General features: G+C 32.4%; 58 protein-coding genes, 5 long non-coding RNA genes, 2 other non-coding genes and 1 pseudogene across 123 annotated transcripts; 30 read left to right on the top strand and 36 right to left on the bottom strand.

Moving 5' to 3' along the window:
- The first annotated feature begins 58,466 nt into the window (after positions 1–58,466).
- Positions 58,467–62,204, top strand: LOC129939671 (importin-9). The gene is made up of 7 exons (XM_056047772.1): positions 58,467–58,741; positions 58,806–59,432; positions 59,495–59,656; positions 59,713–60,355; positions 60,425–60,590; positions 60,657–60,833; positions 60,895–62,204. The coding sequence occupies exons 1-7, from the start codon at positions 58,609–58,611 to the stop codon at positions 62,023–62,025; spliced, it is 3,039 nt and encodes a 1,012-aa protein (XP_055903747.1). The 5' UTR covers positions 58,467–58,608; the 3' UTR covers positions 62,026–62,204.
- Positions 62,205–62,341: 137 nt separating this feature from the next.
- Trnay-gua (transfer RNA tyrosine (anticodon GUA)) lies at positions 62,342–62,434 on the bottom strand. Its single transcript has 2 exons — positions 62,398–62,434; positions 62,342–62,377 (listed from the first exon to the last, which is right to left on the bottom strand). It is a non-coding gene; the product is annotated as a tRNA-Tyr (tRNA).
- A 1,589-nt stretch (positions 62,435–64,023) lies between these two features.
- Positions 64,024–69,428, top strand: LOC129954263 (transketolase-like protein 2). The gene is made up of 4 exons (XM_056068070.1): positions 64,024–64,179; positions 64,277–64,393; positions 67,346–67,681; positions 67,756–69,428. Exons 2-4 carry the CDS (start codon positions 64,290–64,292, stop codon positions 69,194–69,196), a joined length of 1,881 nt encoding a protein of 626 aa, XP_055924045.1. The 5' UTR covers positions 64,024–64,179; positions 64,277–64,289; the 3' UTR covers positions 69,197–69,428.
- Positions 69,429–69,720: 292 nt separating this feature from the next.
- Positions 69,721–71,127, bottom strand: LOC129938686 (syntaxin-18). Its single transcript, XM_056046376.1, has 2 exons — positions 70,014–71,127; positions 69,721–69,949 (listed from the first exon to the last, which is right to left on the bottom strand). The coding sequence occupies exons 1-2, from the start codon at positions 70,968–70,970 to the stop codon at positions 69,761–69,763; spliced, it is 1,146 nt and encodes a 381-aa protein (XP_055902351.1). The 5' UTR covers positions 70,971–71,127; the 3' UTR covers positions 69,721–69,760.
- Positions 71,128–75,287: 4,160 nt separating this feature from the next.
- Positions 75,288–77,518, top strand: LOC129940741 (kynurenine aminotransferase). 3 transcript variants are annotated; one of them, XM_056049185.1, is made up of 6 exons: positions 75,288–75,525; positions 75,817–75,980; positions 76,052–76,202; positions 76,256–76,492; positions 76,549–77,146; positions 77,212–77,518. In XM_056049185.1, exons 2-6 carry the CDS (start codon positions 75,817–75,819, stop codon positions 77,424–77,426), a joined length of 1,365 nt encoding a protein of 454 aa, XP_055905160.1. In that variant the 5' UTR covers positions 75,288–75,525; the 3' UTR covers positions 77,427–77,518. The 3 variants fall into 3 exon arrangements, with proteins under 3 accessions (XP_055905160.1, XP_055905161.1, XP_055905159.1); XM_056049186.1 differs by lacking the exon at positions 75,288–75,525 and adding an exon at positions 75,573–75,710; XM_056049184.1 differs by lacking the exon at positions 75,288–75,525 and adding an exon at positions 75,579–75,746.
- A 906-nt stretch (positions 77,519–78,424) lies between these two features.
- Positions 78,425–79,225, bottom strand: LOC129938989 (cytochrome c oxidase subunit 5A, mitochondrial). The gene is made up of 2 exons (XM_056046833.1): positions 79,069–79,225; positions 78,425–78,965 (listed from the first exon to the last, which is right to left on the bottom strand). The coding sequence occupies exon 2, from the start codon at positions 78,962–78,964 to the stop codon at positions 78,506–78,508; it is 459 nt and encodes a 152-aa protein (XP_055902808.1). The 5' UTR covers position 78,965; positions 79,069–79,225; the 3' UTR covers positions 78,425–78,505.
- Positions 79,226–81,107: 1,882 nt separating this feature from the next.
- On the top strand, positions 81,108–84,377 carry LOC129941937 (uncharacterized protein CG16817). The gene is made up of 5 exons (XM_056050718.1): positions 81,108–81,267; positions 82,880–82,966; positions 83,044–83,194; positions 83,268–83,382; positions 83,473–84,377. The coding sequence occupies exons 1-5, from the start codon at positions 81,257–81,259 to the stop codon at positions 83,664–83,666; spliced, it is 558 nt and encodes a 185-aa protein (XP_055906693.1). The 5' UTR covers positions 81,108–81,256; the 3' UTR covers positions 83,667–84,377.
- Positions 84,378–88,420: 4,043 nt separating this feature from the next.
- On the top strand, positions 88,421–109,369 carry LOC129942659 (protein mini spindles). Of its 6 annotated transcripts, none has more exons than XM_056051693.1 (17): positions 88,421–88,819; positions 95,381–96,062; positions 96,134–96,244; positions 96,311–96,384; positions 98,468–98,787; positions 98,850–101,347; positions 101,415–101,652; positions 101,707–102,245; positions 102,498–102,569; positions 105,274–105,627; positions 105,701–105,890; positions 105,951–106,204; positions 106,277–106,607; positions 106,680–106,847; positions 106,908–107,049; positions 108,800–109,032; positions 109,116–109,369. In XM_056051693.1, the coding sequence occupies exons 2-17, from the start codon at positions 95,485–95,487 to the stop codon at positions 109,191–109,193; spliced, it is 6,180 nt and encodes a 2,059-aa protein (XP_055907668.1). In that variant the 5' UTR covers positions 88,421–88,819; positions 95,381–95,484; the 3' UTR covers positions 109,194–109,369. The 6 variants fall into 6 exon arrangements, with proteins under 6 accessions (XP_055907668.1, XP_055907669.1, XP_055907665.1 ...); XM_056051694.1 differs by having other exon boundaries at positions 106,671–106,847; positions 108,818–109,032; XM_056051690.1 differs by having other exon boundaries at positions 88,422–88,819; positions 106,671–106,847.
- Positions 109,370–110,436: 1,067 nt separating this feature from the next.
- Positions 110,437–127,456, bottom strand: LOC129942660 (NACHT and WD repeat domain-containing protein 2). 2 transcript variants are annotated; one of them, XM_056051697.1, is made up of 18 exons: positions 127,213–127,456; positions 126,917–127,069; positions 126,732–126,820; positions 120,772–120,962; positions 120,589–120,718; positions 120,384–120,528; positions 120,101–120,326; positions 119,599–120,040; positions 119,316–119,516; positions 116,956–117,698; positions 116,789–116,894; positions 116,336–116,728; positions 115,969–116,279; positions 115,810–115,913; positions 112,447–112,634; positions 111,844–112,379; positions 111,212–111,773; positions 110,437–111,160 (listed from the first exon to the last, which is right to left on the bottom strand). In XM_056051697.1, exons 2-18 carry the CDS (start codon positions 127,017–127,019, stop codon positions 110,459–110,461), a joined length of 5,172 nt encoding a protein of 1,723 aa, XP_055907672.1. In that variant the 5' UTR covers positions 127,020–127,069; positions 127,213–127,456; the 3' UTR covers positions 110,437–110,458. The 2 variants fall into 2 exon arrangements, with proteins under 2 accessions (XP_055907672.1, XP_055907671.1); XM_056051696.1 differs by lacking the exon at positions 127,213–127,456 and having other exon boundaries at positions 126,917–127,175.
- Positions 127,457–130,441: 2,985 nt separating this feature from the next.
- LOC129941105 (importin-13) lies at positions 130,442–135,208 on the bottom strand. The gene is made up of 11 exons (XM_056049652.1): positions 134,712–135,208; positions 134,471–134,638; positions 134,260–134,409; positions 134,015–134,193; positions 133,263–133,950; positions 132,609–133,208; positions 132,331–132,534; positions 132,131–132,268; positions 131,975–132,067; positions 131,457–131,920; positions 130,442–131,392 (listed from the first exon to the last, which is right to left on the bottom strand). Exons 1-11 carry the CDS (start codon positions 134,865–134,867, stop codon positions 131,308–131,310), a joined length of 2,925 nt encoding a protein of 974 aa, XP_055905627.1. The 5' UTR covers positions 134,868–135,208; the 3' UTR covers positions 130,442–131,307.
- A 1,004-nt stretch (positions 135,209–136,212) lies between these two features.
- On the top strand, positions 136,213–137,449 carry LOC129942273 (uncharacterized). Of its 2 annotated transcripts, XM_056051137.1 has the most exons (3): positions 136,213–136,475; positions 136,544–136,715; positions 136,778–137,449. In XM_056051137.1, exons 1-3 carry the CDS (start codon positions 136,333–136,335, stop codon positions 137,282–137,284), a joined length of 822 nt encoding a protein of 273 aa, XP_055907112.1. In that variant the 5' UTR covers positions 136,213–136,332; the 3' UTR covers positions 137,285–137,449. The 2 variants fall into 2 exon arrangements, with proteins under 2 accessions (XP_055907112.1, XP_055907111.1); XM_056051136.1 differs by having other exon boundaries at positions 136,215–136,715.
- On the bottom strand, positions 137,435–138,159 carry LOC129942274 (ubiquitin-like protein 4A). Its single transcript, XM_056051138.1, has 2 exons — positions 137,982–138,159; positions 137,435–137,910 (listed from the first exon to the last, which is right to left on the bottom strand). Exons 1-2 carry the CDS (start codon positions 138,027–138,029, stop codon positions 137,566–137,568), a joined length of 393 nt encoding a protein of 130 aa, XP_055907113.1. The 5' UTR covers positions 138,030–138,159; the 3' UTR covers positions 137,435–137,565.
- A 2,757-nt stretch (positions 138,160–140,916) lies between these two features.
- Positions 140,917–146,695, top strand: LOC129939858 (4'-phosphopantetheine phosphatase). The gene is made up of 6 exons (XM_056048034.1): positions 140,917–141,550; positions 142,023–142,222; positions 143,618–143,760; positions 144,259–144,547; positions 144,610–146,395; positions 146,462–146,695. Exons 1-5 carry the CDS (start codon positions 141,315–141,317, stop codon positions 144,798–144,800), a joined length of 1,059 nt encoding a protein of 352 aa, XP_055904009.1. The 5' UTR covers positions 140,917–141,314; the 3' UTR covers positions 144,801–146,395; positions 146,462–146,695.
- A 3,778-nt stretch (positions 146,696–150,473) lies between these two features.
- LOC129939861 (uncharacterized) lies at positions 150,474–152,962 on the top strand. Its single transcript, XM_056048039.1, has 3 exons — positions 150,474–150,687; positions 150,940–151,314; positions 152,656–152,962. The coding sequence occupies exons 1-3, from the start codon at positions 150,667–150,669 to the stop codon at positions 152,836–152,838; spliced, it is 579 nt and encodes a 192-aa protein (XP_055904014.1). The 5' UTR covers positions 150,474–150,666; the 3' UTR covers positions 152,839–152,962.
- A 632-nt stretch (positions 152,963–153,594) lies between these two features.
- LOC129939862 (uncharacterized) lies at positions 153,595–154,094 on the bottom strand. The gene is made up of 3 exons (XR_008780578.1): positions 154,076–154,094; positions 153,876–154,014; positions 153,595–153,806 (listed from the first exon to the last, which is right to left on the bottom strand). It is a non-coding gene; the product is annotated as an uncharacterized LOC129939862 (long non-coding RNA).
- Positions 154,095–154,767: 673 nt separating this feature from the next.
- LOC129939859 (alpha-tocopherol transfer protein-like) lies at positions 154,768–158,261 on the bottom strand. Of its 2 annotated transcripts, none has more exons than XM_056048036.1 (6): positions 158,142–158,261; positions 157,607–158,029; positions 157,412–157,519; positions 155,584–155,728; positions 155,163–155,376; positions 154,768–155,095 (listed from the first exon to the last, which is right to left on the bottom strand). In XM_056048036.1, exons 2-6 carry the CDS (start codon positions 157,882–157,884, stop codon positions 154,941–154,943), a joined length of 900 nt encoding a protein of 299 aa, XP_055904011.1. In that variant the 5' UTR covers positions 157,885–158,029; positions 158,142–158,261; the 3' UTR covers positions 154,768–154,940. The 2 variants fall into 2 exon arrangements, with proteins under 2 accessions (XP_055904011.1, XP_055904010.1); XM_056048035.1 differs by having other exon boundaries at positions 158,093–158,229.
- A 35,798-nt stretch (positions 158,262–194,059) lies between these two features.
- On the top strand, positions 194,060–196,376 carry LOC129939857 (insulinoma-associated protein 1). Its single transcript, XM_056048033.1, has one exon. The coding sequence runs from the start codon at positions 194,365–194,367 to the stop codon at positions 195,718–195,720; it is 1,356 nt and encodes a 451-aa protein (XP_055904008.1). The 5' UTR covers positions 194,060–194,364; the 3' UTR covers positions 195,721–196,376.
- Positions 196,377–223,827: 27,451 nt separating this feature from the next.
- On the bottom strand, positions 223,828–235,893 carry LOC129939856 (uncharacterized). Its single transcript, XM_056048032.1, has 4 exons — positions 235,764–235,893; positions 235,294–235,663; positions 226,437–226,586; positions 223,828–226,367 (listed from the first exon to the last, which is right to left on the bottom strand). The coding sequence occupies exons 2-4, from the start codon at positions 235,427–235,429 to the stop codon at positions 224,125–224,127; spliced, it is 2,529 nt and encodes an 842-aa protein (XP_055904007.1). The 5' UTR covers positions 235,430–235,663; positions 235,764–235,893; the 3' UTR covers positions 223,828–224,124.
- Positions 235,894–237,411: 1,518 nt separating this feature from the next.
- LOC129939860 (synaptosomal-associated protein 29) lies at positions 237,412–239,225 on the top strand. Of its 2 annotated transcripts, XM_056048038.1 has the most exons (3): positions 237,412–237,556; positions 238,028–238,261; positions 238,323–239,225. In XM_056048038.1, exons 2-3 carry the CDS (start codon positions 238,045–238,047, stop codon positions 238,880–238,882), a joined length of 777 nt encoding a protein of 258 aa, XP_055904013.1. In that variant the 5' UTR covers positions 237,412–237,556; positions 238,028–238,044; the 3' UTR covers positions 238,883–239,225. The 2 variants fall into 2 exon arrangements, with proteins under 2 accessions (XP_055904013.1, XP_055904012.1); XM_056048037.1 differs by lacking the exon at positions 237,412–237,556 and having other exon boundaries at positions 237,898–238,261.
- A 5,277-nt stretch (positions 239,226–244,502) lies between these two features.
- On the bottom strand, positions 244,503–274,185 carry LOC129941043 (serine/threonine-protein phosphatase alpha-1 isoform). 6 transcript variants are annotated; one of them, XM_056049588.1, is made up of 8 exons: positions 273,015–273,698; positions 270,864–270,995; positions 257,704–257,920; positions 257,473–257,561; positions 257,206–257,402; positions 255,605–255,752; positions 254,952–255,017; positions 244,503–245,618 (listed from the first exon to the last, which is right to left on the bottom strand). In XM_056049588.1, the coding sequence occupies exons 1-8, from the start codon at positions 273,061–273,063 to the stop codon at positions 245,602–245,604; spliced, it is 915 nt and encodes a 304-aa protein (XP_055905563.1). In that variant the 5' UTR covers positions 273,064–273,698; the 3' UTR covers positions 244,503–245,601. The 6 variants fall into 6 exon arrangements, with proteins under 6 accessions (XP_055905563.1, XP_055905564.1, XP_055905561.1 ...); XM_056049589.1 differs by lacking the exon at positions 244,503–245,618 and adding an exon at positions 249,752–250,568 and having other exon boundaries at positions 273,015–273,697; XM_056049586.1 differs by lacking the exon at positions 244,503–245,618 and adding an exon at positions 274,012–274,185 and having other exon boundaries at positions 253,013–255,017; positions 273,015–273,339.
- Positions 274,186–282,948: 8,763 nt separating this feature from the next.
- LOC129943122 (protein takeout) lies at positions 282,949–289,627 on the top strand. Its single transcript, XM_056052370.1, has 4 exons — positions 282,949–283,255; positions 288,571–288,660; positions 288,726–288,876; positions 288,949–289,627. Exons 1-4 carry the CDS (start codon positions 283,177–283,179, stop codon positions 289,379–289,381), a joined length of 753 nt encoding a protein of 250 aa, XP_055908345.1. The 5' UTR covers positions 282,949–283,176; the 3' UTR covers positions 289,382–289,627.
- Positions 289,628–293,899: 4,272 nt separating this feature from the next.
- LOC129939572 (unconventional myosin-XVIIIa) lies at positions 293,900–487,445 on the top strand. Of its 6 annotated transcripts, XM_056047632.1 has the most exons (20): positions 293,901–295,365; positions 331,653–332,015; positions 345,052–345,837; positions 345,932–346,072; positions 404,043–404,402; positions 404,522–404,708; positions 405,684–405,850; positions 405,939–406,251; positions 406,313–407,481; positions 407,552–407,743; positions 451,888–452,022; positions 453,098–453,325; positions 470,691–471,053; positions 471,957–472,139; positions 472,308–472,403; positions 483,230–483,545; positions 483,605–484,247; positions 484,310–484,690; positions 484,771–484,953; positions 485,819–487,445. In XM_056047632.1, the coding sequence occupies exons 1-20, from the start codon at positions 295,210–295,212 to the stop codon at positions 485,913–485,915; spliced, it is 6,459 nt and encodes a 2,152-aa protein (XP_055903607.1). In that variant the 5' UTR covers positions 293,901–295,209; the 3' UTR covers positions 485,916–487,445. The 6 variants fall into 6 exon arrangements, with proteins under 6 accessions (XP_055903608.1, XP_055903607.1, XP_055903610.1 ...); XM_056047633.1 differs by lacking the exon at positions 485,819–487,445 and having other exon boundaries at positions 293,900–295,365; positions 484,771–484,957; XM_056047635.1 differs by lacking the exon at positions 331,653–332,015 and having other exon boundaries at positions 293,902–295,365.
- LOC129943612 (U5 spliceosomal RNA) lies at positions 337,044–337,165 on the bottom strand. The gene has a single exon (XR_008781324.1). It is a non-coding gene; the product is annotated as a U5 spliceosomal RNA (small nuclear RNA).
- LOC129939573 (uncharacterized) lies at positions 346,976–348,429 on the bottom strand. The gene is made up of 2 exons (XR_008780553.1): positions 347,557–348,429; positions 346,976–347,448 (listed from the first exon to the last, which is right to left on the bottom strand). It is a non-coding gene; the product is annotated as an uncharacterized LOC129939573 (long non-coding RNA).
- Positions 487,446–490,944: 3,499 nt separating the features above from the next.
- Positions 490,945–499,918, bottom strand: LOC129948241 (caspase-like; annotated as a pseudogene).
- Positions 499,919–504,438: 4,520 nt separating this feature from the next.
- LOC129940801 (serine/threonine-protein phosphatase 2A 56 kDa regulatory subunit gamma isoform) lies at positions 504,439–551,003 on the bottom strand. 12 transcript variants are annotated; one of them, XM_056049284.1, is made up of 9 exons: positions 529,546–529,817; positions 520,881–521,698; positions 519,552–519,921; positions 513,113–513,309; positions 512,709–513,043; positions 512,413–512,643; positions 511,944–512,336; positions 511,535–511,739; positions 504,439–506,690 (listed from the first exon to the last, which is right to left on the bottom strand). In XM_056049284.1, the coding sequence occupies exons 2-9, from the start codon at positions 521,394–521,396 to the stop codon at positions 506,688–506,690; spliced, it is 2,250 nt and encodes a 749-aa protein (XP_055905259.1). In that variant the 5' UTR covers positions 521,397–521,698; positions 529,546–529,817; the 3' UTR covers positions 504,439–506,687. The 12 variants fall into 12 exon arrangements, with proteins under 12 accessions (XP_055905259.1, XP_055905265.1, XP_055905266.1 ...); XM_056049290.1 differs by lacking the exons at positions 504,439–506,690; positions 519,552–519,921; positions 520,881–521,698; positions 529,546–529,817 and adding exons at positions 509,139–509,672; positions 533,767–533,938; positions 544,559–545,012; positions 550,786–551,003; XM_056049291.1 differs by lacking the exons at positions 504,439–506,690; positions 519,552–519,921; positions 520,881–521,698; positions 529,546–529,817 and adding exons at positions 509,139–509,672; positions 533,767–533,938; positions 544,559–544,981; positions 550,786–551,003.
- A 4,633-nt stretch (positions 551,004–555,636) lies between these two features.
- Positions 555,637–563,053, top strand: LOC129954152 (zinc finger FYVE domain-containing protein 26 homolog). The gene is made up of 6 exons (XM_056067870.1): positions 555,637–555,965; positions 556,036–557,733; positions 557,803–560,754; positions 560,817–562,148; positions 562,216–562,337; positions 562,409–563,053. Exons 1-6 carry the CDS (start codon positions 555,900–555,902, stop codon positions 562,833–562,835), a joined length of 6,597 nt encoding a protein of 2,198 aa, XP_055923845.1. The 5' UTR covers positions 555,637–555,899; the 3' UTR covers positions 562,836–563,053.
- A 7,998-nt stretch (positions 563,054–571,051) lies between these two features.
- On the top strand, positions 571,052–573,068 carry LOC129939895 (probable tRNA (uracil-O(2)-)-methyltransferase). The gene is made up of 3 exons (XM_056048080.1): positions 571,052–571,497; positions 571,557–571,843; positions 571,899–573,068. The coding sequence occupies exons 1-3, from the start codon at positions 571,164–571,166 to the stop codon at positions 572,949–572,951; spliced, it is 1,674 nt and encodes a 557-aa protein (XP_055904055.1). The 5' UTR covers positions 571,052–571,163; the 3' UTR covers positions 572,952–573,068.
- Positions 573,069–573,270: 202 nt separating this feature from the next.
- LOC129939896 (RNA-binding protein with serine-rich domain 1) lies at positions 573,271–574,663 on the bottom strand. Its single transcript, XM_056048081.1, has 3 exons — positions 574,528–574,663; positions 574,339–574,464; positions 573,271–574,161 (listed from the first exon to the last, which is right to left on the bottom strand). Coding segments are annotated over exons 1-3 (909 nt in total). The 5' UTR covers positions 574,530–574,663; the 3' UTR covers positions 573,271–573,380.
- Positions 574,664–576,297: 1,634 nt separating this feature from the next.
- Positions 576,298–578,335, top strand: LOC129938504 (protein phosphatase 1 regulatory subunit 21). Its single transcript, XM_056046116.1, has 6 exons — positions 576,298–576,739; positions 576,815–577,210; positions 577,267–577,446; positions 577,497–577,798; positions 577,855–578,110; positions 578,174–578,335. The coding sequence occupies exons 1-6, from the start codon at positions 576,683–576,685 to the stop codon at positions 578,261–578,263; spliced, it is 1,281 nt and encodes a 426-aa protein (XP_055902091.1). The 5' UTR covers positions 576,298–576,682; the 3' UTR covers positions 578,264–578,335.
- Positions 578,336–578,573: 238 nt separating this feature from the next.
- LOC129938507 (iron-sulfur cluster assembly 2 homolog, mitochondrial) lies at positions 578,574–579,391 on the bottom strand. The gene is made up of 2 exons (XM_056046119.1): positions 579,156–579,391; positions 578,574–579,099 (listed from the first exon to the last, which is right to left on the bottom strand). The coding sequence occupies exons 1-2, from the start codon at positions 579,200–579,202 to the stop codon at positions 578,700–578,702; spliced, it is 447 nt and encodes a 148-aa protein (XP_055902094.1). The 5' UTR covers positions 579,203–579,391; the 3' UTR covers positions 578,574–578,699.
- An 874-nt stretch (positions 579,392–580,265) lies between these two features.
- Positions 580,266–581,596, top strand: LOC129938505 (probable 18S rRNA (guanine-N(7))-methyltransferase). The gene is made up of 4 exons (XM_056046117.1): positions 580,266–580,424; positions 580,485–580,522; positions 580,599–581,161; positions 581,220–581,596. The coding sequence occupies exons 1-4, from the start codon at positions 580,386–580,388 to the stop codon at positions 581,405–581,407; spliced, it is 828 nt and encodes a 275-aa protein (XP_055902092.1). The 5' UTR covers positions 580,266–580,385; the 3' UTR covers positions 581,408–581,596.
- On the bottom strand, positions 581,416–582,386 carry LOC129938506 (dnaJ homolog subfamily C member 30, mitochondrial-like). Its single transcript, XM_056046118.1, has 2 exons — positions 581,932–582,386; positions 581,416–581,875 (listed from the first exon to the last, which is right to left on the bottom strand). Exons 1-2 carry the CDS (start codon positions 582,260–582,262, stop codon positions 581,499–581,501), a joined length of 708 nt encoding a protein of 235 aa, XP_055902093.1. The 5' UTR covers positions 582,263–582,386; the 3' UTR covers positions 581,416–581,498.
- Positions 582,387–582,800: 414 nt separating this feature from the next.
- LOC129942544 (hatching enzyme 1.2-like) lies at positions 582,801–584,080 on the bottom strand. The gene is made up of 3 exons (XM_056051537.1): positions 583,526–584,080; positions 583,012–583,451; positions 582,801–582,945 (listed from the first exon to the last, which is right to left on the bottom strand). Exons 1-3 carry the CDS (start codon positions 583,833–583,835, stop codon positions 582,814–582,816), a joined length of 882 nt encoding a protein of 293 aa, XP_055907512.1. The 5' UTR covers positions 583,836–584,080; the 3' UTR covers positions 582,801–582,813.
- A 2,405-nt stretch (positions 584,081–586,485) lies between these two features.
- Positions 586,486–593,873, top strand: LOC129943210 (eukaryotic translation initiation factor 2-alpha kinase). The gene is made up of 4 exons (XM_056052498.1): positions 586,486–586,940; positions 589,898–590,609; positions 590,670–590,846; positions 590,908–593,873. The coding sequence occupies exons 1-4, from the start codon at positions 586,753–586,755 to the stop codon at positions 593,131–593,133; spliced, it is 3,303 nt and encodes a 1,100-aa protein (XP_055908473.1). The 5' UTR covers positions 586,486–586,752; the 3' UTR covers positions 593,134–593,873.
- Positions 593,874–597,352: 3,479 nt separating this feature from the next.
- Positions 597,353–621,841, bottom strand: LOC129943211 (E3 ubiquitin-protein ligase TRIM33). 7 transcript variants are annotated; one of them, XM_056052499.1, is made up of 11 exons: positions 621,153–621,841; positions 602,347–603,439; positions 601,994–602,275; positions 601,816–601,902; positions 600,563–600,930; positions 600,366–600,504; positions 600,101–600,288; positions 599,859–600,033; positions 599,256–599,613; positions 599,067–599,190; positions 597,353–599,007 (listed from the first exon to the last, which is right to left on the bottom strand). In XM_056052499.1, the coding sequence occupies exons 1-11, from the start codon at positions 621,306–621,308 to the stop codon at positions 598,744–598,746; spliced, it is 3,234 nt and encodes a 1,077-aa protein (XP_055908474.1). In that variant the 5' UTR covers positions 621,309–621,841; the 3' UTR covers positions 597,353–598,743. The 7 variants fall into 7 exon arrangements, with proteins under 7 accessions (XP_055908474.1, XP_055908476.1, XP_055908477.1 ...); XM_056052501.1 differs by having other exon boundaries at positions 600,563–600,897; XM_056052502.1 differs by having other exon boundaries at positions 600,563–600,894.
- A 3,149-nt stretch (positions 621,842–624,990) lies between these two features.
- On the bottom strand, positions 624,991–626,198 carry LOC129940086 (DNA polymerase zeta subunit 2). Its single transcript, XM_056048330.1, has 3 exons — positions 626,052–626,198; positions 625,520–625,989; positions 624,991–625,456 (listed from the first exon to the last, which is right to left on the bottom strand). Exons 1-3 carry the CDS (start codon positions 626,062–626,064, stop codon positions 625,343–625,345), a joined length of 597 nt encoding a protein of 198 aa, XP_055904305.1. The 5' UTR covers positions 626,065–626,198; the 3' UTR covers positions 624,991–625,342.
- A 1,840-nt stretch (positions 626,199–628,038) lies between these two features.
- Positions 628,039–629,401, top strand: LOC129941784 (peroxiredoxin-5, mitochondrial). Its single transcript, XM_056050508.1, has 3 exons — positions 628,039–628,261; positions 628,451–628,585; positions 628,801–629,401. Exons 1-3 carry the CDS (start codon positions 628,151–628,153, stop codon positions 629,128–629,130), a joined length of 576 nt encoding a protein of 191 aa, XP_055906483.1. The 5' UTR covers positions 628,039–628,150; the 3' UTR covers positions 629,131–629,401.
- Positions 629,402–634,566: 5,165 nt separating this feature from the next.
- LOC129940549 (coiled-coil domain-containing protein 134-like) lies at positions 634,567–687,122 on the top strand. 3 transcript variants are annotated; one of them, XR_008780713.1, is made up of 5 exons: positions 634,567–634,817; positions 634,874–634,992; positions 635,044–635,507; positions 684,617–684,679; positions 687,056–687,122. XR_008780713.1 is itself a non-coding variant. In XM_056048925.1 (4 exons), exons 1-3 carry the CDS (start codon positions 634,700–634,702, stop codon positions 635,467–635,469), a joined length of 663 nt encoding a protein of 220 aa, XP_055904900.1. In that variant the 5' UTR covers positions 634,567–634,699; the 3' UTR covers positions 635,470–635,507; positions 684,617–687,020. The 3 variants fall into 3 exon arrangements, 2 of the variants coding, with proteins under 2 accessions (XP_055904900.1, XP_055904901.1); XM_056048925.1 differs by lacking the exon at positions 687,056–687,122 and having other exon boundaries at positions 684,617–687,020; XM_056048926.1 differs by lacking the exons at positions 684,617–684,679; positions 687,056–687,122 and having other exon boundaries at positions 635,044–635,541.
- On the bottom strand, positions 635,511–636,482 carry LOC129940550 (nuclear cap-binding protein subunit 2). Its single transcript, XM_056048927.1, has 3 exons — positions 636,124–636,482; positions 635,844–636,061; positions 635,511–635,788 (listed from the first exon to the last, which is right to left on the bottom strand). The coding sequence occupies exons 1-3, from the start codon at positions 636,172–636,174 to the stop codon at positions 635,590–635,592; spliced, it is 468 nt and encodes a 155-aa protein (XP_055904902.1). The 5' UTR covers positions 636,175–636,482; the 3' UTR covers positions 635,511–635,589.
- Positions 637,381–643,242, bottom strand: LOC129940548 (probable cytochrome P450 313a4). Its single transcript, XM_056048923.1, has 8 exons — positions 642,971–643,242; positions 639,125–639,322; positions 638,882–639,067; positions 638,751–638,820; positions 638,554–638,680; positions 638,304–638,489; positions 637,817–638,246; positions 637,381–637,747 (listed from the first exon to the last, which is right to left on the bottom strand). Exons 1-8 carry the CDS (start codon positions 643,122–643,124, stop codon positions 637,584–637,586), a joined length of 1,515 nt encoding a protein of 504 aa, XP_055904898.1. The 5' UTR covers positions 643,125–643,242; the 3' UTR covers positions 637,381–637,583.
- Positions 651,957–678,983, bottom strand: LOC129940545 (monocarboxylate transporter 10). Of its 3 annotated transcripts, none has more exons than XR_008780711.1 (6): positions 678,443–678,983; positions 672,142–672,730; positions 655,730–656,851; positions 655,546–655,665; positions 652,801–652,939; positions 651,957–652,598 (listed from the first exon to the last, which is right to left on the bottom strand). XR_008780711.1 is itself a non-coding variant. In XM_056048920.1 (5 exons), the coding sequence occupies exons 2-5, from the start codon at positions 672,542–672,544 to the stop codon at positions 652,558–652,560; spliced, it is 1,686 nt and encodes a 561-aa protein (XP_055904895.1). In that variant the 5' UTR covers positions 672,545–672,730; positions 678,443–678,983; the 3' UTR covers positions 651,957–652,557. The 3 variants fall into 3 exon arrangements, 1 of the variants encoding a protein (XP_055904895.1); XR_008780712.1 differs by lacking the exon at positions 678,443–678,983 and adding an exon at positions 677,303–677,479; XM_056048920.1 differs by lacking the exon at positions 652,801–652,939.
- A 2,500-nt stretch (positions 687,123–689,622) lies between the features above and the next one.
- On the bottom strand, positions 689,623–691,983 carry LOC129940547 (monocarboxylate transporter 10-like). 2 transcript variants are annotated; one of them, XM_056048921.1, is made up of 3 exons: positions 691,078–691,972; positions 689,970–691,016; positions 689,623–689,903 (listed from the first exon to the last, which is right to left on the bottom strand). In XM_056048921.1, exons 1-3 carry the CDS (start codon positions 691,418–691,420, stop codon positions 689,740–689,742), a joined length of 1,554 nt encoding a protein of 517 aa, XP_055904896.1. In that variant the 5' UTR covers positions 691,421–691,972; the 3' UTR covers positions 689,623–689,739. The 2 variants fall into 2 exon arrangements, with proteins under 2 accessions (XP_055904896.1, XP_055904897.1); XM_056048922.1 differs by having other exon boundaries at positions 689,724–689,899; positions 691,078–691,983.
- Positions 691,984–694,978: 2,995 nt separating this feature from the next.
- LOC129940544 (vam6/Vps39-like protein) lies at positions 694,979–698,784 on the bottom strand. The gene is made up of 9 exons (XM_056048919.1): positions 698,574–698,784; positions 698,214–698,491; positions 697,951–698,154; positions 697,347–697,602; positions 697,025–697,284; positions 696,587–696,964; positions 696,003–696,523; positions 695,538–695,940; positions 694,979–695,343 (listed from the first exon to the last, which is right to left on the bottom strand). The coding sequence occupies exons 1-9, from the start codon at positions 698,641–698,643 to the stop codon at positions 695,050–695,052; spliced, it is 2,664 nt and encodes an 887-aa protein (XP_055904894.1). The 5' UTR covers positions 698,644–698,784; the 3' UTR covers positions 694,979–695,049.
- Positions 698,785–702,730: 3,946 nt separating this feature from the next.
- On the bottom strand, positions 702,731–709,965 carry LOC129940473 (adenylate cyclase, terminal-differentiation specific). Its single transcript, XM_056048818.1, has 6 exons — positions 709,536–709,965; positions 709,135–709,457; positions 705,896–706,716; positions 705,684–705,795; positions 705,400–705,614; positions 702,731–704,877 (listed from the first exon to the last, which is right to left on the bottom strand). Exons 1-6 carry the CDS (start codon positions 709,545–709,547, stop codon positions 704,744–704,746), a joined length of 1,617 nt encoding a protein of 538 aa, XP_055904793.1. The 5' UTR covers positions 709,548–709,965; the 3' UTR covers positions 702,731–704,743.
- Positions 709,966–711,706: 1,741 nt separating this feature from the next.
- On the top strand, positions 711,707–713,703 carry LOC129941075 (2-oxoisovalerate dehydrogenase subunit alpha, mitochondrial). 2 transcript variants are annotated; one of them, XM_056049616.1, is made up of 7 exons: positions 711,707–711,837; positions 711,896–711,988; positions 712,047–712,551; positions 712,618–712,780; positions 712,843–713,046; positions 713,112–713,378; positions 713,442–713,703. In XM_056049616.1, the coding sequence occupies exons 2-7, from the start codon at positions 711,926–711,928 to the stop codon at positions 713,515–713,517; spliced, it is 1,278 nt and encodes a 425-aa protein (XP_055905591.1). In that variant the 5' UTR covers positions 711,707–711,837; positions 711,896–711,925; the 3' UTR covers positions 713,518–713,703. The 2 variants fall into 2 exon arrangements, with proteins under 2 accessions (XP_055905591.1, XP_055905592.1); XM_056049617.1 differs by having other exon boundaries at positions 711,749–711,841.
- A 75-nt stretch (positions 713,704–713,778) lies between these two features.
- LOC129941076 (pseudouridylate synthase TRUB2, mitochondrial) lies at positions 713,779–715,002 on the bottom strand. The gene is made up of 3 exons (XM_056049618.1): positions 714,770–715,002; positions 714,514–714,705; positions 713,779–714,455 (listed from the first exon to the last, which is right to left on the bottom strand). Exons 1-3 carry the CDS (start codon positions 714,897–714,899, stop codon positions 713,845–713,847), a joined length of 933 nt encoding a protein of 310 aa, XP_055905593.1. The 5' UTR covers positions 714,900–715,002; the 3' UTR covers positions 713,779–713,844.
- A 1,295-nt stretch (positions 715,003–716,297) lies between these two features.
- On the top strand, positions 716,298–717,513 carry LOC129942608 (uncharacterized). The gene is made up of 2 exons (XR_008781064.1): positions 716,298–716,867; positions 716,947–717,513. It is a non-coding gene; the product is annotated as an uncharacterized LOC129942608 (long non-coding RNA).
- Positions 717,514–717,847: 334 nt separating this feature from the next.
- On the bottom strand, positions 717,848–722,267 carry LOC129942607 (heat shock 70 kDa protein cognate 4). Its single transcript, XM_056051623.1, has 2 exons — positions 722,108–722,267; positions 717,848–720,137 (listed from the first exon to the last, which is right to left on the bottom strand). Exon 2 carries the CDS (start codon positions 720,135–720,137, stop codon positions 718,182–718,184), a length of 1,956 nt encoding a protein of 651 aa, XP_055907598.1. The 5' UTR covers positions 722,108–722,267; the 3' UTR covers positions 717,848–718,181.
- A 3,740-nt stretch (positions 722,268–726,007) lies between these two features.
- LOC129954243 (mitosis initiation protein fs(1)Ya) lies at positions 726,008–729,200 on the top strand. The gene is made up of 6 exons (XM_056068024.1): positions 726,008–726,542; positions 726,607–726,831; positions 726,903–727,408; positions 727,525–727,715; positions 727,779–728,627; positions 728,685–729,200. Exons 1-6 carry the CDS (start codon positions 726,525–726,527, stop codon positions 728,873–728,875), a joined length of 1,980 nt encoding a protein of 659 aa, XP_055923999.1. The 5' UTR covers positions 726,008–726,524; the 3' UTR covers positions 728,876–729,200.
- Positions 729,201–729,761: 561 nt separating this feature from the next.
- LOC129954244 (kelch-like protein 5) lies at positions 729,762–738,971 on the bottom strand. Of its 2 annotated transcripts, XM_056068026.1 has the most exons (12): positions 738,818–738,971; positions 736,806–737,182; positions 732,762–732,913; positions 732,492–732,703; positions 732,225–732,422; positions 731,986–732,165; positions 731,773–731,925; positions 731,564–731,712; positions 731,299–731,506; positions 731,055–731,177; positions 730,757–730,990; positions 729,762–730,117 (listed from the first exon to the last, which is right to left on the bottom strand). In XM_056068026.1, exons 2-12 carry the CDS (start codon positions 737,048–737,050, stop codon positions 730,040–730,042), a joined length of 1,932 nt encoding a protein of 643 aa, XP_055924001.1. In that variant the 5' UTR covers positions 737,051–737,182; positions 738,818–738,971; the 3' UTR covers positions 729,762–730,039. The 2 variants fall into 2 exon arrangements, with proteins under 2 accessions (XP_055924001.1, XP_055924000.1); XM_056068025.1 differs by lacking the exon at positions 738,818–738,971 and having other exon boundaries at positions 736,806–737,514.
- On the top strand, positions 732,922–739,563 carry LOC129954245 (uncharacterized). 3 transcript variants are annotated; one of them, XR_008782668.1, is made up of 3 exons: positions 732,922–734,248; positions 738,432–738,514; positions 739,071–739,563. It is a non-coding gene; the product is annotated as an uncharacterized LOC129954245 (long non-coding RNA). The 3 variants fall into 3 exon arrangements; XR_008782670.1 differs by lacking the exon at positions 732,922–734,248 and adding an exon at positions 737,585–737,707; XR_008782669.1 differs by lacking the exon at positions 732,922–734,248 and adding an exon at positions 737,632–737,711.
- A 1,398-nt stretch (positions 739,564–740,961) lies between these two features.
- LOC129953963 (uncharacterized) lies at positions 740,962–741,901 on the top strand. The gene has a single exon (XM_056067530.1). The coding sequence runs from the start codon at positions 741,091–741,093 to the stop codon at positions 741,664–741,666; it is 576 nt and encodes a 191-aa protein (XP_055923505.1). The 5' UTR covers positions 740,962–741,090; the 3' UTR covers positions 741,667–741,901.
- LOC129953961 (pre-mRNA 3'-end-processing factor FIP1-like) lies at positions 741,688–746,197 on the bottom strand. Of its 2 annotated transcripts, none has more exons than XM_056067525.1 (4): positions 744,366–746,197; positions 744,204–744,302; positions 742,237–742,307; positions 741,688–742,175 (listed from the first exon to the last, which is right to left on the bottom strand). In XM_056067525.1, the coding sequence occupies exons 1-4, from the start codon at positions 746,076–746,078 to the stop codon at positions 742,037–742,039; spliced, it is 2,022 nt and encodes a 673-aa protein (XP_055923500.1). In that variant the 5' UTR covers positions 746,079–746,197; the 3' UTR covers positions 741,688–742,036. The 2 variants fall into 2 exon arrangements, with proteins under 2 accessions (XP_055923500.1, XP_055923501.1); XM_056067526.1 differs by having other exon boundaries at positions 741,688–742,172.
- Positions 746,198–747,323: 1,126 nt separating this feature from the next.
- LOC129953962 (bifunctional methylenetetrahydrofolate dehydrogenase/cyclohydrolase, mitochondrial-like) lies at positions 747,324–749,379 on the top strand. 2 transcript variants are annotated; one of them, XM_056067528.1, is made up of 5 exons: positions 747,324–747,349; positions 747,389–747,475; positions 748,156–748,324; positions 748,402–749,017; positions 749,088–749,379. In XM_056067528.1, exons 2-5 carry the CDS (start codon positions 747,459–747,461, stop codon positions 749,216–749,218), a joined length of 933 nt encoding a protein of 310 aa, XP_055923503.1. In that variant the 5' UTR covers positions 747,324–747,349; positions 747,389–747,458; the 3' UTR covers positions 749,219–749,379. The 2 variants fall into 2 exon arrangements, with proteins under 2 accessions (XP_055923503.1, XP_055923504.1); XM_056067529.1 differs by lacking the exons at positions 747,324–747,349; positions 747,389–747,475 and adding an exon at positions 747,964–747,989.
- A 989-nt stretch (positions 749,380–750,368) lies between these two features.
- On the top strand, positions 750,369–756,654 carry LOC129938560 (bifunctional methylenetetrahydrofolate dehydrogenase/cyclohydrolase, mitochondrial-like). Of its 2 annotated transcripts, none has more exons than XM_056046194.1 (4): positions 750,369–750,501; positions 755,513–755,681; positions 755,744–756,359; positions 756,419–756,654. In XM_056046194.1, exons 2-4 carry the CDS (start codon positions 755,517–755,519, stop codon positions 756,550–756,552), a joined length of 915 nt encoding a protein of 304 aa, XP_055902169.1. In that variant the 5' UTR covers positions 750,369–750,501; positions 755,513–755,516; the 3' UTR covers positions 756,553–756,654. The 2 variants fall into 2 exon arrangements, with proteins under 2 accessions (XP_055902169.1, XP_055902168.1); XM_056046193.1 differs by lacking the exon at positions 750,369–750,501 and adding an exon at positions 750,803–750,937.
- On the top strand, positions 750,369–758,104 carry LOC129938561 (acylphosphatase-2). 3 transcript variants are annotated; one of them, XM_056046196.1, is made up of 5 exons: positions 750,369–750,501; positions 757,381–757,446; positions 757,503–757,519; positions 757,590–757,699; positions 757,825–758,104. In XM_056046196.1, the coding sequence occupies exons 2-5, from the start codon at positions 757,392–757,394 to the stop codon at positions 757,937–757,939; spliced, it is 297 nt and encodes a 98-aa protein (XP_055902171.1). In that variant the 5' UTR covers positions 750,369–750,501; positions 757,381–757,391; the 3' UTR covers positions 757,940–758,104. The 3 variants fall into 3 exon arrangements, with proteins under 3 accessions (XP_055902171.1, XP_055902172.1, XP_055902170.1); XM_056046197.1 differs by lacking the exon at positions 750,369–750,501 and adding an exon at positions 750,798–750,937; XM_056046195.1 differs by lacking the exon at positions 750,369–750,501 and having other exon boundaries at positions 757,220–757,446.
- On the top strand, positions 751,064–755,495 carry LOC129938559 (nuclear factor NF-kappa-B p110 subunit-like). Its single transcript, XM_056046192.1, has 2 exons — positions 751,064–753,079; positions 753,248–755,495. The coding sequence occupies exons 1-2, from the start codon at positions 752,561–752,563 to the stop codon at positions 755,198–755,200; spliced, it is 2,472 nt and encodes an 823-aa protein (XP_055902167.1). The 5' UTR covers positions 751,064–752,560; the 3' UTR covers positions 755,201–755,495.
- Positions 758,105–764,571: 6,467 nt separating the features above from the next.
- LOC129938673 (dipeptidyl peptidase 9) lies at positions 764,572–770,256 on the top strand. 3 transcript variants are annotated; one of them, XM_056046353.1, is made up of 12 exons: positions 764,582–765,307; positions 765,360–765,822; positions 765,885–766,086; positions 766,147–766,423; positions 766,494–766,773; positions 766,856–767,018; positions 768,217–768,462; positions 768,526–768,720; positions 768,779–769,090; positions 769,147–769,369; positions 769,430–769,622; positions 769,754–770,256. In XM_056046353.1, exons 2-12 carry the CDS (start codon positions 765,395–765,397, stop codon positions 769,956–769,958), a joined length of 2,724 nt encoding a protein of 907 aa, XP_055902328.1. In that variant the 5' UTR covers positions 764,582–765,307; positions 765,360–765,394; the 3' UTR covers positions 769,959–770,256. The 3 variants fall into 3 exon arrangements, with proteins under 3 accessions (XP_055902329.1, XP_055902328.1, XP_055902327.1); XM_056046354.1 differs by having other exon boundaries at positions 764,572–765,822; positions 769,692–769,832; XM_056046352.1 differs by having other exon boundaries at positions 764,582–765,822.
- Positions 770,257–773,993: 3,737 nt separating this feature from the next.
- On the bottom strand, positions 773,994–927,408 carry LOC129939889 (insulin-like receptor). Of its 5 annotated transcripts, XM_056048074.1 has the most exons (22): positions 896,326–897,101; positions 894,472–894,714; positions 817,269–818,757; positions 784,529–784,953; positions 784,363–784,468; positions 784,131–784,294; positions 783,604–783,889; positions 783,389–783,536; positions 783,106–783,311; positions 782,795–782,972; positions 782,523–782,730; positions 782,340–782,457; positions 782,057–782,270; positions 781,697–781,986; positions 781,321–781,634; positions 780,700–781,254; positions 780,462–780,633; positions 780,266–780,393; positions 779,959–780,199; positions 779,717–779,873; positions 777,708–778,534; positions 773,994–777,632 (listed from the first exon to the last, which is right to left on the bottom strand). In XM_056048074.1, exons 3-22 carry the CDS (start codon positions 818,545–818,547, stop codon positions 777,430–777,432), a joined length of 6,219 nt encoding a protein of 2,072 aa, XP_055904049.1. In that variant the 5' UTR covers positions 818,548–818,757; positions 894,472–894,714; positions 896,326–897,101; the 3' UTR covers positions 773,994–777,429. The 5 variants fall into 5 exon arrangements, with proteins under 5 accessions (XP_055904049.1, XP_055904048.1, XP_055904047.1 ...); XM_056048073.1 differs by lacking the exon at positions 896,326–897,101 and adding an exon at positions 926,026–927,408 and having other exon boundaries at positions 773,994–778,534; XM_056048072.1 differs by lacking the exon at positions 896,326–897,101 and adding an exon at positions 926,030–927,408 and having other exon boundaries at positions 773,994–778,534.
- LOC129939891 (uncharacterized) lies at positions 799,728–800,179 on the top strand. Its single transcript, XR_008780580.1, has 3 exons — positions 799,728–799,864; positions 799,935–800,015; positions 800,085–800,179. It is a non-coding gene; the product is annotated as an uncharacterized LOC129939891 (long non-coding RNA).
- A 132,403-nt stretch (positions 927,409–1,059,811) lies between the features above and the next one.
- Positions 1,059,812–1,068,441, bottom strand: LOC129948211 (uncharacterized). Its single transcript, XM_056059118.1, has 11 exons — positions 1,068,243–1,068,441; positions 1,067,901–1,068,172; positions 1,067,669–1,067,834; positions 1,066,199–1,066,504; positions 1,065,911–1,066,127; positions 1,065,667–1,065,842; positions 1,060,959–1,061,230; positions 1,060,736–1,060,901; positions 1,060,370–1,060,675; positions 1,060,099–1,060,315; positions 1,059,812–1,060,043 (listed from the first exon to the last, which is right to left on the bottom strand). Exons 1-11 carry the CDS (start codon positions 1,068,342–1,068,344, stop codon positions 1,059,865–1,059,867), a joined length of 2,379 nt encoding a protein of 792 aa, XP_055915093.1. The 5' UTR covers positions 1,068,345–1,068,441; the 3' UTR covers positions 1,059,812–1,059,864.
- Positions 1,068,442–1,070,036: 1,595 nt separating this feature from the next.
- On the bottom strand, positions 1,070,037–1,071,768 carry LOC129938887 (uncharacterized). The gene is made up of 6 exons (XM_056046703.1): positions 1,071,610–1,071,768; positions 1,071,279–1,071,550; positions 1,071,055–1,071,220; positions 1,070,678–1,070,983; positions 1,070,392–1,070,608; positions 1,070,037–1,070,325 (listed from the first exon to the last, which is right to left on the bottom strand). The coding sequence occupies exons 1-6, from the start codon at positions 1,071,715–1,071,717 to the stop codon at positions 1,070,147–1,070,149; spliced, it is 1,248 nt and encodes a 415-aa protein (XP_055902678.1). The 5' UTR covers positions 1,071,718–1,071,768; the 3' UTR covers positions 1,070,037–1,070,146.
- Positions 1,071,769–1,072,769: 1,001 nt separating this feature from the next.
- On the bottom strand, positions 1,072,770–1,074,474 carry LOC129938769 (uncharacterized). Its single transcript, XM_056046508.1, has 6 exons — positions 1,074,307–1,074,474; positions 1,073,974–1,074,245; positions 1,073,755–1,073,920; positions 1,073,376–1,073,681; positions 1,073,088–1,073,304; positions 1,072,770–1,073,012 (listed from the first exon to the last, which is right to left on the bottom strand). The coding sequence occupies exons 1-6, from the start codon at positions 1,074,409–1,074,411 to the stop codon at positions 1,072,834–1,072,836; spliced, it is 1,245 nt and encodes a 414-aa protein (XP_055902483.1). The 5' UTR covers positions 1,074,412–1,074,474; the 3' UTR covers positions 1,072,770–1,072,833.
- A 5,482-nt stretch (positions 1,074,475–1,079,956) lies between these two features.
- On the bottom strand, positions 1,079,957–1,082,105 carry LOC129938938 (uncharacterized). The gene is made up of 6 exons (XM_056046778.1): positions 1,081,939–1,082,105; positions 1,081,605–1,081,876; positions 1,081,379–1,081,544; positions 1,080,818–1,081,120; positions 1,080,534–1,080,750; positions 1,079,957–1,080,459 (listed from the first exon to the last, which is right to left on the bottom strand). Exons 1-6 carry the CDS (start codon positions 1,082,041–1,082,043, stop codon positions 1,080,281–1,080,283), a joined length of 1,242 nt encoding a protein of 413 aa, XP_055902753.1. The 5' UTR covers positions 1,082,044–1,082,105; the 3' UTR covers positions 1,079,957–1,080,280.
- A 13,865-nt stretch (positions 1,082,106–1,095,970) lies between these two features.
- LOC129948207 (uncharacterized) lies at positions 1,095,971–1,134,416 on the bottom strand. Its single transcript, XM_056059105.1, has 5 exons — positions 1,134,393–1,134,416; positions 1,101,464–1,101,781; positions 1,101,269–1,101,401; positions 1,100,873–1,101,208; positions 1,095,971–1,095,975 (listed from the first exon to the last, which is right to left on the bottom strand). The coding sequence occupies exons 1-5, from the start codon at positions 1,134,414–1,134,416 to the stop codon at positions 1,095,971–1,095,973; spliced, it is 816 nt and encodes a 271-aa protein (XP_055915080.1).
- Between the last annotated feature and the right edge of the window lie 19,017 nt (positions 1,134,417–1,153,433).

The raw sequence follows: 1,153,433 nt of genomic DNA, 5'->3' as shown, positions 1-1,153,433 counted from the left end.
TACTGTGCTAGTTCGGAGAAGAGCAAGATTTCTCTAGGGAAATGAAGGACACACAATATAGTTGAAGAGTTATGGGCATAGGTGTTCCGTATTACACATATCCCATTCCGATTTTTGTATCCTTCCTTCCTTCCTTTGCCATTGTACCATATTTGTATGTATAAACAAACACAAAACTGAGGATAGGGGGAGAGAAAATCGCTCAAAGGTAATTCGGGATTTGCGTAGGTAGGTAAGGTATAGAGCATGGAACATATACAGCATGGAAGGCAGCGGTTTTTTGAAGAGCCAAATGTTAAGAAGTTTGTCCTTTTGGTTTCCTATTTAGCTGTATAGTGCTTCTAGTTTTCTATCATGTTACAGGTTGTGCAAAACTCAAAAGGACAACACACGACAATAAGAGGACTATTCCTGTCCCGACTTTGGTATTGTCATACGAGTTAACAAGAGGAACACAAATATACTCACGCGAAAATTTAGTACCTCTATGTGACACGTTTGTTGGCTCTGCCAGTCTGAGTCTGACTCTGACTCTGAATCTGGGTTTTCGGTTTTGTTCGAAAAGTTTACTCACAGTCATTGTCAGATTTCAGAGGATTGCCAAAAGAATAACTTTACACTATATATACGCTTCGAGGATATGCACAGCACATACAATACAGGTCTGAGGCAATGTTATTTATATACAAACGGCATGCGGGACTTTGCGCCATTATATTGTTGTAAGAAGGAACAAGTTCTTGAAATCAGAGAGCTGTGATATCTTCTTTCTTACAAAACTAAATAAGTTTGTTGTTTTGATTTTATTTAGTATTGTTTTTATTTCTGTTCAACAGACGTACATGGTGCAAGGATAAGAATTTTCTTCAGTTCGAGTAGATATACGAGTAACGAAACGTTATGCTGGAAAACTTTTTTAGCATAGAAGAAATGCGTATCAGTGAACATAGTTTTCTTTGCCGTAGGTATATTTGGATTTATGTATATTCTCTTAACATGGGTTTACAGGGTATAATGACTTACAAAAGCTAATTAGAAGATTCATTGGAATAAACCAAAAACCGTGTGAAGTTTGGATATAACTGATATTATATTATTTTTTTGGAAGAATAGATTTACAGTTAAACATTATTAGCTTCATGTTAACTTTTAAAATGTAAAAATGAATTTACAATTTTGACTCAGTACTACAGCAAATAGTATAATCAATCCGTTATAAGTTATCTTAAAACTCTTTAAGTCCATTTGCAGACAAAATGTTGCCTTCTGTGGACTTGTGATATCATTTACTTTCTGACAATTTATGTTAAGTATGACTTTTCATTGAGAATTGTAAAATTTACAAAAAGTACGTATACGCCTAAGTGAACCATAGGTGTTTTTAAATTCCTGGAGTTCAATAGTTTAAAAGAAACTAATATAAAATATAATATGTATATAAACGTTGACACATATGAATATAATGAACAAAAGCAGCAGTTAACATATAAAGGGTATTTTATTTGTATTCAAAAATAAAATGCACAACTCGATCGCACGAACTTGATGCTTAATCCAAATAGAGTCTGTTAAAAAATAGTACATATAAAAATAAGAACTTCCTAATAAAATTTAAACAATCAGTGGCTGCTATAAATTCAACTTGGAAATCCCTCCTTAAAAACAGAAAAGTTAAATTCAAAGTATTTTAAGCTACTCTTAAGTCAATAATGACTTATGGCTCTCAAGTATAGAGGTAAAACAGAATGATATGGTGGAAAAATTGTAACGGTTTTTCCTTAAACAAAACTTTCTACTTACCACAAGCAACTCCCAATTATTGATTCTTCTTGAAACCGGACTGCCACCTGTATATCTATTTACTTTAAAAATACAATTCGAGTATGTTTTGAAAGTCCTTTTATATAATGACAATCGTCTTACTTACTCACTTACTTAAGGTGGCTCTACAGTCCTGTGTGAACTAAGGCCTTACTATACAAGCTTCTCCATCTAGCTCGATCTCTAGCTAGATGTCTCCAGTTTCGCGCTCCAAGTTGGGTGAGGTCACTTTCCACTTGTGCGAACCACCTGATTCGCGGTCTTCTTCTACTGCTCTGTCCCGTGGGTGCGGATTCCAAGACTTTCCGGTCTTAGTCGTTGCACTTTTACCCTTCTGGCTAAGTCTACGTCGCTGTACAGCCCGTACAGCTCGTCGTTCCGTATTCTCCTCAACCCCCCTTCGATGCATACGGGACCGTAGATCCTCTTTAATCAAAGTCCATGCTTCTGCACCATATAGCAAGACGGGGATAATGAGGGTCTTATATAGCGACACTTTGGTCTCTTGCTACTCTAGTGCTTTCTAAGCACAAACAACAACGGTTAGCAAGAGTTATTCTTCGTTTGATATCAGCTCTGGTGTTGTTTTCTGCGTTCATAGCAGAGCCTAGGCAGACAAAGTCTTTAACTATTCATAGTTACGTCTGTTGATGGTGACGTTTTGAACGAGACGTCGCGTTGGTGTTGTGGGTCCTTTCTTAATGTACTTTGCTTTGATCTCATTAACCGTTAAACCAATTTTTGCCGCCTCTGCTTCCATACTCACAAAAGCCCCATTGACATCACGCTGAGTTCTTCCATTATGTTAATGTCATCAGCATATGCTACTTATTGGACAGATTTTTGAAAGATAGTGCATCTAGTGTTGAAGTGTGAGCTCTGCACTATTCTTGTGCATCACCTTGTCTAAAACCTTTTTGACATCGAAAGGTTCTGTTAAGTTGTTTCCAACCTTCATGGAGCAGCATGAATTCTCCATGGTCATACTGCGCAAACGGACGAGTTGGGCAGGGATGCGAAAACTAGAAATGGTTCTATACAGTTCGTGCCCGAAGATGCTGTCATATGCAGCCTTGGAATCGATGAAAAGATGGTGGATGTCGATTTGGTGTTCTTGGGTTTTTTTCCAGGATCTGCCGTAATGTGAATATTTGATCAACTGTGGACTTTCCTGGTCTAAAACCACACTGATAAGGACCTATCAGGTTGTTGACGATTTGCTTTAGAAATTCACATATCATTACAGAAAAGATTTTGTAAGCGATGTTAAGTAAACTGATTCCTCTTTAATTGGTGCAGTTTAGAGGGTCTCGTGCTTTTACAATCGGGCAAAAAATACTGAGTTTTCATTCTTGAAGCATGCTTTCTTCCGACCATATCTTACAGATAAGTTGGTGCATGCACCTAACCACTTATCTCCAGCTTCTTTAAAGAGCTCGGCGTTCAAGCCATCCGCTCCTGTGGCTTTGTTAGACTTCAAACTATGATGTTTCCACTTTCGTCTTTGCAGCCTTCGGTTCTAGATTTATGTACTTGTGAATTTCGTTTCACCTGTTCACAAAACATTCGAACTGCATTCCTGCTTTTAAACCTCTCAACATCTTCGACCCAACCCTTCTCATGCTCTCTCTTTTTCCTTCTGAGAAGTCAGTGTTCCTCTTGCCTCTTCTGCCCATAGGGCTAATGAGCGTCTCCCAAAGATTTTTGCAAAACACAGTATACAAACAAATATCAGCTGGTTTCAAAATTGGGAGGATATATTCTTGGGATCATGACGAAATCTAGAATGCCAAAAATCGCGAATTTTAAACATTGTCTCAAAAATTCAAACATACATTCTGGATTTTTGCATTCGAGATTTTTTTTTCTAGATTTTGGCATTTCGAGATTTTATTTTCTAGATTTTTGTTTTCGAGATTTTTTCCATTCTAGATTTTTGTTTTCGAGATTTTCATATTCGAGATTTTTGCTTTCTAGATAATTAATTTCTAGATATCGTGGTAGACCCTATATTCTTGTTGTGTGGGATATTTCTTGAATCTTTAGATATTTTGAATGTATTTCTTAGGGAAAAATTAAAAAACATTCTAGATTTAATAGATGTTCTAATACGATCAGATCCAATGGAGAAAGTCAAATGGTTACGCCTCGATCTTGAGAACAGTTTGAACGAATTTAATTATTTCGCCGATTAATTAAGTTTGTTAGAAATTTAAAATATTTTCCGTGTTAGAGGAGATTTACTCAATTTAAACCATAGATTTTACTAGAACTAATTTATTAGTATTATACCAATTCGGTATCACATCACAATGTATAATATAAAATTTAATTGAAGTCGCTAACGTTATTGGTTGGTGAAATGTTTTGGACCAACCAAAGTTTTTAGTTTTGTTTAAATTGCTATTGTAAAAGAACAACCCACTAAATTTGTTTGAAAGTCCTTTCTGCATCTTATTTATAAAATTATTTTGAAAACGGGTACCTATAGTTTGAGTACATATAGAAAAATCAGAGTTGGGATTCGGATTTGGACTAAAACTAAAAACTAACTTAAAAACGAATCGTAAAAGAATGATATTGAAGGTTTTTCAAAACTTAAAATAGAGTGAAATAAAGGCCTATTATTCATCTCATAACTGATGAAAAAGAACGAAATCATGTAGAGATTCTATTCACTTACTTTGCAAAATCATTATGTAATTTATCGTTAAGGGATATGTCTTGTTTTAAATTAGCTTTAAAAACCCCGTTTTAGTGTGTTTTCAGCATTTTTAAAGAGACATATTTTAAAACCTTATACTTTTATAGGCAAATTCAAGGTTTTTTTGTTTGTGAAACCAAAAAAAAAACATTTTTTTTTTCGACCACGCCCAGTATAATTATTAACACAAGTAATTCATAAATGGCCTGGTAAATTTAATGACGGACGCCTTAAATATTTAAACCGCTTTTTAATAGCAACATTCAACTCTAATCGTAACATTACAGACTTGTTAGTTAAATCATTCCTGATTATTAGCTCAGTTCCAGATTTAAGTTTATCCTTAACACAATTTGAATAAAACTTTCAAGCCCCAAAACTTAATTCAAATACGTATATGTAAGTTTAAATGTCTGTATATATATGTATTTAAGGTTATACGGGTTGGTGAATCCGTGATCAAAATTAAAATACATCCAATTATATTTTTCCTGCAAGCCTTCAACCTATAGTATTTTGGCTCGCTCCCGGGTTTTTCCTTGCCTTTAGTAACAATAAAAAATACTTTTTCTGTAGTAGTCCAAATTGAATGTGTATACAATTATTATAAAAATGTATCTTTTCAGATCCATACATAGGTACATATTTATATGCGTGCGTACTTTTTCCATTCTTTATTTGAGTTATCCCAAAAATAAAGTATAATTCACCTGCGTGTCTCGGGAACACTGTATTACATTGTACATATTCGCAAATATACATATGTATATATTTAATTGTAATTATACCTGCCTACATATATGTGTCTATATGTATTTCCGTATACTTTGGGCAAGAAAACCATATCCAGTAGGTACCTACCTAGTAGTTAAATCCTTGCAAACAATTTATTCTGAAAAAAAATTAATTTATCGTTTAATTCAGCAGGATTCGATTTTTGCTGTCGGCCAAAAAAGTTAAACGAGTGATTTATTTGAGTAAGATACATGTGATGTGTATGTAACTTTATACATACCTACCTACATATACCTACCTATATGAATTAAATGGTAAATGACTTACAAATTTCCATGTGTAAAAGTAAAGATACATTTCAAAAGGCATGCATCGACTTTTAAAAGTCAGACATCTTTTAAGGTATATACTCGAGTATAGCCAAAATCGGTGATGGTTGAGTTGAAGTTTTTGAATGGAGAATTTAATTTCCCATTGAGCATTGAAGACTCCTTTAGGCATACAAAGTTTTGGTTTTAAGAAGAAAATTAAGTTATTTTCCTTTCAAGAAATACACTTATTTTATCAATTGAATTTAAATCTCAGCGAGGTAAGAGGTTTTGGTGGTGTTTTTGACCTTAAATATTAAATGGGTTGTGGTTATTTCAATTAGCTGTCTATTCTATCAGAAGTCCTTGATAAGACATTTGATGTCATCTGAAGTTTTTAATCTCATAGAGTGAGTGAAGGTCAAACCACCACCAATACCGTTTCAAAGCATAATGTCATCACTCTATGAACTAACTCAAAACAATGTTTAAATTTCTAATTAACCAATTTAAAACATCTGACATATTTCCCTTCAATTTCCTTTTCAGGTCCTCCTTAATTACCTGGCATGTACAAAAACATCAATTAAACCTAAACCATTATCACAATTCATGGTTGTTAAGTTTGGTAAGCATCTATTTAAATAAAAAATTAATTAATTGTTTTCAAACCTCGTTCAATAAATTTTGTAATATTGATAACAACCCACTCATTTAGCTGATGTCATTTATAAATATAAGCCTTAACATTCTAATTCAATAAACGCATAGCAAACAAAATATCACACAAAAATAATAAATAAAAAAAAACACTCAATTAAATAGTTAAATCATTCATAAACAACTACATAGATAGCTACACTTACACTAAATACATATATTTAGTCCAAGGACAAGACCAAAAGCCTACAAATAGGTATACACTATTCACAAATAACAATCAATCAATCAATGTCCTTCAATAATACAGTATAGAATAAACATTGTTTACATATTATTAAGTGAGATCGATATAACATACATACTCGTACACATACACAGTACACACACACAAAACAACAAAAAATTACTATGTACACATAAATTTCACATCATGGTGACAGTGTAGCTCCACATATTTAATGTCTCTTTTACATATTTAATCCGCCTCCTGTTTGTTATGGCATTTTTTTTAATGCTGATTCAGCCTGCATTGGATTTTCAAAAATGAAAAATCCTGTTGGTGTTCTTTGAGGCACAGGGTGATAAGTTAAGAGTGATGGAATTTTAGTTGGGTCCTTAAAAGCTGAATTCAATAAGTATTCATATCATAATTCATGGAAGAGTGGTGTGAAAACCGGAATGCAATTAAGGTTCACTTCTTTCCTTTGTGCAAAATTTTACTTAATTTTAATAACAGTTATAAGCCAAAGTTAATTCAAACAATGACAATTCAGAAATATTTTCTTAAAATTTTAATCGATTAGTTCGAAATTGAGCGCGTTGCAGCCAATTTTTGGTGCCGTAAAATAAAGCCAAGTAAAATTAGACCAAACTTTAAAAATTGGCTTTTAATTACTTTCGTAAAGTTTAATAGGGCCATTGGCATAAACTCGAAAGAAATTTTGCATATACTCAACCCAGCACCTACCCTTAATCTTTTAGTGCGCCTGAGTCAATGACGGATCCAAGTGGGGGGGAGGGTTCGTATTGGTCTCCCTCCTGAGAGATTATTATTTTCAATTTTCGAATTTTCGTAGAAATGCCAATAAATTTAAAACTTCTCTTATTGCATTAATGTATATTATATTTTTAATTATTTATTTTGCATTAATTAAAACAACATTTGTATTTTACTGCTTTAAACTTTGTTGTTAAAAGTACTAATTTCACTGGACCAAGAATATAATATGAATCAAAAATCCAACCCTATTCCAATCTCGCAAACAAATTCATCAAATTTTGACCAATAGACGATCCAGGGTTTGTCATTTGAACCATAACGCTTATACATATATGCTTTAAATTATATTCATAAGATCTTTTCTGAGAGAAAGATCAAATATTAAGGTTAAGAAGCCTTAAGTAAGAAATCACAAACTTAACATTAAGTTGCGTTTAAATTCCTGAAACTCCTCTTCAATATAGCAAGTTTTGCATTCGTGAAAAAATTTGAACTCGATATTTTAATCAAATATGAAATTACGATTGCAGAGAAGGCGATTGACTTTAAATTTGGAAATTAACGCTTTTAGGCGATTGACGTTAGGTATTTTTTTAATTTTTTTTCTAAGAAAGAAATTTTTAAACACAGTGTTCTCAATAAGTCTAATAATTAAGATTTTGACTTTAGCCTAAAATAATAAATATAAAGTTAAGATGAATAAACATTTTGTAATTGTAATTTCATCAGCCTTCTTTAAAGAACATCAAAGAACACTTTTAAGCGGTGCTCAAAAACTCAATGTTAAGTTAAGTGGGTCATCTTTATATTACAAAAAATTAAGTTGTTTCTCGACCGAAATCTAGACTTTCACTTACAATCTATCGGACTAATTTTTCAGAAAATTTTTCATTTTTCAAAGCCCTCCACTTAAGACTTTTTGATTTCATGTGATTAGTGTAAACGTTAAAGCAATCAAGAAGTTATTTTTTAATAGCGGTCTAGGAATCATTTATATCTGTAATATTAAAACAAATTATGTTTTTCTTTATAGAAAATATTGATGTTAACTTTCAACCCAATTTTAAAAACAATAATTTACACTTTTTTTCTTAAATTCCACACTGAATTGATTTAACGTCCCGAAAATATCGACTCTTACTTCAGTTGTTGAAAAAATACTTTTCGGAGTTTCTTATTGTAAGAACTATGTTATTTTAAGGGGCAATGGGAAGCTGACGGCATCGTTGACGAAATATTCAAAGCAGCAGCTTAAAGGAGTATGCGCCAAATATTCTGCAAAATATTATCGGAATTAAACATGCCCGATAAGTTTAATATCAGAATAAGCTGCCCAATCCTCAAGTAAAAAAAACCTCCGAACTGCGTCAACTATAATCGTCGTCAGTCTCCTATTTTATCAGTGTGGGATTCACAAATATTCACATTACAGCAGAATTTGAAAAAAAAAAACCGTGGCCCACTATCTATTCATTGATTTCAAAACCTTGTATGACAGTATCTATAGTGAAGAGCTTTACAGAGAAATGTTTTGTTTTAGCATCCCTGTCAAACTTGTCCGTTTCTGCAAAATGACGATGAAGAATACATGCCGCTCTGTAAGGGTCTGAAAAGATTACTACAATGCTTTTGATGTCAAAAAAGGTTTTAGACAGGGGGCGTTGCACTGTCATGCTACTTCCTAGTGAAGAGCTTTACAGAGAAATGTTTTGTTTTAGCATCCCTGTCAAACTTGTCCGTTTCTGCAAAATGACGATGAAGAATACATGCCGCTCTGTAAGGGTCTGAAAAGATTACTACAATGCTTTTGATGTCAAAAAAGGTTTTAGACAGGGGGCGTTGCACTGTCATGCTACTTCCTTGAACATCGTTCTGGAAATAATTGTGCAAAACTCATCTCAATTACTCAAGTACGACGATATTATTGATAATTGACATAATTGGAAAGCGTAATATCAGTGGCACGTTTTTGAGCATTGCGACTGAAGCAGGAAAGATGGCTTAAGTGTTCAATAAGACAAGACAAAAAATGTAAGCTATCGTCAAAGAAGCACATTGAACGATTACGTATTGGAGAAAACATCACCATAGACAGCTAAAACTTTGTGATAATTAAAAACTTAATTTATCTAGGTAGTGCTTTACATTCAGACAACGACAACAACTCTGAAATCAAACGGATATTAATTCTTGCAAATCACTGCTTCTTTGGACTTAAAAAGCAAATGATTAGTAAAGTTCTACCTTAAGCAACTAAAATCACCGCATATAAGACACTCATATATGGCACCGAGGCTTGGTCCTTGTCCAAGCAAGATGAGAACATGTAAGGATGCTTAGAGAGAAAAATTGTTGGGGTGATTTTTTGTCCGGTTAGCAAAAATGGAGAGCGAAAAAAAGATACAGCGACGATTTGTACAGGAAACTGATGTAGTCAATAAAGGATCAAAGTCCAACGAATGAGATGGCTGGGTCATATCTAGCAAATGGAAATCAAGGCTACGGAAGGTCTTGAAATCTAATCCTGGCGGACTGCTAAGTAAAAAAAACACAACTCAAGTGGGGCTCGCAGTTGGAAGGACCTCAATCAACTTAGCGTGTGAAACTGGAGACAGCTATCTAAGAACCGATCTGGAGACGCATATTGGCTAAGGCCCAAATTCACAGCGTACTGTACGTACTGTAAGTAAATAAAGCGAACAGTTGTGTATCGCATCCTTGCATCTTTTTTTACTTGTGAAATCGTGACCATTGCAGTAAAATAGTTAAATTATTTCCACTTGAGCTTAATCTGGAATCAAATCTTCTATTTGTTGTTCACTTCATATTTTATTCCAGGTTTATTGTTTAAATTTTTTTCTGTGAAATGTTAATTCCTTAGATATGACTTTTGCCTTAATGTGAAGCGTTACAATTGTTCTTCTTATATCAATAATATTAATTATAAACTACTCTTAAACTCAAGCCTTTTTTCTACTTATAAAATTCTTTTACTAGTGGATTTAACCATCTTGGACGTTGTTTTACTCTTCCAAATTCCGTAAGATAACAGGAAAAAAGGAAAAGTTATGTATATTTTAAAATTTAAATAATATATTTATGTGATTTTCTAAAAATTTAATTTACCAGTGGACTTATGCCCCTGTGTGCTGTACTCGCTGTACTCACTTCCTCACACTTTACTCCATACAAAAAAAGGTGCTTAAGCCAACATAAAAGCCCCCAATCCTTTTCACCTGTTATGTATAAGTGTATTATTTTATTTGAAGTTTTGTGTGCTCTGTCGGTCTGGATATGTCTGTCCACTTGTTGGTTCGTTAAAATAAAATTTTAAATAACAGAATAAAAGTGAATAATCCTATAACAAGACATCTACATACTCTCCGTGGTCCACATATTCGTACAAGTTCACATAAAAATTCATAATATGAAAGAGAGAATATGAACAATGAGAATTTTGCAATTATTAAAAGGATTTCACTTTGTTCACTCAGTGTCTATTATATTTTTGTATTTCTGTATTATTATTATTATTATTTTGTTTTTAATTTATTTTTCAAGTTTTTGTCCTTAATGCAATCAAGTGGCAGGCGGCTTTTGAGGTTATTTTCAGGATGCTTCCAGTGTTCTCTATTGTTTAAGGATTTAATTTTTAAGCCTGTATGATTTTCATTTTGGACAAATTGTTTAATTTTTTTTTCAATTTTTTGACAAGTGAAAGACAGTTATTTTTGTTTAATAAAGTGCATCAGACATCGGGAAAAGGCTTATTCTGAATGGAGAAGTCCATGACGTATATCATGATTTCTCTATAGGTGAATCCAATTGAATGAATTATTTTTATGTATTTACATCATACGTACATATATCCACATCCGATCGTTATGCAATTGTCCATACTATACAATATAAGTGTATTGTGGTTTAATTAGGGGTTGGGAAACGATTGTATGCAAGTGATTCATCATTGATATGCTTATAATTGTGAAATGAAGCTTTCAGTTCAGAAACCTCTTCTTGTGGGAAGCAAAAGAATCCACTAAACCGTAGATTACTTATAATATGGATTTACACCAAAAAACGATATCCTTCTATCTCATTTATTTATTTTAAAAAGTCAAATTGTTCACTTTTTTGCAACTGACGTTTGATTAAAATACGCGTTACAGAAGTTTGACTACTTTTTAATATGTTTGGGGTTACAAATTTTTGCATTTAAATTTAATGCATCGCAAAATTTAAAAAGAGGCTGGGATGCGACCCACACTGATAACTTCCCATCCCGTCTGTCGATTTGTCTTGCTTAAAAGTTTGTCTATATGTACTAGTATCAATTTTACCAAATTTGCGTACTATTTTTTATAGATTTTATTTTTTATGAAAAACGGACTGTTGGATTTTTATATATAGAAATCACTGAATATCGAAAACAATATTTTCTGTAAAATAAAATAAGTTTGAAGCCAATATTTTTAATTTTTGAAAAGCTATTTGAGTCGAAAGTAAATTTTTACCAAGTTTTAGTATTGTTTTTTTTAGAGTTTTATTTTTTGTAAAAAAACCGTCAATTCGATTTTCTTCAAAATTCTATCGAATGTTGAAAACAATATTTTCTATAAGATAAAATCAGTTTGAAGCCAATATTTTATAGTTTTGAAAAGATATTTGAGTCGAAAATCAATTTTTACCAACTTTTATTAAATTTTTTTTAGGTATTTAATTTTTTGTACAAACACTATCAATTCGATTTTTTTCAAAATTTTACTAAATGTTAACAACAATATTTTTTGAAAGATAAAAGTAGTTAAAAGCCAATATCTACAATTTTTGAAAAGATATTTGAGCCGAAAATCAATTTTTACCACCTTTATAATTTTTTTTTAAGGTTTTTATTTTTTGTAAAAAACTGTCAATTCGATTTTTCTAAACATCTTTCAGAATGCTTAAAACAATATTTCTTATAAGATAAAATAAGTTTGAAGTCTAAATTTCAAGTTTTTGAAAAGATATTTGAATCCATATTCAATTTTTACCAACTTTTGTTATTTTTTTTTCGGTTTTTAATTTTTTATAAAAAAAACTGTCAATTCGATTTTTCTCAAAATTTTATCAGATTTCAAAAACATTATTCTCCGTTGCTCAAAATAGTTTTGGAGATGAAATCATAAGTTAGTCGTTAAATTTAGGAGGAGACAAATTTTTTTTTCAGTTTTTTTGATTTAGAAAAAAACCGTTAGATAGATTTTTTTCAAAAAATATACTTCTTTGAGATCACGTTACAGTTTATTATATAAAATTTAATTCAAGTCTCTAGCGTTTTTGGTTCGTAAGATATTTAGGGTTAACCAAAATTTTCACCTTTTTTTTAAACTGCTATGGTAAAAAAAAACCACCCACGCAATTTTCTTGAGAGCCCTTTCTGCATCTTTCTGCCTTATTATCTGTATAACAACATTTATTTGAAGTCGATATCTCTTCTGGTTCTTAAGCTATGGACGACGAAAAAAACGTCGCGAACGTACGGACGTACGAACGTACGTACACACGCACGCACAGACATCTTTCTAAAAATCTTTTATTTCGACTCTATTGACCTTGAAACGTCGAGAAATGTCAAAATTTTCAATTTGACAAATCGGACCCATTACAATAACTTCCTATGGGAAGTTAAAAATATGGAATTAATAGAAATTGTATTTTAACTAAATAAAATTCAACTTCAAATATAACACAATTATATTAACATTCAATTCAAATTTTATTTAAATGGGGCAACAACAAATTCGCTGGTCTTGTATAATCCCCTCTATTGTTCTGAAGAGGTGTTAAATACCTTTACAATCTTGCTAAACCGTACTACTTAATCTTATTCATACATCCTACTCTTCAGAGCTAGTTCCTTGTCACAAAAAAAACAATCCCCCCCTAATTATCGATCGATTGCACTCGTAAAAGAGGGACTTCCAAAGTCATGCGAATGCTGTTTCTTGAACTGATAATTTAGTTCAAAAATCGAAGGGTTCTGAATGACCATTGAGACGAATTTCCTAGTGATGTAGGTCTGCTGGTGACGTCATGGTTCATTTGACGGAAGTGAACCAATCTGTAAACTGTTTTGGAGGAAGTTAGATTATTACGCTTGGTATTTCAAAAGCATTGGATAGGGTTTAGAGTCAGATATGTGCCTTTGGTTAAGATGAATTCCCCATTTATTGGATTGTAAATTACCCTTCGAACCGTTCAATACAATATTTAGCATTTGTTGGGTTTTAGTCAACAAAACACAAAATAAATGCTGGTGTGCCATGGACTCTGTTTTGCCCCTCACACTCTTTTCTGTTTTTATTAATGATCTCCTGTTTACAACTTCTAATCAAATTTATTGTTTTGCTGAAGATAGAACTTTTAGCGATGCCGCCAAAAATTCCGCAAGATGTTTGGGTTTTTATTTACGTCCAAAACTTGAATATAACTTCCTGGCTAACTGGCACTCCGGTTACTTTCTAAAGCCTTATTTACAGATATTCGTTCTTTAGCCGTACTACAAGAATGTGGAATGCCTGTCCATACTCTATGTTTCCCTCCCATTGCAATTTTCAAGAATTCAAAATCAATGGACACCGACATATCCTTTATATTCTTTCCAACCCTTCTCGCTCTTTTCCTAATGCTCACTCTGTGCCCCTGGCTTTGAAACCCTTTGAAAGTCTATCCTAATCTTTTCTGTATTAAATAATTGCTTCAATATTCATGAAATATGAAAATTAAGCTTTAACTGTATTGCTTACTGCTGTAATACAAACATTGTATTAAAAAACAAGCCACCATTTTAAACTGAGTCGTCAATTATGCAAGTGTGTTGAATGTTTATAGTTCTATCAAAAAGCATAAGTACGGAGTATTTTTAAAAATAGCGTTATGTTTCATTTTTGAAAGTAAAAGAATGGCAGTGCCTCCAAACTAATTTCTGTCACTCGGACTGACACATATGTACTTACCTCTAGAGCTCTCAATATCTCAATGAGTATATCAAATACGACGGCGAGGGTATATCGCCTTTGCTTAGTAAATGTGACAACCAGCTCTTAACCACATTGCATTTACGAAAAGCTTATCCCGTATTAAGCACCTTCAACTTTTCCTCACAATAGTTTCAAATCATGTACTATACTGACGATAGACGCATTGGAGAAGACTGAAATTTCATTTAAAGCCTGCACTAATGGATTTAACATCACATTTAGTATTCCATTTTACTGAAGATCCTTACAGCCAAAATGGCCCAAAATTAAGACAAAACACAGAGCGCGCCATTTCGAGGCCCAGCGAAAGAACGAGGGTTTGATGAATAGTGTACTCGTAAGTGTTGTGTGTGGCCAGCAGTGGTGATGACGACGAAGATGATGATGACAATAGTGACGACAATAGATATGACAGCATTAGTGGCAATAGCCTAGGTAAAAAGTTAGTTTTTAGAACAGTAACGCGGTCTTTGATGGGTGTTGATATGTAGATATATCACACAGATAGAAGAGAGTCCTTCGGCACTTACAAAGTGGCACTAGAAATTTTCAATTTGCATCGATTATTGCACTAGACCTGCTCCACGTGAAGGACGCAGTGCACATCAAAAGTATAGGATAGGAAGCATCACCGACCGATAGCAATATACCCGCATAGTCGAGCTTCATATGATGGCAATGGCAAACGGCAATGAGTGCGGTTTTGTATGTGCATCGCCAGGGATGCAGAAAATGTGTCCCATTGGCTTCGATGATGATGGTAACCACAATGGGAGTGCCGTGTCTCTTTGGCCAAGTCAGTCAGCAAACCGGCCCAGCCAGGAAGGCCAGGACTGCCGAGGTTGGTTGGTTGGTTGGTACAGTTGCGAGTTGGAAGTGTGTTAAATATGGATATCTTCCTGGAAATCGCGTGGCGCATTTAAAATGCTACCAAGAGTCGTATACGTTAACGCGGTATGTGGTCACCGATGCAAATGCGCGTGGTTAAAATAACGATGACGACCTAAGTGCACACTCACTAACACACACGCAAAACAGTGGCTTTTTCTAGTATATCTATATAGCCATCACATTGAACGCAGATGATGCTAAAGGACCAGACCTATACTATATTCGAAGCAGGCAGCGCGCGGTTAGTCGATGGTGGTGGTTAAATATCAGGTCATTAAATTATGCTCCTCTGGTTAGAGTAACGGATATGAGGGATCGCAACACTAATAATTGTGAACTTTAATTAGACATAGAAATGGGGGAAATTGGCAATGTGCTAGTTTCAAATCAAATGAGGCGTATATACTATTTAGTTTTTGATAAATGTATAGAAGTTCGCTGCTCATGTGGCTGCAGAATTTGGTATATTACAAAAAAAAAATATGGTCTCATTTCAAATTTCGTTTTAAGTATTTTGAAATTGAAATAAATTGACAAAAAGTCTAATTGTATGGTTAAACCAGGTTAACTTCAGAGTGATGTGCTTGTTTTTAATTGACAAACGAAATTATTGCGTCGCTGTTAAATGGTATCTTTTTTTTGTTGGACTTGCTTGAGAGTTCCTTTTAATCTACAACAAACAAATGTGGTGTTGAGGATAAAATAGACCATTGAATTTAAGTTCAATGTCCATTAATATTATTATTAATTTTACTTCAAATTTCAGTTTTTTAAATCTTTAAAAAGAAAAACTACTGTCCGGGATGGAGTGAGACACCAGTTTGTGGCCCATAATTCAATAAGAAGTACATAGAAGATGGCAATGTGGTCTTAGACAAGGAAAGTCGACAATCGATCAAATATTAACATTACGGCAGATACTGGAAAAATCCCAAGAACACCAAATCGACACCCAAAATCTTTTCATCGATTTCAAGGCCGCATATGACAGCATCTTCATGCACGAACTGTATAGAACCATGTCTAGTTTTGGCATCCCTGCCAAACTCGTCCGTTTGTGCAGGATTACCATGGAGAATTCACGCTGCTCCATAAAGGTTTTAAACAACTTAACAGAACCTTTCAAGCCCAAGAATAGTGCAGATCTTACACTTCAACACTAGATGCACTATCTTTCAAAAATCTGTCCAATTACTAGCATATGCTCATGACATTGACATAATCGGAAGAACTAAGCGTGATGTCAATGGGGCTTTTGTGAGTGTTTAGGCAGATGCGGCAAAAATGGGTTTAACGGTTAATGAGGGCAAATCAAAGTACATGCTGTCGTAAAAAAGAGGGGTCTACAACAACAACGTCGTGGTAAAAACATCACCATCGACAAACATAACTTTGAGGTAGTCAAGGACTTCGTCTATCTAGGCCCCGCTGTAAACGATTCTTCGTTTTCTGAGATCAAACGAAGAATAACAATTGCTAACCGCTATTTCTTTGGGCTAAGAAAGCAATTGAGTGGTAAAATCCTGTCGCGAAATAGCAAAGTATCGCTATATAAGACCCTTATCATCCCCGTCCTGGTAGACGGTGCAGAAGCATGGACTATGGCAAAAGCATGGACTATGATGAAAGCACCTTGTTCTTCGTGTCATCTAATGTCCCGTATGCATCGAATGGGAGTGGAGGAGAAGATAAAACGACGAGCTGTACGGGCTGTACACCGACGTAGACTTAGCCAGAGGGGTAAAAGTCCAATGCGCATGGAAACCAATCCTCCGGCCCAGAAAGCGTTCGAATCCAAACCTACGTTACAGCGCAGTAGAGGAAGACCGCGAATCAGGTGGTGCGCACAAGTGGAAAGTGACATAACCCAACTTGTAGCTAGGGACTGAGCTAGATGGAGAAGTTTGTTGGGTGAGGCCCTAGTTCACACAGGATTGTAGCACCACCTTAAAAAATAATAACCTAATATTATATTAAGAGAAACAAAACCTTAAAGAAAGACTAAATTTAAGAAAAAAGTCACATTCAACATGAAAACTAACAATTTTTTAGGAACAAAAAAAAATTCAAGTTCATTTGTTATACTTAAAATATTTTTCAGAGTAGAGTAAATGAAAAATATTTATGATACCTTATTCTCATAGCTCTAAGATGGCTTAAATCGTTATAAACGCGTATTGCATGATTCATGTAAGCGTAGAGATTTTTTTTAAAAGGTAATAAGAAAATGTAATATTTTTAGTAAATATTTAGTTGTTTTTTTTTTTTAATAAATACGGCTTCGTTTATGCATTGTAGCACAAAACAAAAGGTTCATATTTGGCTTCGCATCAAATACAGACATTAATCCTTGTAAAAATCTTTGAAGCAATTTTGGTTCTCACTAAGCAATTATAATACTTTCACATTTCAAATTGACTACTACAATTTTGGCAGGCATACTTGGGTTGTTTTTCCTGCATTCCGTAGGGTAATCAAAACAGTCTGATCGCACCACATCAAGTCATAGGTCTTCCCCTTCCTCCTTTTGTTTCAATTTCTCCGAAAGCATTTTTGAATGGTCATAAACTATTTTTAAAAAAATGAACTTGAAGAAGATATCTTCCAAAAAATGTAGTAACTGATGCCTGAGATGCCACTTCAAATTTTTGTAGCCGTACTTTTGAGACTTTGAAGGGTTGATCAGTTTATTTCCGTGAAGGCATTTGATTGGTATTAGTCGTTCATTAAACCAAGGGGTCTGACTTCGTAATTTTTATCACGGCATTTAGTTCGAAGAGACTTCAAGTGTTAGTTGTTATTAAAGTGTAAGTTTTTCCTTATTGCCTCAAATCTATTGCATGTCATGGTTTGATGAACTTGAGACTGTATATAGATAACCTCCTTGGCCCAATGCATTCTGGTTGCTGGTAATTTCACACAACACATGAATTTAACAATACCAATAAATTTCGTTTACTAACAGGCTTATTGATATCTTCTTGAAGAGATTTTTAGTTCGATTGTTGAAAGATTTTTTAAATTAAATTATGTAAATCAAGTTTATTAATTTGTCAGTAAAAAGCAATTTGCAGACTTCATATCACGAAGTTTAGTGTTTTCTTTAGATTCCTCAAATGCAGATATTTTGGTTTCCTTCCAATTAAAAGTTTTGTTCTGCCTCCTTTGTTCTTGATAATATTTCCTGTTTTACATTATATGTTTTGTCATGGGAACTTTCGAAATCAGTTTCTGACATTTTTTCATTATCTTCTTGTTCGATCAAAGGCGGAACACATTTATCATCAGAGCCTGAAATAATTCGCCGTCACTCAAAAATCTATCACCAGGAATAAGTTTAACAAACTTGGAACATCCATAAAAGCTTCAAGATGTATCTAAATACATGTATCTAAAAAAATCCAAATGCGATGTACCATAATTTCTGGAGAATGCATACAAAGCCAGAAACTTGAACTTTTATAATGGTAATCAAATCAAGTCAAAAAAGCACCAACACAAATCCCATTAAAATTGACAGTTTTTTATCATTTCGTTTTCATTTTTTCAAATGCAGTAAGAAATATTGTAAAAAAGTGCAACAAAACTCCAACAAAACTTTTTTTATTAAGACTAATGGAATTCAGAAATTTGACATACGATATTTAAAATGCAAAATTATGACCATACAGTACTTCGATCCCAACCCGTTTCAAAGGCTTCATAAGTTCAAGTAGCAGTTACCTAAAATTCGTTACAAGCCGGATACTGTAAACTAAATAGCCACTAAAGCAACCTTGGCGTCACAGATAATGCAAGTTATAACTTCTATGGGGAAGCAGGTGATGATATCTTGGGAAATAAATATATTTATTGAATTCAGCATACTTTTCATCTATCTGCATTATCCTAATTTGCCACCCTTAAAGTTATAAGCCACATGATTTTTGTCTGACTTGTATCTCTTTAAAATGAAGAGCACTTCTTTTCGAACTATTGTTATGTCATTTCCAAAGTGATAGCTCTTGAAGATTTTAGCGACAATTTTTTTTTTGAATCACCTCATACAATAATAATTAAGACTATCGTTTCTGCTGCCGACAAATTTGAACTCTTGACTGTTTATAAAAATATGTCCTTGAACATTCTGTTAATGAACTTTGAACGAACAAAACCCTAACACAGATGTCTCCATCTTTCCAGTTCAGAACAGTGCCAGCGGTTTCTTTGTCCCTGTGTTTTAAGTTGGCCTCTTACAAAGCTCTTGAGAAACCAGAGGGTTTTCATCAACATCAGTCGAATACTTATTTTTATACTTGCTGGTTTTTATTTTTATGAATCATAATATTGTTTTTTTTTTTTGTAAGGATATAATCATAACCAGAGCAAGGGCCAGAACTCATTCAATTCGACCTAAAAGAGTCCGTTATTCGTTGAGTTTCTTTGTTTTCACAACTTCCAAAGTCAAATAATAATAATTCATTATTTCATAATTACTTAGCTACTCGTGCCGGTGCCGGTGTCGGTGCCATTTTCATTTTCGTAGAAGAGAAAGTAGCAGAAAAACCGTCCTATCCTAACCATCCTAGGTTGGGTTCTTTGAGTTTTAAGTTTTGTTTTTATTTCTATTTCTGCAAAAGAATTACCCCGCAATTTTTCCAATTCTATACAAATGTGCAACGTGGGAAAATAACACACAAGAAAATAAAAATGAACATTTCAAAATTGCATTCCAACCATAAAGCAGAGAAGATTTTTCTTCTTCTGAATATTAAGTGAGCCTTAGGGACTTTGGGGGTGGTGGCTGCTGCATCACGTACTAAAATAATGTGAATGGATGCCGAGACACGAGAGTGCCTTCGCTTGAATCGTGTTTGTATGTGGGATCTAGCTCCCCATACAGCATACACGTCGTCATGGCATTCATTTTCTTCATATATGCGATGCTTCCCATCATTATAATCATCACCATCACCATCATAATAATCATAAGGAGATGATGATCAACATTTACCCCATTAGCCTACTTATTTGTACGTTTCAACATTTTCTAGATTTCTGGTTCTAATTTTTTTGTATCTTCTTCTCTTTTTCTCTTTCTCTATGTTGTTTTGCTTATCTTTTTGTTTTTGCACTTTTTATCTCCCTTCGTGACACTTAAACGTGTTCATAAAAAATTATATGAAGGAAATTCAAAAGGATACAATTTTTATTATAAATTTTCTCTTCCGTATTTGAAGTTAAACATAAAAGCTACCCTATACTCAAACTCATCTACCTACACCTAAATGAGTGAAATACTCCCAAAGCATTAACTAACCACAAGCTCTCCAGATTCCTTCTTATATATATACATATATGTTACATACTCATACATTGCTAGAGGCAGTCTCGCAGTGGTCATAAAAGGATTTCTTATTGCAAAAAAAGGATATGTGGCATATAATGTTTGTTTTGTTGCAATTTGCCTGCAAGTTACGAGAACGATGGACTAACGACGACGACGCTGAGTTGCTAAGCAGGACTTACATACATATATCATCATCATCGTTCAACTCATACTTATCCTCGTACATATGCAGAAAAAGGAAAAAGGGCTCTTTTTCTGATGAAAGATGAAGCTCAATGACACTTGGAATGGCCGGGTGGAAAGATGTGGAAAGAAAGGCATTAAGTCGTCAAAATGACAATAATTAGGATAGTTACATTACGAGTGTACTGTTTCAATTCAAATGAAAGCATACAAAGAAAATATATGACCGACAAAACTGACAACAAGGAGAATGAGAAAAAGAAGAAGAGCAACAACGATAAGAAGAAGAAGGAGGAAGAAGTATATCAATTTAGATCCTTCACATCGCCCACAAAGCTAATTGTCAGACGTTAAGTAAGAGCTTTCCGACAATGGGAAGCAATTATGAAGTTTTTAAGACGGTAACATTGTAATGAAGTGGCACATTGTGAAGAGTGTTGCCAGATAAGGGTACTCTGACTTGCGAATATTTATAGCAAGTCCTTAAGAGTGTTTTGAAGGAGAGAGTACATTGTAAAGGAAACAAGACAGAGGCAATGAGTTTTGTTTTATTTCGAAAGCATAAACGACGTGCTTTTTGTTGTGTGGTTGAAACCATTCTTATAGTTACACTCATAGGTTAAATTATACAAATAAACATTTCGAGGTCCTCCCACGACTTTTACCTTTGAGCTCAGTTTTAGACTACTTAGTAGTGCTGAACACTAGACGAGATAAGACTTATGCTTGGCACGTCGAATAGAAGAATCATTAGCAATACACTTTTTGCATTTTTTCTCCTGTCCTCCTATTAGAAGTATTTAGAAGTATATAAATCTTGAAAGATAGACAAGACCGGGGATACTCTCGTCAGTTTCTCAACTTTCTTCATATCTCCCGGGCAGATATGAAGAAATACTATCGCCCCTAACCTAGAGACCACTAAACCCAAATGGTTAGCCTTTGCTATCAAAATGTAAGAGGGTTAAGTTCTAAAACTTCTGCCGTCTTTAATAACTCCCAAAACCTTCTTATGACATCTTTGTCCTTACCGAAACCAACCTCACACCTGATATCCTTAGTACTAAACTCTTCACTAACGACTATTCCATCTATCGAATGGATGTCGTGGAAAATGCGAGTAATACACACGGTCGTGGTGTGCTTTTAGCTATTATTAGTAATTTTGAAAGTTCATTACTCCGTATTCCCACTTCAATAGAATTTGAAGGTGTATCAGCTAAGGTTACACTACCTAATGGAAAATAACCTTCTTTCTGATGCAAGGAAATTTTTCAAGTTTATAAATGTCAAACGAAAATCTGATGGGTTTTCACCTTCAATGAGTTTCTCCAACATAATCTCCTCTGATCCAACAACCATATCAAATCTATTTGCTAATTACTTTAGCAAATCGTATACTGAACATCTGCATTATCCTGATCCACACTACTTTAGTCATTTCCCTTTTCATCCCTTTCATCGTTTACAATAACTGACGAAATGTTACTTGCCAAAATCGTAAGCCTCAAAGAAAACTTAAGCCCTGGTCCTGATGGCGTCTCATCAGTTGTTCTAAAAAAATGTATGCATTCTCTGTCAAAGCCTCTAACTGCACTCTTTAAACTCTCTCTATCCCAAAGGTGTGCTTCCTCATATATGGAAATATTCATTTATAAAACTTTTTGAAAGCTTAGTTTATGATTCCGTTTATTTCCATTGCAAGCCTTTATTCTCCCCCGCTCAACATGGTTTTCTTAAAGGTAGATCCTCTACGACTAACTTAATTGAATTTATATCCAAAGTTTTGTCAGCCCTTGAGAATGACAAAGAAGTTGATGTTGTACACACTGATTACAGCAAAGCCTTTGATAAAATATCCCATAAGATAATTTGTCTCAAACTAAGAGCCCTAGGCTTTCCACCTATATTTATAAACTGCATAAGCTCCTATCTTACGAATAGAACTTATAGAGTCCTTTTCCGTAACTCAGTCTCAAGTCCTATACATGCAACTTCTGGAGTCCCACAAGGGAGTCACCTTGGCCCCCTTCTCTTCGTCTTATCTGTTAACGATGTCTGTCTTAAGGGGGTATTCTGGTCTAGAAATTAAAAAAATCGATTTTTTTTTCTTTTCATATTTTCATAGTATAACTATTTTAGAATATGTCTACGAGAGGATTTTCCCAAATTCAAATTATTTTCGGAGAAATAAGTATTTTGCTGAGCAGCCATCCAAATCGGTTGGGCTGCAACTAATAGAACAAAAGACATAATGGGGTACTTTAAACGCGTTTTTCTCAGAACTGTCTTTTTGAATCTGATACCCACGATTTCTCAGGTTCTGCCGAACCGATTTACTTGAAATTTTAAGAGATTCTTCTTTAGGGACTTGTCTACGTCCGGAACTACGGCCATCCCCAAATTTTCATTTTTAATATTTTTAACAAATCGAAGAATGTTCAAAAAAATGGTAAATTTTTTATATTTTTCTTTAGACAGCCGCCATTTTGTAAAAAGAAATGTTTGTAACTTTTCCGTAGTTCCAGACATTGCGACATTATTGTAGATTAATAATCTTTTTTAGTTTTTGATTTCAGATTTCTAGGAGAGTTAAAATCGTGGGTATGGTCACGCACCAAATTTTTGAGACGCACCACTCCATGAACTGATAACTAACGGAATTTTGATTTTTTTTTTTACTTTTTTATTTTTTTTGTATGCTTCTAATGTGAATAAGAAGATATGAAGAAATACTATCGCCCCTAACCTAGAGACCACTAAACCCAAATGGTTAGCCTTTGCTATCAAAATGTAAGAGGGTTAAGTTCTAAAACTTCTGCCGTCTTTAATAACTCCCAAAACCTTCTTATGACATCTTTGTCCTTACCGAAACCAACCTCACACCTGATATCCTTAGTACTAAACTCTTCACTAACGACTATTCCATCTATCGAATGGATGTCGTGGAAAATGCGAGTAATACACACGGTCGTGGTGTGCTTTTAGCTATTATTAGTAATTTTGAAAGTTCATTACTCCGTATTCCCACTTCAATAGAATTTGAAGGTGTATCAGCTAAGGTTACACTACCTAATGGAAAATAACCTTCTTTCTGATGCAAGGAAATTTTTCAAGTTTATAAATGTCAAACGAAAATCTGATGGGTTTTCACCTTCAATGAGTTTCTCCAACATAATCTCCTCTGATCCAACAACCATATCAAATCTATTTGCTAATTACTTTAGCAAATCGTATACTGAACATCTGCATTATCCTGATCCACACTACTTTAGTCATTTCCCTTTTCATCCCTTTCATCGTTTACAATAACTGACGAAATGTTACTTGCCAAAATCGTAAGCCTCAAAGAAAACTTAAGCCCTGGTCCTGATGGCGTCTCATCAGTTGTTCTAAAAAAATGTATGCATTCTCTGTCAAAGCCTCTAACTGCACTCTTTAAACTCTCTCTATCCCAAAGGTGTGCTTCCTCATATATGGAAATATTCATTTATAAAACTTTTTGAAAGCTTAGTTTATGATTCCGTTTATTTCCATTGCAAGCCTTTATTCTCCCCCGCTCAACATGGTTTTCTTAAAGGTAGATCCTCTACGACTAACTTAATTGAATTTATATCCAAAGTTTTGTCAGCCCTTGAGAATGACAAAGAAGTTGATGTTGTACACACTGATTACAGCAAAGCCTTTGATAAAATATCCCATAAGATAATTTGTCTCAAACTAAGAGCCCTAGGCTTTCCACCTATATTTATAAACTGCATAAGCTCCTATCTTACGAATAGAACTTATAGAGTCCTTTTCCGTAACTCAGTCTCAAGTCCTATACATGCAACTTCTGGAGTCCCACAAGGGAGTCACCTTGGCCCCCTTCTCTTCGTCTTATCTGTTAACGATGTCTGTCTTAAGGGGGTATTCTGGTCTAGAAATTAAAAAAATCGATTTTTTTTTCTTTTCATATTTTCATAGTATAACTATTTTAGAATATGTCTACGAGAGGATTTTCCCAAATTCAAATTATTTTCGGAGAAATAAGTATTTTGCTGAGCAGCCATCCAAATCGGTTGGGCTGCAACTAATAGAACAAAAGACATAATGGGGTACTTTAAACGCGTTTTTCTCAGAACTGTCTTTTTGAATCTGATACCCACGATTTCTCAGGTTCTGCCGAACCGATTTACTTGAAATTTTAAGAGATTCTTCTTTAGGGACTTGTCTACGTCCGGAACTACGGCCATCCCCAAATTTTCATTTTTAATATTTTTAACAAATCGAAGAATGTTCAAAAAAATGGTAAATTTTTTATATTTTTCTTTAGACAGCCGCCATTTTGTAAAAAGAAATGTTTGTAACTTTTCCGTAGTTCCAGACATTGCGACATTATTGTAGATTAATAATCTTTTTTAGTTTTTGATTTCAGATTTCTAGGAGAGTTAAAATCGTGGGTATGGTCACGCACCAAATTTTTGAGACGCACCACTCCATGAACTGATAACTAACGGAATTTTGATTTTTTTTTTTACTTTTTTATTTTTTTTGTATGCTTCTAATGTGAATAAATAATGTATACAAAAATGTATGGTAAAATTGTTGCTTGCTTTTTTCTACAGCACTTCAAAAATTACCTAAAATTCATGTCTCTAGACCAGAATACCCCCTTAAATTAAAAAAACTCACATATCCTAGTGTTTGCGGATGATAAGAAAATTTTTAAGATTATCTCTACTCCATCTGATTCCTTACTCTTTCAAAATGATCTTAATATCTTTTTTGTTTGGTGCATGCGTAATTTCCTAGAGTTAAATGTAGGTTAATGTAAACAAATGACCTTTTCGCGCAAACAAATCCCATCTCATAGAGTATACTACTTCCTTAATGACGCCGTCAACGTAGTCGATTCTATTGGAGATCTTGGTATTATGTGTGACAAACACCTGAATTTCCATTCCCATTTTGACCAAATTATTAATAAAGCTAATAGATCTCTCGGTTTTATTAAGAGATGGTCAAAAGAATTTTCCAACCGCTTTACATTTCCCTAGTCCGTCCTCATCTTGAATATGCATGCCAAGTATGGTCTCCCTTTTATGAAAATCATTCACTCAGAATTGAAAATGTTCAAAGACATTTCGTTCGATTTGCCTTACGTGGCCTCCCCTGTGATGATACATCCAACTTGCCTCCTTATGCCGATCGACTAAAACTGATAGGTTTGTAGCCCTTATATATAAAACTGATATATTATTTGCTCACCAATTGTTAATGGGCAATATAGATTCCCCGGCACTCCTGAGTGATATTCATCTTAGCACCAACCCTCGAAATCTGCGATCTACTTCCCTTTTCTATATCCCTCATCACCGCACTAATTACGGGCACTTTGAACCAATGTCCAGAATTCTTCGTTACTGCAACGCTGCTATGGTAGTCAACATTTCAACATTTCAACATTTCCAACTCCCATCTGAAAGATACCCTTTACTTTTTCTCTTTTTGAGTCCGAATTCCCCATTCCTTGTAATTTTAAGTCAAATAAAATCAAAATTTTTAGTTCTTGTACATTAAAGAGCTTTTATGTGGGCCTTAGGGCCCGTCGGGGTGACTTCCTGGCCACGTAAAAGCTTTCAAAGATGCGAAGCACCAACAAGCCTCGGATACGGACGGATTTACTGTTGACAACCAACGCAAACGAATAAAGGACAACGAACTTCGGATATGCACGTGGAATGTTAGGTCCCTTAACAGACCACGTGCGGCCGAAGAATTAGCGGAGGCCCTAGAACGATATAAAGCAGATATCACCGCCATCCAGGAAATACGATGGGATGGGCCGGGCAAAAAGAGGATGAAAAACTGCGATATCTACTATGGTGACTGCTACCACGAAAACCAACAGCGTTTATTTGGATGCGGCTTCGTCATTGGAGCCAGACTTAGGCAAGAAGTCTTGAGCTATAGGTGCATCAATGAGCGTCACATGACCATACGCATCAAGGCTAAATTCGGCAAAATTAACCTGATATGTGCGCATGCCCTAGCTACGATATTAAAATTGTCCTTTGCGATTTTAATGCCAAGCTAGGAAGGGAAGACATCTTTGGTGGAATAATCGGGAAGAACAGCCTGCACGACAACACTTCCGACAACGGATTCAGGCTCATAGATTTTGCTGCGGGGCGGAACGTACCGTAGCCAGTACGCGTTTTCCACACCTCAACATCCACAAAGGAACTTGGACTTCTCCAGATCAATCTACCGTTAGCCAGATTGACCATATTGCGATCGACGCCAGACACGCTTCCAGCATTTTGGATGTACGAACTTTCCGAGGAGCTAACATCGACTCGGACCACTACCTCGTTGTAGCCAAGGTAGCACTTCGGATTTCCAGACCCAAGGCAAAACAGGGAGGTGCTGGGAGAAGATACAACGTCGAACGGCTACAATCGCCAGAGATCGCCAAATCCTTTTCCGACCGAGTTACAAGTAACCTCTCTCGAAGTTCTCTGCCGCCAACACAATGTATCGAAAACCAGTGATGTGAACCAGAATGTCGGCAGGCAAATGCAGCCAAACAAGAGGCCCGCAAAGTGGCGCTGCATAAAAGGACGAGAGCTGCTCGTGAGCTCTATGAGCAGAAGAGGCGAGAGGAACGCCGACTTCTCAGAAGGAAAAAAAAAGGGCATGAAGATGTTGAGAGGTAGAAAAGCAGGAATGAGGTCCGAAAGTTTTATGAACAGGTGAAACGAAATTCACAGGTACATAAACCTAGAACCGAAGGCTGCAAAGACGAAAGTGGAAGCATCATAGTGGAACCGCAGTCAATGCTGAGGATATGGAAGGACCACTTCTGCAGACTGTATAACGGCGACGAAGAACTGAATTCCGCTGTCAGGCAGGATGATCCATTCAATATAGACGACGAAAGCCAACAATCCCGTCCTCCCGACTTAGACGAAGTAAAGATTGCCATATCTAAGTTGAAGTGTAATAAAGCCGCTGGGGCAGATGGGTTGAATGCCGAGCTCTTTAAAGCAGCTGATGATAAGTTGGTTAGGAGCATGCACCAACTTATCTGTAAGATATGGTCGGAAGAAAACATGCCCGATGAATGGAACCTCAGTATTGTTTGCCCGATCCTGAAAAAAGGAGAAACTCTAAATTGCACCAACTATAGAGGAATAAGTCTGCTTAACATCGCCTATAAAATCTTCTCTGCTATAATATGTGAACGTCTAAAGCCCATCGTCAACAACCTGATAGGTCCTTATCAGTGTGGTTTTAGACCAGGAAAGTCCACAGTTTATCAAATATTCACATTACGGCAGATCCTGGAAAAAACTCAAGAGCACCAAATCGATACCCACCATCTTTTCATCGATTTCAAGGCCGCATATGACAGCATCTACAGGGACGAGCTGTATAGAGCCATGCCTAGTTTTGGCATCCCTGCCAATCTCGTCCGTTTGTGCAGGATGACCATGGAGAATTCACGCTGCTCCATAAAGGTTGGAAACAACTTAACAGAACCTTTTGATGTCAAAAAAAGGTTTTAGACAAGGTGATGCGCTGTCATGCGATTTTTTTAACATCGTGCTTGAAAGAATAGTGCAGAACTCACACGTCAACACTAGAGGCACTATTTTTCAAAAGTCTGTCCAATTACTGGCATATGCTGATGACATTGACATAATCGGAAGAACTCAGCGTGATGTCAATGGGGCTTTTGTGAGAATTGAGGCAGAGGCGGCAAAAATTGGTTTAACGGTTAATGAGGGCAAAACAAAGTACATGCTGTCGTCTAGAAAGGACATACAACACCGACGTTTTGGTCAAAACGTCACAATCGACAGACGTAACTTTGAGGTAGTCAAGGACTTCGTCTACCTAGGCTCCGCTGTAAACGCAGAAAACAACACCAGCGCTGAGATCAAACGCAGAATAACTCTTGCTAACCGCTGTTTCTTTGGACTAAGAAAGCAATTGAGTGGTAATGTCCTCTCTCGAGGGACCAAAGTGTTGCTATTTAAGACCCTTATCATCCCCGTCCTACTATACGGTGCAAAAGCATGGACCATGACAAAAGCGGATGAAAGCACCTTGGGTCGCTTCGAGAGGAAAGTTCTTCGTGTGATCTACGGTCCCGTATGCATCGAAGGGGAGTGGAGGAGAAGATGGAACGACGAACTGTACGGGCTGTATAGCGACGTAGACTTAGCATGGCTGGGTCACGTAGAGCGCATGGAAACCAATGCTCCGGCCCGGAAAGTCTTCGAATCCGCACCCACAGGACAGCGCAGTAGAGAGAGACCGCGGATCAGGTGGCGCGCACAAGTGGAAGGTGACCTCACCCAACTTGGAGTGCGAAACTGGAGACATCTAGCTAGGGACCGAGCTAGATGGAGAAGTTTGTTGGGTGAGGCCCTAGTTCACACAGGACTGTAGCGCCACCTTAAGTAAGTAAGTAAGTAAGTCTTGAATGCGGTTGAGAAAGGTTATCAGTACAACGTCGTCTAATTGACTTTTCTAAAACTTTTGACAGAGTAAATCATTATGCTTTACTTATGAAGATAAGTAAAGTAGATTTTCACTTAAACTTTTTAAAATGGCTAAATTCATAAGTAAGGGATCGTATTCAGTACGTTCGTATAAATAATATTATTTCTGCACCAGTATATGTTACTTCGGGTGTCCCGAAGTAAAAAAGATCTTGGTGTGCTTTTTTACCAAAAATTGACTTTGTAAAGCATTTAGATTTTTAAGTTGCTAAAGGCAGTTCAATGTTAGGTTTCATATTGCGAAACTCAAAGGAGTTTTCCGATCCACAACAACGAAAGTATTAAAACTAAAGGGTGATTTTTTAGCTATTATCTTTTGGCAACACTCGTTTAAACAGCTGACGCACGTTTCGTGTTTTGTTTCACTGTCAAACATCTTTATGTTTGTAACCATGAATCGTTTTCCAAACAAACAACGCTTCCAAATTATTGAATTTTTCAATCAAATGCCTACTCTTTTAAGAAAGTTCATCGCGCGCTTCTTCCATTTTATGGTCAGTGCTAATGATGACCATCAATTATCGATTCATCGCTGTTCGCAACAATTGGGACTCTCTTACTGAACAACGTGGAAAATTTTGCGGTAGGATTTAGGAGCGATGCCTTTCAAAATAAAGCTGGTGCAAGAATTGAAGCCGAACGACCTACTGCAACGTAAAATTTTTGTTGAATGGGCTCTTGAAAAGTTTGCCGAAGATCCACTTTTTTACAGAAAAATTGTGTTCAGTGACCAAGTCATTTTGGGTCAATGAGTACGTTAATAAGTAGAATTGTCGATTTTTGAGTAAATATTAGCCAGAAGCATTGCAAGGGTACCAATGCATTCAGAAAAAGTCACAGTTTGAAGCGGTTTCTGCACTCGTGGCATGGACCGTACTTCTTCAAAGATGATATGAATCGTTACGTAACTGTGAATGGTGAGCGCTACCGTGAGATGATATCCAACTTTTTTTTGCCCAAATTCAAGAGCTTGACTGGCATGACAACAAGACGGTGTCACATGCCACACAGCACGCACAACAATGGACTCCTTTAGACTATTTTGTGTGGGGCTCTGTTAAAGCTCATGTTATGTCTATACAGACAAAAGCCCGCTTCATTTGATGCATTGGAAGACAACATCGTGAGATTCTGGTCGAAATTTTGGAAAGAGTATGCCAAAATCGGACTTAGCGAATGGACCATTAGAGGCGCAGTCAAGGTCAACATTTGCATGAAATAAACTTTAAAAATTGTATTATTTTCACCGTACTATCGATTTAAATAAAGATCATGCATTTTTCTAAATTGTATGTGTTTTTTTTTAAAAAACTTTCCATAGCTTTTGAAAAATCACCCTATATTTGAAGACACTCTATTTTTTACATGACCCATTTATACATGTGTTAACTGTGGCGTATACGCACTTTTGTTCAACTGAAACTTCTATTATTTTTGATAAGTGACGTGCAAAACTATCATATATTGATTGTCATTTAAATCTATGCTTAATATTGACTTTTAAAAATAATGACAAATTTCAAATGAACAGCAACAAAATATACAAAATTCAAAATAAACTTTCAACTTCAAATTTCTGCAGGCAACACAGGTACAAAACATTTACATTTTTGTTCCTTTAACATATTCGTAAAAAAATTCCAATTTTCTTAACTAAACTGGAAATTGCCACAACCATAGAATAAAGAAAGACAAAACAAACAAGAAATGAAAAACGCATCTACAAACACACCAACCCTGCTCTTAAGTTAGCAGAAGAAGGAGAATATACAAAAAGGATGCAAAAAAGGAATTCTAGAATTCCTATACCTATACCTATACCTATTCTGATGGAGTGTTGTTGCAAAGAAAAAGCTTTGGCATCAGCATCATCATCCCGATGCATCACAACATTGAAATTATATTGAGGACAAGTCAAGCATGAAGAAGAAATGTTAAGGAAGGACGGATTCCTGTATCCTTCTGTATACTGGCGGATGAAAATAATATTGCTTGTTTCTTTCTCCACAAGAGAAGTTTTTTTTTGTGAATGTGTGTGTATAAGTATTCTTCCTTCATCCGTAAGTCAGACAGTGAGTGCTTTTATGAAATGTCATTCTATGGCACAATACGCTCGCAGCTTCAGCTTCTCATCTGAATCCTAGAAGCCGAAGCCACCATAAGCAAACCTTTCAAACACAGAACAAAAACAACAACAAAAAAGTAAATAAAATAACAGGAGAGACTGAAAAAAGGAACAAACGAAAGTAGCGATGAATAAAGTCTGCAGATCTGTCGTTCAAAATATTTCTTCTATTCCTATGGATGCACATCCTTTAAATTACTGTTATACCTACCATTACATTGTTGCAATTTTGAGAGTAGCAAACGAAAAAAAGAAATATTGCTCCTCTAGAAAATCTTAAATATGTACATATCTAGAGACTCGAGATACCCATCCCAATTTGGAATCCTAGTCCTAGAGTCGTTGTCGTTGTCGGCGTCGTCGTCGTCGTCGCTCGTCCTTGTCGTCGTTGCTGGATTTGAAGTAACTTTTCGTGTACCATTCGTTTTTTTCTTCTCCGCCTCCTATCAAATATGTATAAGGACTGCAAGATGTAGCTGATAGAATGGGGGTGTGGTGGGATGTGGGTGCGGTGATATGAGAGTATGGGGATGGCGTATGGGATACAATGCCAAGTCTATGGATACAAAGCACACCCAAATGCATATAGAGAATTCAGGGATTGAAATAACGCGTTCAGTCGTCGTCGTCGTCGTCGTTGTAGTCGTATAGTCATCGTTAGAAGGAAGGTAATAGTAATAACAATAATCGTAATAATAATGACAAATGATCCACAGTGCTAGGGCGTTGGAACGGTACAAAGTAGTTTTCTTTTATTATTATTTTCATATTTTTTTCTTCGAATTGTGCTGTGCATAGTTCGTTCGACGAACGACAACGACGAAGACGACGACAACGACAACGATAGTAGGATTTTCTGCAAGTAATTGCTGAGTGTTTTATAATTGGAGAGATTTTTCGCTACGTGGAGGAGAATATAAATGATTTTTTTAGGTTAGGTCGGGTTGAGTAAGGTTGGGTATGGTAATGGGTATGGGTTGGTTAGAAGATCAGATGAAGACTTTTTGTCTTTTTTTAAACTTCCAAAATTAAAATAATAAAATTTAAAGGTTTTTATTCATTTTTTTTTGTTCCTATATATGGAAGAATGTAAAGTCCGCTTTTAATGGATCTTGAAGAGAAAATTTGATAGGGTATTGGTTTAATGGGCGTTCATAATGTACTTGTTCGAGATAATATTAAAAGGGTTAAAAAAATTTAAACTAACTCTAATTTATAAAAATTACAGAGTACCTTCTCATCTCGATGGAGTTGTTTGTTCAATTGGATCTTTCTATTGCATTTTTGAACGGTTTTTTTTAAAAGTAAAAATGAAGTCAATGTTATGCACCTACGTATAAGAACCTTGCATAGGAAGACTTCATTTAGGGTGGCAGATAGGTTTTGCTACAATTAGAAAACCTAATAACTTTTGTTCATTTATTTTGATTTCATTAGAAATATGAATTTCGCATCAGTTTTTCGTCGATAAGAGAAGGAATGAAAACTGTTTACTCAGAAGTTATGAAAAGAACCATTAGCTGCGTGAAGTCGAGGAGATTCAGAAATGATTTATCAGGACACAGGTACGGAAGTTCTACAGAGTAGTAAAAAAGAAAACATAAGGATTCACCAGTCACCCTGCGGCCTGCAAGGACAGGAATTTTCATTATTTTACAAACCATGCTCTAGTGAAGTAGCCAGTTGCATTCCTCTTCTCATTCCTACTTTAACCCTAATACCCGTACTTCTAGAAATGTACATGAGTTTATTCATATAGCCTTGAGTTGATACTTGTTATCTGAAAAAGCTATTTCAAACTTCTGCTTAGCGGCAAATCCCGCAACGATGAACAATAGTCCCGACCACTTGACTCAAGATCGGAAATCAAGATAACTATCACTACACTTAAGTTGAACAAAACTGTCTGGTGATGACGGGCTACAGTCGGAACGTTTCAATTACGGCGGAGATGATCGACCAAATCTTCACTTTTTTCCAAATCCTGCAGATGGCATAGCGACGCACAAAGGAGACGCTGTACAAGATCTTCAACTTCCCAGTCTTCTTGTATGGTGCAGAAGCACCATCTCTCAGGCTGTAAAAGGATATGGTATTGTCGAGAGAAAGATTCTACGTACTCTACTCTATGGACCAATTTTTGTCAACTGGCAAATACTAGGAGAAGGCGGTACAACCCAGAATTGTATAAACTATACAACGATTTGCAACTGTTCAAAAACTGTGTGTTCAACGGTTAACGTGGCAATATTGAGCGAATAAATAAGATAAAATAAATCGAAGATCTTGCTATTAAAGTATTAAGCCTCAAGCTAGAAAAAAAAGGAGCAGATACACCCCACATATCAAGTGGAGCGGCCAATTTTAGGTCGATACATTCTGGCTTGGTGTGAGTGAGCTGGCAGAATGTATTTTTTGATGAGATCGTTGCCGCAATTAAAGCACTTAAGAACAACAGAGCTGTAGGACTTCATGGTACTCTCGGAGAGGCGCGCCAACGTCATCAAGCGAACTGCTTCATCCGCTCATAAAATAAGCCTGGACCACCGAAAGTTTCTCCCATGAGTGGAAGAAGGGAATTATCGTCAAGCTCCCAAAAAAGGAGATCTTACAAAGTGCGAGAACTTGAGAGGAGTTTGCGTTCTACCTGCCGTTGACAAGATAGTAACAAAAGTCATATTGGAACGCAACAAAGAACACTCTGAAGCCATGCTTGATGCCGAACAAGAAGGATTCCGCGCTGGATCCTCCTGTATTGACCATATGAACACCCTATTTATCATTATTGAACAGTGCGTTGAATATCGATCACCACTACACCTGCTGTTCACCGATTTCGAGAAGGCCTTTGATATCGTTAACAGGGATTATGTTTGGTTAGCTTTACGGAGGAGAGACATCCCAGAAAAACTAATTGCTACTATTAAAGCAACATATAATGGATCCAAGTGTCACGTTCTGCATGATCGTAGGTTCAGATGATTTTGAAATCCGTAGCGGAGTCGACAGGGCTGTATTCTGCCGCCAATATTGTTTTTGTTGGTGACAACTGATAAGCGTTGTACTACGCTCAGCTCTGTCAGGTAGACTTTGACATCCTATTTAAAGCATTTGGATAACGTGGACGATGTTTGCTTACTCTCTCATAGGATCATGGATCTCCATCAAATGACAACAAGTATGGAGAGAGAAGCAGAAGTTGTGGGGCTGAAAATTAATTCCGGCAAAACAAAAATGATCAGCTTTGGAACCCGACCATCCTCTCAAATAAATATTTTCTCGCAACCGAAAAAGTGGAGAGCTTTCAATACCTTAAAAGTATCATTTCCATCGAAGGCAGAACCAAACAAGACGTCATCTGCAGCTTCGGAAAAGCAAAAGCGGCGTTCGGTATGCTGTCAAAAATGTAGAGGAATAACTCTATCTCAAGAACAAAGCTATGACAGTCTCGCACATACATATGTCGAATCTGTGCTTCTTAATGGGTGCGACACTTGGAAGGTTACTTCAGCCATAACAAGAAAGCTGCAAACTTTCGTAAATAGATGTCTTCGTAACATCCTAAGGATTTTCTGGCCAAACCGCATATCAAATGAGGTCTTTCATAGAAGGACAGGTGAGGAACTTATAGAATCTATAATACGAAAACGTAAGTGGTAATAGATTTGACATACGCATCGAAAAGGTAATGACTGCATTGCAGTCAACCCTTAAGGGGTTCCCAACAGACTTAACAGGACCTAAGCAAAAGTAAAATTCTTTGAAAACTATGCTTGTCAAAACGTAATAGTCAATGGTGACCGCTTAAGTCATTACACAACTATGAACTCGAAAAAAGCTTGTGCCACAATTGCTTTATTGAAGGAAACGTTTGGCTACCGAATAGTTTCAGATTATAAAAACATAGATTGGCCCCCAAGATCGTTCGATTAAATGTCCTTTGACTTTCTTTGGTGATATGCCCACGCCGCGTTATAGCCTATATTCAGCTACATTGAAAAAAAGGCTCCGTGATATACTACATACATACATATATACATACAAATATAAATCATATCTTTATTAATTTTCATACCTGCAAATTCATCTTTCAAATAAAGTAAATTGTATGTCAATTTAAAGTCCTATATCTCTGAAAAAATACCGTTTATTTACACAAATAAATAACAGCACGTTAAGTTTCAGGTTATGTTCGCTCGATTATGGCTTCATTTGGTTGCTTAAATTTTTTGAAATTTGTAATTGGTTTTTTATCTTTGATTACCGATTGACGTTAAAATCAAAACAGACACATACAACATGAGGAAAGTAAAGTGCAATAATTTTCCTACAAATTGTCAAACCAAGTGAGATGTTAAAATTATTGACCAAAGAGTTTCCCAATCACCATTTAGTATCATCAGTTAGAAGGATGTCCAGCAAATGCCCACCTTAACTATCCTTGAACCAAAATAATAGACTCTGAAGCATGGACTTCCCAATCATATACCATTTGTATGTTAATTTTACACAAAATGTTCCCCGAATTTTATAAATAAATTAATATGAATTTAAAATGTATTCGTAAAAAATGGCGACCAACACTTCACACCGCATAAACCTATGTATCTTATATTTTAAACTCTTCTCAACAACCATCAATCCACGATTAAAAACTGTTCGTCAATCCAATAATTAAAATATGAAAATTGCTTTTCTTTTTTAACTTCGCCGGGTACTTAAGCACCCCCTTTTTTTGTGTTTCCCATAAATCCTACTCAATAAAATAATGGTTAAAATTTTGTGCCATAAAAATCGTTTTACTACCCGAAAATATTTTTGAACAAAGTTCAGAGATGGTTTAATTACTTAATCGACTAAAAGAGAGCGAGACGAGAAAAGGAAACCTTATATTTCATTTTTACACTTTTCATTCTCAATTAAGCACTCTGTGACATGAAATTAAAAACAAAATCAACCAACATCCAACCCAAAAAATTACATCAACCCTGCTGCACATATAAGCCAGGCAAGGCTGGAGCCAGGGCAGCCAGCAGTATAAACGCTGAACTTAATCAATGAAACAAGTGAAGGATATGCGAAAAGCGAGAGGCCATTGGCTTTGAGGTAGCTTATAACCTACATATGTATGTAATATAGGGAGCAGTGTGTCAAAAAGCATTCGACACGAAACGACGACGACGACAAGGACGACGGACGCAGACGATGGAGATAGTTGATGGTGATGGTCAACTTCATGGCACGCCCGCCACGCATACTGCTTTTGCTCTAGTAAAAGAAAATTAGTGCAGTGAAGGGATTACGAAATTTAATACATCGAATGAAAAATTGTAAGTGGTCCCGGGAAATTTACCAATTTACCATTTTTTTATTTTGCAAAGAGCGAGCTAATGTATATAGAGAGCGTTTTGATGCACCAGGAAAACTCAAATATAAATTCCCAGCCAAGTTCCAAAATTCGCTACTTCTGCTGCTGATGATGATAGTCACTGGCGGAAGTGAATTTTTTGAGGGCAGAAAGGGCTTGGGCATCTATGTGTGTATGAATGTGAGTGCAAACTTGGGGCCAGTAAAATAAATAAAATAAAATGACCTCCGTGTGTGTTGATTGGATCCATTGGTAGTTGGTTAATTGCTCTTGATTGCAGCAATGGTGCAATATATTTTTTTTCCTGTTACATTTTTTTAAATGCAATATAAATATTTAATAAATAGTTTTTTTTTTGAAAGCCAATAGTAGGAGTTAACTTCGCTCTTTTTCGAGAAGAATTTCGTTTAGTTTCATGGAACGATAAATGATTTGGGATAGATTAGTTTACATATCGTACCATGACCTTGAAAATAATAAATAGGTAAAAATACATAGTTGCAAATTGTTTCTTATAACGGGTTTTCCAATAGGGACCTGACCTTGAATTTAATTTGTGAAGACGTCCCTTCACAAATCATCGACTTGTAACTTTCCATTTATTCAGTAGGCTCAAAAATTTCATCAATGGTTCGGTCGGTTGAAATTCCGAAAATATCGCTGCCGATCAAGCGTCCGTAGCAAACGATCCTCATCAGTCAATTCTACTGCGGTGTCAAGAATTGGAATTGCTTAAACTACATTTTGACGTGCTTTAAGTAAGGATCGTACACGTAATCACGCGAACTCAGTAATTGAAACCGATGGACCATTTTAAGCGACGAATGCACGTTGTGGAGAAAATGCACCAAGATGAATACTTTCATCGCAAAATCAATCTATTGGTTTGATTGTTGCTAAATTATATATAATTCTTTTTTTACAAATATTTTTCAATATATTAAAATCAATTACATTAAAATATGTATTAAAAGCTGTACATGCAGCTAACAAAGGTTCATGAACTCCATAATTCGTTCTTTTCAATTTTTTACTTATTAAATCTATTCATTTCCAGAACGAAGATAAATTAATATTCATGTTGAGTTGTGACAAAAAATACTTTGAGCCGATCGTTTCCATTTATACAGGGTTATCCCTTTTGAGGTTTCAAAAGTGAACGTAAATAAAACACATCCATACTTACTTTACTTACATTTTACTTACTTTTTATTATTATTATTAATATTATAAATGCGAAAGTAACTCTGTCTGTCTGTCTGTTACTCAATCATGCCTAAACTACTGAACCAATTTGCATGACATTTGGTATGGAGATATTTTAATACCCGATAAAGGACATAGGTTATTTCTTACCCAGGAAAATGACGCATTCTCATGGGAAAATTCATGTGAGCCGATCGCTTTTACGCCAAAACTATAGAACAGATTTAAAGGAAATGTAATTAGATAGTTTCAAACTTAAGAAAGGACATGAGTTACTTTCGACCCCGAGATAACAACGTATTCCCATGGGAAAAATTACTTTCCGGGGAATCCAATCGGTTTCACTTCTAAATTACCAAAGATTTGAATAATGTTTGGATAAAATTGGTATTACGGGAAAACAACGCATTTCCAACCATTATGAAATAATTTGTCGAATATGTTAAACTTATCATATACATATATTACCGCGGGCTTCACGCGCCACGTGCCTCAAGCCCTCAAGGTTAGACGCAAACTGTGGCTCCCACCAAGTTCCACAAATAATAATTTTAAACCTAAGCTTTGCTATGCTCAACCTTTCATCACCAAACCCGAGCCATGTAGGTACAACAAATAATTCACTGGGTCTGTCTTCTACTTCTGATAATTCTGTTTTGGCTGAGGCGCGGGGCCAGTGCGAGGGCCGGGGTCACACGCGGTAGAATACCCCATAGAGTTTCTTAATTCTTTAGAATTATCAGGGGTGCCTTCTCATAAATTGAGATTGAAGAGTAGTGTTCCAATCCTGTTAGGGAGATATCTTGACGCACCAAAATTATGTAATGGTACACGGCTACCGATTACTTACCTAGGACGAAATATTATAAAAGCTAAAATCATGACTTGAATAGCAAAAGGAAAAAATATTTTAATTCCCCGCATTCCGATAATTCCAACCCATTTGCCATTTCTGTTTAAAAGAGTGCAGTTTTTCTCTGAAAGCAGCATTTGCAATTACAATAAATAAATCTCAGCAAACGCTGAAAGTTGCAGGTGTAAATTTAGAAGAAATAAAAACTGTTTTTCTCATGGACAATTATATGTAGTGTGCTCACGAGCCTCAAACCCACTTCTTCTTCGTATATAAAAGCTAAAATACAATATTTTTCTGTCTGTCTGTTTTGTCTGTCTGTCCACGCTCCTACAGCCTAAACCATTGGCTGGATTGAGTTCAAACTTGGAAGTTAAGTTTTTGAGCAGATTCGCGTTCGGCGTTTTTTCCATATTTTTTTTTAAGATCAAAACTAACAGTGGCGATATTTCGAATTTTCTCAAAAACAAACCGATATATTTTTTTTAATTTTCTCTAAAATTTTATTTTGTAACTTGGCTTCTTTTAATAAGAAAAACATATTTTTGTATTGCCCAGGATAGGTACCGCTCATAGAACCGTTATTTTGTTTTTTAATTTTCTCAGCAACTTATTAACTGATTTCAATACATTTTTTTGAATAACCTCTCATAATGCTTTAACAATATTTGATTAGCAAAAGTTGATTTTTCCATTGTTTGGATTTTTAAAAAAATTTTATATTTCAAAAATGGGTCAAAAGTTTTTTACGAAATTCAAATTTAGAGCGTATATTAACAATCACTAAACAACTGCAAACGAAAAATATTTTTAGAACAAAATTGAAAAATTTTATATATACAAAATTAATTTATAAAAAAAAACGCTCTAACGATTTTCAAATACAAATTTTTAAAAATCAAGTGTTTTTTGATTTATAAAATGGCATTTAAATATTTGAAGGCAAACTTATTTTTCAGGTAAAATTTTGAATCTTAAATTTTTTTTTAACTGTATTAAATGTAACCACCTCCCATTTCACCAGATTAAATCCTGTGCATAAGCGCATTATTTTGACAAAATTTTAATTATGCGTTCCTGTCTTTTATCCAAACCAATGCATTTGGTATACATGTATCTATTTTTATAACTTTCACTATTGTAAATACCAACGATGGCCGGCGCTAGACTGCATCGGATAACGTATATGATATCTTTTATCAACAATCTATTTTAAAGTGTCTATCAAGAAATATTATCTTGATACCTTTGTATCTATGATTTTAAAATATTATTCTTTAAGACTTAAATAGGTTGTTTCACACATATTTTACTTTCTTTGGCCTATATTATAGAATATATACTTAGTACAAGTTTAAGAAACGCGCCAGAAAGAGAATATGTGTTTTCTATTAGAATCACTTTTTCAACGTATGTATTTACTTGATAGGTGTTACGTACAACCTCTACAACTTCATTAACTAAACGTAATAACTCTATGTTTAAGCTGATAACTTGTAGGAAAGAAGGAATGTGATTGGATTGTAGTAAACACCTTCTACCACCAATAACATTCCTTCATTATCAGCATAAACATGTCTTTATCCATCTATCTGCATAAAGTTGAGCACGCCAATCAACTATTCTTTATCGGTTTTAGACACCTTCCTAACTACACAACCAATAGGCCATCGCTTTACGATTTAAACAAACATGTTCTGCCTCTTTCTTATCTTCAGATAATTTACTTTCCATCCTGGATCTTCTAATATGAAATTAAAATTAAGCTATATAAAGAAAAAAGCTTTGAACAAACTAGTTGAATACACAATAAATTGTTTTCGTTAAGTATGCTTACAAGTATTTTTTATTTCCGGGATGAGCTGTCCTAGGATGAGTTGTGTCTTGGGATGAATTGCGCGGTTTTTTTGACAAATCAAATGGCATTTATATCTTCGAAGCCAAACTTATTTAACAGGTATATTTTTAAATCTTATATAAGTACTTTTTTAAACACACTCTTAGCATACAGGAGGAAGTTCCTGCGACCCAGTCGTGCATTTTATTTATTATAAAGTTTGAATGTTGAAATTATGTGTGAAACACTACATCATTTAAATGACCACCACAACAAATTCTTGCAAGTTTCGATTCTTCTAAGGTAAATTTCGACCACTTTTTGACACATATTAGACGATATCTCAGCCATAACTTGACGAATGATGATTTTTGGTTTTTAAGTGCTCAAGAGTACAAAAAAGTCCATCGATGTCAAATAGCGTGATCTTAATGGCCTCTTGATATAGCCACAAGAAATTACGCGGTAAAGAAATGTCTCTTGCAGTAAAACTAGACTTAATATGGATGTAGGTGTTAGTTGGGCAATTATGCTAACCATAATCTCCTCTTAAAGCACGATTTGTATGAGTTGTGCGATAGCTAAGCGATCCATATTCGTAAATGTCAGGCAGAAAAAAAATTGGTTTAATTAAGGCTAGACGTTGGTTATAAGATGGTATATTTGTGTTTTTGTCCATTATAGCAGATGTCAAAGAGAATAAAGTATAATTGTCCTTGAACAGATGCTAATCGATTGATGATAGATTGGTAACATAGACTTCGAACACAGCTGTAGTATTTTATACCTCAACGGACAAGAGAGCGGTTTTAAAGACGAATGGGGGTCGAAATTCTTTTAAAAAACGGCACACAAACCCTAACCGGCATTTGGCTTCATTAATAACATGATGAATTTGTTTATTAAAGCCTTGGTCCAAGATAACAGAAACTATCTAACTTGAGTGGCGCAACAGTCCGTTGTGAACCAGGCCTAGTGTCTTACAACTCTCAACCATTCCTCTGTGCGAGTACTGTTGTCAGGAATGGAAGGGACCTACAATTTTGGGCCGTGTCCGAACGGCTAATTTGAGAACGCACTTTTTCATGACAAGAATTACTCTTGAAGGATTTGTCAATTCCATGACAGTATACATGACTGCTTGTCAATCTATCGTAGTTCAGTTTTTAAAAATTGGTAAAATATTTGAGGACTTCCAGAGGCTTCAAAAGATACCCGTGCGATAAGTCAGACAGATAACTCAGTGGACGAGCTAACACAAAATACAATGTTTTACAATATAAGGTGGTATTTTATCAGAACTGAAAGATAGTGAATCTTTTAGTTGAGGGGCATGGAGTTAATTTTTCGTCAATTTTTGCATTAGAAACGTCGAGTTGAGAAAAGGGTTGATATGGACTTTAAATAAATGTCTCTTTTATCACAGTTTTTATCACAACTGTTAGTATTCTTATACACGCTTTGGAAGAAATTTGAGAACATATCACATTTAGTTGCAGAATCAGCTGGATAATGTCTCTTAACGTTGACAAATTGCCAACATTTGTTTGGGTTAACCAGTATTTCGTTTCAAATTAACAACGAATTTTTGATAACACGACTTTGTCTTACAATAAAGCTGCCTCGTGACTGAAGATTATTTTGTATAGTCCTCGATTAATTTCAATAGTAAATATTTTCTATAAAAGCTTTGTTTTAGTATTTCTCAGTTTTTTAGTGTTTCTTATTTGGCTAAATGGGTGGCTTTAGGTTAGGTTATAGTTGCTGTCCAAGATGGAAACGGACACACTTAGGCCAGTTTAATGGCCCATTGTGATACCACATGAATCTTGAGGCTTCCTCCTAAGCTCAATGGAACCAGTTAGAGTCCCTTACGAAACGTGAGAGGCTGATTATACTGATATGATTTAGATCGTTTAGATCGTTAAAGAAGAATTCTCCTAGGTAATTCTTGCGTTTTCGAGCTAGAGCAGGGCATGTGCAGAGAAGATGAAGAACCGTTTCTTCCTCTTCCTCGTCCATACAGCTTCTGCAAAAGTCATTTGAGAATACGCCTAGTCTCGTGGCGTGCTTTCCTATTAGACAGTGTCCGGTTATGACACCTATTATCGAGCCTATATGCGATCTGCTTAGAGAGATCAAGCACCTTGAACGTTTTAAATCCAGTGTTGGCCAGATGTTTTTTGTGGCTTGACACGTGGTGATGTTGGTCCACCTGGTGCCTGCCCTCCTCGCAACGTCTTGCATTAGTAGCAGTTTACAAGTAGCGATTGGTATGCCAGTACTTGCCAAACGTGGTAGGATGGGCTGTACTGTACCGTTCCTGGCGAGTTCATCTGCCTTACAGTTACCTGGAATGTCTCTAGGCAAAGGTGAATATTAAACTGCTGCGCCATCTCCATTAGGGATGCTCGACAGTTATGGACTGTTACAGAGTTTGTAGAGACAGAGTCCAGAGATTTGATAGCGGCCTGGCTGTCGGAGAAAATACGGATATCAGATGTTGATATCACGTTTTCTTTGAGCCAAGACAAGACGTCCTTAATTGCTAAAAGTTCCGCCTGGAACACGCTACAATGATTGGGAAGGCGGAATGAGAGACTTAATTTCAGTCGTTCAGAGTACACACCACCACCAACCCCTTCTTTGGTTTTTGAGCCATCTGTGTAAAAGCCTCTAAGAATGTCCTATCCTCCCACAAAGATCTGGTAGGTATAGAAATCTGGAAATTCCTGTCGAATTGTAGTTGGGGGATGGTGTAGTCTGTGTGCTTTGGAATTGATTCTAAGTACCTTAGAATTACGCAGTGGCCAATGTTGTTGTTAGTCCACTGCGACGAAGCATTGAGGCGAACAGCCGAGCTTGCAGCTATTTGTTTGCTAAATATGTCAAGAGGTTTAAGGTAGAGCAAGGTGTCCAGTGCTGCTGACGGGGTCGTGCGAAGCGATCCGCATATACATAGGCAGGCTGAACGTTGGACTTTATTTAACTTATCCTCCGGTGGCTTTATTGGGCCATAATTTTTCGACGACGATAACTTTACTGTGAATGGCCAGCGTTATGGCGTCATGATGGGCTTCGACGACATGCCACACACCTAACAATACAACCGATTTTTTGAAGAGTAAGTTTGTTGAAAGTGTCGGTTAAAGAACTAGGCCAGGAGGACCTCAAAAAAATTTGGCCATTTCCTCAAAAATCTTGTCCAACGAATCGACAGCTACTACAGTGCCGCGTTATTGAGATCTATTCGCAAATGTTTTGATAGTACTTTAAGCGTTTTATTACAAGTTTTTTTGATGGAATTCAAAGTTTGTAATACTTAGAAGATGGTACTCAAAAGTCCTTACCATAATAAACGAGAACGGTCATTGACTTGCCTTAAATCGAAATTGGATATAAATTATTAGAACTACTTAACTTTTTTACGATCAAAATATTATATTCATTCATATCTTTTTTCTTATTCCTTGATTATGTGTACAAAGCTATGTATTAACATATCAGAAGAAGGATAATAGGTGGTTCTTATAATGTATATTTTTTTATAGTTTCTGGCCCCAAGTAAGCAAGGATTCAATGAGAAATCTAAAAATAAAGACCACAGAACCAAAAGATGGATCAAATAAATATCTGCATCGATAACTTTATTTTATCGATTTCGTTTTACGAGCTGTATTCTCGAATGATTTCCTATTCAAAAATCATTACCAAGTTATTGATTTATTGCATCTATGTATGTCCAACGTGCACTCATTCTTAGTTTTGATATGTTTATATATTTTTTATGTAGAAAAACACGGGCTGGATTATATTTTTCTCTATAAAAGATAGCAAAGCAGCTTAATTAAGCGCATTAAACGTTTTATTTTATCGTATACCATATTAATATTTATGACTAAAAAGTGTTTAGGTTGTACATAAAAACTAAACCTTTGAGTACTTTAATGGTTTTCTTCTGCATCGTGTTGACTACATAAATAGCATGAGTGTTAAAAATTAAACAAAAACCGTTGAATGTTTCTGAAAAATCGACCGCTCTGACTTTTAGTGTGAGCCTTATCAATCCTTAAAAAATTTAGCAAAAGTTATGATATAATAATATTTTATTCAATTACATTTCATCAATAATTTATCATATTCAAGATTTTACATAGTCGGTTATTAATGTTACATCTAAAAATGGACCTGCCACTTAACAGTTTTGTAAGTATTAAAAGCTTGGTATACTTAGGAATTTAGAAATCTTATAGTTTTTGATTTTTTAATATTGAAAGTTATTTTGTAGATGTTCATATTTTTGATTCATTTGAGACCAGTCATAATTATATCTCCTTCGTATTTGAAGTTTAAAAGAAATATGAAAGTGACGAAAAATTTGTGTTTTTTGGTTTTAAAAAATGAATGGTAAATGATGAATTCAAAATTGAAAACAAAATGATAACTTTTGCTTCTTTAATTTCGAAACTAACAGCTTAGCATCAAATAGTTTTAGTTTTTCCAGAGTGAATGAAAAGAATGTTCACGAATTATGTAGGTCTATAAAATCTAGTAGACTGGGTTTCGATAATGTCCATTTTTAAAGGAAACTATTTCCCTTGGCATAGGTACATATTACCCACCTCTTTAATACTGTCATATCGACTGGAGTTTTTTCCGTGAATTGGAGCTCGAACCATTCCTATACTAAAGAATCATTTCCAATAACGACTTATAGTTGTTATTAAATCAAACTTATCGAAAGTTGTGGAAAAAAATCGGAACTAGATAAGACGTAACGTCATTACATGGTATGTCTAAACCAATCTGCACCAGAGCTCTTATAAATATTATCGAAGAAGTTAGGTAAATTGTGCATAAGAAAACTTTTAATCTCCAAACACTCTTAAGACTTTTAGAGGGCATTTGACACAATAATTTGTGTACTAAACTAATGAAGAAATTTAATATACCTTGCCTTGAACGTAACTTATTTCAGACGTCTTGGTCTACGCCATTCTTCTTTCTGTAGCCCAAAGTACTTTCCGGCGCTTCTTGCCTGTCCACTGAAGTCCGCCTAGCTTTATCTTTGTTGCTATATCAGCTGCACGGTATATTTCGTATAACTCATTGAATAGTCTCCGAACTAGCCCTTCATCACAATGCCAAGCCAACCCATGTTCTTGTCGGAAACCGGGGGACAAACTGACTTCCGAGTAGATGCAGGGATGCTGAAAGAAAGAAGTGCTTACTTGCACCTCCACGTGGGGGCTCTAGGGGAGCAAGTTAGAGAAATCAGTGCAGCTCGATGATGAATGATACTGATCAATTTATAATCATTGACAAAGGCACAGCTTAGAACTGCACTGAGAAAATTCTCAACTTGTGACCGAACGCAAGAAGCTACGGTTTACTCCCTTCCTAAGATTAAATTTTACGAAAGATGGTAAACACAAGACTGTCGTCCTTCCCCTGAGGCCAGGGGTTGACTTACTAATAAAAATTATGCAAACCCAATAAGTATCAGTAAATATACAAATCGAATGACTAAGTGTCATCGATATTTAATATAAGTTTAAAAAAGTCTAAAGTGAAATTAAAAATTATTTTAAGGATTATCGTGGTGGCTGTGGTTTATCCTATATGCATAGTGTATTGATTTTTATCATTACTAAAAAAATCAATATATAGATAGACAAAGCCAATACCAAAGGTTGACAAAGTACTGAATTTGTTATGTCTTGGTAGCTTAGAAAGAGTAGAAGCATTTCGCCAAATAAGAGAGTAAATCTTTGCGTAAACCCTTTTGGTTAATTTCAAAAACTGAGCGAATATACAATGCAAGAGGGCAGCAAGTGTAAAAACTTGCCGTCAAATTAAGGCTCATAGCCTATTATTATTCTCTTGTCGGAAACCATTGAAGATGTTGGCGAATCCTTAACTTGGTCATCCTTCATTGTCTAATGGCCAGTCATCTTCTGTCTTACATAAATGAGCAGCACTTGGTGCAAGATGACAATGAGACGGTACATTGAAATAATTTATCAGCTTTTAGTTGTACATTTCTTTGTTCTCTAACTTAACTTTATCCACCTACGTTTTGATTATTAAATACAACTTTTTTATTTTTATTTTATTTTCTTCTATTCAAAGCAGAATTTTCCTTAATAGTATTTTCCTTCTAATATTAATTTACTATACTTTTTTTCTTCTTTTGTTTGTTTGTCTGTACGTGTTTTTATACGTACGTTCAGGAAGCTTTTTCCGTCGTCAATATCTCAAAAACCAGTGGAGCTATCGACTGCAAATAAATTTTGTTATACAGACAATAAGGCAGAGTAAAATTGAATAAAATAGCTCACGGACCCAAAATATTGCTTCATAATTATTGCCTAATTTTGTGCAATGAAGACTAACGTTTTTGACAACTGGGAAAAAACTATATGTTGGTAAAAATTGATTTTCTGCTCAAATATTTTTTCAAACATTCAAAGTTTTGGCTTCTAACTAATTTCATCTCACCGAAAATTAAAATCTACAAAAAATTGGTAAAAACAAATGTTCGGTTCTCGGTATGTCCTTAATAAATGATGGTATTGGCTTCAAAATGATTTTATTCTGTGCCAAATTTTCTTAGAAAAAAAACAATATGCATTTGTTTTAAACGGTGATTTTTTAAAAGCTATAGAAAAGTTTAAAAAAAAAACACATACAACCCAGAAAAATGCATGAAATCTTTATTTGAATCGATAACACGGTCCATATTATTTAATGTTTGAAGGTTGCTTCATGCAAATGTTGACCTTGGCTGCGCCTCAAATGGTCCATCCGCTTAGTCCAATTTTGTCATACTCTTTCCAACATTTCGGCCGGTATCTTACGAATAAATGCTCTAATGTTGTCTTGCAATACGTCAATTGAAGCGAGCTTGTCTGTATAGACATGAGCTTTAACATGGCCCCACAAAAAATAGTCTAAGGGCGTTAAATCGCACGATCTAGGCTGCCAATTGACCGGTCCCGAACGTGAAAAAAACGTTCACCGAACTCGCCTCTAAATAAGTCAATTGCTGCACGTGCTGTGTGGTATGGGGCACCGTCTTGTTGAAACCACATGTCATGCAAATCAAGGTCTTGCTTGGCAAACAAAAGTTGGGTATCATCTCACTGTAAAGCTCACCATTCACAGCTACGTTACGATTCGCATCATCTTTTAAGAAGCACGGTCCAATAATAATATAGCTGGCCTAAAAATGTTCCAGCATCTAACCAACTTATTACATCTCGTAACAGACGAACAGTTTAACAACATAAGGGACTTAAATGCTGTCAATTGCATTTTTTGAACTAAAATCTACATAGGTCAAGTCAACAAGTGAAATAATGAATCTAAGAAAAACTAAGTTCAGTTGTCATTTAAATACAAAACTATTATCAGCTGATATTTTTTATAAGTGGTTTGGATTTTGATAATATGGAAAATTTTCTTTGCTAAACTTTCCATTCCACTTTCCAAAAATAAATTGCCTTAAGTGGAAGGATAATTTTGACAGCTGGTCAATCCAGAAACTTACCTAACCTTTCAGGCTCTTATGTCGTCTTGTCGGAACGTTCCAAATCTCCTTAAGACCAAATTAACAATTTGACAACTACTGCCATACACGTATGTATGTATTTTATCAAATTGACAGTTGAAGTTTTTCTGATTTGTTTGCTTATACATTTATAAGATAAACATATAAACGAATCTTTTAAGCTTACATCTCGGATTGATGAAGTCAAAGTTTAAGTAAATCTCATTTTTATTCCATGATATAGAAATGATACTGGGTATGCACATACATATATAAGTACATATATGCTTTATCTTTCGCTGTGATAGAAACATGATGCACGAAGTAATCCATATGATTATGAATAAAATAAGTGAATCCTTGCAATCACAGATCTGAGGGAGTATAGAAAACTAGGTAAGGACATCAGTAAAGTAGGTATATTTTAGTTTCAGGATCCAGGAGCGCAAATCCATTTTTCTCCAAAAATAAAATAAGTAAAAGTACCTATAAGAAAACACGAATTGAAAGTGAAAAATTGAAATAGGATTCCACACCAGCACGCGAGCATCCACTTCACGTATCCAACCAGGAACCAGCAAAGGAGCTAAAAAGAAAACTCTCCACGAATAAAGTGAAATAATGATTGACAGATGAATTTATTTTTCGTTTTCCATCCGGTTGCGCCCCACAGAACTTCAGAGGGATTTTGCCGTTTCTTATCCTCCAAGGAGCCAACAATTCGCAATGCACAATCCATTTATTTACAGCATAGGTACCTACGTACATTCATATATACTGTGCACATATAATACGAAGTTCATACCTACATATGTAGAGATATTTGTTTTGTACTTGGGAAAAATTCAATTCCATATATCCTTTCGCTACGCTATGGTTAGCCTTATGGTCGTTTATAGAAATAGAAGAACTCTATTTTTAGATAGCTGGCAATTCGAGGCATAAGATGGAACAATGCGTCTTATTTGCAAAATAGTTGCACCACCCTCCATATCCCCCTAGAGCCTTAAAAGCTTGATTTAGGAAAAGGAGAAAGGATAAATTGTTTATTTTTTTGTTGTTGTTTTTTGATGTTTTGAATCATCTCATCGAGAAAACGAGAAATACCTACTTTATTGCATCATTTGTAACAGAATACCATATCATCAATCGCGCACACATCAAACCGTCAAAGTTTTTGCTTGGATCTTCAATCTGTAATTTGTGCAACTTGATTCGTAAACACCTGCATCGGTTCCGGCAAAAATGTTGACATACTCGTAGAACTCTCACACAAAAGCAAACCCCATTTTTCTGCCACTATTTCTGTACCGCGCCTCGCCTAGCCTCGCCTCACCGCTTTTAATCATAAAAACGGCCCCCGGTGATGGTGGTGTACGCTGGCACTGCTGCTCCTGGCAAAGGCAATGTGTGTACATTGATGCCGATGCTGATGCCAATGCCGATGCCGAGGATGCAACTTTATATTGGTTAGGAATGTAACGCATTTAATCCATCTAATCAGGATGCGGGTATTTGCTGATGTCGAACGTAATGCCTGCGGGAGCTCTGGAAGGCTTTTGCGTGTTTGAATTTCACAGCGCCGAGTCGAGTTGAATTCAGCTAAGCTGAACTGAGCAGAGAGCCTGAAACCAAAAGGATTCTTGCATTTTGTTTGCCGTAAGAAATGAGGAGATATGATTCCGTCAGAGAGGAGACAAGCAACGTAGCGAGAACAACTAACAATTATATTCAATTGCACAATATGGGTTCTATGTACAAACATAGGTATGAACCTACATGAGAGATATGATAGGTATTTACCTACCTCAAATGCCTTTGAATGAGTGTACCTTTGTAGGGAATATAACTATGGACTTTATAAATAGCTATGTCTAGAGACAGTGAGGCATGTGAAATCATTATTAGTTAACGGCGGCGTAAGATTGCTTCACTTGCTAGTTAGGAAAACAGAGAGATTTTGTATCTATACATTGTTTATATTAATTATGATTGTTGTTTGAAGGTGAATTATAAATTTAATTAGATTTAGCGAGATATTTAAATATACGAGTATTCACACATCATCAAAAGCTTTAAAAATTCATGCATTCTGAAGGCTGAAAGAAGAGGATTTTTTCATTCGAATAGACTATTTTTATATCTAATCTTGATCTTGTTAAATTTTATTATTTGAAGAGTATATTCATATCGATGATCTCGCAGACCTAGTTTCGATTAAGAAAGGATTAAAGTTGTTTTTCAGCTCATTGGGTGCTTTGAATGTTCAACTCTTGGTTCAGCGTATTTAGTTAAAGGATTTCAGTGGTTGAAGTTATATCCAACATATAATCCAATCGTGGATTGTAAAGCGTATGTTTGGTAAAATTTAAATTAAATATATGTACCTAGGTCTTTAAGATTGATATGTGCCATCGAACCAGAACGTTTTCTTAGGGCCCGTTATAGCTATCAGTGAAGTCAGTCCGGAAAATGTTTTTATTTGTCAAACAAAAAGTTTGACTGCTCATTTGTTTTTCGCTAAAAATATATTTTTCTTTTTTTTCGAACGGACATTTATTATCCTGAACAGCTGATACCTTTGTATATATATTTTAATAGTACTATCATAAAGAGGAACGCTTGGCCTGACATCATTTAATGGGTTTCCTAAACAGTTCGTTAGACATGTGGAATGTATCGTGATATGACAAAAATAAACGAGAATTCCAACATAAAAGAAGAGGCTGGGATGCAACCCACACTGATAACTTCCCATCCCGTCTGTAGATTTGTCTTACTTAAAAGTTTGTAGGTTTTCGTGTTGGGTTAAAAAAGTTGTTAGCTGAACTATTCTTAAAAAATTTAAAATTATTAATAATATTTTTCATATAAAGAAATAGTTTATTTTGAAAATCTAGTTTTGTTAAATAGATTTTTAGTCGAAAACAAATGTTTACCAATTTCAGTGGCATTTCTTAAAATTTTACAAATTGGATGAATTGAATTAATTTTAGAGAAATCAGGAAACGAACATCAATTTTTACCAAATTTTTGTAGATTTTGTTTTTTATATACAAAAACGGACAGTTGGAACTCCTTAAAAAACCGTTAATGGATTTTTTTCAAAAAATATACTTGTTTGGTATCACGTTACAATATAGTTCGAGGGAGGCAATGTTTTATTTATTGTTTATATTCTGTATAATGTGGCTTTTTGATTGGTTAATTGGAAATGAAGAAAATAAAAAAACGCACACACACAAGACAAGAAAAGGATCAGAATTATAAACTTTTTGTGGTTTTACCTCCTTTTTTCGAATCATTGTCAAATGAGACAAGTATTTTTAAACCATGCTAATAATAGTGCGAACATTTTTTGTTTAGTTTTCTTTTAGGGATAAATAATATGAAAAGAATGACTTATATATAAGTTACATTAAACCAAAAAAGCTACAAAACTAATTTAAGAGCCTACTATCCTCCTCACCCTCGTTTTGTTTGTTTCAAAAACGAAAAAAGGGCTAAAGATAGTGTACATTTTCTCCAAAATTTAAATCAAATTTTTATTTTTTAATTATTTTAAACTATTGATTTTAATGTTCACTTGAACTAAAATTACATTTTTATGTACAAAAGGTGTAATTAATTATTTAAGTGATCACGTTACAAAAAATGCTATTTTAATTTTAGGGAATTTAATTTAGGAATAAGATCAACAAACCTTAACATAGAAGAAATGCATTTCGAATTATAATTAACTTGAATTTTTATTTCTAACTAAATCTTTGTCAATTTTAATTTTCACCTCAATTATTATTGATTTATTTATATATGTACATCACATCAACTAAAAAGAGTTTCTTGAATAATAGACTATTAAAGTTTAATATGAATATATTTTCAATATATATTAAAAAAAAAAGAAGAAGGTGGGATGCGACCCACACCGTTAACTTCCCATGCCGTTTAATTATTCTAAAAAAATTAAACATTTAAAAAAAAATATTTTGCATCTGCTTAAATAGTATGATTTAAAAATCAATTTTTGTAAACGAGATTTTAGTCGAACACCAATTTTAGTATTATTCGCGTACCATTTTTTGTAGATTATATAAAAAACCTGACTGTTGGATTTTTATGAAAATTAGTTGAGTGTCGAAAACAATATTTTCTGTGATATAAAATTATTTTGAAGACATTTCAGTTGAAAGTAAATTTTTACCAAGTTTTAGTATTGTTTTTTAGGTTTGGTATTTTTTGTACAAAAACAGCCAATTCGATTTTTTCAAAATTTAGTTCACCTTATTTTTAAATTGATATGGTAAAAAAAACCACCCACACAATGTTTTTGATAGTCCTTTCAGCATCTTTCTGCATTATTATCTGTATAACTAAATTTATTTGAAGTCGATATCTCCACAATGGCGGATCCAAGGGTGGGGGGTTGTAGGGGTCATGACCCCCCCCCCCCTGGGAGATAATTTGTTTGCTTTTTCGCTAGAATTCTCTTCAAGTCTAAACTAGTCGTACTACGTTAATGGATAAGACCCCCATTATATTTTGAATTATTTATATTTCGTATATGAAAACAACATTTATATTTTACTTCCTTAAACTTTATGGTAAAATTACTACTTTCGACTGAAGATTGGACCAAGAACATAATATGAATTTGATATTCAGCCTTACTCCAAAAAAAAAAAACAGCACAAATTCATCAACTTTTGACCAATTGACGATCCAGGGGGGGTCACGTGAGCCAAAAAGCTTATAATAGTTAAGTTGTATAAGTAAATATTGCATTTAAAGATTTATTATTAATTTAACGACATTCACCAAAAAGTGGTTTGCTGTGAAAAAAAAATCAAATTTTGATTTTTGCTCAATTTAGAATTTGAAAAAAAAAAACTTTAGTCATGCTTTAAACTACTTTCATAAAAATTGTTTCTAAGAAAAAAAGCAAATGTGTATTCAGGTTCTTAAGAAGAAACCTTGAATAAGATATCATGAATTTTATATTAATTTGCCTTTGAATTCCTCTCTCGCCTTCAATTTTATTATTACATTTTTTGACACACATAAATAGTGATTATTGAAGTGATTTTTACTGCGACATATAGGAACTATATAGCAAGCTTGCATAAGTAAACAATTTCAAACAAGAGTTTTTAATCAAATATGACATTACGACGCGACGGTAGAGAACCGAAAAAAATGGGTACCCCGATTCCTTTCGTCTATCTGTCTTTCCTGGGTGCTACAGTCCAAACAATTGTGTTGATTGAAATTAAGATTTTCAGCTGATTAGTGTAAGGAGTTTTTATCATTTTATTAATACGAAAAATAATACCAGTCCGTCCCCACACAAATTTTTTAGTTCAAGATGTGATTTTTCTAAAACTTTCTCTAAATTTTGTGTTCCTAATTTGGCTTCTTTCTTCAAGAAAAATATATTTTCGTATTGCTCCAGAAGGGTGCCATTCAAAAAACCTTAATTTTGTTTCTAAGTTTTCTCAAGAATGGAACGATTTCAAAATTGTTCTCTTTCTGTGCAAGCTTTTGTCACTAATCAAATCGATGATGATTTTTTATGATCAAAAATGTATTTTTTTTTTTATTTTTAATAAAATACTAATTTTTCTTACAAAACTTGATATTTCAGAAAGGGCACAACATTTTTTGACAAAATTTTATTGTAAAATGTTCATATATTTATCAGCTCTTTTCTTAGTGCTGATACCAAAAATATTTTTAAGACAAAATTTAAAATGAATTTAGAAAAAAAAAAAATAGGTTAATCTAGATTTTTTGACAAATAAAATGGCATTTAAATTTTTGAAAAAAACTTATTTTGCAGGTACATTTTTAAATCTTAAAAATAAAGGAAATATTTTTAAACAGACTTTTTGGAAGAAATTATTAAGTTCTAGCGACCCAGTAGTGCGTTTCATTTCTTTCAAAATTGGTTTTCAGTTGAATACAAACGATTTTAGATTTTGAATGCTCTAGAACTGAGATTCAAACACGAATTTCAACAATACAAATGTCCCAAAAAAATCAAGTGACACTTTTGTTAAATAAATGGCTAAGTGAAAAACATAATAAACGTTTCATATCTATTGATATAAACGCTTTAAAACGTGTAATTTGTGAGTACTACAAAACTTTTCTTCCCAACTTATTTGTTTACTTACCTAACTTTTATATAATCTATTTTTTTTAGAGAAATTATGCACTTAAATGCAGCTATTTTCTTGAATTCAAGGAAGTGTTCTAAATAATTTGATAACTAAAGTTGGCATTTTAGCAATTATTAAATTTTGTTAGCATCCTTTACAAAACATTTTTAAGCGGTGAGTAAAAACTCATCTAAGGGTTTAACCCCCTCCTGATGAAAAGTCTGGATCCGCCCTTGTATCTCCACTGGTTCTTGAGCTATGGACGACGAAAAAAGTTCCCAAACTTACGGATGCACTAACGTATGTATGTACGTACTCACGCACGCATAGACATTTCTCTAAAAATCTTTTATTTCGACTCTAGGGACCTTTAAATGTCGAGCAATGTGAATTATTATTAGCATTGATTAAAAATATTTGTCTCATTTGAAAATAATTCCAAAAAAGTAGGTAAAACCTTAATTTTAAAATTGGTAACCACAAAAAGTTTATATCCTGATTCTTTTTTTCGTCTTGTTGTGCTTTTTTTAAAATGTACTTCATTCCCAATCAACCAATCAAACAACCACATTAAGTAAACTGAACATAAATAATAAATTATAACAAAAATTGAGCTTTCGCTGAGTTTGTATACATTTTTCTCTATATCTAGACTTAACTTTGATGAGAAAACCATAGCGTTTGGCCTGGAAACATATTTTTTAAAGCGATTTTATATACATTTTATTAAGCAATAATATTCGACCTCCTGACATAATTTTTACATATTTTGATATTAAAAAAAGGGTCTGGGATGCGACCCAAACTGATAACTTCCCATCCCGTCTGCCGATTTGTCTTGCTTAAATGGTTTGCAGGCTTTCGTGTTATGTTAAAAAATTTGTCAGTTGTATTATTCAAACAAATTTACCAAAAATATTTTGAATATAATGAAATAGTTTGAAATTTTTTTGTCGAAAACCAATTTTTTGTGAAAAAACTGACTGTTAGTTTCTTATAAAAAAATCACGGAATGTCGGAAACAATATTTTTAAAAGAAATTAATTTGAAGCCAATACTTTAATTTTTGAAAAGATATTTGTCGAAAATAAATTTTTACCAACTTTAAGTAATTTTTTTTTTAGGTTTTTATATTTTATAAAAAAACTATGAATTCGATTTTTCTTAAAATTTTACCAGATGTCAAAAACGTTATTCTTTGTTGCACACAATTATTTCAGAGATATAATATATTTGATTAATAAAACAAAAAACCGTAAATTGGATTTTTACCAAAAAAAATACGTCTTTATTATCACGCTACAACATATTTTATAATACAAAATTTAATTCAAATAACTAGCGTTATTGGTTCGTGAGATATTTTGGCTTAAACCAATTTTTTTTAATTGCTGCGGTTAAGAAAACACCTACTCAAATTTTTAATTCAACAAATCGGAACGATTACAATAACTTACTATGGAAAGTACGATTGGTCATTTTTATTTTAAGCTTTGGTCATGCAAATTTTTTTTAAGTGGCAACCGTGTAAAACACGTGGAACGAACTGTTTATTAAGTCCATTAAAAGATGTTAGGCCGAGCGTTCCTCTTCGTAATAGTACTTTTCATAATGTTGTATATAAAGCTGATATTTTTATGCTCAAAAGTCAAACGAATCGTTCCACTGATTTGTGTTCCAATTTCACTCAATTCTAATGGCAGATTTCTATCAATAAATTATGTTCGGTAGATTTGAATAAGGAATATTTTTTCAATGACAGAAAATTTGTAATGAAAAAACGAACTGCCAACAAAATTCCAATGATTCGTTTTCATCATTCAAAATTTTGTTTCGAGATTTAAAAGCGATTAAGACAGTCAAATTGGTATATTTTGGTGTAAATGAAGCTATAATCTATTGTACTAATACAAATAGATTATTTAAGTCAGAATTCATCTTTTTGTTATTTGTTAGTTTTTCGATAATGAAATCGTTTTCAATGAACAGTTGATTGTTGTTTTCTTGTTTTTACATTTTGGAACAAACTCGTTTCACTGAAAGCGTTTCATTTTCTTTGTATTACCACCTGTGACAGACATAAAAGCTATAACTAACCTGCCAAAAAAAACAATAATTGATTTCAACGATAAAAGCAATGAAACTATAAGTGGCCCCTAACATCTTTTTACCTTCAGTTATTGTGCCCAAAACCGATGAATTAAAGTTGCTGAATCATCACAAGCTAATGTCTAACAAAGCCACTGAAGCAGATGGCTTGAATCAATGCCGACCTGGAGATAGTTTGGCTAGGAACATGCACCATGGTCGGAAGAAAGCATGCCTCGGTAATACAATCTTCTCTGCCGTAATATGTGAGCGTCTAAAGCCCATCGTCAACAACCTGATAGGACAAATCCCCACCCACCATCTGTTCATCGATTTCAAGGCAACATATGACAGCATCTACAGGAACTAGCTGTATAGAGCGTTGTCTAGTTTTGGCATACCTGCCAAACTCGTCCGTTTGTGCAGGATGACCAAAGAGAATTAGCTCTGCTCCTAAAAATTGGAAACAACCTAACAGTACCTTTCAATGTCAGAAAAGGCCTTAGACAAGGTGATGCGCTGTCATGCCATTTCTTTGACATCGTCCTTAAAAGAATGCCTCTAGTGGCTACGTAGTCAAAATTCAACTAGCTTTGTGAATGCAAAACTACACTACAAAGCTAGTCAATCTGCATTTTTTCATTTTGAATTCGTGTAGTTTACCGAACAGCTGATTGTGAAACGTCAAAATCATTCTCCACTAACTTTGTAGCCGAATTTTTTACACTAAGTCGAAGGGGAAATTTCAACTACTTTTGTAGTTAGATTCAGCCAATAAGAATCACTTGACTACGTAGCCACTAGCTTTGTGAATGCGATCACTATCTTTCAAAAGTCTGTCCATTTACTAGCATATGCTGATGACATTGAAATAATCGGATGAATTCAGCGTGAAGTCTTTGGGGCTTTTGAGAGTATTTAGGCACAGGTGGAAAATATGGGTTAAACGGTTAATGAGGATAAAACAAAGTACATGCCGTTACCAAGAAAGAATCTACTCGGTCAAAATTTCACCATCGACAGACGTAATTTTGAGATAGTTGAGAACTTTGTCTGCCTGGGCTCCGCTGTGATTAAACGAAAAATAACTCTTGTTAACCGCTGTTTCTTTGGGCTAAGAAAGCCCTCTCACGAGCAACCAAAGTGTCGCTATACCCTCATCATACCCGTCGTGCTATGCGGTGCAGAATCATTGACTATGACAAAAGCGACTAAAAGCATCTTCACTCGTCTCGAGAGAAAAATTCTTCTCGTGATTCACGCGAGGAGAAGATGGAACCGGTAAAAGGGTAAAAGTCCGTAGAACGCATGGAAACCAATCCTCAGGCCCGGAAAGTCTTCGAATCCACACCAACAGGACAGGCAGACCGCAAATCATATGGAGCTCACAGTGGAAAGTGACCTCACCCAACTTGGAGCTCGAAACTGGAGACCAAGCTAGATGAAGATGTTTGTTGGGTGAGGCACTAGTTCACAGAAGACTGTAGCGCCACCTTAAGTACGAATATGGAAAAACACGGTATTCCTTATATTGTAGCCAACATATTTCTTTAAAAAAAAAAGTATTTTCCGATTTCCTTACTATATTTAAGCTTTTGTTAGGTTTTATGAATAATTTTGTCATTGTATTTTTGTGAAGGTCTACGGCATGATATTTTATAAGAAGTTAAAAGCTGTATTCCTCCCACTTTTTAGTCTCAGCATTTATCTGACTCCCACTACGTTTCTGCATTATCAAGATTGGGATTCTTCAAACCACTATGAAAAAATTTCGATATACAGACTGAACAATAAATTATATAAATATCAGATTCAAAGCCTTAATTTTACATCTAAGTTATCCCATAACCGAATCTTCCCACAATTTCCCCTCCATCAAAACACTGTTAAAAATAAAGAAATTTTCAATTGAAAATTTTTGAAAAAAAGACATCTATTTTCCAACATTACTGTACTGTACTTACCAAAGACACAAACCTCTTGAAGTGTCACAAATTGCCGGAGTAGTGCCTTAAAATCTAACCTCACAATTTTTGTTTTTTGACGTTTGATATGTTTCGCCGTGTGCTATGCTATGTGCACTGTGCAACAACAGCAACAGCTACGAAGTTCACGCCTCAACCGACTCTGGTTCAGATTTTTCAACGTGCATACCTAATTAATCGAAAATATAAAACAAATCCCTCAACCCCATTATTCCGAAAAAGATGTCTTTAGCATTTCAAAATGCAGATTCCATCAAACAAGCTCTTTTCGAAGAGCTCCAAAACATACTCAGCTCTGAGACCAGCATTCGGGTATCGGCCGAAGGACGAATGAAACAATTGGAATTCACTGAAGGTAAGTTATCATAAAATGTGCCTTTATTAAGAGAGAGAAATTATAAAATTAAAGATTATCGCAGGATATGGAGTCTATCTTTCCGAATTAATCATGAACCAGTCATTTGAACTGAGTCTGAGACAAATGGCCTGTGTAATGTTGAGGCATTATGTGGAAAATCATTGGAATGAAGGCGAAGAGAATAGTATCGTTACAGAGCAGGCAAAGAAAACTATTCGCAATATCCTGCCCAACGGCCTGTACGATCCAAATAGTAAGATTCGTTCTGCTGTTGCCAATGTCATCTCCACAATAGCTGCCACCGATTGGCCGGGTGTGTGGACGGACCTTTTTCCTATTATCATCAAGTGTCTAGGAGGCAATGAAGATTCCATACATGGAGCAATGCAAATACTTCAAGAGTTTGCCTATGACGAGGGCCAAATCAAGGAACTCGGTCCGTTTATCATTTCGGAGGTATACAGAATCTTCGAAAGCGAACAGACTTACACTATCAAGACCCGAACTTCGGCCATCAAACTTTTGAAACCATTATTCATGTCGATTGGGTGCAATATTATGAACCGAGAGCAACAAGCTGCTCTAATGGAACCGGTTCTCAATAATTTCATGGATAAATTGTTACAATCGCTGGCCATGAACACAGGAACTGCTTCGAATTTCATGCTTAAAACAGAAATAGTAAAAAGTAAGTTCAATTGCAACTTATGGGAGCTCCTTCTTAAAGTATTTTTGTTGTTTCATTTTAAGTGTTCACTTTCCTGGTAACTGAAATGCCAAAGTATATTCAGCCATTTATGAATAGAATACTCCCGCCCATTTGGCAATTACTCACTCAAGTTGCCGACATCTATGTCAAGGTCACGGTCAACCAAACTGAAGAGAATCCCTTCCAACAATCAGATAATGAAGGTAAAAGAGCTTTTAAATTGTTATGAATCGATTCAGATAGTCTACTGATTCTACAGACGAAGATGAACTCACCAACTTGTCAACAATGTTAATTCAAATCTTCGAATTTATCCAGTGCATCGTGGGCTCAGGAAAGTTCCGCTCCATCATCAAAAATGTCCTTACCGACCTTATATACATAATGATTGTGTACATACAAGTTCCAGTAGAACAAATCGAATCCTGGAATGATGACCCAGAAAGATTTGTTGAAGATGAGGACGAGTCTGGTGTTGAACTAACTATTCGTCTCTCAGGACAGGATGTTCTGATGGCTCTCAACGACGAAATCGGTCCCAAAGTACTGCCATCGCTTTCTGAGGCACTCGGGCGGCACATGAATGTTGCCGAAGCTGAAAAAGCCGCGGGCAACCAGAATTGGTGGAAAATCCACGAGGCTTGCATGGTAGCTGTGCACACCTTCCGTGAATTGATACTAGAAACTGAGGACCAATTTGACTTGTTAAACTATTTGACTTTGGTCCGAAATTTGTTGAGCTATGATGGATCCCCGCATCTAGTTGGTCGTTGTTTATGGACTTTAAGTTCATACTCGAAGTCCTCGCTGTATAATCCCCAAATGTTGGAGGAGATTCTTACGGTGACGTTGAATAGTCTTTCGCGGGAGCAACCAATTGTGTTGAAAATATGTGCAGTTAGGTTGGTTTTTATTTTTTTTTTTTTTCTGAATTTGAGTAATATACTACGATTTGAGTTTATGTAATTTAGAGCGATACATGGATTTGTGCAAAGTCACGAAAAGTCTGAGGGCGAGAAGCGTCTATTAATTCAATCAAAACTTTCAGGATTCGTTGAAGGAATAATAGATTTGATTCCGGGATGTAAGAGTTCAGTTTTAGGGCTGTTGCTTGAGTCGTTGACGACTATCATAACGGTGAGTTATATTAATACTGTCCAAAAGGGAATGATCTCCAACTGACATTGTTGTTTTCATGTCTAGTTTGATCAAGCTTTTGCAGCTTCAGTGCATAACAAACTCATCCCATTGGCGATTGCAGTATTCCTCAAATATCCTGAAGATCCCTTTGTCCTGGAACTCGTTCAAGACATGTTAAAGGTTCTTTCACAGAATCCACATTGTCTGCAACCGTTGCAGGAGAAATTCATTCCAACAATTGTGAGTAGAAAATTGTCTCTGTATCTTTTTGTTAACTAACTAAATTCTATATTGCTTTAAGGTAAGCATTTTGAACCTCCAAGGTGAGCAGGCAGCAAACAAAGACATTGCTCTCGATGTTCTTACCACACTAGTCAAATACTCATCGGCTCCATTGAGCAGTAACCTGATTGACAATGCATTTCCAGCGATGATTCATTGTGTTCTTCGTTCGGATGATCATTCGGTAATGTTGAGCGGTGGAGAATGTCTGCGAGCGTTTATTTTTGTCTCTCCGGAACAAGTGTGTTCGTACAAGAATGGTGAAGGCCTAAATTACATCATGCAGGTTACTACAATGCTACTGAATCCAATGAATAATGAGATGACAGCGGGACAAATTGGCCGTCTAGTGATTACAATCATCTCGAAAGTTGGAAATCTCCTTGGTGAGAATATTGATCTTCTGCTTAAGGCAGTTATAAGCAAGATGCAGCTAGTGGAGTGCCTTAAGGTTATTATGAGTCTTGTTGTTATATTTGCTCATCTCTTCCTAACCCAAATGGATGCTGTATTAAATTTCCTATCAACTGTGCCTGGTCCAACTGGTGAACCAGCCTTGCAATTTGTCTTTACAAATTGGCTTTCCAAACAGACTATGTTCTTTGGTTCGTACGAACGCAAAGTCACAACAATGGCTCTGTGCAAGCTCTTCGAATACGGAGTTACGACTCAAGACAACCGTCTAACCAGTATCACTGTGAAAGAACTCATGACCACTGAATCAACGGGTAAAGTCAAAACTCGTTCCCAGACCACATCGACATCACATTGGGTAACAATACCAGCTTTAGTCAAAATGTTTAAGCTTCTCATCAATGAGCTGGGTCATTTGAGAGAATCAAAATTGGCCGAATTGGAATCGGATGAAAATAGTTCTGAAGATGAAGCAGCACCGGGAGATAAATCATCACCGCCCAAAGCTCGTTATGTTTCAGATTTATATTTTAACGACGATGACGACGAAAATCCCGATGATGATCAATTGATACAGGAATTAATGAAGGATCCACTTTTCCAAGCGAACATCGAAGAAACTCTTACTAAGTTCTTGCAAAACTTCAGTAGTAACGAACATTTCACAATGTTTGTTGAGCATTTGAGCGAAGCAGAGAAGATTATCATGAAATCAATTCAAGTTGATGTTGCTTAACGAAACGATCATGGATTTGAAATAAAACTCAAAAAAAAAATAAAAAATGTTATATTTGTTTAAAAAGAAAGAAAAACTTTATTATTATTAAATTTATTTTTGTATACATAATCCTTTTATTAAAGTAAAGAAATAATCTTCCAAGAGGAATAAAAATAGAAAATACCATTTCTGTTTAAGTATGATTTAATGAATTTATTTTTTAAGTTTATTTGGAATTTGAAATAAGTATCAAACAAAAGTTTCGGGTTAATGAAGCATTGAAACAAAAGTTGAATTGTATTCTGACAAAAATTATTAAAAAAACTTATACGGTTCCTTCGAGCCGGATTTGAACCAGCGACCTATGGATGTCTACATTGTTTCTAACTTCTACAGTCCACCGCTCTACCAACTGAGCTATCGAAGGTGTTAAGAAATGCGTGTCAAAGTTTTTATTTAAGGGGAATTGTTTTATTTTCTATCTGCTATCTTTCTACCAGCATTGATATAAGCTATTATATTTCTATAAATAACCTTACACGAAACAGCAAGTCATACATTATTAAACACGAAATGTTAAATTTACAAACAAGAGGAGAATTATTATACTTCAACTGGAACTTTCTCTGGAATTTCTGATTGGAAATCAGCCGCAAACACAAACAACTTTCCACTTAAGCTTGTGCTTGGGTGGTGTTGAAAAATGTATACATTCGAATTTTTAGAGAGTATGAGTATGGAAGAATAAGTTAAAGGGTGCTCCCCATTTCGCAATGGATCAAATAGATTCTAATATACCCTTGAACGTGCTTTTAGGAACAGAAATTCTTTTTTTTCAACCGCACTTGATGAATGTATTGTGCTTCATCCGGTTTAATATTTGTCATTCATTGTATGATATAAAGAAACATATGCCTAAATGTGTATACAAATTCTAAAAAATACTCTTGGGTCTAGAGAAGTTGCATAAATGGACTCCTAAGTCCTTACAATATATGATGTGTATTGTGCAGGCATTGTAAAATTGTTTGTTTTTTCAGTTTTGTTGTGAATTTTTTGAAGGAAAAGTATCCAGCACATTCTTATTTTGTGGGTACATTTTTTCTACATTTTCGGTCTATTTTCTCCCAAATTAAATGTACTGTTTTCTTTTATGAAAGAAGTTTACTTATGTTATATTATTCCATTAAAATAGCTCTTGTTCTTCCAGGAAATCACATTCGTTTACGCTCGAGCTGTATATACATTCTTTTTTGAGTCTCACACTGTAAAGTGTGAAAAATTCTTAACCTTGGTCTGTTTTTGTATCTCATTTTGATTTCTAAACCTTATGAAGTTATGAGCAATGTGAATTTGGATCTTCCTTTAAAACCTTTCCTATTTTTTTTAAAGCTGTCACATATAACTTGGGTATAACTTAAAGGTTGTAAGAAAAGAAACAAAGTCACTTTAATTTAACAAACTTTTTTTCTGAACTTCGATGAGATTAGGGCGATGAAAAATCATTTTCAAATCTTAAGTAATTTTCAAAGTTCCCTTTTTGACATAAAAATCATCCCTGTTTACTCATAATGTACATTTGTTGGTGAAATTTTGTATTTTCAAGTTTTTCAAAAATGTTGGTACCCGAGCTAACACTTTTCCTAAATCTTAAAGTGTGCCCAAGCAGGGGACTGCACTGTACAGTCCATTATAAAAAGTAGTTTAAAGAATGTACAGTGAGTGGAAAAGAATTTACAAAAAAGTAGGGTTTAATTATTAATTCTAAACAGAAAACATCAGTTTGAATGTCTTAACGGTATTTCCTCGCCTTAATAAGTATTTTAAACCTGTTCTATTAAGTCCCACACTTAACTGACTCAAATCAAAAGTATGTACTTAGGTATACTCGAACTGTAGTAATAAAAGTCTTTTTCTTTCTTCAACATTTCCTAAAATAGAATAAGAAATTATATTATAAATGGAAGTTAAAACCTAAACACCCTTTAAAACAAGTCTACCGGCACTTTGGCAAAATAGTGGAAAAGAAGCACAACTCCATACATATTCACAGTTTTTTTTCGTAGTCAGTTTGCTTGCTTTCGTTCACCGTTCAACAACGACTTAAATACTCTACAGCTACTCCTCTTGTCTTATCAATTTATTTTTGTCTTGTTACCGAATAAATACCGAGTAAGAGTCTAATATTCACTTAATTTTTCCTTCTAGAATATACTAAATTTTCATTTAATTTATTTTATATGTAACCTACCTACTTTATACATTAAAGTAATACCTAAATTATGTCGTACCACAAGCCAGAAAGTAAAACAATTCAAGAATTGAAGGATATTGCTCATCGCCTTCGTATTCATTCAATTTCAGCAACTGAGGCTTCCAAGTCCGGGTAAGTTTTTTTTTTTATTTGGTTGTATTAATACAAAAAGAAAACCTTTTCTACTCCCCTTGAGTTGCGAGTTGCGACCTATGACTTTATCTTGCATTGCAATTTATATTTTTAACTTTGTGGGAATAAAGTGAATGGCGTTATTTTATTTAAAGTAAAACACGTGGTATTATATTTGTAATCATGTTGACCGCGAAATTTGTAATATTCCATGAGAAAACTATTTTAATATGCAATTGGAACATGGTGCTGTGTTGTAATTAGCAAACAATCTAATTTATAGATTAGAAAACCAACAATGACCTCTTTGACCTTGATGGGTGATATATTTTTTAATTGTCAACTGCTGAAAGGTGTCTAATCGGCATTAGATTGAATTATCGCAATGTTCTAATTAAAAGAAATTAAAACAAGACAACAAGATAAAAAGTAGACAAATCGTGAGAAGTTAGGTTTCTTTTCTTTCTCCATAATAATTATCGTTGAGAGGCAATGTTATAGGTATTGGTAAAACAATCTGTTGCACTTGGACTTGAACCAATTTGCCGGTTTGTAATAATTTGTAGGTGCCTTATTGTCACCTTTTGGCATATATTTCACGTGGGAAGGTGTTCATAAGTTCGTGTTATCATTTTAGCTAGGAATAAGCTAGCGTACTGCTTATCTAGCTAATGAAAATCAATTTTTTTCTTTAATCGAGTCTTCCTAGGTAGAGACAAAAATGAATCGTCATCGACCTTATTGTGGCATGATTTTTATTTACTTCATTATCATTTTTTTCATTTACTAGAAATCTACAGCTGAGCTCTGCACTGAGAGCCAAGTGCTTTTTTTTATTAGGTATATTGTTGTATGGATTTTCTGCTTTGCCATGAATACGTCATTGAGTATCATCTACCTATATACTGCAGCTCGGCTCGCTTACATTAGAAATTAAAAAATTAGTTAAGTCATACATATTTGTATTCCATTAGAAAGTGGGGGGAATTACGTGTAGAGAAGACCGGTTGTTTCGCGATAGTCTAGGCTCTGGGGAGTTAGATACATTATACAATTTACAATATATCTGAAAATATTTAGCTATAACATTATAGACATGGAGTAGGGGTTAATACAGATGTTGTTTTTTTAACGTAAATATTTTTAGTTCTTTTTAGTACCTACCTTGCATGATGAAATTAGAAAATCTTTCCGAAAATTATTGCTATCTACTAGGTACTCAAGTGTTTTTAAGATGGATGTATAGGTTCAGGCGATAGGTATAAAGAACTTGAAGGTAAAGCAAGTTTCAATTATGTGATTGGTCAGCTGCTTAAAAATTGCCCTTCAAACAAGGCAACTTTAACTAACAGTCAAAAAAAAATCTCCCTTACTATTAGCAGCGTTCAATCTCAGACCTACCAATTTGTTAAAGAGCAGCTGATCCAAAACAGCTATGGTGTCAAAAAAAGAAAAGGAAAGGAATCAAAGTTATCTAAAAATTGCTTGAGACTTATAAAAGAAAAACCGCCCTCAATAATTAATTAAAATTATCCATTGAAAACTTCATTTTAAAATAAATTTGGACTTCGAAATCGAAACGTTTTTGTGAACAGCTGAAAGTTGTTTTTTTTATTTTTGCAATACTGTTTCAATTTAAATATCCAACTCGTTCAATAACGTATCTAAAAATCCAGCTATGTAAGATACCCTATCCAACACGAGATTAAACGTAGCCATTAAGTTAAATCAATGTATGTCAAAATGACAGCTAATCATTTGTTTTCCTTCAAATGCGAGCTGAACTTTATAATTCTCTGATTTATATATTCACTGCACCATTTTATTTAAAGTTCCTTGAAAAGGGATAAGGTCTTTTTTGATACAATTCGAAACACAACTTCTGTTGGACTGTCACCTGTGGAAGACTTTTTTTTTTAATAATCTGCTTTTATAATTCCTGCAATTGAAAAAAAGTCAAGTAAAGTTCTAAGTTTGAAATTAATGACACCTCAAAAATTAACTAGTTGTCTTGGTCTTTTTTTGCATCAAAAAATGAAAATGAAGACCGTGATGTCCAAACCTGCCCAATGTTGATGTGATTCTTAAAAAACGAAGGAGCTCGAATGTAGGCAAACGATTTTGGATTTTTCTAAACTGTATAAAGACACATTATATGGTCGCGTGTTAAGTACCTATTGTTAACTATTCACAAATGGGTCTTAAATTCAATTGCTTTTAATTGTTGGTATTATTCTCATTTTTTTATATTAGTTAAGAGACAAATATTATTCAATCTAATTTTAAAATGATAAAGTTTTGCAAACATAAGTAGTACAGTAGTACGTTAGGTATATCTGTTTATGTACATAAGATTACCTAAAAAAGTATAAACACTTGTCATATAAATGAAAATAGTAATGTACTTAGATGGAGGTACATATATTTTTTCGTTTGTTTACATAAATATTTTTAAATTAAAGTGAATAACAATCACTTTAATAAATAATGTCATTGTAGAGGGGAATTTGATAGTGTTTTTTTTATAAAATTAATAGAAATGTAGTTTTCCAGCCTCATGTACTCTTCTAACTGCATAATGTATGCTTTGAACCGCATATCTACCTAAATTAAGGTATACAAGTTCAAGAGTCTCATTGGAATTTCATTAGAAGCCTTTTAGATAGATGCCTGCATTCATTCAATTACTTTTTCCTAAAAATAGACACAAAGTGTGCCACACTACGTACCCGATCGTTTGTCATCTCACGCCCACTTATTTCGCCTGTCCTAAGTTCAGTTAATCTATTTTGTTTGTGAATAATTTGTCTGGGGACACCCAGACCATGTTGGCAATTGCTGCCCGTCAGACTGTTAGCGATAGAAAAACGTGAATCACTGTCAATGCCAAAAGTTTTTTGCCTTTCACTTAAAAAATTGTTTTTATTTTTGTTCTATACATTTTATTTTTAGACATCCAACATCATGTGCGTCCATAGCCGAAATTATGTCGGTTTTGTTTTTCAATACTATGCGTCTTAATTTGAAAGAACCGCGTGATCCGTCTAGTGATCGTTTCATTTTATCCAAGGGTCATGCTGCTCCAATTTTGTACGCTGCTTGGGCAGAGGCAGGCCTCTTTCCAATTTCAGAATTGCAAAAACTACGTAAGATTGATAGTGATCTTGAGGGTCATCCAACGCCACGTTTGAATTTCATCGATGTTGGTACTGGCTCCTTGGGACAGGGTGTAGCTGTTGCTGCTGGTATGTCTTATGTCGGAAAGAACCTTGACAAGGCTGATTATAGGTTTGTTCATTTAACATCGTTTTAAATAATTCAATTTAATTGAATATTGTTTGGTTTTTTCTTAATTTTTTAAGGACTTACGTTCTTGTCGGTGATGGTGAATCCGCTGAAGGCTCCATCTGGGAATCTCTGCACTTTGCTGGACACTACAAATTAGATAATTTATGTGTTATTTTTGATGTTAACCGTTTGGGACAGTCGGAACCAACTTCATTGCAACATCAAATGGAAGTTTACCGAAAACGATTGGATGCCTTTGGATTCAACGCATTGGTTGTTGATGGACACGATGTGGAGGAATTGTGCAAGGCTTTCGCAGAGGCAGCAAGCACTAAGAACAAGCCCACCGCCATTATTGCCAAGACTTTCAAGGGAAAATTCTTCCCCAATATTGAAGATCTGGACAATTGGCATGGAAAGCCTTTGGGAGCTAAAGCAGCTGAGACCATCAAACATTTACAGGGTTTGATTGTGACTGAACAACGCACTTTGAGGCCGCAATCACCAGTCAAGGCTAAGCCAGCTCCTCAGGTAAACATTAAAAATGTTCAACTCTCATCCCCACCCGCTTACAAACTTGGTGAACAAGTTGCCACTCGTTTGGCCTACGGTACTGCCTTGGCAAAGATCGGTGCCAATAATGACCGCGTTATTGCACTTGACGGAGACACAAAGAACTCGACCTTCTCTGACAAATTGAAGCATGCATTCCCAGAGCGATACATTGAGTGTTTTATTGCTGAACAGAATTTAGTGGGTGTGGCTATAGGCGCTGCCTGTCGTGACCGCACCATCGCCTTCGCCTCCACCTTTGCTACTTTCTTCACTCGAGCCTTCGATCAAATCCGAATGGGAGCTATTTCTCAGACGAATGTCAATTTTGTCGGATCTCATTGTGGTGTGAGTATCGGTGAAGATGGACCCAGTCAGATGGGCTTGGAAGATATTGCTATGTTCCGTACTGTTCCTGGAAGCACAATCTTCTACCCATCGGATGCCGTGAGTTGTGAGAGGGCCGTTGAATTGGCTGCAAACACAAAAGGAATTTGCTTCATACGCACATCCCGACCAAACACAGCCATCATTTATCCAAACGAAGAACCATTTGTCATTGGCAAAGGTAAGATCGTCAAAAAATCAGGTCAAGATCACGTCTTACTGATTGGCGCAGGAATCACTTTGTACGAGTGCTTGAAGGCAGCCGCTCTGTTGGAAAAGAGTGGCGTACATGCACGAGTTATGGATCCATTCACCATCAAGCCAATTGATGCTGCAATGATTCTGGAAAATGGACGTGCGTGTGGCGGTCGTATTGTTGTTGTTGAAGACCATTACAGGGAGGGTGGTCTTGGTGAAGCTGTAAGCGGAGTTGTTGCCGAACATCGTGACTTTGTGGTCAAGCATTTGTACGTTCCAGCCGTGCCCAGGTCAGGACCATCTGATGTTCTAATCGATATGTTTGGCATCTCAGCTAACAAAGTCGTCGCTGCCGTTACAGAAGTTTTAAAATTGTAAACACTAAGAATGTATCAAAAATACCACCCCACATATATAATATTGGGTAAACAACTTTATTCCGTTTGTTGAAAGTTTTATTTCAATAATTTAAATTTTTTGTATGGTACTTAGTTTTCGTTACGCATCATGTTTCCGCAATTTTTCTAAAAGTAATGCATTCCTATAAAGAAGCAATGTGTTATATTGAAATAATTAAATTATTTTCGAAAATAAATGCATTTACAACAAAGTTTCATATCGTTTCATTGTATTATACCTACTATGAGAAAAAGGATACTTACAATCAGCAACGAAGAAAACATTTAATTTCAACCATTTTTTGCTTAGTTTGATCTGGATTAAAGAATGCAAATGATTTCTACTGTCATCTAATGCATTAAAACAAAGATTTCATCAACAATGGTTTCACAAGTCTACAAGAAAATGTAGAACAAATAAAATTGCTTTCTCAGTGAAACTTTCCTCAATAAGGGTTTTTATAAAAAAAAAACTTTCGAAAAATCAAATAAAAACACTTGAAATTAATTTTTAATTAATTATATATTATAATATACTTTTGTTTTAATCATAGTACCAATCTAAAAATAACAAAGCGAAGGACATAACTAACAGAAAGAATAACGACCAGACTCGAAGGCCTGCATTGCGTTGAATTGCTTGCTTTATTTGCTCATTGGCATCCTTAACGTTTTCTGTCGCTCCTATAACTGCATTAGCTATCCTCTCGATATTGTGTTTTTGTAGAGATACCTATGAAACAAACAAAATAGGATTTAGCTTGAGAGTTTTGTAATGATCACGATAAAACGCTTACCTTCTCTGTGAATATATCCTGCAGCTGGGCAATATCAACCACATTTTTTTCAATCAACTCTACTTCTTCCGATAGTCCCTGGAGCTCGTGGAACAGCTGAACATTTTCCTCTTCGAACATTTGAATGTCTTCGGGACTGAGTTCTTTAGTTTCCTCATCAACTAATTGCTGAGATTTCTGGATGTCTTCATCGAGAGCTACTTTTGCTTCGGTTGTTTCTAGTTTTTGTCTAATTCGACTCAATTGGCTACTTGTTGGATTGCCGTCAAAATAATCATCATTGCCATCTTCATCATAATCCTCACTCTCTGAATCTAAACCTCGATGGGATTGGGAAGACCGATCTTGTCCATTGGATAACGAATGGTGTCTTTCATGGTCACTACCATTGGGAATATATTCTTCACTCGAGTCAGAGGAAAGTTTGCCCGTCAAAGGTTTCTTCACAATCTCTCCACCAGGTCGAACTGGAATTTTCTTCTTATCCGAAGCCAACTTGAGAAGACGATAACTATCTAGCTCATGTTGGACCCTGTATTTCTTTTGTTCCAGAAAAATGTCATACACATTCTTCAGATACTCGGTCAACATATCGAGAACAACCTCGATGTGTTGTTGATGTTGTCGTTTTCGTTTGATCTTCTTCCAATCGCTGCGCAATTGAGCCAGATGTACAGTATAGAAGTTAACAAACTTTTCCGATTCTCGGTCGATTAGATCTCTCTGTCCGTCGGTCATCTGGGCGGAGGATTTTAGGTGCATTCCTATCTTCATGTAAGCCGAACGATTTTCCAGCAAAACATTCCTCAAGGTGGTGATTTTGTTGCAAGCATCCTTGGCCTGTTTTGCGAATTCATCTCTGGGACGAGTTTGGAGGATACGATTTTTATCTGGAACAGGATGTGTGTCGTCTTTGATGGCTTTTAAGCAAGCCTTGAAGATGTGCGTTTTATCCATTCTATATTAATATGATCACATTTGGAATTGGTGTGTTTTTTTTAAATTAAATTATGTTTTCTTATTTGCAAGAGTTTTCGAATAAATAAAATGTAAATTGAGAAAAATTTAAAATGTATATTCCACATCCACGTCTGTTGACAGCGGTTTCGTTTTTTTTGACGTTTCAATTTGACACATCATGTTTTTTGGGTTTTAGTTTTTAAGGAGTGATGGGAATGATTTATCTCTCGGAATAGGGTGAATGGAAATTGGTTTGGTAAATTCTGACTAACACTTTTTTAATTAATCATTCATATTAATAACTCATCAAAATTATTTTCAACAATCTTATTTTAGGTAACTGTTTCTTACTAATATTTTATTATTTTTTATTTGTGGGTGACAAGATATATTTTTACATTTAACACTAAAAAGATTTTGCAAAAATATTAAAATTATTAACAACAATTCAATTAGTTCATATTAATTATTTGTTTATAAATTGATTATGTAAGTGTTAGTGCATAACACAAGAAACGAGTATATTTAGTTATTTTTGTATATTAACACAATACAATACACATCAGTTCGCTGAACATCACGACAGGATCATTAATTTTAAAATAAATTTGACAATTGAACTCACGGAAGACTGGAAAATAACCGATTTGTTAAAAAAGAACAAAGTGGTGGTAAATATTGATAATCACACATTCTTAATCATCTATTAAAATGAATTCGTGATTAATCAAATTAAAGAAGGACCTTATACACAGATTAAGGCACGAGTACGATAACTTTGGCGCCGAGATATAATAACGGTTTTTGGTAGAGGGGCTTAATACAAGCATTTTTTACTATGGGAGGGGGGGGTCTATCTCCCCCCGTTTAGGCGGTAGGGGCAATTTAAAAAAACATGTACTTTAAATGGAAAAAAAAATAATTAAAAAATAACGGTAATACTTACAATTAAGTATTATACCTTTTTTTAAAGCCAACACTTGTGTCTAGTAGCTTGTTTTTAAATCAAGTCAAAACTATGCATAGTTTGCGAAAAACACTGTTTTAAACTCAAAATTTGGTAAAAAAAAAAGTTAAAAATATGGTTTAGAGTGTAATATTTCGAAACTTTTAGATTATCTACAATTCTTTTTTTTAGAATACATTGCCCTTATTTATTTTTTAACGAAAACTGAAAACTAGATGTTTCTATGTCTTTTAGTTTTTGAGAAAATTGAAAATTACCAAAACAAAATATTTCAATTAAATTACTTTTTTTATATCCAGTTTATTTAGATGCATATGAAATTTTGCATGCACTCACCGAACCTTTCACCCTCTCCACCTTGCACCCAACCTAACTCGCACCCACCCCAAATCCTATAGTGAGCCCAAGCAGGGGGGGGGACCCTTACGGATCCCACTGTTGCATACAACCAAACTTGCACCTACCATTGTTACTATCAAAATAAGATTTTTGAAGCAAAAAAAAAGAATTAAATTAAAATAGTAGTTGTGGTTATTTTCAATTTTCTCAAAAACTAAAAGACATAAAATCATCTAGTTTTCAGTTTTCGATCAAAAATAAATAAGGGCAATGTATTCTAAAAAAAAAAATTGTAGATAATCTAAAAGTTTTGAAATATTACACTCTAAACCATATTTTTAACTTTTTTTTGGCACGAGTACGATAACTTTGGCGCCGAGATATAATAACGGTTTTTGATAGAGGGGCTTAATACAAGCATTTTTTACTATGGGAGGGGGGGGTCTATCTCCCCCCGTTTAGGCGGTAGGGGCAATTTAAAAAAACATGTACTTTAAATGGAAAAAAAATAATTAAAAAATAACGGTAATACTTACAATTAAGTATTATACCTTTTTTTAAAGCCAACACTTGTGTCTAGTAGCTTGTTTTTAAATCAAGTCAAAACTATGCATAGTTTGCGAAAAACACTGTTTTAAACTCAAAATTTGGTAAAAAAAAAGTTAAAAATATGGTTTAGAGTGTAATATTTCAAAACTTTTAGATTATCTACAATTTTTTTTTTTAGAATACATTGCCCTTATTTATTTTTGATCGAAAACTGAAAACTAGATGATTTTATGTCTTTTAGTTTTTGAGAAAATTGAAAATAACCACAACTACTATTTTAATTTAATTCTTTTTTTTTGCTTCAAAAATCTTATTTTGATAGTAACAATGGTAGGTGCAAGTTTGGTTGTATGCAACAGTGGGATCCGTAAGGGTCCCCCCCCCTGCTTGGGCTCACTATAGGATTTGGGGTGGGTGCGAGTTAGGGTGGGTGCAAGGTGGAGAGGGTGAAAGGTTCGGTGAGTGCATGCAAAATTTCATATGCATCTAAATAAACTGGATATAAAAAAAGTAATTTAATTGAAATATTTTGTTTTGGTAATTTTCAATTTTCTCAAAAACTAAAAGACATAGAAACATCTAGTTTTCAGTTTTCGTTAAAAAATAAATAAGGGCAATGTATTCTAAAAAAAAGAATTGTAGATAATCTAAAAGTTTCGAAATATTACACTCTAAACCATATTTTTAACTTTTTTTTTGACCAAATTTTGAGTTTAAAACAGTGTTTTTCGCAAACTATGCATAGTTTTGACTTGATTTAAAAACAAGCTACTAGACACAAGTGTTGGCTTTAAAAAAAGGTATAATACTTAATTTTAAGTATTACCGTTATTTTTTAATTATTTTTTTTCCATTTAAAGTACATGTTTTTTTAAATTGCCCCTACCGCCTAAACGGGGGGAGATAGACCCCCCCCCTCCCATAGTAAAAAATGCTTGTATTAAGCCCCTCTACCAAAAACCGTTATTATATCTCGGCGCCAAAGTTATCGTACTCTCCCCCAGATTAAAAATATATGCAATAATGGAAGCATAGGATGTCTGTTTCTCGCTCCAACTACTAAGAAATTCAACTTAGTCGCCTGAAATTCGAGGGTTTCTGTGCTGCAAAAAGCTCTTATAAAAATCAAAACGGTTACTTACCACATTTTATTATTTCTATTTAAAACGAACAAAATCATTGATCGTATCTTAAGATGACGATATTCCTAAATGAAGATGATGATAAATAATAACATCTGGGATAGGTTGATAACATAATGCTTTTAATCTGAAAATCATGAAATTTGTCAGAGCTCTTACAAGTTAACTGAAACAAATTGTTTTTATCTCTTACCAGATATAAACGGTTTTTTTTCTGAAACCCTAAAAAATATCTCAGGGTTGTCTAACAGCTTCTTTGTTGCTCTTTTAATTGATTAATTAATTTGTGTTTTGCCTCAACTATTTCTTAAGGTGTAGTAAAGTAAAAAATAAGGTTAAATATAAATACCGACGTGTCGCATTCTGTAAACCTTACAAAAACTAAATATTTTCTCAAAACAAAAAAAAACGTATGGTAATGAAATCTGGAATAAGTATTATCAAATTTGTATCTCTATGATGGAGTTTCTCAACGAAACTAAATCAAAAAGGGATTTTCACATTAACCAAAATCCTTATAGACCAAACAAACCCCTCGCCTTAGTCCAATCAGCCAAATAGCCGTTCAAAGGCTTTTTAATTTTATTTCAAACCAACAGAAAAAAAATCTGTAAAACAAAAAACGATAAAGGCAATAATTTAGCCTGCAAATATCTTAAGAAGCTTATTAATAGCTATCCTGAAATTCACGGACAAAAATATACATTTGTTCGCATTACCATTTCTAGGATAATTCTGATTTGTGGTGTGAACACACAAAAGACGATTGAAGTTACGATCTATACTATCAGTACAGCTAGTGCTTAATACATGCAGAGGACAATTTTTAACTTACAGTTGAATTTTAAATTTAAGGCGATTTCAGATAGTTAGGCACCCTTGTGTGGGGGAAAGCTATGGAATAGCCTGTACTCAGCATTATGACATACATTAGTAGATGCAATATTAAACTCATTTCTTAGAATGTTTAAATCTCCAATCAAAAAGAGCAAATTAAACACGCCTTTTTATTTAACTCACAAATATTGCTGAATCAGAATGAGCGTTTTTCGAAAAACTTGAATTTCTCTATTGCAGAAGATCAGAATTTGTTGTATGCAATGATTTGTTCAAATGGATATAAATTATTTAATTTGTTTTAATTTTCACCCTGCTGCGCATATAAATCCGATTTTGATTTGTTTTATATAAAATCACAATACAAAACTATGAATCTGAAAAGTCAGTGCAAACAGAGCACAATGTTCCACTTCTTTATGTTTCTGCTGTCAAACAAATATGACAGACTTTCAAAGCTGTCAAAATACAACAAATACAAAAACAAATCCAACAAAAATAACACCGTAAACAAATTATAATAAATTATTACATTTTCCATTTAATTTATTTAAAAACGCAATTTAACTTCAACTTAAATCAACTCGTAATTAGTCCAAGTCCTAATTATAATCAAGCCAAGTCCAAGGACTAAATTTAACCGACAAACAGCTGTTGGTAAATTTTTGTTTACCAAAAATATAAAATTTATTAAAATATATATGTTTGCAGGTCATAGGTATGTATGGTAATTAAAAATATTAAACCAAAAATCATGACGTAGATTATCAATTAAAACGGAATAACTTGTCTAGTTGTTTTGATTTTGATATGGTTAAAAAAGTGTGGTTACGCAAGTTCTTAAGTCAAAGTCATCAAGCAGAGCAGAGTGCAGACTACTAATCTTTATAGTTCACCCCACCAGTAAATCGCATTTATAGCTATTTGCTTGATATAATTGTAAAACAGCATCACCGCGCGCCGTGGGTTAATTTTTCTAGATATTTTATATTATTTCATTTGCTTCCAGATGCTCATACGCATAGCAACTGAGAAAATTCTGTTTACTCACAAGACTCTCAGGATATCTCTTCAAGCTGTTTGCAAATTTAGCACATCCAACACTTTAAAAAGTAATCGTATGGACAGATTCGCACTTCCAAAACGATTCCAAGGAAGTACAACAAGTGTTTGGTGTGTATTTTGAAAATGATCATTTATTCTACTTTTTGTTTCATGTTTTTGTTTTGTAAACAAATTTTAAGGAATGAATATGTTCCTCTCGCATTAAAGTACAAACCCCTTAACTTAGGACAAGGTTTTCCGGACTTTGCTGCCCCCGAATACGTGACAGACGCTTTGAGTAAAATTGCCGCAAGTGAAAATCCACTAATGAATCAATATACTCGAGGATTTGTGAGTTAATTTGGTTGAATTTCAAGCATAAAAAATAACATATCACAATCTAGGGCCATCCACGGCTCGTTCAAGCTTTGTCGAAGCTTTATTCTAAGCTAGTTGGACGTGATATCGATGGAAACACTGAGGTAATGATTACTTGCGGCGCTTATGAAGCTCTCTTCTGTGCCATTCTGAGTAATGTCGACGCTGGCGACGAGGTCATCATAATCGAACCCTTTTTCGATTGCTACGAACCCATGGTGCGAGCGGCCGATGGGGTTCCTCGATTCATTCCGCTAAAACCTGTAAGTCTCTTCATTGAAGACAAGTTTTATTGAAATTACACAAATTTCACCCTCAGACTAAAAGCGATGGTGTGATAACATCTGCCGATTGGGTTTTGGATGAAAAAGAGTTGGAGAAACTTTTTAACGAAAAAACCAAAGCCATCATCATAAATACCCCACACAATCCTATCGGAAAGGTTTTCAATCGTGAGGAATTGGAAAAAATTGCCGAACTGTGTAAGAAATGGAATGTGCTTTGCATTTCTGACGAAGTCTACGAATGGCTAGTCTTTGATAAGGCCGAACACATCCGCATGTGTACGCTTCCAGGCATGTGGGAACGAACTGTGACTATAGGTTCAGCTGGGAAGACTTTTTCAGTTACCGGGTGGAAGATTGGCTGGGCATATGGACCTTCAAATTTGATAAACAATCTTCAAATGGTGCATCAGAACTGCGTATTCACTTGTGCCACTCCTCTGCAGGAGGCTGTTGCTCAAGGTTTTGAATTGGAAATGACTCGTTTAGATTCGCCTGAGTGTTATTTCAATTATTTGCCAAAAGACTTGAAAAAGAAGCGCGATTATATGGCAAAGTTTCTGGAAGAAGCTGGCATGAAGGCTACTATTCCCGATGGAGGATACTTTATGCTGGCCGATTGGTCCAGTTTAGGTAGGGTTCATGGGTGATCTAATTTGTATGGCAAAATTATATTGTTTTCTTTCTCCTTGCCACAGAGAACAAAGTTGATATGGCTTCAGAAACTGACAAATACCGAGACTACCGATTCACCAAATGGATGACCAAGAATATGGGTCTGCAGGGAATACCTCCAAGTGCGTTTTATAGTGAGAAAAACAAACCGCTGGCGGAAAATTATGTTCGTTATTGTTTTATGAAGAAGGATGAAAATTTGGAAAAAGCCGAAGAAGTTTTCAAGAAATGGAAGTGAATGTTAAGCTTCTTGTTTTCTATTTCTTTTTTCACTTGAACTTATATAACCAACTTTTATAATGATATTGGAAATATAAAGTAACACATGAACTTTGGGTTGTCCTTAAGTTGTTTCCAAAGAATTTTATCATTGGGGTTCATTTCTTCGAACGTTTTTAATTAATAAAAACCGGATGTAGGTGTTTTAGAACTTAATTCTTTTTGATTTTCGAGTTTTTATAAAATGTGTGTTGGATTCAATAAGTGGAAGTTTGTGAAAATAGTTTTTTAAATTGATCTTATTGGAATTTTTTAAAAGTCTGGATAAGACAGAGAAGCAGATTGATATTTGTAAATATTGAAAATACGATTTCATGTTGTTTGATACTTTAAATTATTAATACTTTGCTTTAAAGTAAATTTTCTTAAACTACGTTTGTAAAAATTAAATAAAATATTATTATATCAGTCCTCTTATTATTTCTAAAGGAAATATCGTTTCGTAAGATACTATCAAAATTAGTAAATGAACCAAACTTCATGTTAAAGCTTTTGATGTTCTGTGAACAATGGAAATCGAAATCTCAAACGTTTCTTAGTATACTAAAGTCATCCCTTATGTTTTCGTTTCTTTCGATATCAAATATTTTATTTCTTAATAATTGAAACAATGCAAAACTATTTATTTTATACTTTTAATAAATCAGGAGATTGAATCCAAGATAAAAACGTCAATTGTTTTGAAAATATCAATTTGTCAATATCATCTGTTTCTGTGGAGTGGCGTTTTAGAAACGCAATGCCGATTCTTAAACGCCTTAAAAGCGTTCATGAAAAGTACCTATTGTAATAAAGGTGGTTATTCCGAGTGTTGACGGAAAAATAGTATTAGCCCAAAAACAATAAACCAACATAACCTCATTCGATGAACAATCAACCCTACACATTACATAACCAAATTTCTTTTTTATCGATTAATCCAAAAACACTGAAGAAATTAAAGAAAGAAAATGCATGTTTTGTATTTAAACCATCATAGTATTTATTTATTGTTAGGTATACACAAGTTTATTTAGAAGAAAAAAAATAATAGCTAAATTACATATCATAGACTGACTTCAAAGCCAATTGAGGCTTATCGAATCCCAACTCTTCGGGGGTGTTGACACCGAGTTCGGTCAATGTTGGCCTGATTTCGCTCAACAAATAAGGATAGATTTCGGCAGTCTTGTCACCGCACTTTTCCTTGCACCCTTCAACCCAACGAGCAGCCAAGGCGTAATCGTTGACGCGACGGCAAGCCTTCAATCCAGCAATGATGATCTTTGGGTCTGGAACTAAATCCATACCAAGCAAATCATTCATTCCCTTGCGGATTTCCCAGCCATCGATATCGGGACGGTTGAAGTAGTCTTCGTAACGTTTGTCGAATTGTTCGTCGGTCTCAGAGGAATCGTGAGACATACGAACGGCTCCGATGGCAGACATTCGGGAGGCAGTGAAGCCCATTGAGCTGCGGAGAACTCCGGAAAACTTGGTAGCAGCTGATCGCAACATCCTGAAAGTTGATATTTTAGTTTAGTTTCGGTTAAATAATGTTTTTTTGGTTTTATATTTGATGAGTTTTTATGAATTCAATTGGAAAAGAAGTTAAGTAATACCTTGATGGTTGAAAAATTCTTTTGCACAAATTTGCTAGAGAAGACTTCAAAATACAGAACCCTGAAAAATGTGAAAAAATTGACGTTTGGAAAGGTGGGAAGGGATGTGTTCAACGCAAATTTAATTGAAATGCTAAAGAGCGCACAGATCGTTTAGTGGAATTCCATTTTGGCTAAGCAATGATAAGGCTATGATAGCACCGGTATCAGTAGCATTGACAAGATATGAACTTGATTGATTATAATTCTCACACTCTTAAGCTATGCTTGTTCTTTTTCAGTTTGGCGTAAGATGCCTTTTCTTGTTCTTTGCTAATTTCGCATTTCAGTCATAGCCAGCAATTGATATACTAGATATGGATTTCTAGTAGCCAACTTCGCGTTTTAGTCATATATTCCTTACTTACTAGCCTTTCTGTAGGTTCAGCAGAAATTTGACACACAAATTTGAACTTAATTGTTTTAATTTGTTTGTTTTGTAAAATTTATTATAATAGTTTTCCTTAGTTTCTTTGAAAAAAATGCTGTTTTAAGAAAAGAAACAACAGATGGCGTTTAAAAATCAATTATAATTTTTTCTATATATGAACTAAGTCAATGTGATGATATAAGTATGATTTTGAAATAAGTAGCATGTCAATGGATGTTACATGTAAATTAATGCAGAGATTTGCTGCAATGCTGTTGAGTGTATTCGATGACTATCGATACATTCTGTATTTTTTGGAAAAGCCATAATACAGTAAAGCTAAATATGCATATGAATAACAAATACAATTGAAGATAGAATTAAATTCTCCTGTGGATAGAGATGAAAAGTCATCGAGTACCAAAAGCAATTTTTGGGGTTTTAATTTTTAGATGTGCGAACATTTCACATTCACACTCGATGGTTGTGATTGGAGAGTAGTGTACAGCATACGATGTTCAAATGGTAGACATGTGCATTCAAGAGGATACAGGCGTCCACAGGTTTTTTCTCAAAACCCTACTCTGTCTATCAACTCCTACTCTCACCCCTCGGTGAACATTGAGTGCCTAGTCCCTCAACTGAAGATTAGGTTCCAACCCAGTGGAAAGACATGGGGCAGCAAACGAGAGAGGGTAGGAGAGGTGTTTCCACTAAGGCACCTTTCCTTATCCAGACGGCTGTGGAGGAATTCCCGAGATGGAATCAACGGTGGCGTCTACAGTTCCAGTAAGGTTGAACTACTTAGTGAACACCATATAGGTCTTCTACGCCTTATTCGGAGCCCAGGCCTGTAAGGAGCGGTTTTAACCGGCTCCCCGTCCTTGGAGTTATACTAGGGATCTAGCCCTCCAGGTTGGGTGTTGTGCTATCGGGGTGAATTCCTGGCCACGTAAAAACATCAAAGTGTCGCTTTATCATCCCGGTCCGGCACCTTGGGTCGGTTCGATAGAAAAGTTTTTCGTGTGATCTACGGTCCCGTATGCATGGAAGGTTACTAAGCCAGAAGGGTAAAAGTCCAAAGACTAAGATGGCTGCGTCACGTAGAGCCCATGGAAACCAATGTTCCGACCCGAAAAGTGATCGAATCCACACCCACAGGACAGCGCAGTAGAGGAAAACCGCGAATCAGGTGGCACGCACAAGTGGAAAGTGACCTCAACTAGCTTGGACCGCGAAAGGGGAGACATCTAGCTAGGAAGCGAGCTAGATAGAGAAGTTTGTTGGGTGAGGCCCTAGTTCATACAGAACTATAGCGCCACTTTAAGTATGTATTTTATAAATTTAAAAATGATTGTGGTCTGAACTTTTACAATTTTGTTTGAAGTTATTTTGATAAATGTTCATTGTATGGACTTTGAAATATAAAAAGCTGACTGTCCGGGAAAAAAAACTAGCATATTGAATTCAAAACATTTGTTTTATATATTTTCAATAACATGGGAACTAACACATATCATACTTCAGAAATGGCAGCTCTATACTAATCACATGTCTAGCAACTTTCAAACATAGGCGTCGCTTTAATCGTTTAAAAGCCATCGTCAATCCATATAACCAACATCACTCGCTATTCGCTAGTTTTATTTCTTCCCTGCTGCCGATGAGTTTTTCACATTTGTAATTTTGCGGGTGTGATTTTTCCGAGATATCGCCTTTAATTTGTCTCAAATAAATTAAATTACTCAGCGCAATAACCAAAAAAAGGATAAAATAACAATGGCACCAGTGTAAGTTAATAATTCTATCCAAAGTTTCATTTAAAATTAAAATCCAACGAACGAAAAAGCAGAAAAAATGTTTTCTGCGGCAGTGTAATTTTTATACGCGTGCTTTCTTCCCCCGGCGTCCATCTTTTAAAAAAAGTTTTAACAATTTTGTATTCTTCTCTTTCTCTCCAATGGAAACAAATGTAATATAATTTTTCTTTTTTTATATCGAAAATGAAATGAAAATGATTATCAAATTGCAATCAATAATTATTGTAAAATGTAGAAAAGAAAAATTATAAGCAGTCATTCAATTGTTGTAATGCGCCTCCAAACATTTACTGGCACTTGTCATTTTCTTTGAGGGGCAAAGAAAATAATTAAAATTCGTTCCCGATGATTCGGGACTTTCGACTTTTTTCGCCGCAAAACGATGACGATAATTTTGAGGTTATGTTCCATTTACCAGAGGGGAGTTTTCTCGACTAATTTTCAGTTTTCACTTTTTTTCGCTATTAAATGCAGACTTCGAGGCAGAAGACAGAGAAGCGACGGAAGGACGGAATGTACTTTACGTACAAGTGCTTCCGTTTTGCCCTTTTGAGTCTGATGCATGTTTGCTAATGTATTGCTATTGCCAACCAGACGGGGCTGAGAAGAAAGACAGATGATCACTTAGGTTTTAATTGCTTGAACTGTGGCCCTGACGTCGACTTTGTCGTTAGTCACTATGGAACCGAGAAAAATAGTATATGGATGTTGTGCGATTGAGAAGAGACATTTGACAAATAAAAAGAAGTGTCATTGAACTTGTTGCCAGGTGCTTCCTAGTAACAAAGAAATGTTGCGACTTTCTAAGTTAAATCAATTAATTTAATAAATCAATCAAACGAATTTAGGACTTGTTTTTTACTAAACCTTATTAAGAAAAATCTTTTTTTTATTTTCGTTTTATATTGATTTGTTGAATCGTCTTGTTTTTTAGATAAAATATAAATTGTCTACAATTGAAGCAAATGCTTCAACAACAAAAAGTTTCCAATGGACTCCAATGGCTTATATTTTGTTTTTATTTAGTATGAATGATTTTTGGACGTTGGACGTTATTCCCACTTGGTGTACTCAGCCTGTGAAGTCATGCTGTAAATAAATGATTTGTTTTGCTAATCAAATTAACTTCAAATTTCCAATACAATTTTATTTTTAAAAGAATGCAAATTCCTGAGGCATTTTGCGAGCTTGTACAATGAATATTCTAACAATTTGAATAAGCTCCTCTTTATATACTCTACAGAGCAATTCAGTTTGTCGTGAACTGCAATTTGATAACTTGAATTTAATGAATACACACATTTATAAATATATTTGTTGAATTCCTCTCAAATTTACAATTTTTCATATGCTCAGGGTTCTGGGAGCTTAAAATAATACTTGACAATGTCAGAAACACAAAGAAGATTTCATTTTTGAAATAAATTACTAAGGCTATATTGTTCAATAAGACATTTTTTCGAACAATACAATTTTCGGTAAAAGGAAATGAAAAAATTACAATAGAGATCCTTAAGCCCATTATTCCAGTCGCTATTCTCTACCTGTTGTAAGAAAACTAAATGTGTGGTAATTTTTCTAGTGTATCTCATCCTCCGGTTTCCTGGGCTCAAAGGAATGACCTTCTATTTGTTACTATCGATGTCGAATGTAAGGACATTGACTACAAGTGAGTACCACAATTCCTATATTATTTTTCATATTGAATCAATTTAAATTATGGCTTAAATTCTTTTTTTAAAATAGAGTAACAGAAAACTCGATGAAATTTAGCGGAAAAGATGCTCTGGATAGCAACAAGGAATACGACCTGCAGTTGAACTTCCTTAAAAATGTCGATCCCGAAAAAGTATCAAGTAAAAATATCGGTAGATGTTTGGAGTTTACTATTTATAAAGTGAGAATTCTTATCAAATGCCAAAAGCAATAAAAATGAAATAAAAACAATTATTTATCATTTTAATTTACAGAAAGAAAGTGGTCCTTATTGGTCATCGTTAACAAACGACAAAACCAAACTGCATTTCCTTAAAGCTAATTTCAACAAATGGAAAGATGAGTCTGATGATGAAGATCCAGAAAATGGTAAGTTTTTAATTTCTGTATTCTTCGTGTCTGCGTTAATGTTTTGTGCTTTTAAAATATTGTAACAAATCTTACTTAACTTTCTTTTAGCTCTTGAGGCTGAATGGCCAAATTACTTGCAACCATCATCCGATTTAAAGGACTTTGCCGACTTCGAAGATGACGATGACTCAGATGATAATATTCCAAGTTTATCGCAAAACGACGAAGACGACGAAGCGGATGAAAAGGCCAAGGAGGAAAAAACCGCCGATAAACCATTAGCAGCGGAGGAAAAGAAATAATTTAGGTCGAAATCTAAACTTAATCATTAACTTTTACATAATAATAATAATATGAGCGTTAAATAATAATAATTAATAAATAAAAAAGAATTTGCGCGCATGGGATTTATATGATAGCAAAACATATATTTTGCATGCAAAACAACAATAAAACATTTAAAAAGAAAAAGCGATCAACAAATACAAAACAAAGAAGATGAACTCTATTTACTCTCTTCACCCAAATTCTATTTTTATTATTTTTTATCATATTGTATTTTTGATTTCAATTTTACACAATTGTTTATAATTGAATGCATTTTTTAAGAAGGAAACAGAAAATCAACCAAAACAAAAGAATTGATTAGTTAAAACAAAAAAAAAATGAAAAAAACTACTCAAGTTATACACAAAACAAATAAAAACGAAAAACAATCCTAAAAACAAAATCAAATAAGGTTATTTTTTAAACACCTACAACAACAAAAAGAAATTAATTTTATCTGATCGAATAAAATATTAAAACACTGCTAGTTAGTGAAAGGCTCACTTCGTAAACAATATGTAAGAATAATATTCAAAGTCAAATCGGAAAATAATAATAATATAGTTTTTAAAAAAGCATAATTTCTCATTTTAAAGGATAAAAAGAAAGAAAACAATAAAAAAAGGGGGAAAACAAAGTTTTATAATATTTAAGAAAATATTAAAGATTGATTGTTTCTTTTTTAATTTTTATTTTTTGTTGTATTTGAACGATGGTTGTTGAAACTGTATGAATTTTGAAAGTTACGAAGTATGAATGATTTTAAATTAACTAGATTAAGTTCAATTGATTGATTTCGAACATATTCAGTTGGTGTGATTTGAGGAAACTGTTTAAAAACACATGAGGGAAATAAACCTTTACTTTTTTATATATAATGCAATTGATTCGTGAGAAGTTGCAGGGAACGGACTAAGCATTTAAAATGATTTTCAACACTCAAAATGCCTTCTCTATAAAATAGGTTTTTTCAATACATATTCAGAAACTAGACTTCGACACCAAAGTTTTTCCTAACCGATATTTGGAAACTGCCAGCTGTCATGTGCATAAACAAACAGCTAGGTTTCCAAAATCGAGTGAAATGAAATCGGAATCTAAACTGGGGTGGAATCGGCTAAGGTGATTGTTGATAAATGACATTCAAAATGATCGAATTTGATCTACATAAGGTGATAGTCAAATTGATACATAAAAAGCTATCACAAAAAAATGTGATAGTCGTTTTCAAACAAATTTGTTTATTTCGAGTAGAGCTACCAGACGCTAACACAAACGACTGGAAAATTTTCTTAGTTCACTTTGTTTCTTTAAAAACAACACATTCCTGTGACCGACAAAGCCTACGACATTCGAAAAAAGCAAGAAAATTAAGAATTGTATTCAAAATCAGCCAGTTTGAAACTTTTATTTAGATATTTTATTAGAATCAATCTAAAATTTCACAATAGCAACAACGAATTTTGACAATTTGAATCTGAAATTGTTCAATTGAATTGAGAATCTAAAATTGTTCAATCGAATTGAATTGAGTTGAATCATCTTACACAGACGGAATATAAATGATAGTCAATCACTATCAAAAAATTGATCGTCAACAATCACCTTAGCCGATTCCACCCCTGAAAATCGACCGATAGTTGACTATCATTTTCATTCCGTCTGTGTAAGATGATTCAACTCAATTCGATTGAATAATTTCAGATTCAAATTGTCAAAATTCGTTGTTGCCTTGCTCAAATTTTAAATTGATTCGTATAAAACATCTAAATAAAAAAATCAAATTGGCTGATTTTGAATAAAATTCTTACTTTTTTCGCTTTTTTCAAATGTCGTAAGCTTTGTCGGTCACAGGAATGTACTTTTTTTGTTAAGAACCAAAGTGAACTAAGAAAATTTTCTAGTCGTTGGTGTTCGCGTCTGGTAGCTCTATTCGGAATAAACATATTTGTTTAGGTACCAATTTGACTATCAACTTACGTAGATCAAATTCGATCATTTTGATTGTCATTTATCAACAATCACCTTAGCTGATTCCACCCCAGGGTTCTACTATTCGATCGATTTCAAAGCTAAATCACTTGAAGTGAAGTTAATCCAGTCGACATATCAATCAATAAATAATTCAGTGGATTGTCAATAAAACAAATATAAAATATTATCGGTTTTTACTTGCATCGTGTTGATGTACATACCAGATAGCTGTAGGTACGTATGCAGTTCTTTGCGATAAGAGGTTTCCTATGATATAGTCTAGAAAAAACTCTGGTGTCGAAGCTTTGGTTTTGAATGTGTCAGTTTTGAAATGAACATTATTTTATTCGAAATGTTACGGAAAACACTTGTGGCGTGCTGAAAAATCATTTTAAAAGGTTTGTCCTTCCCCTCAGCCACAAAATAGAAGTTGCAACTTTTCACAAACCAAGAAGTGAAAATACTTCTATTTTAAAAAATATCCTCTTGTCGAATTCAAATGTAGAACACGGAAATTAACTTCGTTTTGAGTTCGAAAAAAATTAAAGCGATATCGATAAAAGTGAATTTCAGAACTCGAATTTATATTTTTAATCGATTTCAATTTCATTTCCATGTGAAAGAGAAACCTGATAAATTATAAAAATTATGAAAATACAAAAATTGTTTATTGCGTCTGGTGTGATGTATGTATGCATGACAGCTGCTTTCATTTCACTTGGAGTTATTTCGAAAAGTATTCGAGTTATGATATCGTTTGAATGTAAATAATTTATCTTGATTTTAAATGAAGATCGATTTCATTTCACTCGATTTTGGGAACCTAGCTGTAAATGTAATTTTTGTTCTAACTTGTTAATTAATAACAGATATGAAAAGCGTTAGATGGGATTGATCATTTGATTCTTTCTTTGATATTCCCAATTATCTTGAACATTGTAAAAGTGAATTCCGACGATCTTAAACTTAATTTTAGAATTAAAACAAACGGTTTATTTTCATCTTCAAATTATTAAAATAGTTTATACTCGTATGATTGGTGTACCAACGTTGTGTACTAAACGTTGAAAGATCTACCAAGTTTTATATGAGAGTATCATAAATGGAATTATGCTCAAAAAAGTCGAAAGTCAAATCGATCAAATTGTATAAATCCAACTTTGTGTTAGGATTTATTTATAGAAATTCGAACATCGTTACTGATCCATTTACTTTTCGAAGTCTTGTGGTTAGTTAAGTAAAATCTACTCTTGAAAACTGCGGTATAATTTGGAAACCTTTTTATGAGGTTAATTCACTCAGAAAGGTTTTACCAGAACACGCAAGATGATGAGATATTAATAGTTCCACGATCTGTTTGTTCCTATTAAAATTGTAAGTATTTTTGCATGAACTTCGGTCCCTCATTCTTTATTGTCCCTATGAGTTGTAGAAACTTAACCTTACATAAAAATATCTTATGCACTGACATACAATAGTTCTCTCATGAACAGACATGACCGAAGTGACACCTAGACAAAGGTCAAAGAACATATTCTGGTAGCATTAAAATGGCGGAACATCACTAGCATAGATATCACACCTATCAATGTACTATTGTACAATGTCTTATGTTAAGGAATTTTCATCAAATAATTTCAAATGGCTGCTCAATGATTAAGCCAAGCTGGCAGCTTAAAATAAAATGTATTGAAATAGACATTAGATCCACCATTTTTTTATTGTTCCTTGTAATATTACCGCTTTAAATTTTTTGTTGTAGAAATCTAAAATAAAGCTCAACTCGTTGCCTTTATTTTGAAAGCTCATCACTATTTCAAATTTTTCAAGTACATGTACATGCGCACATGCAACTTTTTCGAAACCAAATAGTTCGATCGTTAATTGCCCAATCATCGCGCATATAAGCAACTCGAAAAGTAATCAACGAAATAAACCAATACATAGGAAACATTTATTCACCTTATGACTAAATTTTTGTTTCTCTTGCACTTACAGAAAATTATACGACGATTTAGTGAAATGTTCGCGCAGTAACCTATAATTCCTTGTGACACAAACTAAGTAATTGGTTCGAGGTGATCGTCTAGTTTGTGTCAAAATACAAACTAAAAAGTTGCTCGAATTGGCCACAGAATGGTTTCTGCATGTGCGCGGACTCTCATATAAGTCTATAGTGCTCAGTTTAGGAACCAAACAGTTTCAAAACCAAAAGTTGCATGTGCGCTCCTAGCATTACAATGATAAACAAAGAACTGAATACGTATACATTGTTCGATGATAGCGTAGAATGGTAATATTAAATTTCCTGCAAAATCACAAACTTCAGTAGTTTTATATTAAAAAAAGTAAACTTTTGCGTCCAGCGTTTTGATTATTTTCAATCGCTTTTTTAAAACGTCAAACGTAAAAATATTAAATACTTTTTGAGATCATTATTATCAATTAAATAAAGAGTTTGTATTAATTTATTAATAACAATAAAAAAGTGTGCTTCTGGACATCAAACAAAAAACCGATTAGTTGATTTAATTGCATGTGTGAACTGGAACAGTGGCATTTCAAATAAATTGTACAATTGCGACATTTGCTTCCACCCTAGCTATCACCGATTTGCCAACACATCCTCCAATGGAAGTTTGTTTTCCATTTTTTCAACGTTTCCATTTGTCAGATTATACGAAAATAAACGAACGAACAAATCGAAGCAAAATTACAAAAATTCAAAGTAAAATTTTTCATTTCCCTCTCACACTCGATGGAGAAATGGTCGTGCCTGTTCTAACATCGGGGAGAGATAAAAAGAATTGTAGAAAAATCCATTTTTGAAATTAAACGATCAATTTCCAGTCTACGGTTCTCTCCACGACCAAAGAGACGACGGACACAATTGCTTAAAAGTTACTAAACCAAACATTTTAACTATTTTATTGTTTAAAAAATACAACAAACAAAAGAAACTATCGTGTGTGATCTTGTTAAATTCATTTAATTTATTTTTATTCGTTTTTTTTGTGTTTTCCCCAAAAAAGAATTGTAGAAAAATATATTACAATAGTTAAGTTAGTGCTACGACCAAATAGATTGGGCAGCAAAATTAATAAAAAGAATAGAAGAGGAAAAAAGCACGACTTCCTTTGATTAACAACCAACGGTAAGTACTTTAATGAGTTTTGTTCCATAATAAATTAAAATCAATTGAAAAGCAAGCACCGCAAAAGAACCGTTAGTAGATTTTTTTCCTTGTTCATAAGTTTCAATGTGAAGAAATGCGTTTCTGATTTGGAAAACAGGGCGGCTGCCTTGGCGAAAATTAAAAATTCCTTCCTTCACTTCGTTTGCAGCGCGGAGTAGAGTTATTGCGAAATTTTTCCGTCGCCGTGTGCTTACGGAAAAAGGGAACACAATTGAAGAGTTGTCCCAAAAATAGCCTCCTCTGACTATAAAGATAGAACTCGGTTGGTTGGTTGGATCTATCTTAAGAAAACTGCAATTTCTCCAATTGCAAACCCAAAGTGTGTTTTTAGTTAGAGAAAGGTGTGCTGCCCAGTTCCTTGCCTGTTTGTTCCCCCTTTCTTCCCTTGTTTTTTCTGCATAAATGTGAAAACATTTATTTAAGAAAAAGTGCTGTCACCAAATTAGAACACTTGCAGCCGGTTACGGGATTGGGATTTCTCATCCTCTGAAAAAAGAAAATCTGAATACCAACTCATCATCGTCTTCATCGTTGTAAAAATGAAAGAAAAATTAAAACAGCTGCATTTTGAAGAAAACTTTGACGACGAATGTGAAGAAATGCACTTAAATGGATTTTGTCCAAAATCGATGAGAATGAGAAATAGAAATTCTGTTACTTTTGTTCTTTTTTTCGCTTTGCCTCCACTCAGTTTCTTGTTTTTTTGTTGTTGTTTTTATTTTCTTGTTATTAGTTTGTTTTTTTTATTTTCCAATAGTTTTGCGCTCTTTGCTTTTGGCTTTGTTTACTTTTGACAGTTAGATTTAAACAGTTGTACGCAATAAATAATACACATTTGGTAGTTTATAAAACCAAAGTTAATATTTTGTCAGTAGCAATTTTTAAGAGATAGGTATTGATTTATTTTTAAACAATATAAATATCTCTCCATCGTTTTAGTATAAAATATAGGATATACAAATATTTTTTGTTAAATGAGATATCTTCTTTCAGATTTGTAAAGTGTATTTTTTAGACCTGGGGTTTTCAAGACCAAATAAAACGTATATATTTTAATGTTATGGTCAATAATTTAGCTTTATTTAAAAGATAAGACTTTCCATTATGTTATAAAAATAATATAGGACAAGTAGCTGCAACGGCTGACTCTGTAAAATTACAGCCGTAATTTTTGCTGTAATTTTGCCCGTATATCTGCAATATTCTGTTCAAATTAAACGTGAAGTCGAAGCTTTATTGTGATAGCATGCATTGATTTCCTATGGCTGAACTCGTAAACGTCAGGCGAAGCCGAAGCTGAAGCGTGTTTCAGCCATTAAGGCTGAATCACAAACACACTTAAGCTTCGGCTACGTCTGCGTTACAATGGGCCTGCTTGGAGGTTGCTTTGAATGACATTTCTATTATTTCAACCCTCCAAAGAGCAAATATTTTGTTTGTTGACATTTTTTTACAGCTGTTGAGATGTCAGGCAAACAAATGTTCAAATAATTAGACTAGAGATTCCGTTTGGAGTCACATTACGTTTTTTTCCTTACGATTGTTAAACGAAACGTGAGTTCGAAGCTCCATTGTGACAGCATGCATTGAATTCCTATGGATGAACTCGTAAACGTCAGGTGAAGCCGAAGCTGAAGCGTGTTTAGGATTCAACCATAAGTCATTCGAGTTCAATTTGATTTTTAAAAAAGCGTCAGCTTACTAGAAATTTACAACTATATAAATTGATCCTATATCGAGGATACTCTTAGTCTGTAGATGGCATTTATATATTTTTAAAGTGTTGAAACAAAACTCGATTCCTTGTTTATCAACTGAAAAAGTTATTTCAGCATTCATGTTCAAGGCATAGAAGCCATCTAAAAAGAATTTTTCTTAATATAGCAGTAAACAGTTGCCTTTATTTTCAAACCAGGAAGTACTTTTTCAATAGTGTAATTTTCAATCACACGAGAGCTACAACAATCGACCCTATCGAGGTAACCTTCGGAGCAGGATTTTCTAATATTTTTTACAAATCGGAGGCATTTTGCTTCGAAGTTGTTCTCCGATGAGCTGATCGGAAATTCTCTCCTACAATTGCTTGTAATGGTTATATTTTTGATAGAAACAAATTTTTTTCTGAAGTCCTCCATGTTCTTTTTGCGAAAACTGCCAACAACACTTCAAATCCAAACATATGATCGAATATATTACGGGGACTTTATTCGATAGTTTTGAATAGCGCAATATAATTGAAAAAAAAAATAGTTTTCATAAACAATAATTTACACTTTTTCACCGATTTTTGATCTTTAATTTTTTTAGTACAAATTATCGAAAATACATAAATGTTAAATAAATGAATAAATGTTATTGTTGTTTAACAAGCACATTACTTTAAAACGATTAAATAAATGAGTCACATTCTTGAGGTTTGTTGAATTATTTAATAATAGTGATTAAAATATTATTAAAACAATGACCTCCTGTATTTACACTAAACTTTTTAACACAAGTGTTTTGCTTGTTAAGTCTATATTATATTTCCTCTTCTCATCAACATTCTACGTAGGTTCCTATCTCACATTGTTATACTTCTTTCAGTTCTTTCACATATAGTTTAGTTGTCAGAGTTGACTTGTCAAAAGCTAAACCAAAAGAAGGAAACATTTTTATTTTTAAAATTATTTTTTATAATGAAAATGTTTTGATTATTTTTGTGAGTTGTGTTGTTTTAATGACCATCCAAGAGACTCACACCCTCTTTGGTTTACGTTGTGCAGTTCATCATCAGTAAGTTATTGTCTGTGCGGGTTTTAAGCTTTTTTTCAAGGGCTGGGGATGATTATGATGATGATGATGAGGGCACCCCTTGTTTTGAAATGCTTAAACAAGTGTGTGTAGTGTTGTACATTTGTCTAGTGAAGTAACTAAAAAGTATTTAAATTTGTCACTTTCTCTCTTTAACCTGACTCTGTTATTGTTTGAGTTTTAATTTTAATAATTATTTGTTGTCATTTTTTTGGTTTAAAATAACGTAATCAAATTTGTTTTGTGATATAGAGAGAATTTAATTACAATTACAAAAGCGGCAGCAGTGGTTTCATTGGTGAATCAGAAGTTAATTTTATTAAGAACAAATTATTGATATACTCACGCATGATGAACTAAATGTTCGTCATCATTTTCTATATAATAAATTTTGTAGAGTCTTGGCTGGCTAAGGGGTAAGCTTGCAGCACTTTTTTTTCTGTGTTGTTTTTCTAAACGCGCTAGTTTATTGATATGACAATTAACTTTTGTTTTGTATACTTATTAGCTTATAGGTTTTTTGTGTTATAGATTTTGTTTTGACTACAAATTCTCATAAAGATTTACGTAACTTTAATAAAATCTCCGTATTATCTTAATCTTCATAGAGAATTTTGAGAGCACAATTTCTTATAAGAGTTTGTTCTTGGTCTTTGTAAAATTGTTTACATTTGGTTTTAATATTTGTTTGTACTTTTTAAATTTGCATATTAACAAGGGTAGTATAAGCTAATAACAACAAATCTGAAAAGATATTGTTAATCAGAATACTAATGTTCAAACATCTAATTTCGATATTGTTTCTTTAATAACATTTTTAGAACAATTGTGTGTTATAATATATTAAAAATCTAAATGAAATGCATTGAAGATACATATTGTCATTAACGATAACTAAAGAAACAAGACAAACTTTCGCCATAACAAAATAATAAGATTGTTTATTTGTAAGAATTGTTTTATTAATAGGAATAATCAATAGCTACTACACATAATTAACATTTACTTTGTCAGTGTTTGTATATAATAATTGAATTTTCGTGCATTACAAAAACTACATAAATACTTTATTTAAAGTCTAGCAACAGTGGCCTCCTCCATTCAATATCTCGTGTTAATTTTCCTCTTGCAAATTAGCAACACGCCATTTTCTCTTGTTAATATTTCTTAATCCATTCATTGGGGCAACTTGAATGCCAAGATATGCATTACCCAAAGTTCAAATAACTTAAATCTTCGATTCAAACTCTAAAAATGAATGAAACCAACATAATGATAATATGACGCTGTACTCTAATTTGTTATTTTAACCAACAGCTGTTCAATTCGTCGTGCAAACAAACTTGTCTGCGAACAAGCATCTTAAGTTTTGTTTAAGATTGATTTATAATAATTACACGACTATTGGTGTGTTAAATTTATGGGATTATTCGCCACCAGCGTAAGTTTCTAGGAAGTGAGTGTACGAGTATAACCTCTCGAAAAAAAAAACAAAAACCAAAATGTAACTCCATAAATGGTACCCAGTGGTGTTGTTATGCAAACACGTTCTCGAGATGAATAAGGTAATTCAAGTTTTTATTTTTGTGTTTTTATTCAGTTGGCAGTTAGACTTGCATCCAAGTTTATACCTGCAGCGAATTGACTATGATATTATGACACAGAATCCCAAAAACCGACATCATAAAGTAAAGATTTTGCCGGATTTGGTGGATAGTATAATGTATACAGTCAAACCCCACAAAGCCTGCAAGTAAACCGCAATATTTCTCAATGTCAATAATAATAACAAGTACAGCTGCAGCTATATCATCAATAGCATCATTGAATCCTTCAAGCAATGTCCAGCTCTTAATAATAAAAGGAGCTAAGAAATCAATATTCTTCTCTAAATGGAGCAAATGCAGTTGAAACTTATATTCTTCCCTTGGCAATTGAATGGCAATGCGAATGTTTTTGAGTAGATAATTTTGTTCTTTTGTATCAGAAGTGGGTTTTATTTTCGTATGTATAAACATGTGTAGTCATGATATATTTTGTATCATATGTTTTGTTGCTGCTTTTGCTATTATTTTGGATGAATGGAATTCTGCAAATCATGTCTACCGATATGGTTTGAATTGAGAACAATGCTTCCGCTAGATTAATTGTTTGCACATTAAAAAGAATGCAATCATTATTATTTGTGCTTCATTTTTCAATTTTCTTTTGTTTCTTTTGTTTTTCTCTGTTTTTATTTTCCAAATTAGAACTATTCTAGTTATTGAAATAAGCCTTTCTTTGTACTGTACGAAACCCACTTTCAAATCAATACTTTTTTTTTTTAGAAACTTGTAGGTTTGTTTTTATTTTAAGTAAACATATCTTAAAAATAAGGCTAAATGCTCATTAGGGTAAATGACCGACATTATGATGTCGTTTGAATGTGGTCTCTCAAAAAGGGAAAAAATCAATACGATATTACCCGATCCCCCATCACCCACAACCCAACACAGTTGCAGTTGCATTTGCCGCCATCGCATCGTCATCGTCGCATTTTAAAAATGTCAACACAAAACCTAATGCAAAACATAAGAGTAACAGGGGAAGGTAGGGCTTAAATTTAGAGAACCAAGAAAAAACGTGTAGATGCATTTACTCTGTTCTGCTTCCTTTTTAATGTTAGTAAAAAACGCAGTGAAATGTAGGTAAAATGCATCGTCTGAGTGCCTTTGGCGTCGTCGGCGACTGCGGTCATCTCCGTCTTAAATCAATTGATTTATTATTTATTATTATGCAATAACTTGTTTATATTTGATATAAGGGTTGTGTTAGCGTGTCTCGAATAAATAAACTGTCTCAAAAAACCAAATGATACACAAACACAATAAGTAATTATTATTTTTGTTATGCTTATGAAAGATTGTCATGATAAACCTTTTTATATTTTAATATTGGATGGATTGCTTTGAGTGAATGCATATGAAAAAGACCTTGAAATCCTATACAATTCTACATTATACAACACATGATGTGTATATTTGAAAAAGAGATTTTTAATTATTCATACCAGCAAATAAGAAAGAATTAATTTGGATTTTGTGTTTGGTTTTGTATTTTAATTGGAAAAGAATTCAAGCGTTAAGATTACTAACTTATTCACCACTTCAAGTAGTTGTTCAGTGTTGCTGCTTGTTTCTTGTCGAAATGGGGGACAGTACATATATTTATTGCGCCCTGCAGGATATATTCATGTGTATCGTCATTGTACTGGGCCTGTTAAATAGTTAAAAGGTACTTGCCTCACAATTTTCAGACAATTCCTTAGAAGTTGGCTAAAATCGTTGTCTTCTTAATAGCTTGATGGGATGAAAACCCTACTGTTCTCTGTTAGTTCCCTAGTCTTGGATAACTGTTTTCAATATCACAAATTAAATAAACTTTATTTTGGTAGTCAAATGAAATGGGACCATTAATTTATGTAGGTACCACAAGTTTGCTGTGGAATTATAAACCAATTGTTCACATTTAATATCATAAATAAATAAAATAATAATAACAATAAAATCTTGGCTCGATTCCCAACTCATAAAATCAAATTATTCAATACTATGTTTCGTATAAGTTCACACGTAAAAGGGTACAATGAAAATTAAGTTCCAATTGAATGATTTCCATTTTCTGCAGAAAAAACATACTCAACAAAAATATTTAAAAACATTTTGTTTAAATTCATTCTTCTTCCAGCTTTAACGAAGCAAAGGCTGCCGTAACCGTTACCATAACATCTTAATCTCTATCATCTCCTTATTGTGATTTTATTTGTAAAATTGCTTTCGAAATAACGCACAATGGCCGAAGACACAGAATACAAAAAACTGCCTGTCGAAGAGCGTTGCGTTCATAAACTATGGAAAGCTCGTGTAGATGGCTATGAAGAAGCGGCAAAGATATTTCGCGAAATTGACGATGAGAAATCACCCGAATGGAATAAATTCATCGGACTTATCAAAAAAATGGTTGTCGATTCGAATGTGGTTGCCCAAGAGAAGGGACTCGAGGCTGCTTTGATATTTGTCGAAAATTGTGGTCATGCTGGCAAAACAGTTGGTGATGTGATGTCGGGCATTGTACAAAAATGCATTGCAGCACCAAAAGCCAAAACAAAAGAACTTTCTGGTCAGATTGCATTAATGTATATAGAAATTGAAAAACACGAAGCTGCTCTGGAGGAACTTATAAAGGGAATGGATCATAAAAATCCTAAAATTGTATCAGCTTGTGTGGCAATTGTAACAAATGCCTTGAGAGACTTTGGAAGTAAAGTTATTGGTGTGAAGCCTTTGATTAAGAAATTAGCACCATTAATGAGTGATCGTGATAAGACTGTAAGAGAAGAAGGCAAACAGTTGGCTATTGAAATATATCGGTAAGTCATGGGAATCTAACTTCTTTATTTTGGTTCTAAAAACAAAAAATCTAAATTTTGTATTTCTATAGTTGGATTGGAGCTGCAATGAAAGCACAAATAGCATCATTGCCACAAGTCACAATCACAGAACTAGAAAATGAATTTGAAAAATTAAAAGGAGAGAAGCCAGAGCCAACAAGGTGAAGTTTCATATCCTTTCGTGAATTTATGTTTTTAGTTTAATACAAAATTGGTTTTGCTCCCAGGTACCTGAAATCTCAACAAGAAAAGCAACAAGCTATTTCCGCAGCAGCTGCAGAAAACGATGATAATGGCGAGGGTAATGCTTATTAAATGCTTTTAATTACTTGCTTGATTTGTGTTTTCTTTTATTTCTTGTCGATGTCTATACACTGTTTGAATTTCGTTTTGTGTTTTAAATTAGAAACAAATATAATGATTAATTCACAGAAAGTTGAAATTATCCCTTCCTTAAAAAAGTTTGAGATTTAAACAAATCCTTGAGAAAGTTTGAATGTGACTTAGTTGTATTAAAAACCTTCAAATAAAATAATATGGTCAAGAAATTATTCAAAGTTTCCTTTAAGCGAATTAAACAAAATTTTATAGGTAGTTTCATGTTGTAGTTTATTATTTTATGGGATAGGTAGGAGGAGACACATTGTATATATATTTCTGGTTAAAAACGGTCTTTGTTCATAGAAAAAAAAATACGAAATGCCTTTTTTGTAGCTACAAATATTAGAAATATAAGTACAAATATAGTTTAAGGCAATAATTGAGTATTGATCAAAATAGTCTTTTTTATTTCGGCTTTGGCCCTTATTATTATTAACAACGTAAGGCGAATGTGATTTTTTAATTGCCGCTTCGGAATCGCCTAATTCAATTTATACAAAATCCCATCAACATTTTTTCTAGAAATTGCGAACAATTCAGAAGTCGTTGCTTGATATTTTGTTATACCTCTACACATGTGTTTGAACGTTTGCCTTAAGTTGAAATTTAGTTTCGCTAGTCATAATAGGACCCTTTAAAAGCTAAGGTTTTATATACGGTATTACCCGTGGTATGATGGTTAGTGCGTTGGACTGTCATGCCAGAGGTCTTGGGTTCGATCCCTGCATATGCCATCTAAAGTCTTTTCACGGGTACTGCCTCTCTTGCGAGGAATTGATATATCTTGTCATGAAAAAGTGCTTTCTCAAATTAGCCGTTCAAATTCGGCATATAAACTGTGGGTACCCTCCATTCCTGACAACATTACTGGCACACAGGAATGGTTGAGAGTTGTAAGTCACTAGGCCCTAGTTCTCAACGGACTGTTACGCCACCCAATTTATTAATTGTTTTTATATACGGTTTAACCCCACAATCATAAAGTTGGGCTTGAAGATTTAGGGATTTGTTAGATGAACTACATTTTTAATTTAGTATGTACATATATACCCAAAAGGCTACGATTGTTTCAAGTTTGTATATAAAATAAGGGTTTATTATAATATGAAAGTCGAAAAACTATAGTTTAAAATACGTAGCAAAGCGTTATTTTTAACACAATAAAACATTTTTAAAAGATTGCCAATGTCTTTTGATCGATCCTCATGACTTTCACAAACAAAGCCATAAATGAGCTTCTTACTTTGTACAACGTAGACTACTTGCAAAGTTTGAATTTAATAATCCTTTTTGCTTTTAACTTTTGTCTTGTATTTGTATTGATTCAATTAAAGCAATCTCTATATAACTTTATTTTACTAATTTTTTACCGTTAAGACCATTATCTGTCGTCGGTTCAAATTTTTACAAAGCTTTTTAAATAATTTTAATAAGCTCATGTTTCTATTTTAAGCAACCATTTGTTTTATCTCTTAATCTTCTTTTTTTTTATGGAAATTGTTTTATATTTCTACACTATGATCCACAATTAAAGTCACTAAGATATTATTTTTCATTTCTATATATAGAAAACTTATAACTGTGAAAATATTAAAAAAATAACCGATGACGTATTTGTTCGTCTTCAATGAAGCATAAACAATTTACTTGGTAGAAACTTCTTCTAAGGTCACCTTAATTCAAAATTCGATTAAAAGCTGTCCTCACTTTATTTAGTTTTTGTTTTTGTTAAAATAAAAAAAAAGAAGATTTGTAAATAAAATCAATGATCCTCGTCGAAAGTTGTGTGTATTTATGTGAATGTTCTAACGAATTCACCCTACCCACAAAATTATTATTTTTTTCTGATTTTGGTATTTGGAATCTAACACTATCTAGTTGATCTGAGTTGAGGTGATGCATTTAGTTTCAAATTTCCATTACAAAGATGAACACTGCAAAAATAATTCGCGCTTCAAAAATTGCCAGATTGTATATAAGAAAATCTTTTCTTTTTCCTCCAGTTGATGAAGAGGATGGTGGAGGTGATGAAATCGATCCAATGGATCTCATCGACCCAGTTGACATCCTCTCAAAAATGCCAAAGGATTTCTTCGAGAAGCTGGAAGACAAAAAATGGACGGTTCGCAAAGAATCACTGACGGCACTGGAAAAACTTGTGACGGAAAATCCTAAGTTGGAGAGTGGTGATTACGGCAATGTTGTTCTGGCCCTGAAAAAGGTCATAACAAAGGATACAAATGTAGTTCTGGTTGCAATGGCGGGAAAATGCATGGCTATGCTGGCTAAGGGACTTGGAAAGAGATTTTCCACCTATGCAACAGTGAGTTTTCTGTTTTTATCTGAAGATATTTTTGTTTGCTTAAATGAATTATTATTTCACAGGCATGTGTTCCTGCTATACTAGAAAAGTTCAAAGAAAAGAAAGCTAACGTTGTAGCTGCTCTTCGAGAGGCTATTGATGCCATTTACCCTTCGACATCAATGGAAGCAATTCAAGAAAGTATCGTAGAATCGTTAAGCAATAAAAATCCAAGTGTTAAGTCTGAAACAGCATCGTTCCTGGCTCGGGCTTTTGCCCGAACACAGCCTGCATCTTTAAATAAGAAATTGCTCAAACTGTTGGTGACATCCCTGTTAAAGACTTTAAATGAACCTGATCCAGTTGTGAGAGATTGTTCGGCAGATGCTATAGGAACATTATTAAAGCTGATGGGTGAAAAAGCTGTCAGTTGCTTCCTCACAGATGTAGATGCTTTAAAAATGGCTAAGATCAAAGAATGCCAGGAGAAAGCGGTAATAACCATAAAAGTAGCTGGTGTGAAGAAGGAACGTCCTGCAACAGCACCTGCCAAGGCTGCACCAACTAGAGGTGGTTCGAGTGAACCAAAGCCTGTTGTGCGACCGGCAACAGCGGGTGGAAAGAAACCCGTTGCAAGGAAAGCTGCGACTGGAGGTGGTGGTGGTGGAGGAGGAGGTGGTGGAACGGCGCTATCTAAATCGACAAGTTCGGCAAAAATGCTGCCGACTGAAAGAGAGATGTCTCCTGAAGAAGTAGCTGGTAAGGCTGAAGAACTGCTAGATGCGGATATTCTAACAGGATTGCAGGATTCAGTTTGGAAGACACGATTGTCTGCTGTGGAGAAGTTATTTGACCAAATAAAAGACTTCGATCCAAAGACACCAGGCATATCTCAAATTATTGTGAGAACAATCAGTGGAAGAAAACCAGGTCTTAAGGAAATGAACTTTCAGGTTCTGAAAATAAAGCTCGACATCATTCGGATGTGTGCAGAAACTTTTCCCTTTACCACTATCACCGCAGAGACTGTAATAAACGAAGTGACTGAAAAGCTAGCAGATGTTAAGAATGGCTCAGTTGCTGCTCAAGTTCTAACTGCATTTGCTGAAGCGACAAAACTTGAAATTATTGTTTCAAAAGTTTTGACCTTTGCTTTTGAACAGAAATCCCCAAAAGTTCAATCGGAAGCTTTAAATTGGGTTAACCAATCGATACAAGAATTCGGCTTCCAAATAAATCCAAAAATGCTACTTGACGACGTGAAGAAGGGTGTGCAGAGCACTAATCCAACTGTGCGGGGAGCAGCAATTTCGCTAGTCGGAACTATGTCTATGTATATGGGCAACACTTTGATGATGTTCTTTGACAGTGAAAAACCTGCCCTCAAGACGCAGATACAAACTGAATTCGATAAGAATATTGGCCAGAAACCACCAGCACCAATTCGTGGAGTAAAGAAATCAGCTGGGGGAGGAGGAAGTGGAAATCCATCTGACGGTGAAGACGAAGATGAGGGACCACAAGAAGCAATGAATATTGCAGATCTCTTGCCACGAATTGATATATCATCACAGATAACAGAATCTCTTCTTACAGAGATGTCTGATAAAGAGTGGAAAACCCGAAACGAAGGTTTAGCGAAGCTTCAAAATGTGCTTAATGACGCCAAGTTGATAAAACCTTCAATTGGTGATTTGCCAACTGCTTTGGCCCATCGTTTAGTTGATAGTAATGCCAAGATTGCACAAACTGCTTTGGCCATTTGTCAGCAATTAGCTACGGCAATGGGACCGTCTTGCAAGACTCACGTGACTACTTTATTTCCTGGTTTCCTTCATGGCCTTGGAGACAACAAAGCTTTTATTCGAACCGCAAGTCTAACCTGCATCAATATTTGGGGAGAGCAATGCGGGTACAAGGAATTTTTCGCTGGGGAAATGATTGCAGATGCCTTAAAGTCAGGAAGTCCTGCACTCAAAACGGAATTGTGGGGCTGGCTAGCTGAAAAAATGCCTGCTATTCCACCTAAAACGATACCAAAAGATGAGCTGCTAGCCATGCTACCCCATTTATATGCTAATATTTCAGATCGTAATGCAGATGTGAGAAAGAATGCCAATGAAGCTGTTCTTGGAATCATGATTCACCTCGGGTTCGAAGCAATGGTCAAAGCCCTGGATAAACAAAAACCCTCCTCCAAGAAAGATATTCAAGCGGCTTTAGACAAGGCCCGACCAAATTTACCAATGAAACCTCTCCCCAAAGGTAAACAACAAGCTCCGATAATGGAAGAAACCAACAAGGCAGTCAAAGCTGGCAGTGGAAAGATTACCAAACCATTGGCCAAAGGGGGAGATAAGGTTGTGACTTCGAAGAAGAAAGAAGAGGATGTGGACACATCACCTCTGCTAGCTATCAACAACACAAAGAATCAACGTCTAATCGATGAGCAGAAATTGCGAGTTTTGAAATGGACTTTCACACAGCCACGAGAGGAATTTACTGATCTATTGCGGGAGCAGATGAATACAGCCAACGTTAATAAGGGACTTATGGCAAACATGTTTCATGATGATTTTAGGTAAGTCACATTTTTCATTTTTAAAATACAAATGAAATGCATATAAGCACACTATTTATTTTTTCAGATATCACTTAAAAGTGATTGAATCCCTGAACGAAGATTTGCCCAACAACAGCAAAGCCTTAGTTTGTAATTTGGATTTGATATTGAAATGGTTATCGCTCCGTTTCTATGATACCAATCCTTCGGTTCTGCTCAAAGGATTAGAGTATCTTAATCTAGTGTTCCAATCGTTGGTTGAGATGGAGTATTTCTTGGCTGAAAACGAAGGCAGTGCCTTTATTCCACATTTATTATTGAAGGTTATTTGTTGCTATTGCTCTTATAGAATGCTTTTCAATCTTGAAATCTTTCAGATTGGCGATCCTAAAGATACAGTCCGAAATGGGGTACGAACACTCCTTCGTCAAATTGTTCTTGTCTATCCATTTACAAAGGTCTTTGTCTATGTAATGGATGGTTTGAAATCGAAAAATGCTCGTCAAAGGACTGAATGCTTGGATGAGTTGGGATACCTGATTGAAACTTATGGCCTTTCAGTGTGTCAACCGACACAGCAAGTTGCACTGAAAGAGATCGCAAGACATATTTCCGATCGTGATAATTCTGTTCGGAACGCAGCTTTGAACTGTGTTGTTCAAGCATACTTTTTAGCTGGTGAACGTGTCTACAAACTCATTGGCCAGCTCACTGAGAAGGATCTTTCGATGTTGGATGAACGTATCAAGCGAGCTAAAAAGACCAAGAAGCCAACACCTCCATTGGAAGTGACAAAGGTTCAACAAACAGCGAATGCTGTTGTCCATCAAGACAGTATTGAAATCGAAGATCCCGTAGCAAACACCAGCGAAGAACTTCCTCCCCCAGACGAACAGCAATCACCAACAGTCCAAAGGTAAAATTTGTTAAATTTATGAATATTATTTGAAAATAGAAGTACAATATTATAACTAAAAAAATGCAAGGTTTTAAGGATGAGGAAGATGTAAAAGAAGCATGCAAATGAGAGTGATTGAAAGAAAAGCTTGTTTTATAATTTTTATTTTTATTTTTAATTTGATTTATTATTTTGTAAACTAATTGCATTTGAATTTTTATTTCTTGACCACGCATAACTCTATTTTCTCTTCATGGATCTCCCGTTTAGTTCTCAATATTCGGCCGAAGCGAATAACTCCACCGAAGAGAGAGAAATGAGAAGTTCCCTAATAAGACAAGCGTAATTTTTTTTAACATTAAATTTATTATTTTTAGTTTTTATTTTTGTTTTCATTTTATTTTTATTTTGTTAATTAACACATAGAAATTCATTTAACATTTTTGTTGGGTTTTACTGTGTTTATCCATTCACTATGAATGTCCTTTAAAAATATAATTATTTACCCTGTCTCTGGAGAAAGAATGCAAATTGAGAGTTGTTATTTGTTGGTTTTGATGGAATGGTGCACTGTTTTCTTTTCTTTTTCATTAGTGGTTTTTGATGTCTATACACGAAATAAAATTCACACAGATATTTTCATCATTTGTCGTAATGTTAAGTGTTTCATCTTTTCGTCTCCCTTACAAAAAAAAGTTTTGTTTATGTAAATGTCTGTCCATTTTTCACACACATGCCTTATGTCACATAATATGCATATATGTAATCGTATAATAACCTACATACTATATATATATATGTAAAAATTATGTCCTGTTATATAAAGAGTTCTTCTTCTGTGTTATTCAGTCAAGTAAGTAAATAGATTGTTATTGTTTGTATTTTCTTCTTTCTTTTTTTTACTGAATAGAACAACTGACTTGTGTTTCTTCATTTAACATTTGTAGTAGGTGAATTCTGAGAATGCCGATTGTCTTAAATAAGACAGTTCTAAGAATGCGACAATACGTTTCCAGAAAAATAGCCAATCGATAACATAGAGAAAGCATATTTGACTAAAATCAAATTTGTTTCAAATATGTTATCATTTTTGGAATTTTAATTTGCCATTCACAGAACCGTTTTTCTCAAAAGGTTTTCTCAGAATAATAAAACCGTTATAAATTCAGTAGTTTTAAATTATTTAAATGTTCGTACTTTGTAAATCTGGTTTATTTTGTTCACTGATTTTACTTTTAAAGTAGTATCACTGAAACCAAATGTTTTGTCTTAGTTCAAGTTAAGACCCACTTTTTCCGTTGTCTATAAACGGAAAGCTATTTAGTTTAAACTTTTTTTTACCCTCACCATTTTCAAAAAAATCATATTTTCTTTTTACAAAAATTATCACAAACGTTATATTTATACCTAGAACTTATTGGTCTAAAAGCCCGAGACTAGCTGATACGTAAAAGAAAAGATATTTGAAGGGTCAAAGGGAAAAACGGCATAAGTCACTTAAACCAAATTCCGAGAAAAAATGAAGATTTAGGTTCACATTCTTTCGCGGGCTAGTATAGAGAAAAATTAAATCTAAAAACAGTTTCTTAGGCCATCAATAAACTTTGTTAAAAATTATTAAAATTTCATAAGGAATTTTTTGAGGTGTTGCAAATCGATCCATTTGAACTCTTGTAAATAGAACTCTAGTGTTGTATAGTAAAATACAATTATTGTGAGTCAATGATTTTTAAAAGAATGTCTGTTTGTTAAACCACCGTTTTGTTGAAAATCACTGCTATCAACTCACACTCGTATATACCAAAAATAACAATAAATTAAAAAATGTTTGTAAACTATTTCTCATAACACCACTGCACTTAAAAAGCAAATAATTTAGGTTCAGATATTATGGAAGAACGACATAAGTCCATTCAAATTCCCCTGTACCTTTCATTTGTTTAAACACTTTTCTTAAGTTGTGGGCTGAAAATTACGTTTTATATTTTTGTGCGAAAATTCATAATTCTTTAATATAGTAATTCGAAAACAGGTCATTTAGCTAAGTCTTAAAATGAAGTGTATAACTTTGGTTTTTTGTTTTCAAGATGTATAAATTTAAATAACATACTTTCGTTGTTATAATGTACATATATGTATCTATAGTTCTACGCAATTTCTTGTAAGAAGTTTAATAAATAATTTTGTTTTCAAAACAACTAGATGATATAAATCATATTCCTATTAATAAACAGTTGGCCTGTGTGCAGGGAAGGTGTTTTTGAATAGATACCACTCTATGTAACTATAGTGAGACAATAAATTTACTAAAAATCCACTTTTAAAATATATCAACTAGAAATAAAATACAATTTTCCTTTTTTGCCAGCTTATTTGTCCTCGTATTGTATCTCGCAGAATCCTTCCTCTGGATAAACAAATAAATTGCATGTTTTCTTAAAGGCAGTGGTTATTCTTTTTTAATGTAAACATTCTTCTTTTTGTTTTTAATCAACTTCATAACCATACAAATATGGAAAACCCTTTATCGATTTTTTCGGTACGCGCCTGGCTTACAAAAGCATAAACACTAGATTCTTTTATTAACAATCATACATTTTGGCTTGAATCAACTTATTTGTGGTAAACATAACAAAACAAAAAGCAGCAGTGCACGTTTGTCTTCATTCTGACGTTATTGTAGGGGAATCTATTTATTTGGCGTACTATTATAATAATCATTTTTGTGAAGGTCAATTTCAACAATTTATTCCGATTTATGAACTATTCTGACAAGATTGCTTTCTGTTTGTTTACTTTTGTTGTAATTTTGATGAATTAACTTTCTTTCTTATAATAATTGTGAAAGTCTTTTAGTTCTGGTCTTTGTCGATTTAAATTTAAAATGTTTGAACAAAAAAGAAAAATAATTTTTTCATGTTAAGTGCGTGTTATAAAATGTATTATATTGCTTTTTACTTAGTTTAGTTTCTTGTTGTTGTGAATATGTTCTGTCCTTTTTGTAGAATGTTTTAATTTATTAATCAAATTCAATTAAATATTACAGAACTTTCGATCAACCCATAATGTCCAACAATCCACCAAAACCATCGGGTCCATTCGGTCTCGATCCTAACGTTATTGCTGAAATCGAAAAGGATTGGGTACGTGTTGATCAAATGAAACAATCAGATCCAGCACGTGTAGACATATCTTTGCTCTACGAACCCATAAATATTATTCCGACTCGTGATGGCGTGCGATATCCACAGGATAAATTTGAACAACTTATATCAAGATCACGACTCATGCAACCCGCAGCGCCGCCATCTGCAGGACAGACTTATAACTTAAGTCCATTGCAACAGCAACCAACAATGTATCAACAGCAACAACGGAATTCTGTAAATAATTCTCCAAAGTAAGAAAAGTTAAATGCTCCTGTAGAAAAGAATGTACTAAATGACAAAATAACTTTATATCCCTCATTGTAGCTTGGCCGATGTGTTACCTAAACTCGATCCTAATCTAATTAAGATCATTAAATCAATTGGAAATCCTGATTCTATTACCGCTCGAGCTGCATTAAATGAACTCACGGATATAATTGAATCTCCAGAGAAACAAGCGGTTTTGAGGGACTATGAAGAGCTTTTTATACAAAGCGTTCTGGCACAATTTAAAGTAAACTTTGAAATTCAGCATAATGTAATTGTGTAATTTTAATTATTGTACCTTTTTTAGAACCTCTCACAGCAGCCTCTCTCGGAATCTCTAATAATGTACCAACCTCTTCTATCGATCACCTACGGTTTTTTCTATTCTAAAAATCTGGGCAAGACACTTAGCATTCCATGCTTGAAAAATATAATGTCAGTGCTGTTAGGTTTGATGGCTGACCAAAAACTAAATAATGGTGACGATGGTCAGTACACCAAAGTGATGAATGGAATTTGTCTAAAAATACTCGATAAGACAAATTTTACAAATTTAAATTGGTATGGGTACATGTTTTACAAGTTGTGTGTAGGAATTTTGTTTTTTAAATTTATTTTTATATTTTTTTAAAGTGCTCTTATTCGGCTTTTAAAAGAAACCTGTCCTAGTGCCGGCCTTCCAAAATTCACAGATCTTCTAATGAAATGCATATGGCGAAATGTCAAAACAATGCCAGAACGATCAAATGAATTAGACTATGATGCGGTGTTATACGAGGTGCATGATTTCATGTTGGCGTTACCAAGTACATGGTGGCAAACAAGACCCTCAGATACTCCCTTAAGAACTGTCAAGACAATTATCCATAATATGGCTAAAATAAAAGGCAATGCTATTGTGCAACACTTGAGTAAAATCCCAACACATTCTGAATTGCATGCATACCTCATAAAAATTCTAAAGGTTAGTTGTTGGGAACACAGAGTGATTGAAATATAAGTTTATTTATTTGTGGTTTTTATCAAGAACCTTCAGAAAGACGGCAATATCCCAGGTGCATCACCACAACGCTCATCATCAGCCAAAGATTTGCAAGCCAAAAGAATCTCAAACCATGCTCATGAAGCTATGTCGCAAATATTTAAATTAATTTCTGATAAAGAAACAAGTCAGCAGGGACTGAGAAAACTTTATGATTTCAAGGTTTGTTTAAAACATTTTTCTTAGTCATTATTTATTATTGAATTATATTATTTCATAAAGGTTAAAAATCCAGAAATAGATGTTGTTACGTTTTTGAAAGGAGCTAGTCCCAGTTTCCAGAAATACATCGAAGATGGACTTATTGAAATCGAGCGAACACAGGGACAAGCTCAATCAACTACAAATGGTGACAATAAATTTGGTAAGTCTATTTTTTTTCTATTATTATGTCACCGTCAACACTCCATAAGTCCCTAATTTAATTTTTGCAATAAAATAAAATTAATATCTTGTGTGTAATGTCAGGGATAAAGGGGGAATACCTATAGTTTGTATACCGAAGCTGAATGAAAACGGCTTATTTGTTCAAGAACTTTTATGAACAGAATTCACTTGAGGATTTGTCAATTGGCAGTATCCGTACAAAAAAAACTAGGTGAAAAAGGCATTGATTGAACCCAAGACTTTTGGCATGAACATTCTACCTACTTACTGATACTGATATTATCAAATGCTTTTCTGATTTTATTTTGGAGTGAAATTTTACTTAGGTTAGATTTGCTCATAAGGCTAGATATATATTCTTCGTTTCCGCCTTTATAGAGACAATACTTCCATGATACTGAACAATCTACTTTTTCAGCTGGATGTTAAGCGATTTTATCAGAAAGGATGAATGGGAGGTTCCGAGACTGAAAATCTTAAGGCCCAACTATAATAGGCATAACCAAACATAAGCTTATGTAAAAAACCCAACGAAAATTCACTTAAGTTTGTTAAATTACGCGGATAGTCATAATGCAATTTTGTTGACGTATCTACATGTCAAATTTTACTTATGCTGCGAGCGACTGGGATCGCTCTTGCTTAAGTTTGTTTAAGTTAACGAAACTGAGAAAAATTGAACGAAACTAACATTGAGATTCTTTGTATTCGCACGTTTACTTATGCGCGCATATGCTAGCTTATGCCTAGTTGGGCCTTTAGTTTCTGCCCCGTGTTTATTTTCATCCCACAGATTATCCTATAAGATAGCAAGCATGCACTGTCTATGTAGTCAAGATGTTTTAGATCCGTTGTCAGATTACATCTTATTAATTCGTGTTCTGTCAAGGCTGCCCGCAGCACATCACTTATCACCAATGAGAACAGAATTGTCAACAGCATGCAGCCCTTCTGACTTCACTTTTGGCTGCAAACTCTTCTTACAATCTACCGCAGTGTCCCCTCTATAATAGAAATAAGCTTATCTGTAATTTTTTTAGTCGGGCAATTTCTGTTTAAATTCGAAAATATGTATTCAATACAAAAAGGGCTTAGGTAACATGTTGATTTAGTTATAAGGAGTTACAAAAAGTCTTCACTTCAAACATTTTCGCCAAGTTAAAAATGTTTAGTCTCTTAACACCTAGAAGCAACATACGTAGTTATAGTATTTTTAATAAATTAACTGGGCTCAAACTCCAGAGGTTTGAATCTCGACCTATAAAGTCTAAGATATATTTTACAAGTCCAAAAAAAAACGTAGTCCGAATAAGTTTTTGTTCAATTTATTTGGACAAAAGAAAAGTACGTCGTTCAGTGAAAAAGCCTCAAAAATCTGCCATGAAAATAATACATTCTCAAAAATCTGAGCTTCATTCCAATGAAATTAATTTTTTCTTAATTCATTTACTACCATAATTTAATTTCCATTGACAAAGAATTACATCACATCACACATATCATCAATCAACTGAATTAACAATTAAATCAAAATATGTTCCTAATACAAAATTTCTCACGAGATCGACCAAAGTCACTAAATTAAATCGTCCTATTTGGCCTTCACAGCAACGCAGTTCATTAATTATTAATAAAAGTCATTGTTCAATTGTTAAATTACAAATTAAAAAAAAAAACCTTTTATAATACAATTAAAAAATGCATACATTCTTATAAATAAAAAACAGAATCCAATTTCCATCAAGCATCGACTGGAAGCAACTTTGGAACGAGCATGGGGGGAGATAAGGCTGATCCGGACTTTTGGATGGACCGACTCAATCATCTAAGAGCCAAAGCAAACCTGGGACCGCATCGAAGTGCCGAAATGGGCGGACATCATATGCTGGACAATAAAGTCGCCGATGAGAATTTAAATTTAAATCAACTATCTCAAAAAGTTTCTCTCATTCGAAAGGAAGTAAGTTTTGCGAAAAATCCAAAATTAATACCAACAAATAAACACAATACAAATTATTATTTTTGTTTATTCTTCTTTTAAAGAAACCTGAACTTTCTCCAAACCGCCTGCAACACATTCAAGCTAAATTAGCCCAAATAAAACAGCAACGACAAAGTTAAGTCTGTGAATAAATGTTGAAAATAACAAAATAAAAAGTAACTCGTAACAAGGATGTGTGCAAGAAGCCGGCAAGGAAGATTTATTAAATCAAATAAACCCCAGAAAAAATAGTATATGATTAAATATGCTAATTATATTTATTATAAATACAGGAAAACAAAAAAAACACCTACATGCATAATATAAAAAAATTACCTTACTTGCTGATATTTAACAAAAATAAAACTATATTCGATTTGTTTTGTTTTAATACGTACACACACGAAATGAAATTAATCATTTAACGACAAAACAAAACTATTTAAGATAATATCGAGGTTCCGTTACCCATTCAAATAATTTTTATTAAATTTCTTATTTTTCAATTACGTTTTAAATATTTATATATGAAAAAAAACAGTTTGTTAAATAATATTACCTACGCAAAAGAAACATTTCATACTAGTATGTGTGTTGGATCTTTTTAAAACATGAACATTGCATACTTGAGAAAGTGTTTGATCTTTATATTTCTGTTGAAAAGTTGTATTACCACAAAATAATGCTGAGGAGTAACGCATCCATCCATCTTAAAACAAATTAATAACCCTTCACATAAATATTACATACTTCTGAGTATTTGTTAATTATGTTCCGAGTAGATATTAAAAAACATGTACACGTTTTTTTGTTTTGTTTTTAATTAAACTTTTTAATTTATATAAATTAAACTTTAAATTCCAATTATGTTATTAATAAATTATAAATTATTATTGTTTGAATCATTCTTTCATTCATCAAAAACAAAAACGAAAGAAAAAATCATAATCACTACTATAGAAAAAAAAGAAAAGAAAATTAAAACACTAGAAATAAATTCATACACAAATAATATAATTGTTTAACATGCATATAATTTTTTTCTTTTCATTAACTGCTCAATTTAATAGAGCACGATTAAATATAATTTTTATTTTATAATGAGAACGAATTTAGATAAATAAATGCAATCTCTCACTCCCCCTATATCTCGTAGTTCTTATGGTTATTTTTTGTTCGTTTTGGTTTACTTTTTGTCTCATTGTTCTATGCTCATTTATTTTTTAAGTTACTAAAATATAAACAATAAAACAAATTAAAAAAAATGTATTTCTATTGTGTTGTTTTGAATACGTTCGAAATAACGTGGCAATCTATGTTTCAAATTAGTTAAATTTAAACAGGCAAATATTTCTATTCTACAAAAGTTTTATACTTAACAACAACAAATACAAGTTTTAACTGACTAAGCTGCGACCATAATCTCAGAACCTGCTTCATGCGAACCTCCTCCTCCATTCTCATCATCTATTTCTTGATCTTGATCGCTGGCACTTTTATAACCTCCGAATCGTATAGACACCATTGTTACACGAATCGCAGCCTTAAACATAACTCTTGCCTTCATTTTGGCCAATTTTAATTTCCAACTTTCATCACGCGATGGCAACTCATTCAGATAGTCAATCATGGCATCTTTTGTTGGATCAACAATAGCCAACACAGACATACAACCATCAACAGTTCCCAATACCAAACACTGTCCATCCTTGGTGCTTTTGATAGCTGTAAGTTCAGCTTGAAGTCGATAATTGGCAATCATTTCGGTATCGATGGTTCGAAAAACCCGAATAGTCTTGCGACCACTGTGATAGTAGCATACATACTCATCATTTTCAGTGAAAAGACATATCACTGAAAAAACTCCTTCAGCTACTTTTGGAATGAAAGTCTTTACTGTGGTTCCTTTACGTAATTCGAGTAGCTCCAAGCCACCCCTGGTGGGAGCGTAAAGACCGAATTTGCCATCTTTAGTTATATTTCCTCCCCATTTGGGAATCGAACGAATGTGCTTTTTATTTTTAATGTCCATGATACTGCCCTTTTCACTGCTGATTACTGCAACCTGTTGCACTTTATGAGGCATTGGAACCAAAGCTATTACTTCCTATGGAGAACAATATTTTTGTAAAACTTTTTTTGCGGTTTAATTCCTTACCTTAATCGCACAGCCCTTGAGTAAAATCTTGGAAACATAACTTCCAGTTAAAGCATTATACACAGATATGCAATCCTTATTTGATTTGTCGACTGCACATGATATAATATGAGCTTCATCGGCTGAAATGACAGATTGTCGAAACGGTAAACCAGGTATTGTCCGAACTGGAAACTCGAAACGAAACAAAATATTTCCATCTGGCACTGATCTCATTGTCGTAATAGCCGTGAGCCGATGAGCATCGTCTCCTACAGTGTCTTTTTGATTTATATTTGGGCAAGATACCGTCATGACCTTAGCACCATCTTCCAGAAATGTTATTTGCTGAATTCCAGGTTGGTCATCACGAAATATTACTTGCTCTGAGACCCTGTTCCATATTAAGAACTTCCCAGTCTCTGAGGAAATTATGTATTTCCCGTCGGGCGTGATTTCAGCATGAGTTACTATGGCCCCCAAAGGACTATCGGCCAATTTGGATAACAAACGTCCAGACCGAGTCTCCCATACTCCCACACAGCTTCGTGTTACAGTCACAGCCAAATCGACCAAAGACAAACTAAAATACATGATCATTATTCATAAGAATTTTATCTTAGCGTCTGCACCGCTCCCAAAAAATCTCTTACCTGATCCCATCAATCTGAAGCTCGTGTCTATCGATGACATGAACCTTTTCAAAAATATTGTTAATATTCCAAACCTTCACCGAACGATCAATTGATGATGTGATGACACTGTTCCAATTACCAATTGTCAATGCTTCCAGTTGGATTATTCTTCCGAAATGCGCATCTAATACTTTAGCCAATTGTTTTGATTGCAGACACCATACGTAAAGATTCTTTCTAACCCCAGCTACAGCATAATTAAGACTCGAACTGACCATAATTGAATTTGACTGCATCATTTTTGTAGCAATATTACGCACACCATGTGGTAGAGATAGATACATAGCACTATCATCGATTCTTGAGTCTTCGCTGCCAAAATCCCAAATGACGAAACCTTTGCCTGATGTACCGAGAAGCATGCGATTATCTTTGTCCAGACGAAGTTGAAGCAGCATTTCCTTGTCGTCGTTTTCGAAGCGTGGTAGGTACTCTTTAAAGGTCCATGAAATGGCTCCGGTAGTTGTATCTATGTTGAATTCGAAGGCACTGACCTAGAAGCGGTTGACAATTTAATTAATAATCTTTAGAAATTGCCATTAAGGCATTCACTATTCTTACTTGGTAAATATCGTCTGTAGCACAACAATATATTTTATTTCGCTGTCTATTAATGGCTAAAGCGCTGTGGAAAAGTAATGGTTCACTTCTATTCGGACCTCTTGTCGAGTCTAGCCTCAATCGTGTTTCACTTATTTTTCCCGTCCAATAAATAATGTTGTTTTCTTCAGTTGTGAAAAATTCCATGCCTGTGTTAAGAGAATTATTACAAATTCAGCCCTTCCCGAACTTTATTGTAATAGGAAACTTTTACGAATCTCGAAAAAAACTATCACCAAATACGTTAGAAGCATGTTTAAATTGTAGACATGTGCATTCAAGAGGACACAAGCGTCCACAAGTTTTTCTCAAAACCCACCTCTGTCTATCAACTCCTACTCTCACCTCCACGCGGTAAACATCGGGTGCCTGCCTAGTACCTCAACTGGAGATTGGGTTCTAACCCCAGTGTAAAGTTGTTGGGGCAGCAAACGAGAGAGGGGAGGAGAGGTGTTTCCACTAAGGCATCTCTCCTTATCCAGACGGTTCCCCTTCTTGGACTTATACTAAGGATCTGGCCATACAGGTTGGGGTTTGTGCCGTCGAGGTGACTTCCTGACCACGTACAAAATACATTAGTTGCGAAGCACCAACAAGCCTCGGATACGGACGGATTGACTGTTGACAACCCTCGCAAACGAGATAAGGACAACGAACTTTGGATCTGTACGTGGAATGTTAAGTCCCTTAACAGACCACGTGCAGCCGAACAATTATCGGAAACCCTAAACTGCTGCAAGGCAGATATTACCGCCATCCAAGAAGTGCGATGGGATGGACCGGGCAAACGCAAACTACAAGACTGCGATGTATACTACGGCGACTGCTACCGAGAACAAAGACAGCGTCTATTTGGGTGTGGATTTGTTGTTGGAACTAACTCAGGCAAAAAATCTTGGGTTTCAACAGTGTGAACGAGCGCATCACGACCAACATAAGCCTAATATATGCGCGCATGCCCCAACAGAGGAGAAAGATGAAGACTCAAAGACATACATATTCTTCGACCTCTTGAACAAGACTTATGAGAAGTGCCCTGGCTATGACATTCAAATTATCTTAGGAGCTTTTAACGACAAGCTAGGAAGAGAAGACATCTTTGGTGGCACATTTGGGAGATACAACGGATTCAGGCTGATCGATTTCGCTGCGGAGCGTGACGTTCTGGTAGCTAGTACGCAGTTCACTCATCTTATTATCCACAAGGGGACATGGAAATCTCCTGATCAATCAACTATTAACCAGATTGACTACATTGCGATCGACGCACGACACTTCTCCATTATTCAGGATGTCCGAACTTTCCGAGGGGCCAACATTGACTCCAAGCCAAAACAAGGAAGTACTGTGGGAAGTTTCGACGTTAAACGGCTACAATCGCAAGAGACTGAAATGTCTTTTTCCGATCGAGTCTCGAGTAACGTCTTAAGGCGTCCTATGCTGCCTGCATTAAGCATTGAAAGCCAGTGGCAACATTGCCTTGCAGCCAACAGAGATGCCGCCTCTGGAGTGCTAGGTTTCACACGGCCACAACAGCGAAACCCTTGGTTTGACGAAGGATGCCGGCAAGCGCACGCAGCGAAACAAGAGGCATACAAAACGGCACTGCACAGAAGGACCAGAGTTGCTCACGAGCTCTACGAGCACAAGAGGAGAGAGAAACACCGGCTTCTTAGATGGAAAAAAAAGAGAGCACGAGAAGCGCACTATCGAGGAGATAGAGGGATGTCACAACAGGAATGAGGTTCGTAAATTTTACCAAAAGTTAAAAAAAAACTCCCAAATTTACCATAGTTTGCCCTATACATAAAAAATGAGTCCTCTAAATTGCGCCAACTACAGAGGCATCAGTCTCCTTAACATTGCATATAAGATCCTCTCTTACGTATTATATGAACGTCTGAAGCCGTTTGTAAACAACCTAATAAGTCCTTATAAGTGTGGCTTCAGACCAGGAAAGTCCACTATCGACCAAATATTCGCACTACGGCAGATCTTGGAAAAAACCCAGGAGCTTCAAATCGATACCCACCATCTCTTTATCGATTTTAAAGCCGCGTACTACAGCATCCATAGCGAAGAGCTCTACAGACCAATGTCTAACTTATACGTTTGTGCAGAATGACGATGAAGAATTCACGTTACTCTATCAAAGTCGAAAAAGATCTTACAGATGCATTTGATGTCAAAAAAGGTTTTAGACAAGGCGATGAACTGCCATGCGACTTCTTCAACATCGTTCTGGAAAGAATTGCGCAAAACTCAACCGTCAAAACTAGAGACACAATATTCCAAAGATCCATCCAATTACTCGGATACGCAGATGATATTGACATAATTGGAAGATCAAAGCGTGATTTCAGTGGAGCGTTTTTGAGCATTGCGACGGAAGCGAAAAAGATGGGTTTAGTGGTCAATGAGGGCAAGACCAAGTACACGCTGTCATCAAAAAAGGACTTTGTCTACCTAAGCACCTAAACCCAGACAACGACACCAGCGCTGAAATCAAACGAAGAATAACTCTATCAAATCGCTGCTTCTTTGGACTTAGAAAAAGCAATGGAGAAGTAAGGTTCTCTCTCGAGCATCTAAAATCACCATCTATAAAACACTCATCATCTGGGTTCTCATTTATGGCACTGAGGCCTGGACCCTGTCAAAGAAAGATTAGAGCGTCTTAGGATGTTTCGAGAGAAAAATTCTTCGGGCATATGTAGATGGAGAATGGAGGAGAAGATATAACGACGAACTGTACGGGCTGTACACCGACACTGACCTAGTTAACAGAATTAAAGTCCAACGGCTTAGATGGCTGGGTCATGCAGAGCGAATGGACATCAACGCCCCAGCCCGTAAGGTCTTCGAATCCAATCCCGAGAGACGGTGCAGTAGAGAAAGACTGCGACTCAGGTGGCGCACTCAGGTGGGTGAAGACCTCAACCAACTTGGCGTGCGAAACTGGAGACATCTAGCTAGGGACCGAGCTGGCTGGAGACGCATGTTGGTTGAGGCCCATGTCCGCCCGGACTGTAACGCCACCTTAAGTAAGTAAATACGTTCGTAGAAGAAAATCTTATACGACTTTTTGGAATTCGTAGAAGTTTCCTATTAAGATGAAATTCATCTTAAACCTGATAAACAATATAGTTTTTTCAATACTTTTCCAAAAGGCTTTGTTGCTCTTTTTCAAACCTGAAGTTATAGGCTGAATTTAAATTCGGGTTTGAAAATTTTGAGAATCATTTTTTAATTCCCTAAAATTTTCCGAGAATAGCAACATTCAAGGTAAAAATTGAACACAATATCTCCGAAAACTGAACTTACTTAATATTTCCCAATTAGCTGCATCACTTGGTGCTGAAAATTGTTCCATTAGATTTCCTCTCATGTCGAATCGCGCCCACTTCAATTTCGTATTTACAAAGAGGCTAAAATAAAAAAATAAAAACCATTAAGGATTCAATGAAATTAATAACTTCGTACCTATAGTTCAAGAGATACAATCCTGTGACTTGGTCCTGTTCCTCAAATGGATTATCAATTACAACAAATTCACTCGATAGCGTATTCAACAAAACCGTTTGGTTGTTATTCGAATAAGCCGCCGCCCATTTATTATCCTGGCTCAGAACTAGCTGTTGCATTATTCCCTCAATTCCAGGATTAACATCCCTTGTCAAATCCGATGTTGAAAGATCAAAAGTTATGAAATGTGTTGAAATCGAAACCATATAGCGATAGTCACTGGTTAGGCAGAAAGCAAAAACTGCAAATTGATGACCTTCGAGGGAGTACTTTAGAAATATTTAAATAAATCTGATTTGCTAAGAGTGATATAATAAGCCAGTACCTTTAAGGGCCCACCAGGAGTATGCAAACAATGATTTACTGGAATCAAAGAACAATCCTTGGGTCCACATCGGTCGCAAGCTCTAAGTAGCATTTTTATGTTTGCATTTCCTCCGATTTCTGGCAACAAACGGCCCACCAACTGTGGAGCCAACATATTCGGATACACCGCCAATATAGCTCCCCCAAGGCGCAAGGCATCGGCTACCAGCATGAGTTCTCGTTTGGCTTCTTTGTCATCGGTATTTGCTGAAGCGTCTTCAAAGTCGGCTAAAACTGCCTGCAAGGGGCAACTGGAAAGCTTGGCATGAAGCCATTCATAATTGAAGAGAACATGGACAAAGAGATCCTTAAAACGTCGAGATCGAACAAAGTGAAAGGGAAGTTCACCGAACTATAAGAGAAGATTAAAACCTGGATTATTTAAATCTAAATAAAGCTAGTCATTATATACCTTTCTTAAGTTATACCGCGTAACTGAACCATCCTTGCTGGCAAACATAAGCGGTTGAACTGGAACCTTACGATCAGCGGAACCTTCTTTATCAGTCAAATTAAATCTGTGTGACAGAAAATCATCAACTTCAAGTTTACAAATAATGTTCTAACATGACAACTAACCTGTGCCTTTGAATTTCCGTGAACTTAAACGGCTTGGGAACGCCACCTCCCCATATTCCCAAGTAGTAGTCAGCAATCATGGAATGGAAATACATAGCCATGTTCATGTTTTTGAAATACCTCTCCTTGGCAGTATCTCGAAATTGCCTGTGGTACCAATTCATCACATTTACTCCATCGGCTTCCCTCTCGCTCAAATAGTTGGGTAAATCATTTCTGATTCGAGTCCACAAAAGAGGGGGAATTCTGCGAACAGGGGGCAAATGGTACTGATATACATCATCCAATACCTTGTCATCAAGTGATATCAAATCTTCCAATTCACTCTCAGACAATCCTGATTTAGCAGCGGTGATATAGGCTAGGGCATGAAATACCAGAATTCTCCCGTGCTGCTTTTCGATTCTTTCAAAAAGCATCATAATCGAATCCATGACAGTCGACGCCAAATGGGTTTCCTGTGGTCGGGTGTAGCTTCGCCAACGGCATATCTCAGCAAAGACCAATTTTACGAAAATTGGCAAGGAACACTTGCTTATGGCATTTGCCACCAAACGCCACTGATAGTTATTCAAATCCCGGCAAGCTGTCTTCATCCACATTTTGATGACATTCATCGCGAGGTCCTCACCCAAGGCAGTTACTTCAATGAAATTCTCTTCGATATCGATCATTTTACAGAGAACGTGATATTCTTGAGAAACTGTGGGATTTGTTTCTTCATTGGCGCAAGAAATGATAATCTGAAAAAAATATACTTTCAAGCTTGAATCTTGAATGCTAATATAATTTATGGAAAATAGATTTTACTTAGCTTTGCTTATTTATTTTCTCAATATTAAATGATGTATATTTACAATGCATGCGTTTCCAAAATATTATGGTGTTGGTGTGTTGAAGTATTGAAAACACCGTTGGTAAGGTTTATTTAAAAAAATATTTAACAAGACACAAGCCAGGCAAATGAGAACTTACGCTTATCTCTCGATGATGGATGGAATTATTTACAATGATTTGAAAATGGTTTCAATATTGACAAAGATGAAAGATGATACATTTTGTAAAAAGTTAAAAATAGAATTAGAATAGTACCACGAAAATCGAATCTAAAATCTATTATCATGCGAATTTAATTTCAGAACGTCGTTTTAAAGATTTAATTTGCAATGCAATGGTTTTAATATTTACAGAGATGAAGGATGATACGGTTTGTAAAAAATTGAATCTATTAAATCTATAACCATGCAAACTTAACCTTAAAATTATGAATTTCTTCTAAACTTCGTTTTTGGAATTTTTTAAATTTTAAATTAAATTTTTGTGGAAAATTGTTTGTACTTTATATTCTCTAAAACGTTTATCTACTATCCACCAGAGAAAATCAAACCTGTTTCCTCTTTAAAACTTGTAAGGAAAAAGATTTATATTTCATTAAGATGGAAGATTTAAAACAAAAGCAAAAATCTGTGGCAAATTCAGTAAAACAATCAAGAGGGAATCAAAAGTACGATTCGATCTAATCGGATTAAAAAATATAAAAAAAACCGAATGATACTCGACAAGACGTATTGGACATAATTTGCATTTATTTTATAACTTTTGTTATTCAAATTCAGGGAATTTTTTAGGGAAGATTGGTTGCCAAATTTTGTTCCCATTTTCCTGTTTATCGAAAAAAGGCTTTAACCAATTAAAAACGTTATTCAGTACGAAAAACCAAAACATGCTGAAACAAAAACTGCCAACTGCCAACAATTTTTGCCGAAATGCTGTTCGAGGCTATACAAATTTGGTAGTTTTGGGCAAAAGAGAGCGATCACCAATTCTGCCCAAGAAATTACTTTGGACAAAAATTCCTGGTCTGTCAGTATATATACTGACTGCTATTATCGTCGTCCTCTCGGTTTTCTACGCATTGTAACGCACTATTGTCAGAAAGACTTTTTCTAGACAAGGCAGAGTGGATGACTTGTTTGATTCTTATTAAGGATCCGTCTTCTGTCCATAATAGACCTCCGTTCTAATACAAAGAACACGTGGTTCAAAAAAAATATTACAATTAGTAATCGCTGTTCAGCCCTCTACCAAAAGTTTCGTAAGTCTGTCTGTATAAAAAAATAAAAATATTGGTATTTATAAACACTGAAGCTTACGGAGAACATGACATTTTCTTAACACCTGTTTTCAGTTCTTCTGTTTTTCGAAAAAAGCATGCACATGCATAAAGTTGTAAGACGCAGAGCATAAAATAAATAATTATTGGAAAAATTGAAAAAACTCAAGTCCGTCTTAATGGATTCTCAGAGATCTCAAACACATTTTATTCCGCATAATGCGTGTCGGCCGATTGAAAATCTTACCTTACAATGTGGTGGTAATCTGGTTGGTATCCAGGAAACTTTATTTGCGTCTTGTGTACCTGTTAATTGATCAACAGAATCAAGGTAAAGTGTTAAAGGTTGTGCGGGACTTGCATAAGTTAACAATTGCTTAAAATGTGCTGTTAAAGGTACTAAATCGTCGGGTATATTCTCAAAAGGTAACATGTAGTTATATGATATCTATAAACAAAAATATATTCTCATTAATAAATTAATGTATTGTTTAAATTAATTTGAAAATTTTTAATGAAATTTTGCTTACTTGTTGACATATTGATATCAATGTCGGTGTAAGGGCACTCGAATCAGGTGTTGTACCGAGAAATCTTATTATGTTTATTGGTCTTTTTGTAACAAACCAATCACTTGCCACTAATGAAGCACTTTTGGCCAACAATGAGGTCTTACCACAACCTCCTTCGCCGTAAAGGACAAGTGGCTTATCTGAATCCCCCAGCATATAGCGCTTGATATGTTCGAGATTTTCCTCACGACCATAGAATACTTTTACCGAATTATTACAAGCGTGCAAATGCTGAAGGATCTCAGTTACTATTTGCCCCTGTGCACTGGAGTCTTCCTTGCGCATCGCCCGGTCCACCAGCTTAACGATGTTCTTATAGAAATGGGCAATAAAATGATTGAGGTACTCCTCATGAGTCTCAATGTCTAGACCTTCACGGCCTATCCATTCTACTGTGTACCTTAAAAAAGGAGACATTCCAAAAATATTGTTTATTTTATGTATGTGTATAGTATCTTACTTTTGCATATTGGTTGTTTCGATCTTATTCGGAAGTCTCTCATCACGCAGATTTGCCAGAAGTTTTGAAGACTCAGTGTCAAGACTCCGATTGATGATATCCACAAAAAGTGAAGCCTTCTTCAAATTCTGAAGATTGATATTGTTAATGTAACGAACGTAGGCCAAGCAGTGATTTTTCGTGTTTTTCACATTCAGAATTCCATTGATGACTTCCCTTTCAGTTACTAGAAATTATGGTTTTTAAAATTAAAGTTTTTTTTCAGCAAATTGTATTTATATACCTGACATGAAGTAGTTATGCATTGTTTCCTTGTCCATTTTGCCGTTTGTGTTCAGTGAAAGAGCAGCTTTTCGGAGAAGTTTTTGCATTTTATTCAGTGTATCCCACCAAACAGCTTGGTCTTCAGCTTGAAGTTTTGGAACCCTCTATAAAATGTTTTATTTAGCTTTAAACTACTTATATTCATTCAAAAATAATATTTATACCTTATTGTTAAAATTGATTAAAATCGACGAAATTGGTTGCAATACTGAAATAGGGGGAACAGCGTTGCTATCTTTTTTATACCAAAGATCAAGTAAAGCTCCCTCAACTCCCATTGATGTTAGTTCATCTCTGTATAAGCAATCTCTTAAGCAATTGAGAAACTTCTAAAAAAATTTGTCTACCTTAATAACTGTAATTCAGCTGAAAAAATGTATGTTGGAATAGGCCTATATCCGTATTTTTGACCAAGGAAAACAACAAAATTCGGACCCATTGATAAGCGTTGACAATTTGCAATTTCACGCATGCACAGCTCGGTTGTCATGTGATCATCGGTAGCCTCATCACGAACGCCCCAACGCATGTCAACAACCTTAAATACAAAAGGATTTATTTATTATTATTTAAGTTAATTGAACTGTCATGCGAGAGGTCTTGGGTTCGATCCCTGCCTATGTCACCTAAAGTTTTTTCACGGGTACTGCCTCTTGCGAGGAATTGACAAATTCTCCAAGAGTAATTCTTGTCATGAAAAGTGTTTTCTCAAATTTGCCTTTCGGATTCGGCTTAAAACTGTAGTTCTCTTTCATATCTGATAACAGTACTCGCACACAGGAATGGTTGAGAGTTGTCAGTCACTAGGCCCTAGTTCTCAAACGGACTTTTGAGCTACCCAATTTATTTATATTTTTAAATTAATTTTCTTATATATACATATATGCTTCCGGCCAATATTTTGAAGCAGTTCTAAAATAAATTTGAAACTCGATCTACTTATTTTCGGCTTATTTACGGAATTTGGAACTTGAGTAACATTTGTTATAAAACTCAGTTTTGATTCATTTTTGAGTTCTAGAATCAAAAGATCTCCGTTGAATGGAACTGAGCTCTAACGTGTTTTTGATATTTTTGTAGCATTTTTGAGTTCTAGAATCATAAAATCTCCGTTGAATGGAACTAAGCTCTGACGTGTTTTTGATATTTTTGTAGCACCCTGCCAATTTTGATTCAAAATTCTGAGCGGCAATTCATTTTAGAAATTAGTGTTGATATTCTGCCTGTTTTAGAATTTAAAGTAGTGTTTTGTTGCATTTCTATTTAATTGATGTTATTGTAAATGACTTTGTTTCGATAAAGGCATACATGCTTAAATAAAGATGAAAAAATCGAATCACCAAAGTTTTCTTACATTCCAAAGTCTTGCAATCTCTGAAACCTCAGATGATGCGACTGATACAGACATTATGTACATTTATAAAAGACACAATTATACTTCTGGGTGTACCAGTAACTTTTTTCGTGGATTGTTCTTATTAAACGGATCAGTATGTGCAAGTTTAAATACTTGTAGTGATTTACTTATTATCTATAAATGTGATGTGACATATTGTCCAAACCGACAATTTTTTTTTCACGTACCATTTAATAATGCAATTTATATTTAAAAATATCAATATTTATACATAAAATATTTTATTTTACACTAGAATGTTCATTCAAAAATATTTAAAATATCAAAATTCCTTCAAATTTATTATCATTTCACAACACTTTAATCTATGTCAAAAATACTTTTCTATCCAACTTTTTGGGGTACATATAAATTATTTTTTTAATAATAAATTATTATTGCATATTAAAAATTCAGGTGGTATCAATTTAAATAAAAATAAATATTAAATAATCTTCAAGAAGTAGAAACATTTCTTAACCAATTTTAGTAGACCCTCAAATATGAGGGTCTAATAAATCGAAGTTCTATCTCAACCATTAATCAGAGATTGATCAGAACTTTGTAAATAAATTGGACGTTAAATTCTACTTTACTCTCTTTATTCAAATAAGCACATTTTATGAGTTAGATTTTCAAAGCAAATTTTTACATGAATTACATCAAAAAATACTCCAATGAACCAAAGGCAGTAAAAATGTTTGGTCATTTGTAAGAAACTTGAGGAATGCTTCCTCTTCAATGATACTCCATTTTTTAACTCTTTAGAGAAAGCTAATCTCTTTTCTAGGCAGTTTGCCACCAATTGAACACTGCCAGTGAGTGTTATGACTCCGCTTGTACTTGATCGAGTAAGTGATTCTATGGGACCAATCTTTTTTCGCACTGTGAACAGAATCCTTAGAGACCTTAACACACATAAATCCTATAGTTCGGTTGGTATCTTCGCTATTGTTCCGAAGAGGTGTTCTCCAACGCTGGCAAAAACACTGAGTAAGCTTTTTTATCCGTCCTTCTCCTCACGTTTCGTTTCGACCGGATGGGAAACAGCATTAGTGCAGCATGTCCCCAAAAAGGCAAAACCTCCTGCCACCAACTATTGTCCAATAGCACTTATATCAATTATTTCCAAGGCCATGGAAACAACTCGAAGATCGAAAACTTCTTAATGACCGTCAGTACGGCTTTCGTAGCGATATGTCCACTGTTGATCTCATGGTTCATCTCATCGAACAGTGGAGAATGAATCCCTCCTTCATTGAATTAATAACTGCCTTTCGGATCGTTCAGTACAAGTAGTATTCGAACGATTCAAGTCTGAAAGTCACAAGATAAATGCTGGTGTGCCCCAGGGCTCTGTTCGAACTCCAACACTCTTTCTCATTATTATCAATGGTCTTCTGTTTGCAACTTCAATAAACTGTTTAGCTGACGGTAGTACTCTTAACTTTTTATACTGGTTTTCAGGCTCACATCAATCTTGTTCGGATGTGGAACTGCAACGACAAAATATGATAAGCTCACCAAATTCTGACTTAAACAGCAATGTACAATGGGGAATAAAAAACCGCATGGAATTTAATGCTTCAAAAGCACTTGCATTAATGATACTGAACTTCCCCATATTCTCGGTATGTGTATCACCAACTACCTCTTGTGGAACGATCACATACGACATGTCGCCAAAAATTCCGCAACTCTGGGCTGGTTGCTCCTAGAAACAGCTCATTGAACGTAGAGCATTTAAATGGATTTGTGATAATAGGAGCCTAGGTACACGAAGTCCTTGACTACCTCAAAGTTACGTCTGTCAATTGTGACGTTTTGACCAAAACGTCGGTGTTGTATGTCCTTTCTAGACGACAGCATGTACTTTGTTTTGCCCTCATTAACCGTTAAACCCATTTTTGACGCTTCTGCCTCAATACTCACAAAAGCCCCATTGACATCACGCTGAGTTCTTCCGATTATGTCAATGTCATCAGCATATGTCAGTAATTGGACACCTTGTCTGAAGCCTTTTTTGACATCAAAAGGTTCTGTTAAGTTGTTTCCAACCTTTATGGAGCAGCGTGAATTCTCCATGGTCATCCTGCACAAACGGACGAGTTTGGCAGGGATGCCAAAACTAGACATGGCTCTATACAGCTCGTCCCTGTAGATGCTGTCATATGCGGCCTTGAAATCGATGAAAAGATGGTGGGTGTCGATTTGGTGCTCTTGAATTTTTTCCAGGATCTGCCGTAATGTGAATATTTGATCAACTGTGGACTTTCCTGGTCTAAAACCACACTGATAAGGACCTATCAGGTTGTTGACGATGGGCTTTAGACGTTCACATATTACGGCAGAGAAGATTTTATAGGCGATGTTAAGTAGACTTATTCCTCTATAGTTGGTGCAGTTTAGAGGGTCTCCTTTTTTCAGGATCGGGCAAACAATACTGAGGTTCTATTCATCGGACATGTTTTCTTCCGACCATATCTTACAGATAAGTTGGTGCATGCTCCTAACCAGCTTATCCCCAGCTGCTTTAAAGAGCTCGGCATTCAAGCCATCTGCTCCAGCGGCTTTATTAGACTTCAACTTAGATATGGCAATCTTTACTTCGTCTAAGTCGGGAGGACGGGATTGTTAGCTTTCGTCGTCTATATCGAATGGGTCATCCTGCCTGACAGCGGAATTCAGTTCTTCATCGCCGTTATACAGTCTGCAGAAGTGGTCCTTCCATATCCTCAGCATTGACTGCGGTTCCACTATGATGTTTCCACTTTCGTCTTTGCAGCCTTCGGTTCTAGGTTTATGTACCTGTGAATTTCGTTTCACCTGTTCATAAAACTTTCGAACCTCATTCGTGCTTTTATACCTCTCAACATCTTCGACCGCACGCTTCTCATGCCCTCTCTTTTTCCTTCTTAGAAGTCGGCGTTCCTCTCACCTCTTCTGCTCATAGAGCTCACGAGCAGTTCTCGTCCTTTTATGCAGCGCCGCTTTGCGTGCCTGTTGTTTGGCTGCATTTGCCTGCCGACATTCCTCATCAAACCAGGGGTTCCTTGTTGGTGGCTGTTTATATCTTGGCAATGTTGCCACTGGTTTTCGATACATTGTGTTGGCGGCAGAGAACTTCGAGAGAGGTTACTTGTAACTCGGTCGGAAAAGGATTTGGCGATCTCTGGCGATTGTAGCCGTTCGACATTGTATCTTCTCCCAGCACCTCCCTGTCTTGCCTTGGCTACAACGAGGTAGTGGTCCGAGTCGATGTTAGCTCCTCGGAAAGTTCGTACATCTATAATGCTGGAAGCGTGTCTGGCGTCGATCGCAATATGGTCAATCTGGTTGACGGTAGATTGATCTGGAAAAGTCCAAGTTCCTTTGTGGATGTTGAGGTGTGGAAATCGCGTACTGGCTACCATGACGTTTCACCCCGCAGCAAAATCTATGAGCCTGTAGTGTTGTCGTGCAGGCTCTTCTTCCCGATTATTCCACCAAAGATGTCTTCCCTTCCTAGCTTGGCATTAAAATCGCCCAGGACTATTTTAATATCGTAGCTAGGGCACTGCTCATATGTTTTGTCTAAGAGCTCGAAGAACATATCTTTGGTGTTGTCGTCTTTCTCTTCTGTGGGGGCGTGCGCGCATATCAGGCTAATGTTGCCGAATTTAGCCTTGATGCGTATGGTCATGAGGCGCTCATTGATGCACCTATAGCTCAAGACTTCTTGCCTAAGTCTGGCTCTGATGACGAATCCTCATCCAAATAAACGCTGTTGGTTTTCGTGGTAGCAGTCACCATAGTAGATATCGCAGTTTTTCATCCTCTTTTTGCCCGGCCTATCCCATCGTATTTCCTGGATGGCGGTGATATCTGCTTTATATCGTTCTAGGGCCTCCGCTAATTCTTCGGCCGCACGTGGTCTGTTAAGGGACCTAACATTCCACGTGCATATCCGAAGTTCGTTGTCCTTTATTCGTTTGCGTTGGTTGTCAACAGTAAATCCATCCGTATCCGAGGCTTGTTGGTGCTTCGCAACTATGAAAGCTTTTACGTGGCCAGGAAGTCACCCCGACGCACAACCTCCAACCTGGAGGGCCAGATCCTAAGTATAACTCCAAGGATGGGGAGCCGAATAAAACCGCTCCTTACAGGCCTGGGCTCCGAATAAGTCGAAGAAGCCCTATAAGGTGTTCACTAAGTAGTTCAACCTTACTGGAACTGTAGACTACACCGTTGATTCCATCTCGGGAATTCCTCCGCTGCCGTCTGGATAAGGAGAGGTGCCTTAGTGGAAACACCTCTCCCCACCTCTCTCGTTTGCTGCCCCCAACAACTTTCCACTGGGTTTGGAACCCAATCTCCAGTTGAGGTACTAGGCAGGCACCCGATGTTCACCAAGTGGGTGTGAGAGTAGGAATTGATAGACAGAGGTTGGTTTAAAGAAAAACCTGTGGACGCTTGTGTCTTCTTGAATGCACATGTCTACCATTTGAATACCACACTCTGTGTGCAATATTCAGGAATTCAAAACCAAACGTACACTTACAACTCCTTTCAAACTCTCTCTCCTTTTCTGCTCACACTGTGTCTCTGGTAGTAATATCCCCTTTAGTGTGCGCTTATTATAAAAATTAAAAAAATGTTGGGTCCTATAGGGAGAAATTTCTTTCCTCCCTTCTTGTACAAAAATAAAATGCAATGGCAGTCAAATTCTTAGGGAATTTGTTCTAGGTGCCAAAAAAACACAATTATTTTGTAGTCACAATAAATTATTACCATTTTCTCAAAAATCTTTGAAAACTTTCAATCAAAATTTTTATTTTTATTTTTGATAAAAATGATAAATCATGTACATACATATTTAACCCCAAAAATTCCTCAACTGTATTAGATTAAAATGTATATTGTACAACTTACTTGAAACTCTAATCCATGTTTTTCACGACAATAATCCTTGATTCTAGGATAACATTTGGCCATCAAAGTATTTCGTTCCATTGTAGTATCTAAAACAGAAATAAACGTTAAACAGAAAAATATTATGTAACAATTTTCTTATAAGTAAATGTCTATGTACATAGATATCCTTTATTTCTTCTCACCTGTAAAAGTTGAACTTGTGAAGATTCGTACAATTTTTGAACTCACTGGTGGCAAGGACTCCAGTGAGCCGGTGAATATCATATCAATTGTTTTATCATCCATTTTGTTTTAAAGAAATTTAGTTTCAATTAATAATAAGAATTGTAAATGTCCTTGAAAAAGACAAATTTTTTTCTTTTAAATTGATTAATCAACTTAATCATGAACAATGTCGAAACAAACACAAGAACCTCAAAATGTTGAAGAAACTTAACTAAAACTGAGTGGAAAGTATTCAGGGCAGTTACTTTTTTACCTAAAATTTATGAAATATTTTGTTTGATCAATAACGGTTTCTTGCTATGTAATTATTCATTTCTTGTTTAGTCTCTTGGTAAACAATAAAAATGAAGTCAGCTGGAAATGTTTATCTTTTCAAGTTGTTTTTGTTTTGCTTTTCCTAATAAATTTTTGTTTGTAAATACAATAGGACTTGTTGATATTTTGGGTTATTTTGTTTGCTTACCGGATATCCTGATTCTAACAAAATATTTTTTGAAAAGCGTTTCGGTGTCATAAACGGTTGTCAAGAGCGACATTGAATGAATCCAAGTGGTTTACATTGTGCCTATGGAGTAGATTTTAAGTATAAGGTCAAGGATTATACTAAGTTCAAGTTAAATTACATTAAAGGAAGTTTGAGAATTGCGTGATTAGAAAATAAAATTAGGTTAGGAATACTATTAGTGATGAAACAGTTGTGTATTTTTAGCTATTACGTTGAAAAAGCATGCAAAGCTAAGGGCGTCATGAATGAATGTATCGTGACAAAAACTTGCCTTTTTTTAATTTTCCATGGAAAACTATATCTTCTTACATGTATTATATAACTAATTGGTGTAAAGTTTATGTAATAGGTTTCGGTAATTTGAAATTTAATCTCCTCGTATTATTGTGAAGAAGAATTACAGTTGTGTTCATAAAAATAGCAGTGCTCTCCAAATAAAACAAAAAGGCCTTCAATATCAACGTTATAAAATATTTCATTAAACTTCTAATACCCATCTAAAATTTGTATTCATATTAACAGAAAATAAGTATTATCGATTTTTTACCGTTAGCTTTGTCACAGTAAAAACTATTTTTTAATTATATGACCGTTCATAAAAATAGCAGTGCATGAAAAACTGTAATAAGTTATATAAAAGTATACAAATAATGTTAGCTTACAATAAGTACTTTGTTGCATAACCATTGTTTTTTATGACTGCTTCGCATCTACGTGGCATCGAGTCCACTAAAACCTGGCACCTCTCGATTTGTATTGCGTTCAACGAATCACGCACTGCTTCCCACAATTCTTTCGAATTCTTGGTTTTTGCTTTATTAACTGAGTTCTTAACGTCACTCCACCAATTTTCGATGGGTTTAAGGTCGGGGGATTAAGTGGGCCACTCCATAACGGATAACTTCTTCTGCGCAAACCATGATATTGCATTTTTTGACGTATGCTTTGGGTCATAGTCTTGTTGGTATACCCAAACCAACTGCATTTCCTCTTCAGCATAGAGTAACATAACCTCCTCGATAATTTTCACATACTCGGTTGCATCAATTATACCCCCGATGGGATAAATAGGCCCAACACCGTAGTATGAAAAAGAAGCTCATATCATAATTTTTCCTCCACCATGCTTCTGTGTTTTTATAGTGTACTGTGGATCGTTTGCTGCATTTTGGGTTCTTCTCACATATTGCATACGACCCTTGGACCGAAAAAGTACGACTTTGCTTTCATCGCTCCACAGACCATTCCTCCATTTCTCTTTTGCCTAATCTTTATGCAAACAAACTTAACAAACTCCATTCTCTTTGCCACATGCCTTTTCGTCTAGAATGGTACCTTGCGTGGACTTCGGGCTGGTAACTTCGCTTATAAAAGACGTCTTCGTATTGTGACAGTGCTAACAGACAATTGAAGTCCATTTCTTATTTTCCTAGAGCCTATGGAAAGGTTCTGTTTTGCTAGCTGAACAATTTGTCTGTCAGGTAGTTCAGTAGTGATATATTTACTTATCGAAAAATAAAAAAAATGAATTTTTAACACTGTTTACTTATAAAATCAAGAGCACTGCTATTTTTATGAGTTTGAAATAATGTGTGTTCACCGGGAAAAGTAGAGTATAACTTCAAGCTAAAAGTCTTTAATAGACCGTTTTTTGTTGTAAGAATTTCCGTCATTTAAATAATTGACAATCTAATAAAATGTGACTGATGTGAATCAGGAAGAAACTTAGTTTCTTCGAAAATGTACAGTGCTGCACTTAATAATTGGCACAACACTTAATACTACTTATTTTCTCGCCCAACATTTTTAGCATATCTACATTATTAGGTATACACAAAATGACTCCAATCTAATAGTTCTGCCAAGAACGGGAATCATTTTAGTTAAAGATTTTTGCTTGGAATCCTTTAAAAATTATAATAAATAAAGATTACCTTAAAAAAAAGCCACTGAATCCAATCGAAATGCAAGTATTAATTGCACAAACATGGCAAATCATATGCAGAGAAGACGATACACCATTTCCGGATATCGTGCAACGTTTTAAGAGTGTATTTAGCTTGGAAAGCGCCATGCGCACAGTTCGTCCTCCTATCTTTGATGCTCTTGAATGTAATAAGTTTGTCCGAAAAGTCAAAACAATTTTAACACAGAACTACAAACAATAAACCAGCGCGACATAGTGTGGTAGAAGCTATGATGCGGAGTTACCTGACTGCTACAGGTATGAATGAATTAATTTTAATTGACGACATTATGGAAAAGTATCATAAGCTAAATCTTTGACGATTGTTCAAATTGCAGTATAACAATGACCTCAAAATGTATATAATAAAGCGTGAGAATGCCAATAAATCTGAAAAAATTGGATACCAAAATAATGATACAATGGAGCATTCATAAAGCTAGTCACTACGTAATCAAAATAAAACTAGCTTTGTGAATTGCACTAAAAAAGTATTCAATCTCGAACTGTCATATTACTGACAAATGCAAATAAATTATAAAATAAGAAATATTTTTGATTTTATAATTGTAAATAATCTTTTTTGACTTGAAGTAGTCACTTACTTAGTGAATGCTTCCAATATATGCTAAATAGATTAACCGCTGTGATTAAACAGAAGGGCATTTCTAAACTTAAAATTTGAACATCGTTTTTATCTTTAATACAAAGGTAAAAATTTATTTTATTTAAAATATTAGTATTTATTTGTTAGTTTTTTTTAAAAACTAATATTGATAAAGTAAACATCGATTGTTCAACCACCACTGAAACAAAATTGAACAACATAACATGTTTGTAAAGGCCTAAAAAAGGACTTCAAGTTTTGAAATCGTTGTGTGTTAACAATTAAGTGCAGCACTGTATGTGTGTTGTTTTGTTTGTTGTTCCATTCCATACAAATTACAACTTTTTTCACAGCTGTTAATTCTCCACGAAAATGCTAAACTAATGAAAAATGAAAGAAATTGATTCTTATTGATATTGCGTTTATTTCTTCAAGTTTTGTTTTATTTTTAAAAACAAATGTATGAGGATTGTTTTGCAAATATGTCATTCCTTACAAGTTTGTATTCATGCTGGAAAATATTATTTATGTACTTTATGAGAAGACTAACAAAAATTGTTTAAAATCATTTGCCGATTCTTTAAAATTTGTAAAATGAAAACACTAAATACATATGGATCACAAAAAATAGATGTTTGGCAATAATTAATTTATTTCAATACATGTAAAAACTAGGTGTGTGTGTGTGTATATTCATTATTCATTGTGTTCGTATAGAAAAAAAAAACAAAATTGTTTTGCAATTACATAATTATACAATTATTTTCATATCATTATAGCTTGTGTTTAGCTTTTTATTTTTATACAATTAACATAATATCTTTTTCGCTTAATATTTTACGAGGATAATACTAAAATGCTATTATCACAATTTTACGTCAAATCTTTTTTAATTAATCATTTTTTAACTTTTAAGAATTTCTTCAATACAAGAGTAGTATTGCAGTGACGACTCAATTAACTTTTTGCATTTTGTTCTTAATATTATTATTTCTATTTTTTGAGAAAAAAAATATTTATAATACATACACTATGATTTCTGTGTAACATGCAATAACGATTAAGAGACAAAATACAAGTATACATGGACTCATTTATGTAAAAGCACATAAAGTATTATGAGCTCTATTAATAATTAATGTTTTTATTTTATTTTTTTTTTTTAATAGAAATTAGAAATTATTTTTGCACACATTGTTTTATAAATATTTTAGCACATCATGCTGCTGCTGCCTTATGACCTATATTCTCTTTTTAAATCGTTGACAATTTATTGATATTTTTCCGAGAGACCCCTAGCTATCACTGCGAAATCATTGAGATGTTTCTGAATTAGTCGCTTATTGACTTTTTCCCTGTTAAACGTAACAAATAAATCATTCATTAGCATTATTTAAAATTTTAAAGTTATAATCTCACCTGATGATTTGTGTGATAAATGCAGACTTTTCAGTATCATTAACTAGTGGTGTTGGGAAATTTGGCGTATGTAACACCTTCATCCATGCAACCAATTCAGATGGGTACTTCTTGTTGACAGACAAAAATATATCGGCAAATTTATCAACTTGCGCCCTTGGTGTAACACAACCAACACACATTATAACAGTTCGAATAATATTTTCACCAGCATCCAAAACAGCTTGTGTCATATTTGGATAGTTACGAGATTGCAGAATAAAATGAGATAGAAATTGAACGCTTGTTCGTATTGGACCATTTTCTGGGAGAGTCATTGCTTTAAGGGCATAGAAAATCAGCTTGTCATACGCAATGCATTTGTCGTTTAAAGCAATGGGAATTTTCTTTATGATTTGCATTAGACACGCGTAAAACATTTCAATGGTTTCGGCAATATTGGAGAAACTGTTTTCTGGTGTTGTCTGAAAAAAATAGAAGTTAGTAAGAATCTAATTTAAAAAAAAAAAATACCTTACCTCAAATAATTTAAAGCTGTGCATAACGAATTCGACTAAAAGCTGCTGCATTAAAGATTTCACTGTTTCGTCTTTAAAGAAAATTATGATAGCCTGCAATTCAAAAAAAGTATTATCATAGTGATTCTTGATTAAATTATCTGTTGACGAACTTACTGTTTTTGAAATTTCTAATGTAGGTGCACAACATCTTGTTTGAAAGATTGCCACGATAAAATAACACAAATCCTGCAACATAGGCTTAAAGCTAGATTGTAAATTAGTTATTGCATGTTTTAAAGCTGTACAAGCCGTCTAGATTAAAAGAAAACAATTAACATAAAATGTCTCATGATCGATTTTATAAAATAGCAAACCTCTAAAACTTCTATTTCATCAACCCATAGTTCGGCTATTTGTCTAAATATTGGCATAGTTTTTTGCATAACAATCAAAACCGGTTGAACGTTTTGTAGATCTTCAATTTGTTCCTCGTCTTCTAGATCAGTGTTGAGTGATGAGAACAGAGTAGATATCATATTCAAACGGAATATAGTTCGTATTCTAGCCGATGGAGTTTTCTGAGGAAATACAACAACAAAAGAATTTTTTTTTTTAATTTCGAACACAAATTTTGTGATATTTTTGTACTTACAATTTCACTTTGGCAAATTGTTTGAAGCTCCTCAAAGCAAGGACTCACAATTATGTCCAAGTACGATGGAATATTATCGGCTGGCAAGAGGCTCATCAACTTACCAATACTGAACATCAAACGAACACAATCAGAATTTTTTAGTCGTCCATTGGTCAAGCATGCTTGGCAAGCATTAAGTAGCGGTTCAGCATAGGGTTTCATTTGCAATTGGCAATTGCGACAGAGCTCTTTCAAGCCAAGTGTAGCTTGTGAAGACATTGAAGAATTCAATCCACGCACCAGAAGTTGTATGGCGGGAGCAATATAGGCTGGGTTGTCCTTAAACCACAAGCAATACGATCCAATTGTTTCCAGTGAGGTTCCCAGTAGTTTTTCGTTCATTTTTTCATACGGAATTTCCGAAAGGACCCGAATTAGTTTCGGAATTTGAGTAGATTCGGTGGTGTCAATGTGTTCAGCAACTGAATGGAAAGCATAAATACATGCTTCAAGTTTGGTCCATTCGGTTGGATTGGCTTGAATCCCTGCAATTGTCTCATCCAGCACTGAGGCAAGAATATTAAGAATATAATCATGTAACACCTCAAAGCAGTACATCTGTAAAACGATTTTAAGTAGAAAAACTTTATCAAGAAGTGCAGTTTATTTTACCAGTGTATCTGAAATGTCCTGTCTGTAACACCTAAATGACTCCAGATCATCTGAATTCCACTTATCAATTGAAGTCTCATCGGGTTGTTCGGATTTCCGGACCAAAATCCTTGTTAAATGTGCATAGAGTGGCTTTATGAACTCCCAGCATTTATTTCTCTCCTCTGTGATACGCATGGCAAAAACTTCGTCCTGCAACAAATACCAGAATCCCATCGCCAAACTACTGCATGACTCTTCAACTGGATAGATTCCAGGTTTATCAGTGCATTGAAGAATTTCATTTACTAAACGTCTATTGAGATCAGCTAGCTCAGGATCAGTTGTGGTAATGCCGTTGAGTAGGAGTTGAGAGTGTCTTTCAATAGCTGATACAAATAAAGCATAAATATTGACTACAATATCCTCATTGTTGTTATCTTTTTTCCACTCGGCTTTTGTTATGCCACACAGAGAATCAAGGAACATTTTAATTAATATAAAAGCAGTCTTCGGGTAGTTATGGCAATCTGGTTGAATAATTATGCTCAACAGTGTTTTCAGGCACGTTTCTGATAGTTCGTTTTCATCTGCCGACATGCATCCATCGGAATCTGGATCTTGAACACATGGCCAGTAGCATTTGTTGACGATTTTAAGCAGGATTGCTGTTATATTCTGACAGTTCTTAATTGAAAAACCAATATTCCTGTAAAAATGGAACACACAAAATATTAAAAGTAGGCAATTTGAAACCGAACATAAAAACCCACCTAACCCAAGTTCCGACACATTTCACAGCCCTTGTCATATTGCTAAACACTTCAGCATCCCAATCCCGGTCGATTTGCATTTGCAAATAGGCTTCTGTTGTTTCCATAACTAATGGTGCGCGTTTCGCAACTTCTCCACGGAGGGTAGCTCTTTTAACGGACGTGTAGATAGCGGTCATCTAGGGTTAAGATAATAAACAGTAAAAATATAAAACTTGAACGAACTTCCATGAAAAATAATGTACTTCTTCGGGAATTGCCTGAAGAACTTCAAGCATAATCCACAGTTGCATTTCCTTTGTCACATTTGGAATTTGTTGATTTTGGAAGGTATTGATGACGTCCTCAATAGCTGTTGGCCATTCTCCCAACATGTGGACAATGAATGCACTTAACTAGAAATAAGGAAGAATTTTGTTTTAAAGTCAGGTTACTCCGAAAATAATAAAAACTCACAGCAATGCATAAACGATTAAGGACTAGTTTTGGGCCTGCAGCAAAGGTTATTATGCTTTCGAGAATTTTCTGTTTAAGTTCCTCTCGATTTTCGGCTGGAACTTCGTGCCAAAATTTCATAAGTTTCGAATGTAAAGTTATAGCTCCAAAGAATTGAACTTCTTGAGTCTAGGATTGAACAAAAGAAAAAAACTTTTAAATTTGTCTGTACTTAAAAAAGAAGTAAAAGTCTCAAGGTTACTTTTCCTGGTTGCATTAGTTGCCATGAGAATGACCAAGCTTGAGGACTTGCTTGCGCTTTTGTTAGCCATTCATGGGTTATGGCTTGTTCTTGAGATGTTGAACGATAGAAAACTACGACAGCTTCTTCAAGTCTAGCTATATCGATGGGTTCCATTGCACAATGTTTGTTATTTCTTTTATTTTTAGTCTCCTTGGTTGTCTGTCGTCGTTGTCGTCTTCGTCTTCGACTTCTCTTCGGGTTCAGGTGGTTCTGTATTTTTCTTTTATTCTTTTTCAGAGGCTAATTTACAAGTTTATTTTTGTATTATAAAACTTATATCAACACATAAACAACACTATTGTTTTGTGATTGAGTTTTACTTGATTTTTGTATAACTATTGCATTTATTTTGTATATTTTGTAGCGGCATAGATTTGAAGAATTTAGTTTTTTTTTATAATTTATTGAAGAATACACCTTTTTTAACCATTTGACAGTTGAGCCTGTTGGAGGCGGATGGCGAATTCATGTTTTTGTCTGACTTTTGGAATATCGCTTAAGTGGCGAATTGATTATTGAATATTCACAATAGGAAAAAAAACTAATTTTGGTTTTATCATAAACCCATTAATACATTTATAAACAAATTGACATGATTCAGGAGAAAGACTACAAAGCAATGTATTTTAATTTTCTAAAAATTATTCAGTTTATATTTCTAAGAGCATAGCTTACAAGTTCATCATAAGTTGTGAAAAAGTTTGTGTTCCTTTTCCAATATGACCATTAATCCTTTAACACACATCTTTAAATAGAGATAGAAAGATCAGCTTTCAGTCAAATGAAAAAACATGATCAGCTGGCATTTTGTAATAAGTAAATTTGACTTGATTTTAAAGGAGATCTTCCTTGGCTAACTTTCCAATAAATTTGGAAGCTGTTCAATCAAATACCAGAAATATCTTTAAGTCCCTATGTCATCTTAAGACTTTGCAGACTATACTTTGAGTTTATAATCTTCAATGTACCCACAATCGGAGAAATAAGATTTATGTAGAAAAAATTCATATCAATATGAACGAAATTGGAGTAACGAACTTTTAGATAAAATTCTAATCGTTCCTTCTTTACGTACAAATTAGGCATGGAATCCATTAAAATCTCTCTTTAGTTAAAAATTAATAACCTTTATCAATGAAATTGTAAACCTTGAAATCAGGTTTTGTTTTTAACCTTGTGTTTAACTATGAAAACCTATTAACTTTGTATATCTATTTATTAGCGTTTCTTCAAATGTCGTAATTCATTCATTATAAAACTTTTATTCGATTATTTTTTTCAAACATAGTTCTTTTAAATCCATTGACCAAATTGTCTTTGCCTTTATTTGATTTCCGCCATGAACAAAACTTATATAAATATCATTTTTATTGTATTGCCTTTCTCCCTTCATCAGTCACCCTGTTTTTGAGAATTATAACAAAATCCACTATATAACATCTTAGACAAGAACCTATTGAATTGAACATTCCTTCAATACGATATTCATTAGCGACATTTACTGTCAATATTTCCGTCAGTTTTCCCAAAAACAATTGATGTTATTACAAAATGGATTTATCGCGGGATTAAAAAATAAATGAAATGGATTCCAACAATGACAGAGATCAAATTCGTCAATTTGTGGCAGCGTATCGTAATTTACCAATTTTATGGGACCCTAAATGCCCAAATTATTCCAAAAAAGACAAACGTCATGAAGCATACGAGAAACTCTTGCAAGTATACAAGACAATCAGACCTGACAGCACTATCACGGATGTTAAGAAAAAAATTAATTCGATTCGCAGTAATTTCCGCAAAGATTTGAAAAAAGTCGAAGAATCAGCTTCAATCGGTGTACATCATCTTCCGTCGTCGTGGTTGTATGACGAATTGTTATTCCTCAATGATTCTGAAGTATCATATGCTTCATTAAATTCAAGAGCAACGACGTCAACTACTGTTGACGATGAAGACTCAGTAAGCACAAGAAATGATTGTTAAAAATTTAAAAGATAGATTTGTAATGTATGTATTTTTAGAAATTTCTGAGAAATGATAGTGACGGAAGCCATAGTGTTGAAAATTATGCACCGGTTGGGTATCAAGAGGAGAATTCAATAGTTACAAAACGAAGATATTCTGAATCCAATGAAGATGATACTTCAACCACCTCTTTACAGTATTCTGCCAAAAGACAAAAAAACTCTCCTAAATCAAATATTTGCATTGATTCACAACGGTCTACTACAGTCCCAGATACCACACCCATAATAACTTACAACGATGATTTGGCTAAAGTTTGGGCAGCAAAACTTAAGTGTTTGGGACATTTACAGAGAATCTTTGCCGAAAAAGCCATCAATGACGTGCTATTTGAGGCGCAGCTAGGAACTCTCCATAGAGATTCTGTAAAAATCAACACCAACTATGGAATTGCTACAGTTTTGAATGTTCCTGATGAAGTTCGAAGTTCCGAGCCAAGCCAATCTTCACCAGAATACAAATTTAGCCAAACATTTAATTTTACAGAAAATGAACAAACATAAATATTTTAGGAAGCTTTAAGAGGATTAAAATAGCTTTTCAAAATAAATTTAAGCAGCGATGTGTTAAAGTTGGTTATTTATCGTTAGTCTCGTGTAAAGAAAGAACTAGCATTTGTTTTTCTCTATAATTGGCCTGATAAATAAAACAAATTTTTCCTACACACATTTATACACATTTTTATTAAGAAGGTACAAAACTAGAATCAAACTCTATGACGACGACTGTAACGACGCACGACAACAAAGCTTGTACATTGAGAGACTTAAATAACACTGGTATTCTACATTGAATAAGCTAGCATGTTCTCCGCCAATTTCTCAATATCATCCAAGCTCAATTGACGCAGTTTGGCTTCGAAATCCTTCATGAATTCCTTAGTCAGCTTCTCTGAATGTTCGTCATTGTAGTACTTCCGAAACGACCGATAGATGACTTCTTTGAGTGGGTCTGGTTTTTTGACGGCTAAATTAAGTTTTGTACCATCTTTAATGGTGGGGTAGGTGGATATTGTATTTTCATCTACTAACGACCTTCCGAGATGCACAATTTTCTGGTGAACAACAGGAATATCAAGGATTTGGGAGATTTGCTGTTTCATCTCAAGTACTGTGGTTTCTGGATTCACCTGGAGAAAAGAGGGGTTTTTAGCATAGCACATCGAGTGGATTTCACATGATATTCGTTTGGTGGCCTTACCGTTATAACGCATTCTTTGCCTTTGAGGATTTTTACTGTTAATCTCATGATGAGTGTTTGTTAAATTATCGGAAAATTCTTTAAAAGTTATATTTAACTTATAAACAATTTATTTTTCCTTAAAAAAACTAGAAAAAGGTGATTATTGGCGTGACACTGACAGACTCATGACAGCTGTCCATTCGATTCACAATAGTAAAGGGTACTTTTAATATGTTTGGTATACTCCGTATATTTTATTACAAGTTGTATAGAATAGTTGAACTATTTAAGAAGGAACTATAGGAATTATTTTATTTTTGAAAAGTCATGAGTATATAAAATGTAGAGTGTAGAGTAGTGTCAAACATACAAAACAATAAGAAGTCATTTTAAAACTCCAGATGTACTGTAATACTTCGATAGAATTTCTTTTCAATTTATTTCAATTAATGTTTGCTTATTTATTTCTTGTGTGTTTTTAATAGTCTTATGTCCAATTTCATAAACATCTTTTAAACATTTAACAAGATTTTAAACTGTAAAATGGGGTATTTTGGTTTCACCAAGCGTTTTTAAAGTAAATAAGCTTTTAAACCCCTTTTAAAACTAAATGCCCGTTTTTGGCTCATTAAATTTTAAAAGTGTCATTAAAAAATGAAAATGACAGGTTGACAGCTGATAATTTACTTTGTAAAATGTTTATTCTCAATATTTTTAGATACGGAATGAATAGGTTAACCAATCAACATTGCATTACTATTTTTAATATTATTTTTATGATTTTAATTCGAATATTAGATTCGTCATCTTCATCTGACGAAGAAGAACATCATATATAGTTATACGCCACCGTCCAAGCCACACGATTACTCAAACGTTTTCATTTTGAGATTCTTGTCATTTATTTCAACATATAATGCTTTCTCATTTTTTCTCACACAATTCGCTTAATAGAAAGAAAAAAGAGGTTTTCTTTTTACAGGGTTGTGAGGAGAACTCTATTTTAACAAAAATATCCCTGAAATTTCCCATTTTTAGCTTGGTGAAACTGAACAAATTTAAAGGCCTGATAAAATTTAAAAAGCTTTTAGATAAAAGTGTTTTTAGTGTTTGTTTATGAAATCGGACATTAAACAATTGTGTGACGACTCGGTACTAAAAAATTTCTTGGCGGGCCAAAAAAAAAAGATTAAGAGAAATTTCGAATCTTCGGTAGTACGCAGCTCGAGCAATTCGTTTTTTATCCAAACTTCAGCTAAGATCTGAGCTAAAGTTTAACAGAAAAACGTTGTGTAGAATTTGCAATTGAGCTCGTAGAAACTATCTTCCCAGTTCCATAATGAGGGATGTTGCCTCACGATCTTTTTGTTTTTTGGGCTCCGAAAGTCTTTCTTCAAGAAATAACTCTAAAACTAACAAGCACAATTTTGTTTAATGACAGAACCCTTTTAGAAATGAAAATACGGTTGTTTTCCAACTAAATTGAACGTAGCCATAGAAAATTTAAAGAGTGGACTTTTTTAATTTCTTTTAGCAGATAATGTTATGGGCATTTGCAATATTATTCCAAATACAATTTTTTTCTATTAAAACAAATTGTCTGAGAAGTATCAACCCAGACCATCCCCCTCTTTTCAACGACCTCTAATAATCTGTTAGAATAAATTCGATCTTTTTTTTATAAATAAATGTAAAACTACTTTATAAAATATAAAAAAAAGTGACAACGGGCCTTAATGATAATCAAATTGTTGGAACTTTGTTTAAAAAACCTATAGCACTATCATCTTGAAAACTTCCAACGTCACCTTGAGGCTTCGGCGAATGTAACACAAAAAAACATTTCCATGAGAATACTATAGATTTCATATACAAAGGTTGATGTTAAAATTTGCGGAAAATTGACCTATAAGCTATGGACTCTTATTAATGAACTATACATGCTATAATCTAAATATTAAAGTCGACTCTTGACGATAAACCAATAATGGCTTGAAATCAAAACAACTTGCACTTAACATTTATGGGTTATTATTTGTGATCCTTAGAATAAATAGCAATTTTTCCGAAATTTTAAAGTCCACTCTAAGTTATTGGTAATGCCGAACAAATTCATATAGTGCCATCTGTTGCACGCCAACATCTACACATAGTTAGACCATAATCTACGCACGAACCCTCTTCTATCTAATTCCATTCAGATTAAATCTGCAAAATGTCAAACATTAAAAAAAATGTAATTATTGGTGATATTTTACTAACATATCCTCATTAAAATTTTGCATTTTAAGTTAAAATGAATTCTTATATCCTATTTTTTTTTATAATTTTCTGTTATTATTCTGAAAAAATATTCAAATGTATTAACTTTAAAATATAAAAACTGGAATTGTTATGTTGCTAATAATTTCTTGCTGTACTATATATGGCTTATGAAAAAATGTATTTTATTTAAAAAACAGAACGTTGTAAAATTTGCAATTATATTTGACAGTTCATCAATTGTCATTCAGTGACAGCTGTAATTCATTTCGTAAAATTTTATGAGCAAAATATTTTTTATTTTCTAGTACTTTAAATCATATCTTAATTTATTTCTTAAAAATTCAATTTAGTAGAAAAAGATAAAAAAAAACTGCCTTCTAGTAAATAAAAATAATACTTTTCACTTTTACTAGATTTTTTGCATTGGATTGTGAATACCCATGCTATTTATTTAAGCATATCTTCTTGTTTTACAATCCCCGTTTGAATTATTAATTTTAATTTAAAAAAAGATTAACAAATTTCGTTATCATTTGTTTTTTTTTTTTAAATTCAAAACCAAGAATAGACAAAACACTTCTTATCAAAGCTGAACATTTTTATCGAGACCTAAATCCCAAAACTATATTCAATTGTGACTGCACCACATATAAATGACGAATGACAGGTTTTATATTTTTGATAATTTGTTAACTCTAAATGCTCTAACTCAGCTCGGACTCGGTATTTTTCCTTTTTCTTACTGCATGTTTGGCAAATAAAAACATTTATATTTAATTTTAAAACTAAACATTTACTTACTAAATCTTTGTGTCAATTAATCGACAAGAAAGAGATTATGTTTGTGTAATTTCTTCCGCTTTTTATATTAAATTTCGTTTTGTTCTATCAATTTTAATGTAAAAACAACTCAATCAGTCCGAGTCAATTACCAACAACAAGTACAAAAAATAATACAATAAATAATAAGTAGTGAATAAAATCAATTTGTAATTAAAATAATTAAGGAGACGTTTAACAAATAGGAATTCACTAAATTATATAGATATTAAGTTTTGAAAAATCTCGAGAAGCACATCGAACGAAATGTGTGCTACACTTCTGGACGATGTGGAAACCTACAATCCTGATACATTGGATCTAAACGAGGACAGCGAAGCCGCCGAATATTGGTTTAGTATAATTGATGAAATAATCAATAAGTTTGCAAAACAGGCTGTTGCTAGTCAGAAGGAAATCGATCCAACTTCTGAAGAAAGAGCAGAACGTTTTAAAAAATCATATAAAGATCAGGTGGAAAATATGAGGAATTCAAAAAACAAGTAAGTAGGTACTCCCAGACTGAATTTTAATTTCGTTTTTCCACAGAATCAAATTGTTGTGATTTCCATAGTCTGACAGTTAAATGTAGCCTTAGTCATAATTCTTCTTAAAAATTGTAACACATTGTTAGTAAACCTACAGAGGTTTCTTGAAATAATCTTTTAGTATTGGGAAATCTTAAAGATTGTTTGTTTTTCATATAGTTTGACTTTGTTTGGTCAGAGAATGCTTATCATTCCAATGTTCGTTCTTAGATGAACATTGATTTGTTTTTGTGCAGGTACGATGAACTGTATGCAAAACATTTCTCAAAGACCTCATGGTTGGTTTTACCGTCTGACTTTATACATTTCTATGTTCTTTCTTATCTTTTGTTTTTTTTTTCCCAATGCCTTCCACAACAATCATTATAATAAATTTTATTCAATCTTTTGACTTAAAAAGAAAACCATTTATGTTTTTGTATTTCAGTAATAAACCCTTAACAATAAGAGATCTACTAGAATTAAATGAAACAACATTAAGACTGTATGGATTTCAGGATCCATGGTTAAAACAAAAAACTGAAGAAAATGAAGCTTCAATAAAATTATTCAAATCGAGATTAGATGAAATTGATAAATTAAACAACTTCGAAAAATGGACTGAATTGATTCGTGGTGTATTAGCTGGTAAGTAAATAATAATCCCAAATAACAAAGTTCAAAGAACTTATTTTGACAACGACAAATTAAATACTTTCAATCTTAATTGCCTACAAATCGAAGATAACACCTTATTTATATCGTTGTCGTTAAATGTTAAATCTTGAGATATTTAAAGAATTCTTGTATGTGTACTTATAGAATCATCATTCTTCTGTTCAAATTCAAAATCCTTTTTACTTCATCTCAATAATCCTAAATTTAAATCATTGTAAGAATATAAAATATCTAAATGTTCCGCCAAAAATTATCGGACGTGATTGTATTTTTTTGTATTTAATTTGAATCAAGTACAGATACTTGATCATGATATTGATTGACGTGATAAAATATACCCATACGATTTTTAATGAAATTATTATGTGGTTTGGGACTTTGATTTGTTTGCTTTGTATAAAATATATTCTTTCGATTTGGTTCTTATTTTCTTTAACCCCTAGGAACCCATAATAATCGTTCAAGTATAATTAAATGCTTCAATTTTAAAAGCACCTTTAACCAAGGTTGTGAAAATGTAATATTTTGTTTTTAGTTTCGTCGTAAACACCTTGACCATGACACATAAATGAAACGTGACCCATTATGTATTAGGTAAACAATAATAATAAACCAAAGCTCAACCATGTATTTTTTTTTATTTTGTCTTCACCTTCTTTGTGCTTTAATCTTCTTTTTTTTATCGAGTACCCAACACATGTCACATATTTTGTTGTTAACTACTTTTTTTGTTGTTGTGTTTTTATTCATTATGTTGATACTACTTATCGCAAATGATTGTCTGGCATTATCGTGTATTTAAATAGCTTATCAACGTATGAATGAAAATAAAAATTGGGGTAAAAACTTTATATAGTTAAGATAGTAAAGCTGCTATATTAAATAAAGAGATACAATTAATTTGAATAGAGCGTTGAGCTTAGTTTTAGCTTGGGAAATGAATTGAAATTGTCTTGTCATTTTATTGCTTTTTTTACTTAGGTAATGTATGCGTATCTATAAAGAAACTATTTTAATAATGAAACAATAGGAAAAAATTAAACCATTAACATACCCCCAGCTTGTGGTTGAATGTCAATAGTATGACCATAGATAAAAAGTCATTCATTATTTTAACATTCCAAACTAATTTTTATATTATTACAGTGGTAGATAAGATGAAAAAATAGGATTAGGTTTTCGCTAGACAAGATATTACAACTAGCTAAAGACAACCCTTTACTTGAAAATTTGCATTTATGTTAAAATTTTATTTCACAAATGTTTTAAAAAGATATAAAATTGAAAAAAGTTTACAACTTCTCTATTAGACTAAGCTACTCATACATATGCTTAATATTCAAAAATCATTATTTCTTTTTCTAGGTAACATATTTGATTGGGGAGCAAAAGAAGTTTCTGATATTTTGGAAAAAGATAAAAACTTTGGACTGCATGATGCTTTAGATAAGATTCAGAAACGACCCTGGCTGATTGATAATTTAAATGAATGGAACCTTCGAATGCAAGTAAATTAAATATACGAATTATATTGCTCTGTATTAGTATTATAAAGTAGACACATAGTGCTTATAGAAAGAAGTGAAATTTCTGCGCAAATTATATCAACTAGTAGCAGCACCTATGTACAAATGCACACACATGTAAATGCAATGTTTGTTTACAGTTCAAAACACGTACATTGCACTGTATATTAGTAACCCTCCATTTTTAGATATTAAGTTGAGAGCAAAGAATATTCTTTTATATGTAAGATTTTAAAAAACCCACACATTTTGATAAACAAGAAATTTACATTTATGACAATATTAAACCTTACTCTCAATCTCAAGGGTAACTGTTCTCTATCTATAATTAGGATTCAGAGTCATAAACAACATCTCTTGCGTAAAGAAGTTTCACTCAAAAAATAAGCACATATATGTGTACATACACATAAAAACATTTAAAACACAAATTAAATTTGCTATTATCTATTTTTTTTTGTTTAATTAATAAAATTCTAGGAAACTCCACATAAATGCGCAGTGATTTTCGTAGACAACAGCGGCGCAGATGTAATTTTAGGTATTCTACCCTTCGCTAGGGAACTTTTAAAGCGTCAAACCAAAGTCTTACTATGCGCGAATTCGGAACCAGCACTAAATGATGTGACTTACAAAGAACTCGAGGATATATTACAAAAATGTAGTTGTTACTGTGATACGATAAATAGTGCTTTGAAAAATGGACAGCTTTTAGTTTATGCTAATGGTCAAAAAGGCCCTTGCTTAGATATGCGCCATTTAACACCAGGTTAGTAATCATGATTATTTTTATATTAAATCGAATTTCTATTTTTAAAATTTTTATTTCAGAATTATGCAATGCAATTGAAAGTAACGAGACTGATTTACTGGTCATTGAGGGCATGGGTCGTGCTTTGCATACAAATCTTTATGCAAAATTTCGATGTGATACTTTGAAATTAGCAGTAGTTAAAAATAAATGGCTGGCAAATCGGTTAGGTGGTGATACATTTAGTGTCATATGCAAATATGAAAGTTAACTGAAGAGAAATAATAATTATAAAAAATCTAATCCTGACTTCAAGCTGTAAAACATCTCCCTTTTTATTTTAATTTATTATTTTATAATTTTGATTAAATGACCTACAAAAAAAGATACAATAATTTCTTCAAGAAAATAAATACCTAAAAATAATACGTATTTGTTTGTTATTACTTAATAAATGAACCTGACAAATAATAAAATACTATTTGTAGAGATTCCTTGAAGGAAATTAAAAGTCAAACAAAAACCTCTATTTTAGGTTTAAAAATTAAACTATATAAGAAAAAATATATTTAGAAAGAAAACAAATATTATAAAATTAATAAACGAAATATATGTAATTAATCATAATGATGAAGAGAAATCCGATTCAAGTTGTTTGCTATTTGAAAGGTTATATTTATAACGTTGTATTGAAATAAAATGTAATGTCGGCTTCTAAAAATACTGCTGCGCTATTCATGTTTATTTCGCATTGTTCATAAAATTTTTAAAGGTCAAATTATTGCCTCAATTGTATATTCTCCAAATCGGTCAAAATATTGGCATTTATGTAGCTTGTTACACTATTGCATTTAGGAAGGTTGCTGCTATTTTGACTTTTCTGTGTTTTTTTTTTTAAATCGGTAGATCTTAACTAAACTTTCGTCTTGTTATTAATATGGGGTTTTCTAAAAGGCACCTGACAACTTTGAATTTAATTTGTGAACTCACGCATCCACTTATCATCAAACAGTCATAGCCAATTTTTTCAGTAAACTTAACATTTTCATCATGTTAAAGTACACGAACGATCAACGTCTGCAAATATTTTCCTTCAAATTTCGGTGTTGCGGTCCCCTCAACTTTAAGAGCGTTTATAATAATGATAATTTCGATCAAGTAAATTTAAAATTAATGAACTCAAACCGAACAAAAGTAAAAAATGATATATATTTGAAAATAACTTTCTGTTTCCAAGAACAGAACTAAGAGTTTTTTGCAATCAAATAATCCTATACACTGTATATACTCAACGTCATCATCGGAACGAAGAAGACAAAATTGAGCACATCCTCCCATAAGTTCCAAAGTTTAATTACTCAAAATATATCTTAAGCCTTGGGTATAATTATTTTTTAATACATTTTTGGCTTTTATTCTAAAATTTATAAAGTAATAATTTTTAATTTGTTGCAAACACCATGATGCAATTAGTTTCAAATTAACTTCTGTGACAAAGATAAAAAAACTATACAATTGTATAAATGTTTTTGCTGCCTTAGCTTCTCTACTTGAATTAATTAATATAATTGAAATATTTTTACAATTGCCTTAATTTTTTCACTTCGATTGTGTTCTGATATTTATCAAAAAATTGAGGTGATGAAAAAGAAATTGTATAGTTTTATTATTTAACTTGTTAATGTTTATAAAAAAAAGAAAATTGTGAACAATTGTGAATATAAATTTTTTTAGTGAAAACTAGCAAAAATTTTACTATTTAAGAATGTGCAAACAATGCTAATGCTACAGTTGAACTAACTCAACCTCAAAATGAAGATAGTTACTAAACTTTTACTCCTGCTTCTTGGGCTTTTTATGTTGATGGTATGAAAGTATAATAGTAAAAGAAATATATGTAAGTTGTAATATACTAAAATTTTTGTATTCAAGGACCTTGGAGCTTCTGAGGGTGGAATACTCCGTAACATTGTGAAACGGAATGCTCAAGGAGGTCCACCAAATGGACAGCATGGACCACCACCACCAGGAGGCCCACATGGGCCACCCGGAGGACCACCAGGAGGTGGCCCACCCAGTGGTGGAGAACAAACTGCAACTACATCGGCGAAATAATTGAATGCCGATTTTTAAAATGAGCGAATAAAGTTAAAAAATGCATTGCAATTATTCGGTTTTTGTTTTTGGGAGGTTAGTTTCCATAAGAAGTGTTGTTTATTCGTTTTTATATTGTATTGTTTTGTGTCAACTTTGATCCTTTCGGTTTAAGGTTAAGACCGTCCAAGTCGGCTGAGTTCCTCTTTCACTTATGGATAGCACTTAAGCAGTGTTCCTCGTGATTGGATTCAAAGACTTCTTTCCGGATCGCGGTATCTTCTCCTCTACTCCCAATCTATGCATACGCAGCCACAAACTATCAAATGATTTCCCTATCGAAGAATCCTAAGACATTCTAGGTTCTTGACAAAGCCAAAGGAATGATGATTGAAAGATTACTTTACCACCCAATTGCATCAATTCGCAGGAGTTATTCTCCGTTGCTTGTCTGAATGTATAGCGGTGCCTAGGTAGTTTTTCTCTAAGATTGTAGATAACAATTTAAAGAAGTTTTTTTTGTACGATCAACCGTTATTTGAATATTTTATCCAAATTTCATATAAAACCTAAGTAAAGTTCTTATAAGCTATGTTCGGAGGATTGGTGCCTCTACAGTTGACGCAGTTCAAAACGATCTGCTTTCTTGCTGGTTTGAATGGTTCGGCGGTCAAGTTCTGAGACAAATTCAACATCCGTAGGCATTTTCACTTCGTCTAGATTGTTGAATGTTTCTATTTTCCTGGCAGCTTTGGAGAAACTATCTTTTCATATTCTAAGTATCGACTGCGGTTATCAATAGCTAGTTGGTGTTTCGGTATTATAGGAAACCTATATGCCAAGTTCCTTAGTATAACTCTAAAGACCGGAATCGTTGAAGTCATTTATAGTATTCACTTAGTAGTTCAATCTAACTAGAACTGTAGATACCACAGTTGATTTGGGAATGCACATCGTCATCATCTTCTATTGATTGTGTCATTATATTTTTAGCAGAGAGAAACAATTTTACATAATTCTGTGTCGAAAGTTTATAGATAAGTGAGGAAAAATAAATATGAGATCGCTGTTTATTCATTAAGCCTGTTAATCCGGATTACGGATACTAAACCGATAAAACAAACTTATTTTGTTAATTTGAAATTGAATTTAAAAATTATATGGCACACTCTGCATATGTTTATATAATTCCTTAATATGCCTCAATAGACTGTAGAAATCTAAAATCTTCTTATTTAGGAATACAAAACGTTGGAGAATGAAAAACAATTTTATTTTTAAAGTAAAGAATTTTGTAGTATTCGCCTCATAAATATCTGGATAAGAACGAAATTCAACTATCCAAGGAGCTAAACGTAAAAGTCGGTATGCCTTGATAAAAACTATTGCCTCCATATGCGTCCATGTCGTCTTGACCTCCATTTTCTTCTTTTCCGTCAGTACTTTCTTCTAACTCAGTTTCTTGCCTATTATCTGATGTGCTGTTCATTGTTTCTACATCTTCAACTTCTCCAGCAGGGGTCGTTTCACCCATTTCAGAGTTTTCCTTTGCAGCTTCAATATTATTGTCCTCTCTAGTGTTTTCTGTTCCACCGTTTTCAATTTGATTGGCCTGTTCACTACCAGCTTGCCCATCTTCGTCATCAATTTCTTCTTGTTCAACACATGTACAAACTGCTCCACCTCCCCTGGTATTTTTCAGCCCACTTGTATCTATTACATCTATCTTATCACTTACGTCTTGTCCTATGCCACCCTGTTCTCGGATTTCGTTCTTGCCAACAACAGAGGCTTCTTCAAAAATCAAACCGTTTGGATCTTCTGCTTCATCAACATTAGCATTATCTTCGGATCCTCGATCTTCTTTTCGAGAGTTATCGCTTTGCAAAGCTCTGTAAACAACTCCTCCAACAAATTCCTACCAAAAATAAACAAATGACGAAACTATTCAACAAATTTGGTATTACTAATAATATCCTAATACCGTCAACAACACCAAAATAATAAAAATAAATATTCCACTTGATGTTTTCATAATTATTTTGTTGAACAAAAAAAAAACACAAAAACTTAAAACTTCTTTTTGTTCTTGTAGTTTTCGTTAATGATACATAAAATTTTTAATTTTGGAATTTGTTACATATAAAATAATTTCCATGACTATTCCAACAACGAAATATCGTAGAAATGTTTGCTTTCGTAGTCAAAAGAGATTCACTTGCATGTCTACTGTCGTGCAATTTATTATTATTAATTTCAATGATTGTTATCACCATTAATGTGACATGAAAACTGTTATTTTTTGTTAAATCCATTGGAGTATATTTTAGATCACTTTTATGAACAACTAGCTGATCCGGCTTGCCGTTCTTTTGACAAATTTCTTAATGCAATATTTATCTTAGGTACACACAGTTTATAAAGCTAAAGCGAATGTTGCCTTTAATTGACTTTTGTATAGGCACTATTAAAATGTAATTTAAAGGTGTCAATTTGTTGAGAAAATAGAAAGACCAAAATGGAACGAAATATGAACATGTTTTATTAGCAGTATAGAACTTTCAAATGGAATAAAATAAGGATAATTTTTTGAAGTTGATATGAAATTAGCTGTAGGTATTCTAAAGATAATCTTCTAGTATTACAACTTAAAACTTATTTAATTAATCAGTACTCGGTATGTGTAGAAATCTCACGGTTCAAGAAATGTTTCACCTTTCCGATCTGCCTGCAAAAAAGAGATTTGAAAATTATAGGCTATAGAACTATAACCGAAACATTTCATCACTCGAACACCAACGCAATGTTTCATGGCTTTAGTTTCCTTTCCGATATTTTAACAAACAATGTTCAGTTTGATTAGCCAGTTCCATTACCCTCCCTGAAACAATTTAGCCGTAATATTCGCACTCCGAACAATACTCATCCCTAAAGTTAATAATTTTGGACTTAATGTCAAGTAGAGAGATTCTTTTTTTAACAGCACAGAGAGAATGTGAAATACTTTAACCGACTCTGTTTTGCTCTTTTCATCTTAATAGTAAAAAAAAAGTAGAAGTAAATTTGTACAATTTTAAATCGTTGTTTAAGCGTCAGTCTATTCATGATTCAAATTAAAAATTAATTGCTTTTAAGCTGACAAAATGGCTGCCAGTTAAAATTGTGTTATCTACTTAAAGTTAAAAAATACATACCATATTAATTGGAACAGAATTTGAAGAATTGTTAAAAATTATACATACATATTTGTTTTGCAAACCAAATTGTTTTTTTATTTTAGAAATAAACAGAATTTGTTAAAAACACCTGAAGTTTCAAGAATTCATATGTACAAATTCAGTTCCAGTAAGTTTGAACATTTTTACCAACCGTTTTTGAACTATGCCTCATCATCCACTTAATTGTTTCTTATTAATCAAATTCTCATTTGTTTGGTATTTTAATTAGTTTGTTATGATTATGACTCAGTGAAACCGACAGAAACAAAAACAAAACAAATGATGCCAAAAACAAGTTATAATGGTTTATGATATGTCTGTAAACATTTCTTCAAGATCTTTCCTTTCAAAGATGATATCAGCTCATCGACCATTCCTGATATCAAATCGAAAATCAAAGAAGCTTTTAAACGTCATCGAAAAAGATCAGAAGCAAAAGCTCATCTTTTTATAGCCTTTATCAAAAACCCCGACTAAAATAACCAGATTTGCAAAACAGCATTTTAGTTGATATTTTTTGTTTTTGTTAAACTATAAAATGACAACGTCTTTTGCTAATAATAATACAAAATACCGGTCTTAGTCTCGAGCTTAGTAGACAAACTTTACTTACGTAGACGTACATACATACATATCTTTGTACAACGTGTGCTATTGACTCTTTTTAACCAACAGATTCCACTCTGGGGAAATGGTATAGAAGCGCAGTGGCCATCAGTTAACTATCAGTATTTGTTAAAGCCACATTGAAGAAAGAAGGCATTGTTAAAAGCAAAGAAAAAATAATTATTGTAATTTTTTAAAAGTAATAAGTTTATAAACAAAATGAAGTCATTTTTGATCGCAGTAAGTCTTTGAACACATTTTTAATCTAAGAGTACTTGTTTTTATATTTTCTGTTCATATTTTGGTAATGTTTTTTTTTTCTCAATAAATTGAGGTCATATTTTTTCTGCCCAACAAGTTTCACACTTTATGATGCAACAAATACAAAATAATTTTTACTGTGTACAGAAAAAAAAGACAAGTTAAAAAGTGTTCAACAACGTTAATTTAAAAAATTAAAGTAATGTTAACTCTCCATTAACTTTATTCAAGGTCACCGTGTTGTATACAGTCTCATCTGCCATTGCCGATGTATCACATATTCTAAACGAATATTCCACAACAACACATCCGCCTCCAGCAAGCCCGTATGTGTTTAGTTATGCAGCTGGAAGGGCACCCGGACATGTTGATCGTACCCATACCGAAGTATCAGATGGTTCAGGAGTTATTCGTGGAGCATTTTCATATGTTGACCCTAGACAAGAAGTCCGAACAGTCCAATATACCGCCGATGAATATGGTTTCCATCCGGAGTTGAGCCATGAGCCAGAAGATACTGAAGCAAACAAATTGGCTAAAGAGAGACATTTTGCTTTGTACAATAAAATCGCTGAACAACACGCCCATCCTCAACTTCTTCAAGAGGTAAGCTTGAATTATATTATTCTTTGATTTTTTATTTTTGAATTAAAATAATTGATTGAGGTTGAAAGTTAGTGTAAAAAAGTTTTTAAAAACAAATTTCAACTCGTGATATTTCTTTAAAAGAAATGTAAAATAATTGGGATTTCTTAAATGCATTAATATCTACGAATAAAGTAGTATGAAACTTTCAATTAAAATAATTTATTTTCTATTTGAAAGGCTAGTAATCAGAAGCTTTAACGAATCCCCTAGAAAAATTGTAAACAATGTTTGTTTGCTTAAACAACGAATGACAATGTCGCCTCTCAATTATGGTTTTAAAATAACCATTTAAAAATTATTTTTAATAGATTTACATAGTTTTAAAAAAGAGTCGTAGGTGATCGAACATGCACATACAAATTGATGTCACATTTTCAAATCCTCTTACATTTATTGTTCTTGAATGCATATGCAATCTTGTCAATCTGCATGCAATATTTATACGAACATTTTTAGTGTGTTAGTGCTCTAAGTGTCATTTCTTTTCAAAGAAAAGTGAGCCAGCAAAAACCTTAAACAAAAGAGCTGACGTCAAAACTTTTTGCAACTATCAAATTCCTCGTAGTAGAGGTGCTTGTTTTTATTGAATACAAAAATAAAGAATGTTCTAAGAACATTTCTTTTACGTCACTATCTAATATTAAAATTGTTCTTCCTCATTCACTAAAACTAAGATCTCAATAGAGATGTTACAGAGGTCCATTTATAAAATTGGCATTTTCTTCATTGTTCTCGAAGAATTTTTTTTAAATAACCTTGAATATGAGTTAAGTTGATTCATCATAAATTATAACACTTCGCGTTTTAAAATTAATTTAAATTATTCAATTTAAACAACAGAAAAAAAGATACTTTTATATGTACCAATTCTGGTTCGGTAACATCGGATGGTGCCAGTTACCTAGTATCACTTTAAGAGCAACTAATGGTTTTTCGTGTAGGTTAAGATTTTTTTAATATGCATTTTAATCGTAAATTTGACAAGTTATGGTATATTTTTTTTTTAGAATATACACAACAACACAACGTTGAAGACTTATGTAATTTATATCATATGAATAATAATAATTGCATTAAGATAAATTGCTATTGAAAAATTGTCCTTAATTAGGTATTTGGATTTTTTTGCGAAAATCTTTGATCTTAACGCGTGGGAGTCAAACTTAAAAACAAATTAAAAGAAAACTACAGGTCGAACTTAATCTCACGATTTCTTGTATTGAAAGAATATCATGCATTTGTTTTGTTTTATTTAGATAGGTTTGTTTTTTATAAACTAATATGTATTTTTGTTTTTAGCAATCCATTGCTGACGCTCCACACCAAAGTGAATCTGTTATTCGAGCAACCAACAAACATTTGTCTTTGTTTGATAAAATCGCCCGAGAACATGCTGCCATTGGAGCACAACAATTAGCTGAACGTTTGGCATTTGAAGCAACATCTGAAGCAAATTTATTGGAAGAAAACTCACATCATTGATTAATAAATAAATCAATGTAAAAAAAGAAAATCTTAATTTGAATTATAAAAATTGTAATAAATGTAAAAAAAAAATAAAATAATTTCCGAAACTGGTTGTAAATAAACTAAATACGCACAGAAATTTTTAATCTATAAAGAAAATATCCTTTATGTATGTACATATAAAGGGCTCAGCACTCAAAGTGTAACCTATTCAAAAATCCATGCATTCGGTTTGGAAAATGATTATTTCAATGAACAGAAACTGTGAAAATATTCAAAAATTCAGAATCTATTTACTTCGGCTCGAAATACCCACTTTTAAACTTAAATATTGCCTTCAGTCGGTCATACAAAGAATCGCAAGTTACCCAAACGTAGTGAAAATAATCTATTGGATTCGCGTCAGGAGAATTCAAGAGCAATTCAATGAAATGCTCGAAATGAAGTTCGGAACCTTGTTTTTTAACCGAAATCTTTGTGACGGTTGCTGCTTCCTAGTGTCCAACCGATGACTTAAATTCTTATTGGAATGGTTCTTCAAATAAACTTTATCGTTTTATGTTTCAATTTACAATTTACTCCTTCCCTCTCTCTAGTCTAACTTGTTGCTGCTCCGGTGTAAAACCATGCTTAATGATTCTGTACTTGTAACCAATACTTAAAACTGTCACTTAGAAAATTTTCAAACAGCTGATGCCACTGTAACATATGTGACAAAAAACCAATGAAAAACTAGTTTTTAGTACAGTCAAAACAAAAAAAACTAATAGCTGCTCAATGTTCTGAAATTTTATTAATACACTTTAAAACGTATTAAATTTAGCGACGAGCTTAACCTAGCCATGTGCATTCCCTGGTCCACCACCCATTGACATATCACCTCCTAATCCACCCATAAAACCATCAGCTCCAGAAGGCATACCTGATGGAGGTCCACCACCAGGTGGACCTGGTGGCATTTGGCCTACAGATGTTCCGAAATTCTAAAAAAAGAACAATACTGAATCAAAATCTTTGTTGTCTCTCAAAATCAATTGAACGAAAATTCTCACCATCATCAAAATAGTTCCTAGGAAAAGGGTCAGCAAAGCGCTTGGAAATTTCATATTCTTGATAGTGTTAAATATGCGGTAGTACTGATATTTGGAAATTAAAGAATGTTCTTAAATAGTACTCTAAACAATAAAATATCTGAAGGAATAAAACAATTAAATATATAGAAACATGTTGCGATATTATCAAAACATGATACCTGTACGCATAATTAAAATTTGCAATCAAACACTTATTGCAATAAGTAATTTGGCTACAAAACAAATCTCATTAACATTTGATTAAATATTTATTTGCCTGCATCAAAACATGTTTTTAGATTATATCTAAATTGAATTCTATAATAATTTATTGTGGTAATTAAGTTTTTCCTCTAAAAGTGTGATAGGAAAATTGAGATACTTTAAAATTATTACCTTGCATGTCGACATGCTGTTGATTTTTCATAGACTTTGTAGAAGAATTGTTATAATGAAATGTACATATGTATGTATGTATGTTTATGTATGTTTTAGGAATAAAAAATAATCAGTAAAGTTCGGATGACTTTTTGATATTTGAGACAATATTTCTTCGCTAAGTGTTCTTGTTGCAGTTTTTTAAACTGCTTTGAGTATAATCCGTCCAAAGTGAAGTTTAATTAAGTGATACTATATTCTCAAAAAATTATTTATAACTTAACTTCAAGTGTTTAACAAAATATCAAGGACTGGGTTTGGGTTACCTATTTCAGGCGTAACAAGTGCTTTTTTATTACTAGGGAGTCACAAGGGCTAGATTTGATACAAAATAATTCTTCACAGCAAGTACTTCTGATTTTTAGTGGTGATATATGTAAAATAGTCCCAATTTTATAAAAAAGACCTGTTTATGAATAACAAACTCCCAATAAATCGAAATTCTCTTTCTTTTTTTCATACAAAAACAGTTCTTTATTTAAAATATCTTACATTTTATTTAAAACGACACTTTCAATATTTAAACAAAAATTGAAATAAACAAAAATACGCCTGCACCATAACACAACTTCATTTACAGCAAAATACATCAATCATTTAACTTTCTTAATCGAATTCCAATTTTTTGAAATTTCCCTCGACGCCAAATAAATCAGATGCATCTTTTGGTTTTCCGGGTCGAAGTTTTTCATTTATTTGATGACGCTTCTCAAGATCCATCATAAATTCTCGATTTGTAATTTGCTTTTTATAAACAGCATCTAGAGGAGAAAAATGTAATTATTTGTATTAAAAAGGGAAAATAATGCAAGACATAGAACAACTTACTTTTAATTTCATTACTATCTACATCTAGGCCTCCATAATCAGATGGTAGAACATCTTTGGGAACATATTTATAAAATGTCTCCATATTACTATGCAACTGGATCATTGCCTGTAATTCTTTTTTCATAAATGGATTCATCAAAGCTAAGACTTTATCGATAAATGGTACGATATTGATGAAATGAAAACCAACTAAACGAATTGCTGCTGCTTCCTGAAATTGACATTAGACAGTTCGTCAGGATATAAAAAATATATTTTTAGAAAGTTAAAAATTAAGCGATCACAATATAAAATAGGATAATCAATGTTTTGACTCTGTGTAGTTTTACAAAAAATCAATCGATTGTTACAAGCTTTTTTTAGAAAATTGTAAAATTTGGATCGTGTTCACTTAATTTGCTTAAAAATGTTTACTAACTTGAAGGTAAACCAAAAACTTTTTCATTGTCAGCAATCCCAAACGTGCAACATGACCCAAGGTAACACCTTTCAAGTCCATGACAAGTATGTGTCCTTGTTCGATGCCACCTTCAGTGATCCATAAATCGAAAATCATGCAGTAGCTAGATTCATGGAATGATAAGTAGGATTATACAATAAATCTTATTAAATCTTATTAAATCTTATATTTCTTTTTTTAGACAGCTCTGTAAAGCGGGACATTGTTCCACAATTTGGGCAGGTCTGAACTTAAAGAATGTATTCAAGCATTTTCATTTAATTTGGTTCTCTTCTTTTTTTCATGCAAAAAATGTTACAAATGGATAGCAATACACCCGTCAAAAGCAAATGTAAATAATTTAAGGAAAGAACTAAACTAATTACTTCTGGTACTTTTGCTAAAAAAATGGTAAGTAAGTTACTTGTGAACATTTTGTTATTTGGCAGTATTTAATAAACATTTAATTTGAAATTGTTTGAAAAGATAATCAATATGTACCACAAGGTAACGGTCATCATAGCATTACTAATAATTCAAAATATATGTAAATTGTTTCATATTGTGTAGCCCGCAATTGAGGAATTTGTTACTTTTGAAGCTATCATCTTTTCACTATTCAAAACGTACCCTTTCCTGGCCGATATGATCACACCTTTCGACTTTTTTCTTTGGAGCAACGTAAAAGATAAGGATAATGCTCCACAATCGATTGAAGCGATAAACGTGGTTTCTTATTTACGTTCCTTATCACAATAAATTACACATCCATTTGTTAAAAAAATACTTGTTTTTCAGATATAAAATTAAACCTCTTGTCGGAAAACACAAATTATTTAATTTTTTAATAAAAATAGGTAGTAAAAAAGGTTTCGAATCCTACTTTAAAATCATTCAATCACATCAAAGATAGATTGAATTTTAGAATTAAAAAAAATGTGTGCCTAGAAGATCCAAATTATCTTCTTTATATAATTTTATTGTTAAGGTTTTAAAATTTTTTATAATTGCAAATTAAAAAAACTGATCTGGTAGAAAAATTCAAATTAAGGACTTCTTAATACTTTATAAAAGAATTCTTTTGTTTGTGCACCAAAAAAAAAAATTAATTTTGTTTTCCTTTATATCCCAGCAAAATTATCAAAAATACGGATCAACTGTGGAATGAGAGAAAGTAAACTGGAAATGCTTAAACACCATTCATTTCAGTTTTTTCAATCATTGTTTTAAAATTGTCACAAAATCTCGTCTCCTATTTTACCAACAATTTAAACTAAACAAATAGTTTAACACTACGCCCTTTCTGCTTTCTATTTCTAAAACTGTTGGGTGTATGAGAAAATGTGTCAGAACAAATTTTAAAGCTTACTTTAAGTTTGACAATTTTAGAAAAGATGGTAACAACATTTAAACTCTCAACTAATATGCAAAAAACCTTACGTAATAGTACATTTTTCATGGTGGATTTGAAGCACAAACATAAACTCTCAAAGGGACCGATTATAGTTATCAGTAAAATCCATCTTATTGCATTGATATTTTTCTGAAACTATTACTCTAAGAAGTTCAAAACTGCAAAACAAAAAATTTACTGATGGATTTTACCAATATTTATAACCAGCCTCTAACATGGGAGGATAATTTATTAAAACAAAAAACATAATCAGTAATAATTATTGTATTTTGCATTCTTGCCTTGTTTGATTTACTATAGGTTTTTTTATTTTATACGCAAACCAACATACACTCGTCATAAAATAACCAAAATATCACTACCATAAGTTAATGTTTAAAAATTTGCACTCACAATTTCATTATATCAGCAAAATTAAACTTCGAAGTATCCGTATCGGCTAGTCTTCCAATTATAACTCTATAGCCTTCTGGCGTTGATTTTGGAAGTGGTAAAATTGCACTAAACGATGAGAAAATAAAATTCAAACCACAAACAAACTAAATAAAAACTCCGAAAAAAAAAAAAACACAAAAAGAAAGTCCTTACACTGTGTTCATTGCCCTCTTCAATTCGGACCGTTCGATATCTAAATTTTGGAAAAACTCAGGACAATGCGTTCGAATGGAAAGATTTGTTTCAATTGTACGTTTCGTCAATTCCATGCTATAATGACAGGCATGAAAGAAAAGGATCACTTCTAATTCATTGAAATTCGGCATATGCGGCTGTTGTTGAACCCATTGCTTCAATTTGAGGACATCTTGTTTATCCATGTCGGGGAACCTCCGATATTGTTCCTCCACATTTGCCGGAATCATTTTCATTTTAAATTACTTTGTATTTTGTTATTTTTTGGAAAACTATCACGATTGAGAATTAATTTTGTATGATTTAATTTTTTGATCAGCGTTTTCCACAAGCACTTATCAAGCACTGCATCTAGTTAGTTTGAGGAAAATCTCTCTAAGCCTGCAAAAGAAAAACGAACAATAAAAAGTGAAATGGAAAATTAAGATACTTATGTATATCTACATAGGAACTACGAGCAGAGTATGTGCAATTGAAAATTGTGAAAGAAAACCTGTTGGATTGGGGATTCGGTTGCGAGAGTTTTAGTCTAAGGAAAAGCTTATTATATATATTTTGTAGGTTTACGCAACACCCGTAATCATGAATGACGTTAGTTTGTTTGATGCTTAGAGGAAGCACATCAGGGAACACAAGCTGCTGATGCGTGTTTGAGATTGTAGCTTGCGGAGCCTCTCTTGCTAATAGCGTGTATCTTGTGGTTTAATCAAATTTATCACGAAATAATAATTACATAGGTATTATGATGATGATGATGCTGATATTGGTTGAAATAGTGAGTAAGAGAGGGGGAAGGAGTAAGGGCCAATGGACTTTGACTTTGAAGAGTTAAATTTGAATTTCTGTTTGAATGAGCAACTTGAACTGGTCTAGTTATTACGAGTGGCAGTATACGAATGTATGTACTGTTTCTGCTCTATATAAATAAAGTTAATGCTTGATAGAAGATGTCACGGACTTTCAACATTGAAACAATAACTATTAGGGGCTAATTATAGTTGTAGTTAACAAACTACCAGCTTGTATTTAACGCTTAACTTGATATTGTTTTGAGCTATCATTAACTTTTGATTTAGTTTATGGGGTTCAAAATGAATGAAAGTGAAATACTTTTGATAAACAAAATAAACAATAAAAAATGCTAATTACGTTTTCAACAATACAATTAAATTTATTATAAAAAATATTTCTACTCTGTATCTATACCCAGATGTATGTTCAGAAATCATCAAATCAGCAATCCTTTTTTTGTTTTGAAAGTAAGCTTTTGATAAGAGTTTCATCATTGATGAACCTCTCGAACTGAAATACATGAGTCTTCATCGAATGTATTTCCCAAAGAAGATGGTTCCGATAATAACCAATCAAAATTTAAAGCTATTTTTAAGTCAAATAGATGGAGAATTGTTTTATAGAGTCAGTTTAAGTTCACTGAAATATATCCTAATGGAATAAATAGCGTGATTGGCTTGGGAATTTAATCTCTTCTTCTAATGTCTAATTCACTTGCATAATTTTATTTACTACATATTTATAAAACTGTATAGTACCTAATTTTGAATATAATAAAAAAATATCTACTTGCTGTTTAAACTTACTTTGTCCAAGCAGCTTACAAAAAAGTGTATATTTTAATATAGTTAATTTAAATCATTTAATGTAAGAAAAAAAAACATTGTTAATTCATGTTAGTGAAAAATAAAATAATATGAATTTTATTATTAAGACTTAAAGACAAAATATTCATTAAGATATGTTTATACTGTTCATAAACAAAAACATCAAACTTAAATTATATATAAAAACAAAATAAAAGTCAACAATACAAAATATAAAACCGCTAATTTAATATTCAAACAGCTGAAACCTTAAGTTTGTTTTTAAGTTATGTAATTTATGAATTTGTATTCTTCTGAAAATTAATGATGGTAAAAAAAATAATAATATTTTCACTCTTTTTTATACCCACAAATGTAGGTACATAAGACATCAGTAATGTTTATTTTGATTTTGGAGTTTCCTAAAGCTGTTAAATATGCCTACTGTTCTAATGTATTTTGCAAAAGAGATGGTTTCAATAATATCCATTCAAAATTTAAAGCTATTTTCAATTGGGAAAAAACGCAGAATTGGTTTATAGAATGATTTCAGGCTCACTGAACTACATGCATAAATCGTAATCGAATAAAATAATGTGAAAAAGGCTAGAAAAGAACATGTTTGATGAATGAACATTTACGATTTTTATTCTTTGTCTTATGTCTTATTTACTTGCATAATTCTATTTACAACAAACAAAACTATGTAATTATGAAAAAAAATATGAAAAAAATCTACTTGTTGCTTATTTTATTCAAATTTACAAGCAGTTTACATTAAAGAATATGAATTTTAAAATAATTAATTTAAATAATTTTATATAAAAAAACATTCTAAATTCATCTTAGTATAAAATAAAACCTATGTATGTACTATGTATATGAATTCTAGTATTAAGATTTAAAGCCCCACAAAATTTAAAGTTACTAAGGGGAATCAATGTTAACATAAGTTAATATAATTCATAAGCAAAAACGGCAACTTAAGTTATATACATATGTATAACAACCAAAAAAATATATAAGACAAAAATAAAAATATAGAATAGCTGGCTGATGTAATATTCAAACAGAAGTTTTAAAGCTGACCCATTTTATAAGAACATATGTAACCTTAAGTAAATTTAAGAATTTAACAGTATTATTACTCAAAAATAAATTTTGTTGAAAAGAAAACTTAAAGCCAATTTAATGTATGGTATTGCAAAAGAAATTGTTTCTAACCTTTAAGATAATTATAAGACACATTAAAAATAAAAACATAAAAATATTAAATAAACAATACGAGCTATTTATTGATTTCGTTGCCTACATCACTGTTCGACTTGTTCAGTACAGGTGATTTAAGTAAGTATAAATTGCAATAATAATAGAATTTGATAGAAAAAAACACATTATCTACGTTTAAAGAATAAGGCAGCAACATAAATATGAATTCAATCAAGTCCACAATCAGACCATGTCCCTTTAATTGGCCACGATCAAATTATTTATGTGAGAAGACCATAGACATTGAGCAAGTCCCTGAAAATGACCAAGACAATTATCAGACCACACTCCTTTAATATTAACTTATGCCCCTTAAATTCATTCCACTATCTATTTAGGTCTCAAGCAAATTAAGGTGCACCACCAAATATGGCACATTCACAAAATAGAACCCAAACCTCACATAATAACTTTCAATTCAATTTCAGCTCATTGAAAACCCTACGAAAAGTATTATACATAAGAGTATCTATCTACATATTTATAGTACAAAAAGGAAGAATGCGCTATCAGTGTTTTTAACATTCAAATTGAATTTTGTTGCACACTTCGATGCGCAGACCACGTGCATAATTTTGGTTAAATTTTTTCTCATAATAAGCAAAAATACCAGGCGCCCAGGAATTTCAGTAGGGTGCAGCTATTTATCGAAGTAAAATTTAAACGCCCCAAAGTATGCTACAAAATATTGATTTTTAAAATATAGCCGCCTTTTAGAATACAATTATATCCGTAAATGCAAATGTAGAGCAATGTACCAAAACATCAGTTTTGCTAATCTTGAGATTAGAATATCTCTGCGTTGTGTTAATGGTATAGGGTCGTTATGTTTTTAAAGTAAAAGATCTTTATGTTTAACCTTGATTTATTTATTTAATTTTATAAGAATATACTTAAAGATGAACAATTTTTTACAATTTATTAAAAGCAACAAGAAGAAAAGCACGTGTTAAATTAATCAATGAAATCAAAACTATTTAATATTTGTATGGAAAGAAATTTGATTGGAATTTTAGTTGTTAATATATGTACATAAAAATGAAACTAAAACAAATATTATTTTAACTTTTTTACCTGTGATAAACATTAAAAAACAAATAGTATTGATAAATATGAAGACTTTTAAAATAAATTGAAAGCTTTAAAATATTAAAAATTTTAACGTAGGGTTTTATTTTTTATTTAATATATGAATAAAACTATTCAGCTCGGTATTGTTTTGATAACTGCATTGCAAATATTATTTGGAAATTTTTCCACTTTTAGCACTCAAGCAAACCGCAGAAAGGAATCTGGACACACGAGATATGAAGACTTCATCTGTTAAAAACTTGTTTCTCTATATTATAATGAAGAATGATTTAATATGTTGTAGGATTGGATTTAGTTTCTTAGGTTGAAGGTTGATTTTATGGCCCCAAATGAAGTTCACTCTTGTTATGAGATTTGCTGAAAAGAAATAAAATTAAGTCATTATTTCTTTTAAGTAAACATTATTGTAATTAAAAAGACAAAGTAAGTGATATAGTAAAAATAATTTTAATGAATTGAATATTTAAATTGGTAGTTATTATAAAAAGTGGTATTAAGTTGACTCATTTGTAGAATCGTCTGAAAGGTTTATTTATTATTATTAACATTTAAAGACAGTTTAAACGAAAGAAGCACTGAAATATTATTACTAATCATATTTCAGCATGAATGAAGTCCTAAAAAAAGCTGCGTCTGATTAACACTCCGGTTGCTGCAATGAGGGTCTTTTTTTATTGTATCAATTGTTCAGTATAGTTAAGATATTTTGGTTTCCTTAAAAACAAAAAACATATTAATTTATAATTTAGTCCAGTTACTTTATCATTTAAATAGAAGGAGACCTTGGGTTAAATCCGGCATTTGGTTACTTTGTTTTGATGTTGTGTTAATTAATAATCTAAGTTTCCGACCTCGAGCGATGAGCTCGTGAAATGTCGGGCATTTTTTTCTCTTATTAGTGATAAGATCTTCTTCTATTTCGGAAAGTATTGGGTAAACAGAGACGAGATTGTGTTCGAAATGAAGAAAATGCATTAACTTTAAAATCGAAGTGTTATTGCGAAGGGTTTATGCATCGACAATACCTGAGATAAACACACGTTCTTAGTAACACCTGGAATAACATATAAAAATGTCAAAAAAAATTTTATATTTATAAATAATTTGTCTGTCGTTTTTGAATTTGAGACTTAAAATAATTTTTGTTTAAATAATTCAATTCACTCTAGGTACACATACATACATACATATGTATGTATATGTATCTATAAAGACAAATTGTGTGTTTTACTTTTAATTTGTGGATTTTTTTGTTAAAAAAACGTATTTTATCTACATAATTTTTAAACAACTGTGTTCTGATTCTATTGAAGAAAATTCTTCTTAAGGCTACAAAATACTGATAAGTGACATCTTGCCGTTCTTCACTCGAAGTCAGAAACTTGGAGTATTAATTATGCCAATATCATAAACAAGTACCTAACCAAAAAATCAGAACTGCGTTAAATCAAGCATGGTCTAATGCATAAGTTACTTGACAAAAATATGCTTTTTTAATTATAAAATGTGCGGTATCGACTTTTGAAGAACTAAGTCTTCCAACACATTTTGTGGAAGTCGACCCTCAGATCAAAATGCCCCCAAATAGCACCTTAGGTATGTATATTCTTTTTGTTCAAAATTACACGATTTGCATTGTCTGGTTTCGTGTTCGAACTGTATTGCACACGCTACAATATTTGCTAATAAATACTTGAACGAAATAAACAATTTCCATATTTAGTCAAATGCTTTCCCTAAATCTTTTTAAATTACTTTATGGAATATCGACTATTATCGAAAGGTTTTTTTTTTTTTTTTTGTAGAGGTATATAGCTTTAAAATTGAATAAATCAAATATAATTTTTAACTTCCCATAGGGAGTTATTGTAATGGGTCCGATTTGTCGGATACATTTTGACGTTCCTCGACGTTTCAAGGTCCTTAGAGTCGAAATAAAAGATTTTTAGAAAGATGTCTGTGAGTGCATAGCTCAAGAACCAGAAGAGATATCGACTTCAAATACATTTTGTTGTACAAATAATAATTCAGAAAGGTGCAGAAAGGGCTCTCAAGAAAATTGCGTCGGTGGTTTTTTTTTACCACAGCAGTTTCCAAATAAAGGTGACAATTTAGGTTAACCCTAAATATCTCAAGAACCAATAAGGCTTGGGAATTGAATTAAATTTTATTTTATATATTGTAACGTGATACTAAACATGTATAACGGATTTTTTTTAAATCAATAAACTGAAAAAAACAATTGTTCGGCTCGAAAATCTTACGAATAAAAAATGATTTTATCTCTAAAACTGTTTTGTGCAACGAAAACTAACGTTTTTAATATCTGGTAAGACTTTGAGAAAATTCGAATCGACAGTTTTATTAACAAAAAATAAAAACCTAAAAAAAAATTATTTAAAGTGAAAAAAAAAATTGATTTGCGATTTATATATCTTTTCAAAATGTTGAGATATTGGTTTTAAAAAAATATTGTTGTCAACATTCAGTAAAATTTAAAAAAAAAATCGAAGTTTTTTTACAAAATTAAAAATTTAAAAAAAATAAATAAAATTTGGTAAACATTGATTTTTGACTCAAATTATTTGGCTTTCAACTAATTTAAGCTTATAAAAAATATAATTTTCAGCATTCGGAATAATTTTGAGAAAAATCGAGTTAACAGTTTTTTGTACAAAAATTAAAAACCTTAAAAAGCATTTCTAAAAGTTCGTAAAAATTGATTTTTTGCTCAAATATCTTTGCAAAAATTCAGTTTTTTTCATAAAATATAAAATCTACAAAGAACAGTACGCAAAATTGGAAAAAATTGATGTTCGGTTCTCGACATTTCGTGAACAACAGAAGATATTGACTTCAAATTAATTTCCTTCATCCAATTCGCATTTGTTTATAGAAGAAATAAAAGCTTTTAAGCAAAGCTACTAAAATTTACTTTATTCCAAGGATAAAATTCTGGAACTATAATTTAAATATGGGTTTTTGGTATATTACTACAACAGCTGGCTCGGACTTAATGTAATCTGGAGGTCCAACATTTGTGACCGTATAATATACACATTCGCAAAATACATTCCAAATATTGAAGTGTTGCATATTAGCGTTTGCTTTTAACCTAAAGTGAACTTCATCGCTTAATAAAATTCACGCTTTACGTACATCAAACAGAATCTGATTATTCCAAAATAAATTAATACAGTTTTAAAGCGTTGTTTAGGCGTCAGACTATTTTGCCGCGTTTACAAGGAGAATTGAATCCGAATTGAATCAGAATTTAGGGCCGTATAGACCTGGATGGGATCGAAATAGGATTATTGGATCCAATCCCACTGAAAGAGGTGAATCGAATAGAACATTTGTTTGTAAACCCCAATCGGGGAATCGAGTTATTGGTGTGTGAGGTTTTGCTTGTGTGCGAGCGATAAGTTCTTTACCTCTAGTTTATTGTAAGCAAAAATACTTCATTTAAATGGAGTTTTTTTTGGTTCTAAGCTGAATTTAATTTGGCGCTCGTCTTTGTGTTGAAAGTATTGTTATAAAATTTGAAATTTATTTAAAAGTTATTCACGTAGCAGTATCAAATAAAACCAAAATGTCATTTCGATTCCATTTGAATTCGATTCAGTGCCACCATATACCAGGATCGAAATCTCAATTCGATTCGATTCTTCGATCTCATCTTGTAACCAGGGTATGTTGAAATGTCAAATCAAACAAAAAAAAGGGGCTGGGATGCGACCCACACTGATAACTTCCTATCCCGTCTGTCGATTTGTTTTGCTTAATAGTTTTTATGTGTTCGTGTTGGGTTAAAAAAGTTGTCAGTTGAATTATGCTATTAATTTTTAATTGGAGTTTATAAGAGTAGTTTTATTGAGGTAAAGAAAACGTCAAATGATTAGGTTTTTTTTATGATTGCATAAATTATTTATACTTATAAATTTTTAACGCACCTAAGTTGCACTGTCATGAAACAACGTATATTTCGGGACATTTTGGTTCGCTCCTTAAAATGATAATTTTAACCTTGACATTAAGAGAATATTATTGTAATTAAAATCGTTACACGATGTGTGAAATACTTGTCGTAACAATTCGACACAGGGGGGCGTATGAACCACTTTTCGAGTTTTTTTGTTGCTTGTAATCAAACCACCAATCGCCAATATTGCATAAAATGCATTGGAAATTTGACACAGAGGAGGACTTGAGTTGAGTTCCATTTGAAAGCTTCTACTTTTACAACGCCCAAGGGTATGGTATGACTGTTTCTTGATGACAAAATAAAAACGTGTAAATAGAACACAAACTCTCACTTTCGTTATTGTACAAACTTCAACCAGACTAACGAAGATGACGGTGGTGGCGCGGCGGTGGCGGTGGCTGTGACGGCGACACTTCTCGACGTTAATGGTTGGCTGTATAATATCAAGGATGTTTTATGAAGTACCAGAAGTAGGAATTCCCTCTTCGTCCTTTACATACATATGTAAAGGCAGAGTTCTATAAATGCAATCGTAATGAATAACATACACAAAGGAGTTATTGTTTATAATAATAATAATGTGGGGTGTGTTACAAAACCCAGAAGAGCGCACTTCATGGCGAAGTGAATATGACACTTTACGAGTAAATGTATTTTTTTTTTTATTTTTTCAACATATTTGTCTCTGTTTAATTTATATGCGTTCTGATGATGGTTAACATTTTAGAAATGATGAAAATGCATCTGTTTTTTAGAATATCTTTAAGTAAAAGGCTTTCGGATTGACAAGTGATGCGTGTGCCAATGCCGATGAGAATTGAAAGACTCTACTGATGCATATTCGAAACCATTTTTGTTTTGGGGGCAAAACAAAAATAACGATGATTATGTTTGAGTTATCATGAGGTGTCGCAAAGGAGGGAACTGTTTTGTGGTTAGAAAAAAAAGAACTTGAGTTTCAAAGGGGTTCCTTTATACATTTTTGAAATGTTCTCTTCTTTTCTTTTTTTGCCATGCGAAATCTTAGTTGCCATAATATTTTGAAGTTATTCATTTCCTAGTATAAAGTAAAATTAAAGTTTTGCCTCGTAAAACTCAACAGGTTTAAACTTTGAAATGGCTATGGATGATTGTTGATTTAATCTGAATTTTTTTAAATTGTGTTCCATAATGTACTTTTCATGTTCATAAGTCTTTAAAAAAAGAACAAACAAATTAACAACAGGTCGCCATGTATAATTCAAATCTAATCTTAATTATTCCTTTCCTATTAAAAAAAAAAACAAATAAGGATCTTCAACTTCAAGCTAGATTTATTTGAAGATTTCGTCTTGATGGAATAAGCAATAATTTAGAACTTTATAATATCAGAAAGAGAACAAGAATTAAAGTTCAAGTATAATTTTCTAATACATATTTCTTTCCAATAGCCACCTATTTGGGCAAGTTGTTATTTTGGTATATCATCTTTTAACATTTGAGAAGTAAAAGCTACGCACTGAAATTATTAAAACTCAAAATGCAGTCACAATCCGCAGAAAACACAGTCTTCAACCGTCTAAATAACAAACTTAAAAAAGAATCAGTGACTTCAAAAAAGATTAGTAGATTTCTAGAAGGCCTGACGACAGATCCTATTACCGAAATTTTTAAAAGAAAGCAGTAGAGCTTTTTAAAAGACTCTAGATAGAAAAATCACCAATAAAACCTCAAGATGGCAAATGAACCGGAAACCCGAAACAAAAAGCTGAATATCTCTCAAGTGTTTTTAAGTTATGCGCAGAAAATAAGACAACAGATCAATTAAATTTGTTGATAGGAACGAAGAATGTGAAATTCCTTTTATCACGCTCAAAATAGCAAATGTTAACATAAGTTATCTAATACAAAATATTCAGGGTACGATCTTTTCACTTCGATAGCCTTAAAAAAATCCAATTTATAATAAACGCATGCCTAATATATGTACCATTATCAACATTATTATTAACGGCGTTACAACCTGCTAACTAATGATGAAACTCATTTAGACTTATGGTATCCAACTATGATGCTTTGTCGAAAGCAAATGTCCTTAATGAAATAATAAATACCCATTTTTATATAAGAAATAGCAATCTTCATTGTTAACTTCAAATTAAAATGGTAACAGAAATGATTAAAAACACGCTGTGTCACATGTTCCGCGACTGCAAACTTATACTAAATGGAGAATGTCTTAAATGTACGAGAAAATGTTCGAAGATTTAAAAGAACCAAGCCAAATGCTTGTCTAGAAGCTTTTGAAAAGTCATTAACTCATAGATTGGTCCTGGTTAACCAATGTTTTTTGTGCGGTAAGAGTCACACTCTGTTAAGTACAGATTCTTACCAAATGTATTTTGAAGATTTCTATAAGATAGGAAAAACAAAAATTCGCACTTTTGACAGACAAATTTCCTGACCGTATTATTTCTCGAAGAGGCATTCGCAAATGGACACCGAGATCTTGTGATTTTACATCTCTAGACTGTTTGCTTTCACTGTTATTTGAATTTTACATACATTTGTGTCTCTTAAATTACTTTTTTTTAAAAATAAAAATAAAACTTCATATTGGAAGACACTAAAACAACAATTTATCGACACAAAAAAAACGTAAAAACAAATATGAAGTTGCAATACCTAACAATATTTTCATGTTTTTTTTCTAAATAATTCCTTTATTTTCTTGGGTAATTCCAATTTCACAAATTAAGCTGTACATAAGCCCAACAGCGCCATCATCAGCCCTTTTTTCAAATTTCATCCATTTGGTTTACATTCACACCAGCAATTAAATTAATTAAGCTGTTTATGCGAAAGCAACATTGCCGAGGCGTCAATAAGAGAACAAAAAAAGTAAAAGTTTAACAATAACGACTGTGCGGCTGGCTAACAATCCTTAGAAGTGTTGTTTTCATGGTTAACATTAAAAGGGAGTAATTAAATTATTAAATTTAGTACAACCAGAAAAGCTCTAAAATTTCGTATAAAAGTAACCCTAAAAATGTGTTAGCCTCTAGCAATAGGTTTGCGGATTGCAGCGCGGTTTAGATCTTAAGCAGGGATATTATTTCTTAAATACCATTTGTAAAATAATGACGAAAAAGACTCAATAGCATACGAGCTATATAAGACAATTAAGAACACTTATTGTCATTTAAGAAAATGTGTGCGTTTTCACGCTTTTTTCCTTTCATCCCTCCTCTTTTAAATTTTATAGCCAGAATATCCATCAATATCCCAAGGGGCTTGAGAAGAATAATTACTTAAATATTATGCAACTCGCCTCCTTGTAACATAATAATATACCTACATATATGAAAAAGGACTCGTAACGCTTCATTCAATTTATAAAAATTTTCATTTTCCATTTCCCCATCACTGTGTTCATCATAATCATTATATGAGCACTAGTAAAATGCGAGGGTGTCTCTGTGTGATATCGGTTTGTTTGCACCATGAAGTAGTTAGGGTTTTTGAATAAAGATAAACTTAGCATGTAACCACGGGCAACTTAACCGCACACTCACACGCAATTTCTTTAAGGATTGTTTTAAGGTCCTTCTTGTTCTGCGTCGACTGGGAATATATGTAAAATAATAGAGAGGGTCTATATCCTCCGTAGTAAAAACCATTAATAAGTGTAATCGAACTAAATGCGCGCATTAAATTAAAAAAATATATAAACATTCATCCCTTCATGGGTCATCATCATCACCACCATAAAAGTATGATGACGATGAAGAATTGAAGAAGCATTTAAGTGGACAGTGTCCTCCTCCCATCATCTCTAATGGCAGAGAAGCATAAATCGACAAAGAAGAAATACTACGAGTAAAATACTGAAACACCTGGAAAATCGAATTTCGATACGGTACCAGAGGGGGTGCGATTGTTTAACAGATTCCAATACTGTTCACAGGATGTACTTCAAACTTGAAACTTAAAAACTAAACACACCATACCCAGAATCGCGTGCTCGAATGCAATTAGGGTTGAGTAACCGGAAAACCATCAGAAGCACTCGATGGTGTAACCAATAGGAGTTTCTTTTTTGTTTTGAAAATCCTTGGTGGTTTCCAGTTCTGAATGCATCCGAGCAGATGATTGAGAAACCATGAGTAGTATAAATACTTAAGGTTTCTATAATTTTGAGTTTCATGGTATGTATGTACATAGTTGACAAACACATACGTTATGATCAGGTCCTACTTTTGTTTTGTAGGCCTTTTGGTGTTGAAAGTTGTGAAAACATTATTTATAAGTATTATGAAAAGCTTTTAAAATGTGTATATGTATTCAACCTTTGCTAACGAAATTCGCTTTTTCAGAATTCTGTAAGATCAACATTCTGTATGATACTGTTTGGGCATAATTTTGTATGCTGTATGGACAGAACACTGTACGTCATAATACTGTATCTCCAAATGTCAAATGTCCACAAAATACTGATTGCAACACTTGATTGCATGTATTTTTTTTGAAAACCAGAAGAAATGTATTAGAAATCAATAAAAATGCATAAAGAACATAATAAATCCCTAACAACATTCAAAAATTCACGTTTATACTTAAATATGTATTAAAATCTTTTGCAAACTAGAGTTAATGAGCAATTGTAATAATACCTCATTTTCAAAAACATTTTGTTTTAAAAATTCTTCACATCAGATCAAAAACAAGTTTTGATAATGCAAAAAAAAGTGCCCATTTTTTCTTCTTGTTCAGACTATTTACAGCATTTGAAAATACAGAATTTTGACAAACCATAATTTTGTTCATACATAATTCTGACGTATGTAGAATATTTTAATTTTTGGCGTATTGTCGAAAATGATAGTATTTTTTAAAAGCTTGTTGAGCAATATTTTAAAGTGGGTTCTAAGTAGTTAGCTCATTTTTATCTTGATGGCTTCGCCAATCACCAAAATTGTTTAGCTAAAAGCTGTGAAATGCGTCTTTGAAATTAATAAAAATCATATAATAAGTTTACGTACAAAAAATAAAAATGTGCATACGATAAGTACAGGGTTATTCCCCATCTGACCTGAAATAACCACTTGCACTCCCGTTTAAACAATTCAACCGTAATACTAGTGCTTTTAGGAATGCCCATCAGATCAAAATGAGCTAATTTCGGTGGTACTATAAAGTACAGAGATTCGTTCTTTAGCCGTACTAAGCGAATGTGGAATTGCTTGCTACGCTCTATATTTCCAATTCATTGCAATTTTCAAGAAATCAAACCCAAACTGCAGTGTACAAGGCCGAATTATAAACAAAAATTGAATTTAACCTGTATGTTTTTTATTTTTTATTCAAAAATGGATGAATATAACGGGTGTTTTTTAAGACATGTGGTTTTTAATCTGACAATATTCAAGTTTGTGTAGCATTTAAAAATTAAAGGACTTTTGCAAATCGTGCAATTTTCTTACCGAAATAATGGTTTTTGGTTCGATCGACCCATGTTATGTAAAGTTGCTTCTCTACGCAGACAAGCCCGACACGATTGAAGCATTTGAAGAGAACATTCTGCCTCAATTTCTGCAGAAAGTGGTCGGATGGATCCTTTCAACGGGAATTTATTCGATCTAACCGCTGTACAACTTACCGAATTTTAAAATCTAATGTCAAACAATTATCTTTCTAATAAAGCCAAATTCTTGGCCATAACATTCAATTATATGCGTTTAATCTCTTTTAAAAGCACACGGCTAGAAAAACTTCCACGAACATATTATAAGATATTTTGATATTTCAGGAACCTATGCATAATAGGTAAAATCATTCTCTCCGTATTTTCACTAGAGTGCGTAACCCCACCACATAAAATGAACGATATTTTCCTTTCATAGAGAAATGTTAATAAAGAATTCAATATTCAATAATTGCCCCCAAAATGGGGTTTTAATAAAAAAGAGTGATTTCTTATTTAAGGGCACTCAAGTAAAAGCTGAAGAAAAACATCTCTTATATTTTTAGTACCGGAATAATTGGCCTTCCTTATACATTTATAAAGCCAATATATATATATTTTTTCATTACAACATAATATAAAATTTTCTATTCCATAAATACAGAATATTCAATTTTTTCATTTTACATATTTATTTAAAGGCATTCAATATTAACTGATTACACAGATTTCATTGTAAAAAAAAGCTAGGAACATATAGGTAGGTAGATTGGTGAGTAAAGAATGCATGCAGCCCATCAACATCATCATAAACCGACCCTTAAGATTTATAAGAAAAAAAAACGAAACCCCTAAGCCTATACCCATGTTAAATATTTAATTTCATATTTATTCAAATTTAAATGAGAACCAGTTTTAATTTTGCTGATGCACGCGCCGCAACCTCTTATAAAATAATCTCCAACCCTTTAGACATCCAACATACGTTAGTCTGATAGGTATTCACCTTTTACTTGAAACGTACCTATTGCATTCATTTAAGTGACTTTCTACTTTTTGTTGTTGTTGTTGTAGAAGAAAAGAAAATGAAAGGGTTTTCGCATTAAGGCCACACCATATGCAATGCAAGACATAATGTTCTTCAATGCAGAATCAAGTTCTCGTAAAATCAAAGGACATCTCAAGCCCCCCCAAACCTCCTTACACATTATAGTCAGTGTAGGTAGGAGGAGACCACACAATCAAGATTCCTTCGGTTTAGGGTTTGTTTTTTTGTTTAGATACGATGAAGACAGTAAACTTGCAGCATACGCGCCTTCACACACAAGTGGCACATTAATTATTAAATTCTGAGTAAAATAACAATTAAGGAGCGGTGCATTTTAAAACAACGGTTGTGGAGCGGACGGCATGCAACGCAACCAATCACATAAAGAGCCTTATGCATTTATGGAGTATACAAAAGTACAAGAAAGCGCCATCCTTCGACAGGACTCTAAAACATTTATACAAAAGAAATTTGAAGACAAATTAATTTACATCAGATTTCCCTGCCATATGCGTGTACGTATACATTATATTCGTATAACTCTTTGATAGTCAGACACACTCTGATGACTTTAAATGTATTTATGTTGATTTTCGGGCGAGCTGTCCAAATTGCAATCAGAAAAATGTCTCGACTTTCAACCCCTTTCCATTGTTTGTATAAAATATCATTTTGGGTCTCGTATTACGTTGGACTAAGCGTATATTTGCAGTTTATAGTATAGAACGTAATGTTTCAAAACATAATTGAAACTTCGTTACTTTATTTATACTGATACTAGCTGACCCAACAGACGTTGTATTGTCATATAAATAATTTCCAGAGGGAGAGGTATAGATCACTGCAACGGTGACAAAATATTAAAATAACAAATGAAAAAACAATTTTTTTAAATTTATTAAAATTAATTCTTTAAAATTATATAATGTACATATCGCTAACTGTGATACAAAAAAAAATACCAACCCCTTAATGCAACAGGGTGTGGTTTGCCCACTCGAGATCACGCCTCGTATAATTTATAATTGTCTGTGTGAAAAACATGAAGTGCTCAAATGTAAGCCGCAGAAAGTCATCGTTTGTCCTTGAGACTTATTGATAGTCATTGCAAATGCCAATCTAATTGAAAATTGAAGGATTTTGAATATTTTTTGGCACATCTGTGGGTATAAGGGATTCGCGGTAATAATATATTTTCACCTCGGAATTTGCCATTTAGAATTATGGTTTCACAAACATTTTTCATTAATTTTTTAATTAATAATCGCGTGCCATTGCACAACCGCAGTGGGTTCAAATTACGATTAAGAATTACCAATGAGTTCAAAAACTCATTTAAATAATTTTATTTTTAAAGAATGCCTTCATAAAAAAACTGCATTATTTTACAAGTCTGATTTTAATTTTCATGAAAAGACTTACTTTATCAGCTTCATTTTGTATATTCTTCTTTTAAAGGAAAAATTGCTTGACAAATAATTTGTAACAAAATAGACGTGTTTAGATTTCGGAATAATTTTTCAATTGGAGAAACTTTATTGGTTTTACATTCTCTATTTGAAAGAACTGAAATTTAGAATTCTGTATATCAAATTGTATTGTGCACAAAACACTGTTTTTTATAATTCTGTAATTCTATTTTTATTATTACAAGTTTCTGTATCCTTAAAAAGTGTTCGTAGTTCTGTGTTTCACTATCTGTAGTTTTTGTACAGATACGGCAATTTATTTAATATGTTATTATTTTGAAAACCAGAACAAATACGATACTAGAATAAAAAACAAAATTAAGCAACATTATATGCATGTCATTTATATGTTTATACCTTTTTATAAAATCGAAATCCAAAACAAAAATTAAAACTAAAAATATTGATACATTCGTGTCAAAAGTCACTTAACACTTAAAAACTAGTTGACAAAAAGCAGTTTTTATTTTATTGTTATTTTTCCTTTGATCCGTTTAAATCATCTATTAAATTTGCATTACAAAAACAAAGTGAAATTCTGCTTCTTGCTTAGATCTATTTTTTGATAAAAATATTATTTCAGGCCCGCTCACATTGTCTTGAGAAGTTTTGGGGAGAATACGATAACGCAGGCGAAAAAGTTTAATGAAGGATTTGTATGGAACTGTTAAAACAAGCATTTTTACATTGGGAGGGGGGTCCATCTAGCTCCGTTTAGGCGGTAGGGGGCAATTTAAAAAAATATATGTTAAATGGGAAAAAATAATTAAAAAATATTGGTAATTCTTACAACTAAGTTTTACACAACACTTTTCTCTATTAACTTGTTTTTAAATCAAGTCAAAATTATGTATAGTTTTTGAAAAAATTGATTTTTAACTCAAAATTTGTGCAAAAAAAGTTTAAAAAAATGTTTTAGAGTATAATTTTTTAAAACTTAAAGATTATCTAATATTGTTTTCTTTTAGAATTCATTGATCTTATTTCATTTTGATCAAAAACTGAAAACTAAATGATTGAACAATTCCACTTTAAACCTTTTTTTACTTAAATTTTCAGCTTAAAATTAAATTCCAAAAACTATGCATAGTTTTGACTTGATTTAAAAACTGGCTAATAGAAAAGAATGTTGGCTTTAAAAAATGTAAAATACTTTATTGTAAGTATTACCGTTATTTTTTAACTATTTTTTTTTTAGAAAATTTGTTTGAATATTTTTTTTTAAATTGCCCCACCAATCTAAACGGGGGGAGACCGTAGTAAAAAAATGCTTGTTTTCAACTGTTCTTAAAAAATCCGTTATGATATCTTGTGGCTGAGTTATCGTACTCTTGCCAAGTTCGATATCACTATTTAAATAAAAACAATGTGTCATTTATCTGGTACTTAAATGTTTTTTAATTCCATAGCGAAATTAACTTTTTTAGCATAAAAAACATATTTTCCTGGCATTAAAAGGAATAAGTGCAAACAAAAATTTATATTTAACAAAATACATGGGTATCATTTTTTCCTAAAAAAAAGAACAAAAATATTATCGTTGAACAACATTACAAACTCCGCTCTAAACGTCAAATACACTAGTCAACAAGAAAATGAACATAGTTGGCAATCAAATTATACTTTTCTAAGGTATTTGATGGCTTTAGCTCGAATGAGTTTAAAAACAATCTATTATGTCAGGTATTTGAGATACATTATTTTATAATTATAAAATAAAAAACGTACTTAAAGTTTTATGATGCTAAATCAAATTCATGAAGAAGTTTTCTTCTTTTCGATAAAATCCGTGATGATTTTCTTAATCTACAATCCCTTACTTCAAAAATTTTAAGCATAATGTTAAGTCCTCACCTACCATTCATTTGCCTTAATAGAGCGCTAAATCATTTATGCAACGTTTCTGCAAAGAAAAAGTCAAAACGTCTTACGGATTCGTAGTCTTAAGGTTTTTGGAATATATTGAAAAAGAAAATGTTATATACCAGTTTTCTGAGTTTGACGGCTTAAATCGGATTTTGAATTTGGAATCAGCAATACAAATTGACGTCATAACGAATTATTCAAAAACATAAGGGATTTACATTTCAAAACTTCAAATGGAGTCAAATGAGGGATTACGAAAACTAAGAAGATTCTTTATCTGTACTTTGTAAGATCATCATAAAATCTATTGTTGCGGGATTTGTTGTGTTTTAACTTATCTTTAAAAAATCCGGGTTTGGTTGTCTATATAAAATTTTAAAATAGCATAATTTAAAAAAAAAACTAATATGGTAGAGAGATTTAAAGGAAAGATTCAAATTCAAGAAAACTCAATTCTTTAAAAAAGTAATGATTTGTTAGTGTGACAGAAAAAAATGTATTTTTGTCGACCAGGGAAAATTATTTTAAATATGATGAACCGTGCAATTTTGTATTTTTGATCTGATCTAGATTTGATCATTGTTATAATAAAACACCGCAACAAGATTATATATTTTTCTTATACAAATGTTCACTTTGTTTCTTTTTTCAAATAGATGTTTGATAGTATAGAAGTACAACCTTACCCACCAGATTATTATTTGAATTTCCGTAACTCACCCTTCATTCCGTGACACACAAAACACCACATTCAAAATGATGCATTTTCTTTTCCTTAGAACAACCGGATTGTCAACAACAATGACGGGAATAATTTTAGATGTCAGATATGCCTAGCTCATGCTGTCATCTGAAATTCAAGTTTTGGATTTCAAATGTAGGTAGGTATATGGTAAATGCTAATGCTGTGCTGATCTGATGCTGAAAATAATGCGGATCTATCGACATTAGAGCATCGCTGATTTTTGTCCTCCTATATTCGATAGTACAAAAAAATTGCAGTTGAAATAACTCTCGTCTCCTTAGTTAACGTTGGCTGGGTTGCTTAAGCATTAGCTATAGCTTAGGGATGAAGGATTTTCACTGACGTTCGATGATGGTAGGTTTTTTGTGTGTTTGGTGTTGTGTTCTGTCTGCGACTATGCACTATGCACGGTGCGTATTAGAGAACTTAATGAAAGTGCACGTGCCTTATATGTACAAAGAGTTGATGACGATAAATGTATCGTGTACTTAGGTACAAACATATCCATACGAATTCCACATCAGTTAAGTGTGCTATTCGAAATTTGAGCAGGTTCGTTTGCTTCATGCACCGTTAAATATTTAGTTATTCTTATTTTATTAGAGGAACCAAAAAAGGGTAACAAGTAAGGTTTACCAGCTTACACAATTTTTGTAACAAGCCGCACTAAATCACTCCCAATATTCAAAATGAACTCCTCATGAAGGTATGATGCCTATACAAATGTTTTAAGTTTTTAATTTATGTATGCATATAAAATATAGTGACGCTTGGACCAATTTAGATGATTTACACGAATTTGAACTTTTCTCCGGCCGAACAAAAAGAATGCCCAAAGAAAACTCCCGAAAATCAGGGAAAAAGATTTTTCTTGTATCTTCATTTTGTAGGTATGGATCTTAAAAAATAAATAAATAAGGTGGCGCAACAGTTCATGAAGAACCAGGGCCTAGTGACTTACAACTCTCAACCATTTCTGTGTGCGAGTAATGGAAGGGACCTACAGTTTATATACCGAATCCGAACGGTTAATTTGAGAAAGCACTTTTTCATGACAAGAATTACTCTTGGAGGATTTGTCAATTCCTCGCAAGAGGCAGTACCCGTGAATAAAGTTAGGTGGCACAGGCAGGGATTGAACCCAAGACCCCTTGCATGACAGTCCAACGCACTAACCATCACGCTACGGGTATGGGTCAACAACTAACAATTTCCTTACGACAGTTGTTTTTACACCAAATTTCTGTTATATTATTCCATTAATCCATAGATACAAGCAGACTTCATTTCATCCACAGTTTAAAAGCCAAATCTCCAAACACATGTATAAATATCGAATTGTTAACACATTACATTCCCTGACAACATTACTCTCACACAGGAATAGTCACTAGGCAATAGTTCTCAACGGGCTGTTGAGCCACCTAATTAATTGACTTCCCATAGGAAGTTATTGTAATGGGTCCGATTTATCGAATTGAAAATTTAGACATTTCTCGACGTGTCAAGGTCCCGAGAGTCGAGATAAAAGATTTTTAGAAAAATGTCTGCGTGTAAACGTATGTCCGTATATTCGCGATGTTTTTTCGTCGTCCATAGCTCAAGAACCAGTAACGACTAAAAATCTCGTTAACCAAAATAGATTTTGAAATCAAACTATTTCATCATATGCAAAATATTGTTTATTTCTAATCACTTTGCAATCACGTACATTTTTCAGGGACTCGATTAATTCAATTAATAAAAATGTTTTTCGAGAGAAAATAAGGCCAAATATCATTTCATTTGATTTAAGTTTTAATAAAAAAGAAATGGAGTTTGATAATAGAATAAAATATGAAGTATTTTTAAGGGCAAATGTAAAGAATAGCGGTTTTTAATACCTTCCGTTTTTTTTTCATTTTCGAAAACATGGTGTTTAATTGGAGTTTAAGTTGTAAAATTAGGAGGATGGAGGATTTAGAATATATATAACGGGTTATCTATTTGCGGTTTCAAAAGTATATTACTGGAATTCGACATCTGTCAAACTAAGTTGTTAAACCATTTTTTTTTCTTTTAGAAAGAAGCCGACGAAAGATGAAAAAAAGAGAAAGTTTAAAAAAATCTATCTGTTAATTTAAGAAAAAAATCGAATTTTCCATTTTAAACAAACATTTGTATGGGGACTGATGTTATTTTAAGTATAAGGAAAATAAAAAAAAACGCCTTAAGCTAACTAGCTGAAAACCTTTATTTCAATCGGCACAATGGCTTAGGCGGTAGGGGCCAGGACAAACAGACAGACGGACGGAATCGGGAACCCACTTTTTTTCGACTTTTCTACCATCGTAATGTCATGTTTAATTCGGATTTCAATAGAAAAATAGCCTACTAAAAATATTTTTGAAAAGTTAAGTGCATTGTTAATTATTAAATAATTCTAACAACAATACACTAATTACAATTCTAAAGCTCTTGCAACTTGTGTTCCCTAAACCTAGTCATAACTTAACAATTTTAGATTATTATATGAGTCTATAAAATAAATTAGAAACTATTTCTATGATAAGCATAAGTAAAACTAATTGCTATTCTCATGAAATGCATAGATACATATGTGCCGACATGACTTGGCACAGCAGTCCTGAAAGATCTATGACACATACAAAAACGACAAAATATTGGCTCTAGAAAGCTTTTATTAATTAAATTTGATTGTCTTTTCTTTATTAATACAAAAATAAACATTTCACTAGTGGCTGACCTATTCTAAGCGAACTCATTCTACTCATACAAAACTTTACTAATAAGACAAAATCTTATATATAAAAATGAATCGCAAAATGTGTTGGTTACCGCATAACTCAACAACGCCTGAACCAATTTGTCCAATTCTTTTTTTTTTAAATGTTCGTTGCAGTTGAAGGATGGTTTTTACCGCGAGAAAAATTTCAATAATAGCTGGAAAAACCATAAAAACAGCCCTTTTATTTTTTACATACAAATGTTCTCTAACTAAAACGTAGTCGGCTTAAGGAATTTGACTTTAAGTCATATCAAATTCAAACAAAAAAAGAAGAAAAAACTTTTGATGTCGATTTGCTGTTGTTTTTCTTGGATCTTCTGTTCCCTTATCTACTGAGTTTGCTTTTGTCAACTGAAAAACGGCTGGAAAAAATTCGTATATCTATCGTGTTTTGTGCAGAGTGTTAGTGTTAGTTTAGTTAGTGTTTATTGACAAAATATTTTACATATATTTTATATGCCTCCTATAAGACGAAGCAATTTAGGTAGAAGAACCCTAATGGATTATGTTGCGCAAATGGTAAAGTGAAATTTATACCACCAGAGCCATTGTACTCATTGGTTTCAGGAATAGAAACAGATTCCATACACTTCATTTGGGACAACAAATGTAGTTCGGGAAAATTTCATGCCAACTTTCAAGGTGTGTATTTAAGCAGTTATTCATAAAGACTTTAGACAGTGGTGCAATGATTACAAGGATTTTATACGTGTTGAGTTGCAAAATGACCAATCTGGAAACATATTCTCAACTCAATGACTTTGGTAATGGCAAATTTCCTACAGACATGTTAACTGGCTGCATTATCTTTCCTCAAAGTGTTTGACAGTTAAAGCAATTAAAAGACAAACGTCAGTAGGTGTTTCCAGATGATTCTCAAAATTACAGAAACCATGATTGGTTGAGAGAACGAGCTATATTGGCTGTAAAAAACATGGATGTAAATGAATTGAATTTCAAAATTCGAGAACAAATTACAAGCGAACCGAGGATATATAAATCAGTTGATTCGGCTACGATCCAAGATGATGTAGTCAATTATCGACCGGAATTTTTAAACTCGCTGGATTTGCCAGGATTTCCACCTCACAATCCCCAATGAAAGATTGGATTAATAGTTATAGTGTTGCGAAATATCAACCAACCGTGTCTTTGCAACCGTACACGATTAGCGATTAAAAATGACTAAACAACGTGGTAGAAGGAACTATACTCAAAGGAAAGTATAAAGGAGAAGGTGTTCTCATACCGAGCATCCCAATGATTCCGAGTGATATGCCATTTGAGCTTAAACGACTCCAGTTTCCAGTGCGGATTGCTTTTCCTATGACCAAAAAACATCGTATATCACAAAGCACTACAATGATAATAAAACTGATTTCTGTTAATAATTATGATTCACATGATTAATAATAAAGCGATTACCTACTTTTAAATCGTTATATATGTTTCATTTAATTATTTTTTATTCACAAGGCCCTTTCACCAGGGTGACGGTTCGGTTCAGGAAATTGTTAAGCCACGACTATAAAATACGTAGAAACGAAAACTGCCACTTTACAATCTTTATGACAGGACGAAGTCTGTCGAGTCTGCTAGTCATAAATAAAAATTAAAAAATATCAAGTCAATCCAAATATACAAACAAACAAAAAAAAATATTTCGAATAACAACTTATTATAAAAACAAATATAGACCAAACACACAAAATAACATTTGAGAAGAAGTCCTTGAAATGAAAACGAAAATCAGACATCGGTTTAGGAAGAAAAAAAGCAAAGAGGACTTCAGAAAAATTAAAAATTAATAAGAGGACAACAATATAAAAAGAAAATCACTGTTAAAAAAAGAAACCTATAAACTGCGTGAAATGAATGGATGTCGATTTGAACATAGTTTGAAGAAACTATTATAAAACGCAAGTTCCTATTGCGTCTTCACTGTAAGACTATAGTTGATGTACAAAAATGAATCATTGCAGTTTTTTGACCTTGTTTTTCAGTTTTTCTGTTGTATGTTTTTATTTATAACGGGTTATTCATTATGCGGTTTCAAAAGTATAAGACTGGAATTTGAAATCTGTCAAACTAAATTGTTAAACCAATCTTTTTTTTCAGCTGAAAGTCCAAAGAAAATCAAAATATTCAAGCAATTACATACACAAAGTCATTGTTAGGAGCGTTTTTTGGTCCGGAGATGTGACTGGACCTTGCTTCTTCGAAAACGACAATGGAACGACTGTCACCGTCAATTCGGAGCGCTATGGTCATATGATGATATTAATATATGATATTAAAGCACACTACTTGAAGAATATGTTGTTGCAACAAGACGGTGCTACATGCCACACATATGGCTTATTGCAAGAGACATTTCCTGGCCGCATAATTTCTCTATGTAACCATAACAACTGGCTACCAAGATGATGGGATTTGACACCGCTGCACATTTTTTTGTGGGGCTAGGCGAAAGACCGTGTTTATGCAGATAAACCTTTAACGCTTGAGCACTTCAAACCAAAATTCGTCAAGTTATGGCTCAGATTCGGCCCAATATGATAATGTCAACGTTAAAACTTTTTAATAAAAAAGAAATATCATGAAAAAAATATTGTATATGTGTTTTATTTACGTTTACTTTTGAAACCGCAAATGGATAACCCTTTTTATTAATTTCCGTCCTTGAATTTGGAAAATGTTATATAAGGAATGTAGTACCCGTTGCATGATGGTAAGTGCGTTGGACTGTCATGCCAGAGGTCTTGGGTTCGATCCCTGCTTATGCCATCTAAAGTCTTTTCACGGGTATTGCCTCTTGCGAGAATTTGACAAATTCTCCAAGAGTTACTCTTGTCATGAATAAGTGCTCTCTTATATTAGCCGTTCGGAATCAGCATATACACTGTAGGTCCCCTCCATTCCTGACAACATTACTCGCACACAGGAATGGTTGAGAGTTGTAAGTCACTAGGCCCTGGTTCTTCATGGACTGTTGCGCCACCCAATTTATTTATTTTATTTTTTTATATAAGGAATGGGACATACATATGTTACTAATTTTTAATCGTCGAGCAAAAAATAAAAACGATCCCATCAATGTTTATTGGCTTATAAATACATTATTTATTTTAGCTGGTTTCCCCAAATTCATTTCCGTAAGGTCAAATCTATCTGAATTCTAAAATAAAATTCATAAACATTAGCGATTAAGTCGTGAAGGCGTAACAGACTGACAGATTTACTTGAAACTCTTGTTAGAAATAAAGTATTAGGCTTTATTGTATTTACGGTTCACTATTTTGGCGGTAATGAAATACAAAATGGATATATGATGTCGCGAGCTTTATTGTAGAACTATCTAAGACAAACATTTTCACCATACACGTGTTACACTAAGATTTTTTGCATCGCATGCTAGAATAACAAGGAGATGGAGGAATTTTGTTCCTATCGTTATAGTTTGGACACTTCACCTAAAAACCTCTATAAATTATAACCTTATTTCACTTTTGTTAAATGTATAAATTAAGCCAATTTTCAAAAGGTTGGTCTTATTACAACCAAGCCAACTTGGTTTTATTTTACTTTTACCTAAAAGCAAAAAAGTAAGTTAATTTTTTGAAAGTTGTTCTTATTTTACTGAAATTTTATTCTGAGTTTAAGCTACTCGTATATGGATTCATGGAAATGTATTCAGTAAGTTTTAAGTGAAAGAGTAAGAAACATCCATAGATCCATTCTGAAACAAAATTTTGACGTTGTTTATAATATAAGCAGGATTAGTAGAATGAGCCAACATGCAATGAAGGGTCTTCTTATGACGTAAGGCATGTCAGCAACATTTATTTTATATTCATATTTTTTTTTTTTTTGGAAAATTAAATCCCAAATTAAAACAAAAGGGTCGTCCTTTCTGTAATACAATGTAAGTGAACATTAACAAACCTTCAAATCATATTATACTCGCATATGTTACAATCCTTAAATACTGAACATTTCAATGGCTTATTATGCATATACATATTTGCCATTGAGGTTGGTCCTCGAAAAACCAAAAATGAAAAACATAGGCGTTGTTTTTTGTTCCTTTATATTCCAATTATAAAAATTGAAACTGTTGAGTACTTAATTAATTCAAAAAATTCATATTACTCACTTAGAGCTCAGTTATGCGGTATGTATGCAATATTTATATGACAATCTTCTTCTGCTATAAGAATAAAACAACCCTTTTCCTTGGGAAATACGTGTAAGAAGTTCAAGTTGAGTCATATTCCCCAATCTCCTCTTCCAGGTAAATGTATACCCGTTTGGGTATATATTTTGTATATAAATAAATGCAGTTTCTTGTATTTCTTGGAATTCTAAAAAACAAACCCAACATTGTTGTCATTGGCCTCAACAACCTAAAGGCAAACAATGTTTTCTTATCTGGATCTTTTGCGGACGGGCCGGGCGGCCGGAGTGGTGAGGCAGTGCGGTCTCGCCTGGGCCTGCAATGTTGTTATTACTTTTGAGAATCTAACACAGAGAAGGGAAGAAATTCCTATGGAAGTTTACCCCTCGTATCGTATCGTGTGTACAGATAGAGCTACACACTATATTTACACAACTCTTGGTCTCCCTTAACTTTGCCATAGTCTTGCTTCCTTTGATTTTTTTTATTTCTTCAAGATTACACCTCCTTTTACGGAGTAAGGGCTGTTGCTTCTTTAAGAAAGTAAAATCCATGCACCTCAAGACCAACAATTCCAAAAGAAGATTGACGGAATGTTGCGTACCTTTGGAGTTGAGTTGGTATTTTGTCGCCCGATGATTTGGATCGGTCTCGGATTTTACTTGCGCAACGCAGTGTAGATTAAAATTAAATAAATTTTATTGAATTTACCACAAGTGATTCATAGGAATTAGATATTTGTTTCGAAAAAAATCCCGATTCGCTTGAGTGCTTCAAATTAAAAATTAAAAAAAAAGAAGGGTGAACCAAGCAACCCACACTGTTGACGGTGGTAGTGGTGGTGCGGTGTTTAATTTGTGACAGAGCCAACAATCTAGTCACGCAACCATATTTTTTAAACAAGACTTAAAAAGTATAAAAAGCATTCCTATTTTGCATTCTAATTTCTATAATGTACGTAAATATAGTATGAGCATTGAGCAAGAATGTGTTACCAACAATGAAACCCCGATAATGAAAAATTGTGAATTTTTGTTTCTAGGGGTTGTAGAAAATAATTACAGTGAATTACTTTGTTCTTGTGGTTAGGAAATGTTTAAATTCGCTTTATATGCGCACATTACATCAGACGAAATCATAATACCATAAAAATGAAACAAGTGCAGCGCTACAATGTTGAATGTGGATATAGCACATGAAATACTTAAAAATTTAATGGTAAATACTTTATTAATTGTTGTTGTAATTTGAAACATCCGATTGGAAAAATGTATGTCTGGAATTTTAATAGGCGTCACTTTCATTTCAATGTATAATGTATGGTGCAATAATTTAGAACCTTCGAGATTCGAGTAGTAATGGGATTAAGAACTTAATTAAAAGAGTTTGACATTTCGCTGTTGAAAATTACAATAATGACCAAATATCGTTTGGTTTTAATTGCTCTAAGATTTTAAAAACATTGTGAATTGGTGGGATTGTTCGACTTGTTGGCCTTTTTCGGCTTCATCGGTATAAAATGAACATTTATAATTTGTTCGTTATTTAGTAGCGGATGAAATACACTATCAATACACATGGTTCTAATGATTCTACTTCGGAATTATAACCTTGTTAGAAAAAAATAAGTGTTTCAAAATGCATCATGGCATCTTTAAAATGCATGTTTATCTTGAAATAAGTTGTGGCAAGGTTTTGAAAAAGCCTTTGTTGAAATGATATCAGCGAAAATAAAATATGAAAATCTTTAACTACATATTGCAAAATTCCGTTGTACAGAAATAAAAGAAAAAAGCCAAACAACACATTCTAGACTGATGCAAATTTCAAATAAAAATAATATATATAAAATGCCTATTAGACCGGTTGTAGACGTATTAAATCCTAGCACATTGTTGTGAAATTAGACCGGGTACTACTAATGTGAAGAAATGTATTGACTTTTTGTCAGGGCTGACATAGTTCCTGGCCTGGCTGGCCTGGGTATAGGACAGCTTTGAATTTATGCTAAGAAATTTGGTAAATGCATCTGACTTCTGACTTTTTTTCACGAATTGTCAAAGTTTAGATGGTCTTAAGAGGTCTTGTTTTGCCGAGGGGAAACTTTATACAACAGTCTAAAAATATATATGTATTATTATATACATACATACATGTTTACTTCAAAGAACCTTTTCTGTTGAATTTCCTTTCACTTTTCCCTTACTAATGGATTATTAAACTGAGCGACAAAATTACGTTTTTTTTTAAGGATTAAGATGTTTTGAATTGGAATCTCGCCTTTAAATTTTTCTAAACTTTAGGTTTTTAAAATATGACCGTTAATAATTCGTTTTAGAGTTAATTTTTAGTGCTGATTCCAAATTTAAACTCTAATTTCAGCTATTATATTACTATTCAGTTCACTATTCAGCTATTATTGGACTATTTTGTCCAATATATTCCAAAAACTAGATATTATAACATCAAACATTGTTCATATATCTTTTTAGGGTTTTCTATAAAGAACCGTCTTAGCGTAATTTCTTAAGCCTTTAAGATTGATGTAAAGATTGATGTAAAGCAGCTAAAGACTTACAACTTATAAGGATGTTTTGAATAAAAAAACTCCGATACTGAACATATTTAAGCGGAATATTGAGGTAAGGGATTGTATATTTTATTGGAAAAAAAAACTATTTCATGAATTTGCAAAGAGCTTCAAAACGCCTAATACACATTTTTTTCGAATTATAAAAGTTTGTACCTCAAAAACTAGAGTTTTTTTGAAGTCGGATTTGATTTAAAGTTATCAAAAACTCAGACGGGTGTTGTCTTAGTTAAAAAACTAAATTGGAAACGCAACGTACAGAAAAGAGTCAAAAAAGCTATTGTAGCTCTTTTTTCTTGCAAAAAAGGTATTGGTAATAAATGGGGCTTACAACCAAGAATCACGCATTGGCTATACACATTGGTAATCAGACCGATTTTAATGTACGGTGTGGCAGTATGGGCGACTGCATTAGAGAAAGCTATAAACCGAGATAAATTAAATAAGTTCTTAGGTATTTAGAATCAATTCATCGGCAGTTTGACAGAAACTTATCCAGATTTCTATACCTCCCAGATCTTTCTCGGAGGATGGGACATTCCTGGAAGATAGGTCAATCCATTTTAATACAGTTGGTTTAAAAAAAGGAGGGTTGGTGGAGGTGTGTACTCTGAAGGACTGAAATTAAGTCTCTCATTCCGCCTTACCAATCACTGTAGGGTGTTTGAGGCGGAAGTTTTGGCGATAATCGTTCGACGATATCGTTTCGACGATAGTCTCACTTCACGTAAGACGATAATCGTCAAAGCGATATCGTCAAAACGATAGCGTTTACACAATAGCTAAGTAGGTATCGTCTGCTATTAGTTTCCATTGAAAAATAAGCAAATTGAAGCAAAAAAGTTCCGGTATAGTTTAGTTTTGTTACAAAATGAAAATAGAAACTCAAAAAATACAATGAATTCGGTTACGCATTTTTTTTATATACAAAACATTAGTAATCTCTATTAATTGTTGTTAAATAAATAAAACACTTGTAGTTTTGGAATTGCAAAAGAGGACTTTATAATGATACTATAAACAATAAATTTGCAAGACGGTTGTCGTTCTACATACATAATGTACATATATACATTCAATATAAAAATTTGTTCTTACTATTGAAACTTTGGGGCGGTGGAACATTGGTATATTCGACAGGCAACGATTTTTGTATCGCTTTTGCACAAAGCACTAACCCAAATAAGTTTTGGAAACATTAAATATTTTTGAAGCCAAGTTATGTTCCCTGTGGATAAAATGAAGTCTTCACTTCCTTCCCTTTGGCCAAATTGGGTTTATTACTGCAGCTGATTTACAAAAATATAAGACATTGAACAAACATTTTCATATTATTGTTTTATCTTCGGCGGCAACAAATGAAAACACAAAAAGTGACAATAACAACAAACATCACAAAATAATTGGTATGTTTATTAACAATACGTTTTTTTGCAAATTTTCAAAATTTCCCATAGAGAAAAACCAAGTTTAATAACATTTTCAAGTTATTGAACAAGCATTATCTTTCGTTGAGTTCATTTTGACATTTGGAATATACTCAACGAACTTTTACTGAAAACGATTGAACGAGACGTTAGTGATAAAGTTACGTGAACCAAATTATTGACGATATCGTTAATGATAATCGTTTTGACGATTATCGTTTCGGAAATTACGGAATGACACCCCTGGCTTAAAGAAAATGTGATATCAACACCTGGTATCCGTATTTTCTCAGATAGTCAGGCTGCTATCAAATCTCTGGACTCTGTCCCTACAAACTCTATAACAGCCCATAACTGTCGATCATCTCTAATGAAGATGGCACAGCTGTTTAATATTCACCTTTGCTGGGTGCCGGGCCATAGAGACATTCCGGGTAGCTGTAAGGCAGATGAACTCGCCAGGCACGGTACAGTGCAACCCATCCTACCATCCTAATGCGAGACGCTATGAAGAAGGCAAACACCAGGTGGAACAACATCATTAAGTGTCAGGTCACAAATACATCTGGCCAACACTAGATTTAAAACGTTCAAGGTGCTTGCTATCTGTAACCAGATCGCATATAAGCCCGATAATAGGTGTCATAACCGGACATTGTCTAATAGGAAAGCACGCCACACGACTAGGCGTATTCTCAAATAACTTTTGCAGAAGCTGTATGGACGAGGAAGAGGAGGAAACAATTCTTCATCTTCAACTTTAAAGCCAAAATGTATAATTTGATTGTCACCTATATTATCTTGTTGACACATGTTATCAATATTCTGAAATGTTGTTTTTTTTTTTAAGTGAAACTCATATCAGCTTTTAAAATTGCCCGAAGGTATTTTGGGTGAAATTTGAATTGATTGATGTGCACATATTACCACTCTACTACTGTTTTAAGTTTTTCAAACATTTTATATTACTAAAACACTATTTTGACTTGATTGACATCAAAATCAAATTTTTGAAACTAGATTTGCCGTAAGACTAATTTTTATCTAACTCAATAATATGGGCGTATAAGGCTTAATTTAAATTCTTATTTAAAAAAAAACGTACAGATCAAAGCATATTGGATTACAGTTACCTATAACAAGCTGCATTCCGTAACCTTAACATTCCTATTCCAATATATTTTTCGTCCCTCAATCAAAATTATGAATATAAGAACATTTAATGTATGTACCTAATAGACAAAGCCCAGGATTCACCCATCTAGTTTCCAAAGCTACACATGTGCACAAAATGCACATACATAACTGCAGTTAATTTTCATCCAGCTGCAACTTAAATCGTTTATTTATTTATTTTCAACCCTCAAACAAGTGAGAGTGCCTGATTTTGCAGTTCATTTCACTGCATTTGACCGAAATCAACAAAAACCTGATAACCCATAGGAGCCTTATACTCGTACGTCTACGACTACGACTAGGACTACGACCAGCTGTTTCTTCCCTCTTTCCCAAAAAGTAACAAATTTACCCCACAATAGGTACATACTCGTATATTCCTATAAATTTGAACAGATTTGCTTTTTCTAGAATTTCTAGACTCGTGTCAGAGCTCTTATACCCGGATACCTACCTAAATAAAAAACCTATTTCATAGGTACATAGACATACTGTGATAAAACAAAATTAGGGAAATCTATATAAAAGTTGTTTGACCTCTGGCGTACGACCGACGACGACGATATTCGAGGAAAAAGTTGAAATTTCCATAATCACGAGCGTTAACGTTGTGCTGCATAGTTCTACATCTAACACTAAGCAACACCAAACACCAAAGGGGGCATAATTTAAACGCCTGGAAATCTAAAAAACAAAAATCCCAAATTACAACCATGTAAAAGGAAATCCTAATCGTCAAGTAAGCGCAACGCACCACTTCGTTTTCGGCTCTAACTCTGACTCTGAATTCAGCCAGCCTCTGGAGTATGGAACAAGGAACAACCAACAAAATTATATTGAGTAAGCGCAACATCACATCCCCTATATTTGTTGAAAGTATAATGATTTTCTAAGGACACTCCTGCGAAAAATCTTTTTTTCAACTTCTTTTGTTTTTTGGCATAGAGGCTGATATAAAACTCCCTTCGGGGTTTGGTAATGGTAATGTGCACTTTTGGTATCTCACCCATCGACGTTGTCGTCGTCGACGTCTAGCTTCGTCCTTCATAGCTAGGGTTTTGTCGATTTCGAGTTCCCTCAAATCGCATTATGAAACAATTTTTTTTCACCGTCCTTATTCTCTCCTCGAAAAGTGCACCTGGAAGGATTTTTCATGCAGCACATGCCATAAAACTACAAACAGCGAACACAACGAGAGTAAATTTGAGGTCGCGTGCCCAAAGTGCTCCGGCACTCGTCATCCTCGTCGTCGTTGCTTCGATGGCGAATAGTATAGTATAGTCATTGGCATTATGTACATTTTTGTGTGCTCGCTCATCCATCACATAGAGCAAGGAACAAGCAAGCAAAGCAGGGGTTCTTTTTGGCATTTTCGAATAAGGTGGCTTATGAGACCGTGAGCGTAAGGTGGTGCAGCAGGACTTTAGACTGCTAGAATCGTGATAGATCACGGCAACGGCACATATCATATGTGTACACTATGGAACTTTCGGGCTATAGAATTAAAGGGTGGTAACGTTGGTATGTTTGTTTAGATTTTTGTTTTGTGAAAGGAAATAAGCATTCATAGCGCAGGGGCGAATGAGTAGATTTCAATTATAAAAGTATTGCCATCGCTCTGGAATGGTAATACATATTCAAAAATGTATTGAATCTGAGCTAGAAATATTCTAAAAAAAACCAAAAATTCTGGAAACCAAAATTGTCTAGAATATGAGAACATCGGCTTTTAGAAAAGTTACAGTTCTTAAGAAGCTCTATTCACATGAGCACGACCAACAACGAATAAACGAATATTCGTCGATTTTGACAATTCTTTCACATGTGAGTTTTTAATACGTCACGAATGAAAATTGACAAGGAGCCACAGCTTAACAACGAGTTAAGTACGAGCGATCATTTTATTCGTTGCGAGTGTGAATAATGTGGTGTTTGAAAGTTCGTATCAACTACAATTTTTTTGCGACTGAAAAGTAAAAGTATGCATCATTAATTGAATACTACTTAATCCTAACAAAAAATTCAAAACAGGTTTTGAAAGTTTTCGCAAAATAAGAAAAATATTAGACGGGTATAGCCCTGAATGGTAACGACTCCTTCAGCCTTTCCATATGAATATCTTTAATTTGACCGGAAGCTATCGACAGTATTTTTTAAAAACCAGATAATCGGAGAATTAAATCTATCGTGCAATTTCATAGAATTTTCGGAACTGTCAAAAACTAGATGACACGTCATATTTAATTAATTATAAAACCATCCAGGTATAATTTTCGACAAAATTGAAGATTTAAATAAAAAAATTCAATTCCCGACTAAAACATTTTATCAAGCCATTAAAAAATTAGGGAGGTAAGTAAATAAAAATAAATTAGGTGAAGCAACAGTCCGTTAAGCACTAACACCAAGTGACCAACAACTCTTAATCATTCCTGGGTGCTTATAATGTTGGCAGGGATAGAGGGGTTAGGTTAGGTTAGGTTAACGTGGCTGCGGATTTATAATCCACACACTTAGGCCAAGAGAAAGGCCCATTGTGATACCACATGAATCTAGAGAATTACTTCTAACTAGTAGAACCATTTTGAGCTTTTTATAAAGCGAAGAAGATATTTAATATCCTTTTTAGCTAGTTCGCTGGGATTATCAAAAGAGTAGTCCCCCAGATGAAGTTTGCGTTTGAGTGAAAGAGCAGGGCAGGTGCATAAGAGATGAGAGATTGTTTCCTCTTCTTCTTCGTCCATGCAGTTCCTACAGAAGTCATTTGAGGCTACGCTTAGTCGTATTGCGTGTCTGCCTATAAGACAGTGTCCTGTAAGGACACCTATTAGGGAGCTAATATGAAGTCTGCTTTGAGATAACAAGTCTTTAGAGCGCTTTAGGTCCAGTGAAGGCCATATGAGTTTTGTGGCTGCGCATGTTGGTAAGTTGTGCCACCTAGAATTTGCTATCGCAAAAGCTGTTTCTTTTAGCATAAGTTTACATGTAGCTATCGGTATACCTATCTTCTCCCTTTCAGGTGAAATAGGTTTGACGGTTCCATTTTTAGCGAGTTCATCGGCTCTACAATTACCTGTGATGTCTCTGTGGCCCGGCACCCAACAGAGGTGAATGTTAAATTGCTGCGCCATCTCCATAAGAGACGATCGACAATCGAGGGCCGTCAAAGATTTGGTCGAGACACCGTCAAGGGATTTGATAGCAGCTTGACTGTCAGAGAAGATGCGGATATCAGAAGTTGATATCACGTTTTCTCTTAGCCAGGAGAGAACCTCTTTGATCGCCAAAATTTCCGCTTGAAAAACGCTACAATGATTAGGGAGGCGGAATGAGATGCTTAGATTAAGCTTTTCTGAGTACACGCCACCACCAACTCCCTCATTTGTCTTAGATCCATCTGTATAAAAATGAATACTTTTGTTATCCAGGAGTTTTTTGTCCTCCCATTCATCTCTGGATGGAATGGATACCTGGAAGGGATAGAGGGGACTTACAGTCGTAATCCGAATCCGAACGGCTTATTTGAGCAAGCACTTTTCATGACAAAAATTACTTTTGGAGGATTTGTCGATTCCTGGCAAGAGGCAGTACGGGTGACAATAAATTGAAATTGCATAGGCAGGCGTACGAATCCAAGACCTCTAGCATGACAGTCTAACGCACGAACCATCGCGCAACAGGTGTTATCAATCTAATTGAAAATAAGGGGGAAGGAGGAACAAACTACAAATTTATATTTGTTTGCTTAACAATAAATTTTTAATTTTGAAAAAACACATTTTTAAGGAAATGCTAGTTTTATTTTATTTCCGATAACCCGCTCTTTTTTCTTCATACCTAACTGACTTTAGAAAATAATTTCTTTAAAGAGAAGACTAAAAAAACTATAATTTCTTAAAGCACGAAACCTGTCTTGAGCAGAACTTTAAAATAAAAATGACATTATTTAAATGTTTGATTAAAAGTATTTAAAACAATACAATTTTTGATTATCAAATATGTATTATTGAGACAGTGTAAGAGACAAATTATTGAAATCGGTTGATTAGTGTTTGAGAAAAGTAAAAAAACAAAATAACAGTCCTATGGGGGGTACCCTTCTGGAACAATGCAAACAAAATTAGGCTGGGGTGCGACCCACACTGATAACTTCCCACCCGAGTCGAAAACCATTTCTTATCAAATTTTGTTGTTTTTGTGAGTTTTCCTGTTTTTTTTTTTGTAAATTGTCATTGAAATTAATTAAAAATTACTAACAATATTTTGCATATTGATGAAATAGTTTGATTTCAAAATTTGGTACCGAGATTTTTAGTTTAAAACCAATTTTTACGAATTTTAGTAGCATTTCTTGAACATTTTTTTTCTCATAAAGGGTGATTTTTAGCTATTATCTTTTTGGCAACACTGGTTTAAACAGCTGAAGCACGTTTCGTGTTTTGTTTCACTGTCAAGCACCTTCAGTTTCGTCTATAATTTAACAGTGAATCGTCTTACAAACGAACAATGCTTAAAAATTATTGAATTTTATAATTAAAATGCGTATGGTCAGTTTAACCACTTCGACCCACTGAAGCGACTATTCGGGCTATTGTGACTAAATTTCGCACCAAATTTGCATTGTTGGACATAAAACTACCAACACGCTTACGTAGAGTGCTAACTAGAGAAAAATTGCTTAAAAATTGAACGACTCGAAGACATAAAATGATCAATAGTAAGAAGGAGACAAATTGTGATTCAAATATAAAAATTTAAAAAGCATTTTTTATATCACTATTATTTTTTAAACTATACATAAATGTGAGTTAGATGCTTGAAATGTAAAAGAAAGAAGAAAAACTTTAACTACTTTCCTACGAAATTACGAACACAAAAAAGACCACCGGCAACACTCTTATGTTGCCTTATCAACGCAGGCGTAACCAAGAAGTTCACTTGACGCTTGCTTAGCAACCCCTAATTCACTTACGATAAGAACAATCACAAACTAAACACAAATACACAGACACAACACCCCTTTTTCTGATCATCATCATCATCGTAACCAAAAATTGTTTGAGTCCTGAAAATTCCTTCTTCTAAAAAGCATTTTTCCATTCTTTTATGTTTGTTGAAAAATGTTCTTTATACTCTGAACCGCCGCCGTCGCCACTCGGCACCACCCTAAGCTATTTCGATAGGGTGGAATTGGAATAATAATTTTCAATATTGTTCTAAAGTAAAAATTTCATTCTAATCTAAACAATCGCCATCAAGCTTAAAATGAAAAAAAAGAAAAAAGGAAGAAATCCTTTTACACCACCATCACCATCCACATCAGTATCGCACAGGAACTATACTTATACCAAAGAACAAACCAAACCAAGTATAGTGGTGCAGCAGAGTGTTGCAACCCTGAGGGAAGGATTTTTCCACTTTTTCGTTTTACCTTTTTTGTTGTTGTCTTGCCACCGCTGCTGTACCTACCCCACCAAAGAACAGGCAGGATAACAACAGAGAAAAACACTGTGACGTATCGGGAAAAAGGGTGACTAATATGTCATTAACAATGCCAAGACTAAGAGATTCCTGCGAGGCCGAGTGGTGGTGGTGGAGTGACTGACTGACGATACAATACGATACGATACGATAGCGATGACGATACTATATGTGTTAGAGAGCACGCCGATGCCGCTGCCGCTACCGATGTTGTGTAAAAAGAGATTGTATAGTAGTATAGTAGTACTTACACTAGACGAGGACGACGAGACTCAATAAAAGGGGATGTTTTAGAGTCAGAAGTTTCATCCATCTTCGCCATAAATGCAGGACAAACAGATATTGAGTTAGTCATTCATTGCAGAGTCGTGGTCCTGGAACGTTGGCTCTTTTCAAGGAACGTTATCTCTTAATATTTTGTTCCTAAAAATAAAAACAAAAAATTAAAAAGTTTTTTCCTGTTTTCGTGTTTTTATTTTAAATTTTTGTTTAAATTATTTTCTTTGTTAATAAAAAATAAAAGTGTCAACAATTGTTTGTTAAAGTGAATAATGCTACAATAATGGCAACACTATCTCAGCATTCACACCAAATTCAACACCATCAACACCACAGCATCACTAGTGGCCTGGGACTACTAACAACTGTCGCCCAATTACCACCAAAATACAGAAGTCGATATCTCAATCTCAAGACCAAATTCGAGATTCCTTTGGACTTGTCGGTGAAGCCATTTTCCCCAAATGACCAAATAACTACATCGAGCAGCAGCACTATTTCCAACAACAACGACAAAAATTGCCAACAAGAAAATGAACAACCACCCATCACGCCCCCACCATCACCGCAACGGAAACGAAAGTTCTCTCAAGCATCCGATGAATCATCGATGTCGTCCTCGTTGTCAGTCCAGTCAACTCAGTCAGCAGGTGGTAATTTAGCTGTTGATTCAATTTACCCCCAAACCTCTCAATCCTCAACAAGCTACAATAACCCTGGCAAAATGATGAAGACCGAAGTTCATTTGACCATCAAACGTGATGTCACCCCTTCAAAACCGATTAAATGTGAGTCCGCACCAAAGACCGCAAAAGCCCACCCCCCGGCAGCCAAGCCCAGTCGCAATAAGGCAACAAGGAAGCTTAAGTTCGATGAGGATACTAGCTCTCCGGTTTCCGGAACAGTAATTCGACCTTTGGAAGAAATAAACGAGGGGAATCTACATTACAGCAATGGTGACATCGACCCCAAGTACAACATTGTCGAAATCACCGAAGAAACCAAAGCCGAGCTGGCGGCCATTAAGAATGTCATCGGCGACTATGTGTGCAGGCTTTGTCGAATCAAATTCGATGATGCCTTTGGGCTAGCTCAGCACCGCTGTTCTTGCATAGTTCTGCTGGAATACCGGTGTCCCGAGTGTGGAAAACAGTTCAACTGTCCAGCCAACCTGGCCTCCCATCGAAGATGGCACAAGCCCAAGAAGACCATCAGTGACACCAAAAAAGAAAACCAAATTCAACCGGAATCTCAAGAAACAGCATCCCAATTCAACTGTGACGAATGTGGAAAGAGTTTCAAGAGAGCAGCCTACCTCAGGAAGCACAAATTGACACACAAGAAACAAGCATCCATAAGCAAGCCCATCAGAGTGAAGGAGGAATCTTTGAGCGAGAGTGTCATCTCAGGAAGAGATGCCCAGAGTGTTCACTCAAACGAAGATGAAGGCATCTACACCAACGATTACGATGATATGAATTCCATGGATTCCGATTCCAGTTCGAGCTCGGGCAGATTACAAATAGTCGAACACAATCTGACCGAGGAGGAGAATATCGCCGCCACAGCCCTTACGAATTTGAGAAATTGTACCTCAGTCATACAGCACACGACAGTAGTGGTGGGTATGGCTCATTAGAAATACCATAATAAGAATCGGTGATGTGGAGGGATTAAGAAAAGCAAAAAAGTAAAAGTGATGTGTGCTGGCAATCAATCAAGTGCAAGAATAAAATTAATCCAAGGGTAAGTTTTGTGTATAGAAAGTTTAGTGTAGGTATTGCCATTGGGAAATTTCATTTATTTTAATGTTTTACTTATTTTTGCTCAAGTTTCTGTTTTGAATTCTGTTAATTTTGCCTAATCAGTTTTTTAAAATACAAGTTTTGTTTATTTCAATTCATTTGATTTGATTCGATTTGATTAAGTTTTCTGTTTTTTTTTTTAAACTCACTAAAGAGGCAGTCTTTAATATTAATTTAAATATTGGTTATAAATGTTTAAAAGTGTTTAATTGTTAAACAAAAAAGACGATATCTCATTTTTATATTCATGTTCATGTAACTTAAATAATGCAAGTGAAAAACATCCTTAAAAGTAGACTCATAAAAAATAAGGAAAATAATTAAACTAATTTTATATTAATTAGTGCAGTTAGTTCTGAACTTATTGAGAAAATACATACAAATGTTTACAGTTTTGTTTTATTCCAACAGTTTTTTCCCATAGGCATTTTATTTTTATTTTTAAATTAAGTTTATATTTATTTAAGATTAAGTTTGTACATTATTTGGAAATTATTCCAACAGAGAGAATTGAGTTCAATCTAGTCATGTTTAGTTATTAATTAATTTATTTTACTTACAACCAAGTAATTTTGTAACAGTAACAAATAATTTTAAATTAAGTTTTTTTTTCTAATTTAAATAATATTAATAGAATTTTTATGTTTATATTATAAAAGTATCACAACACGAACAAAAATAATTCTAGTCATTTTCTTGAACAAAAAGAAAACTAATTTAAGTTATACAAAATAATTAAAAACGCGAAAAACTATCAATTCAATCACGATTCTAGTCATTTAAATTATACAATATTATCATACTCGAATTATAATAGTTTTGAAAATAAAAATCCAACAAAAAAATTATTATTCTAGCCATTCCAACCAAATATTTACTTGTTTTACATTTAAAAAATGGGTTAAAAACAAATGTATTTTATTTTTCATTATTTTAAAATTTATATTTTAAAATTAATTTGTATTAAGAACTTTGTAATCTTTTGATTGAGAGTGAGATTTTTGCAAATCGCGAGTGAAATCTAGTCATCTTAGTTTGTAAGAAAAAATTGTAACAAATGATCCTCTCAAGGCATATTTACTTAAATATTAATTACCTAATATTTTTAAATTATTATATTTTTAACTCAATATTCATTTGTAATTTGTAATTTAAACTTACACACCCAAAAACCAGCTAATAACTACCAAAAATAATGTTAGGCTACCACAAAGCTACAGCTTAGACCAAAAATTATTTTTTTAAGAATTTTAATAATTAAACTTAATTTATTTTTATTACAACAATCTATGTATGTATGTATTTATATTAATTATATAAAAAGTTCATTTCGAAAATTGTACAAATAAAAAATGTCAACGAAATTTAAATAATATCGCAACTATACTGTTCCTTAAAAATGTATTTAAAACAAATTAAAATCACACTTCTGATGATAAAGTACAAGTTTTGTAGTTAACATAAAAATAAGGAACGTCTTATGTAAGAAAAACAATAATTTTTTCGCTAAATCATATCTTTATAAATAAAAGAACCAAATTTTGTATAAATAATAAAAAGAAAATATTTTTATAGAAATTTATTTAAAAAAGAACTAAATTTATAAAATAAAAAAAGAATCAATTTATAAAATTAAAAAACTAATATTTTTTTAGAAAATTTAAATCTTAAACGAAACATATTTTTGTAAGTTTTAAAAATAAAGAAAAAGTTTGAATAAAAAAATGTGATACTAAAAGTATGTACTTACTGTAAGCGAATTTTTAAAATTAAATTTAAAAATAAAAAAATAACTATAAGCATAATGTTTTTATATTTTTCTAACTTTATACAGAAAAAAACTAACATTTTAATGACAAATAAAGGAGTTTTCTATGAAATGAATGATGTTTTATTTGAAATCTTGAATTTTAGTGTGTAACCTGGTTTTCCACTGGGGTTTGCACACCCATTCTTTTATCCTTGATCTTGAACATTAATATTTCTATCTATATAAAGGGGTTTTCAATAAGAGCGGGTAGATGTTGAAATGGAATAAAACAAGAATGGTCATTTTCCTTGTTAACACAGCCATTTATCCAAAAATGAGCCTCGTCACGAAAGATGATTTTTCGGCCAAAATTGGGTTAATCTTCCAAACGATTCGAAGACCAGTCAGCGAACAAAAGGCGCGTTGTCTATGGTCATGAACTTTAAGCTTCTGGGTCAGTTGGTTCTGTACGGGTGTAGGCGCAAGTCCTGTCGCAAAATTTGCAAAGTTAAAGTCTTCGAAAAGCCGAGATCTTGTGCACGACGGGGAATAGACTGCCTCGGGTTCTGCTCACAGCTGGTCTTGCGTTCCTTGAACGTACGGATGTTGGCTGATTGTTTACTGACCCGGTTGTATCACATTTGGTTACCTAACGTTGACGAGTCGATTGTGAATGCGCGCAACATTTGCAAACACTGATGTTGATATTAAATTTGTATCATCTGATGATGGTTTGAAATAAACAATTGAATAATACACAAAAGATTTGACATATGTCACCAAAACGATATGCCCGCTACGGGGTGCCAAAATCTACCCGAGCCAATTGAAAAATCCTTTATTAAGACATAACCTATCGCGTCGGTTGTCATTAGCTAAATTTCTATTAAAGAATAATATTATCAGAATATTTGGTATGCAGAACTGTTTCTAGGTTTTGGGATTTGACTTTTTTGTTAACATTTGCGTTGTGGTTTCTTGACACAGCTTAAAGAATTTCAAATAAAATAATAAATGGTTTTGAACAAAAAACACAAACATTCACTTAAGAACCAGACTTTTAGTCAGGGAGCCATAAAATCGAATTTTAAGACAACCACTTTAATGTTCAAACTAAAAAGGTCTTAAAAAATCAATAAGAACCTGTATGCTGGAGAACCTACTACCTGATAAATTCAATTTCTTGCTTTGGAGTTTTTGAGCATATTTCAACATACTCAACGAAATTTTAAAAAATATATGTTTTTTAATTCAAAGAAATAAAATTGATTAATACACTTTCTGTAAAATTTTTAAAATAACCACATTGATTTACAAAGCACAATTATCGTATGGAAACCAACTCTTGACGTCGAAAAATGTTTATGATACACAAAGGTACAACATCAAAAATACAATTTTACATGTAAAACTGCGCAAGGCACCCTAAGAAAATTCATTTCAAAAGGAAGTGTCTTCAATTATTTAAGGAGTTAAAACTTTCATGTGTTAAACATGTATTCAATTATGTTTTCAAGTACAAACAACGTTATGCCACCGCTGTGTTAAGAGTAGCCAAAAACAAAATGTTGTATATAGTAACTGTTGGCAAACCTGGCAACGTTGACACCCCCTCAATCAAGATATAAAATTGGTACCACTTTCATAAAAACAAAACGTCAAAAGAACTCACGATACAGAGAATAGGTTAAGAATATTTTGAACCAACCCAACCTAAAAAACGAAAATTTTTGTTTTTCGAATTTAAATAGCCATTAATTAATTATAATATCTATAAATTGAATTCTAAGGTTTTAGTATTATTTAAAAGGAAATTACTCCGATAACATCCTAAAATTTTCAATGTATGTGTGTGTTCTTCTTATAGTAACTGAAACAGTCGTTAAACTGAAAGGTATTTCCTCTACGTTGACCTTGTATATTCGAAATATATCAAAAAATGACAACGTTATAAAAATTTCTATTATTACCTTTAACTCAAAACCTGCATTATCGTAGAGTAAATAAATACATATATTTAGGAATACCTACAGAGTTAAAATTTCAAGACAAATTGAAAAATGTTGTTTCAATAAAAATGGGCCAAGTGATCCAAACATGCCATTGCATGGCTGAGAAGGGTCGCTGGTGAAATTCTGCGTTTCAAAAGTATTATTTATACGTCCTTGAATTGTTGAAGTAATACTTTTTTTAAATGTAAATTCGTTATGCATAGAAAAAATGTACACCGGTATGGCCCCTTAAGATCTTAAGAGTTTAATATTTAATCAATTTTTAAATAATCAACTTTCAAAGAGTTCGCAACTGAAATGAAATTGAAGATGAGTTTGCAATGGTGTAAAAACTTTTTCCAAAGACAAGTATAGAGTAACAATACAGCAAATCTAAAATAGTCACTTTAATTTGCGATTTTTTTCAAGATTTCGGAACAAACTTGTGCTTTAAATCATAAAATACATAATACAACAAATTAACGACCTGTTAACCTTGTGTTAATGTTTTTTCTTTATTTTATGGTCATTAAACAATTTTCGTTGTTTTCTGTTTCTGTGCATAAATCCATACATTTTAGTAAACAATTACAATATATAATTTTATAAACAATAACTTTATGTATCGATTCTTTATAATTTTCTTCATCAAACGGTTTGTTTTTCTGAGCTTATAAAATACTGATAAAATTGTGTGATGACGATATGCATTCATTTTGGTTTTCTATCTTTTCGAACCATGACCGCAGTAGAAAACATTGATTTTGTGCCCTCCAAAAACAATGCACAAAACTTTGAAACGGTATGGCTTCTTAATAAACTAAATTTAATTTTAAAGTGTATTTTCATTTGATGTCTGAAATGGGTTTTACATTTACAATTTTATCATAAAATCCTTAGATTCACTTCTATCGCGTTTATGAAGTGAGTTTCACACCATATTAACTTTCCTTGAATCTAAACCTTCCAAAGTTATTGCGCAAATATCAATATTTGTTTCTGTTCAAATTCAAACACCAATTATATTAGCAGCTTAACTGACGCCTTAAAGTTGGAATGCAATTATTGCAAGCCAACCAAACTCTTTGTATTGATTTCAAGACAATATCTGTACAATTAAGTTTATAAATTAGCATTCGCAATTGTTTTAATTTAAACTTATGTATATCAGTCACAATTCCATTTTTAGGGGTGAGACAATTTTGAACTTACACATATTTCCAGAAATTACCTCTATAAAACAATTTGTAAAATACTATGAATCAATATCGACTTTTATCGCGATAATCTATTGTTTGATTTGAACAAAACTTCTGCCAGCCAAACTTTAATTTTTTGAAATCAAAAATCTTTAAATATTGATGTACATTACAAGAAGTTGTCATCACCAACCATTTTAAAAAACACCAATAACACTCGTAAATTAAAACACGGTTGGCAATAGTTTAGCACCACTTCAACTTTTGCTGATATTTTCTTAATTTTATTGGAGCTAATATTTAATAAAAGTGTTTCCCTCAAAATCACATTGCTAAAAAATAAATTAAGAAAAAAATTGTGATATTTATTGCGCTCTCCAGCTGTTCAGTGGGATATAAACATAGCTTTTGATTGCGATGTAGTTTAATGGGCTAAAACTATTATCCGATTTTTTTTTTCAGGAAAACCCGTGATGTCAATCGCGTCTGTCTGTCAAGAAGTCAAAGGATTTCGAATGCAAACAATCTCAAGTGGTTTTCCAAAAATCCCAAAACTGGATATGTCTGCGGGAAAATGCTGCCACCTAGACGTCTCGCATGTACATATTCGTAATCAGGGAAACAAAGCTTTTTAATGTGACCAACATTAATATCTACTGGATTCGTTTCACGCCAAGAATTGGCCTTCAGGGCCATAGCGATAGCGTTTTGACGATAGTCTCACTTCACGTAAGACAATAATTGTCAAAGTGATATCGCCAAAACGATAGCCTTTGCACGATAGCTAAATAGGTTTCGTCTGTCATTGATTTCCAAACACTAACTAAGAAAATTGAAATAAAAATGTTTATTTTATTTCGTTATCGAGTTTTGTTACAAAGTGAAAATCAAAACTCAGAAAAAAAAATTAAATGAATACTTTTATGGAGACTATTAAGAGATAAATCTTTCTCACTTGTTAAATAATCTAAACCATTATAGTTTTGTTCAAAGTTTTTTCAAAATTTTTTCATCGTCCGTGGCAAAAAATAAAAACATTAAGAGTAACAATAACAATAAACACCACAAAACAGTTGGTAAGTTTGGTAAAAAGCAAATTGTTGCAAATTTTCACAACTTCCCATAGACAAAAATCAAGTTTAATAACATTTTCAAGTTATCGAGCAAGCATTATCTTTCGTTGGTTCATTTTGACATTTCAGTTAACTTATATTGAAAACGATAGACGAGATGATAGTAAAAAAGTTACTTGAATCAAATTATTGACGATATCGTTAATGATAATCGTTTTGATGATTATCGTTTTAAAAATTACGGAATGACTCCCAGCTCTCAGTCCATCGTTTTTCGTGTACCTCATTTCTTAAATTTCCTTAATTTAATAATTTTAATTGAGCAATTTTATCTAGTACTAGGCACTGATGTTCAAATGGTAGACATGTGCATTCAAGAGAACACAAGCGTCCACAGGTTTTTCTTAAAACACACCTCTGTCTATCAACTCCTACGCTCACCTCCCCGCGGTGAAAATCGGGTGCCTAGTACCTCAACTGGAGATGGGGTTCTTACCCCAGTGGAAAGTTGTGAGAAGATTCGACGTTAGACTGCTACAATCGCAACAGACTGTCATATCCTTTTCCGATCGAGTCTCTAATAACCTCTTAAGAAGTCCTATGCTGCCTGCATTAAGCATTGAAAACTAGTGGCAACATTGCCTTGCAGCCATCAGAGATGCCGCCTCTGAAGTGCTAAGTTTCACACGGCTACCACTGCGAAACCCCTGGTTTGGCGACGAATGTCGGCAAGCGCATGCAGCGAAACAGCAGGCATACAAAACGGCGCTGCATAAAAGGACCAGAGTTGCTCGCGAGCTCTACGAGCAGAAGAGGAGAGAGGAACCCCGGCTTCTTAGATGGAAAAAAAGAGAGCATGAGATAGAGGGATGTCACAACAGGAATGAGGTTCGTAAATTTTACCAAAAGATAAAAAAAAAACCTCTCAAGGGTATCAGCCACGAACTGAAGCCTGTAAAGACGATCAGGGAAACATCGTAGTAGAACCGCAGTCGATGCTGAGAATATGGAAAGATCACCTCTCCAAATTATATAACGGCGATGACGAACCGAATTCCGCTGTAAGTGAGATAGAAGCACTCAACCTAGGCGACGCATATCAAAAACTCCGCCTACCCGACCTTGACGAAGTGAAGATAGCTATATCTAAACTGAAGTCAAACAAAGCTGCTGGAGCTGACGGCATCGCCACCGAACTATTCAAAGCAGCAGGCGATGACTTGGTAGGGAGCATGCACTAACTCATCTGCAAAATATGGTCGGAAGAAAGCATGCCCGATGAGTGGAATCTCAGCTTAGTTTGCCCGATAAATAAGAGAGGAGATCCTCTAAATTGCGCCAACTACAGAGGCATCAGTCTCCTTAAAATTGCGTATAAGATCCTCTCTGCCGTATTATGTTAACGTCTGAAGCCGTTCGTCAACAACCTGATTGGTCCTTATCAGTGTGGCTTCAGACCAGGAAAGTCCACTATCGACCAAATATTCACACTACGGCAGATCTTGGAAAGAACCCAGGAACTTCAAATCGATACCCACCATCTCTTTATCGATTTTAAAGCCACGTGTAACAGCATCTACAGGGAAGAGCTCTACAGAGCTATGTCTAGTTTTGGCATCCCTGCCAAACTTATCCGTTTGTGCAGAATGACGATGGAGAATGCACGCTGCTCTATCAACTCGGGAAAGATATTACCGATGCATTTGATGTGAAAAAAAGGTTTTAGACAAGGCGATGCACTGTCATGCGACTTCTTCAACATCGTTCTGGAAAGAATTGTGCAAAACTCAACCGTCAACACTAGAGGCACAATCTTCCAAAGGTCCATCCAGTCACTCGGATACGCAGATGATATTGACATAATTGGAAGATCAAAGCGTGATGTCAGTAGAGCGTTTTTGAGCATTGCGACGGAAGCGAAAAAGATGTGTTTAGTGGTCAATGAGGGCAAGACCAAGTATATGCCGTCATCAAAAAAGACACTGAACAACGACTTCTTGGACAAAACGTCACCATGGGCAGCTATAACTTTGAGGTAGTTCAGGACTTTATCTACCTAGGTACCGCTATTAACACAGACAACGACACCAGCGCTGAAATAAAACGAAGAATAACTCTTGCAAATTGCTGCTTCTTTGGACTTAGAAGGCAATTGAGAAGTAAAGTCCTCTTTCGAGCATCTAAAATCACCATCTATAAGACACTCATCATCCGGGTTCTCATTTATGGCACTGAGGCCTGGACCTGTCAAAGAAAGATTAGAGATCTGATTGATCTCTGATTATTTAATAAGATACAGCGCATATGCTTTTGATTTATAAAACACCCTTTTACAAAATAAATTTTGTTATGTATTTAGCTATTTCTTGCCTGCATATTATTTTTTGAAAATCTGTAAAATATTCAAAGTTCGTAGCAATATTTTGCAGAAATGTAGATTTCTCATTGGAGTGAAAAGCTGTGATACCATCACATGAATCTGTAGGCTTTTTAATAAGTTCAATGAAACCAGTTTAAGTTTCTCGCGAACCGTAAAAGACTATATTAGTGAGTTCCAGGTTTATCAGACCATTTTAAGAGATGCTTTGTTTTTAAACTACATTTGAACAGCCTTCTTTCTATACATCTTCTGCAAAAATCAGTGTCTGATGGCTGTGACAACAATTGCCGGGTTTATATGCAATCTTTTCAGTTATAGTTAGCACTAGGGTGATTCATATCCGCAAACATTTTTTTTCTCGAAGCTCAAGCGAAATATTAATTTACTTATAGAAACAAAAATTCTCACCAAGGTAGAGCTCTTAATATCAATTTTAAGTACGTACAATTTAAAATTGAAGTTTTCCCATTTAAAATGCTTTTTTTCAAAGTTCTAATGCTCACTCACCTTTTACAATATTGTCAACAGGTTTCACGCTCTTTAAAATTGTTTCCGAGTTTTTTTTGTTTAACTCGAGCTGGTTCGCCAGTAGGAGTCATCAAAGTTCAATTTTTTAAATGTAAAGCTTTTGCCAATTTTTTTGAGCAATTCGCAAAAAAGTGCTGATTAGTAAAAAATAGTTCTTTGACCAGTATTTATTCAATTTACAGCCATTTCTATGCCTCAAAACTTAAGAAATTGATAAATACTAATCAATCATGCTATTTAAATTGAACTTTTTTATTGATTACTAATGTATTTCTCTATAGCAACAACCTTTTTAGAATTATTATGATGTCTCATTTATGACAAATATAAAAATAACACATTAATTTATGAAAAAACAACAAAACTTTAACAAAACAAACAGAGGATTACATTATTAGGTAATATGTTGCAAAGTAAGTAAACATCTCATAGTCATAAAAAACAAGTTGATAAATATTAAATAATTACGAGCTGAGTACAGCTTTTTGGCACACGTTGGAAATTTGTTTCTGCACTGTTCAACTGCTAATAATAGATATTGTTTCTGACTTTCATCATACGTACCAAACTCGTTAAATTTTTCAATGAGGGCAACACATCGTTCAGCAGTATCGTTAACAACACCTAATTTTTCAATGTATTCATCATCCAGCTCCCAAAAGTCAGGGTCATTATCTAAAAATTCATACGTCAAATTAAGCTTTTCGAAAATAGTGAGAGATTGATTCATAAAATCAATTATTCGATTAGATGACATTATCTCAAAATTCTTTTTATCTAAAGTGAATCGAGAATATTTAGTATTGCTCGATTTTTTGTTTCTGATCGAATCAAAAATTTTTAATTTTTCTTCTCGAGATATATTTTTGTCAAAAAGAGCCAAGCCTGTTAGGTTTTCGGTTAAGCATTACCAATGTTTAGAAAGTTTTTCTAAAGCAGCTTCTGCAACTTTTGGATGATTTTTTCTGTACTCCAATAAATTTTGAAATAATTTAAAGTCAAAAACAATAAATATGCAAAAAAACTTTTCATTCAAAAAATTTAACTTTGATGACTCTTACTGGCGAACCATTGCGTATTACACAAAAAAAAAACACAAAGCAATTTTAAAGAGCGTGAAATTCCCTATAAGGTCCATTAAACCGGTTGACAATATTGTAAAAGGTGAATGAGCGTAAGAACTTTTTAAAAAAAGTATTTTTTTACATGCATTTTAAATGGGAAAACTTCAATTTTAAATTGTAAGTACTTAAAATTGATATTAGGAGCTCTACTTTGTTGAGAATTTTTGTTTCTATAAGTAAATTAATATTTTGCTCGAGCACCGAGAAATTTTGTTTTTTTTTTTTTTGTTCCGGAAATGAATCACCATAGTAAGCACCCGTAATCTAGGGAAGGCCAAATGTTTTTCGTTGCCTCATAGTTATGTTGTTTCACCTCATGTTGAATTCCCTTGGTTCAACTAAAAGTGACTGGTAAAGCAGTAATAGCCATACGCAATGTTGTACCATTTTTGACGAATTCATCGCCGGTTTACAGTTTCCCCGAACTTCGTATGGAATGGCACCCGGCAAAGTTGAATGATGAGCTGCTCTGCCATCTCTATTATATCGACAGTTATGTACTGTTATAGAGTCCAGAGAATTAATAGCGACGGATATTACAAGACTACAAGACTTTTTGTATGGCCAAAAGTTCTGCTTGGAACACGCTGCAATCATTAAAATGGCTAAATGAGAGAGTTTTAGTTGATCGAAGTATACGCCTCTAGTAACCTTTTCATTAATGTTTAGTCCTTAAATATAGTAATTCACACTATCCTCAGAGAAGGATCTGAAAGAAATAGACATCTAGAAATTTCAATCGAACTGAAGTTGGGAGATGGTGTAGTCTGTATGTTTTGGAATTGATAAGACTAACACTAACACAACAAAAATTGATTTTGAAGACTGCAATCGAAAAATGTAAATGAGATAGAAACCTCGTCGGCTGAACTTGGAACTGATTCTTTGTCTATTTCTTGGGTCATATACATAATTTGATAAAGACACAACTTGATGCATTAAAGAACTATTTTATAATTAAATTAACAAATCATAACATTATTAACAAAAACATAACAAGAAGAATAATATTAATTAGCATACCTAAATCAACAAATTTGTTATCTTTGAAATCTTTGATGGAACTTATTGGACAAATTACTTGCAATTGAAAATTAGTATAAAATAATTAGATATTAATATTAAAAAATAAGATCCTTAATACTAGATGTAAATATGTACAGTGTTTTGCAAAGTGCCGAGACGGTAGAAGATTTTGGCAAAAGTAGTTATTATGGTGGCTAAGTTTGTGAATAAGATGGCAACAGTGAAAGAAACTCAACGGATGATAATGTTTACAATCTATTTATATTAAATCAATAAATGCTTAATGAAAGAGTTTTTAAAAAATAGCATAATATAAAATCTTACATTGGGGTAGCAGAAATGTTCACCTTGTCTAAAATTTAAAATAACTTTTAGAACGTTGAAAGTGAAATTTGTCCAAACAACAGTGTTCTCTATGGAAACGCGACAATGTGCTTAATTTTCGAGTTCCAAACAATTCCGTAAACAGTGAAGAAATGGAAGTATTTCTAAGGGATGATGGTGATGAATGAAGATGAAACGTAGCAATATCGAATTGAACCCTTGGTAAACAAAAAGAAGAAGCCTTATTGAAGCTATTTGTACTAGATAGCCGCCACACTATATACTCTTTTTTAAATGATCAAATAAACATCTTTTCTAAATTGAAGGATAATAATAATTAAAAGCCGTATAGGAAGTTCCTTCGGTCACACTTTCACAAAATGATGTGCATTGCAACAATTAGTCTTCCCACGCCATTCGTCGTCACCATTACCATGGCCATATCCACATATTATTGCTATAACTTTGCGCCACTTCTTTCCCGGTTGACTATTTTCCTTTATTCTATCTCCAAATACTGCGACTAAGAAAAAAAATATTATTTTTATTGAAGAAATAGAATACCCAGTTGTAAACACTTTTACACATTACACCCCTAGGATTGCTATATCGAATGACAGATGCAATGAAATGTCTCACTAAATTAAAAGTTCGTGAGTAAACAGAAAACAAAGAAGAGAAAAAAACAATTCAAGCGCAATCCACCCAACAGGAAGTACAATAACGATTTTATTTTTTCAAGGGATGCATTATCCTCTGATTTTTGTATAAGAGGGTGTATGCTTATTGAGAGAGGAAAACCGTTAGCCATCCTTACAGGACTAGAACTGGTTGGTTTGGTGGTAACGGTTATAGACGATACAATCTGCATTTCGGCATCAGGGTTGTTTTTTGTTGTTGTTTTTTTGGATTCCGCTGCAGCGAGAGATTCAAGAAAGTCTTATCTCTAAATTCCATAGGTAAACAAGTGCAATTCTCAAAGCATTTAAAAAAACCTTAAGGCTGATTTCTCCCTTACGTACATATGTCGAAATGGGTTGGAACTTGATGGGGATGGTTGGGAGGGAGGATTTTTTAAGTCCACATGGAAACAGAATCTTAATTTGAGAAATAAGTCATATATTCATTAGGGTGAATTTTGACGTAAAAAAAATACCTTCCTTGAATCTTGCTGTTCCCATTAAAATAAAAGTTCCGCTGAATTACTCTATCGGACCAATTTTATTAATACTATTCAAATAGTATTTCTAAAGTATTATAAAAATTATTTGTATAGAAATAACTTCCAAGACCTTGCAAGTTGAAAAAATAAATTCGTAAATGCACAGATAATTTTTATAACTGCGGCATCTTCTTTGACTTTCGAATGAAACTTTTTCGAGGTTAAAATATAAAGGCAGTTTATTTCACATTTTCATTTGTGTTTTAGCTTTCAGCAGACCACTGCAAAGCAGACGACATTTTAAGATCGGACAATCCTCTATACTTGGCTTTATAATGAATTAATTATGTTTCATGAAACTTCCAACAGTTGAATTGTTGATGGAATGAATATCATAGATGACGTTAAAAATGCAGTTAATGAATAAGCTCTCAGAAAAATATACAAATACACAATAAGGTCCTTGCAATTTATAACAAAACAAAGTTTATTTTAAATAAAAAAAGGACCCCAACACACTCAACACTTCAGCCGATTGATAAAAACCATTTTAAAGTAGAGAATTATCTTGTTTTGAATGTGGTTACTTATCTTTTGACGTCGACTGTTTAAAACATTTAATGAGAACTTAAATATAAGAATATGAGAAAGTTTACATGTACTGACCTTATTGAGCAAATAAGGCTGCAATGGGCACCGACCTTTATGAACCCATACAAAGTTATTGTAATCAGTACGATTTGTGGAATTGAAAATTTCGAAATGTCTCGACGTTGAAAGGTCACTAGAATCTAAAAAAAAGTTTTTAAAGAGATATCTGCTTTTGTGTGTCTACATACATATATGTCCGTACGTTTGGAATACCTTTTTTTGTCAGCAATATCTCAACAATCGTTGATATCAGATACGAACCCCAAATAATTTTATTTTACAGATAATAACATCGAAAGATGCAGGAAGTCCTTTGTAACTGTTTTTGTGGACAATACAAATTTGTTGGTGTTAGGCCTTTCCCCCAAGACCCACCCAATCCTTAAATATCATAAATCTGTAATAATAAAACTTTGCATACACACAACCTCGAAACTATCCTTAATCCTATAGTAAGCAAAAGCAGTAGTGCGATATGACATTTCTCAAGCATATTTCACTGTTTGTGCGCCATAATGCTGGGTGCTCACACTGTGAACAAGTATACCATATCGTTTTATTTCACTTTGAAATATTTGTAACGCTTTCTTGATGTTCAGAGTTTTTGGATGATCTGTCACTGTTTTTTGTTTAATGTTTGCGCGAAACAATTTTAAACTTTGAAGTAAACCAACATTTTTTCAAAGAGCGCAAATGTTGAAAAACATGACATCTTTTGGGCCGTTACGGTATTTTAAAATTGATTTGGTCAATATGACATTGATTTGTACCATTTTCTTTTGAAAAAGTTTTTGGCCGAAAGACCATTATTCGGCGATATGACATTTTTAATATCTTGGCGTTATTCTTCTTCTTCTTTTTGTTTGGAATGTTATAAAACCCAAGAAAATTTTAACGGCCAAAGGTTCGGTAATATTACCCAAATCGTACAGCAACAAAATTTTAATAAAATTATTTTGGAATCTACGACATTTTTAATGTGGGCGAAATGGCTTTGGGTGAAAAGATCTAACGCCAGTTTTTTTCCATTTTACCTCAACATAATTGTATGCGTAAAACGATATCTTTGTCGACATCTGGAAAAAATTTTAATCAAATTAGAGTGACAGTTTTTTAAACAAAAAATTAAAAACTTAAAAAAAATAATACTAAAAGTTAGTAAAAATTGATTTAATATTGTTTTTAACATTTAGTTTTAAGAAAAATTAAATTGTCAGTATTATAATTGGTTGAATGATGCTCGACTCGAATATCTCGAGAACAGGTGACACAATTTTCTTAAAAAATCCAATGGAAATATGTTTATAAGAAAAAAACTTTCAAAAAATCTAATTGGTTGTTTTCCAATACACGAAAACCTACAAAAAAAACTTAAAACAGATACAAAATAGTTTTCAAACCGAGTATCTTGAGAACAAAGAAAGATTAACTTGAAACTTTTGTTTATCATAAAAATTTTGTTTTAATATTTTGTAAAACTTTAAAAAATATCATCAACTGGACACGAATGGGAAGTTATCAGCGTTAGTAGTATCCCAGTCAATCTTTTTTTTGACTATATTTACGTATTGACATTTTTAGCATAAGACCCATTGTAAGGAGTTATACAGGGATATCCATTTCAAAAATTTACGTAAAGAAAATACATATGTATAAAATATTTGTTTTCCTGATATGTATTTCGTTTTTTTATAAAGTTTGAACGTTGACTTTATGTGAGAAACACTACATCATTTAAATGACCACCACGAGAATTGTTGCATGCATCGATTCTTTTGTTCGCTCGAGTTATGTGGCATGTGGCACCATCTTGTTTAAATCACATATTCCCCAAGTTTTATTCTTCAATAGCTGGCAAGAAAAAGTCGGTTATCATCATATGACCATAACGCTTCGCTTCGCATTGACTGTGACAGTCGTTCCATCATCGTTTTTGAAGAAGTATGGTTCAATCACACCTCCGGACCAAGGAGCGCAACGAATAGAGACTTTTTGTGGATGTAATGTTATCTCTTCAATTACTTGAGGATTTTCAGAACCCAAAAATACGACAATTCCGTTTATCAACATACCCACCGAGTGAGAAATGTGCTTCGTCGCTAAAGAAAATTTTGTTCGAAAAATCGCCGTCCACCGTCTTTTGTTCAAATACCATTCGACTTATCCGAATGGTCAGCTGGCTTCAGTCGTTGTGTGAGCTGGACTTTATATGGATGAAGGTGTACATCCAAATGCAAAATACACCATAATAATTCGCGTCTTCTTCAACACTCACTTACAGCAGCAATATTTTCAGTGGTACGAGCGAAACGATGATGCACAGGCCTTATAATATAACAGTTTTGTCAATTGATTGCATAGTTGGACGATTATGTAAACCATACGGCCCTATTATGACTCGTGACTCGCAAGAAAACTTTAATAAATGTGACTATTTGGTATTACCGTTGGCGAATCGCCTAGTTGACATTCGCCTAAAATGTCAAAAAATATCGAATAGAATCTCGCTTTATTACCAACAGCGAACGTTCGCTTTTATCTGTCAGAATCGGTCGAACTGTAATTCTTCGTGACTTGAAGAAATGTACTGTTAAATTTGAAATCGGTGGTTGTTTGTTTATTTTATTTTGTTTTGAAAATAATTTTGGAAAATAAAGTAAAATGAGTGGCACTGGAAGTAGTATAAGGTACTAAATGCTTAAAATTAATGAATGCTTAACAATTGCAAAAATAATAAAGAATTTAATTTGTATACGTAGCATAAAAAGAACCAACAGCAACCAATTTTCAAAGCTGGTTGAAATTATGGAGGCAAACCCCGAAATTGCAAAAGGTATAGGATCTTTCGGATCTTCAAAAAAAAAACAAGCAGAATATTGGAATAGGTTTGCCATTGATCTCAGCTCCCTAGGGCCTCCTTTACGCGAGGGAAAAGAGTGGCATAAGGTATGTTAACAAAAAAAAATCAGAAATGCATTTAATAATTTTTTTTTCATAAATGTAGGTTTGGCTTGAATACAAACTAAAATTAAAAAAGAAAATCGCAGATAACAAGAAGGATATAGTTGCAACTGGTGGAGGACCTTTTCTCTATCTCCTTTGGAGCACGCAGTGGACGATCTACTCAGCCTTCAAAAGGTTGTGAATCCTTCAGGAAATACGTTTGGAATACGTGCTCTTGAAACTGAAGTATTTTAACATCTTGAAGAATCAGAAGTAGACGTTCAAGATATAACATTGCCATCAGATACATTATTACAACCTGGAACATCTCATCGCAAGAGAAACGACGAGAACGATAGAATAAAAATACTCAACAAACAAACGAAGACGCAAGAAGACATTCTTGAGACGCAAACAAAAATTCTCGCTGCTTCAGACTCCGCACAAATGTCGCTTTCGGAGATTGCTCGATATTCTAGGAAGAATTACGACCTTAATAAAGAATGCATCGACTTGTTAAAAGCCAGAGAAAGACGAAAGGGAAAAGAGAACCTGGAGAAAAACAAACAACATAAGGATCTGCTGGAAGTGAATTTAAAAAAATTGGAATATCACTTACAATCTTACAAAGATTAATAATGAATGCAAAGTTTTGTGCGTGGATTATTATTTTGTTTTTTTCTTTTTTGAAATTAATTTTTTATTTTTATTTATTTCTTTATTTTGTAAGTTATTTCTAAGTATTTTAAAACAAAACTAGACAGTTAAAATTAAATATGTACATACATACTTCAATTAAAAATATACATACTTTAAAAAAGAAAAATAGGTTTCTTTTGAATGACAGTTGTTATAAACTATAAAGCAGACAACTTTTCATTTCTTATTCGGTTGCCTTCTGAAGTTATGTTCCATATATCTAACTCAATTGGTTCATATCCATTCTCTATATGTATGTTTGCTTCTGCTATTATCTCAGGATCTGGAATGTTGTATTTGCTACAAATATTGTCTAGTGCACAACAGACGTTGACTATTTTGATAGCTTTTTTTGGACTGTAGTGCAATTTGGATTGTTCAGGACTGACCCGAATCTGCTTTTTAAATTTCCAATTGTCCTTTCAACAATGTTCCTTGCCTTTGCATGTTTTTTTTTTATTAAATAGTCCTTCCCTAGAGCCAGAGTTGGCGTTTCTAAACGGAGTTATAAGCTGCAGAGGATACCCAGAATCCAAAAAAAAATTGTTCTTAAAAATAACCCATTCACTTCTTTACCTACGAATGGAATATATTCACACCTAGATATCTTGATCGCTCTCCATTCAACCACCAGCTTTCCAAAAGATCCTTTAATTCACTACGATTCCACACAAAAGAGTCATGTGTTGAACCTGGATATCTGGAATCAATAAATCTTATAATTTCATTATTGTCACAGGCCTTGAAATGAAAAAAGTTTGAGTGAAATAATAAGAATCAATCTCTATGTATCTAACTAACCACCAAAGCATTCAAACTATAAAATCCTTTTCTGTTTAAAAATTGATGTTGTAGCTCAACAGGAGCGATTATTCCAATGTGAGTCCCATCTACACAGCCCACTATTCCGGGTAATCTGGCTCTTTCAAAAAAGTAATGTCTTGCTTCTTGTATTTCACACAGGACAAATTTTCACTTCAAGTAAATCAAGAACTGAAACTGTAGATTGCGCGAGACCCAGCTCAAAGTCAGTTTTCACACCATTTTTATATATGGTGGAATTGCAGAACTTTAGTAGTTTGAAATATTGGTGTAATGATGTGTAAAATATAATCAAATGCATGCTTATTAAAGCGAACATATGACACAAATCTATAAAAAGAACAATTGAATTAAACTGAAATAGAATTCACGATTTTATTCTCACAAATTATCTGGAAGTTGAAGTGGGTTGGAGGTTGTCCCTTAAACTTCTTCGTAATCTACACACCAATACTTTCTCCGCGCTTTCGTTTTCATTTTCATCTTCAAAAAATAAATCAACACTGCTTATCATATTTTGTTTTATTTATTTTACTTTTTTCCAAATTGTAAACAAAATTTCATCAACAATAATTATCAGTATTTGACGTTTCACCGAGTCATTACGTTACATATTTCACTTCTTAAAGTTGGTAGTATTGTTTTCAAAAGCGAAAGTCGAAGTTCGACTTTTATAATACCACGACAAAGGCAATTCGCCAAATCGTTCGACTTGATTCGAACGTTCGACTCGCGAGTCATAATAGGGCCAATAATCTCCTTTAAAGCACGAAGTGTGGCTGTTGCAGAATCATCGTTTTTGTAGTAGGTTTTAATAATTTTATGCGTTGTGCGATAGTAAAGTGATACATTTTTTGTAAATGTCAGACTTTCAACTGAAAAAAAAATAGTCTAACAACTTAGTTTGATGTCGAATTCTAGCCCCATGCTTTTAAAACTGCAAAATGGATAACCCGTTACTTGAAATAGTTTTAAAAATGTATGACCAGTTTTGTTTAGTGTTCTTATTTTAAAAAAGCTTAGTTATCGCTTTCCATTGTTTTCCTTAATACTGTAAATTTATAAAGACCCCACACAAAAGATGCTTTAAATCTTTTAATAGGTACAAACATTTAAATGGAAGAGGAAAGTTCCCATTGAAAAAAGAGGCTGGGATGCGAACCACACTGATAACTTCCCAACCCGTCTGTCGATTTGTCTTGCTTAAAAGTTTGTCTATATGTACTCGTATCAATTTTAACCAAATTTGCGTACTATTTTTTGTAGATTTTATTTTTTTTTTATGAAAAAACGGACTGTTGGATTTTTATATAAAAATTACTGAATATTGAAAACAATATTTTGTGTAAAATAAAATAAGTTTGAAACCAATATTTTTAATTTTTGAAAAGCTATTTGAGCCGAAAGTAAATTTTTACCAAGTTTTAGTATTGTTTTTTTAGAGTTTCATTTTTTGTAAAAAAAATGTTAATTCGAATTTTTTTTAAATTTTACCAAATGTTGAAAACAATATTTCTTATAAGATAAAATTAGTTTGAAGCCAATATTTAAAATTTTTGAAAAAAAATTTTAGTCGAAAATCAATTTTTACCAACTTTTATACATTTTTTTTTTAGGTTTTTATTTTTTTGTAAAAAAAAAACTGTAAATTCGATTTTTCTCAAAATTTTACTGAATGTTGACAACAAGATTTTTTGAAAGATAAAAGTAAATTAAAGCCAATATCTCAGAGTTTTAAAAAACAATTTTTACCAACTTTTATACATTTGTTGTTAGATTTTTTTTTTTTGTAAAAAAAACTGTCAATTCGATTTTTCTCAAAATTTGTCCTAATGTTGAAAACAATATTTTTTATAAAAACAAATTAGTAAGAAGCTATTATCTCAAAATGTTTAAAAGATATTTGAGTCGAAAATCATTTTTTACCAACTTTTGTTAATTTTTTTTTCGGTTTTTATTTTTTTTGTAAAAAAAACTGTCAATTCGATTTTTTTCAAAATTTTACTGAATGTTAACAACAATAGTTTTTAAAAGATAAAAGTAAATCAAAGCCAATATCTCAGAGTTTTGAAAAGATATTTGAGTCGAAAATAAATTTTTACCAACTTTTATACAATTTTTTTTCGGATTTTATTTTTTGTAAGAAAAACTGTCAATTAGATTTTTTAAAAACATTATTCGTCGTTGCACAAAATTGTTTTAGAGATGAAATCATATTTCAGTCGTAAAATTTTGGAGGTTACAAATTTTTTTTTTAGTTTTTTTGATTTATAAAAAAACCGTTATATTGATTTTTTTTTAAAAAATATACCTGTTTTGTATCACGTTACAATCTATTATATAAAATTTAATTCAAGTCTCTAGCGTTTTTGGTTCGTAAGATATTTAGGGTTAACCAAAATTTTCACCTTTTTTTAAACTGCTATGGTAAAAAAACCACCCACGCAATTTTCTTGAGAGCCCTTTCTGCATCTTTCTGGCTTATTATCTGTATAACAAAATTTATTTGAAGTCGATATCTCTTCTGGTTCCTGAGCTATGGACGACGAAAAAAACGTCGCGAACGTACGGACGTACGTACACACGCAAGCACAGATATCTTTCTAAAAATCTTTTATTTCGACGCTAGGGACCTTGAAACGTCGAGAAATGTCAAAATTTTCAATTTGACAAATCGGACCCATTACAATAACTTCCTATGGGAAGTTAAGAAATGCTAGTTTCTTACATAAAATTGAAGTTTATTTCTTATTTTGCATCTAAAATTGTTTTTTAAAAACCTAAAAATGGGAGCAAAACTGCACTGACTTCCCTTGCGATTTAAGCTTATCTTATGAGACTTATAAGATAAAAAGAGAAAAAATATCTCAAAATAACAACTTACAAAAGCTGTTATAGAAAAATAAGTTTTGACTTTTTCCAACCAACATCTGCCCCTTATAGGGAAACTGATGGAACCCTAATCAATAGTTATTTACTACAAATACGAACTACATAGCCTCCCTTCATGACTACATTAAATGATAGATATTGTTCTCCCCCACCAACTAAATTGTTTCCATTATCTATCTTCTTTTTTTTCTTTGGAAGATACCCCGGACGGTGTGGTATTGTAAATTTACCATCTTATCTTACCCCCGGAACTCGGAAATAACGGCCACAACCGGCTGTATTTACTCAAGTAGGTCTTCTACAGAAAAACAACAATAAAACGTTTGCTCTCTGACAACGCACTACAAAAATGTAACTTAAACCTTTTAGTTTATTTTATTTGGTCCAACCAACCATCATTAGGGATAAAGAAAAAGAAAGACTCTGAAAATAAGGGTTTCAATTTTATAATTGAAATTTCAGGTGGTATATTGAATGTGACTCAGACTCAGAAGCAGACTAGGAACCTATTGGTGATGGATGCAGTTGACAAAATAATAATATTCCTTCATTTCATTTAAATTTTATACAAAACTAGCCCGTATCATATCGGTGTTAAAGGTAGGAAGGTACTCCTTAGCCTCTCAGCCTTACGTCACAAAATGGATCCATTATATTGAAGAAAGGCAGAAAGGTGCAAGCCGCCGCTGGCTGTTGGCTGATCTCTTATCCTTTTATTTTTTGAATAAAACATACGGGTGGTTGATAGGGCATGTCATTTACTTGCTATACCAAGAGAAACCCATGCATCGCCATCACCAACCACACCATATCGTACAGGATGATTAACATTATTTTGGGTTCGATTTGAATCTTGAAAACGGCTGATGCTGCAAAAACGAAAAATTAGCACTTTCGAGTTCCGCGATTATGTGCTAGAGATTTTTTTCCTTTTTCGTTTTTTCGAGAGAGGGCATAACAATGTGAGTGTTTGTATCGGCATTGGCATATGGATGGAAATGGACGAAGGGGGATGAAATACTCGTAAATCGATCAGGAACTAAACATACAACACAGTCATTCATTGAGTTTCAGAAATTGTTTGCGATGAATTTTCGAGAGTGTTCCTACATATATGGCAAGTTGGGAGAGGCCGAAGTCGAAGCCGATGTCAAAATATATAGGGGTGGCTCAGAATAATTGCGTTTCCTATTGTGTTATTTAATATCGCCGAGCTGGTGCGGTGTCTCTATGCCGACACATTTATTTAACATCTGCCCATATCGCCAAATCACTGAACTACATGTTTTGAATGAACTTGTAAGTGGCAAGATTCATATAATACTCGTATACGTGGTGATTATAATTTTGTATTTTGTCTAAGAGAAACAACCGACCACTAAGGGTTGGTTTTTTATTCAAAAATATAATTGTTTCTGAAAAGTATAACTTTTGAAAACAGTAACTACTTCAAACTAGTAAAATGTTAGCTAAGTGAAATGCTTAGATGAAATTATTAGGGTTAAGGGCAAAGCTTGTTGTGCACTCCAACAAAATTAGTTGAACGTTTTCGCGATGATACGAAGAAGACTTTTATAATTTCATATGAGAGTATAGGAATAATATGTTCCACAGTGGTGCGTATGGCTGCATTGACCTGTATTAAGAATTACCATAGTTTCTGTTAATAAAATGGCAAAATAATTCATAAAACAAAATTATTGGATTTTTGAAATTACATCTTAATAGGAATGTGCAGAAGATAACTTAAAAAAATGACTACACTATATATTTTTTCACGATTTAATCCACATTGTTAATATTGTTATAATATAACAAATCTAGTGGTACGTATCTATGAGCAAATCTCTAAAGAATTATGACCGAATGACTCAAAAACAGAACCGTTTTTTTGTTGAAAAATACAGCATTTCTGGCTGAAAATAATATAGAGTATTGTGAATGAACCACAGATCGCAAGCGAAAATCGCACTAGTTGTTAAAAAGCTTGGAGTTTATTTTGTAAGTTTTTGAACGACGATTACTGGAATTCAAATAGCAGCTTTCGAATTCATGCTATATTTCGAAAACTTCCTTAATTTAGATCGATTAAGCAGCGGAAAATATTCCAAATATATATAACAAATCTAGTTAAAATATCTGAACTTCATCACCTAATTGATTTGAATGGAGTAAAGATTGCGATTGAATCTTCAAAAGAAAACAAAGCTCTGGGTATAGACGGCATCCCATATTAGTTTTATAAGAATGGGAGTAATTTTTTCATTGGGGAGGTTCATACTTTGGTTAAAAGAATCTACGAAACAGGAACCAACATCCTTAAAAAAATCAATTATCTTTCCGCTCTTCAAAAAAAGTGACGCTAGTCTTGTATCTAATTATCATGGGCTTTTATTTTTAGATACCTTCTATACATTATTCACCTCAGTTCTCCTAAACGGCCTCACTACTTGGATCGAAAACAACAATATACTCAACTGTTTGTTGTAACTTGAATGCTAGGGCATTTCAGTATACACTATTGGCTTATGCAAAAGTGTAATATTGATGCAGCTGAGAACATCTAGCACTTCGTCAGCATCTGTCCTATTTTCAATTCATACTGGAGATTATTTCTAGGAGCTGAAACAATTAATTGCACCGAGTTTTTTTCAAATACTGATTGGCAAATGTTATTTGAATCCAGGCAACGGCCGAGTCACTGACAAAGCTCCGGTTCCCTCCCATCGATCACGATCATAGAATAGTAGACAGATGGGGGACCGTCACAAAACCTACCGCGTGCTGTTGTCATGTGTTATTTCTGTCTGTTATTCTTTCTCTTCTTCTATCCTTCTGTCTTTTATTATTGTCCTGTGTTGTTGTCACCTTACATAGTCTAGTCGCTCAAGGTGTTGTGTTCTCTACTCTGTACATTTACATATGTGCTGAGTAGTGTGTAATGTAATGTAATGTTACTTAAATCTATACAAATTCTTAAAATATGCTTTTAATTATCTTAAATTGCAAATGAATATAATATTTAAAGTACATTCAAGCTAAGCAAAAATATAAATTGCAATGGTTTAATTCAAATGCAGCACTAGTCCAATTATTGAATAAATGTCCCCTATAATCCCAAATAAGCATAAGAAGTTAGTAGGGTCAATTTGTCGAAAATGTCCGCTTTTAGGTGGTAAACAAAATTATCTAGATAGATAGCGTAGATCATAAGCCTTTTTTTCTACCACAAGAGTTTAGAAGTTACAGCAGTCTAAAAGACAATCGAAAATGATTTTTCATTCAGCCACTATGTGCCGCCACCATTAAACCCCAGATGATAATAATATAGGTTTTATATACAAAGATATTATTTTTATTGTGAATCCTTACTTACCAAAAAGTACTTCAATAAATCTTGTTTGTTAATGTGTAATTGTCTTCAAAAGAATTTTAAGCTTTTTTCCTAACAAACAACACATTACAAAATATTGCGATAAGAAATTTACAAAGTTTCGAACAAATTGATTTTTTGCATACAACTCCTTAATTGTTCTCTTCACAGAAATTTCGTCTGGGCGTTGTTTTAGAGCATATTTTTGTCTACTAATATAAGTATAAAATTTGGTTAAAACCACAAAAAAAGCTGTTTGATTGAAAGGGTTTTTCAATAGAACGGATAGATGTTGAAATTGAATAAAACAAGCTGTGTGTGCGGTAATAACAAGATTTGTTTTTTTATTTAAAAAGCACATTAAGTCTGAAATATGACATCGTTCAAATGACCGTCTCGGCTTTTACGGTGGCACGGATCCGAGTGGTCCAATTTTCAATGACTCTTCCGCATAGATTCGGCTTAATTTGAGCGAGGGCTTGTGTTATGTTCAAAAGTCCACACCAAACGGTAACTTTTAGAGGATGTTTCACCTGCTGAACCTTGAGTGGGTTGGTGTGTTTGCTTGTTAACACAGCCATTGATTCAAAAATGTGCCTCGTTAGCGAACAAACGGCGTTGTCTATGGTCATTAGCTTCGAGCTCCTGTATCAGTTGGATCTTGTAGGTTAAATTCCCGATGCAAAAATTAGTTGAAATCTGCGAAAGACCGAGTTCTTGTGAACGGTAAGGAATAGACTGCCCCGGGTTCTGTTGTACACTTTTGCGGACTGCGGCGATGTTCTTGGCCGAACGTACGGGTCTTGGCTGATTGTTTACTGAACCGGTCATCTCAAATTTAGCCACCAAACCTTGATGAGTCGACTGTGAAGGGCCACCACGTCTACCGTAAAATGGGCGAACACCCAGTTCGATAATATCTTTTGAACGTGCCGTTAAATCGAGTAACTTGCCATGATGGTTTGGTAAAAACAATTCAATAATACACAAACGATTTAACAGATGCCACTAAAATAAAATGGCCGCAACGGGGCGCCAAAATCTAGCCACGTCAATTTAAAAACCCTAACCAGTTCAGAAAATGAGGTGTTTGCATTTTTCCATATTTCCACCATTTGGCCCTTAGTTCAAGACTCAAGTTTTAATGTTTAATTTTGGTATTATATGATTTTTTTTTTAAATATTTAGTTGATTAAACTTAAAAAAAAAACATGATTTATAACAGCTGGACAGGATTTATAACGCAAACGCAATATAAAACACACACAAATTTTTTTCTAAACGTCTGTACTAATTTCCATCAATATTGGGCAAATTTTTACTTGGGACACATAGGAGAGTTTTGCATTCGTAAGAACTCGAGATCTTAATCAAACATAAAATTACGATGGTAGAGATGTCAAAAAAAGTGGGTCCCCTCTCTAATGATTTTCGAAAAAATTAATAAATCAAACAGTCGTACACTTTATTTGTTTTCTTTGTATGATCGTCATTAGAAGTTTAAGTAGATCCTTACGAAACCATTAGTTTTGCCAGTATATTTAGGAAGAGCTTAATGTGTCTGTCCATTTAAAAATGGGCAGAGTCAAGTTTCAATTATCTGATCACCTTCCAATTTACTTACTTACTTAAGGTGACGCTACAGTCCTGTGTGAACTAGGGCCTAACCTAACAAACTTCTCTATCTAGCTCGGTCCCTAGCTACATGTCTTCAGCTCGAGTTCCAAGTTGGGTGCGGTCACTTTCCACTTGTGCGCGCCACTTGATTCGCAGTTTTGTTTTACACACGAAGAACTTTTCTCTCGAAACGACCCAAGTAGCTTTCATCCGCTTTTGTCATAGTCCATGCTTCTGCCCCGTATGGCAGGACGGCAATGATGAGGGTCTTATATAGCGACACTTTGGTCCTTCGAGAGTGGCTTTGATAAAGAAACAGTGGTTTGCAAGAATTATTCTTCGTTTGATCTTAGCGCTGTTGTTTTCTGCGTTTATATCGGAGCCTAGGTAGACGAAGTCCTTCACTATCTCAAAGTTACGTCTTTAGATGGTGACCTTTTGACCGAGACGTCGGTGTTATAGGTCCTTCCTTGACAATAGCATGTACTTTGTTTTGCCCTCATTAACCGTTAAACCCATTTCTGCCGCCTCTGACTCAATACTGCAAAAAGACCCATTGACATCACGCTGAGTTCTTCCGATTATGTGAATGTCATCAGCATATGCCAGTAATTGGACAGACTTTTGAAAGATAGTGCATTTTATGTTGACGTGTGAGCTCTGCACTATTCTTTCAAGCACGATGTTAAAAAAATCACATGACAGTGCATCACCTTGTCTAAAACCTTTTCTGACATCGAAAGGTTCTGTTAAGTTGTTTCCAACCTTTATGGAGAAGCGTGAATTCTCCATGGTCATCCTGCACAAACGGACGAGTTTGGCAGGGATGCCAAAACTAGACATGGCTCTATACAGCTCGTCCCTGTAGATGCTGTCATATGCGGCCTTGAAATCTATGAAAAGATGGTGGGTGTCGATTTGGTGTTCTTGGGTTTTTTCCAGGATCTGCCGTAATGCGAATATTTGATCAACTGTAGACTTTCCTGGTCTAAAACCACACTGATAAAGACGGTTGTTCACTATGGACTTGAGACGTTCACATATTACGGCAGAGAAGATTTTGTAAGCGATGTTAAGTAGACTGATTACTCTATAATTAGTGCAGTTTAGAGGGTCTCCTTTTTTAGTTAACTTTATTTTAATAGGAAAAATCACTTTTTCACTAGAATACAAAATACGTTATTTTTCAAGAAGAATCAAAAATATAAGTTTCCGAAATATATCAAAATGGACAAATAACAGCAATAAAATTGTCGCAATACACAAGTTCCTTTATTAAATGGTATCCTTCTGTTTTATACTATGTATTGTATACCCTTTTCAAGTTCCAGCAAAATCACATCTAATGCGTTTTTTTTTTCTTAAAATAATCACAGCTCGTAAAAAGACTCGCTTCAATTTTACCTACTTCCTTATTTTACTCCTGACGACGCACGAGTTGCTTCCAGCCATTGTATTACAATCTGGCTCTGCTCGTCCTCCTTGTTGTGTTTACTATTCATCGTATTTCTATATCCACCCTTAGTGTAATACTCCCAAACACCCTGAATAAGTTCACCCACCTTAGATACGTTTAGACAATGAATGCACTGCGAAGGGGTGATCCGATCCGAATCCAGCCGAAACAATATTTTAAGAAAACAATAGCTCAGCTAGTGTGTGGTGCGCTATGCATTGGGATTTTTTCCGCTTTATTAAAGCATTTTTTTGTTGCCTTTAAACCAAAAATACGAATCTATAGCTTGGGTTACATTGGAACGATGCGACGCACGGTAGAGGGCGTATTTGAATTCTGGAATTGCAGCATCACTGGCAAAAACAGCAGTGGTATACGATTCGTGGGAACAGTTATACAGGAATTCAATTTCTTTGGCATTAACTAAGCTCATATGACAAACGAGAGGAGAACAATAGACGCAGGGTTGGTTGGTTGACGTGCAGCGTGTTGTTAGTTGGAACGTTTGCGACGAACGATGTTGGTTCGGTCTCGGTGTCTTTTTTGGTTCTCTTGGGAATTTGTGTTCTTTTATTATCTGCCACTGCCACAGAGTATCTATCATTATTTGTATTTACATTTTGGGAATTATTATTTTTATTTGTTGCATATTCTTTTAAAGTTTAGTAAAAAGGGGAGGTGGTTGGATGATCATTCTTAGAAATTTTTGTTGATAGACGTTTTCAGTGTTGTATAAAAGAATAAAAGAACTTTCGTTTGATGCACAATTGTAAGGGTTACGGTATGGTTTTAAAAGGAAAGCATAATTATACAATCAAGGATGTTTTTATGCTCATATCCTTCCACTTAACTAGACTTATTGAATATTGTGCTGAATCTCAGAATATAAATCTTTAGTATTTTTGGGATTGAATTAACAATACAGAAATAGTTATTTTATTTAAAAATATATTTGTATTCAAGTTTTTTTTCGAGTTTATATGAAATGGCGTTCATATTTTTTGATTTTCTACTTATAAACTTTAGGCACAATGCAAAAATGTAAGTATATATTTTTAAAAACAGCTGCAATATAATCGACAATAGTCGTCCTTAATTTGACACATATGAATTGTTATTAATATGAATACTTTCTTTTTTAAATACTGGGAATCCTATTTCTTAGTTCTAATACTAATTTCTTATTCTAAAAGCAAAGCACTCAGAGGTTAAAATAAGCGAAAATTGATCAATTCACAACACTTTTGACGCAAGCGGGACTGCAAAAAGGCATGTTGTTCTTAACGCAAAATCTTCCACCAATTAGTGACTTGGCACAGCCAACGCCAGCACAAATGAAGCATGATCCATGCCAGTGAACGGTTCCCCAAGCAACACCTTGATCTGAAGGTCCTATGGGCTGTTTGCAATACTGACAAGCCTCAGCAAAGAATGTATCGTAGCACTTAAGGCACAGCGGCATATTGGTCTTCTCATCCGGAATGTATTGTTGTCCAGCTAGTGGAGTGTCGCATTGATAGCAACAGAAATGTTTTATGTGGAATGTAGCACCTTCGGCAGCCGTGTACTCCTTTGTAAATATAAGTTCGTCGCAGGCTTTGCAGCGTGGAATTTTGAGAATGATTGCCAGATCTCGACCACAGTAGACATTGCCGCCATGAAAGAAATACACCAGATCAGCCAACAACTCGCGGCACTCATGACATTTAAAGCACTCAGGATGCCAAGCGATTTCTTTTCCAGCTCGTTCGGCTTTTACAGCAACTTCCCCACTCATAATTGCAGTTTCACAATCTCGACACGATAAAATCGGCACTGGAAGCGATGAAGGTGAAGCATGTGGTGTGGGACCGAGAGTAAGATTATCGAATGATTTATTAAGCGAAGGAAATCCTGCACTTGGTTGAACATCCGGATACATATTCATCTCTTCGATGCCTGGGATAGAGGCGAATCTGCCAGAACTAGCGTTCATTCCAAACAACGAATGATCTTGGTCTACAGCATTTAAATCAGGATGCGTGGCATAATTTGGGGTTGATGGTTTCGATCCAAACCCAGAATCACAGCTTCGTGATCCAGGCACACCAATGCGTGGTGCATTTTCGGAGTAGGCAATATTTGCACTGTTTGGAATGTGTTCTACGAACCTTACGACTTCATCACTGAAAGGTTTATTAATCAAAAGCTCCTCCCGGAGGCCTTCAATCGGAGCTAAAATCTTACAGTTGGCATATTCGACTCCTTTTTCTTTGAGAGCCTCAAAGAGTTTATCATAATAAGGTCCATTTACGATTCCACTTTGTAAAGCATTAATATTCAAACCAAGTTCTTTGAGCTTCTCTTTTGTATCGTCGCTTAGTTCTGGTTCATCTTCAAAGTCTGGAGGCAGTGGAGAGAGTGAAATCGCTACTTGCTTACCTCTCCAGTGACTCGGATTCATCTGGAGGGCATTCTTCAGTTGTTCTGAATTCACCACTTTGGCAAAGACTTGATCTTTCTCGTACTCAGCATCGATTGGAAGTCCTAAATCATAGATAACACTAACTCCTCCGAACTTGACTTTCCGCATTGGCGTATCTTGTTTCATGAGGGCACCAATTTTTGTTTGTATAGGTTTTTTAACAGGCAATGGTGAGATGAAGGCGTCAGCTGGGTCATGGCGAGTCTTAATGGGAGTACAAAATTGTGGTTGGGAAGGATTGAAAGATTCGACGAAAGAGTTTACTTGATGTTGAAACTGTGGACTTGCCACGTACTCTTTTCTGAAGTCTGCAATTGGTCCCAGAACTAGATCCCTAGTAACATCCAAGTTCTTTTGTTTCAGGTTGTTCAGAATCTTATCGTAGATTGGCCCATTCTCCACCAAACTAATGATGGCAGCTTTGTTCAGCTCACGTACCTTTTGACGAATTCCAACTGGAGCGCTTTCCATTTCGTCCTGACTCAGAGGTTCAGAAAATGCCACAAATGTTTTTGGATAAGCACAAGCCACCTCACTAACAAGAGCCGAAGTGAGTATCTCGGATTTCAAAATATCCACCAGAATTGGATCAGCGGTGATCGCTGATGGAAGTTCGTGTAGCATCTCGATTGCCTTTATCTGCTGAGCACTAAGTGGTACATCTTCCTGAACAACACCTGCAACATGGCCTAATTTACCATGCATAACATTGCCCACTCTTACAACATTTCCTTGGCCGACACAATTCTCTCGAATTTTCTGAACATAATGCTGCAGTTGATTTGTTTCCGATTCTGTTAGATTGTCACATAAGGCCGCATCCAAGTCGTGAGGTGGAACTTGGAATTCAAGTTGTTGTTTGCGTTTGGCTGCTGCATCACTACCAGCAACAGGGATTTGCGTAGTACCTAATTTGTCCATGTAGTCTGAAACGACGTCTGGTGTTGTATTCGGAGGAACCCAATCTAGTTGAACAGGTTGATTGGCTAGAGCTTTGATTTTCATAACTAGAAAAAGAAAAAAGTAATGGCAGTTCAGTAAGAGAATTTCTAGTATGTGTGTAGGGATTGACTTACATGCTGGTTTCGATCTTATCTGGCCGAGAATCTCAAACTGGGCCCAGCCAGAAAGATCATCATCTGGGCACATGTGCAGATCTTTGCGGCACTTGCAATTTCGACAAACTTTGCGCCAAAAGTGCAGGTCAAGTCCTGGACATTTGTCGCCTATGAAGAGATTAATTAATATGAATAAGCTTTTTTTGGAACAAGACGATGTGTTTTTGAAAAAAAAATAAGGATGCTATAGACGGCAGATTTTCTTGAATCATTCTTGGTTTAATGAGCCCATATTCTTGAATTATTTTTGGAATTATCGCGAAATGTTTTTAGATCATAGCCTATTTGGAGATTTGTGTGTTTTCAGTATTGATTTATTCATTGTAAATTGGGTTGTTGTTATGGATTTCTTGAGTGTTAAGTTTTAAGTACTGGTTCATCCATGAGTAATTTATAAGTTCTTGAGTTTTTAATGTGGATTTTTTATTTTTTTATCTTTAAAAAATGTTGTTATTTGCTTCATAACTTATTTTGAATTTAAACATTTACAATATTGTTTAAAGTAATAGTTTTTCATTCTAGATTCTTCAGAATGTTTTCTATTTTCCTCTTTGTAACTTTATTTTTATTTTAATACATAAAAGTAATTTTCTTAAATTGTTTTAAAGAGTTACTGTGGCTATTTTCAAAATGTTTTTTTATTAAAAGTTGTATTATATAAGATGTTTTTAACATTATTTTTCATACCATGATTTTATTGTTTTGTTGTAAGAATTGGGCACCAAATTTATTTTTAAACTTATTAAATCACAAATACTTTGCTCAAACTTAAGAACGAGTATTTAAAAAAAAAAACAATGTAACACGGGCTAGTGCTCAAGCATATTAAAACTTTAAAGAATTAGTAGAGAGAAAGTGGACTTAACATAAATTATCAATTTGTATAATTGCATAATTGGATAAAACCTAAGCTACATTCTTTAAATGCAAAGGGATTTTTCTTTACACCCAAAGCAGGGGCATTCACTGTTTATATGCCATAATATTGGGTTCTAGTCCTGTATTAATTTAAACAAAGCTTATATGCAAATACCATACAAATTTAAAATTGAATAAAGAAGCTGTTTTGGAAATTTTGAATTTTCTCATAAACTAACTAGAACACATACAAGAATCTACTTTTCAGCATCTCATTAAAAACGTGCTGAGCTATCAAATAATTAAATATAGCCCCGTGGCTTGATGGTTAGTTCGAAGGAATTTAATGCCAGAATTTACTGTCTTCGGCGGGCCGGTACTCCCTCTTGGGAAGAATTGACAAATCTTCCAAGAATAATAATTCTTGTCATAATAATTAGTTTCTCGTACTCTTTCTTTCACTGAACTCAAGCCAGAAAGAATAATTTTTCTATTAGGAAAATATTTGAGATTTTTTGACATCAAACAATGTTAGTTTCATTCACTTCCACTTTACGTGTATTTATACATTTTAAAAATATAACATACAAAATTTGTATTCTATCTTTATTTCATGTGTTACATAAGAGTTAGGCTATTGTAATGCTCCATTAACAAAAACAAAATGTAAGCTATACCTAGAATAACTTGTTGGTTAGCTTGATACCAAGCAACCGAAATTTGAGATTTTATGGATGAGTGTATAAGGAGACGGCAAAACTCAAAACTGATAACTAACACTCATATCCCAACTGGACATGAGGTACTTTAATCTTTGAGCGTTTAAAAATTATTACTAACGATTTAAAAATTCAAATATAAATTTACAAACCTAACTTAATCCTTTTTTTAAACAAAAGGAATGTCAGTTTTACTATGGAGTCCTGACCAAGATTGTGCACGATTAAGTTTAGTATAAAACGATTGTAATATACATACACGAGAATAGATCGTTCTTGGGAAATCTGAGATATTTGAACTTGCATTAATTAAAAAGTTAGCATTAATTAAAAATCTGGATACTATAAAGTTAGGAAATGTTTAACTTTTATATTCAGCAAAAGGTGTTTTTGTAATCTTTAAATAAGTTCATTATCCCTGTGTATAGATTTTGAGATATTTGTTTCTGTTCTTCTTCTGCAGCCAATTTTTTTTTTAAAATCGGTGTGTTCATGTACAATTTTTCTAGTATCAAAGCGAATATACATAATATCCAACTTAACTTTTCAAATAATTGTCTTGTAATGAACATAACTTACTTCAAAATACTCGGGAAAACATACGATGTTATAGTTTCAAATCAGTGCTGGGGTATCGTGGGAAAAAATCCCTTTTTGTGGGAATTTCGACCCTAAAAGGGACAAAGTGAAAACCGCCTGGTCCAAGCCAAAAAATTACATTTTCATCAAGTTCTAATTAGTTTCTATAAATATGTACATGGGACACCATTGTTCCTTTTCGCTTTAACTCATTGTTTCCTATTAAAAATGCTTTAATTAATGAACTTGAATTTTTAAATCCTAACACCCTAACATCCCTAAACTTAACAGAAAGAAAATTATAAAAATTTAACAACTTTAAACAAAATTCTTAATTTGGAAACTTCTAAGACAATAGAAACAAGTTTCGTGTTCATACTTTTTAACACATAAAAAGTTTTATGTGAAGAGTAGGAAAATAAAAACTAAACAGATAGATTTTTAAGAATTTATTGCTTAAACTTATTGCAACAATTTGTTTTTTAAATATAATATTGGGAAATAATGATAAAAAATAGACTTAATATTATTATTTTGTTGCTTTTTCCTGGAAAAATTAATAAAAACATAATTAGAATGGTACTAGAAAAAATTCCTTAACGGTAAAAGTATTTCAAATTCTTTGAGTATTTTGTAGAGGCATCCTTATTATTAATAACTGCCTCCACTGTTCACCCATCGAATTCACCAATTCGGCACTTGTCTTTACGGGTATGGAGTACCATTCCCTTTCAATTTGCGACTCGTCTTTCTTTTTGGTTTTACAATCTCCGAGCCTTTGTAAGTTGTAAGTATTTGCTAGCCAACTTTGAGAGGTGCATAGGGTCATTAACCTGCATGACGTCCCATTTAATTGTCACCTCCTCTTCAGTAGTGGTAGCATGACTGAATTTAAGATATGGACATAATCCACAAAGCACATCTTATCCTTGATTCAATATATTGGACCTACACCTCACGCTGAAAACCACCTCCAAATCACTTTATTCCACCAACGTGTTTAAAATTCTTCTTTGTGTATTTTGGGTTAAATTCCTTGTTATTAAGCCTTGTCACACTAAATTTATCCATCGTAACCAAACAAATTGACTTTTCATCTTCCACAAAACTTTGTTTCAAGTAGAACCATGTAAGTGTTTGTTTGCGAAGGCAAGCCTTTGTATAATGTTTTTCTTGTTCAAAAACGGCACTTTTAGTGGACTTCTACCAGGAAGAATTGTGTCATTAAGTAGGTTTCTTCTTGTTCTAGCTGTCACTGGTCCGTTTAATTCATTTTTGAGTTCTCTCAAACAAACAAATTGGGTTTTCTTACAAATCTTACAAATAGTGTATCTTTTTTTTTCATCTTGTTTCTTCTTTTGGGCTTGAATGTAAGGCTTAAAAACTTTTTTCTTTGAGCATTTTAAGGTTTTCGCAATTTCCAGTTTGCCTTTTAATTTTTTCATCACTTTGCGTTCAAAATGATAATAATATAATCAACGCCCATATTTATTAAAGTTATATATGACTTTTAAACATTTTATCTAAATGCCTATTTTCATACAAAACAAATTGATCTTTACGTTAGAATGACAGTTAAAGTACCTTGTTTCTATTATTTTTTCCAGGCGAAAACATCATTGTCCTCAAACTTTTTGACCGTTAAGTGAAAACCATAAGTTGTTTTCACGAAACAATTTACCATTTGAAAGCAACTGCAAAAGACTTAAGTGTTGGAAATGATGAAGACATTTGTTTCTATTATTTTTTCCAACACCGTGTAAACAAAGAAAGAGAGAGCAGACTTGATTGGACTATTTCAATATTTGTGACAAATGAATTTTAAACCTTATTCCGATATTTCTACAATTTATATATATGTACGTAATTTGATTCACATTCATATTATCTCTCTAAGAGCGTCTGAACAAACAAAAGGTGAAGACGAAGTTATCAATATTGAAGAGGATGAAACACGACTACACCAAATTCAGGATTTCTTTTTTCGCACTCGTACAGTAGCGAGAGTCCTAAAAGATCTTAACATACATAAATCTACTGGTCCGGATGGTATTCCCGCTATTGTTCTGAAGGGGTGTTCTTCATCGCTAGCAAAACCACTGCGTAAGCTTTTTCATCTGCCCTACTCCTCAGGTCTCGTTCCGAGCGGATGGAAAACCGCATTTGTCCAACCTATTCCAAAAAAAGGTTAATCTTCCTCACCGTCTAATTACCGACCGATTGCACTTACGTCCCTTCTTTCCAAGGTCATGGAAACGCTGATTAATTATCAGCTCAAGAAATATCTTGTAGATCAAAAGCTTCTTAATGACCGGCAATACGGCTTTCGTTGCAATAGGTCCACTGGTGATCTCATGGTTCATCTCACCGAACAGTGGAACAAATCTTTACATAGTTTTGGAGAAAGTAAGATTATTGCACTAGATTTTCAAAAGCATTTGATAGGGTTTGGCATCAGTTTCTCTTACCGAAAATGCGTGCTTTCGGTTTACATGAATCCCTGCTTCATTGGATTAGTAATTACCTTTCGAATCGTTCAATACAAGTTGTATTGGATGGATTCAAGTCTGAAAACCACAGTGCCCCAGGGCTCTGTTTTATCTCCAACACTCTTTCTCATTTTTATTAATGATCCCTTTTCTGCAACATCTAATCCAATACATTGTTTCGCTGACGATGGTACTCTTAGCTTTTCATATTCGTTTTCAGATTCAAACCCCCCTTCTTCGGATGTGGAACTGCAACGACAAAATATGATAAGCTCATTAAATTCCGACCTAAACAGCATTGTACAATGGGAATTAAGAAACCGTGTGGAATTTAATGCTTCGAAATCGCAATTCTTTCTTGTATTGTTAAAGCGAAATATATACCCCTTGCCATTATCCATAAATGGCACTTGCATCGAGGAAACTGAACATCTCGATATTCTCGGTATGAGTACCACCAACCACCTTTTGTGGAACGATCACATACGCGATGTCGCCAAAAATGCCGCAAGATGTTTGGGTTTTCTAAGGCAATGCAAGAAGTTTTTCTCCCCCTCTGATCTGGCTGTTATTTACAAGACTTATATACGTCCAAAGCTTGAGTATAACTCCCATATCTGGGCTGGTGCTCCTGCAACTTACTTAAGCCTCTTGGATAGTATTGAACGTAGACCATTTAGATTGATTGGTGATATTACCATCATAAGATCATTTACGTCACATGAACATCGTCGAAATGTTTCTTGTCTCACCCTCTTTTACCGTTATTTTAATGGTTTATGCTCTATAGAAATAGCCAGCTGCATTCCTCTCCTTAAACAGTTCAACCGTAATACCCGCGCTTTTAGGAATGCTTATCAATATACCCTCGAGCCCAACTTCGGTCGTACTGTCAAGTACAGAGATTCGTTCTTTAGCCGTACTATGCGAATGTGGAATGCTTTGCCACAATCTGTCTTTTCCAGCTATTGCAATATTCTGGAATTCAAAAACCAATGTGCACCGACATCTTCTTTCAAACCCTCTATCCCCCCTTTCCTAGTGCTCACACTGTGTCTACATAATAAGGGTTACATATCCCTCTGAGTGTGCGCTTATTATAAAAAAAAAAATATTTTAACCTTACCTTAATACTAGAGAAAATATTTGTCTATAAGGGTCCGGTTGATGTTCAAATGGTAGACATGTGCATTCAAGAGGACACAAGCGTCCATAGGTTTTTTCTTAAAACCAACCTCTGTCTATCAACTCCTACTCTCACCTCCACGTGGTGAACATCGGGTGCCTAGTACCTCAACTGGAGATTGGGTTCCAACCCCAGTGGAAAGTTGTTGGGGGCAGCAAACGAGAGAGGTGGGGAGAGGTGTTTCCACTAAGGCACCTCTCCTTATCCAGACGGCAGCGGAGGAATTCCCGAGATGGAATCAACGGTGGCGTCTACAGTTCCAGTAAGGTTGAACTACTTAGTGAACACCTTATAGGGCTTCTTCGACTTATTCGGAGCCCAGGCCTGTAAGGAGCGGTTTTATCCGGCTCCCCATCCTTGGAGTTATACTTAGGATCTGGCCCTCCAGGTTGGAGGTTGTGCGTCGGGGTGACTTCCTGGCCACGTAAAAGCTTTCAAAGTTGCGAAGCACCAACAAGCCTCAGATACGGACGGATTTACTGTTGACAACCAACGCAAACGAATAAAGGACAACGAACTTCGGATATGCACGTGGAATGTTAGGTCCCTTAACAGACCACGTGCGGCCGAAGAATTAGCGGAGGCCCTAGAACGATATAAAGCAGATATCACCGCCATCCAGGAAATACGATGGGATGGGCCGGTCAAAAAGAGGATGAAAAACTGCGATATTTACTATGGTGACTGCTACCACGAAAACCAACAGCGCTTATTTGGATGCGGATTCGTCATTGGAGCCAGACTTAGGCAAGAAGTCTTGAGCTATAGGTGCATCAATGAGCGCCTCATGACCATACGCATCAAGGCTAAATTCGGCAACATTAGCCTGATATGCGCGCACGCCCCCACAGAAGAGAAAGACGACAACACCAAAGATATGTTCTTCGAGCTCTTAGACAAAACATATGAGCAGTGCCCTAGCTACGATATTAAAATAGTCCTGGGCGATTTTAATGCCAAGCTAGGAAGGGAAGTCATCTTTGGTGGAATAATCGGGAAAAACAGCCTGCACGACAACACTTCCGATAATGGATTCAGGCTCATAGATTTTGCTGCGGGGCGAAACGTCATGGTAGCCAGTACGCGTTTTCCACACCTCAACATCCACAAAGGAACTTGGACTTCTCCAGATCAATCTACCGTCAACCAGATTGACCATATTGCGATCGACGCCAGACACGCTTCCAGCATTATGGATGTACGAACTTTCCGAGGAGCTAACATCGACTCGGACCACTACCTCGTTGTAGCCAGGGTAGCACTTCGGATTTCCAGACCCAAGGCAAAACAGGGACGTGCTGGGAGAAGATACAACGTCGAACGGCTACAATCGCCAGAGATCGCCAAATCCTTTTCCGACCGAGTGACAAGTAACCTCTCTCGAAGTTCTCTGCCGCCAACACAATGTATCGAAAACCAGTGGCAACATTGCCAAGATGCAATCAGAGAAGCCGCCTCTGATGTGCTGGGTTTCAAACAGCCACCAACAAGGAACCCCTGGCTTGATGAGGAATGTCGGCAGGCAAATGCAGCCAAACAACAGGCACGCAAAGCGGCGCTGCATAAAAGGACGAGAGCTGCTCGTGAGCTCTATGAGCAGAAGAGGCGAGAGGAACGCCGACTTTTCAGAAGGAAAAAGAGAGGGCATGACAAGCGTGCGGTCGAAGATGTTGAGAGGTATAAAAGCAGGAATGAGGTTCGAAAGTTTTATGAACAGGTGAAACGAAATTCACAGGTACATAAACCTAGAACCGAAGGCTGCAAAGACGAAAGTGGAAACATCATAGTGGAACCGCAGTCAATGCTGAGGATATGGAAGGACCACTTCTGCAGACTGTATAACGGCGACGAAGAACTGAATCCCGCTGTCAGGCAGGATGACCCATTCGATATAGACGACGAAAGCCAACAATCCCGTCCTCCCGACTTAGACGAAGTAAAGATTGCCATATCTAAGTTGAAGTCTAATAAAGCCGCTGGAGCAGATGGCTTGAATGCCGAGCTCTTTAAAGCAGCTGGAGATAAGTTGGTTAGGAGCATGCACCAACTTATCTGTAAGATATGGTCGGAAGAAAACATGCCCGATGAATGGAACCTCAGTATTGTTTGCCCGATCCTGAAAAAAGGAGACCCTCTAAACTGCACCAACTATAGAGGAATAAGTCTACTTAACATCGCCTATAAAATCTTCTCTGCCATAATATGTGAACGTCTAAAGCCCATCGTCAACCTTACCTTAATACCAGAGAAAATATTTGTCTATAAGGGTCCGGTTAAAGTTATAAATAAAATGTTTGTTTTAAGTTTTTGAACATGTTACAGATGTATTTCTAGCAAAACCAACAGTAAAAAACCAACAGTAAAAAAAAGTCTGAGGCTCGAAGCCACAAAGTGACATTTTATTTAATGAAGTAAATTTACTGATTGCTATAAACGCTCATCAGTAAAACATTTCAAATTTTTCCCGTTTCAAATTGTACTAATAGATTTTACTGATAACTCTAACCGGCCCTGAAGAAAGGGATTATCTCAAAATCTATATTAGAAAGGAAAACAAATAAGCTTTTATTTTAAAGTTAAGACTGAATATCTTTCGTCAAATTCTAAAATAATTTCCTTTCTTTTTTATTTCTTAAAATATGCATACCTAAACAATGAATTCAAGATACAAATAAACATTTTCTGTTTGCAACTGCTAAGTTCAATTTTGAATATTTCAGTTTTTTAAGTATTGATTATGAAAATATTGCACCTGTATAAAAAGCTTTATACCAATTTTGTACATAAAATATTGATTTCTATAAATAAAAACACAATGCTCAATTAATTTTCTCACTTATTAGATTGTATGAAATATTATACCTACTTCCCTCCTAAGACTAGCAATTATAATTTAACGTTCAAGTCATGGGGATTAAACAAAACCTTGAAAATTCTTTACAAAATAAATATATACCAATATTAAAGATAACAAATCAGCTTACCACAATCATTACATGGAGCTCCAGCTCCTGCTTCATGACCGAGCTTCCCACGAACAAGCTTCTCCCTGCGGCTTTCCAATTTGGATAGCCATTCAGGTGCTGCTGGAGTCTCAACACACGAGTCTTCTTTATCCATTTTGTTTTCTTTTTTCTTTTTCAATTGCTATGAGAAGTAAGTTAAATATTTCAAGCACTTGGGTGTTTAAGGAACTTTAAGTTAATTTCATTACGAAAGGCACAATTCTTTTTTGTCAATTTCACTTTCAACAAATAAAACAAAATTCCAGCAAACGAAGGGCTAAATGACTCATTCAAGTAAAAGTCTCGCGAGTTTCGTTGTTGTCTTTTAACACATTTGTTTATTTAATGTCTGTGAGAAGTAAAGAATATAGAAATTAATTAGTAGGGCCATTTATTAAAGCAAATAAAATTATTTTTTAATAGAAAAGTTTGAGACAATAATAATTTACCAAATATACAAAAAGTGGTGAGCTAATAAGCCGGTCTTCCGTACAGGTACACTCAACAGTTATGATTATGGTGAGAGTGAGGGAGGAAAATAAATATCCAAAACAAAAGAAAAATTCAATTCACTTTCCATTTCCTTTTTGCTGACACATTCCAATGTTTCCAGTGTCAACTTAGGTAATATCGTAAAATTTTCTTAAGCAATGTTTACACGAATATAAATTCAGCCATGGATTAGGATTTTCCATAATTAAAAAGACAATAGCGGAAAAATTTAAACGATTAAGTAAACTTTTAAAAGCATTTTTTGCAATTTAAAAAGATAAGAGGGTGATTAACCTAATTTTAAACGATTTTAAACTAACATCTCTTAGAATTTTAATAAAGTTAAAATAACGGAATGGCTATTTTAACTTTTGGCAATTTGCTAAATCCATATAACATTATTACGCTATTTTTATAAGAGCAGTGGATGTAATGGTTTAATCAAAAGTTGGGAATTCTGATTAAGACTCTAATGCCCAATTTCATAAACAACTTTTAAACATTTAACAAGATTTTAAACTGTAAAATGGGATATTTTGGTTTCACCAAGCGTTTTTTAAAGTAAATACGCTTTTAAACCCCTTTTAAAACTAAATGCCGGTTTTTGGCTCATTAAATTTTAAAAGTGTCATTAAAAAATGAAAATGACAGGTTGACAGCTGATGTTTTACTTCGTAAAATGTTTATTCTCAATATTTTTAGATACGGAATGAATAGGTTAACCAATTCAACATTGCATTACTATTTATAATATTATTTTTATGATTTTAATTTTTAATTCAAATATTAGATTCGTCTTCTTCATCTGACGAAGAAAAACATCATATGTAGTTATACGCCACCGTCCAAGCCACACGATTACTCAAACGTTTGTTTTTCATTTGTTTACTCTGTTGTATTTTGAGATTCTTGTCATTTATTTAAACATATAATGCTTTCTCATTTTTTCTCACACAATTCGCTTAGTAGAAAGAAAAAAGAGGTTTTCTTTTTACAGGGTTGTGAGGAGAACTCTATTCTAACAAAAATATCCCTAAAATTTCCCATTTTTAGCTTGGTGAAACTGAACAAATTTAAAGGCCTGATAAAATTTAAAAAGCTTTTAAATAAAAGTGCTTTTAGTGTTTGTTTATGAAATCGGACATTAATGTTATTGATCAGCCATTAACCAAAAGAAAAAAAACAAAACCAAATTGCAAGTGCTAAACGTGGAATATTTCAGGAAAAAATATATGTTTTCAATTAAAATATGAGGAAACTTATTGTGGTTGTTGAAGATTGGGTCAAAAGAGGGTGGTGGAGAAAACAGACACAATACAAACAAAATTATTATTGTGAGTTCACAAACTATCACAATTTGCTGTCAAACCCCGTACAAAAAAAAACAACTCTGTGGAACTTGGTGTAAATTTCAAGTTACCAAACAGGAATCGTTTTTATTGTAGTAGATTTTCTTAAGGAATTTTTGGTAAACGTCACTTCGCTATTCCACGTACATTCTAGTTTTATTTATGAAACATTTTAAACCACAACTTAACTCTTATTCTCTGGTTAAGTAATCCCGTGGAATAAGCGCTTTTTTATAAATTTGACTGTAAAATACGTAAAACCTTTTTTGTTTTCTTTTGTTCCATTTAAAAAGCACCTGCAATCCAATCAAAAGTTCTTAAAATGTTTGAAAATAAAATCTTTAAAAAAATCAAGTATGAAACAAAAAACACAGAAGAAATGTCAAAAATCAACCATTTCTGTGAGTGTTTTATGTGAAAAAATAAAATTTGAAAATTAATTTAAATTCAAAATAAATTTTTCTTCACTCTAAAATGAACATAATTCAACCTTTTTAGCTCTTTTGTAGGCTTAGTGGAAAAATAAAAACTAATTTCAAAACGCCATCTCTTGTTTCTAGTCCTCAATAAGCTTAATTTCAAATTAACTAGACATCTACTATTATAAAGTTCGAATTCTTTGTTAAAAACAGATTAAACATTTGATATAACTTTTTGATACTATTGTGAATCATTTGAAATGCATATAAAATCTACGAACACAAAAAGTAATGTTATCTTTTTACGATATTCCAATAAATTATCACTAGAAAAGAAAAAAAAACTTGAATTGAAAAATAAAATAATTGATTCTTGTATCTTTTTTAGAGCTTTAAACAAAATATCATTAAATTCATTCGTAACTTTCTTATATTTTTCTAATAAACACACAGAAAAAACATAGCGAACAATGTCCTCTGAAAACAATTATCTACAACCTGTAAATAATCATTTTAACGATGACAATGACGACGACGTAGACGATGATGCATTCCTGGCAAATTCTCGAACACAACACAATCCAAAAAAGAGTACAAACCCATTCGTAGACGATGTACAACAAGTTTATGAACAAAAACGCAAAGAAATCGAAGAACGTACTTTGCAATCATCGAATAGGAGCTTAGGTAAGAACATTTTGAGTAAATAACTTTTGTCTATTGTTTTATCGTTCTCCGCCTACTTTAGGTCTTTTGTGTGAAACTGAGGAAGTCGGCAAGGCTACCGCTTCAGAACTTGCGAAACAACGCGAACAGCTGGAGAAGACCTCCCGGCAGATAGAGGAAATCAACTCGACCCTTCGATTCAGTCAGCGTCATTTAAATGGCCTCAAGAGTGTCTTTGGTGGCCTTAAAAACTATCTTTCTGGCAATCGTGATAACATGAGTCCTCGCACTGCATCCTCGCCAAGTGGAAGCGCCTTAGGCGAAGACTTACCTTCGTCCTCGGCACCAGTGTCTCCCGATGAAGTCTTCGAGAACCATCCCGTCAATAGAATTCGGTCTGACAACATCCAAGGGCAACAGAGATACGTGGAACAGAAAGGAGAATTTGATACGGCTCTCCAATCAAATCTCGAAAACATGTGTGACAGTTTGTCCCGTCTCAAAGGTCTGGCCACCGATATGAGGGGAGAAATCGAATCGCAAAACGATTTGCTGGACAATATGAATTACAGAATAGAAGATGTCGATTTGAAAATAGGAAAACAGACCAATGCCATGAATAAGTTGTTGGGGAAGAAGTAAAAACAAATAATTTTCTGTAAAAATCATTATTTTGTTTCACTTTCAAATGTCGCATCTTAAGTTTTTCACTATTTGCGTTTGGTGTATTTTTTGTTTGCAAGTATTGTTAGTTAAATAAGTAAATTAACTTTTGTTCCCAATCGCACTTAATATTATTTTTGTTTTGTTCTCAAACAAAATGTTCACTTTTTTCTATACATACTCAAAGACATAAGATACGAATATAGTTAGTCGCATTGTAAAGGACATTTTTTCATAAAACTTTAATCATACCTAATTAGATAAAGTACCGCAACTAAGAAAATTGCAATAAAATGTTTGATAACTTATACAAAAAAAAAAACCTAGTTGTTTATCTGAAATTGACATTTATATAAATATTTAAAGGTCAGGAAGGTGAGTAACTTAATTTATGATTATTATTATTTGTATTCTCTTTGTTAAAAAGTTATTACGTATTTAAATGCCTCGTATAAAATTATTCAAATTTAAAGTAAATTAAAATAATGAGTTTCCTGCACTTTAGTAATTCATAAAGGGAATCAGAAATAAATTTTGAAAACTGATTATAATGGTATTACAAATTTCGGTATTTATAACACAGGTCAACCTAACATTTGTGTCTGAGCTGTTACTGGACAGTTTTTATGGGTTTATTAAAATTAATTTCAGAAACAATATTTGTATCTTAAAACTGTTATTTTGTAAATACAATTAGATGTATCTTTCTTGCAGAATAAATAATAAAATCAATGATCGCCATTTTATTTCGTAAAAACTCGAGACTGTCTCAATACTAGGATAGTAATAAACAATATGTACAATTTTGAAGGAGAAGTAGAAGAATCAACGAATTGTGAGGATTTGTGTGGGACATTGCTAAAAATACTTTTAACAAATCAGGAACAGAAAACCTTTACATCATTTTGAGTAAAAATCAAAAAGGTTATCTACTTCGAAATTATAATACTATCGAAATAACTGTTGTATTTCTTGTAATTTGAAGATAAAATGTACCATAAAATTGTAGCAAATTAAATTCGCAACAAAATACATTTTAGTTGAAAAATGTTGTTTAATTAATATAAAATACGCATCTTTTTTCTTTTCGCACAAATTCGAAGTTTTGTAAAAAAAATTGTAGGGCTATGTCCTACATTTTTTGTTTTTATCATTTTTTTTTTGTAAATAAACGTCCTCGTTCTACAACGAAATAATAATAAAATTAATTTAATACAAAATAAAAACAATCAAAATTTGCGTTGTAAGCTCAGAAAACATTATAACAGCTTTCAACACAAAAAAAGCTAGATTTAGGGATGTTTTGAATATGTTTTCATGTAAGGGTATACCCTAAAATAAACCCACATACATTTTCGTTATGATTTTTTTTCTCGACATGTTCACATTTTCGTTATGATTTTTTTTTCTTGAAATGTGTAATGAATTGCATTCAACATTTGATTGGATACTCGGAATTAACATCGAGTATTCAATTATTGTTATATTATTATTATTACCAAATATTATTTCTTAATAAGTAATTAAAATTAAAAGTGAATGGTAGACTAACGAGGCTATCTGTGGAGACTATTTGCGTTGTCTAGTAAATCGGATATTTTCTATACATATGTTAGTTAAGCTAGGATTTTGAAGTATTTCATAGATTACAATTCTAAAACATGGTTGAGGTCCAATCTGGTGTTGGTGCTGGTGAGAAGCTGATGTGCGTCCAAGTCTACAAAGTTAGTGATTTTGGATTTGGAAAAGTTTGTCGGGTGTACCGAGATATAAACTTCTGTGAAAAAATGCTCAAAAAAAGATGAAAAAAATAAAACTTCTGATAAATATAAATAAAATTGAGTTTATTTAGGTTAACTTTCTTGGAGTGATGGTGGTATAATCTCCATTGGTGTTTTTTGTTGATTTTAGGTGCTTTTTGTATATGTTTCAGCAAATCTATTGGTGTGGGTATTAAAGCTAAAAATCTCGGAGTTTTTGGTCGAATTAGCAGCAATATCAGCATAGTGGTTTCTCTGAATGTCGGAATGTCCAGGAGTCCACATTAACTTAATATTGTTTGGCGATTTATTGAGTTGATATCTGATTTCAGATATAGGGTTAGTGTTGTGTTATCTTCGGTCACTCATTATGGACTTAGTGGCTTGAAAAATGGCAAATGCTTCAGCGTTCAAAACTGAGGCGAATTCGGGGAGATGCACAATGCTAGCTATCATCCGTTTTCATGTGTCACATCATATCATGTGTGTTCCGTTTACTTCGAACCATTAGTGAAGATAAATTTCCACCCAACTGATTTAAGATCGAGTATTTAATTAGTTAAACTCTTTAATATACGAGTATTTACTTTTATATAGACCATTTATGCAAAATTTATAGGGAATCGAATTTGACCAACTCAAATCAAACATTTTTGAAATCAATCATTTCGTATCACATTTGTATGCCAAATGGCAAACGTTTGGCAAAAAACACTTGGCTCTTTTAAAACATCGAAATACACCTTTCTTAATATTAAAAACGATATGTTAGATTTCTAAAACTTTCCCTTAGAGTCGATTGCTGAATTGGCTTTACATTATCTTAAAAAGTATATAACCCATTTTCATTAAATGTATTCTGTTGTAAAAAGGCATATTTATAGAAACGTACAGTATTTACTACGACACGAATTTACGCAGTGTTCTTCCTTTCCTGTTTTTGTACTTTAAATAACTGAATATTTAAAAAAAATATATATAAAATAGTTGTAAGCTTCAATATTTTCAAATAAAATTAAATAGACTCTTGATCTTGATTAATACATTTTTTTTTAAATTCGATTTTCAGCCACTGAACCATGGTATTTAAATAAGTATTAAGTTAATTGTTTAAATTAAACCAACTGCAGACAATAAGTTGACTTTTGGTCAATGTCGAAGGTGCAGATATCCAGAGGAACAATCGCAGTAAGAATTATCTACGAAGCGATTCTGAAACTTCTATTGATATAAAAAGCCTGGGTAAAATTTGGGTTTTTGTGCAATTTTAGTTTTTAAGTATTATGTAAGGGTTTTTTTCTTGTAGTGTTTTCCCTTAATAATTTATTATAACCATAGTAAAATTAAAATATTGTCGTAAATTTATTGTATTGTAGATGTAAAGAACAAGCTTCTGTATCTCTTAAATAATTTAATTCATTATAAAATAGTCTAAGCCTTAAACTGCAAATAAATATGAACTGAACTGAAGGATGAAAAGTTTTCATGACAAACTACGGGTACTTCAGATAAAAAAATAATTTATTTCAATAAAAGGGCATGTTTAAAGGTATTTAATAAGTCTTTTGATGTCTTAATGCTAAGCTATTTTCCGGGGTATAGGTTGCCTTTTTAATGAGTTTATTTTTATTATTTGAAGAACTTAGTTTTTGTCTAAGAATATCGTTGATTGCTGCCTTAGAGGTTACTACAGCTGCTCGATTATCATCATTGGCTCCGATTTTTTTCAAGAGTCCTCTGTTGCTAAAAGTATACTTTGTTGTTTCATCGGTTATTGGTTCTTTTGATGTACCTTCTTGTTTTGTTTTGTCTAGCTGAAATCTTTTGCAAGAACTTAGACATTCCTGGGGATTTTGGAGACGGAATTCTTGAAGTTTTGCAATGCGTTCATTACTAAAGAGACCTGAATGTTCTAAACCATGGAACAATATATGTTCCTGTACGTTCCAACTTAGTACATCGAATTTATTGTTGAAATCTCCTCTTTCTAATTTAGATCTTTCGTAAAGTTCACGTCTTCCTGTTAGCTTTGATTCAGTTGCTGTTGTCATGGATGACATTGACATTAGGGTGGGAGCTGGACTAAATGAACTTATACTGCAAATCGATGAGGATTTGTTTGACTTGGTTCTTCTTTGGTCACTTCGAACTTTAATGAATTTATAAGATTGGTCACTTGGCTTTCTCGATGCATTGTCGATTACAGTGCAATAGCAGAGATTTCTATTTTGACAATAGCACTTGTTTTTATGTTGTACATTGAAAAGTGTATTATTTGTTGAAGATTTCATGGCGGTTTTCAGAAGTTATAGCTTAAGAGAACAAAATTAACATGATCCGTTTCACTTCTACTTAAACTTATTTTGTTAATACTTTTGTTTATTTCATGTTTATGTCAACATGTAACTATAGCAATAGGGCAAACAGCTGACAGATTTTTCATGATACAAGTGTACTATTGAATGACAGAATCGGAAAAATGTCTATTAGTTGATAGATGTCGCTGTAGTTACCTCGTTATTTTTAAATAATCAAAAATACGGTTCTGTTCTGAAAAAAGTTGATTACACTTTTATAAATGCATTTTTAAAAATGAGGGCTAAATAAATTTTCTAATTATTTAAAGTTCTATTCTATGCTATCTAATTCCTCAGAATTGCTCAATTCATGAGGTTTTAAATCATATAGCTTTTAAATGCAAATCTTTATCAATATTCCACTTTAAACAAATCTTGAGAAAATTATTAATTTGAAAGAAATTTACTTAATTCTATTACAAATGTTAGACCAATCATCATTTTAAAAGAACAACACAATATTGAACATTGCAATGAAAGGGGGAGAGAGAGCGGTAGTACTACACTAATGCGATAAGCCATTTCACTTTAGTGTAGTACGGCTAAGGAAGTAATCCTTTCAGTACGGCCGAAGTTGACCTGAACGGTAAACTTAAAGGCATGTCTGTAAACGCGAGTATTACAATTGAATGATTTTAAGAGTGAAATGAATCTGGCTATTTCATTGGAATATATCACGTTGAAATTTGGGGAAAAAAGGATAAAGCACGAAACAATACAGCGATGTTCGACTGATGCAGTACTCCACTGACCAAGGAGTTTAAGTATATTACCAATAATGTTAATTATACTAAAGCATTATTTCATGCATCATCTCGTAAGACCCAAATAAATATATATTTCGGTATAGCAGACAAGTGATTAAAAATAAATAAAATTGGGTGGCGCAACAGTCCGTTGTGAACCAGGGCCTAGTGACTTACAACTCTCAACCATTCCTATGTCCGAGTACTGTTGTCAGGAATGGAAGGAACCTACAATTTGTCAATTCCTTGCAAGAGGCAGTACCCGCGAAAATTACAAGCAGACAAGTGATTTATATATGAATATTTGCTTTATTCCGAAAAATCTTCAAAGCACAACTTTCGATACCTCTCATTACCTATATAAGGTTTTCCGTTTAGATACTGTAGAAAAATAATATAACTTTTTTTTTAATGCACGTATGTAGAACATTTGTGTATTATTTATTTCAATTAATTTAATGTTTATGTACAAATTTTATATATTAAGTTAAAATCCGTCAGGGTTTTATTTTTTTCATTTCGTCTTTAACTTCTTGTTGTTTTCGTCCTGTTGAAAACTCCGCAATCCCTACGAATTAATATCGTAGTGTTTGTTGAATTCTGAATCGTCTTTTTAAATTTGTTGGTTTCGGTCACCTATATACATACATATGTATGTGTAAACATTTTACTTTTTTAGTTTTTTTTATCATACAAACAAATAATTACCTCAACAATTTCACCTTCAACAAGAAAATATTGTTAATTTTTTTTCTTTTTATTCTAAAATAATGACAAAGCGCAAATGATGAATCAAAAACTACGTTTACAAATTATGTACTTTTAAAAATTAATTTACTCAATTGTGCATCAAAACCAAAAATGTACACATTTTTTCCTTACAGTTTATTAAACGTGTTCTTTGTACAATAAACGTCATAAATGGTTAATGAAAAGAATATTTTATGTATGTTTTTTATTTGTTTAACTTCTAATGAACGAATTGAATTTATGACATAAGCTACTCATATCTTTATTGTATTATTTAATTAAAATACTTAAATATTTCAACTACCTTCAAAGACGTAAGGTCTCTTCAGATTTATAGCACTCGTAAGAAAACTCAAATTAAAATTCAAATAAAAATGCATAAACTCGAAAAGATGATCCAAAGATACTAGTGCCATTATTTTATTTTTTTTTTAATTAACCTAAGTGATTTTAAATTTTGATTATCTTTTCAATTTAGTTATTTTACGAGTATTGAGTGAAATTTGAAATAATTAATATTTCAATGAATGAAACAAATGACGGAATACATTTTACATAATACATTGGCGTTGCAACAAATGTTTACACTATGGTTAAATGCCTTTTTGATTTCGATTGTTTAAACAATATATTATTGCTAAATCTAGTTCCTTTTGAAAAAATTACATATTAATTAAAATATAAACCTGTTACAATTAATATTATTATACTATATAATTCTAATAATATATATATTTTTAATTATATAAACCTAAATATTATATTTATATTATATGAATATAATGTATTTTATAGATTTTATAAATTGTTAAATATAATGTATTTCTTGTTTGTTAATTTTTGCATGTTGGAAGGAAATAATGTAGAAATGCACATTTATTTTTATTTTTGGTAGATTTGTTGTTGGAGTTGTTCTTGTTATTTTTGTTATTGGTGTTGCTGTTACCATTGCTGCTGCTACTACTGCTGCTGCTGATGCTACCATTATTTTTTTTCTTATTTTTCTTTTCGTTTTTCTTTTGTCGAAATTCCTCTTTGTTAAGTTGTTTGACACGATCATTTTCTTTCGTATCGTCTATTGAATTTCAGTTTTTTCTGATTTCTGTTTAACACAATTTTTTGGTTTTCAAAAGTTTCATTGTACATAGAAAATTGTAAAAACAGAAATATTTACTTAGTAAAATGCATGTGTTATATTTAAAACTATTTATTTAATCAAAAATAAAATAATTTTAGTTATTTTCCTTTTTTCCAAAAAAAAATTAAAATTAAAATTAACAGAATAACTAAACATGATTGATAATTTTTTAATTTTAAGTTTGAACTGAAAAATAAAATAAAAACAAAATTCACAAAATAACAAAGCCTTATTATGGAATTCGACACGAATCATACGAAAAACTGAAATAATAATTTTAATTACCTTTAAATTTATTTCAATATTTGATTGAATTTTATTCGAAAACGAAGTTAAACAATAATGATTCATGTATACTTCGATATCCATAATTTGGTTAGGTAGCTTAGTTTAATAAACAAAAACTTCAGCTTTCTGTAATGTTCTGACTTAAAAAATTTGTCAGATTGTCTTAATTTACTAATTTGTTTTGTAAAATTAATCAACATATTTTTTATTCAAAAAAATATTTGTTGGCAAAAAACAAGCGATGTTTAAAAATCTGTAAATTTTGGTATTATTATTTATTTTATATAAAAAATGAACTATGTTTCTATCATTTGCGCTTTAATTTTATTACTGTATGTTTTTGTTAATTGTTTATAATATATTAAAAATATTATTTTTATAATTTTTTTCTTTCTCAATAAAAAAATAATTTTAAAACACTGTTGATATCTTTTCATAAATTCAATTACACGAATAGTTAAATCTATTTTAAAATAATTGTCCACCAATTCTTTCTTTGTATTGTAAATATATTAAATCGAATAGCGTAAGCAAGATAGATATTCATATATAAAGCCCTCAGATCCATTAAGGCCCTTCAATGATATGTTAAAAATGTTTTCCGTAAGTATTTTTGAAAAAGCTAGTTCTAAATTAACCCCGATCACAAGAACAAAAGTTCTCGAAAATACTAAATCTATTTTTTGCATGCAAACAACTCAAAACCATTCAATTTTTATACATTGTGGTTACTGTTTCTACATGCAATTATTTATTTATTAATAACAAGTTTTGGTAATAAATATAAGTGACTAAAATGTGCCAGCACATGTGATTACACACCTTTTTGTGGAAAATGTGTATTTTTACAAGGTGAATCTTTTTCAAAACAGTGGTCCTTTTTGGCAATGTTAATTTTAATTGCTTGTAACAAACAAAAAATGAGTGGTATATTATTTTCCGTTTTGATGAGAGTAACTAAAGATATCGATAGTCGAACATTCCAAATATTTTCTCGAAACCTTATATTTAAATAATATATTCCATAGAAAACAGTTTTTAAGCTGGTTTACTCAAAATCATAATTTCTTGAATTTTTCTAAGTTTTCAACTCAATTTCATTCGTCCCTATCGAGGTAACAGCAGTTGGAGCATAGTTTTCTCCGCAACGCATCCTTCGTCGGAAACTCAATTTCGGTTCGGTAGTTTTCATTGGAAGACATTTTACAGAATTTCGACGAAGCATTTCGATCGATATATGTTCAAATAAACCGATATATCGAAAATCTGGCGTTTTTTCGATAATTTGTTATGAAATAAACAACATTTTAAATAGTGTTATTTATTCGTTATGAAAAGTAAATTTTTCAATTAGAATACGTTAGAAATGTAATAAGATGCACTGATTTTTATTTCAAAACTATCGAACAAACTCCCCTCCCTACATCCAAAAATATGTTGTATGTTTCCATTCGAAGAGTTAAAAAGATTAAATGTAAACATATTGTTATTTATTTATATGGCTAACTTAATACAAGCAATAATAATATTGACGCGGCGTAAGTAAACTTATCTACTAATCTAGTTCTTCTAATTCTCTTCCGGATTAAAAAAAAGTTGGAGCAGATTAAACCCAAACACAAAATAACTCATTGGTCTCTGAAAGCAATTCCGCAACAAGAACTTGTCGGAGGACTTCGGAGAAAAATTATAATGTATCTGTGAAAAATAAAACCATTACAACACCTAATCGCAATGCTTTGAATTTTGTAGGAGAGAATTTCCGATAAGCAGATCGGAGTATGTATCGGAGATGTCTTCGATTCGTAGGAAATCAGAAAAAATTCCGCTCCAACGGCTACTTCGATAGGGCCGATTACAGAATACCATATTTTTAAGCGTAATTTTCCAAAAATAATTACGTTTTAATTATATAAAGTTATCAAAGCAATCTCTAAATGTTACTTTTGAACACATATGAACAATATTTCAGAACAAATAATGAGTTAACTTTTTACTGAAATTGATTTGAAAAGAAAAAAACATTTGCTTAAGTATTATATGATGAAGTTTTTAGAAAGTATAAAGAAAAAGGTGTACTTACATAGCTTTAATGTATGAAAGTGCTTAAAAAAATAGTCATATGAACACCTTAAAACTTATTTATAATTAATAAATTAAGAAGGAAAACACGAAGCGAAAAATTAGTTTTTTTTTCACAATGAAATTCTACTGTTCTTGTCAATTGGGAAATAAAAACAAATCGTTTCCTGAATTGAATTAAGTAAAGGTTAAAGTTAAAAAACGTATAAAAAGGCTATAAACATTTTCAGTAAACAGGCAGCATTTCTGGGTTTTTCATAATTGATATCATTTGGAAAAATAAACTTTTTGCAACTATGGATGAGATGCAAAAAAAGTAATTTTCCGGAAGGGCGTTTGTCGAAGTCAAAAATAAGCGAGCTGGAAAAAAAACGGTTCCAAAGCGATAGCTCTTAGTTATAGGCTTTTAATTAAAGAAATTAAATTTAAGAACAAAATGTAAAGCAACATTTGAAGTTGATTGGTACGCGTCCAAAATATTATCTAAAGAAGATGAAAGTAAAAGAAAGTTTTTTCGTAGGCCAAATATATTTATTCCTTGTTTTTGTTATTTTTTGTTTGTCATCATCATTAATTGTTTTTTTTTGTTTTATTGGTTTCTTCGTCTTACACAACAACAGTTTATATTTTAAATATTTTTTGTCTTTAATTTTACTTAGAAGAACATTTAATAGTATATCATATTTTTGTTTTGTCTGTATATATTTATTATTTGTTTTGCCTTATTTATTAAATATTTATTTTTCTTCTTTTATGCTGTTTCATTTTTGTTTTTAATCAAAAATGTTGTTTTGCATAGGCAAATTCTGAACTGAAACTTGCAAAATAATACTGAAAAAACATAAGTCGATTTTTTTACGTTATCCATCAGACCAAAGAGATTCCATATTTTGTTCAAATGAATTTAGCGACTATGATTTCCTTCTGTTGGTCTCATTTACTTCTTAAATTTAAAACACTTAATTTATTTATTCTAATTTGTTTTTTAAATAAAAGTTAAGAATGAAGACCACGTATGAAAAACATAAAGAGACCTTAAACATCGTTTGTTAGATACCAACGTTGATTACTTTTGTTTCTTCTTTTTTATATTATTTCATTTATTAAATATGAATGCGAAAAAAGGCAACATAAAACCGATGATCTGTGAACATGATTTTAATAATTTTGTTTAGAAAACCTACTAAGAAATTACATTTCACAGAACCACAAAACTCTCATAATGGAATGCTAACAATTTCAAACAAACAAATATCTGTTTTGAGTTGTGTGTGTGTGTGTGTTGTGTCGTGGTTTGTCAATATTTTAAAAGAGGAACGACGAAAAGACAGACAGAAAGTGAGAGACGAGAAAAATAGAGGTTTGTCTATTAATTTTTTTCTTTTTTAAACATAACAATAAACATTGTCTACAAATATTAACATTAATTTTTTAATTGTTCTTTTTTGTATTTTTTTCTTGGAGAAAAAACATGTAATTAATTATTTAAACATAGAATTTTATCGGCATAAAAAGGAAACAAGAAAATGTATTATTCATATATAATTTTTATTCTTTATTAGTAGATATTTAAGATCAGAATTAATTTTGTATGAAAGAGAAAATGATAAAGAATAAACATTAAATTAACTCACAAAAATGCAATTGGTTTAAAAATTTTTTGTTTTTGGAAATACAAACTGAAAATGATACAACTAAAAAGTAATAATCATAAATGCAAGAAAATATAAGAAAACACAAGTATTTTTTTGTTTTATTGAGTTTGTTTCTAATTGTTGTTGTTAAATATTTATTATAATTTATGGGAGCATTTCTTAATCATCATATAAATCATTATATATAAAACAAACAACAATTCACAATTTATTGGTCAATATTTTTTTTGTCTAAGCAAGGGGAAAGGAGTCAGGGAGAAGAGCAGCGGAGGAAGCAAGGGATAAATATACAGTACAAAATATTATCGTTTTTTTTTGTTTTGTTTTTGTTTTTTAAAGTTTTACATCGAATTTAGGTTTTAACATGGCAAAAAGAAATATTACATTTCACTGTTACATCTTATATAGCATTATGTGTAGATAAATTAGTCAAAATTAAGAATTCCTTTAATTTATTTTCGTTTTTATTTTTTTTATCTAATTCTGACGAATTTTGAAAAAAAAATTATGGTCACTGATTTACTTCTTAAAAAAGAGCAACAAGAACAACTTGAAAAAGAAATATAATATTCAAGTATATTTGTATTATTAATATTATTATAAAAAAAATTAAAAAAAAGCAAGAGTATGTTATTAATCTAATTAAGATTTTTCCTCAATTTAATTTTAATTTCAATAAATATATAATTTCATGGTCTATTTTTATTTGCTTGATTTAAATTATTTTCGCTTTTTGTTTTTTTTTTACGTCTTGAATAATATTTTGATAATTTTTATTTTTATTTATTTTCTTTTTTTTTAATTGAAAATATTTCATTTCTTTTTATATTTTGTTGTATGTGGATGATTATGAAGAGAAGAGAGAAATTGATTGAAATTTATTTTTTGCCTGTAAGATAGAAAAAAAAAAAAGTTTTCTATTAGAGAACGAAACTTACGTTGAGATTTCATTTTTGTTTTTTTTTTTTTTGTAACTTTTTGTAAAGGTTATTCAAAAATACTTTTTAATAAATAAGATATTAAAAATACTAAAATAATAAACTAAAATTAAAAGAACAAAATAAAAATATAAGATAGATTTATTTATGCCGACAAAATTCTAGTTCAAATTTTTAAAGTTTTTAATTTAGTTTCATGATTTTATAAAATTTATATTCTAATATTTGCACGAAAATATTTAGTTGCACGCGAGATATAAAATAAACACTTTTATAGTTTTTTCTGTTTTGTTGTTTTGTTAGGTTGAGTATAAATATATATGTTTAACAATCGGTGATCAAATTCTTCTTTTTGTTTGCATTAAATTTTATTTATCTGCTTTGTACTTAATTCATTTTTGTTTTTGTATCAATGGTTGCTTACAAACTAATATTGATTTGTTTGTGTAGCTTGAAAAAAGCTCTATGCTTAAGGTATAATTGCTGGGCTAAAATGCTGTTTTTTAACTTATTTTAAAACGTTCTTGTAGCAGTTTTGATGTTGTCTGTTAATGACCTTAATTAAACAAAATTGTATGCTTATTGTAAATGGCCTGGGCGCAAACGTATACATATTTTCTAACTAAAAAAAAACACCAATCGCAGGTAAAGATCAAGATTGTTATTTTTGCTTCACTTATACAGTTATAAATACTCTGAACTTAAAAACAACGACATCAGCTTTATTCTCTTATTCAAGTTATGTCAGAGGTTCGTTTAGAAGTCCAGAAAAAATGTTGGTTTAAAGTTCTTCATCCATCCCATTGTCACGCGATTAATTTTAAAACTACATGTACGTGCATTTTCTTCAAGTCAGTTTAAGCAAAATATTTATTTTTTAAAAAATGTGTTAGAAATACCGGCAAGAAACAGTTATTCGTTTTAATGAGGACGAAGATTCTCAAGGAAATAATTTTATTTCAACGTTATTCTCTCGAAAATAGTCTTATGTTCTTTTTAAATCTGTAATTGTGTGTCTTATGTTTGTTTCTTCTTTTTTTTTATTTAACATAAATAATTAACTTATTTTATTTACCCAAAGAATTTTAAGTAAAAGTTCTTCAACGTTACAAGAAATTAACAAGTTCATTTCGTTAGTTGAGTGTTATATTTTGACATATGTATAAATGAACAAAATGATGAATGAAGATGTTATTTTCAAATTTTATCAACTATAACAAAATCAAAAGTGAATTATTTCATAATTTTATACCATCAATAAAATTAATTATGATTGTATTCTAAAATAAAATGAATTGATGGTTTATTTTTGTAAGCAAAATTATATAGCAAACGAATGATCTACTATGAAACTATGTATGGATGTTTCTAAAATTTAATTTTATTTCATTTATATTATGAGAATGCAATGTGTAATGTAGAAAATGAATTTTGCTGCTTGCATTTTTATAAATTTTATACTTTTTGTTAACAATTTTAAACTTAAAATGTACAATTACATACATAACATTCATTATTTTTTTTTGTGTATATATTTAACTTTTATTATTTTTTTGTAAAGAGACAAAAGACTACTACTGTGCATTTGTGATAAAATTCTTCATTATAGTTTTGTTTTTATGAATTTTTAGACTTAAATTAATTACAAATAAAAATAGAAAAACGTTTACACATTTACTACCACAATTGTTAAACGTAAGATTTTTTTGTATCAATAAAACAATTAACTTACCTACCCTCTCACAGAGTTCTTTTGAATCCTTAACATTTTAAACATTTTATTACATAATATATAGATGTATATTTAAATACACATATATATTTTTTTATAGTAAAAAAAAAACCTTAAAACTGATTCTTAAAATAAAAAGAAAACTTTGATCACCGATATAACTGCTTTAAAACATAGTGTTGTGTTTTATTTTTAAGTTTTGTTTGCGTGTACTTTTGTTTGAATAGAAAAAGTGCGTATTTTTGTTTATTTGTTTAATAAAAGCCTTGACTTTAAAAAAGAAATAAAGAAAAAAAAACGAAACTGAAGGGAAAATGAAAAAAATGCTAGCCAGCGCGAGAGATCAATTTTTGAAATTTATATTTTGTTTTTGTTTAAAATTTAAATTCTGTAGATGTAAGAAAATGAAATGATAAATCTTTCATTACTAAAATTTGCATTTAATTTCACATCTAAAAAGAATAGGTTCGGATTTGTTTCATAATTAAAAAAAAAAAACGGAAAGTTTTTCAATAAATATTTTCGCTTGTATTCAAAAAACTGTAAGAAAAATAATTAAATTGTTTTCGGAAAAAAGGAAAGAGAAAACTACTATTTTTTGTTACGAAAAGTAAAAAAAAAAAAAAAACAAAAATAAATATTTAATAATAATAATAATGGTGGTCGGGGTGGTCATGATACTATTTTTATTACTTGTTCACATACATTTTATTTTAAACGTTTTTTATTTTTTGTATATTGTTTAAGTTTATTAAAATTGCAAGAACATGTTTTTTTTAATATGCTTAGTTTCAAATATGCAATGCAATTTAAAAAATGTAAAACAATAAAATAATATGTGATATTTTTGTTTTAAATATTTTAATTAAAACTTGTGGCGCAATTAAGAAAAATAAAGTCAGCTTATTGTTAAAGAAAATTATTTTTGTATTGTTATGAAAATTTTAACTTTACACACAACATACAAAAAAATTCATACGAGTGTCTCTGTGCATTTTAAAAATTATATATATATATTTTATGTACTTTGGATTTGGAATCCTTATTTTTTGTTTATATATATTCATTCATATATATAATTTATTATTACTATTATCAATACTCTTTGTCGTTCATTACAAAAAATGTCTTATTACTTTTTTGTGAAGTAGAGAAAAAATACGACGCTACAAAAAGAAAATCAAAGCTTACGAAAAAAAATATATATAAAAAAATAATTAAATGTATAACATATGTATGTATGTGTGTGTGTATAATATTATACGTATTGCAAGATAAAGCTTAAGAAAAGAAATAATTTTGATTATATTTGCTAGTTTTGTTTTTCTTCCGTTCCGATATTTTGTTTAGTGTTTAAAAACTTAATTAAAGCTCGATTTGCTCTTTTAAAATGTTGCAATATTTAAATATTAGTTTTGTTTGTTTGTGTGAGTGTGTGTTTGTATGAAGGAAACAATATATAAACATGCAAGCTATAATTATGAAATTGGATTTTGAATAATGTACATGCGTTTAAAATTGCATGCTTAAGATAAAACAAGTACAAATCCACATGCTTTCTTCTGCCAATGTCAGTGGTAGTCTTGTTTTACGAATAAAGAAACAACTTTTTTACTGTGAAAATTATCTCAAATAACACTTTTTCAAATCAACAGGATTTGAATATCTTTATTCTTTTATAAATTCTGGGTAATAACGCGAAACGAAACACCCCATTTAAAATGACAAAACGAATTCATAAATCAATTGCCTATAATGAAAAGGATCTTAAACGATGGGATACACAAAGAATTTGGCAAGTTTTTTTTTTTTTGTATTTCTTTTTTTTTTTTAAGAGGGTGTCCATGAAATTAAAAATTTAAAGTCAAAAAGAACAGAAGGATTTTTAGTTGCTTTTTGGGAAGTTTTGAAACAATTAGTTTCAGCTTACAAGCTACAAGATCGCGGTGCATCCTACTATTTAAGGAAAGTAACAAGTTTCATAAAAATCCACATAAAAAGCTCATGAATCTTGCTCTTGTTTTTTTGCTTCAGAAGCGAAAACATGGAAACTCCTTGAATGAAAGGGGGAATGTTAGCATTAAAAATGAGTGATTTGTTGCATTTAATCATCGGACAACACAAAATTCAATATAAAATGAAAATTTTACTGAACAAAACAAAACTCCACGTCTCTGAATAAATGTTGTTGTGTTCAGTGTATTTAGCTTTAACTCATTGTTTTTGTTTTGTTTGTTTCTTATTCATGTGTAATTTATTTGTTTTCCTTCAAAATTTACACTTACAAATAATAAAAAAAAATATATATATAATCATTAGAAACAAAAGAAAAATAAAATCACACAGACAGACCAACAGACGTTTAGGAATATAAAAGAACGATTGTTTTTTCTACTTTTGTTTGTTTTTAAGACATTCCGAGAGAACAGAAAAAAAATATTTATAGAGGATTTTTTTAAAAAAAAGTTATATCTTAACCCAAAAATTATTTGTATATAATAGTAGTAATAATAAATTTATTTCTTTTTATTTTTATTATTTGCGCCACGTGGTGGAGTCACTGGTCGCCCCGAACCACCAAAGTTAGGATAAACAAATCTACGTTTATCTGCAGGTTTCAATATCTGGAAAGAGCACATCAGCGTATCATCCACGGACATCATTGCACCTGGCATGGCGTTCAAACAGGAATGTTAGAAGTGTTAAGAGATCGATCCCATCAGAAAATTTAAAATGTATAGAAAAAAAATATAATTGCTTGTTTATTTTATTTTATATTTATATGTGATAATTAAGCAATTTAAAAATCATCACAGGCTTGAACCGCTTTTTCCAAAGAAATCTAACTATATTTTCCGACGAAATTTGCAATCCAAAAAATAATAAGTGAATTTATATCAGTTTGGCCACTGACAGGAAAAGAGACAGCAATTTATCAAATCAATTCAAATTTGTATTGAAATATTTGTTGCAATGCTCTTTTGCAAGTCTCGTTACAGATGTTTAAAGAACAATGTTAAAACCCGGTGTTTGACGTCACAGTGATATTTATAGCGTCACACAAAATTTTGGGGATATTTAGTTTCCGTAGTGGTTTGGTTTTTAAATTGCAATAAATTACAAATCTCACGGAAAATTAAAAAAGTTGTAGTTTCGATAGGAAAAGTTGGGTTCCATTTTTTTGACCTGTGTCATTTAAAAATATCTGGACAATTGGTTTTATTAAAGATTTTGAATTAAAACAAAGACACTTACCCGCATTATCAAATTCGCCGCAGTAATTTGGAGCCGAGAAAAGAGTAACCAATTGTCGTTTGGCGAAGAATTCATAGCCGTCTTCGACGACTTGATGAGCTCGGCATATTAGATCAAAGTCATGCTTTTGCAAGAATTTATTTACCACCTGAAAAAAAATGAATTGTTAAAAATATTTTCTTAATATAGTTCTTATATTTAAAAGAAATGCTCTGTCTACCCACAAAATTTAACAGATAAGACTACGTATCGACCATGCAATCAGTAGTAGTAAGTTATCTCACAATTTATTGTTTAACATTAACCTAGTTTCATTTAATAAACAATTTCACTGTTAAAAAAATCTGAATATGTCCTTGCGATATGCATTTTACGTTGCCTATCCAGAATGCGAGTTGGAAAAGCTTACAGGTTTGAATTAATTTCATTTAAAACGAAACTGCATAAAAGTTTGTCTTAAATATTTGTATTTCTTATTTTTAAAAACAAAAATGCGAAAGTAATTTATGAATGCAAATAATAAAAGTAAATAAGGGAAAAAAGTATCTCATCAATCGGTTCATTGTCTGTGAAGAGTTGTTTGTTGAAAGTTCACACTTTTGCATGCACTAAAAAAATAAATACATCTGTTTATACCACCTACACGAGATCCACATGATGTAATATTATGAGTCACATTCAGAACAAATTAAAATTAATTGTTCAAACTGATTACCTACAAACAAAATTTAAACATAAAATGAAATAACCAGTATTTTTGTGAAATCCAATAAAAAACAGCGAGGATAAGCATTATTATTAACCTTAAATGAACTTATCAAAACTTAAGCCCTGTGATGTTTATCAATTTCTTTAGGATTACTTTGCGAAACAGTCGCTGACTTTCATTGATATATAATATACACACACACACATCGCAAAAGAAAAGAAGATTGATGACTAAAAATATCAACATTAATTAGATATGCTATAAAATTTGATTGAGTTTTAATAATCGGTCTGGTGATTTTAAAAATTGCAAAATTATGACAAACAAATTTGTTTGTTAATAATATTAAAAACAAACTAAAACCTTTTGAGGGTGTAAGGTTAGGTTATGCAAACACACATATGCAAGGGTTATCAATGTTTTGAGTCGTGACTTCATATATGAATGTACATATGTATGTATTTGAGAGTTTGTTTACTCCAATTTGTTTTCGTGTGTTGTGTTTTTGGTTGATTGCACTTGTACTATATTTTGTTTTTCATTATATTTATATTGGTTAATCTAAATTGATGCTAATTAATTTTTCTACGTATACAAAATGCATTGTTGAAATATGATAACAAATTAAATAAATTCATAATTTACAACTGAATGCGAACATCATTTTCTCAAAATGTTTATCTTCCGGCTAACTGCCAACAAGGAAATGATCAAAAGTCTTTCTTTGAACTTGAAATTTTAAGCTTCTTGAGGTGCTCCTTTATTTTAACATGTGTCATAATTTCACAACTCTGAACTTTAAACTTACAAAAACATGCTTCGTAAAGTTGTATACAAAAAGTACAATGTTCTAGTTTAAGTTATAGCGATATTAGAAACAAAAACAACTTACCTCAGCTCCAAAAGTGAAACTAACACCACGATCATTTTCACCCCAACCCATTGTGTCCTTATCAGGATCGGACCATAAAAGATCACATAACAGTCCTTGATCTGGTACATCTGTCGGCCGCATAATACGCCTAATTTGCTCCATTGACGACAAATCAGGACTCAAGCCACCATGGCAGCAGAAAATTTTCTCATCAACTAAAACCGCAACAAACAAAATATTCGTTAGAAAAAGATTGAATAAGTCATACAAAAAAAACACTCTTACCAATAGCTGCAACTGGCAAGCAATTGAAGCAATCTGTAAATGTCTTCCATAACTTGATAGTGTAGCGTCTTTTGCATTCATCATAGAAACTATAATGTACAAACAAAAAATTTAATAGAAGGTTTATTTAAAAACAAGTTAATTTTAGATGGAAATTGTGTTAAGTCTTAATGAAAATAATCACAACTTCTAAGAATTTTGTAAATCAAAGGTAATTTTAAGTGTACTTACCCATAAATTCTGTTTATGCTGGCACACTCATGATTTCCTCTTAACAAGAAGAAATTTTCTGAATATTTAATTTTATATGCAAGCAACAGGCATATCGTTTCCAAAGATTGCTTGCCACGATCAACATAGTCACCCAAGAACAAATAATTTGACTCTGGTGGAAAGCCACCATATTCAAAAAGACGCAACAAGTCATAATACTGTCCGTGGATGTCACCTGAAAAATACAAATAAAAAAATCAATTAAGAAAATGATATTAAGATTCTCAATTTTATTATAATAATTAAATACATTTAAAGAAGAAACTAGTGTCTCTACATAAAGATGATTACATTGAGTTTAAAGACTAAAAAAGTTATTATTTTTTTTTTTCTAAAATGTATATTGAACAAAATTATATTATTCAGTACTCATAAGTCTAGTACGTTGCTAAAAACAAATTATTTAAAACAATGTCTGTGAAAGCCGACAGAGACAATACCTAACAATTGAGAGCATGTAATTAAAGACTTTGTTTGGGGTTGAGTTTTCTATTTTTTTTTTTAATTAAACATAGATCATAATCACTATGACTCTTTTTATTGGATGAGCTTAGGTTGGAATATTGTCTTGAGGATAATTATGACCCTACTAAAAAAAGAGTGTGCTGTCTTGTTTGAAATCTGATAATTCACAATTGTGATGACAATATGAAGTCACTTTCTTCTTCGGTTAACAAATTAAGAAGAACAAATTAGGTTGGGGCATTTTATGTTCTCCATTGTTGCTTAGGGTCATGTTTACACCATCAATTTACGATAATAATGTATACCTATATTCACCTTAATATACATATTATAATGACTCAATTGCATGGAACTCAAGTACACAGATGTTTATATTTTTGTTGATTTTTGAATAAAGAAATGATAAGATAAGACTTATTTCAATTAAGATAGTAGGTACACACAATGTCCACAATAAACGAAAAATTTCTAAAGGTGAAGTTTATTTCAACAACTGTGCTAAAATTGACGAAGACACGCTAACTTATTCCATTGATGATGTTTAATAATTGACTGTTTTGCATATCTCACAAGCACGAGTACACATGCACGATTTAGGCCCAAGTGAAAATCTGTTATTGAATACAAATTATGTACCAAAAACTCACCCAAATTATAATGTACCAAGGTAAATCAGATAATTGTTATGCAGATACATATGAGCAAAGGTATACAGGTATACACTTTTGTATAATTATTTCTTTTTTAAACAATAAATTATCAATGATCATGTTTGGTTCTTAACAAAAACATACTACATACTCAATATTCAAGATTTACTAGAAGTATAACAACTAGTGGTACATTGAAAAACAATGGTATTAGTTTTTTTATGTTCACAAATAAATTGCTTGCCTTTTGTCTAGACACTACAACACTTTTCTGCTAACTCTTTCCTCCCTCCACATATGTTTATAGAAATGCTAAAAGACGAAACCCCAACCTAAGCTAAATTAAAAACGCTTACAGGAATAAATAATATTTTTTAACTAGACGCTGCTGCTGCCGTTTTCCACATGGTGATGGAAATATGTTTATTTTATTTTTAGAATTTATTGCGATGGAATTTTTTAACCAAAACAAAACAAACAAAAACAAATTCAAATATCTACGAAACAAGAAATTATATTGGCAGTGATTTGCACATTTTGGAAAAATAAAAATTAGTATATTTATGGACTAAATTGATTTATGGTATTGAATGTAAATGAATGAAAGTAGGTACATAATGTATTTTATGATTTATCACACTGATTTATACTTCAAATTGGTTCGATTGCAAAGACGTCAATATAATAATCATAATCACATTCACATCGATTTTCATAGAACGTACCTACCTAACCTATCCATACAACATTTTATTCAAGTGGAAATTGTGAAATAGAATTTAAGTAGAATTTTTAATATTTCACGTACGGTTACATACAAATGTAAAACTTATGTAATGTACTTTGTATATCATACCAAAATGAGTAATTTATAAAGGGAATGTACGATATATTACCAGATTGTTTGGATTCGATTGCATTCTTAGGTAATAACACTGGTCGACAAGGTTTTGTTCCTGAAAATCAAACCGCATTTTTCAAATCAGTTTTGACAGTCTTAATGCAAATTCAACTTCAAAATTACTGTATGACGTAACATTTTTGAGACATTTCTTTTTAAAATTAAAAAAAAAAAACAAATACAAGACTTTTGAACCTTTAAAGTTGAAATGTTTATAATATTTCTGGAAAATTTTGAAAAATCTTTGTAAATTGTTGGGTTTTACTTTTCTCAAATAAAAGAAACACTGAACCGTTCGTGGTAAAACGGTTTTCAGCAAAAAAAAAGGCATTATATTAGATCTTGTAACGAATCCTTCTTCTAAACAATTCTATGATATCAAGTTTATAATATAATGTATTAAAATATATAAAAATGCTAAAAACGGGTATTTTCAAAAACTTGATTAAATAGTTAAAATCAAAGTTCGGATTCCATATCAGAAATACAATTTAACTCTTAATTTTTCAAAACCTTAAAAGCGTTAAAAATCAAGATTTACCAAAACTTTATATGGAGTTGAATAAAAACTCTAAAGTAATGAGAATTTCCAGAAAATAAGTAAGATACTAAAATGATTTAAACAATATCTAGAAGACAAAAAGTTGTACTTTACAAAATTATTATAAAATTTATTGTTAAGTTATAAGTTGTGTTTTAACATAACCTTAAAACCCCCATTGTTTTAATAGTGCAACAGCAAAAATAATACATAATGTACTTTTGTCGTCCAGTGTTATTGGGTTAGTTTATTTCATTTATTGAAGAAGGTAAACATTGTTTTCGTTGGGGAACGTATTTAATGTTCCCATCGTATGACAGGCGAAATGTGCTTTAATTCGTAAGGTAATTAAAGCAAGACATGGATTAGTATACATACTACATATATGAATTGAGTGAAAATCATAGTTTTTGTTCATAATGTTTAAACTAAATTTAAGCCATAGACACTACATTCTGACTCATTCATTTTAAGTTTTACGATTCAATCTCAACCAAATTATAAATGTATGAACCATACTTGGCGAAAAAGCAATTTTGAATGCTTACACACTATTTTCTACATTCATGGTATTCATGCAACGTGGTAAGCTGACAAATTGTGTAAAATTATAAGTTAACACGAGCTTAATGCTCGTTAATTGAATCAGCTGTTCGTTTAACGTCAGATATTAAATAACCAACATTTTTATTTGCGCTCACAAAAATGATTTCGTTTTTTATAAGCTCGTGCTCGTTCAAAAGTTAATATTCAAACATGCCAAAAATAGGAAACAAAAAGAAATTAATTTAATTATATGAACAAATAACTTACAATGATATATTCATTTCACAACTATTCGAAGAAAATGTTTATTTGAAATTCTTGTAATTACAACTTACAATGACATAGGCAAAGTTTACCAGAAAAAGTTGGATAATTGTATGCACCAAAATGAAACTAAATTGTGTAAATCATTTCTCATACAAAATTTGACACTTCATTAACCAAATGTTAAACTTTAATTTCTGTTCACTCACACCCTCATAAATGTGCATACATAAATAAAAAATCGATTATAATTATAAATCGTTTTTATATTGTCAAGCGTTTATTTGGCTGTTAGCCTACAACTAAAATAAAATCTTTCCAATACTAAAAACAAAATCCAGTATAAAAATATTACTCATCTTTAAATTCATTTCAAGTGCAATACTTTAGATGCACTTTTATAATGACTTGGCTTGGGAAGTTCGGTTTTCACTTAAATCAAAGGAAAAATTATGAATGTAGCTTTAAATAGCTTTGATTTAAAAATTGTTAAGATGAAAAGAGAAATAATATATACAATATACAATATACATACATACATGTGTACTTAAAAAGAAAATACAAAATACCTTGACCTACCCTTACTAAAAGTCTTTTTCGATTGTAAAATAAATTAACGTAATGCCAAAAGCCTATAAAATATATTTATAAGTGTTTTTCATTAAAGCTTGCCTAAGAAAGGCCTACACTTGTCATGTCAGATTTGCAGTCGAACTAACCTAGCCCAACTGCACAAACACAAACTGTTTGTAAACGCCATCAGGCAGATATTTTACATAAATATTTACATATTTTATATGTAGATTGTAAATACTTTTAACCACAACCAAAATACAATTTAATCAAAATAAAAATATTATTCTGTTTTTGTTCTATGTGCTCATTTATTAAAATGGTTTATAATTTTTGGATCAATAATAATTTTTTAATTGACCATCGCGAATAATTTGAATAAATTGCAACAAGATGACAGTAAACAAATTGACCGAGTGAAAGCTTTGGTCACAACAGCAACTGTCAACTGTCTATCTCTAAAAACATGCCACCTCTATTTTTCTAACAGAGGAAAATTCTAGCAACGACAGACAAACAAAAAAACGCACAAAGAATTTTATAATGTGCTTGGCGGCTCCTTGGGGGTGAAATAAATCACAGGTAAAAATAAATCTAGACAAACAATTAGAGTACAGAAAAAAAAGTTGTTTATTCTTTTCACGAACTTATGCAAGCTGTTGGTATGTTGAATTTTGTATCTCATTTGTTGAGTTAATCAGAAAAACTAAAGATTATTTCGGATTTTACCCTTCAGGTCACAATTAAAGAGGTCTGAAAAAAGAAAACATCATTACGTCTTTCTGATTTTGAGTTTTTTTTTTTTTTTCTTTGCACTACAGAGCTTAACTTACATTAACAACAAGTCTGACGACAGACAAATACCACCACCACCACATGAACTGTACATTAAACGAGATTAATTAAATTTTTGGCTGCGTCATCATGGTGTAACACATTCAATCTATCCAAACTTAAAAAAAGACCATGAAAGCTACAAAAATGTAAACTGCTTCATCAGAATATGACTTTTCAGAGTTATTTTTCTTCTTACGTTCTTTTTTTTTTGTAAACAGAGCTGATTTTGCTTTAATAAAAAAAAAAACGAAAAAAAGGATTTAAGAATTACTTAAGTACATTTTTTTTATTCAACAACAAATTGTTTTGTTTCATTTTTCAAGCCAGAGGAACGTGTGTGAGACTTATTTTGCTAAACAATTGTTTATAATTAGTTTACTTTAACAGGTTTATTCAGATAAAGAAATAATAACGAAGCAAAAATAAAAATCTTTGCTTGTTTCTATTTTTTCAAAAACATTTTAACTATTAAATAGAAATTAAGGAGAAATGTATACAATTGTTGGTAGACAATAATTGTATGACCTATCGTCAAAAAAGATTTAATTTTATATTACGATTTCCATTTGTTTTTACGAAATATTGAAATTATAAGTCACATAATCAACATTATACTGAAGTTATAATTTGATTAAAATTTAAATTTGTAACAACATACGCTAGTTATGTTACTGATTGAAACAGAATCCTAAACAATTTTGGAAACTTGTAAACTAATTTCCGTGAGTCATTTGTTAATAGCCCTGAATTAATTGATGAACTTCCTTTTCGCAAACTAGATGTAGTCAGATCCCTGTGCTACACAGTAGCACCTTTTATCCCTGTTCGTTGCTGACTTCTCAGCCGGTCCCAATGGTATTCCCCCGATAGTGTTAAAAAAGTGTAGTAATGCTTTAGTTAAACAACTAACGTCAATTTTCAAACTTTGTCTTAAAAAATGCAAATTTCCCTGTATATGGTAGAAGTAATTTTTAACACCAATTTTCAAGAAATGTAACCAAGGTATATAACAAACTACAGGCCCATTGCTTTACTAAATTGCTTCAGCAAGTTGTTTGTGAATGTATAGCATTTTTTAGTTAGAATCTAATTTGCGAACAGTAACATGGTTTTGTGACAAAAAATCTCCTCACATTCACAAGTTTGTGAAGTTGATTTTGTAAGCACAGACTTTTCTAAAGCTTTTGACCAACTTTGACACGGAATTAGTTTATTTAAACTTAGAGATCTTTTCCACCGCTTTTCTTAGCTTGGTTCAAATCATACCTTGAAAACAGATCCTATGAGGTAATATTTAAAAATTGTGTTTAAAAACCTTTTTGTTGATCAATCTGGTGTTAACCAGGAAAGCCATTTGGCCCTTTTTTGTTCATTTTGTCTATAAACTATGAATCGTCATGTCTGTCCTAAAGTGAATTTCTCAATTTTGCTAATATGAAGATTTTAACGACATTAATAGTTTCACATTTTGGTGGGGGAAAAACAGCCTTACCATGAACCCTTTAAAATGCCAGACCATAACTTTTACTACAAAAGGAATCGGTAGTGTATTTGATTATAGTATATAACATCAAAAGCTCTGTCGCGTCTTCACTTTTAAAAAATTAGGTGTTCATTTGTGTTCCAAGTTAGAATTTACACATCACATTAATTTTATTGTCAATAAGACAAGTTCTAAGTTTGGTTTCATAAAACGCTGGTCAAAGGAGTTCAATGATCTTCTTTTTTTTGTACAATTTCCATTTTCGTCCTTATCTTGAATATGCTATGTAAGTATGGACTCCCTATTACGAAATTCATAAAAAACATGTTTTATATTCCATATAATTTCATTCACGTTGCCCTAAAGGATCTTCCTTGAAGCTATCCTTATCATCCATCTACCACCCTATGAACATCGTATTCAATTTTTTCAAATCTCTCCATCAAAGGCGTGTCAATAATGACTTAATATTTCTTCAACAACTCATTTATGGTGAAATTGATGCACATTATTTGCTAACTGAGGCGGAACTTGTCACCTGCGTACATTTGATTTTATTCATATTGACTTCTATAATACTAACTATGGGAAGAATAAAGCTTTTAGTAGAATGAGCATTTAATATCGATAGATTTAAATCTAAATAAGGTGAGCTTAAAATTGTTTAGAACCAAAACTCCACTATCGTAAACGTCTTTATTTTTTTTTTTTTGTAATAGTTCATGTAAAATGTTTATTATGTTTTGTATTTCGTTTACTTATGATGAGCCTCTGATCGTAGTTTGACACTTGCTATAAGCTTACTACTTTCTAAAAATTCTGAATGTAAAAAAAGAGTGACACGACCACTTAGTTTGCTTTCTATATAAAAGGTACCAAGAATTACCCCCCTTTTCCTGTCAACATCATTGGTAAAAAGCATGCGGTTGTGGTTGAGTTTAATGGAAACCAAATTGTTTATATCCAAACTGACTAAATGGAAGTTTTTGTCTTAGGCGTTTTTTATTTTCTTTTAATAGTATTTCTTTTAAAATTAAAAAAATACAAATATTTTCGTTAGGAAAATTCCACCAGAAAAAGAAATGTTTTTAGACAATTCATCCTCCCACACATTAAAGTTGTTTTTACGTACATATTTTGTTTAAATTTCACCAAATGTTTTGTCTCGTATTATTCTTAAATAATTTTGTTATAGACCTACAGTGGTGGAAAATTAATTAGAAACGAATTTTTAAAAAAGGTTGTATCGAAATATTCTTTAAAGTCATTGTTAAAAATATATTTTTTTCATTCTTTTGTTCTTGAATTCATTTCAACATGAACAAAACTTAAATATTTTTACAAATAAAAGCTGCATGTGATGCATGTTATTAATTAACAAGAAAGTTTCTTTTCAGTTGGAAAAATAATTTAAAAACATATTTTAGTTGGCATTTCGATTAAATCTAAAACGAATTTGAAATGATCGTATGCATTTTCGAATTTTGTCTTATCTAAAGCTCTTTTTTAGTAGTACCCGTGGCATGATGGTTAGTGCGATGGACTGTTAACTTAGAGTGTCCGTATGGGACCATTTAGTTAGTTGTAAGTTATGGATAACTAGGCTAGTTTTATGAATTTTTGTCTAGCTTTAAGATGGGTTTAAGAATGAATGAATAAAAATGAATTAAAAAAAAAAAAAGTGCGATGGACTGTCATGCGAGAGGTCTTGGGTTCGATCCCAGCCTATGCCAACTAAAGTTTCTTTTCACGGGTTCTGCCTCTTGCGAGGAATTGACAATTTCCCCAAGAGTTGTTCTTGTCTTGAAAAGTGCTTTCTCAAATTAGCCGTTCGGATTCGGCTTAAAACTGTAGGACTCCCTCATTTCTGACAATAGCACTCGTACACATAAATTGTTAAATCTTGGAGAGTTGTAAGTCACTAGCCCCTAGTTCTCAACGGACTGTTGTGCTACTCAATTTATTTTACTATTTTTTTAAATCCACTATTGGGTTTGAGAAAAAACTGACTATTTTATAATTTAAAAAAAATCCATAATAAAAAAGTCTAATAATAGTTATGTTTAACAAATAACTTAACTTGCCATTCCTATTGAATAGTTAATGTAGGCAAAAAGTATTGAAATAAAAGGAATAACTTTTTCATTTCATCGTTTCTAATTATTTTTCCGCCACTGTATTAAAAAAAAATAAACAACTATAAAAATATTACTTTTTGACTTCTGTTGGCTTTTTTTAATCGGCAGTAAATATGAATCCAGTTTAAAATTTATGATTTTAAGAATTTTATATCTTAAATCGTGTCCTCATTCCTATTTCATTAATTGTTGTTTTTTTTTTTTTAAGTAACCATGCAAACGTTATTCATTTTGAGATAGTGTAAAAATTATTTAAATATCCGACTCCTCAGCCTACATCTAATTTTGCAATAATAATAATTATAAAAAAAAATGGTAAACATGTTAAACTTGCTCGTGCAATATTATTGATTCAAATTACAATTATTTCCTCTCAGTAGGTATCTATATTGAATTAATTATAAACAACTTACAAAAAAAAGATCTTACAGTCTTCAGTTGTACACCCAAATTGATTAAGATCTTATATTTCATTTATTTACTCTTTCTATACGAAAAATAAAAAATACTTATGATGATGAATGAATTCAAGGTTATTTGAATTAGACGTGTTGTATGTGGCTGTTTATTTTGTTTGGGCTTTGATGGATGCGAGAACAATTTGGCTTTATATCAAGTTCAAGTAAAAATATATTTTGTAGGTTTTTAATATTTTTTCACCAAGTTCATTAAGAAATTCCTTGATTTAGATCTCCCATGTCTGTCTTTTGGCTATAATTTTTTTTTGTAGATTAGTGAAGAAATAATCGGAAGTTTGTCGGAATTGTGGTTACTTCCAAAAATAGTAACTTTACAATAATTTAGAGCGAAGAAAACCCAAATAGTATAAAATGTATATATTGAGCATACAAATCCAAATCCTACAAATCAAATTAAATTTATTTTGTTTTCTCCTCTCTTCTTGGCTGTAAGAAAATTGACTGTTTTACACTTTTGAACTTGGCCTTTTCAGGATTAAATTACAAGATTTACAAAAACAGAAAATAGACATTGTGAGTCCATACAAATATCTCATACTAAATAAATATTTTACATGTTTGCCTTATCACTCCAATCTCTTTGAAACTGCGTATGAATACAGAAAATGGGAAGGGCATTAACTAAACATTTAATTGACTGTCCATCCTATATACCGCCGCCTACGCTCTAAGTTATTGGAGTATAACTATTCAATAGCCTATTTTATCGATTTTAAAGTGTCTGATTAAAAGTTGGATAATGCTTTTGAAAATTTTCGTTTAACATGCACCACAACTATGATATAGTTTTGTTTACCTGAATATATTTAAGCCTTGGAGATGACGGTCACACTACTATCGCCAGAGCACCGGCTAAATTTCTGTGTGCCCTATCCCAATAGAATACTAATAAATAATAACAACAACAGCACATTCAAACAAAATATATATACGTAAAGTATTAATCAACATTTCCGCAAAACAAACCAGGGGAAGATAGCCTATATACTTTTTTTATTGAAACATAAAAAATCTATAAATAATTTTATTCAATGTGTGTCTACAAAGTTTATTGTTTTATAAAGAAAACGCAGCTGATATAAACAAGGCCAAAAAACTAAGCAGTGGGTAGTAAAAGATGATATATTATTTTATAACCAAAAAGAAACAAGGAAATATTAATGTACATTTATTTAAAAACAAAAATAACCTTCAAGAATGCAACTGAAATGAAACGTTTAAATTGTGCATATTTTATATGAAAATAAACCACGCATTATATAAATATATCATCACACTTTTTCTTTTATTTTAATTGTTTTGTATTAATATTATGTCGGACAGTTTCTTTCATTGATATTTATTATTCACAATCTGACGTTATTTGATTTATAAAAGGATAAATAAAACAAGTCTTGATAACCTTTTATAAGATATGAATGTATACCTTTTAATATTTCTATGTCAATCAGTACTTATCAGAAAAAAGAAATAAATAATGAAGCTGGTAGAAAAATAACGAATTCATACAATTTTTCTATTTGCTTATCATAATCATTTTCTATCGCGTGTAGCGAAGCCATTTTAATTATATAGTTCGTTGGTTTTTTGTTCTAATAATTATTGTTTTTAGTTTACAAAGTTTTAGTAATACAAATGTGTATTCAAATAATTTATTTAACTACAAAAAGAAACTATTATGTGTTTAAAAAAAATACCTATATATTTAAAGAAAATCTGTCAATCTTTCTCACCTTAAAGATAGAAAAGAAACAAAAATAAACTATAATTGGAAAAATTACAAAAGCTAATGGATTCAATGCATTTCAATTACACCATCACAACTTTTGCACACTCTTTTCGACCGACAATGACAACGTGTTTTTCAAATAATCATCTAGTCATGGATGTTTGTAGTGATTTTCATTTCATAGTTTTTGTTATCTTGAGAACCGATATATTTTATATTTTCCGACCAACAAGAAAAATTCAATTAGCAATAACAATTCATCCACATGCCTATACACAAGTATACAGTTTTTTCTTGTTCGTTGTTGTAGCAAGCATGTACATATGTAAAAACGTAGTTCAGTGGTAGTCCTTCTTCTTTTTTTTTCTACTTATTTTATATCTTGACTGTCAACAATCATCCTTCAAATTAGATTTTTGTTCTTTTTTTTCTGTTTTCTTTCTCAATTTGCAAACACATAGCTGTATACGTATTTATGTACGTGTCTCTGCAAAATAACTCACCTGTACTCGTGACGATATACAAAAGTTATAGTAAGTAGTACGTCTCTTTTTAGAAATGAACTTGGATCAAATTATTGTCCAGAAGCAACTACCTACCTACTCACGAAGCACTAGGAGTAAAATTTACTTTCAACAAGCTAGGTACATAGCTATACCTGCTCGTATGACAAAAGTAAAAGAGCAATAATGACTTGTGTACAACAAGGGTAGGTGTATTAAGTCAAGTTAAGCTACTCTAACATTACACAAGTGATATTGATTTTTTTCTCCATTTTGAAGAATCCTGAACGTGAGAATTGTTGAATGTGACACTTTATTCTCTATAAATAAAACATCACAAAAGCAATAAAAACATCTTTTCTTTTAAACCCGAAGAAAAATAACTTCACATGCATTTCTTAAAATATATCATAAGAATATAAATTCTCTAGTGTTTTTACATTAGAAGCTGCGAATTTTAGAAAATCTATATACATAGGTAGTATGTACCTTCTTAAGCACAACATAGATGTACTAATTTGTATGACTGCGTTCAACGAAAAATTTCGTGATTTAGAGTCAAATTAAGTCATGATTATTTTAAAAAAGAAACAATCCAATAAAATTGCACCAGTCAGTTTTTTTTTTGGAAATTGAAACTATGTTCGTTTCATTTTAAAGGGTGTTTTTAAGAAGAAGCAATATGGCAATTTTCATCAATAACGTCCCGAATATTCTCTTATAAGGAGTCAATCGTCTCGGGCTCATCTCCGACTTCACATTTCTTCCAAAAAAAAATAGTTAAATCGCATGATCTTGGACATAAGCCTAGGACGCTAGATAACCGAACCTCTATTTTGGTAATAAATCTTTGAAGTCAAGGCATAAAGGACTTAAGTCAGATACTGCTTACACGTGCTCAATAAACTTACATTAATATCAAAACATAAATGAATTGTTTGGTCTTATTGACGGAAGACTAAATTAATACAATATTTAGCAACTGTTCTAGCCTCAAGTTGTAAGTATTAAATGAAAGAGACAAAAAAATCCTTTGCACCAAATCAAAATGCAATTTTTAGAATTAAGACCATTCTACCTTAAAGAAACTTGCAAGATTTGCAAATATTTTGTTGATGAGTAAAACTTTTCATTATCAAATGGCAAATCAAATTGATCAAAACACAAAGCAGATACATGTCTAAGAAACACCCGTTTCTTGTTGTCAGTTAAGTTTAATTGTGATCAACGTTTTTATAAAATGTTCATTGGGTCCCGATTGAAATGTATATCCTAAGTAGATATTGACATCTTTATAATTCCCGGAATGTATTTTCAACTTTGATTTGAGAAAAAAGAAGAACCTTCGTAAACATACAACTGCACAGATAAAGACAAAAACTTTTTTAAACGGAATCTTAAGGATTCTTGAAAACTATTTTATATGAATATTCAAAATAGATATAATATGTATGTTTATACGTATTGTTTCTACAAGAGAAAACAAACAAAACTTTATCAACTGCTGGAGAATTCCCTACAAAAGTTCCAACTCAAATACAGAGATTAGTTTGTTTAGAATTGTTGAGAAATTTGTTTTGTAATTTTTATTTTTATAAATAACAAGCAAGTGATGTTGAATGGTACTTTAAAAATAAGTAGATAACAGTGCCCGACAGTCAATAGTGCAGCTTTCTGTTTGCAGAACCTAATTTATTAGTTAAATTTCTGTCGTTTTTTTTCAGGCGTAGGTACATACATTTAATAATCCTGTTTTTCGTCTTAATTTAGAAGCAATGTTTTGTGAGCTACATATTCATATCTTATAGGTACATTCATTTTATACACACATTTTAACACTAATTATTAGATCAAGGACAATCATTTTTGCTAATTATCCTACTCCACGCATTCATAACATGCAAAGAACTATGATTAACTCGTCTTAGGACTTTTTCTAACAAAATTAAATGAAAATCCCTAATATGTTTATTTTTATGATTTTTTATTAATAAAATAAAAATACTTACCACATATTTTAAGTGGAGCTTCCAATTCTAATAGAATTGGCTGTGAAAGAAAAATTTCTCGCGATTTAAGACACAATCCACGGATTTCGGTTTCTGAAAGTTGGACATTTTTTCCAGGTCTGGCACCACGTACTGTAAAGTAAAAATAAAGTTAAATCAGATTTTTTAGGAAAACTAAAGATTTATACATTTAAAAATGAAAAAGTCTGGATTAGCAATAATTTTGTGAATGTTATTGTTAAATACAATGTTTATAAACTATAAACAAATGTTCACCAATTGTAATATTAATGTAATCCTAACCTTTGGTAAATTCTGGCAACTATTGTTGTGATTGCTCAATTTGTATTAATAAATGAACCTTGGTCCTTTGTGTCTACAATTATTCTTTTTTAGGATTAAGAGACGGTTAATCTATTAATAGTTAAATTAGATTTAAGTTTATAATGGAACGCCGCAACATGTATACATAATTAAATACTTTGGCAACGAAACTTTTATGGCACTCTTAGAGCTCTTGTTTTGACAACAAATAGGTACCTAAATGTAAATATCTTACTATGGTACCGTGTAGCCAGGCTTGCCACATTTGCCTTTTTATCGGAAACTGAGCTATATTTTCCCAAAATTGCCGACGAAAAATAAAGAATGGAAACCCAATAATATTTTTGGGATACCTATATTTAAGTAGCCCAAATCTGATCTTGGGCGATATTTTTCTTTGCACTTATGAAAATATGATATAAACATAACATTTTTATCAAGTTGTTAAAGTTCATATTATAAATAAGCTAAAGCTACAAGATTGTTTTTAATATTATTATTTTAGCTACTTTTCGGGCTGATTTTGGGCTATTGAGCTAGTTCCAGATATAGCAACCCAGAGTTTACATACAAATGTACGCTTCGAGTAGGTAAGAAAACTCTTGTCATGAAAAGTGCTTTCTCAAATTAGCCGTTGGGATTCAGCATAAAACTGTATGTCACCTCTATCTCTGAAATAACTTGCACACAGGTTGAGTGTTGTGAATTAATAAGCCCTAGTTCTCTGTTTCCCACCTAGTTTATTTTATTTTAAGAAAGAAACAACACTGATAGATACAACCAACTTCCTCTTATCCTCTTGTATGAACTTAGATTATTAATCTATTACCAATTCATAAGTATACTTCCGAATAAATGCATTACATTAAAGAACTCAAAAGTTGCTTTATTATTTTGCAAAGATTAAATTAACGCTCTATACAAATTATTATTCCTTCTCACTTTAATTATGCCATTCAATTAATATTATCTTTTTGAAAACCTTAGCCTCACACAGCCATCAGGTTGTCAGTCTTTGTTCATTCTTTCAACAACCTGTCCGCTAATTGGATCTAGTTCAAGGCACTTTATTTACTGAGGTTTTACTTATCAATTTCTACTTGTCACCAATATGTGATCTCTTATAAAACGAAACAAAATAAAAAGTGATACACCAATTAGAGTTTATTAAAAATAAGGTATTTAACCGTTGTACGTCAAATTATATCAATTTACTCTTGTTTGTACTTGGTGCCGATATTAGGTTAAAAAATACCGACCGACCTACGAGATTGTGGGTATGAGGTGTAGAAGAAATAAAAATTAGTATTTCTTTCCCGTTCCTTCACTCCCAGCAATGAATCTCCCTTTTTATCTTAAGCAAAACCTATGTACACATCAACAACATAAATGTAGGTATATAGCAGTTTGGCATCATCGCATCGCCTAGATAAAATAAAGGTAAACGGCGGAATACCAAGACGGGCAAGTGGTAAGAAGAAAGCGGCTCCAAGATTCATGAAGCATCATCAAGCTGACTAGATTTCAAAAATGTTTATTTCTTTTTTAAAATAATAATAAAAGAAGACGACAGCGACTCAAAGAATAATACAAAAAGCAGATAATGCGTAATGCGCGTGTAGCCATATTTTTTATTCGCATCTTCTTGGTGTTCGCATGAAAATGGGTTAACTCTCTTAACTCTTAAAAGGCTCCTTCCGTCGTTGTCGTCGCAATCGCAACGTCAAACACTTAGGCGTTGGCAAGACTTTAGTTTTTTTCTTTTTAATATTTAATAATAATAAATACATTTTCAAGAATAAATATATAAAATAAACTCATAATTACCTTCTAGAAGCCGGGATATTATGCTATCGATGTTCATTAGTTCAGCCATGTTACTTCCTTTCTAACAACTACTGTTTCAGGCCAATGAAGATTGTGATTCTCGAAAGATGCGGCGAATTTTAGTTTTTCTATTTCTAGTTTAGTTTTATTTATTCACACACGATTTTGCCGTTATGTATTAAGAGTCACAATTCACAGTATGCGTTGCCTGTGTCAACAGAGATGCAAGAAAATTCGATAATTTATAAAGAAAATATATAAGATTTTAAGTATATAAAACTTTCATTCGCCGTGGAAAATGGAAATTTTGATTTTCTTGAGGTTCCTGTGCAGCGTTTCAGAGAAAAATATGTAAAAAAAAAAACAATAATCTTTTTACTTCATTGGAAAGCAATTACTCCATTGTGAATGATTAATTCACTTTTTTTTTGCTTTAGCATTGGAATTTTTTTCTTTCTTTCTTCCGAAAAGTATGGATTTTCTTCTTTTCTTCCACACGAATATGCGTCACAATTTTTATAGAATCAATCAATATGATTGATTGGGTTTAATTAATCTTAGTATTTTAATGCAAATTCCATTAAATTCTTTTCATCACACGCGCAATTTTTAGTTGAATGCGAAAAGGAAAAAATATTCTTCACTTCGCCCACACGGTCATCGAAAGAACGACGAAACGAAGACGATGATGGATGGAAGATGGAACCCTTGGAAATATAAGAAAATTGCTTCTTTGCACGAACAACAAAAATTGCGATACGGCACAAAATTGAAATGGGACACGATACGACGAAAGTGTAGAGAATTTCCAATACCAGCTAAAGAGAGACAACTACATCCTAATTGGGAAAAATAATATTTTCATCTCTTTCAAGAGGAATAAAATGGAAATGAAATTGAAAATCGTAAACGCATTTTTTTTAGTGGAAGAAAGAAAAAAATCCGATTTTTTGTCACATTAAAGATTGAATTTTAGAACTTTGCGTATAAATTTTACCTAAAAGCACTTTCGAGAGATGTTAGCGGATGGTTTTTATCATTTTTAATGAAAGAATTTAAGTTTAATTTTATTATTTTTATGGAGGAAAATTAATTTTGTTCACCGACAATTTCTTCGTACAGGCGGATAAAAGAGAACCTCAGAACAGAAATGGCGGCGATGTGCCGAAGTGAAGTGAACGCGTTTTATTCAGAGTTTTCAATTGGAAAAGTTGGGAGTGGAAAATGAACTGGTGGAATAGGATAGAATTGGAAGTTTTATTGGAAATTTTAATGCGGTGGATTGCGTTGAGCACCGTTGGTTGACGGGAATTTTGTTTGGAAGTGCTTTGTTAAGCTGGAAACAAGTGGTGTTGTTAGTAAATAAATGGGTGTGTTCGCAAGTGTTTGATTTTCGGTGGTTTGAAATGTTATTCCGGGCTAAAGTTGAACCAAGGATTCAAAACTTATGTAAGAATTTTCGTTTATTTAGATGTACATATCTGCATTTGATTTCTGAAAAAAGGTAACGTAAAATTAATGTTTATGAGATAAAGAAAACGCAGAACAAGCAGTGCAGGTGAACATGGGCGTTAGATCTTTTTACCCAAAACCATGTCGCCCAAATTAAAATTTTTTTTGTTGTTGTACGATATTTGACATAACGCCTCAATTACTTATTGACATAACATCCAAAAGATGTCATTTGGACATTCTAACAAAGTTTTTATTTAATTTAGGCATAACGACATTTTAAGTTTTAAATTATATTTCCTAAAAGCAAACATTAAACAAAACAAATGTCGCCTAAAACTTGTAACGTCAAAAAAGGTAAAAAAATATTTTTGGCTTTATTTCACTTTCAAAAAGCGAAATAAGGTACATTTTCAAAGTGAAACAAAACGAAATGGTTTGCTTGCACCCAGCATTATAGCGTAAACAGTAAAATATGTGTTTAGGGTATGCTGACCCCTGCAACCTCCCTGCTGTGGCTCACTTTAGGATTTGAAATAGGAACGAGGTTGTGTGCGTTATGGCATTTCTAACTTTAGGAGTTACCTACTTACCTCATTGGAAGTTGACTTGGGTGATATGACATTTAATGTAAGATCTGTTTTTCGTTTTCTTAGAAATATTTTTTGTGGTGGTACTTTTTTTACGATTTTTTGTCATTTTATGTTTTCGGTTATACGTCGTTGGATGATAATGCATAAGAAACAATAGAAATCATAATCGTCGTAATGGCCAAAATAAATTTCAGAAAGCCCAATCCCTACGTCATAAAACCCAAATTCAAAATTAAAAATTCTTTTGGTTAAAATGACAACAAACAATTTTGGGAGTTCTTTTATTTAAAATTTATTAAGGCATAACGTTTTTTTGGGCTTTGTGCCCAAACATGTTCTTTTTTATAGCAGCATCTACGCTTGCAACAGTGTTCCCAGGATACTACAAGTGTAAGAAAAGCTTTATAGTCTTGTTTATTTTAAAATTATGTTTTGTTGCATTAATTTTCAAGTATTAAATGCACACTTCCTTTTAATCGTTAGGTTCATGTTACTAATTTCAATATTTTTCTTACATTTAGTGATATAGTTTTTCGAATTTCAATGCGTTTTTACTATATTAAGAATTACAAGTAAAGGTAATTTCAAGGCTATGAAAAGATTTTGTGTGCATAATTTTGGCAACGTTTATCTTTTAAAGAACTGAGAGCTATGATTTTCTTGAGCTACTTAGTCTATCAGTTCTGCAGAATACAATTTTTAATTAAAACCGTGAACAATAATGCATCGGGTTACAATCACTGATTAAAGTTGATAAAGTAAACGTCAACCGAAATTGAAGATTATATTTGACTTTTACCACATATATACGAACCTTTAACCCTGTTTGAACATCATTTCATCCAAAAGACATATCATATGAAGATATAATTTTTAATTTTACTTTTTTAAAGATCCTATATTTTTTAGCATCGTGCTTTAAGCTTAACTTCTAAGTTCTATCAGTTCTGCAGAATACAATTTTTAATTAAAACCTTGACCAATAATGCATCGGGTTACAATCACTGATTAAAGTTGATAAAGTAAACGTCAACCGAAATTGAAGATTATATTTGACTTTTACCACATATATACGAACCTTTAACCCTGTTTGAACCTCATTTCATCCAAAAGACATATCATATGAAGATATAATTTTTAATTTTACTTTTTTAAAGATCCTATATTTTTTAGCATCGTGCTTTAAGCTTAACTTAATCATAAATCGATTTTTATTTAGTTTTAATTTATTAATATAGTAATAATTTAGAATTTTCATCTCATTTGGAAGAAACGGACGAAGAGAAATCAATGACAACAAAACTAATACATACATACATTAAAATATATTAAAGGCGGGTCGATTTTAAAATTAAATAAAACAAGTTGCATTCGAAAGGTCCATATAATACAATTCAAGCTCCAAGAAGTTTGGTTTCAACTTCTGGGTCAGTCAGATTTTGTATATGGGTGCAGGCAAAATTTAGGACGTAAAATCCATCATATTGTGGTCTGCGACAGGTCAAGTTATTGTAAAGGACGGGGAATTGGCAGCCTCGGATTCTGTTGCAAACTTTAACGAACAGCGGAAATGTTCTCGCTAGATCTTTCGTCTAGTTGACATACGGTTGTTAGCTGATTGTTCACGGACTCAATTTGAAAACCAAACGTTGAATAGTCGACTTGAAAGGACGACGCTATAACTTGCCATGAGGATATCTTTTTAGTAAATGATTAAAATAAGATATTTTGACAGATAGTATGGCCACCACGAGCTGTCAAAATCAAATAGTCTCAATTGGAAAAAAACCTTACATATGAAAACCCTCGATAAGTTATAGTCACAAATTATAGAGACAAATGTTATATTTAATATTTATATCTTGAGTATGTATTTAAATTATGTACCTCAGAATAATCACATGATTTGCATCACATATTAGTCACTTTATTTAAATATTCAAAACTCTGCTATTGCTTTATTTTAACCCTGAACTTCAACACAAATATTGTGTTAAATAAATTCTATATATTTAAATTTCAATAAATTCCATTGGCACCGAAAAACTTATACGAAATATACATAGTTGAATAACCTGATGAAAAAAAATACGTATTGAGAAATAGAAATACTTACTTTAATATCTTAAATGCGTTTCTGATACAAAAGAATATATTTAATTTTATTTTTTTACTTTAACAAATTGAATGGAATATTACCAGCAGCGAGATACTTAAGAAAAATGAGAATCTCTCAAAGATTCGACGCTTCTACAAAAAAAGGCTTGCTGTTGAACTCTTTTGTTTTCATGTGTAAATCGTTAAGATGAACCTTTTTTTTCGTAGTTCAAAGTCATGATTTATATAAGGAGTGAATTAAATTAATTGCAGTAAGGAATTAAAGTATACAATGTTGAGTTACATATATTCTCCTCCTTTATAGTTTGTAGAAGTTGTGGGATCATGTACGGCTTAACTTCAAGGAGAGTTTAATCAATTCGGATGCAATAACCACAGGACGTCAACAGGTTTAACGTTGTTGTTTATATTTTTTCTTTACTTCCGGAACTTGTTTATTGGTTTAATATTAACAACTCTTCGAAGATAAAGCTTCATCATGATCGTCGTAAACAATGGAACGCATAATAAAGAAGAATATTTTAGTGACCTTTTGTGGGATTGTCTAGAAGTTGAGGAATTTGGTCTTTTTTTTGAAAGAATGCAAGGCCAGATACAGGTGAACAAACATTATAGTGTTTGTTAGTTTTATCAATGTATTTACATATGTTTCATAATCTTATTAATAGTAACTACTTCAAATATGAAAACTTTAGGTTTAGACTCGCAGTTGCACAATAGAGTTCATTAGTTTTAGAGATCTAGTTTAAAAATAAGTTCAAGCGAAACATAAAAGCGTAGGCGGAGAAGATGACTACAGTAGTGTCAAGTTTGCAGAATTTCATATTCGTCAGAGCAATCTTGAATTAAAAGCATGCTTTGACGGCAACAATGTTTATGTTATTTCGTCGAACTGAAATGAATTTATTGAAACACTTCAATAAATCTTATCGTTTCCAAAATTGGACAACACTTTCATTAGGTAGATCCTTTAAAAACATGCATACATTTTGTTGCATTCACAAATTGATTGCAATTGATTGACATTATCACTTCTGTCTAGAACGGAAGATGTAACTTTTAGAAGGCTTCTGGATCACTGATCTCTATAATACTCTCGATATACACTTTAAAGTATAACAGTTTTTACAGTTTTTTTGATTCAATGTGAAGATGACATAAGAGTCACATAATATTATTCTTTTATAGTTATAATATTAATATCCGTTGAAACAAATTACTTACATAAATTGATGTTTTGTGAGTCACTTTTACATTTCCTTTATGAGAAATATACTGAACCAAAAATAATCATCTCCAATTGAAGGTTCAAGCGCCATCTGCCAGACGCCGCGCCATGACTCCATCTGTCAATACTTACATTATGTTTTGTTTACGTATATATTTTATTATACTGTTATACAAAAAGCTCTTTTCGACTATCCAATATATTATAGAGATCAGTGTTCTGGATCAGCAAACTAAATCTTAAAATTACTTTAACAAAAAAAATTGGTACATTTGAGAAAAATTGCAAGTTTCAGGTAAAAAAAGTTCTACAAAAAGAGGCTGGGATGTGACCCACACTGATAACTTCCCATTTGCTGCCGTTTATCGATTTTTCTAAAAGTTTAACAACATTTTGTATAAGATTTAAAAAGTTTGAAGTTCTTTGTTTGTTTTCAAGATATTAAGGCTGAATACCATTTTTTATAAGTTTTTGTAGGTTTCTTAAAAAGGGAAAATTACAATTTTGGCAGTATTTTTTTTAAAGATAAGTGATCTTTTTTATTCGAATTATATCAATTAGGTACCAACCCACAATGTTAAATATAAAATTTAATTGAACGAAATGTTTCAATGTTTTGAAAATTGCTATCGTAAAAAAACTGCTGACAAAAATATTTGAAAGTCCTTTCTGTATCTTTTTATATTATTATCTGTAAAACATAATTTATTTAATGGTTCTTGAGATATGACTTTCGAACCTTATATTTAGATTCTAGAAACGTTGAAGAATGTCAAGTTTTAGTGATTCCACAAATCGGAAGGAGTATAATAACTTTTTTTTTAAATACACTATGTCAACGAGCCATATTGTTTATTATTGCGTTGGGGTCAAAATACTGTATGGTTCATAATACTGTATTTACTCAAAATTCTGCATTTCAAAATTCTATGTATCAAAATTCTGTAATTTAAAATGCTGTAAATAAGGCTGAAAAATAAGAGTCGTTTTGATAATGTAAAAAAGTGCGCACTTTTTACATTCTTTTACATGAAGTCTTCTTAACATAATCAACAAATCCTTCCAGTGTTATACAGTATTATGAAATACAGTATTTTGAAATACAGTTTTTTTAATTTAAAGTATTTTGAAATACAGAATTTTAACCATACAATATTATGACCAAACAGTATCATGCAGAATTTTGAGCACAAAGTACTTTAAAATACAGCATTTCAACCCGCTCGCTGACTTAATACTCATCTTTATTCTTATTAATTTTAAAATTCAAAATGTTATTTCTACTTGTTTAAAATAACAAACGATATTTAGGGTGGTGCAGCAATACGTTTCATTGCTGAGATACAAAAACGAACTTGAAAATTAGAAGTAAGGCTACCCCTAACCAAAGTGCAGAACCTCACCACGCTTTATTGATATAAGAAGATTTGACTGCTTGATAATTCTTTGGCATTCGGTAAAAAGTTCTCAAGTTCAAAACGGTCTCCTTGTCTCTTTCGTTTAATACTAACAAACTTAATTTCAGAAAAACTGCAAAATATGGTATTAATGAAGTTGTTATTAAGACCTTAAAATTCATCTTTATTTTTATATCAACGTATCAAGTACATTGAGCCCGTGTTCCCAGTACCTAACTAAAGTCCTTTGTGCCTAACGTTAAAGAATTATTAACTAAATGTATTCAAGGTACATTAAACACGCTTACTTATGTCACGTACAGGTACCTACACTTTTTCAGGGAACAACAATTGTTTTAATGTATCTCACACAATTCCACAAATGAGTTGACAAGTCACATTTAAAACTATAACTCACAAAAGGCTTAACAAAGATTAAAAAGATGTGAGTTAATGAGGTAAAAACTTGAAAAAAAACTGTCATAATTTCGTTTTAAATTATAAGTGGAAATACATAATAAACCATAAACCATGTGTATATCTAATAAAGTTCTAGCAATTAATCAACCATACCAAAAAATTAAAATGATCTTGAAAAATCTCCATTCTTCTATGCCTCCATACAAAATTGGTAATGGCTTATTTAAAGAACGTGAGTCTGCGGCTCCGAGGTATGCGAAAAAAGAACAAAGACTCTAATAAGTCATAAATGTCGCCGAATTATGACAGATATCTGTCAAATTTTCAATGCCAAGCAATAATGTAAAAAACCAGTACTTCGATGAAAAAGTTAGATTTAAATGTTTATAGCAAAACAAATAATGTTTTCAACTTCCGCTTGATTTTATTTGATATTTTTTTAAGAGAATTCCAATGGCAAAGGTTAGCCTCACAAAATGCTTTTGGAGATATTAAATTTCAACAAGTTCATCACCATCACCATCATCAACCAATGTCTTCAAACCTTATGCAACAGCATCTTGTATGGAGGAATTCCAATGCTATTGGCTTGGTATCAGTATAAAAGCTTTAAGTTTACGAGAAAAATTAATTATATAAATTTATTTATTTATTTGTTTCAAATGTATTGTTTTAAATACTTGAAGCCCAAGATGCCGATGTTCCATCAAGGCTATTTCTGTTTGTCTTGGAATGCTGTATTTAATATTTTGTGTATCGGCATCATCCGTAAGCCAAAGACATCATTTTTTAAAGAAATAGTTGGGCTTACGGGATTTGATTACAAATGACACACAAAATAACACAAATGCGTAATTAAAAACAATAAATAGTCTTAAGACTTCAGAATTTAAAAAGAAATTAAATAGATTTTCTTGTATCCATTATTTTTACCAATGCTTTAAAGTTCCAACTGTCAGTTTTGGTTTAAGATTATAAATATTCCAATTTTATGGTTCTAAGATTTTTAAAAATTATCTGATAAAGTATTATGAGAAACATTAAAAAGAGTTAAATTGAAAAAAAAAAAACAGAATTCAAAAGAGTTTAATTGAAAAAACAGAAATCAAAATTGTTTGCTCAGCGTTTTGACAGCTAAATGCAAATATATACTATTAGAAGAACTTCCAATAATGGCCAAACTGTCAAAAAACTTCTAATAACATAAAATTTAGTGGCAATTGCGTTTTTCTATCAACTGACAATGTCCGTTTATACTGTTGATTGATTTAATCCAAATATTAGTGATTTGGTATCGGCTGAATAAACTACAGTTTTGTGTCTTCTAACTTATATTTGTCTGTTTACGCCGTCGGAAGACTTTAAAAAACAAAAATTGTTAGACTAATTGAAAGACAATTTTCTTGACAGATGACAGAGAATATGAACATTTATTTAAACATTTAAATAAATATATTACAAGCTAAAAAGTGAGACAATAATGAAGCCGGCATTAACTACTTTCTTAGCAGCATTTTTACTGTATAGCGGTGAAGAGGAAGATTTTTTCTCACGGAATAGAAGTCGCAAAGTCTGTTTATTTCTTAAAACAGCATCGTCTTAAAAAAAATTCGTGGAGATAGAGACATTGTCGCTCGTCTTCTGGCCGGATTGTTTTTGTTCGCATTCTGTCTATAAATATAAGGTTGCGCGGAGGTTCGAATATTTAACCTTACAATAGTTGACGGCCATCTTATTGGAGTCTCTAATGTCTTGCCAAACCCTATCTTTAGGTTGTTTATACTCTGTCCGAATTGAATAACGAAAACATTTCCTTATCACGATCTCCTGTATAAATTGAAAGTTTGTTCATGCATCCAATCCTTTTAGAATTTAGTTTTTGTTTTTTAACCAAATGTTGACTTCTTATTTCTTTCTCTTTTCGTAGTATTTAAATTCTTTCAAGATTCTGTAAGCTTTAAAATGATGTTGTTTGCAAGAGCATCATCCCATACCCAATTGGATCTTTCAAGATCCTGTAAGCTTTAAAATGGTGTTGTTCGCAACAGCATCATCCAATATCCAATTTGAGGAGAAAAATTGTGTATTCTGATGAGTTTAAACGATTGCAAGAAGTCGATTGGAATGTTAATTTTTTCTGTCACTTTTGACAGATAAAATTTGGTATTTACATGGTTGATAACAACAACATTGGAAGATCTTCTAATCTTTTATACCTAAAGGAGGTCAAAAAAAAAACTAAAAATTTTTTATGCAAAACTGTATATTTTCCTAGGCTTCCTGCTTTGGATTTGGACACCATAAATCATTGAGAGGGCGTGTTTATGTTATGCAAACATCAATGAATGACGTTACTACAAACATCTTATTTCACAGATGACAGAATTTAATTTTTATTAAATATGCAAAAGATGAAAACATAAAGCAAAATCATCATTCTCAAAAAGCTTGAAACATAAATACCTAGGTAGGTTAGGTACTTTTTATAATACATATAGTTTCTTTGGTCAAATAAACTACTAACCGCACCATCATCATGATGTATCGATTGACCAAGCTATCAATGTAAGCAAGGCGAACGAAAGCGACAAACGACAAACGACAGCAACAACTAACTTAACTACTGAACCGACCACCGATCGAGGCGACTAGCTATGCTGAACCGAACCTCTTGAAACTGGCTGCATACTCTTCAGGTTTTGGGCATATAAAAGCTCAGATTGAGTAACATCCATTTCAGACTCTAGTTATAATTTAAAGCGAGAACTTTGCGCTTTAACATTTCCGTTGCGGCAGGCATCACGCGCAAAACTTTTTTGTGGTGGCTCAACGAACATTTGACTGAAAAGAGTTGAAGTGTAAACATTGTGATTTTAATTTCAATCAAACTTCAAGTGATTACAAAATTTTAAAATCCATCTGTGATACGAGAAAAATAAATTAAATTAAATAAAATGATTGATAAGAAATCAGCAAATAGTGTCGTGGTATTTTTCATCCTGTGCATTGGATTTGTGACCAGCATTGACTTGCGTACGTATCTAGTGTTAAATGAAATAACAGTTTATCTATACTTACGATAATGTTACATATACAATATGATATGGAAGTGAATACTGGATTTTTGTTTGGACAATTTTACTACCCGTTTTGCCTTAAGAAATCAGTTAAAACCGCACCGCATAATAAGTAGATGTTGGTTTCTTTCTTTTTCTTTTTTATATTGAAATTAAAAACGATCGTTAGGATATTGGGTAATACCGTGGCTCTAAACTGGAAACATGCATCCAATTTGAAAGAAAAATTAAAGTTGTCCTAGTTTCTTGTAATTGCATATCTAATCCATAGACTCTCTTGCTTATGACTCCTTGAGATATATGAACAATGCGATTGGCTAATTTTTAATTTCCTTTCGTGATTGGATATTTTTCTTATATCTCAACTCTTAAATTAATCGAAATATCTAGAAGAAGTCTTTATTATTGTTTATAGTTTATTACATTGCTACCTACTGCAGTTTGAAATGACAATATTATTTATTCAAATTTGATTTTATCGGATTTTAATAATTCAAATCATGTAAATATATTTAGTCTGGTTTCATTTGGAATATAAAACGTGAGTTTGAAGTTTTGCATTTTTAATGAATTGTTTATAATTTTAAAAGGAAGGAGATATACATATGTACATAGAAAAATCGAGATTCAAAAACATTATAAATATCTTAAAAGGTCAGCCTTAATTTTAATGATAAGTCAAAATTTTGAACGTTAGAGATAAATATGAAAATCAGTTTTCCAGAAAACTTAGAAATGATAGTGAATGTATCATGTAGGAAAATTCAACGGTATTTTTCTGACAGCTAACCATATACTTACATATGTGTTAAAGTTGTTCTTTCTTGATTCTTTCTAACCCTCTTTAGTCATAAATTTGTTTTCTTTGGCAAAAATCCCAATTTGTTTTTAATTTCAATTTAGATTGGATAAATATATAATATTATTTGTCAAACATAAATAATTGATTACAAAATCTTAAAAAAATCCTTTTCATTCAACCGAAGGAACTTCGAGGTTGTAAATCACATTCAATCTGCAATGAATTAGCAGGTATCTCAACTTTGAGAGTCTATGATAGTTGAATAGATAGATAAGTTTAAACTTGAAATGCCGAAAAACCGTAGGAATCTTACGGGATTATATTTCCAGAAACTTTATTGTTTGTTATTATCAGAAAACAATCAGCAAACAATCTGAAATTGAATGTTAAGATTTCTTTTTAGTTTTTTATTGGCTAATATATGCGTACTGACAGCCGCTAAGAAAATGACTGATCTGAAAATATTGTAACACGTGAAAATAGTCTGAACTTACAATTCTCTATGTGTATTGAATAGGGTTTTTTTTCTAAGTTCAGTATTCTTTCAAAAGTTTATTGTTTTTTCGTTGCGCATGAAATACGATTAGAACTCTTTTTTTTTTGTCATAAGTTTAACTTTGTGTACGTATTTACGAGAGCGGTACAGCTGTAAAATTACCATTTAAACATTTTGGTGCAAAAGAGAAGTAAATCTGGCTAAAAATCCAGATCTAGCGATCTGATCTTAAATCAAAAAAAGAATCAATTTATGTTTTGCCCCATCAAATTCAAAAACGAGGAAATTTGTGTTTTGACAGATCTAGATCAAGAATAAATTGATTTATTTTACTTATATGGGGAGCCCCATAAGTTTTCAGACTAAATTGTTCGATTATAACCATAACATTTTGTTTATTTGAAAGTGTTCTTTTGTACATTTAACTATAATTTGTTTTGTCTAAATGTAGCAATAGAAAAACTAAAAAATATTATTTATGATTTTTTTGTGAACAAACCAATTTCAAAGGCATATTTTGTATCAGTTTTGCCAGATCAGATCAGATCCAGATCAGATCTCTACATCTATTTATAACCGAAATCCTGCTTATTTTATGGTCCAAAAACTAGTATTTCTATTTCCCACCAGGTGATATTTTGTTTTAAGAAGCAATTTTTATTTATCTGCAAATTAAATCATTTTTAATTACATAACGAAAAGCTTATTATGTACACATTTATTTTGTATGTAATCGATAAAAGAATGAAAATCTTTAACAAAACAAAACATAATTTTGAGAAATTTAAATGAATAAAAACAAAAAATGCATATTTGATAAAATACATACATAAGTATTATTATTTCCCTAAAAACATGAACAACAAAAATCATCGTTGAACAAAATGATCAAAGGGCACCTCCGATCTAAACGTTAAATAATTTAAATTTAAATATGAAGACATAAGCTGTTTTATTAAATTGATTATTGATGTGTTTTATTGATTAGGTATTGATGGATTTAATAAGATGCGGCTATTGTGTCAAAAAATAATATTTGTTAAAAAATTGTTTATTGTCATTTAACAAAGCAGTATACTTAAAAAATTTGTAAAACCCAAATTTATTTATTAAATTCTATTGAGCGCCAATTGTCAAAATAAATGAGGTGGTTCACTAATTTAAGCTCGCCGATTGCTTCCGGATATTTGCTGTCATTTTTGTTCTGTCAAATTGATTTATACAAGTTTATTCAATTCGCCTTATATGGAATATATGAGAGTTTACGCAATATATGAACATATCCACTAAGTTGACAAAAATGCACCTTCCTCTGAAATGTACATATTATTCATGTCTTTATTTGCTCCATTAAATAGAAATTAAAATATCCAATTTCTTTATCATATTGCATAATAAATAAAACGCATATGGATCTAATTTTCCACAATTATTTCCGTTACGAACATTGTAATAACAAAACGAAAAACTAAACGTAATTGATCCAAGTCACTAGGCCGTATAAAACAAGACTTCTTTATACCGTGTCCGCAATTGCATCACATAAAATATAAGCCTTTAACGTAACATCAACTTGTATCTATTTTTTAAGTTTCATCTTGAACTCTCGTCTCGTGTCGTGTCCGGCTGTCCATGTCCATATACAAATAGCTGGCCTACGGATATACACATTTCAGGAAGCACAGAATCAAATCTAGAAACAACTTAATTACTGTTTAGCACGAAACGATTTGTTTATAGCTACAACCTGTTTTATAAACTTAACATTAATAAACCAAAACCAAAACAATTCCGAATTTCTAGTTCAATGTCATTAACCATCGCGTTCGATGACAACGACAGCCTCAGCCAGACAGTCACTCTCATGAAAGCGAAATCATTTTCCATCAACTTCAGCAGCAAAGCCGAAATCGAAATCGAAACCGAAAGCCAAGTCTCTTGAATGTTGGCCAAAAGACCAATAACCTTCTTCCGTTCCGATGGCGATAGACACTTCGTTCGTCCGGTTTTTATATTTAACTTCCAATGTTTATGGTGATACTTAAAGAGAAGGGGTACGTTGAGTTTATGGCACGAAGTGATTAATGAAATTGGAAATCTACCAACTACGAGTACCATTATTAATTTTGCAACTTCTATTGGCTGAAATAGTTGATGTTGGGTCAAAATAATTTTTGTTTTTGGTTTAAATTATTAAAAATTAAGTACGAATGTTGTAGTTATCCTTGTAATTAATAGTTGATTGCATTAAAAGAAACGTATTTGTATTTGGTAAACGCAAAGAAGACACACTTAATGGCTGATAAATTTGATTGAAATTTAATCTATCAACATTGTGTCAATATAAATTGAATATGACGACTATCATTATTTATTAATGTTTTGATGGTTATTTACACATATATTGCTTAAGAGAATGAAATCTATACAAACAATAAGACAATTGTCTTAGAGTTTAACTACAACTGAAAATAAGCTAATGTCAAAAACTCAACAAACATTTCTTTATCTTATGTGGTTTTCTATGGGTAAAATAAATCAATTTATTCTTGATCTAGATCTGTCAAAACACACGTTTCTCCTATTTTTACGTTCCATGAGGGAAAATATTTAAATTTATGTTTGATTTTGATGAAATTGAATCTCAAGCCTTGATTTGTTGTCTTTAATACAATAAAATAAGTACAGAATGTTTTTCCAGTCCACATTTACCTACAATCAAAAGTAGACTATCTTCAAAGTCTACCTTTGTTAAATGTTGGTTAGTCTATAGAGTTTATGAGTATTCACTGGTTCGGTGCATAATTCAACTATAGTTGGGCTTTTTTTCTATTCTTAACATCGAAACTCTATTCTGACACTTCAGTTTTATGATCTTTGATGTCAACGAATCAATATTTTTTTGATCTAGATTTGTCAAAATACAAATTATTTCCTTTTTTTTGCTTTTCATGGGCAAAATAATTTGAATAATTTTTGATTTATTTTAAATCTGAAGACCTGAATTTTTCAACTGATTTGCCCATCTTTATACTAATACAATTTTTAAAAAATGTGTAGCTGGAAATTTGACAGCTCTTTTGCACTAAATAACACGTACACGAAGTTAAACAAATAATATAACAAAAAAAAAACAAATTCAAATCGTGTTCCATGCCCCAATATATAAACAAAGGAAGACATCATCAGCGATGAACTGTTCTTTATTCTTTCCAGCATTCTGATTCAGCGTTTCCATAAATTCTGTATCAGTAATTGCAAATAGCAATTAAATGTTGACAGCTGCAGTCACTTTTGTAAAAGTATCTAACCCTAAAGTTTTAACAAGTCTGAGTTTAATTTTGAACAATACATTACTTATTTCTTGTATGACTGTTTTATTCACTGATCAACATTATGTACTTGCGGAAAAAAAATTGAAATTGATATCATTATAAAGTTTAATCACAGATTCAACAAATTACAAATTCAATCTTCGTTGTCCAAATGTCTAACCTAATATAATAAATTTAGTGTTTATGTAAATTATGCTTAAGCATTAGATTTAAAGTTGTATCAGACAATCTTGAAACAAAAATGTCCGCATGTTTGCAAATAGTGCTCTGTTAAATTATTTAAAATTTGAAAAATATACGCTCGTGTTGCTTAAATTAGTTTGTTTTCTTTGCCATCTTACTTAAATCAATTTAATCAAAACTTAATTTTCATATTTAAAAGATCTTTAATATTTTGAACTTCGATGAGGATCGTAATCGCAACTGAACTTCGCTTCGGTTTGCCCAAGGCATAGAGGTTTAGTTTGTTCACAGTGGGTCATCGCCAATCCTTAGTTATAGATTGTTAAGATGATTTTGATTAATTGGCGCCATTGAACTTTTTCTCTTTTTAACATAACTACATGTAAACTAACCTTAAAGTAGCCTTCAATAGACTGCACTTTACTTAACATTTATTTATATTTTTGTATTTATAGCTGACACATTTTTGAAATGCCAGAGAGATGAAAACTTTGACAAGTGTCTGGTGGAAGCAGTAAACAAGGCGCTACCAATTTTGAAAGATGGTAAGTTGTTTTTTTTTTAAACTTAATACAAATGTGAAAAATAAAAAATGTATGGTATATTTCAGGAAATGAAGAGTTTGGTATTCCTGTCCTTGAACCTTTGGAAGTGAAGAGCTTGGTTGTTGATGCTGGCACTCCTCCTATTAACCTCAAACAAACTCTCAAGGATGTTAAGATCTATGATTTAATTAGTACCAGTAGAGTCACCAAATACCGGTACGTATTTCATTCTTATCTATCTGCTTAAAAATAAAACAAATACCAACAATAATTTTTCTCTATCTACAGAACTGATTTGGATAAATATCTGATAATTTGTGACAGTAAAACAGACAGAATGCAAATCTTCGGCGATTACACAATGACCGGAAGGATATTACTATTGCCAATCACAGGAAACGGAAAAGCAAACATTACTTTGGTCAACACCAAAATTGAACATCGTTTAATTGGTGAACCCTACGAAAAAGATGGCGTCAAATATATGAAATTGAAAGATTACAAAATTGAATTCCATCCAAAACGTGTCTACATGAATTTTGAAAATCTATTCAATGATAAAACTCTCTCGGAAACAATGAACAGATTCTTAAATGATAATTGGGAGACAGTTTTTAGTGAGCTGAAAATTGGCTATCAAAAGAATATGGGAAAGATCTTTAGAGATTTGTCCAATAAGATCTTTACAAAAGTACCTTTTGATAGAATATTTTTAAGTTAAGTAATTTATTTGTATAACATAATTGGAATTAAGTTGTTCCAATTAAATATTTTGTATAATACTTAATTTTACTATTTCTTACAAGTAAGAAATCACATTGTCATTGTTGTTCATCGTTATTAAATAAGAAGTATTAGGCACGAGAGATATTTTATACTCTTATCATCATTATCACTTTATTTTAAGATAAAATAATTTAAACAAAATGTGTTGGCTGAAGAAATATAAATTGTTTATGAAGTTTAATTTTGTCGGTTTTGCAATTGTGTTCATAATTTTTCTAGTTTGAAATTCCAACGACTCAGGTACAACAAAATGAATTCACCCAAAATCTGTTGCATACTTAAAGGCATACTTTATTTGCTAATATTTCTAGACAATCGTTGAAAAACTTTCTTTGTAGATGGGTCTATCAAGTGTCAAGTCATAAACACATATTAAAGTTGTTGTTGTATGTACCATGCTCATAAGTCGAACGTCTTGTTAAACTGTGTAATAAGGTTTTCAACTTGGTTATTGCGGGCTTATTTCATGAGACTAGTTTTAATATCAAATAATTGTATCTCCTTTTCACATACCTTCCGAAAAGAAAGCGAGTAAAGGGAGAAACAGATTGACGCAGCAACTTTGACAACTATTACCCAGTTTTTAAAGACAATGGTTTTAAATGGCTTTGAATACATAAACACACTGACAACAACGTTAGACCGAAGTTTATTAATCAAAATGTGACAACCATCCATTTTTTATTGCCTATTTATTTTGGTTTTTACAATGGAAGAACATTTTTTAGAATTAGTTAAAAAAAATTAAGCAAAATCATTTTGCATTAGCAACAACAATTGTCAACAATTTTGATAATTGGTTTTTATGGCTAAAAGACATCCACGCGTTAGGTCGGTGGGGCTTTTGACAGGCTTCTTATGATACTAGATTTTAGGATATCATGTGTCATAAAGTGCGACGTAAGAATTTACAAAACGTGTAATGCACCTTTAAACCTTGGGCGTTGAGAAGAAAGTTTACTCAATCTTGCTTACATTTTGTCGCCCTTTTGATTCTGAAACAAAACAAACCAAATTTAAATGACTATACAGTTGTCAGCTGTCAAAGCGCGACAAAATTGAAAAAATAGATCTATTCGGACGAGCTCGAGCTTAGGTTATTTACGATCACGAAACAAGCCAAGCGCGTTTCCCAAACCCGCATTTTTAATGCGATTTAAGTTATACGATTGGGATGGCCACTCCAATACGCTGATTTTTTGGTCTTTAAAATACTTTCGAGCAGATTTGGATGGGTGCTTAGCGTCGTTGTCCTGCTGTAGAACACATTTGAGAGGAATGTTCTCAGCTGCATAAGACAGCATCGCATCCTTCATGATATTCACCTTCATATTTTGATCTATTTTACCCTAGTCAAATGTATTGGTCCAACGCCATACCAAGGCAATTAAACCCAAAGTATGGTACTGCCGCCACAATTCTTGACCGTTTTGTGGATGTATTTGGGATTTAGTTCTTTCAAAGCAAGCCTTCTTACGGCTTGTCTGCCATCACTACAGAACAAATTTATCTTTGTTTCAACCATCCACAAAACATTCCTCTACTTTTTGCCCACTCCAATCAAAATGATCGTGTGTGAATTTAAACCCAGTTGTATTACTTTGTTTTCCTTAGAATGGGCTTGCGAACTTGCAATCCTTCTAAGCAATTTAGCTTAAACAAGTCTTCTTTCTCTTCTTATTGGAAGCTGTAGTTTGTTTTTTTTATTTCCCTTGAAGACATGTAAGGATCTTTCAGCCTTCTCTTGGAGTTGTTTTGCTTGGTTTTCCCATTATTTTGTGAATTTCCCTCGAAGATTTTCCCTCGTACCGTAAAACTAAAATGACAGCTTTCTCTTCTAGGGAACAAATCTTACCGCGACCCATGTTTTCTTTAAAATTAATTGTAATATTATCATCTCCAAACAATCTACAAGCTAACAAAAAAATTAAACCCATGTTATTTTGCATAAGATAGTCTAAATTTTTCTTTTACAAAGGTTAAAACTACTTCTAATGCATGTTGTTCAACTGAGCTTTCAAAAAGGGCAATTGTGCAAGCATTTTTCCTGAACCATTGCACTTAACTAAAGAAAGCATCATTGAAAAAAGATGGAAGATTCATTTTTGTCAGAACTGATGGAATTAAACAAGTTGAAAAATTGTACTGTGCATATTTTATTTATAACAGGTAACAAAGTTCTAGTCTCTAAAACTTAATTTATTGAAAAATTAGAACTCGATATACCAACTAATTTCTTCATCAAGTGCTCAAGCGGAAGAAGTCTTATTTAGATCTCAATCTGAGATAAAACTTTGGTTTATTAGACCGTCAAATTTTCGGGTTTAGGACATTTAGACTTATTCCGGTCTTAGATTAAATTTCAGACCACAAAGACTTTTAATAACAAAATATTTTTAGAAAATATATAAACGTATGGACAGTTTCCAAAAAGTCATAAATAATAGCTTTATAATTTTAAATGTTGTGGACGCTGACAGTTTTATAAAGTGTAAAAGTTAAATATGCACTTAAAGCCATTTAATTTTTGGTGGGCTTTAATTTAGTTTTACATACATATTTTACGCAAATTCAATATTCTCAATAACAGTATGACCAGATACAATCATTTTAATTGCATGCATCATATCATATTCTAGAGATTGCAGGACTTTAATATCTGAATGAAGGTTCCTGTTTTCAAGAAACAGTAAAAGACATTAAATGATCATCAACTTAAAATTTTCAGTGCAACATGAATAACATACTACATACATATTATGTATAACAAAAAAGACTAATTTCAAATAACATCAATCTTTAACAAATTCCAATGAAACACGAAAAAAACAATGTACATATGTACATATATTTCCATAAAATTGAAAATATTAAAACCAAATTCTAAAGTAAATATCCGCTTTAACGAAAACTAACATGTTTTTAAATCTAAAAAAAATGTCTGAATTTTGACTCAGAACTTGCTACAGGAAGCTACAAAAATATCTAAAAACACTTTTGAACTCAGTGCATTTCAATTGAGATCTTAAGTTATTAGAAACCAATTCTCCATATATGATTGAAATTTGAAGAGATGCTTCGAGTCCTGAATATTCTTAAATTAAGTTCAAAACATAAACTAAGAATTGCTAGATCAAGTTTTTAATTTATTTTAGAACTTAGTCATTGGCCATTGTAGAAAAAATTAAATTTAAACTAAATCTGTTAATTTTGGATATTAAATCAAATCGCACTTCAAAATCGATAATTCTGCTAATTTACGTACCCATTGAGCCAAAAATAAGCTTCGTTGTTGAACACAAGAAGCGCGCGATGAACTTTTTTAACAGAGCACGTATTTTGATAATAAAATTCAATAATTTGCAAGCGTTGTTTGTTTGTAAGACGATTCATGGTTAAATTATAGACCAAATTGAAAATGTTTGACAGTGAAACAAAACACGAAACGTTCGTCAGCTATTTAAACCAGTCTTGCTAATAATAGATAAAAAACCACCCTATATATTCATTTTTCAAAACAAATGTGAGAATTTTAATTCAAAATTGGTAACATGGTGCTACAAAAATATCGAAAAATACTTCAGAACTCAGATCCATTTAACCGAGAGAACTTAAGTTCATAGAACTCAAAAATGATTTCAAAACGATTTAATGTGAAAAAAATACTCACTATTAAATATTCCTAAACAAAGTTCAAAAAATAAAGCGGGATGACCGAGATCGAGTTTTAAATTTATTTTAGAACTTGGTCAAGAATTAAGCTCTTAGAGAATATAATTTAGCTATTTATCGACGGATTTCTATGTTTGTTCTGTCTATTTTGTGTCGAACGAGTTTCTGCATTTTCTAAACGAATTTTGAACATGAATAAAAAGTTTATTTACTATCTCAAACTGTTTTTATTTTTCACTCTAATTCATTGTGAAGTTTGTTTTATTAAAAAAGAGTTCAGGCTCTTCTTTTTTAAAACTCGTGGAACTAACAAAATAAGTTCCAAAAATTACTCTGCCAAACTTTTTCTCATATTCTTAGCTATTTTTACACGAATAAAATGTTTATTTACTGACATTCTATACAAAGCTCATCATCAAAATAACTGAAACTTTTAAATAAATGACGCTTAAAAATACTTAATTTTTATATACACATCAAAAATAAAAAGTATTTATAAGTTGAATCTTATTGGCATCACTCACCTTAAAAAAATCCCACTCTCTTCATTCTATTGGTATAAAATTTAATCAAAACAAACCCAAACAAAATACAAACACTTCACAATAAAAATGAGACAACTAAAATGTTTTCAACCACGCACGAAAGGGATGCAATGAAAAACAAAATTTGTTAAGAGATAACTATACAGTTCATTTAAGAGCACACTGTGGTGAAATTAAATTAAAGTAGATTAAAACAGAGATGTGAAAAAACCATTCTTTTTGAGTTGAGTTCGTCCGTAGTCGTCGTCGTCGGTGGAAGTGATAATTTTTCTTCACACAAAAACTCATCGCGAAGGATAATTAAGATTTTTTTTCACAAATTTTCCAACTAAGAATTGAAAATTAAGTTCGAATTATCGAAGTGAATCATTTTCAACACAAAAAATCAACTTAAAAAGTTTCAAAACACCAAAAGAAAGAAAGAAAAGCTTGTTCTATTGCCGTAGTCGTCGTCTGCATTCCATGCAAAATTATTTTATACCAAAATAAAATACAGTTCCAAGCAGAGAAGAGTATTGCACTCAACTCTTACTCACGATTTGCGGTACTTTACCTACTCCAGTGATAGTGATTAATTGATAATTATGTGCAAAAATAAATTTTATAATTTTGGTGCAAAGTTCGATATTGTTGAATATTTAAAATAAGTCTTACAAGAAATTTTATTGGAAAATAGGTACAAACTTACAAACGAAGAAAAAAAAAAACCTGTGTGGTGAATAAGAAACCATCTACCACAGTTAAGGGGCGTTTAACTCGTTTTTGACAGCTCATAATTTTGTTTGTTTTTTGTTGTTGTTTTCCAACGATATGACCGTGGTGTGTTTGTGAATGGCTGCGGCTGGCGCTGGGCTGGGTGCTGTAGCTGTTCGTTCGTGGTGGCCTACTGCTTCAGGTTGAGGTTCTTTGAATTTGGATTTGGAGAAGAAAAACTAATTTTCTTCCGTTCAAAGAATAACACAAACGGGATGTTTGGGATTCGCGTTCAAAGCAAATAATGGTCGAATTTTCTTTATCGCCTCAAACAAAATAAAATATTTTACTCAATCACTTGTTCCTCGTACTGTATTCTGGGCACTAGCTATGTGAGAAATAAATTTAATGCCATGAGTTTTGGAAAATAAATCAAAAGTAAAAAAATTAAAAAAAACAAAAAAAAAACAAATACAAAATACAAAATACCTACAATTCACGGAATTCGCAGAGAGCGGAGCGGATTTCCCCATTGGATATCATCTTGGTGCATTTCTGGGAGTGCTCTAGAGTTTTTGCGTGTAACCGGCCGAGGCAACTATCGATTTAGTGCAAATTTTCATTTTTCATTTGTGTGTATAGATTTTCGTTTTCGGGTGTGAAATCAAGTAGTGCTAGACGAAACAATATTGTTGATGAGAAAGTTTTTAAAAATTTTGTCTTGTTTTTGAAAAAAAATAGCCCTGGTCAGTAATAATTACCCTGTCCATTTGAATCTGTGAAATCGTCATATCTCTCAATCTCAATCTCTTTTTTTCAAAAATATATTTAGTTAAACTTTTCACATAGAAAAATGTTTAACTTTATGAAAAAAGGAACCGGCGAAAAGGACCGGGAAAAAACAGACAGGGAAGAGAAAGAACGCAGAAAAAGAGAGAAAAAGCTGCGAAAGGAAGCAAAAGGAGTTTCAGGCAGCATGAGTACAGAAGAATTATTGCGGTTAGATGAGGTAAGAGGGTTTTTCTTATACAATATATGTACATATCTATTTTATATAATTTTCTTATATTTTTTGTTATAAATACGTACCAAGTACCTATTTTTCTTTTTTCCTTATCATTTTTGTTTGTGTTTCTATATAAAAGAGAGAGGGCGGGGGAAATCATAACCGGTAAGTGGGTGGAAAGATATAAAACTATGCAAAACTTGTTCACAGTAAAGAGAATTTAATGACTACCCACTTAGTTGTGGTGGGTAATTAGGAGTTCAAGGAGACTATTTTTACCTACCTTATCAAGTGACTTAAAGTAGAGGTTAACGACCTTTTATTGAAGAGGATAACACTTCTGGAAGTAGGTAGATATACGAGATGCAAGTTCTAATGACTGATTTCTTGAGTAGATACCATACATAGGTATAATTGTTATGCTGTGCTTGTTTTAGCAAATGTATTTACATAATTGTGTTCCAAGTTGTTACTTATAAGATAATACATACATATATTGGAAAGTAAGTTAATAAACTTGGAGAAACATTCTACACACCTTTTTAGTGTCAAGGTTATGGGTGTTTTAATTAAAATGGGATTGGGAATGTCGATATTCTAATCTATGATCGACATTTTTCGAATTTACCATTTAAATAACTATTTCATATTGCGAATGTCGATTGTGCTTGAAACGTTTCAATTTAAGAACTGTTTCTTTTCGATTGTAGTTTATGGGATTGACTCGTAATATAATTTCTTTTTCGCACGCAGTTTCAGGCAGCCGTTCCTAGGGGTTATAAAATGGTGTGAGAAGATGTGGTTTGAAAGCATCTCCTCTAACAGATAAAGGACACAATTAAATATTTGTCCATACACTTTAACCTAAGGAATAGGTATTCGTTGTTCCATTTGGATACCATTCTTCCAAAAATTACTTCAAACTGAATACATTGAAGAAAAATGGGTCGTGTGCTGATTCAAGATATCGTGCACTAACGAATCGGATTTTCATTTATTCATCACAAACCTAAATAAGTTAAATATATAAAAACGAAAAATGATTTTATGCACCAATAGATTTCAAACCATCGCATTTATGCTAAAAAATCCTTTGCATTTTTATTATGCTTATCAATATTCTATTTTTGGAAATGCTATCTTGATATGTGTGCTGTCAACCAGTTGTTTCCTAAAAATTCATGCTATACCGATGCTTTTTTGCTTCATTCTAGTTAAAGGTAATCCATTTAGAGAAACATGCACTTCCTTTTGTACTTAGGAAACTGTGGATTGTGCAAGACCAATATAAAAGCCATAAACAGCACTAACTTGATACGATCCATGATCACAGAATCTAAAATTAAGGAATCAAAAAATTTCTCATTGCTGATCTGAGTAGAGAAAATTTTAGTTAGAACTTATATGAAACTTTTATTGGCTGTAGAAATTATAAAGCAAATATGCGAAGTAAAAAAACTGTTCCAATAGATATACCTACACTGTTTCTTTCAGTTCGAGAGGATATGGAGTGTCTGTGATGTTTTCTTTTTCTTGGGCACTTGAACTACTTCTTCTCATTAAAAACACAGAAAAAAAAACAATAATAATTTGTAGGATTATTCAAAATAGCGCATTCTTTAAAAGATTCTTTTACACATTTTTATTTGTAGTTTTCAATTCACCAGTTGTCTATCATCATTTGACTTACCTGTTTTGGTGAAACAAGGAATATTCCAATAATTCCTATTCGTGAGCTATAAAGTATACTTTCAAACATATTATGTAAAATAAAACACTAACAGTCTTATTTAATAGAATTCGCTAAACAGATGAATAGTTATACAGTGAATAAGGTTTTATGTAGGCTCTATGTAACGTTGCGAAAATTCCTATTTATAAAAAATTCTGCTATAAATTTTAGTTATACAACGCTTATATAAAAAAAGTACCAAAATGTCTATAAAATCAGCTTGTTGTCATAACAACTAAAATATAACAAAATAATTCTAATTATTTTTATGATATTCTCTTTCGGAAATCTATATTTTTTTTAAATTCTTCGTTTCTTCGGCTCACGAGCTAAACTAGAGAGGCATCATTGTTTTTATTTTAATTTCAAAAAGAGAGGAGAGAAATCAAAATGACATTTACGAAATAATAATAACAATAATTTCCTTATGTAGGCTCTATTCAACCTCAAAACGCGTTTAGCTTATTATGGGACTATGCAACCTTGTATAAGTTTTATAAATAGCATTTTTGCGTTTAGAGGCATTATAGAGATTACATAACTTTATGTAGGCTCTATACAGCGTTTTTAAATAAGACTGTAATAGTCAAAAATGAATATTATTTACTTAACCCAAATTAAACCTGGCCAAAAAATTAAATATTTTGTAGGAATTCTTTTATTTTTGGTCCATGCAGCTTTTTTCCTGTATTTCCTGTCAAGGCGTGATATTTGAAATTGCATCCACCACATCAAAGCATACTGGTCCAGAATCCCATGTCCTTATTTGGGTGAAGCTTGGCAAACGTCAAACTCTTCTCCAAATTCTTTTTGGAACCATGTGTTTAAGGTCCCAGCTGGCTTTACCATTCGTTAAACTTCCATGGAATCCATTGACTCGTTCTAATAGCATTGCCCTGTAAGCTTTCGTAGTTCTGGACTACAAGACATATTTTTGTCCATTTTCGCTGTATTTTAATTAAACTTAAAACAATAAACTTATATTGATAATAATACACTTTTTTTTTAATTTACTAATTCTTTTGTCGTTTCTAATTTTGTGTAAAGTATAAATGACGAGTTTAAATTAATTTTCTAAAATAAAGGTGTTTTCTAAACTGTTCGCTATCAGTTAAACTCATATTCAGAACATACATAAACGTCAACTGTAAACGACCAAGAGCAATATTATAATTGAAATTAGTTTAAAATTCTTATTTCTAACTATAATAGTTTTGTAATAGTAATCCTACAAAAAGATAAAAGTAAGTTCGAATGTTGTGCAAATACGTTAAAATTTTAATTAAATGTGTTTCAATTTAAATGAAAAGTTGACAAACTTTCTTAAAAGTACAAATGAAAAATACATTTTCCTGTGAAGAATTAGCTCCAATTTTTAAAATATGTATCTACGAGTTATTGAAATAAAATGAAGGTTCTACAACTACAAATCTTTTTTGTCCAAATGATATAAATTAAATAAACAATGTCACTGTCACGGACATTTGGTGTGCGTTAAAAACTCCTTTCTTCAACACATGCCTCTATTTTACATTATACAAAATACATTATACCCTCAACTAACAAGACTTTTATTTTAGTATTTTTGTTATTTTTATTTTCCTTTTGGCAACGAGCCAACCTATATTAAGACCGCAATAGTGTAGTCATAATCACACATAAAATGCAAATCAAACAAAATCTAATGTTTACCAAAATGTGGGTTATCTTTTAAATGGTATATCTACTAAATAATAATTAAAAAACAAAATATTTTGCTCATAAGTTCGATGGAATTGCTATGGTTTCTGCACAAAAACAAGTTTCCTTAAAGTTCCCCATTATTAATTTTATAAATTAGTTTCGAATTGTGTAAGAAATTTTAGTTATGTTATAAAATTATCGCCTTATTTAGTAGTCAATCACGCAAGACTGTTGCAAATCTTAGAAAGGCATACTAGCTCTATTTGAATGTTGTGCGATTATATGTATTATGAATGCAACAAAAATAACGCATAATATAAAATAATCTTTTGTTTTTTGAATTCATAAATTTGGATAGTTAAAAAAAAAGCAGAAAAGAAAGTCATCTAGTAGGTAACTGTAATTTGCAAAACTTTTACAGCCATAGACTTAAGGTGATTTGATGTTTTCTGTTCGTCATTAATTCTTAGAAAGATACTGTTAGATATGGGATATGGTAGCCTTTTGGTAGTAAAGGGTGATTTTTTTGAGGTTAGGATTTTCATGCATTAGTATTTGACAGATCACGCGGGATTTCAGACATGGTGTCAAAGAGAAAGATGCTCAGTATGCTTTGACATTTCATCATGAATAGACTTACTAACGAGCAACGCTTGCAAATCATTGAATTTTATTACCAAAATCAGTGTTCGGTTCGAAATGTGTTTCGCGCTTTACGTCCGATTTATGGTCTACATAATCGACCAAGTGAGCAAACAATTAATGCGATTGTGACCAAGTTTCGCACTCAGTTTACTTTATTGGACATTAAACCAACCACACGAATGCGTACAGTGCGTACAGAAGAGAATATTGCGTCTGTTTCTGAGAGTGTTGCTGAAGACCGTGAAATGTCGATTCGTCGCCGTTCGCAGCAATTGGGTTTGTGTTATTCGACCACATGGAAAATTTTACGCAAAGATCTTGGTGTAAAACCGTTTAAAATACAGCTCGTGCAAGAACTGAAGCCGAACGATCTGCCACAACGTCGAATTTTCAGTGAATGGGCCCTATAAAAGTTGGCAGAAAATCCGCTTTTTTATCGACAAATTTTGTTCAGCGATGAGGCTCATTTCTGGTTGAATGGCTACGTAAATAAGCAAAATTGCCGCATTTGGAGTGAAGAGCAACCAGAAGCCGTTCAAGAACTGCCCATGCATCCCGAAAAATGCACTGTTTGGTGTGGTTTGTACGCTGGTGGAATCATTGGACCGTATTTTTTCAAAGATGCTGTTTGACGCAACGTTACGGTGAATGGCGATCGCTATCGTTCAATGCTAACAAACTTTTTGTTGCCAAAAATGGAAGAATTGAACTTGGTTGACATGTGGTTTCAACAAGATGGCGCTACATGCCACACACCTCGCGATTCTATGGCCATTTTGAGGGAAAACTTCGGAGAACAATTCATCTCAAGGAATGGACCGGTAAGTTGGCCACCAAGATCATGCAATTTGACGCCTTTAGAATATTTTTTGTGGGGCTATGTCAAGTCTAAAGTCTACACAAATAAGCCAGCAACTATTCCAGCTTTGGAAGACAACATTTCCGAAGAAATTCGGGCTATTCCGGCCGAAATGCTCGAAAAAGTTACCCAAAATTGGACTTTCCGAAGTGACCACCTAAGACGCAGCTGCGGTCAACATTTAAATGAAATTATCTTCAAAAAGTAAATGTCATGGAACAATCTAACGTTTCAAATAAAGAATCGATGAGATTTTGCAAATTTTATGCGTTTTTTTTTTTTTTAATTCTCAAGCTCTTAAAAAATCACCGTTTACTTATGTTATAATGTGATTGCAATAAAAGCTCATAAAAATACATTCTATATTAACTCTAAAACTTTTTTAACATGTTTTGGAAATAAAAATGCAATAAACATCAAAATGCTTTTAAGACATTTGGACATTTACAATACTTATTTTAAGAACAAAAATATTTCTCTCAGGAATTTAGTCTTCACAAGATGAAAACCTAACAAAGACTTTTTCCTGTACAACGCAATATTATGTACTATTTGTTGTTTTGTATAAACAGTTTCCAGATTTGAGACTACATTTTAACCGAAAAGTAATAATGTAATGCGCATGACATTCACTAAACTATACCTACCTATATTTAAAGTCAATAAGATTCAACCTGCTTCACCCTATGTCTTCACTCTCAAAAAAGTACACACAATAGGTACAGTACATACATACAAGTTTGTATTGTATGTAGACTTTATTTACTAAATGAATATAAAACAAATAAAATAAGTATGTTATACTCATTGTGCATTCTTAGGGTGTTTGCAACTTTGAATTGAAAGAATTCAGTAGTTTGACAATAAAAATATACGCCAATTTGTATATCAAGAAAGTTTAACTGTAATTTTTTTGCTCAAAATGGAATCTTGATATGAATACTAATATTGAAAGACTCGAGACGACGAGACATTTGAAAAGCTTACCGTATTGTTCTCAATTATTTTGTTCAAGCTTCATACGTCAATTGAAGCATAATAAAAAAAAAAGAAACTACAAATATAAATAAGCAAAATACACTTTAGATACCTTACTAATTAAAAGAAATATTTAAAATGGAAAATAGAAAACAATTCTGACTTTACAGAACCATTTTGAGCTAGCTTTTTAGCTTTGTCTATCTGATTTCCTTGATAAAAGTGTTTGCTAAGCAACTCGTTGATGATATATGTATGTTTATGTAGTCCTATTGAAAAAGATTTCCGCATAAATACGACCTCCAGTGTCAATTTAAATTTTAGACTTACCGACTTTAAAAAGTATTTGAAGCCATAGAAAAGTCTACTTTTTTGTTTGTTTAATGAAATGGAAGGAATACCCTTAAATGAATACCTTACAGGTGTACAGTACATGAAGGGAAGGGTGAAGTTTGGTTTTTTAATTGTTTGGAATTTTGTTGCCAAAATATAAAACCATAAAGGTTATTGAACTATGCTTGATGTTTTATAAAAGTTGATTAGTGTAAAGAAGCTTAGTAATTTATGATAAAAAGGTTCCCAAAACAAAGACTTATTTCGAAAAATCTGCTATTTGATATTGTGCAGCTGCTATCTTTTGAAATTCGAAATTATTTGAACTTGAACAACGTACTGATGTTGTTAAAATTTCCTACAAAAATGGTTGCAGACCCAGTTTAAAAAAAATGAAGGCACTTTCAAGTCGTCGTGTAGCACCTTCTTCGACGACAATATTGGTGGGAAAGTTTTGATGTTGGGACAAGTTGTTGATATGTGCATCGTTAAACCTCTAGTCTTGGCAAAATCCCAAGTTTGTCGATCATCAAATTTTGGCTTTTCACAAAACGTCAATACATCGTAATTTGAATAACGACTAAAGTCTTAAGCTTTTAAAGTTCAGTTACAATTGAAATATCAAGCCTTGAAATGCATCAAAATAGTCCAAATGAGGCCCGTTTTCTACTCGAATGCTGGGGATCGACTCGTTTTTGAAAACGAATTTTGAATTTTTTTGAATTTTTTGTCTTTAAAAAATGTTTAACGCGAATCTGCTTAAAATCACAATTTCCAAGTTTGAACTCAATCGATCCAATTGGTTTGAGCCTTAGGGGCGAGGCCAGCAGATAGATGGACGGAATATGGGGACCCATTTCTTTTCAACCATTGTCATATCATGTTTGATAAAAATATCGAGTTTTACGAGTGCAAAACTCGCCATAGTTACAGAGAACGAGGGTTTATACCTACTACGCTCACCTTTTTATAAATGTAAACTGTGTTTCTTTTCAGTTGATCGGTTAATAGTTTAATACTGTCTTTTAAATAAATCCGTATTAACTGCATAGTAAATAGTAACCGGTAATTTAAGAATTCATGAAAGTTCAATTAGAAACCAAGAAATAGAAAGTAATTTAAATTTATGCGTTGAACAATATACATATGTACATAATTACATAGATAGTAATAATCTCAAAACATTTATTAAGAATTCATTACTATTATTGGCCTCTACATTTATACCTAACTAATTGTGTACTTGAACTAATAATTACCTACAATAGTTTTAATTGAAATTGTCGCAGTATCATAGACTTATAGTTATTTGTGTGAAGTGTCTACATTATGTATTTGTAGTATAACTAAACATTTAGCACCATTGCGCTGCACAATTAGTTTCAATTGCTTTGAAAATTATCACGCTTTTATGATATTGGAATTTAATTATCATGTAAATTTTTGTTAGAGATATAGACATATGAATATATTTATATAGGTACATATACTTAAATAGATACAAAGCTTTAAGAGTAATTTTTGTAAATAATTGTATGAGATCTTTTATTTTAAAATATGTGGCAGTAAAAAAATGCTTACACAACGATCATCGTAAGACGCCGTTTAAAGCTACATATCTGTAAAATACATCAGTAAAACTTTTGTTGTACATATTTGAACATGTTAGAGCTATATTTTCAAAAAATAAAATTTGTAATAAAGATTCATTCGGAGCTAAATTTAAAGAATTTTAATCATGAAATTCGATTTTTACTGAACAGCTCACATAAAAAATTCCATTTCGAGCAGAACTCCCGCTTATTTAAGACGTGCAATTTATTGATTGCTTTAGACGCTCATCAGTACAAAAATTAAAATTTCCTGTTGTTTCAATTTTTACTGATGCTATAACTTGTCCCTATAAGAAGTCCACGATTGTGGATTTTTTTTGTTATTTTTTTTTTAAATATCAATAAATACAGCGTTATTTATTTTTCGGTTTCAAAAGTAAGCGTACATAAAATACATATGCAATATTTTTTTTCATGATGTTCTTTTTCATTATAAAGTTTGAACGTTATATGTGAAACAATACATCATTTAAATGACTCCCACGAAAATTGTTGCAAGCATCTATTCTTTTGAGGTTATTTTCGACCACTTTTTGACACTTATTGGGCGTATCTCAGCCAAATTGGACGAATTTTGGTTTTTCACAGGTAAAAATGTAAATATTTATCTGCATAAACATGCTCTTTCGCGTAGGCCCAAAAAAAACGGTTATCATATGACCATAACGCTCAAAATTGAAGGTGACAGTCGTTCCATCGCCGTTTTCGAGTAATTTAGGACCAATCACACCACCGGACCAAAGTGTGATTTTTACTTGCGACATATAGGAACTATATGGCAAGTTTTGCATTCGTGCAAAATTTCGAACTCGAGATTTTAATCAAACATGATATTACGATGTTAGAGAAGTCGAAAAAAGTGGGTCCCGCGATTCCGTCCGGTCGGTTTTGTCTGTCTGTCCACGCTCCTACAGCCTAAACCATTGGGTCGATTGAGTTCAAACTTGGAAGTTAAGGTTTTGAGCAGATTCGCGTTAGGCGTTTTTTTCATTTTTTTTTTAAGATCAAAACTAACAGTGGCCACCATACAATTTTTTTGGTCAAAAAACGAATATTCGAACTTTCTCAAAAACAAACCGATAGATTTTCTTTAAATTTTCTCTAAAATTTTATTTTTTAACTTGACTTCTTTTAATAAGAAAAACAAATTTTTCTATTGCTCAGGAAAGGTACCGTTCATAGAACCGTTATTTTGTTTTTTAATTTTCTCAGTAACTTATGAACCGATTTCAATAATTTTTTTTCTGAATGAGCTCTTATATTGCTTCAACAATATTTGGTTATAAAAAGTGCAATTTTGTATTGTTTGGATTTTTAAAAAAATATTGAATTTTATTTTTTTTAAATTCGATATCTCAAAAACGGGTCAACAATTTTTTACGAAATTCAAACGTATAGCGTATATTAACAATCTCTAAACAACTGCGTACCAAAAATATTTTTAGAACAAAATTTAAAAATTTTATATACAGTAGTGTTCATAAAAATAGCAGTCCTCCCCAAATAAATAAAAAAGGGCTTCAATATCAACATTATAATATATTTCATTAAATTTCTAATAACAAACTAAAATATTTTATTCATAATAATAGAAAACAAGTATTGTCGATTTTTTACAGTTAGCTTTATCACAGTAAATACCATATTTTAAATATGTGGCTGTTCATAAAAATAGCAGTGCATGACAAAGTACTAGATCTATTACGTAAAAAGTAGGAAAAACTGAAATAAGTTATATGAAAGTATACAAATAATGTTAGCTTACAATTAGTTCTTTGTTGCATAGCCATTGTTTTTTATGATCCTTCGCATCTACGTGGCACCGAGTCCACTAAAACCTGACACGTCTCGACTGGTATTGCGTTCCACGAATCACGCACTGCTTCCCACAATTTTTCGAATTCTAGGTATTTGCTTTATGAACTGCGTTCTTAACATCCTCACACAAATTTGCGATGGGGTTAAGGTCGGGGGATTGAGCGGGCCACTCCATAACGGGTAACTTTTTCTGCGCAAACCATGGTTTTGCCTTTTTTGACGTATGCTTTGGGTCATAGTCTTGTTGGTATACCCAAACCAACGGCATTTCCTCTTCAGCATAGGGTAACATAACCTCCTCGATAATTTTCACATACTCGGTTGCATCAATTATACCCCCGATGGGATAAATAGGCTCGTCCCCGTAGTATGAGAAACGGACCCATATCATAATTTTTCCTCCACCATGCTTCTCTGTTTTCATAGTGTACCGTGAATCGTTTGCTGCATTTTGGGGTCTTCTCACATATTCTTCGACGACCCTTGGACCCAAAAAGGGCGACTTTGCTTTCATCGCTCCACAGAACATTGCTCTATTTCTCTTTTCACATTCTCTATGCACTTTGGCAAACTCCATTCTCTTTGCCACTATCCTTTTCGTCAAGAATGGTACCTTGCGTGGACTTCGGGGTGGTAACTTCGCTTCAAAAGACGTCTTCATATTGTGACAGCGCTAACAGGCAGTTAAGTCCATGTCTTATTTTCCAAGAGCCTATGGTAGGGGTCTGTTTTGCTAGCTGAACAATTTTTCTGTCAGTTCTTTCAGTAGTCATCCTTTTTGGGCCTCGCGTTTTCGGTTTGTTTTCTAATTTTAAGTCGTTACTAACCATTTTTGCTGAGCAGCCTAGGATGTCTTGAATATTTTGGTAGGTTTTTCCCTCCAAACGCAGTTTTCGAAAAAGTTTTCGAATTTCTTCTGTGCAGTGTCTTGACCGTCCAATTGTTTGTTTTTGGGCTAATATTTATTAATTTTTTATATGCTAGTATGTTACAAATACTTAAAACTTTATATAGTAAAATATTGACTTACCGAAAAATTAAAAAATATAAATTTTTAACACTTTTAAATTATAAAATCAAAAGCACTGCTATTTTTATGAACACTCTATATCCAGAGAGTTTAAAATAATGGGTGTTCACCGGGAAAAGTAGAGCATTACTTCAACATAAAAGTCTCTAATATGAAAACGAAAGACCGTTAGATGAAATTAACATGTTATTTTTTTTTTTTTAATTTTGGTTATTTTAATAATTGACAATCTAATAAAATGTGACCAACACTGCTATTTTTATGAACACAACTGTATAAAAAATTAATTTAAAAAAAAACCGCTCTAACGATTTTCAAAAAAAAAAAATTGAAAATTCAAATGTTTTTTTATTTATAAAATGGCATTTAAATTTTTGAAGACAAACTTATTTTTCGGGCGAAATTTTGAATCTTTAAATAGTTTTTTTTTTTTTAAATATTTTAACTGTGCATGAGCCCGAAGAGCGCATTATTTTGACAAAATTGTGAATACATTCCTAGTTTTTATCTAAATTAGTGCATTTTGTACATATTTATGTATTTTTATAACTAAAATTATTGAAAATACCAACGATATGGCCGCCCATGTAGCGCAACTGTATCGGATACGATATATTTAATGAACAATTTATTTTAAAGTGTCTATCAAGAAGTAATATATTGGTAACATTGTATAGATGTGTTATTTTAAAAAAATATTCTTTACGAATATGATTTTCTTTCCTTCGCCTATATAAAAGTATAAATACCTACTTAGTACAAGTTAAAGAAACGGGCCAGAAAGAGTATATGTATTTTCTATTAGAATCACTTTTTCAACGTATACACATTATACCTATTTATAAAGGTATTACGTAAAACTTCTACAACTACTGCTTACGTGTCACTTCATAACTAAAATCCCAAACGCAAAAAAGCCTGACTGTAAAAAAAACATGAATAGCAATTCTTGTACCTGTTCGTATGCTTGTTATTTTTTTAAACTTTAATAAAATATAAACATAAAATAAAACTCCATGTTAGCGCTGAAAACTTATAGTAAAGAAGGAATGTAGTATGTACCTTTTAGCTACCCACAACATTCCTTCATTATTATCATAAACATGGTTTTATCTATCTATCTGCATAAAGCTAAGCTCGCCAATGAACTATTCTTTATTCGTTTTAGACATCGACCTGCTACCTAACTACACAACCAATAGGCGATCGCTTTACATTTAAACATTCATGGTCTGCCTCTTTCTTTTCTTATTTATTTTCCATCCTGGTTCTTCTAATATGAAATTACAATAAAGCTACTTAAAGGAAAAAAGCTTTTAAGGAACAAGTTGAATCTATATCGAACGCATCGTAGCTTTATACATAATAGAAACCATTTTTCATATACAAAGATCGGACCGAAGTAAAAGCAGACTTATGAATGTAAATAAAAACAAATACCGGTAAAAGATCCTAAACAGCTGACGTAAGAATGCAAAATTTTGTTTCATCCCCTTATTAGATACAATATTAAGCCATTTTGTTTTTTATATAAAGTGCATTGATATAAATAAAACAAAAACAAATTCATCAACCTTCATATGGAAGCTCTTTATGTGAAAATATATACAAGGATAGACTCAAGTAGAATGAAGGAAATTGTGTAGACTTTTTGGGTCGAAAATTAATTATCTCCCTTATTCTGCTGGCTGCTTATGGGAATAGAAATAATAATTTTCTCTCGCTCCCTCTGAATTTCTCCACTTTCAATACAAACGCCACGAAACCAACGACTCGCATCTGGTCGCCCTAAAAGTTTCTGCTCATGAAAGTACTATGGTTTTCATATACAATCGTGCGTTTTTTTTTTGACAAATTAAATGGCATTTATATCTTCGAAGACAAACTTATTTTATAGGAATATTTTTAAATCTCATATAAGTACTTTTTTAAAGACTCTTAGCATACAGGAGCAAGTTCGTGCGACCCAGTCGTGCATTTTATTTATGGATGTAGTTGCCTCTTTTCAATTACTTGAAGATTCTTAAAACACAAAATACGACAATTTTGTTTATTAACATACCCCATGAGTGAGAAATGTGATTCGTCGCTGAAGGAAATTTTGTTCGAAAAAATTGCCGTCCACCGCCTGTTGTTCAAGTACCCATTCCACGTTTCTACGATGTTGTGAACGGTCAGCTAGCTTCAGTTTTTGTGTGAGCTGGACTTTATATGGATGTAGGTTTGGAACCAGATGCAAAATACGTCATAATGTGCAATAAGACAGTCATAATTCTTAAGAACAAAGAGGAAGGTCAGTGGTACAAGCGAAACAATAATACACAGGCCTTACAATATCTGTAACCAATAAAAAATAAATAAATAAGGTGGCGCAACATTCCTTTAAGAATTAGGTCCTAGTGACTTACAACTTTCAACCATTCCTGTGTGTGAGTAGTGTTGTCAGGGATAGAGGGGACCTACAGTTTTAAGCCGAGTCCAAACGGTTAATTTACACTTGGAGGGTTTGTCAATTCCTCTCGAGAGGCAGTCCAACGCACTTACCATTATGCCACGGTACTGTTACCAATCTAGTCTCTTAAAATTTCTTCAAAATATGTCCAATTGCTTGCGTACTTGGACGATTATGTAAACAATAATCTCCTCTTAAACCACGATATGTGGTGGTGTGCTGCTGTGGCATCATTTTTGTAGTAAGTTTAAACAATTTGTATGCTTTGTGCGATAGTTACACGATCCATTTTAGTAAATGTCAAACTTTCAACTGAAAAAAAAATTGGTTTAACAACTTCGACAGATGTCGAATGCCAGCATTTTGAAAATTCAAAATCGTTAACCCGTTATTTAGTTCCGATTTTTGAGTTGGAGTTTCTAATGAGAAAGTGATACATATTTACAAAAAATAATCACATGCATCTATCGTGTAGGGTGTCAACTTTTAAGACTGCTTAAGTAATGTCAATAGAGAATAATCAGAACTAATATGTAAATACAAGTGTAAAACATTGTATTTCAATGTGAAATTGATACCAACGATGTTATTTAAAATAACGAACCAACAAATTCAAGCTTAGCTAAAATCAATAAAAATTAAGTTGAATTTCAATTAATCTTTAATCCGGAAGACCTGCTATTGTATTTACATAACATATGCATAAGTACATAGATCGATGATTTCAAGTAATTAAATAGAAAACTGTGATCTGCAAATAGAAACTTTAGTTTCAATCAAGTTCAAATTAATCCCAACACCCTTGAAAACAAAACCCACAAATACATTCTTCATTAAAATTGAATTCTGTGCATAAAATTATTTATTAGATAGGGTGAGTGTATACATTTCAAGTGGGTGAAATGTGCAAAAATAAACAAGAACACAAATCAATGAAAGTGAAAATGTAATTTAATATCTTTTCAATGTTATTTTATTTGTTGTTACTTTTTAAAGGGTGGATTAGGTTTACAATACATCGAGTGTATTACGTTTATTATGTATAAAACAATATATGAATATTGAATATACATTCCTAGGTAGTGTGCTATATAATCTAAGAATGAAATTGTAAACGACTTAGAATTAATGTTGTCTAATTTTTGCTGCTTTAAATTTTACTTTTGAAGAATATAGTCTGGTCATGGGACGTAGATCATATTTTTGATGTATTTGAGGATTTCTCTTTGATTGTTAATCGAAATAATATAACGTTTTGATTAAAAACAATTAGTTATGAATAGTTGCGAAACACCAACAAGCTTCGGATGCGGACGGATTTAGTGTTGACAACCAACGCAAACGAATTAAGGACAATGAACTTCGGATATGCACATGGAATGTTAGGTCCCTTAACAGACCACGTGCGGCCGAAGAATTAGCGGAGGCCCTAGACTGCTATAAAGCAGACATCACCGCCATCCAGGAAATACGATGGGATGGGCCGGGCAAAAAGAGGATGAAAAACTGCGATATTTACTATGGTGACTGCTACCACGAAAACCATTTGCTCTTATTTGGATGCGGCTCCGTCATTGGAGCCAGACTTAGGCAAGAAGTCTTTAGCTATAGGTGCATCAATGAGCGCCTCATGACCATTCGCATCAAGGCTAAATTCGGCTAATTAGCCTGATATGCGCGCACGCCCCCACAGAAGAGAAAGACGACAACACCAAAGATATGTTCTTCTAGCTCCTAGACAAAACATATGAGCAGTGTCCTAACGGATTCAGGCTCATAGATTTTGCTGCGGGGCGAAACGTAATGGTAGCCAGTACGCGTTTTCCACACCTCAACATCCACCAAGGAACTTGGACTTCTCCAGATCAATCCACCGTCAACCAGATTGACCATATTGCGATCGACGCCAGACACGCTTCCAGCATTATGGATGTACGAACTTTCCGAGGAGCTTACATCGACTCGGACCACTACCTCGTTGTAGCCAAGGTAGCACTTCGGATTTCCAGACCCAACGCAAAACAGGGAGGTGCTGGGAGAAGGTGCAACGTCGAACGGCTACAATCGCCAGAGATCGCCAAATTCTTTTCCGACCGAGTTACAAGTAACCTCTCTCGAAGTTTTCTGCCGCCAACACAATATATCGAAAACCAGTGGCAACATTGCCAAGATGCAATCAGAGAAGCCGCCGACTTCTCAGAAGTAAAAAAAAGAGAAACGAAATGCACAGGTACATAAACCTAGAACCGAAGGCTGCAAAGACGAAAGTGGAAACCTCATAGTGGAACCGCAGTCAATGCTGAGGATATTTAAGGACTTCTGCAGACTGTATAACGGCGACGACGCACTGAATTCCGCTGTCAGGCAGGACGATCCCTTCAACATAGACGACGAAAGCCAACAATCCCGTCCACCCGACTTAGAGGAAATAAAGATTGCCATATCTAAGTCTAACAAAGCCGCTAGAGCGGATGGCTTGAATACCGAGCTCTTTAAAGCAGCTGGAGATAAGTTGGTTAGGAGAATGCACCAACTTATCTGTAAGATATGGTCGGAAGGAAGGATACCCGATGAATGGAACCTCAGTATTGTTTGTTTGCCCGATCCTGAGAAAAGGAGACCCTCTAAACTGCACCAACTATAGAGGAATCAGTCTACTTAACATCGCCTATAAAATCTTCTCTGCCGTAATATGTTAACGTCTAAAGCCCATCGTCAACAACTTGATAGGTCCTTATCAGTGTGGTTTTAGACCAGGAAAGTCCACAGTTGATCAAATATTCACATTACGGCAGATCCTGGAAAAAACCCAAGAGCACCAAATCGACACCCACCATCTTTTCATTGATTTCAAGGCCGCAAATGACAGCATCTACAGGGACGAGCTGCATAGATCCATGTCTTGTTTTGGCATCCCCTCTCGTCCGTTTGTGCAGGATGACCATGGAGAATTCACGCTGCTCCATAAAGGTTGGAATCAACTTAACAGAACCTTTCGATGTCAAAAAAGGTTTTAGAGAAGGTGATGCGCTGTCATGTGATTTTTATAACATCGTGCTTGAAAGAATATTGCAGAGCTTACACGTCAACACTAGAGGCACTATCTTTCAAAAGTCTGTCCAATTACTGGCATATGCTGATGACATTGACATAATCGGAAGAACTCAGCGTGATGTCAATGGGGCTTTTGTGAGTATTGAGGCAGAGGCGGCAAAAATGGGTTTAACGGTTAATGAGGGAAAAACAAAGTACATGCTGTCGTCAAGAAAGGACATACAACACCCACGTCTTGGTCAAAACGTCACCACCGACAAACGTAACTTTGAGGTTGTCAAGGACTTCGTCTACCTAGGCTCTGCTGTAAACGCAGAAAACAACACCAGCGCTGAGATCAAACGCAGAATAACTCTTGCTAACCGCTGTTTCTTTGGACTAAGAAAGCAATTGAGTGGTAAAGTCCTCTCTCGAGGAACCAAAGTGTTGCTATATAAGACCCTTATCATCCCCGTCCTGCTATACGGTGCAGAAGTATGGACTATGACAGAAGCGGATGAAAGCACCTTGGGTCGTTTCGAGAGAAAAGTTCTTCGTGTGATCTACGGTCCCGTATGCATCGAAGGGGAGTGGAGGAGAAGATGGAACGACGAGCTGTATGGGCTGTAGAGCGACGTAGACTTAGCCAGAAGGGTAAAGTCCAACGACTAAGATGGCTTGGTCACGTAGAGTGCATGGAAACGAATGCTCCGGCCCCGAAAGTCTTCGAATCCACACCCACAGGACATCTTAGTAGAGCAAGACCGCGGATCAGGTGGCGCGCACAAGTGGAAGGTGACCTCAACCAACTTGTAGTGCAAAACTGGAGACATCTAGCTAAGGACCGAGCTATATGGAGAAGTTTGTTGGGTGAGGCCCTGGTTCACACAGGATTGTAGCGCTACCTTAAGTAAGTAAGTAAGTTATGAATAGTTCACATACCTATAAAGTTTTTATACCTATTAAGCGGCAAAGTTTCAAATCTCATTCGAAAAATTCCTTTTATATTTTACAATTGAAATATGAGAGTCCATGAGTTTTAATTTCAGAATAAGTGGCTTCATATATTCTTTTGAAAAAAAAAACAACTAAATCAGCAAGAACTATCCAAACATGTTTGTTTCAAATATCAAGTTTGTTTTTTCTTCTAAACATCTATAGGTTTTCTTACTCATACAGTTACTCCCAAAACACTCGCGTGAAAATAAGTAATTTTCTACTTTTAATATTTATGATGCGACGTTTTTGGCAAAATATTTTCACTTTTCTTTAATTATATTTAAATTAATTTGTTTCGGTTAACCGCAAGAAAAATTGTCTTTAGAAAGCCTAATGCGCAATTCAAGAAAGAGAATTGTTAAACATTGAGGTTATGTCAGGAGACTTTTAAATTAGGTGACACAATTATGGACAAATAGAAATTTCTTGATATTCTTAAAAGAAAATATGTCATTCCTTAGAAAACTAACTGTATTGACTAGCAACATTTTTCTCTCAGCAAGATACCAATACTTAACATATGTACATCGTTTGATGTGAAGGAATGCCTGCTTTATAATCCCAGAAACCAGTTCAAGACCCCACTTCAATACCATTGAGCATTTGTAGACAAAAATCAACTAAAGGGTCCAAAACTGCAACCCCAGGTACAAAAATCAATTAAAAGTGACGATCACTGAAATTTAACATTCATTGTTTTATCGTAATTTTTATAAACAATGTTCTAGTGCAATAGTCAGTTGCATTCTTCCCCTTTAACAATTCAACCGTAATACCTGTACTGCTAGGAATGCCCATCAGTTTACCCTTGAGCCCAATTTCGGACGTACTGTTAAGTAAAGGGATTCTTTCTCCGCACTACACTAATCTGGAATGCTTTACCAGGCTCAATATTTCCCACTCATTACAACGTGCAGGCATTCAAACCCAATGTGCACCGGTGTCTCCTTTCTAATCTTATCCTCCTTTCCTAATTGCTCGCACTCGTCTAATCATTATAATGGTATTTATAACCCCTTTAGTGTGCGCACAATAAAAAAGTTTAGTTATTGTAAAACATTAAATATTGTCCCTGAGTTATCTTTTATATCACTACTTACCAAATATAGCAATTTTGCAACTTAGTTTTTTTTTTTAAATATTTTGACTCAGTTGATTAAAAACTCTCGAGATTCATTGTGTAGGAAGTTTAAATATTTGGACTTGAAAGTAGATTTAAATGTCAGTAGCAGTTAATTAAGTAATATTTTCAAGATGAAGTCATCAGTGCCACTAAAATAAAAGACTGTATGATAAAATGTCAGCCGTGTAAGTATACATTAGCATAAGTAAGCAACCAAACCCATGTAATATGTTTTTTCATTTTAAAATATACAATAATTAAAAATATTCCTGTTCGTGAAAAGAACACATTTGCAAATTTCAAACACGGGATCAATGACATTTAGGTCAAGCATATATAATTTTTATTTTAATGCTTCTTTTATTATATGAATATCTCCTCTAACCTTGCTCAGCATGTGGGTATTTTTGAGCCATTTAAAAAGTAACGACTTCTAGAAAACTTAAAAGGAAAATCATTTTCGCACAAAATAAAAAAAAAACACGAACACGCATCTTCTTAAAACTCAAATCTAAAAGGAGAACCAATAACCTCAGCATCATTTAGTCTTTTGTAGCAATAAGAACAAAAAGAATAATCATATAATAAAAAACGCGTAAAATACAAACTCGGGAACTCCCTTATCGTTAAAAGAGGCAACAAAAAAGTGAAACAACATGCACACAAATTTCATTGTCAATGCCCTTGATGCATCCATTCCATTCATAGCCAATGAACTTGAGAATTCTCCCCAAAGAATAACATTCCTTTGTTTAAAAAAAAAAAGAAAACAGACCTACAAAAATTCAAATCCAATGCGCTTTTCATGCTTTTCAATTTTTCCTCTCGCAGTCAGTTTTTTTTCAGCAAACAACATCGATTCCCGAAGTAGTATCCCATATAAAAAATCCCCGATAACGAAAAATCCAAACCGACTACCAAAACAACAACAAAAACAACACGTCACACACAACGAGAACAGTTATTGAAGGAAGATAGACGAACATGCGCCATCTCGTGGTCGATGAACCCCCTTCCTTTCATTCCATTCCATTGGCATATCCGAATCCGATACAGAAAATACACAGCAAGGCACAGCACATCAGCATTAGGGCCACAGAGTAGAACAAAAAAGATTCAATTTTCGGTAATAAAGAATTAGAACCCTGAGCAATAGCCTTAGATAAACTACAGAACCACTTTCTTGTAAGATTGGTTCCCATGTTGATAACGCCTTCGAAAACGCCCACTTTCGGTCACAATAAGACTTTTCAAATTTAGTCCAAAATTTCTATATAGTTGTCCCAATGTGCGAGTTCATCGTCATCATCCTCATACTGGGATCCACTTTGGAACTGTGGTACATTAAAATATCCACTCCAACGCCACCCATTGATGTTGTTTTCCTGTGTTGCCATTTTGTTCCCTTATTGCATGCCCCTCAGTTGCCGTTCGGTCTTGCCTTGAAGTAGGTATGTTAGTTATTCCCTGTTCCTCCACCATCATCACGTCATTAATTGGACGTGTGTTTCTATGTAGGCATGCACTACGGTCTTGAGATGAGAACGAGAAGGTATTTGCATAAGGATATGCGTTTTTTCACTCTTTGTTTTTGTTTTTCATTTTCTGCGCAATTCGAATTCGAGAAGAAGAACTACAATTTTCCATTATCGTCGAATAGAGTTCGCCACCACCGCTTCGCTTCGGCCGGCGCGGCGGCCGTGCAGAGAAGCTCTAAACTCGAACTGATGATGGCTTCTCGTTTCTTTACCTATCGAGAGGAAAACAAAATTAAAAACAAACTTTGTGGCCATCGCAGAACAGATCAATTGATTCCGCTTATTTTTGTTTACCATTTTTATTCTTTTCGAATCTCCCTCTCTGCCAGCTATTGCGTACATTCCATTCCCTGATGGGTTCTGCTGGTTGCTTTTCTTTTGGGGATAGACTCGAGGAAAGAGGAGGCTTCACTTTATTGTGCTGTACTGTGCTGATTTTAACTTAGTTGATTTTAGTTGATGATGGGCTGACTTGGTCCGTTTACAGAAATAGGCCTTCTTCCTGATTGCACACATTGCGAAGAGTTGTTGTTGTCTGTTTGTTTATGGTTTGGTTAGAATTGGTTGGAAATGTCTTCCTGTATTTGACATTGTCTCCTGGTCTGTCAATCAAGTTTGAACTTTTCAACATTTCGATTTTGTCGACTATACAAAAAGTCTACACATACAATTACTCACAAAGTTGAGCATACATTTTTATGGTATTTTTTAAAATTTTCTTTATTAAATATTTTACGTTATATAAACAAGAAAAAATACTGTAAAAACAATTAACAAAATGGAACAACAATTAAAAATCTTAAGAACACTTCAAGTACATGGCACAAAATTAAGCATACGCTTGAAGATAAAAAAAAACAAGAAAAGTTTAAGTGTGATAAAAATGGAAGATTAATTTTTTGTAGGAACATCTTTAACCATTATTACTGATTTGTTGTTACCCGCAGCTTTTCCCGCGTGGAAAATCAAAATGTTGCATATACACATTCCAGGAGCAACTATACATACATAAGTAAGTTGGTAAGCTTTCTACAATCAAAATAAACAAAGAGGAATTAACTTTAATAGGGAGTTGAAGCCTTTTTAATCAGAATGGTAAATTTGTAGAAATTATTGGGATTTCAGGAATAATAACATTTGTACTCTTCGGAACGCCTCTTGTTAAGGTACAAAATAAAGAAGGTGGCGCAACAGTCCGTTGAGAACTAGGGCCAAGTGACTTACAGCTCTTAACCATTCCTGTGTGCGAGTAATGCTATCAGGGATAGAGGAGACCCGCAGTTTTAAGCCAAATTGGAATGGCTAACTTGAGAAAGCACTTTTTCATAACAAGAGCTATTCTTGGAGGATTTGTCAATTCCTCGCAAGAGGCAGTACCCGTGAAAAAACTTTAAGATGACCCAGGCGGGCATTGAACACAAGACCACTTTTCTGTTTTCATTAATTTTAATTAATTCATTCTTAAACCTATCTAAAAGCCAGACAAAAATTCATAAAACTGTCCTAATTAACCAAAACTTATGACTAACTTACTGATTCCATAAGGACATTCTAAGTTAAACAATAATACTTAATTCTAATGCCTTTCGGTCCTAAGATCAATTTAATATCAATGCAATTTTATTTATTTGTGTATTAATTAGAAAATAAAAAAAATATCAATATCGATTTTTATTTTTACTTAAAAACTATTTAAATACGTTCCTTAATATAAAACTTAAAACTAACTTAAACTACCGATTCTACCTATAAACTACTTAAAACTGGAACAACCACAGAAGCAAATCTAAATATCTAACATTTTTTGTTTTATTTTTCATTTTCATTTTCCTTTTTTTCTCTTATTCCATGTTTTTTTTATTTCTTTATTATTTTTGTTTGCTTTTTCATGCTTATTCTACTTAAAACTTAACCCTTAAACTATAAAACAAGTATGTAAACCGGCCAAGGCTGCCGATTGAAGCCACCAAAACTGGTTCTACTGATTCACCCTATCAATTTGGTCCCGTTCGGACACAGCCCTACTGAACCGAATGAGCTTTGCTCCGTCTTGTGCCATGACGTCCCAATTGTTCAGGAGTCACTAATCTACCCTGTATCGGGTCAACCGTGCATTCTCAAAGTGCTCGTCGTTCGGATAGAACGTCCCGAAAATTAAATTGTTGTTCGAAGAAATAGCTCTTGGAATATGACCTCGAACGAGTTTTATCACGAAATTGGCAATTCTGTTAATTCGAGCCCCGTTGTATAGGACCTCGTTAGAATAGTAATGGCAAGTAAGAAGATTCGGCTGTTCGATATAAGCCGGTACAGCGTCGTAAACATTGCCGCTCCAACACCCGAAACTTCTCCATCCGGGAAGGGGCAAAGTTGAACCACACATGACATTAAATGTCGAGTGAAATCAGGGTGGACTTTAGTAGCATTCGTGGTTTAAGAAAAAATTGCTATGCCACATATGTCCACACTGCATCAAACAGGCCAGCTTCAGCCACAATATGGTTTGTGCTCTAACACAAACTTTAACTTCATGTGGTTAAAATTCACGGTAAATAAGCACATCATCCCCACATGTTTTTTTATATCGAAGTCCAAGTCTGGACAGAAATTCAACTTTAACGAATTTGATGCTCTGTCTGACTCCATTCAAAGAATTGTTGCCCATTATCCTCACACTGAAATCGTAATTGCGGACGATTTCAATGTACACAACTCTTCTTGGCTTCGTTATTATGGCCAGTCAACACCGGAAGGAAGGTATGTTGAGATCTTTGCTGAGTTAAATCAATTAACTCAGCTTGTCGATGAGCCAACACCCTAGACTTGTTTCTTACATCTGACCCTAATAAATACACAATCAGTGTATTACCGCCTCTAGGCACATGAGACCATTGTATCGTATCTGCAGAATTCTCATGTCCAAAAACCCAGTTAAAGAAAAAACTCATATGCGAACCGTTTGGCAACATGAGGAAGCCAACTTGGACGGTCTCAATGAATTCTTCAGGAACTGTAATTGGTCACTATGCTTCCTCGGTAGTGATGTGGATTCCAGCTCAGATATGGTTACAAATTTAATTCTTGGTGGAATGAGAAATTTTATCCCGAACAGGGTAAAATCTGTAAAGATGTTATTAGGATCAGAGATGTAAGTTTCCGTTGTTACAAAGCCATCCCGACTGAGGAAAACCGGAATAAGTTCAAACAAGCTAAAAAGACATGCAATGGTCATATTCGTCGAACCAAATTTTTGCATGATCAGAAATTAAGGCAGAAAATACTACAATGTCCCAAAAGTAGTAAACATTTCTGGTCATTTAATCCTCGGTTCCAACGCTCGACCACAATGACACTCCCTAAGCTCGATTGATAAAGCCAATTTGCTTGGGCACAGTTTGCTGTTAATTCGACGCTACCGGAAAGTGTCATGAGTCCTCCTGTTCTTGAGAGCGTAAATGATTCTATGTGACGAATCTTGTTTCGCACTCGTACAGTTGCAAGAGTACTGAAAGACCTTGGCATACACAAATCCGTTGGCCGGGATAGTATCTCCTCAATTGGTCTGAAGAGGTGTTTTTCATCGCTGGCAAAACGACTGCGTAAACTTTTCCATCTTTCCTACTCTATACAGGTATATACTGTATACAGGTCTCTTTCCGAGTGGATGGATAATAGCATTTGTCCAGCCTGTCCCTAAAAAAGGCGAATCCTCTCCCTCTAACTATCGGCCAATAGCACTCCCTTCTTTGCAAGGTCATGGAAACGCTGATTAATTATCAGCTCAAGAAATAACTCGAAGAACGGAAGCTTCTTAATGACCGACAGTATGGTTTTCGTAGCAATAGTTCCAATGGCGATCTCATGGTCTATCTCACCGAACAGTGGAACAAATCTTTACATCGTTTTGGAGAAAGTAAGATTATTGCACTTGATATTTTAAAAGCATTTGATAGAGTTTGGCACCAAGCTCTCTTATCGAAAATGCGTGCTTTTGGTATTGATGAATCTCTTCTTCGTTAAATTAGAAATTACATTTCTAACCGTTCAATACAAGTTGTATTGGATGGTTACTAGTCTGAAATTCATAAACAGGGCTCCGTTTTGTCTCCGGCTCTCTTTCTTATATTCATAAATGATCTTATGTCTGCCACTTCTAATCCATTAACCTGTTTCGCGGACGACAGTACCCTCAGCTTCTCATACTCGTTTCTACATTCACATTCTTTTCCTTTGGATGTGGAACTTAACCCTGCAGTCGTCGCGCACCAAAATGTTACACCAGTCGTCGCGTGGGTTACATATGTAATCAATTTTAAAATTAGAATAAAACCAAAATGCTTTAATTTTTTCAAATTTATTTTGGCTTTAAAATGTAATTACATGTTATATTAATTAGAGTTAACTAACTGTTCTAACTATTTAACTGTAAGTAGTAAAAGAGACGAAAAATCCCCATTACTAGTTTCTTAGGAATACTCCATTTTGTATGAGTGGATTATAATAGTAATCCGCGCGACGACTGCAGGGTTAAACGGCAGCGTATGATAAGCTCATTAAATTCTGATCTTGACAGGATTGTACAATGGGGAATCAAAAACCGTGTAGAATTTAATGCTTCGAAAACTCAATGCTGTCTCCTGTCGTTAAAGCGTAACACATCCCCGATGCCACTATCTATGAGTGGTACTTGCATCCAAGAAACTAATCAACTGTCAGTACTTGGTATGTGTATCACAGATCTCCTTTTATGCAACGATCATATATTTGATATTGCCAAAAATTCTTCCAGGTGCTTAGGATTGGTTGTAATTTACAAAGCCTTCATCCGTCCAAAGCTTGAATATAATTCCCATATATATTGCAGGTGCCCCTAAAACAAGTTTAAATCTCTTGGATAGAATACAAAAAAGGGTTTTAAAAATGATAGGCGATAGAACTATAATCGAAACATTTGCATCGGTAGAAAACCGCCGCAATCTTTCATGCCTTTCGTTGTGTTATCGATATTTTTACAAACAATGTTTTGTTGAATTAGCCAGTTGCATTCCACCCCTTAAACAATTCAGCCGTAATTCTCGCACTTCCAGGAATGTTCATCAGTTTACCCTTGAGCTCAATTTCAGGCGTACTGAGAGTATAGAGATTCTTTCTTAAATCACACATCGAGAATGTGGAATGCTTTAGCCAACTCTATTTTTCCCTCCCATTTTGATGTTCAAAACTTTAAGACCAATGTGCACCGGTGTCTCCTTTAAATCATTCCCTATTGGAAGGAAAAAGGGTAAAAGGGTGTAAATTATAAAAAAAATTAAGAATGTTGTGGTAGAAATTACATTGCCACTTTTGACAACAAATTTTCTACAGTTAAGCATATCATAAAGTATATACAGCAATGGCTTGCTTATGCCAAGCCTGCTCAGTTTTACGTAAAGACCCTCTAACCATACGGTGTCAAAGGCCTTTTCCAAATAAACCAGAACAGAACCTGTGCATTGTTGTTTTGATTTATTCCATTGGATATCAGAAACGAGTTTAGACGCAGCATGAATTGTGTTATGACCCACCTTTAACCCGAACTGTCTATCTGGGGTTATTTTGTTGTCCGCAGCCCACTAAGTCAGAGCCCTGATAATATTCTTGAAAACTTTGCTGATGCTCGGAAGAAGATCGACCAATGATTTGACGGGTTGGAGTTGTCCTTTCCCTTTTTCGGGAGAGGTTGAAGCGGTCTTCCAATGCACTAGATAATATGCATTATTCAGTGCATTATTAATATTAAAGAGTTGGTATAAATGTCATTTTCCTCCATCGGTAAATGGTTAGTACAACGTTGGATATACCTTCTGCTGTCTTTTTGTTTTGTATTGAATTAAAGATGAGCCGAAGCTCAACCTTCGTCACTAACAAGGTTTTGCCAAGGAATCGTCATTGAACCGCATGAAACCGCCGTTCTCAGATCGCCATTTTGTCATATAATTTCGAAGGTAAAAGTTTTTTCAGGTCGTGGTTGCGGCGAATGCTTACATTCAAAGATGACTTCTTCTGGATCTATTTGCGCTGTCCTGAGTACGTCTCTATCTAACGCACTAAACATCATGCCACGGGTATCCTACCTTAAGCTAAGATATTAACATTAATAATGTTTCTCCGAAGTTGCGTGACACTGAGTCCTTTATTGTTACATAACCAAGGGGCATCTACATTTCGCATGAAAGCATTACTGGAACGCCTAGTTTCAATTGCAGCTTATGTAAGGGCAAACCAGACAGCTCAAGGGAGTTAAGAAACTTTACTAGGTATGAAGGGTTCTGTTTTGAGCCCATGACAATGTCTGTAACTTGCTTAATGAAATGTGTTAAGTTTACTTTCACAAAAACCTCAAATCTTGGTGCTAAAACCTTTGGCAGAGAATATGATCGTCAGGTATATTATTTTGTAAATAATTGTAAATACTTGCAATAAGTTTAAAATTACTCTGGACTTAAAATACAAAATACAAAAAATTAGGATCGTTATCTCGTTTGAAAGTAAAATGTTTCTGGTAAATTCAGTTTTTTTAAGGATTGACAAATATTTTTTTTAACAAATTTCAGAAAATTTCATTCTATTATAAGTGTTTCAATGAATTCAAAAGTTCCCGTTCCATTTGAAGTCACTGACCAATATAACATGACATTAACTTCTCCATGCTTATTATTGAATTCTCTCTTTTAAGTTGTGATTTGCCTTTCGTCAGAGCAAAATAAGTTACATAACATAATAAGCAAAACAAAATTAAAAGAATTTGCCAAAAATGTCGCATCTAAACATTAAAAGCAATGAATTACTGATTTAGACTTAACTTTTGGAGTTAGTCAGTTGTTTTAAAGTTCTGAACTTCAAAACATTTTACAAAGAGCAAGATCCACGATGGCCGAGAATTAAGTAACACGTAGTTTTATATAGATTTTGTTTGGTTGTCTTGGATTTTGTGCATTTGTCGAATATCTACCTAGATTTTTCAACTTTGGTAGCTATCATTGGTTTTCAACCATCATCACCTCCATTGAATTGAAATGTATTGTTTTAGAGATAAAGATTAATACAAAAACTAAAACTTTTCTTCCAAACTATTATTATTTTTTCAATGGCGAACGCATTTTCAATTAAGGACCTGCTGATTTCGCTTGAGTGGTTTCATTCTTATGATTTCCAACTGTCAATTTTCAATGATCAATCAGAAAATGATTTCAGTGATTAGTTTCAATGGTAGGTGTAATACTGGCTTCTAAAAGGACCATACAAGTCTCTTTCGTTATTTGCTGATGATCTGTAAGTGAATTTCAAATAAGAACGACCTAGTTTTGTCTTTATCAACTTACCTACTGTATTAGTCTTAACTACAATTTAATTTAAAAGACTGTAAAGTAATTAAAGTTTTGAATGAAAACTGACAAAAAACTTTTCATATTGAAACAATTCGTTGATACAAAAGTAAAACACAATTCCACTATTGTTTATTTTTGGATATTGAATGCATGCACGTTCCATTCTATTTTACAATTGAAATTTGCATATAAATACATACATACATATATGAAGTAAAAGTGCAGGAAGTGCATCTCCAGTGCATTATCATCATCACCATCATCACAGTCATAATCACTGTTGTTACATCTGAATAAGAATGAATGCATTCAAAGATGTGCCAAGAAAACAAAAACAAAGAAACTTTATTCTATACTTCGCGGATTAAGTGCCTTAATTCTTTCAAAGAAAAAGTATATATACATATGTAGATAGGTACATGGGTATTAGTCTTATTTTGTTTTTGTAGGTATTAAAAAAAAACTGAAGATGAATGCATACACGAGTATGGATGGATAGATAGGAAGAGTAAAGAAGATTCCGGAACCGAATGCATCTTTGCACCTCCATGTTTGAATACCTGCATTTTAAGTCTAGTGGTTGGCTTTTTTCTTCTTTGAATTACATAACCTCATCTTTCTTTGGTTCATAGTCACGCAGGCTTTTGTTTGCTTCATTTGTCTGTCGTGTTTTTTTCCTGCAAATATCAGAGTACAAATTCCAACTTCTTACAAATGTCACGTTAATAACTTCAAGTTTGAAGAAAAATTGACAAACTGTGATATTCACGTAGACATATCCCAGAAATATAACTTTGTCTAGACGTAGGAACATAACTTAGTTGTCTGAATATGCGAGAAAAGAATATGCACTATTTTCCAAGTGCAATGATCATTTAAGAAAATAAGCTTAAAACTGCTTCTGATGTTGATTATTTTCATTCAAAAATACACACTTGTCATTTCCCTACTGTTAACTGGGCTCGAGCACTAGACTACAAGTAAAATACATTTTCCCATGCAAATTACAATCCCGTCTTTACACATAAATAGATTTGCTTTAATTTCTCGAGTACTCGAGTATATGTCCCTTAGTCACACTCTAAATAAATGTGAGTGCAATCATCCGACACGACAACAACAACCGACACCAAGTCTGTCTCTTGGTGATCAGGGCTGGTTTGATCTGGTCTGGTCTCATGGGATAATGATCTTCTTCCATCGTCACCAAGGAAAAGGAAAGAGAACCAACATCAAGAAACTCACTATATTACAAAACCAAAGCCGCATAGCACTTTTTTGATTTCAGTAACGGAATACTTATATTTCTCGGGATAATTTACAAAGAAAACCTAGTTTTCTGTAAAAACAAAAAAAAACATTAACATTTTTTTCTGTCATTTCCAATGGAATGGGAAAACCACATCATAGAATACTGTTTGAAAAAGTACCTACAAAAAAAGCATGTCTAGCTATATGAAGCCCACAAAACCTAGTCTTGACACATATACTTGTATATATATAAGTACATACTTGAAGTGAGTACCACTATATTCATTAGTTTCTTGTGAAACGCAACAAGAGCAAAGAGCCGGAATTAAAATGAGAATACTTTTCTTTGCATTGTTATGTTATATACAATCTACAAACTCGTATGCAATAATATTGTAAGTACGAGGAGGTATATTACTCCCATCTTATAATGCCTCCCATCTATCAGTTTCAAGTCCTAAGTGAGACAACGGTCAATGACACACAATATCTCAATTGACATAGGTTTGGAGTAACTTAAAAAACACTGAGAGAAAAATAAATAAACTTAAAAACGAAGTTGATCTTAAAAAAATAAAATGAATAGGCACAAATTAATTAACTAACTAGTTTTTAACTTTATATCGCAGTGTTTAAGCATTCTAAACTATAAAGCTATACAAAAAATAATAAAGAAAGAGGATGGGATGCGACCCACACTGATAAATTTCAATCCCGTGTTAACGAGATTTTTAGTCGAGACCCAATTTTTACCAATTTTATTAGCATTTCTTAAAAGTTTTTATTTTGGATGAATGAAATTAACTTCAAGTCAAAATCTTTGAGTCTAAAATCTTTTTCTACCAACTTTTAGTAATGTATTTTTGGTTTTTACTTTTTGTAAAAAAACTGTCAATTCAATTTTTCTCAAAATTTAACTGAATGTTGAAAACAATATTTTTAATAAGATTAAATTAGTTTGAAGCGAATATCTCAAATTTTAGAATTTTTTAAGTAATGTTTTTTTTAGGTTTTTATTTAAAAAAAAAACTGCCAATTCGATTTTTTCTCAAAAGTCTTACCAGATGTCAAACACGTTATTCTTCGTTGCATACAATTATTTTGAAGCTAAAATAATTTTATCTACGTAAAATATTTCAGTCGACAATTATTACCCAACATTTTAACCTTTTTTTTTTAATTGCTGTGTGCTATGAATGGTTTATATTACAGTATTAAAAAATGCAGTGTTGTTACATTTTTTAAGATACTAGATATATTAAGTTTCAATTACAAAATTGATAATCATCCATTACAAAAGGTTTACAAGACAAAAAGATCTTGGAGTTATCTTTGATTATAAAATGAGTTTTTCGCTTCATATTGACCACGTTATTTCTAGAGCTAACGCGATGTTGGGTTCTATATCTAGAAGTTCTAAGTCTTTTGAAGATCCATATACTCTAAAAACCCTTTATTTATCCCTTGTCAGACCTTTGCTGGAGTATTGTTGCATTATATGGAATCCCTTTACTTAATCAAGTATCCTAAGGATTGAAAAAGTTCAGAAAATATTTACCAAATTCGCCTTACCTCTTATGAGGCCAGGTGTAAACCTTTAGTGCAGAAAAGAAAGCTATATTCAATACTCTTTGCTTTCGATGTTTTGAATTCTAACATAGATTGTTCTACTTTGCTATCAATGTTTAATATTTACGTACCTTCTCGTAGTTTGCGACCTAGAGATAGAAATTTTTTACATGTTCCTTTTCATAGTACAAATTATGCCAAACACAACCCAATTACTGATTCCTGTATTGCTTTTAATGAGTTTGATTTTTTAATTGATTTTAATAATTGTAGGTTAGATATTAAGAGAAATTTATTAAACTAATTATAAACTGTATTATTTTTAGTTAATTATATTGAAATCATATGTTATAAATTCTTACTATTACTTTATTTAAATGTAGTCTCTATAAAGTCATGTTACTGGAAAGACGAAAATATATAAAAAATTAAACAAAAAAAATCGGCACAACAAGTAATTACTTTGAAAATCGCATTCATAAAAAAGAATTAATTGCAAAAAAAATGGCGACATTTTGGTTTCTTATTTTGAACAAAATGCTCTGCTTTTACAACATCATTTAAAAAATTAAAGAAGGACATTCGACCCACTCTGATAAATTTCTATTTGTGTTTCGCTTTCGATATTTCTAAAAGTATAACAAAATATTTATTTTAAAGCAGTTTAATAGTTCTTTATCTTTTTTAAACTATACGTGGACCATTTGACGTTTGACATTTTATGATAAAAATGTAAAAAAAAATGTTTTTTTGAAAATAAGATGTTTTTCAGCTTGTAAATCAACAATCACGAAAGCTGTATTGGGTTGAATTTATGGTGCATGCACCAAGTAACTATTAACAACAAAAAGCAACACCATTTTAACCCCTCGATTCAAAAGACTACGACATCAAACAATATAGAATTTTTGGACAAATTGGCATTCGGTCGACAGCTTTAACAAAAACAAAAAAGAATGTGATACATAGTGTTGGAGTACAATGCAACGAAATTTGAACTGGGGACTTCTCCATTTGAAAAAAGGCTTACAAATTGACTAGATCAGGTTCAAAAACCGTCATTAGTTAGAAGATTTGTTTCAAGTGTTTTAAATTAGGAACATTTCAACAAAACTTTATAGAAATGTTAGTTCTTATTTTCATGTTCAGGTTTTATTGAAGATCTACCTGGTCAGTGGACATATGTATTGTATATGTCTCTATCGGATCGAAAGAGTTACCTAGAGTCGGCTTTATTGCTTTAATGAGAGCTATTTAAAATTCATATAGGGGCCACTTTGTGTAAGATAAACAAAATTTGGGAATCTATATATTTTTTGCTTGGTTCCATAGATTTTTAGTCGAAACCCAAGTTTTACCAATTTTAGTAGCATTTTTTTTAAGTTTTTATTTCTTATAAAAAAAAGTAAGTAAAAGTAAAGTAATTTTAAAAGAAAATTATGTTAACAACAATGTTTTGCACATAATAAAATAATTTTCGAGATGTTCGAGCCAAAAATTAGTTTTTACCAATTTTGTGTATCATATTTTTTAAACTGAAGATTGGATATTTCTCGATTTTTTAACAAATGTTAGAAACAAAATTAGTTTAAAAGCAAGATTTTTAGTTGTTGCCAAATATTCGAGTCGAAAAACAATTTTAAGCCACTTAAGTAGTATTTTTTAAAGTTTAATTTTTTGTAAAAAAAAAACTTTTAATTAGGTTTTTCGAAAATTTTACCAATTGTCAAAAACGTTATATATCATTTTTTGTTTGCTGAACATTGGAGTGACAAACATTTTTTTTAATTTGATGAACAATTTTTTTTCGAATGTATATTAATTTGGGATCACGTTACAATGTTTAATTTAAAGTTTATATTTCTTGTACCTCAAATAATGACTTTTTTTAATAAATATTTTTTTTTTTAAATACAAATTCGTGCCATAAATTCTGTTACAAAACTTAAAGACCTTGTTGGCCAACACATTCATTTGATGTAAATTGGTTATCTTTTTTTTCTAAATATTTACATTAGTAAAAAAGAATAAATGTAAAATTGGTTTCAGTTAAAGTTAAAGTGAGGCGCTAAAGAAAATAGATTGGTAATAATTGCCTACCATAGTAAAGAAATGAGTTCTGACGAAATTTTCTCGTTTTAAAAACCACTGGGAACCCCAATATTTTTCCGGAATTGAGTTCTTCTCCAGTTTTTTATATATTCAAGAGAAGATGACTAGCCCCAAGAGTAATTTTTAATTTATGCGACATGATCATATTAAATTAAAACTATAAGTATAAGGATCAAAATTAATTATCACCACCCTTCTGTAATGATTTGATTGAAAGTCTCACTTCGCATAACGCAAGTGTTGGAAACAAATTTGAAAACGGTTCATAAGTTATGCTATATAGATGTAGTAGAGGGTTTGGTAACGCGCCACTATAGTTTGATGGCCACAACGTTTACGGGCTTTCATTGAAGCTAAGGTCAGTCATTTCGAGTAAAACTATTTTCTTCATTGAACTTATATTATGACCAAATAAATGCAACAACAAGGAATAGAAAATATCGTATAATTCTTATCTTATGCTATTTTATTTATTATTTAAAAGTTAGTTTGATGAGTTTGTTATCTTCAGAAGTACGAGAGTCGAATTACCGCTCGATTTAACTTCTATAGACTATTTCTTTGGAGGTCTGGGGCGTTAAGTTATTGGTTTATGCTAGCCAGCCAACGATTTTGGAAAAGCCCAGAGCCAATATTGAACATCAAATAGCAGCCGTTTCAAGCAAGCGACGACTATTGCAAACGTGCAAACGTACTTCAAGCCGATAATACATTTTTGGAATATCTCTAATGGTTTGCGTTTTATGTTTAACAAAAGGTTTCAAGTCTTTTTTGGTACACCCTTCTGGCCTTCTATCTGACTTTATTGCATTCAGACGCTTTGAACATGTAATTTTGAAATAGCATCATAATAACGAAAACTAAAAATAATGGTTTCAATTTTTATAAAATTATTCCCAATTTTTGAGAATTTTCATTTTGTAAAAGTTCCAAAAAGTGTTGTGAAAAATCTTAAATTTCCCAAAAAAAAATAGTTCTGCGTCTGAACGAGAAATTATGAAAAAAATTACCCTCAAAACGTTGCATCTAAATACTTCTAATCATTGCCGAACTGTCAATTTAAAAAAAAAAACTAAATCTGTGAAATGGGCCTGTTAATTTGAAATACCATAAATTCAGAACCTTTTCGCCAATTATTTATAGTGAAAGCCAAAGTAAATTGTATCATAAACGATAAATGAAAATCAACTTATTTTCAAAATAAAAATGTCGCTCATGATGAAACTATCACTTAAATATTTTACTAACTGGTTAAAAATTAAATGTTTATTCGTTAATTTATTTAACGTGAAATAATTTCCTATTCAGTGGAGTGAGCGTTCATTTTTTCTTTAAGTGTATAAGTTATATTATATTCAAGAGATGATGTTTGTTTTAGGTTTCAAGCGTTTGTCTCTTCATATTTCATTCACATAGTCGTAAATGTAATTTACGTAGGCCGTTGAAGCTATAAGCACATGTCATATACTCTACAACTCAAAATGCTCATGAGCTCCATCAGAGGTATATTTACATTCTGGCTTTGTTTTTTCATGGCTTTTAAGTTTTATGTTTTTCGTAACAACTTACTACCGTACTACCGTAAAACAAAAACTAATCGACACATAACATTTTTTAAAGGTATGTAGGTACAAGCCGCTTTGTGGGTGATGCGGCTATACGGTAGTATTGTATGGTGTAAGCTCTGTTCACACTGTGAGAGTAGTAGCAGGGTTGCCCTGTTGGCCCAGTAATTAAATTGGTCGACCGATTGCTGAATTCTAAAGTGGTTTTCTTTTCTATTTCATTTTCTTTTGTTGTTTATTTTTTGTTTTTATAATTTATTTCTTGTTCGAGGTGTCATGGTTGGAAGATAGTTTATTGTATTAAGACAGGTGCGGGTTTGTGACTTTTGTGTTAAGTCATGTTGTTTTATACCTACATTAGAATAGAAGATAGACAAACAGACCGTAGAGTAGATTTTTACATAAGAAAGCTCTATGCAACTTCTTTAATTTATTTGAGCATTGTTCCTAGAAATGTTTGATGAAAATCGAAGTTTCACCAAATTGAAAATTTGAAACAACATAAATGTTAGTGGGTGGTCGATTTGTATAGAATTCTGTGTAGAGCTTAAGTGCATTAAATGATTGTTTGGTTGGGTTATTTATCTTTCTTCAAAGTGAGAAAATGAATGTTAGGATAGGTGAGACGTTTGATCAGAAGGTAGATAAATATTAAATTAATGAATTATACACATAAAGCGATTGATGTAAACTTATTATTTTTTAATGTCCCAAAGTATTTTGCTGCACGATATAAATAAATTAGACAACTGATTCAAGAATACTTCAAAAACTTTTTTAATCTAAGAGATTGTGAGCGTAAAAGGATATATATTTAAAATTAATTTACGAGCTAGTTTCCTGGGATTTTTTGGTTTGTTAGATTTGTCAGGTTTTTCCTTGTTATTTTCATCTATATACTATCTTATATGTTCTTCCACCATTATCCTTGCAAGCTTAAAAGTCAAGTATGCATACAACATTTTACAGCATTTATAAATAAAAAAAAAATATAAATAAATTTGGGACATAGTTCGTGAATTATTAGGCTCTATAAGCGACTAACAACTCCGAGCGAACAATGTTGGTGATTTGAAAGCTCTACAACTTTCATGCCTAATTCGAACGACTAATTTGAGAAATCATTTTTAGTTACAATTATTACTCTTGAAGGATTTTTCAATTTCCCAGTAGTGAACAAATGGTTGTAGTAAGCACAGACAGGTTTTGAATCGAAGCTTCTGGCATCAATCGTTCGACCTATAACCATCCTTTAAAAATGAAATTATTGTAACTAAAACCTGTTGAATGCAAGGATGGATTGGAAAGAATGTAACTAAATTATTGGCTTGTTATTATGCATTTATTTGAATGGCTGTGATAATCTTGTTCTCGAAAGGTTTCTATTTAATTTTTTTTGAAGAAATAATCCTCAATAAATACACTACATTTCACTGCTTTTTAAACTGCGTCAAACGTACTCCCTTTTAAAACTTAAAAATTTTCAAAAATAGATGAAAGATCTCGTTACATTCGGTATTGGTTTCCTCTTCTCTTAATATGTACTTATACATTCAGCGATGTCAACTTCATTTAACCTGTCCTCCATTTAGATTTATTTCAATTTTTAATTTTATATGATATCTATTTGAGCTTTTGAGACAAACAAAAAATTCAATTATCAATTTTTCATTCTCTTCTGAAAATGTGGGGAAAGGGTCGAATTCGAATGGCGTAGCTTAGCAGTTATTGAACAACTTCAACGTCTTCACTACACGACAGACATTTTTAATAATATTTAAGATAAACCTTTCCATTCCATTCAATTAAAAATCCATTCAATTAAAATATAAACTTTTAATGTCTTATAGTCGTATAAAGTGACGTTGAGTGAAAGTTTTAATTCGTATCAAACTATCATTGACGCATCTAGATTTCATCTTGAAGTATTATATCTTCACACTTGTGTATTTATAATGAAGCAATATATTTTTATTGATTCCGAAAATTTGCATTTTTACTCACGCTAAGCTATTTGAGGAAAGAAAAAGAAAACATAGCAAACAAAATACCACCCACTCAGAAATAAAATTCCACCTTCTAGTTTCCACTCTAGTGGATAAATAATTAATTTCAACTGCTATTTTTTCTTCTTCTAAACAAAATACATGCCCATACATATACGAGTACTTGACTTCTTAAAGATACAATTAGTAGTATTCTTTACAAGTTGCTTTACCAATTCCCCCCCTTTCTCTCCCCAAAATAGGGTAATAGTATGGTTGGCGGTTGCTCCTTGATTAATGGACTGTCAATTTAAAAATGCACCAACTCTTACATCGTAATCATAAATTATAAAGAGAAGACGCTTAAAACACTTAAAGCACTAACCATTCTAAAAACGTAGGAAACAAGACATTTTTTCGCCTTGTTTAGCACAGAATTTAGTGATCGCTGTGATCTAAAAACAATAAAAGAAATAAAACAAAGAATGAATTTGGAAAAAAAGAATTAAACAAAATAAAAAAACGATCAGAAACACTAACACTAACAGAACATCACCAAACATTTTATCTGTATTTCTTTTTCTTTGCTCGTTCTATATTTCTAGGTCAGAAAAACACTCAAGATTCGTGGTCGCCACAAAGATAGAGTAGAGAAACGAGCCGGCCTTACAGCCGCCGATATTACTGCAGACTTCTTTGCACACCTGGAAGTCGGCGATCGATCTGGTTCTTCGTTAGGAGTTCTAACTGGTGATGGTGTTGGTGGTGTTGGTAATGTCGAATTAGATCGTGGTAATGAGGAAATCGTTGCTTCTCCAATAACAATTATCGATCGACCGCCACTATCAACAAATAATAATAATGGTGGCGGACCAAGTAGATCAGCAACATCATCGTTTATAAGTCAAAGTCAGTCGGCTGATGGTTCGGATTCATCAGCAATACATTCCACTATGAATAGCATTAAGGTGAGTTCTTATATACGAATGCTCATACGTACATACATACATACATTACATACATATATATTGATTCCAAAGAAAATGAGGTTTTGAATTATTTTGCACGTTATCCCATCATAATTATAGTACGAGACACGAGAAGTAATCACAGAGAAAATAGGAATTATTTTTCGATTATTCTATTCATCTATCCGTTCTTAGATCATGTGAAAAATGTTTGTAAAGTCGTAGGAAATTCTCGTTCGCTTTACTATTTTATAAAATAAGATTTGAAATTTTGAAGGAGAAATATGCGAACTAGAGTGAGTTATACAAATTTAAAAACTCACTTAAGTTTTCAAATTTTTAAATTTGTTGCTAATGTTTTCCTTGGCCTATTAACTGCTTTTAGTTTTATTAATTGCTTAAATTGAAATTGTCTGCTTTTTGTATGTTAACTACGTTTATTTGGAGGAGGTTTTGCCTAGGTTGATCGTTTCATATGCTTTCTAATTTCATTCTATTCAGTTTATTAGATCATACAGTAATATTAAATAGTAATTAAATATTATGACTGCATTATATTTTCTAGTACAAAAGTAAGAACATACGTATGTACAGAAAGTATTTCGATCGAAGCAATACATTAATACTATAAAATACGTTCGCTTGCAGCTTTCTTAGACTTTAAATGCTTTTGATTCTTTTTTGATGTTTAAGTTTTTATTTCATACAAAGTAATTCTAACAAACTTTATCATTATTCTCTTTAAGTACTTAAACAAAAAAGAAGCTAAATAATTCTACGCCTGAAAGTTGGAATATAATTTTTGGATGCCTCTGTATTGACATACATTTTATTTTTACCTCTACATATTAATTGATATCACATATTTATTTACATATATGTATTAGCATTCGCTACTTTAAAATTAAATTACCTTTACAATATAATTGATAAAATACTTTAAATCATTCGTCAAAATATGATTACCTACTAAAAATTTAATTGAAATCGCGCTCCACAGCTGTGCAGTTGGTTGGAAACTTATTTTTTGTAAGTAAAATTACACTCTGGCATCGAAGAGCTTTTGATTGCGATATAAAGGGTGATTTTTTTGAGGTTAGGATTTTCATGCATTAGTATTTAACAGATCACGCTGGATTTTAGACATGGTGTCAAAGAGAAAGATGCTCAGTATGCTTTGACATTTCATCATGAATAGACTTACTAACGAGCAACGCTTGCAAATCATTGAATTTTATTACCAAAATCAGTGTTCGGTTCGAAATGTGTTTCGCGCTTTACGTCCGATTTATGGTCTACATAATCGACCAAGTGAGCAAACAATTAATGCGATTGTGACCAAGTTTCGCACTCAGTTTACTTTATTGGACATTAAACCAACCACACGAATGCGTACAGTGCGTACAGAAGAGAATATTGCGTCTGTTTCTGAGAGTGTTGCTGAAGACCGTGAAATGTTGATTCGTCGCCGTTCGCAGCAATTGGGTTTGTGTTATTCGACCACATAAAAGATGTTACGCAAAGATCTTGGTGTAAAACCGTATAAAATACAGCTCGTGCAAGAACTGAAGCCGAACGATCTGCCACAACGTCGAATTTTCAGTGAATGGGCCCTAGAAAAGTTGGCAGAAAATCCGCTTTTTTATCGACAAATTTTGTTCAGCGATGAGGCTCATTTCTGGTTGGATGGCTACGTAAATAAGCAAAATTGCCGCATTTGGAGTGAAGAGCAACCAGAAGCCGTTCAAGAACTGCCCATGCATCCCGAAAAATGCACTGTTTGGTGTGGTTTGTACGCTGGTGGAATCATTGGACCGTATTTTTTCAAAGATGCTGTTGGACGCAACGTTACGGTGAATGGCGATCGCTATCGTTCTATGCTAACAAACTTTTTGTTGCCAAAAATGGAAGAACTGAACTTGGTTGACATGTGGTTTCAACAAGATGGCGCTACATGCCACACAGCTCGCCATTCTATGGCCATTTTGAGGGAAAACTTCGGAGAACAATTCATCTCAAGGAATGGACCGGTAAGTTGGCCACCAAGATCATGCGATTTGACGCCTTTAGACTATTTTTTGTGGGGCTACGTCAAGTCTAAAGTCTACACAAATAAGCCAGCAACTATTGCAGCTTTGGAAGACAACATTTCCGAAGAAATTCGGGCTATTCCGGCCGAAATGCTCGAAAAAGTTACCCAAAATTGGACTTTCCGAATGGACCACCTAAGACGCAGCCGCGGTCAACATTTAAATGAAATTATCTTCAAAAAGTAAATGTCATGGACCAATCTAACGTTTCAAATAAAGAATCGATGAGATTTTGCAAATTGTATGCGTTTTTTTTTTAAAGTTCTCAAGCTCTTAAAAAATCACCGTTTATTTTACTTGGATACTTTTGTTATCCAAAGATTTGCTTAAAAACTCCGCGACTTCAATTGCTTGTGTCTGGAGTTTGCGATCACCTACACTTTTGTCATGTACATATTCGAACTATTTTGGCGACCTCTGCAGGGAAAAATCTGGCACCTACACGTCTGTTAATTTGAGATGAGCGAGTCGCGAGTCGTCAAGATGCAAATGCATTTAAAGTGAAACATTGCACTTGTGATGCACTTTTTCTCAGAAACACGGCCACTACGTGCCGGCAGACTAATGTTTCTGTTATCACTTTCACTAAGACTACCTACAACTTTAATATCAAATGGTTTCCTTTCACGCGAAAAACTAACACTCAGCTCTCGCTCTAATGCCATTTTTTTTTTCTATAAATTGACGAATTTACTTAAAAAAATCTGGTTAACTTTGCCGAAAATTAGTAACCACATCATCATAGTTTTGTCAAATTTTGTTTGATTCTCATTAGTGTCCCAATTTCAATTATGGGTAACCTTGATGGCAATATGAACCATCAATAAAACTTTAACCGCGACTCCTTCAAGTAAAATTGATAAGGAACATTGTTTGAGCAAATTTTATTATTCGTGTGTTTGTTTTAATTAAAGGATTTCGATTTTTTACTAGTTCTACAAATTATTTAGCTCAGCATCAAATCGATCGTTGGTTTATTTACGTAATTTATTAAGTTTTAGCTTTTATGAATTGTTATCTTGCAAAAAGTAAGAGTCAGCGATGCTACATTGCTGCAAAAGCAGTAAATCTACTGTACATTTCGCAAAATCTACTGCCACTTAATTCAATTTACTGCACTTTTTTATGTTTAATAAACCTTCTCTTGGACAGCTATCTAAAAACATAAATACAAATAACCGCTATAAAAACCGTCCAACCAGGCCAATTCATTGTATACTTGATATGATATATTAAATTAGTTGGACGTTTTCATTAACGCAACAAATCTCTGTGTTCCCTTTTTCTGCGAAACTACAGGATTCTGAGAGTTTATTTAAATTAGTATATTTATTGTGTGACACTGGCAATTCCTCATTTTACAAGAATTGTTATTATAAACAAAATAAAATATCTATTTTAATCAGAGTACACTCAAATGACATAATATCTTCTTGAACAACACATTTTTAATCTCTACATGGATTTATAAAGCTTTCAATTCGTATTTTAGGATAGAATTTCATGAATAAATAAAGTAAATTCACTGAACTAGGAACTGATAAATTAAAAAGAAGTGTTTTACATTTTTATGTAGACATTAGTAACCGAATAAACAACGCTTTGATTTTAATGATACAGAACTTAAAATGCTGAAATACCTACATAATGTACAAAGATGCTAGATTACTTATCGGTGGTGCTATTCCATTAATATATCCCCTTTTAGAATCCTTTCCCTTTGCTGATTGCTGCACGGGGCTAATGTTTTTTTTTATTTTAAGCCAAGTTAAAATTAAATAACGAAACAAATATAGATAAACACTCTGAATAATGTCAGAATGTCCTGAGCTTTTATGGCTGAAACACATACACGCTTAAGCTTCGGCTTCGTCTCCGTTACGTTAGGCCTGCTTCGAGGTTGCTTTGAATGACATTTCTATTATTTCATCCCTCCAAAGAGCAAATATTTTGTTTGTTGACATTTTTTTACTGCTGATGAGCTGTCAGACAAAGCAAATGTTCAGAAAATTGAACTAGAGCTTCCGTTTGGAGTCACATTACATTCTTTTCCTTACGATTGTCAAACAAAACGTGAGGTCGAAGCTACATTGTGATAGCATGCATTGAATTCCTATGGCTGAACTCGTAAACGTCAGGCGAAGCCGAAGCTGAAGCGTGTATGTGATTCAGCCATTAGAGTTTTCCAAAATGTAACTTTTACTGATGGAAAGTCTATGAAAAAAACGTTTAACCTTTCTATACCCGCGTGAAAAATAATACACGTATACCCGCGCACGGTCTCTCGGACCGAAACTAAAAAGCCCGTAGTTTCTCTTCTACTTCGAATATCTATATTATTTTTTTTTTAATCTATAGAATAACATATTAATAACGAAATAAAACAAGTCTTTATAAGTTTTTTTAAAATTTAATAAATAAATTAAATTGCTAAATTACACCGTTACTTAAATATTTGAGAAAAAGTAATTTTACGGTCTCACAGACCAATGCGCGGGTATAGGAAGGTTAAATATTAAGTAAGTATCCCAACATTAGGTTTTAATACCTATTTTAAAATAAATTACTTTAATATTTTTTGTTCGATAAAAATCTACTGCCAAAAGTTCCAATCTACTGTTGTTTTTTAATGTCCACTGCGCTCTTCCTTAAAGTTACACGCTGGTCATTGAAAAACACTACATCAACGTCAATGTCCAAATTTTCTATTCAAAGTTGTTGGGATCGGACACTATTTCAATTCCAATTATTTGCAACTTGTGCCAGCAAAGCTTGGCGCTTTCACGTCCACGCCATTGTACATTGTTGGCTCTCAACCCAAGTCTCATAGAAGAATCGTGATTTATTATTATTCATATTCTTTTAAACTTTAAAGTGTGAATAAAGCGCTATAAATTGCTACTGTCTGTTCAGACTTATACATATTTAGATCGTTTATGGCCCCGCTTGCGGCAGGGCACAACAAAAAATTATTTTTAGACTCATTAGAGTGCCCCTCTCCACGGAAATCTTTAGTAAAAGGCGAAAGATTTATTCGACATTGAAGAGAAGCCAGAGTAATTTTTCAACAGAGAAACTATTATGCCATATAAGTTTTTCTGCACAACCACACTGTGAATTATATGCAAAGAAATACAAAAAACTCTTAAGAAAATATATTTAGCTGTTTAGGTATACAATAATAACATAATAATACTTGTTGTTTTTATTTTTCAATATTATATTGAATCGAAATGTTTTTTGTGTGTTAGATGTATGTAGGTGTATAAGTGTTTATGCTATGCATATGTAGGTATATTTTTGTAAACAAATATTTTTTGTTTGATTGTTTTGAGAAATTAAATTTGTATATTTCTGTGAAAGTTGTTGTCTTAAATGATAACGTCGATCTTATCAATAAAAATGTTTTTTTTTTTAATTGCTCTTTACGTGCATAGGTATTTGTTATCATCTTAACAATAAAAAAGTATTGTTTTTCTGTGTAGGTATAAATCAATTTTTTGATTTGTAAATATGACATTATGTGTTTATATTTAGCAACCCATGTATCTAGGTATATACATATTAAGTAGGGGCCTTTAACTTCTTCATATGGCGTGGGCGTTTGGCATACCTAAAATTAGTTACTTTAAATTAACAGGAAATAGCTTCATAACATAGGTATAAGGTTCCTGCATTGATGTTTTGATTGTACATATTTATTTGATTTATAATGCTATTTTTTATTTTGATTTCTGGCATTCGTCTTGTCCAACTTATATCCTAATTTCCGGAAGCCATTAGCTCAAAAATATTTGTTTAGATACCTAAAAGTTTTTGTTTGGAAGCTTCAATTATATCGGCCACCATTTAAGAATGTATGTTTTCAGAACTAGTATATTTAGGTTTTAAGAACGAAGCAATCTGCCACAATCTGGTTTCCAAAAGTTGACTATGGCTAAAAGAGTGACTGTGTTTTTGGAGGAGAATAGTGTAGACGCATTGGTATGTTCAGAAAAACTCTTAACACTTAAATCCAATAGAAAATATTTAGGAGCTCGTAAAAAGGAAAATAAGAAGACAAAACATTACCAATATGCGGGCAGTAAAAGGACACCTTATTGCATTATAGCATACGATTTTTATTGATATGTATTCATACCTATGTAATAAACCCACTTTCTAAAAAAAATTATGAACTTATGCCCACTTTTTGCTGGATTTTGGAACATTATGAACACATTATAGTTAAAAACCGTGGGTCGCACCGGTTTAGTGTTATCTTTCTATTCTTGAGTTCTCAGCCCTCTCTTAAAAAAAAAAGTTCAATACAAATAAAGTTTTTTGTCCAATAAATAGGCACTTAGGTAAGTACTAAGTACTATATTGAAGCATTTTATTTACATAATGATAAATACCTACCTAACTTTAAACATAATAAGCTTCACACAATCATTACTAAATAGTAGCAATTTTAGCTTTTAAGTTTAAATTTATAAAGAAAAAAACCTGGTTAAGGTATGCACCTTACTTACGGTGACGCTACAATCCTGTGCGAACTTGCACCTCACCCAACAAACTATATCAGTCCCTAGTTGGATAACATTACTTTTCACTTGTTCATATCCGAAGTTCTTTGTCCTTAAAACGTTTGCGTGGGTAGTCAACAGAATATCCCTCCGTATCCAAGGCTTGTTGAATGTTGCTGCTCCGCAACAATTTTTTCTTTACTTGGTCAATAAGTTCAACCAGAAGGACCAGATCCTTGATTTTACTCCCAAGGGAAAAAGTCGGCATAACCGCTCCCCCATTGATTCCATGTTGGGAATTTGTCCGCTGCCGTTAATAGGCAATACCTGAGAAGAATAACGTTTTTTTTTAGATCAAGGTCATAAACTCCTATGGACAAACAAAATTAGATCTCCCGGATTTTCGGAAACGACTTTCTCTGTTCAAAGATAAAACTACTTGAGTAAACTAATGCAGTAAACGTGATTGTTTCCAATTTTCTCAAATACTAAAACATATTCTTAGATTTAGATTTTTGGCGTTTAATCCATAATTGACTCAAACAAAAACATTTTGTATTTAAATAATTTATTTGTCTGTTGTTTTTAACTTTGAGCCTTAAAACTAATTTTGTCTGATACTATGGAGTAAAGCAACATATAAAAAAACAGTAACTGAAAGATTGGATTTATGGCTTTGAGAAGTAGCTGTATTCTGAAAATTGTTACATCTACAGACACTAATTTAGGTTCAAATTGTAATTAATTTATTTGCCTTAAGAAGGTGATTGTACTAAACAAAATTCTCCTTCAGGGTTAAAATTACTAATACGCAAAATAATAGGGAATTTTAGCAGTTTTTTTCTGAATTTTTCTAATTCTGCGTTCTTCGCTCGAGGTCATAAATTTGGATTTATTAATGAGTCCAACATCATACACAAGTAACCAAAAAATCAAAACTGCCTGATGTATATAATTATTAATGCTTTTAGTTAAATACAAAAATTGACCAGCTTATTTTTTGACACAAGTTCAAATGACTTGACGTTTCTTGACTAAATATGCAGTCAACTTTACAATAAAACATTGATGTTTTAAGAAAGTAGTTAACGGGCCTTTGCTAAAATGTGTTAACCTATACCTTTTGGACCGCAAGCTGTCTTTAACCAGTTGCACTAGTGTAGCTCTTTGGTGTTCTTTGAGAAGTTCTAGATATTCTGAGTTTCAATTATACCTTTTTTGTTAACGAATAAAGTTGAATTTTTTGCTCCACTGATTCAGTATTCTCCCAACCCCAAATTAAATTTTGAGAAAAGTAAGTGGAAAATTAATTAAGAAACATTATTTCAATAATTCAATTCACAACAATTTAAAAACTCTTCTAAAACTGTATTTTTAATTATTCCTTCAGTTTTTCGATTTAATTTGTTTTCTTTTTTTGACGGACTATGACTTTGCTTAAATTTCCTCTGACAATTTCCATGAACCTTTACTGCACTACACTAGTCTACACTGGCGTGTTTCTGATTAAACAAACCTATATACACAATATAGGTTGGTAGCACTAAGCTTATCTAATATGCATTACCTATTTAATAATTTCAAGGCATTAAAATCAAATTGAATTCAACTGTGGATAGTCCTTAGTTTTTGAAAAACACACCAATATTTGCACATTGATAAGAAAGATAATGATTTGTGTCTGCCTAGATAAGTATGCTAGTAAGTATCTTGATGCTTGAAGCTTTACTTACTAGTTGCTTTTTTGTGGAATCTTCAACTAGGTATACCTATCTACCAAGCTTTGCAACGTAAAATAATATACCTACCGACTTTCGTTTTAGTTTATTAAAATGCCAGAAGTAGGTACGAGTATGAATGAAGTATTGTTGCAGTTTATTTTCTTAAGCTTCTAATATCTTGTTCGTCTTTTTGCTATTTGAGATGAAACGCTTTTTGCAAGTCTTTTTCATTTTCTTAAAACAAAACCATTAAAGCAAATTTCCTTGAATTTGGCTGACTACTAGAATTTGGTGAATGAAGTCGTACATAAATAATAATGTTTGAATGTTTGTAAGTACATAATGTTACCATGTATATATGTAACTCTTACTTGGTACAGTTATTTTCGTTTGTTTTGATTCTTGTTTCGTTTTTGGATTTGGTTTCGGGCTTGAAGAGTCTATCAGACGGACATAGTCTAGATGGCATTAAGATTATGTCATTATTATTAAAGGTGAGTTAGTCACGTTTTTCTTTTTATGTTTTATTTATTTATTTTTCTACACTCAGACTTGATTTTTTGTATATCGAGGTGCCTTGTATGGTTGTTTGGGTTAGTGGTGATTTTTTAGTTGTTGTTTGCTTTATTTTTACTCTTTACAAGTTGTATCTATACTGTAAATGTACATAGGTACATAGATAGGTATAAATTAAAAATGAGGTGGTGAATTCAACGGGTTAAACTGGATGTGGAATGTGGTCTGTTAAGAGTGTTGTTTTGGTTTTTTTATTTCTTGAGGGTTGACTATCGAAGTTGTGGAGAGAGGGTTTTCATTAATGGTTGTATTATATACGCCAATAAATGTATGTCTTAACGTACCTAGATACTTACCTACCTTACTTAAGCGAATATAAAAATGTGTTCCTAATACAAGTTTTTGATGTTGCAAATATTATTTCACTTTTTTGTATAACTTCAATTTTAATATTTTTATTATTAAGAAGTTGTTACACCATAGGGAGATATGAAAGGAAACTTGCAAGTAACATCACTTTTGTCTGTTCGTTAAGGGGCGGTACATATAAAAACAATGTTTTTAGCTCTAATAAAATAACAAAAATATGCCCGTAAATTTTTAAAAAGAAATTCGCATTTTTTAGCAATTCTAACACCGTTTAAGTGCTCCGCATAAACTATTACCCCTATTATCACTGTAGAGTCGAATGATTAACGTTTGAGTGTGTGAAATTAGAATACTGTTGACGAACCGAGAAACTTTGATTCGATTTAAATGTCATACACTTTTTGAAGTTAATTTTAAGTGAAAAAAGGGCGAACCTTGTATAAAAGAAATGTCAAAATAAATCAAGGTATGCACAAATGTACATTTCAATTCTTTTATAAAATGACATACATAAATGAATGCGTTTTTAGTCAGCTGTAAGAGAACTTACTGAAATCAGTTCGAAAAATTAGTCCTAGCAAGAAAATTTGATTCTTCAAAAAAATAGGTAGGTATATTGGGATTTACAGATGATCAGGGAGTTCCAAGACATTAGATTTGTCTAAAATATTCTTGCGCAGTCGAAGCATTCTTACTATTTTTCTGTAGTTTTCATTTTCTTCAAAAAACAAATATGTTTCTCATCATTTTGGTTTGTTTTCTATTTTTTTGTGTATGGTCTGAATGTAGAACTCGAATTATAAAATTCGTACCGTAGAATGTCGAATGAAAACATCTCCCTTCTGTGGTTTATTTAACTAGTATACACAAATGTTTATAATTTCAAACGGGTTTTTCTCAAAACTACTTTTGTGCATTGGTGGGACCGATTTTTAAAAAGTCCTTAACCGATTATGAAATTATTAATGAAATTTGGCAAACGTATTCTTTATAGTAGGCGAAGTATAAAAAACAGAGCCATTCCAAAACCACAATTTTTTATCTAAAATCCATCGAAAAAATAGGTTTAAAATCAAAATTATAGTTTACTTTTTGTTTTGTATTAAAACAGCATAAATTTAAATTACTGGTTAAGGTTCGCTGTAACAAAAGCTTAAAATCCTTCCTAACGATGTTTCTCGCCCTGAGGGTATCAGGAGATTAGTTATTATGGTGGCCATTTTGGTTCTGATACTTGTATTTTAAGATACATAATATGATGATTACTATACTTAAATAACCCTTTGAAAAATTGTCAAAATTTAAGCATTTACTACTTGTATCGCCCCACTTAAGTCAAATAAGATCTTGGTGACAGTATCCTATTCTAATCAGCTAAAATCCTTTGTATTTACCCCTTTAAAAATTAAATATGACTACAGTTTTGACCCAGCACAAATATTTTGTTTCTTCTTTTAATCAATCCTCCAATATTTGAATAAAACAGTAGTTTTGCATATTTCCTTAAGTGAATTGCATAATTAATTCAAATAATTAAAAAAAACTGAAGAATACGAATTGGATTTGGTTAATATTTAAAATTGATAGCACTTATAAACAATTTTGTTTAAAGGGAACAGATTTCCTATTGCAATTTTTAAGAATTGTTGTCTTTTACTAAGTTTTACTCTAATACTCTTTTTTGAGATTTAAAGCTAAAGGTTAATTTAGATCTTCTAAAAAATAGTCAAACAAGAGAACAGAAAAACGCAGCTACTGAATAAGAAGGAATGCATTAGTAAATTGATTTGCATGAAATTAAAATTCAATTAATGCTATCTTTATTTTCTTGTAAGCTTGCAAAATGTCCATCAAGCAATGATTGACGTTTATCCTTGTACATATAGAAACTATATGACAAGTAATGCATTCGTAAAAAAATTGAACTCGAGATTTGAATGTAACATGACATAATGATGGTAGAGTAGTTGTAAAAAGTGGTTCCCCCGATTCCGTCCGTCTGTTTGTCGGTCTGTCCTCGCTGTTGATTTTGCTCAAAAATCGAAAATTCGAATTTTCTTAAAAACAAATCGATAGATATTTATTAAATCTTCCCAAATTGTTGCCTTTATTCAATGCAAAAAAATTGTATTGCTCAAGGAAGGTACCTTCCATGGAACCGTTATTCTGTTTGAAGTTTTCTCAGGAACTAATAAATTGATTTCAATATATAATTTCTTAATAATATTTGATGATCAAAAATATCTGTGTTTGTTTTTTTGAATTTCTAAAAAAATATTTTTTTTCAAAATTCAATATCTCGAAAATGGGCTAACATTTTTAAACGAAATAACAATATCAAATGTATATTTGTAAGCATTACAAATACAAAACTGCATACCAAAATTATTTTTTTAAGAACAAATTAAAAAACCGTTCTAACAGTTTTGCAAAAAAAAACAATAAATCAAGGTTTTTTGAATAAATAAATGGCATTTAAATTTTTGAAGAGAAAACTTATTTTAAAGTAAAGTTTAAAATATAAAAATATATTATTAGTATTATTTTTAAACAGTCTTTGGATCCAGGAGGAAGTTCGTGCGCTTTATTTTTCTATGTACACGAATTTTCCTATTAAGATATTCACAACAGGCACTGCTGCAAAAGATTGGAGTGGAATCGGCTAAGGTGATTGTTGATTGTTGACAGTAAATATAATCGAATTTGATGCGGGGTGGAAAAAACGAATTTGATCCTTGTAAGGTAATGTTTATTCCAAATAGAGTTACCAGACGCTTACACATTTGGAACATTTTCTTAGTTAGCTATTTTTCGTTCAAAAAACACATGCCTGTGACCGACAAAGCTTACGAGATTTTAAAAAATCAAGAAAAGAAGGAATATTATTCAAACACAGCCAATTTGATACTTTTATTTAGATGTTTCATAAGAATCGTTTTAAAATTTCACCATGGCAACAATAAATGTTCACAATTTGAATCTAAAATTGTTCAATCGAATTGAATAGAGTTGAAACATCTTACACTACGGAATGAAAATGACAGTCAAATTTGATTATCAAAAATATGATTGTCAATTATCAGCTTAACCGGTTTCACACCTGACCTTAAATAAAATAAAAAAATTATTTTATATTTGAACTCAACCCTATTACAAGCAATTTTTAAGAATTGTTCTATTCTATTATGTTGGTTTCGGTTTATAATGTAGAAGTTTACCAACGAAATGTATACATAAGAGTCAAGACAAAAAGTAAACAATTGTAAAAACAAAACCGGACTTTAGGACAATCATGTTTGTTAACTTCGCACCTGCCCCAAATCCTAAATAGTAAACCTAAGCACAATGTTTTTGTAAATTTCGACTGTATTTGTAAATTTCTATACAATGCTTTAATATCCTCCAAAAATTATGTTGGAATTTCTTGTCGACTATATTTAACTTCTGCAAAAAGAAACTCAAAATGTAATCATTCATCTATCAAATATAATTAATTCATTGTACTGTATCGATCCATATTATTGTTCTTTGTACGATTTTGTAACATTCAAGGCTCATTATGAAAATATTTTAATCCAAGGTAATACTAGAATGAAAAGTGTGCCACATTTGAATGGAAATATAAATATGTAGCAAAGTAGAAGTACAATAATAAATCAATACGAAGAATGAATGTGCGTTTGAAGTAAAAATCTTCCACACAAAGTGAACGTTCATTCAAACGTAAACTATCCAAATCCAATTATGTACATAGTAAGATTATCGATGCTTAGATTTGAAAGAGCAAACACATTATGCCAATGTTATAACATAGTTTTTTTTATTTTTTCAGAGTCGTTTTCTACCTCCAGTTCCGCCAAAACCACCAAAACGTGGTATTCTCAAAGGATCTCGCGGCAGCATTCAAGAAGAACTCCCTCAAAACCCCTCGCCAGATTCACGACAATTGCTCATGCGGAATACTATACAAAATGAATCGATAGCATTTGATTCGATTGAACATCGCTCTGGGAATCCCGCCTACACTTCAGCTGAAAGTCTACGCAGCGATATCGGTCCCAGTACGGCAATTGGCCCCTCGAACTATTATTCCCACAACACTGCCGGATACAGTTTGTCGTCTCCTCGTTTGGGTACACAATCCCCATTGAGTAATCTGCATGTGATGACATCGCCATCACCAAGTGCCGAGAGCCTCACCGATACAACTAATTCTTCATTTGCCACACCTCCGTTCTCGCTAAGTCCGATCGGTGAATCGCAAGGCACCGAACGATGGTCTCGAGTGCACACCTTCGAAGACATCGACCTACCATTGCCACAAATTACACTAGTCAAACTACCGCCACCGCGAGAGTTTGTCATCAAACGGCAGAAGTCCCCACGAAATGATTTCGGCTTTAGTCTGCGCAAGGCAATGTGTCTGGACCGGAGTGAATGCTTGACGGCACCTGTTTTCAAGCCGGTAATATTTGCCGAACCTGGTGCTGGTGGTGGTGCTACAGGTTTACTGCCAGGCGACAGGCTGCTAAAAGTAAATGGTACTACTGTGAGTGAGTTGACACGAGAAACAATTATCGAGATGATTAGGAATAGTGGGGATCAAGTAACTGTTGAGGTGAGTTTATTCTTCGATATAAATTATTTGGTAATGTTTTATTCTGGTATTATTATTTATATTTTTTCTTCTTGCTTTAATGTACTCAATACAGGTGCAACCTGTTTCGGAGTTGGTTGAATTGAGTCGTCGATGCATGATAAGTCCAACCGAACCCGATGAAGTCGATCGTAAAGTTGTTAAAGTCGATTGCAATACCCTGAAGAGAAGTGCAAGCAAACGTTTTAAACAACAGGTGAGTTATTTTGCTTGTAAATGTTGTATAAAGATAGTAGATATTATGTTATATGACTTAATATATATATAAAAGTCTAAACGAGATTAAGATATGTAAGTGTTTGATCTTAAATCTTGTACGGTACAAAAATATAAAAATGAAATTTATCTGATAAAGCTCAGACAACAACCTATTTTTAACACACCTAAAAGTATGCAATATTTATTTGAATTCCAATGACAAAGCTTCTCAAAGAATTGTAATTATTTGAATTGACATCCGTTGAAACTTCAATAGTATGAAAAAGTTTCATTTCACTTTAACATTTGAAAAATGTGTTGTTGTTTTTATGTTTTGGGTTTTGACAACAAGCCTTAAACACCATCCAGATGATGAGTTCATCTGGTCAGATAAAAAAGAAATTCTCTAGTACTGTGTATGACTTAAATTAGTTTAGCAACTCCGTTTTGAATGTACAAACAAAATAATGTTTTTCATTCAATTATGTTTTGAATTCAATTATGGTTTCGTTAAGCATCTCAATAAAGTAAAGTTTTAAGTTAAAATCAATTAATAAAACAACAAAAATAGCGGAAACTATGTACATTCACAGTTAACTTAATGTTCAACAAGGTAATTTGTCGTCTGAAAGGCATCAATGTATCGAGTATGTTTATTATATGACTGTAGGTGGATTTAACTGAGGGTTTATATTTTTTAATTGAGAATTTTCTTTTAAGATAAAATGATTAATTGTTGTCATTGTTTTATGCAAATTATTTAAGAGTTTGTTGCACATGCAGACAATTTATTCAAATTAAATTGTCTACGTAAACGAATATAGGAATATCAAACGACACTATGTAGAAATCATTAGAATTCTAATTACTTAAGTTAGCAGGAAAAAAAAAGACTTTAATGTTTGTGTAATTAATTTTATTTATTCACTTTCTTAGTCAATATTATGTAATACCTTAGTTCTATTAAATTTTGCTTCAATAAATGCGTCATAATCATGACCATACTAATCTCGAAGAGGATTTAATTAAATAAATTCATTAAGTTCTTTGCACAACCAGAAGTATTTCAATAATACTATTGTAGAGCTGATGTAGTGTAATGGAGATTGGGAGATATTCCTTCTCACGTTTAAAAAAAGGGACTGCTTTTCTGCACGATGTAGTAGATTTGGAATATTGTAAAGAGGTCTTGGTTTGGAATACATGTTTCCAACATCATAAAATATAGTCGTTTGTCATTTGCAATTTTTCCAATTCATGGTTCTTCTCTTTAACCAACAGTCCAACCAAAATGTCGATTCATAAGCTCTTCTGATAAGCCTACGTTCAAATATTATCAAGTTTTGAATCCTTTATCTTTGTGATTTCCCGAACCTACCCCAGATCATGACATCGAATTGGTGTCAATAACAATAAACAACATTAAGACCGAACAATCAATCAAAAGGCATCGAATAAATTGACGTTAAATTTATAACTTACAAGCAAATTACTACAAATATCACATCCTTTTTGGAACAAAGCCATATTTACTGTGTGTACTAATGCTATTGGGAAGCCGACCGATACGATACGATACGATACCACCCAACCAGTCTGTTCACAATTCGCTTGTCATAAAACAATATTGTGCACGATGCAAATTTATATCAAGTCAATCTTAATTAATATGCGTGTGTCCAATGGTGCTAGCGACCATACTAAATAACATGCAAGTTCATCATACAGTGCAGTCGCATTGAGTGAAAAATGAATTTTGGATTGGCGTATTATTACGACATAAAATGATTACGCTCTTTTTTTGCTATTAGTTAAACATTTATATTACGCCGCATCTAATTCCGCATGCGATGCAATGAGTCTTCAAACTCAATGAACCCAAACGTGATGTCTATTTTCTTTTTGTAATGTCTTTAAATTAGTTCAAATGTACACGGGACGGGACGGGACAACAGCCGATCTCTTGCTTTGCATATAAGATTAGAGGGTAGCAAGCGGGAATCTAGCTTGGGAGATGAATGTAAACAACCTATAATTATTATTATTTGTGTTTCCTAACAATGACTTTATTTGAGTTCTTGGTTTAATGCTTACTTCACCATACAAACGTGCATCGTCGTCGTCCGTCGGTAGCATCGACATCAACATCGCGTTGAAGTCGTAGCTGTACTTTTAGTTTAGTCGTAGTCCACCTCCAATCAAGTTAGACATGAAAGAAATACAAAAATGTAAACAGAACTGCAGTGTCCATCCACACCACTGTGGGTACTGTGTCTATCCCAGAAGGAGGGATAGATTGACAGACAGGAAGTTTAATCAAGCGTTTTGTGGGATTATGCGTGTGGCTGGTTTAGTTGTGGTGGAGGGCAATTGTGGGAAAACAATTCATGTAATAATTATCACCGCTATTCAAAACCAATGAACATTGCACGTAGCTAAACGTTGTCAATCCCTTCTTCCCAACCGACCCAATCTGACGCTACTTGATGTGACGAATGAACCAATATAATACACCACTTCACCGCGCTGTAGATGTATTGCATAGTTTTATTATAGTTGGGATCGGGACGACACACATTATACTAAACCGGTGGTGGTGGCATGTTGCTGTTGCGGTCGGTAAGCGTGTTGTACATACAAAATATGCACTCAATTTAATTTTCAAGAAGCTAGACGAAATTCCGAAGAGAGAAAAAAAAATAGGAAATGATAGGGAATTGAACGTTAAAAGAATTTTATTTACAACTTTGATTTAAAGCATACTTCTAAAAAAAAATTCTTTTAAATCGGAAAAATGAGACTATTATTTCAAGGTCTTCAGAAATAAAACCCACCTACTCCTATCTTGCATGCTCCAAGAGGCTTACTACGATCAACGACAGTGCTCAGAAATTAAAATATATGTATATTTGTAAGGAATTTGGCACTGGCTTCTAGCTATACATAACTTGGCAGTCCCAACCGCAACAAACACGCTAACCTAACCAAACCCCAACAAATAAACGCCTATCCCAGAATTACAAACTACAGACACAGCACTATGTATACCACCTGTGGGTGTTGTAACTTATAACAATAACACATTTTCATTGTCAGTTGTTTTTATTTTTTAATAACATTATTTGTTTCAAATGGTAAATATTGGTTTGGTAAAAAGAAAACTTGATTCTGTTTGAAATTTCGTAATCTCGAATTTTGTTGTTGATTAATATTGTTTGTTCCCGATGTTGTAGATTCCAGTGTCAGAAATGCACTCGATTTTTTTAAACCCTTTCGGAATTTTTCGGGCAAAGTAAATATTTTATTTTGTGGTTTGATTGTGGACTCATTAGAAAGCTGACTTAAAAAAAAAGTAGTATCAAAACTCCTTAGTAAAAATGTTTAACATTGAAAAACTTAATGTTTTATCAAAGTTATGAATGGTCAATTTTTCAGTGTGTTGATTAAAAATGTTCAATATTTTTAATTCATGAGTTTTAAAGAAGAAATTTTGGATATTGTTAAAAAAGGTTTTAATAAATACAAACAAAAGTTTGAGAAATTGAGATTCGATTGAACTCGAATAGTAAGTAATTTATTTATTTACATTAATTTGCAACAATATGATGCTATGTTTTTAATTTAGGTTAACAAGAGGCTAATTTGAATTTAATAGAAAAAGGAGCGTCTTTAAGTCTTGAATATTGAACATAAGTGCATATACTAATGAAATGTAGAAAATCTTTTTTTGATTTTAAGTGGCACAGTGTACAAAACTTGTTAAAACTACCATAATAAGTACTTTCCTTTACGGGTAAGTTAAGAACTTCACATCTTGCTTTAAAGTTCAGAATTATCTTTACATAGCTCAGTGAAACCTGGAAATAGTTTCTAGTACCAAGATTATAGTTGATCTGACAGTAGATTATTCTACTGCATGATTTTTAAGCTTTTTATATCAGTGCATGCCTAATTGTATCTTTATTTTTGTCTATGGTGCTGTACATGTTTATGTTGCTCAAATCATTATCAATCTCAATCCACACTTATTGCCAACAGATTGCCACCTTGCAAACTTCCAGTCCTTTGTTTATTTACTTAAATAAAAGAAGTTTTTTTTTCGAAAGTATTGTGTTGTGATGGTTGCTGGACTTTGATGAAGTAATCACTAATCAGCTAGAAACTTCAGCGTGCTCGACAGATGTTTCGGAAGTCGTATTTCTTAATATATGGCTTAATTAGGTGTACTTAGAGGAAGGTTGAAAAGTTTCTTTATGAAAAAAATCGATTTCTTCGTGTTTTATTAATCCTCAAAAACTGAAGAACATACAGAGTTGATTTCACTTATTTTAAATAATTAAATATTTTGTATTTTGCAGATAAGCTAATTTTTTGTTTGATAAGATATTTTTCGATGTTAAATTGGTTTGGTTTACCTAAGTTGAAGTTTGGCTAATGTTTCTTTTGTCAGTCCTGTGGTGCGATGGTTCGTAGTGTTTAGAGGCTTAGGTCTCTATTTATTTAACTCTTAATTTTGTCCTTATCTGTGATCTGTTGAATCTATTGCAGATGAAAGATATTGTGTTTTTGTTATTTCCACTTTTAAGATCAATTTTAATGAATTGAAACATTTTATGAATTGATTTCAGTGTTAAAAAATATTAGGCTAAACAAAAATTAAAAATGTATAAAATATCTTATCTTGGATTTCAAGATTTATATAAATCTCAAACAGGTTTTCCATTAGGTTTCTACAAAAGCAAATATTTTGGTCAAAATTTTGTCCACATTTCTTTTTGATCCGATACGTGCGTCTTCAACATTGTTCATTTATTCTATTGATATTCCCTGTCTTAGAGTTTTCAATCACTCTGTACTTAAACACAAAAAAACAAATACGCCTACACCCCAAATTCTAAATTTGCAACCAATTGAGACACATTAAATTCCTTAGCCTCAATTTTTGTTGTCATTCTTATTATCTTGGAAGTTTTGTTTTTGTTTGAATATTAAACCATTTATATGCTTAAACCTGCAACAAGCTTTTAGGTTGCATTATTTATCTGTTATGCATACTTTATTTGCAACTTGACTGATTGTTGTTAGCACCTACTACCATGAAACAAAAAAAAAAAAACGTTCAACTCCTTTTTCAAAAAGGCTAGGCAAAGATTCATAGAAAATCTTAGAAAGACAGAAAATGTTACGTGTTGACATTATAAAAAATTGATACTTTTCCATCTTGTTAACAAGAAAACTAAAAAAAGTTTTAATAACCATAAAGTCAAGTAACTTGTTACACAAACAATTTTAACAGGAGGGAGTAATAATTATAAAGCCATATTCGTTGCAGCGGTTGATCTGTTGTTGAATTGTCCATTGATTTGGAAGGTTTGACTTATTCATCAGCTTTGAACATACTGAAAGTCCCGAGGCTTATCTTATGGCCAGAAACTGTGTGTGAACACGTAAAGGGCGTATTGATTGCACTTCAAATATCAAGATATGCGCTAGGCATTAGGTTAATAACTACTTACCAGCCCCATAATGTTTAAATGCACACCCATCATATTATTTTATATATGCACATAATACGTGAACATTTGAAACGATTGTGGCGGCGGCGCGCCGCGATCGACTCTGGCATGAAAAGAGTTCTGTTTTTGATCTTATCGTAACCATGTTAACATTCGGTGGCAGGTTGAGATTAAAAAATTGACTTTTTGAATTTTGACCTAAATTGCATTTTGCATACATTTTTATTGAAAGAAAATTTGAATTTCTAAATAAAAAACAAATTAACTTAAGAATTTTAATCTTAATTAAGATTTAAATTTAATATAAACCTAAGTTGAAATGAACATAAATTTGATATAAATTTAAACGGAATTCAAATTAAATTTCAATAAAACGTTAACTAATTTGAAATCGAAAAAATAAACATAGCTAAATTTAATTCACCATATTATTTTAGTTCAAATCTTCTTCTCTTTGTTTTTTTTTAAGCTCATAAATAATTTATTTGTTTTGGTTTTTATTACTCTGCTAATTATTGTTAACAAACAAAAATAGAAACTTAAGTTTTATGAAATATGAGAAAGGGTCATAAACTAATTAACATGTTTATGTGTACAAATTGGTGATGATGATTTCCATTACAAATTTACCTTTATAAATATATTTAATTTTTTAATTTGAACGAATTAATAACTGATGGATTGATCTAAGAAATTAGTTTGCAAACTTTTGTTTACACAGTTTATAAGTTTTAACCTCCAAAAAGCCATATAAATAGTTTAAATCAATTACTCACACCCCGACCTTTTCTATAAGATTCATCAAAATCAGTAGCCCACGTCTTTAAAGTAAAATTAAACTTGAAGTTTATAACGACAGTGGGTGTTTTGAGCTAAATTGTTTTTTTTTTTTTTAAATCAATCAAAGAAATACAAGGCATTGTTATATTATAAGTCTCCACAAGATGGTGCCTCTTCAATAAATTTTGTATGTACACCAAAATGTCCCTCTTGGTTATTTTTAAATACGTTGTTTGAAATGAAACAGTTTCTCCAATTAGAAGTTCGGATTAAGTATAAGAACTGCAGGTCCCCTGAAAATTAATAGAACACGAAACTGATTGATAGTTGTAAGCCACTAGGTTCTGATGCCACCAACTTTTATTTTTTAGTGAAATGGAAAGAAAAGCCATTAACAATTTAAACAGTAAACTTTTATTGTGTTAGAGCTACAATATTTACATAGGATGGAATTTTGAGAACTACCAACATTTCCAATAATTTTTCAGGCGGCGCTTCAGCCAATTTAGACTTAAATTCTTTTGTTAACATCAAAAGCGCTTTTAAAATTTTGAAATTTGATATTTGTCATTAACCTAGAGTCTTTCAAATTTTACTTGAAAAAATTGGTGAGCTAAATTGTTCACGAATTAATCACGCAGCGACTTGAATTAAATTTCATATTATAAATTTAAACCATACCAAAGTAGTATATTTTTGGAAACAAATCCAATTAATAGTTTTTTATAAATATAAAAAAAATGAAAAAAAAAAATAATTATTTTATCTTCAAAACAATTTAATGCAACGAAGAAAAACATTTTTTTTTTGTAAAAAATAAAAATAAAATAACTAAAAGTTGGTAAAAATTAATTTTCTACTCAAATATCTTTTCGAAAATTTGAGATATTGGCTTCAAACTTATCTTTTACAAAATATTGTTGTCAACATTCAGTAAAATGTTGGGAAAAATCGTATTGACAGTTTTTTTTTACAAAAAAATAAAACCTAAAAAACATTACTAAAATTTGGTAAAAATTTACTTTCGACTCAAATATATTTTCAAAAATTAAATATTTTGGCTTCAATTTAGTTTTATCTTACAGAAAAAATTGTTTTTGACAGTTTATAAATTTTTATAAAAATCCAAAAGTCAGTTGTTTCATAAAAATTCAAAATTCATAGAAGACATTGACTTCAAATTTATTTCATTCATCCAATTTGTATTTGTTTATTTAAGAGGTGAAAACATTTAAGAAATGCTACTAAGATTGGTAAAAATTAGTTTTCGACTAAAAATCTAGTGAAGAAAAAATAGTCGATCGTAGCACAGACCTAATCCATTGGAAAAGTGTCCACTGCGCGGATAAGAAATCGTTTTAATAGTGTCTAGCAGAGCAGGTTGTTCACTGTAAAAAGGACCACATCCGTTGGACTTCCAATCGTCCGGTGATATAAAGTCCGGTATATTTTGTTGGAGGCACTCTTGGGCGGTTTTAGCCTTATGCGCCGGAGGATAATCTTGTTTTCGAATATTGTTTGATTGATGGGCCTTATGACATCCCTTTAAAACTGTTGTATTATGAATTTTTAGAAGTTTTTTGATCATTCTAATTATTGAAAGATGCTTCGACGGTGAAAATTTGTTCATCAGTGTTCATCGGTGAGCTTTCTTCAGGTGCCGTGTGAGCAGAGCTTTTGATTTTTGTTTATATTTCTTGTTTCTGCCTTTGCCTTGTATCGGAATTTATGACTTGACTAGGTACATAAGTAAGCGAGAAGATATTATATTGACAGGCAACTGTGAATCAAAACTTCATTTTGGCTATGCGGATACTTTTCCTAATGTTCGGTTGGTTTATTACATAAGCTTACACTTTTGTAGTAATGCCTTTTAAAATTGCAATAATTTCTGGAAGATCATTTACAAATGTATTGAAACAGAAAAGTAAAACTGCTTTGAATCAAAATCACAAACGAGTGAAGCAAACGTATTTTCTTCAATACAAATTTAAAACAAAAAACGCACCACTGTGTATTTGGTGAGGCAAATTTCATTACCGTCTTTGAGGTAACGTATCTGTCAATAGTTGATTCACCTCATTGGAATCGTCATTGGTATAACAAATTATTGACCCTCCCCGATATTTTTATTTTATAACTTGCGAATCTGTTTATCTTTCGATCTCCCAAAAGAATCCTAAAATCAAAATCACTTGCACGCTTCAAGTTTGTCTGAAGGTGTTTTTTGTAGTTTCCGTTTCTCGATGGTGGAGCTGATGATGATGATTGAATTATATTCTAAAATTGATTTATCAAAATAAATTAGTAAACATTTTGAGATACCCCACCACAAAGCAGCATGTCTGGATCTGAGTGTAGTGCATTTCCGCTTTGCCTTTATACCTTGAAAAAAAAATCACTTAGTCAGCTATTTGAGTTTTTGGCATTCGTCAAAGTTTCCTATGATATTTTTTCTAGTCCGCCTACTGTATGTACTTGTACGTATTACACTGGCGCTGCTGTAGGTAGGTAGTTAGATTAGGTAGGTACAGCAAACAGACATATGTATATATCTTGTCTTGCTGTATATCTAAATGTATGTACTGCATAAAGATTACTTAAGCTGGAAATGCATTTTAAGCTATGCCTACAAAGTGGTCGAACTGGAACTGAATGACGGTAATATTTATATAGAAAAATACCCACGTGCTATAAAATTGTTATGGCAATTGGTATGAGGTTGTGGTCTTTTTTAGATCGATGTGACATTTTTTTCTATATAATAATAATTTAAGTATCGGTAACAGAAATGGTAAAATAGTATTTATAGGCTCGTCGTTTTTAATTTATAATTGTGAGATAACTAATTTTTATCTTTTACTTAGTGGTTGTTTTTAATTTACTTGTTGGGCAATTTTTACAGTAGAACACACTGACTATATATAGTTAAATAACAGTCAAGTTTTTAGTACCTGTGGCATGATGGTTAGTGCGTTGGACTGTCATTGGGTTCGATCCCTGCCTATGCCATCTAAAGTCTTTTCACTGGTGCTGCCTTTTGCGAGATTTGACAAATTCTCCAAGAGTAATTCTTGTCATGAAAAAGTGCTTTTTTCAAATTAGCCGTTCGGATTCGGCATATAAACTTTAGGTTACTCGCACACAGGAATGGTTGAGAGTTGTGAGTCACTAGGCCCTAGTTCTCAACGGACCCAATTTATTTATTTTAACAGTCAAGTTTAAATAAGACAAATACGTTGACTCTCATCATGCTGTTATGTTTTGTCGAGTCAAGATCTCAAAAAGTAAAACACTGCACGTCTTGTTGAAAGGAGGTTTATTCAAAGAGTGAGTAGCTTAATATACTCCACATAATTAGTGGCTGGTTGATACATACAGTATGTGTATACAAGTATGGACTACAATATATAACATTACTTCCCCTTTTAAAAAAATGTTAAGTTTATACTTTTTTTCAATTTTTTTTTTCAGTTCTAATAATAATTCAAAATTTAATATTTGCTGAACTTTGAAAATGAAAAGTGTTACAATTTTTAGTTGTACATAATTATAGTATATAGAATACATGTATAAATTCAATTCAATAATATGTTAACTTATTTGGCGGACGTCGAATTCTTTCCGATCTACGAAGCACGGGTTCTGGTTTTTGCTCGTTTGTTGCAGTGGTTGAGTGTGGGGCATCAATTACTGAATCTGCAATGCTTGTGGCAGGTTTAATTGGTTCTTCTTCAGGTAATGTGACAGGATAACGTGTCGTATTCTTTGAGGTTGTGGTTGACGGAAATGTAGATGTCGATGTCGATGACGATGCAGTTAGTTGATTTTCCAAACATGGGCGCATTTGGTGTTGATGAGCAATCCTTACGTTGTTTTCATGTTTTACAAGATACCTATTGCCGCTGATGCATTGAAGTACTGTAGCTTTGTCCCAAGTTTTCAAAATTCGCAACCATATCTTCTCTCCCACCGCATAAATAAATTTCTTGTCCGTTGTTCTGTTTAAATTCTTAGCTGCAGGGTTACTGTTTTGACCAAATGTTGGCTGAATTTGACGCAAAACGGTCCGTGGTGAATTTTTGAACATGTAGTTTGCTGGACACATTCCGGTTGAAGGGGATGGTGAATTTCTGTAGGAAAATAAAAATTCAGAAACATAAGATTCTATTTCATATTGTGAATATTGCTTTCCCTCGATAAATTTCTTTTTAAAAAACTTTTTTACTACTTGAACGAATCTCTCGGCTAATCCGTTAGCTTGAGGAAAATATGGGGGACTTTTCATAACATCAACTCCCTTGCTTTTTAAAAAACGAATAAAACGATCTGACGTAAATGGAGGACCATTATCCGAAACTAATTGTTCAGGTAATCCAAAAGTTGAAAACAACTGCCTAAGTTTTAGAATCACCGCATCTGCTGTAGTAGAAGTCATATAAAAAACATCTATCCATTTAGACGTGGCATCAACAGATAATAAAAACGTTTTTCCGCTGAATGAAAAAAAGTCTATGTGAAGACGTATCCATGGTTTTTCTAGTTTTGGCCAACCCAAAAACGACTTCTCCAGGGTATTGTCTCCTCTTATTTGTTGACAAGGAACGCATCCTGCGCATATTTCCTCTATATCCTGATCGATTTTGGGCCACCAGCAAATTGATCTGGCAAGAAGTTTCATCTTAACAATTCCAGGGTGCTCTTGATGTAACAGCTGTAGAACATCTGAACGAAGAGACGTGGGAACAAGTACCCGTATTCCGTATAAAATACATCCTTGTTCGATTGACAACGAATATCTTCGAGTAAAAAAAGGTTTTAAAACATCATCCTGAATATGGTCCGGCCAACCGTTTTGGACTAGTTCGATGACTTTGCATAATACGGCATCTTTTCTCGTATGATGGGCGATGTCTTCATATGAAATGGGAACATATTCATCTTCCTTGAACACGTTAATAAGATGCTCTGTCATTTCGTGCGTTCGGCTCTTTTTCAATGGCAGACGTGACATAGCATCCGGACCTGACATTTCTCGACCCTTTTTATACTTTATCTCATAGTCAAAAGCTGATAATAAAAGAGCCCATCGCTGAAGACGACTGGCTGCAGTGACTGTAACTCCTTTTCTTACATCAAAAATGACTTTCAAGGGCTGATGGTCCGTGAATAGGGTAAATTTTTTTCCAACTAAATACTTGTAAAATTTACGTACACCAAAAATGATGGCAAGTGCCTCTTTTTCTACTTGAGAGTAGTTTTTCTCCGCTGAGTTTAATGTTGCCGAAGCAAAAACAACAGGACACTCTTTGTTTTCTTTCATCTGACTAAGGACGGCTCCTACACCTTCCTTACTGGCATCGCAAGATAGTATTAAGGGTTGTGAAGAGTCGTAATGCTGTAAAAGCGTTTCTTTACTTAAGGCTTCTTTACTTTTAGTGAACGCATCTTGACAAGAAGAGTCCCAGACAAAAGTTGTTCCACTACAAGTAAGCTTATAAAGTGGAGCTAACAAGGACGACTGCATTGGGACGAACTTCCTGTAATAATTGAGCAGTCCTAGATATGACTTGACTTGAGTTACATTTTTAGGAATAGGTGCTTTTTGTATCGCTTCTATCTTACCCGGACTTGGCTTTATACCAGAACTTGTAATGACATGTCCTAGGTAATCTACCTCGGTTTTGAAAAATTGACATTTTTCTATATTGACTTTAACATTATATTTTTTGAAAGCTGCTAAAACACGCTCTAGATTTTCCGCACAATCTTCAAAAGACTTTCCTTTCACAAAAACATCATCTATGTAACATAAGGCATTAGTACCACGCAGGATTTCATCCATAGTCTTTTGGAAAATACATGGTGCGCTCTTCAGTCCATACGTAAGCCTATTGTAGCGCATCAATCCTAGATGAGTGTTAACTGTAAAAAATTCTTGCGACTCAGGTGCTATTTTTAACTGCTGAAAGGCTCCAGTTAGATCGAGAACACAGAACACGGAACCTCCTTCCAGTGATGCTAGCATATCATCAACATTTGGAATAGGGTAGTGCTCCATATCAGTCACTTTGTTAAGGGAAACCTTAAAATCTGCACAAAGTCTTATGTCACCGTTCTTTTTGACCACGACTACAAGTGGACTAGCCCATTTGCTAAATTTAACTGGACTAAGAATACCATTCTTTTGAAGACGAAGAAGTTCACGTTCAACCTTATCTCGAAGAGAATATGGAACTGGATATGCCTTGCAAAATATTGGCAATGCATTTTCCTTCAGAGCTACTGACGCTGTGTAACCTATTATTGTAGTGGGCTCCATAGAAAATACGGACGAGAAAGTATTTCGTAAATTGTCTACGAATTTATCAACTGACGAATCTTGAATTCGATCTACTTGTGAGGTAAACTGACTAAAAAAATCTCTCCAATTTGAAAAAAACTCATCTAACCATTTTCTTCCAATTAGTGTGATAAACGACCTTTGACTATCGACTATGACTAAATCCAAAACCTTTGAATGTTCTCCCCATAATACTCTGACTGACTTCATTCCAAGTATTTTCAGGTTTTCTCCCGTTACCGAACTCAGTTTTCCTTTAAAATTAATTAATTTTGCTTTAGGAAAATTCTTATTGAAAACTTGACTTGACATGACCGTAGCACAGGCTCCTGTGTCCACCTCCACCTCTATAGGACGATCATCTATAGTAATGGTCACCAGCAATGGACTAATTTTGCTTACAGTAAGATTCTCAAGAATCTCTTGACAAACAATAGTTTTCTCAGATAAAATTGGAACGTGCTTACCAATTTGACTTACGACTGTGTTTACATAATTGAGTGCATCATCCGTATACTCATCTGATGACTCCGAGTCTCCGACTTTCCTTATTGGCTTTGAAGTTTTTTCCTTTAAACACCCTTTTCTGCATACTTTCGATGTATGTCCTTTTTGATTGCATGCGAAACACTTCCAGTGCTGTGCAGGACAGGTTGATGGATTATGTTGACGGCCACACCTATAACATGTGGATGAAAAGACTTGGTTTCGACTGTTGAAATTAGATTTTGAAGAAGTTTTTTCAAAATTTTTATGCGAATTATACTTAGCTTGAGATTGTGGCTTTTTAGACGATTTAACAGCTGCAACAGCATCATCGTGGTGCATTGCCTTCGTTCCGATCAAGGCAACTTCCATGCTGATAGCTTTAGTACACGCCGTTTCAAATGAGATGTTTTCTTCCGAAAGCAATCTTTTTTGTATATTTTCGTTATATAATCCGCAAATTAACCGATCACGAAGGGCTGCCGACAAAAAATCGCCAAACTCACATGGTCGAGCTAACTGTTTTAATTGATTTACGTATTCGCTGATTGTTTCCGATGTTTTTTGATCTCTCTTATTAAACTTAAATCTTTCTAAAATAACTGTACGCTTCGGATTAAAATAATTTTGCAACAAAGACTTGCATGTATCGTATGATTTTTCTATAGGAGAACTAGGCATGCATAAATTTTTTAAGACACTATACGTTTCGCCACCAATTAATGTAACGAGCAATGGCAATTTTTTTCCACCGCAATGGCATTGACTACGAATAATTGCTCCAATCTTTCACAGTAAGTATTAAAATCGTTCTTTGATTGATCAAACGGTTCGATATTTCCGATCAATGACATAATTACTGTATGAAATTACCGCAAACCGAAAGCGACTGACTTAAGATCGAATAAATCAACTTGTAAAAAGACCTTCGACTTCTTTTTTTTTTTTTTTTTTTTTACGAAAGACTAAAATGACTGTATCAAACTCTTAATTTTGGGTTTATCCCATCCTCGTCGCCAAAATGTTATGTTTTGTCGAGTCAAGATCTCAAAAAGTAAAACACTGCACGTCTTGTTGAAAGGAGGTTTATTCAAAGAGTGAGTAGCTTAATATACTCCACATAATTAGTGGCTGGTTGATACATACAGTATGTGTATACAAGTATGGACTACAATATATAACACATGCAGGCCCTATAAATATTAATAATTTTACTATATAGGGTTTTGCAATAACAGCTTTAGTTTTGATTTAAAAACAACAATTGTTTTTTAATTGATATGCAATGATATACCATTAGCGATGGATTTGGTTTCATGATATTGTTCATGACAATTGACACATTTGCTGCTCAAAGTCCTGGATAACTTTAAAAGTCCATCCAAATCAAATGTAGAATATTGTCATAGACTTGCACAATGCCTAAAAAAAGGGCTTAAGGTTAGGTTAGATTACGATAATGGACGATTGGCAACGTTGTCGGCCAATTTAGATACATGTAGGTCCATTGTGAATGACCTATTATATTTAGTAGTGGGCAGTGCATTAAGAAGTAGACCAGTGTCTTCTTGATCTTCCTCATCACTACGTCCTTTGCACCTGTTATCGGTGGTAAACAGCATTTTCTGGTTTTGGTAAGCCAAAAGATTGCGACCTAATATTATGTTAAGAAGCATTCATACCGATTTTTTGTCTAGATGCATAATCAAACGGCATTTCTATCTTACATTGGATTCAATGTCTGATCACCCATAATTGACCCCGTTGTAAATTACAATTGTTTTGTTTCGTTCCTTATGTGATACTCAGCGCCTTTTTGTTGCCAATTATCTTCATCGTCCATATCAATACCTTCTTATTCTGGAACAAACCTCATTTTCCAATAAATAAGATCTAATCACTCACCGCCAGCCCACAAACCGCACCAAATATTGACACGTTGAGGATAGTGAGACTTTTCTTTGTTCTAAGATTTTTATCCAATATAAAATTGATTCTAATGTAATCGTATATATTTCGAAGGGTCAACTAGAAAACAAACATGGGTTATCGTCAAAACTATAAGAGCTATAACATCAATATTTCCAGTTGTCCTTCTTGTAAAAAGGTTTCGATTCTTAACATCACTGAATTGTCCCAATAGCTCGCTTTCTACCACCTTCCAACACAAAAACGCATACATTGTTTTTGTAAATATAAAGGGTGTTTTTTTAGAAGATTGAAATGAAATAAGCCAAAGCTGTTTTCTTTTTTTAATTGACTTTAAATTTTCTTTATTCAAAAAACAATAATCTTCTGGCATTAAATATGATTTCTGGCTCGAACTGGTCTAATCTTGAGTTCCAATTGCCGATGAATTTTCCCAACATTTGCTGCCGTATATCGGCAATTACGTGGTGAATTTTTTCCGAAATTATTGGCATAGACTATCCAATTCACAGATCCAAAAAGAATATAGTTAAGTGGTGCGCGGCGTTAAATCGACCTTGAGGTCCATTTACGGGTACGTAAAGTGACACTATGCAGCTACCAAACGATTCCTTCCAAGTTGCACCGTCTTAATAAAGCCACAGATAATGCACATCCTAGATGTTCACCATTGACAATAATGTTTTGGACAGCATCGTTTTTAAAGAAGCTCGGACCAATTATTGCAGCAACCCATAAAACCTCCAAACAGTCGGTTTTTGTGGATTTTACGGTGTTTCAACATACTTACTTGAGAAAAGTGATCCTTATCGTTAATTTGCACAATTTGGTGTGGTGTTGTTAATGTTTCAGTGCATTGCTTTTAAAATGTCAAACATATCATAAAATAAAATGGCCGCCAGTTGAAAAAGTATTTTCCTTTTATATGAATTAACTGACATGCTGTTCAAAACTAATAATTATTTTTCAGTAGCAAAATGCAATTTTATATCATATCTCTCTGCTGCGCAATGACTTAAAAATAATGTAAACTCTGTAACTTTCGCTTTGCCAATAAAATAAAATATCTATCTGTCTCACGTCTTAGGAAAACCTGTGTTTTTTTTTATGAGAAGTGAATTTTCGATTGATTTCTATGTTCAAATTTAAAAGTTGGCTATATTATCATAAGATCTTTTTTCTATTAACCCTCATATCCTAAACCCGCTGAGGGAATATTTGTATTTATTAAAATCATTTGATAAATAATAATTATTTTATAACATTACGAGTGTAACAGATATAAAACAGATTAAGGCTCCATTCTTTCTAAAGAAATATGCTGACAACAAACAAAATAAATGTGAATTTATATAAAAAAAGCTAGTAACGTGAGTTGTATAGATTGAAAATAGCTGTGTGTGTAAATATTTTTCAAATTTTTAATCTATTTTCTGCCACTGTAAGTTTTTCTTGTTCGTAGGAAGCTAAAGTGATTTCCATCCTTCACGCCAGACATCCGTCCTATTCCAATTGAGAACTATTTCTTTTTTAGTGAAGCGTGTTTATAAATATTTTTTGTTGACAAAAAGCTATACCAAATCACGATTTTTTAAATTTAGAATTTATTGTTGTTTGATTTTTTTTAAATTTATTGTTTTTGTATTTTCCTTTCTTCTTTTGTTTTGAATTTGTGTGATTTTCGGCTTAAGGAACATTTTTGTTATTGTATTTTTTTAATTTATTTTCTTTGGTTTATGATGAATGACATTAAAGAAAAACTCTGCAACATTGTTTAATACATGTTTTGTTTTCTTTATTTTTAATGAATCAAATTCGATTGAGGAGATTCAATAGATTGATAGAGTTTTGACATGAACTGAAATTTATCAAGTTATAATTTTTTCAATCTGAAGTTATTCATATGGAAGAACAAATTGCTGCTGAAACAATAAAAGGTTGTTACTTATTAAAGTGTTAAAATTGCTTCCCAATGGTAATAATTTTTCAAAGCTAACAAGTCAAAACTGTATTTGAAATCATTATATGCGTTTTTTGGGCTTCAATATATGTAAAGTGCCAAAAAAGCCCACAGTATTCCAATTTTTATATTTGAAAATTGAAACAATTGAACATTTGTAAGAATTTTTTTTATTATAGAAATTCAACCCCAATTTATTTTACCTTTTTAAATTTTAAAATGGATATGTTAAGAAAATATCAGAAATTTTTGTATTTGATTTGTTTTCAAGTTTTTTTTTCACTTTGTAAATTGAATCTGATTGAAATAAGAATTAAAAAAAAGGTGTTTGTTTGTAGATTATAGTCTTAGTACAATAATTTTTCGCGTTTTGTATCAATATCTTGTTGGTAAGACTTAACAAGATACATTTTAGATTTAAGTCTAATAGGTGGTAGTGCAACAGTCTAAACGGAGATAAAATATCAAAGTTCAACTTCAGTGACGTCACAGTGTTTTGTATATTGGACACTAATATATGATCACAGTCATCATGTGTCAAACGTATCAACGTCTGAGAATGAAAGCGTCAAAAATTGACGTTGAATAAAAGTCACATCTGCATCCGCAGTAGGATTTCACTTTACCTTTTAGTGATTCTACTGCGGATGTTGTACAGGGTAATACATTTTGCGCTTTCTAAATTTAACGTAAATACTACACATATACATTTTTTTGTCATGAAATGTCTATTTTATTATAAAGTTTGTAGGTTGAAACAAAAAAAAAGTCCAACGGTGTCAAGTCACATGATCTTGGTGGCCAGTTGATATCACCAAAACAAGAAATTATGCGGCCAGAAAACATCTCTGGACCAAAGAGCGAACCAATCAGTAACTTTTTGTGGATGTAATGGCCTCTCTTCGTTTTCAATTACTTGAGGATTCTCAGAACCCCAAATACGGCAATTTTGTATATTAACATACCCGCCGATTAATAAATGTGCTTCGTCGTTGAAGAAGCCGCCTGTTGTTCAAGCTGGCTTCAGTTGTTGTGTGAGCTAGACTTTTTATGGATGTAGGTGTAGATCCAAATGCAAATTGCGCCATAATGTGCCGTAAACAGTCCTAGTTCCTGAGAATGAAGAAGAATCAACACATTCGGGTCTTCGGCCAGACTTTCACTTGCAGTAGCGATATTTTCAGTGGTACGATTTAAACGATGATGTACAAGCCTTGCAATATCTACAACGAATCCAGTCTCTTCAAATTTGTTCAATTTTTTTTTAGAATCAAGCCCTATACTATTAAAACTGCGAAATGGAACACCCGTTATTTTTGTTTCATATACATTTCTACTACACCACACTTTTTTTTTATCAAGTCATTGTTGAAATATTGGAATGGCACATATTCAGTAAGACACGAACGGATGTTGTCGTTTAAATGATGACTGTCTCCAATTTTCAAAACTACTATCAAATATTTACAATCAACTATCACCAATCTGGGCTTTTAGAAATTAAGACCTATCAACCTGTTGTAGTTCCGGTGGCTTGAGGAGTGATGTTAAACATGCTTAGAAACTAAAAACAAAAAACTATAAACACAAACCATCAAACCGAGATCCATATGATTTGATTTCTTGATTGGCTTAAGCTATTAAAAAATATTGCTTTAACGAAATACCTTCCACCTTAGCCCTAATTTCCAATAGATGATGTTAGTATAGGCAAAAGTATGGCTAAAACATATAAAATTTAATAGCTTGTTGTCTATGAAGTCATTAGGCATTGTGTCTTGTAAATAATTCATTTTTTTTTTCATTTAAGTTGTTGTTTTTTTTTTCTACCAAATAAACGTGTGATGAATTTCAAATGAAAATGACTTTAGGTACTTGCCTGCGAATACATATTATACATAAACTAAACTACATAGAAAATGAATATATGGTCAGCAGAAAGGAGAAGCTTAAACAATAAACACGCAATCTGAATAAATTCATTGATTAAAATATTTGTTAATGAAGCTTTGTTTTTCATTCTAAATTTCACTCAATATTATATAGTTCTTTACTCACTCAATATAATAATTTTTCCACTCAAAATTCACACTCAATTGTACAGAAGTGCAACAAGAACTCACCCAACACTTGAGTAACACACCTCTGCGAGAAAGAAAACACTCAAAACTAGACCCCAAAACCAGCGGGAGACAATGTACAGACCATAAACCTACCTACAAGTTTGCATCTTTTATAGGTGTAGTGGAATTGGAGGGGTATCATAACATTGGGCTATGGGTTGTTGGGTACGTACTCCAAACTCCAATTTGATCACATTTAGTGCGCTTAGAGTCTCGCTGAAGATCGTTTCGTTCGTTGTTTGCCGAGTTTAAAGATTCATTTAATTTACCATAATATTATCTGCAATGATTATTTTTTTAGATACTTTTGTATCTTTTGCTCACTGTATCTCATTTCATAGCGATTGCGTTCGATGTTGTCGATGAGTTGTGAAAAGTTTTGAAGCCTATATTGTATATGTACAGATATTAGAAAGAATATAGCCCATAAAGCTTAGCTAACAGCAGTGTGTGTTAGATACTTTTGTATCTTTTGCAAATAACTCCTCGTAAATCACTCGATCGGGTGTCGTTATTTTTGTGTGTGTTTTTGTTTTTGTTTTGTTTTTCTTGCGAATGCGGGTGAATAACGTGCGGAATTCAATCTGGCTGCTGTTGCATGTAACGCTTGTCGTGCGAAATGAAAACCATTTATCACAAATTGAATAGCAGAGCGTGGAAGCTAATAATATTGCATCGCCGGATTTAAAGTGTGATTTGACGATCGATCGCTCGTATACATAAATTTGAATCGATAAATATTTTATGTGTGCGAATTAAGAAAATAATTGTGCAATTTTGTGAAAAATTGGATACATTTTTTTCAAAGTGGTAATAAAAGGCAAACAAATTTAAGAAATAAAAAAACATTCAAATATTCATAAATAATTAGTGTCACGGTGAAGTTTATTTAATTTTTTTTGTTCATCTAATGATTTTTTGATGTGACATATTATTGTGTTTTATGTTGCTTATTGTTCTTGATGTTTTCGAATTTGAATGTTTTTAGGTTTTTGTTTTGTTTGTCAAATAAAAGAACGAAGAAAATATTGATCATTGAATCATTATGGACAGTTTAATGAATGAAAAGATAAATTAGGCACTTAAGTTTAACTGTGGGATTTTGAAGTGTCTTTCTATTTTAGCCCTTTTATGATGAATGATTGGACATTATTTTTTTCAATAGAAAATTCAAGGTTTCAATGATTGAACGATAATTAGAAAAAGTGTATTGAAAGCTTTGTTAAAAATGTGTTATTCTTATACGTAAACCTTATTTTGTAGCCTTTGAATTTTTTGAAAACTGATTAAGTGTTTACTTTGTTTTTGGTCAAAAATTAAATACAAGAAATTGTTCTCATTTTTTGTAAGTTGCATATAGCAAACAGTTTTACAGCGATTGAATTTCTTAAATTTGCTTTATTTAAGTAGAATTCAGTGATGTAGTTTTAATGCTCTTTAAAATTGTACCCATTCTCTGACTAATTTGGACTTAGTTGTCAAATATTTCAAAAAAGGCCATGACATATATTTTGAATCCTTAAAACACTTATTTTCTTTACAATAAAAAGTACTCAAAGATGGCCGTTTTGAAAAATTTCTGTAAAGTAAACTGTTGAAACACTCTGGAATTTGATTACAAGATAACAAATAGCTAATAAATAAAATAGCTGTAAGGTAGTTTTTTAAGGTTTGAAACTTATGTCTTTTGTACAGTTTGACTGCTTAATTGTTCTTGTTGTTTCAGCCCTAAGAGTGTAAGCTAATTACTTGATAGTGACGCAAAATCCTAACTTTGTTCTGTTGTTGCTTTTGGCACATTTTTTTATTTCAACCAATTGTTTACTTTGGTATGCAAATCTATGGGCCTATAGTAAGCTCAATATATCAATTTAAATTACATTATTTTCTAAATTGAACAAATTTGATCAGCTACTCGAAGCTTTTTATTCTTCAGGAGTATGTTTATATCCAAGTTAATAAACAGGGATGATATTTTGTGTAGTTTCATTATCGTCTTTTATTTCTTAAAATCACGAAATCGAATATATAATTATGCGCAGTTGAAATGTGTTTCGAACTTGAAACAAAAGCACAAGATCCTGATAACCTACTTTTTTTCCTGTAAATTTTGCATTAATTGACAATTTTATAATTAAAGAAAAAAAATATATTTTTATTTAATTCAAATTATTTAAATAATCAATAAAATTTCACAAGAACTTAATGCAAAAAACCTGATTAAAATCGCAGAAACATTTTTGTATTTAAAATGAACACAAAACAAGTTCCAAGATATATTAATTGTATTATTCTATAAAAATAAAACATCACACCGTAACACTTTTAATGATGATCTGATATTTTGTCAGTTGAAGAAAATAAATAACCCTACAATTTACCTGTTTACTCTTTTTATATTTCGAAACATAATATTTCCAAGAAATTTAATCAAAACAAAATGTTTATATAAATTGTTGATTGCACTGAGTGCAATATGAGCAAATGTCGCAGGTACTTTGTAGTCGTTGTTTTTTCTTAAAAGAAATAGATAAACCTAACTTTAAGCATAAAAAGAAGAAATTTTTGTTGTTCTTGTCATTTTTTTTGGTATAATTAGGCATACATTGACATTCGGTAGATAATATCTTATCGTTAGTGAAAAATGATGGTATTGGGTTTGTGAAAGCAGGAAATCTCCCTTGGGCTTCAAAGGAATTTAATTGATATAAAACACATTTTAATGTCACTTATTGACAGACGAAATATGTAATATATGCATAGTCCAAATAGTTTCCGTACAGCAGCCTAATTTAAGTGGTTTTTTGGAAAAAAGTACTAACAATAAATGTAAAAACCGAAATGGTAACATTGAAAAAAAGTTAGTTTCCACCTTCACTTTTTTATCAAATTTAAAAAAAATTGTGATTGTGATTTTCAAAAACCTGTATATACGGAACTAAGAATGTATGCACGTACACAAACTCAAGCAGGAATCTCCCTAAGCAAGATGGATGTAGATTCTAAAGATCACCAAACGTCAAGAAATTTCAAATTTCAATAAATTGCGTAGGACTGTTATGACAAATATCTTGGGTTAAATCCCTGCCCGTTTTTTTATGGCACTGCCTCTCGGCTCGGCTTGGATTTGGCGTACAAATTTAAGGTCCCCTTCTTTCCTGAAAATACTTGCACACTTTCTAAACTTGTGGTATCTTGTTCACTGAGTGTTCGCTACACAGACTCTGTGCGAAGATCGATAATCGCAATGCGTATGCACAAAGTCATACGTTAACATACAATTATTTTACAAGTATTTTATTATTAGTTTTTAAGCGGGTTTTCTAGATGGTACGAAGCTGACTATCTTAAAATTGTGATATTTTTTTTATTGGGTGACGCAACAGTCCGTTGAGAATTAGGGCCTAGTAACAACTCTCAACCATTCCTGTGTGCGAGTACTGTTTTCAAGGATGGTGGGGACCTACAGTTTTAAGCCGAATGACAAGAATTACTCTTGGAGAATATTGTCAATTCCTCACAGGCAGGGAACAAACAAGACCATTCGCATGACAGTCCAACGCACTAACCATCATGCCACGGGTACTACTAAAAATAGTGATATTGTGAAAATTAATTCTCTAATGAAAAACTTTCTTTTCTGAGCATTATTCTGTATGTATTTAAATCTGTATTTCGAAACATTGTAAACATGGAATAATGTAGAAAAGTTTGAACTGTTTTGCATTATCAGAACGATTTTTTTTTAGACTGTTAACAGGATTTTGAAGTAAATAATTTTGACCAAAGAATTTTTGAAGCATAATATTTTGATCGTATAGTATTTCGACCCGTATTAAAAAATTGATTAATTTGATCCTCATATTTGAACTCGTTGTAAATATTTGAGGCTATTGATAGGAAAAGTCAAAATTCTAAGAACGATCGTTGGCCCGTTGTGATAACACTTGTTTCTGAAGATCTGCCTTACTCATCAAATTGGTTTTAGCTAATTTGAGACAATAAATGTCAGAATTTTTCAGATAACTAGTATCATTGTTATACAAGTCTCCTTAGTGAAGTCTTTAACTTTGTGATAGGGCACTACATGAACATAGAAGGTGAGAAACTGTCTTCTTTTCTACTTCGTTCATACGGCTTTTTCAAAAATCGTTTGCGGGAGCTCCAAAGTGAAAATCGCATGCATATCTATTATAGAGTGTCCTGTAAGGATATTTATAGTGCAGCTAATGTGCAAGCTTCCAACAGAAATGTGTTGCTTCAAGAGTTGGCCAAATTAGCTTAAATGACAGACAAGTGGTAGTATGAGTCAACCTGTGGCTCGTTTTCTTTATAGTATCATAAATTGTTCTATAGATGTTTGATTCGCAAGATGTATTCTGTTAAAATTTATTTCCATAGGTTTTTGAAGCCTTACCAACAATTTTTTTTAAGTAACCTATAGCTTACCCTAATGTCACCAAGTTGACTGCAACTGCTTTCAGTTCTTAAATTCTCCATGCATACTATGTACCTTTTATGCTTCATGAACGTTAATTATTATTTGTTAACGTTTCAATTAAAAAAGATTCAATAGAGAAAAAATAAACTTAAAGATCAACAAAGATCATAAAAATGAATTGTATCTATATATTCTCGCCCATCACAAGACTGCCTGTCTCTTGCCTTCAAAAGTTGAATATTCTGTTTATCTGTTGATTGCGCGTTTGATTGTTTAACTTTTAGGTTACATGAATCAAATAGTAAACAATTTTATTTCTCTATAAGTTGATGAAATCAATTTACACTCCAACTATAATAGGTATCACTATTGACTTCTGTTTTTGAGTTTGTTTTAGACTTAATATACTATAATGCACTAACGTTTATATCACACGGCATCGGGCGGGCGCACTCTTGAGAAATATCTATTATAGTACCTACGTATCATTTTTTGTCATTTCCAAAGAAAAGAAAACAAACAATATTTTAACATAAAATCAATGTTCTTATTGGAGAGGCTTTGTTTTGAAAAACTTAAGATGGTTTTTGTATTTTTTTTATTCGTTTTAGGTCGTTTTTTAGATTTTTAAGAACTTTTCAGTGTACCCACCCATATTTTAGATTTATGTTAGTCTTTGCTGAAAGTAATTGTGTGAAGGTCTTTTCTGGGAAAGTAAATTTACTTGTATACGCGTTGTACATTGTTCCAGTTTTCATAATTGTATTTATTTTGGGAACTGAATTAATATTTGCCTTTTGCAAATATTGAATAATTTAAAAATATACTAGAATTTTTAATGGATTCACGTTTTGTTCTTGGAGTTGTTTGTTTTGTTAACTGCAGAGGATACTCTGCAATGGAAAGTATACAAAATATAGAAAACCCGACAAAGAATTTTAAGAAACAAATACATAACAATTGGTGTCATATTAACGTCGTTTTATTTAAGATAAAAGCCTTATCTATAGAAATAAATAAAATTATAAACCTTCTTACTTCGTTATAATGCATGTCATTATGAATTGTTTTTGGTAATATTTCAACATTATCTTAAGATGAATTTTGTATTGTTATTTGTTTTTATTTCAACTTACATTTATTTGATACATTTTCTTACAACTTGTATTACTTTTATGTTAAAAATTCAAACCTACGACAATGACCGTAAGGGTCGTCTATCATGTAGTTTAAAATAATGATTTTTCAAATTTGTATCTATGTGAAACGATTTATATTACAATACATTTTAAAAGTTTTATATACAATGTCATTGGTTATTGGATTACTTTTAACAATTAAAAATAGAAGATGCAAAGCGGATGCGAAATTACTTATAGTTAAATTTCCTGTAGAAAATAGCTATTGTTAAGAATTTGATTAGCTTTTCTTAATCGCCCATGTTTTGACCATTCAAACTTATTTTTATTTCGTCTTTAGTTAAACTAACTTTATTAGATAGTCTGCCTCCATACCGAAATGCCACCATCTCTGATTTTCCATTATTCACCTCCAAACTTGAAGGCAGAAGTTTTTGATGATCTTTTTTCACTCCTATCTTGAACATTCTTTGGAATCAAAGAGGCTGGAATGCGACCCACAGTGATAACTTCCCATCCCGTCTGTCGATTTGTCTTGCTTAAAAAGTTTGTAGGTTTTCGTGTTTTGTTAAAAAAGGAGTCAGTTGAATAAGTTAAAAAAAATTTAATTAACAACAATATTTTGGATATGATGAAATTGTTTAATTTCAAAATCTATTTTAGTTAACGAGATTTTTAATCTGACGGTTGGATTTTTATAAAAAATTTATTCAAAATTAAAAAAAAATTACTTTCAAAAACAATTTTTTGTGTGAGATAAAAATAGTTTGAAGCCAATATTTTTAAATTTTGAAAAAATATTTGAGTCGAAAGTAGATTTTTACCAATTTTTAGTAATGTTTTTTTTTTTAGGTTTTTCATTTTTGTAAAAAAAACTGTCAATTTTACTGAATGTTGACAACAATATATTTTGCAATATAAAATTAGTTTAAAGCCAATCTCTCAAACTTTTAAAAATATATTTGAATTGAAAATCTATTTTTACAAACGTTGAGCAATATTTTTTATAAAAAAAACTTTCGTTTCTGCATCTCTTAATTAATTAATTCTTTTGAGAAGTTAAAAACAGTACACAGACAATTTAAAGACTTAATAATAATATTTAATACTCCACCAAGAAATTATATTTCCTACAAACCATACCGCTAAGATATCTAGTTTTCAAGATACTAAGTCGCTGGAATTTGAGTAGCATTTAGTTCCCATTTATTTTCGAACCAAATTTAACAAAATGTCGTATGCTTAAAAGAATAATACCTCGAAAACTATTAATCTTGTTGGTATGGTGCTGAGGACTTTTTTACAGAAAATTGTTTTTTCTACAAAATTATCTATAATTTTTGTAATTTTCAAGGTATATACGTCTGAGAAAAACCCTATATTAGGCGAGATAATACCATAAAACTGTAGACATTAAAGTTTTTGTGTATTTTACATGGAAAAACCTAGAGTGCCGTAAGCAAGAGCTTACATTTTCAACATGTACACAACAAAAGTTACCTTGTTTCTGTGTCAAACTTGGCCCTACCCGCACACTTCAAGCAAATATTTCCTGCTAAAATAAAACATCCTTTTAAATAAAAAAATAAATATATCTATCTATATGGCTACTTTTGGTTTTTGGTACACAGGATTATTTAAATATTTTAATCAATTTTCATGGACACTCTATTATTGGAGAAGTTATTTCTTAAACTTCTTCAAGAAAAATATCCATACAACTTTTTTGGATTTTTAGTATCTGTACCAAAAAACCTCATTATTCCATATAAAAGATTATCTATAACTTCGGAACATCCTACCTTTTTTCATTTTAATTTCATTGTACACAAAATTAAACTTTACCTTTTAATCTTTTGTTTATAATATACCCTTTAAATGTACCTAGACATAAGGAGAATAATGTAATTTCGGACACGCTATAGAGAATGAAACGCTGGGTCAACTTCAATCTCAAAATGTATTAAATAATTTTATTTGGAGATTAAACTTATGCCCGAATATAGATGCTAATGGTTGACTCGGGCGTATACGTACTTTATTTTGTAATCGATTTTGTATCTGTTTGTTTTTCCACTGGTTTTTTTAAAGACCCTCTTTAATTTACTTTTACCTTTAATGAATCAAAAGGTTATACAATGTTTCTCGTCTACAATTGGTCTTGTATATCAATAGTAAAATATGAAAATAATGACTCCTATAAAAACAAATTAAAAAAACGTAAACGTAAAGAATAAATTGGAATTCAAAGTTGTAGCCCTCTTCAATAATAGTATATGCTACTAATCAGGAGAAAACTTGAACGCGTTCTCTGTTTTGATAGGCGAAGAACTTTATTGCGTATTCTTAATAAAATTGTTCAGTTGTGAAGTGAACATTTTTCCTTCTTTGATTTGGTGGAATTGTTCTTCACTTATTCCATATGAGACATGAGAATTAGGGTAACATTTGAAAGTTATGTAGTACATTTTATTGTTCTGTAATTTTGTTTTCACAAGGTAAATGGCGCCAGTGTTTTTGACGGTATTTTTTTTATTTTCCAAACTACAATACCTTCATTTGCATAGCATGTTCTTCTTTTTTAACATGAAAATAACATTGAAAGCTCGTGGTAACCTCCGTCAAGTGCTTCTGATTGTTATAAGCCTTGAAAAAGAAACATCCATCTTGTGCGCGGAAATGTATGTAAACAAAAACTAAACTAAACTAAAATGTAAAACAAAAGCTAAGAAGCTCACATGGTCAGTTATGGAATTTTAAAAGCCAAACGAAATGGAACCGCCACATCTGACGAAGAAATATACATACGCTCGAAGTCTCATCGGTTTTGACGACTTTAATTATGACGCACGCTATACGTGTATCTATAAGTGAAAAAAAAGAAGAGTCACGACAATTCGATATCAATTTCATTATGTGGGGCATGAGAAGGCGTCCCGTCGTTCCATGTCGCATAGTCGTAGTAGTCGTCTTCATCGCCTTCATTGCATCTGATGACTAAGTCGAAGTCAAAACCCAGAGAAGATCTGAGATGAGCACAATTCATTTTTCTGCATTCATTTCTTGATGCGATTTGCCCTGGCATGGCGTGTCTTAACTCTTTCTTACCTCTGATCCTGAGCTCTGTGTTTTAGTTTTGAGTGTGGGCTGGTAATAGAGATACTATCTCTAGCACCATCATCATCATAGAGCTGCATCATCGAATGAAATGAAAACGAAACTATATAACCTGTGAGAGACTTTGCCGTCGTAGTTGTCGTTGTCTTGAAATCGGTCGACGGATATTCTAAAGGTGTTGGCTTATAATATGTCACTTTATGTTATGGGTCTCGCTTAACATCATGTCCTATACTTGAAACTTAAATAGGAAATCTAATATCAGTTACCAAGATTTAGTATGGGCTATCTTGGTTGGAGTGTCTCCTCTCATCACGACACACCTGAGTGCGTATTTTGTGTCTGTCCTGTGATATTATGCACATAACACCATACAAACGTGTACTTGTCCGCCGAAATGATTGTCAAAGTTGTTCTTGGAATATACAATCGACCTTGGTCTTAAATTAAAAACCATACAACTGACATGAAGTAGTTTTTTGCTTTTTATATTGTTCTTGTAGATATTAGGAATACATGGGGTCTTATAGAGTATGTGGCTTGATGGAAAAGACAATCTTTTTAGAATTGAAGTAGGTAGAAAAAAGAGACTGATTGTTATACGAGTACAAGTGGGATGTGGATTAAGATATAATTGGAAGATTTATATATCTACTGTACGTACTTGGTGGTTTTAGATATGGTTATATGAAACATTAGTGATGGAATTCCAAATATCGAAATAGAATTACCGGAACCAAAATTTAATGATATGAAATACAAATGTTCGAATGATGATGAATGATGATAATTTGAGATGTCTTATTTTGTTGTGAAAAAAATATTCCTTCAGAACTTTGAATAGTGTATTTGTTTTCACTGAAAGCTCTTAAAGTTCAAAATAACGTATGGATAATCTCTATTAGATTGAAATTTCCCGACTCCAATTAAAGGTCTAAAGTTGATTTAACCTACTGAACAAAATATCCAATATTTTTGAGATTCTTCCTTTGTGCAACTTATCTACATCTTATTGAATTTACAATCTTAAACTTAAGGGGTAAGACCACCATAGAACTTTCGTAAAATTGATTTTTAAATCTGACATTGTTCTGTATAATCTCAAAAATGTTTACCATAAGGATTACTGCTAGGAATAACCTTTAATTACTAGGTTTTTAAATTTTTGTAATAAATATTTTGCAAATTTACCCATGATTTTCTACTATTCAAAACATCAAATGCGTTTATCTCACTACTGACTTTTTTATGTTTTCGGGACTTATAACTTGTAACATATTGACTTAAAATTTGAAAACAAACTTCGAAATTACATTTTTATAGGAAAATACGATAAGTTTCTACAGATCACGTTGCATTTTGTCTGCGATGGATAAAGGAACAATCCATTGGTCTTAGAATACCCATAGATATTTTGAAGGTCCGTGTTATAACTTACGCAGCCTTTGGTAAGTCTGAGGGAACAGCGGAACAGCGCCACCGTTAGAATAATATGACATCGGCAGCATACATGTGATTAGAAGATTAGTTGATATTTGCCTGGGAAGCTTGTTAATATAATCAGAGAAGAGTAAGGCCCAAGAATAGTGCTTTTGGAACAACTCTGTAAGTGTGGATGAAACTTGAGCATTTGTTCCCTACGAAAACAGTTTATTTTCTATTACTTAAGTATGAGAGACGTAAATTATCAGTGTAAGGGAAAAGTTATACATAGTCAAGAGTTTGTGGTGTAGTATCCCATGATCTAAGGTGCCAAAAGCTAAAAGTCGATTAGCACAAAAATAGTTACTTTAATTCTGTCCATGGTCTGCCTTATAAGACGTTTAATATTAATGTTATGTTAAAAAGAACACAGGATTGAATAGGGGTGAAAATGTTTAGATTTCTAATAAGCACACTATAATTCGTTTTTGGATAATCTTTTCGAAGATTTTAGACAAAAACAATAGGATCGAAATAGGAAGATATTTTATTGCTATAACAATTTTTAAGAATGAATGCAATTCCTCCAAACCAACAGAATACAATTTTATATAAATGACGCTTTTAATATATTCGTACTCTGAATTCTTATAAAATTCAATTCATGTATTTCAAACGTTATGGCTTTAGCATCAATTGCATTTGATGAATTTAAAAAGTTGGAGATAGTTCCACTTTATTGAAAGTGACGAATTTTTGGTCAAGCGTGTTTACAAAAACTGTTACACTTTTTGGGGTATTATTTTTCCTACTTAATACCTAAAATGTAGGAAATGCGTATTTCATTTTTAGTAGTAGCCTATTTTGTGGGTATTAAAAATAAATAAATAAATTGGGTGGCGCAACAGTCCGTTTGTGAACCAGGGCCTAGTGACTGACAACTCTCAACCATTCCTGTGTGCGAGTACTGTTGTCAGGGATGGAGGGGACCTACAGTTTTAAGCCGAATCCGAATGGAAAATTTGAGAAAGCACTTTTCATGACAGGAATTACTCTTGGGGAATTTGTCAATTCCTCGCAAGAGGTAGTACCCGTGAATAAAAAAAACTTTAGGTGGCATAGGCAGGAATCGAACCCAAGACCTCTCGCCATGACAGTCCATCGCACTTTTTTTTTGTATTCATTTTTATTAATTCATTCTTAAACCTATCTTAAAGCTAGACAAAAATTCATAAAACTAGCCTAAGTATCCATAACTTACAAGTAACTTAATGGTCCCATACGGACACTCTAAGTTAAACAGTCCATCGCACTAACCATCATGCCACGGGTACTACTTTGGGTATTCCGCAGGTTTTATCTTAAAAACAACTTTATTGATAGCCAAGTATCCCATTTTGTACCTTTAATTTAATTTGGACTTGTTATGGGGGTAGTCACATTTTAAACAGTTAGCGTTAAACATTTATTAAATGTGGTACATTTATCATTAAATATTAAAACTTTATTTAGGTCTTCTTTTTCATCGCTTTCTTAGAATTCCGAGCAACTGTTAATTCCTCAGTGATTTTTTTAGATTATTTAAGTCTATTTGTTTCTATTTGACTCGATTTAAATTATCGTAAATTGTTCACTTTTCACGTGAAACGAAATTAAATATTAATGGAAAATAGCTGACATGACCTTTCGGAAAATAAAATATGAAATAATTTGTATTACATGCTGTGACCTTTTTTAACCGAAGCTTTTATTAACTCAACTGCAAATTCTTATTAATGTTGTAAAGTTTTGAATTTCACTTTACTTTTTACTGAAATTAAAATTCAATTGAGTTTCATTATAAGTTTCAAGAGTCAAGCAAGTAAATAATGCAAAAGCTTGTTTTATATAAAATAATAAATTAATATAGCATACTTTACATTTGTTAAAAACAAACAGACCAAGTGACAAGTTGTATGACAAAAAAAATTATTTACTTATAGTTGAAAGTCTTGAATGAGTCTTACATTAGGGTTTATCAGAATTTTTTTTTGACTTCACAAATACTGTACGTGATTTCAATATTAAATTGCCTTTCAAATGCAACAACGAGAAAATATTTCGTAATAATTTTCTATATATACCAAAGCAACGCCCCTGCCTTATGAATAATGCACTTTTATCTTCTCGTTTTCCGTGTTAAAATTAACAATAGTTTTTCATTTCAACTATCTTATATGATTGTGCCTTTATCAGAAGATCCAACCTGAACTTAACTTAAGATAAGCTAAAGCTGAAGGTACGATACATAAAAATGTAAGCGCCATTACCCTTCTAATTGATAATTTCTTTATGTAAACAAAGTAAATCTAGGCAATGTGTATTGACTGTCAATTTTTCTTCCCCGCTTACTATCTACGCACTTCATAAATCCCCAGCAAACATAGTGTCTATATCTTGAGATTACCCTTAAATTAATTTTTATTTTTAGAACTAAGTGATAAACGAAATGTAAACACGAAGTTTTTATTTTTAATACAAAATAAAAACAACTCCAGATTTGAGTGAAAAAATATTCAAAAACAAAAAAGAAACTGCATGAGTGTAAAAGATTTAAACAAATGTTTATACTACCAAAATCGTTTGAGCAATCGCTCCGTTCATCAATATCACCATCGACGCCGCATAAACCCGGTTCTGGGCTAAAGCCAGAAATCCATAGAGGATGTACAGGCAAGGCACACGCATGTGGCACACTTAAGTCCAAAGTGGTCACCAACAAAATCCATCAAGACCATCATCATCACCATAGCAATACCGTGGTCGCTCATTTCCATGGTGTGCACAGTCCATCACCCTCATCGTCATCTTCGACCACAAATAATACAAATCATCGGAAGAATAGTGTCAGTTCAGAGACTATAAGCGATAGCGGATCCGAGAACTCCTCATGGAATTCTAATGAGCTCAATGCCCATCATCATAGCCATCAACAGTCACAATCCCATACCCATTCCCAGTCACAGTCACAGCAGCAGCACCAAGTCTTGCGGAAGCCACCGACAAATAATAATGGTGGAAGTGGTAGCGGTAGCGGTATCGGTGGTGGCAGCGGCATAGTCAATGGTTACGGTCAAGAAATGAAGACAATGGCAACTACCAAATTGAGTTTACTGAATTCCCCTGTGATGGGCTCAAGGCGGAAGAAGATCGTTGACACACTCGTGCCACAGCCATCAATCGATGAGACCGATCGGCGATCATCACCTCTCCATCAGCGACGTACTCGATTGTACAGCGATGGCGATAAAGAACTCGGCCCAGGTGGCCAACAGTCTCCGTTAAATGACAAGTCGAACTTCCAACGAAACAGAAGTTTTCGAGTTTCAGGGAGCAATAAAAATAGAGGACAACAACAACAGCTGTCTACTGTTGTTGGTAATGGAAATGCCTTGAGTTTGGCTAGCGGAGGTGGTGGTGGAAGCAAACCGCCATGGCAGGGTGTTTTTGCAAAAGGAAAAATTGTTACTTCATCCAATAGTAGTAGCATCAGTCCGAGAAATGGAGTTAGTAGTGGTGGTGGAAATTCGCCAGCGATTGCTTCAAGAACTAATAGTTTTAATAGAACGGCCTCGTTGAGGAGCTCGTTGCGTCGCAAGGAGTCTGTAGATTATAATGCGTTGTATGAGAAATCACAAGTTATGCGGTGTGTAGGAGGTGCCGGTGGATTGTTGAAAGGCTTCGATGGGACAATCGCAAAGCAGGTGAGTTTTTGACTATTAAGGCTTATTAATTTTAAATCATTACTTGATCAAAGATAAAGCCTAGGAGCTAGGTCTATTCACAAAAGTTTATCGTTTTATGAACTATAAATTCTTCATTTAAGTCAAGTATTTAGTATATTGATTAAAAAAACCTTGACATTTTTAAAAGGCGGACATTTATTAATTCAAATGATTTTTGCTGTCAAACATTTGCTTAGAAAGTAATCCCGTTAAAAAAGTCCAAGACCCAAGAAAGCCCTTTTAGTCAAAAAGTTTTAAGTCCAAAATTAATTAGAAAACTGAAATGCATTACTTTTGTGCTTTAAATTATTTTTTTTGATCTAAATTTACTTATTTGCTTTAATATGAAGACTAGACTCAGGAAATTTAGTTCCAATGATCTAAGATTGTAGTATTAACATCATTCATCGATTGTCAAGAAATATCTAATCTAATTAAAGTACTAATTTAAGCACAAAACACATAATTTCTTCAAATTTGTAATCCTGTCAATCGATCAAATTTGAACTTAAACTCTTCTATCTGAACTATTTCTAAAAAGGTCGGTTAATCTGAGTAACATATTTGAAGATCAACATTTTCTTGGACTGTAAAGTGTAAATTCGACAGAAATTGCACACCCTAATCTAATCTTAATCTTAATCAGTAATCTTACTGTTAAGCAAAAGGAACAGATTGAAATCGACCACAATTTAGAGTTCCACAGAATTGTGTATTTCAAATTGAATTATTCAAAATGTTTTGAATGGCATAAATTTGTGAGTTTTAAATTTGGTGTTCACAATAAAAACAATTACCACTTAAATTTCGTGGTTCGTTATTTCTTCATTTCAAAATATGTAATTCTTTAACTATTTGAAGGATTTCACGTTCCAAACTCTCAGACACCCATCATTAGTTCATGTTCTTCATTTCTATATATAAATTAGGACCACTTAAATAATCGCAGCATCATATCAAATCAAAACAAAAGTAAAAAGAACCAAACAAAACACGAAACGATTCTGTCGCAGATTTCAATTAACTTCATTCAACAAAAACCGCTTCACGTCTAGTTGCGTCGCGGCAGGGTGTAAGGCTAAACGATAAAAGGAATTCACTTCGCCAACCTAATGCACACCTTTTCGATATGCCACCTCTTCCCCAAACCCCACAACACCACTCCGGCTTTGATACAGGGACAAACTTTTGTGTACATTTTCACGGTGCGCGCATCTCAGAAATGTATATGTCTGCAGTACTGCCTTAATCTTTATATTTAACATTTTATAATTATCCGGCTTCTTTTAATTTCCGCTGAATATGAAAATTACCGTGACTGACTTGTTGCTGCTGTTTTTGTTTTGCCTTGCCGATGCCTCGTGGTTAGGTAGTTTTTGTTGCCTTGCCTTTCGAGAAGTATCTACCTAGATACCATAATAACAACAAATACCGCCAGAGGGAGTTCTTGTTGAAAAAAGACGACCACAAATTCCCTTAGACGTAGAAGTTTACTTTGTATCAACATTTACGTTATCCGCGCTCTCGCTACGCAAGCCCTCCTCCATCTTGTGGTTTAAAATAAGAATCGGCCAATTTAACAGAAAATCGAAAGGAAAATCTCGTGAAAAACAAGGCACAAACATGGAGAAAAATAAAATGAAAAAGGTAAAGAATATAAATAAAAACATCAAGAGTGCATTAACATGGCCGGACTAGGTCCTATTTTTGTTAATGAGGGTCATATTTAAGCTATAATTGGTTGTTATCATTGGAACCATTCAATGTTTTTTACTGGTCGTTTATAGCGATCAGTGAAAATTTCTATCATTGAAAGAAATGCTCGAATTGAAATTCAACAGAATGTTTTCTAAAACAAATCTGTCATGGGAATTGAAACACAAATGATTCTCTTCTTCTTCTGTCAAAATTGAATCATCTGTTTAGGAAAATCATTTTAAGCTAAACATAATGAGTGATTGCCAATCAGTTAATCTATAGTTCTTTGTGTTTAATCAAAAGTGAAAACATTCAAATTTCCAATCAAACTTTTATCGAGATTGATTTCATTGATCTGTTTTGGTATAATCTCTTCACCCTCAAGAAAACAAAAAGAATAAAAATGCATGCAACCCGACATCTTTAATTTTAATGGCCTTTTGTTTTGACATACTAATTATTACCCATGCTTTAGATGAACATCAGTTTTTCGGAAAGTTCTAACTTTTTTTTTTTAAATATGGAAATTCGGATGCCCTCTGAAACTAAACGCCCTTATCAACATTTCGAATTGATATTTAAATAAATTCCATCTTCAACTACATCCATACATAGAATTTATATAATGTATTATAATCTTCTCCATGTGAAGTTATTTCGGGAGACTGCCGTCCGACGCGACGCAACGTGACGAGAGACGACAGGACAGGGAAAAATTTGTCGTACACGATTTAATGAGATTTATGGCAGTTGTCTGCCGTTTTACTTACAACTTTGTTGTACGGAATGTACTCCACCATTATGGAAAAAAAGAACGACAAAAACAAGGATAAAAGATAATCGGGAAGAATGTTTTTACACCGCAAAAGTTTGAATAGAAAAATTAAGTGAAGAAAAACTTATTTCAGGGAGTTTCTTTTAAACACAGAAGCTATCTAGTATATCATACCAAGATGGGTTCTTTATCTATCTGTTCTTAGAGTAGAATTTATTTTTTGGAGATGATTGGTGGGGGACATAGAAATTAGGTCTCCCTCTTGTGTTGGATCTATACTGGATAAAAATGACAGTGCATTTCCTGTTTTGTCCCTATTTTGTAAGAAAAGAATGTAATAAGACGAAGAAATATTAGAGACGTTGAAAGACACTCTAATAAGCTACATTTACTCAACTTTTGACATGTTTTTTTTAAGTATTTTCTTTTTACAAAAATAACTTTCTAAGGCAGAAGAAATTTTATATCTAAATTGAAAAATACAAAAATGGATATGTATTTCAAGTTCAGAATAAGTGAATTCAAAAGGATTTAGCAAAATGATCGTGTTATTAAATTTCTGCACAAAAAAATGTACTATAGAGATATGAAGACACTAAATATTTAAATTAAAATTTTCCTCCACTTATTAAAGTTAGTAGAAATGTAAAAAATAAGAAACGTTATCATCGAAAGTGAGAGGTTTAACTGTCAAATTAGAAATGTTTAAGAAGAAATAAAGGAAGTTATAAAAGAGTATTCAAAGAAAAAAAATAAACAAAACTTTCGTTTTTTTTGACACAGCAATATTGAGACTCCGGATCAGATTGAATGATATCATTCATTTGTTTTCACGGTTTTAATTATATATTTTTGCAAAACAGCAATGGAGTTTTTAATTATGTATGTACATTTTTTGTGACTACTTGCAAAAATGTGTTGGAAATTTAAACCCTTAATATTTACATTCAATGGTCAAAACTGAATATGGAGATAGGTCATGCGAATATGGAGATAGGTCAGGCGATATGACCTAACAGAATTTGGTAGCTTGTCTGTACCACATCCTACCGGATTTCAAGTAACGGTTGGTAAAATGAAATTTTGAAAAACATCTTATTTCCACAAATGATTTTTGTTTTTTAATGTTTTTTTTTTTGCATTTAAAAAAATAACTCAAAGTTAAGAGAATTAAATTTAAAGGACGATTAAATTTTAAGGACCGGTGTTTTTTTATAATAAATAAATAACATTGGTGTGGTTCAATTATGTATGAAACAGGAACATACATCGGGCAAATGGACGCCGCGACGTTAGCGGCACACCTCTATCCGATGGTCTAAATTTTCGTTCATGCTGAGGCATAATTGAGGTTCTCTGCCGTAAATATGCCGAATTATCTCATCCTTTAGATCTTTAATTGTTGCTGACTTATAGGCAACTTTCATTTCAAATAACCAACGGTGTCAAATCACATCAAATAGGGTTTGATGATGCCGCCAATGATGATTGTTTTTCGACTTTCTCTCTTAGATTATAATTCGCCCAAATGCGGCAATTCTGCTTATTGGCGAATTCACTGAGATGAAAATGTGCCTCATCACTGGATTTTCATAATAAGCCTGAATAACTCTAACGCGTTGCTCGATTGTGTACCTTTCCATGGTTCAAATTGAGTAAGTCTCAAATTGTGAAATGTCAAATGAAATGCAGAGTGAAACTGGATTTCTAAATGTGGTTCACATTCAACATCGACCCTTAAAATTTGACCACCCTTTAGCTATCAGTGGTTTTTATCATTGAAATCATCAGGTTTTGACTGTTCGGTTATAGCTTTTGTTTAAAATTTCAGTCAAATTAAAAATTATGAGATTAGAGTTGATAATTGAAAATTAACCTGACAGGTGGGAATACAAAGAAAATGGAAAACTTTTTAAATATTGAAATACTTAAAACGAACTAAAAAAAAAGTTCTTGGTTAATGTTATTTTTTAGTAGAAATGATCTACAACTCATCACATACAAGTTTTAACTCTCTTATTTGCATTGAAATCATGAAACAAAATTTTCAATGATGAAAACCAATGATAGCTATAAAAAATAAATTTGTTTTATTAAATAGATTATTATTTTGGTGCATATATTTTTCCGATTATTATTAATATATTATTAGTGGTTTTTATTATTTTTGGAAATAATTACACGTTTCATTAATTTCATCAGTTTTGTTAGTTTTTAGTTTGGGTCAATACTTATAGAACACCCTGTAAAGGCATACCTATTTTATACAAAAAAAGCACTTAAATTGATATTTAGCGAAATATTAGTAAAGAATGATCAAAGTTAACTTGTGTTTTATATGGAAAATCTTGAAATTTCGTGGCTAAGTACTAAGGGCTGAAATTTTATTTGATATTTCCAACAAATTTTCAGCATGGAAACGGAAAAAAGTAGTCACAAAAGTAAAGTCACACATATTAATTTTGTTTACGAAAAGAAGGAATTTAAAAAAAAAAATTCTGTTAAATTTTTCTTTTTATCTTGTTTTCTCGTGTAAAAGGTATCTTCAACATATTTTAAAATAAATTCAAAGAAAACATCAAACGAATCTTAAACAATTTTCTGATGTGAAAATTGAAAATCAATTGACAGTTTTGTGCCCCCAATTTACCACTAAATTGTGATATTCTCTATTTTTGTTTCTTTTTCTTAATATCTTTTTGCAACAAACAAATAACTTTCACTTGTTTTTTTTTTGTTGAAAAATTCCCATAGCCAAAAAAGGTCAAGGTAAACATAATAACCTAATTAGTGGCTCAGTCAGTTGTCACTTTGTCGGCAAAAGATAATACAAATAACTAAAATCACCCAAGGCTACTTTCGCACTGTTGGTGGCCAATAATACTCACATTTTAAACTTTCAAAATAGAAGATTTATAACAAACTATCATAAATGTATGCTTTTGGGGCAGAAAGTTCGTGTATGAATTAATTACGAAATTCCTTATAAGCTTCTTCTCTCGCGCCAATATTATCATCTTAATTTATAAACATTTCTTTTGGTTTTAGGCAAATAATTAAAAAATGTTTGTTAGCATACCCATCGCATCAATTATTCAAAAAAAAAAACTATAATCAAATCAACTAAAGGCATAGTTTTAAATAATAAACTAACATAAAAGCTAGCGACCTTTCCAATTAATCAATCTTTTATACCTTTTAATTTGTCATTTCTTCCGAAGCGAAGAAAATATCAAATAATAATAATTATTATTAATCTCCACAGCTAAAATGTCAATAAAGGAGGAATGAATTAATTTAATATTTATTAAACAAATATTTACAAAGCTCTCTGTGTTTGTTGTTGTATTGCAAGAGAAAAAATACTAATCATGCGACCGATTAATTCGAAATAAAACTTGCAACCAGTTTCATGTTTTAAGATTAAATTCATTTTTAAACCTATCTATCTGGTCTGCGCGAATAGAAAATGTCAAGACATTTTTGTATCTACAGAGCTAGAGAAATAAAACTTAAAGAAAATATCAAGTTAATTTTGTTTTCTCTAAATACACAAAATACAAAAATAATCAATTTAAATTTTATGCAAACATCAATAAAATCACAAACAAAATTTTAGTCTAGATAAAGAACAAACTCAATGTTTTCATATCTTGAAAACAAGCCTATAATACCCGTTGATGATAGCTGGTTATTGTCAACAATTCAAGTGTAGGTGGGCCATACCGGTTCAAGGGTTAAATTATGAATTTTGTAATGAAAATGATGTTTATTAGCTTTCACTGAATAAAAATGAATACTTAAGTATTGTAGGTGCAAGATAAAATACTAAATACCTTCGAGAAGTCGTCAACTTTACGACAGACAGCTGAAAATTTTGAATTTAAAGTGTTTTTTTTTTAACTGAATGCATTGAATATGAAAATATACAAATTTTATTCAATATTAAGTTTTTGTTTTCCTGTTTAAAGTCGTTAATGTTACTGCCCGTGAACAGGTGTGTTTCCGGTTAAAGGGAACTTCTGAATACAAAATCGATGCTTGATTTTTCTTAATTATAGAGCGGTTAACAACGTTACAACTTTGTGGATGTCAAAAGTGACAGCCGACATTTTGATGATGTAAATCTTCTTTATTTATAATTTATTGTTTTTTTTAATGTTAATATGATTATTGTTTAACAGAAATATAGCTTTAAAAATTAAAAAGAAATAACAGTTAAATACATAATTGTTCAAGACGAATATGACATTTATGAAAAAAGGGAATTATTAGAAACAAAGAAACCCGGTTGTACTTTTTGTTTACACTTAAAGATTATCCAAATATTTATCATTGTTTAACGTATATTCCATCATTACCTTCATTAATTAGTGAAAAATAGATTTTTTTAATATTTTAAGTCGTAATTTTTACCAAACATTTCATAATCCCTGATTTAATAATATTTTTGATTTAATGGATTTTTTAAGGGGAATAGAACTTTAAGTTAGCAACATAATTTTAACTGGCAGCCATTTTGTGAGCTTTCAATTGCTTTATTTAAAATTCAGTTTGGCATTTCAACTCACTGACGCCTGAAAAAAATGCAATTTTATTTTGAAAATCATTGTTTTAAAGTGAATTTTTGTTAAGCGATGTACTTCGTTTTTGGTTTAATAGATGTGTCAATACAAAAAATTCCCGTACTTGGAGTGATTTGGCTTGTTTTAAGAGTTGTTAGAATAATTGGCCAGTACTTCTTTATAAACGATACTGGTTACAGCCAATTTTTAATATTATAACTGATTTTATTGTTCATCTATTGAACAACCTTAATGTGCAGGAGATATGGTTTCAATTAAACGGTGCAATATTTCACACAACTCTTGAAGGAAACGTTTATAATTGCATAGTCTTACGTTACGGACCCGTGAATTGGCCTCCAAGATTGTGCGATTTAACGCCGTGGCGCTTGACTATTTTGTATGGGGATATGTGAAGTCACTAGTCTACGCTGATAAGCCCGGACTGATTGACGACTAAGAGGGCAACGTTTGCCACGTTATGCCGATAGACAACCACAAATGTTGGAAAAAGTCATACAAAATTGGACTTTCAAAATAGGCTACATTCGAGCCAGATATGGTATTTAAATTAGAATGCCAGAAGACTATCTTTCGAATATAGTAAATTCAAATTTAAAAAATAATCTTTTTTTGTTTCATTTCAAAATCTATACTTCTTTAAAAAAAAAACATCCTTTATTATGTATTATGTTACGTATTTGCTTAGTCCTAAGGATCAAAAATATACCATGCGATTCGAAAAAAAAACACAATACAATTTATGTATAAGGGATTAAAAATGTATGACAGTTTTAATTTTATTTTGAAGAACTATTTTCATGAGAACAACTGGATAAATATAGTTTCTTAATACTTACAAATTCTAACAAAAAATTCAATATGCGTAAAAACTGTTTTATTGCCTTCAGCCTGGACAAATATTTAACATTTAATTTATTTTAGTTGAGATTATTTATGGGTCAAATAATAACTTTAAAAATCAAAGCACTTATTTAGGATCTTAGGCTCGGTGGCGTGATAAGCCAGTAAAGAAAATGCATTTTTTTAAATAAACACATTTTATAACTATTTTCGAATTCGATTGAATTTAATATCTTCAAAATGATTGAGTATATTAAAAAAAAAAACACCAGTGATTAGTGGAAAATTACGATTATGCCAACTGGGATGCTACACAAGTATCACAATTACTCAGCATACCAATTGGCTATAATGCTGGAATTATTAATTTTCAGAAAAATTTATTACATACCAAATTATTCAACTTCATCATAAAAACGTGAGATATGATTTTTACATTTATACACCTTTGGGCGGCAGACTGTGGGCAACATGGATTCAAATTTTTGAAAAAATGGAAGTAAAAAAAGGAAGACTACAGATTAACTTCTTTTTCAACTAAGCGATTCCTGCTGTCTAATTGATAGACGAAATTTAAAAACAAAGTATTCCACGAAAATATAAAAAGTCGAGTCAGCCATTTTGTGGTGTTTCAATTGTTTGAAATTTGCAAAACCACGTAGTAAATTTTTTAAATGAGTTTAATATTTTACTAAACCGCAACAATGTTGCTGACAAATTTTAGAGTTTGAGACTGAAATTTAAATATTTAAGTTTAATTTAATATATATGACTAAAGTTCGCCAAGTGTTAAACAGCTAAGACAAAAGTAAAAAAATAATTTAAAATACGTATTTTAAAAGTTTTTAAAAGTGGCACAAAAGATTTATCAACCAAATAAAATGTAATTAGAGCATAGCGTACATGTACTCGACTTTTTGGTTTTCAGCCCACATTATACAACACGACGTTCCACTATTCTGCGAGGGCATCAATACACCAACATTCAACTTGCAGTGTGTCTATCTCTTTATGTATTTATTCTCTACATTGGTTTGTTCATCACGACTTTCCATAGCCCGTTCATCAAGTTCGTATAATCTTCAATTAAATATGACAGCTGATGTTCGGACTTTATACACAAAATAATGAAGAAATCTTCAGTGCAAATTATATCAAAGTATAGGTATCCGCATCTAAATCTTTTTCACAACTTAATTTCTTCCAATTCGCAATCTTACCACGGAGGAAAATGCATCTACGAGTATGCAAAAGACTGTTTTTTTATTCGTTCAACTAATTAAATTAATTAGTATCTTTTTAAAATCCTGCAATTAAGTATATTCTTGGAATTATGTCAAACAAAGAAAAGTTAATATTAGTCTTTGATTTATAGAGTCTAAATAAATTGATATAGCTATTTATAGATGTTGTAATAAATCTTTTTCTTTTATAAAAATACTCCAAAAAATAAAGACATAAATATTTTAGGTTGTTATGATACTGCCATAGGAAAGTTTTAAGTGTACCTGCCACACAGCATATAAATATTGACCTTGGAATTCTGACTCCACCTTAAGTCACACCTTAAGAATACCTAAGAATCAATTTAATACAAAAAAATGTGTGCAGAAAGCCGACAAACAATCAAACAAGGAAAGATGAGAAGACCTCACCTCTTAAAGTTGCATACTATGCCAATTTGAGGGAAACATTTTAATCCATTAGATTTATCTATAGCAATCCAAACCGACGACGACCGACGATGGCGGTGATGGACGACGACACGATTGACCAAAAGATTGAATGGTCGAGATTATGTATGTTTCTATACTTAATATAACGTGTGTAGATTTTATATTGATGTAAATTTTGTGGTTTTTCTATGTTTTCTTTTTTTTTGCCGCAAAAGGTTTATACGTTGGCCTGTTCTCAATTTTGAAAGTAAATTAGATTTCTTGTATTCTTTGTATATATTTTTGAATGATCATAAACCTAAGATTTATGTGAAAACGAAAACGGATAAGCACTGAACCCATTCAAATGACGCCGTTTAAATTAAACTGCACTCCAGTTATAAAACAATTGGAGTTCCACCAAAACTTACTTTCTTCTAAAGAAACTTCACTCAAGTGAAACCCTGTAAACATTTATAATTTTTTGGAGCTTGGACGCACTCAAAAAAGCAAACTTTTCAACTGTCGCATATAAAAGTTGTTTGTTTTTCGATATTTATTTTCGAAATTTTTTTAAATAGAAATTTTGTGAAATTACATAGTTTGAAGGGAAACTAAAGTTTAGTAAACCTGCTGGGCGCCTTTAAGTTTTTTTTACAGAGATCCGTTTTGGAATGCCTTACCCCATCCTGTTTTTCCCTGTCATTGTTATATTGAGGAATGTGCACCGAGACACACATTTAAGCCCTGCCTTTCTTACCAAAAACCCTTTAAAAGCATTCTTATTATAAAACATATATTTTAATATCATTCAAACAATAACAAATTTTCTGCATTGTGTGCCCTCAACAGTTTTTCGTATCTAGTTCTACGATTTATTATGTCCTAACCTTTTTAAGGACTAAGTACCTAAGCCTTCTATTTGAATAATAGTAAAACTAAGTTTACCAAATATCACTTCAGGGAACCTGCTACAACAAGTAACATGTCTCTTTTGTAACTTGAAATTTGTCCCACGTTACCAAGCTGTTTATTTTTAAATGGATATTGAAAGCCAAATACAAATAAATAATATTGCCAAAATTGTTATCGTTTTCAATGTGATGTGATGTCTACCGATTATTTTAGAAATAGAAAACGCGATGCAAATAAAATGCACGACTGTATACAAAGAATCATATAATTTAGGATTTAAAAATATAGACCTTTAAAATAAGTTGTCTTCAAAATTTTAAATGCCATTTGATTCCCTAAAAATAACCTTAATTTTTCAGAATTTCTAGAAAATTTTTAGAGCTTTTTTTTTAAATTAAGTTTATATTATATAAAATTTATATTATTAAATATTTATATTTGACTTTCGTACAAAAATGAATATCTTTTTAAGAATCAAAAAAAAAATTGATTTTTTTGATCATCAAATACTATTTATTTATTTATTCATCAATATGAGATTCTAATTCAGATAAAAATCTACAATTAGACTACTAGATAAATATTTACATGTGTTAAATTTATTAAATGAACTTAAGTTTTATAAACGGTGATTTTTTAAGAGCTTGAGAACTTTAAAAAAAAAAACGCATAAAATTTGCAAAAATCTCATCGATTCTTTATTTGAAACGTTAGATTGGTCCATGACATTTACTTTTTGAAGATAATTTCATTCAAATTCGGAAAGTCCAATTTTGGGTAACTTTTTCGAGCATTTCGGCCGGAATAGCCCGAATTTCTTCGGAAATGTTGTCTTCCAAAGCTGGAATAGTTGCTGGCTTATTTGTGTAGACTTTAGACTTGACGTAGCCCCACAGAAAATAGTCTAAAGGCGTCAAATCGCATGATCTTGGTGGCCAACTTACCGGTCCATTCCTTGAGATGAATTGTTCTCCAAAGTTTTCCCTCAAAATGGCCATAGAATCGCGAGCTGTGTGGCATGTAGCGCCATCTTGTTGAAACCACATGTCAACCAAGTTCAGTTCTTCCATTTTTGGCAACAAAAAGTTTGTTAGCATTGAACGATAGTGATAGCCATTCACCGTAACGTTGCGTCCAACAGCATCTTTGAAAAAATACGGTCCAATGATTCCACCAGCGTACAAACCACACCAAACAGTGCATTTTTCGGGATGCATGGGCAGTTCTTGAACGGCTTCTGGTTGCTCTTCACTCCAAATGCGGCAATTTTGCTTATTTACGTAGCCATTCAACCAGAAATGAGCCTCATCGCTGAACAAAATTTGTCGATAAAAAAGCGGATTTTCTGCCAACTTTTCTAGGGCCCATTCACTGAAAATTCGACGTTGTGGCAGATCGTTCGGCTTCAGTTCTTGCACGAGCTGTATTTTATCAGGTTTTACACCAAGATCTTTGCGTAAAATCTTCCATGTGGTCGAATAACACAAACCCAATTGCTGCGAACGGCGACGAATCGACATTTCACGGTCTTCAGCAACACTCTCAGAAACAGACGCAATATTCTCTTCTGAACGCACTGTACGCATTCGTGTGGTTGGTTTAATGTTCAATAAAGTAAACTGAGTGCGAAACTTGGTCACAATCGCATTAATTGTTTGCTCACTTGGTCGATTATGTAGACCATAAATCGGACGTAAAGCGCGAAACACATTTCAAACCGAACACTGATTTTGGTAATAAAATTCAATGATTTGCAAGCGTTGCTCATTAGTAAGTCTATTCATGATGAAATGTCAAAGCATACTGAGCATCTTTCTCTTTGACACCATGTCTGAAATCCCGCGTGATCTGTCAAATACTAATGCATGAAAATCCTAACCTCAAAAAAATCACCCTTTATAAATATTTAAATATTTAAAGAATATCTACTAAATTGAAAATCAAAATCAATACAATCTAAAATTAAATTTATTTCTTTGACGCAGCGCGTTATTGGATAATTTTGCGCGTAATTAACTCTGTGTACATCTTTTTGAAACAAACAACGTATTCGAAATTGTCGTGATGGAGCATACAAATTTATTAAAGACAACAAAAAAGGCCATTTGTTATGATATGATAAAATATCACTTATAAACATCACAGAAAACTTCACCAAGATCTATCTTCTCCCTTACTCTTTTCAGAACTTGATTCTCAATTTTGTAGTCCAAAATTATTTCAGAAAAGTTGCGGCAAAAAGAAAAACATTGACATTTAGCGACATTTTAATACAATTGGTTCTTCGTGTACCATTGGGATAATTTCGAAATATCGTCTTGTAAGAGATGACAGTCATTAATAGATTTTATGCAACAAAAAAACTTTGAGTCATCGGTAAAAAGAAGTTGACAAGAGTTGAGGAAAATACTAGGTAAATAGATGAAACCATAATTGGTTTTAAGAGAACTATGTCAATGCAAACAAATTGAACTCGACCCTTAAGATAAGATTCCAACCATTTCAAAAACTTAGGATGAAAACCAAAGTTTTTCAATTCATTCAATAAAATAAAATGATTTACTCTATCAAATGCCTTTGAAAAAACGGTACGAATTACATCAATTTGATGTCCTTCTTCGAAATTATTTAAAAGAAATTGGAGAAAAATTTCTCGAAAAGTTTTGGAATACATGACAATTTACAAATCGGACGGTAGTTGGTATGCTGTTTAAAACCCTGATTTGTGAATAGGGTTTAAAAATTGATTTCTTCTTCTTAACGAGCTATTGAAAATTAGGTACATTTTGTTCGACTTTTCTACCATCGAAATGTCATTTTTCATTCAAATCTGCATCTAGAAATTTTTGTAAGAAAGCCAAACTTGCTATGTATTCACATAGTTCCTAAATGTCGAAAGTAAAAATCTAGAAAAACTATTGTTGGATCACGAAAAACATCGTCTTGAACATCAACTTATTTAGGAAACGTAAGTTAAGATAATGTTAATATACACGGAATAATAGAAATATACAGAAAGAATAGGGTAGTAATACAGCCCAGTGTAGTACCTGTGGCATGATGGTTAGTGCGTTAGACTGAAGAAGTAAGTGTTATAAACGGTGATTTTTTAAGAGCTTGAGAACTTTTTTTTTTAAAAAAACGCATAAAATTTGCAAAATCTCATCGATTCTTTATTTGAAACGTTAGATTGGTCCATGACATTTACTTTTTGTAGATAATTTCATTTAAATGTTGACCGCGGCTGCGTCTTAGGTGGTCCATTCGGAAAGTCCAATTTTGGGTAACTTTTTCGAGCATTTCGGCCGGAATAGCCCGAATTTCTTCGGAAATGTTGTCTTCCAAAGCTGGAATAGTTGCTGGCTTATTTGTGTAGACTTTAGACTTGACGTAGCCCCACAAAAAATAGTCTAAAGGCGTCAAATCGCATGATCTTGGTGGCCAACTTACCGGTCCATTCCTTGAGATAAATTGTTCTCCGAAGTTTTCCCTCAAAATGGCCATAGAATCGCGAGCTGTGTGGCATGTAGCGCCTTCTTGTTGAAACCACATGTCAACTAAGTTCAGTTCTTCCATTTTTGGCAACAAAAAGTTTGTTAGCATTGAACGATAGCGATCGCCATTCACAGTAACGTTGCGTCCAACAGCTTCTTTGAAAAAATACGGTCCAATGATTCCACCAGCGTACAAACCACACCAAACAGTGCATTTTTCGGGCAGTTCTTGAACGGCTTCTGGTTGCTCTTCACTCTAAATGGGGCAATTTTGCTTATTTACGTAGCCATTCAACCAGAAATGAGCCTCATCGCTGAACAAAATTTGTCGATAAAAAAGCGGATTTTCTGCCAACTTTTCTAGGGCCCATTCACTGAAAATTCGACGTTGTGGCAGATCGTTCGGCTTCAGTTCTTGCACGAGCTGTATTTTATACGGTTTTACACCAAGATCTTTGCGTAAAATCTTCCATGTGGTCGAATAACACAAACCCAATTGCTGCGAACGGCGACGAATCGGCATTTCACGGTCTTCAGCAACACTCTCAGAAACAGACGCAATATTCTCTTCTGTACGCACTGTACGCATTCGTGTGGTTGGTTTAATGTCCAATAAAGTAAACTGAGTGCGAAACTTGGTCACAATCGCATTAATTGTTTGCTCACTTGGTCGATTATGTAGACCATAAATCGGACGTAAAGCGCGAAACACATTTCGAACCGAACACTGATTTTGGTAATAAAATTCAATGATTTGCAAGCGTTGCTCATTAGTAAGTCTATTCATGATGAAATGTCAAAGCATACTGAGCATCTTTCTCTTTGACACCATGTCTGAAATCCCGAGTGATCTGTCAAATACTAATGCATGAAAATCCTAAACTCAAAAAAATCACCCTTTAGTTTAGCTTAGAGTGTTCGTATGGGACCATTAAGTTAGTTGTAAGTTATGGATAATTAGGCTAGTTTTATGAATTTTTGTCTAGCTTAAAGATAGTATTAAGAATGAACTAACAAAAATGAATAAAAAAAAAAAAAAGTGCGTTGGACTGTCATGCGAGAGGTCTTGAGTTCGATCCCTGCCTATGCCACCTAAAGTTTTTTTTACGGGTACTGCCTCTTGCGAGGAATTGACAAATTCTCCAAGAGTAAATCTTGTCATGAAAATGCTTTCTCAAATTTGCCTTTCGGATTCGGCTTAAAACTCACACAGGAATGGTTGAGAGTTGTCAGTCACTAGGCCATAGTTCTCAAACGGACTGATGCGCTACCCAATTTTTTTATTTACTTATTCCATAAATCTGTTGCTTTATTTCTATGAAAAAGTAGGAAATATTTTATATTCAGCATACAAAATAATTTAAATGCATTACAATATTCGAAAACCTTATTAAAATAGATTTAAATTGAGATTTTATATAAATCTAAAGTGCGTCTAATAATATGGTCAGGTACTGTATATGTACACCTCTGTCATACTCATACTTTGCAATGAGTTTTGTTCATACTTTCCTTGAAAACCCATAGGTTTTTAATTCTGAAATCCTTCTGACTAAGTGCGTTCATTTGAATACATTTTTCATATAACAAATCGGTAGTTTAGCTTACTTAACGTCAATTAGTAAACATTTTTTTTATTAGTTGCATTTTGTAGTCAGTGCAAGGAATAAGACCATTTATTTATCAATTTCACTTTTATTAATTAACTTGTAAGACTTTTTATCAATTTTAGTTTTAAGTTTTGTCAATTTGTTATAAAACTCAGATTCCAGTGCTACTACTGCTACCTACTGCCATGCCCACTGTTTCCTTAATTCAAATCTTCTTTAAAAGGTAATGTTTGTTTTCTTAACGCTGTTGAATAATGATGAATTCCATTGATTTCACTTCATTATTTTATCTGCACCATTTACTTGGGTTAATTTGAAAGTTTAGTTTTAGTGTCAAAATATTAATTTGATTCCCCCATATTCCCTTTTTTAAATTACAAAGGTTTTCGACCCCACTTATCAATATTTTCCAATTGAAACTTGTCTGACTCCGAAAAATAAATGCCCTCGATTAAGTGAGAATAAATGAATCACAATCAACCCCAAGAGCGTTTTGTTTTCTCATATAAAAACGTATTTGTTTATAACTTTCTCCAGACTGGGGCTGCAGGCGATAAAGATTTGATTTTGAAAATTACACCATCGTCATGTTCTGTTCATATATCAACCAGCACACTATTATTGTTATTATTATTAATTTTTCGAACATACATTTCTCATCATCATCATCATCATTGCGTTGTCGTCCTCGTCGTCATCGTCATCTTCAAAAATGTGTCAGCTATGCCTCTATATATACAGCTGTGTTCAAAATAATAGGAGTGCTTTTACAAAATTTGCTCAAGTGTGTTTTATACCATGCGTATACTGCTAATCAGCCCATTTCTCTACCGGTAAGTATTACGAGACATTAAAGATGATAAAACAATGAACTGGTTTGCAATTCATAACCGTATACATTTGTAACCAGAGATCAAATGATCTTTACTCTCAATCAGGCTATTCAAAATAATAGGAGTGTGAGTTATATTGTACGTAAAAAAAAATCAGAAACTTAAGAAAAATAAACAGTAAGTAACTAAATTAAAATAGGAATATTAAATAGTTGGAATATCGAATATCTAAACAAATTTGGTTATTTAGTGGGCCGAGGAAAGCACTGCACCGACGAAAAACGGGAAATCATAAAAAAATTGGGAAATGAAGGAAAAACGTATAAGGATATAAAGTTGATGTTGGGGTGCTCTGACCAAATGATCGCCAATGCTGTAAAATATGAAAAAAAGTCGAAACCCGGGGACGAAAACGAGAAACGAGTGAAAATGCCGATCGTCGTATTGTTCGCTACAGCCGAAAGGATCCTTTTGCGTCCTTTAAGATGATCCAGGAAGATCTAGGTCTGGCAGTAAGTAGTGTAACAATAAGAAGGCGATTGTTGGAACACAATCCTTCCACTCGCAGTCCACGAAAAGTGCCGATGCTTACAAAAAAACATGTAGCCGCTCATTTCAAATTTGCAAGAAGCCATGCTAATTGGCCTACAGAGAAATGGCGAAACATTATGTGGACTGACGAGACCAAAATTGTTTTATTCGGTGGAACTGGCTCTAGGCAATGCGTCCGACGTCCAGAAAATTCCGAGTTTAAGCATCGGTACACCATTAAAACGGTAAAGCATGGAGGTGCTAAAGTGATGGCATGGAGCAGTTTCTCATGTGCTGGTGTTGGCCCCATACAACAAATCATTGGCACGATGGACCAGCGCGTTTATGTGGATATAATGTCCAGTGTGATGCTGCCTTATGCGAGTTGGAATATGGCGGTTAAATGGGTATTTCAACAAGACAACGACCCGAAACACACCAGTAAGTCTGCCAAGGAATGGTTTCGGGTCAATGGGGTTGAGGTCATGGACTGGCCAGCTCAGTCGCCTGACCTCAATCCCATAGAAAATTTATGGGCAGATGTGAAAAAGGGTGTTTCTCGACTAAGACCCTTGAATTCGAGGCAGTTGTGGGACGAAGTCGAGGAAACATGGAACCAAATTCCAGTTGAGCGTTGTCAGGCCCTTGTGAGCTCTATGCCACGCAGATGTGCAGCAATTATAAAAAACAAAGGATTTTCCACAAAATACTGACAAAAAAATCTTAATATTGAATATTTTTTTTAGTTTTTTGTACTTTATTTTGTTTACTCCTATTATTTTGAACAATTCGTTGTGGCTTTATTTTGATAAAATTCATGTTTTTACTACCTTATTTGTTTTAAACAAAGAAGTCTTTAAGCATAATAATAAAAGACTGGATAACCTATTTTGTACAAAAGAAAAAATAAATTTAAAAAATTATACAACTTTTGAGTTACGATTTAATCTAAAAAGAACAGGCACTCCTATTTTTTTGAACACAACTGTATATACAAGTATTTGTACAACAATATTGCAGAATATTATATACGGAAGTTCCTATGGAAAGCATTTTGGAGCAAAGTATACTTGGAGGCACATGGTCGTCGAACTAAATAAATATTAGAGTTGACTTGGATCCGGCGCGGCCGGCCGCGACGCGACGTGGCGTTTTGTTTATGTTGGATGGTTGGTACTTTTGGTACACCAACCATCAAGCCCCATGTTGATGATTGCAATCATAATATTGCGTAAGAACACTCGAAGCTTGTATATATATGTTAACGATCGGTCAGTAGGTCTGTGGACTCGTTGCGAGGGAAGATATCGCTGGAACTGATCGAGCTAATATGTGAGGCTGGCATGCATTTTCAGTTTTTAAAAAAATTATTTAAAAAAAAAAAAAACAATTTAAAAAAAATTTACAGAGGAGGAGATGTATTTAAAAATGTAATGGAAGCGCCAAATCATAGTGCAAAAAATAGCATTGCAATAACTTTGATGTTCAAACTAATTATGTGTACGTACATACATTTATTTAAATTTAGTTTAACAAAATGTGGACAGCTATAGAAAATTAACTTATTTGACGACCCCATCATGAAAGAAAAATCTTAATCATACATTGTTATACTTATTTTTAATATTTAATTAAAAAGTCCTTGATTCTTACAAAAAAGACATCTCAAATGTCTTATAATTTAAAGTCCCATCCACATTTGCGTCTAAGCTAACTGTAGACGATTGACAGATCTTACAATGTTCTTAGATCTGCCAATAAAAAAATGTCACATGATCAGACAACATAAGGGACTTCAAGGAACCCTTTTACACAAAACTTTAAATAAAATTGCAATAAAAAGCACAAAGATACGAATTTATCAGATTTCAGTTGAATGAAAAAAAAAATTTCAGCTGACATATTGACATCACCACACTAAACTAAATAAAGTTGCCTTACTTGATAGGCAATTTTTCGGGAGCTGGCCAGTCAGCTTCTAGTAGCATGCCTTACCTTCAAGTCCCTTATGGCGTCTGAATGTGCCCATTGCAAAGAAATGTTGTTGTCAGACGACGCAACGTTTGGAATAATTGTAAGATGAATTTGTTTAAAACATTTGTCATTTGCTGAGAATTTCTTTAGCTTACTATCTGATCTGCAAATCGACAATTTGTCTATGATGATCATTCGGTTATTGAGTAGATTAGGTTGACATAGGAGACTTCATATGCATTCTTTAAATGAAAATATAGATTTAATTTGTAAGGTGTCATTAAATTTAAATCTTGAACTTTTACTTAACCTTGCCTTGAGTTGTTCGTACAATCAAAATTACTCAAAACTATACTTTCTTAAAGACTTTATTGCTTTAAGCTCCTATCTTGCGAATAGAACTTATAGAGTCCTTTTCCGTAACTCAGTTTCCAGTCCGAAACATGCAACTTCTGGAGTCCCACAAGGTAGTCACCTCGGCCCCCTTCTCTTCGTCTTATCTGTTAACGATGTCTGTCTTAAATTAAAAAACTCAGATATCCTAATGTTTGCGGATGATAAGAAAATTTTTAAGATTATCTCTACTCCATCTGATTCCTTACTTTTACAAAATGATCTTAATATCTTTTTTGTTTGGTGCATGCATAATTTCCTAGAGTTAAATGTAGGTAAATGTAAACAAATGACCTTTTCGCGCAAACAAATCCCATCTTATAGAGTATACTACTTCCCCGGCACTCCTGAGTGATATTCATCTTAACACCAACCCTTGAAATCTGCGATCTGTTTCCCTTTTCTATATCCCTCATCACCGCACTAGTTACGGGCACTTTGAACCAATGTCCAGAATTCTTCGTCACTGCAACGCTACTATGGTAGTTTTCGATTTCAACATTTCCAAATCCCATCTGAAAGATACCCTTTACTTTTTCCCTTTTTGAGTCCGAATTCCCCGTCCCTTGTAATTTTAAGTCAAATAAAATCAAAATTGTTAGTTCTTGTACATTAAAGAGGTTTTATGTGGGCCTTAGGGCCCATTAATGTTGAAAACTGATAACAAGAAATGCAAAAAAAAATGATAAGCTAGTGTTAAGTTAAGTTAAGTTATCATAGCTTGTATATAGCTAAATAAATAAATAAATAAATATCATTTCCCACAAGTTGCAATTTTTGAGCTATGTCAATTTCATTCTAAGAGTGTGAAATAACATGACTTACTTTTCTGCTAATTTTCATAAAAATTGTTTAATTTAATGGTTCTTTTTGACAGCTGGCCAATCAGAAACTAGAAACTTGCCTTACCTTTAAATTCTTAATGTCATCAGAACCTGCCCACTGTCAGCCCATTTGAAGCTATTGTCAGCGCACTGTTTGATTTAAAACTATTGTAAGTCCTGAGAATTGTCTGTACTTTGGTAAATAAACAAAAACAAAATAGGTTCCAAAAATTGTTTATTCAATTCATGAAAATTCTTCTGTGATATTGTGCAAAATATTTGCCTAAGCAATTGAAGCCAACGTGTATTAAATTTCCGTTTGAATTAAAAAAATCCATTAATTTTTTTTTTCTTCGAATGGAACTCATGTAATTTAGTTAGCTTACTTTACCTACATACTAAGCATTCCTACCTATGACAAAAAGAAGATAAATATACAATTTGCAATCTGCCAACACCACAGCTCTCTTCCAATAAATCCACATTCTCAAATAATAATAACAATTATTGATCGAAGTTCATTGCAATTAATTACTTCTGCACGCTAACAGATTTTGTCTGAGCCCAAGAGTTTCGTACCGGTCTTAATGCATTATGTGTAATTTTTTCCATATACTCGTTCATGAAAAAAAAATTACGAACCAAAAAAAAACATGATATTCCTAATGCATGTAAATATTAATTTACAGTTGAACTAGAAAAACAATTCTCGTTTGTAAATATATCACTCTATATCATCGCACTCTCTTTAGAATGAAATTACAAGGTGCATTTTTTTTATGTGAAAAGTTGTTTACTTATTACTTTTTACTTTTATTTTCCATTAAACCGATATTTTTGAAAAAGAAGAATCTGATTTATAACATTGATACGTAATTTCAAGATTTAAAATACGAAATTTTGGGAACATTTCGACAAATCAGCAGGAGATCTCAACCATCACAGACAAATTTAACACTCAAAAATTCAAGGCTTCAATTCCCCATTTTATGTTCACACAGTATAGGCTAAGTTTAAACAAGAATGAAGTTTATTTTGTTTTCAGTTAAAAACTACACAATTTCCACTCATCATTATCAATTTTACCAGAATTTTATTGTTTTTCGTAAAACATTATTTATCTCATCAAACCGTACACAAATTATAGTATTTTTAATATCGTGTCGTGCAGAAGATTTCAGTAAAAAAGCCAAGCAATTAATCGTGACTGGAGACTTTTTCCAACCACTACTGTATTAAATAGAATAGAGATGACAGTGAAATTATCGATTGTCATTAATTTCAATATTATGACGAAAAAAAATGCTGCGAACAGCATTTAAATTTCTGCATTTTTATTTACTTCGATATATTGGAGAACTTTAAATAAAATTGATAGCTTTTAAAAGGCAACAGAGATATCTACATATTTACGAATATGTACGTTGTGCAGCTGGGCCGGCCGTCAAATCAAGGCTAAAATAGCTCTTGACCACCAACAAATGATTTTTTTTTTTAATTCAATTCAATCTCATTAAGATTTTTGTTTCTTCACTTTACTCGTATTGATTATCATAATTATCAATAAGAGTGTGAGCTTTTGATTGAATTAAAAACGCCCTTTTTATACTCTCAAACACAAGATCCATTCAGTCAGAAACAACTTGTGTATAAATATTTATGTACATAAGTACCCAGCCATATGACTTAACAAAAGCTTTAACCTTTGAACAATAATTTATTATTATTATTTATCATTGCACAATATATTATGGGGTTTCAATACTATTATAGTTGATTCCAATTCGAACCTACTAATCAATTTGGAATTGTTATAATTTTTTTTACTGGCAATTACCTGGTCAATTACTCTCATGTGACTGACTTACATTGTCGGGAAAAAATAATAGACTTAACGTTTGCGACCTCCTATTTCTATGATCAACCTTTATAAAGTTAGCTGCAGATTCGCTTAAGAAAAATCACTTATTGATTTATAAACAATTGTTTTCTTTAAAAAAGAAACTCTCATTCAAGTACATTTTTGAACCAGTCTTAAATTATTTGGTAACTTTTTTTTGTATCTCAAGTCAATAAATATGGATTTTTTTATTGCGCTATCTTTTGGCACAGTTTTTTCTCATTTCGATTACAAAATACGTATAAATTTTTCTTCGAAATATTTTCTTCCGGGTAAATGTTTACAGATTTTTATTTTTGTTTTAGTTTTTAAAATATCAACACGAACGCTAAAGTCGGCGCCAAGTTATAAATGTTGGCATTAAACCAATTGAAGCGAGGTAGATGAGCCGCGTGCCTTCTTCAAGCATCTTCCTTTAAGCAACGAAGTGTGCCATCTGGGAATGTCTTTTTTTCTATGTTTTGATATATAGTGCAGACATGATGTTGACTATACTGACACTCTTGTCAGACGCAGAGTTTCGACTTCTCTACGTCTAGATTTTGTGTTTCTAAACAATAGGACACAATCTTCTATTATTGTTTTCAAAACAATTGATCTTGCCTTCATCAAGGCGTGAGTTTGAAAGGGATAAAGGGTTTACATTAAGACAGGGCGTGTGTGGTGCGTGTAGATTAAAAATAGGATTTTCTGCAGAAGAATTAGTCTAGACTAGACGCCAATGTGAAATTTGTATGGCGTAAAATTTGTGTATAAAGAAATGCAACAAATATAAGAAATTGTTTCAACAAAAACCAAAAGCAAATGTATTATTAATATTCTACGATCTAAGGCAATCACTTATGTTTTTAAAGATAAATAGGTTTCTCAAAATGGAGGTATTAAAAAAAAAGTTATTTTAACTCAGTAAGGAGTGGAATTATTTAGCAAGGTATAGTAAATTTATTTGAAAGAAGTCAGAGTCGTATTTTTAAAGAATTGTTTGATGTATTCTTTGTGGAAAGCATTTTTGACAACCAGAATTATTTCTGATGTCAAATATCGACTCAGTACCTTTTTGGGTAGAAAAAAAACTCATTTAGCATTAACATTCTTTCAAGTTCAAAAATGTTCACAACTATTGATTTTGTTGCGTGTTCATTCAATGTTAATTATGTTTTCTGTGAATCTTCAATAACTCCAAAAAGACTTTTCAAAAAATTATTTCAAACAGTTTTGTTATTAAACAATCTAAGGGTAGATTTCAAGAAAGTAGAAAATCATGTTTAAGAACTTTTTAAAAATTTAAACTTTAAACTGAGGTTTTGAGAAATTTAGAAACGAGTAGTGTTTGAATAATAAATACAACAAGATCTAGATTAATGCTACTACAATGCGACTCTATATGATGTTTTAAAAAACCCTGAATGTAGTTTCTTTATATTTTTAATTAATTCGTTTAAGAGTTTATTTTTAGTGCTGACAACAAGGTTAGGAATTATAGATTTGGAAATCATCACAAATTTTATTAAAAAAAAACTATTTTATGAATTCATGAAGCCTCAAAAGGCCTAATTTAAGTTTTTTTCGAAATATTAAGAAATTGTATCTCAAACAACTAACGTCATAGATTACTTTTGAAGTCGGTTTTGAGCTAAAGACATCAAAAACCTTAGAAAATGTATTATTTGATTGCCACCTGCACTAAGTTGTTGACCAGTCTCATCAGGTTCCTTTACTTGTGATTCTTAGTATTTTATTCGTTCTTAGAATTAACATTCATCTGCCAAAAAATGTCAGATGTCTGGGGTTCAATCCCTGCCTGTCCCATCGAAAGTTTTTCACTGGTACTGCCTCTTGTGAGAAAATAACAAATCCTTCAAGACTAATTCTTGTCATGAAAAGTGCTTTCTCAAACTAGCCATTCTGATTCGGCTTAACATTTTTGGTCCCCTCCATCCTAAACAACAGTACTCACACACAGGAATGGTTGAAAGATGTAATTCACTAGGCCGTAGTTCTTAAAGGACTGTCTGACTTACTACCTAATTTATTTTTTGTCAAAAATGTTAAAATTTACTGTAAATTGAATTTCTTATAAATTTCAAAAGAAACCAAAGAAAACGCATCCTTTTGATAGCATAATGTTGGTGATGTTCTACAGTCTGGGAACTTCAATAAGTTCAGCTTAAATACAAGGTGGTCCAAAAAGGTCTACAAATTCAAGCAGGCCCATAGCTTTTAACTACTAATTTGGATGTTGATTCCGCCATTTGACACAGAAAGTTGTCGATAGTTGTTTTGTACGTTGTACTGAATCTACCTCATTTTCGAAGAAATTTAACCTACGGCAACAATACCACATCAAAAAGTGCATCTCAATGGGTGTAATTTTTTAGAAATATGTTTCATTACACTTTAAAACATTAGTAACTTCGAATACGACGTTATTGCAATCGGTCCGATTGGTCGAATTGAAAAGTTTGTCATTTCTCGCCGTTTCAAGGTCTCTAGAATTTTTTAGAGAGATGTGTGTGTGTGTATGTGCACGTGCGTTCGTATGTCTTTACGACATACATCAAAGAATTTTGCCTACCCCTTTTTAGAAATCATTAAATGTATAAAACAAACAATTAGAAAGCACGCATCCAAAAACTCAATTATAACAATAATAATAACAATTAAAATGTTATTTAAATGAAGACGCCTGATTTTGTCGAGATTCCGAAAAAGAAATCAGTTTTTTTGACAATAAATTCTGAAGTAAACATGTCATGTACTTGAAAATATTAAACCGTTGTGATTTTAAAATCAAATAAACTCGTTATAAATATTTGAAAGAAATTATTTAATAAATCAACTTAAATGTTGCGCTTAAAGCAATTTTTCTTTTAATGCAAAACACTACCAAATTAAATACGTTTTTCTTTACTTGCAGTCCCAATTTAATGACGACTCACATCCTATTGTTGGCGAACAAGTATGGCTGGTGCATCGTGGTGGATTTTGTGCTGCCATCAAATTACCTCAACAAAAAGATCACATCGATCATCACAAAATTATAGTTCAACTTATGCACAATGGCGAAGAGCTAACCGTAGACGAAGATGATATCGAGAAATCAAATCCATCACATTTGGATTTGGTCGAGGACATATGTCAGTTAAAACATCTCAATGAGGCATCGGTTTTGCATTGTTTACGTCAAAGATACGCCAGTAATTTAATTCACACTAAAGCTGGTCCCATTTTAATGGTAGTCAATCCAATGGCACCTCTTTCTTTGTATTCAGAAAAGGTAAGTAAAGTGTCATATGATAAAAGTAGTATGACGGTAACGCCTTCTAATATTTAATTATTCATCCTATCAGTTCTTAAAATATCACTTTATTTTATTTTATTTTATTTTGTTTTCAGGTGGTGTCCATGTTCCGTGGATGCAAAACAGAGGATATGCCTCCACATGTCTATTCACTGGCACAAACCGCCTACAGGACAATGTTGGAGACACGTCGAGATCAGAGTTTGATATTCATGGGAAGATCTGGTTCTGGAAAAACAACAAGTTTCAAACACGCTTTATATTATTTGGCATTAGCTGCTGGTGAGTACTATATTAAATAGGGAGAAGTAAATGTATTTGATTATGGGTGGGTTTTTTATGGATTAAGTAGGCAAAACGGGAGACAGCTTTCAAGTTCTTGTTGTTATTTTGATTTCTTGGGCGGCCAGGATGTTGTCATTGGGTGTTATGCAAAACCCAAATGACTCATCACTATAAGTAGTTATTTATTAAATAAATGTTTTTCTAATCCAATATGATTCGATGTTCGTATTTATGTGCTTTAATTGGGAAAAGACACCAAGACCAACCTGAAATATTTTCAGAATTCGGGCGATTTATAAATACTCAATTTTCTTGACTATCAGCTAAAGCGTTCTACACTTCATATTTTACTCAAAACGAAATCGAAATAAAAAATGATGCACGAATATTAATTCCAAGCGAGGAAATTATTATCTTTTAACCATTTGCTTTCAAGTGGTTTTATAAAAATTTAACCATAGGCAGGTTCAGGCATCGTAAGGAACTTCATTTGCAGTCAACTGCATTCTCTGAACTAACATTTTGACATTTCAGGCAAGCTACAACTTCATCAGCTGGCCATTTATGTTGTCTGAACCTGCCCCATGTTTAATGAACTATAACTAAAAACTTTCGAGAAAAAAGAGTTATTACTGAAAGAAAAAAAGAGTTATTACTGTTAAAATAACCTATTGACTTGACTTGAATGACCTGAGAAGTTTTTAAAGTAAAACGAAAAGCGATACACTGACATCAAATTTACTCGTGTTTTATTCGATTCGATTTAACTCCATTTTGAGAATACAGACATATGCTTGACTTTGCCTCACCTTTTGTCTTTGATTTCTGGAGACTGCAATAGCGTAACTGACATTCGTGTTATGCAATTCCCTATCCAAATAAAAAATCTTCTCACAACATAAATCTTTTGGGCCTTAATCCATCTTTGTTTAAATGTAAAAAAAACAAAAATAAAATCAATTTTCGTTTCAGGTTCTGTTAATAAACTTCTCACTGCCGAAAAAGTAAATGCCATCAATACGATTCTCGAAGCCTTTGGCAACACTAAAACTAGTCTCAATTCGAATGCAACACGATTCACACAGATATTAAGTCTTGATTTTGATCAAAGTGGACAGATTGCATCCGCATCGGTTCAGGTAAGTGATTTACTCCCAACAAATTCAGTATGACGCGACGTTAAGAATGAAAAAAGCTTTATTGTTCATAATTTTTTTTTGTATTCAGGTTTTATTACCAGAACGTCAAAGAGCAGGCAGGCGTTACATGAACGAACATAGTTTTCATATTATGACTAGACTCTTAGCCGGAGCTGAAGGTCAATTGCAAAAAGAACTATGCTTGGAGAATATTTCTTCAGAAGATAATCATCCGTTTGTGTCGTTGTCACAAAAACTTGAAGATCGTCATCGTGCTGCTTCGGAATTCACAAGAACTGCGTTAGCTTTTGATACTCTGAATATTGATCCGGTTGCAGTTAAAGGTATTTGGACCATTTTGGCATCAATTTATCATCTAGGAATTGCTGGAGTTACCAAACGTATGTAAAACTAATTTTCCCAAAAAGTTTTCTTCTTAAATTTTTATTTTCTGATTCACAGTTGGATCTGGTCCGACTGCTAGAATTCAGTTTGCCAATCCATCAGCAGCTCGAAAAGCATCAGCTTTGTTGGGAATCTCCTTTGAGGATCTGCAAGCAGCGGCATTCGCTTTGAACAACCAAGGTAGTTCTAGTCCAGCTAAGTCGCCCAATGATAGCACTGACATCGCCTGGGAGAGCTTGGAAGGCCTGGTGGTTGGTCTTTATGCAGAAGCTATGTCCGCTGTGTCTGCTTTGATTAATAAATCAATTTGCACATCAACTCATACAATTGCGTCTATTTTGTTAGTTGATACACCTGGATTCCAAAATCCTGCTAGTTGTGGAGTCCAAACGGGCGCCTCTCTATCTGATTTGCGTCACAATTATCTACAGGAGCGTTTGCAATTACTCTTCCATCATATGACACTAGTAGCACCAAGAGATCGTTATGCTCAAGAATTAGTTGAAATCGATACCGAAGGACTGCCCGAATCACATCCAGGCCCGTTGGTTTCACTAATAGACAAAGCTCCCCAAAATCACGTTGTACGCACATCACAGAGAGATTTGCGCGAGCAAGATCGACGTGGATTGCTTTGGTTGCTCGACGAAGAATCTATGTATCCTAATTCGAACGATGATAGCTTCCTAGAGAGATTATTCTCTCACTACGGCGATCGAGAACATCAACATCTTATCCGAAAAGCTAGTGGAATGAAGCAATTTATTTTGCAACATTTGCAAGGCACAAATCCAGTTCTGTACAGTGCCCATGGATGGCTTAAGCACAGTCGAGAACATCCTTCAATTCGAAATGCAGTCTCACTTCTTCAAGACAGTTCCAAAGATGAGATCAATCGATTGTATGTTGGTTCTTTAACTCGAGGTAATGGAATGGTATTCTGTGGTTCAATAGTCGGTCTTGAAGGTACCCAATCTCTGCGGCGTGTTTCGAGCATTCGACGCTCGTTTACATCGGCTGGTGTCAAACGAAATTCGGTAATGCTTCAAATGAAATTCACTGTTGATGGAGTTATAGATACACTGAGGCGCACTGGGACACATTTTGTCCATTGCTATCTGTTACAACACAATGCCGGCTTAAACTCGGGATCAACTGCAGGTTCACCCATAAGTTCACTCCAAGGTTCCGAAGAGATGGTTAATGTTCCTTTATTAAGAAGTCAAGTAAGATTGATACAAAACAAAATAATCGAAATCGCAGTAATTTATTTCTTCTTTCTCTTTGTCATTAAAGATTCGTGGCTCACAGTTGCTAGAAGCAGCACGTTTGCATCGCTTGGGCTTCCCCGAATCAGTTCCTTTAAATGAATTTGTACGCAGATTTGGCCTGCTTGGTGATGTTTCAACATCAAAAGATATTACCGTTGAACAAATATTGATGGCAAATGAAATTGACCCATCTACATATAGAATCGGGCCTAGTCAGGTAAGTGATTTATTTTTAGTAGTAATTAGGGTTTTATTTTTAATGTAAAACGAATTAAATTTAAATTTGACCGTAAAATAACTGCTAAAAGTATGAAGTCTTAAATGTTGCATACTTTGTGGCTTTGTGTTAGAAAAAATATGCAAACTTTTTTGTTAGTCAATATTAAAAAAAAAGGTGGTTGCCTGAGCTAAAGAAGGTATGAGGATAAGATTGTTTGTGGTAATTGTGAATTGACAGTTTTTTTAAAACTATGGATAACGCTGTAGACGAATTTTAACCTTGAGGAAGGATTAATTTTAAAGCTTTCAAGCTTTACATAGACTACAGTTTTTGATTTGAGGTATGTTGCTCCAAGTTATGTAGACTATTTAACATTTTTGTCATTTTTAAAATGTCCCCATCAAAGATGTTTAAGACACAAGCCTTGCTGTGACATTGAAATATACTTTAAAGATAGTTATTATATAGACTATTCTACCTAGTATAGAATGGGTACGAGTACATGAGTTCATTATCAAAAATTTCCAACGGAAATAAGATTTCATGAATCATCGAAAAATGCACCAGTTAAAATCTGCTATGGAGATCTCTTAACACAACAAGAACACGTAAAATGACTTCGTAGTATTTCCAGAACCAAGTCTTTCAACTACCTCATTAATAAAACAACTTTATTTCTTATTTGTCAGATAATGGTGCTCGACAGATGAACCGAAATCATTTTTAAGTGGACATTAATATCGTCAGTTTTTTTTTATAATATCAGTTCATTATTTTAAATTCCTACCAATTCAATAATTATAAGTATAATTTGAAGATATTTTTGTTTGTCGAAGTAATTCCCCTCAATCGAAATGTAACAATTATTTGTTCCTTTTTAACTGATTTCGCTTTCAATTGGTTTCATTATAAAAAGAAACAAATAAATACAAGCTAAAAAATACAACTTAATGACACACCTTGAGTAATTAAGAGTCCAAGCTCTAATTACTAGAGTCAATAGCTTGGAAAAGATTATTTTTCATCGGTTCATCACTTCTCGAAGCTTAAGTGAAACCGTTAATTTCGTTTGTTAGAAATTCCTTATAAAACGTATAGATGTATGTTGTCGTTGTCGTGTTTCAGTGTTTTTTACTCGATTGAGGTGTGCAACTGAATCCGGTACTCATCGGATAATTGAAATGAAAACACGAAATAGTTTATGACCCTATGACGCTGCTTTATCAGTGGCAATAATCTTCAAACTAAACTTTCGCTGTTTGTATGGTTATTGGAACTGCTGCTGTTGGGCGACAGCAAAAAAAAAAAGACAAAAAATGCCGCCACGGGCGCGACACAAGTGAACAAGGTGTCGGTTGCCTCGAAATGTTCGTTGTTGCGGCTCTTATTTTTGTTGTTTGCTTTAGCAAACTGAAAATGCGCCAAACGACCGATACGAAAACAATGTTGACGATATTACAATGAAAATTTGAAAAGATGCGGACAGACAAAATTTACTCTTTGCCGCTTTTGAACAAAGAGATAAACGACAATTATTGGAGAGATACAAATTTTTGTATGTGATTTTTTGTTTGTCTTGTATGGAAGAAGAAGATAGACGAAGGCGACAACGACAACGACAACGACAACGACAACGACAACGACAACGACCATGCAGAAGCAAAGACTCAGACAATCAGATTAGATGAATCTTAATAACAATGTGTGTAGAATGGAAAAGTCTTTGATCCACCAACAATCCTGCATCAATGGGGAGGAATCTTTGAAACTTCAGGTTGCAGATGAAATACCTTTAGACTGTTGAAGTTTTATTGTTTGTATTTCGAAAGAAGGTGAAACTAAAGTCTTTTTTTCGTACTCAATAAATTAAAATCACAAATAGACCTTTTAGCACAAAGAGAGAAATAGTTGGTGTACTTTCTTTTGCTAGTTGGGGTCTTAGGTGTTGTTGCCGTGGCTTAGAGCTACTGTAGGTAAATATTTTTTATTTGTCTTTAGTAGAAACGTGTCCGTAAAAATATGTTCATGTTCTGAATGTTAAATTTTCTTTAGTAGTTTGCAGGTGGACAGACATTTTTGTTTGTGTTTTTTATTTTTTTGTGCAGAATTTATTATTCAGTGAGGAGTTTTCTTTCGTCATTTCTCTGGAATGAATAGAAATAAATATTTGTAGATACATATTTTATGTCGGTATGTATATGTACAGTTTAATGAATGGGTGGTTTCCATGTCTTACGAATAGACAAAACAAAACTTAAAAAACATACGTTTGTTTAAGTTCATTGGACTTTAGATTGGATTTAAAAGGAATATTGTTCGTTTTACAGATTTATTGAAGTTAGTTGGGTTAGTTTTGGTTGGTAATAGATTTGTTCATGTTACTTAAATCTCTATTTTTTAACAGAAATTTCCTGAAGGATTTAAATTGATCAGTTGAGGTCAGTTGCCTCTTGTGTTAATACTTTCTGACAAAATCGAATTTGTATTGAAAATTCTTCAGTACAAGTTAACACATATGCTTTTGGAGTAATCATTCAAGATAACAGATAGACTTTATTTCAATATCAAAACTAGTAAATTGGCCGCTTGGCATAACGATAATTAAACGTTAACTATCTCGATATATGACTATGAGAGATTTTAAGTTTGTCTTGTAGCATAGACCGGTTTTCTTAGTTGTAAAGTTAAATATGGGGCACTTTGTAAATCAATTAAAACGTTCAATAAACTTTAAAACCATTAAAACAATCACTTCTCATTGTTCAAAATCCAAGCCCAATCCTATATTCAAACACAAGCTATGAAAATCTCAAGAAAACAAAAACATCTTCTAAAACTTGATTATTTTATTTAATTACTTTCACTCTTCTATATTTACAAGATTATTATTTAAAAAAAAACCAAAGATTTTAATAAGAAACAAAAATAAACGCAGGAGCAAAGAAAAAGTAGCTTACTTCTTTCCTCCCTCGTCTTAACTTTTCTTCCAATATCAAGCATCGACTAGCAAGTATGTAGTTCTTTTTGTTGTTTTTTCATCTCTCGGTTCGAGAAAACAAGTGGGTAAGTACATCTTACTTGGATGGAAGTTGTCTTCAGGGCAGGAGCATACAGAATTCTTGTAATAAAGTTAAGCATCATGGAGTTGATGATGGTCAGTTAACATGGTCATATCCACACTCTTCAGAAGAGAAGCGAAGTGAAGTCTTATACAATCTCCTTTTTGTAGGTAAAGCTATAAATTTTTATCAAACAATTTTTGTTTATAATGTATGTATTTATAATGGATTCACATTCAATCAAGTTTTACTGGTTGATTAGGTTTTGTACATTGGCAGCAACGGAAATTTATCATAGATTGGATATTTTTTCTTCTTAAATCTTAACCATACACATCAGGATATACACTCGCATAATATGTGCATAAGCATATAGGCAGACAGGTATATGTAGACAAGGTTGAAGACTTGAGGATGATATAGTATGATGTTGTTTTTTTTTTTTTTTAATTATTATTAAACAGCAAAAATTACTGCAACTGGATTTTCCATCAAACGGAAAGGACTGGAAAATCTTCCAACCATAGGAGAGTGTAGTTGCTCGAAAAGCAATTAACCGATAATATGATAATTGTGATTAAAAGTTGCAAATTTATTTATTTATGTTTTGTTTTTCTTAATTATTTTTTCTTCTTCTTATCTACGATCTATAATAAATGTTGTTGATGGTTAAGGTGTCCGTTTAATGATGATTGATTTTTCTATACTTCTCGCATTATGAATATGCTGTTAAATTAATAGTGTAGGCTGGTTAGGTTATAATTATAATTATTTTTAGTTTTTTAATTATTTTATGTAAACTTTGAATTCTTAAAAGCTTTAACCTATTTTAACTAAATAAATTCTAGCTAAAGTATACAATTTGTATAATGCATCAAATTAAAAAAAAAAAAACAAAATCAATAAGTAAAGAATTTAAGGGAAAACAATGGTGAAATGCCAGAGGTATTGGATTCATTGCCTGCCTGTGCCACCTAAAGTTCTTTTTCATGGATACTGTAATTGATAAATGAACTACCTTCAATAGAAATCTTTGACGTTCTCGGTGATGGTTGGACCTATTTAAATTACTTCCTTTTTTGCGGCTCCCGATTATGGAGGTTCTCAGCTTGAAATATAGCGTTCTTCCATTGTTTGCGGTCCCTTGCGTCAGTAACTCCCTGTTCCCTGTAGAGGAATTCTGTATTTCTCGTCATCTTCAAACCTGGGGTCTGGATTTCGAAGATTTCTTGGCTGGAGCGTTTGGACTACATAGCCATCTTGATACAAAGCGTACCAATTACGATTGAATTTTCTCCTCCATTTGCTCTCTTCGCATATAGAAACAAATATCCGAAGAAGGATCTTTCTCTCAAAAGTACGTAGTATCAATTCCTTTTTATTACTTTTCGTCCAGCACTCAGCGCTGTAAAGTAGAACTAGTAAAATTAGAGATTCGTAGAATGTGCAGTTTGTCTTTCGAGAAAGGAGTTTTGAGTCCATTTGTTTAGACAAATCAAAGTCGGATTCTCACTGAAGTGTCGTTTTAGAATTTATATTTATTTCGAGGTAGGGAAACTCCTTGACTACCTCGAAATTATTGATACCAACTGAGACGTGTTGTCCTAATCAATGGACAGATGAGACTTTGTTTCTTCTAAAAGGAAGATAATTTTTGAATACAAAAATAATTTAATATATTTTCTTATAACTTTGCACGACACCTAGGGAACTTTAACAGAGAATGTATTTATTAGGATCTTAAGTAATAATTTGTATGATTTTGAATTACAATTTGTATGTTGCTAGCTTTACATGACTGACAGAGTGACAAATGCTATTGTACATGCCATGTTTCAGCCATTTAGTGTAATAATGATTTCTTTTTTCAGAAATGAATACAAAATAGTGTTGAAGCTTATTCAAATTTAACATGTTCTTACAATGTATGCATTCCACATGGATTATTGAATGAAAAACAGACTGGCAAACTCATTATGAATCCTACGTTAATCGATTTGTGAAATTATTTATGTCCATAATGTATGTATGTTGGTATTGTGCCTCGTCGAAAAAATAAAATAAAAATAATTGATACGTACATACATAGGTATTATTTGAGAGTCGTCGGAACGCTTTTTGAATAAATTATTCAAATAGCTTTTGAGGGTGGATTTTAGTCGTAAATTGCACCAGACATTATAATGTATATGTACATTTAAGTTTTTTACTTTTAACCATACATTTTTGATGATGAAATTGAAAATTAAAATTTTGTATCGAATAATATGTCATTATAAAACATGCATATATTTTGATTGACAATTGAATCAAAAAACTGACAGTTTAAATTTGAATATTTGTCACATGCCTCTCTGTTGAATGCAATTTAAAGCTAATCGGTTCGTTGGGTTTATCAAGCTAGAGTCGTCTGTTGGGCGTGGTGGAATGTTTTTTTTTTATTATTTTGTTTTAGACAAACAAGACACACGTATAAATGTAAATTTTGTCAAATTTGCACTTTAAATGCGCGTTGGTTAATTTTTGTTGTTGTGATTTTGAATAATGCCTCCATATAGACTGTTAATAATTTATGGAAATAGTTATTTCCTTTGTTGAAGACGGAGAAAAAGAGAGACGATAAATATTTGACAGTTGGGTAATTCATCATGGAAATATGTGGTCGATGTGACTGTCACTTAGCGCAGTAGTTTCGATTTATTTTCAACGTACTTTATTCGTTGAAGGGATGGATTTATATTCATTGTAATAGATTATATTCTGCAAACATATTTTTTGACAAACAAGACTGAAAGCAAAATGTAATCAGTTATGGTTTAAGTTTCATATTAAGGTGCAGGCCTTAACGCAGACAATTAATGTTTGACCTTTAGAATTTGGCAGGTTCATTCGACAGAAAGGTCTTGAAAGTAAGGAAGGTTTCTAGTATCTAATTAGTCAGCTGTTAAAAGTTTCCTTCCATTTAAGGCCAGTGCACTGGAAAGTAAGTCACCAAAAATCTACCCTAACATTAATTTAGGTTTGTTTAGGTCAAAATGTCAGCTGATCATGTTTTTTTTTTCATTCAACTGAAAGCTGAACTTTATAAATCTAACTCTGTAATTTATTTATTTTCTATCCAATTCCATTTTATGTTTTGTGTTTTGCTTGTAAAATTGGAAAAGAAATAAGTAATATTTCTTTACAATACAAAATGCGTATCATGAAACTCTTGCAGCTTAAATAAGATTAGTATTTTATAGACAATACTGTTTTTGGTAATTTCTGCATGATCAACTGAAGTCAGGTTTCGTGAAGTAAAGTTCCTAGTTAGAAATTTATGACAATTAAAAAACTAACTAGTTGCCTTGGAAAGAATGCAGTTGACTGCGAATTAAGTCATGTTGTCTGAACCTGTAAAATGTATTTTCTGGCTTTGCTGGAAGTAAGAATCATCATTTGGGTTCCTCTATCAGCAGCTTAAACTTTTTCTGCGAAACAAGATGGCTTGAATCAATAAGTGGTCTTTTTTTAAGCAATTGTGAACTATTTTGTTATATCAAAAAAATTGTTTAAGATCAATTGTCTTGTTATAAAAATCATTGAAATCATTTAGTGATAACAATTGTTAGAAATTGTTTACCTGTCAATCCTTCAATATTACCATTGAAAACATAATTTTTTTTATAACTTTAAATCGTAAAATAATAGCTCCCTTTAACTTGCTTGGGAATTTAATACCACCATCTAGTCTAGTGCGTTCGGCCACATTGAAATGTCTTCTCGTTTATGTCCATTTGTTTACAATCTAATTCGTCAACCAAGGTGGTTTTTTGCCTGCTGAGCATCTTGCTTCGAAATCTTTCCTTATGATTCCTGTAAACTCAGTTGTGACTGTATCTAAACATTTGGACTCAGATATGTTACTCGAGTCTAAATGATGTTTATTGTTCCCTAATTTCCTATTGCACCTTTGCCAGTTAGTATTTCGATGGTTCCTAAAAGATTTGCTAAGGATCTTTATTGTTGTTTGAATTAGGAACTTAATTAGCCTATGAACGGAGAATGAGGGTTCTCCTAACACTCTCCATTGTTATATAATATAGGTTTTTAGATTACTGGTTACAGTAATGTCAAGTACGTCCAACAATGGCAGATGTCCAGAATATTTTATTCGTCCTGAGCGTTGAACTATTAAACGACGGGCTTGTGGGTAATACTGCCTCACTATAGGTAGGTGGTGTTTTGTCTTTCCACCGTTCTTCGGTGTTCGTAGTTCGTGTCATTAACCGTTGTTTGGATTTGTTCAAGGCTAGCTTTTCCCTCTCCGTTAAGGTTTCGAGATTTCTGCCAGCAAACCTCCGAACAATCGGCGTTCGGTTTCTTGTTTAAAAAAAGGATAAAAAGCGAAAAGAGGAATCAACGAAAAACTAATCTTTCACTTTGACAGTTCAACACTTTCGAACAAAGTGTAACAATATTGACATTTAAGAATGACAATATTTAACGATTGTTAACAATAGTTAGAAAGAGAACAGACATTAGGTTAAATGTTAAATAATGAAGACATTGTCATCTGTCAAATTACCTTATTTTCAAACTTAATTTCTATAGAAAACAACTTCAGTATAAATTGACACTCAAACAAGGTAATTCGGTTAAATATTTCCCAATATTTAAGTGTGTGTGTAACTTGTAATCGTTAACACTAGTCAATATTTACAAAACTTCATAATAACTTCCACTTTAAAAATAGGAGAAAAAGTAAATATTATAATCTACTCAGTGGGTTGAACATCAACATCGCCACCGCAATGCAAAAACTTTAAGATTGTTGTATTGACTTTCCAGGTTTTGTAACTAGTTAATCTCTCTGACAAGTTTTCAAGATGTACCAACCATCCAATAAACCGAAAAGGCAGCACCAACAACAACAAAGTTATATATAGTTAAAATTTTATTACCGCATTTAGGGAAACACTGTTGCATATTTATATTGATTGGATGTTGCATAGATGATGGACTTTTTCGTCTGTTAAAAAAAGTGCGAAAAAATGATTGGGAATACTTAAATATAGTCACTTTGGAGACCTTTTTAAAAATGTTATGGGTAAGTTTTCTTCCGCATTAAAAGTATTGATGGAAGGGATTTTAAAAATTGCAATGATAATGATGAAGCCGATGGTCGTTAGCTAATATGTACCTTTTCACCTGTCAAGATGAATGCCTTTTTGCCAGTTTGACAAGTCTCTCTACTCCATGCTCCAAAATATAAAAAAAAGAAGAAAATGTGCACAAATGCGGGACACTTCCCCGAGACAAAAAGAGTGTTATCGTTGTTGGCTTGTGTTACGTAGTGCGTCCGTGCGTCGTCGGTGGTGTTTTCGTCGTCGTTGCCGTCTTCTTTAGCAACCAACATCGCCTTAAACCACCCAATTCCTTTTTGATGGAAAGTGAAAGTGCGAGTGCGCACGTTTTGCCTGAGTAAGCTTAAACGGCTACGGCAACGACGACGACACGACGAAGCATTGACCAAAAGATTCCTCTTTTTTTCTTGTCCAATGTTTTGCGACGTGTCATCAGTGGAGTCTCTTGTAATTTTTTCTCTTCTTCTTGTATTGTTGAAATGTATGAATCCTCTTTGGAACAACAACCTCCAATGGGTAAAACTTTCTTTTACGAAAATTCTAAAAAAGGTGGTGTTTTATATACTGTATACATAAATAGATACAGGTGCTGAGTATAATTTGTAGTGTATGTACGTGCCTCAAGTGACCCATTGTTATTCGAATATACGGATGGTGGGATGATGAATGAATGGATGGATATTCCATCAATCTTATATTTTGGTAAAAGAAAATATCTACGGAACAGGTACATGAATTCTATACTGTCTGCTCATTTTTATAAACTGTTTTTTTATGTTTTTCTATAAATTGACTGATGTTTAAATATGAATTATGACATCGATATAAGCTATTAATTGAGCAACCAGGAAAACCAGATAAAGAGAAAAGCTAAGTGCTTGTACGACGACAGGACAGCAAATAAAACAAAACTCAAACATGGCTTCTTTGATTGAAATTAGCTTTACTCTGTAAAAATTCAAAAAATGGGGATTTTCCAGGGAAAATAATACCCTATGAAAAAGTTATACACACTTGCGCTTTCATTTCATTCGAACTTTTTGTGAGGCTTAAAAAACAAGTTATAAAATATTTTGACTTTTCCTAAGAAAAATGTTCTTATAAGGAAGTCACAATTAATTCACTGCGCTATGCTTTTTTGTTTTCAACTTGAGATCAAGGGCGGATCCAGACTTTTAGACATTATTAAAATAACATAATTTGTATCTTAACCTAACATTTAAATTTTTTAATGGCTAAGGTGACAACTTTAGTTGTTATGTTTTTTTAAAGACTGTTATCTAGCAAAGTATGATCTAACTATTTAATTTGTTTCTTGAATTTAAAAAAATAGATGCACTTCGGTGCACTATTTCTCTAAAAAATTAAAACAAACTAAAGGTAACAAAATAAGTTGGAAAAAAAATATAGTGTGTCAATCACCAATTACAGAATCTCTTCCCTACTGCAATTCTCGAGAGATTCGAAGCTTTAATATGAAATGTATATATATCAACCGTTCATTATGTTGTTCGATTAGCCATTAGTGTGGGAAGTGTCACTTTTTCTGATTTTAGGAAACTTATATTCTTGAAACTTATGTTTACTTAAGCAGATCTTAACCAAATTTACTTCAAAGAGTAGATTTCTTTAATTTATTGAGATATTAAAAGTTTTTGTATTTAAAAGATAATCAATTTTTACAGATAAAGGCGCTTTAAGAATGCTTACAGTCTTTATGTCATTCAAAAATAATATTTAATAGAAGACGATTTTCAGAAACTTCAGTGTGTGTTAAGAAATTAAAAAATGCTGTTTTCTAAGAATACAATGTAAAATTTAAAGGTTTTTTCTTAAGAACCTGAATATTTGCTCTGAGAGGAATGTCAGAAAAGATCTTTTTAAAATATTTTTAAGAAAAATTTGTCGCAATGCGAGTAGACAACCGAGTTTCCCTTTATTTTGTGACCTAAAAATTCTACCTGACTTTATGAAGTCTGGTAATCGTAATTTTCGATTAATATCTAGTCACGGTTTGCGTGGAAACTCTTTCAACATGTACACTGTACCTTTTTTCGTACTACTGCATTTCGTTACTTCCTCAATCTATAAGAGCAATTACATCACTTGGTTTGTTTATAAAACATTTGAAAATTTGGCTTTTTGGTTTTAATTATTCATATTTTGAGTCATTCCTTTCTGGCACTCTGGTTTAATTGAGTTTATTTGTATATATTATTTAAATATTTCTTAATTTTTTGTTCTTTCTTGCATCTTTTCTTTGCATTTTAAAAATATGTAGGCTAATAATAATTAATTTATTGATTGATTTTTGACGTATGTACCTTGGTTAAATTTCATATCTTTTTCTTTTCTTTTATTAATTTACTAGCAATTTTTTAATCATTGTAATTTTTTACAGAGGGTCACCCCACCCATTAATTCATTTTCAATTTTTGTATTGTTTTTTTTTTTTTTTGATGTGGCATTCAACACTATTTAATATACCTTGTATATTCGATACAGAATGTCACCATTTTTCTTATTTATATGATTTATTACATTTTATATATATTTTATTTTTTTTGAAACTATGAATTTATAAGAAATAAAAAATTATATCTATCTAAAAAAAAACAAAAAATATCTATCTAAAAAAATTAAAGCAACACCAAAGCTTTTTCAGCTTTAAAATTTTGGGAATACCTTAAAGATTATTACAAATGTTTTACAGTTGTTTTTGACAGACGACCCGCTTTTTTATGGAAAATTGCTAAATTACTAAAAAATCTGCAGATGAAATCTTTGCTTAAAACCCTCCCCCAGCCTAAATCCTACATTTTTAAAAGTTAATAAATGTATGCGGCACGATTAAAATGAAATAAAATAAAAAAGTAACACTTTTTGCAAAATTTACAAATTTCAGTTTTCTGTACAATAAAAAAAATAATTTTAAATGTAAATGTCATATTCAATACGATTAGATTTGATTTCAAGGAAATTCCTTAGAAAATTAACAAATATACTTTCCCAGTAGGGGGTTTCTGTCCCCAGCAACTCCTTCCTTCTGGGGGATTTATTAAGAATATGTACCATTCCACTTATCTTTCAGCTCGGAATTTTGGGCGTATTTGATGTTATATTCTTCACAAGATGTACTGATTTGCTGAAGTATGATCTATTCTCTAAGAATATATTATTGGTCTTGGAATACGTTCCACACTGTTGTTCACTTCATATATGTAACTAATTTTAAAAATCTCTTTTATATATCGTTAAGTTCTTAATAAGTTTAAAAAAAAACTTTGTTTTGGAAACTTAAAAGAGCTTACGAGAACATAAATATTAACTGAACAAATTCCACCATTTTTTTCATCGTAATGCAAATTTATAAGAATATTTTTTTCGTAAAGAAAAGTTTGTTATAAAATTAATACCATTTCATATCCTTCCCACTCTCGTGAAACTTGAAAAATAAATGTGTTTCACAATCCATATTTGTTATATTATACAAATGAAATAGCATTGGTAAAATCTCTTGGTTGAGTCATGTTAATTCAAATGTTTAACTGTGGGGAAAAATGTTTCAAATTTCACTGCACATAATTCTGTTTTTACACTCAAATGTTGTAGAAGTACATTTTTTAACAATGAAAACTCTTATCTTATACTATACTATGTTGAGGACGGAAATCCCCAAGCACGTTTGTCGTCATTATTATTTCCATCTCAGAACCACCCCTCTTTTTCAAAACAACCTTTTTCACCATAATGACCATAATATTTCCACCTCACGATTATCTTGAATTACAATAGCATCGTTGAAACCCGCACAACACACATAATTTTTATAGCATCAGTTTCTTTCAAAAGCACTACCATCTACATCTTCTTCCCTTGGAACATCAATTTCTTTTCGCTCTTCCCTTCAACTCATGCCTAGGGGTCTGGAATTCTGAAGCTGGGGCGAGGAAGAAAGATCTTTTACGCTTATAGCTACTTTGCATCCATGATGATGTTCATTGTATGCCAATTACTTACTCTTTTCCCCTCTGCTATTGTTGACGGCGTTGTTTTTTTTAACACGACGTTGAAAACAATTGTCTGCCTTTTTTTTACCTCAATTCAATTGCTCTGAGCTCACATGGCTTGAACGAACAATAAACGTGCAAACCAGCCAGAGCGTCTTGGCGAGGATCGATTTCTCGTGTGAAAAGATTGTCGTCGTTTTTGCTGTTGCATATGTGACACTCTTGTATGCAGAGATTAGACTATGCAACCTAAGATCTAGATATACATCCCTGATGCCCCCATGGTACAGATACGCAGATAGCTGCCCCCAGGATCCTTTGCCCTTGTGCTTGTGCTGATGTTGATACTGATGCTGATGCTGGAACTGGGATGATGCCGATGACGCCAACGACGAAGACACCTATTGTTTCGCGCTTGCATTGTCACTTAAATGAGACACATCTACCCTAGCGTGTGATTTGACAAAAGGCAAAAAGTAGCGTCGCGTCGTCGTAGTCGTCGTTGAATCGTAGATGCACAGCATCTTTCTAGTGTGACGACGAATACGACGATGCTCTAGATTATTTGCTTTTTGTTGCCGTTTTCGTCTGTTGATTTTTATCTCTGCCATACAGAAATTGGCAAACAACTTGAAATGATTTTTGATCCCCACTTCCAGAAGAGGTGCTTCCACTTCCAACCAGATCCAGTGGCATTCGTTTTATTTATTTTTTACGGTCAAGTTCAGGTTAGGAGCACGACAACTCCGTCCGCCGACAACACCAACCAATGTCGGATAAGATATCCTCGTTATTCGATTTGATTTGTATCTTTTATCTTTTATTTTGTTTCTTGTTGTTGTTGTTGCTTGAATTGTTAAATCTTTTTATGCGGAGAACTTGTAAAACGTGCGTGCGATTCGCTTTCCATTTCATTAAATAGAAGCGCAAACGATAAAAACAAAAACGAGATGCGGTTTATCCGTGGCCTCTCCTCGCCGCGAAAGATACATTATTTAATTGGTTTTATTGGGGTTTTCTGTTGTGTTGGTGTATTTTTACTCGTTTTTGTTATTGTTTTTTTTTTTGATTTATTGAAAATCGATATTTTTTTAAAGATCAAGTGCATGTTTTAAGTTTTTTGTTGTTGCCATTATTTTTGTAGTTTTGTTGTTGAATTTCTGTAAAAAAAAAAACAAAACTCGAAAATGAAAATTTTCAATTAAAAGAAATGTGGACATTGATCTTATTGTGCTATGGATTTTTAATTTTTTACTATGTGAGTATTTTTACAAAGAAAATATGTGTTTGTGTCCTTATTGGAAATTTGTATTTGAAAGTGCAATAAGGTCCTAAGTTTTGTTTGTTTTGAAAACACAAATAGTTATATCCTTTTTAGCAGAAAAAATAGTTCATGACTTCTATTCTCTTTTATTGAGATGTTTTTTCAAGGATTTTTCCAATTGATTGTTAAAATGCATTTTGTCACTAAAAGTTTGATTAATTAATTCATGAATTTACCAGTTAATTGGAGAACAATATATTTTATCTTTATTAAACACAAAACACATCCTTTGGCTAGCATCGTCGCAATCCTTAAGAGTTCCTAATTATGTTGACCAGTTTATATTTTAAGGTCTCTGACATTTTCGTGCTCTCAGAAATATAAACAAAATTTCTCTGTTCTCTGTGAACAGAATTAATATGATTCGATTCCTCAAAAATTCTCTAGCACACAATTCAAAAAAGAAGAAAGGAAATCCAAATTTAATTTGATTTTTAGGTGAGCATGAATACTTAATAGTCCTAAAATTGTATTTTCTTGATCCGTCAATCTTACTGAGAAAATTCTCTAAAATCTCAGAAACATAAACTGGCCAAGTTTTGAGAACCGAACTGACAGATAGACTGATAATAGTTTAAGAAGAATTTGTGATAATTAAATTACAAAATAGACCACCGTGAACAAATTTGTCCTGAATTTCGTTGGAAATGAACTGTCAAATTTTATCAAGAAATGATTTACTCAAGTTGAAAAAAATTATAATGAAATTTTGCTGTAGCAATGATCATGTTTATTTATAACTGTTAGTTTTTAATGTAGCAATTTCTTTTTTGGGGGAAGGTGTTTTTGACAGCTGGGACTTGATTTAGGTTTTTTGGTTTGCCATTTAATTTTAATGAATATGCTTACTCTTGGACAACGTTTGTAAATTTATTACCAACATAACGTTTCGGTTGACAGGACACATTGAAACAATCAATATATTGAAGGAAATTGAGCCTGTAACCTCCATCATTAGTATTTGCGGCGTTATGTGATTTATCTATAAAACCTCATTTATAACTCCAGTACACAAGAAAAGTCCTAAAAATGAAATTATGAACCTAACGACCTATTGCTAAGCTATCTCTGGTACCTAAACTCTTTGAGTCTATCGTATGTAATGTCCTTTTCTTTCATTGTAGTTATTTAATTGTGACAACCACCATGGTTTTGTTAAAAATCTTTAAACATTAAAAAAGCATTAAACTTTTCAAAAGAATTAACTCTACGTTGACAATTGAGTTAGATTACATGTTTAACTCTTGTTACTTAAGTAGAGTATCTGTTTGTATCGACTCGGGTGTAGCTTTAGACTCGAAACTTACATTTACTGATCATTTTGCTTTGTTGTTAAAAAAAAGAGTCTTAGGCTTCAGAGATTTGGTAGCTTAAGATACTATTTGGTTCATATGAAAATTCATTTCAAAGAACACTAAGTATAACTTTTAGCAGATGAAACTATGGTGCGAATGACCCTCTTAATCGATTGAAATATTCAATACATTTAGTTTTCTTGTATGTTCACCACATGACAATTTTAAGAATATCAAATTCAAAACAATATCTTATAAGAGCTTAAATTAAAATTAGATGTAAGGCTTTTTAAAATAAATTACTTAAAAACACAGCATTTATTCAAATGAATAAAAAAGACCAATCATACAAACTTTTGCACACTCTTCTTTTAAAATAAACTGGTAAACTAACTTTGCTTCGTTTCACCAATACCCTTATTCGGCTTTTGAAAGGATCTAAAAACCTTACCGCCGAATTGTTGACTTGCTTTCAATTTAAAAATTTGTTGGAATGAAAATGATTTATTTTCCGACTTTTTCCTCTATATTTTTCTTATTTTCCAAATATTAGTCAACAATGAAAATGCATTTTTCGCACTTGTAATAGGATTCCTTCACCAACCCCAAACTGTAGTGTGTAAAATGTGTTTCTTAGGCCTGCAAAAATGAATTGCACAAACAATGCTTAATTTAAATCTTAAGGTTATTTTGAAAAACATTGGTACTTAATTTCCTTTTAGGAAGCTAATATATTTTTTAATTCATTTAAATAGCTCTTATACCACAATTGTAATTTCGTGGAAAATGCTTAAAGATATTGATTAAACACAATTAAATAATTATTCTAACTTGATGTTCTGTGAACTTTAAAATATTCATTTATAAGCTTGTCAAACCTAAATTAAATATGTCACGAGACTTCTTTCAAGATTAGGTTACGCTCATTAAGCAAATACGTGCTAGTGGATCGTTTTCCATACAAAGAACTTTCAATAGCTGATGTTTTCTTGTTCCATACGAGAAGTTACATCCAAAGTAAATAAATTTGGGACGATTGTCTGTTGTATACTCGAAGGTACAAATATCAAAAACACAACTTTGGTCCGAACTATTTATGGAAAACTATTTTATAGTTTTGGATTGTCACTCCATTTTGTGTGACCTGTTTACTTATTAGGTTCAAAATACTATATTTTTGGAAACATATAAAGGTAGTTCATTAAAAATCTATTAAAGTTTTCTTATTTTTTTTTTTTTGAAAGGTGAATACAGGTATTTGTTTTAGTTATGTGACCTGAATATTAATATTGGTTCTAGAATAAAAGGTGTAGGTCATGTTTTTGGCTACAAAATAGAAACAAGTTAGAAACGCATTTGAATTAGAGAATTGACAGCTTGGGATTAAACACCTGTTTAAATACTGAAAATGACATTGGAACTTTATTTTTTCGTAAGAAAATGGCAACGGCCTTTCACATGTTACATTCCAAATCCATTCCCTATATTCAACTGTCAACAGTATTAGGACATGAGGTGTTTCTATTTTCGAACTATGACATCATAAATGTTTCTTGCTATCTTAAGACATAATATACGGCAAAACAGCACCGCTATATCGCTCGGGGCAAAGTCTTAACGAAATTCCATCTTATCTATAATTTATAATCGATCTAATTGAAGAATAATTGACTTTCTCCATATACAGACGAAAAAGATGATGGCCATAAGATGGCTCGGAGACGTTAATAGTTATTGGATATTTCTCGACTTGACTTTTGTTAACACCGCAGCTTTTGTTGCATATTCAATGTATAGCCAATATATTTATGTATAAATTTGGGTATACGAGTATGTGTCGGTATTTGAGATATGCGCCTAAGCGGACTTGCAACAGCTTTGGTGTTTCTTGTTTGCAGTAAATTAACGTTCAACAAAATAGCAATCGTTTTACTCTCCACTTTCGTTGTTTAATAACCACTTAAGTATAAATAAGCAACATAATATTATCATATTTAAATACCACAAGTCAGAGATGTTGTGTTTTGGTTTTACGATTACACCCTCCGGTTTATATAGAGTTACATACGTTGAATTGTAAGCAACTTATGGTGACAATTTAATCATACATTGTCAAGTGTTGATGGAGTAGGAGCAAGTGTAAAATGAAATAGCAAGTTTGGAAAGTATGCAAAAATGCTAAGAAGTAGTTACATACAATTTTACAATAGAGGAACCCACTAAACATATTGATTTTTTTTTAATTTTAAAAAACTTATAAGCTAAAGTAAAAATTTGCAACTTTCATTTAAAACAAAATAATTTGACAGATACGGTGTGTGGTGCATTATTCGACGCGTTCAAATCATATGAGTTACTTGCATGAGTCCCTACAAAATAAATTAGGGCCTAGTGACTTATCACTCTTAACCATTCATTTGTGCGAGTAATGTTGTCATGAATGGAGGGGACCTACGGTTTTAAGCCGAATATGAAAGGCTTATTTGAGAAAGCACTTTCCGTGACAAGAATAATTACTCTTGGAGAATTTCTCAATTCCTCGCAAGAAGCAGTACCCGTGAAAGAAAACTAGAAGGCATTTTCATGGTGATGGCATGATTCACTACTTGAACATATTTTTTCTAAACACAAAACTATTCTAAAAGCAATTGAGGAACTGAAAATAATTTATATGTATGTTGAGGATTTTAAAATCATCACAAATCTTACTAAAATAAAACCAAATATAACCTGAAAGTATAATTTCATTGCTATTTAAAAGCTTTGTTAACACGAGGTTGGAGGTTACCTACGCGTTTTTTTCTTTCAGTTTTATCGTCAAATTATGACGATGCAGGAGTAAAAAAAACACGATCACTGTTTTAATTACTTCTCTGAGATATATCAAGGCATTCCATAGTACAGCTTTAGAACGAATCTTTGCCCTTGACAGCACGACTGAAGTTGGAATCAAGGGTGTACTGGTGAGCATTACTAGAAGCGCGAGTATTACGTACGAACTGTTTAAGGGAAGGAATGCAGCTGGTTATTTCTCTAGAGCAGAAACCTTTAAACAACGTTAAAAAAGACATTTTACTACGATGTTCAAGCGATGTAAATGAACCAATAATAATATTATCATCAACCAATTTACATACGAGTATATATTCTACGTTCAATACTTAAGTAATCCAGATCAGATTGGGAAAAAAACTTTTTATATCGCCTTAGAAAACCTAAACATCGAGTGCACAGAGATGGAAGTTATACTTAAGCTTTGAACGACAAATTTTTTATATCGCATTAATAAACCCAAACACCTTGCGGAGTTTCCGGCCACATCGCGTATTTAATCGTTCCACAAGATGTGATTGTGGGCCTTAAATGTACAAAATTAATATTATGTCTTCGGTCAAAATATCAAGCCATAATTTATATTTTTTTCATAGGTTATCAGGTCTATCAATTTGCAACTTCTCTCAGATATGCATATATTATGTACATCTGTCTTCTTCTTATGTATATAGGTACAAAAGACAGTATAGGAGCTTACTACTTTATTCTTAGATACTTTCAAGGACTTGAAGTTCTTCGTAAATATAATGACCCAAGCTGGCACACCTGAATCGCCCGAATCTCTTATGGTGGTCAATTTAAACTTAAAACAAAGAAGCAGAAAAATAATAAATAGAACAATATCAACCCAAAAGTGATTAATATCATCAACTAACTGGATTGATGGAAGTAATATAGAAGGTATCAAGTGCATCATCCAGACACGCACAGCTTCATAAAACCAAAACAATATTGATAGCAATCAGAACAAGAAGAAGCCATCAGGAGACACCTGAGAAGGATCTACCATTTGGTTAGGTATAATATTGTTGAAGTGATGCGCCCTTGCCAATGCCCATGTTCTCGTTGTAGTTCATTCGGCTAAACAATGAAAATCTCCACTTTCAGAATAAGAATGATGTAAAAATGATGATGGTTTTGAAAAGATACATTCATTCCACTCCTCGTGTCGTCTTCATCCTGGATGCCTTAACAATTCAGCAAAAAAAATATATAACATCGCAGCTGCAAAAGAAGGTATAGAAACAGAAAACACCAAAGCGAAAGGATTGAGGATTGATGGATGCGATGCGATATAGGATGTGGATGATGATCAAATGAATGAGATTAGGGGTACCGCTTTTTTTTTTAAATAATAATTGCGCGTGTTGTACATACCAAGAGTCAAGTGCGCAATTTTAAAATCTCGTAATCACAAAAACAACATCTATGTGAATGAGTGACTGCAGTGAGGAGATCACTTGCAGATTTTCCTTCGTTTGGTTCCGATGTCCAACCTGACTTGGCATCAACTACTGTCAAAACAATACAAAATGGGCTTTCACTATATCGTTACTTGATTTGATTATAATTCTCCTTTTTGATTGAAGATTGAATTATTGTTACCTGCGGAAAGTAAAGTCTGTGCATTGCTAAGATGCGACGCACGGGCGGCTCGGCGGTGCAAAATTAAATCTGCACATTCGGATATATTTTTGTGTTTTGTTTGATGCATAATCATCACGTTCAGTGTTATTTTATTTTCTAAGGTTTTTTCTTCTTCATTTTTGTTATTTTCGTTTTTACAGAAGGCCAAGGTCTAGGCTTCATCTTGGAGCAAGCTAGATGTTCCATTACGTATTCATTTCATGAACTATAAGTTTGACAAGTGGGTATTGATTAGGTTTATGTTTGTTTTGTTTTCTATGTTTCTTGCAGTATAAGGGAAAGTTAAAGACAAAATTGTATTATTTTCGTAGAATTAAAGTAAACAAACAATATATTTATATTTTAGTCACTTGTTTATGAACAAATATTTATCCTATAGAAGAAATGATTTAGTTGTACAAAATTAAAGTTCTTGTAGAAGGAAATCAATCATTCTTGTAATAACTTGCAACGAAAGTTTCTCAGCAACCAGTCAATTAATTGTTACTTTTTTAATATTATTTATTTTTTTCCATATACATATTTCCTGTAAAATGTATATGATCTATTCATAGAGATAAATGAAGATGTATTTTTAGAAAATAATCCTTAATACATACTGACTAAAGCCGTGCATATTAGCACAATCGTCTTGAACTTTTTTATTTTAGTAATTTCAGATTATGATTATACAAAGTCATTAATCGTACCTCACTATGATCCTAGTACCTGATGGAAACAATAACTTGCAAACCGACAGGAATATGGCCTCCTCTTTTGTTCCCATTTAGATCATCTTCAACAACCTCAATAGTTTTCCTCATACTTTCCTTGGAAAACCTACATTTTTTTCTTAAATTCTATTCGCTAAGCACTTGCGCTGGAACTGGTTTCAATCTGGATGAATCTATAGCACACATTATTATATAACAAAATTAAACTAGAATAGCTTTGACACATTTGCATCTTATTCTTTCGCGAAACCACCTTCTTCGGTGGTTTAACTTAGAAAACGTCGCTTGGTAGGAATTTTGTTTTATTCAGAACAATTTTAATTTAGTCCATGGAATAAGACCTAACCCTTCTCTATTTCATAGCCATAGAAACAATGATTTCAATCCTTTCAAAAGCATGTTATCGTTTCCAAATGACTTTTCGGATAACTCCTAATATTTACTAATGGAAACTTTTTTTTTGCGTTTGGCATGGATCTTCATTGAAGTAACTACACGGACGGTTGTTAACAACGAAATAACTGTCTTTGAAGAGACACAGATCCATTCACGTATGTGTTATTTCAATAAGAACATACATAAGCTTTGCAAACTTTGTTCGAACGAAATTAAAGCTTTCCACAGTTATTTAGCACAAATCAAATGACTTATGTGACAAAACGGTATGTTTACCAAATGTCTAAGTATTGTTAATTATATACTTTGAATATGTCAACATTTACAAAAATCAAAATTGATTTAATTTTACTTTTGAGTTTCATAAGTTTTTTTCTCATGCAACTTGACCTTTCTTTAATTTTGCAATTTTTTTTAGTTTATTTTTTGTTTTCATGGTTTGGCAAGTAAACCACTCGGTCAAAACACATAATTTTGAAATGAAAATAAACATTTTTGATACTCTTATAGGTCCTTTTTCTGATCATTCCCAACTTTCTAAATTGTTCCTATGTATATCAAAAAAAATGCATAAACTAAAATTTGTCTCTAGGTACGTCATAACCTTACCTTAACCATTTTTCTGTAATTATATATTCTTTGCCCTAACCTCAATTCAAGTTTTGTATATTTATTTGAACTATAAAACATTCCATTTTAGACCTACTTCAATCATGTTCTTCTTTTTAGAACTAGAATCCAACTGTTTATACACGTATAGAAAATATTGAGATAGAATCTTTTGCAAAAACAAAAAAAAGAAGCACGAAACCTCAATTCAAAGACCTTATACAATAAAGTTCCCTCTTTTAATTTCTTCTCGAGACTAGGCAACAGGGTCACGAAAACGACGACGACGACGAATAAAACAAACAATAACAGTGAATATGTTTATGTACAAAAAATTCACACATCACTATTCGAAGGAAGATTAATTTTATTCAAATATTTACTAAAAATTTATAAACCTACTCTTAGATTCAAGATACGTACAATACATATAAAGTTGGCAGTTAGATGCACCACATGCACATTGCATGCACGCCTCATTTTAAAAAGTGTACTTAATTAGCTCTATCTGAAATACCTTATTAATATGGAGTAGTTCGAGAGGTAAAGTTACATAGAAGAGTCACAAGGTCATTATCTTTATTGATGAGTGTTTTTGGGGGATTGACAATTGGATAAACAATTTGATTGTTTCTATCAAAATTCGATGCATAAATTGCAAAAAAAAAGATGGGTAGATCAAAACCTCTTAATAGTGTTTGAAAAATCACTGTATCCAATTTATTAAACAAAAATATACATATGTATGATATGACAAAATTTTTAAGCATATTTTAAAATAATAATACATTTTTTCAATAAAAAGCAAGCCATTTGAGATATTTCAAAAACCTTGAAAAACTTCACTATCGTCTTGAAGTACCATCAAAAAACACTTTTACAGGAGTCGATTTGTTGAAGCCAGTTTTTGATGACTCGGTCTCACATTTCGAACAAAACGGCCTCTATTTCTTGTTAAGATAAACCAACGACTTGATGTAGTCCCAAAGAAAAAGTTTTCGAGGCGTTAATTCGTTGATTTAGAGTAAGTTTGATGATCGTATTATGTCAAGAAATGGTGTAGTCGATATGTTGCCTCGTTCGGACAATTCTACCATTATTAAAAAGGTGCTTTTTTAAATTAAATTCAAAGTTGTCAAGTCTCAAACCGATAATACTACAAGGTAAGAAAAAACGAGCGTCTATCAACGCGGTATCATAGTCGAGGATATGGTATTTTGATATGGGGAGCAGTTACCTAAATAACCAAATATTACACTGGAATTACTTATGAGGTATTTTTTTTAAATTTGGGCCATCTTAATAGGTTCACATTGCGCCCCTGAATCCAGGGTTTTGTGTCGATGCGGTATGTATTGGTGCTTTATCTTGTAACAAAGTACATCGTTCTTCAACAAATAAGCTCGTTCAATAATGGATTTGTGAATAATTACCGTCATGTAAGAGATCTAAAAACCAGCTCCACGGTCCCGCAATGGGTGATTTTTCCCAATTTTACAATTACACAGTCTCTTCTGCTGGTTAATTTTTTAAGATAGATTTCTTCCTTTCTTAAATCATGAAAAAGTAGCTATATCCATCAGGACCGTCCAAATAATTTTTTTTTTCATCGGAAAAAATCCATCGCGAGGGTATGCCAAGCTCGATTCAACTTGATGTGATATTTTGCTTAATTAAGGCGTTGGCTTTTGCGAGCAGCATTAATTGGTGTTTTTTTTCATGTTTGGTGTCGTATACCCTAGCAAGCCCAACAAGCATTTAACCCAGCTTCTGTCTTAATTTTACTAATGGGAAGCCTTCAATTTGAAGCAGTTCTCACATAGTCCGCCTTTCCTGAAATGATGTGGCTTTGTGGACTCTTTATTTGTGGTTTTGGTTTGTATACAACATTTGAACGGCTTCTAATGTTGCTGGCTATGGTTTTGACGAGATCCCGGTAAGTTCGATTTTGGCCTATTTCTTAATTGGTTAGACCTTTACCTTAACCCATACTTCTTGGTTCTATCAAATTAATGCTCGTATACTAAGCTTCCAAAAAATCAGCGTATCCTTTTATCTGATTTAAAACACGATAAAAGGTAAATTTAGATCTTGTCCCTATTCATGTGACACAGAAACACATTTATTACAATAAATCAGTAAAATATGGAATATCAAACGTTTTCTAAAAAAATTTTAACTCTACCTCCTGGACTTTAATCGATAGTTAGTCGTAGGTCGTAGACTTCCACATCACGATTCCAAGATAGACTTGTGTCTTGCACTTCAATCACAGAAACTCCTACCCTCAATCCGGAAGTTTTTGTGCATCCGTCCATCGCATCGTCGTGGCTTCGTCCAATGTTCGGTATGAATTTCTTATAAATTACTTAAAGTTCAAAAAAATAATAATAAATTTAAGAGATGGAAAATAAAAACGGTGTGAGCAATCCATTAATGAGACAAGCCGTAATTATGTCGAGCAGCTGACTGTAAATTTAATGCATTTATGTACTTCTATTGTACATGATTTAATTGATGTTCCAGAGTTATTGTGGGCGCATTGTTTGGTTTTTTGCATTTGTTTTGTTGTTGTTTTTAATTGAAGCTTCCTCCTCTCTGTTGGCGGTATTCAAAGTGGGAAATAGACTAATTTGAAGCTAGCATGCATTAATTAAGACCACTGACCCCGCACAATTGCGGTTTGCAGCGTTCTGTGCAGCCGGCCGTCGGTCGTGGAGTCAATGAGCTGTTAAATTAGTAAGCCGAAAGGGGTTGCCCTTAATGACACTATTTATTTTCTTAATCTCTTGAAAAAAAAGGAATTTATGTGGGAAATAAGAACAAAGTGTTAATTTGTATAGACTTGGTAAAATGCATGTAATAAATTATTTAATCTTTAATTTTTAAAATAAGACTTAAAACAAGCTTAAAAGTCATTACAACTCCTCAAGATAAAAAGATGGTTATCTTAGGTGAGTTTTGATTTGTTTCTCTTTCAAAGAAAAAAACACAATTAATATACACGAATGTGTATAGCTACTTCATGCTGCCTACAAGTCTCTTTTTTTTAAGCAATCATAACCTTGACACTTCAGTCAGATCTCTGTACATATATTTATGTGTTTGTCATTCAAGACAATTCACACAAAACGAATTTGAGGTTCTTTTTGTATTTTTAATTGAGATTGTACTTAAGATTTTGTCAGAATATTGATTATTATTAATGAATAAAATGCTTGAGTGGTGACAATTGTGTTTGTTTTATTTACTTTAATAAGAATCCGGAAACTCTATTCAAGTTTGTACAGTGGCTCCCACGACTAATGGGACACAGGAAATATAAATGTTAATATTATATCGAGTTCTTCCCGCCATTTTATCGTAAACGACTTTTTCAATTAAAAAGACAACTTAATTATTAAAATTTGTTAGTAAGACATAGAGCCTTAAAGGCTATTGTCATGTCTTAAATTAAGCATAATCAATAATTTGCAATACTGATTGTAACAAGTTGTATCAAGTACCAGCAGTAAGCTTTTTATTTTTTGTTTACGATAAAATTTATTTTGTCGCTTACGATAAATTGGCGGAAAGGGCTCGATGTTTTTTCAAAGAAAATATAATGAGAGTGTAAAACTTTATAACTCTCTTATGTGACAACCAAACACGTTTTTATTTTAAACAAGTTAACATTACAATTTCGGCCTTTAAAAAGCAAATTAATATTGAAAACAAAGGCAACTCTATAATTTACCACCTGAATTGGACACTTAATATTTACGAGTACTTAAGGCATCCTTTCGATTTGATGGCTTTCTCAAGGCGTCAATGTATTGAAGAGACAAGTTCTTAGCGTACTTCTTGAAGGTCTGTCTTGAGGTAATCAATGTTTCTAAAATTCTTTTGTGCAACTCGACGTCCAAGTTCATCCCATATATGTACACTCGATTGCATGTGCCTTAAGGTGTCCTAAGTACCTTAGGGCAGTTATACAATAACCACAACTTTGCTGTTGGAAACATTTTTCCATCTGGACCTTTAAAGTTAAATTTGCTTCCGCACGTTAACATAACCTTATTGTCTTATGTCTAATGTTTAATTAACAAAAATATATAATTTCATTAAAGAAGTATCCTGTATTATAAGTTCATTAGCAACTTAAGTCTTTCATTTCTATTTTGTTTCACTGATATATAGCTTTTTATACACGGCTGAATGGCCATTTCAGTAATTTCTTCGATGTTGATACTTATTTTTTTGTTTGTTTTGTTCTTGGCCGCTTTACTCGAGGTCTCTTTCTAAAACATTTTTAAAGATTACAAAGATTAGAAGGGGTCTTAGTTAACTAAAAATAGATTTTTTTTTAATTTGAGATTAAATAGGTTATAAAATGATGAATATGTTCTACTTCTTCTAGTACATTTTCATGGAGAAATTGCACTATGAAAATTTGCATTCTCTTTGTCCGACCGACTAATCGTGGGAGCCACTGTACATAAAGTAAAGCTTGGAAGTTGGTATAGAAATATTAAAACACAATTCCTTACTTTTTTTAAGTGTATTTTAATAGTTATGTAAGTTTGTTTATTTAACGCATAAAAATCATAAATATATTTTGTCCAGTTTTAAATATCAAATATATTGAGTAGAAAAACAAAAATATAGCACTTAAAGACTTGATTTTAATAACAGTAATGGATGAGTCAAAAAAGGATTTTCCATTTTTATAAAATACCGATAACCCCTTTAAAATAATGTTGTGTTAACTAAACTTAAAATATTACATACATTAATTATCTAAAATGAAAGGTTTTTTATGCTTTAGCGAAAAGCTTCAAAATGTCTACGAAATGAATGGTGTCCTTCTTTGGAATTATCCATAAGAACTAAATGAAGCAAAAAAGGCATTGACAGTTAAAAGGTTTCTTTTTAGGAAAACTCAAATATCTGTAAAGTAATGATTATCTTTTATAAATTAAAAGAACGAACATTAGACCTTAAACTCTATCTTTTTCAGACTCTTTGTAATTATTATCAAAGAAATATTATTGCTATCAATTTTATTTTGCTGGTACGGAATGCGGAAAACAGCTGTTGAATTCGTTGGTTCGGTAGCTCTTAAAAATATCAGATAATACAATTTTTTCCATTAACCATTTAAAAACGAATAAATGTCCACAGGCTCTGCTTTTGCTGTAAAATCATACAACAAGATTGACTCTATAACCTTATCCGATCAGATTCAGAAATTAAGTCATTGGTTTACTACATTCCAGTTTTACTAGATAATTTATTTGTAGTTAACTATTTCGCTCCTATTTATTCCATATTTTGTTCAAAGATATTGCTAAAAATGTAATGTTTTAGCAACATAATCCTTGAATTGTCACTATGATGTATAAAATTCAGTAGCATCAGTTATTGATTGATATTATAAATTGACGAAACCGAAATGAATAGCAATTCTCCATGCATAAACTGCCTAACGAAACAAGCATAGTTTAAGTCACATTTTTCATCATCAATTAGCTTCTGCTAACGCAGGCGGTCTCCATTGACAAACTAAAAGGTCGAATCACAATCTATAAACAAACACAAAACTATTACGGATCTTATCAGAAAATATACAAAGATAGAAAATTAACATTTCCGTCAATAAAATCAAAATATACTTCAAACATACGAAAAACTAAAGAAACAACAACAAAAAGAAAAGAGCGTCAAACAAAATGCAACTTAAGGTTCAAGCTTAAAATTTTTAAATGTTTTTCTTTTCTTCTCTTCTTTATGTATTCGGTTTTTCTTGCTTAATTCATTAATCATGTCTGTGATTTTCTAAGCCCGACTTTTCTTCCACCACCATCCATCGTTATAATTTCCCCTGCACGTATACCTATGTACACACAAATATTTTCTTTCTATCTTCACTTTAGTTGCCTCTTCTTCACAAGCTTATAGGCTTGCTTTTATAGGCTGTGCTATGGCATAGGCTTTATCGAAATGATAAGCACCTCATCCAACCAACCATCCATCCATCTATCGGATACCCTCATTGCGTACGCGTGCACCATACGAAAGTATCTTTTCTTTGGTTTCTGTCCACAAGCTGAAACCAACTCAATTCAGTTAAACGAAAGACTTCAACAGCGTCGGTCTTACGAACAAAATATTACATTCTCAGGTTCTGTGTTTTGGAAATTCGAATTCCGCACATTTGCTTCTATCGACTGAGATAAGGTTGGAATTAAAACTGTTTAAACTGGCCCGACCATGGTCGATGGTTTTCTTCTTCTTCAGCACTAGATTATAGTCTTGGAACTTTGTGTATCTATTGTATGCGCGAGTGAGTTTACGTGTATCTTTATGCATCTAATCGATGCAGTATTAATTGATTGATTTAATAAATAGTGAAGAAAAACCAAAAAAATGTAAATTGTAAATTAATTCATCCATATTAACATAATAGTTTTCCAAGACTAACTTGTTAACGATTGTATATCTGTTGTTCGTGTGTTCCCTGATGTGTATTTTATGTTAAATGCTGTGCGCAGTTTAGCCAGAATTATGACGCGAGTTAACGTCAAGTAATCTGATAGGTTTTGTTCTCAGTGGATGAACAGGGAATCGGTTCCTTTTTCTCTCACTTCTATTGAAGCTGGTGTTTCACACTTGACTTGGCTCTACTTGTCTGTTGTCTCGAATTAAAATTAAAAAAATAAACTATAAAATAAAAATGGAGTTGGGAAAATCGCGTAAATCGTCTCACTCATCGCCGGCATCAACAGCAACAGTTACAGCAACTTCTACGTCTTCGTCAACAACTAAAGGTGTACAGAAGTTCTATACGAAAATACGTCACAAAATCGAAGATCTTCCACCCAGACTCTCAGCTAAGCTGCATAAGAACTCAAAACATCAATCGCCTTCTGGATTGACTTCATCTTCTCCAAATGGAAAATTTACACCATTGACAAATGCCAACTCAAAGACGACAAAGTCGACGAAAACTAATCCACAAAAATTGGTCACAAAATATGTCCAAACATCGCCGATCAAGGAAAATCGAAAGAACAAGGATTTGATTAAAAATCCCAAACCAAAAGAGGACTCAGTTTATGAAGAAATTCAAGTTGTTTCATCGAATCCAAATGGCAGTGCGAGTATTGTGTATGTCGATAGTGACGAAGAGTGCAGACTTAGTTTGAATGACTCTAAAATTTCACTGGAAGACGAAATTTTCGAGGAACTTGAAAAAGTCGCCCACGACGAAGCTAAGCTGAATGCAGTTCTAAAGAATTTTGATAAGATTCTTACCGACTTCAGCAGTCAAGCGAAACAACCAAACGACAATATGCATTGCAAATCCTTGAACGTCTCCCTACCAGCGGTGGTTGGTTCGTCTGCTAACACATCTCTACTATCACAAAGCATCACCCCTTCGCCGAAGAAACTACAGAAGTCGAAGACTTGCAGTATTATCGAGTCTCGATGCATTCTCAAGAAATGCATATCCGATCCTCAAGATGATGCGGCAAAGCTTGAGATGGGTCTGCGGAAGCCAAGCAATTTCAACACAACCAAGAGCTTATGGAATCTGAAGGACTTCGAGGATTTCGCGAAGTCAGGAAAGAAGTTGGAGAAGATTGAAAATTGTAAGCTGCCTGTTTACACGGGGCTCAATAAATCAGTTGGAAGTGCTTCAGCAGTTTCTCACAGATCATCGCCACCAGTGCAACAAAAAATAGCTTCTGGTCGATCGAAAAGTGTGTGGGATATGTCAGGCTCTACACTATCGATTGCAGGCGGTCGAAGTAAGATTCCAATTATGAAGTCTTCCTCGATTCTGTCCCTGAGCAGCCGAAGTAATAGTTTTTGTGACGTTCAAAAGCCACGATCACCTCCGAATGTGAGTAAAATTGTGAAAAATATAAACGAAAAATCACCGGGTCCTACGAAAATGTTCAATAGTGCAACATCTACTCCGAAGATGTCATTATCGTCACCGATTGCAACAAATCAGCAGCAGCAAAGAAGACGAAACCTCGCGTCAGCAGTTTCAACCCCCCATTCCCTTAACAGAATTGAAGGTTTGAGTACTCCCAAGTCGAGTGCTATCACGCGATCAACCATCAAGCCAGCCAGCAGTGAAGTTTCTTTGAAAAAATTCAGCACTCCATCAAGACTGACCCCCTTGAGGAAGCCGCAAAGCAGTGATGTGCTGCTGGACAAGTGTCTTGAGAAAGGTCATGAGATTTTGAGAAAAGTCGAGGCAATAGGAAGTGTGTCGAAAATCGAACGAAAAAATCGACCAACTACGATGGTGAATTCGAAAAAATCTCCATTAACTTCTCCGGCCGGAAGTGTTTCAAAGAAGTCATCGAATTCACCACTGACTTCGTCATCATCACCAAGAAACTATGCAAGAATAAAGGAGCAAAGCACTGCAAAAGTATTAAAGGAGAAGAATCTCAAGCCTGCCGATAAAAAAATGTCTCCGACAGTAAAGAAACAGGAAGCTCAGGTATCCGCGTCACCTCCCAAAAGTCAAGACACCATCGATGGTACCTTAGCCGCATCCACAGATCATTTACGTAGCAAATCCCCTGTTCACCTGCTTTATGCTAAGGAAGAATCCTTCAAATTTCCTCGACTGGAATCTTGTAAAATCATTCCGCCGATCTTAGGTAATACTTCAGAAGAACATGCTGAACTCCTTGTCAATGTCAAGACTAAGCAGCCTGCAATCGAAACCCCAACAACGACGATTCTGATTGAAAAATTATGCAACAACGAATTACTGCAGCTAGAAAATTCCCCTCCGCATCATGATAAACATTTATATCCAGATTCAGATCATGATTCAGACGACTCTGGACACATATCGAATGAAAATGACGAATTACTCACAATAGCTAGTGGTGATTGTAGCAGCAGTAGTCGCAGCAGTGATAGCTCCAAGGAAACAAGTCCACCACCTACTCCTCCGGCAGGAATACCATCCAACCATCATCAGCAGCATCAACGTGTAGTGGCAGCATCCACAAAGATCAGTGAACTTTTGGAGAAATTTGAAATTACCAACAACAACAGCAGTACCAACCTTCATCGACAGCAGATGCTTCATCATCATCATCAGCATCACAGTCAACATCCAGCCCCACCATCTCCACCATCACCGATATCATCGAGGAAAATTTGTACAGCAATGAAAATCGCTGAAGTGGAACCAGTTAAATGCATCCAGACACACATTGAGATTTTTCCGACTTATAGTAAAGAGGTAATTTTACGGTTAATGTAAAATAAAAGATGGAAAAAGGAAAAGAAAATTTGGTTGTAGTTCAATTTTTAATTTAAATATTTTTTAAGTCAAGTTGAGAAACAGAGATATAAGATAAAACCTTGGGGGCCTTCTCACTGCTTCATGAAAAAATTGCAGAATATATTCACACTTATTTTTATTCAAATATTTATCACATTATTTAATTTTTAAAATTAACTACTAATGTATGATAAGACTCTGGAAATTCTATTTAAGTTTTCATTTCATTGCTTTATTAATTTGCTGAATAATTTTAATTTTATTTCAATGTTAATTAAAAGTTTCAGTAGCTTATCTTTCTAGTTAAAAATAAAACTAAGTATAATATTTAATTTTAAACAACACTGGCTAATGTATAATACAAATACAAATATTTTTCTATTTGCTTCATTCTTATCTCTCTTATTTTATTTATATTAATATTCAAAAACTTACATTTGAACTTTAATTCTTAAAAAAATATTTAACTTGTTTTATATTTATTCTGCTTTATTTTCTTTAATTACAAAAATAGCTTTTCTATATTAAGTTTTTTTTTTAATTTTTTTTCTTTCTTAATATTTGATTTAATAATTTTAAGTAGTTTATAAAATAAATTAAATAAATAAAAATAAAATAAAAATTGCTTTCTTATTTTTGTATGTTACTTCTTTTGTTTTGAATGGTTGGCTTTGATTGGCTTGGTTTTTAAATTCTTTTCAGCTTTTTTTTAGATTTAGATTTAATAGCTTTTAGTTCTTTCTTTCGTATGGGTTTAATGTGGCGTTTTTGGAGTGATATTATTTGGGTTATTTTGTTTTTAAATGTGTTTTTTGCTCAACATAGAGAAAATTAATTAGTTTAACGAGCATCTAGTCTTGAAAAAAATAGGGATTAGTAGAGTGTTAAAGCCATTTTATAGCAAATAACTAAGTTAAAAGATGTTTTTTTAACTGTAAGGCGTAAGCGGTCATAAGAAGTCGGGGTTTTCAGGTGTTTTTTTTTGTTAAAAAATGGATGTAGGTTTGGTTTTGTTCCTCGCAATCAAATTGCATTTTTTACATTTGTTTTGATAACCTTTATTTAAATCAAACTTCAACATTGATCTATCACAAAATACAACTATTTTAACTTCAAAAAAAAACATACAAAGGTCAAAGTTTTCTTCAAGCTATATAAAAACCCAAAGTATTTTTTTTAAATAAATTCGTGATGTTTTTCCGAATCCGTATGTAATCTCTTTCTTAATATTGATTTTAAATATTTATAATATTTCATAAAGTTTTGGAAAAATCTTTACATGGTGTTAAGGTTCACGTGTCTAAAATTAATCTTAATGAAAAACTGAACCATTAGTGCTAAAACGGTAATCAACTGAAAAATTCAAAACGTATTAAAAGTAATTTGTGTTTTTTTAACGAATTTTTTTTAAATATAAAACAAATTCTAAGATTAGGGTTGAAAATAGAAATGTTTACAATTGGAGCAGATAGTCAAAACTTAAGTTCGGATTCAAAATTTACTCTAAAACGTTATTTTTAAAAATTGTTATTTGCTAAAAACTTCATCATATAAGATGATTTAAACTGTATTTTAAAGGGAAAGATTTATACTTTGCAAAATCATCATACAATTTATTGTTAAATGGTGTGTTGAGTTTCCTAAAAACACCGTGTGTAGCCTGATAATCCTTTAAAAATAAGTATTTGTTACAGAGGTACCGTTAAAGTTTTAAGTTTGATCGGGCAGCCCACAGCAAGCCAACAGTTAAAATGGTCGTTACTAGCTCAGTTTTTAATTCAATCCACATAAAATTTGGGTATCCACCGAAAACGATACATTGATTTTTAAAAATTCTGACTAGATTCAGCTTCTTAAACGGTTTTAAAACTGTACTGAACTTCCAAAATAACTACTTTAACTTTTAATAATTTTCGAAATCCATGTGAAACCTGAGTTTCTGACATTTGCCAAATTTAGTTTTTTTTGTTTTTATAATTAGCAAACACTAAAAGGGTTTTTTATACCTTTAATATGCCAAAAACACAGTGTGAGCATTAGGAAAAGAGGGAAGGGTTGGATAGGAGGTGTCGGTGTACATTAGTTTTAAATTTCTGAACATTGCAATACCAGGGAAAGATAGAGCGTGGCAAGGCGTTCAACATTCGTGTAGTGAGGCTAAAAAAAGAATCTCTGTACTTCATAGTACGGCCGAAGTTGGACTCAAAGGTAAACTGATGGGCATTCATAGAAGCGCGGTTATTACGGTCAAATTGTTTAAGGGGAGAAATGCAACTGGCTATTTCACTAGAGCATAATCCGTTAAAGTACGGGAAAAAAGGGTGAGGCAAGAAACCTTGCGTCGATGTTCGAGTGATGTAAACGAGTTAATGATGTTAATGTCACCAATCATTTTAAAAGCTCTTTTTTGAATACTGTCCAAGAGGCTTAAATAAGTTACTGGAGCACCAGCCCAGAGATGAGAGTTATATTCAAGTTTCGGCGGTATATAGGTTTTGTAGATTGTAGCCAGATTAGACGGAGAGAAACATTTCTTGCAACGTCTCAAAAAACCTAGACTTGCGGCATTTTTGGCAACATCGCGTATGTGATCGCTCCACAAAAGGTGGTTGCTGATGCACATTCCGAGGATGTCAAGATTTTTCGTTTCGTTGATGCAAGTGCAACTCATAGATAGTGGCAAAGAGGGTTTATCTCGCTTTAACGATGCAAGACAGCATTGCGTTTTCGAAGCATTAAATTCCACACGATTTTTTATTCCCCATTGTACAATGCTGTGTAGGTCGGAGATCATTTATAAAAATGAGGAAGAGGGTCGGAGACAAAACGGAGCCCTGGGGCACACCAGCGTTTATTCTATGAGTTTCAGACTTGAATCCGTCCAAAACAACTTGTATTGAACGGTTCGAAAGAAAATTTCTAATCCTACGAAGAAGAGATTCGTCGATACCGAAAGCACGCATTTTCGATAAGAGAGCAAGATGCCAGACTTTATCAAATGCCTTTGAAAGTTTGATAAGTTTATTTCAACTGTCACTATTTAGACGTGTTTAATTGCATCGGTTTCATAAAAAAGGAATTAGTATAAATATCAAAGTCTTAGAGGATCTACTAAATTGCTTAATTTAAACAAAAAAAATCAGTTAGTAACATGCGAACACTTTAGTTAAAATAAGTTTCTTCATATTGTATACCAATATCTACTTTTAAAAAAATACGAAATTAAAAACCTGTAAATGGTGTCCAAAAATAATTGCATGCATCAAGGTCAACGGTCTAAATTACCTTTAATAAAGTGTGGCACAGCTTTCCAATCCGGCCCTGGACAGCTGCATCGACATAATATAAGTACTATGCTGCAACTCGCTGTGACTCTTGCATAATGGGCTTAATTTTTGGAAATGTTGAATCGAATAATCAACATAAAAATACCTTTACATATGTCTGTATACAAATCTATTCCTATTCAAGTTCGACATAACGATGGCATAAATTATTTCAGTCCTATGTAAATATTATGCGTACGTCGCGTCGTATTCGTTGAGATCCCTGTTGATATGTCGAACACATCAGGAGGGTTGTTTATTTTGTTGATGACTTGAATTTGACAGAATGACAGTTTGTTTAGAAAGATCCAATTCTATTATTTTTCTATGTTTTCTTTTTTTTCAACTCAACTAGTTTGAGTATTTAAAATATTGATTGAACTATTCGGAATAATATCACGTTTATGAGTTATTGTTTTGTTTCATTTGAATATCAAAAAGAGTTTAGTAAATTAGTTTAATTACTTATTCATAAATGATTGTTTATTGCATTATCTTTTACGAGATGGTGTATAAGTTCTACTTTGAGTGAGCAATTTAATTTTTAATATTTTGTGTTGAATGATTTATAAACCATTTGGGAAAGCTTAATGATTTTCTGAAGAAGAACTCTGGGGAAATTCTTGATATTTTTGTTCGTATGGAAAACATTCTGTTTGAGTATAGGTTTGTGGGAAAATTAGTGAAATCAAAATTAAGTTTATTTATTTGTTGATGATGGGTACATTCTCAACAAGTTGATTAATGATTCAAATGTCCAGCAAAAGTTTAGAAATGTGTATTTTTTTTTAATAATTAGTCTACTTAAAAATGAAGGAAATATTTCATTTGATGTGACTTTAATATGAAATTGTTCTACAAATCTTCGATAACTGGAAACATTGATTAAAGTCAAAAGTATGCTGTCAAACTTTATCTGGAACCTTCCCACTTCCCTTATTTAAAAAATAGAAAAATAAAAAAAAAAAACATTAATAAATTTCGTAGATGGACAAAACTCGAAGTACCAGCTTACATTCATCAACACACTGGGATTAGTTTTGTATAAAAACAATTAGAGAGAGCAAGTTGTAAACAACAAACAAGTTGTGACTAACAACTTTTAATCTCAACCATCTAAATGTGCGATTTAAGTTTGACAGGGATGGAGGGGACCTACAGTTTCGAATCCGAATCCGAACGGCTGATTTTAGAAAGCAATTTTCATGACAAGAATTACTCTTGGAGAATTTGTCAATTTGTCGCAGGGATTGAACCCAAGACCTTTGGCATGACAGTCCAACGCACTAACCATCACGCCACGGGTACCTAATGGCTGAAACACAAACACGCTTCAGCTTCGGCTTCGCCTGACGTTTACGAGTTCAGCCACAGAAATTCAATTCATGCTATCACAATGAAGCTTTGACCTCACGTTTCATTTGACAATTGTAAGGAAAAGAACGTAATGTTACGTAATGTGACTCCAAACGGAAGCTCTAGTCCCAATTTGCTGAACTTTTGCATTGTCTGACAGCTCAAAAGCTGTAAAAAAACTCAACAAACAAAATATTTGCTTTTGGAGGAATCCCCATTGGTTATTATAGGCTTCCGCGATAAATTTAATTTTTTCGATTTAAAATTTTGTACTGCACGAAAAATTTGAAATCAATCGGTTGAAAATTGTCCGAGCTATGAGTACGGCAAACTTAAAAAAAAGCATTGAGATTAGAGCGTTTGAAATTTCGAGTAGTAGAATATTATGATGTTTTTCGACACCCTCAACACTAGCATGCGAAAACCGAATATACAAATGCTTCTTCCGGTCATAATCTTATGGCACAGCATTTTTGAGACCCAAGGGAATGATTTAAAATCACAAAAAAAAAATCGAAAATACTACAAAATCGACCTAAATTTGTGAACAAGTGCAACTTCAAACCGAACACTAAAACTTTTTTATTTGTCTTTAAACTTAGATCATTTTCCTCTATATGTTTTCAGCTCGGCACTTTTGGTACTACCACTTTGCCCCATAAAATATTTCCCATAATTCAACGCTCTACCAACGTGTCCTTTGCGGTTTATAACTAACTCTCATGAAAGTGGTAGTTTGGACCACTTAACCGTTTTTTCGTTTAATTTTTTTCATTTTTAAAATTCGTGTTCCCTCGCAAATTTCAAAAATAACAGAACAAATGTAGTGGGCAATCCAAAAAAAAAACTGCTAAGATTGATATTTTTTGAGATATTAGTATTTGAAGTTTAGTATGATTGAATTACCATACATTGTCAAATCAAAGGTTGTCCGTTGTGTATGTAACGTTTTTGTGTTCTCACAAATTCGACTTCAATTTCGTGAGAAGTTCAGTTTTTAGACATAAGCAGATATGAAAGCCAACATATTCATTAAAATTTCATACAATCTAATTTTTAACGTATACAATGCGACAAAATGAAATTTGTTCAAATTCTTCACTTGAGTTTGAAAATTTCATATATATTTACAATTCCCATCTGTCAAATTTGACTTTATTGTAAAAATTCACGAGCGTAAGTCTTTTTAAATATCAAAGTGAAATCAGTATTAAAAAAGTGATTAAAGAAAAATATAATCGAGAATAATAATGTCCAAATTAAGAATATTCAATCAAAACAAGTAGAAAGGGCAATTCACATGCTCGATCTGTTGCAGTTCCAGTATTACAATAAATTGAAATTAAAATTATAAAGGGTGATTTTTTAGCTATTATCTTTTTGGCAACACTGCTTTAAACAGCTGAAACACGTTTCATGTTTTGTTTCACTGTCAAACATATTCAGTTTAACCTTAATTCGATAATTTAACCATAATTCGTCTTATAAACAAACAACGCTTGCAAATTATTGAATTTTATTATCAAAATGCGTGCTCTGTTAAGAAAATTCAAAATCCACTTTTTTACTGAAAAAAAATGTGTTCAGCGACGAAGGACATTTTTATCTCAATGGGTTAAATAAGCAGAATTGTCGATTTTGGAGCCAGAAGCATTGCAAGAGATACCAACGCATCCAGAAAAAATCACAGTTTAGTGCGGTTTATGGGCTGTTGGCATCATTGGACCGTACTTCTTCAAAGATGTCGTAATTTAACTGTGAATGGTGTGCTCTACCGTGAGATGGTATCCTACTTTTTTTCCCAAAATGCAAGAGCTTGAACTGCATAACATATGGTTTCAACAAGACGGTGCCACATGCCATACAGCACTAGCAACAATGGAGTTATTGAGAATCACGTTCGGTGAAAATGTTATTTTACGTTCGAGACCGCTTAATTGGTCGCCTATATCATGCGATTCAAAGTCAACATTGAAGCATTTATGCATGAGATGCCTGCCGAAATGTTGGAAAGAGTATACCAAAATTGAACTATTGGAAATTGGACCATTTAAGGCGCAGCCAAGGTCAACATTTGCATGAAATAAACTTCAGACATTAAATTATATGGACCGTACTATCAATTCAAATAAAGATTTCATACATTTTCTGAATTGTGTGTGTTTTTTTAAACTTTTCTATAGCTTTTAAAAAATCACCCTTTACATACAATTTCAGTGAACTGAACTTTTAAATACAGATGGGCCCTTGCTTCGTTGCGCACAAACCATAAGCCCCATTTTAATTTTCTTCTACATAATTGTGTTTTAAGTCATATTGCATGACAAAGTTATATGCATTTCAATTGACCTAAATAAAAAGATTTCCAGATCAGTCGCGAAGATATTCAAAAACCCATGCAACAATTTTCTGATCTCATTTTAGATTAAACGGGGACCACCCACACGTATGATTCCTATTTTATCAGATTTAGGTCTCGAATTATAAATCATAAATCAAAATTCGAAAAATATCAACGGATTTTAGATAAATTGTATCATATAAATTATAAGTATGTATGTATATTGTCGCAGATATGAGAAAAATAAAAATATATATATTTTTAATCTTATACAAAAAAAAAAAACTTTAAATGAATGACTAAAGTTAAATTCTGTCACGTATTAGAAACGGAATGAAAAAAAAGAAACTTTGCAATCATTTTATTTTGTTTTGTTTTGATTTAGTTATATTATGGACTTAACATGTCAAGAGCTTATATAAATTACATATCGCTCATAAAAGGCATAAAATAAAGGTTTCGCTAGTCGATTTCTTGTTTCTTCTTCGTCTTCTTCGAACCATAAATTTCCATTAAGAAAATACAAACTAAGAAAAAGGCTAAGTGAATATCATATCACAACATAACCAGCAACGCACGACACACTCGATAAGTCACCGGCTTTCTTGTTTTTTAAATATAGGCATATTTATGATGTTTGAGTTTATGGCTCTTTATTTATTTCCTCCGCGGCTTTCCTCGTTTTTCTTTTTTCATCTTTATTTTTTGAATATAAGTGAATAAGTATTATTTTGTAGCACAATAAAGTGAGTTCCGCTGCATAGCAATGCCATAGATGAATCCTTGAGTTGGATATGGATAAGGAAATACTTCCTGGAAATAGTTGCCTTCCATAAGTAGCTTTGTGTTATTAAGTCCTGTAGTTATATTGGGAGGGCTTGAGACTAGATAAACGTACTCGTACGATATAATACTCATTATGGCAATTGCCCCTTTACGGGGTTAACTATCTTTTACCAATAAATTATATTTTAATCGTATAATGAAGGTAAACATAGCATAGCTCAGAAGGTAGAAGTAGCAATAATAACATAAAAATGGCATAGAAAAGAAACCGTAGATATGAAAGCAAGTGCAGTGTCATTTACGGCCAGTTCCATCAGGTACCAGTTTCAATTTTCCATCAAGGTATAAACCAAAAGAAACTCATATAAGAAGATTAAACGATATTGTCATAGTAGCTATCTATCTATCAGTACTATTTAGGGTAAAAGGTACAATTATATCGGAAATTATTTCCTGTACATGGAGACAGAAGGTTCCGGTTTTTACATTTTCTTCTTTTTCTTTAATAGTTTAGATATGGTTTTTAGAAGTTGTAAAGCGTTAAAGTATGGATCATATTTGTTTAAAAATGTTTTGGAAATTAGTAAGTAAGTGCTAAAGAAAAATACATTAATGGTAATCTAATTGATAAAATAAAGACAAATTAATTGATATAATTCGCAAATATAAACTAAAAGTGTTTTAATTTTTTAATGGTTTTTTTTCGTGACACTTCAAATTTCTTCTGGAGCTCGAGTGAACGTGAATTTAAGCAATAATTTGTAGGAAATACCGAAAAAGATTTATGAATACAGTAGTTAGGAATTTGTGAAAATAAGCATTTTCACAATTATTATACATATTTGACTAATGTTTGAAAGATAGTATATTCTTGGAGTTTTACCAACGCTATCACTTACTGATTCAATATTGATGCTTGAAGTGACTGTTTTCAGAAGAAAGTAAAAACATTTCCCATTTTTGAATTTTCAATTAATTTTTTACAGTTGAAAAAGTTATATTTATATTCAAACGAAATATAATACAACTTTTGGAACTGAACTGGTAAACGTTGTTTTAATATTCATAAACAGAAAAAAGCTTTACAATATTGTTTCAGAATATTACATTCATGATTTACTCCATTTTTGTTCACTGTCAAATGTCAAAATTTGTTTCTATTTTATTCTATTTTGATAATCTCTCTATATGATAATTTTGAAATTCTGCACATTAAGTTTTACACATTGTGTTGTATTGATTTGTGTTTTGTTTATTTGTGTCGAGATGCAAATTTTTGTTAAAAATTTTAAGAAGACAACTTAGACTTTATGGGTATTTTAATACAAACAATTTACAATAACTGCCTTGACAACATACTTTTTAAAATTGTGAAAATTGTATCTTTTCCCCTAATTTACTTCTCAACGCTGCACATATAAAAGTAAAATGCTTCACCATGGATGACAGTTAAATTGACATTTGCAGCCATAAGTATTTTGCCGTTAATACACAGAAGTTGTTATTAGAACGAAATTCTGAAACTAAACATAAATTTTAGAGACTAACAAAATAATGATAATAAATTAAATTTCATATTTAGATGGATCTGTCAAAACACCGATTTTGATAATATTAGTCTAACAATGGGGAACATAAGTTTAATCCTTTTTTTTTGTTATATTTATGAATAATCTGGGTCCTATTTCATCAAAATTGACAGGTTTAATTCTACAAATTTGACACACTTGTCTGACAAATCTGTATTTCATAAAGTATTGACATGTGACAAAATTTGTCAGAAAAATACAATGATAAATTTATCATGAAATTTTATCCCATAATACTTACTGACAAATTTGTTGTGAAAGTTTCATTGTGTGTCGGACCTATTCTTAGTATTTACCAATTTTTTCGCTGCGTCCATTCTTACCCTATTGCATTTCTCCATCAGCGATTTCCTGAATTTAATGATGGTTCTCTCCGGACCCTAATGTTCTTCCTGCCATTTCCCTAAACAAATATTCCTCTTGTCGTTCAACTCTTTCTATATTAGTGGAATTCCTTAAATATGGAAAACATCTTTTAAAACATCAACTGACAAGAATGGACCGAAAGGGAAGGTAAAAACAAACGACCAATTGCTAAAGTTTCTCATATCCCAAGCACTTTTGAAAGCATTTTATATAAACTCCTGAGCTCATTTCCTTCGCTATTAAAACTTCTAATGACTTCAGCAATGTGTTTGACAACATTTTTCGTAATGCTTTTTATAATCTTCAAACTCTCTTCCTTTTCTTCCTCTTATTCTGAAATGCATTACTTCTTACCATAGGAATCGTAAATATTGTATCCAGTTTCAATCCTATTATAGTCTGTTCTGGTGTCCCTAGAGTAGTCATAAAGGCATTCTTTTCTTTATTCTTACAATTTACATAATCATTAAACATTGTCAAATATCTCTGTACGCTTATAATAGGAAATTTGACAAACTAATTGCAGCACATGAAAACATATCTGTCCTCCAAATAAATCTTGACAATTTCTCAACCTGGGCTCTATTTGATGAAAATTGTCAGGTGACAAATTTGTCAAAAAAATACAATGTGGTATGCTGACATATCCGTCGTGACAATTTCATTGTTTGATCTTGAAATGTGTTATAATAGAAAAATTATGAAATATGGAATAAAACCTTTGCATTTTTATTTAGTTTTCATCGTTTCTCGACCAATTTTTTAATGTTATAACTTATCAGTAACAGAGCGCTGGCCCTCGTTCAATTTGGAAATGTCACAGTTTGCAAAAGTGGTTTTATTTTTAAAGCGAAGTGCATAACACATAGCAAAAACATAATTAAAATTGAAATATTAAAATGAATAAAGATATTTTTTTTTTTCAAAAAATCACTCTCAACACTTAACCGTAACTGCATTTCCTGTCGTAATTGTCACTTAAATATTGACAAAGATATAAATTGTATTTATATTGTATATAAATTGTATTTCATAAAAGAATTGTCAATACAAATTTGTGGTAAAACTCCAACAATTGTGGAAAAATTCTTGACAATTTCCTATGAAACATAAGTCGGATATTAACAGTCGGATATTTCGCCACAATCTTCCTATGGACCAAAACTGTCGTCTATCGCAATTTTCAATTTTTATGAAATAGGCCCCTGGTCTTGCAAATCTTGATAATTGTCAGTCTATAGTTTGGCATTATAACCGTATTACCGTATCAAATTTTACTAGATTGGAGACAGTTTAGCAAGTTTTCTTATCAATTAATTCTACACTGAACTTTCGCAAAGTTTAAACACAAGCCCAACTAGACCATAGCATTAAATGGTGGGGATCTTCTAAATATTCCAGGTGTTCTTCTTATCTAATTACTCTAATGTTTAAAAATCAGGAAAAATGTTTAAGTTAAAACAATAGCTAATAATTTTAATCTTGAATGTATGTCAACAATCAACCAAAATGCACTGTGTAAAACAATTTAAAATTACCACAAAGAAAAGTAACAACAGATGCTTTACACGCCACATGTTGTCAGGTTAAAACTAACAAATTTTCTTTCAGCTGCATTAAATGATTAAGCGAAGGAAGTTAAGTAATTATATCAACCTAAAAGAGAGCAAAGCCTCAAACGAATTAACGACAACAAATATAGCAACACCGCATAATGACAGATAATAAGGCATTTTAAAAACTTAACAAAATTACCCAAGAAGATCATTGATTATTATAAACTACAACAACAACATTGTGAAGTCATTTACACGTTAATATTTTAAATTGTTCGTCATTTTTGTTTGTAGAATTTAAACTATAACAAAAATTGCAACATACAAATTATAGGCAATGTAGTGCATTTTGTCAGATTAAATTATAAACGCATCGATTGTGTTGAAACAAATAAATCTTGATTGGTAAATTATGTAAAACAAATTAAAGGCAAGCACACACTGATATCCGCGTAACTAGGGCGTATAAAAATGTCAGATGTCAATGTGAATGCCAGACGAAACCAAAACGAAACGTCATTCAAAATTAAAAACATTTTATGTATATTAAATTTGAGTGCACATTTTTGTACAGAAACAAATATTCTTTTTATAAAAAAAGATTAAAGAAAATCAAACATTTTAATTTCTTATGTAAGAATGAGCAATTGAATGTGATGATAACATGTTAAAAAGAGTTTTTTTTGTGTATTTCAACGATAGATGAAAGAGAGCTTTCCGAAGTTTGGAAATATTTTGATTTAATGGGATTTTTATTAAAAACAACCATTATCTGTTATTTGTTGTTTATGATTATAGCGAGGGAATGCAGAAGCCTGAAGTTGTTAAATTTAAGAAGCTATCAGTTTTGGGAAAAAATCATGAATATGAAAAAAGTTTTATTTATAAAGCTTAAGAAAAGATTTATAATCTAAGAGACGAAAATAAATGTATATCTAAATTTGTCTGATTTTGGTGATTGTAAGATAATAATCTTATAAAGACTTTAAAAGTATGCTGCGAATTTTTGGAATTTTTTTTTTAGATTAGGAATATTTTTCACTAACTACATAAATTTGGCGGTATGAAAGAAGAGTGTTAAAGGCCAAAAAATGGCTAGAAATTGATTTATCGTAGCTTATTTAATCACTATGAAGTTTAATAGCAAAAATATGCATGTTCGTCATATAAAGTGTGGACCAAAAGGGCAAGTTTCTTTTTAAATATGGAATACAAATTTGTTGCAAGTATTAAGTCTGACTTATCAGATCAAATTTTTAAAGTCGTTGTTGATGGTTTTCGGGATGTATTGGCTTGGACCTTCATTACTAACAAAAAAAGTCCTAAGGTTTCAAAAAATAGCTTCCAATTTACATCGCAAAGACGGACGGAAAATGCACCTCGAGGAAACTTTACACTAAACTGTGACCCAATCTGGGTTAAGTTATGTTTCATAAAGGATTTGTGGGTTTTACGTACACCATATTCTCCAGCTTCGCTTATTTATATTGTCACTTAAGTCGAAGTGGGCATACAAAGGTAGTTCAACATGGTCTTACACCATTAGAAACAGCTTTTGTCCGAATTCCAAGCGTACCGAGAAATCTGCGGTATTAAGTTTACTTGTTATTTGAATCTTATATTAAAACAAGTTAAAATCCCTATGGATTTTATGCAACGTTTATCTGCTGATACCCAAATGTGCAGACACTTGTGCAAACGCTTGGATTGTCGTGTAGGGCAAGATTCTTCATTCCAATTGTTCATTTCAATTCATTTTTAAAGATCGATCTACAAATTAAAAAAAAAAAAGTTTGGACCAAAGAAGTTACTCAGGAAAAAGTTATTAAGATTTGTTTTTGTAGCAAGATTCATCAGCCAGCCTATGATTATTCAATGTTTTGATGCTTAATTTTATTCCTATTAATTCTTTATTACTGTTCGCTCATTCACTGAATGCAAATTCAAAGCTCTTATCTATTCTAAAGGATGTGTCGGAACTCCTTTATCACGTACCTAATTCTAAAATCTCCACCCCAATTCCATTGAACCCAGACATGCCCTATGCGTATACCTATTCGAATACAGGCGGACTCGTCGTTAACGGTCAACGAACATTTTATTATTTATTCTAATATGAGAAAAATAAAAACAAAACGTAATACCACAAACGTTCATAAATATTTTACGCGAATAGTTTTTACTGAAAAGCATGACAAAAATAAAAAATTCAAAGAATAGCATCGTAAGAATATTTTATGAATGGTTTACGCATTCAAAACAGCGACTAACCGACGACGAAATGGCGTAACGCAGCATAACTTGCGATAAACAACAATCTCGTAATTTATTTCAGCAATTTGTGTTTTCTTTTGATTCTTAAAAATTCAACGAGTATTAGTTATTTAATGGGTAAATTTTGATAAGTTTATTTTTTAAAATTTGGTTAGAAAATGAGTAAATTTGTTTATCTGAATTTTATTGCAATTTTGTTATAACAATTTATTTTTCTTATAATTTTCAGGTGTTATTCCGGTCGGGTGTTCTAAGTCAGCTGGAAGCAAAACGTGATGAACTTTTGTCAGATAGAATTATACAATTACAAGCATATTGTCGCGGTTATTTAGCAAGGAAGAGAGTATCGCAGCGCAGAGTACAAGTAAGTTTATTTCATTTTTGCAATAATTTTTATATTCTCTGTCTCTACGTGTTAATGCAGACGTTTGACAAAACATTATATTATAATATAATACATTTCCTATTGTGAACTTGTTTACACAGTAAATGTCAGTTGTGCAATGACATTTTACACCATTTTTTAAAATTAGGTCACATTCACTTTAGGTGTCTTTGATTCGTGTTGATGTCAAATATGTAATAACCTGTATGCCTAATTTACAATGTTATTTTGACGCCATATCTTAGACAAAATTACATTAAAGATGTGTTTGATAAATGAATGTGTAATTGTCATAGAAAACTAGTGAACGTTTTTAACAACTTTCGGTCAAAATGAATGACAAGAAAAATATGTTTGTTCAAATTTGCAGACGATTTTAGAGTCGAAATACTATATGGGTCAAGTCAACCTGCTGACACCATAACAATTTTGCTATAACCTTTTCTTAGAAAAACATTAAGTACAATAACATGTATCAATATTCTTTATCCTACTTAAATTGTTTGTGATCATATCAATATTTTGACTATTTGTTTTTCTGATCGATTCTATTTTTGTAAATTTGTATTCTTCTGATAGTGAAAAACAGAACTGTCAAAAACATACTTTTATGGTATTTTGTGTTAGGAAATTCATTGATATTAGTTTTTATCATACAGTGCTAACTTTTGTGTTTTTTTTCAGTTCACATTTATAAGTTTTTTCGCAAAAACTTAATGTGAACCATATCCAAAAAGATTACAATTGTTAATCATAAGAGCTGGAAAAAGCTTTGCCCAAGCCAGGCAATACAAATAATCATAGAAACAAGTAGAAAACAATGCACTAAAATGCCTTTAAGCTATTTAGAATTTAAAATTCAACAGTCCCAAAATCTATTTTTATAAATGTATTAAAAAACTTTCAATATTGCTTTTACTTTAAGACAATAGTTTTTCCGCTTCTAATAGAGACTTTTTAAGTTCTGCCCGATTTGTTTACTAAAAACGCATCTCTTAAAATAGTCCATTTAACCTTATTTTCATACTCATATCTATAAATTTATTTTCTACAGGAAATAGCCGTCCGCTGTATTCAACGAAATGTCAAAGCATTTTTAACTGTCCGCGATTGGCCATGGTGGCGTTTATTAATTCGTGTACAACCACTTCTAAATGTTCATCGCACTGAAGAACAACTAAAATCGGCCAGCGATGAATTACACATTTTACGAGCGAAATTGGAAAAAATCGAAAACGATCGTAACGCACTTAAGACTGAAAACGAAAAGTTGGAAAATAAGGTAAGTTTATTTTTCAAAAATCTTAAGAAAACAAACAATTTATGGAAGAAATTTGGTCAAAGACATGAAAAATTATAGCTACTATGCTTCATTTTTCTTTAAATATATGAATTGATATAACCTTAACGTATATGTTTAAAAATGATTGAGAAAGATAATTTTATTTTGTTTTGTATTTTCGTTTGCGTTTGCATCGGAAATTGTATGAATGACGTTTGGAAGACCACCTACGGTATTTTTAAAATAATTAAAATATCATATTTTTGGCAGGCAAATATAAACACCACGACTGTATCCTCCTACGATTTAATGTAGTAAATGATTCAAATGTCTTAAAATAATAGATTCACATAGAACAATATAGGTTACGTCGGTTTTGATAATCTGACGCAAAATGTTTCGATTTACATCAGGGATACCTATATTTTCTTTGTACCTGATTCGAAAGTATTTATAAAAGTACTAGATACTTGTGTATTGTTCTTATATATTCAAAGTATAAGCGATGTGAACTTCACATACAAATTTAACAGACAAAAATCTTAAAATGATATTTTTGTGACAAACAAAACACAATAAAGTAATTTTTTAAATCTTCATATATTAGTATTAGACGACTTTACTCCAAAAGTTTATATACAAAAATTATCATTAAATTCTGTTTCTAGAACCATTTAATTCCTAAAATTGTCAAAATAAACCAGATCTACTGAGTTAATTCCATTTTATTGCCAAGATCTCAAGTGTTGAAATAATGCACTGGCGAAAAATTTTAAGCGATTACTCGTAAGTAAAATCGCACCCATAGAATGAAAGTGACCTAACTCAAAATTTTCAACTTGTGGGAAATGAACAAAAAGTCTTCAAAAAAGTGTAATTTTGAGTAATTTTGATTGTATTTCTCACATACATATTTTAATTAAAGTTAATTATTTGCCAAATTATGTGAGAAATACAATTAAAATTACTCACAACTACACTTTGTTGAAGACTTTTTGGTCATTTCCCACAAGTTGCATTTTTTGAGTTAGGTCACTTTCATTCTATGGGTGCGAAATGTTGAAGACTTCCTTATTGTCCAAGCTAGGAAGATGATTTTACCTACTTTGAACGATTTTACCATCTTTGTTTTTCTTAAAATTTTACTAAAGTTAAAATAATAAAATGACTACTTTTAATTTCAGTAATTTCTGAAATCTATAAAATCCATTAAATCCAGATGAGATCTGAGTACCTGACATTTCAAATTAATATGTCAGTTCAGATTTAGGTTTGTTTTACTTTTCAGTTTTTTGACGTGTTCGGTTACACCACAAAGGAATCTAGCCATTTCACACCAAACGCGCCTAAAAGTTTTCGAAAACCCGAAAAGTGTTCACACTGAACATTACACTTTTTCAAATATTGTATTGATGCAAAATGTGTAAGTTGCAATGAACTAAAGAATCTGGAAATGTAAATGCGGGCTACAAACCTCATTAAGTGTATACCATTATACACACAAAAAAAAAACAATACAAATATATGTATACGCACCGGGAACAGGATCTGTATACAGGACGATTTCAGATATCTTCTTCAAACCTCTGGAGTTGTGGACAAAATTTTAAAATATCAAAGTGAAATATTTCTTTTGACAGTAGCCATCAGCTATTTTGTTTAAATTTAATTGAGCGCTGAATGTTTCGAAAGGTTTTTTTTGTTTTGTGCATGTTTACAAAAACTTGTAGCCTACAAATAATATATGGGAAAACTTAAGTTTTCGATGTCGGTTTCAGCCAAAACCGATTTACTTAAAATAAATACACTATACTATTCTATATTCATTCCATCTTTAAAAAGGTGTACAAAATTCACAAAATTAAGAATTTATGCTGACGCAAATCATAGTTTTTCGTCTTACTACAGACAAGCAACCATATACGAGTATGAAAGGAATTTTTCAGATGGCGCCTGGGGATTAAATACCGCGATTCATTCCAACATTTAATAATGTTTACAGTTTTTATTTTTAAAATACCTTGAACTATTTGAAGGCCATAACGTAACAATTTAAAAAATATTCAAAAGCCAAGTACAAAACTGACCTAAAAAATCATACCACTTTGATTGTGCAATTTAATTAAAATTAATTAAAACAATTACAATTTAATGTGCCACAAATTATAAAAGAACCAAAAATACACCCTCTAAATCTGTTTGGCTAGGTACATTGCATATATGTGTGTATACTTGTTTCTACTTTTTGTGGCAGCAAAACAATATATAGTGACAACACAATTATTGTATCCTATATTCTATTAAGATTATTTAATTCTTGGCAATCTTTAACATTAAAATAAAAAAAAAAAAAACAAACAAATAAAATAAACATTAAGAAAAATTCTCATCCGGTGTGTCTGCCGCTACCACCATCGCTACCGGTCGATGAGTGGATGTTGTAATTGAGGCGTAAACGCTTTTGGCCTACAAACATTTTTAGCAATAAGCTAAGCTAAGCTAAATTTGTTTGGCTTTTTAATAATACGATTAAGTGATTTAAATGTATAGAACTCACAGTGTATTAGATAACATCACCCATCAGAAGATGACTGTGGGGTTGTTCATTGAATGAGATCTGAACTAATAGAGCTGCCAAAATAACACTTGTTGGAACTATTTGTCTAGGAAATTCCATCAATATCTTTCCATGTAATAAATTTTATTATTTGAAATAACATAGTTACGCATTATCGTCTCTGATATCAATCTGACAAATATGTTATTTTTTCAAAACTTTGCTTTTTTCGATTTTCTATATAAGACATTGGATTGTGTATATAGAGATTTTTTTTTATACCTCAGAATGTGTACTATGTTGACTTTATTGTCTGATAAAAAACAATTCCAGTAGGTACTATGTCATCGTGATTACAATCACCAACTAACTATCTAAAGAGTAGTCTTTAAACTGTCAAAGTAACGTCCCAACTGTCAACTAGGGGTTGGTTACCGGATTAACATAAAACTTTAACTCTTTGACCCTAAAACCCATGTCAGTGTCAATTGTCAATAATCATTTGAATAGTCTGCACAAATATTCAGAAACTAATTGCGCTCCGTGTCGTTACTCGAATCCTTTATTTTAGAACAAATTAATTACCGTAAAAAAAAGTTACAGTGAGTCAAATTTAAAAGATTATACATGAGATATATACAATACATGATGTCGCGAACAATTTTGTTGAACATTATTTTAGCAAAACCTTAACCGTTTATTCTGAATACGCAGTGAAAGCTCTCAAAAGGGAAACAAATCTCCGATTTTGAAATATTCTTTATGTGTTGTATGGCTTTTATTAATTTAAGCGTGAAAGCATTTTTCAAATCGGGCCAGGAGTTTCAAAAATTAGCGTGTGAAAACAAACAAACAAAAACACTCTTCAGATTTATAATATTTTTATAGATTAAATTTCCTTAAATTTCTCAATAGTTAATCATAATATTTAATCCTATCAACAGTTTTTAATTTGACGCGACTGAAAATTACAATCAATTGATTATTATTTACATCATTTATTATAATCAACATATTGAAACCCAAATCAAATATATTTAGTTCATGAAATAAATTTAAAGATATACATATATATGTATATATATTACGTATTTACACTTTACGCTATGTATGCCAAACATGCAGCATAAAAAAAATTCTAATCGAATTCGAGAAGAGGCGAGGAAAGGAGCACTAAATCTATTTTTATTAACATCTGTGCCACACAAATTGCATATGCATAGATACATTTAATTTGTTGCAATCAATAGGAAAACAAAAATATTCGAATGCCAAATTGAGCAAAAAAAACACTATAAAGCCTATGAGCAAAAAATCTATTTGTATCGGATATAAATTAATTTACTATGAAAATAAGATTCTCTTAGTAAAAATAAAAAAATACTGTATGTCTGAAATGGCTCTAATAAAAGTTGTAAAACATTTCTGTTCGAACCCGAAATAAGGTAAAATTGTAATTTGTATTGTGTTATCATTTTATACGCATTCTGTACCTCTTTCTTGTGAGGTGAGATTTGTTTTTCAGTTCTCTGAAATATGTTATTTATCATATTTCTGATTCTTTTTTTGCACTCCCAAATCTTAAGATATTTTAAACCTATTAATATCTGATTTCGAAAACAATTAACTATATAGTTGTTCAAAAAAATTGAATCCTTTAAAATACTATTTCCCTTTTATTAGAGGCGAGAATTCGTACAATTGCGTTTTCTTTGGTGAATTCAACTCAGAAGTGGATCAGATGTGAGTTGTAGCATATTCAAAACATCTTGTTTACAATGAGTCCTTAAAATAATTCTTCCATGATCAGTACGGTATAATAGAAAATGCTTATTGCGGTCCTCGGCAGCTTCTTCTGATATCTGGCCCATAGGTATGAAAGCTTATTTAATTACATTTGATAAATGTACAAGGATGTTAAATAAAGTTGGAGTCATTAGATGGCTAACCTTAAAGTTTTACAATTCATCAGTTATCGGATTTTCTGTTTCATTAATACCATCTTATCGTCTAATTTTTGGGCTGAACTTTCTCTGAACAAAAAGACTTCTTAATTAAATTTGATTGCAAAAAAAAAATATAAAAAATAAACCAAAAATAAAGAAAAAAGTGACAACTTTAAACTATTTTTTTATAGCCGGTGGAAAGACGAGAAATATGTCTCTGATTCTTCATTAAATCGGCCGAAAATATATAAAAGAATTAAATTTATAAAAAAAACACCTTTTGCTTCAGTATGCTAAACTTAAATCAACAATAATTTGCATTCAAATAAATACAAAACTTATTTGAAAAATTAATTACAGAGTACACTTCCGTAATTCACAAAGTCTATCTCTAAATTGTCGTCCGGCAGCGATTATTGCTTATTGGTCTTAGGTAATTTTTACAATAAATACAAAATTGTTCACAAAATAAGACTTAGATACTTGTTTATTTTGTTACTTAGTTAAATATATCTTAGAACAGAATAGATTCAGGGTTGGAATCGGCTAAGGTGATTGTTGATAAATAACGGTCAAAATAATAGAATTGATCTGTGTAAGGTGATAATTAAATTGATACCAAAAAAGCTGACACAACAAAAATGTGATAGTCATTTTCCTACAAATATGTCGTTTCTGAATAGAGCTAATAGACGCTTACAAAAAACTAATGGAACATTTTTTACGTTTTTTTGGTACAAATACACATTCTTGTGCCCGACAAAGGTTACGACATTCGAAAAAAACACAAGAAAAGTAAAAATGTTATTTAAAAACACAGCCAATTTTTTACTTTTATTTGTCACTATAGCAACAATGAATTGCGAAAATTATAATCGGAAATAGTCAAATTTGACTATCAAAAAAATGATTGTCAACTTTTAACTATTCCACCCCAGGTTACATTTTGTGATTTTTAAATTTATAAGCGAAACGCTTTTCATCTTTCTTTTCCCTTAATTTTGATTGTATACGCATCTATAAATGTGTCATACTAACAACAGTGCAGAAATGTCAAAAATAGTATTTTCTTGAGATAAGTATTTTATATCACTTGTATTTCTTTGGAAGACTAAACTCAGTTTTCAACAAATGTCACTTGATTCTACTCTATTCATATCCAGCCAGTTTAAATTCACTAACAATTTAACCGACGAAATTTTGCATTTTTAAATTTTGATATTTTTTGCTAACTATAATTCTGCGATACTACAAACTTACTTACGATAATGATACTGTTGACTAATTCCTAGACATAAATCTAAGATTCAAAAAGTTTGAATGTTAACATTATGAATTTACCTTTTTTCGTTTTCATTTGACAAACAAGCCCCCAGCCATAATGAATTGCCAAATTTGTGCGTAAAATTCGTTTTCCAATCAAATGCTAAAACTAACATTCAACACTCCTCTTGATTTTCTTTTCTAACTAAGAAGCAGCATCACCATAGTTTACAATAATAGAAAATCACATATTTGTATAGTTGCATATATTTCGAAATAGATACAAAATAAATACAGAAAACGACAGACAAATAGATGCAACCACATTTAATTACTGTGTCCCTGGTGCTGCATACTAGTAATATATGCATAAGTTATACTATATCCATTGAGCACATAAAAAAAATTATTTTTTGGCGAGTGTCACAGAATAAAGTTTCTAAATTTTGGCCAGTGGTACGATCGACGATATACGAGTACTTTTCCCTTCCAATTTTTTTTTTTTTTTTCAAAACAAAAGAACATTTTCAAACACAAAAAACAACTAGTTAAATAGGAAACACACAAAATTGACAAACAAAACACAACCAACGGACACTAATGATATAAAAATATACTCGTCTTAAACAGTGTTTAGTTTGATTGTTAGAAATTTTCTATACAATTTTATGTTTTTATGTTGTTTTTGTACAGTGGTGTTGAAAAAAAAAGATTGTTTTTGAAACAATTATACGATCAGATAGAAAGCTGAAAGACTTCAAAGCTGATATATTAAATGGTAGAAGATGGCCGGATCTTAATTTCTACTTGAATATAAGATAACATTGGGGTCTTCAAAGCAAGATGTGATTTATGTAAAGAATACAAAATTATCATGAATTAAATATACACAAAATTACAGACAATTTTTAGAGGATTAGAATTATCTACAAATAGTCAACTTCACGATCAATATACATACAGTTGTGGCCAAAAATTAAGCACATTTGAAGAATATAAGAAATAATGTTAATTTACTTGTATAATTTTATTCAACCATATTAAAAACTTAAAACTGTTACTCTAAATAAATACATTTGTTTGCGTTTTGAGAAAACTGCATAAATTTGTAATTAAAACTATTTTTAAATTTAGCACATTTTAGTCCTAATACATTTTCTAATCCGTTTAATTGAACAAAAGTGCATTTTCGGAGTAATCCGGTATTTTTTAATATCAACTTATTAAATACATAAATAAAAATGTACTTAAATAGTCATGGCAAAAAAACAATGGTGCTCTGAAGATAATAAAAATAAATAATTTTGCAGATGAAAGACAAAGAAAGGATAGCTTCTTACATATCCAAGCTATTGGCATTTTGAGGAATTTGTAACCATTCAAAACATCGAGCAATGTCTTCGTCAAAGGAAAACCATACCAAAAGAAGACAAAGTAATTTATTGTTTGTCAGCCAATGATCCGTTTCAGAGCTTCAGTGCCATCCGCAAAGAACTTAAAGAAAATTATTATGTCAACTTATCATCAAGAACGGTAAGACGCCGATTAAATAAAAAATATTACTCGTTTAAAAAAAAAAACTTGAAAACCAGATTAGAGTTTGCAAAAACAAATTTGAACAGACCACTCAGTTTTTAGAAAAACGTGCTTTAGATCGTTAAATCCAAATTCTGTCGGTTTGGTTCACAGAATATGCAACACAATTTTCGATATACTGTTAAAACGGTCAAACATGGTGGTAGGAATGTTATGGTCTAGGCTGCATTTTCCTGGGACGGTATTGTTTCTATAGTAAAAATTGACACAAAAAAGAAATATGTGTAAAAAAGTATCCTGGTACACCATATGATTTCAGAAGAAAATTTACTACTTCTATGGAGACTTATGCATGATAATGACCCTAAGCACAAACCACCCCTTGTGAAGCATTGCGCAATCACCCGATCTTAACCTGATCAAAAATGTGTGGAATGATGTGTAACATCAAACTGAAAAAAGAAAGCCGAAAAATTTGTACGAATTATGGCAGTTCATTTAAGATGCATGGTATGGCTTTCCAAAACAACGATGTGTGGTTTTTGTTGAAAGTTTGCCTAGAAGAATCAGTACAGTCATAAAAAAACAAAGTATTCCAAATATTGAATCTTCCATAATTGTAAGTTGCATACATTTAAAGTTATCCACCTAAAATTAAAAGTGTGCTAAACAAATGTACAGGTAAAAGAGGTTGTTTTAACAAATGTTTAAATTCCTTTTTTACAGCTATAAATAAAATAAACTTGCAGCTTTCCACGAACAAAAACTTTTAAATACAAGATTTATCATTTCATCAAATAAGTGTGATGAATTCATATCCACCACTGTATAAAAAACTATAGCACCAACTTATTAAACATTTCTATAAAAACGCTAGTTGTTTTCTTTTTTTTGGGACAATGCGACAATTGTTTAAATTAAAACGAAATAGCAATAAAACATTCATCTTAGAATTGTATTACGAGTACTTAAGGACTGTTTCTTTGGAACATCCATCCAAAGTAAAGTAAAAATGTATATGAACCATAAATACGAAATCCACTTTAGACTCACTGCAGATAAAAGGTAAAGTGAAATCATGTTGCGGATAGAGATTTGACTTTTATTCGAGTATCGAAATCAACACTGCGTTGGTACGTTAAAAACCTTTGTGAAACTTGATCTATGCATGAGTCCATATAGAGTAGTGTCCAATATACAAAACATTATGACCACACATTTTCATTACTTGTGTGGTTTTCCAATGAACTGACGGCTCAAATTGTATGTTTTCAATAATGTACAGTCCTACAAATTTTTGTGGCGACTCGTAGTACAGTTGATATACGACTACCTTTCAGAATACAAAAAATATGAAAATATAAAAAAAAGAAAATTTAAATTGTAATCCTCATTCCGTTTTTATAAAGTTGCATACCATTACATATAGTGTTTGTTTTGTGAACAAACTGGACTAAGCTGTTTAATGCTACGGAACTAGACATAAGGTGTAATATTTATTAAAAGTTAATGTCAACAAATTCAGCGCCACCAGTTGCACGAAAAGATCTAGACATAGGCCGTAGTCTAAGAACGAACAATTTTTCTTCAGTTCTTATTAACTTCCCATAGGAAGTTATTGTAATGGGTCCGATTTGTCAAATTGAAAATTTTGACATTTTTCGACGTTTCAAGGTCCCTAGAGTCGAAATAAAAGATTTTTAGAAAGATGTCTGTGCGTGCTTCCCATAGGAAGTTATTGTAATGGGTCCGATTTGTCAAATTGAAAATTTTGACATTTCTCGACGTTTCAAGGTCCCTAGAGTCGAAATAAAAGATTTTTAGAAAGATGTCTGTGCGTGCGTGTGTACGTACGTTTGTACGTCCGTACGTCCGTACGTCCGTACGTTCGCGACGTTTTTTTCGTCGTCCATAGCTCAAGAAGCAGAAGAGATATCGACTTTAAATAAATTTTGTTATACAGATAATAAGGCAGAAAGATGCAGAAAGGGCTCTCAAGAAAATTGCGTGTGTGGTTTTTTTACCATAGCAGTTTGAAAAAAAGGTGAAAATTTTGGTTAACCTTAAATATCTTACGAACCAAAAACGCTAGAGACTTGAATTAAATTTTATATAATATATTGTAACGTGATACCAAACAGGTATATTTTTTGAAAAAAATCAATAAAACGGTTTTTTTTATAAATCAATAAAACTGAAAAAAAAAAATTTGTCACCTCCAAAATTTTACGACTGAAATATGATTGCATATCTAAAACAATTTTGTGCAACGAAAAATAATGTTTTTGACATTTGATAAAATTTTGAGCAAAATCTAATTGACAGTTTTTTTACAAAAAATAAAAACCTAAAAAAAAATGTATAAAAGTTGGTAAAAATTGATTTTCGACTCAAATATCTTTTCAAAACTTTGAGATATTGACTTTCATTTACTTTTATCTTTCAAAACATTTTGTTGTAAACGTTCAGTCAAAGTTAGAAAAAAATCGATTTGACAGTTTTTGTACAAAAAATTAAAAACCGAAAAAAAAATTAACAAAAGTTCGTAAAAAATGATTTTCGACTCAAATATCTTTTAAAAACTTTGAGATAATAGGTTCTTACTAATTTTTTCTTATAAGAAATATTGTTTTCAACATTAGGACAAATTTTTTAAAAAATTCGAATAGACAGTTTTTTTACAAAAAATTAAACTCTAAAAAAAAACAATACCTAATAAAACTTGGTAAAAATTTACTTTCGGCTCAAATAGCTTTTCAAAAATTAAAAATATTGGCTTCAAACTTATTTTATTTCAGAGAAAATATTGTTTTCAATATTCAGTAATTTTTATATAAAAATCCAACAGTCCGTTTTTTTCATAAAAAATAAAATCTACAAAAAATAGTGCGCAAATTTGGTGAAAATTGATACGAGTACATATAGACAAACTTTTAAGCAAGACAAATCGACAGACGGGATGGGAAGTTATCAGTGTGGGTCGCATCCCAGCCTCTTTTTTCAATTTACAAAATGGAAAACATGAACACCAGCTTGGAATATATGTCATTCCAGCAAGACAGGAAAACAATCTACAACACACTTTATTATGTGAGAAGTCGTACAATTTCATTTTACATGTTTTCGGTGAGTTTCGTAAAAGGCCATTCTACCCTAAAGCGAATAATATCCGAACCCTAGAAGCGTTTAAAAATCCACATTTCTCAAGTTATGGTGAAGATACGACCTAAATTTGCAATAATTTTGTTAATAAATACCTTAAAAGAATCTCTATTATATAATATATAGTTTTTTACACTTAATGGCAAAGCCCATTATTAAAAAAAGTATCATACAAATTAATCGCTGTGTTCATTTGATTTAATTTCGAAAAATGAACAACCCTTTATTATTTTGAAATTTTTAAAGTTTGAGTTTTTTTTATCCCTTTCGGTAAACGATTTGTAGTCGTTAAAATAACTAGTTAATCGTCAAATTAATCTATGTGCCATTAAATTGACTTCAACATAATATTTTCAATGGTAAAATTTACTAACGTATAAGAAAATTTTCCACACAACTGTTTGCTTTAATTTAAACAATTCAATAAAAACGCTCACGCTAAAATCGCACAAAAAGAAAAGTGAGATTATTTTTCAATTCTCAAAAACTAAACATTTTTTTTTTGAAAAATAACACTCTAATGAACGAAATACGAAAAACCAAAAAAATAAAATTAAACTCGAAAAATCCAATCTTTGTGTCTTAGCTGGCGCGAAATGATTATTTCAGATTCGGATGTGGCGAGATGGATGAATACGAGTATACTCGTATAAGTAAAATTGGTCGCTTGTTAGTTAGTTGCCGATGAGAAGTGGCCCAGAGAAAAAGCGCGTCGTGTGACGTCTCGAACAAGAACACAAATAATATAGACTTCTTGGTCGTGTCGTTTTCTTCGGGTTGTTTTTAGCCACATCGCGCACAAAAAAAGTTGAAAACTGAAAAATACGGTTTCTGCGATCGACCGGAGTATTTATATACATATTTTAATTTTTTGTAAATTTTATTTCTTTACCGAACTTTCCTCGAACCCGAAATCCGATATTCTTATATGCATAAATAATTTAAAATAGCCCCAAAACCTGAAATGTTGCAAACATGAAAATAATATAGCCAAGGTCTTTTGCAAGTGTTTTTTTGTTGTTGTGTTTCAATTTGAAATATTAAGTGAAATATAGAAAACTGTGATATTTTAAAAGTAAAACAAAATGCCACCATTTCCGCCTTCAACGTCAGTTGGCTCAGAGCCGTCTAAAAAAGATTCCATAAATAGCCACCAGAGGACATCGACGGCGTCGACCACACAACAAAGTTTCCTCAGTCCTGATTTTTCTACACTCTCTGCTAAGCAACCTCCTTCCAGCATGATCTACGGTGGCAACAGTCAAACACCACACCGGCCACCACCTGTTCCAACCTCTTCCTCCCACATTCGAGTTCGCAAACAAATTCGTCTGATTCCGAAGACGCGCGAAAAAAGTCCAACACTTCGCAGCGGATTTAACAAAACCATCAAATCCCAATCTCCCTTCCAAAAAGACGGCTCTGTTCCGGTTGAGGCGTCATTAAAACTACCTATTAGTAGGCGATCATCGGGCGATATGAATTCAAGGGAATCGTCTGTCCTTACATCCCGTTCGCCGAGTCCATCGATGTCGATGCGAAGCAATGGATCCAGTAGCTACTCGAATCGATCTTATATGTCCTCGGCATCGATGCCACGGAGGATCTTTCCACAGACCTACTCTCGTGGCGATAACATGGATATCTTCAAACTGCGATCCCTCGAACCGTCGCCAGTGGTCTTTGATGCGAATTTACAGTTCGTCTTGGGCTGTAAAAAGCAGCCAGTCCGACAGTCCATTCGACCATCGCCATCTCACACCGATCCCCAGACAGCTTCCAACTACCTGTCAGAGAAAATTGCAAATTTCCTTAAGCGAACCGATCATGTCAATGAAGAGTGGGCTGCTTTGGGATCGTCAAGGTCATCGAGGAAAAACGGCGGCTCATCCGGGTCACGATGTTCGTCTGTTGCATCATCCAGATTTGATGATTTTGACACAATCAGTTTGATTGAAAAACAACGAGAACGCAGTGTGGATCGTGGCAGTACTGGTCGATCAAAGAGTGCTACCAACATTCTGATCAAAGGCTTCCAAATGGCCCGATCTATGCCCCGCACATCAACCAGGTCCAGAAGCAGGGATAATTCAATGGCCAGAGATACATCGGTTCTGAGGGATTATTCAGAAGATGATGATCGTACAATTCAGGAGGAGGATGATAACGATTTGGATGAGGTATCAAAGCTAGTTTATGTTGACATTTTCCGATTAAATCTTAAAAGCATGACAGTTATCAAATTTGTCGTTGCTAAAAGTATTCTAGCGGCGCGGGCGGCTTGAAGAAAAAACTACTAATACATTAAATTTATTCAAGGAAACAACTATCTCTCAAATCTTCATTATTTTTATGTTTGCCGACTAGGCTATGCTGTCTTAAGTCACTTCCTTGTTAATTGCGTTCGGATAAATAACCACCACTTATGTTGCTTTTAAATTTGCTAAAAAAATAATACAAGTGTTATATCAAATATAAAAGTTCTTCAAGTTGTGGTTCAAATCAAAGCTTTAATTTATAACTTGAAATTCGAATATTAAAAACACAAACCAGTTCGTATGTTATCTTCTTGTTTGCTCCCGGATCTGTTATAAAGTTTGGTTCGTGTCATTGATAACTGGTATATTTCTACTTCTTGAAGGTTAAGGCTTTCATATAAAAAGTCAATCAATCATTTAAAAAGTAGTTTTGTAATAGACGTAACCTTTTATTATTTAAAACATTTCACAGAACATATAGTTAAAAGAAAAAGCCTTGGACCTTGTATAATCTTAATGTTCGTAATAGTCGAAGAACTGAGGCTACTATCTGTCAACTATATCAAAGTTACAGGCACACTTAGTGACAGCGTTTCAGAGAAAAATTCAATAAAAGTACAACTTTTCCGGAAATAGAAATGAGAAGGGAAACTACTTCAAATTCATTGCATCTTAACGGCCACGACTCTGTGATTTCAAATGTGTTTTCGACAGACTTATAGGATGCCACCATTTCTCCGGCAGTCATGCGTCGTTTGTTAAAAATTTGTCAACTTTTCAAAATAAACAAACAGAACCTAGCTGATCATTTCTCGAAATTAATTTAAAATTCATTCAAATTGAAAATTGAAGGTCTGAAATTCTCTTTTATCTATATCGAAGTTAAAATGAAGTGAATTTCCATGTTAAACATTTCGATTAGCAATACATTTAATTTTGACAAGAGTAAATTGTTCTAAAACAGAAGAATTTCCTTAATTGAAAATGAAGCTTAGCTTATTTTTGACACTGGTTCGTGGAAAGATGAAACTGCATCATATTTAAGGAAACGGCAAAGCATTTGATGGTTTTTTAGCACTACCACAGTCTTCCCCAAAAACAAATTTCCTTAAAAAGTTTCAACACACTTTTTTGACTTCAGCCCATTGCAACCTCAATCTTTTTCAAACAATATTTAAAAACTGACTTTCGCAAAGAAATGTAAACCTGCAGCTAGCTCGAAAGAAAGAAAAACAAACTGATATTGTATGTTTATTGCATTGAAAAGCAGAAAACAAATAAAACCACAAACAAAATTGTGACAGTTAGTGATTTTGAATGATCCAAAGATAAAACCCTAAAAACAATTGCATTACATTTTCAATTTCGATCTCAATTTCATTTACTCTATTTTGGGAATATAGCTAAAAAAATGAAACTTTCTATAACTGTTTAGGAAATAAATATTTAACTTATTTTGATTGTTTATGCTAAACATTGCTCTGCAACGAGATGAAAAGATGGTCCTGACTGAAAAAAAACCTAATCCGATATCTTTGTACAGAATTATCTTCCAGACTAGTGCGTGGCTTTTGAGATCGATAGCAAGGCACCCTCGGCTACAAAGTCGCATTCTTTGTTTCGCAAACCTTATTACAGCATTTCGGCCTACATTTTTAATTTGAAAAACATATATATTGTATTATTTAAAATTTGCCCTTAGAATATCTTTAGACTATTACATAAGTGAAAATTCAAAACTTATTGAAGTAATAAATAATTATGAAATGTGTATTTACAATTAAGGGTACGAAAACTGTTTGTAAATGTTAAAGACTAAACTCTATTTAATCAGCCGCCTGTGTATTTTTATTAAATTCACCTTAAAATGGAAAAGAAAATGTCATTTGCAATAAAATAACAAAACAAAAACTTTTCCTTATAAAGATTGCATGTACATATAAAGACATTTACGGCATTAAGATAGTTTTGTTATTCAATTAACTTCCTTTAATCCAAATAAAAAAGTATATTTATTCAATATTTATGCATAACTACTTTATTCGGAATTTAATTTTTTATAGTCTTCATCAAAACAACGCATTCTGAAGGTTAGCGTCAATCTAAATGCATTCGAAGAAGTATCTTTGCATGGCTCCTATATGCACGTTCTTCTGATACTGACCTAATATCACTTGAATTAGTTAAATTCTAAAAATTTCCAATACAAAAACAATCTAAAACACAAAAATTCCAACATTCTTATTTATGTGAAGCCTGATTAAAAATACAACTTGTTTGAAAATATACAACTTAATATTATTCGTATTCATTTCGTACGTTCATATCATTATAGGCAATCCGCCTTCGCTCGTTCCACGTCCGCTTTCTTTAGTATATTTTGAATGACAAGGAAAACTAAATTAATCGTTTGGAGCCAATTTAGAACACAGATATTAATTGTTGTTGCAAAGTTTTCATATCCATACACACATATATATGTATATGTATGTAGTTTGACGAATTGAAATGTTATTTTTCAACTAAGAGGTGTTAGAAAAAGTTTTCAAAGTCAGACAGGTAGTTTTTCAGGGTGAATTAGATGATAAATTTCCTTCTTCTCTTTTCAAAGTCAAGAACATTTTTAATATTACTTTGAGTATTTTGATGATGATGATGAGTAAGATATCAAATATTTTGCTCTATTTTTACACCACAGAAATAAACATATCATTCATATAAAATATGCCCTATTTTTTATTTTATTACAAAATAATTTAGGAATATGTATATTTTGTTTTGCCAGCCATGACATAAATTTTGTCTTTCATTTTAGATTTCTTAATGGTATTTTTTCTTGCGCTAATATTTCTTTATTTTTATTAAATCGAATAGGAACGACTGTTATTTTAAGATGGAATAATTTAGTACGTTTTGAAATATATATTTATCAGTTGAGAGTTGGAATAGAAGAATGCTTTTAAAGCTTTTATTTTAAGAAAATGAACAAAAACATAATAGGCTTGCCACTTTTTATAAATTTTACATTTGAGTTTAAAATATTGGTGTACATATAATGTTTCAATTAGCCCATTGCCCAAGTTTACCTTTTAATAGTACAAAAGGTCATTCCTGAAATCACTTTACCTTCCTTTGCAACATGAAATTTAACTCTCTCTCAGCTTCCTAACCCCCAGTATTATTGATTTTTAAATACCAAAACACCTTTTCACACATTTAGTTCACATGTTTTGCTTAGCAATTTATATTCAGCTTAATGTCGGTTACGTTTTTATTTTTTTTTATTTAAGTTTTTGTTTTCAGACTTCAAGTGTAGTTGTGATGAACTATCAATCTCAGGGTTGGATTTAAGAGAGCTGAATTTAATTTATTTTTTTCAAAGCAAGTGATTAAAGTCACTTCACCACACGTAAATTTGAGTAAAATATCATTCCATTAATTCAATTTGAATTTAGTGAAAACCAGGCTTCATAAACAACTTTTTTCTGTAAGGCTTTCAGGGTATGAGAGACTGTTTACAACTATCAAGTTTTTATATATCTCCTTTTATGAAAGTTAAAGATTTTCTATTTTATTCTATTCTATTCTATTCTATTCTATTCTATTCTATTCTATTCTATTCTATTCTATTCTATTCTATTCTATTCTATTCTATTCTATTCTATTCTATTCTATTCTATTCTATTCTATTCTATTCTATTCTATTCTATTCTATTCTATTCTATTCTATTCTATTCTATTCTATTCTATTCTATTCTATTCTATTCTATTCTATTCTATTCTATTCTATTCTATTCTATTCTATTCTATTCTATTCTATTCTATTCTATTCTATTCTATTCTATTCTATTCTATTCTATTCTATTCTATTCTATTCTATTCTATTCTATTCTATTCTATTCTATTCTATTCTATTCTATTCTATTCTATTCTATTCTATTCTATTCTATTCTATTCTATTCTATTCTATTCTATTCTATTCTATTCTATTCTATTCTATTCTATTCTATTCTATTCTATTCTATTCTATTCTATTCTATTCTATTCTATTCTATTCTATTCTATCGTCCTTAACTAAACTTTCATATCTGACCTATAAATGCGGCCCTGAGCCTTATGACTATTGACTATTATGCTACTTGCTGCACATTGCAATTGTCTAAGTCGCAATGCAGAACTTTCAGTACATTGTGACCACATGACATCTTCAGACCGATTTGAAGAGCGTCTTTCACTAACCAACGTTTATTCCACTCGGGCCGGGTGTAGGGAATTTTAGAAGAAAACGAAACAAGTTCAAGAACAACGTTACAACAAGTACAACAATTGCACGTCACATTTTTCTGTCATAATTTAAAAAAAAAAAGTTGTCAACACATTTGAAACAGAAAAACGCTCACTCATTAGAAAAAAGATTATCATGCGCGATAAACAAACGTCTTCTTTTCCTCTATTACTATGGCCTGCACCTTCAGGTAGATTATGCGTTAGTATTTCAATCTTTTCCTTTTAAATGTGAAACCACATTTTCTCACATCACCTTAATAAATCTATCATAACAACGAACAATATATCTAATAAATTTAAATTCGAATCTAATATTTATTTGTATTAATCTTTTTCTTTTCTTTTATCTTTCTTAGTTATCCGAGATGACAGTCGATTTGGCAGAAGAACGTTCTGGCTCACATATGGCCAGTGAACGACTTGAAGCTGAAACTGCTGAACGCTTAAAACTAGAGAAAGAACTTCTCGAACAGCAGGGCAAAGTGAAGAATCTGCAAGAGACATCGGAAAAACTTGAAATGGAATTGATATGTGCAAAATCCGAACTAAATGGTATCTCTGAAGATGACGATCCTGACAATGAAGATAGTGGAGGTGTATATCGGCTCAAATATGAGCGGGTAGCCAGGGAGTTGGAATTCACAAAGAGGCGCCTGCAATCACAACATGAACACGATTTAGAGCAATTAGTTGGGCTAAAGAAACAATTGGAGAAGAAGGTTAGTTCACGACTTATATGATAGAATTGTTAGGTATATATTACGGATATTATTAGAAAACCTGTTTTATTTCTGTGTAACATAATTGTTGTGTCTTATAGTCTTGTTATGTAATAACATTTGATGACAATTTTAATAATTTATTGACATGATGTTTTATTGCCAATTGAGAAAAAAGAAAACTTTTAGAATGTTTTGTTTTTAGATACAATTCATTTGAAGAAACAGCTGTGTCTATGTGTACATACGTTGGATTTGAAATTATTCAACAAAATCGATTTTGTAAACAATGCATGGGTTTGAAAACACTCATTTTATTAATTCACGTCGGTTAAAGTTATCATTTGTTTTTAAAGTGTGTTTTTGGAAGTAAGTCGAAATTTTATTTTTGGCTACCCAAGTTTTTGAATTTATGCTAAGGCTGCCACTGCCAACTGATTGATAAATTTAGGATTTGTGTAAAAACACACGAATGTAGTTTAATAGGGAATTTAAATGAGCGCGAAAATTGAAATCCATTTTGATTTAGAGTTGATTTCTGTTCATGAAAGTATAATATTTCTTTTTTAAAATCGACTTACTATTTTATTACGTTTTTTTTATTTTCAATAAGAAATATTGTGATTCTTGATTTGAATTCTCAAGTCACTAGTTAAGTACAGTAAAAACCTGCTTCATAAATTAATTGTGTATTTATTAATTTTTTCATTTGTTTAGTTAGTTGCATTATTATTCAATTCACACTTTTAATTATGAAGTCTTGATTTCAAATGGTTCAGTGAAAAAAATAGAATATTCTACAATGACGTTATTAATTTTCGAGGAAAATAAATACAGCATACAAAACAAACACTGAAAAGTTATGATTTTTCGCTGTTTTCAACTAATGTTTTTTTTTCACAGCTGTCTGATGCATACGAAGAAGTCGAAGAACAACGTCAAGTTGTTGGCCAATGGAAACGCAAAGCACAAAAAATGACAAACGAAATGAGTGATCTGCGTATGCTGTTAGAAGAACAAAATGGCCGCAATAATTTACTAGAAAAGAAACAAAGAAAATTCGATTCAGAATGTTTAGCCTTGCAGGTTTGTTAAATTTACTATATTTAAACTCATTAACATTATTCCTCTTGTACGTCCACTTTGTTCTTTACAAAGTGTACAAATAAAATGAAAAAATAAAACATTTTCATTTAAATCAAAGTAACGATGAATATATTATTATTTTTATTTATTTATTATTATTTTTTGCAGGACGCAGCAAGACTAGAAAGACAATCTAAAGATCGTCTGTCAAGAGAAAAAGATGTGTTGATAGCAGAAAAGTTTACACTGGAACAAAATTTAGCGGTAAGTCTGAAGCATTTTTTCTCAAGAAAGTAAGTTAAGAATACAAAAGATTTGCAAAAAAAACAGATATTACAAAGAAAAAATATTGCAACGTTTGATATTTCCAAAAAAACGTAGGTTAGTATGAAAAGGGTCCAGCAAAAAAACCTCCCGTATTTTTAGACGTTTATATTTAAGGCTAATTATAGATAAAATGGTATTCCAAGTATAGGTAGATAGAGGTCTACGTGCCGTTTTTAGTAATCATAATGGTGTGGCATTTGTCGTAGAGGAATATATCCGTAATGGTGGTTTTGCAGAGCTGTTTGTAAATACATTCTTTAAAACATTCCCGTTGGTGCTGTTTTAATTTCGTCTGACGAGGCCCATTTCCATTAATCGGGTACTGTAAATAAACAAAATTTCCGATACTGGACAACAGAAAACCCTCAAGAAATTCATCAACGACCACTTCACAGCAACTATGTGACAGTTTGGTGTGCTGTTGCTGAATTTGGTGTGTTGACTGGTATATTTTCAAAGAAAATAGGTTACAGTTAAAGCGGATCGCTGCTGTCACACGATTGAGACCTTCCTCCAACCAAACTTAAATTAGTTTACTAGGAACCACAAAGTAGTCTGGTTCCAACAAAATGGATATGGGAGTCCTTTTGCCGGACCCTGTGTATCTTAACTATACTACTACTACCGTGATGGTTAGTAACCGTCATGTTAGAGGTTTTAGGTTCAAATCTCTGCCTGTGACACCTTAAAGTGTTTTTTCACGGGTTTTTAATCCTCTTAGAGTAATTCTTTTCATGAAAAGCGCCTTTTCAACTAAGCTGTTCAGATTTGGCATTAAAACTGTAGGTCCCAATCATTCCTGCTATTACACACAGTAATGGCTTAGAGATGTAATTCACTATGACCTGGTTCTCTATGAGGTATTTCACTTATTTTTTTTAATTATTTCTTTATTTCTCTTGACTCTTAAATGGAAAGGCTTAGTCTTGCAGTTGACTTTTATTGTAAAGCGGTGCAAGAACTAGACAAATCCTGTCTTAGTTTAGCATGACAGTAACCCCTAAGAGCTTAATAACACATAGATTATACATGTGTGCGTGCCGTGTTACTTATTGCATAAGACTGTCATGTCAGAGGAATAAGTTCAATTCCTGCCTGTCCCATTTAAAAAAAAATGTATTGGTACTGCCTTACCTTTTGCCAAGAATTTTCGACTCTTCCAAGAGTAATATATTCCAGTCCTAAAAGTTCTCTGGAGTTCTGTCATAAGTCATGAGGTGTAATAAGGTGCTGGTTCTCTAAGAGCTACAGCACTGTTTAAAAAAAAATGAATACATAGAGATACGGCTTTTCAGCTATTAATGATGCACCACCCTTCAAACCTCCGTCACTGCTTCAAATCTAAACAAATCTAAGGGCTAAAAGCCTTTACATTTTGTTTGTTCAAATTTCATTGCTCAAAATTTTGGTTATAAAACAAGCAATTCAATACAATTTCAATTCCATGACTACATAACCTTTGAGTTAATACAAATTTAGAATCTTTTCCATGATATAAAAATGTAGTACAAACAAATAAAATTTCTTTAATTAAATAACTGCGACACTCATTTTGAGAGACTAAAGCATCTTGCATATGAGCTACGAACTGCGAACTGCGCGAACTGTGGATGTTCGTATATTTTGACTTTTCTTTCACATGAGATTTATTTCTATTCGCAGACAGCAACGAATTGTCAATTTATAATTATCCTTTTCAACAAATAAAACAAGAGTGGTTTAATTTTGAGGTTAAGTTGAGCGCGAACAATTTATTCGTTGAAGTGTAGATGGTATGTGGAACACGAATAGAGGTTGACAGTTCGTACCTACCAAATTGTTTTGACAAAATTGTCTTGTTTTAGAGAGCAAAATACAAATTTTATTATCCTAAAATGAGTGTCAATTGGTTTCTTATAATTTAAATGTGTTTTTGTTTGAAATTATCTTTTTGAAATGAGTAAAATCACGTTTGTTCGTCCATTCGTTGTTCGCTCTCATGTGCAAGGCCCTTAAGATTTATTTTTGACAAAATATAGGTACATAAACTAATCTGCAAAAAGTCGCGCTAAGGGGATCAATCCTTTAAACGTTTTCAATATCATATTCAATTCGTTCGATCACTAGCTTGATCCATTATGTAACTCATATTTTAACATCGTTTAAAGAATTGAAACAAAATTTGCTGGTATCCACCTCCTTTTACACATTACAAGAAAAAAACATTATTTTACTTAAGTTGCATAACCATAAAATAAAACTCTTTAAAAAAAAAAACACATTGATACCTTAGAAATTTTCTCACTCACGCGTAACACGAAACACCTCACTTCTCATTAGTATCCACAACAAGTACCTTATTCCTATATCGATAAAAAGTGAATCTATAGATAATTCAGTATTCCACTAACGAACGCACAAACGTACGAAGAACGGCGAGTATACTCCTACCTATGTAACTATTGAATCATTTTATTTATTCGCAACACACCTCTTTTTCAAGCTACTCGGATTCGACTTTAGCTTAAGCTTCAGCTACCTGTCACAAGCCAAGTTTAAGTACAATTTCAGTAGACCCTTTCTTTCTTTCAGTTGGCACTTAACTTACTGTGCCCTGGCTCTTGATATATCTAAGTACAAAATGTTTCAAGCGCGCATAAGGTAACAATAAAATAATTATAAAGTAAAACGAAAACAAAAAAAAATACAATACAAAAAACTCTCATTTAAATAAAAAAATATTTTCACGGATCAAAAGATTACAAATTGAGCCGAAGCCAGACTTGTTGTTTATGGTATTATACAGTTCACTAATATCAGGGGTGTATTTGTTAAGTTCAAAAATTTCAGGCCATTAACGTAACGGCCTGAATAAAGTTCAGAATCGCCAACATTAAAACAAAGTAAATCTCCCTCTGTTTTGGCTATTATCTATAAAATGTAACTCCCTTCACTGAGCTAGTGCTTTAGTATTTTAGTTAAGTCTTTTAAATAGTATTTAAATATTAAAAAAAAAACTACGAGTACATCTTTGATCCAGAAATCTAGATAAATGTCCTGCCCAACTCCACTTCAGTCTTCTTGTTCTATTTATGACGTCTATAATTCCAGTTCATGTGTGGATATCTTCATCTCTAATCCTATCACGCGGTCGTATGTTTAGAATTTTCCTTTCCATTATTGTTTGGAATATTCTAAGCTGGTCAAGTGATTTTGTAGTCAAGCTCATTGTCCATAAGTTAGAATCGTCAGAATAGAAGAGTCGAAGATATTTTTCCTTGTATCTGCACTTTGGTCCAATTGTAAGATTTCTTTCAGGCTCCAGAATTGTTTCCAGCTGTTCGTGATGCGTCTGTTTATTTCTTTATTTTCTTGGTCTTTGGATGATTTTATTTGTCCCAAATATATATAATCTTCTACGTACTCGATTTTTTCTCTGTCCAAAGTTATACCATCTTTAGTGTGATTTGTCATGACTTTAGTTTTTGATTTTTTTATTTGTAGTCCATAATTTCTGCACAAGCTCCGTCAACATTTTTTGAATATGTTTAGGACCTGTCCACATATCGTTATTCCATAGTTCTTCCAGTTAATTTTTTGAAAAATGTCTTCCAGGACAGCATAAAATAGAGGTGGTGAAAGTGGATCCTCTAGTCTGACTCCTTTTGTTATGTTAAATTTTCGTCCAATTTTCTCTGTTTTTATTCGTGCTGTGTTATTTGTGTATATGTTTTTAACTGTTTCTATTAAATCTGGGTTTATGTTTTGATTTCTTAGGGCGGACCATATCATTTCATGCTCAACGAAGTCAAAAGCTTTACTAAAGTCAATAAAAAGAAAATAAACAAGTTGTTTAAATTCGTTGCACTTTTCTATTAGCTGATTCATTGTCTGTAGGTGGTCTGTTGTGAAGAATCCTTCTCTAAATCCAGCCTGTTCTCTTGGTTGTTTGATATTGAAATCGTCCTTTATGGTCCTGTAAAGTGCTTTGGAGAACAGCTTGTAAATTGTCGAAATGTAACTTATTGGTCTAAAGTTGTTGATATCGTCCTTATTTCCTTTTTTATGAATTAGTGTTATTGTTGTTTCTTTACATTGTTCAGGGATTTGTTTTGTTAGAACGATTTCGTTGAATATTTTTGTAAGAATTTTGGATAGTGAGTTTTTTGCGTATATTAACATTTCCGTTGATATTCCGTCATTTCCAGTGCATTTATCTCTCTTCAGGTCGTCTATGGTCCTTTCGATAGTTTCTTTGCTGAATATATGGGTTTGTGTCGATATTGAATCATTGTTCTCTATTGTTTCTTCTTCTGTGTTGATTTTAGTCGAGGTGAACAGTTTTTCAAAAAATAATGTAGCGTTTTCATTTATGTCTCTTCGGTTTGTTATATTAACTGCATTTTGATCCTTCTTATTTACAATCTATTCTTGTGTATTATTCAAATATCGTTTTGCTTTGTTTATTGATTTTGTTTGTCTTAGTGTTTCTTTTATAATTTTTTCATTGTATGCACGAATATCACTTAGTTCTGTTTTTTCTTGGTTGAGTAGTTGTGTTTATTTTCTTAAATGTTCTCTTCCCAAATTTTAAGTTCATTTCTTCCAGCGACTTGATGAGTCTCTCCCCTCTTGCATTTCTTAGTCCATATCCATGAGGTCCTAAAACTGAGTTTTCTTCTTCATTTAATCTTTTTCCAAGTCTTGTGTTGAAATCTCCTATCACGTACATTAGCTCTGTTTTTTGATTGTTGAATGTTTCTTCAAGATTATCGTAGAATTTTATCATTTCTTCTTCCTCAGCTTTTTCTGTAGGTGCATATACTTGTATTATAGTCATTTTTGCGTTTTGAATTTTAAGTTGTATGCTACATATCCTCTCATTATGGAATCGGATATTAATTATTTTTTCTTTTAATTCTTTTTTAATTAGAAATCCAACTCCATATAGTCCTTTTGTTTTACCAATGTAGCAGAAGATATCATTAATATTTATTCTTTGTCCAAGCAATCTTACTTCAGCTAGTCCTATTATATCCCAATTTATGTCATTCAATGCTAGCTAGCTAGAAGAGAGTGTCCTGACGTTGAAAGTACAGATTTTTAATGTATTTTGTTGTTTTTTGAGTGTTATGTTCTCTGTTCGCTTATTTTTATTTTTATATGGGGGGTTTGATCTACTCTTCCCACTTTCTGAGTCTTGTTCGGTGTTCACTTCTTGTCTTGGCAGTTTATTGTAAGGTTGATGGTTAGTAAGTCTAAATTGCTATTTGTTATAGGTTAGTTCGTTATAGCCTAAACTGCATTGTTTTTTATTTCGTGCGCTATTTTCTCTTTCTACCAATTCGTTTGTATTTTGTTGTGTAAGAAATTTAGGGTTTATTTGTTGTCTCTTGGGGTTAATGTCCGTTGATCCAATTATTGTAGTTTTTGTCTTGTTCGTACTTATTTCCTTGTTTTTTGGTTGTCCTGATGGTGAGTTTCTCCTCCATTCCTGACAACATTACTCGCACACAGGAATGGTTGAGAGTTGTAAGTCACTAAGCCCTGGTTCACAACGGACTGTTGCGCCACCCCATTTGATTTTTTTTTTTGATGGTGAGTTTTGGTTAGAGCGGGATCTCTTCTTTGAGGTTTCTGGGCTATTTTCTTTCCAAATTTTGCCTTCAACCACGAGTTCATCTAGTTTGAAGTGTGCTCTTTTTCCTTCTTTTTTGAACTCGAGTAGTTTTGGTATAAGAGGTTTTCTAGCTTTAACTACAGATTTTGGTAAGTCTGCGGCGATGGTGAAAGTTGCCCCAGATTTCTTTCCCATTAGAACTTTTTGTTTCTTTTCGTAGCTTTTGAAGGTAATTCTAATTGGTCTTTTTTCCTTCTGTTTTCTTACCTAGACGGAAGCTTCGGACTAATGACTTAAATTTTTATTTTGTAATTATAAGATTCCATTTTACATCGTCCAGCAAAAGTCCAAATAGTGTTCGACTTGTTTTTAAATTAAAATTAAACTTTATATTAAAAAATCCTACAAACTAGTATAATAATAATTATTTTTTTGTATGTCTTCAGTGGCATTTCTTGAAACCTTTATTTGAATTGGTCCTCACTCTAAAAAGTCTTGACGAAAAGGAATTTGGTGTAAAAGAAAATATCTGAGAAAAAAATTGCAGCAGATTTAATGCTAGAGAATTTTGATAAATCACTAGAAAGCAGTACTTTCCATTATTTTCGACTTCAACTTATGTTTCTTTACTAGTGTATATTTTACGCAATTTACAATTGTAACGAAATTTAATGAATTAGTTTGATTTAAACAAAAAATAAAAACAAAAAAATTTCAAATCAATTTCTAAAACCTAATTCGACTACATTTAAATGACATCTGAATTTGGACTTCACCTTGTTTTATGTAAATCCGCTCATGAACACGACCGTTGTTGCTTTTATCTATCTCCCCCTTTCTTTTAAACAACGACATTAAAACCCCCTCAGCTCAAGCATAAGCATAGCTAAGCAGTAAGCAAACATCAAACATTTTTATCACACACTACACACAATCCAAACTATTGTCAGAGAAATTAAAAGTAAAAAAAAAACAACCAAGACCGTCTTGAGCGCTCAAACTCCATGGCTCGAATTTTGTGTGTCCGAAAATTTGTTCAGTTAAACTTCAAGTGCGTGACTGCATTTATCGCGTCTTAGTCGTCGCTCGCGTCGCATAGTGTATGAAGTGTAGTGTTGCAACAACAATAAGATATAATTATGCTTAAAACAATTATTTAATAGCCTCTCACAGTTAATTTTTGTGTGTACTGATAAGAGCAACAATTGTTATAGTTTTATTTCCTACGTGTTTTCTAGCAAAATACATCTTTTTATAAGGTTTATCACTCGTTTTTGGGACTCTATAAACGAAAAACGGATGTTTATTTTATATTTCTGGTTCTTTTGAAACTAAAAATAACAAACCAAAAAGAAACGTTTATACAAAACAGCTTAGTAAACCAAATACGTACCCTAGTTTCTTCTTGAAATTGCAAAATATTTTAGAGTTTTGTTTTTGTGCTGTTGTTTTTTGAAACAAGTGAATAGTTTCTGAAAAGTTTGTAAATCAATTAGAAACAGTTAAAATGATGAGCATTAAGTGCGCAATCTTACAAGTAAGTAGTGTCTCTAATTTCCAAGGGTTAATACTTATTCGTGATATTAATTAATATTAACTGTTAATGTGATGACCTCGTAAGAATCAAGAGAAATATAAATATGTGATAATAGAGTTGCCAACTATGAATTGAAATTTTAATATAATAATTCGCTTGTACTGTAAATGAACATTTTTTTCAAAAATTGAGCTGCTTGTGAATATCTTTCGAAACGAAAGTCTTTAATAGAAATCTCTATCAGTTCAGTCCAGTGAAAAATGTTTCCCTAGGTGTGTCTGGTAAACTTTTTCCAAAAACTTTATTTATCATTTCAAAAAAAAATTTGTTCAAAGAATACTTCTTCTTTATTATTCACAATAGGAAACAATTTTTTGGTGAAAACAAAATTTCCTTTTTATGACTCACCGGATTTTAATTGGAAATATTCTTCCATAATTAACTTAGAGGGATACTTAAGCGTTCGCGGCATGTCAATAAGTTCCCTTAAGTTAAAGGAAAGTGAACAAAATTCATGAGCGGTGAATCTTACTAAGTTAAAGTCTTTAAAAAAACAATCAACAACAAAACATTTTGGTGTGCAGTGATTTCGGTTTATGTGATTGATTTATTTAGCTCAAACTCTTATTTTATCTTATCTATTAATTTTCAAAATGTCTTCTTTAAATCCAAATATTTGTTTGGAGAATCCTAAAAATAAACAAGGTTAATAACAATTTTCTATCAGTTGTATTTAAATTAAATACAGTTCTACAGCTTACAGAGTAAAAAGTTTTAGGTAGCACGGTCGATTGGTGATTTGTCAAATTGTCTGCTTTAATTTACATAAAATAATAATTATTAAATACGTTTATTATCGTAGTAAATAAGTTAATTATCATAGAAAACTAGGGTCTTTTGATTAACAACTTCCAACCATTCCTGTGTGCGAGTCATTTCTGGGATGGAGAGGCCTACAGTTTTAATGCCAAATACGAACGGCACTTTTCTTGATAAGAATAACACTTGTAGGATTTGTCAATTCCTCGCAACAGGCAGTAAACGTGAAAATAACTTTAAGTGGCACAGACAGGGATTGAACCCATACCCTCTAGCATGACTAGTAATGTTTGTCCAAAATAAAAGAAGATGCAATAAACCTATTAAGCTATTAGTGATATACATGATACTAATTTATATTTTTTTAATCGAATTATTTTTTTGTCGGCATCTTCCAACCAATAATTAAGTTTTATTTGTCAAACGACCACCCAAAGAAGTACACAATTTTGAAAAAAATATTTATTTATACGATATTTTGTAATTTTCAGCTGATTCAACGAGAAAAATATGTCAATATTGTGATTCGAAATTTTAATTATCAACATTTTAAGAATTTTACTTTGTTTAAATAAGATAAATCTTCTCTCAAATTTAACGAATCTCATTGTCAGAACTTTTTGCATACGAGGCTGAAAATAATATGATTTAAGGCTAAGATAAAGCATTACGCCTACCATCCGATGAAGTATAGGAGCTTAACAGACAAGTTAAGTATACACGATTGGAAGATCTCAAAAAATGTTAACTTATTTCTTGCCAACAATATTATCAAATTTTTAGGAGACATTTTTTGAGTGGGAAACAACAACACAAGTTAACAGTGTTTTGAAGGAATTTAATAACTACGAAGTGCACGATTTGGCAAGAAATGGAATCAAACCTCCACACAACCTCAAATTTTACCCCTGAAAATGTTTCGATCTCTTAGAAATTCTTAAAGCCGATGCTAAGTTATATATTTTAAAATGTGTTTGCAGGACCTGTTGTTTTCACATCTAGTCTTTCAATTATTCTACCAACTTTTTCTTGGAAGACAAAAAATATTCAGCATTTGTCAGTCAATTTTCTACCAAAAAATTGTCTAATATTAAGATTAAATCAACCAAGCTTATAAACGGAAAGTTTTCACTTGATAGAAAATAGAAAATTGTTACTATTAGAAGTCTTTTGACAGTTCGGCCAATAGCGACACGACTTTTGAAATGAAACAATTTCTTTGAGCGTCGGTGGCAACCATAGGCCATAATTCTGTATAAAACCGTTAAGCGATTAATTTTTAATTGTTATGCTATTGTGCTTAATATTGAATCTTTTATCTTTTTAAAGTTGTTCTCGCCGCTCAGCTTGATAACATCATAATTTATAGTATACATATTTTCATCAATACATCATTTCCTCTATATGTCTGTAGATTAAGATATCTCATTAAGTCCATTGAGTTCTTTTTCCGTTTTGTTTATCTTTATTAACTCATTTCTTTTTGTCAGTTTTAATTTTTCAATGAAATTCATTTCAGTTTTGTTTTCTATGAATAATGTGCGTTATTGCTTTTGTAAGCAAAAAAGCAAACAAATTAAGAGAAAAAATGCTTTCACTTTAATGTCTAAAATTAAAATACACACATAATTTAAGCCAATAATTATTTGGTATTTATGCTGTTCTTTTTATCATTTATTTTTCCACCAGAAAACGACACATTTAAGTAGATTTAATTGTTTTAGTTTTATGCAAAAAAAAAATTAAAAAAAGATGAATAAGATGTAAAAAAAAGTGTGGCAAATTTCAGCATTTTTATATGCGCATACGTTTGCATAAAAGATTCTTGTCTGGAGGTTAAACATTGTAGTCAAGGTATTTCAATGGAATGTATTGTTCTGAAACTACAACAATTTAATTTTTCACTAAAGACTAGACTAGAAATTCGAGATTACAAGTTCTGATTGAAACCGTGCTCATCCGATTTGTATGATTCTTCAAGAAGAAGAAGAAGCTCAATCCACCTTTTTCTCATTTTCAGCTAGTTTTAACTCGTTTAAGATTTTTCTTTCAGAATACTCATTGAGATCGTTTAGGAATGCATTTCCAAAAAATAACATTCTGGAACTGGTTAAGTTAGGACATTTGTTGAGGAAGTTAATCGCCGTCCCCTTTTCCTTTTGGTCTCGACAACAACCATATGGGTATTCTAAGGAATAGCCAACTATCTCCCATAGGAAAGTGACCGGTTCATATTGTATAGTTAATCATGACATTTATGGACCAGTCCACAAGATAATGCAGACGAATTAATAGCCTCGACACTCACCTGACTGTCTACTAAAATAGCAGTGTTTCTGCTTTAGTTTAAGTCCGATTTTAGTATTTTACATGCTTCCCTAATTACTTTTAGTTATTCTTGAAACAAATTCTTTTTACCGTCCTATTCACAATACAGGTGCTTCTTCAGAATCCATAATTGTAGGCCTGGAGGACCGAACAACACAAGTTCTACATACCCCTTGTCTAGTTGATCCCACGTTAAATTAATCTCGAGCTGCATATATTACAATTGAATTTTTCGTACAAAAAGTTCAGAGTCTCATAACCAAATAAATAATTTAATCGTTGCATTGTCAATTAATAATTGTATTATGCATAGTTTGTCACATACTATTCCCAAGCTCATCAGACCAATTTAATTAATTAATTGAATTCAATTTATTTGAAACTCCTCTAGAATAAAATATAAGATCTTTTTGAAATTTGTTTGTCTTTCATGGATTTTTCAAATTTACATTATTTTCATTTCTTTTTGTTTTGTTTTAGGACACTCGTCTTGAGCTCGATCTCAAGGAAGAGAAGTTAGCATCGTTGCAGCGAGAATTAGAAGAGATGACATTCGGAGGTGGAACCGAAGAGGAAATAGCTCAACTAAGACGCTCTAAAATGGATATGGATCGTCGATTGAAGGAACAAGAGGAAGAACTTGATGAAATGGCTGGACAGGTGCAATTGCTGGAACAAGCTAAACTACGTCTAGAGATGACTTTGGAAACAATGCGCAAAGATGCCAGACGTGAGGCTCAACAAAGAGACGATGAATTAGAAGAGGCACGTGGTAGTGCCTACAAAAAAATCAAAGGTTACACATTTAAATATTTTCTAAAAGCCAGATAAAATTAAATTCGTATAACCTTTTAGCTCTCGAATGCCAATTGGAGACAGAACATGAAGAACGCACTCTCTTGCTGCGGGAAAAACATGAATTGGAGCGGCGGCTATCTGCGATGGAAGATCAAGATCGCGTCGATCGTCAGACAGAAGAAGCAATTACACAAAAACTTAAACGAGATCTACGCAAATACAAAGCTCTCCTAAAGGATGCTCATGCACAGCTTGAACGACTCAAAGCTGATTCACCGGGTAAGACACTCATACGTCAGTTACGCAATCAACTGGAAGATGCCGAATCAACAAGAAGCTTAGCAGTTAAAGCCAGACAGACAGCTGAAGCTGAATTGGCTGAGGTTCAGGCCATGTTCGAAGAATCACAAAGAGCCCGCAACGATGCCGAAGACAGGGCAACAGCATCACAGCGTGATCGCGCTGAACTTCAAGCACAAATCGAAGAGAACGAAGAAGAAATGGCTGAATTGATGAAGAAATACAGTACAACCGTGAAGCAATTGAATACAGAGCAAATTGCAATGTCTGAATATGAATTCCGGATATCAGAACTGGAGGCTGAGCGAAATTCACTTAAGGATAATGTAAGTGAATTGCAACAGAGATTGGAGAATGTCGAGAATATGAGTGATCCATCAGCTGCTATGCTGTCGAAACGGTACTATATGCAATTTAATTGTAAATATTCTTTTTTAACTTTTTGTTTTTAATCTTTCATAGCTTGGAAATACGCACCAAAGAATTAGAATCCCGCCTTGAGCTAGAACAAGCTACACGTTCACGTCTTGAGGTGCAAATAACCCGCCACAAAGAAGCAGTTGAGAAGATACAAAACGAAGTCACACAATCAAAAATGAGAGAACTAAACGCGCAGGATGCTCTTAAGAAATCGCAAAAGTGCTTGCGAGAGTTGCGTGAAGAATTCCATGTTATTTCTAATCGAGAACAAGAATCAATAACACGAAGAAAAGATCTAGAAAAGAAACTAGAAAATGCTGAATCCGAAGCGGTATCATTGCGTAATGATCTTCGTTTGGCATTGCAAAGAATAACAGATTTGCAACAAGCTATGGAAGAAGGAGACGATGATGTTAGTGAAAGGTAAGTTTTGAAATAAATAGATACAGTTTTGTTGTTTCAAAAGTATTTTACCAAATAAAATTAATTTTTATTTGTTTTAGTGATGAAAGTGATACTTCAGATGGTTCGCTTAGTGATTTAGAAGAACGTCTCAAGCCCATTCAAGTTAAACGATCGCCAATTTCAACAAAGAATAAAGAAACAACAAATGGTGTGGGCGGCAGTAATGGCAGCAGTGATACAACGTTAGTTATAAGAGAAAAAAAGAGTGAAAACAGCCCAAGGTAGGCGTGGTTGTGTGTAAATGTCGTTAGATTATTCTTTAAGTGTTTTTAGTGCATGTTTTATTTTCTCTATTATTATTTCTACTTGCAAGCCATTTAGTTTTTTTTCGAAATATTAAAACATTTCTAAAGTTTATGTCTTCACATCTGTCCTATTGATTCATTTATTAAGTTTTATTTTCATTATTTCGATACAGAGAAGCCACAAGATCTGTTATAAGTATACAATTTTAATTAATAAATTTATGGAATTCCAATCAATGATTTCTCGTTAATCAATAATACCCAATACAACATTTTATTTTTTTGGTACTGTATCAGCAACTTGTTTTTAACCCAAATAAATCAGAAAGAATAGAACTTCTGACCATTCACATCTATTCGTTAGAGATATCAAAAAATTAGTATTTTTCAAAACATTTTTTTGGAGCTCCAATGCTCGTAATCATCTATGAGACCAACAGATTTTTGTTTTAGTTAAGCCACTGTTGGGATAAACTCTTCCTCCGGGATATAAATCCCAATTAAATATTTTTTTGTTTGTATTAATTTCTATTTAATTAAAAACTCTTTTACCTTTATCTCACTCTCTACACGCTTAAAAGTATCTTTCTATCCATTTTATAGCACACATTTTACACTAAAATTTCAGCACAGTACAAATTAGATCTTCAGACCAACAGTTAGTTATTTAAAAAAATAGTTTTTCAAAAAATATTCAACAAACATTTTAATTCATTACTAAAGCGTCATCATCGTATACCATGTTTTCTCTCTTTCTTTCTTTTTGTGTTTCTGTCTTTTATTCTTTTTTATTTTGAACGCATTCCGCGTGTATGGTAAACACAGCTTTTTCTTGTTATAGGATCACATTGACGTCACCATCGACGACATCAGTCAGCGGCAATACAAATAATAGTATTAGTAATAGTTTAAATAATGGTGAGTCTTCATACGCATAAACAAAAACCAACAAGGCTTCTAAGCAAATTATATCGTCGAAAGGAAGAAAAGAAATGAAATGAAAAACAAAACAAATACAACCAGCTTTTCTACAATATATACAAACATTATATATTCATTTTTATATTAGAATCAAAGATATAAATATCTAACTAATGCTGCTCCCATAAAATAATCTTTTTTATATATACATATATAAATAAAAATAAATTTTAAAATTGATTATGCTTATATAAATAAAATAGTACTAAATAATAACATTTAATTAATTTGATAATGATGGTGATGAATAGATTATAAAAGTTTGTATTTCTATATTATTTTTTAATATTGTTGAGGATGCACTTTTTCTAGAGTCCTAGTGAAGTGTGTTGCTCAATGTTGGTTTTTCATTCTACTCTGTAGTTGCAGTTATTTTTTATCGTAATTAGCTATGACTATCAGTGTCGAAAATGCACTGAAAACGCCGAATATTCTCAGCATCTTTTATTCTACCAACAAGTTTTCCACTACTACTGAAAGATGAATGTGTAAACGCGTTTCGTTTGGATTGTATGCTTCTTCTTATCTGTTGCCTCATATTGTAACCCTGTCGTCGAAATATATTCGATAGGAATATACCAGGTAGCGCAATTGTCAATCCTACCCATAAACATGATCATATTAAAAAGTAATACTAAATAACATCATCATTATCAAAAATATTGAACATTAAAAGTCTTCATATTGCATATACATTTTTCATAATTATAAAATTCTTTTTTTTTTTTTTTTTCTTATTATTTGTTAATCATTTTTATATTTTTTGCGATTTAGTATAAACAATTTGTTAATAATTCAAAAAATGTAGTTAATATATTTTATTATTTATAAGTCAAGTCTCCAAAATGATTTATTATACATTTAAAACAAACAAAATATGAATCATCATATAGGCAATAATATTCAAACCAATTGTAAATTTATTTAAAGAAAAAAAATAACAATATTTATAAATAATATATTGCTTTATACATTTATACTATATTGTGTATTAAAAGTTTCTTTAATAAACAAAAGAGAATACAAAAACAATTTAATAGAACAAGTATAGTTAATTTTGAAATTCAACAAAACAAAAATGACAAACAATAAAAATACAAATCTGAAATATTTAACAATAGATGTGTATTTATTGTTTTTCTTTTTATTATTATTTATAAAATTGTTATCTACTGAATAAAATATTTTTAATTAGATTTTTTTTTAATTAGTTTTTTTTCCTTGTTTTATTTGATTTTTATGTTATTTACTATTGCTAAATTAAATTAAGACAATTAATTTTGTTTTTAATTTGTTTTAACCATATCGAAATACAAAAAAATAATACAAACTTATTCAAGTAATCCAGACGTAACTGGTCTGAAATTGGAATAATATTATACATAGATATATTTTATAATATTGTAATTATTGTTTGTTTAAAAAAAATACTTATACACATGATTGTGAAAATATATCATAAAATAAAATAAACGATTGTTACAGTGTTTTAGTTATTTTATTATTATTTTCTTTCCACTGTCTCACGTTAAATAAAACAAGAATTCACTGGAACAAAATTCCGTATTCCTTTAATACCGCTTGACCTTAAGGTTTTTTGTTCCTATAATAAAATCAGGGCTGTTTCGAAAATGAGAATAACTCATAAAATTTTGTCGTATTTCATGTCAATCAAATTAACAAAACAACCATCCATCGTTTAGTTAAAACAATTTTTTTTTCTATAACTTAAGTTATTGCTTCTAATGTAAGAAAGATCTATTTTTAAATTCGATCAACTTGAGTGTTAATTACAACTCTAGATTAGAAGTTCAACTTTCTTTTATTCACTAGACTATTTTTAAATTCCCGAAGTAAAACTCTAAAAAAATATCTAATATCCCTGGGATATTTTTGAAAAAGAAACAAGAACTATCAGTTCCATACTTAAATGTGTATTAAGATAGCGTGTCATAAAAATACCAACTCATGTACAGCTGTGGACAGCTAATTAGAAACTCTCATTGTATATAATTTGAGAACATTATCTTCGCTTATTTCTTTATTAAATTTATTTTTTATATGTGCAGTTTGTATGCTATACTCTTTAACATAACTGCCAACAAAAAATATTTTAAGAACGTATTATTTTTCTTTTTATAGCAGTTTTATAACTTGAAGGAGCCTATTGTAGCGGACATCTAATTAGAAACCGCATACACATTTGTATCTTCTCCTAACATTACTTAATTTTTAGATATCATTGCTTGAAAATTAGGTTAGAATTTTGTCCTAGAACCTGTGTCCTCTAAAATTGCGTACCATCTTCACTCCTCAGATTTAGGAATTCGCTTGCAGTACTTAGGAGTACAGTCTTCCAAGTGGCTGCAATGTTCGAACTAAGAACATCAAAGTCAGCGTTGTTTTTTAGTACAACAGTTAATTTAAGTCCGATCAAAAAAGTTTGCGTTTGTTTTTCTTGGTACTGAGTTCATACAATGCTTGAAAGTTTGCGTTTGTTTTTTTTTTTCTCGGTACTATGTTTATACAGTGCTTTAAATAAACTAGACGCTGACCTCTGTAAAATACCTAAGCATTCTAAAGCAACGACTAGTAAACAAGTCCGATTGAAATTTGCATTCATATTATGATAGTTCCAGCATCTAAAGACCCAAAATATACAAATGAATTTCTTTGATCGGACGTAACTGTTGTACTAAAAAAAACACTGACTTTGATGTTCTTAGTTTGAACATTGTAGCCACTTTGAAGACTACTCCTAATGTAGTCCAGGCAAGTTCTTAAATCTGAGGTCGAAGATAATACAGAATTTTAGTGCTAAAATTCTAACCTAATTTTTAAGTAATAATATCTTAAAATGAAGTAAAGTTAGGAGTAGATACAAATTTGAATGCTGTTTCTATTTAGATGTCCACTACAACAGGTTCCTTCATGTGATACAACTTCTATAAAAAGAAAACTATTACGTTCTTATATTTTATTGTTGAGTATACCATAAGAAATGTATATATAAATAATAAATTTAATAAATAAATTAGCGAAGATCTATTCTCAAATAATATACGATGAGCGTTTCTAATTAGCTGTCCACAGCTGTACATGCATATTGTTTGCAAAGGTTATATTATTTGAAAGTGAAATGTCACTTTTCTAAGAACACGTTCTCTTGAAATGTTTGATTCGTTATTCATCATGAAAATCTCAAGCTACATTTGTTTTTAAAAATAAGTTATTTCGCTCCGCTTTTCGTTTTCAATCATTCTAATTTAATAAATTATTTAACAAAAAGTAAGGCCACGCAACAGTCCATGTATGATAAGTATTTCTCGACAATTATTTATATTAAAATAAACAAAAATAAATTAATATTTCTTTGTCCATTCTCAGGTTTGCTCTTCAATTTACATGTTTTTTTTTGTCGAGTGATGAAAATTAAAAGTTGATAAATTAAGAGTAAAAAACGTCAACTTTGAGCGAATTAAAACAAAACCACGAACTGAAAACAAAAAATTCTCAAGTTATGTTCAACTAGAACTTTATTGAATATCAAATATCGAGGAAAAAAGGTTAGCAAAGCAATAATCATCCCTCTCAAGATCATCGTTAGAATAGAGATTTTCTCTGAAATGTAGGGATCTTGTATCATCTTAAATGTTTGGATACACAAAGTGAAGATACCTCTGACCTCTTGTTGACGTGCGTTGAAAATGTCAACGTTCCAAATATAATTGGTGCAACAACGCATTTAATATCATTCATTGTTCCCCTATTTTTTTTTTCTAAAACAAAAACACTGCGGAAATATTTATATTCCGATTCTATTAGCAGGATCACAAAAAAATCTTCCGATTGTAAATAGTGCCTAAAACGTTACTAAATTATTAGTAATTTTTGTGACGATAGACTAAATCGCATCTTTGTTCGAACAAATTCAACAGTTTGGTGCTTGTGGTAGAGAAATATACTTACCAAAATGTACTGCAAAATTCTCTCAGTTTTGTAGTTTTCTGTGAAATTACCTGTAAAAAATCATTACTCTACTTGGTCCGCATTTATGTAATGATAATGCTCGATCTTAAAATAACCCAATCACATTTAATTCTCGAGACATTCTAATCTACAGACATACATATGTACAAATGTAAATGTCATAACACGTAGAAAGAAATACCTCTTAAAAGAGCACTACACTACTAAGCAAATATTTTGAAGCATACTTTAAATCGTATTCTGACCAAAGAAAGAAATACCTCCTAAAAGGGCATTACAATATGTATCATTCAAATATTATATAGTATACTTTTGGGATTACTTCAATTATCAACACAACCTACTGGAATTTCTGAGCGCCTGGTGTTTTGGGGTTTTATGGGAAAAAAAATAAAACTCGGATAAGAAAAATAGTGATAGTAAATTGACATAAAAGTATGCAACATAAATTATTATTTAGGGTTCTGTTATGAATCTGATATATGTGTGCGTTTTATGCATATAAACAAATTCAATAATGGTTACGCTCCTGATGTTTTTCTTGAAGTTAAAATGCACGAATTTCAAGTAAAAATAACGAACAAGACTTCTTATTGTGTCTACTCGAAAAACGAATAGACTTTTACGTCCTATATTCGTTATCACAATTAGCAAAGCACCAAATTGAACGGCTTATAATACCTAGGTTACATTTTAACCAATTTTGGTTGATACATATTTACAATTGGATATGTGTGTTCAAAGCCATTGAAAGGTCAAATTATTTTTTAAGTCGGCATAAATGCATTCATTTATTTTTGCTTACCTTTTTACTAAACATTTGTTTCTATTCCAATGATTAGTTATAACCTGAATTAAATCAAACCTCAGAATATACACATACCGTGTTTTTTTGGTCATCAAGTTTTCGGAAGTACCTAAGTTCCTTTGGAATGTGGCTTACTTTTTGGGACAAGATTTAAATTAAATAAAACAACCGTTGAAGTTTATATTTTTATGTTTAATTTATTTTCTCCTAAAATAACAAATATTTGACGTTACTTAACACATTTTTTTCGGAAATTTTAGAATTCTTCTCAACATTGTTGATGTGCATGTAGTTTGTTTTTTATATCGACGGCCACTATCTTTTGTGTTTGATTCAAAATCAATAGCAACACTTTGGCAAACAAACGTGAGCAGTGTAAGGACATCTAAGCATGTTCCGTTAGCATCCAGTTCCCTACATAAGGATTGTATAAACCAAGACCCATTTAACTTGTTGCGCCAGGAAAGAAATCCTTAAAAACAAAACAAATATCATAAAAATAATCTTAACAAGCTGTACTTTGCATTTGTTTTATCCTCAAAGCCTTTGGCTATCTTTAGAAGAAGTATAAGCAAATATAACTTCACCTATCAAAAAACTAGTGAATAATTTCCAATAATTTAGCTAGTTATATAATTGGGATGTCAACTTACAAAACTATCCGCTTCAAACCTAGTTTAAATATTTTAGCCATCTTAGATATTTGTCTGGCTTATAATGTACCTGTAGTAGTTGATATCAACTAAATTCATTTTCATCAGTTGTGCATGAAATAAGCGAAAAAATTAAGTGTTTTCTGATAATTGGTCTTTAAACAGATAAAGGAGCAATTTATCTACCTGAGGCTTAGAGGAATGATAAAACTTAAAATCCACATAAATCTTTAATCAATTATTAAAAGTTTATAAATGTATTTCAAGAACAACTCACCTGGAATTGTTGAATACGCAAATAAAAAATCAACATGCAATGGAAATTTCTAACTCGCACTAGGCCCATCTATTTCAATTCTCTTAAGCTCTATACCTGAATCCAATTGATGACCTTGAAAAGCTTGAATAAAGAATAACTTTGGTTTGCCAACTAGTGTTTTGCATTTATTGGCAGAAAAATGATTTACAATAAAATCAATCTTGTACGGCGAATCTTTCGCATGAATGAATCCCTCTTCGCCATGGGACAAAATAGCAATAATAATACAGTCGTTGTCAGTATGATTAGCACGAGCAACTATAATGAATGAAAAATGAATTAAATACAAAAAAAAAAGAGGCTGGGATGTGACCCACACTGTTAACTTCCCATCCCGTCTGTCGATTTGTCTTGCTTAAAAGTTTGTCTATATGTACTCGTATCAATTTTACCAAATTTGCATACTATTTTTGTAGATTTTATTTTTTATGAAAAAACGGACTGTTGGATTTTTATATAAAAATTACTGAATATCGAAAAAAATATTTTCTGTGAAATAAAATAAGTTTGAGGCCAATATTTTTAATTTTTGAGAAGCTATTTGAGTCGAAAGTAAATTTTTACCAAGTTTTAGTATTGTTTTTTTTTTTAGAGTTTTATTTTTTGGAAAAAACCGTCAATTCGATTTTCTTAAAAATTCTATCGAAAGTTGAAAACAATATTTTCTATTAGATAAAATTAGTTTGAGGCCAATATTTTATAGTTTTGAAAAGATATTTGAGTCGAAAATCCCTTTTTACCAACTTTGTTAATTTTTTTCGGTTTTTATTTTTTTTGTAAAAAAGACTGTCAATTCGATTTTTTTCAACATTTTTCAGAATGTTGAAAACAATATTTCTTATAAGATAAAATAAGTTTGAAGCCTAAATTTCAAGTTTTTGAAAAGATATTTTAATGGATATTCAATTTTTACCAACTTTGTAATGTAATGTTTGTTTTAGATTTTTATTTTTTATAAAAAAAACTGTCAATTCGATTTTTCTCAAAATTTTATCAGATGTCAAAAACATTATTCTTCGTTGCACAAAATTGTTTTGGAGATGAAATCATATTTTAGTCGTAAAATTTTGGAGGTGACAAATTTTTATTTCAGTTTTTTTTAATTTATAAAAAAAACTTTAAATGGATTTTTTTTCAAAAAATATACTTCTTTGATATCACGTTACAATTTATAATATACAATTTAATTCAAGCCTCTAGAGTTTTTGGTTCGTAAGATATATAGGGTTAACCAAAATGTTCACCTTTTTTTCGAACTGCTATGCTAAAAAAAACCACCCACGCAATTTTCTTGAGAGCCCTTTCTGCCTCTTTCAGCCTTATTATCTGTATAACAAAATTTATTTGAAATCGATATCTCTTCTTGTTCTTGAGCTATGGACAACGAAAAAAACGTCGCGAACGTATGGACGTACGAACGTACGTACACACGCAAGCACAGACATCTTACTAAAAATCTTTTATTTTGACTCTAGGGACCTTGAAACGTCGAGAAATGTCAAAATTTTCAATTTGATAAATCGGGCCCATTACAATAACTTCCTATGGGAAGTTAAAAAGAGAGAAACTAAAATAAATGGTATTTTTTAAGTTATAATTTATTGTACTGGAAAGAAAAGGGTGTTTTTTAGATAAAATATTTGTTATGGCCAAGAATTAAGCTATATTGTAAAGGTAAGGGTTTTCCATTTTGTTTTAAAAACGGGCAGGTTCAGACGACATGAGAAACTTGAAAAATGTGTCCAAAAATACTGATGGCCACGTTACTTCATTCAACTGAATTATTTATTTACTTAGTGCACAATTTTATTTAAAGTTCTAAAAGTTGTAAAAGATTTTCTAGTCGTGTTGGAATAGAAAACATTAATTTTACAATGTTACAATATACAAAACACAAATTTTATGAACTTTTACCTTGTTTTTTTTTTAATGTTGACAATGCTGCTATTAGTAGTAGTAGTACCCGTACATGATGATTAATACGTTAGACTGTCGTGTCAGAGGTCTTAGGTTCGATCCCTGCTATAAACTGTAGGTCCCTTCTTTCCCTGACAACTCGCACACAGGAATGGTTGAGAGTTGTAAGTCGCTAGGCTCTAGTTCTCAACGGACTGTTGCTCCACCTAATTTGTTTATGATGCTGCTGGTACTTTTTAAGACAAGATAATAAAGATAAGTTCCAATTTTGAAATACCTTATTTTGCGTTTAAAGAATGCAGTTATCATTGACTATTATTTCGGTAAAAATTGGAACGATTTGCAAACGTTATGTCTATTCATTATGAAATGACAAACCAAATTAAGCATAAACCAAGTGACAGCTGTCAAAAATTTGTTGCCAGATTGAAAAATATCGTTTCTAGTTGTATTGTTATCATTTGTTGCATTAATAGATTGAGAAAGTTCAGACAATTTGGACACAACACTCCTTCAAAATATGATTTTTAAAAGATTTGTAAGAAGTGATTGCAGCATGCGATTCAATAAAAATAATGACAAGTGATTCATCATTAAAAATAGATCTTGAATTTTAGGTTCTTCTATGGGAAACAATGGGGGCATTCATAATGGTAGTGGCAACGTAGTCTAATTTCAACTAGCTTTGTGAATGAAAAATTGCACTACAAAGCTATGTATCTAGTCCGGAACTCTAATATTAATGACATGAAACATTTGTGTTTTAAGAACTTGAAATAATCTTTTTTTTAACTTCCCATAGAAAGTAATTGTAATCGGTCTGATTTGTAGAATTGTAAATGTTGACATTTCTCGAAGTTTCAAGGTCCCTAGAGTAAAAATAAAAGATTTTTAAAGAAATGTCCGTGTGTGCTTACGTTCGTACGTCCGTATTTTCGCGATGTTTTTTCAAATCAATTTTTTTTATACAAATAATAATGCAGAAAGACGCAGAAAGGACTCTCAAAAAAATTGAGTGTGTAGTTTTTTTATTATAACAATTTAAAAAAAGGTGAACATTTCGGTTAAACCTAAATATCTCACGAACAAATAACGCTAGAGACTTGAATTAAATTTATATTATATGTATATTATAACGTGATACCAAACAAATATATTTTTGGAAAAAAATCCAATTAACTGACAAAAAATATTTGTCACCTCGAAATTTTACGAACAAAAAATTATTTTATCTCCAAACCAATTTTGTGCAACGAAAAATAAATTTTTTAACACCTGGTAAAATTTTGGGAAAAATCGAATTGATAATGAATTTTTATAAAAAATCTATAAAAAAAAATTACTCAAAGCTGTTAAAAATTGATTTTCGACTCAAATATCTTTTCAAATATTTGAGATTATGGCTTTCAACTAATTTTATCTTATAACAAATATTGTTTTCAATAATCGGTAAAATGTTGACAGGTTTTCTTCCAAAATATAAAAACCTAAATAAAAAACAGTAGTAAAACTTATTAAAAATTTACTTTCTACTTAAATATCGTATTATTTCAAGAAATAAAAATATTGGCTTCAAACTAATTTTATCTCCCAAAAAATATTTTTTTCGACATTTTTGTTAATATAATATATTTATGTATTTGTTTATAAAAGAAATAAAAACTTTTAAGAAATGATACTGAAATTGGAAAACATTGGTTTCGAATAAAAATCTCGTTAACAAAAATAGATTTCGAAATCAAACTATTTCATTACATGCAAAATATTGTTGCTCATTTTAAAATTTTTAACAATAATTCAACTAGCATCTTTTTTAACAAAGCACGAAAGCCTACAAACTTTTAAGCAAGTCAAATCGACAGACGGGATGGGAAGTTATCAGGTGGTTCGCATCCAAGCCTCTTTTTTATTTTTAAATTCATAGTTCTCTCATAAGTTCTGCTTTTGTCTTAGCTAAAATAAACTGCAGTTTGTGTTATTCATACACAATTTAAACCCATTTTAAAACGATAGTCTGGAGTCTAAAAATAAAAACGACAGAACGTCGTTCAATGAAAGGTTTGCCAAGAATATTCGCTATTATTCACCAAAGTTACCAAGTTCACCAAAACAAGGAAATACTTATTTTGGGATCATGACGAAATCTAGAATGCCAAAAATCCCGAATGCCGAAAATCTCGAAAATTAAAAAAAAATTATCTAGAACGCAAAAATCTCGAATCCACAAAATCGAGAATTAACAAAAATCTCGAAAGACTCTATCTAGAAAAAAATCTCTAAAAAAATAAAAATTCGAGATGATTTTTTTTTATTCTAAAGCCTAGTACGCTGCTGATGCGAAACGAAATTTTTCGGTGGTCTCCAAGTGTAGAGCGAAATTAAAACGAAAACCACAACGGAAAAATATTTGTGTAGAGTTCTGTCAGCTGTGGAAAACAAAAACACCGAAAGTCACGAGTAAACAATTTTCAATTTTGATTTGTAAACAATTTTTTCCAATAAATAAATTAAACGTCAAAATTTCGCAAGCAATTAATATACCGGGCAATTAAATTGAGAACGAAAAGAGTGGAGAATTGTACTAAAAAATCTAGTACAGCTATCCACTAAAATGACACATTTCGTTGTTCAGCAGCGTACTGAAAAACGAAAAGCACAGCGAAATTTTTCGTTTATGATTTCGTCATGTCATTTTTGTATGGGAAATTTCGTTTCGCATCAGCAGCGTACTAGGCTTAACAGTTAAAACTCAATAAAACACAAATAAAGGGTGATTTTTTTGAGGTTAGGATTTTTATGCATTAGTATTTGACAGATCACGCGGGATTTCAGACATGGTGTCAAAGAGAAAAATGCTCAGTATGCTTTGACATTTTATCATGAATAGACTTACTAACGAGCAACGCTTGCAAATCATTGAATTTTATTACCAAAAAGTTGGCAGAAAATCCGCTTTTTTATCGACAAATTTTGTTCAGCGATGAGGCTCATTTCTGGTTGAATGGCTACGTAAATAAGCAAAATTGCCGCATTTGGTTTGAAGAGCAACCAGAAGCCGTTCAAGAACTGCCCATGGATCCCGAAAAATGCACTGTTTGGTGTGGTTTGTACGCTGGTAAAATCATTGGACCGTATTTTTTCAAAGATGCTGTTGGACGCAACGTTACGGTGAATGGCGATCGCTATCGTTCAATGCTAACAAACTTTTTGTTGCCAAAAATGGAAGAACTGAACTTGGTTGACATGTGGTTTCAACAAGATGGCGCTACAAGCCACACAGCTCGCGATTCTATGGCCATTTTGAGGGAAAACTTCGGAGAACAATTCATCTCAATGAATGGACCGGTAAGTAGGCCACCAAGATCATGCGATTTGACGCCTTTAGACTATTTTTTGTGAGGCTACGTCAAGTATAAAGTCTACACAAATAAGCCAGCAACTATTCCAGCTTTGGAAGACAACATTTCCGAAGAAATTCGGGCTATTCCGGCCGAAATGTTCGAAAAAGTTACGCAGCCGCGGTCAACATTTAAATGAAATTATCTTCAAAAAGTAAATGTCATGAACCAATCTAACGTTTCAAATAAAGAATCGATGAGATTTTGCAAATTGTATGCGTTTTTTTTTTTTTAAGTTCTCAAGCTCTTAAAAAATCACCGTTTACATCAGCTTACCCAACATTTTATTTTCTGAGCAAGAAAAATAGTTTTCGAGATTTTTTCCATTTTAGATTTTTATTTTAGAGATTTTCATATTCGAGATTTTTACTTCCTAGATAATTAATTTCTAGATATCGTGGTAGACCCACTTATTTTGTTACAACCGGGCACTTACAGGAAATGTCTCAACTATCAGTAAACAGAATAATTTCAAGGATTTTAAATACTTTGGCTCTTCCCTACATGCCGTTTTTCTCAAATCTTAAAATATGCCCGATCAGGGAGTGTGCAAAGTTACAAGCCTAGTGCATAATTTTTTAATTAAAGTTTGTCACATAACACCTTACACCACACTTTTTATAAATGTATTTTAATCAATTGATTTTGTTCACCAATAAATATAAGTTTACTGCTTTTTTGTTTAACAAATAAGGTAACACTTACAATTCGTTCCATGGTGTTATTGCCTACTAAAAAACCCTGTCGTAGTTCTCCAGAAATATTTTATATATGTATTTCCTATAAAAATAAAACAGAATTTAATATGAAGATTTTTTTGGCGTATGTAGGATGTAAGAAGGCAAATTCTAAGAAACTACTGCTCACATCAAAATAGAGTCAACAAAACTTAAAAATTGGAGAAAGAAAAATGATCGATTCTTGAATTCAAAGAAATAGATGCATTTAGGTACATAATTTTTTCTAAAAATTACAAACAGGAAAATTAAGGTAAGCAAAAAAGTTGAAAAGAAAATATAGTGTGGCACTTAAAAATGACACGTGACATAATCTCTTTCACTTAAATTCTCGAGCGATTCAAATTTTCTATATTAAATAATTAAATTCGGAACGGACAATTCTGTTACGCATTAGTTTAACGAACGTTGAACTTTTGGTGTTTTTGGGACATTTATATTCTTGTAATTCATGTTTAAATCACAATTCTAGGGCTTTCAAAGCAAATTTATTAAGGAACTCAAAGGCAAGTTTAGTTAGTAATAAAAAAATGCTGTTTTCTCAGAATATAATATAAAATTGACAACCTATTGTTCAAGGTTTCTTCTTAAATAAACAAACTAAACATTTTCCTCTTTCTCTCATCAAAAAAAGTTCTTATTAAAATAATTAAACTTTTAAATTTTTAATTTTGGGAATACCTTTAAAATTATTACAAATGTTTTACTTGTTTTTGATAGACAGTCCGCTTTTTTAGTTTAATTACTAAACAATTTGAAGATGAAATCTTGGCTTATACAACTAAACTGTATGAGCCTTACGGCTTCAAAGTTGACTTTTTTCGTATGAACATTTATGAGGCGGATTGCAATATGCCTGTTTAAATATAAAGGGGGTCATATTAAAGTGAATTCCAAGAAAGCTAAAAAATATTCTCGCTTAAGAGTGGGATGGTTCATGGCCACTGGGTTCCCAATGGTGTTCTGAAAACCTGAATTACCTTCATCTTCAAGTCACTTATTTGGTATGAACCGGCCTATTGTTAAGTAAATATACAAAACAATAATTTTAAGCGAAACTTTAAGAACGTTAAATGCGTTAGTTACATTTTCTGAACAATGAGTCATTAAACGCTAAAAAAATGTTAATGCAACAAAAATTAATTCCATTTCTGATACTTCTTTGTTGTTGTAAATGCTGACATCAAATCCAAGATTTTTTAAAGATGCAGCCAAACTTTTACAATCTTTTTTAGTTACAGTTTTCTTGTCCAATGTTGGACTCTTGAATATTTCGTGATTAAAGATGAGCCCTAAACCTCGCTTCTTATGATTCATATCGTATTCGATGGACATTTGAGCAATATATCTTTTATTATGTCATTATAGGATCAGCCATTTGCAAGGAACTGTGATGTGAGTAAGTAATTTATTTGTACTGAATCATTGAATCACACAATTATTTAGTTTTGGTTACAAACATGAAAAATATTAAATTAAATATAAAAAACGACAATCCTTTTGTTTAGATAATGTGTAACCCCAAAAGCTCACCATTCAAAATGATGGATGTCCTCTACATTATGGTTTTCTGCTCGTGCATATCTTAATGATAGATATCCAGGCAGCAAGATAAGCCGACTTGGACCAATTTTGTGAAATCCATGTGTGTCAGGCGCGAATCCGTTTTTTTTTTTTTTTATTGAAAGCTGATAAGATCCATAGAGGACCACCTCATTACAAATTCAGAGGGCAAATCATAAATATTAAATAATTAGATTAGTAGCTTATAAAAAGGTGTTTTTCTTGTATGAGGCCATTGCATTCACCATCAAATGTCTTTAAATATCAAAGCAGCTCTGGAGCTTTCAAGACAGGCCTTCAAATGTCAAGGGAAGTCTTGAAATGTCTTGTAACATAATATACAGCGTCGCATTATATACATATAGCATCGCATTGACTGATTTTAAAAAGGTATAAGACATTTTAATTTAATTTCAATTTCACGATAAGGTAAAACTGATGAAAACTCAAAAAGGTCTTAATTCCAACATTAAGAAAATTCGGACAAATTAAGAATGGGCAGGTTCAGCCAACATAAGGGACTACAAGTCCACCACGATTTGTATTTTGTATTGTAAAGAAATATTAGTTATTTCTTTTATTAGGATTTTCTATTCCTTGAAATTTATCTTAACGACCACAACAGAGGCAAAGTTATAGTCCTCAGAAAACATCAGAACACAGAAACATACTTACAAAACATCTGGTATTAGTGGATTCTTTACGCATGTCAGAAACTGGCAGCATCGATAGGCAAGTAAAGAAATGATATAATAGCCTTAGGAATCGACAGTAGTTCATCCGGAGAGTTTCATAATTAAGTATACCAACGAATACAAAAGGTCAGCGGACCGAGTTGACGCACTGGGAGTAAAATTCTAATAATTCTGTAATCGGAGTGATAATCTATCTATCTATTCCAGAAACCGAAGAAACAACAAATTGTTAATAAAGTTGAACGCATGGTAAATGTAGTTCTTTTGTTTTTGCAAGTTTTGAACTTTTTACATCTTAGAGTGCTTCTTCTGATTACCTACAAAACATTACTTTGGACAATATAAACCCTTCTTTAATCTTAAGGTAACGAGCTGTCGATAGCACATCAAAAATATTTTAAATATGAGCTATATTAGTTTAAAACAATGATTTAAAATTGAATATAAGAACGGTAATACTGAAGTTCATTAATATCGAAAAATAGTTGCAATGGACGAATCTTTGTTTACAAAACTCATGGTCTGAATTTTGTTCTAAAACTCTTGGCTAAATCCAGCAGCAAATTGCGTTTTTGTATTTTTTGGATTTGTTTTGAATTTCCGGACAAACCTATTGCATTCACGAGCATCTAAGATCCGAGTGCGAATTGTATGTTTGGTATTTTCAAAGCTATGCGATGCACTAAGCACTAAATGGTTTACAAAGGTTATACTACATGTAGTTAATTTCTTTTCGATTCGATGCAGTGGTTTCTTTTTTTAGGATTTTTTGTATGCATTATTATTTGATTTTTTTTAAAGCCGGTTAATTCAATTGACAAGTAAGATTAAATATCGTGGTGTGCCAACAATTAAGTGCGGCACTGTATTTACTTTCAATGCAATGATTATACTTATCAATGTAATGATTGCATTACAAAATCTTCAATGCTTTCACGTTCAATGCTAAGGTAGTACTTCTTAATTTCTTTACGTTATAACTATAAAGGAATTATACTATTATAATTAAATAATAATTATTATTGACCAATTGCAAAATAATCTCGAACTTTCATTGACGCAAATAAACAAATTACAAGTGCAAAAGCATTACAATTTTTAAGGCTATAAAAAAGGAACAAGCACTCTAAAAATTATTTTTTTTTATTTTTATGACTTTACAATAATATTCTAAAACGGAAATACTTGATCTAACCACATCAACCTTTCACAAAAAACTAATCAAAAGTTCTAAGTCAGACAAGAACTTGACCACAGAACATTGAAGATACTCATGCACTTATTATATTTAAAGATAAGAACCTTCATTATTTTAGTTGAAATTGCTATGGTTAACAACAATGTAATCTGTAGATATTTTGTTTTCTGTGTATGAGTGGCAACATGCCAAGATAGCGCAAGTAGACGCGAAGAGAGAATAATTGATTACAACATCAAGACCTGGCTATGAGCCTTAATTTTACTGCAAGTTTTTTACACTTGCTGCCCCTCGCATTGTACCTATGTATGTACATATATATTCGCTTAGTTTTTGAAATTAACCAAAAGGATTTACGCAAAGATTTACTCTCTCTTATTTTGCGAAATGCTTCGAGTGAGTTCCTCTTTCTAAGCTACCAAGATATAACAAATTCAATTCTTTTTTAACCTTTGGTGTTGGCTTAGTCTATCTATGTATGTATTGATTTTTTGAGTAATGAAAAATCAATATCCTATGCATACAGAATAAACCACAGCCACCACGATACTCTCACAAGGAGGGCATCCCAACATAATATGTTCCTGGAATTAACCAGGGGGCTCCAACATATCCCGGGGTACCACATCTTTAGTGGTATGTTTAATTTAGTCTTTAATAAAGTGACATCTAGGGAAGATAACCGTAGAAGTGGTCGCCTGACATCTTGTGGGTTAGGTTAGGTTATAATGGCTGTCCAAGATGGAAACGGACACACTTAGGCCAGTTTAATGGCCCATTGTGATACCACATGAATCTTGAGGCTTCCTCCTAAGCTCAATGGAACCAGTTAGAGTCCCCTACGAAACGTGAGAGGCTGATTATACCGATATGATTTAGATCTTTTAGATCGTTAAAGAAGAATTCTCCTAGGTAATTCTTGCGTTTTCGAGCTACAGCAGGGCATGTGCAGAGAAGATGAAGAACCGTTTCTTCCTCTTCCTCGTCCATACAGCTTCTGCAAAAGTCATTTGAGAATACGCCTAGTCTCGTGTCGTGCTTTCCTATTAGATAGTGTCCGGTTATGACACCTATTATCGAGCTTATATGCGATCTGCTTAGAGAAAGCAAGCACCTTGAACGTTTTAAATCCAGTGCATTAGTAGCAGTTTACAAGTAGCGATTGGTATGCCAGTACTTGCCAAACGTGGTAGGATGGGCTGTACTGTACTGTTCCTGGCGAGTTCATCTGCCTTACAGTTTCCTGGAATGTCTCTATGGCCCGGCACCCAGCAAAGGTGAATATTAAACTGTTGCGCCATCTCCATTAGAAATGATCGACAGTTATGGACTGTTATAGAGTTTGTAGAGACAGAGTCCAGAGATTTGATAGCGGCCTGGCTGTCGGAGAAAATACGGATATCAGATGTTGATATCACTTTTTCTTTGAGCCAAGAAAAGACTTCCTTAATCGCCAAAAGTTCCGCCTGGAACACGCTACAATGATTGGGAAGGCGGAATGAGAGACTTAATTTCAGTCGTTCAGAGTACACACCACCACCAACCCCTTCTTTGGTTTTTGAGCCATCTGTGTAAAAGTGGATTGACTCATCCTCCAAGAATGTCCTATCCTCCCAAAAAGATCTGGTAGGTATAGAAATCTGGAAATTCCTGTCGAATTGTAGTTGGGGGATGGTGTAGTCTGTGTGCTTTGTACCTTAGAGTTACGGAGTGGCCAATGTTGTTGTTAGTCCACTGCGACGAAGCATTAAGGCGAATAGCAGAGCTTGCAGCTATTTGTTTACTAAATATGTCAAGAGGTGTAAGGTAGAGCAAGGTGTCCAGTGCCGCAGACGGGGTCGTGCGAAGCGATCCGCTTATACATAGGCAGGCTTGTGGGATGCAATCCGCCGAGCTTTATCTACAATGTACATCATTCCTAAACTTTTTTTAAACATATATAAAATATCGATGAAAATAGTTATTCGATTTGTATATTTCTGATACTTATTGGGTTTGTATAATTTGTATCAGTTAGTCAATTCCTGCCCCAGGGGTAGGACGACAGTCCTGTGTTTACCACCTTTCGCAAGATTTAATCTTAGGAAGGAAGTAAACCGAAGCTTCTTACGTTCGCTCACAAGTTGAGAATTTTCTCTGTGCAGTTCTAAGCACTGATTTCTCGAACTTGTGTACCAAGAGCCACCACGTGGAGGTGCAAGTAAGTGCTTCTTCCTTCCAGATTGTGGACAAGCATATAGAATCCCTACATCTACACTGAAGTCAGTTTGACTCCCAAGTAGATGCGAAGATAGAAGGACAAGCTATACGGCGACGACTAAGCCACAAGAATAAAAGTCCAAAGCCAAAGATGGTTCGATCACGTAAAGCGCATAGAAAGCAACGCTATTCCTCGGAAAATATGATAGGTGGCGCACAAAAGTGGAAAGTGACAACTAGAGAGCGAACTAGATGGAGAAGTTTGTTGGGTGAGGCGCTAGTTTACGTAGAACTTTAGCGCTACCTTAAGTAAGTAGTCAAGGCTGATTGGTTGTTTAAAAGTCGATTAAAAGGGATGGATGTGGTCTAAACTGTGGCCTAAACTTCCACTTCTATTTCTCAAAACACAAATTTTCTCTGAAAATCGCGTAAAGCGTATGAGTAATTTTAATTGTACGATGAGGCACAAATCCATAGAATTTTTTCAAAGTACAAAGTATAACTGTTGAGTCGATGTACATATATATGTATGTATTGTACACATACAGTTGCGGTAAAAAAAATAGCTTTAAAGTGAAGATCGAAATATTTCCAACGTATAAATTGTGAATGGGACAAATGTTTTTGACCAGTCTCCAAATTTGAAAATCAACACTAATTGCACATTAAAATTATTAAGCATGCTATGATCTGTGCGGTGTTTCATATAACGGTGTAAACCATCTTTATGTTAAAATATTTATGTTGATTAATGAATCTGAGAAGATGCCGTTGAAGCAGGGTTTGAGTTGAGAGTAATTTATTTTGTTTGACTTAGGAGAAAATAGAACTTTAAAAATTGAAAAATAAATACCAAATAATTAAAATAAGTTTAGTATTCATTTTTTTATATGTCATTTATTGTGGTATTTTTTTGATTGGCAATATGAAAATGTTTTGGAAATTTACTGAATTTGATTTTTGTTTGCTTTTTTTTATAAATATTAAAAGGCTTTGAAGCAAATTGATTTGAAAGAAGGCAATTTTATTTGAAATAGCAAATCAGTTCTTCCGCTTCATGAAGTGGATGATGGTCTGCGGTACTATATTTTGTTAACTGCAGCTGTTTACAAACTCAACGATGTGTTATAGCTTATCTTACGAATAATGGATGTACACATGTATGTATATAAGAATAGGAAATCAATAAAAACAAATTATTGGACGCTAAAATAAGTAATAGGGAACACAAATACGAGTAAGAAGAATAAGAGAATAGACAACAGTTAAAAAAGCGCAATTATATAAGAATTTTGTATTATTTTATTTTCTATAGTTTTCTTACGATAAGATTTGTGTTATCATTTTTTTTTTAATCAGTACAAACATTTAAAGCAATTTTTATACCAAATTGTATTATTACTAAAATTGTTTTGTATTTATTTTTTAAATAGTATATAGTTTATCGGCGTTTATTTTTGTTTTGTTCTTTTACTTTCTTTATATATATATATATATATATATATAATTTTATTAAATTTATTTTAACAAACGTGTAAATGTTTATTATCAAATTGTAATCTTAGGTACATTAAATATACATATTCTGTTTTTTTTATCTTTATAATGATTTCTATGAATTTTTTTTAGAATTTTACAGTTTTATTTTCTTCTTTTTTTAATTTTATTTTATTTAAACACAATATATCTATTAATTCAGATGCGATAAATCTTGAATAACAATCTCTTTTTTATTTCTTTGTGATTTTGAGTACCATTTTAAAGATTTATTATTTTGTATTTGTGCGTTTATAAGATTTTTGATATAAGTTATTGAATGCAAAACAAACATGAACAAGAAATTGAAAGAAAACAAAAGTACAAATCACAAATCGATGTCCCAATTCCAAATTATCACTTTCCGTTGAATGGAAATTTGCAATCCCATTTTTCTTAAAACAACTATTATTAAATAAAAATGCATTTAACTATTTCGAAAAAAGTGCATCAAGCCTGATTTGCAAAAACTTTGTTGTTTCTTCACAATTAATAAAGCAAAGAAAAAACTGGCAACTGATTAATCTGTTATTGAAACTGGTGGTATACTCGTTTACATACAGTACAAATTTAAGCAAATCATGAGGCATAAAGCCTTGTATTTGAGATGATTCGGAACACTTGATTAAATTTGACTATAACTAAACTGACTGAACTATAGACAAATTTTCTCTTCAAAATCTGCGAAATCTTTAAAATGATCACTCAAAAAAAAAATTAAAATTAAACAAAAAACATACATATTTTTGTAGTTCTATAAAATATAAACAAATATATTTAATTTTTTAAATTGTTTGATTCAAGCTATGGTTTTAAAATCACTGGGTTTTTTTGCTCATATTTCTCCTTCATCATCCCCTGATAAAAGATTGACCTAATATCTATGGTAATAATATATAGATTAACAAAAAGAGAACTCATTTGCATTCATTTTTTAGTATCAATAAGTTTCGATATAATAATTCAAAACACTGTAGAAGTTTTGTTGAACAAATTTCCTTTGTTTTAATTTTATTTGTATATATATTTATAAATATTATATAATTTTAAGTGTAAAAGTAATTTTGCAAGATTTCTTTCCTTGAACTTTAATATTTTGTATCATAAATATTATATTTTAGTCTTAATTATTGTTTTTTTTTACTTATCAAAGTTATTTAAAACAAAACAGAACAATATGAGAGTAAACTAAAATCAAAGAAAATGACTTCAGCACTCTTTTTAACTTTAACGACGAAATAAAAAAAAAAAAAACACAATAATAACTTTACCAAAAATATGAATACGTTTATTTAAATGAATCATATGTGAGTATGTTTAAATAACAAACAAACAAAAAAATAGATAAATGTAAAATTAACACAAACAACACTATTATTGATATGTGATTAAAATTAATATTTACAAGATTGTTTTTTATTTAAATTAAGTTTATACATATTAATCGGTATTCATTCATACAAGGCATATTTTTTCTTGTATCTTTAAATTAAATAATTTATTTCTAATTTGTTTTTAAAAAATATTTTATTCTCAAGCATTTTTAACAACTATGCATATGCGCATTAACATAGATATCATGGGATTTTTAAGTTCTTTTTTTTTGTTTTAATTTTTGTATTATATAAATTGTATTTTAGTTTACTCTTGCAAATAAGTTAAAAATTATTATTTAATATTAACCTACATATTAAGTTTTTTTTTATAATATATATTTCACTGGAAGAAAAAAAATAAAAGAAACAATTATTTGATTTTTGTTTTATGCATTTTTTAGTTTTCAAGCAATATAATAATTTTTTTTGTTCATAAAAATGTGTTTAAAAATAATATTTCTGTCACCTTTTTATGTACTAGGATTCTTTAAATCATCAGAGAAGGCCATGATAATGATTTCTTAAAAATTCATTTGGAAACTGCACTTATTTTTTGAAAAGATTAATTAAAAAAAAAAAAACTACAAACAAATTTGTTCACTGTAAGTAATTTTATGATACTTCTGAGTTCTTATTTTTATGACGAATTAATTCATAAATTGACTCAAACCAAAGAGTCCTAAAAGGGCGTTTCAGCTCTATTCTTCTATTCACGTGGATCGTATATTTGGTTCAACCATTCGATTCCTTTTCACATTGCCATTGCATTCTGCTATCCATCGGGTGAAATTCATTATCACAAACCAATTTATCATTCAAGTAAATAGCATGATCATGTGACAATCTTGAGAATGTTGAATAAATTGTTTTGGTTGACAAAAAATTAAGTTTGATCAATACACCTAAAAAGAAATAATTGTTTCATTTGTGCAATTTTCGGGAATGGACAGTATTGAACTTTTTATTCCAACTGTAAGCAGAGGAATAAGAGAATCCTCAAACAGAGAGCTTCGGAAAATGTTGAAAAACCCAACAAAAAAATATTATGGAACGCCGGATGAAACGTAAGTTCAGTTTTTTTCATTATAGATATAATAAACCGATTATTTCACAATGGTAGGTTTACCAAAAACTTTCGGTTAAATAAAAAGAGCGTTGAATATTGTTGAATCGAATCTTCCATCTTCACAGCGAAATTATTCATTTTCAAGAAAAGACAAATTATTTGCTTGTTTAGTTTTTGCTGAAGGTAATTTGCAACATGGCGTTGGGTATGGTTTTTATGTGGGCTTTGCTCAGTCTACATTTAGCAAAGTGTTAAAAGACATATTGCACGGCAGAAGAATAATTCTGCTTTTACCAAAAATGTTCTAAATTAAATTAGTTTTTATTTACATTTTGCTAACAACAATTAATAAACCAATCGTCAAATGAAAAATCCGCTGTATTTCATATGCGGATCTGTATTTTATAGAATGAATGCGTCTACGTAAATAGAAGAGTACCGAGTAGTGTTACCGACGCGACGTTACCGACATACACATATTCACTTCGAATGAATAGCAGAATAGTAATTAGTGAAAATTCAAGAAAAATTCCCCCCGATGAATAGCAAAACTTTGACGTCTTTTGTAAAAACCTTGGGGACATATTTAAGGTCAATTAGATAATGGTTTAAATATCAATGAAACGATGACTGTAAAATAACATTTCTTCATGTCCCACTCTGTTTTAAAATTAAAATTAAAAAATATAATAGAAAAACATAAATTTTGCATTGTATCAACTTAAAGCTAAACTAAGTTAATAACAAGAGACCATTTTGTTTGTATTTCTAATTATAAGAAATAGAATAAAAGAAATAATAAGCGAAACATAAACGTACATTACCTAAAAAAAGAAATTAAAATAATGCCGAAGTTTAAAATCCTCGGCCTTTTTACAGGCCCAGTATTCTCGCACTGAAAAAATTCGTACTACGAATGACAACTAGCATTGTTACAGATCTCATCCAATCAAATATATTGGTCCAATATTTGGAGTGGCATCTCTAGTCGTAAATTTGGAGTCGATATTTTAATTACGATTGTCATTATTTTGTCATTCGTAGAAGACATCTTCTCAGAAGAGGCTTTCGATAAGGCCATCTATCTAGGTACTAACCACTACCGCACTACAAAACGAAGTCTCTTATATAGAACTATAGAAATTATGTTACCAAAAATATATTCATAACTCCTCAGCCCAGTATACATATAATTTAATAAATAAGACGTTATTTGGAATAAAATATTTTTTTTTCTCCTATGCTAAGTAACAGAAGCGTCCATCCTAAACGTACGCGACCGTTTAAGAAAACTGACTAAGAAAAATAAACTCTTAAGGTACAGAACAACACAAACAAAAATTAGAAACATTTATTTTCAAAGCTGATGTTTAATTTTAAAAAGAACTACTAGCTTGTTTTAATAAAAATATTAAACAATTATAATAACATTCCACATTTAGATATATGTATAATTATAATAATTAAAACCATAAAAAAACGCTTAACAACAAAACCCAACTCCAAATTGTATTTTTGTGTACCTACCATTATGTTTGTAGCCAATTTCAGTGTAAATGTATGCAAAATAAATTTCATGCATTAAAATTAACTTTCATTCATAGGAAAAAAATCAAATTTAAAGAAAACAAAAGAACGCATTCAGCACTCAGAAGTTAAATGAACAAAAATAAACATATAATCATATCAAAGAAGGGTCAGAAATGTAAGTAGAAAAAATGTTGATTATTTTTATTTTCACTTTATTGGTAATCTGTTAAAATTATTTTAAATTTATAAATTTGTGTGGTTTTCGTGTATAATAAGTATACAAATATTATAAGCTAGTATGTATATTTCTAACTTTCATTTTTTTACTTTTTGATTTCTTTTATAAAATTAAAATATGTATTTAGATTAATTGTTTTCGGTTTTATTTATTTGTTTGTTTTATATTTAACTTTAAGGATGCTTGTTTTTTGTTTTATTTAATTTAATGTTTCCTCTGTGTGTACGCAAATAAAGTTGCAGTAATATTTTGTTTTTAATATATTGTAATAATGATATTTATACTTTTTATTATATTTTTTTAATAGTAAATTGTAAGTTTTATTGAATTTTATAGGAAATGTTCTAGCATTAATTGTTAATATCAGGTGGTGTTTTCAAATATTCATCAGGTCGTTTGTGTTCAATGAGGGCACGCACAGTGCCGGTATCAGCAGGCAAATCGGACTTTCTTCTAATTAGAGGTTTGTCCTTGTTACGTTCACCTCGTATCTAAAAACGAATATTAGGTTTTTTTGTTTATATCGTTATCGTGTGTTTGTGATATTATATGTTTTAAAAGATTGTTTCGCTACAGCACATATTGGTGAAATCTAAGCGTATGATGTTTAATTAGCATGATTGAAACGTTAAAGGCATAAGATATATCACTAAATAAATTGGTATTGTTGTTATTTTTAAAACAAACAAATAAAACATAAAATACAGCTAAATGACGATTATGATTATCTCTTAAAATAATATTACATATTTATCTAATACAAAATACGGTTTGATTTAGTTATTTACAGACAAAGAGTGTTTGTTAAGGAAACCTTGAAAACTGATGAGCATAAGGTAATAGAATTCAGAAGTTTCTAAGTTAATGAGTGTTTCGGATCTAGTTTTATTTAATATTTATTCAAAATGCATAATTCAACGCAATAAGTAGTAGATTTGAAAAAAAGTCTTGGAAAGAAAATTACTGTTTTTTAAAGAAATGTAATTTATAATTACATATTCTAGTTGCATAGAGTTAGCAACACATTATTTTTGATACAACATTAAAAGCAAATTTGCATGCCTTCCCGTTCCCTCTTTTACTATGTTCCAACAAAATTAAGTTTTTTTTTTTAAATAATTCCATGACATCAGTGATTTTTTAGAAACTTTTTAAGCTAAGGTCAAAAAGACCTTTATTCATTTGAATTTTTTTTACAATGCCTAAGTTTTATTTGTTTTAATAAACAGACAGAAGTGCTATGATCCTTAAAGTTACCAAATAGTACCTGAACGTCGCCGGTATGGAAACAACATCACTTTAAATTTAAAACAAATTATATTACGGGTTCATAAGTAGCGTGTAACTGACAAAACAATTAGTTTTGATTATAACTATGAAATAAGTTTAAAATGGTGTCTGGAGAAAGATTTTCCATTTCTTTACAATAATCTATTAAATTTCTAAGAAATCGCTTACACAAACGTTTACAAATGTAATTATTTTTTATCTGTAATTTATTTTTTTGTAATGGTTTGTTTTGGATAGGCTATCATCGATAGGTGAATTTTAGATACCTTATTGAACGAGAACTTTCAACTATTCACAAAAAGCAGACAAACATTTAAATTTCCAGTTCCAACATATTTGTAACATAAAATTAGCAATGGATGAACTTTATAACAACCCTGAGGAACAATTTATTATATTCTCTATAGAATGAATAGCAGAAGTATACAATTTTAGACGCAGATGGGAGATCAAACAAAAATTGGTTTTTAATTCCATTCAAACAAAAAATAGTTACGCATTTTGGTGTTTGAAAAAGAAAACAATATTGAGAGAGAATCGATAACAAATATCATAATGTAGAACTACAAATAATGTAACAACATTTAAAACACACAAATAAAATAAAAATGCCTAAGAAATGTTTTATTTTTTTCAGAAAACACAAAAAGTACGAAAATTATTTTCTCAAATAGGTGTGTTAAATTTTTGATTTATCTTCAATTATCACATTAAATTTTGCATTCAATTTTCGTTTTGAGTAATTTTCTTTGGAGACATTTAGCATTCCATAAACATTTAATCATCTAAGGAGAAAATAATTGTTAAAATTAGGTGAATACGAAAAAGACGAAAAGAAACAATATGTAGAATAAAAGAAAGAAGAATAAATTAGAAAACAACAAAATAACCTATTGTAAAATAATTAGGTAGATATGTATATTTTCGAAACAACATCGAGATGATTTTTGTTAAGAAAATACATAGGTTTCTTAAGGACACAAAATAATTATTGATTAAGAATATATTTAAAATGTGAAATATTTTTCTAACGATATATAAATACATGTTATAAACCACTTACCTCTCTAGTTTCTTGCCTAGCTTCTTGTTCAAATTTATCATATGTTAAATCACAATTATCCTGAAATTGATCAAATTCTATTTGACTGCTGGAAATGCTTAAGCTCTCCATTTGACCACAAAGCTTTGGCCACTCGGGATTAGTTTTAGCCAAATTTTCTACCTGAGCCCATAATTCCTCGCGATGTGACATGCGCTCCCGTTCCCTACAGTTGGTGGGTAAAAGGAAAACAAAATTAAAGAATTAGATAATAAACTGTTAAGGTAAAGGACGTAGAAACATCTCAAGCTACAATTTTGTATTACGTGACCTTGCCTTAAATTTATATGAATTAAACACTTCCATATAAAAGTTAGTCTGTTTGATTGAAGACTATCACTATTTTTCTTTTTGTAATTTCTATACTCACAATTGTTTCTCTTGCCGATAGTTTTTACTGCACTCATCAAACAATTTCTGATTCATTTCCATAAATAGTTTCAAAGCATTATAGATCAGTCCATGAATAGTTTTATTCCAATGTGTCTTTGAGTTTCGATTTAATGATGGAAACATTATTGGTAAGATCACTTGCGAGTTATCGGCTATTAGCGACATAATGTACTCATTATTCCAGTAGTATAGTGCACGTTCGGCAACTTGAAAATGCGGACTCGATACACATTTGGCAATTTGTCGAAATAATGGTATCATCACTTTTTGAAATTCAGCTGGTTCAATAACATCGAGTAGTTCTTCTAGTTCATTTAAAAACATCACCTCTTTGGGACTATGGGTTTTTGGCCAGAATTTTAACAGACTCCTAATTTATAAGAAAACAAAGATAAAATAAGTTAAAATCATATTTTAAATAATAAAATTAAGTATGAAGTAAATACCTTATTACAGGCTCTGACAGACTTGGATCCTTCTCGAGGAATTGCACCACACAATAAGTCAATTGCGGATGATAAACTGATAAGCTTTTTGCCTTGTGCAATGGTAGCAGAACTTTCAACAAAAATTGCTTGTGCTCCTCTTTTAACGGCAAAGCAAAACCATTTATAATACTGCCAAGAATTTCTAAAAGTTCAGCAATACCATTGTGGTGCTCTGTTTCATAGATGAATCTTGAACAATATTTAAATCATTATTGGCTTTTAATTTACAAAATAGAAAAAAACAAAATTCTTACCTATAGAATACATTGTTTATTTGTTTCCTAATAAATGCTCTCAGTCCTAGAAATTTCCCGTAAATTCTATGTAGTACGGTTTTTAAGAAATCCCTTTCTCTGGGATCCTCCGAATCAAACAACTCTAATAGCTGCAAAACAAACTGATGATCAATATATCGCTTGGCGATGTTTGGTTGAAAATCTGGTGATTCTAAGAATCGTAAAAATAATTCATAAACAAATTGAAGATGTGGCCATGACGATTCCAGCGTTGGCTCGTCTTCTTCTGGATCGAATTCAGCACCATTCGGATTAGATGATGGTGGTAGTGTTCGAAATAGGTTGACTGCAAACTAAATGGAACATATACAAAAAAACACATGGAATTTTATTGAAAACGAAAAAAAAGAAAATGTATTTACCATATTTATAGCTTCTGGATATATTTCTGCTGTGATGACGCCATTTTGATTTGTCAAGTAATCGACCATCTCGTGCAGAGCTGCACGTTTTACTTCTTTCCATTTTAAATCGCTTAATGGCTCGGAAAAATCGAATAGTGTACAACATTGTCTTAATTTTTGAATGAAAAGTTCCTCTCGTTCGCTATTTGAGACTTCTGTTAAAAGGAAGATCGATTACGAGTTAATATTTAAATTAAAACACACACAAAATTAATAATATAAATTTAATCTGAAATGTTTGTTTCTTCTTTTGTTAACGTTTGTTTGTTCATAATAGTTTCGTTATGTTTTTTTAAGAAATTAATGATAAAGCTAAGAGTTTTGTTTTAAGTGCAAGGAGATTCAATACATTTTGTGTATAGCATACGACGAAAAACAACTAATAGTCAACACAATAATCCACAAGATGAATATACGTTTAGATCAAGTTTCCAAGTGTGAATTTTGTGTTTTCGGTATGAAAATGTTGAAAGATAATATATGTTTACTTGTTTACAATGAAAATGCATGAAACTACAAATCAAAATCTATTAAAATTAGAACAAAGCCAACTGAAAATATGACACATTCATATTAAAAAAAAAATGTATACAAAATATTATTTCTGATGCATACAACAACAATTAAACAACGAAAAGTTATTTCATTCATTCGAATATTGTTCACTATTGTATTGATTAAAGAATAGAAACAATTTAAAACCCTGCAAACGATTTCTTTAAAGGCCCAAACGGAATCGGTAGCTAGAATTATTTCAGGTAAGTTAAAATTATATTCTTAATCCAAAACAACAATTTCCAACACATTATTCAAGTCAGAACTTTAAAAAAAAATGGGGAAAATACAACGGTTTCTTTTTCAAGATTTTATTTGAAACAAGAAAAGTAAATCAAAAGAAGAAAATAAATAGACTACAATTGGAAGTTAACATTAAAAATGACAACTGTTTGTCTTTTCTTCTATTTATCACACTGCGGAAAGCTTTCAGAAACAAAAGTTTCTAATATAATTCTGCCAATTATCAAATATCTCTAATTTTCTACTTGAAGATAAACTGATAGGCTGCTTATTTGGAGTTACCAAAACTCTTTCAAGCTTTTAAGAATAAAAGAGAAATTATTGAAATGTTAAGTTTCAAGTTTTTTTTCTCGCAAAATATTTTCGAAAAAAAAACTGATTCAAATTATTTCTACCAAGATTCTGATTTTATTTAGTGAATTGAGTGTGTGAAAATTACATTACGAGCCCAGACACCACGTTTAAGCAGTAGATTTGGCGAGACAATTTTGTTGCAAATAAAATATCCTATTCAGTGAATTTAGTAAAAGGAGATTTCATATAAAACTCCAAAATTCAATAGTTCATCTTACTAATTAAACAACTCCTTTCATTAGTTCATTCGTCTAATAGATTAAGATTAAGATTAATTCCATCAATCTTACATAAACTAATCAAATAACCTATATTACAATAATATTCACCTTCACACTCTGAATAATCCGTAACACAAATAACTGGCACATTTAGTGGATATTTTTGTAAGCTATCAGCCATCCGTCGAAGTAGTATAATGGATACCCACGCAAAAAAAATGAAATTTAAAATATTTTGTATTTTTTCTTGTACTTTTGTATATTTATTTATACAAATTTAAATATTAAGAGAAAATGAAGTCTTGAAAACAGACAAAAATTTACCAAAACAACATTCAGAACAGAGCGGAAAAGAAATGCACTTCGTACAGAAATCACATGTTACAAAAACCAAAAATCCAACAGCTGCAATGCAAGTTAGTGGCTTCGAGAACAAAAAAAAAGGAAACAAAAACAAAGAAATAACAAAATAAAACACGGGACAAGTTCTATGTCTCGAAAAATTTTCTCAAAGACCATCGACACCCCACAATAATAATTTTGGCAAAGATTCAACATTTCGAGAAAGTAAATATAAAAAAGTGCACATAGCTGAAGAAAACGAGAGGAACACAATAACAACACACAATACTTGAAAACGCAAATCAAGGTGTTATAAGAAATACGGTCAAATTTGATTATATCGTTGGGTGAAGGAAAAAGAAGGAAGAGACTCGTACTACCATACAACTGCATTTATGTAAGTTTCTTCTTTCGTTTTTTGTATAATATGGGACTAAATTTAAGTGACAGCAAAAGGAATTCATGGATTTGAAGAAGGTCAGAATTAGTGCATGCCTTTTTTGGTCGGTTTAGCTGCTATTTGAGTTTGTTTTTCTATTTTATTAATTCGATTGTTGGCATTCCACTTCGTCGCTAATGGCATTACCATGCCAATATTGACCAACAAATGAATTATAAATATTTATCAAGGCTATTTTTGGTTTTATATTGATATTTGTTCAGCACGATTTGTTATAATATTTCCGATTTATTTTAGAATTTTATTTTATTTTAACTTTACGACTTCTTAGAAATTTGAATATAAAATAAAACTATGATATTGATGAGGAGTGTTAAATGCTTATAGCAATTAAGTATTTGGCTATAATATTCTTGGGAATTACAAATTTAATTGATTTTGTCCGATTCCATTAATCATTTCCTTTCTGTTTTAGTTTTATTATTGACTTGAAATGGCACTTGAAAAAAAGGATCAAATAAGTATTTACAACTTATTTTGGTCGATGTGCGCAAGAGAGTGACATTTAAATAAATAAATTAGGTGGTGAACAGTTCGTTGAGAATTAGGGCATAGTGACTTACAACTCTGAACCATTCCTATGTGCGAGTTATGTCAGAGATGGAAAGGGCCTACAGTTTTATGATGAATCCGAACGTCTAATTTCAGACAGCATTTTCCAGGATAGACATTACTCTTGCAATAAGAAAAAAGCAGTACCCGGGAAAAAACTGTAAGTTAGGGATTAAACCCAAGACCTCTAGCATGACAGTCCAATGCACCAACCATCACTCCACGGGTACTACGAGTGACCTTTAATCAAAGAAAATACAGTTTGGAATGCTACATTCTGTGGTCGATATTAAAAATGAAACTCATTCATTTTTAATTCTTTATCAACTAGATTCGCAAATTTTCAATAAATATGCTTTGCTTACTTTAGGTAAATTTGAAACCTAAAATACTCTGCTCACATAACAAAAAAAGACAAAGCCTTAAATATCTCTAAACAACCTTCTCCCCATTTAACTAAATTCATTCAATTTACTTCAGCACGCAGGTATAATTAATTAATCATAAATAACAACACTGGTTGAACTAAAACCCCTCTTGAACTTGAACTTTCGTCGATTTTGATAAAAAATATATATACATAAAAACATATCTATGTACATATGTATGTATATACACACATTTGTTTTTGTTGTCTCTTTATTTTTATGCAGACTAACAAAAAATAATAAAGGCAGTCATTTATAAAATTAGGCCAAAATTTGTTGTTGGTGCTGTTGATTTTGTTATTAAGAATTTTAAGTGAAAGGTTATTATTTTCAAATGTTTGTATGTTACGTTTAAAAAAAAAGAAGGAAACATGCGTCCATTGTGTGAATAAAAATGATAATTTACTGTTATATTCTTTATTGCGTCTATAAGCTACTAAATTTTATTAAATCTCTTTAATGACAATAGTTTAACTGAATAAAATGAAAAATTGCACTTTATCACATACATATATACACTATTTTTATCTAATAAAAAAATAAAATAATAACGGGTTATCCATTTTGCGGTTGCAAAAGTATAGGGATGAAATTCGACATCTGTCAGATTAAGTTCTTTAACCATTTTTTTTTAGTTGAAAGTCTGACATTCACGAAAATGGATCGCTTAACAATCAGCCAAAGTATATAAATTGTTAAAACCTACATCAAAAATGGTGATTCTGCCACAGCCCCATTCCGTGCTTTAAGAGGAGATTATTGTTTACATAATAGTCCATCTACGCAGCAATTGGCAAACTTGTGAAGAAATTTGAAAAGACTGGGGCCCTACTCTGTAATGCGTTTCGAAAGCCAATCCGATTGGAATCTGATATTCGATTCGTTTATAATTTCGTACCCTGTAAAATGTTCGAATAAAATAAAACAATCATCTAGTACTTTTCCTATTTACCGAATAGATTTGCAGAGCCTAGACGCATTTCTTATGAGATTTGTCAAAGCAAAAATACAAAAAAAAAATCAAAACAAATCACCAAGAAGAAGATGAAAAAATTAAAATTAAAATTCAGTCATTATTATCACTTAAGAATTATCGTAATGACTTTTTTTACACTTCACTGCTTTGCAATTACCACATCTTAAGCTGATTTTTTTCATAGCAATTTAGTTTTTTATGTTGAAATTTGTCTTTTGCAAAGGTATACTTTTTTTTCTTCAAGTCATACGAATTCCACCATAATTAAAATAAAATAAAATAGCTTCTGTTTAGTATGAACATTTTTCGCTGATGATTCCCCGTAATGGAATTTATTTGCTTAAATTTTGAATAAAATTATTATTTCCTAACTTATATTTTATCTATTTCACACAACTTAACACAATTTTTCTTTTGTGTCCTTTAAAAACTACCTTCGAATTGCAAGTCGTTACCTCTCTTGGTGTAGAAACAAAATTTTCGTTTTCGAACGCTAATGACATTCGGAAACGCGTTGCCAGGTACGCAAAATCAGAATACGGATTTGTCATTTCGTAAGTACTAGATTTCTTATCAGCATTAGAAATAGAGAGTACAAAATATTCGTTTTCGAAAATATTTGCTTTCTAAACGCATTATAGAGTAGGGCCCCTGGATTGTTTACAGATTTTGTAACGTTATGCATATCGTTTCGCTCGTACCACTGAAAATATCGCTGCTGGAAGTGAAAGTGTTGCCTAAGACCGATTCGTCGTTCTTAGGAATTAAGACTGCCTTACGGCACATTATGGCGTATTTTATATTTGGATCTTCACCTTCATCCACAACAACTGAAGCCATCTGGTCATTCACAACGTCGTAGATACGTCGAATGGGTGCTAGAACAACAGCCGGTAAACGGCGATTTTTTTGCCGTTTTTCTGGTTTTGAAAGTCCTCAAGTAATTGAAGAGAAGCCATTACATCCACAAAAAGTCACTGTTTGGTGCGCTTTTTGATCCGGAGGTGTGATTGGACCTTACGTCATCACCGTCACTTCGGAGCGTTTTTTTCATATGATAACCGACTTTAGTAGAAGACTACTTGGGCAATTCGAGCCAATATGGTTTTATTGTAAGAGAAATTTCCTGGCCGCGTAATTTCTCGTCGTGGTGATATCAACTGTCTATTAAGATCATGCGATTTGATACCGCTGAACTTTTTCTTGTGGGGCTACGCGAAAGACCGTGTTTATGCAGATAAACCTTTAACTCTTGAGCACTTATAAACTAATATTTGTCAAGTTATGGCCGAGATACCGCCCGTGTCAAAAATTGGTTGAAAATTACACCATAAAATCGATGCTTGTAACAATCGCGTGGTTGGCACTTAAATGATGTAGTGTTTCACACATAATTTCAACGTTCAAGCTTTATAATAAAATGGAAATATAATGAAAAAAATATTTTATATGTGTTCTATTTACGTTTAATTTTGAAACAGCAAAATGGACCTAACTTTTAAACAGATACAAATGAATAAAAAATGATATTTCTTTACAACAAAAATGAAAGTTGAGACAAAAAGCGCACCAATAATTGATGCAAATTGAAAGTAAAATGAAATGAATTTAACGAAAAACAATCCATTTCTTCGTTGGGAAAGTGTATGGATGAATTTCAAATAGAACTTTAGCCGATTAAAGTGAATTTCGTGATAGGAAAAATTAACGGGTTTGTCTCATGAAAAACCAAGAACATTATTCAATTTTCTTTAAAATTTTAACTAAATAGATTGTCTTGTAGCCTTGGAGTTGTTCGGGTTCCTTAATCACTTCCTGCGATTTGTTGAATAAATTTTAAAATTTGAAGTGGATACTCAAATTTACTTTTGAAGTAATTTTCCAAGCAGTTCATAGAAGTGATTTATGGGCAGACAAAAAAACTTAAATTTAAATTTATCTGTAATCCTTTTTAAAATAAAGGATATTTTTAATGATTTGTTGTCAAGAAAAATTTCATTTTCGCATTTTTGTATTCATAAAGGAAGTTTTTAAAAAGCACCAATAAAACATAAAAAAAAAACAAATAAAAATGTTTTTTCTACGTAAACTCAAATTTAAAATTACATTCACTAATTAAAAAAATAAAATCAATTCATTCCAATTACTGTGTGTGTGTGTTTTTTTTTTGTAGGAGAATGATTCTAATGTAGCATAAAAATATTTATGAATAAATGTGGAGGATGTATGTATGTAGGTATATATTATTTATATATATATATGAAACCTCTAAGTAATGCCAATGAAACAGCTGCTGCTGCTGACGGTGAATGAAATAAATTTCGATCTCGAGCACGTCCTGGACTTCCAGTTATTTGCTGGAGGGTTTGTGGTGAGAGAACACTATCATTGCCATTGGGAAAATTTCCGGCAATATTTCCACCACTACCCACTAACCCACCGCCAACGCCCACACCGCTTATGCCTCCGCCTCCATTTGGTGATATGTTTTTAGAAGATGTGTTTAATGGTGTTGCAGCTGCTGTCAAACCAAAACTAGTTGTACTGTTTCCATTCTCCCCATTATTGCCACCCCCTCCACCGCCAATATTTTTCGAGTTCAAATTAACGTGTTGATTTGATTTTATAACATTATTCTGTGAGGGTGATTTTTTTATTTGTGGTTGGGGGTGTGTTACCATGGGATTTAATTTTTGTTAATTTTGTATGATTATAAAATTAGCAAAGAGTGAGAAAAAGAAAAATTAAGATGATGAAGTTATTTCTTAATTGATATGATAATTAGCGATAATTGATGACATAAGATAAATATTTAAAATAAATAATATAAATATTTGTTTAAGCAAACCAATAGAAAATTATATAATAATCTATAAAAAATTACGAACGTTTAATTTTCTAAAATAAAAACAATTTTTCATTGATAACAGCAACTGGGTAGCTTAAAATATGATTCAGTTTTAAGTAGTATTGCTGTAAGAGCAGTTAGTCTTTGGGAATAAGGACGTTTAATTTAAATGTCTTTTGATTTTTTAATCAATTAAACTACCAAGACTAAAAGATAGTTACATATCATTTAAATTGAATCGGCCAGAAAATAGTTCGCACAAAAATACCGTAGCACTGTACCGACTTTTTACAACAACCAAATAGTCATTTTACTGACATCGCTTTTTGTTTTAATAACGAGTTTTTAAAGTGGAATAGACTGAAAATGATTACAATATACGTTTTTTTTTTCAAGTTTTATAATTTAGATAACTTGATTTCGAAAATCTAATATTTGAATTTTGATAACTAAGGTGTGGCCCAGAAAAAAAATATCATTCCAAAATATTTAAATTTAAATTTCAAGTTAAATATTTTAAGCAAGACAATTATTATTTTGGATTAATTTGCTTTAGTTTAAAATATTATGATTTATATCCTTTTTTAGAAAATAAATTGAATGTTATATTTTTGCTTCTATTTTAAATACATAAATAGAATTTCCTCTGCAAATATCAAATCAATTCTTACTTCAAATGACTAACTACAAAAGAAAATTTAATCAAAAACTAAACAAATTGCATTTTATATAAACAATTTTTCTAACCTTACTATTACTATTATTAGCAGTTGAAGCATTTGATGATGGCGAAGATGAAGATGATGATGATGTTATCTGATCCTGTTGTAATGATGGCATATTTGTAAAGCTACCTGTCAATCGTGACGATGTCAAAACTTTTGGAAATTTAAAATGTCGACGGTCTTGAGATTGGATTTTTCTCTCTACGACGACGTCGTGTTTGTCAGTGTCAGTTTCGGTTTCAGTGTCGTCGTTGTTATAATCTTTATTGTAATTAAATTGTTCGAAATTGTGTTCGTCAGGTTGTTCAATTTTTTTGTCCAATTTAAATTGATTTAGTAAATCTAGATGATCATCATCAGCAGCGTATTGATCGTCATCAGCTAATAAGTCAAGTCCACTGTGAAATGATGGTGATTTTGGTATTCCTAGACCGTAACCGTTGTTATTGTTGCTGGTGTTGTTAGATTTTTTTGTGTTGTTTGTATTATTATTATTGCCGGCAATATTGCCGGAATATAACATAGCACTGACAACCATTTCATTAGCACACTCTTAGTGATTATCGTTAATTTCATTGCACGTATTGATTGTTCTTTTTATTTCGATTGGTTTATTGGTTTTTTATTTTAGTTAATCATTTAATTTTGAAATTTGTAATTTTTTTTCTATTTTAAATGCTCTTATTTTAATTTTCATTTTATTTAAATTTATATTTAGATTTTATAACACTTTGTGAAAATTAGGGAGTTAAGGAAGGTTTGTCCAATTTTAATTTTATAAAAACGATTTGTCAGGTTTTATAAAACATATATGTAAGTTTTTTTTTTTAAATTTTTAATCTGGAAATAAATTTTTAATAGAAAGGATTGGTTGGGTTATATCTTTATTTAGGAATATGTTCACAGCAAAATAAAACAAAGAGAAAACATCAAGATCGTTTAACATTCATCAGCGCAGAGTGAATATGAAAAAATTAAGTTTTGAAAATTAAAAGTATAATAACAAGGGTACAATTAATAAATAATAATATTTTGTTCCGCCAAAAACCACCATATTTTACAAACAAAAACACAATCACACTCAATACTTAAGTAATAAATCAAATTAAATTTATGTAACAAAACATGAATAAATGAAAATTGTAATAAACGATTAATTCAAAAGAATATACATACATAAATAGAAACGATATTTGAAAAAATCAATTCAATTAAAAAAATAACTGATTGGAGACTTGCCACCTTAAAAAATCTTACCTAAAAGGATTTATCTTTTTACTTCTTTTTAACTCAGGCCAAACATTATGCTTGTTTAAATCTTATTAGTAGCTATGAACAACATTATCAAATAGGTGAAGCTTACTACAATGTAAGAAATACCACTCTAGGCAATTAGCAAAACCTACAAGTGTTAAATCATTTTTATTCAAGCTTATGTCTTCTATTTAAATGTTTAACAACATGCAAAATTGTTGTTCATAAATGTTTGTCTGAGGTAAATTCTTCACTAATATAAAGACCTGAGTAGAGCTAAGCGAGAAACTTTATTTTTAATTAAATTTATTTTTTTTTCCTTCCCTTTATTGTTTCCATTGTTTATATATCTTATTAAATTATACTTCATAAAGGATAAAATTTGTTGAAAAAAAGTAATACATTTCTTGTATATATGTATGTACATAATATGAGTATATAGAGAAACACGATTAAACTTTTGTTATGAAATTAGGTTTTAATAAAACTTGGGTCAAAACAAAGTTATATCATAAGGTATAATCCATCATAGTCAAGGTTGTTATATATTGTCCTAGGCTTCACTTTGTGATGGTGTAATTAGAATATTTCATCCAGAAGAATGACCTGATCGAATGAAACCAATTAAGCATTATTCTCATTCGTGCCAGCAAAAATATCCTTCAAAGGCCATGTCCATATTATATTCACTACATATGTAGCGTTTGTTTGGTTGTTAATAATTTAGAACCACATACATATATGTAAATTGTTTTTCAAGGCCATGTGGTATTATCAACCATTTTTACATCCTCACATTTCTTTGAAAAATTTAACGTTTGTTATGACTTGTTGGGTCTAAAGAAACGCAATAATTAATTCAGAAAATACTTTGTTTGTATGTTTTCATTTCTAAAGGCCAACTTCTTTAAAAAAAAACTTCTGAATTAAAACTTCATATTTACTACCAATGAACCTCAAACTTTAGTCAGGGTAATTATATTGTATTCCAAATAGTACATCAATCAAAAAATCTATTTTCTTCGAATTTCTCTCGAATACTTCCAAGCTCTCAATCATAATTTCTCGATCTATAATTTACTTACTCTCTCCTACGTTATTCTGAAATTAATTGAACATGAAATAGGTTAAAAACCACCCACTATTTAAACCACAAAAAAGTAAACGCATGAAAAAAGAATAAAAGTTCAACAAACAACAAAAAAACTTCTACCCTTTTATAAATCATTCATCTGTCAAAAATAAATACCACCAATATGAACGTGGGTGTTTTTGAGGGTCGCAAACTTAATAATTCCAGTGTTTTCTGTTTAAATGCTGCCTATGGTTTATTGTAAGTTTGTTGACGATGAAAACTACGACAACGAGAAAAACGAAAATGAAACCAAAAACCACGAAGACAACTATAAACGATTAAATTAAAACAAAAACAAATATTCTCCTTCAGAACTTTTCGAATCTCTAGGCGTCTACGAATTAGATCAAAGTTGCTTGACCTCGATCTATTTCAAGAATCAGAATAATATACAAGATATGTGCGCTGCGGTGCTGTGCGGATGTATGTAGGTTCTCTCTACATAAATATACCTTATATGAGGAAAAGTGGGTACTAGATACCTACTTCATTTTTTGTGTTCAGTAAGACTTTGGAAGCAAAGATGGTGTTAGGTGGTGAGAACGAGCTTATTTTCTATCAAAGAACTAGTTCGTGGTTTTAATTTGGTTTCTCCAAGTGCGTTTATAATTCGTAATTGAATTGTATAGTGGGCGTGCAAAACAAAAAAAAAAAAAACTGACTAAGTAGCAAATAGTTTTTCTATTTTGCTAATAAACTTGCGTTTTAGGATTAAAAGAGTAGACTTGCATGTATGTGTATTATATTTCATATATTTTATTTTATTGGAGTTCTAAGTGAATACAAAATTTTAGATTGTTTGGCCGACATGCCCCATTAGTTATGTAGACATTTTGCTTTTCGCTCGGTGAACAAGTAGTTACAATGGGTTCTAATGAATTCGAAAGAATCAAAATAAATAAAGAGAAATAGAACCTTTAATGATTGGAGTTTAGAGTTATCCCCCTAAAATAACAAATCGATCATTCGAATAACTGAAAAATATTGAATTGATCAAGTTTTTGAGAGGGAGCCAATTTGAATTTGCTATTTTTAATTTGACTTCATCTTTTCATATCGATTTCTTTTGAGGGGTATTCTCTATGTAAGAAAATGCACATTTTAATATACAAACGTACCTAATTGACTTTATCGAAAATAATATTTGAAAATTTGATTAAGGAAAATTAATTTCTCTGAAAATTTCCTAGAGCGCATAATTCGTCTTTTTAGATTTTGTAAATTGTAAATGGGATGGACCGGGCAAACGCAAACTAAAAGACTGCGATATCTACTACGGCGACTGCTACCGAGAACAAAGACAGCGTCTATTTGGGTGTGGATTTGTTGTTGGAACTAGGCTCAGGCAAAAAGTCTTGAGTTTTAACAGTGTGAGCGAGCGCGTCACGACAATCCGCATCAAGGCTAAATTCGCCAACATAAGCCTAATATGCGCGCATGCCCCAACAGAGGAGAAAGATAAAGACGCCAAAGACATATTCTTCAAGCTCTTGGACAAGACATATGAGCAGTGCCCTGGCTATGACATTAAAATTGTCTTAGGAGATTTTAATGCCAATCTAGGAAGAGAAGACATCTTTGGTGGGATAATCGGGAAATACAGCCCGCACGACACTACCTCCGACAACTGATTCAGGCTGGTCGATTTCGCTGCGGGGTGAGACGTTCTGGTAGCTAGTACGCAGTTCACGCATCTCAATATCCACTAGGGGACATGGAAATCTCCTGATCAATCAACCGTCAACCAGATTGACCACATTGCGATCGACGCACGACACTTCTCCAGTATCCAGGATATCCGAACATTCCGAGAGGCCAACATTGACTCGGACCACTACCTCGTTGTAGCCAAGGTACGGCTACGGATATCCCGATACAAGCCAAAACAAGGAGGTACTGTGAGAAGATTCGACGTTAAACGGCTACAATCGCAAGAGACTGCCATGTCCTTTTCCGATCGAGTCTCTAGTAACCTCCTAAGGAGTCCTATGCTTCCTGCATTAAGCATTGAAAACCAGTGGCAACATTGCCTTGCAGCCATCAGAGATGCCGCCTCTGAAGTGCTAGGTTTCACACGGCCACCACAGCGAAACTCCTGGTTTGACGACGAATGCCGGCAAGCGCACGCAGCGAAACAAGAGGCATACAAAACGGCGCTGCACAAAAGGACTAGAGCTGCTCCCGAGCTCTACGAGCAGAAGAGGAACACCGGCTTCTTAGATGGAAAAAAGAGAGCATGAGAAGCGCGCGATCGAGGAGATAGAGGGATGTCACAACAGGAATGAGGTTCGTAAATTTTACCAAAAGGTAAAAAAACCTCCCAAGGGTACCAGCCACGAAGCGAAGCCTGTAAAGACGATCAGGGGAACATCGTAGTAGAACCGCAGTCGATGCTGAGAATATGGAAAGATCACTTCTCCAAATTATATAACGGCGATGACGAACCGAATTCCGCTGTAAGGGAGATACAACCACTCAACCTCGGCGACGCAGATCAACAATTCCGCCTACCCGACCTTGACGAAGTGAAGATAGCTATATCTTAACTTAAGTCAAACAAAGCTGCTGGAGCTGACGGCATCCCTGCCGAACTATTCAAAGCAGTAGGCGATGACTTGGTACGGAGCATGCACCAACTCATCTGCAAAATATGGTCGGAAGAAAGCATACCCGATGAGTGGAATCTCAGCATAGTGTGCCCGATACATAAAAAAGGAGACCCTCTAAACTGCGCCAACTATAGAGGCATCAGTCTCCTTAACATTGCGTATAAGATCCTTTCTGCCGTATTATGTGAACGTCTGAAGCCATTCGTCAACTACCTGATTGGTCTTATCAGAGTGGCTTCAAACCAGGAAAGTCCACTATCGACCAAATATTCACACTACGGCAGATCTTGGAAAAAACCCAGGAGCTTCAAATCGATACCCACCATCTCTTTATCGATTTTAAAGCTGCGTATGACAGCTCTACCGAACAATGTCTAGTTTTGGCATCTTTGTCAAACTTATCCGTTTGTGCAGAATGACGATGGAAAATGCACGCTGCTCTATCAAGTTGGAAAAGATCTTACCCATGCATTTGATGTCAAAAAAGGTTTTAGACAAGGCGATGCACTGTCATGCGACTTCTTCAACATCGTTCTGGAAAGAATTGTGCAAAACTCAACCGTCAACACTAGAGGCACAATCTTCCAAACATCCATCCAATTACTCGGATACGCAGATGATATTGACATAATTGGAAGATCAAAGCGTGATGTCAGTGGAGCGTTTTTGAGCAATGCGACGGAAGCGAAGGAGATGGGTTTAGTGGTCAATGAGGGCAAGACCAAGTATATGCTGTCATCAAAAAAGGACACTGAACGACGACGTCTTGGACAAAACGTCACCATGGACAGCTATAACTTTGAGGTAGTTAAGGACTTTGTCTAAATTGTAAATTCTAGTAATACAATTTTATATTTATACGGTGATTATATAGTTGCAAGAGACTTAATTAACCTTCCGAAGGCATGGCTTTTTTGCCTACTACATCTGCTGTTGTTCATCGTCCCATCACCTTTTATAAAAGAACAGTAATGAAACTCAAAATCAATTATTATAATTTATTAAAGATCGAGTATTTACATTTAAAGAAACTGAGAAAAGTATTCTTTTGACGTTTAATAAAAAGTTGTGGGGTGATGGGTGACCCCACTTGGCATCGGAAGGTTAATATTTGTAGTAAAAATAACACTAAATATTAAGAGCAATCAAAGAAGAGCGATATCCGATCGTTTTATAGACAAACGAGTATTTAAAACCAAAACTTACAATCAACTTAGTATATGTCGATCTTCGAGAAAACACATATTTACTCAACTGAAAAATATGTAGGTTGTTCTTTATATTTCCGTCCTTACAATAATGGCAAGACAATACAAATTGATTTTAAATGGTTTTATCGTTTTCGTTTACTTTCTTTTACAGCAATATTGGAAAAATTTCCAACACTCCGTCTGAAAGAAAGACGGTTTAAGTTCTTCTGGCATAAAAAGTCACCATCCACAAAATTTATTTTCCATGTTAAAGACCAAAAAAGGCGTTAGACAGCAAATGATGGATGGACGGTGAATGACACATAAACTCAATGTTTTCAGTCTTTAAAATTGCAATTGTTTCTTTTTTGTTATTGGTTTTCCACAAGTTAAAAATGCTTGTATACCATTCCGAATGGAAAATTCCAATTCCCTAGGTGGTTTGGTTGTCAAACGTTTGATGATGGCAAGGAAACAAACGAACATTTGTTTGGTTGGTGCAAAACAATATTTGTTGCATTTAGTTCTACTTGAAACACACATAGGGCATTAATCCATGGTGCATCACCTGTGCCAATATATAAAACGGCTATTGAGCCACTATCTTGAGCATTTCTTTACAAAAATCGAAGTATTTTTTTTAGCGAGGATAATAATTCTCAAAAATGACAAAAAATTTGAGTTGAGCAAATACTTCATTTTATAGTAGTAGTAGTACCCGTTACATGATGGTTAGCGCTTTGGACTGTCTTGCGAGAGGTATATCCCTGCCTAATTCATATAAAGTTTTTTTTACGGGTACTGCCTCTTGCGAGGAATTGACACATTCTCCAAGAGTAATTCTTGTCATGAAAAGTGCTTTCTCAAATTTGCCGTTCGGATTCGGCTTAAAACCGTAGGCCCCTTTCATCCCTGACAAGAGTACTCGCACACAGGAATGGTTGAGAGTCGTCAGCCACTAGGCCCTAGTTCTCAAAAAACTTACTGTTGCGCCACCCAATTCATTAATTATTTACTTCATTTTATACAATGATCAAAGAATAAATTATTTCTTTTTTTAAATGACCAATTAGGTTTCAAAAACACAAATTTTTAAAGCTAAAGAATTATCGATACTAAAGGACACAAAAACGAACGCAATATTTGCTGGGGATTGTATGGTTGCTCTAAAAAGGTTGTCAACCTGTCACTTCCGCCAAGTGTCTTATTGAAATGTCTTGAAAGTTATATGTAATTGAGGCATTTACTTTTATACATATATTTCACCACATTCAACATAAGGATATCCAATTCTTAGTCACTAAACAAGTCTCACAAATGTTTTAGTAGAAATTTGCGACAAAATCTACCAGGCCAGGTCCACCGCAGGTTTAAAGAAGAATTTAATGTTGAATACAGAAAAGATCTTTCAACCGCACAATATTATCAGCACATTTTTGAAAATTATAATTGCCCATATACTCGTACGGCTTCGATTACATTGAGAGCTTAAAGTACCTTTACCTTTAACGACGCAAATAATGTTCAAACGTAAGACGTCACAACCAAAATTTTGTTAGGTTACTTGACTGAAAAAAACCCAAATCAACCTCAATATGTTTAAATGACCGTCTTGGTCGTCGTCTACGTTGGAATAAACCTCCAAAACCGCCTTTGCCGCCCGACGTTCACCGTTAAATCTCTGAATTAGTCATACACTATCGATTTTTCAGTAGTTCATCCATTATGCATGACTATTTATAAACTCAACTCATCCTTACTGCCACCTCTTAGCCACTATACAAGTACAGGTGCATGCATTCGAAGTGCAGGTGCAAACAACCCGAGAAAACATAAAAAGGAAATATGTTGTAGGTACACACAAAACAAAAATAGGAAGAAAAATAAAAACAAATATAGCATCCAGAATAGCAACAGCAAAAGATACAAGTTAATATAAAAGACAACAACCGCACAGCTAGAAACAACACACCCGAGACCAATCGGGAGTGTGGTGCGATGGTGATGATTCCACCTCAACCTCAGCTCCTCAGCCAGTGTGGAGTCAAAGGAAGCATAGGAAGATGGTCGTATTTTTTTTTTCGTTCATTCCTTGTGATTGTGGTAATGTACACACAGCATTGCTGGGAACTTGGATCTTTTGGAAAGGAATATTTCTGGAGAAAAAAAATCGATAAAGCAGCAAGTAAGTTTGCAACAAGAAAGAACAGGAAAAGTATGGTAATAAAATTCGTTTTCTTTTTTTTCTTCATTCTAATTTTAATTAAGATTTTACAAGCAGATTTAAGTCTTAGTCTGAGTGGAAATAAAATTAATTAAAGAGAAAAAAATAGCCAATTTTGTTTAATACACCCGCTGCCATACTTGTAAAACGACCTTGAACTTATTTTCCCAAAAAACAAAAAAAAAAAGCAAAAACAAAACGAAAGAAAAATTATGAAATTTTCACAAATTTACCAGAACCTTGCCGGTTTATATTTATTTAACTTGTTTGCTAACCTTTTCATTAATATTTATTCTTTTAATCAACACAATTTTCGTCTGTTTAAATTTTGAACCGGGTTTTTTAGTCGTCCGATACGCCAACGAAAAGAAATACTTTCTAGCTCCACTTATTTATTTTAATTATATTTTTTTAAAAGAACTCACACAACCGACATAGTAGAAGAATTTTATTTTATTTTAAAACAGAAAACTAAATAAAAAATATAATAATTTATAACAAAAATCAATAAACTGTGTAAGTAACCCTATTTCTTTTTGTCCCTAGCAGACACCCTATTCCAACAGGCGACAGGCGTTAAACTACCTATACCGTTATCGGAGCGATGGCGCTTTGCCAAAACGGAAATATATTTTTGTTGCTCGCTCTTTCTCCTTCAATGTATCTTTGGTTTCTCAGAGAGAAAGCTATGTAGAAACTTGGTATAAATGGTCTTGGAAATAATAGGGGATAACATACTACGATGACAGATGGTATAGGTGCTAAAAGAGAAGAGCTTTTCTTTTATATTGTTGATTCAGGATATGGGTGTTTTCAATGTATGAATGAATTGATATTTTATAGTGACATTATAAGCATTGCCAGCAATAAACATTTAAATTCGTCCATCAAACCCTTGAATGGCCTATAAACCTAACCCAGCAAAATATGTATAATATTTAATAAATTATTTTTTTTTTAAATAAAAAGAATAATGAAATTTTCAGAGGCTATTTTTAAATTTTTAGTACCTGTGGCATGATGGTTAGTGCGTCATGCCGGAGGTCTTGGGTTCGATCCCTGCCTGTACCATATAAAGTTTTTTTACGGGTACTGCTGCTTGCGAGGAATTGACAAATCCTCCAAGAGTAATTCTTGTCATGAAAAGTGCTTTCTCAAATTAGCCGTTGGGATTCGGCTTAAACCTGTAGGTCCCTTCCATCCTTGGCAACAGTACTGGCACACAGAAATGGTTGAGAGCTGTAATTCACTAGGCATTTATTCCCAACGGACTGTTATGCCACCTAATGATTGGATGATTTTATTAATTTGTCAAGAATTTTCCGAACACAAATTGAGTTTTCCAAGTTAATCAAATATCCTCGCACATACACAAGATCTTACATCTCCTTAAAGTATTAAAAGCCAAATATTGTTAGGGGTATTTTTTGACTTTTCTAAGTGTTCCAAAAATATACCAACATATTTAGTATTTCAAATTAGACATGTTGTGGTCTTATGTAAAGTTTGCATATTTGTGAAAGTGAAATAACAATATTTAAATAAATATAAATAATTTGTCATTCACTATGTGGACAACACAATTTGAATCTATAAAGTTATATCAAACTATTCAAACTTATTTTAAACAAAAAATTAGCCGATTGTCTGCTACTAAAAATTAAAGACTGCATTGCAGTTAGTTAATGGGTTTATAATGACGAAATAATGAGCATAGAGATGTTAAATTTGATTGATATACATTTTAGAATATAATAGGAAAGTGAGTTACATAGGTACATCAAATTCACCCCTTCCACATATCACGTGGCTATTTTTTTTTTTAATTCTCTTTTAGTATCTATTTTTATAATTTATTATAAAACAATTTCATTCATTCATCTTCTGAGTAATAATAATCCCCACTTAGTTTCCCATCACTAAAACAACAAAAGCAAAAAATTAAAACAAAGTTCCAAGGAGGTCATTTAATTGTCTACTTCATGAATACCTATTCTTTCATGTTGTTGTTGAATATAAAATAGATACTTATTATAGAGCAAAAAAAAAACTGGGCATCACCCCTACAGTTTGACTTACGAGAAAGAACTATATACAACTTATGACAAGTGTTGCTAATTGTTAAATCTTTTTTGTTTTCTTTCAAAATATTTTTTTTTTATTGTTGAAGGAGACAAATATTGTTTGTTCTGTACTACGAGTAGGTATTCAAATTTTGTTTTACCTATGTTCTTCTCTACTGTGGGTAAAATATTGATTAAGGCACTTAACTGGTAATTTGTGTCAAGCCCCGACAAGTGCTAGATGCAAGATGTTTTTGAGTTTTTTTATATATCAAGTAGTCAAATGCTGTTGGCCTATACCTAATAATTAAATCAACACTGTAAAAGGCATATATTTAGTACTCTCGTCTGAGAAACTAAATTCTTAAGTTCAAAGTTTGTACGATTAATACGATTTTTAAACTAACAGTTCTTAAAACTTACATATTTTTGAAACTAAAGTAAATGGATGGTAAATGTTAAATTCTCTCATGTAGGAAATATACCTCTCTTAAATGTAAGTCAATGCGAAAATAAGTCTAATTTATATTTTTTTAAATCATTAATCGTGTTTGGTTTTAAGAAATCAAGAAAGGTTAAGCAGTTAAATAAGACATGTTATATTGTTAGATGAATGGATTTTAACAATAGCCTACTAAAAAATATTTTTGAAAAGTTAAGTGCATTGTAAATTATAAAATTATTTTAACAACAATAGCACAATTAAAATTCTAAAGCCCTTGCAACTTGTGCTCCTTAAACCTAGCTAATATTAACTTAAAAATTTTAGATTATTATGAGTCTATAAAATTAGAAACTATTTCTATGATAAGTTCATAAGTAAAACTAATTACTATTCTCATAATATACATACATACATATGTGGCGACATGACTTGGCACAGTCCTGAAAGATCTATGACACATAATTAGAAGCCATGGTTTACTCGTAGAAGAGTCCAACAAAATATTGACTCAAAAAAGCTTTTAGTAATTAAATTTGATTGTCTTTATAAATACAAAAATAAACATTTCACTAGTGGCTGACCTATCCTAAGCTTACCTCTTAAATAAGTTCCAAAACATAATTCAGATTCCATAAATTCTACTCATACTCATAAATAAAAATAAAAAAATATCAATTCAATTCAAATATACAAACAAACAAAAGAATTTAAAAAATAATATTTCGTGTAACAACTTAATATAAAAACAAATATAGACCAAACACACAAAATAACATTTCAGAAGAAGTCCTTGAAGTGAAAACGAAAATCACACATCGGTTTAGGAAGAAAAAAGCAAACGAGGATTTCAGAAAAAATTAAAAATTAACGAGAGGACAACAATATAAAAAGAAAATCGCTGTTAAAAAAAGAAACCTACAAACTGCGTGAATTGAATGAATGTCGATTTGTTCATAGTTTGAACAAACTAGGTATTATAAAACGCAAGTTCCTATTGCGTCTTCACTGTAAGTCTATAGATGGTGTAAAAGAATGCAACATTGCAGTTTTTGACCTTGTTTGAGTTTCTCTGTTGTATGTTTTTCTTTATAACGGGTTATCCATTTTGCGGTTTCAAAATATTAAAGCTGGAATTAGAAATCTGCCAAAGTAAATTGTTAAACAAATCTTAATTTTCAGTTAAAAGTCGAAAGAAAATTAAAATCCTTAAGTAATTAAAAAGAGACCATTGCATACACAAAAAGCCACTGTTTGGTATGCTCTTTGGTCCGGAGGTGTGATTGGACCTTACTTCTTCGAAAACGACTGTCATGGTCAATTCGGAAGTTTATGGTCATATGATGGTATTAATATATGATATTTAAACATACGACTTGGAGAATATGTGGTTTCAACAAGACGGTGCCACATAACTCGAGCAAATATGGCTTTATTGTAAGAGACATCTCCTGGCCGCGTAGTTTCTCGTCGTACAGATATCAACTCGCCACCAAGATCATGCGATTAGACACCCCTGGACGTTTTTTTGTGGGGCCATGTGAAAAACCATGTTTATGCATATAAACCTTTTACTCTTGAACACTTTAAAACCAACATTAATCAAATTATTGCTGAGATACAGCCCAATATGTGTCAAAAGGACTTGCAACAATTCACACGGTGGTCATTTAAATGATGTAGTATTTCACACATAATTTCAAGGTTCAAACTTTATAATAAAATAGAAACAACATGACAAAATAAATATTGTATGTGTTTTATTTACGTTTTCTTTTGAAACCGCAAAATGTATAACCCTGCATTAACTTTAATTAAACATGAACGAAAATTTACAATATATATCCAAATTAGAAATGAATGCATTCTTTTCTATGACTTCAGTGTTATTTTATTTTACTCAGAATAATTACGACGTTATAAGATTTCACAAATCAGAATATTACTGACTATTTTTTGTTTTTAAAGTTAAGAAATAAACATAAACTTACTTTCCAAAGGACTGAGTGCAACTAATTCACAATTTTTCGAAACATTATATCGAGTGCTGCTTTGACGTTTTTCCTTTTTAATGACAGGTGTTGTAGCCAAATTTATACCCTTAGTTAGTGGTGTTGGTGGTGGAGCATCACGTGGCGGCGTACCTTTATTTTCTTTGTTGGCCTATACAGGGGAAGAAAAATTCATAAATTAAGTGAAAATTTTGTATATAAAAATAAATCGAAATGCTATTGAATATACACAATATTTAATGCTTGACTACTACACATACACATATTTATTACCAAAACTAAAAATATTTTGTCAATGCTTGTTAAGTTAGCTTACTCTTCAAAATGCTAAATAAATTAAGTGATCTACGGTTATATTTATAACACTTTGGATAAACATTTATAATGTATAGGTGGGTATAACATATTCTCACTAATGACTGATTTATTATTATTGTTTTGCTTTGAAAGGCAGATGCGGAAGGGAAAACTTTTTTCACTAATTTGTTTTACCATTATATGTGAATTGGATTTCTACATGTTTTTGATAATTTATTTTTTTGAATCAGTGTTACACTTAAAAACCAAAATGCAACATTTTCTTTCATCAATATGTTTTTATGGTGAGTTATCTGAGAACGAAGGCTATTACATTTGTTTGTATTCTTGTTGGTGTACACAGGTTAATGGTTCACATAAAATATATAAACAAAATTTACATCCTTTCATATGGGGAAAAAAATAATATGGTAGTCCCACATTTAGATAAAATCTTTCATTTTGTCCCTTAAAGCAATACTATCCCCGATTTTGTTTTAATTGAAAAAATTGAGGAAAGCACTGTTGTTGAGAACAACCCCAATTCTTGTTCATGCTTTCGATTTGTAATTCTTTAATTTTATGATTTATCTAGACCCAAATTAAATTGAATAAAATCATAAAGATTAGTTTTTAATTCAATTCATAAATATTTTTTGTTTCTAATTCTATATACAGCTGTGTGGAAAGCATAAGAAAGACTGTATTGTTCTTGTAATTTAAGGCTTATCTGAGATTGCAGTCAAAAATTAAGTTGTAATACAATAGTGTCGTGGTATGTTGTATTATGTATTCGTGTCAGAAGTTCATTTTTGCAAAATAAATGTCAACGATTTTGTCGTAAAAAGATGTCAATAACCGAGATAGTTGCTAGTTTAGGAGCAATTCTCTAAAATATAGGGATTTAAGGATACAAAAGGCCTAGGGACCAATTATGTACATATTTTGATTCTACTTTCAATTCTACTCGAAACCTATTTCCGATTCTACTTTTAGTTGGTAATTCTTAATAACGATTACTCTCTCCTAGATTGTCAGCTAAATTATAATAACAAAATAATTTTCTTGGCGATTCAATTTGAATTTTTAAAATTAGTTAATGAAAAAGTTTTCAATACGGATTTGGATTTAGTCCAAAGAAAATGAAGAAAGCGAAGAGCACAAGGAACGCCGATGAATTCGCAATTCTTTCACCATGTTAGAACTAAGTTATAAAGCGTTTGTGAAAAAATATTAAATCATCTATATGGTAAAGTACTTCCGCTGACATATTTTGGACATAAGTAGTTCTGATTTTGCGAAAGTACAAAGTTTTTGCTACTAGAGTGTTTGATTATTGCAAATTGAAACGTTCTAAAAGAGCTACATACATAGTTCTAAATTTTTGAATTCGAACATTATTGTTATTGTAGAATCGAATAACATAGTTTTGCATCTGGTATCGAGTCGAGAACCTAATAATATGTAAGGCCTTTTTCTTGTCAAAAGAAAGAGCCAAAAATTAGCTTTTTAGATCTTTCCACACACATGCTTACTACTTTACCTTAAAATTGTATTTTTAATTTTTTTTGTTCTTTATTTAATTTTGCGCTTTTCTATTTTTACTTTTGTATTTAATCGCGTTCTTATTTTCAATTTTATAAACACTTTTTACATTAACATTTATGCTTCAAGCGATTTTTCGTTTTTGTTTTCAATTCAACCAACTAACTTAAAATTTCTTAATAAATTAAATGTGAACCATCCTGTAAAGAAACACCTACAATGGATAGCGTAATTAAAAACAGGATGAATTGAATATACAGGACATAATCTCGATGAATGATTTGCATATTATAAATCCTCATACCTTTGATGCGAATCCTCGTCTTCTAACTTTTGCCGTCTGACAGAAATACACAAAGACGAAACAAAAAAATAAATGGTAGAAAACAAAAGTGCAGTGTTTTTATAGTGTTATTTGTTGTAGGTGTTAAAATAAATAATAAAATTATTATGTATTGTTTAAAATTGTCTAACATACGATACAAATTACAATCAACATCATAAATAATGATTTCGTTTTTTTTAGTCCAATTTAGTTACCTATATCAATTTTAAGGTATACTCGTATATTGTGAGAGTAGCAAAGCAAATACAGGAATATCAAATGACGATCCACGCAAGATTTATTGTTTTTGTTTGCACAGTAAAACGTTAAACGGCGATGGAAAAAATAATAGAATCAGGCTTTGTTTTTATTCTTTTTAACAGATAAAAAGATATTTGTGAAGAGATGGAATATAGAAACTACACAAATAGGTAGAATTTTTATAATTTATTGCTTAAAATCAATTTTTTTTATCAATAATGATAATAAGTACATATATAATAGAAACAAAATTAAAATAGTCCTTTTTTGTAGCAGGAATGTAACTTAACGATAAAAGAGTTAAGAATTCTTTTAGTATTTTGTAGTGGGACGTTTATTTTAAATAACTGCTTCAAATCTTCGTACCATCGAATTAACCAATTTGGCATATGTCTCCAAGGGTATGGAGTACCATTCCTTTTGATTTTTTGACCACTACTTGTCTTTATTTTTGGCTTTGATATCACCGATCCTTCATTTTACTATAAGCCATAAGTACTCAATTGGCTTTAGATCGGGAGATTGTAATGGCCATTCCATAACATTCATTTTGTTTTGTTGGAAGTCAATTTAGTCAACAATAACTCCCATTTAATTGGCATCTCTTCTTCAGTAAATAAAAGCATGACTGAATTTTAGTAACTAAACGCGAAGGCATTTTTCTTCTTCTTTTGGGCTTGAATGAAGAGTTGTAAATACTTTTTCCTTAAGGTTTTTGCAATTTCATCCATCGGATTTTCCAGCTTGTCTTAGTTTTTTCATAACTTCACGTTTAAATCGGATTTTCCAGCTTGTCTTAGTTTTTTCATAACTTCACGTTTAAATGAGTACAATGAAATCCACGGTCCGTATTTATTAAAATTATAGATGACTTTTAAAAATTTGTTTTAGTATTGAAAAAAACAACTGACAAACAAATAAACAAACTCCTTAGAATGCCAGTTAAAATATCATTTTACCATTTAAGAGCATTATTGGGTATGATTAAAATAAAGAAAGACTAACAAAAAAGACTTAATTGCTAAAAAAATATTGTATATTGAAAATGATGAAGGCACTTAATTCTATTATTTTTTCCAACACTGTATATTTTTTTGTTTGTTCCTATCTATTAGTGATATGACAAGAAAACTACTTATATTTGTCATGTATTCGTTATAAATGTATTTTCTTTTACATTCAGTTAGTGTACAATTGTATGGTAAGTAGGATAAGATTAGATTAGAACAGATATAGAGACATGTGAGTTGAATAGCAATGTTGTTACCCCATCGAATGGGTCTTGGGAATGTTTCCTTCATTTTATTTTAATTCTGAATTTTGAAAAAAAAAATGTAGGAGTAAACATATATTTGTTGGTTAAATATTGTCAATCAAAAAGACTGCTGGTGTTTTTAAAGGAGTATTATTGAGAAAATAGAAGTTCAGTAGAACAGACAAAACAGGATTTAAGAAGAAAAGTTCACGTGTATCACGTGCGTCATTAAAACGTGAACGTGAAAACTTACATAGTACTTTACAGGTGTTTAAAAACTTCAACTTAAAGTTCGAATCTTTCCTAATTATTTTTTTTTTCACTCTATTATTTTCAGCTCTATTATTAATCACTTTTCAAAATATCTATCTGATAGTTTGGTCGAACAGCAATTTTTTTAACAACGACAAAAATCAAAGTTTCTTATTTTGAAAGATTAAATATAAAATACAAGATCCTGAGTAGCATCTTTTGTGAACGCCTGAAATCATTAACAGAAGAACTGATTGGCCACAATCGGTGTGGCTTCAGGCCTTGAAAATCTGCCATCGACCAATTTTTCACTCTACGCCAGATCCTGAAAAAGACCATAGAATATAACATCGATACGCATCTGCTTTTCATCGATTTTAAAGCAGACTTTGACAGTGTCCACAGGGACGAACTATACAGTACCATCTCGTTTTGGTATCCCTGCCAAACTGATACGACTTATCAGGATGACGTTGGAGAACTCTCGTTGTTGCGTCGAAATTGGTAGAGACTCAACCGAAACCTTCGAAACCACCAGAGGACTTCGACAATACGTTGCGCTGAGAAGTAGCTTAAGAGAGTGGTGCGAAACAGCAACGTCAACATCAATGGCACCATCTTTTACAAATCCACACAATATCTTAGATCTTAGATATGCTATATGGGAACAACCAAACGAGCATTTACGGGTGCCTTTTCCGGTATCGACTTGGAAGCGAACAAATGGGTCTTGTGATTAACGAGGACAAAACGAAGTATTTACTGTCATCGAAAAGAGTCAATTCCCTGAAATCAAACGTAGAATAACTCTTGCCAATCACTGTTTCTTTGGCCTAAGTAGGCAATTGAGGAATAAGGGCCGATCGCGAAGTACTAAGGATGCATTGTACAAAACCTTAATCATCCCAGTCTTACTCAATGTTGCAGAAGCATAGACTCTTTCCCAGGATAAAGGATACATTATTATCTTTGAGAGGAAGGTTCAACGCACGATATATGGAACGGTTTGTGTAGACAGGCAAAATATTATCTGGCGGAGAAGATACAATCACGTACTATACGAGCTGTATAACGACTTGCCATTGGTCAAAAAACTCCTTGTTCAAATATTAAGATATCTAGGGCATGAACTAATGAACACCGAAGCTCCAGCCCATAGGATATTAAACGCTTAGCCTGAGGAAGGAAACCAGAAGCTGAGGCAGACCTCAACTCCGATGGGGATGGAGGCCAACGCACGCCGCCGGCTTGATATTAAAAACTGCAGACCTAGCTTGTTGATCGAGTAAGCTGGCGGGATCTATTACTTGAGGCCCAGGAGCACGATGTGCTGAAGAGCCAACTAAAGTACAGTGAAATATAAAATAAAATATTTCCTCACATAACAATTCCCATAAGTTATTTAATTTTGCATAATAATGAAGGTTGCATTTTTGTCATCATAACAAAACAAACTAATTTAGATTAGTTACTGTGATGACTTTTTTCTGTACACAACACATACATAAATTACAATAAATTGACTGATGAGATTTTTAGAGAACATAAAATTATTTTTAATATTTCACTCAATTTTGTAAGTATAACTAATTCATATAAATAACTACGAAAGAGCATCTTCTTATACTCGCTCATATATTTTTATAGTTACATTTTATTAGAAATATACGTACTTTTACATACATACAGATTTAATATTTTGGCGCCAGAGTCGATGGCGACAACAAATACAAACAAACAAACAAAACAAATACGTCTTGACATTGAAATATATATTCAAGGCAACTTTTATCTACGCCAAGGGTCATTTCAAACGAGCTTCAGCTTAGTATAGTAGCAGCGATGGGTTGATGATGATGATTAATCACAATGATGACGACTTAACAACAATAGAAATATATGTATATATAAAAAAAACCTCAAGACAAATCTAATGCTCAGCTTCTAATATATGTACGCATGACTGACATGAACAAAATAGAAATAGAAATTGTAAAAAAAACGAAAAAATCAACCTCATCCCCATTTGAACTTTTAAGTGACAGCTAGACAGCACTAGCACTTTGTCAGGAGTGAGACATTAACTAAAATTAATTTAAGTAGAAATAACCCAAATAAATAATTTAGAAGGTTCTTACTCTCATTTTATATAGGACTTATGCGTGGTAGGTTGAGAACTTAATAAAATATGTTATTATGATATTAACTAAATAACTTTTATTAGATTCCATTGAAAGTACGTAACTTATATTAAAATCTATAATATTATTGACTAGGTATGACAGGGAAATAATGTCATTTGACTGCGAGATGTGAATTAACTGAGGTTACGAGAAACTTTTGTCTACATGTATTTCAAATAAAACAAAAGACGTTACCTATGCTTTAAAATCAAAGTTGATTAATCCATATTTTGTATTTTATATTTTATTTTTTTTTATAATCTGTTATGAACATGATATCACCCGATTTAAGATATTTTCAAATCGTTAATCAGTTGTGTGATTTTTGCATTATTTAAATGTCCAATGAAAAAAAAGATGTGTATTTAAAAATTGCGTGCTGTACTAACATCCACTTTAAATCACAAAATGCAAAGGAAATTTCCAACAAACTATCAGACATATCATCATGTAGATATTACTCATACATTTTCTCATATTATTATAGAAAATAGAAGCACGAAATTAATTTACGTCATAAATATTCTATTATAGTTTTAAAGGAAATACCTAATGTACGTACATAGTTCAAAAAGTTTGAAATTCTATTGGATTTATTTAAAAATATCACATGTTCTATTTCTATGTTTATTATTTAATAAAAAGAAAAAAGATTTTTCTTCTCAAAGACTATCTAATAAAAATTAAAAACTAAAAAAAAAAATATGTATATGAAAAATTCTTCATGTATGACATGGTAAATATAGTACAGCGGGTAGTACGAGGAGGTTTAGTCTTTTTTCTATTTTAGGAATAACCGCAAATCGTTCGTTTCACAAAGTAAAATAAACAACGTAAAAATACATTCTTTTATTTATGTTCTTATGTTGCGTAGGTAGGCATATATAAATAAGTATGGATAATGTAGATTAATTTTATTGTTTCTGTCAACTGAACTCCCGTTTTTTGTGAGTTAATTCTGCTATACCTAGTAATAATTCAGTACATCTGTGTACTTCACCTTTAGAAAATTATTACCCCTATTATGGAAAAATGTTTTCTTATTTATTTAGATTCCCAATAATATAATCAAATTTATTTGCATTGGTTTTGTTTAATTTTAAAAATATGTAGGTATTTACCTAAAGCTTGTTCATTTCATTAATATTTATTTTCATATTATTTCTAAATATAAAATACCTATAATTAATCTTTTTAGCTTTGTATATTGTTTAAATAATTTAAACCAAAATCTCATGTCATTAAAAAAAATTATAGAAGAAATGTAGGGATCTAAAATTTTCTCAATAACTTAGTTACTTGGTCCGGTTATAGCTAACAGTAAAATTTTAGTTTTTGGACATGTTACAGATTTATTTCTAGCAAAAGATTGATATAATAAGATGAATACTATATTCAAGTATTTTTTCCAAAAAAGAAACAATGCATTTAAATTTTTCTTAATTTAAAAATCCATTTTAATTTTTTTAATGATGTAATTTTATTTTCCTGAACAGCTGACTGCCAAAAGCTAACAAAAATGCCATTACTGTTGGTGTTCCAATTTTTTACTTTTCCGATTTTACTGATAGCTATAACCGGCCCCTAAAGGACGTTTGAAGTACGTACTTGGTTGATCGCTATGGATTATTTGACAAATTCTAAAACAATTAAAATAAAGTAACTTCTGGCACTTGTACATTTTTAAACTATTGTTATTTTTTTTCTAATTGTTTGGGATTCCTCACTTTTGGTGATTAATTGGCCACTCTTGGAAGACTATGGCAAGAAAAATGCGGAGAAAGATCTGGCATAAATATTTGTCATATATTTATTCCTTAAATAGTCTGTCGGCTTTTGTAAAAATCTTTTACGATTTCTTTCACTATTGCTTAACTTAAGGCAAACTTTAAAGTTGATCAACTTTGAACTCTTGAGTTAGAAAACAAGTTAAAATTTGTTTATACAGTGGTGGACACGAATTAAGCATATTGAAAAGAGTACAAGTATTTTTCTACTTTCAATTCTTTATTACTCGCAAGTAACGGTTCATTTTATGTTGTTACTATGACTACCTTATATGGTAATAAAAATGTGTAAATGATTGAAAAGTAAAATAACGTTATGCGAAAAATGAAGATTGTTTGTGATTTGCTGGACATAAATTTAATCCGTTTTGCAATCAAAGAGTGTATTTTTAATTTTTGTGTTTTTTTAAAAAGAAAATAATAATTTTTGAGGTAATTAAATATTCTTTTAATGATCTATATTAAAAAAAATAGCTCAAAGGAAAAAAAGTTAACAGACATAAAGGTAACAGACATTTCTAAGTTGTTAGAAATGAAAACAATCTACATACGTGGGTGCGTTGTTCAGATAAAACTTGTATCAAAAAAAAATCTGCAATATAGGTTACAGTTTGCCAAAGCTCACCTAGACAAACCAAATAGTTTTTGGAAAAACGTGTTCTGGAGCGATGAATCCAAATTCTGCCGGTTCGGATAGGATAAGAAAAAATATTTATGGCGTCCAACAAACAGGGAATATGAACCAAGGTACACCATTAAGACGGTGAAACACGGTGGCAACGGTGGCAACGTTATGGTCTGGGCTGCTTTTTCATGGCACGGCGTTGGTCCCATCCTAAAAATTGACTCCAAAATGGACCAGAACGTGTACAGAGATATCCTGTTGGATCATATGATACCCTACGCAGAAGACAATTTGCCGTTATTATGGCGCTTCATGCACGACAACGACCCTAAACACACTTCAAAGTTAGTGAAGTGTGCCTTAGAGATGAATAAAATCGAAGTTTTGAAGTGGCCAGCACAATCATCAGATCTTAACCCGATGAAGGATTTGTGGAATTATGTTGAACATCAAGTTTTAAAAGAAGAATTGCTTCTGTACAGCAAAATAAGGGGTTCCCTATCAAATACTAAGACAAATTTATCAAGAAACTATTGAATGCGCTAAATTCGTGTCCAGGCGAAAAGTTGATGTTTCTACATTCCATACTTTTTTCTTCTTAAAGATGTTAAACATATTTGATGAAGTACTATGAAAACATAGTGCTATGTACATGTAATGTAAATAAAATACCTATAACTAATTTCATAATAAGAAAACAAATTGAAAATTAAATGTTTTTTATTTTCTTTAACAAGTGTGCTAAATTCTTTTCCACCACTGTATATATTCTGTTTAAAAATCTACAAGTTGAAAATTTTCAAGTTAAAATGTTCTTGATTTCTTCACTTTAAATATTTAGTTCGTTATGTATTTTGAGAGTCACAAGCTCCATACGTTTTGTATAACTATTTCCGATCCGTTTTATGCTTTCAATAATTTTATCTTAATAATTTAGGTACTACAGATTGATTCTTTTTCTTCAACCAATTAAAATAAGAAAATTCCAACCTTACTTCAAAACTGTCTAAACAAAATTCTTGTCTTATTTACATCGAAATAAATAAAAAGAAATCTATGTCGATACAACAGTAAGCATTTTACTAAAAACCATCCCGAAGTCACTTTAGCAGAATATTTCTTGAATAGTTTAAGTAACGTTTTTCATGCTATCAAACGATCTGCCGTGAGATATTCAAACTTAAGTAAGTTTTAGAACAGAAAGAAGCATTGCAAAATATAAGATGTATCCAGTAGTGTATGCATTGGGCAAAAAACATAAATCATGATGATTGCAAAGTAAAAAAAAAACTCCGAACCAGAACCTCATGGAGAACCTTTCCATAAGCACAAATTATAGTGACCAGGCATAAGCCTTTCTAATCTGAAGAGAATTGTGCTGAAATGAGTTACTAAACTAGCCAGAAAATTGTAACATTGCGACATAGAAATGTATTTTTTTTTTTACAAAATATTAAATATAATCTAATCTAAAACTGATTTCTAAAAATCTAAATATATAGAATGTATATTATTATACCTACATTCTATTCCATATGTAGGCTGTTAAAAAAGTACTTTATAAATATATAGAAAAATCAGGAATTTTAAGAAAATTTTAATTGGAAGAGACGAACATTAACACTGTACACTTGAGCGATATCATGGTTCTGCTAATGTCATCAAAATTTAGACGACAGACACCACAACAATAAAGTGCATTTAATTTATGGTTAACGAAAGCGGAAAATATAGTTTTGCATATTCATTCGACCGCAGACAAGAGCACGATTTTCTAAATTGAGATTCATTGTTTTGTTTTTGTTTCATTTTTAAGATTTTACAATCATTTAGTATATTATCGTGATGAGTTATGATAATAAAAATAGCCAGCTTGTTTTTTCTTTTAATGAATTTAAAATTTTTCTTTTTTTAAGCTTGTATTCTTTTTCACTATCCAAATAGAGATCCCAGAAAATGTTTGTTTCTTTAAGATTTTCCGTTTACAAACACTCAACTGAGCTTTTTTGAGCGGATAAGCATTCCTTTGTAAATATCTTGTTTCTATCAAGATAAGATGTCAAAAAAAAGCAGAAAACAAGCAGTAAATTTAGATTCATAATCGGAACAATTGAAAAATATATAACGATAAACTCATACTAATTTGTTGATAACATTTTAAAATTGGAAGAAAAAAAATAGTAATTAATTAAATATTTTAGAAACAAATATGTAGGTGTCATTAAGATGATCTTAACTTACCTCACTAACTGAAGAAGATGTTACTATTGGAATACTACTGTTATTATTCTCCTTTATTCCGTTGTGTTGCTGCTGTTGCTGTTGTTGTTGCTGTTGCTCTGACGTTGTTTGCGTGTTATCCATAATTTTTATTCTTTTCTCTACTTCTTTCTCTTGCTGCTGTTGTGTTGACTGCTATTATTTTGTTTATTATATTTTGATTTGGTTTCGTGTATTTTTTTTGTTTTAACAAATTATTTTATCGAATCTTCTCCCACACAAGACATACAACAACAAAACTCAATGGAAAAAGATAAACAAGAAATTAAAAAAAGAATAAAACAAAATACGGGGAGAACTCGACGTCACAACACAACGAAAATATTTTATTTTTTTGTAATTTTTGTATCTTATATTTTTGTTTGCACTATTTTTTACTATTTTCTATATAAAATTATATCTTTTTATTCTCTCTCTTTCAAAAAAAAAAAATACAAATTAAACTAAAACAATCACACAAATAGTGGAGTAAAGTAGGTATTTAAATTTGTCGTTTTTTCTTTTTTGAAAACGTTGAGTGAACAATTATTTACTTAAAAAAAAATAAACAAAATTATTTAAAGCCAAGCACACAAATGTACACAAAACAACAATTATATAAGTACAGCATCATTTTGCTGTACGTCTGTCGGTGATCGGTTAGACGCGATGGCATTCTACTAACATTTGAATGCTAGGTAGTTGTGGGAGACAATTTGTTTAAAAAATAAATAAAACAATGAATAAATTATTATCCCACTGAAAACAAGTGAGTGAAGTTCAGAATTATAAATAATTTCGATGCATAATTGTCTTAGCACGTATTGTAGGTAGAAACAACAAGAGTTACTAGCTTTTCTAGGATATTAAGAGGCATTTTCTGCACTATTTTTCAACTTTTCAGTAACCCTTAAGTTGGCGAACTATTGAGTTGAGACAAGACAAGTTGAAATTTAATTTTCTACATTATTTTTTATCTCAAGTGGAAATTTGTGGCGTGGGATATTTTTGATAGATACATTTTAACACGTTGCCAAAACTGGGATAAGACTGACTTATTGCAAATGATCTGCAATATAGCCCCAATGTATAACATCTCGAACTAATCAATAACTGAGTAATTAATCGTAATTCGAGCGTTCTAAACTCAACTTAATATATAAATTAAGAAATACTTGAGATCATCACTGCGCTCTTTGTTTTAGTTATTTATTATTTTTTTGGAAAATCTGATGTTAAAATTGTTGTTCAAATTAAAATTTGACAAGTTTTTGACCTTTGAACTTTTACTTTTTCAGAAGCTGAGAAAATTGAAAGTTGAAAATCGAAAGTTGAAATTGTGAGCTTGATCTGAAGAAAAATAAAACCACAAGTTGAGAATAGCTCTGTATAAGTTTATTTAAAGCAATCGACATTGTTAAAATCAAAAACTAAAATAATAAATAATTAAAATAATAACAACAATTATGTTAGCCATTCTTTTGACTTTGAATTGTATTTTTGTATATTTTTAATTTTGATAGAATCTCTGCATCTTGCACACAGTGCGAGCATTAGGAAAATAGGGAAGGATTTAAAAGGAGATACCGGTGCATATTGGTCTTAAAGTTCTGAACATCAAAATGGGACGGAAAAACAGAGTTGGCTAAAGCATTCCACATTCTTGATGTGCGATTTAAGAAAGAATCTCTATACTTGACAATACGCCCGAAATTGAGCTCAAGGGTAAACTGATGAGCATTCCTGCAAGTGTGAGTATTACGGCTGAATCGTTTAAGGGGATGGAATGCAACTGGCTAGTTGAACAGAACATTGTTTGTACAAATATCGATAAAACAACGAAAGGCATGAAACATTGCGGAGGTGTTCTAGCGATGTAAATGTTTCGATTATAGTTCTATCGCCGATCAATTTTTTGTATTCTACCCAAGAGATTTAAACTTGTTTTAGGGGCACCTGCCCACATATGCAAATTATATTCAAGCTTTGGACGGATGAAGGCTTTGTAAATTACAGCCAGATCAAAAGGGTGACAAATTTCTTGCACCGTCGGAGAAATCCTAAGCACCTGGCAACATTTTTGGCAATATCAAATATATGATCGTTCCATAAAAGGTGATCTGTGATACACATACTAAGTACTGACAGTTGATTAGTTTCTTGGACGCAAGTGCCACTCATAGATAGTGGCATCGGGGGTGTTACGCTTTAACGACAGGAGACAGCATTGAGTTTTCGAAGCGTTAATGCATAAATGTTAATAAAAAATGCCAAATATAGGGAGTAAGTTAGGGATTGGAATAAGTAAATGAGACCTTCGATATAGGAGAGCCATAAAATTTTACTCTTAGCAGCCAAATGTATTTTGTACAACGACCGACTAAAAACCTTTAATGAAACAACACACAAAGCAGAAAAACAAAGTAAAGTTGTATCATTTGGAAAAAATTCTCAAAGCATTCTGTCAACACATAATATTGTCACCAAGCTTATTTAATATTATATTTATAAGACTTAGTAGGGATGCCCTTAAAATGTATTTCAAAACTTTAAAAGCAAAAATGTGAATAAAACTGTCATAATAAAAAGTGAGCCACTTTCGTCAAATTTTTATAATTGTGTGTTGCTTTTATATATCTCTACTCTCCTTGGTTTTTACACCTATTTAACTCAGAGATAATTTAAGTATCTACTTTCTACCTACCAACAGAGATAAAGTAAGGTAGCGCCATTACTAAGTACTTCGTAGTTTTATTTTGTTTAAATATTAAGTTCATAAATATCTATTTATGTAGGTGCGTTTGAACAACAAGATTAGAACAACTCATGGTTGATTGATTGTTCTAAATAAATAATAACTCAACGAAAATTGCGATTAATATTTTTAAATGAGTTGAAAGAAAACTATTCAAGTTATTTGGGTTGGTAGTCATAATATAGGTAGGAAGGTTTTGTTATGTTTTGTTTTTTAAAGAAAACAGCAAAATATTTTACTAAGTTCTAAGTTAAGTGATGTTACATAGCAAACGTTTTATATATTATTAGTTTTCCAACAGTGTTTACATTTAGGGTAGACAAAAATGTATTGTTATTATTATACCTCATTTTTATTAAAAATAACAAATAACATGAAATATCAATATATAATTCAAAAGAGGTATGGTAGATGTAAAAAGCATTAGCTTTAAAGCTTTTTTGTGCAGTTGAATAATATTAGGTATGTATCGCACGTTGAAAACAAAAGTGTCACGAAACAAAAAGGATCTGGGCTTACTTCACTTCACTTGCGAACGGCAAATTTGATAAAGCACTTTTCATTGCACCCAAGACCTCCAGCAAAACATTCCAACATTATTGAAATTTTTGATTTAAAATGTACTTAACAGCAATATCTTATTAAATATAAACAAAAAATAAGCCGAGTATTGAGAACTTCAGGTATTCAGATGAAAATGGTCTTTTTTATAGGCAAGAAATTGAGAACTCTAATTAGCCAATGCTCAAGCAGAGCTACAATCTTTAATCATGGAAAATACTTTTTCAACCAATCAAGTAGGAAACATAATTTTGTTCATTCGATGTTAAAATTAAACATTCGAATTTATTTTAAAGAATTTCTTTGAAATACTCACAATTGATAGCACTTTTGTGTCATTGGTACGACAGAAAATTAATCAAACTAAACAATAATTTTCAAGCTTCTGTAAGACGAGAACGATGTGACAACATAAAATGAAAATCAATCAATGTTACTTTTAGTTTGCGTGATTTCTTTTATAAGGTGATTGCATAAGTCGGCCACATCCAGTAGTCGATCACCAATTGTTAAATTTAAGGACATTAAGGAACATATACGTAGTGTACATGGAATTCAGGAGAAAATGTTTTTTTTTTTCAAAGTCTTAAGGTTTTTTTAACTTGCTGACAAGAAATTAACGATGCAGCTATTGGCTTTACGTTAATTTGCTTTCCAAAAACAAAAATTGTGGAAGTGAAAAGTTTTGTAATTAATTTAATGTTGAAGGAAAGTAACTTTCCTTTAGTGTTATTAGATTACTTAAAACGGATTTTTAAGTTGCTTTCTCAAACATTGTAATTTTATTTATATTTTAATAAATACAGAACTTCGTTCTAGAAGGCATTTTGAATAGTTCTTTGCATAGTTGAAGGTCGTGAGCAACAACTGAAGAATATTTATTTTTTTATTTATATCGAATTGGCTATATGTGTTTAAGAAAAAGTAGGCCAATATTTATAAAGAGACCCTTAGCCTTTAATCAAGGTCTTGCATGCGAAGACAAATAGTCTTTAATAAAACATGACTTTGTATGAAATATAAAAAATTAAATATTTTATAACATCCAAGGAAATATTCAATAACCAATACCTAAAGTTAAAATTATAATTAAATAAATCATTTAAACCATATCTCCTGCGAATCGACACCTCACGGTTTAAACAGTATACGAAAACCCGGGAATTGCTCGCATACTCTAGGTACCGGGATATTCGTTTGTAATCAAGTTCTGTAAAATCGACTTCTTTAACTATTAGTAAGGAAAGTTTGAAAAACATTAATACCTTCATTCCCATACGCACACAAAGTGACCATTAAATAATAAATAAATAAAAGTGTAGAACTTAACCATTGACCGACTTCTGTCGTTTAAGGGACCGAACACACAAGATTCCATCTTTTCATTCTACTTTTACATACCTATAGTTTGTTTTTAATGAAAAATTAACTGAAAAAACTTCATTTTATATCCAAACTCAATCAACTGAATTTTAATTTTAAAGTCAGACCTAAAAACTAAGTTAGGTGGCCGACTATTGGCTCCATCACCCTATGTGCGTACCTGAAATATACATACCTACCCACACAACCTCAAGTTTTAAAACTTCTTTACACTGGTTTGCTGTTTACAAAACATTATCATTTACAAATCTACTATTCCTACCTTCGTTCGTTCAAAACTCTTAAAAGGTAATTATTATGTTTTGTTATTTAAATTGTTTATAGCTTTTTAAAATCTAGGAGACACATTAAAAGCGTGCAAATTAAAAAACCAACAAAAATTCCTGCAAAAAAAAAAACATAAAATGAAACGAAGATCAAGCTTCCTGACGCTTAAACGAAAACACGAAATCATGAGTAGATATCCAGCTCTAGCTTTTGATAGACAACAAAAATACGAGATAACAACGAATAATCATCCAAAAGGGAAGGGAAAAAATCAACAAATTTCGCAGGTTCATCGGATCGGCAGTCTGAGAACAACCAGATGAAGAATCAATAGTCCCAGGGAAAAAAACACACAGTTTGGTCTATTCGTCAATCGACGATACAAAAAAAGGCTTCCCTGAGCAAGCAAAATAGCAAGACGAGCAACAACAGAGCTGAGAGCACACAAAATGTCTTAAGAGCACATAGTTTAGTTACACACCACAGATCGTGCAGAAAACAAAAAAAAAAAACAATAAAAATTCAAAGAGATAAAAATGTATAGTTAGGTAGCCAAACGAACATCCAGAATCAAAAAGGGACAATCTTGGATCTTGGTTTTCGTTCTCAGTTGCAAAAGCAACAAGAACAAGGCACAGATAGTCAAGAACTCAAAGACGACAAGAACAAGAACGAAAAAAGACACACTCAACAAACATAACATCATCCACAAATCCATGAAAAATTTGGAACATGGAACTCGAGATCGGGGCTCCGTTTCGAGTTTTCTTCTTTTTTTTATCTTGACTTTTGTGAAAAGAAAAGAGATAGCGAGAGGGTGAAGTGGAGTGAAGTGAAGGAGACGAAAAAAAGGAAGGAGTTGTGTGGTGTTAATAGAGGTACGCACCGCTAGTAGATGAAAGAATTTATTAAATCTTTCTTTGCCACGATTAAGATTTGAAAACATAAATATACAATTTTGTTGTTTATTCCAGGTTCAAGAGATATAGACGATGAGGCCTGTTTGTTGTTTCTGATTGCTTTAGCCAACCAAATTATGCAATTAATTATTAAAAATTGATGTTTTATTTTAAAATTTTCTTTCGTTTTTATGATCTCCTATTAGAAGAACATGACTTTACAAGTTGTGTGTGAAGTGATGTGCACTTGGCGAAATAAGATTTTATTTTTATATGTATCGAGGTATTTTTTTTCTTTGCGTCGCGGTTTCTTTTTCTTTTTTCTCTTTTAATTAATTTCTCACCAGAAAGAAAAAATTAGAACAAACACACTCTCGCACTAACTAACTAATTAAGTTTTTAATAAAAAATGTTTTAAATCCATTTGTGGTTTGCGCAAATCTTTTTTAACACGCGAAAATGTATAATGGATTCCTTTTTTTTAAGAAAAAAGGTGTATTTTTCGAAACTCGGTCGGGTCGGCTCATTCGCACTTTTTACAACAGTCGTAGCTCGGTCTCGGTTCGGCTAAAAAAAATAATAATTCCTAGTTAAACAGGGGTGCCAATATTGAACAAAAAAAAATCTTTTGCAAATGCGGTTTGGCTAAGAGCTAAGAGCGTTTAGGAGCAGATGACAAGGCAAGTTGTGGAAGGTAAATATGAGAAGAACATCATGATTTTTTTATAATTCTTTATGATTTCCTTGGTACAAAGATTTTCATTATAATTTTCCTTAATGCACTCCATAAGGTATTGAAACCGATATTTTGCATTTTGTTCTTATTTTATATTTTTTGGAAAGATGTTCACTGAGCCTTAGGCTATGTTCGCACTTCTTTAGTTTCTATGAAATATGTTTGATTGATTTCCTACAACTAAAATTAATTCAAAGTTAAATCGTCCAGTTAGTGAGTAGTGTGTTTTACATCTTTATAATATACATATATTTTGGGTAACTACGTATTAGTTATTCCAAGGTTATATAACTTTTGACATATGACATATGTTCGTGGCTGTCAAATTTATTGTATTAATTCTCTTATAAGTTTATTATAGCAATTTGCGGTGTTGAAATGTTCGATTTGTATTAAAGACAATACATTGCTGAAAGTTTCGTTATCCAAACAAAAACAGACTGTAGACTTATATGCGCACATGCAGAAACCATTCTGTCACCCATTCGAGCAACTTTTTAGTTTGTGTTCTTTTGACATTCTACTTAATCATTGAATAATTTTCTGTAAGTACTAGAAAGAGAAAAATTTAGTCAAGGTGAATAAATGTTTCCTATGTATTGGTTTATTTCATTGATTACTTTCGCAGTTGCTTAGGTGCTCGATGTTTCGGCAACTAATGATCGAACTATTTGGTTTCAAAAAAGTTGCATGTGAGCGCCTAGCCTTAGTTCGACTTCATTTACAGATTCTATCAATTTTGTTTAAAAAAAGTACGATAATTATTGCTCTTCACGATAGTACTTTTAACCCTAGAAAGAAAATCTACGTCTGCGGGACGTATGGCGCGGGGAAAAATTGTTATATCTTTTCAATTATAAGGCGTATTACATTAGTTTTTTATATTTGCTCAGGTCTAGGTCAGAGCTTGCATGGTGCATTTTAAAATTCACGCTGAAGATGCATTAGGGCCAGTAATGACTATGTTATACGTCTGGGAGACGTATGATTATCTTTTATGAAACTTTTGTGCACTAAACAAAAGTATATGGTGAAAAGCTTTTTTTCTCAAAAATTACTAAAACTATTTTTTATAGTTAGCTTACCCCTCAATGAACTAATTTACCAAATTTTAAGACTCAAAGTCAACTCAAAGGTTTCTTTAAAAAATAAAGAATTTTGTTTGTTCTGTTTTCAAAGGTTGTTCAGATTTTTTATAAATTTTGCTAAAATTTTACTTCTTTTGTACTTAATTATTGATTCATTTTACTTCAAATAACCCAAATAAAATGAATTGAAAAACAAAATAATGATGAAAAATCAATTGTCATCTTTAAACGCGCTTATTAAGTGCCATACGTCTCTGAGACGTATGATTATCTTTCACGCACTAAAAAATATGGTTATCTTTCTAGGGTTAACAATGTCAACTGTCAGTTTCACATTCTATTGGGTACTTCATCCATTTCATTATTGTGAAACACTAATAACTGATGGGCTGGGCTGGATAGCATACCTGCCGAATTCCTCAAAGCGGACACTGACTTGGCTGCGGGTATCTTGTTGCCACTCGTTAAGTCTATTTGGGAAAATGAAACCTTTCCCAGGGAAGGGAAGGACGGCGTAATCGTCAATCTACCAAAAAAAGGTGATCTTAAGAACTGCAATAACTGGCGTGGAATCACCATTCTGTCCGTATTTCCAAACTTAATGGCAACCATCATTCTCGAGAGGATAAAATCTAAGATCGAGTCTACGCTCAAGAGGTATCAAGCGGGATTTCGCAGTGGTCGATCATGTATCGACTACATCAACTCCTTGCGAATTATTCTTGAACAATCGTCGGAGTATCAATTGCCGCTTAACCTTATGTTCGTCGATTTTAAAAAGGCCTTCGATCGCGTTAGTCGTGATGTTATCTGGAGATCAATTGTTGCTAGAGGTATTCCTAATAAAATTGTTGCTAGAGTCTTACAACAACGCAAGGTGTTCGTTTTGCACAATGGACAGCTTTCCGATGCATTTGAAGTGCGACAGGGAGTAAGACAGGGTGATGTATTGTCACCGATTCTGTTCTTGCTTGGTATTGATGATCTTATGACTGCTACGGTGGCTGAACACGAGAGACTGGGTATCCAATGGCGCCTGAAGGAAACATTAAGCCATTTGGACTATGCTGACGACATATGCTTAATGGCAAACAGAAATGGAGACCTCAGCCAAATGTGCCACTCTCTTCAACAAAATGCGGATGTGGCTGGCTTTATGCCAGTAAGACTAAGTAAATTCACACCAGCCGAAACATGTTATTGTGAGGCAGTAGAAAAGGTCACCCAGTTGAACTATCCGGGAAGCTATTTGGCACTCAATGGTGGAACGGACCGTAGTGCATTCGGAATGCTTTCTAAAGTGTGGAACTCCAGGAAAATAGCGCCCCGTACCAAGTTAAAGTTGTTTAAATCTAAAGTAAAATCCATGCGGCTATATGCCTGAGAAACGTGGAAGTGCTCTGCTGGCATCTCGAGAAGGTTGCAAATTTTTGTCAACCGCTGTCTACGTTACATCCTGAACTTCCGGCGGCCACAAACCAAATCTAACAATAAACTGTGGTTCAGGACTAGTCAAACAAAAATGGATGTTGACATCGCGCAGAACAAATGGTGCTGGATTGGATATACATTGAGGAAACCGGACGACAACATAGCAAAGCAGTGCTTTCAATGGAATCCTCAAGGTAGAAAGTGGCCTGGAAGACTAAGAGAAACATGAAGATAATCTGTCATGAAGGAAGCTCCGTCCCAAAACTTGAAGACGTGGTCCCAGCTGAGGTATAGTGCTAGGAATAGAGAGAGATGGAAGGAACTGGTTGCCACCCTATGCCCCAGGAGTTAAAGTGCTGCTACTAGCAGCTGGAAACGAAGAAAGAAGCAGAATAATACCTCGACCAGACTGGCTGTGTTTTTTTCTCTTAATTAAGCTCAAAGTATTTTTTTCAGAATAAACTGCTTTTATTTCATCACTTAGAACTATTTTACGAATATTTTATTTTTAGTAATGAAATATTTTCATTTGTATTGGCTGTTCTTCAACTAAGAAAACATTTGAATCGACTAAACTTAGAATAAGTATACTTTTATCAATAGGATGTGTAAAATCTAAACGGTTATGGTTGAGTTTTCGGTCATTATAATTAAGACAATAAAGTTCGAAAAAGACAATATGTTATATGGTTCCTCGACGTTGGAGAGGGAAAAGAAAAGCTTATTTAAACTGAATGTTTATAAATAAACGCAGTTAGTTTTAGGTGCCTTTGTTTAAAGTTTTAAAGGTTGAATTACGTCTTTTTTAAGGTTGCATAGATGTTTAAAATTAGATATAAATTCTAAATGACACTGTTTTTGTTTTGTATATTTGTCTGCCCTTATTTGTTTTTTCAATTAAACATAAAAAACAGTAGTTATGTTGGTTTCAAAAATATAGATACCAAAAATCGTTGGTTTAACAATAACAATTTGTACAACTAATTGTTTGGAGAAAGGCTCATTTTTTTTTAAATGTTTAACTTTAAAAACGAGGAAAGAGCAACTCTTTGTAACTTTGTAGTCAGACAACATCCAGAAGTTATATAGAGAAATTAACTTGTAAAGACAGTGACAATATTACGTATTTTTATTTACTCTTATTTCATTCATGTCATTCACTTTTAGAAATAATTAACTTAAAAAACCGGGAAAGAGCAACTCTTTGTTACTTTGTAAGCAGACAACAGCCAGAAGTAAAGACAGTGACAACATTACGTATTTTTATTTACCCTTATTTCATTCATGTCAGTTGCATTTGTTGGCAGTTTCTAAACTGAGGAACACCAGTTGTTCAGAAATTTGTTTTATTAAGGTATTTTACTGATATATAAGGTCACCTTTTTTGAAACACATTTTTTTTTGTTCAAGACGTTTCGTCATTGTCTATGAATACCTTCGGTTAAAAACGAAAAAGATCTATATTTGCATTAATTATATGACTCAACTTTACATTATCGCAGCACGACTCGCGTTTTTTTTATTTAATAGATATTTGCAAATATATAATAACTATAGCAATTTTCGATCTAGCAAACATGTAGGTATGCCCCTTACATACCAAGCTGTTATCAATTAAAAAACAAAACTTGTTTTAGGCTCAAAAAATGAAATAAAAAATAAGAAGGAAATTCGTGCTGCGGTAATGGAAATTCGCCTAATTAATATTTACAATAAAAACAATTACTTACAATAAATATTTAACAAGTTATTTTTACACAATCATTGTTTCTGAGAAACACCTTTTTCTGATAACTATAACCGGCCCCTAGGTTTTCCGTTCTTAAGAATTTCGTCAATCAAATCAAACAGTTCCCACATTGCACCTGATAAAACAAAAAAGCCGCTGTAAACATCACAGCTGATTACAATATTACGGTTATCAGCTGCCATCAAAGTCAATACAAAAAATAACAAATTTCACAACATTTCTTCTCTATGAGTCTTCTTTGTTTTATTTTTACAAAAGTTTTTGATTTCTCATCTCCTTTACCTAATTTCTACGTTCTTCATTTCAATTCTTCTCACACATGATACAATGCACAATACTCTGTCATCTTCTTATCAGTTATATTAGCAGTTTGTAAAGTGGTAGTGTAAAAATATCTCAAAAACTATTTCCAAGGCGAAAAGCAATTTCCCACGAAATGTAACAAGTGGAAAAATGGAAAATACACCAAATGAATTTTATCTAAGTATTCTCGAGAGAGATACGGCTTTGTTATTCGAGGTAAATGTTTATTTGATCTCACGCTGACGCGATGAAAGGGCCAGCAGCATTTAACCCTCTTCTTCTTTAGAATTTTATTAGCGAATTCGTGAGCTATAATCAAAACCTTGATCTGCTGACATCTTTAGCAAAATGTCTTCTACAAAAACCATTCGTCTGCATGAAGCTGCTGGACAACGCATCAAGAGACAATCCTGGTTGCTTGGACCTCGTCAACCGGATAAAACGCCTGGCATTACAAATCTACTTTGAATCCAGCCAAGATGAGGATGACGTATTAAAGTTTATAAATTTTCTCGTAAATCTCGAACTCCCTGAGCCTATTCTCAAAAAAAAATCAGATAAGATTAATGAAATTGGTCGTAAGGCCGGTGATCATTTTTATATGGCTCTGCTGGCCAATACAAACTTGGATTTTCTTCTATATCCTGCCTTTTCCAAGCAATCCATTGACTATTTTTCCAAAGAAGTGATACTCTCGGAAGCCCTTAAGAACAATGTACACTTTGTTAAACTGGCCATCCAAAGACAAAAGAATTTCGCTGATATCACTACTGATAGTTACATGCGAAACGCACTGATCTTAGCCAAAGTAGCAAATGAATTCAATTCTATGAACCAACCAATTGATGAAGTGGGCAATCTTAAGAAAATGCTTGAGCTCTACGATTGCCAAAGTGCATCTGAGGTTCAGAATATTTTCTTCAATGATTTTCGCCGATTGGGGAACAATATTGACTTCCTGCGTAAATACAATTCCTCTGTAATCGCGATAGGAACTTTAATCGAAACAAATGGCATCCTTCCATTTATCTATGACCATAAGAACATCATCCTCATAGGTTATGATGAGATCCGTCAGGTAATCGAGAGCAACCACACATTCGAGAACCAATCGACTGTGTTGGCCAGCATGAGGGATTCCGAATTGGAAACCCTCACCTATTTCTTTGTTTTGGCCGGTGTCTACGACATCATCATCAATCGTAGCAAGGTCTTCGAAAAGTTCTATGAATTCGCTCAGGAAAAGATAAGCCGATTGAAGATTATCATAAGACAGATTCGAAACATTGATGTTTTGTGTAATTTAATGGAAGACATTTTTCAACTGGTGTTTTTGCGCTGGGAGCATTTAGATTCCACAACAGCTAGCCGCCACTTCGATAAAAAGAAGTCCACCTCTAGCACAGATGCTGCAGAAACTCGCCCTGAGACAGGTCTATCTGCAGGTGGACGTCACGGGTTTATTTGCCAAGGAGCTGCACTAAAGTTTATCTTTAGTTTCCTCAAACATTTCATCACTCAGAAACTACACAGCGAAGAATATAAAATCTGCTCGGAGAGAATAAAATTACGGTTCACTCGAGTAATGGATTGTATAAATGATGGGCTATGGAAATATTCGGTGCTGGAGAAGATCTGTGACACAGAGGTAGAGAGCTTCCAAATGGAAGCGGAAGATTTGTTACAACTAGTTCAGCTACACAGGGAAAATATTGAAAAAACCAGCAGTGAGGATGAAAGTAAGGAAAGAATCAACTATGCCAGTTTGTCGAGAAGGAAAGCAAAGAAACGGAGAAGAGCCACGTTTGGGGGAGGTGAACAGCAGCGAATCGGTGTTGGAATCGCAAGGAAGCCGGGCGGTGTTATTTTGACAGATATATCGAATCGAAAGAGTATAATACCAAATATGTTGACCACACCAGAGAATCTCGCCATCATGGCTCTCGCGATGAAGAACTTCAACGATGTTAAGTACATCATTCAGGTAAGGCAATAACTTATTTCATATTCTTTCTTATAACCAATATATCTTTTTTCTACATAAATAAACAAGACCTTCAACTTGCATAACACTGAACTCAATCGAGAACTAAAATACGTCGAGAACCAGCAGCAAACCACCCGAAAACTAGAATTGATCTACGAAAGTTATTTGCAACAAGCCCTACATACTAAAGATCCTCAAGCAACAGTTGAAAGAATTAAAAAAGCAGCTGCCAAGGGTTTTGAGGCTTCGAAAATAATCAGCATTGTTGATAATTTCGCCAATGCCAATACATTCGAGAACAGTGATGAGGTTCAAGCGTTTCTCGAAAAATATTCTCATAGCTATCCATTTCTGCAGAATTATCAGGGACCGAATGTTCGAGCGGTTGTTGCCGCTGATTTGATCTTAAATTTGAATATAAATTACGATATTATAGCAAATATAGTTCCGGTGATAAGAAGGATGTGCAAATTGCCAAAGATATCGTCCTCGTTGTCGGTGAATTCAGGATTACCCAGTGAAATGGGTTGTTTGAATTTTTTAGACAATGTCTGCGAGTGTATGAGGCTGATAAAGTCACACAATCGGTCAGATATTGGGCTCAAAGATCTACTCTGCAACAGTTTCTATTCCTTAAAGCCCAAAAAACTCTCCATCGAGCTTAATCGTGAGAAGATATTCAAGGATACATTCTCAAAAACTGAAGGTGATTTGCAGCGCATAGACGACCTCAAAATGCTGGCCAACGATTTCGCCGAACTCAAAACAAAGTCCAATTACTTCGTCCGATTTCTTTCTTACATCGGGCATCTTGCAAAATTCGTTCAAATAAGAGACAAGCAGGCTGAATTCTTTACCTCAGCTTTGCTTCGATTCGATGCTAGCGATATAATCGGTGAATTGATTTTCGAAGAGAACATGACACCACTGGAAATCGAATCACATGTTGTGGCTTTGAATTTAAATCTTATCCATGTGATTGCTCTAAATATTTGCCCCGAGGTTTGTGGCAAGGAGCGTAATCAGTTGCGGTACAATCGAACAACCGAAGAAAAATTTCAGTCGATCTTTAATTATATATCAAATCAGAACGCTTTGTTGGGTTATGTTTTACAGAAAATTAGGGGTCCTGCTGAGACTCAGACAAACTGCATGATGAATGATGAATTTTTACAGAGATTCATTGAATTCGAAAGTGTTAATTGTCTATCAAAGATATACGAAGGGAATCCGGTACTAGCTGGGCTTCTCTCACACACCATCGACAAAGTACGTATGAGCAAGTTGGATAAGAAAATCGAAATGTACGATATTTTACAAAATTGTCAAGAACAAGTTCGTGATAGAGAGACACATCTCATTGAAAAGGACAAAGTTATCATGGATCTTATAGCCACTGACACCAAATACGTTTATCTAGCCGCGGATATTGAGAATATCAACGTTCGATCAAAGTTGATTTTCAAGAATTTTACAAGAGTATCAAGTTCTGGTTTGGCCAAGGATCTAATTGAAAGCACATTATTGCATTGGAATGCCAAAGACATAGACAATGATCTTAGAACAAATTTGGAACGAACTCTCTCAGATATAAGCACTTATTCGGAGGTTTCGTCAGTGCTAGAATTTGAATCTTGGCCACAAGCTTATGATTTTGGTTTAAAGACTCCCAATACTATTCTTCAAAAACTCCTTTCACTAGGACATTTCAAGCTGTGCTATGATTGGTGCTGTGTAGTTCAACTATCGGTTTCGTTTGTTCATCAAATAAAATCCTTTTTTGTAACCTTTCTCGAAATTCTCATTCAGCTAGAAGAAGATTTTGATCGACATATTCTTCAAACAATTGAAACCTTCCCAAAACTAGAAATTTGCCAATTTTACGATTCCAATAAACATAAATTTCGCTCAGTTAATTTGCTCAATTATGTTATAGATTTTCTAAGCCAAAATATTAGGAATATGACAAATTTGCGAAACTACAAAGTTTCTTTGAAGATTTTCGAACAACTTACACCAACGGAACGGGACCAGAATTGGAATCTATTGAGTAAACCTTTGCTGATTGTGGAACAATTGATCATGAATGTTAAATTCAAAGAGCTAGCAAGGATACTAGAAGCAATCAGACCCCTCTTGGAGGATAATCAAACAAACTGCCTTACAGTTGGGGGATTGTGTAAATTTTGTTTTGACAAACGAGGAAATATCTATGATATTTACTCGAAGAAGTCGAATAACTTTACCCTTGGCAGTGAGAGTAGCTCGGCTTTTATATTGCTTAATTTCAATTTATACCAAAAGGATCACGTTATAACGCTAGAGTGCGTGGATTTGCTGTTGAGAATTTATGCAACTAAGGCTCTTGATTACCAAATTCGGGAGATGACAGTCTCTTCAGAGAGGGTTTCTCAGTCGACTGATATGGCCTCGCTAGACTCACTTTGTGGGGCCTTTGTAATGCCCCATAATGCACCCGACAGGGACAAGTGGGTGCAAGATGACGAAGCTGCGCATTGCATGTGCTGCCGGCGTGCAGTGTTTACAATGCTCATGCGACGTCATCATTGTCGGCGTTGCGGCAGAGTCGTTTGCTTTGCTTGTTCCACAAATCGAATGCAAATTCCTGAGCTGTACGAAGATGTTGGTGTGAGAGTCTGCAACGATTGTATAAAACAAACCCAAGAGCTATATGCCAAGATGAATGCAAACAAGTCTTCCGTTTCAACTTCAGTAGACAGAAAATATAAGTTTAGTGATTATGGTGAAGCAGACCCGCGCTGGAAACTGAGTGGAAACATTACCCATGACAAGCTCTTACGTGAGGAATTCTGCTATGAACACGCTCCAAGTGTTGCTTTGTGCCTATCCATTCTTTCTTATCACACCGACAATAGAAAATGTGTAGATCTTTTGCTTTTTCATTGTGGAAAGCTGGAGAAACTTCTTGTTCCAAACCCCGAAGTTGATTATGAGCTTATTGCAAAAATGATGAATTGCTTGGCACTGGCTGCCAAGGTGAGTTCTTGAAATCATTAATTTTCTTATTATTTCCGTAATTTCTTTTCAATACATTTAAGGTTCGAGGTGGTCCTCCTGAAGTCGAGACAATTCGAGAGCATTCGGATATTATTATGTCTGTGGTGCAAAATGGCTGTGAAGCTCTAATCCCTGCAGGACCATTAAATAATCAAAATCTCCGCAAATTAGCCGATTCACTTGTTCAAGTCGAAAAATGGCAACTGGCTCTAGAAATTCATTGGAAATGTGGCTTTCCCACTGCCGGCGTAATGGCCGCTCATGGACTAGCTTGTTTACGAGCCGGTAGCTTCGAAACTGCAAAAGAAAAACTCTCGCATTGCATGACAAAACATTCTTCCGAACAGGAAAATTCTGCCATCATAAAAATAATTTCAAACGATGCAGAATTTGTGGACTTGAATAAGAAAATTGACATTCCTACAATAAAGCGACCAAACAGAAGTCCACCATTGCTACAAGAAGTATTGAAAATAATTGAATCTATTCCATGTTCTAAGCTACAACCAGAGACTCTGGCTAGGGCGTCTATTATTAGGAACTCAAATACATCCCTAGCATCGCTGGTGTCTAAGCGTCGTGAGACCATTCCATTGCATGAAGCCCCCATTAATATTCTCAATACATTGGCAAGTCTCAAGCAATTATCCAAAGGCCAGTATTCTGAAAATGCAAATCTTAACTCGCTTGACAATAAAAGACATATTCTAAGGCAGTCGAGGATTTTTGAAGAAAGTCTTCATTATGTCATAACCTATGGATCACATTCGGACATCGTGGACTTCTTCATAAGACATCAAGAACTATCTACCGCCTTGAAGTATTTTATAATCCAAGGACAAGATGTGGACTTGTTTATTCATCATATATTCCTGGGATTTCTGAGAACTGGATCAATTGGCGAACTTATTCAGTCGATGACTGACATCGATGAGCACTTGGGGGTATGGAAAGAAGCCATACTAGGTACTTGTCGGTTTCTTGAGACAAAGGGCCTATTAAATTGCCTTTATCAATTGCAAATCATCCTTAAAGACCCCGTGCGAGCAAGTATGACATGTGTGAAATTTTACTCTATGAATTGCCAGAATTTCAAACAACTTCATGCGAATTCTATGCATCTAAAAAATGCTCATCGCCATTTGCAGTCTGAATTGGAAATGAGTCAATGGGAGAGGATAAACCTAGATCAACGGAAGCAGCAACCATCGACTGGCTCCAATACGTTGTTGATGCAAATGGATGCGAAAAGCTTGAATGCTCACATCAATACTCTTCTTCGCCAGATGGATGTTGCGAAGTTTTTGGCTCAATGCGAAGACGAACAACCCATGGAAAATGGAATGCTTATTACTGAGTACATTTTGAAGCAGGTACTTAGGAATTCTCCAATTACATTGTGTTAGCCCTTTCGTCTATATCTACTTTTTTTGTTTAAAGATTCGAATTGATACGCACAGCCTTCCGACCCTTTTTGATTCTCCTCAAGCAAAGATTCAAATTTGTATTTTAATTTTACTCAGTGGCAAGAACATAGAAGAAGGATTCGGCTTAGCTTATCGGTATTTATTAACAATATTTGCGTCGCATGTAAGAACAAACAATAATAGTTTTTTTTATTTTATTTTGTTAGCATTATTCAAAACTACAAACTACCAATAATGAAAGTGTTTGGTGCAACAGCCAAGTATCTAGCACGAAATGGTCGCCTTGACGAAACCGAAAAACTACTCAACTGTATTATTGGTAATAATGGTACGACTAATCGTGAAATTGATGAAATTCTTTCGATTGCCATCAATTCGGCTACAAATAATCACCAACCAGAAGTGAAAACAGCATTAGATAACTTGGCTAAGAAAATAAACAGCATGGAACTGAGAATTTCAAGCTATATTTTCATTGGTCAATTGAAAGCGGCCTATTTATTAGCAATACAACACAATCGATTGAATGATATTAGAAAGATATTAAATCAAGCTGAGGCTACCAACCAGGTGCATATTAAAAAGTTATGTGAGAAGAAGTTGAGCATGAGTAATAAGATGGAAGGAAAGTGAGCGAATGGTTTCTATTTTCATTAAATGGTCATAATCTTAGTTAAGTCGATATTTACATTTACGCTTGTTTAATAGCTTTGTTTATTAAAATTTTTGTTTTCTTTTTGAATTTACTTTGAGTGCATGCAACGTATTTTAACGATAAATTTCGTTACATTATACAATATTTAAGGGATATATTAAAATTATATAACAAATAAATATAAAAAAAACTTTAATTTTACACTATTACTTACTTACTTACTTCGCGGTCTTCCTCTACTCCGCTGTCCTGTGGGTGTGGATTCAAAGACTTTCCGGGCCGGAGCATTGGTTTACATGCCCTCTACGTGAATTAGCCATCTTAGTCGTTGGACTTTTACCCTTCTGGCTAAGTCTATATCGCTCTACAGCCCGTACAGCTCATCGTTCCATCTTCTCCTCCACTCCCCTTCGAATGCATACGGGACCGTAGATCACTCAAAGAACTTTTCTCTCGAACCGACCCAAGGTGCTTTCATCCGCTTTTGTCATATTCCATCCTTCTGCACCGTATAGCAGGACAGGGATGATAAGGGTCTTATATAGCGACCCTCGAGAGGACTTTACCACTCAATTGCTTTCTTAGCCCAAGGGAACAGCGGTTAGCAAGAGTTATTCTGCTTTTGATCTCAGCGTTGTTTTCTGCGTTTACAGTGGATCAACAACATCAACAACATCAACAGCATCAACATCATCGACAACATCAACAAACTCAACAACATCAACAACAGCAACAACTACAACATTATTATTAGGAGTTTATTAAATATTACTGAAACAGAAAACATAAATATTGTAGCATATAATATTAAGGGATTAAATAATAAATTGACGAAAGTTGATTTTTTCCAATTTTTACACATAGTTCAAATATTTTTTCTATTTGAAACATTTATAACCGTCGAAAAGGAATAAAACAACATTTAATCCCCTTGAACCATTCCCCAATCTCCCTAAAGTTATCAATTATAAAAAACCTAGATTTATTGTTATTGCTCCTCAAAGTGAAAATAAATCTCTTTCATCAGTGAGCATTTTTGCATTAAGAAAAGCTATAGATGCAATAAGCACTGAATATGAGTAGATCTCACAATTCAGAGACTGTAAAATATTAATCCTTACTAAAAATCAAACTGTCGCAGACAGATTCATTTCCACAAAAAATCTATCTAACCTTTGTCCCGTCACGATCACCTTGCATAACCAACTCAACTCGTCTAAAGGCATAGTTTACGCTCCCTGTCTTATTAACGTTCCCGAGGCAGAAATTATATCGGAAATGAAAATGCAAAAAGTAACGGATGTCTACAAATTTACAAAACAAGTAGATGGAAACCAACGTCCAACAGGCTTGATTCTTTGCACTTTTGACACTTTTCAAACTCCCAATACTGTTGAAATCGGCTGGTACAATGCCAGGGTCACTGATTATATTCCTAATCCCATGCGGTGCCGGAACTGCCAGTTAATTGGGCACACCACCAAAAGATGCAACGGTACCCCCATGTGCCAGATATGTAATCTTCCACCACATGCTAACTAGGAGTGTTCCAGAACTTTGTGCGCAAATTGCTTCGCCTCCCATCCCGCTTCATCCAAAGACTGCCCAAAGTTCATTCAAATAAAAGAAAATTTAAAAATCAAAACTCAGAAAAAGTGCAGTTTAGCAGATGCTAAACGCATCTACAATGACCAGTTTCCCTCCCAACTTAATAAATACAAATCAAGACACATTTGCCAGTTAGGCAAAACAATCTAACCCCACACTTACCTCCTCACCACCAACTAAATCGATATCAACCACATATTTGACAAACAACAAAAAAATACCTGATCTACAAATAGTAACGGATAATCATACAAACAAAAAGACAATTTTCATCCAAAGCAATAATACTGAACAAAATTTACCTTCATCTTCCGAATTTCCACCACCATCACTACCCCCAAAACCTCTTCAAATATCCACACAAGCAATTGCAGCTGGGCTAAAAAAATTAAACAAATAAACACAACTACACTTACTTCTAACGAATACAGTAACAAATAATAACACCAACAAGACAAAAACTCGGATTTAAATACCTCTCAAAACAAGCTTAAATCAATCAAGCTCCTCCCCCTTATCCAAAACAACTCAATCTATTATCGATAACAACCAATACATTGTTCCCACTCCAATGGATGACGATGACAGCCAATAATACACAAACACAAATTTACTTCACAGACAACGGCTTTGCTGCTTTCAAAATCCCTCCCCCCTTTCATTGGCCGCAACCAATAATAGTATGTGTAATAATTGTTATTCGAATATGGTTCTCGCAACCTTCCAGTGGAATATGCAAGGATTTGCAAATAATTACGACGAGCTGAATATTCTAATTAAAGAACACAATCCAGGTATTGTATCTATTCAGGAGACTCATTACGCCTACAATAATACTCCAGCAATAATTCTAAAAGCATTCACGGGTTACTTCTTAAATCTTCCTAGCAACATAACATCAAAACAAGGTATCGTCATAATGATAAGAAAAAATATCCCTCATAGACAAATCTCTCTAAATTCAAACCTCTTGAATAAATTTAAGAAATTATAAATAAATATAAATAAATTTAAATGGTTTTAAAAAAGGAATAGAGTGCTTTCCATTCAAAATTCTGTACCAATCGAGCTTAAGCTTAATGATAAATTGATTTTCTGTTAATTCCTCAATTCCTTCTTATAGCCTCAAAATGTAGAACCTGAATGGAAACATTCGCGTTTTGAACCCGTATTGTTTTTATTTCTTCATTAAGCTTTGTGAAATCTTCTTTTTTCGCTAGCTGTGCGATTGCTCTCTCCAATTTTGTATCGAGAGATTCATCGATGATTATTTTGCTTTTTAGAAGATCACTACTTGAAATTGACATGGTTTTCTGTGATGTATAAGTTGATAGTGTTCTGTTTATAATCAGTGTCTTAGAAGTACGTTCTCTCTCTGGTGATCTTTCGCTTAATTTTCTTTTGTTCTCGGTCATGTGACAACCAAGACCAATTTTTATTTTGATCTAAAGCTTATAAGGTTACCTATTATCTTATCACTTTTTTGAAATATTGAAAAAAAACTTAGAATTTGACGACTTTTTAGGTATTTTTGTGAGTTTAACTTATTGAAATTAAAAAATTCGCAGGAGCGATATAAAAATTGAACCAACTACTTTTACAACAGTGCTGCCAACCAACGACTGACTTTAAAATGCACATAAAAATTCAATTTCATTTTACTAATCGCTTTCCAATGTTTTACTCAATAAATAAACCCTCAAAAAAAGGTGAGAAGCTCCTGGTTAAATAATACCTTCAATTTAATCACGTAGATTTACGCTCAACAGTAAAGCATTTCAGAGTCCTCCTGTCTCAATTTTTATTGATGATTTTTACTGAGAGTTATAATCGGCCCCTTCCAAATCTCAATCATTCCTGATTTGAGCAGTATCTTTCCTTCAATTACTATACTTGAAGGGGTTTTCCAGACCTATGATAGTCCACGAACAAAACATCACGCCACGAATACTGACCTAAGTATAATAGCTACGTTTTATTACATTGGTTCACTTGTTGTCCTCAATTCGAATCACATCTTTAATTTTTTTCTATCACAGCACTTTTTTTTAAATACTTACTTACTTACTTACTTACTTAAGGTGGCGCTACACACCGGGGCGGACCTGGGCCTCAACCAACAAGCGTCTCCAGCCAGCTCGGTCCCTAGCTAGCTGTCTCCAGTTTCGCACGCCAAGTTGGTTGAGGTCCTCTCCCACCTGCGTGCGCCACCTGAGTCGCGGTCTTCCTCTACTGCGCCGTCCCTCGGGATTGGATTCGAAGACCTTCCGGGCTGGAGCGTTGATGTCCATCCGCTCTACATGACCTAGCCATCTAAGCCGTTGGACTTTGGACGAAGAATTTTTCTCTCGAAGCATCCTAAGACGCTCTCATCTTTCTTTGAAAGGGTCCAGGCCTCAGCGCCATAAATGAGAACCGGGGTGATGAGTGTCTTATAGATGGTGATTTTACATGCTCGAGAGAGGACTTTACTTCTCAATTGCCTTCTAAGTCCAAAGAAGCAGCGATTTGCAAGAGTTATTCTTCGTTTGATTTCAGCGCTGGTGTCGTTGTCTGCATTAATAGCGGTGCCTAGGTAGACAAAGTCCTTAACTACCTCAAAGTTATAGCTGTCCATGGTGACGTTTTGTCCAAGACGTCGTCCTTCAGTGTCCTTTTTTGATGACAGCATATACTTGGTCTTGCCCTCATTGACCACTAAACCCATCTTCTTCGCTTCCGTCGCAATGCTCAAAAACGCTCCACTGACATCACGCTTTGATCTTCCGATTATGTCAATATCATCTGCGTATCCGAGTAATTGGATGGATCTTTGGAAGATTGTGCCTCTAGTGTTGACGGTTGAGTTTTGCACAATTCTTTCCAGAACGATGTTGAAGAAGTCGCATGGCAGTGCATCGCCTTGTCTAAAACCTTTTTTGACATCAAATGCATCGGTAAGATCTTTTCCGACCTTGATAGAGCAGCGTGCATTCTCCATCGTCATTCTGCACAAACGGATAAGTTTGACAGGGATGCCAAAACTAGACATTGCTCGGTAGAGCTCTTCCCTAAAGATAATAAAGAGATGATGGGTATCGATTTGAAGCTCCTGGGTTTTTTTCAAGATATGCCGTAGTGTGAATATTTGGTCAAACTTTCCTAGTCTGAAGCCACACTGATAAGGAGCAATCAGGTTGTTGACGAATGGCTTCAGACGTTCACATAATACGGCAGGGAGGATCTTATACGCAATGTTAAGAAGACTGATACCTCTGTAGTTGGCGCAGTTTTGAGGTTCTCCTTTCTTATGTATCGGGCACACTATGCTGAGATTCCACTGATCGGGCATGCTTTCTTCCGACCATATTTTGCAGATGAGTTGGTGCATGCTCCGTACCAAGTCATCGCCTGCTGCTTTGAATAGTTCGGCAGCGATGCCGTCAGCTCCAGCAGCTTTGTTTGACTTAAGTTTAGATATAGCTATCTTCACTTCGTCAAAGTCGGGTAGGCGGAATTGTTGATCTGCGTCGTCGAGGTTGAGTGGTTCTATCTCCCTTACAGCGGAATTCGGTTCGTCATCGCCGTTATATAATTTGGAGAAGTGATCTTTCCATATTCTCAGCATCGACTGCGGTTCTACTACGATGTTCCCCTGATCGTCTTTACAGGCTTCGGTTCGTGGCTGGTACCCTTGGGAGGTTTTTTTTACCTTTTGGTAAAATTTACGAACCTCATTTCTGTTGTGACATCCCTCTATCTCCTCGATCGCGCGCTTCTCATGCTCTCTTTTTTTCCATCTAAGAAGCCGGTGCTCCTCTCTCCTCTTCTGCTCGTAGGGCTCGCGAGCAGCTCTAGTCCTTTTGTGCAGCGCCGTTTGTTTCGCTGTGCTCTTGCCGGCATTCGTCGTCAAACCAGGGGTTTCGCTGTGGTGGCCGTGTGAAACCTAGCACTTCAGAGGCGGCATCTCTGATGGCTGCAAGGCAATGTTGCCACTGGTTTTCAATGCTTAATTGCAGGAAGCATAGGACTCCTTAAGAGGTTATTAGAGACTCGATCGGAAAAGGACATGGCAGTCTCTTGCGATTGTAGCCGTCTCACGTCGAATCTTCTCACAGTACTTCCTTGTTTTGGCTTGGATCGGGATATCCGTAGCCGTACCTTGGCTACAACGAGGTAGTGGTCCGAGCCAATGTTGGCCTCTCGGAATGTTCGGATATCCTGGATACTGGAGAAGTGTCGTGCGTCGATCGCAATGTGGTCAATCTGGTTGACGGTTGATTTATCAGGAGATTTCCATGTCCCCTTGTGGATATTGAGATGCGTGAACTGCGTACTAGCTACCAGAACGTCTCGCCCCGCAGCGAAATCGACCAGCCTGAATCCGTTCTCGGAGGTAGTGTCGTGCAGGCTGTATCTCCCGATTATCCCACCAAAGATGTCTTCTCTTCCTAGCTTGGCATTAAAATCTCCTAAGACAATTTTAATGTCATAGCCAGGGCACTGCTCATATGTCTTGTCCAAGAGCTCGAAGAATATGTCTTTGGTGTCTTCATCTTTCTCCTCTGTAGGGGCATGCGCGCATATTAGGCTTATGTTGGCGAATTTAGCCTTGATGCGGATTGTCGTGATGCGCTCGCTCACTGGATAAGGAAAGGTGCCTTAGTGGAAACACCTCTCCCCCCCCCTCTCTCGTTTGCTGCCCCCAACAACTTTCCACTGGGGTTGGAACCCAATCTCCAGTTGGAGTACTAGGCACCCGATGTTCACCGCGGGGAGGTGAGAGTAGGAGTTGATAGACAGAGGTGGGTTTTGAGAAAAACCTGTGGACGCTTGTGTCCTCTTAAATGCACATGTCTACCATTTGAACATCAATAAATACACAATTTCAAAAATGAGAGAAACAAACAAAAAAGGGTTCTTAAGGTAAGCACAGCATATCCCTTTACAATAAATTGTATGATGAGTTTGCAAAGTACAAATCAGTTTAAATCATTTTATTTTTTTACTTATAGTGTCTGAAAATTCTCACTAATAATTAGTCTCTATTTGACTCTATATGATGTGTTGAGCAAGCCTTGATTATTTGAAAGTTTTAATTTTTAGTGCTGATTGCGATCCGATTTTAACTATCTACTCAAATTTTAAAAACGCCAGTTTTAAACATTGTTACTTTTTTTAACATAAACCTATTGAAATTTAATATATTTGAATTGTTTAACGACGGATTCGTTCCAAGAACAAAACTTACTTTCAAACCGGTTTTGCCATTTAGCCCAAATAGTTTAACGTTTTTTCACATTTTTGTAATACCGGTGAAATTTTACTAAGTATCTATGAAGATTGGTGGAAAATTTAACGAAATACTATAAATATTTCAACTGAATTTTAAAGACAGGGATTATAGATTTGGAAAGTTATAACCAATTTTAAGCTAACCAATCACCACAGAGCCAAGATCCAAATGGTTTGTTTATCTGGACCGGTACCAAACGGCTCGATATTGTAAAAATATTCTATGGAAATATTGGAAGAATTCTTTAAACCAACCGTAATTTGGAGCTTTATGTTTTCGTTTTTCTCTAAATGAGATGAACTTTGCTGAAATTGAAATTAAAAGAGAAATAGTAGACTTGAAATTTGGACTAAATACATTTACTCTACAACGATTTGGTATTAAAAATACGACAATTTTAAAGACTTTTCATCAAAATATTAATGCATATTTTTGTGTGACGTATCTACAAAACGGGTCCGATAAAGAAATTATTTAAAAACTATACTATTGTTTTGATTCAACAATTCCACACAAGTGGAAGATCGCTTCACCCAACTTGCAGCGCGAAACTATATAGGTGTGTAGACATCTTGTAAGGGTCCGAGCTATATGTAGAAGTTTGTTGGATAAAGTCACACAGGATTTGCTTGCGCAATTAAGAAGTTGTGGAAATATTAAGACCATGTCTTGCTGGAAACAAGTTATCCAATAAAAAAAAACAAAAACTATCACTGTTTTACTTTTAAAATAAAATATGTATCAGGTAAAGAGGAGTTCGTATCGTATTACTTTATTCAATCTAGGCAATCAATAAAATTTGTATGTGTCCATGTACATACATAAATTCGATTTTATGGTATGTGTCCCGGTTCTTTATCTAAAAGTCTGGAGCCGGCCTTGGCGTCAATAAAACACAGCTAATATTGAGAAATATGTAGGTACTTACACAGTTTAACTAAATACACATCTGATAAGTTTAAATACAAAAATGCTTCTTAAGGATATTTTTGAAAATATAGGTACGCCTCTTACTGTCCAAAACTATATTATAAAAATCTCTTAACTGATCACGAAAAAAACTAATTTGTGTACATTTAAGATTTTTCTTAATTAATAATAACAAAATACCTACTTGTATCGCTTAATTTTCTTTTCCGAGTTTAACATTTTAAATTTTCTAACTGTACCGCTTGCGTTATTTGACAGTAAATATTTTTGAAGTAGAAAAATCGAACAGAGCCAATAACCATGATAATATGACGTCATAACTTATTCAGCAATATGAAATTTTGGTTAACTATCTTCTTCATTCACAAATGTCATGAAACAGGTGACAGATCAAACGAACGAAATAAAATAGATTTGTGTATTTTATTGTTGGTTTCTGGACAATTGTGTAAATGATAAGAACTCAGAAAAAAACATTCACTTAAAAAAAGAAATGGAATTAACGAACTTCTGGAAATGCATTTCGATTCTTTTAAAAAACTATCATGCCGTTAATAAGAAAATATTTGCGTGCAAAACAAAGACAACACACAAAATATTTAATGGTATTACCACCTTAAACGTTACCGATTCAAGAGAAGTTTACGAGAAGGCAGTTGAAGACATCGTCAATGGTTCTTCAGAATTGCAGGTGGGTCAGTCAACGGAAAAGGATATTCTAGACACACTAGCGTCATGTGATAAGAGCAATTGCCAGGGATATGTTGTTACTCTCAAGTTTCTCACCAAAAACGATGAAGATAGTATCAAAGCAGTAGGAGTAATAGGTAATTGGTAAAATACCAATGTCGCAATCCCGAATTTGTTCATAAATCGTTTCGTTTAGATTTCTTGAACACCCAATACACATGTACCTTTCAATCAGCTTTAATTGATGATTTTCGAGTTTGTCTTATATCTGGAGAATTTGTGGTCAGCGCATTGACAAATCGACGTCTGGAAGCGGAGGCAAATCGTTGGGTAGATTTTGTGCTTAAACCAAAGCTTTTAAAATGGTCAAATTCAGAAGAGAGGAAAGAGAATGCTTTTGATTCTCTGCACCTTGTCGATGTGGAGAAATACAATAAGCTGTATAAACAATTGAAGACAAAGTACTCTAAGGATCTCATAGACGTATGGTTTGATTCTTATAATTCTTTGCAAATAAATGAACAATATATTTCTCCAGATATGGGAGGAATCTACAGATCCTCTTAAATTTGTCTATGAAGACCTAGCCATAGCCGCTTATCTAATTTGTGTGTGGAAAGAGCATGAATGCGAGCCACAAGCATTTGCGGATCTTGGCTGTGGAAATGGACTTCTTGTCTACATACTCAACCGAGAAGGCTATGAAGGTTGTGGCTACGATGTGAGAAGTCGCAAAATATGGAGTCTCTTTCCGAAAACTACGCTTCTCTATGAAGAAACGATCTGTCCGGATAACTTCAAACTGAAGCCAAATACCGATTGGATAATTGGTAACCACTCTGATGAGTTATCACCTTGGATTCCAGTTCTAACGGCTTTATCCGCACACAAAGTCAAATTTTTCCTACTTCCTTGCTGTCCTTTTGAATTCTCTGGAATGAAATTTCAACGCAGAAATTCAAAACTTAGTGCCTACAATGATTTTCTCAACTATGTAGAAGCTATTTCAAAAGAATGTGGCTTTAAACCATTAAGAGATCGGTTGAAAATTCCAAGTACCAAAAGAATTGCTATAATTGGAATAAACAGAACTTATTTAGAACCAAACCACCAACAAATGTGTTCAAGTATTCTCGAATTTGTGTCTACGGAAATGCAAGAACATACAATGAAGCTTCGAGAGCGAGAGGAAATTGTCAGAAATTGCACACAAATCGAGAGCTCCGTGTTGGATGGGCTAGTGAAGAAGATATTCTATTATCTTCTCGACTCAGCGGAAACAGAAAAACAAACAACTTGGAGAGAAGGTTGCGGGCGATCTATCAAAGAAATAGCTCAATATCTTAGCCGAGAGGATTTGAAGAGTATCAAATCAGAATGCGGAGGCCTTAAGACCTTGTTTAAGAATAAACATGAAGTTTTTGAATTTACCAAAGGTGATGTTATTAAAATACGAAAACCAAAACCACGAAAAGCTTTGATGACGAATGGGAAACAACTGACAATAAAGAAACGAGTGTGTTTCTTTGCAAAAAACCATCCTAATGGATGTCCCCTTTCGGGGTCTGATTGTACATTTGTTCATGATTAATAAATGCGCCCTTGTTTTTTATTTTTGTTTTAGAAAATTTTACATTTTATTTTCATGAATTAAAGTCAACACTATTTATGGAATATAAATAAAAGCAACTTAAGGAATTTATGCCAATCGACATCTTATTATTAAATCCAGTGGAATCGTAATTCTGCTGCAAAACTTCATTCTAGTTTCTGTGGTGTAATGTACATATTATAATAGATTACATCATTATATAAAATACGATGACTTGAATGAACTTGCAATCGAATTATAATAACATGGGATTCTATAATGAGGCCCGATTGCACTTAATAAAATAATAATCCTTGAATGAAGTTAAAAGAAGAAGATTTTGTATTTTATTATTTCTGAGACTTAAATACGTCGTCAAGGATGTAATTTCTTAGTTTTAAAATGTTTGTCCTGTCTCTCTTTATCTTACTAACGAGAACTGTCCGAGCTAACGCTGCGCCTCCTTCTACGAATTGGGCTACGGGAACGACGACGCGGGCTGCGACGTCTTATTGGGGAACGATTTCTATTCCGATTAAAACGGAATGGTGAACGCCAACGTGGTGGAGGTCCTCGACGCATCATCGGTGACATTCGGCGTATGGGAGGTCGTATTTTTTGCTGTAATACCGGTGCCACGGTGATTTCCTGTCCATCGATTTGACCGCCGTCCATTTGTTTCATTGCATTCTCACACTCTTCGGGAGTGGTGAATTCCACATACGCCATTCCTCGTCCAAAAGTTGGATGGAAACGATCGGTTGTGAAATCGACTTGTTTAACTTCCCCAAAACAGCTGAATATCTCTGTTACGTGTTCTTTGGTTACGTTACGAGTTAATCGCCCGATGTGGATACGAACGGGTTTCGGGGTAGGTGAACGTTCACGGCGTTTGCGACGAGGAGATCTAGTACCACTACGAGATCGTGAGCGTACTCGCTCTTTTGAACGAGATTTTGTGCGCTTTTTGTTGCGGTCATCATCGCGAGGACGATCTTTAGCACGAACTGTATCTCTTTCTTTGGATTCTTTGCGGACTGGAGCCTTTGTTGTAGGCGATTTTGATCGAGAAGCACTCTTCCTACGAGCACGACCACGATCTGAACCACTAGACGAACTCGAAGAAGACGAACCAGAGGAGGATGTGTCTGAGGAACTGGAACGCGATCCAGAACCAGAACTGCTGCGTGAAGATGAGCTGTCGGAAGAACTTAATCGAGAAAAATTAATTTATTATACTTAATTTTATTATAAGGGATGGAGTAGATTTATTTTGGTTTGGTTTTGTTGACGTTATGTACGTGATCCTGATTCTAAATCAAGACGTACATTGTGAAATATAATCTTTTAAATTGTAGAATTTGGGGATTACAAAACGTTTACATACCTCGCACTGCTATCACTGCTACTGCTAGCTGACCCACGACGCCTGCGGTCGCGCTCTCGCCCGCGAACAACTGGTTTTTTTTCTTTTTCTTTCTCAGCTTCGGCCGATCCTGACCGGTCTCTTGCCCTACAAAGAAATTGTTTTAATTTATGTATGCATTTTATTTAGAAAATTTAGTATTGAATTTACATTTTAGTAGTTGTTTTATAAATTTTAATTATTAAATAATTGTTTTTTCTTTCAAGAAGCGCGGCGGTTATAACTTGTGAATAAGAAAATGGCCAAGTTTCTCGTGGATACTAAATGTTTGACATTTAAAACTTAGCAAAAGAGAGATAGACATATTTAAACAGAAAAAGAAAAGGAGCGTTTTTGTTATTCAGCAGAAATAAGCGATATTGATTTTTTGTGTAGGGTGTTTCAAAATATATGAAAATAAAAATCCTTCATACAACTTTTTTGCTTAAATTTGACTATTCCGTCAAACAAAATGAAGAAATGGCAAAAGTTTTGAAAACGTGACTGTTTTGGTATGGATTTTTGTAGGTAATCTCTCTCTACAAAAGGCAACAAAAACGTTGGGTGATATAGATTAAAGAGGAAGAAAGAAGTTGAGGAGTATATCTAGCAATTACTAGGAGCTGAAGGGAGATGAAACACATCGATGACTCGTTGGAGTAGTTGATGCCATATTTGTCCAACTAGGGAACACCCACGGACTTTGTAGGCTCTAGGACCGTAAATGCACCTTAAACTTATGTGTATACGTTATTGCCAACTATCTATAAATCCATAATTTATTATCATTTTTGTCTAAATTTAATCTCCTGAAAGCTAAAATGCAATCTTCACTCTAGTACATTTCCCATTTCAACAAATTTTTAAATTCATCCTTGCAGAAATGTTTTTTCATTATTAACATTTGGCAAATCAAACCTTCTCTATTTTGTGTATATTGATTTGGCTACTTAAGTTATATTATTTCCTTTTCCATTCAATTCTACCAGAAATTTAAAGGCTATGAAGGTTGTGACACAGTGCCAAAGATAAATAAATAAAAAAACAAATACGCCAAAATCTTTGCAGCTATAGGATTTTTCGCGGATTTAGAAATTTTTTGTAGAATTTTCCCGATCTCAAGAAAATTGGTTTCTATGTTTTAATAAATAAATACTTCAATTTTTAAATCAATTTTTTGGCTCAACTTTCCATTACCGCAGCACGAATTTCGACTCGCGGTTTTTTTATTCGATAGATATGTGCAAATAAATAATAACTATAGGAATTTTAGAGCGAGGAAACATTTATTTCTATTTTTAATTAATTTTTAAAGTTCACTTTTTTCCAAACAAAACACTCAAAAATGGTTGATTTTGACATTTTTTCTGTGTTTTTTGTTCAGTGTTGCCATACTTGTTTTTTTTCTTGGTAATTTCTTTTATTTTAGTGCTCAAATGGAAAAGTACTTTGCATATACCCAAACTCGCACCCACCCCATACCTAGCTGTTAGTACGCCGCGCCGTGCTATCAATTAAAAAAAAACTTGTTTAGGCTCAAAAAATGCAATACAAAAAAGTAGGGTTAAGTCCGGAAAAGAAAATATTTTTTTTTATGACTTAAAGTTATTTCCTCGCCCTAATATTTAAAACATGTTCTATTGAGACCCCTACCTAACTGTACAAAAAAAAATCAGAAGGAAATTCGTGCTCCGGTAATGGAAAGTCGCCCCAATTTTTTTGAGAGTTTTGCAGATTAAGAAAAATAATATACTAGGCTTGATCTCCAAGACACATTTTTCATATATGAAATTAAATTAACTCTAATATATTTGAAAAATTAAAAAATGTGGTGTACACCCTTTATTGCATGCTGTTTAGATTCCTTGTAGTGGCATCTACTGGAAAAAATTCTAACACAAAATGTATCTGTCCATTTTTTGACAATTCTTTCTTACAAAAAACCCCACTCCAGTCAGTGCAGACAGAAGCAAATACGATGGATACTCCTGTTTTTGTAGAGCTATTTTTCAATAAAACCTAATAAACCAGCACATTTACTTGTCCCCGTTTGTGGTAGCTAAACTATAAACTATTAAATTACGTTGAGAAACCAATTATATAGTACCAGCATAAACGAGGAATACGTCCGTTTTTGGATTTGTTGTATGCTCGGGGTGATGTTCTTTGGAACAAGATTTTCTTATTCAGAACAGAACCATTTCCATCACCCACAATAGTTCCGATATGACGAAGTAAAATCGCTTAAAATAAAAAATCTTCGTTCTAAAACATAACTTTCCAAATTTGCCTAACAAGCTATTTATAAAACCATCTATTTTCCACCATGGAGAACAATACATTGGAAGCAAAATATCGAAAGTTAGCAAGTGAATACTCAAAGGTATATTTTTTTATCTTTTGTTGTTCACATATCGTGTATACGCCCTGTGAATTAACTATACAATTTTATCAACAGCTCAGAGCCCAAGCTAGTGTATTAAAAACAGCAGTTATCGAGGAACAAAACAAGAGTTCCACTTTACGCGAAACTTTACGACAAAAAGAAACATCTCTGCGCCGATCGGAGCATGAAGTAGATAGCTTGGGTTTTCGAAACAAACAATTAGAGCGTCGGGTAGCCTCATTGCAAGAGGACATTGCCTCTAAAGAGAATCGCAAGTCCAATAAGAACCAAAAGACTGATGCTACCAACAATGGTAAGATTAAATCGAGCTCATCGTCCAGTAGTGGTTCCGGTCAACAAGATATAAGTGGTTCTAGATTTTCCGAATACTTCGATAACACTCAAGAGGTTTTAATATTCGAGGAATTGCAAAAGAAAATCCTTGAAAATGCCGAACTTACATCTTTGGTATGAAATGTATTCTTTATTTTTCATTTCAAGATTAGATTATTGTTTCTGTATAGATCGACGACAAAAATCAGGAACTTCAAATGCACTCTGAGCGTATATTTAATTTGGAAAAACAGTTAGAAAAACGAACAACAGAAAATATGGAAATAGAAAGACGACTAAGAAAGGATATCGATTCGTTTCAAGCAAGAATCTCAGAATTGGAAACTAAACTAGTTGAAGCTGCCAGCATGGTATAAAGTTAAAATCTGTCATTTACAAGTTATTCATTTTTTTTTTAAAGATTGGGAGTGAAGATGCGCTAAGCGCATCTGGCAGTGATAACACCCCACTTCACACAACAACCAATTCATCCACAACAAGTGAGGATCGAATTGCCTATTTGGAAAAAGAAGTCTCGCATTGGCGAACCCAGTACGAGATCTCGAGAATTAGCGATTCCCTGCCACTTGAAATGTCCCGTCTGGGCAAAGAGAAACAATACAATGGACCATCTCTAGTGTCGGGTAGTTGCTGCAGTACAGCAGCAACTGGATTGTCTGTGATTGCAGCTAATGCTGCTGCTGGAAGTGATAACAATAAGGGGTAAGTTAATAAACAATAATCAAATAAATACAAAAATATATCAACAATCTTTGCAGTGTGCAAAATGATAACAACTCACCACAAACAACGTCAACGACAACAATCAAGGAACAACTTATTTTCAATAACTTTTCTAAAAAGTTTGAAGATCTCCTTAAGACCAAATGTATGTCAGAATCACGCCTAGCATCATATCAAGTAGAAGCTGATCATTTGCATAACTGTCTGGAAAACTCTACTCAAGAACTCAAAGATAAAGAAACTGAGCTATTGGTTGCAGGACAAACAATACAAACACTCGAAGAAGATTTGGTATATAAATTGCATCCTTATTTTATTTAATGAATTACATTAATTTTAATTATGTATGTTCAGGCAACAACTCGTGTCAACTATGAGGAGCAAATCAGTGTCCTTACAGAGCAAGTAATAAGTCTGAGCGAACAGCTGGCTTCGTGTAAATAAAATTAAAAAGCTTGTCATTATATTATTTTTCTTAAAGTATAAATAAATTTATAATTTTCCTTTTGAATTTAATGTATGCAAAAAATAATAATGTTAAACCAAGGAGTTTTATAGAAAGTTGAAACAAATTGTTGTGCGATATTTAAAATCCAATTTGTTGCTATACTTAAAAAATGGATAACTATAAACAAAATTATATATAAAAATGCGTATTTTCTGAACCAATAATCTGTATGATGAAAAATCGGGTTCCGTTATGGAGGCGTTTTTTCTTTTTGGAGAAAAAATGTATAACTTAAAAAAATAAAACTTTTTATGTGTATTTATTATATTAATAAAATTTTATTAATGTTCATCAAAAAACGTTTCATTACTTAATTTCCTAATTACAAACATACTTAACACATCTCTTCATTTTGCAGAAAACCACAATTCCCTAATCTAATTTGATTGCAAACGAAGCACCACATGAGCAACCCTGTTCGGCTTTTGGATTTGCAATTATTCGAAAGCCCGATCGTATTAACTCGGTGTGATAATCAACAATTGCGCCGGAGCAATATTCAAGAGAAGTCGTATCGATGACGATCTGAGCATTTTCCTTGCCAAACGTTAGATCATCGTCATTCTTTTTATTGTCCAAATCGAATTTGTACTGAAATCCTGAACAACCCCCTCCTTCAACTGTGATTCGAAGAAATGAACCATCTTTACAAATTTCACTAAGTCGTTTATTGCATGCATCACTGAGATCAATTTTTAGAGCTTCCGGTTGTGATTTGGTTTCAGAATAGTTGTTGCCGGCACTGGTTCTGATGTGTCTCGCACAGATTTCTCTAGAATTTGGTAAATTGGTGAAAATAATAATAGTTCACATAAATTATCGATTTACCTCTGAAGTGTTGGTAGAATAATTTTACGTAATATGTTAGCCATCATTTGACTTTATTGTTGACTTTATTACTTTATTATTAATTTAATTGAATTTTGAGTAATCTTTTAATGGATTATGAAATTTGCAAGGAAAACAAATCTTATATTTTTGATGGGTTGTCAAAAACAGATGTTTTGCGGACACCAAGCCCAAAAGGAACAAGAAATTTTGAAGTTTTGCTTGAGGACTGTCAAACTGTTTTGTCTTCAGGTATATTTACACTAGCTATGGTGATTTTTTTTTTACATACAGTGTTTTCTTTCTGTAATCTTTAAATTATCGTGAATGCTACGATTATGTTAAGATTTCTCATATTCCAAAAACTTTATCCAACAAATTATTGTAATATTTTCCACAATATTTATTGGGTTAACCATTTCGTTTTACAAGTTTGTATGAACGTTTAAAAGAAACAATTGTAGATATGATTTGTTCAACTGTTTAATTTCACTTGGTTTCTATGAAATTTTGATTTTAATTATGTTGTTAAATGTCAAATTAATGTGAAATATAAGTTTTCCAAGTTTTTTTTTTCACTTTACCATTCCACTTTCCGAAACAAATAAATGAGATTAGTTTATCTAATCTGTTCCATACAAATTTAGATGGTCGAAGATAAGTTTCTTCGTTTTAATTAGGTTGTCCGCTGTTATATGAATTTCGTTCCTAATTTGTTGACAGGTGCTGTTTAAAAAGAACTTTATTTTTATATTCATGTTCTTGGCGCATCAGTACATACAAAAAAAAAACCTTTTAATAAAAATTCCCAACCATTTCTCTTCACACAAATGGAGTTAATTTTAGGATTTTCTCAACTACATTCTTAGAAGATTCACGGAGTCAAGACCGTAAATGACATGATAGCCCTCCAGACATTTTATAACACCAATGACACTTTAAGAAAACATAGCCTTAACCAAAAAAGATCAGAATTAAATATTAATCAAATCTTTTGTCTACATATTTAAAAACGAAAGCGACTTAACAAAACAGACCATAATTGAAGTTTGAATGACTTTGGAAATTCATTTTTTCCTTTTTTGACACAAATGGAACAAAGTGAATTAAACTGTCACACGTGTTTTTGTTTTTCTTTCTTCATGCAAAAACAAATCTCGAATTTGCATTACGTTCGAAGATTTTTCTTTAAATTTTGTTGATTTCAGTTTATTATTAAAAACAATCAGAATGGCAAGAAGACCAGAGCATTCAGCTCCACCAGAAATCGTAAGAATTCTATATTTTTAGTTTTCCTACGGTACCATAACTTTGTTTTCTTCCTTTAAGTATTACAACGAAGATGAGGCGAAAAAATACTCCAACAAGTGAGTTCATAAATACTTTTAGCTTTTAATTTTGCTTTTTTATGTTTGCACTGATTGAAACTATTTAAAAATCCAGCTCCCGAATTATAGAGATCCAAGTGGAAATGGCTGAACGCGCTGTGGAATTGCTTATGCTGCCTGAAGAAGAGACTTGCCTTGTTCTTGATATTGGATGCGGTTCCGGTTTGTCTGGAAGTGTTCTGGAAGACAACGACCACATGTGGGTTGGGATGGACATATCAGATGCAATGTTAAAAATAGCCGTGGAACGTGAAGTAGAAGGTGACTTAATCCTTACAGATATGGGCCAAGGGGTCCCGTTTAAACCAGGTACTTTCGATGGGGCAATATCAATATCCGCCCTTCAATGGCTCTGCAATGCTGACAAAACATCTCACAAGCCCCACAAAAGACTCTATAAGTTCTTTTCCACTCTATTTTCTGCTTTGACGAGAACTGCCAGAGCTGTATTTCAGTTTTACCCAGAGAACGCCGCTCAAATTGAAATGGTTACGGAACAAGCTATGAAAGCGGGTTTCTTTGGAGGTCTTGTTGTTGACTATCCCAATTCGACCAAGGCAAAAAAATATTTCCTAGTTCTTATGACTGGCGGGGTTGGACCAATGCCAAAAGCCTTAGGTAAATTGTCACGATGCATGTAATTACATTGATATATTAATGAACATTTCTCTTCCAGGAACCGAGGAAGACGAGAAGCGTATAGCTTATACCAAAAAGCGTGAGATGACACGAGATATTCGTGGAAAACCTCCAAAGAAATCCAGAGACTGGATTCTGGCAAAGAAAGAACGCCAACGAAGACAAGGTCGTGATACTCGACCAGATACTAAATACACAGGTCGCAAGAGGAGTGGAAGATTCTGAAGGCATGGTCACTCATGAATATCGTTTTATTTTACATATTACTCTAAGTCTTCACAATTTTGCTAAGGTTTTTCTATAGAATCGGGATTGTTCAATCGTCCTTTTTATTTCTCCTAGGTTTATCGTAGGATGCTTCCATGTTACCAACAATAAAGAATAGAATTACACCAACAACAACACCATATATAACTATTTCGTTTTGAAATCCTATATTCTCTTCTTTTCTAGCGGCTTCCTTGCGTTCGTATTTCTGTTGGGCAGCCTTTTTACGATTCAAAGATTTTCCATAATGTGCTCTTGCCCATTCATCAAAATCATAGATGGGATTGTTGCCTTGAGGGTTAGCTACTTTTGATTTTGTAAATCGTGACTTGTAGAATTTAGTTTGAGGATCATCCTCTTTAACCTCTTCCTCTTGTCTAATATTATCTGCTTGAGCATACTGGGATCCTGCTGTGTGGATTATTCCTACAAGAATACTGCATAAAGAGCAAAGTTATTATGTTGCTATCATTCCTATTTACCTTTATCATATAGTCTCCTCAAGCGGTAGTTACTTAGTACCTCATATGCTTGGGTAATCTCTCGGAACTTCTTTGCAGCCGAATCGCTTCCTTGATTTTTATCCGGGTGGTATATCATAGACAGTTTATAATAAGCTGCTTTGATTTCATTTTGCGTTGACTTCGCAGGTATACCCAGTGCTTCGTAGTAGTCAACAAGCAATGTTGGAGATGTTGATATTGCTCTTTGATTACATGGACCACTGGGATTGGGAGAAACTTCTTTAAGCGTCCAATTTGTGTGAATGCTGTAGAACGAGCGAATTAGTTGATGACACCGCAAGGAAAACATTTTATAGTACTATGATATTCTATATTCTGTATGTAAAATCAAAACTAATAATTATTCATTTTTTGGGTTTCGTTCGTTGCTATTTTGTTATGTCACATTTTTTTGTTGCGAACACTGTTGTCAAAATTGAGAAACAGCTGACCGATGTTTAGGTGGAAACTAGGGGAACAGTGGAATAAACAATGGATACGTACTCTGGGCATTGAAGTATCACATTGCAAAACAAAAGATCATTATTTCCATAACTGAATAGTGTTAACAAATAATATTTTAAGGAAGATATCAACCTATAAGAATATAAACAGATATTCATTATGAAGATGATGTACGAAAGTAGCATTTTAACAAATGAATGGTTCATAAATAGCGTGTTTCTATTATATATAAAATTATTTCAGTTCAAACATTTCTCATTAAATACATCATAGCGGTTCATAAACTTCTATACACGTGACCTAAATGAATTGTTAACAATATATTTTCTTGGAAATACAATTTTCTAAATAGATACATAATTCCTGCTAAAAACAACAAATCGATTTCATTTTTAATCAATTGGTTTTATTAGTCTTTGTGAAATTTAAAGTCGTTGTTTTGCATTTATACATCTTCCAAATTTTGTTAATATCTAATTTTGATAGTCCATCACGCTGGCCCATTTTCGTTGCTGACAAAGTTTTTTTCTGATAAATAAGAATATATTAAAAAAAATCGTTTTGAAAATTTATAGCAAAATTAAAATAACTCACTAGAGGGACTAGAGTTGGTTTAAATAAGTCCATAGCAAAGGCATACGGCGAGTAATGGAGGACACTTTCATAGTCATATTTTGTTTCGAAATTATTTGTTGAATTGGGTGACGACTTTCCAAAATTTCCATACGAATCTGTTGGGATATTTTTCCAATTAATTTCTACATACTCATCTCGATCCTCTCGTGTATGCTCATGATTGAACCCTAAGACGTGCATTAGTTCGTGAATAGCAGTTCCAACTTTGACCAAACACTTTGGGCTCTGAAGATTCAAAATTTGTTTGCCTCCAATTTTTCCAAGGCTGGACCAACAGCCAGTTGGATTTTTTGTTATAGTAACAAAGTCTTTTTCAGTAGAATGCTGAATAAATTGGATGCAAGTAAGATTATGATACGTCTCGAAGGCTGTATTTATCATGGTAAGCTCCTCGGGGTCTTCGTTATATGCATTCAGACAAATCTTTATCAAACTGAGAAATAACCCTTACATGACAATTATATTAACATACCAAAATTTCCTCTCACTTCAATTGGAACAATTCCATTTTTCCATCGAAAATTATGATTTAATAAGCCATTTTTTGACATAGCTGTTGGAATGCGAATATCGCCTTCGAAGTAGTTTCCTAACTCTTCTGGATTAGGTTTTAAATCTGCGTATTTTTCTGATTTCTTAGTTTCACCAAAAATGTAATGAAATTTATTTGATTCGTTATTATCAAATGCTACTTGGTCTGTGGTTCTATTCAATTTGCCCAAGACTGTAGTGAGTGTTATGAAACCGCAAAGTACTATTGGATGTATTGTACCTCTCTTCATGGTTTGTGTCTCTATTTGTTCTTTTATTAGGCTAGATATATTTATTTTCTGGGACTCAAGCACGCCACTTCATTCACTGATAATTAGCAAATTCACTTTTGTGGTTTCTTATCTCAGCACAGTATGTTATTTATATAAGAAAATTTTGTCTGCTTCAACTCGAAAGTTTTGTTGGAATTAATTTAACAGCTCTTATCAGTATGTTAACCTTTTCAATGAAACTTGTTTTATTACCCTTACTTGGAATATTTGGTTTAATTCTTTACAAGGATCCATTATTGGAATTAAGAAATAATTGCAAAAAATTAAGTTTGACGCGAGTTGATATCCATTATTAGAAATATTTTTCATTAAAATAAACATAATATTCCTGAAGCGGCACATATTTAAAACCATAGAGATAATTTTGTTTTTCATTTGTATGAAAGTAAAGGTATATAAATCCATTCTTTTTGTAAAAATCCAAAAGAGAAGAAAAATACACCATGCTTTCGAACCAAAGTAAGCATAATCCAGTTTTATATTTTTTAGCACTCTGAGATTTCTGTATTTTCAGATATATAAACAAAATTTCTCACTTTTGCTGTCAGAAATCTGAGAACAGAATTTTTGTGATTTCGATTTTATATCGCGCAATTCAAAAAGGATGAAAAGGAATACAAAACCAATTTAATTCCTGGATGAAAATGAATAGCGAATTTTGTTTAAATTTCACTCTCCTGCTCTGTCAATGCGTCTGAAAAATTCTCAGAAATCAAGACAAGATAAAGTCTAGTTCAAAGAATTGATTTTCGTAATACACATCTTCAAATGAGTTTTTTTTATAATAAATATATTTTTTAATCAATCAAAAACAAAGTTAGAGGTTTAACTAGAAATGAACATTCGTAGTGTTTGCGAATATTAAAACAGGTTATTTTAACTATTAGTAGTACCCGTGGCATGATGGTTAGTGCGTTGGACTTAGATCTTAGGGCCGAAAGGCATTAGTTTTAATTGTTATAGTTTAACTTAGAGTGTCCGTATGGGACTATTAAGTTAGTTGTAAGTTATGGATAATTAGGCTAGTTTTATGAATTTTTGTCTAGCTTTAAGATAGGTTTAAGAATAAATTAATAAAAATGAATTTAAAAAAAAAAGTGCGTTGGACTGTCATGCAAGGGGTCTTGGGTTCAATCCCTGCCTGTGCCACCTTAATTAAAAAAAAAAAAATAATTTTCGCGGGTACTGCCTCTTGCGAGGAATTGACAAATCCTTCAAGAGTAATTTTTGTCATGAAAAAGTGCTTTTTCAAACTAGCCGTTCGGATTCGGCCTAAAATTGTAGGTTCCTTCCATTCCTGACAACAGCACTCGCACACAGGAATGGTTGCGAGTTGTAAGTCACTAGACCCTGGTTCACAACGGACTGTTGAGCAACCGCATTTTTTTTTTGATTATAACTATTATGTAATATTATCAACAATAGATATTTTGTATTATACTAACGATGGCATGCTCAGAAAATGGAAACACAAATGGTTGTATGTATATTACTTTAAAGTGAAATTGAAGAAATTTAAGAAATACTGTAATCATATTTACATCATTTATTTTTCTTATTTTTACATGACATCTTTGTATTTAAAACTTATAGTACTATCATTGTGGGATTTTATTGAGGCAGCACCTAGCTGCTACGGCAAAATTAGCAATTATAGTTTTGTTTAATTATTTTTTGTATACAAAAACACTAACCCCATCTCTATTCTACGGTAAACGTAAAACAGCTTCATAATGATACTATAGATTTCATATTTAAACGCATTTCTCTGACAATATTAATATTCTGACTTCATTCTGGGAAGAACTAATTTGGCTCAACTTTCCATTACCGCAGCACGAATTTCGACACGCGTTTTTTTTTCATTTGATAGATATGTGCAAATAATTAATCACTAAAGCAATTTTAAAGCGAGGAAACATTTATTTCGATTTTAAATTTGCATACAAAACACGCAAAAATGGTTGATTTTGTCATTTCTTCCCTGTTTTTTGTTCAGTGTTGCCATACTTTCTTTTTTGTTGGCGATTTATATGATTTTAGTGATCAAATGCAAAAAGTACTTTGCATATACCCAAACTCGCACCCACCCCAAATTCCATAGTGATTCCAAGCAGGAGGGTTGCCCTCCCTTACATACCTAGCTGTTAGTACACCGCCGTGCTATCAATTAAAATAAAACATGTTTTAGGCTCGAAAAATGAAATACAAAAAAGTAGGGTTAAGTTCGAAAAAGAAAATATTTTTTCTATGACTTTAAGGTGTTTCCTCGCCTTAATATTTAAAACATGATCTATTGAGACCCCTACCTAACTGTAAACAAAAATCAGAAGGAAATTCGTGCTGCGGTAATGGAAAGTAGCCCCAATTATTTTCTTCAATTTGTAACACACTTGATTCGTGAAGTCGTATATGCCAAAAAGCATTAATTATTCTTTAGACCAATGTACACACCTCTCAAAGTCTTATTTATCAGATTAATTTTCCTCCAGTTTTCAGTAACCTGAAACGCACTCTTAATGAAAACTATCCAAATATCCAAATCCAGCGCATCAAATATCCCATTAGCAGCTGCTTGACGTTTCAAATTGACATTTCTTATTCTTCATCCGTGTTCTGTGCAAAATCGTACTCGACTCTTCAGTTTTCTGATTTGAGTGTTCATAAAAATTTCATAAAATTACTTTAAAAATATAAACAAAAAGTAAATTCTTTTCGTTATTCATTGATTTTCATTGGCAAACGTCTAATTTAAACAATAAGTCTATAAAGAAGTTATGCAGGAGAGTGCTAAACAACAAAAGTTGATGGGCGCTAATCAATTGGAGTTGCTGTCGTCGTTGCAATCGTCGTCTTCATCGTTTCAAAACATATCATGGGAATATCAAAATTACTATCCGATTTGGATGTCATAAGAAATTATCACAAATCTATTCTATCACTGGCTATGTTGACATCAATAGTTGCGGCTTCGGTTCTAGCTTCTCCTTCGAGTCAAGAAGGATCTTCCATTGAACAATTGCCTTTTTGTGGAGAGCAAATTGATAGAACAATTGGACGAAGGTAAATAAGGGTTTTTTTTTATTCAGCCCTTCGAAATACAAATTTCCAAGATTTTCTATAATGTTCTATGGGTGTTCAAGGATTTATTGTATTTGGAAAATGTATTTTTTAGTTAGGTTATTTACAGCTACATAAAGTATTTATTGGTCGGGTTAAAAACATTACGTATGCGTGTTTGTGGTTTAATTGGATATTTTGTTTTTTTATTTTGTATTTTTATTTCTTCTGTTTGCTATGTGATAACACGATTGAAACGCGCAAGCCAACAACTCGGTGACTCAGTTTTCTATCACCTGTTGGGTGTTTACATTCTTCTACTTTCAATTGGTTTGGTTTGTATCTGTTGGCACTTTTACTTTGCGCTCAAGTTTCGTTTTTCTTTTGATCAAGTTTATTCGTGTTCAAGCCTGGTTGGCGGATGAGACGAAGTTGTATATAATGTAAGAATGGAACTTATATGCCCAAGAAAGAAGGACCGCTGAGATTTGTTTAAATGATGCAACCAAAGGAAAGATTTTCTCATGAAATGGAATCCTTGTACCTTTTTATTTTTATTATATTCTTTAAATTTTTATTTTGTTTGTTTCTTTAAACGTTTATGTCGTTTATGTATTATACATTATGAATATATAAGTATTCCTTATTAAAATTAGAGCTAATTTGGTTGCGTTAGAAGCACTAAGCGGAGGGATAAACAGCACTGTAATTGGGGGTCTGGATTTGATTATAAAGTAAAGACTAATATAGGAAAACAAAAAAGCTATATATGTATCAAAGCAAACAACATTCGTAAAGTCCTAGGGAAGTGAACAACAAAGGGATGTAAAAAAAACTTGTTAAGGGCATTGCAAACAAGTCTGTTATAAATTATAGATTATTTCCCTTTTTTAAATCTGATAGCCAGTGCAATCAATATAATATATGACAATCAAAACCTGGATGAGTGCCTAACCGGCATAAGTAATAACCTTAATTTTTAAGAACAAAAAATTTAAGTAGGTACTTTTTCTTAAAAAAACTCATTTTATTATGTGCAATCGAGAGTGTTTCTTATAACAGTCTTACTAGCATAAATGCCTATCAAAACAGGACATTTAAAGCGAGGCATTTATAAGGGTTTAATTGATAAGAAAGAAATTTTCCAAACTTAACTGGATTTCCGTTTTTTTTTATATATAAAGTAGCCGTTTAAATAATGTATGTATTCAAAAAATTAAACTTCAATAGTTTTGAATGATACTTGATTAAAAAAAAACCTAAAGGCAGATGAAGAAACAATGCACAGAAAAGTATAGGTCCTATTGTGTTTAGAGTCCAAAACCGAAAAGATTAGCAGAAATCGAAAAACATAGCAGAATTTTTGATAAGCGGTAGCTTGTCTTAGACGAAAAGGCAATTTTCTTCTTTCAATGATATGGAAGAATAATATAAATTAATATCTTATATTAAGAAATGATGGCTTTACTAAAATCAGACGCTCAAGAAATTTTAAATTTGATTCCCAACACACGTAAAAGACAGTTAGGATATTGGTGGAACCAGCGTGATCTTAGGTTAGTTTTTTTAAGCTTCTAAAACTTGGACAATTTATTTGAAAAATATTTGCTGTGGACTAAATCTGGGTTCTAAACTTAGGAATGATGCCTTTTTACGCAAGATAATGAACCGACGTATTCCTACAAGTTATAAAAACAATATCTCCATAATACTATATTTTAAATAGAGGGTTGATCAAAGTTATTTGATTAAAAAAAAGGAAAAATCTGTTGAGTGAACTTAAAAGAAACTCCGGGGCCAAAATTAAGAACGTTTAAGAAACAATAGTATTTGACATTTGCTATTTTTCCAAAATTTCCAAACACAATATATGTATGTCATTTATAAAAGTGTGCATACAAATATTACATATTAAATAATAAATATTTTTAATTAATGAACCTAGGTACATACGCAAATTCTAATGAACTTTTAAAAATTTCGAAAGTTTCTTATAGAAAATTATTATTTTTCACATAAAACAAAACAAATAGTTTTAGACCAATTTAACATGTAAAATTAGGTAGTTAGCGATAGTAACTCCAATTTAATTAAAGAAGCTTTATAGCTTTAAGTTAATCAAAGTATCGTCATAAGGACATCCGTTATAATTTTATGAAAGAACTGACAGTTATAAAATGGGGGTAGGTAGGTTCATTGACTTAACCAGCATTATCCTAAATTTAAAAATAAACAAGCTCTATCATCAATCAATAGTAAGAATAAACTCCAAAAACTCACCACGCATTATATTATTAAAAATACTTGCCTTCTTATCATAATTGCAAGGCTATCTTGAATATTCTTCAATTCATTTTGGTAGGTTGGTATACATACAGTGCTGATAAAAACATTCCGAATTTCATGTGCACATTCCAATATTGATTTTTTTTTTCTTAAGTTTGTATTAAGTTATTTACTAATTAAGACAATTGGAATGATCATAATTCATCTTAATGTAATCAAATCTATGTTTTAGCGTCAATATTTGAGGTATACCTATATATATTAAATATTATCCTCCTGAAAGCGCACAATAAAGTAATTTCTTTATTAAAAATTCTAGATCAAAATTGAACCAAATTTTAGCTGAATAGCAGGGAATACGTTTGCTGATTTCATAAAGGAGGAGTCTACTTATAGAGCAATGTTTAAGTTATGTACTTGTTTATAAGAAAAATATTTGGAGTGTTTCTAACAGCACTGTACCTATGTCTATTTTTATAATATTGTACTTTTCAAACATGACAACTTTCCTAATTTACAATTCTTTTATAATGTACCTACATATATCTTATCAGTCGTCGTCGTATTTTAGAATTACTCACTGTTAAATCATAAATACATAGGAATTTACAAATTTTCGTACAAACTAGCTTTCTATTAAATTTATACTAATATTATCTTTTCTTTACTCTTAGGCTTTTATATATAACAACACTTGATGGTACACTATCAGCTCTCGATATCACCAAAGGCGGAAAAGTTCGATGGAGTGTGCCCACCGGACCAGGACCTTTAATCTCATCGAGTATTCATCGCTTAGAATTGACTAACAATGGACAATTTGTCCGAATGATTCCTTCTCTAAGTGGAGGCATTTATAAGTTTGATGGCGATTCTATTGACCCTATTCCTATAACAACAGAAAATCTTTTAAGTTCGTCCTTTAAGTTTTCCGATGATTTGGTTATTTCGGGAGGTAAAGAGACACGTTCATATGGAGTCTCAGCTCGTACAGGCCAATTGCTATACGAATGTTCGATGAATGGCTGTGTAAATAATACAGATTCAGATTCCATGAAAAATGGAGGCAAAGATGATTCAATAAAAACACCGAATCCTGAGACTGATCTTCTGGCCGAACATGATTCTCTTCTGGATGATGTGATTGTAGTGCGACGACAAACTCAGACCGTCCGGGCAGTGGAATCACGAACCGGTGTAGAGCGTTGGAACTTTAGTGTCGGACAGCATGAGTTGGATATGCTCAAGAGTGCCGAATGTCACGATCGACAATTTAGTGAACTTGATATGGCTGTTTTGGATTTGGAAGTTAAAGTTATAGTCCCAGAAGGCATTGTGTGTGCTTATAGCAAATCAAATCCAGGGAATCTTTTATGGAAACATAAAGTCGGTTAATGAAAATAGTGTAAACAAATTTGAACTTATTATTTTATATTTATATTACAGTTTGAACATCCGATTGTAAGTGGTTGGCAAATTGGCTCCAATGATATGTTACAATCAATTGACTTCTTTGGATCTGCACAATGGCTTTGGAATTCTGATGGTAAAGAATTTGATCCACCTGCTTCCATGCATCCGTCAATTTATATTGGAATGTACCAGAAACAATTATACATACAGGTTAGTTTTTGAAATAAGTTAGTTCTCAGTCATTCTCAGTTTAAAGCATTCTTGTTTCCAGGAATCCGTTAGTCTTCGCAATGAAATTTTCGATAAATCAAATCTATTTAATCATCTCATGAATAATGAATCAAAGCTACCGAAAATTCCTTGGAAACCTATAGCAGCAAGTAGCAATTCGTTGATTATTTTCAATGATAACAGTGCTATAGCTATCGAAAATGAAAAAGAAGAACAAGATTCATTAACTACAACTACTGGCAAAGAATTGGTTCCATATGATGTGGACAACACTGCAGTTTCAGCACAATCAGTTCTTTATGCATCTGAATATGTTAACGGAAATGGTTTCTATCTTTTTGTCCAGGATGAATCATTAAATCAAACCAACAATTCTATATGTAACACAAGTTCCCAAACAACTCCAGTTACTTCTACACCAAACACTTCTTTGTCAGGACAAAACAATGTCTCAGTAGTCGATGAGTTTGGATTCAGTTTCGATGATGTTGATGCTCCTGTTAAAGTGGTCATAATATCTCTTTGGTTCTGGTGGAAGGAAATTGCTATGATTGTATTTACCACAGCTGTGTTAGTTAATTTCTTGCTGGGACCTCGACAACGTCCAGAAAGGGAAATTGTGGTAATCGAGCGTCATATTCCTGTCCCGACTGCAACTGAGGCCATTGAAATGCCAATTACAAGATCAGCTGCCAATTTTTCTGGTCAACGATCGTTTTCCGAATCGACAACACACTCAGGAGATCACTTTTCTTCTCGTTTCCAAGCTGATTTTGACTTGGAACGATGTCTTGGTCGGGGTGGCTTTGGAGTTGTGTTTGAAGCGAAAAATAAACTCGATGACTGCAGATATGCCATTAAAAGAATAACACTACCAAATAAGAAGGAATCTAGGGAACGAGTAATGCGTGAAGTCAAAACACTAGCCAATTGTGAACATCACAATATTGTGCGATACTTCCAGGCCTGGGTTGAAACACCTCCGCCAGGATGGCAAGAAGAGGAAGACAGCAGGTGGTTAGCTAAAGGAATGTCCCATTCAATTGAAATTGAAACTCCTGATGGAACAACACTGCCACCATTTGATGGCACATCAGTCAACAATAACATTTCTACCAAAGATAAAAAGAAACATTTAGAATCATGGATCTCGAGTGTAAACACAAAATGCAGTGGCATAATAAATGGACGAACAGAAGATGATAGCAGCTTCTTTGATGAAGAAAACGAAATAATAGATGAAGGAAGCGAAAATGAAGACGATTCGTGCATTGTCTTTCGCTCAGAGAGTCAGTCCATGGCAATGAGAGAAGAACAAGCTTGTAGTGATTCGATTGCCATAGATATCCATTCACATAAGTCATTGTTTCAGAAAACCAACGGGAGAGTACGTGATCTTGATTGCAGCAATTTATCTGATTCTTTTCAAATTGAGTTTGTTCATTCAGCAAATGGCGAAACCAATGGTGATCAAACGGAGCCAAATATTCCAGAAGATGAAAACTCTTTAAGGAAACGCAAGAGTAGTCTTTCTTTGGATTTCAATGGCCGCTCAAAAGCTTTAGTGAATGCTAAAAATGTGCCATATTCTTCGTCAAAAATACAAACTAAAGTTTTTCTGTACATTCAAATGCAACTTTGTCGCAAAGATAGTCTACGTGATTGGTTGCGAGAAAACACATCCGAAGCACGAGAATTGCAAATAAGGCCTATATTTGAGCAGATTGTAGACGCAGTAGATTACGTTCATTTAAAGGGATTGATTCATCGCGACTTGAAGCCTAGCAATATCTTTTTTTCACAAGATGGGCAAATTAAGATAGGAGATTTTGGTCTGGTGACCGATATGTCAGAAATACCCAACTTAATTACACCTTGCGGCGATGGGACAGGGTTGCCACAATGCGCCAAACATACTCAACAAGTTGGTACCCACTTGTATATGTCACCAGAGCAACTAAAAGGACAGCACTATGACTACAAAGTGGATATCTATTCGTTGGGGTTGATTTTCTTCGAGTTGTTGGTTTATTTTTCAACAGAAATGGAACGAATTGTCACTTTGCGGGATCTAAGAGATGGCAAATTCCCGCCTACATTTTCAAATAAATTTCCCATTCAGTATGAATTGCTAAAGTTGATGCTTTCATCTGTGCCAGCAAAGAGACCGCCAACTGATCAGCTAAAGAGTCAATTAAGCCAAATGATGTGGAACGGCGGCAGTGATCCAACTGGATTCCTAAGGCAAAATAAACCGATCGAGTGATAATGAAAAATAATGAAAAACAGTAAACAAATCTATTCAGACAAGAAATCAAGAGAATGCGATACATCTTCAAGATCTATTTATCTGTTGATGAAAAGAGCCAATTCTACCTTTAAAACAGGATAATATGAAAATACAAGTTTTATTATCAGATTCTTAAGTGTTCTCTCTCATGTTGTCTCAGTTTTATAGCCAGTTAGTTATAATATAGCAAATTAAAAAGTGAGAAGCATTTTATCCTATAGGCTTGTAAACTTTTTAGATAAGCCATATAGAAAAAACCTTAATTCGAAGTCAGTTACGCGTTTTATGGTTTGATTGAGCAAAAACAGCTAGGACATGTGTTTTTTTCTCCAAAAGAAAAAAAAATGACTGCTAGGGCACGCATGCCGCTTATTGAAAAAAATTTAACTTTTTTCGCATGGTGCCTTACCAAGTATTGAGTACTGGGACTTTTACTTAAGTTTTGTTTATATCGTATCTTTTGTTTCATCATTTATTTAATTCGTTTTATTCATATCGAAGTCCCAAAACTATTTACCTTATTATTTATCTTTGTGTACATGTATTAAAAATATTCATTTTTTTAAATGAAAACAGGAAGAGAGAGAGAGATAAAAGAAAAAACACGAAATTCTTCAAGACTATTTTATAAGCAATAAATAATAACTGAACGAAATATATATTTATAAGTTTTTAGTTATAAGGAAGAAAAACAATAAACAAACCACATAGATTAACGTATTGGTTTTTATTTTAATTATTAAAATGATGTGGTTAAAAAGACAAAGATAAAATTATACTAATGAAAGACAAACACAAAATTACACATATAGCTGTGAGATTAAAAAATATTACCTTTGAAATACCTAAATAAACGTTGTTTTTAATTAAAAAGGTACTTTTTTAAAAATTTTAGGAATTTGCTTTTCAAATACAAAGCAAAAGAGTAGAAGAGGACTCCCGTTAAATGATGTGAAATATAATTATATTATTTTTTTAAGTGGCGCAACAACTAGGGCCTAGTGACTTATAACTCTCATCCATTCCTGTGTGCAAGTTATGTTTTCAGGGATGGAGGGGACCTACAGTTTAAAGCCGAATCCGAACGGCTTATTTGAGAAAGCACTTTTCATGACAAGAATTAGTCTCGGAGAATTTGTCCATTATTGTTAATTATTCGCAAGAGGCAGTACTCGTGAAAACAAAACTTTAGATGGCTCAGGCAGGGATCAAACCCAACACCTCAGACATGACAGTCCAACGCACTAACCATCACTCCAAAATAAATTCCAATATGATCATAGCTCTACCTCCCGTTACTCGCACCCTGTTAAATTCGCGGTACAGAGCTAATAAAGGCCTTAATCCCTATCATAAGACTTAATTAATTTTTTATTTAGACGTTAAACCCTACCTTTTACACCCTATTGGTATTATAACTGTTTTTAACGAAAACAAAAATTAATACCTATTTATTTTTCTTTACATTCATATTAGTTGGATTCTTAAATGGCGATGCACCAAATCCATTAGAATTAGAAGAAATTATATAAGTCCAAAACTCTTGCTTGAAACAGCAGAATTTCTAACAACATCTATCAAATTCCACATCCTTTTAGAACTTTCGCTTATCACATTTGCGTGAATTTTAAGTATGATAAATTGTAAATTCAAAGCTGCAGCGAAAGATCTAACTCAGTTTCAATTTCCACAGTGACAGCTCCTAGATTATCAGTATTATTAAATTTGCATAGGGAGTTATTGTAATTGGTTCGATTCGTCAAATTGAAAATTTTGACATTTCTCGACGCCAAAGATTTTAAGATAGATGTCAGAGCGTGCGTGTGAACATATGTACGTTTGGGAAGCTTTTTTCATCGTCAATATCTCAAGAACCAGTAGAGATATCGACTTCAAGTAAATGTTGTTTTACACATAATAACACAGAAAAATGGATAAAGGACTTTTTATTTATTTTTCTTTACATCCAGATAAGTTGGATTCTTGAATGGCGATGCACCAAATCCAGTAGAATTAGAAGAAATTATATAAGTCCAAAACTCTTGCTTGAAACAGCAGAATTTCTAACAACATCTATCAAATTCCAGATCCTTTTAGAACTTTCGCTATCACATTTGCGTGAATTTTAAGTATGATAAATTGTAAATTCAAAGCAGCAGCGAAAAGATCTAACTCAGTTTCAATTTCCACAGTGACAGCTCCTAGATTATCAGTATTATTAAATTTTCATAGGTAGTTATTGTAATTGGTTCGATTCGTCAAATTGAAAATTTTGACATTTCTCGACGCCAAAGATTTTAAGATAGATGTCAGAGTGTGCGTGTGAACATACGTTTGGGAAGCTTTTCTCATCGTCAATATCTCAAGAACCAGTTGAGATATCGACTTCAAACAAATGTTGTTTTACACATAATAACACAGAAAAATGAATAAAGGACTTTCAAAGAAATTGGGTAGGTGGTTTGAATCAAAATATCTTATAAACTAGTAACGCTAACGGCTTCAATTGAATTGTGTTTTATAAAATGTGACGCGATACCAAAAATTAAAAAAAAAAAACAATAAATAAATAATTCAATTAACGGTTTTTTGTTTAATAAATTAGAAAACTAAACAAAAAAATATAAAAAGTTATTGTTATAGTTAGAAATTATTTCAGAGATCTTATCTGTATTTTCTTATATAAGAAATAAAAACTTAAAAATATTACTACAATTGGTAAAAATTGATTTCGACTTAAAATCTGGGGAACAAAAACAGATATAAAAATTAAACTAAAACTATCGTATGCAAACCGTGGTTCCCAATTCTTACTAAATTTTTGAGAAAAATTCAATTGACAACTTTTTTTACAAAACACGAAAACCTACAAAAACAACAAAAAACCGATAAAAACTGGTTTTCGACTTAAGTATTATGCGAACATAGAAAGGATATTGGCTTCACATTTTTGTTATTAATACATGATTTGTTAAAAGAATTTTAAGGAAGTACTTACACGTTTCTACATATATATCACCCTCTTGCGGGTGGAACTAGCAAGAATTTTCACACGCGGTTTTGTTTATTTGATAGATATGTGCAAATAAATAATAACTATCGCAATTTTAGAGCCAGAAAAACATTAATTTCTATTTTAAATTAATTTTCAAACTATACTTTTTCACGTAAAACACACAAATTGGTTACTTTTGACATTTCTACCCTGTTTTTTGTTTCAGTGCTGCCATATTTGATTTTTTGTTTCTTTTAGATTGTATTTAAAATAAAGTACTTTGCACATATGCCAACACCAAACTCTGTATAGTGCAAATCAGGGGGAAAGCACGACCCCTTACATACCTCGCTGTTAGTACACTCAAACAAAACGGTGTACAGTGGCTAAAAAATATAATATAAAAAGAAAAACAAAAGGTATTTCCTCGCCTTAATATTTTAAACATTTTATATTGTTTAAATACTTTGGCTCATTATAAATTGAAATAATTCGTAAAATTTTTTATCAGCTATGTATACAAAGCTGTGTTCCATGTACCACAAAAAATCAATTTTTGTCGTAAATCTTATCTTACCCAATTAGACAATCACAATTAAGGAAAATTATTGGTAAAACCATTGAATAATTGTAATTATTCAATATTCAATTTGAAAGTGTTATTTGCAATTGGCGTGAACATTTTATTGCATCAATACTTATAAAATTTGTATCCGTCAGTTTGACTTTTGAATTGATTTTATTGAAAAGTACACCAAGTTAGTTTTCTCCCCCTGAAGTAAATCAATTTGAAAGCGAAACCAACACTAGTTTCATCAACAAGCAAGAACACCAACACAGTCTGTCATGAAAAAATTTAATAATTTATATTTCAAAGATTTCTCAGTCAGATTGAAAGAGCAAGAGAAAAAACAAAAATTCACGATCTATTCTCACTTATGAAGAAGTTATATTTTCGGGAAAACCGAGACATTTTGTTTATATACCTGAGAATATAGAAATCATCAACAGCTTTCAAATATAAATTAGCCAAACAACTCCATTTTTAAGTAACACCTCAGAAATGTTTCCATAAAATACTAAGGAAACATAATTTTGTTTTTTTTTCACTTTTTTAGGTCCAAATCTCATCGGCCTAAGTTCGCTGAACATGACGGAACATGTTTGGTCTCCAGCTTTTCCCATATTAAATAAACTAAATTATATTTTGGAGTACGATTAAAATTTTTATTCTCATATTTTCTACAAGTACGGATTCGTATTTAATCTTATCTTGCTTTTCATTTTTCTTCCTAATTTTATTATATTATTCAATAAATGTTTTTATTTTTTGTTTTGTTTTATATAATTGTATAAATACACTATATGCTAATGATAATAGTAGTTTAAATGAAAAACTAAAATAGTATTTTCTTATTGTTTTTGTTGTTTCGAATACATAACTTAATCCTGAATAGTGTCATGATTATTAAGTTCTTAATTGTTTTATTTATTTGTTCTTGTATTTGTTATAATAATTTGTTTTTATTTAACGAAATAAATGGTGACATTTATCTTAGCTTTAAAAGAAATAACTTACATTTGTTGTTTCTTTTTTAGGAAAGTATATATACATTTTATATATGTTTGGAAGAAGCTTTGTTAAGCAACATTGATCTATGAACGTTGGAAAATGATTTAATTGCTAAGAGTTTGTATGGGAAATCTGCATTTTTTGGTAGGAAATAACTTTTTAAATTAATTCTAGTATTTTATTCATTTGATGTCTTCTCGTATGAGATAGGTTTTAAATATATGAGTTTCTTTTTTAAAACAGTATTCATTTGCCAGGAGCTATTTTGAACAAAGCAAAAAATAGAACTTCCAACGAACAAGAGAATGCATGATCATATTGCTTGGACATAACAAAATAGATAAAGAAATAAAACATAATACATAACTAACATTGTGCTTGGAATTCACCGTTTAATGGATTTAAGTTTATAAGTTTAATTATTTGATTTAAAATAATGTCTGATATTGTTCCTTATTTACATTTTTTTTAATTAAATATTCTACAACATAAAATAATTAATGTATGAGAAAGTTTATTTTTTTTATTTTTTTTGTTCTTTAATGCTTTTGTTACTTAAATCTAAAGTTTACTTATAATTTCATTCATTGTTTGATTTTTATTTAATTTGTATAATGAAAACTAAAATACAATGTCTTTCCATGGATTATAATAATATAAAGAAAATAACGATGAATACAACTAAAATAGGATAAAGGGTACCGCTCTGGGAACGAATCGAATTGAATTATAAATGAGAAGTGAAATAATTAATTGAAATAAAATTGGTATACAATTTGAATTTTACAATAGATGAAATCTCGCAATGCTCTCAATTAAGTAGAATCTTACTTAAAACTATGTTTATACGATTAGAACCCTACAAACAAAAATATCAACAACATTGATTAATAATAATACCTACGTGCATATGTGTATACAATTTTGAAAAGTATAAAATCATTGTTTTCTTATGTTTTAATTTTTGTTTTTTGTTTTTAATTTAAATCAGCTGCTTTTCAAATGTAATCCTGCTGCTTTATTCGGTTAATTTCCGGCTCCGTTTTGGTGGATTGCAATCTTCTTCGTTGCCGCTTAAGGTGCCTGCACCAGTACCATTTTCCAAACTTGCAGCCGCTGCAGAAACTGCTAGTGCTGCTGCTGCTAATGCTGCTGCATTTGGTTGATTACCATTTGCAGTTGCATGGTTGTTACTGTGTGCGAATTTTGGCAACCATTTTACTAATTGCTCCTCGAAAAACATTTCTAAATAGCGGGCATGTTGGTACGTTTTTGAATCCTCCTGCAAAGACTTTTTAATGTAGAATATTCTTTGTAAAAAACTCGTTTTTTTTAACACACCTGATAGAAGAGGTACGTGTTTTTAAATATCAATCGAACATCGGCAATAAAACCCGCGATTTCTTTATAGTGGTTGGGACTTGATGGATCCAATCTTGTTCGAATTACATCTAAGGACATTGGGCTGTAAGGAATTATAATTTGTATATTATCTTATCTTTTTTGAAGGAATTCATGCTATGTCCGAACCTGCAAATTATCTCATAGTAGGCTGTGTTTGTTGGTGATTCGGGTTCACGGAAATGCAAGCTCTGTTCATATTGACAATACAATTCCAGACAAATCCTCTGGATCATTAACAATTCACTAGGAGTAAGATCAGCTCCGATTGGTTTCTGTTGCAATTGTACGGTGTTGGCAAGTTCCCCCATATTTACACATAGAAGGCATTGCCAGCTTTCGCTTTCGTCTGGCAGCGAACTTATTGCTGGAATGTGACAATTCTGATGGAATACCTTTGGACACTTATCGCAGCACATTAATTCACCGCCGTCCAAACAAACAGCACACCAATCCTCGTTTGGGTCATCTTTTTGATCATTTTTAACTAAGCGTTAGTTTTTGTTTTTGTTTTTGTTTAATTTGACAGAGAAGAAGTTTTGAAGAAATTGCCAAATATAGGAAAAATACAAGCAGAAAAGAGTTTTTGTTATTCGATTGAATAAAATCAATTAAGTTAGTTGTGATGAGGATCAATTAGTTTTGGAGTTTACTACAAAAGTCTTTAAAATGAAAAACTTGATAAGTCTACATAAATGTTATTCTAATCCGAAAGCAAATACTAAAATGTACCTTCTTGAGTGTTGGAGAGATCCGTCGAGCTGTGAACTTGTGGTGAAGTTGTTTTCGTTCGGCCTTCGGGCAAAACTTGCACTCCATTGGAATCGAGTTTGGCTATGGTGGCCATAAGATCGTTAATGGAATCATCTCGAACTTTGTCAATAGGTTCAGTAAAGTCTTTTGAGTTCTTAAAAAAACAAAGTAGACATTTTTATTGATCATCGAAGAATGTGAATAATTAATATTGATATTACTTCATTTGTACTGGGACTTGGTGTTTTGGGGTTTGTTGACGTTACATTTGGCAAAACACTCCCTGGGCCATGTATTTGGCCATTTGGCGTTGTATTCTTTAGCGTGTTAGGTGATTTAAGTGAAATTTTAAAATTTTCACCTTGCCTCCCATTGGCAAATTGCATCATCGGCCCATGTGCTTGACAGGCTATTCAAAAAGAAATAAAAAGGAGAAAACAAATTCAAAAAAACTATTTTGTATACAAATTTTGTATCATTATTTACCATTGTTTTGTTGGGCGGATTGTGGTATATGCCATTTGGCCATCCCAGGCATACCCATTGCTCCGCCTCCTCCGCCCAAAGGGCTTTGTTGTTGAGGGCCGGCGTTAAAGCCAGCCTGGCTTCCAGGAAACCCCAAATTCTAAAAATAAAACACGGTTGAAAAAAAAAACTCACCACTCAAATTATTTAATATTTACATTCTGCATTGGACTTTGCATCATATTTGGTCTTGGCATCGGACCCGGTGATGGTATTTGACCCCCACCGCCACCCATCGCTGGTTGGTGATTGCTCATGCGTTGAAAATTCTGGAATCGTGGCCCATTATTCATAAAATTTGGAGTGTTCGGTCCACCAGGTTGGTTTGGGGGGAAATTTTGATGTTGTTGTCCCGGTGGACCTGCCATAAAATGCGGCCTCATTTGGGGCCCGATGTTTTGCAGTGGTGATGGTGCTCCCTGTGGACCTCCGCCAGGATAATTGGGTGGGCCATTAAATGACATGTGAGGCTGGTTGGGACTTTGTCCAGCTGCTTGATTATTGAGAAGACCACGTAAGCTTATATCTTAAATAAATAATGAGAGAAATTGCATTGGTCTCATAAGTATTTAGAGCTACGCTTTCAATAAAAGAGTCTAAGGATCTCCATTTTAGGGAATGTATCTACTTTTGGATCCTTGGTATATTTGATCAAATGGCTATTGGAGTTTTAGCTTATAATGCTTTATTTGTATCAACATTAATATTTTTCAAATGTTTAACAAAACCATTAGGTCATTGCACTTAATTGCTTAGTCCCTGTGGACTAACTGTCAGTGCGCAGGACATCTAGATTCTATCTCATGTGTAACCTTAAAGTTTTTTAAAGGGCTCTTTCCTTCGTAAAATTTTCAAATTCTACAAGATTGAGGGTAACATTGCATATAATTGTAATCATCTGCATTTCAGAAAAAATATGTATACAAGTTGATAGGCTTTGAGTGTTTATGAGAGTTTTTATGCATAACGTTTTAATTCCTGCTTTGTCTGACAGAATTTTATTATGACTTGGATTCGTATAACTCATTTACATTGAACTATTTTTAGAAAAATAATTCATGCAACCCTAAGAGATAATTAGAATGACTAATAGAAATGAATGATTGATGGAAATTAAGGTCTTTTTAGCTATGAAACTTAATTTCTTTTCCTCTAATGGAAACTTGAGGTAATTTCAAAAAGAGTACATAAAACATTAAGGATTCATTTTTAAATAATTTGTTTGAATTAAATTGAAGTTAATACCACCAAAAAGATATGCAGAGTCAAAGCCAAACCTCACTAAAGAAACTCGTATTGTCCAATTAGTCACTCTATTTTATTTCATGTTTCATGAATTGCAAAGGGAATAAGCGAAAACTTTAAGCACGTGCGACCAGCTACAACAAGCTCTAAATTGCACAAAACTTACCCATATTTTGTGGGTGTGTTGATGAGCTGACATGTGGTTGGCCTTGCCTTTGCATACCCACTGGTGGCATCCCCGCAAATCTGACCCCTGCAACAGAACAACACAAAAACAAAAAATAAAAGAACAAAGAGAAGAACATCATTTTAGAACTGCAATAGGAGGAAGATAAAAAATTTACTTCTGTCGTTACCTGGCCCATCTGCTGGGAACGGTCTATTCATTGGCATATTGTTGAATTGCTGTTGCGGTGACGTACTGTTGTACATAGGTGGTCCGTTTTGAACGTATTGACCTGGAACAGGGCCGCCGGGGGATAACCCCGTTGTCATACCAGGTGGAAGCCCTGGGCGCAGTGGTGGAGCCATGTTCGGACTCGGCTGCTGGCGAGGAGGTCCATTAGTCGCCGGTGGTGGAGGATATGGTTTTCCATCGACAACAATTACACCAAGTTGAGAAATGACTAAACGAATACAAAAAAATAGATACTATGAACAAAATTTATCTAACATACATAGATAGTTGCAGACTAACCTTTCTGAAGCTCGTTCACCTGATTAAGTTGAACTTGAATTCTGACTGGAATCTCTGGATTTGGGATATCAGCACGTTGACATTTAAGCTTTTGCAAATGCCTGGCAAGAGATTTTTTACTGCTTAATATCGCACAATCGCTGCCCCTATCTAAAGCGCCTTGCACAAAGTCAATACAGTGATCTGTGTTTTCCGACAACAGTTGCAGCGCCTCCTTTTTCTCATTTAAAACTTTCAGTTTGCTATCGCAAACTTCGTTCAGTCGCATAACCAGCTGCTTGCCACGCATATTGACAGTATTTGTGATCTTCACAACCATCGCTGTAATGTCCTTGATGAGGTCCTTCTTCTTGTCAGTTATCAGATTCTGTCTGTCGTCAATAACTTTGCTCGCACTAGTGAGCAAGAAACGCTTATAGTTGATCTCATTAAGAAGTGATCCCAATGAATTTCTTGTCTCTGTGGCAATTTCATGTGCAAACTTATATTTGTGATCACGATGTTCACTCAACTGACAGTCACGACATGTCAGCTTGTCGCATGTCTCACAAAATAGTGAAAGCTTCTCCTGCGGATGCAATTGACATCTCAGACTGCGATCGCTTTGTGAAGCTGTCGATGTCTCACAGTTGGCCTCTTCTTTCGGCTTGATTGTGTGATCCTTGGTGATTTTCAGCCGTTGATGTGCTTGCACGCAGCTATCACATATATATTCCGAACAATCTACACACCATGAAGTTGCATTCGCATCATCACTGCAACTGCTGCACTTAATCATTGATGCAGCAGCGCTTTGTTTGTTGTCTGGATCGCTGCTTCCAGCTGTGCTGGCATTCGGATCGCCTGAATTGCATTGCTCTATTAGGAAATGGTTGTCTATTATGAATTCGGTTTGAGAGGCCATGTTGCAAACGGGACAGTGTATGAGTGGTGGCATTGTGCGATCGAGCTCGGAAAATTTGGTTGTTACACATTGGCAACATGCGACATGGAGACATTCTAAAAGCTTGGGTCGATCGACCGCCACTAGAAACTGGGAACACCAAACGCATTTTGTGGAACTCGATTCACCAATCGTTGATGTGTTTTCAATCTAAATTAAAAATTAAATTTGCTTTAGTATAATCTATAGAATTATATTTATTTATCGACTTAAAAACACAGACTCGAGCGAAGCTTTTTTGTCAATAATAATGGACTTTTCGTCTTTCAAAATATAATGGTACATTTTTAATACCCACGTATACATTTAACAAGTAGTCATTAATCATAACCTCCCCACACTCACACCTACACCGTGCGGAGCATATTTGAAACTACACATTATTCAAGAAATGTCAGCGCAATTTACGCTTGACTTGCACCTTGTCTTAAAAAAGATATGTAACGTCAAGTCTTCTGTAAGCAATATTTTATCCTAGCTTTATTTATTTTGGTCAATTTGGGTTTTTACTAGAAACTACTTACAAAAATAAAGTGTTTTTAAATGTAAATAATAAAAATAATAATAACATTCATTAAGTGCTTAACGATAAAATGTATAAGACTTGGTGATATTGCTCAAAGAGCATGCAATTAATTTACTTTTACTAACTTGAGAAACTTTTATGAAGCTGACTTTGTGCACAAACATTTCCCTATAAAACAAAAATATATACATATGTACCTCTTGATGAAACATACTTAATTATTCTTAATTAAAAACAAAAAAACTTCTAATCATTGTTTCATTACTTGTATAATATCCATTTATTTTGGTTTATATGTATATGTACATATACATAGGTACCCTCGAAGCTATTCATCAACAAATATCTTGATTAATGAGACAAAAACGAAACAAACAAAATAAAATGATTGATGCTTCTGCAGAAAATTACTATCGCACTCAATCAAAAAACAAAGTAAAAAGTTTTCAAGATAAAGTATCCTACAATTTTATATGCAATATCCTTTTGAAAAAGAAGCATTTATATTGGTATACATATACAAATGCATGTACAAAGATATGTTGTTTTTTGCTAGACTTTAAATTCAAACTCCTGACTCAAACGCACCAAAGAGCTATGTTTGCATTACGTTAAGCTATCCACATCTTATAGTATATATATTTTTTGCTTGCTTGGGACTTTCAACAAAAATAAGTTTAAATTTTTGCAGACTCATAACTTTATGTTGTAGCGAGATGGAGGAAGACAAGCGGGAGGAAAGCAGAAAAAGTGGGTAGAAAAAACTTTTTGCGAAATCATAAAGTTTCTTCATTTTGCAATCGATTGCATTTTCTGGCAGCTGCCTTGCCGTAGCCTTAGACGAAGCCCGTTGCGAAATTTTCTACTCCCTCTTATTAGTACATTTCAAGTTTGCCCCCATTTTTACTCTTTCAAATTTAACTTAAAGCAGCAAATTCATATTGATTGTATTTTTAATGTTCATTAATTTTATGGCTGTTCATTGGATGTGATAATGAATTCGGAAATTACTTTTTAATAAATTATGAATAAATTTATTTGTTTTTTAATTTATACAGAAGCACACAAAAATGCTTCATTTATATGTATACAAAAGTTTATGTATTTGCATACATACATATTTTCCATTACACTTTTGAAACAAGGAAAATCCAATTTACCAAATTATTTTAATTTCATTTTAACGTTCGTTGGTGCTTTTTTTTAAATATTAAAACGTAATGGCATGCACAACAAAAAAAAAATCCTTGAATTTTTCAATTTGGCAATCAATTAGACGAAAAATAGAGCAGCCAGAGGACTTTAAATGGAACACAAAGGCAGATAACTAAGAGCTTGGCAAATCAATTTCAACGATGAATTTGCTGCCGAATATGTAATTACAGTGTTATATAAAATTATATATGTACATATATACAGGGTTTCATATTGCTATGAAATTGGATAGATAGACCAGAAAGATAAAACGAATTGATTGAAAATTTAATTAGAAATCGAATTTTTTTCCATTTTAAATACATCTCAACAATTTTAATGTAATTCTTCATAAATAATAATTGGTTAAGTTGTCAGTCAATAAATTTAAGTCAGAAGGTTCCACAGCCTTGTTCATTTTAAAATCGTTTATTGTATATACAACAATATTACACAAGATATTTTGAGAAGTCATTTAGATTTTACTCAATACCGTTTTTTATTTTTATATTAACAAGACGTGTTTTGGTGACAGATATGACTAGTACACGTTCTCTACACTGCTATTTCTTATTTTTTCATTTGAGCTATACTTATGAACATATCCCATAATTCTATATTGTCAAAATATCAATGCCAACTTTTCAGAAATAAATTTTATTCTGCAACTGAATTAAGAGGCATCTTATTGTCAAAATTTTGAAAATGTTCCATTTCTCAATTCGAACAATAGATAGATACACAATCGAGAAACGTGTTAAAGTTATTCAGGCTTATTATGAAAATGGAGATCAAATCATTTGCATATCGCGCAATTCATCGGAAAAATCGTGCAAACATTTGAGCAAACCGGGCCTGTGTTATGGAACAATCCTTATAATATTGAGTAGTATAGTAATAGTAGAGTATAAGAGACCTACTTTGTATTTAATCTTAAGCTAGAATTAAGTCAGTTGAATAAACGATCTCGAACCAAGCAAACCGTCTCTCGTATTTAAGAATCTAACATTTGGCGACGAGGTTAATTCCGTTTAAATAAAAAGTAAAAGATAAATTTAAAAAAAACAATGGCTAACGATGAAAAAAATTGAGCACGGCGGCAGGTTCAAGCACGATTATAAATAATAATAATCAAACATCGTTTATTGGCTCAATAGAACAATTTATGTTCCGTAAAAATTTCGACGATTATATCGAACGAATGAAGCAATTGTTTTTTATAAATGACACGCCGGAAGTAAAAAAACTCCCTTATTTTTAACATTGATTGGCCCTGAAAGTTATACAAAAATTTAAGACTTAGTGGCTCCCGATACCCCAATAAACCCAAATTTCGATGAGCTCATTACATTAATAAAAGACGGGTTCAAGACAAAAAAATATATAATCGCGGAACGGTACAAGTTTAATTGTGCAAAGCAAAAAATTGGACAGTCTATTTTAGAATTTATTCTCGAAATAAAAATGCTCTCAGTTAATTGAGGTTTCAATAGTTTTTTGGAAGAAGCTCTTAGTGACAGACTTGTTGTTGGCATACGAGATGAGCGCCTGCAAGCAATCTTGCGTGGAATTACTTCTCTTGATTGGAAAACAGCAGTTAACAAATCGAAAGAGTTTGACGCAGGTCCCGATGGAGTCCGAGCAATCTTAAGTAATATTGATACGGATGGTATTGAGCGTCCATGTTTTATGGCAAGCTCAACCTTAAGTAAAGCAGAAGCAAATTATTCGCAACTCCATCGGAAAGCGTTGGCGGTGGTGTTTGCTATAAAGCGATTTCATACATTTTTATATGGCTACAGTTTTGTAATCTATACTGATCATAAGCCTTTAGAGGTTTTATTAGGTGACAAGAATGCATTGTCAGTAGTAGCATCAGTAGGATTACATAGATGGGTCTTGTTCCTGTCAAATTATCAATGCAAAATTGTATAAGACTTGGTGATATTGCTCAAAGAGCATGCAATTAATTTACTTTTACTAACTTGAGAAACTTTTATGAAGCTGACTTTGTGCACAAACATTTCCCTATAAAACAAAAATATATACATATGTACCTCTTGATGAAACATACTTAATTATTCTTAATTAAAAACAAAAAAACTTCTAATCATTGTTTCATTACTTGTATAATATCCATTTATTTTGGTTTATATGTATATGTACATATACATAGGTACCCTCGAAGCTATTCATCACCTTTAGAGGTTTTATTAGGTGACAAGAATGCATTGTCAGTAGTAGCATCAGTAGGATTACATAGATGGGTCTTGTTCCTGTCAAATTATCAATGCAAAATTGTTTATAGACCAGCGTCTAGGCAAAGAAATGTTACCGCACTGTCTAGACTTCCATTAAATGAACCTACTGGGGTAGAAGAACTGACATTTTCATTGAAATATTTTAATTATTCTGATTCTTCACCTTTAAATTATGACGTCATTCGTTGTGAAACAAAAGCAGACGGTTTTTTAACTAAAGTAATACAGTTTGTTAGAAATGGTTGGCCAGAAAATACAAAGATAGATTCAAATTTTTGTCAATTTTATCGAGTAAGGTATTCTCTTGAATTGAGTGTCCGTTTGAAAGAATATATATTGACCTGTTTATGTTTGAAAATAAAAACTTTTTAATAGTGGATGATTTTAGCAAATGCATTGAGGTTTATATTTTGCAAAAAACTACTTCACAACATGTAGTTGAAAAGCTTAAAAGTTTTATGTCGATTTTTGGATTTCCAAAGATGTTAGTTTCGGATAACGGTCCTCAATTTGCATGCTATGAATTTCAAAAGTTTTGCAGAATAAATGGTATTGAATACAAAGCGTCACCAAAAGGGTGTAGGTATAGTGAAAGAGAGCCTTAAAAAATGTATTAAAAGTAATTTAACTATGCAGCAAAAACTCCTGAATATTTTGTTTAAGTATCGTAGTACGCCAAATTCTGCAACTGGGGTTTCAAATATTAATGGTTTAATTAAGAGTTCAAATAAGAAAGCATATAAAAAAAAACCTTATATTGGTATTTATAATAAAAGAAATGATGTATCAAAATTAAAACATAAAGATAATATGAAAAAAAGTAATGAACAAAACGTTAATATGGACACTGAGGAAAGTAGACGAGAAAAGACAATTTTAAGACCGAAAAAGTTTGTATCATATAAAGAATAAATACAAAAAAATATGAAATATGTAAAATAAAAAATTAAAATAGTTAACAATGCAAAAATGTACATGAAATAAATTCGCAACTTGATTTAACAACATAAAAGTTTTATAAAATAAATTTGTATCTAAATTTAACAATATAGAAATGTATATGAAATAAATATGTATCTAAATTTATGTATATTAAAAATTTGTATGAAGTACATTTGTATCTAAATTGGGAGGTAGTGTTATGGAACACTCCTTATAATATTAGAGTAAAGTATAGTAGTAGTTGAGTATAAGAGAACTACTTTGTATTTAAACTTAAGCTAGAATTAAGTCAGTTGAATAAACGATCTCGAACTAAGCAAACCGTCTCTCGTATTAGAGAATATAACAGACTGCAGGTGATGTGAAAACACCAGTGCATGATCGTACAGCTCGTACTGCGGACAATATTGCTGCTGCTCGCGATAGTGTGGCTGAAAAGAAGTCCACCTCAACTCGTCGTGGTAACCCACAATATCACCTCTCACACTTGTCGGTGATAAACATTATGCATAAAGACTTGCATTTGCACTCTAACAACATGTAATTGACTCAAGAACTAAAGCCTCTTGCCCATTTCAAGCGTCGTCAATGGTGGCAGGAAATGGCAACATTTGATGATAGTCATCTTCAGTGAGAAGCACATTTTCATCTCAGTGGATTCGTCAATAAGCAGAATTGCCACATAATCTGATAGTGACTGTCGACAAACCAATGCATCCACAACGAGTGATTCTTTGGTGCGATTAATGGACTGGTGGCATCATCGGGTCTTATTTTTTACAAAATGAGACCGGTCAGGCAAATACTGTGAATTGTGATCGCTATGGTGAGATGATAACTATTTTTTTGGATTGGAAGACACGGTGTCAACAAGGCGATGTCACAAACAAATGCACGAAAATTCAAAAGCCGTTTTAAAGGCGAAGTCAATTGGACACCAAGAATCCTCTCCGGAAGCAGAAGATCATGTCCAGATAATTGGATATATCCGCCAGATCCATGTCAAGGCTGATCCGAGATGATCTTCACATGAAAGCCTATCGTCGAGCAACAGGACATCTTTTAACTCCAAGTCTTAAAAAAATTAGACTTTAAAGAAGGAAAAAGCTTTTGCAGTGGCACGCGGTGAATGGCTATAAAAATATCTTGTTTATGGATGAAAAAATCTTCACAATAGAAGAAGTTTATAATAAACAAAATGATAAGATTTATGCGACTTCATCCAAAGAAGTTGTTCCAAGAGTTCAGCGTGGACACCACCCCGTAATGGTTTGGTGGGGGGTTTCCCATAAAGGTGTCACATCACTGCACTTTTGCGAAAAAGGCGTGAAAACCGGTGCAAAAGTGTATCAGGAGAGTGTTCTCGAGGGTGTTGTTAAGAGATTAACAAATAATCTCTTCAACGGGGAAAGATGGGTCTTCCAACAAGACTCTGCTCCAGCACACAAGGCAAAAACGACACAAGAGTGGCTTAGAACAAATATCCCGGATTTTATTGCAGCTGCAGATTGGCCGTCGGGGAGTCCAGATTTGAATCCATTGGATTACAGTTTGTGGTCCGAACTGGAGAACATGGCCTGTAAGACTCCCCATCGAAATTTGGATAGCCTAAAAGCTGCTTTGTTAACAGCAGCGTCATCGATACCCATTGACACAGTGCGTGCCGCTATAGACCAATGGCCACAACGTTTGAAAGCCTGCGTTAAAGCTAAAGGCGGCCATTTTGAGTAAAACTTTTTTTTCTTAAAACTAATATTATGAACTAATTAAAAAAATAAATTTAATGATATAAAATGTACTAGATTTTTTTTTATTGCGCTCTTAAAATGTAACAGAACTTATGGCTGGACTAGGTACAGTGGTCGGCATAACTATTTTGACAGATGTACATCTCTCGCTCTTGTGATAATAATTTATAACGGTTAAAGTTTGAAGAGTGCAAATCGATAACAAGTTAATAAGTATGTTATAATAGATCACGTGATAGTCAAACTCGGTCATTTGGATGGTCTTCTGCTGCAAGGCTGCTCTTTTTGTATTTAAAATGCTATTTTCAGAGTGACAAAAGTATTTTGACGCATGTTCTTCTGTATGCTTGGTAAGTTCAAATAATTTTTTTTACAAATTTAAAGCATATATCAAAAAGTTGAATTCATTAAGGCTCCGATTTGAGCAAAAATGGTTAAAACGGCAGAACTAAGTATTGAGGTTAGAGCATCTATTGTCGCAAGATTTAATTCCGGCGTGTCTATTAAACAAATATGCAGAGAACTGAATTTATTAGGACAAACCGTACACTACCAAATAAACAAACATAAGAGAACAAATTCTGTACAAAATCTAATAGGGAAGGGTAGAAAACGAAAAACTACTCTAAAAGAAGAGAGGCACATTTTGAGAGAATTCACCAAAAATCCTGCATTAACCCCTTAAAGCTTGGAGCTTCAAAAAAGTTCCTTTAGTGAAAGAACAATTCGCAGACGTCTCAAAGAATATAATTTTGGAACGTATACCGTAAAAAAGATACCATTTATAACTCCTAAGAAGCCTCTTAGGTTCTGGAACAAAGTTGTATGGACTGATGAAAGTTCCTTTGAGTTTCATGGGAGCCCTAAAAAGAAATCTGTTCGAATGCGGAAAGAAATGCATAAAAAGTTTGCTCCAGTCTTCCAGACCATGTCCCATGGTGGTGGATCAGTAATCAGTAATGTTTTGGGGATGCATTTCTGCAAGCGTCCATGGGTCTCAATCGCTGGCTCCATGATCCAAAGCAAATATTTAGATGTGTTAAATGAGAACGCATTTCCATCTGGCGATAGACTCATTGGAAACTCTTTCATTTTTCAACAAGATAATGCCCCTTGTCACAAAAGCAAAATGGTCACCAAGTTTTTGAATGACAATGGATTTGAAAACCCACAACTGGCCACCCCAAAGCCCTTACTTAAATGTCTTAGAAAATGTATAGGCTTATATTAAAGGAAAGAGGAATTCATCATTGAATCGCAGTAGGAATGAGACTATTTTTGAGGTGAAAACACCTTTGAGAAGGAATACCTTAAGAAATGCTCCAGAAACTCGTAGAATCAGTTAGAAGATTTTAGTTTTAAGTTCTACAAATTGTGTTTTTTTTGTAAAAAAAATAAAACTGTCAAAATAATTATGCCATAACAAAAAGGGATTTTTATTTTTATTCATTTATAGTTAATCGAATTATAATAAAATAAATGTCCACTAAAATTATCCTATTTTAACCTAAGATCCAATTCCTATTCAGTTTTGCCAAAAAATCTTTTAAATATTAAAATAACTATGCTAAAATAGTTCTGCCGACCACTGTACATAGTTGAGAAATGACAAAGACCAAGCTCTGGAAATTCCAAATAAATTAACATTTGTTTTACTCATTTATAATTATATAGAAATGTAACGGACAAATCATAATTTTATAAATTCTTTCCCATCTTTAAATCATATTTCATAGGAATACGGTCTAAAATAAAATACGCAATACCAAGAATTTATGTACACGTTTTTATAATTAGATTTTTTGGTAGAAACAGTTGTTGCATTGTGATTGACTATTGGGTTTTGTTGAAATAATAAGAATTTGTCGATACCTAACTTTGTATTAAAGTTTCATGTACATTTAGACATACAAACATATAAAAATGTAGTTGGTAGTTTTTTGTATTTCTCTTTTAATGATTTTATTTTGTTTTTATCAATGAACAATGATAACAAGTCGTAAAAAGGGTTTTCTAATAATACATTATTGAATAGTCTATTGGAGTAGCTGTCATCTTTTGGTATTTAACAAGCTTCAAATAATTAAAATTCACTACACTTTGGCGCTACTTGTCACACAAGTAATGAACAATGGAATATTTGCAAGAAGTTTTCTGGCTGTGATATTTATCGGCACAGACTTATTTTGGAGCCACATAAAATTTCAAGTCTATGTTAATGTAGCACAATCTTTTCTAGACATTAAAGGTGGAAATTGATAACTTACCGAGGTCATACAACCGCAAATGAACGAATTGGTGATTGTTTTTTTTAGGTACATATAAACATTTTATTTCGCTATTTAAATAAGGTCAAATTATATTTTGTGTACGAATGGAGTTGACAAAACTTATTTTTTTAAACAGACAAGAAGGTTGACGGCTTTGTAAAATTCTATGAAAAAATATACAATACTTCATTTTAATAAATGTTTTGTTTAAAAGAACAAATTTTCGAAGTGCTTAAAAAAAAAAGATATTAAAGAGTTAAATCCAAGTTTCAGCTTACGAAAAGAAGCAGCAATAATAATTAATACCTACCTTATAACAACCTCGTAGGAATATAAGATCTTGGGTTCAAGCTTGTTCGACAGCTCGGCAGACATTATGTCCTATCTTAAAGGATCTCCTCTTCATATTTGCATTATATAACATGTGGTTCAACCTAAACTTGTTATCCATCACTTACATCACCAACAGGATTTCAGATTTAAGAAGCTTGTTGAACAACTCTTTAGACAAACATTTCTCACACTAGATCATTCTACCTCAATAGCTTGGTTTCTTTATTTGTAATAATTTAATTCTCGTATTTTATAATTTAAAAACAAGTCTAATTCACAAACACTGTTTTTAAATTTATCTTATTTCATTTACAACATAAAGTGGATTAAAATATAGTTGCAACACAATTTGAAAATGCGTTTGTTATATTGATACTGAAATGGCCAATTTACGCCGTATTATCAAAGAGGAAAGCGAAGTGCACATTTAAAGGCGGAGATTTCTCGACACAATCCCACCAAGTGTATTAGGATATTTTTTTTCCAGGCAAGCACTTTTAATTAAGCTCGACTACAATAAAAAAAAATTAATAAACTATTGTTTTACTGATTTATTGACAATATATAACAACTGATTGTAATAATTAAAGGTTATCAGTACTCGAGTTTATAATTTGAATGAACTTAATGTTCAGAGAATTAAGAGATAAGGAGAGTACTTAATTTAATGATTACGTGATAAAAATTTAAGTAAAAATTCAAGCAATAAGCAATTGGTAAAAGAATCTTTAGAAACCAAGGACATATGTTTTTGAATGTTTTAAGTAGCACGCATTTACAAAGAGAAAACAGCCCGGAAAAATTGTTTGCGGTATAATTTATGGTATAAAACATTGGCGGACAAGCCAACGTCAATGAGACCCCTTTTAGAGAAAATTTATAATATGGCTGCAAGGCCTCCTGTTGAACTTCTTAAATCTACGTTTAACATATTTTTTTTGTGTGTTACGGATCTCTTTGAGAATATTCACCATTCACCAATATCAGCAACCCCAAATATATCCAAAGAAACAAAAAAAAACATAGGATAAACTTACATTTTGGTTTGAAAAGAATTTATGATGCAGTGACAGGCTTTACTTCTTGAAAGGATAGAAAGAGGCAAAAAGAATTGCCATTGTGTTTTTGTGTGCCTCTTTGATTGACCGCACTAAAAGATAGACTTAGCTCTGGATCTTTTGAGTCTTCTAGTCAAAGTAAAACCTTAAATCAAAAAGATCGGATATACAAACATAACCTTATTACAGAAGTCAAACCACATTTAAAGATAACAAATATACCAACATATGTACAATGTACATACCAACAAATTTAAATGAAAAAAAACTTTAAATTATAATAATCGCATAAAAACAAGTAATGCAGAAAAGATGAATTGCTTTATTAAGAGAAAAGAAAAAGGTTATTTTATTCCCAAGGACCTGCTGCAGAAAATTTATATATCTCAAGCAAGTAGAAATAATAATAAAACAATTCTCTCTTGTTTCAGAAAGGAATACCCATCCATCCATTGAACAACAATGGAACGACTGTGAAAGTTTGTTTTGCATTATTTATGTATTCCTTTCTTCTTTTATTTTGTTCTTCTTCTTTTTTTATATATCTCTTTGTACCTATAAGTATAAAACATGAATTAAATATCTAAAAGTATGTACGTACATTGGGTTTAATAGCACGTTTTGGGATTAAAATTAGAACTTTCAATTGGCTCTGTTTACTTAAAATTAAATGAATTCGAGTAAACACAGTTAATACTCTGCAAACAATTTCTTTTTAAAAATACATTCCTACATAGATAGAACACTGAAAAGGTGACAGAAAAAACTAGTTGAAAAAGGGGTTCAATTTAAACACATACAGACTTGTGCAAAAGTTTAAATCACCAATAAATTTTGCTTTTATGTATTTGTTATTATTATTATTATTTTTTCTCAAGATCCCTTTCTAATTATTTACTTTCGTCCCAACCTATAATTACTATGCGCATTAATATTTGTTTCCTATATTTATTTTTGAAAATCCACAAAACAAAAATCCACTGATCTTTAAAAGGTATGATAGCCACTCAACTATGAGAGCTAGGTCCTCTAACTTCCATCAGTAAAGTTTCATGTTCACCCTCACTTAAGAGTACAACAAGCAAAGCTACAAAAAAACTCGTTTTTTCCAACTTTAAACTAAAAAAACAACAACAAAATGAATGTACATACAGAAAATTAATGTAAGGAACAAAACAAAAAAATACCACAGAAAAACAGGTCACGAACAAAAGCGAGGATCTTTCGTGCTTTAAGTCATCCATGAAATTGTTAAGATGTATTTCGATTAACAAAATGAACATAAAGGACCGTAGAAACAAAATTTTAGTGGGGGTTGCTGAGGGATTTAAGCATCGTTGCAATTATTATTATTGCCATCGAAAAGTCCATCAAGAAACCTTTAAACCTACATTTGAGAGAACCACCCTTAACGCTCTCGAAAATAATAGCTCATGCCATTTAAATTCTATAGGTATTCAAAATCGCAATCTTGCCCAAAGTGAGATCAATAAATTGTATACAGGCTAACAACACATATATACGGACGGCTATTTACAATAATGGAATATACCTACATCTGACGAGTTGAGAGACACCACCACCAACTGGGTTCGGGTTCCGATTCGGAAGACCATGTGGAGCAAAACACGGAGGGAACACAAAACACAATGATCACATTTATCTTTATGGGTTATTTTTTTAAATTTTTTTTGTGCTGTAGGTAGGTAGATATTTTGTTCTTTTTTGGGGCTGCCAAGAGCAAAAGTGAAACTTCGCAACGTTGTTTTACTCTAAGTACTTGTGCTTGGTTGTCAGGTTATGAAAGAGGAAACCGTATTAGAAGATGATGTTGAGTTGAGTCGAATAGAGTCGAGTTGAATCGAGAGACAAGAGCGAAGGCAATTATTTTGAAATTGTTTTAAGTGCTTTTGTCACGTTTCTTGTCTTATGTTTATGTCAGTTCCATGTGTTTTGTAAGCATTGACTTGTTTTAGATGGAATTGTTAATGTATAAAACTTTTACATCAAAGTATCCACTTGAATAGTTGAGCTTACTTATTATATTTATATTTTTTTTTTAATTTATAGAAATAAACTTAAAGTTCAAATCAAAAAGTTTCGATTGCTTTTATAACTTTTTTTTATTTACATACATATAATTTATAAAGTTTATGGGGTATCCTTGCTTCAATATAAATTATTGCCACCTTCTATTGATTTTTCAACAGGGACAGGAAAGGTACTTCATCTACATCACTCAATATTCGGGGAATTTGTTCGACTGTAGAGTTGGTATATGCTTGAAAAGTTGATTTGAAGAGCTATACGTAAGATGCAGCTCTCGAAAAACTCGTTTAGCGTCATATTTCAAAAGTTATTCATCTTTGTTAGTATTACAAATGCGTTATTGAACAATTTGACTTCGTAAAAATAGGTGGTTGAGTAAGTTTAGAAGATCTGTATAAGGTTATTAGTAAAAATAACTCTTGACACCAAAAATATGATTTCTTTGCCAAAAACTTTATCATTAACATGAACTTAACTTGTTAAAAAGTTTAATTTTTCTTAAAATTGTTTCAATTTTGATATTCTCTTGTTTAGAGTTGATAATATTTTAAGAAGGCACCTATTCCTATACAAAAAAATTTAATTTTCTTTGATAATTTGTTTTCTGTTATGAAGCAAACCCTAGTATGTTTCACATCTTTTATATTATAACTAGGTACTTTTAAAGATTTTTGTAAGATATTTGCCATCTAAAAACCGATCTATGTAATCTTTCTACCGCAGCCCAGGACAAATTTCCAAGTAAATCAAAAGCCAAGACTCTCCTTTAAACATAAAGCTTTTAAATTTAGCGTAGTAAGGTAGGTATAAATATATTTTTTTTTTTCAAATAAATCTTTTAAGAGGATTAGGTATTGTAAGACCAAAAAAGATTCAATGTGTTTAATATTTATATGCACATTGCACAGGTAGGTACCTCTAGAAAATTTACTTTTTTTAGTTAATCGGATTAAAGATTATCTCAGTTTGAAAAACAAAAATTTCGATGCCAGGATAAAAAAAACGTTGAGTTGTTTGAAAATATGAAGATACATGACATACATGCATGAAGTTATATCTTTAAAATTCCATTTTTAATTCTTCTTCTATTGAAATAAAACTTAGTTTTAAAAACTGAAAATCTCAATGTATTTTAAAACAACACAAACATTTTTTTTTCCATCACAACATAAACGAAATATCTTAATAAAATTTAACTATCTTGCAATTAAACCTTTTTATGATATAAGACTGCATTCCGAATACATACATTTAAATATGCACATAAAAGCTTTCTCTTGAAAACAAATACTTCTTTCAACTTTATATAGCTCGTCATTAAATTTTATCGTCAACATTATTGCTCGTAAAAAGAATGAATGACTTTGTTTCAAAAATATTTAGACTGCGTACCAACTCTACTAGGTACCTATTTGCCGATTCAATAAAATACAAAGAATCCTTCGAAGCACATTTATTATGATTTCTATTAGGGGAAATTTTAAAACTGAAATAGTAGGTATAGCGACGTTGTAAGATTTCAGGTAATTTTTTTCCAAAAAACACATGAAATATATTTTATATTGAAAAAGTTATTCAATGAAAATATTACCGTTTAAAAAGTTTTAAATTGGAATTTGTGCTGAGCTTTTAAAAGAACATAAATGGTAAGCTGATTAACAGAAGAAAACACCTACAAAATTTACTCTTAAGTCAGGTTGTTTTTCTTCTTTGAAAATTTACGAAATAAAAGTAATAACATGCTAAAATACATATTTTAACAGATTTTAAAGAGCTACAGTGACATCTTGACTGTCAAGTTAGCGTTTCGAGGGGTTTTTACTTATACAGCTAATTTATTTAGCTTTCTAAATTTTGAAAGTGGTAGTATTTGACGGACGTCATCAAAGAAAAATGAGAACGGCTTTCAATGCTTCGAGAGAAAAATTCTTCATAAGATCCTGTCTGCATGGATGAAGAGTGGGGAAGAAGATACAAAGACGAACGGGCTGTACACCAAACCTGACATGGTAAAAAGAATAAAAGGCCAACGACTTAGATAACTGGGTAAATCAGAGCGAATGGACATAAAAAAAGACCTCAATCAACTTAGTGTGCGAAACTGAAGCCAGCTAGTAAACGACCGAGCTTAAGTAAACGTTTAACAAAAATGTTATCATTCTTGTATAAATAAAAGTTAGGATAAATTCATTTCATTTTTATTGCAACATTAAGGATATTTGGCCACTCAGAAATGCAGCAACCCTATTTATTTGATTATTTTATATTTTTATTGTAATTCTTAATAAAATGTAAAAATTTGATAAGAAATTTATATTTTATCGAACCTCTTTTTTTATCTTATCAGAATTTAATATCAATTTATCACTTAAGATTATCTAAAATAATGTTGATAAATTCACTGAGCTGTTTTAGATAGAATTTTATCGCTATGGAGATAACATTTTTTTTATAACAATGAACAAACTGGTGCTGTTGTTGATAACATATTATCAGACTTCTAAAAATGTCCGAGTATTATCGACTGTTTTTTCGAAAAGCCTCCTGATAAGGACAGATTCGGGACGAGAATATAATAAAACTTTGATATATAATATAATTACAAATGCCAAACCATTTTTATTTTTAAATTGATTTTGAAAATAAATGAAAATCCTGGTATAAATGTTTAAATTATACCTATTTGTATTCGTGCCAACACACTCAACTATAAAATTATCATGTCCTTGTAAAATTAAATTTTATGTGAAGAACATTAGACGACTAAGAGGATGTCCTTAAAAACACAAACAAAAAAAACATGTTATTACCTAGCTACCAACTTCAAAAGAGGAACTATGGGATCATCATGGTAGCTAGTGAATTTATTGAGCTAAAAATTTCATTCCATTACCTAATTCATGTAGAAATATTCCCTTTGTAAAAGGGCTTGGCGGTTAGAATAACAGGATACCTAAAAACTACCCTGTTTTTTTTTTTTTTAATTTCGTTTTTCATCCCATTTTGATTTCCTTCTAGAGATTTACTTTTCAAACTTTAATGACTTTGACTCCATCGTAATTCCATTAATGTGCTGCAATTTTGTTTTATTTTCTTTTAAGATATTGTTTTTCATAATAACGATAACCACCGAATGACATTTAATAGGAAAAGATTTTATAGCTAAATTTTTATAACCATGTACATACCTATATGGTTTTTATGTTTATGAATACGCCACAAGTGGACCTTCTAAGAAGTTAAAAAATTCAATTTATACAATAAAAAAGTCATTATTAGACATTATTAATAATTTCACAATATATTCTACAACAGTGTATCTAGTTGTTTTGGATCTAAGATTCCTTTTGAAAGATTATTTTTGGTTTTTTTTATACAAAGATTTACAATTTATTTTCCAAATGGTAAATTTGTCTAGTGTTTAACAAAATTGTGTGAATATAATTTAACTTCTATTTATCCGTGTATTAATTTCTTCATTTTGTTGAATTTTTTGCAATTTGAAAAAATGGATTTTATTTAATAATCTTTTGCAATAGTAATACTTATTGTTAACCTCAGTTTCGAGAATTTAGTGGTGGCTAAGAGTTTTGGTTTAGAAAAAAATCATGTAGGTTCATAGACGTTTCACGTTTTCATGCAATCAAGCTCATATGTATGTACATATACATATACATGTATATTTCTTCGGCAAGTTTTTTAATTATTTTTCTTAGTAAACTAAAATGACGGAGCCAGTGTATTTGTAGGCATTGTGGTTGACCAAAACCAATTATATGGTACTGTATGTACCACAAGTCATAAACAAAAAGAACATAATTTTTTTCTAATACCTTTGTATCAACCATTTACATTTTTGTTGTTTGACCACACTTTACTATTTCAATTCTCTAATAAAATTTGATACTCAGTACAAAAATATTTATCTACGATTTCCAAAAAATTGTGTACCTAGTTCCCTTTTTTATGCCAGAACCTTAAGACGGTGGAAATATTGATATTATTAGCAATACCGAATTTTGATAAGTAAGAACTTACTTACATACCTACTTACAACTTCGGTCAACCTATTTTTATTATATATACCTACTTACCTGTTGTGTGAATCAGTCATACTGCTTCCTAGAAAATTAATTGCAAAAAGAAGGCAATGGAAACAAATGCTTGATGCCTACAAAAAAACGCTTTAAAGTCTAGTATTCTTGATTTTGTTATTATTTTTGAATTTTTTTAAGTTTTGATTAAAAATTGCTCCATAATGTACTAACACAAATGCCTATAATATAGGTACATTGATTTCATTTTCAACGTTTATAAAATAAACCTTGAATTATCCATTGCCAGAATGCTGGTTTTAACAGAACAAAGTATTCTTCTTATTGTAACAAGTTTGATATTATTTTTTTAATGTTTGACTTGCGATAAAGTCAGCATTTAGGTATTAGTAGACATTTACAAAAGTTCAAACAAATAAAGGCACACAAATATATTTTCGATTTGGAAAAATTCAATAAAAACAAAATACCTATACCCTTTTTTAAATAAGCCAAAAAAGTAATTAGGTTTGTATCTTAGAATAAATTTAATTAGATTGACGCTGGTGTAGGTACCTTACGAAGAAACACGTCACAAGAGAAAGAAATCCCAATGTTAGGTTTCATTTTAATTTATGAAACACAATCTTTAGAAAGTTGCGTGATTTTAAATTACAAAATTGTTGGTCCAGTGGGTAAGTACCTAGGTATGGGTTGATTCCAATGCATAGTTGCGTGACCTTAAGCAACTTGACACCAACATGTACACACTGAATAACATTCCTTCTTTAGTAGAAAAGTATACCTACCTGCGAAGCTATTCCATTCCAAGAGCCCTCCAACGGTCGACCAACAAACATAAGGGCTTAAGACACAGATATTTAAAGATAATCTTACTACGCAACCAGAGGGGAGGAAATTAAATTTAAGTAAATTTAATTTTTAGAAACATTCTCTTCTACTTATTTACTGGCGGTATTTAAATCACTTTATTGCTTTCCGCAATAATTGCTCGATACACCCTCAAAACAAGAACTTAGCTTTCTGCCAAACTACCTATATCCCATTTTTTGTTTCTTTGTTATTCAAACTTACTAGAGGATTAGACTCGCTTGGCTAAAATTTCTCTCAAAAATTATGCTTTGATATCAACCAATTATTAATTCTTTGCTGATAAATAAATAGAAATACAAATACAGGTCTTTTGTCGATTTGAACTTAAATCTAAGTGGGTAATGTCACATAAAAATAACAATAGTAATTAACTGCTTTATCATACACCGCCCAGCTTTTTGTTCGCAGTTTCTACTCTTAATTGCAGTACCAAATATCTAGTCCAGCACCACTCGAATAACTATGCGCCACAACCCTCAACAAAGTATTAACCAACAAACATGCCGCAAGTTTTGTGAATCAGGTTGAAAAAAAATAAAATAAAACTAACTTACCCGCTTCTCGGCACTGTCGCAAGGATTTCCAGTTGTTGTGCCAGTACTTGGAGGCTCATTTGCTTCAAGAAGTTCCTGCTTGATATTTGGCATTAGCGGAAAAAAATCATTTTTGGTGATATTGTCCAAATCATCCAATTCCATGGCAGAGTTCATAGCGAAGGAATTTTCGTGAACAATTAGTTTCTTCTTTTTGCTAAATACTTTTTCTTTTCTTTTTAAATTCCATATACATACATAAATGAGGCATGTATTTTGTTTTATTTTTTGGTTAATGCAATAACTTTTTTTAATTAAATTTCATTAAAAATAATTTCGTTTCCTTCACGAAAAACTTTCACTGCGAAAAATATCGTTTTATTTTATTTTTTTCTTTGATTTTCTCACAATCTTGTCGTTTTCCCCCCCGAGGAAAAATCCATTAAGCCAAGGAAATTATAAATGAGAAAAAACGAAACGAAAAAAAATTTACGATAATCGAACGAAAAATTCACTTGTAACCATTCCGAATTGTGTTCACATTTTATTACTATTTTATGTATTAGAGTTTTGTGGATAAATTTGTTGAATAATTTTTGCGAAAATTTAAGTTTTTTCTGTATTATTTATAAATTAGAAACACAGACGCTTTACAGAGAAAAAAGTTGACGAGACGTCCGGCCATTTTGAATCTAATAGTGGCGACGGCGAGGAAGCGAAAAAAAACTTTGTTGGTTTCTGGGGCGAATTGTAGTATTGTTGCCACAACAAATGACAGTTCAAATTTTTGGGCGGATTTGTCAGAAATAAAAGGCGAAATGAAAAACAAGTTTGCATGTGAGAAGATTTGTTTGATTTTGTTCAAAGTGTGCGTTAAGGCCCAGACACACTTAAGCGATGTTGGTGAAAAGTAATAAAGTGAGAAGTTACAAAAGTACGAACAACTTTTTATTTTGAAGACTCATATTCCTAATTGAGACAATAACATTTGTATATGAGTTTTAATGAAAGCAGCTATTTTGGCTCAACTTTCCTTGTCGCAGCATGAATTTTTACACACGTTTTTTTTTATTTGGTAGATATGTGTAAATAAATAATAATTGTGGATATTTTTGAGCAAGAAAACATGTAATTTTATTTTAATATAGTTCATATAAAACACACTCAAAAATAGTTGATTTTGACATTTTATCAATGTTTTTTTTTGTTTAAGTTTTTTTTTTTGGGGATTTCTTGTTTTTTTTTTAGATTTTTTTTTTCAAATTGTTCATAATGGGTTATCCATTTTGTGGTTTAAAAAGGAAAGGGTTGAAATTCGACTTCTGTCAAACTAAGTTGTTAAACCAATTTATTTTTGTCAGTTAAAAGTCTGACATTCTATCGCACAACACATACAAATTGTTTAAACCTACTACAAAAATGGTGATTCGGTCACAGCCTCATATCGTGCTTTAAGAGAATATTAAGGTTTACTTAATCGTCCAACTACGCAAAATTGTGAAGAAATTTGAAGAGACTAGACAGATATTGTAAGGCCTGAGCATCATCGTTCACTCGTACTACTAAAAATATCGCTGCTGAGAGGTTATTATATCCACAGTGTTTGGTGCGCTCTTTGGTTCAGAGGTGTGACTAGACCTTACATCTGCGAAAACGACGATTGAACGACTGTCACCCTCAATTAGGAGCGATTTGGTCATATGATGAACGACTTTTTATGCCTCCTATTGAAGAATACGACTTGGAGAGTATATGGTGTGACGAGAGAAATTTCCTGGCCACGTAATTTCTGGTCGTGGCGATATCAACGGGCTACCAATGTGATTTGACATCGCTAGACTTTTTTGCGGAGCTATATGAAAGCACTTCAAAATCAACATTTGTCAAGTTATGACTAAGATACCACCCAATATGTGTCAAAAAGTTGTCGAAAATGCAACAATTCGCGTGGCGATCATTTAAATGATGTAGTGTTTCACACATTATATCAACGTCCAAACTTTATAATAAAAAAGAAATATGAAAACACATAAAATGTGTTTTATTTGCGTTTACTTTTTAAAACGGAAAATGGATACATATACAATGACTCAAAAGACAAAATACAAAAAAGTGAGGTTAAGGCGGAGAAAGAAAATATTTGTTTTGTGACTTACGGTGTTTCCTCACCTTACTATTTAAGATTTAATTTTAATTTTCTATTGAGATCCCTATCTAACTGTAAAATTAATCTGAAGGAAATTCGAGCTGAGGTGAAAAGTCACCCCTGTGTAATTAGCTAGTTTTCCAACTCCCTCTATAAAACTCCATAAGATGCTTTTTAGGTTGTTATCTACAGCTGGGTTTTAGGCACTTTAATTAAATAGCTTTGTTTTATACTATCGGTTTCGTCTTTTGTGTTCATCGTTAGTTTTTTTGTTCCAAAATTGATATTTGTTCATTGTTACTAATGTAAATGGTTGGAAAAATAACATTTTCATATCAAATAGATATTTTGAGCAACAACGTCTTTAAGTTTTGTTACATAATTTATGGCACGAATACTTTTAGTTAAGCTTGCACTTATTTACTGATGTTTAAATTGGATTGAGATGAAGCTGGATTGAAATTAACCCTTTAGTCTTAAACGCGATTTTTGGATTTTTGCTGAGTTTTGAAAATGTTCCTATATTATATGGAATAATTTTTACTCTTTCTTTATGATTTTTATATTCAAATGGGAATGGTCAGGTTCAGACCAGTCAACCGCATCCTTTTAACTTAAATTTTTACTAAGGCAACTAGTTAGTTTTCAATCATAAATTTCAAATTTGGAACTTTACTACACTAATTTCTACCTTCAGTTCAAAGTACAAAAACTGCTTAAAATAATATTGTCTACAAAACACTTCTCAGGTAAGTTACAAGTCCATAACGATTTGTATTTTGTAATGTAAAGGAATATTACATTTTGAAGTAAAGTTTTGAATTTGAAATTCATGGCACTTGGAAAACTAACTGGTTGCCTGGTCAAAATTTAGGTTCAAAGAATGAAGTTGACTGCAAATGAAATCTCTTATGTTGCCTAAACCTGCCAATTTTTTTTTTCCAGTCAACTTTCCAATAAAGTTCTTAATATTTTAGTATTAATCGAAATAAAAAAAAATATTTTGTACCTAAAAATTAAATATAACTTATATTTTTTACTTTACTTTCAGCTTAGAAAAGGAACTTTCTGTTCGTTCGAAGCCAATGAAGAGTTAAGAATTATAAAAATTAACAATTATTCTTAAAAAAATTATGATTTTGATATAATGTGGGCCTATTTGAAATCAACTGGGCGACTTTCTGATGCGTTACCCGAAAACTGAATAATAAGTTTATTTAATATTTTGTATTATATTAAATCTGTTATCAAGCAATGATAAAAAACTGCTTTCCGTGGTGTAGAAAATAGTTACACTGAAAAGTTTTGATGAACTTGTCGAACCTTGATCCTACGGGCACTTCTGTCTATAAGCACCTTGTCTCAACTTGAAAGCATTTTGAAGCTGCAGGTGTTTTCTGACTGTAATGGCTGAATCACAAACACGCTTCAATTTCGGCTTCGTCTGCATTACGGTGGCCTTACTTCGATGTTGCTTTGAATGACATTTCTAAGAGCTTCCGTTTGGAGTCACATTACGTTGTTTTCCTTATGATTGTCAAACGAAACGTGAGGTCGAAGCTCCATTGTGATAGCATGCATTGAATTCCTATGGCTGAACTCGTAAACGTCAGGCGAAGTCGAAGCTGAAGCGTGTTTTTGTTTCAGTCATAAAATAGCTATGTATAAATCTTCTGTGTAAATTTAATCACAAGAACAGGAGGCAAAACAAAATTAAAATTTAACTTTCTTTTGTATTCTCTCAGTAAATGTGTTTGTCTACAATATAATTTGGTTTAAGGCTTTTAAGGACATAATGGAATCTTTTTTTTAAGCATAAAGTTTTTATTATAAAAAAGGATTGTTTCCTCAGTGGATTAAAATTACCGAAGATAAATTTTCAAAATTAAGACTAATTGGAAAACATAACCGTTAAGTCGGAGCATTGGACGATACTTAGGTCCTCAGACATATTGCCCCAACCGCTAAGGAAATGGAAACTATGCCTTTTAAAGTTATAGGTTTTTATTATTATATAAAATATCAATCAAAATAAATATTATTCTTGGGAAACTGTTACAACTTTTCAAACTAGTGCATTTATCTTCAAGCCACTTGAGTCAATTGTACACAGCGGGAGTAATTTCACTTCTCGAAAGCCCCTATCACCGTCGTCTCCGGTTTGTAACCACGGAAAATCCTGGAAATGAATTACAATATATTTTCTCTATCAGTACAAACTTAAGATGTATTAGGTACAAACTTGAGATGCAGGTCCACAGCATATCTTCATAAACTGCGTTTGTGTTGTATGCAACTGAATTCTAAATCTAGCATCTTCAGGTAATTTTTCAAAAGATTTACACCTCTCCGATAATGAACAAAGTGCTGTTCTAAGTTGCTGTTCAAACTCTAAAAGATAAGGATCTTCGCCTTTTCTCATAGTGGCTAAAAGGCAGTCATTAGTAATGTCGAAAGCATACTTCTCGTATTGCCAACTCTCGTCGCGATAAACTACCAATTCTACCTTTTTCAATTGATTAACCTTTTTCAGTTGTCGCGCAGTTGTTAGGACTTCTACGATGTAATTAGTAACATTTGGGTAAATAGAAACAAATACCGGGCAGTCGTACATTTTTCTTTTACGAAATATTTGTGGCGGGTAGACATTACGAACATAGAGAATGTGGTTGATAAACACCTCGAGAGCTTCTATTATAATATCTGTGGCAGCTTAAAAGATGAATAATAATGTTATTAAATATTCATATTGCTTTCAATTAATAAGTACTTACTGTCTTCATTCATTTTTTTGTTGAAAAGAAATTAACAAGTTTAATGCTTAGCTTTATTTATTTGGTTTATTTCAAAATTAAGAAATAAAATCATTGCATTATGTTTACAAAGTAGAAACAAAATTGACATTTAGACCTGTTTAATTTTTAAATTTCACATTTTCACATATGGTCTGTTTGGCAATAGTTGAACCGTGGAAATGTAATTATTTCAGATTGGAAGATTCAATATTTTACTCGTCTAGCAGCATAAGTTAAAATTTTGAACTGTGGAATAACATGAAAAGATCGACTGTTAAGATTTTTGATTAAATGTTTTCTTTGCATTCTTGTTGACGAGAAACTATTTGTCAAGGCGGATATTTATTCACCGCAGTAAATAAATGTCAGGCTCTTTGTTATTCTCCTCTTAATTCAACCTAAAACGTAAAACAAAAAAGAACATTAATTTAAGATACCTACAATGCACGAAGAACAATTTTTTCAACCGAGAATAGTAACCATATGAAATTCTCTCCAAGGCAAAAGGGGGATTCTCCTTAGAAAATGTGTTTTCACAGATAATAATGATATTCGGAATGTAAATACATACCAATACATATAAAATAATCTGCTAAAAGAAAATAAGCAAAATATTTTAAATAGTACTTTTTTTAACGGAAACAGTCTTAAAACATTCTCCTCTTTAAATTTTATAAAGCTAATTGAATTCTAGTACAAGTGTATTTTCATTGTCAAAAAGGTTCTGTCATTAAATAAATAAAAGTTGGTATGTTATTTTTGTGCCGTACTATATTAAAATGAAAATGAATATGCGAAATACGAAACAAAATTCTGACGAGAAAATTAATTTGGCGATGATCGTGAGCAACGTCTCTCAATTTGGAACTGGGAGGATAGTTTCCACAACATCAATTTTCGTTCTCTACACAGCGTTCTTCTGTCAAAATTTGCCTTAGATTTAAGCTGAAGTTTGGAGAAAAACGTGAATTGCATTTTAGCTCCAGCTACGTAATTTGCAGAACATTTGACAATTAACTAAAATAAAATAAATTTGGGTGGCGCAACAATCCGTTGAGAACTAAGGCCTAGTGACTTACAACTCTTAACCATTCCTATGTGCGATAAATGTTTTCAGGAATGGAGGGGTTATACAGTTTTTAGCCGAATACGAACCGCTAATTTGAGGAAGCACTTTTCATGACAAGAATTACTCTTGGAGAATTTGTCGATTCCTCACAAGAGGTAGTACCTGTGAACAAAACTTAAGATGGCATATTCAGGGATCGAACCCAAGTCCAACACACTAACCATCATGCCATGGCCACGGCAATTTACTAGGGAATTTTAATTTTAACCTTTGTTTTCGTTTTTCTAATTTAAATCTCCTTGGGCTAAACACTGACAGTTTATGAAAATAAACAAAGCGAACACTCTCAAACAGACCTATTTATTAGAACTCCCAAGTCCCAAGCTCTAATGTAGGCAGATTACTTTTACTCAATTATTTTGTCTAGGACAATGACTGATGCCATATAGATGTAGCACATTGCTAAAAGTTAAAGTAGTTGTTCCCTGGTTTTAACACTAGTAAAATGTTGGAAGATGATAATAAGATGTTAAAATCGTTCTAAATGAGCTAAATCATCGTTACATCTTAGTAAATTCATAAAACGTCAAATTGTTTAAACATTTCACCCACATTTTCTATTTTTAGCTAGGTTCTAATTTGGTGAAGATTCGAAAAGCTAGACCTTAATTTAGATGGTTCAACGTACAAGGCGTCAATGTATATGTAATACATAATGTACATTTTTGTTTTTTTAAAAACTTTTTTGTCTAAACTATGATTCTTAGGGTTATAGAGAATTGTTCTATATTTTCACATCGAACAGTTTTTTGACTTCTGCCATCTCTGTGTCTGTCGTTGACAACTCAATAATTTTGTGTGTAAGGTCAGGTGATGTAGTTCGTTCATACATTGTTTTTTCCTCCCAACAACCCAACCATTCAACCAAACCAACAAGCAGGAGTAACACACACTTCTATTCCATTTGACTTCTTCCAAACAAGAAAAAGTAAAAATCCAGTAAATTAATATGCAATCGCTTTTCTTGCGCTCAGTTACTTCAGTAATCGCAAGCAATTCTGTTCGACTTGAATTAAAACGCTCTATATCAAAAACTCTGTTTGCAATGGCTCCAATCAAGGTTGGTTCTTCAAGTTTTATTTTTCCTAATTTCTAAATTTTGTATTATATAATTACAACAAATATGAGTGCATTTATGTGAACATGCACACATAGTATCGAATTTTTCTTTTGTATTCAATTGATTTTGTAAATAAGGGGTTGACCAACGATGTATGTAGAATGATGTAATGCTTTATTGAATTTTCAGGTTGGCGATAAACTTCCTTCAGCTGATCTCTTTGAAGATTCCCCGGCAAACAAAATCAACATTGCCGAATTGGGTGCAAACAAAAAGATTGTAATTTTTGGTGTCCCCGGAGCATTTACACCCGGTTGTTCTAAGGTAAGTTTGTGCGTACATATGTACCGCATGTAGTTTTTATGTGTTAAGATAAAATGTGCCTATCTGCCAAATGAGTTTGTTCTTCAAGGTCAACTAGCCGGTCCGGTTTGTTAGGAAATAAAATGGTATTTTAAGTAAACATTAAATTTAATTATATTCATGTTTTTAATACATATTTTTCTTGTGTTAAAGTTATTAATTTGTTTTTATTTCAGACACATTTGCCTGGATACGTTGAAAATGCTGATTCCATTAAATGCAGCCAAGGTGTAAGCGAGATTGTTTGTGTGTCCGTCAACGATCCATTTGTTATGTCTGCATGGGGTAAAGAACATTGCGCCGGTGGAAAAGTTCGCATGTTAGCCGATCCAGCTGGCAATTTCGTAAAGACGTTGGATTTAACTGTTGATTTGCCACCATTGGGCGGTGTTCGAGCAAAACGTTTCTCAATGATTGTCGAAAATGGACTAGTTAAAGAGTTAAATGTCGAACCTGACGGTACTGGTCTCACTTGTTCATTAGCTAACAACATTGGAAAGAAGTAAATTAGATATTTCGTTGAATAGCTTCCATCATCCCTCGTTATCCTTTTTCCGTAATGGAGTTTTAAATGTAAGACATTTAAAATCGATTATATTCTTAATTTAGTATTCTAGGGACCTGTCTTTGAATTTTAAAATTGGAAAATTACAAACCTACCTATTAACTGCTAGAACTATGCTTTGCAAGTTTTATTTTAAAATTTCTTTCATAAATAAATGATGCATATCGATTTTAAATGTTTGTTTTGAATAAATAAATAGAATTAGAAAAATATTACGGTGTTTATGTGTTTTAAAGAAGGAGTCTTGACATTTTTAAGAAGAAAGGGTACACGTGGGAGACAAATAATTTAGCATCTATTGATCTCCTCGTGATTATTACGAATCCCTTCCTCCGAAAAAGAAATTATCACAATATCTAATTTTGTTTTCTTTTTTTTTGTGACAAGGTTCCCGTTTCCATAAAATTCAGAATAGGCCTAAATATTGGCGCTAAAGTGCGTGTGTACTTGGAATCAATAAGGTTCTACATCCAGCTCGGTGCTGTTGTAATTGTTTGCAGTTTCAAACACCAAGTTCGTAGGCGGTTGATTATTTGAAACGTGGATGTTAATTTAAGCAAGTTTTGTTTATGAATTTTAGAATTGGATACAAATAAACGTTAGTTAGCTGGACTTCTTACCTTAGAAAAGATACAAAAAGAATGTTTATGGCAGCATATCGCCAAACTCGTCTTCCCTACACTATATCAAAAAAAAATTTGTTCGTACAGGTGATTCTTCAAAATAAAAGCTAAGGTATTTAAAGAAAAACAGATTTTCAAACTATTTTGTTTGCAATTTTGGTAGTTTATTATATAATGATTAAAAATAAAACAGAATAAATTAGAACAAACTTCATGAAGAAAAAAAGATGCAACAAATTAGGCAAAGTAAGAAATCAAAGGTCAAAAAATTGCACATACAGTGATGTATGTATGTAAGTCTTAGTAGCGAGTGTGATAACCTTTCGCTTTTATAACATCCTGAAGGTGATTCTTCATAGAGAGAACTAGTTTTGAAGTGACTTCCTGCTTTGTTCCATTCTTCTAATATAACGGCTTTTAACTGGTTTTTATTACTTATTTTTGATTCTCGTACCTTTCTTCCTAAATAATCCCAAAGATGCTCAATTGGATTAAGGTCTGGGTATTACGGAGGATGAGGCAATTGCGATTTAACATTATAGAGAAGCCACTCCTTTACTATCCTTGATGAATGTTTGGGATCGTTGTCTTGCACAAGTAAAAAGTCCAATTTTTAAAGCGCTGGCTTTCAAATTTCTTTTAAAATTTGTAAATATTTGTTGTTTCTATAAAATATTACATTTCCGCCTCCATGTTTCACCTTTGATTGCAAATTCTTCACATCTAATGCTGTGTTTGGGTTTCCTCCACCCAAATCTACGACCTTCCGACCCAAAGACATTAAACGTCCTCTCGTCATCTGGTTTCGAAACGTATGCATTCGCATAGTTCAAGCGTTTTGAAATATAGGGCTTTTTGTACCGTGCGACCATTATATCCCTTTGAATGCAGAAAGTTCCGAACAGTTTGAGAGTTAAGCGATATTCCATTATTTGCTTCAGTGTAAGCAGATATTTTAGAAGCACTTAACTTTGGATCAGCCTTTACCATTTTTCAATTTTTCGTTCCATATGAGCGTCTAGTATTTTGTTCGACCTCTTCCTAGAGCCACTTCAAAGGTTTTTTTCAAATAATTTTGTAATACATATTGAACTGTACGTGGCTACCAACAGTTGACGATATCTCAGCATAACTTTTTGTGTCGTTTCTTAAGGCCCAATTATAATAGACTTAACCAAGCTTAAGAACCAATACGCTGGCTTAAGGTCCAATAATAGGCATAAGCTAGCATATGCGCGCATAAGTAAACGTGCGAATACAAAGAATCTCAATATGAGTGAACATAATGGAGTCTAGCTCCGTTTCGTTCAATTTTTCTCAGTTTCGTTAACTTAAGCACACTTAAGCAAGAGCGATCCCAGTCGCTCGCCGCATAAGTAAAATCTGACATGTAGATACGTGAGAAAAATTGCATTATGGCTATGCAGTAATTTCGCAAACCTATGTGAATTTTCGTTGGGTTTTTGACATAAGCTTATGTTTGCTTATGCCTATTATAGTTGGGTCTTTATATGTCACTAACCATAGTAGACGTTCTGCTCTGTTTCGTTAAATTTCGCTAACTTTCGCGCAATTACCCAAGAGCCATTTAAATGGCTCGAGCTTAACCAAATGTCAAATTTGAAACGTTCGGTTTTGACATTAGCTTACTTTCGGTTAAGTCTATTATAGTTGGGGCTTTAGTTTAAAAATCAGTTTTCTTACTTCAAGAGCTACTTTTTTATGAGAAGCCTCCATTTTCAAAAGAAACTTCTCAAAATTAAAAAAAAAATAATTGAAAAGATCAATACACAACGGCATACTGAGCCTAGATCTCTCAATATCATTACAGTACACAATTTACATTTCAAAAAGAACCGTTATTTCCATTTTGTTAGAGAATAGTACGAACATTTGTTTAAGGTACGAGAAATTTTTTGACATTGCTTCATTTTCAATTGCTGCAAGTTTTTGATGTGCTATCTTCATTTTCACCCGAAAAATTGTTTAATCAGCCTTATTACGAGTATCAATTTGATAGTCGATAATTTCTACCAATTATTTGATGTATTTTCAATTGGTAATTTTAGATTGTGAATATTTATCATGTGTATTTATTTTGTTTGACGTTTCACGTGTGAAGTATTTGTTGTTTTTTGACCACTAAAGGAAAATTCTGCTATTTAGGTATTGAAGAGCAGAATAGTATGCAAAGTTTCCTACGCTCAATTGGCTATTTCCTTGTGCAAAGAATTTTAAAACCGCTGCTATTTTTAGTACATTTAGAGTGAGTTCTGATCGGTTTAGAAAGTGTTAAATGAATCTGCAATGAAGTTTCATCAGCCAATGCAAGAATTAAAGTAAAGCATTTTATTACAAGTGTTCGTCCAAATATAAATGAAGTCATTGCTTAAAAGTTTAATGCAAAAAAATTAAATGTTAACCTTCAACTGCCTTAAGAGAAGGAGTTACCTGCATTGATGATTTATACATAACTAGCCGACCCGTTCTCGCGTTACTTCGCAAATTGTAACCACGAAATCAAAAAACACTTCTTTACCGAAATTAACACTTTAGAAAAAAAAACTTAAGTAAAATATTACGTAGTAAAGGCAAAGCCACACGTGTAAACACATAAAACAATTTTAATTTTTTAGTTGAAAACAGAACGAAATTTTTGTCTACTTTCTTCTTTTCTTTCTTTTATTCATACCTAGAAATGTTTTTTTGCAACCGAAAAATATAGTTTGCGGTAAAAAAAAACAAACAAACTTTAAAATGGTTTCGCTTTCATATAATAGTATAGATTGAAGCAAATTGCTCTAATAAGCAAGGTTCAACTTAATTTAGTATTACTAAATTCCTCTTAATATCGTACCATGGGGGAGGGGATACCTTGTACCAGCAGGGTTTACTTTGCTCTACTGACAAATAGAGTTAGTTTATCGATGTATGCAAAAACACTCTATATGAAGATATAAATCTTTTGTTCTATTTTTAAAAGGGTTCTAAAACAATAGAGTTTTGATAAGAAACGTGTATTGTTTGAGAGAAACTAATTGATTTTTGCAGCCTCAAGGTCTGAAATGACTGCGAAAGTGGGCCTCATAAATGAAATGATTTTTCGATGAAAACCCGAATCGTTTTGAGGTATTTTGAGAACCCAATCAGCGTAGAAACGATGTAGCTGGTGATTAAATAATCTTTAAAAGCTTTAAAGAGGCAATAAACAGCTTGGGTTTTTAACATTTTTAATTTTTTTGAATGAATCATTGTTAAAGTAAAGTATGCTTATATTCTGTAATATTCGGCTTGGTCAGATAATTAAATCTTATTCACACTTGTAAATAAACACACATTTATTTTTATTTAAATAACTCCAACTTATTTATTGAACATTTTCAATACGTATTTTCAAACACAGTCTTTACTTTCAATTACTTTTAAACACAGTCTTTACTTTATCGCAGTTCACAACCAATAACAATCCCGCTTCGCTTCTGAGCGCATTTATACACCTCAAATCGGTTCGAGAAACTATTAGGTTGTTCTCGATGCTTAACGAAGCTTGTTCTCCTCTTAATCACTAGATGTTGCCCCTTCGAGGTTCTTGTATGCGCTGAATGTTCTCGAAGTTAGTTCTCCTCTTAATCACTAGATGTTTCTCGATGCTTAACGAAGCGAGTTCTCCTCTTAATCACTAGATGCTTAACAAAGCGAGTTCTCCTATTAATCACTACCTTATTTTATTTTACTATAACACGATAAAAAGAGATATAGAGAGTGTATACACATTACAATACGTTAAAACACAAGTATCAGAATTTGTGTAATCCGAAATGGCGGACTAGAGACATCGATGGAAGAGTTCTTAAGTTTGTTTTACAGCTATCTTAAATCAGTCATTTAAGTTAAAGCGTGTTAATTTAAAGTGTATCTTTTAGTTGTAGTAAAATAAAAAATAAAAACTGAACAAATAGTAAGTTGGACTTTAGACCTATTTTGTCGATGTTTTTTTAGATCAAGAATCGTACTTTGGATTTTATAAGTTGATCTATAAGTTAACATTATAGAGAAGATGTGCTCAAAACTATTTTTAATTGATAAATAATGAAAAATTAATGTCAAAATGTATAGGTGCATTTTGTGAAATTATATTTCAAGAAAAAACAATTTTTGTCACATATTTATGCAAATTCTGTGTAAAGTCGTGCCTAATTTCATGGATCGACTGAGAAGGGTCAAGTCTGGACTTTCTCCAACAAATTTGGCTACAGCACCAATATTCACAGTTGTTTTTGAACTATGGACATTGTTTTCATTCTGAACATCACTTACTTGTGGCAACAGTCCGAATTTGTACACTAGTTTCAATATTTCAAACCAAGAAGGTGCTTCAGGTGTCACAAAAGTGCTTCAGTTTTGCGAACTGTGACTGCAAAACTTTAACCAGCTGTTTTTGTTTTTCAAGATTATACCCTTCAAAATAATTGGTATAAGGTTTTTGAAAACATCCAAATAATACCAAAAATCTAAGTCCAACATAATACCACTTTTACAGTCAACCTTTAATAAGACTATTTTGATTTCAAATGTGCTTCTTTCTATTTCCTCGTCTGTATTAAGGTTAAATTTATTAATTTCTGTAAATTCAGTTCGAACTGTAGCTGTCAAATGGTGACAAATTTGTTTGGTTCGTTCACTCGCTACATTCTCCAAACAATAAGACATGAACATGATTTTAGACAAAAACACTCTATATACTCGAGTGTTTTTGAACTAGGCTCTGAACTCCGATTCTGTCTTATTCAACTCCCGGCATTTCAGCTTGCATGGAAGATAATCATTCCAGATACTAAATAGATTTTGTTGAACTGTATCTAGAATCTTTAAAAATACAAATAAAAGATGAAACACATACATACTTCATTGTGGGTTCTCCTTCTTTGTGTTTTAATCACCACCGTCATTTCGGAAGACAATAAGGACGAAGGTTCAAAAAAAGTACCCCTAACACCTAGAGTATGTGAGTTAACTGATGTCTTTATTGAATATTTCTTCATAATCAAATTCAAATTTTAGATGTGAAACTGCTTCAAACTCGCCGTAAGGATCACACTACGTTGATTCAGAGAATGCTTCAAAATGATTACAGCAAGAACTACAAAATGATGTCTCTAGCTCTGGACAAAATATTTCAAGTAAAGCACTCTTTAAGCATTGTCCATTTTCTCAATTTTCAATTATTTTAGATCATAAAACAGAGCAATCAAACGTTAACTGATGAAAAATATTCTCCAATTACTGACGGATTTCCCGTGGAACAACGTGTACAGGAAGCAGTTACTTTATTAATCGAAGACACCTGTCTAGCGTCAGATATCATTTTGCACTTTCCCGAGATATCACAAAAGGTTCTAAAGAAAATTCCTCAATGGAAAGAAACCATAAATTGGTGTCTTGACTTTGTGATGCATTATCCACACATAATAGACGAAGTAATTGTGCAATTAATAGACTTAGCTCGCCAGGAAATTAATGAGGACGCAAGAAGCCCCGATTTTATAAACCCCTACTACAAAAAAGTCGAAGTCGAATCAGTCCCCACGAAGAAACCAAACCGGCGAGTGAAAAAGATCAAGAAAGGTCCACAGCTCTCATCGAGATCGGAGTTATAACGATTAACGGCCACGGACAATCAAGAATAATGCAAACAGTATGTAATTTGTAAAAATATATATTTAAACCTATTTTCAAAATTCTTAAACAGTTAGATTACAAGTATAGAAGCGGGTAGTTTATCGATTGTCTGTATTTGGAGCGATTTTTTGTTGTAACAACTTTCCGTAGCCACCTCGTCCGGCGTCGTAATCTGTTCGGTATTCGTCACGAACTTGACCTCCTGTCTTGCCTCGACCATACTGTCGCCCCTCGATGAAGCCAGCATCCCAATCTACACGAATTAGTCGGTCATCTAGTCGAGTGCCATTGACATATCTAAAAATAGGTTCGTTCCATTAGAACATCTGTATACAGATTTTATACTGCTTACCTCATGGCGTATTCGGCTTCCACTCTTGTATAGTACTCTACGAAGCAGAAACCGCAAGGTGTTTTCTTGTATTTGTCCAGACCCATGACGATACGGCGCACATCACCACATCGTCCAAAGAGTTCGTGGATTTGTTCCTCGGTTGTGTAGAATGACAGGTTCCCGACATAGAGTGTGGTTGAATCTTTGAGTGAGCGTTCTTGGTCGTTGCGGGAACCCTGTGGTAAAAAGGGAGAACATACTTTACTGGAAATCTCTTAATTTTAGCTCACAAACTAACCTTAAAGTGCTGATCCCGGTAGGAGCTGAGTTCTATGGATGTTGCCGACATTTTCTTTTAATCTCGAAGAGAATATTCTAATTTGATCGAATAATTCTTTAGGTTTCTTTCTTTGCCACTTGGCTATTTTTTTTTTGTTCGCCGACTTCTGTTCAACTTTTTCTGAATGAAAAATTAACTATGCATATCGGAGTTTTTATATAAAAATATCATTTATTTGTTTATTTAAGTTAATTGATTGCTTCAATTAGAAAATTTTCGAAGGGATTGTTTCTATTTAATGCTCCAATCTTTTTCGGAGAGGCAAACGATTAACAAATGCGTTTGGTTTATAATCTTTCATTAGATTTTTGTAGATGACAGGGAACGTTGGATTTTTTCTGACAGCTGAGTGCTAAGTTGGTTGCGGTTTGGGTAAATATTTGTGTTTGTGGTCCATTCACAATAGAAATTGTAACGTAATGTTTTTCTTACGTATTTGTATATACAATCGGCCATTTAGGAAAATATTCAACAAAAGTGAATTGAAATAATAATTGATATACAAATAACTTTTGGCATTGCGATTTTCCACATTGCGTTTCAGATATTGCTTATTTCCTGTAAAAAGGAATATTTAACTTGAATCTTAAAAGCGAAAAACAGATTTACACAGCAACGTTGATAAGAAATTCACACTTTTTAGACCCACTGGTTTTAAATAGCTTGGAATACATTAAAACCAAATATCATATTGCGGTACGTAAATTGACTGTTATTAACGTCGTCCGTTCGGTGTGCTTCGCATTAATTGAGTGGTAGACAATTTCCATACTTTGTTCGTACTTTTCCTTTGACTAAGAGAGGATTTTATCCACACTCTTCAAAATTTGACAGACCAACAAATACTGCCCAAGGGGCTAATTGAAATCCACCGAAAAACGTTTACTGATAGAAATCTTCAATTGGTATTTCGTGAAATTGGAACACAAATCAGTGGAATGATTCTTTTCACTTTTAAAAACAAATGATCAGCTGTTCAGGAAAATAAATTTCCGCCTGAGCAATTGAACTTATTTTTATCAAAAATATTCTTTGTGTGGTTTCCGGTAGATCAGTATATAATTTCAATTTATAATCAAAGGGAAACATTTAAAAACTTTCCACATTGATTTAAATGATAGCTATAACTGACACCTTACAAAACATTTAATTGGAATGCATTCAATTGTTGCTATCAAAAATAATCTACCAATCATTAGTTAGTTTGACAGTAGATTCATATTAATTTCTTTTATTTCATAATACAAGCAATGAATAAATTTACAAATTAAATCTTACATATAACTTAAATTTTCCTTAAAACTAAATATATATCACAAAATAACAATCATAGTTCAATAATAAAAAATAATACATAAAATACATTATTTCTGACTTAGTACTGATGATATTGTAGGTATTTATGAGTTTAAGAAAACTCAAGGCTCACGCAGATGAAGTTCCAACAAAGGATATTTTCTGAGTTTGATTGTAATGTCTTCAACAAATTGTAAATCTCGAAAATCAAATTTTGTTGTAAAGCGATATTTTCGTATAAGTTTTGACAAAATTATCTTTGAAGAAATGAGTGCATACCGCCAACCTTAAAATAATAATATAAACAAATCAAAGCATTTCTTCCATAATAATAATAGATATTATAAAGTCTCACCAATGCAGTTTCTTAGTCCTTTTGTAAAGGGAATAAACGAATAGGGATGTTTTCCCACCATATTTGCGGGTAGAAAATTATCTGGATTAAAAATTGTTGAATCCGTCCCCCAATATTCTGGGTCACGATGCATATTAAATATATCAATGGCAATTTGCAACCCCTTAGGTAATACAATCCCATTCGAAAGTGTTACGTCACGCATTGTTTCTCTAGCGATAACCGGAACAGGGGCCATTACGCGCATAGTTTCGTTAAGTACCATATCCATGTAAGTCATTTGTTGGGTATCTTCATAGGTTAAGTCCGTATCCGATCCTTTAGATTGAAATATGGACTGAGCCTCATCGTAAACTTTCTCTTGATATTTGGGAAACATTGCAAGCAGCATTAGGGTATACCCAACTGTGTTCGATGTTGTTTCAAAGGCCTATGCAAATTGTTTAAAGTTATTGTACGAAACTAAGGTGTGTATAAATTAACCTACCCCGAAAACTATTACATTGGATTCATCTTCAACTTCCTTCCAAGTAAAATCTCCTGTTTTGACCAAATCAATAGCTCGATCAATAAAAATATTAGGATTTTTCTTAATATCTATTTCTAATTCAGGATCTGAGAGGGAATTTCTGTTCATATCTGCCTCTTTTTGAGACAGTTTTTCACTGATTAACTAAAAGTGGAGAGTGTTAATATAGACATTTTTATTTAAATTTTGCACTTTAAATTGTACTTACATTTTGTATAAAACTCCTTAAGGTGTTCTTCGATTTTAGGTATAAGGGATAGTGACTAGCCATTTGAAGGAAAAACTTATTCCGAAGCCATGGTGAAAACAACATGCTTGTCATTGTTTCTAAAATACTAAAACAACAGTGAAAAGATAATTTGTCTTTTTTTTTATTTTGTTACATTGACTTTGTAAAAATATTACCTCTGAAAACATGGAAGCAAATCCTTGTTGTGATCTTTAACACTTGCCATTTGACGACCCATTGTGGTTTCTAGAGAATTTATACATTCCTTAAAATAAAGTTTAAAGCAATTCCCTTTAAATTGACTTACGAGCTGCAACATTTAATGTGCATTTTTGTATAATTGATGATATATCCACTTCTCCAGCACCAACAACTTCATTTAGATCAAAATTCAAATTATCAGCTTCTCGATTGAAAATTGGAAGAAAACTCAAAAGAACTTTGTGGCTAAATGCTGGATTGAGGAGTTTTCTATGATGATTCCATTGAGGACCTTTATTAAAAAAAAATTGATAAATGATTGTAAGTTAACACTTATATTTTTTCTTACTTTTTAAACTAAAAAGCCCCCTTCCCGTGCCATCATCTAAAGCATCATAAATAAACGCTTTGTTTATGCAATCAGGAGATGTTAGAATTGTTTCAGCTAGTTCTGGCTCTGCAATTACTAGAAATGGAAACGGACCAAGCCAGGAGACAAATTTACGACCGTATATTCTTTCCATTTTTAAAAATACAGAGAGAATTTCTAAAATGAAACAAAAAATATGTTTAATTTCTAATTATAAAATAATAATTTCGAAAAAATTCGTCACTTTTTTTAGCCAAAAAACATCACTCAACAAAGAGACAAGTAACACTGTCTCATTTCGGATCGAACTTAATAATGAATCTATTTTGACATAGGTACAAAATAAAACCATATATTAGGCTTTTTAGGGATATGTACAGTGGTGGACACGAATTTAGCACATTGAAAAGAGTACAAGTATTTTTCTACTTTCAATTCTTTATTACTTGCAAGTAACGGTTTATTTTTATGTTGTACTATTACTACCTTATATGGTAATAAAAATGTGTAAATGATTGAAAAGTAAAATACCGTTTTGCGAAAAATGAAGATTGTTTGTGATTTGTGTTGTTTTTAGCTGGACATAAATTTAGCCCGTTTTGCAATCAAAGAGTGTATTTTTAAATTTTACTTTTTTAAAGAAAATAATAATTTTTGAGGTAATTAAATATTCCTTTAAGGATCTATATTAAAAAAATAATTAGTCATGGCAAAAGGAAAATGGTGCTCAAAGGAAAAAGAAGTCTGATCTTGAAAATGAAGTCAAAAGAACGGACGGTAACAGACATTTCTAAGTTGGAAGAATGCTCCAGGAAGCTGAAATATAATGCCCTTCGTCATTTCATTTTGGAGTGATTAAAAACGTTAAAAAACCCCCGAGCCAGAAACACAACTACAAATGAAGATAGAATTATTTATAGATTATCGAACAAGTGCCATTCGAAGTGAACTTTCAACGAACTATGCAGTAAATGTTTCCTCAAGGACTATAAGACGCCGATTAAATGAAAACAATCTATGGGGGTGCTTTGCTCAGAGAAAACCGCTTGTATCTAAAAAAAATCTGAAATCTAGGTTACAGTTTGCCAAAGCTCACCTAGACAAACCAATTAGTTTTTGAAAAAACGTGTTCTGGTGCGATGAATCCAAATTCTTCCGGTTCGGATCGGATGGAAAAAAATATTTATGGCGTCCAAAAAACAGGGAATATGAAACAAGGTACACCATTAAGATGGTGAAACACGGTGGACGCAACGTTATGGTCTAGGCTGCTTTTTGATGGCACGGCGCGCGTTGGTTCCATCGTAAAAATTGACACAAAAATGGACTAGAACGTGTACAGATATATCCTGTAGGATCATGTGATACCCTACGCACAAGACAATTTGCCATTATTATGGCTCTTCATGCACGACAACGACCCTAAACACACTTCAAAGTTAGTGAAGTGTGCCTTAGAGGTGAATAAAATCGACGTTTTGAAGTGGCCAGCACAATCACCCGATCTTAACCCGATCGAGAATTTGTGGAATGATGTTGAACATCCCATTGAGCAAAAAAAGAGCAACAAATTTAATACAATTGTGGCAGGAGGTCAAATATGCTTGGTATGCAATTCTTTGGTTGAAAGGTTGCTAAGAAGAATTGCTTCTGTACTGCAAAATAAAGGGTTTCCTACCAAATACTAAGAAAAACTTTGAATTGATAACGGTAAGCAAAATTTTATCAAGAAACTGTTGAATGTGCTAAATTCGTGTCCAGGCGAAAAATTGATGTTTTTACATTCCATACCTTTTTCTTCTTACAGATGTTAAACATACTTGATAAAGTACTGTGAAAACATAGTGCTATGTATATGTAATGTAAATAAAATATAACTAATTTCATAATAAGAAAACAAATTGAAAATTAAATGGTTTTTATTTTCTTTAACAAGTGTGCTAAATTCTTGTCAACCACTATATATTTATGAAGTAATTTTGTTTCAATAAAATTTAATTTATAAAACATTACGAAAGTTAATTGAGATACTAAAATAAATTAAATTTAAATAATCATGTTATATTTTAACTTATCCTTAAAAACCTCGTGTTTGGGTGTCTAGCATTTTTGAAATGTCATATTTTAAAAACGTGATGCGATAGAGAAATTTAAATTCTTGATTTGAGTTCAGGAGATTTTAATCCTTTTCTGTCTACAACAGAACAAAATGCTCTAAATGTTGCAGACACGAAATTTTACTGGAAAATAAAATTTTTATTTCGAGATATTTTATATTTGAATTTATTTCTTTCGCTTAAATTAATAAAATACACAACTTTGTGGCAAGAACTTTCTCTTGCTGAATTTCAAAATTTGAAAAGGTAGCTTTAAAAAAGTTTGCTTTCAAAAATTTAAATGTCATTCGATTTCTCAAAAAACCTTAATTTTAAAACACTTCTATTTGAAAATCGTTTTCTTAAATTAGTATTTTATGAAAAAATTGTTTCAATTTCAATTTAAAAATATTTTTGGTATGCATTTGATTTTTGTTAACAATTATTGACCAGTTTACGAATAGAATTTTGATAAAAAAAAATATCCAAAAACAGAACAATGACATTTGACATTGATGATCAAATATTATTAACATAATAAAAGAGTTTGTGCAGAACAAAAATCTATTAAAATCAGTTCAATAGTTCTTGACAAAACTTAATAACAAAATAATGGTTCTATGGGGAGTACCTTTCTCTAGCAACACAAAAATATTTTGTTTTGTTTAAAGATGTTTTACGAATGCAATACTTGTTATATAGTTTCTACAGTGATAGAAAAAATAATGGAAACTATCTTAGCTTGCAAATTCTATTGCAATTAAAAGTGAATTTGGAAAAGTATAAAGCAAATTAAAAAAAAAAAAAACATAAAGAAAAAGTATAACATTGAATTGTTAAACTTAAACTATAGGAAATAAATATAGAAAATTTCTGAAGTATTTTCCACTAATTTGTCCCGCAAAAAATTAAACCTAGAAAGAAACTAAGAATGTAAGGTATTTTTGTAACTCCTTCACTTCACGGCCGTTGCCCATTTATTTTAGCTTGCATAATCGCATCTTTCAGTAATCACCCTAACAAATGTCTTGAAAAGTGTGTAGTGCCATCAATTTGTTTTATTTTTAATCTTAAGATGTCCTTATCTTTGGTTTTGTAGTTTCTATTAAATTCATAATTTTGATGGGATTGATAAAGTATAATGTATTATAGAGATTTTATTTTTTCTACAACTTTTTTATGCGCATTGATTAGCATGTAATCTCGGCAAAAGCCATAATTTTGCTAAGAGTCCGAATTTAGTCCACTGCATATATTTTCCTTTTAATTCAAAAAATTGGCCTAGTTCAGAGGATTAAAAAAAAAATTAGCATAAACTTGTAGTGCTTCCATCAAAATCCTTAAATATATCATTTTCCTGTATTTGGGATCAAACTTGAAGTTCCTTGATCGTCTGACATGACAATTTTGGCTATTTTTTTTAAAGGTTTCTATTATTGTTTCCATCACTGTATACATATGTATGTCACAAGTAAAAATTCACTTTTGATCTTTTTCATCATCATTTATAAATCGAACGAAAAAATTACAGCGAATTTCTTCTAAAATTAGTGGAACTTTAAGAAAAATCTGTTCAAATTCGAATCAGTCGATTTTGATTTTTAAAAACACTTATTTGTTTTCATCCGATTTGTGCACTTAACTAAAATAGGTTCGCTTTTCAGTTTGAATTAAAAAAAATTTGAATTTTTGAAATATCAATTTTCATTTGAATTCTTTTTTTTCACACCTTCACGCTTTGTTAATTTATGTGCCATTCCGATTATTGGATATCCAGGAGGTCCAGGCATTTTATAAAACAGATAGTAAAACCGTCTCCTTGACCACAGAAAATAGAACAACAACACGGCCAATATTCCAAGCAAAGAATCCAAAATCATCATAACGATTATTTTTACAATTTTGTTTTAAATTTATTAAAAGTAAAACTTAATACAATTATAAGTGTATCTGCTAACACAATTGAGCTACTACCGTCCAAGCTGACAATATTGCTAGACTGAAAAGAATGCCTTTGGAAAAAATGATATTTATGCCAAAATATCATATCTATATACCAGCCCCCTAAAACACATTAACATGATGTGTGCATGACACAATGTATTAACTGCTTATTAAAATGATTATATTCTGACAAGGAACGTTACCGACCGACGACGTGCTCGTAAAATTTCGAATTTATAGATACAACTAACTATAATATTGTCAACCAGCCCATGAGTTGGTCTTACATGGTTTAGACAAACAAATGTTGAACAAAAAGATATTTTCAATGAAAAGCTACAGCGCAGTAGGATTACGTTCATGTAAATATGGTAGCTTACTTTTAATGGCTTTTACTTTGATTTGGACAACAGAAACAAAATAAAATGCAATTTTGTATGCGTGAGAAAATTCATCATACTCGTAATTCTAATGTTTTTAAAACACGTTAAAAGAACAGATGAATATTTCAACGACATATAGTATTTAAAAACATTAATTTATATTAAAGTTTTGCACTAAAAGTTTAAAAAAGTTTATCAAAATTAATTCATTTTGAAAAAAAAGAAGAAAGAATTTCTACCTATTGATTTGCCGGTTGCCAATTTAAAAATTTCTACAAGAATATTTCTGAATAGTTTTTTAGTAGGTACATAATTGTTTTTAACTTATGAATTGAGATTCAATGTTTTTTACAAGAAATTTTAAAAAACAACAGACGAAATAATCTTTCCTTCCACGACATTTTGCTTAAAAAACTGAACAAATGTGATATCGAAAAAAGGTGCTTGCATATAGAATATATTTTTGACGTTTATCAAAAAAGTCTTAGGTCAGAAACTGGTCACATAGACTGAAAAATATGAATTTGTCTGTGTTTTCACCAAATCAAAAACCTAAAATGCAAGTTTTTGATTTAAGGCCTTTTTAACTGAAGAAAAAGATGTTATAATGCATTTAAAAACTTTTTCAAAGATTATTTACATCAATATTACAGAATTAAACAAAAATTCTAGATGATTGAGTTTACTTGGGCGTATACGTTTTATTTGTTTCAGTTTTATTTTAAACCATTTAAAATTCAGTCCAGTCAAAATAAACCTTGCCCGAGGATACATAGGCATAGGATCCAAAAAAAATTTAAATCGATATTTGACGGTGTTTCTCTTTGATTAGAAATGAAAATTATATATTGATAGATCGGAAATCACACAAAGAATTTTTTTTAGACAAAAAGTGTAATTACGCATTTATTTTTCTCTAAAATTGTATTTTTCTATTTTCCGGACAGACATTTATTTTCCTGAACAGCTAAAACTTTTATGTTCAAAAGTAAAACGAGTCGTTCCACTGATTTGTGTTCCAATTTTTTTTTAATGACGGAAATTTCTAATGGTAGCTTAAACGACCTGCCAAAAAAATTCCAATGTTTGTTTTCAACTCAGATAACATAATCGACTGGAATTTAAGCAAAGTTTTTATATCTAATAGGTTAGCTGCCAAAAAACGACCTTTCAATTAAGGTAACTTCATTGGAAAGCGGAATATCATGATACGTCTATTTATGTCATAATGACAGTTGATCATGTTTTTTTCGTTCAACTAAAAGCTGAACTTTATTTATTTTCTGCACAATATCATTGAATGTTTTGTTTAAAAAGGATTCTTGGTAAATTGAAAAGCAATAAGTATTATATTTCTTTACAATACAAAATACAACTCATGATACTTTTTGAACAATCAACTGTAGGTTGAGGTTATTGAAGTGAAGTTCCAAGTTTGAAATTATTGACATCAGAAATAATAAATAATAAATTTTAAATTGTAATTTATGATCAAAGAATGCAGTTAACTGCAAACAAAGTCAATTAGGTTGTGTAAGCTTATTTAGAAAGCTTAACAACAAATTTGAAAACTTTTTACTTTTACAAAAGATATTGTTGTTTATTTATTCGTTTTATATAAGTATTTTACTATAACAATTTCTACATTGAATTGTTGAAAGCGAAACAATAATTTATTTGAAATACCAAAGGCAATGCCAACTATCTTTATTAAGAAATGTTTTAAAAAATACCCGTGGCATGATGGTTAGTACGTTGGACTGTCATGCCAGAGGTCTTGGGTTCCATCCCTGCCTATGCCATCTAAAGTTTCTTTCACCGACAAACTGACAAATTCTCAAAGAATAAACTCTTCTCATGAAATGTGCTTTCTCAAATTAGCTATTCAGATTCGGCTTAAAAACTGTAGGTCACTTTCATTCCTGACAACATTACTCGCACACAGGAATGGTTGGGAGTTGTAAGTCACTAGGCCCTTGTTCTCAACGAATTCTTGCGCCACCCAATTTATTTTATTTAAAAAATTAACTGTGGCTTTAGTGTTTTTATTTTGAATTTCTCTTGAAGTTCTTGAGATACAAAAAGCCGTCTTCTTTTTAAAAGAAGCGGAAAAATCTATACATAAATATGATACTAATACAAAATTAAATGGTTTCAGTTTCGTGACCATATCGCAGTGATGTAAAAAGTTTGTCAGTTTCTAGAGGTCTAAGAAAGCTTAATGCAATCAACCAACATCTAGAGTGCATATAAATAATAAAGAGAAATCAAAATATGGGGCATTATTTTATAAAATCGGCTTTGTATGAAAAAACTCTGTTGATCCGATCGCTACGTCTAAGGATATTAAATTGGGATGATTTGAGGATTGCCTGCAAACTTTATCAAAATCGGTCACGTTGTTTTGAAAGAATGTATATGTAAACATCGATTTTAGATATATTTCTAAGAACCGAACTTACCCATTTTATAAATTTTTCTCGACTTAATTCTGCTGAACTCCTCAATGACATCGTTGAAAACAATTTCTATTAAAACTTTTCTCAAAAAAAAACTGACAAAATTTCAATTCGCATCATGCCCCGAAAACAAAAATGGTCAAGAGATATTCTTTAAAACCCAATATATTGGGAACTGTAGATTTTTTCACATTCACACTCGTATCCATTGGACGCAAATGTCTATGTAAGTTTTGTATTTCTTTCATCGCTTTCTGTTTCCCAGCGTCACGCTCGAGTTCTCCTGTTATACTCCTCCTTTCTCGACTGTCAATTTTGATATCCACATCTTTTTTGTCTGGTATTTTTGCATTCATTAAAGCTAACATGTTAGATTCTTAAATATCTAAGCTTCTGAGAAAATTTAAGCTCTTCTGATGCAGTAACGGAGATGTGAGGTTTAGTGCGTTGGACTGTCATGCCAGATGTCTTGGGTTCAAACACATCTAATTTTTTTTTCACGGGTACTGCCTCTTGCACATAATCATTTCATATGCGCGAAAAATAAAGCGTTGTTCGATTGTTAAGCGATCTATTGTTGTTAACAGAAAATTGTTAGCTAATATTGTCACTTCAAATGACAGCTGAGTTAAACAAATGTCAAATACCAGCGCTATCAACTTAAAACAACGAAATGAATGACCTCCACTTACAGATCGACAGTATACTCGTACAAGAATATAAAGTTATAATAATACAACCAAAGTCGGTATAATAAATCACTTCTAGTTCTTTTAACCATTAAAAACATTCTGCATTTTTTGCTTCAATTTACTCTGCTGCAATTTCATCACATGATTCAATTAAATATTCCAAAGCGGTGCAGCTTAATCGATCAGATAAAGGTATAGTTGGGAAAAACGCGTCAAAAAAAGACGTGTCGTTCATAAGCTTTTGTCATATTCAAATAATCATTTATGATTGTACACCAATTCGAAGAACTAAACAACAATAATATAAAATTAATAATTTGACAATAAAAAATTCAATCAGGTACACTTCCAAGATATACACATTAAGCTTAGTGCGTCGTCGCGGTCGTCGCCGTTCGTCGCTACCGTGAATGGGAAGTTATAAGCTACCACTTTGTGGACGCTCTTCCAGATAGAAACCTTTGTTTTCGAAACTTCATCATCGTTGGTGGTTTTATGCTAAGAGTGTTTTTTTCCGGTATGTTAATAAATAAATCACTTGATTCGTGAAGTAAGTTTGGCTTTGGAATAATTTGCAATAAAATTTAGGAAGATCTTTTAATAAGGACATGTAAAAGAGAATTTCGTATTTAAAACTTACGATGTCATACGTGATTTTAAGTATTCGAAACGAATTAATAGTTTTAAACTGTTTTTGTTTTTTCTTTTTAACTCTGCAATCAAATAAAGAAGAAAACTCATAAAATAAATGAGTTTATCGTTCTTGATTTTACATTTCCAAGTAGACAGGCAATAAAAAATATGATTTTTGTAGTCAAGAGCATTCATAGATATTTGCGTGCACAAAATTTTAGGCATTCGAAATTAATTCAATTTGTGTATTCAAATATTTCAATTAGCAATTTTTGTTTTTGTTCTGCCATGTAACTTAGTATACATTTTATTTTAACGATCCACTATTAGAAAAGTTCGAAAGTAAACTATATTTTTAAAGAAATTAAATTTGTTTTCAAGAAATTATTTCCATTCAAATTTTATTTGAATACCTTATGTTAGGTAGGTAGAAATGGCGATCTCAAGGCAACCTAGCCTGAGATCCGATTAGCGCTGTAGTGCGCCGCCGTTTTGATAATACCTTATGTTACTTTTATATATGTATTTTAATGTTTAAAAAATAGCTAGTTAAAAAATCAATTGTTTGTGTTTTGTATTGTTTTATATTTCATAATAACATATGAGCTGTAGCTGCATTTGTTTATAAAGTTACAACAATGAATTGCTGCTATTGATTGCAACTTCTTCTTAGTTAGTTTTTAAATTGTATATTATAATGTTATGGGAAAACTTCATGACGAAATAGAATCATAGTTGATATAGCTTGATGCCTAGATTTAAATGTAACATTAAGTCATGGAGAAAATACAAAAATTAATCGAATATTTCTAACTTTCGAAGTTATTGTATAAGAGGTCCGATTTTGTGGAATTGAAAATTTTAACATTTCTCTACGTTTCAAAATCCCTAGAGTCTATATTAATGATTTTTAGTTAGATCGCTCAACGTTTTTTTATAAATCAAAAAAACTGAACAAAATAACTGGTGCACCTCGAATATTTTACGAAAAATATTGTGTTATCTTCAGAATAAGTGTCTGGTAAAATTTTAAGAAAAACGAATTGAGTTTTATTCATAAAAAATAAATATCTAAAAAAAAACATTACTAAAAGTTGGTAAAAATTGATTATAGACTCAAATATCTTTTCAAAAATTCGAGATATTGGCTTAAAAATATTGTTTTCAAAATTTAAGATTATGACTTCAAACTAATTTTATCTTACAAAAAAATATTGTTTTGATATTCGGTAAAATTTTGAGAAAAATCTAATTGAAAGTTTTTTTTACAAAAAATAAAAACCTAAAACTTGGTAAACATTTATTTTTTACTAATTTTTTTAACAAAAATTAAACATATCTGCTTCATACTAATATACAAAAAATATTGTGTTCGACTTTCAGTAAATTTTTATAAGAATCCGACTGTCAGTTTCTTTTTTTTTCATAAAAATTAAGATGTACAATATTGACTTCAAATTGATTTCATTCTGTACTAAATTTTATCTGCATCTGTTTGGACAAGAAATAAAAACTTTTAAGAAATGCTACTAAAATGGGTAGAAAACACAAAAATAGATTTTGAAATCAAACTATTTTATTATATAAAAAATACTGTCGGCAATTTAAAATTTTGTATGAATAATTCAAGTGACAACTTTTTTAACAAAACACGTAAACCTACAAACATTCTAAGCAGGACAAATCGACAGACTCTGTTTTCATAATATTCCGTTATCCAAAAAAAAAAAAACGTTGAAAAACTAGAAGCAAAGGCATCATGGTGAAGGATATAATAAATAAATCTAAAATCAACTTCCTACTTCGCACCATCATCAAAATATTGAAATCTACTTCATTTTCAATATCTGGTTTTTTACCTACTTCAATTTTAATAAAAATAGACTGAAACTACTCCTTTTTTCTCTCACTCTTGTATGTAGTCTTAAAACTTTCTAGAGAATTAAAAATCGCTTGAGTATTTGCATTTGCATTGAAGTAACGTCTTATCTAATGTATTCTAGTGTAACCCTTTTGTCATTTTCGACATACATCAAAGGGCCTAGAAGGACCTTTATCACAATTTCCATCCAAAAGGGCTGTTGAAAATGTCTAGGCCGTATTTCAATAACAACGACTTGATTTTAGAAAATAATGCCCTTATTCTCATCGTTTCACTTTTCAATAGACGAACATTTTTTATTGTTTTTGTTTCGTTTTCAAACAATCCTTAACGACGTTTTCAAAGCTTATCGATCTCCCAATAACAAATTTACATAGTTTGATTTTGTAAATATCTTTATCTATCATACATATAGGGCCCGTATGGCAAGTTTTGCATTCGTAAACAAATTCGAATTCGAGATTTTAAACAAACATGACATTACGATGGTAAAGAAGACTAAAAAAGTGGTCCCCGATTTTTTCAAACTAAAAATAACAGTAGTTTCAATACAAATTTGTACGGTCAAAAATCGATAATTCGATTTTTTTCAAAAACAAACCGATATATTTTTTTAAATTCTTGCTAAAATTTGTGTTCTTAGTTTAGCTTCTTTCAATATAAAAAATATATAAACGCAATTCCATCCCAGCTCGAACCGTTATTTTGTTTTTAAGTTTTCTCAAGAACTAAACTATTTATTTTTTTCTGCCAAAAATATCATTGTTTTTATTTTTAATTTAAAAACAAATATTATTTTTTTTCTAAATTTGATTTCTTGAAAATGGGTTGTCATTTTTAACAAAATTGAAATGCCAGTCGTCTAATAATAAGTTCAAAATTATATACCAAAAATATTATTAAACTAAAATTCAAAAACGATTTTCAAACGCAAATTTAAAAAAAAATTATTTTTTCTTGAGAAATCAAATGGCATTTACATTTTTGAAAACAAACATTTTTGCAGCTACATTTTAATTCAATACAGAAAATAGTTTTACACAGGTTCATGCGAACCAGTCGTGCATTTTATTTTTTTCTGTTTGTTAAAGTTTTAAGTTGTGCCCTAGTCTTATTTTGGATTTGATTGTTTGTTTTCAACATGAAAAGATATGTTCAAGTTGTCCAAAAACCAAGGTAAAAGGTTTGTTAATTTACTGAAATTGTATTACGATTACAATAACTATTTCTTGAAGATCTCGTCCTTTGCAACAAAAACATCCTAAGTAATTTGATATGACCAACACGAGCCCAATCTTTGCTTTTTCGTTGCTAACAACCAAGATTTAAGAAATGTTACATTAACATATTGAAGTATATGATATGAAGCCTCAAATAATTAATTTTTTTTTCTATTTTTTCATTGAAATAATGTAATTTAAAAATATGTAGAATAATATGAAAAAGTTAATTTTTGAAATCTACTTCGATTTTTCTCAATCTACTTCACTTTTTTCCTAAAATCTACTTCCACTTTTTTTGAGAAGTGGTAACGCTGTGAAAGATTGCTTTTCTTAGTTTAGCGTTTGACGGTATTCAAAATGCATGATAATTATGATGAAGGTAACAGAACGTGATAGTTTTAAAGAGGAAATCCTTCTGTATGCTGAAGACATTTTAGCAAGAAAATGTTCCCAAGGTTTTTCGAAATTTATAAATACTAAGCTATACGCGATCATCAAATCTCTGTTCCCCGATTGCTTACTTGTCACAGAAGATGTGAAAAAATCTTTATTTTTACCGCGTGGAGTAAAGAGGCGATCGAAAAAATTAAGGACTTTCTGGTTATTGAAAAAACACAAAACATTTTTGTATTTGAAAAAACCAGACTATAATACGTATTTAAATTTGGCTAATTCACACGCTAAGTTTCACATTCCCTATAATTTCGAACACTCTAAAATAAATAAAATGTTGGTAAACCAAAATTATTTTTAAGAAATATGCAAAATTGCATGTTATTTAAAAAATAGTAAAAAGTCGCTAATCTGTCGTAATATGTTTAAAATTTAGTTGGTTTGTTGCTTTTTCCTATTATTTTAAAAAGTTGTGTAGATCAACCATAAATGAATCAAAAAGTAGTCTTTTGAGAGTGAAAAAAGGAACTAGTTTTTTTTAAGCTCTTCTATGATTGTTGTTGTAGTACCCGTAGTATGATGGTTAGTGCGTTGGACTGTCATGCAAGGGGTCTTGGGTTCAATCCCTGCCTGTGTCACCTTAATTTAAAAAAATAATTTTCGCGGGTACTGCCTCTTGCGAGGAATTGACAAATCCTTCAAGAGTAATTCTTGTCATGAAAAAGTGCTTTCTCAAACTAGCCGATCGGATTCGGCCTTAAATTGTAGGTCCCTTCCATTCCTGATAACAGTAATCGCACACAGGAATGGTTGAGAGTTGTAAGTCACTAGGCCCTGGTTCACAACGGACTGTTGCGCCACCCCATTTGATTTTGATTTTTCTATGATTGTTTATTGTGAAAACCTTTTTGATACTGATAGACTACTAAAAGAGAAGTTTTAAATTTCCGATTTTAAACTCAATTGAATATTTGCAAATAATGATTGTTTACAATCAGAAGTTGTAACCCATTAAAGCCCTTACGAAAAAATAAAGCACACAAATTCACTTCCATGAAAACTTCAAATCATCCTTATAAAACAACAATATAATAATAACTTGGACATTAAATTAGGTACATATATTTACATTTATTTTATGTTTCTTAAACAATATTTTTTTTTAAACTTAGACTTTAAATACTAAAATATATAATATAGTGTAGATATCCCATTTTATTAGCTCTATAAAATATATTTTGTCTTTCTTGAATTGAAATTTCTTCCTTTCTTACATTTGAATTACATTCATGTATGTATGTATAAAAATCTTTTCTTTTTTTGTTTAGTGTAAGGCATTAAAAGCTTTTTGAATAGTTTTTCCTTTGTTTAGTTTTATTTATTTAAAAATAGAATTATGAATCTAAGTATTTTAAATAAAACTACTTTTTGTTAATTGTACTAAAAAATAAAATCTTTGTGTTTGTTTGCTGTTTATATAATAAAAACGTATAAAAAGTCTTAAAAGCAACTGTTCAGATGAAGTACAGCCATTTTTGTTTGTTTGTTTTAATTGATATTACATATTTTTCGTTAATTAAATATTTAGGTGCTTAATCCAGATTTTTTGATTTATTATATATAATTTAATTATATTTTTATGCGAGACGTCTGGGTGTTTATAACTTTTTGTTTGTAATATTTCTGTTTAATAAGTTACATTTTAAATCATTTAAGATCAGTAGTTATGTGAACATCACTCAGCGATTCTGAAAATAAATTAAAAAGAAATCAAACGTATATCATATCAACCAATTTATTTATGAGTTTTGGGGTTAGTTTTTTAATTGTTAATGTTGTAATTTTTTTAACAATTTTAATACTATGTGTTATGTTATATGTTATATTGGAATGTGATTGAAACAAGCCAAATTTTTATCAAACAAATTATAAGTTTGAAATTATACATACTTTTAGTTTCCATGCTATGATTAAATTATTTGTCTTCTAATTCAGCAATTCTAATTTATACCAACATAAGAAATATTTTTCTTTTTTTATGATCTTTATAATCGTTGTTCCAAAGGTAAAACTATATTGTTGATCAACACTGCTGATCAATAAAATAAGATTAAAATATACATTCCTTTGTTATATACAAATTTGAATAAGTACTTTCTCATAGTGTGATTATTAAGTTTTAAATTTATTGTTTGAATTTAATTTCTTTCAAAAGTGTAGTTAGTGACTTTTACCTTCGAACCCACGATATAAATTATAGCTTCTTTTTTTTTAAAGTTACAAACCATTTGCGATCTTCAAATATCTATATATGTACATATGTTTGATTGAAGATGTGCCGTATGTTTAAAACCCTTTTAATTATCCACTTTAAATTATTGTTCAAATCAACGTGATTTAAGTATTTACAAAATGCATAAATATATGTTCGTTCTTTTATTATTTTTTAATGCTCTCATAATATTTTAAAACAAATATTTTTTATAAGAGCTAAAAATAAATGAAATAGTTATGTATAAATCTTTTTCAAACTTTTACAAAATTATGTTTTATGTTAAAAGCAGGAACTTCACAAACAGGAAATGTTTTTAATTTTAACCCAAAGTTAAAATCATAACAATAATATTATATAAAATATATAAAAAATAAAATAAAGTATTGCAAGTGAATTTGCTAATAGACAGTGTATTGATAGCTGGCAGGATAATGTTAAATGATAATTTGGGGGTGATAAGATGAATTCTGAAAATACTGTTTTTTTGGTTTGAAACATGAGGTTTGAAAAAACGAACCAACCCTCAGATAAAATGTTTGATGCCATAAAAAAGAGAATATTATGAGAAAAAGCCTTTAATCTACCTATGAGTATGTAGACAAAAAAAAAATAAATAGTGATTTTATATAATTTTTGAAAAGTGCAGAAGTTCACTAAAGAAACAATTATTTTTCTATACATTTAATTGTTTGGAATAAACATCTTGGCTTTTTGTGCAGTATATGAAGATGTATTGAAAAGAGTCTGCCAATGAGTGGAATAACAAAAATGTCCTTAATTTAAATATGCCGGAATATTTAAGGAGGAAAGAATAATTTATAACCGAATTCAAGGATATGTTTCACATTCATTATTTAAAAACTTTGGGGGTTTAATTTGATAGATAATAGCCAGTAATTTTGCTGGTCAAAAAATAAGTTACTAAATTGAGTCTTTTGTCAATCGCTGATGATTTTCAAAGCAAAATTGCATCATTTTATTTTTTCTTAAACAAAAACTACACGCTTATAGTGACAAGAATTAATATAGTTTAAGACGCATAAACTTAAACTAAGTTCATGCATAAAAAGAAATGAAAGTGTAACCTTGCGCGTACAGTAGTGTGGGAAAGCGACGCGATGCTTAAAATGTTTGCATGTACTTTCATCCAGGTATAGTGAAGCGATATTTATTGTGACACTTTTGAGCCTGTTTTCACACAAAATCGATTTTGTGCGAGAAATCTTAGTTTTGACCTTTAAAGAAGAAACTTTTCAAACTAATCATTTTAGTGATAATAATTAAAAAGAAAAGAAAATAAATAAAGCAATACCTAGGTTATTATGTTTTAGGTAAATAATTGAACTTCGCAGTTTTGTTAACAGCAATTATTGAAAAGCCTCATAATTACATGATGAGAAAATAATTTAGAAAATTTAATTTTTGTTTGTTTGGTCCCAAAGTAGAGACCTTCTAAAAACTGATGATACCAAAACTTCCGAATTTATTTCTTTACCTTAAACAAAATAATTCATTTATCACTTTATTTAATTTTACTACTTTAAAAAAATACCATACAAATAATTAAAAGATAACACCACACAAAACAGGCACTGAAATTAAGTAGTTTAATATTTTTCTTCTTCAAATGTCAGAAAAAACAGCAGCCAATAGAGCCATTTAGATATTTTTAAATTGTCAAAAAATGTTAGTGAGGTCGTTTCTTTTTTGAAATATCGATTTTGATTTAAAAATGTATTTGGGTTTTCACACATTTTAATAGCGAGGTCGACTCAAAATTTAAAGTCTTTAAAAATTAACTTACTAATTAACTGTTAAATATAAATTTTTCAAGAACTTAACTTTAAGTTCAAAAAGGAGTCAAGTTATGGACTAGAATCGAATAAACGCAAATATGTTATCGTTTTTCGTAATGTTAATTCAGATTGGAAATAATACAACACTTTGTATTTTTTATATTAATAATAATTTACATAAAAAAGGTGCAGGGATGTTTTAAATCAACAGGTGCATCATTATAAATTAATTTAAAAAGCAAAGTATGATACCAATTAGTGCACTTATTATCCACATTAATTTACATGCATTAATATGGATGAAATATTAAATATTATTATTAATATGTAAGACCCGATAATGATGATGATATAAATGTTTGGTTATGAAGGGAAAATAAAAACAAAATAAGGCAATAAACAAATGCAAAAAAAGAAAAACATTATCATAAAAACAACTTAGTTAATAAATAGAATATTTATAACGTCGTCGTTCCGTCGAAACAAATGGCAAAAATTCTGTGCTCTCGATATTAAATGCAAACCCCGTAGAAGGTTCTAAAATTACAGTTGACATGCTGTCTGAGCAAAGCAAAGCCCTAGCAGAATTATTGTGATCATCAGTAGTAGAAGCAGTAGTAGTACCTGGTGTAGCAAGCGTGACATTTCCATTAGCTGAAACTGGTGCAGCTGCTACCGATGATAATTGCAATCTGGATCCATTACTAGAGTTTCCATTCATGAGTGGTGCATTCGCTTTAATCTCTATAAGAAAAGAACAGATCTGCCATATAAACATTGATTTGATTCATATAAAGTCATATGTTACCCTCATTCCATGCAGCTTTTGGCAGTGCTTTACTTTTTTCAACGTCCTTTCCTACGCCATCATCTTTAACACATTTGATAAGGAACATAAGTGTTCCTCCAACGATGGGTGGAATGCCTGCTAGAATCAATGGAAGCGTGTATGAACCCGTTCTGTCGTATATTTTGCCAGCAATCGGAGGCCCAACAGTAAGCGGCAGAGAACTCAGACCCAGGAGGAAGCCAATGGCTTGTGTGGCTCCTTGAGGTCCACATATTTGATAGGCAATTGGTCCGAGTAGGGATATAAAACACCCATCGAACAAACCCATAACCAGGGTAAATACAATAAGTAAGACATAGGAGCTGGTCATTGGGAGCATGAGTGTGACCAATCCTATGCACACCAGAGACAACTGCTGTAGATAAATGCGATTCACGCCTGGCAAATCAGCAATGGCTCCAAAGATCAAACGTCCAATTCCCGACGTAACACCGATACACATTACCGGTAGATTCTCGCTCTTTCCGGGAAAAGCTGTCTTCACAAACTCCACCATATGGACATAGGGAACAAAGTAACCGAACAAGGCCATCGGTACACACAGTGCCCAAATGACATAACGTTTGCGCTTCCAAATATCCACATTGATTATGGATCGCAAAAACAAATTGAACTCAGATCGTCCCGGTTTCTTTTTTGGTGGCTCTGGTGGAAGATGCAATGGCTTATAGACAAAGGAACACACAATTATAAAACACGATATCCCTCCCATCACTTGAAGTGTTATTTGGAGACCATGGCCTTTGATAAGGTAATCGAGAGCGGGTGGAAGTATTACAGTGAATACACTCGAACCAGCAGTTACAAAGCCGCTCACTTTGCCCAAGTAGCGCTTGAAATAATGTCCCAATATAGCCAAAGATGGTGTATAAGCTAAAGCCGCTCCAAATCCAAACATAATGCCATAGGTTAAGTAGAGTGCCTCAATTTTATGCGTAAAAAATGACGATAGGAAGAGTCCGCTTGCAGATAGAACTCCGCCAATGAATGTTGTTCTTCGCAAACCGATTTTGTCGGTGAGCATGCCGGCAACGGGCGATAAAAGGAATGTTGTGCCGATCGCCAAGGAACCCACCAGGGCTGAAAGACAAAACATATTTATTATGGTAGAATCAACTGAAATTGTATTTTGAAAATTAAAAAACTACTTTGAAAAGTGTAAAATGAAGCAACTTTTCACAAATTTGGTTTTTGAAGCTATTCCTTGCGGTGTTAGGGCTTTTCTTTCAAAACCATAAAGCCCAAATCCTAAAATTTTATAAAGCTCAAAATTAGCTTCAAAGTCCAAACAGTTAAAAAAATTGCCACAAAAACCCAAAGCCTAAATACATTTTGATCAAAAGCACGCTCAGATTGTTGGTTGTCATTTTGCCCGAAAGAATTTTGAATTTGGGTTTTTTATAACATGGCGGTTGGGCTTTATGACATATATTTTGGGGATTACGACACTATGATTTCTAGCGCGTCTTATCACCCAACGACATTTTACCCAAATCATACAATGGCATAAAGCTCAAAAAGGGCAACTTCGTAGAAAATATCCATTCTTGAAAGCATTACTCTCACACAGGAATGGTTGTAAGTCACTATGCCCTAGTTCTCAACGGATTTTATCGTGTTTAAAAAATATTTAATTATAAATGACTATCTTCTAAAGTAATGAATTTTAACATTGAAGTATTTCCATTTTAAAATTGTTTAGTTTTCTTTTTTTTTTTAAATAATTTAAATAAATTGATTTAATCAAAGTTAAGTTTAGTGATTTTAGTGAAATTAAATTTCTAATCGAAAATTTTAAGACCAATTGGTAGATCTATGAACATACATTAGCAGTGCTTCAAAAGTTTTAAGAGTTATACAAATTCGAGCCACCTTAAACGAATTGATCATAAGAAACAAACCACTACTTGACGAACAACATAAAGCTATACGATTAGAATTTTTTAAACTCAAATAAGATAGAAAAGGAATGGTATCTATGTGTTTTCTTTCAGACCAAAAACTATTTAATTTCGATGGCTCTGATAGTTCAACTTCAAGAACCCGCTACAACAAAAACTGTTTTAGTCCAATCCAATAACAATTTTATTTTATTTTTTATTTAAAAGAAAGCTTTGCAAATGAACGTAAGAAAATCTGGAGGTTGTTTTTGGATAATTTTTGTAAAGTCTTTTCTTAACATCCTAAGAGAGTAATTAGTACTAACAGATGGCTCAAAAACACGCAATATTTGGAAAAAATGTAAAAAGTATTTTCAAAAATGTTTACTCGTATTCAGTTGAAGTGGTGCGTATGCATGTACATATTTCGAAAATATATTAATCATTACAAAAATAGTGTCACAAGAAGAGTCAGTCCAGTGAAATCTTTTAAAACAAAAGACAGACAAAAACACTCACGTTGATGATATTTTGTAATTTAAAGACAAAGGATCATAATAATCTTTTTCTTGTCTGTAAAATGAGGGCGAATAATTAAGTATTTGTTTTATTTGTCTATTTATTTCGTTTGGTCAATTAAAGACTTAATCGTAGTTTAACTGCGTATTTTGTCTTCGAAGACTAATATGAAATTAGAAACCTTTCTATTGCCTTAAGCATATAACGCATAAGCATAATAATGAAACTCTCGTGCTCAAGATCTCGTCTGGCACGTGTCTCATTATTAAGACAAGCGCTGATTCTGATGTAATTTATATCGTTTTTTTTTTGTTTTATTTAATTCATTTCAAAAAATGCAAACCACCTAGAAAATGCAATATTAGCATTCTAAAAATAACCTTAAATACAAAAAGTGTATAAGGCTATACACATAATGTATCTATAGAATGCGGGAGACTGATGTGAGTCAGTTGAAACCATCAGTTTTGGATCACCTATTTTATAAATTCTAGAATTTCATCAGCTAACCATTGCCAACCCACAGATAATTTTATTTCTTACGGAACTAAATTATTTTTCTATTTGAACTATTTATAGGAATACCTACATAAAACACTGAATTCGAAGTTCAATGAAACTGACGAAGGACTATTTAAGTTTTCTTTCTTTTTTTTGTCAATTTATTTTTTGGCAAATATTGAGGATAGTTTGTAAGTGGTCATGGTCATAATACTGGCGCCCTATATTTTAAAAGTACCGACGAATTTTTTTCGATCTGTGCATACATAGGTAAGGTTGAGTATGGTTAAGTATGACAAAATAAAGCACATGGTTTTTTCTTTATTTAGAAAATTCACTGTGAGATTAATTTTAGGTATTGGTTATGGTTATTTGAAGAATCTAAAAAATTGCTATTAGGGTGTTTGATTTTTACGTGAGCTATAATTCTTATTACAAGTGAAGGTATATAGTATATGTACATGCGAGTAAAAATGGAAAAAATTCGATGTAATACAAAACACAGGGAACTGCAGTAGCTTCTACTATTAAAAAAGAAAGTTTTAAGTCTATTAAAAACGACTTCTAAAATATTTAATTTTCCTGCTCTGTCAATCCGCCTGCAAATAATTTCTCAGAAAACCTTTGAAATAAAAACTAGCCCATATTTAGAGTAATATATACGAATACTTCATTTTATAAAATCATGTGTCATAAATAACAAACAAACAAAAAACATGTTCTGCATTTCACTTTTTGTGAATATACACTTTGCGAAAGTGAATTTGGGTGTTCCAAAATTCGTTATTGTGGATTGGATTTTCGAACATGCAAATGGATGTTCTGTATTTCGGTTTGTTCCATTTTTTTTAACGCATTCATATCACATTTTTTGTCTGTGATATTTTCACACACTTACGTTGTGTCATGTAAATCTAATATCATTGATTTGTCTCGTAAAATTTGTCTTCTTATTTTTTCTCTTGAATTCTGCTTCTTTTTTTACTTAAAAATGACAAATATATTGCATCCATCTTCAAAACAACGAAAATTTTACTTCAGAAACAAAATGAAAATGGATGATCCTTCAGTTCTGACAGTTCGCAGCAATTTCGAAGTTTTCGAAATCGATCGAATTGAAGAACATGCAATAAGGAACATGGGGATACGTTTACAAAAAAGACGGTTTTAAGGAACCAAGATCCAAACATATCAAACAAATTTAAGTTTAAAAACAGTTATTTCGATGAAAAACAGAGAATATTAAAAAAAACAATGGTTTCAAGCTTTCCCACAAACAAATTTGAAAATTTCCACAAGTCATTAAATATCAAACTTAATCGTTTAAACTCTTAGCGAAAGGCTCAGAAAGGAGTTCTGAATAGAGTCTGAGCACATCGAGCTTGCTCTGAACATCTTTTGAACAAGGATTGTTCTGAGCGCTCAGAATTCAAAACGCACCTGAACACTTGGCTGTCACTATTTGACATTTCGCAATTTACTTGTCATTTTCTTCTAAAGAAATAAAGTACAAAAACTTAAATAAAAATTGAAAAAATAAACATAAAAAACAAGTGGTCAAATGTTTGTGTTCAGCATTCAACTCGATCTTTTCAGTTATATTTAATCTAAAAGAAACAAAATATTGTATCTGACAGTTCAGACTCTGCTCTATAAAAAAAAATAGAACAACGCCTACAGTAAATGGACATTCCTTTTTGCATAGCATCGAAATGATCTCTATATTTATTAACAAACAGACACAAAAAGACAGCTTATTTATTTTGTCGGTCTTTTTATATAATATATGTTTGGATTTTAAAATAGCAAGACAGAAACAGTACTATTATTTATTTTTATAAGAACATGTTAAAATAGATTAATTAAATTATGTAACGAAGTTATAAGAAAGAGTCAGAAAAATTAAAAAGAAAGAAAACTTCTTCAAAAGCCAAATAAACTATTAGACTTTTAAAATTATAAATTCATTGCCGCAAAATTTTAAAGAACCTATTGTTAAGAGTTTAACAATTTACTATTTAATAAATTGCTAGTTGTCTTTTGTTAAAAACCAAGTATCCAAACATGTCTAAAAAGTGACAGGTGGTGAAAATAAACAAAGCATCTACGCTTAAAAGGACTTAATAATTTGAATTCCCGACTGTTGAGTAGCCCATTCTATTCACTGCTCTTATAAGAATAATTGTACAGATTTTATAGATCTAACAAATTGCTAAAAGTTAAAGTTGCGATTCCTTGAGTTTAACTTTCGTTAACAGTTTTTTTTCCAAATTTACTGCTTTTGCCCCTGAGCTTTATTTATTGGTATTGCAAATGCTGCTTTCAGAGGAAACTGCACTTTTAAAACTGAAACACCAAACCGGTTGGAATTATCGGAATTCCGGGAATTAAAACATTTTTTCCTTCCGTTATGCCAGTCATGATCATAGCTTGTATAATATTTCTTCATAGGTGAGTAATATGTAGCCGTGTACCATAACATAACTGTTGGAACACCAACCTTCATTCTCAACTTATGAGAAGGTACCCATGATAATTCTACTCTATGGAGTATGATGTTACTTGCTCCTTGTCCATAACATTGTCTACTGAGAGGTACTCGACGATATCTCCCTCCACGTCCGACATAATTTGTTCGGTTATCTGGCTAACTATCTACTCTCACAAAACCACTCCCGATTGCCCATATTTATATGCAGGTTTAGATAGACATTACTTTTTAATTCATCTGTGCTACAGACAATTTGACAGAATTCATGCCTCAACGTAATGGAGCCGTGGAGGTCAAAGGTAACTCATGTCCTTTCTTAAGTCTCAAACTATCTCCTTACCAAATTTCATTTAAATCTGTTCCGTAGTTTAGGCGTAAAAGTGATCGGCCCAACTGAATTTCACCATATGAATGCTCCATTTTCCCGGGCTAAAAAGTAGCCTGTGTTCTTTCTCGGGTATCAAATTATCTCCATACCAAATTTCATGAAAAATGGTTCAGTAGTTTAGGCGTGATTGAGTAACAGACAGAGTTACTTTCGCATTTATAATATTAGTATGAAAGTATGACAGTATGATATGCACATATTGTATTATTTATAATTAATGTAATTAATAAAATTATGTATTGAACTCCAATAAATCCTTATAGATTTCTGAGTTTTGCGCTATGAGTTCAAGGTTGTCAGTTCATAATAAATACAAACTAACAGTACAAGGTGTGATTTTTGTAGTTTTATAATCGACCCTAGATGCATAGAATTTTTATTTTTACTTGCTTGATTATCACTTTATTAATGAAACAAGCATTTTTTCCAATATTACCTAAGATCAATAAAAAACATTGTTGCTTTTAATCTTGCGCTAATTTTATTAATTTTAAACTTGATAACAATGTGACTTAACTTGATCCGGTTTAAAAGCTTATAACCTTTGGCTAATACCGACAATGAAACTTATATTTGTATTTTAATAGAAGCATTTGAGAATTGTTAATGTTATATAAGATTTTTATAAATTAATCAAAGAAAAATCCTTATCTCTTGATAAATTGAATTGAATGAATCGAATATTTTCTAAAATGATAAGAAAAATAAATAAAACGATTTGGATTATATGAATATTTAAATCTTTTTCAATATTTTATTGAAGGCTCGTGCTTCTAATGCGAATGATTTGTGATATAATCATCCGTCAATATAATTTCCGGCAAGCACTTTAAATTGTCTATATGAATACCTAGTATGCTCATAAGTTTTTCTCTGGGTAAATTGAAATGTATTGTAAAAATTAAAATTAGGTTTTTGAACCCAACCTTCATATTGCTTGTTTTTAATGTCGTTTTAAGTTGTCTCAAAATTCAACAAAACCATTCTAGTCTCAGTATCAGTCACAGTCACAGTCTCAGTCTCATCGTTTTATTTTGTGATTTCTCAATACAAAATTCTTCAGCGCGTCACTTAAATAATTCTCAATTGACAAATAATGGGCGTTAAATAAAAAAATAATCAAAATTCATATAAACATACACACGTCGAGTGTTTAGTAATTGACGCATAAAGGGTCAATCAAAAAATCATCAATTGCGATGTCTCTTCATCGTCGTTGTCGTTTTATTGTATGAAGAAAATGTAGAGGTATTTAGTATTTATGATACTCATATTTTCCTTATTTGTCTACAAATTTAATACTTTTTTGTTTTTATTTTCGTTGGTGCACAGCAAAATAATAAAATAAGAAAGAAGTTCCAAATTATTGCTTAGCTGTTATTTTAAAATTCAAATATGCATTTTTATAAGAAAAATAAAAATAAAAAGGTGCAAAAATGAAGTTATGGTTGCTGCTGTGATATTAAGGTAACCAGGGGCGGATTTAAGACTTGATTAGCCTTGACTTGATTGATGTAACTAATAAAAGCTCCACTGAATCAAGAAAATTTGCCCATGTGAAATCCTCCATAAGGAATTTAGAATTCCTACAAGAGCAGTTTTTAGCCGTTCGAATTTGGCATAACTCATCCGTGACTTCAGGGAATAATTGAGTTAAAAAATCACTAGGCCCTGCTTCTTCACGACCTTTAATACCACCAAATTTATTTTTAAAATTATATTCTCACATTTTTCGCATTATTTTAATAAAAAATAAACTGACATTTCTGAAATCAATTCAGGAGATTTGGAAAAAAATTTAACAATCTTGGGCCCTAAAAAAATATTTTTGAAATCATTATCAATCCGACTGTTGTAGTCTAACAACTACATTACTGACAAGAGGCATGAATGAAGAAGCTGACATAGTTCTTCTAGAGAGAAGCCGTACAAATTTTTGATACAACAAGTTTTACGTTACCCAACGACCGTTCGGTTCGTTGCAGGAAGATAGATTTAAGGGCGAACACATTTCATTCCCAACAACGACGCTAGTGTCGAGACGTGTATATTGCTTTCTGCTATACAACTTCTGCCTGAACATTGTACATACCATAGATACAAGAAAGACAGCTGTTTCTGCAGTGCAAATCAACACAAATCTCAGCATTCGTCTTACCCGCTCTCCGATGATATTAATATTGAAAGTACAAGTGTTTTGATTTTGGCCTAGATTTTTTATTTTAATACAAAGTAAGATAAATTAAATACCTTTATATTTTTTTTTGGTTTGCAATTTGTTTATTTTATAGGAAGTATATTTTCTTTATATCAAATTTTATTTGCATGGAAGTCGGGGTCAAGTTACCGGAAGTCAAAAGATGGTATTCAAAGCTATCAGGGTGCGTGCGTTGAAATAAATGTTTGTTTCTTTTAAAGACAAGATATGTGCACGCACGAGGTTGTGCCCAAAAAGAAAGACAAAATGCACACGTTCTGGCGTCGGTTTTGCAATCGAACATCAAAATGCGTGATGTTTTACACAAGAATCATATGTTTGAATAATGGAGTCAAATAACGATGAAGCTAAAATTCTGTTGTCTTTGCAAGAATTTCAATGTCAATTTTTAACAATTGTGTGTACTTTTTCTTGGATGTGATAATAAAAATATTAAAATCAAAACAATAGAATTTTAAAAACTTGAATAAATATAAAAATATACATTCCTCTATTTTTAATTATAAATATGAATACATACTTATTTATACAATTAATTTGCGTATAGATATTTCTATAATCCTACTCCCAAAGTCCCAAAAAAAGAAATTAGGTATATCTAGCCTACGCCATACTATAGTAAACTTATTCTAAGATTAGTTTCGCTGTTTTTTATATTTTTAGAAACCAAACAATCTTCAAGGGCATATAGTTTTATTTGTTTGTAATATATTCGTATTTAAATTTGCTATATTTGAAAAGGTAAATGCATCAATTTAATTGTATTTGATACACAAGGTATTAAATTTGAACAGAGTCTTAAAGGGCTAAGACAAATAAAACACTAAAACACCTTCATTATCTCTTTTCACTTGCAACATATAGGAACTATATGGCGAGTTTTCGAACTCGAGATTTTAATCAAACATGATACTACGATGGTAAAGGATTCTAAAAAAGTGGGTCCCGCGATTCCTTCCGGTCTGTTTTGTCTATCTGTCCACGCTCCTACAGCCTAAACCATTATGTCGATAGAGTTCAAACTTGGAAGTTAAGCTTTTTAGCAGATTCGCGTAAGGCATTTTTACATTTTTTTTTAACATCAAAACTAATAGTGGCCCGAAAAACGAAAATTTGAATTTTCCCAAAAACAAATCGATAGATTTTTTTAAAATTTTCTCTAAAATTGTATTTTTTTATCTCGGCTTCTTTTAATAAGAAAAACATATTTTTGTATTGCTCAGGAAAGGTACCCCTCATAGAACCGTTACTTTGTTTTTTTATTTTCTGAGCAACTTATGAACCGATTTCAATATTTTGTTTGAATAAGCTTTTATATTGCCTTTACAATATTTCATTATCAAAAGTGCAAGTTTTTATTGATTGGATTTTTAAAAAAAAATATTGAATTTTTTTTTCAAAATTCTGTATCTATTTATGTATTTGTATAACTACAACTATTGTTAATACCAACGAAGACCGTGTAGCGCCACTGCATCGGATTAACGAATATAATATATTTAATCAACAATCTATTTTGAAGTGTCTATTAAGAAGTATTATCTTGTAACTTTTGTATACATGATTTTAAAATATTAATCTTTAGGAATAAGGTTGTTTCGAACATATTTTACTTGCCTTCGCATATATAAAAGAATAAATACGTAAAAGAATAAATACTTAGTACAAGTTAAAAAAACGGGCCAGGAAGAGTATGTATATGTATTTTCTATTAGAATCACTTTTTAAACGTACAACTACTGCTTACGTGTCCCTTTATAACTAAAATCCAAAACGCACAAGAGCCTGACAGTAAACAACATATGAACAGCAATTATTTCTTGTATAAAATAAAGCTATCCAAAGGAAAAAAATTTGAACGTATTAGTTAAATACACAAACAATTGTTTTCGTTAAGTATGCTTACAAGTATTTTTCATTTCCGGAATGAGTTGTCTTAGGATGAGTTGTGTCTTGGGATGCATCGCGCGGTTCTTTTGACAAGTCAAATGGCATTTATATCTTTGAAGACAAACTTATTTATCAGGTATATTTTTAAATATTATATAAGTACTTTAAACAGACTCCTTGCATACAGGAGGAAGTTTGTACGACAAAGTCGTGCATTTTATTTGATTTTCATCGATAAATGTTCACTTTGGCGTATGTGTGCTCTTTTTTGATATTTGTGATAAAACCAATTTTGTAGTTAAAATTAATATTACATTGAGCAAGAACTTAGAAGAACTTAAATTTTGGTATAGAATCCTTTAAAAAATCTCTTGTGAGATATTAAATTTCAGTGATCAGCTAAGATAACATTTGTCATCATGCAGCCAAGAATATGACGCACAATCGTATAATTTATCAATAATTTCGTCGTTTGTTATCTATAAAATATATGTATGTGAATACTTCCTGTCTCTATATATAAAAACAGCCACACACAGTTTGCTCCCTCAAGATGATAGCCATGACCCCGCGGGGTAAATTATAATCAAGTGAATGTTAATGAAATAAAATAAAAATATCTTCAAATAGAGTAGTGTAAGTTTTGATAGTGATTGTTTATGCCATACATTTATAAATCCTACATTTCAATTTTTAACAAAAAGACATGATATACAAAACAAGCGATATGTTTCCTTGTTTTCAATCAAAAAGCTTACTTGTTAAGACTTAAACCAAAACAAACATCGAAATTCAATACGTTCTGTGGTAGTAAATATAAGCAAACGGCCTCATTATCATAGAAAAAGAAGTGCGCGGAATCTTGTATTTGTCATTGGATATGTACGAATATGTTTTCTTGTGGTGACAAACAAATATTTAATAATAATGCTGTCTCCCAGAAAATGTAATAGTGTATTTATAACTTTCGGTTTCCTATCTCAGAAGTATGCAAATTCTATAAGTTACAAGAATTCTGAAATTGTCTTAAAAAGATAAATTGGGTGGAGCAACAGTCCGTTGATAACTAGGGTCTAGTGAATTACAACTCTCAACCATTTCTGTGTTCGAGTACACCAGGGAAGGAGGGGACCTACAGTTTTATGCCGAATCCGAACGGCTTATTTGGAAAAGCACTTTTTATGACAAGAATTACTCTTGGAGGATTTGTCAAATTCTCGCAAAAGGCAGTACCCGTGAAAGAAACTTTAGATGTCACAGGCAGAGATTGAACCCAAGACCCGTGGAATGGCAGTCCAATGCAATAACCATCATCAGTTTGATAAAACTTAAAAACTCGATCAAAACATTTGCAAAGAACTTAACCTGAATTTTTGTATATATATACGAAACCAACGTCCTAAGCAAATCCATGAAAATAAAAATAAGTTTGATAACTAAATTAGGTTAATAATGTTAATCATATTGTTTACTCTATAATCGCTTTTTCGGATTGTTAAACTACCTTGGTATAGATAGTTTATCTCTCTTCTTATTGAAAATATCAAAATATTTATATTGTTGATATTGAATGTTTTTTCGAATTTCAAAATTAACAAACAAAAGAAATCATATATGTACGACTATAAACATATATATATGTATACACGCACTTAGTAATTAAATATTAGAAATCAATTGAATTTTCAATTTTCTTATCAATTGAAACAAATTGATTAAACGTGCGTTCAAGTTTACGGTAGCCTGGTTATTGTTTACGTATACAAATATATTAATGGACTATTTGAATATTGCTTCACAATATTGTAAACGTTGATTTTTGTGGTTATTTATTAAGATTTATGGGTTTACAATTCAAAACATTTTAACATTTTTGCATGTTCCGGAATTTAGAGAAATATAAAAGTTATAGGTTCACTCCAATTAGTTTATTTTTAATAAAGTAAGTTTATATTTGTTTGTATGTTTGTATTTTATCTAACTTCAGCTTTTAACAATTAATTTGATATTTATAAGTTGAACAGGACAAAAAAGAGTTGTTGTATTTTAAGTTATTATAAAAATCATTTAGTCATACATATACATAAGTTTAAAAGGTATGTGTACAATCAAACTAAAAACTGATATCTTTATCTGTCAAAGATTATTTAAATTCAAAAATAAATTTATATTGCATAATAAATGTATTTATGAACAAAATCATTTACTTAATCTATTTTATAATGTCAAGATTTATAAATTGATTTCAAATACCGATTTGATTTATGGTGTTTTTGTTTCAAGGACAAGACTGGATTTTTTTTGTAGATTAAGACCATTCTAATTTATTAAAATCTGACAAGGTTTTGTTTCAAATGTATCACGATAACAATTTATTTCCAGTTTTCTCCTAAAAACGAACAAAATAAATTGTGCGATAAAATGAGGGCCTGTAAAGCTTTTAGTTTTTTTTTAACTTCGTTTGACGATGTGTCATAACGAATGAGGAATTTTCGAATGTTTTCCTTTTTTCAAACTGGGCATTTACTTGTTTTTCTAACACCAAATTAAATTAAAAAATAATGATTTAATGAATTTTCTTCGGATTCCAAAAGCCATTTAATCCAATACTCCGAAAATTATCTTTACAACGTTTCTAAGAACTCACTTGATAGGGTGCTTGGGAAAAGAGAACAGTTCAAGAGGACAGTTATAGATATCGCTGAAATCAATCCGGACAACATTTTCAATGGATATTTAACTGAGTTTCCTTTTGATTAGAAAAAGACTTGCAGTTATGTTTCGTTAAAAAATAATTTTTCTTTTTTCCGGACGCAAATTAATTTTAATGAATAGCTGATTCTTTCATGTCCAAAAGAGACACAAATCGTTTCACTAATTTGTGTTTTAATCTTACAATTCAAATGACGAGCTGTGAAAATGATTACAATTATAGCTATAACTGACCCCATCAGCAATAAGGAAGAATTTTTATAAAAGGATGGAGGAAAAATGCAAATACAGCAATACCAAATACGAGCAAAGCAATGCTACGCTTCAACAAAGCTTTAAAGTTGTAAAAATTCACCAAAAAACAGTTTGAAATTTTGCAAAAAAAGTTGTGTGATATTTCTGGAAAAAAGAGTTATCACAATTGAACAGCAAGATTTTATGCATTCACACCTTTAACCTTGAAAGTTAAGGTCTATGAAAATGCTCCACAGTCTATTCAAGGCCCTTAAAAAAGAATTTACGATGTTATAGAGGTCATATAAAAATGCTGAAATTTGCGAATTGGTCATGGAAAATTTCACGAAAAGTATTTACATAGTGCTGTAGCCGTGTTGGCCGTTTCCCCGATATCGTTTTCTATTGTTTAAGACACACCCACCTTTTGCCAATGAAATCAAAGTCCATTGATTTCTCCTTATAGTAAATATAAAAGTATCGCTTATAAAACCTTAGCTTCAAGTTTTCTTATTGAATTAATTATGCAATTTTATTTTATGAAGATGTTACTTCTAATTTACAGCTATAGCTATCATTGCTTTCTAAGTTTTGTTTCGAGATTTATAAGCGATTAAGAGAGTTAAATTTGTAATATTTGAAGTCAAAATGTTCATTGAAATGATGAAATAAACAGCTGATAGTTGAATTCACTTTTCGGAATATAGTCGTTCCATTGAAAACTTTTCATTGTGTGTGTATTCCCACCTGTACATTTTACTCTCAATGACCAACTTTAACCTCAGATGTTTTTTCCAATCAGGAAATTTTGTTTTAATGACAGAATCTTTTAATGGAAGCTACACCCCACCTGTCAAAAAAAGACCTATGATTGGTTTCACTAATGAAAACTAATTAATGCTAACTGGACCCTTTATTTTCCATAATTTCGCCTACAGTTGCTGCATTTGGTAATAATTACTTTAGCTTATCGTTTTACTTCACAAGCAATGAAACGTAAATGTCTTACAAAAACTGCTGAATGCCTTCATTTTTCTTATTCGACAATTAATCAACTGATTAGTGTTTTGGGTTCAGCTGCGTACTAGGAGTTATGGTAAAATCTACTTAGACAAAAATTTCATATTTAGCACTCAATTATGGTCCGGGTTATTAAGGGTGTGTAAAAAAGCACTGTGGACTTCTCAAAATAATCTACTACAATTATTTACAAATTGAATGGAATACTACAAAAAGTGGAACGAAATTTTTAAATTCACTGTGCCATAGTTTCCTTTTCAAACGCATCAGCCGCGTACTAGGTTTTAGGTCGGAAAATAGAAGTGAAAAATCGAATATCGTATACTTGAAAGGGGTTAGCTATACCCGACTCGTAATTGTGGAAGAGCATAAGGTATTAGTATATATGCTTTGCTTAGCATTGCAAACAAATAAAATGGCATAAAAAGCCATCAAGCACGCATTCACTTGATATACACCGATATTTGCAACCCCTTTTACACTTAGTATATTTTGAGGTGATGGTTCTTTTGGTTATGCCTCTATATGGTATTTTCTTCTCATCACTTTGTTACTATCCTATTACACTTATTGTGAGTTGTGACTAAATAATAATAAACCGAAAATATGCAAACAAATAAAATCGTACAAATAGACTCGATTGTGTAAAAGCATGTATGCGGTTAGTATTTAATTTGTCAACATTGGGTTTTTCTCTGGGGCTGCCAATTAGTTTAAGTCTGCAAAATGTGGTCATGGCGGCAAGTACTTTTTCCTACTCTGCTTGTTCAATACTTACATTGTACATATAATGAATGGTATAAAATAATCCAAGAAAAGATAAAAGACTGATAGATAGGTAGGTTTTTGAAGCTTACCTAGAAAATTAATGCCGATTGATACTCATGTCAATCTAAATGTATAATACATACTTTACTCAAAGGGAAGACAATAAAATGTAGAAGAATTATAATAGCTTAAATAAACTTATACATTTTATATGTAGGCATATGAATAATAAAATAAGTGTCAAAAAATTACAAAACAAATATGCTGAGTTAAATTTCGCTACACTTTTGCACTTTTGGTATACCTAAAATTCCATAGCAAATGAGAAATATAATGACGTAAAACTTGTCTAGGGTGTTTGACTGATAGCTGCTGTCAAAGTCTACCTTCATTCATCGTTGTGTTACAACGGGTTATTTTAGACGTGTGGTCATTTTTGACAGCTGTCACTTGATCTATGCTCAGTTTGTTTTGTCATTTCCTAATGTAGACTAACTCATGAGCAACGTTTGCAAATCGTGCAAATTTATTACCCAAATTATAGTTCAGTTCGCTCGGGCACTGCGTCCAATATTCAGTGGAGATATTCGTCCAGGTGTGTGGGTAATTCAAACAACCATGGATCGGTGTTTCACAACGTTTACTTTAGTAGTCAATGTGCATCCTCAGATACATGGTACAGTGCGCACAGAAGACGCTATTGCTGCTGTATAGCAGAGTATCGAACAAAACCCGATTAAGTCTATTCACCATCGCGCTTAACAATTGGAGCTGTTCTCATCCATTTTATGAAAGATTTTTCGGAAAGGATCTTTTTTTGCGGGCTTACAAACTCCAACTCGTCCAACAATTTAAGCCGAACGAACATCAAGCGCAGGTTAGGTAGGTCGGTGAGATCGTTACTGACCACGACATTTACAAGAACATTTTGTTCAGAAATGAAGCTCATTTTTGGTTAAATGGGCACGTTAAATTATCGTATTTTAAGTGATCATAGTCCACAAGTTTTTGTTGAGACGCCATTACATCCCCAAAAAGTCACTATTTGGTGAGCTCCATCGGCAAAATCCTTGGACCATATTTCTTCAAAAATGAAAGCTGCCATTAAGTTGCAGCCAATGTGAAACGCTTTAGGGGCTATGATTAATGACTTTTTCGTGTTTGAATTAAATGATATTCATGTGAACGAAAATCATTTTTAAAACATAATTCTAACCAATCTATCTTTATAATAAACCTAAATTGATAAAACTGTAACATTAAAATATATCCGTTTTATTCCTTCTTGAAAACCACAAGTCTTAATAAAATACCCTTTATGAGCATCGTATTTTTAATTCTAAAAATGTTGCTGCATAAAGATCAGAAAAGGGTGTTTACGATTTACGCTTAGAAATCAAATTTCTAAATTGTACACCTTTTTGTTGCATCGGTGAATGTAGCTGGTATTTTATTTTATTCTACTTTTTATGCTTTCCCTTACTTTATTTACCATAAACTTATTGTATATGAACCTTTTGTACGTTTAATTAAAATTCCAAGACACTGTTCGAACCAGAACGTTTCTTACATATTTTTTACGATATTTTAGTTTAAATTTGAAATTAATTTTTTTTTCTAAAACTTTTCTGTGAAACGAATTGCATTTCTAAGTTTCTATTAACCCTATAAAGATAACCTACTTTGAATTGACGTATAAATCATGTGTATCAAAGTCAAGAAGGATGAAAAACCAAGAACAACTCTTACCTGCTTTACTGGACGCCTCAGTATCATGTTGTTCAGTTAATTTTTCCTGCAGGAACGAATGTATTACACTATAGGTATTGATAATTCCAAATATCACACCGTTACACAAAAAGGCACTTATCATAACAAGCCATGCTCGGGTGCCTCCATCAGGGGGCTCCAGTATTTGAACAACAACAATTGGCTTGTTATTTGTGTGCATGTGCATTGATGGGGGTGTGCTAACAGGTGATCCTCCATCAAGTGATGCATGACTTGATTTATTTGTATGATGGACACCATTTGTGATCGGTTTGATGGCATGTCCATTGAGAACGGTTCCATTTTCTGTATGATTTGTTGTTGTTGATATTATTTGGGCTTTTATGCTGCCATTATGGTTAAGGGGTTCATTTTCTGTCATATCTTCAAAATATATGTTTTTAATCCGTGGTTAAGCGATTTAATTTAGTTTTGTTTTTGTAATAATAAAATAATGAATTTTTTTTTTAAGTTTCGTTTTAATTTAAATCTTTAATGAGAAAAGCATATTGGTGTATGAAAGTTGGTTTGATCATCAGATGTCTATCCAATCCGTTTTTTGTTCGCTCTAAAAAGAAGAAGAATTAAGAACAAAATTAGTTTCAAAATGAACTTCGCTAAAAGATATAAATTTAATATGACTTAAAAGTAGTTTTCTTGTAAATATCTTTATAAAGATTTTAAAGGTTGAGTGTTGAGAAAAAATCATTACAACACAATTCAGTTCCAATTTCATGTAATTTGAATCTCCATACACTTTTCAATTGTATAAAATGTGGGATGCCACTCTGAGACTTGGATCTCATTTTGGATAAGAAATTAAGTTCGAAACCTAATATTAAAGAGAGAATAAACAAGGCCACAGTAGCTCTGTTTTTCTGTAAAAAGGCCATTGGTAATAAATGGGGCCTACAGCCCCGCATTACACACTGTTTATATATCTCGGTCATAAGGCCGATCCTTATGGAGTAGCGGTATGGTGGACGGCGCTAGATATAACGACAAATCGCGATAAACTCAGCAAAGTCCAACGAACAGTCTGCCTGTGTATGGGAGGAGCACTTCGCTCTACCCCCTTAGCCTCACTTGATTTTCTGTTCCATCTAATACCGCTCGACATTTTCAGCAAGCAAACAGCCGCTAATACAGCCATACGGCTTCAAGCCTCCTCTCTGTGGATCAATAATGGAATTGGCCACACCACTATTTTGAACTCGTTCAAAACTATAAACAGTAATATTGACTACACCATACCCCATTCTCAGTTTAATAACTAAAGCTTCAAAGTGACTATACCTCCCAGGTCTTCTTAGGAGAATACATCATTTTTGAACTATGATCCTATAAACTTTTATACAGACGGGTCAAAAACGGGGGATGGGGTTGGTGGAGGCGTATACTCAGGTAGACTAAACTTAAGTCTCTTCTTTCGTCCACCCGATCATTGTAGCGTGTTCCAAGCTGAAATCTTGGCTATAAAAGAAGTCCTATCATGGCTTATAGAAAACGGTATATCAACTAATGATATACGCATCTTCTCGGATAGCGAAGTTGCGTTAAAGTCCCTAGACTCTGTCTCCACTAACTCACTAACAGCCCTAAATTGTAGATCATCTCTTACGGAGATGTCTACACAGTTCAAAATTCACCTTTTCTGGGTGCCGGGCCATAGAGACATTCCAGGAAATTTCAAAGCTGACGAACTTGCAAAAAGCGGAACAACTTTACCTCTGCTGGCTCACAAAGCTAGCATAGGTATCCCCTTAGCTACATGTAAACTCATGCTAAAGCAAGATACCATAGAGAAAACAAACTTCAGGTAGAATAACACCACCACCTGTTTAGCGATAAAATTAATTTGGCCTAATCTTAGCGCCAGGCGCTCAAAACAATTAATCTAGCTACGTCATAGGTGTCCTGACTGGGCACTGCTTAATAGGAAGGCATGCTATTCGACTTGGAGCCCCTGCAAATAATTTTTGTAGGAGTTGCATGGACGAGGAGTAGGAGGAGACAATCTCTTATCTTCTGTGCACATGCCCTTCCTTATCACAAAGACGTAGAATCCACCTTGGAGACTACTACTTCAGCGATCTAACAAATTCTGACATTATTTGTCTCCTACGCTACATTCGGAGCTCCAATTGGTTCAACGAGTTAAGCTGGTCAACTGATCCATGTGGTATTACAACAGACCATACTTTGGTCTAAGTGTGTTGGGCTTCCCAACCAACAGCCACTTTAACCTAACCTGGGATGCGACCCACACTGATAACTTCCCACCCTGTCTGTCGATTTGTCTTGCTTAAAAGGTTTGTAGATTCCGTGTTTTGTTGAAAAAAGTTGTCAGTTGAATTATTCTTAAACATTTTAAAACTAATAACAATATTTTGCATATAATGAAAAAGTTGGATTTCAAAATCTATATTTGTAAACAAGATTTTTAGTTCAAAACTATTTTTTACCAATTAATTAATTCTTAAATGTTTTTATTTCTTATATAAAGAAATACAAATTCGATGAATGAAATTAATCTGAAGTCATGAGATTTCGAGAACCGAACAAAAAATTTTACCAAATTTGCGTACTATTTTTTGTAAATTTTTTTTTTGTTGTAATTTTATAAAAAAAATGACTGAAAGTCAAAAAACAAAGATAAAATTAGTTTGAAGTTAAAATTTTAAATTTTTCAAAAGATACCAAGTTTTAGTATTGTTTTTTTTTTTTTAGGTTTTTATTTTTTGTAAGAAAACTGTCAATCTTAAAATTTTACAGAATGTTAAAAACAATATTTCTTATATAACAAAATTAGTTTAAAGCCATAATCTCAAATTTTTGAAAACATATCGAAACAACTTTTACCAACTTTTAGTAATGTTTTTTTTTAGGTTTTTTTTACATGAAAAAAACTTGCCAATTCGATTGACCTTACTTGGATATACCTGTTTGGTATCATAATATATATTATAAAATTTAATTCAAGCCGCTAGCTTGCTATGGTAAAAAAACCACCCACTTAATTTTTTTTGAACGTTCTTTCTGCATTTTTATCTGTATTACAACATTTATTTGAAATCGATATCTCTACTGAATCTTGAACTATTAACTACGAAAAAAAACTTCGCGAACGTACGTACACACGCACGCATATACATATGTACATCTCTCTAAAAATCTTTATTTTCGACTCTAGGGACCTTGAAACGTCGAGAAATGGCAATATTTGTCAATTCGACAAATCGGACCGATTACAAGAACTTCCTATGGGAAGTAAATACAAAATTCTAATTACTAATAACCTGTAATTGTAATTACATAAATGTTATTTTAAACCAAAGTAATAATTAAAAAAAACTGTTATGATTGCTTTTTCCAGTAGTATAATGTAGTTAAATACTATTTTGATCAATTACATTTTACCCATTTTAAGAAATAACTTCCTAAATGTTTTGCTTTTAATTAATAAATAAATAAAAGAATTTAATTAATAACCCCAATTGTAATTTTAAATTACTTTCCCTTAAGAACTTATTAAATAAAATTGTCAATTACATTTACAAGTAATTTGAATGCAAAATATCAATTACTAATTATTTATAATGTAATTATAATTCGAAATATGGAAAATAAGGAAAAAATTCTTCTAATTTCTAATTTTTACTTTTGAAACTTTAACATTTTAAATGTTGACAAGTAAAAACTACCCTATTACCAAAAATTGAACGATACACGTTTTAGCGACGCACTGAAATTATCAGAATTTGCTATATAATAATGGCGAACGTTAAGTTTCCTGATGAACTTGTTACTTCCGGGAGACGAAAACAAAATTGGCCCCCGATATCTTGTGATATAGCTTTAGACTTTTTTATTAAATATGAAAATGCAACCTCTTAATATTAATTGAACTTGAAATCATGTAACATTTTAAAGTTTCTTTCTACAGAAATGATCATTATCAAAACCACCTACTAAAATATCAGTTTTACAATTTCTATTTAAGTTAAATTAAAAACTTAAGAGTTAAGAGTTGTACTAAACATTTTATTTCCAAAAACAATTTTCATCAATTCAAAGTAGGTATTTATAATAAATTGCAGGCGCACGACATCATATTTAAAAGTGAATTCTTTATATTTTTATAGGAAATTGTTTATATTAAGTTACTACGCATTTACATAAGGGCGCAGCTACAGCAACAGATGCATTCATATCGGCAATTTTGTACGGAAACAACTTTAGATACAATATGAATACAAGCAATAATAACGTTGATGCAATAAAAATAACTAAAAAGAATCACTTTATTATATTCTTATCAGCAAAGTGTTATCACTATTAGCTATACAATTGTCTGCTAGAAAATAATACAACAAAAGCTAGACTACGAGTATAATAATATAGTTTAGCTTTCGTTAATTAGGGGTAGTATATTATATTAAGTTTGCCAAGTAACCATATTTTATATGTTTAAGATAATTTTGCTTGTAAATTAATAAAAGATACTTCAACTGATTCGTAATTATTTGTACAGCAATAAAATTTTCTATTTCGATAAGTAGTTATAATAGAATCAATCCAAAACTTAATCTATAGAATGTTTATAGGAAGAGCTACTGTGTTGAAGCGTATAGAAACAATTTATTAGAAATTTATCAATGTTTAGAGCTTGAAGCTGGAAAAATTATTTTGACAATATTTTGAAAATTTCTAAGTTAGTATGCAACTCATACAGAAAAACGCAAAATACTCGTATAATTAAAAAATCTGACTCAAACTTTGTAGATTTAATCTTCCACTTTTTCTACTTAACTTTACGCACATGAATTAAGATCTTCACGCCTTAAAAAGAGATTTGAAACAAATAAAATTAAACTCTACAATTATGTCTTCTATAATCAGCGTAAAATTTTGAAGTTGCGAAGATAAATAAAAACAGATCTGCAGACTAGGTTACAGAAATCACTGGATAGATTTTCGTGTTTACTAAACGCTTTTTACGTAATTTTGATTTAAGGTTGGAGATTTTTTAGAACGTATTTGAGTCACTTAAACTGTTCCATCTGAGTTGTCACACTAAAACACACTAAAAACTTTTTCAAAAATTCAATTCTTTACAATGTACAAATTTAATACTTACAATGTTGAAAAAATGCCCCTGCCAAAAATAGTGACAACTCCGAAGCCATACACTTATGAATATATCCAAATTAAAATATGTTGTACTCGAAAACTTTTAAGTATTGAAATCACAGTTTTATAACATTATAAGATCTAATAATTTCAGTGAGTTTAAACATTATTATGAAATTTTAAATATTTCCTGGACTTATTTTGTAGACTGAACTTAACTTCACCAAGCAAGTGGTGATTGGTATTTGAGAATAAAATCTCATTTTATGTCGAAATTATACTAGTTGAAAGTCAAGATAAGAAACGTACCTATATTGTATAGGAAAACAAGGAATTGCAAAAAGATAAAATAATGTCTAATATAATAATAATTGAAATATGATGTTGAGATGCTGCCCCACATTATAGAGATTTGGTTTGCAAACAAAGATAAAGTAAGTACTCTCGGTTAGTAGTTAAATTTATTTGCAAATGTGCGTATCTTCTAATATTGATCTTTTTTTATTTTATTTGATTACACATTATGAGTTATAAAAGAACAGGTGTTCCACACTTAAACCAAACTAGCTTCTAGTCTTTCCCATGCTTATAAAATCATTTTTCTTTAAATGAACATTTTCTTTTTCAACTTGCCATATAGGAAGACTAATAAACTTTTCATAAATTCTGAGCATATTTTTACCAATTTAGTATACAAATTCAAGATAACACCTTTTATAAAAAAAGGCAAAGAAATAAATGAATGTTTACTAATTTCTAAATCAAAAACTCCCCTGTCTGAACGCATATTTTTCCATTTGAATAGGTATGAATTTATGCGTATCATTAACTTGTCGGTGCAAATTCTATTTTTAAAAGTATACAAATAAGCACTTCTTCATTCCGAAGATAAAGTTTCATTAACAAAGCAAGGCAACAAAAAGAAATCCTATGTATGAGCTGGTGCTTCTTGAATTCAAAACAATCCCCACTATCTTAAACTCTCAGAAACGACAACATATTCAAATAATAATAATTAGATTACATGTAAACAAAATAACAAAAGTTTTGGTTTATTATCTCAAAAATTGTTTCAAAATTCAAAACAATAGTGATTGGAGGATGACGTAAAATGTGAACATTTTTTAATCAGCAAATGTATAATTACCAATTTAATAGCAAACAATCCGCCACTGTTAATCGAAATAAACATCAGGAGGTAAACAATTTATGTGACAGAGCACAAATTATTATTGTTAAATAGAAACACACGTTTCGAAGAATCAAATTCGACAATCAATGTCACGAGCACGAAACACAAATTCCTTCCGATTTCTAGAACGACTTAACTTAACTATGCGCGTCAAAAAATTCGAATCGAATGTGGGGATATCACTCGAAACCACACTACTTCAAAAATGATTGAAACTCAGAAGATATCGATTCGAAAATAAACATACAAAAAGATTCAAGATTCAGCAAGTTAAATATAAAACACCGCGTTTGTATGACAACGAGAAATATGTAAGCAAAACACTTTCTTGTTCCTTTATTTTGTACTTTATTGTAAGATTTTTTACTTTCAATATTTTCTTTTATTTTATTTCGATTTCTTGAGGGAGATAAACGGATAAACGAATTATGTGAAGACCAAGACGAGAAGTCGACCAACCCGCTACGCTTACTGGGTTCGAGTAATTAAAAATATTGTTCTATATCAAAAGATAGCACTTGCTGGTGCAGTTAAATTAGAGCATTTTCTTCTCTACGCGAGCTTTGTGTGTTGTTTCGAGCTAAGAACGAACCAAAATGTTTGAAACACATGTGAGCAAAAGCTAATAATAGACACGCATAAAAATGAGTGCTAGAGTTTTGGAATATTGAAATGTGCAGTACCCTATTATTTTGTTTCCAATATTATTATATTATTGATAAATTTATATCACGATTGAAATCAATGTTCTTTTCTTTATTATTATTATTATTATTTTAGGTGAAGGTTTTTTTCAAAATGCTTTTTTCTTTTGAGATTTTAGAGTTTGCTTTCTAACTGGCATAAAGTTATCTGAATAAACTCACGTAAAGCTTTGAAAATGCATTCCAAAGTTTTTTTCCTTTTATTTTTGAATAACCATCTTTTTTTGCTGGGCTAACTAATATTAGTATAAAAATACGTATGTATAAAAATTGTAAATGAAAAAAAATGTCAAAACATTAAAAATATATTTATATTCGAAGTAAATAACACCGGAATTATGTTTAAAAAAAAATCTGATATAACCATTATAAAATTAAGGATTAGAGTGATTTTTTTTTAACACTACGAATCTGATTTTTAAAATTTGGTATCTTACAACTTTTAGATGCAAAGTTTTGGAAAACCATTATTTTGTTTTACCTATAAGAGGGCTATAAGGGATCTACATATGCGCCCTAAACAAATCCAGATTGAAAGTCAATTTCGATTGGAAATAAATATATGTATGTACATAGAATATTAATACCATTCAGTTCGAATATGTAATTAGTATTTCATTGAAATTTTTGCTAGTCAAGTCGATTATTTTTATTCTGAAAATAACGAAACAATGCTTTTTGTACGTATGTCCTGAATTTGAATCTCGCATATAAATTTTTCGTATCAGGTTTTTAAAAATGCTACAAAAGAAACCAAAAACAGGGCTTTAAAGGCTAAGTTAAAACTCAACATTTCCCTTAAAAATAAATTGTATAACGATTTTCTAAAGTACAAATCTTTGACTTCTAGATACAGTTTAAATCATTTTAATATCCCACTTATTTTTTTTTGAATTTCCCATTTTAATTATTAGTCCTTATTTGACTTTATTTATGAAGTTTTGAGCAAGACTTGAACAAGTTTTGAACTTAATTTTGAGTGCTGATTGCGAATAAATTTTTGAATATATTTCAATGGCTTAATATGATAGAGTTTTAAACGAGGGATGGGTTCTTTACAAGAATACATATTAATTTCAATCCGTTTTGCCTATTTCCGTTTTTGAGAAATGGTTAAGCTTAATTTGGGACACGTTAACACTTAGAACGTTTTATGAAATACTATTAATATTTTAACTAAATATCGAAGAAAGAGATTATAGATTTACTAAACCATCACAATTTAATCTATACAAAACGACTTTGTGAATTTAAATAATGTATTTTCTTTAATTTCAAAAAGTAACATTCCAAAAACCTTATATTATATTAAATATTTTTAAGTAAGATTTCAATCTTAATCTGCAATCTAATCCGATTGAAAAAGTGCAACTGGACTTCCAGTAACAAAACCTTGTCTATCATCAAAAGCTCGTTTTTCCAAACGCACCCTAATGAAATATTTTCCTTAACTTTATGTTTTGTTTACTTTCAATGTATATCGATCAAACTTGTTCGAGAGTTAGAGACATACAGAAAGCGAAAGGAAGTGGGGGTAGATTTTTCTTTTACTTCATAGCATAGGCTTTACACATTATTTTAATAATTTTTCTTTTCTTAAATGGCTGGGAACTGTTTACACTATACACACCTTCATATAAGACCAATAAGACATAAAAAAAAGCTTTATGTTGCGGCATTTCACAGTTAAAGAATAAAAGCTGATTTACATTCACCTTTTGATAATTTATACCGGCTTGATGTATATTTTCATTCATTTTTAAATAAAAGCTTTCGAGTTCAATGTCAATGATGTAAATTTGGCATGTTGCATGTGCCCTAAATGTCCTTTATGCGAAAAGCTGAACATAAATAATATTGAGTGGGCGGTGAAAAGCTCTTGGCTTTAAGAGTGTTTTTGTTATTCGCTTATGTTTAAAAAATGGAATGATATTGTGGCAAATATTGTATATTTTTTTCATGTAAATACTTCACATCCTGTTTTTAAGGTACACATTCTTAAAATATATAGTAGAGCATTATGCAACATGCCTCAAACTCAAAAGTTGTATATCTATGTATGTATTTTCAATGTCAAAGAAATATCAATATCTACTAAATTCCGCACCCTTTTTATCCTTATTTTGTTATGTATTTATTTTATTTTAATAGGAAAAAAAGGAATTTAATGGAATTATATTTCTGCTAACTTTAGGTACATATATGCATTAACTCGAAGTTAGCGTTATGCAACAGTGGTGCTTCGGGTGAAAATGAAACCCAAGCTCAATTTCATATTATTATTGGTAAGTGAATTGAAATGGGTCAAATTACCGTCAACTGTCTCATGGCTAACCACGATAACCACTAATGGAATTGTCCACAACTTTGTCGCATTCGCTTATAAAAGAAAAAAGTTAACTTATACAAATGTAGTTCACATGTACAACATAAATGTAAACGTGTATGGACATTTCTATTATAGAACTTATAACGATAACCTATAGGGGTTAGTTCAGTTGTTCAAATAATTATTATTCCTAAATCAAATATTGGATTACTGTCATTGTCAATGGCTTTGGCTTTGCTTAAAGTGTCAACCAATCGGCACTGCAAACTTCTAACAAAACAACCTGCTGTTGCATAATAAGTCTACATTATGCGTTTAGCAATATTGCAAATGAGGTGTCTAAAAATACGTGTATAAAAATGTCCTTATTGTATAACGATATACAAGTTACTTGTAAAGCTTTTAATTTAAATTGATAATGTCAGTGACAGAAAGATATATTGCATTGAAATAAAATTAAAAATTAAGAGAAAAGGAACTATCATCAGAAATGTCGGAATTTTGAATAGTTTTTTTTTTTTGTTATGAAACAGTTCTAACTTTACATTTCTGAAGGTTTTTAATACATTGAAATCTGACACAAAAAGTTGTTTATTATTAGCCCTATTCCTTTTAGATGTCACCCATATGAATCTGGATTCGAGTAAAGTTGAACATTGCTCGTTTGTGTCCTTAACCGTGGTCAAAATGTTATGTTTACTTAATAAGTTATCAACGACAGTTACATAAATGATTCGTAAATTGGTGCGTTCACAAATTTAATTGAAACCTGTCAAATCTCTATTTTTTTTATATTATGCGCGCACTAAAGGGGTAATGAATACCCTTATAATGATTAAACACAGTGAGAGCAATTATTAAAGGAGGATAGGATTAGAAAGGAGAAACCGATGAGCATTGGCTTCGAATGTCTGCACATTCAATTCAGAATTCAGAAAAAATTGAGTCAGGTAAAGCATTCCTAAGTCTAGTAGTGCGGCTAAAGAAAGAATCTGTACTTAACAGTACGTCTGAAATTGGGTTCAGGGGTAAACTGATGGGTATTCCTAGCAATACGTCTATTACGGTTGAATTGTTTAAGGGGAGGAGTGCAACTGATTTGTTTAAAGGTTAAGACGCTTACTGTTCGTATAATCTAACTCAAGATTTTAATCAAACATGACATTACGATGGTTGATAAGTTGACATCCCAAACGATTAAGTTTATACTTGAAAATTAAGGTTCATATTCGGGTTGTTTTTTTATTTTTTAATGTAAATAATTACAGAAGCCGTATACAGAATTTTGGTCAAAAATAGAAAGTTAAATTTTCTCAAAAACGAACAAACTGATTCTTATTAAATTTTCTCAAACATTTCTTTCTTAACATAACTTCTTTCAATAAAGAAATTATATTTTTGTATTCCCCCAGAAGGAATATTACAATTTTTTATTTTAAACTTTCTCAGGAACTCATAAACCGATTTCAATAAATTTAGTATGCACAAATATAAATAACTGCGTTTCAAAAATATTTGTAAACAAAGGTTATATATATTCATTTTATATATGAAGCATAAATTTAATAAATTAATGTTTTTTAAGAAATTAAATTGCATTTAGATTTTTGAAGACAAACTTATTCTACGGGTACAGTTGTGTTCCTAAAAATAGCAGTGCTGGTCACTATAACGGATATTCTTACAAACAAAATTATAATGTTACTTGCATCTAACGGTCTTTCATTTTCATATTAGAGACTTTTAGCTTGAAGTTATACTCTACTTTTCCTGATGAACACACACTATTTCAAACTCTCTGGATACCTATAGAGTGTTAAAAAGTGTTAAAAAATGAATTTATTTTTATTTTTCGGTAAGTAAATATTTTAGTATTTTAAGTTTTAAGTATTTGTAACATACTAACATATAAAAAATTAATAAATATTAGCTCCAAATAAATAAATGGGACGGTCAAGACACTGCACCGAAAAAATTCGAAAACTTATTAGAAAACTGCGTTTGGAGGGAAAAACCTACCAAAATATTCAAGACATCCAAGGCTTCTCACCAAAAATGGTCAGTAACGCCTTAAAATGGCAAAATAAACCGAAAGCGCGAGGCCCAAAAAGGATGACTACTGAAAGAACTGACAGAAAAATTGTTCAGTTAGCAAAACAGAACCCTTTCATAGACTAGGAAAATAAGAAATGGACTTCAAATGTCTGTTAACGCTGTTATAATACGAAGACGTCTTTTATAAGCGAAAGTCCACGCAAGGTACCATTCTTGACGAGAATGGAGTTTGTTAAAGCGCATAAAGATTAAAAAAAAGAGAAATGGAGGAATGTTCTGTGGAGCGATAAAAGCAAAGTCGTCCTTTTTGGATCCAAGGGTCGTCGGGAATATGTGACAAGGCCCTAAAATTCAGCAATCGATCCACGGTACACTATGAAAACACTGAAGCATGGCGAATGAAAAATTATGATATTCGGGCTTACCTTTCATATTACGTCATCGGACCTGTTTATCCTATCGGGGGTATAAGGTTTGCAACCTACTATGTGAAAATTCTCGAGGAGGTTATGTTACCCTATGCTTAAGAGGAAATGCTGTTGGTTTGGGTATACCAACAAGACTATGACCCAAAGCATATTTCATATAACTTATTACAGTTTTTCTTACTTCTTACGTAATAGATCCAGTACTTTGTCATGCACTGCTATTTTTATGAACAGCCATATATTTAAAAAATGGTTTTTACTGTGAAATGGTATTTTCTGTTATTATGAATAAAATATTTTAGTTTGTTATTAGAAGTTTAATGGTATATGTATATTATAACGTTGATATTGAAGGCCTTTTTGTATTATTTGAAGAGCACTGCTATTTTTATGAACACAAATGTATATTTTTAAATCTTAAATTTTTGTTAAACACTCTTTGGATACCAATTTCGTGCCGGCAAGTCATACTTAAACTTCGACATTTTTACAATACTTATATACATACATATAACATTTCGTATATTACATACATATTTCTAATTGTTTAAATCTTTCGATTAAATATTAACACAATAGAAATAATGTATTCATTGGATTTTTTTTATTTCAGATGATCATTGGAAAAGTTACAGTGGACACAACAGAATGTTTTCTTTTAGCAACGGTCCAGAATGTATTAAATATTATGTTTGCATTTTGTCATTTTTAGAGTACAAATCATTATGAATCATTATCAAAAATGTACAGCTCGTACCGAACCAGGACCTAGTGACTTACAATTCTCAACCTTAGATACGTGTGTGAGAGTAACTTCAAGGATGGAGGGAGCCTATAATTTTATATGCCGAATCCGAACGGCTTATTTAGGAAAGCAGTTTTCGTGACCAGAATTAGGAAGCACAGGTAGGGATGCAACCCAAGATTTCTGGCATGACAGTCATACGAGTACATAATAACAATCAGGTCTTTTCGTCTGCCAACTATATAGACGTAACTCTTTTATTGGAAATTAATATGAGCAAGTCTGATAAGTTTGGAGGTTTGGGGACCTAGTGTGCGAACATTAATTTATGTGACAAGAGCTTTCAAAAACATACGATACACAGCTTATACAATTTTCAATATTGACTGATACAATGATTTATTGACATAACAATGTCAAAAACGATAAATCTATAAATAATATCAAATTTATCTAAGTCATTCATTAAATTCAATTAGGTAACTTACTGTGGAATTTTAATTTTACCTTATATCGATTTCTGATGGAGTTGGACTTTATGCTGTCTGGAATTTATGTATGCTAATTTTTCTATCAACAAATTGTTCTAAATCAACTCGATAGCATACAATTAAATTCTATATTTTTTATTATTGGTTCTATTATAAAGAACATAAATGTATAGTCTAAAATAAAATCAATTGTGAGATGACGATGATGATGATGATCAATTATTAGCGATATCTGCTATACTTTGTCCAATAAAGCTTATTCTTACAATTTCATTTTATTTAAACATTTTTATGGGTCACAACTCACAACCTTATAAAGAATGTTTTTTAATTCAATTATCGTTTCTTATAATTTATACTTCCCAAAGATAAAATGACTATGACTAATTAAGTATCAATATGATAGAAGCGCTTCTTTCGGCGAAATCTTTTTGCAAATTATTGTCAGTAGCGTTAATATTGTCAGCTTAACTAGTTTGATGCCGATGATGCTTGACAGATACGTCCCGACTTTGCCCAGTCAGCCGTGAGAAGTTCGTGAAACACGGAACACTATATACTATAAAATCATTTGATTGTCACTAAACATTTTCTGGCACCACGTTGAAAATCTTCAATGCAATTGAGGAATTTCTTAAAAAAGAATAATAGAATGAGAAAGAGAGAGAGAGAAAGTTTAACTTTCTTATATATTGTGTCCACAATCATACACGCTTTATAAAGATTCTTGACGGATAAATCAATTGAAGTGCTCTTTTCCGCTTAAACGTTTCTTCTTATTATTAAGAAACCGAGAGTTTTTAATACACATGCTCGTATGTATCTAAAGACGTGAAACTTTGAACTTTGATGCATAATGTATGTAGGTACAGTTAATTGAAGACCCAGACCCAACTTCACACTAATTAGATTCCTAGTATTTATTTATGATGGGCGCCGTTGCCGCCGGCCGGCCGGGCTGCGGCTGCCCGGTCTCGTTAGCGTAAGTGTAGTTGCCGCGTTTGTATCTCTCAAGAGGATTGTGCATTCATCAAGCCGTGAATAATTTATTCGAAATAGTTAAAAGAGACTTTTAAAGATCATGTTTTTGAAGAACTGTTTGATTGATACTCTTTTTTATTAAACAAGGTACGTATGTTTAAAAATCCAAAATTTTTAGTTAAAGTAACCATTTATTTTCATAGATTCAGAGCAGTAGCGATCGATATCTTTATATTTTGTTAATAAATCATGATATTTGGTAACATACAATTTTTAGAAATTAATTGGCTTACTTGAAGTCAGAAAGGGTGAGAACATATTCTGACGCAATTTTTAACTATATGGTTTTGTTGGCGCATGTAGATTTTGGCGCCCTGTGGTGGCCATTTTGTTTTGGTGGCATCTGTTAAATCTGCGTTCAAGTAACGCAAGATCGTCAGAGAACATCGCCGCGGTCAGGGAAAGTATACACAAGAACCCGAGGTAGTCTTTTCCTCGCCGTGAACAAGAACTTGGACTTTTGCAATTGGCCCAACAACTTTAATAATACAGCTATCTTTTACTAATACCCTAGGGTTGATATAACTGTCATGCCAGTGGTGCTGGGTTCAATCCCTGCCTGAACTGCCTCTTGCGAGGAATCGACAAATCCTCCAATAGTAATTCTTGGCAAGAAAAATACTTTCGCAACTAAGCCGTTCAAATTCGGCATATAAACTATAGGTCGCGCAATAGAAAGGTTGAGAGTTGTTATTAACTAGGGTCTTTTTCCCTACTGTTGCACAACCTAATTTATTTTTTTATTTATCACTTTGGTAATGATTATTATCTATAGATCTGGGTCCCAACTCTGTGAACTATGTTTCGAAAGTGAAATTTTCCTAAAACGAACGAATATGTAGGTATGTATATATATTTATTTTCAAAACAGAATTCTTCAATTCTAATAATAATTCGCATATCGATGAAAATTGGAACAGACACTGACGACTTTGAAAAGGATTAAGATGTCCTAAATTCAAATCTCGACTTTAAATTGCTTTATTACATCAGGTTTCTAAAATATGTCATTTTAAAAATTATGAAGACAACCAAAAACGGTTCTTAGAAGTTTAAATAAATAAAAGTAAAAATCTTTGTCTTCTAGATACAGTTTAAATCACTTTAATATCTTTATTATTTTTGGAATTTATCGTTAGTTATGACATGACTTATAGGTTTCCATTTAACTCTATCTGAAGTTGTTGAAAAACCTTGAATGTGACTTTATATGTATTAAATATTTCGTTCTACAATTAATTTGGATTCCGAATCAATACTCTGATCTTATCTATGTGTGCGCAAACTATGAAATACCCGTTTTTAAAATTATTTTGTCAATAAATTCTAAAAATGTTGCTATAAGCTTAAGACTACGAAATCGTAGTAAGACCAAGAACTGCTTTAATACCGTTTTGGGATTTCTGTTAAGAACCGTTTTAGCATAAATTCAATAGCGTTCTTTTAATGTTAACAGATAACAGGGGAAGACTTACAACTAATGAGGATTTTTTGAAAAATAAGTAAAATACTTAACATTTTTATTGATGATGTACTTCATGAATTTACAAAGCATTAATAAACCTAACAAAATGTTCTTGTTTCGAATTATAATTTTTTGTATAAATGTATAGCTCAAAAACTCGACGTGATAAACTGATTTTGAAGCCGAATTGAACCTAATCCAGCAAAAACCTTAGAAAAGTATAATTTGATTACTACCTACATACATTAACTTGTTGAGCAGTGTAATTTTTTAAAGATTTACTTAAACTTCTAATGTTGACCGTCAAATAAAAAAGTATGTATGCTATACTCAGGCGTATACGTACTTTTGTATTTATAAACTAATAATATTTATAATATATATATATACATATATATATATATAAATAATATAAGCATTTAAGATATTAATTTTAGACATGAACGAAATTTACTATAAATTATTTAATTTTGGAAACTGAAACTTATTTTGTTGACAAAAAAAACACAACTAATTTTGTCTATAACTGTTAATATTATGAAACAACACAATTTTCCAATTAGCAAGTTTGTGTAAAATAGAGTTCTTACTTTGGAATAATTCCAATATTGTTGAAAATTGGTTCATTCATCCAGAATAACATTAATACAAAAATATGAAAAGTCCAAAGCTAACATATTAAGTTATTCAAAGTTATTATTCGTTCGTAAAAAAATACAAATTTGTTGGTCAAAGTTCCAAAATTCTAATTTTCTCAAAAACAGACCGATAGTTTCTTATTAATTTTCTTTACTTTACTTCTTTCATTAAAAAAAATGTGTTTGTATTGCTACAGAAAATACTGCCCCATAGAAACTTTATTTTGTATTTAAGTCGTTTAATGCAAGAGCAAGTTCGTGCGACCCAGTCATTCACTTTATTTTCTATCTGTATGCATTTATGTTGGTATTTTTATTCATCGAAAACCAAATTCATGAAATAAGCAAAAATGCTAAAAATTCAGTTTTTTAAATGGCCATATTTTGATGCTTGAAAATAGCAATTATTTGTTTCTAAAAAAAAATGATTTAAACTAAAAAATGTGTATTTACTTTATTCAAAAAGTTTTGTGATTGAAAAAAAAGTAAAAGCCTTTTTTTGATTTTGACCAATTTTCAGATATTTTTCGAATTAGTAAAACTAGTAACAAAACAGAGAACGTAAATTGTTAGAAATAAATATAGTCTAAAACAACTGCCTTGATACAATTTTTATAAAACATTTTTTTTAATGAAAAATTCTAGAAATTTCTACAATTTCTTATCGCAATATTTTGTTATTGCTTTTTTGAAAAAAAAAAGTCTAAGCTTCTTTTGTAGACAATTAAATAGTTAACAGAAAATGGTATACAATATTTTGCAACTGCATTTCAGCAGAATATTAAAAAAAAAAAAAACAAAATTTTCGTCATTTGATATTTTGCGCTTGCTGGCAGAATAAAAAGTTGCATCTCCTGGTCTACAGAATATAATGTAGAATGAAAAAGTTTTTTTACCATTTATCGTTTAACATTTACAACATAAAAACGTTAGTTTTCTACAAAACCTTAATAACTTTGTATGTTGACATAAGGTTTTTGGGGACTTTTTGTCACTTGATAATAACCAAAATTCATCGATACGCGAATTATCCCAAAGTGAAATGTATATATTTAACTGGACTATTTCACAACATAAGTAAATCGAGTACGTTGTGATTAAATATTACCACAATTGAAATACATATCGTTTACGGAAAGTTAAATTGTTCTTACTGTATTGGATTTGTTGAGGCCTAGACTTGGAACAATTTTGCGCACATTCCGAACTGATTTTGGCGTTCCAATATGAATTCTAAAATGTTCTCATAAAATATTTATTAAATTTAGTTCCTTTGAGTATCTTGAAAGTATGCCAACGTTTCCCAAAAGCAATTATCATTTCTTCTTAAAAGTATACAGTTGGAAATTTAATCAATTATAATATCGTATATCTGTATCGTCGCTTTGGAGTTTCTGTTATACACGCCTCTTCCTCAGTTGGAATTTTAGCTGTCTCAATCACAATCGAATAACAATTTTCATTCAATAAATTGCTACTTGAAATTCCTTGCTGTACACTTTCATCACCATCAAGCCTTTCTAAAAGAAAAACAAAAACTTTATTTCAAAAACAAAAATACTTACTTTTCAAATTCCAAAATTTACCATATTCACAATTATTGTCAATTAAACTCATACAAAGTGCTCCCAATATTGATGGAATCCCAGCAATTATAAATGGCAGTGTGTACGAATGAGTTTCATCGAAAATCTTTCCAGCCAAAACCGGGCCCACTGTCATGGGTACTGCTACTAGTCCCAAAAAGCATCCGATTGCTTGTGCAGCGCCGTTTGGTCCACACAATTGATAGCAAATTGGCCCAAGAACCGGAAAGAACATTCCGTCGAATATTCCTAAAGCCAAAGAGCTAAGCAAAAGAATATTGAATGAAACGTTAAAAGGCAACAGCACAGTGACCACTCCCATGCCAACCAAAGACAACTGATGTATCCTTATTCTGTTGATTCCAGGGATATCAGCCACAATTCCAACAATCATTCGGCCAATACAAGACGCTGCTCCAATGCACATAATTGGTAAATTGATATTTTGTCTTGGAAAATTTATCTGAGTAAACTTGGCCATATGCACATAGGAAACGTAGTAGCCTGACAAAGCCAAAGCACAACTTAGAGTCCAGATGATGTAGGATCGCTCTTTCCATATATCAACATTGAATGTTGGATTAGAATTTGAATTCTGGTCTGGCTCCTTAGCGGCCGGACATTCCATTGGGCCATAGACAAACGCTGAAACTATAAGGAAGCAAAAGCACACTGCTAAAACCTGGAGGGCTATACGAAAGTCGTACGTATTGAGGATATAAGACAGTATAGGAGCCATTATAACGGTGAAGATACTTGCACCTGTACAAACGAAACCATTGACTTTTCCAAGATACCGTTTGAAATACACTCCAAGCACCGAAAGTGTTGGAGTGTACACCAATGATGTTCCTAGCCCCAACATGAAGCCATAAGTAAAAAGAAGTCCAGTTACACTCCACGGAGACAACGATGATAAAAACAGCCCCAACACACTTATCACACCTCCGATCAACGTTGTAAACGGGACACCAATTTTGTCAGTCATCATTCCAGCAATGGGAGAGCAGAAGAGCGTAGTTCCAAAAGTAAACGATCCAATAAGAGCTTTAGGCATACGAAAAATAATAGTCTTTTACTAGTACAGAAAGTTTAAGAATTAATTCACCTGCTTTGCTTGATGCTTCCGGATCCTCCCAAGCTGCAAATCTACGCTGCAAATATGAATATATCACCGAATAGGAATTAATCAATCCAAAAATAAGCCCCAAGCAGAAGAATGCACTTATCATAACCAACCAAGCTCGAGTTCCTCCATCCGGAGGGTTGTATTCACAACCTTGAAAAGTTGTTATTTTCTGGTGTATTTTTGTTGTGACATTTGCTCCATGTTGGACGTTCTCTACAGCGTCATATGGTCGATGAGATTCAGCATCCTGTCTGGTGATTCTGGGCAAAAGCTCTTTATTCTGCTTGGAAGTTTCGGGTGATTCCCACGACTTTTCTTCCATGATGTTGTGTGTCGGGTTAAGAGTGCTGTTCTTGACTAACGAATTGGAATAAAAATTTGCTTTATCTTCCGCGCACAATATTTAAATAGTTCTTATTTTGTTTTATCTTATTTGTTCTTCAGTTCTATGGAACTCAGGCTACAAACAAAAAATTTATCTATGTTCGTTCGTAGAAAATTGTCAAGATTTTATAAAAAGAATAGTGAAGAATCTATGCTATGTTTTCTTATCTAGAATATGTCCAGACCACGCGCGTTCGTTCTATTCTGTATTTTGCCAATAATTAAATCTTCTTAAATGTATCTTAATGCTGCTTCTTCCCCATCCAACAGAATTGGCTATGAAACTAAAGACATACAAACAAAACAATAATAAACCACAAAAGTGTGTATTAATTAATAGTCTCCGATTTTTAAAATCTGATATTAAACTTATAGATAGAGTTAAACTTTTGAGGAGTGTATTTATAAGCAATTTGGGATATGTGATCCGAATTGAGCCAATATTTCCGACACGCATTAACCACGCTAGTTTTTTTTAGATTTCCGTATAGAATTTAATATTCTACTGAATATTATATGGACTTCTGGTCTTTGATTGACGTTCTTAATCAGTAAAGTCTGTGAGTTTTATAAGCTTAGTAAAAAGTAGAAAAATCTCTAAACGAAAAATTTTATAAGTTAAAAAAAATATAAATTGTGTGTAAAATGTAAACATTTTTTTTTTTCTTTTGTTAAAAGGCTTATCTATAAGTTTCTTAAGGCAGCCGATTGAAACAACTATACCTCTGAGGTCTGTTCTTTTTCTGAACATTGTAAATTTGCTACTGTTAACAACTTTTAACTATTTTTGTTCCCAAACCTTTAGATTCCCATTCCGTCTGTCTTGCTTAAAATTTTATGAAATTTTGTTCATAAGAATATTTTGTGTAAGAAAAATAACTTGAAGTCAATATTTTTTACTTTGTTCCCTTGAGTCGAAAATCATTTCTTATCATTTTTTGTTGTGTTTGTAGCTTTCCGTGTTTTTAAATTTTTTTGTTGAATTTTTCTAAGAAACTAACTAAAAATTTCCAACAATATTGTGTATATAATGAAACAGTTTGATTTAAAAACCTATTTTTGTGAACAAGATTTTTAGTCGAAAACCAATTTCTAACAATTTTAGAAGCATTTCTTGAAAGTTCTTATTTCTTATAAAAACAAAAACAGATTGAATTGTTCTAAGAAAATTTAGTACAGAATGAAATTATTTTGAAGTCATTACCTTTATTTATTCACGAGATATCAAGAACCGAATATCAGTTTTTACCAATTTTGGGTACTAATTCTTATTTTTATTAAAAAAACTGATAGTCGGATTTTTATAAAAAAAAAATTACAGAATGTCGAACACAGTATTGTTGTATGAGATGAAATTGGTTTAAAGGCAATATTTTTCATTTTTAGAAAGATATTTAAGTCGAAAATCAATTTCTACGAACTTTTAGTTATGTTTTTTAGATTTTTATTTTTTTTTAAACTTGCAATTTTATTTAATTTTATCAGATGTCAAAACGTTAAAACGTTGCATAAAATTATTTTGGAATTAAAATCCTTTCTTGTTCGTAAAATATTCTAAGTGACAATTATTTTGTTTCAATTTTTTTGAATTTTAGTTGAATTTTTTTCAACATTTTATTAGTTTGGTATCACGTAATTTTTGGGTTAACCAAAATATTTTTTTGAGAGTCCTTTCTGCATCTTTCTGCCTTATTATCTTTGTTAAATTTATTTGAAGTTAAAATCTCCACTGGTTCTTGAGATATGGACGAGAAAAAAATCTCCCCGAACGTACATACGTATACACGCACGCATAGACATCTCTCTAAAAATCCCTTGATAATAAAATCTCCACTGGTTCTTGAGATATGGACGAGAAAAAAATCTCCCCGAACGTACATACGTATACACGCACGCATAGACATCTCTCTAAAAATCCCTTGATTCTAAGGGAATTTGAATCGTATAGGAATTTTAAATTTCAATTCTACTAATCGGACCGATTACAATAACTTCCTATGGGAAGTTAAAAGTTAATATTTTAGTTTTTATATAATTACATACAAAGGTTCCTTAAGAGATCAACAATTTCTAACAATCTAAATGATTCGATAGGTTCAGACAACATAAGGGATTTCCTTTAAGTCAACTGCATTCTTTAAACGGAAATATGTATTGACCAAGGCAACTAGCTAGTTTTTCAAGTGCTATACATTTTAAACTCGGAGCTACATACATATGCTTCATTAACCTCTATCTTCAGATGATCGTGGCAAAAACCATTGTTATCTACAAAACACTTCTTATAATCCTCCATCACGACTTGTATTTTATATTGTAAGGAAATATTACTTAACCTTTTTCATTCACACAAAACATTAAATGGAATTGCACAGAAAATAAACCAATTTCAGCTAAATGAAAAAAACATGATCAGCTGTCATTTTGATGAACATTTTTATTGACTAATTTTCAAGTCCACTTTCCACTTTAATTGGCAGCTTGCCAATTAGTCACTTCAATAGGAACTTGCCTTACCTTCAAGTCTTTTATGCCGCCTGAACCTTCCCATTCTAACATATTCCAACAATTAGTAACAATGACATAACAACAATAATTATCAATTTATCAAAAATAAACAGACCTGATGTTTTTCAAGAAAATTGTTAACATTCTTGTTTGATTAATAAGGATGTTAATGCTTTATTAGAGGTAAGCTATATTGGGAGTGTTAACTCCTTTCGTTATGGCAATCAAAACCCGTAAAGATTTTCTTGTCGATATTGTTAAAGAATTGCATTTTCATAAACTTTCACAATTTACCCCAGTCCCCATTTTCAATTCTTTGAAAAGAGCTTAACAGACATATTTGTGAGAATTAAAGAACCTCAAGCACCTTCAACCCAGCTTGATTCTTTCCTATGTATGTATATCCTATATATCTACAAGTGTTCCTATTTTTTTATTGGCATTTTATGGAGCCTCTAGCAAATGGACTCTAACATTTTAACATCCAATATTACTTTTGACAAAAACTCTGAAACTAACAAACATTAACTAATATTTAGTAATTAAATTAAATGGTAAGCATATTTATATGTTGCGTTACACAAGTGCAAACGATATTTTGACTAAAGATGATCCTATTATTTTGGCCATGGCCGTAAATTATGTACGCATGTACACATGAACTCTAATATGGATGTACATACATAATACCTACCCATCGATTACCCACTGAACATCATCCTTAAAGTATACCTCAACAATTACCCAAGAAAACACTAAGCAAGAAAAATCTTAAATTTCGAAATTGTATTTTCACCAGGCGCCCAGGAATTTCAGCAAGAATCTCGCCATCGAAAAATGTTCATTCAGCGCAATTTGCGTTGCATACTTTTAGGCGTTTACATGACTAACCTAAGTGGTTCATAACTTACTTTAAGGAGCTTTCATATATTCTTCTTATTTACACTCTAGTTCAAGTTCTTGTTAGCAAATAAAAATGCAAAAATGGTTAACAATATTACAAGAGCTTTATTTATTAATAATCCAAAATATTTAAAAGTAAATATTAAATTTATAGTTTCAAGCAACTCCAATTTGCTTGTCATGACATGACAAATGTACAATTTCTCCATTTGGATATCGAACAAACGCACTCTGATTTGTAAATCGTTTCTTGCAAACCGGACAAATACTGAAATCAGTTATTGTTACACATTTCTTTTCTTGATGCATCCGCTGTTCTTGTAGTCGTAAACATTCGGCTGTAAGAAGACCTTTCAAAATTTGATGATGTCGCTTCCGTTCCATTTGAGTTCGAATTACAGTTTCCATGTAATTCCTTAATCTATGCAAAGGCATATCTTCTGGCAAGTACTAAAATTTAAATAAAAAACATAATATTAATTTGTAATTATTGAATGAAAAATAATAAAATATTATATAAAATATGTAAAATAACTAAAATCAAACTCATAAAAAAATAGGTTCTTCCGTGTTTGGTTTTTACACTTCTGGAATTTTTTTGAATTTGTTTTTTGAAATTTTAAAATCCATTAAATATGAATTACCGGCCAAACTTTTGCAGGATTTATATTGACAGCATATTTGTTTAGCAATTGTAAGACAATTTCGGAGTTCGGTGCCAAGAAATCAGGATGTAAATCTACTCCGGGATATGGCGGGACACTCAGTGGATTAAGAATAGTTTTTAATAGCATTGCGAATATATCGTTTTCTTCGGGATAAACTTCTTCACAATATTCAGATGCTTTCTCTACATTGCCAAGAATTTGTATGTAAATAGCAAGAACTTTTTCATGTTTCTTCAATTTTCCCAAAATAAGAGCCCGTTCTTCAAGCAGAATATTTGTAGGAAGTTCTTGCAAAACTGTTTCTGGTGAATACTTATCGGATTTTTTTAAGAAATCATACATTTTAGAACGATATGTTTCCAGTTGCTGAAGTTTTTCACTGTTTAAAATAAAATACAAAAATCAAAGATTGTCATAAAGTTTAGTCACTTCAAGAACTACCTGTTCCCTTCACTGCCTGTTTGTTCCAGGTCTTTCATTAAAATTTGGACTTTCTCTCGATACTGCTTTACAAGAATATTATGGAACATTGTTATCGGTTCATTCCAAACATTAACAATGTGTTCTAAATAGGGTATCACTAGATTCTTGTGTCCAACCAAAAGAAAATCAAGAACTTTGGCCCTGGGAAGATTTTCAACTTCGATGAAATCTTCGGTAAATATTTTTAAACCATCTTCTGGATGTTTCCGTAATACCCAATTGGAAAATTCAAATATCAAATCTTTATGGTCTGCACCCAGAGATTGTAAATATCTGATCGTTCTTTCGTGGCCATATAAGCTCGAACCTTCAATCGAAGCCTGAGCTTGGAGTAATTCCAAAGCTTTCTTATGTTTGCCATTTGTTTGATAGAGAATAATAAGTTCACTTATTTTGTCGTGCTTTTTGAGGGTCTTTTCAGACTCTTCCAGGTGACACTGCTTAAGACGCAGTAGAGGAGCAACCAAGGAATCATTTGTCTGTTAGGGAAACATTTAATTTATTGGATTTCGTTTGAGATGAAAAAAAAATATGATGCCTACCTGCAAGTAACACTTTAGGAGAGTCGTATCAATAATAGACAATAATGATGACTTTGAGGGGCCCTTTATGTTGCTTAGCTTATGAATTTCCTTTTGTCTTGCAACGGCCAGAAAATCGATCAAAGCCATGAGTGCATTTTCTAAGTCTTTATCCTCAAGGACTGGAATATTAACAGACTCCATGGGCGGGTTAGTTTTCGATTGATCCTGAACTAGGTTAGGAAATAGTCGAATGACATCATAGGGATCCGCCTGGGCTTTCTCGAATTCATTCATTGCCACGGAAAATTGCATATTAGCAAAAAGTTCCTTAGCATATCGTGTGTGAATTTGACGGATAGTATCAGCTTTGATTTCCTCTGGCTCGTCTGATATGTTCTGTTAAGAAAATGTTCAATAATTTATATCAAATGTAACATAAGATATGTCCAAACTTACTGTGAGTTCAATTGCTAGTTGAAATTTCTTTTGTTGGAGCAAATTTTGTCGCTGAGTTGGAATGTCAACCAATTGAATGTACCAAAGTTCAGATATTGCAGCTGCAAATATTGTACCTTTTCCAGATCGGATTAGGAACTTAACCTTTCCCAATTCGGGTATACTCTGAACTAGAGTATCTTTATTGATACAACTGCTTTCAAGGCAACGAACTTCAACACCGTTTGCGATTCGACCAATTGCAAATGGCTCATCCCAAACTAATGAACTTACCAATGACAACAACACGTTCAGTATTTGAAATATTGACAGAAATACCAACCTAAATCCAAAACTGAGCTACTCCAAGTAAGTGGCTTCAGAGATGTCTTGGCTTCTCCTCCGGAAACAGCAGTTTCTTTATTTGATTTCGATTGGGAATCTTTGAACTTAACAAAATCTTTTGGATCTATAGCTACGAGGTATTCATCCTTAGAAACACCAAAGACGAGATTTTTAATTACGCATATGCATGGGTCGACGCTATGAGAAGATGATGTAACAATTAAGTCATGTTTTTCCGGGATGTTGGATGAAATCTATGGGCAATAAACAAGTTAAATCAATTGCTAGTAAACCAATATTGGAAAAATAAATAACAAAAAACACACATTACATTGTTTTAATTATTTCACACTAGAAATGATACTAATTGTAGCTTAATTCTTCACCATAATATACATAGGCGAGTGCTGGATCTGACTTACGGACGATATAAATAGGATCTCTGCCAGTTCTGGAAAGAATGCAAATGATGTCAAGATTCCACTCGTAGTCAAATCGTGTAGGGCTTTTGCATATCAACCAACTTATACTAGGTAGGTAACATCCTCTCAAAATTATCGTAAAAATACTGGGTAGATAATATTAATAAAATTAAATCTTACATTATAGATAACATATTCATCCTTAAATCCCACACAAATGATGTCGTCGATCCAACACAGTGCTTTCGGGACGTCCTTCAACTCAATGCTAATTGGCAAAGGATGCAAACGATCCTGCTTCCAATAGTAGAACTGCAATCTTCGTTTGATTGCAACACACATTCGGATAACCGTTGCAGTAGCTCCTGTTTGGGATTTGGGCGTCTAACCAAAAATCATATTAATAAAAAGATATAAACAAAACATTAATTGTTTCCACTTACCTTCACATCTAAAACAAATATACTGCTTCCCTTTGTCTCGACCGAACTATGAATAAATGCAAAATTCAATCGACTTATATCACAAACATGGATCATGCCATCAGTAAGAATGAAAAGAAGATTTTCCTCGGCAATTACTTCCATTTGATTTATTGCTTTCTTACTGAAATTCTTATTGAATTTCAATAGTTGTAAATTGATTTTACCATCGGGTTCATTTGTTTGAACAGAATACATAATCAACTGGCCACTTCGGGTACCAAGGATAACATTGTTATCTATGGAAAATAAAATATAGTGGGAGTGTTTTTTTTCACACCTAGTCCAGACAAAAACTGAACATAATTTTAATATACTCACCGTAAGCCGCAATCGACTCAATATGAACGCTCTGCTTTAAAATGGAATAAACGTTGTAAGCTTGGTGCATTTTGAAGAGTTTTTCCACTGCTTTTGGCTTGATAAGTAATTTTAATTATTTTGTTGGATTTATTATAGTTGGAGATTTCATTAAACAAAAAGTATAAAAAATGTATGTTCGACTGTCATCTTATGTTTGCAATTTGTCATCATGGAACAGATGGTACGGCTGCGTTCACAAATGTATCAAATTTTGTTGTCACAATAGAAAAATCTTTTACTTGAAAAAAAAAACTACTAGATTTGTTTACGTTAAGGGGCCAGTTATAGCTATCATTGGTTTTCATCATTGAAAACAAACACTGGAATTTTTTGGAAGATCGTTTATAGCTATCATTAAAAATTTCTGTCATTGAAAAAAATTTCCTGATTGAAATCCACCGCAAATTTTTTACTGACAGAAATCTGTCATTGGAATTGTGTGAAATTCGTTTCACTTTTGAATATAAAAGTATCAGCTGTTCAGGAAAATGAATTTCCGTCCGAAAAATAGATATATAGAGAAAAATAAACTGGGGCATTCCTGTAGCGGCGAAAAACTAGAGGGGAATCGACTAAAGTGACTAGAATGACTACCAAAAATGACCAATTCAATGTTTGTATCAGGGTTGTTGCGGATGTACAAATTTTGACATCCGCGGAGGAGGATGTGGATTTTTTGAGACTCATATCGGATGCGCATTTTAGAATGTATTACATAAAAACAATTTTAAGTATTGTATTTATTATCTTTGCGTTTAATTATTAAATTTAAAAATGGGTGAGTTATATTTAATAAAAAGCAAGATTGCAGCCTTCTCATATTGTTATCTGTTTCTTATAGGATCGTATATTAATCCAGCTCCGCTAAATAGTTGTTCGCTGGGAACACTGGCTGGTGGAAGTGATAAATACCTCAGTGCATCTTTGGAGAGCCTTTTAAAGTCTTTTTGATGAACTTTCCACCAATCAAGTGGATTATTATCCAATTCTAGTCCTTTTTTATTTCGGTAACATGCTAATTCCCTTCGGAAAAGTGCTTCGTGACTAGCGTTATCAGGTTCTCCTTCACCTTCGTTTTCAGTTAATGAATCTATCATCATTTCCATATCGCTTCTGAAGCAAGCCTTTGTTTTATGTTTATAAAAAATATCATACCTGCATCTTCTTTCTTTTTTTTAAAGATTTTCATTGTTGGCGCTCTCAAATAAAACAAACTCTTCTGTGAGCTTTGATTTCAAGTGGTTTTCAACGAAAAAGTCGTGCGTCCTTTTCGTGAGTATGTTTTACGACATCATTTGGATTCGGACTTGTCAGGATCATTTTTATTTAAATTAAAATAGATCCAGATGCTGCTTTTTGTTGGTGGCGGCATTTATGTTCTGTATTTCTATCACTTTTTCATTTAAAATATAAAAATAAACTGTGTCCTATGGCCACTTAGCTAGAGCTTTTATATCCTCAAATCTGTGACCATTGCATATGATTTGTTGTTGCTTTTGTCGTCGCCTACTTGGGACCGAGATTTTTTAATTTAATTTTTTTACGAAGGGTGAAAGTGTCGTTTTTATTGATCAAGGTATAGTATAGTATGCCGTGCTGTTGCTATTTTTCTAATTTGAAAAAAAAGAACCGTTAAAAAACATCCGCATCCGCAACAAACTCCGCATCAGTTTATGCGGATGCTGATGTTGGAATTAATGCGAATAATCTGCAATTGCGGATGCGAATATTCGCAACATCCCTAGTTTGTATGGTGACAATCACTTCTGATACCTTAAAAGCTTTCACAATAAAAAAAAATCAATAGGCATGTTCCAACGCATTCGTTGTGCTAGGAATAGAATAAACAGTCTTGTGTCTGTCAAAATAAAGAAAAGAAAAACGCATGAATATTATCAAAAATAAAAAAAAATCGTTATGACAAGCGTTAAACTATAGGAAACGATTGTATCACCTAACACCATCTATGTGAATGGTGGATAAGCGCTCGAGATGTCTTCATTTGCTCAAGAAAGATAGTTTTTATACGGACTGCAAGAGTCCGTTACACTAGTTATTGAGACTACAGCGAACGTTAAAAAAAAGCTGCATGATAATACTATAGCTTGTATATATAAATGTGTCATCTTTTTTTTAAAGAACTGTCAAAATTGTCATATTTTAGGGAGAGCGATTTTTCTCCTTGTAAGAGATTCAACTCAATTCAATTAAACGATTTTTAAGACAATTCCCAAGTTAAGGTTGCCATAACGTAGTTTCAAGTTTAACAAAGGTAATAAGCGTTTGATAGCTCTATTCATATTCCATATTGCTACAGAAACTTTCGAACTTAATTTTTGTATTTTGTTTATTTTGTCAAACTTTATAATAAAAGATTTCAGATGGAGTTTGAAAATTAATTATAATTTTTTCCACTGAACCCATAAGAGGGCAAGAATAGCTAAAGAGGTGAAACCACTTTTAAGGGGGTTTTGTATGAGAATTAGTATCGACTAGCCGTCCATACCAAAATGACAATGGTGACAACTATTATGCCATCACTTTTGACTACTAACTAACTAAGATCAAATTGAATGATTGTGAAAAATCCCGACATGATTTACTCGGAAAATTCCTAACTTTAATGAGATATTTTCAAAGAAGTAGAATTTTATTTTACAACAACAAAACATAACTGTGTCTGTATTGCTGCATTTCCACATTTCTGTCTTATGTGAGTTTAAGGAAAGCCGAAATCAATATAAAGTAATATTGAGTGTACTTTTCATAAACGATTTTTTAGCGAATACAAATTATTTTTGAGTTTAACGAACCTCCAGTGGTTTTGTTAATTTTACGTTATTATTTATTATTAATGTCTTCTTTTTACACTCAGATAATGAGGCAGGATAATTTCCGGTCGCTTTTTGGGATATTAAGTCCGTTCTCTATTGTGTCTCTAACTAGGAGTATAGTGGAATTAATTTTTCAAAATAGACATCCATTTTAAAACTTTGTACTTTTTGGGTCCAAAACTACACGATATAACGGGTAAAACGGGACATCTGTCAAACTAAGTTGTTTAACCAATTTTGTTCGTCAGTTGAAAGTTTGACATTTACGAAAATTTATAACTAACTATCGCACAACGCATACAAATTATTTAAACCTACTACAAAAATGGTGATTCTGGAGTTTATGGTTTACTATCGTTCAACTACGCACGAAATTGGCAAAATTTTAAGACTGGATTGGGTACAGATATTGTAACACCTGTGTAACAACTTAAGCCAACTGAACATTTACAACGTCGTCGTAGATACGTTGAATTGGTGCTTGAACAACAAGCGTTGGATTTTTCTTACAAAATTTTCTTCAGCGAAGAAGCAAATTTCTCACTCCGTGAGTATTTTAATAAACAAATTGTTTGAATTTGATGTTCCGAAAATAGTCACTTAGAAAACCCACATCATGTAATTCAAGAGAGGTCATTACATCCACAAAACTCCATGTTTGGTGCGCTCTTTGGTCCGGAAGTGTGATTGAACCTTAATTCTTCGAAAACGACGATGGAACGAATGTCACCACCAATTCGGAGCGGTATGGTCATATGATAACCGACTTTTTTTGCCCGCTATTGAAGAATACGACTTGGAGACTGTGTGGTTGATTAACAAGACAGTGCCACATGCCACAAAACTCGAGCAAATATGGCTTTCTTGAAAAAGGCATTTTCTGTCCGCTTTATTTCTTGTCTTGGCGATATCAACTGGCCCGATGAACTTTTTCTGGAGACTATACTGAAGACCGTGTTTGACAGAAAAACCACTTCAACAACAACATTCGTCAAGTTATGGCTCGAAAAGTACCTCAAAAGAATCGATGCTTGCAACAACTAGCGTGGGTTAATTTAAATGATGTAGTGTGTTTTATTTACGTTTACTTTTGAAACCGCAACATGAATAACCCTGTATTACGTTATATTTCTTCTGTTAATGATTCTGGATTTACGGAGTTTTGTTTAACTCACCTCTATAACAGCACTCGTGGTCAAATCTCTCCAGTCTGTCTAATAAAATAGTTGTTTCGAGAAAAGTGATCATCATTATTATTAATTTAGTTTACGAAAACAATGGTTATATTTTAATTTATGTTTGTATTTCTATTAAGTAAAAATAAAAATTAAATAAAAAAAATTATTAGCAGTATAATTTTTATTTTTCCAAGCAAATGCAAATGCTTATAATATTTTTAAACCATTTATGGCACATAGATTTGTTTTTATTTATTAAAAATGATTTCTTTTTTGTTTCTAATAATTAATAATTTTGTAATACTTTTTTGTTTAATTATCAATAATTATATGGATGTGCATTAAAAAATGACACTTGATATATATTTTTGTATTTAATAAAACAAAAATTAATAAGAGGTTAAATCTACTGTTTTTAATACTTATGGTTCTTATACTTCGATATAAACAATATATAATTTAACATCCCATGTGATGTACAAATTTTGTTTTTAGTTGTTAATAGAAGAAAAAATTTGTTTCTTTATTTTTATAATACTATTTTAACCTGTTATTATACATGTCACCGCGTAGTTTATCATATTGTTAAGCTGTTTCTTTTTAAGAGCAATGCTACAGGAACCTTCTAACAAACTAGCAATTGACATAAACTTGTTTTAATTACATTTTTTGATTTTTATATTTTACGATTTGGTTATGTATGTAATTCAAAATTCAAATGTTTTTAATTGCAATTGCAAAACGATTTGCTCTTGTTTTTGTTCAAAGTTATTTAGGTAGGAATTGTTTGATTAATTTTGTTTATATTATTATTATATAATAAACTAAGCAATACATTGTTTTTGTGACGTGCGAGGATATTTTTAATGCTACTGATACAAATCATTATTATTTAATAGTTCTTTTAATTTATTTATAATTGGGTGTAACAACCGATTTCGAATAAAGCCTTAAAGTCTCTTGCATTTTTATAACTAATTTATTTAATTTTTATTACAAAAAGGAAACAAAAGTATTTATTAAAATTATTTTTATTGCAAACTGGTACATTTGGTGGGTAAGATTGTTGAAATACATAATATGAATAAATTGCACATTTATGTAACACTTATTCGGTGGGTGTTTATTTTATTCAAAAGGGATTAAAATGTTCAGGATTTAATTGGGTAATGTGAATAAAATTGGCCACTGGATGATACTGAGTGGTTCCTAAAGCATTTTAGAGAAATTCAACAAGTAAGAGATTATTTTTACTGCCCACATAATCAAAAGTTCCACCTATTCCACGGTTTTTCAATTTTAAAACACATTTCCCAAAAATTGATTTAAAGTAAAAAGTGAAATAAAAAAGTAATATTACATTAGATCCTTTCTATTTGATCTATTGGAATCTTTATTTAGAAAATTAAAATATTTTATGAGTGCGTTACCATTCTCTTTATTTCTATGTAGTTAATTTATTCAGCCAGCCATCATTGTGTAATATAGTTATTTTATTCTTAATTTGAAACGAATAATAATTTAACTACCATTATCATACATAACACAAACACATTTATTCCTCTCAATCCAATACGCAGACAAATTTCATGTGCCAAAGTTCCCAAACGGTTATATTTTTCTTTTGCTTGTTTTTATCACAGATATAAACTGCCAATTTTTAAATTTGTTGACATAATTTTTTTTTTAATATTAAGTGAAATGTCTTCTTTAGGAATATTTTTTTAAGAACCCCAAAATAAAATTTAGTCTAAATAATGATAAAAAATGATTATTTATTCATAATTTTGTTTTCTAAATAAATGGCACGTTACTTTTTTTTAAGTTAAAAATAAGATTTTACTTTTTTTTTCTAGACGCTCAGCGAATATTCACAGCGTTTTTCTTCTTCTCTTAATTTGATTTACATCAATACTATATATTTTATTGCACCCTGGATTTTATCCAAATATATTATTATTCAATAATAATAGAAAAAAAGAATTAATATAAAAATCCTAATACCTTACTCACCAATTCAGTTTTAGCTTCTTTAATAATAATTATAATTATAATCGACTTAATAATTAAATTGCCTTTAAATAAATTACTTAAAATATTGAATTGAAAATATAAATTAATTGCTTTCAACTCGAACTCCTTCGGGGTCCTTACGATGGCGATCCTCACTCTTCCATGAGCTGACAGGAATATGAGGAGCAGGTAGGCAGTTTCTCAATGATTGAACCAATTGGATGGTATCCAAGAGGGCTTGTGTGTGTTTTGTTTTTATTAATTTATTGATTATAAGTATTAAAATGGTGCAAAAAACACTTTACTTTAAAAGCAGAAAGTATAAAAATCCGAAAAATTCGGTAGGTTTTTTGGAATTGAAGGTGTGGAATCAATTGGATAACAAAGATTTGTTTTTTTTTATGAACGGTAACAATATCAATTTTTCAGTTTTTAAAAAAGGAGCACTTCAGTAGTGCAGTACAACATTTTTATTGACTGGATTGGAAAATCGAACAAGACTTGTGTTTCACAGTTTCTGGTTCGACAGCGAAAGAACAGCCAATTTTAAATGGCTAACGATGCAAGAAGTTCTTGAAATTTAAGAGCCAGTAACATTTCAACAAAACATAAAATAAAATATAAAAACAGGGTATGCTTATAGGAGATGAGATTAGAAATGTTATTATAAGGGTAAAGGAAAATTCAATAGAAGAGCAACAAAAGAAAATCAGAAAAGCTAAATCATAAAGCAGAGTATTATTTTTACAGAGTACTTACTTTTTTGAAGGCTCTCACTCTGCTTGCCATAAGGTTTGCACATCGAAGGACGTATGTATGATTTCATTCGAGACATGTTTTTCATTAACTCAGAAAAGGCTCGAACAATTTTTTCTTGCCCTACTGTTTGGCCTTCGCGTACATCTTGTCCACCCCATGCTCCATTGTGCAACGCTAATAAATCCTTATTCGACTCTAAGGACTCTAGATTGGAACTAGAAATAGAATGAAAGAATCTGATTGGAAAACAAAGAAAAAATATAATAAACAAACATAAAACTTACCGTAAAACATCAATATTTTTTTGATTCTGATCTGTGTGTGAAGAAATTGTTGATGGGGATGGTGGTGGTGGTAGATGTGGAGATGAGCTGGGAATATGATGTGGGTTGTTTCCTGTTTTTTTTTTAGGGATAGAAACAATATTTTATTTACAATTCAATACAAAAAATGTCTTAATTTTTTCGAAAGAAATTTCTCTAACATATTAACGTACCCTGAGCTTGCTGCAAAGCAACACTTCCTCCTGGAACGGGAATGGGTATGTTCTGTTCGTAGTGCTTTTTATCCAGTTGCTGTAGCACTCGTTGTTTTTCAATCGACGAAAGATTACTAAATTTTTCCAGACTCTGTTGAGCCATTACACGATTCTGTTGTTGAATAATAGCAGCAGTTATCTGTTGTTGCTGCTGCTGTTGTTGTTGCTGTTGTTGTTGTTGCTGTTGCTGCTGTTGTTGTTGCTGTTGTTGTTGTTGTTGCTGCTGTTGTTGTTGCTGCTGCTGATGTTGTTGTTGTTGCTGTTGTTGTTGATGCTGCTGCTGTTGTTGCAATTGCTGCTGATGATGCTGATGATTGTTTATTTGAGTCTGTAGATTTTGCTTCGAAATATGCGCAATAGATTGAGGAACTTTTTGAGCGCTATTATGACCTTTACTCAAGTCAACTTCACCACCTACAGAATGAGGTGGCGGCATATGTTGCAAGAATTCTGGTGAAACACTTGCAAAAGGTTGTTCCATAAATGGAATTGGTGGCATTGGCAAGTGGGTCTTATAATAACGACATGCTGGCGACGGGCAGGATTGAACCACCTCTACAATAAACTCTTTTTCCATGCCAAAGTTATCACGTCCAATTGTGTACGATTCAACAACGGCCCTCATTGTTGCTTCAACACTCAAATGCAAACCATGAGGACCGGACATATGTTTCAGCATTACAGCATTAGCAAAGTGTTCGAAGGGAAGGACTATTTTGCCATTCTCTCTCAAAATCAGGCGTCCTTGACCATCAAGAGTCAATCGATTAGCTAAAATTCTATAAAATAAAATTAAGTGGCTTACCAATTTCATATTTTAGAATAAATTTCAACACATTTCAAAATTCACAAGCTTTAAACATTAAGTAAAGCATATGATTAATCGTCTTTAGCAATTGATAAAGCAGTTCAGTGTGAATTTAATAAGGTTTAAATCTAAGTGCTTGTAAATTTTTTATTTAAATTTATTATTTGGCGTTAATTAACAATGTCTTTAATCAAAATTTTGTTTTTTAAATCATTTGGTTTAGCTAAAATTGTTTTCTCTTGTTCTTACAACTTAAAGAGTCTAACTCAACTGCTTTCCATAGTAATATTTTGGTCTTTAGGCAATAAGTTAGATAAACTCATATTCGATTTGTTATTGAATTCCTGACTTTAGTTAAATTTTTGTGACCAGTTTCTTATTTAAGACCTTTAACACTTACTTTATAAATTTTCGTTAAACCCAGTAGTTCTGCTTTGTAGGTTACTTCTAATGATGTTGGGCTAGCTAAATTTTCTTCATTTTTAGACCAATCCGAATACTTTCCGAAATGCAACCATAATAAATGCATAACAAATACACAATTTTAAATACAATAATACAATTAAATTGAATGGAAAAAGGAAGACTATTTTGAACGCTTACTTGCGTTTATACCTCGATTATTATAAGACCAGAGTCATAACACCTAGAAATAAAAATCTGACCTTCCGAAATTAAGCAAACGGCTCTTTCTGTCCAAAGAAAAGACTACTTTACTAACAAATGGTATAATAGATGTATGCAAATGTTTCGAAATTCCTCAAAAACTAAAATATAAACTAAAAATGTTTGGTGTTTAATCATCCATTAACTGTACTCAATAACATACGAAAATGGAGAAACATTAATATATAAAACCTTTTTTTTTTGAGACTGTGGACAGAAGCAACATTTTTTTAAGAACGTTAATCGAAAAACAGGTTTCTAGCTTTCAGAAAATAATATCAAAATAATAAAGGTGTTATCGTTGTTTTTCAATCTTTGATTTTCTATGTCGGTTCAGTTTTCTAAAAATCTACATACCCCGCCTAAGGCGCCAGTTATATGTAACTATTATGAAATCGATCCGGAAAAGTTTTTGAATCGACATTTCAATCAGACAAACTTTTTCGATGACAAAAATTTTTAATGATAGCTTACCCTGGTTAAAAGATGAGATCGAGAAATCGAATCGAATTGAGATTTCGATCCAGGTAGGTATATGGTGGCACTGAATTAAGGGTTCGAATTCAAATGGAATCGAAATGATATTTGGGTTTTATTTGTGTACGTACTGCTACGTGAATAACTTTGAAATAAATTTCAAATTTTATAACAATGATCTCAACACAAAGACGAGCGCAAAATTAAATACAGCTTAGATAGAACCAAAAATACTCCATTTAAAGGGAGTATTTTTGCTTAGAAGAAACAAGAGGGAAAAAAACTTATCGCACGCACACAAGTAAAACATCACACACCAATAACTCGATTCCCCGATTCAGGTTTACAAACAAATTCTTGACTCGATTCACCTCTTTCATTGAGATTGGATCGAGTAATTCTATTTCGATCCGATCCAGTCTATACGGCGCTAAATCCTGATTCAATTCTCCTTGTAAACGCGGTATATAAACAACCTGTCAAAAAAATTCCAATGTTTGTTTTCAATGATGAAAACCAATGATAGCTAAAACCGTTCGCTTAATTTCTGCACTAAATTTCAAAAAAAGAGATATTTAAAGAGTGGGGATAAAAATCTCTCACAAATAGACAAAACTACAAAAAAGTAAGCGAACGGGAACAACCATTTTTTCCAACAATTTAACTGTCAAAAAAAAATATAAATTTTGAAACATCCTTTCGTTTCGTGTTAAGAATTTTTTTTTTTTTTTTGAAAAAACTTGATTAAATTAAAACTTGAAAATTTAAATCTTGTTGCTTTTCTTTGGGAGAAGAATTTTTAATTTTATAAGTGACAGCAAAACCCAGCAATTTATTTGAATTCTATCAAATTTGTCACTTTTCACAAATCAGCCCAAAGAAATTTCCTGGGCTGAAATTCGAAGGTGGGGAAATATTTTATTCTTATTTTGTATTAGAATGTTTTAGGAAGGTACGCAAACGGACATAAAAATAAAATATCGGATTTAACGCAGGTTCTCCTTCTATTCAAAGATCAAACTTACTGGAATAAAATTCTCAATCTAAACTGCATTTCAACGCTTGAAACTATTTTGAGTTATACATATTCCTTATTGAAATCTTACAAACGTTTTAAATAAGATTTAATTTAAAAATTTCCATAAGTACGTCAGTACCTAGTACCTTCGCAAAAAACATTTTAAAATCTCCTTTTTTACCATGTACCTATACTTAATTCGTGCATTGGCACTTTATTGATACTCACTGCAAGTAGGCAGCACTCGGAAGCATAGCACTGTCCTTCAGATCAGAAAAACACTGCAACAATTCAACACTTGGATTCCATCCCTTGTTCTGCAGATAAAGTTGCAAAAGCATGTATAGCTTTTCAGTGACATAGCCAACTCCTTGCATTGTGCCATGTTGAGCATCAGCCGCGAGGGCAACATGATTGTTACCAGAACCAGGTGTGACCACAGAAGTACTTGATGCTGGGCTAACAAGGGGTGGGCCTTTGGAAAGAGCAGCCTTCATTGTTTCTGATAAGTCCATTTTGTAGTTTTCAGGATAATAATTTTTTACATGGTCCTGAGAATTATGTATTACCAAATATGCAACAAAATTAAAATAAAATCGAAAAAAAAATAAACAATGTATTATCCTTACCAAATTATTCATACTGTTTACACGAACTTTAAATCAAAAAGATATTTTTTTCGCTGCCCTGCTGCAATGAAAAATGAAAAATCTTGTCCAGCCCCAGATTATAATTGGAATTGAATTGGAGTATGCCAGTTTCTGATTTTCTGATAGGAAATAGGAATTATGACTTTTCCTGCAGAAGGATCCTTTTAAATTGCCGCCGACATTAACTTCGAAATTCGATAACTTGGCTGGTGTTACATTGAAGGAATCTAATTGGAATTCCGGCACATTATGATTGTTTAAATTGTTGTTTACTTTCACTTGAGTAAATATTTAAAAAGTTAAAAATATTTTTTTTGCCGCTAGGTGTATAAACAAATTACTAAATAAACAGAAAACACACGACCAAAACCAAAACCAACAAGTCAATATTTTTTGCAATTCAAACTGTTATACCGCAAAAATTCTGCTGTTCAGACAAATTTCGCTCTTCTATTATAATTCGAAGTTAGAATGGCAGCATTCAGATTGAACTTCAAATGTCATTGAATGACTAAGTGTATACACGATGACTACAATTTTTTTACCACTGACTTGGGAAGAGAATCAAAAACTAAAATGTTAAGTTATTTATGCACAAAAACGATGGAACTCCATTTTAAGCTAGGGAGTTTTAATGAAATTTTAGGTCTGGCGCACATTGGGTAACTTAAAATTACTCGGTGTTGCCGATAACATGGATCAATGAAGTTTTTGTCCGCCTTCCATTTTATGTAGTCTGAGTTAAAACAATGAAAATAATTTTGTATTTCAGATACAAAATTCGCATTAATAAATGTGCCATTTTTTAAGGGTAGTTAAACTTTAAGTGTCGATGTTGATTTTGAATAAAACATAAATTATTAGGAAATTACTCTTTTTTCCTTTTTTTATGATAATATTGGTATAGTATAAAATTGTGTATCAAACAAATATGGCCGCTGTGATCACAACGGTATACCTCCAATAGGTACAAGTTTTCGATGACGCTGAAGCATAATTAAAGTTCTATGCCGTTAATGTGCCTAAATATTTCATCCCTAAGCTCTTAAATTGTTGCTGGCTTATCAACATTCACCTTTTATTTCAAATACCCACAAAGAAAGAAGTCCAACAGTGTCAAATTAAATGATCTTGGCGACAAATTGCAATCACCACAACCTGAGATAGTACGACCAGACTTCGCAGAAAAGAGCCATTGTTTCGTTATCTTTGCGAAAACAATTCACAACTGACTGACTGATTTATTTTGGAAAAAATATTACCCAATTAACTCTTCATAAACTTCACCATACAGTCACTCTTTGTGGGTGCATCGGTTTTTCGACAATAACTCTTGGATTACTATGCGGCAATTATGCTTATTGACGACTACACTGAGGTAAAAATGTGCTACACCACTGAAGATGATTTTCTTCGAAAAATGATCATCCATTTCTTGCCACCGTTCAGACCATTTACGACGCTTGAAATAGCAAAGAGGCTTTAGTTCTTCAGTCAATTGCAACTTTTTAGCGTGTAAATGCAAACAAAATTGCATTCAATCTAAATTTTTTCTTTACGTTTTTTAAGAATAAACAAACAGCTGATTATTAATTATTTCGGAACACACTAAAAGCATTATTTTACTTTGCATTCTCACCTGTCAGTTTTACATTCAATGATCAACTCTAACCCCAAATTTTTGATTCCAATAAGGAAATTTGTGTCCAATAACATTAATTCTCCTTAAAAGCTGAATGAAATTAACATAATAAAATAACGATAACTGACATCAAATATTCAATTTGAAAGTATAAGTATTTTGGTTGTAGGTATAACGTGTAACCATTAAAAAAATACAATTGAACTGATATGCTCCGATTAAAAATATAAGTATTTCAAAACTCCAAGAAAACCTTTTCAATTTTATATTTTGCACTAATTGAATGGCAGTCAGAGCGTGAGCCAAATGATGGGCTAGCGAGAACAACTAAGAGCTGTTTAAAGCTGTGAGCAGCTGTTATCATGTATTATTAAAGCGTAAGTCACCAAGGTACAGCTTGTGCTAAGAAGATTTATGTGTAGAGTAGTACGTATGCTCTCCTTAAATTGAGCATAGAATTTGTATCACCCTGTGAACGTTGATATAACCACAATATTTCTTTAATTCACAATAAGACTACTGATAACAAGAAAATCCACTATCCTAATCAGGAACAGATGTTTACCTACTTTTTCCTTTAGTTCATCGTTTAATTTGACTATTACCTGTTGTTGCCACGCTCACGCATAAAAGAGAAGAGTAGGTAGTACGAAGATTTGTGTTGTGAATTCCTTTCAAACCCTTATGTTTTTTAAAGATATTTTTTAATTGTATTTTGTTGATTATAATGTCCCTCATGAGATTTACCAACACTTTGCTGGCCAAAGCATCTTATCACCGAATTGGACGTGTAAGCTTTTAAACTTGTACTTATTCTCCATGCATTAATTTTAATAAACACCTTGTAGTTCTTCAGCACTATAAAAACAAATCATGAACCGCAATTTCCCGGTGCAACATCACATTACATAGAAACTCCTAAATTAACAATGCCCACGGAAATGACCCCGATTCCAATTTATCGTGTAATTGATTCGGCTGGTGCAATTCTAGATTCCTCACAGGATCCTAACCTTAGCAAAGAAATTATACAAAAAATGTTCAGAGATATGGTGCTGTTAAACACCATGGACAAAATTCTCTATGAATCTCAACGTCAAGGTCGTATTTCATTCTATATGACTAATTATGGTGAAGAAGCATCTCATATCGGTAGTGCGGCAGCATTGGAACAACGTGATTTAATCTATGGTCAATACAGAGAGGCTGGAGTACTTGTATGGCGGGGATTCAAAATTTCTCAATTTATTGACCAATGTTATGGTAACGTAGATGACGCTGGTAGGGGTAAACAAATGCCTGTACATTATGGGTCCAAGGAGCTGAATTTCGTGACTATTTCAAGTCCTTTGGGTTGGTTATAGACTTGACTTTCTTAGAAAATATGTTTCTCTTATTAACATGAATATCTGTTTGAAGCGACACAAATGCCCCAAGCTGTTGGTGCCGCCTATGCCATAAAGCGTAAGAATAATGATACGTGTGTTGCTTGCTATTTTGGCGAAGGTGCTGCTTCCGAGGGTGATGCCCATGCTGCATTTAATTTTGCTGCCACTCTAGACTGTCCAGTAATTCTATTTTGGTATACAATTACTTTATTTTTTAGTAAACAATTGAATTTTCAAACAATCTCTTGTTGTATAGTCGTAATAATGGATTTGCCATATCAACGCCTTCATGCGAGCAATATAAAGGCGATGGCATTGCAGGACGTGGACCAGCCTATGGAATTGCAACAATTCGTGTCGATGGAACGGACATCTTCGCTGTCTACAATGCCACAAAACTTGCCCGTGAATATGTGCTTAAGAACAACAAACCCGTTCTAATCGAAGCTATGTCTTACAGGTAACTAACAAATAATAAAATAAGTGTTAGTTTGCAATCATCAAAGAATTTTCTAATGTTTCAAGAATAAGCCACCATTCAACATCTGATGACAGCAGTGCTTATCGTTCAGCGGACGAAGTTGAAATATGGAATTCTGAGCGACATCCTATTTCTAGACTTAAGAATTACATGATCTCTAAAGGAATTTTTAACGAATCTGAAGAGAACACTTTTGTCAATAACGTACGAAAGAAGGTTCTTAAGCAAATTTCTGAATCGGAAAAGAAACTTAAACCAAACTGGAAAGAAATGTTCGAAGATGTCTATCATGATATGCCGAATCATTTGAAGTAAGTTTAATAATGATTTTCACACCAAATAGAAAATACAATTTTGGCTTAACTTAATTTTAGGGAACAAATGAAAGAACTCGAAGAACACATTGCAACTCACAGAGATGCGTATCCGTTGAAGAACTTTAAAAATTAAAATTCGAGTGAAACAGCTAAGCCACGGAACGAATAGACTAATTTGAATGTGCATTTATCTTTTTTATAAAATTGAAACTAAATATTTTAGGATAAGGGAATTTTGTTAAGCCTTGTAGAGGTCAAAGTTTATATTTTAATGTTTTCAATGGAAAGTTGAGAAATAAATGTTTATTTTTAAACCCAATTATTTTTGTCTGGTAAAAAGAGCACTGAAATAAATTTTCAGTTCAACATTGAAGAAATTAAATTGTTTCTAAAATTGTATTTAAATCTTTTTATTTTGTTACTAGTTACTTCTATTTGTCTTACCTTATTTCCTTTTATTTTAACTCTCTGCTCGTAGTTCTACGTTAGGTTGGTCTAACATTTGGGGATGGTCCTCGAGAATTTTCTTTGATATTCGCATATTTTCAAATATCGACGCCAAATTCCAGCTGTTATGCAGTAGAGAATCTTCAAATGTAAAATGTCCATGCCTAATGCACCGAATTGCCTTGCAATGAGCCACCGTTCGCATTTCTATGCCAATCTCATGAACTAACATTGCCAGATAGTCTTCGTTTTCGTTGATTGCAGCTATTTCTAAAGTAAATTCGGGCCGATTGAAGTCAATCAATTTTATTCCATATAAAACAGGTTGTGAGTTTGAAGCCGGACGAATGATGCCTTTTGACGCCATTTCGTAGGCGGCCTGTGATTGAATATCAACACCACATAATTCATACATCTTTCGTTGGTGGGATGCTTGAAGAGATGAAACCATGCCACTTATTTTTTCAGCATGGACATGATTGAATTTTGACTTAACAGTAACTCTGGAGTCATAGAAATGTGTTTCAGTAGCAGTGCCAAGACAACCTTTGACATGATACACTCGAACTGGACGATTCATGTGAATTTTGGATGATTGTTTGAGACCACGATTGATTCCGAGCACTAAATTATTATTTAGAAATTGTTTACATCATTCAAAAACTGTAATATTTTGACCTACACAAAACCCCACTAGTATGAAATCCAAGTTTAGATACTGGGGCACATTTGATATCTTGCATTTGATATCGAGGGCCAACTGCTAGAATGTGATCCGATAAATCGGCCATTTTACGTACAATTGGCCCTTGATCGCCTCCAGGTTCGAGCATTTCCATCTTTCGAGGTTCTCGTACTTCCAACTGATTGAGATCTACATAGATAGGTTTCAAATAAATAAATTGCAAATTAGGTTGCGGGCATCTGAATAAACTTACCCCTGCATAAGTTGTGTAAGACTGCTAATCTGACATGACCAGCTTTTCTTCCCGCTGGTTTGAAAACATTCGCTATTCCATTTAAGTACTTGAACGCAGTTACAGCATCGTATACTTTTGTTAAAGTCATACTTTAACTTTTTGGAGAGCGGCACGCAAGTTTTGTTTTGGGTTATTCTGTTCAAAAAAAAGTCAGCAAACTTCAAGATGATTTGTATTGTTTGTGCACGATGAAAATAAAAAGACTCACAACTGTCACTTGATTGTAAATTGTGCTGATGCTAGATCACAATTAATTTTCGATTTGTTAAATTTTATTTTGCTTTTTTCATAAAGGGTGTTTTTTTGGTCATGTTAAAGAAGCACAGTGACGAGAAAATGTTCAATGAATTTCGGCAACGGGTTTATACGGTTATATTAATACATTGTACCTCTCATTTCTCGTAGGTTAATTTCAACAAAGGTTTTTATGATTATAAACTTAAATATTTGATATATGTATGTTGAATTTACTAGTCTGATAATATGGTCAATTCTTATAAATTAGAAAAGTTTTTTGGGATTTAAATTTAATAGAGTTAAAAAATGGAAAATCAATTATTAAAAATGTCTCTAGTCTTTCAGTTTACGTTAATTAAAAAATAAAAAGAAGTTCAATTAAATAAAGTGCACGGGTGCATGGGTCCTACAACTTTTTTACCATCGTAATGTCATGTTTGATTGAAATATCGAATTCGAATTTTTATCATATGGTTACTATATATCTCAATTAAAATGTGCAAGTTATTGCATTGATATTTGTGACCTTCATATATTTCTTAAAGTAAATTTAAAAAAAATATAAAAATATGTTAGGAAAACTATAGTAAAACCACCGAGAAAGAGGTTCTTAATAGGCACCACTAAACACATTGCCTAGGTTTCTAGTATATTATTTTGGCAACTAAAATTGCCTTTGAATTAAGGCAACTTTGTCGGAAAGTTAGCCAAAAAAATAATGTAGATTGCCCATGGTTCGAAGAATACAAATAAATGACAACTTTCTATTAACTAAGATTTAATAAAAAAAAAAATGAAATATATGAAAACCTTATTTGTAATAAGTTAGCATTTTATAATTCTAAAAATTGTTTTAAAGGAACTACAATTTTTAAAGAACAATATAACAACAATATAAGATATTAGGAAAGCAATTGTTAAAAAAGCGCAAAAAACATGTTGAAAATTAACTATTTAATGGTCTATTTTGTATTGTAAATTTTTTATAAAAACATTATCCATCTGAAGTATTTTGAATAGGCCCTTATTTAGAACCTCGGGGTAGAAGAACGATATCTAGGAAAACGTTAGCATATCAAAAAAATACCCATCATTTACATCGCTTAAATTGGTAATTACACTTTCTGTACACAGCATCACCTGTGGCTGATATAAATACATTTTATGAAAAGATTTTGCTTCAACCTTTTTGGGTAGTTTATTTCTTTTTTAATTTTTTACGATTCATGCTTATTTTGAGATTCGAACGAAACGTTTATTCGAGTGACTAGATTTATTCGTTCGAATAAATTTGATTTATTTTGAGATTCGAATGAAAAATATTCATTGCAGAAAATGAACCGAAATGAACAGTAGTTTGGAGATCAGCTGTTCTAAATGATTTGACATTTTGATTTGATTTAGTGTGACCACACTAATTTTTTATTTTCGAAAATTCTTATTTTTAATTCAGAGTTTGTCACAGATTAACAGTTTCTGGATTGAAAAATAAAGTAAAGTTAATAAAGTGATAAAGAAAAACATCCAAGACATGAAATTAAACATTTTTTCAACTAACGTAACCATTTTGGTTTGAATTTTCATGTTGTGTTTATATCGTTTAATATGTTATGTATATTCGTCACACATGGTCACACTTTCAATTGAAATGAAAACAATCAAAGTTTATAAACTTCAAATCGATGTAGATTTTCTTATTTTGGAGAAAGGAAACAATAGCAATAGTTTTGTTTCTAAATTCTAATGGCGAAGAACGAGAACATGTTCTTAGAAGAAGGATTATAGATGCACCAAATTCGTTTGCGTTTGACGATTTAAAGTAAGTACCTATAAAATTGATGTTAAATTATTCTATTGCAAAAATAAATCCTGGTGACTAAATTGATTTTGTTTTGTAGATTTGTAAGGAACTTTCGCCTCAATAAACTGGCATTTAAATATGTCTTGGATGAGCTTTCCATCGAGATACAGGGGGGAACTTCTTTGTCCATACCGTAGCACCGTCTTTAGATGGAGGCCCATGGCTATTGAGCTTCACGGCAGCATCTCTTCAAAACCGGTCAAAATCTATACGGTTTACAGAAAAACCTTTCGCTACCTGCGGATTCTCCTCCATCAACCTTATCAGTATTTCTTTTTATTCCCTATTTGTCCAATTTGACTGTGTGACTGTGCCCTTTATGAAATAACAAAAAAAAACTCGTCAATATAACTAATTTCGTTTAATTATCGTATAAAAATTGTTTAAACTTACATCTTTCTTCAGCTATTCACCAGAAAATATCTGAACGACACAAAAATGACATTTGATTCGAATCACTCGAAAGTCAAAATTTACTTAGTTTTTTTTTTTTAAATGAACTTTCGATTGAATCAGCAAACTTTCGAATCGATCGAATCTCAAAATAAAATCTTCTCGAATTCGAATAACTTTCGATCGAAAACGAATCTCAAAATAAGGGTGATTATCTTAACTTATCAAGAAATGATTCACGCCTTTGCGCACATCATAAAAACGAAACACCTACATTGAAATAACGCATGAAGTATTTTATACATAACTTACGGTTCTAAATAAAAATATTTGTATAAATTGACGTCATTACACAAAGTTCATCCACCAAGACATTTTCTTGGAAACTTGCGTCTCTTCAAATTCTAAAATTAATCATAATTCCATAAATAAATACCTACGAGACCAAGTGTTTGAGTTGGGTCAATCAATTTGAGCAAGCAAAATAAAAATCCCATGCGGAAGCACCTAAAATCCAAATTTAAATAAAAGAGAAACAAACTTAATTTATTATTTTGTTCATTCACTCCAAGCGTGCTTTACTTTATTTTGTTGTTGTTCTTTGAAATTCTTGATCAAATAAGAATTGAAGTTTATTACATAAGATGAGATAAATTCAATATTCTTATTATGACTGCGTATATATTTGTTTTAATAAATTAATAACTATTGAGAAACACGGCTCAATTGAAAACAGTTCCAGATGTTTTTGGTTAGATTTCAAAATATTATAAAAGTGAAGGCACAACTCAGAAATTAAACATTGAGAAGAGTTGGTGTCCTTCTTGGAATGACAAAACAGTGTTGTTTTCATTGAGAATGATCGAGAGGGGGTTTTGTTTAATCGACCTCTTCGATGGTTGGGCCAGCACCTGCTCCAGCGCCAGGGGTAGGTCCGGCACCAGCGCCAGGAGCACCACCTGGGAATCCGGGCATGCCTCCGGGTGGACCACCGGCTCCTTGGTAGAGCTTGGTGATGATTGGGTTGCAAACAGCTTCCAATTCTTTCTGGCGGTGTTCGTATTCTTCCTTGTCGGCCAATTGGTTAGCATCCAACCATTTGATGGTTTCGTTGCACTTGTCGAGAATGGTGGTTCTGTCAGTGTCAGCGATCTTGCTCTTGAGGTTGTCTTCGTCAAGAGTGGCCTTCATGTTGAAGCAGTAGGATTCCAATGCATTCTTGGCGGAGATGGTTTCCTTTTGCTTCTCATCCTCGGTACGGTATTTCTCGGCTTCATTGACCATGCGTTCGATGTCTTCCTTTGAGAGACGGCCCTTGTCGTTGGTGATGGTAATCTTGTTTTCCTTGTTGGTTGACCTTTCCAAAGCGGTGACGTTCAAAATACCGTTGGCATCAATATCGAAGGTGACTTCGATTTGGGGAACGCCACGTGGTGCTGGTGGAATTCCAGAGAGTTCAAATTTACCCAACAAGTTGTTATCCTTGGTCATAGCACGTTCACCTTCGTAGACCTGGATCAACACACCGGGTTGGTTGTCGGAGTAGGTGGTGAAGGTCTGGGTCTGCTTGGTTGGGATGGTGGTGTTACGCTTGATCAAAACGCTCATTACACCTCCGGCAGTTTCAATACCCAAAGACAAGGGGGTGACATCGAGGAGCAAGAGATCCTGTACTTCCTGGGACTTGTCACCATGCAAAATGGCAGCCTGAACGGCGGCACCATAAGCGACAGCTTCATCGGGATTGATCGACTTGTTCAATTCCTTGCCGTTGAAGAAGTCTTGCAACAAACGTTGCACCTTTGGGATACGGGTGGAGCCACCAACCAACACGATATCGTGGATGGATGATTTGTCCAACTTAGCATCACGGATGGCCTTCTCGACGGGGTCCATGGTAGAACGGAAAAGATCAGCGTTCAATTCTTCGAAACGGGCACGGGTGATCGAGGTGTAGAAGTCAGTTCCTTCAAATAGTGAATCGATTTCAATGCTGGCTTGGGTCGATGAAGAAAGGGTACGCTTTGCACGTTCACAAGCTGTGCGCAGACGACGAAGGGCACGCTTGTTGGTGGTCAAGTCCTTCTTGTGCTTGCGCTTGAACTCATGTACAAAGTGGGTAACTAGACGGTTGTCGAAATCTTCACCTCCCAAGTGAGTGTCACCAGCGGTCGACTTGACTTCGAAGATACCATCATCGATGGACAAGATGGACACATCAAAAGTACCACCACCCAAATCGAAGATGAGAACATTACGTTCACCAGCAGCCTTCTTGTCCAAACCGTAAGCAATAGCAGCGGCTGTGGGCTCGTTGATGATACGCAAAACGTTCAAACCAGCAATGGTACCGGCATCCTTTGTTGCTTGACGCTGGGAATCGTTGAAGTAAGCTGGTACTGTAATGACAGCATTCGAAACAGTCTTGCCAAGGTAAGCTTCAGCGGTTTCCTTCATCTTGGTTAAAACCATGGATGAGATTTCTTCTGGGAAGAATGTCTTCTTCTCGTCCTTGTAGATAACCTGGATTTTTGGCTTTCCTTCAACACTGACAACCTCGAAGGGCCAGTGCTTCATGTCAGACTGTACGGGTGCATCTTCGAATTTACGACCAATCAAACGCTTAGCATCGAAAATGGTGTTTGTTGGGTTCATGGCGACCTGATTTTTGGCGGCATCACCGATGAGACGTTCGGTGTCTGTGAAGGCGACATATGATGGTGTCGTACGATTTCCCTGATCGTTGGCAATAATTTCAACTTTGCCGTGTTGGAATACACCCACACAAGAGTAGGTTGTTCCCAAATCAATACCAACAGCTGGAGCTTTCGACATCTAAACATTAAAAAAGAAAAACATATATATATTAAATTGTATTCACTAATTTAGTCTTCATTTAAACTTAAGAACATGGACATGTAGTTACAATAATGGAAGGGTTAACGAATTATGAAAAATTAAGTTTATGACACTTGAAAAACAGTTAGTCAAAATTTGGAAAGAATGCAGCTGACTACATATGAAGTCCCTTATGCTGATGAACCTGCCTAATTGTTGCACAAAGTTGGAACATAGATCAAAAAGTATTGTAAAATCTGACGACTGTAGTATAGGTTGGATGATTTGTATCAGATAAATAGGTAGTCATGGTGTTAAAATATGTTCATTCAAATAAAAAAAATATTATATTTTATATTAATTTCCAAATTCACTTTTTCACATCAACCCACACAAAATTGGTTGATTTTGACATTTCTACCCTGTTTTTTGTTCAGTGGGAATTTCTTTGATTTTAGTGCTCAAATGTAAGGTTAAGTCCGAAAAAGAAAATATTTTTAATGACTTGAAGGTGTTTCCTCGTATTAATATTTAAAACATGTTGTATTAAGACCCCCCTATTTCATTTTTGGAACTTAGTTCCTTATTTGTTGTAAATCCTGACCATGAGTTTTGTCATGTGCTTTATAACGTGAAGGTTTGAATCTTCACAAGTGAAACACAATCATTATCTTCTAAAATGGTTAGAAAAATACAAACCGTCACAGAACCACAATATATAGGTATATACGTTTACATGTGCCTGCAAAACCACATTTCAAGCAAAGATTAGATGTTTCGCGGTCAAAGTCCATAACAATATCAATAAACCATTGCCAAGCAGTTCGATTTGCTTAAAAAAAATCATTATGTCGTGAGAAGACGACGCAACGACGAGGCAGGAAAACTACGAAAACTATTCAAAATACAAATATGAATTACGCAATTCTAGTCAAATAAAAAATAATATAGGAATCTACTTTGCAAACTTTCAGAATAAAGTCGAATGAAATTTAAAAGAAAAACTTGATTAGTATTTAAGTATGTACATATTTATCACTCACCGACTATTCTGACTAGTAAGAAAAATAAACATAATTTTCATTATGACACATTTCTGAGTTGTTTGACTGCAATTTCATACAAACGTGTATGAAAAAAAAAAAAAAACAACTTCAACTTATTCATTACAAATTTATCGATTAGGTAGGCATAATACACGACACATGCTTGAACCCTTTCACAGCTTAAATCATTCTAGATGATGACGAATAAGAAACAGTTTGGAATCTTTCCAGAACAAAAGTTCCTGACATGTGTCGTACATAGAGTAGGTACTACAAGTAGTATATAATATACTTTTGGAAAACGCATTGCGATTTTGTCTTGCGCGGAAATCACGTGGTTGCTATGCAATATTAAAGGGAACTTTTCTTGGAAGAAAAATTATAATTCAATTATTCTTAAAACAATTATTTATAAGTCAACACCGAAATCATAACCAAGAAAAAAGAAACACATGGTTTTTTAACAAAGGAAATAAATTGTCACGATGCGGGATAAGGGACGCTTCACGCTTCCATATGAACCATCTGCCCCTACTAAAAAAAAGTCACCTTTGTGTGAAAGCGGAAAGAACATTCGAGAAAATTCACATGGCTTCATTTTTTTTCTTCAAACGAATTGTATATGAAATGAATGATGTTCAAGTGCAAGTAAAAAAATTCCATTTCGGATAAATTGGATGTTAAATTGGAAAACTAATGTACTTTACTTTAATAGAACAATTTTCTTTTTCCGTTAGATTTTCTGATTGTGAATTTGAATATCAATCATACATATAGATTTTAACGAGGGGATGAGTAATAAAGAAAACCATTTTGTAACCTTTTTCAGGACCATGCTCAAAAGTAATGTTTTCTTATCAATCAAAATGATCTCATAACTAATTTAATAAAAGTAAATTATTTTGAAAAAAAGTGCCTCACCTTTAATATATTTTTTGTTTTATTTAGCTTTGATTAAATTAATTCTTATTAAAAATGGAGGAATAATCGTTTCGCGTTCACGAAATAACTTTTCACTAGTTTAAGGAATACTTCAGAATATGAACTGATAGAATTTTCGCAAGCGACAGTATTTATATATAACCGAAATAAGTGCTGCCATAGTAGTTTTCACTGGAACTAAGAGGAAATTTAAATAGAAAATGAGTTATGATACTATTGGATGTAGTACTTTTTAGATAAAAACAATTTTTTATTGAAAGTGATTGTTTTTAGTTCCTGATTTTGTGTATTTTGAACACAGAAATTCCAAATTGGCATAGCAATTCTAAGCTTGTGGTTAAATGAAATGAATAAAATGAAGCACCTGTTGTAAACTCAGTTTCTTAAAGGTTTTGTACTTGGTGCGAATAAAACTGTGTGTGTTTTTTTTATATTGTGTGCACACTCAAAGCTGTTATGATTATCCTTATGATGATTTAGCACAGTGCGAACAATTAGGAAAAGGATATATGATTGGAACGAAGAAACCGATGCACATTGGTTTTGAATGAATGTTCGACTAAAAACGAATCCCTGTACTTAACTTGTGGGTGAAAAATTGATGCAACAACAATAACTTGTAACAAGACAGCGTGGATTATGCAGTGTATAGCAGTGAAAACAAATGTGATCCATATACAGTCCCTGGCCGTATTATTATTATTGTATTTAATTTATTTTGTATGCAGAATATAAACTTCTTCCTGGAAATAAAGCAACAGATTTAAAGATTTTTTTTTGAAATTAATATTTTCAGTTTTGTTGTTGTTATTTTTGTAATTTTTTCAACATTTTGTTGAACCTCCTTTTGCTTTAATACCAACCTCAATTCTGCGCGCCATTCTGTCAATGCTTTATTTGACTGTTTCCTGCATTTGTGGGTGGTGATTCCACACGCGAATTACTATTTCAATAAGTTACCGCATCTTTAGCTGGTGCCCTCTTCAGCAGCTCCCACACGTTTTCAACTGGTTTCATATCGGGACTGTTTCCCGGCCAGTCCAACAGAGGGAAGTTTTCTTTCATAAAATAAGTTTTTATGGACCAGGCTGTGTGGCATGAAGCTCCATCTTGCATACAAATGTTACTATACAATGTAATTATACAAATTCTACAGTGCGTCTAATAATATGGCCAGGGACTGTAGAGTTACGTAAAACATATTCTTATAATATTCTAGAAATAATTAGCAGCTGTAAGTGATGACTCACGGGATTTTCCATGGATAAATTCGAATTTTCTTCAAAAATTGTTTTTTTGTGGCGCATATAACACGATTAAAATAAAAATATATACTTCAAAATCACTCCAGTGGAAACAAATCAATAGTAATTTCTAGAAAAAGTACAAGTAAAGTCTACGACGGTAACACTTTTTATATTTTCCAATTTTAGTAGCCAAATTCCATTTCCATGCTAACGCCGAGTGCCCGCCGAAGCCGAGCCGATGAGAAGCCGATTAGTGAGGGAATGAAATGAAATGATATAAAATGGTACTTTTTCTCTCCCTCGGCTAAGAGCTAAACAATTTAAATAAGCCAGACGCCTCTCAAAAGGCGGCAAATGAGTCAGTACGCTACGCTGCTACAATACAAGTACAGTACCGTAACGTTCATTTGAACAAAAATTCATAATATGAATTTTGGATTTGTTTGAAGTGGGGGATAACACATTTAAAAAAAAAAATGTATTTATTTTGTTTGAACCGGTCTTATTTAAATCTTGAATACAAAATTCCACAAAAATAATGAAAATATTTCAACTTTATTTTAACACTCAGTCACAGTAGTAAAGAAAATTTCATATTTTAGGGCATGTGGTTAAGCATTTTTAACTACTTTCATTAGCAAACGAAGTTTCGCAATATTTTTTGAAATTATGAAACAACAATAGGCATCCTCAAAGGAAGAAAGGCATAAGCATTATAGGTTGGGGTGGCTTTTCTTAGTTTCGTGTTGTACCTGTTTTCCAAGTTCATGATAATCATAACCCAGGAATCATGAGGTGATATTTTGAAAGAGGCAAGGCACCTCTCCTTATACAGACAGCAGCTGAGGAATTCCCGAGATGGAATCAACTGTGGCGTCTACAGTTCCAGTAAGGTTGAACTACTTAGTGAACACCTTATAGGGCTTCTACGACTTATTCGGAGCCCAGGCCTATAAGGAGCGGTTTTATCCGACTCTTTGTCCTTGGCGTTATACTAAGGATCTTTCCCTCCAGGTTGGGGTGACTTCCTGGCAACGTAAAAACATCATAGTTGCGAAGCACCAACAAGCCTCGAATACGGACGGATTAACTGTTGACAACCTACGCAAACGAATTAAGGACAACCAACTTCGGATACGCACGTGGAACCGTAGAATTAGCGGATGCCCTAGACTGCTATAGGTGCATCAATGAGCTCCTCATGACCATACGCATCAAGGCTAAATTCGGCAACATTAGCCTGAAAGACGACAACATCGAAGATATGTTCTTCGAGCTCTTAGACAAAACATATGAGCAGTGTCCTAGCTACGATATTAAAATTGTCCTGGGCGATTTTAATGCCATGCTGGGACGGGAAGACATCTTTGGTGGAATAATCGGGAAAAACAGCCTACTTGACAACACTTCCAACAACGGATTCAGGCTCATAGATTTTGCTGCGGGGCGAAACGTCATGGTAGCCAGTACGCGTTTTCCATCAGATTGACCATATTGGGATCGACGCCAGACACGCTTCTGGCATCATGGATGTTCGAACTTTCCGAGGAGCTAACATCGACTCGGACCACTACCTCGTTGTAGAAAAGGTATCACTTCGGGTTTCCAGTCCCAAGGCAAAACAGGGAGGTGCTGGGTGCAGAAGCATGGACTATGTCAAAGCGGATAAAAGCACCTTGTTTCGAGAAGGGGAGTGGAGGAGAAGATGGAACGACGAGCTGTACGGGCTGTACAGCGACGTAGACTTAGACAGAAGGGTAAAAGCCCAACGACTTAGATGGCTGGGTCACGTAGAGCACATGGAAACCAATGCTCCAATCCCGGAAAGTCTTCGAATCCACACCCACAGGACAGCACAGTAGAGGAAGACCGCGGATCAACTGAAAAATGACCTCACCCAACTTGGAGCGCGAAACTGGAGACATCTAGCTAGGGACTGAGGTAGATGGAGAAGTTTGTTGGGTGAGGCCTCAGTTCACACAGGACTGTAGCGCCACCTTAAGTAAGTAAGTAAGTAATGATCCCAAGCATTTTTCAAAAATGCAGGTGAGGGCTTGGCATTGAATTCACCGAATCTCTGTGGTAACCTGGACATTTGTTAGTAAATAAACACCATTTATGGCTTGGACCCTACCCTTGAACCACAAAAACAATGGAACCTTTGTACATAAAAACTATAGTATTATCATGGATCAGTTGGAAGTTTGGAAACAAAAGGTGAAGTAAAAAAAATTGTTAAGTACATTCCGCTTCGTATCAGGCGGTACCTTAACTAAAGGAGGGCATTCTGGTTAACTTCTACTTAATTAAATTTGACCAATACACACAAACTTACGGGAGTTTTATGGGTAATTTCAGATTTCCTTAAAAAAATGGCTTTTTTCGTGGCGCTTGTAGCATGATTGGAATTATTTTATTTATTATTTTATAAGTGTACCTACTTTTATGTACGTATTAACGAGTGTGGTAGAGCTGTCAAAATCTCAGCTTAACATTTTTTAAAAATTGAATTAGTATTGGAGCAAAGAGGGGTAAATCTTCCGAAAAAACCAGATCTGTAGATTTGATATTAAATACAAAATAAATCAATTACTTTTATTAATGCCCCATGGAATGCAGGGTTTATTTTTATTTGATTATAATCAAGAACCACCTAAAACACGAGGGAAAATATTAGAATAATTATTCAAAAAGGTAGTTAGGTACATAATTTAACCATTTCAACTATTTGGATCCGTTTTTGAAAAAAAAAATCAAATAAGAATTAAAAATCAATCTATTTTGTAACAATTTGAATTAAACAAACTTTCATGTGATTTATGAATAATCAATATAGATAGCAAAATATATTTGATTACAAATTTAAAGTACATTGGGTCCCAATAAGTTCAATAGGCAACCGATTTTAAAAATATTACACATTTAAAGAATTAAAAGTCATTTGTCCAGTTTCTGTGGATCTGCGATTTTACTTAACAATACTGCTTAACTAAACGGTAAACTCAAAACTTGGCTTCGGTTTAAATACACAGAAACAAGACTATTAGTACCAAAATCGCCATATACTTAGATGACAATAATTTTACTGCAATAGTTTAGTTTTTTTTTATGTTTATATTTAAGAATTTAAAATAATAATAAGTGTTAAAATGATAATACCCGATGAAGTAATATCAAACTTATACTATATTAAATTAAACATCTTTCTAATTTAACTTTCTAAAACCATAGGTTATTTGTAAAACATGTGATAAGGTCTTTTGTTGCTCTGAATGTCGAGAGAAGCATGAACTTAAAAATCATGCTATTGTAGTTCAGTGTGTTAAACCTGTTCTACATTCGTTTTGTCCAATTTGTGAGAAAAAGCCTCTTGTCCTTCATGAACTTATGCACATAGAATTACTGAACCACATCGCCGAGACACATTTACCACTAAATTGTCGAAAATGTTCGAGAGTGAGAAAAATTTACATTTTCATAACCAATCACTTGATTATAATCTTATCAACATTTGCATATATTTTTAGCTCTATACTAAAATTGAAGACTTAATAAAATTTTCCAAATGCGTTCAAAGCAATGTCTCCTGTAATTTGGAAGCTGCGATAGTCACTGCATCTCAAATCTCAGAAGAGCTAACGCAACAGCCCCTTACAAGTTTTGCTTCAAGTGTGTCAACTCAAACTTCTCCATTTCGGGTTCCAGATATCAATGATAGTCATTTGACCCCCATTTCAATGATAAATTTACGTTGGAAAGCCAAAAGTAAAATAACTGAAGAATTTATAAGCGATAGCGTATCGTCTATTAAAAACATTTCGTCCATAAATAATTCTTCGTTGCGAAAAAGCATTGGCCTCGGTGGGCCTTTGACAAAAGGGAAACTTGTTAGGTCAACTTCGACTCCGTTGCAAGCAGAACTCGTAGCTAAGCCAAAGGACCAGGTATTCAATGTTTCTGGAGTTCATATGTCCAGCATTCATAATTCAGTTAGTGAATCAGAAACAAGCCCACCGTTGGCACCGCCAATGAGGTAAGCTTTTGAAAGCTGTATTTTTCGCTTATTATTAAAAAAATTCATAAACTGAGGGATTATTTTTATATTTTTCCAATTAAAATAACTACATCCCATTGATATCTATGACACAGACCTGTTGAGCCAATAAGCCGATACCAAAAACAACGTGGACGTGGTAAGATATCGGCAGTTGTTACTCCATTGCGTCATGTTATGTCGAAAAGCATCCAAAAGGCAATTGCTGAACATGGAATAGCTGGTGAAAATCGTGGTTTTGGTTTCAACCGAAAGAAAATTTTCGAATCTATCGATAGCAGTGGGGGTAAGTAACACAATTGATTTTGAATGTTGTAATCAATTCAATTGATTGAATATGTAATCTTAGAGATTTTAGAGAAATCCGAAGAGAATATTCCATTGGATCTACGTCTTTCGCCAGCCGTTCGTCGTACACAAAGCGAAATAATAGATCGCCAAAGTCATATAGAATTTCTTCATTCAATTAATAAAGTGCCTCCTGCAATGCAAATACTCCTATCATCAACAAAAAAGACCGAAAGAACTGAATCTATAGTAATAACCTCTTCAAGCTCCGTCGATTCTTTAAAGGAAGATTCTAAAAGAAATAACAATCAATCAGGAAATTCTGTTTATCAAACTTGTCGGAGTGTTGAGATAATTACTTCGACATCAACAGAACTTAGTCAAGTCAATATAAAACAGAATGAAGTTATCTATAGCGAAAATGTTCTGCCACCTATAACACCGCGAATCCCAACATCAGGCGTTTTGACAAATAAAAAAATAATACAATTTGAAACTCCTTTGGTAGCCGAGAAAAAAATTAAGTCAGAAAAACAATCACCTGATGAAATGTTTTTCACACCATCATCCACTCCAATTCGGACTTCGAAAATAAAGAAACAGTTTCAATACGAAAACAATAATTCCCGATTTGGTAACCAGTCAAGGAAGTTCTACAGTATGGAAGCACAAGAAAATGATAAAATCGAATCATCTTCGGATTACACAGATATTGGGTTTGATGATGAAGTTTTCGTCGAAGAGAAAAAACCTGAACCTAGCCGAAGTAGATTGTGGGATCTAGTAGCTTCTTATATTCGTATGCCTTCAAAGAATGTAGACACAGTCCATGAGAATACTAAGTCAAAAGATGATACAGAATTTTACGATAATTCAACATCCATGATTAGGCGATGTGCATCCTTTGCAGGTATTTCAGTTCATTATTTTTTATTTGAAAAAACATCTTCATTACACAAATTTTAAGGTTCTTTGGTGAGACAAAAGGCAATTCACGAGGATGACCCTACAAAGGCAGTTAAACGCAAGCGTACTTACACCAACGATTTTAATTTTTCCAAAGGCAACAACACAGATATCGACTTTATAAGTTCTGATCCTAAAAGATTTCGTATTCATGGACGGAAGCCCATCCAAAGAATGCGTTGTAATTATTAAGCTTAAAAATTATTTAAAATACAATTTTAATTTATATGAATCTTGTAATGTTGTTTTATGATGTTTGTCAATAAATATTTATACTCCAAAAAGGAAATGTTTATTGGAATTTGCTAACGGTAATCCGAAATTCTTCTTTTTATCAGTACATCAAAGTTTTAAATAAAAAAAACAGTAGATCAAACTTAGACCCATTGTTTTTGTTCTTTTTAACGTTGCAGTACACGTGCAAATGTTTATGGTGCAATTTTTTTAAAACCGAGTGTTTTTAAAGTTTTCTTTAGTTCTTTTTTCAACTGAACATCAGTTTTTTCTATGTTTGGTTGTGTATACATTTGCGTACTGCATAAAATTGGACTGTACTTCCTTTTAGTTACCTGTAAACTCTGTTACAAACATTGAAGAATTTATTTTCATTTATCATTTATTTATATTCATTTAATTATAATTGCTAAATGAATTTTTAATTGCAGAAAATATTATATTGTAAAAATAGAAGAATGCATGCAATTATGTATAATCCAAGTCACAAATACAAAATCGTAGAATAAAAAAAAAATAATACATACAAATGATATAGTTGTTGTCATGAAATTTTACTTATTTATAATTTTATCTTGAATCATATGAAAATATGTATATGCATTATGTTCTCTTATATTAATATTTGCGATATTCATAATTGTTATCCTTTAATTTTATCACGTTTTACAATTATGTTGTATGTTTTACAATGATGAAACTTATACTAGTATAGAATTAAAAATAAAATCACAATATTAATTGTTTTAAATTTGTATATCAATGTCAAATACCAAAAAACAAAAAAAAATTTGGAATTAATAAATCACAAACTGACCCTCAGTTTTGAATTTAATCATTGAGATTTGTTTTACCAGGTCTTGAATTTAAAATACATAATCAGTTTTTTTTTGTAATCCTTCACGTCATCCCTATAGTAATAAAAATATATTCAATTTGTTTTTTTTTTTTTTTTTAGGGAATCTATGATGCTACAGTTGCTGTACTCTATAAGTAGTTACCCATTTCACAGAATCATACGTCGATTTTATGGGATTTTCATGCTGTCTACATTTAGAGAAACGTAAACACACAAAATAACATAAATAAATGTTGTGCTAATTGTGTTAAAATTTTTTCTTTTCAAAGATTGTAGTAATCGACAAATTCTACAGTGCGTCTGTAACAGTACGGATTTAATCTAACTGGTTTCCATTTTTTCTAAAATCCATAAAAAAAATTAAAGAAAGAAAAAAGAAGAAACAAAAATAAAATATAAATATAAATTAAAATAGAGCGGGGTGATTTTAAAATAAATAATTATAATAAAATGAATGAAAGTTGATGAGACTTAAAAAAAAAACGAAAACAAATCTAATGTTAATCTGTCACACGACATTGCAATATCATATCCTAAACAAAAAACAATAAATTTCAAATTTGAAAGCAAAAGAAAAAAATAAGTTTTATAGAAGCTTGAATTTTGCAAATTTAAAAGTTAACAAACGTGCACATTTTAATGTGAGTTTGTAAAATTAAAATTGTTGCTTTCTTTCTCTACAAAAAGGAAAGTTTTCTGAAAATTTTTACATAAATAGTTGATTTTTGCATTGCTGTTAAGATAAAAACAATTTTAACAGTGACTATATTATTTGTATATGGAATGTTATTTAGGTCACTCAATAAACTATATCAAGCTTAATTTTCGATAGCGCAATCACATGCAGTTTGCTTTGCAATTTAAAACAAATACTGAAAGGAATGTCTTATAAAAAACAAATACAAAAAAAAAATAATAATACGTATATTAAGATCGCAGTCAAAAATATAAATATTAAAATAATAAAATTTAAACTAAACCGTTGAGCTAGCGGCTAGTGGTGGTGTTGATGGGATTATATTTGGAATTGTTATCACACAGGCTCCAGCCCTATTGTATGTTAACGGTGCCACTTGTGTCCATTCGTTCGTTTCAGGATCATATTCTTCGGCAGTTTTTAAGTAATGATTACCATCATAACCACCGACGGCTATAAGGCGATCACCTAAGAAAGCACATCCAATTGCATCTCTTCCCACACTTAGTGAGCAGATCTATTTGTGTTTGTTGTAATAATCATTTAGTTTCAGTTCAGAGGTCAAAGGGAAGAAAACTTACCAAGGTCCAAGAATCTGTTCCGGGGTCGTATCGTTCAACTGTATCTGTTCTACACACTGAGGGATTACTAGCCGGACAATCGTGTCCTCCTAATGCGTATAAATGTCCGCTAGCAACTGCGACCTTCAATAATTTAAAACAAAATATTTGTATTTTAAAAATAATAAAACCTTTAAAGATTTAACAATATGTCTAAACTTTTTTTCTTAAAACTTTGTACTTTCAAGATCAGAAATATACTCACTCCAACTCCTCCTCGTCGTTTGTTCATTGGTGCTCTTAAGGTCCATTTGTTTGTATGAGGGTCATAACATTCAACTGAGCGATGACAAACTGATCCATCACGACCACCCACAACATACAGTCTTCCTCCCAATACCGCAACACCAGCTGTTGACCGCATAGCCGACATAGGAGCTACATAATTCCAAGTTCTTGCAAATGGATCCCAACTGAAAATTTAAAATCATATAAGCAAAAAATATACTCAATCATTTATTAATTCATACCGTTCAACGGTATTTAAGTAACTCCAACCATCATGGCCACCAACTGCATACATAGGTCCTTCGAGCACAGCAACTCCTAAGCCATGACGATGTGTACCCATTGGAGTAAGTGGAGTCCATGCCATTGTGTTTAAGTCTAAGCATTCAACCTGCATTTCAGAAAATACAAAGCTAACATCCAATACCCGAATATTTCACTTATTATTTACAGTATTTAATGTCTTCAATCCATCACGACCTCCGACAATAATCAGTTTGTCATCCATCACAGCTACACCGAATTGTAATCTCCTTGCTGACATATTTTTCCAAACAGTCCATTTATCTAGGCGAGGACAATAACTTTCAATACTTATAGCTCCCTTAAAAAGAAACAAAAAGTTCAACATAGAAACAATCATTATATTTGAAGTTTAACATACTTTATGAGCATCCATTCCACCGACGGCAAGCAATCTACCAACGGTAGATTTTCTTGGCTTAGTTCTTTCGGTGGCGATTAAGGAACGACGTTCTGGTAATAAATGCCATTTAAGGGCTTCCATAACAAGCTGTTGACACTCACTGGAACCACACACTGATTCAACATGGTCCGCAATGAACTTTAAAAATTAAATATTTTTTTAAATGTATTATATTGGTTACTATTATGAAAATTTACCGATGGCTGTAACAGTGGTAAGCGTATTAGTGCTAATAATTCTGGAATGAATTTTTCACGGGACGCAGTGTCTTGTTGCACCCAAGACATTAAGCTGTGGAACACATCTTGTTCAGATGGAACATTAAGATCATCGTTTGATAGAAGTTTTCCCAATTGCTCTGCGTTCAATTGAAAGAATTCTTGATTTTTACAAACCTTCAAAGAAAAATAATAACATTGAATTCATATAAATGTTTGACCGAAATTAATGAGCATTTTACTTACTTGCATAAAATGCTGGCAGGTATATGCTTTGGCTAGTTTCAAAAGTGTTGTACAACTTTGTTGTTCAGCAAAGAATGCAAAACCTAAACAATTTGATGGATGTAGTTGTCGAGCTAGGAAATTACAACATGCCGTTACAACAGCATTTAATTGAAGCAGGCATGCTGTTGCGAGAAGTGTTTCCACAGTATCCTCACGAAGTTCAATAAAACCTAAATTAAATATTACCATTAGGAACAAATTGACAAATTATTTTTAGGAATTTTTAACCTGTGTAGCAATATTGTACAAGTATTTGCAGTGCATCTCCGTGTACTTCGCCCAGTGTTACTTCTTCTTCTTTTGTCTCGCGTAAAGAACCAGTGAACATTGCTGAGAAATATGCACTCGATGCCGATAATACTAGACGATGTGCAGGTACTCTGTGAATTAAATTTGATTATGCTTTCAATTGTAATCGATTTTTTAGTTACATAGAAAAGTTTACAAACAAAATTTAAGTAAAGAAAGATATTCATATAAAGGGTGTATCTTTTAGACATATATTTATGAAAAAGAAATAAAACGCATACAGTTTAATGTTATGGCCAAAAATGTAGGTATGTTATAAAGGTAAGGGTTTGCTAATATGTTTTAATAATTATTAAGGAATATTTCTCGAATAAATTCCAGTCGAAAGATACAACTTTCGACCGCTTTTTGCTGCAATAGGGGTTTTATATCAGCAACATCTTACAACGCGTCAATCTTCTCAGGTGCATGGCACATAATCATTATTTTGGTAATAAATTGGATTTACAAATGCTGTTTAGGAATCCTGAGTCTGTTAATTATTAAGTAAAAGCTGTAAAAAAAAAACTAACTCAAAAAAATATTTTTCCAGATTTAAACCCACACGTCAAAAAACCACCCATTGTTTCTATTATTCATTCCAATGGAAACAAAATTATGGGCTTTTTTTTGGACTTTTTCATTATTTAATCAATTTCAAAATTTTCTTTTTCACTTCGGCAACGCATTTATCATACAAAAGGAAAGAAAGTACGTGCATACATTATTTTTAAACTCATTTTGACGAGCGAACAATAACCCCCGAACGTACTTGTTTTTATTTATTTTTGTTCTAAACACACATCTGTGAAGATGTCTCTGTACAGAACAAACAAATGTTATTCCATTATTAAATACGCCGCAAATGTTTTATTAATGCAATTATAGTCTCCAATCTTCTATAGCTTCCCTATAATAAAAATAGTATATGCCTTTTGGCACAAATAATTTATCTTAACATTTGCATGTTATTTTTGTTTGTTATTGTTTGAAGTGTAACTTTCTATAACTAACAAATAAAAACCACAAATAATACCATGCTACTAAATATAATTGACATTGTGGCATTCACCAAGTACATAATAATTGGAAATACGAAACACGATTCGCATGAGAACAGATAATGTTCCAGTTTTAGACTAGTCTGTATTCTAGATTCTATACTATGTCTACTAAAGTAATCTGTAAAACATGAAATACATACTTTAGTGTCTCTAATTCCTGCTTCCTTGTTTTCGTCATTTTTGTGTCTCAAGAAACTTCAATAGTCATACATACATAAGTACCGAAGTATCTAGTTTTTAGTTGTTAAGAGTAAACAAAAACAAAACATAAATAATAATGTAAAGGGATCCAACGTTCCGCAACTGATTTCTTCCAAGAGACTGGGTTTTATGACGTCAGTTTTCTAAACTCAAGGCTGTGCAGTGGGTGTATTTTAATATAGTATACATAAAGACTATGCACTGTTAATAAGTCCATATAGTTTCTGTTTACAACTTAAATACCGAACAAACAGACTTTGGTTATCTGGTTCGGATAATTATGACCGATACTTCAATTTCAATTGATTTGAATATTTTAATACATTCGCTCAGAGAAAATTTGAATTAATTTAATAATATTTACAAGTTTGGTCTTCGATGGACATTATTGTTATCATTTGCATTTTTAATAAAATTAAAACATTTGTAGAGCTTCTCATGTACAATGTTGTAATATAGAAGACCTTATCAATTATGCATTGCATATAAATTAATGTACGTATACGCATATATGTAGTTTTATTTTTTTGCACGAAGCATTAAATGCAAATTAAAAACAAAAATATCAACTTTGATCATAACAATCTAGAATATGTAGTTTGATAGAACAAGATTGTAGGTGTTGCTGTATTGACTGCATGGTTAATTTTTAATATTATTCTGTAATCATAATTCACTATACGCCTTCCTGAGCTCAAACGAAATCGATCTTGAAATATATTAATTAACCGGTATTCAAAGCAACATATGTGCTCAAGAAATCAAAGGTGTAAATGATCAACCCACTTTTTGTAAAACTCTTGTCTCTATCACAACATTCTGTCTGTTAGTTTTACATTCATATACTGAGTCATAATACTGAATATAGTAAAATTGAATATTAAAGTGATTAGTGATTTTATTGCAACTCTGATTCAAATTTATTTAATGTGTGGGTTGAGTAAGTGCGAACCTTGTTTAATATTGAAGTAAGGGATTGATGATTTGAAAAATCATTACGAATTTCATAGTAAAAAGAACTAGGTACGTCATGAACTCAGATGGCTTTGAAAAAACATAATGTAATGTTTTTTTTTCGAATAATAAATATTGTATCTGAAAAACCAGTCGTGATGGAGGATTTACAAGTCGCATTCGAACAAACTTTGGAAAAGTACATTTCGATTGCCACCTACATATGTACATCAAATTGTTGAACAGTTTTATAAAAACAATATTTTATTATAGAATTTTTTCTCGTCAGCAGTTATTAAAAGATTCACCTATATTTTGTTTATTTTAATAATAGATGCAATAAATTATATTGTAAAAAGTCAATTTAATTGTTTTGTTGGAAAATCTATCCATAGTTATAGAAGAATTTTACATAATAACAAAAACAATATCTATAGAATGAATAACCCGATAAAAGTTTGAGTAGAATCTTATGGATGGGTTTTTGACATTTATACGAGTCTCGAATTGATTTCGTTCTCAAATGTTTGTACGATTAATATTGCATTTGTATCTCGATGGCTGTGTTCGCTTAGTAGTTGTGCATTTGGAATTATGTATGTGTTTTCCATTGGGTACAAAAATAAATCTATTACTGTTGATATTATTTAGTTTTGCTAATGAAAATGGACTAACTGGGCTTATTTTGCAAGAGAAAACAATAAAAAAGATAATTAAGTTTTGTTATGTTTCCACCAAAGGTTTATCTCAGTTTAGATTAAATAAATCTTTTTGGTACAAGAAGATTTGGTTAAGTATGACAGCACTTTCTAAAATACAAATGGTGTTTCGATATGTGAAGTGCAAGTGAGATAGTTTAATTCGTGTTAAACAATGATGAACGGATTAGTTTAGCGTCATATAAGAATATGCTACCTACTCCATGAATAATTTTTTTTTGTTAAAAAATGCCTATAGATCAAAATGTTTTAAGAATAATAGTATTGACAATGAAGCAATCTTCAAATATGTAGTTAGTTGCGATACGATATATTTTTTTTTTTAATCAAAATCAAAATTAATTTTATATACAAAATCAATAGCGACATACTAATTAATCAACTTTGACTCACCTACTCTGTTAATAAGAATGTATTTCTTATTCATTTATTTGAAATTTAAGCAATGTCATCTAATAAAATATATGAGCTCTAAATTACTATTGAAACTGTACCATTCATACATCTAACATACCCTACTTTCCCACACATCTAAATTTATTACCCAAATGCAAATAATTATTTTTTATTGCATGCTGCTTTTCATGTCTATTCAGTTTCAGTCGCATACTGTTTTTTCCAGTTAGATTGAAATTATAATTTTTGTTTATATTGTGTCCCCAACCATTGCACCGTTATAAAGTGAATGGCAATATGTGCATTTATACTTCCTGTTGTAGTATACCTAATGCTAGTGGCTAGCCTCTTAAAGAATCAAAATAGGGAGAACAAAATAAAAATCTATTCCTCTGGTATTTAGACTTCTTCGAAGTTGATCTGTTGAATTGAAGTATAACCAGATGTGATTTGAAATCTTATATCAGAGAGAAAAAATATAATACATTTCTGAGTAGACATTTCTCTTTTCTTTTTCTTCGGCAGAAGAACACAGATATTTCTTTGTTCGCATTTCGCAACGCAAGAAAAATAAAATAATAATAAAAACACAATAACAAGAGCCTTTCCCAACAATACACAATACAATGCAAATAAACAAAGGATCTTACCTTTTTCCATCGATTCCAGCTATCAGGATCACATCACACAGCTGTTCGTTTTCTAAATAGTTTTGCATTCTTTTGAGGACACTCTCAGCATGATCACGACACCGGAAATACTCATCCTGACTGACAGTTGATGTTAAACTACCCATGGAAAAGTCACGGGTCAATGAATCTTCAGCTATCAGGCTTATTCTTGCACTTGACGAAGTAGATTCCCTGCTGGGACTCTCTTTGTTACTTGCAGACATGTTGATGTGTATTTTGTTTCTTAATTTATTTTCATAAGTAATTTATTTTGTATTTAGGTAAGTTTTGTTAAATGTTTCCTCTCAAAATTTTCCTTTTTATTTTGCATTTGCACAAAAAAAGCCAATTTGAAACTGAAATTTAAGGTTTTCCTATTTTAAATTACAATATTAATTTATAATATTAACCGCGCTGTTATTTGCAAAAACTTGTTCTATCCAATTCAACAAACCGAGTCGTACTGAAATTTTTATTGTCGCTTACTTTATCCTCATGCTAGATGCGTTTAGAGCAAGTGCAGGGGTAAATACCATTGTACGAGTACACAACACACATCATACTAGACAGTAGACGGATGTTCTTTTTAAGAAATTTTCTTGGTTTGTTTTTGTTTGCAAATAAAGAAATAATTAACACAATAAGCTACTACTAGTACAGCTAGTAGCTAAGCCAGTAGTATACTAATTATTGATAATAAGTAAAACAGAACAACAGAGAAAGAGTTCAAAAAATCAAAGGCATTACACGCTATAACAAGAAAATCCACACAACAGAGACAGAGGAACTATATTCTGACGACAAAGAGGCTATGGTTGTTAATGGTTATAATTTACAGTCATCACAAAAAGTTAATAGACAACTTTTGCTCGGGATTAGTAGTAAGTAAGTTAATTAATAGGCTTCGTAGGGATAATATAGGTGAGTATTTAAATTAGAAAAAAGAAAAGAACCTAAACCATATTTTTTCTTTTCTTTCCTAAACCTAAAAACTTTTGTTGTTGATTTGTTTCGCAACTAAATGAACCCATTAATTTGGAACCAACTTGTTTCGAAAATGGGTTTTTGTGAATACAAAAATTAAAGTTTTGTGGGTATTAAAATATTTAAGCCAAATAGTTTTTGATAGAGATGAAGAAAGCAACAAATTAGGGAATAACTTTTTGCGTGACTGTTTTCTGTAAGATTGCTCATAATCATTTGTTTATAAAATCAGTAATGATAAATATGTATCTTTAGACACGCTTCCAAATGAGTTTGTAAGAATTTTAACGTTTTTTTTAGCCTTAAATATACCATTCCAGCTTCAATATACCATTCAAGCTTCAATATACCATTCCAGCTTAAATATACCTACTTAAAAAGATGAATGAATGAATTTTAAGCTTTAATTAGGAAGCATAAGTAGATTGCTTTAGAGAGCTAGTAGGAGCAATATAAAAAACCTGGTTAAGTATACAAACATTACACGTTTATTAATTTTTTACTGTTTCATTGACTATAAACGTAGCTTTTGATTTACAAGTTTAAACTAACTTTCCTTTGTTTGTTATTTTACAAGACCTAACCATCAGCTCATACCAATAAAGTTGTTTAATTTTGCAGGAACAACTCCTAGATTTGTCAGAAATTGGCTAAGGATAATATTCACATGAAGGCACAAATAACACACAAATCGCAAGCTTTGGGTAAGTTACTTTTTGATATTACTGTTTTGTCTGTAATAAAAATATGCCAACTCGAGGTCAAGATCCGAAATGTACCTGCTTCTTCTATTATACATTTTTACAAAGAAATTACTGACGCAGAGCTAGTTTTGTTTTGTTTAATAATAAAAAAATACAAAACAGACAAACGAAGCGAATGATTCCTCGGAAAGTTTGAATTAAATAATGTTATTAAGAATTGAGTTGCACTTCTTGTCTCTTTGTGTTCATAGAATTTGTAGTTTGACTCGGAAATGAACAAAAATATTTTTCTTTGCAATTTACCAAAACAGCAAAGTTTTAGGGACAACAAATAAACATTTTTGTTGTTATTTTACAAACGAATTACGAAAGTGAAGTTAATGTTTTTTTATTTGTCACGTTTAATTACTGTTTTCGTTTCAAAAATTTATACTTATGGATACAAAATAATTTAGGGACGCACCACACTAGCACTAGCAATTAAATATTTATTAAAATGTAAATAATAAAAATTCATTTGTCAACGTGTGTAAGAGAATTTCGTTTTGTTTTTTAGAAACTGGAACTAGACAGAATAAGTAAGAGAAAAAGAGCAATGGAAGGTGGGTTTTTGTTCTGTTTTTGGAATATCAAAAAACAACAAGTGATGCCAAGTTTATTTATGTATATTTTTTTCCTACTTTATTTTGTCCAAGTAATTAACTAATATTCTGAATAGAAAAAATAACTTAAAGCTCGATTAATTTTATACATAATGTGCAAATAAATCATAATTATAACATTGAAACATGTATTTTTATTTTAAATTAATTTTTAAAGTTCACTTTTTTAGATACAACACATACAAAAACTATTGTTTGACGTTTCTTCCCTGTTTTTATAATGGGGATTTCATTGTTTTTTTTTTTTTAATTTTATTTTCAAATTATTTATACACTTTAAAAAATGTTCTTTAATACAGAACAAGAGAAAATAAACACTGATTTTATGTATTCTTATATTCAAAATATAAAAGAGTATTTTGCAAGTAGCCAACCCCGCAACTACCCCATTACATACCTCGCTGTTAGTACGTGTCGTACTTTCCATTAAAAAAAACTTGTTTAAGTGTGTATACAAAAAATAAAAATAAATTGGGTGGTGCAACAGTCCGTTGAAAACTAAGACCTAGTGTCTTATGACTCTTAAGTCTTAATCATTCCTGTGTGCGAGTACTATCGTCAGGGATGTAGGGGACCTAGTTTCAAGCTGATTCTGAATTAACTTTTGATGTCATGCTTATGTGGAACAAAATTTACAAGCATTTCGAAGTCTTAAAAATTGAGCTTTTCAAACAGACGTACCTCGAATAGCGGGATGTATCAAAAAGTAAGTAACTTCATTTCATTTTAGGACATTTGTAAAGACTGTGTCATCATGGTTGCAATAAACGTGACAGAGAAATTTGTCTCCAAGTACAAAATAGATAGGTCTATGTGAAATGCGTCTGACATAAGTTGTATAGAGACGAAATCAAAGAGGAAATCAAACCATTTTCGTCCCAAAGAGACACGCCAAAACCTTCAATTTACTTTTCGTAGGAGTTTCCTAAAAATAAGGATGCTACAGAGTCTTATATTTTGGGTTTAATTTTAGTCTTCGTCTTCAAATGGAAGGAATGCTAAAAGTAGCATCACTGCCTATATTTGCCTATAATCTTCTTTCATTATTAAAACTATTTGAAAATATTTCACACAAATTTCTAGAAACATATTATAATTAACAGGTGTCAACTAGTTACAGTAGTTTATTCAAAGTTACCACCTTTGAACTCTTTTTCCCACTTTCTACTACTTTTCTGCAATTTGTGGATGCAGAAACATGTAAGTCTCAGAGCATATAAGAGCACGACCAACGACCAATAAATAAACGAATATTCGTCGATTTTGACATATCTTTCACATGAGAGTTTTTAATTCGTCGCTAATGAAGTTTGACTTTGAGCCACAGCAGAACACCATTCACCATCGAAACCAAAACAAGAATGATTTTTGTAGGTTAAGTACTCGCGATTATTTTATTCGTTACGAGTGTGGAAAATGTGGAACGAAAATAAAGTTTGATAGTTCGTATCAACTACAATTTTTTTCGCTACGAATAAATTTGTTTTCTTAAATTTATTAATGTATGATATTGAAAAGTAAAAGTATGCATCATAAATCAAGTAGAAAGAATTTGTTCGGAAATATGTCTTCAAATGTATATAAACTCACATTTTGTAATTCATTCAATGTTCGTTGGTCGCGCTAATGTGAATAATGCTTTATTTACGAATTTTTGAAAACATATGGTACAACATTATTAGCAGCACTGGCTTATCCAATTGGAAAATCACTACACTCGCAAGAACACATACACCTACAACATTCATGTAAGAAAAAAAAACAATTTTTAATACGAAGAAGACGAAGAGAGTCACTGCTTACTGTCACAAATCAGTGTAAAGTTGACATCATTAGAAAACATTTTTTATTTAACAAATAAATTTTAAAAAATCCATAAGGTATCTAATCCGATTTCTTTATAAAAATAAAAAAATGGACGCACTAGATCTAATTGAAAAACGCATCGACTCACTAAATCGTGTATTGGGTCCAATTCCGGATAACGATGTTAAAGGTAGTGAAAATTTCGTGGATTCCCTTCTCTCGGCAAACACACTCCTTTCATCTGTTTTGGCTGGTCGTGATAACATAAACAAGGTCTTGCAACGTACGGATGAGCTTGAACATTATTTGGATCCAAACTACCTTGAGGAAACTCAACAAGTCAAAGCTAAGGAAGTGTATGTGAATGCGGTTGCTCCAGAGATCGCGACGAGCTTCAAACAATTGTCTGAAATAAAGGCCCTCGAAAAAACACTGGGTGCTGAATATTTTCGTAATATTCCCGACAAAACAGACGAGCTCAAGGAATTGACAAAAAACAACACTGAGTACAAGCAACAAACTGAACTCATCGAAGAAAGCCTTATTCTGGCTATGAAACGCTATGGAGAACTTCAACAAGGATTGGTTGAATCGTTAGCCGCAATGAACAAAAGACTTGACACGCTGGAGGAGAAGCTACAAAAGAAAAAGAACGCTGACATCGACATGGTTCCAGTAGAATAAAAAGAAAGAAACATGAATTAATTGGTTTTCTGTTTTCTTTATATTTATTCCTTCACAAATTCTCTTTTTTACATTAAGAAATATTTATATGTTTTATTTCTAACACTACAATCATATTTTTTATTTCAACTTTAATTGCTTCAGAAAGAAAACTTATTTGATTGTATAATTAAAGATTCCAAGGAGAGATAGAAATGTTGGAGAAATAAAAAGTACTTTTTGTTTGGAAAATGTATTTAGTTTTGACTTTTTCTGTCTAATCTTCTTCAGTTGCATGGTTTGAGAATAATGAATAAAATAATTATCCTTAACTTGAAAATAAACGACGCAGAAAGAACTGGGTGTGGATATGGAACATACGCAAGGGACCTTATTCACTTTCTTCCTTATCCTTCCGATGCTTCTTTTTGTCGCGACTTTTGCGATCTCTATCACGTTCTTTATCACGACTTTTTGACCTGCGTCTTGATTTTTCACGACTCCTCGAGCGTTCCCGACGTGATGATCTACTAAAAGAAAAAATAAGTTAGTATTATGATAAGCAAATGAGGTTTTACTTTACGGATTTACCTTTCACGCTCACGATCTCTTTCACGGTCACGTCTTTTTCTTTCTCGATCTTCATCAAGCCGCTCCGAGTCCTGAAAAAGTAATTTGAAAATCATACGCATAAGCATTTAAAATAAAAGAAAAGACAAGACAAGCTGTTATGTGTATAAATATATATTTGTATGTTAGAAGAGGTCGAGAAATACTAATTTAAGATTTACATAGATCTCAAACTACAATTGGATTGACAAGAAAGCGAAAAAAAAGTCCGGAGTTCAAATTTCTAACAATAATAAATATGTTTGTTGTTAGAGAAATCCACATTAAAGTTTTTAAGGAAAGAAGTTACAATTTTTGGTCCACTTCAATTTGTACATCACATCCTTTGTGGGAATCCAAAATTATCCAAATTAAAAGAGACTATTTTTTCTTTGTACTCTTAATTTCAATATTTTTCTGATACTTCAAGTGAAAACTCTCTCTAACAAATAGCATTTTATTACTATACTTTAAATGGATTGTTAAAAAATAGTTCAGCAAAATAATTCTTATTTAAATGGGTTTCAATTTTAAAAATAGTTAAATGTTTTGAATGAAAAAGGAGACCCTCTAAACTGCACCAACTATAGGGGAATCAGTCTTCTTAACATCGCCTTTAAAATCTTCTCTGCCGTAATATGTGAACGTCTAAAGCCCATCGTCAACAACCTGATAGGTCCTTATCAGTTGATCAAATATTCACATTACGGCATATCCTGGAAAAAAACCAAGAACACCAAATCGACACCCACCATCTTTTGATCGCTTTCAAACATATGACATCATCTACAGGGACGAGCTGTATAGAGCCATGTCTAGTTTTGGCATCCCGGCCAAACTCGTCCGTTTGTGCAGGATGACCATGGAGAATTCACGCTGCTTCATAAAGGTTGGAAACAACTTAACAGAATCTTTCGATGTCAAAAAATGTTTTAGACAAGGTGATGAGCTGTCATTTGATTTTTTTAACATCGTGATGGAAAGAATAGTGCAGAGCTCAAACGTCAACACTAGAGGCCCTATCTTTCAAAAGTCTGTCCAATTATTAGCATATGCTGATGACATTGACATAATCGGAAGAACTCAGCGTGATGTCAATGGGGCTTTTGTGAGTATTGAGGCAGAGGCGGCAAAAATGGGTTAAACGGTTAATGAGGGCAAAACAAAGTACATGCTGTTGTCAAGAAAGGACATACAACACTGACGTCTTGGTCAGAACGTCACCATCGACAGACATAACTTTGAAGTAGTCAAGGACTTCGTCTACCTAGGCTCAGCTGTAAACGCAGAAAACACCAGCGCTGAGATCAAACGCCGAATAACTCTTGCTAACCGCTGTTTCCTTGGGCTAAGAAAGTAATTGAGTGGTAAAGTCGTCTCGAGGACCAAAGTGTCGCTATATATCCCCGTCCTGCTATACGGTGCAGAAGCATAGACTATGACAAAAGCGGATGAAAGCACCTTGAGTCGGTTCGAGAGAAAAGTTCTTCGTGTGACCTACGGTCCCGTATGCATCGACGACGGGGAGTGGAGGAGAAGATGGAACGACGAGCTGTACGGGCTGTACAGCGACGTAGACTTAGCCAGAAGATTAAAAGTCTAACGACTTAGATGCGCATGGAAACCAAAGCTCCGGCCCGGAAAGGCTTCGAATCCACACCCACAGGACAGCGCAGTAGAGGAAGACCGCGGATCAGGTGGCGCGCACAAGTGGAAAGTGACCTCACCCAACTTGGAGCGCGACACTGGAGACATCTAGCTAGGGACCGAGCTAGATGGAGAAGTTTGTTGGGTGAGGATCTAGTTCACACAGAACTGTAGCGCCACCTTAAGTAAGTAAATATTTTGAATGAAAAGTTGCTACCGGTTGTATAGCTAAAAATCAAAACTTCAAATGTAAAATTATAATTTATGATTTAGGGAAAAATATTATATAAAATGACAAATACCTGTGCTACTGATGACGATCTTGACGAATCCTTTCTCACTGTTTTAGTTGACTTTGATGAAGATCTTACTGGTGATTTTGGTACTGATGCTCTTTCAACCTATTTTTTAAAACACAATTATTTTGAGTCGTTCAATTTTGAAAAGACAACCATGAGATTTACCTTTATGGTGACCTCAGTTTCGCTTCTTCCCCGATCACGATCCCTATCGCGATCCCTCTCTCGTTCTCTATCCCGTTCCGAGGGTCTGTCCCAATCACGCTCGCGTTCACGCTCCCTGTCACGATCGCGATCTCTTTCTCGATCTCCTCTATCGCTGCGTTCACTTCTCTCTCTATCACGTTCTCGATCTCTGTCACGTTCGCGTTCTCGTTCACGATCCCTGTCGCGATCTCGGTCCCGACTTTCTCGAGAATCTCTATCTCTGCCGCGATCCATGTGCTCATTTCTGTCCCAATCACGATCATTTATCATTGGTGGCATCATACGAGGTGGACCCATCATCCTCATGCCTCCATTATTGCCGCCCATCATCATAGGTGGTCCCATACCCATGTGTTGGCCTATCGGTCCCATTGGAGGTCTCATGGGCGGACCCATAGGCTGCATTGGAGGCCCCATTGGACCCATGCCCATGCCCCCAGGAGGTCCCATACCACCTGGGCCCGGCGTCAACTCTTTGATTCCGCTCGGGACCCAGCCTGGATTTTCATTCATCCATTGTGACTCCTGAGTTGGTTCGTATCCATAACCATCGAATGGGTCGGCATCAAAGAATGGATCTTCTGGCATGAAAATTGGCGGCTGTCCGGGTCCACCTGTTCGGCTGTATTCTCGACACTCAGCCGTCATTACTTGGATGACGTTCTCCTTGGAAGTTGGTGGGGCTCCATTTGAGCCAGGGGCTCCTCGACGAGGAGGCATCATCAAGTATTTGCTTTCGCTGCCACCCATTCCCGTCAAATTGCGATTATTGTTCTGCGAATTTCCTCCTACGCCAGCTCCTCCTCCTCCACCTAGATTCATTTGCTGTGGAGCTGAGTGTGCATTGGACATTGGTCCAGTCAAGTTCTGCAAACCAGCTCCACTCTCAACCATACGATAACGTTTTTGTCGCTCACAGTATGCACGCCAGGTGTCCTCGTTGAAACCGTAATTAAAGTAATCAGTGATATCAGCACCTGGCTTTCTCCACGGTTTCTCTTCCAACGAATCAATGCTGTACTCTGGTGCCGGTAACCCATTTATGGTACCAATGCTTTCAAATTCTTCGATATTAAACTTTCCCTGGCTCGGCTTTGCCTTTTCCTGCGAAACTGTGCCAGCAGTAGTGAGAAGGTTTGTACGTTGTTTGATATTGTACGATGGTCCTGACTTAATGTCCCCTATTACAACGTTGATATCATCATCACTGTCGTCATCGTCTTCATCGGAATCTCCAATATCTTTCGCCTTTTCTGAATCGTTATCGTCTTCTGAAGCTGCCGCAGCGGCTGCTTCAGCTGCAGCAGCCGCTTGTTCGTCTTCTTCCATCTCCTGAGCGGGATCATCCTCTTCGTCATTTTCATTGAGGTTATCACGTCCACCACGGCGTTCGTTCGAATCGGGACTTTGTTGTGTCTTTCCCGGAACAGCACCTTGTGAATATTCTTCGTCATCATTATCATCAACACCGGGATTCTTACGGCCACCTGAGGTGACTTCTGCGTGGTGGGGGTCTACATTGTCAATCGAGTTGCGTTTTCCTACAACCCCATCAGTCAACTCATCTCCATATTCATCGGCCCCCGTTGAGAATTTTTCTTCTTCATTTGTTGTAGAATCTGGATTGGAGGTTCCATAAAGCCAACTATCTTCGTTGGTATCGTCTGCCATTTATATTAACGATTATATTTGTGAAACAAAAGAAAAGAAAGTGTTAATATTTTGTTAATAAAAAATGCAAACTCTGCAAACTTATTTTTTGACAAGAAAGCGTGAATACAAATTTTTTGACAAGTATTTGGAATGTAAATTTGTGTTTGGAATGAACAGGGTGACATGTGTGGATTGTGTGTTTCGTAAGGGATTGCTTAGACTAGCATTAGTTTATAGTAGCTCAAAAATGAAGCTGGCATTTTTTATTTACGTGGTATAAAATGATTTTTAGTCACATCTGCATAGATGGGTAGAATAGAGGATACTGCCATGAATTTTATATGTGGTAAAGAACATGAACATCAACCACCTTGAAGTGTAAATCTGGAGACCTTTAAAATGGATTCACATTTATCTGCATCTGCATAATGCAGAAAAATAGAGGGAGGCAGAATTTTACCTCAAAACCCGAACGTGAGAAAGAGTACACCAGTATTTTTTATAAAATGCCATAATTTGTTGACATTACTGTATTGCCGCAAGCCTTTAAGAATGCGTAATGAATAAATCTAAAAACCTGCAAAATAGTAAAGAAATCTGAACATTTTTTAACAACAAACAAAATACATAAAATCTTTTTGATCGATCCTGCAAAAACTGTTAGACTGTATAGAGCTCTTAGACAAAGAGCCTGTTTTTTGATGGTGGGATCCTTCAAAAGCTCTAGTTCAATGGTGCTAATCAACCGAAGTCTTGATCAATCATTGTACTTAAGGTGTTTTAACTGAGAATCAATATAAAATCGATTTAAGCAAACATATCTTATTGAGTTTATTCTGTATTGAAAAAAGATTTGTTTGTATTAACAAGTTAAGTCTTCTTAAGTTTAGGAAAATACATATATTTCTAGTAACCATCTAAGCTGGTTTTACTCACAAGAACCAGAGCATATTGAAATATAAGAACACACGTGTTCACGCAAATTGTATATTCATTTTTTGTAGGATAACTCAGAGCGTTGAAGAAAATCTTCCATATTCCTTAAAATGTAGATTAAAATATAGTTCTATGTTTATCAAGTTCATATGACGTATTTTTTGTACACCATTGAATAATTTTGTTGAATAAAAGGAAAGGAAAATTATTGTTTTGTTATATACATATACAGATAAGAAATCAATGGTTTTTATTTTTAAAATAATATTTTCAAAAGTACGAGATAATAAATCTAACTTCAGACAAATAATTATCATTATTGTTTGAAACTTGCAAGTGAAAGCATCTTCTAGTTTAAATTTTTAAATTTATTAAAAAAAAGTTAAAAAACGAATTTGTATAATAAATATTTGTGAAAATTAAAATATTTAAATTGAAGTGATATTATTAACAATCAAAACAATGAAGTGGACCCGAAGGTATTTTATTTAAATAAGATTCCTAAACAATGTTGGGTGTACCCTGCATTTAGCTATTACCAATAATTATTTCAGTTCCTAAGAATCTTCGTATGATAACATTGAAAATTTAGTTTTTATAAATGTTTTAGTGCAAATTTCCAAGTTTTTAAAAGAACTATTTGCATTTAACTTGTACTCACAAAACTTCAATGACAAAATCAGCATCTAAAATTTTATTTTGCATCACACAAATATATTTCACGTCCTTAATTATTTTTCTTGCTAAAAAAAAACAATATTTAAGACGCTAAATATATTTTTGTATGATGCAATAGCGGACACAACACCAACATCAAATTTTCACAGTATCCATGTGAATCAGTTTTGTTTATAGACTATTTTGTTGATAAGAAAGTTTTAGGAAGAGCGAAGATGCTACAATTGAATGATAAGTAAAGACGCAATCAGACCCCCAGCAGAAAAATATTTTCCACTTCTTATCAATAAAACAAACATCGTCCATGTTATGCGAGTAGGTTTGTGACGCTATTATTAAATAGAGATAATCTTAATTTCCAAACTTTGACTTGACTTTTATTCAGACAATTTAATACACATCTTTATCGAATACATAGATCTACGTAAAAAATAATCAAAATATTGAAAACATGTTTTTAAAAAATGTTTTTTTTTTATAGTAACCAGGCTGAGCTCATTGATGGCAAATCTGTGGCAGCTGAAATCCGGGCTGAGTTAAAGGAAGAAGTTAGAGAATTTACATCGAATGGCCAAAGGCCACCTCATCTTACTGCTCTACTGGTAGGCGATGATGTAGCAAGCCACACCTACGTGAAAAACAAAATGCAGGTAACATAAATCTAGAACATAATATGTTTTAATTGAAAACCATCGTAACACGATCGTGAATTTCATTAAAATTATAGGCCGCTAAGGATGTTGGGATTAGCAGTTGTACAAAAAATCTACCAGCTAGTATAACTGAACAAGAACTTTTGAACATTATTAACGAACTAAACAATGATGACAATGTTGATGGAATTCTAGTTCAGCTACCTGTACCTGAACACATAAATGAACGAACGATCTGCAATGCAGTAGCACACCTTAAAGATGTTGATGGATTCAATGAGGTTAACATGGGGAGAATGTGCTTAGACATGGAATCAATGATCCCATGTACACCATTGGGGGTAATCGAATTGTTAAAACGATGGAAGATTGAAACCTTTGGAAAGAGTGTTGTGGTTGTAGGACGATCAAAAAATGTCGGCATGCCAATTGCTATGCTAATGCATGCAGATGGTAAAAATCAAACTTCCGCAATGGATGCAACTGTGACCATTTGCCATCGCTATACACCTCTAAAGGAATTGTCTAAATACTGCCAATTAGCCGATATAATTATAACTGCAACTGGAGTACCTTCACTGATAAAAGCTGACATGATTAAGGAAGGCGCGTGCGTTATCGATGTTGGGATCACTAGAATAACTGACGCAGAGGGCAGAGCGAAACTTGTTGGGGATGTTGATTTTGAAGGTAATAGAGTTTTAAAACAAAACAAACAAATATCCAAATATAAGTCTCACTCAAATTTCTCTTTCTTAAGCCGCTCGCAAGGTTGCAAGCTTCATAACACCAGTTCCTGGGGGTGTAGGGCCTATGACTGTTGCAATGCTGATGCGTAATACATTAACTGCGGCTAACATTTTGAGAAATAAAAAGAACAACCTTCAGTAGAAAACTAAATTTAGAATGAAACGTATTATTTAACTATAATCAAATAACTTTTAGGATATAGGAGAAAACAGTACTAAATTTGATTGGAATTTTATAATTCAAAATTTAAATAAGTATACCTCAAACAACGTAATATAAATAACAATTTTAAATTTACTAAACATTGCTGTTTTATTTATCATTGGATTATTGGGAATGCAGCGACATTTTTACCCATTACTTTTGTATATGAAAATCAAGTACTCTCCAGCAGAGAGCTTTATGGCGACCACATTACGCATTTTTGGCTTTGTGTTTTTATAGTGAAGATGATCTCGATTTTGATGGTGATAATTTGGTGAATCCTGATTTTAGAGAGTTCATAAAAGAGTTTTTTTGGGGCTGTTTTTTTGATATTAATAATGTTATTCTATACCCGAAGTTTAAGTTTGAAAAACGTGTACAGCATCTTCATTTCAATGTCGTAGTAAGATCTACTACTTCGACAACTACTGCACTTCTTTGCATCTTGTGGAATATTTAGCCAAAAATGGTATTAATAATCCAAGGACTATAAGAAGGAATACAATTACAACTCTTGATTGTAAGTTGTCAAATTAAATGCAATTATAAAGAAAAGTCGACGAAACTCAGAAGAGTACGTGGCTAACATTAATGGCTTCGATGTTTCAACGCATGTATGGAAGAATAATGACCTTCCACTTTAACTGGTCACTATCCTATATCTGAAGTACGGAGACATTACAAAAATAACTAAAGATACATCAAAATCCCGCAACCCGGTGGTTGAGTATTATAAACATATACATAAGTGGTGTTGACATTATTAACAGCATAATGGGTATCTATAAAATACGACTGACGAGCAGATACTACTGTTCTATGAGTAATTGGACCCTACAATGGCTAACTAATGGCTGCTCTGCAAAGACACAAGGCAGTTATGGCAGTCCCCAAATTTTCCTAAATAATTTGTTTTATTAAAAATCAGCATCGGCCCTTAAAACTTAACCACCCTCTACGTTCTATGATCTATAGATGATATCATTTTCTCTATCCAACCAATTAAGATCCATATTTGATCACATATGAGAAAGGTGGCCAACCAAAATAAAACCGCATTTCCCTTAAGTATTTTGCTCTTGTCTCATTTTCAACTTGTTTGCCCACCACGTTAGTTACTGTTAGTTAATTAATTAATTTGAGTCTAGATACACTTAGCTAGTTGCATTTGGTATTTGAATTTTTGTAAATTAATTTAGTTTCATCAGCAAAACATAAAGGTATTTATTCTTACTCTTATAAATTAAATCATTCTTTTATAAAACCAATAAATACGAACTGCAATTTTGTTTTGATTGCCTGATATACATATGTATAGATATAGGTATAGTTATGTTTATACGAGTGACAGGAGTGAAACGTGTTTTTAGTGCAGAATGTTTTCTATTTGAAGTGTTTTTTGTGTCTTCAATTTGTTTCGATTCCAATGAATATAAAAAAAGACTATTTTAAAGCTTTTAAGTTTAATACCTACATTTTTATCAAACAAAATTAAGTTTCAAGCATAAAAATCTATCATTCTAAAAACCCCTTAAATAAATTAAGGTCATTCAATATGAATTGGATCCTTAAGTTATCAATTTCTAGATCTATACGCTGGAAGAAAAATCTATTTATTAATATCATTAAAACAAATCATGAATTGAGAAACTACAGGTAAATTAATTGTGAATATATTGACAAAAAACTTAATTGAAGTGTGAAGTGAAAACATATTTGAAGCATTGCCAGAGTATGCTTTATTTTTACGATAAATTAATCTTAGAAAAATTTTGTAAACAAAATTACGATATTCCAAACAAAAAAATGTCCGGCTTAAGAAGTCCCCCAGGTCGGCCATTCACGACACAAAATAACTACACAATTTGATATTTTACTCAAGTCAGTCTTTGATAAAAGATAAGGGCACAGTTTTTTGTTAGAGAACATGTCATTATTATCAAAAAAAAGTCTGCAAAATGAATGTGTACTCCAGGATTTTTTTTCCAATGATCGGTTGTTCAGATTTTCATATTTACGTTACGAAATATCTGCACAAGTTGATGAACCTTAGCATATATTAAAGGTGTTTTGATTTTTACGCAGTTTATTGTACAAACCGTACAAACAGTCCCATTCACAACTCAAAAAATCTGTTATTTTGTGCCGCAATAACTAAACAAATTATTATATACACTGAATACGCACAGACTTCTTTGAAAATACTTTCACATTTTTCGCTTATATTGATGGGTATTATGCCTTCTGTAGGGAGTAGTAAGTATCAATAGATGTAACAAAAACCCTCAATATTTAAAAAAAAGCATTTTAGAAAATATGTGTGCAAATATATTGTATGATGATTTTACAAAGTAAACATTTTTGTTTTCTAGATATAGTTTAAAACATTCTAGTCTAACTAACTAAGTAGTTTTTGGAAAGTCTAATTTTGTATGGTTCTTTATGTAACTCTATATGAAGTTTTGAGTAAACCATAAATTTGATCCTAGTTCTTAAAAATACCTTTTAGAGTTAATTTTTAGTACTGATTTCGAATCCAAACTTTTAATTTACTATTTGCTGAAGTTTAAAAATCAAGCAAAATAGGAACAATTGGGGGTCAAAACATTTATGTAAATTAAAAATAAAATTATAAATATATTTTGCACTTCGAGATTTAACTTCATTCCTCGAATTGTTAATTATATTAATAATTTTATTTTGTATTTACATAAATGTTTTGAAAATCAATTTTCGTATTTATTAATTTTTTAATTGTTTCATTGCAAAAATTACAGCGACCAAAAAAGTTGACGGACAACTATATTTCCACTTATTACAATAATTACACAAATTGGTCAAACAATTTATTCAATGAAACATTTATCTGTCGAGAAGTGAATGAACTCATACCTTTCCTCAGATATTAAAAAAAAAAAACAACGTTTAAAAGTTTATTCTTTTCTAATATTCCTCAACAGTACCAATTTGAAAAAAAGAATGGTAGCCTGGCAATGATTGTTTACGATTACAGAAATCAACAGCAGAAACAAAAACTGAAACGTCAAAATTAAATTGTACAATGTACTCGACTAAGAATTTTATTAACATTTTTTCGATGCACTTGTTTATATTTATTTTGCTTTATGTATAATATTAAAAAATTAAAATTATTTGTAAAACTTCAAGTAATATAACTGATAACTATACATAAAACATAAACAATTAGCAATTAGCAATTTTCCAAAATTCAGCCGCTCATTGCATGTGAATTTGTTATTCTCTCGACTCCTACACCCTATGCTAAAGAAAACCACACTACAGCCCACAATGACCACTCATCCAAAGCCTCAACTAGTAATCTTGGAACATCCAGTTGATAAGTTTCGTTTTCGTTACAAATCCGAAATGCACGGGACCCATGGATCTCTGACTGGTAGTCGATCTGCAAAGCACAAAAAAACATACCCAGAAGTTGAGCTAAGAAACTTTAACAAATCGGGAATTATTCGCTGCAGTCTGTATCAAACAAATTTAACTAAACCATCATTGCATTCCCATTTGCTGGTAGTTCATAAAGAAGACAATGATGTCAGTGATCCACACGATGTACGTGTTTCCCCAGAATCGGGTTATATCGTTCGTTTCGAAAACATGGGCATCATTCATACAGCAAAAAAGGACGTGGCCAAAGAACTTTTGCAGAAAAAAATCCACAAACAAAAATTCGATTTGCAGCGTGATGGAATGTCAACGCATGAAATCAAATCGTTGCGAGATGAGGCGGATCGGGAAGCTAAGCTTATGAATCTTAATCAGGTAAGATTGACTTTTAATGAGGTTTCATGTGAATAAAACTTAAACTGAAAACCTACACACAGAAAAAAAAATCATGCACACCTCTGAAGAAGGTTTTTTTTATTCACATGACCTATATTTTAGAATCTAGATACAACGTTTTAACTTACTAATGAAAGCTCTTCCAAGGTATGTCTTTGCTTTGAAGCATTCGAATGCACAGATGACACAAAGCAGTTTAAAAGGATTTGCGAACCTGTATACTCAAATCCAATTAATAATCTCAAGAGCGCTCTAACGGGGGAATTAAAAATATGCCGCCTAAGTATTTATACAGGAAGTGTGGAAGGCAATGATGATTTGATACTTTTAGTAGAAAAAGTCAACAAGAATAATATTAAAGTTCGTTTCTTTGAATTACACAATGATGAAGAAATCTGGGAGGCTTATGGATCGTTCACCGAAGCCGATGTCCATCACCAGTATGCTATTGTAGTCCGTACACCGCCATACCGAGACAAAGAGATAGATAATCATGTTAATGTTTTTATTGAGTTGGTTCGTGAGAGTGACAACAAACGGAGCGCTGCATTACCTTTTCGATATAAACCAAGGAGAATTGTTATGTCACGAAAAAGACGAAGAGTTTCAAATTCATCATCGTCTTTAAATTCAACAAGTCCGGCCAGCTCATTCGAAATGCCCGAAACGATGCCCCACGAAATACAAAAATTGAATCTTGATTTAAAAGCTTCTTGTATAAGTCGGGCGTCCAGTAGCGGCTCCTGTGACACATCAGAGTCGAACTCTTATGTATGTGAGTTTAAAACGTTCATGCAACAAGTGGACAACGATTCAGACGAACTGAAAAATTTATTTCAAGAGTCAATTTTTGGCTATTCCGATTTTTCTCTATGGGACAATGAACTTCAGGTCGATGGTGAGGCCGTTGTTAAGAGAACAAACAAAAAAATGGCATTCCATCCTGCATTGAGACTTCTGATAAAAACATTCAATGACTGCTCAAAAATCGGATTGGGGAACACCATTAAAAGAATTCAGCTAATCTTCCACATTTATGCTGCACAAAATGACAATGGAAACACGATTGTTCATGATCTTTGCAAAAAATCTAATAAAGAAGAAGCAGGAATAGTTTTCAAAATTTTATCAAAGCTAAATTTGTCGCATTTGTTGCATCAAATGAACAATAACAGACAAACTCCGTTACATGTAGCTTGCTTGCTTGATCAATCTGTGTATATAAGACCTTTGATTGGCAATAACTGTGATCCTAATGTACAAGATATTGATGGAAATACAGCTTTACACATTGCTGTCCGTGACAATTTGTTGCAATGCATTGAGGGCCTAACCTCAAACATAACGTCAACTAAACTTAATGTCAATCTTCCTAACAACGATGGTATGACTCCTTTGCATTTGGCCATCCGCAAGAATAATATTGATTTTGTAAGGATCCTTCTGCTTAAGTGTAATGCGTCTGTTAAACTTGCAAATTCACTTGATGGAAATAACGCTTTGCATTTGGCTGTTCAACAAGAAAACACAGAAATTATCAAACTCATTTTGGAAAGTACTGATCTATCAAATTTAAAAATAACCAATTTAGCAGGTCACACACCTGTTGATTTGGCGAAGACCCTTAAGGATCCCAAACGTAAAGAAATTCTCAATATCTGCAGGTGTCCCACTTCAGAATGTATCAATGACGAAACAGATTTCAATGAGAGTAGCAATTCAAGTGCAGAAGATGATGAAATGTCAGTGGATATAAAGGTGATCGAAAAGAAGGAGCTGGATCACATGTCATTGCATTTTAAAGTATCAGAGAAGGAAGAGGAATTAATTCGAGAACAGATTCAAAAAGATGCATACTTTTGTAAAAACCTTTCCAACATTTTAAGCGTTGATGGAAAATGGAAGCAATTTGTCAAACAACTAAAATTAGACCACTTACTTTGTATATGGTGTGATGCTGAGTCCATGTTAAAATCCGTTTTAGGAGGGGTTGAATGCATTAAATTGTTGAATGTAATTAATGCCTTGGAAGCAGTAGACGAAAAAGCTGCTTTTGCCATTACGTCATACATAAAGGAACATTCAATTAATAATAATTAGTTTAAGTTTATTGTCGATCCAATAATATAGTTATTTATTTTGTATTTAATTTAATGTTTGCGTCAGCATATTTGTCATATTTGAAGATTTTAAAATAAAAATGATAATTTATTATCAATTTTTACTTGTTAAAGAATTTTAAATACATTTCCCAACGAAACGCTGTTTTTAATATTTATTTAATTATGTGCTCAGCTTAAGAAAAACAACATTAATATCCAGTTTGAATAAATAAGGTCTCGAAAAAATTACGAAAGTTTAATCTTTAAGAAAGTTTTTCTTCATTTGAAAATTATGTTTACTATCTTAAAGCAATATGGCTAAACTCATCGATGGCAAATTAATCGCTGCTCAAATTCGTGCAGAGCTCCGAAAGGAAGTAGACGAACATATTGCCAGCGGTAACCGTGCACCTCAGCTAACTGCAATTTTAGTTGGTGAAGATCCAGCAAGTGAAACTTATGTTTCAAATAAAATGAAGGTACAATTCATGTGCCCAGTGCGAACACTCAAAACGATATAAATTTTTAATTTTCCTCTTAGGCTGCTAAGGATATTGGTATCAACAGTGTGACAAAGAGACTACCTGCTGACATCGGGGAGCAAGAACTTCTTGATTTGATTGACCGGCTTAACAAGCAAGATACGGTAGATGGTATATTGGTTCAGTTACCTCTGCCATCGCACATGCGAGAACGTGTCGTTTGCAATGCAGTTTTGTGTGAAAAGGACGTTGATGGCTTTAATGAAATCAATGTGGGTCGAATGTGCTTAGATATGAAATCTGTGATTCCGTGTACCCCTTTGGGTGTCCAGGAGTTAATAAAAAGGTCAAATATCGAAACGTTTGGTAAGAATGCAGTTGTGGTGGGCCGTTCGAAAAATGTTGGTATGCCAATTGCTATGCTCTTGAGTTCGGACGGGAGAAATGAAACATCAGCTATGGACGCTACAGTAACAATCTGTCATCGATTTACTCCCCCAAATAAGTTGGAAGAATATTGCAAACTTGCAGATATTATTGTAACGGCGACAGGAATTCCTGGTTTGATTAAAGCCAACATGGTAAAAGAGGGAGCTTGTGTTATCGACGTGGGTATTACAAGAATAACAGACGTTAATGGTAAAAGCAAGCTGGTAGGAGATGTTGATTTTGATGGTAATTAGGATGTACATTTTTTATACTATTTTTTAAAACTATTAAATTATGTATTTCAGAGGTGAAAAAAGTAGCAGGGCATATAACTCCAGTGCCTGGTGGTGTTGGGCCCATGACTGTTGCTATGTTAATGAAAAACACAATAGCAGCTGCTAAAAATCTTGCAGAGGCAAAGAAAGAAAGAAGCAACTAAAGTTAACATTATACTAATAGTATTATTTAAAATAAAAAAATGCATTTTCGTTTGTATCAGAATCTTACAAATAAACAGTACATTTAATTTATAAAATTTAAATTTGCTTTGTGTATTAATTTAGTGCTTTATTTTATAAATTAATATAAATTAGGTGGCGCAACAGTCCCTGAAGAACCAGGCCCTAGTGACTTACAACTCTCAACCATTCCTGTGTGCGAGTAATGTTGTCAGAAATGGAAGGAACCTTCAGTTTATATGCCGAATTCGAACGGCTAATTTGAGAAAGCACTTTTTCATGACAAGAATTACTCTTGGAGGATTTGTTAATTCCTCGAAAGAGCCAGTACCTGTGAAAAAGTTAGGTTGCACAGGCAGGGATTGAACCTAAGAACCCTTGCATGACAATCCAACGCACTAACGCTACGGGTACTACGTGTTTTATTTTAGAGAAGCCAAAATCTGCCCACCCGGATTTTATTTGGTTGGCATGACGGTAAGCATGCATTTGTTTAGGTACCATTCATCGTAACTACATAATGTTTGTTTACAATGACAATCCAAACAATTATTATATTGAAATTCGGGTGGGTGGGTTAGTTGTATGTTTATTATTTCCTTACGAACCCCTCTTTCATATGTTTTCCTATTTAAAATGTCAAAAAATAGAAACACTGACAGAACAAACATATGTTGGTACTTGCAGGGCAGCTAGACGTTTGCTATAAACAATATAAATTACTTGTCTATAATAAAATCATAATTTTGTTACATTCACATTGTCATCTTTTTTTTTAAGTCTTATAAATAATTAATTTTGTTTATCAGCGCAACGAAGAATGGCAACCCAAAAGCTTTTAGCTTGCGATTTTGAAGTGTTTGGTATTGTTCAAGGTACGTAAAATGTAAAATAAATGTTGTTATCTAACCCAAAAACATTGAACTTACAGGGGTATTCTTTCGAAAGGTACATTATTGCTTAAATAAATAATTTAAACTTCATACGGATTTACATTGCATTATCATAATTGTTTTAGTATACCGAAAAACAAGCTAAATCTCTGGGAGTACGTGGTTGGTGCATGAATACCCGGGATGGGACAGTAAAAGGCCAACTAGAGGGAGAACTAAACAAAATTAATGAAATGTAAATAGTGAACAATAATTTATTACTAAGTTTTATATTTAGAAGGATTGGCCAAAATATTGCAAATCTTTTTTATAATTTAGAAATTGGGAATTGAGAGTATTTATTTTAGATATTTTTTATAGGAAGAACTGGCTACAAACAAAAGGAAGTCCTCAGTCACGTATTGATAAAGCAGTATTTAGTGAAGCAAAAGAAATTGCAAATTATTCATTTAAAGAGTTTGGAATCAAACGTTAACCTATTTAAACGAAGTGAATTGAAATAATAAAACAATAACAATGCATTTTTTTCTTAAATGATGACCAAAAATACTCTGACATTTGTATCTCCTACTAAATCGGTTTTATATTCGTTCGTTTTTCAAAAAATAAAAACTATATATGAGATTCTGCTGTAATTCAATTTCAATTTTCTTGAATTTTGTGAAATTTTCTTTAAAACAAAAGTTCTCCCCGGTAAGGTAAAAGCACAGATAATAAATATACAGGGGTGGAATCGGCTAAGGTGATTGTTGACTATCAATTTTTTGATAGTCAAATTGACTATCATTCTCATTCCGTCTGTGTAAGATGATTCAACTCAATTCAATTCGATTGAACAATTTCAGATTCAAATTGTCAAAATTCGTTGTTGCCTTGGTGAAATTTTAAATTGATTCTTATAAAATATCTAAATAAAAGTTTCATATTGACTGGTTTTGAATAAAATTCTTACTTTTCCTGCTATTTTTCGAATGTCGTAAGCCTTGTCTGTCACAGGAATGTGTTTTTTAAAACAAACAAAGTGAACTAAGAAAATTTTCCAGTCGTTTGTGTAAGCGTCTGGTAGCTCTATTCGGAATAAACAAATTTGTTTGAAAACGACTATCACATTTTTTTGTGATAGCTTTTTAGATATCAATTTGACTATCACCTTATGTAGATCAAATTCGATCATTTTGATTGTCATTTATCAACAATCACCTTAGCCGATTCCACCCCAGATGTCTCACCCTTATGGCGAGAAATGATATATGAAACTGAAATCAACCAAAAAAAGAGCTTTTTCAAAAAGCACAACACATTCACTAAATGAATACACGAAAGCTATGTTGCTCGTCTTCTTTCCTATGAATGAAAACTAAGGCAAAGAAAAATCTGAAATTATTTTTGTATGTTCTTTTCCTCTCATAATCCTAATGCACAGTAACACATAATACACCAAGATCATTCTTCACAAATGAAAACAAAACTGTTTTATTTTGATTTTTTGTGGTGTGGTGTGGCTGGTGGTGATGCGTTGAAAATAGGTGCAGGAGAGTTGATCGCTTGTCGACGACGAGAAAAAAAAAATATTTACAGTTGTCTTTGGAAATAGAAACAAAGCTAGGATAAGGTTGTCTTTATAGCTCGAGTTCTTATAATCGGATATGTAAATGCTAGTTGCGTGCATTCATGTGGATTTTTTTTTATAAATTCTTCTTTTTCTTCAATTTTGTAAAATCTCCACAAATACATTTTTCTGTTTTATATGTTTTTAAACGTAATGAAGTGTTGTTGACTGGTGTTAATTGGATGATGAGGTACCTACATATGTCCAATGTACATGTATGTACCTCATTGTACATAATGTGTCAACAATTAAAATAATATTTTTTTTTCTAGTTTAAAAAGAACTGATCTTATTTTTTTTATTCATAAAGATAACTTCCTCAAAAATGGACAAGTAGATTTTGTGCAGCAAAAAATAAAATATGTACTGTTTTCTGTTCAAATAAGGGTCTTCCTGTAGATTTGTATGTTTCCTTGACAAAACTGTATAAAAACGTGTTCCTTTTTGATTATTGTAATGGGTCCGATTTGTCGAATTGAAAATGTTGACATTTCTCGACGTTTTAAGGTCCATATAGTGTAAATAAAAGCATTTTGGGAAAATGTCTGTGCGTGTGTACCTACGTTCGTACGTTCGCGACTTTTTTTTTTGCTGTCCATAGCTCAAGAACCAGAAGAGATATCGACTGCAAATTTTGTTATACAGATAATAATGTAGAAAGATGCTGAAATGAATCTCAAAAAAATTGCGTGGGTGGTTTTTTTTTACAATAGCAGTTAAAACAAAAGGCGAAAATTTTGGTTAACCCTAAATATCTCACGAACCAATAACGCTAGAGACTTCAATTAAATTGCATAGGTATTATATATTGTAACGTCTATATAAGGAAGATGGATGGGGCAAGTGTAATCCTGGTTGATCTCTGAGAAAGTTTAAACCGCAGGACGAACGTTTGCGATAAAATAAGTTTCGCAAAAGTCTTGGTGTTTTGATTTATACCTTTCATTAAATCGATTTCTCTTTCGATTCATCAGACCAAAGCCTTTTTTTACTCTTTTTTAAGTCGACTTATTTTCTATAACATGATTATTTTAGATTTTTGATTTGTCATATTTTTGTATTTCTCCAGAAAAGAACCGTTATTTTGTTTTTAAGTTTTATCTAGAATACTTTCTTAATAATGTTTAATGATCAACAAATTCAAATTCATGGTTCGTGCGATCCAGTCGTGCATTTCAATTGTTTTGCTTTTCGTCCAGTTTTTTCAAAGTTTTTTTTTTCAAGTATCTTAGTCTTGACATTCTTGAATCAGACTGTGATGCAACCCAACCTTATAATCTACCATTATTGTCTGTCAGATATTAAAAAAAAGGCTCGGATGCGGCCCACACTGATTACTTCCCATCCCGTTAGTTTATTTATTTTTACAAATTTTAAAATAACCAACAATATTTAATATAAGGAAATAGTTTAGTTTGAAAATCTAGTTTTGTTAAATAGATTTTTAGTCGAAAACAAATTTTTATCAATTTTAGTAGCATATCTTAAATTTTTACAAATTGAATGAATGAAATTAATTTGAGAGATATCAAGAAACGAACACCATTTTTACCAAATTTGCGTACTATTTCTTGCAGATTTTTTTTTTTATGAAAAACGGACTGTTAGATTTTAATAAAAAAACTGCTAATAATCGAAAATAATATTTTCGTTGAAATAAGAAAGAGTTGAAGACAATATTTTTAATTTTGAAAAGCTATTTGAGTCGAAAGTAAATATTTACGAAGTTTTAAAATTGTTTTTTGTTAGGTTTTAACATTTTTTTTTCTTAAATCAATTTTACCAACTTTTATTGAGTTGTTTTTTTTTTGTAAAAAAAACTGTCAATTCGATTTTTCTCAAAATTTTACTGAATGTTGACAACAATATTTTTTAAATTAAAAAGTAAAAGGCAAATATCTAAAAGTTTTGAAAAGTTATTTGAGTCGAAAATCGATTTTTACCAATTTTTGTTAATTTTTTTTAGGTTTTTAATTTTTTGTAGGTACAAACATTGTCAATGCGATTTTTCTCAACATTTTTCAGAATGTTGAAAACAATATTTCTTATAAGATAAAATAAGATTGAAGCCCAAATTTCAAGTTTTTGAAAAGATATTTGAATCGATATTCAATTTTTACCAATTTTGAGTAATGTTTTTTTTAGACAATTATTATTTATAAAAAAAATGTCAATTAGATTTTTCTCAAAATTTTACCAGATGTTAAAAACTTTATTTTTCGTTGCACAAAATTGGTTTGAAGATAAAATAATTTTGTATTCGTAAAATTTTCGAGGTGACAAATTTTTGTTTAGTTTTTTTTTTTTTTGATTTATAAAAAAACCTTTAATTGGATTTTTTTCAAAAAATATATTTTTATCTGTATAACAAAATTTATTTGTAGTCGATATCTCTTCTGATTTTGAGCTATGGACGACGAGAAAAACGTCGCGAACGTACGAACGTAAAACACAGAAACCAAATCATCTGCACATTCACTTGCCCCTTCTTGCCCACACAATATTTTCATATAGACACAAGCAACTTCTTCTATTCTCCTTACCGGACATTTAACAATCGCCATTCACAAAAAAATAAACAAAAAAAAGATCCAACATTATCACCCGTTTCTTCTTTTACGCACCAAAACGCGCATAAAAAAAAGATATACATTTGTTTGCAACGGACCAAACTTTGTTTTTGTATTCGTTGGCAAACAAAATGACAAATGAGAAGAGAAAAGTTTCTAAAACGAAAAAAAAAAATAGCAAGACAAAAAGAGCTTTCTCAGCTTTATTTTTAAAAGCTCTTGTCTGTTAAGGCTTGTCTGTTAAGAGAAAAAAATGTTTCATTTTTTCCTGCTGGGATGAGACATCTGTATAAATTTATTATCTGTGGTAAAAGTGTTAATAGCCCTGAAGAAGTTAATAAAGTATATTTTCACAATCTACACTCCTTTTCGCATACTAGTTGTAGTCACATACCTGCGCTACAGAGTACGGTCCTTGATCTTTTATCTGCGTTTAATAATGACTGCTCAGCCGGTCCCGATGGTATTCCCCTGATAGTACTAAAAAAATATAATAATGCTTTAGTTGAACCCCTTAAGTTTCTCTAAAAACAAGCGAATTTCCCAGCATATGGAAGAAGTCATTTCTAACACCAATTTTCAAGAAAGGTAACAAGTCGGATATAAGCAACTACAGGCCCATTGCAATGCTTTCTTGTATTCCTAAAGTATTTGAACAAGTTGTTTGTGAAACTGTAGCATTTGTTAGAAAAAATATCATTTGTGAACAACAACATGGTTTTGTAAAAAAAGACCAACCTTTACTAATCTCCTCAAATTCTCAAACATATGTTCAAACGCTTTAGAACAAGGTTATGAAGTTGACTGTGTATAGTTACACTGACTTTTCTAAATTCATCGATAGTTTTAAATTTAAATAAGGTGGGATTAAAATAATTGTTTAGAACCAGTGCCCCACTATCGTAAACGTTCTCATTTTATTTTTTGTTCTGTAATAGTTAAATGTTAATTAAGTTTTGTATTTTGTGCGTGTGTTAGCCTATAACAACTAACACATGCACTTATGATGAGGCTCTGATCGTAGTTTGCACTTGCTATAAGCTTACTACTTTCTGAAGTGTAAAAAAGCTATCAAGTAAAAGTTAAGACTTGTCATGTTTAAAACAGAATTAAAGTTTAAAGCCATTTTAAATGTAAGGCAACTCATAAAATCAGTACCTAAGTGATTTAAAAGCAGTCTTTTTAATAACACTGCTTTGAGGTAAGAATGGGAAACATCTTTGATAACACTAATTTACAAGAAGAGGCCGAAAAAGAATGATTAGAACTATCGAAAATGTATGAAACTTTATCACTCTATGATTTATTTATTTTCTGCAGAATTCCATTTAATGTTTTCTGTAAAAGGGTTCCTTGTCAAATCCTGAGGGATGCTTTGTAGACAATAAAGTTTTTGTATGATGAACTGAAGGTAGAGGTTAGTGAATTAAAGTTCCAATTTTGAAATTTCTGACACTTTAAGCTAACTAGCTGCCTTGGTTAAAATGTACGTTCAGAGAATTCAGTTGACTGCAAATGAAGTCCCTTATGTTGTCTGAAGCTAACCAATATTCCTCATAGCCTTAATCTTTAAACTCACCTCTTTAAGTTATACACTTTTTTTGAAATAGAATGCTTCTTACCTTGAGAATCTTATATATTATGCCCAATATACATAGATCCGCACGTTCCAATCCAATTCTAGCCCCTCAAGGTAGTCATTTATTCATAAACGAAATTTTCCAAAATCACTGCCTCATGTAGACATAACTCTCCTTCAAACAGGTATCTACAATTTCTTAATCTATAAATAAATTAGGTGGCGCAACAGTCGGTAGTGAACCTGGGCCTAGTGACTTGCAACTCCCAACCATTCCTGTGTGCGAGTAATTGCATGGATAGAGGGGACCTACAGTTTTTATGCCGAATACGAACGGCTGATTTGAGAAAGCACTTTTTCATGACAACAATTACTCTTGGAGAATTTGTCAATTCCTAGCAAGAGGCAATACCCGTGAATAAAACTGTAGGTGGCACGGGCAGGGATCGAACTCAAGACCACTCTCATGACAGTCTAACCATTATGTTACGGGTACTACAATTAACTTGCTGTACCAAAAATTGTTTAAGTTTTTATTAGAAAATTCTAAAACTAACTTTTTCATGTATCATCATAATCATCCCATACAGATAGTAGACAAAATAAGAGATCTTGGCCTTTTTTGTGACCGTGAACTTTAATTTCTACTTCAAATTCTGACTCTGGATTTGTTAAAAGATGGTCTAAAAAATGTCCTAACTTTTACGTTATCCGATCACTTTACATGACGTTTGTCAGAACTCTACTCCAATACCTTCTCCGAGAAAATGATTTCGCTTTTATCCTTATCATAACCACCTCCAAATGTAAAACACAAATCATTACATGATCGTAGAGAAATTGCTGTCATACTTTTCATACTGGTCATGTGCTCCGGTAGATAAATTCGAATCCAAATTTATTTGATTTCAAAATCAGCACCTATAACCTCAAATTCCTTTTGGTCCATTACACTACGTTATGTTATACTTATAGCTTAAAATAATCGAAATAATGGGGGGTAAAAAAGTAATACGAATAAGAATAATAATATTTTCGTTAAATTGTTTTTGTGTGTACTTGAAGCATGAGTTTTGTTGAACGATTTTTCATTATGATTTTAATCAGTTTATGTACATTTGACATCTTGTGTTATTTTACATTATGAAGTAGTTTTTGTTCTAAGTCAGGTTTTTCGATATCCATGCCTACTGTGTTGCGGTTGAAATGTCATTTGATATTTTCTTCTCCTGAACGTTTTATATTTAGCGATGCGATACTTTACTCTTTTACTCCTATTTCTAGGAGCCACGATTTTTTGACATTTCCATTTCTTTTAATATGACAGAACAGAGAAGTAAAATTAACTATTAACTGTCCTCTCTCGGCCTCGCTCATTTATAGAAACAACAATATTTTGGTAAACATACAACCATCTTTTTCGCATGAACTGAAAACAAGACACCTGATAAAAATTCAACGAACAGAATGAATAGGACGATAACGAACGGCGAACAGAACAAAAAGCAATAAGGAAAAATAATAATCTGTCAAATCGAACAAAAGAATGAGATAAGCTTATTAACGATATGAGTTTGAGAGAGTGAGAAGATATTTATTTGGTAAAAAAGTTCTATTCATGTTTGGCTGCTTTCACTTTATCATCGGGTTGACGGGTTGCTCTTCTGTACTTTTGTAATAGAAAGACAAAAATAATAATAAAATCTTATACAAAAAGTTTAGATTATTTTATATATTTATTTTTGTTTGTACATCTATTTATGATTTTGACATTCTTAAAAGAAAAAAAAATGACTCCGAAACAAAATATATAAAAAGAAAAAAAACTCAGAAGAATATACATATGTACGAAGTACGATAGTGTTACTGTCAAGAAAAATTTAGATTTCAAGAATATTATTTGTCGATTAAATTTTAATTAACCAAACAAGTCCAGGGGCACTTTAATCAAATATCAAACAACAATTAATTGACTTTCGAAATCGTCGATCCGAGACAAAGGGTCTCACCCGTAGTTTCAAAAAATCTTGTAAGAAAAAGTTAGTGGGAACTTCAAACTGCGACGAAGTTTATTAAATTTAGTTGGTTAGTGTTTGGGTTTTATTTGTGGAGTAAATCTCATGTGTTTAAGTCGTAGTGCTGGAGGAAATTGTGGAACGGATTAAGCGTATCATGGACAGCAGCAGTTCGGTGGCCCATCATCATCGTAACAGACAGCAGCAGTCTCATGATCCGCCTCCACCATCCTCGTATATTTTGCTCGATGGAATTGTGGTTGGAAATCATATTGGCAATAGAGTAATTGTCAGTAACAGTGGGTCCACATCCACACATTCAGGCGGGCAGCCTCCTCCAGGTTTGTCGGGTTGTGGTGGATCCCAAAACACAAAGAAATCATGGTCTGAATTAACTGCTGTGGTCAATGACCAGCGTAAACAGGTTGCCAATTTATCGAGTATGGTTCCAATGGATGTTAACTTTAGAACATTATCGGATGGCAGAATTCGTATATATTTCTTGAGTACGCCACCCAATGCATGGGAAACTACTCTCCTATCGACGGATGTTCATTTCAATGAACCGAGTTCACCTTCAAAAAGGTTATTTTATTTTAATAATATATGTTAACAATTTGTTTTTAATGAATGGTCAACACATTTAGGCTTAATTGGAACCTTGTGCTGGAACAGTCAATATCTTCTGTTGCTGGCAGCAATGTTTGCTCCAGAGAATTTCAACTGTTGCAAGAACGAAAGAGATTGTCAACTTGGGGTATTACATCCTATGAACTACACAAACCCAGCGGGAAAATTGTCTTTCCAGTTTTGAGTGATTTGTTTCAATGTTTAGATACGGGTTATAATGTAAGTTTCCCTTCTTAGCAATTCGTACACTACACATTAATATAATTTTTCAATTTAAAGCCTGCTCCATTATTTCCAACACAACTGCGAACGTGTCCTGCTTGGGCAGCTCTAGATCCACAGATATGTCCACAAAACTCAGATTTAATAGCTTACATAAGTGGTGGTGATATCTGGGTAACACACACATTAAGTGGCCACGAAGAGCGCTTAACCTTCGCTCATGATGGCCGCCGATCATTTGCAGATGATCCTTTAAGTGCTGGAGTACCATCGTATGTTATGCAAGAGGAATTTAGTCGCTATCAAGGCTACTGGTGGCAACCAAACTGTGAAGGTTTGTTCTTAGAAAATTATATTTCATTTTGAAAGAGTTAACTAAATGATTTAAAAATGTTACGTTTTAGATGGAATTTATCGAATAGTTTACGAGGAGGTAGATGAGTCAGATGTTGGTTTGTTTACATTTCCTTCATCTCAAGCGGTTGTTGGTGAATTAGAAGAATACCGTTTCCCACGAGCTGGTACACCCAATGCAAAGTCAAAATTAAAAATGGTTCAATTTGTTCTGAACGAATCCCTGCAAATAAGCGAAATATGTTTGAAAAATCTCCCATACTCTTTGTCGGTGGTTATGCCTTGGCTGGAGTATATCGTTCGAGTTGGATGGACACCAGATTCAAAATAGTAAGTTTAAAAGATTTCTTTTATCAAAAAGTCTTTTAAAGTGATTTTTTAATTTGTTTTTTTTTTTTTTTTTCTTTTAAAGCGTGTGGATGCAAGCAATGGATCGAAAACAGCAAAGATTAGATCTCGTATTAATACCTTTGGATAATTTTTGTGAGACCTACAGTAGTACCGCTTCATCGCCATCTGGGTCAGCGGATCATAGTTGGAAAAGTACATACAGTAGGACCATAAGCCCACTTCATGTAAGTGATTTTATTGTTTCCATATTAATTTTGATTATTTAAAATAACAAAGAAGTATTATACTGAACGAAGACTGTTTCAAAATTTGCACTAAGTTTGGCAGGAAAAAGACGTAAAATTTGAATTTAACGGAACGAAATTTTATAATATTTGGACTTGTAACGAATAGTATCTTCTTTTTAAATGACATGGTTCGGTATCCTTTTTGTTATAAGAGTGAAAGTTTGCATATTTGTCACATAAATGCAGAACAAGTTTAAATGCCAACCTTCGAATGTTAGTTTTATTTGATTAAAAGAAAGCCAGTTACATTTTACGTGTGCTTGTGTAGTGCTGTGTGTTTATGTACACATGATCACTATCAGTTGTAACTGTACGACATAAACATAGCACGTATGTGAAAAAGATGTTTTGACATTGAGTGAAACTAAGATAGTTGAAGATTCCAATCGTTCGGAATTCAACCAGAATAAGCTTTTATTCTTTTCCCACCATGGAATAGCCGTTACTATCAGCCATAACATGGCTCTAATGGCCACTCATGTTTTCTTGAACGAGCTTTAAATCTTGACAGAAATTAAACTTTTAACGAATTTAGTAATCTCTATCCCCTCAATTCAAAGAATTGTCTTCACTGGTCCATTGTATCGTATATGCAAATTTCTCATGCCAAAGAAACCCAGTTAAAGAAAAAACCCCTACGAGAAAAATATGAGAAAACCAACTAGGACGGCCCCATCGACTCCTTCAGAAACTTTAAATGGCTGAAACTCAAGTTCGATGGAGAAGCATAGTGTTCTCAAAGCATAGTGTTGTAAAGAGGTAAGGGTTTGAGATGTAAGTTTCAATTGTTATAAAGCCAACCCTAACGTATAAAACAGTAATAAGTTCAAACAAGCTAAGACCTTCAACGATCATATTTGACTTACCAAATTTTTACACGACCAGAAATTACGGCAAAAAATACTACAATGTCCCAAAGGTAGTAAATACTTCTGGTCATTTGTAATACCAGGTCATCTTTGGTTCAAACACTCGTTTGCAATGACACGAGATAGTGTTCCACCTATTGTTTTAAAGAGGTGGTCTTCAACGCTAGCATAATCACTGATGTGGGGGATATTTTAGCAGTAGTATTATTGAATTTTTACACATAGTTATTAAATATAAAATTAATTTAATTTGAACTCTCTTACAGGTTCTTTACTCCACACAAACAGACACCTGGATAAATGTACATGATCTGTTGTATTTTCTTGAAATAACCGATACAACAGTTACATTTTTATGGGCATCGGAAGAGACTGGCTTCAGGCATCTATATTTAATTACCTCGAGTTTAAGTGGAACACCAGCAGTAAATGGCTGCAAGGACAACGCAATGCAAAATGAAAATCTAGAGAGTCACAATGCTTCAACTTTAGTTCCCATTTTAATAAATAAAGTAAATTATTCACTATCCTTTAATTGTTGACAAAAAAAATGATAAAGAATAATTATATTGCAGGTTGCTATAACTTCTGGTGATTGGGAAGTACTTGGACGAAACCTATGGGTTGATAAAGCACAGCAATTAGTTTATTTTCTTGGCTTAAGAGAAACACCATTAGAAAAGCATCTGTATGTAGTTAGTCTTCAGAGACCCGAACATGTTCGTTTACTTACAGAACCTGGTTATTCGTATCAAATTGAATTTGACGAGGTGATTTTGAATATCTTTAAAAACGTATCCATTAATTTGTTTCATTTTCTTTGAACAGGAATGCAAATTAATGATGCAAGTTTATTGTAATATTCAACGTCTTCCATCGTGTAAAGTGGTGAAGGTATCTCAAAGTTGTCAAAGTGGCGGTGTAAATGGAATCCAACTTATACCAATGGGCTATTTGCATGAGGGCGCCCAACCCGAAGCACAGTATTGCCCACAAATCTATCGGCCTAAACTGCCATCAGGTGATGTTGTATATGCGATGGTTTTTAAACCACACAATTTTCAATTAGGTGTAAAGTATCCTACAGTTTTGAATGTTTACGGTGGACCTGAGGTTCAAACTGTTAATAATACTTTTAAAGTAAGTTAATTTATCTTTTTTTTTTATTTTGTGTTTAAATATTGTTTTCTTTATAGGGAATGAGACAACTACGAATGCACATGCTTGCAGCGCAGGGATATTGTGTTATATGCATCGATTCAAGAGGTTCCAGACATCGTGGTATCAAATTTGAAAGTCATATACGTTGTCGCATGGGAACTGTGGAATTGAAAGACCAAGTTTATGGACTTCGAATTTTGGCCGAACAATTAGGATACATTGATATGAATCGTGTTGCTATACATGGTTGGTCATATGGTAAGTTCCAAATGTAAAAGAAAGATCTAGACGGACACTAAAGGGTTTTTTTTTCTTTAGGTGGCTACCTTAGCTTAATGGGACTAGCTCAATTTCCAGAAATTTTTAAAGTTGCTATAGCTGGTGCCCCAGTAACTAATTGGGAATTCTATGATACTGGTTATACGGAACGTTATATGGATCTACCGCAGAACAACCAACATGGTTATACCATGGGATCGGTGCTGAATTATGTGCATTCTTTTCCAGATGAGTAAGTTCTTATTAGAAAAAAAAATGTCTAAGTTTTTCTCAACTTATTCTCTTGTGTTCAATTTTTCAGGACGCATTTAAAATTGATCTGAATCAATATAATAAAACTAATATGCTTCTCTAATTTAACAGGGATAACCGTTTGCTCATCATTCATGGCTTAATCGATGAAAACGTACACTTTTACCACACGTCACAACTTATAACCGCTCTCGTCAAAGCCAACAAACCCCATCAATTGCAAGTTTATCCTAATGAAAGACACTCATTGAGAAATCTCGAGTCAAGTAAGCATTACGAAACAAAATTATTATCTTTTTTGCAAAATAATTTATGAAGTTCATAAGTTATCCCGTCATTTATATGGACACAAAATTCAAAAAAGGAAAGCTAAACAAAAAAAAAAAACAAAAAATCGTGTTGCAATATTAAACAATAGTCGTATGTAAGAAAATTTTAAATATATATAAAAAATTATACCAGAAAAAAAAGATATAAAACATTTTATTTTTTAATGTAGAGTGTTATTTGTTTTTGTCACTTTTAACTTTAAATAATTTGTTGTTTGACGCGCTACTATACAGAAAAAAATATTGTTATGCAAAAAATTTGAATATACATAAGAAAAATCCCGACTTTAAATGTTTTTATTTTACTAAATCTGTATAAATACTTTTTTGTTATATCTATTTTACGATCATGCAAAATATTTTCATTTTTAAGCCTTGTGCACCTGTACAAACAAATATTAATCACCATTAACTTCTGACTGACTTTAAAGTAAATTTTAACTAAGTATAAAATATATTATTGTAAGTTCTGATAGATCAATGTTTAAAACAATTATTGATTTATTTTGAACCCAAATTAGTGTATATCATCTTAACAATGTAAGTTTTCAACTTTATTTTATGGGAATGATTACAACTCCGTTGCTTATGCCATTACAAAAGAAAAGAAATATTCACCCATAGGGAGGTAAACGATCAGGGAACAATTTTCTCCTATTCCTACGAAATTTATATCATCTTAACGTTCTGATAAACAAAAATCGAAGAACCTCGGACGATGCATGCCGAACAAATTAATTAGAATGAAGAACACATATAATGTCATGCGTGCTGAAAATTTTGTTGTCTCCGATTCAGTTTGAAAGACCACTTTAAAATCTTCCCATCGGAGTTTTTTCCAATCGGAAATTTTCACTGATTGGTTAAATGGATGGGGTTGAAAGATACAAAATTGGGTATTATTATCTTTCAAGCTAACTTATATTATGGCTTTTGTTTAAAAGAAGACATCAAACCGAGAGTCAGTTTGCTTTATTTAAAAAAATGTGTTTCTTTTCCTGTAATAATTCATTTTGACTCGTGGAAACAAAAATACAAATGGGTCAGTGCAACTTAAATTAACTATTAGATACTTACGAGTATTTATATTTTCAGTGCGAAGCTAAGTATAACAACAAAACATTTTTGTATAGAAACAAACATTTTTTTTACAGCTTTGCAATTTCCTAAGTAGTTTTGCTAGTGTTTAAACAACAACATCAAAAAAAGAAGAAAACTGAGGTGAAATCGGGTACGGTGATCTTAAAAAATGACAATGTAAGGTGATAACAAATATATTGCTTTAATGCTGTCACTACAAAAAGTTTCTTTAGCAATGTGAATAAAGCTACTAGCCGCTTACCTAAACAAGAGCAAAATGTTCGCAGTTAACTTGTTTCTGTTAAAAAACAGGGCAAAGCTTTCAAAATTCGAAAAAAAAACAAAACCTAATTTGGTACTTTTATTTAGATATATTATCGGAACCACTTTAAAATGTGGCCATACAAAAATGAATGTTGACAATTCTAATCGGAAATTGATAAATCATCTTACATATTCGGAAGACTCACCTTAGCCGATTTTACCTCCGTCCTCAATACCAACAAGTTAATGAAAATTTTCCAAAATCGTTTGCATCCCCTAATCTTTAGACTTGTTTGTTCCTTATTTGTTCATAACATTAATAGTAAGCAATGCCTTTTCTGGATCAATCGTAGAAGAAAGTAATTAAATGCTTTAATCTAATTTATATCAAACTCGCGAATACCAAATTGTTTTAGACTTTTTATTATAAAAATTACAATCTAATTTAAAAATAAAACCAGAATTTTTCATTTTAAATCCTTTTTCCTGTCAGATGTTAATGCCTTCAACAATTGTAAAATGTACATATATATACGAGCTTTGATCGATCCGCTCTTTGATTATTATAAACGACAAAAATACAAACTTACACAAAACTTACATTTTCCCTTTCGTTCTCAACTAATTTTATTTAATATTCTACTCATATGCAAAATTGCGGTTAGAGCTCTTTATATTTTTAAAAATATATTACACAAATCTAAACGCTTTATTAAGTTCTTTTCATCAAATCAAAATAAAATCTAAAAAAAAAATAAGTAAATAATTTTGTTATTATTTATATTTTTTATATATACAAAAAAAAAAAAACATTTAGCTACAAGTTTCTTTAAAATGTTTTTGACTTAAATTGTTACAAAATAGCTTTTAAATAAGAGAATATAAGAAAAAAATTATGTATAGAAATAAATAAATAAAAAAAACTATTTTTTATACACTCTTAATGTGCAGCCATTATTTGTTCATTTTCTATTACAAATTATTAAACTAAATATAAAACAAAAATATATATTATTTAAATATATATAAAAATATTAATAATAAGAAGAAAAAAACACGAAAATAAATAATTAATTGCAAATATTTTTGCGTAGAAATATTAACGAACAAAAATATAACAAACAAAAATTAAATAAAAACCGAATAACTATTGTTTTATTATGAAAAAAAAAATAATAATATGTATTAATGAATGTTAAAGCGAAAATAATAATAATTATTATTATATATAATAAATCGATCTTAAGGAAACTTGCATTTGTGTTTACTATTTATTTAACAGGTAAAATATATAAAGTCACCACGAACCCGTTGGAAAACTACGAAATATTATGTTAAATCGTCGATTTTGCGTTATTAATTTTCAAATTTAAAAAGATTAAGCTGATAGACTATTATTTTCATAGTTGCAAATTATAAACATCCTAAAAGTAGGCTATGTAATGCATGTGACAAATGGAATTAATTTATTGCATATCCTGAGAAGCTTAACGTTCCGCGGACTATTATTTTATTGCATACTTTGAGGAGTTTTAAATTTTCGCTAAACATAGCTCTCAACCTGCTGACATTGCTGAGCGCCTGGTGATTCACACATTTATGGAAATAAAATTTTAGTTTCAGATTCATTCATTTTAGATTCAGAATTTGAATTTTTCCCAAAGTATGCACCATATTTCTGTTAGATAATGTCCTAACTTTGTTTTCATATACAAAGGTCCTAATGATGCATCTTTTAGTTTAAATAGATTTTTATTGATAATTATAATAAGACTTGTGCGTATTAGGAAAATTTGTAAAAGAGAATCCGGTTAGAAAGAAGATACCGATGCACAGTAGTTTTGAATGACGGCACATTGTAAAGAGTGGAAAATATTGAGACTATATAGCATTCCGAAACTGTACTCAAGAGTAAACTTCGTACATTCGTACACCAACGGGTATTGCGGATGAATTGTTTGATGGGAGGAATACAACTGGCAATTTCACTATGAGAGTTATACTCGAGTTTTGAACGAACAAAAGCTTTGGAAATTGAAGCTAGTTCAGAAAGGTTAAGAAACGTTTTTGCTTCGTCGGAAAAAACGCATTTTTTACGATGTCAAATATGTGATCACTCCACAAAAGATGAGGGAGGATTACCCTCTTGCGACAATGGACAGCGGGAACGTTCATCTTGGAACGTGTCAAAAAAAAAATGTTTTACCAAATACGGCATAGTGGAAAATCTACATTACTAACGGATTTGGCGATTCGTGTTTTTAAGATTCGTAAGAGTTCCTGACTACGATAGAATTCGGAACCTGAGAAAAATGGAAGTGTAAAAACAGTGTAGTGTGAGAAGTTCTTTTGTTTATGCTTTGTTGAACTTTCTTTATCTTCATTTGAGAAGCATGTTTTAATTTGGCAAACTTCCTAGTTTTTGAACAATGCATTATTTGTGGTTGTCACGACGACTGGGTATGCAGTGTGTAGTGAACGAATTACTTTAGATAACTTCAAATAAAAATGTTGCACTTTATTTTAAGAGTTCGAAAATTACTTCAAAAACATTTGTAAGGTTAAATTGGAATAATTATAAAGGAATTTCGGAGTGGATTAAAAAAAAAATTTAGAGTTCAATTTGTAAGTACTTACTTGTTGATACCTTTTGTCTTAATAAGAAAACAAACTAAAAATTGTTGATTCATACTTTTTATTTTATATAACTAAATTTTAATCAAAGTCTGCATTTTTATTATTTCGTGTAATTTAATTGTAATTTTAACCTGTGGGTTTATGCATTTTTCTATTTAGTTTTTTTTTTTTTAAATTAATAATTCCAATTAATTTATTTTATTTATATTTTTTTACATAAAAACAAAGGAACTATATATTTCAGTCTTCTGAGTGTAAATATCTGTGTTTTAACCATTTCAAATATAAATTTCAAATACAATATTAATATTACCATTTAGAGTTTTTTATTTTATTTTTTGTTTGTTTAGTTTTAGTTTAAGTTTTATTGTATTTTAATTTTTGTATTTAATTAAACATGGGTTATCTATTTTCTATTTAATTGGTTGTATTGAATTAAAAACTAATAAAAATTGGTTTTAATTTTTGTTCAGTTTCTATGATTGAGTTATTTTTTGTTGTTGTTGTATAAATAACACATGTTTTTAACAATTTTTGTTTGTATTTAATTTAATATGTTTTACTCATTTTATATAGTTTGTAAGTTTATATAGAGTTGGAACTTTTTGTTGTTTTATTTTCTTTATAGAATTGAAACTAAATGTATAATAATTATATATTAATATCTAAAATTGTTTGTATTAAAGAAGAAAAATAATTTAACTATTGCATTTGTGTTTTTTTTTCTTTTCTTTTGAACAGGAATTTTTCTTTTGTTGCACTTCTTTTTCTTTTGTTTGTTTATATTAATATAAAAAAGACAATGTTGAATAAAGAGAGTTGGTTGAAAAATAAAGAGAGAATGTGTGTGTTTTTGTTTATAAGAAACCGCATTGTTGTGGATGAAAATAATAAAAATAAAACATTTATTTATTTAGAACAAAAATAAAATCAATTGAGAAATTGAGATTTTTTTTCGGTTTAAAAAAATATAGCCTACTGTTTTCGTTGTTTTCTATTTAAATTATTATTTTATCCGACTATTTGCAGCGCATATTTCGATTATAAATTGTGTTTGTTTATGAACGTAATATCTATTTGTATGACTAATTGAATAAATTAATAGAATTGAAAATATTGTTGTTCTTTGCTCAGGATTTTTTTGTTTTAATTTTAAATTTAAAAACTATTGCATTTAGGGGTTGTGGTGTGAATTCATGAGAGAAAGGGAGAGAGGAAAATACTCTCACTTCGTTTTTATGTTTAGTCTTTTACTTAAAAGCAAAAAGAAAACAGAAAAAAAATCAAAAAATTCGATTAGTTTGTAAAATAAAATAATAATAATAATAAAAAACACAAATAAAAACGGAATAAAACTATATTAATAAATTTTGTTTTTGTTTTATTGTGTTGATTTTTTGTCTGCTATTTCGTTTTGTTTTTAACTATTAGTTAATTTTCATATATTTGAATATTCACATAATGTATACATATATATTTGAAATAAAAAAGAAAACTCGTTCTTTTGTTTGTACTTTGTTGTGTAGAACATAATTTCAACGTTAGTAATAAAATAAATATAGTAATGCAGTAATTAATATTGGTTGTTTATATTTTTTATTTTGTGTGAAGAAGAGTTTGGTAATGTTTTTTTTTAATATAAAATATTTGTTTCTTTTTAATTTAAGTTCTATTTGTTTTAGCTTGTTATTTTCTATTGATTCTCTATCTTTACACTGATTTTCTGGTTAAAATTACTGCTATTTTTGCATACTTTTGCTCGCTTACTAAAACGAAATCCTTTGTTTTTTTTCTTTCTTGTTTTTTTTTGTTTATACAAATTAATTTATATTTTGTTTTGGATAAGAGTTTTTTGTATATATATAAGGTTTGTTTATATAAAAAGCCTAAGCATAGACTAAGAACAATATTTTTTTGTTTAATAGCTATAGTAAATGTTTGCTTTTGCTTTTATTCAAATAAGTCTACTAACAACTTTTTTCTTGATATTTAAGATACAAAAAAGACAAAAGAATTAAGCTAAATACACGTAATGCCAAAATAATATAATATAAATTAATATTTCATTATTTTATTTTGTTATCATTTATTTAGTTTTATTATACTTATTTGTATAAAAATGTAAAATGTATCCCCGTTATTTTGTAAAACTATTTTACATTTTGGTTTTTTATATAACTATAAAATTAAATTATTTATAAAATAATGTCGATTAGGAGTGATGTGTGGCAGAGATTTGCGGTTGCGTTGCGTCATTTTATTTTTGTTTAATTTAAATTATTATTATTGAATGTTAAATTGAAATTCGTTAAGTTAATTCACATATTATTAAGTACAAGTTTTATTTGTATTTATTTTAAATTTTGTATGTGTTTATTTCATGCCAGAATTATTAATTCAAAAGAAAAAATTTACATTCTATTTACTATAAAATATTTTATATATAAATGTGGATTTAAGCAATTTTACACAACTAACAAATCAAGAAAGAAAAAACTAAATGATCTACATGCAAGCAAAAAGTTCTGAAAGTTTTGTTTTTATATTTTTGTTTTAATTTATGGCGCATCAAATATTTTATAATATAACATTAGTTTATTTATACTTAAAAAAAAATTAATTGAAACTATGTGTTACTTTTTTCTCTCCATTAGATGCTAAATTAACTTATTTAATAATAAAAACAATTAAAACTTTATACTTTATATTTCTTTCTTTTTTTGGTACTGTTATAAATTTTTTTTCAAGTTTTTGTTTTTTTTTATTTTTTTTTTTCTGTATAAAAAGTTTTAATAAATTATTTTATTATTATTTTTCGATTTATGTATGTTTTCTCTTTTATATAACTTTATATATACAAAACTAAAGTGAAAACTATTTACAATCAAAAATTACATTTTGAATAAAAGAACTACTTTAGAGCATTGCATTTATTTATATTGGTTAGTTTTTGTAATTTAAATTATTTATTATAATAAATTCTTATAAATAGTTCGTAAGTTTATGTTTGAAATTGTGATTTTTCGACTTCTAATAAGATATTCCATTTGGGTTGAATGGCTTAACATAGTATAAAAATTTTACTTCGATTTAAGTGTGCGCTTGAAAAAAAGAATCAATGAAGATTTAAAATTTGATCACGAAAGAATTTATGATTTTTAATTTGAAAAATTGAAATTTCACCCATTACATTTCCAAAGTAGTAATAAATATTTTATTGAAAAATAAATTAAACTTGGATCCAATGGCTAGGAATAGATAAAGAAGTAAGATGTTCGTTTTATTTGTTGGACTGGTTTGAGAAAGCTTTTAGTGGTCGAATAAATCAAGCTATTAAAATACTGATTACAGTCTATTGCTTCATGACTACTCCTTTTGACCTTGTTTGATTTTATTTTAATTTTATTTTTTATAAAAAAAATATATAGGTATTTACAATACATATATACATGTATGTATGTAATTGAATGATTGTTCTTATCCTTCGCGTCCAATAAATCCATTTGGTGGTACTGCTTTTGAGGGTAGTTGTTGTTGAAGCCATTTCTCTTTCAATTGATATGGAGTCTTTGTCTTTGTTGATGTTGGTGTATTGCTAGTATTAGAAGTCGGTATCACCGCTGATGATGCTTCGCTATTAGTATTTTTATTGTCCTTAAGGCTAATAGGGTTGCTAACACCTGAATTCAAAAACAATTCATGTGCTAATGATATAATTGGTTGATTCTGATTTTGTGATGATTTGGTATCCTTACAATTACTACTGCTAGTACTTAATAAATAATTAGTATTATCCTTATTTAGATTGCATTGTTCTGTGGTTTTATGTTGTTGTTGTTGCTGTCTCGGTTGCATAGTATTGTTGCCTTGGTTCCTATTGCTACTCCCACTCGCGGCACTGCTACAGCTTTCAGTTCGAGAACGGGATGATGTTGGAGGATGTGCATCGGATTGTTCATTCTGCCTTACTGATACATTAAGGGATTCATCAAGAATCTGATAATTGGGATTCTTGCTGGTGTGACTTGGTGTTAAGCCGGCAAAAAACGATCGACTTCCGGCCGCTCCAAGTTCCACATTGGGCGATATGGAGGATTTTTTTGAATTATTATTGTTGCCATTATTATTGGATGATTCCGATTTGGCACTTTTATTGTGCTGCTGACCAGATGGCTTGCTATTATTATTCTTAAATAGACGACGCTGAAGGAAGTTCAAAGGTACTAAACTATTACTGACATTTTGTACTGTGGAAGCCACAGCTCGCTTAAGGCTGCTGGGATATTTCGATGATGGATGATATTTTATTGGTTTTTGAGCTGTTGCTGTTGAATTTGCATTTGAATCGTCGGATGTGTTATTTTGATGTTGGTCGTTTTCATTGTTATCGTAAGACGTATCAGGTTGAACATATTCGGCATTTTCTTGTTTGCCAGAAACAGAGGCTATTGATGCAGTTTTTGCTGCTGCTGCGGATGTCGATGGAAGCGATAATGATGGATTACTTTGGTTCATTATTATGCGTGGACTGAATTTAGAATGGTTACCGGGCGTACTGTTTATTATTATTGCTGAGCCAAGACTGAAAATTATTATTTTGTATTTATTGGTGCACAACAAATTAAATTAATAATTAAAAATGAAAGAAAAAAAAAACACAACAAAATATTTTACTTTTCATTTTAACATTAACATGAAATATTTTTTTTTTTTAATGCATGAGATGTGACATCATTTTTATCCCAAAAACAACTACAAAGTGAAAGAGCATGAGAAAAAGGTGTAAAACCACTTAAATAAAAAAAAAAAAAAACATTTTAAACATACCAAAAACTAGAATTATCATCTAACAAATTGTGGCTAAAACAAAACCCAGAATAATTAACTTGAACAAATTGATATTTTTTTTAACTACAAAGCAAAATAGTGATACAAAAAAGAGGTGACTATTATTATAAACAAAATCCAAAATCCATAGTAAAAATGCTACGTATTTAAATTAAAACATTTTGTATAAATTATTTTTTTTAATTAATAGAATAGAACTTTCAATGAGGGAAAGACCTATCAGAAACGAGCCCATAGAAGAGACGGATTCTTTTAAAACAGGTAGTTTTAGAGATGAAAATACAAAAATAAATAAATTAATCTACTTTTAAACATTTGAAATTTTAAAAATAGTCAAAACTGAGGCATGGCAAACCTTCTCATTGGAAATAATGTTATCAGAAAAAAACCATAAACTTTATTGGCAATTTTTGAATATGCAAAAAGGATTCACTTTGAAAAAGGGCATAGAGAGTATATTTTAAAACTAGGCTTAAGATCAAACTATTATTAATCTACGTTAAAAATAAAATAAAATAAAATAAAATACAAAAACAAACATAAACACACACTTTAAACTTAATATATACCTAGATATGTATATGTATATGCAAAAAATATCAATTTGTTCAAGTATAAATCATTATCATTTTTAAATTATTTGTACCGAATCGAATCGTCGTCAACTTTTAAATTAAAATAAATAAATTACTATCTGAATATTATTATTCATTTCGTAAAAAATTGTTAAGTTAGTCAATGGATAAAGAAAAAAGAAAGAAAAGAAGGGCCAAAATTGTATCCAATATAAAATTTAAAAAAATATCCATTGAACTTAATTTTTTGTAATTTATTTTTTTTTGTTTGTTTGTTAAAAAAAAAATTTTGAATGTTCTGTTTATAGCCTAAATTTACCTAAAAAGGTTGTGCTTCTCACCTATAAGGCGAGTGGGATTGTATATTATCATCGTCTTCATCTTCTTCATCAAGTGCCGGACTTTCGTGCGGTTCAACTGATGAATTATCGTCAATGTTTAATTTATAATCAAATTCGCCCACTCGCAATGGTGTTGTCACATCATCCATATCGTGTTCTAAATTCATGATACATAATATGTAAATATTTTTGTTTACAAAATATATTCTGGTTAAAAATTTAAAACAAAACCAATAACAAACCTGGAACCATTTGATCATGCATATCCTTAGCTTCGGCAGAATGATAGAAAGATACTTCTTGGAATTTTGGATCTGCAGAATCGAGTAGAAAACGAATAATTTCCATGAATGTTGGACGGGCCGAAGGTCGATGTTGCCAACATTTTTGCATTACTTTGTACAACTTATCAGGACAGTTTTCTGGTCGTTCCATAACACCACCATCAATTACGAAGCGTAAAACTTGATCGTTTGAAAAGCCCTATAAAAAAATAACGCATATAAAAATATGGACAAATCACACATTGATTCAAATAAACAAAATTACTTGATATGGTTGCGAGGCAAGTGTTGCCATTTCCCAAAGGACAACACCATAACTGAACACATCACTGGCACTACTGAAGATGCCATCTTTTAAACTTTCAGGTGACATCCAACGAACGGGCAGTAAACCTATAAATGACAAATACAAAATTATTTCAGAAAAATTTTTTCAACAACAAAAAATCAAAATGTTTTACCCTTAGTTCCCTTTCGGTAGTAATCAGTCTCATAAACATCTCTGGTCATACCAAAGTCACCAATTTTCACTGTCAAATCGGCTGCGACCATGCAATTTCTTGCCGCCAAGTCGCGATGTACGTATTTTTTGGCCGCCAAGTAAGCCATTCCATCAGCTATTTCTATGGCAATCTACATATGAATTTAAATTCATTAAAAATATGTATCGCTTTTAGATAAACTATCATCAATGCAAACCTGATAGATTCTATCGAGTGTAGGCGGTCGAATAACCGGTTCCCCGTGATTCTGTTCAGCATCTGGGCGATGTTGTCGCAGGTAAGCCTTTAAGTCACCGTTTTTCATCAATTCCATTATCACCAAAGCTGGCTGACCACGAGAACAAACTCCTAGCAAGCGAACTACATGGTGTGTATTGAATTGCTTCATAACACTGGCTTCTTTCAAGAAGTTCAAACGCTCCCGATCGGTGGCATTTTCATTAACTGTTTTTATTGCACACGGAGTGTCCTCTTGGCTATTGAAATTTTTCAATATACCTTCATAGACCATACCAAACGATCCTTGACCCAGAGCACCCAATTGAATGATTTTATCGCGTGGAACTTCCCATTCATCGGGTAGATATTGCATGCTTATGTAATATGGATTAACTGTTGGGAAGATCTTAAGATCAGATGGTGGGGCTAGGAACTTCTTTCGGACATAATAAACAGTGAAGGCTACAGTGCAAAGGAACACAAAGACGCAAACGCAAATAATTGTGATTGTCTGCCATGTTATTCGATTGGGCTATAAGAACAAATAAGACAAATTGTATTTCAATTCGATTTTTTGTTTTTAAAACAGGTAACTTACAGGAATGTATATGTAGGCTGGTTGCGATTCAATACCTTCACCGGCAAGAGAATTAGCTTGTACAACGATGCTATAGTTACCAGTGGGCAAACCGTATATGACATAACTGTTGGTAAAGTTTATAGTGTCAAGCGGCGAGATGCATCGTTTTTCAATAACAGCATCTTCTGAATCGACTGCAAAGTAAATTATTGTGTAGGATACAATTAAACTATTCGGTTGCTCCGGTGGATCCCATCTGATTCTTATATTCTTTCGTGTTGTGTTTGAGGAATCCAGTTCTAGCTGAACATTTCGTACCAAATCGACATTAGCTATTAAGATAAATTATTTTTAAGGAACATAGAATATTGAGGATATTTCCAAAATTATTTACGTAGTTTGTGAGTTCTTGAATATGCAATGGATTCAGGGCTGCAGTCTTTGGCTGATTCTCCAATTTCCTGTGCACGACAAGCTTGCACCTTAATCGTGTAGAGTGAGAAGTGTGTTAAATTTCTTAAAACAAATTCCGTAACCGATGCATTAACTCTATACAACTGAGAATTTGTTTTGGTTTTCGAAAAAGGTGTTTGCGTGGTACTAGTGATGATCATATCACCTAAGTTCTCCAAAGCTCGACGACGTCTTTGACGAGAGTTATCACTTTGAGAGTCGTTTGTTTGCCTTTAGGGAAAATAAACAAAATAACATTTAAAACGAAAACATTTAAATAAAAGAACTTGTGTAACATTACTTGACATAGACAAAATTTTGAACATTGTTTTCAAATTCGATCACATTCTCATAGATAGCTTCTACCACTTGTGGGTTGACTCCATCTTTGCGTGTGACATTTTTCTCACATTTACAATTTGCATTTGTTCCGCCATTTGTGCTAATTAAACCTGGATCCGCTTTTTCATTTGTAAATGGAAGTCCAACTTCATCACTTGCTGCTTTTTTGATAGCTAGAGAGGAAATAAGAATTTCGTTAAAGTCAATGTTCTTATATGAATGTGAAGGCCTTTAAAACTTACGCTCTTTGCAGTAATTTCGACTTTTAGATTTCTGATGGTAATTAGCGTCAAGAGTAACATTGATGATGTATTTTGTAAGGTTGCCGTTTGTAACCTGTGGTCGACTCCATCTTATTATCTAAGTTAAAACAAATATTGTGCTTAGCATGTATACAATTCGAAAACTCATTATTCTATACTTACTATTTCGGAACTTGAGTTGGCATGGGCATTCAAATTTTGCACGGTCTTTGGTTGGTCTGGCTTCGTTCGGAAATAAACGATAGGACTTTGTCCATTACGTGGCTCCGATGAGATAGTTTGTGTTTTAACATAAAATGCATATTGAGTGAATGGTTTAAGACTCACAAAAATATGATCGGTATCTCTTGATGGATCATTCGATTCCCAACTATTTTGAAAAACAAAACCCACGTAAACTACTTCCTAACAAGAAAATGGCAAGAAAAGATTACCTATCATCACAAGGCCTCTGTCCAAAAATCGAAACATTCTTATACGGATCAGCGGTGTAAAAAAATTGATAACCAATGAGCACTCGATCATCTTCGAATTTCATTGGATTGATCACCCGAACATGAGCAGAAGCAGATGAAACTTTAACAACCTCAACATTTAAAACTTCTGTGTTGCCTGTTTTTTTTAAATGCAAAATAAAAAGAAGGTAAAGGAAAATTTAATTTGAAATATATAACATATAATTAATTGCTTGGAATGGAAATACACAATTTTAGAATAGAATAGAAGAAATAAATATGTAACTCACATGACCCTTTAGAACCGTTCGAATCAGTTGCTACTTCATTTTTATCGAATGGTATTGGATTTTTTAACGAAGAACGCAATTTTTCGATTTCTGAATAACACAATTTAGGATTGAAATGGAAGAATACACGACCTGCGTCCATTTGCACTTGGTCCTTGGCCCATATTCGTTCAAGGTCTTGATTTTCTAAGATATATAGTGCGAACCTAGGAAGCAAGGAAGTAAAAAATAAATATAAATATACATTTTTCTACAACTACTTTATTGGGACTGTTTAACATACTTGTCACTCTCAAGAATTGTTCCCTTGATTCTTTTTAAATTTTTGAAAAAAGCCAACGATGTCACCCCATAGGTTCTATGAACTTTCAAATAAGTATCAATTTCTTCAATCGATGAAAGACCCATTTCCAGTTCTTCCATCAAATGTCCTAGTATTTTCAAATAGATAAAAATAAATAAAGTTAGTGTTACCAGTTGTTTGATCACAAAGCTTACGTCCTCCTCGTTTAATACTGATGGACAATCCTGAGTTAACTATACGCGTACAACCATGCATAGCTTTGGCAGCTGCAACGCTATCAATCAGACCCCCATCACAACTTTTAACACATTTTCCGTCACATTTCTGACAAGTTAGGGTCGTATCGTTTTTAGTGTGACCAGGTGGACATCGCACAGAGCAAACACCATTGAATGGAACTAGTTTTGCTGGTTTACTTCCTTCCAATTTGGTACCGATTTCCTTGCAAGTCTCAGCAGTTACACAGCGACGTTCAAGGTACTATAATAAACAAAAAAGAGATTGGTTTAAAAGAGCTTCTACTAAAAGCTAATGCAAAAGCTTAATATAAGTTCAAGTTAAGTTTCAGGTTAAGTTTTAAATTACTGAGGTTTAAGTCATAACATATCAAAATGACAGATTATTTTTCGAAAATAAGACGGTTTTCAAAAACGCAAGATTACTGTTTTAAAACAGTTTTGAAAGTGGAGATCTAAACAAAACTTTCGAGATTCAAACTTACAGTGAAGAAATCCTTCGGACATTTATCAATGCATGTTTTCATCTTGGTAAACTGTCGGCAGCCTTTGCATTTCGTAAAGTCGTTGTTTGAACAGCCACCAATACAGCTTTCATGACAGCATTGTAGTTTATCGTTGCAATTATTTTTACACTCATTTGGGCAAACTGAAAAAGGGAAAAATAAATAAATGTTATCGAACTCTTAGATGGTATAATTTGTTTTTTAATATTACTTTTCTGACAAGTTACACTATTCCAACACTTTCCATTGCAGTCCTTGTCTGAATTTTCGTCTACCTCGCCAGGACAACCAGGACATTCTTGTACGGCTTTGTTCCCCTAGAAATATCATTGATTTATAAGTATGATTAAATTTACTTATTTTATTATTGTACTTACCCAAAAGAAATTCTGATCATTTGTCATATTAACAGTTATTCTTGTCCAATCAATTGTCTCCACAAAACATAAGGCTGGATTTTTTTCCATTCGTATGGCACCTCTAGCAATTGTTGTCAATGAAACCAATCCAACGTCCTCTAAATGCGTATTCTCATAAAGTATCAAAGCAAATCCTTCGAAGAGTTCCTTGCCACGAATAATACTTAAGTTGGGAAATAATGTGCTTAGTGTTCGCAGTCCATTTACACGATAGATCATAACAAATTCGGTAACTTCAGTTAACAAAGGGAATGAATATTTTTCATAGGCTGAATGATTGTGTCCTTCAATAAGCGAAATAAGTAGAAATCCTTCGATAACGGTGCAATTCTCTAGACGATAAAATTCACTGACCGAATTCCTAATGTCTCGAGACTTGCATACTGGAAAAAGATAAAAAAGAAAAAAAAAATATTGGTACACTTAGAAAATAATGATAATAAAGAAATAAATTAGGTGGCGCAACAGTCTTTTGAGAACTAGGGTCTAGAGACTTATAATTCACAACCATTATTGTGTGCGACTATTGTCAGGTACGGAGTTACTTTTGGAGTAAATTGTGTTTGAGCTGTATAACAAATCAATTAAATGTCTTAATTATTCACAAATGACAAACTTTAGAACCACCACTTTAATGAAGCTGTTTAGGGTGATTTATATTTTGGTTATGGGGGTAAAGCTAAAAAACACGGAGCGGTATATTTTTGATGAACCTTTTATTTCATTATAAAGATTGGACTTTTCCAATTATTGTGAAAAACTATATCATTGAAATAGCTGCCTGGGGAAGATTCGCAGCATGCGGTTATTTAAGGTAATTTTTTCACTACTTTTTCGCACATTTCGGACTATGTTTAAGAAAAAAGTTGAGAAATGCTGATTTTTGATCACTAAACACTGTCTTTTGCATGTTCCCACAGACAAAATTTAACCCTACTAAAGCATAATAGCTAATTGACGTCGTCGCCAGGATACTCGGCGAGAAAACTTCCCCGGATGGCTAGTGTTCTGTAGCTTTTTGTAACATTTTGCCCATTGGGATCTTCAAAGAAATACGCAACCGAAGACACATTTCGAGTAACGCTTCCATTATTTCCAATTTTGTTCACATTTCTAGGCAAACAATTATGCGAAATGGCAAACATTCAACTATTATTATGACATTTTCAATGACAGCTAAGTTTAACAGGTGTCAAGGTGTCAAATGCCAATAATTTATATGAATACAATTGATGCCAATTTTGTCATTTAAAGATTGGTAAACGGTCTCATTTATAAATTTATTTATTGAAACCCTTGTCATAACACATTTAAGTAATTTTAAGCCTATATAAAACCAAAATTATATTACATATCATTTTTGACACCTCTAAATGCATTTCTAATGTAAATAACAAGCAATTGCTGACGATAGATTAGTGTTAATAATTCATGCGAAACCTATAGAAATTCCGAGTTAATTTTGTAGGTTTGCACTCAATTTTTGAAGTGACACGAACCTTTTATTCTTTACATCACAACACACTATAGCTGCAGTCAACCATAATTTTTATATATACGCTATAGTTGCATGTGGAATGCATCACAAACAACACGTCACGGACAGTAACAGTAAAATAATGTTAATGGAAAAAAGCCATTTCCAAGGCGGGTGGAATGGCATAAAGCGCTTCATAATTGCATGAAGCTTATAGATATGTGGTATGCTCTTACCGCCGTGCCCGCCGCTGACGCCTTTTCAGTACCAAGCCGCGTAGGTAACGATAATATTTTGAATGTTTCTGTATTCTTAAGAGCCTTTAGCAGAGGAGTGTAAGTCGGATTGTGCCAGTCTAGTGAGCATTTTTCTTATTTGTAACAATTGGTAATGGTTACAACGCGGTGGATTTTATAGACAAACAAATAATAAGCTTGATGACATGAGTCTTGAAATAGCTATGCGTAGCTTAATAATTTGAATGAGTAATAACATTTGTCAGTTTGAATATTAGTCCATTTGTGATGGTTCATGTAGGTACAATATTATTTTTGTTTAAAGTTTTTCATTTAATTTTTAAGTTGGGTCTGAGACTTCAATATCCTTCCTGGCATCTTGGGCTGAAAATAAACACTTGTCAAAAAGAAGTCATTTTCATACGCTATATGGTTTGGTCTTAACTGTTTTCACATCCTATCGCAATTCACATTGGAGTGGAATGTTGAGCTTACATATGATGAATAATCAAATTAATTTTTCGAGATATGTATGAAGGTATCTAGATTCTAGATGCTTAATTGTATGGAGATACTGTAGTAAGAACGTAGAAAAGAAAAAGAAAACTACAAATAAAGGAATCGGTGAAAAAAGATAAGGTAAACTTACTGATACGATTTATTTAAGAAACTAAAAAATTCTGCGGATAAGCTATCCAACGCCCGTCATCCAGAATAGTGGATATGAAGTTTGGCCAACGTATGTTCACAAATGTTCTTCAGATGAAAACCATCAACATCAATTTTTTCGAGAAGGCAAAGACAGTTGGCGTTAAAGGAGTAATGCAGAAGCTAAGTATGAGTTCAACCAATCGACAAGCCACCTTTAATACCAAAAACAAAAGTATTGTTCATACTGACCCGAAGACACGCTAAGCATATCGAACGTTCTGTTCTGTTAGTTAAACAAACCAGAATTGACTTCAAGACGAAGAGAAAGGAATACTCTATGTACCGGGAATCGACGATTGAGTGTAAGTTGGGATTTTCATAGTTTTTAGCGGACTTGAAACTTTAAATTTGTTTTCCTCTATAGTATCTCAAAAACGACCGAAATTGAAATTTACGGGGTACACTCTACCCATGTAAAACCATTAAATTAACTACTATCAATACAAAAAGAAAAAGTCTTAACTTTTTGTTTCAATTGCTCACCTAAAGTCCAATATCAATTTGATAGCAGTCCATGCCGTAAAATAAGATGAGCCCTTAAACGAAAACAGCAGTTTAGAAAACCGAACTTAAAAATCACTATTCACTTACATTTGGCTTGATATGTCATTTAAGAAAAAAATATAATTTATAAAAGTGAGTTAGTTTTGACATCTATCATTATTGTTAAGAACTTGGCAAGTTTTTGTTTTTTTTTTTTAAATATTGTAAGGGTCATTTCTTATGCTTAATTACGTCCAATCGGGTACATTTTACCAATAATCAAAATTAAAGCACACTAATGCCCAATTTCATAAACAACTTTTAAACATTTAACAAGATTTTAAACTGTAAAATGGGATATTTTGGTTTTACCAAGCGTTTTTAAAGTAAATAAGCTTTTAAACCCCTTTTAAAACTAAATGCCCGTTTTTGGCTCATTAAATTTTAAAAGTGTCATTAAAAAACGAAAATGACAGGTTGACAGCTGATGTTTTACTTCGTAAAATGTTTATTCTCAATATTTTTAGATACGGAATGAATAGGTTAACCAATTCAACATTGCATTACTATTTAATATTATTTTTATGATTTTAATTTTTAATTCGAATATTAGATTCGTCATCTTCATCTGACGAAGAAGAACATCATATATAGTTATACGCCACCGTCCAAGCCACACGATTAGTCAAACGTTTGTTTTTGATTTGTTTACTCTGTTGAATTTTGAGATTCTTGTCATTTAATTTAACATATAATTCTTTCTCATTTTTTCTCACATAATTCACTTAATAGAAAGAAAAAAAAGAGGTTTTCTTTTTACAGGGTTGTGAGGAGAACTCTATTTTAACAAAAATATCCCTGAAATTTCCCATTTTTAGCTTGGTGAAACTGAACAAATTTAAAGGCCTGATAAAATTTAAAAAGCTTTTAGATAAAAGTGCTTTTAGTGTTTGTTTATGAAATCGGACATTATGTCATTATGACATTTAACTGGGTGCTAAATATTTCACCATTCCGAAAAAACACTTAATGGTTCAGAACAAAGTCGCCGTTAACATTTTATGGGTGGGAAAATAAACTATAAACGCCCGTTTAAATATAACTCTACCGTTCCACTGTCATTTTGACAGCAAAAGAAAAAAACATATTTGTCAGGGTAAAAGAGTTTTGTTGATGGCAATATTTTGTGTCCACCAATTTATACTTATGGCTGACAAAATTAAATTTTGAAAAGTAGTAGATCGGCATATTGAACGACGTCAATACAAAAATTTTACCTGTAGTATGAAAAAGCTTTGCATTGTCAAATTTTGCCAAGATGTTTATGTCTTTAATAAATTAATCGTCGGAATTAATTTTAAAAGATAATTTTTTTTAAATAATTTTAAGCTAATGTAGTAGAAAATGTAACAGAAGTCTAATTAGTTAAAGAGGAGTTTATTAGTATAAATGTGTGTTGAGCGGTTTAATATTGGTAATGCCCTTGTAAAGTGTAAACGTACCTTAAACCTTCAGTTCGATGAGATGTTGGGCTATAAGTGATATCACCAAGAATACACAATGTTTTACTATAACGATAATAAAACTTCATTTATATTGAGGAGTAACTGGTATCGAAGTTGTGTACTTTATTTCATTTCATTCATTTAATCTTCAGACTTCATTTATATCCTTATATATTATAATGTTTACTTTTTATTTTTGTTTATAATTTGTGTTCGAACTTTTATTGAGTAGAATGACACATCAGTACTTGGGGGCTCTTGACTTTATTTTTTTAGGACGAAAATTGTATGAATTCAAAACGAAAAATGTGTAAACAAAAAAGTAAAATACAAAACAAAATATACATTCACATCACAATAAACCATAAGACTCTCATTTAAAAGAAAGAACATACATTTTATTTTTTGATATGTTATGATCGAAGAATGAACCTTATGCCATATAAGATACGTATGAATGTTTTTTATTGGGAGAGAGGGTGAGGGGTGACTTCAATATAATGTTGAGAACGTCATGTCAGGCGTCGCAGTGCCGCCACCACAACGTAGCGACGCGACGCGACGGTCTGATATAGAGGAACCTTGGGGCTTTGATTAAGAACGAAAAAAAAACAAGCCTGCATCCTGTTTACATTAAGCGCTGTGACACAATGCATAAAAATAAACGAATAAATAATAACAAAAACAACAACAAAAATGAAATAAAATCGAATATGATAAGATTAATGTATTCGACGGTGTTGGGAGTGTAGATTTAATCGTTATTATTATTTTTTTTATTTTCATTCAGAGGATGTAAATAAATGAATTATATGCTGTATTTTCATTCAGAAATTTTCAAACCAACCCGTGTTGTAGGCCTAGTGTCAGAACAGAGCAGAGCGTTGTATAAATAAATAATTTGTCTGCTTTCAATTGACTTAGTTAAATATATTTGGAATTAAATTGGACTAGAAGATGTTTAGACACGCCTTCTTCTTGGGGATGTGTCACAAATTTGTGAGTGTTTGAAGTCCTAGCTTAGATCTTGATCGGTTTTGTTGATCGTATCTTGATCTAAAACATCCTGTCAGTAAAAAGTCCGATTTTCGAAGCAAACCTGTGTTAACAAATAAATAGACATTCTACACAAAACTGAACTTTTAATTATAGCTATCATTCAAATACCAATACGCAAAAATGTTTCTATGGATCTTTTAACGGGTTTTACTGATGAGCAATGCAAAATATCCAGGTATGAATTTTTGTTTTTGAGAAATTAACCGAATTTCTAATAAAACATTTTTTTTTGGTTCGATTACTATAAGGAACATTTATTCCAAAGGTAGACATTTTTAAAAACTGCTATAACCAACCTTTCGCAAAAAAATGTCAATGATTAATTTCAATGATGAAAACTAATAATAGCTATTTCCGCTCTCTCATGTAAGTCACCAAAACCTGACGTCTTTTATGATTCTTGCATTCCAACAAAAATACGCTTGCATCTTGTAAAATTACTAGTTTAATAAACTTCAGATTAAGAATATGTTAAATAAAAACATTCCCAGTAAAATAAGTGCAAAGAATTTATTATTGTCTGATTTGTAGACGCATATTGCACACGCTAAGTGTCAAGTTACTAAAAATGAAAAAAAAAAATGGAAAACAAAACAACAAAATACGAGTATATTAATTATTATTCATCGTATGGAATAGATATTAAGATTTTTCTCATGACGTTCTGGCGCGACAAAAACAAAACGTTGGAACAACTTAAATTGAAAATGGGAAAGAAATGTTACAATATTTGCAGAAGTGGTATTTCAGATTTGAATGTCTTAACAGTAAGATTTTAAACGAAAATATTTCAAAATACTATTGGCACAGTCAGCACAAAACACTCATTATGTTAAGAAAAATGTGAATTAAATATTTAAATAGACGCACATTTTCGAACATTTAAAACCTTCTTTAAATCATTTTTAAATTCGAAGTCGACTTTCTACACAAATTGGCTAAATTGTGAAGAGACTTGATTGGTTACAGATATTGTAAGGCCTGTGCATCAGCGTTTTGCTCGTACCACAAAAAATACTACTACTGTAAGTGAAAGTGTTGCCAAAGACCTAAATGTGTCGATTTCTCGTCGTTCTCTGCAATAAGGACTGTCTTACGCACATTTTGTCATATTTTGCATTTGGAACTACACCTACATCCATCATCCATATGAAGTCTAACTCACACAACAACTGAAGCCAGGTGACAATTCAAAACGTCGTAAATACGTCGAATGGGTGCTTGAAGAATAGGCGGTGGATGGCTATTTTTTGAACAAAATTTTCTTCAGCGGCAAAGAACATTGGATACTTGGAGAATATGTGTTTTCAACAAGATGGTGCGAACATAGCTTTATTGCAAGAAACATTTCCTGGCCGCGTAATTTCTCGTCGTAACGATATCAACTGGCCCCCAAGATCATGCGATTTGACACAGCTGGAATTTTGTTTGTGGGGCTAAAGGAAAGATCGTGTTTATATAGATAAACCTCTAACTTTGGAACAGTTAAAAAACAACATACGTCAAGTTATGACTGAGAATATGTGTCAAAAAGTGGTCTGAAATTACCCCAAAAGAATCGATGCTTGCAACAATTTGCGTTGGATGATTTAATGTTCCACACATAATGTTAACGTTAAAACTTTGTAGTAAAATAGAAATATCATGAAAAAAAAATTATTTATAGGTGTTTTGTTTATGTTTACTGTTGAAACGACAAAATGGATAACCCTGAACAATATTTGGAAAAACTTGCATTCGGTCGACCGGCGGCGTTGAACAACCAATTCGCTGCTAATGATTTTTTGTTCACAAAATTGTCGTTCGTCGTCATAGCTGGATAGGTAAATTGACTGAAGGTGAGTTAAGAAAAACCAAGGAAAAAAATCTAAATTTGCAAAAGGTATTCCCGAATTTGAACCGGGGCCTCTCGATCTACAATGGAATGCACTACAACCTAACCCATTACGTCACGTTGAAAACCTTCATTGGTTATAGGAGTTGTTTGAAGTCTTTAAAATTAAGAAAAATTTAAACAAGACTTTTTAAATCACAGAACTTATTTAACTAAAGTGGGTTTTATTGCTTGAAGGAAAACTATTTAAAATTTTGCACCATAGTTTTTTAAAAGTTATAGTTGGATAGTTTTTTTTTATATGCATGTATGTTTTTAAGTAAGTGAGTTTCACCCTAAGCCGAAAACACGACCTACAGTCTCGTCTTTGGAGTGGTCGAGAAAAGGGTGAATAAAATTTTAGTCTAATTTTACAGTTATAAGTTGACATGAGCTGTTAGTTATTGTTTAATGAACTTTCAAATTCCGATTTCACCCTGACCATGTTTACTTATTTTAAGACGACTGTTGATCAATCATTCAAAAAGTTCTTGTTAAAAAAAGGAAACTGTCTAAATCCCATTCACATGTTTGACGTTTACTCTGAATGATTGATCGGAAATATTGGAGATTGACTTTGAAAGAATCAAACAAACAAGTCAATTTAAAACAAACTTTCAATGCATTCTAGCACACTGTGTGCTGTGTGAGGTGTATTTTGGTCATAAAGTAACAACGTCGATAAAAAACAATGAAGGGAACAACAATATTTTTTTTTTAAAAAGCAGGTAAGTAATTATATTTCTCTTATAACTAAATAATAATGACAATTTCCGATTCACTTTTCAATTTATTGTTTTGTGTTCATTCAATTTTTTTAATTCGAAACACGTGACATATGAAATTAATCGTCAGACAAACAAAAACAGCAATTATATTATTATTATTTGCCTTGCTATTTGTTTTCCCTTTTGCATTGTATTCTTACTGCACACGATTATAAAACATTACCGGGCGTGTGATTTCTAATACGGCAAGCGACGACGATTAAAATCAGACCGGGAATTTTTTGAGTTGTCGTCATGCGTATTTGATTGGCGCATACCAAAGGTGCGCATGATATTGATATTGATATAAATGTGTTGTGTTGTTTTGATTTAAAACGATTCTGATGTCTGATTGAGACAAACAACAAATGAACGCCATGTTTTGCATATAAGCTACATACAGTTATCTATATACATTCATTGGTGGCTATTGGCAGCGAACGGTAAACAAGTTATACTACATTCCATCAGCACATTATAGCCAACTAGAGTTATTTTAATTTTTATTTTACGTTTAATCTTTTATTTTATTTAGTAAAAGATTAAGTCCGGTTGAAAATTTGACACGCCCTCTATATGTAACAAATTAACAAAATAAAAAAAAAGAAATACTGGATCTATATAAAATACTTAACATACCTATAACCTACCCTACATTTTTATAATTTCGATTATATGCGGTCATTTGTTTATTGTGAACATTTTGAATGGCATTCATTTACCTTTTTAGTTTACATAGATAGTGATGCTATTACTCAGTGAGTTTGGCTTTAAAGATGTCTTGAAGATTTTAATTGATGCAATAGTTAGATAGATATAATGTTTCGAGCTTTCTCATGGGAAAATATTTGGAATTTCTGTTATTTAAATTAATCTCGAGATAAGCAGTTGACCTACAAAATGTATTCAAAGACCTTTTACGTTTTTGGCAAATTACTTGTATTTTCTTGAATGACGCAATTTTAATTCAATATGGAATTTGATCTTGGTTTTGATTTCAATAGAATTTCAGTGTAGTTTGTTTAACGAACTTGGATGCTAAGAAATTTGCATTCGATGAATAATAGTTTTCAACTTGATTTAAACTCAGCAAGTTTCATATTTCATCTCAATTTTTGATACATAAATATGAATCTTTGAACCTTACTAATAAATCAAATTCAATGTTGATGTTAAAATTTGTGTAAAATTGCTATGGAATCTTGGACTTAACATTTAAGGTTTATTATTTGTGATTCTTACAAAATATGGTAATTTTCCCCAAATTTTAAAGTCCACTTTAAATTTGATTGTTGGTAGGGAGCGGTACGATTGACCACAAACTAAAATCTCTTGTAACGAAATTTCTTCTTTTTTTTTTAAATCAGTATCAAAAAATCTCGCATTTTTTAATTTTGTCATTTATATTATTTTAGTAGAAAAAATCGTATCCAACCCCCCTTACGAAAATGGAAACATCATAGTGGAACCGCAGTCAATGCTGAGGATATGAAAGGACCACTTCTGCAGACTGTATAACGGCGACGAAGAGCTGAATTCCGCTGTCAGGAAGGATGATCCATTCAATATAGACGACGAAAGCCAACAATCCCGTCTTCCCCAATTAGACGAAGTAAAGAATGCCATATCTAAGTTGAAGTCTAATAAAGCCGCTGGAGCGGATGGCTTGAATGCCGAGCTCTTTAAAGCAGCTGGAGAAAAGTTGGTTAGGAGCATGTACCAACTTATCTGTAAGATATGGTGGGAAGAAAGCATGCCCGATGAATGGAACCTCAGTATTGTTTGCCCGATCCTGAAAAAAGGAGATCCTCTAAACTGCACCAACTATAGAGGAATAAGTCTACTTAACATCGCTTATAAAACCTTCTCTGCTGTAATATGTGAACTTCTAAAGCCCATCGTCAACAACCTGATAGGTTCTTATCAGTGTGGTATTGGACGAGGAAAGTCCACAGTTGATCAAATATTCACATTACGGCAGATCCTGGAAAAAACTCAAGAACACCAAATCGACACCCACCATCTTTTCATCGATTTCAAGGCCGCATATGACAGCATCTACAGGGACGAGCTGTATAAAGCCATGTCTAGTTTTGGCATCCCTGCGAAACTCGTCCGTTTGTGCAGGATGGCCATGGAGAATTTACGCTGCTCAATAAAGGTTGGAAACAACTTAACAGAACCTTTCGATGTCAAAAAAGATTTTAGACAAGGTGATGCGCTGTCATGCGATTTTTTTAACATCGTGCTTGAAAGAATAGTGCAGAGCTCACACGTCAACACTAGAGGCACTATCTTTCAAAAGTCTGTCCAATTACTGGCATATGCTGATGACATTGACATAATCGGAAGAACTCAGCGTGATGTCAAAGGGGCTTTTGTGAGTATTGAGGCAGAGGCGGCAAAAATGGGTTTAACGGTTAATGGGGGCAAAACAAAGTACATGATGTCGTCTAGAAAGGACATACAACAACACCGACGTCTTGGTCAAAACGTCACCATCGACAGACGTAACTTTGAGGTAGTCAAGGACTGCGTCTACCTAGGCTCCGCTGTAAACGCAGAAAACAACACCAACGCTGAGATCAAACGCAGAATAACTCTTGCTAACCGCTGTTTCTTTGGACTAAGAAAGCAATTGAGTGGTAAAGTCCTCTCTCGAGGGACCAAAGTGTTGCTATATAAGACCGTTATCATCCCCGTCCTGCTATACGGTGCAGAAGCATAGACTATGAAAAAAGCATATGAAAGCACCTTGGGTCGGTCCGAGAGAAAAGTTCTTCGTGTGATCTATGGTCCTGTATGCATCGAAGGGGAGTGGAGGAGAAGATGGAACGACGAGCTGTACGGGATGTACAGCGACGTAGACTTAGCCAGAAGGGTAAAAGTCCAACGACTAAGATGGCTGGGTCACGTAGAGCGCATGGAAACCAATGCTCCGGCCCGGAAAGTCTTCGAATCCGCACCCACAGGACAGCGCAGTAGAGGAAGACCGCGGATCATGTGGCGCGCACAAGTGGAAGGTGACCTCACCCAACTTGGAGTACGAAACTGGAGACATCTAGCTAGGGACCGAGCTAGATGGAGAAGTTTGTTGGGTGAGGCCCTAGTTCACACAGAACTGTAGCGCCACCTTAAGTAAGTAAGTAAGTAACCCCCCTTACCGGTAGGGGCTTTTGTCACTTGTTGGGTCCTTTCTTATTATTCGTTTCATTTATTTCGAGAGAAAACTAATATTGGTCCAACTCATAACTGAAAAATGCTTAGGTTTAAGACTCTTGTCACAATAACCAATTTTATCACAATTTAACTATATTATTTGACATTTAGAGCGGAGTTGCGTTCCGATCATTTTGTTCAACAATGAATTTGTTGCCCTTTTCATGGAAAAATGGTTTTTCATGCATGTTCACTAAAATGCATTTTTCACAAATAGCAACATGACTTAGTTAATTCATTCTACAAAATTACAAAGCATTCCAGTGAAGAAAAATTAAATTTAATACAAAAATTACGTTTTGAGAAAAAGACTTATCAGGAGACATCATTGAAGATAATCTTGGACTGTATATGAAAGTTTTAACTCAAACTAAACGTCGTCTGTTAGAAACAGAATTACAAGCCAATATTTCGGGCAAAGTGCCACTTGCTACCAAAAAGCACCTGATAAACAGAATAATTTTTGCAGAAGCGCATTGAGAATATCTTAAACAGTGGTTTCGCTGTGAAACCACAAAGTTGATACTTTTCTGATACGTTCCTAGAGGTGTAATGACGAAAATCGAATTCTTTTCTTGTTTTTGCTTTGAAAAATATTTCAATTTCTTAGTTATTATCTATCGGACAATAAAAAATAAGAAAAAAGAAATATAAATCTAATTTAAATTTTAAGTAAACCATTCTGCTTATTTTTTATTCCCGAAAAAATTCTGAGAAATCTAGAAACATAAATTGCCAGATGTTGGTTTTAATTAATTAATGATGTGTTTAACGGGGAAGTTAGCTTTATAATAATAAAATTCTAAATTAGTTTAATGGTAAGGACCAGATTATTAAGGTTAATAAGGTAGATATGTCATTGCTTTCTTTACGCAAAAATAAACAAGTTCAAGTTTTGTTTAATGAATTGTCCACATTTTATTGGCAATTACAATATTTATTTTTATTTTCTTGCTCGTATTATTTGTTCCAGAATATGAAACAACAAAATTGTTAATATATGACTGTAAACAAATTACGCATTTAATGATGAAATTGCATGCGTCCATTGCAAAGTTGTTTACAACTTCATAACAACAATACATTTGCACATGTGCCACTTACACATATTTATTAGCATGAGAACGAAATGAACAATCAAAGGGTTCATGTTGTACATTATACACCAACGAATGAATGAATGGATGAATGAATGAATTGCATGTTCTTATTGTGAAGGCAATTAAAACAAACAAGGGCACAACTTGCGTTGAAATATAAAAAGCATTCAAGTTGTCAATAACAAAAACAAACAGTCAAAACCCTCTAACTTAAAGGCAGAACAATTGAGATAGTTTGTTTTGTTTTGATTTAATCTATGTGGTTACACAGATTAACTAAAAATATACAATTGACAAGGCCAATTGATTGAAATTAAAGGTAAAATAAGCCCTGTAGAATTTGGCTGAGGTAGTATTAAGTTATAGATAAAAAAGTTTAAATAAATTTAACAAAGTCCAAATTAATCAACCTCAATGAACGGTCTTTGTCAAGTGTTTGTTTTAAAAACAGTGGCTACTAAAGGATGTTTTTTTTTAAGATGTGTCGTATCTAGTTATTTTTTTGACAGCTGTCACTTCATTTAACCTCAGCTTCATATTCAATTGACTAACTCCTGAACAATGTATGCGTCAATTTATCGAATGAAACTTTTCGTGAGTGCATTATGTGTTGTGGACCTGCGGATGGACTATTTTTGTTTGGGGTTATGTGAAGCTGTAGATAAACCCGAGAGGATTGACATCTTGGAAGAGAATATTTGGCGTGTTATTGTTGACGTACGGCCCCAATTTGTTCTGAAAGTAGTCGAAAATCGAACCTCTCAGCTACAATTGATTCGAGCCAGCCTCGGCAATTGCCCAAAAAATAAAGATAGGTTGTTTGCCATAACATTTATTTCTACTTGACAACCACATGACTAAAAACACCCTTTATAAAAAAATAATGCATTCGGAGGAGATCGTTGATTTAACAAATTCTTACTGAGTTATTTATTTATCATGAAGGACTGTCATGCGAGAGGTCTTGGGTTCGATCCCAGCCTGTGCCACCTAAAGTTTTTTCCGCGGGGACTGCCACTTGCAAGGAATTGACAAAATCTCTAAGAGTAATTCGCACACAGGAATGGTTGAGAGTTGTCAGTCACTAGGCCCTAGCTCTCAAACGGACTGTTGCGCCACCCAATTTATTTTGTATTTATCATTTATTTATGACTCCTGACCAATTTAACGCATATATGTAGATACCTACTATATTACACATATAGAAACTTTTTACCATTAAACGCTAGCTTCAATATTTCCTTTAAAAATTTCGAGAATCTCATTTGGTTTTCAAAACATTCTCATTAGTTATTAGGCCTATTAAGCAAGTTTTTGAAATATGCGTATTAAAACAAATACGTTGAAAACAATTGTTTCTCCATTTATTTGTTTACATCAGTACAATAAATTAGCTCTATTACGTATTTTTTAAAACTTAAAAAGCGTAACATTCATGATTTTTCAAAACTTCATATAGAGTCAATTGAAACTTTCAAGCCTTACTTGTAAAAATTGCCAAAAACTGAAGGATATAGTTTTGTACTGTGGAAAATTTTTATCAATTTTTTGTTAAAAACTGTGTTTTTAATACTGCATTATTTTGTTTTTACAGTTTTAAAACGGTATACATATATCGAAAACCTGACCTAATACAGAGAGGTCATATTCTCAATCAGGACAAAAAAGTTCTTTGAAAAAGAAATGTTTAGTTTGTTAGGGCAAAAGAAAAGCTTAATTTTGCTGACCAGTGTAATAGGTTGACTCAAAAATTACTTTATACATCAATTCATATGAAAAGATCTACAAATACCTAGATCTAGAGGATAAAACATCAAATTTAGTTGATCCACTTAGTTAAAAAACAATTCATAAAGTTTGGTGTGGTGAACTTTTGAGTTGAACTCAAACCTGAATCCGATAATCTCAAAACTTAAAAGATCCTCAACCTTGTTCCTTGAGTTTGGAATACCCAAACATCAGTCACTTTTACTGAGTTCCATTAGAACTAGCGCGTTTGGGTGTCTTTATATCAGAATAGAAACCGCAATAGGTAAATAAAAAAAAATTACTTTAAAAAAAGTATTGAAAATGTCGGTCTCGATATCACGATAACCCTATTATAATTCGCTTACGCTTTGTTTCGTTTGAGTGTGGATTGCCCTCGATGCAGCACCAACCCAGTAGGAAATTTGCTCACCAATGAAAATTTTGTGTGAAATCGCCAAGGAAATCAGCTACTCGAATCATTGAGGAATAGCATGCAATGAAATCCTTACTGAAAGGCATTGCGTTTTTCCTATGATTATACAATCCACCCTATCTTTTTCCTTGTAAAATATTTCATTCCCGATATGAAGCACGAGATGGGTGTTTTGTTTTTGTTTATATTTGCCTTTTTCTTCTCTACCTGCCACTGAATAATACGGAGATTGGCTTCAGTTTTAGAATTTCAATGCTCGGGTTTTTTACATACAATAAAAAATTGCAGTTCCCGTTCGTCAGCCTGGTTTGCTTCGAGAAACAAAGTTATTTCCAACAACAACGACCGACGGTGATGGCGACGCATGGTTGAAGGATTGCAATGTTCGGGTTTTTTACATATCATAAAACTTCGATTCGCGCTCCTCAGCCTGGTTTGCTTAGAAACAAAGTTATTTCCAACAACAACGCACAGTGTTCGGGGTAAGTGATTTGTTTTGAAAGCATTGTTGTTTTTTCAAGAAACTGTTTTTCAGTTGAATTCCATTGTTCATAGTGTCAACAAGTGAGTAAAGCTTAAAATTATTAAAAAGAGTTTAGAAAATAAATTATAAGCGTAAATAAGTGAATATTTAGGTAAATTGGTAGGTAATTGTGTTCAAATGGACAAGGAAAATATTCAGGTAATTTTATTTAAATAACAAATCCCTTTCTACAATTATCTAGTCCTATTTTTTTGCTCTTTTTCTAAAGGCTTCCGGATCTAAACAGTCGGCAATGGACTCCATTGAATTTTCACCCACAAAGCAGCCAAGGCGGATTTTTAAGAAAACGGTAATTATAACTATTATTATTTTATTAAATTAAATTTCTATATATGTATCTGCTTTACATTTTGTATAGAATCAACAAGATATGATAGACGAAATGAGAGCGGACATTAAACGTTTGTGTGTCACCACGGAGCAGCTAAAAAATGGGATCTGCACATTGGCAGCATTTTTTTTTTTTTTTTCAATAAAATCATAAAAATTTACATGACTGTTTTTTTTTTAAATATTTGTATCCAAAGATTTAGGTATGAGTAAAAAATAATTCGATAATAAAAACACGATTGACTTCATTTATGCACATTCACGAAATTTTTCACCAGGTCAATTTGCATTAGTGAATGAGTTACATTGGCTTCCCTAAGGAAACCACTGGTCAATATTCATTTATGAAAAAGGCGTTCAATTTTGCAAAGTGAATTCCTTGGTGAACATTCATCACATTTTTCACCAATGTAAAGTACACAAGTATATCAGCAACTCCACTAACCCAGTGATTTCCCCGGTGTGAATTCGTGGTATTTTTCATCAACTACAATTCACTTTGGAATACACCAAATGCACTTGCTTGGTGATTTCCTCACTGAACAGTCACCATGAAATTCACAACTTGGTGAACGCCAATCCAATCCCCATGTTAATTTCACTGATGTTTTCACCATGTTTTCATGGGGTGTAGCTTCCATTCACCAAGGAATAAGTTCGTGATTCACCGATGAGTTTTTTGAAATTTCCTACTGGGAATTCTCATGTACATACATATGTGCATAATTCACACCACACAACTAGTGTTGTGATTTTCTATTGAAATGAAAACCACTAAGACCGAGTCTTTTTTTTTTTGTTTTCTTTAAGTGCAATATAAGTTTAAGAAATAGCAACACATATATGTAGGAAAATACCTATCATAAAACCTTAAATGGCGCCAATGCTTGCCTCCTGCAGTGCCCTCCATAAAAATGTTGAAAGTAGGTACTATGTCGACGTCGGTACTCATTTTTCAATGCTTTTTGGTGGCAGCCAATGCGACGAAGGTGATGCGATGATGGCGACTGCTCCTCCAATTCGATACCACTTACTTAACATTCAACCATTGATGACATTTCCTCTTACTTCTTTACCATCAGAGCTTTGCAGGCTTAGTATAGGGAAATAGAAAGACCAAGAGTGGGTGTGGAACAAATTTATATATATACTGTAAGAATAATAAGACCACATACATTAATTTGAGTCTACAAATCTTATAGCTCATGACTATGAAGACGACCGACACTAACACCACCATTCGCCGTAGCCACCGCCATTGCCGTCGATGCCGACCGACGTCAATGAGAGAGGGCTTCATTTTGCATGGAATTGTCTGGGTCTGACTTGCGGTCAGACATATGGAATTTCCTGTTACACACTTGTATTTGTTACTTTATTTTCATTTCAAGTTCTATATAAAAGTACCTACTTAAGAATACTTTGTGTCCACAATGATACACTTGATGTTATCACAATTAAATTTTTTTTTTTTTATTATTATTATTTACTAAATATACCGACAACTCTACGTACCAGCAACCAGCTTATAAAATCGCAGGGAGTCCAAAGAATTCTCTACACGCATTTTTGTTAGATAAACATAACGCCTAAGCTATACGTGTATGTAATGTAATGTTTGTACCTACTGGTTTTATTATAACGACCATAAAGCAATAGAAGTCATAAATATTAAGAAAATTGAAAATGTTTCAAAACGGACTTTGGTCTTAAAAACAACTTTTGATGTTGGTATTTTGTTGTTTACAATCTTTTTATGCAGTAAGCATTCACACTCCCAATCATTTGATTGCAGTTAGTTCATATTTTTCTTTAATCTTTTGATCGAAATAGTAAGGGTTATATTTAAGGTGTGTAATTTTTGACGCTTTTTTTCTTATTGAAAATTATTTTAGTATGTTTACCAAGCACAAAATTAATAAAAAATATGTTAATGGGATATACTAATTTCAACAAAAAAAAATAGTACAGTTTGCCTCTTACTCTGATTGCAGTGGCTTGCATAAGCGTCTCGCTTTTTCAAGTTCAACCTTCAAAACCCAAAAGCGGTTGAGATGTAGCGCACGATTGTATTGACAATATAGCACGGGGTGGGATACCAAGGCCATACAACTTTTTGCGAAGAATTGGAACAACAATTCTTTAAGAAATGTCAGTGCCTCGATAAATTAGTTTAGTTAAATTTTTCCCGAAGTAGTGTGAAGAGGGTACATCAAGCTCCACTGCTTTGGAAAAGCTTGCCCAGAAGGCCTGTACTGACTATTTTTGTTGTCACTTAAGTTGGCATTTTTGTATTACTAGCAAACATAATTCCTTTCATTAAAACGGGCGCATGTGAGCAATTTTATAATTTTCAACTCAAATAAATTGGTATAGTTAGATGTAAAAATCGTTTAAAATTATAATAATCATATTACAAATTTAAAAACATGTCAATTTGTATTTTGCTTTGTGTTTAAGACGCTTTGGATTTAGTCCAACGGAAAAACTATTTTAAATATTTTTTGCCCAACTATAAAAGTGGCTTTCGACACACTTTTAAGCAAGAAAATATCGTCCTCATGAAAGATTTTATGTTACTATACAACATATTTTTAAAAACAAAACAATACTCAATCAACTGAATCAGACTGTTTCAACGAAATTCAAAAAAACAAAACGTTAAGGGGAAGTACTAGTGCGTTAAAATGAATGTTCACTCAGGCAATACTTTAAATGGAACTACTTTGCGTGGTGACAATATTTAACTAGTGAGTCGTTTGATATTATATTTTGTTGTTTTTATTTAATTATATATTCTGTTTTCTTGTGAAATGAGACAATGAATTTTAATAAAAACAAATTCTTATACCAACATTAATGTTCGATTCAGCTTGTTACAATTTGTATTGCGACATTTTTTTAATGTCTGTTTTGTTTAGAAGTTATTACGAATGCTATGAACAAAAAAAATTAAGTCTGAACTTGAAACAGTTCTAAAATAATTAGTAAACAGCTGCCATATTTTTAGAGATGATAATCCTCTAGTATATGTTGAGACAACGTTATACTCACAAAAACTGACTTTTTGGTTTTTATTTATCGAAGTCTAAATCTGGACAGACATTCAAATATTAACGAATTCGATGATCTGTCTGACTTCATACAAATAATTGTTGCACATAATCGTAACATTGAAATATTTACTACGGGCAATAATAGAACTATAACAGAAATAAATACACCACTGAAACATCGGCTTGCTTCACCGATAATTTAGCGGTATTGCTCGCACTTACAGGAATGCATATCACGTCAATTTCAGACGTAATATCAAGTATAGAGATTCTTCTTTTAACTGCACATCGAGAATGTCGAATGCTTTGCACAACTTTGTTTTTCCCTCCCATTTTGATATTTAAAATTGCAAGACCAATGTGCACCGGTCTCTACTCTTTTATAAAATAAATAAATTAGGTGGCGCAACAGTCCTTAGAGAACCAGGGCATAGTGACTTACAACTCTCAACCATTCTTGTGTGCGAGTGATTGCATGGATGGAGTTTATATGCCGAATTCGAACGGCTAATTTGAGAAAGCACTTCTCATGACAAGAATTACTCTTGGAGAATTTGTCAATTTCTCGCAAGAGGCAGTACTCTACTCTACTCTTTTATCTTTCCTTATATTGCTTAAGATCGCGCTGTGCGATCTCATTAGTCACAGCAATAAACGATTGACAACTTAGATGACAAAATGCGCCACGTTATTGTCGACTTAAGTCATCGAAAATTAGTAAATCCAAATTAGATAACGTCTCTCTAAAAGAAACACCCATTCTATAAGTATATAAGTCATGGGAGTCTCCAAACATTCCTATCATAAACGTCGCCACTTGTGGTTTAAACTTTAAGTATATTTTAATAACTTGACAAGAAATACTTACATTTACATTTTCTTTGAGCATGAAGTAAATAAAATTTGTTAATCAATATCGCATTTAACTTCTATCTTTATCAGTTAGTTTATGAATGACATACGTTGCTTGTTTTTTAAATCTAATATTATGATTATTTACTTCAACAAAACTATGGGAATTTTAAGGCCATTAGAACCAAAGGAATTTTATCAAAATATTTTTAGATAATCACGTGGATTGTAGCAAAATAAAAACAATACATGCATTTAGAACAATCAAGGTGACCATACTTCTATTAATTTGCCAAAGAAGGCAAATTTTAGAAGATGTAAAAAGCCCAAATTCCAATTGATTCGGGAATATAGAAAATTTGAAATATCACGATAAATAATTGCATCATAAAAAAGAGACTAAGAATCAAAAGTACTATCCGTGTTTTGTTGAAAAATCTATCTATAAAAGATATAGTAGGATTTTACACAAATAATAAAAACAATATCCGTAGTATGAATACTACCGATAAAAGTTAAAGTAGAATCTTACTACGGGTGGGTTTTTGACATTTATACGTGTCTCGAATGGATCTTATGTGATTTCGTTCTGAAATGTGGGTACGATTAATATTGGTGGTATGCATTTGTATCTAGATGGCTGTGTTCGTTCTGTAGTTGTCCATTTGGAATCATTTGTTTTCCATTGGGGAAAAAATCAATTTGTTACAGTTGATATTATTTAGTTTTGTTAATGAAAATTTACTAACTTGGCTTATTTTCCAATAGAAAACAATAGAAAAGATAATTAAGTTTTGCTATGTTTTTACCAATATTTATATCAGTTTAGATTAAATAAATCTTTTTGGTGTTTAGACCGCACAAGAAGATTTAAAAATGATGAATAAATATAATAAAGCTACAAGCTCGTTTCAACACCACATGTTTATGTAGTAGTCTTCGAACAAACTCCCTTCTCCAAGTTGATATTTTGTCAAAGAATTTCATTTTCCAGATATTTTCTTACCATTTCTTCTTGAAAATTATTTATTTTATTAGTTTTAGTTAGTTTTTTTTGGTAAGTTAATTTTAACTTTTGATTTTCACAAAACTTTCTTCTATTTGTGTGTGTTTTTTTATTATTATTCTGACAGATCTTCTCTCAATTGTACCAATTTTTAAATACAAAAATCTGGCTACTGTCGATACGTTTTCTTGGAAATTTTCTACTACTATGCCAAAAAAACACGGGTGGTCTTGAAATTCTTAATTTACTATTAATTAAGCTAGTTCATTAAAAAATTAAATTAAATTGGGTGGCGCAACAGTCTGTTGGGAACCAGGGCCTAGTGACTTACAACTCTCAACCATTCCTGTGTGAGAGTTCTGTTGTCAGGAATGGCTAGTTCATTATACATTTTAAATAACCTTGATTGGTGCGGTGATATAAAGCCAATTTGTAATAATTGTCCATATTTCACTTTTTTAAGGTTTAATACAGTCCATTTTCAAAAGATGGTCTCATTACACTTAAAACAAATGAAATAAGGCCAAATAGGTTTTGATTCACTTGTCATAAATGCAAAGAAAGCTCGCAAACACTTAACCTCGTATCTACAACAAATCCTACATTGTGCCCAAGGAGGGGAGTTTCATATATCCCACCATAAAAATATGTTGGCCTTATTTCTCACAACAATTTGGCCTTATTTCACTTTGTCAAGCTGCTGAAAATTGTAGCAAATTTTAAAAGTTAGTCTTATTTTACGTCATCAACTTAAATAATCATTCTAAATAATATGTTTTCACCAATAAAGTCGAGTTTCGTAACTCTAGAACAAAAGAAAAAAGTGACAAGTCTTTGTCAATTACTATAGATTCAATTAAAAGACAAAAATGTGAAATGCCACATTCCATTTTATCACCATAATACTCTTTTGATGCGTGTTAATAATATTCATGTTTATTTCAACATCAGGCATATGCGTTGGAGTCATAATCTCAAATAAACTTTGTATTTATAAAACAGAATAAAGAATCTATGTCAAAAATATTTACCGCGCCATGAATACCATTAAACCACCCACAATATTATTAAAGATCTTAATAGCTTCAAAAATCTATTAAAATCACAATCATTTTCTATTAAAACAAAAAAAACACACAATCCAAAAAGTCCCTCATCATCATAATCCAAAAACAAAATATAAGTATTTTTGAATTGTATTTTGTATTAATTGTCAGCTTATCAAACCAATCGACTTCTTTTCTCACCACTATTTATTATGATCTTCGGCATAATCAACAGAAGAAAAATAACATTTTATTAAATTCTTTGTCATTTAAATTTTTGAAATCAACAATGGTAGTAAATGGTGTATGGTAAATATAGCGGCAAAACAAAAATTAAAGAATCATTTTTTTTATGAATGAGTCACATAATTTGTAAGATTTTAATTTAAAAATAAATCGTTTTTGCTTTGTTTTTTTGAAAGTGTGATTATTTTTAGAAATATTCCTCAAAACACCCCAACATTAAAAGTTTCTTAATTTGCACAAAGAATTCAATACAAGAAAAAAAGAGATAAATAGAAATATTGGTTTTTGTTCAGTTGTGTTATAATTCTTTGAATTAGTGTTCACAAAAAATAAATTAAATTTAAATATAATCCTTTTTTTATTGAAACATTGTGAAATAATTTTCCGTTTTCTTATTTTTGTTGTTGTTGAGAAAACTGTGGTGTGATTTGCCATAGACCAGATGTACGGCACACGAGACAATATGACACCACATTTCGTAAATCATTTCTGGTTTTCGATTTTTGTTTGGGCTAATACAAATTTTTTGAACGTAAAAGCGAAAGTTTCGTTGTAAAGTTCTTAAATGTTTTTAAGGAAACATTATTTTTGAAACTGTTTTTTAGTATTAAGAAACAAGAAAATAAATCCTTACGATATACACGAAAAACATCTTCTTTATGAACTAAATAAAAAAAATAGTTTAGAAATTGGCTTGATGGTCCTTTATAAAGGTGGTTTTCAATGATGAGGCACATTTTTACCTCATTGGATTCGTTGATTCCGAGAGGCCAACATTGACTCGGACCACTACCTCGTTGTAGCCAAGGTACGGCTACGGATATCCCGATCCAGGCCTAAACAAGGAAGTACTGTGAGAAGATTCGACGTTAGACGGCTATAATCGCAAGAGACTGCCATGTCCTTTTGCGATCGAGTCTCTAATAACCTCTTAAGGAGTCCTATGCTTCCTGCATTAAGCATTGAAAACCAGTGGCAACATTGCCTTGCAGCCATCAGAGATGCCGCCTCTGAAGTGCTAGGTTTCACACGGCCACCACAGCGAAACCCCTGGTTTGACGACGAATGCCGGCAAGCGCACGCAGCGAAACGAGAGGCATACAAAACGGCGCTACACAAAAGGACTAGAGCTGCTCGCGAGCTCTACGAGCAGAAGAGGAGAGAGGAACACCGGCTTCTTAGATGGAGAAAAAGAGAGCATGAGAAGCGCGCGATCGAGGAGATAGAGGGATGTCACAACAGGAATGAAGTTCGTAAATTTTACCAAAAGGTAAAAAAAACCTCCCAAGGGTACCAGCCACGAACCGAAGCCTGTAAAGACGACCAGGGGAACATCGTAGTAGAACCGCAGTCGATGCTGAGAATATGGAAAGATCACTTCTCCAAATTATATAACGGCGATGACGAACCGAATTCCGCTGTAAGGGAGATAGAACCACTCAACCTCGGCGACGCAGATCCACAATTCCGCCTACCCGACCTTGACGAAGTGAAGATATCTATACCTAAACTTAAGTCAAACAAAGCTGCTGGAGCTGACGGCATCGCTGCCGAGCTATTCAAAGCAGAAGGCGATATGACTTGGTAGGGAGCATGCACCAACTCATCTGCAAAATATGGTCGGAAGAAAGCATGCCCGATGAATGGAATCTCATCATAGTGTGCCCGATACATAAGAAAGGAGACCCTCTAAACTGCGCCAACTACAGAGGCATCAGTCTCCTTAACATTGCGTATAAGATCCTCTCTGCCGTATTATGTGAACGTCTGAAGCCATTTGTCAACAACCTGATTGGTCCTTATCAGTGTGGCTTCAGACCAGGAAAGTCCACTATCGACCAAATATTCACACTACGGCAGATCTTGGAAAAAACCCAGGAGCTTCAAATCGATACCCACCATCTCTTTATCGATTTTAAAGCCGCGTATGACAGCACCTATAGGGAAGAGCTCTACCGAGCAATGTCTAGTTTTGGCATCCTTGTCAAACTTATCCGTTTGTGCAGAATGACGATGGAGAATGCACGCTGCTCTATCAAGGTCGGAAAAGATCTTACCGATGCATTTGATGTCAAAAAAGGTTTTAGACAAGGCGATGCACTGTCATGCGACTTCTTCAACATCGTTCTGGAAAGAATTGTGCAAAACTCAACCGTCAACACTAGAGGCACAATCTTCCAAAGGTCCATTCAATTACTCGAATACGCAGATGATATTGACATAATTGGAAGATCAAAGCGTGATGTCAGTTGACCGTTTTTGAGCATTGCGACGGAAGCGAAGAAGATGGGTTTAGTGGTCAATGAGGGCAAGACCAAGTATATGCTGTCATCAAAAAAGGACACTGAACGACGACGTCTTGGACAAAACGTCACCATGGACAGCTATAACTTTGAGGTAGTTAAGGACTTTGTCTACCTAGGCACCGCTATTAATGCAGACAACGACACCAGCGCTGAAATCAAACGAAGAATAACTCTTGCAAATCGCTGCTTCTTTGGACTTAGAAGGCAATTGAGAAGTAAAGTCGTCTCTCGAGCATGTAAAATCACCATCTATAAGACACTCATCATCCCGGTTCTCATTTATGGCGCTGAGGCCTGGAACCTGTCAAAGAAAGATGAGAGCGTCTTAGGATGCTTCGAGAGAAAAATTCTTAGGGTGATTTTTGGTCCCGTACGCATAGATGGAGAATGGAGGAGAAGATATAACGACGAACTGTACGGGCTGTACAGCGACACTGACCTAGTTAGCAGAATTAAAGACCAACGGCTTAGATGGCTAGGTCATGTAGAGCGGATGGACATCAACGCTCCAGCCCGGAAGGTCTTCGAATCCAATCCCGAGGGACGGCGCAGTAGAGGAAGACCGCGACTCAGGTGGCGCACCCAGGTGGGAGAGGACCTAAACCAACTTGGCGTGCGAAACTGGAGACAGCTAGCTAGGGACCGAGCTGGCTGGAGACGCTTGTTGGTTGAGGCCCAGGTCCGCCCCGGACTTTAGCGCCTCCTTAAGTAAGTAAGTAAGGATTCGTTAATAAGAAGAATAATCCAAGAGTGATTATGGAAAAATAAAGCCAGCCACGAAGAGTGACTGTTTGGTGCAGTTTGGGCAGGCGGCATCATCCGGCCGTATTATTCCTAAAATGAAGCCTGCCAGGCAGTTACTGTCAATATTGTTCGCTATTGTGAGATGATAACCGATTCTTTACGGTCCAAATTGGAAGATATGGATGTGGACGATATGTGGTTCTAACAGGACGGTGCCACTTGCAACACAGCTAACGAATCAATGGCTCTTTTACGCAACGAATTCATGTGATTTGACACCGTTGGACTTCTTTTTTGAGGTTATTTAAAAGACTAGGTGAACGTCGATAAATCAGCAAGAATTCAAAGGCTAAAGGATGAGATGATCTGATACATTAACGGCATAAAATATCAATGTCATCGAAAGTTTGGACCATCAGATGACGGCATTCCGCCAAGTTCGCGGCAGGTATTTGGCCGATATTTTGTTCCATACGTAATTAAACCATAAAAATGTTATGATAATAAAAAAAAATACTTTTATTTTCTTTAAAATGTGTGTTTTATTAAAATCACCATCGGCAATTAAAATTTAACCACCATTTATAAACAGACATTTTTCATTCAAAAACAAACAAAAGGATAAATGGATTTCTTTATTGAAATTGGGCTACTTTTCCAGTTCTGAGGCAACCTTGGTCGAGAAAGCTCTGAGCATGGTTTTTGTCAGAGCGTTCTGATGTATTTATTAAACACGATTTAGGATTTAACTGAAAAACTCCAACAGCCTCAGGTGCGTTGTAAATATCATTTTTATTTGTTTGTTTTATTTAAAAGGTCATTAGCTTGATCATTTTATTCAGAGTTCATGGAGCGTGCTCTGAACTTATTCGAATTGAAAACTTTTGGTAGTCGATAACATTTCTAATAATTCATTATTCCATCGAAAACTTTGTTGAATCTTGAGATGACTTTTAATCAATTTTTATTTTCGACTTTGCTTTTTGTCTAGAGCGCGCGCCGCGCCGTTTGAAGCGCTTGAGTGTAACAGTGGCAATTAAATTAAAAAGTGCCAAAAGTTTCACTTCGGCAACACTGACTTTGATATGTCTGCTGTCACTAAAAAAGCAAGACAGATCTTTTTTTGACAATTAAGTTCTCTGAGAACACGTTACATTTGGGAATCGATTTGTGTGACATACTTTGCCAGCGGGACAGGAGACGATTTAAGGGGCAGTCTACAAACGTTGCGATTATGTTTCTTGTCTGTGTTAATGTTCATAAACGTCAAATAGAGATTCCTTATAATTCTGTAAAATTTGTCAACAGTGAAGCGTTAAAAGTATTATAAAAATAATTACAAAGAACAACTTAATTCAGCAGCCTAATAATTCCTTCTTTGACATTAAAGGTTTTGACACGAGTAAATGTATGTCTTTTATTTTCATTGCTTCACCCCCGCAAAAGCGATACATCTATGTAGGTATATACCTAAAGATGTTTCAATTACTTTATGTAATTTTAAGATAGTTGCCTGTGGCAGCGGCAGTGGCGTCAATCGTTTGTGCAGTGAACTTCTACCGCTACTGCCACTGGCGCTGCTGCTGCACGCTGTTGAGACTTATAAAAACACAATTCCAAAATGATAAATGCATAAACTTGAATGAATTTATGTTAAGCTATATTACACGCATTTTCTAATAGCGTGTCAACACTAAAGAGAGACGACACTTTTATTAATTCCTGAAATCCCTTTTAAATGAGGGTGCGCATAGATGTACATACATACATAGATGTACATAGGTAGATATAGAAAATAAATTCAATTAAATTGATTCAATACGACAGATGTCAAATCAATTAAAATATGTTTATTATTTTGTTTTTGTTGTTTTTTTTCAAATTAAATCAAGAGGGGAAAAGTCTTTGTAGATATCTTACCTATATTTTATATGTTTTAAGATACAAACAAAAACAGTTGCTGTTTCTTACAACACCTACAACTATATTAAATTGTTGTATATATGTATGTATGTATATCTAAAATAAAAACAAACAATTTGGTTTGACATAAATTAATAACATAAAAGAGAATGAATGTGTGTCTCCATCGGAGCGAGGGGGGAAATTGTAAATTAATCTCGATTGAAGGGAAACAATAATAATTGTATGGGATTATAGAGATAAAATCGAAAAAATAATGATATGATGTTGTAATTAATAACAAGGACTTATTTTACATTTCAGTATATTATGTAGGTTAGGTTGGTAGGTTGAATGTAGGAATTTCAAAAATAGATTTTGAGAGAAAAAATGCGTTCAAAAACCTGATGTCTGAAATACAATACAGTGTCATGAAAAGATTCTACACTATGTTCATATCTGTCTAATACAGATATGGACATTAAAATAGACGCAGAGACAGTTGCTTAGAGTAAAATTAAATTAAAACAACAACATGCAATAGAAGTAGTTTTAACCGTTATCAAAGACAAGTTAAACTTTCTTATTCAAACTAACATGTGTTGTTAATTTTTGTTTTTCTTTCTCATTGCTCGGAGGGGAACAGTTCCTTAGGTAAGACTGTGTTTTTGGTAGACATTAAAATAGAAACACTTTGAAACACAGACCTTAATATTTAACTAGAATCAGAAGTATTACTTTTTAATACTTTATAAAACTATAAATTCGCTTTAGGAATTAAATTTAAATTATTTAATTGATACTACAATTAATTCTTAGGAAAATAAGGTCGCGGTAAGCATTGTTACCTAGAAGAGAAAGATGTCATTTTAGTTCTGCGAAATGAGGTTAAATTTTTTTATCGAAACAGCCAGAATAATGAGCAGTTGAGCTCAAGTTGATTGCAAAAGCAATTTGACCGCTGAGAGCCAAGACTGAACATAATTTGCGCCTCGAAAAAAAAAATCATCCTTACAAGTCATCAAGGGAAATAAAAATCAAACTACAGCTTTTAATGAATTCCAGAACTGTTCGTAGAAGACTTGTTGAAACTTACCTGCTCAGAAGGTTGCCCGGTTGAAATTCGCCTACGATCATTTTGATAGGAGTGGAAGTAATTGCAGACAAACTCTAAGAAGGCTTCCTTTGAAGGAGCTTTATCCCAAATACATCCAAAAAACGGTCAAGCAATTTGGCGGCAGTATCATTTTTTGGGGTTCATTTTCTTGGTATGGCGTTGGACTGATACATTTGATTGAGGGTAAAAGGGATCAAAATATGAAGGTGAATATCATGGAGGATACGATGCTGCCTTATGGGGATTATTTTAAAGGGCGAACAAATCAGCGTATTGGACTGGCCCTCCAAATCGCAGATTTAAAATGCGCGGTTTGGAAAGATTTAACAAAAAATAAAGCCGAACTGTGGAAGATAGTTTAACAGGAGACGTACAATATTTCAATTGACAGATACCGCCGATTATTTGACTTAATGTCCAACAGATGTCACACTGCAATTAAAGCTAAGGGCTAGTAAATAATTTGTGAATCCAGAATAGCTTTGCATTTCATTTAATTTTTAAAATCTATGTATCTATTTTAATGTCCACGAAATTTGTTCTTTTTTACATATATTAATTTAAAATATTTTAAGTTATAATTTTAATATATAAATAATTTGTTATTTTAGTTTGAAAGAAGAAAATAAGAAAATGAAGACCAAACTTGAAAAAAACAACATTTTTTTTTAAGTCAATAAAAAATTGAATTTTTAAAACTCTGTTTGGTGTTTCTATTTATATGTTCATAATTGTATATTGATTCAGTTGAAGTTTTTCATACAGTTAATTTCAAAATAAAGCGCAAAAAAAACTATTTTGATGTTTTCAATGATTAAAACGCAATGTTTTTGGTAAGTTTCAATTTCAATTTCCAATTCACAAGTTCAAAAATTCTTTAAATGCATTGCACAAAATTAAACGTAGCTTAACTCAACGCCAGAAGAATTGTCAGAGTGTGGTCAAATTGGAAGATTATTGTTTTGAAGGGCCACTTTCAGCCATTACCAGAGCCTGTAATCGCAGGCAACTTTTTCTTATGAAAGACGGGAGTCTTATTCTCCCAATATTTATTCTCATAAATGCTCTGATATGACTGAGGTAGGGCCATGGGCTTATGTCTGGCATTATAATGCAACCATGCCTTGATACCAAAAGATGTATGTTAGGGATCGTTATCTTACTAAAATAAAAAATCTTGCTGTTAAATTTAGTATTTCTTCGAGAAATATTCATCTGCCCATAATTATAACAAAGAATTCAAAGATTCCGGTTCCACTTGCAGCCATATACTCCTATAGCATGGCATAACTTTGTCCATGTTTAACAGTATTGGGCTCTCTTAAACAAATTTGAATCCTGTCATTCCCAAATAAGTTAATTTAAATATAATAAAGAAAGAGAAATTAAAAATAATTTGTTATAAACGTTGCAAAAAAGTAACGAATTGGATATTTTCATATGATTAAGTGTACGGTGAATTCTGCATGTACACTATCGTAATGTAAATATAACACAAACGCCCATGTTCGATCGAAAGTGAATTGAAATCACTTTTCAATTTCACTTGAAATGAAATGGCATGTTCTTCAATTCGATCAATTTAGAAAACTTCGAGAAAACTACTTGGAACTGTCAGAACTGAAGGATCATTCATTTTTATTTTGTTTCTGAAGTAAATTCTTGCTGTTTTGAAGATGGATGCAATATCATTGGCAATTTTAAATGAAAAAAGGAAGCATAATTCAAGAGAAAAAATAAGAAGAAATCAAATATGTTGGTTTTACCTGATATAACCAACAGCTGGACAGTAGTTTTGGTAGCATTTTTCAAAACTAAATGCATAATTTTTTCAGTAGTTAAATAACAAAAAAGGAAACAAATATTTAAATAGATTTAAAGTACCAAGGCTAGAAAAATAAAAGAAGAACAGCTAATAACAAGTATTAATTCGAAAAAACTCAATCTAAAATATTGAATTTCTTCAAGAAATTGTATCCTATAGGTATGATTTTTTGTGTATATTTTAACCTTTAGTTCTCATATTCATGAAAAATACATATGTTCAAACAAATTTGTTTTTAAAAGCTTCTTTCATAACATTATCTTTTTCAATTTTAATTTGCATCAAAAAATACAAACAATCTCTTTGACTACAACTGCCCGATTTGTATTAGTTGCCTATAAATCGAGTTTGTACTGTATTTTCAAAATCACTACAATAATACATTTATTCGTATAGATATGGAGTTCAGTACAGTATTGCAGAACTTTTCATCCCTGATAGGTATAAGCTCTCAATAATACAAAAACTTTTCAATTTAAGAGCACCCCATTTTTTCTCTTTTCATTTTATTTTGTTCCCTTCCCATACAGTTCATGGAGAACAAGTTAAGTTTGTTAAAAGAGCACAAAAATACAAGAAGGAAGGAATACGAAATTGTTTATAAGGAGACTCAACTATCTACACATTGACAATTTACACACTTTGAAGAAAGACAACATAACGAAATTGAAACTAAGAAAGCAAGGAAAAATTATGTCAAACATAAATAATAAAAACAAATTAAAAGAAACAGAACAAAAATGTTGCGTATTTCCAGCAGTGCGGGCGGCGGCAGGGTTGTTCTTCTCCCCCACCAAACGAACCATTCCAAAGTCAAATTGAAATTGTTTTATAGTAATTACTACTTTTACTACGTACATAAACTGCGCATGTCAATAAAACAAAAAGAAAGAATAAATACCTACTGTGTTGGTATACACATCCCATGGGATTTTTTCGCTACGCAATTTCTTTATTTTGCTTTGAGTTTTTATTTGTTGTTGTTATGTTTTTGCGTTGAACTTTGTGTAATTGCGCTTTGCCGGATTTTTCGTTACATACATTCATATATGAATAAACCTTAATGTACGTACTAATTAACCTATTAAGTAGGTTTCCGTCATTTCTTTTAAATATAAAAATATAAGAACACTAATACAAATTCGATTAAAATTATTAACAATTATCTCGAAACTGTTCTGTTCGTAAATATTTTAAACAATTAAAATTGTATATTTTTATAATTAACAGGTACTCAAGGTTTTATTATTACCCTTTGAATGTTTACGTTTAAATACAGTGCAAGCGTTAGGAAAATAGGGAAGGATTTAAGAGCAGATACCAGTGCACATTGGTTTTATAATTTTGAATATTAAAATAGGAGGAGAAAAAAGAGTATAGTAAAGCATTCCACATTCTCGATGTGCGGTTAAAAAAGAATATCTATACTGACAGTCTGAAATTGAGCTCACGGGTAAAACATTCCTGGAAGTGAGAGTATTGTTTGGGGGACGGGGGTTATGAAACTGGCTTATTTGATTACAAGAATATCGGTACAAAAACGGAAGGCATGAAACATACCTGGAGTGTTTGAGTGATATAAATCTTATCATTTTTGAAATAATCTTTGTTTGAATTCCGTCCAAAAAATAAGAGATCGTTTGAAAATATTAGGAAGAGACTCGGGGACAAAACGGATCCCTGTGGGACACCAGCATTTATTTTTTTGAGTTTTAGACTTTAAACCATTCAAAATAACTTTTATTGAACGCTTAGAAAGGTAGTTTTTAGTCAACAGATTCATCAATATCAACAGCACGTATTTTCGATAAGAGAGCTTGGTGCTTAACTCTGTCAAATGATTTTAAAATATGAAGTGCAAAATGTAGATACATTCAGCTAAAATAAAGATCCGTTAAAAAACTACAATATTCTCACTTTCTAAAAAACATTTAATTTCTCTAGTAAAGGAGGTCTCATGACAAATAAGTTGTTAGTAAATCATGGGTATTGGATGAGTATTACTAAGAAATTGTTTGTCGAAATTTCCTCATGGGCAAATGTACTGATGAAATTTGAGTTTTATTGGTAAGTCGACTTTAAAAGTTGAGGATTTTAAGAGCTCCGCACTCGAAAATCAACATTTTGTAATTTCTTTCATAATTCAACGATATCCCAGTCGTTTATACGGCAGCATTTTAAAATTAACTGTACAGGAAAAATCCATCTTAATTGCTTGCTTTTACTACACCGAATGCGTGCTTTTGATTGCACACTAGCTCCGTTATAGAAGTCCGTACAGAACACTACTCTTACAAACAATTTTTGCCGAAGCTGCATTGATGAGGAACAAAAGGAGATAGTGTCTCACTTTCTACGTTCATGTCACAAAGACAAAGCTTCTACTTTGGAGCCTTTTACTTTTATGATCTTATTGATCTAAGAAATTCCAACATCTATTGTCTAAAACGCTTAAGAAAGCTTTAAGTGGTTCAACAAGTAGGGTGGTTTAACTAGTGCTATTGGTCCCGTCAACAGACAACTTAACCTAAACTAAACCCATCAATATTACACAAGTCAAATTGACACATGGATAAGAATCATAATAATTAAGTTTCTTCAATTTTTCTTGACAGAACTGTAATGGTGTGGTGGGTACATCAATGTAATTATTGAGGCAAGATGTCGGATTTTTGGTAAAGAGATGTTTGAAGTAAATTCATCAAATGAGTGATTAAAGCAATATTAACATTGAAAATTTTAATTGATACGTGCAGTAGAATAACTTTCATCCATAATAGCTGCTTGGCAGAAAAAGACATCCATAATAATTAGCATCAATAATTGATCGTGGGTGAAGCAATTTACAGAAATAACACCATTAGAAGACTTTTGTTCCATCCATCCATCAAAACCAAGCTTAAGATAACTTGATTTCTTGGTTGTTCAGTTGCTCTAAGAAGCTATAAAATCAGTTTGATAGATCTAAAATAATGGTGCATTTTGTTCTTTGTAAATATTTGTGAATAATTATATTGGCTTTTTTAATTACTAAACTGTTTTAGTGAGCTTTAAATTTATATACGAAAGTATTTTAAATGTAAGATTTTATAATAATGTAGAAAAAACTTGCCTTTTTCATTCCCTTCCAAAGCAACTTCTGTACCTGCAGCATTTGTTGTCGTCGGCAGCATCATCATCATAAATGATAAACTTAAAAACATAAACATAATTGGTGATTTTGTTGAACCGGAACCGGAACTACTAATATGGCTTTTTCGTTTAGATTTTTGAATTGAAACCGGCATTTGATAATTACTGTTATTATTGTTATGCTCAAATGGCATTCCAATGTGTCGCGTACCGAACATTCCGATAAAACATTTTTCTAGGATGACAGCAACTAGTGCTAACGTTCTTAGTAAACTCGCACAACTTTTACTGTTACCACTTAAACTTGTACTACTGTTAATGCAAGATGGAAGCGTCAGCGGCAACGGCAGCGGCAAAGTCAACGACAGCGGTGTCGTTAAGGTATTTGTTCTTGATGATGATAATCGGGATGAAGCTGTTGCTTCTGTGGCTGATATTGTGGTTGTTGTTTTTGTTGTTGTTGTTGTTGTTGTTGATGATGATGATGATGCTGATGATGATATTTCAATTGTTGATGTTGCCGCTGCTTCTGCTTCTGTTTCTGATGATGATGCAGAACACGCCGCCGGTGACAGTTGTTGTTGTTGTGGTGATGATGATAGTAAGGATGTTTTAGTTTTATTTGATGTTGATGATGATGGTGCTTTGGATAAAATAGGAGGAGAGATTGATGTTGAGGAGAATGACGTAGATTGCAGTTGACATGATGGCATACTACTGCTATCGCTGAACGAACTACAACTATCATTCCAACAGCAACTGACAGATGCAGCATGCCGTTGTGATTGACTCTTTTGATTGGCAATTTCCAACACATTCCATTTGGTAGTTGGCGATGACGACGAAGACGACAATGGCGATGGCGATGTATCGGATGGTATTGATGATGTTGAACTCGTTTTCATTGCAACATAATTTTTAAAATTCTGACTCTTTCTGCTGCTGTTGTTGTCATTATCATGCTTCCATGTTTGATGTTGTCTGTTAAGGGTTGCCATTGAATTGCAAATTAGATTATCAGAGTTGGGACATTCATTTTCTATTCGACATATCAAACACATTGTATTGTTTTTGTTTTTAATGTCATCATCAACCATTTCCTTGTTAGTGTTCATAGTTTGAATGGATTTTTCTTCTTTTAATGTGTACCTTTTTAATTTCACTGTTATGGTACTTTCTTTACATGAAGATTTTCTTTTTTTCAATATTGAACAATAATTTGTTCGATTTAACATTGTTGTGCAATTACTTATGTCCATTGTTTTGTTTTTCTTTGAAAAGTATTAAATAAAAAACATTTGAACAAAAAACCAAAGAATATAAGTTATGATATGAAGTTAGGTCAACTGGAAAGAGGGTAAACAGGGAGATTGATGCTCGATTTTCAATTCTTTTTAAAAATTCTCTGGGATTTCGATACACTTTTTTCTTAATTTTTGTAAAGCTTTACATTTTTAAACGAAAATTATCTGAAATGAGATAAAGAAAAATAATAAGGATTAGTCTTTTAAACTTTTAAATAATTTTTGAAATGCATAATTTATACCTAAGATTATGATATAAAATACAGTTTCTCATAGCTTTTCAAGTAACACGCTAGAATCATCTTAAAGTCAACGTTAAAAGAATTTTGTTTTATGTCGAAAAATTCGTTATTACGAAACTCTCAAAGATGTGGAGAACTCATTGGAAAAAGGCTTTTCGTTGGATATTTCAATAGGTGTTTTAACATTGTTGCCTTTTATTGTTAATTTTTGTAGATTCCGGTTCGCGTATCATAATCAAATCGAATATATTAAAACTTTAAAAAGTAAAAACAACTACTATCCACAAATTATTTTCAAAATGTCTATATGATATCAATAAAATATCAAATCACTGCATATTGTTATGAAGTTCGAGTACCTACTCGTACATATGAACACGGCTACATAAAAATCATTATCATGAAAGAATAAAAACAAAACACTGTATATACGTATGTATAAGTTTGTAGGTATAGACATAATGCATACATATGTTCTAAATTCAGAGAGAGATGGATGAAATCCCAATTGTAACGCCTTGAGGCATCAATGACATAACATTTTCTAATAAATAAAACATGTCAAATGGTAATATTTCCTATACATTGTATGTTTCCAAATAAATGTTCCCTGTCTGGAAATATAACATATAAAGTATAGTGTAGATACAAGAAAAGTGTAGTCCCGTTTTATTTTGTTGTATCTTCTGGATTTTGTATATATCTCTTTTGGTCGGTGTCTGTTAAAGTGTCTGTTTTGTTTTGTTTCGTTTTGTTTTTTTTTTTTAAATTTTATTTTATACAAAATAAGAAATGAGTAAAAATAAAAAATGTACGATTTAATTTTCTGTTCTATACTGGTCACTGGTAGATATGTGTTTTTTAAGTCATTATTCATTCATTTTCGAAATATATGCCCATATAAATGTTCAATTTGAAAGAATTATCATGAAACTTAACTCGACAGAGAAAATATACCTAGAAAAATAAAATGTACATGAGAACAAAGAAATTGATAGTGAACTGTGGTGTACTTATTTTGTTTATTTAAAACAAAACTTTCGACCTAGACATGATTTCTCTCCTCATGTACGGTGCTTTATAAATTATTCCGTGAGCAAGATGTAATTTGAATAACATGGGAATAAACAGGTAAAATATCAATATGACATACACAAAATAAAAGAAATAGATTATGAAAATAAAAATGATGATACCAATTTTTTTGTATTATTTAAAACTTTTTGTTTGACAAGTGGAATTCATTTAAGATATATGTACCTACATTTGTATATAAATCACACAAAAATGATTTTCTTTTTAATTTTTATTGAGAGCTTTTATCGGTGTTATACAGAATTTTGATAAATGGTGACATTTGAAAAAATATTGATTAATGTTGACACGTCACCCTATTGTTGGAATATGTAGAGTTTGTATTCAGAATTGTTGACATTTTCAAAATTAACTAGTGTTAAGAAATTACTGCCAAATTGGTCAACTATGTGTTGTTGATTATAAGCTCAGAGTTACTTTAGGTTATTTTGTACAATTTGGAGAATGGAGCTATGGCTTTGATGTTAATTTGTGAGCACAGAAGGGGCTCTGCTTAAATTTTTTTTTGTATTTTTTTTAAAGACTATTTTTAAATATACTATCTGAGACTAACATTGGAAGTTTAATTAATTTTGAATGGTGATTTATAGCGGATGGTGTGAGCAGTACTATGCGTCCTTGAACTGCTACATTAGTTTAATCTTTGACGATATTGTTGTCTATTGATGGAGTGAGAATCAACAAGAACGAAGGTTCAAATTATTTCGACCATACATAGGAAATGAAATGTTTATCATGTTATTAAATTTCGTATTCAAATAATTGAATAAGAACGCATACGATAAAATTTCTTTATTTAAGCAAAAATAAAATAATATTCTTCAGCAATCTATGAATATTCTTAGCTTAGTGGTTTGAGTTTAAATCAATCGAGTATCATCAAGTGGCAGTAATTGGTATTTTTAGGATCGGGTTCGATTTGTTGAGTTGAAAATGTTGAAGGTGGACGTCTTCCATTGCAGTTATATGAAAGAAAAGGTGTATGTCAATAAGCCAGCAACAATACAAAAGCTAAAGAACGAGATAATTAAATTTTGCCTCAGTGTCATCGAAAATTTGGACCATCGGATGGAGGTATGCGCCAACGAAGTCGTTGCAATTTGACCAATATTATGTTCAATACATAATTGAACGATACCAATACATATTATAATATAATAATTTTCTAAATAATTATGTAATGTTTCATCCAAAATCAACATCAGCACTTAATTACCCTTGATACAATGTCGTGATACCAAAATAGTATAACTTAAAAAAAAAAATCAATTAACGTTTTTTTTTTATAAATCAAAAATCTTGAAAAACAAGATGTTTCACCTCGAATATTTTACGAACAAAAAATTATTTTACCTCCAAGAATGGCGTTTTTGACATCTGGTAAAATGCTGAGAAAAATCGAAATAATAAAAACATACTAAAAGTTGGTAAAAGAGGATTTCAAAATTAACTATCTTTTCAAAAGTTAAAGACATTGTCTTCAATGTTTTGCATTCGCTTTTCCTGCAGATTAAAAAGTGCAGAATAATGTAAATTCGTCAATATGCCTCAACAATTATCAATGGACAGAAACTATCTCATTAAAAAAGTATTAAAAGAAGTGGGTCAAGGTGACTTTTGGCCAATCACATACTTGCATATTTACATACATAGATGCAATAGGAAAGCTTACGCAAAGAATAGTGAGGTTAAACAAATGCCTTATTCTGTCAAATGATGATTCCTTAAAACATTTTCCGTTTCTTCTCTCAAATGCAAAACATGATTAAATTGAATTTCAACCAAGACTTCTGTACATATTTTTAAGAAGCTGAGGTTGCAGCAGACGGAAACATAAACTACCTTAACGAGCAATGTTGTTATCATTTAGCCAGAATAAGTTAGAAAATTGAAGCAACTCTTCCTCCATTCATTCTGATTATTTGTCACTAATTTTTTAATAAATTTTCTTCAAATAGATGGATTGAAAACAACTTAACTTCAAGTCTATCCAAAAGAAAAGAAACGATAGAAAAACAATACACCATACATTTCTTCTGGTGGCGGTGTCTATTCTTTGATCCATACATAATCATGTAATCTTGTCATTTAGGAAGTATTTAAATAAGTTCCTGTTGATAATAAATAAGCTCGTAAAATTAATAACACTTATTTAAAAGTTAATTAAGCTGACCTAATTTTGAGTTCAATAGAACAAATTAATAGCATATACTCGTCTTGTAGAACACTATCAGAAAATTATGTTTCATATTTCTCAAAATTCAATTCATTCATTTGTAGACCTAACAAAAATACAAACAAAAATCGAAAATAAATAACACACGTTTCACGCTTTGTTATCCCATACCATAATCAGAAAAACTCTTCAAGAGCTTATATAAGCCGGCAATTTAATGAAAAATAAACAAACTCATATGTATATGATTTTTATTTTTTTAATTACTATCCCAAACCACATCGCTCCAAACAAACTAACCAACCAATCAGTCAACAAATAATAATAATAATATTTTTTTTTCTTGGAATTCTGTTCAATGACGAAAATATTAAATGCGTGCTGAAATTTTATTGATTTCTGTCGTACCAGTACCACCAGTATCGAGATAAATACAAAAACCCGAGCCGACCGAAAATGACAACGACGACAACGACCATAACATTTTTCGTTTTTTGTTTTTTGTTTTGTCATCATGACATGTTTACGATTTTAATTGATTTCATTCAAAACACAGAAAACGGGGTTTAGGGTAGGGTAATTTCAATTTCATTGATGTATTTTAATATTATTTAGTCGTAAAAACCACAAAAAATGTGATCTCAAGTAGCAGACAACACACTCTAAACTATACACTGTACATATCGAATGTATATGTACTCGTACATACATATGTAGATCCGGCTTAGAAAAATGATAAAATATTTAAAATATAATTTTTGCATTATACATAATAATTAGTGAATTTTTAGTGGATTAAACGACAAAATAGCAACAAGTTAGCGAGGTAGTAGTAGATTGTTTTATTTAGTGATGATAACTTTGAATAGAGTGTATAGGTGATGGCTAATAATATGATATTGATTCATTTTATTTGGATTTGGAGCAATAAAAATCAATATAGGTTGGTATATGGTTTTTTATGTGATGTTGTTTGATAAGTTGGCAAATTTAATTTGGTGGCGATTAAAAGTCATCATCTCATTTCATCTCATCACATTTGAAATCGAATTGAATTTATAATGTGATATAAACTGGATGAATGTTTATTTTTCCCTAAACGATCTAATAAACTTGACTTAATAACAATGGGTTTATCCTAATTCTTTTTTGTGTTAAGTGTTGTTCGATGAAATTAATCTCGTGGAATTGTATTTAAATTAAAGCTATAAGAAAGTCACGGCTGTTGAGAGTGGCAATTATTTATCAATTAATAGTCGATAAATATTAAGGTTCTGCATTTTGAAACTTTATTCATTATGAAGTAAAACAACTTTTAATTTATAGCTATACATTTTCTCCTTGTTTCCAAAAGTAAAACATTTTTCTAAATTGCTAAAACTATTATCAACTACTAATTTGAAAATGACACTTACAATAGGTAACATCTTTTACTTTAGTTCTTAAATTTAAAGTTCAAGTATGTCAGAAATATAAATTTAAAAAAATATTCACATCAATAATATCCTGCAAAATAAAAGTGCAAAAAAGATTTTCCACTTTTAAAATTTTCAGACTTTATTTTAAAGGTGAAAAGTATAAGTGCAGAGATGCCATAACGTGATATTGGGCTCCATTCTATTTCCAATGTAGTGCACACAAAAGTCGTTACAAGGGATTTAAACAAAAAGTCTTTTGACTGTAGTTTATTTATAATTTTTGAAACCACAAATTTAATGGGACTTTTACTCAATAGAAAAAACTATTTTGTTGAAAAATCATTTTCGATATCGGAGTTAATTCTTAGTTTCACTACTCTTTGGCCACTATTTTTAACTTCTTGGTTTTTGAAATATTCTTAAGAGCTTTTTTTTTAGCTATTAGTCCAGTAATTATATACATCAAACCATGCCAAATTCATATATATCACTCTATCTATTCTTTTGGCTACATCTACATATACAACTTTAGATTCAAATTGTAGTTAGTTAAACAAAATCTTCTTCATGGTAAAAAATACTAATAATGGAAAAAAGTGCGAATTTTTCGCGGTTTCTCTAAATTTGTTGACATTATCCGTTCTTTGCTTCATGGTAAGAACCTCGGATTATTAGTTAGGACAATATCATAAATAAGTAACCAAAAATCAGAAATACAGGACTTAATGCAAGCTGACAACTTTTCAAAATAAACTCTTCTTTTTGCCTATTTCCGAAAAGCCTTTCAAACTTCTAAATATAATTTGCAAAGTTTATTGTTTGGTGAAACAAATAGAACAAATACTTTGTAAAGTAATAAAACTTTTGACTTTTCAGAATAGTTTTTGCACATTCCCAATTAGTGTTTGGTGAAAAGTAATTTGCAAAGTGAAAAGTGTTTGGTAAAATTGGGCCTTCATCAGCTGATTCGCAAATTAAATATTAATGCATCTACTACGCTGAATTATTCTTAGATGGTTATATCGTTTGGCCATCAATCAAATTAAAACATATTTAAAACTTCAATAAAATAGTTTTTCGGACTGTTTTTTTTTCTGATCGATTCAACCTGGATCCAAACTAAAAAAAAACTAAAATGTAGCACCGTAATTTTAATTGCGCTTTCCATAATTATTATAAGAAGTGTGATTTGTTCTTGAGATGTTACTTTAATATCATGGGCCATGTTTTTAATTCTTTGATAAGTTCTAGTTAGGTCTTTGCTAGACTAAACTCTATAAGTTTACTTGATTCATATACAGTTTAAACCCATTTTAAAACGATAGCCTGTATTCAAAAAATTAACACGATATGTTTAAGCTGTTTTTAACTCTATAAAACGTCAAAAACAATATATTTTATTTTTAAATTTAAAATTGAAAATTAAAATGTCGAAAGGCTTAAGCACTAATCAAGATTTTAATATTGAGCTGGAAGTTGGAATGCTGCCACCGAAAAAAAACATGTATGATTGACCATTTAAATATTTGAGTTCGAAATTAAATTAAAGGTTTCCCAAAACCTGTGTGCTTCCAAACCTTAACAGCGCCAGCACTAACATTTTTCACTAAAGTGACATAGGAATTAGGCAATGTTATGTTTGTTACTGACGCATCTATACCTCAATAAGTAAATATTTTCTTACAACAGGTAACTTATATACATACATTTTCTCAACTAACAGTAAGCAGAATAATTTGAAGGATTTCAAACGCTTTGGCTCACAAGCTAACGCTTCTACTACTAGCCCTTTTTTTTGTGAAATTGTAGTAGTATATACCCTAAACTTGTTTCTAACTAAACAGAGCTGCCAAATTTTTTATAAATATCATCTGTGTCCACTGTCCAACCTAGATGTTAAATTTGTACTTAAGTTCAAATGAACAAGGGTTTAAAATATGATTATGAATATGTTTCAATGAGTTTCCATTTTTAAATGGCTATGCAATATTTAATCGGGATTGATATACTTTAGGGAGTTTTTGCCAATCTACATTATTTTAGTTTTTTTGATGAGTTTTAATAAAGGTATTAAAAAAAATATGTTCTTTTTACATTTTATTTAACAGATGAATTTCTTTAACACTTTTTATGAAAACTACAAAGTCAGCCTTAGGACTCTATGAAGTTCTATTAAAGTTACAAGCATATTTTTTCAAGAATGGTGGCTCTATTAAATGTTTGGGAAGAGAACTTATTTATAAGAAAAAACACGCATATGTAACGGGTGTTTTTTCATGGAAATAACTTAAAGTTGGCAACACTATTTTAAGCGGCAGCCATTCAAACTGCTGTCAAAAGAGTTATTTTAAGCTTGTTTTGGAATTTTAACATTAATGGCTGAAACACAAACACGCTTCAGCTTCGGTTTCACCTGACGTTTACGAGTTCAGCCATAGGAATTCAATGCGAAGCTTCGACCTCACGTTTCATTCGACAACCTTAAGGAAATAAGGTAATGTTACGTATTGTGACTCCAAACGGAAGCTTTAGCACAAATTTGCTGAACATTTGCTTTGTCTGACAGCCCTACAGCTGTAAAAAAGTCAACAAACAAAATACATTTGCTTTTGGAGGGATCCCCATATTATAGGCTGTGTAAGCTACTTCCGCTGTAAATTTAATTTTTTCGATTTCAAAACTAATATTTTTTTTATTTTGAGAAAAAATAACAGCTGCTATTGACAGAAGTGCCATTTTAGAAATATCATATTGGTAGTGTCATTCAAGGCAACCTCGAACCACCATAACGCAGACTAGCCCGAAGCTGAAGCGACTTTGTGTTTCAGCCATAATTGACTGCCGCCTGAAAAACGATTCCAAATCGTTCAAAACAAGATTGCAGTTGATAAATTTCATTTCAATTTTCATAAGCGAACTTTTTTTAGCATTAAGGCTCACTTTTAGTTGAATGGATAAATTAATACACAAAAGTATGCCTCAATCCTCAAATGTATGTTGAGAGAAATCTTAATAACCTCCAGAACTGGCTATTTTGTGTTCTTTATGGGTCGGTAGAATAATAATTGGTCCGTTCCGTTCTTCTTTAAAAACGATACCAGAACGGTGCAATCATTGTTTTCCGCTAGCTACAGAGCCATGATTTTCAATTATCAATTTATCAACTATAATGAAGACTAGTTTTGGTGTCGTTTATTAGCCGCATAGTGTCACGTAACGGACCCGTGAGTTGGGCTCCTAGATATTGAGATTAAACGCCGCTGCTGGTCGATTTTCTGTTGGAATATATGAAGTCACTAGTCTACGCCGATAAACCCAAAATGATAGAACATTGGAATGACAACATTCGTCGAGTTATTGCTGATAGGCGGTCAGAAATGTTAAATAAACTCATCGCAAATTGGACTTCTAGGTGAGCCTACGTTTGAATCAGCCGTGGCGTTCAAAAGCCTAAAATCATATTTACATTTAAATACCAGAAGATAAGGTTGCAAAATTTTGTTTTTCTACACCGCTAAAAAAAACACAAATCAACTTAGTCACCAAAACTTCCTTCAAATTTGTTCATATTTATAAGCACAAAACACTTCCATATATAGCTACTCGTATAAATGTTAACATTCGTATAGTCTCATGCCGAGTATATTATGCCGTCTTATTGGCCTTCTCATCAGTTGGTCATATTATATTTTCTCCATACAACAAGTACTCTACAAACTTACAAACATTTGACATTACGTAATAGAGTATAGAGGGATAAACCTATTTAGAACCTATTTATCGGCAGAACAATAACAAGCCCATATCTTCCACTGCGACTTAATTCAGTAGATAGTCTTAGCTGTCCTCGTCTATATAAATATATACATTCATATATAATTATGTACATAATGTATAGTTGTTCATATAGTAGGTATAATTGCTATTAAATAAACTACGTAGATAGGTACGTGGCAAAAGGGAAGAAAGAAAAACAAACTTTTATGACAATATCTTCTAACCTAGAAAACAATAACAAAAGGAAGGGGAAATATTTGTATATATGTATGTAGGTATAATTTATATTATTATGAGTGACAAATGAAAAACATTATTTTTTTTATTTTCTTTCTTTTGATGTAAAACGTAGTAAGGAAAATTGAAATAAATTACTTAAAATATATTAACAGTAGTACCCCATTAGAAGGGTCAATTGAAATCTCAAATTATGAAGTCTGCCTCAATGGGATGAGGTTTTATTCTCAAATTTTTAAAACTTCCAACACAAATGAACCTAGATCGAAAACATAGGTTTGGCACAAAATTTTAAACAACCTTTTGTTGAGGGCTTAACATTTTACTTTATGGTAATTTTATAAAATTTCATCCCAATTGCCAAAACTTAAAGTAGACATTTCGTGATTTTAAACTAAGCAAGATGTTAAAAGATAGTAAAAAGTTAAAATAGTTTAAAATGAGTCTTAGAATATTAATTCCTTTACATGCAATGTAATGACAGACAAAAACAAGAGTTTGGTAAGGCATATCACATTCATGTAGTACCGCTAAAGAACGAATCTCTGAACTTCACAGTGCGAAGAGCATCCTTACGGCGCGAGTAATACTTTTAACTTTTTTAAGGGGGGCAATACTGATGGCTGGATGGCGTTGGACTATCATCCCAGAGTTCTTGGGTTCAAACCCTGCCTGTGCCATCTAAAAATCTTTTTACGGGTGCTGCCTCTTCCGAGGAATTGAGAAATCCTCCATGAGTAATTCTTGTCAAGAAAAGTGCTTTCTTAAATTAGCAGTTCAGATTCGGCTTAAAATTGCAGGCAACATTACTCGCACAAAGTCTCTAGGCTCTACTCCTCAACAGATTGTTGCGCCACCTTATTTATGTATTTTAATACTGATGGCTATTCTAAGAATAATTCAAGATTTTTAATTTTTATTTGTTTTTCAATTGAATTAAAGGTTAAGGGATCATAATATTGTAGAATTTTTAAGAAACAAAAAAACATCATATTTGTGCCCCTTTCGACAGTTCATATTTTTAAGAAAAATTAATGGAATGCCCGCATTTTAAAGAGCAACTGCTCGCAGGATATTTTCCATAGTTTTAGTTAAGATATTTAATATAACAAACTTTTTCATAATAAATTTTCCTTCAAATTGATATTTTTGTGCAGCTGTCACTTTTGCAGTTTTCATGTTTGACGAGTTTGAAATTGAGGGATACACCCTTCAACGATCCTCCAAAACCTTACCTATCCGTCTTATTCTTTGATTGACTTACAGCTCAAACAAATTCCATGGGTTTTATGGCTTTTAAAAATAAAAAGCTTTAATAAGGAACTACTGTATTTGTATTTACAACTCGTATAGAATCCACTTACATCGTAAACAAATAAGTGAGAAGAAGAAACTACAAAATTCTATTACACGAGATTTGCGCATGTTTTGTTAACGCGTTCTGTAATAATTATTTTTGTTATGGTTTGTTGTTTATTTTTGTTTTTGCTGTTGGGTATTACAGTCTTCTTCCTTTCATCTTCTTCACCATACGGTATTTGTGTTGTTTACACTTAGTTTTCTTTAAATGAATTAAAGAAATCTTAATTAAGCCATTTCAATATGTTATTAGGTAGGTTTATCTATTTATTTTACTGGTCTATCGAGAGACATTAAGTTAAAAGGGTGGATTATGAGGCTCCTTAAGGTTTGCAGAGAATGAGACATATTCATATATTTCTTTAGCTGCGAGATATAAGACGTTTGAGAAAAACTTCGTGTCAAAATTTCAGAATTTCTCAAGAGTAAATCGAACTTAGTTAAAATTTGTAAGCCCCTCACAATACGTACACACAGATATTATTGAATGTCATTGGAGGTTTTTCCATCAGCTTTTCGTTGGCCCGTCACTAATTTATTTATATATTTTTAATAATGTAACTTGCTCTAGTTTCCTTATTGCTTTTCACGTTTTGTTTTGTATTATTAGTTCGTTTCTATGAACAAAGAGAAGGAAAAAACTAACACATGCGTGGCAGTTTTTTGCGTAGTTTCTGGCCTAAGAACAAGTAGGTTAGGTAGGTAGGTAGGTTGATTTACATGAGTGTATCTCATCCCATCGTCAAAATAAATAAAAATAAAAATCTAAATGCGAAATAGAATAAGAAGAAACACAAACAAAATTAATAAAATAGAAATAAAAAGAAAACAAGAACATTTTTTAGAATACATAGAATAACAGATATAAAACCCAAGGAAAAGATTTATTTATTTATTTAATTCGTTAAAATCTAACGTTAACAATATTTAAAAAAAAATCTTATAATCTAATAATATCTAATATCATAATTTATATTTATTATACAATATTGTTGAAAAACATAAGTTTAAATTGTTTACATTTTATATTATCATTTACAGATTCTAAACAAAAATGAAATTCGTTATAAATTGTTATTAACTGATTGAGAGGGCTACATACACCATAGTTTGATCTGCTAAATATTTGAATAATAGGTTGCTGTCGCCTTAAACTTGCACGACTGAAACTGAAATTTAATTTACTTAGAACTGATGGTAATGATATCGAACCATTAATAATCCCAACAATAAAACAAAATTGTAAATACTTTCTGTGGTTAGTCAAAGAAGGGAGGCTGATCAAAGCTAGTCTTTGAGAATAAGGAGGAAATAGATTTTCCCTTGCCCATGGAAGAGACCGAAGACAGAAACGCAGAAACCTTTTTTGGACCGCTTCAATTCTTGAAACATGTATTGAGTAATAAGGTGACCATACCACACAGCCGTATTCTAAAATTGGTCTAACAAACGAAATAAATAGGAGTTTAAGAACATAAGGATCCCGAAAATCACGACCGAATCTTTTAATGAATCCAAGAACCCTATTGGCTTTTTTAATTATATAACTTAAATGATCATTAAATGATAATTTGGGATCTAGAATAATACCTAAGTCAGAAAACATAGAAACTTTACATAACGGACAAGAATCAAACATATAGTCTTACAAAAACGGAATTTTTTACGTGTAAAACTCATAGTTTTACATTTGTCAACATTTAAAATAAGTCGGTTTTTATTGCACCATTCCCTAAATATTGTTAAGTCTTCTTGTAATAATAAACAGTCAGAGGAGGATTTTATACTTTTGAAAAGCTTAATGTCATCAGCATAAATAAGGACAGACGAGTTAGATGTTAGGTACATCTTGGCTGTTTTAACGGAAAAGAAGAAGAAATGATTGTCCCACCAAAAACTAACTTGGCTATAATATGGTTTAAGGGATTCGTATGAGTTTAATTACATATCTCTTCAAAACCAGAACACGAATGTATTTATTAAGAATATTTGACGATGTGTAAAATAACTTATTGGCAAAGAATTTGTGAAATTAATAGCTCACTGTAAATTTTACAAGAAAAGGCCTTCAGTAAAAACAAACATTTCCTTTTCATCATTTTGATAGACCGAAATGTATGTTCGTCTCTAATTGGTGTATCATTAAACATCACCAAAGGTCTTTTTAAAATGCCCATATTTTCCTTTAGGTTTTTGAGAAAAGAATACTCTTGGAACGCGTGATGAAAGATGCTAAAGTAGGTTACAAAGTATTTCATTTGTTTAATGACTTCTTTAAGGTAATCAACAATCAAGGTAGCTCCTTGCCGAGCAATTATGAAGAGAAGACAGCACTAGAAAAGGGATACCGATCAACATTAGTTTTGAATGTCTGCACAATGTTATGTGCGAAATATTGAGCGTTCCACATTCGTGTAGCGCAACTAAAGGAAAAATAGCGATAAAGATAGCTTTGCAAGTATAGGAAATGTATCAATAAAGAAAACATCGTCTTTCATTTTTAGATCTTTCAATTTTATCCAAAAAAATTAAGTCACCAGTCCCAGATATGAGAATTATACTCGAGTTTTGGTCGAAAAATACCTTCGTTAATTAGATTCAGAAGAAAAGGGGTAAAACTAGTAGGAAAAAACCTAAGGAAATGTGTGATCACTCCTCAAGAGATGGTTTGATGTGATGTACCTAAAACTGGAAGCTGTTTAGTCTCCTAGATTAAAGTAAAACCCATAGATAGCGAGTGGTATTGGGTTGGGATTGAACTTTTGCAATTTATTGGGTTAGAAGTTTTAGACAAAACATTATTTTTAAAAATAAGGAAGAGTGTAGCAAACAAAACAGAGTCCTGGGACACACCAGCGTTTATTTGGTGGATATCAGATTTAAACCCGTTCAATACTACTTGAATTGAATAGTCTGAAAAATTTTCGCTAGTCCAATAAAGAACTGATTTATTGATACCAACTGCACGCATTTTCGATAAGATAGCTTAATGCCAAACTCTATCAAATGAATTTGAATTAAAATAATTTTACTTTCTCCAAAACGACGTAGGTTTCGTTCCACTTTTTGGTAAAATGAACCATGAGATCAGCAGTTGCTAGGCCGCCCTGTTGAGAAGCCTTCGTTCTTCAAGATATTTCTTAAGTTGAAAATTGATCAGCGTTTTCATGACCTTGGAAAGAAGGCACTTAAGTACAATTCGATTATAGTTAGAATAGAAGAAGGCAATGCCGGTTTTTATACACTCGGAAAGAGGCCTGTAAAGTAGGAAAGCGTTGAAGAACACCTTTTCAAAGCAATAGTGTAGTTACTATCCGGTCTAGCAGATTTGTGAATGTCGAGATCTTTATTTATCAAATGTGCCAGTGCTCAAGAAGATTCGCACCACTGAATCGTTTATGATTTCAAGTACAAAAGGAGTCGTGTCACTCATTGGCAGAAACGAATCACAAGAAAGCAGTCCTGCAATCAGCTTTGATTGAATTATGGTCTTTTGAGATTGAGGAAAACTTCTATTAAAATCAATTTTACTCTTCTTTTAAATCCCAGTTCATTCGATTTCTACTTCCTATACTTGATCATTCTATCAATTAGAATGTACTGTAGAAGTGCTAAGCAACTTTCAAAAGGAGATACACTTTCTACCAGCTTAAACTGCTTGAATTGTTAAAGTCTATTAAAAAGGTCATTACACTCATAGATTAAGGACAAATTAAAAGTAGATTTAATAAAAAAAAAACATATGAGAAATTTGATACTTCTTCTTTATATGAAAGGAAATAAAAACACAAAATAAGTTTTTATTACCAAGTTTATTTTAAAATTTGCATTGATTTCAATTAAATATTTATTTCCTGAAAGGTAAATCTAAAAACTTACTTAATTTTTCTTTATTTGGTAAACATATTAACCTATGTAATAAAAAAAAATATCTCTTTTATTTCTTCAAAAACATAAAAAACTTTAGACTTCTCCTATACTTAATTACTATATAATTAATTAATTTTAACAATTTATATTCTTTCCTCTGGCTAATTAGGTGATCATAAACAAAATTCAATCATTCTTAAATTGACTTCTAACATGTTTTCCATCAAAAGCACACCATAGGTAGGTTTGTATTTATATTCTGATAGAGAAAATTATTCAATTTAAGTACTTTATTAGTTTTATCTTATTGTCAAACAAAACAAAATTAAAAAGAAAAAACAAAAAACAAACGTTGTTTTAAAAATCACACCACAAATTCTTGGAACGTATTATCATTTTAATGATGATGAAGACACTATTTCCATGAAGATAATAATTTAAATAGAAATGATTCATAATGTGTTGTTAATATAGATTTAAACTTTTAAGGGGATTTTAGTTTTTTTGATTTTTTTCGATTGGTTGGGTATTTGTATAAACTTTACAGATTTTTGTTTGTTGTATACAAACTATTGGTAGGACTAAAATTAATCCTATTCATCGGAATATGTAAAGTACATAATTTAGATTGAAAACTGGTCTCAGTAAGCTGATGGTTAACAAGTGACAGGTGCGTGGCTGTGGACCAAATTATAGAAAATATACAGAAATTATTACTCTATTAATTTTTTTTTGTTTCGAAAAAACTTTCAACGAAGACAAGCAATTTGTGGTCAAAAATTCATAAGGCAGGAAAAATGTACGTTCAAAAGATCAATTAAGCGCAATTTAATGTCATCAACCTTAAATCTTTAAGTTTTAAATCATTTACAAAGTAATGTATCTTTATGTAATTATTGGGATGGACCCAATTAATTATTTGTGTTCAATTTTTTTTATAAAGAATAAACGATTTGAAATGGTTGGACGGAATTAACGATTTCATTTTTGCTCCACTTTTTATTTAAATAAAAATAATAACATTAGTGAAAATGTCCTTTTTAACTTTCTATTTTAAGTTATTGTAGAATAGACCATTTTGACATTTCCCGACGTTTCATAGTCCCTAGATTTAATATCACAAGTTTTTAGGAAGAAGTCTGTATGTGCGTATACAGGCACCTTTGTACGTCTGTACGTTAGATATCATATATAGCATAGATATCAACTTTAAATAAATTTAGTTTTGCAGGTTACAATATCAAGATTTGCTGAAGTTGATTTTATTAATTTAAGAAGGTCAAATATGTGGTTGATCCCAAATATTTTTGTAATTTTATATTATACATTATTACTTGTTTCGAAATTAGCACACATTCCAAACAAAAAATAACTAATAGTTTTAAAATATCTGTCACCTCGAATATTTAACGAGCAAAAAATGCTATTATCACCAAATAATTATGTGCATGGAAGAATAACGTTTTTGACATCTGCTTTCAGTATCCGTAAAAAAAAAAACTTTAGATGGTACAGGAAGAGATTGAACCCAAGACCTTTGCCAAGACGGTACTACTGTGTTACAAAAATAACATTGGAAAATGTTGATCTCTCGTTAGGTCTTTTCGCTCAAAACCATATCCAAGTTAAAACCAACCAAAGGTGACATAGCGCCAAAACACTTTTACTTACATTTGGTTGTTGTACGATATGGGAAAGTGTTACAGAACCTTTGGGCGTTAACATTTTTTTAGGCGTTTGATTTTATTGCCAATAATATCCAAGATCCTAAAAATTTCATATCGCTTTATCGCCCAAAAACTTTTTCAGTAAAAAATGCCACCCAAATTTTATAATGAGCTTAAGCAGGGGGTTAAATACCTCACTGTTTATACGCATCTCAGAGCCGAACCACCCGAAATATTTTGGGCATGATGACATTTCTAAATTTGGGTTTAACGATATTGAAAGTTGGTTGATAATGATATGACATTTTATTTGGGATTTGTTAGTTATACTTTTTAATACGTTTCTCTTTTTGGGCTTTGTGACATTTTATGATTTAGCTTATACCGTGGTGGACACGTAAATAGCACACTTTACCTTGTATGTGGTGAATTGCATACAAAACTCAGCTCTTCTCATAAAATAACGGGGTTTCTCTTTGCTTTGAACTAATGAAACCCCGAGAGCATAAAACCGTTTGATTTTTCATTTTTTTTTTATTAAAAGGTGGGCTTTATATGTGGAACTAGTCAAAGATTATTGCTAATGGTTGGTCATTGAATTAGCACAAGGTAACTTCCACTCAGAATTATCAATATTCTGATTGATTTCATATAAATATATTAACTTTTATTTTAATTAATTGACCGGTAAGTGCTTATGCGTGAATTTAAAAAAATTTCTGTAAACAAAAATGTGATAGATATGAGAAAAGGACCACATTGCACAGAGGATAAAAGACAGATAATAAATGGGATGAAAGCTCAAGGAAAGACTGTTTCGGAAATCGCGGAGCTATAAAATTTTCCAAGAAAGCTTGTTTACAACGCAATTTATCACTTTGAGACATTTGGAACTTCACAAAACGTTTGGAGAGCCCGACGTGCAAGAAGAACCACATTAAGAAAAGATCATTTAATACAAAGAGCTTCGACCGCAGACCCATTCAAGACTTCAAACCAAATAAAATTTGATGTTGAGTTACATAACGGTATTTCTGTGTCTTCTCGGACAATCAGGCGGCGGCGGTTGAATGAAATTCAATTAAGGGGCTGCATATCACAAAAAAAAACCATGCGACTAAAAAGAAATATTAAGTGCAGAATTCAGTTTGCTAAGGAACACCTAAGAAAGCCTCTTATTTTTTGAAAAAACGTGCTCTGGAGTGATGAATCAAAGTTCTGCAGATTCGGATCAGATGGAAAAAAATATGTTTAGCGTCCACCTAACCAACAATACAACCCAAAGTACACAAAGTATGGTGTGGGGAGCTTTCTCTTGGGACAGTGTTGGCCCAATTGTCAAAATAAGCTCAAAAATGGATCGAAATATTTATAAAAACATATTGACAGATCATATGAATCCCTACGCTGATGACAATTTGCCTTTGACATGGCCTTTTATGCACGATAATGATCCAAAACAAACTCCTCGGTTACTAAAATCATGTTAGAGTTGTGTAAGTGTTTTGAAGTCTCAACCGATTAAGAATCTGTGTATTGACATTGAACGCCAATTGAAAGGTCAAAATCCCAAAAATGTTGAGGAATTGTGGGAAAACATTAAAAATGATTGGTATCCAACACCAATAGCACGGTGCAGAAAATTGGTGGAAAGTCTGTCAAGAAGATGTCAAGCCGTGATTGACAGCAAGAGTTTTCCAACTAAATATTAAGTAAAATGAAGAAATCAAGAGGTACATTGAATTTTATAGCACATGTGCTAATTAAATGTCCAAGTTATATATATATATGACAAAAGTTCATATCTCTATTTTTTTTACAGAAATAACTGAAACTAAGAAACTTATGGAAATATATGAAATTTAATTTAAGCAATAAAAACTTTATGTTCATAAACCTTAAATGCTCCTTTCACTTGAATTTAATAAAAGATCAAAATTAACAATGATGTGTGCTATTTATATATCCCAATGTATGTCGTTGGGTGATAAGACAGAAGAAACGATAGAAATCATAATGGTCGTAATGCCCAAAATAAATGTCACAAAGCCCAACTCCTGCCATAAAACCCACATTCAAAACAAAAAAATTCTTTTGGGCAAAATGAAAGCAAATCATTTTTTTTTGTTTTAGCGTTTTTTAGCCAAATTTGTTTATCTTTTTGGGTTTTGTGACCAATAATGGGCTTTATGGTTTTTGGCGAAAAGACCTCTCGCCCTGTGGGTCGCATTCCGCCTCTTTTTTTTTTTGAAGTTTTCGGAGGGAGAGGTACGTTTAGTAATATTCAGCAAAGTTTGGCCAGACTAAACTGTAAGTACATGAACAGTCGTATTTCTTTATGAATTGTATTTGAGCGTTTAGATGTCCTGAATTGAAATTTGGGATTTCTGACAAATAATTTTTTAAATATATGAAAATTAAAAATATTGTAGACAATTTTATCCTCTGCTTTGCATTTTAGTTGTTTTGCTTTGCATTTTATCTGATAAGACATTTGTTCTCGGTCTTTCTTCTTAGCGATGATAGTAACAGAATTTTGAAGCTGCACACTTTGGTCAAAAAAGAAACACAAAGGACCCTTTTTTGAATTTGAAAACGTTTTTAAATGAAGTTGTGTTCTATTGCTGTTTTCGAAGGAATACAATTCTAAAAACAAAACAGCAACACTATTCACAACACAATGCATCTGCAACACCACTACAATACTTAAGTGCTGCAAAACTCCCTTAAGTTTAAAACTAAACAAAGTTCTCTTCAAATTTTCAAGAGATGAGCTGGTGTTGGTGTATAGTGTTGTCTTAGCTGAAGGCTGATGCTTGCTCTGTTCTCTGTTGTTAGCAGCTCTTTGCATTTCAATTTGTGCAACTCTGAGAAATTTACCGTACTCCAACTAAAAAGAGACGAAATTGTTTTTGTTTTCGTTACCTGATTTTTTGTCTGGGGATAATAATTTATGTATGTAGTTTTCTATGCCCGAAAAAATAACAAAAACAAAATTATATATTAACTGAAAATGTCAAAATGCAAGAAAACAACAAAATAAAAAAGAGTAATAATATAAGAGCCATGCAGCCACCCTGAAGCAATATTGCGATTTGCGGTTGGCGGTCATTCACTTGTTTGTTTTGTTTTATTCGTTCGTTTTATTTTTTTGCATTTTTGTTTTCTACCCCTGACTTCGCGAATGTAACAACGAAACAACAACAAAAAAAAAAAACACCAACTCTAACTGTCTGTGTTGCTATATAGTTGATGATAGGATTTTTGTCTTCTTTTTTTTTTATTATTATTATTTAGCTTGTATTTTCTTTCTCATGATGTTTTAGAGTGAATAACAAAAAGAAGAAAAGAAAGAGATTGCAATTATTATAAATTTTGTTGTTTTTTGCAAATCAATGAAAAATTAGAAACAAAGTAAAGTAGTAGACGTAGAGAGACAAAGATGTAATCAGATGCATTTAAGTGGTCTACCTTAGCAAGAAGTTGTTTTCTCTCACTGCTCCACTCGTCTACTCTTGACTGGCTGTCTGACTCTAATGTCGACCACGACCACGAGACAGCAGCGCTGCGTATTTTGTTGGTTTGGTTGACTTGGTAGGTAGGTAGACCAGACCGTAGAATAGTGGTGGTGGTGTCGATGGTGGATTGGGTGTGGCTGAATTTCATGATTTTGCAAAAATATTACTATTGTCTTATTAAGAATAAAATTAACTATAAAAAAGATATCTAATAATTTAAAAAATAGATAGTTTATTTGGAGGGGTTCATAAAAAATCAAAGAAAGAAAATTGATAATTTTTTTTTCAAAACTACAGAAAATATTTTTATTTTTGTTTCCAATCAGTTATGTTTATTGAAATCTAAGCAAATGAACTTTGACTGTAGGTACCTACTAGGTGAATAAAAATCCCTTAGGAGGGACCTAATAAAGAAAAGACCATGAAGTAGAACCAAGGCATCTGAAGAATACAAAAATTTATAAATAGGTAACAGGTTATCGATTTTGCGGTTTTAAAAGCATATGACTGGAATTCGACATCTGCCAAACTAAGTTGTTAAACTTAAAAAAAATTAATGCTTTCAATATCGCACAACGCATACAAATTGTTAAAACCTACTACAAAAATGGTGATTCTGCCACAGCCACATATCATGCTTTAAGAGGAGATTATGGTTTACATACTAGATTGGTTACAGATATTATAAAACCTGTGCATCAACGTTTCGCTCGTGCCACTAGAAATATCGTTAACCGTAAGTAAAAGTGTTACCGAAGACCCGAATGTGTCCATTTCTCGTCGTTCTTAGGAATTAGGATTGTCTTATTGCGTATTTTGCATTTGGATCTACATCCATATAAAATCCAGCTTACACAAAAGCTAGGTGACCATTCACAACGTCGTAGATACGTCGAATGGGTGTTTGAAAAACAAGCGGTGAACGGCGACTTTTCGAACTTATTTGTCTTCAGCGACAAAGCACATTTCCCACTCGATGGGTATGTTAATAAACAAAATTGTGGAATTTGGGGTTCTAAGCAGTCATTTTTTAACACAACTAAAATCACAAATGTGTCAAAACAGTTTGTCTATCATATGTCCAAGCTTGGTTTATGACACTCGCAACTAGGTCTAGAACTATTGTTCATGCAAATGTGTATTATTGATTGAAATAACCTATCTAAATCCAGCACAGGTTTTAGTTGAAATGATCTGTTGTTGGGGGTTGAGGGAAAGAGAAAACGGGAATTTAACGTTTTTTATCGGGGACTAATCTCGTTGGTGCCAAAAATAAATAAAAAACTGTTTTCGTCTTTGGTCGCCTTAACAAAATGTCCAATGCTTAAAATCAATGAAAGCTCTTACTGCTCCTTAAAAATGCTTTCAAGGAATAATTCAATGAGCTTAGCATGTGAAGATCCAAGTCCCAAGAAGGGAATTGTAAAAAGAAAAATGAAAAGCTGAACTTGCATACAGTAAGTCATTAATAATAATGAGAGCCAGAGAATTCAACTTGTATTAAACAATCCGAGGGGTAATTTGAACTACAAAGGCGGCGACGGATGGATTTATCATAAAGCGAAGCTTGATGTCTAAATCTATTAAATGTTTATGAAATATCAAGCGCAGTAATCTTACTTTATGCAAAAGTATTAAAATATGTGTTCCATGGTTCAGAGACATAAAAGGAAGTGGGTTGACCAGCGCTAAAGAACGCCTTCAGAATGAAAACGGAAGGTTATCGTTAATAAGGCGGGAAAGTAGAGGCTATTAGTTATTCTTTAAAAAACCTATAGATTATTATCTTTTTCTGTTTTGTGGGGTCTTATAACATCATTGTAAATAAAAAATAAAAAGCAAATTGTTCTTCTGTTTCTTTTTTACCGTTTTTCTCCACTAAACAATCCAAATAGATGCAGCGTGGGAAACTTCATCAAAAAATCACACATAAGATTCACCAATTGTTGCAAAGAAATTTATAAAAACAACACAAGCTTTTTTAAAGTTACGGTAACGTAGGTAGTGAGTTTCAAGAAACCATGAGTCTTGTTTGTTTTCGAATGTGTATCAATTTAATTTCACAGATCAAGTTGTAACCCTATGTATTCGATATAATATAATATATTTTATGCAATCGAGGTGCCTTTCTTTATAATTGCGGAATGTTAATTTTATTTTTGGAACGCTTCATCTTTTTTCTGTGTGGTGTCTGTGGCGTGCAACTATTGAATAGGGTTCTTAATTTGCAAACTTAAAAAACGTTTGGATCTAATGAATTAAAAGTTCAATGAACTTTCGCATTTGTTTATAAAATATTCAATAATTTAATTTAAGTTATCTTAAATCTCTTTTATTTATGTTTCTTCAAACATCAAACAAAATAATATCAAGAAAACAAAGAACTCTGTTCTTTTTCTTTATTTTGATTTTTGCACATTTTGTCTGCATCTTTTCCTGCTGCTGCTGTTGAAAAATACCAACAATGTAGGAAGGCACAAAATCAAAAACATCCGCCCATTTAAGAGTTCCATGAACTCTAGAGTCTGAAACCTCTGCAAAAAAAGACGAACACAAACAGCGAAACATAAAACCAAAACAACAATGTTGTTGTTTTTGTTGCTGTTGCTGTGTTAGAAATACAAACGCAAAAAACTACCTAGACGTTTCAAAAATTTTTAGTCTGTTCTCATAAATTGTTGTTGATCCTTGTTGTATTTTTTATATTTGGTTTTAAATATTTGCTTTTGTTGTTGTTGTTGTGTCCAGTAAGACATTTACTGCATCTTTCAGCACACCACATATAACACCGTGTCGCAGAGTCGTAACTTAAATGCGCCTGCTGCTGGTGATGTTGATGGAGAGATGGTGGACGACCGACCGGCCGGCACGATGTAGTATAACCAACCATGCGGTGATCGATGTGCGGCGCGCATTTCGGCATTTTCAAATTCCAAATGACAACCATTTTATTCCCGCCAAACAAAAGATGCAGCATCAGGAGCAGGAGCAGCTCACAAATATCAGGAGCAGCACGTTTCTATATATGTATGTAAGTTTGTATGTTTGGAGGTACGCGACAAAAAGAAGAAAAACATCAACAAATTTAAAAATTCAAACAAAAATGAGTTAGCAAACCAATAGGAAAAGAATAAAAATACCAAATTCAGATAAGATCTGGAAAATACAGCATCTTCTAAGTTAAAACATAACGTGGGTCGATCACGAAGACGAAACCGATTGCCCTTAACAAAATCAGCATTAAACTAAAACATTCCTATTCCTAAAATGAAAATAATAAACTAAAAAAAAACAGCATTAAGAATTTTGCAATCCCTACGAGAGGTCCACAGTGGCGGATTAAAAAAACTTAGATGATTAGGAAACACAATGAGTTATTTGATTAGTTTGGGTACTATGGCCAAGTTACTTACATGATGTCATGTCAGTAATGGACGGTACCTTCGATTGTGTTCCGAATCCAAACGGCTAATCTAAGAAAATGATTTTCATGACGAGAGCTATTCTTGGAAAATGGAGGAGGTGGCAATGACAGGGATTCAACCCAAGACCTCTAGCATGGCAGTCCTACGCATTAATCATCACGCCGCGGTTACTACAAGCATGTTCCAAACACCCTAAATATACGCGTATTCATGACCTTTGTATAGGTATTTTAAGTTGCGATAATTTAAGAGCTTACGCAATTTTAACGTCATGTGTCGTGAATTTTAGAAAACGTTATTATATCAACAAAGTGATAGTTGTACAAACTTCGTTTAAAACTTTATTTTTAGAACAAAACTTAGGAATTGTTAGGAAAGTTGGTATCTCAGCTTAGTTTTAAGATGTTGACTTTTTTGCAAGTTTTAGTTTTAGTGGCAAAGCTAATTTGAAGAGCATTTCAGAAATACGGCGAGGTATGCTATAGATTGACCCTGTGCCTCTGATTGTACTGTGACCGTTTTTCACCCCAATTCTGGGCATCGCATCGACTGAATTCGATATCGTTCCACACTAAATGGTTAATGAATCCATTTTGTGTTTAGCTATTGTTTACAAGCGAAAAAACCACTTGGAAATGGCCTTAAGGTAGTTCCTAATGCTGAAGAAAGCGTTTCTAGCGTTTAATAAGGATCCCCACCTATCATTGCCTCCAATTTAACGTTTTCGAAGGTTTTTGGCCATCCTTCACACGTACGATAGTCAAAATGGAAAACAGCGTCGATTGGCTTCTTTTTTTAATCATTCCCAACGCATACAATCGCTTCGAAATGGTCAATATAAAAAACACCGTATTTGAAATTTAACAACTAAACCGCTTTGCAGTTCTTGGTGCAATTTAGTCATCTCTTTCTTTGAATGGAAGCAGTAAATCAAAAGCAGTCATTTTTTAAAACAACTAAAATCACAAATGTGTCAAAACAGTTTGTCTATCATATGTCCAAGCTTGGTTTATGGCACTCGCAACTAGGTCTAGAACTATTGTTCATGCAGATTTTGTTCCTTAAACGAAGAATTTCCGATCTATTTTAAGAAGGTACATACTATATGTATTATTGATTGAAATAACCTATCTAAATCCAGCACAGGTTTTAGTTGAAATGATCTGTTGTTGGGAGTTGAGGGAAAGAGAAAACGGCAATTTAACGCTTTTTATCAGGGACTATCTCGTTGGTGCCAAAAATAAATAAAAACTGTTTTCTTCTTTGGTCGCTTTAAGTGTCAAAATATATTTTTTGTTATTATTATTTAATTTTTGTTTTGTGAAACGATGCTTAGGGAGTTTTTTTTACAGTTTTTAGTGTGTTTCTTTATTGATGTGTTAACGTTGGTTGACTGTCTTTAAGTTCCTTATTTATTTATTTGTATATTCTTTTTAAACACATTCGCTTGAGGTTATACTTCCTAAATATTATATGAACTTGTTGTTTTTCTTCAAAATCTTAACAAATTCGACGACTATACCTTCCTAACAAAATACAATCCTTGCTTGAAAAAAAAGAACTGTTTTGGTTGTTCGGGACTTGCAACTTTTTTTAGAGCTTCATTTGGTTCTGCTTTGGCTTTGTTTTACTGTTTTTTTTTTTGTACCTATGTGAGATTTTATTGTGTACTAATCGGATAATCAAAAGATGAATATTTTAGGTATCATGCGAACCAAGGACCACCACAGCCAAACTGAGTATAGATAAGTTCTGTGAACTTGCTCTTATCTAGTCGAGAGGCGGACAAAATTGTGAAAAATTTTAATTTGTAAATTCAAACGGCCATAAACCAACAACAAAAGAATGTTCAACTTCATGTATAGGTGAGGTAGAAAAACTGTGAAGTATACAGCTTTATTAGGTTATGCTTTTATGCTGATAGGTCTTTTACAACTACTTTCGGATTTTCTAAAAAACAGATTCAACAGGCACATTTTGGGATTCTCATACCCTTGTTTTAGATATAGGCAACTATCTAAACGTTTTCACAAACATTAAAACTTTAGGCTGGATAGTTGTTCAAAACAATAGGAAATTAATTTAACAAAGCACACGATGTTTCGCAACATTCCCAGGAGTGATGCACCAAAATGAGGCGTCCGCAACAAAACGAGTTCCACTTTCGTTATACAAAAAACATTAACACTCAGAGGCGTAATGGTGTGGGGTTGCTTTTTTTGGTTTATATTGTTGGACCAATGACCAAGGGTGATATTTTGAAAGAGGTTGTGTTTCCGAATTCTGAGGACAATATGTCACAAAGATGACATTGTTAGCAAGATAACGATCCGACCGAATTGCACTTGTAATTTTTGTGAGTGTTTGACTTAACGATCATCGAATATCTTTGCTACCTTAGCCATCTGAGAACCCCGATTTCAACCAGATTGTAAGGTGTTATTTTTTTTTTTAGTTGAAAGTCTGACATTTACGAATATGGATCGCTAAATAAACAAAATTATATTATTTGGGGTTCTAAGAATCCTCAAGTGATTGAAGAGAGGACATTACATCTACAAAAAATTACTGTTTGGTGCGCTCTTTGGTTCGGAGGTGTGATTGGACCCTACTCCTTCAAAAACGACGATGAAACGACTCTCATTCGCGTGATGGTCATTTAAGTGGTGTAGTGTTTTACTCATAATGTCAACGTTCAAACTTTCTAATATGGAAATATTATGAGCAAAAATATTATATATGTGTTTTATTTACGTTTACTTTTGAAACCGAAAAATGGATAACCCTGTATAAGCTAGAGATATTAATTTTCCTGCCATTCATAAACTTATAACCTAATAGTTTTGAAAACATTTAATAGCGTATCGCTGCTATCATTCTGGATTTTAGTTTTAAGTCATACATGTCCTTATTTGCAATTTGGACATAAAGTTATTGTTTTAGAAAACTGTCTCTACCTCCGAAACGGGTAAAACGTTTTTGGCGCAAAAGTTATCGTTCTCTCTCTCTCTCTGTTATTTGTTTAATTATTAAATCCATATAATTATTTTACAAAACTAACAGTACCTAAGTAAGAGACTCAGACGACCAACTCATGATATTATTGTTATACAAGCATACTCACACACGCATAGATATGTGTGTCCCTACAATACAAGCGTAAAATTGAGGGGTTGATTCATATAGAGCTGTTGGGAGCGAGGGTTGTTTTATACTCATAGTCGTTGCTTGATGTCGCGTTTTCGATCCAAAACCGAGACCGAGACTCATCCAAATCCTCTCCTCTCTCCTGTCCTGATGCTGATGATGATGGGTTTTCATATAGATTCGTGTACACGATATAAGTGTGAATACAAATTTTGCGACGAGGTCAATGACTTTTAACAAAAACACACTACACTATACCTACCTACGCTCGCTCTAAGGCCGCCACACACAGGAAGAAGATGTACCGATTTGTATGTATGTATGTATGTAGATACTTATATTATGTTTATATATGTAGGGTTTTCAGTAAGAGAAACTGAGTGAGATAGAGGAAAAGAGAAAATATCAAGTTGAAAAAAAATAATATATAAATATATGTATATACAAAAAAAACAATTGGAAAAACCACCCCAAAAAAAAGTCCACCACCACCTTAGCAGTGTTGACAGACTTACTTTATAAATTTTCCTTATAAATATTATTTAAGTGTAAATCCACAAATTTCGGCCGATAATAAATAAATTCTTTTATTAATAATAATCTTAATATTGAGAAATTTCAACCTAAAGGATAGTTAAATTTTAAGGGTTCATTTTGAATGTGAACCACAACTAAACGTCAAGTTTTTTCTGCATTTCATTTGACATTCCTCAATTTCAGACTAAATCAATTTGAACCATGGAAAGGTACATATTCAAGCAACGCGTTAAAGTTATTCAGGCTTATTGTAAAAATGGGCGTTCAAATCTAAATCCATATGCGGGCTCTTCGTGATTTTTTCGGTAAAATGTGAATTTGTCGCCCAAATGTACGTACAATCGGAAAACTCGTGCAAAATAGTAACGGTGCGGTTTAAGGCTGTAATTTTGAGGCCGACTAAGCAGTTAATGTGAATGGTGTTCACTTTCGTGAAAAAAAAAACTGTTTATGGCCCAAATTGGAAGATATGGATGGGGACGATATGTGGTTTCAACTGGACGGTGCCACTTGCTACACATCTAACGAAACAATTAATCTATTGAGCTACAAATTCAATTGCGTGGTGGCGATTTCATTTGGTCGCCAAGATCATGTGATTTGACACCCTTGGACTTCTTTCTTTGGGGTTATTTAAAAGAAAGGGTATACGTAAATAAGCCAACAACAATTACAGTGCTAAAGGTTGAGATAATCTAGCACATTAACGGCATAGAACGGTAGTACCTGTTGCACGATAATTGGGTTCAATCCCTGTGTCATCTAATGTTCTTTTCATGGGTACTGCCTCTTGCGAGGAATTGTCAAATCCCCAAAGATAGATTCCTGTCATGAAAAATGCTTTCCAAAACTGTAGGTCCCCTCCATCCCTGACAACAGTGCCAATTTAATCATAATAAAAACAAATTACAATAACTTTTTAAATAATTTTTTGTTTTATTCAAAATCAACATCGGTCCTTAAAATTTAACCACTCCTTACTACCAACATATAAAATGTTTAAAGTAAAATTTTACAAATTTGAATGACAATTGCCAGGTTGCATAAACTATCTATTTTTTGTAAGGATAGGTTTTTTGATAGTTAAATTTAAGAATTGAATCAAAATCTTTTGTTTCAATGAGAAATGTTTTTGTTTGATCTTTGCTTTTGTGCGGTAAACTCGAACTACTAGCAACAAAGCATGCTATTTAATAAATACATTTTGTTTCATTGCAAATATAATAATTTTTACTATACATACGTCGGGAAATATTTATAAAATGTTTTTCAATCTGAGAGCACTGCATCCAGAAGCTCTTGTACACATACACCTTTCTTCGGCTGTGCTGAAACTGGGGATGATGTTGAGGTGAAATGAATGACGTATCTTTCAAAAAAGCGAATTATTTTTCTTGTTTGTTTTTTGCTAAATCAAGGATTTACGAATATTTATATGGATTATTTTCCGTATTCATATTTTAGTTTAATGCAGAAAAAGCCACTGACAACAAATCCATTAACATTTTATTACAACCCCCAGCTAAATAAAACTAAAGTAGGTTCCATTCTGTCTTTAAAGTACAATCGTAGATGTGTGTGTGTTCCTATGTGTATTTATGTGTTCGTGCATTGAAAATAGTAGAGTTAAAAGAAAAAAAACTATAGTCGAGTAGTGTAGAGTATTTCTAGGATAGTTTGATAGTACTACATCCACTACAAGAAGTACAACTACTATAATATCAAATGTGAATAAAATATAGTATTCACATAATAAATGCGCTGCGCTATTTTTTGGATTTGGAATTGTGAATCATTATATGTATTCCTTTTCCTTTTAATTTTGTTTTTGGTTTGTATTCTCTTATCTTTTCATTGATTATTTTGGTTTCCCATTTTCCCACACTTTGGAATTTTTTAGATGTCTCATAAGATTTTGCAAAATTATAGGCACTTTGGCAAGGTTCATGTTTTGGGATTAAAGATAAATTGGTTTATGGGTTTTCAAGAATTCTTTGGTACTTACTTAGATCACTAAATGAAAATTACCTGAAAAAAAGAAAAAAATGTTATTAGTTTAGGGCTGACAATTCATTAAACATAAAGAACATTTTAATTTAGTTTTGGATGCAAAATTGGTTACTCACTAAAAGTACTAAGTTTCACATATATAAATATTTATATACACAATTTCTAAATAGTATAATATAATTGATTTTATGTAGTCCAAAAATATCAAGATCAAGAAGAAGAAAGATGACGAAATTTGTATTGTTTTTCTTCCCAAGTTATTAGCCCATGAAGTACATAGTAAGATGGAATTTGATGTCGACTTTTTCCCTCCAACATAAATATTAAGATAAATTTACAGTATACTCGTAATATTTCGCATGGGAATTAAATCGTCTTTTGTCGACGACCGACATCGACTTCGACGACGGAAAGTCTAGCACTTGTTAAAGACATTTTATAGTTTTATTTGGTGTGTTTGTTTTGTAATAATTGTTGTTGTTTAAAGGAACTTTGTAGCTCTTTCATTGAAGTCTGAAATATGTATACTCGTAGGCTTACATTAGGATTAGCTTAAAAATATACGTAAATGAATAACCAGCTCAGACTGGGTCTATAAAAACCTGCTTTATTATACGGAGGAAATATTTGCTAATGCAATTCCAATGTGCTTTCCAGAAACAATATAATTTTTTTTACATTGACCACATTATGGAAAATAAATATTTACTGTATATAACGAATGGCACCAAGAGTAATCGTTTCGGTTTATGGACTTGATATTCTACTGTTCAATTTTAAGTAAGTTAAGACATCATATTTTATTATTGTTAAAGATTTATAACAAAAGGCGATTCGTAAATTATAATAACTGCTTATTGAAGATTCTACAAAAGGAGCTGCTTAAAATTCAAACGAATTTGTATTTTATGTTTATATTCGTTCTTGTTGATTCTCATGCAATAATGTGCATATTTTTTTTGTGAAGGATTTATTGTGCAAGAGATATTTCAACCCAGCGATAATTTTTTTTTGTAATGAACGCCAGCTTAAGGAGGGTTTGGCACCCTGTTTATGTAAAAGACAAATCGCAGGCATCAGGAGGGGAAGAGAAGAGAAGAGAAGGTATGGAAGGAGACGTGCGTCGGTGCGCATTAGTTTTGTTGACCTGTTTGTTTTTAGCTGTTTAATTGCAATTAAATAGGAAACATAAGGATTTTTTTTCCGAGATACTAAACTGCGGGATTGTGATATTAAGAAATTTTCTTTGAAGGAGATCTTTGTGTGTTCAAGTAAGTGTTGTGGTTTTCCGAATGCAAGGTAATATTGCGAAAAATTACAGCAAAAACTTGTTTGCTTTCTTTCAGTTATGATTTCAGAGCTATTTTAATTTTTTGACTATCCCAATATAATAATAATAATAATAATAATAATAATAATAATAATAATAATAATAATAATAATAATAATAATAATAATAATAATAATAGAGAGTAATTGATTTTTTGTGTAATATAATTTTAAGCTTACTTGTACCTCAATTATGATTTGGACTCATTGTAAGTTTTCGATTTACAAATATCTGTCAATTTAGAACATCCACTTCCTATTTATAGATATTTAACTGAAACCTGTACAAGAGCATAAAAACAACCTTTGCAAAAGGAAAAATAACCATTACGAAAATATGGTTTCTTGAAATAGAGTTACCATACACCCAAACTTAATATCGGTATGGGTAGATAACCTTTTTTTATGACCCTAAGATTTTTATTTATCATCACAACGTATAAGATTACATTAAATCAAAACGGAGGGAAGAAAAAACATTCTTCAACGTACTTACATATGTGTTTTTTTGGAAAATCTACATATAGTATAGTAGGACAATATCCATAGTATGAATAACACCGATAAAAGGTAGAGTAGAATCTTACTATTGATTGGTTTTTGACATTTATATGGATCTTATGTGATTTCGTCCTCAAATGTTGGTACGATTGATATAACATTTGTATCTCGATGGCTGTGTTCGTCGAGTAGTTGTGCATTTAGAATTATGTATGTGTTTTCCATTGGGGAAAAAAATTAATCTGTTTATGGTGTTTCCACCGCACAAGAAGATTTAAAAATGATTAAATATGACAGCACTTTCTAAAATGCAAATGGTGTTTCGATGTTTTCGTTGTGAAATACTTTGATTCGTGTTAAACAATGAAGAACTGATTAGTTCAGCACCATATAAGAATATGCTACCTACGCAGTGTCCATATTTTTTGTAATTTGATTAAAAAAAAAACTATATTTGGTGTAAGCAAACATGCAAATAAACAGACCATACTGTATTATTTGTTAAACCAACTCCTAAACAAAGGTTTTTCTTCTCAAATTTCGACTCTACTCCGATCTCCGACGGAAATCGAGTCAACTCAAACTTATTTCAACTCGATTCAGGTGTATAAAGAATTGAGGCGATCTTCCAGCTTGCTTCAACACCACATGTTAATGTAGCAGTCTACGAACAAACCCCCTTCTTGAAGCAATTGTTAAATGAATGATGTTTTCTTACAATTTCTTGAAAATTGTCTATTTAATTAGTTCTAGTAAGTTTTTTTTGCTAAGTTAATTTTAACATTTGATTTTCACAAAACTTTCTTCTATTTTTGTTTTTTTTTTTTTAATATTATTCTCACAGATCTTCTTTCAGTTGTACCAATTTTTAAATACAAAAATCTGTCTACTGCGGATCGTTTTGTTGGCAATTTCTCACTTTACTATATAAGGAAAACGCACATATTGCACACGAGCTTGTGACATTTTGATCATAAAATTCGCCGTCTCACAATAGAAAAGAATCTCAATTCCACAGACTTAGACGAATAAGACGACGCGACATCGAGCGACGACGTAAATATCTCTTATCCGACACACGTGTAATGATTTTTTTGTTGCACTGTTCATTCCGCGTCTGCCTGCAAGGCCGGAACGGGACGGACCGTCCGCACCGGGTCGGTCGATCAGCATAAATGTGCTTTGGTCGTCAAACAGACAATAAAACTCAAATCAACCGAGGAAATAATAATACTTCTCAACTTTAAAAAATATCTCATAAAAACTGCATTCGAGTGTCGTAACGATATTCAGAATATTACCAGAAAGTCATAATAACAAACAAAACAACCGACGAAATAAAATAGAAAGAAACAATAAACTTACTGACTGACTGGTTGGTTGCTTCGACATCTCCTCTTACAATTTTACAATTCCCATGCAAAATTTATTTGCTGGTCTTTATGAGTCTAGGAAGGGGCACTCAGACTAGGTGGGGGTCGGAATCGAACGCCACGGCGAATACTTGGATGAGATAGACGGATGGATAGATGAATAGATGGATGGATATATCTAGTGTTATCCGCGTCGCGACGCTTGCTAAATGCTAACTGCATTTCAGAACCGCATTTCAATGTCGTTTCACCATGAGCTGCCATGTGTACCTATTCCTGTTGCAGTTACAGGTCTTATCTATCTCTAGAACTAGGTAGCTTCTACCTATAGCTGTATAAGCAGAAGCAGACACCAGACTTCTATTTTTTTTTACTTAATGCTATATACTTGCACCACTACAGTATAACGTAATTTAGGATTTTATTATGTTTTATTAATGTTGTGGCTATGATGTCTGACTGCCACACAGACAGCCTGCAAGCCAGCCAGACAAAGACATTAGACATTCCTACTTTTATGCACCCGTGAAAAACGTCGACCACAGCACCATCTCTTTCCTTTTCACCCCACAACCTTCTTAGTACCAACTTCAACCGTCAATCATCTCTGTAACAATTTTGAGATATACAATGATGAGTTTTGTGGTTTGTTTTCAAAAGCGTGTGTTCTGAATGCGCTCGATGATAAAATTCTTTTTCGATCAATATATGTATGTTTTTGTATTCTTATTTTTGTTTGGTTTTTAAATAATAAATTTTAGCACTGCAACTTTGGAGGAGGATGATGATGATGGTTGAGAAGTAATGCAAATGAATTGTTATAGTAGTTTGTATGATTTTTTGTGTTTTTGATTTGTATGTGTTTTGAGTGATTAAGATTTAATATAGTGAATTTTTGTTGATGAGGTGATGTTCAACATGAGTATCCTGATAATAATAAATTAAGAATGCAGTTATAATAATAAATCAATGAACTTAGATGGGTAAACATTGACGAGTAAGACATACATAGCATATGTATGTATCAATGAGTATGAACATTTTTTTTTGGTATAAGCGCATTTTTTACTTTATTTATTGATTTCCCTTGAGCCGATTAAAAAAAAAAACAACACATTAATTGGGATTTTGGGAACATTTTAAATATTTTTGCTGAACTCTGAAATGAATTCAAGCTAAATCTTTTGTATATTCCAAAGGATAAACTATGAACAATAAAGAAAAATTGTTAACAACTTCTTTGAAGAAGATTTAAATAATATATATATAATATAAAAATATTTAAAGTTATAGGTATTACTAAGAAGTTAAGTCTCCAAAAACTTCAATACGATGTGTTAATATAAATCTAAAAGGCTAAAGGTCTATTATGTTAGGGTAGTGACTTATTATTTTTTGGCTAATAAATTAAGGTACTACCTGCTAAGGTCTTAACATTTTACCAGTTAACAGTTTTTCAATATTTATATATACTTAGTAAAGTACTAGTTACTTGAGTTAATAATAAGCTTTGACAGTTCGTGTTTCATACAGTTTGGTCGTAATTCTGTTTATCTGAAACTATGTTTATCAAAACAGTGTTTACAAAATATTGATAAGTTAACGAAAAGTCACTTATAAATTAAAAACTTCTCATCTTTCTATGATTATATTATATTTATTATTGGAAATGCTATTTTAAATTGTTTTGCTTATTTATGCCTTAGTCTCTGTTTTAAAAATTCTATCCTTTGAAAATTTTGATATAGAAAAATTTGTTCAACAAAATTTTAATCATATAGAATTTTTTTCTTAAAGAATTTTGCTACAGTATTTTATATGCAGTATTATGAATCATACAGTAAAGTTATGTTTATTAAGCGAATAACTAAAATTTAAAAAAATATCCATTTTGTGATTCAGTCTTTGATGAAATGTTAAGAGATCTTAATTTCAAAATAAGTTAAATAGTATTTGCAAGTTTGTTATTAAACTGGCTTTATCTTTATTTACGAATACTAAATACTATGAATTTTTGTATTAAATATTTTAATATATTTAACTAAATAAAATAAGGAATACAAAAATATTTAAAAATATTGTAGGTATATTTAATTGTGAACTTGATTTGTACATAGATTTTAAATTTAGAGGTAAGCGATGATTATTTAAAGTTCAAATGTCACTTTCCTTTATTTACTTCATCATCATCATTATAACATCAAATCAAAATACCAGTGAAGCACAAAACAGAACAAAAAGCATTAAATTACTGGAAATAAATGTGAACAATATGCAACAAACAGTTTATTATAGCATAGTTTCTTAACATAGTCCAGGTATAAAGTATTTTTTTTTTTTTGATTTATTTAGTTTATTATTTTGGTTCAATATTTATAGTTCAAAACACAATTTATTCATCTGTCATTTTCTCCAATGTTGCCAATTTTGTAAATACAAAACTTTTCTAGCGTAGATTTTTTTAGCAAAACTTTAACTGTTTCCGTAGCGCTAGCAGTGCGAGGAAAAAACTACCCAATTTTGAAGCATTCTTTATTAGTTTTTGCTCGTATTACCCTTAGCCTAAGGTAATATAAATAGGATTTCTAACACTAAAATAATTTTTTAAAGCGGACCAGTAGTTCCTGAGATTAGTGCGTTCAAACAAACAAACAAACAAGCCTTTCAGCTTTATAATAATATTATAGATTAAGTATATTAAATTGATTCAGTTTCAACATTATTTTCCCTAACTATTCGAACCATATATTCAAGTCAATAAAACAAACTCATATGATATAGAAGAAACCAAAAACATTATTTATGTCTCCTTGTTGCCGTCAAGGTGTCAAGAGTAATTATTTACTGCTACGAGCAATTAAAACATTCACTTAGTTTGACGTCATTTGTATCTAATGCTTGTTGGTTGTGTATAGTCCTACTGAATATAATCTACTGTCATAGGTAGGTTAGGTATGCTGTCCCCATCATCATTGATGCTGATCTCACTCGAGGAAATGCAAATTGTAAATATTTTTGAATGCATAAAAATGCATAGATTCTTAGAAACTCATTGAATTAAAATTAAAGAATTTAGAGAGAGAAAAAGAACTTTCTATCATTGATGTGGTGTTGTCATTTATTATATAAAGAAACTTATGTTTATTTAAAGTCTGAGCAGGAAAGTAAGCTTTAATCTACCATTCAATAATTTAGTTTTGAAAAACAAAAGAATATTTAGTTATCAAATGACACTTTTTTTCTGAATTCGATGCCGCATTGAATTTTTTTTTCATTTTGTAAACTCTGTAGTCACATAATTTGTCTAGAAATATTTCATTAAAGGTATGTGGTACTTTATAATGAAAAAACACCCAGCGAGTATTTTAAATAATACTCATTTTTTTAATTATCAAAATTAGACCCAGTATGAAGTCTAATAAAACCTTAAATACAATATTATTCAAGTGAATCTTACACAAATCTCAAAATTATTTTTTCATTTCTAATTAATTATGATCAATGCAGCAATAAGAAATTTCAGGATCTGAATCAACATCGTCGTTGTATAGGTTGTATTAAAAATGTATTGTTTTTTTTGTTTTTAAAGTCTTTCAATTTATAGTTAAAATACAAGTTTAGTAGTATGACGCTAAAATGTTTTAAACCTTTAAGGTATGTTTTGTTTTAAAAATAAAAGAAAAAAAAGACAAACATTTACTCAAAAAATAAAAGAATATATGAATGAATGGCATCGGTTGATAATTATTATGTTTTTATAAGATTTAATAATGGTGAGCCGTATACCATTCAACCCAAAAGGTTATCAATGGCGCCAAAATACCCACGCCATCTCCACAATGAAATAAATGTTTAAATGTTTAATAAAACAAAAAAAAAGTTAAAACATGTTATCGCTGAAAAGTCAACATCTCGTCTACGCATACAATGGTTTTGAGTACTTTTTTGCACAAAATATCTTTGAGTTTTTTTGGTATTTGTTTTATTGTTATTTAAAAAAATATGAAAAAAGTAAACCAAACCCTATTAAATAAATTTACTGACTTCGATATGGAAGGGTAAAATTATCAAAGTCATGCGAATAAATTTGTTTTTTTGTTTTCAGAAGTTTAAAACTTTAAAAAGGAATGAAACAAAGGTGATTTCTTTAAATTGACATGAAATGTATTTTATTCGAAAGAATATTCTGACATTGTAATTTAAATATTATTTATGGCATATGATCGCCACGTTTGGCTCAGACATGGTCTAATCTCGTGATCCAATTTTTGATAACTTTTTCCAACATTTTTAGCCGTATAACGCAGCAAATGTTTTGATCCCAGTTGTTAATCGTTAAGAACTATCAGCGTAGACTAGCGACTTCATATATCCTTATAGATTTTGAAGGCCAATTCACGAGTCCATAAAGTAAAATTAAGCGGTTATCAAACGTGAGACAGGCTGTGTAAGATGCTGAGCATTCATTCATTCATTCTTAATTGTACTGTGATATCGACTTAGGCTAGTTTACATCAGTATTTTATAATTTGTAAAGATTTTGCACATTTTGATTCTTTACACTTATTATTTAATGTTATAAATATGAAGAAGATGGATATTACATAATTTTTTTTTGAGGAGAAAACACTACAATCAAAAACTCTTATACAAAAACTTACAATAATAATATGGCAAACAAATTATGAGAGTATCCAAATCAAAGCAACAACTTTTTGATAAAATTAATGTTTATAAGTTTTAATATTTAAGGTTAAAATGATATTTGCTGGTTCATGTATAGCCTTCGTGTCGAGTAAGACTCTGAGAGATGTCACATAAATACTAGCACTTTATTATTGCATCTTAGTAGTATATTTTGGATGTTTTTATTAAAATAAATTTGTTTATCCAACACAATACTGAGGTATCTTCAATGCTTAGACCAGTCGATGTTTCCGGATACTAATTGAAGATTAACATTTCCTGGCAGAAAACATAACAAGCGACGACGACTCACAACGAGTTAACCAAATTGCTTGGGTTTTTTTGAGCATTCATCTTGATTTTTCATTTATTGAAATATTCGTCGATATTATTATAAGAACAGCAGTGTATTTCGAACATCCCTATACATTAACCTTGATAAATAAATAGCTGTAATATCCGCAACATGGCAGGTTTGACTCTATCTTCAAGTAGAGCAAGGTCAGATACACAGTATATATTAAAAATAATAGGTCCAAGTACCGAACCTTGCGGTACGCCGAACACTGTATTATGTGTAGAGGACCTTGCTTTAATCGATATTACCATAAACTTTCTACCATAGATATAGAAAGTTTTTGATAATTGTGGGCATTGAAAACTTTAATGACTTGAGTTTATGAAGCAATTCTTGATGCTAGAACTTATCGAATACCTTTTCAAAGTCTAATATTATGAGACCAGTTAAATTTTTCAAACTTAATTTATCTATTACTTGTTTTTAACTCTTGCAATTCGTTGGATGTTATTGTGACTTTGCCTGAAGCCAAATTAAAAGCTACCATATAGAAAGTTTTTGATAATTTTTGTGGGCATTGAAACCTCTAATGACTTCAGTTTATGAAGCAATTCTTGACGTATAGAATACCTTTTCAAAGTCTAACATTATGAGACCAGTTAAATTTTTCAAACTTCTTGCAATTTATTGGATATAATTGTGACTTTGCCTGGAGCCAAATTAAAAGCTAGGAAACATATTAGTCAAACCAATGTGATCATCAATTTTTGCTTTGATTATATTTTCTAACTGTTTGCCTGTACTGCAAAGTATGCTAATAGTGCTACGCATTCTAGTTGAAACCACAGTTCCTGTATATCATTTAGTTCTAGTGATGAACGAAATAGTCAGTTATTATTGACTTTAACGTTCTGGCCTGCATAACTTTAAAATAAATACGGACAGATTATTCTACGAATGTATAACGGCTTTAGTTGTTTTTATGCTTCTTTATTCTTAGTAGCTGTAATTTTGATACATTATAAGTCTTAAATTAAAGTCAACTTAATGATAATACTCAATGAGAGTGTTACTTCAAATTTTGATATCACTAATCACTTGTTCATTTTTTCGTCCAATCATTTGACTATGATCAATTGAAATTCTGGCATTTATTTGCAGTTTTTCCATGAATTTGAAGTCCTTAAAAATTGTGTTCTTTTACTAGTCTGTCTATCATTTATATAAGTTTTTCAAACTTTACGACGTTGACGGTGGTAATTTTAAAAAGAACTTCAAATTTTTCTCAGCTACTGAATTAATAGATCAATTCCAAATATTTAAATCGTCTAACTCACACTATAAGCATAATAATAATAATAACAATAATTAAATACTTCAAAGCCTTAAGCTTTTAAGATGTTGTTTCTAACAACAAAAGAAAATTCACGCAAATAAAAAAAAAGAACAAAAGCCATTTCCCTCAAACATAACAAAATAAATTTATAGACATACCTATAATGTAATAAAACCCCAAACAAAACCAAAAAGTATCGCATCCACATTTATGAAATTTGATGGCATTTTAATTATAACGGCTGTCATAACTGTCTCTTGAAATAGACTACTTAGGTATTATTATATCCACAAATAATTTAAACACTTTTATTTATAAATACTTTATTTAATGCATAATAACAATGACTTTTATTAAATAAACGAAGTCACACTATAAAAATTTTTAATTCATTTAAAGTTAAAAAATAAATAAAACGCAAGGCGGCACAAAATATCAAATTTAAAATCGTAAAAAAGAGTATCTCTATAATAATAAAAAAATCAATAAAATTTGTGTTGTTTTTAAAAAGTATTGTAATTTGCCTATGACGTTTTTTTAATTTGATTTTATGGTGAAAGACTTGAATTTTTATTACAAAATTTGAAACAAAATTTATAATACATTCTTTAATTTTTATTTCAGCTTAAGAATATTAAAAACTTATAACTGAAGATTCAAGGAAAATAAGTATATTGAGTACCACAAGGTAGTTGCATTGAAACACGTTTCTTTGCTCTATTTAAATAATTGCATTCAGTACTTTTAGGAATTTCACCAGAGAGAAATTTTATTTCGAATTAGCAATAAGATTTCGCAAAACTTCCTAACATTAGGCGAGTATTTGAGAAGAATTAGAATAGAATTCAATTTTGAACAATGATAGCTTGCAAGCTTATAAAGGAGAACTCATCTAAAACCAATCAACTTACGAGTTAAAATCATTTTCGCTAAAATATCTCACAAGCTATATCTACCTCTAACCTATGAGATACCTTGTAACACAAGAAAATTCCTCAAAGGCTGATAAGTTCAAGTGCCTTCTTTACCTATAATTACACAAATACAATCATTTGTTATGAGTGGAAATCTTACTTGAAACACAAATTTTTAAACACATTGATTAAAAGAAAAAAAAAGAAGAAACAAAGTTCAAAAGTTAACATCCCTGCCAACTTTTTTTTTGGTATGCGTTTAAATGCTTTTTGTCGCAAAAAAGTAATTAGAATGTCAACACATGACACGATTTAAAAAATGAAAGCGTTTGTATCGACGACGACGACGCAAATGACGGACGCACCGGACATCTGTGATACCAACCCACGATTGAATCCAAATAAACAAAATACAATGTAATTTGTTTGTGAATACCTACTATCTTCTAAAGGTATATATCTAGATAGAAATAAAATATAGTTTCCTATCTTAAAATACAACTAAAACCTACTTTTCTAAAACTGTTTTAACAAAATGACGAAAACTTTAGAACGCCTCTTCTAAAATGATCACATTTTATGGTGTATAGTTTTGTTTTTGTTTTGTTTTGAAAGAAAGATAAAGTTTTGTGTATCACAACATTTGCAAAAATTAATTGAACACAAAAGTGCATCCTGCCTCATCTGCAATGTCGCCGTCGTCGTCCATTCGTCCATCCACCACCAGCCATGTAGACGTCCGTCGTATAAGATCGTTCTCGCAATGTCTCCAAATGCAATCGTCTTCGCAGAGGTTTTAAATTAACAATTTCTTTTTATTTTAATAAAAACCTGTGATGCAAAAAATAATCTACATCAGACTTTAGACTCATTCAAAACATACCGACCGAGAGTGAGTGTTTCAAAAAGAAACTAAATTAAGCTAGAGTGAGTGTTTCAAAAAGAAACTAAATTAAGCTAGAGGAAAAATTACGCCAAAATATCTGGCGATGAAGACCAAAATAAAAACAGACAAATTCACACCCGGTCCGTCACCCATATGTCACAACATTGGGTTGGGTATGGCTTGCTTTAAGAAGAAGTCTAGAAGATCTTTATGCATCACAATATAAAGCTTCCTTACTTATTTATTTTGTTTTTGTTTTTGTAATTTTTGCAATTGCAATGACAAAGCAAAACAAAATTCCTAATGGTAAACTACGACAGCATTGCGACTACGACGACGACAACGACGTGTTTAAGATGTGTCGTCGGGGAATGTTCCTTGTTCGTCTCGATTGTCCGATACTTTTTCTGTCTGTCCCGTTTCCGACCAATTTAAAATACTAATCTATTTTTGTAAAAGAAAAACTAAAATAAAATTAGAATTTAGACCGGAGATGCTGTTTTCATTATTGCAATTGATATAACTATATAAACAAAAAGAGTTTTACTTTCTAATTGCTAAATATTTAATATCGACAAATCTAACTATTTAGCTATAGTTCATTAATTTTCAATATGTCAAATTACAATGTCGCAGGAGTGATGAAATTCTTTTCTATTAATCAATTTTTTACTAAAAGGGTTTCTAATAGGGACGGGTTTAATTTGACAGCTCGTGGCGGCCATATTGTATTTTTTTAACTTTCTGTCATGATATATCCTTTTATTTGCTCAATCATCAAGGTAAGTTACAGAGTCATTATCAAAATGGGTGTCCTTTTTATGGGGTAAATAGTCTTCCTTAAATGTCGACTATTCAGCGTTTGGTGAACGAATTCGAGTGTAGGTCAACTGAAAAAACAGGTATTCGTGAAAGTGTGCAGCAGAATCCGAGGCAGTCAATTCCATGTCGCTCACAAGAACTTACCACTTAACAGGGGTAAGCCACAACTTGGCGGATTTTGTGTTGTGATTTCGCCCTGCACCCAAACTAATTTTAACTGACTCAGGAACTGAAACAAAACGACTATTCGCAGCATGGTGTGTTGCTCTATTGGATCTTGGGGCAGTTGAAAGTTAATCCCAATTTTGTTCAAAAATTATCTTTAGTGAAAAGAGGCCCATTTATAGATATTTGAGTACAAGAATAAAACATCCAAATAAATTTACTGTTAGGGGTACATTTTTGGATAGAGCCGTCATCGTTCTGAACTTTTCGAAAATGATTCTGACCAGCCCCCTTAATTTCAACGCAATTTCCAATTTCTTTCGGCCTAAATTGGATTGATATGTTGACCGAAGACAAAATGCCGCTACTTGTCACACAGATTTAAGATGATAAATATTTTGGGTAGCTTTTCATGGTGCCGGGCCGATGTGAATTGGCAAACAAAATTATGTGATTTGACCCGTTTTCTTGTGGGCATTTTTTAGTTGCGGGTCTATGTGAATAAGCCGCAACTCACCGCGGTTCTCGGCGATAAAAGAATCGATGAGCCAATGGGCGCCACTTAGCGAAAACTGGTTTCCCATTTAAACAATGTCATATTTCACACATATAATGTTATTAATAGGGTTCTCAGACAAAGATAAGATTTATATCTCGTAACTTCCCATAGAAATCTATTGTAATCAGTCCGACTTATCGATTTAAAAACTTTGACATTTATCGGCGTTTCCTAAATAAATAAAGTGATTTTTATTTAAATGTATGTGAGTGCGTGTTTTTCGATCCTTCGATATCTTATGACTAAATGAAGGTATTGACTTCAAAATTATTTTATTGTATGCTAAATGTTCTTAGAGAAATCCAATCTCTATGTGTTTTAATAAAAAATAAAAACATTCAAGAAATGCTACTTAAACTGGTAAAAATTCGGTTTCTACAAAAAATCTCGTTAACAAAATTTATGGTTTTTAGTGTTACAGAGGGTCGCATCCCAGCGTCTTTTTCAATTTTAAAATCGACCCACCTTTATTTAAAAATTTTGCAAAAATGGGTGTTATACAATTAATGAAACAAAAATTAACTAACCATAATTCAAATTTTTCAGACACATGATACTCGTAACTCTTCTCGAATAATTCAAAAAAAATGTGCACACACAACAAAAACCGACTAGACATTGGTATGACGGCACAACAGGAAAATACAGTGTGTTTTTAAAATGTTTCTTCTTTTATCCGGGACTATATTTTTCCAACAGCAAAAACATTAAAAATATGTGTGTTTTTTTTTGTAATCGTCTTTTGTCGATTTAAACGTCTCGTAACAAAAATGAACACTTTGCACAGTTTACAGATAATTTGTGTCCTAAACCAAGAGTCTACGAAGATTTTAAGACGAACTCGGAGATGATTCACATAAACATAAAAAAAAGAGAGCGAGGAGTGGAAAGAGAAAGCAAAGTCTGACAAACTTAAGTGTGCATTTAAAATTTATTTTGTAAACAGGAAAAACTGAACGCTAAACAAAAAAATAACAACAAATAAAAGTGCTAAATATATCTTTTACTATACATACATTTGCCATAACACAAAACAACATAACAAAAACAACAAATGAAATAAAATAAAAGAAAACAAAACAAATAATATACTTATGGGAATAAACTCAAATGTGCAAAAATAAAAAAAAAATTAAAATATTTCTATTTGCAAATTTATTTAACGTGAGTTTATTTTTAGTTGCAAACAGAACTATTTTTAGGTGTTTCAGCTTAAATTTCGATGTTTTCTATTAAACTTATGTGTTATCTGTTAAGAGAGCGAAAAAAAGACAAATTAAACAAATGTGTGTAATGATATTAAAATTTAAAACATGAATGTGAGAGTTTAGGCGGAATTCTATGGTCTTACTGATAAACGGCTTAAGTCAAAAATAACATTGACTCTATGTATATTCTACTAGGTGATCTTACTTAAAAGCGTCCGAAGATTCAGAAGCTTTGTTGTTTTTGTTTATATGCACGCCATCTATCGGTTTGATTCAATACACCATTGGGGCGTGGTTACTTCCTTACATTAAAATCTCATACCTAACACAAGAAATAATGTCAAACTCGATGTTGTCTATTTTGTCCAGCATATCTGTGACTATGTCGCCGATAGCAGCACAAATATTGTTTTTTAGATGAAGCAGAGTCTTTGGACTATCACCGTGTATAGCAAATATTTTTGAGTCGACCTCACAGGAAAAAATTACACGGGGCAAATCTGGCGATGATACTGACCACCGAAAATCGCCTCTAAGAGAGATAAGCCATTTGGGGAAGAAATTCACTGACATTCTTGCCGTGTAAGCCGTGGCTCCATCTTGTTGAAAATCCTTTTCCTGTACTTCAATTTCTTCGATTAGAAAAAGCTGAACTGAAGGTTTCCGTGCAGGTCGATTCCGATTTTGTTTGGTGTCTTAACTGTTCTAGAAGGTCCATTAATTTTCTTCTCCACACTACCGGTATTCATGAAAGTGTCCACCCACAAACAAATCGATTTCCTATAAGGCACCTGACCTACGGGTGCAGGTATCCGCTAACCGGGTTAGCAGACATTTGTCCACTGAAGTCGACTTTATGGTATGCGTCGGGATAAGCCGCTGCAAACTTATGTGTGCAAACAAACATTTCAATCGCAGACTTTGAACTTTTCAACTAGGCTCTGCACCGTTTCACAAAGCGTGAGTGAACCAAGAATGGTTGAAAAACAAAGCTTCGAACTCAATTTTAAAGACACAATGACTATCGGATTACTTGGCGCGAACCCATAGACTATTTTGTCTGCAATTTGTTTGTCGATCGTCAAGGCAATATTTAAGGTAAAAGGCAGACATTTTGAGCCGAAATGAACAAAGATTGGAAATTTTTGATTATTTTCTCAAATTATGTTTACTGAAATAAATGAAAATAATTTTCCAAAACCGAATGCATGGACTTAATAGGTAACACTTCGAGTGCTGGACCCTGTAGTATTCCTTTTCGGGATATGTTTTGTATTAAAGATACCAGGATGAAAAATTATGTCTATTTTCCTCCATATTTAGGGTGAGAAAATTGATTTGCGGAAAGATCTCTTGACTTATTTAATTTAGGAACCCTGGACAAATGGTGTCAAAATTATGGCCCTAAACTGGAAGGAACTAATATTGTACAAAGCCCAGCAATTTACTTTCGCAGGGCACTTCATTTATCGAAATGTAACTGAAATAAACTCTAAACATTGACCCCACAATGTGTATAAGGTTTATAGCTTACACCAGAAACTGGCTCAGAACTATTAAAATTAGGTGACTAAGTGTTTATATTTTTGAAAATATTCCTCAATGTCACGTGACCTCATATAAAGAAATTAAATGCTAAAAATATGTTTCTATTTATCAACATAGTTTACGCTCAATAAAAATGGATATTTAATTAAATAAACATAAATAAAATGACAAAAAAAAAAAGAATTTAAAAAGTGGCTACGTCAAATCTTCAAAAGAGTTTTTTTTGTTTGTCAATTTAACTTGACTTGGCATCAAAGACAAAATCCAAAAACATGAATAACATTTATTTTTTGTTTTCAAAACTCATAAAAAACCATCACGCAATAGAATCACAGAATTTATAACTTAACTTGATATACTAAAGAGATAATTTTAGTAAAAACAAAAATAGTGTGTATCTTTGGGTTGGTTCTGATTTTGTGCTTATTGATGACGTCGGATTCGTGTAAGAACAGGGTGTTCCTGTTCATATTGTTTGCTTTTATTTGGTGAATAATATTTGTGAAATAAAATTCAACAGCCTAAAAACGGTTGGTAGTTTTTCCGAAAGGATCCAAAAACTAATAAATTGATCAAACACCAACGAGTAAGTCTAAGTCTTCTGTTTCCTCGTTGCTCCTTTTCCATCTCCTCGTTGATCAAGTGGGTTCCAATTGAGTTATGACTTGTTGGGATAAGGATAATTTGAGCCCTACTTAGTTGTAAAAGGTATCTTGTTTTTTCATTGGAAATATTCACCCATAGATTCCTTGGAACCCAGCGAGATTCAAACGCTTTCCACCTGTTATTCGCAGTTATAAGAATTTTGTGATTTTGTCCATTAACTTGGTGAAGTGCTTTTTAAATTACTGTAATTCCAGTTTACAGCCCCATTATAAACCATGCCATGACAATTCTTGCTTGTATCAACAATTAGTGAAAATGTTTGACAAAAGCAACAATTCAAGTAATAAACTTATATCTGATATGCTTTTCGAGATTTCCATAAAGTTAAATTGACATTAAAATACATGAACAAGTCAGGAATTGACTGCTTCTATGAAATAACTTTCAACTATTTATGTGCCAACAATACAGAACAAAAAAAACATTTATCGACTTATGTAACACCCTTTCCAGACACCTTATTTGTATTGTTTTGTTTTTTTTAAACATGGCCTCTCAACATAATCTGGAAGGTTAAATTAAGCTGTCGTGATTTTATATTATACACTTCGTTTTGAACATTGAAGCTTTTTTTTTTAAATATTTTTCTCTTGCCGATCACAAGTCCCGACATCAACATCAGACAAGAGATGAAAAACAAAATAAAAACGATTGTTGCAACATTGTTGCAAATTATACCTTTTATATTAATTGATATTTACACGTCAGGGTGCTGAGGCTTTGTATCCTCTACCCATATATATATATACATATATCAACTTGTTTAAGAGAGTTCTCTCCTGTCATGATTCGTGTTATGTTTTCTTAAAAGTTTTTTTTTTGTTTACAAGCTTTTATCGACAATTATAATTCATTGAGAAAAAAAAATTTTAATATTTCAAATATAAATAAAAAGAAGATCTTCGATATTGTTTCAATGGGATTTATAGAAGTCTTTGGGGTTTGTTCACAAGAAATTGAAGTTCACATTTTAACCCAGTCTGATATTTGCAATTCTGAGTTGAATCGTAAACTTTATTGTTTTACCTGTGGTTTGAAACTGTTGCCTTTAACTCTACCTATAACGGGTTATCCATTTTTCGGTTTTAATAGTATTGTGCTGGAATTTGACATGTGTAAAACAAATTTTGTTCAGTTAAAAGTCCGACATTTACGGAAACGGATCGGTTGATTATCGCATAAAAATTGATAAAACCTACGACAAAAATGGTGATTCTGCCACAGTCACTTATCGTGCTTTAAGAGGAGATTATGGTTTACATAATCGTCCAACTACGCAAGCAATTGGCAAAATTGTGAAGAAATTTGAATAGACCGCATTGGTTACAGATATTGTAAGGCCTATGCATTATCATTTCGCTCGTACCACGGAAAATATCGCTGCTGCAAGTAAAAGTGTTGCCTAAGACCCGAATATGTCGATCTCTCGTAGTTCTCAGGAATTAGAACTGTCTTATGGCATACTTTTCGTATTTTGCATATGGATCTACACTTACATCCATATAAAGTCCAGTTCACACAACCAGCCAGCTGACCATTCACAACGTCGTATATACTTCGAATGGGTGCTTGAACAACAGACAGTGGACGGCGATTTTTTAACCAAAATTTTCTTCATCGACGAAGTACATTTCTCACTCGGTGAGTATGTTAATAAACAAAATTGTCGTACTTGGGGTTCTGAGAATCCACAAGTAATTGAAAAGATGCCATTACATCCACAAAAGTTTGGTGCGCTCTTTGGTCCGGAGGTGTGATTGGATCTTAGTTCTTCGAAGACGGCGACGATGGAACGACTGTCATATGAAAACCGTTTTTTTTTGCATGCTATTGAAGAATATGACTTGGAAAATATGTGGTTTCAACAAGACGGTGCCACATGCCACACAAAAAGAGCGAATATGGCTTTATTGTAGGGGAAATTTCCTGGCCCGGAATTTCTCGTCGCGGTTCTGGCGATATCCACAGGCCGTCAGGATCATGCGGTTGGACACCGCTGGACTTCTGGGGTTACGCCAAACACCGTGTTTATGCAGATAAGCCTTTAACTTCTGAGTTATGGTTCAGATACCACTCAATGTGTGTCAAGAAGTGGTCAAAAATGATCTCAAAAGAATCGATGCTGATTCTTCCCGATTCTTGAATTGACCGAGACTACTTGGAATACTGTTTTCGACAAAAAATCGACCCAAACGATCCAAAGCGATTTCTTTTTATTTACTTAAGAGACCGCTTTATGAGCGTTTTGAATTGGTTAGGTGTGTCCTGTCCAGACCAAAAATAATTTTTTTAAATATTTTAAGAAGAGAGAAACATTTCTGAAATGTTTTTTTTAAACAAATGGAAAACATTTCAGAAACGATTTTAATCAAACGAAATGTTCCTTTCGTTTGGACACACCTATACAATAGACAGAAACCGAAACGATAAGGAAAGGAAGATTGTACTCGAAGAAGACTTTCAGGGTCAAAATGAGGGGTTTAAACTCCGTCAACATTTTACAAAGTTATCTTTAAAGTAATTCGATTTCTAGTAGATAAATGTCCACTTTCTTATGCAAAATGTCTTATATTCACAACATTATAATTTGGATAGTTCTTAAAATAATAACAATAATTATCATCCACGCGTTTAAAACATAAACAAAGCCGACGACCTCCAATATGTAAATTCCCCCCAAAAAAGATGCATACAACTAAAGCAATCCAATAAAAAAAAAAACAAATTGAAAAAAAAATCTTTGCGAACATTCTTGTTCTTTATTTTTCTTGCAAATTTCATAGAAAAACTTCTTCGGATCGTAAATAGTGTTAAATAAAAATATAAATATGTATTTATTTTCTGCGAGACATAAATTTAGACATATTACATAGTGAATTCAATTATCTTCGTTTTCAGTTTTAATTTTATAGTTGGAAGAGTGGGGAGAGACAAAAACAAAATTAAAACCTCAATTGTTGAACATTTTTGCTATCTTGTTTTTATTTGTATTCCATTTTCAAGGTTTATTCTTGCTCTCCTTTACTTACGCATTTGTTTAAACATAAAATATAAAACAACGAAAAATATCCACACTCCCTATATACTTGGGAGTAGGTATATAGGTATAGAGCAGCGGCAGCATAAAGGTTAACATTCTATTTGAAGGTTATTTCCTGCGCAAAAACACAAAAACACAACAAAAACAACATCAACCATAACCAAACAGCATGTTGTTTACAGCGGAACGGTTTATACCTAATTTCAGCCAAATATTTTTGACTAAAATATGTTTAAATAATTATTAAAAATTATTTTCATTCCTTTGTTAACTAGTAGTTGGTTTATATTAAAAACTTATTTACTTGTCACTTTTCGGTACAAAAACAAGAAATAGGATTGAAACTTTTATAAAAGTGGTAAAATAATTGATAACCAAATAAGCACAACAATCTGATGGTTGTGTTTAGTATTCAATTCCCATTTTATCCTAAACTCATTAACGTGCTCTGACCGTGCTAAGGAAAAAAATTCAGAAAGAATAAGAAAAAATTATTTCTGTATGACAGTTCTATTAATTTGAAGTGTCAGAAGCTCCGAATCATATCGATTAAGGATATAACTAAAAGTTGAAAAAATTCATTTAGTGAATTAAATTATAGTAAAATTACAAGATGTAACTATAATTCTTATAGTTTTTATTATAGCCAAATTTCTTTCTTGCCTATATTGCACAATTTACAGAGATTGATATACGCTATCTTACTACTGCCAAATGATGAGTTTTTTTAATAAGTAGTTTTTTTACAAATACAAATATAATTATAGGAAGAGCTACGATTAAAAACCTTCATTAAATAAAGATGTTACGATACATATACTACTTTTTTATATTAAATAAAATTCTTATAATTGTTTTTATTAAAATTAAATAAAAGCGAGATTCAAGAATAACAAAATGGCAGAAAACGCAGCAAAAATTTTGTTTGGTGATTTTGGATCAAATGCTTGACTAAATTTTGAGACGTTTTTGAAGTCTTACAGTTCCACTGTATACATCGTCGTCATATTTAATAAGTAAAACAAAAACAAACACTATACTATAAATATTGGAGGAGTTTGCGAATCATAGAACACAGGGAAGATTCTCTACCAAGACAACATTTTGTTTGCGCATTTGATAGATTTTTTATTTTAATAAAAAACAAAACCAAAATTAATAAAAACAACCCCCTAAGATGGCTCCTTTCGCCCTCTTCTCTCAGTAAAATTATGTTACTTTTATTAAGATTCGTGGTTCTCTATAGAGGTTATGATATAGCGGGCGGCCCGGACGCAGTGTCATGCGGTAGAGACGGTGGTTGGTAATGTTGAATTATGAAATGTTTCAATATTTTCGATATTTTTCTTGCGCTCTATTTTAACTCATATTGTCTTTTTTTGTTTTTATGAAATAATATGTATGTTTTTGATATACATATATGAAATGTAATTTAGAGTAAAACAAATGTTTTTATTAAGAGCCCTGATGAATCTATCGATTCATATACCTAATATTATACATCAACTTCAAAACAAACTGCGTAGTATTTTTTCCAGTTAATGACCATGAATTGAGAATTCCTGGTGTTTTCCTTTTTTTTTCTATAATAAGTATAAATTATAAGTTCATCACTATAAGGCTGGGACGCTTAATAAGGACAAATTAAAAGCATAAAAAGAATAATAATATCTTTAACGTTTGCTTGATGAAATGGGATAGTTGTCTAAAATGAACATAGTCCATATGAACCCAGTAGGTACAACATGGTATAAAAACTTTGAGATACAAAATTTGTGCTAACTTAACGCTTGAATGAGATTGGAAAATCCCAGACAGAGGAGACAAGCTCATGGTCCCCGTTGTGCTTCGGTGTCCTCGTAGGGTTTGCACAGAGGAGATTTAGGCTGAACATCAACTCGCTATTGATCTTAAAAGCACAACATTTTACTTACTATTGCCTGAGGAAAATTCTACACTTTTCGAACTACTCGCTAAAATGTTCCAATTAACTCAGCATTCAGGGCCGTTAAGCTGTTTGAATCGGACAACGATTTTGACCAAAAAATAATCTATTATGCTATTATTATCGAAAAGCTAGTGCTAGTGCTAGTGGGGGGATTCTGGAGTGGTCTTTTCATCTTTGAAAAGAACAACTTTGCGCCTACAGCCAAAACCAGAAACAAGGTCTTGGTAAATCTGATTGACAGAATGGACTCCGATGTAGCCATTCAAATGAATTTTGGGTTTCATAATTAATGGGAATGATTCTTATGAAGAAATCCATACAACATGGACAAAATTTAATGTTGTTTATTTTATTGAATTTTCAGAAAGTAATTTGCATTGGGCCCGTCTTTTACATTTTGCTCAATTTCCACCGAATGCTGTTTGTCCATTAAGATGATAAGGGCAATGCAACATTTAATTGAGCAACATTTTAACAAAATCATTTTCAGTGATGAAACAAGTTTTGATTTTGTTGTTTTCATTAATCGTCAAAGTATTGGAATTTGGAATTTAAGTGAAAAAACCCATACGTTTTCGTTGAGAAACAAATTTATGTACAACGCTTGATTTATTGCTACACTAATTGAAAGCCAAATATACTACTGTTCCATACTTGTTCGAAAACACGGTTTGTCAGGCGCAATGGCGTGTCATGACAGTATAGTTTTTAGTGTATAATTCAATTCAATTACTGCATGAGTTCCACTACTTTTCACTTTAAAGCTTCTTCACCGTGGACTAATTATAGAATTGTTTAATCCGTAATTCTTAATTATTGAGGAAGAATTCAAAAGCACACAGACTAAACCTTGCTGATTCTTATGCATTCTTATAGACCAAAGATAAGCTTTTCATTGCAGCTTCTCAATAATTTTAGGGTGTTCCAGCAGAACTTTTGGCAACAAAAGAATTCTTGTCCGGTTTTAATGAAATCGTGATATCAACATGTGAAATCTACAATCTCTATAATACTCCATAACTGTCGATCATTTGTAATGGAGATGGTACAAGAGTTTAACATTCACCTTGACTAGGTCCCAGACCATAGACATTCCAGAAAATTGTAACCTGTCACGTTACATTCACAAAGTACTTCTGGGTCTACTCTAAATTTAAAGAGCTCAAGGTGCTTGATACTTCTGAGTAGATTTCATATAACCCGATAAATTAATATTATAAAAGGACACTGTCTAATAGGAAAGCACGCCACAAGGCTAGACGTATTTTTAAACGACTTTTGCAGAAGCTGTATGGACGAGGAAAAAGAGAAAACAATTCTTCACCTCCTCTGTACCTGCCTTGCTCTGGCTCAAATAAATATCTAGAAGACGCAAACACACTAAAATCATTTGTTTTTTACGTTTCGTAAGGAATTCTAATTGGTTTCATTGAGCTTAAGCAGAAAACCTCGAGAATCAAGTGGTATCACATTGGGCCAATAAACTGGCTTTAGTGGGTTTTACTTCATCCCGGGCAACAACTTTAACCTATCCTAACCTAACTTAATTAGTCATTTCCCAATTTTATTTTCTTACCAAAACTACCTTTTTGGGTGAAGTATGGGGTACAATCCTTACGCACTGTTTTCGGCCAAAACTCGGTGTATTGATTACTTTAAAAAGAGTTTCATAGCAATAAATGACTACACTTTGAATTTTCTTGAATAAAGCTTCAGTTTTAACGGTTACTTCAATACCTAAAAAAAGAATTCATCAATATTTTGTATTGAGACTTCACTTTCCATATTAAAGAATAAATTACTTCTCTTCTATTAACTTTTAACTATACTTAACTCAGAACGTAGATTTGAAACATTTTCCAATAAACAACAAACAATCCATATACGATACGAAGTAGCTTATAATTATTTTAAAATTACATCAATTTGTAAAACAAACTCACATATATAATTACGTTACATAAACAATTATTAAGTCAGTCATTATAGGAGCAAGTATAGAATAGAAGAAAAACAAAACAAAAAGCCGCAGTAACATAGACAAATATTTTAATTATTTGTTTACAAAACCAAATCCCTATCATGAAGTTTATGCATAATAACTGCATACATAAAAATATAAATCGCTGCATAACATGAAGCCAGTACTCTACTACTATACTCTACTATAACTATAAAAATTGAAGCGCAGCAAAAACTGTAAACAAAAATATAAAAACCTCAAATGCATCACCCTTCTAATAGCTACTTTTGGCATACATGGTTTTTTAATGTGAATATAACGCGCACCGTTAACGACCTTCTAGACTATTAAAAAACAAATTTACTGACCGAAAAATAAATAGGTAGGTATAGGTAGGTAGCTTGGCCAAAAACAAAAAATAAAAACTGTATTTTAGCGAGCAGGCTCCTCTCGTTCCTCGTTATCGCTCCACGTTCGCTCATATTGTGCGAGCTGCATACAATATTCGTTCATTCACGTGAATTTTCTACACAAAGCAGCCGCAGCGCCAATGTAGCGCCACAAACTAACCTTCTTCCTTATGTTTTATTTTATTTTTGCTAAATGCGCTTATTATGATGAAACCACAAAAAAGGCAAACAAAAATAAAGTTTTTAAGACTTGTGTGACCGAGTTGAGCAGAAGAAACTGTATACGCGATGACGGACTTGGTGGTTTTTATTTTTATTTTTTTACAACTTTAAACTTCATGCCGTGTAGAAGCTGACGTTTACTGGACATTTAATATTTACTTCAATTTTCCCAACTAATGGTAAGTTATGGTCTTTGAATGAATTTAAACTACCAGAAGGTGAAAAAAGGACAGCTCTCGAAGTTTAGTTTATGGGTCTTTCTGAGAACTTTTGAGATATAGAAAAAAGATCAAGAAAATAAAAGAAGAATATATTTTGTATACAAACAAAATAAAAAAATTGAAGGATGTTTTAGAATTGTCCCAGGACTTTGAAAGGCTTTAAGAAGGTAATGAAGGAAAATTAATTAACAAATGACGTTTTTCCACATTTTCTGTCTCCTCTAAACACCAACGTCTTTTGTAGTGTAGAATTAGTTAGTCCCATTTTAACTCCATTCAGGTATATAAAGAATTGAGGCTCTCTTCAGTAGTCTATGAACAAACCCCCTCCTTGAAGAAATTGTTAAATGAACGATTTTTTTTTAGAATATCAATTTCCAGGAGTTTTCTTAACATTTCTTCTTGATCATTGTTAGTTTTTTTTAGTTAGTTAGTTAGTTTTAATTAGTTTTTTTGCTAAGTTAATTTTAATTTTTGATTTTCACAAAACTCTCTTCTATATGTGTGTTTTTATTATTATTATTCTGACAGATCTTCATTCAGTTGTACCAATTTTAAAATACAAAAATCTGGCTACTTCCGATGCGTTTTCTTGGGAATTTTCTACTAAAGTATTTATAGAATGCCAAAAAAATAAGGATACTGTCAACTTAGAACACTGTGTACCAAATTGTATAAACAAAACACCGTATGTCATAAAAATGTATCTCCGAATTCTCAGATAAATGCCAAAACTTGATTCAATGTATTATTAATTTTTTTTAAAATAGAACAAATGTTGTATCAGAATTTTCTATAAAGGCTTGGAGAAGATGATAAATTCTATTAAACATTAAATACATGCAACTATTATTATACAAATTTACAAAAACATTATCTAAAAGAATTTTAGCGACAGTTTTATGCCACATACGGTTATTAGTCGAAGTTCCAGAATATAAAATGATTTACTAGGTATAAGTTCATTGCAATGTGCAAATATTCAAAGCCAATGTGTAACTGTATCTCGATTCTAATTGAATCCCTCTTTTTTAATTGTTTATATTCAATATAGAAGTATTCATAACTCCTGGTGTGAAAAATATATGAAAAATATAGGAGCAAAATAATATGAACTATTACCAAGTCAAAAAGCTGATTTTGCTAAACTTAAGGAATTAATCGATTTTTTCTGAAATCATATGACTTCTGAATTTTAAAGATTTGATATCAATAGATCACTTGCTCAGATTTACAGCCTGGTTATCAAAATCGAATGAAATGAAATCAAAAACTAATTTACAAACTTAGAATACTTTTCGAAATCACTTAAAGTGACATAGATCACATAAGTCAATAAACAACAGGTTTCGAAGTACATATACTTTCTGCATGTGGCTTGAAAGTTCTTGAAAAAATTTCGTTTCTTTGGTATGTTCTTTTTCTACTAATTAAACTACAATAGATTTTATAAAAAAAAACTTAAAGTTTATTTGCTTAAAGTTAATCTTTACTGTTGAACAGTGGAAATACAATTACCCCAACTTAATAATAGTCTACTACTTGAAAATAAGGAATTAAACGATATTTTTTTAAGTTTGTAAACAAATAAATCGATAGGGATAAAAGTGAATTTCATAACTGTAATTTATACGTTAAATGGATTTAAATTTAATTTCGAGTGCAGGTGAAATATAGAACATTAGAACCTAGCTGTAAGATATGTTACCTTTTTTTTACAATCATTTTCCTTAAACAAATTTGTGTCCAGCACAAGCTAAAGAATATATAGAATTTTAATTTTCAAGAATTTTAAAAAAACGAGGAGATGATTTCTAAAGCTTGATCTAACTCCCAAGGAATTTAATTTGCGAATGGACATCAACGCTCCAGTCCAGAAAGTCTTTGAATCCAATCCGGAAAGATTCAAGCCTCAACCAACTTAGCATGCGAAACTGGAGACAGCTGGGCCGATCGGGCTCTAAACGCATTTTGGTTTAGGCTCAGGTCCATCCCGAACTGTAGCGTCAACTTAAGTAAATAAATTAGTATTACCAACAAAAACATGCATTTCAAAAGTATATCTATGTATGTTCAAAATTGTGTGTTCTTTCGTTCCTACAGGAACTTTAATTACAACTGGTTAAATATTATTGTATTATAAATATTATACTTAAATAAATAATAAGAAGTATTAATTTTTTAACGGTCAACTTCTTGACAATTTTCTAATCTCTAAAACTCGGTTTATTGAAAAATTAGAAGTCGATTGACATTTAACTAATTTCTTCATCTGGTTCTCAAACGTAAGAACTCTGATTTCGAACTTAAGATAGAGCTTGTATTTATTATAATCTCAAAGAATGCGAATGGACATCAACCTCAACCAACTTAGCATGCGAAACTGGATACAGCTGGACCGATCGGGCTGCTGACGCATGTTGGTTTAGGCTCAGGTCCATCCCGGACTGTAGCGTCAACTTAAGTAAGTAAATAAGTATTACCAACAAAAACATGCATTTCAAAAGTATATCTACGAGTATTTATGTTCAAAATTGTGTCATATACGAGTAATATTTGATTGGTCTTTCGTTCCTACAGGAACTTTAATTACAACTGGTTAAATATTATTGTATTATAAATATTATGCTTCAATAAATAATAAGAAGTATTAATTTTTTAACGGTCAACTTCTTGAAAATTTTCTAATCTCTAAAACTCGGTTTATTGAAAAATTAGAAGTTGATTGACATTTAACTAATTTCTTCATCTGGTTCTCAAACTTTCTCTGATTTCGAACTTCAGATAAAACTTGGATTTATTACAATCTCAAATTTAGAGGTCTAGGGAATTAAAACATGGTTTAGAATTATTTTTTGCTTTTTTTAAATGACTTGATGTTCAGGTAACTTTTTTGATTTGAATTAATGTCACCAGAATTTTTAAAGTTCAATGATAGTATATTATTAGAAAATCAATTTATGGACACGGACAAGACCAGCTCGCAACAGTTTCCAAATAAAAGATATGATTTTTGACATAAAACAAAGTGGTGTACATGCATTTTAACTTTGTATTGAAGTTTTGCACTTGATACGGAGAGATAATATTTTCAAGCATAAAGACCATGAACTTTAGGACTTCACAAGAGAACAAAAAAGTTGTAGACATGATTTTGGTAAATAGCTTCAAATCTTACACAAATATTAAAATTAGATACACATGTATGTTTATGTCATTTAGCCGTATTTTATGTTGAAAAAATACTTGCACTCTTTGTGTTGATATAATTTTAAGGGAAGTAAAAACCAGCTTTTTACATAACAAAAGTTTTAAATAACTATGACTGGATTCAAATTCATACATTTATGAACAATATATGTAGATTTTCAAAATGACAACAGTTAAAGTTAATTTACTCTAACAAATTCGTACAACGTAGTCAAGTCATGCATTTCATATTCAGCTTGTTTTTCTTTTTAATTCTCAAGTTGTTAAATCCATTGGCAAATACTATTTTGTGATTCAAATTCATTCATAAAATTATTTTTTTTCCATTTCCAAGTCATTATACATACATATATGTAAGTACGAGTATGTATGGGTGGTTTAATCATCACACACAATAACAATCCTAACTCACAAAGGTATAATTATCGCACTTGGGGCACTTGAATGCTTCCAAATAGCTAAGATAGCTATTATAATATCGACAATGTCGGTCACCTATCCAACGTGGAGTCTTCCTCTTAGTCGCACAATACCGTAATCGGTGTTTGCCGGTGCCTCATTCATCGTGATCGACGCACGATAATAATATTCCCTGAGCTTATTTGGCGATTCATTTCAATATCCGGTTGTGCAAAAAGAAAAATTATTATAATTTCGGGTGAAAGTAATGTTCTTAACGAACAAACAATTGAATGCGTATAGTGTAGACGTTTCGGGAACATGTCGCGTCGTCGTCGCTAACCTACACTACCGAGAGGCGCCTCCAACTCTAATATGTAATACCGCTTCGACTGATGGCGGTCATCAATTTTAAATATCTATACCCATATGTAACGTGTATGTACGGTACGTGTCAGAAGTATTACTGTCATCATAAACAATGAATAATGCGTATACAAAATGGGCAATGGTTGTAGGTACACTTTACACAAACAACATACTTGTGACATTCCTCTTAATAGCCGTCAGACAGGAAGTAGTGGTTAAATGTTAAACCTCCGGCAAAACTATTCACAATCGTGTAATTTTTGTCGGATTGTGTTAGAGCAATAATTAATTATATAATGTGTGGGTAAAAAAGCGTAGGCTTTTAATGAGTATACAACATACCTAAATCAGATGAACGAAATGTGTTGTTTTTTAAGTCGTATTTATGAATGAATTGTCATGAAATATTGGTTAAAGAGCAAATAAAAGTTTAACAATTATTATTTGGAATTTATGGGTTTACTGGTTTTGCAAAACATCAAAAAAGAAGCTGATTATACTTTGCGAATTTTTAAACCTTTTCATGGGAATGGGAAAGGCTAGAAACGGGAAGGATTTAGTAGTCTAGTTTTAAATAAAAGGGTGTTTTTTGCAGACGTGTGGTTTTCTTTCAAGAACATAGTACACATATATTTTAATGTTATTTCGAAGAAGTGGCCACCGCAGCTGATTCCAACAAATTCCAGACGAAAGCCACAACTTTCTACTTCTTTTTGCAGCGATTGGGGCTTTATTTGCTAAAATATTCTAGTGTAGACAAGCGACTTCACACAACCCCACAAGAAATAGTTCAACGGTGTTAAATCGCCACACTACAATCCCAACTCACGAGATAATACGCACACCAAAAGTTTTTCCGATATATTCATTATGAAAGTTCAAACCAAACTGAAAATAAATCAATAGTGACAGCTGTCAAAGAGACCAACTCTGAAAAAAGTATTAGGCGATTGAAAGCCACACGTTAAAAAAATCAACCGAAAGGTCCTTAGAACGAATTGTCACTATTTAGACGTGTGCAATTACATTGGATAAAGAAGATGAAAGCAAACAATCCCATCTTCCCGACTTAGACGAAGTAGGATTGCCATATCTAAGCTAAAGTTTAATAAGGCCACTGGAGCAGATGGCTTCAGATGATTTGGTTTAGGAGCATGGAAGAACTTATCTGAAAATATGAAAGGAGGCATGTCTGATGAATGGAACTTCAGTATTATTTGCCCGATTATGACTAAAAAGGAGACCCTCTAAACTGCACCAACTACCGAGGAATCAATTTCCTTGAAATCGCTTACTAAATGTTCTTTGTCGTAATATGTGAAAGTCTAAGCCCATCGTTAACAACCTGATATGTTTTTATCAGTGTGGCTCTACACTAGGAAAGTCCAGAATCGATCAAATATTCACATTACGATCACATGCTGGGAATGAAACCCAAGAACATCAAATCGACAGCCACCATCTCTTTCATAAAAGGGATGACAGCATCTACAGGGATGAACTGTTTGGAGCTATGTCTTGTTAAGGCATCACTGAAAAACTCATCCGTTTATGCAGGATGACCATGGAGAATTCACGCTGCTCCATAAAGGTTGAAAACAACTTAACCGAACCTTTAGATGTAAAAAAAGGTTTTAGACAAGGTGATGCGTTGTCATGCGTTTTATTTAACATCGTCTTTAAACAATAGAGGCAAAGGTCTGTCAAATTACTGGCATATGCTGCTGACATTGACATAATGGGAAGAACTCAGCGTGATGTCAATGGTCCTTTTGTGAGTATTGTGTCGGAGACGGGAAAATTTACAGAAAACAACAGCAGCACTGAAATTAAACGAAGAATGACTAATCTTGCTAATCGCTGTTTCTTTGGGCTATAAAAACAATTGAGTAGCCTCTCTCGAGCAACTAAAGTGTCAATGTATAAGATCCTTATCATTATAGGCCTGCTATACGGTGTAGAAGCATGGACTATGGCAAAGCCGGATAAAAGCACCTTGAGTCGTTTCGAGGCAAAAGTTCTTCGCGTAATTTACGACGAGCCATATGGGCTGTACATGGCTGAGTCACGTAGGGCGCATGGAAACCTATGCTCCGGCCCGGAAAGTCTTCGAATCCAAACTCACAGGACAGAGCAGTAGAGGAAGACCGCGGATCAAGTGGCGAGCACAAGTCGAAAGTGACCTAAACCAACATGGAGTTCACAACTGGAGCTATTTAGCTAGAGAACGAGCTAGATGGAAAAGTAGGTTGGGTGATCCCTAATTTTCACAGGACTGTGTACTGCGCCACCTTAAGGAAGTAAATACACTGGTGTAAAATTTAAAAAAAAATCAAATGCTTCCCCATTATTTTTAACAGAAGGTAACAATTTTTTTTACAAAAGATTGGAATAGCAAGAAAATTACTTAACATTTAGTAAAACGTTGTACGTAGGTACAAACAATAATTTCAAGTATAATTAGTTTATTTAAATTTTGAGACAGTACCTACTTTTTTTAAACAAATATGCAGTGAAAAAATATTATTTCAAGACATAAATGTAAAGTAATTTATGCAGTTCCAAAATACATTGAAAGAAAAATCCTATGGAAAAGGACTTTTTGCAAACTTTTAATTTTGTACTCTGCACTAATTTAAGTATACATCAGATTCATTTAATGACATTATTCGTATTGATGTTGTTGTTGGATATTTAGCCCAGCGGTCCAGCGGTGTTAGATATAACGATCTTGGAGGCCAAAATTTGCATTCAATAAATTGGCTGTGTGGCACAGTTGGGAATAAATTATTACAAAACATACTCCATTGCAATTACTTTTAATTTTACTTAATTACTTTAAAATGTAATTGAAAATTTTGAACTACTAATTACATGTAATGGGAAGGCGTTTAAACATGTACATAAATATAATTGAAAACAAAAGTATTGATGAAAAGAGTAGTGTTGTTTGCTTTTTTTAGTAATAATTGCACAAAATTAAATATTATTTTTACTTTAAATACATTTAATGCGATATCACACCTTTATTTCAACTTTTTAAAATCAGTTTGTTTTTGGTTTATTGATGTTCTTGATGATTGTTTTTAAAATTTAAGCAAACTTGTATCCACAAATTGCACTACAGTTAAAAAGTATTTATTTTAAAAGTTTTGATTTATGTGTAAGTATGAAATAAAAATGAAATATAAGGAAATCTGCTTGGAAAGTTGTATATTTTTCGGAATCAATTTATTCAAAAAATCAACACCGGAAATGCTCTTGTTATGACGTTTTGGAATGTGTCAAACTTTGGTATATTATTTCTATTAGTGATTTGATTTTCCATATCTTATTATGAGTATGGGAAAATTTTAAATGAAGGAAGTAAATTTGAATAAAAATGAAAAGTTTTTGATACCTTTCCATTAGTTTCAGTAACTTGAGCATGTTTGAAGTTAATTTGTTTTTATTTTTATTTTCTTAATAACAAACAAATACAAAAATATAGAAAAAGGCAAAATCGTTCAACAAACTGATTGTAAATCGTGGGCAATTAGTTTGCACGTGTTATTTGCTCAATCTCAAGCTCTAGTTCAACGAACCAACTATTTTTAATATAGTTTACCTCTATGTTTATTAAAAAAAAGAATACCTACATACACTTCGTGTCACAAGAATAAGGACACGCTTTTTTCGTTTTTTATGGGACGATATTTTTCAAACCCTTAGGTTTTTTAGAAAGACACAAATGTGGAACAAATGAGGTTTGTATTAAGTTAACATTGCAATACAAATATTGGATTAATATAATAAATACAAGTTTTATGGCGTTTTTCCCAATAAGATCATAAAAAGTACCAGTTTTTTGTTTCACAAAGTCTTAATTTAACTATTAATGAGTTTTTAATCAGATAAAAGGATATTGTTTGGGAGCTTAGTACGAGTATTAATTTGATAGAATCAAGAAATATGTGAAGGGTTAAGGGTCTAACTAAAGAGGAAATAGACCAAATGTGACCTTACAGGGATTTCGGCAAACCGTCCGTTTAAGAGCCAGAAAAATTAGAAAAAGTTCAAATTTTTTATACAACTAACTCAAAGACCTAAAAACCACAATGGAAGAGTCATTAAAGCGACATCATTTCAGGAAGGCGAGCGATAGTGAGAGCTGCTTCAAATTCAATGCTTTCTTTTAGTAATCAAATGATAGTAGATTGACTGTTGCTTAGGTGACACATTAAGAAAAAAACACTATTGAATGCTGCACGGCAGAGCTAACGCCTTAATTTTGATACAAATAATTTCAGGTGCAATCGAGCTTGGCTTACCGTCGGTCTTTTTTTTTCGATGAAAAAATAAGCAATTTGGGTTTCTATGATTTAAGAAAGGAAGAAATCTATCTTGAAATAGGTGATAGCTTGGTATGGAGAGCAATCAACTTTTATGGGACCGCGGAGCTCTTAAATGACGGCAATCACTTACAAATTGATTCTGGAACGAGCTTTTCAGCAGTTTTCTGAATTATTTGTTGGACATTCAAACAATATAATGCACCAATTCATACCGCACGGACAACAAAAGGCTGGATTTAGGGGCAAAATGTAAACCATTATTATGGCCCCCAAATTTTTCTGAACTGAACACCATGGAAAAAGTTGGGGATGGCTTTCAATAAAAAGTCTACAAAAGAAGACGACAATACCAAAAAAACGAGAATATTAAAGTCATAAAACGGTTATAGGCCCAAATTTCGTTCAAGTATCTATGAATCTATACACTACAGGTTAATTAAAGTTATTCAGAAATAAGGAGGCAGCACACATTACTAAACATTATTTGAATCCATTCAATAAAACCAGTATTTACCGAAACCATAAGATTGTCTGTTATTTTCTTTACTTTAAAGAGTCTTACAGGTAATTCATGTGACACAAAAAAAAAACAGTTACTTTTTATGACCTTCGGAAAACCCACCATACAACTTGTATTTTTTAACTTAACACATACCTGATTCATTTCACATTTAGGTTTTTCTAAAAATCCTGAGGGTTTAAAAATTTCGTCAAATAAAAAACGAAAAAAGCTTGTCTCTATTCGTGTGACACGAAGTGTACATATATTTTTATTCATTAAAATGTTTCTTCATACATTTATATATATTTTTTTTACATCAACATTATTCGTGATAAGTTTTAGTTTTTGTTATTGGTTGATTGTAATTTTTCTTTATTTTATATTTTTGTAAAGCCGTCGAACTAGGAAAAACAAAAACAGTCCACACGTGTATTGCTTGACGACCTGATTAGAGAAGTGTAATAAACGTCAACGACACGACAAAGTGTGCCTGAAAAATGAACCATAAAAATATTATGATTGAAATGTATTATGTTTTTTTTTTTTTTGCTCTTGAGGGTAAACAAAATTTTGTAATTTAAATCGAATGAAAACAAAAATTCACATCAAAACTGCACCATAGGAAATATTTATACAAACAAAAAGGGTTGAACTGTGTAGATTGTTGTATTGGTATATGAATGGATCTCAATACTCAACAAGTCGTAAAATTGCTACTTTTGGTGTCATCAATGTAAGCATAAAAGAGTACATAACCTTAAAACACAATAAAATTCAAAATTAAATACAAATTTCAAACAACCGCATACTCATAAAATGTTTGTTAAAATGTGTGTACAACATAAATCGTTCATGATTTGTAAATAAGGGTTCATTGAAAAAGACATCGTCTCGTCGTCGTCACAAGTATGTATTTAAGTGGCGTTTCGTGAAGTAATAATTGCTAGTTAAGGAATGTGATAAATTTGGGAAAAGGTATACACGTTGTTGGGTTGAGTTAAGACTGCAGCATTTTTGTTTTGCCACTGGCAGAGTGGATACGTTTATGGTCATTAGGAAAATTAGCTGTCATTTTTATCACAGCAAATTGATTCTTTTATGTTACAGTTCTTATTTGAGAAAAAATCGTGTATGTAACAGAAATTCCAAAGTATCAAAGAACGTAGGAAAGCGTCACGTCACTTCTTCAGTATTTTCTATTTAACAACTTAAAGCTCTCAATGAAACGAAAATTAAAAAATCAACTTAATAAATATAAAAATCGAGTGCAAAAAAGTCCTTTATCTTTTTATATCCAAACAATATTTTAATGAATGACATTGTTCCAATTACCATATTTACCTCAAGTAAAGTTAAAAAAAAAACAACAACATTATTTTCGTCATTAAAGCCTGAATTTAGTTTGACTTCGCTTTTTGTCAATTAGTCTACAAAAAAGAAAAAAAATATTTGCAAGAAGCAGGTGCTTGGGTATAGCTATAGCGCGCGTGCAACCTAGTATGTAATTTATTTTAGGTTATTACGATGGTTGCACTTTTGATTTATTGAATAATTTGTTTAATTGCAATAACAATGCGTTAACATGTTTTTTTTTTATAAACAAACAAGCAAAAATTGCGTCAACATCTGGAATTTATAATTACACAATGTGTACAACTTTTAAATTGATAATTGCGATGTTTTTATAAATCAGAATTAACGTTTTTTACATCGAATTGAGTTTTAGGTACAAATCTAAGCTTTCTTGTTAATGATTTTTAGGATTCATTCCCTACTTGTGGCACTTAAGATTTTTTTTCATCGACAATCCTTGATTTAATTTTTATCGACAATTAACTTTGTACTGATATAAATGTTATATCTTCAACTCCACTATCCAAATCCTTTATCATTTTGCACTTGATTTAAACATCAAATGTATACCTACATATTTTAAAAATTGAAACAGCATTTAACATGAATATGGTTATGATTATATAAATGGTGATTATATGTCATTGTTAAATCACCTGTGTACTTTTGACTGGCTGTCTGTTTTAAGCAATTTAGAATTAAATAATGCTTATGAAAAGTTTACTTCTAAGCTTAAAGAGCCATGGTTTAAAAAAGGAATTGATTAATAAAAATAACCGCAAAAATATGGCATTTAACATACATATGTTGTATCAAAAATATTGCTGTCTTCAAAAGGGGTTCCATTATCTTAGTAAATTTCTGTATAAGCATCAGATTTCTTAAGTTGAAACTAGTCTTTTAAAAAGCAATTCGAAATATTTGTGGTGTTTTATAAACAACAAGAAGAAGTCTATAGGTATTCCTAATACAATGCAGTATCTAGACGTTACATCATCTGATCTTTCAACCGTATGTAATTTGTTTGCCAAATATGTTTTATCCGTATATGTGGTTCCAAATCAAGACAACAACATCTTTCCATAATAATTCTATAGGTTTATTAAATTTTGCAAATTTGAATATCTCGGTAAACGAAGTTATAGAAGAGTTAAACATGTTGACTTTAGATAAAAAAGCAGAATTTGATATTTTCCCACCAAGTCAGGCGTATTTCTTTAAAGTTGGAACAATTATTTAACCTATTTACAAAGCAGGTTCAAAAAATTTGTAAAAATTTCAGCAATCCGAAAACTTTTCTAAAAGTTACTTTATAAGAAACTTATACTTTTATTAAAAGAAGTGATCTCTCTAATGCAACATGGTTTTGTCAGTGGTAGATCTACTAAGACAAATCTTATAATTTTTTCTAATTTTGTGCTTACAACAATGGAGAAAGGTTTTCAGTGCGATGTGATCTATACTGATTTTGCCAAAGCATTCGATAGAGTTGATCATCATATCTTGCTTCGAAAGGTTCATGGTTTTCACTCGAATCTATTGAAATTATCTGAGTCGTATCTGAGTGAAGGAACCCAATTCGTTCGTATTGGCAATATGCTTTCTGATGCGATTATGGTTACGTCCGGTGTCCCGCAAGGAAGTCACCTGGGCCCTTTGTTGTTTCTTCTACTTGTCAATGATATTCCAGATGTTCTTGTTCATTTACAAATGTCCTAAAAAATGTATTAGAATGTTTAAATTTGGAAACAGACTTATTCAATTTATATGATGGTGTGTAAACAATAAGCTATTTTGAAATGTATCCAAGTGTCAGTGTCTTACATTCTGTGGTCGTTCATTGCCTTTATGTTTTGAGTATTCTTTAGGAAATACGACTCTTGATAAAATTAAAGAGAAGAAGGATCTAGGTGTAATATTTGACACTAAGTTTAGTTTTAATAGCCACATAGACTATCTTGTAGCCAAATCAAGTTCTATGTTGAGATTTATTAGAAGAAATGCGAATGAATTTAAGGATCTCTCCGCTCTTAAGAGCCTGTATTACGTGATGTCTATTTTAGAATATTGCTGTATAGTATGTAATCCTTTTTATTCCATTCATTCAAATAGAGTAGTAAGAATTCAAAAATGCTTTTCTAGATACATGTTTTATCTACTACGTTGAAATATTCCTCGACCTTCATGAAATTCGACGAAAGTATTTTGATGCAATGTTTATTACAACTTAATAAATTCTAAAATTGATTTTCCATTTTTGATAAGTAAGGTTTGTTTTAATTGTCCGGGGTATACTTCAAGAGTGTTTGATCCTTTCCGTGTACCTCAACACGGACTAAATTTTGGCTTAAATGAACCAATTTCCCGTTGTTTAAAACAGGCAAGTCCAGGGTGTAAAAAAGAAAATGTAGATTTTTTTTAATGTTCTAGTAGAGATATTTTTAAGTTTAATATTTTTATTTTTTTTTCAGCTATTTAGTTTAATAATTTGTATTGTTATGGTTTATTCTTATTATTTGTAATTTTTATAATAAGTAGTCTATAAGAGCTGTGTACTCTGCTTGATGAAATATATGTAAATAAAGATAATGATATTCAGTTTCCTTTCCTAATTTATTTAAGTTTGAATTAGTATTGATAATGGAAATAGGAATCCATTGCTAGAAAGAAGAGATGAAAGTAATTTTAAACATGTTTGAAATTTCGAGTGATTTGAGGTGGTTTGTAATGCTATAGAAAACCATGGGCAGATCAATTGTAGTTGTCTACAACCATCCGTTCGAGAGCTCCGCATATATTCAACATTAAATTAGAGGCGAGTTTGGAGTGTATTTAATATCAAGACTTGTGCTATACTGCCCTGCAGAAGGCGGACAACATAGCTAGCAGCTAGTTGTTTCACCAAGAATCTTTAGGAAAATTTAAGCTTTTGAAAAGGAACATCGTTAAAAGCCACTAGTCTTTTGAAAAAATCTACTCAGGGGTTTAGACTTTGATCCTTAATACACAACGAAAACGATTTTATTTAGAAAATTTTTACACGACAATGACCCGAAGCATACAGTCAAATTGAAGCTTTAAACTGAGAAGCACAGACTCCGGATTTAAATTTAATTTAGAACTCGTGGAACGAAAATTGACAAATATTGTAAGCAAATATCACTTCTAGGTAGAAATTCAAGAAGCTATGTTTTTTATTCAAACTATTCGTTGTCAGAAACTTGTTAAAAGTTTACTAAGTAGACTAACGGTTGTTTTGGAAAATAGAGGGTAAACCATTAAATATTGACAAAAATCATGTTTGCTCTTAAATTATGTTTTGTTATTCTCCAAGTGCTATTTTCACCCATTTTAACTAAAATATGTTTTCAAAGAACCAAATTAAAACAAAAAAAATATTGTTTAAAATGGACTTATTCTTATTTGCGGACTATTAATAATCATTGTAAAGTATATAAGGGCTACTTAGCTTTCCACCACTGTACATTTAAAACTAAAGAATATTAAAGATCATTCAATATTTACGCACACAAATGAACTGACTTTAAAAGGTAACTCATTCAGAAGTTCTAGGTTTGCAGTGGTCGCGGTGGTGGAGGAAATAAGATCTCCCAACAAAGTTTTAAAAACACATTCATATGTAGGCATGACTATTATTCTATTTTTAATAAATTTCCCTGCATATGTGACACATCCTAGGGAAACAAAGAAAATGCATTTAAAAACGCATTGCGATGTGTTTAAAAATTGTGTGTTTGAAAAGGATGATGCAAAATATAAAACTTACATTTCATTCAGGAATTTTCTTATTGATCAAAATAAGAACTCTCAGTCTCAGGTATTGATAATTTGAATTTGAAACAAAAATGTTTTCGTTTAAACAAACAGATGTTAGTATGTCACGCATTTTTAATAAATGATAAATGGCGCCCAACGTCAAACATGCTTTTTTCACACCAAAAGTCAAAAACAAAGGGACTTACAAGTATTTACGTCTGAAAACTTAGGGGGAAATGGGAATAAAACTCGACTCGAATCGATCCGGCCCGACCTGGCCAGCAAGTCAAAGCGAGGAGCATTTTTTTCAGTATTATTGAATTCCTTGCGTCACCCTGTTTCTGTTTTTAAAATTCCTATATTCACATAATATTAAACAGAAGTTATTTTTATTTATACATATTTTTTCCTTTAGATTTTTTTTATAAATGCTGCTACCCCTCACCCAATGGGATGACACCAGACTGAACCAAGCACCCAACGCCCCAGAGCACCCACACGAATACTTTCCCTACGGGCAATATGGAAATGGGAATCTATTTCCGTCTAAATGGACAGAAGAAGAGGAAGTTAGGAAATGCCTAGCGCACATTCCTCAGCTCTGATGTGTTGTTGTTTTACTTTGAAGCTGACTTTTGTAATTTTCGTCGTTTCATTCTATATGCATACGCAGGGTATATAGGGATTGTGATTTTTCCCGTTCCCGTATGGATGGATGATGTCTTATCATCATCAACAACAAAATATTGCGCCAAACATCGGAAGTGGAAATCTTGCCGCATACGCATATTATACGTGTGTTTTCATGAAAAATTCAGTAGCATCATCGCATCGCCACTATGGCCGTTCGCCTTGTCGCCATCATCGCCGTCGAACCACCGCGCTGCCGCACGCCCTATAGCTGCCGGTTGCGTTTCATCATCGTGTTCTATTATTACCAACTTGGGAGACAACCATGATGGTGTGATGGTATGTATTTAATTTAAGGGAAGTCATCCCTCTTGTTTCTAAAGTGTAAGTGTCAAAAGAGGAGCACACTCAAATGTCATTTGCGACAGCACAGTACGATGATGTGGTGAGGAGAGGTGTGCTATAAATGTATGTCAGCTATACAGATATACGCTGATGTATATAACATAGCATCACGCAATAAATGCGAGGATGACGATAAAGTGTCGTTGGCTGATGAAATGATGGTATGACATTAACGTTTTGGATATATACCTAATTTTTGTAACTCTTGTTCTGATGACGAGGGAGATCGACCCTAGGCGTTTGGCGATATCTGTTGCTCATAGATAAGATGGTGATGGTGATGACTGTTATCATAGAGAGTTAAATTTTGTATGAATCTGAAGTGGTTATTATTATCCAGGTTAAAAAAAAAAACTATTTTATAAGATCCTAAAACTATACATAAAATGTCCACGAAGAAGACCATACGAAAACTTTCATCAAGAATTCCACTATCAAACGATTTCTTGAGAGGTTATGCAAAAGAAAAAAATTCCCGATGAGAAGAATTCATCTAAATGTCGCTCGTTGGTAATATGTATGCGAAGATCAATGCCTTTTAAGCCAATTGCTTCAAACAAAATATTTACCTACTTTTTAAGGCAAGGAATTCCATGACCCCAACTCGTTCTTCCAGGTTTTTCTTGTATAGTTTATATTCCTAATAGAAAGAAAAAAAAACACAAAGATTCAAAAGAAAGGAAATATCAGCTTGAGAAAGAAAAAAAGAGACAACGTACAAGCGGGTAATTCTTCATCTAAAATGTGCAGCATGATGCACAGCACCTAAACAAGTAGCATCCACATTCCTTTGAGTTTATCCGATTTGAACTTGTTTACATACTCGTATGGACCTTTTCTCCGCTCTCGTCGTCGACATCGGCGACGCCTCACCGAGCGCGCCACCATTGCTTGTCCCACCATCAGTAGGTACCAACACCAATGTCTGATGGGGTTTTAGTGAAATTCTAAATTTCTCCCATCTCTATAAGAATATAGGTAACTACATTCACATTGTTGTATCTGCTTTTTCAAAACCTCAAAAAACAAAGCCAAGCCAAAGCAATCGCAAATCAAAAAATCGCGCAGCCAAAGGTATTTAAAACAACAACAAAATAAGGAAGGAAAATAAAAAATTGGTTTGGAATGTGAGGGTGAAAATGACTGTTGCAATGGATTGTTATGGTCAATGAAACTCACATCAGCCTCCCAACAACACAACTCCTCGTATAAGAATCTCTGCCGCTTCAAGCTATGGTGCATTACCATGATGATCATCATCACCATCGTGGGGCAAAAGATACTTTACCAAGAAGCAAGGGGATTCCCTTTCCGGACGACATTCCATTCTGACGGCGCGCGGCGCAGAGTGGTGCAGCAGCAATGTCTTGGAACAAAAACAGCAGCATCAAAAACAACAACAACAACAACAACACTCAACGACCATCCGGCGTCCTAATGAGAATAACCAAAGAGGAATAAAAAGATGAAAATGGAAAGAAAACTGAAGAAGATGATAAACAACCTCGGAAGCAAATAGTCTTATACTTGCCACGGCGGCAGAGCAGAGTAGCAAAAACACAACAAAAAAGAAGAAAACAAATAAATAAATAAAGCGACATGGCAGATCGTATACTAGCGCGGCGCGCAAACATCTTACGAAGTACAAACTTGATTTGCGGACAAGACCTTTAGTCACAATCTGTTTTGCAAGAAATTATCAACAAAAATAACCGTTTTTACTTTAAAAAAAAATCTTGAAATGTAAAAATGGCGCCCAATGTGAAATAGCTTCTTTGTCTTTTGTATGAATGAACACTTGAAAAAAAAAACGGCGCTCAACACGAAACCCATATTGTAACAAATACTATTCTTCTATTATTCTTTTGTTTTTTACTAAGTTTTCTCTTAATTAAATGGCGCCCAATGTGAAGCCTTTTTTTTCAAAAATTCGTAGTATTTTTTCGCAACACACTACAAACCCAAATAAAAAGGTGAGTCTTAAAATTCAACGAGAAAACACTTCAGAGAATCAACATTAAAATATACATAGGTATGCAAAATAAATGAAATAAAATTTACAACAAACAAATAAACAAATGCCAACAACAACAACAAAAAAATAATAATAATCGGAGAACAAAAATCAAAAACTTATCAATTGCTTTGGATTTTCATTTTATTTCATTCTCCCATACTTTGTTTTGTTGTTGTTTTTTGTTGTTTTGTCTACACTTTGTAACAGTTGATCATCTACTTGCGATATTTTTACAACTTGTTTGTTGCCCGAGACTTGATAACATTTTATTTTAATGTTTTTTTATTTTTGTTTTTGTTTCAACTATAAAACCACCACCATTACCATTCACTTGAAATATTCTTGAAATTTATACATCCTCGCTTAGGATATTGTTGTTGTTTTGCTATTTCATTGTTTATTGTTGTTGTTGTTGTTGTTGTTTTTGTCTCTTTTTTGTTGTTGTTGTTGTTGGATCTTCTCTCATGCGACCAATTCAGCGAAATAAGAGTTATAACCAGGCAACAACAATCAAGACATTCAATTTACTTGTTTTCGGTTGTATGGTGTTGTTGTTCGTTTGGGTTTTTCTTTCGTATTTGCTCGTTTACTTTCTTTGTTGCTTTTTGTAAAGTTTCAAAGACCGGTTAGCCATTTCAAGAGGTTCTCTTTCTTTCTGTTTCTCTTTCTCGGATCAATTCACATCGGTCAATGATAATCAGGCCGCATTCCATTGGCTCTGATCTTGTGGTAAATTGGTATGAAGATAGTGATGGTGATGTTGATGATGATGACGACAAAGTAAAACGCAATGTGATTATAATTTCAAAGGCACATTAACGCAAAAAAGTTCATCTCTTAAATGCCATTAACTTCTATTGACAAATTTGTTAATTTTTGAAACATTTCGCAAAAAAATATTATTATTTTGAGATAACTACGACTTTCGGAAAATGTCACTGATTATGGAAATAAAGGAAGGAAGGAAATGCTGACTTGGAGTTCACGAACATTTTCGAGTCAGAGGATCCAACTTTAAGGTCAAAGGCTCATTTCATGACAAATTTTGACAGCACAAATCAAGTAAGTACAGTGGTGGTTTAGTATAGCGAACAATATAATGTTTAGAATCAATTTGTTATATCAAATACGTTTCTTCATGGAAGTCTTTAGGTCCATAGAAAGTAAAAATGAACCTATAACCGACTTAAAAGAACATATTTGACTTCACTTTATTAACCTATGTCATTTTGTTCTGAAAATTGATGCAATATTCAAAAATTCTGACAGCTTCGCAATGACTGATTTCTTGAACTTCAGTTTCTAGATTTTTTTGTTCGCTTTCATAATCCACAATTTTGATTATTTTAACATTGCTGCTATTAATATTGTAGGTTAAAAGATTACACCAACTGAATTATTCCAGTACTTCTAAATAATTTGTAGTGAATACAGTCTGAAAAAATTATGTAAGACTTCATAACCTACAACACAGTTTTTGCAATTAAAAATTGTGAAAATATATTTCTCGTGAGGGACATCGTATTTGTTACAACGATCATATTTTCTTGCTTTGGGAGAGCTGATTGGAAATATCAGCCTACTCCTCTGAACTTGGACAATAAATATTGTTCCAGCACTTGTGAAGCACAACCATAAAGCATCGTAAAAATTAAGGTGTAATAGAGCATTGATTAGGGCTTTATCGAAATTCACAATTTTTCAAAGCAAGCTGCACCCATTTTCTGTAACTATCGCCTTGACAAAATTCTACGAGAAACTTTGAAATTTGGAGAAAAAAAGTCATTTAATAGCATCATCAGTGTTCTGCAACATTGACAATCGATAGTTTTATCAATTGAAACTTAATGGAAGAAAATCACTAGAAAGTTCGATAAAATGGTATTGGGCAAGCTCGAAAGGGATAAACTTTTTCCCATCAGCTTCAAAGCTTTTTCACAATATGTAAAGCAGGTGCAAACAAAACCATACCGGAGGCAAGAAAGGTAATAATTAACTCTGAAAATGTATTGATTATTGAGAATTCGGTGATAAAATTAGGTACAACTCATCCCAATTGAGAAGTCCCTTTGCTGGGACCCACAATAAAAAAAGTGTGTTTTATATGTCGACGAGAACGTGTGCTGCTTCCCGACTAAGTCGGCACAGCTCCGCCAGTATTATCCCGAAATTTTATTCTATGTATACCCATCCTGTAGTATTTTTTTTTTCTTTTTTAATTATTTTGCAACTTTCTTTGTTTTTGATTTTGTTGTGACATGAGTTTAAAAGTTTAACTGACATTTCAGTCACATTAGTTTGAAAAACTTATCGTTTTCAATTAAAGAATCCGATTTTTCTAAAGGCGATAATGTGTTGTTTCATTGTGCAATGACGACGAGAAAAGTTAAAGATATCACCTAAATTAGAGAACATGGGTACTGTGTTTATAAAAGAGCGTCATACGTATGGCATTTTTATCCATGTTACTTTTAAAGGCATAGACAACACTAACACTTTGCAATCATCCGTTTCTTTTATGAGTTCGACTTCTGGATGTGACTGGGCACGTTATCCAAAGCTAATAAAGCCCTTATAGGAACTTTCTTAAAAGTATTTCAACCCAAAGGAACACGGAATTCTGTTGCTTTAAATGCTATACATACGAGTATATCTTAAAACCAACAAATTTCTTAAAAAAAAAAACAAGTTTTGAAGCTGCAGTTTTGAGAAGCTGTAGATAACTGAGGTTGATTCTTGAAATGCACTCCCTTAAATAAATATGAAGCATTTTAACAAACGACAAAAGTAAGTTACTTAGAATTTTTTCTGCCAGAGGCTTTAGTTCTCTGACGTAAACATATGAAGTGTCTGGGAGCATTTGCCAATACTATCCAGTTGTCTCCGCATTGAAAATTGCTTCGGTAGGCTCTGGTTGGCTGGACACCTAGCTCGTATATGTTGCATGAGACCACTACCGGATCCTTTTTTTTGAGCTGATGGTGATCTTGAGTGTTCTCTCAAACAGTTTAAGAAAGTCTGCTCTGTTGTTGTCAATTCATCGAGGTGAAATGTTTTTTGGCACTGGCTTTTAAAATGATAGGGATGTGGCTCTCATGTGGGCCCCAAAAATTGAGGTTATCAAGACACTTTTTCAGGGTGACTTCGACAAGATTCAGCAATATTACAATGACTGGAAGTTAAACAACGACTTTCAGAAATGCGAAACTATTTTGTTCAGGACTCCGCTGTATGGAGCCTCAAGGAATATGAAAAATCTAGTGATCGTTGGACCAAATCAACAGCCACTGGCGAATAAAAGTGTAGTAGCATCTGGTTGGATCAGTAGGGGATCCTTTTCCCTGACGAAACGGTTGTTTTCTAGCAGTCGTTTTGACAGCAGGGTGAAGGTGATTTGCTCTTATCCGCCCGATGACTGCCTATAGGTGCCCGGTATGGTTCAACGTTGCCCCATCTCAAGTGGAAAAGATTCGGGTGTTTGAGAGACAATGTCTGCGCCATTGACTTAAACTATACAGAACACTAGAGTCGGAGTACAAACATTACTATACCAACCAGGTTCTATACAACAAAGCCAACATAAACAGAATAGATAATTTCTTGCTAAAGCTTGGTAGGGGTCACATTGCGAGAGCGATGACGTCGACTAACAGCTTTGGGGCTTATACTACCCCAACAATGAGTACTACGAAAGTGCACGTTTAAGTGGCAACATTCCGCCCGAAGCTTTCCTCTATTTAGACAATCGAGGGATGATACACGAAGGGGCCTCCCTTCCGCTAATCTACCACGTCAGGTGCAAAACTGCAGATAGGCGACTCCAGTCGAGACGTCCATTGAACGGAGCAGAGCGTTTTCGGTTCAGTAGGACTGTTTCCGATAGGGACCGAAGAGATAGGGTGAGGCAGGAGAACCAGTTTTGGTGGCTTCAAATTGAAAATGTCATTTAAAGTTGTCTAGGGCGTTTGGTCTTGGCCGGCTTACATAGGTTTAAGGATTAGCTTAGGACAGTCAGGGTGGCACCAAACAAAAAAATAGCATAGCTTACTGTGGCTGTTCTAGTTCTCAAGCAGTTTTAAGTTTTTTTTAAGTAGTCTTATTGGTTTTGGTTAGTTTTAAGGAGCTTAAGTATTATGATGGGTAATTAAGTTATTGTTATTTAGTATTAAAATTGTTTTCAGGCCGAAAGGCAGTAGTTATAAGAAAATGGATTAACTTAGAGCAACCGAATTGGGCCAGTAAGATATTTTTTAAGTTTTTGAAATTTACGCTAGGTTTTTAAAGAATTTGTTCCTAGCTTTAAGACAGTTTTAAGATTTTGATTAAATAAACAAAATAAAAAACACATTCACATGATCGATTTAGGACAAAAATATAACAAAATTGGTATACAAATATGAACCGTATTTAAAGAAGAAGCCACTCTGTATTTTTATGGATGTTTTTTTGTAAAATTATATGCACCACAAGTTTACGTATTTAAATTCAACACCTGCAAGCAGAAGCGCTACCGTGCAGTTAAATTAATAACAAAAAACAACTACAGCAAAACAAAAATAACAAAAACAAAACCCACTGCCAGACAAGAATAATAAACGTTTATTGTCTGGTTAGTTAAGTAAACCAAAAACAAAAACAAAAAAGTAACGCCATCCCTCCAATAAAGTCATACCCTGGACGTCAGCCCAAACTTGAGACCCCAGACAGAGAGACCAACCACGAACAAAAACAAACGCAAAAAAAAAAAAAAAAAAAAAAGCAACAACAACAATAATAACAAAATCGCAAAGGGGGAAAAAGCATCATTGCAAAACAATATTAATTATATACTGCATATAAACATATAAGTAGGTATATAGGTATGCAGTATGTGTATAGTATGCAATTAATTGCAAATTGTGTAGAGCTTAATTCTATTATGGTGTGGAAATTGTTGTTGACGTGACTCCCAATAATATACAAAACAAAAAAATATAAAATAAAAACAAAAACATACGCCAGACAGTGCATTTACGTAGCCAAGCGCAGACACGTGTAACTATAGTTGCCGTTGCCGCTGTAGCTGTCGCTGTCGCTACAGCCGCCGTCACAACCGCCGCCGCCGGATCTGATCGCAGACGGACAACGAATGGGATACACTTGGCGAAATAAAAAAGTAATAAATTTAAGCGATTTATATATTTGTATGCACAATAACATGTAAGTCGGTCCCGGATAGAAGTCATTGCGTGTTTAAGTGCACCGCATACCACACTACACACGAAATTATTTCAGAAAATAAGAAATATTTTATCAGCAAAAAAGAAAAGTTATTCCTAGAGGTCATCTTTGCTTAAAACATTTTACAACTCAGTTATTGTCTTACATGTTTAAGAAAATAATTTAAATCAAATGGCGCCCAATGTGAGTACCATGTAAAAACAAAATTAGTGACTGAAAACTCTGAAACATTATTCCTGTGTGTGAGAAATGTCAAGGATAGAGGGGACCTAAAATTGGTATGCTGAAACCGAACGGCAATCTTTTGAAAATAAAGGCAAACCGCAGAAAAGTTAATTTTTTTCAAAAAGGAAATTTCAAGATTAAAACTGATATCATTAATTGTCTATCAATAGCGTAGGCACAAATATTTTTGTTTTTCAATGCATATCTATCTAAAATATTTTAAAACTTGAGCGTGATAAAAATGGCGCCCAATGTGAGTACCATCTTCATACAAAAAAAAAAAAAAACAGCAACAAGTATAAGAAACAAATCTCACTTAAATGATACTTTTTTGATGAACTTTTGGAAATAAAAGCAAACCACGTGTCAATGAAATGTTTTCAAACTTAATAGATCATCATTACTGGTTTTTATAGTTATTTATTAATATCCAATAAGTTTAAAAAATAATTGAACTTGAAGCTTCCTTATATCTACCCTGGGAATTCTTTAATTTATTTAAATGGTGTCAGGTTTTGATTTAAATATCGAATTGAAACCTCACAATACAACTGCAAAACGCAGACATTTTTAAAGAGTAAGTGCTTCCAAATTTTGTCTAATACAAATAAATACATAAAAAGTATGTTGATTGAAATCTTGGAAAATATAGAACTGAAACTCTGCGAACATTTCTGACTTGAATTTCACGAAAGAACGGCGCCCAATGTAAAACCAATCCTAAGGTGATTGTTTCGAAATAGTTTCGCAATAAACAAAAATAAATTCATATAACTAATATATAGAAAAATATCCGTTTATTATAATGGAAAGGATAAATACATACATAGATGATGTGTATATACAAATACAAATTTTAACTTACCTCATTTTTGATGTTTAACTCACACTAAAAGTAATGTTTCCTTGTTCAGCCATGAGTTGATAATATTACGATTTATTTCTTCCAAAAATTTAGTAGATGAATGTATTTTATCTAAAAATTAAATTACACTGGTAACTTTACTTTCGATTTGCGCACAAAAACTTTATATTTATTAAATTTTTATTTCACGAGCATTTCACTAAAACTTTTAATTTTTCTACCGGAACACAGTTGAATGGTTATCTGAAAAGAAAAATACAAATGTAAATTTAATTCTCAGTTCAATACTTTAAATTCTTAGAAAGTATTTTATATTAAAAACAAATGAGCTTTGTAAAAGGGTAAAGGGGAAAAGTTTCCGGAAACCAAACCCAATAGTCATATAAATATTTTTCAATTTACTTTGAAAATCAAGTTCTGTGAAATCTTTTACGCGTTAATCATCGACATTTGTTTTTAAACGACACAAACAAGAATATTAAATAAAAATAAATCAAGGAATTTTGGAAAAATGTTGTTATTCGCCATAAAATTAAAACTATTTTGATAAAAAAATAACAAATAGATTAAATACCTTTTGTTTCATTTAAAATCTGTTTTTCTTCTCTTTGAATTAATTTCTACTATGTATCAATAAAATTGAGCCAGCTCCCCATTTTAATTTGTTCATTCAAAACCGCTACTTCACTATACTAAATCAAATAAAGCTCTGGTGAAAGCTGAATTTTGTGTATGCGGTCGTATCGGAAAATATACACAAAATTCCTATCATTCCAGTTGGTGTTTATTTTCCAGGAATTTATCATAACACAAAAAAAAACACAACCATTTGTATGCCTATAAATAAAATATGTTTACCTTAATAGAGTACTTAAAACAAAATTACAGAAACTAATAACAAATGTCAAACAACATCTCTTCATTAAAGCTTTGTCATGCATGCACCCAAGAATTTAAAACTAACTTTCATCAAGTAGATGCCTGCCTACCTATGACGTCGGCGACGTGAGTTTCATGAGAAATGAATTCTCAAAAAAAAAAACAACTAAATTGTGACACATTGAGAAAACATTCAACGCAGTCGCAACCTCACCTTTTAACGGAAATTCCGAAGTTTGTTACGTACATCATAAGTTTTGGAAGATAAGAAAGGTACAGTAAGAATTTTTATGATTACTTTTTACAGCATTACCTTAAACATATCCATAAAAGTAGTAAGAAAGTAGAGACACTTTATGTCTAAGCATTGTTTTAATGATCAATATTTGTTTAAACGAGCCGCAAGGCATCTAGTGAAGCCAAGGAATGTTGATGTTTTAATTTGAGTAAGTTTAGAACACCGGAAATTAATACACAGGTGAAGACTGTGGGTTTATACACATTTTTGAAGTTTTCAAACAATATAAAAACTGGCGCCCAACGTGAAACCGATTTTTTTTTCTCCAAACCAGTTTTTTCCTTTATACAAACCTTTAAATAATTATGAACCACGTTATTTGTACACTTTTAAATTGCAACAAAAAACTTCAGAAAATAAGAAGTGGCGCCCAACATGAAACCTTATATGCTTCGAAAAAATAACTTTAATTCCATCTCAAATCATTTCTAGGTTATTCTGCCTGATTTTCTATTATGAATAGAAGACGTGGATAAAATCGCTCAAGAAAGATCCAATGCCAAACAAACAAACATCTCATCAACAAATTTTATAATACCTAAAACCCATAGACAACTTGGCGTCGTTAAAAAATAATAAATTATTCATATACATTTTGAATAGATATTTTATACTAAATACAAAAAAAAATAATAATAATAATAAAAAGAAGAAACAAACATTCCAAGCAAACTCACCTCTAACCTAAAAATATGCTTTTGTTGTTTTTTTCTCGTATCCACTTAATAACTTGTTCTATTAAATAAAAAACGAAAAAAGAATTTCAACACTTGTCAAAGAAGGAAAGAAATATCGAAAAAAAAACAAAAAAAAGATCGACCATCACTTTCGATTACAAGCGACGACGACGACGATGCGACGGCGATTGCTACACAGTGACGTCAATGTTTGGAATTTTTAGTTTTTCTAATTTGTATTCTTTTTTTTTATATAAGCCACTTAATTTGCTAATCATAAATGCAATTTAAAAAAATACACATCAAGAACACACGCAATTGATAATAAAAAGAAACATAAACAAAAACATAGACTCTGCTCCCGTCGTAAATCTATAAAAGAAAAATCACACTGGCATTTGTGCGGTGTGGAACTTGGTAGGGAAAGAGACAAAAACTAAGCCGCTCATCTTACTAGAACGAAAATATTTAAGAACACAATTGCAACAAATTCCTCACAATAATTAACAAAATTCTATTAATATTGATTGCTATTTATTATTTTCTTTTGTAGTTTTGTTGCTTCTCTTGAATTTCAAATTGATAACTGTAACAGAAAAACAACACGACGAACGACGACGACGCTGACAAGAGGCCCCTGCTAAACACACAGTCGATCGGCTCCGACTCCAAAGCTTAACTAATTGTAATTCTTCTCAATTCGGCGGAGAACCCATACCTATGTTTACCCGTACTCGGTTGCCGAGTCGTTGCGGCAAACGAAGGCGACATGTTTGAACGAACAACGAAGCGAAGCCCTTTTAGTGTGAGACTGTGAGTTGGTGCTCTGGCTCTCGCCGGCACCTTTTAAAGAGTGCCCGATCGTGATCTGGAATAAAAATTGTATGCCTCTCATAAGTTAAAGATAGAAAATGAATTAAAACGTCAAAATAAGAACACTTGTAGATCTCTGAAAAAAGAACTACTGTCAAACAACAGAATTCAGAGGAACGAAACAACCGAAGAGAACATGGCTATCAACTACTCAGAAAATAAAAGAGCTAAACGTCAGAATTATCTTAAAGTCCGAGAAGCATAAAAAAGAGAGTGGTGCCACTTACTTACACTCAAAAACAAAACATTTAGGAAAAAGAAAGAAAAACCAAACTGATCTGAACTGAATTAAACACGAATGAGTAAAAAAGGGGCAAGGCACATTCAACAAAAACAAACTCGTCATTGCAAAGTTTTATTTTTGTTGTTTTTAATTCATGACAATGGCACGTAATTCACGCACAAACAAGAAATCCTCAGAATCACGGAAAATTAATTGGAGATAGATAAATTTATAATTTGTTGATTGAAGTGAAGAGAGTAATACAGCAAACAAATGCTTTGCTTTTTACAGCGCCAAGTGCGGGTGCGATTGAATTACGCCAAATTGTGTTATTGGGCATTTATTGTGGATACAAAAACAAACAGGAAACACATGATAATGATATATTATAATAGTAAATCTAATTGTCGGTTACAAAATATACACATACACATACATATGTATGTATATCTACACAAATGTACATAAAGTAACAATAAAATAAAATTAGGGAAGCAATAGAAACACTCGAATAGCAGTTATTAAACAACAATGCCGAAATCAGATTAAAAATTTGTGAAATTTTTCTGATTTGTCATGAATTTAATCCCTTATGCGGATAGGCGGATGAATTGCATAAGCCACAATTAAATGTCTGAGGTAATGATGATACAATATTATATTTGTGAGAAATGTTAAGATGGAATTGGTTTTTGTAACACAAAGGGCGTTGATTTCTTTTCTTATAAGTTTGTTTTTTGTACAGATGTTAGAAAAATATTGACTAAAAGATATAAATTCGAAGCTTGTATATTTGGGGATTATACTTCAATAATAAATAAATTAATCAATTACTCAAAGTTCATAATAAAGTTGTTTATTGGCACCGACTCCGAAACAAGGTTGGAACATTTTTCTTTAGAATATTTGTCATTAGAATGTTTTAAAGATTCTTTCTAGCACTTAATTTCTCGTAACAACCATTTCATAAAATAAAGCTTTTAAAGTGAAGCTTAAGAATTTTTGCTTTAGAACTTTTCCTATTAAACATTTTTTGCAATGAAGACGGCTAACATGAAATAAAAGGGACTTAAAACTTATTTTTTTAAAATAACTTGCAAATCATTTCCAATATTTTAAAAACATTTATAAATAGAACTTGACTTCATTCTTATGGCCACCGCGGCGAGCTTATTTGCAGCTTTCGATTCGTCGGATCCAACTTTCGATGACTCGCTAACACTGGGCGGCCGATACGATCGCTATTTCGCGTTCAATGTTACCTCCAAGCTCTTTCAACGTTTTTTCGGCTTGTGCATAAACAAATGACTGGACATAATTTTAAAGAAAACAGTCTAGATACCTTAAAAGGTGTCCAATCGACTGACCCATTTCGCATAACTTGCTATTTTGCGATGAAATTCATCAGCTTGGCGCACCGGAGAACGTGCGTCACTTCTGATCTTGACAGCATTGTTCAATGGGAATTCATGCTGCTTACTGTCGCAAAAGCGTAACCCTCCCCCAATGTGCCACTTTGCATGAGTGGTACTTGCATGCATCGAGGAGACTTAACAACTAGGTATTTGCATCACAAACCACTTGTTGTGGAGTGATCACATATTTGACATCGCCAAAATTGCTGCCAAGTGCTTAGGTTTTCTCCCACGATGAAAGAAGTTTTTGACTCCTTCTAATCTGGCTATGATTTACACAGCTTTTATTCGTCCAAAACTTTAGTACAACGCTCAAATTTGGTCTGGTGATCCAATAACGTACTTAAGTCTTCTGAATAGAATTGAAAAAAGAGCTCAATAAAATGATTGAAGATCGTTCTCTTACCGAGACATTTGCTTCTTTTGAACATCGCCGCAAGGTCTCATGCCTGTCATTGTTTTATCGTTATTTTTATAAACAATGCTCTATTGAAATAACCAGTTGCATTCCTCCCCTTCAACTGTAATAAACGTACTGCTAGGAACGCCTATCAGTTTACCCTTAAGCCCGATTTCTGACGTACTGGTAAGTACAGATATTATTTCTTTAGTCGCACTACACGAATGTGGAATGCTTTACCAGGCACCCTTCCTAATTGCTTGCACTGTGTTCATTCATTATAAGGGTACTGAAAACCCCTTTAGTGCGGGCAGAGTTAAATTTAAAAAAAATGGTGCATAGTCTTCAGTTTTTAAGTCAACTCGATCTAGTATAGATGTGAACCGCTATCCTTACGCGAAATACGCCATAAATTGTTGGGCGATGCCAAATTCTGGAGAACACCATAGAACAGACAGATTTTTATCGATTGTTACGAACGCCGCGCCGGAACGGCATCGATATTTTCGACACTTCCACTATCCTGTTGTATAACTTGCTAGGCAAGATCACAAAACGAATTTGAATTAACTTCCCATATGAGGGCTAGGACTGGAAATTGGAGGCAACGCTCTTAAAGTTGCAGGCACCGACGTTTGTCAATTGTGGCTTCTCTGAAGAACTTAAATAAATTAACTTACAACATAAATTATTCTTTAGATTGAATCCTTTGAGTAGGAAGGTTTTAAGGAAAAGAGCTTAAACAGGGTCAAAAATCAATCACTTTAGTTAAGTTAAAAAATTGTTCGGTTTCGTAAAATTGTTCAACTTAAAAAAAATCCTAATCATTGTTTTGCAAAGTAAATAATTGTATTTTTTTTTCAGAAAGTGAACCACACGAGCTAAAAAAAGAAAAACTACACACAATTATTATTATTTTATATTTAAAATGACACAACAAAAAATATTACGCATACGCCCGACATGACTTAATCACAACAAGTAACTCAGATACCTACATACATACATATGTAGCTAGTTCTATAAAAAAGAATATTTTAAATAATATGTAATAAAAATAATCTAAAGACACACATTATGCACACTGTATAGTGTGGACTTTATTTACAAAATGTTTGAATTAAAAAGTAAATAGCTTCAAGATCACACGTCTCTCGAAACAGATATTTTATCTACGAGTATACTCGTCGCGTCGCTTCGTAGCACAAGCGTTTTGAGCACTTTCTCTCAATTTAACGCCACCAACGCTATAACGCCATCACAAGCCTGTCACTATCACTGTGCCACCCCCTTTGCCATCGCCATCGCCATAGCTATACAATCGACGCGAACGCCTGTCAACACATTTGTGTATGTCAACATTTCCTATTTTTGTATTTTTAAAGCCTTCAAATTTTTACCTTCTAATCCGCACGCAATGTATGTATATGTATTCCTTGCCTATGTATGTATGTTAGGCCGATTGAAACATGTGTTTAAAGGTGTTTTGTTATTTCGTTTCGTTCATATTTTTTTTTATTTTAATTTAATTTTTTATCAATTTACGTGCTATCCTTAGATCTATATTTAAGTCTACAAAACATATTTATATAATACAAAATAAAGATTGTATGAAAACAAATTTGTGATATTTGGTTAAGATTGTACAAAATTGACGTCATGAGTTTGATTGTTCGTTTTTCATAATTATATTGACGCATGTAAATATAGAGTAAGGCTTTTGCTGTTTGCTTTTTGCTGTATAGAAGTAGTGATGGTTGTTTTCTTTTATTCCGAAGAATCTTGACGGCACCTAGGTACGTACATATACCGATAACTTTAAAAATGTTTATTAAAAACAACAATTAAGCTCGTGACAGCTATTATAAAATTTAATTTATGTTTTTTTTTTTTTATTTAAGTTTATTTGATTAAGAAACATTGATTGAAAACGAGAGTGTATCAAATAAGAAAAGAGGCAGCAGCAAAAATAACATGATACAGCAACAAAGTCGAGCAGTGACAAACAAAATACTCTCTCGCATTAGATCGGAATTACTTTATTAAAAATTCAAACAAACAGGACTGTGTTAAAATACTTTCTCAATTATTTATGTATAAGCTTTTATTTTTATTTTTTGGACTCTGGGTGGAATCGGCTAAAGTGATAGCAGTTTTTACTATTTTCCTCTCTATCTACAACTATCGGTTGATTTCTGGCACTTTTATTTGATAGTTTTTCATTTGATTGCAATCGAAGAAGTGGAACTTGATATTATTAAGCTTATCTATCTACTACCAACTCTTGTACTAGTTCAAACTTATTTTACAAATTAAGGGGCGAACAAAAATGTTACCCAACTAAGAAATTTGAAGACTAACAAATATTGAAAAACAATTTAGGAAGACAACTGAAATCCAAATGAAGCTGGGCAGACATATTTAGGAACTAAGATTAGCTATCCAATAAATTACGACCAAATGGTTTTCACATTCAAATCGACCTAACAAATTTTCACGGAAAAGATGGGAAGATATTTCAATTGCAATTGGACTTGCGGGAAGCATATGACCCTCCACGCTTGTAAGAGAATGTAATGTTAACAAGTGTTTAAATTACTGCAACCACTAGTTTGCTATCATTTGGGACTTCATGTATTAATTTGCAAGGTCCTGAAGTTTCATAAATGGTTATCAGATTTTTAAAACATTCCATCTAAAGACAATCAAAATGAGATTTTTGCGTTTTCTTAAAGATAATGTATGATATGTAAAGACATTCAACTAATTAGGATTTTTTGAAAAATAAGCAAGATACTGAACGTTTTTAAACACACAAATATTATTAAAAAATCGGCTTCATACAAAGCCTCAACACGAATAATACAAGGTTTTACGCGATATTTAACATCTTTTATCGCAGAAATCTGAGGTGATAGATTGATTTTGAAGTCAAAAAGAACTTAGAAAAGGTATAATTTGATTTCCAGCTACATAAACTTGTTGACCAGTGTTATTAGCTTAAGTTCAAAATAATTAAGGAAATGTTGTGTAAAAACACATAATTTAAATAAAGCAGTAACTTTGTCGTTGTCAAAAGCTGGAAACCTTTCGTTAAAACCAGGGGTGGAATCGGCAGTTAACTATCATTTTTTTGATAGTCAAATTGACTATCCTTTCGTCAACTGAATTCAATTCGGTTAAACAATTCAGATGCAAATTGTAAAAATTCATTGGTAAAATTTTAAATCGATTCTTATAAAATATCTAAATAAAAATATCAAATTGGCTGTGTTTGAATAAATGTCTTACTTTTCTTGCTTTTTTCGAATGTCGTAAGCTTTGTCGACTTTGTCAGCGTTTATGATTTTCTTGTTTCTTGTTTATGATGTTGGCCAACAAGAACACAACATGTTCAAAAATCATTGAAATTATAAATTGTACTTATGGTGAAGAAACTAGCCCATCAGGATTAAAATCGGCAATACCTGAAATACTATCGATTTTCGCGGTTTGTAGATTCTTTGACATGCTGCATTCAGATTTCGAATTAGGAAATCTTTTTTATTTGTAAGAAGAAATTGGATACACAGGATTCACCGAAATGGCTCTTTCTGTCCAAAGGAAAGACTACTTGAATAAAGAGTAGTGTAGTAGATGTAATTGTTTTCAATTTTCTTACAATCTAAAATATAATTTTTACGGAAAACAAATCTTACTTAATAACATACAAAATAAAAATGTTTTGTTTAGATAATTTGTCAGCTGTGTCTACCTTTGACTAGGCCAACATCATAAACGAGTTACCAAGAAGTTGAAACTACTGGATTTAACACATGGTCTGATGTGTATGGTTACTGGAATAATAATGAAATAAAGAAAGAAATCAATTTTTTTGTATCTCACTTAAAATATTGTTATCGAATTCGCATCACCTACAGAAATCTAATTTAATTAACATTTTCCTTTTGGTGGACAGATTTGGTAAATTATACTGACAAAACCAAAATCAAGTCCTGGAAATTCATTTCGATTGAAACATACTTTCGTAGACAACTTAAAAAATTTTCAAATAAAGTTGGGCCAAAAACTAAGAATTAAAGAAGAATAAATTGCAATATTTTTAATGTCAAATCATTGGAAAATATAATAATTTCAGGCAACAATCTTTAAATAGACTTACGAGTAAGTTAAGGATAATAATAACGATTACATTAAGCTAAATCATAGATTAAATTTCCTTTTATAACAGCTCTTAGAAACTTAAGCTATTTTTTTTTGGTTGAAAATTAAAAACATTGTTTTTTACTTTTGAACAATAAGTTATTTTTAAACGTTTTTGATTTTGTTTTTATATTTAGGAAAAAATTCAACAGTACTGTAATTTATCTCTGTGAGGAGAGCTAAAAAGCGAGAGAGTAAGAATCTGTATCTGTTAAAATAAAAAAATATAATATATAAATTGTTTCTCCTTGTTCCACTTGTTTGTTTGTTTTTCAGTTTTGTTTTAATTTTGTTTTTGTTTTTACTTTGGTCAACCTAGCTAGAGCTCCTCAATAGAGAGTAAAGCACAACAACATTTTATTTGAATGATGAAAACAAAATATAGAATGAATAATCATTTCTAGGGAATTATAATAAATAAAAGTCAAACACATACGCACTTGGATGCGACAATAAGGTGCCATTGACTTGACTTTTTCAAAATAAGTCCAATACAGTGAAATACCTATAGTAAAAACAGATGTATAGAGAGAAAACCAAAAAGAAACAGAAAAAGAAACAAAATAGGCAACTATAGGCTAACATCAGTATTTGTTCTTTTTGACTTTTTGATATGATCTAAACAAAATTTTATATATCTCAAAAATTCCATCATCAAAAACAAAAAACAGATAAAGTATAAAATTTTTGGTGTTACAAGTTGGTTTGATTTTCCGAGTGTTGAGTTTGTTTTGATTTTATTTCTTATTGATACATTCTTGTGTGGGCTTGAGTTTTTTTTTGTGGTGTTTTAGATTTAAACGTTTAACTAATGAATCCATCCGTTCATTGTCAAAAATGAATTCTATTTCTTGCCGAGGATTTTATTTATAAAATCAAAAAACAAATACAAATTTAAAAAAGATTCCAATGAAATGTCGACAAATTGTTTCTTTTTGACAAATTCAATAATTATGTTCTATTAGGTTGTTTGTTTAAACAAAATATAACATTAAGTTGTCATAGAGATAATTTATTGCCATATGCTAATTCAAAGGCAACTTTAGTGTCATGTTATTTATTATTTAAATTAATAATGAAAAGAATATACGACAAAATAAAAGAAATTGGGAGAGGTCTTAATTTTTCACATCTGAGGTTCCTTAATTTCGGACTCAATAGAAAGCATAAGTAGTAATCTACATATATTAGAATTTACATCAGAAGACTTATTTAAAAAGGTATTTATTGCAACAATGCATTAAGTGAGACCTAAGAGTAAAGCATTGTAAGAGCTACAAATGTATCCATAAAAAGTCGCTGTTTGGTGTGGATCATGGACTGGCGGGATAGTTGTCGATGGTTCTTCAAATATTATACGAATCGATGACAGACTTTTTTTTGAGTAAAAAGGAAGAGTTTCACTTGTATGACATGTGGTTTCAACAAGACGGTGTGACATGCCATACAGCACGCGTAACAATAGACCAATTTAGTGGCGAGTTTGGTGAACAGTTTATTTCACGGCTAGTCAATTGGACATCTTTATCGTAAGATTAACGCCTCTAGACTATTTTTTGTGGAACTTTGTTAAGGCTCATTTTTAAGTTCAAAATATTATATATTTGAGGCGGAGCCGTGGCCAACATTTGCACCAAATAATCCTGAAATATTTAAGTATATCGGACGTACTATCATTTCATATAAAGATTTTTGGAATTTTTTTGAATTATATAAATTTAAATGTATATGAATTTTTTGACAGCTGTCACTTGATCTATGCTAAGTTTGGGTTGCCATTTCATAACGAATAGGCTTACTACTGAACAAAGTTTACAAATGTATTAAAAAAGTAATGGTTCGGTTTGCGCTACGCATCAATTTATTGAAGGAACATTATGTGATCGCTTTATCTCGCGTCTTGAGCATGTGGCGTGGCTTTTAAGGTCATGCAATTTAACACCACTCAACTATTGTTTGTGGGGTTATGTGTCTATTGTATACGCAAATAAGCCTGAGGCAATTGACACCTTGGAAGAGAATGTTCGCCCCGTTGTTGCTGACATACGGCGGCCAATTGCTGCAAAAAGAAATTCGTCCTCAACTGGAATTTATTCGAGCCAGAGTCGGCGGCTTGAAATCAATTCTAAAACATAATGACAAATTCTTATCTTTATAATTAAGTTAACTTTTTTGGAAATAATATTTAATAATACTCGTTTTATTTCTTTTCCAAAATCACTCGTCTAAAAAGATATTAAATATCTGACGGGACTTTAATATATTAACGTCTATTGTCTTAAACTGACGTTTGTTATTACAGGTTGATTTTTTTATTGACGTATTATTATCTTGGTTGAATTTCTGGTGACGTTAACAAATATGTGACTCCGTCTTATTCAAATTGTAGTTTTTAGATTTCGACTTTTATCTTTAACTACAATTTACATAATTTCTTAAATTTTAATTAAAAAAAAACAGTAAGTTACTGTCATACCACACAACCTAAGATTTAAGCTAATTGATACGATCAGTGTTATATTGAGCACTGACTTCTGTTTACTCAAAATGTAAATAAATTACGAATCTTTATCATCATCATTAAATATTGGCTGTAATTTACTGACGCATGATATTCCAAAAATATAAAAATGTGCATTTGCGTCACATAAAAGCGAAATGTATCCACCTCCCATAAACATTTTCGTTTTTAGTATGCCTCTTTTTTCTAACTTAAGGGCCCTGCACATGAGAGCGAACAACGAATGAACGAATGGACAAACAAAAGTGTTGTTACACATTTCAAAAAGTCAATTTTAAAGAAAAACACAATTAAATTATAAGAAACCAATTAACACTAATGTTAGGATAATAACATTTGCATTTTGTTCTTTAAAACAGGATAATTTTGTAAAAATAGTTTGGTAGTAACGAACTGCAGTGTGGTTGCAACGAACTGTCAAACCCTATTCGCGTTCCACATACCATCCACACTGCAACGAGTTAATTGTTCGCGCACAACATAACCTCAACATTATACCACTCTTGTTTTGTTTTTGTGTAAAAGATCATGGTTGAGGAAAATATGGAGAAAAGAGAATAGAAATAAAGCTCATGTGAAAGAAAAGTCAAAATATGCGAACATCCATAGTTCGCAGTTCGTAGCTCATGTGCAAGGGCCTTTAACATTTTCTTCCGTTTCGAATGCATATTTTTATTTATTCTTCCCGAAGGATACTAAACGATGAGTTTACTTTTTAAGGAGTGTTTACGTTTATGGAGTGTTAATTAATTTAACTCTTCAATATAATTCAGTGGGTAAGGAAATTTCAGGGATATTAAAAACTAAAACAAAACAAAGAAGATATTCGACTTCAACTTTTATTTTATTGTATATTTTTTAAAATAAAAAAAGAAACCGAAAATGCATAAGAACACTTTTAAAACGACTGTGCCAAGACTAAGACGACACACTTTGACGACGACACAGACACGCTGCGTCTTCGGTTGTTAAGATGAACAACAGGTGTTTTTCGAAATTGAGGATCTTAAGGCGTATTATTATTGGTTTAAAACGTGTTAATTGAGCAGAAAATGAATAATAGTTTAGTTAAGAATTGAGCTTGAGGACGTTTTTAAGAGACAGGTCATAATCATAAATATATGATACAGTTTAAGTAAAAGCATACGTATGAGTTCATGTATTATATGAGAAGGCAATTAACATGGCCCTTGAAGCATTCAAATTCAGCTCTAGCATCATATACAAGCTTTTGATGGAAAATAAACCTTCTTAAAACAGACAAAAAACATGTTTCTAATTGTGTTTCCTTAGATTTGGTTGGAAGAAAAATTGTAAGCAAGTTCTTCAATTCCTAAAAGCAGAGTGCCCGAAGCTTAATTGAAGCCAACTCGATTTGCATTTTATTTATCCAGGCGAAAATTAAAAGAAAAATCGGTGTTACATAAATACTTAAAAAGGTTCACTTATACCTTCCTTATCTTCGTACATTATTGGCTAAGACAGATGTATTCTAAGTTAAGAAAAAAAAACTATGGCAAGCATGAAATATCATTTTGGCAAGGAAGTCGAAAATCTCTTTGATAAACCACTAGATATACTATGTAGGCCTGCTTTTATGTACTGTACTTTAAAGTTTCTATATCCAATATAAATATACTCCAACTTATGTGTCTATCAGCCTAGTTTTTAGAGCTCTATATTTTAAGCATAACAATAATAATTTACAAACAACAAAAAATCGAAAGACAGCAAATATCTACTAGACTAACTAACCAATCTACCTATAGTCTCTATACCTTCCTACCTATAGAATCAAGACAACACAAAAATCGAAAACAAATCGACACAAATCTAGGTCATGCCTCATGCGGATATAGAGCCAACACATCATGTGAAGAAGTGGCGTAGTATGAACAAAAAAGCAAAAATAAAAACTAAAATCGTAGACTAGAAAATTAGATATGAAGGTAAATATAGGAAGTCGGTTTGGGGTTGAATAATATTGGTTACAAACATAAGCAAGGAAAACTTCATCGCCATAAAACGAGTGCTAGATTTTTAGGTACAGTTCACAGTTACGGGAGTAATATCTACCTATGACGACGGTTTAAAATTAAAGAAAGAAAAATAAATCATAATGTATCTATAGAAAATATCATACCATACACATACCACAGCAAAATACACACACACACAGTTATAGACGAGAAAATTCAACCCCATACAGATTTAATAACAAAACGATTCAAAACAACCCTTCAAATGACGTTGACCCCAAAACAAATAAAAAGAAACTGAAAAAACAGCAACAAACTAGATCCGGTGGGGCGCATGTGCCTCTCTGCTGCCTGGTTCAACGTACATTTCACAACACGATGCCGTGTTAATGTTGATTAAGAAGATGACCGACGCGACGCGACGCTACGACGACACGATACAATAAAGTGGGGTGGAAATTTCGGCATAAGCCCAAAGAAATAAAAAAAAAAACAAGTTTTAAACTCTCAAACAAACACACACACTACCATATACGAAGAGAAGGAAGAGAAGTACAAAAACCACCCTGCCTGATCCCATTTGCGCACTGTCTCTAGAGACTATATAGTACACTCTTACCAAAACATAGTCATATCCCAGCCCATCCCGGAACGGCCCGGCCCGGTTAGGTTTTATTCGATTCAACTCAGAGACTCTACTGTATTCTACCATTCTACGACGCAAAATGTCAATGAATGAGAAATGAACATTGAAAATCAAAACAATAAATTCACATAGATTAGATAGATATGTACTCGTACTACTCCCGGTGATATTTGTATGTACAGTGCTGTGCAAAACATTTCCAACCAATGGGCGTTTTCTTTTTTTTTTTAGCTCAGAGCAGAACTGTGAAACAAAAAGTCGTGTTTCCCTTTTAACTCTAAACATTCAGAGCTTCACAATGTTGTTTTTCTTTTTTGATCCTTACATGTTCTGAGATTTCAAAGTCCGCTCTATGATTTAAGAATACAATTGCTGAACACACCCCACAATGTGAATGCTTGTTTGAATATATAATCATATTTCTTGTTTCTGCAGAAGAAAATGGTAAGTAAACAGACAAATGTCAAATAGTGACAGGCAAAGTTTTCAGTTTCTGAATGCTTGCTTCAATATATAATCAAATTTCTTGTTTCTGCTGAAGAAAATGGGAAGTAAACAGACAAATGTCAAATAGTGACAGGCAAAGTTTTCAGTTTTTGAGCTTTTTCAAAGTCCGCTCTATGATTTAAGAATAGAATTGCTGAACACACCCCACAATGTGAATGCTTGCTTGAATATATAATCATATTTCTTGTTTCTGCAGAAGAAAATGGTAAGTAAACAGACAAATGTCAAACAGTGACAGGCAAAGTTTTGAGGTGCGTTTAAACGCTTAGAACATGCTTTGTTCACAGGATGTCTAGAGCATTTTCGGTACTCTGTTTAGAGCTCTTTTCTGAGCAAAAAAGAAAAATGCTTAATATAGTTCATGATGATTAAAGTTCATTAAGTTGTGGAACAATATGTTATTATCAGATCCACCATCTACCCTTCATCGTCACTAAACAATATTAAACAATGATTACAATTATGATCAATCGAGTTAGGTCGTCTTGTTCAGTTTTCTCTTAAAAGAAAATGAACTGCCTTTCTTGTCACCTGACATGCACAGCGTATTGCCTTTCGGATCTACCAAATTAAGACTAATTCTAAACTCTATAGTTAGCGAGTATATAAATGCTTTTATATCAATTTAATCCAAAGATATAATACCACTATAATTAATGTGCGCCATATTCTTTTATGAATAAATTGGATACATTTTCAAAGTGATTTCTTAGGTTTATTTTCATCAACGTTTTTCATTGCTTAATAGTGGACTTATATTAAAGCTTGCTAAGTACTATTACTGATGCATATTCACGTAATTTTGGTGAACTTTAATCTCAAGTCCATGTATATTTATTAGAAGGTTTTACCTTAAATTCGTTGGATGCATCTTCCAAGAATCTCTGTACTGCCAAATTTACGAGGCCACTTACTTAGGAATTTAACGAACTTGCAGTTCCACATCTGAAGAAGAGGTATGGAGCCTGAAAACGAATTTTAAAAGCTAATAGTGCTAAGGAGAGGTTGGACACAGAAGTCATTTATAAAAATGAGAAAGTGTATCGGACACAAAACGGAGTCCTGAGCAATCCAAGCATTTACGAGTATATTGTGAGTTTTAGGCTTGAATCTTTTCAATACAGCTTTTAACAACAGAATGATTAGAAAGAAAAAAAAATCATTGCATCAAAGGAGCGAATTGTCGACAACGCAACACAACAGTTCGATGAGATGAAGCATGAGATCTTTTGTGGACCTATTGCTGGTCATTAAGGAGCCCTCGATCTTCGACATATTTCTCAAGATGGTAATAAACCAGGAACATAAATGGAATCAGTCAATAATTAGAAGGGGTGGACATACGATGTTATCTACGTATCAGAAAGAGGCCTGAAGAGTAGGATAATTGAATAAATATTTGTACGTTGTGGTTTTAAAGAATACCTCTTTAGAAATGAAGTGTGGGGCAGCGGACATAACATGGCGAAAGTATAGACCTCTCTGACTGCGTTAAAATGGTGGCGAAATAAAACAATTCCTCGTAATTTTTTTCGAATGACCAAAAACGTTTACTGACTGACTGATTTTAAACAAACGCAAACTTAACCTCAAAACCTCTTTGCAGCTCAAATTAGACCATGCTTTTAGCCATGTGTGTGTTAAAAGTGCTCATTGCCAACAAAAATAATTCAAACTTGTGATTATATCAGCATTGAAGTAAGTGAAACTATCGAGGAAGCAGAGTAATAAGTTTTAAATGTTTTTTTTAGGAGCTCTTACTTTAACTTTAGGTTTTGATACGAGAAATGATCAGAAATAACAATGGCCAGATGTGGCTAAAGGACATGGATACTGATAGCGTCTTAGATAAGAATCAATCAATATAACCCCATTGCCATTATCCATGGATGGCACTTGCACAATGAGACTGAACACCTCGATATTCTCGGTATGTGTGTCACCAACCACCTCTCGTGGAATGGTCACATACGCGATGTCGCCAAAAATGCCGCAAGGTGTTTGGGTTTCCTTAGGTGATGCAAGAAATATTTCACCCCTTCATAATATTCAGGAATTTAAAAGAAATGTGCACCGACATCTCCTTTTTAACACTCTCTCCTCTTCCTAGTGCTCACACTGTGCCGCTGCATTACAAGGGTAGTAAAATCCCCTTAAGTGTGTGCTTATTATAGCAAAAAAAATCAAGAATGTTTTTTGCTCTATTGTGTAAGCAAAAATCTCAGCGCTCACTCCTTCGGGTGTTTTCTGACTCGAATTTTGAAGCCAAGAAAAATTGTGTACAAATTGATACCATCTGTAATAACTCTTTTCAGTGGGAGGAATTTTATAGGTCATTAAATTCAATCAATTATCTGCTTATTAACTTCTCATACGAAATTATTGTATCGGTCCGATTTGTCACATTGTACATTTTTAAATTTCTCGACGTTTCAAGGTCCCTAGAGTCTAAATAAAATATTTTTGGATACAGATAATATTGTAGAAAGATGCAGAAAGGACTCTGCAGGATGAAAACTGTTTAACCAAAATTAGCCAATAACCTTAGAGATGTGATTTAATTTTATATTATATATTGTAACGTTATACTACACAAGTATTGTTTTTTGTTTTTTTTTTGTCTCCTCGAATATTTTACGAGATATTGGATTCAAACTGCTTTAAACTTAGAAGAAATATTATTTGCACATTCAGTAAAATAGCCAGTGAAATAGGCAGTTGCATTCGAAAAAAATGATTTTTTTTTAAATAAAAACCTACAAAAAAAAACATTAATAAAAGTTGGTAAAAATGATTTTGGACTCAATATCTTTTCAAAAATTTAAAATATTGGCTTGAAACTAATTTGATTTCATAGGATATATTGTGTTCGACATTCAGAATATTCAGTAGAATTTTTATAAAAAAATCCGACCGTCAGTTGTTTTCATAAAAATTAAGATCTTCAAAAAATAGTACTCAAAAATGCAAAAATTGATGTTCGATTTTTTTATATCTCGTGAATAAATAAAGGTATAGGCTTTAAATTATTTATCTCACACAAAATATTGTTATGACCATTTTGTAAAGTTTTAAGGAAGACAAATCGAAAGCTATCAGTGTGGGTCGCACCCAGTCTCTTTTTTACGAATAATTTAAACCTAACACATAAATTTGAAGTCATTCCATTATTTTTTATAATAATAATATGTTTTTGTTATTCAGTTTTTTGTATTCAGTCATAGCCCAAAACAATTCCCTCACCATTAAAAATGGCGGAAAAAACTACTCCAGCGATGTTAAAAAAAGAATTTTAAGTACATTCATGTTCCGGACCTACTTCTCTGGTCAAGGGATCGGTCCTATTCATCTTTCTGTTTTATTATATATACACATAGTCCAAAAATTCTCCCTACAGCAGCTTTCTTTTTGGTGATTCGAGATAAAATATTTTCTATTACAATATATAAAAAAAAGGGGTTTTGAAAATTACAACCGCGATTTGTTTAAATTTGGTACCTCTTTGGTTTTTACATTTGTTACTAGTACTTTTTTGTCGCGGAGACTTTTTGGACTAATGTAAATATAAATATATATTATTTTGTTTCTATTACAATAAACTACATTATGAAAACTGTAACAAAATATTGAAAACATTTTTTGAGTGGCTACAACTGCTTTGCAGCACAGCACTGTATCTATGTTCATACCTCCCGACAATACTTGCACAAGAAGAATTATTTGGGCTATTCGCCGGCCTTTTTGCTTTGTCAGAGTGTGTGTGTTTATGACTGTACTAGTTTTACTATGTTTTAATAGAACACATACTGGACGGACACTGCATTCAATAGCGCAACGATGGAAAAAATACAAGTATACATCAGGATAGCATTGCAGAGTCCACAGGCACAATAGTTTATAGTAGAAAGATTATTATTTATGTAGTTGTCAAGAGTGCGGTGTAGTGGAGTAGATAGTATAGTAGTAATAGTAGTAAAATAATAGTACTCGTAAAAATCCTACTGAAACTGAATCAAAACAAAATTCCATTCCATGCTCTTTTCGAACAAACTTTTTCACTTCTGTCTTTTGTGCTCTGTTCTGTCTCTCGGCTCGGGGGCGGGGTTGGATATTTATCTAGAATGAAATGAAGAGAACACAAGTTACTTCTACTTCTGCTTCTGCCTAGTGTAGAGAGCATTGTATCTGTCTATCATATCATAAGAAGTCAATGAATTTGTTTAAGAGAGAAATTTGGTCCCAGTGCCAGTTACCAGTCCCAGCAAATGCGACAGAAACAGAATTTCATTGAAAAATACGAAATTCTTCTTCCGTGCCATCTTATGGATTATTTTTCTTCATTTTTATTTTTCAGTTTGTTGTTTGTTTGTTTGTCTATTTATAGGTATGTGTGTTGGTGGTGTGGAATTTTTATTTTATTTTAACTTTTCAATTTTTCAATGATGACAATGATAATAATTCTCTGAAATGACAAACATGAAGCAATGTGCAGTATTGTGTTGTGTACAATTGTTATTAATGCCCCTTTATTGTATTATTATTATTATTATTATTATCAATATATAAGTAGGTATATATTTTAAATGGTGGTACCAGAACAAGCAAATAAACGAGAAAATAAAATATCAATGAATGAATGAATATCGCATCTCGTCGCGTCGCCGTCGCTCGTCTTGTAGTTAAAGTTGTATTTTTTTGCTAGGTAGATACATACACAAAACCTTATGGAGCGGGATAAGACAGTTCGCAGGGTATACCTAAGTACCTATGTAAGTAGGTATATGTAGGTATGTCCGTACAGCGAGGCGTGTATCTGGTTGTGAAATTTTTATATTTTTTCCCATAGACAACAACGACACCGACGACGGACGATAGAACGACAAAATGATGATGACGAAGGTTGACAATTACGGGTCGTTTTTGTGATCGTGCGTGATGTGAAGTGCGTCGACAATGCCGTAATGGAAACATACCTCATGTAAGTATGTACCTAAATATTTATTTGGGTACTTTTATCAATGTATAGGTAGGTAGTAGGTACCTATAGGAAAATAAAGCTGAACAAGATGATTTCAATACAAGATTATAGGTACGTTTAAGATTCTGCTGGGTGAAATTTTTTAAGATACCTATAGTAACCTATACATAGGTGGGTACCTGATTTTAATTGTAAGAAATGTGAAAAATAAATTAAGTGTTGGCATCAAATATTCATTGATAATGTTTTTAGAGAAATTTGATACATTCCACAATGACAACAGAAATTACCCGTGTTTTGTTGCAATATCTATCAATAGTATAGGTAGTAGGATTTTACACCAATAACAAAAACAAAACAATATCCGCGGCATGAATACTACCGATAAATGTTAAAGTAGAATCTTACTACAGATGGGTTTTTGACATTTATAAGAGTTTCTTTCCAATGGATCTAATGTGATTTCGTTCTTAAATGTTGGTACGATTGATATTGCATTTGTATCTTGATGGCTGTGTTCGTTGAGTAGTTGTGCATTTGGAATTATGTGTTTTCCATGGGGGAAAAAATCAATCTGTTACTGTTAATATTATTTAGTTTTAATAATGAAAATAAACCAACTGGGCTATTTTGCAAGAGGTAATAATAGAAAAGATAATTAAGTTTTGCTACGTTTCTACCAAAGGTTTATCTCAGTTTAGATTTAATATATCTAATAATAAATAATTTTCACCGCACAGGAAAATTTAAAAATTATTGAGGCTGACAGTGCTTTTAAAAATGCAAATGGAATTTCGATGTTTCTTATGAAGTGCAAGTGATATAGTTCAATTCGTGTTAAACAATGAATAACTGAATAGTTCAGCACCATATAAAAATATGCTACCTACTACCTACAAATTTTAACTCGATTTCGATCCCCGACCGGAATCGAGTGAATTCAAGCTCACTTCAACTCGATTCAGGTAAATACAGAATTGAGGCAAGCTTCAGGCCTGCTTTAACTCCACATTTGAATGTAGTAGTTTACGGACAAACCCCCTTCTTATTTTAGGTCAAATTGTTTGGTAAAAAATGAACATTTTTATAGAATCACAATTTCCAGATGTTTTCTTACCATTTCTTCTTGAAAATTGACCATTGTATTAGTTTTAACTACTTTTTTTGATGAAGATAATTTTAACTTTTGATTTTCACAAAACTTTCTTCTATTTTTGTTGTTTTTTTTTTAAATTATTATTCTGACGGGTCTTCTTTCAGTTTTACCAATTTTTAAATACAAAAATCTGGCTACTGCCGATGGATTTTCTTGTGAACTTTCTACTATACTATTTATAGAATGCCAAAAACACGGGTATTATAGGTAGTTAGGTACCCCATTTTTAAGCAAAATTTATCGTCTAGCTTCCTTTACTGTGTTGCCTCCGCACAACACATTTTATATTTGTAAAGATGAATTTGGTTAGAATCTTAAAATTGTTACATATTTTTTTTTGTGTTTTCACCTAAAAAAATATTACGTTTTGATACAAGATGCCTCCAATGTGATTGTTTTAAGCTTTTTTCCACATAACACGAGTTAGCTGACAAACTTCTCATTGTTAGTTTTAGTTCTGAAATTCCAAAATTCTTGCATTGGTTGAAATATTGTGGAACGTATTCATCTACGTATAAAATAAATAAAAACTTTAAACTGGCTTAAAAAAAAAAAAACGGTGTAACGTAGTCCTATGCAAGCTATAAATCGATAGTTCTTCGATAATTTACTCTAAAAATGTATTCAACTTTATAATGTGATAGTCTAGTTTTTAATTTTAAATAATAATGCAGGGTGGTTAAATTTTAAGGGCCGATGTTGAATGTGAACCACACCTAAACGTCAAGTTTTTTTCTGCATTTCATTTGATATTTCTCAATTTCAGACTAACCCAATTTGAATCATGGATATATCGTGCACCTTATGTAAGTAAGTAAGTAGTAAATATCGTGCACTTCTTGATTTGATTACTAAACTAACGAACTAGGACCTCTTGACCATATCAACCGTCAATAATTGCCAATAGAAGAAGTAGTAGTAGTGTAAGTAGAAAGAAAGACTGTTTGGTGCGTTTTACTAGCTGTCGGCATCAATGGGAATGGTATTCGCTATAGTGAGGTTATAAAGAATATTTTTGTGACCCGAATTGATATATGGATATGTGGACGATATGTGGTTTCAACAGGACAGTGCCTGCCACTTGCCACACAGCTAACGTGACGAACATCGAAACAATAATTCAAGAGATAAAAAATGAGATAATTTGGCAAATCAACAACACATCAACATCAGCCCAAAATTTAAACACCCTTTGTATTTAGGGACAGACAAAAAATCATCGGAATGTATATTAAATTTGAAGATAAATTTGCAGTCCACCAATATTTTTTTTAAGTATTTTTCAATACTTAATATCACAGTCTACAGTCTTAAAAGAATTGAAATGCATGGGATTAGAATTGCGCTTAACTGTATCAATATTTTAAATCAACTGAAAAATGGAGCTTCACAAGGGCTGTGCATTGTAAAAGCCACTAAATAGTAAATATCTGTCCATGTTCTGTACTACAATTTAAAGCAGCTGGAATAAGAACATAGTTTTTGACTAGAATTTATAAAGTGTCAAGGTCCTTTGGGAAACGGATTTTTTTATGAATGATTTATTTTTAATTTTATATAACATTTACATGTAATTCTTTAATAAATCAATGCATTGAGATACATGTACAATGAAAATTTCTAAATTAGAAACATTAATGCAAAAACATTCATCGGGGATCGCATGACATCTGTCAGTTGGTTTTCCTGTTTTTTCCATGAATTTCTCAAGGATAATGCAGACAACAAATCAAATATACAATACAACCGCCAACCATTACAACAGCGCCATCTTTCTCTTCGTCGCGACCGACGACGACAACGTCGTCATTGTCATTATCAAGCGAGCTAAAAACAAAAAATATAATAAAAATGGCCGACAACGTTCATCTTAAGCGTGGAGAGAAGAACACCAGGTGCGTTCTGAGAAACACAATTTAACTACCACCTTTCTTCTTTCTTCATTTGTGTCTTCTTCATTTCATCAAGAAGAGAGTTTTCCTTCTGATTGAACCTGAATACGTGACTATCCTGTTCTGCATTTTGAAAAACATACACAGTTTTATCTTTCTCTAGGATAAAGGACAGTATATGTAAAAATACAAAGCTATGTGAGTTAGAGAAGAAAGTCAAAAAAACAAAACCCGAAAAAGAAAGGACTACTGCACCCGTATCTCATTAAATTTTCCCGCATTTTGTTTGTGTCTATTTGGTTTCGTGTTTTTTTCTTATGATATTTTATCTAAAGGATTTTCGTTGTTTTCCTCAATGGAACACACGCACCATATTGCGCCGCAGCTCAGTTGGAAAAGATAAAAATAAAATACTTGTAATGAATAGAATTGGCTACAAATTGAATTCCTGTTTAAGGATATACCTACATATTCCCAGTTTTCTTTGGTCTATTTTTCTATTTTGTTCTTTTTCTTCTTCTATGAATGACAGTTTACGGTTGATTAGATTAAGCTGGCCACTTGGAATTTCACTCACAATAAATATTAAGTATTTACGAGTAGGTATCTAAGTTTAAGACCGAAAAAGGACACAAATGTTCAAGGAGCAAGTATAACTACATCCATGTAAAACACAAACAAAGGGCTCTAGGAATTTCTAGGAACTCTGATGAAAAATAAATCTTTTTTCTGGGAAAATCTTGCAAAAATTTTGCACATTGTACATTTTGTTGTGTGCAAATTTACGTTCGCAGGCAAATTGCAAAAATATTAACAACAAAAAACAATAGTTTTTGAAGAACAAATGAAATACATAACCATTTAAAGGATTTAAGAAGCACATAAATTCACAGCATGGTTATTTTTACATCAAGTAACCCTTGTCACGTAGGAACCTTGGAAATATTAAAAAAAAAAATCAAAGTTACAAATTTTAAACACTATTGCATTTTGCTGATACGGACTTTTGTATGCCAATTTGTTTGATATTCCAATATGGACGGGTTATTTTGACACATTGTTCCTTTAAATTTCTTTATTACTAACCTCTTTAAATCAGTCGCTAAAGACAAAACATCACGACTAGTTACCAGCGTTAAGCAACACGTGCAATAGATACTTTATTATCAAACTGATAGTTCTCTAGTAGCAACGATGCGCGCGCTGCGTCCTTTTTATGGTGTTCATGGTCGTCCTCCCAAGTTAACTATTTAACGTTAAATAATAAATCGGGTGGCGCAACAGTCCATTGAGAACAGGGCCAAGTGACTTACAACTCTCAACCATTCCTGTGTGCGAGTACTGTTGTCAGGGAACCTAAAGTGGTAAACCGAATCCGAACGGTAATATTACTCTTGGAGAATTTGTCAATTCCTCGCAAAAGGCAATACCTGTGAAAAAACTTTAGATGCATTATCGAGGGATCGAACCCAAGAACTCTGGCATGACAGTCCAACGCACTTACCATCATGCCACGGGTACCAACAACTATTCATCAACAAAACACAAGATCTGCTAAAAAAAATTGTGCAGCTGAATTTGAAGCTGGCAATTCCGCATCACTCACAAGAACTTAGCCTGCAGCAGAACAAAACATGGTGAATTTTGCGTCGAGACTTGGGCCTGCACCTATAAAATATCCAGGAGCTCAAACCAAACAGCCATACACAGCATCGTGTCTTCGCTGGTTGGATTTTGGAGCTTGTTGGAAGTTGATTCCAATTTTAGTCGAAAAATCATCTTTACCAATATTTGGGCCATATTTGGACCAATTGGCACAACGGCAAAAAAAATTGCCCTATTTGGGACAATACTAATGCACTAGTTTTAAGAGGTGCCAATACATACCAAAAAGTTACTTTTTGATGTGGATTTTGGGTTCATCGTTTTGTACTTCTTCGAAAATGATATGGTACCCAACATCACCGTCATAGATCGATGATCACGAACTCCTTGTGGACTGAATTGGATAATATGGGAACCGAAGTCATACGGTTTCAATCGGGATAACGCTACGTGCGACACAGCTCAAGACACAATTGGTATTCTGAGCGAGCGATCGTGTAGTTTGACTCCTTTAGACTTGATTTTATGTTGCTTTCTGAAGTCGTAGGTTTATGCGAATTCGCCCAAACTACCGATGGCAACAACAATACATAATCGATGATATCGGTGATGGAAAAGTGACTGTTTAGTTTTTGGTCCTTTCACCTTAGTATTTTTTGCTAACAATATGGGTTTTGATGCCCCATATCTAATTCTAGCAAATCAAACAATGCAATTTCTGCATCGAAAATGTATTAAAAAGTTTTGAAAACGAAATTGCGATCTTTGCATTCAACACCTTATATCCCTACAAATCCAATTTACAACTATTAACATCTTCAGGCTAATTTAAGTTTTTTTTTCTGTGAGTAGATAGTGAAAATCAAGGAAATAATTTATCATTATCACACGATATTCAATTTTAAAAAAGGATACAATGAAAAACTGCCATCAATTATAACTAAATTCCAATATTTAACCACGTGCTTCTTGAAATTCCTTCTAGAAAACAGTTCACACGGAGGAAAAGAAAGAAAACAACAACAACTTAAATATTGGGTTTTCCCGTCATCATTTATACATAATTTGAATGATATATGTATGTATAAGAATATACGGTGACCAACCAATAATGATGATGATGGTAAGTAAGCATTTTTCAAATACTTTTACCTTCCATATACATTTTTTTCTCCTTTTTTTTTGAATTTCCAAACACGTCTCATCAGTGTTGTGAAGAGAATATGCCGCTTGAAGTATTTCAAACTCATTTAATTGATTCCCAGTCTTCTAGATAATGTCTCATGACATACGTGACAAATGGCGCAATTGGAGAATATTTTTGTCCATCACGCTCGTTATTCTGTTCTTTTTTTTCTATTTCTCTGTCAATACTGAAAAAGGAAACAATAAGAAAATTATGCAGGAATTTGGTAACCCTAATTGGAGAATAGAAAAAATATGCATTTAAAACTTTTTTCTTCGTATTTTTAATCGAAGGGAAAACCCAGGGAGAAGTTGAGCCAGTCTGTCTGTCTGTCTGAGAGACAACAGCGCCATAGACTGAGGCAGACGGTATTGTAATAGCAAGAGTGAAATTTTGGTGGGACGGAATGGGTTCAGTTTTCAAAACCCAAAGAGGGTAGATTAAAGGCTAAGGCGAATGGCAACGTAATGTAAATTTCAGCTTTTACTAACAGTTGTGTACTTAATATTCTTTCTCTTGTAATAGACTCTTGAAAATATGACCAGGAGTGACAGTGGTCATTATTTTGAAAGTAATAAGATGGTTCAAGAGGTTAGCACTTCAAGAATATTACTGAAAACATTAATAAATCAGTAAACTAAATTAATTTGACCAATGCTTAATGTTAAACGCTCCGAGCAACACATTTCTTTTGGAAGATTGTACATTGGCTCCGTTATAGGAGTCCTTACAATACACTACTTAATGAGTAGACAATTAGACATGCTTTCCGACTTGAGGCTCTTGCAAACGATTTTTTGAGAAGCTACATGGTTGAATAAAAAAAGGAGAGACATTGGGTTATATGCAAAAAAATTAGTTCAAGCTCTTTACTCACTTTTCTGAGAACTTTCTTAGAGTGGTATGCAAAAAAAATACAGAGACCGAGATCGATCTCATGCTGTGAGTTCGTGTTGAGATCGATCTCTAGACGAAAGCTCTATATGAAAGTTCTGGTTTTGATATACAAAAAGTTGAGCAAACGCTCGATTGCATGAGATCGATCTCACAAATTGTTGTGGATGGGTTTTCTCGTACTCAGTTGATAAACAACAATCAAAATGGCCGAGTTTCTGAATAATTTTGTTACAAATCCTGTTTAGAAAAATAGAAAATGTCCAATCGGTAAAGATTTTCAAAAATTGTGTAGATTTAGTAAAACAGGTGTGCAATAAGTTTTTCGACAAAACCCTGGAAACAAGCGGTGGTGCTTTGAGTCATTAAGAAAAAATGTAGATTTTTCCACGTTATGTAAGAGATCCTAGATTTCAAATCGATGTTGGTGAAGACATTGGTGTCAATCAAGTTACAACAAAAATCGTAAGGCGTGCAACTGATTGGATAATATTCCCACACGCTTCTGAAGAAATAGAAGAAGCTCAAAGGTTATGGAGCAGTAAGTATAATTTTCCCTAAGCCATTGGTGCCCTGGATTGTATACATGTGCGTATAAGGAAACCAACCTATCACCAAGAGAAGCACGTCAACCGAAAAGGAATAAATGTACAGGCTACGTGCAAAGCGGATGAAAAATGTATAAGTATTGAAGTTTGCTGGCCAGGATCAAGTCACGACTCCCGTATTTTGAATAGTTTATTATTTAATCATATGAATAATAATTCCCCAGCAATATTATTGGGCGATGAAGGGTATGACATAACGCCTTGGTTAATGACACCGTTTTCCTTCTTGACTCGACTGACCGCACAGAAACTACTGTTTTAACTACTGCAAGTACATATGAAGGTGGTACCCGTGGCATGATGGTTAGTGCGTTGGACTGTCATGCTAGAGGTCTTGGGTTCGATCCCTGCCTATGCCATCTAAAGTCTTTTCACGGGTACTGCCTCTTGCGAGGAATTGACAAATTCTCCAAGAGAAACTATTGTCATGAAAAAGTGCTTTCTCAAAATTAGCCGTTCGGAGTCGGCATATAAACTGTAGGTCCCCTTCATTCCTGACAACATTACTCGCACACAGGAATGGTTGAGAGTTGTAAGTCACTAGGCCTTGGTTCTCAACGGACTGTCGCGCCACCCAATTTATTTATTTATTTTAAGTGCATATGAAGAGCTTTGAGATCGTTCTCATATCACTGAGTCAGAACAGTAGAGAGTAAACACGTTTTTTTCCATCTGAAACTGAGTCCGAAAAACTGAGCATTCACATAAATTTTGTAATCGTTAAGTTCATTAAAAATTAAATTCTAAAGATTTTTTTTCTATTTTAAGCATCGAGTCGTCTATCAGCTTACAAAATCTTTTCACTTTAGTTCTTTCTTTTTTTCATTTAAGTTATTAAGTGAAAAATTTAAGAACACCCTAGAATTATTACTTAAAGCTTGAAGATAACTAATTTGGATAGGCTTGAGAGCATTAATAATATTATTTTTATTTAAATTAAGGGCTTCCGAATCGAACCGAACCGAAAAAGAGAATTCACTCGAGAGTGAGTGTTAAGTAATATTTTTTGAAGAACACCCTTCTCACTTTCCATTTTCCTTTTTGTATTTGTTTATTGTTGTGTTATTCCTTTTGATAGCAATAAAACGTCAGCCGCTAAGTAGGTTTTACAATAGGCTTTGTATGATTGGTTGATATTATATATTTTTTAAGTACTCTCATCACCTAGTTATCAAGCGCAAAGCTATAAATTACCGAGTTTAACTGGCTTGTCTGTCAAAAGCCTTACATTTTTATTTATGTATATACGACCGCGATTACGTAAAGGTTAAGGCATATGTCGTCGCGACGCACATGAAACCAACCAACGACGACGCGAAGATCGGATATGATGGTTGGTCGGTCGGTCTGTTAGGCGTAAGGCTACAATTCCCCCCTCTGTCTATCTCTCCAAAATCTTATGAACAATTCCTGACAAAGTACTTAAATTCACATAAAATTCAATTTTACGACAAATTTATGGTCCATGAAACTTCTTTCACTCACCAACATACGTCAATTTAGCTTGACTAAATTTTAGGTTGACGAGCTAATGATGGTAGGTATATGTAGGCAATAGGTAACTCTGGTGGTAGTTAGACGCACATGTATGTCGGTGGGCCTTTTGATCGGTATTTCCAACTTATTGTGTATGCGAGCCTTCTAATTATTTTAATTCAAATTTGTTTGTTTTTATTTAGATAGATGGATATGTAGGTAGGTATTTGGTGGTTTTTGTGTGACGGAGTTTTATTAGTTCTTGGCTTTTTTTGAAGTGTGATTCTCACAGAATATATAAGAAATGACATAAGTTTAACGAACTAATAAAAACCAACCTTTTTTATCCTAGGTAACCCTGAAACTTTGCCGCCTTTTGGGGGGGATGTGAGTCTTCTATTAAATAAGCTTGCAAAGTGCGGCAGTAGCAAAGATACAAGATGATAGTGCTAATGATAGTGTTATTTCGTTTGGTAAACGTTCAACAGGTTGAGCAAAGATGGCTACTGTCTTCTGAGCAAAAGAAGAAGAAGAAGTCATAAAGTCCATAATCGCACTTAAAAACGATCGAGTTTTAGGTAGTTCTATTATTTCTTTGTTTGTTCTTTGTTGTGACGAATTAATTAAGTGTTAGTCTTTAGTTGGATTAGCAAAATTCCGGGATTGTTTTTGGACTTGAGTTTGCGAGAATTTTTATGACATTTTTGTATAAATTAAAGTTTTTATTGCAAAAAATTTAGGAGCATGGCGTTGATTGATACAAAATTAAAGCTTGATTTAAAAGATCTTACCTATTCATGTATTGTTATAGTTTTATAAGATAGTTTAAATTTTTCGTTTGAGGAATATTGTTCTTAGAAGCAGTGGATAATAGGTTAAGGCGGAAAAAAGTTGGAACACGCATAATTTGGTAGCAAAAATCAGTATTGTAAAATCTTATGGCGGTTGTCACTGACCGATTTTCTGATATTTTATTTGGAAAGTTATTTCTCTGGAAGTGAATGGCGACTTTCATTTATTTTATGAGCACTAATAAATATTGAATTTCGTAGCTTAGAGGCTAAGTTGGTGATCGTTACTTAGTGCAAAATTCAAAATCTAATCTTCTATAGAATCAGAAATAGATAAACTATGTATAAGGAGGCTTTGATTCAATAAAAATACCATTTGATGTGATTTGCTTAAGATTAACTGGTTTACCCTTTCTCGTTTTTTAATAATTTCACTCATTTTGAAACAAGCCTAAATTTAATTTCATACGCTCTTTGTGAGTACATATAAAGGATAGTTAAATTATAATGGCCGATGTTAAATGTGACCCACACCTAGACGTCAAGTTTTGTGTGCATTTCATTTGACAGTTCTCAATTTCAGATTAGCTCAGTTTGAACCATGGAAAGTTATACAATCGAGCAACGAGTATTCAGCTTATAATAAAAATGGGTGTTCAAATCAAAATGCATATCATGCACTTCGTTATTTTTTCGGTCAATTTAATCGTCCAAATATGTTCAAAAATTAGAACAAACCGGGTTTATAGGAGATGTTAAAACACCAGTGTGTGCTCGTGTACCTCGTACTGCAGAAAATATAACTGTTGTTCGCGATAGTGTGGCTTAAGAACCGTCTACCTCAAGCCGTCGTCGTTGTGCCCAACAACTTCACATCTAACGCTCGCTTTAATGAACATTACGCATGAAGATTTGCATTTACACGTTTATTAGGTGAACTAAAGCCTTGATCATTTCAAACGCCATCAATGGTCAGAATGGTGGCAGGATATGGCAACATTGGATGATCAATTTTAAAAGAAAATCATCTTCAGTGATGAGGCACATTTTAGCCTCAATAGAATCGTTAATAAGAAGAATTTTTGCATCTAAGCAAATGATAATACAAGAGTGACTGTCGAAAAACAGAATTGGCCCGAAATAGTGCCACTTGCAACAAAGCTAACGAATGGCCATGTTGTCACGTGGTGGAGATGGCCTTAGTCCCTTTGCTATAGGTTGAAACGAACTCCACTTTCTTATGGGAACTTAGTATGCATCCACAAAATATGAATAGGAAACTAGTGTTCAGAAACAATTAAAAGGCGCAAAGACTATCCATAACAACGTGTAAACAGTGCGGTACGAATTATCCCTGATTGGGCACACTATCGGATTTTGTGATAGATGCATGTGTGGGTGTATCTACCTATGCAAAAGTTTCAAGTTTTGTTATGAAAGTTGTGAAGTAAAATTGTTCTTAAATCCTATATTGTGCCGTTTTTTTTTTTTAAACATTGCCATGTTAAGTTTTCTACCTACTTTCGAGTTTCTTGCGGAATTATTCCGGTGCATCAAAATATTCTACATAATTTTGTAGGGTTGCTATTCAGTATTCATGCCTCTCTATTTTTACGGCTTACTATTCCTTAACATAACTTTGTGTAGTAGTGTACACTGTACAGTGAGTCAAACAAAATTAAAATTATAAAGTCTAAATAATATCTATAGCAATTTTAGAGCGAGGAAACATTTATTTCTATTTTAAAATAATAAGTTCACATTTTCACAGAAAAAACACGGTTGATTTTGACATTTTTGTTCAGTGTTGCCATACCTACTTGCTATTTTTTTCTTGGGGATTTCTTTGATTTTAGTGCTCGAATGCAAAAAGTACTCTGCATATATCCAAACTTGCACCCACCCTAAATATAAATTCAACAAAAAAACTTGTTTTGGGCTCAAAAAAAACAGGGTTAAGTCCGAAAAAGAAAATATTTTTGTACGACTTATATGTATGTATGTAGGTGTTCCCTCGTCTTAATGCTTAAAACATGTTCTATTGAGACCTCTATCTAACTGTAAAACAAAATCTGAAGGAATTTCTTGCTACGGTAATGGAAAGTCGCCCCATTTTAGTTTTGGACTTCATTGCATTTTGGGAGTAAGACCCTTGAACACAGATAACTTGCCGTTAGTTTTGTCCTAAATTTGAACTTCCTTTTTCCCACTGTAACTACTTAGTGGTCCATACAACACAGCACACCACACATCCATATTAACCAACAGTTTGTTTGATGTTCGGTTCGTCTAGCTGGCCCAAGGAAGAGCCTGAATAGAAAATAAAACATTTTAGAAAAAAACGTACCTACCTGCTTTTTAAAATTTATTTCTCAGCTATCCTTTTTTTGTTGTTTTGTTTTGGTACTCTGTTCGCAAGGTTGAAGAGGAAGAGCGCGACAGTAATAATTTTGTATTTATTTATTTTTGTTTAACTGTTTATTTCCTGATTTATGCTTTCACGCAAAAAAATACCAAACACACAGCATCGTATTTCGTATCTGTGTGTATTGTGTAGTGTGTGGTTGAACACACAAAAGCAAAACAAAATTAAAACCGATCCGATACACTTTACACAAAGCTGAGCGACACGTAACGCACAAAGCTCAAAGCTGAATAGAGAACGGCGAATAAAGTTTTTTTTTCTCTTCTACGCACTTCTGTAGTTTTTAACTTTTTTCCTTATCCACGCGGAACGCGGTTTTATGTGGCGAAGCGAAAGAGGAGGCAGGAAAATACAACTGTCACTTTTCTGTTAAGAAAAAAACTTCCGTTACGTTCGTTATCTGACAGAAGAAATACAAAAAGGAAAAAGAAAAGCGAGGGCGGTTGGCCAGAGCAGAAGAAGAAGAAGCAGACAAAAACAACACATAAATACAAAACAACAAACTAGTCACACACGTTCGCACTTTGCTTCAATGCAGCACAAGAACGCGCGCCATTTATTAATGATAGGGGTCGCTAGTGTAGTGGTTTTCGTTTCGTTTTTCGATGATAGAACGAGAGAATCCACACTCGCACTCCGCAGGCTCTGGTCTGGGCTCGGGATTTGCTGTGCAGGCGGCAGGGGTAGCAGAGGTAGAGGTTTATGGTATGGGCACGGCGAAGGGGGCGCCACAACCTTTTCTCTATAGGCTATGGCGAAGTCGTAAAACGACGCACGGCGAAAGCTAGAGCAGCAGAGATACTAGCTACCCTTCACTATGCTTCTATGAAATAGAAAGATCTTAATTGAAATTAAAGCGGGCGCGGGGTGATATTTAAATCGCATCACATCATAAAATAATATTTAATTTTTTTGTTTTCAAACAATTTTCTTCTTTAACTGCGTAATAGATTTTTTGTTTATTCACAAAATGTTCTTATTTTCTCGCAAAGAAATTTAAGAAAAAAACAACACGCGCTTCTTCTTTATTGACCTTTGAACCCTACAGCTATACACGACTTGTTTCGCTTGTTTTGTTTTATTTTATTATTTATTTCTTTTTTCTCTTAAAACTTCAATACACATTCATTTCAATTGAATTTATACATTTCAATATTTTCTCAGGTACAATCACCTTGCTTCTTTTTTGAAGATTTGTCTTCTTTTTCAATTCTGTTTTGATTTCTTCTTTTGTGTTTTAATTTATTGGAATTCAAAATGATATCTCGAAGACAGAGCGAACGAAATAAACTATCCACGGCGAACGTTTCGAATTAACTGAAAAGAAAAAGGAATTGAGTAAGTGAGTTGAGTTTGAGTATGAGTACGAGAAGAGTAAGAGTAGAGTAGTAGTAAAGTAAACGTAAACGAACGGGAAATATAAAATGAGAAAAACAAGAAATGAAAAGAAAAAAAAACATATATCAAATTTTAAATGAGCGAATGAGAAGGATATATAAGTGTTAGGCTGGTTTATTTCTATTTTTCTTTTGAATTTGTTTTGTTTGTTTGATTTAAGTTTAGTTTGTGTTGGCGCAGGATGATATTTAAGAGAATACTCTCTTTCATTAAGTTAAGAGAAACGAATGTGTTTTGTTTTGGTTTAATTAATTTGAATGAAAATGAAAAACGAAAGAATCCCGAATATTCTCTTTAATATTTCTTGCAAAAAGTGTTTCCTTTGTCTTCAAGCAAGTGTAATTTGTGATTTTATTAAAAAGTGTTTCTTTGCTTTTAAATAAATTTAACTTATATGTTTTGTTTATAAAATTAATATATAAAAGTTTTACAAAAATCTATAGCGGTGGTGTTAAATGCACAGGTGAGTTAGAAACGTAAAAATAAATTGAAATTTAACATTTTAGTTGGTATTTACAAAATTTTATTTATGTTGATATGTAGGTAGGTAGGTATGAAAGTACAGTACAAGCTCGCTTTGTGTGTAGCACTAGCACTGTTCTTCGTTTAAGGGGACAGACGATTTTGAATGTCTGATAAGTATTAGCTTTTTTAATAAAATATAACACAACATTGGGTATTTATATTTGGACTGCATTTCAGCATTCATGAAAAAATAAAAATGTATTTGAATGTACACATATGCTTTGTTCTTTATAAGAAGTTCTAATCTACAGAGCAGGGAAGAAATTTTTCAAAACAAATCACTGTTTCCTTTCTACACAAGACCTATCATTTTTTTAATCAGAGCTAGCTCGTGAACTCAAATTAATATGACCTACTAGTAATAAGTTTTTAACTGAAACTATCTCAGAGCTTTCAGCGACTATTTAAGTGCTGCTTAGTGTGTTATTACACTCAGACTTTCTGTATGCTGAGTGTTTCGCATATTTTCTTTTGAACACCCATCCCATTGGATTGAAACCTGGAGAGAATCCTTCATTTTCTTGACAAAAGAACTAAAATCAAATGATAAACCATCGTTTTTAAATTATAAAAGGATAAATGAAGAAATTTTTAGTCTGCTTTTCATTGAAAACGACATAAAAAAAATACAATTTTGAGGGCCAGAAAAGTTGGCTATCACTTTGTTTCAACGGGTGAAACATTCCAAAGCTTTAACTACCAAGCTACACTCTTTCAATCATTCCTTCATTTAATTTCATTATAAGGTCTTTGCTCCACCTGATTTGTCCGGCGGAATATTTCTTGTTTACTCGGTAACAATAGAAAGAATAATAAAGCAACGCCAATAAACAAGAAAGAGAAAGGTCAAAAACCATCCAAGAATCCTGAACCCAGAACTCTGAGGTACCCTGGTCACAAGAGGAGATCGAGGAATCGAATCGAATTGAGATTTCGATCTAGGTATATGGTGGCACTGAATCGAAGAATCGAATTGATATTTGGGTTGTATTTGTGTGCGTACTGCTACGTGAATAACTTTCAAATTTTATAACAATGCTCTCAACACAAAGACGAGCGCCAAATTAAATTCAGCTTAGAACCAAAAATACTTCATTTAAATGGAGTATTTATGCTTAGAACAAACAAGATGGAAAAAACAAGACCTCACACACCAATAACTCGATTCCCCGATTCAGGTTTATACAAACAAATTTTCGATTCGATTCACCTCTTTCAGTGGGATCCGATCGAGTAATCCTATTTCGATCCGATCCAGGTCTATACGGCGCTAAATCCTGATTCAATTCGGATTCGGTAAGGTACCGCGTTTACAAGGGTTGAGACTTTTTAAAGTATTTCTATTTCACCTACTTTCTCTTTCGCACTTATAAACGTCTTTCTAAAAACGTCTGAGTGTAATAACACCCTTAGTCTTCTATTACAAGATGCCTCTCGACACAAGAGTCACATGAGTATGAAAAAGAAAGCAGATGTGAGAAAATGAGATGCAAACAAAATTTTTCCTGTGAGTCTCGGGCAAATTTTTGGTAGATTCACTTTGACGTTTCTTTTTTCTCATATTCGTTTTACGCTGTTATTTTTCATTCGATTTTCTTGTTCCTTGGATGAACAACATCGAATTTGTTTAATTAATGGCAATCGATGCACAGTTCGCCAGTTTTAATAAATTTTCGGAATCCATTTCCAAAATCCTATTTATTTTGTTTTATAAATTTTACTCAATTTGTCTGATTATAAAAGGTTCTTGATTTTGAGAGTTTTCAAAAAAAAAAGAGTACACTGTAATTTTTTAACATTGACAAATCTTTATAAGAGGATTGTAGGTCTGTGAGACAGAGACAATAGTTAACGTTTCCTACGTACCTATTGGCAAGTAAAAATAATGCATTAAATCACATAAGTTCTTATTAGTATTAATTTTGCAGTATTATACTCATCTCAATTCCATATACTGAATGTGCTGAATAAATTTGTCTGATTATAAAAGGTTCTTGATTTTGAGAGCCTTCAAAAAGAAAAGAGTTCACTGTAATTTTTTGACATTGACAAATCTTTATATAAAAATTAAAATAAATTAGGTGGCACAACAGTCCGTTACGATCTAGGGCCCGGTAACTTACAACTCTTAACCATTCCTGTTTTCAAGCATAATGTTGTCTGGGATGGAGGGGGACTACCTGCCTGCCGAACCCGGACGGTTAATTTGAGAAAGAACTTTTCATTACAAGAATTACTCTTAGAGGATTTTTCAATTCCTAGCAAGAGGCATTACAGGTGAACAAAATATTTAGATAGCATAGGCAGGGATTCTTATTCTTTTGTTTCAGAGGGATACGGCATGGGAAATACTGTCATGTTGAAATATCTTTAGCACCCTTGTTTTTTTTTTTTTATAAAAGTTCATTTATAACTTTATTTACATAATGCAAAAAAGTAGATAAAAGCAGATATATGTCGAAACCCCAAAGTAATATAACTTTTTGACATTATTGACGCAACTTTTTACGAGAGTGCAATAAAATGAATCAAAAAACCTAACAAAAGATGAAAAAATGGCTTTGAATAAAAAGAGCGACTATAATATGTAAGTCTTAACATGATAGCTAAAAGGTAGGGGAGAGTGGGTACGAAAGTAACAATTTGTACATTTTGTACAATAACTTTTAAACCAAAAGACATAACAAAATAAGACAACATATGTATCAATAAGTCGACATTTGGCTACCATAAAATAATAATTTGCCATCCAACTTTATCCTTTTCACGCGTTAATGCTGGAAAAAAGAGATGAAAGTCAAATGTTACAACCGTCCTTTATGTCGTACCGATTGTAACAAGATGAGAGGACGGTTGTAACACCACATAAATTTAATGAAATAAAAGAGAAAATCGGTTTAACTTCAGACTTATTTATGGTATATCACCCTTGAGATACGTAAAACTAAGTTTAATCACAGATATATTAATCGTAGTAGGCAACAAAAAAAAATCAAAAAAAAAAAATAGACAAACAAATAAGATTCTCCTTAAAAAAAAAAAAAAACATAAACAATCTTCGATTTTCAAAATAAAATAAAAAACAAAATAATGTAAGACGTTCAACATACATAAATTACTGTTCTATACATGACTAGCAGTTTCGGCATTGGAAAAAGATCTGTTTTGAATTATCTCCCACACACCTAGTGTGAATCCACATTTTGTAGGAAGTACATTGGACCCACTGTTCCTTCGGAATGGATTCAGAAAATTTTCCAAGGCAATAAAAACTGATGGAATCTTCTTCTACACTAGAACTTTTCGCCTCAAATGAATTCTTACGATTTGATGTTCAATTTATTTTCGGCTTCTTAATCTGATTTGGCTTGGATTTGTTGCTTAATTTTTTCTTAGCTTCTTTTTGGAACGCATCAAAACAAGAAATGTCACATGTTACAAACGTCCACTCAAAAAGTGTTACAACCGTCCACATCTAGTTTTTTTATATTGAATATGAAATTAAAAAAACTATTGGGTCGATCACAAAAACCTTAACAGCATTGAATAAAGGAAAAAAATAACTCTAATAACACAGCTACCACTTTATAAAAACGATGTTATTCGAAAAAGTACAACGAAAAGTAACACACACAAAAATTTTACGACAGGACCCAAATTTCATATTTTTAACTTTATCTGGCAAAATTCGGTACTTTGACGTTTGGATTTTTTTGGGTGCATTCAGGACCGAATTGCCAAGATTTCTACATTTAAAAATGAACGTATACAGTCTCAGGGTGTTTTTAAAGTTTAATGTTACAACCGCCCCGTGTTACTTTCGTACCCACTCTCCCCTACTTATAATTCTTTTTAAAATAAAAAAAACATATTAATTCTTTAAAATGTCTCTTTACTACAAGAAAAATATTGCAATTAGTTACACGAACCTCACAATAAAACAGAAAATTTAAATGAAACTTTTGAAAAATAAATTTGAAAAATAAAGATTAAACGTTAACATTTGTTACACTTTAAACAAGATGCCATAATAAGAATGAACTTGTTCGTCTGCACTATACTATTAACTACAACATTTCTTCAATTTCCTATTATGCAGAAATTAATATCTTCTACTTTTTGGGTTTTTTTTGCTAAATTATTATATCGCAAAAATTAATTTTATCTGTAACATTCCGTTTACTAGTAGAAACGAAATGCCGTAATATTAATGCCGATAAACTTCTTGATGAAAAAGTACAACGTTTCCAAAAAAAAACAATATTTTTGTTTTAGTTTGAAAAAAGATGTACTGGACCTTCCTTGACTCCCCAATTGTATGCTCCGGTCTAAAATAATAGGTGTTTTAAGGTCGTAAAAAAGGGATCTTACATCAAATTGAACTTTCTCTGATTTTTTTCGAAGTGTCTATGCTTAAAAAATTATGTATAAGAAAAACTAATAAAATATATCAACGCGTGTGTCTTTTACAAACAAAAATGTAATTACATCTTCAAAATAATTAAATCATTGTAAATCAGTATGTCAATGAATTGAAAGCTACAGTGGCAGTTGTCAAAATTTTACTTAAAATTGGCAACATTTTAGTTTTTTTCTAAATCCGGCTTGAAGATCCAACAGAATGTTTTTCTTTCGACCCATTTTTCAAGACTCTCTACTAGTATACCGCAGAATATTTTTGTTAACACATTCAAAAACGATATACCTCAGTAATTTTCAGCGATGTCTAAGGGACCGTTTTTGTGTATTGGATAAATTACCGTCTTCTTGAAAGAGAAGGGTATGTCAGCATTTGCAAAGATTTTGTTGAAGAGTTCCCTTATTCCCTCAATGCATGTGTGAGGAGAATTTATATAGAACTCATACGGAATCCCATCTTTACCTGGTGCCTTTCCATTTTTCGCTTTTTCCAGTACAGCTTTTATTAACTTCCCATAGGAAGTTATTGTAATGGGTCCGATTTGTCAAATTGAAAATTTTGATATTTCTCGACGTTTCAAGGTCCCTAGAGTCGAAATAAAAGATTTTTAGAAAGATGTCCGTGCGTGCGTGTGTACGTACGTTTGTACGTCCGTACCTCCGTACGTTCGCGACGTTTTTTTCGTCGTCCATAGCTCAAGAACCAGAAGAGATATCGACTTGAAATAAATTTTGTTATACAGATAATAAGGCAGAAAGATTCAGAAAGGGCTCTCAACATAATTGCGTGGGTGGTTTTTTTTACCATAGCAGTTTGAAAAAAAGGTGAAAATTTTGGTTAACCCTAAATATCTTAAGAACTAAAAATGCTAGAGACTTGAATTAAATTTTATATAATATATTGTAACGTGATACCAAAGAAATATATTTTTTAAAAAAAATCAATATAAGGGTTATTTTTATAAATCAATAAAACTGAAAAAAAAAATTTGTCACCATTAAAATTTTACGACTGAAAAATGATTTCATCTCTAAAACAATTTTGTGCAACGAAAAATAATGGTTTTGACATCTGATAAAATTTTGAGAAAAATCGAATTGACAGTATTTTTACAAAAAATAAAAAACCTAAAAAAAAATTTATAAAAGTTAGTAAAAATTGATTTTCGACTCAAATATCTTTTCAAAACTTTGAGATATTGACTTTAATTTACTTTTATCTTTCAAAAAATATTGTTTTCAACATTCAGTTAAAGTTTGAAAAAAATCGAACTTACAGTTTTTTTATAAAAATATAAAAACCGAAAAAAAAATTAACAAAAGCTGGTAAAAAATGATTTTCGACTCAAATATCTTTTAAAAACTTTGAGGTAATAGCTTCTATCTAATTTTTTCTTATAAGAAATATTGTTTTCAACATTAGGACAAATTTTGAGAAAAATCGAATTAACAGTTTTTTTTTACAAAAAATAAAAACCTAAAAAAAAATGTATAAAAGTTGGTAAAAATTGATTTTCGACTCAAATATCTCTTCAAAAAAATTAAATATTGGCTTCAAACTAATTTTATCTTATGAGAAATATTGTTTTCAACATTTGGTAAAATTTTTAAAAAATTCGAATTGACAGTTTTTTCACAAAATATAAAAATCTAAGAAAAAAACAATACTAAAACTTGGTAAAAATTTACTTACGACTCAAAAAGCTTTTCAAAAATTAAAAATATTGGCTTCAAACTTATTTTATTTCACAGAAAATATTCTTTTCGATATTCAGTAATTTTTATATAAAAATCCAACAGTTAGTTTTTTTCATAAAAAATAAAATCTACAAAAAATAGTACACAAATTCGGTAAAAATTGATACGAGTACATATAGAAAAACTTTTAAGCAAGACAAATCGACAGACGGGATGGGAAGTTATCAGTGTGGGTCGCATCCCAGCCTCTTTTTTCTTCATTGTTATTACACCATCTAACGTTTCATCAAGAACATAAGGTTCCGCATAGCAGTAATATTGGCTTGGGTTATTGCCTAGAAGTCCTTTAAAGTGTGTAGCCAGGCTTTCTGTAGATAACCCTGTGCCAATTTTATGAGTAATTCCGTTAATTTCTCTAGCTATCTTCCAGAATTCTTTCGAGTTTTTGGTTTGACCTAGTGAAAGTGCTTGCTTATTTTCAAATTCGATCTTCTTTTTGTGACATATATCTTTGTAAAGAGCATTTGCTTCATGATACCACAAGCAAACCACAATTTCGCGGATTCCGTGCAATTTTTAAAAGAGAAAGGGATTTTTGGCGTGCTTTCCAACATTCCTTATCGAAACATTTTTGTTTTTACTTTGGACAAGTGCTGTTTAAAATTGTATACAATGTCAAGTATCTAATATAACCTATAGTTGGTTTGCTAGTTCTTCTGTAGATTCTGTTAGCATACCGTTTTTGTAATTAAACTATCTAGATTGTGTTAAAATAGAACAGCTTCTTCATTTTTCCATTTAAGTCGTGGTGGCAGATTTATATTTGTGAACTGGCTATTAAGTACTTATTATCAATAGATAAAATACTTCAAATGGTTTACCATAATTTTACAAAAAAAAAAAACATACACATATATTTTCACAGCACTATAAATGGTTAGTGTCTGTACTGTACCATGTTCAGAATGGCACCGTTCAGACAATTTCTTTTAAAAAGCTACTCGTTTAGCAATTGCACGAACCACATACTATAAAATTTTGTGGGAAAAAAATTATTTATTGTTGAAGTTGATACTTAAAGTAGCTTTTTATAACTTTTAAAGAAGAACAAAAGTTTGAGCTTAATTTCAAAATTCCCTTACAAAGAAATTGTTTTTAAATATGAAATCCTTAAGAACGATGTCATAAGCCATTATTCCACAAAATTTAAATGTTTTGAAACCATTAAGGAAAAATTTTCATTGCTTTCTAGGCATCAACGGCTTGGTATCCATAAAAGAGATCCCTACAGTGTTCCCTTTAAAATGATGCCTTTTAAAAATGTACCGAATATTTTTATATTTGTGTTGCAAGTTAAATATTTGACTCATAATAATCAAATTTATGAACTACACTTCTTGTGCAACATGTTGGTTCATGTGTAGCACCACCAAATAGCTCGGAATGCTTTTTAAAAAGGAAATGGATCTTTAAAGATTTTTAGCAGGCAATTTTAGTTGCAAATGAAAGATTTGATTATGTAGGGTCATTCATTTCGATTCCTTCCAAGCTCAGGTTTAATTTAAAGTGTGACATAATATTAGTGGGTGTTTAAACAATAGACCGCTTAGCCACCGTACAACACGTAAAATTCTTAAAACTTACTTTAAAAGAGTAGTTTCAAACGTAGAAGAATTATGGATGATTGTAGTTGTCGTAGCCAATTAAGTCCGCATACATTATGTGTGAGACACTACATTAATGTATGGATTTTGTGGATCATTTTTTGTTGGCAATTTCAGGGAATTTCGCGGCAAATGTCGTAATCAGGGGCTAACGCAGGTAGGGGTTTTGGGGCTTAAAAATATTTTTCTTGATTTCATTCATTATAACAATTCAAATGTTTAGTTTTTTATTTTCCAACAGTGAGGTAGAGGATGAAGGGTTTTTAACTTTTTGTAAGAAGCTATGTATTATTATTAACACAGAAATCCTCTCTTTCCCCATGTTTCTTATGGATTAAAATTTAAAATTTGTTGTAAAATTAAAAAAGGTACTACACAGGGGCGTAGCAAAAATAATGAAAAATGGGTGCCAGGAAGTATTATGGTACTTACCATAACCAATTAATATAAATAATAATAAAGAAAAGCGAAAATTTACTTCACAATTAAAATAAACTTCAAGATTAATTTTTCACCTAGAAAGGTTAAGATATTTTATTTTGTATGTGGGAAACCTTTTCTAAAAAGAATTTGTAAAATTTAAAATGATGAAAGGAACAAAACAAAGATAGAGAACAACTGGTCGGGCACAAAGGAGACAAAGAAAAGTCACATTTGGGAAAGTTCCCGAAGAACAAAAGAACAAAGGTCGCGGGTCCCGCAATCTCGGGAGACAAAGAAATCGACCGATAGTCTATTGGGTTACATTTTGGCTTTTTATAGCCAAGCAAAGGTAAAAAAAGAACAAACTCACTGAACAAAAAAATATACTTAGCTTTCTTGGTTTAACAAAATCGATCCTGCCTCTCCTTTTCCTCTCTTCTTAATCACGCCTTCCTCAAAATTTGTATCTTTTTCTTTATTCAATTTTAATTAAGTTCTCAACCAACACCAAACTAACTCGATTCTCCCTTTTTTTTTCCAAAAAATGTTCACTACTTTTTCTTTTCAACCTCACTCTTCTTAGCTTTTCTAAAAAGTGCAATCTTCATGGCGAACTTCCCTCGTCCAAGAGGCCACGACAAGTATGCCATCCTACTCTGACCTTTTATTATGATCTGGCTTTCTCTTTCGGTCTAACTGCGACACCCGGCTTTTTCGCTGGGGTGCATGCCGATTTCAAAAACCAGTCAAACCTTTGTGGTCTCTTTCACATTGGTGATTTGAACACTTGACTTAATGGACGAGTTCAGTTCTTATCAGTCGAACCCAATTGGTCTAAAAAGTAAACGAACAATTTTTGAGAGTTCGCGAATAAAATCCTCCAGCCCAAACCGGCCCAGTTTAATAACTTGAGGAAAGCGTTTTTAACCAAGACTGAGAGGCAGAATTCGATAGTTTGCAATTCAGACTATTAAACCTTAGACTTCCGTGCAGACAATTTTAGGGGAAGGGAAAAACACATTGCAAGGTGACCTTACTTAGTATTCCAACACTTTACGCTGGGCATTAAGCCATGCTAATTTTAGGTTGGTGTGCAAAGAAAGAATGCACACTTTCGTTTTCTCCTCGTATGGAGCACCTGTCACACACTCAATAGGCCGTCTTTGTGACTCATCTGTCACACAATTGTGTATTTTGTGACCGCTCGTCACAAATTTCTACAGTAAATGAAACTGTGGACGCTATGTCACACAACCGCATTACCACTGAAACCTATTTTGTTTGCAAAATACAATAAGAGCAGGTCACTGACTGATGGAAAGCAGGGTTCTACTGAACTCTTAAAATATTTTGGAGCCGCAACGACGAAAGGAAGGTTAGAAAAGGAAAAAGGATATGAGATAGTCTAGTGAAACTTGTTGTGGTAAATGTTATCGTAATAAATCGAAAACAGAAAATGACCTTGTTGTACTAGTTTTTGAAACGATCTCAAGGCCACTTATGACACATTTAAATATCAAAACACCGAAAAATGGTTCAGTTCTTTTATGTTAGTTTTAACTGTAAATTAAAAATAAATCTTTTAACTTAACACTTCTTGAATTGTGACACAAACATATTTTAAAACAAAACAGCAACCCTGTTTGCCTTTGTCGCGTTTTTCCCCAATCTTTTAAGAATAAGAATCAAATTAATAATGAAAATACTTGATGTCTCCTAAATTCAATATTTTGAAACATTTGAATGCGTTTCTGCATTTAAACATACCTTAATGTAAGACACAAAACAATATGGAGCATATTTATAGTCATATTTTAAACCCGAGTCGTTTTGAACTGTAGTCTTACTTTAGAATATATGTAGGTTAGACACAGCTTCTATTCATAAAGAATTTGTCAGCTCTGTCAGGTTTAAGGCATATCCTACTACAATTATGACAAATTTTCCTTAAACCTATACAAAATCGCTTGTAGAGGGTAACAAAATAAATTGAGTTAGCTGGAGAGCCAAAATCTTTGAAACTCTTTAAACTATTTTGTTTGCTGTTAATTGAGAAATTGTATGAAGTCGGCCTAGTGGTTTTAAGACTTGGAAGCACGCAGATACTACCAAGCATTTGATTGAATTTCGATCTTTAATATTTAGAAGGTCAATCATAAACTTATTGACAGTTTTTTTTCTCCAATCGATACTTTTCATACAAATCGTCTTCATCTATTTCAAAGGGGTCAAATTGGGTTAAAAGTGCTTTCGTTTTTTTGTTAGTTGGTAGCATTCCAACATCCAGCAAAATATCAAAATATTAATATATGTATATGCTTAAGTCTTTTGACATTTTAATTTTTGATTTTAAATTTTCAAATAAAATGTTTCGTAACTTAATTTACTCATTCAGTTGGTTTGTTTTTGACATTTAATAGACAGAAACAGAGTGAACTCCAGATTATCGTTTTAAAATGGATTTAAATTGTCTATGAATAACATAAACTGAAGTTTAATAGCGAAGACAAAATCAGAACTTATCAAGGATCTATGAATATGTATATGAACCTACATACATATGTCTTCGGTCTAAAGGTTCAGAACGCATTAAAATCATTATTTCTAGTATTTTCATGGTCAGTTTAGGAAAAACGTAGTGGACAATTGCAAAATTCAATTCCTTTTTGAACGATGAGGATTGAATGTCATGACTTGAACGATATGTGGTTCCTACAAGACAGTGAATTATAGACGCATTAGAAAACCAACATTACTTAAATTGTGATCGAGATACCGCCCGAAATGTTACAAAAAAATCGATACAAAGTCGCACGCTGCATATTTTCCCGAGGCTGTCATTTGAATCACATTGTTTCTCACAAATAAACTTTATAATGATAAAATTGTCATTAAAATGTATCGCTGTGTATGTTTTATTGTAATTCACTTTGCAATCAACAATATGTACAACAGAAATATAATTTAAGGCAAAACTTTCTAAATTGAGTTTACGGATGACCTTTCTTTCCAACTTAAAATTTGAAATTATTCACACCTTTCCGATATTTGACACTAATGCCAGGCTTACATACACATGTCAATACTACATATACACATAAAGTTATCTTCATTTAACTTAAAAAAAAAGGATGGATAAACTACAGGGTATACGAGTATCAAAATAAAAATTCAAAATGTAAAATATGGATAAAAGTTCCTCATTTATTGACACGATTTTTAGAAGAAAAAAAAATTACATGTATGTTTACTGGCTGCAGTTATAATGATGATTTTTTATTAGTTTTCAAAGCTTCTCTTTGATTTCATCCGAAATTTTATTTTTCAATGTTTCCTTTGACGATTTAAAAAAAAAAATAAGTACGTGTGCAATGCACGTGAACACTCATAACCCAAAAAAAACTCTTGTTGATTTTGATGTGTGGTGTACTTTTTCTATATGGCGGTCATGTTCATAAATACTGTACTGACCCAGGATAGGTATACAAGTATGTATGTATGTATATGAAAATAAAATTCCCATTTGCAAGGACATTTTCATGTAGTTAAAACCGAATTATTCATAGGCAACATATGGAAACCTCACTTTTTTTTATTATAGCTGCCATAATATACATATTTATATATGCAATATGCATGTAGAAAAATCAACAGAAACCCATACATACATATCAAGAGAGGTTAAAGGTTGAAATAGGAATGTCACTCTATGATGACACACCATAAAGCTAGTTCACAGTTCGGGAAGAGGTGGGAAAGCTGATATGAGGGCGAGAGTGTTTGATTTTTAAGCGTCACGATGATGATGTGTTGATTCAAAATTCGAGGGTCACATTTTATATTCAAACCATATATTCACTTTACATTTCATATTTATACTAATGCGTCTAAACAGTGATTTTTCAAGGAGTTTGATTAAAAAATACATACGATATGGTATGGCGGTGCGAGTTGAGTGGTGTTATGAGGATAATTTATTTTTGAGAAGGTGTCTGTTCCACACAAAACGAAAAATGTGTGTTATGTGGTTTCTGGAGACAAAAGAGCCTTGAAGTGGATTACCATAAAACACGATACGAGTTATGGTTTGGTATATCTAACGAGTCGAATAATAATAAAGTAATCATGATGTGATGGTAATTTTTAGAGGTCGAAAGTTACCCTCATTCGACCCTTAGAGTCTTTTTTAATTTACTAACAATGACCGACGATTATCCTTTTTTTCTTTTTTTGAAAATATAAGCGCCTCCACCTGGCACCAGGTCGTAGGAAGAGCGTGGGAGGTCAAGAAATGGGAACTTGATGATTTTCCAAAGCAGACAAGGACTAATGATATGATTGTGGACGGTGTGTGTTGGTGGAAGTTAATTACGAAGGCTTTACGTTGATAATTTGAGTGAAAATGGATGACAATGTAAATGACAACCCTTTTTATACAAATGAACAAACATATACATATGCATGTGTACATATTTTTGTTAAATTAGGGTTCATTGATGGTCAGGAAGTGACATGAATTTTTGGGCGGGATTTTTATTGTTTTATTCATATAACCCACTGACATAGATTCCTTCAATGTGTTGATGTAGAACATATATTTAAATATGTAAATTGGATGATTTAAAGACATATGTGTATGCAATATATGCGATATAAGGGGGTTCTATCGTGGGGTTTGTAGCCCTGCTTTGAGCTATAAGATTTCTAGAGTAAAGTTGCATGAGCAATATGTCCTTACCTATGTATGATGACCTAAAGGTATTTAAAAATCATAAGAAGAAAAACAATCATTCCTTTAAATTATTATTTAAATTATTTAAAAAAAACTCTTATCTAAAAATAAAAGTCGATGAGCACAATTTTTCGATAAAAAAGTAGATCTTTCGAAAAGTTTTTAGAAGCCTTACACAGGACGAAAAAAGTCATCCTATTGACTATTTTGGTAGTCAATATAACTATTTGGTAGTCAATTTTCAGCCTATAACCGCGATAGTCAATAGAACAATTTTCGGTTGACTATCGACCATTGTTAATATGACAACTTTTTTTTCTGTGTACTTGCTTAATAACTTAAGGTGGAGCTACAGTCCGGGGCGGACCTGGGCCTTAACCAAAATGCGTCTCCAGCCAGCTCGGTCTCCAGTTTGGCACGCCAAGTTGGTTGAGGGAGCCTATTCAAGAAAAATTCAGTTTTTATGTTAGGTCGTTGGGTTCAAATCTTGCAAAAGGTCTTAAAAGCCTTCACACCTAAATTATTCCGAATAAATGTACACTTACTGGAGTAACATTGCTTCGAACTGTGTCGAATCGATAAATCGAAAAAATGTTGGTAGTTTAATGTCACAATGACTATAAAATTGAAGAAGCACATATGGTGAACTTTCGTAACAGAAAACGAATTTTGATAAATAATTTACAAACATTTTTCGTTTTTCAGAAAATTTCAGAGAAAGATGTTTGACAGTAATTTATTCGTGAGCTGTCAAAACCAGTGTTCCAAAAAAAAAAAGGAAATGTTCAGCATTTAAAATAAGACCATTTTGAAGGCAGTAAATAATAAGTTCATAACGACGCAATTTTGTTAGTTATTGTTACTATCCAAAATCTAATACCTTTCAGTTTAAGGATAGTTTTATCAGTTGCTTTATCGTCCGAAGTCGTGTTGGCTGTAAAGCTAGTTGTTTTTGGCACCTATATAGAGCTGCCTGTATGTCCCCTAAATATCGGTGTTCTTATATAAAACCATTATGGAAAACATGATGTATATAATGTATATAACCAAATATATATACAATTTTCAACTTTACAGAAAATTTCCGAAAATCAAACAATTCTCAAGCTTTTAATCGGTCATGATTGTGACTCCTCCTCGGTAAACTGTAGAAGTTTACTTTTGGAGTAAATTCGTCGGAGCTGTTTATATCTACAATTTTATCGAAGAATGTTTGGATCTCTGAAGGAGTTGCCTTCTTCCACGTTTAGATATCTAGCTACACATCATATTGTTTGGGATAGAAACTCCGAAAACCGTAATCCCGGAACCCCAAAATTTCAAAAACCCAAAATCTCGAAAATCAAAGGTACCGAAAATCTGGACATTGTTGTCCAGCGAGGTATGGTCTACATAACTTTTTAATTTGGACGACTCCCTACAAATGAAAGCATTCCAATATTTCAACAATTTTTTAAATATGCCATATTTAAGAGCTAAAACACAATAGTTTAGCAGATCTTTGGTGCATATCACGCAAAAATGTATACAAAATTGTTTTCAAACGTAGTTTTTTTTTTACGAAAATGACATATTCTTTGTTTGTTTAAAGCTACTTGTTAGTTTTGGAGCATCCAAATCAAATTCACTTCAAGAAGTAGATTTCTTTAATTTTTAACATTTTGTGTATCATGTATGTATGTATGTATGTATAAATCAATTTTGAAAGAATCAAAATACACGACTGGGTCGCTCGAACTTTCTTATGTCTCCCAAAAAGTCTATTAAAAAATATTTCCTATATTTTAAAATTTACAAATCTACCTGGAACATTAGTTTTTCCCAAAAATAATATTTTATGGTATTTAGTTATTTAGCGCTTATAAATATACATTTTACATGGTGACCCCTTTCTGAGATATCAAGTTTTGTGATTATCAAAAATCATAATCATCATCAATTTGATCATCGATAAGAGCTTGCGCAGAAAGAGAAGATTATTGAAACCGGCTCATTAGTTCTTGAGAAAGCTTAAGAACAAAATAACGGTTTTTATGAGAGGTACCCTTCTGGAGAAATTCCTTAACATGTTTTTCTTGTAGAAAGAGGGATCACTTCACTTCTGTTTTCCATTCGTTGGGAATCCATTTGCAAGTATTGATTATTTTTACAAAACCTCTTATTGGATTTTAGAAAAAAACAAAATTCAAAGTCAAAGTCAAAAATATAGCCCGTTATTTTTAAACAAAAATGTCATTCATTCAAATACTAATTCAATTTTGGCAATAAATTGTCCCTCCTGCTGAGATCCTTTTGAATCCATTATGCCAATTTTCCATATTTCTTTAAAATATAAAATATTTTGAGCTTATGGGCCATTTGTTGATTTCAGTAAAATTGAAATAGGAGGATGTTGAATGTTTACAGATATGCGTTTATAGCAACAGTAAATTTACGTCACTAAATTATATGTGATAAATAACGACGAGCCCCGTGTCTTTTTTGCTGTTGATTGCATCAATAATATTGATGTTGTTTAAAATAAACATCCAATATTTTCAAAAATGAAAACCAAACATTTATTATCTTCATATGAAAAAATAAAAACACCGTTATATTGAAATTACAAGTTTTTAATTCAACAACTTCTTTTTCCAAAATAAACAATTCATTTTGTTTTTGACGTTTGTAGTCAGACATAGATTCGGTTACAGCAGCGACACTTGTACCAATCTGTAATTTCATTTTCGCGAAATTTAAATGTTAAATTAAGATCAATAACATTTATTGATTGTTTTTACTGGTCCCTTAGGCTTTTTTTGGTTTTCCAAATTCTTAATTTATTCTAAAGCAGATGCGTTCAATATACAAAACATTAAAAAGTTCACTTCTAATGATTTTACAAGCCAATGGGCATATTTTGAAAAAAATGTGGAAATCTTTCACAAGTTATAGAAAAATTTAAAATACAATTTTCAATTGTCCAAGGAAAAAATTAAAACAGTTACTTTCAAGCTTTTAAAGCTGGTACACAATATAAGGTTTAGTTGGATACGTATATAGATATTATTTACCCCAAACTAAAGTCCAATTTTCTTCAGCCAATTTTTAAGCGCTTATGCACAAAAACTCGATACAAAATACCATGGTTTTTATTTTTTTTCTTGTTGATTGTTTGGAGATGGACGGTTCTTTAGGTAAATAGTACCGAAAATATTATTTTAAATATTTGTTTTTACTTTTAAAAAACAATAAGTTCACTTTACGAAGTAAATTTAAATTATCATAATAAAATATAGCAATTAATTCCAACGAAAACATGGGTCGCCATAAGATTTGTTCCCTAGAAGAGAAAGCTGTCATTTTAGTTTTACGATGTGAGGGAAAATCTTCGAGGGAAATTCACAGAATAATAAGCAGATCTCTCAAACAACATTATTTAACAAAAAAATAAACCGAACTGTGGAGGAGGTTTCAACAGGAGTGGTACAATATTTCAATTGACAGATGCCACCGATTATTTGACTCATGTGTCATGTCCAACAGATGTCACACTAATTAAACCTAAAGGCCAGGCTACCAGAAAATAAAATAATATTTAAATATAGAATAGCTTTGCATTTAATTTAATTTTTTTAAATCTTTGTATCTATTCTAATGTCTCCGAAATTTGTTCCTTTTTTACATTTATGAATTTAAAATATTTTTCGTTATAATTTTACTATAGATAATGTGTAATTTTAGTTTAAAAGAAAAAAATAAGAAAATGAAGAAAAAACTAGAGAAACAAAATCTTTTTAAGTAAATAAAAAAATTAATTTTTAACTCTGTTCGGTGTTTCTATTTTAATGTCCATATCTGTAAATTTAGGTTTAGTAAGGTATGTTGAAATTGGTCTTTTTCTGACCATAGTTCTAAAAGCCCAACCGCATAATAGATAAAAAGGGACTATATACACATTATGCCTTTTATGAACCAAAATTCAATTCAGATGCAATGCATTGAGTATAGTAAAGGCGATTGTGTGCTTGAATTTGACAGCTCAACCACTTAGTTAAACAGAATTCATTTTACATCCAAATGATTTTTCAATTCTCCAAAATCAAAGGCTTATCGTTTCAAAAGAAGCAAGAAAGTAAATCCTTCTATACTTTAAGAAAAGTTTCTATTTAGGTACCAGCTGCAATGTTTTCGATACACCATCTTTATTTTTCTTAGATGGAATTATTGATGTTGAGTTTTTTTTTTGTTTTTAGATATTCTCGCTTATAATTTTTGTTGCCCCAAATTTGCAATCACACTTTAAACTAAAACAGCTCCGAAAGTCCTTGAGTGGGCCAGCTTTTTTTGGTAAAGTGAGAAAAATAGAAAACAAAACTGCTAAACAACTCCCATTAACTGAACTTACATACGAGAGAATAAAATTTCAAAAGGTTAAGCCAGCAGTTTATTGTTCAAGTCCTTTCCGGTCCTCAATTTGGCTCGTTTATTTCCTAGAACTTTTCCAATTCCTTAAATTTCGTAAAATTTTCATTAATTCTTTCTCTCTATCTCTCTTTTACTTTTAACCTCATTCGATCACCCTCCTTTTTCTAGTGTTGTTGAGACGTAGGACCACACAAGTTTATGTAAAAGGGAAATCTAAACGGAAAACCAAAACTTGCACCCTTGCCCTAAGAAGGACTCGTCAATTAAATCGGAAAATAGAAAATAGAAAATAGCAAATGGTGGGTTGGCATAAATTGAGCTAAACATATAGAAAACTAGTACAGAAGTACCAAAGCAAGGGAACAGAATAAAAACTATAGATATTGTAAAAAGAGTGAAGAATAAGATAAAAGAAAATAAACGGAAATATCTTGCTGGCAAAAGTTCAAAATTGAATTCACACTACAAATTCGAAAATGAGTTCCTTTTTCACTTGAGTCTTGAGAAAAGAAGAAGACATACGAAGACGTTATCCTTTCTGATGCTTTTCTTTTTCTATTTATATTTTGTTTACTTTTTCTTTTTTCTTTGAAGTAAAGTATCTATCTGGATTTGGCATTAGTATCGTTTCTTATTTTATGTTGTTCTCTTTTTTTTGTTGATGTTACTTGGAAGGAGAAGAATAGCGAAAGTTGTGTGGTGTTCATCATGTAAATTCAATTTACGGATCAAGGACATTTTTTAGTGTTTCCACATTTTTGTTTGTTGCTACTGCCATGTTGTTGATTTGCTTCTTCTTTAGTAGTGTATTCTTATATTTACTGTTAGCTTTTGTCGGTATAGCAAGACATAGGTATACCGTTATCTTCTGTTCCGTCGGAAAGCTTGGTTTTGCTTTTGAACCCAATTTTTGAGGGATGTAGAGAGAGACAGACAACGTTTCCGATATCTAGGCTTCTTTTTGGTAACGGAAACTTTTTACGACTGAATATTTCGGATGTTAATGTATCAAAGTGAAAATGTTTTATTATACCCATGAAGCGGGAGGAACCTATGTAGAATTTTTAGGTCGTCCTTGGGTCCTATTTCAAATGTAGGCAAATAATAAAAGCTGATTGGTATTAAAAAATTGGGTAGGAAAGTAGCTATAGTTTTTGTGCTAAACAATAAATTGCCTTGAAATAATAGAACACTGATTGATTGACACAAAAACAGAGGACAAATAAAAAAATAAATGGTAAACAAATAAATAAATAAAAAAATGTAATGTAAAAAACATGAAAATGATTTTAAGTTGGAATTATTTCTGTGAGAATTTGTCGATTGCAATATGAAAACCCATATTGCATTATTTAAATGTGCAAGTAAAACAATGTCATAATCAATTTTTACTAACCTTGACACCTGATCCACTGTATAGGCACTAGAGTTTATAATTTCATCAAAGTGTGCTTTCCATAAGCCTCCTTTTTGACACTTGAATCCACACAAAATATCAAAAAATCTACACTCAATGTAACTTACCGTACTCGTAAATATGTGTGTGCATAATGTATGTACATGAAAAATCGATATACTGATGCAAAATCAGAACTCAACATCACGCACGCTATGTTGATCGAAATTGGGGCGAATAAAACCCTTCTTTAAGGTGAAATAGGTATATAGGAAAAAACAATTGCTTGAGTCTTCGTTTCTAAAAGTGTCAAACATTTCAAACAAAATCTCTTGCTCGTTTGTTATTGATTGCCAGCTATCGAATTAAATCCAATAGTGCGCCACAAAGCTCCTTATATACGCGTGACAGTTGGTTAACCAACAAGGATATCCACTTGAAGATAGAATAAAGGACTCTCACTCTGACAACTTAAACGAATGACAACGTGAGGAATGTGATGCAACTGATGCAAGCGAATGTTACGTAAAAATGGCAATGTGATGTGGTGGGAAATAAAATCCTATAGCTTCTGTCTAATCCGATAAATCGGTATGTGATTTTTCAAACTATTTCCTAAAACGGATTGCAACTATTTTTGTTGCTATGGTTTTTGTCTTCCTGCTTTTTTATTGAATTTCAATTAATTTGCACTTCTGGTTTGGAATTTAGTTTAAGTGTGACGAAGGATAATGGGAAATGAGGCGTTTGAATGAAAATAAAAATAAAAATAAAAATAAAAGAAGAGCAAAAAACAGAAAACTTTCGAGAACTATTTAAATTGGCGTTAGCGATAAAATGTCCGCTTTTTTGTTGTCTTCTTTTTTCTTTAGGACTTAAAAAAAAGAAAAGAATTTATTTGAGAGAAACGCATTATTTTCAAGTGCATTTTAAATAGTCCCATTAAACTGTAATTGAGTTGAAGCAATTTGTGAAGTTTTTGGTGACTGACGTTTTCTGAAAACAGCTCGCAATGTTCAACCCTTTTATGGGTGTTTTTAATTGCTTCAAAGAACATTGGATTATTTTCAGTGTTGACATTTGAATCAAACTTTAAAAAGTTTATGTGAGGCATTGTTAGAAAGGTGTATTTTTTTAGAAGTAGCATATAACTTAATGTTATGGCCAAGAATTAAACTTTATAATAAAGATAAGGGTTTGTCATTATGTTTTAAAAATAATTTCGGCCAAGTGGAAGCTGCAATAAATTTAAATCAAATTCGGCCGAGCGCCAGATTTTCCACCACTTTTTTCAGCAAATGGAGCTTTATGTCAGCAATAATGTAGTGTACATGTAATGTACATAAGCAAGCGACTTCACATAATAATAAAAAACATAGTACAGCGGTTCTCAATTGCACGATCTTGAACACGCCTAAATAATGCACTCACAAAAAGTTTGCTTTAATAAATTAATTGTTTTGTTGCGCCACTCGAACCGAACCATTACTAACTATTGTAGGAAGTTATTGTAATTGGTCCGATTTGTCGAATTAAATATTTTGACATTTCGTGACGTTTCTAGGTCCCTAGACTCTAAATTATTTTTTTTTGGAGAGATGTCTGTGTGTGCGTATGTTTATACGTCCGTCAGAATATCATGTATAGAGCCATGTCTAGTTTTGGCATCCCTGCCAAACTCGTCCGTTTGTGCAGGATGACCATGGAGAATTCACGCTGCTCCATAAAGGTTGGAAACAACTTAACAGAACTTTTTGATGTCAAAAAAGGTTTTAGACAAGGTGATGCGCTGTCATGCGATTTTTTAACATCGTGCTTGAAAGAATAGTGCAGAGCTCACACGTCAACACTAGAGGCACTATCTTTCAAAAGTCTGTCCAATTACTGGCATATGCTGATGACATTGACATAATCGGAAGAACTCAGCGTGATGTCAATGGGGCTTTTGTGAGTATTGAGGCAGAGGCGGCAAAAATGGGTTTAACGGTTAATGCGGGCAAAACAAAGTACATGCTGTCGTCTAGAAAGGACATACAACACCGACGTTTTGGTCAAAACGTCACAATCGACAGACGTAACTTTGAGGTAGTCAAGGACTTCGTCTACCTACGCTCCACTATAAACGCAGAAAACAACACCAGCACCAAACGCAGAATAACTCATGCTAAACGCTGTTTCTTTGGACTAAGAAAGCAATTGAGTGGTAAAGTCCTCTCTCAAGCGGAATAAAGTGTTGCTATATAAGACCCTTATCATCCCCGTCCTGCTATACGGTGCAGAAGCATGGACCATGACAAAAGCGGATGAAAGCACCTTGGGTCGCTTCGAGAGAAAAGTTCTTCGTGTGATCTACGGTCCCGTATGCATCGAAGGGGAGTGGAGGAGAAGATGGAACGACGAACTGTACGGGCTGTACAGCGACGTAGACTTGGCAAGAAGAGTAAAAGTCCAACGACTAAGATGGCTGGGTCACGTAGAGCGCATGGAAACCAATGCTCCGGCCCGGAAAGTCTTCGAATCCGCACCCACAGGACAGCGCAGTAGAGGAAGACCGCGGATCAGGTGGCGCGCACAAGTGGAAGGTGACCTCACCCAACTTGGAGCGCGAAACTGGAGACATCTAGCTAGGGACCGAGCTAGATGGAGAAGTTTGTTGGGTGAGGCCCTAGTTCACACAGAACTGTAGCGCCACCTTAAGTAAGTAAGTAAGTAAGAATATCATTTTTTGTCATCCGTATATCAAAAACCAGCTGTGATATCGATTGAAAATAAATTTTGTTTTAAAGATAATAACATCAAAAGACTCAAGAACGACTTTTAAGAAATTGAGGGGGATGGTTTTTTTCCTTTAGCAATATTAAAAAAGTGATGATTTTGATTTGTTTTTTAAAAATAAACCTACAATAACAACAAACATTTGATAAGAAATGGTTTTCGACTCAAGTATTATGAGTACAAAGAAAGATATTTTCTTCAAATTTGTATTGATATTATGATAAAGTTTTCAAAAAATCGATATATGGGCATGTGTATAGTAACACACTATTTGGAAAAGTTGTCAGAAGTAAGTAGTTCATGCTCATATTTAAATTCGAACTAATAGCTCATTCGATAGAATGAAAAAATCATTCGAATGAATTAAGTGTATTTTGAGATTCTACCGAAAAGAATCCATTTTCGAATAACTTATTGCAAAAAAATACTGGCATTTCTGTTTGATTTAGTGTGACCAAATCCTTTTTTTTATTTTGAAACACTTTTAGCAGATCGATATGTGGTAGAGGAATGAAATAACCATTAATTTTTCTTTAATAAAATAAAGTTGTATAAAAAGCAATACATTTTTATTTAAACTTTTAATTCAACTCACCTGTTTTCAAAACTTTTCAACACAAAACTAAATTTTTCGAGACTCAACCTCAGTCTTTATTTAATTTACATACTTTTTAATTCTAAAAATGTCAAACTGTAAAATCTCTTGCCGGCATCATCTTTGTTAATTGTTTCAAAATAATATTTAAAAACCTTTAAGAATACAAAAATTCCATTGTTTTATTTATGAATGAAGATTTTGTTGTCAAACCGATACATAGGAGAAGGATAATGGATTGACTAAACCGTAGCTTGCCCCCCTTAGCTACCACTTTATTTTCTATCATTCATTTATTAAGAACTACTTTTTTGACCTTAATAAAAACAACACAAAGAAAATGTATAAAAGAAATTTATTTTTTCATAAATAAAGAATTTACGTAAAAATGACATTTTATTTGAATCATTTGAAAGTCCAGATTTGTTATTTTTTAAAATTTTATTTTAAATTATATCGATTGATTTGGTGAACTTTCGAACTCTTCAAATCTCGGAATGAATTTTTATAGAATTTGACTAACTTTCTAGCGAAGGTAAATCTCAAAACAAGCATGATTGTTGCGAAATAGCAAACCAAATATTCATAAATCATATGACCATATGACAGCTGTCAAAAAGACCTACTCAGAAAAAAGTATTGCTAGATTGAAAACCACACGCCTAAAAAAAACACATCATATTGTACAAAACTAATTGTGGGACTATATTTTCCATATTTGTTCATAGTTGATCATCTTTATTCAATACAAATTTCAGTAAGGTGATATTCACAAATGCGTTTGTTAACTTAAATTTTATTGAAAAATTCATCCATTTAAGAGTGATTATTAAGGTTTATTGAAATTCATTTTATTCATGTCTGATTCTCATGAAAAACAGAAATTTGATTTTGTCTGTGACGTCATAATCGTCATATGTGCATACATAGTTTAGGAATTGTAGATTTAAGAATTCTAAAAATGTATGAAAACATATACCCTAAATTATTTAATCGAATAAAAAATTTTACACTGAATACATTCATTTGATATACATCAAACAAAAGTCTTACATTGGGCAGGTTCAGACAACATTAGGGACTTCATTTGCAGTCTACTGCATTCTCTGAACGTACATATTGACCAAGGCAAATAGTTAGTTTTTCAACTGTCTAATCTTCAAACGTGGAACTTTACTTCACTAACCTTGTTGTACAAAACTGTCAAAAACATTATTGTCTACAAAACACTCCTCAGGCAAGCTACAAATCCATCACGATTTGTATTATGTATTGCAGAGAAATATTACTTATTTTTCTTCCAATGTGACCAGGAACCCTTTAACAAAAAAGATTAAATGGAATTGTGCAAAATTCATGGAGTAATAAAGTTCAGCTTTTAGTTGAATTAAAAAACATAATCAATTGTCATTGTGACATAAGTTCACTTGATTTGATAGTTAGGGAGCTTATTCTTGACTTACTTTCCAGTCAACTTTCCAAAAAAGTTGCCCTAATTGGAACGAAATTTTTTGGCAGCTGACCAATCGGATATTAAAAAATTGTCTTATTTTCAAGTCAGTTATGTCTCCTGCCCATTACAAGATAACCTATCTACATAATTACCAGTCATTTTTGGTGTTCAAAACATGGTGTTTTTTTGGATAAGCCAATTTTTATAAAAAAAAAAATAAATTTATTCACACGTTTGTGTGTGTCTTGAAAAACTGTATGGGTGTTCTGCTAACAGCAATTTTTATTTTGGCAATTTCTAATAAACACACTTCTTTAAAGATTTTATTTGTCATTAGAATCTTTCATCATCCCTTTAAGTCGGACACATATTAAATCAAAGACACGTTGTGAACAACATACCTATAAAACGTTTTAATTTTTCATTTCGCTTGAGGTGGAAAATCCGATTAAGCCACAAAACAAGTAAATAATCTAGTAGACATTTTTAATACCATATTGTGTGTCATCATATATTTTAATTGTTCATTGAAATAATCAAAATAGCAAAAAGTAACTATACCTACCTACTATCTCACCAAGTTCAAATTTATCCATGCGTATTTAACAAATCCAATTATTAACTTCATCCACATATTTTTTGGGTTCAAAACCAAGTTATTTCAAAAACCAAACCAACAAATAAAACCACAACAATAACACGAAATGAGCAAAATAGAAATAGATAGCAAAAGGTGGGAGGGAAAGTGAGAGCGAGAGAGAAAGCATCATGAAGTTCTAAAAAACAAAATCAAACCACATTCACACCCGAATCCATAAAACCAGATATAAATATCCTCGTGCGTGGTCTAGCCAAACTATCTGCCGCTACTGAAATTTTTCCACCGCCAAAAATCCAAACGAATTTATTAAATTCGTTAGCGGCAACATATAATTTTCCACTCCATTAACAGTGAATGGACGGATTTCACTAAATAATAAATGAATTTTTGAATGAGGAGGGACTTTGCCAGGACGAGGATGATGGTGATGAGGGCAAGAAACAAAGTATATACGTATATATGGATGGATATTATACACAGGACACAGAAGGAAGCGATCATTTGCCATTGCCACTGCCACTGCCACACCACCCATTCACAATTTATATATGACTAAACCATCCCACATGATTAATCATTTTGCATTATTAAATGGTACTATTTCACCACACGTGTGGCTTTCTTCTAGAGATGAAAATAAATACATTATTTTCCTCACGCCCGTCCGTTATAGTGTATTTTAAGCCCGTTCAGCCCAACAAAGCAAAGCCTTATATCCATACAAATCGGGCGCAATGTGGTGCAAGTTTAATGGATAAATTATTTATTAATTATTAACGAGCACACCAGTATCCCCTTTTTCCTCAAAGCAAAAACTAAAACTTAAAAAAAAAAACATCAATTCGTAATTGTAGAAAGAAATGTATTTTTAGTTAACTTTTTAGCTTTGATAATATTAGGTTCTTCAAAATTTAATTTCGTGCCTTAAACCCATCTCAAATGCTGTTCATTGCCAATATTTCATGAATTATGTACTCAATAACCTAATAACTTATTTAAACACTTCTGATGTCGAACAAAAAACACCGTTTTAGGATGCTTTTGATAAGACGATACGATACTTTTAGGACGATACGATACTTTTAGCTGTCAAAACCATATCGCAATTAAAACAATTTCCGGAAGTTTGCGTTTATATCACACGATTTTATAGAAAAGAAAGTAAATAGAAGAGTTGTGTGAAATTGAAAGGAACAACAACAAAACTCGACATCTTAGCTTGATTTCGGTCCGTGAATTGCGAGGAACCCTTGCATAAAATGTATTTAACAAATTACGAACAAAATTAGTCTCAATTCTTAGAAGAATTTTGCTGCTCGGATTTGTTTTAATACATAATATTGTATACTCAAACTTCAACTGATAGCTTGTAAAATAGGTAAATATAAGCTAGAGTTTAAAAACATTTAATGCTAATCAATCTGCGGTGGCGATAACGATAAAATGGTGGAAGACGTTAAGCTTTCATGTTCAGGTGATTTTCAAATTTTACAATGATTTTAGATCTGTCAGTAACAATTTGTCTAAAATGTCTTATTGCCTATGCATTTTAAAATCGTGTGTATCGAAATTGCCCTTAAAATTATTGTCATTATTGTCTGCCTAATAAAGATACCACTACACAATTCGTACCATATTGTCACTCTCTGTGGATGCATTTCGAAGACTTATTTTTTGTTTTTCATGTGAAAACTTGCGCCATTTTAACGTAGAGTCACCGTATTTGCGTCTTAAAGTACTCACAAATAAATTGACGTTGTGCTGTTACCTGTGTTATCTGCTGCACAGTACGTCATTCTTGCGGAAAAAATTGCTTGCATGTTTTTAGGAGATCATTTCGTCCCCGCGTACCTTTAAAGTGGAGGAAGGCAGATATACACTGCCAATCACTAGGATGAGGCCACATATTTTTCAACCGATTTTCGGTCCGATACCTATTGGAATTTGTTTAACCCGGAAAATTTTACTACATGAGAGTAGGTACATATTTTCTTAAAACAAAGTGAAACAATTATAGGGTTAATAAGAAAAGACCGTTGGAATTTCCCTACATTAATGAATGAGCTACCTAAAAAGGATATAAAAAAGTGAGTCACTAGGATGAGGCCATTGCGAATATTTCGTTGTAGAAGTTCAGATCAGCAATTTTTTTCAAAATTTGGGTTACAATATTTAAGAACGTTTTACAAATAACTATTTTTATTAAATTTCAACTACAAATGGGTTCCGGAAAGACGTTGACAGTAGCAGAAAGAGGACAAAACGATGCTTTCAAGGAAATGGGACTCTCAACCCGAGAAATAGCAAGGAAGCTGAACAGAAGTAAGACAGTTGTAAACAACTATCTTGCTGATCCTCAAAACTATGGAAAAAACAAAAAGGACGCACAGCCCAAGCAACAACATCCCAAGAAAAGCGGTTAATTTTACGTATTGCTTCAAATTCTACGCAATCAGTTACTAAAATAAGGTCCAAAAGCGGAGTATCAGCCAGTATTTCGACAGTCCGAAGGATAATAAGAAAAGATGGTACCTACTATCCAGAGAAGAAAACTCAAAAAGAAACCAGTTTTAAAGCAAGTACACAAGGAGCTGCGAATGAACTTTGCAACAGAACATGTCTCTTGGAGCAGTCAATGGAAACGCGTCGTCTTTTCGGATGAAAAAAAGTTTAGCCTTGACGGCCCCTATGGTTACAACTTTTATTTCCATGATGTAAGAAAAGAGGAACTAATTTTGGGAAGACATCACAGCCGTACATCAGGTGTTATGGTGTGGGGAGCTATCACCTACTATGGCAAAATCGAATTGGAGTTTCTTTCTCTAACAATGAACGGAAACAGCTACCAATACTTGTTGGAACGCTCATTTCCGAAGATAAAAAATATTTTTTGACCTCTGCCTTGGATTTTCCAACATGACAATGCCCCCATCCACACTTCCAGGGTTGTCAAAAGCTGGATTTTATCAGAAAACGTAGAGCTTTTGCCAAGGCCACCCTATTCACCAGACTTGAACATAATCGAAAACGTATGGGCATGGCTATCTCGAAAAGTTTATGAAGGCGGTAGACAATTTGAAGACAAGGACTGCTTAATTGAAGCTATCCGTGATGCCTGGGACGAGATTTCACTTGACTATTATTGATGACTTGACCCAATTATAGATGGCTTCACTTATCTAAATTCAACAAAGACACGAAATCCGAAGATATTATTAGCCACTTATCAAAAAAAACTGATATTCCATCAAATCAATTTAAATGCTATCCGTTAATTAAAAAAGAAACTGATTTTTCAAAACTCAAGTTCATAACATTTAAATTGAGTGTTCCTGCATCGAAATATTCCATCATCATGAATTCCTCTATCTGGCCATGCTTTGTCCAAATAAAAAAATTTATCTCGCGAGAAAACAAAAATGAAATGACTAAACCTTCATCTCAGTCTACGAGAACTTCTTCGTCATCATCATTATCTCTATCACAGTCAACATTGCTGCCGTCGTCGTCGCCACCACCGTCATCACCACCACCACCCGCCCTATCATCAACACAACAGCCTTTACAACAGCCGCCACTCAATGTAAATTGACAATCAAAATTTAAAACATCTAAACTAAATTGCTCTCCCTCGCACTCTTATCATTGTTCTGGTAATTATAATCAGCTATTCGGCTATTACCAAAACGTCGGAGGAATGCGCACAAAAATTCAACAAATGTTCTTGTCTCTGTCGTCTATTCAGTATGATTTCGTTGCACTCACCGAAACTTGGTTAGCCATTGACCATCTTAATGCTGAAATCTGCAACAACAATCACTATGCTCTTTTTCGTAAAGATCGTTGTTCTCAGACTACTGGTTTGGAAAGAGGTGGAGGTGTGCTACTTGCTGTCTGCTCCACATACGTATGCATCGAAATGAGTTTGCCTTCTTCTGCTTCTTCTTGTCCGTATGACATTGACCAAATTATAGTTAAAATCATATTTGAAAATAAATACGTATTATTTGTTGTTGTAAGTTATATTCCACCTAGAAGCTCATTAGATTTGTATAAAATGCATGTAAATAATTGTAATTTCTATTCTTCTAAACTAAAAAATAATGAACATATAATTATTGTTGGAGATTTTAATCTTACGAATGTCGAATGGATTTTTGATCCCGAAGAACAACAACTGTTTTCATTTAATGTTAACACAGATTTTGAATGTGAAGTAATTGATTCTTTTGCAAGTTATGACTTGATTCAACTTAATTGTTGCAAGAATAATTTAAATCGTATTCTTGATCTTGTTTTTGTTGATAGAGAATTAAATATATCTGTTGATAAATCACTTTATCCTATTTTTCCTAACTCTGTTCACCATTTAGCTCTAAATGTACATTGTTCATTCTATAAATATTTCAAAAACACAAATTGTAATAAATTTAAATATAAATACACAAAAGCTAACTACACAGACATTGCGAGTTATTTGTCGGGTATTCCGTGGCGCTTAAATTATAATTCTATGAATTTGTTTGATTTTTATGACTTCTTCATTGATAATTTGAAAGCGGCAATTGATATGCATGTCCCAAAAGTAAAAATTAATAAAAACACAAAGCCTCCTTGGTTTAACAAGAGGCTTTGTAACTTAAGTAATAAAAAAAACAAGGCTTACAAAAGGATACGCACTTGTGAAAATAATATCGATTTAAAAAATACTTACATTCGGGTAGCGCGAGAATTCGATGTTCTTAACAAATTTCTATATAAAAATTACATTTTATCGATTGAATCAAACATAAAAACTAATGCAAAATGTTTTTGGTCATTTATTAATAGTAAAAAAATGTCAAATGGTATTCCTAGCAGTATGAACTACATGGGTTCTACATTTTCGGATCTTTCAAATATTTGTAATTCGTTTGCCCATTACTTCGAATCAAATTATTCGAAATCTAGTTCAGATCCATTAAGAATAGCCGAATTATCTAATCATGGTTATAAGGTTGACATAGGACAATTAGAAATTAATATTTCGGAAATCGAAGAAGGTCTTTTGAATTTAAATAACGATTGTAAGCCAGGCCCTGATGAAATTCCACCAATTATTTTGAAGAAATGTGCACTTGCTATATCTGAGCCCCTTTATTTCATTTTCAATGCCTCTCTTGGGAAAGGTGAATTTCTTTCAGTGTGGAAAAAATCATTTCTTTCTCCAATTCATAAAAATGGTCCTAAGCAGGAAGTAAATAACTACCGTCCTATTTGTAAATTATCAAGTATACCGAAACTCTTGGAGAAAATTATATGTGAAAAGTTGACATTTCTCCTTAAGGAGCATATTTCACCTTTTCAACATGGCTTCATTGCAGGAAGATCCACTACCACTAATCTTTCTATCTTTTCCAATTTCGTTTTAAATAAACTCGAAGAAGGCTACCAAATTGATGTTATCTATACGGATTTTGCGAAGGCTTTTGATAGAGTTAGTCATACTATTTTGATTGAAAAACTGAAACAATTTGGTTTTCACTCAAATATGTTGAAATGGTTGGAGTCATATCTAAGGGGTCGTGTACAATTCGTTTGTATTGATCAAGTTCTCTCTAGTCCAATTATTGTTACCTCGGGTGTCCCGCAAGGAAGCCATCTTGGTCCCCTACTTTTTTTAATTTTCATCAACGACCTGGCTGATATCTTCTTAAATTCTAGTACACTTTTATTTGCAGATGATTTAAAGTTTTTCAGATGCATACATTCTTTAAATGATTGTATTCTTTTGCAAAATGATCTCAAAAAGTTAACAGAATGGTGTACAACTAACCAATTATTCTTGAACGTTGATAAATGTCAAATTTTTACCTTTTGTCGCAAATTTTCGAAAATTTCTTTTGATTACAAAGTTAATAACTTTGTTCTTGAAAGAGTTTTGGAGAAAAATGACCTTGGTGTAGTGTTTGATTCAAAACTAAACTTTAGCAAGCATATAGAATATATTGTAGCAAAATCCAATTCAATGCTAGGTTTTATTAAACGTAATTCAAAAGACTTCAAAGATCCTTTTGTTCTTAAATCTCTATTTAACTCCTATGTTAGATCAAACTTAGAATACTGTTGTGTGATTTGGAATCCTTACTACAATATTTATTCAAATAGAATTGAAATGATCCAAAAAAAATTTACAAGATTTATAATTCATAAATTAGGTTGGAACATTGAAATCCCGTCGTACTCGACTAGATGTAAACTTCTTGGAACTCAGTCACTTGAAAATAGAAGGAAAATGTTTTCAGTAATGTTTATAAGTGACATTTTGTCGCATCATATCAAATGCCCTTTCCTTTTATCGTTGATAGATTTGTATGCTCCCTCGCGTCAAATAAGAGAACGTTGCTTACTCCGAGAAAAGGAACATAGGGTAAACTATGCTTGTAATGAACCTTTAACTCGCTGTGTTAGAGAAACTAATCTCATTTCAAATCATATTGATTTTAATTTTCATATAAACAGATACACTTTGAAAAATAATATACTTTTGTTCTTTTCGAATTAATTAGTCAAACCATGTTTATAATATTTTTATTTTAAGCACTTATTGTTATGTATTATTAGGCCTATTTTTTTTTGTTATAAATGATTATTTATTTCTTGACTTTTTGTAATCTAATTGTAGATGTTAAGATCTCTAATTGATGAAATAAATAAATAAATAAATAAATAGACTAATTAAAAAAACTTTATGATTCCATTCCAAACCGTCTAATAGAGGTCATATCGAAAAATGGGGGACATACTCATTATTAATTGAGAAAAACTTAATAAATAAATGTTTGAAAATCAAAAACTGTAAACATTTCTTTCATTTTTTTGATATTTTATAAGATTTTTCATGTGGCCTCATCCAAGTGACGCACTTTTTCATACTGTTTTTAAGTAGCTCTTTAATTAATGTAGGGAAATTCCAACTGTTTTTCTATTTAACCCCTTAATTTTATTACTTTTTTTAAAGAAAATATCTACCTACTCAAATGTAGTAAATTTTTATTGGTACGAAATTTCCAGCAGGTATAAAGAACGAAAATCGGTTGAAAAATATGTGGCCTCATCCTAGTGATTGGCAGTGTATGTATACGTCTATGTCAAAACCTGGAAGTGAGAGAGACCAGTAGTAACTCTTAATACTTCCTATAAAATACTATAACTTTTTGACAGTACTTTGTTGTCCCAATCCTTAACGAAAGTGTAATGAAATAAATAAAAAAACTAACAAAAGCCTAAAAAACTATAAGATATTGAAAAATATTTTATTTAAAAGAAAAAAGGTAGCTATAAAAAACGTACTTTGAATTATTTACATAGTAAAAACGCATTAGAATTCGGAAAAGTATCTCACTTATGTACGTTAGACAAAATTTAAAGATAAAGAAAAATTATTAAACTTTTGTTAAACATGCAACATTTAGCAGCACATATGCAGAAAAAGATCCTATAATAAAAACGAACATGTTTCTCTAAAATGTTCATTCAATTTCCTATAATCTGCATTTTTTAAGACGGCGCCATTTTTGATCTTTACTCTCTATCCAATCTGTGTGATTTTCTTTTACTGCAGTCTTCGAAGTAGATTACATGTAAATCTACTATTAATGTACAAGCCACACAAACTTTATATTTATTATTCATTATTGCTGAAAACCAAACTTGAACTGCCGATCGATTTTTGCGAGACTGCACTGCCCATTGTCTTAAAATCAAGCAAGTGTGCATCGGGGCTTAAAAGTATAACTTCCATTTTGTAAACATGAACAAAATTCTCATACGGTTGTCTGTATTTTTACATTTAAATCAAACTTCGGAGATGCGAAATAATAAAGCATCGACAGCAACTAAAGGCAGAAAATTATCAATAATAAAATATAAAACTTTCACCAATAAAACAAAGGGTAGCGCACAATTTATTGCATTTAATTGGATTCATATTAATGATAAACTTTGTTATAATTATTTAAGATCGTCTCATTACTCTCTTGAATAGATTATTTTTGTTTATTTGTATTAGTTTTTAATCTGAAGAAGATTTTTGAGAGCAGTAAGACAAGGGCTTTTTTAAAATACTTAAATTCTTGTTTGATACAATTCAAAACAGAAGCTTTTGAAAATACTGTTTAATTTTAACCAAGAAATAATCAAATCATCATATAAAACAAAACTTAAGAAAAATAACATCGATTACAGAATCCACTTTAGGTTGTGGGAAAATCAAATGTCAATTTTTACAAATGTCAAAAGCTCTCTAAATTCATTTGCAACTCATTTCACGGCATGAATATTGCAGGACAAAAGCCGTTCAGTAATCAATTTTAATAGACAGGCAAAATACAATTTTTATTAATTCTTTAGAACAAAAGTTCAATTATTGCTAAAAATAAGTTAATGTCATAGATTCTATTAAGTAACAAATCTGAGAATGCTTTCGAACAAACAAAAACTATTCTTTTCAAAATCAAAAGGTGGCTATAATTTTGTATATAGTGTTTTTTCGTAGTGAATTAAGTTGTGAATTAAGCCCCACAATAAGAAAAAAACATAAAATAACAAAACGTAAAAAACAAAAACATATCAAAAAAACTTAAAAATTAAGAACAAGTTTAAAGTATTTCTGACAATTAAACCATTGCGACAACACTGTTGCAGACGAAGATCCTATAATAAAAATGAACATATTAGTTTCCTCAAATTTCCTATGCTACAGAATTAATTATCGTCTGCATTTTGTTCTTTTCTCTTTATATGACAAACCTTCCCTTCCCTTCTATACTATGGCTCGTATTGTATTAAGTACAAAGAAAAAACATCATATGCACGGTAGGTGTTTATTTTGTTTCTTAATATTTTATTTCACTAGAGACCACACAAAATATTGTCAAGTTTGTTTTGTTGTAGTTTTTGTGTTGCAAAATCATTTAATTTAATACCATGTCACACTTTAGATTCTGTTGGTTAGGTTTGCATTGTTTTTGAACACGCCCATTGCCTTTTTAAATTGATCGTGCTACTAAATGGGTTTTGTGTTGTTGTTGAGCGTACGCACACTTTCTCACATACAGTCCTCCGTAACTACTAGGCAAATCTAAATGTCAGCGTGAGTTGCCCATCTTTATAATTTAGTATTTGTAAGGCAGCTACAGTTAAATGGATACAATTCCAGACAACACTACAACAGGAACGGGAAGTTATGAAGTTTCTCTAATCGGTTAATGGCTATTTTAATGGAAGAAAATAAAGTCAACATAATTATTTGTTTTCAAATTAGTAATCTGTGTAAGTTTTCACAAATATTTTCAAAAGAAATTAATTTGTTTAATGTTTTTCATTTAAAATTAGAAATTGGCTATTTTGTCTTCAATCTATATTGAAAAAGTTTGTTGGACCCCATTTTTGAAGACTCAAGGAACTCAACACTGTTTAAATATGAAATGAAAAGCCAGGTAAAACAAAAATATAACTTATTAACTTTCATTTCCTAAATTTACCATATTCATATACAATATGCATATATAGTATATACATACATATGTGCATCATATGAATGTAAATAGTACCTAAACAAAAGCAAAACCTGTAGAATTCATTTTTATTTCGATTTTGTTAAGCTATTTTTCAATTTCCGTTCGACATCGTCGTCGTCGCCGCTGACAGGGACAACGAAAACGACGACATTTCTAATAAATCTTAAAATGATGTCAAAAACCACAAAGCAATAAATCAAATTCCAACACCAAAATTCACTGTGACAAATTAAGTGCGCATACCTACATACATATATGTAGTATAAGTTTGGTGGTTAAAAGCTAAGCGTTTCCAAATGAAATTTGAGGTTTTTCATAAAGCGTTACGTTTGCGTTGTCGTCGTCGTCGCTCTTCTTCTCTCATATAACATACATAGGTAGTTGTAGCATCAGCTAACAGCAGATTGTGTGTGGCTAGGCTATAAGCACGTGCCTTTGCCTTTAATTTCTTTGTATAAATGTTATCGACAACGTCGAATGGTGGTTTTAAGTTTGGGGTATTACGATAACGTCGATAGAAATGTTTTTAATATTATTTTTTGTAAGCGCTCCAACGTGTTACTAGCATTACAAACCCAAATGACAGTTGAATTTAAACGAGCGAATAGAGTAATAAGGATGATTGAATAGGATGTCCTTTGGGTTGCTTTTTCGTGTCTGTTCTTGTGTCTGTATGCCAGCCAACCTAACATCCAACAGGATCAGAGAAGCTACAAAAATATAACCATATTATTGTACGTGACCTCAAAGGATATAACCCCATTCTTTCATCTATAAGCTTGGCTTGTTTTTTCTTGTTTTATTATTGTCCTGTGCAAAATAATCAGACATTCATTCGGAGCGAGTCGTTCCCGAAACCAAGGATATGATTTTCAAAAAACCATTTACACACAAAGAACAGTATAGGAGAGCCATAAGTCCGGGAATAGAATATGTGTGAATATTTCCGTTCATCAAATTTTAGGGCTTAGGGAAGGGTTTTATTCATTTTTGTCAGTTTCCCTTTGTACATAGTTGAAAGTTGTTTTTTTCTGTCGGAATGAGTTTTTTGATAAAAAAAGTAATGAATTTTTAGCCTTTTCCTTGTTTTTTTTGGATTTGTTGGATTTCAATAGAAAAAAATGTACAACGTAATTCTGTTTAGATGTATTGACTTGATGGGATAGGAAAGGGATATTGTATTCACACACATACCTTTATAATTTAGTTGTAAATTCGTTTAGACAATGGGAAAAACTTTTAATCGAAGAATGAGTAGGTATTTATTTTTATTTTCTGCTCCATCATGATGAAAAAATTAATTTCACAAATTACACTTGGTCATGAAGGTATAGGTATATGTAGGTATCCAGTATCCATCGACTTTAGACTGTACTATTGCAATCAATTAAATTCGAGATGGGAGAAACAAAATCCCTACCCAATTGATTTAATGAATCATTGCACTGCATGGTTTAGTGATTAATTGGCAATAAGCTTTTGGTTTTTGCAGAAATCTATTTCGATTTGAACTTTGAAAATTTCCAACTGAATAGGTATTGATTGATTTTTGTGGTCGTGATGGTTATCTTTTTTAGACACAAAATCAATGACCATAATAGAAGGGTTTCATGCATCCAAAAACGAATGTTTGTTATACTCATAGGTTTATAATTTATTGTGCGTTTGTGCTGTAGACTCATTTGATGAAGCTTTTTACTTTATGATGAGCTAGAAATAATCACTTTGTCTTTAATTAAAATCTGCTTTTGCAAAGCACATTGACAGTTATTATATTGTCACTTAGTTAAAAGGTTTGATAAAGGGTAAACGCACCAGTTTCCGGTTACTTAACGTTGTTCTTAACTTAGACCTTTGATTCACATTCGTGCTATAAAAGTTACCGCAGATAGGTTTGTTGTTTGTAAGATTTTTGATATTTTTTTAATAATATAGTGATCAAGAAAATTACAAACAAAGAAAATCAAAAAAGTTTATTTTTCGTTTGTATTATTCGGACGTACAAATTTTGGTTTTGAACTTTGTTTAAATTTTTGCTGGCACAAAAATTTTGTATGAAGTTTAAGTCTTCAAATACATACATTTTATATAGGTTTTTGTTAAGTATACTTTAATAATATTTGTTTATTACTAAAAAAGGTATTTACAATATCTGCACAACCAGAAATTTTTTTTTGATATATTAGTAAAAATGTTATTGAGGTTTTAAGTTGAATTCGAAAAACTATTAAAATCCGTCTTACAAGTTGAAAACTTTGACCAAAACGTCTTGGATATTTTGATGCAACATTTCTAAATAAATGTTCAAATGGTAGACATGTGCATTGAAGAGGACACAAGCATCCACAGGTTTTTCTCAAAACCCACCTCTGTCTTTCAACTCCTACTCTCACCTCCCCGTGGTCAACATCTGGTGCCTAGTACTTCTACTGGAGATGGGTTCCAACCCCAGTGGAAAGTTATTGGGGGTAGCAAACGAGAGAGGGGGAGAGTTGTTTCCACTAAAGCACGTCTCCTTATCCAGACGGCAACGGAGGAATTCCCGAGATGGAATCAACGGTGGCGTTTTCAGTTCCAGTAAGGTTAAACTACGTAGTGAACAGCTTATAGGGCTTCTTCGAGTTATTCGGAGCCCAGACCTATATGGAGCGGTTTTATCAGGCTCCCCATCCTTAGAGTTATACTTAGGATCTGGCCCTCCAGGTTGGGGGTTGTGCCATTGGGGTGACTTCCTGGCCACGTAAAAGCTTTCATAGTTGCGAAGCACCAACAAGCCTCGGATACGGACGGATTTACTGTTGATAACCAACGCAAACGAATTAAAGACAACGAACTTTGGATATGCACGTGGAATGTTAGGTCCCAAAGCAGACATCACCGTCATCCAGGAAATACGATGGGATGAGCCGGGCCTGTCAAAAAGAGGATGAAAAACTGCGATATTTACTATGGTGACTGGTGCCACGAAAACCAACAGCGCTTATTTGGATGCGGCTTCGTCATTGGAGCCAGAATTAGGCAAGAAATCTAGAGCTATAGGTGCATCAATGAGCGCCTCATAACCATGCGCATCAAGGCTAAATTCGGAAACATTAGCCTGATATACGCGCACGCCCCCCACAGAAGAGAAAGACGACAACACCAAAGATATGCTCTTCGAGCTCCTAGACAAAACATATGAGCAGTGTCCTAGCTACGATATTAAAATAGTCCTGGGCGATTTTAGTGCCAAGCTAGGTAGGGAAGATATCTTTGGTGGAATAATCGGAAAGAACAGCCTGCACGACAACACTTCCGACAACGTATTCAGGCTCATAGATTTTGTTGCGGGGCGAAACGTCATGGTAGCCAGTACGAGTTTTCCACACCTCAACATCCACAAAGGAACTTGAACTTCTCCAGATCAATTTACCGTCAACCAGATTGACCATATTGCGATCGACGCCAGACACGCTTCCAGCATCATGGATGTACGAACTTTTCGAGGAGCTTACATCGACTCGCAACACTACCTCGTTGTAGCCAAGGTAGCACTTCGGATTTCCAGACCCAAGGAAAAACAGGGAGGTGCTGGGAGAAGGTACAACGTCGAACGGCCAGAGATCGCCAAATCCCTTGTATCGAAAACCAGTGGCATCATTGCCAAGATGCAATCAGAGAAGCCGCCTCTGATGTACTGGGTTTCAAACAGCCACCGACAAGGAACCCCTGGTTTGATGAGGAATGTCGGCAGGCAAATGCAGCCAAACAACAGGCACGCAAAGCGGCGGCGCTGCATAAAAGGACGAGAGCTGCTCATGAGCTCTATGAACAGAAGAGGCGAGAGGAACGCCGACTTCTTAGAAGGAAAAAGATAGGGCATGAGAAGGGTGCGGTCGAAGATGTTCAGAGGTTTAAAAGCAGAAATGAAATTCGAAAGTTTTATGAACAGGTGAAACACAGGTACATAAACCTAGAACCGAAGGCTGCAAAGACGAAGTTGGAAACATCATAGTGGAACCGAAGTCAATGCTGAGGATATGGAAGGATCACTTCTGCAGACTGTATAACGGCGAAGACGAATTGAATTCCGCTTACATGCAGGATGATCCATTCAACATAGACGACGGAAGCCAACAATCCCGTTCTCCCGACTTAGACGAAGTAAAGATTGCCATATCTAAGCTGAAATCTAATAAAGACGCTGGAGCGGATGGCTTGAATGCCGAGCTCTTTAAAGCAGCTGGAGATAAGTTGGTTAGGAGCATGCTTATCTGTAAGATATGGTCGGAAGAAAACATTCCCCATGAATGGAACCTCAGTATTGTCTGCCCGATCCTGAAAAAAGGAGATCCTCTAAACTGCACCAACTATAGAGGAATCAGTCTACTTAACATCGCCTATAAAATCTTTTCTGCCGTATTATGTGAACGTATAAAACCCATCGTCAACAACCTGATAGGTCCTTATCAGTGTGGTTTTAGACCAGGAAAGTCCACAGTTGATCAAATATTCACATTACGGCAGATCCTGGAAAAAACTCAAGAACACCAAATCGACAACCACCATCTTTTCATCGATTTCAAGGCCGCATATGACAGCATCTACAGGGACGAGCTGTATAGAGCCATGTCTAGTTTTGGCATCCCTGCCAAACTCGTCCGTTTGTGCAGGATGACCATGGAGAATTCACGCTGCTCCATAAAGGTTGGAAAAAACTTAACAGAACCTTTCGATGTCAAAAAAAGTTTTAGACAAGGTGATGCGCTGTAACGTGATTTTTTTAACATCGTGCTTGAAAGAATAGTGCAGAGCTCACACGTCAACACTAGAGGCACTATCTTTGAAAAGTCTGTCCAATTACTAGCATATGCAGATGACATTGACATAATCAGAAGAACTCAGCGTGATGTCAATGGGGCTATAGTGAGTATTGAGGCAGAGGCGGCAAAAATGGGTTTAACGGTTATGAGGGCAAAACAAAGTACATGCTGTCGTCAAGAAAGGACATACAACACCGACGTCTTGGTCAAAACGTCACCATCGACAGACGTAACTTTGACGTAGTTAAGGACTTCGTCTACCTAGGCTCCGCTATAAACGCAGAAAACAACACCAGCGCCGAGATCAAACGCAGAATAACTCAAGCTAACCGCTGTTTCTTTGGGCTAAGGAAGCAATTGAGTGGTAAAGTCCCCTCTCGAGGGAATAAAGTGTTGCTATATAAGACCCTTATAATTCCCAGAAGTATGGACCATGACAAAAGCGGATGAAAGCACCTTGGGTCGCTTCGAGAGAAAAGTTCTTTGTGTGATCTACGGTCCCATATGCATCGAAGAGGAGTGGAGGAGAAGATGATGAACGACGAGCTGTGTGGGCTGTATAGCGACGTAGACTTAGCCAGAAGGGTAAAAGTCCAACGACTAAGATGGCTTGGTCACGTAGAGCGGATGGAATCCAATGCTCGGCCCGGAAAGTCTTCGAATCCACACCAACAGGACAGCGCAGTAGAGGAAGATCACGGATCAGGTGACCACATACAACTTGGAGCGCGAAACTGAAGACATCTAGCTAGGGACCGAGCTAGATGGAGAATTTTGTTGGGTGAGGACTGTAGCGCCACCTTAAGTAAGTAATTTCTAAATAAATAAATTGGGTGGCGCAACTAGCGCCGAGTGACTTTCAACGCTCAAACATTCCTGTGTGCTAGTGCTGTTGTCAGGGATAGAGGGGACCCACAGTTATAAGACGAATCCGAAAGGCTAATTTGAGGAAGCACTTTTCATGACAAGAATTACTCCTTGAAAATTTGTCAATTTCTCGCAAGAGGAAGTATTCGTGAAAAAACTTAAGATGGCATAGAAAGGGATCGAACCCAAGAAAAAAAGATATGAGAGTTTTAAGTTAAAATATGCATTTATAAATCTTAAAATGCGCCTGGCAAGTAGAAGGCTTAGAGTAAAATGTCTTGGAAGCAAAGCCAGAAAGTTCAATTTGATATAATGGTGCATATATGTACATATCTACATCTTCATAAAAAATATTGGTTATCACCTCGCTCCAAAAATTTGCTGCCGAATCTTAGAAAAATAGGGTAATACAGTTTTACAATGACACAGAAGAAAAATGAATGCAGTCTAGACTACTTCTTATAAAAAAAGCTTAAACTCAAAAACATACTGCGGAAAAAATGTTTCAAATAATCTTCAAATTTTAATTTGTGCATTGGACAAATTACTTTTTCCGATATCCGTTTTAACACATTTCACCTTCCTATTGCAAAGACGAGGTATAAAATATTCTTTTCAAAGACATCGGGCCTAAACTAATAAATAAAGTATCCATCGTTTCAATTTGAGTATTGAGTCTGCGAAATTTCGGGAAAAAGATGGTATAATTACTTCGCTACGCAAAAAAGGTAGTAAGGAAGATATATATAACTACAGACCAATTTCGTTGCTACCTTCAATTTCATAAATATTTGAAAAGGTTATCAAAACAACAATGTTGTCGCATCTTAAATCAGGCCAATGCAATTTTAGTTTTGGGACTTTTCGTGCTACTGATGATGTTATTTTGAACTTTTGTTGCATTCTGCAAAGTGACTTGGATCGAAAAAAATATTGTGCTATACTTTTTGGAGATAAGTTTTACCAAAACCTTTTACATAGTAAACCTTAATGTTGTAATTGATAAAGACGTTGACAGCTGAAGTAATTGCTTTTTAATCAAAATAGTAGATGACATCAAATTTTAAGAAAAGAATTTGAAACGAATTATCCAAAATCGACCACTAATTTTTCTTTTGTCAGAACTTGCAAAGCTTTTTTTTATAAAAATTGAATAAAGGTAGTTGGTTCTTCCACTTCTTCTTAATCATTTCGTAAATTAGTTCCGGTATGAATCCTACAGCCTTTTGATATAGTTCAACGATATTTTGGTTAATGCTAACTTAATTGAAAAAATCAATGATTCCTTGTTTTTAAACTGACGACCACCATTTATTTAATAATGTTTAGATCAGATGAGTACTGAAGTTATTGAAAGAAGTTCAAGTTTTGATCCTCTGTCGAAGCTTTTGTTATGCAAACCGAATGAATGAACAGGTTATCATGTTGGTATGCCAAGTTTAGGGGTAAAAAAGTGTTTGATTATTTAGGAAAATTTCTTTCCAAGATTCCCTTAACATTCATAATAATAAAATAAATAAATAGTGAAAATTAAAGGTTGAATCATCAGGGTCACCTAAATTAAATAGTTTTATCGTCTGAAAACAAAACCACGAGATACCATTTTTTTTTTCAAGAGTATTTGAGTTTTGAAAAACTATAAAATCATAACTTTAGTTTGTTAATGTCATGAAGTCTGTTGAGAGATTTGCTTGTGCCAATTTTTTGTTTTATTTTTGCAAAGTGGGCGAAAACAAGACACGCATTTTTATTCAGATATTTTTTTTTTAAGATCTTAAGAAAGTAGTTCAATATTTGTGGAAAATCCAAAAATAATTTTCGGAAAAAAAGTTTTTAATACGTTTTCCTAGAAATTCGAATAGAAGTAAAAGTGTTTGAAGGCATTGATCATCATAGAATTAAAGTTTTAATACGATTTGCTATTTTAGTTGTTCTATAAAATACTTGTTTCTAATTCCTAAGGTTTTGATAATTATAAAGTTCCAAAGTTTTAAGAAAATGTATTTCTGGAAGGCATTGTACATGTACAACCCACACAAAATGAATAATGATTTGTCCTAATCCCTATTTGTTCTTAAATAATAGATGGCATTTATTGTTGTTATTATACAGGGTTATATCGGGTGATTTTTTTGAGGTTAGGATTTTCATGCATTAGTATTTGGCAGATCACGCGGGATTTCAGACATGGTGTCAAAGAGAAAGATGCTCAGTATGCTTTGACATTTCATCATGCAGAGACTTACTAACGAGCAACGCTTGCAAATCATTGAATTTTATTACCAAAATCAGTGTTCGGTTCGAAATGTGTTTCGCGCGAAATGTGTTTCAGCGATGATTGGACCGTATTTTTTCAAAGATGCTGTTGGACCCAACGTTACGGTGAATGGCGATCGCTATCGTTCAATGCTAACAAACTTTTTGTTGCCAAAAATGGAAGAACTGAACTTGGTTGACATGTGGCTTCAACAAGATGGCGCTACATGCTACACAGCTCGCGATTCTATGGCCATTTTGAGGGAAAACTTCGGAGAACAATTCATCTCAAGGAATGGACCGGTAAGTTGGCCACCAAGATCATGCGATTTGACGCCTTTAGACTATTTTTTGTGGGGCTACGTCAAGTCTAAAGTCTACAAAATAAGCCAGCAACTATTCCAGCTTTGGAAGACAACATTTCCGAAGAAATTCGGGCTATTCCGGCCGAAATTCTCGAAAAAGTTACCCAAAATTGGACTTTCCGAATGGACCACCTAAGACGCAGCCGCGGTCAACATTTAAATGAAATTATCTTCAAAACGTAAATGTCATGGACCAATCTAACGTTTCAAATAAAGAATTGATGAGATTTTGCAAATTTTATGCGTTTTTTTTTTTTTTAAAAGTTCTCAAGCTCTTAAAAAATCACCGTTTACAATACATATACATTTTGCGGTTTCAAAAGTTAACGCAAATAAAACACCTACAATTATTTTTTGTTCATGATATTTTATTTATTATAAAGTTTGAACTTTGGCTTTATGTGTGAAACACTACATCGTTTAAATGACCACCACGCAAATTGTTGCAAGCGTTGATTCTTTTGAGGTAATTTTCGACCACTTTTTGACACATATTGGTCGGTATCCCAACCACAACTTGACGAATGTTGGTTTTTTATTGCTCAATAGTTAAAGGTTTATCTGCGTCAACACGGTCTTCCGTGTAGCCCCACACGAGTTCAGTCAAATCGCATGATCTGGGTTGCCAGTTGATATCGCCACGACAAGAAATTACGCAGCCAGAAAATTTCTCTTTCATATTCGCTCTAGTTTTATGGCTTGTGGCAGTCATGAAAAAGTCGGTAATCACTAATCATTCGACCATAACGCTCCGAATTGACGGTGACAGTCGTTTTCGAAGAAGTAAGGTCCAATCACACCTCCGGACCAAAGAGCGCACCAAACAGTGACTTTTTGTGGATGTAACGGCCTCTCTTCTCAGAACCCTAAATACGACAATATTGTTTGTTAACATACCAACCGAATGAGAAATATGCTTAATCGCTAAAAAATTTTGTTTGAAAAATCGCAGTCCACGGCCTGTTTTTTCGTAAATGTCAGACTTTTAAATACAAAAAATGGGTTTATACTTTTAAAGCCGCAAAATTGACAACCTGGCATTTGATTATTTTTGCTGCTAGTTACAATTTTGTCAAATTGAATTAAATAAATAAGAATAAAGATAATATCGAATTGAATTTAAAATATTATCTTTCATCATAATAAGTTCTTTAAAATTGTCCTACATTTTGTTATTTTTACACAAATTGATAACAAAAGCTCAATCTCAGACCTCTGAACATAGTAAAATAAATTCAATAAACTTACAACTCTCAACCATTCCTGTGTGCAAGGACTGTTGTATGGTATGAACTACACAGAAAAATGAATAAATATTGTTATTTGTGTGATGTAATTATTCATCTCCGAAAAAATGCCAAGTGTCCAGATACTAATATGTATTATCCGGATACAAATGCATTTACCCCATTGATTATTAATAAACTCCTTACTTTGAAGATACAAAATTGAGCTTTTTATGTCCGATATTGGCTTCTTTAGTAGAATAGTAAGAACTGTTCGGATTGATCCTGTTTTACATTTGACTCCTTTCCATAGGGAATTGTCATTATTTCTTTCGAATTTTTAGTAAAATGAATCCTCCCCAAAAAGAAACAATCAATACCTACATATCTACAAACATACTGTCTGATGAATTGAATAAGTCACTTATAGACACAAAATCAATCAACTAGCTATAAGCCAATACCATCACATTCTTCTCAACAAAATAGTATAACATTCATTTACTCAAGGCTAAACAAAAAATAATAAAACTCTATTGAAGATTACCATCCAAACAATATCTTCTTCTCCACCTTCAAGGCTCAGTGTTATAAGATTTTATCAGGTATAAAAGTATAGAGAAATATAGGTAGGTTAGGTATATCATCATCAACTAAATAAATGTATCGGTAGAAACATCCTGCCAAATGGGAAATAAGATTCCATCAGGACAATAACAATACTGCTTCTGTCACATAGCAACCTACAACAAAACGATGTCATCACATCAGACATCGTATACAACATATCAACATCAGCAACAACTTCACAGGCAATTGTCTTTCATTAAGGTATGCTAATGTATACATTTTGGTTTTAGTCCTTGTGATTGTGTGATGAGAGTGATGATGATGATGATGTTTCCCGATGAAGCTACCTATACATTTATGTAGGTTTATAAAGGAAGCCATGCTATGCCTTCTGTTTCTCATATCCTATTAGGGTCTTAACATCATGCAATATATCCAGATGTTATCATCGATTTATGTAACATTTGCTTGCCAATATTTCGGTCCTGGGTCTACAAATTGCCAGAAACGAGATTTATAAAACAATAGAGTTCTTGAAAGTCCTTGTTCACCGTATATATGAAATTAAAACTTTCACATGTTCAAATCCCAGATCTTTATACGTACTCGAAATGGTTCATGTGTGGAAAGCTCATTGAAAACAAAACCAACAACAACAACAGCATCAAAAAAAGGAAACATATTATATCAAGCTATTCAAATATCATATGATATTGTCTCTAAAGGATACGATTTGCTTTCGTACTTTCGTTGGATATGCAAACCATCTTTATTAGCTTTTAAATATATAAATATAAGTTAAAATGTATAAGTATACGTGTGTGGAAAATCACTTAACAAAAAAGGATAATATTGAAGACTACTTGATGCAAATTGTAGGTTCACATACAAATTTAAGACTTTAAATTAAAATTAACTCAAATTTTGTAGTCCTTTTTGATAAATAACAAGATTTTAATTGCCATCTCGTTTTACGTTTCCCTTATTGTTATTATTTTTTAAATTTTGTTTGAAAAGTTTCAAAGTTCTATTCAATGTAACAAACGGAAACAAATATCGTAAATCCCTATCTTGCCTTTTCTTAGCCTTATTTCATTTTATTTGACCCATAGTTTACAACTTGTCTGGAGATTTCTTGCGATTCGGTGACATTTGCCTTTAATTAGATTAATTTCTCTGGGGAAATTTCTTGTTTGGTTGTTTCCTTTGCCATGCCCTCCAGCAATCCATAGTGAATTCATTGTAAAGCTATTTATTGCAATATTTTTTGCTTCACATAGCATCTACGGTTCCAAAGATTCTTATAATAAAAATTCTTATAGAAAATGTACAATGTAAAAAATGGAAAAAATAAATATAAATATTCAGAGATTTTCTTTCAAAATAAGATTAGGAATTTTTTTGGTGAGTGCTCTGTGTTGGTTTGATTAAACTACATACGTATTGATGTGTTAAATATCAGGGTTAAATCGGAGTGGAAAAAAAGACACGTCTGTTCGATAAGTACAATTTTATTCAAGTAAAAGAAAGCACTAGTTAAAAGTAATGAGAAAGAAAAAACTAAAGGAATTGACAATAGTAATGAAAGCTTTCGCAGTTGGGTTGCCAAAGTTTACATTTAAAATACAAGGTTTAATTCTCCAACAAACTCCGCCTCAACCCAAGTGCGATACAAAATGATCAATTTGTATTCAGAGTAATTATATAATTATACAAAACAAAAATAAAAAAAATAGAATTCAATCTTAATTCATTAAGCAAATAACGTAAAGATATAGCATTAGTTTTACAAGAACGTAATCTTTAACATCGTACAAGCAAGTTCATGTTTTTTCAATGACAAAATTTTTGTAAATATATCGGCAGCATTTTCTGATGATGGTACATCCTTGATATCAATTTCGCCAGACATATACTTTTCTCTGATGTAATGAAAACGAATGTCGATATGCTTACTTCGTTTATGAACAATTGGATTCTTTACTGCAAACTGAGCTCCTTGATTGTCGCACATCACTGTAGAAGCTTTGTCAGCATAATCGTTGAAGCCAATTTCTTTCAATAGACTACGATGAAAAGCAACTTCCTTAACCCCTTGACACATCGCAATATATTCAGCTTCCATCGTGCTTAAGGAAACAATGGGTTGTTTTTTCGATTCCCAAGCAATAAGGCAGCCACAAAAGAACAGAGCAAAACCACTCAAGGACTTTCTATCTACTGGGTTTGATCCCCAGTCTGCATCTGTGAAGCGAACAAGATTTTCATTATTGGGAGCATAAGTTAACATACCTTTGGGTTTAAGTTTGAGGTATCTTAGAACCCGTTTTGCAGCCACAAATTGTTCTTGGTGTGGATGACTATGGTACTGAGCTAATCTGGACACAATGTGCATGATGTCAGGTCTCGACATTGTTGCTAAATATGTAAGACCTCCAAGTAACGATTGGAACTCCTTGATATTAGAGCCTGCACAATGTTCATCTTCACATTTTTCTAGTATGGAACCTTCTACAGATGGTGTTGCAGCACCCTTACAATCCAGCATTCCCCATTTCTTCAGCAACTCTAAGGTATACCTCTGTTGATGTATTTTAAATTCGCCTCGAAGACCATTTCGCTGAATCTCCAAACCTAAATAGTATTTAATAGGCCCACGATCAACAGCTTCAACTTGGGATGACAATTTTTCAATTATATTTTTCATAGTGGCTTCTTGAGAACAGGCTATTAACAAATCATCGACGTAAATAGATATTATGTTGATTTCATTTTGGTGATTCATGAAATAAATACAATTGTCTGTTTCGCATCTTCGAAAACCTATGTCATTCAAAAGGGAATTGATTTTTTCATTCCAATATCTCCCAGCCTGCTTGAGCCCATATAGAGACTTCTGTAATCTGCAGACCTTATTTGGATATTCCTCACTCACGAACATTTGGGGCTGTTCCATAAAAACCTCTTCTTCTAGCTCCCCGTTCAAATAAGCTGATACGACGTCAATGTGGTTGACCAGCAGCTTGTGCTTAGCCGATAGTGCCAATAAAAGGCGTGTTGATGCATGCCTTGCCACAGGAGAGTAAGTTTCGTAAAAATCTTCGCCGTAAACTTGAGAGCATCCTTGCGCAACTAGTCGTGCCTTTAATTTTTCTACCGTGCCATCTGGATTAAATTTTGTTGAAAAAATCCATCTCGATCCAATTATATTCTTATTAACCGGCCGATCTACCAATTCCCAGGTGTTATTTTTAAGTAACGAATCATACTCCGCCTGCATAGCATGTTTCCATTTGATACTATCTTCTGATTTCATGGCATCATAAACATTGGATGGAGTCACAGTCACCGCGTTCAAGAGCTCCAAATTGTCAGTGATATACTTTTTTCTCGGGCGTCCAGCGTTGCCAGTTCGTATAATCCTTGGCCTGCCTCTTTTCCGTTTGCCTACAACAACTTGATCATCTTCTGAAAAACTATTATCATCGGAGGCAATTGGAAGATGATTTTCCTCTATAGCTTCAGTAACTTCGCACTCAGTCGCATGACCAACTACTCCAGACTTCTTAGTGAGATTATCTTTTCTCACTGTTTCATCCTCTGCTGGATAAACTAATATGTTGTACCTTTCATCATCATGGACATCCAACTCTTCGCCAACAACATTTTGTTCACCATTCTCGAAAAATATGACATCTCTCGCAATAACAATAGATTTGCTTTGCTTATTGTAAAGCCTGTAGGCTTTCGTTAAATCGGCATAACCAACAAAAACAAGACTTGTACCTTTTGGTTCAAACTTCGACCTTGTCCTCTGGTGGTTTAAAGACACAGCTTCACAGCCGAAAATCTTGAAGTGAGAAACCGATGGTTTCCTACCAAACCAGCACTCATACGGGGTCTTTGATAACAGGGATTTTGTTGGACATCTGTTCCTTATGTATGTGGCTGTGTTAAGTGCTTCGGACCAAAGACTTTGACATGACCTGGAATTAAGAAGCATACACCGCGCCATCTCTACCAGGGTTCTGTTGGCCCTTTCGGCAATACCATTCTGCTGCGGTGTATAACTCACTGTATTTTGGTGGACGATTCCATGTTCTTTGAATAAATTCTCAAATTGTGAGTTAATGTACTCGCGTCCATTGTCGCTTCTCACACACTTTATTTTGCGCCCAGTTTGTTTTTCGCTAATATTCATGAACTGTCGAAACATTTCGAAAGCTTCTGATTTGTGTTTAATAAAACGAGTAACTGTGTACCGGGAAAAATCATCGATAAACGTTATAAAATAACGAGATCCACCTTGCTAAGACACCTTCATCGGCCCGCATATATCAGTATGCACTACCTCTAGAACATTTTTGGTGAAAATTTCTTTGTAACTAGGAAATGGCTTTCTATTAATCTTGCACATCGCACATGTACTGCAACTGAAATTTGGAGGCATTTTGACCTTCAGTCCACGTACCATGTCTTTATTTGACAACATACACAAATCATTATTGTTTAGATGGCCAAACCTGGAGTGCCATAATTCAAACTGTTTATCGATCTTAATTGAAGCACCATTAACACACTCGGTAGTATTTCTTAGAAACCTTACATAAAAAATACCATTATCAATTTTTGCATTAAGAATGGGAATATTAGCTTTAGTTTTCACAACTGTTTCTTTTTCATTAAATTCTACAGTATTCCCGTTTTCAATTATTTTACTTACTGAGAGAAAATTACCATGTAGGCTGGGAACAAACAAAACATCGCGTAAAATAATGTCACAAAAACGTGATCGTACTTTTATATCACCGGTACCTTTTGCAATAACACATTCTCCAGACGGTAAAACAACAGTTTGATTAGATCGAACCATCGAAGAGAACTGTTTTTCATCATTTGTCATATGCGATGAAGCACCGCTATCCAGAATCCAAACGGTTTGGTTATCGAGTTTTGCTGATGACGTAGACAGACTTAAGACTGCTGCTACGGATTCTTTCTTTTTCGAATAGCATTGTGATTGAAAATGCCCTCTCTTGCCACAAGCATAACATTTTACCTTTTTCATATTTCGCGATCTTGTGTGCATTCCATTATCAAGAGATTGTCGCTCGCCACTTGACCTTTCCGAATCGGCCTTCTTCATCCTCTGAACCTTAGCTGCTAGAACACTTTCACTATTTGGCTCAGTTTTTTCACTACGTCTCCGATCTTCCTCCAGCACCTTAACCTTCAATTGCTCGAATGTAGGCAAATTATCCCTGCTTTCTATCGCTACTACGAAACTTTCCATATCATCAGGCAGACCACACAAGAGCAAGATGCAAAGGAGATCTTCTGATACCTTAACATTGATCTCATGTAGGTTATCAATAATTGTGCAAAAATTATTAATTTGACTTGCGAAATTTTCCCTACACCCAATTTTAAAGCGTACCAATTTCTTGAACAAATTAACTTTTCGTGCTGGTCCATCTGCATTGTACAATTTGCTAAGAAGCAACCAAGCTTCTTTGGTATTTTTACAATGCTTAATATGAATAAGTTCTGATGGTTTTACGCATAGAGTTAAATATGCTAGGGCTTTCTTATCGACAGCTTCCCACTTCAACTTCTCGGCAGCATCGTCCGGACACTTAACCTCAATAACAGTCCAATAGTCCAAAGTAATAAGCAGACTTTTCATCTGCACCGACCAGGTTGCATAATTGTCAGTACTCAATTTCTCTATCTGTGTTAAGGAACTCATCCTACAAAAATATGTATTAATACTTTTCACAACAAATAGACCAAAAATTAATCAAAAACTTAAACCACGCTTTGGAGGACTGGGCCCATAACCTATGTTAAATATCAGGGTTAAATCGGAGTGGAAAAAAAGACACGTCTGTTCGATAAGTACAATTTTATTCAAGTAAAAGAAAGCACTTGTTAAAAGTAATGAGAAAGAAAAAACTAAAGGAATTGACAATAGTAATGAAAGCTTTCGCAGTTGGGTTGCCAAAGTTTACATTTAAAATACAAGGTTTAATTCTCCAACAGATGAAAAGCAACATTTCTGTTGGCAATGAGTGGTAAATATTGAGCCTAGTAAAACAATTCCCATTAGTGTAGTGCGGGCTAAAAAAAGAATCCCTTTACTAAACAGTATACCTTCAAAATTAGATAAGGAGAGCAATGCAATTGGCAACTGAATTACCAAAAGTATTGAAAGTCTCAATAAGAGAACGTTCACAAAACATTTTGAAGCTTTAATTTGGAGGGTTTACTATGTCGAACATAAATTTATTCGTGCAATCTACAGATATTTAAGTATCACATACTCGTAGTATTTATGTTTTGTATCAGCAAATGTTTTTGTAAAATTTTGGGTTTGTGCAGTTTTAAAATCTAGTAAGATATTCAATTATTATTTCGCGAAAACTGTTTTGGGATTAGTCTTGTTTTTTTCTGTAGTTGGATACTAAGATAATGGGCAAGTTCAGAAGACATGAGGGACTTGAAGGTAAGACTATTTCCAGTGTCTGCCAAAATCTCAAAACTATCAGGTTAAGTCAACTTATGTCAAAATGACAACATTCAACTCAAAGCAAAACTTTGTGATTTAATTATTCTCTTCACAGTTCCGTTTAATGTTTTGTGTAAAAAAGTTTCATTGTCATATTTGTAAAGGGAATAAGGACGTTTTCTTCATAATACAAAACACAACCTGTTACGGATTTTTTTTGTAGATACAGCTGTTGTTACTTTCTGTAAAGTCAAGTAAAGTTCCAAGTTTTAAAACTAATGACATCTGAAAATGTTTAAGCTTCCTTGGTCTAAAATCAAGACTGCAAATGAAGTGTATTATGTTGCCTGAAACTGCCCAATGTCTTTGTTGATGATTGTTATATAGGGAACGCGGGTCTATGAATAAGTTTCATGAACATCACTTCTTTCGTTCAGAGCCCATTCTGAGTCAATGTATTCTAAATTCGAGTAGTACGGAACTTCCCTTAGCTTGGTTCTATTGATGTTTTGACAAATTTAGACTGAGGCTTTAACGATATATTTCGAAAAGCATTATCGGGTTATGTAGCATGAGGTGTTTAAAACATTAACTAATTCTTTGATAAAAATCTTACAATTTAAGTTCTTTTGGCTAAGTTAATTTTTAGAACCCGAACTTGTAGGATGTAGCAATGAAATTGAAATTTTGATTTACATATGTACCAATCAATTTTTGTATGTGTCACATTGAACATTTTGCGAATAAAAAAATATGTTACCTCTAAAATAATGTTTGCAGACAAAAATAACGTTTTTAACGTCTGGAACATGTATTAGCAAACACTTATTTTCGACTTTAGTTTTGAGAGTTAATGAAGGTATGGATTTCAAAATTATTTCACTTTATATTATTTTGTTAACCTAAGATAATTTTTTAATTATCAAAAATTAGTTATCGACTTAAACGAAAAATCCATTTGAAATCTTTTCTACCAAAGCACCTACAAAAACAACAAAATAACTGAAAAGGAATGGTTTTCGACGCAAGTATTACTTTTTTCTTATCTTACACAAAAGGCTATAATTTTGTAAAATTTTTAGAAAAATCAACAGACGGCCATGAATGGAAAGCTATCAGTGTGGGCTGCGTTCCCAGTCTGTCCTTTTGTTTCTAATTAGCTCACATTCAAAGGGTGAGCTAATACTTCTAATACTCCAAAGAAACATGGAGAGCTGTAGGAAGAGAGGGAGGGATTGGAATGCAAGTGTCGATGTAGGAAAAACGACTGTGGTGACCTTAGGTTAGGTTATAGTGGCTGTCCAAGATGGAACGGACACACTTAGGCCAGTTTAATGGCCCATTGTGATACCACATGAATCTTGAGGCTTCCTCCTAAGCTCAATAGAACCAGTTAGAGTCTCTTACGAAACGTGAGAGGCTGATTATCCCGATATGATTTAGATCGTTTAGATCGTTAAAGAAGAATTCACTTAGGTAATTCTTGCGTTTTCGAGCTAGAGCAGGGCATGTGCAGAGAAGATGAAGAACCGTTTCTTCCTCGTCCGTACAGCTTTTGCAAAAGTCATTTGAGAATACGCCTAGTCTCATGGCGTGCTTTCCTATTAGACAGTGTCCGGTTATGACACCTATTATCGAGCTTATATGCGATCTGCTTAGAGAGAGCAAGCACCTTGAACGTTTTAAATCCAGTGTTGGCCAGATGTTTTTTGTGGCTTGACACGTGGTGATGTTGGTCCACCTGGTGCCTGCCCTCCTCACAGCGTCTTGCATTAGTAGCAGTTTACAAGTAGCGATTGGTATGCCAGTACTTGCCAAACGTGGTAGGATGGGTTGTACTGTACCGTTCCTGGCGAGTTCATCTGCCTTACAGTTACCTGGAATGTCTCTATGGCCCGGCACCCAGCAAAGGTGAATATTAAACTGTTGCGCCAGCTCCATTAGAGATGATCGACAGTTATGGACTGTTATAGAGTTTGTAGAGACTGAGTCCAGAGATTTGATAGCGGCCTGGCTGTCGGAGAAAATACGGATATCAGATGTTGATATCACGTTTTCTTTGAGCCAAGACAAGACTTCCTTAATCGCCAAAAGTTCCGCCTGGAACACGCTACAATGATTGATAAGGCGGAATGAGAGACTTAATTTCAGTCGTTCAGAGTACACACCACCACCAACCCCTTCTTTGGTCTTTGAGCCATCTGTGTAAAAGTGGATTGACTCATCCTCTAAGAATGTCCTATCCTTCCAAAAAGATCTGGTAGGTATAGAAATCTGGAAATTCCTATCGAATTGTAGTTGGGGGATTGTGTAGTCTGTGTGCTTTGGAATTGATTCTAAGTACCTTAACATTACGGAGTGGCCAAAGTTGTTGTTAGTCCACTGCGACGAAGCATTGAGGCGGATAGCAGAGCTTGCAGCTATTTGTTTACTAAATATGTCAAGAGGTGTAAGGTAGAGCAAGGTGTCCAGTGCCGCAGACGGGGTCGTGCGAAGCGATCCGCTTATACATAGGCAGGCTGAACGTTGAACTTTATTTAACTTATCCCTGTTTATACCTTTCTCTAAAGCAGTCCACCATACTGCTACACCGTACGTTAAAATCGGTCTGATTACCGATGTGTATAGCCAATGCGTGATTCTGGGTTGTAAACCCCATTTATTACCAATAGCTTTTTTGCAAGAAAAGAGAGCTACAGTAGCTTTTTTGACTCTTTCCTGTACGTTGCGTTTCCAATTTAGTTTTTTATCTAAGACAAGACCTAGGTATTTGGCCTCGTCTGAGAATTTTAATTGGATTCCTTTAATGTAAGGAGGGTTGACAAATGGAATTTTGTATCTCCTCGAAAATAAGACCAGACCACCCAGTCCACACCGATCAGCCCAGAGTATTAGTCTGTCCAAGGCATTTTGTAAGAGTTCTTTTAGGATATTAAGATGCTTTCCTGAAACTGCTATAGCAACGTCGTCCGCATAGGCTATCACTCTGAAACCCTCCGCATACAGACTAGTTAGAATTTCATTCACCACTAGGTTCCAGAGGAGAGGGGATAGAACACCACCTTGCGGTGTCCCTCTACTAACGAATCGTCTGCTAGAAGAGTTGCCTAGTTTTGAATTAATTATTCTGCTAGTAAGCATTAAATGAATTAACTCCCGAAGCGAACTCTCTACATTTAGAGATGTCAGTGCAGAAGTGATTGCAGATGTGTCCACGTTGTTAAAGGCACCTTCGATGTCAAAGAAAGCAACCATAGTGAACTCTTTATGATGGAGGAAATGTTCGATGGTGCGTACTAAAGTGTGTAACGCTGTTTCCACCGATTTACCCTTACAGTAGGCATGTTGAGACGAAGACAGAAGTCTTGTATCGATACGTGCCCTTAAATGGATATCAATCAATCTTTTCAGGGTCTTAAGAAGGAATGATGATAGACTTATAGGTCGTAAATCTTTAGGATTAACTTGGGAGCATTTACCTGCTTTAGGTATAAAGACAACTTTAACTTCTCTCCATGCCGAGGGAACATGGAGCAGGTAAAGACAGCTGGCAAAAATTGCCTCAAGGATTGGTGCAATTATATCAGAGGCTTTTTGTAATTCTGCTGGTATTATTCCATCTGGTCCTGCAGCTTTAAATGGTTTGAAGCTATTGAGAGCCCATTGTAACTTATCCTTTGTGATCAGACCTTGTGGATATGTTGTATTTGAACTTGAACGTGCAAAGCTGTTGCAAGTTTCGGTAAGAGAACTACCAGGAAAGTGAGGTGACCTTAACCCCAAAAATATTAATTTCTTTTTCAAAAATCATAGTTAATCCAAAAAAAAAAAAAACAAAACAACAAAAAACATAACAACGTTTCAAAGCAATTTATTGAAAAGTTGGCTTTGATTTAAAAGCAGAAACATAAGTTCCATAATAACTTTATTACAGCTTAATCCACCCAAATCCCATTTCATACACCACCGAAAAATAACCCAAGCAAACAGAAAACAATAATTATATATACCTACATTATTTTTGGTCGGTTGAAAATCTTGCTTAATTTCCGGAGAAATCAAGGGGACCGAATGGCTTGGCTCTTCGAATCCTCTTCATTAAGCACTGTTATTAGGGGCAATAATCAAATTATCTGACATTCTTTTCGCCATTTTTTTTTGTTTGTTCCTGCGAAACAACATCAACGTCTACTTAACACAAAAGCAAATGAAAGAACTATAATTACGCCACCTAAACCCGGCGCCAACTATAAAGATAACTTCATATACTTAACAAAAGAAAAAGAGAAAACGAAAAGAAAGACCATGGCATGGCATCCGGATCCGCATGTACATGTAGAGCAAAATGACTTATGAAGCGAACCGTATAGCGGAGCGGAGCACCAATAGGTTTGGGTATATGTTGGATTCTGGAAAAAAGTAGAAATTCTCAGAAACTGTCGTCAAGCGTGAATGGAATTATGAAAATTCAATTTTTTGGCACTTTCTTGGATTTTGGTGTGTCGTTTTTTTCCATTTCCATGTCTCTGGGAAAAATCATTTTAGTTTTCCAAAGGAGCAATTCTAATGTCGTTCTGATGGATTAAGGTAGACAAAAGAAGGCTACAAAAAATGTCCTTACATTTTCACAAACGTTCAAATATAGACAGACAGTCGGACAGGAATTCATAAGCGATCGAATATGTATACGACTATATACAACTATGTATATGAAGGAATTTTTTGTTTATGGTTTTGTATAATATTTGGCCCTTTTGAGAATTCAAAGAGTCAACTCATGAGGTGGTCCATTTAAGTGTGGTAACACCATCATTGCCGTCGACATCATCATCATCATCCATAGTCCTCGTCCTCATCCTCATATTCATATACATATTCACTGGCATAGCTATTTGCAATTTTTCTCTTGCTATCTTTGTGTGATAGTCCTGATGCCGACTCGGATGGGTCTGATGGGTGGTTAGGTGGTTATAAATGTCGGTTCGAATTGGGTTGGTTTATTGGGAGAACTAGCGGTCGTCCGTTTGGCTGCTGCTCTGGGGATCATTTGGAATGCTAGAGCGACTGTGTGACATGACAGCCATGCGGAATACCTTCCCTACAAAATAAAAAATGGTTTTATTCATGAAATTGTCGCTTTGGTGGGCATTTGGGCAATCCTCAACAATTTTCCTTGTATACACCAAGAGAATTGAATATATATTCTCTCTTTCGCAATATTCAAATGGGATTTTCATTTTTATTTTCTCTGGTTTTTGGCATATCAGATATCGTTGAGTTGGTTACGTTTTTCTTATAGTTTCTTATATGTTATGTATATTACATGTGTTCATATATTTGTGCATACATATTTGGCATATACAAAAGTGTGGAAAAGCAAGAGTCAATAGGTTTGATTTCTTGCCATCCGAATTCATAACCTAAATTCAGAAGTTCTTTGTCGGATGTGACAATGTATTGAAAGGGAAGGATCTTTATGTTTGATGAAAAATTCCACCCTTATGATTTCTAGATCCTGTAACGTCAAAGAAACAAATACATTAAGGTTATATGTATATTGGTTTATGTGATAAATTGCTGAAGTTTTTCAAGCTTTGTGTTTTGTTAACATAATCTTGATGTCTCTTTAAAGAACTATTCAAGTTTGTATTTAAACCTGATTCGAATGATTTTATTTCAAAGTCCATACATATTCTATTTAAACTTATATCCTATAAGAAACATAACAGTTCAGTTAAATAAAGCGAAAAAAGCGGTCAGCTTCGAAATGAAAGCTAAGTAAAGTCTCATTTAATCTCGTGTTAACTTTATAATTCTTGTTTATTTGTGTTTCTATAAAACCATATGATGTTTACATCTCTCATGAAATTATCAAGTATAAAATTAGATTATATTTTTGTTTCACACATTGTCTTAACCGCTTAACCGTCTTTTCATAGATAGTGATCAGAGAGTGTGGAGCGCTCAAGTCAAATGAAAGAATGGTTTTATATTGAAATTTACTGTTGGTCTAATCCTTTACCAATCAGTGTAGTATAGCAGCAGTAAACACAAAAATGATATACACATTATTTAGAACTCTACACACTTAACGTACATTGCAATTACAAAACGTCAATTCAAGTCATGTATCTGGAGCTAGTGCGATGATATTTTAGTCATTAGATCCAGAAATCCATTTTAAAGCAGCCATCCTTAATATTGGAGTTATAAATCATGTCCTTAACATTAATTGTATTGTATTGTAAAAACACTGTTTAAATAAGTTATTATACTTACAAATTTAAGGTCAGTAAGTGAATATGTTTATCAAATAAATGTTTAGAAATTCTGTATGTTTGTACTATTGGTGTCAAACCACAATCCAAACTTGTAATTGCTTGTTTTAAATGTTCTTATTTGTTAAGGTATTTTCAAAAAAAGTAAAAAAGCTTAAGCATCCTTGGTATAAGAATATTGCATGGAAACCTTTAGCCAAACATTTTAAGAAATTAGTCAACTAATAAAAATTTAAGAATATTATAATTTTATGCAATATAAATGTTAAATGAGTTGTTATTATTTCAATTTGGAAAAACTTGAATTTATTAAAACAATTTACTGCGTAACACTAAAAATGTTCCATTTTTTTAATAAACATAGTTGTTGTTAAAAAAGTTATTTAACCGACTATAAATTAAAAACAAAAGCAACATCATTAAATAAATGCTAAATTTTTTAAATACAAGAATACTGCAGTTTAAAAAAAGATCTATAAAGCTATGAATCTACGTTTTAAAGGAATAAATAATTCAACTCCAACTTGCACAACCTGCATTACTAGGTGCTTCTTATTCCTCATGTTGTGAGAGAAGACGGATCACAGTACTATTTTTAATTAAACATTGCTTTAGAATTCTTCATTTTAAGAAACTATTGATCCTTTCGAGCTGAATGGTGAAGTTTGGGAGTTTCTTCAAAAAAATTTATCAAAGCTTATTAGAGAAAATACCAGTAGAGCTACGCCATCTCTGTTGGCTTCAAAACTCATTACACTGTTTATTTGTGGCCTTCGCGCTACCCGCAAATAAATCCGTTTACAGCAAATCGATAAGACCGCAACGGGAACTCCAAAGGCTTATCGAGGCAGAATTTAATTTCTGAAATTGGGAGCAGTATTATTAATTAATTAGATAGTTATGAAATATCCTTTCCTTCCCATTATGTAACCATCTTTCTATACAAGCAATTTCAAACAAAGTTATGTATACAAATCGATGTTCAAACTTTTAATGTCCATACTTCGGTAAATACCGCACTCTAGACAAGTTTGGCATATTGTGATCTAAAAATCTAATGTAACTATTAATGTAGATTTTATATAAGTATTGTGAGAAACATATAAAAACTTGGTTATTTGTTAAAATTGATTCATTTATCGTCTATGTGTAGTTATATTTAAATTTACACATAAATCCAAAAAGAAAGAACCTGGACTTATAGGCTTATAATGTTTCAAAAAGTCTTGGTCAAAATCAGCACTAACTCCAAAACGAATTTTTTACTAAATAATGAAAGTATGAAATTCAAAGTCTGCTCCAAATTTAAGTTAAAGTCAAATCACGAGAATTTCCAGAAACTAAGTAAAATACTGAAATGTTTTAAACTGTATCTAAAACACAAGGATTTGTACTTTGAAATATCATTTACATATATTCATACAATTTATTGATAAGGGGTATGTTGTGTTGTAACCAAGTTTATAAAACCAGTTATTCTTTAACATTTTTAAAAGGGCATTTAATCACTCAAGAAAAAAGGAACAACATTTACTATTAATTACTTACTTACTTAAGGTGGCGCTACAGTCCTGTGTGAACTAGCGCCTCACCCAACAAACTTCACCATCTAGCTCGGTCCCTAGCTAGATGTCTCCAGTTTCACAATGATAAGTTCCCATGTGTGCCCGCCTGTCCAATTTTCTAAAAGTTTAATAAAATATTATAAAACAATATTTTCTGTGAGATTTTTGATATTTTCGTAAAAATATATGTCAATTGAATTTCTCTAATAAAGTAACTTAAAGTAAGCAACAATATTTTTTCCATATGCAAAAATAAGTTTGATTTCAAAATCTGTCTTTTTCCACGACATTTTTACTCAAACACCAGTTTTTGCGAATTTAATCAGTGCTTTTTTCAAGATTTTTATTTCTTTTGAAAAAAACAGTCAAATTTGTCTAAGAAAATTATTTTACGTAAACAATAATTGTGCATAAAGTAAAATAATTTTGAAGTCGATAGCTTCATTCATTCTCGAGATATTCGGATTGAACATCAGTTTTTAACAATTTTCAGCGAAATTGTTGGTAGTTTCTTATTTGTTACAAAAAAAATAACTGTTAGATTTTTTTTTATTTAATAATTGTTAAAAACAATATTATCTTTAATGTTTGATATTCAATTCGAAAAGAATTTTCAACAACTTTTTTATAATGTGATTCTAAGCTTATTATTTTATGTAAAAAAAAAGGACACCAGGTGTCAAAAATTCAAATTATTCTTTGATGCTTGAAATATTCTTTGGATGTAATATCAATTTTTGTTCTCAAAAGACAAAATGAGTCATATATTTTTTCATTTTTTTTGATTAAAAAAAAAAAACTTGAATTTATTTTTTTCCGAATTTATGACCATTTGGTTCGCGGCACAATTTTTCACTCATTTGAAAATCGATATAATAAAAAAAGCACCATCAGCGTATCTTAATATCATTACCTGTAAGACAATATTTATTGGAGTCGATATCTTCACAAGTTCTTGAGATATGGACGACAAAAAAAGGTTTTCTGAAAGTACGAACGCATGCATCTCTCTAAAAAGCTTTGATTTATATTCTAGGAACCTTGAAGCGTCGAGAAATGTCAAAATTTTCAATTTGAACAATCGGACACACAAAATCTTTTCACAACAGCCAGTGTGAGAAAATATCTTAATTAAATTTGAATGCATTCCTCCTCGATTTTCTATCCAAACACACTTTCGAAAACTTGGTACAAAATGAATATTTTCATAATCCTTACAAATTTAATAAAATTTCCAACAAGACAAATCTACGTCAATCATGTTCACGAACATAAGTTGATATGCAGACAGAGGAACTTTTGTTTTTCTCCTTTCCAACAATGAACACTATTTCAGTCAAGAAATAAAATTAGACCATACGTTTTTCACCAGAAAAACCTTTTTTTAACATACCTATACAATATCTACACATAGCAGATGTGCAGTGCATAATGCTCCTACACATACGTTAAGGCAACATTTAACGTCAAATGGTAAAACATGTGAGTTTATTCACCTAAAAGAGTAAATATCTTTCCGCCGCCGCCGCGCTGAGCCGTTTATATTGTTTGCCTATGTAGTTCCGGTTGTGAAACGCAAAAGCGGATACAGTAACCTTTCTAGAGAAAATAGCTAAGCACATTCGTTGAGGAATTCTCATTCGATTCAAAGGTGCGTTGAGTTTTGTGTAAAAGTCAAGTTAAGGTAAAATTTAAAATAGACAGTGAGAGTGAGTGAGGGAGGAAGATGAAGAGGGAAAGAGGTACTATAGGGAGGCAATGGAAGCATTAACCCTTTTCAGGAGGTGCATACCACAACTAGCTTTCTCTTTAGATATCGTATAAGGTACATATACCTTCATACCTCGTCGTCGGTTCTAGGTACATCTGGAAAAACAGGATATTCCATTTGGATGTATCTGCAACTTGTGCATGTGCATTTCCTTCTATATAAAGATGTGCATTGTGTATTTGTATGTGGTTTATTTGAAAGTTTGCTAAGCGGCCTGGCTCGGTGGCGCGGCGCGGTAGTGTCTAGCGTTGAGGTTTATGAAAAAATAATGCGGTTGCCGCTTTGGTTATAAATGTCAACCCGTAAGTTTTATTTATGATACTCTGGAGGAAGATTGTGATAAAGGGAAGGAGGCTGTGTTGTGGTGTGGTGTGTTGGCAGAGGTAGAGGTAGAGGTAGAGAGGAAAATGGTATTTATCCTAGACCTTAATATGTAGAACATGTATCTTAGCACGACAAAGAACATTGGAAATGTTTACGTTACGAAGGCAGGTAGGTCTTTGCAAAGGATGCAAAAATGCATTTTTTCATCACAATACCCATACAGCATGCACGAGGAATTATATTGCTGGGTTATTTTGTTTTGTTTCATTTTGTTTTGCAAACAAATGCCATTATTAGAGCAATATATTTTGGAAGCTCCGATGAAATAAAGGAATCTAGCAAAATACCTAAACGTATTTAAACTTTGTCCTTACTTCATATAAATGCATCCAATAAAAATGTTATGATTGTCATTTGGTTTCTTTTCGTCATTTTGTGGCGAGAGTTCTTAAAGAACTTAACATTCATCAATCCGCTGGTCCGGATTGCATCCCCGCTATTATTCTGAAGAGGTATTCTTCCACTCAAGCCAAACCACTGCGTAAGCTTTTTCATCCTATCCAATTCTTCAGGGTCCTCCCGAGTAGTTGGAAAACTGCATTTGTTCAGCCAATCCCAAAAAAGGAAAATCTTTTAACGCAAATTATCGACCGGTAGCACTAACGTCCCTTCTTTCTAAGGTCATAGAAACTCTGATTAGTTATCAGCGTGAGAAATATCTTGAGGAACAGAAGCTTCTTAATGACCGGCAGTACGTAGCAATAGGTCCACTGGTGATCTCATGGTTCATCTCACCGAACAGTGGAACAAATATTTACATCGTTTTGAAGAACGGACTTGATATCTCAAAGGCATTTGACAAATTCTTGCATCTTGCTCTTTTATCGAAAATGCGTGCTTTTGATATCGACGAATCTCTCCTTCGTTGGGTTAGAAATTTTCTTTCGAAACGCTCAATACAAGTTGTTTTGGACGGATTCAAGTAAAATAAATAAAATAAATGATCGTGTTCCCCAGGGCTTCGTTTTGCCTCCGACACTATTCTTATATTTTTATAAATGATCTCCTGTCTGCTACTTCTAATCCAATACATTGTTTCGCTGACGATAGCACTCTTAGTTTTTCATATTGTTTCCAGACTCACAACCCTCCTTCTCGGATATGGAACTGCAACAAAAAAATATGATTAGCTCATTAAATTCCGAGATACACAGCAATGCTTCGAAAACCCAACGCTGTCTTGTATCGTTAAAGCGAGATATACCCTCCTTACCACTATCTATCAGTAGCACTTGCATCAACGAAACTGAAAATCTAGACATCCTTGGAATGTGCATCAGCAACCACCTTGTTTTGAGCGATCACATACGCGATGTAGCCAGAAATGCCCCAAGATGTCTAGGTTTTTTGAGACGATGAATTTCTTTTGCTCTCGGTCTAATATGGCTACAATTTTCAAAACCTATATACGTCCGAAAATTGAATATAACTCTCATCTCTGGGCTGGTGCTCCAGTGACTTATTTAAGCCTCTTGGACAGAGCTTTTAAATTGATTGGTGACATTAACATCATCAACTCCATTACGTCACTCGAACATTGTCGTTAAGTTTCTTGTCTCACGCTTTTTTACAATTATTTTATCGGACTATGCTCTAGTGAAATAGCCAGTTGCATTCCTCCCCTTAAACAATTTAACCGTAATACCCGCACTTCTAGGAATTCCTATCAGTTTACAGAGATTCATTTTTTAGCCGTACTATGCGAATGTGGAATGTCTTGCCACGCTCTATCTTTCCCTATGATTGCAATGTTCACGAATTCAAAATCAATGTACACCGAAATCTCCTATCGAACCCTTTCCTCTTTTCCTTATGCTCAAACTGTGTCTTTGGCATATTAAAGGTATACAAAACCTTTTTAGTGTTCGCTAATTATAAACAAAATTATTCTTCCCTTAGCATTCTCGATGTCCTTGTATAGTTACAAATTATCTTTGTATGAATAATATTTTGTGAATTTGACATGTTTTTAAGAGGTTTCTTTTTAATTCATATATGAAACTAGCTGTAACAAAACGTAATCCCTTATTACAGTAATATTATTACTTGCAAAGAAAGGTGGACACGTTAAAGTTGGTATACAAATTAACTGGTTTGCGATTTGAAGGGGAAGTACTTGAGTAGCATTGATCAACATTTTCGTACAGTTGATGTAAACCAAAAATCAATACAAAAGAAATAAATTTAAAATGTATTACTATTTTAATTCAAGTTTGTAACAAATGAGTATATTACAAAGTTTTTAGTAAATAACATGTGACACTTAAACTTATAAATGAGGAATTTTGAATTATAAATACTTCAAATTTTAATTTAATTAAGCACAATATTTTTGTTTAACCTTCTGAAGGACATGGTAGAATCCGATGGTATCATTAGAATACGTGGCAACAGGGCCACTTTTCCTTTAAACTTTCCAGTTAAAATAGAATCTTTTTAAAATAAACATATACTTTATAGCGCCATCTATTTAATACATACTCAATCCAGTCAATAGATGTCGTATGGAGCTAACAAATAATTGTGACTGTCAAATAATAGACCAATAATTTGCAATAATATAATATTGCGATCATAAATTGAGATTTAAGCTATCAAATCTTTAAGTTAGATCAAACTACAAATTTGATTAAAATCGGTTAAGTAGTTAGGAGTCCATCGCAAACACACATCGTGACACGTAATTTATGTATTTTATATTAAGGTAAGCAAATAATCTAAAACAGGTTGTTATTGTTTCTTATATAGACAACAGTTTTGAAACTTGGCACGCTTACTAAGGGATGTCTGGTGATGACCAAAACAAAAAGTCCCCAAGAATCCGACACGCACGTGAGCTCTAGCAGCAGTTCACGTTTAAATCGAAAGCTATTTGTCGTATCAAAAAATTTGGGAGTTCTTTTATAAAAGATTTATTAAGATGTTTCGACATTAAATTTGTGTTTTTTGGCGAAATTTTTTTTTAAACTTGTTAGGCTTTGTGACCAATTTTGGGCTTTATGACATTTTAGGATTTGGGGCGTTATAGTTTTGGGCGAAAAGAACTAATGAAGTCATAGTTAGCTGGGGCAGGTAATTGTTTAAAGAACAGGTTTACCCCGACATAGTTTCTTAGCGTTATTAATATAAGTAAGTCTATTTTTGGTAGATTTTAAAACTAGTCTTTGAATTGTTTAATTCCAAGTAAACTGTGAGGACATAGAGCCAACAAAATGATATAGATATAGTGATAGTTCCTTTTTTATTTTGAGTTAGTGAATACTTTGATGGAGACATTCTAATTCTAATCATTCTTTTAAATCAATTGAAATACAAAATTGGTATGTAATGGATGAAACTATTCGTCTGATGTTTGATACTTTGACCATCATGGTCAAACTACGCTTATACTCATCTCTTGTTCAGCTATTTTTCTCGATTGTTCAACCTGCATCCGAAAATAACTTTAACCAACCTCTCTCGTTAAAAGCGAATCAATGCCGAATACTCAAAGTGTAGTTATTTATCATGAATCCCGCAGAGATTCTCCCAAAACCGAAATCTTTGAATTCACTACTCCTCCATATCTGTGTTGCAATAGAGTGACATGTGAATTTATTGTTTCACTATCCTCTTACATCCTGAACTATACACACTTAAATTCGAGGAATTTCTAAAGCAGCACAATGCGCAATGTTTCAAAGTAACGTAACTACATATCTCAAAACATAGAATAAGGAGTAATTTTCTCAAACAAAAGTGCATTTCTACATCAATGAATTTATATAAATGTACAGCAAAATTCTTTTCCAATGTTGTAGGTTTAAGTATAGGAACATACAATACACTCGTACCTGAAGGAGGAATGAATAGGAATCTGTATAGGATTTAAAATTCCCATATTAAATCCAATGAATTTTATACTGGGAAAGAATTGACCTGAAGCGGAAACGGAAGAGTAGGAGTTAAGAGTATCTTAAATCTTGTACAGCTTTTCCAGAATCAAAAATATAACAACAACAACATGTATAACATCCAGTTCTCAAATCTTTATTTTTATCATCATCTCCATCTGTCCTATAAGTGTACCCAAAATTATCTCTCCATCCAGAAGCAGAAGAGGGAAGGAAATTCCACATAATATAGATTCACTGAAGCGTTTAACTTATACTGCAGAGATAAACCTCTACATCGATTTATTGCGCCCATCTGTGGGGGTTATTGAAATTGGCAGGACCACTTGTATATTAAATTCACTTGTTGCAATCTTAAAGGTTTATCGTCGTTTGTCCATTCCATTGTCCCTTAAAATATCGATTGATATTTTTGCATCTTTAAGGAAATAAGTTTAAAAAAAAAGTTTGATGGAAAGCCAGAAAAACAGATATGTAAATAGAATAAAAAAGAAAAACTTAAAACCTCACTCCCTGGTCGCAAAAAAAGTTAATGAATAATTCATATTCCCAACTGGGGTCCTTAATCCTGTTGGTCGTGACTTTCCATGCAAGAAATGTCTTAACAGTTTAAATATCTTTGAAAAGTCCAGAATGAAAAGCGTTGCCAACTTCCCTTTTGAGTCTTTTCAAAACACGCAGTTACAGGATGAGGTGGAAGTGATTATTATAAAAAAAAAAGAATTTTTAAACATAAGGAATGAGAATAAAAATAATATTTGTATATGACCTTTGTTCCTTTCGGCTTAAGGGAATTATTTTTTTTGCCAAATTTTATGTGGTTAATAAAATACTAAATTATGTTTTGTTGTTGTCCGTTAACAAGAACAAAGACAACAACAAATAAAAAAAAAAACATGGCGGAAATAATCGAAAAAGTTTATTTTTTTCTCTCGGAAATTAGGTGCGGGATGTTGATATTGACCTTTAGAATGAAATTATGATAAGTTTCTGTTTTCTTTTTTCTTTTTTGATTTTTGTTTTGTTTGTAATTTGGAATTGGAGCAAGCTTGAAAATAGATATTTGTTTAACGATATAACAGGATGTTCATTTATTTTTCATGCAATAGACTGAGTTTTAATTTTATGATCAAATATACATTTTACGTTTGCAAAACTTTAAGGCTCCTTTTGGTTTTCCAGTAAACGACCATGGTAGTAGGTTGGTTAGGAGGGTTCCTATAGATCGAGGGGTAAAAACAAACATTTTCGGTTGACTAGAATTTACTTAAGGGACTCTGTTAGGAAAGAAAAATTTTAAACTTTTTTCATGGAAAATATTTATAAGAAAATATGGGAAATTTTCCTTTGTTGTATTTTTGTATTCTTTTTAATACGTAGAATGGAAATCATTGAAATTAAATTATGGAAAAAGAAATTCTCACAGAAGTTTCTTACCTACACTACCTTTGACATTTAGACTGAAAAGATTAAAAGGAATACACTTAGCCAAAAACATCACGCATTTCTGCTAAAAAGTCTTGTATTGTAGGATTTCAAACGTTTGTAAATTCATCTATAATTTGTAAACTGCTTAACAAATTTTAGGAGAACACCATTCAATGTATAGTAGCAATTGCACTACAATGAAAATTCTTGGTATCGTTTCTACAAAATATTTCTTTCTAATACTTGTAGAATGATGGAAATTTAAATAGTTATAAGGTTATGTACCAAGAATAAACAGATTAATGGAGATATTCTATTTACTTTTTCGGTAGTAAGTCTTCTTTTTTATCTCTCACACTCAGCTAAAATTTTAACAAATAAAAGGTGTCAGAAGAAAGAGAATTTTTCTCTAGACTATTCTTATAACATTGAGAAGTTCTTCGATTAACAAGTGAGCAATGACCGGTCTCATATCTAGAACGTTAGTAGGGTTTGAATAATATACAACAACAACTTGATTTTTCTAACACAAGCCTGAAGTTAGGGATCCAACTGATAATCGTATTTCTTTTTTGTGGTACTTAGTCTTTGGTTCGTTAAAATTAATTAAAACACTTTTCTACGGTCACTAGGATTCGAACCCTTACCAATTACCTTAAGAAGCCATACATCACACCACCAAAATAAATTGTTTGTAAATTTGAACCAACTTATCAAATACACCAATGCACTTTCTTTCAATAGGTTAGTTTCCAGGTATTTCATATATTTTTGGCCGAGTTCTGTCTTATGTTATGAGCTGCATTAGGTAGGGTATGAATCGTACCTCAGAACACCACACATCAAAAACAAAAACTAATCCCAAGAAAAATTTAAGACTGGTTACCCATTATTCAGAGTTCTTATCTATCCTTTTGCAGTTTTGGTTAAGGATTTAAAATAATTTTGACACGAATGAAGTTGAAGCGGATTTTTTTTAATTGGTCGTATTAATTCAAAAATTGACGTGTTTAACTTTAGATGAACCAAGATGAAAAACAAAGTTTGTGTTGAAATATGGAAATGATGTTTATGCAAGATTTATGTTGATATTTAGGCAAGAATATATTAACATAATTAAATTAAATAGGTAGGTATCAACCCAAATTAATGATAAAGGATACATTTAAGAATGTTGTAATGTGGGTAGCATACAAATGAAACTATCTTAAAAAATATCCTTTACCTGTGTTACAAATAACCTGGGTTTGAGAATAACCTGGATAAAAATAATTTGCATTATAAAATTTTTGGCGTATTTTGTTTTTTATGTCCTTTTTGTCCAAACGTCCAAAAAAATAACCTTTGTTATAAAATAATCTGGGTTACAAAAAAACCTATGGTGGAATCAGCTAAGGTGATAATTGACTATGATATTTTTGATAGTCAAATTTGATTATCATTTTCTTTCCGTCTGTGTAAGATGATCTAAAAAAAGTTTCAAATCGGCTGTGTTTAAATAACATTCTTAATTTTCTGAATTTTTCACCCTGACTAACCTTGAGTATTAACAAGGTTAAACACGGTTGAAAAATAACTTGGGTTTAAAAAAACGTAGATTTAAAATCCTGGGTAAAAGGTTATTGGTTTATAAAAAACGCGGTAGGTCATACTGGAGATGCTTGTACCTCAATCTCCTTTGGTTATCTTGGATTTGGTCGTGGAAGCTTGCAAATTTTCTCCCGTGAATTTGTTCTCCAACATTATTTCCCCTCAGATCCTAGACCATTCATTGAAGCATTGTTTGTTGCTGTGAAAAATGTTTGTATTGAAGTCTCCGTGTGTAGTGTGGAAATCTGAAATTTTTGTTTGAATCTAGTTTTTCGAGGCGTTAGAGCAGAATTAATGTTCCTTGGTATCCCGAATGATGATGATCACAGCTTTTAATTTTGCAAGCTTTAGACCGTCTCGAAAATATCCGCCGCTAAAAAACAATGAATTCCTACCACTTTTTTAAAGTACGCGATTGTATGTTTTATTTCGAAAAATTAACTTTTTAAAGCAAATTTTATAACTTTACAGACAACGTTGATTCTACCATTGCTTATATTTAAAAGCATTTAAACTTAGCAACTCTCGCTAAAAGATGAAGGAAATATTACGTTTAAAATCATTTTCTGGAAGCAGAAAAATGAACTGATCTTTGAGTGTTGAATGAACAATATTTCTAAAATTTTCTGTGCTCATTCCAATAAAACTACCAACATGGCTGCATATGCCATCCAATTAAGTAAAACAACTTGCATGTATTCATTTGTCCAATCGTTAATTGCAACTCTCAAACGTAAGTGAACTATTTATACTCTGCTAAAGGAATCAATGTTTAGACAAATTTCAGTTTTTACTTCCATGTGTGCATATCCCGTAGTAGTCTTTTCCTGGTAATTGCAGGCCCAATTATAAACCCCTAATATTTCTAAACAATATAAAATAATTATGGTTTAAAATAAAAATGGTTGCTTTATTGTTATTGAATTATATCGGCTATTTGCTGGCAAATATAGGAGAAGCCCTTGCTTCCGTTTAGAAATTATTCAAGAGTAATTTCGTATTGTTTGGACCTAACCCACTCGACCATATCCTTGAATCCAACGAAGAATTTCTCTTCCTCTTTTTTGACAAAGAAATACTATTCCGGGAAGTTTATGTTTTCCTTGCCGTTGTTGATTGCCTTGGGATCGATGGCCAATGTGCTGAATCCTATTGAGTTCTGTGGGGAATCGAGTTCGTATAGCTTTTCAGTGGTCTGGTGGTATTGATGGTATGTATAGCTTGATTTTTTTTCGGTGACTACATAACCATCAGTTTAAAAGTTCCCTCCAGGTAAATGGAAGTGCAATTCAGTTCTCTGAAGCTCTTTTCGTAGTATTTCTGATTTTTGTATTTGTAACGGCAACTCTCATACAGATATGTTGATGTCTATCAATTCACTAAATTTATTTCCTGAATCAATTTCAGTGCATAAATTGAATTAAAGTAAATAAGGCAATTTCCTAAAAGAATTTCAATGCTTCGTGATTGAAATGCTAAAAAAAATGGAATCATTCAACAGCTAAGGTACGGATATACTTTAAGCTCCGATATAATTTCAAAATAAACAAATTAAATACATACGCAAAATATCCTTTAAATCAATTCCATCAGAAAATGATATCGATTTTATTTATAGGAATCACGACAATCTAAATCTACTATATGATTGGCATTTGTGACTTTTCAATTTTATTAAGTGAATAATGCGTTTATGTTTTACACAACCATCGTCCTTTTTGTAATCCTCGATGTCACGTTTACCATAAATAGCTTCAAATCTATTATTCGCATCTTTTACTATACATGAAGCTCATATGTATAGCCATATAACAGCTTAAAGGACATATAGGGACCCTACATCAAACTGACTATGAATTCAATGTACTACAAACATATGTATGTATGTTTGTAGGTATTGTATATATATGCAGATTTACTACCACTGGCACATTAATCTTCTCCATTCTAATGAGAAATCGATTGTCACAATGTAACCAGAATTCAATTGCATATGCCAACCACATCCACCAAGAATGTCAATCAAATGGTAACCTGATTTGAATTTACAATTCACAAGGATTGATGAGTAATAGAAGTAGAGAGATACTTCCTATTGGTAACTCACCTATCTATAGTGACAGAGTTATAAGAATATATTTTTAAAAAGATATAGAACGAGCTTTTTAGCGTGAGCGCGCGAAACTACTCGTAGAGCATTTCAAGATATCACCAAAAGAGGAACAATAAAGGACACCATTTCATGATTCTTCAATTGCATTAAGTATTTTTCCCAGCTTGGTTTTTCCTACTTCGCTTTCTTTCATTCGAACTCAATATTTCTACACCACCTCACCTACACTACAGTCTACTCTACACAGATGGTGGATCCTTGTAGAAAAGATGAAAAAGAACCTACGACAAGAGGAAAGAAAAAAAACATGAACCGGAAAATCACATCTATCTTAATATGCAAAAAGCAATTCGGAGTACAGGGCTCCCCTGAAGAAATGCACAGGAAATTCCAACATTTTTATGTATGTTTTTTTTTATATAATTTTATACATTATATACCTACTTGTACATATCTTAACTTTGTGTATCCGAATCCGAGAATTATTATGCGATTTCATGTTTGACTTGTGACGAGGATAAAATTGTAAAACCATTTTCCAAGATGGATGGATGAAAGGAAACTCTGGCTGATGCTGATGTTGCTGCTGCTGCAACGAATGTCCTCATTTTTTGTCCTGAAACCATTTAAGTGTGCGTGTGTGTATTTGTGTGAAAAATATTTAGTCGGGAAATGTTGTTGCTTGCTCAGAAAAAAGGATAGCTGAGCAGTAAATGGCTTGCGAATGGGAAAATCTCTTTTTTAGCTTCTGCAATTACCAAATTCAAAAGCAACAAAAAAGGTTTAAAAAAACACAAAAATACAACAAAAAAAGAGGGCACCAGCTACCATATACTTTAGAGCAGCTGTGCCAAGAGGATCAAGAGTATAAAAGCTAGCACATGTATAATGTGTGTGTGATGCTGCTTTCTGCTCCGTTTGTGAGTAAATATTTCCATAGTGAAAAATGAAACATAAAATGCTCCAGCCAGAGTTGAAGCTTGAAACTGACTGCAGCTGCTTCTTTTAGCATAAACCTAATTTAACAAACAGTGTAACTTCAAAAAAACAAAACCAACAAAAATAAAAAATAAAAGTCTTAAGTAAATTTACCAACAAAGTATTTAAGGATATAAAATTTGAGTTTATGGGAAGAAGAGGAAAATATAAAGAAAAACATTTACACCGACCGACAGCCGACAGTACAAGAAGCGCCCGCTCGTCAGTTGATGGTTATTCCTTATGGACCTTCCAACTCTTGTCTAATATCATAAGTAAGCAGAGTTTCTGACCTAGTTGCTCTAAAAAATTGAAATATTAATGTTTTTTTTTGTGCTGTGTAGTTGGCCAGGTAAATGGACCGATATGGGAACTCTTTATAGATACTTTGAAATGGTAATTTGTTGTTATCCTTATACACCGAATGATGACAGTAGGGGGATTTCAAAGTTGAGAAAGTTGAATGTACGTAAGATATGTATTTTATTATTATTTTAAAAGGGTAAAAGTATGAAGCAAAAAGGAACGTATTTACGAATTCTATGTCAAACAAAAATATTCCATAAATAAAAAAACCGCAAATTCCGTTTTCCTATGTGCGAGTAATGTGGTCAGTTATAGAGGGAACCCTCAATTTTAAGCCGAATACGACAAGAATTACTCTTGAAGGATTTGTCACTTCCTCGCAAAAGGAAGATGGCACAAGCAGTGTGTGAACTCAAGACGTTCTGGAATGACAGTCTAACGCATTAACCATCACGGTCGAGTAAAAATCGACATTTGCTTCATGAATCCGATATCGATCGTCACGTTTCTCTGAACAGATGGCGTTACTAAGCCATGTGTACCGATTATTTTTGTTACTTTTATTTAAAAAAAAGTTGGCAAGTTCATTTTCCAACATTTTGTAAAAATTCCATAAATCGTCATATACAGTGGATAAAAAAAGTACTGGCAATCATAGTTTTTTCAATTTTCTTCAAGTTTAACAACTTTGTACAAAATAAATTAAATTTCCTAGAAACCAGTACTTAGGAATAAACTTCATGGGAGAATTTAAATTCGTTTTAATTACAATATAAACAAAAAATCACTGCTCAAAAAAGTTTTAGCAATCGACTTCAATTTTAACTTAAGATAATAAAATCAAAATTGTATTAGTACTTTGTACGATTTAGATGAAAATTTAAGTTTTCTCACTGCTTGTCCCAAACGATTCCAATAGTTCTTAATTGGATTAACGTCAGGAGACTGCGGAGGAGTTTTAAGGTGCCTGGGAGCATTATAGAGCAACCACTTGCGAGTTTTTAAGGCGGTGTGCTTAGGAGCGTTGTCTTGTTGAAAGAAAAACAAATTCCTAAAACCAAGTTTTTCAGCACTGTCTATTAAATTACTCCGCAAAATGTCGATGTACATTATGGCTGTCATATGACCTTTAATAAAGGTCAGATTGCCGACGCCATTTACCGCCATACACCCCCAAACTAAAACACTCCCTACACCATGTTTCACAATAGACACAACATTTTGGCTTTTAAGTTCGGTACTGGGTTTCCTCCAAACGTATTGTCCTCCATCGCTACCAAAAATGTAATACTTTGACTCATCCGAAAATATAACCAATTCCCAAAACTTCCTGGATTTCTTTATATATTTTTTGGCAAAATCCAATCGTCTTTTTCAGTTCACTTTTGAAATAAATGGCTTTTTCACGCAGCTCTTCCATAATAATTTGATCCGTACAAAACATTACGAAGAGTCTGCACACTAAAATGTTTACCGGTAGTGTTTTCCACATCTACTGCCAGGTAAGGAGCACTTTTTTTGGGATTTTTTCTAACTTCCCTCAAAATATCACTTTTTTCTCTATCAGAGCAAATACGCGGTCGGCTTGTTCTTTTATGTTTTCTGTTGACTCGTTGTTTTCGTATTTTTTTATGACACTCCGAACTGTGAATAAACTAATATTTGACTCCTAACCGATTGCACTGTATGTTAAACCTTCTTGGCGCAAAATAACAGCTTTGTTTTTAGCAAAATTACTTAGCCCTTCAGACTTGCGCGGCATTTCGATTGTTTTTTTATTATCTGGGATAGAATGACTTGATTAAAGGCCAAAGCACTTAAATTGACTTACTTTTTTCTTCTACTCGCCTACGGTACTTTAGTAACGGCACCCATTTAAACATCAATAAGAGAGTTGCCAATTCTTTTTTTTACCTAAAATGTATTGTTTTGTTAATCTCTTAATCAAAATAAATACAAATACTCTCAGAAGGTTTGTTAAATTGTTAGGATACAAATAAATTTTCCATATTAAGCCTATTACAGCCGCATAAAATCTAAAAAATATGAAATTGCCAATCTTTTTTTTAGCCACTGTATATATACATTTTCGCGCATGAATTTCGGTTATCACTCCACTCCCGAAATTTGACGCCGGCTGTAGGCCTATTTATTTTTCTTGGGACCGGTTGCATCACCTGTTTCATGTATCTAACATTTTGAAAACATTTTGTTCAGCTTGACTTTTAGAAAAACAGCACCATTATGAAGTTTTTAAAAATTAGTAAATCAAATTAAAAAATAAGGGTTCGTTTTTCAACAAAAAAAAGCGTAGTTTTGAGCTTCGGTACCGTGATAAAAATATTTACAATCATTAACTATTTATATATACAGTATTTGTTAACTTTTGTATGCCTCAAATTTGACTTTTTTCAACTTTATATCATATTCATCATACATTATTTTAAAGTGTGCACATTTTACCATTATCAAAATAATTGTTGAGTTAATTTTTTGAGCAATTTGTGTAATTATTGTGATAAGTGGAAATATAGTTTTGCGTCGGCTTTTTTGGTCGCTGTAGTTTAATCTTGTTAGATTAATGGGATACAAATACAATAAAGTTTACTTAATATTAATTAATATAAACTAAAAATTAAATTAAATTACAATGCTGTGATTGGCCAGGGCTGTCTTCTCAGATTTTTTTAGTTTTATGTCGGACTTATGATTTGAGATGTGTTGTCTAAGAAGTTGTTTTGTGGTCCCAATATAAAACAGGTTGCACGGTTCATTTGATTTACCATTGCAGTTAATTTTGTAGATCACATGTTTATTTGTCCTTATCAGGTTTCGTCTTGAGTTTTGTAAAACATTGGTCAAGTCTTTTGTTTGATTTGAAAGTAAGCCGAAACTATGTAAATTTTTTTGAAATGGATTTTTTGAAGTTGTCGGATAAAGTCGGGACGTAAACCATGGTCTTATGGTGTGTTCTAACGGGTTCATCAATATTTTCTCGTAGCATCTTTGGCGACGTAGAATCATGCATAACTTATTTTGAAAATTGTATTCATGAGGGTGGAAGCAGTATTCATGATAATATGCTTTTCTTGGTTTGATCGGAAATTAACTAGTCTTCCAGATCCTGTTGGTTTTTGATACCAGTCGAAAAGCAAACGATTTTCTTCACGGTAGATTTTTACATCTTAAAACGATATTCTTTTGTTAAACTGTCCAGGAAAATGAATTTCCGAAAATTTAGAAAAATACATTTTTTATCGAAAAGTAAACTTGTCTTCTAATAAAAAAATTTGTGATTTTCGATCGATCAGTATAATTCAATTTATTTCTAATTAAAGAGAATAATTCCAATGACATAACTATAACTGGCCACATATAATTAGTTTTAAATTTGAAGCAAAGTACGCTACTAACAAAATATATCTTAAATATGTAAATGGTTTGAACGCGTATCATCAATACTATAAAAAAAATCATTTATTAAAGTGATATTCTTCTAATCGAACAAAAAGAACTATAGAAATAAATGATTTATTTGAGGGAAGAAAACACCCCTATTGTGAACTGACTGGAAACAGCCCTGATATGAACCCAATTAAAAACGTGTGGAAGCTGATGAAGAGGGAAGTTGCTCAAGATGCGGTCACTTGTTGAAAGAGTAATTCACGTGTGGAATCACCACCCACAATTGCAAGAAACAGTCAAATCATGCATTGACAGTATGCCGCGCAGAATCTTGGCTCTTATTAAAGCAAAAGGAGGCTCAACAAAATATTGATACAAATTACAAAAACAACAAAAACAAAATCTTTAAATCTGTTGCTTTATTTCTGGGAAGAAGTTTATATTCTGCATACTTTAATTGCACTACAATATTCGAAAACCTGGTCAAAATAGCTGGAAATTAAGATTTTGCATACAATCTTAAGTGCGTCTAATAATATTTCCAGGGACTGTATGCATATAATTTTTCCTGTGTCAAATAAAATCTCATAATCCTGACCTGACCTTATGTTCCTTAAAATACTCTTTTAAGTGTAAGCCCCCGCACTTAAGTGCTCCTTAAAATAAATACACAGATATTCAAGATATTTCATTTCATTCCATTTGCTTGATGTATTGTTCCTTAAAAGGTCCTGCAACAAAGCTTCTTTCTTATGGCTTTTTCATTAAATGACCTTCAATTTATGTTTGTATAATATATATCGTGATTTTCTTAAACCTGCTTTTATTACGTATAAATATTGAATACACCCACATAAGTACATACCTCATTTAAAAATGTATGACTAGGTGTATTAAAAATTCATTTAATAAAGATTTCCCCTACCATCCTCCCGTGTCTAGTGTATAAAAATAATGTAAGTATTAGCGACAGTGAATCCCTCCTTTATTTTTTATTTGTTATTAGAATGAAGTACTATACAAATATTTTCGCTCTTTAAGTACAACAAGGGTTGCATTTTTTGTTTGAGAGATCCTTTACACGTACACAAGTTACTCTTTTCATTGCCTTACAGGTAGTTACTTAATTTTAAGAAGAAAAGTTGCATTCTTATCATCATCCCATCAGGAGCAACGGCAGCACCACCAGAAGCAGCAAGTTCGTCAAACAATTTTCTTTTAAGTACTTGAATTTTAAGTGGCAATTGTCTCTCTATGTAATGTATGTGTGCTTGCTGGTGTGTGTCTTTTTTGCTCTAAACCAACGTGAGCTCATTTTGCCTAGCATTGCCATAAGCGCTTACTTCTATAACATTTAGGATGTGAGCCAACAACAAATATAAGATAAATGAAATCCAGGTTCATAGGGTAGGAAAAATGTAAACTTTAAGTTATGTGGAAGCAACGAAAGCAATATATGAAAAATTCCTTTTTTACTGTCAGATTTTTCAATTGATATAACCTGTAGAAAAAACTGGAATTTAAGTTAAATTTGAAGAGTAACATTAATGAGGTAAATATCTAAGATTGGTAAAGTTTTGATATTAAAGTTTTAACTGGGATTTTAAATAGGTGATGGGTGTGTTATTGATGCAGCAGCAAGTGTGTCGTATTCTTCTTCCTGAAAAAAGAAAATGTTACCTTTTAGAAGTTTTAAAACTCTAAAGAGACGAATTTAAAATATATTTAAAAGTGACAACTACGTTTTTCATTTTGTATTATTTCTATCCGAATCAAGAGACTTTGTCCTCAATCGGTAAATAAAAGACCGTATCTTTTTGAATAAAATAACAATATTTATGAACAATTTATTTATTTAGCTTAAAAGAAGCTATAACTTAGCATAACTTAACTTAACTTAACTTAACTTAACTTAACACTAATATAACTTTTATTTTTTAGTTCGTGCTATAAGTTTTAAACACTAATTCATGTGGGCCCTAAAAGCTCTTTAATACAAGAACTAACAATTTCAATTTTATTAGACCTAAATTAAAAGGGGAGAGGAATGCGGACTCAAAAAGGTAAAAAGTAAAGGGTATCTTTTTAGATGCGATTTGGAAATGTTGAAGTCGAAAAGTACCGTAGCAACGATGAAGTGACGAAGAATTCTGGACATTGGTTCAAAGTGCCCGTAATTAGTTTGGTGATGAAAGATGTAAGAGAGACAGATCGCAAATTGCGAGGGTTGGTGGTAAGGTGAAGGGAATCTATTTTGCCCATTAGCAATTGGTGAGCAAATAATATATCAGCGTTTTTGCGGCTAATTTATAAGGGTTGCAAAACCTATCAGTTTTAATCGATCGGCATAAGGAGGCAAGTTGGATTTATCATCCCAGGGGAGGCCACGTAAAATTAATCTAACGAAACGAAAAATAAGCTTAAAATGTATCCGTTATTAATACAAAAAATGTTCGGAATGAATAAGGTTGTATTATAAGATCCGATTACTTACATATGATGCTACTTACGGAACATTTCCTAAAATACTGGCTATTTATACCGTTTCAATTTGATATTGAAAGCGGTCTGATTAACTTTATTTTTGTTTTGTTTTGTGACGCTTAAATAAAGTTGAGGGTTTGAGGCTCAAACGTTCGATGTATAATTGTCCATGCGCGAAACGGAGAAACTATAAGATCATTCCGTCGAGGCCAGAATTGTAAATGGTCCTTGTTGTAAGTGCGATCAAGACTCTTTTCTTTTTTCCCTTTGTGATCTTTGCCTTGATGACGTTAACAAAATCTTTTGAAGGCTAGTCTCGTTCCTTTTCACAGCCGAAGTAATGACTTTTAACTGAATATTGTGAGGTGATAATCTAGGCGATTCCAGTGAACTTAAAAACTATGTAGGGCAGTTCACTACGTCATCCTGGTTCATAACAGTGTCATCATCGACATCTATATTTTTCGCCGCCAATATAGCTAGTTCACCAAAAAAACTATAATTTCTTTTTAGTTTTTGATCTAGATATATCAAACAAGTTTTTAGTTTTTTTTTTAGAATATACCGGCGTTCCTCTTTCCGTACCAATTTGAAACTTGGTATTTCAATACAAAGTATTTTTTCACCACCTAAATTAAAATTTGTATACAGATAAATCAAAAATCGATGACGAGGGAAGTAGAGGCGTGTACTACGAGGGACTAAATCTAAATATTTCCAATCACTGTAGCGTGTCCTCTTGGCTCAGAGAAAGCGTGATATCGATATAAGTACATCAGATATTCAATCTGCCACAAAACAATTCGACTCTCCAATTTAAAAAAAACTCACTACATTACAGAAAATTTTAAAGCTGACGAACTTGAAAAAAATTGATAAACTTTAAGTTTGATGGGAAACAAATTTCAAAACTTGTAAACTTATGCTAAAGCATGAATAATGAAATGAAACCAAAGAAGGTCCATACAACCACTTTTCAGACAACTAAACTTGTCAAACTTTTTAATGGGCAGGCTTTCTGTTGACTTAAAGTTCCTGCAAACAATTCTGGCAGAAGCTCCATGGATCATGAAGAAAAGAGTGACAGTGTCTCAATTTCTGTGTCTATGTTTTTCCCTATCACAAAGACGAAGACTATACCTTGAAGACTCTAATAAAAATGATCCTCGAGATCTAAGAAAATCTGACATCTATTTTCTCAAACGCTTCATATGTAGGGCTAACTGATTCAACAAGTAAGGTAGAACTCTAGGTCCATGTTGTATCACAACGGAGCAACTATTGGTCTAAGTGTGTTTTTTTTTCCGTCAATAGCCACACGAAGAGGCTTTTGAAAACTGACTTCGTTTCACAATAATCCAAAAAATTGCATGAGTATTAATTTCCTTGGCCGTAACCGTTGTTTACCACAAATACTCTTTTGTTTTAAAATAAACCAACCAAAACAATGATAAATGTTGAAGAAATCTTCAATTGATATGATAAAATCAGCTTAAAGTCTTAAAATATACACTTCTTGTGTTATTTGTTTTTTCATAGTGATGGGTTAATGAGTAAAGCTAATCTAACCTCCACCTAAAAATGAGTTATTTAATTCATTCTTTTGACTAAATAAACTGTTGGAATGCAAGTTTTCGAACATTTACCTCTAAAACTATCTACTATACGAAAAAGGTGTTACATTTTTTGTGTGTAGAATTACCTGAGGTACACTATGAAAAAACTATAGTTTTTGGGGAACTTACAGTCCACTTGACCCATTTTCAACCCGCCTTAAATGTTTTCTTTAAGTCCAAAATGAGAGGACTTTTTATTTTATGTTTATCAAGACGTATAAAAGAAGCTCTCCATCAAAATTCATCCTTATATATTCTTTTCGAAGTGAATATCTATTTTTCCTGAACTATTAATTCAAAACCTTCCACAAAAATATGTAAAATATGGAAATCATAGAAATATACATTCCAAACAAAACGACAATAAGCAAACAATAATTTTTAGTTGTCCCTGACACAAAACAAAACAAATATTCCCAATTCCCATAATATTATCAAAGATACGTCAACTTCTCTTTTCCAAATTTGAAAGATAAAATACTTTTTTGCTTTTACTTTTTTTTGTTAGATGTGTGCGTTCTTTTTTTTAAAACGATAAATTTCAAACAAATGTCCTTCAGGGAGAAAACAACAAAGAACTTTTTTTTGTTTTTGTATTTGCCAAATTTTGTACCATGTTGAACTGTTTTATTGGAATAACTAGTTTTCTAATCAACAGAAATTATTGAAGTAAATTGTCATTTTATGTGAATATACAAACAACAACAACAACTACAACGACGACGATGACAATGATTAGGTATAACTATGTTTTTAGAAGCTTTTGTCAAACTTGTATGGCTTCGTCACAATGCACTTGCTATTATAGCCGAAGGTCTATATCAAAGATAAACGACTTCGAACAACAACGCCCGATGCCGAGCAAACGACGACGACGACGAAGAGGAAGATAATGCAAACGTCCAACATGGGCAACATAAGAATTTATCTTTTTTAGCCATTATATAGGTTTCCTTCACATGGAATACAAATGGGTAGTTGCCGTATTTCCTATTTCCCCATGTATTCCAATCCTATCATCATCGTCATCATCACAGATAACACGCATCTCTTTAGAATAGTCCAGTTCATTCAGGTACTACCTATGTACATATACCTATTCGAAATCCAGTGAGACTTAACAAAAGCATCAACTCCGTATCCTTATTTATTTCCCTTCAACAGGAGTATAACCTACAGCCTTTTGTGCTCCTAATAACTACCAAGTTCAGTCCACATTGTAAGTGCATGAGTATGACTATAACTATGCCTCTGCCTATATGTACGTACGTGCTATGAAATTAAAATCTTGGTCTCCTTAATATGGATACACGAGCAAAAACTAAACCCACTGACAAAAATTCACTTCATTCAGCTAAACGTAGATACGTATACGTAACGTGTAGTTGTTTGATGCCATGTCCGGATCCGGATCATCAAGATACAGCATACACCTGGCTAAAGCAATAGAGAGAGGGAGAGGAAGAGAAAAAAAGGAGGACGAGAAAGGATAGTCTGATGAAGTCTTACCCCTGGGTCTTTTTCAGTGAAACCAAGAACGCATCACACACACATAATGACGTTGTCATAAAATCCACTTGGATACCTTTTCGAATCCGCTGCCTTGTAGGTAGGTACACCTTCTATAATAACCTTCCTGTCATATGTGGAATGATACAACCATCAGCAAATATGAAATGAAGCTCCTCTCGCTACGCCCAGCCTGTGCTACCTCACTGACAATGAAGTTTCAATATTAAATATTAATGTAATCCGGAAGGCCTACAGTCGTAGCCACTTGCCAGAACCAGTTACCAGTAACCAGCAACAAGGACCACGACCAACGACATCGACTATGACAAGCCGACAAGCATCACTTGGTTACCTATTGCTTTTGCTTCTCAATCCAATTCAGAGGGCAAGTGTGAGGTGTAGGGGAGAATTAGGAGAAGGGTGGGGGCAAATAAGAGTGCGTATAGCATGATGCTAATTAGGATACGATCGATTTAACTGCTGATGGGATTTTCATTTTCATTTTCCTCTTCCTTCTTTCTTCTTTTTTCGTCCTTTTAACTAAAGCTAAACCCAGGGGCTTTGCTATTCTTTTGGTGGATTGGCTAATGGTGTCTTTAATTATGTCGCTCGTCAAGTTAAACTCTTGGCAAGGAAATTCCATGCGGATCAGGCGGCCGACTTGGTGCGGTGGACGTCGCGTCGCCTTCGTTGTTGTCGTCGTTGTTCGGATGTGGTAGAGGCAACGAATGAGAATGGAGTTGGGTGGGTGGCTCATCAAAATTGATACTTCATAAGAAATTAAAGATTTGTTAGGCTCTTTCTTCTATTAAATTGTTATATAAGAAAAGCCATTCGCAAAGGACGTGGAATTAAGGGATTATAACAATGGTCATGCTTTTGGTTAGGTTGATGTCCTCTTGTCAAAGGGATTTGGTTTTGGATTAAAGTTAAGCTTTAATTAGGCAGTCAGGGATTATGTGCTACACTAACACCATCATACCATTCACAATATGTAAGATGTTGATGGTAAATTAGTTAAATACATTTACATTTTCAAAAAGAAATGAGAACAAACAATGAAAAGCTTTTAACCAAAAAGTTTAATCTTTTCTATGCATTATTGTTTTAATTTTTATTTTTTTTATTTAAGAAAAGGGCTGATAAGGACATAAAGTAGCTTAAAAGTTTGTTTTTCAAACTTAAATCTGAATAAGTTATAAGATAACAGGAAGTTTATTGTTTATCGCTGATGGCTGTGGTTCTTAGAATTCAAAGACAGATTTTGAAAATCTTATTATTTTAGAAGATCCTTGATTTGTGTTAAAGTTGATGTACTCGGATATTATCTAAACCTCTGTTAAGTGAATGCTTTTTTTATAAAAGAAGTACTTGAGAAAGTCTTAATATTGATACAAATGTTGTACTATGTTAAAGACATACCCAGACCGCAGCATTGATATTAATCTCTTAAAACATTTTTAGATTATTCAAAATATCCTTTAAATTGCTTTTATTTAAGTTGCTAGTAAAATATCATTAAAAAAAGGACCTTTTTTTGATTTTATTTCCTTTTAGGTGCTCTCACCTGATTTTATATGGTTTTAAATTACACTTATTTTCCATGATACATAATTATATCCATAAAACCTTAAAGAAAAATTAAATATGAGTGTTGCATAAATTTTATGCGTCTTTTGACTTAATTGAAATAAAATGTGAAATTCAAAAACAAATTTAGAATAACAACCTTGTTATTTCTTTTAAATTGTTGTTGCTTTGGGTGTATTTTTTATTTGTGTGTCTTTTTTTATGAAACATAAAATAATTTACATTTTTCTTTAACTGTGCGTAATAATAACATTTATTTGCGTTTCACTTTATTTTGTTGATTATATGTTTAGCTTACATCCAACTCAAGGCAAAAGTCAAAGCAGCCACCACCAATGACGCGACGAACGTCGAGGAGACGACGCAAAAATAGCAATCAAATTCACCATAACGAGCAGCAGAACAATAAATTAATTCATAGGTAGGTGTTGGAAGTCCAAAAACTCATGAATACATTTGCAAAGTTAAATCTTTTCAAACATGAACGGATTTGTTAATTTTATAAACTTTTCGTAATGAATATTTTTTTTTTAATTTTGTATTGTGTATTTCAGATTGGAATTGGTTATGTTCTTCAAGATAACTTCAATCGGAATGATACAGTTTCAGAACTTTAAGGAATAAAGTCGTCAAGTAAGTCTTTTTATATTCTTTCTATTTTTGTTATAAATTTGCTTTTGTCATTTTTTTAAAAATCTGTCATGAGCTTGAATTTTAGAAATCTTTTTACTCCCGGGTACATTTTCAAACCCGAAAAATAATGCCATATTTTTAAAATCTGCGAATATCCCAGAAAAATTAAGAATTATTATAGGAAATACGATAGGATAGGCCGGACAAAAAGAGGATTAAAAACTGCAATATTTACTATGATGACTGCTACCACAAATACCAACAGCGATTATTTGGATGCGGCTTCGTCATTGGAGCCAGACTTAGACAAGAAATATTGAGCTATATTTGCATCAATGAGCGCCTCATGATCATACGCATCAAGGCTAAATTCGACAACATTAGCCTGATATGCGCGCACGCCCCCACAGATGAGAGAGACTACAACACCAAAGATATGTTTTTTGAGCTCCTAGACAAAACATATGAGCAGTGTCCTAGCTACTATATTAAAATAGTCCTGGCGATTTTAATGCCAAGCTAGGTAGGGAAGACATCTTTGGTGGAATAATCGGGAAGAACAGCCTGCCATTTGTGCAGGATGACCATGGAGAATTCACGCTGCTCCATAAAGGTTGGAAACAACTTTCGATGTCAAAAAAAGTTTTAGACAAGGTGATGCGTCTGGTCAAAACGTCACCATCGAAGGACGTAACTTTGAGGTAGTCAAGGACTTCGTCTACCTAGGCTCCGCTGTAAACGCAGAAAACAACACCAGCGCTGAGATCAAACGCAGAATAACTCTTGCTAACCGCTGTTTCTTTGGACTAAGAAAGCAATTGAGTGGTAAAGTCCTCTCTCGAGGGAATAAAGTGTTACTATATAAGACCCTTTTCATTCCCGTCCTGCTATACGGTGCAGAAGCATGGACTATGACAAAAGCGGATGAAAGTACCTTGGGTCGATTCGAGAGAAAAGTTCGAAGGGGAGTGGAAGAGAAGATGGAACAACGAGCTGAACGGGCTGTACAGCGACGTAGACTTAGCCAGAAGGGTAAAAGTCCAACGACTAAGATGGCTGCGTCACGTAGAGCGCATGGAAACGACTGCTCCGGCCCGGAAAGTCTTCGAATCCACACGAACAGGACAGCGCAGTAGAGGAAGACCGCGGATCAGGTGGCGCGCACAAGTGGAAGGTGACTTCACCCAAATTAGAGCGCGAAACTGGAGACATCTAGCTAGGGACCGAGCTAGATGGAGAAGTTTGTTGGATGAGGCCCTAGTTCACACAGGACTGTAGCGCCACCTTAAGTAAGTAAGTAAAGCAATTACATAAGTTAAGATTTTAACGGCTTTCACGTAGCTTACAGTTTTAGCGAATATTCCACTAGTACTAAAAACTGTTTCTATTATGTTTTTGTTTATAACAGTAACTTAAGTTTTTTATTTACTAAGTTTAAAGGCATCTTTTACTTAAAGGCATTTATTTCCCAGATAATGAAAAAAATGCCCTTATTGGTATTACAACTGTTCCAAGGAATATGTTTTTCGTAAGACGCTATTATTTGAAGTGACTAGAGCTGTTTGTTGGCATAATCTTAACTAATGGGATTTATTCAAATATCACACACATAAGACACAGGTAAGGATTCTGTCGTCTTTAATGTAACTTACACTTTAAGCGAATATAACTAAGTGTAATTCTTAATTGTTTCTATTTTGCTTAAATTTTCTATGGAGCAGTTACTGCAACTTTTTAAAAACCAAGTTAAAAGGTATCTTGTACCTAACGATATTCTGCATATCCCAAGAACAGTTTAACTACCAAGTAAACTTTAAGGACTAAAGTTTACCTTCAGTTGTCAATCCCCAAATAGGTACATCCCTGAATATTTTTCATATTTTTCATGTTTTTATCGCGCTGTGCGTCGCGAGTCGTGACCTTACCAACAAATTCCCTGTTAACCATCCGCGTCGGGGAGGTAAATTCAACGCCCTATTTAAATGAAAAATTCAGGCTTTTGGCCAAGTTGACCCAAACTTTCATATCTGAAAAACATGAAACTTATAAAACAAGAACAAAAACAAAAACAACATCGAGGGTATAAATCCTTACTTCTCTCTTCACCTTTGGCAAAAGAATGGGAACCATGTAAAATGTATTTTGCACGGGGGATAATATTATGTAGGAATGTGTGTGAGTGTTCGTAATGTGTGTGGATGTGTATGGTTTTTGTGAAATAACCGCAAAATGCCATAAACAAGGATTTTCCCGCCGAATGCTTCGTAAAATTTCACAAAATATAAACCAAAAACCCCAACAAATAAAAAGGACAAACTCACTATAATGGTATAGGTACTACGCCCAAGTACTCCTTCATATTACATGTGTATAGTGTATGCAGCGTAGATTTACCTATTCCTCGCGGAATTCTGTGTTTTGGGGAGGGAAAGGCTCGACTGAACTCAGTAATAGCTTGATATGACGTCATCGTCAGGAGCAATATGTTTTTTGATGACATGGGTGTTATGCTCTTGTAGGTACATATTTGTATGTATTGTATATATACACATTTATTATAATTTACAAAAGTATCAGGCGTGAATATTTTACAGAGTGCTGTGCTTGTTCACGCTGTTTTGTCTGTTTTTGTGTTATTCCTTTGAAGTTGTCTCAGGGAAGTGATGATGTTAATTTATTTTTTCTGTCTTACTGCTGTGATGTAAATTGGTCGTAAAGAACTAAAGCCGAGGCCAAAGAAGAAGCAAATTTAAACTTTTTGATGTTAATTTAGATGTTTTTGTGCGAATGAGAAAGTTTCCGGGATACAAGTCCTGAATTTGGTGCTATCACAAAATAACATAACACGCAACACTACTACCTAATAGGTACATCCATTACCGTTAGCAATGCTAGCCTGGCACTGCGCTTCTCTGCTGGCTGGAAGTTACCTACAATTTGTAGAACCTATTTGATATTTATATGAATCTATATATGAAATCAAAGTGTCGTCCTTTTTGGAAGAGAAATGGCATGCTAACGTTTTACATTTAGTTTCGTTTTCTTTTTCTTTTATTTTATTACCAGAAGTAATTAGAATCTGGAAAGCATACTACCTGGGATAGGTATAGAACATACCTATCTTTAATTAATCTCATCTTGGAATTTCAGAAGCAGAAAGCAGCAAAAAGTTTTCGTATGTTTTTAATGTTATGTTCAAAGTTTGTAATGCAAAAATTTAAAAAATAAAATACCAAGCATGTCAGTAGTTAAAAGGACGAAGTGTCAGCTTAGTAAAAAAAAAATAGGTACGTTTCCTTTTTAAGTGAAGGTAATGAAAAGCATGATTTTAGGCTATGTGAACTGTGTTGTGATATATACAGTACCCAGGGTTCTTAATTTCTCTAAAGACGTCAAAAAGTGTATATTTACTTTCATATGTAGGCATATAATGTAACTTATAAGTCATATATCGTAGGTGTGCTTTTGTAAGACTTTTGTAGAATAAAAAACTTGTTTAAGTGAATGTTAATTAAAATTGTACTTTTTTTAAACTTGCTGGGGTAAGAAGATATTTTTTGTGTCTAATAAAATTTAAAAAAAACTCAAAGAAGATGATGAATATAGAAAGTTTTATTCACGATTAGATACTGGATGTATATGAATAAATAAACAGCACGAAAATTATGTAAAATTGTAGGGATGTATAGTTTTAGTTAACGGTTCGAAACTAATTAAAAAATATTCTATTCCCTTTTTAGAGAATACCACAGCTAAAGAAAAACTCCGTTTTTATTTTTTAATAAATGGATGGGGGGATATCTTAAGCTATACGAAGATCAATATGACTGAACTGAACTCAATTGAATGAATAATTGCCCACGCATTGAACTGATCAATACCTTTTTATATTATTTAAATGTTAAGTCAGCAAATCTATTTGACTGACGATCATAATTCTTTGGTCTTATTATTGTAGAATTTATTTTAGGATGAAGTCCCACACAAATTGTTTTTGCTTAAATATCCTGATATGCACTTTGATGTGTATCTTGTGTTAGCATTACATTTTTGTATTGATAAAGGGTGGTTTGTATAGTTATAATGTGATGGTAGGGTGTTCTAGGAACGTAACCGTATGCTTGCAGTTTTGTCAGTTTTTTTTAGCTCTTAGGCATCGAAAAACGTTAAAAATATTTCACAAAAAACATGAGTATCAATTCTGCAGTGAAAAATATGACGAGTTCTGAATTTAAGTCCCAAGCCTAAAAAAGTTGTACCACTACATTTCTTCACATCACCATTACCATATCTAACTTCACAAATTATGAATACTTACATGCCCAAAACTGGGGCCTGTTTGAACAAACACTTTGCAACTTTGCAAAAAAATAATACCTGTAAAGTAAAATTGAAAAGTCTTTCTCAAAATTTGCAAAGCGAAAACGAAAAAAAAATGAATTCGTATTTTAAAAAGTTGCAAAGTAAATCTTAGATTGTCTACATTATGTCTGAACAGTTTTGAGCCCAGCTAATGGTGTTAGAAAAAATAATAATATTCGAGCTACTCTGTTTTGCTTATTCCACATTCCGCAACACCATGATATTAGGCTCCATACCCAATCCAATGTTGTTCCGAAAGACTTGAACACATATTCCTTTATATATTATAGTTTATTTCCAATTTAAGATAACACAAATTCCATGGTACTTTTCGGAATTGATAAAGTTTTATTTCTAAAAATCATTTCTGATATCTACTTTTTAGTCACTATTTTTAACTTCTTCATTCCATTGAAGGAAAATTACAATGTCGATGGATTAAAAAACCTCTACAAAATCAGACACTTTTGAAATTGAGATGAATCAACGCGTTAAACCTAAAATTCAAAACTATTTTGTTGGTAAATTCGTCAAAATGAAAAAAAGAAACCATTTGTCCAATGTCTATTTCAAAGCTATTAGTTTATTTTTCCATTAGTTTTCGCCAACTTTTCAAAACTTTTCACTTTCTAGAAAAGACTGCAAATTTAAGTTTCGGAAATGTATTATTTAAAAAAGAAAACTGTTCCATTCAATTATTTACTCTTTGCAAACTTGGGTTCGGTAAAACGATGTTTGCAAAGTACAAGTGCAAAGTTGTAAAAAGTGTTTGGTGAAACAGGGCCGGGCATTTTTATTTTTTAATTATTGTAAATTTTTTATTGAATTTTTAAATTTTGTTTAGTTTTTGGAATACAATTTGATGATGAAGTGCTTCCTATTTTTTGTAATTTGTCCATTCTTTGATTGTAGATATTTGTTTATCGTATTTTGAAAATTGATAAATTAACGAAGTTTAAAAGCTAATGTATCTCTCTTTTCTTGAAAAAAGCTTTTGGTAATAAATGGACTGGGCGTATTTTGAAATGGCTTTTCCAAAAGCTTAATAAATGAAGAGAAAACAGTTTTTCACATCCTTTGGACATGCTCTGCTCTAACTCAAAAACGCAAGAATTACCTACCTGAGAGAATTCTTCTGTAACGATCTAAACAACCTTAATCATATGAGCATAGTTAATCAGTCTCTCAAGTTTCGTAAAGGACTCAAACTGGTTTCATTGAGCTGAGAAGAAAGCCTCAAGATTCATGTGGTATCACAAGGGCCGGTAAATTCGTCTAACAGTGTATAGAAGAAGCATTGTTATTTGTTGTTATTTTGGAGATTTTTTTTTTCTTTTGGGCAGGGATTCAAAAAAGTATTGTAGTGAAATCCCATTGACAACGATTTTTGTGTGCAATCTCTTTTGTAAAATCAGGCTACGGTGTTAAACTACCGAACAAATGGCTTCAGGTTGAGGTGCAGATTGATTAGAGATTTTGAAACGGTTCATTTGCAATTGTTTTATCTTTGAAATGAGCATACATAATATGTATTGTACATGTATTGTGCATGTATGTACAAAATTGTACAAATATTGTGTATGTTTTTATTCAAAGGCTACAACTCAGCTCAACATTGATGCCCTTATTTCAAAGTAATGCTTTCGTTCTAATTTGCTCCCTTTCTTCTTTTACGATATTATCAAAATCAAAAAACAAATTTTCACCATAAAATATTGAAAACAAAAAGAAAACTTGAAATGAACTAAAAGACTAGATTTTCCTTACAAAACAAGTGAGAAATTTGTACGAGAAAGTTTGTTTTTATTTCTGAGAATGTTGAAACATCAGGGAACTTAGGGGCAAATACATTGGACAAATTATTCTATACCATTCCGGTACCATATACAGGCTTATACATTTCGCGGTTTAAAAAGTAAACGTAAATAAAACACATGTAACGTCAATTTTGTTTATTAACATACGCACCGAGTGAGAAATGTGCTTCGTCGCTGAAGAAAGTTTTCTCCGATAAGGTTAGCTGGTCTCGGTTGTTGTGTGAGCTGGACTTTATATAAATTTAGGGGTAGATCCAAATGCAAAAAAACCAATAATGTGCCGTAAGACATTCATAATTGCTGAGAACGACGAGGAATCGACATATTCGGGTATTTTTAGTGGAACCAGCGAAACGATGATGCTTAGGCCTTACAATATCTGTAACCAATCCAGTTTCTTCAAATTTCTTTACCATTATGCCAATAGCACGGGTAGTTGGACGATTATGTAAACCATAATCTCTTCTTTAAGCACAATATGTTGATTTGGCATAATCACAATTTTTGTAGTAGTTTTTAACAGTTTTTATGTGTTGAGTGATGATGTACAAACCTTTTCTTACTCAACTCCATTATTTTGGTTTTATATCTTATTCTTCTGCGTTCAATTTACTCGTACCGTTCTTCATTTCTTTGCAAATTGAACCAAAATGTCAAACAACAAAGTACAATTTTTTTTTTGAAAATAAGTCGGTATAATTGGCATCCGATTCTACTTTCATACGAAGTACGATTGGAAAGTAGAATCGGAAAAGAGTTTCGAATAGAATCAAAAGTAGAATCAAGTTACATAGTAGGGCCCCAGTTCTTACCAATTTTGCATACTATTTTTTTGTATACATTCTTACCTGTTATAAAAAAAATGCCCATTGGAATTTTTTTTTTTAAATACATACTATCAAATGCTAAAAGCATTTTTTTTTAAAGATGAAATTAGGTTGAAGGCAATATCTTTTGCACTGACATTCGATTTGAAAATCAATTTTTACCATTTTAAGTAGTGTATTTTAGGGTTTTGTTTTTTTTTTTTTTTGTAAGAAAACCGTTGTTTTGATTTTTCTCAATATTGAACCAGATGTCAAAAACGTCACATTATATCATATTGAAATTAATTTAAGTCGCTAGCCTTCAATTTTTGTAATTGCTATATTAAAAAAACCACCAACTTATTTTTTGTTTGAAAGTTCTTTTGATTTCGACTGATCCTTGAGATATTGACGACCAAAAATGTTATACCGAACGAACGAACGACTTGGGGACGTACAAACTTACATAGGTACGTATTTCAACATACACACAATGCGGAGCAAATAGAACCAAATCCCTGGTTAGTGACGAAGGATGAGCTCCAGCAAGCAATCGATAAAATTGTGAGGATTGAAAGTTAGTGGAAAATTTCCTGATGTTATAAGGCCTGTTTTGTGGGCACCAAAATTGTGAAATGTCCAAGCGAATGATACCCGAACTCGCATTATAAAAAAAAAGTCAAATATATCGCCCGAAATGTCCTAAGAAGTGGTGAAAAACACGCATGCTATAAATCTTCTCGAAGATAATATTTTAATCATATTATTTTTCACACTAAATGGCAAAGCTTAAACTTTGTAATGAAGTAATATTTTGATTACAAATTCATTATTATTTAGCTTTACTTTCTCATGTAGCAATTTAATATTTTCTTACTTTTATGTTTTAACTTTTGTACGTGTTTTCACCATCACACATTCAAATTGCAAAACTTTCGCACTATAACTTTTAAAAATTTGTCTTTATACTTTAACTTTAACATTGTGGCACATCCACTTTGTCGTATCTGAAACACATTCAACTTGTCAGTGGACAGTGTTATATTATCTATCAGGTCAACAGGACATATCTTAAATGGAATCGTATTAATTTTTTGATATACATATCAAATCAAAAACAATAAAGTTTAATTATTTAAAACCCTTTTACAATGTTTGTATATGAATTATAAATAAAACCTACAAAATGTGTGGTTTTTCTATCTAAGAAACCATAATACAGAGGGTCTTACGCAAATTTATTCATTCTAATTGAATTCATAGTTCAAAAGCGAAAGGTATAGGGTAGGCAAGGTACTTTACCTATATAGACGGACTTCTATAAAGATTTGTGCGTCAAGTCAAGTTCCAACGATGAGAATTAAAAATTCCTTTAAACTTATATCTAAATTTTAAAACAGACATAAAATTAAAAACTTTATAACATAACATTTACATACATACATATGTATGAAGGGAAGGTATAGATTAAAATTAGATAGCTATACGCTTTACCCTTTCTTATACATACATTTTATGAATCATTAAAGTTTCAACCTCATTTTAAACTTTAACCTTTGAAATTAAGAAAATTGAAAAATCTGCATGTTCAGCTCCAAAAAGACTTAACTCTTGAGTTTAGAACACTACTACTTTGTAGTGCTATCATAATCCCTCTATAATCCTGGAGAGGAACCAACAAAAAAGGGATTCCTATACACATCTACCTATCTAACTAACCTAACACCTTTACAACCTACAGCCAACAGCCAACATTCAACCACCCATCACTTTAAGCATACAGCAAATACATTTTAGTATAAGCAACGGTAATGGAAGGAAGTAATAGTAGAAAAAAGAAAAAAGAACTAAAACTACAAAAATGAAGAGAAAATGGGGTAAATTTTCATAAAATGTTCACGCCACACTTAAGGAAATGTTGAGCAGAGAAACCCTTGACATCTGACTATGTTCACATGACAGATATCCCTTCATCACTTCAATATACATACATACATACTCTACATACCCTACCAGCTTACCTACCTAAACCAGGACCAACTGCCAACTACCCACCTTGTATCACCTATGCCCTGCTAACGTACACAAATTGGGCGAAAAGGATACGATATGAGAATGGGAATAGGTTTGAGTCAGAGGCAGAGACAGAGAGTGAGTGTAAGTGAATGACTGTTCTGTTCTGGAAAAAGATAGAGTGGGTACACAAAAACTATTGTGATGCTCAACAAAATATTCTCACGTACCAATAGGGAGCTTTAATCAAAAGGATTTGCATGTCGTCACGTTGGTTGGTTGGATGGTTGCTTGGCTAAAAGGACGATAGTTCACTGGTTTCTCTGTTAATTTTTTGTTCGTTATTCCTCTTTGCTCTCAGAGGATGTACATACCTTCACAACACTCGTACACTTGACAGACGAACGAATAGACGGATGGTCGGAAAGGACGTGAATGTCCTTTTTGCTTTAGATTAGCAAAGTAGCATAGCGACTCATTTTGAATAAGTTTACATTAGCATCAGTATAGGTGGCATTTTTTCCTTAACAGAGTAGATACATGTTTATATGTACATATTTCTACTTTATTATTATTTGTATAAATATCCTGTTTTGATCCTGAGTGAATGAAGGTGTATGATTTGATTACGTTCAACATAGTTATTTTGATGAGAAAGGTAGCTTTTCTATACCTAAGTTGTCGGTGTTTCTTATGGTCTTGCTATAATACAAAGGATTGAAATCTGAATTTCGAATCATTTTGAAAATGTTGTTTTCTGAGTATGTTTCGAAGTAAAAAGTAAGATAATGACGACCTTAGGGAATTTTCTAATGAGTGTTTTTTTTTGAAGAGGACATTTTGAATAAATTATGAAGTGGATTGATTTGATAAAATAAGGGTTCTCCCTAGTTCATGTATATTTTGCCAATGCAGATTCTGGAAAAATTTTAGGGTCTATGTCACTTTTTTGGTAGAGTTTATTTGGTTCTTAAACTAAATATTCCATTATTATATCCATAAGAGAGTGCTTTTGTGCTCAAGTGAGTTGGCATATTGAAACTTTCACCCCTATATCGAAAAAGGACATTTAACCCAACTCAAAAAAAAGTTAGTTTTATCTTTTTGAAAACAGCAAAAAGGATAGGTAACTTTTTTTAAAGCTTAGACTTTTAGTTGAAGTTAAAATATCAATCTTTCTCTAAGGTTTCTTTTAAATAAAATAATACACATTTCATTATATCATAAGCCTTTGAGTGTTGCCTTTAACACTTAGACAAATAGATTTTGATTGTATCCGGTATCTTTAAGTTGCAACTTTTATGAATTTAGAGTAGGGGCTAGTTATGAGCTTATAGTTTTGAGCAAAGCAATTGTGATACATTTCGAGAGATATGCCTTAACTTTTTAGAACAAATGTGAGAAGTTTACTAATTCCAAACTAAAGAACGGACAAGGAACCGTCTTATTAACTTCTCATAGGAAGTTATTGCAATCGGTCTGAATGAATGAGTTGTATGATATATAATGTGACGTAACTAAATTAGTATAATTTTGAAAAAAAAAATCAATTAAACACAAATGTTAGCACCTCGAATATTTTACGATCAAAAAATAAATGACGTTTTTGACATCTGGTAAGATTTTGAGATAATTCAAGGGAACAAAAACTGATATTGAAATCAAACTTATTTTACTGTCGAGAAAAATGCAATTGTCAAAATTGTGAAGAAATTTGAAGAGACTGTATTGGTAAAATATATTGTTGATCATAGTCTTGCTCGTTCCACTAAAAATAAAACCCGAAAATGTCAATTCCTCGTCGTTGTCAGGAATTATGACTGTCTAACGGCACATCAGGCGTACTTTGCATTAAGATCGACAACTTCATCCATATAAAGTCCAGATTACACAACAACTGAAGCCAGCTTACCTTTCAAAACGTCGTAGGTACGTCGTTCAAGCACCTAGAACAACAGGCGGTTAACGTCGGTGGTTTTTCAAACAAAAAATGTTCTCACTAGGTGGGTATGTAAATTAACAAAACTGTCGTATTTGGGGTTCTGAGAATCCCCAAGTTATTGAAGAGAGGCCATTACATCCACAAAAAGTCACTGTTCGGTGCGCTCTTTGGTCCGGAGCTGGAGGTGTGATTGGAACTTACTTCTTCGAAAACGACGATGGATGACGACGACTGTCATCGTCAATTCGGAGCGTTATTTTTATATGATAATCGACTTTTTTTGCCTGCTATTGAAGAATAGAAAATGTCTTGTTTCAACAAGACGGTGCCACATGCCACACAATTTGAGCGAATATTTCTTTATTAAAAGAGACATTTCTTGGCCGTGTAATTGGTGGTGATATCAAGTGGTCACCAAGATCATGTGATTCGACACCGCTAGACTTTTTTTTGTGGGGTACGCAAAAAAACCTGTTTTTATAGATAAACATTTAACTTTTAAACACTTAAAAACCAACATCCGTTAGTTGTGACATACTACCAAATATGTATCAAACATGATTGGAAATGGAGAAAGGTCAATTACTAATTACTTGAATCGAAAGTTTAAATTTATTGCGAAAAATAATCACAATTTCCCAGCACTGGTACAAAACTTCTGTAAAAACTTTTGAACTTATTACAAACATGTGTAAGGACTATATACATGATCCAAAAACCAAACGAGCGTATTTTTTTTAGAACTTCTTTTTCACATATTTTTTTGTGTTAAAATAATTTCTTAGACATTATTTTTCCTTCACTTCGACAACTTTTATATCACCTGTGCCAAATATACATATATCAATCATGCACGTGATCCTGTTGGTAATTTCATGCCAACTTTCAGACCATCACATTTAGTTATAAGGTATATAGAAAAAAATTTACGTTTGAGTGTATTTGACTTGAAAAATATAAAAATAAACTAAAAGAAACAAAATAGCATACAAAAATAACAAATTTCCAAATTGAGATTTGAATTTGGGAAACTGTCAAAAAGTTTTTTGTCATGGAAACACGTTGTTTCCTCCTCCGTCGTCGGAGTCGGAGTCGTAGTCCTTGTCGTTGTCGTCGACATCGTTGAATAGAAAAACTTAAAATTTGTCTAGGGAGGTATTTCCTGATGCTTCAATATGTGTTTTTAGAAATACAACCAATCCATGCAAGAGCCCAGATTGCCAAATGAAATAACAAACATTATCGACATATAGGTAGTCAAAAGAAAAGAAAATAACAACTAAACTAACAAAAAGCAAATAAAACTTTTCCAAGATAAATTCTATATCTTTTTCGAAAGACAAGAAAAAACAAAAAGGGAAAGAAAGTTTGTCCCTGTGACTTAGATATAGTTATTCTAGAACAGACGATGTAGAAAAATATAAAGTTGTTGTATAATAAAAGTAAATAAATAATTTACATGTATGTATGTTGCACGTAGGAACACATTGTGAGAAGATTGGATTGGAATTGGTTGCTGGCATTGAGCCATAGTAATGGTGCTCAAATAAAGTAAAGCTATAGTTGCCCCAACACCCATCATGCTCTTGATCTTGTTTACCCTCTATAATAATCAATAGTTTTTAGTTCTTTTAATGAAACGAGAAGAAGGAAGATTAAAGGAATAATTCATTAACTTAAGACAACAAAGGAAATTAGTTTAAGGGCACTTTTACGCTTCGAAAAATATATTTCTGAGCGTTAGGAAGTCTTTCAATAATTCCTAATTATTTCTTTCAAACCGTGTCGATAGAATATTGCCCAAGAGTGTTTTTGTTTTCAGAGGACGAAATAAGTTCAGAAGTTTTTTTTAGGGAAAGATGAAGATTGTGCCTACATAATTCCCAAATGTAAAATTAACAGTTCTCTTTTCCTTGGAAGATGTTATAGGGGCTGTTTTGAGGAAATACCTTGGAAGCTTTTCTTCACCCAACTGTCAATGTTATACGATCAATAGAAAGAAAGAAATAGAGAAAAAGGGATGGATAATTTTTCAAAACTTTTTTTCACACACCTGTGATTATTAAACTCGCAGCAATTTTTGTATAGCGACTAAGAATTTGTCAACATTAGTGATCGGCATCACGTTATAAGTATTTTTCTTTTAAAATATTACGTAAGAAGTGTTACTTTAATAAATAAATAAAATGGCGCAACAGTTCATAGAGAACTAAGGCCTATTGTCTTATAGCTCTCATCCATTCTTTTTGCAGGGTTGTAATTACCCACAGTTATTATGGAGAATCCACACGGCTAATTTGAGAAAGCACTCATCTAGATAAGAATAACCCCTGAGTAATTTATTAATTCCTCACAAGAGGCACTACCTGTGAAAACTTAGGCTTGCAGAGGAAGGGATAGAATCGGTATTCGGTAATGACACGCCACGGGCACCACATGTCAATAGTTTAGAGAAATGTTGGAATGACAATCAATTTTTCAAGAAGTTTTGTAATTTTTAACTTCCCATAGGAAGTTATTGTAATGGGTCCGATTTGTCAAATTAAAAATTTTGACATTTCTCGATGTTTCAAGGTCCCTAGAGTCGAAATAAAAGATTTTTAGAAAGATGTCTGTGCGTGCGTGTGTACGTACGTTCGTACGTCCGTACGTCCGTACGTTCGCGACGTTTTTTTCGTCGTCCATAGCTCAAGAACCAGAAGAGATATCGATTTCAAATAAATTTTGTTATACAGATAATAAGGCAGAAAGATGCAGAAAGGGCTCTCGAGAAAATTGCGTGGGTGGTTTTTTCTCCATAGCAGTTTAAAAAAAAGGTGAAAATTTTGGCTAACCCTAAATATCTTACGAACCAAAAACGCTAGAGACTTGAATTAAATTGTATATAATATATTGTAACGTGATACAAAACAGGTATATTTTTTGAAAAAAATCAATATAACGGTTTTTTTATAAATCAAAAAAACTAAAAAAAAAATTTGTAACCTCCAAAATTTTACGTCTGAAATATGATTTCATCTCTAAAACAATTTTGTGCAACGACGAATAATGTTTTCGACATCTGATAAAATTTTGAGAAAAATCTAATTGACAGTTTTTTTTACAAAAAATAAAAACCTAAAAAAAAATGTATAAAAGTTGGTAAAAATTGATTTTCGACTCAAATATCTTTTCAAAACTCTGAGATATTGGCTTTAAATTAATTTTATCTTTTAAAAACTATTTTTGTTAACATTCAGTAAAATTTTGAAAAAGATCAAATTGACAGTTTTTTTTTACAAAAAAATAAAAACCGAAAAAAAAATTAACAAAAGTTGTTAAAAAATGATTTTCGACTCAAATATCTTTTAAACAATTTGAGAAAATAGCTTCTAACTAATTTGTTCTTATAAAAAATATTGTTTTTTAACATTAGGACAAATTTTGAGAAAAATCGAATTGACAGTTTTTTTTACAAAAAAAACCTAAAAACAAATGTATAAAAGTTGGTAAAAATTGATTTTCAACTCAAATATCTTTTCAAAACTCTGAGATATTGGCTTAAATTTACTGTTATCTTTCAAAAAATCTTGTTGTCAACATTCAGTAAAATTTTGAAAAAAATCGAATTGACAGTTTTTGTACAAAAAAATAAAAACCGAAAAAAAAATTAACAAAAGTTGGTAAAAAATGATTTTCGAATCAAATATCTTTTAAACACTTTGAGATAATAGCTTCTTACTAGTTTTTTCTTATAAGAAATATTGTTTTCAACATTAGGACAAATTTTGAGAAAAATCGAATTGACAGTTTTTTTTTTACAAAAAATAAAAACCTAAAAAAAATGTATAAAAGTTGGTAAAAATTGATTTTCAACTCAAATATCTTTTCAAAACTCTGAGATATTGGTTTTAATTTACTTTTATATTTCAAAAAATCTTTTTTTGAACATTCAGTAAAATTTTGAGAAAAATCGAATTGACAGTTTTTTTTTAATAAAAATAAAAACATAAAAAAAATTTATAAAAGTTGGTAAAAATTTACTTTCGACTCAAATAGCTTTTCTAAAATTAAAAATTTCGTCTTCAAACTTATTTTATTTCACAGAAAATATTGTTTTCGTTATTCAGTAATTTTTATATAAAAATCCAACAGTCCGTTTTTTCATTAAAAAATAAAATCTACAAAAAATAGTACGCAAGTTTGGTTAAAATTGATACGAGTACATATAGACAAACTTTTAAGCAAGACAAATCGACAGACGGGATTGGAAGTTATCAGTGTGGGTCGCACCCCAGCCTCTTTTTCTTTTTATTTTTTAAATTGAATGGAAATAGCTTAGCTTGTTCTTAATTTTAACGTTTGATAATAATGTTTTATTATTAAAAAAGTGCTGTTCAATAGTGTAACTTGCCATGTTTATTGGCATAAGCAACTGAATAAAAAACAAAATATTTGATGTAACCAAAATAAATTTGGAAGCAACAGGCCGCCAAAATTTAGCCGCGCTAATTTAAAAACCATATAAGTTGTTGTTTTACTGATATTTTTATAAACATTTTTCTGGTGCATTCCACCTTCCAAACAATCAAACAGACTATTCTTAGTGAAGCTATGTTAATGCTCATGTCTAGATTGATATAAATTAGGTATCGCAAGAGTCCATTGAGAACTAAGGCCTGGTGACTTACAACCCTCAACCATTCCTTTGTGCGAGTAAAGTTGTCAGGGATAGAGGGGACCTATAGTTTTAAGCCGAAACCGAACGACTAATTTGAGAAATCACTTTTCATGACAAGAATAACTCCTGGAGAATTTTTCAATTCCTCGCAAGTACCCGTGAAAACTTTTTTTTTAACTACCCATAGTAAGTTATTGTAATAGGTCCGATTTTACAAATTGAAAATTTTGACATTTCTCTACGTTTCAAGGTCCCTAGAGTCTGTGCGTGCATGTGTACGTACGTTCATACGTTTGTACGTTTGTGTGTCCGTACGTCCGTACGTTCGTGACGTTTTTTCGTTGTCCATAGCTCAAGAACCAGAAGAAATATCGACTTTAAATAAATTTTGTTAAACAGATAATAAGGCAGAATGGGCTCTCAAAAAAATGATTTGGTGGTTTTTTTTAACATTTATTTTGGTTAACCCTAAATAATCTTACGGACCAAAAACGCTAGAGACTTGAATTAAATTTTATATAATATATTGTAACATGATACAAAACAGGTGTATTCAAAAAAAGGAGAAACCGTTAATTTATAAATCGAAAACACTAAAAAAAAATTTGCACCGAAAATTTTACGAATACAAAATGGTTTTATCTCCAATTCTATTTTGTGCAACGAAAAATAACATTTCGAACGTTTTTATCTGATAAAAATTTGAGCAAAATCGAATAGACAGTTTATTATATAAAAAATAAAAACTAAAAAAAAAACATTACTCAAAGTTGGTAAAAAATGAATTTCGACTCAAATATCTTTTCAAAATTTTGAGATTATGGCTTCAAACTAATTTTGACTTATATGAAATATTGTTTTCAACATTCTGAAAATGTTTGAAAAAAACCGAATTGACAGTTTTCTTACAAAAAATAAAAACCTAAACAAAATAAATTAATAAAAGTTCGTAAAAATTGATTTTCGACTCAAATATGTTTTTAAAAATTTGAGATTATCCCTTCTTACTAATTTCAACTTATAAGAAATTTTACTGTCAACATAAAGTACAATTTTTTTTACAAAAAATAAAAACATAAACAAAAAAAAATAATAAAAGGTTTACCACCTTTTCGACTCATATGTCTTTTCAAAATTTTGAGATATTGCCTTAAATTAGTTTCATCTTTTAAAAATATTGTTGTCAATATTCAGTAAAATTTTGAAAGAAATGTAATAGACAGGTTTTTTACAAAAAATAAAAACCTAACAAAAAAACATGCTAAGACTTGGTAAAATTTTACTTGCGACTCAAATAGCTTCTCAAAAATAAAAAATATTGTCTTCAAACTCTTTTTATTTCGATATTCAGTATTTTTTTTTATAAAAATCCAACAGTTTATTTTTTCATAAGAAATAAAATCTACAAAAAATTGTGCGTAAATTTGGTAAAAATGTATATTCGGTTTTTGATATCGCTCAAATTAATTTCATTCATCCAATTTATAACAATTTTAGAAATTATACTAAAATTGTGAAAAATTTGTTTCCGTTTAAAAATCTATATAATAAAACTTAACTATTGTTTGTAATTTTAAAATTTTTAAGAATAATATAATGACAACTTCTTTAACCCAACACGAAAATCTACAAATTTTTAAGCAAGACAAATCGAAAGACGGGATGGGAAAAGCTCTTTATTTAAATTAAGGTGGCACAGCCAGTTCATAAGATAAAAAATAAATAATCTTCAAACATTTAACTATAAATTTAAATAAATATTTTTTGATTGTTTTAAATAAACGTGTATTTTTTAATTTCCTATAGCTCTTATTAAATAATAACTTAAATACTTTCCAGAGGAATGTTTAATTCTACTTCTATAAAACAATTTAAGTATTCTTAAAAATAGCGTTTAAAGTTTTTTAACATTTGATTAAACATTGATCTGTTTAATTTATTGAATATTGTTTCAAATATCCAGTAACAAGTTTTTTGAAATGACATATCAAAAACAGTTTTATTGATCCCTTTTTACATTAACTAGTTCTTTTTGTTTAAATTCGTTTATTTTATATACATACCGCACAATAAACGCTGTGATTATAAATAATTCATTGTTTAAACTGTCCAAATTCATACATGTGTGTGTGTCATGTTTATTTACAAATACAATAATCTGAATATGTACAAATTCAAAGGTACAATATTCAAAACATATTTATGATAACCTGTCAAAAACATGCATCAAATTATTCAATTTCATCAATAGAACTTCAGAAATCCCTCGAAGCCTTTTCATTATTATTTGAATAAGTAATTTAATTTCATTCCACACTTTTTCAGTTATAGAATAAAGTATAGACACGATATAAAAGATTTAATGCATCTATTATAATTATATTAGTACTAAATAATTCTATTTTTGTTTTTTTTTTTAAAGTTCAAGGAAATCTATTCATGCCCACACAATTTATAAAATTAAATGGCTGACATCAGCTTATTAAAATTAAAATTAACAGCAATTCATTCAACTCACCCGTCCGTCACTCATCTTCTATATTATTTTCATCTCTTCCTTACCTAAACCTCTTAACTTATATTTTCCAAAATTGAAATTTACTTGACTTAAATGTTCATCGTATTTTTGTTTGATGGTAAATTTTTCTTAAACTTCAAAAGTTTATTGTTTCGTTTCAAGTTAATAATAATTATTTTTAATTTAAGCCAATATTCGTCCTTGTTTTGTTTCGAGTAAAAAGCTGTTGTGTGTTACATAAAATAATTAAGTATATTTTAAAAGATAGAAGTAATGTTTTTTGACTATGTATATAGGTAAAGAAATTAACTGTTACTTAAGTGCTTTCTTTTTGCATTTTAAAAGTTGATGAATTTTGAAGTTTCTTATTTGTATCCCTTCTTTTTGATATTCTGTTTAGAGAAGTAGCGAACCAGCTCAGCTGTTGAATAGTTAATAAATTTCCTGGGGTTAATTTTGTGCGTAAACCATTCCAAAGTTGCAACTATTTTTTAATTAACTTTCCCAAGATAATCAAATTGTGTATAGGTACTTATAGATACATATGTAGGTATTTACAGTACATCAAATTTTCGTTGGGAAATATATACAAACCCTAAGGACACAAACAATCTGGTTTTATATTATGTAGTCCGATTGTTCTCAAAGTTATTCTTACCTATTAATTTGGTATAAGTGTTGACTTTAGACTTGATCTTATACAAAGTTAGGTTAAGATTTCTTAGAGTATCACAAATGCCTCAAAACTTTATGAAGAACATGTATAAACAAAATAACAATATACATAAAAGGGAAACGATTTTAAGTTGAGTGATGTATATTTCATGTATTTATGTCTTGGCTGTCTATGATGAGAAGTATACTTGACAGGAAATATTGTATCTTGGAAAGTGAAAGAACCAGTAAATAAGCTCGAAATCAGTTCAAAAAATGCAAACAAATAGTTTTAAAAAAGAACGCAATAAATAACGAATTGCAAACAATATTCTAAAAGAATGTAATCTTTTCTGTCATTCAAAAGAACAAGATTAAACACTTTTTTCTCCTATTCAGACGAAATAGACGAATAGACTAATTTACACACTATCACAAAATGTCGATATTTTGCCAGAGCAACTAACTCCACCAATTTAGTTGTTTGTAATTTGTTTCTACATTATTTTTCATCTCACGAATTTTTTGGTATAATTTTTACTCAAAACACTATTCTTTTTGAGTTCTTTTACCAAGCTTTGAAACCTTCGTTTTAGAAGTTCTATTTACGATTTGAACTCTAACTAGAAACTAAACTACTGATAAAATACTGGTTTGGAGTTTATGATCAATTCGTGGATTTGGATATAAAGCTTTAAGGGATTTTGCCAACCTATAGAGGTCGATAAATATTGTGAACCACACCTAACTGTCAAGTTTTACGGTTTGGACAAATCATGCACAAATTTGAGCAAACCGGGTCTGCATGAGATGTTAAAACATCAGTGCATGCTCATAGAACTCGTACTACAGAAAATATTGCTTCTGATCGCGTTAGTGTGGCTGACGAGCCGTCCACCTAAACTCGGCGTCCGCGTCGTGACCACCAATTCCATCTCTAACACTCATAGTTGAAGAACATTATGCATAAAGACTTGTATTTGCATGCTTCCAAGGTGCAATTGACTCCTGCTCATTTTACGCGTCATCAATGGTCAGAATTGTGGTAAGAAATGACAGCAGTGGATGTTCAGTTATGGAAGAAAATCATCCCAAGTTATGAGACAAATTTTCACGCAAATGATAATCCAAGAGTGATCGTCAAAAAACCTTTACATACATAAAGAGTGATGGTTTGGTACCGTTTATGTACTGTAGGCATCACTGGGCCGTAATTTTTGTCCAGACTGGGGCCGGTCAGGCAGTTACTATAATTGGTGATCGCAGTCGTGAGATGATAAGGAGCTTTTTATAGCACGAATTGGAAGGTTTGTGGTTTCAGATTGTGCCACTTGCCACACAGCTAACGAAACAATGGCTCTTTTGCGCGACAAATTCAACGGCCGCGTCGGCGTTGTCAATTGGCTACCAGGATCATGTGATTTGACACCTGTTTGCTCCTTTCTTTGGGGTTATTTGAAAGAAAAGGTGTACGTCGTTAAGCCAGCAACAATTTAAGAGCTAAAGGATGAATTATTCAGCAAATTAAAGGCATAGAATCTCAATTATGCCTCAGTGTCATACAAAATTTGGAATTTTGGATAGAGGTGGCCGATATTTTGTTTCGTACATAATTGAACCATACCAATATTATTTTTAATAAAAACAAATGAAAATAGCTTCTTAAATAATTTGTGTTTTATACAAATCAACATCACCTTTTAAAATACAACCACAGTTCGTCAGTTAAAATGCATAAAATGTCTTCTTTTAAGGCTGACATTTTAAAACATTCTAAAGATTTTGAAGATCTACTGAAGTCATTCAACACTGCAGTTTGCAAGTTAAATGCATACTCTGTACTGAACATCATGGTTGATAGTTCTACTTTGACAAGTGATTTAGGACAACCCACAATTGCTTCTACTTTCTCTTCTGTAGATAAAGACATTCCCGCGCAATCAGTTTCTGGTGTTAAAAACGCAGAAAGTTTACCCTACAAACAAAAGAAAAAGCCTAAGAAAAAAGGCCGAGAAACCTCTGAGCCTGCTAGAAATTCTATCCCCCCCCCCCCCCTCAACGCAATACTTACAGATCCCACTGGAACCCCCCATATACCTCTAATTTTTGGCTCATTTTTTGATCATACCTTGGAGCTCATCCATTAAGTGTACTTAAATCAGTAAACCGATTAGCTTTGTTTCTTCTTTTAAACTTATAACGAATCCCACGTTCTTCGATTCTATTTGCAATACGAATATATGGCAAGCAAAAACTTTAGTCAAAGAATTTACACAAAGTAAAGAACCAGGTGTTTCTTTGAAAACCAAAAAAAAAACTCGACAGGCTTGCCTTCTTCTACCAAAATGTAAGGGACTTCGTAGCAAGACTGCAGTCATTTTTCTTAACTCCCAATCATTCCCACCCGATGTATTCGTTTTGACAGAAACTTAGTTTAATTCAAGCTTTTTCGACACTGAACTTTTCAGTCAAGAGTTCGTTGTTTACAGAAACGATCGTAAGTTGGTATTGCAAACGATTAGGTGGTGGTGTTCTCATAGCGGTAAAAAAAATACTCAATTCCCTTCATCTGAATCTTTTCCATTTGAAGTTTCAATTGAACTGGTCTGTTTAAGGGTAATGGTACAGACTAAGTCCATTTTCATTTTAAACGTTTACATTCCTCCATAAAATTGGAGTCTGTTTATAGCGAACTATCGTTATCATAAGACTTTCTATTAGTACTCTTGTTCTATAATCTAGATCAGGAATTACTAATATTGATAAATATCACCCCCTCTTGGAAATTTTGTTTGACTTAAGTAATCACCTTACTAAACACAGTAATTCTTTTGATTGCTTATATAATATTGATTTCAGTAGAGCGAACTTTTAGCAATTTTCTAAGGATTTAACCATTTCTGGAATTGCTGATACATTAGCATTTTCTAACATTGACTAAGCAGTTTCAAACTTTTTATGAGATCCTTAATTATTGTTTGCAAAAAAATTTACCCTTAAAGAAATCAAGAAATACAAACTTTAGCCATCGTTGGTACACGAAAGAATTGCGTTTACTGCGTAACAAAAGAAATAAGGAATGGAAAACGTATCTCAAAACTCTATCTCCAATCAATTTCTCTTTTAATGTTGAACTCTTTAACCAATTTAAGTCTCTTTCTAATTTTGTATATGCTTGTTATGTTACTGATATGGGCACCTCTTTGAAAGAGAATAATAAAAAAATTTGTAATGTAATTTTGTAAAGTCAAAGAAAAAATTAGTTGGCTTTCCAGTTAACTTCACTTACAAGAACCTTTCGTTAGATAAAAGTGTTGATATCTGTAACGCTTTCGCAACAAATTTCCGTGAGTCATTTGATAATAGCCCTCAAGAAGTTGATGAAGTACATTTTCATAACCTTCACTCCTTTTCGAAAACTAGCTGTAGTCACATCACTGTGCTACAGAGTACAGTTTTTGATCTTTTATCTGCGTTGAATGATGACTGCTCAGCCGGTCCCGATGCTATTCCTTCGATAGTACTAAAAATAGTGAAGTAATGATTTAGTTGAACCCTTTCTTGTTCAAACTTTCTCTAAAAACGGACAAATTTCCCAGGAAATGGAAGAAGTCATTTCTAACACCAATTTTCAAGAAAGGTAACAAGGCGGATATAACAAACTATAGGCTCATTGCAAAGCTTTCTTGCATTCCTAAAGTATTTCAACAAGTTGTTTGGAAAGTGTAGCATTTTTTAGTAAAAATCTCATTTGGGAACAGCAACTTGGTTTTGTGAAAAAAAAAGATCAACCGTTCAAAATCTCCTCACATTCTCAAACATATGTACATATGTTCAAACGCTTTAAAGCAAAGTTATTAAATTGACTGTGTATACACTGACTTTTCTAAAGCTTTTGACCAACTTAGCCACGGAATTATTTTATTTAAACTTAGGCTCTTGGTTTTCCACCATTTTTCTAAGCTTGGTTCAAATAATACCTACATCATACCTTGAAAACAGATCCTATGAGGTAAAATTTAGAAATTGTCATTCTGAACCTTTTGTTGCTCAATCTGGTGTTCCCCAGGGCAGCCATCTTGGCCCTTTTTTGTTCATCCTGTCAATTAAAGACGTAACGTCATGTTTACGCTCAAGTGAAGTTCTTAAGTCCACCCAAGATCGTAACTTTTTAGAAGCTGACATTCATAGTTACACATTATTTCCATCAACCCTAAAAAATTCCAGACGATACATTTTACTAAAAAAAAACAATAAAAAACAGTCTTTCGAAAATTCAAGGGTGGTCTAACCTCTTGAAAACCTTACACAGGTGATATTCGTGCAATAGAATGTGAGTAAAAATCAAAATTGACCAAATAAATTAATGAAAGTACAAAATAATATAAATTATAATGTATGATGTTCACAAAATATATATAAGAAATGTATTTTAAAAACAGAATTCAGAATTAGAAAGTTGTCAAAACCTTTTCATCTTACATGAAAAATTATTGAAGTCTAACTAAAATCTCAGTTTTCACACACATTTCTAACGACCTAATAAATATGCGTTGAAAATACCAGGAAACATTCAAGCTTTTATTATAAAAAGTATTTTAAGCGCTCTATACTTTCACACATCTGGCTACAGAATACAAAATAAAAAAAAAAAACAGGATAAGGATAACGATGACGCGAGATGACACGGAAAGAACGTAATTAAAAATAATGTGCGTAAAGGAGTTAAACCCTTAAACAGCACTTATGAAAGAATAAAAAATATGAGTACCTATCCATACAGTGCGTTGCTTTGTAGAGCGACGACCGACGACGAGCAACGTTTTGACGTTAATAATAATTATAAATGTGTATGAGTGTAGTGTATGTGTATTTTGATACTCATTGCATGCGAAATGACAGCAATTTACGAATAAATTAGAAGCCATTCTTAAACAGCACAAAACTTTAGCCGACATTTTTTTCCGTTTGTTTTTATAGCCGTATAAGATTGTGTTGTACAGGGTGGGCCAAAAGTGACTCTCTAATTTAAAGTGATGAAAAAATTCATAGTAGTTTCATAATAAATTTTTTTAATCCTTACGAAATGGTATTAAGATTATTTACGCACACTTTAGCCTACAAAGAACCACATAGAAAAAAAACTGGGTCAGTCAAATCTGGAGAATGTGGATTCCAATTAAATTAAGGTTTTAATCTTCACAATAAACTACGGGACACACAGATTTGTCCGCATTCTCTTCAGTTCGGGATATGCGAAGTCTTCCTCGAGGAATTTTAACTATAGCTCTTTGTTGACGAAATCGAATCACTAACTGCGCCGCAATCGTGTGCACAAAGCGTGTATTTTGCTCATTTTAATCACGCCGAACGGTTAAAATAATTGCTAGCTTATTTAAAAAAAAATTCAGTTAGTTTGGAAATCTAACCTTCGAAGATAGTTTTATAAGTACATTAAAAAAGAAAACGAAAATTGAAAACAGAAGATTTATATGATTCTTTTTTTAAATTAGGAAGTTACTTTTGACCAACCCTGTATAAATAACGTTATATTTCCATGCATACTCAATGTTGACATGCCACACATTCCTACAAAAATAGATAGGCACAAAGCAATCTCATTTTATGGTCTTAATTCATACATATCTAAAACTTTATACGGCATTTTTATTACCAGAGTGCTGCTGTTTATGTTTGTAGTGTAGGTGCTTACACCCATACCTACATAATGTTTGTATAAAATGAATAGTAAATGTGGTTTTGTAATGAAAAACCATGTTGAGATGAAAATATGAAATTGTTAGCCATACAATTCTATGGGGTAATATAACTAGAAAGTATATACATATGGGGATGATATTAATTGAGAATCGTTATAATAGGGATTAAAGGCCACTTAGAATGTATAAGCGCAGGGCATCAGCACATCCTGAGGCGGTAAGGTGCAAAATATACACACATTTTTGAAAAGCTTAACATAGTGGTTTAAGAATCGATACAACCGAGTTCTTTAGTTTCCATTGACAAAAGTAATAAAGTTTGAAGTACATAATCCTGTTGAATATTTCTAAAAGAGCTTGTCAGTTTGTCAAAGTTTATACAAAATATTGGTACTTTACTGAAATCTATACATTAAATGGTTAAGATACCGATCTCTCAAAACTTGCTTTTAATTGTGACATTGAAGTGCCGAAACTTAGCCCCACTGCTCTTTGAGTGACTGTTCACCATTTATATATTTAAAAAATGGCTTCTCACTTTTATTATTAATTTGGTTTAGAACGGATAATTATTTCAAAGGCGTTTTTTAAATAATGGGCGAACAATTGTGACTAAATAAATAAATTGGGTGGTGTAACATTCCGTTGGGAACAAGGACCTATAGTGACTTAAAACTCTCAATCATTCGTGTGTGCGAGTACTGTTGTCAGGGATGGAGGGGAACTGTTTAAGCCAAATTCGAACGGCTAATTGGAGAAAGTACTTTTCATGACAAGAATTACTCCTGGAGAATTTGTCAATTCCTCGCAAGAGGCAGTACCAGTGAAAAAAAAAACCTTAGATGACATATGATCGAATCGAAGACGTCTGGCATGACAGTAAAACTCACTTTTTTTAAATAATTTTTTAGTTTCATCTTAGAGAGTTTAATTAACCATAACTTACCGGTCCCATATAAACACTCTAAGTTAAACAATAATACTAAATCTTAAGGCCTTTCGGTCCTAAGATCTATGTTACTGTAATTCATTTTGTTGTCCTTTTGTTTTACATTTTTGTTTTGCTTTTTTATATTTGTTTTGTTTGTACCACCATGCCTATTCTAATTAAAACTAAACCCTAAAACTATAAAACAAGTTTGTAAGCCGGCCAAGGCTTAAAACCCCATCCCGACTACCCACTATCAATTGCCGATTGAAGCCACCAAAACTGGTTCTCCTGCTTCACCTTATCAGTTCGGTCCCGTTCGGACACAGCCCTACTGCACCAAAGGAGCTCTGCTCCACCTTGTGCCACGAGCGGGGCCAACATACGAAAATTGGACACCATAGAAAAAAAGTACAAATGTTAACTGGAATTTCGATTCAAAATGACAACATTCAGTGGATAGTAATTTTTTCGAAGTATAAAAAGGCAGCGTCCAGTACGAATTTTTTCGGAGTATAAACCGACAGAGTTCAGTTCAAGTTCAGTATGAAACTTCGTTACCGATTTTTAATTAGTTTACTCTTTAGAGGACAAACGGCAACGCTGAAGCGGACCTGCCAATCTATGCTCTATTAGACCGCAACTGTCTAAAAAGAGGTATGCCTCTGGTGGAATGAAGCCGCTCAAGTGTGCACTCTGAAAATAATGTGACCTCGAACGAGTTTTATCACGATTGATTCGAGTCCCGTTGTATAGGACCTCGTTGGAACAGTAATGTACGTAAGAATTCAATGTAATGTACGTAAGATTCAGTTGTTCGGTATAAGCTGGTACAGCGTCGTAAACACTGCCGCTCGAACACCCGAACCTTGAACCACACGGGACAACCATAAACGATCGCTGGCCGTATGAGGGCCATGTAGCAAATTTTCTTCAGTCTGGGGTCAAGCCGACTGCTAAAAAACTTCAGTTCCGTCAGAGCGAAGGCTTCTGTGGCCCTGGTCAGAGGATCATTTATATGCCTATAGAAATATAAATACTGTTCTTATAAGATACCGAGGTACTTCACTATACATCTTGCGCCAATTGTTGCACGTATCCTTACTGCTCCTAGACAACCGAGTCCGGAACAGAATTGTCTCCGACAATATCGCTGAATCTAGTCGAAATTACGTTGCAATTGAACCCCAACCTTTCGAGCTGTTCGGGCAATTGCCTTTGTTAGACTACCTATCAGATCGCTTTTTATTAAAAATGTTGTGGTAGAAGTTACATTGCCACTTTTGACAACAAACTTTCAATTCTTAAGCATACCATAAAGTATATACAACAATGGGTTGGTTATGCAAAGCCTGCTCAGTTTTAGGTAAAGACCCTCTAACCATACGGTGTCAAAGGCATTTTCCAAATCAACCAGAACAGCACTTGTGCATTGTTGTTTTGATTTATTCGATTGGATATCAGAAACGAATTTAGAATCACCATGAATTGTGTCATAACCCACCGTGAACCCAAACTGTTTATCCAGTCACTGAGTCAGGACCCTATTAATTATTTTTTCGGAAACTTTGCTGATGCTTGGAAGAAGACTTATCGACCGAAGATTTGACTTGTTGGGGTTGTTCTTTCCCATTTTGGGGAGAGGATGAAGCACAGCGGTCTTCCAATGCAATGGATAATATGCATTATTGAAGAGTGTGGTATAAATGTCAATTGACTCCATCGGTAAATGTCTTGGTACAACGTTGGATATATCGTCGACACCTGCTGACTTTTTGTTTTTTATTAAGTTGAAGTTGAGCTGAGGCTGAATCTTCGTCACTAACAATGGACTTGGTCCCGTTTGCTCGGCGATTATGGCATTTTCCAAGGAATCGTCATTGAACCCTATGAAACTGTGGTTCTCAGATCGCTATTGTGTCATATCATTTCGAAGGTAAAAGTGATTAAGTAGGGCTTTGTTTTCCAGGTCGCAGTTGGCGCGAATGCTTACATTCACCTTTTACACTTGCTGGAAAGCAGCTCCCACCAAGTCAAGATCATTTATCAAATGATTGTATTATATTGGTCGGCATAATTTTTAGTACTGATTTCGAATCCAAACATTATTTTTATTTATTTTCTGAAGTTTTACTATTTATTTCAAAAACTTCATATAATAGAATTGTTCAGACAAGGTGCCAGTACAAAGCTCACTTTAAAACCATTTTTCATTTGTGTGTACCGTTTAAGCATTACTTTTAGATTTTTGTAAGACATGTAAAATCTTTCATTTTATGTTGATTTTTAAAATAGAACCAAAAATATATATTCTACTTAGTTGTACATAAATAAGGTGTGGGAAAACACAAGTTTTTGTTTGAATGCAATGGTTTTATTAGCATATACAAAACGTTCTTTTTGATAATAGAACAAAACTCGGCTAGCTTTGAAATAACTCATTCTGTCACTCAAGTTTTCCAAGACCCTTGACTAAATCTTTGTTCTCCAGCCTCAAGAAAAATGTTGCAATGATGCCAATTATCCAAAATCCACTCCAAACGGTCACTTTCTATTTATTAGCTTTAGACATTAACTTTGTAGCCCGAAATTAAAATGTAATTCGTCAGAAAAATATTTGTGCTCCCAGAATTGAAGCTGATCTAAACTGCAAAGTAATAACGAGGTGGATAGTCGACAGTCGTGTCCCTCAACTGCTTACTGAGTCAATTGAGCTTTGTGAGCGGCAAAAATTGTGTTTCTATTAGACAGTTAGTATCCACGAAATAATCCGTTGGGATTGCGGTCCTTGTCCATAGCAGCGAATTAGAGAGCACACTTATGGCTTTCCCATAAAATCCACAAATCCTAAGCACCTAGGAGCGTTTTTAGCGATATCGATCATTCCCTTAGAGGTGATCTGTATATGTATACCTAGTACTGAAAGTTGTTTAGTTTCCTGGATTAAAGTGCCGCTCATGGATAGCGGCATCGGGGTAGGGTAACCCTACGCTTAACGATATGAGACAGTTTTGAGTTTTTAAATCATTCAATTCTACACGGTTCCTTATTCCCCATTTGACAATGCTGCCGATATCGGAATTTAATGAGCTCATCATAAGCAAAACAGTTCAATGGCCTAGAAGTGGCAGACAAGAGAACGTTTGATTGTTTATGAATATAAGGAAGAGAGTGGGAGACAAAACGGAGCCCTGGGGGACTTCAGCATTTATTTTATCCAGCAATCAAAAATCTAATCAATATCAAAAGTACGAATTTTCGATAAGAGAGCTTGGTGCCAAACTCCATTCAAACTCTTTTGAAATATCAAGTGCTATAATCTTAGTTTCTCCAAAACGATGTAAATATTTGTTCGGTGAGATAAACCATGAAATCACCAGTGAACCTATTGCTACGAGAGCCATACTGCCGGTCATTAAGAGGCTTCCGTTCTTCGTTCTTAAGCTGCTCCAGGTTCGGGGTGAAAGAGGAGGATGGTAACACTTTTTTTTAAACATAATTAATTTACATACCAAAAAATATAAATCCTTTATGATTAATAAAGTCGAATATTGTATAAGTTCATAAATACAACTAACTTACTCAAATAGTCTACAAGTACTTAAGTGAATTGCTATTTAGGTGCTAGCCACCTTAAATCTTTAAATTCGAGTTATTTTATTTTAGACTTTTTGAAACGTAATGATAAAAAATAAGTATTTCAACTCATTGTTTCTCTCTTCGCCATGTGTTCGTTTACAAATTCAAATTAAATTGTAAAAAAATCTTTTCAATCTTTTATTTTCCCATATACGAAACGAAAGCAATAAACTTCCACAGTTAGCCCTTAGGTCGAAAATAGGTATACGTGGTACTGAAACTAATTTTAAAAATTGTGCATATGACACATTTCGTGTGTTTACCTTAACATATCAAAAAATGTTCCCTCTCTCCAACATTTATTGGTCAAATGAAAAGAAGTGCCCGCAGTGAGTTCGAAGGTTCATTTAAAACAAAGTTTAAAAAATAAAAACTAGAAAATGAAATCGAATTCGAAAAATGTCAAAAACCAACCAAAAATTCCTAGATTTATTAAAAAATGTTCCCCTTTGATGAAGAAAACATATATCTTTTATTTTATTTCATTGTTACACATATCTTTCTACATACTTATATAATATGTAGAGTTACATGTTCTATTTTTGTTGAATTCAAATCCAATTTTACTGAAATAATTTGAAAAAAAGAAGAAAAATACTCACAGTATGTACTCGAAGTTGTATAAATGGAAAATCCTTTGTGTATTGAGATTGACTAGAGGGAGGTGTACAGTGGGAAATCTACACCGGAAGTTTGGAAGAAACTAACCCAATCGTAGTTTCATTTCAAAATTGAACAAAAGTATATTGAAAAAATTTAAATTTTGTTTGGAATTCCAATACTCACAAATATTTAAACTTTTAAGTTGTCACTACTGACTCATTTGAATTTTCATTGTGGGATGAAATTGCTGCCAGGGAACCTTAACATATTACAAATTTCATTTATATGTTATATTTCTGCCAGGGAACCTTAGCATATTACAAATTTCTTTAAGAGAAAACAAGAGAATGAACGGAATAAACAGGGTTGATGAAGCTTTGAACACGAGGCACGGTCAGTACGTAGCACTTTACATCAGTACAGTCCTCCAAAATATTTACATTTTAAGACTCTATTGACCTTGTTGGAACATTGGAAGGATCTATTTTGCGACCACTTGGGTTTCAGAAAATTTAAATATGTATTGTTGCCAAAAAATGTCAATTTCTGCAGCTCAAATTCGTGAGCATTTTGCCAAAAAAATCGAGCCATATCATGAATCATAATATTTATCAATAACTACCATGCCCTTAACTCAAGCGAGTGCTCCGTTGACATTGTTTTGAATCAATGGAGAGATACACGAAAAAGGAATTGAAGGTTTCAGAACAAGACCTAAACATATATCTTGAGAATTAAAGGACAAAATGTTGGCACAAGTGTTATGTATATGCGCTTGTAAAATAATATTTGTGTAAATAACAATAAACGTCTAAGGTCAATTGTCAACAACCTGATAGGTTTTTTTCCATGGCGGTCACAGTCGATCAAATATACACATTACGGTAGACTGTAGAATTCCCTCTTCTATATAAAGCTTAGACATAATCAGAAGAATTAACAGTGATGTCAATGGCTTTTGGAAGTATTGAAACAGAGCAGGACAAATAAAAGGAAAGGACCTACAACAGCGACGTCTCGATCGAAAGGTCACCAGTTGTAGGCGTAAATTTGAGGTAGTTAACAGTTTTGTGTACCTAGGCAGCTCTATGAACACAGAAAACAACGCCAGCGCTGAGATCAAACGAAGAATTATTCTTGCTAAATGCTGTTTTTTTGGGCTAAGAAAGCAATTGAGTAGTAAAACCCGCTCTCCAGCGACCAAATGGTCGCCAAATAAAACCCTTATCATCCCCTTCTTCTTTACGGTGCAGAAGCATGGACTGTGACGATAATTCTAGATTATTGTAATTTACCGATTTCGATTGACAAGCATCATTATACCAGAAAATCTGAAAATTTTATTCAAAACTTAACTTAAAAATAAATAAATTAAATAAATTAGGTGGCGCAGCAGTCTTTTGAGAACCTGGGCTTAGTAACTAACAACTCTCAATTATTCCTGTGTGAGTTATGTTGTCAAGGATGGAGGGGACCTACTGTTCAAGAATTACTCTTGGAGGATTTGTCAATTCCTGGCAAGAAGCAGTACCGTTTGATATTTAAGACCATTCAAGATTGGAATGTGTTCGAAATCTTGTTTGGTTTTTCACTTCACTTGTCTTTTAAATATGAAAAAATTAAAAAAGATGGAGCGTCAGAAGGTGTTTTGATTTTTGTTTCATTGTGGATGATTTTCTTTTAAACCCCACTGTAATAAAGCTACACACTACGGTTCTCCTCAATCAATGGTCAAATATACATTTCTGCAGATAGGTACTCATGTGAATTTGGAATTTTTCGTACCTTCTACAAAAACATCAACAAGGAAAACACAAAAAAAGGAAATTGAAAAAAAAAGAAAAATAATCGAATACAAAAACAAGTGTGCGATGAAATGAAACATGGATGAAAACTATTCGAGTTGAAATGAAGTCGTAAGCCTATAAAACCTCCTAGAAATTGAGTTTAGCCGTATCCAACGAAATACACATCATCCATCGACTTCGATATCGATGTACATGCACCAATATACCAATACCAGCCCCTATCTATACTATTATATAGATAGCCAATCAATCGGAATCGATTTGAATTTCGACGTGTTATCGCTGCCGTCTGTTTCATTTGGTGTTGTTGTTGTGTTTTCTTTTTAGATTTTATTTGGTCTCTTAAACAACGCAATTTAGGAGTTGACATTCGAGCTTTGTTTTGTTGTATCTTTTTTTTTAAATCACAGTTGTACGTTTCGTAATTTTTTTAGTCTTCCTTGTATTGATTTTGCCTAAAACTTTATTTTATTGCAATTTGAATTAAAAGCAATTTCTTTTCTATATTGTTGTTTGATTATTTTTATGGGCTTGGGTTTTTTCAAAACATATTCTATTTGGCTATAAAAAAATAGACAACGAAATTAGTTTTTAACAACACGAAGTTAGAGGGAATTTCGAATTTGTGGTTGAAAGAGACAATTTTGGTTGAATTTCCTACAAGGGCGAATTTTTTATTTGAAAAAAACTTTGTTTTTTTCGATTTTTTGGGACGGTAGAAAAACACATAAAATCTAGAATACGACAAACTTCAGCAGTGAGTTTGGATATCGGTTTATCATTCATCTCTATTTAAGAGGTATACCTAATACCTATACTCTTTATGTTTATCAAAACAGCTTTTAAATAAAGTTTTAACAATAGTTTCCTTTTAAATAGCTACTTAGGTATAGATATAGCTATGCATATAGCTTTGTTTTTCATCCTAAGAAAATCAAAGTGGATATACATAGTTGGCGAAACTCTCAAACTGTAATCACACAAACAAAAAAACTTCATCCTATTTAAATAAAATGGTAAATGTACCTACCATCATTGTTTGGTTGGTTATCGATTTGGGTTTTAGTGTTTTGAAAGTTAAATTAATCATTAAAAGTTTAATGCTTTAAGTTATATTGTAAAAAAGTCAGTATATAAACAAATATAGAGCAATGGATTTAGAAACAAACTGTTTTATACTAAGTGCGGAAAAGTAAAGGTTTTTTGTTTCTTTTTTTATTTTTTGGAATTTATGAGGAATATAAAGAAGTTTTTAAAAAAGTTTCATTTTTTATTATTTTAAGAGATCTTCGATTGGAAAATCGATTGAGTGGCTATAAGGAGATTTTTGTTTTGATTTATGTTGGTAATTTCTTTTTTCTGTAAGTTGAGAAAAACTTAATCTGCATAAACCTTCATAAGGACTTAAGAACCCTCAACGTAGTTCAATAATTTAGAAGAGGCTCTGAAAGTATGTAAAGGGTGGTTAATTTTCAAGGGTCGATGTTGATTTTGAGTTTTTTAGGAAATTATCGTCATTTCTTTTTATTTTCTTAATATTGGTATGGGTCAATTATGTATCGTCAAATGGCCACTGCAACCCCAGCGGCACTCCTCCAAGGGATGTTCCAAATTTTCGAAGACGCTGAGGCATAATTGAAGTTTTATGCCGTTAATGTGCCGAAATATCTCTTGAATTAAGCTCTTTAATTATTGCTGGTCTATCATTGTACATTGTTTCTTCCAAATCATCACAAACAGTGAAGTCCAATGGTGACAAATCACATGATCTTGAACAAATAGAAAATACTCTGAAATGTTTCGAATTGAAAATTTTGACAATTCTCGACGTTTGAAGGTACCTACTCACTAGAGTAGTTTTTAACATTTAGTAAAATTTAAAAAAATATAACAACAGTCAGTTTTTTAATAAAAAAAATAAAATCTACAAAAAGTACTACACTAAATTTTTAAAAACTGATGTTCGATTCTCATGATTTATTGTACGCTAGATTTTTATTGTACGTTTTATACACACAAAATAAAGACTTTCAAAAAATGCTACTAAATTTTTTAAAAATAGATTTCTACTAAGAACGTCGGGAACACGACGTGGTATTCAAATCAAACTTATATTGTCATAGTTATATAAAATATTGTTGCTTACTTAGATATTTTTTTTAAGATCACAACTTTTTTTTACCAAACACGAAATCGCAAAAAAACAACAACAAACTGATTAAAAATAGTTTTCGGCTCAAGTGATATAAAAACAAAGGAAGACATTGACTTCAAATTTCTCATCTCACACCAAATATTGTTATTAACATTTGTTTTAAATTGTTTTTAGGAAGTAATCAGTGTGGGCCGAATCCCAGCCTCTTTTTGAAATTATGTGTACCCACAAATTTCGTTTCTTGAATACATCTTTTTCATCTATTCTTTTTAAAAAGTCAAAAAGAATTTCCTCATTTCGTCTTCACAGCCCACGTTACAAATAATTATGAATTAAATCAGAAAAAAACAACTTCAGTAGCTCTTATAAAAAATAAACTGATGATGGTTCGGGTGGATAAACCTTCGCTTGAATCAGAGTCTATTAAGTCAACCGTTGACTTTTTACTCCAATAAATTGTCACTCGAGATTTCGATTTATTTTAAAGGAAAGGTAATGGATTCTTGTGCTAGAAAATATAAAGATTTACGAGTAAATAAAAGTTGCAATAACTAACATCAGAAATGCATAATTAAGAAGTGCGGCCTATAATTAAGACGATTTTCTCTTTTGAAAACGACTTTTTAAGTTTTTATAAAACTTTCACATAGTCTGTTTTGAAATATATTTGAGCAACTACATAAAACCAAATCATGTGCTTTTATTTCTTATTCTCAAAACACATATTCACTGCGTGCTTTTTCATGCTCCTGAATTGCCATCAGGTTTTCATGACTATATAAGCTGGTATATGGGGCACGATTTTCGTCTCTTGGGATGTGACATGCGAAATATACACTCCCAGAACCCGAACCAAAAAAAAATTGAAAAAAATAAACACTGATCCCACACTTGAAAGCAAATCACGTCTTTTGTTTATCCCTAAAGTAATAAATTTTGTTGCAAGTCGAATGTAGGTAGCTACACCTCTACTCATATGCTGCGCGTATATCGTTTCCCTGCTGTACCAGAGGCCTTCTACTCCGTATTTTTGTTTTTTATTGTCAAGGGACTCATAATATAGATGATATCGAATATTAACACAAGTGAGTTTCTAATCCCAACCCACGGGAAAGCACAAACAATAATCTACACAGTACGCGTTATTTCCTGAATTGTTATTGTTTTGTTTTTTGAACTTTTCGGTGCGATAGAGTTAGGAGTATATGTTCCCATTTCAAATCGTTAGTTTTCTTTTTTGAATTGAGACATCTGGGATAAAAATCAGGGTCATACAAGACAAATTTCATGGAAATGAGCCAACAGTAGCAACACATACTTCGCTGTGTCAATAAGGTTAAAATGAATCCCCAAACCAATACTATTTCCAAGAGCTTGTTAACTTGTAAATTGATTAGATTTTCTAGTAGTAAGACAACATCATGTGTGTGTTAAGGACAATCCCTAAAGTCTCAACTACACATTCGTGTTTAATTGCTGTACAAATAACAATATGTCTTAATTTCTATTGTAAATCCACTCACAATAACAATAATAAGTCACTCAAAGTTCAACGCCCTCAATCTTACAATTATTATTCTCTTATAGCTTCACAAAAGCTACACACACGTACATATATGTATGTTCAACCTGAGCGAGGTTTTAATCACAATCACCCAAAAATATTGGCGTGAGTGCGTACGTATGTATATTATTCACAATAATTAGTTTTCACGATGTTTTGTTTTGGTTTTATCTCTCAAAAAAGGATCCCGCATTAACAACAAAAGACAAGGCATAAAAAGCTTACAGGATCAATTAACACTCATTCAAGATTTTCATGTCTCGTTTGTAGTTTACGAGAATCTTCACTTCATAGGCAAATCCCCATTTAAAGAGTTTGTAAGGATATTTCCACTCACTTCTTCTCTCGAAGGATTACTTTGTAGCTCTGCATACAAGCAGAGGTAGTTTTGTGTTTGTATCCTGCCACTCATTGCACTCGCACAGGAAAATATGCGAACTAAATGATTGAAATATCTTTTTGACGTGTACCTCTACTAGGTAGGTGCCTACCTTTACAAATTCTATACACCCGTTTACCTGAAGGATATAATTGCATCAAGTTTTGTGTAATTACTTAGCTTCCAACTCGCAACCACTCCAGGTGCAAGATTATAGTCGGGCTTTAGTGTAATAAAGTCGTTGTTACATTTTTTTGTTATATTCATACCTTATACCTTCATACCTTTTATACCATCCTACCTTGCTGACGCGGACGACAAAAACAAAACTTATTTATCCTTGGGGTTCAAGATGAAGAATAGTGTTAAGGGCAAACAACCTTTATACCCCACCGTGCACCTTACCTGTGCCCTATACAAATTCTTATACATTTTTCCTTTTGAAAGTTAATATTAAAGGCAAGAAATGAGAAGCGAAGGAGGAGAGGAAAAAAATGTATGTAAGTACGAAAGAAAATTTCCACTTGAAAGGCATAATGACAATGGCAATTCCTTGTGTTATTAATAAGGAAGTGCTACTTCCATAAATTATGTTCGTGTAATGTAGTGATATGGATATATGTGTGTACCTAACTATAGTATATAACCTAGGCATGTACGAGCCACGTTAGATGAACCTTGCTCTATACACTAAACATCTCTGTGAGATTTTCTTGTTGCATAAAAAGTTTGTTGAAGGTATTCATGGTTGCCAATATTTGTTTTCTCTTTTTTCTCTATTAAGAACTTTTTCAAGAAAATATAACAACAAAATTGGTTAAATTGGTTTGTTTCATTTGTAAGCTTTATCTAGGTTAGAAGATCAAAAGAAGCTGACATTGGTCGCATACTGTTAGCTTTGTTAACTTGTGGCCTTAAAAATTCCAAATGACGTTTTTCAGAAAATTGTCAATTTAAATGATTGTATGCTTAAATTGACAATTAAGCTGTTTCTTGTTCAAATTTTTGAGCCATTAAGCAAATTCAGTACTTTTTTGGAAGAACTTAATTTTTTTTTTAAATAGCTGTTCGAATTTTCCCAGAAATTGAATAAGACTCACATGAGCATTAATTATGAAAGCGATAAAATACATTTGAATTAATATATTTCTTTGTTCTCAAACTATTTGAGTCGAAATACATTTTCTTGTTTAAAAGTATATCATTAAGTTTTTCTTAGAATTTTAACAGATGTCAAAAACGTAATTCATTTCTTCGTAGTACACAATTGCTCTGAAGGTAATAACGTTATTTATACGGAAGATATTGGATCGAAAAATATTTCTGTTTATTTTTTTGGTTTATATAAAATATGTTTGTTGAATTATTTTAAAGTAAGTAATGTTATGATATTTGTGTCAACACAATTTTTCACCTTTTTTGAATTGTTGCTATAAAAAGCAACCCATTGAACTTTTAAGAAAGTTTTAGGTCTTAGTATTTCGATCCTATTGTCTATAGTACATTATTTATTTAAAGTCGATGTCTCAGCTCATAACATTTCAAGATCTACCAATGAATCTCGAAACCTTCCCTGAAATTTTAAACATCCCTTGATTTTTTTTTATAATCCCCCTTATTATAACAAGTCCTTCGCGAAAAGAGAATTGAAAATGTTGACATATCTCGACGTTTCAAGGTCCCTAGAGTCGAAAAAAAAAAGATTTTTGGAAAGATGCCTGCGTGCGTTTGTACGTACGTTCGTACTTTCGCGACGTTTTTTTCGTCGTCCATAGCTCAAAAACCACAAAATATATCGACTTCAAATAAATTGTGTGTTACAGATAATAAGGCAGAAAGATGCACAAGGGGTCTTAAAAAAATTGCGTGGGTGGTTTTAAAAAAAGGTGAAAATTTTGGTTAACCCTATATATCTCACGAACCAATAACTCTAGAGACTGGAATTAAATTGTATATATTATATATTGAAACGTGATACCAAACAATTATATATTTTTTTTAAACAGTTAACGGTTTTTTATACCTAAATCAAAAAAAAACTGAACAAAAAGTTTTGTCACCTCGAAAATTTTACGAATAATAAATCTTTTTATCTCCAAAATAATTTTGTATAAACGAAGAATAACGTTTTTGATATCAGGTCAAATTTTGAAAAAACCGGATTGACAGTTTTTTTTTATATAAATATACAAACCTAAAAAACCACTACTCAAAGTTGGTAAAAATTGAATTTCGATTCAAATATCTTTTCAAAAATTTGAGATTACGGCTTCAAACTAATTTTATCTTATAAGAAATGTTGTTTTCAACATTTAGTAACATTTTCAAAAATCGAATTAATAGTTTTCTTAAAAAAAATTAAAAACCTAAACAAAAATTAACTAAAGTTGGTAAAAATTAATTTTCTACTTAAATATCTTCATAAAACTTTGAAATATTGGCTTTAAACTAAATTTATCTTGTAAGAAATATTGTTTTCAACATTCAGTATATTTTTGAGAAAAAACGAATTGACAGTTTTTTTTAACAAAGAATAAAAACCTAAAAAAAAAATAAAAAAAAGTTGGTAGAAACAGATTTTCGGCTCAATTATATTTTAAAACTTAAAAATATTAGCTTCAAAATACCTAAAAAAATTAATATAAGTTCGTAAAAATTGATTTTCGACTTAAATATCTTTTCAAAAATTTACGATGTAGGCTGCAAATTAATTTTAATTTATAAAAAATATTGTTTTTAACATTCAGTAGGTAATTTTTTGTATGAAAATTTTACAGTTTTTTTCATAAAAAATTAAAATCTACAAAAAATAGTATGCAAATTTGGTTAAAATTGATGATCCATAGAAGATATTGATTTCAAATTAATTTCATTTCTCATCTTATTTGTATTTGTTTATATTAGAAATAAAAACTTCTAAGAAATGCTACTTACGAGTAAATTGGTGAGAATTGGTTTTCGAATAAAAATCTAGTTAACCAACATACGAGTAGAATTTGAAATCAAACTCTTTTATCAGATGAAAAATATTGTTGGTAATTTTTAAATCTTTTACAATAATTCAACTGACAACTTTTTTAACAAAACACGAAAACCTACAAACCTTTTAAGTGAAACAAATCGACAGAGGGGATTCGATGTTATCAGTGTGGGTTGCAACCCAGCCTATTTTTTATTTTAAGATCTACCCTTGCATCTTCAGACCACCGTTGGAACTTGCTTTAAAATCATTTCAAAATCTCTCTTGAATGCTCAAGATCTTAGTGAATGTTTCAATATCTCCCCTAATCTCCCTTGATATTCCAAGACCTCTCTTGATTGTTCAAGGCCTACACTGGCATCTACAAACTTCCTGTAAAATATGAAGACCTCGATTGATGTCTTAATACCTGACTCCAGAGTTCCTCTCATATTTCAAGAGCTACCCTTAAAACTCTAGACCTCCCATGACATTTAAGGCCTCATAGAACATTTCAGACTAACAAATGTTGAAAAATCAATCATTATTTTGCTAAGAAAGTTTAAATTAACAATAATAACACAAGTCAACAATCAATCTTTAAGGTCATCTCTAAGTAGCAGTTATTTTCTTAAATTTTAATTGGCAAATTTCGCCAACATTGGCAACTTTGTATATTTATTTCGTGCAGGTGAATAAAGCGCAACATGGGTACATGTTAGGAAATTTTTATTAAGAGATATATTCGCGTAAATAAGTTTATTGCTATATACCTTTACCTACCTACCGCATTATGGCTAGATTTACATGATACTCACCATCAGGTTAAACAAAAAAATCTACCCTATATTATCCTTGAGTTTAACCGAAAGATATCCATATATATATTCTCCTGTCGTCATCATCGTCGTCGTCGGTCGTTGGTCGTCGCTCGGTCGTTGTGGTATAGACATAGAGAGGGATAAAGCCTTTCAAAGTTCATAAAGCTAGAACGACTACGAGGAAGACGACAACGCTTATCGTATTGTTTATGGGTTCATATTAGAACTCTCCTTTGGGCAATTTATTTCATTTAATGAAGATAACTTGTCATACGCAGGCTATATACAAAAGTACCTATACTTCGCTAGGGTAAGAAGGATAATAATGCTAATACAACCAGCATCATATCTTTTTTCAAACAACAAAAAATATCCCTTCCAAAGAGTAAATGAATAAGAAATGAATTGTGTGTTTTTGTTTTTTATTTTTAAATAAATTGTATGAGAACATAAAAATAGCCAAAAAATCAGGACATTACCGCTAAGGCCATCAACAAATAAATAAATATAACTCGCAGTAAAGTCAATTAGCATGCAAAGTCGAGAAGCGTTAAAAAATTGAAAGGATCTTGTACTTGTAAACTCTTTTAGGTTGGCAGCTAACTATATACATACATTAAAAATAAAACAGAAATTCCACATTGCACCATGTTTTATTCAGTAATATTCTTTTAATCAAACTAAAGTCACAAATGAATACTGCTACACACTGTGCTCTGTACCTCAAATAAAAATGTATCCTGCCTCTTTTTCTCCCATTCTTCATGATCGAAAAACAAACATTATAGAAATCCGCCTCTATGAAAAATCCAGTGACATTTCGTGCCACTGTAATATAATTTCGTTAGTTGTGACCTCAACCTTTGCTCATAGCCCCGTTAAAGTAAATACGTCTAGACACATTCCAAAAGAGGAGTATCTTTGTATTTTATATGCCTGCCTATACCTACATATATATCAACATAATTCATAATTATCATTTCATTACATTTTCATATTATGAAAAGCTTGTTACTCTCTCTTCACTCCCCCTTCAGATGATGTGGAACCAAAACTTACTATGTATAGCATCAGATGAGCTTCAGTGCCTGATGCTTCTGCTCATCTGCAAAAAAATAAAAAAGGTTGAAGAATAATTCTCATAGAAATTTTAATTATAACCCTGATGACAAGGACGAAGAACAAAATGCATTCATTCAGATTTTTGTTGTCTCCTCTTTCGTATACGAACCCTAGTGGTACCTCCTATGTCGTCGTATGATGCAAGTGCCCCTTTTTTGTATGATTTTCTGTTTATAAAGGCGCTTTCAAAAGAGCCAGGCAATTTTATTCCTCCCTGAAAAAAAATAAAGAAAATTAAAATTCATTCACATCCCAAAGTATAATAATTACTTAATTATTTTCTTCCCCTCCCCCAAACTCTCCATATCCTTTTCAAAGGAAAATAAAAACAAAAAAAAGACAATAGGAAATTTGGAGCTGGTGAAATATAAAAATATCCTAAAAATATGTTCTGACGTCATAAAAATAAACTCTTCTTCCTTGAATCCTTTTAATAAAGTTCGATTTTTTTTAAATTCATGTATGATTATGCATTGCTGTATACGTTAGAGATACATATATATATATTCGTAAGGTTTGAACAGTGTAAATGTAAAGGATGTAACTAGAACAAATTTCTGTAAAGTTCACAAAGTTATTGCATGTAATTATTTGGCAATTACTCAGTGTCGGCCACAGATTTGTGTTTGAGTTTTGGAGAACAAATTTGCATCTGGAAAATTGGTTTTCATGTTTAACATCCATCCAATGAGAACAAAAACAACATCAACTAGGTATGAACAAATCAATTATTGAATTTGTCAAAATTGTTTTCGTATCCTTGTTAAATGGCAAATCCTGTGAGCAAATAATTTAAAAAATACATGTATTAATATAATTAAATTATTTCGTCGATTTAGTTCAACTTGCGGGGATGTTCCAGTTCCGTGTTTAATTTGAAAAACGTGTGTATACATAATGTTGGGAGTTGACTTTTTTGTGTATTTTCTGGGATGTTATGGTGTGTCCTTTTGTACCCATAGGGTTGCGGATGTTCTTGTCTAAAACATAATAAATATATCTATGTTTTTTTTTCTGTTTCCATGTGCCATAAAATTATATCAAATGTTTTTTTTTTAACCCAACAATACATCTCTAGAAATGAGATGTGGAAATGGAGAGGGGTCACGATACACCATATATACAATAAATAGTTGAATTAGTAGAACAGAAGCAGACATTTTTTTAAACTAATACAGGGTTTTTAATTTAACGCTTAATAAATCATAGACCAGCGTTAAATCTTAGATGAAAATTGTTTGTCATTATAAGGTATGGTCTTCGTGGTATCATTCATTCCAATGGCTTTTTACGTAGCTGAATAGAAAAGAATCTATCGGAGTCGAACTGCATAATATTGGTGGCCATTTGAAGTTGTCAAAAAAGTGAAACCTATACTAATATTATTGATGGGCTAGTCACATTGTTAGTTTGTTTGTTTGCAATATTATGGCACGATTTGTATTAGCAAAACAAAACTAACTTACACTAATAAAATGGACAATTTTCAAGAAGAAATGGTAAAAAAACATATGGAAATTGAGATCCATAAAAAATAGTTCATTTGTAGCTTTGACATAAAAAAAACTTCAAGAAGGGGGTTTGTTCGTAGACTACTACATTAACATGTCGTATTGAAGCGGGCTTGAAGCTCGTATCAATTCTTTATATTACCGAATCAAATTGAAATGAGCTTGATTTACTCGATTCCGGTCGGGGATCGAAATCTATTCAAAATTTGTGAAGAAATACCTGTGTGGAGGAGTTGGTTTTGCAGATAATGCATTATGGTCTATTTATTTGCATATTTGTGTACAAAAGATATAGTTTTGTTTTAATCAATTTAAAAAAATTTATATGATGATGAACTATTCAGTTCTTCATTGTTTAACATGAATGAAACTATCTCACTTGCACTTCATAACAAACATCAAAACACCATTTGCATTTTAGAAAGTGCTGTCAAACTAAATCATTTTTAAACCTTCTTGACGGTGGAAACACCAAACAAAATTTTTAATCTTAACTGCGATAAACCGTTAGTGGAAACATAGCACAACTGAATTATCTTTTCTATTATTTTCTCTTACAAAATAAGCCCAGTTAGTGCATTTTTATTTACAAATCTAAATAATATCAACAGTAACAGATTGATTTTTTTTTTCGCCAATCGAAAACACATGATTCCAAATGCACAATTACTCAACACAGCCACCGAGATACAAATGCAATATCAATCGTACCAACACGAGATCACATAATATCCATTCGAGACTTGTTTAAACGGTAAAAATCCATCCCTAGTATGATTCCATTCTAACTTTTATCGCTAGTATTCATACTTTAGATATTGTTTTCGTTATTCGTGTAAAATCATACTATGCTATGGATAGATTTTCCAACAAAACACGGGTAGTAACTCTAAACTTATTGCAAGTGTGACGATCAATTTCTATATTAAATAGCGGTTCGCGGCCGAAAAAAACTCTATGACTTGAGATCATCAGCCATGCACTTGTAGCAGCAACATTTTCGACTGAACGTGCATTACAATAAAGCGTATCGCAAACTACAAAGGTAGACAGTTTTAAAAATTTTAAGTCGTTGTTATAGATATTAACCTTAATAGATTACCCATATATCACTACCTTTTGAAATTTAACAACTACAAAATAATCAAAGGAAGTATAAACCATATCTAATTTAAACTTTCGTGAGAGGTTGTTAGCTCTACTTTTTTTTAATATTTTTGTGAACGTATGTTTTCAGTCCTATAACATTTTGTGGCGACTCCGTACCAACAAGTCTTAAAAATAAGAGACAGATAAGAAAATTCAAATCTTACTTCTCATTCTAGCTTTCAAATTTGCTTATCGTAATCTTATTTATAATTAATTGTTAGAGTAAATAAGTAAAAAGTTTTATTTTGTAAGCTGAAATTTGTTTAATTATTTGTATTTGTTTGTTATGCTGCAAGCCATCTTACAGACTTAATTTCGAAAATAGTCGCAGATTATTTTAAGACTGCCTTTGAAGAGTTTTCTTCTGCAAGTGCCTCATCACTAATTTTTTCAAACACACAAAAATACGGTCATGTTACATTAATTCATTTTTCGACAATAATTTAAAGCTAAATAAATGTTTCACTACTGGTCCTGAGGGAAGTTTTCTGATTTTTGGGAATATTCATATCTAGAGTTAGTCCATAAAAAAGGGTCTGAACATTAGTTACAAATAAAAGTCCTATTGCAAAAAAAAAACAAACAGTCCTTAGAGAAACAGGGCCTAGTGACTTTCAACTCTCAACCATTCCTGTCTGCGAGTACTGTTGTCAGGGAGGGAGGGGACCTACAGTCTTAAGCCCGAACCGAACGGGTAAATTGAAAAAGAGCTTTTCATGGCAAGAATTACTCATAAAGGATCTGTTAATTCCTCGCAAGAAGCAGTACCCATGAAAAAAACTTTAGATGGCAAAGGGAGGTATTGTACCCAAGACCTCAGGCGTGACAGCCCAACGCACTGACCATCATACCACGGCAAAATTGTCTGCAGTTCTCAAATTGTTTTTATCCCTTGCCTGTGACTTTTCTTGTAATTGTACTTTTTTTCTATGTAAAATTCAGCATGAGTTTATGAAAAAAAAAATACAATTACTAATTCATTACAATTCTCTCTTTTTGGATGCATTTGAAAAACACTCATCAATTGAATCTTTGCAGAGTTCAAGAAGGTGTTTGACAAATTAAGTCATAGAATTCTCATAATAAATTGAGTAAAATTGTACTTAACGAACGATTCGTGATGTGGATTTTGTCTTATATTAAAGATAATTGCGTCTTGTTTATAAGTAACACTGCATGTCAATTTAAAGTCAATTCTAGTGTACCTCAAGAGAGTGGTCTTGATCCATTGCTTTTTATTTTATTTATTAATGATAAGTCTACTGTTTTAAATAATTCTTCATCGCTAATCTATGCAGATGATGTTAACATTTTTCAAATTATTTATGCTTAGAGATTTTAAAGAGCTACAAGAAGAACTAAATCAATTTTAGGAATGTAGTAAGTCATTGATTTTTACACTCAAACGTAATATAATGAATAATGACTATTACGTTGAATTCATCACGATTGAATAGAGAATCCAGTTTTTCTGACCTTGGTGTTGTACTAGACTCAAAATTCAAGTTTACTCATCACTATAATCATATTATAAAAAAGCTACAAAACTCTTGGTTTCTTTAAAAGATCTTCCCGAAAGTTCCGTGATCTGTATGTTATAAAAATTCTGTATCTTTTTTTATCAGGACAACTCTTCATATTGAGAGCATAGAAAGTATTCAACGTATATTTAACCATAGCATTTAACTTATTTAATAAATATAAAGAGTTATTTTTATAGTGCCATCTGTGTCACGCTAAGATCTTCACATACATAGTCCTGATCACTAAGCTGATGAAAGCGGATATCAGAATAGGGTTGTACGTATGTATTACATTAATTAATTTCGCAATAAGTATTTTCTGTTGTCTTTAGTTTCACACGATGTATGTTTTGTTAACATAAAGTGACTTATTTTATCAGTTGCCTTACTTAAGTGACGTCTGCTCACATACTGCATCACCTCTTGTGATATCCTTTGTATAAAAATATGATTAATTTTAATCTGATATTTCATACCTTAATTTATTAATCAAAATCTTTAATATCTTTTCAATACTCCTCACAAAATACATTTATAGGTATATATGAGTATTTTTTAAAGTTTTATTGTATTTCGACCATCACGTTCTAGGTGTTAATTAAATCGGCTTGTATAGGAAAGGATTCTAATCATTAAAATGATGTGAATTTATTTTCTATAGACAATTATAAGTCATTGTTATTCTAAACGAAATGTTTAGATTGAGACGTCTAGACTGTTTGACGAAAAACAAAATAAAATACAAAAGGAGAAATAAAACAAGTTAATGACAATGACTTTCATTTGATGAAGAATCCCTTAAAAACACTTCAGACAAAAATAATTTTCAAGGAGAAGTTAAGTCATTAATCCTTTTCTTTTGGTGAGAAAAGGATTTCGCATTATGAAGTTATGTTTTGTGATTATAAATAAATATGCAAATTGCATTCAATTAAGCTCATATCACGCACCTATACTTTACCTTTACAAAAATAAAATAAAAGACTTTGTTGAACAATTTAAATGATTTCAAACACATAAACATGCATATGTGCTTCAGTAGCTACTAACAATTTTGCAATAATAAACATTTTGAGTAGAACATTTTAAATCCTTAAATGTAATTATATTCCACTTGGTGTAACTTGCTTACAGCTGAAAGGAGCAATTTAGTGAACGGAATCGACATATACACATAAACATGTACCTACCTAGGTACACAAATACAAGTACAATACACCTGCATTCTCTTACCTTAAATGGGTGATGTTTAGAATGCTTAACACCTTCTGCGCTTTCAACTTGGTATGGCAATCATAAATGGATTATTCAAATATGTGCATATACCTAACCTACCCCCCAACTCCGATTGTAACTGCAATTGCACACATCACGAATACGTTATGACATGGTGGAATTGCACTTGATGCAAACAATGCCTAAACAACAAAAGGTTACACATAACAATGATATGCCTTTAGCTTTTATCATGGTGGCGTGGCGATAGCGAAGGTTCTGTAGCCCTGCTTTCATTTTATATTCCATCCTATCTACATTATATACTTGTGGAATTACATTACGGCCCTTCGGTCTCTGGGAACTGAATTCTTTGAAATTTTTGAATGATGCCAAAATTTAACGTGCAAACATTTATGAATATATTTTCGGTCAATTACCTATGTGAGCCTTACATTCCTTTCCTTTTATTCACACGCTTCCCGAAAAATCCTTTTTGCAAAAAGCAAAGCCCCACATTCAACGGAAATAAAAAGATCCTTTGATAGCAGTCCAACTAATTGATGGCAAAGATGTGAATTCATAAGATGTGGATCTTGTTCACGCGCGAAGCCCATCAACCCTTTTTGTAGATGTGAAATGGCATTTGTTTAAAGGCACCTAAATTCCAAACGTTAAAGACTTGTTGTCCTATAAGCATTTGCGTTAGCGTACTTCAGCGTGCTTTAAAAGTGTAAATGTCAAGAGAAAAATTACATTAAATGTTGCTATCAAACAACTTTTCTTTTCTCTCTGTTGGTTTTGGTTATAGGAAGGACGAAAAGACGAAAAGTTGCGAATTTGTATATGTCATGTATAAGTGAGCATTGAGCAAACGAAAGAAGTGAATTTGGTTTGTAATGGAGTAACTTCTTATACTTTTCGGTGGTTGAGTTTTCAACTGAGGGAGTGCCTAATCTACAGAGACCCACCTACATACATATCTTCAACCTTCAAAGTTCAAAGAATTCGAGTTTTTAGCTCTGCAAAAAAAAAAGAAAAGAAAAATCAAAATCAAATCAATGCTATTTTCTAATTAACGAGCTAATTATGCATCAAAATTAACGATGGGAGTAGCAAAAATATAATCTCAACAGTATCGACAGCTGCTGTTGCTGCAAATAATAAAAAAAAAACACCTAAAAACCAGATATAAAAGGATATCCCAGTCTTCTTCCCATCCAGACATATACATAATTCGCTCGTTCGTCGCTCGTCGTTGCTGTAATGTTGTAACAGCTCTAAGAAGCTCATTTACGCAACAGAAGATAATTAAGAGGGTTTAAGGTTTTTTTTTGTGTGTAGCATTTCATCGTTGCTCTGGCTACCGCATCTTTCAACTTAACAAAAGAAAACTTTTTGTTAAGCTTGTTAAAATCTCATCAAAAGATTGAAACAAAAACACACAATTGGATACGAGTAAATGGGGATGGAAAATAAAGGGAAAGATAAATTAAGACTTTCGTTTGGTTGGACCGACTTGTTCTTTTAAACAAACAATACAAATAGAACAAGCTTTTAAGACTTTTAGACATTGTGGTGCTTATTTGTTCAGTGAGAAAATAAAAGATGTCTTTTATCATTTTAATGTTGGTTCCAAAATGAAAACACATGCCTAGAAAATGTCTTGGAGAATTGTAACATTTTCAAACTCTCTTTGCCTAAATACCAACTTATTTGTGTGCTAAAAATTACAAATTAGAAAAACATAAACGAAATATATTAGTCTTGTAGTTGAAATACCTAACGTGTCGTGAGACTGAAAATCAATGTTTTTAGACCAAGAACCTATTAGTGATTCTCTGATATACATGCTAACAGCAAAAGAACCAAAAGACAATTTTCAATATTTTGGAAGCATTGTCCCTAGGAAAGATAAAACCGATCAAAATATTGTCAGGCGTGTCGAGACAGAAAAAACTGTGTTCAGAATGTTTTCTAATCTTCGAACAAATAATTCCTATAGCTTAACACAAGACATCGATTACACTGCTCAAATGTTGGTGTTGACGAAACTTCATAAGAGTTTTCTAGCTTAATCGTCTTTTCAACGAAGGCCTGTATAGGAAAACATAAATTTTGCGGTTTCAAAAGTAAACGTAAATAAAACACATATACAATATTTTATTAAAAAGTTTTAACGTTGACTTTATGTGTGGAACACTACATCAACTAAATGACCAATACGCCAATTGTTGCTAACATCGATTCTTTTGAGGTAAATTCCGACTACTTTTTTGACAACTTTCAGGAGGGAACCTACAGTTTTTAAGCCAAATCCGAACGACTAATTTGAGAGACACTACTCATAATAAGAATCAGTCTTGAAGGATTTGTCAATTCCTCGCAAGAGGCAGTACATGAAAAAACTTTTGATGAGACATGCAAAGATTGAACCCAAGACCTCTGGCAGGACAGTCCAACGCACTAACCATTTTGCCACGGGTACTATACTTTTTGGCACATATTGGGTGGTATTCAACAGGGTGAGAAATGTACTTCGTCGCTGATGAGAATTTTGTTCGAAAAATCGCCGTCCACCGCCTGTTGTTCAAGCACCCATTCGACGTATCTTCGACGTTGTGAATGGTCAGCTGGCTTCAGTTGATTTGTGATCTGGACTTTATATGGATGTAGGTTTAGATCCAAATACAAAATACGCCATAATGTGCCGTAAGACAGTCATAATTCCTGATAACGATGATGAATCGACACATTAGCGTCTTCGGCAACAGCGATATTTTTAGAGCGAAACTATGAATAACAGGCCCTACAATATCTGTAACCAATCCAGTCTCTTGGAATTTCCTTACAAAGTTGGACAATTATGTAAAAACCATAATCTCCTCTTAATGTACTATATCTGGCTGTGTCAGGAGCACAATTTTTGTAGTAATTTTAAAGAATTTGATTGCGTTGTGCGATAGTTATACGATCCGTTTTCGTAAATGTCTGACTTTCAACTGAACAAAAAACTGATTTAATAACAGATGTCAAATTCCAGCCCTACACTTTTGAAACCGCATAATGGATAACCCGATATAATACAAAGGCGCAATGGCATAGGATTGGACACATCATTCGAAATGGTAAAAACAGGTACTGCAGTGGAACTCGCTCACACAAGAAGAGTGATGAGTCAGGAGACCGAAACAAATTATTTAAAACGATTCTTTCTCTAAAGTGGAAGATCTGCTGCTTTTTCTGCTTTTTCAGAAGTTTTAGATGGTGGCAAAAATGGCTGCCCTATGAAGCGACGCTTTCAAAACCGTGTAATATTTTGTACATGCCAATTTTTAATTTTGACTAAAATATAAATCTCAAGTCCTATGTTTATAAATTTTCGTTTATAATTCTTAAACTCACCCTTATAGAAGCTTTACATAGCAAGTTAAAAAAAGGGAGGTGGAAGGACACATTTTGTTGTTTACTTTACGCTTAGAGAATTAAATACGCTTAATTAATTCCATTTTTATGTGGGCGGCAATGGAGAATTGCCTTCTTAATTGAGAAATAAAATTTAACATTATTATTTTTGTTGTTGTTGTTGTAATATCTTTTGCTTTAAAACGATGCGATGATTTAAAATTATGAAGATGAAGACAAAAAAAAGCGCAGCATAAGATAAAAGCTTTTGTTAAATAAGAAGAAGAAAATATGTAACGTAACTACGTGCGGTTTGGTGGCGGTGACGGTAAGATTTTGTTTTATGTTGTTTTAACTTTGTTGCTTTGTTTTTTAATGGATGTCAGTTTATTTTGTGTGTCTTATTATATAAACATAAACAAAATTAACTGTTAATAAATTTTTAAATAAATAATGAAGGAAAAAATAAATAAATTGAGTAGAAGAAGTAGGGAAGAAAGAGAAGAATAATGTGCTTTTATTAAAAACGACCTGAATTACAAAATTATGGAAATAATTTGATTTAACAGATGCAGGGTTTGTGTATAAGAAAGATTTATAAGGGGCTTTAATTTATTCCAGTTCTTTAAATTAAACTTAAAACACAAAGTTTAATGTTGATAATTTCACAACATTTCATTTTAATAACAAAATTTACAAAATTCATTCCAAATAGCCTCTGTGGAGCATTTGGGGCAACACTCGCCTTATCTGTTTGATATAACCAGGAGCGTCATAGAGCTTTTTCCTTTTTTCCACTGAAAACAGTAAATCTTCAATTTCCATGACGTCAACTTCTATACCATACCACATTGGTACAAATGTGCTCAGCATAAAGAGTTCTGGGAAAAAGAAAAATTATTCATTTTTTTCTTTCAATTATATGCAGATTCTTACCCATATGCCTGTGTCGTAAGATTTCAGTAAAGAATTCAAACACTTGTGGAATTTTTCCTTCGAATTTCATGCTCTTTAAGGTATTGATAAAATTCGAAGAATAATGATGAATTATTTCGTCAAAATGATTTATACGTAATTCGTCATCGATAATCATGTACATTCCATACATAATATCCATAACAGCTGGTCCGAAATAGCACGCTTGAAAATCAATCTTCAAAAAAGTAGCAAGTGGTAAATAAATCGTTTAAAAATAATTATGTCTTACCAACATTACGTCTTCCAGTTGATTCTTAGAGTTTCTCTTGAACATCAAATTTTTACCATGAAAATCACCATGGCAGAGTGCGAAAATACCTTCTGCGTTTTCATTCCTGTATGATCTTGAAGATTTGATGCAGTTTTTCAACAAATCTTTTTCTATTAATCGCAGCTTCGGAACATATTGTTTTAAGTCATCCAATGTCTCTAGTTTCTCTATCAGATATTGTAGCCCAGTTCCCAAGAATGAAATTGAATCAATATTTTCAGGACTAAAAATACCATGTTCATAGTTGGTTACTGATTCGTCACCCTGTTATAAAAGAATTCAGTTTTTCTTTCAAATCAAATATTGTATATCAAATGTATCTACCTCCAAAGCAAGCTTATAGCTCACAGCGTGCCATTTAGCTAGTTTTGTTAAAGTTGCCTTTGTTTCTTCCAAATTAAGTTGTCTATCTCGCAATACCTCGTAGCCTTTTGGTACAATATCTTCAAAAATTATGCATTTTTTTGGCTCCAGTGAATAGTACAATGCTCTAAAGAGATAACAACTTCAATCATTTCAGCAAACAAAATATATTTAAACAGTTTACCTTGCTCCTAGAACAGTATTATCTCCGATTTTCCTCAATTCTTCTTCGAATTTTGGTATTGTATTTGAGTACATTCCTATTTCTGTTTCGAAAACAGACGATTTTTGAAGCATATCTTTTTTATGTCCATCCAATTCTGGAGCAATTTTAATAATCATTGATTTCGATAGTCCTTTCGAATTGTTTGTGTCGTAATTGATTGTTGCACGAAACATGACACTCGCATAGTGATCACCTTTAGCAGACGCAGGTTTGATATCTAAGTTATTTATCTGAAAGGAATCAGAACGTTTTTTAAGCCAATTATAATGTGATTTTATTTATTATAATTTTACCGAAATTCCATCGATTTTTTCACTTTCCTTCAAGACTTTAGTGAAAAATTCTTTATTCATCCAATTTGGAGCATTTAACTCATCTTGATTAAATTCTAACATTATTTATTTTGTGTTTTTGTGTTTTGTATGACAATGGCCTCTATCACATATGAGAAACAAATTAGAACTGAATAAAAACTACCAAAGCTAAGTTTTTTAAACACACAAAAAATAGTGGAATTATCTTAGAGTGCTGTAGGGGACGATAACAGCTTTTTGTCAGATAATTATAAAAGTTGTTGCTATTACTACAATGGTTGAATCAACCATATGATTACTATTATTATTTAATTACAGGTAGGTGCTATGTTTTTATACAGAAGTTGATTTGTTCGTCATTCATTGCTTTTGGAGTTGTGTTATAGCGTTTGACTTTAGCATATTTACTATGATGTTGCATCAGCAATTTTGATAATTTTTAGGAAGTGTTTCATGCGTCCTTCTTGTAGATTGAATATCATGTTGCTAACTGAGCGACTAAAAAAAATCAGTACAATTCTACCATAGAATTGTTTAGTTTTTTTAGACCATTAAACTTTTGAATGAAATTTGAAATTGTATTAATTTGGTCATCTGAAATTAATCTTAACAGGTTTTTTTGAATAACCTTTCTTTTATTAAAGTATTTGAGCCCTTTTTTTGCACAGAGTTTAATCTGGAGTTTGTGGATGAATAAATTATTTTATGGGCAGACCAGTGTCTATATACATTTGTTTCCATTGCAGTAGTACAAATCAAATTTAGTTTTTTACGAAAACGTTAAAATTTTAGGAAATTTGCATACTTAATTAAAACGATTTGAATCATTAGCTCAGTCTTTAGCAATAAGTCAAAATTAAAATTGTATGTACATTTAAATGTCACGCTATCTATGCATATACAGTCCCTGGCAAAATCTTATTTTCCAGCTATTTTAATCAAATTTTTGAATATTGTAATGCACTTCAACTATTTTGTATGAAGAATATAAATTACTTCCTAGAAATAAAGCAGGAGATTTAAAGATTTTTCGTTTTAATTTAAATTTTCAGTTTTTTTGTTGTTAGTTTTGTAATTATTTTCAATATTTTGTTGAACTTCCTGTTGCTTTAATAAGAGCCTCAATTCTGCCCGGCATACTTTCAATGCATGATTAGACTGTTTCCTGCATTTGTGGGTGGTGATTCCACACGTGAATTACTCTTTCAATAAGTGACCGCATCTTTAGCTACTATCCTCTTCATCAGATGTTTCCCGGCCAGTCCAACAGAGGGACGTGTTCTTCCCTCAAATAAGTTTTTATGGACCGAGCTGTGTGCCATGGAGCTCCATCTTGCAAAAAATGTAACATAAGTCCATTCTTAAACGTTAAAAATATTGCGTATGATCTAATAATTACAAAAATTCTGCAGTGCGTCCAGTGGCGAGGCGTCATATTGTTCAAGTCGTGCATGAACGACTAGCTTACAGGCGACATTATTTTAATTTCTATCTAATTAACCCACACCTCATAATCATACTGTTCCTTCATTCCTTATAGTTATATCTAATGTATACGTACATATTTTCCATTTTCCAACTCGAGCGTTCCTTCTGTGAACTACCCAAATTTAAAAAAACGAACTAGCTACCTGCTACTGTTTTGTTTTACTCAACCGATCTGTACAGTGTATCTACCCAAGTCGTTCATACGATTTGGCAACGAAATAAGCCCATAGAAAGCATAAAAGAAAAAAAAACAATTCGCTCGTTATATGGAGCATTTCGTGCAAATCTGTTTTGAACGAGTAGAGCTTTTTTTAATATATAGAATGATGGAAATAAGGAAAACGGATAGCTAGGGCGTAGGTAAGTAGTTTATTTATTTATTTGGGTACATATCCAACATTTTTTTTTTTATTTTTTCGAATATGAGAAATGAGACGCGCGTCGTTCCTAGGGACGATTTCGTTCAGATAAGTTTTGAACGAGGAAAGCTTCTTTTTACTGTGGAATGAAGGAAATGAGGAAAACGGCTAGCTGGGGCATAGATGATCTGGTTTCAGTTTTCCCTGAGATATACAAATTATGTGAACTTGTACTTACATTCCCTTTAACAACCTTGTCTGTTGAATGGTCGTTTTCAACCCTTAAAAGAATAAAAACCTATTCTGCAACTATGGGCCAAAATAGATTATCAAATCTTTCAATGCTTACAATTGAACAATAAACAGCTAAAAATATTAATGTAAAATGTCTATTGTTATTAACCTTAACAAAATACTAAACTTTCAAATATATTTAATCATCACATACCTATCTATTATTAACATAAAAATTAAACCACATTATAATGTACTTTTATATAAAAAAAAGACTTGTTTGACTTCTTGGCATCGCAAATAAGAATTTTGAAACTGAACGACTACATTTTTTAGGCACGCGTCGCCGCTGAGTGCGTCTAATCATATGGCCAGAGACTGTTGGACTCTTAATTTTTGGAGATACATAATATTTCAAAATAATATAAATTTATGTGATGTTGTGTCTTAAAACTTTAAATTGATTTACTGTGGTCAACAAGGACTTAATCAAATTTTAGCGCTACGTGGTGGCCATTTTGTTTTGCCATATCGTTTGGTGTGGATTTGGGCCGGCGGCGTAATTGGTCTGTAATTTTTTGAAAACGATGATAGTGGGTCGGTCACCATCAACAGCGTGCGTAACACAACGATGATAACTAATTTATAATGGCCCAAATTGAACCATATGGACCTAGACGACATGTGGTCCCAACAGGACAGCAAACGCCACGATTGACATTTTGCATTAACGATTTGAGGGTAAGGTTATATCTCACAGGGGTGATGTGAATTGGCCATCAAGGTCATGTGATTTGATTCACGCTCGACTTTTTCATGTTTGGTTTCTTGAAGTCGCAGGTCTATGCAAATAAACCACAATCGACCGATGCCTTAAAGGTCAACATAACAAAAGTCACCGCTCAAATTTAGCCGGGTCTATGCGAAAGAGTCATTCAAAATTGGGCCACTGAGATCAGCGCCACCGTAAGTTGCCGGAACGGGCATTTGAATGATGTCATATTTCACAATTAATGGCATACATTCGCCTTTCAAATAAAAATAAAAACAAATTTTGTTTATACCTCACATACAGCTTGTTTCATTCCAATTTTTTTTTGAAAAACCTCATGGACCGACGTAGGTTTTTATTAAATTTTCTCTAATTTTCATTAAAAAATATATATATATATTTGTATTGCTCCAAAAGGTTAACCCCCATATACCTTATTTTGGTTTTCAGTTTTCTCAAGAACTAAAGAAACAACTTCAATAATTTGTATTTCTGAGCAAGCTATTGGGATTACAAAAAAAAATATTTATGTTGTTTCATTCGATATCTCGATAATGGTTGAACATTTTTCATTCTTATATAAAGCGTATATTTATGAGCTCTACAAAACTGCAAACGAAAAATATTTTTAAGAAAAAAATTGAAAAATTATATACAATACATTAATTATATTTAATAATTAAGAAAACCGTTCTAAACAAAAATGTAATAAATTAAGGTTCTCTTAAATAATTGAATGGAATTTAGATTTTGTTATTATATTATAAATTGTTTAATTATTTGTAAATTCATGCTACCCAGTCGTGCACCCTTTTTTTTTAAGTTATTGTGCCATATGAAACTACTAACTAGATCCGAGCTAATAATAAGAATTTTCGGAAAATATTTGAGATGCTAAAAAATATTTAAACTCTACTAGAAGACACACATTTGTTCTTTTCAAATGTTTCATAAAATTTATTATTAAGGACTGTATGTTTTACCATTTTAAAAACTTTACCCATTGGAAAACTTATAAGGTCCAATTCAAATAGTATTGTTTGATTTTTACATCAGACCACAATTTTAATAGTCAACACCAGTATTATTAGTGAGTTCCTATATATGTGTCTAGTGTCTATCGTCAAATTTATTATGGAGGTCTTTTGCAAGGCTTTAAGATAGTTTTAAAACATCGGATTGATCTTAATATATTTTTTCAAAAGATTCTTTTTTTTAGTTTTAGCCAATTTCACTCAGAATATAATCATAATTTTATGATTTGCAAAAAAGAATCACAAACATGTCACAAATTTAAATTCACACAACCTTCAGTAATCCATTTCAAGGTTATGAGAGTTTCTGTTGGATTTTCGTACTGGTTTACGCTGATTTACTGCATTAAACTCATCCTTGTTATGATTTCCCCGAAAGGTGATTTCGGTTAGTTTTTGTTCTTTTGTACGATATTTAATTAAAATATAAAATAATTCAATCTTTTGTGACTACAATTTCTTTTATTCCAAATATCCTCTGTAAAAAATTTTAGGCAAAAGTCTTCTAATTTCACTGATGTAGTTTTCGTTATCATAGACTTTTTTGCGGGCATCATTTGAGGACATAAGATCATCGGGAGAAACATCACCAAAAGCAAAAGCATTCCAAATTGGCAAAAATGAACTCATCATAAATAGTTCTAAAAATAAATCCATTAAATATTTAATGTTTTATATTCAAATGTGTGTTTAATTTTAACCAACATACCAAAATGTTTGTGTCGTAAAATGTCAATAAAAAAATCAGATATCTTAGGTATTTGTCCTTGGAATTTCAATTTTTTAAGGCATTCAATAAAACTTGAACAATAGAAGTAAATTATTTCATCGTAATGATTAGTGCGCATATCTTCACTTATCAGCATATACATTATATATATAATATCTAATACTGCAGGTCCATAATTACATACTTGGAAATCAATCTATTTACATATAAAGAGAGAAATTGTAAAAATTATGAAAAAAAGTTTATATTTAGAAGAGTTTCTCTTACCAATAGTACATCTTCAAGTTCTCCATTCGAACTGTGTTTGAACATCAGATTCTTTCGATGAAAATCTCCATGACACAAAACAAAGATTCCTTCCAATCCTTTTTCTTGACCTGATCTGGCTGAATTAATTGATCGTTTAAGTACGTCCTTTTTAATTGCACGTAATTGTGGAACAAAGTGTTTGAGGTCATCAACTGTTTCCAATTTATTAATAAAGTTTTCCATTCCAGTTGTAAAGATTGGCATTTCTTCGGCGCCCTTGAAAGCTAAGAAACTTTCTTTGTATCCAGTTACTGATGTGTCACCCTTGAATTAAACAAACGAAATGTTAATTTTTCTCGCAATATTTGCCTCTCTCGAAAATTAAAAACTTTCAAAACATTCCCTCTGTACAAATTGCTGTCGGGTCGGGAGAAAAATATGGCTGTTTTTCCATTGGAGTTTTGTTCGAGGAAAATTTTACGGTACAGGAAAAAATATTCAGTTAGAGAAATATTCCAAGAAACAACATTTCCCTTAAGATTTCTGATAAGGCGCATTATTCAGCTATGGAATGTTGATTCTTAACTCATTGAGTATTAAAAAAGGAAAAAATATGAATTCTTAGTTTCACAACAAAAATATTTAATGCTCGTTTTTAATGCTTAATGCTTATTTTTAAAAAAATGTAAATTAATTAAATTTGATCTTTAAAAAACGTAAAATAATGCTAATGAAAAAAATAAATGTATTTCAATTGTGAGCTTTTAAGTCTAAAGTGAGATAGCACGCATACTATCTTGATATACATATATCTTACGCCGCCGCCGGCCGCCGCTAAGTAATTACTCAGCGCGTGTACTTCATAAACAAATAGTGTATTTTATCGATGATAAGCTCAAGTGCATATTATTTGTTTATTCAAAACAAAGTTCACATGAAAAATATAAGGAAAAGATTGAAGAAAACTACCTAATTGATAAACCTAACTCGAATCAATGTGTTTTGTTTTTACAAAATAGCAATTTCCTTATTATAGATATGAAATAAAGACAACGTATAATTATCACTATCAGAGCGATTAAATGACGATGATAATTTATGTCTGTGTGATAAAAAGTTTTAGAAATGCATTAATGTCAATCCGATTTGGTAGATCTCTAACATTCTGGATAGATTTTTTATTTTAGCCACTGTACGCTTAAAAACTCGTAGTATTCGTGACGTGATGGTTAGAGCGTAGAACTGTCATGCCATAAGTCTTGGTTTCAATCCCTGCCTGTGCCACCTAAAGTTGTTTTTCTCGGATCTTGTCTCTTGAGAGGATTTAAAAAATCCCCGAACAGTATTTCTTGTTATGAACATTTCTTTCTCAAATTAGCCGTTCGGATTCTGACATGACTTGCACATAGGAATGGTTGAGAGTTTTAAGACAGGTTTTCTACGTATTGTTTCACCACCTTATTTATTTATTTACCCTTAAAAACTCACCTCAGAAGCTAGTTTATAGCTGACAGCATGCCATTTGGCCAGTTTCAACAATGACGCTTTAACTTCTTCCATAGTACATTGCCTATCTCGCAACACGGTATATCCCTTCGGGCAGATATCTTCAAAAATGATCACTTTTCTTGGTTCAAGTGAGTAATACAATAAACTATAAAAATACAACTTAGTTTTTTACACATCACACTTAACAATAGTTTTCTTTTTTGTGTATTACTTTGCTCCCAATACAGTTTTGTCTCCAATTTTCCTGAGTTCAGCTTCAAATTTTGGTATCGTTTCTGAGTACATGGATATTTCTGTTTCAAAAATGTATGATTCTCCGAGCATATCTTTCTTGTGTCCATCAGATTCTGGCATTGTTTTGATAATTAAGGATTTTGAGTTTTCTTTGGATTTTGGTGTGTCGTAGATGATAACTCCTCGGAACATAACACTAGCATAGTGATCACCTTGAGCCGATGCAGGAGATATTTTAATTTCTTTAACCTTTGTTTGTCAAGAATAAATAAAAACTTTAATTAAAAGTACAAGAAATAATTTTCAACACAATTCACACCGAAATTTTGTCAGTTTTTTCACATTTCCTTAAAACTTCTGTAAAGAACTCCTCGTTCATCCAACTTGGAGCGTGTAGTTCATCAGCGTTGAATTTACTCATATTGCACCAATAGAAAAAATATGTACTTATTGATATAAAAATAATAACAATTTAGCTTTGAATCAATCAAAGAAGAAACTTAAACTAGTTGGTTTGATTCATTCCATATGGGTTTTTATGCAGTCACAGAGGTTGAGTGATTTTATTTGTTTATTTGGATCGTAATTGAGTGATAACAAATCCAATCTGAGTGTAATATTGTGAAATTGTTTATAAAGAGAAAAGTTTGTATTTCATCATGTGTGTAGTAGCTTTTAAGAGTGAGTGCGAGAGTGGTGATATGACTCTTCTGCTACCTTAGCAACTTATCAATCTATAAAATAATTTCGTCATTTTTGATCATCTACATTTTTTTCAAGAGCGTCTGAGTCTATACTTCCTGATTTTTTAAGAGATTTTCAATATTGACTGATGATTTTGTTGAAATAAGAGCTTTTAATGTTTTATCTGCTTAATGAAGACTTAATTAGTTTAAAATTGTGATGACGACACCTAAATATCTTTACGATTAAAGTCCAAATAATAAAATAGAATGAGTATCTTTAAATTATTTAATTATATGCAATTTCTGTAATTATGGAAATGAACAAATTACATATGAAGATAAATACAATTCATGTAAGACACAATAAAATAAAAATTAATTAAAAAAAAAACAACAACGCCACCCATAAATCCATAAACAATATATTCATAAAATAGTATCTTCAGTCTCATTGATTAATTATTCTATCCACATCTAAAATGCAACAAGTGTAGAATTAGAGTAGCCACGAGTAGGTGTATTTCGTTAGAGTACTTTGGACTTGAATGTAAATGAAATATTAGATAAAGTCGATGATAAATATGACTTGCAGTTGATGAGTTATTTTAGGTTTCTTTATTTTTAAATTGCTTTTGTTTATAATTTAGTATGTGACAATAATTGTTTTATAAAATTGCTAATACATATTTGTTCCATAGTCTTAAATTCCCGCCTTAAAAAAATTAAGCTAGATGAAATAATCAAATTAATCGTCAAAATGTGAATAGAATTAGAAAAATCTTGGGGCTGGTGGCATCATCGGGCCGTTTTTTTCCAAATTGAGGCAGTTACTGTGAATGATCTTGGGATGATAACGACCTTTTTATGGCTCGAATTGTAAGTTATGGCGGATGTGGACGATATGTGGTTTCAACAGGACGGTTCCACTTGCCATACAGCTAACGGAACAATGGCCTTTTTAGCGAATAATTCAATGGCGATGCCAATTGACACCGATTTCACGCAGAGATTGTGGCAGCCATTTGGCCGATATTTTGTACCATACATAATTGAACCACACCAATATTATCATAATAAAAAGAAATGATAATAATTTGCTAAACAATTCGTGTCTTATTTAAAATCAATATCGGGCTTTAAAATTTGACCATCCTTTAATTCTCCCTAGAGTTTTAATTTTCCGCCCTTAAAAAATTAAACTAACTGAATTAGTCGTATAGGAATTTCAACTTCAAGCTTAAGGAATCGTCTTGATGTATGAATCCTCTCACCTTTTTTTTAACAACAAATTTTGGTTCACAGGAAGCTTTTATATTTGCAATTATTTGTGAATCTAAGGTTTGGTTTGAACAACATCTTCAAAATAAAATAACTTCGGAATGTGTACCAGAGTTAAACGTTAAAATAATTTTTGTTACATAACAATATTTGTATATTTATATACTTTATTTTACATGAGTCCACTTTAAAACTTGCACATCTTTTAAATTATTTCAAACAAAATAACACAAGTAACAACAAAATTAAATGTTTAACCTCATTCTAAATATCCGCGATGAAACATCATTGGAAGCAGTCGTTTGACCTCTTCGATATAAGCATCATTCTTAAAGAGATTTTTACAAGCGTCTTCAGAAGTTAAAAGTTCTTCAGGATCCATTCCTTTGCAATCGAAAGCATACCACAGTGGTAAAAATGTTGACATTAAAAACAATTCTGAAAAAGTTCGATAAAATATTGAAAATTCTTAATAGTTTTGCCTTCAAAAGCTATAAACTTTACCCCAATGTCTATGACGAAGAATATCCATAAAAAAGTCTGAAATTTTCGGAATATGACCGCGAAATTGCAGTTTCTTTAAAGTCTCTATAAAATTCGAAGAATAAAAATTAAAAAATTCGTCACGATGATGTTGACGAACATCTTCATTTGTAAGCATGTATAATCCATAAATGACATCCAAAATTGCTGGTCCAAAATAGCAAAGTTGAAAATCAACCTTTATTATATTTTTGGAAAGGGAAAAATGAACAGTTCAAAATAATTGTTTCTAATCTCTTGATCTTACCAATATCACATCTTCTGTTTCACCTCTGCTATTTTTCTTGAACATCATATTTTTGCTATGAAAATCTCCATGGGATAAAACGAAAATCCCTTCTGCATTTAACTGTCGATAAGTTTCGAAAGATTTGTGACAATTATTCAGTAAATCCTTTTCTATAACTTGAAGTTTGGGGACATACTGTTTGAGTTCATCAACTGTTGCACATTTGGCAATGAATTCCTTCATTCCATTTTTAACAATAGAACTGGATTCGAACTCTTTTAGACTGAATATCCCCCGTTTATAATCAGTCAAAGATGTGTCACCCTGTTAAAAAAAAGATCGAATAAATGAAATCATATGTCATACAAATATTTAAATTTGTATGTTTAATAAACCTCTGCAGCTAGTTTATAGCTAACCGCATGCCATTTTGACAACTTCAACAGAGCAGCTTTCGAATCCTCAAAGTCAGCCATTCTTAATTTTAACGTCTGATAGCCCAATGGAACAATGTCCTCAAATATAATACATTTGTGTGGTGTGAGTGAGTGGAACAAAACTCTGAAATTATCTGTGCACTTCAACCAATATATGAAATGAATCCATTAAAAAACCATACTTAGCCCCCAAAACTGTGTTATCACCGATTTTCCTTAATTCTGCTTCGAACATAGGGATCGTTTTTGAATACATGGAAATTTCAGTTTCAAAAACAAACGATTCTTTCAACAAATCCATCTTATGTCCTTCAACTTGAGGCATAGTTTTAATAATTAAAGATTTCGTCAATCCCTTTGTGGTTTTCGAATCAAAGCCTAAGGTTGCTCGAAACATAACACTGGCATAGTGGTCACCTTTAGCAGTTGCTGGTGACATTTTAATATCATTGACCTAATATATACACACGAACTGTTAATGAGAACTTTTCAAGAGTATTCATAGAAAATTACCACAATCACATCAGTATTTTCACATTTTTTCAAAACTCCTTCAAAAAACGATTTATTCATCCATCCAGGAGCTTCAAGTTCATCTTTATTGAAAGTATTGTCGCTCATAGCTTTTTTAAGTACGTCTTACTCAAATGAATTGCAAAAACTAACTGAATATAAGTATAGGTATTTATCAAATATAGTAGATAGAAATATTTGCCATTTGAATTAATATAGACTCAAGGGTTGCATGCTTGTAATATAAATTGAGATAAAGTTTATTAATGAGATGTGCAATATCATCAACGCGGAATAACTACAAAAATACTAACAATGCCTCAATTGTTAAACAATTAAAGCAGGCGAAGGCGGTTATAACTAGGAGATGTGTTTGTTGATGGTTTTATAATAAAAATTGATGTCATATTACATAAAGTTTTGTTTTTAACCTTTACCTTTTCGACTATATTTTTCAAACTCAAAACGTTATGGTGTTATATATTTGAAAACGCCAAAAATCCACAGGCAGAAGAAATAAAAATCGTATTTTGTATAATTTCAATTTAAATTGGCCGCCTGAATATTGCAATTTAATTACCACTTTTAATGCGGTGTTTACAAAAACATTTTCAAATTCCGAATCAATCTAAAACCAATGTTTTGTTTATTATTTCCTAATTCAGACACGTTAGTGCAGGAACGTTATAAAAAAGTACACAGCTCTTATCGCTTTTGAAGGGTGCGATGTACAACAAATCAAAATAAAAAGATGTATTTTAAAATTATTTACTAAAGCAAAGACTTTTTAAGAAAAGATGATCATCCAAACACTGTTTCGAAATATAGAATACTTTCATTTGAAATTGATAAACAAATTATCCGTAAGTTTTAAGGTTTTAAGTATATACTATGTAGCGCTACAAACTAAGCTCCATTTATTTTATAACTCTTTGTAAAATGTTTTGAATCATGTTAGATATTTTTAGGTTTGGATAGGTATTGTAATAAGAACTTACTTTTATTATAATGCTTTTTTAGTGAAAAAAGTCTATAACATTCTTACAATCAGACAACTTCAAAATCGATAATCTAATCTATAAAATATTATCGAAGATTTGTAATTCAAGTCAGTTTTTCTCAGATCAAATTAAAAAAAAACTCGGAATAAAATCCAATAATTGTGCTTATAATAATCTATTTATTTAAAACAAAACAACTTTTTTATAAGAATAACAAAACAACTTAATCTAAATAACCACGATTATGCATAATCGGTAGCATACGTTTTACGTCTTCTATGTAGCGTTCATTATTATAGAGACTTTTGCCGGCACCTTCAGAAGTCATAAGTTCTTCAGGATCTATCACTTCTGTTTCAAATGCATAAAACACTGGTAAAAATGTGGACATCATAAAGATCTCTGTAAATGTTCACATATTTTTTGTGTTCATAAATAAAATAATTTTAAAAAACATTTAAAAAAATAAAAACCTACCAAAATGCGAATGACGAAGAAGTTCAATAAAAAATTCAGAAATTTTAGGGAAACTTCCTTTGAAATTTAGTTTGTGAAGTGTTTCAATGAAATTGGAAGAATAATAATGAATTATTTCTTCAAGATGATTTTTACGAACATCTCCCGTGAGAATTGTGTACAATCCATAGATGATATCCAAAATGGCAGGTCCGAAATAGCAAAGTTGAAAATCAACCTTTAAGTGTTGAAAAAAAAAGGATTTCATAACAATTTTAATTTCGAAACTTGCATTTAAAAGAATCTTACCAACATGACATCTTCGTTTTCACCTTTGCTATTCTTCTTGAACATCATATTTTTACTGTGAAAGTCTCCATGACAAAGAACAAAAATCCCTTTGGCATTGGGTTGAAAATAACTCTCGAATGATTGGTGACATCGCTTCAATAGATCCTTTTCAAGAGCTTGAAGCTTAGGTACGTACTGCTTGAGTTCTTCGATTGTTTCACATTTTGCAATAAATTGTTTCATGCCATTTTGAACAAAAGTACTTGTTTCGAACTCTTTAAGGCTGAAAATCCCATGTTTATAATCTGTTAGAGATGTGTCACCCTGTTTAAAAAAACAAATTAATGAAAAAAGTTATAGCTCATATAAACAGTCAATTTTTTGTTTAAAAAACAACCTCAGCTGCGAGTTTATAGCTAACTGCATGCCACTTTGCCAACTTTAAAAGAGCAGATTTTGATTGCTCCATGTCAGCCGTTCTGGTTGACAAAGTCTGATAGCCCAATGGAACAATATCCTCAAATATAATACATTTTTGGGGTGTTAGTGAATGATATAGTGCCCTGAAATTATAAATGATCTCAAAGTCATATCGACTTTTCATTTCAAACCTTACTTAGCTCCCAAAATTGTGTTATCACCGATTTTCCTTAATTCTGCTTCGAACATTGGAATCGTTTTTGAATACATGGCAATTTCAGTTTCGAAAATGTACGATTCTTTCAAAAAATCCATCTTATGTCCTTCAACTTGAGGCATAGTTTTAATAATTAAAGATTTGGTCAATCCTTTTGCGGTTTTCGAATCATAGTTTAAGGTTGCTCGAAACATAACACTAGCATAGTGATCACCTTTGGCTGTTGCTGGTGACATTTTAATATCATTGACCTTAAACACAGACGAAAAACTGATATAAAAGTACTTTTCAAGATAATCAATAGAATGTTACCACAATCACATCGGTATTTTCACATTTTTTCAAAACTCCTTCAAAAAACGGTTTATTCAACCATCCCGGAGCTTCAAGTTCATCTTTATTATAACTATCGGCCATGTTAATTTTGTCACAAAAGCTAAAACACGTCTCTCTCGAACGAATTGCTAAAACTTACTGAATTCAATTTATTTATTTATGAATAGTTTTTTTGTTTTGCCTTTTCACGGTTGTACATGCTTCAAATTAATTGAGATAAAACTTATTAACTAGTTGTAGAGAATTGTGAAATATATTCATAGAGACATGCGGAACAATTACAAACAAATATAAAGAATGAATTAAATTTCCATAAGAGTGTGATTGTATCGAACTGTGTATGAAAACAATAGATAAGATTAAGTCTTCTGATAGTTAATACAATTTAATAGATAAGACTAGGCACACGTATTTATGCATTAATCTCATAGTTTGTATTTATAGTTAAAATTTTAATTTAAAAGCAATTGAAAAAAAACTTAATCTATTGGTTTTTGATAAAATTATTGTTGATGACTAAATTTGAGATAATTACGAGAAAGCTGAATTTTGGTTTAGAATCTTATTTTTACGTCCTTAAATTTTTTTGAAGATCTTACCAAACTTTAAAAAAGTTCCGCTCTTTTTACGAATTTATTTATAAATATTCTTAAAAGTACTGCAAAAATGATCAAGAGATTTATCAAAAAATTGAAAACGAAATATATTTGCACTCTTCAGAAACAAAATTCAAGACTTTTAACCATCATTTTAACACAATTAAGAGCTCTATAGTTGAAAACGAATTGAATTTAAAAGGTGTTTTTAGATCACAACATGATAATCTACCGTTGAAGTCCTTATTTACAATACTAACTTCCATTTTTTGTAAGAAACCAAATTGTTGTTAAAGAACTTCAATTACAAATTTAAGATCAAATAAGTTAGTAAGTTTTAAACTTTAAATTCCTTTTTTTAATTCATACGCAATTTAGGAAGAATTTTTTTTAAAAAAAACTGTCGATTACTGTAAATTACCAGATGAAATTCAAATCCCACCATCCCTGAGAATATTACTCGCACAGGAATGGTTGAGAGTTGTAAGTCACTAGGCCCTAGTTCTCAACGGACTGTTCCGCCACCTGATTTATTTATTGTAGATGAAATTTTTAATAGTGTAAAATATTCTAAAGTTAGTTTTATCTTCTTAAAATATTCGAGGTCACGAATATTTGTTTCAGTTTTACTCTATGTATATAGCTAATAATAAAACTGTTGTTGATTTGTTCTTAATACGTATCCATAGTTTATGACATCATTATGTTAACAAAAAACAAAAAGATAATCTTTTTTGAAAGCTCTTTCTACACAAATTGATGTGGTGAAGCAGGTGAATTCGTTGGTGTTAGGTCTTTTCGACCAAAAGCATATCGCCCAAATTAAAAATGTCATAGTGACAAGAAAAATGTTATTAACATTTTGTTGTAAGTTTTGGGCAGAAATACTCTTATAGGTTTTGTCAATTCCTCGCAAGAGACAGTACTCGTAAAAAAACTTCAGCTGGCACAGGCAGGGATTGAACCCAAGATCTCTGGCATGACAGTCCAACGCACTAAATATCACGGTAAGGGTACTACTAACCGAACTTTTGGGTGTTGAAATTTGTTTTAGTTTTATGAAATTCCAACTAAAAAGAAGCTTTCGGTTTTGCCAAATAAATAAAGTCAAAATATTAAAAATGCCATAAGGCCCAAAAATTTCTCTATCACTTAAAAACTTTTTCAGAAAAATATGTCACATAGCCCAAAATCAATGAAATACTGCCCAAATGAGCTTCTTGATACACCTTTTGTCCGGGTGATGACTAAATACCAGTGGAATTCTACAAGAACTTTATGATCGAATTTGTTTCTGCATTAACCAATATAAGATTCAATATGCTATTAAAAACATTCCACATGATTTAAAAAAGAAACAATAATATATCCACTGAATAAAATAGTAGTTTTAAATAATCCAGCGAACTACCGAGGTATTTTATTCTTAAACACCAGCGAACTTCCGAGGCATTTCATTCCTAAGCACCTCATTAAAGTTATTAAGTGCCCTGATATTTATTAGGTTGACGCAGTGGATTCAAAATTAGGGAATTCAAGCGGGGTTTAGGCGAAACCGTCGACTTCAGAACAATTATTCTTGTTGATTTAAATTGCGAAGAGTTACAAGCACGTGAAGCACTTTTCTATAAGCTTTTCTCAAGCAAAATTGTGAATATCTTAAAAGCGATGTATGAAAGTAACGTCTCATAATATGTTTGGGATTTTAAATTAATTTCAGATGACTTCGCAACGGAAATGGGTGTCAAACAAGGTTGTGTATTGTGCAACTTGCTATTTATCTTATTCATCAATGATATCGTGGAAGTTATTATAGGAGGAATAGAGCTTGGACAAATACGGGTACCACGTTTGTTATTTGGCGACGACATAGTTTTTTTTTCAGAGTCTGTAGAGGGAATGCAGCGAATGATTAACTGTCTCGAAAACTTTTGCAGTCTTTGGAATCTGTCAGTGCATTTAAAAAACGAAAATGATCTTCAGAAATAAAAAGGTCAAAATATTGCTATTGTGCGGTAGGACAAATAAATATCTAGGTCTTTTAATCCCTCCACACCAAAATATGAAAGAAAATTTCCATTTAAAATTATCCGAGTTAAAAAAGGGCAATAACATTATTATGGGGTTGTTGTTTCGAAAATAAAAACGTTGACCATAGTGCGAAGATTAAACTGTTTGCAGCAACTGCGGTCTAAACTAGGTTTGGTGCGCAAGCTTTGGGATATTCCAAATCAAAATAGGTAGAAAGGTTTCTGAGATACTTTCTTAAAAGAATTTTCTGATTGCTTTCGAATACACCTAATAACATGCTGCAAGGCTTTCCTGGTATAGATATGCAATAACTACAATAACTAATAAAATAAAAACTAACAATTTGATCGAACTTTTATTTAAAATGTATTCGCTTTGGGGTTTTTGGGCTTTTTAACCAATTTTTATGACATTTAAGAATTTGAGAGCTATGGTTTTGGTCGAAAAGACTTATTACGCCGAATTCGCTTACTTTTATATTGATTTTTTTGTTAGTTTCAGTTCGATTGAAACTAAGACTATGTTCAACAATCTAATTTTACAGTTCCACTAAAGGAAATCTTTTGGAAAAGAGAAGACCGTTTTCTTAAACTTGGTAATAAGACTACCCGTTTAACAATTTCAAAATCGAATGCTAGATTCTAGAATAAATGTATTTATTTCCAACGGTGAAAGTTAAAACTTAAAATTTGCGAAAAAAAACTAGAGTCAAGAAGAGTATAAAAGAAAAACAGATTTTAAGGTATTAGGTGAAAAAGAAGAGAGAAGTCATGTGATACTTAAAAAGTCTTGCTTTTAATTCTAGCTCGTAGTTAAATCAATAATTGTTTGCTTCCATTACACAATTTAACATAAAATAACTCCTTATGTTTTTTCGCCCTTAAATTATTAAAAAACATTTATTGTTTAGTTGGAAAAATAATGTATGAATCAGCCTGAATATAATGCTGTGTTTTGCGTTTTAACTCCTTCAAAAGATAAAAGCAAAGTATCGGATTTATAATTTGTTTGAGATTTTGTGTTACTAGATTTTTTAATTCGACATTCTTGTGCATTTGAAGGCTTTCAGAACGTCGGCATTTACCTTGTGGTGACAATATTGAACTTTTTTGTTTAAATTAAAATATTTCCCATCATTATCTCTAGCATTGGGAATTTAGATATGGTTTTCTAAATATTATTTCGGAATTTAATTTGTGACGTAACATTTCTAGAGGAATTTGGCTATTCTTGCATTGATACGTTTGTAAGAGAACTGCTGAAGGTCGAACAATATCATTCGAAGGATTCAAATATTTCCCCCTTTCCACTATTTTATCGTAAGCGACATTTTCAATAAAAAAGAAAATTAAATTATTTAAATTTTCTAGTAATACATGAAGCCATTGAAGGCCTTTGTTATGTCTTAGGTTTATGATTATTAATAATTTCAAATGCAGACTAAGAGTATAAGTGGCTTCAAGAACCAACAGATTCTTTGTTTACGATACAATTAAATTTGGAGCTTATAAATTGTAGGAAAGGACTCGATATGCTGTAGCACAATTTTTAAGAAAGTTTTTCTATAAAATTCCTCAATTGTCCTCAAAAAATGTTCAAGTCTATTTTTTGGTTGAATAGAATTGAGTGAGTTATAATAAAAAAAACATAAAAAGTCAAAATTTCTGAAAAATGCACTATAAATCGCAAGTTGAATTTTAAATCTTGTTTTGCATTAATTTAAAGATTTATATAAAAAAATGATGGTACCAATTTTTTTTAAGTTTTCATTATTTTTACAGTTATTAAAAATTGAACAAGGGGACTTATCTTTTATAAACTCCCATTATTCAGACAATTTCTTATAAAAGTTCAGCAATATTTAATTAATAATTAAATACACTTATCGTATTTTTAGACAATTCTTTTTAACCTTTAAAGTCTATTGGCGCATCTAATGGTGTTGCTTCAGAGCTTTTACATTTAATGGTGCAGTTCTTTTGGGGTATATAAATTGTTATAAATATTTTCTTAGTTTTGAATTGACTCTTAGATCAATTTAGATCTATCGGGGTACCCTGAACTATTGAACTTGCCTTAAAGTCGAAAAATCAAGAGACTTTGATCAAGCCTAAAGGCCCAACTATAATAGGCACAAGCAAACATAAGCTTATGTCAAAAACCCAACGAAAATTCATTTAAGTTTGTGAAATTACTGCGGATAGCCATAATGCAATTTTGCTCACGTATCTACATGTCAAATTTTACTTATGCGGCGAGCGACTGGCTTAAGTTTGCTTAAGTTAACGAAATTGAGAAAATTCAATGAAACGGAGCTAGACTCCATTATGTTCACTTGTATTGAGATTCTTTGTATTCGCACGTTTACTTATGCGCGCATATGCTAGCTTATGCCTATTATGGTTGGGCCTTAATTAGATGCCTTATATTTAATATAATAATAATATATTTATATTCAATATTATTGAAAAAGTGTCTGTCTAAAAATTTGTTTCTAGTGTGGAAAGAAGAAAAAGAAGATTTATTATTTTAAAAGAGTATCCAAGGAAAGTAGTGGTTTGTCACCGGCGGGCGACTTCTTCTCTAGATATTGAGTACAAGAGACCAAGCCAATACCCACAGCCGTGACTTCTACCAACACATTAACAAATATCCTTGCCACCACATAAATTGATTTGTTTTCCACTGTCATAGGTTGAGTTTTTCTTAGTTGTTAGTGTCCTTCGCCAGTCAGCCAAGTGTCAACCATTTGGCTAATGCTAGGCCGCGATCCAAACGTAAGCCGCCTCACAATGCCAAGGAGGTTAATTTAATGTACTTGCATAGTTTATTCTTCCAAACAATAAAAAATGATTTTCCTGAAGGGAGATGTTCTTTGATAGGGAAACACTTTCAAACTTGGCGGCTTGAATTTTTCGAGACTTAAATCAGAAGTCGGTATATTCTTTTCATATTATAAGCTACCTATTTTTTCGGAGATAATTGAGAAAAAAAATATATAAGGGTACATATAACTTGAAAATTTTATTCATGGTAGGATATGTGATTCCACTTTTCTTATTGCTTAAATATTTATTGACACATTAAAGTATGTTTTCGAACGTACCGGCACATTTTTTGTAACTTAATGAACTACTCAATCCCACGAGAAATATTTAAACAAATATATATATGAAGAAGTACAAAGTACTATAGAAGTTTGAGTATCATAAGTTTATAAAAATAAAGTAGATTGTTTTTAACACTAAATCCATTATGAAGGATTTTACTGAAATTTTGGATGTTCACCGATTTTTATAATATTTTTTTATTTTTATAATTTTTCAATCTAAAGCACCTTTATACAAAAGCATCGGTAAAATTCTCTTAACTTCCTTCATAACCCTCGGATGCTGATATAATTTAGTTCGAGTTTCCGATGATTCCATTATATCATCGACTCTTAAGTCCTTATCATGAAATGCAAGAGCAACTGGAAGGAAAATTGCCACAAGCATTGTTTCTAAAAATTAAAAAAAACACATTTAAATAGATATATTAAAAAAGTTGTAACAAGTAAAAATAAGTTCCCTATACCATATTTTTGATATTTGATGAAATCAATTTGTAAATCCATCATTTTTGGTACTTCACCACAAAACTCGATTTTTTTCAATGTGTCTCGAAACTCCTCGAAATACTCATAAATAATTTCTTCACGTTTATTCCATCGTGTTTCACTATCCATTAACAAATAAAGGGCATAAGTTAAGTCCATCACAGCTGGGCCATAAGAGCACATTTGATAATCGATCTAAGGAAAAAATTAAATCTTAAATACAATTCTTTTTTCTTAGATTTTTCTCCAATTAAGAACTTACTAACAAAAGATCATCCAACTCTCCAGATTTTTTGAGCTTTAACATCATATTTTTAAAATGAAAATCTCCATGATTGAGAACGAATAAAGCCCTATCACCACGTTTGTAAGCATTTCCGATGTTTGAAAAAGTTTCAATAAGTGTCTTATCGATTTCTTCAAAATATGGAATATATTTTTTGAGCTCCTCATCGGTTGATAAAATATTGTTAATAAAATTTTTGATGCCAGAAGTAAAGAAATCGATTTTTTCCAATTTCAAACTAGCAATTCCATCGTTATACGTCGTTATTGATTCGGGTTCCTTTAAGATATAAGATGAGGAATAAACATGTAATAGCATAATTTAACGATTTGTTTCTTTCAATTATTATCGTCTTATCAACGAAAAAAAAAATCAAGTTTACTACCGTTGAATTATAAGTTACAACTTATAATATTATATAACTTTGGTATCAATAAGTTTTTAATCTCACACCCCACCAGCAGCATCGGCACCGAAAGGCCTGCCTAGCTGCTTTTATTTACACTGTAAATAATTTACTATCGATATCGCACTTACTTCGTGTGCCAGCTTATAACTAACAGCATGCCACTTAGCAATTTTCGAAATGGCTCTTTTGATTTGTTCAATATTTGGATAGTCGTCATCAAGTGCAAAAAATCCTTGGGTTTTCAAGTCTTCTAAAATAATAACCTCATGTGGTGTCATAGCTGAGTAGACTAATCTAAAAAAAAAATCAAATTTTCACTCTTAAAATGTCTTCCTTTCTCTTAATTATGGTTACTTTGGCCCTATAGTAGTATCATCGCCGTACTTCCGTAAGATCATTTCTATTTTCGGAATTGTTTCCGAATACATTCGAGTTTCAGTTTTGAAAACAAACGAATCACTCAGTATATCCTTTTTCACACTTTCCACTTCTGTTGCAGTTTTTACAATATACGGAATTGTAAAGTTGTTGTTTTTTGAATCAGAGTAGTCAATAGTAGTTCGAAACATTGTACTTCCATAGTGATCGTTGATTATGGTTGCTGGAGCTATCGACAAGCTTTTAACCTGTACAAAAAAAAAAACATAAATTGTATGTTTGAATTCGAATGGTACATCAATAAAGCTACCTTAATAGTGTCATCTTTAAGAAACTTTCGTAAAACCATATCAAAGAAATCTTCATTTAGCCACTTGGGGCTTTCAAGCTCATATTTACTAGATTTTGACGACATTTTAATTTATGAAAACACAAAAACTAAACGAACGTATTTCTTCTCTGTGTTTGATTTCTTACTAAGCTTAGTACTCAAATCTTTGAACTATATACCATATAACGTGAACCTAAATTAGATGACGAGAAACCTTTGGAAGAACTCAAAGAGAATTCTTTAAGAGAAATCGAGAGAAAATTGTGAATAATTTCATTAAGTAAACAACATTAAATAACAAATACACTCAAGTTAGGGTGATATCTGATTTTGTTTAGAAAGACAAAAAAAACAAATTAAATTTCTATAAGTATGTGCATTTATCGAACCGTGTATAAAAACAATAGGATAAGATAAAGTTTTCTAATAATTACTTAATACCGTATAAAATACTAGGCGCCAATTTATGTGCCAATTTTACAGCTCATATTGAAAATTTCTCAGTAATGGTTTAAACCTTTTTCTAATTTTAAAGCATTTAGAAAAAGACTTTATCAATTATTTTTTGTTACACAATAAAAAAAATGACTAAATTTGAAATAATTCCGAGTGAATTCTGTTCATAAGTTCTTGAGAAAACTCAACAAAACAAAATAAAGATTCCAAAGGGGCTAACCTTCTGGAGCAATGCAAAAATATATTACAGAATATTGAATACAAATCTACCATTTTGTTTTTAAGAAAATTCGAACTTAAGATTTTACACTAAAATATTTGTCGTTTGTTACTTTTAGTCTTAGAAAAATCAAACAAAAAAACGCTTAACGCCAACTAGCTTTAAACATTAATTTCCAAGTTTGACCTCAATCGACCCAATCGTTTCGGCTGTAGCGGCGACGATAGACAGACAAACGGATGGACACAGTATTTTTGTACTTCTTTCCCATTTACAAGTCATGTTTGATTGAAATTTCGAGTTCGAAATGTTTTGAGTTTGAGGCAATCGTATATAAAAGTTCATCAAAATTTAATTAAAAATTAAATATTTTTTTTTTGATAAAAAATTGTACTTGTGTCTTAATAGGCCTTAGGTCTTTTCGACCAAAACCATATTGCCCAAATTAAAATTGTCATAGCGTCCATACAAATGTTATTAACATTTTGTTGTTGTGTAGTTTGGGCAACTTTCTAAAATTGGTCTTATAGCCTTTTACAAAGTGAAATAGGGTCGAATTATTTTGAGAAGTAAGACGAACTTATGTTTGAAGTTAAGGTGACCCATGTAAGGGGGACACTTTGCTTGGGCACACTGTAGGATTTGGGATTGGTGCTAGGTTAAGTGTTTGCAAAGTTTCTATAACAATTTGGCTTTATTTCACTTTGTTTAAATGTAATAAGACCAACTATCAAAAATTTGATTAATTACACTTAACAAATGTGAAAAAAGGTTAATTCCCGAGATTTCGAGTTTTCAATTATATGTTTGATTTTATTGTTCTTGTGAAAGTGCTTTGGTTTTTGGCGATTTTTTTTTATTATTTTGGCTTTGTGACAAATTTTGGACTTGATGACATTTTAGGATTTGGACAAAAACACTTAACGGCACCTTCATATTCTATTGGTGCATCAAATTGTGTTGATTCAGGTCTTATTTTATTCAGATTAAAAACAGATTCAAAATTATTTTTTATTTAAAAAATAAAAAATTAGGTAATGTAATGTAATAAAGATCTAAATAATGCATAAATGCATTAGAAGTTTATTTATCAATTTTATATTTGAAATTCAAAATTAATGCAGAACCAATTTTTACTGTTGGTTTTCCGAAATGTTGACTCTGTTATATAAAACTGCAACTGTTTAAGCCTTCTAAAATTGTTTGCTCTACTGTTTAAGGTTCTTATAGTGCAAGTTTTCCCTTGGAATTCAGCTTTGTCTGAGTTTTTTATATGTCAGAACAATTTGGATCTACACTGAAAAGAAGTTGTCATATTAACAATCGTCGATAGTCAACCAGAAATTTGGCGAAATTGACGCACTGACTACCAAAACAGTCAATATGACAACCTTATTTTTAAAAATTGTCTTCTTAATAGTCAATAGAACAATTTTCGAATGTCAATTTTGGGTAGTCAATATGACAACAAAAGTTGTCAATTGAACAACTTCAATTTGGTTGTCATATTGACTAACCAAAATTGACTATCGAGAATTGTTATTGACTACCGCAGTTGTCATTTTGACTACCGTAGTTGTCGTATTGATTACCAAATAAAATCAAATGGGGTGGCGCAACAGTCCGTTGTGAACCAGGGCCTAGTGACTTACAACTCTCAACCATTCCTGTGTGCGAGTACTGTTGTCAGGAATGGAAGGGACCTACAATTTAAGGCCGAATCCGAACGGCTAATTTGAGAAAGCACTTTTTCATGACAATTATTACTCTTGAAGGATTTGTCAATTCAAGACCCCTTGCATGACAGCCCAACGCACTTTTTTTTTTTTTTTTAAATTCATTTTTATTAATTCATTCTTAAACCTATCTTAAAGCTAGACAAAAATTCATAAAACTAGCCTAATTATCCATAACTTACAACTAACTTAATGGTCCCATACGGACACTCTAAGTTAAACTATAACACTTAAAACTAATGCCTTTCGGCCCTAAGATCTATTTTACTTCATTTTAATTTTATTTATTTTGTATTTATTAGAAAATTATGAGAAAAAACTAATATTAAGGTCCTTTTTTATTTTTACTTAAAAAACTACTTAAAATTAGGTCCTTAAATAAAACTTAAAGCTAACTTAAACTACCTATTCTACCTATAAACTACTTAAAACTAGAACAACCACAGCAGCAAATCTAACGTGTTTTGTTTTTATATTTTACTGTCTTTTTTGTATGTTTTTTTTTGTTTCTTTGATTTTTTTTGTTTTTTTTTTTGTTTTCTTTGATTTTTTTTGTTTTTAATTTTTTTGTTTTTTTTTTTTTGTTTTTTTTTAATTAATTTTTTTTTTGTATTTTTTTTTTGTGCCACCATGCCTATTCTACTTAAAACTAAACCCTAAAACTATAAAACAAGTATGTAAGCCGGCCAAGGCTTAAAACCCCATTCCGACTACCCACTATCAAGTGCCGATTGAAGCCACCAAAACTGGTTCTCCTGCTTCACCCTATCAGTTCGGTCCCGTTCGGACACAGCCCTACTGAACCGAAGGAGCTCTGCTCCACCTTGTGCCATGACGTCCCGATTGTACAGGAGTCGCCTATCCACGGTTCTTCGTCTGACGTGGTAGATTAACGGAACAGCCAATCTATCCTGTATCAGACCGCATTTGTCTAAAAAGAGGAATGCCTCTGGTGGAATGAACCCGCTCAAGCGTGCACTTTCAAAATACTCGTCGTTCGGATAGAACGCCCCGAAAATTAAATTGTTGGTCGAAGACATAGCTCTTGCAATGTGACCTCGAACGAGTTTTATCACGAAATTGTCAATTCTGTTGATTCGAGCCCCGTTGTATAGGACTTCGTTGGAATAGTAATGCACATAAGAGGATTCGGCTGTTCGATATAAGCCGGTACAGCGTCTTAAACACTGCCGCTCGAACACCCGAAACTTCTGCATCTGGGAAGGGGCAACGTTGAACCACACAGGACAACCATAAACGATCATTGGCCGTATGAGGGCCATGTAGCAAATTACCTTCACTCTGGGGTCAAGCCGACTGCTAAAAAACAGTCGTTTCGTCAGAGCGAAGGCTCCTCTGGCCCTGGTCAGAGCAGCATTTATATGTCTGTCGAAATATAAATACTGATCTAACCAGATACCGAGGTACTTCACTACACTTTTGCTCGCCAATGGCTGCCCGTGAAGATCAACGATGACCATCTTGCGCCAATTCTTACACGTATCCCTCGTGGCCCCAGCCAACGGAGTCCGGAACAGAATTGTCTCTGACTTCTGGACATTTATTTTCAGTTTCCAGTCGTCGCAATATCGCTGAATCTTGTCGAAATCACGCTGCAAGAGAATTCTAATAACCTCAACCTTTCGGGCCGTTCTGTTCGCAATTAGATCGTCGGCGTACGCAATTGCCTTTGTAAGACTACCTATCAGATCGCTGGTGTAAATGCTGAAGAGAATCGGCGAATTCACCGCTCCCTGTTGAAGACCATTTTTAATTGAGAATGTTGTGGTAGAAGTTACATTGCCACTTTTGACAACAAACTTTCTACCGTTAAGCATATCATAAAGTATATACAACAATGGCTTGCTAATGCCAAAGCCTGCTCAGTTTTAGGTAAAGACCCTCTAACCATACGGTGTCAAAGGCCTTTTCCAAATCAACCAGGACAGCACCTGTGCATTGTTGTTTTGATTTATTCCATTGGATATCAGAAACGAGTTTAGACGCAGCATGAATTGTGTCATGACCCGCCTTGAACCCGAACTGTTTATCCGGAATAATTTTGTTGTCCGCAGCCCACTTAGTCAGAGCCCTATTAATGATCTTTTCGAAAACTTTGCTGATGCTCGGAAGAAGACTTATCGACCGAAGATTTGACGGGTTGGAGTTGTCCTTTCCCTTTTTCGGGAGAGGATGAACCACAGCGGTCTTCCAATGCACTGGATAATATGCATTATTCAGTGCATTGTTGAAGAGCGTGGTGTAAATGTCAATTGCTTCCGTCGGTAAATGTCTTAGCACAACGTTGGATATACCATCGATACCTGCTGACTTTTTGTTTTTTATTGAGCTGAAAATGAGCTGAAACTCAACCTTCGTCACTAACAAGGGACTTGGTCCCGTTTGCTCGGCGATTATGGCATTTGCCAAGGAATCGTCATTGAACCGCATGAAACCGCGGTTCTCCGATCAGCCCAACGCACTAACCATCATGCCACGGGTACTACTCGTATTGATTACCGTAGTTGTATTATTGAATACCGCAGTTGTCGTATTGACAACCGCAGTTGTCGAATTAACTACCGCTTTAGTCAATACGACAACCGTATTTTCAATTTCTTTCAACCAAAGTTGTCATATTGACTAACGCAGTTGTCATATTAGTCAATATGACAAACGAAGTTTCAAATTCCTTCATCCAAAGTTGTCATAAAATAGTCATATTGACTAACAAAATAGTCAATAGGATGACTTTTTTTCGTTCTGTGTAATTTTTATAAGCTATTTCTCAAATATATCGTTGCCAGACATACTAACATTTAACTACTGTTGTGCAACTCACTCGTAATGCGCATATGTTAAAGTTGGAAACCCAGAGTTTTTGTGAAATTTGAATTAAAACAACATGTGTTTAAAATAAATGTTGATTTTTTAAAAGCTATAGGAATTTTTTCAAAAAAAAACATACAATTAAGAAAAATGCATGAAATCTTTATTTAAATCGATAGTACGATCCATATAATTTAATATTTGAAGATTATTAAATGAATGGTTGACCTTGACTGCGCTTTAAATGGTCCATCCGCTTAGTCCAATTTTAGCATACTCTTTCCAACATTTCAGCCGGTATCTCACGAATAAATACTTCAATGTTGTCTTCCATGAGTCAATTAAAGTGGGTATGTCTGTATAGACATGAGCTTTAACATAGCCCTATAAAAAATAGTCTAAAGGTGTAAATCGCATGATCTAGGCGGCCAATTGATTGGTCCCGAACGTAATGTTCATCGAACTCGCCTCTCAATAAATCCATTGTTGCGCGTGGTGTGCGGCATGTGGCACCGCCTTGTTAAAAACCACTTGTCATGCAAGTCAAGCTCTTGCATTTTGGGCAAACAAAATTGGATATCATCTCACGGTAGCATTCACCATCCACAGTTACGATTCGCATCACCTTTGAAGAAGAACGTTCCATAAACTGCAACAAACTGTGACTTCTTCTGGATGCAATTCTGCTTATTTACGTACCTACCCATTGAGCCAAAAATGATCTTCATCGCTGAACACAACTTTTCGACAAAAAAGCGTGCGATGAACTCTCTTAACAGAGCACGCATTTTGATAACAAAATTCAATAATTTGCAAGCGTTGTTCATGGTTAAATTAAAGACCAAGCTAAAGATGTTTGACACCGAAACAAAACATGAAACGTGCGTCAGCTGTTTAAACCAGTGTTACCAAAAAGATAATAGCTTAAAAATCACCCTTTACAAAATAAAATGCCCTTTTGAGAAAGTAAATAACCTCCAAAGCCAGACATTATAAAGAAACGAAGACATTTAAATTCCTTTCACTTGGCAACGTTGTGTGGGAGAGAGAGAAATTATTATCATTGTGCTTTTGTTTTGTGTTTCTCCAAAGAGCAACAAGTGTCAGTGATCAGTGCCCAATGAAGTCAGTCAGTGGTTGTTTGTGTCGTCGCCATATCTGTCAAGTAAAATTTAATTCTTTTGTTGTGTTTTTTTATTGTTTGCTTAATTTATAAACCGGTACATTTTATTATTTATTTTCTTCTTCAATATGGATTTTCTTGTGTTATATTTTGTAATCCAAAAAGTGATTGATAGTGCTATTGACTTTAATATTAGTTAATTGTGAACGATTGTTCTGCGTACAGGAGGCCTCGTGATTAGATATTTATTTGTGAGTATCATTTTCATAATACAAATATTTAAAAGTAACAAATAATGTAGTTGCTAAGATTATCGAAGCAACGGTACAGATTTGACTAAATATTTCGTTATAATACAAATTGATAACTTCCCATCCATGCCCGTCTGTTAATTTGCCTTGTCTAATTCTTTAACAAAATGTTAATAATAATATTCTGTGTGAGGTACAAAACTCGAGGTCAGTATCTTATTTTGTTCTTCTCCGAAAACAATTTTTTAGCAGTTTTGTGTTGTTAAAAAGTGTCTTAAAGTTGGCAACAAAATTCAACATAATTACGACCAAATAATTTTGATTTCAGTACCTGTTTTTTCTTTCCCGCATTTTTAATAGAAAATACATATTTTTTTACCAATTTAGCGACAGTTCCTGAAATTTTGTTTTTCTTATAAAATAATAAAATATACCAATTGGATTTTTTTAAGACCGTTTTCTTACGCTAACAACAAATGAAATCATTTTCAAGTCAACACCTTCATTTATTCATGATATTATATCGAGATTTATTATCATAGTAATGTTTTTTTTGTAAATTAAATTTTTTAAGAAAAAAACCCAACTGAACATTGAAAACAATATTTTATTTATAAGATGGAGATAATAAGTTTGAAGCTAATATCTTCATTTTTAAAATAGGTATTCGAGCCGAAACCCAGTTCTTAACAAGTTTTAGTAATGTTTATTTCTTTTAGATTTTTGTTTTTTATTTTTTTTTTAAGTTGTCAATTCGATTTTTATCAACATGTAACCAGATGTCAAAAACGTATTTATTCATGGTATTGTTTTGTTTTTTTTTTTTCGTAAAATAATAGAGGTATATTTATTTATTTTCATATTTCATGAGTTGAGAAATTAATTGTTTACTTGATTTTTTTTTTAAATTTACTATTTTTTTTTTTTCAATTTCATTTGTCACAGAAGTCGCTAGCGTTATTGATTCGTAAGATATTTCGGATACAAAACTATTTAAACCTTTTTTTAATTGCTATGGTAAAAAAACCACCTACTCAATATATTTGAGAGTTATTTCTACATCTTTCTGTGTTATTACCTATATACTAAAATTTATTTGAGGTCGATATACACTCCACCATAAATTAAGATTTACAAACATTTTTGAAAATACTTATTACATTTTTTTTTTTTTTTGAAATATTGCGAGTTTTTTGTGCCATCTGTTGTTGCAACTACTCCCTTAAGATGTCAAGAAAAGATTTTTAAAAGAATCATCCAAAAACAACCACCAATTTTTTCTTTCACTCATTTGCAAAACTTTCCAGTATTAAAATCTGAATAGGTTTTTGAGTCATGTGAATAGGTACAAAAATTGAAGTTGTTATTGGATTAAACTCAAAGCAGTTTTTTTCAGTTTGGTTATGGATATTACAATCTTTGCTTAATATCATTTTTGAAATTAGTTCCGGTGTGAACCCTACTATTGTTCAACGAAATTGCGCTCCACGGTAACTTTATTCAAACTGATGACCTTCATTGAAGGAAGTGCAAATTTAGCTCCTCTGTCGTGTTATCGTGTTGGTAGGCCAAGGTTATGGGTACAAAGTATTAGAATATATATACAAATTTCACTTAGTTGCTATAATAATTGTTGTAACGAAAATGTTAACTGTTCTATAAAAGGTGGCAGTTCATCATATCAAGCTTTTTATATTATAAAATCGTAGAAATAAAAAATTAAAATAGTTTTTCTTCTAAAAAACCATATCCGTCAAGAACCTGACCTGCTGTTTTTAAATTAGTAAAACTGAAATCAATCTGATTAACTACTGCAACGGTTGGGTCTTGGTGTCTAACGAAGTCAATTTTAGATTTTGAAACTGTGCTTAGGCATGTAGATCTACCAATTGGCCTTAAAATTTAAAAAGAGAAATCGAGATTGACTTAAAACATTGTATCCTTGAATTAATCTTTCCAGTACTTGAAAACGGTAATAAGCAAGCACAAAATTTTTGTTGTAATTATCCAGCTGACGTTTAAAACACTTTACAAATAGTGCTAAAACAAGACTCTCAATTATTTTATTTTGATAATTTTTGCTTGGCATTTTATCTTAACATCTTAAGGGAGCAGTTAGCACCAACAGATGGAATAAGAACCCGCTATATTTTGTAAACAAAATTTAAAACGCATTTTTAAAATATTAAACGTATTCAGTTGAAGCGGAGTGTATCTACTGGTATGGACGACATTTTTTTTTTTTAAATTACTAACGTACTTAAAAACTTTGATTAAGATTTCTGAGATATTGAAACGTTGAAAAATCTCAAAATTTTCAATTCGATAAATCGGGACGATAACAATCACTTCTTATGCGAAGTTAATAAATAAGCAGAAAATTGCGTGCATCGGTGACGTCACCAAATTTTGAAAAGAAGTAGAAAGGTACGATTAAAAATTGGTCTAAAATTAGTTCAACAAAATTAAAGATACAAAAGTTGCTTAAAAGTTTGTAGGTTTTCGTGTTTTGGTAAAAAAGTTGTCAGTTGAATTATTCTTAAAAAAATAAAAATTACCAACAGCATTTTGCATACAATAAAACAGTTTGATTTCAAATTCTATTTTTTTAACGAGATTTTTAGGAGATTTTTGGTATTTTTGTAGTAGGTATTTTTTTTAAGTTTTATTTCGTATGTAAACAAATACAAATTTGATGAATGAAATTAATTTGAAGTCAATATCTTCTATTATTGACGAGATATCAAGGACCTTACATCAGTTTTTACCAATTTTGTGTAGATTTTAATTTTTTAGTTTTGAAAAAAATATGTGAGTCGAAAGTAAATGTTTAACAAGTTAAAGTATTGTTTTTTGTACGTTTTTATTTGTTGTAAGAAAGCTGTCAAGTTGATTTTTCTCAAAAATTTATCGAATCTTGAAAACTATATTTATTATGAGACAAAATCAGTTTGAAGCCTCCAATTTCTGAAAAGATATTTTAGTTTTGTTTAATTGTTGATACAAAAAACTGTCAATTCAATTTGTCTCAAAATTGTAACAGATGTTAAAAATGCAATTCTTCGTTGCACAAACTTATTTTGGAGATAAAATTATTTTTTGTTCGTAACAATTATTTTGTTTTCAGTTTTTCTTTGATTTATAAAAAACCGTTAATTGGATGTTTTCAAAAAAAATATATTCGGTTGGTATCACGTTAGAATATATAATATAAAATTTAATTCAAGTCGCTATGGTCCTAAATTTTCACTTTTTTTGTTTTAAATTGCTATGGTAAAAAACCACTCACTCAATTTGTTTGAGAGTAATTTCTTTAACATAACAAGATTGTTGGTAAAAACCAGAACCTATCCTCTTTTTTTGTTACTCACTGCATTGAGTTTAATTATTTAACTGTTATAAGAACAGGTAGTTTTAATTATTTTGCTTGACTGTAAGAGTACCTATGAACCTACACACGAACATATTTTATTTGTTTCAAAAAATATAATAAAATAAAATAAAATTAAATTTATAAACCATTTCACCACCATTACAGTAATTTTCTCACGATTAGTCTTATCTGATAATCGACACGAACCGATTGATGAATTTTACAAAATTCAAATCCTTATTCCCCACGGACAACACATTAAAAAAAAACCTAAATGGCACACAAAACAAACACACACACATTCTCTGCCGCCCTTTTTAACTAACCATTTACATTAATGGAAACTTTCCAGGTGTAGAGTAGGTGTAAGCCATCTCTTCGACTGCCATCTCATTCCACAATCCACATCCTGATTTTTTTTTATTTTTTGCGTGACTCTGGAACATCAAGAAAGTTTTTCCGGTGAAACTTCTCATTTCCACCAAACACTGTGCCAACAATTAATAATCCTTTTCCATTTCATAGTTTCATAAGCATGGGAAAACTTCTTCTACGGTTGCTGCACGGTATCAGTGGTGCGGCATTGGCATGACGGACGGGCGGAGCGCGGTGGGATTATTCAAGCATAAGCTGCTAACAGCGTTGCCCTTCAACATTACTATTTTACCCTTTACCCGTGTTACAAGAACAAGAACAACTTCTAACAACTAAACTAAACTATAGGAAGAGTGATGGTGATGTTCTAATTATTATACATCTACACTCTACATCAGAGTGTTACGCAGGGTGAATTGTTGAAGCATGCAGGAGTGTGTTGCAAGCGTCGCACTATAAACTCGTGTTAGGCAAAAGCTTAAGCTAATTTCACATTAAAACAAATAATAATAAATGTTTGTGTATAGTTTTGTGCTTCTTCTTGCCATTCTCAACGCTTTTCAACTTTTCTCAGTTTTCACTGTTTTTGTTTTTTTCTCTCCTTTTTCACACTTAATGCATATGTTCGAGTATTAAGGATTTTCAGTTATGTCTATTTATGTCTGTCTGTCTATGTCTGTGTCTGTTTATAATCACTTTTGAACTGTTTTTTAGTATATATCTAAATCTAAATGCGTAAGGTTGAAAATAGGTTGCAGGTGGGTAATTTCATTTCCGTTTTAATTGGTGTAATTTCCACCCTAAGCCCTAACCCCAACGAAACTAACTGCCTGACTTGACTAAGTGAGAATTGTGCTTTTTTCCGTGTTTTTGCTCATTTCACCTAATAGCACTTTAATTACTTGAAGCTTAGCTATGAACACATACATTTATAAATAAGTGAGAGCGAAAAGAGAGTGAGAATAGGCGATGCGATGGAGGGAAAGGGAGATGGAGGTTATCCTTATATTTGCCATTATACTCGACTCACTTCGGCAAAGAGATGTTGTAAGTAATGCTTAAGTTTGTTTTAACAACATCAATGATAGTCACAGCCAATGAATTATTTTTTACCTTCAACGTCTTGTGGGTCTAATCTTCTTTCCACCAAATCAACTAGGTGCACGGATAGGTATACCTTTCTAAAGAGTGTAATATAAGGGGAATGGGGCTTTGAAATAGAGCGATGGGCAAAGTAGGTGGGTATGACCTCATTAAGAAAGTTTCTTCCATAATTGTTAATTTTTGTTGTCGCTTTGAAGTATGTAAATATTTGCTCTAATTAGTGCAAACATTGGAATTTTTTGTCGTCTTAATTTGATGATATCAGTAACTTTGAGGAACTTGTCTATTGTTAATTTACCTACCTTATATCCGGACAGGAAAGTCAATTCTTAAATTGACCAGTTTCGGGTTAATTAAGGAAATATGATTCTAACATTAAATGCAATTTATTAAGATATTGATAAAGGGGATATTGATTCCGTAAATGGATTCTATTTAAGTGAACATTTTTTGTGTAATTTGTTTTGATTGTGGTCATTAGCATTATTATTGAAGCTTGACAAAACTGTATTTGATGATGGTCTTGGAAATAATTAAATGCTTTTAGAAGAGTTTTATAATGTATGCTTATATACTAAAAGGTTATTTGTAGATGTATAAATCACTTCAATGTATTAACAAAGTGCAATAAGCTCAAACAAGAAATGGCTTACAAGAGGAGGTTTTATATTAATAAGAAATTAGTAAAACTATTGAATCTGGTCGGGAATTATACCAAAAATATAACCGGAACATCCAAATAATAAATTCAGAAAATTTAAATGTCATCTTAATTAACACATCAAAAGTCTCCCAAAATTACCACAAAATAGTATTTTAAAGAAGGCTAAGGGGGAGGAGTAGATAAAACAATCAAACTGAATTATTCAGTTTTACACAGTCAAAGTACATGATACATGATATTAATGCCCATTCTAATATAACTTTAGCTAAATAAATTGAACAATTCTTTAAAAAGTTATATAGGCGCCAGATATAGCTATCATTAGTTTTTATTAAAAAAACTAACATTGGATTTTGTTGGTCGTTTATAGCTTTCATTAAAAATTTCTGTCATTAAAAAAATTCTTGATTGAAAGCCACCATCAATTTTAACTGACAGAAATCTAGCAATGGAATTGTATAAAATTGTAACCCAAATCAGTGGAACAATGTTTTAGTTCTCGTGGCAGTTTCGATTAAAATAACCTTATATCAATGGAATAAAGTCAAAGAAGAATGGTTTTGAAATTAAAAAAATATCTTTGTTAAATATGTACATATTAAAGAAATGGTTCATGCTGCATAAATCACTCCAATTTAGTATTAACAAAGTCCAATAAACTGAAATAAGAAATGGTTTATAAGTTAAGGTTTCGAGACCATTAAAATAAATAAGACTGTTAAAAAGAAGAGAATAATCAATTAAAAAAGTTAACGTTAGATTTGTCAGTGCTAATTTATGTATTATACAGTCTCTGCTTAGAGTACTAGAACTTAAGGAAAAATAGATGATTCTAACTCCCGGATAGTATCACCTATTGTTCTAAAGAGGTGTTCTTTAACGCTGATAAAACCACTACGTAAGCTTTCTATAATTTCTACTTTATAGGCCTCTTTCCGAATGGTTGGAAAACAAAAAAGGGCTAATTCTCCTCCCCCTCTAACTATTGTGCAGTAGCACTCAGGTCTCTTCTGTCCAAGGTCATGGAAACGCTGAATTATTACCATCTTGAAGAATAAAAGTTTCTTACTGACTGACCAAATATAACTTTCGTTGCAATAAATTCGAAAAACCGAAAAGTGGAACAAATCTTTAGATTGTTTTGGAAAAACTAAGATTATTGCACTTGATATTTTGAAAGCATTTGATAGAGTTTGGCAACGAGCTTAAAAATACGTACTTTTGGTATTGATGAATTTTTTCTAGTTGCATTAGAAAATACCTTTTTAATGATTCAATACAAGTTGTATTCATATATATATTCAAGATTGCCAAAAATGCTGCTTGGTAGTTAGGATCTCTCCGAACGGTAACAACAAATTTTGAACCTCTTCTGAGGTGGCTATAATTTAAAAAGCTCTCAAGTGCCCAAAAAAAACAATTATAGAAACGATGTAATTAAAGCCTAAACATTTACAAAGCTCGAATACCGACGTAATCATACTTTTGGTTGTTTTACTGATATTTCCACAAACATTATTCTCTTGAATTAGTCAGTTGGATCCCCAACCCTCAAACAATTCATCCCTATTACTCGCACTTCCATGGATGCTCATAAGTTTACCCTTGTGAAGTATAGAGATTTTTTTTCCTATTTTCCTAATGCTCGCATTGTCGTTTAAATATAAACATATAAAGGGTATTAATAACCCCTTGAGTGCCTGATGCAAAAAAAGGCCCCTTCCCTAAAATAACTCGCACACATGAATGGTTGAAAGTTGTAAGTCACTAGACCTTAATTCTCTGCTACTGTTGAGTCCTTCTATTTTTTTTAAATCGAAATTTCGAAAAAAATAGTCCCTTAACATTCAACAAACTTTGTTTCAAGCATAATTTTATTTTTAACCTAAAAAAGAAACCAAAAACTAATTTAAATTTGAAAGGGTATTGAATTATTTACTCTTTGTTATGTTTATCTTCTTCAACTATTATTTATACAAATTAATTGAAATTCATCGCAGGTTAGCAATTTAATTTGCTTAAACACCTCTCGAGCCAAAATAAATGAAAAACTAATATTATTAATAGCTTCGTTTTCTTTTTATGTCGAAGAAAGGTTAAAACCCATCAAGTTTTGATCAAGAAAAAAAAATCGCTTAGTTTCATTAAAAAAAAAACTTCACTTTACCTTCGAATAAAAGTGTAAGAAAAAAAATTAATACCCCTTCACTGGGTGTTTTACCTCTTTTAACCTACATTCACTTTCTCTAAAATAAGCATCAGTTTTTCATTCTTAAGAAGAACTCTTAAATTATTCATTACGAGGATTCCAGGATTCTTCCATTAAATTACCCATCAACTCAACTAATCATTTCGTTCTAAAACGAAGGAAGTAAGTTTGAAGTACCTCTCTTCCACCCTCCAAAAAAACGTTTTGTAGGGGGCTAGGAGAACTATAGAAAGCCCGCAGATCCTTACACCTTAAAATAGAATCAAGAATATACTAAGGAACGTTGTGGGTAGGTGTAGGTACTTAACTTACACCATGATTCACATACATATGTATCTTCATCTCAAGAAAGAGAATGTAAGAAGAAAACGCTCTCTATAGAAAACCCAATGAAAAATGGTCAAAATTAGTTACTTTCATCAAAAGAATTCCTCAAAAAGCAGCTCTCACCTGCAGCCGGTAAATTTAATATCCCTATCATTTATCCAGCACACTATGGAGCTGCTAAGCGCTAGTTTCAAAAAAGTTCGCTTCGCTTTACCATCATCAGAATAACCGAAAGACCATCTTCGGGCCACCTTTGTTTCTCGTTCCAAAATTTCAATTTCTTATTTTTTCTCCAAAGCTTCAAGAAAGTAGTAGTTTCTCTTTCGTGCAGGTACACTTAAAGAAATGTGTCTGTATACACACGGTTAAAAATTCTGGCGTTAATTTTAATATTTTTAGGGTTGTATATATGACAACGCTGAAAAGATATTAGAATTAAATATGTTTCATATATTAAAATTGAAAAATTAATAAATGGTTTATTGAAATTAAATAATTTTTCTTATTACATACTATGTCCATAGTATTAAATTTTAACATATATTAAGATTAACTTCGAAGCCAAAAGTATTGAAAACAAATCTTTTTTATTAAAATTGTGTCTATGATTCTTATAAACTTGTATTAGAAGTAAATACATTTTGTATTAAAATCTAATATTTTCTCCTGAAATTCAATATTTATTTTATTTGTTATAAATCCAAAAATATTAAAATATAATACAAACTATTGCATTTTAATTTTAATATATATTTGATTTGAATATAAAAATAATTTAAATCAACACCGAATGTATTAAATTTTAATGCAGATTTTGATTAATTTATAATATTGGACGGATATAATATAATTTAAATTGTATTACATTTCAACACAAAATAAGATTTGTTTTGAATTTAAAAAAATTAAATTTTAATACAAATGATGTTTAATTTTAACCAAAAATTAAATTAGTTTTAAATATTGAAAGATTATTATATAATGTTAATTGTATTGGATTTTAATACAAAAATAAATTCGTTTTTAGTATAAAAAGTTATTAAGTGTAATACAAAAGCATTACATTCATAACATAACATTTATTAATTTTTGAGTAGAATGAGAAGACACTTGTTTAATATTAGTTTTAACAATGCAAATTCAAAGTGTTTTAATGAAAGCAAAATTACTTACTGAGCTTTTATCATAGGTATTCGTAACCCATTCACCTGCTTTAAAATAAAACTTTTATGAATAAAAAACCATGTTGTTATATTTTGAGATTAGAAGAAACATTTTATTTTTTATGAAGACTTAAACTATTTTAAAAACATTTTTAAAATTATAGAAAAAAAAAATACATAAAGGCATTAATAAAAATAAGGTTGCAATATGAACATTTTGTTATTTATTTCGTAACACTCGAATGGTTTCTTAAAAACAATATCATCATACTTTAAGCAAATTTTATCGTTTGTCTTAATGACAGTGAACATATTAACTAGATTTTCAAAACTTTGTTTTTTATATTTTAAGCATAAGAAGTAAGCATTGTTTTCAATTTTGAAAATTTTTTCAATTTTTATATACATTTGTGGTTCAAGATAAAGAAAACAATTAATTTTAAAGTGAAACCCGTTAACAAACTCAACATAGTCAGCAGAGTAGAATTCCTTAGTTTTAAGGCTGTCCATTATTTTTTTTGAAGCTAAATCTAAGTTATCTATTTCAAAGCAGTCTAATAGTTTCAATTTCCCAAACTTAGCCCTTTCAGAAAAATCTTTGTTGGTCCAAATTTGAAAAATATGTTGCTGATGGCGTAATGCTAATGTCTTGCAAATGTTAATGTAATTATTAGTATTGCTATTAAGTTTTGTGAAAAAACGATGTTTTGACTCGTACCTACATGTAGACATATTTATAAGTGGACCCATCATTTTAATAATGCGGGGATAATGAGTCAAAAAGTGGTGCTTAGGTAAGAGATTAAGCTTAAATTCTTTTAATATACATTGAAGATGTTTTTCAATAGTAACTGAGAGTCGTTCTATTAATGAAGTTTTTATTTTTGGAGCAAAGATAATGTTTATAATTTCTATCATTGTTGTTATTCCTGACCAAAGCTTTGGGAAGGCCTCGGAAAACTCATGAAAAATAAAAGGAAAATGTAAAACTAAACAATTGTTTTGGCTAGCTGTTAATCCCAAGTTAGTCGGACTTTTTTCCAAACTTATAATTGATGGCACACTTTTTCGGAACAAGTAGCCAAAATGAAAAGATTGAATTTTTCTATTTAAGCTGTCGACTTTCAAGATATTACTGTCTACAAGTTTTTTTAAGAAAGCTCTCATGATAAAAGGTGCAGTCCCTTCAAGTATATCGTGCATTAAATCAACGCTGGGATGGTTGATACTATCAAAGTAAGAAAGTTCATTCAAAATACAATATCTCTTTATTCCTTTAGAATCAATAAAGTCTTCATAAGTTTTATTTTTATCATCCTTGAATAAATCTGAGTACTCAACTGTTGCTCGAATTAAATTTTCATTTTCTGTGCAAGCTGTTTGAGTTTCCGAGCGAGTCATATAACATATGCGACAAAAATGCATTGCTCTAAATGATTCAACGAACCCCAACGCACAGTTTGCACCCAAATTATCATGGCTTAGACTTACTAAAGTACCTTTAAGGACAACATCATTTACAGCAATACCAATTTGTTCGAGAATTTTAAGATCTTTTACAATTGGTCTTAAAACTGTATTGAAGTCGCATCCATCATTTTTTAAATCGTTTGCATAAAATAAAGCCACTAGATGTATATTATCAACTCGGGAATTAAAATTAAAGCCTAAGTTCAAAATACTAAAATATATTGCACCGATTTTGTGAATAGTTGTCTTACTACCTAAAGGATTTCAAATGGGGTGGCGCAACAGTCCGTTGTGAACCAGGGCCTAGTGACTTACAACTCTCAACCATTCCTGTGTGCGAGTACTGTTGTCAGGAATGGAAGGGACCTACAATTTAAGGCCGAATCCGAACGGCTAATTTGAGAAAGCACTTTTTCATGACAAGAATTACTCTTGAAGGAATTGTCAATTCCTCGCAAGAGGCAGTACCCGCGAAAATTAATTTTTTTTTAAATTAAGGTGGCACAGGCAGGGATTGAACCCAAGACCCCTTGCATGACAGTCCAACGCACTAACCATCATGCCACGGGTATCCTAAAGGATTTACAACTTCGAAATCGTCGTAATACAGTTGTATTTGAATGGCTTTTGAGTTTTCTTTAAAAAAAGTACTCGAGTTGTAAGTCTTTCCACAACAGAAATCTTGCAATTCATTTTCGTTACATATATGGTTTTTTGACATATAGAGCTTAAAAAACAAATTGTTGCTGAACATTGATATCAAGGTTTCTAAAATTGAAATATATTGAAATGTGCACTGTACATATGAATCCTTGTAAATTTTGCTTCGAGTGTCATATTTTTGTTCCCATCTACCTCCTAAATTTTGTGATGTGGCATTAACAAACATTTTCTCAGCACTTAAATTTCGTTGTCTTTTATAAGATGAATCAATTTTTTTGAAGTCATCTGTAAAACTGGTTTTACAAGCTGTAAGTAAATTGCCTACATCAAGTGTTCCTCCAGATGAAGAACTTTTTGCTCTCTCGACGAAAACATTTAAATTACAGAAAATCGTGTCAACAAGTCCACTTGTCATTGCAAGAATTTTGGTAACATTTGTTTGTGCAATATTCATTGACAATAAATTGTTCGAAAAATTATTAATTGCTTCAATAAAGTTAATGCTGTTATTTGATTCACTATTTGTTTCATCAAAAGTGTTTAGTGGCGTACTTTTTTGATGAAACAAGTTACAATTTAAAGGCACCGGTTTCTTATAAATAAAAACGTTTGATGACAAATTATCTTGTGGGGGGATCGGGGTGCACTTAGTAACATGCCGCCGTAAACCGCTAAATGTGCAAAATTCTCTATTGCAATTAATATTTGCTATACATTTAAGCGATATTCTTTTCTCATTATTAAGAAAATGATCTGATCTTAGATGAAATATTGTAAAAGAAGCCGATGAAAACTTTCTATGACACAAAAAGCAAAAAAAATCCATAATTCTTATATAATTTAAAATTTATTTTGAAACCTTGAATGAATTTCAATTAATCGATTTGTTTTTGGGCTTTCTTCAATATTGTATATAAAAATCGCGAAAAAATCCAAAAACGTTTTTAAACTATAGTCGAATTCAATATTGAAAACGTAAAATATTTTAAAATAGAGATCAAAAATTTGACAAAAATTATAAGTACTTGCACAGGGTAAAATGGTTTTGTCGAAAACAATCAAATACTGTGAAACCGCTTGTTTGTTGGCTCCAACTGCTATTATGTGGGGCTGCTTTTCTGAGAGATCATAATTTTCTCTTGGGGTGTTAAGATGTTCGAACTTAATGAGTTTCGGGATCGAGTTTTCAAAATTTGATCTCTTTTTTTCTCTTGATTTTGGGCCTTGAGAAGTGGATGGAAGCATGCGGAGCAACAAAAGGAATGATGATATTTCCTGATTCCAATCTAAGAAAAAGAATTTTGCAAGTAAGATAAAGTCGATCAATAATGAAAACTAACACAAACCTCCTATTTCCTTAATGCTTTTTTCTTCAAATAATTCCACAAAAATTTCTTTAGCTACATTTGCATAGTTTTTCCACTGATTTAAAAAGAGTTGCTCTGTCCCAGGATAACGAATGGAAAAATCGTATAAAATCTAAAGAATAAAAACATATTTCATTAGCTTACAGAATGCAAATACAGTTGTGAAAAAAATACCAAATTGCTGTTGAATGTGAAAAATTTAAATTCCTTAAATATGTCAATCGATTTCTTTAATATATTTTTCCTCGCCTCCAACGTTTTCAAAAGGCGTTCTTTGATTGCTTCTTCTTGCTCAACCGCCAAGCAATTATCAAAAAACTCTTTGTCTTCTTGCTCTAAGACAATGTTTTCGATAGTCACATCAAGAGATTGACTTAATTTTATTGATTTGCTTTGGCCATACGTGCCATCACATTTATGGCGCTTTACGTTGATGTTTTTAATTTTGTTTACCAAATAACCCGTATTCGAAATTGGATTGTAGAATAATTCCTAAAATATGATGCGAAAGAAGATTCAAAGTTAAAGTATTTGCTTCAGAAAGCATATTGGATTTATATGTGTTTTTTTCTTTGCATACTACGATGCAAATTTTTAGCACAGACGCTTTGAAGTTACTGAAGCAATACGTCACTTGACTTAGTAGCAGTGTAGTCAATATTTTTTGTGTGACTTGATTATAGAGACTAACGATGAGAATTTTAAGGTAGAACCTTTTTATTCTATACCACTAAGGCAGAAATCTTTCGCACTATAGCGAAGTACAAATATGCAAATCTTTAGCACAGACGCTTTGAAATTATTGAACAATACGTCACTTGACTTAGTAGCAGTGTAGTCAATATTTTTTATGTGACTTGATTATACAAATTAACGATAATAAGGTAGAACCTACTCAGAAATCGTTCTCCTATACTGTTGGATCTTTAAGTGCATGCAAAATGTTAGAATTGGTTATAAAGAATGATAAGCTATGAACAAATCGACTACAGAAATATATGAATAATATTTATAATATAATATAAGAAAAATATGTATATATTACAAACAATAGATTTAAAAAACAATATAATTTAGCATAAATTATCTGAGATAACGTGTAAATAATACATATACGCACATTTTGACGTTTGAATAGACCAATAAATCAGAAGTTCCACGAAATGCATTTTGATTTGAACAACCATTTTCATAACAAGCCTAAATAATCTTAACGTGTTCCTTGATTGTGTGTCTTTCCCTGGTTGAAATTGAGTTAGTCTTATATTGAGAAATGTTAAATAAAATGCAGACAACAATTTGACATTAAGGTATAATTGACATTAAACATCAGCCCTTAAAATTGAACCATCCTTTACATATATCATCTCAATGCCCGTTCATTCTGCTATAAAGATTCTATATAAGGATACTGCTGCAGCTGTGTGTTTGTAAGACTTCTTTCCCACTAAGAATGGTGTTCCTCAAGGATGTGTGCTAAGCTCTCTTCGTTTAGCTCTGTTTTTAAATGATTTTCATGCGGAAATTCAAATCGGTATTGTTTTAGATTATTTTCAAATTAGCGCTATCTTATATGCGGAGGATATTGTACTGTTGTCAGATAATCCTTACAATTTGCAACAGCTAATTGAGCTGTTTAAGACTTACTGCATTCAATGGAATCTTGAAATGAATCTTGATAAGTCGGAAATAATAATGTTTAGCAATGGTTGAAAAAGACAATACCGTCCAACACTCAACAATTTTTTATAAATACAATGCCGCCTCAAAAGCTATTATGTTGTACTGTGCTCAAGTTTGGAGATACCGCGAATACAACCAAGACGAAAAATTGCAGTGTTTCTTCATGAAAAGATGCTTTTTACTGCCCTATATTGCGCCTAAATAAAAATGAATGGCCCAGCATACATAACATTCTCTTACTGAAACTGAACGAAAAACACTGGACTGAATTTACAGTTAGTGCGACGCAGTCTCAATTTCATGATGAATATCGCAACTTGATGTACTCTGGCATACGGAACTACTTTGAAGACTTAAATTCACGTGATATGATTTCCATCATCTTTTAAAGTTCGCTAAGGGCTTCTTAATATCAATGGAAGAGCCTTCTTAAGAGATACAGATAGAATTATGTACATTGTGCAAAATGGATGAATGGGAAAATACCATGCACTTCATTGGAACCTGATCAGTATTCAAAATGTACAGACGAACATTTCTTGGCAGCGTCATGGATTCTCATTCTCAACTTTTTAACATTCTTAATGGCTACTGCTACTAAAATTTATATTACTTCTTATTAATATCACAATCTTATTACAAATTTTTTTTCATAACTTATTTAACTTAATCTAGTTCCTAAGCTTATGTATTTTTAAATTTTCTTTTTAACCTGACAGGCAATTTAAAGTTATTGTCAAAACTAATTTAAAACCAGCATTACTCTCTTTTTTGCAAATTTTGTTAAAAATAAAATTATATATCTATCTATCTATCTACTTGACTATGCTCAACATAGATTTCTTCCACTGTTTGGTTAGATAAAGTATCAAATTATCAGTGGGCCTATTACTACGAAAGCCATACTGCCAGTTATTAAAAAGCTTTCGTTGTTCAAGATATTTTTGAAGCCGATAAATAATCTGCGTTTCAATGTCCTTGGCCAAAAGTGACGTGAAAGCTTTTGGACGATAGTTAGAGGGTGATGTAGAATAGAGCAGATGGAAAAGCTTACGCAGTGGGTTTTCCAGCGTTGAAGAACAATAGGACGAAACTATCCAAACCAGCGAATTTGTGTATGACAAAGTCTTTCAATACTCTTCCAACTGCATGAGTGCGAAAGAAGATCAAGAATTACTCTCTGGCAGCGTCGCAGTCACAGCAAACTGTGCTGCAAACAAACTGTATTTATCAGCGAACTTACAAAGGTTGTGTCATTGTGGCCGAGCGTTGGAACCGAGGAGGACGTCTTGTTTCGTACGTTTTTTTACAAAAGACCAGACATTTTTTACTACCTTTGGGACATTGTAGTATTTTTTGGTGTAATTTCTGATCATACAAAAATTTGTATCGTCAAATATGACTGTTGCAGGTCCTTATAACTTGGTCAAACTATTCCGGTTTCCCTCAGTGGGTTTGGTTTTATAACAACGGAAACTCAAAACATGAGTTTTCTTTGGGATAACACTTCTCATTTCAGAAAGAATTAACTTTAAAACAGCAAAACAAATATTGAACGCATTTTATAACCTGGTTTAAAACCTAGTGAAATTAATATTGCGCACATTTTTCGAAACACTGCGAATTATACTTGCTTTTTTGTGTTAACAAATGAATATAGTCTTCCCATTTTGTATGCAAATAGAGAAAACAGGTATGGTTTTAAATACGCCTGAACAACGCTGGGAACGACGCATAGAGAAGATGCCGATTTTGCCTATCCTGATGCCCGTTCATTCGAATAAAATGCTACTGCAAATGCGAGTGTTGCTGCTGATCTGAATTTATTGATTTCCAGTCGTTCGCACTTCGCAGCAATGTCGTTAACCTCTCCAAATCGCTTAATTTCACGTTTTTTCGACTCGACTTTAATTCATGATGAATATCATGAGATTTGACTCCGTTGGATTTTTGCCTAAGATTTAAATTATGACCAAATTACCCCACGAAATGTGCGAAGAAGTGTTTGGACATTACATCAATTAAAACAAAATTTAATTAAAAATGTATCACTGTGTGTGACTTATTCAATGAAATCATATAATGTTGGTAAAATGTGTTGTATAAAGTGGACATACCAAAATATATGTTTTAATTATTTTGTTTGTAATTTAAAAACGTTAACATTATGGTATATTCTAATATTCTCTCAGTGTACTAATGTAGCAGGCAATATTCTTTGGGATATTTTAAACTTATCCTTCCTTCCCATACCCTGCTGCTGTTGCTGGTCCTGCTACTGCTGCTTATTCGTACTAAGCTTAGCGAGCACGCTTAAAAATGGTGTGGAAACGATTCCGGAAATTATACATTCTTTCTTTTATCGCATATTTTTTTATTATTTCCATTATTATTTTCTTTTTGCCTCTATACTTCTCGAGTTTTGAGTTTTTTTTGTGTATGTTGGCGTGCTTGTCCCTTAATATCCTTAAAAGTGTACAGAGGGTATACTTTGGTAACAAGTTTCTCTTCATTTTCCATAATTTCTATCGTTCTTGGCGTCTTTCAATTTCTTTATTGGTTGACGGAAATATTTCTTGAAAACTTACCTATTGTTGAAAGAAAAGCACTAGAGGATGGATAAGGAGCTCACACAATAAAAAGAAAAAGGAATGAATGAAGAAAAAAATTAAAACTTTTTAATAAGAGCCTCCTCGTCCTCAGTCCCCATATTTTTCTGCCACAAGGCTCAAAGCTCCATAAAACTCTCTGTCTGTCTCACTCTCTGTTAGTCCAGCCAGAGGATAATAGAAAAGACGAAGATGAAAACTTATTTTTGCAGAAAATTAAGTTGCACGACATTGTGTCCATGGAATTAAATACCTAAATCATATGTAATGTAAAGGAGAGAAAAATACCGGACTATTAAAGTGTTGGGGTGTTTGTGTAACACAACATGTGTCTTTGGTTTTTTCTTCGACGGCCGGCGGCCAACGAGGCGGAGCGCGGCACCTTCGTGTCCTGATTTCTTCTTATACGACAATGAATTTTGGGTCCTTTTTTACATTCACAGCAGATACTTAAAAGTTTCTTAATTCGATTATATTGGAACTTAAACTTCTGGACGCAGTGAGCGAAACCTAAGGCACAAAACGCCTTCTGATATTTTATTCTTGCTCTATCGTTTTTTTATTTTATCTTGTGTTCATCTTCACATCCATACAGAAAGGGACTCAAGCCAGAGTCAAATGTAAGGAACTGTGTCTGAGTGGGGGGAAAAGATTAGGAAAAGTTAGTGAGGTAGGGAACTTATTATTTTTTTGTTCCTTTTGTGCGCAAGTTATTGAAAAGTTTGATGATAAATTTATAGTTTTTCGAAAGCAGTGCGAAGAATAGTAGTAGAAGCGGAAGCGTATCTTCACCCTAAGAAAAGGTGTACCTACCACACTCAGAATCAGCACAAATAGAGGCAGCTTCGAGAAACGAAAAAAAGAAAGAAAACTTTGACTATATTAATTTGAAAAATGCACAAAGATAACCAAAGTTTTTAACGCAGCAATGCGATCAAAGGAGTAAAAGTTTGTGATTTACAAAGTTTTATTATGTGAATTGTGGCCTTGCAGAGGTGTAAGACCGTAAAATGTAATAGATCGCTGTCGGTGTGATAACTGCGGGCTGACATAAAATTTAATTTATCATTTTTGTGGTATCATAGAAGTTGCGGAAGAAATTGTTTTTGTTGTTGTAGTAGTTGTAATGAAAACCCATACAAATTAAGTTGAAGATGATTTTGTTTTAGTGTTCATTTGTTTGTTATAAAGGAGATAAGGAACTGGAAGAAAGACATTTTGAGTTGACATAACAGTTTTGTCAAAGGTGTATAGATAAGCATTCTATGGCCGTCAAAACATTTTGGCGTCTTTAAGGTATAATTAGAATGTGGTTTATTCGCGTTTTTAATTTAGCAAAGAATTAATATTCACAACTTACAATCAGAATGAAAAGATTGATATTTAGTTTTGAAAAACACGCCACAATGTAGAACCACTATCGAAAAACTTGAAAAAGTCGTTCAAAACTGTACTTTAAAATGTGCCCTCCAAAAAGTATGTTTTTGAATATATAGTGGCTATGTTAAATCTGTACAATTGATATATGTAGGGAACATATTGATAGAGCATACTTTTTGGAGCTAAGATTCTGAAAGTCTTTTTAAAAGCAAACGTTCAAGTTTAAGTTCAAGTTTCCCATTAATATAAAAAGTGTTTTTGAAGCAGTTAACTACCCAACATTTTTTCCCAAACATAGGATTTTTTTCGTAAGTTCTTACGTTTCCAAATACACCTAAGAGTCGTTAACCTAAATTATTTATGTTTATTGCGAACCCAAACAAATATTTCTGTTCCTCAAAAATTACTAGAAAATCCAATGAATGAACGAATTTAAATTGTGCACAAAGATATCTTATTTTTTGATTTCAAGGTATAATTAACTCCGCAATCGAAAGTGCCGACCATTGGCTTTGATTTACCGCTTCCATTCCAGGTTTTACAGCTATTTGAATTCGACGATTTTGGGCGAAAAATCCTCTTATCTGAACAGCTGTACTTTTCTTTCGATAGAAAGTTAACAATATTTCCGCATTTGAGGCTACGAAAGCCTTCACTTTATGAAAGACTTGGTGTTCCTTAATTATTGGAAATGGATCTTACTTCATTGTATTGCATTTTCAACAAACATTTTAAGGAAATAGTATTAAAACAATTCGAATCGCTTTCAAAATTCTAAGTTGAGTTTTGTTGGTTTGAGTACCCTTAATTCATGTTTTTGGCTTTCAAAGGTTTCATTTAGTAGGTTTCTATCAAAAATAAAAGCTTAATGTCTTTTTACCTTGGAGTTAACAAACGATTGTATTGGTTGTACATACATAGAGAAACGAATTTGACATACCCGGTTAAACAATTTAGTCTTTGGCGTTCTGAATTCACACTGTTGTCGAGGTGTACTGTGAAGGACCTTTAATACCGGGAGCTTCATCCCAAAATTATTAACAATACCTTTGAGTATTGGATTGACGGAATTCGCGAAGTCAGCCGATGCAGCTAATTAAACAACTTGACGTTTGTCTGGTGTAATTGTTATTTTAATTTCATTATTGAGAGACAATATTAGTCAACATACCAACTTTTGAGTTAAAGGGAAAGTGCTTTAGGTTATCAATAATTTAAATTATTTCCTTTTTTCGAATCCATAACTATACCATTTGGAATAGTAACTTAAGAGTTCATAGGTATATTTTTTGAATTGCTATACGCTGCGCAGGATTAATTTCCGGTGCTTTATTATAAAGTTTCATTCCTTTCACGGTTTTCTTCCTTACCAGGACTTTGCACACAACAAGCAAAACTTAAAAAATGATAACAGAGAGGATTAACTTTTATTTTAAAATTGTAGGTATAGGACTTGTAGCTATGGTATGCTTACAGGTGAATGGCATACAAGAGTTAAAGCTTATATACGACATAATTAAAACGAATCAAAACAAAAAAGAAACCACTTTTTGAGAACGGCAGCTCTTAAGCACCATCAACGATAAACCATATCATAAAAGCATACTCCTGTACCGAAAAACTTGTTGTTGTCTTCTTCATCAATTTTTGAATTGAATTAAAATTTTCTTCCTGTTAATAAAGACACAAAATCTTCTTATGGCTGCATCTCTGCAATCTCTTGACTTTTCCACACTGTTATTAAACGCTCGTAGTGTATTCTCTCGTCTTGACAGAAGAAAACAAAACAAAAAAATTAAAAGAAATATGTATCTTTTCATTTGGTACTTGAAAAAGAAAGCTCTGAACTTGAGGCAGAGTAGAAGTGGAAGTGGAAGTGGATTGGATAGGTAAATGCGGTAGTTGTGTTGTCTGCATAGGTATGCATGTTATGTGCCATCATAGTGGAAACTTGCTACCAGTTGCTGTTTATTACGTTTTCACATTTCTATATTTACAAGAAAATGCTTTTGATGTGTCTCTACATACACCTCTTATGGCTTGTGTTATCATCTCTTGTGACAATTTTTCCTCCTTTAAAGAAAAACCAAAAAAAAAAAATGTAAAATTGACTCTTAAAATCTACACATCCGCTATAAGTATAAGGGAAGGTATGGCCTAAGACAGCCCAAGGATACAATGTCATGTACCTATACCTTCCTTTATGTAAGTGGAAATCTCGTTAGTTACTGTATTCTCTGCCATCATAATGTTGTTATAAGCCAAAAGTGGATGGTTGCATTTTAAAATATTAATATAATTATACGTAGTGTGAGCGTCTCCTTATGCCCTCGCAATTGTCAAAGAAGAGATTACTTAGGAGATATATGAAGGAACATGATGTAATCACGAAATAAGCGCTCCTTACAGAGCAAATGAATACCAAATGAATATGTCATTAGGTTCGAGGCAAAGGAATGATGACGATGAGACTTGAGATGAGATAACCATAGGCAGGGGACGATCATATACCTTAATACTTACCTATTATGGAGTATGCAAAGGATATTGCCCTCGCTTCACAGTCTGGGTGAAATAGACCTTAAATAAATAAGTAGTTTCTGAAAGAATGAATAGGTACAAAGGTACTGTCATCTATAATTCTAACAGCATCATATTTCTGAAGCATGATGGGGTCAAAAGTCACGAAAATATTTGTATACCGAAGTATTTTTAAATATTATACCATAACCTTTTAGGTTTTCGATAGAAAAAAACTTTAAAGTCATTTTTTCATTCGAATTGCCCAACTTTCAAGATTAGAGATTTAGTGCACAGTAATGCCTTTCGAAAAACGACGACGACTATGTCGTCGACGGTAAATTCAAATACCAATTATGTTAAGTGCCATTGCCATTAAATATAAAGGAGCTGCGATTTTTGTAATTAAAAAAAGTGAAACAAAAAAATTTCCACAGGTACTTGAAATAGTAGAATAAGCTTTACCTACCTCCACAGTTACCATAACCCTTCCTTATCCCCTTAGTTGAATGCAGGTGTAAAAACTTGTGATTTTACAATTTGTACTTAGTTGTTGAGGTTGGAATGGTATACTTAAAAATTAATGACAAATTGCAGGTCGTCACGAAATAGTTGAATTTTTCTGTAACCCGTTTTTCGCATGCTCCTTAATGTGAAACGTGATTGTGATTACTTACATACATATATGTGTATGTATATAGTTTGTTTGTTAAATGTAAGAGAAACACAAAAGATAATACCATTTCCAACATAATATTTTTTTTCATTTGTTGGTTCCTTAGAATAATAAGAATGTGCCTTTTAATTGGAATTTAGAGACCGAGACCCACAAAAATTGTGATTTATGTATGTGAAAAGAGCTTTCTTTCCTTTGTTATAATTATTTTTTTGAATTTTTCTATATTAAGCTTATCCTGGAAAAGGATACTGATGTAACATTATCCAAATAATTGTGTTTTTGTTGTGTTCTTTTGTTTGCTTTATGAATCAAAAGGAGAGTTCTTTGGAATAAATGTTCCTAAAACAAACAAAACAAGCATATCCTTGGAAAAATGTATTTTTATCTCATCATACTTTATATGCACGGTTAAAAACTTTGGGGTATTTTAATTTTTATTCAGGATTTCACCATATCAAGACAAATTGTCGCATAGATTAAGGATATCGTTTCGTTATGAACAAGTGTGAGAAGCACCAAAAATTCTGTCGAAATTTTCCGCTGGACTGTAACTTTTGAACGATAAATGCTGAACAAAATTTGTCAGCTAGAGTTTGTAGATCATGAGATGTATTTCAAAATTAGCTAAGTTAATTTCTTTAAACAGCAAGCCATCAAAAGGTTTCACAAAATGTCGTATGTTGAAATATCGGTTTAACTTTTGTGGAAGCCATCGAATAAAAAATTGTTCAATAGACGTTTTATAAGTTTTGTGTTATTCTTTTTGAACATTAATAAAAGTAAATAAAATGGTGTAAGGTCTTTTCGCCCAAAACCATATCGCCAAAATTAAAAACGCCTTAGCGCCAAAAAACAATTTTATTTACATTTTGTTGTTGTTTTGGCATTCTGACAGAATTTTTATATATTTTGGGCACTTCAACATTATAAACAACCCACGTAGACCGCATGTGATTCCAGCAGGACGACAGCGCTACGCGCCATACACCAAATGTCACGACATGTCCTTATTGAAAAACTTTTTAGTTAAGATGGTATACGAAGACGTATACGTACTTTTTCCCATTTATTTTGTTTAGCTCATTTAACGTTAAAGTTTTAAACTTTGAAATTTTTTAACAACTAATTAATTAAAGGCGGAAGTTGAAACATCATAGTGGAACCGCAGTCAATGCTGAGGATATGGAAGGTCAACTTCTGCGGACTGTATAACAACCTGATAGGTCCTTGTGGTTTTAAACCAGGAAAGTCGACAGTCGATCAAATATTCGCATTACGGCAGATCCTGAAAAAAACCCAAGGACATTAAATCGACACCCACCATCTTTTTATCGATGTCAAGGCCGCATATGAGATCATCTACAGGAACAAGCTGTATACTATATCGTTCGTTTGTGTAGGATGATCATGGAGACTTCACGTTGATCCATAAAGCTTGAAAACAACTTAACAGAACCTTTACTTGCTTACTTACTTAAGGTGGCGCTACAGTCCTATGTGAACTAGGGCCTTACCCAACCAACTTCTCCATCTAGCTCGGTCCCTAGCTAGATGTCTCCAGTTTCGCACTCCAAGTTGGGTGAGGTCATCTTCCACTTGTGCGCGCCACCTGATCCGCGGTCTTCCTCTACTGCGCTGTCCTGTGGGTGCGGATTTGAAGACTTTCCGGGCCGGAGCATTGGTTTCCATACGCTCTACGTGACCCAGCCATCTCAGTCGTTGGACTTTTACCCTTCTGGCTAAGTCTACGTCACTGTACAGCTCGTCGTTTATCTTCTCCTCCACTCCCCTTCGATGCATACGGGACCGTAGATCACACGAAGAACTTTTCTCTCGAAGCGACCCAAGGTGCTTTCATCCGCTTTTGTCATAGTCCATGCTTCTGCACTGTATAGCAGGACGGGGATGATAAGGGTCTTATATAATAACAATTTGGTCCCTCGAAAGAGGACTTTACCACTCAATTGCTTTCTTAGTCCAAAGAAACAGCGGTTAGCAAGGGTTATTCTGACCTTTAATCACAGCGCTGGTGTTGTTTTCTGCGTTTACAGCGGAGCTTTAGTAGACGAAGTCCTTGACTACCTCAAAGTTACGTCTGTCGATGGTGACGTTTTAACCAAAACGTCGGTGTTGTATGTCCTTTCTTGACGACAGCATGTACTTTGTTTTGCCCTCATTAACAGTTAAACCCATTTTTGCCGCCTCTGATCTGCTTTATAGCGGTCTAGGGCCTCCGCTAATTCTTCGGCCGCACGTGGTCTGTTAAGGGACCTAACACTCCACGTTCATATCCGAAGTTCGTTGTCCTTTATTCGTTGACGTTGGTTGTCAACAGTAAATCTGACCGTATGGATTTACGTGGCCAAGAAGTCACCCCGACGGCACAACCCCCAACCTGAAGGGCCAGATCCTAAGTATAACTCCAAGGATGGGGAGCCGGATAAAACCGCTCCTTATAGGTCTGGGCTCCGAATAAGTCGAAGAAGCCCAAAAAGGTGTTCACTAAGTAGTTCAACCTTACTGAAACTGTAGACGCCACCGTTGATTCCATCTCGGGAATTCCTCCGCTGCCGTCTGGATAAGGAGAGGTGCCTTAGTGGAAACACCTCTTCCCACCTCCCTCGTTTGCTGCCCCCAACAACTTTCCACTGGGGTTGGAACCCAATCTCCAGTTGTGGTACTAGGCACCCGATGTTGACCACGGGGAGGTGAGAGTAGAAGTTGATAGACAGAGGTTGGTTTTGAGAAAAACCTGTGGACGCTTGTGTCCTCTTGAATGCACATGTCTACCATTTGAACATCTAACAGAACCTTTAGATGTCAAAAAAAGCTTTAGACAAAGTGATGCTCTGTCATGCGATTTTTTTAACATCGTGTTGAGACTATTATGCTCAGTCATGCGATTTTTTTAACATCGTACTTGAAAGAATTCTGTTGAGGACTATGGCGAAAGCGAATGATAGGTCGTTTCGAGAGAAAAATCTTTCGTGCGGTCTACTGTCCCGTATGCATAGAAGGGGAGTGGAAGAGAAGTAGGAGCTGTAGGAGCTTATACAGCGCCTTAGACTTAGCCAGAAGGGTAAAAGTCCAACGACTAAGATGTCTGGGTCACGTAGGGCCCATGGAAACCAATGCTTAGAATTCACACCCACAGTCCAGCGCAGTAGAGGAAGGCCGTGAATCAGGTAGCTTGCATAAGTGGAAAGTGACCTCACCCAACTTGGAGCGCGAAACTGGAGACATCTAGCAAGGGACCGAGCAAGATGGAGCAGTTTGCTAGGTAAGGCTCTAGTTCACACAGTAATTTCAGAAATTTGAATTAAAAAACTTAATAACCTTTTGTGCTAGGACCTGTCTTCCTTATTAAAAACGAAAAGATATCTTCAGTGTCTGTACCGAACCGATGTTCCAATTTCTATGTATTTAAGACTTTAAACTAAAAACTCTAGAACAATTTTTTTTCATTTCATTTATTTATTGTAGAATTATACTCTATAAGATACAATATCTTATAAACTAGAGTATATCTCAGTATGATAATACTACTTTTACAAAAATTGTGCTTTGATAAATTCAAAGGTGGAAATATTATGTATGAATTAAACAGGTTAACAAAACAAAATCAATTATGTAATTAATAGGTATAAGTTATAAAAAAAGAAATTAATATGTGTATGTATATTCGAAATTATCTAAAAATTTAAATTAACAATTAATCATCATCACAGAGCTAGGAGAAGAATTCTCTTAGCATTTTTCCAAAAATTGTCGGACTGCTTATAATTTTAACAGAGCGAGGGAGAGAGTTCCACAAACGAATAGAATGCACATAAAACTGGAAAACTCAGAAAAACTTGAGATGTGGTCATATCTCCTAAGACCTTAAGGGGGTATTCTGGTCTAGAAATAAAAAAAAATCGATTTTTTTTTTTTCATATTTTCGTAGTTTAACTATTTAAGGATATGTTTACGAGAGGATTTTTATAAATTCAAATTATTCGCGCAACTAATCGAACAAAAGACATAACGGGGTAGTTTAAAAGCGTTTTTCTCAGATCTGTCTTTTTAAATCTGATACCCACGATTTCTCAGGTTCTGCCGAACCGATTTACTTGAAATTTTAAGAGAGTCTTCTTTAGGGACTTGTCTACGTCCGGAACAACGGCCATCTCCAAATTTTCATTTTTACTATTTTTAACAAATCGAAGAATGTTCAAAAAAGTGGTAATTTTTTTTTTTCTTTAGGCAGTCGCCATTTTGTAAAAAAAAATGTTTGTAACTTTTCCGTAGTTCCAGACATTGCGACATTATTGTAGATTAATAATCTTTTTTAGTTTTTGATTTCAGATTTATAGGAGAGTTAAAATCGTGGGTATGGTCACGCACCAAATTTTTGAGACGCACCACTCCATCAGCTGATAACTAACGGAATTTTGATTTTTTTTTTGCTTTTTTATTTTTTTTGTATGCTTTTAATGTGAATAAATAATGTATACAAAATTGATGGTAAAATTGTTGCTTGCTTTTTTCTACAGCACTTCAAAAATTATCTAAAATTCATTTCTCTAGACCAGAGTACCCCCTTAAACATAACGCGTAATACTGTTGAATGCAACTTTTAGCTTTTGCACCTCGAAATAGAAAAGCATAACGAGTACCAATAACATTTTGGCTAATATTAAGCGTGTTTTCAAAGCCGTTAAGTTAATAAAAACAAACAATAAGTGAAATAAAAATAGAAAACAAAAATAATGTAAGCTATCAGGTACGTTTATTTAATCAAAATCAACACATTTCAACAATACAAGGTCTTTTATTACGTTTCGTAGTAATTTACAATACAAGGTCTTTTATTACGTTTCGTAGTAATTTACAAGATTTTTGTAGCAAGACAATAATACAGTCGATGTGATTTCTGTTGATGAAGTATTAACTACCAACTATCCACAATTAACTTTCTTAAATTAAAGGAGAAAAAAGAAGTAATTTGCTGAACTTAATCATTGAGGAATAACTAAAAAAGAATTTAAATTGTTTGAATCTTTTAATTTCTTCATCGCTTCTTTATTTTTCATAGATGAATGAATGAGCCAAAAACTGAGAATAGATAATACAGAACTTAAACCTTTACTATCGTGCTTCGTTCCACGTTAATATGTAAGTTCATTATTTTATAAGTTAATAAAATGACTGCTTTTTTGTTGTAATTCCTAATGTAGCGGCAATGTAATTAAACAATAAAAATAACCTTAAATTCAATTTCAATTGTTTGATGCATACAATTGCATGAACAGTACGCAGTAGGTGTTCCTCTATAATATTACAATACACTTCGTACAATTACTGTGTATTACTAGTTTTTGAATACCAGGATATTTTAAAACAACAGCATTCTAATAAAATAGAACTTTAATGGAAAGTATTTTATCTTATTAAAATTTTAATTGAATGACTTTACTAAATTCATACACATTTGTATTAACTTTAAAATTTTAATATTTGCATTCACTCAATTTTTAAGCAATTAACATTTTTAACCGTGTGTCTGTTTACATGATTTACAAATTATACAAGCATCTGTGAATGTACAAAATAAATCAAAAAACTATTTTAACTTCACGCAACACACACATCAACAAACAATAATGATGGTTTTGGTGTTTGTAAAACAATTTATTATTATTTGTCTGCACATGCAAATAAAACATCATCATCATCATCACACACACGTCACAACAATTAAAACAAGTGCAAAATTCTTTTTAATGTATGTATGTGTGCAGGTACCAACTGAACTTTATTTTTATTCCTACATATGTAGGTAAAGTACCTAACCTATAACCTACCTTACCGAGTTAAACCTCCTTGAGGAAGTAAATATTTAATTTTTTTCAATTTTTTGTTGTTTCAAAATATAATACCACACAATTTTATTTGCATTCACGTTAATCATCAAATGTAAAACAACACGGAATGTAATTTCTGCGAATGAGTTTGAGGAAGGTTCAAAATAACCATTTGCAGTTTTCTCCTAAGCACGCAATGGTAATGAAAGTTTTATATTGTTTTAACTACTCTACTTGTTGGATTAAGGTTTTTTGCAAGGGAAAAACATCAACAACATCGCCTCAGCTATCAAAGAAATTTAATTGTTGAGTTTCATAAAATAAACTACATATGTATGTACGAGTACATACATATATGTTTTCTATGAACAAACAAGAAACTATCACTTTAATACCACTAGTTGCTTTAAGGCTTTCGTTTAATAAAAACAAAAAGGATAAAAGTCAAGAGAGAAAAATTAAGTTCTCTGGAAATGTAGATGGATTAAAAATCAACTAAAAATTTGAAGTAGAAAATATGAAGTTTTCCATAGATGATTGGGTATTTTTCTAAGAAATTCTATATTGCCAGGAAGTAATGTTCCGTCTATAGGAGAAAAAACTTGATGTGTAGATACCAACAAACATAAACTTGGGAATAAAACTGCTTGTTACTAGTTTTTTTTTTTATTTTTATAGAAGTTATTTAAAAAAGACAAAAGCTTTAAAAAAAAATTTACATTTATGGAAGATGAAAAACTACTTAAAAAAAGTTTCTAGTTTAATTTCAGTCTTAGCTTAGCAATCAGATATATATATAAGTTAGGTTGTCGTTGTGAAAATTAATTATGGTTCAGCCGGCTATAGATTGATCCATGGGCCGAAGACGTAGCCTCGTTCAAACAGTTAGTCGGTTCTATGCCTTTGGTCGACCTTCGAAATAAGCTCCAAGAGTTTGCCCTTGGACAGTCTTCCATTTTCACTCAGGAGTCTGAAATCGGATCCGCAATAGCTCCCAATATCTTTTACCTACTTACTTGTGCCATGCATTTGGAAGTCATTGTAATGGGTCCGATTTGTCGAATTGAAAATGTTGACATTTCTTGACGGTTCAGGTCCCTAGATTCGAAATAAAAGATGCCTGTGCATGTGTGTGTACATACGTTCGCTACGTTTTTTTTGTTGTCCATAGCTGAAGAACTAGAAAAGATATCGACTTCAAATATAAGTCTTTTTATACAGATAAAGATGCAGAAAGGGCTCTAAAAAAAGCGTGGGGTTTTTTTTTACCATAGCAGTTTAAAAAAAGGTGAACATTTTGGTTAATCTTTAATATCTTACGAACCAAAAACGCTAGAGACTTGAATTAAATTTTAATTTAACTAAACAAAAATTGCTCAAAGTTGGTAAAAATTGAATTTCGACTCAAACGTCTTTTTAAAAAAATTGAGATTATGGCTTCAAACTAATTTTCACTTATAAAAAATATTGTTTTCAACATTCGGAAAAATTTTGAGAAAAATCGAATCGAGTTTTTTTAACAAAAAAATAAATAAATAAAAGTTGGTAAAAATTGATTTTCGACTCAAATATCTTTTCCAAACTTTGAGCAATTGCGTATCCAAGGGGGGGGGGGGGTCGTAGGGGTCATGAACCTTCCCTGGGAGATAATTTGTTTGCTTTTTCGCAGGAATTCCCTTCATTTCAAAACTAATCGTATAACGTTAATGGATTATTATATTTTGAATTATTTATTTTTTGTATATGGAAACAACATTTATATTTTACTTCCTTAAACTTTGTTGCTAAAAGTACTACTTTTGACTGAAGATTGGACCAAGAACATAATATGAATCGGGTATTCAGCCTTATTTAAAAAAAACAGCACAAATTCATCAACTTTTGATCAATTGACGATCCAAGGGGGGGGGTTACATGAGCCAAAAATCTTATAACAGTTCAGTTGTATAATATATATATGTATATGACATTCGTCAAAAAGTGTTTTGCTGTCAAAAACAACTCAAATTTTGATTTTCGCTCAATTTAGAATTTGAAAAAAACTTTAATCATGCTTTAAATTATTTTCATAAAAATTGTTTCTAAGAAAAAAAGCAAATATTCAGGTTCTTAAGAAGAAACCTTGAATAAGAGATCATGAATTTTATAAACTCGCCTTCAATTTTATTATTACATTTTTTGACACACATAAAAAGTGATGATTAAAGTGTTTTTAACTGCGACTTATAGGAACTATATAGCGAGTTTTGCATAAGTAAACAGTTTCAAACTAGAGTTTTTAATCAAATATGACATTATGACGGTAGAGAACCGAAAAAAGTGAGTTACCCGATTCCTTTCGTCTGTCAGTCTTTTTTAGCCCCTACAGTCCAAACAATTGTGTTGATTAAAATTAAGATTTTCAGCCGATTAGTGTAAGGCGTTTTTTTCATTTTATTAATACTAAAAATAACAGCAGTCGTCACACAAATTATTTGGTTCAAGTGTGATTTTTCTAAAACTTTGTCTGAATTCTGTATTCTTAATTTGGCTTCTTTCTACAATAAAAACACATTTTCGTATTGCTCCAAAAGGGTACCATTCAAAAAACCTTAATTTTGTTTTTAAGTTTTCTCAAGAACTAATGGAACGATTTCAAAATTCTTCCCTTTCTGTGCAAGCTCTTGTCAATGATCAAATTGATGATGATTTTTTATGATCAAAAATTTATTTTTTTGATTTTTAATAAAATACTAATTTTGTTTACAGGCAACGGCCTAGTCACTGATAAAGCTTCGGTTCCCATCGATCACCGAAATCAAGCATCAGTGAGCGTGGTTATAGTAGAAAGATGGGGGACCGTCTCGAAACCTACCGCGTGCTGTTGTCATGTGTTCTTTCTTTCTGTTGTTCCTTCTCTTCTGTCCTTCTGTCTTGTATTAATGTCTTGTGTTGTTATCACCTTCCATAGCCTAGTTGCTCAAGGTGCTGTGTTCTCTACTCTGTACATTTATGTGCAGAGTAGTGTGAAATGTAATGTAATGTAATGTTTACAAAACTCGATATTTCAGAAAGGGGATAACATTTTTTGACTAAATTTTGATGTAAAATGTTCATATATTTATAAACTCTTTACTTAGTACTTATACCAAAAATATTTTTAAGACAAAATTTAAAATGATTTAAAAATCAAGTGACACTTTAGTTAAATGAAAGGCTATAAGTGAAAAATAAATAAACGTCTCATATCTATTGATATAAACGCTTTGAAAGGCGTAATTTGTGAGTACTACAAAACTTTTCTTCCAAACTTATTTGTTTACTTAACTTACTTTGTTTTAATCTAATTTTTTTAGAGAAATTATCTACTTAAATGCAGCTATTTCCTTGAATTCAAGAATCAAACCTTTTTGTCTCTTCAATTGTTAAGTTTTTTTGACGCCTTTATAAGATCAAAATAAAAGTAAGCAGACTGAAATGCACCAAAAACCCTTAAAGCTATCGTATTTTAGCTCTATAAATATAGTTTTAGAAAACTGCCGGAATCTTGCAATGCTTTCATATGAGTCATCCAAATTAAATAGAAATACGATACCTTCTGGACAGCAGTATTCCAAATAATTTGATAACTAAAGTTGGCATTTTAACAATTATTAAATTTTGTTAGCATCCTTCACAAAACATTAAAGAACATTTTTTTAATGAGTAAAAACACATCTAAGTGTATGATCCCCCCCTGATGAAAAGTCTGGATCCGCCCTTGACTTTGAGATATTGGTTTTAAACTCCTTTTATCTATTAAAAAATATTGTTATCAACACTCTGTAAAATTTTCAGGAAAATCTAATTGACATTTTTTTTTGCAAAAAATAAAAACCTAACAAAAAAACAATACTAAAACTTAGTAAAAAATTTACTTACGACTCAAAAAGCGTTTTACAAATTAAAAATATTGTCTTCAAACTCGTTTCCTTTCACAGGAAATATTGTCTTTGTAGTTTGTTTTATAAAAATCCAACAATCCCTTTTTTTTCATAAAAAATAAAACTTACAAATAATAGTACTAAAATGTGGTAAAAATTGATGTTCGGTTCTTGATATCTCTCAAATTAATTTAGTTAATCCAATTTGTAAATGGTACTTAAGTTGGCATAGCATTTCTTTTTCGACCAAAAATCTATTTAACAAAACTAGATTTTCAAACTTAATTCTTTTTTTTTTTTTGAAAATATTGTTGGTAATCTAAATTTTTTTAAGAATAATTCAACTGACATTTTTTCCAACCCAACAATTGTGTTAAATTGGTTGTTTTTTTTTGCTCAATGTAATGTTCAAAATCATTCCACAAATTCTCGATCGGGTGATTGTTCTGGCCACTTCAAAACGTTGATTTAATTCACCTCTAAGGCACACTTCGCTAACATTGAAGTGTGTTTAGGGTCGTTGTCGTGCATGAAGCGCCATAATAACGGCAAATTGTCTTCGGCGTAGGGTATCATATGATCCAACAGGATATCTCTGTACACGTTCTGGTCCATTTTGGTGTCAATTTTTACGATGAGGTCAACGCCCTCCAAGAAAAAGCCCAGACCATAACGTTGCCTCCACCGTGTTTCACCGTCTTAATGGTGTACCTTGGATCATATTCCCTGTTTTTTGGACGCCATATATATTTTTTCCCATCCGAACAGGTTTTTCAAAAACTAAATGGTTTGTTTACGTGAGCTTTGGTAAATTGTAACCTAGATTTCAGATATTTTTGATATAAGCGGTTTTCTTTAAGCAACGCACCCACGTAGATTGTTTTCATTTAATCGGCGTCTTATGGTCTTTGAGAAAACATTGGCACTGGAGGTCTTAAACGGATCCTTATGCTCGATAACCTATAAATAATTCTGTCTTCATTTGTTGTTGTCTTTCTGGCCCGTGGGTTTTGTGTAACGTTTTCAATCACTCCAAACTTTTTTAATTGACGAAGGGCATTATAAACCAGCTTCCTGGAGCATTCTAACAAATTAGAAATGTCTGTTACCGTCCGCCCTTTTGACTTCATTTTCAAGATCAGACTCCATTTTTCCTTTGAGCACCATTTTCCTTTTGCCATGACTAATCCATTTTTTTTTTAATTTTTTTTGATTTGAAAATAGATCATTAAAAGAATATTCAATTAGCTCAAAAATGTGTATTTTCTTTACCATATAAGGTAGTCCTAGTTACAACATAAAAATGAACCGTTACTTGCAAGTAATAAAGTATTGAAAGTAGAAAAATACTTGTACTCTTTTCAATATGCTAAATTCGGGTCCACCACTGTATATAAGAATCGTTTTGATCTTACGAGACCAATTCAAATTTCTGACAACAGTACTCGCACAAAGGTGTGTTGAAAGTTGTAAGTCACTAAGTTTCAGTCCTCAACGGACTGGTGCGTCAACTAATTTATTTATTTATTTAACATTTGTACATTTTAACATTTAAAATCAGGTTTTTATTTTATAAGGATGCTGGTATTGACAATCATATTTTATACAAAGTCTTGGGTTAACTTATAAAACCTTTAGAAATCTAAAAAATATCATGTCTACAATACCAGAGTTTGAAATGAAATAAGTTTTCTTGCAATAGAATTCTATTGAATATGTGAACTGTTCAAAGTTGCTTTCAACTTTAGTTTCTAATATATTTTGAATGCTTTTAAAAACGTCTTCTTCAAAATTTCTTGTTTCTCTTTTCGAAACTCTCTTTTATTTAATTTCAAAGTTAATTTCATAATATGAGCCTTTGTCAAACAACTTTTCCTCATAATATATGCGTATTAATACTTCCGACAATGTAAATGTCTATATACTCATTCAGAAATCACGTGCTTCGAATTCAAATTCAAATCTCTTCAACATGCTACTGTGGCTGTGGGTTTGGTTGAGGCTGTATTGTTCTTATATTGATTTCAACTAATTTATTGAACAATTTTCAACTGTCACTACTAATTTCCTTCAATTTTATTAAGTACCCTCTCTACTAGGTACAATACAGTTGAATCCAATTGAATTTCAAATTAGGCACACATAATAGAAACTATGATCCAATATATGCTGAATTAACCCAATAACCCCTTACCTACATACTCTTTGTCGCAATATGAATGTCTCGTTTTGAAAATTTGCCAGAAATCAATTCCCAAGCCAATAGGTACCCTTAGTTGGTAAAATGTCGTATATTAGTCCTGATGGTTGGTTCAAGGGGTAAACGCGCTAGATTGTAAATACCTACATTGATATAAATGCCGCACAGATGATAGTAGATTTTGCTGAAATGTTTATTTGTAAAATCGTTGCGTCACGTAGCCTTTATACATTCTATAAGTACATCCTATTCACATCCTGCACACACACACACATAAGCTAAAACACACTCACACACGTTGTAGCGCCACGCTTAGATGTCAAATTAACCTCATTTAATTGGTTATTTAAATTTCGTTTGTGATTTGAATGTGCACATTAGTTTTGGTTCCATTAAGTTGCATTTCAATCCTATTATAAAATATAATTATTATATACATTATACAGATACAGCTACAGAAAGAAGGTCTATAATAATAACACACGCTTATAAGCTTTATTTTAAGGAAAAAAGGATTGAATTTAATGAAAACGTAGATATTTCAAATCGAAAATGTGAATTTGATTTGTGATCTGTTATGTAGGTACCACAATTATAACCTCAGTATGGTATTCGATTCGAATTTAAATTTAAATTTCTAATTAACTCCTCTCTATTCAACCTCATTCTCAAAGTCTAGAGGGTAATTCTACACAGCTACCCACACGTGCAAAGGTTCTATCACAAAACACTAAATTTAACTCATTGATGCACACGGCATGTATGTAAATTATATAAATAACTGATTGTAAAACGTTATGTAAACAAATTTAGCACTTATGTATAATCAGCTTTGAACATAAATTTTCAAAAACAAAAGCTTGTACTTGTTTGTTGATGGGTTTTCAAATTTAAATATTATAAATTTTGAATTCCAATAATTAAATTACGAAACCAAAATTCATGAAAGCTGCCATTACCGCACTAGGATGTAATTACGACTAACTTACACTCATATTCCACAAATCGTTTCTGTTTTAATCAAAGCGGACTTCCAGAGCTTGATATGTGAACACCATTAACTTAGTTTTGAAAAATATGTTTCGAAATCTTTTTAAAAATTTGAAAAATGCTATTTTATAATTTTTGTTTTTAGATACTTCAAAAGTCGAACGCTAAAAAATTTATAAAATGAGGCCTCAAGCTTTCTCAAAACCTATCTTTTGTTTTTTGTCAGATTGTCCTAGTGGTGACATAGTGTGGTCCGAGCTCCTCCTTATGCTAATGACGGGTTCCGATTGTCCTTTTAAGCAAAGTGAAAATAATTCCGGAAACAAATAAATGACACCTCTTTATTTGGCTATGCCTTTATTTCGTTAACACAATTTTCCAAAATCGCCACTTTAGTATGATATCAAGAATAACCCGTTGCAATTTGGGTCCTGTGTACATAATATCATTTAAACTTTTGCCATTTGATGGTTTTGCTGACTCATCAAATACCACCAGGAGCTTGGTCGTGAATTTTAGTCTCGTATAACTAATTGATGTGGAAGCTACTATTTTCCAAGTCAGGTGTCTGTACGAGTAATTTTCTTCATGTGTCGGAGCTGAACATATTCGTCCATACATTTTGTATAACTCTTATACAACTTTTAATTTCTCTTAAATTTTCTTCCGTGATTCCTCAAGTTCTTTTTCTTCTTTAAATGGGTTTTCTACTATGAAGCGACCATCTACGTCCCTTTATTTGGTTAAGCAAATTATATCTTCTTTAATCATGGTTTCCTCGGTTATTAATCCTTCAAGCTCGCAGAATCGTTCCAGAATTGTTACTGCTGACGTAACTTTTTTGGGTTTTTGTTCATTTTTCAAACCAGATAAAATGTTGCAGTATTCTACCAAAGATGTCGCTTCCAATCACCATATCTATTCTGTCAGATTTGTTGAACATTGGATCAGCCAGAATATAATTGCTCCATTTTTCAATCTCGTATTTGAACGATCTATGTGACTGGGTATTAATTAGATGTGGAAGAACAATAGCTCTACCCTCTCTTTATAGTTGCTTAAGAATCTTGGCTTTAGTTTTACCTCCACCTTATGTTTTGATTCTCCAACGTTAGTTTTGATTCGAGCAATGCCCAAGATCTGTAGTGCTTCTTCAAATATTGACCTCATTTGTGAGCCTTGATCAATAAGTGCTCTCATCAATATTGTGTTCTCCATTTGATGCTTTGAACTTTACTTGAGCTCACGATGACCTTTTTTACACAATTTACTCCTAGATTATGAGATTTGTGTGTTGAGGCATTTGTAGCAAGTCTTTTGGTCTCTGGTAAATGCTCTTCGGTTTTTAGCACCAATTCCCAAGAATTTACGGCACTCAATGGATGTGTGATTAATGAATTTACAATAATTGCACCTGTGCTTACTTTTCACTTTACTTTTGGTCGCCACTGTATGATGTGCTTTGAAAATTGTCTGTTTGCGGCTTCATTTTCAGCAATTGCCTTCAAAGTCTAGAATTGTTGATCCAAGAAATGCAATATATCTTTTAATGCCTGAATTCCTTTGGATTTCCTTATGGTTTATTCATATAATTTTAGGCCATCATTGTCTAATTTCCGAACAATTATGTGGGCAATGAATGGATCCGCCTCTTCTATTAGCAGATCAAGAGATTTTTAGCATTAAGGCACTCATTTTTGATGTTCAGCATTTCTCTTACACTCACTGCTTATGACTTTTTGGTGCAGAAGTCTGTCCCACTCTGTTGTAAACAAACTAAGTTTATTTTCGTATCTTTGCTTTAGTAAAAACCATGCTGCATCATAGTTTTCAATTAATGTATTGAAGAGTTGAATTAATCGCGCTGCTTCGCCCTTTAAACATCCGCGTAATCGGAACATCTTTTCCGAATTTGTAATTCGCGTGTTGTTGTGTACCATGTCTTTGAATAAATTGTAGGATGTTGCACCATAGAATGCGGGAATTTTAAATTTTTCAATTCCAAATTGGCATGTTGCGTTGACTTTGGCTCTTCATTCCGTAATAAATTCCGTAATAAATTTCTTCCACTTCTTCATTGTTGTATTCTGAGAGCTTGTTGGAATAGAGATTTTTTATCTCTTCAAATAAGATTTCAAAATATCTTATTTTGGCTGTATCCACTGCTTAAAGTACTTGAAGATCGTCTATTTTTCTTTTAAGGATAATGGCTTGGGGTTTTTTCTTTCCTTGAGGGATGGTCTTCTGTTTGTACTAGTATTTTACCAAGAATGCCTTGACGAATTTTGAGAATGATTTCTTCCAACATTTGCATCGTACTTAAGTAAATTTTCTTTTCGAAGTAATCATCTTCGTGCCACGTTTATGGTTGTCATTATTTAGTTTTGACAACAATGTTTTATTTAATGATTATTTTGTTTCTAGTCGCTTAACACTCGTGGGGGAAAACTTAAGAACAATCAAAAATCATTTTGTATTGCTTAGAATTTCCTAAGTCTTTTTTCATGTTGGCTGAGTTCAATTTCTGTGCTCAAAATACCAACCCTGCTTAGTTTTAAACCAAGGCTTTTTGTTTAGTTTCAATTTCTTTACCTTATTGGTTATTGAAAATGCAAACTATTTTTTCTTGTTGGTTCAATCGCTAACTAGTAATCCGGCTCAAAGGACCAATGAAAATAATTCCGGAAAGAAATAAATGACACGTCTTGATTTGGCTATGCTTTTATTTCAACTCAATTGATTTTAACCTACTTACAACTATTGACACCTACTTAAATCTAAGTAACATGAGATAAGATACTTAAAAAAAAATACAAATTTCCAGCCCATGTTATCTTTGGCTATTTGTGTGTACACATGTGTTCTTATCCTATCAGTATCCTACCCTATGATGCTACGGAATATCACAAGATTATTATTTATCTGTCTTGTGAAAATGCGCAGCTGCACCGTTGTAAGGATCATGTTCATTTATAAACACAAAGACTTGAACTTATGACCCTGTTTTACCTAGTAGTTTTTAGCCGACCTCTTGAGTGACGAAAATTATTCATTCGTATTTGATCCATAATGTTCTTGGCTATATTAAAGAAAATAATGGTAATCTTTCTTATTTTTCATTTCCTTTCCGAATCGGCTTGGTTTTAACAACTATATAATACAAAACGAGTTGTAAATTATATACATCAAGATTTCCAGACATGTACGAGTAGTCATTTTTTTTTAATATTGTCGCACGAAATGCAAACACCATTTGTTGTCTTTAGCAGTGGCGTAGCTACCGCTGTATCAGCTGTATCCATGTAACAGGGCCCCCGAGATATAGGGGCCCCCAAAGATATAGAACACAAGACGTGTGTAAAAAAATTCACTTATATATCGTACTGCCTGACACAGCCACCAACTCCAACATCACACAGAAATACAAACTAGGGACCAGCGGTAGATTAAAAAATACTAAGGTACTTGCATGAACTAACAGCTGAAAAATTCGAATACTCCATTCCGAACCCATTAAATTTGATACTTAATGATGCAGCAAAAAATATACTTGAAGTGTTAACATTTTTCGATAGTTTAAAGAAAATATATACATTTTTTTGTAACAGTATGAAGCGCTGGTCTTTGCTGCACAACGATTCATTCGAAAAATATAAAATTACCCTTAAAAAGGTTTGTCCTACGAGATGGTCGTCACGAAATGATGCACTATGTGGTATAAGATCAAACTATACATTGATAATGAAAACCTTACACCAAATCAATTTGACCTCAACAAAAAACGATGAACGAGACGAATGTAAAAATGTTATAAACATTTTAGAGACGTACGACTTTATTGTGTTGATGTCATTTGTTTCTTCGCTGTTTGATATTATAAGTCCAGTTTCCAAAGCCCTTCAAGATGAGGAAAATGATTTACAAAAAGCTTCAAAATCTTTTAGAAATTCAGTGATCGACTTAAAAATTCCAAGGATTTAGCCAACGATTGGGGAGTGACGCCTGTCTGAGGAAAATAACGAAGCGGTTTTTTGATGAGTTGGCAGAAGATCATAGAATTTTTGATCCGGAAATTTACTTCAAAGTCAAAATTATTATTCCTGCTTGGGCATTTTGATTGGACAAACTAAGCAAAGATTTCAAAGCCTTAGTAGTATGTTTGAAGTGTTGGAACCGAATAAGCTTTTATCGTTCTCAAATTATGAGATAAATCAAATTTAAAAAAAGCTAGTGGAAAAGTTCAATACAGACATATCTGGTGATTTCTGCAATCAACTAATTGCTCTAAAAACATGCCTTAAATCCGAAATAATCAAAATTCATTCCATAAAAAAACTTGCTAAATTATTAGTCATCGAATTTAATTGTCTTGCTTCTAGTTTTTCTGAAGTAATAACAGCATGCTTTCTCTTTTTGACTCTTCCGGTCACCACAGCAACAGCTGAAAGATCTTTTTCCAAGCTGAAAATAATAAAAAATTAACTCAGAACTTCAATGGGACAGAAGAGGTTGTCAGATTTATCACTTTTATCAATAGAAGCAGATAATCTTGAAAAACTGAAATCTTCTTCAGGTATGGAAGATTTAATAAATAAATTTGCAGAAAAAAAGGAAAAAAGTCGTTATACATTGAATTAAATTTAACTTATTTATTGACGTGAGTGTTTTAAATTAAAAAAAGGTTATAAGGTTTTGGCCCAGTTCTGGTAAGAGGTGATGGGGCCTAAAAAAAATTGGATACAGGGCCCCCAAAGGTCTAGCTACGCCACTGGTCTTTAGCCTATAGAACTTGCGAATTTAAGAACAAACTATTTATATTTGCTTTTTCTCTTGATCTTGTGTAAAATAATATTATGCTTAAAATTACTTGAGGCAATACGTTGTCGTGTCGATTCACCAATCCTCACATATCTGGAAATAAATTGAAATTTAATTTCTTAACCGCTTGCTCCAAACATAATGCATAAAGATGAATGCGGTCAAAAATAGTAGAATCATCAAAAAACGGTTAATTTATTCTCGTAATTTAACGAAGTTAAGTCAAAGTCATTGATTTTGATTTTTTGGATATAATTTATATAGATGTTTATTGACAAATTCCAAAGTTAAATTTATGGGTGAAGCCATTAAAAATGCACAGTCACATCAAATCAATTTTAAAAGTGGCAACTAGCAAATTGAATCAATTTAATGCAATTTCGATAAATTACCCAAACTCCATGGAATATATTAATATTTAAATAAATTTTTCTCGTCTGGTACATTATAGCCAATAATTGTTTGATTAAATTAAACTGTAATTACGTAGAAGAGAAGAAGAAGTTTAGTTCTCTTACCCAAAATGAATCAATAAATAATTGTGTATTCTGCATTCTTAATTCATTTACGATTCACTAATTTTTCCCTCAAGAAAAACTTCTTAAATCCTTACTTTTGTTTCCATCACACTTCATACCATCAAAAACCTTGAAGAACTTTGTGTGACAAATAAAATCTTAATAGACGAACGCGAGCGTATAAATAAATTATAATTTTGGTTAAATAATTTTATGAAACACGTCTTCCTCTTGGATTGGAATTGCGAAATTGTGAAAAACTTTTAATCGTGATTAAGTTTGATTACTTTGTGGTGCAATAAGATCATAATAATAATAATTTTTTTATTATTATACTATTACATAATTTGACCTCCTTCTCAACTGAGAGTGTGATGGACAAAGTTATGCGACAGGGAATTAACATTAACACCAAAAGTACATTAAAAGTTCTTCTCAAATTTTGTTGCCAAAGTTATGGACATTGGAATTATATAGGTTCATCAATTTGATGACCAATATTGATGTTTTGTAATTTGGGTGATATAAGTATAAATAAATATATATTAAAGAAGGAGTTTCATGCGCATGAGATGTGTATGTGTGTGTGGGTGGAATATGGTTTTTTGTTGAAGAGGGTTTTTGAACTCAAAAACATCAATCCTTTCCAAGGGTCATATAAGATTTGTGTTTGATGATTATTTCAATGGATCCTTCCATTACAGCGCACTCAAAAAACCATTAAAATCCAAGAGAAAAATAAAATAAAATCAAATAAAATAACCAACACGCCCACAATATCTTATTTATTTTTGGATATATACTCGAAAACGTATCTCTTAACTGAATTATAATAAAATCTCCTCCTTCTGCTGTTCGAAAAGTACACATGTTTATATCCCGCAAATTATTCATAAGAGAAAAATAAACACAAAATTTTTGGTTTGTGCTTTAGCCTCAAAATATCTTTGCCCTCCCTTTGTCCTTATATCCTTCCTCTTTCCCTTTCTTTCTCGTCTATCCCGAATAAACACAAAGTAAAGTAGCTTTTAACAGCTTCAATGAGCTATATCTTTCCTCACGCATCCCGCAGTCTTGTTAGACTCACACCTTTATTTTTTCAAATAATTCTAATTTATGTAGCAATAAAAAAAGTGACTACCCACATTTACCTTCATAAAAGAAAGAAAACCCATGCAGAAACTCTTACACTCTTTTTGGATTTAGAAGGTAGAGTTTTTTTTATGGATGAACGCAGAAAACACAGAAATGTCAAAAGCCAAAGAAATGGGGAAGACACTTAAGCTTTGGGATTGCAATCAATCTGTATTTATATTCTATCGAATCGAATGAAATAGGGTAAATAGTTGTTGTTCCTTGGGGCTTTGTGGGATATTGACATACATGCATAAATCTCCTAGTGACAGCAAGGGATTGGTGTAACTTCAAGTTTTCTATCGGTTGGAACAGAGAGACGTATTCAATGAATATGTAAGGAGATTAAGCGCCTAGAGCCTGTATGAAACGCATATCAGTCGTTATAATGGATTAAGGAAAACCCTTGTGTGTGAAGTGTATAGCGCTGAGACTTTTCTCAACTTGGATTTTGTAAATATACTTATACAACCATTGTTAAAAATAATTTAAACAATATAATTAATAAATTAAGTTTATTTCAAGTTATATGGTTATACTAGTATTTCGTAGTGCTTTGTACGTTAACTTCTCTGTCGTGATATGTAAAGAACTACAGACCCTGGTAACCAGCCTGATAGGTATTGAAGACTAAGGAAGTCCACAATCTACCATGTGTTAACACTATGACAGATCTCAGAAAAAATCATATTGATACTCACCACCTTTCCATCGATTTTTCGACTGCTTTTGACAGCACCTAAAAAACTAACATTCCAAAGACTTTCCCTATATGCGAAGTGTGTTCAAAAAGTACCCGGAATTTCCATTTAAAAAAAAAAAAAAAAAAAAAAACATTTCGTTTGTATCAATGTGGTCCCCTTCAAGGTATTCCCCCCAAAATTTAATACACTTATGCTAGCGTTTTTCCCAACTTTCAAGTACTCTTGATATTCACTTTTTTATATGTCCTTGCGCATTCTCAGCAATTCGGCCTTTATTTCTTTAATCGAGGAAAAACGCCGTCCTTTCATGGGTCTCTTCAACTTTCCAAACGTGAAAAAGTCACACTGAGCCATCTGGTGAATATAGAGGTTGGGCATGACTATGGTATTGTTTTTGGCCAAAAAATTACGAACAAGCAACGACGAATGAGCAGATGCGTTGTAGTGGTGAAAAACCCATGAATTGTTTTTCCATAAATCAGGCAGTTTTTTTCTATTTATTCACGCAAACGTTGCTTAACTTCAAGGTAATACTCCTTATTACGCGTACGACCTTGTTGTAAGAACTCTTGATGCACCATGCACGCAAGAGACAACACCAGCAATATATTAAATGAAGAGTGCCTTTTGCGTACTTTTATTTTTTCGGGCTAAACTCTTTATAGTTGCATAAGAAACTAATCATCGACTTCTGCTTCATTGTACATAAACATAAACTTAGAAAAATTCCTAGTGAGATTTCGTATGTATGGTATGATGAATGAACGGCGAGAGGTGGCAAAAACTGTTTGGCGATCCAAACCCGAAAATTCTTCCATCTTTGATTAAGAAACATGTAGTCAGAGTCGAAATAGATGCACAGAGCTTTGTTAAGCCAGTCTTTCGTAATAAGGTAGGGTATACTTAAGCGAGAGGCACATGCCCAAGTCTCACTCAGATAGTTACCTAGTTGTTATCGGTTGTTTACAGTACTTAACACCAATAACATTAAATAGTATTTTTGACAGTTCATGTCATGTAAGCAGCAGTCGTTAATTTAAGCGCTAAGAAGAAGTTTAAACTACTTCTCGATAAACAAAAAGAATAACGTTTCACAGTATTACTTAAGCAACAAATCACAACTTCGAAAACAGCTTGAAGTTAACTGCATTGAAAGTAAAAAGTGAGTCCTATTGTCGATTCAACTTCAACAAGGTTCACTAATTGTTTTTTTTTGGTCGCGTCTGTTTTAACAAAGCTCAATACACCTATAAATTCAAACTCTAATTCCAAACAACCTATCTTTGCACATGTATGTGTATTTATGTTGTAAAAGGTATTCATAGGATTGGTTTTGTTGAATCCTTTCCCATAATGGCCTAGATTGAGTTTAAACCTACATAATATATATGTGACATTCAGAGAGGCTTTTGTATAGCAAATATATGCAGGCCACAAAAATTTTAGAACTTCAGAAACAAAAATATATCATGTTATACCTATATCGACATTGTATGTGTGTATGTCTTAGGTGTATACGTAAAATGAATATCTGTCAATTTCCCAAACCCAACAATTTATTTAAATTCAATTCCAAATAGGAAACACGATGTTAAAAAAAATGGAAGGATTTTATCAAGGGCTGCTGTAAAAGATTTATACGAATATAGGCGCTTACTCACCGCAGGCCTTGAAGGATTTTAGGTAATCCGAATTTTGGCAGCTTTGGTGTCCTCTAATGAAACCACATTGTCTTTGGCTTCAATTTATAGAATAATAATGAACCTGAGATTAATAAATTTGAAGTTGCCAGTAATTTTTAGGGAATCTTCTAGCTCTCATTTCTATAATCTAATTTCTAACATCCCAAAAACTGTGCAAAAGCATTTTTATTGTCAAATATCGTCAATGTTAAAAATTCCAAGGAAAATTCCACTCACATAGTTCCCATTATGTTCCCGGAATTTGTAGACATTGAGTTTCTATAAATCTATTGCTAACTATGCTGTTGCATTTAGTGACTTTTTTTGTATAACAAATAGTATCCTTTGAGTTAGTCTAGATAATTAGATACTATTCTATTTAGAATTCTTTTTGAATCTCATAGTAGTATGGTTTATATGTTCGTTCATCCTCAAAGGCATCATCATCTTCTTCTATTTACTCATTTGCAACACAAACCCAACCAAGCAGCAAATCATTCTCTGATTCTGATTCCCAATCAAAATTGTTGCTGGGCATTTTGAAAATCGATACACGTTTTGTGTATATTGTTCGAATACTACTTTGCTCGTTCTATGATAGCAATTCCCAGCCTATCTCTCTTTGATAATACATACGTGAAAATCATCGCAGAAGCTAGTAGTTTGGTAGTTGGGAACTCTCTAATTAGAAATTAAAAGCAAAATGTTCCATCAGTCGACGAAGCCTTAACGAAATATCACAGAATGCCAATATATACAAGTATACCAGTTCCTAGGCATACAATTTATATAGAGACGTATAGAACCTAGTTGTTATATTCTGTCATCATATCGTTAAAGTTCTGCGAGCAAAAGCCTGGTCTTAGCCTAAGGGTTTAAAAATGTTTTATATACAACCTCTGTACAGTCCCTGTTGCCTTTTGCTCACTTTGTATTTTGAAGCTTAATTTTATTTTTCGTTTGAAAATGTCAATGGTATCGTTAGCCATTCTGTTTTGGGATGTGCCTATGTGTGCAATGTTAAAGTTCGAGTTAATGAGATACAATTTTAGCTTAGGGATTGAGATGTCAGTGATTAGTGATCCTTAGGTTTTTTTTTTGTGAGGAAAAACGTTCATGAAAATTATTTTGATTGTATATTTAGGAAGTGAGGGAAAAAGTGTAGGACTTTGATGTTAAAATGTAAAAGACGAGACGATTTGAATAGACAGTACCAATAAATTCAAAAGACAAACACAGTTTACGCAATTGTTTCTGTCATTCTATCCGTTCTCGAGTTTTTAACTTTGTCTAGTCGACTAATTTTATCTTTATCGCTTGTCTTTCTGTCAGATTATCAGCTTGTCAGTCATCAGTCCATCAAACTGTCATTCTGTCAGAATCGTCTTCAAAACTAGATGATGGAGTAAAGGTTTAAATACGGTAGTTGGGAAAAAACTAGCTTACTTTTTTTTCTTTTGAAAATAAACTTAAATATTCGATTTTGAAAATTTCCATCCTCTTTGAAAAAGGTTGACTGTGCAAGAATTTATTATAAAAATTAGGAAACAGAAAAAAAGTTATTTAATAATATTAAATTAACTCAAAAACGTAATAATAGTATGATGCTTTTCAAAGCGTCTTGAATTCAAGGTTCCTTCATTGGGTTAAAGTTAAAAATGTCTGGTAAGTTGGGTCGATTTTGTTTTTTTGTCAAATTAATTTGTAATAGTGAAATTATGTTGTGTTTTTATTTAAATAGCACACACCTAAAATATTATTCAATTATTTTCAGTGTAAGAGTCCGCGCATCGAGGCTTTATTTTTTTAAATTGTGTAAAATTACGTTTAAATGCAACGTAATCCTAGGCCACTATTATTACAAGATTGGAAGCTTAATGCATACCATAGTATTGTTTTTAGAGAATATAGTTTTTATGTCCCTATTGTTAAATAAAATGCCTGTTTTGTAAGACTTAGAGATAGCTCAAAGCTGTATTAAGCCATATAATATTGCGATTTTTCTACTATCTCCTCAGTGCGGCAAACATTCGATACATTAATTTTTCTTTACACCCAAAATTAAATATTAGCTTTTGTCAATCAAAGAAAAGCACATCATCCTATTCCTCTAAGATTTTTTGCAGCTTAGTCCCAACAAAATGACAAAAAAAAAATATTCTAACGAATATGAAGGTCAGCTAATGCACTTGTATCAAACACAAATTCTTTCTGTGAAAAATAGCGGTAGTTGCGAAAGAGATTAGAAAAGAAGCTTTCACAGCTGCATTACTATCGCGGCGCACTTACATAATCTCGTATCAAACACCAATCGTCTCTCTGATGTGCAAGCGGGAGTTAGAAGTTGCGCTTGCAATTAATAAATAAATTTGATTCGACCAAATCTATAGCTTTGAAGGTAAATTGATTAATTTTATTTAGGTATTTACTAAACTTACATGAATTGCTTTTTGATTCACCATTGTATTCATTATTCAATAATACTGGTAATTAGATTAACATGGAAACGAGGAGACAAAGTTACCAGTGCACTTTATCAAATCCTTTAAGCGTTTATCAGCAGAAAAAAAGAACGATTTCTTAAAACAAAGCAAGACCCTTTTCGATATTTGTGCGTGTAAATGCAAACAACTTCAACTTTGTTGCTGTCGAAGAGAAAACAAGGTACCAAAAGGAGAGTGGAACTTCTTCTGGATCAAAGACAGGAAAAGAAGATGCGTTTTGTAGGAATTGACAGAATTCTAACAACTAAATTAAAACAAAAGTTAAATCGAACTACTGTTACAAAACCAAAACCTAATACTAGCATTAACAAAAATCAAGGTAAGTCTAATACTCAACAACAGGAGTTATGTTCCTCTTCGAGCGACTCTGAGGTAACGAGACATTCTCCTAAGAAACTAAACTTACCTGCAACAAAAATACCTTTGCATGAACAACTTAACTTACCATGTACATCAAAAGCACAAAAAAAACATTATATGTTCAAAATTTACCTATGGTGTCAAAAACATGTGACCGTTACGGTATTTCTGACAGAGCGGCTGCTGCAATTATTTCCTCTGTATTTCATGACATATCTGCCGATTTTGAAGTGGTTGATAAATCAAAAATACGCCGCGAAAGAACCAAAGAACGCAACGAACTACAAAATAAGCAAAAGCACCTCCATTTACCTGCTCTGTTCTTTGATGGTCCAAAAAAAATAAGACGCTGAATATTGTAAAGAAAGGAGCAAAAAAGTACAAACAAACAGTGATTGAGGAACATATATCTGTTCTTAAAGGACCAGGTTCAATTTATATCGGCTACGCTACCCCTGATGCAGGAGCTGCCAAAAGTATTGAAGCATCGATTACCGAGCTTCTTTTGTCACACAACATTAAGGAAGATGATTTAATGGCTCTTGGTTGCGATGGAACGATCACTAACACAGGAAAATTCAATGGCGTGATGAGACTATTCGTAAAAAGGCTTCAGCGTCCCTTACAGTGGATCATTTGTATGTTACATTTGAACGAATTGCCCTTGAGACCTTTGTTTAACAAATAAGATGGGGCTGCCACTGGTCCTTCCTCACATGATGGTCCAATTGGAAAACTGTTAGAAAATTGCGAGAAATTAGAAATTGTAATTTATGAAAAAATAGAAAGTGAACTGCCACAAGTTCAGTTTGATGACCTAAGTACCGATCAAAAATACTTGTACGAAATAACGAATTCAGTTATAAGTGGAAAATGTTCTCATGATTTGGCTAACAGGTCCCCAGGCAAGATGTCCAATGCCCGATGGTTGACAAAAGCGAACAGAATTTTACGGCTTTATATTTCTGCTTTAACTCCATCAAAAAACCTGCAAGTATTAGCTGAATATTGTGTAAAAGTATACGCTCCGATATGGTTTAAAATAAAAACAAATCCAACATGTAAAGATGGATCTAAAAATTTGTGGACGTTGATTAAAAGTACTCGTTATCTGCCATCAGAGTTGAAACTAATAATTGATCCCGTAATTCAACGAAACGCCTACTTTGCTCATCCAGAGAATTTGCTGCTATCTATTCTGTCCGATCAAAATAAAACAATCAGGGAACTAGCCGCCAGGAGGATACTAAAAGCCCGAAATTCACCTTATACAGGAAAGCAACCTCGTGTCTTTGAAGGGCCTCCTCTCAATTTCGATGCTGCAAGCTATTGTGAGCTCATAGATTGGCAGCAAGAATTTTACGAACCACCATTTCTTCAACACAACACTAATGAAGAAATAAACGAGGCTATAAGTTCTCAGTGCAACGGAAATCTCATTTTCTTAAAGCTACCATGTCACACACAGGCTGTTGAACGTTCTGTGAAAATAGTTACAGAAGCATCTATGACCTTATGTGCCAAAAATTCAAGGGAAGGCTCGATACAGTGAAACTTTCATCCAGGAAACTAATGCCTCGATTTGAGAGTAAACGAGATTTCTTGCCTAGAATATAAAATAAATTATTTCTTACCTATTTAAATTAAATTTTGTGATATGAATTACTAAATTGTATTCTATGATTAATGAATTAATAATTAATTTTTAATTTTTCAATAATATTTAATTTTGTTCAATAAAATCTTTAAATTAATAAAAAAAACGCTGTTTTTTCAAAACCTCAGAAACTTCAAAGCCCATGTGCGGAGTAAAGATATGATTTAATTTCATTTGTTTTGCAAATATTATTTGTGTGGACTATACACAACATAATATTACTATTACAATATGATCAAATAACTTTTATTTTTTCCCATACAAAATCGACCCACCTTAATTGTCTGGTTTTGTTGTTGTGACCCTTAAAATATTGTTTTTTTTTTTGTTGTATTTCAACACTTGTAAAATGTAGAAGTTTTTATTTTTTAAAGTATTCAAGTACTTGCGCAAGACTTGTGGTATGTATACAACATTTTTGTAATCCTGTAAGTGAATTAAAAAATGCGTTAGATTAATTTCTTTCAATAATTTAAAAAATAATACTGGACATAACTTTAACTAAAGGAAAATTGAATTCTTTACAAAGTAAAAGGTCAAACAAATTCTCAGACTATTTTTTTTATCTTTACGCATAGATTCCAGAAATTCAAATCTTTTACAAAATTAAAGCGCTAAGAAAAAGGTCAATTTTCAAAAGCTTAAAATGGGTTCAAACAAAGAAAAAAGGATCAACATATAAATACTTGCAGAAAACGGGGGAGACAATAATCTATAGGAAGAAGGACGTACACAAATGTGGGATACTTAAAACACACATACATCTTTATTTTGAAATTAACAAAGAAAAAACGAAAGTATCATTATTGACTTGGTATTCAAGGAACGTGCGTTAAGCTTTGTTCTCAGTGATTTTATTTTCTGTCCAATCGAATTTGGATTACAAAAAAAAGAAAACCTAAAGATCTACAATTTCAAAATGACAAAATTCCAAAAAGGACTTAGACTTGTTTTCTTATTATTGATTTTTTTTGTTTTGCCGCATCCTTAGGTTTGTTTCGAAAAATAATCTCTCAATGCACCAAGGATAATGGAAGGAAGAAGATTTTAACTGTCTTCATAAAATGCCATAAGAAATACAAAAATTCTTTTGGTTTTCTCAAAAGGAACCGAAACTGAGTAAAATGAAAAGAAAAAATTATGATAGCTCTTTGGTGAATTTAAAATGATTAGCCTTTCATATTTTCCATTCCATCAGTCATTCTTTTTGTGACAAGCACTTTTTCTTTGCTTTGTGTATCGCGTTCCTATGTCACAAGGACGACTCAGACGCACGAGGAGTAGGTCCTGACGGCGACTTTTTTTTTCTCAAAAGACATATCGTGTATATATCAAAAGAAAAAAAACGACGAAAATAATTTAACAAAACGAAATCCAAAGCCCGGCGACAACATGATGACAGATCCTTTTCAATGACAATCATATTGATAAATGGAAAATTTGTTTCAAACTGAAAAACAATCCTTCCAAGCATTCAACTTTTTTCCTCCGTTTTTTCTTCTAAATTTGTATCGCGTGGAAAATATACAAAAAAAAAACAAACCCGAAGACGAAGGTTTTCCCTAATGGCTGTGATTTAGCTGGATGTTCCATTTTAAAATATTTGTTAGTCTTTTTTGGTGTGGTAATAGAATGTAAAGTGTTGCTTGAAATGTGAAGCTGATAGATTTTGAACCTTTTTTTCGCGTTTTTTTTTATTTTGGGCTGGAAAAATAATATTCCTCAGAGAATAAAAATGTCTACTGTTTTTAATATTTGTTTTATTGAAATGAAATGCACGATTGATTCTGGGGTTCAAGGCAATTAAAAGACAAGCGATTTTTCTAAGAAAAGAAAAAGTGTTCGTATATAATTTTTTTTTTAAATTTTATTCAGAGCCTGTAGAGAACCTTTTATAAATATGTTAACGGTAAGTTTAACGAGCCATGTATTGTTTTTTCTTCATAGAGGAGGCTCTTTAAAATGCATGCAGAATATAAGAAACTAAGTGCTTATTTTTTTTTGAAACACACACGTAATTAGTTTAACTTAAAACAGAAAAAGTAATTATTTTGAATGATTTGTTGATGTTGTTATGTGAAATAATTGAATTAATAGCGTGTAAAATGTATGTATTTTGAGAGACCACTAAATTGAGGTTAGATGTTATTATTTTATAAAGTTATAGGGATCCCTTTGATACCAACTTTAAACTGCAGTTAAAGGCCGAGCTAGTGGTAGAAACTAGTTTGGAATACGTTACGTACATCACTTTTACCTGTCTATGGTTTTGAATCAAAATTACCTAAACATCGTCCCGTACTATATTAATTGTAACAAGTGGAGCAAGGAATTTGTATTTTTAAATTAAAACAATAAATAAAATAATCAGTCAAACAGTCAAAAGACAATATATGCAACAAGTTTGGACGCGATATGTTACAACTGTTACAATTGCATGACCTATTTATACTTAATGATGCCAATAATGGTAGTACCCGTGGCAAGGTGGTTAGTGCATTGGACTATCATGCCAGAGTTCTTGGGTTTGATCCCTGCCTATTCCATCTAAAGTTTTTTCACGGGTACAACCTCTACGGTTGCGAGGAATTGACAAATTCTCCAAAAGTTATTCTTGTCATTCGTCTTAAAGCTGTAGGTCCCCTCCATCCCTGGCAACAGCACTCTAACACAGGAATGGCTGAGAGTTGTAAGTCACTGGAACCTAGTTCTCAAAGGACTGTTGTGCCAATCAATTTATTTATTTTTAATGCCAATATTCACTGGATTTACCAAATTCAACACTTTAATGTTCGGTGCAGGCCGTATTCTGATCATATGCCTATTATAGTAGAAATAGCGATCACATCATAAACGACAGAAACCAATCTTAATCTACTACTTCGACTTTGCTGCAAAAATGAATCCTTGGATTTGTTTCTTTGAAACAGAAGTGCTTCATCAGAACTGCCGAAAGTTCTCATTGTTAAGTTGGCTGAATACGTAAGAAATTCAACGCCTAACAAATAACACTTACCCAACTTATAATTTAAGCGGAAATGGTGTGACTTTCACTGCCACAAAGCTCGGAAAAAATAGTTTCCTTTTTTGAAAGCACTGCGAAATGATATTCAATTGAGAAGGTGGTATCTGGAAGTGAACGCAAGTTATAGAATTTTATGATGTTAAAAAAGTAACTGAACTAAAAACCCGAAGGACTTCTGGAAAAGGGCGGGTATTTTTACTGAAACCCTTGCCACTCACTTTAAGCTTCTTATCTCCAATGGTTTTAGCTATAGAACTTTGACTGCGGATCTTTTAATCACTAACCATATATTAGATGTATATATTGAAAGCGACAAAATTAAAGATGTGTTAAATAAATGAAAAAAACAATAGAGCACCTGTAGAAAACGGAATTCTTTACGAATTTTCCAAAATGCAACCCCAATGTTTCTAAACCATTATAGCTACACCGTGAATATGTTATTATACGCCGATGACCTCGTTATACTTTCAGAATCAGATTAATCGGTATTGTTTTCAACACAACAAAATCCAAAATAATTATATTTGCCCGTACACAAAACGCTTATTTAGGAAGAAGCTGGAAATATAATATAGAAATTGTTTCAAGGATTCACTGAGTTATGAAGAGATATCCCTAATCTTTAAATCGAAATGTGAAGTTCTCAACTTAAATGGAAGTCTTAAACAATGGTAGTTTTAAACAATTCTGTACGCAGTTCAGCATAAATCTTACACTTCATTGTTATTTCTCAAATATTCAAAACTCAAAGACGCTACTTTTTCCGGAAAAATACTCTTACCTTACAAGAGACTATAAAAATAATTAACGAGCATGATTGGCAAACATTAAGTACATTTTTTAAAGAGATTTACAGAATTCTATTAAATTCAAAGACATAAATATAAATATTCTTACTTTTTCTTCTCAACCTGGCTGATGGCCAGGTTAATTAATTGGTTAAATTAAATTTAAATTGGTTGGCGCAACAGTCCGTTGGGAACCAGGGCCTAGTGACTAACAACTCTCAAGCATTCCTGTGTGCGAGTTCTGTTGTCAGGAATGGAAGGGACCTACAATTTTAGGCCGAATCCGAACGGCTTATTTTGAGAAAGCACTTTTTCATGACAAGAATTACTCTTGAAGGATTTTTCAATTCCGCGAATTTTTGTTTTTTTAAATTAAGGTGGCACAGGCAGGGATTGAACCCAAGACCCCTTGCATGTAAGGCTAACGCACTAACCATCATGCCACGTATACTGGCAAGTTATTAATTAAATGTATGTTTTTTGTGCTTTTTCATCTATTCTGGAATTCTTTCAGCTCAAAAAACTTTATTTCTTTTTACTTAAAATAATTTGTTTAATATAATCATTTTTTATTTTCTAGGGCTATCGTAAATGTTTTCAGTTGAATGAAATAACTTCGAAAGGTATGTAAACGAAACATTTTTTTTTGTAGTTTTCTCACTTGATGTTAATACTAATATTTTGTTTAAAATAAAGTGATTTTGGTAAGTTTCCCATATTTTCTATCAATTTTTTGTAAAATGTACCATTGACTAGAAGTTAAAAAAGTCAGTCTTTCATATGTAAAACGTTCAGTTTAAAAAATGTTTTGTTTTTCTATTCATAAGAAAAACCATGCTTGCTTTTATTTAAATTAAATTAAAATACAAATATTTTCTATCCCGTATAGAATGTATAATACTCGAGCAGTGTATAGCCCGCTTTATTCCGTTCTGTATTCAAAAACTTTAATAGTTATACAAATAAAAAGTGTAAGCATCAGTTTTTTTAATAATACTTCTTTTTTAATATTTAAAAGTTTACCTGCAAAATAAGTTTTTCTTCAAAAATTGAGATAAGTAATTAAGTAATTTGAAAATGTTTGATTTATTATTTTTTTTTTTTTAATAATAATGAATTGTGTATGTATACAATTTTTAAATGTTTTTGTATTTTCTAAAAAAAGGAAGTAAAAAATATTAAAATCACTTGGTTAGTAACTGAAAACATTTTAAAAACAAAATAAAAACCCTATAGAAGGTACCCTCTTGGAGAAATACAAAAATATATTTTTATATTGAAAGAATCAAAGTTAAAAACAAATTATTGAAAAATTTATTAAAAATCTATCAGGTTGATTTTCAGAGTTTTCAAAAGTTATAACTTCCAAGTTTGAACTCAATCCACCCATTAGTTAAGGCTGGAGGGCTGAGGACAGATGGACGAAATTGCTGGACACACTTCTATCGACTTTTCTACTATCGTGATGATTAAAATCATGAGTTCGAAGTTTCTAACGAATGAAACAGTTGACATGGGCAACGGCCTAGTCAAAGCTAAAGCTTCGGTTCCCATCGATCACCAAAATCAAGCATCAGTGAGCGTGGTTAGTAGACAGATAGAGCACCGTCTCGTAACCTACCGCCTGCTGTTGTCATGTGTTTTTTCTGTCTGTTGTTCTTTCTCTAATGTCCTTCTGTCTTGTATTAATGTCTTGTATTCACCTTTTATAGTCTTAGCTGCTCAAGGTTCTGTGTCTCTACTCTGAACATTTATGTGCTGAGTAGTATATAATGAAATGTAACACTTGACAAATAGTCCCTATAAATTGCAAGTTAGAATTGGCGCAGTGAACAGTTACTAGAGTTAATAGATATTAATCTTATTGTAGTGCTAATATTGTAAGAAGTTGATCGTCGTTTTAAAAACATAAATCGAGCCAAGGCAAATACAACATTTATTTTAAATTCATTTTTTATATGAAGTGTTTTTTAATTGGCGCTGGTAGATTTTGGCGCCCCGTGGCAGCCATTTTATGTTGGTGACATCAGTCAAATTTTTTGTTTATTATACAGTTGCTTATGTCAAATCATCATTGCAAGTTACACGATTGAACAGCACTTTCAAATGATAAACTATTGTTATATTAAAATGAGTGTTCGTTAACGCAAACATTACGTTTGAGACGATCGGTTTTGTAAACAATCAGTCTACCTGAACAATACAAGAACGGAATATCGGCCGAGAACAACGCCGTTGCTGCCCGTGAAAGTGTATAGCTGTACCCGCGGCAGTGTATTCCAACTGACCCAGGAATCGTTTGGAAAAGGACCCCAATTTTGGCCGAAAAATCATCTTTAGCGACGAGGTGCATTTTTAGATGTATGGCTTTGCTAACAAGCAAAATTGCCTTATATGGGACTACACTAAAAAGGTACCGTTTGGTGTGGAATAGGAGCTGGCGGTGCAATTAGTCCGTCAACAGCGAGAACTATATCACGATGATAACTAATTTCTTAAGTCCCAAATTGAACCATATTGACCTAAATGTCATGTGGTTCCATCAGGACGGCGCTACGTCCCACACAGCAAACGCCATTTTCCATAAACTATTTGATGGTAAGGATATCTCTCGCAGACGTGATATGAATTGGCCACCCAGGTCATGCGATTTGACCCCGCTAGGCTTTTTCCTTTGTGGTTTCTTGAACTCGCAGGTCTATGCAAATAACCCACAATCGACCGATGCCCTGATGGTGAATAAACCAACGGACATCGCTCAAATTCAGCCGAGTCTATGCGGAAGAGTCATTAAAAATTGGACCACTAGAATCCGTAAGAAGTCATAACGGGCATTAAATTGATGTCATATTTCCCACTTAATGCCATACATGCGCCTTTCAAATAGAAAAATAATTTTGTTAATACCTCACAGACAGCTTGTTTTATTCCATTTTAACTTTTACCCGCCCTTATCGAAAAACCCTTTTATAATTTTTTGATTTTTCTTAATGAATATATTAATATACGTGTTATATTTAATTTTCGCCGACCCATTCGAGATATAGAAAAAAACAAATTTGATCATTAATGTTATTAAGGCATTACAAGAGCATATTCAGAAGAAAAAATGACTGAAAGCGGTTCATTCATTCCCGAGAAAATTTAAAAACAAAATAACTGTTCTATAGGGGGTACCCTTCTAAAGCAACACACACGTTTTTTTTAAGAAGCCAAGTTGAGAAACAGAATTTTAATTTAATAAAAATCTACCGGTTCAATTTTGAGAAAAGTCGAATTTAAGATTTTTAATAAAAAAATGTAAAGGATTAAAACCAACAAGTCTGAATATATTCTGATGTTTTATTTACAATAATATGACTTGGCAGTCATAAATTAGTGTTATTTGTGATATTGCGGTAGAAACAAAAATGAGAAATAATTGTTTCAAAACTTCGGAAAAGAAATATATTGAATGCAGTGCAAAGACCAAAACAAACCAACTTCATTTTAAAATTGCATTTAAAAGATCAAATAGTAGAGGGGTGTACTTCCGGAAGTAAACATTCAACATCAGTTTAAAAAAAAAAAACTATACTTCCCTTGCATTCGAACACAAAAGACCATTCAACTAACTGTCATCGAATAGCTAACGAACTTCAAAACATCGAAAACTTAAAACTCTTAAAAACAAAAACAAAAAAATACATTCAATCCCACTTCCCATGCATGATATTCACTCTATAAAACCATCATTTTTGAAGTGCATAAATGTGTTCAATATTTGTTCATTGCTCTTTGTTTCCATGATAATATTTCACCCTGATATTCTGCTTTGTATGTTTACCAACCAACCAGGTACTTGAAAATTAAACAAACAAAAAAACTAATAAATCAATATCACTTAAAATGTGTTTTCCAATGGAGAAATACCTTCTCTTCAATGGAAAGTAGGTTATGCCAAGGCAGCCAACTTAACATTTTAACAGGAAAACATTGTTAACTGCGTTTTATCGATAAGCAGATTAAAGAATCCTTTTCTCCCCACTGTGACATAATAGGATTGTCAATTTTTTCCCCACAACTTTCGGTTTTTCTTTTTATTCAATTTAATGAAACTCTCATAGTACAACCGCAAATATTTACCATGTGTAATTTGCTTGTGAAGCCGTTTGTTTCCACAACGATCTGAAGAGAACTACTCGTGCCATCAAGTATGGATTGTGTGTATAATGTTCTACCTGTAGGTAATGTTTGATGATATATGCTCAATCACTTTGGTTACTTTGACAGATATACTTTTCCATCACACATCGACATAGTATCGCTATCGAATCTACCTAACTTTTACGTGTACTTCTCCCTCCTCAACAAAACTCCTTCTCACTGCCTCGGCCGCAATGCAGGATCTCGTCCTTATTTTAATTAATTTAATGCATTAAAAGTAGGAGGCACATATGAGATGGTATGGGTTAGGTATTGTGGCTTTTATCGATTTCATTTATTGACATCACACGCATAAATTCACACCTTCGCATTGTGTTCGTTTCATTATCAATATTGCATTATCCTCACATAAATTCAAAGGAATGACTTTTAAAGTTGATGTATTTAGAGTTCGCTATCATGCTATAGGATCAGAAAGGATAGGTTTTATGAATAAGCCACGAACGAAATAGCTGCGCTGAGATAACGAACAACGAAAGAAAACAAGTTTATTGTGGAGTTTCCATTGTTTGAATGAGCTTAACATGAGTGTGTGTAAAGTGTTAATAAATTAGGTATAGGTATATGGAAAACTAGGGTTGGGCTTGGGATACTTAATCCTAATGAGCTAATCGATTGTAAATCAAATGTTGCGGAAAAGTTAATCTTATATTTATCTATCTTCTATCTGCCTATACCAATCGAAATTTAAAAGTTAGGTTCTACGAGATCAGTAATTCGTTGTGCTTTAAGCATTGTCTTGAAATTTTGACGAAACGTTACATAAAATAGCTTCGTGTTTTAATTAAATGAACAAGAAAGCGTTAAGTATTTATTTTATCAACAAATTACTAGTTGAAGTGCAAGGTAGTGAAGGAAAATTATTTTTAGCATATCTAGGACACGTTTTATGTAGGTTTGTATACAAAATTTGTATTTTCAACATCCCATAAGATGCTACTGTAATTTGTCCGACTTGTCGAATTGAAAATTTTTACATTTTTCGACGATTCAAGATCTAAAGAATCTAGAATATTTAATATTAATGCAAATTTCAAAAAGAAAGGCACTTTGTTTTCTGAAGCTTCAAGACCCAAGAATTACGGTAAGAAATTATTGTTAGATTTCGAGATATTTAAGTAGAACAACTATTTTTAGCAGTTTTTATTGAGATCTTTTATATAAAAATGGTCAAGAAATTTTTCCGGATGTCAATATAATACAATATAATTCGTACAATACCCGCGTTTTGTTGAAAAATCTTTCAATAGCATAGTAGGATTTTACACGAATAACAAAAACATTATCCGCAGTATGAATACTATCGATAAAAGTTGAAGAAGAATCTTACTATTGATGGGTTTTTGACATTTATACTAGTCTCGAATGGATCTTATGTGATTTCGTTCATAAATGTTGGTACGATTGGTATTGCATTTGTATCTTAATGGCTGTGTTCGTTGAGTAGTTGTGCATTTGAAATCATATGTTTTTCATTGGGGCAAAAATCAATCTTTTACTGTTATAAACTTCCCATAGGAAGTTAATGTAATGGGTCCGATTTGTCAAATTGAAAATTTTGACATTTCTCGACGTTTCAAGGTCCCTAGAGTCGAAATAAAAGATTTTTAGAAAGATGTTTGTGCGTGCGTGTGTACGTACGTTCGTACGTCCGTACGTCTGTACGTCCGTACGTCTGTACGTCCGTACGTTCGCGACGTTTTTTCGTCGTCCATAGCTCAAGAACCATAAGAGATATCGACTTCAAATAAATTTTGTTATACAGATAATAAGGCAGAAAGATGCAGAAAGGGCTCTCAAGAAAATTGCGTGGGTGGTTTTTTACCATAGCAGTTTGAAAAAAAGGTGAAAATTTTGGTTAACCCTAAATATCTTACGAACCAAAAACGCTAGAGACTTGAATTAAATTTTATATAATATATTGTAACGTGATACCAAACAAGTATATTTTTTTGAAAAAAATCAATATAACGGTTTTTTTTATAAATCAATAAAACTGAAAAAAAAAAAAATTGTCACCTCCAAAATTTTACGACTGAAATATGATTTCATCTCCAAAACAATTTTGTGCAACGATAAAATTTTGAGAAAAATCTAATTGACAGTTTTTTTTATAAAAAATAAAAATCTAAAAAAAACATTACTCGAAGTTGGTAAAAATTAAATATCGATTCAAATATCTTTTCAAAAACTTAAAATTTAGGATTCAAACTTATTTTATCTTATAAGGAATATTGTTTTCAACATTTTGAAAAATTTTGAGAAAAATCGAATTGACAGTTTTTTTACAAAAAATAAAAACCTAAAAAAAAAATTAATAAAAGTTGGTAAAAATTGATTTTCGATTCAAATATCTTTTCAAAACTTTGAGATATTGGGTTTGATTTACTTTAATCTTTCAAAAAATATTGTTTTCAACATTCAGTTAAAGTTTGAAAAAAATCGAATTCACAGTTTTTACAAAAAATAAAAACCGAAAAAAAAATTTATAAAAGTTATTAAAAATTGATTTCCGACTCAAATATCTTTTCAAAAATTGTATATATTGGTGTTTAACAACTTTTATCTTTCAAAAAATATTGTGGTCAACATTCAATAAAGTTTTGAAAAAAATCGAATTGACAGTTTTTGTGCAAAAAATTAAAAACCTAAAAAAAAATACTAAAAGTTGGTGAAAATTGATTTTTGACTCAAATATCTTTTCAAAAATTCGAAATATTTTCTTCAAACTAATTTAATCTTATAAGAAATATTGTTTTCAATATTCGATAAAATTTTGAAAAAAGTCGAATTGACAGTTTTTTTACAAAAAATAAAACTCTAAAAAAAAAAAACAATTCTAATACTTGGTAAAAATTTACTTTCAATTTAAATAGCTTTTCAAAAATTTAAAATATTGGCTTCAAACTTATTTTATTTCACAGAAAATATTGTTTTCGATATTCAGTAATTTGTATATAAAAATCCAACAGTCCGTTTTTTCATTAAAAAAAAATCTACAAAAAATAGTACGCAAATTTGGTAAAACTTGGTACGAGTACATATAGACAAACTTTGAAGCAAGATAAATCGACAGACGGGATGGGAAGTTATCAGTGTGGGTCGCATCGCAGCCTCTTTTTATTATTTAGTTTTGTTGATGAAAATCAACTAATTGGGCTTATTTTGCAAGAGAAAACAATAGAAAAGATATTTAAGTTTTTCTATGCTTCCACCAAAGGTTTATCTCAATTTAGATTAAATAAATCTTTGTTGTGTTTCCAATGCACAAAAATATTTATATTGTTTATATATATAAGTTTGACACGCTTTTTAAAATGCAAATGGTGTTTCGATGTTTCTTAAGAAGTGCAAGTCAGAAAGTTTGATTCGTGTTAAACAATGAAGAACTAAATAGTTCAGCATCATATAATAATATTCTACCTATACCCAATGTGCAATTTTTTTTTTAAAATTTCATTAAATTAAAACTAACTTTTTTTATGGATCTCAATTTCCAGATGTTTTCTTAACATTTCTTCTTGAAAATTGTCCATTTTATTAGTTTTAGTTAGTTTTTTTTTTGCTGAAGTTAATTTTAACTCTTGATTTTCCAAAACTTTCTTCTATTTGTGTTTTTTTTTTTAAATTGTTATTCTGACAGGTCTTCTTTTGTATCCGAGGCTTGTTGGTGCTTCGCATATGATGGTTCTACGTGGTCACCCCAACGGCACAACCCCCAACCTGGAAGGCAAGATCCTTAGTAGAACTCCAAGCACGGGAAGCCGGATAAACCGCTCCTTATAGGTCTTCTTTCAGTTGTACCAATTTTTAAATACAAAAATATGGCTACTGTCGATGGGTTTTCTTGGGAATTTTCTACTATACTATTTATAGAATGCCTAAAAACACGGGTAATGAAACAAGTTTGAAGTCGATATTTATTTATGGGGCTGAGAATCAATTTTTCCTATTTTTAAGTACCACTTATGTAGGGCTTTATTTCTTAAAGAAAACCTTTTAATGTTTGTTTTTCTAAAAATTGTCGATGTTTTTTTTTATTCAAACCACGTCATAATTTATGTAGAATAGAATTTAAATTAATTCGGTACTAGTTTTTGTTTGGTAGATATTTGAGATTTAAATTTTTACTTACATTTCCCAGTTCAATAACTTTCAATCGAAGGAAGTTAAAAACACAAAAAGTATCTATTATTGTTATTTGCTTTATTTTCGAAACATTTGATTCAACTTGAAATGTAATATTAATAACTCGGTGAAAGAAAACTCGGTAAGAATAGTGTTTTTGATGTTAAGTACATATATAAATATAAATAGACACATTTTGTTCTTTCAAATTCAATAAACCATATAAAATGAGTCCCTTTTGCCCTCTCTTATAAATTAACTTTTGGTGTTCATTTCCATAAAATAAGAAAATAAGTATCTCATTATCTAGGTATCTATCTTTTAGTGCTGAAATATGCAACCATTATCTACTTTGTATCTCTTTTGATAAATTTAAACACGTCTTTTTACCATTATCTACCTACTTAGAGTAGACTATATAGATCGAGTCTATTATATGGCTTATGACCATTATCCTTTCGATTACCTAAAGCGTTCTCCTTTTGAATCAACGAAACAGACAATTTGCTGACATAGAAACGGATGGTGATTATTATAAACTAATTGTAGCCCAATAGACAACTTGTAATTGCCTTTCTTGTCCTTGGTATCATCGTCATCATCATCATCATCATCATCTCATCATCATCATCATCATCATCATCATCATCATCATCATCATCATCATCATCATCATCATCATCATCATCATCATCATCATCATCATCATCATCATCATCATCATCATCATCATCATCACCATAATCATCATCATCATCATCATCATCAACATCATCATCATCATCGACCAATGATAATAATAATTTAAAAAATATTCTTTGAAGAGGATCTTTTAATATTGTTGCCTCTGGCAGAAAATGGTTGGATTGGTGCGTTCGTTGATGAGGAAGGACTTTTTTTGTAAAATTAAGTACAAAATTACCCTTCATCATCGCTCAGATGCAAATACAATACCAGACACAAATTTATAAAATTGAAACTTTTTTCAATCATGCGGCAAAGGCAATATCCTTTTACGTATTTATTTTCTTCTCTCTTATGTATCTCATTTAATTTCTAATGGTAAAGTGCAAACCATCAGTTTCTAAAGTTGCAATTTCTTCAACCAAAAGTGTAAAGGCAAGGCAAGTTGCAAGAAACTAGGTGTTGGAAGCTTCTGCATGTTGGGTTATACCATAAAAGGGTTTTAAAATCACTTTGTGATTAATTGCATTAGTATTACTTCTACTCATGGCAATGCCAGGCAAGTTCCTGCCAATGAGACGTCCTGTTCTCTTGAGTACGTACTGTTCATGTATGTGTACTTGGTTTAAGTTGAGGTACCCTTGCTGTATAGGTACCTTTTCTACTATTACCATCTACACCTGCACCTGAAACCCTCTAATACAAAAATAAAACATAAAATAAAAATAAAAACTCAAGTTCTGAATCCAACGCTTTATCCTTTCAACCATAGACTGATTCCATCAAATAACTTTCCGTCTGTCACTGATAAATCCAATGCAACCAACCCGTCGTCAATGCTATTAGATGTCTCGTCAAAAAAAGTAGAATAAGGATGACTGCAAAAAATGGCACCATTATATCTCGAGCCATGGCCACATCGGAAAGCTTCCCAGTGTAAATCAGAGATTGCAGTATGTGATGAGGGCCCATGCTCGAGATAAAACCATCAAGACCAGGAGCAGGAGGACGAGTAAAAACGGACAACGATGACTACGACGACGGACTGTACGTTTGTTCGTTCGTTCGTTCATTCAGGACGGATGTGATTCTGGCTGTATGGATGAGAATGTGCTTCTATGTTTTAAGTTCATTCGGACGTAAGCGGTTTCACTGTTAATACGAAAATCCAATGTGAAATTTTTCACATGTTGAGCACAGATAACTTATTCGGGTGTGGAAAATGAGAGCAATTGTGGTAGATGACGATGACGATGACGAGAGAGATGGTGATGGTGCTTGTGCTGGTTGCTGATGGTTCTAGTGGTGGTGGATGAAACTTATTGAAGTGTTTCATCAGTTGAATGGATTAGAAAACAACAAAAAATTGTTTTAGATATATATATAGCATAGAAAAAAGCTTAACGATATAAGTTTATCAAGGTGACCATAATAATATTGAAGCACTTTGGCCACTTTTCTGATCATCGTTTAGAAAGTTGTGAAAGATTTAGAAAACATCAAGCATATTGGCCTTGTTAAGAATGCTTAAAATGTCAAAAGAAAAAAACAAACATTAAGGAAAACATTTGTTGAAATTGACCAAAATATGGCTTATGTCAGATTTAATAATTATTTGATTACTTTTTTTTTGATAAAGTTTAGATATCATTTTGTCTGCTTTTTGCCATGTTATTAATCACGTATTTATAAGTATTTCACATGGGAACTAGGTTATTCAAATTATTCCAGCCAAATAAATTGCTACGTCCGTGCGTTCGGGATACCATTTTTTGTCACCCATATCTAAAGAACAAATAAAGATATCTACTTTTAATTTAACACAGCAAAATAAAAAAAGGACTTCAAAAAAAATTGAGTGGGAGTTTTTTTTATTACTATAGCAAATTTTAACAAAAAGAAAATTTGGAATAATGTGACGTGATACCAAGCAGCTACAGGGTTATCCATTTAGCGGTTTTAAAAGTAAACGTTAATGAAAAACATGAAATATTTTTTTCATGATATTTATGTTTTATTATAAAGTTTGAAATATAAAGTTTATTGTTGAGTTAATAACTTGACGAATGTTGGTTCTTATAAGTGTTAAGGTTTATCTGCATAAACACGGTCTTTTGCATAGCCGCAAAAATCGGTGTCAAATCGCATGATCTTGGTCACCACGACGATAAATTATATGGTCAGGAAATATCTTTTGCCTTAAAGCCATATTTGCTCGAGTTGTGTGGCATGTGGCACATATTCGCCAAGTAATATTCTTAAATAGCTGCAAAAAAAGTCAGTTATCATATGACCATAACGCTGCGAATTGACGATGATAGTCATTTCATCGTCGTTTTCTAAGAAGTAAGGTCCAATAACACTTCCGGATCAAAGTGTGACCAAACAGTGACTTTTTGTGGATATAATTAACTCTCTTAAATAACTTGAGGGTAATACAAATATTATACAATTTTCATTTATTAACATACCCACTAAATCACCGTCCACTGTCTATTTTTCAAGCACCCATTCGACGTTTCTATGACGTTGAGAATGGTCAGCTGCATTTAGTTGTTGTGTGATCTGGATGGAGGTAGGTGTAGTCCCAATTCCGGTACCACTTTCACTTACAGTAGAGATATTTTCAGCGGTACGCCCAAAACGATGATGCATAGGCCTTACAATATATGTAAGCTTACAATTTTGCCAATCGCGTGGTTTGACGATTATGTAAACCATAATCTCCTCTTAAACTACGATATGTGGTTGTAGCAGAATCACCATTTTTGAAGTAGGTCTTAGCAATTTTTATGCGTTGCCGATAGTTAAGGGATCCATTTTCGTTAATGTCAAACTTTCAACTAAAAAAAAACATGGTTGCACAATCTGGTTTGACAGTGGTAGTCCATCCCTTAACTTTTGTAACCGCAAAATGGACAATCCTTTATAATTTGAGGTGATAGAAAACTAGTATAGTTTTGAAATCTTTAGAAAAATCAAAGTAACGGTTTTTTTAATAACAAATAAAAAAAAATAGTAAAAATCGAGTTTCGACTTGAATATCTTCTAAAAATTAAAGATATTTTCTTCAAACTAAATTCATCTTATAAATTATATTGTTTTGAACACTCTTAAAATTTGTATAAGAATCCAACAGTCATTAAATTATAAAAATTAAAATTTACACAAAATTTTACACAAAGTTGGTAAACACTAACGGTCGATTCTCGATATCTCGTAAAAAATTAAGGTATTAACTGCAAAATTATCTTTATTTTGTTGTTCACCTAAGATTATGATATTAAAAAATCAAATCTTTATTTTTTATACAAAAAATAAAAACTTTCAAAAAATCTCTTAAACAAAAACTGATTTTAAAATAACTTATTTGTTCATATTCAAAATATTGTTGCTAACTTTTAGTTAATTTAAAAAAATCCAATTGACAACATTTTTTACAAAACACGAAAACCCACAAACACTACGAAAGGCTGATAGTAAGTAGTTTTCGATTAAGGAATTATAAACAACAGGGATAGATATTGACTTCAATTTTATTCATCTAAAACAAAATGTTGTTATAAACATTATATCAAGTTTCAGACAAGTTTGGGTCACATCCCAACCACTCCTTCTATTGTTTCACTGCTGACAGTTCCAACTTATCCACTTTGTTGGAAAATTTCCTTAATCTTAGCAGTTAAACAATTTAAGCTTACGAATGTTAAGTTATTGTCCAAATTTAGTGGGAAGAACTTCAATCAATAACTACCCATCAAAACTAACTTCACTAGTCTTATTCCTTAACTGTAAAAAATAATCATCAACGATAAACCATCATCGTTCAAAACATTTTGAGTGCAGATGAAATAAGATAAGCTGATCTAATAACTCACAAATTATAATTTGAAAATTGAAACATACTTTCTGGCTTATCTTGACTTGTATTAATTTTCAATGCTTAGCAGTTACGAAGTTATTATAATAATTAGCCTTTTCGACGAAAAATTAAAAGCCTAGGCTTTAGTTGATATAAAAAAATTAATATTGACTTTATTTACCGAACTCGACTGTTGTAGTAAGGTTATTTAACTCAATAAAAAGGATAAAACTATTATCAGTTGATGAGTACATAACCCAGC

This window comes from Eupeodes corollae, chromosome 1 (genome assembly GCF_945859685.1).
Source record: "Eupeodes corollae chromosome 1, idEupCoro1.1, whole genome shotgun sequence".
Classification (NCBI taxonomy): domain Eukaryota; kingdom Metazoa; phylum Arthropoda; class Insecta; order Diptera; family Syrphidae; genus Eupeodes; species Eupeodes corollae.
The sequence above is the reverse complement of the archived record's forward strand: the minus strand, read 5'-3'. Positions and strand labels throughout refer to the sequence as shown.

What these genes read in the sequence shown, in the direction of transcription:
- LOC129954243 (XM_056068024.1), top strand. An exon ending in ATTGTCGAAAATGTTCGAGA is followed by an intron (nt 726,832 to 726,902) that starts GTGAGAAAAATT and finishes ATATATTTTTAG; the next exon opens with CTCTATACTAAAATTGAAGA. An exon ending in CCGTTGGCACCGCCAATGAG is followed by an intron (nt 727,409 to 727,524) that starts GTAAGCTTTTGA and finishes TCTATGACACAG; the next exon opens with ACCTGTTGAGCCAATAAGCC.
- LOC129953963 (XM_056067530.1), top strand. Translation starts at nt 741,091, where the DNA reads ATGGACGCACTAGATCTAATTGAAAAACGCATCGACTCACTAAATCGT.
- LOC129938938 (XM_056046778.1), bottom strand. Translation starts at nt 1,082,043, where the DNA reads ATGTCGTCAAAATCTAGTAAATATGAGCTTGAAAGCCCCAAGTGGCTA. An exon ending in GTTATAAGCTGGCACACGAA is followed by an intron (nt 1,081,121 to 1,081,378) that starts GTAAGTGCGATA and finishes TATATCTTAAAG; the next exon opens with GAACCCGAATCAATAACGAC. An exon ending in CATCAAATATCAAAAATATG is followed by an intron (nt 1,080,460 to 1,080,533) that starts GTATAGGGAACT and finishes TTTAATTTTTAG; the next exon opens with AAACAATGCTTGTGGCAATT.
- LOC129938504 (XM_056046116.1), top strand. Translation starts at nt 576,683, where the DNA reads ATGGAGAACAATACATTGGAAGCAAAATATCGAAAGTTAGCAAGTGAA. An exon ending in ATGCCGAACTTACATCTTTG is followed by an intron (nt 577,211 to 577,266) that starts GTATGAAATGTA and finishes GTTTCTGTATAG; the next exon opens with ATCGACGACAAAAATCAGGA. An exon ending in AAACACTCGAAGAAGATTTG is followed by an intron (nt 578,111 to 578,173) that starts GTATATAAATTG and finishes ATGTATGTTCAG; the next exon opens with GCAACAACTCGTGTCAACTA.
- LOC129939858 (XM_056048034.1), top strand. Translation starts at nt 141,315, where the DNA reads ATGTGTGCTACACTTCTGGACGATGTGGAAACCTACAATCCTGATACA. An exon ending in ATGAGGAATTCAAAAAACAA is followed by an intron (nt 141,551 to 142,022) that starts GTAAGTAGGTAC and finishes TTTGTATTTCAG; the next exon opens with TAATAAACCCTTAACAATAA. An exon ending in GATTCGTGGTGTATTAGCTG is followed by an intron (nt 142,223 to 143,617) that starts GTAAGTAAATAA and finishes TTCTTTTTCTAG; the next exon opens with GTAACATATTTGATTGGGGA.
- LOC129941105 (XM_056049652.1), bottom strand. Translation starts at nt 134,867, where the DNA reads ATGGAACCCATCGATATAGCTAGACTTGAAGAAGCTGTCGTAGTTTTC. An exon ending in TTCAGGCAATTCCCGAAGAA is followed by an intron (nt 134,194 to 134,259) that starts GTACATTATTTT and finishes TCTTAACCCTAG; the next exon opens with ATGACCGCTATCTACACGTC. An exon ending in CATTAGAAATTTCAAAAACA is followed by an intron (nt 132,068 to 132,130) that starts GTAAGTTCGTCA and finishes TTTGAATTGCAG; the next exon opens with GCTATCATAATTTTCTTTAA.
- LOC129941937 (XM_056050718.1), top strand. An exon ending in TGTAAGGACATTGACTACAA is followed by an intron (nt 82,967 to 83,043) that starts GTGAGTACCACA and finishes TTTTTAAAATAG; the next exon opens with AGTAACAGAAAACTCGATGA. An exon ending in TGGAGTTTACTATTTATAAA is followed by an intron (nt 83,195 to 83,267) that starts GTGAGAATTCTT and finishes TTTAATTTACAG; the next exon opens with AAAGAAAGTGGTCCTTATTG.
- LOC129954152 (XM_056067870.1), top strand. Translation starts at nt 555,900, where the DNA reads ATGGAAAATACACCAAATGAATTTTATCTAAGTATTCTCGAGAGAGAT. An exon ending in ATACGGCTTTGTTATTCGAG is followed by an intron (nt 555,966 to 556,035) that starts GTAAATGTTTAT and finishes CTTCTTCTTTAG; the next exon opens with AATTTTATTAGCGAATTCGT. An exon ending in GCTTGGCACTGGCTGCCAAG is followed by an intron (nt 560,755 to 560,816) that starts GTGAGTTCTTGA and finishes AATACATTTAAG; the next exon opens with GTTCGAGGTGGTCCTCCTGA.
- LOC129942544 (XM_056051537.1), bottom strand. Translation starts at nt 583,835, where the DNA reads ATGAAGAGAGGTACAATACATCCAATAGTACTTTGCGGTTTCATAACA. An exon ending in TGAAGTGAGAGGAAATTTTG is followed by an intron (nt 583,452 to 583,525) that starts GTATGTTAATAT and finishes CATATAACGAAG; the next exon opens with ACCCCGAGGAGCTTACCATG. An exon ending in AACCAACTCTAGTCCCTCTA is followed by an intron (nt 582,946 to 583,011) that starts GTGAGTTATTTT and finishes CTTATTTATCAG; the next exon opens with AAAAAAACTTTGTCAGCAAC.
- LOC129940544 (XM_056048919.1), bottom strand. Translation starts at nt 698,643, where the DNA reads ATGCACCAAGCTTACAACGTTTATTCCATTTTAAAGCAGAGCGTTCAT. An exon ending in TATTTGTTTTAGATGTGAAG is followed by an intron (nt 698,155 to 698,213) that starts GTAAGTGGAAAC and finishes ATTTTTGGTTAG; the next exon opens with ACGCCCAAATCCCAAACAGG. An exon ending in AACTAGCAATTGAACTCACA is followed by an intron (nt 696,965 to 697,024) that starts GTAAGTTTGGAC and finishes TTTTCTTAACAG; the next exon opens with AACATATCAGACGAGCCAGA.
- LOC129939889 (XM_056048073.1), bottom strand. Translation starts at nt 818,547, where the DNA reads ATGGACATAAGTAATTGCACAACAATGTTAAATCGAACAAATTATTGT. An exon ending in ATGATCAGAATTTCTTTTGG is followed by an intron (nt 784,469 to 784,528) that starts GTAAGTACAATA and finishes TGATATTTCTAG; the next exon opens with GGGAACAAAGCCGTACAAGA. An exon ending in TTGCCTCGCAACCATATCAA is followed by an intron (nt 780,200 to 780,265) that starts GTAATTTTGTTT and finishes ATTTTTTTATAG; the next exon opens with GGCTTTTCAAACGATCAAGT.
- LOC129940545 (XM_056048920.1), bottom strand. Translation starts at nt 672,544, where the DNA reads ATGACAGAAAATGAACCCCTTAACCATAATGGCAGCATAAAAGCCCAA. An exon ending in TGAGGCGTCCAGTAAAGCAG is followed by an intron (nt 656,852 to 672,141) that starts GTAAGAGTTGTT and finishes TTTGTCTTTCAG; the next exon opens with CCCTGGTGGGTTCCTTGGCG. An exon ending in TGTCACGCTTGCTACACCAG is followed by an intron (nt 652,599 to 655,545) that starts GTACTACTACTG and finishes ATTTATTTTCAG; the next exon opens with AATCGCTGAGTGATGTTCAC.
- LOC129954244 (XM_056068026.1), bottom strand. Translation starts at nt 737,050, where the DNA reads ATGTCTGCAAGTAACAAAGAGAGTCCCAGCAGGGAATCTACTTCGTCA. An exon ending in GATTGAAGACATTAAATACT is followed by an intron (nt 731,713 to 731,772) that starts GTAAATAATAAG and finishes TCTGAAATGCAG; the next exon opens with GTTGAATGCTTAGACTTAAA. An exon ending in AACGACGAGGAGGAGTTGGA is followed by an intron (nt 731,178 to 731,298) that starts GTGAGTATATTT and finishes AAATTATTGAAG; the next exon opens with GTCGCAGTTGCTAGCGGACA.
- LOC129938989 (XM_056046833.1), bottom strand. Translation starts at nt 78,964, where the DNA reads ATGTTGCGATCAGCTGCTACCAAGTTTTCCGGAGTTCTCCGCAGCTCA.
- LOC129939572 (XM_056047632.1), top strand. Translation starts at nt 295,210, where the DNA reads ATGTTTAACTTTATGAAAAAAGGAACCGGCGAAAAGGACCGGGAAAAA. An exon ending in AATTATTGCGGTTAGATGAG is followed by an intron (nt 295,366 to 331,652) that starts GTAAGAGGGTTT and finishes CTATATTTCTAG; the next exon opens with GTCAGAAAAACACTCAAGAT. An exon ending in CCACTATGAATAGCATTAAG is followed by an intron (nt 332,016 to 345,051) that starts GTGAGTTCTTAT and finishes TTATTTTTTCAG; the next exon opens with AGTCGTTTTCTACCTCCAGT.
- LOC129941075 (XM_056049616.1), top strand. Translation starts at nt 711,926, where the DNA reads ATGTCCCTCATGAGATTTACCAACACTTTGCTGGCCAAAGCATCTTAT. An exon ending in CTTATCACCGAATTGGACGT is followed by an intron (nt 711,989 to 712,046) that starts GTAAGCTTTTAA and finishes AACACCTTGTAG; the next exon opens with TTCTTCAGCACTATAAAAAC. An exon ending in ATCGAAGCTATGTCTTACAG is followed by an intron (nt 713,047 to 713,111) that starts GTAACTAACAAA and finishes TAATGTTTCAAG; the next exon opens with AATAAGCCACCATTCAACAT.
- LOC129940547 (XM_056048921.1), bottom strand. Translation starts at nt 691,420, where the DNA reads ATGGAAGAAAAGTCGTGGGAATCACCCGAAACTTCCAAGCAGAATAAA. An exon ending in GGAAGCATCAAGCAAAGCAG is followed by an intron (nt 691,017 to 691,077) that starts GTGAATTAATTC and finishes GTATGCCTAAAG; the next exon opens with CTCTTATTGGATCGTTTACT. An exon ending in TGACAATAATTGTGAATATG is followed by an intron (nt 689,904 to 689,969) that starts GTAAATTTTGGA and finishes TTTTTCTTTTAG; the next exon opens with AAAGGCTTGATGGTGATGAA.
- LOC129942607 (XM_056051623.1), bottom strand. Translation starts at nt 720,137, where the DNA reads ATGTCGAAAGCTCCAGCTGTTGGTATTGATTTGGGAACAACCTACTCT.
- LOC129941043 (XM_056049586.1), bottom strand. Translation starts at nt 273,063, where the DNA reads ATGGCTGAACTAATGAACATCGATAGCATAATATCCCGGCTTCTAGAA. An exon ending in AATATCCCGGCTTCTAGAAG is followed by an intron (nt 270,996 to 273,014) that starts GTAATTATGAGT and finishes TTTACTTTACAG; the next exon opens with TACGTGGTGCCAGACCTGGA. An exon ending in CTTGCCAGTTGCAGCTATTG is followed by an intron (nt 257,403 to 257,472) that starts GTAAGAGTGTTT and finishes TTGCGGTTTTAG; the next exon opens with TTGATGAGAAAATTTTCTGC.
- LOC129939856 (XM_056048032.1), bottom strand. Translation starts at nt 235,429, where the DNA reads ATGGATAAAGAAGACTCGTGTGTTGAGACTCCAGCAGCACCTGAATGG. An exon ending in AGCTCCATGTAATGATTGTG is followed by an intron (nt 226,587 to 235,293) that starts GTAAGCTGATTT and finishes ATCTCTTCATAG; the next exon opens with GCGACAAATGTCCAGGACTT. An exon ending in GATAAGATCGAAACCAGCAT is followed by an intron (nt 226,368 to 226,436) that starts GTAAGTCAATCC and finishes TTCTTTTTCTAG; the next exon opens with TTATGAAAATCAAAGCTCTA.
- LOC129938505 (XM_056046117.1), top strand. Translation starts at nt 580,386, where the DNA reads ATGGCAAGAAGACCAGAGCATTCAGCTCCACCAGAAATC. An exon ending in ATTCAGCTCCACCAGAAATC is followed by an intron (nt 580,425 to 580,484) that starts GTAAGAATTCTA and finishes TCTTCCTTTAAG; the next exon opens with TATTACAACGAAGATGAGGC. An exon ending in ACCAATGCCAAAAGCCTTAG is followed by an intron (nt 581,162 to 581,219) that starts GTAAATTGTCAC and finishes TTTCTCTTCCAG; the next exon opens with GAACCGAGGAAGACGAGAAG.
- LOC129940548 (XM_056048923.1), bottom strand. Translation starts at nt 643,124, where the DNA reads ATGATGATTTTGGATTCTTTGCTTGGAATATTGGCCGTGTTGTTGTTC. An exon ending in GGGGCTTTTTAGTTTAAAAA is followed by an intron (nt 639,068 to 639,124) that starts GTAAGAAAAAAT and finishes TTTTTAATAAAG; the next exon opens with GTCCTCAATGGAATCATCAT. An exon ending in TAAGGAGTTTTATACAAAAT is followed by an intron (nt 638,490 to 638,553) that starts GTAAGTACAATT and finishes CTCCACTTTTAG; the next exon opens with TTAATCAGTGAAAAACTGTC.
- LOC129942660 (XM_056051697.1), bottom strand. Translation starts at nt 127,019, where the DNA reads ATGGATGATAAAACAATTGATATGATATTCACCGGCTCACTGGAGTCC. An exon ending in TAATCAATTTTAACAATAAG is followed by an intron (nt 120,529 to 120,588) that starts GTATAAATATTA and finishes AACATTTTATAG; the next exon opens with AGGGTTCCAAAACTTCAAGC. An exon ending in AGCTAATTGGGAAATATTAA is followed by an intron (nt 112,635 to 115,809) that starts GTAAGTTCAGTT and finishes CTCTTAACACAG; the next exon opens with GCATGGAATTTTTCACAACT.
- LOC129938561 (XM_056046196.1), top strand. Translation starts at nt 757,392, where the DNA reads ATGGCAACCCAAAAGCTTTTAGCTTGCGATTTTGAAGTGTTTGGTATT. An exon ending in CTAAACAAAATTAATGAAAT is followed by an intron (nt 757,700 to 757,824) that starts GTAAATAGTGAA and finishes TATTTTTTATAG; the next exon opens with GAAGAACTGGCTACAAACAA.
- LOC129940086 (XM_056048330.1), bottom strand. An exon ending in GCTGTGGACCTGCATCTCAA is followed by an intron (nt 625,457 to 625,519) that starts GTTTGTACCTAA and finishes ATTCATTTCCAG; the next exon opens with GATTTTCCGTGGTTACAAAC.
- LOC129938887 (XM_056046703.1), bottom strand. Translation starts at nt 1,071,717, where the DNA reads ATGAGCGACAATACTTTCAATAAAGATGAACTTGAAGCTCCTGGATGG. An exon ending in AAAATACTGATGTGATTGTG is followed by an intron (nt 1,071,551 to 1,071,609) that starts GTAATTTTCTAT and finishes TGTATATATTAG; the next exon opens with GTCAATGATATTAAAATGTC. An exon ending in AAACAGAAGATGTGATATTG is followed by an intron (nt 1,070,609 to 1,070,677) that starts GTAAGATCAAGA and finishes AATATAATAAAG; the next exon opens with GTTGATTTTCAACTTTGCTA.
- LOC129938686 (XM_056046376.1), bottom strand. Translation starts at nt 70,970, where the DNA reads ATGGATAAAACGCACATCTTCAAGGCTTGCTTAAAAGCCATCAAAGAC. An exon ending in AGGATATATTCACAGAGAAG is followed by an intron (nt 69,950 to 70,013) that starts GTAAGCGTTTTA and finishes TTTGTTTCATAG; the next exon opens with GTATCTCTACAAAAACACAA.
- LOC129938560 (XM_056046193.1), top strand. Translation starts at nt 750,837, where the DNA reads ATGAATTGGATCCTTAAGTTATCAATTTCTAGATCTATACGCTGGAAG. An exon ending in CATGAATTGAGAAACTACAG is followed by an intron (nt 750,938 to 755,512) that starts GTAAATTAATTG and finishes ACTATCTTAAAG; the next exon opens with CAATATGGCTAAACTCATCG. An exon ending in ATGTTTCAAATAAAATGAAG is followed by an intron (nt 755,682 to 755,743) that starts GTACAATTCATG and finishes TTTTCCTCTTAG; the next exon opens with GCTGCTAAGGATATTGGTAT.
- LOC129943122 (XM_056052370.1), top strand. Translation starts at nt 283,177, where the DNA reads ATGATTGATAAGAAATCAGCAAATAGTGTCGTGGTATTTTTCATCCTG. An exon ending in TGTGACCAGCATTGACTTGC is followed by an intron (nt 283,256 to 288,570) that starts GTACGTATCTAG and finishes TTGTATTTATAG; the next exon opens with CTGACACATTTTTGAAATGC. An exon ending in GCTACCAATTTTGAAAGATG is followed by an intron (nt 288,661 to 288,725) that starts GTAAGTTGTTTT and finishes GGTATATTTCAG; the next exon opens with GAAATGAAGAGTTTGGTATT.
- LOC129941784 (XM_056050508.1), top strand. Translation starts at nt 628,151, where the DNA reads ATGCAATCGCTTTTCTTGCGCTCAGTTACTTCAGTAATCGCAAGCAAT. An exon ending in TTGCAATGGCTCCAATCAAG is followed by an intron (nt 628,262 to 628,450) that starts GTTGGTTCTTCA and finishes TTGAATTTTCAG; the next exon opens with GTTGGCGATAAACTTCCTTC. An exon ending in TTACACCCGGTTGTTCTAAG is followed by an intron (nt 628,586 to 628,800) that starts GTAAGTTTGTGC and finishes TTTTTATTTCAG; the next exon opens with ACACATTTGCCTGGATACGT.
- LOC129938507 (XM_056046119.1), bottom strand. Translation starts at nt 579,202, where the DNA reads ATGATGGCTAACATATTACGTAAAATTATTCTACCAACACTTCAGAG. An exon ending in ATTCTACCAACACTTCAGAG is followed by an intron (nt 579,100 to 579,155) that starts GTAAATCGATAA and finishes ACCAAATTCTAG; the next exon opens with AGAAATCTGTGCGAGACACA.
- LOC129953961 (XM_056067525.1), bottom strand. Translation starts at nt 746,078, where the DNA reads ATGGCAGACGATACCAACGAAGATAGTTGGCTTTATGGAACCTCCAAT. An exon ending in AAACTGAGGTCACCATAAAG is followed by an intron (nt 744,303 to 744,365) that starts GTAAATCTCATG and finishes TTTAAAAAATAG; the next exon opens with GTTGAAAGAGCATCAGTACC. An exon ending in GATCGTCATCAGTAGCACAG is followed by an intron (nt 742,308 to 744,203) that starts GTATTTGTCATT and finishes TTACTTTTTCAG; the next exon opens with GACTCGGAGCGGCTTGATGA.
- LOC129943210 (XM_056052498.1), top strand. Translation starts at nt 586,753, where the DNA reads ATGGGAATATCAAAATTACTATCCGATTTGGATGTCATAAGAAATTAT. An exon ending in GATAGAACAATTGGACGAAG is followed by an intron (nt 586,941 to 589,897) that starts GTAAATAAGGGT and finishes CTTTACTCTTAG; the next exon opens with GCTTTTATATATAACAACAC. An exon ending in AGAAACAATTATACATACAG is followed by an intron (nt 590,847 to 590,907) that starts GTTAGTTTTTGA and finishes TCTTGTTTCCAG; the next exon opens with GAATCCGTTAGTCTTCGCAA.
- LOC129942274 (XM_056051138.1), bottom strand. Translation starts at nt 138,029, where the DNA reads ATGAGATTAACAGTAAAAATCCTCAAAGGCAAAGAATGCGTTATAACG. An exon ending in GCAAAGAATGCGTTATAACG is followed by an intron (nt 137,911 to 137,981) that starts GTAAGGCCACCA and finishes TCTTTTCTCCAG; the next exon opens with GTGAATCCAGAAACCACAGT.
- LOC129939859 (XM_056048036.1), bottom strand. Translation starts at nt 157,884, where the DNA reads ATGAAAATGATTCCGGCAAATGTGGAGGAACAATATCGGAGGTTCCCC. An exon ending in AGTTTTTGGTTTACCTTCAA is followed by an intron (nt 155,377 to 155,583) that starts GTTAGTAAACAT and finishes TGTCAATTTCAG; the next exon opens with GAAGCAGCAGCAATTCGTTT. An exon ending in AGATAGTAATGAAATTAAAA is followed by an intron (nt 155,096 to 155,162) that starts GTAAGTTGTTCT and finishes TTTCTCCTCTAG; the next exon opens with ATGCTGTTTATAAAAAGCAA.
- LOC129941076 (XM_056049618.1), bottom strand. Translation starts at nt 714,899, where the DNA reads ATGACTTTAACAAAAGTATACGATGCTGTAACTGCGTTCAAGTACTTA. An exon ending in CTTACACAACTTATGCAGGG is followed by an intron (nt 714,706 to 714,769) that starts GTAAGTTTATTC and finishes CTATCTATGTAG; the next exon opens with ATCTCAATCAGTTGGAAGTA. An exon ending in TCATACTAGTGGGGTTTTGT is followed by an intron (nt 714,456 to 714,513) that starts GTAGGTCAAAAT and finishes ATAATAATTTAG; the next exon opens with TGCTCGGAATCAATCGTGGT.
- LOC129939671 (XM_056047772.1), top strand. Translation starts at nt 58,609, where the DNA reads ATGTCTTTAGCATTTCAAAATGCAGATTCCATCAAACAAGCTCTTTTC. An exon ending in ACAATTGGAATTCACTGAAG is followed by an intron (nt 58,742 to 58,805) that starts GTAAGTTATCAT and finishes AGATTATCGCAG; the next exon opens with GATATGGAGTCTATCTTTCC. An exon ending in AGAAATTCATTCCAACAATT is followed by an intron (nt 60,834 to 60,894) that starts GTGAGTAGAAAA and finishes TATTGCTTTAAG; the next exon opens with GTAAGCATTTTGAACCTCCA.
- LOC129948207 (XM_056059105.1), bottom strand. Translation starts at nt 1,134,416, where the DNA reads ATGGTGAATCAAAAAGCAATTCAT. An exon ending in TGAATCAAAAAGCAATTCAT is followed by an intron (nt 1,101,782 to 1,134,392) that starts GTAAGTTTAGTA and finishes ATCATATTTTAG; the next exon opens with GAATTATTCTACAATCCAAT. An exon ending in AAGCATTAAGGAAATAGGAG is followed by an intron (nt 1,101,209 to 1,101,268) that starts GTTTGTGTTAGT and finishes TCTTTTTCTTAG; the next exon opens with ATTGGAATCAGGAAATATCA.
- LOC129939857 (XM_056048033.1), top strand. Translation starts at nt 194,365, where the DNA reads ATGGCAACACTATCTCAGCATTCACACCAAATTCAACACCATCAACAC.
- LOC129939895 (XM_056048080.1), top strand. Translation starts at nt 571,164, where the DNA reads ATGGAATTAACGAACTTCTGGAAATGCATTTCGATTCTTTTAAAAAAC. An exon ending in CAAAGCAGTAGGAGTAATAG is followed by an intron (nt 571,498 to 571,556) that starts GTAATTGGTAAA and finishes CGTTTCGTTTAG; the next exon opens with ATTTCTTGAACACCCAATAC. An exon ending in ACTCTAAGGATCTCATAGAC is followed by an intron (nt 571,844 to 571,898) that starts GTATGGTTTGAT and finishes ATATTTCTCCAG; the next exon opens with ATATGGGAGGAATCTACAGA.
- LOC129942273 (XM_056051136.1), top strand. Translation starts at nt 136,338, where the DNA reads ATGGATTCCAACAATGACAGAGATCAAATTCGTCAATTTGTGGCAGCG. An exon ending in CTGTTGACGATGAAGACTCA is followed by an intron (nt 136,716 to 136,777) that starts GTAAGCACAAGA and finishes ATGTATTTTTAG; the next exon opens with AAATTTCTGAGAAATGATAG.
- LOC129939861 (XM_056048039.1), top strand. Translation starts at nt 150,667, where the DNA reads ATGAAGTCATTTTTGATCGCA. An exon ending in TGAAGTCATTTTTGATCGCA is followed by an intron (nt 150,688 to 150,939) that starts GTAAGTCTTTGA and finishes ACTTTATTCAAG; the next exon opens with GTCACCGTGTTGTATACAGT. An exon ending in ATCCTCAACTTCTTCAAGAG is followed by an intron (nt 151,315 to 152,655) that starts GTAAGCTTGAAT and finishes TTTTGTTTTTAG; the next exon opens with CAATCCATTGCTGACGCTCC.
- LOC129940741 (XM_056049185.1), top strand. Translation starts at nt 75,817, where the DNA reads ATGCTCATACGCATAGCAACTGAGAAAATTCTGTTTACTCACAAGACT. An exon ending in ATCAATATACTCGAGGATTT is followed by an intron (nt 76,203 to 76,255) that starts GTGAGTTAATTT and finishes ATCACAATCTAG; the next exon opens with GGCCATCCACGGCTCGTTCA. An exon ending in GATTCATTCCGCTAAAACCT is followed by an intron (nt 76,493 to 76,548) that starts GTAAGTCTCTTC and finishes TTTCACCCTCAG; the next exon opens with ACTAAAAGCGATGGTGTGAT.
- LOC129954263 (XM_056068070.1), top strand. Translation starts at nt 64,290, where the DNA reads ATGTCGTACCACAAGCCAGAAAGTAAAACAATTCAAGAATTGAAGGAT. An exon ending in ACTGAGGCTTCCAAGTCCGG is followed by an intron (nt 64,394 to 67,345) that starts GTAAGTTTTTTT and finishes TTTTATTTTTAG; the next exon opens with ACATCCAACATCATGTGCGT. An exon ending in CTTGACAAGGCTGATTATAG is followed by an intron (nt 67,682 to 67,755) that starts GTTTGTTCATTT and finishes TAATTTTTTAAG; the next exon opens with GACTTACGTTCTTGTCGGTG.
- LOC129938769 (XM_056046508.1), bottom strand. Translation starts at nt 1,074,411, where the DNA reads ATGGCCGATAGTTATAATAAAGATGAACTTGAAGCTCCGGGATGGTTG. An exon ending in AAAATACCGATGTGATTGTG is followed by an intron (nt 1,074,246 to 1,074,306) that starts GTAACATTCTAT and finishes TCTGTGTTTAAG; the next exon opens with GTCAATGATATTAAAATGTC. An exon ending in AACACAATTTTGGGAGCTAA is followed by an intron (nt 1,073,921 to 1,073,973) that starts GTAAGGTTTGAA and finishes TTATAATTTCAG; the next exon opens with GGCACTATATCATTCACTAA.
- LOC129940549 (XM_056048925.1), top strand. Translation starts at nt 634,700, where the DNA reads ATGAAACACATACATACTTCATTGTGGGTTCTCCTTCTTTGTGTTTTA. An exon ending in ACCCCTAACACCTAGAGTAT is followed by an intron (nt 634,818 to 634,873) that starts GTGAGTTAACTG and finishes TTCAAATTTTAG; the next exon opens with ATGTGAAACTGCTTCAAACT. An exon ending in CTCTGGACAAAATATTTCAA is followed by an intron (nt 634,993 to 635,043) that starts GTAAAGCACTCT and finishes CAATTATTTTAG; the next exon opens with ATCATAAAACAGAGCAATCA.
- LOC129939860 (XM_056048038.1), top strand. Translation starts at nt 238,045, where the DNA reads ATGTCCTCTGAAAACAATTATCTACAACCTGTAAATAATCATTTTAAC. An exon ending in ATCATCGAATAGGAGCTTAG is followed by an intron (nt 238,262 to 238,322) that starts GTAAGAACATTT and finishes CGCCTACTTTAG; the next exon opens with GTCTTTTGTGTGAAACTGAG.
- LOC129943211 (XM_056052499.1), bottom strand. Translation starts at nt 621,308, where the DNA reads ATGAACTCTGCCATGGAATTGGATGATTTGGACAATATCACCAAAAAT. An exon ending in TACTATGAGATAATTTGCAG is followed by an intron (nt 599,191 to 599,255) that starts GTTCGGACATAG and finishes AATTCCTTACAG; the next exon opens with CCCAATGTCCTTAGATGTAA. An exon ending in ACACGTACCTCTTCTATCAG is followed by an intron (nt 599,008 to 599,066) that starts GTGTGTTAAAAA and finishes AAGTCTTTGCAG; the next exon opens with GAGGATTCAAAAACGTACCA.
- LOC129948211 (XM_056059118.1), bottom strand. Translation starts at nt 1,068,344, where the DNA reads ATGAGTAAATTCAACGCTGATGAACTACACGCTCCAAGTTGGATGAAC. An exon ending in AAAAAACTGACAAAATTTCG is followed by an intron (nt 1,068,173 to 1,068,242) that starts GTGTGAATTGTG and finishes TGACAAACAAAG; the next exon opens with GTTAAAGAAATTAAAATATC. An exon ending in TTTACGACACAAACATTTTG is followed by an intron (nt 1,065,843 to 1,065,910) that starts GTATGTTGGTTA and finishes ATTTATTTTTAG; the next exon opens with AACTATTTATGATGAGTTCA.
- LOC129938673 (XM_056046353.1), top strand. Translation starts at nt 765,395, where the DNA reads ATGGACAGCAGCAGTTCGGTGGCCCATCATCATCGTAACAGACAGCAG. An exon ending in TTCCCATTTTAATAAATAAA is followed by an intron (nt 768,463 to 768,525) that starts GTAAATTATTCA and finishes ATTATATTGCAG; the next exon opens with GTTGCTATAACTTCTGGTGA. An exon ending in CTGTTAATAATACTTTTAAA is followed by an intron (nt 769,091 to 769,146) that starts GTAAGTTAATTT and finishes TTTTCTTTATAG; the next exon opens with GGAATGAGACAACTACGAAT.
- LOC129939896 (XM_056048081.1), bottom strand. An exon ending in AGCAGTGATAGCAGTGCGAG is followed by an intron (nt 574,162 to 574,338) that starts GTATGTAAACGT and finishes TTCTCGATTAAG; the next exon opens with TTCTTCCGACAGCTCATCTT.
- LOC129942659 (XM_056051690.1), top strand. Translation starts at nt 95,485, where the DNA reads ATGGCCGAAGACACAGAATACAAAAAACTGCCTGTCGAAGAGCGTTGC. An exon ending in TCTGTAAATAATTCTCCAAA is followed by an intron (nt 105,628 to 105,700) that starts GTAAGAAAAGTT and finishes CCCTCATTGTAG; the next exon opens with CTTGGCCGATGTGTTACCTA. An exon ending in ACCTCATAAAAATTCTAAAG is followed by an intron (nt 106,608 to 106,670) that starts GTTAGTTGTTGG and finishes GTTTTTATCAAG; the next exon opens with AACCTTCAGAAAGACGGCAA.
- LOC129953962 (XM_056067528.1), top strand. An exon ending in ACGTGAAAAACAAAATGCAG is followed by an intron (nt 748,325 to 748,401) that starts GTAACATAAATC and finishes TTAAAATTATAG; the next exon opens with GCCGCTAAGGATGTTGGGAT. An exon ending in TGGGGATGTTGATTTTGAAG is followed by an intron (nt 749,018 to 749,087) that starts GTAATAGAGTTT and finishes CTCTTTCTTAAG; the next exon opens with CCGCTCGCAAGGTTGCAAGC.
- LOC129938506 (XM_056046118.1), bottom strand. Translation starts at nt 582,262, where the DNA reads ATGTTTTCCTTGCGGTGTCATCAACTAATTCGCTCGTTCTACAGCATT. An exon ending in GAGGAGACTATATGATAAAG is followed by an intron (nt 581,876 to 581,931) that starts GTAAATAGGAAT and finishes GTATTCTTGTAG; the next exon opens with GAATAATCCACACAGCAGGA.
- LOC129940550 (XM_056048927.1), bottom strand. Translation starts at nt 636,174, where the DNA reads ATGTCGGCAACATCCATAGAACTCAGCTCCTACCGGGATCAGCACTTT. An exon ending in ACCGGGATCAGCACTTTAAG is followed by an intron (nt 636,062 to 636,123) that starts GTTAGTTTGTGA and finishes TTTTTACCACAG; the next exon opens with GGTTCCCGCAACGACCAAGA. An exon ending in GAAGCCGAATACGCCATGAG is followed by an intron (nt 635,789 to 635,843) that starts GTAAGCAGTATA and finishes ACCTATTTTTAG; the next exon opens with ATATGTCAATGGCACTCGAC.
- LOC129940801 (XM_056049282.1), bottom strand. Translation starts at nt 521,396, where the DNA reads ATGGTTGTCAGTGCTATGTTATATTCCGGCAATATTGCCGGCAATAAT. An exon ending in CTAATAATAGTAATAGTAAG is followed by an intron (nt 519,922 to 520,880) that starts GTTAGAAAAATT and finishes TCACCCTCACAG; the next exon opens with AATAATGTTATAAAATCAAA. An exon ending in ATAAACAATGTATTCTATAG is followed by an intron (nt 512,644 to 512,708) that starts GTAAGAATTTTG and finishes ATATTGTTCAAG; the next exon opens with ATTCATCTATGAAACAGAGC.
- LOC129938559 (XM_056046192.1), top strand. Translation starts at nt 752,561, where the DNA reads ATGCTAAAGAAAACCACACTACAGCCCACAATGACCACTCATCCAAAG. An exon ending in AGCTTATGAATCTTAATCAG is followed by an intron (nt 753,080 to 753,247) that starts GTAAGATTGACT and finishes AGCTCTTCCAAG; the next exon opens with GTATGTCTTTGCTTTGAAGC.
- LOC129940473 (XM_056048818.1), bottom strand. An exon ending in CCGAGTGCTGCCTACTTGCA is followed by an intron (nt 706,717 to 709,134) that starts GTGAGTATCAAT and finishes TTTATTTTATAG; the next exon opens with AATTTTAGCTAATCGATTGA. An exon ending in AAAAATATTGATGTTTTACG is followed by an intron (nt 705,615 to 705,683) that starts GTAAGTTTTATG and finishes TTCTATTTCTAG; the next exon opens with TTCCAATCTAGAGTCCTTAG.